At 38.0% G+C, this 1,153,433-nt stretch overlaps 42 protein-coding genes, 2 long non-coding RNA genes and 1 other non-coding gene across 51 annotated transcripts; 27 read left to right on the top strand and 18 right to left on the bottom strand.

Annotated features, from left to right (window-relative positions):
• Positions 1–14,214: 14,214 nt before the first annotated feature.
• LOC134654259 (uncharacterized) lies at positions 14,215–15,922 on the bottom strand. Its single transcript, XM_063509726.1, has 2 exons — positions 15,358–15,922; positions 14,215–14,717 (listed from the first exon to the last, which is right to left on the bottom strand). Exons 1-2 carry the CDS (start codon positions 15,739–15,741, stop codon positions 14,268–14,270), a joined length of 834 nt encoding a protein of 277 aa, XP_063365796.1. The 5' UTR covers positions 15,742–15,922; the 3' UTR covers positions 14,215–14,267.
• Positions 15,923–63,696: 47,774 nt separating this feature from the next.
• Positions 63,697–66,212, top strand: LOC134654256 (protein charybde-like). Its single transcript, XM_063509723.1, has 3 exons — positions 63,697–64,037; positions 64,280–64,625; positions 64,882–66,212. Exons 1-3 carry the CDS (start codon positions 63,983–63,985, stop codon positions 64,964–64,966), a joined length of 486 nt encoding a protein of 161 aa, XP_063365793.1. The 5' UTR covers positions 63,697–63,982; the 3' UTR covers positions 64,967–66,212.
• A 75,782-nt stretch (positions 66,213–141,994) lies between these two features.
• LOC134654265 (uncharacterized) lies at positions 141,995–304,017 on the top strand. The gene is made up of 3 exons (XR_010097319.1): positions 141,995–142,263; positions 166,763–167,043; positions 303,626–304,017. It is a non-coding gene; the product is annotated as an uncharacterized LOC134654265 (long non-coding RNA).
• On the top strand, positions 177,141–177,220 carry Trnaa-agc (transfer RNA alanine (anticodon AGC)). The gene has a single exon. It is a non-coding gene; the product is annotated as a tRNA-Ala (tRNA).
• LOC134653863 (uncharacterized) lies at positions 253,009–254,482 on the top strand. Its single transcript, XM_063509227.1, has 2 exons — positions 253,009–253,584; positions 254,220–254,482. Exons 1-2 carry the CDS (start codon positions 253,023–253,025, stop codon positions 254,243–254,245), a joined length of 588 nt encoding a protein of 195 aa, XP_063365297.1. The 5' UTR covers positions 253,009–253,022; the 3' UTR covers positions 254,246–254,482.
• Positions 304,018–385,698: 81,681 nt separating the features above from the next.
• Positions 385,699–387,454, top strand: LOC134653862 (glucose dehydrogenase [FAD, quinone]-like). The gene is made up of 2 exons (XM_063509226.1): positions 385,699–385,855; positions 386,091–387,454. Exons 1-2 carry the CDS (start codon positions 385,699–385,701, stop codon positions 387,452–387,454), a joined length of 1,521 nt encoding a protein of 506 aa, XP_063365296.1.
• Positions 387,455–392,205: 4,751 nt separating this feature from the next.
• On the bottom strand, positions 392,206–399,072 carry LOC134654385 (uncharacterized protein C2orf81 homolog). The gene is made up of 8 exons (XM_063509851.1): positions 398,921–399,072; positions 397,525–397,689; positions 396,407–396,640; positions 395,713–395,782; positions 394,393–394,479; positions 393,719–393,870; positions 392,964–393,056; positions 392,206–392,304 (listed from the first exon to the last, which is right to left on the bottom strand). The coding sequence occupies exons 1-8, from the start codon at positions 399,049–399,051 to the stop codon at positions 392,232–392,234; spliced, it is 1,005 nt and encodes a 334-aa protein (XP_063365921.1). The 5' UTR covers positions 399,052–399,072; the 3' UTR covers positions 392,206–392,231.
• A 405-nt stretch (positions 399,073–399,477) lies between these two features.
• Positions 399,478–403,453, top strand: LOC134653861 (uncharacterized). The gene is made up of 4 exons (XM_063509225.1): positions 399,478–399,721; positions 399,963–400,583; positions 402,226–402,369; positions 403,293–403,453. Exons 1-4 carry the CDS (start codon positions 399,688–399,690, stop codon positions 403,451–403,453), a joined length of 960 nt encoding a protein of 319 aa, XP_063365295.1. The 5' UTR covers positions 399,478–399,687.
• Positions 403,454–407,506: 4,053 nt separating this feature from the next.
• Positions 407,507–409,099, bottom strand: LOC134654262 (nucleoside diphosphate kinase 6-like). The gene is made up of 3 exons (XM_063509728.1): positions 408,764–409,099; positions 408,256–408,416; positions 407,507–407,652 (listed from the first exon to the last, which is right to left on the bottom strand). The coding sequence occupies exons 1-3, from the start codon at positions 408,970–408,972 to the stop codon at positions 407,507–407,509; spliced, it is 516 nt and encodes a 171-aa protein (XP_063365798.1). The 5' UTR covers positions 408,973–409,099.
• A 116-nt stretch (positions 409,100–409,215) lies between these two features.
• LOC134654384 (U5 small nuclear ribonucleoprotein 40 kDa protein) lies at positions 409,216–415,415 on the top strand. Its single transcript, XM_063509850.1, has 6 exons — positions 409,216–409,410; positions 409,746–409,872; positions 410,297–410,500; positions 410,936–411,178; positions 412,450–412,628; positions 415,236–415,415. The coding sequence occupies exons 1-6, from the start codon at positions 409,297–409,299 to the stop codon at positions 415,413–415,415; spliced, it is 1,047 nt and encodes a 348-aa protein (XP_063365920.1). The 5' UTR covers positions 409,216–409,296.
• A 1,947-nt stretch (positions 415,416–417,362) lies between these two features.
• Positions 417,363–436,266, bottom strand: LOC134654383 (nucleoporin NUP42-like). Its single transcript, XM_063509848.1, has 4 exons — positions 436,254–436,266; positions 419,007–419,127; positions 418,622–418,860; positions 417,363–418,172 (listed from the first exon to the last, which is right to left on the bottom strand). The coding sequence occupies exons 2-4, from the start codon at positions 419,098–419,100 to the stop codon at positions 417,363–417,365; spliced, it is 1,143 nt and encodes a 380-aa protein (XP_063365918.1). The 5' UTR covers positions 419,101–419,127; positions 436,254–436,266.
• On the top strand, positions 420,742–427,413 carry LOC134653860 (stimulator of interferon genes protein-like). Its single transcript, XM_063509224.1, has 9 exons — positions 420,742–420,916; positions 421,898–421,948; positions 422,701–422,936; positions 423,049–423,143; positions 423,841–424,006; positions 424,759–424,827; positions 425,193–425,298; positions 426,270–426,383; positions 427,304–427,413. Exons 1-9 carry the CDS (start codon positions 420,853–420,855, stop codon positions 427,387–427,389), a joined length of 987 nt encoding a protein of 328 aa, XP_063365294.1. The 5' UTR covers positions 420,742–420,852; the 3' UTR covers positions 427,390–427,413.
• Positions 429,394–437,104, top strand: LOC134654382 (uncharacterized). The gene is made up of 3 exons (XM_063509847.1): positions 429,394–429,657; positions 430,458–435,162; positions 436,072–437,104. The coding sequence occupies exons 1-3, from the start codon at positions 429,453–429,455 to the stop codon at positions 437,102–437,104; spliced, it is 5,943 nt and encodes a 1,980-aa protein (XP_063365917.1). The 5' UTR covers positions 429,394–429,452.
• An 11,811-nt stretch (positions 437,105–448,915) lies between these two features.
• LOC134654254 (serine protease 1-like) lies at positions 448,916–452,657 on the top strand. Its single transcript, XM_063509721.1, has 5 exons — positions 448,916–449,109; positions 450,683–450,950; positions 451,535–451,627; positions 452,130–452,308; positions 452,515–452,657. The coding sequence occupies exons 1-5, from the start codon at positions 449,047–449,049 to the stop codon at positions 452,617–452,619; spliced, it is 708 nt and encodes a 235-aa protein (XP_063365791.1). The 5' UTR covers positions 448,916–449,046; the 3' UTR covers positions 452,620–452,657.
• Positions 452,658–454,234: 1,577 nt separating this feature from the next.
• LOC134654381 (brachyurin-like) lies at positions 454,235–456,527 on the top strand. Its single transcript, XM_063509846.1, has 5 exons — positions 454,235–454,472; positions 454,920–455,187; positions 455,482–455,571; positions 455,733–455,917; positions 456,384–456,527. The coding sequence occupies exons 1-5, from the start codon at positions 454,272–454,274 to the stop codon at positions 456,486–456,488; spliced, it is 849 nt and encodes a 282-aa protein (XP_063365916.1). The 5' UTR covers positions 454,235–454,271; the 3' UTR covers positions 456,489–456,527.
• Positions 456,528–457,833: 1,306 nt separating this feature from the next.
• Positions 457,834–463,375, bottom strand: LOC134654255 (brachyurin-like). The gene is made up of 5 exons (XM_063509722.1): positions 463,141–463,375; positions 461,538–461,805; positions 461,091–461,180; positions 458,848–459,032; positions 457,834–457,938 (listed from the first exon to the last, which is right to left on the bottom strand). Exons 1-5 carry the CDS (start codon positions 463,345–463,347, stop codon positions 457,834–457,836), a joined length of 855 nt encoding a protein of 284 aa, XP_063365792.1. The 5' UTR covers positions 463,348–463,375.
• A 2,292-nt stretch (positions 463,376–465,667) lies between these two features.
• LOC134654251 (brachyurin-like) lies at positions 465,668–468,576 on the bottom strand. The gene is made up of 5 exons (XM_063509718.1): positions 468,349–468,576; positions 467,345–467,612; positions 466,543–466,632; positions 466,084–466,274; positions 465,668–465,778 (listed from the first exon to the last, which is right to left on the bottom strand). Exons 1-5 carry the CDS (start codon positions 468,556–468,558, stop codon positions 465,674–465,676), a joined length of 864 nt encoding a protein of 287 aa, XP_063365788.1. The 5' UTR covers positions 468,559–468,576; the 3' UTR covers positions 465,668–465,673.
• Positions 468,577–477,514: 8,938 nt separating this feature from the next.
• On the top strand, positions 477,515–481,599 carry LOC134654253 (trypsin alpha-3-like). The gene is made up of 5 exons (XM_063509720.1): positions 477,515–477,733; positions 478,327–478,594; positions 478,955–479,044; positions 479,274–479,464; positions 481,379–481,599. Exons 1-5 carry the CDS (start codon positions 477,524–477,526, stop codon positions 481,481–481,483), a joined length of 864 nt encoding a protein of 287 aa, XP_063365790.1. The 5' UTR covers positions 477,515–477,523; the 3' UTR covers positions 481,484–481,599.
• Positions 481,600–529,367: 47,768 nt separating this feature from the next.
• On the top strand, positions 529,368–634,287 carry LOC134654258 (ankyrin repeat domain-containing protein 6). Its single transcript, XM_063509725.1, has 5 exons — positions 529,368–529,605; positions 610,119–610,229; positions 630,445–630,546; positions 631,270–631,464; positions 631,654–634,287. The coding sequence occupies exons 2-5, from the start codon at positions 610,134–610,136 to the stop codon at positions 634,246–634,248; spliced, it is 2,988 nt and encodes a 995-aa protein (XP_063365795.1). The 5' UTR covers positions 529,368–529,605; positions 610,119–610,133; the 3' UTR covers positions 634,249–634,287.
• On the bottom strand, positions 542,112–577,669 carry LOC134654380 (uncharacterized). Its single transcript, XM_063509845.1, has 18 exons — positions 577,624–577,669; positions 577,090–577,215; positions 576,711–576,819; positions 570,490–570,650; positions 569,845–569,925; positions 569,564–569,646; positions 569,180–569,320; positions 568,340–568,426; positions 550,894–550,996; positions 549,706–549,814; positions 549,154–549,314; positions 548,379–548,456; positions 547,961–548,043; positions 545,270–545,392; positions 544,019–544,193; positions 543,576–543,698; positions 543,243–543,372; positions 542,112–542,379 (listed from the first exon to the last, which is right to left on the bottom strand). Exons 1-18 carry the CDS (start codon positions 577,667–577,669, stop codon positions 542,112–542,114), a joined length of 2,187 nt encoding a protein of 728 aa, XP_063365915.1.
• Positions 579,012–581,935, top strand: LOC134654250 (uncharacterized). The gene is made up of 2 exons (XM_063509717.1): positions 579,012–580,751; positions 580,831–581,935. The coding sequence occupies exon 1, from the start codon at positions 579,299–579,301 to the stop codon at positions 580,571–580,573; it is 1,275 nt and encodes a 424-aa protein (XP_063365787.1). The 5' UTR covers positions 579,012–579,298; the 3' UTR covers positions 580,574–580,751; positions 580,831–581,935.
• Positions 585,655–590,047, bottom strand: LOC134654379 (uncharacterized). Its single transcript, XM_063509844.1, has 7 exons — positions 589,894–590,047; positions 588,997–589,105; positions 588,576–588,736; positions 588,191–588,268; positions 587,079–587,161; positions 586,396–586,524; positions 585,655–585,846 (listed from the first exon to the last, which is right to left on the bottom strand). Exons 1-7 carry the CDS (start codon positions 590,045–590,047, stop codon positions 585,655–585,657), a joined length of 906 nt encoding a protein of 301 aa, XP_063365914.1.
• A 1,733-nt stretch (positions 634,288–636,020) lies between the features above and the next one.
• Positions 636,021–642,968, bottom strand: LOC134654249 (CDK5RAP1-like protein). The gene is made up of 7 exons (XM_063509716.1): positions 642,339–642,968; positions 641,753–641,903; positions 640,980–641,200; positions 640,005–640,135; positions 639,024–639,180; positions 637,543–637,670; positions 636,021–636,418 (listed from the first exon to the last, which is right to left on the bottom strand). Exons 1-7 carry the CDS (start codon positions 642,871–642,873, stop codon positions 636,026–636,028), a joined length of 1,716 nt encoding a protein of 571 aa, XP_063365786.1. The 5' UTR covers positions 642,874–642,968; the 3' UTR covers positions 636,021–636,025.
• Positions 642,969–643,212: 244 nt separating this feature from the next.
• Positions 643,213–644,569, top strand: LOC134653859 (PEST proteolytic signal-containing nuclear protein-like). Its single transcript, XM_063509223.1, has 4 exons — positions 643,213–643,349; positions 643,452–643,613; positions 643,846–644,122; positions 644,342–644,569. Exons 1-4 carry the CDS (start codon positions 643,322–643,324, stop codon positions 644,508–644,510), a joined length of 636 nt encoding a protein of 211 aa, XP_063365293.1. The 5' UTR covers positions 643,213–643,321; the 3' UTR covers positions 644,511–644,569.
• Positions 644,570–647,486: 2,917 nt separating this feature from the next.
• Positions 647,487–653,451, bottom strand: LOC134654247 (hydroxyacyl-coenzyme A dehydrogenase, mitochondrial-like). The gene is made up of 6 exons (XM_063509715.1): positions 653,183–653,451; positions 652,922–653,038; positions 652,601–652,759; positions 651,392–651,477; positions 649,731–649,945; positions 647,487–647,733 (listed from the first exon to the last, which is right to left on the bottom strand). Exons 1-6 carry the CDS (start codon positions 653,294–653,296, stop codon positions 647,492–647,494), a joined length of 933 nt encoding a protein of 310 aa, XP_063365785.1. The 5' UTR covers positions 653,297–653,451; the 3' UTR covers positions 647,487–647,491.
• A 765-nt stretch (positions 653,452–654,216) lies between these two features.
• On the top strand, positions 654,217–677,009 carry LOC134654378 (inositol polyphosphate multikinase). Its single transcript, XM_063509843.1, has 7 exons — positions 654,217–654,357; positions 670,907–671,107; positions 671,727–671,972; positions 673,317–673,505; positions 674,455–674,647; positions 675,862–675,982; positions 676,650–677,009. The coding sequence occupies exons 2-7, from the start codon at positions 670,918–670,920 to the stop codon at positions 677,007–677,009; spliced, it is 1,299 nt and encodes a 432-aa protein (XP_063365913.1). The 5' UTR covers positions 654,217–654,357; positions 670,907–670,917.
• On the top strand, positions 654,478–663,821 carry LOC134654264 (probable 3-hydroxyacyl-CoA dehydrogenase B0272.3). Its single transcript, XM_063509732.1, has 6 exons — positions 654,478–654,635; positions 654,920–655,090; positions 656,016–656,117; positions 657,577–657,662; positions 659,768–659,982; positions 663,566–663,821. Exons 1-6 carry the CDS (start codon positions 654,525–654,527, stop codon positions 663,799–663,801), a joined length of 921 nt encoding a protein of 306 aa, XP_063365802.1. The 5' UTR covers positions 654,478–654,524; the 3' UTR covers positions 663,802–663,821.
• LOC134654263 (probable 3-hydroxyacyl-CoA dehydrogenase B0272.3) lies at positions 660,211–665,870 on the top strand. 2 transcript variants are annotated; one of them, XM_063509729.1, is made up of 2 exons: positions 660,211–660,339; positions 665,635–665,870. In XM_063509729.1, the coding sequence occupies exons 1-2, from the start codon at positions 660,219–660,221 to the stop codon at positions 665,868–665,870; spliced, it is 357 nt and encodes a 118-aa protein (XP_063365799.1). In that variant the 5' UTR covers positions 660,211–660,218. The 2 variants fall into 2 exon arrangements, with proteins under 2 accessions (XP_063365799.1, XP_063365801.1); XM_063509731.1 differs by lacking the exon at positions 660,211–660,339 and adding an exon at positions 660,732–660,860.
• An 8,098-nt stretch (positions 677,010–685,107) lies between the features above and the next one.
• LOC134654246 (uncharacterized) lies at positions 685,108–709,029 on the bottom strand. Its single transcript, XM_063509714.1, has 10 exons — positions 708,525–709,029; positions 697,449–697,650; positions 695,724–695,860; positions 694,708–694,845; positions 693,597–693,947; positions 692,731–692,946; positions 689,772–690,000; positions 687,625–687,802; positions 686,700–686,831; positions 685,108–685,211 (listed from the first exon to the last, which is right to left on the bottom strand). Exons 1-10 carry the CDS (start codon positions 708,703–708,705, stop codon positions 685,116–685,118), a joined length of 1,860 nt encoding a protein of 619 aa, XP_063365784.1. The 5' UTR covers positions 708,706–709,029; the 3' UTR covers positions 685,108–685,115.
• A 205-nt stretch (positions 709,030–709,234) lies between these two features.
• Positions 709,235–711,634, top strand: LOC134654245 (small ribosomal subunit protein eS26). Its single transcript, XM_063509713.1, has 3 exons — positions 709,235–709,347; positions 709,548–709,725; positions 711,435–711,634. Exons 1-3 carry the CDS (start codon positions 709,345–709,347, stop codon positions 711,599–711,601), a joined length of 348 nt encoding a protein of 115 aa, XP_063365783.1. The 5' UTR covers positions 709,235–709,344; the 3' UTR covers positions 711,602–711,634.
• An 825-nt stretch (positions 711,635–712,459) lies between these two features.
• LOC134653858 (transcription initiation factor TFIID subunit 9) lies at positions 712,460–715,430 on the bottom strand. The gene is made up of 3 exons (XM_063509222.1): positions 714,964–715,430; positions 713,051–713,273; positions 712,460–712,595 (listed from the first exon to the last, which is right to left on the bottom strand). Exons 1-3 carry the CDS (start codon positions 715,329–715,331, stop codon positions 712,467–712,469), a joined length of 720 nt encoding a protein of 239 aa, XP_063365292.1. The 5' UTR covers positions 715,332–715,430; the 3' UTR covers positions 712,460–712,466.
• A 1,177-nt stretch (positions 715,431–716,607) lies between these two features.
• Positions 716,608–890,500, bottom strand: LOC134654241 (stress-activated protein kinase JNK). Its single transcript, XM_063509711.1, has 13 exons — positions 890,329–890,500; positions 790,046–790,068; positions 749,353–749,401; positions 737,004–737,117; positions 736,739–736,905; positions 727,530–727,659; positions 724,927–725,124; positions 724,423–724,557; positions 723,715–723,844; positions 723,034–723,191; positions 722,453–722,578; positions 720,976–721,140; positions 716,608–719,114 (listed from the first exon to the last, which is right to left on the bottom strand). The coding sequence occupies exons 5-12, from the start codon at positions 736,891–736,893 to the stop codon at positions 720,976–720,978; spliced, it is 1,197 nt and encodes a 398-aa protein (XP_063365781.1). The 5' UTR covers positions 736,894–736,905; positions 737,004–737,117; positions 749,353–749,401; positions 790,046–790,068; positions 890,329–890,500; the 3' UTR covers positions 716,608–719,114.
• A 1,037-nt stretch (positions 890,501–891,537) lies between these two features.
• Positions 891,538–894,169, top strand: LOC134654183 (RNA-binding protein lark). 3 transcript variants are annotated; one of them, XM_063509630.1, is made up of 5 exons: positions 891,538–891,713; positions 891,829–892,502; positions 892,755–892,963; positions 893,204–893,245; positions 893,911–894,169. In XM_063509630.1, exons 2-5 carry the CDS (start codon positions 891,837–891,839, stop codon positions 893,957–893,959), a joined length of 966 nt encoding a protein of 321 aa, XP_063365700.1. In that variant the 5' UTR covers positions 891,538–891,713; positions 891,829–891,836; the 3' UTR covers positions 893,960–894,169. The 3 variants fall into 3 exon arrangements, with proteins under 3 accessions (XP_063365700.1, XP_063365699.1, XP_063365702.1); XM_063509629.1 differs by having other exon boundaries at positions 891,539–891,713; positions 892,755–893,023; XM_063509632.1 differs by having other exon boundaries at positions 891,540–891,713; positions 892,755–892,960.
• Positions 894,170–898,645: 4,476 nt separating this feature from the next.
• LOC134654194 (bone morphogenetic protein receptor type-1B) lies at positions 898,646–1,016,691 on the bottom strand. Of its 2 annotated transcripts, none has more exons than XM_063509651.1 (3): positions 1,016,558–1,016,691; positions 900,941–901,128; positions 898,646–899,937 (listed from the first exon to the last, which is right to left on the bottom strand). In XM_063509651.1, the coding sequence occupies exons 1-3, from the start codon at positions 1,016,559–1,016,561 to the stop codon at positions 898,678–898,680; spliced, it is 1,452 nt and encodes a 483-aa protein (XP_063365721.1). In that variant the 5' UTR covers positions 1,016,562–1,016,691; the 3' UTR covers positions 898,646–898,677. The 2 variants fall into 2 exon arrangements, with proteins under 2 accessions (XP_063365721.1, XP_063365720.1); XM_063509650.1 differs by lacking the exon at positions 1,016,558–1,016,691 and adding an exon at positions 905,999–906,312.
• A 349-nt stretch (positions 1,016,692–1,017,040) lies between these two features.
• On the top strand, positions 1,017,041–1,019,530 carry LOC134654224 (large ribosomal subunit protein eL34-like). Its single transcript, XM_063509694.1, has 3 exons — positions 1,017,041–1,017,122; positions 1,017,258–1,017,329; positions 1,019,207–1,019,530. Exons 2-3 carry the CDS (start codon positions 1,017,265–1,017,267, stop codon positions 1,019,499–1,019,501), a joined length of 360 nt encoding a protein of 119 aa, XP_063365764.1. The 5' UTR covers positions 1,017,041–1,017,122; positions 1,017,258–1,017,264; the 3' UTR covers positions 1,019,502–1,019,530.
• A 579-nt stretch (positions 1,019,531–1,020,109) lies between these two features.
• LOC134654182 (serine/threonine-protein kinase RIO3) lies at positions 1,020,110–1,022,387 on the top strand. Its single transcript, XM_063509628.1, has 2 exons — positions 1,020,110–1,021,591; positions 1,021,915–1,022,387. Exons 1-2 carry the CDS (start codon positions 1,020,251–1,020,253, stop codon positions 1,022,347–1,022,349), a joined length of 1,776 nt encoding a protein of 591 aa, XP_063365698.1. The 5' UTR covers positions 1,020,110–1,020,250; the 3' UTR covers positions 1,022,350–1,022,387.
• Positions 1,022,388–1,028,283: 5,896 nt separating this feature from the next.
• LOC134653857 (40-kDa huntingtin-associated protein) lies at positions 1,028,284–1,031,549 on the bottom strand. The gene is made up of 6 exons (XM_063509220.1): positions 1,031,417–1,031,549; positions 1,031,095–1,031,344; positions 1,030,501–1,030,714; positions 1,030,331–1,030,409; positions 1,029,122–1,029,234; positions 1,028,284–1,028,507 (listed from the first exon to the last, which is right to left on the bottom strand). The coding sequence occupies exons 1-6, from the start codon at positions 1,031,479–1,031,481 to the stop codon at positions 1,028,344–1,028,346; spliced, it is 885 nt and encodes a 294-aa protein (XP_063365290.1). The 5' UTR covers positions 1,031,482–1,031,549; the 3' UTR covers positions 1,028,284–1,028,343.
• Positions 1,031,550–1,031,732: 183 nt separating this feature from the next.
• On the top strand, positions 1,031,733–1,065,201 carry LOC134654377 (general vesicular transport factor p115). Its single transcript, XM_063509840.1, has 11 exons — positions 1,031,733–1,031,948; positions 1,049,807–1,049,941; positions 1,050,362–1,051,308; positions 1,052,637–1,052,767; positions 1,053,842–1,054,032; positions 1,054,867–1,055,011; positions 1,055,568–1,055,816; positions 1,059,764–1,059,942; positions 1,063,166–1,063,314; positions 1,064,356–1,064,464; positions 1,065,118–1,065,201. The coding sequence occupies exons 1-11, from the start codon at positions 1,031,871–1,031,873 to the stop codon at positions 1,065,199–1,065,201; spliced, it is 2,397 nt and encodes a 798-aa protein (XP_063365910.1). The 5' UTR covers positions 1,031,733–1,031,870.
• LOC134654288 (uncharacterized) lies at positions 1,034,468–1,038,369 on the bottom strand. Its single transcript, XM_063509755.1, has 2 exons — positions 1,038,189–1,038,369; positions 1,034,468–1,035,153 (listed from the first exon to the last, which is right to left on the bottom strand). The coding sequence occupies exons 1-2, from the start codon at positions 1,038,367–1,038,369 to the stop codon at positions 1,034,468–1,034,470; spliced, it is 867 nt and encodes a 288-aa protein (XP_063365825.1).
• Positions 1,065,202–1,069,706: 4,505 nt separating the features above from the next.
• LOC134654218 (vesicle transport through interaction with t-SNAREs homolog 1A) lies at positions 1,069,707–1,075,221 on the bottom strand. Its single transcript, XM_063509686.1, has 5 exons — positions 1,075,030–1,075,221; positions 1,074,880–1,074,938; positions 1,073,949–1,074,066; positions 1,071,236–1,071,438; positions 1,069,707–1,069,856 (listed from the first exon to the last, which is right to left on the bottom strand). Exons 1-5 carry the CDS (start codon positions 1,075,121–1,075,123, stop codon positions 1,069,707–1,069,709), a joined length of 624 nt encoding a protein of 207 aa, XP_063365756.1. The 5' UTR covers positions 1,075,124–1,075,221.
• Positions 1,075,222–1,076,103: 882 nt separating this feature from the next.
• On the top strand, positions 1,076,104–1,079,953 carry LOC134654181 (tyrosine-protein phosphatase non-receptor type 13-like). The gene is made up of 2 exons (XM_063509627.1): positions 1,076,104–1,076,294; positions 1,076,677–1,079,953. The coding sequence occupies exon 2, from the start codon at positions 1,076,679–1,076,681 to the stop codon at positions 1,079,853–1,079,855; it is 3,177 nt and encodes a 1,058-aa protein (XP_063365697.1). The 5' UTR covers positions 1,076,104–1,076,294; positions 1,076,677–1,076,678; the 3' UTR covers positions 1,079,856–1,079,953.
• Positions 1,079,954–1,081,777: 1,824 nt separating this feature from the next.
• Positions 1,081,778–1,083,900, bottom strand: LOC134654179 (heat shock protein 60A-like). The gene has a single exon (XM_063509626.1). It carries the CDS (start codon positions 1,083,756–1,083,758, stop codon positions 1,082,040–1,082,042), a length of 1,719 nt encoding a protein of 572 aa, XP_063365696.1. The 5' UTR covers positions 1,083,759–1,083,900; the 3' UTR covers positions 1,081,778–1,082,039.
• A 201-nt stretch (positions 1,083,901–1,084,101) lies between these two features.
• On the top strand, positions 1,084,102–1,092,703 carry LOC134654178 (uncharacterized). The gene is made up of 6 exons (XM_063509625.1): positions 1,084,102–1,084,282; positions 1,084,659–1,084,823; positions 1,085,902–1,086,045; positions 1,089,506–1,089,695; positions 1,090,747–1,090,917; positions 1,092,271–1,092,703. The coding sequence occupies exons 1-6, from the start codon at positions 1,084,272–1,084,274 to the stop codon at positions 1,092,637–1,092,639; spliced, it is 1,050 nt and encodes a 349-aa protein (XP_063365695.1). The 5' UTR covers positions 1,084,102–1,084,271; the 3' UTR covers positions 1,092,640–1,092,703.
• Positions 1,092,704–1,103,742: 11,039 nt separating this feature from the next.
• Positions 1,103,743–1,105,370, top strand: LOC134654177 (uncharacterized). Its single transcript, XR_010097314.1, has 3 exons — positions 1,103,743–1,104,768; positions 1,104,933–1,105,079; positions 1,105,191–1,105,370. It is a non-coding gene; the product is annotated as an uncharacterized LOC134654177 (long non-coding RNA).
• A 2,979-nt stretch (positions 1,105,371–1,108,349) lies between these two features.
• LOC134654184 (histone acetyltransferase KAT6A-like) lies at positions 1,108,350–1,152,572 on the top strand. 3 transcript variants are annotated; one of them, XM_063509634.1, is made up of 11 exons: positions 1,108,350–1,109,536; positions 1,113,552–1,113,710; positions 1,127,274–1,127,449; positions 1,129,051–1,129,952; positions 1,134,817–1,135,012; positions 1,143,928–1,144,325; positions 1,144,605–1,148,598; positions 1,148,730–1,148,860; positions 1,149,530–1,149,684; positions 1,150,376–1,150,484; positions 1,152,266–1,152,572. In XM_063509634.1, the coding sequence occupies exons 1-11, from the start codon at positions 1,108,991–1,108,993 to the stop codon at positions 1,152,547–1,152,549; spliced, it is 7,050 nt and encodes a 2,349-aa protein (XP_063365704.1). In that variant the 5' UTR covers positions 1,108,350–1,108,990; the 3' UTR covers positions 1,152,550–1,152,572. The 3 variants fall into 3 exon arrangements, with proteins under 3 accessions (XP_063365704.1, XP_063365703.1, XP_063365705.1); XM_063509633.1 differs by having other exon boundaries at positions 1,149,524–1,149,684; XM_063509635.1 differs by having other exon boundaries at positions 1,108,353–1,109,536; positions 1,129,051–1,129,127; positions 1,149,524–1,149,684.
• Positions 1,152,573–1,153,433: the final 861 nt, after the last annotated feature.

Genomic DNA, 1,153,433 nt, shown 5'->3' with positions numbered 1-1,153,433 from the left:
AAATAAAATAAATAAAATAAATAAAATAAATAAAATAAATAAAATAAATAAAATAAATAAAATAAATAAAATAAATAAAATAAATAAAATAAATAAAATAAATAAAATAAATAAAATAAATAAAATAAATAAAATAAATAAAATAAATAAAATAAATAAAATAAATAAAATAAACAAAATAAATAAAATAAATAAAATAAATAAAATAAATAAAATAAACAAAATAAATAAAATAAACAAAATAAATAAAATAAACAAAATAAACAAAACAAAGAAAATAAATAAAACAAATAAAATAAATAAAACAAATAAAATAAATAAAATAAATAAAATAAATAAAATAAATAAAATAAATAAAATAAATAAAATAAATAAAATAAATAAAATAAATAAAATAAATAAAATAAATAAAATAAATAAAATAAATAAAATAAATAAAATAAATAAAATAAATAAAATAAATAAAATAAATAAAATAAATAAAATAAATAAAATAAATAAAATAAATAAAATAAATAAAATAAATAAAATAAATAAAATAAATAAAATAAATAAAATAAATAAAATAAATAAAATAAATAAAATAAATAAAATAAATAAAATAAATAAAATAAATAAAATAAATAAAATAAATAAAATAAATAAAATAAATAAAATAAATAAAATAAATAAAATAAATAAAATAAATAAAATAAATAAAATAAATAAAATAAATAAAATAAATAAAATATATAAAATAAATAAAATATATAAAAAAAAATCAAAATAAATTATAAAAATAAAATTAACAAAATTAATAACAAATAAAATAAATGAAATAAGTAAAATAAACAAAATAAAAAAATAGACAAAATAAGTAAAATAAACAAAAGCTTTAAAATAAGCAAAATTAAAAAAAAAATACAAAAATAACAAAATAAACTATTAGTTCTATTAATAAATTAACTTTTTCTTTTAGTAGGTATTTGACTGACGGCACATCACTAAATACGAATGTAGCAAACCAATAAGCAACCGATAATAAAGGTTACCATAACTGAATAAAAACCGGTTAAAAACCCCTAACAAAAACCCTAACGCGATGGGGTTTTGAGATTAACTCGGTTAAAGGTTAAGGTTACCGTTTCAATAAGCTTACCGTTACAATCAGGTAACAGTATGATAGGGTTACCGAATGATACGGTAACCGAATTGATTGGGTTACCGAATGGATAGGATTAAGCGTAAAGAGGGGTTTTCCGGTCCTTGGTCTGGTATCAAGAGCTCTTCATTCTGAGTGGAATAAATATGAAATAAAAACTTGTCCCGTACAAAACTGTACCTATGTAATTTTCCGTTGATTTTGGAAAATATCACAACAATAACAAAATAATTAAGTCAGAGGAAGATTTTTACAATATAGTTATGATGAAATTGCGTTTATATGTAGGTATTTTATAGAACATGAAAATCTCTTTTATGTATCTATCAAATTTATAGAAACCTGATGAAAAATAATTCGACAGCAAAATATATGAAACTCGGCCCTTTAAGTATTTTTCATTAGACCAGTTCTTTATCAGTTTTTTTTTGTAACTAGGAAAATATTTCCACCTGCACAAAGGAAACCGGAAAGTTTCAGTTCTCCGGAAGCATTGAATAACACCATTGTTCATGTCATTAAGTTAGTCATGTGTCATTATATTTCCCTGTATCGTAGGTGATAAGGAAAATCTGACGGTGCCATTGCATCATTGTTTACATGACCTGACCTGAGGTGATCCGGAGATAGCGCAAAACTATAGGGAAAGTCATCACGTAGGTAGGACATAGGTGATTAGACAAGAAACATCATATTATTCATCTAAATTCTTCTTACTTTCTATTTATTTATCTTACAGTACATCTGACCGTCTAGCAATAGAATGAGTTCTCCTCCCTTCGGCCGTGTTTTAAAATTCGCCACTCGTTGCGAATTTTCTATTTTTCGCACTGGTATCGTAAATAACTATTATGATATAGGAAGTTATGATAAGTTTTTGAGTCACAATTGAAAATCTTTTACTTACCGAAGCAAAGGTATTTAGTCGAAAACATTCCTGATGTCCTATGGTTTAAAAGTAAAAGTGTAAAATGTTTCATTTCATCCACAACTTACACACATACATACGGTATATACTGAAAGAACTGGCACATTAAATACTTGTATGTTTTGAAATTAACTGCAACATGAGAGTAATGGGTGTTTGACCTCAGTGACCTCAGTCTGAGTTGATGAAGATAGCTGGGTTGAAAGTGCAACTGCAGCACGTTTTTTGTTAGATAAATTAGCTTGTCTTTAAAAATATCAAGGCCAAAAGTAAGAAATACTATTGCTAATAAAAAAAAATGTTGTACGAAAGAAGACCGATGTACTTATCTGTTAATACTTAAATAAGATCTCACAAAAATCATTCCAGAAATAAAATATATGATCAAAGCTATCTAAAAAAAGTTACAAAAAATGTAGATAGGCCTATTTTATCTTGTTATGATACCTTAACTACGTGTGATAGTGAAACTGTGTAAGCACAGTAAAATTGTAAACACATTAAGTACCTATCAATCAGTCATTTTATCAAAGATGACGGTTCTGAAGATTTGTTTTCCAAGCAAACAATAGGGTTGTTTAGTTTATTGGCAGTAAAAATATCATACATTGCTAGGATTAGACAAAATTAGTGGTCAATTATGTTTTGTTTTACTTGACTCTCTTTTGCTTCAGTAAAAAGTTGCTTCCAATTTGATAAAAACATAAAACTTTGCCATAAAGATCATAAAACTACATTGTCTCTCTAAGCAACAGTATCTACCTGTGATTTTCCCTACCTAAGTAGTCATTTCAGTTACCTTGACGAGTCTTGTTTAGCTAAATACCTACTCCTTTGTGCAGTAACAATAGGTCTCGGATCGCGCAGGCCAGGCAGACTTGGTGTCGCCTGCTATATATAGCCCTTGCGTAAGCGTTCATATATTATACACGATATCACACCTTACAATCCCGAACGAAGTAAGTAGCTACACCATCCATTAAATTTTCTACTTTAAGACTTGTATATTGAGTCTTTTGCCGGCGCAGTGTTGAGCTGCGAAGTTCTTTTGTTTTTGCACAGTGACATTTACAAACAGCAACAACATACATTTACAGCTTACATCGTCTTTATTAGCTTAGATGTATGATCAATATTGGTTTGTATCAGCTGTATGTGGAGTATCGTATGCGATTCGCGAGTGTTTCAGAAGCTCACGCGTCGAGTTTTAGTTATCAGGTTGATATCTGACTGCTTCTGGCATGAGATCTCTGTGTTTATGCCAAATTTCTTTCGGTCTTCAGATCTTGGAATTATATCGTGTTTGATGACCTTAGGTCAGTACGTCGTAAAAACAAAATTAATATGTACCATCAATATTTAACACAATTTTAGAATCGTTAAAGTCTATTTTTTTTATTCCGTAGACTAAAATGACATTTCATAGTATGAACATCGTGTGTCATTTCATACTATGAAATGTCATTTTAGTCTACCGAATAAAAAAATAGACTTTAACTTAATCTATTTTTTATTAACACCGTTCAAGTAAAACCTGTTTACAACAAGCTAATCTGAAAAACTAAGAAGACCTACCTATATGTGTCTCTGGTCACGTAATTCATGAATCGTCAACAACTCAACATGTTTACTATAAATTCACTTCACCTTCAAAAAGTCTTGATAAAGGGGCATAAACATGTTTATACCAATTCTAAGCAAATAATTTATAATAATGGCCATGATATCAGAATCAGACATTAACGTGGTGAGTCTGATGCAATAAATTTCTTGTTTTCGTGGCTGCATTAATTGTTGTTTCTAAAGTATTTTTAAACAAATCCAATTACTACATTACATTTATCAAACTGCCACTTTAAATGTATCGTTTCCATTATTTAAGTACTTACCGTCATTTAATATTACCTCTTCATTTTGTCTCAGGATAGTCGGAGAATTGAGAAAACTATATCTTATTCTGCAAATGCACGAATGAAATTCGTTCCATTATCACGAATCATACCTCCCTGGCCAATTGGGGAAAACTGGCCAAGAGCATCATTTGGGACCCCTCAGGTGGCTGACGTAGCAAGTTTTGCAGTAAATGTGAGGCCATTTTCTGCAGACATGCCAACGCCAAGTTGGATTAACACTACTGAGATATGTATGGTTGTGAATAGAAAGAAAATATAATACGGACGCTTTCAATGAAACTTAAAAATATAACATATTATTTTTGAGAGAGTGAGAGTTTTAGGAGCTTGAGAAAAAGATTTCTTTTATAAAAGGAATAAATCACTTAAGAGGTTAACATAAAATAAAATATGTATGACGTGGATAGAAAGAAAATATTAAAAAATAAGTTTTCAATGGAACGAACACTAGTAAAGATTAAATAATAAATATGTCATAAATGTGTATCATAAGTGTTTTTAAGATTTCAGAGTTTTAGGTGCCTAGGGAAATTACTTATTTTAGGTATTCAAGAAATAAATCGGTGAACAGGTAAAATCCGTCCACTGACTCAATCGACCTTACCTTAGTAATCCGCTAATATATCACAAAAGATATGTAGTTTATTGAAAATATTCCTACCGTTATCATCAGGAAACACTGTTTTCCATACCTACGTGCATGACACATTAAAACCTAACATTGTTTACTGGCTTCGACCTTGATTCTTATTTTTCACATTATGACATTTGGCGGAACGACCAAAATCACTTTATCTCTCTTTGCCATTGTTCTCTATAATTGAAAAGGTCTAAATATTCTGGGCACGATAATCATATTATGCGATAATAGATATGGCTGGAGAAGTATGAAAACAACATTTTCCGTTCGTTAGATTTTGCATTAAGTATTTTGCGAATTAGCGATAATGAACATACCTAGTGTATTGTTTTTGCAGTTTTTCTTCCTGTTTAAACTTTATCTACAAATATTTGCAACTCGCATAAATTATCATAAATTAAATACCACTTTTCCGCTTTTCTTTTTTACCCTTTAAAGGTTTTTGCTTTTGTTATTTTAATGTCATGCTAACTTTATATTTTAATTACTACAAATATGTATTTCGACTGTTTACGTTTGAAATTGTCAGTTATTTTACATACATATTTACATTTAAATCCTCATTCTATTCATACCTATTAATTATCAACAATACCAAACCCAGCATTCAAATGAGCCACGTTTGTTAGCAATATTTCTATCAACTCCTTTACCAGATAACAAATGACCAAGTTATGCTAATCGCCAACCCATTTGCGGATGATGTCACGACACGAACACACAATAATATAATATATAATGTTCTATTTACTTGAATTAGTAGACAAAAGCCTATTAACATAACAGGCTGTGATAGATAAGGCAGTTTGCGGTTTGACTAATAAACCTAGATTTGTGGAGTTGTCAAGAACCACAGAGTTAATTTAAATTCTCTTTGGGATTTTACTAAGATGAAAAGAGGTTTTTCCTAAATTGTCTTCTTAATGTTAACAAATTAGACGTAGGTAATTATAGGAAAAGGCTCTAATTTCCAAAATATATCAGTAGAATTTGAACTTTCTGACAAATAGAAATGTCATTTGTTTAAATCACAAATTTTAGAGGATGGATCCTTTTTGCTAAACTACTTACGTCTAATTTTACAAAGCTTTACGCTTTGGGGTAGATCATTATGTTTTATTTGTCTGTATTATTAAAATAGAGCTAAAACTATTACTGAGCATTAGCATGGTAAAGTTGACAAATTAAATTTATAACTTATATAAAAATAACAGAAACCAATTTTAAAACCTTTCAAAGAAGCTCTTACTTCACATTTCAACTAAAATCCGCACTCACTAAAAACTCATCCAAAAAACCTGGCATTGAAAAAAGGTCAACAAAACCACAATCAACGCCACCAAGCCAAAATAAACTCTATATTAACCCCATAAGATCGTTACCGTAGATATATGAAACGTGGTTCTGATTTACTAAAGAGTTTGCGTGTCAGGACCTTTGTCAGAAATTTCTTTATGACTCTATCAGGGCATTATGAATTTTAAAGCATTCCATTTGGGTTGAAATTTGGCCGAAGTGACCACACTTCGGCCAAACCACCAGCCTACGTGCAGAGAAACATGCAATCGTGGATGTATTATTATCAGGATATTTTAAGAGATGACGCTTCGCGAAAGTTCTTTGTGTTATCTCGTATCCTTGTATTGTATTGCACAGTTCGTTTGTGCTTAAGCTATTTATTGCCGTCTTTACTGTCTTGGGAAGCTGATTATTGTAGATGGAGATATAGGCAGGACAATGGGAAGTGGCGCCATGGTTATTTGATATTTGTTAAAGTTGTCTTTAGCCAATTAATCTTCACTTTAAACATCACTTTTGTGCAATTAATTGTAAGTAAGTAGTCAAATACATTGCTGTAAAAGAAACATCAAAACTTCTAGAAAAGTTAAGACCAGATTTCTAGCTATGTATTCCTTTGTTTGTCTGGGAATCTTTGAATACATAATTAAGAAAAAAAAATAACAAGAATAAGGCTCATAAGGTAATAACATAAAACTCAAATATGGTAAAGATGTTGATAGAGATCATCTTTCTTTTATTATCTCTCGTTTATTAAGCACATGTGTTTTCTGTAAAAGAAATGAGGCAATATACTGATAACGTTGAAGTAATTAGTGAACTCATTAGGAGAAATGCCACGCGTAGATAAGAAATTGTACAAAACGTGGCTATTAAAGTTTTAGGTCAAAGTAGAGAAACATATACAAATATTTAGTTATGATTGTTAAATATTGATGTGATAAACTTAATTTTGTATGTAGACACGTAAGTGAAACCTGTAAAGTACCTACCTATATAATTTAAAAGTAGAAGAAGTTGTTTTCCTTTAAAAAAATTGGCTACTTTACTAAATCTCAATTCTTGTTTAAGCTTCTCTTGTTTTCTTTTTCAATGAAACCTTTAATACTGATGAAAACGTTGTTATAACTTTTTCGAAATATATTGGTTTGAACTTTTGATTTGATCACACAAAACTGATAGAAAAAAACCGCAACTGTTGTAAATAAAAACGGCAAATATTGTCGTTACTCCACTTGTAAACTAACTCATAATAACTCCGAAGGCAAAACCTATCTAAACAAATCAATACGCATAGCCATTACCTAATAACGCATATACCTAACAGGATTCCTATCGCATTACAAGCCGAACTACTAGCTCACCCGTATAACTTCGCTTTGTATCCACACATATTTGTTAGCCTCAAGGTCATATTTACTCTGGTCAGCTTAAACACTCGCCTCGCAACAGCTCGGGAATAGTCAGCCTGCATCACGCCACTCGGTCCTTCACCTCATCTGTCCTGCTCGCCCACACTATAATGAATACAGTTCCTTCTCACTCATCAGCCGAGGCAAGCGGCACGTAGGCAGATTTTGGCTCGGGCTTTGTCTAAAGTTTTTTGTAAGTTACAGGGGAGGATAAAAAATAGTGGGCACAAAAGATGATTTTATACGTTGATTGGGAGAGTACAGAATGTTTTTACGGTCAGGGTTCAATTTGTTTGAATAGTCAACGTGCAAAAAATGCCATGTCAATGAGCTTTAAGTAACTGAAGAACTGTGTAGATTTTATTAAACAACGAAAATATTACAGGGCGATTTGGAAGTGACTATTTAAGAGCCCATCAACGTGCACACTAGCGCCTGTGCTAAATAATCGTGAATTTGAAATTTAACGAAAGATATTTATAAAAGGGGGCCGCTATCTACTGTATCTTGTATTAAAGTACCTTTTGAATACATCAAACTAGTTTCTATGTTGCTGGATTCATCAATATATGCGTCCAAAGTTAAAACGACCGTTTTTGTTTTGGGTTCATAGATTGACGAATCCAGCAACATAGAAACTATATAGTTTGATTTATTCAAAAGGTACTTTAATCCAAGATACGCGCGCTAGTGTGCACATTGATGGACTCTTAAGAGATGAAGTTTCCTATCTTTGAGGTTTTGTAAAAACATAATATAGAATAACATAATCGCTCCTAAATTTTAATTTTCTCCGTTTTGGGGAATTAAATACAAGATTTAATTTATTAAACACTGTAATTTATGCGAAAGGTTTGTAAAACTTTAAACTATCGAATCGCTCCTAAATTATCATTTTCTCCGGCCATTTGGGAATATAATATTAAGATGTATTTTATCTTAGTAAACACTATATTTTATTCGAAAACTACATAAAATAACATCTTATAGTTCAATGAATAAAAATTATAACATCAAGTAAATTTACCTTACTTAATCAACCTCGATTGCCGAAGGCACATTTAATCGGCCACGCTAGAACTGATAACATTTAAGGGCAGAAAGTACACGAAGACAATGCAATCTTAAAAGCTTGTTATCTCGGGTCGGTGAACTGATAAGAGTGCATCCCTTGAGGTACACCCACTATTATGATAATATATGTACCTTTTGATAATTATGTTTTCCAATTTCAATATACATAGGTATTTAAAATAAGTTCAAAGTTCAAAATATACTTTATTCATGTAGGCCTAGCAACAAGCACTTATGAAATTATTATTAACCTTAAACTTAATTCATTAATTATATTAATGGCCACTACATAGTTATTGGCCTTTCCATAGTAAGGCAGAAAGAAACAAGCCATTTTAAGTCTTATTGTTAAGAGTGGCCAATTACTATGTAGTGGCTAGTGGCCAATGATTAAAGCAGTCAATCCATTCACGTTAAGAACAGGTATGTGCGTTCATTTTGTATTGGAAATGGGATGAATTGCACTGAAATTTTTAAGGCATATTACATATACAAACCTTATATTCTACGGATTATGTATTTACAAAAGGTAAAAGAGTCATGCTTGTAGAATGCAATTGGCTTATTTTCCATCATAATTTAGACTTGTTAGAAACAAAATTAGAAGGAAGCGTACAACTTCTGTCACCATTCCTATCCCTTACATCCATAATATCCTAAACCCTACAAAGGCCTTTGACTCATCAAGCATTTCAGAATTATCGCAACTCTAGACAAACAACTTTGCTCCAATTCCGCAGTTCTATTCCTGAAGCTTACTAAATACTTATCTTAAACTGACCAGTATAAAATTGAACCCAGATAGCTTTAACTTTGCGTAGATATCGTTCTTTTTACACTGGGTGACTCAAGGGTCAGTACTTGGTAAATGAGAGGAACAATTTTGTTCGCTGGTGTACGTGATCTGGCGCTCGAAGGCGATAACAAAAAGACCATTTCCTGGCTTTTCTAATAGGTGCTTAGCTTAACCTAACGATTATTTAAGCTAGTTAAGTTAGGCTTAACGCAGATTTATTCAGCTATAGGATTAAGTTGGGGTTTCGGTTTTAAAGCAGTGTATTGGAATTAAGACTACGTGTTCGTTCCATTTAATTACATTATTTCGCATTATACGTCTTAGTAGTTAATTAAAATAAGATTCTGTGGCTTTTGATGACTGATGCAATCATTTCATGAATAACCACAGAACGGTTTTAGTTTGCCTCTGAAATCTCGTAACTACCTACCCTTTATGTTGGTAACTATACTACTTTTTATTTAGCCTTGGAAAGGACACGCGCACACGCTTGATTTTTGGTGAAACGGACCCAAGCGGTGCAGTTTTAGCAAACTTTTACTAAAATTTTAAACTAACAATTTAACCACGACAATAATTTCAACAAACTCTGTGATTCGAACCTACGTAAGTACATCATTCAACACTGCAGGTTAACGTCTATATTTATCATGGCACTCGCCCAGAAGTCATTCTCCTCAACCATTTCTTTAAAACCAGCATTAATGTGGTCTACATATTCATAAACTTATTACAGATCTACAGTTTCATTTAAACTGGTTAATAAGACGTTGTTAGAGATGTACCTATTGAGCACAGCTCATGACCTAAGCTAACACAAATAACACTTGAAACGTGCTAATTTGTTATCCGACGTCTTCACTCATTAATTATTACTATGAATGAGAACGTGTATCTGGACATGTTTGTAAAATAGGCAGTTTTTCAACGTCGTGATCGTGACCATGGAAAAATATTTTAGTCGGTGAGGCGGATGGTCGGGATTATCACTGACCACCGCAAAATAAATCGAGTTGTTTAACACGGACCTTGAAATTATTTTTTTCAGAATGCTAGGAGTGTGATAAATTGATAATGTATAAATGTCTGATTCTTTGGCATGGCCTACAATAGCGATCTAAAATATATCTAATGTGGTATTAATACTTGTGCTTACGTCTCAGTACTATCAGTTGTAGGGGTGACATAAGTAATATGGTATAACATAAGTTGCTTGCATATTAGCCTTACGGCAATCGGGTTTTTATTTTTTTGATACGTTTTTTTTGCTTATGCTATACGAATTAATGTACCAAAATTTTTTTAAGGTTTTGTCGGCTATCAGTCTATATATTAATGATTGTCAAACTACATTTATCGCAAACTGTAGGTACTTGTACTTACCTGTACTTGCAGTAGTAAATGTACAATACAATACCAATCCTCTTTATTGCACAACCTCAGAATAGTGGAAACACAAATAATACATGAAGACAGAGGTTGCAACAGGCGCAAGGGCAGGTCTACAGTTAATTGGTAAAAAAAATTGTGGCTTAGGTAGGTAGGTAACACGACGATGAGTAAAGTTGCCATATATCTAGAGAATATATACGGGTGCTTCCTGTAACAGGAGCAATAAATTAAACTGTAGGCTGTACTCCTCAAACTGACCAACATTGGTTCAGCAACGTTTGAAAATAACTCATGTTTTGATTTTTATTGCACTTAAAAGTTTATTCTAAGACGCAATGTATTGCAAATTTTGATATTTATTTTGTATGAAAAAGAGGAAGTCTAAAGGATTCATAATTTTTAAAAATTGCTGAACAAATGTTGGTCAGTTTGAGGAGTACAGCCTTTAGTTTAATTTATTGCTCCTGTTACAGGAAGCAACCTGTATACTGTGAGCTGTAGACCTCGTGAAAGGTTCACCAATTAGTAAGTTTTTCAAACAACCGTACCTATAGACGAAAAATCTATAAAATTGACACAAATTTACACAACGATCGTTTAAAACGAAAGCGACCTATTTATATAGGAGAATAGCCGAACTTAAAAGCTTAAACAACAACAACACTTCGTTTCGATCGATCAACTCAACTCCATTTGTTAAGTTATTTTATTAAATACATATATCGGTACCTGTAGCCCATAGGTAGGTACCTCCTAACAGAGAGAGACAAAGAATCGACGCACTCGAAATGGGTGTTGGAGACGAACGCAGCGAGTATCTTGGACACAACACCGTACAAACGTCTCCATACCTGAAGAACTCAAGGTGAAAGAGAGGCTCTCAGCTACGGTCCGGACGCGTATCCTCAGATTCGGACACGTGACGCGACGTGGAGAACCGGCCATGGAGAGACTTGTTCAGGGACGGGTCAATGGCTGTTGGTCAAGACGTTCTCCAATGCGTTGGACGGATCAGTTAAAACCCCTTACCAATACCCACTTAACACATGTGCCAGAGAAGCATCTGCCAGGGAAAACTGGCGTCACATGTGCCAGAGAAGCATCTGCCTGGGAGAACAGGCGTAGAATCTTTCGTCGTTCAACGTGACCATGACTGCTCTGCCAAGAGTAAGAAGAATCTACTAACAGTAGTAGCAAAAACCCCAGATAGATAGATAGATAGATAGATAATTTCTTTATTCATACCCACAACATACACGGCATTGAAAAAGTACAGGATAAGAACATGCAAAAAAACTTAATTACTAAAAACTATTAACTATTACATTAGAAAATTATGAAGCCATGTGTCGTGGCACAGAAAAGGCGCTGGCTCAGCATTGTGATGCGGCAAGCCACATCGCTGGTATTCTGCCAGTACCTTACATACAAATATGCAACGCTTATTTTAAAATCCCCGTTCGCTCTTGACCGCTTTGGCCGCCAGTCTTCAGCGGTTTTTGTTTGCCACTTAATTTGAATACATCAGTTCATTAAAAGATGCAAATTTCTGTTTTGACAGCCGTGTTAATATTCATGCGCCTGCTCGACCTCGTTGCGAGTAGGTAACAAACAGCGTTCTAGCTACTTACAGTAGGTACCTACAATGTTAACTTGCAATTCCTATAACTTATTACAAAGATAAAAGGTTCATCAATGGTCAGTAAAAAGTATCGCTGGCAACACTAAGTTTGTTGCTGCAATTTAATTTTCCATTCAAACCTTGACTCCTCATTTAATTTTGAATTCTTCAATTTTGAATTTATCCAGAAATAATTGGTATCCAGATTTTGTATTTACCCTACATATTGTTCCAGTGGTTTTAACGCCCAATGTGACTGATAATGATAATTTTATTGATCAGACTAAATCGACTACCTAGTAGGCTCAAAGGGCGTAAGGGACAAAATGGCGAAAATTAATTATGAACGCAGTTACACTTCATAACTCATTTTCGCCATTTTGTCCCTTTCGCCCTTTGAGCCTACGGTAATCGAAATGCGTTCCTTTATCGTCACTCATTTTATCAAGGAAATTGACAGTGACATTTTATTGTTACATAAAAGCTATATTTCGAGACTTTAACATATTTTCTTACTTTTCCGTGTAAAATTTAACTTGGAATTTCACATGTCTTATGTGTCTTGTCATACATATTTAACATTGAATAGGGTCACGGTCGAAACCTGTGGATTTTCGAAACAAGACATTTTTCAGCAAAACAACAACAAAGCAACTAGCAAATTCCACACGCCATATTTCCTATATATCTTTATTTTGACGGTTTTGACAGAGGCCGTGGTTTATTTTTAAATATGCTGTTTGACAGATTTCTCAAGCCTTTCAATACATATGAAAAAGGTACGTAAACATTTTCAGCAGACTAACATCATACAATAGTGACAAATTTATGATCTGGCAAATAATAAGATATCTGATATTAATATCAAGTTAAAATACTTACAAGAAACAATGTAATTAAGTAAGTAGGATGTACTAAATACGTAAAACGAGTAGGTAATAATAGGTACCTACAGCTTGGTTGGTATTGCTTGTTAACTTATATTATATCTTGTATTCACTCTCTGTAAAGTCATAGAGAAAAAATACATAGAGTGCTCACTCCATACATCAGTTTTAGTACCAAAAAGACTATTAGCATCTAGCATCGAGTAGCGGAACTATCAGTACTGCTACTTGAAAATAGATGTAGCAGTACTGATAGTTCCGCTACTCGATGCTAGATGTAGACACTGAAATTAATAGTCTGAACTGATGTATGGAGTGAGCACTCTTGTCTTACTATATTTCTCTATGGTAAAGTGGAAAAATAACGTACGTACGCTATGCAAAAAACATCTTACAAACACACCAAACAACATAATATCTTCGTAACTAGATTGAATATCAAAAGTTGTTAACGTCAACTGGTTCATTGCATGAAAGAACCGACTTTCATATGAAAACCCAGTCGCTTACGTCGTTCAGTCCAAATAATGGTCGACGCTGAGACGAAAGAGTTATGTGTTCATTTCGGCCGCACTTCGAACGTAATGTTATTATTTTGTTGTACTGTAATTTTAAATTGTTGTGGTCGTTTGGTCGCATTTAAAATAATAAAAAACGTAGGTATAGTCTGTCAAGCTGGATATGTCAGTAGCAATGTAAACCAAACTAAAGTTTGGTATCTCTAGGAAACGAACAAAAAGCAGCAATGTACATTGTAAGTACATCGAACAACGATGAAATGTAAATAAAACAGTTCCACAGAACAGATTGACAGTGACACGGTCAATTCAAAGTATTCAAACGTAGTGTTGCTAACCCGCGATATTTCGTCGCCTTTTGCTACTGACAAGATTTGCTTGACAAAGTATAGGTACTTAGACATTATTTGATTTATTTGAGAAAGAATAAGTTCTAGAATTCTAAACTTTTCTATCTTTTGTGATTACCACTAAAGTTACTATTAAACACATTACTCTCCTTTCCGTCGCGCAGTCAGAAAAATACTTTATGGGCAAGCATGGTCTTTTTAACTAAATCACACATGCAAATTAAAACAACAAGGTTCAATCAACATATTTTTATTGGAATGCAATTACAAAAGAATGATAAGAATATAAACTAAATCTAAATATCAGATTGACTCACAGAACCGTCTCCTGACCCAGACCCGGACACTATCAGACTTATCACTTGTGGCTGTAGGAACATCGCCTTTTCCTTCGGCATACTTCTTAGCAAAGACGCTATATACTTCCCAAAAGAATCATAATAATCTTCCTTTCTTTCGTTAGTGAGCGCTTGGACTTTCGCTTCCAAGTCTTGAACAGTCTTAGCAAGGTCCCTCTGGACAAAAGACTGTGATACATCTCTCATTCTAGACGAAGATGAAGAATATCTCAAAGCGCGTCGTTTCATTGGTGGTTCATCCTCAGAATGGATGCTGTCATCTACATCTAGTTCCACGATGGGGAATGAGTTCACGCTATCGTCTTTTATGCAGTAATCTTCGCTGTTTTGATTTGAGTCGCTGTCGGCTCCCGCTTCGCTCTTCGCTTGCTCATTCTCAGATACGTGCTAGAAAGAGACAAAAATAAAGCATTATAGTTTTTAGCTTGAATATTTTATCGTGGACATCCGCGGCCACACGGCACGTTTTACCGTCACGTGACAAATATAATAAAAAAAACAAAAGGAGAGGGAAACAAGACCTAGGTGTGTGAAATTGTATGCAGACGTTTTTGAATCCCGTGGACAGTAACCGAATATCGTGGATTTCAATGTTCACGGTAATTTAAAAACGACTGTAATATACAATATCCTGCTGTAAGACGTGATGGTACAAGTGTCGTGCCTTAACTTTATTAGATGCCAAAGAAATATGAAACTTATAAACAGTCGTTAGATTTCATATTTCAGTAAATTGCACTCGGCACCCGGTTGGATCCTCGCGATATCGGCCGTCATCGGTTCCGTTCGGCTACTGTCGTCGGCTCCATTTAAGTAGTTTTACGCGCTGGCCACGAAATTGCGCGACTGGCTTCGGCTAAGGCGACAAGCATCGGTTGGAGCGAGACACAGCGATCGGACTTTTCGTTTCCACCTAAGGTTGTCGCCTTAGCCGAAGCCAGACGCTTTTGTGGCCAGCGCGTTACGTGGTTTTATAAAGTGGTCTTATACCTAATCTAAAACGTCTATGGATTTAAAGGTTACTTACCAACGAAGAGTACGACTGGCCTCTCGCTGGCTGAAGATGAGGCCGCAGAAACGAGTCCATCTTCGAAAACCAGAACACCTTCGGCCTGTACTGCTCGTCCTCACTCAAGCCCATGCTGATACTCGACGCTATCTTCTTCAGCTCCTGGCAATACGAGTTCCTCAAATTCTTAAACTTGATCACAACATGGCGGGCTTCAAAGTATTTAATATCCAGTTTCCGAGCGATTCTCTCAGTCGCTTTCTGTCTCTTCTCTCTGCTTTTGTACTCTGGAATGTGTGTGTTCCAGAGACACTGTTCTTGCTCGTAAAGCTCTATGAGTTGTAGAGTTTTTTCATCGCTAATGCGGAGGATGGAGTTTTGCGTTTGCGTGAATTCCGACATGGCGGCGATACGTCCGTGCGCGAGCGTGGCCACGGCTGACTGCCGGCGTAGCGACGCGACGCTCCCTGCGTGCGCGCACGCCACGCCCTTTTTTCCGCCATCTTTGATGCAATTCACGCGCAGTTTTTGCACGTTGTTATTCTACGCTTTGGTTACTCGATACGGAGGCAAATTCGAACGCACATTTCGATATCTAAATTATGTTATATATTTATAGGTATTTATATCATTCACGCGTTGTTTCACTCGTATTTATTCGTACATTTATTGGCGTGAGTGAGACGCACAAGAGAATGATACTTAGATATCAAAATGTACATTCGAATTGGCTTCATTCACAGCAAAAACAACGTGACTGCTTATCACGTTGTTTTTAAATAATTAAATCATTATTTAGTTCACATGGCGTTCATAAATTGAATTATACTCTTAAATTACATGTGACCAGAGCACTTATCTATTAATGTGCTATTTTATGCTAGGCGTGTCAAATCAAATAATTAAATAGGTAATTAATATCATTGTTTATACGTAGGTTTTTATAGAAGTAGGTTATACCTATTAAATAAGTAGGTACCTACTTATACGTGACCATACAATGATTTCTTGTCCTTCCAAAGTACCTAACTTCAAAGTACGCGTTCTACATTAAAACAAAGACAAGATAGTTACCTACCTAGTTTATAAAATTACCTACCTACTCGAAAATAACTTACGTATGTAAATCAATGTCAAAACATGAAAGGTAAAAAAAAAAATTCGCGATAGACCCGCTAAAAGTACCTATGGTATTGCATGGTATTTAATAAGTGTATAGGTAGGTATACATATTATAAACAAAATTTTAGAGACATTGTATTTGCTGTGTTTCCATTTCAGCATGGTAGTTTTTTGTAATAGGCCCCGTAGGCATCATTTTTTTGCAAATAATTCGCAAAGAAAAAGGCACGTAATATTTTATGGTAAGTAAACCCTCTATTTTTATTACAGTTATTAAATATGTATACTGTACTTAACTTTTATACAATAAAAATGTTTCAGTTTTGATTCTGAATGGAATAATAAATTATATTTATTATATGGATCTGTGACTCTGTGTTAGGTTTCTTTCGGTAAGCTCTGTCTATTTATCAAAAGTTTGAGTGGACCACTGGACCACTACGTACAAGCCACAGATCATAAATAATACTGTACAAGCCAAAAAATACTGTAAATAATATGTTCATAAGGAAACTTGGTAAATATTTTTATAACTAGCTGAGGTACCCGGCTTCGCTCAGAGAGTTGACATGTGATTGTGATTGTGTGGTAGTTGTAAAAAAATCAAATGGCCCCCATATTCCAGCATATTCCACAACATTCGAGAGTGTTCTGGAATATTCCATAATGATCTGGGATGTTCTCGAACATTCGACAACATATTCTGGATTCTAGGCTATATCCGAATATTCGACAACATTCTAGAATATTCTGGGTCGTTCTCGAACATTCTAACCTCATGACGGATCTTGCTCAATATACCCGTACCAATGGTAGCTCCGCTCCGACCCTACAAAAAAAGGCTTCGAATGGTTCAGAATATTCCAGAACATTCGAAAGTGTTCTGGAATGTTCCACAATGATAGCTATCCTAGATCATTCTCAAACATTTGAAAACATTCCAGAATGTTCTGAAATGCTGTGGAATGCTCTCGAATCCTCCCGAATGTTCTGGACTGTTCTAGAAATGTCTAGCCTCCGAGACCCGAGACACCACACCAGGTACACATTTTTGTAGGTATATATTTCACGATCTATTCTGAACTTTCGTCTATTAAGTTAAGGTTCAATATTCAATAACAATACGACAGCTTCTGGGTCTGGGTCTGGGCGAAACTTTCAGCCCTTATATCTTCAAAAGCACACGCTTCAGGTAAAAACGGGAAACTTCTTCATGGACGGGAGGTAGAGGGCTACCGCACCATATAACTTCCTTGATCGTATCGGGGCTCATTTCTGAGTTTTAGCGGCACGCACATTGTACACTTCCTTTTATTATATATATTGATTATTAACAAGTAGGTACGTACCTACAGAACTATCCCATAATTGTTATATGTAGTCACAGGCTCATAGGAACTATGTTGATTGATATAGATGTAATTATGGTTGTTTTTTGCCTACATATTTAATTTAATAATAAAAACAAATATGAATAAGATCCACACATGCCAAACATACACCCCTCTGCACGCGGGTTTTTCCCTGGTGTAGGACACAAGGGTCCCAACAATAGTACTTCAACAATGCATTCATTCGTCAGTATTTTACTTTGAACTCTATGTCTATGTAATAAGGGTGTTGTTATGGTTATTTAATAAACTAGAATTAACCCAGCTTGTAGTAATTATTGGTTTGCAGCAATGCTCTGTTGGGTAGGTATATTATGAAATTTGTAATACCTCTATACATGTGACTAGTGAAAAAACCAGACAACATTAAAAAAAATTACTGCAGATTACATTGTTGCCCGCTGCATAGCTGCAGAGAATGTCAAGATCATTGTTGAAGTTGAATAGCTTAGGTACATTAACTGCAGTAAACCTGTGCTGCAACGCTGCTGCAATTGAAATTATACCTTAAGCTAAAGGTATGAAAATGGGGTTGATAGCTTTAACGATACGCGGGTGTAAAGCAGTAAATCTTTACTTATGTAAGTATGTAGCAGTATAATTGTATTTAATTTAACCCTTTCTTATAACCGGACTTCCTGTCACCACAGAGTATCAAATCAATAACCCCTGAGTAACTGTGTTAAGTCAATATTCCTTCACCAATTATTATAATAAGTAATTACAGTACTTTCCGGAACCTGCAGTTTCATAACAGTCAAATCTCTACTTTAACTCCTTATATTTAAAGTCCATTCTCATTTAATTACCGAATGCAGCTACTGTTTCGATAATTCATTAGAATTTAGAATCTTATCGTACAGGAATAAGGTTTAAAATCGTATGTAAAAGTTTTCGTACACAAGTAATTATAGCGAGCCCCCTAACCAACACGGTGCCGAAAGAAGAGTAATGTGTTAATTCTTCTTATTTGTTCTGACAATTGTAATGTGTGTATTTCCATTTATCACAAGACTCCTGAACGAACGGCGTGAAAAAATATTGGTTAAGTGCGTTTTGATATTTTACTGAGGATTCTGATTAAACATAAATATTAAGAAACTATATAGAAGAAACTATAACAACGTGATCTTCGAAAACTGCACTTAAATTGGTTCATGAAGGTATTTATATATTACCTATACTAGCGATCCGCCCCGGCTTCGCACGGGTTAACAATTTGTACATCATAGTTCCGCTATCTATTAGAAAAAACCGCATCAAAATCCGTTGCGTAGTTTTAAAGATCTAAGCATACCTACATAGGGACAGACAGACAGCGGGAAGTGACTTTGTTTTATACTATGTAGAGTACATGTACTTTTATTTGCGTCAGAGGTTAGAATACAAATATATACTGAGTTGTATTTTTTCTATCATATTTTATTTCTTTTGTAGTAAGTAAGGTAACAGCAGGGTGTCATCTATTGTACATTAGCATGTCGAGCACTATGTAGTACGTTTACCTTACTAAGTTGTTAACATTCGAATACTAAGTAGGTTTTTTTTAAAGTGTACAGTCGAGTTCACAAACATCTTTACTAGTCAACGCTCCAAAAATATTAGTACACGCATATCTAAAAAACTGTAAATATATTTTTGGAACGTTGGCTTGTAAGTAAACATGTTTGTGAACTCGGCGGTACTGCTACTGAAGGTACTGTCAGGAAGAAAAGCTTAAGGACCCCTAAAATGTCGAACACTTGTTTTTCAGGCAGAAAACGCCAACACAAATAGGCAAATGTTTTGTAACGTCACACAGGGTAAACAAAAAACATGTTACAGTTGACGTGGATAAGTGAATATCCCATAATATACAGGGTAGCCCATTTAGATCGGTCAGTATGGGAAAGTCTGAAACTATAAGACATGAAGATCTGTTCTTAGGAACCATGTCATCGATTTTAATAACAAGAAAAACTGCATTCATACATTTAAATAAAAACTTATTTTTTTGGGAAAAGTTTATAGGTACAGTCAGCAGCAATAGTTGCTAAGCGAGCGAGGTGTTCAAAAAAATTGTGACCGTCACCTCGCCCGCGTAACAACTTCTGTTGCTGACTGTAGGTAGGTACTAGACTTAATAAACTGAGGTCATATCGAAGCCAATCATCGCTTAGTCAACGAATCCAAGAACCGGACTAAGTTTTCTATGTACCGGTTATCGGCTGAGTATCTATGCTGTTTTCCTGATTATTGACTTACATTGTCAAAGATAAGATAGCTTTAATGGTGATTGAAAGAAGGTATATGTAAAATGGTCAGATAAACGGATGGACAGACATGCAGACATATAAAGATACAAGGGTTTCGTTTTTGGAACTTAAAATATCCTGTATCAATTCGACATTTCAAAACAATAAAATTAAATGTTTTATTGCAGGTAGTATTATAAGATTTTTCTACTCCAGCACTTAAATGTGTCAATTAAATGACTGACAGTGATATCTAAAGCAATGTCATTTGAATGATTTGTCTATAGGCTCATAAGATGACTGCTAGCAGTCATCTTATGAGTATAATACAACTGCTTTATTTTTTTTAAAGATACAAGTTCCGATCATCTTGATTGAAAGAGGTATGTTTTCATTTACAATAATAACTCTTTTTTTTTTTAATAATAACTCAATTTTTTTTAAATAATAACTCTTTTTTTTTAATAATAAGTCTTTTTTTTTGCTGCAGCTGTCATAGAAAAAGTAATGTATGCAACAGCTCATAATTGGTTCTTAAAATTCTCGGGTCTTTTTTTACAAAACTCGACTACGTCTCGTTTTGTAACTTCGACCCTTGAATTTTAAGAACCCTTATTATATCACTGTTGCATAAACTACTATTATAAGCGTCGTATGTTTTTCGTACGTTTTTTTTTGTACGTTTTTCAACAGAAGGTATTTTTTAAGATATATAATTTGTAGGTTACTTTGTCATGGTACCAACTTTGAGCCACGTTACATGTAGTAAACCTGGTACATATACAATTTATACATGTAAATTTACCTATCTGATCTACATCAAAATATGTTTTCTCTTAATATTCACACTGTCCTTGCCAACTGTCGACCTACTTACAAAGCCAGACATAATTCACTTTCGTATGACAAGTAATATAAGCCGATATATCATTTCTGCACCCTTCTTTAATACGGGCACAGGTGTTTCGGATCTAAAATAAGAAAACGTACAAGTTGCCAAAATGACGTGATTTAGTATAGAATTATTGGCGCTTAAGACCTATCGATTTGATAGTGGAGTTATTGTTTCACGTCAGCCATTTTGTGACGTCATCACAGTTTTATGCCGGAGGATTTATTAGGCAGGGTGTGTGATAGGTAAAAATTGGTAGTGTGCGTATAATGTGCGTTTTTTAAATGCAGGTATTATACCGAAATGGTGGAATTTACATATGTACTTATATACTTACATTCAATTACGAAACTACGATTTATGAACAATAATGTAAAATTAGAATAAAATAAAATAAATAGTAATTTATATTTTATTACTAAGTGTAAGTATTTTATTTTTAAGTACTTAAAACTGCAAATATGGTGGAAGTGGTGGGATACAAGTATCTTTAATTTATGTAAATAAAATAATAAATAAAAATTTCGACTTAGTTACTATAAATTATCAAACCATTTGTGGTGTAGGGTTGTTCTAAAAAAATTCAATTGTGCACAGATATAAATAGTGCCTATCCATTAGTATTTTGAGCTAGGTAATTTCTAATTGCAAAGACCTGAAACTTGTAGGTTTTTTAAAGCTGACCCCTGAAGGAACATACGAGTCCAGAGTAGGTATAAAAAACTAAGTGCTCATAATAGTTATAAAACCTTGTATGGCGAATGGTGACAAAAGAGTCACCTTATTCTAATTAGTCATTGAATCGATCGAGGTCACGCGGCTTTAAACAATACGTTTGATCATCGGTTAAATCTATTATTATTATAAATTACTACCTAGCTTGTTTAGTTAACAGTCACACGAAGCCGCCATGCATACAATTGTAGGTACTTAATTATTACGCTCTCATTTTAAAACGACATACATATTGAAATGACATGAAACTTGGCATGATAACATTCAAGTAAGTCTATTACTAGCATTCGTTGCTACATATCGTAATATCTTACACCTTTAAACTACCAATTCTTGTATATATGTAGGTATGTAACTACATAGTTACATACCTATATATATTTGTATAATATACATAGTAGTAGTATACATATATATATTTGTATATTTCGGGGATCTCGGAAACAGCCCTTTTGGAGCGACAAATCGATCTAGCTTAGGTCTTCTCTCTGGGAAAACGTGCATTTTTGAGTTTTTATATGTTTTCCGAGCAAAGCTCGCTCTACCATACCTATATTGTACTACTACTATATATTGTATACTTCATAAATGTATCTACAGGTAGCTCTAGCGAGTAATATACAGGAAACTATTAGTAACCAATAAGCAATCAGAGATACAGCGGCGTTACGCAGCAAATTGCTAGGAAAAGAGTAAATATAATATGTGATCGTTTCCTGCATCGAACCACGGACCGTGCACTCGGCGGGCGAATTGCGAAAGTGATATGATTGGTACTTTTCTGAAATTGCTACTGTTGGTATTCGAAGACTCCATTATTACCTATTATTATACTTTGCGAATTATTTTTTTACTGGCGACCCGCCCCGGCTTCGCACGGTTAAAAAATTATATATAAACCTTCCTCTTGAATCACCTTATCTACCTATTTAAGAAAACCGCATCAAAATGCGTTGCGTAGTATTAAAGATTTAAGCATACTCATAGGGACAGACAGACAGCGGGAAGCGACTTTGTTTTATACTATGTAGTGATTGAACCCGGAAGCTTGAAAAAGCGAAAATGAAACAAACACCCTATCTGTAGTCCAAACGGTCTCGGGTTGAAGAAAACGACTTTGATAATAGGTACCTACTTAACGAGGCTACATGACTAATTTTCATTTATGGTATCAATCGATCGGGTTTGTTTTTAGGATCAAATGTCTATATGGGACCCATTGCATTAAAGCAACACAAAAGTCAGAAATTGTAGCCAAAGGCCGACAGTCGCACTTCACTCGCGAAACGCCCTATACAAAACGAGAAGGGAACGTGACGTCAAGGTCTCTGGGAGCCCATCTTGTAGTATGGACAAAACAAGAAAATTGCGTTTTTGTCGGTGAAATATTGCGTTTATGTATATAGTTGCTATAAGTAGGTACAATATTTTTTTGGGTGAAATTTAAGGAATCGAATGGTACCCTTACTTTTATCGTTTTTGGAAGTTAAAAAAAACTTAAATTTTGAAACTTTCAAGTCCTGTATTTTTTGTAATTTTTCAATATTTTATTTTAATATCCACATTATTCTGATAAATTGCTCATTTGCTATCTATTTTAATAGATTTTGTTATAAAATTCAACATGTGTCATCATCCCTATTAAAAGTATTGAAGGCACTCTCGCACAAAGAAGTAGGTAAGTACGAAAATGTTATATAGGTTATCTAAATGAGAAGAGTATTTAGGTACCTTACTGCCGTATTCGAACTTCAAGATATTCACAAGAAACGACACGTACTAGATCCATTCTAGATATGTTATAGTTTAGATTTCAACTAGTTCTCTTTTGCAGCGCAATTCGGGCAACCAATGTCACTTTTACGTTAGATAGAGTTAGATATCTATCAATGAGTTTTTCGGAACTTATGTACGAAATATCATTTGATATTTACCAGTCGCTTTTCGGTGAAGGAAAACATCGTGAGGAAACCGGACTAATCCCAATACGGGCCTAGTTTACCCTTTGGGTTGGAAGGTCAGATGGCAGTCGCTTTCGTAAAAACTAGAGTCCACGCCAATTACTGGGATTAGTTGCCAAGCGGACCCCAGGCTCCCATGAGCCGTGGCCAAAATGCCGGGACAACGCGAGGAAGAAGAAGAGAGTTAGATATCTATTAGATGTGAATTGGATCTCTAAGTCATATCTTGTGGAAATCGTTCAAGAGTATCTCCAGAATCGCGCAAATGTCAAACCTCTGTAATCCGTCATCGGCTGGTTTTTCCCGTTCGGATTATTGAGGTCCTACTGTATTACAAGAACAAACGCTTCAATGTGGTATCTGTGAGTCTGTATGTTTCCATAAGGTATGTACCTACCTTCATCGGATCACATGATGTTAACATAATCTCTCCATTCAGAGTAAACGTTCATTTATTTAATTATTATCTACCATTAGTTTAATTCCATAAGATAATTAATATCGCACTTAATGGTAGAAAATTGCATCAGCCGTTGCTGCAGAAACACAACGAAAACAAAAGGTCGTAAGTCACTATGAAACATAAAGGAAAATATGCCTTTTTTAATATTTTATTTGTAATAAGTATACGTGACTCTAGACTCATAGGCGTCTATTAAAAAATAATCGCGTCTGTGCTTGACTGTGCTACAGCCAAAGACATGTTTACACTTTTGCACCTTACTCCTTTGTAATAAGGCGAAAAATGTAAACATATCTTTGACGTCGACTGGTGCTACTGGCTTCTTGGGTAGCATTTATTCTGACTAATTGAGATAAGGATCGAGTGTTTATTTAGAGTACATACCTACTTGTTTAAAGACTTTATTCGATTTTTTTTTACCGTACTTACCTAGTATGTCTAAATCAGAGATATTTTGAGTATGTAGGTACAGTCACCTGCAATAATGTGTTACTCTTCGAAGGCCGCAAAAATATGTGGCTCTGAATAAGATCGTGTCAGATATTTTTGCGGCCTTCCTTGTGTCTGGTATTATCTGCAGGTGCAGACTTTACTTATTTTTAAAGAACACCAAATTTTTTACACTAACAGTATTATATGTAAATAAATAAATTAACAGGTAAATGTACATTAATAAAGAAATAACCAAACTTAACTAAATAAAACTAAAAACTAGCATCAACAATGCAACTTTAGCATCCTTAATGTGCCCGAAATTGATACCCACCAAACTTGACCACATAGCAAAACTTTAATTTTTACAAATTTTGGAGGGATAGGTACCTTAGTAAAAAAAAAATCGCTCTCCTTCCTAAATCAATCTGTGAGCCAAAAAGAACTACTGTGCAAAAGGAAAATCCATCATCATCATTTGCCGTACTGTACTGTATTTCTTGTTTTTTTTTTTAAATTAAGTAGTCAAGTCTTACTCTGACTACTCCTTCTACGACATGAATGATGACTCAAAGTTCAAACTATACCGGTGACTAGTCACAGCCGTTGCAAACTTGTCTTAGAATAGTTAAAGCACTATGACGTAGCCCTTTCTGTAATCATCACATAACTATTATAAGCTTTATTACGTTGGAATAAGGTCCAATAATCAATGAAGTTGCTATCCCAACAGCCGGAGACTTGTCTGGTCTTGTCTAACTTGTCTTCTCTCGTACTTGCAATAATACGTATTCTTTGTTAAATTCCCTCTGATGAAGAGTTTATTGTCGTTGGACCAAGTTGACTAAGTTCGTATGTCTAGAGGAGGATAGTTTTTTTGTGGCAAAAAAGTAAGTCAAAAAGACTTTGTAGATGAATTCCATAAAAGTTAAGGAATGTGGCCGAAATGTGACATGGATTACTTAAAAACAACAAATTGCTTCATATTCTAAGTATGTATTTGTTATTTATTGATTTATAACTGTAACATGTAACACCTCTGGAGTTGCAGGCGTCCATAGGCTACGGTGACTTCTTACCATCAGGCGGCCCGTATGCTTGTATGCCACCGATGTGGTGTAAAAAAAAACTGCCTCCAACCCCTGCTAAGCCCCCCTTCCCCCAACTATCTCCGTGTCAAATTTCATCCGATTCCTTTTGCTTTTATGTATTATGTACCTACTTGTTTTTGTGTGATGGAGTTAGGGTTGCCAGATCGAAAGGCGCTAATATCGGGAAAAAATATCAATTTGTCGGGATTTTGGGCCTTAAGTCGGGAAAATGAACCATTCAAATTAAATTAATTGTATTAAAAACAACGATATTTTACATTATTGGCACTACGTCAGCTGCTCTGCCCAATCTCGCCACGCGCGCCCCGCGCGCGCGCTGACGGGATCGACGCGGGTCGCTGGTTTGCTCGACGACAGTTCAGAACTTGATATTATTGTTTTATAACGTGATGCTGTTTTTCGGGACAATTTTCACTTTGTCGGGAATCGGGAACACATGCAAAAAATCGGGAGAATCCCGCTGAATCCCGACCATCTGGCAACCCTAGATGGAGTGAAAAACATCCGACAGTCCAAACATTCACAATCATTTCATAATAATAGGGTCAGCTTGTAAAAACGTCAAGATATTGCGTTGTTTTAATATTTAAACTAAATTTAATTCAGTATTTGTTTCCTTAAAGCCTAGGGTTATCACTTAACTGTAATACGCACGAGTATTGCATCAGTCTATGATAGTATAGGTAGACCAAGACAAGTGTGTGTTACATCAGCCATCGATTAATCTAGTAAATACGACGTTTTGGACTAATGGTAGTATTCATTAAAGTAAATGTGGTCTGAACGTGTTTAAGGGGTTAATGGAAACACACATTTATTTAAATCACATGGTAACAGCAGAAGTAATAAGTCATTTCAGGTTATCACCAGGCCACTACGTTGGTAACTTGGTACCTAGTACCTACTGGCTTTGGGATCTATGCGTAGACCTCGCGAGTTTGTCTATCGCGTTTCTCCCTATCTGTCGTTAACTTGTGCCATAGAGAAGGACAAACGACGATCATCATTGGATTAACTTAGTAGACGTTTATGAATAACGCCGTAAATAAGTCATTCTGAAAAAGGCAAAAAAATTAATCAACGATAAATCGCCAAATTGCTCAAAAACTTTCACTAGAGTCGGTTGAGAAATGCGATTTGTAGAAAACAGTCGGATAGACGGTTTACGAAATAATTTTGCCCAAGAGCTGAAACGGAGACTCATACCTAAATACAATGATGGAACATACAATACATTGGCTTGCGGTCACATTAGCGTTTTTAATGTTCCCATAAGTATGTACTATAATAGTATACGTGGTCACTCCCGAAAATCAGCTCCAAAGTACATTTTCTTATGATAACATCATCTCATCTCAGCGACCGGTCTGGTCTAGTGGGTAGTGACACTAGTGACCCTGCCTATGAAGCCCCGGGTTCGAATCCCGGTAAGCGCATAATATTTATTCCTATAATATTTAATTATTATTTGTAACAAATACCTAATTGGTTTACAAAAGCTGTCTCCAAATCAGTTATTAGCTTTTGCACTTAGTTTTCTATGCATACGCTATACCTTAAAGAGTTTTTTAAAGAATCATAAATACCATAATTACCTATTCTAGACAGATGGTGCAAAACATGGACCTATAATATTACGGACAGAATTTCGCTTACAACACAACTGTGATTCCAATATCCACCAGTTTCATAGTATTTACGCGTGACACACACACATTGACAGCCCACATCCACCAGTTTGCCGTCAGACGAATCGAAACGTCATTGAAGTAAACATGTCGAAGAAAAATATAAAATATGCCGGCATGCGTAGTTAAATCCTGCTAGAATTGTACCGATCGAAAGAAAAAAAGTCACGGAATAACTTTTCATACTTAAGTTTATGAATTAGTACGTAAAATCACGATAATTTGTTGTTTATAAATTATCAAACTGCAAAACAGGAGTGTGACCAGTAACATGAATAGTGTAATTTCCCGAAAGTAGGGTAATTGATACCCTTCTTATTAAATCATTATGTATTAAGAGATCATTTAGGTAAATGGTTAAATTATTGATTGTGCATTTCAAACTAGGTCGGTATGGTAATTTCCCGATACTAAGGAGATTTAGACGCTTACATGCATGTTTGATAGTTAACGTTTGTTTGTTATGTATTATATTTTTTTTTTGTTGAAAACCAGATATGTTTCAAGTTAAATGTATAAATTAAAAAAACATGACGAACTGATTTCATTACGATGCTAAGTATCATTAGGTATTGAAAATAATGTTTGCACAAAGTAATTGTGCAATATTGCGAATTTCAAGACCTATCAGATACGTACACACCTTTTTTATTGTCTAACGTAAAACTGTCCCAATTTTTTTATTCGAAAACAAGGACGATATTAAAAATAATTGTTTCACCATTAGGGGAGAATTTGTGTTACATGGTAACACTCGTCTACACGCACACATTCAAACCGTCCGCCATTGCAGTGTCACAGTTTGTCTTAGGTGACAGTCCGTCCGTAATATTCTAGGTCCATGGTGCAAAATCCATGTCACCATAATTATGACGTGTCCACCACTTACGCCATAGGTGCTCTATCACACACGTAGCGAAGTGACGTTGGTGATAAGATAGGACACGGAACTTGTCAGGATAGGCACGTCTGGGGTCTGGGTGAGCCTTTGTTCTGACCTGTGCTGTGTAACAGATGGACATGTTGCATAAGGTCGTTCTATATACATACATACATCACTGGCTCAGTGACCCAAAAAAGATATTGGCCCCTGACACAAGACAGCGCCACTTTGCCCTATCCTGCGCCACTTCACGCCAGTTGGGTGGGTATTCCGAGGGCGGACAGGTCTTTTTGGGCTTCGTCACTCCAGCGGTACCTGGGACGGCCAGATGGACGTTTTCCGCCCGGGTGTCCCACATACGCTCTTCTCACAGCACGATCCTCCCCCATCCTCTCCAGGTGACCGACCCAGCGGAGTCGTGTGGCTTTGATCTCGCCAATTATATTGGGCATCGCAACCAGCTCCTCTAGCTCCCTATTCTTCCTTCGCCTCCAAGTTCCATCCTCATCTCTGATAAGCCCCAGAATCCTCGCCAGATTTTCCTATCCGCCACTAGGTAAGAGCTTAGCTACTCTCTTCTTTCTGAGTCAGCGTCCAAGCTTCACACCCATACATCAAAATTGGTCCGGTCGTTCTAAGATAGGATAAAAAAGGTACCCTTAGTCAAGGAATTCCATTTTTGTGCCAACTGTCTTCTTCAACCTAGCGTTAACCCGGCCTCACGCCAGGGTCCGCTTTCGTACTTAATTTTCGGCATCCTTATGTGTGAGCAGTGTGAGTTTGTTCTCTTCCATGTCCGTTATCACGACGTCCAGCCAGCGCTTCTTAGGACTACCGCGGCCGCGTGATCTAGGGCCTTGGACAGTGAGGTTGAGGCATCTATTTCCGACGTAGTCTACCGGTCTGCGGCTTATATGGTCATACCATCGGAGGCGACGTTCCAACTGTGATGAAATGAAATGAAATGAAAAAATGAAAATGAAAATGAAAATTATTTATTTCCTTATTAAGCATCTACAAATTGCCATCAGTGGTTGGGACTTCCTTTTAGGTGAGTGAACCTGTATCAGGGTGCCCCGCTCCTCCATAACTAAACAGTCTTATTATTGATGTAAGTAATGTAATAATACATACCTATATGGAAGCCAAAGATCTAGAGTCTATTTTCCGACCGAAGTTTCAGTTTTGGTTTCGTCATGTTTCGACATAAAAATCATCATTCGGTCAAAGGTTCAGCCGAAAAACTATATTTTTGGTACTGTCCGGCCGAATCTCGGTTCGTTTTTGGCAAAAAGTTCAGTTTCGGCTGGACAAGAGAAAAAAAAGTGGTTTTATAGCCTAGAGGCGATTTCTTCAAACAAGGCCTCATCCTCAATTGATGTCAAATCGGGATAACATAAGTTGCGATTGAAAAAAACAATGAAAAACGTTTTACCTACCTATTTATACTTAGCTAAACTGGTCTGAATTTATGTAACCTACGAGTAGGTATATTATTATTTATGTAACCTGTATATTTCGTCAAAGACAAAACTGTATAATTTATTATTATAAGATGACCTACATATAATTAGGTATATTGCGTCTTTATGAAACTTCATGAAAACAACACGCATTTAACAAACCTGGTCTTTGTACTCAACATAAAAATAACTTATAAGTAAGTACCTAACTAATATTAAATTTGTCATTAACTTATCACTTATTACCTCATATAAGAGCAAACACACATTAATTTAGCGGTCTTATCTAACCAGAAGTCTCCACGCGGTTCTTATCGATGGACAAACAAACCTGTTCATTCATTACATACATACATACATATAAATCACGCCTATTTCCCGGAGGGGTAGGCAGAGACCACGGATTTCCACTTGATACGATCCTGACATACCTCTTTCGCTTCCGTTACTTTCATAACATTTCTCATACACGCTCGCCGGTTTAGTGTCATTAGTTCATTACAACTAAAATAAACGAAAAACAAAAGACGAACAGAGAGAGTTCTAGAACTGTAGATAGGTAGTTCTAGAACAGCACGTGGTGCGAGCGACGGTTTTGAGCACGTCCAGCGGGCTCAGCACGGTTCCATTTTTATCCACTATCACTAAGCCCGTCACTTTCGCACTTACAAACTTGTTAGAACGTGACAGGCATGGTGATAAATGATAAAACTGCGACCGTGCTACTAGGGCAGCGCTGAAGCTGACGCACACCGTTCGTTGCCAAGCGGATCGCCCGTTATCCGTAACCTATGAGTAATCATTGTGTAATCGAGAGAAAAAAATAACGGTTTTCTATAGTAACTTATGTAAAAACTAGTAAAAGATCAACTGGCTTGCAGTTATGTACCTACACTTTAAAACAATATTTTCAAGGCGAAGGTTTGATAAACGCATGTACCTAAATTAGTAAATCTGACCCGCTTAAAAACACTTGCTAAGATCTTTAAAACTACGCAACGGATTTTGATGCGGTTTGTTTTTAATAGATAGAGTGATTCAAGAAGAAGGTTTATGTATAATTTTATAACCCGTGCGAAGCCGAGACGAGAGTAAATTATAAACTGAAATAGATAATTATCATACACTAAAGATAAATTCCCAGCTCGGCCACCGGTGCACTTGGTCACTTTTTCTTTAGTGTATAATATCTATTTCAGTTTATAACTTAAAGAACAGTCAAAGTTAATGTTTGCGACTCCTATCTGTCCATGGCAACACTGAAAATGACCGCGTGTTGAAATGGCGGTCAAAAAGATCATGTGACAATTTGACAAATGACTGTGAAATTGATCCATTTGTACAGTACTTACCTACGTAAGTACTTAGAGGGTTTAGGAGTTGAAGTCGTATTAAAAAAATCGTGTTTTGAATAGAACAGGGCGGACTTCTTAATAATGGTAGCTATTTTAAATTGATGAGTCCATCTATATCTATACATACCTACGTGGATATGTAATCAATAATATTTGTAACCCGCCATATCTACTTTATCGTGAAGAGATATGTCTCGTTGGTCTAGTAATCTAGTTAATATAAATAAATATTCCAGTTAGACTGTTAGGTAGGTACTTACTAATTATGTTATCATAATATTATTTTCATTTTCTGTATTGTTTATGCAACATTGCACTAATTTATAAACCAAATCAGTATGGATATGATGGTCGTTCTTGTCTACATGACAGCGTGATAAAACGGTGTCCGTCACTTTCTGTCCCGCGGTGTTAAAAATTCGGCAAAAAATTTGACGGTAAAATAAGGGTACACCAAGTTTCACAGTATACGAGGGGTGTTCAAAATATTCTCGGTATGAGAATGAAAACAAACAAGTACGAAAAGTTTGATATTTTTATTTTTCAATATACTCCCCCCCTATGTTCATACACTTAAAAGATCGATCAATTATTTTTTTTAATCCCTCGTAAAAATATTTTTTATCTTTCGTGTAAAAATGCTCCTCCACTGCCGCCTTCAATGCTTCATCGTCAGAAAATTTATTTCCACGCAGATCCTTTTTAAGATTGGGGAGCAAAAAGAAGTCGCTGAGGGCTAAGTCCGGACTATACGGTGGGTGAGTAACAGTTTTAAACCCACATTCAACAATAGCTGCCTTGGCAATATGAGCAGTATGGACGGGGGCGTTGTCATGCAGAAGCAGAATACCTTTGGTTAACTTTCCTCGCCTCTTTTCTTTAATTACATCCTTTAATTGACGTAGAATGTTAGCGTAGTACTGTCCTGTGATATTTACACCTTTTTCTTTATAATCGATTAGTAATTAATACTCTATACCTTAGTAATACTCCTTCACAAAAAAAGCGCTGGTGGCCTAGCGGTAACAGCGTGCGACTTGCAATCCGGAGGTCGCAGGTTCGAACCCTGGCTCGTACCAATGAGTTTTTCGGAACTTATGTACGAAATATCATTTGATATTTACCAGTCGCTTTTCGGTGAAGGAAAACATCGTGAGGAAACCGGACTAATCCCAATGCGGGCCTAGTTTACCCTCTTGGTTGGAAGGTCAGATGGCAGTCGCTTTCGTAAAAACTAGTGCCCACGCCAATTACTGGGATTAGTTGCCAAGCGGACCCCAGGCTCCCATGAGCCGTGGCAAAATGCCGGGACAACGCGAGGAAGATGATGAAGTAATACTCCTTCACAATCCCAAAATATCGTGGCCATGACCTTTCCAGCTGAAGGGATGACCTTGAACTTCTTGGGATGAGCTGAACCCTTAATGTGCCACTGCATGGACTCTTGTTTACTCTCTGGGTCATAATGATGAACCCAGGTTTCATCTCCAGTAACTATTCTTTGCAGCACCTCATCAGGATTTTCACCGCACAGGTCAATAAAATCGGAACAACAAGCTACACGCATGTCTTTTTGAAGCCGAGTCAGCATTCGCGGAACCCATCTTGCACTTACTTTTGACATATTAAGATGGTCATGTATAATATCATGTACGGTACCAATAGAGAGATTGGTTACTTGTGCTATAAATTTTACCTTCACTCGACCATCTTCCAATATAAGTTTTTCCACTTTATCAATATTTTCTTGTGAAGTAGCTACTACAGGCCGGCCAGGTCTAGGGTCATCTTCAATACTCTCCCTTCCGCGTTTAAACTCGCTTGACCACTTTTGAATGATAGATAAAGAAGGAGCAGACTCACGGTAAACACAATCCATTTCCTCTTTTATGGTTTTTTGATTTTTACCCTGTTTTGTCAAGAATTTTATCACGCATCGATGTTCTAATTTAGTTAACATTGTCAATTCGCACATGATGTTCATGTTTGTTCAGCAATTGCAGAAAAACAAAAGACCATCTCGGTTCGAATTATACTTTTTTTTAATGTCAATGAATAAACCTTAGCGGCCAGTAACGAAAGAAATTTTAGAAGAGGTCGTAAGATATCAATACCGAGAATATTTTGAACGCCCCTCGTACCTTGACCATTATTGTTTCCATCATTATTAACTTCACACTAAAATAACCACTTTTTCTTAGTCATACTTATGACATTCATTTCAGTTAAATAACCACGTGTTCCACCCCGTTATCACCGTCATGAGGTGACCGATAAGACATGTCGCAACTAGTCGTACCGTGTATCGCGGCCCTGACGTAGACGTGTCTGTTGAACTGTTGCTACGCGAACTGACGGAAGGAATGGTGACGAAATTCGATCGATTTGTACTCTAGAAACAAATGGGAAAATGAAAGTTGTTAAAAATATTAATGAACCGGTACATGGCATCATCGATACCATATTGTGATAAGGAAATATTTTTTTATGTAAAAAAAATGTATGTAGGTTAACTTATGTGGTTAGTCGTCCAAATGAGCTTGCCCATCCCTATATTTTACTCGGAATTTAACCTCTATAGGACTATACCTAGGTACCAAATTTCGTCTAAATCCGTTCAGCTGTTTAAGCGTGAAGACTCAAAAGAAAGACAGACAATTATAATAAAAACTATTAGCTTCTATCCGCGACTTTGTCTGCGTAGAAGGATGATTTTCTTAATATAACAACTTTCCTTTTTTATTACCCGGAATCCAAAATATCTTCATTATCTAAGGATCTTCGGTTTAAGCATATATAGGTAACAGATAGGCAAACCGACAAATAGTAAAGCAGACAGACAGACTTACTTTTAAGTATAATATTAGTAGGGATATAAAACACGTGGTGGCGTAGTTCTGTTCTGACGTAATAAATTATTTACTTATTCAATAACCCTGACGTAGCGACATCTGTCACTAACCGTTATTATGACATTTAGATCGAAAACAATTAATGACGACGCCGTTCACTTTACTTACACAACGCAACACGTGGTAACAACACATTTATTTTCAACAATTTGTGAATATTTAAAACATTTATCTTGAAGTGTTTTTAAAAATATTTAAATTTAGTATAAACTTTGACATTTTGTAAAAAGTAGCTGAGGGCATATACATGCTTAAATAAAAATCGATAGGTAAATATTCATATTCCGTGTCTCAGAAAGGTAATTAAAAATCATAATAATTGTGGCTTATAAGACAATATTATACTTCTCAGATCGGTTTGGACGTGATTCTTATAAAGACATGTGTGTTGCCATGCGCTCTGCTGTCACATTCACAATGCGAACAATAGGGATGTTGACATGAATCGCGAATATATAACATGTTATGTTTTTACCATAGCAGGGAATATTAGAACGCGGAAAATCATATTTTGCAAGTGTAAATATGCGTAATAAATTAATTAAAAATAATCAAAAGTATTTAAAATAATGCCCAGTATCACGTGACTGCAAACGCCAATCGGAGCGCGTGACGTAATCACAGTGGAACAGTGGAATCGCCAAAGACAAGTTATAAAACCTGCCTAAGTGTCTACAGATTATCGTACCGAAACGCGATCTTGGGGCGGTGCGGCGCACGAATCGATAGTGTGTAAGGTGGTGCGTTAAGGACGCAGCTATAAGTTAGAGCGAGAAAGAAGGTCGCTGTCCCATGCGGTAGTGTGTTAACGCTTTAAAAAAAAATTGTCAGTTGCCATATAAAGAATTTAAAAAAATGACTGACAGCAGTTTGTTTAAAACGCCGTTACGTCATCAAGGTCACGTGACAGTTTGGAGCGTTTAGGCGCGAAATTTAAACACGAAACTTATTATACATGTTTTTTTATTCAAAATTAATGAATATATTTTTTTAATATTTTTTTCTGTAATTATTACGTGTCTATCTACAAAATGAAACCAGTTCCAAAAAATTGTCAACATCCCTATTGGTGACGAAACGCAAATTAATCCATTATTGTCACATCGGCAATGAATATATTAATTCATTGTTATCTTCGGCACCGACGACGTCCCAAAACAAGGACAATCCGAAGTAGGAAGTGTATTTATTTAGATACGAAAAATAATACAAAAAATTCAGAAGCATAATTTTTTTACTTAAGATATTACGAAACTTCTAATAATTTTAAGTAAAAAATGAGATACGATACGTAGAATATGAAAACTTCTGCATCACCTATAAATAGCCAAATCTGCAAAAATATGCTGTCTCTTTAAATTTTGGGACCTAACTCTGAGGACTTCGTTAATAATAATATTAAACTTTACCAAATTGAGGCATAAATAATTGAATATTGATGACGCTAATGTATTTTAAAATAATCATTGTTCTAGGGCCACACACCAAGCAATCCGAATCGAGAATGTTTTTGTATCGAGAAATGACAGCTCCTGTTTCCTCTTACCTACAACAAAATATGTACCCTATTAGGAATATTAATTTATGCCTTTTCTAGTTACCAAAAACTAACTAAACAAAGAGAAAACTTTCCCATGCCCCAAAAAGGCAAGCGTAACCCTCAACTGGAATGAGCATACTGATATAATACCTAATAATGTAACGTGACGCTGTATTATGAAATTGTGAGCTATCGATTTGGACGGATGTAGGTACATAAGTACTAAGTAGGTAGGTATCGGGTTGTGGAATGGAGGTGAGTAATAACATCCGAGAAATTTAATGAATTTCTTACCTATCGTGGAAAATGTGTAGTGTTATCAGTTATCACTGAAGCACAGACTATTTAGGGCTCTCTGATACCTACTGAACAGACCTACCTAATTATCATTATTACCTCGATTATGAATTACGAAACAAATTTTACTCTCTTGTCTGACTAGCCTCTATTTTTCAATAAACTGGATTAAAACGTAGTCAAAATTAATTGTGTATAGTTAGTCCATCTGTCCTTAGTAACCCCACTTGACGGTATCTAATTAATTTTAAATTAACCTTTTATCTTTTATAAACTAAAAAAAAAGCAATAAAAACACCCTAAAATTCATACTCAAACCCCTATTCGTTTATTCGCCAACTGACCTATCATCGCTGCCTAGCAACACACGCAAAAAAACCTAATCCGTCCCTTTCACTCAGCCAAAGTTAGAAAAGACCAGCAGTATGACGGAATCATTAGTCATTGCGAGTAACGGTAGACAGGCAGACAGGCAAAAAGTTCTAGATCGATAGACAAGTTAATTTCGGTTGTGAAGGTTACAGGTGCGGAAAAAGTAAATTGCAGTCTAGGTTTTAGGATAACTAGCTAGAATACGGTAGTAAATGAATTCTTTATATTAAAACTATAAAACTAGCTTCTGCATGCGATGCGATGATGATGACTGATAAATAGTATCAAAATTATCCCATGTCCTTCCTCGATCCATAATCTATCTTCATACCAAATTTCACGAAAAACAGAGGTAGGTAACAGACATAGAGAGTTATTGCTTTTGCCCGCGACTTCGTCTGCGTGGAATTAGTCATTTGAGTAGCTTACATTTTATCCAATCTTCTTAATCCCCCTTTTCATCCCCTTAAACCATGATTTTTGGGGTAAAAACTACCTGTCCTTACCAGGGACTCTCTCTATACCAAAAACTAAATCGGTAACAGACAGACAGACAGACACACCTTCGCATTTATAAGTAAAAATCAAACTTTTATTCAGCAAATAGGTAGGCCACAGGGGCACTTTTACATGTAAAATTTTTACAAGCATTAAAACTAACCAAAAAACAATTAAAAATATATGAAATCAATGAAATATTAAGTATGGATACATATTAGAAACAGTCGAAACATATTCGGAAACAGTCTCATATTACCGCGAGTTGTAAGTAATAATAATAAAGTAGCGATGAGTGATTCAGTAATTTCGCCATGTTATCACATAGCAACAGCGAAGTGAGTCAAATACAATGAAATGACAGTCAGCGCGGCGCGCGCGCATGACGCGGCACGACGAGTTGCGTGTGGGGGTGATCCATATTTAATTGACGTAATGGTTGTTACTATTGTGCCATTTTTAGGTTGGTTGCTAAGCGGTAATGTCTATGTGGTATGACAAAATAGAAAGTAGAAGTTTCAAAAATGATTTTTTGTATTATAACTTCATTCATACTTACTTGAACTTGTCTTACAGTTTTGACCAATTTGAACAAATAGAGATATAATTTGGACAGGGCGGACAAGTTTTATTACTTAATACGCACTCAATTAAGACTAGATTTAAACTTTAATTTAAACTTTCACGATTTTTATACATATTTTTATATTGTAAAACGGGACTTAATCGCGTATTTAAGTTTTAAGATTTACCTCCGACGTTTCGAGTACAGCGTTGTCCCCGTGGTCTCGGAGAATTCTCGGGTGAGACCATGGGTTAAAAGTACAAAAAAAATAATTAAACGACACATAACTTCATAAGACTTACGGCGCGATTCGGGAAATTATTTAGAGATTCACTAGATATGAAATAGTACCTAAAGACATGTGACGTTCCACTGCAAAAGGTACCATTGCCCCGGCTGAATATTGGAGCGGCGTTAATAATAGCGTAAGCGCCAGCCGCCATTAGGTACCTTTTGCCGTGGAACGTCACATATCTTTACTATTTCATATCTAGTAAATCTCTAATTCATGTCCCGAATCGCGCCGTTATATAAAAAACTTTTCCTTCACCGAGGTTCAATACCTATTTGTCAGTTCCTAACTGTAAGAATATAAGTAAAATTTTACGTAATATAATCGACTTAAGTAGTAAGAGGTGAGCATTAGTCATGGCCTCCGATAGGCTTTATTTAATCAAAAGAGGAAGTAGGTACTATTTATATATATACCTAACGTGTTTGATTATAATTGTACAAGTAGGTTTCCACGATTGCGGTCAAATATAACAATGTTGTGTTATGTTCATGTATTTCCTTATTTTTCAGCTGATTAATTAGGTCAATCGGTTAGCGGCAATATAATGAAGTATTTACCTATATATAAATTACATTAATTACATAATAAACAACAACAACAACAACAACAACTATCGGAAATATATCCTGAAACTATCGGAAATATATCCTGAAGGACGGTACGGTCGACATTTGTCGGGCATGCCGCCGTCCCGGAGAGTCACTCAGGCATATCATTTCCGGTTGTTCTCATCTTGCTAACGGCGAGTACTTGCACGGACATAATCTCGTAGCCAGGATTATTCACCAGCAGCTTGCTCTTCTATACGGCCTTGTGGACCGCGAAGTACCGTACTACAAGTATTCACCTGAGCAAGTTCTCGAGAATGGTCGTGCCACGCTCTATTGGGATCGATCTATCATCACTGACAGGACTATTGTAGCCAATAAGCCTGACATTGTGATAATAGATCGATCGCAGCGCCGGGCCGTGCTCGTTGACATCACCATCCCCCATGATGAGAATCTCGTGAAAGCCGAGAAGGACAAGTCTAGTAAGTACCTAGACTTGGCTCACGAGATAACCGCCATGTGGGATGTTGATTCGACGATCATTGTCCCGATAGTTGTTTCAGCGAACGGTCTAATAGCGAAGAGTCTCGACCAACATCTTGAGAGACTCTCGCTAGGTGGTTGGATCAAGGGTCAGATGCAGAAGGCGGTGATCTTGGACACGGCGCGGATAGTCCGCCGGTTCCTCTCTCTGCAGCCCTGACCACCGGCAGCTTGGGCCTTGCCCCGCTGCTGGCGGCACCCTAGGTTAGGTTTTTTATAATGTGTTTATATGTATTTTTTATTGTTTTGTAAGTGTTTTTATATTTTACTTTTATATTCATATTATAAATCACCTAGCCTAGAGAGTTCAAGTAAATAAAGAGAACATAATACCTACTCTTTTTAGGGTTCCGTACCCAAAGGGTAAAAACGGGACCCTATTACTACTATAATTCCGCTGTCCGTCTGTCTGTCACCAGGCTGTATCTCATCAACCGTGATAGCAGCAGTTGAAATTTTCACAGATGATGTATTTCTGTTGCCGCTATAACAACAAATACTAAAAACAAAATAAGATAAATATTTAAGTGGGGCTCCCATACAAAAAACGTGATATATTGCCGTTCTTTGCGTAATGGTTACGGAACCGAATCGTGCGCGAATCAGACTCGCACTTGGCCGGTTTTTAGTTTTACATCTCAATAAAACTATCTAAATATCTAGAAACTTGTGGGGAACACTGATTTAAACTTTCACGATTTTTACACATTATTAAATTGTAAGTACAACGAATTGTATTTGTACAATTGTAAACTTGTAGGGTTAGAATTCGAACCAAGAAAACACCTTCGATTTAAGCATGAAGTTCACTCGGCAACTGTACCCCTAGTGTAAATTTCATTCGATAGCGTGACGTGACGTACGCGTTTGCTTAAAAAGTGTATTTTGTATGGGATTTCGAGTTTCCACAACGTCCCGCTTGGCGCGCTGTTCACAATCCCATATAGTCATCCAGCAAACGCACGTCAAGCACGAATGAAATTTACACTAGAAGTTCCATTTAATTTATATCAAAAACAGCACTTTTCCCAAAGTGGGAATTTTACAGGGTTTAAAACTGTGACCTCCGGATTGATAGTAAGACTTACCGTTAGGCTACCAAGTAGGTATACCAACCTATACCTACCAACGCTGTTCTCTACCCCTCGGCTACTAATACTTGTAAATGTTAAACAAATTATCTCAAAAGCTGCGTTGTGTTGTGAGTATTGTTACTAACAAATAACAAAATTAACAAAGGCTTATTAACTTGACCGCTGAAGTTTCGCTGAAAGCGATTAATTGTTCCGCGACTAAATACCTTTTTGTAGCCAAGTTATTATTGAGCAGTAAAGTTTGAGAACAACCGGAAGCGAGTAGTGTAAGTGACAGTGTTGTATAATACTGGCTAATCAATATTTTGAATTTATACTTCTTCTACACATTATGTATTCCATTGATGTATGTTGTCACTTCAATAAACAAAGTCAACAAACAACATTCGTTATCAGCACGAATTTATATTTTAAATAGATTTACACGTTTAAAACTGCGTATTCTAGCATTAAAAGTGAATCGGCAAGTTTTTACAATATGTATGTTTGTACAATATGTGTGTATATATTTTGTGAAAATCCGTGAAGATTTAACAGTTCACAAATTTTCCAATATTTTCTGTTTTGACATAATCATGTCAAATAATACTCTTAGTGCAATAAAACCACTTACAAATAGAGAGGGATATTCATCATGGAAGTTTAAAATCCGTATGTACCTCATACATGAAGATTTATGGGAGACCGTCATCGGATACCCTGAAGGTAATCATATCTCAGCCGAGAAGAAGTTGCGTAACGATCAAAAGGCGTTATCAAAAATATGTCTCACTGTAGATGGTATGGCTATTACCCATGTAAGGTCATGTAAGACAGCTAAAGAAGCTTGGGATGCCCTGGCGTCCGCTTACGAGGACAAAGGCTTAGGGCGGCGTATAAGCCTCGAACGGAAGCTGTACAGGTACTGCCTTGATGATTTTGACTCTAATATAGAGACTTACATAAATGCTGTCATATCAACTGTGCAAGATTTAGCCGATATAGGCAAAACTATGGAAGATGCTTCAATAGCTGCAATTCTTCTCGGAGGCTTAAGTTCTCAATATGCACCTTTAGTAATGGCTTTAGAAAACTCGAATATAGACATTACTGTAGACCTTATTAAGACGAAATTATTGAATGAACTGAATAAGCCAGCCTTAGATAACCCTAGTACTGCTCTTCGAACCCGAATGAACCCGATCAAGCCTCAATCGAAACAAAAGAAGCCGATAGTCTGTTATGATTGTATGGAGCCAGGACATAAGCGGCCAGATTGTCCACATAAGAAGGATAAGAAGAGAAAACCCGTTAATCATAAGAATTCTCTATGTGCGCTGAATGTTAATGACGGCTTTCAAGATGATAAATTCTTTATTGACTCTGGTGCTTCGGCGCATATGTCGTCAAGAGTAGATTGGATGGAAAACATAAGAGGTTCTTCAACTGGGACCGTGACTATTGCAAATGGTGAAGTATTACCCAGCAAAGGCGTCGGAGATATTTCTATTACCAGTTGCGGTCACAATACTGATATAAAGAAGATTACGGATGTAGTTCACGTACCGAACTTGAAGTCTAATCTTATTTCAGTCAAGAAGGCGGTTGATAAAGGCTTTAGCGTAGTTTTTGATAAAACTGGTTGTAACTTTTATGATTCTGATGCTTTTTCCTGTAAAGGTGATGTAATTTTACATGGTTCTGATTGTGGTGGACTGTATTCATTAGACTGTACAGTCAACCCACCTCGTCAATTATCCGCATTTGAGACACACTCCGATGTTTCTAGCTTTAAGCTTTGGCATAGACGTTTAGGTCACCTGTGCCGCATTGGAATGGATCAGCTAAAAAAGGGAAACGCAGTAGGCGTCGACTACACAGCGGTAGACAAGGAACCATGCATCTCCTGCATTGAAGGTAAGCAAAGTCGAAAACCCTTTATAAGGGTTTCACACAAAAAGTCAACCTCAGTTTTGGAACTTATTCATTCAGATGTCTGTGGTCCCCTGCCTGAAACTTCATTTCGAGGCAATAAATATATTTTATTTTTTATAGACGATTTTACTCGTATGACTTTTGTGTTCTTTATTTCTTCAAAAGCTGAAGTAAAGAATAAGTTTCGTATTTTTCAGTTATCTGTGGAGCGGGAAACTGGAGCCAAAATCAAGACACTGAAGAGTGACAATGGAAAAGAATATGTTAATGGTGAATTCTCGAACTATTTAGAAAGTCAAGGAATTCAACACCAAACTACAGTTCCATATAGCCCGCAGCAAAACTCGATTGCAGAGAGAACGAACCGTTCTATTGTAGAGAAAGCCAGATCAATACTTTCTGAAAGTTTTCTTTCTAACGCCTATTGGCAAGATGCTGTAGAGATGGCGGTGTATCTCAAAAATAGATCACCCCATCGTGCTCTCGAAGGCAAGACGGCGTACGAGAAGTGGTATGGTAAGATACCAAATTTGTCTCATCTACGTGTTTTTGGATGTAGAGCTTTTATTCAGGTCCCCGAGTGCCATCGGAAGAAATTGGACATGAAAGCGTCTGAACACATTTTCGTCGGATATTCAGAAGATCCACGAAGCTATTATTTCAGGGACGTGAGATATCCCAGAAAAATTGTGAAAAGCAGAGACGTCACTTTCTTTGAAAATCATTTTCGCGATTTAAAAGGTAATAAGTCTGGTGTTGATTTAAATGAACCATCACCTATACCTCTTCTCCTAAGTTCAGATGTGAACTCGTCAAATAGTTCAAATGAACCTACACCTCAGGTAAGTAATGTCACCGATGAAGAACATAATCATCAAGATATTGTACGTGTATCAGAAAATATTGAATCTGACTCTGAAATTGCAGAACCGTGGTACAACGCTACTAATGAAGTTGAACAAATTGAAAATGATTCTGCACATTCATCAGAAGATGAAGAGTATGATACTGAAGCTGCGGAACCAAGGTATAATTTGAGGCCCAGAAACGCTAAACCTGCTGCCAATTGTGTATGCATGCAGTCTTCATCCCTTAATACGATGAATGAACCTACAAGCTATTCGCAGGCTATGAATGCAGAAGATAGTGATATGTGGTATCGAGCTATGCAAGATGAATACCAATCACTCCTTGAGAAAGAAACGTGGGTTCTCGTTAACAGACCAGATAAAAAGGTCATACCTTGCAAATGGGTCTATAAGCTGAAGAAAAATGCACATGGTGACGTAATTAAATATAAAGCAAGGCTTGTAGCCAAAGGCTTTAATCAAACTTATGGTGTTGATTATTCTGAAACTTTCTCTCCAGTCGTTCGTAATTCTTCACTGCGCATGCTTTTCGCGTTGGCTGCTGAAAAAGGTATGAAGATGCATCATTTAGATGTGGATACGGCATTTTTAAACGGAGATTTGGAGGAAGAGGTGTATATGAGTCAGCCAGAGGGATTTGCTACACCTGGACAAGAAGGTAAAGTATGCCTACTTAAGCGTTCGCTTTATGGCCTCAAACAAGCACCGAGGGCATGGTTTAAAAAATTAACCGAAATTTTAAATCGTTTAGGTTTTAAACAAACTCCTTCGGAAGCATGCGTTTACACTAAGAAGGTTGCTACCGAGTCTATAATACTCGCCTTCCATGTCGATGACATTGTCATATTCTATAGAGAAAATAAAACGTTAGACAACGTCATAACTGACTTAAAGAATTATTTTAGCTTAAAAGTGCTAGGCCCGTTAAGCTATTATTTAGGTTTGAATATTAGTAGCAAACCTAATGAGATTAAATTATCTCAAGAAACTTACATTAAGGATTTACTGCGAAAGTTTAATATGTCGGATTGCAAGTCTGTACCTACGCCATTAGAAGCAAAAAAGTTGTTGCCGTGTGAAGATGGTAATGTAAACAATTCGTCGTTATATCCATATCAGCAATTAATTGGGTCACTGATGTTTTTGGCTGTAAATACGAGACCAGATATCGCTTATGCGACATCGTATTTAAGTCAATTTAACACTAAATATGACAAAAGTCATTGGATTGCCGCAAAGCGACTGTTGCAGTATTTAAAAGGCACTATCGATTTGGGCATTATTTACAGAAAAGGCGGTGGATGTCTACACGGTTATGCTGATGCAGATTGGGCCAATTGTCCTGTAGATCGTCGTTCCTACACAGGATTTTTCTTCACCATGGCCGGTGGCGCTATTTCTTGGGAGAGTAAGAAGCAGTCCACCATAGCCCTTTCATCAAGTGAAGCGGAATTTATGAGCTTGTCGAGTGCGGCGAAGGATGCTGTGTTTCTGAGGCGGTTGATGTTTGGACTTACTGGTAAGTTGACTACTATACCAATTTATAATGATTCACAGTCTGCGCAAAAACTGGCACTGAATCCAGTTCACCATAACAGAACCAAGCACATAGATACAAGATTTTATTTCATACGTGATTTATTAAATGACAATATTGTTAATGTCATTTACACTCCTACTTTGGAGATGTGGGCTGATGTGCTAACTAAGCCGTTAGCTCGTACAAAGCATCAGAATTGTGTGAAAGGTATAGGTTTATGTTTATAATCATAATTTTGATTACGGGGGAGTATGTTGTATAATACTGGCTAATCAATATTTTGAATTTATACTTCTTCTACACATTATGTATTCCATTGATGTATGTTGTCACTTCAATAAACAAAGTCAACAAACAACAGACAGGTTTGAAGCTTTCTTGTTTTGATGAAATAACATGGAACAGGTACTTAATAGTAGATACTATTAGGTACCTACTATATACCTATCTCTAAAAATATTCCTGAAGATCTTGGGGCTATAAAATCACTAAATGAAGTCATAATCAAGTAGTACCGTTCCGCGTGTAGACTTGTAGAGTAAGATTAGACTATGACTGTCATTTCTAGCTGTTGTGTCAGAAAGGTACTTTAATGTGAATTGCCATGGATCCCACTATCCCACACAGTCATTTTATTTTTATTTTCATTGTGTTTTCCCTGCTTGCCCTGAAAACCAGCGCCATGACTAAGGGCCCGATTCGGATTTTGTAATAGACATCTATAAGATATCTTTTAGACATCACCAAGAGACGATATCGATATGTTTAAGATCTAACCTGTCAAATTTGACATTTGCGCGATTCTGGAGATACTCTTGAACGATTTCCACAAGATATGGCTTAGAGATCCAATTCACATCTACTAGATATCTAATTCTATCTAACGTAAAAGTGACATTGGTTACCCGAATGGCGCTGCAAAAGAGAACTAGTTGAAATCTAAACTATAACTTATCATCATCTTCCTCGCGTTGTCCCGGTATTTTGCCACGGCTCATGGGAGCCTGGGGTCCGCTTGGCAACTAATCCCAGTAATTGGCGTGGGCACTAGTTTTACGAAAGCGACTGCCATCTGACCTTCCAACCCAGAGGGTAAACTAGGCCCGTATTGGGATTAGTCCGGTTTCCTCACGATGTTTTCCTTCACCGAAAAGCGACTGGTAAATATCAAATGATATTTCGTACATAAGTTCCGAAAAACTCATTGGTACGAGCCGGGGTTCGAACCCGCGACCTCCGGATTGCAAGTCGCACGCTCTTACCGCTAGGCCACCAGCGCTTCAATCTAAACTATAACTTATAGAATACGAATAGATCTAGTACGTGTCGTCTCTTGTGAATATCTTGTAGTTCGAATACGGCAGTAAGTGTCTTAGACATCAGCATATGCTGAGTGGCATCCATTTTGGTGTTATAATATATTAGAATAAGATGTATTATAGGTTAAGTTTTATGTTTTACACCAAAGTTTTTCTATTCTATCCTATTCTATTTTATTCTAAAACAAACATGATTGACTGATGACGAATCATTCATAAAGATTCATTTAAGCTTTTGACAGAATTTCACACAGGTCGACCTAGTCCCACAGTCCACCAACCAAGACCAAGACCAAGTCCTGTGCAGTGGATTCTAGATGACGATATATATAATATATCGTTATATACCCATAATTATTATTTTGAAGTTTCATGGCGCTTTGGATCTGTCTGTAAGGTCATGTAAACATGTTCAAATAAAATAAAATAAATACTTATATAAAAAACATCCATACCCAGGAATAAATATTATTATAATAAATTACCTTACAAGGATTCGAACCTAGGACCGCCTGGGATCGCTTCAACTCATATTTTGTGACCTGCGTGTGCGTAGGCGTTTATTTGCCAGTATTATTAGATCTACTCCGTTACCCACATATGTACAAAGCTTTATTCACACAATCTCCTATCTCGCTCCACGTCACAAACAAAAACCAACCCTAACCCCCTTACATAAAGTTGATATTTCAGTGTAATTCAGAGATGATTGAGATTACTCTGTTCGGGAAAAGTGTGGGAAAATTTTTCGGGAAACGATACAAATATAATCTAATTTGAACCTTAAGTCGAATACTTAAAGTACTTACTGACTTGTATAATGTAGCTGGTGATTGTTTGAGCATAACCTAAGTTGGTTAAGTCGGTTAAATGGGCGTTAATAAAACGTAATGTTTCGGTTTGTATTAATTTTGGACTTTGGGAACTTAATTTAATGAGTTTATTCATTTGAATGTACGTATGTATTATTTACGGTATAATTTAGTTTAAAGGAAAGCAGTCTATTGATATAATAAATTTAAAAGTGGAAAAATTATTGACTTGGGTTAGGATTGAACTCACGGCCTCTGGATTGATACTCCAGCGCTCTGCCATCTGAGCCACCAAGACCTCATCCATAACCAGCGAACCTTTCTACCATATAGGTCACGGGGACCCAAGCGACATCTGATATTAAATTTAGTCTAAGCTTAATTTAATAGCATCTTTCGCAGACGTTTGTGCTAGTTACAAATTAAAGATTGATATAATGTTGTAGTAAATCCTTAAATAGTACCTACTTGTGAGTTTCTAAGTAGGTACCTTACTTCAGGTTACTTTTTCTAGTAAGATTAGGTATGTAGGTAAGTACCTACTTTTTTTTTGACGACCGGTCTGGCCTAGTGGGTAGTGACCCTGCCTGTGAAGCCGCGGTCCTGGGTTCGAATCCCTGTAAGGGCATTAATTTGTGTGATGAGCACAGATATTTGTTCCTGTGTATTTAAGTATTTGTATATTATATATATATATATCGTTGTCTGAGTACCCACAACACAGGCCTTTTTGAGCTTACCGTGGGACTTGTCAATTTGTGTAAAAATGTCCATTCATATTTATTTTTATTTATTTATTATTTATTTTTAAACCGTAATGACACAAGCCATGCAAGTGTAACCGCACAAGTACCAAACCTAACATCCTTAATTTTCACTCATACAAATTAATTTGTTTTTTGATGTACCTGTACCGCCAGTACAAAGTGGCGGTGGTATCCAAAAGGTTCCCAAAATCGACTTAAGCCGGCAATCGAACTCGGTAGCGGTACCCATTGCTCATCTACTAATCCTAGCGTGGATAATCGAAATTATATAATGCAACCCAATTTAAACTTAATAGATAAGGGAATAACGTTTAAAATGTAGGGGAAACTGGGGAGGGTTGATCACCCCTTTTGTTTTTAGCATACATTTTCTTAACTATTTGTAGTATTGAAAAACTTTATAGACCATACGACTCAGAATTTATCTTTTCATTAATAGTTTGAATTAGAACAGATTTGTGCAATAAATTAGATCATTATTTAATGAAAACCCATACTGTTGACTTTTACCATGTGTCCCCTATGTAAGGGAGACTTGTTTACCCCTGGTCGGGAGCCTTGATCCTAGGGGGATCAAGTGACCCTGGTTCTTGGTACACATGGTAAACATATTTTTACCATGTCTCCCCATACCAGATTCTCATTGATTATTATTGATCTTATTGATTATAACTCGGATCGCTATTAGCAATGCATCTATAATTTGTAAAATACACAGCAAACATATATATATTGCATCTTCCATGCTTTGAAGTTGTATTTCCGGTAATCAGATGTCTAAGCCGAAGGGATCAAGTCTTCCAGATTTGGGAACACTTGGTAAAAAGATTTTAAGTGGCAATGTCATATTTAGAGGGTAGTATCTACATTAATTTATTCACTTTATCTACAGAAAATTAATATATGAAGATATCAAACACATATTAATTCATAATCTTATACTTTTAAAAAACAATGTAATCGTATTATCCATAAAACAACATAAAATAGGGAATCAATTTTTGTACAAAAAAAAAAACAAAAATCTAAGTTATTAACATAAAATTTCTTGTAACAAGCTAATTTTTTTAAAGTTCTTATGAAGGTATTTTTAGCGTCAGATACCTACAGCAATTTTAATTTTTTTACCCATCACTGGTCGTTATTATTTACTATAATAAATAAGTTTATAAATTTACTGCTCACGTTTCGAGGACGGTGTTTGAGCTGCATAATCCTAAAATCCTTTCTATGGACCGTCGGTTATATAGTACATAAGGTCGGAAAGCCATTGAAATAGCATTTCATCCATAAAAACAAATATCGTCGGTTGAAAACCAAATATCGTTATAAGTGTTTTTTGTCGACCGAGTAACATCCCCTGTGTGTAAAACGTTTAACTTGATAAAAAAGACCAAGTACGGGTAGTTCGTAAAATGTTGATGTCAACTTTAGTCAGTCTTTTCAAAGGCCACGGGGATAATTCCGTTTTTGAAGTCGGTTGTATAATTAAAAACTGAATTATTCGCCATTAAATTCCGTTATAATAAACAATAATGAGTCAAAAACCTTGAAAGTTTAAATCAGTGTTTCTCTGGTCGTACTTTCGCGGCATGATTTACTAAAGAAAAGAAAATATTTATGATAGCTCTATGAATCATTTTGTAAGTAAATTTATTACAATGTATACTTGATCGCTTTGGGGGTGACATGATCCCGGAATCATATCTCCCCTGAAGAAAAAGACAATGTCTCCCCATACATAGTAAGATTATAAAACGTGCCGTACTCGAAACATGTGTTCGCGTATATCAATGTAATCCAAGTTAATCATCACTTCAATAAACAACAAATAAAATAAGCACACTCACTAACATCATTTCCATCTCATATTATAAAATAAATCCAGTTAAAGCTTACCGAAACTGTAATATAGTACGCAGAAAATCTTTCACCGTCCGCCATTTTTGAACCACTGACTTTTCCGATACAGTGCCATGACAGAACGTGAAGTTAGGAACGAATGAATGAGTGTTACCAGCGCAAAAAATTGTATCTCGTTTGGTTTGATTAAAAATGAAGTTTACCAAGTGTCCCCTAGGGATCGACCCTCCCCACCCTTATTGATGGTGATGGACGATGGTACAAGGTTATTAGTTAACAGTATCGGTGGGAGCCAGAGAGGAAAGCCGATTCATTATTTTAATTTTTTTGCTGGACTATTAGAAGCTATTATAGAACTAGAAAATAGATTAGATTATTCCATGTACTAAAATCGGAACTAAAATTACATTTTGAAACCAGTTTTCATGGGTTCCAGAAAAATGACAGAAACTAAAGTTATTAGCGTAACGTAAAAATTCAACAAAAAATATTTATTGTCCGCAACAAATCTTCTATAGCATTAAATATATAGTACCATAATAGCTTTTTGCATATCTATTACAGTGCAGCACTTTAAAGATTCTTTTGTATGATCCTAGAAGCGTTCTAAGAACTAAACTATAGAACTTAAATGCTCTTTAATTTTATAGAACCTTTATAGTACAAGCAGTCACAATGGTTACCATTATAGGCCTACTATATCACTGTTTTGTGATAAAATGCCTAAGTTATAGAACCTTTTGTTACTTGGGTACCTACACCGTCAAATAAGTAAAGAAGATTCATTTTAATCAAATCTTGGCTTGTAATCAACTTTCATTTATTTATTTTAAAATTTTAACGAAGCAATTAGGCCCATAGTACCTACCTATACAAATATTGTATAAACTAACATAACATATTACTACATATACATTTCATAAACTTAAATGATAATAAAAAACCTTATTTGATTCTTCTTTTCTTACATTCGCTAATAATACTAAATAGGTACCTACTCTAAATAGTCTGTCCTCCCTCAACAATCGATCGAATCAAAATCGCTTCGAACAATAACTGTCAGCTGTCCACCCCTACTGACTGACCTTGAACCCTCATACCTAAACGCAACCTTAAACTTTAGTCTACAAAGTTCAATTTCAATTGAACCAATTCACAAAACTATTAACTAAATAATGGCAGTTGTAAAAACGACTTTAAGTATTAAGGTTAAGGTTGATTTTTGGTTGGAGGGTGTCAGTTAGCAACAGAGGGTGATATATTCAAGCTATTATTTTGTACAGTGGATATCAGAAAGGTTAAGTTGTAATAATAGCTGTTAAAAATGAACACGGTTTGCTGACGGAATGGGTTTCAAGTGTTTTTATAGTGTAAGTAAAAACAATGCGACAATGTTTTCTGTTGTTAAATACATTTTTAAAGAACATAAAAACTACTTAAATGTTCACCTCTCATTATTAAAAATAAAAGGTCTTTCTAAATTAGGTACAGTACATTTAAGGCATAATCAACAGAATTAGTGAACGTCATGCTCAAATACCGTGTGCCTAAACTACATAAGTACTCGTACATTAACAGGTTTTTGTTTTATTCTGTTTTGAAGTAAGTAAATACGTTAGTATCTTTGATCGTTTGATTTGATTTTTGAAGTGAAAACTTCTTTAGCGGCTAAAAGCGGGGAAAAAATAATAAACTCGAGTCTCGAGACCGCGTAAGGCGATCACGTGACCGTAAGGTTTAGATGGCCACTCATTTAGATGGCATTTAAATCAATAAAGAAAAACTCAATGGCATAATTCAATAAAGCTACATCTTGATGAAATAGCAAATAAAAGTGAACTCTAGTACTGGTGAATAAAACTCAAAATATCATGACCAAATATATTTAGATGCGAGGTCTGCAAGGTAACTTTACAATTTCTATTCGAATTTTAAACAATTAACGCTACAAATTTGAATTTCGAATTTTAAACAAGCTCACTGACCAGCAATTTCGGAACTAAAGTTTTTCAATAGAAAGGAGGGCGGGTCAATATACATAGTGCTGCAGACATTTTGGACTAGTCATTGAGTTTTCACTTCTGTCGGCATTCCCGGAGTGCAATCCGTTGTTTTTTTTTATATCGTATTAGTTCAATTTGAACTATCCTTCCTAACAAAAAATCCTATTAAAAACTTACATATTTTTAATAATAACTGCCCAAAAACAGAAAATCCAGCTGAAGGGTGTCGGGGGTGACAGATGCGTTTTTATTTTTATGCCACGTCGTGATTGGCCGAGGCGGCGTGACGTGCGGTGACGGTGACAGTTATGGCCGTCAAAATGTATGGCTCGAGGGGAGAGTATGGTAATGGTAGAACAAAGCTGTTTGTTGGTATGAGAGCGTTGCACAACTTTACTTACAGAATTTTAGAACACGTTCAGCGAAAACACTTTATTTTAACGATTTTTAAAGGATCTAGTAGGTGTTACCTGAGTTTTAATAACAACTCGACTTAAAATACGTGAGTGACCCAATTTTAATATATTTAATATTATGTTGCCTGAGTTTTTCTTCTTTTTATGAAAATGTTTTGCCTTAGAAGTACAAAATTCAAATAATATATATTCACACCTAAACAAAAATATATGAGCGAATTTTGGACTAGTTGGGTGGATTTACCGTCTAAATTTGATTATGTATAACGAATTTCAAAGGACCCAGTACTTTATTGCGCTAAAGAGGGTTTTTTTATAGGTACCTATCGAGTATGATAAAATTATTTTAAAGAATACTTACTTATGCCAATAGTTAATGATTTTCGTTAGGTAAGATTTTCTAAAAATTGTATTCAGGTGATAAGAAATTACTTGCCTGGTATACTTACTTAATAGGTGTCTGGCTGTTTTTTATACTTAAGTCCCTAATTATTATGGTATACCTATGTACTTACATACTTAAGAATACAATGAGTGTTATGTCATCAAGATATTATGTAGGTATTTTCGGTGGAAGTTTGCATGGTAATGTACATCATATATTTTTTTAATTTTATCATTCTCTTATTTTAGAAGTTACAGGGGGGGACACATTTTACCAATTAGGAAGTGTCTCTCGCGCAAACTATTCAGTTTAGAAAAAAATGATATTAGAAACCTCAACATCATTTTTGAAGACCTATCCATACGTATGGGTATGATGAAAAAAAAATTTTTTGAGTTTCATTTCTAAGTATGGGGAACCCCCAAAATTTATGTTTTTTTTTTCTATTTTTGTGTGAAAATCTTAATGCGGTTCACAGAATACATCTACTTACCAAGTTTCAACAGTACCTATAGCTCTTATAGTTTCGGAAAAGAGTGGCTGTGACATACGGACGGACAGACAGACATACATGACGAATCCATAAGGGTTCCGTTTTTTGCCATTTGGCTACGGAACCCTAAAAAGAAGCTGATTTGACTAGCAGGAAAGTAGCCAACTAGACGAACAAAGGACATGCGATGCAACTCCATTAATGATATGAAATTAATTTTATTTGATTTATGCCGTATCATCAACTGTAATACATAATCAGCAATTTCTGTTCAGGAAATGACTTGTGAGTCATAAGTAAAACCTTCGGCACCCGCATAAAGATATATGCAACTACACAAAAACTATGTTCAAAATGGCCTCAACAAAGTATGTTGTTTGTACCTAATCAGTTTAATACTATTGCTGTTTGATAAATGCTGATACTGTATTAAATTCGGTGAGTCACCCAGTACGGATATGATGGTCGTTCTTGTCTACGTGACAGCGTGATAAAACAGTGTCCGTCACTTTCAATCTCGCGGTGTTAATAAGTGACAGTTATTTTATCACATGGATAAAGCCATCCATAACACGCCTGCAGGTATATGTACGTATTATATTTGACTAGGATTCGTTACCTACTGAAGGTCCCATTTCCATCTCCAGCACTTTGTTGGTTAGAAGTCCTCAACTGTGCGTTCCTTCACACTGCTCCTCTTAAGAAAGTCCAAAGTGGAGTCCAACTCGTCCCGCCTCCAACTTAGGTTTTCCTCTCCCAAAATAAACCACCAATATTTTCGTCCTAAACTATACATCTAGCGTGTACCTACGGAACCACCTTACCTTTAACCCAGCCCGTCCCAAAACGTTACCACGGAACCCTGTAACCCCCATCGACCGGCCTATAATGGCCTCTTTTGACACATAAATCATAACAATGGCCCCAAATGCCCGTAATCCTGTATATAATGTAATTATTGTGAAAGCGAAGGTAACTTATGAGCCAGAAACTGAATAATGTGGGGGTGAAATTAATTTTGGGATTAGTGCGGTGTGACATGAACATTGAATTTGGTCAGTATTTTAGTTGAAATTCATCGTCTTCCAGTTTGTACCGTCTTGACATATTAATACTCTCAAGGGGAATGAAAACGGTGAGGTCTCCATAAAAGTTGCGCCTAGATGGTCTTAGCAGAAGTTGCTAAGCGGGCGAGGTGTTCAAAATTAGCTTGACACGCTCTTATTCTCTTAACAATAAATAAAGTCGCGTTAAGATAATTTTGAACATCTGGCCCGCTTAGCAACTTCTGCTGACTGAACATCGAGACCTAGTTTCTCCGAGACATATCGCCTAGACAAATCTTAAGTAAGTAGGTACCTATATCTACCATAGGTACTTAATGTAAATCTGAAAATTTTGCAGAATTGGGTGTTTAATACAAAACATCTGTCTTTATTTTTTCTAAAACAAAACTTGCTATATTTCTAGTTACATTAGGAAATAGGTACTAATTGATTTTGACAGAGATCAAAAGTTACATGAGCATAAATATCTTAGTATGAATGTTTCAAATTATGAATGTGAATCAGAAAAATATTTATTTTTGTGCTTCGGTACGACTCACAACTCACAAGTCTCACAACTTATTACCTGAGACCCAGAAGCATTATTTTTGTTTTTGAATTTGGAACCCTTAGTTACTCAATTAAAGTTCAAAATATTGTTTAGAATATGTACAAAAATTTGTACGCAGGGTCTTAGGAGGATTGACATAAGATGATTTCATTGTAATTGAGACGTAATTGAAGTTTAACCGCTAATAAACAACAAGATCGGGCCATGTTTGTGGTTTTAATACATTCGTGATCGACTAAGTATACCCACCATTCAAACTACGAGTTTTTAGGGTTCCGTACCCAAAGGGTAAAAACGGGACCCTATTACTAAGACTCCGCTGTCCGTCCGTCCGTCTGTCACCAGGCTGTATTTCACGAACCGTGATAGCTAGACAGTTGAAATTTTCACAGATGATGTATTCTGTTGCCGCTATAACAACAAATACTAAAAACAGAATAAAATAAAGATTTAAGTGGGGCTCCCATACAACAAACGTGATTTTTGACCGAAGTTAAGCAACGTCGGGCGGGGTCAGTAAGTACTTGGATGGGTGACCGTTTTTTTGTTTGTTTTTTTTTCTTGTTTTGCTCTATTTTTTGTTGATGGTGCGGAACCCTCCGTGCGCGAGTCCGACTCGCACTTGGCCGGTTTTTATTGTAAACTACGAGTTTGGTGAGGTGTACAATAAAGAGGTATTGTATTGTATTCAATCTTAAGGTACATTTGTTTTTTTTAATACCACATCGGTGGCAAACAAGCATACGGGCCGCCTGATGGTAAGCAGTCACCGTAGCCTATGGACGCCTGCAACTCCAGAGGTGTTACATGCGCGTTGCCGACCTTATATTGGTTATTATATTGCTACCAAAAACGTACTATAAAATTGTCGTTAAGGCTGAAAATAAAGATCCACATGCATGTTGACACATTCTATAAATGCTGTAACGGCTAAACTGCGTCTTTTTATCCCTAGTTTAATCTTTTTGAGAAAAAATCGGAAAACGCAACAAAATTATTAAAAAGCTAGAAAATATTATAGTGTGGTGAAGAAAGTGTTATTTATTGGATTGTTTTTGTATGTATATGTGTAGTTTTCTAAGGCGTTCTAGCATAAAAACACCACTTTCCGTGTTCCGCGGCACGAAACCCTTCTCCCTTACCCACTATCCTTATCTCGCCCATAGATAGCAATTAACTCGCTCCACGATTACGAAAAATGTGTTAATGGACCTGCAGATACAGATACTATCTATGGTAAAGACGAGCAAATAATAAAAACTGTATATATATCAGTGCGGTCTCTTGACGTGGCCATATTTTCTTCACTAGCTCAGACTGCGCGAACGTTGCCGCTTTGTCGCCAAAATCAAAAGTTATGTACATTATTATATACGAAAACGGGACTTAAATGCGTATAATTAAGTTTTAAAATTGCCTCCGACGTTTTGAGGCCAACACTGTCCCTGTGGCCGTGGTCTTGATGTATTTCGTTAATCCCGTTTTAGTCCAGTTTTCGTGAATCGTTAGTTTAAATTAAATAAAATGAAATAGATACGTTAAATATAATTTACGGAGATTTTTTTGCATGTATTTAAGTTAGTTGGAAAGTTCGTATTGAAATAAGAGCCTTTATTTCCGGAACTAAATAATAATTATTTTTCAATTGAATGCGATACTTAAGGCATACATAGCCTCAACTGCCGAACACTAGTTGTTTTGAAGGGTAATGGGTAAAAAAATTGTTAGTACTACCTACTCATTATTCGTAGACCTGAAATGAGAGTTTTTTTGACAGAAACAATGATGTAGCGACTTAGTTCAGAGATTAAACATTCTTTATTTTCCTTTGTCTCTGATGTACACGGAAGCCAGATTAGAATACTCGAATACATTCGGTGGTTTCATTTGCATGGTAATGTAGAACAGTAGTGTACAAATGTGTATATAATGCTGTTTTCAACTACTTTTATGACGTTTTTCTACTATCAGACCGTAGCCGTTCTCTGGAAAACAATTTATAGACAGCAGTAAACGCTGGAATCGTTGTATCACCACCGTGACGTATGCGTTTGCGTTAACTGCCCGATTCGAAGTAAGATACGTCAATTAATCGATCTAGAAACGGATGCAATCTCTTAGACAGGTCTCCACGGAAGACCAGCGTCAAGATACCGAAAGGTAACTTGACACCAAGCTGAGGGGAGACCTTCTCAGTGACGTTTAGGCTTTGTGTATGTAATAAAAGTGTAATAATAGATTAGACAAGTAATATTGTAAGCATCCTGAATAAATTTATTTACAGTACATATAGGGCTACTTTTCCGCACTAGTGCGTAAAATAGCACTTTTCGTGCGTATGTCGAAACTTTAAAGTGCCATATGTACTGTAAAACGTTGTTCGATACACGTGCGAATAGATAATTCGCAACTCGTGTCGATTTAAAACACTTCCTTCGGTCGTGTTTTAATTTATCGCCACTCATTTCGAATTTCCTCTTTTACGCACTTGTATCGAAAATAACTATTTCTTTCTTTCTTTCTTTCTATATGGATTAAATGTGTCAGTGTCTAATTGACGTTTATGTTTAAAGTAACGAAAGAAATTGACGTAAGTATAGGTACTATAGGTGTATCTTAAACTTTGAATCGGACCGTAAGTCTAATTTTGTATAGGTTTTTGAGTATCCAAATTATTTACGTGTATCTTAGGGTTTCCTTTCGTTTTCTGTAAATAATTGTCATCTTGGCTAGGCTTCCAGGGATTCAAGGTCAACATGTTACAACCTGATTTTATACGTGACACGCAAAGAGTGGACTAACTTGAATGGTCGATTTGCTGCATCTATCCATACAATATGACCGGCTCTTTATAAAGAAATCTTCAATAAGAGACTTGTGAAGTGAGATTATATAACCGGTTCTGAACAAAACTAGTAACCCCGAGAGGCATCATTCTTTAAAGTTACAGAACTTACTTATACTTATAAATCTATAGTACCTACCACGATTACATCAAAATACAATAAAATGAATGTACACATGGCATGTTTTAGGTATATTTTTTACGGAGGAAGTAGGTACTCACAATAGCTATTTTTAGCAGCTTAGTTCAGTTAAACTCATAAATAATGCGGCATAGAACCTTAGGTGGAATTATTTACCTACAATACCTATTTTTTAGCAGCGTAGTTCAGTTATATTGTTAAACAGTGCAGTACTTACTTTGGCCCACACTCATACTTACTTTGGCCCACACTCTAATACTTACTTTGGCCCACACTCTGATATTTTCCAAGCTTCATTTCACTCCTTTCCATCTTATTGTCTTATGTGTGTTTATTGTTTATGTGCTTTTTTGTTTTAAATGTTTATATGTGACATGTTTAATTCAGAAGTATTCATCAGCCATCGTCAGACTTCTGAATAAAAAGGTCAATAAAAGTACTACTTTTAATAGCTGGGCCACTTGCACAAATCACTAACCCGAGGTTAACCGATTAAACCTGGAGTTACCATGGTTACCAGTAAAATTGGACACTGGGTTAACGGCTTAACTGGTTAACCCCGGGTTAATGGGATGGTGCAAGTAGCACTTAATTGCTTTAAAAGCAAAAATTTTCTTCTGCTTTGTTACGCTTTAAGCGCTTCCCACACCTTACTTAACTCAACATCCTAAATCGTAAAAGTGTAACCGGATTTCGCAAGAGTCCAATTTAGTTAGTGAACTAACTAGGAACATTTTATTTACAATTCTAATTAGGATACCATTTATAAAACTGTAATAAGCAAGGTGTGTGAAGCGTTTAAGTTAACTAAGCTTCTTCTATTCCATATCTAATAGAATGAGTACAGACAGAGATAGCTAGCTAATCATATTAATCATACGGAACCAACTGAATACACACATTCATAGAACAAGACTTACTAAGAGTAGGGGCTCGATTCGGATTTTAAACTAGATATCTATTAGACATCACCAAGATATGTCAGTGTCAAAAGTGACGTTTTTGTTTGAAGAAACGTTACTTTCGACACTTGTTTGACACTGACATATCTTGGTGACAATGTCTAATAGATATATAATATTTGACGTATCTTAAAGTTCGAATATGGCTGTAGGTATAGGTATACTCGACAATACTCGTGTATTCAAATAGGTCAGCAGATTAACAGCTGTCATTACGAGCCAGGTCTCAAGTGGCCACAATATATCGACTTATCTAAACGACTACATTATCGCCGCCGATAGGTTGGCAGACATTCGAATTCGATAAGTAATAGTCTCGTGATAACCCAATATGACCAAGGTCTCTAATTTAGGCAGAAATTAAAACACAATTTGCTTTTATGGTTTTATTTTTAAATTTGGAACATTCAAGTATTCAAGTATTCAAGTATTCAAGTCGTTTATTTGCTTTCATGTTGTACATAACATCTTATGAAATAAAAGTTTCAAACATGAGCCCCGTAAGGGCATGGCAATTCTTATAAGTAACTTAAGCTAACTTAAACTAATGTGTTTTTTTTTACACTAGGTAACAACTGTAACACGCTTATTAGATATTGTACAAAAAATATAATTATGACATTTTATAGTTGGTCGTTTAAAAATTCATTCACAGAATAATAGGTTTTCGTTATAAGCATTTGTTTTAGTTTATTTGCAAAAACACATACATTATTAACGACGATTAAGTTGAAAGAGAAAGATTGCTGAAATAAAATATACCTAAGTTACACAATACACACAAAGATGATTACCTGTACTTATTTGTAAGGCACAATTTTTATAGTTAATGAAATATGATAACGTACTTATTACAAAAAAATACATTTTGAAAAATATTCATACCACATAATGTTAACAATGATAATAAACTTAAAGAAAAATACGATAACATCAAAACAATAGCAGACACGTGTGGCACTGACTAAGAAACTCGACACAAACAAAGCTAATTTAAAATTGCTAATAAGTGGTTGCCTAAACTTGGCACAACGTTAACACGAGCATTGAATACTGATTATAGCCAACATTTGCCATGGAAATGAGCAACCCAGCCGAATACAAATGACTACTACACTAAGCTGTAAACTCAACGTGATATTTGAATAGGTGGTTAAGGAGATCCAATGTTGCTGGATCGAGCTCTTGAATAAATATTAGCCTTCATAACAGAATGAGGCAATCTAGGTGATGTTTAATGCAGTGAATACATTAAGGTCTAAAATAGTTGTTTAAGCTGTTTATACGATGAATAGTGTTAATAACAGCTTTCTTTTCTTAGTGAACAGGCTATGCCTAGTGTAGGGGTAGAATCAATGTAACACTGTTATTATTCTATTTCTGAAATACATAAACATGTTGTATTTGCAACTAGCACCAGTATCAAATATGATAACACATAATTAAGCTAATACAGCAATTCCTTAGTGCACTACATGATGTTTTTATGTGGTAAATTTATATTCCTTAACAAAACTAAAAGGAGCGGTCCTAAAAAGGAACATTATCTCAAAATAATTCTTGAAGACATTCAAGACGAATATACCAAGAATAAAGGGCTACTTAAAGGTAACTTGGTTGTGAAACCTGCCCGGACCGGTCGGGACAGGCCCATACGGGACGTCAAACGTCCCATCTCGTGTGTGGGTCCACAAAAGGATGCTACCTGCTCAAAACTATTGTCAAGAACTTTATTGCAGGTTTTACTATAACCAACGGCCTTCCCAAATCACGCGACCCATAATAGTGACGTGACGTGACGTATTATAATGGAGGATTATAAACGGTGATTTTGATTTTAAATAATAGTTTAATGCTTGAGAACATGGGAATTAGAAAAAAAAAATCCTTAGGCGATGTGAAAGTTAACGAACTTACAGTTTTTAACTGTTTACCTCACGATACTATACAAGTTTGCAGATTATATCGAGTTTAATCATACGCTTGTCGCTCGTTATACTCCTGACAATGGATATTTGCTTTATTATATCATAAAGAAAACACTGCCGGCGTTTCTTGATATCATAATAGCGTCATATTAATAAACTCGTTTCAGACAACGCTATCTACTGAGCGATCAAGTTTACTTAAACGATTATTTGATTTACATTTATATTCGGATACCTACGATGATTCAAATTTATTTTGAGCGATGTAAATTGCAAATGAGTTGAACAAGTAAACACATTTATATACAAAGTCCAAAACAATGGCAGGGAGTTGTCAAAAACCTTTGGCCCACTTGTTTAATTTCGCTGATGTCGATGCCGGAAATTAAAAGCGATTGGATACAATGTTGTAGGCATATATTTTTATTGAAAAGCTAAAATCCGTGCCTTTAATCTAACCTTTAGCATGTTGCGAATTTAAAAGCAGATACCTACCAGTCTGTCCGTACCTACTGTAAAAATAATGTGTTAAAAAAAAATTGTAGTAAATTATGTAAACAAAATTTTCGTTTTAGAATCATCTAAAATGAGTATATGTACTTATGCAAAATTGAAAACAACTATTTCGACAGAACAGACTGAGTAAGTAGATAAGTTTTACAGATTTTCGTTTTAATACCAAAACTTACAAAATTATAAACTTGCTACTTACTTTTTTATGAATATATCTATGACTTCTAAAGAGTATATCAGTTCTAAAGATAGTATCCAATTCACAATTTCCTAAATTATCTTTGTTCTGCAACTGATCACCTTTTAACGACTCGCATAGGTATAATTTACTTACGTTAAAGCAAAGACAGGACGCGAGTTAGCGTGGATAATTGTAATTAAAGAGCAAACAATAACTCATTGTCTGGATGTCATATTGTTAAACAATCGCCGTTTGCTAATATCCGACCATTCTCAGACTTGGCAGTAATGGGACAGTTCTAGGCAGTTAGGAAACATAAAAGGTATAGGTATAATGTGTTTGAAACGGCAAAGACAAAGACGTATAAAATGAAAGTTAAATTAGACAAAGGAAAGCTGATGAAAAGAAATAACGTAATGTTGTTTTTCGACTATGTTACCTTAATAAACGTTTTCTCTTAGACTTACCTTTATTATATAGATTTGAAAGGTATCTATCTATCTATGATAAGATTAACACTATAACTCTACTTGTATAAAAAGTATTAAAGTTATATTCTATTCTATTCTACTTTTTTTGTCATTTTCTATGAAACGTCACAAACTGACTTAATTTTTTTGGATGTTAGACAAAGGAATTTCATTCCAAAGTTAGTCAAATATAAATCACCCTTTTCTGTAGCCGCCCCAATATGCCATCAAACCTTTAAAACATTTTTTTAAGTAAGTTACAATACCGTTTTCAGAATTAATTCAATTTCTTTGAACAAAACCCAGCTTGATCGCATGATTATAACTTTACTCGGGTTATATACCTATTACCCTATTAGAAACTTAAATGTTCTGAGTCACGTACCTCGTAACCCGATTACGTGCTTCTTACATCTGAATCTGCTATTTTGGGAACTGTTTAGTTTCGTTTGGTATATCGGGTCTTATCGCTACGGCTGTTAACTGCTTAGATAAAGCGATTCGGTGTGGGTTTCGACATTTGGTCGATGTTTTTGAAAAGAAAACTGTTGGAGTTACCACGATTTTGCCGAAATTTTCTGATTTCGAAGTCATATAGGTTAGGTTAAGTTTTATGTTTTACACCAAATAAAGTATTTCTATTCTATTATAATACATACAACAATACATATTAAACTGAAAAGTGATGTATACTCCCAAAAAATAGATTAAGAATATATTCTTAATCTATATTTTGGGAGTAGGTATTCATCACTTTACTTTACATCACTTTAATACATATTAAACTGAAAAGTGATGAATACTCCCAAAATATAGATTAAGAATATATTCTTAATCTATATTTTGGGAGTATTCATCACTTTTCAGTTTAATATGTATTCTTTTTGAAAAGAACCTCTAAATTACTAAAATTTACACGATTTTGAAGTAATATTTGACTAATACATAGTTACCTACCTATGAATTTCACCTTCGAAGATATTGAGTTTTACTTAATTTTTAATGTTATCTACTTTTATCATGTCAGATTCAGATTGTCTATTATCCAAATCTAGATATGACAAAGCTTATTATTTCATTACTAAAACGTCGGTCCTATCAGTTTCAGGTGTTTATAAATTTTGTATTTTTACCGAAAGAAATGTTTTCATAGCAATAATAAAATAATTTGTTACTTCTTACACAAAAATTGGGAATTGCGAACTATGTGTTACACCGTCTAAAAGGTCGGTTTGTAACAGCCTAACACCAAAATCGGTTTCAGGATATTGACCAAAATTTCTTTCTTTATTCATAAGTTCAGTTTTTTTTTAATTATTAAAAAAAAAAATACACTTTTACGATCAACAAATAATGATTTCGATAAACAAAAAGTCACTCAATACTCAGTCTCAATACCTACGGCGCATTGAATCGACTGATGTTTTTTCCATCGCTATTGTGAGCGTGAGTCATGAAGGCCAACTCGCCGGCCGGCGCGGCCTAGCAACCGTTTTTACCTTTTCTTTTTTACACACCGTTTTTATTGCTTATGAGTTTTTGCGCTAGATTACACACTGATTGTTTTGAGCTTCGTTATAAGATGCTGATTTTTCAAATTGACGCAAAAAGTTTAGTTAAATATTAATCGAGTTAATATTGTACAAAGTTTTTGTCACATTTAAAATCTACTAATTATCTCAATTCAGTACTTCTGCTTCTTAAGCACATAGCTTATTCTGATGACTTCATAAACTTAAAATTCTAAACTTTCGGTCAAATGTAAAAGATGTTTTGGGTAAGATTTAAATTTCAAATACAATACATTATTCAGTGGAGTTGGAAGGACCAAGAAATTGTTCGAACTTTCGCGATCTGATGCAACCGCCGATAGCGTTACAACTTGTTCAATTTCCGTTTCGGCTTTTTTACTACATTTTTGGAGTCACAAAGTTAGCATGAAAGTAATTTTGTAAGTTAAATTGATTTTGGAAGTTGGTGATTTGGAAACTTGATTGTAACAAATTTTGGTTAGTTCTTTGTTATTATGTAGGTACTTTAATTTAAAACACTTTTGTGACTGGCACGGCAGTTTTGTGACTTCACAAAAAATTCCTTTTTACTATCAGATTTACTTACAGTTTTGATGAGTTCCTTAATGAGTTGATACATATTATTGTCACTTTTATACCGTTATAATATATCGATTATCGGGTATTTTTACCAAGGTAGGTACTTCATTTCGAAATGCATTTTTCAACGGCATATTTACAAATTACTTTAAAATGTACATGCCTACATACAGTTTACACACTATTTTACATTTATACACAGTTTTAATTATTTTAACCAATTTATACAATTCGAACTTATAAGTCACATTAGTTCCATAATTAATCTTATCATTACCACCTTAATTAGATACTTATTACATACAGTACTTATATGCTAAATACATAGTTACAAAACCGGCAGAGAACGAAAAGCACTGAAATCTCTTTATCAGATACCTTATCTATGTTTATTGAGGACATCGGTCCACGAGCCAGCCACGCCGACTCGTCTGATATATACTATAATCCTACCTGATACCGGTTGAAAAACAAAATTACAAGCGACATGAAATCGGTTCTGTGAACAAAGAACTTTCGAGAAACTTACAAACTAAAAGTCCAGTAACGTACTTATAACTACACTTTTGTAACGATAGTCTTATTTTTAACACTTTGGAGGGATATAAACGGTTATATCCTTCAGATTAGGTAAAATGGGATGCGTATACCGGCGTATGTAGGACAAAGAAGCCGGCCGGCGCGCAGCGTGCCGAGACAACCGGCGCGGCCGGCGGGCGGCGCACACTGGCGCGCGGGGCCCCCGCGGCCGCCCGCGCCTCGCCTCCCGCACCCCCGGCCGCGGCTCTCTATATAACCGCGCGCTCCGCGATATTTCGTCAGTCCGTCAGACAGAGCGACAGGGTCGGGTGGGTCGAAAAGTGAGCCGCGGGCGAGTGACGAAGCCCAGTGGTTACGAGATCAGATCTGATGCAGTGTTAGCCTTGGACGTTTCCATTTCCCATCGATCTCTCACGATACACTAGTCGGTCGGTTGAGTGCGCATTCGCAGTACAAAAGAGACTTGTGATATTTTTCTAGTATATAAGTTCCGGGACGGAACGCTTTAATTTTTCGTATTAAAAAGTGTACAATATAAGTAAAAATTTGGAAAACATGGAGATATTGCCGGTCACGAATCAGTTTAGCGGAGTGTTCAACAGTGAAAAAGGTGAGGATGCTTGACTTTCTATTTGCCGCAACCGGCTTTCTAGCTCAGCTGTTGCCAAGCGGCGCGCGCAGCTCGCCGATCAGCTGACGTGACAGTCGCGCTGCGCTTACCACACTGCGCAACTTGTATAACTTTAACATCAACTTTCAAATAAAAATAAAAAACTTCTTTACATAATTTTCAACTTAGTAACATTTTTGTTTATAAGCATTAGTTCTAAAGTTCCTTCTCTATTGTTATAGCTTGGAATGGGCCGACATGGCGGGACGCGCCGATGCCGGTACCGACGGAGGCGGCGCTGGCTCAGAGGCTTGAGCGCGAGCTTCGAGCGGCCAAGGGAGCCAGCGAACTCGCCGCCGCCGAGGTGCTGGTCCCCGCCGAACTTTTGGCGAGGGCGGCGCGGCAGTTACTAGCCTTAGCCGAAGGCGAACCTTGCGGGTCCCGAGGTGCGGCGGTCATCGTGGACGTAGCCGGCAGAAGGCTGGCGGCGTTCAAGATCGACCCCAACATGCTGACCACGCACGAAATACATCTGCATCTGGAACATGATGCGACGAACTGGACTAGCCTGTTGCCGCAATTTTTAAAGTAAGTTTCTTATCATAAACTTTTACTCTGAGTTATCAAAGTTTTCTAACTTTTCAATAGTCTAATTTTATAGTTTAATTTAGTTAGAGTTCTTTGTACAGCATAATCTTGTCTTGAATACGTCGTAGTCTATAAAATTTCCTTTTTTTTGAGTTTTAAAAAGTTTTAATCCAATTTAGTTTCCTACTATTTAATAGTGAATGTGAAAGTATAAATTAATTAATGTGATATTAACAGATGTTTTCTATTGTTACAGAAATTTAACGCGAGGCGGCACCATTATAATCAGCCCCCAGTTCACGATAGAAAAACAAAAGCTCTTCCGAAGCGAAGCGGAGTGAACCCGCGATGCGAGTCGACTGACTGCCCTCCTCGATCTACGTATCGTTATTTTAACAAATATCAATATTATTATATGTATATTAATTATTATATATTTTTAATAAGAGAAAAAAAAAGCACAGCGTGATATGTAATGTATAGTTGTAGTGTAAGCGAACGGGTAGGCGCAGAGTTGTAAAGAGTTTGTTACGTCCTCCTGAATTCAGTAACTGAATCCAGGAAGGTGTAGAAAGCTCTTAAGGCGCGGCGGGGCGAGCGAGCGGCGCGGCCGGCCGGCGCGCCGGTCGGCGTGAGCCGCTCGCCCGCGTCGGCGCGCCCGTCCCACCGCTGCCGCCGCCCGTATCTCCGTGTGTAGACGCCAGGCGCGGCGCGCGCCCGATCTCAGCCTGCCGCGCGTGTGATACAGAATGCCCTGAACGATTTAGTCTTAGGTATTATTTTTTGTTTCGAGTTCGATTCTATTCTGAAGTTGTAGGATTCGTGTATCGTATTTATTAGAGGCGATCTCCGAGGAGGTCAGATATGTGTACGTTTTTCGTAATGGTACTAGTTCGTACATTTGTTTGTGATACTACTTTTGTAATGTATAAAATTTAAAGAGAAAAAGATACTATTATGAATGAGAGCACGCATGCAGATAATAATGTTAGAGGTGTATTATAGTGCCGAGAGTGAACGGAGGCAATGAGAGAGCCAGCGGGAGGCGGCGTGCGCGCGATGGTCCATCTTATCCCGCCATGTGGGGCAAAATGGAGCCAGCGCGCGGGCCGCTGCCCCGCTAATATATTGCAAAGATCTCACGTTATATTATAGTTATTATTAAAAGTATTAAGTTATTTAAGTTAATATAAAAGATTGTAATTTTTTGTAAGTTTGTTTTGTACCGCCGAGCACGCTCTGGTGGTTTGACAAAAGGCAGACGATGCATTTTCTTCATCCAGTGTAATTACTACATATAATGTAAATCAATAGCCTAACCGTTTTAAAAGGAAATCTAAATGTTTGTAGGGTCCAGTGTTAACGCACAATACTTATCATAGAAATAGAATCACTTTCAACAATAAAACATTTTTAATGCTACAAAAACATTTTACTTCTAAACTTGAAATGTCGACATATACAAAACTAACAATAATAATAAATGTATCAATTGTTTATAATTGATATTTATTTGATAGACCGTAAAAGAAAATGTAGAAATTATTGAAAAGAAAATACATAGTTTCAATAATGGAAAAAAAACAATGGTTTCAATGATCCTTTCCCAATCTTAAGCCACACCTTCGAAAAAAGGCCTAGCTTTTCTATAAACCTTATTAGAATGCTATAGATAGGTATATCGAGGAGTGACTGGTCAAACCCGATAACTCGAGCAAAAGGGTTTTTGAAATTAGAACTATATGTGACATACGTGGAGTTTTTATTTGAATGAAAAAATATCTCTGGTTTGACCGCTCAGCCCTCAATATTATATTTCTAAGCGTCGAAAACAATCAGTCCATGACGACGAAAACAATGACATCACCGCATCAGCAAACAGCTTGAAAAACAAAAGCGGAGCGAAAAGAAAAAAATACTAAACTGGCCGCCATTTTCCACATTAGCATATCGAATAGGCCCGAGTAAGATTTCGTGACCAGTTGAGACCGGTTCGAACTAGATGGGCGCTAGAACCGGTTCGGCTGCAACCCCATCTAGTAGAAACATACAAACAAAGCCATTAAATATACTAGTTTCGGCCGTTTCTACGTTTATCTCGATTCCACGATGGATACCAGATGCGTTTGAATCGCCTTTTAGAATATACTAGGTACATCGCTAAGTCTATTTAGGTCTAACAAACATTGAACAACTCTCAACTTTATTTCAAAGATATAAAACACATTTTGCGTACGCCTTGTGATTTATAACATACTGACTTGCCAATATGGTTCGTAACTATATGTAGAAGAAACATAGGTTCTTATCGTGGTCTAAATCAACATTACAGCCTATTAAATGAGTATAAGTATAAACTTGTGACTTAGCGACTGACGTTTAATAAAACGCATACCTATTAGATATCGTAACAGAGAACAAACATATAATAAGACTGAAAAAAAAAAATATATATTAAAATGGTGTCCAATTTAGGTATTTATAACAAGATATAACCTACACGTTGTAAGATTGAAGTTATAACTACATATTTACTATATCTGTCTGACGGCACTTTGCATTTTAAACTGTTATCTATATAAATAACAGTTTAAAATGCAATAATATAGTTTAGGTATATACCTAAACTCAGGATAAATAAAACAGTTAACAAGTTGAAATTGAAATTTAATTTAAAGCAATTAAAACTCGAGGTTGTAGAGATACCCTATTCTAGGCGCGTATATTTGGCAAGCTATAAAAACAAGATGGTTGCCATTTTGACCAAAACGCCGTAAGCGTTCCGAGTTTGGGCCAAAGTTACGCCGTTTTAAAACCCAACTCGATCGTATAAACATTATTTAACCGTTTTTAAAACTGGGACACGAGTGTTTGAAACGCAAACATATGCTGAACCGGTGAGGGAATTCACTGGGCATGTTTAATTTAAATTTGTAATATTTGGAATTGATGAAAGGCTTCTGAAAGCAGATGTGGTAACCGGGCTATGTTAAAAAGTAGATTTTTCATAGGAATCTTTAACGCAGCGCTTTTTATCTAAAGTAGGTATCATTGGATCGAGCACTTGTAGGTAGGTTCTATATAAACAAAGTTATTTGTATAAAAACTTTTTTCTTCAGATACTGTTAAGTAATTTCATTTTTGAATATGTGAGAGATAAGAGCGGAAATGATATTTCATTCTAATAAAAAGTTACAGCACCCAACGGCCTCATTAAATAGAATGACTGGTTATGAAACCGAGTTAGTTTACCATAATTATTATCTAAAGGGCGAACCCTTTCGCTATAATTATACATTGTTATACTCATTACTTATTCCATAATGCGGGTTACTTTGACCAGCTCAAACTATCGAGGGTATAACTTTGACCCGTATCAAAACTATGCGTTTTCATTGTTTATTCACATTGGGCTACAGAAAAGCGTCTTGATATATTGTAGTTGGGAGATAATCAGTTTGATCTGGTCTCTTTGAGGTGCCCTTGATAGTGAGGTAGGTACGTTTGAAATGTAACCTATTGCTTAACTATTTAATAAGAAGATTGGTTTTTAAGGGGCCCACAGATTACCACAGTTCGCCGGACGATATTGTTCGGAGCTGTCAAATTTTGCTTTTAACTGACAGGCCAATATCGTCCGGCGGACTGGTAATAGTGATAATCAGTGGGCCCCTTTACAGTTCCCGGGTTCGAATCCCGATAATGCATGGCATTTCTTTTTGTATTCTTCACTAATACCTAAAGTATTTGTTTTTGAGTTATGGAGATTATCTATGTACTTATTACATTTACGTTAATGTGTAGGTATATTGTGTATCTTACAGTTAATATTTACCTCGCGCTGTTGTGGAAAAAAAGTGGCGTTTCACTTGGTGGCAAAGTTTGTTTAACTTTTGTGCCATGAAACCCTGGCAACGCTCGAAACTCCACTTTGCGAACCACTGGCTATGCCCGTGGAGTTTTTTAGGGTTCAGTACCCAAAGGGGATAAACGGGACCCTATTACAAAGACTCCACTATCCGTCGGTCTGTCACCAGGCCGTATCTCATGAACCGTGAATACCGTTATAGCTTAGTTAGATAGTTGAAATATGTCACAGATGATGTAAGCAATTCTGTTGCCGATATAACAACAAATACTAAGAACAGAATAAAATAAATATTTAACTGGGGTCCCATACAACAAACGTGATTTTTTTGCCGTTTTTGGCGTAATGGTACGGAACCCTTCGTACGCGAGTCCAACTCTGGCGCCTGGCCGGTTTTTAGGGTTCCGTAGCCAAATGGCAAAAAACGGAACCCTTATGGATTCGTCATGTCTGTCTGTCTGTCTGTCCGTCTGTCCGTCTGTCTGTCCGTCCGTATGTCACAGCCACTTTTTTCCGAAACTATAAGAACTATACTGTTGAAACTTGGTAAGTAGATGTATTCTGTGAACCGCATTAAGATTCTCATACAAAAATAGAAAAAAAAACAATAAATTTTGGGGGTACCCCATACTTACAACTGAAACTCAAAAAAATTTTTTTCATCAAACCCTTACGTGTGGGATATCTATGGATAGGTCTTCAAAAATGATATTGAGGTTTCTAATATCATTTTTTTCTAAACTGAATAGATTGCGCGAGAGAGCCTTCCAAAGTGGTAAAATGTGTGTCCCCCCCCCCTGTAACTTCTAAAATAAGAGAATGGTAAAACTAAAAAAAATACCTATATGATGTACATTACCATGCAAACTTCCACCATAAATTGGTTTGAACGAAATCTAGTAAGTAGTTTTTTTTTAATACGTCAAAATCCCCTAAATACGGAACCCTTCATGGGCGAGTCCGACTCGCACTTGGCCGCTTTTATTTAAAGTCTTTCGCTCGCTCCGCTGTCAACATTAGTTCGAAAAATTAAACAACTTTGCCCCCTTGTAAAAGATGTAACTATTGTTTTTATTGGAATATCTTGTCCACTAATCAAAGTGAAATATGTCTTGACGTAAGTAAACATCCTCTTTACATAACACTGATAATAAGTGCATATATGCGAAACTAACACCTAACATTAAAGTCATGCAAAGTAAACAGTTTAAACAGTAAACACCCTCTGACTCATCTCGGTTAGCAACAGTTTATCGAGTTGTTTTGCAATGATTTTTATGTGAACGATCGGACGGGATTGAAAAAGAAACTGGAAATATACTGAACTGGTTTAAATTCAGATTGCAATATTAGCAACCACATATCCTGGTCAGTTATAAAAAGTATTGAAGTCATCAGGGGGTCATCAATATCAGGCATTCAGGACATTACGTGTCTTTTTATTGAAAACACTTTTGAAAAATATATACGATTATTTACATTCTTTTGCTCTCTTAGGTAATAGTTATACTGATTTTAAAACAGCGTTTTTCGGGTAAAGGACACGTCTCTAGATCGCTTATCTTCTTTCTAATGTTAAAAAAACGAACCCTAGCCGATTATCGAATAGACGATTATTGTCGATTTGGCCAACTCCAGGCGGTTAAATTGCTTTTAATTAAGTCATAAATAGAAATTTAAATTCATAAATTAAGGACGTTTCATCAAATATAATTATATTTTAGGATAAATATAGGTAGTTTATAATTCAAACAGGTTTTAAACAGGTTTGCGATTATAAAAGTCAAGATAAAATTTTGTAAGTTTAGATGCGGCTCTTAAAATTTACATTTACCTACTTAATAGGCTACCAAAAGAACCATAATAAATACTGCTACATCAAAAGGTTATAAATTCAAGGTTTAGAAAGGAAACATAAGTCGTTTTAAAATTATAGTAATAAGCCGTGACTAAACCATTGTTTTTCGGCCTTCTCCGCGGTTTGATGCTTCTTTTATTTATATTTTAGATTGAGCAGTATAAACAAGTTATCTACTTATAATATTAGTAGCAGTAGTAGTAGTAAACTCATAAGATACAAAAAGGCATTAAAAATACACAAAATTAGTAAGAAGTACAAAGGCGAACGTATCCCTTTGAGGGATCTCTTCCAGTTAACCTTTAAGTAGATGAGAGGAGAGAGTGAAAAGAGGGTGACAAATGTAGCAAAATGTACAACAGGGTACCAGAAAGATAAAGGATATAAATCCATACAAACTTTAGGTATAGGATAAACATACATATACACAAAAAGGAATGGGGAAAATAGGTACCTACACTAAAAATTGGAAATAAGTAGAAATATATAAAGTATAATATATAATATATAAAGTATAGTAGATATACAATAGAAATATAGGAAAATTAATCAGTCAGATAACTATAGCTTCTTTGACCTTTCTGTAATATTGTGTGCGTACCTATTTTTCCGTAGGTAGTTATAAATAAATATTTGAGGACCATCCCAAACGAGGCAAGGCTCTTTCTTACTATGGGTATGTATACATACTTATATAGATCAATACGAGTAGATTCTTAGATACATAAGTATTTCACATTCAAGGTAATCAGCTAAAAGTCAATCCCACCAGCCAGCATGAGGAAATATTTCACAATTTTCATCAATCAAATTACTTTGCCACTCTAGTGAATTGAATGCCACTTTCGCAGCGGGTTTTGAAGCATATAATATTTAAGGCGGTGTGGTGAATATTATTTTTATAATACAGTTACCTAAGTTAAATTTTATTTCGAAATGTGATTTTCTTTCAACATTTCTACGGTCTAACACAAAACGGTAGGTATGACGTAGTTACACAGAGTTTATAAAAATAGGGCCACATTTTTCTTTTCGTGCAAGAGAATCGGTTCAACTATGAGAATAATTGTTATTGGTACCAATAAACGATATATCCGTCGGAGATAGGCCTAGAAAGTTATTGCTGGTCGCTAGTAGCCATAAAACTACAGTTAACCTACTGCATGATAGCGTTGCCAAATTGTAAATATATTTACTACGCAAACTATATGCCAAAAAATATTTCTAAGATATTTTTCTTACTGGGTAGGATATATATAATATTTAATTATATATTTAGCACAATTATTTTCATTTCATTCGTCAATATTTTTTAGAAAAGTATTCAGACCAAAAAATTTAATCTTCAAAGGAATATTGGTTAAGTAGGTATTCATAGTCCGTATTCGCGAATCTAATTTTCGTGGAATTATCTTTTGATGTTTGATAACTTAGGAGTTTATTTTGTACAAAAAACACTACGTAAAAAATTGGATTATCTATAATAATTTTAGAAAAGAGTTTTCTACTAATCATGATCAATAGATGGGATCTTAATGAATTAATTTGATCAGGTTTTGGATTCTGTCTTGTGAACGTATATTTATTGTCATTTATTTAAACTTAACCGTACTACTTTAAGTGAAAAAATAAATTAGAAAATATAAAATGACAGCAAATATATAAAACATCGTTACCGAGCCACATCGATGCATACATCGGATAGAAAACAGCCGCCGGTAAATTTTCAATTTGCTGTGAGGACGATACGAAGGAAATGAGCCAAGTGCGGTACTAGGAGAACTCGAAACGAACTCACTTGATCGAGTGACAAAAGTGAGTAAAAAATTAGTCAGGTTACCTGTGCTGTCGAAAAGTTACCAAAATTGCGAAATTTACACTTGGAAACATTGCTGAAATTTCTTGTATGGGAATATTGGAAATCGAAATTTTCTATTTCAAAAATTGAAAGTTTCCTTTGTTTCCCGTGAAATTTTCGAACTTTTTGAAAACTTTTCCGTAACTAAGTCCCGATCCCAATACATTTTTTCCGTTTGGCGTTTGTCGATGTACCTAATATTGCTTTGTCATCTTGGCTCACACTGAAACTATTGACAACTAGTGAGACAGTTGTAATATAACAAAGTGAGTATGAAGCAAATAGTCTTTTGTTTAATAATAATAATGCTAAACATAGCAAATTAAATGAGAGTTCAAACTTCTGTTGCGTCATTTAGGAAAAACTAACAATTCAAAATGATTTAATTTACAAAAATATATTCATTTGAACATTTTGAACACACCTACTCAATTGCCAAGCAAACCATAATTTCCTTATTCACTATTCTTTTATTTCGACCGACAGATAAGTACCTAATTTACAAATATATTTAATATCCATGATTTAAATTACAATTAAGTATGCTTAAAATCCTAAAAATTACATTTTACAAGACTGTAAGTAAAAATAAATTGGGATAAGAGACACATTCTGAATTACATTACACCGTTACAAATACATGTAACAAAATAATGTATAAGTATTGTGAAATGCTGTCCGCTATCAAAATACGAATATATCAATTTAATTCTTTCGCCGTAAAAAACTAACATAACACACATTTCCGTCTTCGAACAATAGACATCATCTACGTTCTGCTCCACGTATCCCAAATTGATAATAGTAAAAAACTGTAGCGGTCAAAAGTCTTCCATCTCTGTCATAGCATTAAGTTTAAGTAAAGGGTAAAAGAGACGGTGATTATTCGAATGTTCTTATAATATGAGATAATGAATAACGAGGGGCAAAAGGCATAGATCAATCAAAAGATTACCGACACAGATGGATCGATTGATCTTTGCCATAAGCCTTTAGGTTTTTGGCTTTCTATTGAAATTTAGTTTACTTCACTAATGACGTCACAAGTGTGGTGAATAAGACAATCAGGTGGATAGTGATGGGACAGTTGTTAGGTGTATACCTCAATTGAATTCGTATCTCAATTTTATTTGAATTGTAATCGGCAAAAGATTCTTGTATTGCTTGTTGTCAGTTACATTATAAAGACTAAGACTATAATTGAAGGAAGAATGGAAAAAAGAGAGGCAGAGGCCGAGACGTACGTTTTTGGACCAAGCTAAAGAGAAAATCAGTGTAGTAACCTATCAGGAGCTCAAAATAGTGGCAGAAAGAAGAACGGAATGGCGATTACTCCACCGACAAGAGCCAGGCCCTTAAAATTGTGATGATGATGTTGTCAGTTAAAATGATGTTGATAACCGATTGCAAACGTAAGACAACCTATCCCTTGAAAAAAAAAACATCGTAAAGAAACCTGCATAATCCTGTAAAGAAATTCAAAGGTGTATGTAAATTCGCATTGAGCCAGGGCTTGTGGACCTTTGGCGGCGGATCCCCCATGGGAACTTCAAGCACGAATCCTAGCTGAAGTATATCGATTCAAAACCCAACGGATGACGGATGGCCAAGTCCCTTGTTGGCAGGGGTTGGAGCGAGTACGTGCCCTGGCACGGGAGGACATGCTTCTCCAATGGGACGAAGACCTAGGGGCATCGCCTTACGGCCGGGCAACAACAGAAGCCATTCGTCCCCACTTGGACCGTTGGGTAAAGCGGCGACACGGGGCTCTTACCTTCAGGTTAGTGCAGGTCCTCTCTGGCCATGAGTGCTTCGGAGCGTATCTGCACCGGATTGGACGAGAGGAGTCTCCAGCGTGTTACGAGTGCGGCGCACAAGTAGATTCAGTGCGCCACACGCTTGAAGAATGCCCCGCCTGGGAACTCAGCCGAGCCGTATTACGCCAAGATGTGGGAGCCGACCTCTCGCTGCCAAGCGTTGTATGGGCGATGCTTGACAGCGAGAGGAGCTGGAGAGCTGTGGCCTCTTTCTGCGAAGATATAATTTCGCAGAAGGAGGCTTCGGAACGAGAGCGAGAAAACGATCCGGAAGCGCACCCGCTCCGTCGACGTAGGCCAGGAGGTCGCCACAGACGTTATGCGCATTTGCTACCTCCGCCCTAGTAGACCCTTGTGGGGATTGGGGAATCACCCGCTATGGTAGTACCATTGAACGGGGGGCACTAAATTACTTAGTTAATGCCCCATAGAGCCTGCAGCCCGGTTGCGGGCTGCCCGCTGGAGCGTCGCAGTTGAATGCATACCGTGATCCTGCGTCGCTCCGTTATAGGCGGAGGTGGCACTCGTTGGGTTTTTAGACGGTAGTAGGTCCTCGCCCTTTAGTCCGTCATACCCGTCTTGCTCCCCTCGAGACAGGATGCGTAAAAGCATTTTCCCAACGCAAAAAAAAAGGGTGTGTGGACCTACAGCCCAGAGCTCTCATGAGATTGGCCTACGCCCAGCATTGGGATGTAGGTAAATAAAATGTATGAATTATGATTAATATTTATTTATATCTTTACATGATTTGTAAAATAACTGCAAATGATAAAGAATGAAGCTAAGTATCCAGATATTCATTCCTAATAATTTGTTGGAATAATGCTGAATTCGAACGGTACCTTAACCTCAGTTTTATGGCGGCCGTTTCATTATATTTGAGGTGACGCTCAGATGAGGGCATAAGGGCATCTCTAACTCGGTCATGACACGACAGTTTTTGAGACAAGACGTCTGAATCAAAATCATTCATCATACAATCATACAGATATGTTCTTGATCAAGATAGTTGTGTGTTTGATTGTTTTAACAACGAAAACAATCATAACATACATATGCCCTCTAGGGAAGGTGTAATTAAAAAATACTAATTAAAATGTATGTGGTACTGGTTACTATACAATAGTTAATTGTTTTTAATGTATCAACAAACTATTTTATTAAGTTCAACAAGTATCTAACATATTGGTTGCGTTACTCATATCATTATTAAAAATATTGCACAAAAAGAAAACAGTAGGTACTTATACAAATGGCGCACTTAATGTCAAATAGCATTCTCTGCCAGTCAACCAAAAGACCACATAAAAAGCACAAATGTTACAAGGAGAAAAATACGTACCTAGGAATTGCTATCAAATTATTTAGGTAGATGTTTCATATGTTAAGTTTTTTGTAGGTAGGTGTAGGTATATTATAAATTAGATACCTATTACGTAACAAGTTGCCTACTTAGTTAAGTATACTATTTTCTAACGTCCCACGGTCCTAAAACTCGTACAAATTACTTCCAACAAAATTTAAATTATTATGAAATGGAACAGAGTTGCCTTTATTTATTTCGTTCGATTTTAAAATGAAAGAAATTCAATTCTACTTCTATTGAAAAATAATCTTTTTCTAATTATCATTATTCTCAAATGAAACTTACATTACGTAACAAAAGAACAGTGGTAACGCACCCACCGGGATGTTACAACGCTCACAAAATGAGATTTCGGTTGGAGCTAATTTAGTAAAGTATGTTTTACTTCACATTCACACTGCTATAGAAATGACTGCAATATCGATATTGAAGCCGATCAGCTATTGCTATAGACAATTATGTTCAATCTGGCTTGTATAGGTATACTGTTTGTTTTGACTATAAAGCCCTTGCTACACGGTCGCCGACAAGCCCCTCAGACCGCGTGGCCTTGGTCTGGACGGACCGTGTAGACAGTTGTTTCCAACAAAATTTGACCAAAACTGACCAAGGTCAGACCAAGGACAGACGGTTAGAAGGCTTGTCGGCGACCGTGTAGCAAGGGCTTTATTTTATGATTTATATGTTGCTAACTTTAAGCTAATATCAAATTTATCTTTTAGTTGTTATGACTAAAGACAGATACTTTCTTTTACGTTGCTCCATACTTTTTCATTCTCAGTCAAATTTATTAGATTTTCAAACAGGTATTTTTACGGATAGGCATCAGTGTAATTAACCGTACGAAATAATGACATTGAATTGAATAGGTACATGAAGCTAAACGTTATTAAAGTAACAAACACATTACAATTATAAGATAACTAGAAATAAAATCAATAAGAAACACAAACTACCTATAAACTTACCTACCTATAAACCAATTATAAAAAGAACACCCCATCCAACAAATCTGTCTGCGGCATGGATATTTGAACGTTATTAAGTAGATGCATCGAATTTTAAATGTGACCTAAAACCTACTTTGGTACTATGCCCCAGGGGCCCTCTTTAGATATAGATTTTTAGTTTTCCTTTTTTAAGTAGTAGTTTTAGTTTTGTAGGTAGTTTTAATTTTATTTAGGTTACTTTATGTTGTTTATATTTCTTGAAATAAATATATTATACTATGTTCGTTCGTATTAAAATACTTATTTAAAACCTACTAGGTAACTATATTTTTTATGATTTATTAAAACTAGGGACAAACTGAGTCCACAGCCCACGCAAGGCAACGTATGCCATCATGCATTATGAAATCTGCACCCTGAAATTTGTATGCTTAGAAACACACTTGTCATGCGTTGCGTTTGACAAGTATGTACTTATATATGTACCTTTAATCTCCGAAATAATAGCGATACATCGCGTACAAGATGGTATAACATAATCTTTATTTTCTTGTTACTGTTTAAAAAAAAGGAATTTTAATGTTTCATTAGGATTCGAAGATTTTGAATGAAATGTTTTTAATTTGTGTCTAATGTAATGAGAAATTCATAAAATGTTGGTATACTTACCGTACTTTTTATTTGTTTGGCAAAAAAAACTTCGAACAACAAAATATGACATAACTTCATCATTAACTATGACAAGGTTACGAAAAAAGCCAAAATATGTTGGAACACCATATCAGTACAAGGAAAGGCACTCAATACTGTTACTGCCTGATAAGGTTATCTTGCCTGGCAACCGTTTGTCAAGGTAATTCTAAATATAAGCTACATATTTCCAAACTGTATTTATCATGGTATCGATCGACGGTAAAATTAGAATCATGAATTATTTCTTTACCTAGGAGGTACATTGTAAAATTTTGTCGGCCTTCTAGCCTAGTCGGTAGTGGCCCTGCCTACGAAGCGTGAGGTCTCGGGTTGAAATCCTGGCAAGGGCATTTATTGGTGTGTTCATCACAAATATTTGTTCCGGAGTTGTGGATGTTTTCTATGTATTTAAGTACTTATCTATATAAGTACATTATGTATTATAGGTACCTACCTACCTACCTATAGGTATATACCTACTTATATATCGTCGTTTTTAGTACCCACAACAGAAGCCTTATTGAGCTTACTATGGGGCTTGTTTAAGTGTATTAATATTTTAAAATTCGTATAAGGTGCATATTCTCGAAAGCGAGATAGTTTTGAAAATGGCAAATATCTATAAAACCAGAAGCAATTCATATAACTTAGAATACTCTGCATACAAATAATTTTAGACTAAAAGTCGATACTTATTTTAATCCCACACGGAGGTCAACTAAAACTTCTTTGTTACCATGCAAGCTTGCCCAATTTCGATACCCGTGGCGCCATCTCTCGCCGGGCGGCGAAACTGATTTCGTTTCTAGGCGGTCGCTGGGTGCCTAGGTGCTATTGATTCGCGCAGTATTGATTTAGGGAGGCTATTTTTAGCACTGGAGATAGCTGGTGACAGTTCATAGGGACTTCATAATGAGATGAAGTTGTTTTTATTCATGGACTGGCGTTGTATTTTTAAAAGAAATCTTATTCTATTTTTGCTGCTAATAAATTCAGTCGAATATAGTATAAAAGTAATAAGATTTCAGATATTGAAGATAAAATTAAAGACTTATTTCGTGTAGGTACAATTTTATTGATACCTACCGCCAAGTAGCAAAGATAAGCCTTACAGTCAGCAGCAGAAATTGCAAAGCGGGCGAGGTGTTCAAAATGATCTTGACACCTGAACAAACTTTATTAATAGAGTACCTATTATTACTAAAGTTTGTTTGTCACAGATGCTACAGCTAAACTTCCATTTTTGATCGACACTGGATCAGATTTGTGTGTTTTTCCAGTGAGTTTTTTGCGTGGACAAAAACGTTAACTTACTTATTAAAGTATTATTATATAATAAAATATTTTAGATGAACAAAAACATCCAGACAAGCCTTCATGTGTACCAACTTCCTGAAAGTAAATTCAAGGGTATGATGGATAACATTAGTCAGCTATTTTAAGCTGTACCTAATCACTAATAATAATATTTGGTTTAAACGAACGCTCAAAAACAAATCCCTTTTTGTTTAAAAATCGATGATAAATTGTTACCCGTACCCAATGTAACCCGAAATTACGTTAGGTACCTACTTACCTAGGCATGTACCTGTATGTTATCTAGGTACCATGGTAAACCAATAGGTTTATTGCCTAAGGCAGCCTAATCCTGGGCCTCTAAGGTTAAATTAACACATAACCTAATATTTGCTAAGTTTTAAGCCCTTGGCATTACCTAAAGAGTATTATTTTTCAGACAGGACGTTTGTTCAATTTCTACTCGCACTTTTTACCTATTAGAGTTTACTGACGAATACTAGTGACATAGATTACATACTAATATTTCAAAAGGTCGTTTCAAATGACAGCGAAATTTTGATTGTATAAATATAAATGATGGGAGAGGTTTCTTGTCACTAAGCGTTATCTAACTCTTAAAAGGTTAATAGGTTTTCTCGTTTTCTATAATTAATGTTTCATTCAATTCAGGTTAATTGGTTCTTTTCTTTTTAGATTATTTTATAGTGCACTAGCGACCCGCCCGGCATCGCACGGGTTAACAAATTATAAATAAACCTTCCTCTTGAATCACTCTATCTATTGAAAAAAAAACCGCAACAAAATCCGTTGCGTACCTAGTTTTAAAGATCTTACATAGGGACAGACAGCGGCAAGTCTTTGCAGCGACTTTGTTTTATATACTATGTAGTGATTTATTAAGTTTCGCCTGTTTTGAAAGTCTTTGCGCGTGTTATCAGTGTTGATAAGGGCTTAGTGATAACAGCGATAATTCGGTGCTCGCCTCGGATTATGGCCTAGGTTTGTTCAAAATATGTATGTCGAAATGCTTATACTTATGGGTTAGTTTACACATTTAATTATTTGAAGGCTAACGTAACTGAACTAATGAGAACATGCTATAGAACTCAATCCTCTGATAAATTATAAGTACACTTGAGAACGATTTTCTGACTAGGAACGAATTAAATACATATGTCGTTCAAATTAGCATTACTTACTACTTAACTTACTTATTACTAAGGTATAAATAAACACTCCTAAAGGTATATATATCTAAGTAAGTACTATCTAATACCTCATTTGAGGTACTATAGAAACTGCATGTTAGCCGAAGTTAAAGAAAAACAGACCTGCAAACAGACGTTTAAGCTTAAAGATAATTAGAGTAGAGATGCCCCGAATAGTGGTTTTGGCCGAATACCGAATATCGAATATTCGGCCCCTCTCTCGGCCGAAAACCGAATATTCGGCGACCGAATATTCGGCATGACATATTGTGAACATTTTGAGTCACAATTATTATGAAAACTGATCGCTAACAAAGCTCAACGTTAGATGACGTTAGCTAAGATATATTTTTGTTGAACAGCATTAATGAATAGAGTCAAACAAAACAGACTCATGATAAAAATAAAATGTTTTTTAATCAACAAATTCTCATAAAAGGGTCTTCGTATTTAACAACTTTCCAAGAACACATTCTAAATATACCTACAAAGTTTTTGGTTATTTTTATTGTGCATTTTTAGGGTTCCGTAGCCAAATGGCAAAAAACGGAACCCTTATAGATTCGTCATGTCTGTCTGTCTGTCTGTCCGTCTGTCCGTCTGTCCGTCTGTCTGTCCGTCCGTATGTCACAGCCACTTTTCTCCGAAACTATAAGAACTATACTGTTGAAACTTGGTAAGTAGATGTATTCTGTGAACCGCATTAAGATTTTCACACAAAAATAGAAAAAAAACAATAAGTTTTTGGGGTTCCCCATACTTCGAACTGAAACTCAAAATTTTTTTTTTCATCAAACCCATACGTGTGGGGTATCTATGGATAGGTCTTCAAAAATGATATTGAGGTTTCTAATATCATTTTTTTCTAAACTGAATAGTTTGCGCGAGAGACACTTCCAAAGTGGTAAAATGTGTGTCCCCCCCCCTGTAACTTCTAAAATAAGAGAATGATAAAACTAAAAAAAATATATGATGTACATTACCATGTAAACTTCCACCGAAAATTGGTTTGAACGAGATCTAGTAAGTAGTTTTTTTTTATACGTCATAAATCGCCTAAATACGGAACCCTTCATGGGCGAGTCCGACTCGCACTTGGCCGCTTTTTCTTTTTAAGTAGGTGCAACAGATATTCGGCCGAATACTAGGCAACATTCGGCCGAATACAGAATATTCGGCAAAGTGGCCGAATAGGCCGAATACCGAATAGTTGCCGAATATTCGTGGCATCTCTAAATTAGAGTGCAAAAGGGAGTCATCACGTAAATGAACATTTCATGAGTGATGCCTGAGGCAGACTACAAATTAAAAAACCTCGCCACTTTTGAGCTTCATATCATCATCTTCCTTGTGCATATGCCTAAGAATTGGTATATGCACTAGTTTTTACGAAAGCGACTGCCATCTGACCTTTCAACCCAGAGGGTCTAGGTCTTATTGGGATTAGTCCGATTTCCTCAAGATGTTTTCCTTCACCGAAAAGCGACTGGTAAATAAATGTGCACATAAGTTCCGAAAAACGCATTGGTACGAGTCGGGGTTTGAACCCGCGACCTCCGGATTTAAAGTCGCACGCTTTTACCACTAAGCCACCAGCGCCTAAGTAAGCTTTTGAGCTTAGTAGAGACCGGAAAATAACTGTTAAGCAAATTCTGGGCTTTAAACGATGAAAACTAGATAATCGCTAATAAAAAAGAAAAATACTACAACTAAAGTCTTTAAGATAACAAAAAGTTACTAATTTTCCCCATTATTCAAAGCGTCCGTGACAAAACAACATTAGAATCGATCGATTGCATTAACGCGCTAATGACTGGCCCTAATGACTGGCTAATGAGGTACGATTAGCGATTGCCACGTGTGCTCACGTGACTCTAAAGGGTTCATAATTGATAGTCTAAGCGCCACTTGCACCATCCCACCAACCCCGGGTTAACCGGTTAAACCGTTGACCCAGTGTGAAATTATACTGGTAACCATGGTAGGTACCTCCAGATTTAACCGGTTAACCCCGGGTTAGTGAATGGTGCAAGTGGCGTTAAGATTGCCTCCTTGTGTGAGTTCTACCGCTTGTATCCGCTACCCATATCTGAACAAGCACTCTAACGCCTTGACAATAGAGGCGTGTTCAAATATTTGTGAGGACCTTGGCCGCTCCGATATCTCTGATGGCGACTGTACAAATGGGCTGTGCTCTGAAAATTTGTTTGACATGATACCAACGGCCGCTTTCTATCACGGCACCGCTCGCCATCGGCAGGGTGTTCATCCTAAAGAAATAAACCTGTCACGGACTGTGCGGTTTAAGAGAAATTTCCACCCGCGGGAGCTCCGGCTGCGGAATAAGCTCCCATGCCAAGGTTTTCTCAAGGGTATGAACTTCATACTTTAAGAACTCTTGAAATAAGGATAGGTTTTTAAGGGTCGGCAGTAATAGAGCCGCCACACACTAGCGTCTTTTGAGCGTCGGCGTCTATTCAGCGCTATGGAAAATAGGCGTCGCTGCGCAGTTGCGTTAACGCTGCGTCGAGCGGCTGCCATGGAGTTGACTGGACGCCGACGCTCGGGAGACGCTAGTTGGGGTGGCCAGGCGTGTCTCACTCCGCGATTTCGTCGCTTTGCTACAGGTAGCTAAAAGTACATCCGTTTGGCCCCAATTTTGGGGAAAGCCATAAGCCGCGCGTGGCGCTGTCGCCACCTAGCGGCCATATATGTGCTGATCGTAACAGACGCGTTTTGTTAGAGAGTGAGTCTTCTGTACTTAGTACTATTATTTATTCTGTGGGGTGTTAACCCTCCAGAGGTGTTAAGGCATACAAATACAGGGCTCCATAGGCTACGGTGTGGTTCGTCCTTAATTTTGATTCCAAGCAGGGTTTTTAGCAATTATTTACAGTGTTTGTTACCCACATAATATGTATTAGCAACCTTAATGCAAATACATATATCTAAGTATGAGAACAACAACAAAATGCCTATCCGACATATCTGGAGTCTAAAAACAAAATGGCTGAAGTCACTCGAGTGACCTGTGAATATACGAGTATTTCTGGATGCATTATTACTTGTTTACTGCATTCTGTGACGTCATTAGGTGCAACTTGATACCGGTAATGATATCAGTATCTAAGTAGACCTAGGTTCAAACCGGATTAAACAGGGTGTGGTGTTTATTATCAAACAGAGACGTATGATAAGTATCTAATGATAAAAAATAAAGATTTGACCCCATGTACTTATATGTTATGTATTTTTAACGAAAATATGTATAATTATGTAGTTTCGGCGAAATCAAGTCGGACTCGACCACCGAGGGTTCCGTACGTTTTATGTATCACGGTTCATGAGATAAAGCTTGGTGACAGACAGACGGAGGAGTCTTAGTAACATAGTCCCGTTTTTACCCTTTGGGTACGGAACCCTAAAAAACAATGTTGCTGTCCAGTTTTTGGGCATTTGCGGCTGCAATTATGTCGACAGCAATGTCGCGCCATACTTAATACTGCAGCTGTACTACTGGGGTAGACTGTAGGTAAGTACCTTTATACCTACGTTCTCACCGCTTCTTAATATATTTTTTTCTCAACTTCAATAAAGTTGCGCCTCATCCGGATTGAACCAGCATGTCGCCCGCTTTTTACTCATCAGCGGAACCCGCATAGCACATCCTAAACACATAAACCTGCGTACGGGCCCATAAAATTAAGTGCACAATGACGTTCTACTATATATGTCTATAACTCATCCATATACGAACTTGGATCGTATAGTTTTAAGAATAAGGTGCAAAGTCAAAAGACATCTGCGTTTTCGAGGATGGGTTTATTCATAGCTGAACCATTAACGATTTAGATTTTATAACGATAAGAATAAAGTGCATAGTTGTGTGATTTGTGTTTTCTGAATGGTTTTATTGTAGTTTGGATTGGACCCAATGACCGTATCAGTCAGGTGATAAATTTGTGTGTAGCCTAATTGTTAAATGATTCGATTGTTCTAAGTCAAATGTATTGCTACAGAAAACCTCAATAAAAGTGCGAAAAGTAGGAAATTTGTATTACTTTTTCGTACGTGTATTGTACAACGTTTTACAGTATAAATGGCCCTTTCAATTTTCCACATACGTAGAAAAACACAGTAAATTAGAACCATATATGTACTGTAAAGGTAATTTTATAGATATTTTTTTTATTTATTTTTTTTTTAGTGAAATAGAGATAAAGTCTTTATTGTATTATACAAAAGGTTAATGGTATATAAAAAATCATACAAAAATAACTTAAATAAATCTAAATATTAAAATATTTTAATCAAAAAGACCTCCGCGAGTTGTACCGGGTGCAAAGGTGCCCATGACACTTGCCGCGTTGCCACGTTGGATAGCGATGGCCAGCCTTTGCACCAGGTACGAACCCGCGCGAGCATCAGAGGTCCTCTCCCTAATTCTACGTCCCACCTCCCTTATAAAAGTTATGGCGTCAGACCCCCAACACCCCGTTACCTCGAAGGCGAGTGGTACAAAATAATAATTCGCCTCAAGGTCGGAATATTTTATCCTCTTTCTTAACGCTGCCAGCTTTGCCGCAGCGCCTGCTGTCTGCACCGTCCGGTTAAGGTGTGAGGCGGCGAAAGTGCTGACGCACGTCGCGTCCCACAGTAGGCACTTTCCCTTCTGCCACGGCACCAAAGTTAAGCCGTCCGGCCGTTTGCCATCGGTGCGACAGAGGCCAGGTGGTTCCAGAACGCACGGTATATTCGCGGATATAAGGGCCCTCCGGACGATGTCGTTAAGCGCGTGGTGTCTGGGAAATCTCCCTGAACAGCGACAGCAGCTCAAAGCGTGATGGCCATTAGCTTCCACCGTGGCGCCGCAGATGCATTGGTGAGGTATACAAACATCGCAGCCCAGGCGGAGAGCTACAGCCACACGCATTGTCAAGGAGTGTTCCCAGATGAGGGGAAGGCAATGCCTGTAACCACGCTCCCGCTTCTACCTTTGACACCGACCGGAGTCTTGCCAAATCCACACCCGTAGCAGCACTCAAGAGACGGGCAAGTGTGTTTCTGGCTCCCGTGTCATCCCAGGCTCTCTGCACTTGCGGAGCCTCAGGCACAGTCGCAGTTGGGTAACGAACTGACCATATTGCCAGCGCATCGCTAACAAAGGGAATTGTAGCCCTGTCTCCATGGGAATGTAACATTTTAGAGACAAGGTCAACGACCCCATGCGCTGACGCTAGGAAGGCTGGCAGGCCTACGTCCCCCGCGCGCCGTAATCCCAGGCCACCATGACGTACAGGCAGAGAAGCTTGGGTCCACTGGTCATCAGAAAGGGACACATTTAAAATGGTTTCTGTTGTATCCTTTAAGGTGTCGTCAAAAGAAGACACCTCATCAGGACACAACCACGTCGGGGTGGTTCTTAAAAGGTACGTTATTTTTGGAACCGCAAAACACATTCTAAGCAGAACAAGGGCGACGTGGGTACCTATATTATTGAGGCGCTCTCGGGCGCGCAGAAGGAGCCGTCTCCTGGTCTCTATTGCATCCGGGATGGCGTCTGGGAATATTGGACAGCCCAGAAGGTAAAACGTGGTACGTGAAAGTTCTTTGAGACCAGGAAGCAGAGTCTGAAAAGAATACAAGGAAGAAGAAGAAGTTGGGCTGCAGCAGAAAAATTCACATTTTGTCGCGTTCACCTCCAGACCCATTTCCTTAAGACGGGGAAGAAGAAAATCCAAGTCTTGCTTTACGGTATCAGGTCTCCCTCCCAAGGTCCCGTCGTCCAAATACCATGTGTTAAGAGGTGATTTTAAAAGCGGTATTATTTTATGTATGGCGAGGCTGAAGGTGAGCGGTCCGAGTGGATCTCCCTGTTGCGCACCCACCTGGGAAAGGATCAAAGAGTCGTTGTAGAATAGGTTAGACGGGGAATGATAAACTTGGTACAGAAAAGGATATAGAGACGGTGAAAGTTGTTCTATTTCGCTCTATTTTTTTTATTAAATTTGACATTTGCTGCAGTAATGAGGCTGTAATTAGTCTGAATCCGTACGGTACCTTAAGAATCATCCAGCACTTAAGTTGCTTAGCATATATTTGCATCAGATAGCCATAGAAAACTCAGGCAAAGGGGCCCACTGATACCAGCCCGCCGGACGATATACATACGCCTGTCAGTTAAACGCAAAAGTTGACAGCTCCGAACCACTGACAGGCTGATATCGTCCGGTGAACTCATAATCAGTGGGCCCCTTAAGGGAAGATGCAAAAGGCCTAATGGCCTGTAACTGCTCGGATCACTAGTTCCAACTAGATTGTTAACAGTACCAGTTCCCTAATAGGCAACTAAATACTGACATAAAATAAACGACTGGCAGTCTTATTATATCTACTTATATTGATTGTTTAGACTGTTTCCATTGGCGAGACGAGTTGTAGACGCATCTATTTCAGCTGTCAAGTCGTTTTTTTTTTAATTTACACAGTTTGGGGTTGGCGACGGTCACTCCATCAAAATCATCCTATGACTTTGGTGCATGCCTTGCGTTAATCGCTGTGAAAAAAATCTGCTGTTATAGTAAACGAATCTCATTCACCGAAATGTATGAGACGGCAGATTTTTTTTTTCGCGATTAAGGGGTTGGCTCCATAGTAAAAGTTGTTCAGTATGACCTACATATTAATTCACCCCTCAGAGTTTGACACAAACAATATAATATTTAAAACTTTCGCGTTTTGAACACATTTATAGACGGGTCTATCGAGAAATTTATTTTATTACCTTTACCGACGTTTCGACACAGGTTTCACTGGTCGTGGCTGCTAACTGATGTCCCAGCAAAATGTCAAAACATCCGTCTATAAATGCGAGTTAATATGACACAAACAAAACACTAAAAACACATTATGGCTGCGATGAGTTACGCCACACCGCAGTGTCAGTAAGTGTTTTATTATTTGTAAATATAGGTAGAGTTACAGCGTTGCACAGCTTATAATATGCAGTGCAATGCTGGCGTAGTCTGAATTCGAACGATCCCTTAGACCTTAGGGCTAATTGCCTAGAATCTAGAATCTAATTAGAAAAGCAATCGGACGCGTGGTAACTGTGGTCGCTCTTACGATGGACAATTAGCTCATTGAATTGGAAACCTAAACTGGACTAAACCGCATTGGCCTTCGGTACTAGGTACAGTCGGGCCACACACGAACAGAACAGAACAGAATCAATTTAATACGTTTTAAAGCACCATTCGGATTTATGTAACATTATCATTAGTGCTGCGTGCTGCAAAAACTGATTGCTGATCATGTGTGTAGTCCTGTAATTAATGAAATAATTTTAAATGTAAAATCAAAGTTAGCTTTTAAGTACTTACATTTGTTTTAAGAATGTACTTACAAAAAAAATATCACTGATGTTATCTAGGTATATTAAACAAATAAAATTGATATTGAATTATTGACGGCATTGCTTCCGCAACTCTCAAAAAACCGGGAAAGCTACATTGATTTTGACATATGCGGCAGTACTGCAGTCGGCAGTAATATCACTCCGCAATTCAGCAGTAATACTGTTGGGTCATTCTCTGGGAATATGTGTGCGTGGTAATTAGATCAGCGGTCTAGTCTGAAACATACACATTTTGAAGGGAATTGTAAAATGCATAATCATATTTATGACATCGACTGTATAGTTGGTGGTGTCCTGTCCGACCGCAGATCCGGTGCACAAATAGCACTTGGCAGGTGCGCCCGCGCATCCATGCGTTAGCTGCGAGGGCAGTAAGGCAATGATAAACACACTCTTTATCAAATATACTACTTGTGTTTAAAATGTTGCTCCTGTATTAGCGAGGGCGAGACACACGATAACTAAATAATATGATTTACGTTTTATTAGTACGTTTGAATTGGCCTGCAAGTGCAGAGAACGAGATCATAGTTTTACTGTTTCTACACCCACTGTGGAACAACAGTGTTAACTACCATTTTATGTGTGAAATACGTTTTTGGGGAACCTAATAATTAGAATAATTTTACTATTAACCGCTTATCTGATGTTAAAACAAAGCTATGCATAATGCAGGTGAGAACAATATAACACATTTATAAAAACGTCGTAAAACATGATAATTCCTAAAAACTTACAACATTTCAACCGTTACGCCGTACTTTGTGGTGTAGTTAACTTAGTATCAAAAAAGCATAAGTGCCGCGTATATACTATGAATTAATGTCATATAGTTTGGAGGTTTTTTTAGTATAATTATACCATATTCGTAGGGGGGGTTAGCAGCTGCGGTGGGGATCAGCTGTTCCATTGAAGGTATTAATAATGGGGGTTTTAAGTTTATGTCCTTCGAAAGAAGGTCACTTTGCGTCAAATGGTTGTTATTAAAACCGGCCATATGACAAGGCTTAATAAAGGGTTCTGTGCTTTCGTTTAACCAACAAAAACGTACGTTGGTACCGTAAACCACCTAAATATTTTATGACGATAGTTTGAGGTCCGGGGAAGGAGATATATATGATAGTTTGTATCAATCATCATATCATATTTATAAAGCTTACATTATTATACTTATACCACACAAGACTACATGAATAATAAAACAACGTGGGATTAATTGTGATTCGAAATGATTAATTATTTATTAGGTATATTTGATTAATGATGAGGAAATGGATATTCCACTTCTCTTGTTGTTTTTTTCGACATTTAGATTTTATTCTAGAAACATTCTAGACTAGTATTTTTCATGTTGCGAACTCATGCGAAGGCAATAATTTCGTACCTCGTCCAATATTAATAATCCAATATTTTTTTCCATAAATTATTATGGAATAATATTAACATCAATAAATTGCTCTGATAATTCGCTTAAGATAATATACTAAATGTAATAACTAGTTACTATTCATAAGTGCTTGTTGCTAGGCCTACATGAATAAAGTATATTTTGAGCTAGTAATTTTTTACATATTTCCATACACATTACATTCACAACTTATTATAACACCAGAAGGTCAGCGAAGCTTGAAGTTTAATTAACGCACAAAAATATTTTTAACGGCTCAAACATAATTAAAACATTATAACAAATTTATGATTACGTGTATGTAAAATAAGTTTTACACGTGCCACGATACTTAACAAACTGGACTGTAGCCTTCACACTTGAGTACGGACTGGCCTCTGTTTACCCACTGTACTGTTTATTGGACAAAAGCTTTACATAAGATGCCCCACGTGTACTGTACAGAGTACACCTGGTGTAGTACACAGACTGGGGAACAGTAGTCGCACATTATTACAGTCAGATATTACTCTGTTAAATACGAAGTCTTGGAGAGATCCCGGCATTTTGGCCATGAATGGCGACGATCCATTGCGATCTTGTAATCTAAACTAAATACGTAAAATAATGGAAGGTCAATGCGGTCTTGGGTGTTTTCTGTGTATTTGTACGTATTATAATATATCGTTGTCCGAGTACCTACAACACAAGCCTTCTTGAGCTCACTGCGGGACTTATTCAATCTGTGTAAGAGTGTCCTATAAGTAATATTGATTTATTTATTTATTTATAATACGGGTAAATGTAGCTGGCTTTTACATTGGGGCCTCTTTACCTATTTCTTAGCTGGTAGTGTTTGTTGTACTTAAAATCATACTTATTTCGTAAATAGTTATTAGATTTTCAAAAAATACGTTTCTAATTTCGCACGTTAGTGGGATGGTGCAAGTGGCGCTAAGTTTATTAAACTTTTAACTTCTTGCCTCACTGTCCTACCCGTAATACTAACCTGTCTTGTGTGCAATAAAGTGTTTACATATACATACATACATAGGTACATACATCAACGTAATGCTTTTAAAACAAAATAAATGCAACCAATTTTCTAATAAAGAATAACCAATTTTCCTTCACTATTGTTTTTTTTTGTATGGTTGGTCTTATGAAGATAAGATTCTTACTGATTCTCACCTGAGCGCTGCGCCCGCGCCGCGAACCGTGTCAAGGCTGCCCGTACATGAACCCGCGATTCTTATTTACTCTATTCGTAGCAAACATATTTAATTTTATACCTGCTCTGAACAGAACTCTGAGGGAGCAACGTGTGATTGGTTAACGTTTTGTTTTGAACTGCGGAACGTTTGAAGATGAAAATGGACATATGGGGTGTTATCCATGAAACGGAACCTTATTGTCGATGGCGCTTACGCCGCACAGCGTCGCGCGGCATTGTATTTATATCGCAGCATCATTAACGATGCTATTATTAAATGGCGTAAGCGCCATCGACAATAAGGTATCCTTTTCATAGATAACGTCACATATATTATAATTGTCTAGGTAAATATGATTAGCAGGCCAATTAGAACGTACAGTCAGCACTGCATAGCACCGAACAGTAGGTACAGTCAAAGAATTCAATTTCCGACCCATTTCATACCTTCAAGTACCTTCAAGTACATATAAAAAATAAAAACATTGCTATGCTATACCATCCGTTATCACCATCACATGACGTAAACCTAAGTTATTTCTAGCCTAGGAACTAAATAAACACTGTTCATTGTATGATGACAAAGCCAGTCTACGCATGCGCGGGTGAAGAGTTATCCGCTGAAAGCATCAACTGCGACCTGCCACCGTAACCACAGATATAGAATCACGTTTGTTTGTTTATAAATTGAAGTGTGCAAAAAAGAAACCAACACGTATAGAAAAATAAATTGTATAGCAACGACATACATAAACGCAATATTTCACTGTCAAGTTATAAATTTTAAAGTTTTCAATATATACTTCAAGATGGCGTCGTGATAGTGATCGTGACGGTACGATCACGTAGCGTTTAGTAAGGGGCCTTTTGTGTATAGTGTATGATTGTCAGACTTTGACTGTCGTTTCTGCATTACAATATTCCCCAATTATATGAACGTGGCTGACACCAGTGTATTTTTACAATCTTCGAATCAGGATTTACCAGTCTTAGGGTAAATTTTTCAACTAGCTATACTTAAATGTATAGTAAAAATATAATATCTAAAGTTAACCCTCTGTTTTTACTTACCCCACTTGAAGGTCACTTTAATGCAATTTTGATTCCATATCTCAAAACAAACTGGATCATCTGATACCATTAAAATACTTGTCACACTCTCCGAGTGATTTTTCGAATTTATTTTGCTCATAGTTGCCAATTACCACTGAATTAGCAGCAAAACATGCAACAATATTAATGCAAGCAACGCAGTTATTACTTCTAATAAGTAATGCATCAGTTAATCTCATAATTAGCAGTGCAATTATATGTAATCGCAACAGGAAACCTTAGTAGGTATATAACGGATATATAAAGGGTTCAGTGTGTTATCGAAATTGCACTGAACCGTACTTTGACTTTAATTAAGGAAAAAATACATACTTCTAGAACAGGTTTCTTTCATTATCAATATGTTTTATGTTAGAAGAATTGAAATTAATTATTTTTCTGTCTACCTGAGCTAAAATTATAATAACTTAAATGCGAACCAACGTCATAAACTACAAACTATCAACATAAAAAAAATCAAAATAAAAACCATGAAATAAGATTTTTGTCGAAACACTTTATCAAAAATGTTTTCAATTAAATTAGTGAGGTTTATTTTAAGATCTCATACTGACAAAATCATCATTTTAGTTTTTTTTTTGCAACTATTATTAGACGGATTTGTCACCTTCCATTCCAATTTAAGAATCCCGCATATGCGAAGATCACTAGTCTACTTTTTGTTAAAACTAATAAATATCAAGATTCGTCGCATTTTCTAAATTTTTCCACAATACATAACAGCCTGTTGTACATCGTCCACTAGTCAAACAGATGTGACATTTGACAGTTGTGTCTATTTACGACAATTTTGTTTCACCAAGCAGAAAACAGTAAGCGACATTCGAAAACTCATTCAATTGTTTATCTAATTCTCACGCAATAAGGTCTAAATTTAAACTGGTTTTCTAATATATTTTACGATTGTAATTCCTGGGGCAGATTCGGAGTTTCCTCTTGGCACTGGTCGCTGTTGGTCTCGTAGTTCTAATGACACCATTACACAGAAAAACAAGTCTTCCTTGCATTTAAAACATGAAAAAATATTGAAGTATCGTGTTTGAGAAAATAAGACAGAAAAACATGTTTTCTTTAAGGATATCTCATCGGCGTCCTTAGCGTTTGCGTCGAATACCACGCGGAGTGGTGACGGAATCACGCAGAACTCCATGATGAGGTATCTGTTTCCATAAGAACAAGGAGCCCAATTATTCTAACACTTGTACAATGGGGTAGGTATAAAAAATATAAATAATGCATTTCAGGTACGTAAAACGGGATCTTTCATTTGATGTCACAACATAATTTGCAATTCTTTTCTAATTTATTTATGCAATGTCGGGTTACCGACTTACATAAAGATTCACCTACGGAGCAAATAAAAGTACGTCGCGGTAGTTCTGTCCTGAACTTACATGTGTCCATAGGCTACGGTAACCACTTACTGACGTGGCAAACCACACGTCCTACCCGGAACCTCACATCGTCGTAACTTACGTTGTTTTTTTCTTGTCAGACCAATGACCTTTCTAAAACATGTGTTCTGGCGCACGCACGGACTAGAAATAGCCGGTACTGTCCGACGCAGAAAACTACGATTTTTATACGGTGTTGGAAAACAAACGTACAGCCCGCCTACATTTCTCCTTTCTAAAACATGTGTTCTTTCTGGCGCACGCACTGACTAGAAATAGAACGGTACAGTCCGACGCAGAAAGCGAGATTTTTTATTCATTGGTGGTAAACAAGCGTTTAGAAATAGTTCTGGACACTTGAAGTGAAATATTTCTCCTTTTTTAAAACGGCTTACAAAAAGAACGAAAATGATTGCACTTTGCTGCTAAGCTCTAATCGCCGTCTATAGCTCAAACACATTTGGCTCACCAGGCCGCGTAGCCAACGTGCCAATCGCTTACGGTCCCTAGCGATCGAAACGCATCTGTCACTGTCGCACTAATATGGAAGAGTGATAGAGAGACACAAAGCGATTCGATGGCGAAGCGATAGCGATCGTCACCTTGGCGAGGCCGCCAGATCAGCTTGATGTAAAGAAATTGAAATTTCAGGTTCATCAGACATTGCGACCTGAAAATCCTATATTCTAAATATTACTTAAACTAACATATACCTAAGTAGTATACTTTTTGTTAAAGCTTATAAAAGTGCATTAATAGATTTAATACCTTTCTGACTGTACCGCCGAAAGCGCACGGCAAAACAAATAATTTAGCCGCACATAATTCGTTGCGATCATTTAATTTAAACCAGATTTCCCGAATACGAGAACTTTCTAACAATTTTGTACATTATGTACTTCAGATTCTTCAGAATCTGTCTAACCACGTGGAAAACATAACTCTTCTTTAGTTTAGGTTAGGGTATATTTAATATATGTAATAGGTTATTTTATAACGTGACTAATAATAGTAATAATCAGCGATGTATATTTATAAAATAAATCCTTATGGTATGCTTATTTTGTTGGAAGATTTTCCTAAATCACCCTCGGATACCATGATTAGATTTTGAATTGAGAACAACCAATTTAGGGTATGTTGATACCCATGCATCTCAGGGTTTATACATAAAATATGATCTTGACAACTTCTACTCACTGTCTTGAATATAAACTTTACCAGTTTTTGAGTTTTAGAACCTACTCGTATTTCAAGTATGTGTATTTAAGTCAAATATGAAACAGCATATACTCGTATACATACCACACAATAATATTGGAACTAAAGCTTGACCAGTAATATAATGATTACTGTCAAGAGGGCGCTGTTATTCTCATGTATAAGGTGACAGTTCCGTATAGTATGAAAATAATAGTTCCAGTGAAATTCCGCAACATGGCGCGTGATCATATATTATTGGCCAGGCTTTATAAAACGTCGAACCTAGAACGTACTCGTAAGTACCTAATACTTAAAACATAACATGTTGCACAATAAAACTGTTCGTCCATTGATGAACGCGTTACATAATATTATAACAACAAAACTATGTACACAACAGTTTTCAAAGCCCTTTTTTAATATTCTCGCGCTAATTTCGCGAGCTAATTTCTTCAATGAGCCCTGGTCTAGACCAGACCGACCTTTAAATCCAAATCAGTCTAGCTGCCTTCGAGAAATCAAGGAGGTTTGACCGAAATATGTCAAGTTCCGGCGATTCCGCGGCCGCCAGTCGCGCAATGTTGTGGCTGGGGGCCGATATTTGAATTTAGACCACTCCATTTCGTGTATTTCGTTAATTAATATCTCCACTACTAGGCATTTAAATTCTACTAATAGAATTGAAATCAAGTGGTCAATACCAATAGATTCCAAATTTCGATCGCTCGTATTTCAAAAATTAGCATTTCGCCGTTTTCCACCGGTTTTCGAGTGACGAAATCGAGCGATCGAAATTCAAAAATCGGCCCCCTGAGCCGTGACACTGCGGGATGCGGGATTGCCGGAACTTAATGCATCGCAGATCGCAGCTTTAATGTGTTTTGACGTTTGTAGTTTAAAGATGTGTTTTTTTTACAAAATATAAGTACCTACGCTAGTTTTAAGGTAGGTTCTTTTTAAAGCTGCCTTTGGGCTACTAAGTGTCTGAAATACATAAAAGAACTATTTGAAAGAAAGAAAATACATTATAAAACGCTACAATATAGTACATAAAAAAGAAAGGGATGCAAGAAAAAAAATTGGACGCTCAAATAGGAGGCATTTCATTCATTTCCAGTCGGAGAAAAAAATTACAAAGAACAAATAATTCCTTTATCTTGCTGACGCCGAGTTTTTTAAACATTCTACGTCGGAACTATGACACGTTGTGCCCATAACGCCGGCACGTAAAACATAACATGTCCGAACACGAGTTGCGCAACAAGTAAGGCTGTTCGTCCATAATATTGATAGCGTTAATATATAAGATATTTAAGATGCAAATTTACTTTATTATGTGAGAACGCATTCCTATAATATATATATCTTATATATAGTAGATCCAAATTCCAAACCAAACGGACGACCGGGGTCATATCTCTATTTCTCTTACCCTACCTTCGACCACGCGAGCGTGAATGAGAAGTTTTACGACCTTGGTCGTCCGTTTGGTTTGGGTCTACTAATAGTGAATGCAACCTAATATGCGGTCTCTATCGCACCTCGTTGTCTCGCTCGTTGTTCGCGCTAGACAGAATAATGGCCGACTGGATGTAAAAAGTAAATTAAATAGTAAAGTGCTTGTTAATTAATCGGAGTATCTTTTATCAAATATCACAGCCTAGCAACAAGCACTTATGAATAGTTAAAACAAATAGGTATTGGTACCTATATCATCATACGCTAATTTATGCAGCAATTTATTGAAGTTTTGGTGTTCCGGACATTTGGGAGGCTTTTGATTTTGACACTTTAATGAAATGTAAGGGATACACCGAGCGGATGTTGCCCTTGCCCGAGTCATTTAACACGAACTTTTTGGCGTCTCTTTTGAAATTCGTACCATCGAGGTTTTACTGTGTTGTTATATGAGATGTCACAAGGGTCAAAACTTTTTTTTAAATGAGTTATGCGATTTCCCGTGAACATCTTAAAATAAACGAACTTTAAATTAAACCCCAATTTTCGATCTTTATCCTTATCGGCATGTCAAAACCTACTTCTTTGTATTTTGAAAGTTATAAAAATGTTACGTTTTAAAGCAAAAGATACCACATTTTCGGTTAACATAAGGACGAAATATACCTACGTAACACCTGTCAGAGCATCCTTATAGCTAGCGACAATGTGGTACCGTTTGGCCGACACAGCACATCGTTAACTATATTAATGTCAACAGAAAATATGCCGTTTCTTTTTTGATCCACGCGGCGGTGGATGCGGGCCTTAGTCGGAAGGCTTCTATTTGCCGGCTACACTCATGACTACGGGCAGATAAAGCCGCGGGCTGGGGTGTTGTGGGTACGGATCCGGAAGGGACTTTCCGTTTGATTTTGGAAACTCGGTTACTGTGTGTGGGTGTATTCCATGTGTATTCTAAAATTAGGATGAAGTTATTGACCAAAGCGTTGGCGAAGACCTCCGTTTCAGCTTGGGCTAAAATGCTTTCGTATGTCCGGATGTTCTCCTCTACAGAGCCCGTACCATGAGTCATTGACAGTGTCAAAAGTGACATAAACGCTGTCGAGAACGTAATATACTTTCTATACATCTCGCTTGCCCTAATATGCGAGTACGAGCGAGATGCATAGAATGTAAATTACGTTCTCGATGGCGTTTATGTCAGTTTCAAACTGGTGGTAGTGGTACAGGGTACAGGTCGCAATTCTCAACCGATTCTCGTGAAATTTTGTGAGCACGTTCGATAATTTTATTCGATTCAGTTTTTGGATTATTTTCAAAATGGAACCATGGGGGTTCGAGTTTCAGGGTACTGCATGTACATCGTGATGGGTTGTAGATTAAATACGAAATAAAATAGTAAAATGGGTCATCGTCAATGTAAATAGGCACTCTTATTACTTGAAATTGGAGACATAAGAGTCTTATGAACTAGCCGCCAATAAACCGCTCTCATACAATCGAAATAATGTTCTTCGCTCTCATTTTACTACACGCTGAAATGACATGAAACATGGCATGGTAGAGGTTTTTTGCGTCAAATATTTGCTTATTTTTTTTGTATAAGCTAATACAATGACATATTATTGCATAATTTATTATGTGTCAGGTAAGCGCCAGTAATTTGGACCATTTTTCGAAGTTAAAATTGTATTGATTCATCTTCATCTATGTATACGGGGTGTTTCCTGTAACAGGAGTAATAAATTAAACTGTACTCCTCAAACTGACCAACATTTGTTCAGCAACTTTTGAAAATAACTCGCGTTTTGAATTTTATTACACTTTAAAGTTTATTCTAAGACGCAATGTATTGCAAATTTTGTTATGTTTAAAGCGTGACAAGCAACGTCAAACACACTGATGTCAGCGTACATTGAAGGCAATATTTATTTTGTATGAAAAAGGGGAAGTCTAAAGGATTCATAATTTTTAAAAGTTGCTAAACAAATGGTCAGTTTGAGGAGTACAGCCTTTAGTTTAAAGTATTGCTCCTGTTACAGGAAGCACCCTGTATATAATTATTTCATCGCTGACATTTAGAAATGAATAATAAGTAATTAGTTACAGGATAAAAATAAACCTATTCATGGCTACCCTACTATGTCTTGTCTGTAAGTTCGTCTGTTACTTTCTAGCGACCGTTTAGTCACATTATAATGAGCTTTTATTGTCGTCGACAAACATTACTCTTTATGTAACTGTCGCGTAATGGTTATTCTCGGATTAGGGCCATTAACATGTCGTTTTGTAAAGGGAGACAGCTGTAATCTTTAAACCGCTTTTGTCTTATCAGATAATAAGAAAATATTGTTATATGCTTATTATATTATGCGTTTTTTTTATGACATTATTTAAACTCGATTGTACAAAAAAAGGAAACTTCTATATCAGTCAGGTTTATAGCCAAACAGAGAGTTATCGAAAATAATTGTTGGATGGATGTAAGTACAACAAGCAGCTGCAAAAGTCGATATCCACATTATAAGATAAGATAAGATAATATTTATTCTTTTAAAACTTGTGGGTCGTTCTCTCATTTCGAGCAAATCGGAGATGTTTGTAAATTTTCTTTTAAATGGTAAATTTTTGGGTTTTTATGCATTCATTTATTGACACTTTTATGCTAATGCTAATTTGATTGACACAATGGTAGGTAATTATCCAATTTATGCTTAAATACTAGTACATTCATAGATTCAACAAAGTAAAGGTCATGTTTAGAACTTTAATACCGGACAAATGTGTAGGTATTTTCTGTCGCTAATGGAGATTTGATAACAATACCTAAACTAAGTAAACATTTTACTTGCATCTTAGATATGCAATGAATGAATTCTAATGGACTTCGTACTGGGCTATGGAATATAAAACCGGACGCCTGCCTAATAAAATGGTATACAATTTTATTTCCAGCAGACGGTGCCACCAAGCTGGGCATCCACAAAAATCGACATCTAGGATGGCTAAAGGGCTACACCGGTGTGCGGGCTGAGGGTAGAGAGGTGTCACTGGCGTTAACGTTTCCACATCTACCCTCGAGAATACAGCTCTCGCGACTCCACTACGTTATAAGCGAGCCAGAGGCAGAGAATCCTGTCCCACCCACCCACCTTTCGGGGGGACAGAACTTCCAAGGAGTAATCGGATACGTGGGGTTACCACTCGGACCACTCCCGATGAGCTCGCCAAAAGCTGATGCTCTGCGTTGACTTCATCATCAGTATTAAGAGGGTCTGGCCCTCTGTCGTTGCATTTTCCATTCCAGCCTATTCTGGGCTTTCGTTTTTACTTATTGGTACGTGTGGCTACAGCGCCATTCTTTTATACGTCTCATGTATGATATTCTGGATCTTTCTCTCTTTTTCTCAATTCCAGTGCCGCAGTTTTATCAGTGCACTGGTAAAACCAGCGGGCGATGGGATCGTCACATCCTACGCCAAAGAAATCAAATGAAATGAAACATCAAGCCCACAGAAAAAACTAGAACAAGTGCCTTTAAATTAAAAGAAATTAACAAAAGCGTTACACATACCGTTTGTAAACCTCATTAGTCATAAATCCACAAGAGGGCCGACCTTCACAACACCTGCTCCAGAAACAGGGTTTGAACCCGCGGACGGGCATTGTATGCTAACCACTGAGTCATCGGTGCCGTTGGTCTACGGTGCTGACTGAAGTATTGGTGTTCAGCATAAATTACGTGAGTAACAGTCACATGAAACTAGCCGCCGCCATACAATGGATTATCTCATTTAAAAACGAAATGCAGAAATAGTACATGAAAGAAGTACATGCACATTTACGTAACATATATCTATGTCTTGAGTTTGTGTTGCTAGAAATTGTAATATATAAGTAAAGAAATTTGTGCAACAAGAAATTTTAAATAAAAAACTTTTACACTATCTTATTTGAGAAAAAGGAAGACAGTATAGCTGTAGCAATCGTGGTGCGTCGCTACTTACTGAGTGAAATACAAAAATTTTCACCATACCAAACTGTAAAATATTAACGTTACAAATAAAAAAAATAAAATGAACGCCATTGCCATTAAGCATTTATCCTTCAAAATCATCACTTAAAAGTAAATTCCGCCAGCCATCACAAGAAAACAACTTTTAACTTGCATTAAAATTACTCTGGCACTCTTATTTTATTTATTTGTGACAGTATCAACAGCAATACAAAAAGTACATGATATAAGCACAATAAACAGAAACCAAAGCCAATAACAGATGTCTACAAAAATACAGCTCACATGCAATATCTAAGTGGAAACAACTACATAAAAATCTTTAAGAAAAAAGAAGGGAGGAAAAAATACATTTTATACAAAGTAGATATGGGCTTACGTAACGTGTGTGTGGGTTTACTTTGCGTGCACGTGTTTGATGATATATGCAACTTTCTCATCGCTAATTGAAGAACAAAGAAAGCGCTACGAGTTGGTGTGATGAAAACAATATTGGTTGGGGATAATACTGTACAATACACAAACGATGGAGATTGAAATAACAAAACCGGACCACCACCCACAAGGTGGGCCTTGTTGAGGTCCCTTAGTTTGTTAGTTTTATAACAGGACCTTGTTGAAGTTCAACGAGCTATGGAAAGGGCTACGTTCGGAGTCTCTCTGGGGGATCGTATTCGTAATGAAGTCATCCGTCAGAGAACTAAAGTCGTCGACATAGCCCACCGGATTAGCAAGCAGAAGTGGCAGTGGGCCGGTCATATTAGCCGTAGAACCGATAACCGTTGGGGTAGACGAGTTCTCGAGTGGAGACCGCGTATCGGCAAACGTAGCGTAGGACGCCCTCAAACTAGATGCAGCGACGACCTTTGCAAGGCGGCAAGAGCTGGATCAGAGTTGCCGCAAATCGTACTCAATGGCGTGCAATGACCTATGTCCAGCAGTGGACGACAGTAGGCTGATGATGATGATGACCTTGTTGAAAACGTGCCCTATTACTATAAGTAACCTTCAGACTTCAGTTGCAGACACAAGCCGGAATTCTTTGTATAAATCGAAACAATGAAATGATTCAGGAGGAACAATTTGCAAATTGCGATATTGTCATCCATATTGATCCAGTTGGCAATCACATGAGTCGCACGCGCAAATTTTGAAATTAAAACAGGCTTATGTGCCTCCATTTTGAAATGTGTGTACAAGCATTTCTTATTGAAGTGTTTTAAATTTATAGGTGAAATAAGCTTATGTCATATGAGTTTTCTTTAAAAATGTGGTCTTTTAGAAATTTAACTTTTGTCTATGAGTAATGTCTAGTTGTTTAAGGTCGTCTTTATTTACTTACTTGTATAAATACATATTTGTAAAGTAAACAACAGATTCCGCGAAGTCGTTAATTTATTACGCAGAAATGAAAATAGTTATCATCATCATCTTCCTACCTAGTTCCGGCATTTCGCTATTCAAGTTTAGGCTCGGCAACCTAATCCCAAGAATTGGTACAAAAGCTCTTCATTTCACGAAAGGGACTGCCACCTGACCTTGCGGGAAGTTTCCAAAAAGTAAGAAATGCTCTTGGAAATTTCAGTAAAATTTCATAGGAAAGGAAACAAAGGAAACTTTGATTTTGGAAATAGAAAATATAGTTTTATTTTTGTTGGAAATTGAGCAATTCCGAAGGCATATCAGTACTACCAGCCCAGAGGAATAGGACCTTCTCATGATATGTTCATTCACCGTGTTATCTTTTGCTGCAGAGATAACTGACCCCCCGCTTCTTCTACCTATATCTGTTCACGGGAGGGTGAACTATCTCTGTAGCATCTAGGCCGGTAAGTTTCTACATTATATTAAATATGGCTGCCTATTTCCAGTTTTACCCACAAAATACCATTGCAAAAGTGTATCGACAAATGGCAGACTACATATAACCACGGTATTCGGAAAACAAGATCCGTTCTAGACTAGAGAACGATATGATATGCACTAGATACGTTCGTCAGGTGACAAGCAAAACTCACTAATTACCACCACAAGTTCATAGCCATAGCGAACCATATTAGTACTAAAAGAAGGTTGATTTTTGGTTATTTTTTTTTTGTAATTAGTGATTTTGCTTGTCACCTGACGGGTTGTAGTTTAGATTTCAAGTAGTTCTCTTTTACAGCTCAATTCGGGCAACAAATGCCACTTTTACGTTAAAATATCGTAATAATATCTCGTGGAAGTCGTTCAAGAGTATCTCCAGAATAGCACAAATGTCAAATTTGACAGGCAAGATCTTAAACATATCGTTGTCGTATCTTGGTGATATCTAATAGACATCTAATAGATGTCTAGTTCAAAATCCGAATCGGGCCCTAAGTAACTACATCGATAATGTAACCTATTAACGAGTATTGTTTAAACCGGTTCTATCGGGTCGACACAGGTGTATCGGCTACGTGTAACCAGAGACATGGTGAAAATAAAGACTGTCTTCAAACTGGTGTTGAAGTTTGAAGTTCAGCATCACATGCGATCTTTTTCGGCGCAACATTTTCATCTTCACCAAGATGGTTGGCAGCCCTCAACTGTCCTACCTCCGCTTGACTCCTTGGAATTGTTCAGATATAATAAGAAAATTAGGTTTTAACGTCCTCATTTTATGATTCCCACCAAAATAACCCATAACATACTTTTATAACTAACACGGGACTTAATCGCGTAAAATGTACGTTTGTTTAAGTCCCGTGTTAGTTAGGTATAAAAGTACGAGTGAACATCGTCTTATTTTAAATCAATATAGGTATTATAACGCATATAACTTAATTAAGTTAACTCATAGGTATTAATAAAAGTTTTTGACATTTGTAAAACTAATAAGTTGCTGTTTATGCAACATAAGTATAGTTTGTAGCTTTCTAATAGCTAAGAAGGCTAAGCTAAGCTTTCTAATAGAGCCCGATGGCTAATCCTATTGTCTATTGTTAAGTAAAACTGCAACGTGCTACTTACCTGCAAAAAAGGGTCTTAATTATTCTATTTGGCACCTGAGCGCGGGCTAGTCCAACGCTCAAAAAAACAGTGTAGGTGCGCTCTCCGATAACGCGCCTTTGTTACGCATCTCGATGACACATTTTAGACTGGTTCTGTAGCGTTCGATTCGCCACAGTTGAACGGACCACACACATCCTAACAAAATATTTATCCATTAGTTCATTTTGAATCTTATTGCAGTTTCCATAGGAGTTGTAATTCAATTACCTGGGTAAAGTTAGGAACGAACGATTTTTTTATGCAGGTGGTTGTGGCACGTGGCACGAGCGGTTTTACTTAACAATAGACAATAGGATTAGCCGTCGGGCTCTATTAGAAAGCTACAAACTATACCTAGAGTTAGATCAACAAAAGTCTGCAAAGATTTTAATAGCACACGCAATGCAAGTGTTATTTTAATCGCACCTTCTATGAATAAATAACACTTGCACTGCGTATGCTAACAAAATCGTTGCAGACTTTTCTTGGTCTAACTATATACCTATATAACTTATATGTTGTTGATGATGATGAACTTTTATGTATCTACAGTTCGCCTTTAAAACTATCTTCACAGTCTAATTGTTCTACACACACATACATTATTTTTTGTTAATTCATTTAAAAAATGTACTCTGTACGAGTAGTCTGATCCGCTATTTTTGATGCCGACTGTATTTATAGTTGTCAACATGACAAAGTGACAATTATAGTAGTGTAACTTTCATTCTATAGCTTGACGTGACGTACGCGTTTGCGTTAAGTGTCATTTTGTATGGGAGTTCGAGTTTCAAAAACGTCTCGCTTGGCGCGCTGTTCAAAATCCCATAAAAAAATTGACATAACGCAACCGTGAACGCACGTCACGCTATCGAATGACACTAGGGGTTCTGAGCCCGTACCATGAGTCACTGACAGTGTCAAAACTGACATATACGCTATCGAGAACGTAATTTACTTTCTATACATCTCGTTTCACTAATATGCGAGTACGAGCGAGATGCATAGAAAGTAAATTATGTTCTCGACGGCGTTTATGTCAGTGCCAAACTGATGGTAGCCGTACTGTTTAATCATTGCTAAAAAGCGACAACTGTCAATGGCAATGACAGTACCTATCTCGTTTTATTATTTCGAGTTAAATAATGTCTCTTACAACCAACACATGGTTGCATACCTAATACTCAAAACTGACCTTAAACGTGCGGAAGTCCAAAACCGCGCTAAAACAATCATCGGAGACAAACAGTTGATAACACAGGCGAGCAATGGCCTCCATTCTGCATTTATTTTATCAGCACAATGTTATTTGGATAAATTAACTACCCAACTCCATATTAACTTATGTACCATTAAAACGCCCGAGTTAAATAACACCTTAATGCTTGGTATTAGAGTATTCATTTCTTCGCGCGCTCCAAAACTTCAACGATTTGCGAAAACGATGATAATAAAGTAGGTTGCTCGAACCAGATTTAACTGGTTTGTTAAAGGACTTATTACGTATGGATTTTATGATGTTATCGTTATCGGTTTTGGGGTTGAGAAAGCTAAGGTTACTGGATCGAGGAAGTGGTATTTAATGATTATTAAAATATATGAATGCTATTGCTATTAAGTCAAGCATACATTTTCAAACACAATAATAACTGGCTTTCAAAGCAAGATGTATTAGTTAAAATTATCTGAGATGATTGTTTCGGTTCAAGCCCTAATGGCTCCTCTACACGATGGGCCAGCGCCGGCCACTCCAAGGGACGCAGCCATGCGGTAGAATGAGATAGCAATATCACTTGCTCCCTCTAACGCATAAATGCGTCTCTTGGAGTGGCCGGCGCTGGCCCATCGTGTAGAGGAGCCATAATCCGTTAAACTAATATTAAAATGGTTATTGCTATTTGACAACCTTACGAGTAAGTATGTGTAGGTACCATGAGTTGACATTTTGACGTTTACGCAGTGGGTAGGGTAAGTAAACTTCAAATGTCAACTCATGGTAACCGTACTTAACTAGTATCCCGTATCTGTAATTAACACTGTCATTACAATTGAAGGAAATAGGGCTGTTGTTACCATGCCCGCTATCACACTACGAATTATTTTGTTATTCAAGAAAACTTAATTACATGAGATTATATAATGGGTAATAATATAAATACAACGTAAGGCAAAGGTGTTAAATTGAACTATGACTTTATTTTATTTTTAAGAGCCATACGAAACCGCCGCCGAAAAACTCACATACAATAGTTTTACATACAAAATTCCTAGTCGCTCTTTTTTGTGTAACAATTTTTAGCAATGAATTAGTAGCAGACCAGACATAGATATATTACGTAAAAATTCATTTCAAATTTCATGTATCTTCACATTGTATAACCACATTTTAGTAACAATTTCAACTACCATTACCACCATTTCAAATAGACTAAACAATACCGACCTATTTAATTTATTTACGATTTCATGGCTCAGTTCTACACAAAGGCGAAAATTTAAATTAAATTTACATTTTCATGGTTTATAAAATTGAAGCTGTTTGCGGTTGCTTTGGTTAACCATATTTAAATTAAGTTTTTACATAGGGTAAAGGCACCAGTAGTCAGCCTTATAACGACTTTTTTAAGTTTGAACGTTCGGCATTTCTACAGGATTAGTCGGATACTTAAACAAATGACATGGTTAGATCAATTGTTTATCATAGTTTTAAAACAAAATATTTAAAAAAATAACAATCCTCTTTATAATATCTCTAATTAAGTTTAAACAAAAAGTGGCACTTTTCTCCAGTAGTCAGCCTCCAAAATCCAGTAAGCAGCCTCTGTGTACCCAGTACTCAGCCTATATAAACTATTCATAATAATTAGATCAAAATCACTAATATTTATATCAAAATCAACGATATTATAATATTTATTTTTTCTTTATAATTTATGTTATCGTTATTGTAGTTAGTTGTTGTTTTTAATTTTAGTTTATAATTTTTTGCTTAGATCAAAATCAACGATGTTATACAAATATCTATTTTTTATTACTATTTTAGTTATTGTAGTTAGTTGTAGTTTTTAATTTTACTTTATTTTTTTTTGCATATACATATGTATTACTTACCTACTTGTTTACTTATTTAATGAAAATAAATCTTATAGGTACATACAATTCTTATGAAACGAAATTTGTTGGCCATAGGTACTTAATTAACTAACACTATTCTTGCAAACTAAGAATCGCAATATTTATTTTCTAATAATTAATCCGTCAAATATTAATGAGGTAAATCAGGTAATATATAATTATGTTCCTAGTAGGTATTCGGTAAAAAATAATTAATCGAGTCTATGCAGATCTAATTATCATTAATAAACAAAGTCATATACCGACCAGGAAAAAGCAAAATGATAGTTATGTATAGTTAACGTCAAAAATATATATACACTTTTGAACCTTATTTCAATGAGATAGGCTTTAAAAATGTGGACGGCGACGTACCAAGCAAGGTCAATGGCTGAGTACTGGATCCGCGAATCCCAGTGCTCAGCCGCATTAAAACGTTATTTCAAATGCGGCTGACTACTGGGTTTTACTTTAAATTGACTAGGGCATGCCTAATTAAATTTGAAAATGTAAATTTAACGGTCCTAACGGTCGCATTGGCTCGAAAATAATAAAATAAACGAATAACCCAAAGGTCAGCCGTGGGGGGCTGGGCACTGGATTCCTTGGAAAAAAGTGTTATCCAGTGGCCAGCCCCCTCAATTTATAAGTGAAATATTGATATTTTCATTCAAATATAATGCAATTTAATAGATAAATTAATAAATAAACCAATCATTAACAAAAACAATAACTTTTAACATTAAAACATAGTTTTTCTTGCCTGTTAAGAGAACACCACGTGCAGTAAAAAATATGGCGGACATGACACTATTGCACTCGTCGACAAACAGCACCTGTATGAACGAGTATATTTCTTCCCCCCGTTCCCTCACCGCACCTGTCGTGTGACGTATTAACCAATAAGGAATCAAAGCTCCTATTTGAGTACTCGCGATTTGTTTAAACGAATATACCAGATATTTATGACCAATAAACGGCTCAAAAGGCTGACCACTGGTACCTGGCTGGCCACTGGTGCCGTTACCCTATATAATAGGCTACATGACTATTAATTTTCATTTATGATATCAATCGATCGGGTTTGTTTTTAGGACCAAATGTCTATATGGGACCCGTTGCATTAAAGCAACACAAAAGTCAAAATTATTCGCTATGTGCACGACTGGTGCTGCCCTCATTTTGTCGGACTTTCTACGTTAAATCTTATGGAGTAAAATTAGTTCAAGCGGCTGCCGCTAGTACTAATGTCGGACATTCCATAAGATTACCTGTGTTTGTGACGATCAGCGCCACTTCCCCCTCCACCGACTTCGCACCTTGCCAAATTGTCAAAGTCCGACAGTCGTACTTCAGTCGCGAAACGCACCCAACAAAACGATAAGTGACCGTGACGTCACAGTCACTGAGAGTCCATCTTGTAGTATGGACAAAACAAGAAAATTGCGTTTTTGTCGGTGAAATATTACGTTTTTGTAGGGTAGATATAGTTGCCATACAATATTTTTAAGGATAAAATGTAAGGAATTGAATGGTACCATTACGAGTACTTTTATCGTTTTTGGAAGTTAAATAAAAACCCATATTTTGAAACTTTCAGGTCCTGTATTTTTGTAACATTTCCATATATTATTTTAATATCCACATTATTGTGACAAATTGCTCATTTCTATTTTACTAGATTTTGTTATAAAATTCAACATGTGTCATCATCCCTATTATATACTTAGGTAGGTAGTGGTCAACAGAGGACTTAAAGTATAATCTTAACCACAAAATCCTGAAACATTCAAGTATTTATCTTTGAAAGCGAAACCACAATGCTTATTGCGATTTAATATTCATCAAACATTAAACATCAACATTTATTCAGCAAATAGGCCACAAGGGCACTTTTACACGTCAACATGGAATTTACATAGAAGCAAAAGAAAACACATCAACAATTATAAAATACATCCAAGGCACAAATATCAAGTCATACTAAAGTTAACATAGACAGGTATAAAGTCTCTAAAAAAAACTATAATAATAGTATGTATAAAAAAAACACAAAGATACAAAAACTATAATCTAAAATTATTTAGAGGTGTAAATGTCTCTAAGTGTCATAATTAAAAGATTACAATTAATATATAATTAATCAAATTGTCCTTAGAGATTTATAGGGAAAATATTAAATTAATGGAACGGTCCAGGAATGTTTCTGTACCATTTCCTACCTTGTCACAGTGACAATTAATATGAGATCGATAGCGGCTTTCATATCATGATATATCACTGTGAAATGAAACGGAAATCAAATTCGTTGATATTATTTATTATTTGTAAGATGCTTTTAGTGTATTTGAGCTTCTCCGAGAACAGAAATATAATAATTATTAATTATAAATATTATTGTACTAATATATCAGCATAACGTGCTATAAAACTATAAAAAACATATTTTAATTTAAAACAAGCCGATAATTTAAACGCTCGATACACAGAACTGTTTGCCCAATTGCGTTCTTTTTGTGAATGAAAATTCAAAATGGCTGTATAGGACCCGTATCCATTAAGAAAACGACGAACGTCTAACACATTTTTTTATACAATTTTAGACTCTCATCGACTGCGTTAAGGTTGAAATTTGTTTGTAGATGACTATGTAATGTCGGTGAAATTGTTTTTAAACCATTAATTAAAAAACGCACTTGGACTAACATTAGTTTTACGCAAGGTTCGTGGTAATGTCTAAAATATTATTTGTGTTATTTTAGAACATTTCGCAGTGGTTACAAACGAATTTATGTCTAAAATATATTTTTAACATTACATGCTGTAGTTATTAACGACTTTTAAATTTTAAGAGGATTCTCCATTCGATTGTATTTTTTTAAATGCTTGTTACGCAGATAGCGCCATCACGGGCGGGTACGGCGGTGCCTTAGCCAAAATGGCAATCGTTTGCAGAAAACGAAACGAAGCGCTTTTCTCTCTATCACTCTTCCATATTACTCATATTAGTGCGATAGAGACAGATCGAAGAAGAATAATAACTATTGTTTTCGTTTTTTAGGGTTCCGTACCCAAAGGGTAAAAACGGGACCCTATTACTAAGACTTCGCTGTCCGTCCGTCCGTCTGTCGCCAGGCTGTATCTCACGAACCGTGATAGCTAGACAGTTGAAATTTTCACAGATGATGTATTTCTGTTGCCGCTATAACAACAAATACTAAAAACAGATTAAAATAAAGATTTAAGTGGGGCTCCCATACAGCAAACGTGATTTTTGACCGAAGTTAAGCAACGTCGGGCGGGGTTAGTACTTGGATGGGTGACCGTTTTTTTGCTTGTTTTTTTTTGTTGATGGTGAGGAACCCTCCGTGCGCGAGTCCGACTCGCACTTGGCCGGTTTTTTTATTGAACACTGTGTTGACTCAGCACGGACTAACACACACACATACATACAGAGATATTGACACAGTCGGCAATGTCGGCATGTCTTTAATCAATTCCATTGATAAGTAGGTACTTACTCATACTATATTTTTTTTAATATAGGTAGCAAAGGAACTGATGAATCACTTGATGGTAAACACTTACCGTAGCGCATGGACAATGGACACTCGTGACCGTGACACCAAAGGGGTTTCAAGTGCGTGTCGGGCCTTTAAGATGGAAGTACGCTTTACTATCTTGAAAAACACTTTAGTAAAAATGTATCACATTAACGTGTATTAAGCATAGGTAAGTCCCATCCCATCCCATCCCATCCATCAGTCCCATCAAAAACATTACATGTAAAAAGGTGCAAGTCTCGCAAAGCTTTTACTACAAAAAAGTTTAGAGATGTAATGTGAAACCAAGTCGGTTATTTTAATCAGTGTCAGGGGGTGTTAAAACCGTATCAATAAGATATCTTTAATTTGTAATACGTATAATGACTTGGCCATCGCACGGCTGCATAATAACAAAAGGATCATCGTCATCTATTTAAAATAATTCTAATTAAACATAACGCTAGCGCTAATTACAGTTTGAGCAATTACACATATTTACGAGTACGGTACGAGTAAAGCATTATGTGCGATTGCCAAGTCATTATATGTATTACAAATTAAAAATATCTTATTGATACGGTTTTAACACCCCCTGGCACTGATTAAAATAACCGACTTGGTTTCACATTACATCTCTAAACTTTTTTGTAGTAAAAGCGTTCGGCGATTCCGTGGGAATCTGCCGGATCCTACACACATATGATGCAGCAAAAAACGGTTCATACAAAAACGTCACTTTTGACACTGACATATCTAATCCATATCGTATCTAGACGTAATATTTGACGTATCTTAAAGTTCGAATCGGGCTGTGTGTCGCCAAAATGATATATATAATATGATATGATTTAATGCAGGCAGGTACTTTGTTTTTCTTATCTAATAAATGATCACGCAACATAATAACGATAACATAATATAATATAAAACAACCCGCTTCAGGTGTCCTCATATTAAGGCATATTATGGACATCTGAATAAATTGCTGATTCATGCCGCTTTCACACTTTTGCTATTTTCTGACTCATGCTGGATATACCTACACCGGCTACACCTGTTTGGAAAAAACTTTCACACTTACAGTTACCTATTTCAATGAGTTTCTCGAAACTATGCGAAATACCATTTAATAATCATCCATTTACATATTTTGTTTAAAGGAAAAATGTCGCAATGAAATCTCATTTTCATTCGCTAATTCTTTGTTCTACATAGTGAGAAACCAATTTTTTATAGGTATTAAGTTGTTAGAGACTACTTTTGAAATTTGGTATTATTTGGTCAATCTTGTTCTCACGTCTCAGTAGCTAGCAATGTACCTAAGCTCGAATATTGCATGTACGTTCTTGAACCGTCGAAATGGGACGTTAAAATGTTTTTCAAACGTCCTTTTGGTCATCAACTTTGTAACAACTGTCTAAATAAATTTCATTGTTTGAGGTGTATAAATACATCTTGTTTACAAACGTTTTGCATTTTACATTTATAAAGTTATTTTTGATGCAATTAAAATGAGATTTACCTATTGTAAAAATACGTTGTGATATAAAACTTTGATTTTGACAATATTAACAAATGGGTATTAAAATTTATAACATCCAAGTAGGTAAGTTGCACCAAACCACTTTTCAAATAAGTATTAATGTCCAAATACTCCGTTAATATTTTTCTAGGTACTTACGTATAAAAAAAAATCCATTCATTCATCCCGGTTTTGAGCTATATCTGGCCAGTCGCTCAAAAAGGAGTCCAAGTTATCCCGCCATCGCCGACGAGGTCCGCCGGACCCCGGTTTGACTCGTGGGGCATCCACTCCGTGGTTATCTTGGCCCACAAGTTTCGGCATGCGGCAGACATGACCAGCCCAGTCCCACTTTAACTTTGCCGCTTTTCGAGCTACATCTTTTGAGTTTTTGAGCGCAGCGTAGTCCCTTAGTTCCCTCGGACTAGTTAGTAGGGATGCGATCCCTTAGTTTCACACCTAATATGCTGCGCTCCATAGCTCTCTGGCAAACCCCGAGTTTCGACTTCTGAGCTTTCTTCGACTATAATCCTTTTCACATAGCTTGAGTTCTGTGACAGATGTCGTCTCCATACATTTTATAACCTTAAAACGAAAAATTGTATTGAGTTGACAGCTGTCACAGAACTCAAGCTATTTGAAAAGGATTATACGTATAAAGTTTTGGGATTTCTCTATGGGATAGTAGCTGACGATAGAAACGGTAATCTCTCTCTGTCACTCTTCCATATGAGTACGACAGAGAGACATAAGAAGCGTTCGCTACGGCGCAAAGGATTGACATCTTAGATTTTTGGTTGAACATTTTATTTCTGGTAACTCGTGATGATCATGACCCCCGCGATACAGGCCATGCCTAGTGCGGGGTTCAATGTAACCTTCCTGCTAAACTTCAATTATGAATAAAAATATTGTTATTGTTATTGTTAACATCATAATGGCGAAATCAACTGGAAAATATATTTTAGTTTTTTGTTCATTTATGATATTTGAAGTGTAATATTGATAGATAATTATCAACCAGTACAATAGGATTTATAATTACTTACATAATAGATATTTAGCTAATCAATATAACAGTATACATAGTTGCATTATTATTTATTGTTTTCCTCGTCCTTTGTCAATCCTACAACACATACCTATCTATATGTAATTAGGTACATTGACTTACTAATGTCTATATGTATTATTTACTCCACACTATCAATGTACTCGTATATATAACTTATTTACCAATCAGTTGTTTGTGTGTGTTATGATAAAGAAGTCGACAACCTGTCATCTGTTATTAGATGGGGGCGATTCGAAATTCAAAAATCGGATCTTTATTCGATTTTGATTTGACACTATTCTGATGGAAGCTACTGCGATATTCCTACTTTTCGCACTTGTATCGTATAATAATAATAAATACTTATTCGTATGTTTTATTAATATAGCACCCACAAACATGATACATGTATAAGTAGGTAAATAAAAACACTTTTGCTGCAAATAAATAGCGATTATGGATAAACTTTTTGGATGAAAATTTTCGCATGTAGAATGTAGGTAAACATATTTACATTAAGGTTACATGTACATATATTGAGGGATGTATAATCGTTTCTTGAAGTACCTACAGTAAATTCAAATATAGGTACCAAAGTATTTATGTATATAGGTAGTATAGGTACCTAATAGGTACTGTAAGGAGTAGCAAACATCTACTCATTACGGAAATATATTTTTAGTAAGGTAGGTAAGTATAAAAAACCTTCAATATATTTTTTTGATAAATTATTTGTATCTTTATGTATTTAAATATTATGTGTTCTGTGTAATCCATTTTGAAACTACAACGAGTAGGTATTATGAATATATCGAACGATATTAATACACACTCAGCAAACCATTTACTCCACTGCATACAAAACAACAATAATTGCAACAAATATTACTAATCGTGCGAAAACATGCATTTACCATGTCAATCTAAAATCTACCATAATTCAATGCATTAAAATCCAAATTCATTTGTATTAGCTAAACCTGATTGTAGACTTACAAGCTGAAAAGTACTTTAAACTTATAGCAATAAGGTAGGAATTGCAGTGAGTGACAGAATGCAAGTGCATCCTTGTGGTAGGTCAGTGACCGCGATATCTATGTGTGCAATCGCAATGATCGTGCGTGAAATGAAAATCATGATACCTTCTGGCCCTGCAGCATAGTTGCATTTTTATCGCCTGTCACTATGCCTGTCACTTTCACACTTACATACTTGTTAGAACGTGACAGGCATGGTGACAGGCGATAAAAATGCGACCGTGCTACCGCCACTGGTTTAGAATGTTGCGACATTAGGCTTAATTAGATAAACATGAATTGAATATGACGAGTGAAAATTAGTTCAGTCAAGAAATATAATTTCTATGCCTTTAATTTAATTTAATTTATTTTTTGTGCTTTCTGTTTCTTTTTTTAGCGGACTAGCGGATTAACTATCGGTCCGATTCGAACAATGCTTATACGAAGTTACAGCGGTACGATACCGATCTGTCAGTGTCAAAAGTGACGGTTTTTGATTGAATAAATGTCACTTTTGACACTGACATCTAATCCATATCGTATCTACACTTAATATTTGACGTATCTTAAAGTTCGAATCGGGCCGTTTAGTTATAACCGTGTTTCGACCCACTTAAACTATGTAGTTTCAACTTATCTACTTATTCCTTAATGTTTTATGTAGATTAAGAGTGCGTAATTTTGTACATAAGGTACACATACAAACGTACCTACGTTAAAATAATTAAATTATATGTAAATACAGATAAAATTCCAGACTCGGAACAAACATTTGTCCTTATCAAGTCGCGCAAATCGTTCAAATATTTATTCTACTAAATACTACAATTACCTACTACTTGTACTTGTGTTCTGGGGCCCTAACTAAACAATTGTTTATTATTTATTTATTTATCGTATAGCATTAGAGTATTATAGTTACTGGATTTAAATTAAACATTAATCTAGAGCACCGAACACCAAATCGGGAGTCATGGAAATCAAGGGGAGAGGCCTGTGCCCAGCAGTGGGACACTCATATAGGCTAATAAAAAGTAATAATAAAAAATCTAGAGATTGAGGTTTGCACTCTTCAGATACTAGATTAATCGTTTATTGAAAACGCCAATCAAAACGAATGTATGGAAATGATGACGTGACTTTTTGTAGAGAGGTATGGGCACTGTGAATATCATTTCATTTTGTGTGGTAGGGCACAGTACAGCGGATATCATTCCAGAGCCCGTACCATGAGTCACTGACAGTGTCAAAACTGTCTGAGTGTACGAGCGAGATGCATAGAAAGTAAATAACGTTCTCGATGGCGTTTATGTCAGCGCCAAACTGGTGGTAGCCACACAGATCTAGAGCAGAGCCCAACTGGAGAAGTACCAAAAAAAAACCGTAGCCAAATAACACTAGACCCTACCCATAGCACAGAATAAGTAATAGTATTATCATACGGAACGGACACGCACCGCCCCGCCCCGACTCGGATTACCTCGCCCCGCGACTGGCCGCGACATGAATGTGTGCGTAAGTCGCTCTACTGAGAGCGTGCCAAAAGTCCGTCAGATACACAATGACGCGTGTACAGACGTGCCGCGCACACATATAAACGCAAATCATTTTTGATATATGGCGTGTCCGCCCTGTGCGCATAGTGTTGTGTTCCTGCCGGTGAGTAAGGTTGCCAGAGCTGAATGAGGGTGCGGAGTGTTAGGGTCGGCAACGCGCATGTAAAACCTCTGGAATTGCAGGCGTCCATAGGCTACGGTGAATGCTTACCATCTTGATTGTCACCTACGTAGTATAAAAAAATCTCGATAACCAGGATCTCTAGGACTCTGTCACTGTTTGTGTAATAACGACTTTTCATGAAACATGAAACCCTTATAGGTTTATGTATGACGTGCTACAAAAAATCTACCAATAGATATGTTACTTACCGTGATAACCCGTTTTTAGGGTTCCGTACCCAAAGGGTAAAAACGGGACCCTATTACTAAGACTCCGCTGTCCGTCCGTCCGTCTGTCACCAGGCTGTATCTCACGAACCGTGATAGCTAGACAGTTGAAATTTTCACAGATGATGTATTTCTGTTGCCGCTATAACAAAAAATACTAAAAACAGAATAAAATAAAGATTTAAGTGGGGCTCCCATACAACAAACGTGATTTTTGACCGAAGTTAAGCAACGTCGGGCGTGGTCAGTACTTGGATGGGTGACCGTTTTTTTGCTTGTTTTGCTCTATTTTTTGTTGATGGTGCGGAACCCTCCGTGCGCGAGTCCGACTCGCACTTGGCCGGTTTTTAGTGAAAACGCGTTTTCCCATGTTAAAGCTATAGACATAGACTTTTCCGAAACGACTTGGTAAAAACTAGTTTTAACTGGGATTAGTTTTAGATTGCTTTTTACGGTGTCATATATAGTATTGTGCCCACAATTCGACATTGCTATTTATATTAATAACACACAACTCAATCGATCGTGTCATAATGATCATTTCGCTTAGTTACGAGTATTTTATGAATGTTGAATACAGCATTCATACATTTTACGCATGATTAAGTCTGAAAGTGAATGTATAATGTACCTACCTACATTAGTCATCATTTTGGTCATAACAAGAACTGGTATGAACGGCAACTTAAATAAAGAATTTAAGATTGTGGATATAAACTCAATTCTTAAACAAATAGAAGATTTCTGATTTGACTGATGACTGGGAGAAAATGCCTTAAGGCATTGGGTCCGCCATTTGTACTTGTGTTTTCGCGTGGTTGTGGTGAAAAATGACTCGGTCTCGTAGCAGTTTGTTTAACCCTTGCGCCTTAAAAACCCTTGCAACTTGCCCTTGCCCTTGGTAGAGTCTGGTGAGACTACTAGAGTAGCAATTAATTTAAGCTTAATATCTAACCCTTTCTCAACATACATTAATAAATTTCATTTTCATTTCATTTCAACGCTTAAAATTCCATTCGAACGCTCGCTTGATTTTTAATTTTGAATTTTAACACGAATGGTTAAAATTAACGCATAGGATGGTTAAAATACATCAAATCATGTAAAAAAAAAATCAGGATGTCAATTTCGAGAGAAGAAAATTGGAACTACGTTTGGTTTATAGTTCGGGGATACAAGTATCCTATCATATTTTCCAAGGCAGAAAGTATCTACATAGTAAGCTATATCATCCAAATCTCTTCAGCCATCTTGAAGAAACACGTATCTAAATATACAAACTATGATAGTTTATAATATACCTAAGCGAGGCCTATGCTCAGCAGTGGGCGATAAAAGGCTGATAATAGAATGATGATGAGTACCTAGGTATACATTAAGGATTAGTTCCTATACTGCCGTATTCGAACTTCAAGATATACTACTTAGATCCATTCTAGATACGTTATAGTTTAGATTTCAACCAGTTCTCTTTTGCAGCGCAATTCGGGCAACCAATATCACTTTTACGATAGATCGTGTTAGATATCTATTAGATGTGAATTAGATCTCTAAGTAATATCTTGTGGAAATCGTTCAAGAGTATATCCAGAATCGCGGAAATGTCAAATTTGACAGGTTAGATCTTAAACATATCGTTATCGTATCTTGGCGATGTCTAAAAGATATCTAATCTATCTATCTATCTATATAGCCTTTTATTCCGATCCTTGGGTACAACAGTTATTAAGTCGATTTTATTATTTTTACTACAATATGTCCCGCAGTTCGGTGTGCCTCTTGGCATAGGCCTCCTCCAACCTTCTCCACTGTACTCTGTCCTCTGCAACTCTGGACCAGTAAGGCCCCAGGGTTAAGCGGATTTCATCTACCCATCTTGTTTTTGGATGTTTTTGTTTTCTACTTCCGTCTCTTGGGTGCCATAGGGTGACTTGTTTGCTCCATTTATTTAATTTGCATCTCAGCATGTGTCCTGTCCACCCCCACTTTAGATGGTCTATCCGACTTAATATGTCCATAACCTTGGTTTTTCTTCTTATCGCCGAGTTTGAGATTTTGTCCTTAAGCTTAATTCCTAGGATACTTCTCTCCATTGCCCTTTGACATTTTGCCAATTTTTCTCTATCCTTGATAGTAAGTGACCATGTCTCACATCCGTAAGTTATACATGGTAGAATACAAGTGTTGAAAGTCTTTCTCTTAATGTGCATACTGATATCTGTGTTTTTCATTATTTCTTTTAAAGACCAGTACGTTTTCCATCCACAAGCTATTCTTTTGTTGACTTCCTTGGCCATTGAGTCGTTAGGGGAGATAATTTGTCCCAGGTAGACATATTCGCTCACATATTCATAGGTGTTTCCATTTGCTTCTATGTTTATCTCTTTGGTATTGGTCATCAGTTTTGTTTTGCTTGCATTCATTTCTAGCCCTACTCTACTGCTGATAACTGCTAGCGTCTCCATCATGTATTTTAGTTTAATTGGGCATTCTTCTAAAAGGATTATGTCGTCCGCGAATCTTAAGTGATTAAGACTGTTTCCGTTGATCTTGAGGCCATAAGCTTCCCAGTCCAGTTGTCTGAAGATATGTTCCAGTACGGCATTGAACAATTTAGGCGATAATGGGTCGCCTTGTCTGACTTCTCGGTTTATTGGAAAAGGGGCTCCTTTCGATTCGAGTTTTATTCGGCTTTTGCTCTTTTTGTAAATGTTTTTGATTAGTTCAATGTACGTGCTGTGCACTCCTTGTTCGCTTAGACTGTGCCATATGTAATCGTGATTCAGGCTATCAAATGCTTTGGAGTAATCAATGAAAGCAATGTATAGGGGCTTCTGATATTCATTGTATTTTTCCATTACTTGTTTGATTGTGTGGATGTGATCAATGGTGCTGAAGTTCTTCCTGAATCCTGCCTGCTCTAGTGGCTGATTTTCGTCCAATGTTTGTGTGATTCTTTCTAGGATTATTTTTGCAAAGACCTTGTAGACGTTTGATATAAGGCTTATTGGTCTGTAATTTCCAATATCGTCCTTGTTTCCTTTTTTATGGAGAAGAATTATGTACGAGTCCCCCCACTGATCTGGAACTATGCCCGAGGTTAGAATGCTGTTAAAAAAATCAGTTAGGATTGGGCATACTTCCTCTAACGTGCCCCTCATCATCTCATTGTATATATTGTCTGGTCCGGGCGCTTTATCCAGTTTTTGAGACATGATGGCTTTCTCCACTTCTCGTTTAAGTATTGGTGGTATTTCTTCAAGGCTGTCGGGTGATATTTGATAGGCACCTTTGTTTAGGTTCTCATCTTTGTTGGAGTAAAGGGCTCTGTAGTACTCCGTAGCAAGCTTCTGGATATCCGTTCGTTTTGTCACTTGTTTTGATCTGCTGTTTTTGTCTTTTATTAGTCCCGGGATCCATTCCATGCCCTGTTCCTTAAGTTCTTTAAAAGCTTTCTTGGCTCCACCCGTTCTTTGAATTGTATCTTCTAATTTTTTCAGTCTTTGAGTTTTTCTATCTTTCCTTATGCTTTCTTTTATTTGTTTGCTTATGCTTGATATTATCTTTCGATTGTCCTTACTGTTCACTTTGTCTGCTATTAGTACCTTTCTTTTCTCTAGAAGTTCTATTGTCTTTTCGCAAAATTTTGTGTTTCTAACTGTATTCGCTTTCTTCATAGATGATGATGAAAGGGTTTTTTCTATGTATCTGTATTTTTCTACTATGCTTGTATCAGAGTTTATTGCTTCTTGCAGTTTCTTGATATGGGATGGGTCAATCCTGTTATCGCAAAGCTCTGTTGTTTTTAATGAGTTTTTAATGCTGTTTCTTGAATGTTTTACCGGATGTGATTTTAAGTAGCAGCGCACCATTCGATGGTCTGTATTAAAGTTTAAGTTCTGTATCACGTGTGTATCATCGAAGGATTTTGGCTTGTTGGTTATTATGAAGTCAATTTCGTTTTTGTGATTCCCATCTGGTGACAGCCAAGTCCATTTGGTGTTTGGTTTTTTTCTGAACATTGAATTGAGGAGTACTAGGTTATTTTGCAATAAGAAGTCTATAAGTTTTTGTCCATTGTTGCTTCTCTCTCCATGGCCGTACTTCCCCATTACTAATTCTTCACCAGCTTCTCTGGTGCCCACCTGGGCGTTGAAGTCACCCATCAATATGAGGTGGTTGTTTTGGTATTTCTTTACAATTTCCGATAGATTGATGTAGAAATTCTCAATGTCCTGTTTAGACGCTGCCTCTGTGGGTGAATAAACTTGTACAATTGACCATGGCTTCTTGTAATTGGGGAAACAAATGTTAAGTATTGCGAGTCTGTCAGAGATTCCTATCAGCTCCTGTATGTAGTTTTTTAATGTTTTTTTGATAAGAAAGCCCACTCCTCTTTGTCCTGCCGTTTCCCCTTTTTGGTACAGTATATAGTCATTAATCTCTACTATTTTCTCCCCCAGTCTCCTCATTTCGCTTATGCCAAGTATATCAAGGTTTATGTTTTCAAGCGCGTTTTGTAGTTCGATCAGGCTTTCTTGCTGTCTTAATGTTCTAGTATTCAGTGTTGCAATTTTGACGGATTCGCTTTTTTTAGTTTCTTTTGTTGGAGGGTATTGGTCTAGTACTCCCGCGGTGACCGGCCGTGTTGGGAGACAATTATGTTGTGTTGGTCTTGTTTGGTTTTCATTTTGGTGGTTTTGTTCTTGTTTGTTTGCTGTTGTTTCTATTTTGCTGTTTTGCTTCCGGGTTCTGTTATTCTGTAATTGCTATTGTTTGCTCGAAGATGATAAGGAATTTGATCTTGAACGGTTCATAATGGCGAAAGCATTTGTTTTATTTATTTTTGCGGGGGCTAACTGCTTTGCCTCTTCGTTCTGCTTGTTGGTATTATCCAGTGTTGGTGATTTTGTTGGAGATCGTTTCCTTTTCTCGTTGGTTTTGTCTTGATTTGTTTTTTCTTTTATTATGAGTTTGTCGTATCTGATCATAGCAATATTGCCCTTTTTGATTTCTTCTTGTCTTTTAATGTTCAGCTCTTTTCTTATTTGAATGACATCCTTGGGGTAGTCCTCGGAGACGTAGGTGTTTGCTGGTAGCTTCTTGCTATTCTTTAGTACTTGCAATCTTCTCCATGCTAGGGTCAGTTTAACTAGTATGGGTCTGTGTTTCTTGTCCTTCTTTATACCTAGTCGGCGAACTTCACTTATTTCCCACTTATCAAAGCTTTCGCTTTCTCCATCTTTTACTACGTTGTTTAGGGTTTTCTGAACCAGTTCTAGTAATTCGGTGTCATTTCGCTCTGATTCTTCCACACCATGAAGTATTAGATTGTTTTATCTTACTTCTCTTTCTAAGTTATGTACTTTGTTTTTGAGCACTGTTACATCATTTTTCAGTTTTGAGTTCTCTTCCATTAGTGGGGCTAATTTTTCTTCTATGGTGGTTGACATGCTTGCGTTGAAGCTTTCTTTTAACGAGTTAGTATGTTTTTCAAAGTCTTTTCTTATTATATCCATGTTTTCTTCCATTTTCTTCATTAGTGATTCGAGTTTCGTTTCTAATGGCATGATGTTCTGATTTACTACTAAATTGGTAGAAAAAAATATTCTGGTATCACCGATTTGAGGTTGGTATCACTTTTTTTGGGGTAATTCAGTTTATTTTGCTGGCAACACTATATTAGCCGTCAGCTGTCACTGTCACTAAACGGATGTAACTTCAGTGCGTCTATGTTAGGTTATACTGTATAGTTATTGTTATATATGGTTCCCGATTAGCTTCTTGGCACTATTTTCCTTTAAAATGCACTGTTTTACGCGGATTTTTAGTGAATCACAGACTTTAGGCTTTGGGCTAGATGTATTTAGAGGTTTTGCACTGCGACTCTTGTTTTTACACTGGTTTTTTATCGAAAGTCTTCTGACGACACTTAGAACGGTTCTTATTTGACAGATGCCAGACCGGAAGTCTAAAAGATATCTAATAGATGTCTATTACAAAATCCGAATCGGGCCGATAGTCTCAGTCTGAAAAAATACCTAATATTTCATTAACTAAGTGTACCGTACCTACTGAAATTTGATCCAATGTCAATAACCCATTTAAAGTAGGCTAAATCAACATCATACCCTCTTTGAATACGTTCTGCTTACTCAGTACATAATATACCTACCTTATTATATAACATACGAATATTTATTAATGAGAATTACATAATATTAGCGTCATCAGCTATATTTAACGTAGAATTATACCATTGACCGTTCTTTATTTCCTTGTCAAAAGATATTTACATCAATTATGAATTTTCTTGTCACAATGCCTTTTTTACAAGCATTTATTTAGTTTCACCTGTCACTTTGCCTGTCTGTCGATCTGTAATCAAATCTTGCAAGTTAAATTTGATCCACTTCCCGGTTTCCGATTGAGCTGAAATTTTGCATACACATGTAAGTCGGGTGACAATGCAATATTATGGCACCATCGAGCTGATCTGATGATGGAGACAGAGGTGGCCATATGAACTCTGTGATGAAACAACGCAACCTAATTGTGTTAGGGGTTTTTAGAATTGTCTCGATGAGTATTAGTTGTCTGTCGTAAAAGTACAGTCAGCGATAAAAGCATGTACCAAAAATGATTTTTTTGCAAAAAACTTATAAAAGTAGGTAACTAGTAGTTGTTACATAATCGTTTTGTTTTTCCTTAATTTTATTTATACTTACTAATGTTAAATGCAGTCACATTGACTGTTTTGCTGTTTATAATTCGACAAAGTAAGAAAGTCCTATGTTACTTGTGGTATATCAAATTATATGTCTTTTATAATATAAGGCCGTATTTAACCTTTTGGCCGCCGGACCTAGTCCGCAAAGACGCTCACTCACACGCCAGAGCAAATTTTAAGTAAACAACTAATAAAAAGTTTAGGGATTGCAAAAAGTGATATCGATATTTACAATTTATGGTAAATATCTTCTCAATTTGGCTTTGTTCTTATCCAACTTTAATTTATTTCGAAAATGCCAAAAATTAACATATTTTTTACACACGATAATGTTAAAAATAAAGGTCTTTATCATTAAAAACAACCACTAAACAATATCGATTCAGGACGTAATATCACCGCACTAGGCTGTACAAGAAGTCGTTTATACAAGACAACGGCGCGCATGGACTGTCCGCAGTGCAGACCGACAAGGATTGTTTCCGCGCGGATTAAGTAATAATAGTCTCTAGGTCAACGGCGTAAGCGCTTGTCGGTACGTAAACTTTATAAGCGTAACGTTAGAGCCGCGCATCGTGTGTCGATAATATAAATGTAAGTACCGGAACTGCATTGGGGAAAATTGCACGTGGGTTAATTAAATTGTCAATGAGTGAAGAACAATAATATTGGAAAAGGATGGAGATCGGAAATGTTCGGGAATGCATGTTTCACATTCGACATGTTTCTTAGATGAGCTTCTCAGTTCCCGTATTACATCCTCCCTACCATGACAATTTTTCGTCAATTTCAAATATATAACATTCTCATAGTTGGGCGACACTGACTATATAGTCCTAGCGTCCGCCTGTACCATTCTTGTGCGAAGCGGTCACTGCATGGTATCACTCCCCACTACACTATCTTAAAATGAATCTTTTGTTCTGCAAATAAACCACAAGGACAGATTTACTTGTCTGACTCTACTATCAACAGCTGAAGAAGCTCCCTGAACTTCAGCTATAGTTAATGCCTGTCTCTCTCGTCTCCTTTTACGTATTCTAGTTACTAGTTACCACCAATTGGCATTTAACAAGTGTTCAAATGCTTAAATAAAACCAGATTTGCGATTTGATATTTATTTTGAATATTCTCATATCGAGTTAACATTCCCATCCCTAGCTGTCTTGTATACAAGACAACGGCGACGAGGAACAAGAAAAACGTTGAAATCTGGAGCAATTTTTTTGAGAGCCTTATTATAAAAGAATGGATTTCTATAGCTGCAATAAATGCAATTTTTTTTTAAACAAGGACCTAAAACATTAACATGAGTGTAAAAAAAATTATAATTGATATTTTTTCCACATTTACCGAGCGGTTGAATTTTTGTCTTGTATACAAGACAGCGGCGCCAGTGTATCGTTCTATCGTTGTCTTGTATACATGCCAACGGCGGTCAAAGGGTTAATTTATGTTTTACGACCATTTTATGACCACTCTGGCACTTCAATAAAGAATGAAATTAATGTGAACATTGCGTGATGTTTTATTTGACGTTATATATTGTGTTCGAGAAATATTTAACAGGCATAGGCCCAAGTTGTGAAGAAACTGTAGGTACAGTCGCCATCAGATATATCGGAGCGGCCAAGGTGTTCACAATATATGAACACGCACTCTAACGCCTTGACAATAGAGACGTGTTCAGATATTTGTGAGCGCCTTGACCGCTCCGATATAGCTGATGGCGACTGTAACCCTAGTGTACATTTCATTCGATAGCGCATGACGCTCGCGTTTGCGAGTGTCATTTTGTATAAGATTTTGAGTTTCCAAAACGTCCCGCTTGGCGCGCTGTGCTGTGCAAAACCCCATAGGTACAAAAATAGAGAACGCGTAGGCGAACGCCAATAATGTAATTATATTGGACGATCCCAATGACGTCAGATTCATGTTAGATCAGTATCACATTATATTGTTGGAATTGGCCTCTGTTCGACAAAATCGTGTTCAAAAGTATGTTACACGTCACACTTCTAGTAGTTTATGTGACTGCTACATAATGAGGCATTAAAAAAATACGAGTGTGCGTTTAAGAAACGAACGAAGTGAGTTTCTTAATAGGATCACACGAGTGTTTTAATGCCTAATTATGGACAGTACACATACACTACTATATCTACACACATTTTATAAACTTTTTATGATATATTCACTAACCTCAAATTGGTTGTAATAATGCTGGTCATTTCCTACGGTTTCTGAACGCATTATAAGCACTAATGATATGTGCGTAGATAAAATTATTTTATTTATTCTCTTCTTGTAAAGCTATTAGAGAATTGTGGATACTTTTCACGCGTAGTTTTATCTGTACTGATGCTGACTGTACTTAGTATACATTATACAGTTACACCAGGCGTGTCTCACTCCGCGATTTCGTCGCTTTGCTACAGGTAGCTAAAAGTACATCCGTTCGGCCCCAATTTTGGGGAAAGCCATAAGCCGCGCGTGGCGCTGTCGCCACCTAGCGGCCATATCTGTGCTGATCGTAACAGACGCGTTTTGTTAGAGAGTGAGTCTTCTGTACTTAGTACTATTATTTATTCTGTGGTTACACCGACATAAACATGTATGTATGTACCCCAACCATGTTTTACCAACATCAGCAAACACAACATCTTAATTAGATTTAGTTTACATAACACACCGTAATTTAACACAACTATACCCCTCCCGCTCTAACACATGCGTGAAGCGAGAAGGAAAACAAGATGGCGGACTTATCATAATATTTAGATTAGTTGGAGTAAATTGCGTGCATTGTTGTAATCTAATAAGAATTGAGTATTTCATTAAGTGGTTCATTTAGGTGTTATTGGGGTAACATTATCGGGATAAGTTTATAATTGGAAATTAAACCGTAGTCAGGAAGAGTACCTATACTAATCAAAATGAGTATAGTGATATCACTACATAGTATAAAACTAAGTCGCTTCCCGCTGTCTGTCCATGTGTATATGCTTAGATCTTTAAAACTACGCAACGGATTTTGATGCGGTTTTTTTTAACAGATAGAGTGATTCAAGAGGAAGGTTTATGTATAATTTGTTAACCCGTGCAAAGCCGGGCGGGTCGCTAGAGTGTATTATATTCGAATGTAATTTTTTTCTTATAGGTGAGATTTGTGTTGCTACGGTATAGCATTTCATAAAAATATCGGTTTTAGTCTAAGTAAAAAGCACTAATTTGTAAAAATTAAATTTACGCAACGGCTATGTATAACTATAATTAATTTCCTTTATTTATTTTTCGTCTTACGTACGTTAGGTTCTTTTTAATATGAATAAAGTAAAATATAAAAACACTTACAAAACAATAAAAAATACGCATAAACACATTATAAAAATCCTAACCTAGGGTGCCGCCAGCAGCGGGGCAGGGCCCAAGTTACCGGTGGTCAGGGCCGCAGAGAGAGGAACCGGCGGACTATCCGCGCCGTGTCCAAGATCACCGCCTTCTGCATCTAACCCTTGATCCAACCACCTAGCGAGAGTCTCTCAAGATGTTGGTCGAGACTCTTCGCTATTAGACCGGTCGCTGAATTATCAAGTAAAATGGCTGCGACATACCTACGTACAGACCGACTGACGGACGGACAGACGGATATGATGATAAATTGATAATCTAACAATTCCGTTATTGCCGTGTTGGCTACAAAACCCTCAAAGCTCAGAAAAAATACATCAAAATATTGCGAAACATGTAATAAAGCACATGTCAAAAATGATACATCGGTAGCAATATCGCGCCATATTTTGCGCGTGCCGAATATACTCGTAGGTCAAGGTGCCGATTACTGGCACTGTGAACTTCCTCTTTTTGGTCGAGGATTAAAATTCAAAAAGGTCTACTCTGGTCAACCAGTATTACCGAACTTTACGTTTAAAACGATTTCCCGCCTATTACCCTAAAATGGGTTGAGTAGGGTGGGTTATTCCCACTAGTTACCACCAAGTTGTTACCAGTGGTAACTACTGGGAATTTTTTTCCCACCTTTTACCACTTTTAACTACTGGGAAAAATTATTCCCAGTAGTTACCACTAAACCGAGTTGGTGGTAACTACTGGGAATTTTTATTCCCAGTAGTTACCACGAAAATGTTGTTAGAGTTAAATACTAATAAAAACAGCATAAATAGTATATAGTATAAATATAGAGTGATTTTGAATTACCTAATAAAATCACTTGAAAAATAATCTAAATGGATTATTAAATTTATCCTTACATATATTATAGTTTTTGTACTCATACCGGTTAAACTGTTTCAATATGTTTGGTCACTCTTAAGGCAGTTTACTAAAACACTAATCGACTTATAACTATTTATTAAATCACTCTATATTATATACTATACGATTTATGCTGTTTTGTTAGTATTTAACTCTTAACAAAATTTTGGTGGTAACTACTGGGAATAAAAAATCCCAGTAGTTACCACTAAACCGAGTTGGTGGTAACTACTGGGAATATTTTTTCCCAGTAGTTACCAGTGGTAAAAGGTGGGAAAAAAATTCCCAGTAGTTACCACTGGTAACAACTTGGTGGTAACTAGTGGAAATAACCCAGTAGGGTCAAAACCGAAATTCAAACCTCGATAACATTTTTGGAATTGAATGGTGTATATAATAAGTGTTCCGGACGTTTGTATTTTAGTTTTTATTTTATTTTGGGTAGTTCCATTTCATAACTTTGACGATAAAGAGGAAAACCCACCTCACCCCGTAGTGCCTCGTATTTGGGGTGAGAGTGGTTTTGATCCAAAGGTGATTTTGGAAGATTGTTGGATCGATTTTTTTTTATTATGCGTATTACTATAGCTCCATTTTAAATTGGAATACATTATTTTTGTAGCAGTAGTCTTATAATCCCTTCTCACCCCCCTCTCAAACCTTCTCTCCCCATTCATAACCCACCTCTCCCCGCGAAATCTACTCACCCCGTTTTACGGTACGCAATTTTATTAGGCGTTAATGTCGGCTGTATCTGTCAATTTCCTTGTTAAAATTAGTGATGTTCGTCACCTCATTACTGGCGCTGTTGTAACGTTCAATCTGTCCCTAACTTTATTAATGGAATTGTCAATGACAGCAGTAATGCCGCCACAGTAACCCGAATGTCACATTAAGGGTAACATTCCATTTCTGACCGCAGCTGCACTACTGGTACTGAACGCGTCGCTGTTACTGTCAATTTCGATAGTAAAATTTACAGTAGTGCAGCTGCGGTTGGAAATGGACTGTCACTTTAAGGGTAACATTCCATTTCTGATCGCAGCTGCACTACTGGTACTGAACGCGTCCCTGTTACTACTGTCAATTTCCATAGTAAAATGAACAGTAGTGCAGCTGCGGTTGGAAATCTTCAGATGTCAACTGCAGTTGCATTACTGTTGCGGCGTCGTTGTTGCCGCCTCAGATCTGTCAATTTCCTAAATAAAATGAGTGGCGTTCGCCGTCACATTACTGCTGATGACGTTCATTCCGTCACTCTTTTTATCAAGAAAATTTACAGACACAGCGGCGACGACGATGCAACAGTAGTGCAGCATGTTACTTATGAAATTGCGTATTTATTAATGCAAGTTAAAATACTTTTTGGCTTAAAAGAGTTTTCCTTGCAAGTGTGCATGATGTGATGACAAGCATTGTGCAAAACGGATGACATGTAAATCGTAAGCTCAAGTAGGTATATTATCTGTCACCGGAAAATTGTAAACACTCGTCATATTATAATCTCGCTAGTTACATTATAAACTGACGGTAGGGAGATTATAATCTAACCTAACCTAACTTACGTTAGATTATAAACTAACGGGTTCACAATCTTACGGTGTCATATCCTCCATCGGTAGAGACAGGTAATTCATGTAATATAAATCAATAAACTAATTATGTTTGGTATTTCAGCTACGAAATGTCTGTTATTTGACTGATCTACTACTTAAAACTATCGCCATAGCTCGGTATGCAATAACAACTCCTCTGCTAAGTAAGAATAATGAGATAATAAACTTTAACGGGGTTACAGTAATCAGAAATTTCTGAATTAAATAAATTGTTTTCGGGCGGGAGATATTTCAAGTAAGCTTGTTAATTATGTAGGTATTAAGTACCTATCTACCTACTTTAACGGAAACCTACCTACCTTTTTATTTAAGCCCGTGACTTCCGCGTAGAAGTCATTAAAAACTTAAATTTGGAAATTTAATCTTCATTTCAATATCCTTTTTTATTAGATTTGCGAAGTCCTGGTAGGCTTCCGTAGCTCAATTGGTTAAGAGCGACACACGGATTGTGGAGGATGCGGGCACAGTATACTAAGAACAGTAGTGAATCTAAGGCCGCTCGGCAAGTTATTTACCTACTCTTGCGTTGGCGCTTAGGGTTGTCACTTTTATTTTTAGTTAAATAGGTATTATTTTCGTATTATGAGTAGCACTAGGTTTCTATTTATATAATATAATGAAATGTTCTATCAATTCATAAATGAGGTATAAATTAAGGCCGGTAAGAGCAAGTAAATGCGAGCGTACTCGAATGCGCGCGATCACAGTCGCGGTACGGCCCACACTGCCGCCACCGTATTCCCCCGTATATTATGCGAATGTGTGCGTGGCAGCGCGTGCGTACACGGCGCCCGGCGCGCACGCACACATTCAAGTCGGCAGCGGCACATTTATAAGAAGATTCACTACTGTTCTTGTACTGTGAATACTGTGATGCGGGTTCAAGTCCTGCCGGAAGCGTAACTTTTTCCATTTTTTCCTTTAATATAAAATCCTTTTTTAGTTGAGGTCTGCAACATTTTAAAAATAAGACCTACTTAAAGTTTCGTGTTTCATATTTCCGCAGCTGCATTACTGTTGTATCGTTGTTGTTGTTGCCACTGTATCTGTCAATTTGCTTGATAAAATGAGTGATGTCTGTGTCTCACGAAAGTTTTGTTAGTAAAATGTTTTGCACCCAAATAACAACATAGTTTAAAAAGTCAAATTATTCCAAACGTTCGTCGCTTTTTTTTAAATAGGTTTAAAACTTGGATAAGCCTTTAGCATCGAATGTAAATACTAAATTTAACGGAGTAGGTACCTAGGTAACGTAACCCAGTTGAATCAATCCGGCATTTGGCAAAGGGCGCGCTGAACTTTGCGAACAACTCCGTAAATCAGAGTTTCCACTACATTTGTTGCGGCTCGGGCCTAGCTCGGTGCGGTGATACCGATTGGTGGGATTGTAAATTTAATTTTAGCAAAATTTCCAGGATTTATTAAGAAGTTTTGACTTTAAAGTTAGCAGTCTTCAACCTAGAGCTCGCGCAGACGACGTCCACCTAGGGAATGCTCCCGGTCATAGACTAGGAATCCTCTAGACTGAGCATAGTAACGCTACCCCCTCTGCCACTTATACGGTAGTTTTACTCCATCTTCGAGTCAATCCCGTGCCGTGATTGGTCCGTGTCTTTGAACGGACTAATCACGGCGCGGGATTCGCTCACCTCGTCCCCCCGCACCCCTGTATTTTTAGCAGCATCGGTTTCATGAAATAATTGCTCTAAACTCAGTCTAGAGGATTCCTAGTCTATGCTCCCGGTACTGAGTTTGTATGGCGACAACCGAGAAGTCTGTGTTCCGGTAATGTATTTGTATAGAAAACCAGTACCGGGAGCACTCCCTACGTCCACCACATCCGCCCATCGATACCTAGATCGACCGGCCGGGCGGCGTGCGTTTGAGGGACAACCGACAGTCCCTCAAACGCTCTTTTCACCCGCTCCATCCACTCAAGATGGCTGAGCCACCGTAGCCTTTGTGGCGAGTAGTCGAGTTGGAGGGCAGGACACACTTTGGATCGCTGCGCCGGGGTACCTATGTGAAAGTCGGCAGAGAGACACTGCAACTGCATTACTATTTTGGCGTCATTGTTGCCGCTCTATCTGTCTATTTCCGTAATAAAATGAGTGACATTCACCGCCGCATTACTGCCACGATTATGACTCTCATGCTGTCACTTATTTTAAAGGAAATTGACAGATACAGCAGCGAAAATTAACAACACTGCAGTTGACATCCATTGTTGTGTTGTTCTAACCCATTTTTTCGAAATACAATAATACTCGTAACTTTTCTACTTCGTCAGCGTGAAATAATATTTTCTATTGGCTAAATTACAGTTTCCTTACTTAACATTAGTCATCAAGTTGAGCCACTAAACCAGGGGTCACCAATTAGTATTTTCAGGGGTCCGGTTCTTAAAATAAAATGACCATCGTTTCTCCTTGAGTTTATTAAATAAGCAACAAAATAAAATAGGGCGGCGCGGCGGTCCGGATGCGGACGGCAGTTCGCCATTTGGTGACCCCTGCGCTAAACTATCAATAGGTACTAACAGATGTCTGAGTTGCGGAGTTTCCAAAAAGTTCCCGGAAATGAAAGTTCCAGTATGGAAATGGAAACTTTCGAACCCTTTACAAAAATATGAGAAGTTTCCGAAATATTTCCATGTGGAAATTTCGCAGTTTTGGAAACATTGCATTTGGCATATTCGAAAACCCGCACCGTCCGTGACGGAACGAGCCCTAGTAAATGTAGCAGCGTCGGAAGCGATGATATATCGCTCACTTTAAATGTTAAGTGGAGGCGCGGCTTAATGTCGGGGACGATCGGTGTACACAGCTATAGGTCTTGAAGTTTAAGGTACCATTCGGATTCAGACTACATCGTCATTAGGTACTGCTGTAGTATTGCTGACGACATCACTGCCGACTGCACAGACGTCAAATTTAGTATAATTTGTTCGATAAAATTACCTTTTTCACGTTTGCGGCAGCAATGCAGCCGGCAGTAATGTCGCGCTGCATACTGGAGCAGTAATGTTGGTACAGTCTGAATACGAACAGTAACTTAAAAGGTGCGAGTGAGACGAATGATGAAGGCTCTTTTTTCATAGTACAGAAAAAAAATGCATAGGTAGTGCATTGATTATGTATTTAATAATATGTCGTTGTCTGAGTAGTTGGGTACCCAAAATACAAACCTTCTTGGGCTTACTGTAAGGCTTAGGGCCGGTACAGACAGACGGACTGCAACCCGACTGCAACTTGTATGGGAACTGCACGCTGACGTTGCAGTTGGCGTGCAGTCGGCGCGTAGTTCCCAATTCCCATACAAATTGCAGTCAGCTTCCAGTCCGTCTGTTTCGGCCGTTAATCAATTTGTGTAACCTAGGATGTCTTATAATATTTCGTTCATATTTATAATGAGTAAACTAACAATAGTTATCTAGTTACTAATGAAATGTTGTTCTTAGTCATTACCCAAACATAATCACAATTAATTATAATTACTAAATTACGCATGCAAATTTCCATACAAACTTCAGCCCAAAGCACCCATAGGGTACATGTACCGCCATTTGCCGTCCGCATAGTTCGCTAATCGGCGAACTTACCCTGCTCCTTATTAGTTTAGTTTGGGTTATTATCTGATCAAATTGATAAGTCCCGTCCCTTTGTGAGGCCGTCTTGAAGGGATGATTCTGGGTGGATGATTTTGATGGTATTTGCTTTGTAATACCTACTTATAGGGGAGAATTGGTATTAGGTTCAGTTATCTTATCATGCCAACGAATGGTCACAAATATCTCTAGAGATTTGAAGAGAGGTCTATCCTCAGCAGTGGGAGATAAAGGGTTGTTATGATGATGATGATGTTTGCTAAAACTGCTGAGAAGTCTCAATCGTTGCAGTATTAGGTAATAAAATAACCTACATGTATTACGTATTGAGGTATTTAAGAATGTAGGTATATATTTAAGCTACTTCCTAAAGTGCTCCTTACGTTTTCCTACCTAAAGATCGTATCATAACATTCATAACGACAACAAATCAAATCTACTACTTATATACAGGATGGCTAAAAATAACTGCATTCCCGTTGCCAGGGAGGTTTTGGGACTTACTGAATTACTGAGTAACTTTTACTATGGGACTAACCCCGAAAACGCGAAAAAATTTTTGGCTGTTTCATACATTTTGGCTCGTCCATTTTCTACGGGAGGGTAAATTTGTTTTTCGCGACTTCGGGGTTGGTCCCATAGTAAAAGTTGTTCAGTATAATCCCAAAACCTCCCTGGCAACGGGAATGCAGTTATTTTTTAGCCACCGTGTATAATATGAAAGTAAAAAATCTTAAATAAAGATTTTAAACTTAGAATTTACCTCCAGAATAAGGAGAATAATTATTTATAACCGGGAGCAATGTTCTAGAAGTGTGGATAATATACATTGTCATAAGTGTATTAATATTAACCACATAACTCACATAAGTCTGCGACATATGGTTGGTTTATTTACAGTTTTATTTGAACAAGTGACTCACACACTTGTCATTAACAATAGTGTGGATGCAAATAACATTCTTTAAACTGTTTATTCAATAAGCTGAACTTATGTGTTTAGTATTAACTGAAAAAATTGTTTTTTCATATAAAATATACGTACCCCAATATACCTTATAATGTTAAATGAATTATATTTTTATTATTCTCACTTGATGGTCTCATCGGAAGACTAGCGCTTGAAGCCACCAGCAACATGCTGAGATGAGGCCATTTCGTGGCACTTTAATCTTATTTTGTGTTTCCTTTTATATTATGTATTGTCTCGTTTGCTTGTGCTTAGGAATAAATTATATTCTAGACTTACCTATATAGACCGGGATATGAACCGTGATTACCTTTAGTATTGTCCCTATCCCGGTCTATATAAGTATGTCACTATAAATCAGGGTTCAAACTTTATCCAGCACAAAATTAAAGACGGTCGAAAATGGCCTGAATCGCTTCGAGAAAAGGATGTTTGTTTAGCTCGACTTGGCGGGGGCACTGCCGTGGCTCCAAATGATATTGTATTGTCTGCTTGTGTGTCTGTATTTTTTTAATTATTCCCATTTCTGCCTTTGTCTTTTCTATTAGGTATGCCCCTTATATGTACCTAACTTAACCATAACAATAGCTCCTTATAACAATTGTTTACCTATTCATTACTAACCGGTAAAACTAATTAATGAACTTGCACGGCTTCCGCCACAATTAGGTCAACGATAACAACAACAAATATAACAGCCGTAAGAGCCATTTGAAGACTCACTCGAATGTCTACCGTATACTTGCGTGATAAAGTCTAAATTTGAACCGGTTTTCCGATGGCTGTTTCGACTGTGGTGCGAATATGTGATATATGCTTTATTGAGATCGGATTTCGTTGTAGCAGATAATTTGGGTGATAGAAAAAACTATTGTGCGAGTTCTACGCCTTGAGGGTTCCGTACCATCATACATGTTTTCCAATAATTTAATTTTTTTCCTTAAGTCCCACTCACACGTCACCTGTTTTTATTAGTTATTGTCATGCAGTAAGTATATTTCACTTTATTAGAATACTGAAATTGGCATTAGTACAAAAAAAAACAATACCTAAAAACGTTTTTTGCATAAAATGACATAATATGGAACTTGCTAACTAATATGTATTCAAAAGTCACTAGTAAATTAATATTTTTTGACAGTTTCAAGATGGCAGTTTGTTTACATAGTTAGCAAGTTCCATCAGAATGACACTTTAGACGCGTTTGCGTTAAGTGTCATTTTGTATGGAATTTTGAGTTTCCAAAACGTCCCGCTTGGCGTGCTGTTCAAAATCCTATACAAAAATATACATAAACATAACGCACGCGCATCACGCATTCGAATGAAATTTACACTAGGGGTTCTGGTACGGAACCCTAAAATCCTTGTCCTGGAAATAGCTTCGACATGTGTGTGTGCTCATTAACGGTGTCTGTGTGTCACACTTAATGGTAATTAGTACTTATGTTGGAATAAAAGATAAAACAAAACATATAAATAATTAGGTTATACGGAAATAGAAACCATAATAATAAATAATAAATAAATATTATAGGACATTTTTACACAAATTGACTAAGCCCCACGGTAAGCTCAAGAAGGCTTGTGTTGTGGGTACTCAGACAACGATAGATATAATATACAAATACTTAAATACATAGAAAACAACCATGACTCAGGAACAAATATCTGTGCTCATCACACAAATAAATGCCCTTACTGGGATTCGAACCCAGGACCGCGGCTTCACAGGCAGGGTCGCTACCCGCTAGGCCAGACCGGTCGTCGAAATTGTCGTAAACCATTGTCGTAAATAGACCATTTTATTTAAAGTTGTAGGGACATTTTTTATTTTTACATAATTTCCTTGCCATAATGTTTGAAAAAACTATCCGACAATACTACTTTTAAAAAAAAATTGCCTCTTTCATACATTTTGGCTGGTCAGATCTTGATGTTTTCTGTGGGAGAGCCAAATTTTTCTCATGATTTCGGGGTTGGTCCCATACCTAAGTTAAAGTTGCTCAGTGTGACCTATATATGCACATCGAAGAATATTTCCGGAAGTAAAAAAACATCCTGTACACATATAGTATGCGGCTGCGAAAACGCTTCATTAATGCGATGTCTATTAATTCTCCCAAGAGTTTTTACTAATCTTCTAAAGGGAGTCAATGGGGTTCCATCTTGTTTCTAACAAAAAATCTATTTTAATAATGTCCCGGCCATGCGACGGCGACACATTTCATCAAAACTCAGACAATGGACTTATCTTATATCTTCTAGACAATGCGGCCATATTGTTTGAATCATAGATCGTTGCTCACTAGATAAAGCATAGACGAAAGGGTCGCTCAAATACACTTCTCCATACAAACGTAGTCCCCGTTTTCCTCTGGATTTTAACTTTATAGAAAATATTTTTTTCACAATTTGATGCAACTGTAGATACTGCTCATGCCGTAATAATGGCGTCATATACACATATCTAGCAAAAGGCTGAGACCGGCACCCATTGTCTATACTAGGTACAAAATCACCTGATATTTGTAGTTCAGTGTTAGATTTTTTTTGTGTAATTTTTTGTGTGCAATTTTTTTTAGTTGTGGCAATAAAACTCTATTTTATTTTTATTTTTTATTCTTAATAGATCATCTATGGGATAAGAGTCAGAAGTACGAGACGACGTATCAAAGCGTTTGAATGCGAAGACGGAGCAGGAATCTTGTACTGAAAATTATACTGATGATCCCTAAAGATACATAGTAGTGTGTCAAAGTACTGTCTCATTTCAAACATAGACAAAGAGACATACTATCTTTGTCTTACACTAGTACTAGCACCCAAAAGGAAAGGATGAGTATAGTTTATAGGGTTCCGTACCCAAGGTAAAAACGGGACCCTATTACTAAGACTCCGCTGTCCGTCCGTCCGTCTGTCACCAGGCTGTATCTCACGAATCACGAACCGTGATAGCTAGACAGTTGAAATTTTCACAGATGATGTATTTCTGTTGCCGCTATAACAACAAATACTAAAAACAGAATAAAATAAAGATTTAAGTGGGGCTCCCATACAACAATAGTTATTTGTACAACAAGAGATCAAAGTTTGATATTTCTTCGAGTGCTTATTTTGAGTCCCGTGCAAGCGAAAGATTCTATAATAGATTCACGAGCGTAGCGAGTGAATCTAATTTAGAATCTTGAGCGTAGTAAGGGACTCAAAAGCGCACGAGATGTAAATAACTTTGATCTCGTGTAGTACACACCTCAGCAGTGAGAACATATTAGAGAACCCGAAAAATGTATTCCTTCTTCATCACTTACCTCTATTCACTCATGTTTTTTTAAGATATACCAACAATTAAATTTTCACCTCAGCAGCTCGAACAAGGGTACTTTGCTACTTAAAAACAGTTAGCAAAATCGCATTTTGCTCATTTTGTCTCACTCAGTGAGCAAAATGCGATTTTGCTCACTGTTTTTAAGTAGCAAAGTACCCTTGTTCGAGCTGCTGAGGTGAAAACGTGATTTTTGACCGAAGTTAAGCAACGTCGTGCGGGGTCAGTACTTGGATGGGTGACCGTTTTTTTGCTTGTTTTTTTTTTTGCTTGTTTTGCTCTATTTTTTGTTGATGGTGCGGAACCCTCCGTGCGCGAGTCCGACTCGCACTTGGCCGGTTTTTTTTGTTTCTATTTACTGACAAATTGGTTTGACCAACTATATCTGTGGATATATAACTTTTTTTATACTGTATCTTACTGTCTCCTACATAATTGTTTACTTCGAAATAAATTATTCATATAGGTATCTATGGGATGTAAATCTGTGGTTTTCCTCCTCGGGACTTCAAAGTCTTAAGTCGCAGAATTAATCCACTAGATTGCTTTCTTTTCCTTCGGCCATCTTGATTTTGACCTCTCATTGTTTGTTCACCTCTGAAGAACGACTGTTATATTTAAATTAATATGTATAGAGTCTCGTCCAAATGGAATTAATTGTTTAGGATAACTGTTAGAATCACATTGATAATTTATAAACGAATATACATTAGGTTAAGACTATTTAAAAACAGTACCCTAGTGTAAATTTCATTTGACAGCGTGACGTACGTGTTTGCGTAAAGTCTCATTTTGTATGGGTTTTGTTTGAGTTTCCAAAACGTCCCGCTTGGCGCGCTGGTTAAAATCCCATACAAAATGAGACTAAACGCGTACGTTACGTCACGCTATCGACCGGCTACCATCGATTGTATGGCGGCGGCAAGGTTCGTATGACTCTTAAGTGCTCCCTAAAATAATTTACCAGGATACCTACATTCAATATTCCTACCAATTAAGCAAATACAAATTGAATTCTCAAGTACAAGGTCAGCACTGAAACGCTGAATTAAGGTATCGTTCGAATGTAGACTACGCCAGCATTACTGCAGCCGTATTGTAGCGCGACATTACTGCAATATTATTGGCCCGATATATAACAGCTGTACGTAATACAACATTTTTGTAGTTATTGTGTTTTTTTTTTCTTTTTACTTTCTTTGTCTTGTAAATGTTTTTGTTAATTTGGTTGTTAATCTTATTACCTGTCGTGATTGTTTCACCGGATGGTCTCATCGGAAGATCAGCGCTGGAAGTCGCCAGCAACATGCTGAGGTGAGACCATTTCGTGACACTTTCTCCATTTATGTTTTTTTTTGTTTTGTGTAATCTTCTATTTTATGTGTATGCTTACGAATACATTATTTCTATTCCATTAAATACTGTCGCAGACGTCTGAAGAAATTTAACGTTTCCTCCAGTACTTAATGCTGCTGATAGCAGCAGTATTGTGTAAAAATCGATGTTGCTGCCCGGTTTTTTGACATTTGCAGCAGCAATGGAGTCGGCAGTAATGTCGCGCTGAAATATTGCAGCTGCAATCAAGTGCCGGTGTCGTCTGAATCCGAACGGTACCTTTACGAGTAGGTACCTACATCCAAGTCTGGTAGTGAGATAAATTGATTCCTGGCTTTAATTTACTTCAAGGACTTATTTCCCTGAGTGCTGCCGAAAGGCTCTCTAATCTGCCGTTTTCGGAGCTTGCTGGATATCGGCGGCCATAGAAATACGGATAAAATTATGATTTTTCTAAAAGTAAAATAAAAATACATTTTAAATTTTATAAGAACTTATGCCTATAGATGCATATCAAATGACTTGAAAAAGATAGGTTTAATACATTATTGAATATCTTTGACTGAATAATCCAATGAAAATTTACTTAAATGTTGAATTTTGTAGTAATATTGACAAATGAAAATAAATAAATAAGATAAAAAGCGTTTTCCAAGAAAATCGCTGCAAAGTAGGTACCTACTGCAAGTAGACACGGTTATGCGTACATAGTGTTTGTACAACTGTTTGTTGTGTTTGTGTTTGTTTGTGTTGTGTTTGTAGTGTTTGTCAAGAACTGATTAAGGATAAATTAAAAAATTAAGACACCTAAGGCCTAAGGTTTCCCTGGATGTTTGTTTATTTTTTATTTATGCAATAACGTAGGTTCGACTTTCTAAGGAGAAAAAGCATACAGTTATTTATAAACATAAATTACTGTTAATTACATACATATTTATTATTTATTCACTACTATTGGTCATTCACACGTCATTTAATTTGATTGCAATGAGATTTAAATAATATATAAATATGTTTTTTATTATATTATAACAGTGCACATACGCTATAAAAACCATAACATAATTCAATTTCTTGGCAAATATCTCATTCTACTTTCTAAATACCTATATTACGAGCATGCAATACATAAGTAAGAAATATTTTAACAACCATGCTTCGGTGACTGTAGAATACATTAACAGAAGAATTATTGCAAATTATATTTTTTATTTGAACTACTAACCGTGTCATAGATAGATATTAAGTTCACACCTCTCTTATGGATAAAAAAGCCAAATTTTATATACTTATGTAATTAACTTACTTGTGTAATTAACTTAATACTTAAAATATAATAACTAAATAACTATAATATTGTTCACAGGTATGATACTTTAGTTTTAAATATGTGTACCTATACTATAAGTACCCGTAGAACCCAAGAACGAAACTAGGCGGCCTAGTCAAGGTGACGATCGCTTGCGCTTCGCTATCGAATCGCTTTGTGTCTCTCTATCACTCTTCCGTATTAGTGTGACAGAGTGACAAGCGATCGTCACCTTGGCTGGGCCGCCAGGCCTATTATTGAATAGGTACTCCTGACAGAGAAATTGACAGAAGTAGAGGCGACATCAACGTCACAACAGTAATGCAGCTGCGGTTGACATCCGAATGTCACCTCTTACCTTACAGCTGTTGGTAGACGCGACAGGGTGAATTTTTCATTATTTATAAAATTAGACCGGGATACGTGGAAAGGGAGAAGGGAGGCCTTTGCCCAGCAATGGGACACTCTAGGCTCATATAAATAAACAAGCAACAACGGTTGCACTCCGGGAGTGCCGATAGAAGTGAAAACTCACCTCACTATGTTACCGACGCCCGGTAACACGATACATACGTTTAGCGGAGGTATTCTATTTATTTATTATATATTATTATCATTCTCAAATAAGATCACACTTTTTCATTGACATGTTTATTTACATACTGCCATGACAACGTCAAATTATTTGAACATCGGTAAAGAGTCTTGAAAAGGAGTCCGCAACATAAATATTAACTCACATTTATAGACGGGTCTAACGCGAAATTTATTCAATTACCTTTATATACCGACGTTTCGACACAGGTTTCACTGGTCATGGTCGCGGCCAACTGATGTCCCAGCAAAATGTCAAAACAGAGATTTGTGAAACTACCCGACGAAAAGTGTATGAAAAAGTTTGGGGTAGACATCACATTTTTCAAACCACCCACTACACATAATGAAACCTGTGTCGAAACGTCGGTATATAAAGGTAATTGAATAAATTTCGCGTTAGACCCGTCTATAAATGTGAGTTAATATGTGTTCAAAACGCGAAGGTTTTAAATATTATATCGCAACATAAATGTCAAATAACATTGAGTTTTTCTTTAATGATTTAAATGGCATTTAAATTATGAGTGGCCAGGTGGCCCGTAAGGTTACGGGGCTTACGGTCACGTGATCGTCTTACGCCCCTTACGGTCACGTGATCGCCTTACGCTATCTCGAGTTTATCATTTTTTCCCCACCTGAAAAAGTGCCCAGCGCCGCTAAAGAAGTTTTCACTTCAAAAATATAAATAAATAAACATAAAAATATAATTATGAAGACGTTTGTATGAGGAAGCGGGCTTGAGTACACCTTGTTAATTTATACGCAGCGTCGGTGGGTTAGCTCTAAATTGTAATTTGCCCAAAGTACCGGGTTCCGAGATGCCAGATAATGTGCCAACGCGAGCCAAAGGGAAGGAATTCGTTTAAGGATGCTTTGTTCTGTTAAATAATTGTCCTGGTATTGACCCAGCAGTCCCTAAAGGTGACATTCGGATGTCATCTGCTGCTGCATTACTGTTGCGACATTACTAATTGTATCGTTAAATGGGGTGAGTAGGGACAAAACTGACATTCAAACCTCGATAACATTTTATTTTTACATATGCAAACTGAAAGTGTATATAATAAGTGTTCCTAACGTTTGTATTTTAGTTTTTATTTTATTTTGGGTAGTTCCATTTCATAACTTTGACGATAATCAGGAGATCCCACCTCACCCCGTAGTCCCTCGTAATTGGGATGAGATGGGATTTCATACAAAGGTAATTTTGGAAGATTGTTGGATCGATTTTTTTTTATTATGAGTATTACTATAGCTTCATTTTAAATTGGAATACATTATTTTGTAGCAGTAGCCTTAAAATTCCATCTCACCCCCTTTTCATTCATAACCCAGCTCTCCCCACGAACCCTACTCACCCCATTTTACGGTAATTTGCTTAAAGTGTCGAATTCTGATAATGTGCAACTTTGAATATTACCCAATACCTACAGAAGTTTTCGCTATTGAAAAAAGTTTGCTTCGTTTCGCGGTTTCGGCATTTTAAGTATAAAGTCACTACGCAGTGTATGGCTGGTAATTAAAATCTCACCCGGTATATGTCGAACCCCTTACAAAATATGATGTTGTCAAGTTACAGTTGAGAATTTTATTTAGCCAATCAAAACTTTTAGTGAGCAATCACAACTTTATTTTTGTAGCGGAAAATTGTGTAACGGATAATATTCAAGAAGAGATAACTCTATTTGGGACAAGACTAACTTCGTCATTCTCCATTCTATTCGTTTTTCCATTTTTTAAAGTCAATTGTCAAAAAAAAAATCGTCTATATAGGTATATATTCCATCACTGCCTCCCACCGATGATGTACCTACTCGTGCACACGGGGCGTCGCCATTTTGAGATTATTCGGTGGCCTGACTCAGCGCCCGGGGCGGTAAATTTGATCAAATGACATGTCTACACGGATTTAAGAGGAATAGAAGGGATTCGTTTAATAAGACTGAGAACTATGAACCTCACTTTAAATAAACTCATCCCCAAAATATTAACAAATCACTCGTCAAATAAAATCCTATACCTAAATGAAGGACAAAATATGTATAGTTTTGATCACTGATCACTGATCAGTGTATGCTGTATTGTATTTTCTAGTGGTAAGCGTTTTTGTTTTTTTGAAGTTGAACACAATTAAACAACAATATCTGGGTGACCGAGCTTCGCTCGGAAAACATAAAAAACTCGAAAATGCGCGTTTTCCCAGAGATAAGACCTAGCTAGATCGATTTTTCGCCCCCAAAAATCCCCATATAGCAAATTTCATCGAAATTGTTAGAGCCGTTTCCGAGATCCCCGAAATATATATAGAATATCTGGGTGACCGAGCTTCGCTCGGAAAACATAAAAAACTCGAAAATGCGCGTTTTCCCAGAGATAAGACCTAGCTAGATCGATTTTTCGCCCCCAAAAACCCCTATATAGCAAATTTCATCGAAATCGTTAGAGCCGTTTCCGAGATCCCATATATATATATATATATATGTATAAATAAACAAGAATCGCTCGTTTAAAGGTATTAGATAGATAGATTAATAATGACTATTACTGCCGCAAAATTGATGTTTCCCGGATTTTATACAGTGTGTTGTCTGAATCCTAGCCGTACCTTTACGTTTAAAGATGACACGAGCAAAACCAGACGTCCAAAAAAGAGAGAATTTATAATACCTACCTACAGAGTCTGTTCGGAAAGAGTAGAACCGTGGAATGTATTGGGCCCGATACATTCCACGACTCTTCTCTTTCCGTATAGACTCTACTAACAATTTTTTAAGAGCCTTCCGCAAATTCTGACGTCGATGTACATAACCAGGTTTGCAGGTGGCTGTTGACGCGGCGGTTTGGCGGCCATCTTTATCCCCCAGGAATTGTATTTCCCTTTCCGGTTTGTTACAATTCTGTTTTTATTGACAGGTGCTTTATTGCATTGTGATTTTATTACAATAAAATCTATGGAATCGTGAAGAAAATGTGAAAATAAAATCTGTATTGTGAATACCTTGAGGTGTTTTTATTTATATTTTTCTGTTTATCGACTCTCTGTAGAGTCGGAGATGAATATTTACAGCTTAATTGTAACGATTTTTTTTTGTTATAAGTGTGTCAATAGGGTTTGAATGGTTTGATTATTATTTAAGGTACCGTTTGGATTAAACCGGTATTATTTCTTCTGTAATGTAGCGCGACATGACTGCATTGCACCAGAAAATGTCAAAATTACATTTTAGTAAAGTCTCGCTGCAATACTGCTGCAACAGTGCTGAATCACTGCAGAACACTTTGCGGCAGCAATGCAGTCAGCAGTAGTGCCGTGCCGCAATCGATTCTAATTTCTCGCCTAAAACTTACCCCAGACAAGAACCCCGTACCGCGTAAACGATGCTGCAGAGGGTAATACGACGCCGGTGGAAAAGCTGAATGGGAACACAATTGACCCAAATTCCGGAACAAAGGCCGTTGTTACTCGCTTCCCATTTACTTTCTTTGTTTATTAAGATTAAGCACTTGGTTAATTTAAAGGTAAAACAAAGTATCGATACAGTATAGGCACCTTAGGGTGAAAAGCGATATATTTTTGTTATTATTTTATGAAAATATTTTGATTTGTGCTTCAAGTAGAAAACAAAAAAAAGCGGCCAAGTGCGAGTCGGACTCGCCCATGAAGGGTTCCGTATTTAGGCGATTTATGACGTATAAAAAAAAACTACTTACTAGATCTCGTTCAAACCAATTTTCGGTGGAAGTTTACATGGTAATGTACATCATATATTTTTTTTAGTTTTATCATTCTCTTATTTTAGAAGTTACAGGGGGGGGGACACACATTTTACCACTTTGGAAGTGTCTCTCGCGCAAACTATTCAGTTTAGAAAAAAATGATATTAGAAACCTCAATATCATTTTTGAAGACCTATCCATAGATACCCCACACGTATGGGTTTGATGAAAAAAAATTTTTTGAGTTTCAGTTCGAAGTATGGGGAACCCCAAAAATTTATTGTTTTTTTTCTATTTTTGTGTGAAAATCTTAATGCGGTTCACAGAATACATCTACTTACCAAGTTTCAACAGTATAGTTCTTATAGTTTCGGAGAAAAGTGGCTGTGACATACGGACGGACAGACAGACGGACAGACGGACAGACAGACAGACAGACAGACATGACGAATCTATAAGGGTTCCGTTTTTTGCCATTTGGCTACGGAACCCTAAAAAACGGCCAAATGCGAGTCGGACACGCCCATGAAGGGTTCCGTATTTAGGGGATTTATGACGTATTAAAAAAAACTACTGGATCTCGTTTAAACCAATTTTCGGTGGAAGTTTGCATGGTAATGTACATCATATATTTTTATTAGTTTTATCATTCTCTTATTTTAGAAGTTACAGGGGGGGGGGGACACATTTTACCAATTTGGAAGTGTCTCTCGCGCAAACTATTCATTTTAGAAAAAAATGATATTAGAAACCTCAATATCATTTTTGAAGACCTATCCATAGATACCCCACACGTATAGGTTTGATGAAAAAAAAATTTTGAGTTTCAGTTCTAAGTATAGGGAACCCCAAAAATTTATGGGTTTCATTCATTCAATTCAAATTTTTTGAATTTCAGTTACATCTACTTACCAAGTTTCAACAGTATAGTTCTTATAATTTCGGAAAAACGTGGATGTGACATACGGACGGACAGACACAGACATGACGAATCCATAAGGGTTCCGTTTTTTGCCATTTGGCTACGGAACTCTAAAAAGTGACCAAGTCCTTCAGTGCCCAGGGCTGGGATCAAACCTGCGTCCTCTTGCTTATGGCGCCCTTTGGCCAACTCTAAATACAGTGGTCTGAGTACTGGACGCCTCGGTCATTTATTTTATTTTCGTGTGCCAAATAATTAAAAAAATATTGCAAAGTTCCCATGAAATGTTTTCGGTATTTTTTCTACACGTTTATTGCCAATCCATCTTATTTAAGTACAGTTAGTTTCGATTTCTGTGACACTTAAACTGCAAATGAGTGACGTAAATATTAAATGAAACAGTCGTCAACAGTTAAGAAAATTTTAGTAATTCCTTATGTGAACGGGAACTTTCTAAATGGAAACTTTCATGAGAATTTTCTCATGACTTTCCAGAATTTTTGGAAATTTTGAGAATAGTTATTTTGCAACTTGCACCTTGCTTTTATATTTTCAGTTTATGTTATGATCTATTGTTGCTGTTAGAACCTAGAATATGCATTAAGGACGACTCACGCCAGACCGGGCCGGGGCCGGGCCGGGGTAAGCCCTTCGGCGCTTCGTTTTCTATGGAAAGCACCACGTGATCACCGATCAGCGGTCATTTAAAATGGCACGTCGAACGCCTCAGCCCGGGCCCGGCCCGGTCTAGCGTGAGTCATCTTTAAAGTGAAGTTCTTACCACATATTGTCCCTAACCGCATCGTTTTTCCGATACACACGGTAACCGACTGCGGTTACCTACATTTGTGACGTTATCTATGAAAAGGGACCTTATCGTCGATGGCGGTTACGCCATTATTAACGATGTCCCGATATAAATGCAATGCCTCGCGATGCTGTGCGGCGTAAGCGCCATCGACAATAAGGTCCCTTTTCATGGATAATGCCCCATTTTATTACCGATGTTTGCGAAACTATGATACCGCCCAAACGGATCTATACTATGTTGTAACTATAATTATGTTGCAAATTGCGGATTCGATTTAAAAGGAATACCTGCGTTGGGAAAGTATCGGTTATATCGTAACTATCAATCATATAGGATAGGAGCAGCATTCAAAGTTTAGAAAATAGATCTATCAAGTAAGTATTTTGTGCGATTTGATAATATTTACTTAGGTAATATGCAGCTGGCTCGCAAAACATAATAAAAATGAGACAGACTACATAAAGTTATACCAAGATAAGTCTGCAACAATTTTGATAGATACCTACGCCATTCTCATCAAAGCACTTTGTTAAAATTAGTTTTGACGTGAAAATCCCACTTAAAACTATAGTTTTCATTTTCACGGACGAATAATCGCCAAAACTAATTAAAAAAAAATACCCTATAAACATAACAAGCGCACGTGCATAAGAACCGTGCAGATAGGTATTTTAGCTATATAGTGAACCTATTAGCCCCACACACAGACAAGACATCCTCCTAGACTGAGCATAGTAACGCTACCCCCTCTGCCACTTATACGGTAGTTTTACTCCATCTTCGAGTGAATCCCGTGCCGTGATTGGTCCGTGTCTTTGAATGGACCAATCACGGTAGGGATTCACTCACCTCGTCCCCCCGCACCCTCGTATTTTTGGCAGCATCGGTTTCATGAAATAATTGCTCTAAACTTCGTCTAGAGGATTCCTAGTCTATGGCCCCACATGCCCCACGGCTTATTCAATTGCCCCGGTAACAAGGTTCGACACCCGGCAAACTAAATCCCGTCACGGCGTATTGGACCTGACGGAATCTGGTTACGGTCGTAGCCAAATGGCGAGGTCGGGCCAGACCGATTTGTGAATTACGAAAGGGGTTGTCAACTGCCAATGATTTTCAAATTGACGTTAGGTAGAGCTTAAGGGGACGGTATATGACGTTTTCGATTTAGACCTCACTTTGTGCAATCAATTTGTTCAATGAATGATTAATAACTGCATTAAATTATACGTAAATCTGTTCATGAAGAAGCCGTGTACCGGCTCTTCACGCCATATTTTTTTTTATTTCCTGTAATTCTCTACAAATCGACACTAAAAGTGTCCAAAAATCAAAATATGGAGTTCCGTTTGAGCAAGACGCATTACAGTTTTGTCTTTGACAGTAATTGAGTTGTTGTGGGATTTTGAAGGCTAGATAACTAAACTACCAGATTATTATCTACTTATATTTTTACTCACAAATACAACACAGAAATTCAATCCCAAATGTAAACTTTCGTATAATTTCCATACATTTACGACATCACTCAAAACTCTTCTTCGAGTCAGATGGCCGTTGGCCTTGCATTGAAGCAGACGTGTACGTCGTCATAGCTCGTTTTTGACATTAATAAAGACATTTCATCATATACGCATACGAAAATGTATACCAGTAGATAAATTGTATTTCATAAAATAGGGTAAATAAATATAATCACGTCGAGCTCCAGTCAAATTTTAAATGTGAGTTGTTGTTATTTACGGGTCGTAACGGTCGAAAACAGCAGTAAATTATCCAAAAACAATACGATTACAATCGAATTTAAGTAACTTGTTCCTTCAAAACCCGCTTAAAATGAAAAAAGTTTAAAGACTCGTTTTACTGATTGGGATTGATTTTCATTATGCTGGTATCAATTTTGCGTCATTATAAAAATGTATATGACTTCTGTACGTCAATGACTTTTGATGTCAATTAATTGTAATCTTGTATTTATGTTAGAGAATATTATATGTTCATTTAAATATTACTCATCTATTAATACGAAGCGTAATTCGTTTAATACCTAAAGACTTGCAGTACTTTGTTGACGTTCGTTCCGTCTATGTATGCGATTACGTAACGTGCTGTTCTGATAATCTTCAAGAATCAAGATAATTAATAACGGCAAGACCAGCATTTAGTACCAGCGAGTTTTGCGGATTTGGAGACCGAGATGAAGCTTACAGGCCAATATCGCTGCGGCCTGGCCTGCTTATTGTTATGTGTATAAATCGAATGTTATATTAATTTACTATAAAAAACAATGTTTTATTTCAATGACATTCTGTGCGTAGAGGTATGTATGTTTCGGTGATTATAAGAATTATGTCCACACAATAATCGTGCAAAGCAGAGACTGCATTATTTCTTTACGGTATAAGCGGTAAGGAAAAACTCATTGGTATCCTGGCTCGTACCAATGAGTTTTTCGGAACTTATGTACGAAATATCATTTGATATTTACCACTAGCTTTTCGGTGAAGGAGGAAACATCGTGAGGAAACCTGCATACTCGTAGTGCATACATTTGCGAAGAAATTCAAAGCTGTGTGTGAAGTCCCCAATCCGCATTGGGCTAGCGTTGAGATTATTGTCTATACAGGGTGGTCCAAACCGTGACGTCCAAAAATCGTGGGCTATCATAATGTACCCCATATGTATGTTAGCCGATTTTTCGTACTTTTCAAGTTATGATTTTTTAAGCTTTTAACTTTTCCTATGTAGGTAATATTCTCCGACCGTCCTTAGTCTGGGACCGGTCTGAAAACCAGCGCCGGGCACCTAGGCCCGGCACACGCTGAGACTGGAACCCTTTGCCTAATACAAAGATCTTCTCACTTTTGTTTTATTTTATTATGTAAGTAATTCTAACCCTATTTTATGTTCATGTATGTGGCAATAAACAATTCTTATTCTTATTCTATTCTTATTCTTATTCCTATGAAATTCCGGGGTTCCCATACAGAGTGGCTGAAAAATAACTGCATTCCGTTGCCACGGAGGTGTTGGGATTATACTGAGCAACTTTTATTATGGGACCAACCCCGAAATCGCGAAAAAAAAATTGGCTTTTTATACATTTTGGCTAGTCCATTTTCTATGGAAGGGTAATTTTTTTTCGCGATTTCGGGGTTGGCCCCATTGTAAAAGTTGCTCAGTATAATCCCAAAACCTCCCTGGCAACGGAAATGCAGTTATTTTTTAGCCACTCTGTATGGGAACCCCGGAATTTCATATGAAAAGTTAAAAGTAAAAAAAAATCATAACTCGATAACTACGAAAAATCGGCTAACATACATGGGGTATATTCTGATAGCCCACGACGTGAGGAATCTAAAAAAAAATTTTTGGACGTCAAGGTTTGGACCACCCTGTATATAGGCTGAATTATTATTATTATTTATAGGCGGTACGGTACCGTTATTATTTATCAATACCGCTTCGTTTTGAAGGTACTATACCTGTTGAAATATAAAGTACGGTACCGGTATAAAATTGCAGCAGGTACAACAATGTTTTATAGGTGTACAGTCAGCTGCAGAGAAAAGGTACCACCCCTGCATACAATCTTCTATGCAGGGGTGACCTGCAGCTGACTGTACCTAAACCATCACTGACCGAGCGTAGGCGAAGGTCTCCGTTTCAGCTTGGGCAAAAATACTTTCGTTTGTTCGAATGTTCTCCTTTGCATATCACATTTCTCAAATATCTCGAGAAAATTTGTAAGCAGGTTCGGTAGTTGGATATAATTACTCGGTTTCTTTTTTTTATAAGTTCTAATAAGCAGAGATTGTCATAAAGGACTTAAGCGACAGTAGGGTCTGTGGTACTTAAGACCATTGTGATTATTCGTAGTGTCCGACCGAAGATTCGGTTTCGGTTTCGGTTTCGGCCAGTTTCGGCCATAAAATCATGTTTCGGCCGTAGTTTCGGTTTCGGCCAAAAAACGGCCGAATCTTTCGGCCTGGCCGAAACATACGAAATAGTACTTCGTATTATGAAACTAAACTATGTGACAAAGACCAAAAGTTGGGGGGCAAGTAGGACAACAATATTTATATATACAGAAATTTGTGTTTCGGTCGGACACTAATTATTAGGTACTTACTGATTACGCTGCGCCGCGTGGAACGTGAGGTGCGTTGGGGTAAGTACATACAAATCATTCAAGAAAAAAATCCCTTTTAAGATCACTCGTGTGTCTACCCCTAATAGACTAATTCAATTGAAATTTGGTACACATTTTTCACATATGACAAAGAGTCGGTGATCCAAAGATGGACTAGTAACGTAAATAAATAAACTTTTAACTTTGCGGCCATTTTTTTGTATCGTGTGATATATCAGATATTAAATTGTAAGATATTTACTAATAATAAGCATTGGTCACGTAAATTATTTTTAGTCTTTTTTTGCAAGTATGAATGATATAGAACATTATTTCAATTATTTTTAAAATTAAGCCTATCCAAAGGCGACTTGGAAGATGTGTCATGGGGATCTATATTCGTTGGGTGAAAAACAAGTTTTTTTGTCTAATTATCGTTTAAAACACAATCGATCGGCAATAACGCGGGCACATAAAACAAAAAACTTCTTTTTTCACTCATAAAACTCCTTAAACCTAATAAGAGCTAAACAAAAACAAGTGCGAGTCGGACTCGCATTCTAAGGGTTCCGTATATTAAGTCCGTCTCACGCTTGACTGCACATTTCTTATAGATTTTCCTGACATATATAGGTAAAGAACTACTTTGTGTATTTTTTTCAAAATTTTAGATCCAGTTGTTTCGGAGAAAGTGGGCGGAGAATGATCATTTTTTGCCTATTTTCATGAATAACTGCTGAACTATTAATCCTAAAATTATAAAAAAAAAATATCTTTGAGATTCTTACAATGAGCTTTTATTTGATATGTAACACTATATAGTTTAAAAAACATATTTTTTAATTTTTTCATTTACCCCCCCCCCCCCCCCCAAAATGGCTATCGTATTTCAAATTCTCTAAAATACATTTTATTTACGTTACACGTCCATCTTTGGGTCACATTTACATTTGTGTGCCAAATTTACATATGTGTGCCAAATTTCAACTGAATTGGTCCAGTAGTTTCGGAGAAAATAGACTGTGACAGACGGACGGACAGACAGACAGACGCACGAAGAATTATATGTATATGCACTTATCCCAACGCACCTCTCGTTCTACGCTGCGCGGGGTTCATTGCCGCTCCTACCGCCGTAAGTGTAAGTACAACTACATCATCAAGGCTACGATCGAAGATAATCAGTTCAGCACTGAAATAATAGCGGTGGAATGCCAGTATAATATTTAATTATTTATTTTAATTTTATAAATTTAATAGCAAAATAAATAGCGAATATACGATACTCGTACAAGTAAATCTGTAAAGATCTTAGGGGTACATCAGCCGACATATATTATTAAATTTTATTTTGTCGGCCTTAATTAAATTTCCACCCTGCCGAAACTTTATTTATTTAAATTTTTAATTGAATTGATTTTTCGCCTTATGAATAACCGTATAGAGTAGTAAATAACATTTTACATCTGACTTAATGACATCTGGGTTTATTCGGTTTAACTTTACAAAACGCGTATCTCGACAAAGCCATAATATGCAGAAAATAGTTAACAATCAAATGAATTAAATTAGAATTTAAATACGTCACGTGTGACATGAACAGACAAGGAGAGCAAGATTTAATGTATTGTTTCTCTTTCTTCTTTCAATGGAACGTTTTTAGAGTTTCTGTTCCTCAAAAGAGGTCAGTGGTTAACACTAAACTCAAAACGCTATCTTAAAAAAACTTGATGGGTCAATGACCTGTCCCAGTAAAGTGAGGTAGTGTGCGTGAAGTGCGCTTGTGTGTGAAATGGGGTAAATTGACAGAATCTGAAAATTTACCCACCTCTACCGTCACCTTAACAAGATTCTATATATGTTTGCTTTGGCGCTGAGAATAATATGCGTACGTCATGTACCTATGTATAGTCAAATAAAATGTCCATACGTACTAGTCATATATCAACGACAAAATCGCGGGCTAGCAACACTACGTTTGAATTGTTCGAAAATCGCGTGTCTTATCTGTGGAACTTTTTTGTTTACATTTCATCGTTGTTCTATGTAAGTACATTGCTGCCTTTTGTTTGTTTCCCAGGGATACCATACTTTATAGTTTGCTTTCCATTGCTACTGACATATCCGGCTTGACAGACATACATGTTTACATCGGCGACATTCGATGACTTTCAGCGTCTGTTGTCAAACAGTCTCCAAGTATAATCTTGTTAGTACAGTCACCTGCAATTATATGTTACACAACGAAGGCCGCAAAAATATCTGACACGATCTTATTTGTAGAGCCTAAGAGCGCTTCACATATTTTTGCGGCCTTCGAAGAGTAACTTACTATAAAGTTCGAATCCACGAGCGTACAGTCACCAGCCACCATATGTTACACAACAAAGGCCGCAAAAATATCTGACACGATCTTATTTGTAGTGCAATAAGAGCACGTCACATATTTATGCGGCGTATTTTGTGTAACATATTTAGGGTTCCCGGAAAAATTCCCGTTTTTTATGTTTTATTCGGAAAAAACAATGTCACTTAGTTTATATAATTTTCCGAAAAAAAAACAAAAAAAACGGAAATAAGCGAAGCGATATATTTAATCCATAGAGGTAACTACACCTGCTTAGTCGTCTGTTTTGTGAAAATGTCTATTGACTTTGACGCTGTCGTTATAGTTTAAAAAAGTTTCGTTTCTTTCCCAATAAAACTGAAAAATACGGAAAAAAACGAACATTTCAAAACGTTCTGAATAAAACGATTTTTTCGAGAATTTTCAACCCTACACATATTATTGCTGGTGACTGTACCAGCACTTCGACATGCTTTTTGAAATAGGCTGACAAACAGTAATAACCTAGTGGTCCACCCGCAAAACGCAAACACAAAGTCCCTGACTCATAGCTTACGAAGCCACGCAAAACGCCAACAAAACATTACTGGCCTAGGCCAGAAAGGTTCATCGTCATAACAATCTCGTGCAGACATAATGCTTTTTCGTAACGAAGGTTGAGCACGCTTGAAATTATAACAGAAAGCTTATTAAGGTGCATTGGGGTTATTTAGGGACATATTTTTTGGGTAAGTGGAGTGTAAATATCTTGTTGATGATAAGTGCCACCCTACACTATTAGCGTCTCCCGAGCGTCGGCGTCTAGTCAAATCTATGGCTGCTGCTCGACGCAACGTTGGCGCAACTGCGCAGCCATTTTCCATAGCGCTGACTAGACGCCGACGCTCAAAAGACGCTAGTGTAGGGTGGCCCTAAAACTTGAAAATGAAATGAAATATTTTTATTAGGTTCGAGGTCGAAGTGCTGTGTTTAGGCCACAGAATAGTTTTCAATTTTTGTAGCTTATAATTTAATCCGCCAAACCATAAATGTTTGAAGGTCGTATCGGTCCGGAAACTTTTATGTAAAAAAATACAATTTTTAAATGGATTAAGTATTTTTAAATTCACCCCAACGCACCTCAAACGCGGAAGTAGCCCAAAAATAATTACACAGAGGCTTCGCGTGATTCCCGAACGTTACAGAATGCATTGGCGGACAAACAAACTATACACCAACTTAAAAAACAAACGGCCAAAAACGGAACTAAAATATTCCAAACTTTTCTTCAGATACGCTTAGACAGTGGCGCCAAATGGGGGAAAGGGGAAAGTTGGTTGTAATTTCCGGTAGAGATGGAGTTTTTTTAATTTATTAAAATAGTCTAGGGACGTGTAGTTTCACTAAGGTTAGTTAAAGTTAGTTGGTATATTACTATAAGATGGTAACGTGTACTTTTGACTTCGTTTTACCTCGGGCATTTTCTTTTTATCTTTTATACTTATTGTATTTTGTATTATAAACGTATGTAATGGGTCTATTGCCTGTATAAAGAAACATTCATTCATTCATTTGTTTTCGTATTTCCGGATGTTCTCCTCTACAGTACGGCTACCATCAGTTTGTCACTGACATAAACACCGTCGAGAATGTAATTTACTTTCTATGCTTACATCTCGCTCGTACTCGCATATTAGTGCAAACGAGATGTATAGAAAGTAAATTACGTTCTCGATAGCGTAAATGTCAGTGACTCATGGTACGGGCTCAGGTCCGCAATCCTTAACCGATTCTCGTGAAATGTTGTGACCAGAGTCTATAATTAAATAGTTTTTTTTGTCGATCCAGTTTTTGGAACATAAATGACTTAGGTACTTATTAGCCAATGGCGTCTATGGCACTTAAGACCATTGTGAGTTCACTGTGATATATAAAATTACGTTTTCTAAGCTTACACGAGGTACCTATACTTACAGCTCACAGAGCCACTATAGTTAGTTTACAAGCTAGTATATATGTAGTTAATTAGTTACCTACCTACGCAGGCAAGGCGCTATTATGCTCGTGTTTCAAGTACAGTGAATGGATTGATTTGTCACAGTGACAATGAAACACTTTGACTGTGACTTTTTTACAAATAATGTATCATATATCGCCATCATAAAAAACCCAATAAAAATAATAGAAAATACACAGAACATATTAAAGAGGTTAGAACGGCTATCGCGCGCAGTTAGTATCGGAACCGGTGTCGCCGCTCGTTCCTCTCCACATTTCCACATTTCTCGCGCAACGGTAGTAAAAACTTGTGTGCCTGGTGAATGGATACGCCTCCTTTAGACAGATTTGATGTCTGGCTTCTTAATCTGAACGTTATTGTGGCGCAAAAGGCATGTATACGTTTTTCGGTCAGCGCGGGCGAGTACTAGCATGCGAGCGTTTGCTCATAACCGGCGGCGACACGTACCCTGCTCGCATCGCCATTCTTCTTATTCTGTGAGAAAATATCACATCCATCTACAAATATCCCAAATTTGTCTTCCTACTTACAACCCCCTAACCCCTAATCCCGCAAAACAGGAATGACAAAAGAAAATACATTAAACCTTTTCCTTAGTCGTCCTCGCACGTTATCTGAAAAACAATACCTAAGTACACGACCCTTGGCATTACCGTAAATCTTTCCTGTCAAATGATTGTCACATTCGCCCCGGTATGCGAGATCACGCTCACTCAATAGCTCACGCATAGCATCAAATCAACATGCTCTCGTACTTATTTGTAAAGGTACTTATCTAATGTAACTGAGGCTCTTCCCGCGAAGGATATGTAGGCCAAATCAAACTTATATTTGACATTAAAATTATATCGTACTGACGTTATTTTATTCTCATTCGCCCGTGTTTGCATGCAAGACTGCAGCATATAGTCAATTAAATTACAAAAAAAAATTAAAATAAATATAAAATGTGAAATTGAAATAATTAAAAATCTACAAAAAAAGTCATCATAAAGTGTCCGAATAATCGTTACCTACTGGATGAAATGAATCTTGTATCACATGTATGAGAGATCTTTTAACGAATTTTACCTACATATAAATTTTAGCCTTTTGGTCGCTAAAAACGTCAACTGACTCACGCGGCATTTCGATCAGAGTCCGTACCATGAGTCACTGACAGTGTCAAAACTGACATATACGCTATCGAGAACGTAATTTACTTTCTATACAGCTCGCTCGCACTAATATGCGAGTACGAGCGAGATGTATAGAATAGTTATTTGTACAACAAGAGATCAAAGTTTGATATTTCTTCGAGTGCTTGTTTTGAGTCCCGTGCAAGCGAAAGATTCTATAGTAGATGTAGTAAGGGAGTAGAGTAGAGCGTAGTAAGGGACTCAAAAGCGCACGAGATGTAAAAATAACTTTGATCTCGTGTAGTTCACAAAACTTTTCACCTCCGCAGTGAAAACATATTAGACAACCTGAAAAATGTAATCCTGCTTCATCACTTACCTATTCACTCATGTTTTCTTAAGATATACTAACAATTAGGTTTAATTACCGCAATCAAACTCAGCAACAAAACTTAATAAAGTTCAGTAAAATTGGTAATAACATATGGAAACAACGACCATCAATTGATTGACACTTCAATGACTTCAATCGACAACTTTTTTTGTAAAAAAAAAACATTGTAAGATACGGTCCGAATTGCGGATACTTAAACTTTGTAAACTATAGTAGAGATTCTTAAAAGTATAATTATTTATTTTACGTGACATTCTGTGTATTTTTTGAGTTCATTATTTTAATCGTACAAGAAATTACGTAAAATATATACGTTTTTATCAGTTTTTAACAAATCTTAAACTTTATTTTCATTAATTAATTATTAAGAATTCATACTCGTACGTGTTTTGGAACGATGCGTTCAGACGTTTTTCGGGGGTCTATTATAAACCGTTAATATACCGTTGAATGTCGTTTGAACTTTTTTTGTCTGTTTCTTTTTGCTAACGACGTGAAAGGGACATCAGAGACAGAGAGAGAGGGTGAGAGGGGATAGAATCCAAGTATTTCGAACTTGTATTAGACCCCGCCTGTTAAAATGACATTTGAATATTAAGGTCACTTGCAGTGAGCAAAATGCGATTTTGCTCACTGTTTTTAAGTAGCAAAGTACCCTTGTTCGAGCTGCTGAGGTGAAAAGTAAATTACGTTCTCGATGGCGTTTATGTCAGTGCCAAACTGATGGTAGCCGTACAGGTGTACGATGACGCGCCGCACGTTCAAAGCTTTAAAGGGCTAGTACTTCATAATAATATAGTCCTTTTAGGCCTAATGTGAAATCTACTGTTGGACGTCTATGTCCACAATAAAGGACGCAATTAGCTAAAAGCCTTTTTTGTGACATATGTTTTATTGATGGAGAGGAAAATAGGAAACATGCGAGATTGCGGTCGCTGTTATTGGTGTGACGGATTTATTCTGAGACAGAGATCATTGTGTACGAGTTAGGTTCTGAAATAAGATTATACACAAATGGTGGTGGTTTCGGGTAATTCCGACCACTCCAAAACATTGGCTAATTCCGAAAATGACCTATAATTCCATCACTTTAGAGTCCATCTGTGGACTTATCAGAATTAGCCGAATACACCATACGTATTATTTTTGCTTTGTAAATTCCAAATTTATATTTTATTTTATTTAAACTTGGGAAACAAACGGGCAAAATAGTACAACAAGATAATTAATTTAGACAATACATAGCTAAAACAGTTTCCACTTATAACTAATAACATTTATGTTTGCTCAGAAAGGACTTGGGTGAATCAACTTTTTCTTGTCACTCGTTGCCATGGTTACGTTCTCCTGGGTCACTCTTTAAAACCTGATTTTTAGGCATTTAAATTCACCAAACTCGCTTTTTTGTGATACTTATACACCCTTTCCATTGAAGCTCGTCTTCCAAGCGTGTCAGAAGAAGGTGGTGTACAATTTCTTCTAACAAACTATACTACTATTGTCTCTTGGCTGACCGGACAGAATAACAACAAAAAATAGTTGATCCACCCACTTAACTTTTAGGTTACTACAACGCATATTATTTTTAAACTAATGCATTACATATTATATTATGTACATAACAGAAACAGAGTATATCCTAAAAAAATAAAATTTTAAAACTTTAAAATATAAGCTTTGTATTCAACCAATTAATCTAAAATTTTGACCTAACTTATAACAATTTATTAAGAAATATGAAATTCATGTCAATAATTAATCAGATTAAAAATTAAACTTAAAAATTTATTGTGCATATTATATTAGGACGATTTCAGTAAGATTTGTACTGTAATATGTAGTACCCTTAAAATTAAACCATTTTCTCCCATTCCATATTTTCCAAGCGGTGGGACACCAATCGCATTACGCCATAAATTGATTTATCAGTCAGGCATATTAAATAAACGCCGATAATCGAAAATTATTCACTTTCGGGTTTTCCCCCGAGAATGCTATGGGGTAAAATAACATTACAATTTATTTGAAAATTTAAGTGAAAATTAGAATGTTTGTTGCGGAATTTAATTTGAAATCTAATGGGGTTTTATGGGTGAACAGATATATACTAGGTACTTCATAGTACATTAAGTACCCTTAAATTATTGTCTTCAGAAAACCTTTTTGATCGACTTTCCAATTTTTTCATTCGTTTAATTTCATTGCTTTCTGATTGAACTGAAAATCTGGTTTAGTTTCTAATTAAATTGAAAACTTACAATAAATAAATACATATTATATTTATTTATTTCAATTTTATTGTGGAAGATACAGGAAAGTAAAATTGGCGAACTTATAGAAGATGTTCTCTTCTGCTAGCCAACTATGGGCTGAACATTTTGAGCATTTTCTTAAAATTTCATCTATTTACCAGAACAATGTGAGGGTGTTATTTCAAACGTCAAAGAAATTTGATATTAATGATGACAGTGCCACACGTTGTCTGACTGTATGAATTTGTAATTTTGTGCAAGAATACAGTAAACAATTGACTGTAGCAATAAAATGCTGGCATCTAAATCCAAACAGTACCTACCTTCAAGGTTGTTATATAATTAAGGTTATGCATTATCCTCTTAATTTGTCCTGAAGTGTAGTGGCATTCCAGGGAACGACGCAATTCCGCTGTTTACACCTGGGAGCCTCAGTTTAACTGTCCTGACTGATTCTACCACGCGATGACAATAGTATTTGACCTATTTATAACCGATTAAAAAAAAAGGATCTTAAGTCATCGATAATTTATAAACATCTTTGATTCTGATCACTATCAATTTGAAATGTTGGCCAACTGTTCAGAACGCATCCTAATACGTGACGTCACGGCCGATTGCGTCCGAAATTCGAAAAGCGGCACGATCGGATGCGTATATAACGTCCGCCGCCAGCAGCCAACGGCAATCTTCCAAAATACATTGAATGACAAACTCTAGTTGTACTGTATTAATTTAAATTTGAAAAAAAATGTTGTACACAAGTTTAAATAACAAGTCTTCATTGAAGATCCACTTAGGCATCCCTGCACTAGCTAGAAAGGGGCCTAGGCCTCAACACAACCATCTTAAAAACACGTTTAATAAGCGTTTAAGACGAACAACAACGAAAAATAAGTGATTCAACACAAAAAAAACATGTCTACAAAATTTCACAATAATGTGATTTGTGACAAGTTAACTGGTGTTGCCACGTTTTTTCATCTTTAGTTCCGTTTTATTTCAAATTCAAATTCAAAATTATTCATGTGGTTTACACACATAGATAAACAATAAACATACAAGAATTACACATAGGTAAACACAAAATACACACATTGAAAAGAACACATATAATTTAATTTCTAGAATATCTTGTAGCTTCTCTTTTACGCTCACCAGAGATTGGTGGCTTTCATAATTTATATTTTAATTTAACTGACATTTTTTTGGACCATTATGAAGTCTAAATAAATTTTAATACAATTTTAATATTAGGTAGGATTGTTTACTTGTTCGTCACAATAGCAATACCCTGTATGTTTGCCGGCCCCTCATAATTTGTATATTAAATTACTCTCGTCCCAACGGAGGCTTAAACTAAATTAATGTGTACGAACAATACACTGAAATATTTACAGCAGTTTCGTTTCATTAAAGTTATTTACTGTTCACATAGTTATGCTTATTACATTTGAAACTTAGATTTATTTGGGTGTGAAGTTGAACTAAAGTGCTTTTAACCTCAGCGACCTCTGTTTTAATCCAAATTGACCTCAATTTCTACTGAAACTTAATTTATAATTTTGATTTTGAAAAAGGCGCCCAATAAGTTCTTTCTGGTACGTAGAGTTTTTCCGAGGGTCTATATAGTATGGGGTTCTTCAAAAAATAAGTGTACAGGTTTTTAAAAGGTCGGCGGTGGTATAAAAAAAGTATTGTTTTTACCCAGTTCATTTACAACAAAAACATCTGACACACGCCATTATACAGTTTTCCGATAACGCGGAACGCAAGAAATTTCAATTTGCGTTTGACAGACACTATACTTTCGCCATCCATCCCATGACAAGGGGGTAAAAAGGGGGTAAAAGGGGAGCGGGGAGTGTGAAGAGACAGAACAAAGAATTTTGTGGAAGTATTCGACATTATTGTCGAAATTGTTTACAATTCAGTAGGTATATCTTTATATTTGCTGTCGTTTTGCTGGTAATGGAACGGTAGCAGAATGAAGGGAAGGTAGGAATGTAGGAAAGATAGCATTGATTATTGCTTCCATTGACATGTCTACTAAATGATATTTACGTGACAAGGTATTTTTAGTCAATAGATCTCAGTGGTGGCGCATATACCTAGGTACTTATAGCAAAATATATGTTAACAATCCGGGAAATAGGCGTGATTATATGTATGTATGTTATAATATAAATAAAGGAAATTTTCAGAAAAAAAAAAAAAACAAAAATAAATACTAAATAGTCACACCTGGCGGTCTAGCATATGTTACGATCTTGCGCGCGAGTCCATACTTGAAGTCGCGCTAGATGTATGATGTCGCGCGCGAGAACGCAACTCATGCTAGCAGATTTGAACGAAGAATCGAGTTAATTTTGTACCATAGTTGGGCTTTTGAACTGTTGTTGATTTTACTGTCCCTAAATAAGCTGGTTAATTCCCAAAGGCTACATTCTGACGTCACGAATGAGAGTGAAGATTGATTGTGAGGCGCATTAGTCTGCGGGCTGTATTCCCGACCATTCTCTTATTGGGATCATGTGGGACCAGTCAATATCACTCAATGTCGCACGTAGGGTTGTCACACGAGCAAAATATTTGCCATCTGTATTTTATAGGTAACATATTTGTAATCGTAACTCGCTTGTACCAAGCAATATATATTTTTGTGCTTTTAGATTTAAATCGGAATAAAATAAAAGATAAACTTGCATTTTATTTAGGTACTTCTATCTTAAACATTAAACTTAAACGGGTATCTTCAATTTCTTTGTCTACCTCGATCATTTTTATAAACAAATTTCGGGTAGTTCAGTATTGTTTTATTTATATCTACGTTGGCATTTGCTGGGACGTCAGTCTTTACGTGACCACAGCTGGTGTAACTCAGCTGAAACGTCGGAATTTAAGGTAAAAACAATGAAACTATATCGCGGTAGACCCGTTTTTGTAATTAAATATGTTCTATCTTAGGAATTGTTTGGTATGCATACTTATTAGACCACAGTTTGACTGTTGATACTTGTAGTGGTCTTCCTAATAGCCTTCAAGAAACCCGATGTTGCCAGGCTGAATAGTGGTTCCGTTACCCCCACTATTAACCCCTTGAATTACCCTCTTTTCTCTCACACTTCTTAGCGTAACAAGAATCAGAACTCAAACTGCGGTCTAATATTCCATACGACACAGTTCTACAGATCTTAATAAGTATATCAAAGGAAACAACGAGGAAACGCACCAATTCAATTAATAATATGTTGCGAAGTGACAACCCTAGCAAATATTTGCGTACAATCCATCACTCGGCTCCAATATCGCTCGCACCGCACGTAATGCAGTGACTGAGTAATGCAGCGGTGACAGCCCTAGGGGAATCTACGAGTATGTGCGTAATTGAGAGCATCGACGCCATGTTTTTTATGGTAAGGGTTCATCCACATATTACGTCACAGCAACAGGGGGAGGGGGTGCCAAGTGTGACAGGTTGTATTAAAGACCTATACTATCTCATTAATATGACAAGAAGGGAGAGAAGGGGAGGGGGGGTTGACCTGTTCCCTATTTCTGGACAGTTTGCTCTTCGGGCATCTGAATCAACCTAATGAACCTATCCCACCTTTCTATTGCTTTAATGTGTCTACCGTCAAAATATTACTTAAACCATAGAGAAATACAGTAAGACAAGAGTGCAGTGAGCACCATACATCAGTTTTGGTACCAAAAAGACTATTATTTTCAGTGTCGATATCTAGCATCGAGTAGTGGAATTATCAGTACTGCTACTTGACAATAGATGTAGCACCGACCGGAAAGTCTTATGCTCAACAACATATGGGATATATGTAGTTGGTGGTCCTGAACTGTGCGTTTCTCCAGAAACTTCCTGCACAGCTAAACTGTGGAATGAACTGTTGCCTGCGGTATTTCCGGACCGAAACGACCTTCAAACCCTCATAGCGACTCATCTTAAAGGTCGGCAACGCACTAACAACCTCTGGACTGGGTGTCCATGGGCGACAGTAATCAATCGTTTTGGCTTCACTAAACGACTTTTGCGAAAACTAATGTCTACGCCAATTCTTGGGATTAGTTGCCAAGCGGACCCCAGGCTCCCATGAGCCGTGGCTATATGCCGGGACAACGCGAAGATGATGATGAAACGACTTCGCTTTTCTCGCCTATTTATATCACACCCATCCAACTATCTATTTCCCGGCCTTTGTTCACTATAACAACCACTAACCAAACCAGTAATTAAAAATTCCATACACAACGCCTCTGCGCCGTAAAGTAGGTAGTTTAATAAATAATGGTCCCGTTCCTGGCCTAAGACAATGGAGGCCGTAAATCTAAGCTTTGTGCCGAACAAAGCCGATGCTTTCCGCATTCACTTTAGTTCGTTTATTATTTATCTGTTTGGCGTATTCAGGGTATATAAAATATGATACCAATATGATCTAACTATGATAATAATTATAGCAACACAATCGCATAACATGTCAATTATCCTCGTATACAGTCGTATTCTGATTTCAATAACAGGTTATGCATTAGATCTGGATTAGTTATGAATATGATCTGTCAGCGTCAAAAGTGACTATAAATTGTAAATACAGATGTCAATCACAATGACGTTTCTAGTTGAAGAAATGTCACATTAGACACTCCGAGAAGACATCCCGTGTAACTTTTTAACTTCAAAAGAATAGTTGATTTATTTCTGCGTGTGTGACCCAATTAGGGTCACCGAGACAACAGTTGGTAAGCTAGAAACAGAGTTGAATAAATAACGATAATTGGTCGTCGGGTGATGAAAGCTAGCGCGACGTTGCATCACTGTGTGGTAATCGGGTAATTGCTGGTAATTGTGGATCAAGGGAGAAAAAGCGTTCACTTAATTACTTACTAGAGTTACTAGGGAACACATTGAATACTTTATCGAGGAAATTGGCTGTGACATTATGGTAGAAACCTAAACGCTGCAACAGCAACGTTTTTGCAGTTGCTATTCGAATGTTACCTTAAGTAACAACGTTGCATATAGCTTATAATAATATTATAAATACGAAAGTATCTCTGCCTGTCTGTATGTCTGTTACCTTAAACCACTCATAAACCTCCTGAACCGATTTAGAAAATTGATACGGAGATAGTTTGAAGTCCGGGAAAGGACACATACGAGGGGATGCTGAAATATTCGCGGCCTAAGCTAGAAAAAAAAGAAAGAAAAAAAAACTATTCTACTTTTTTCCCCGCCTCTTTAGAGTTAAAATATTGCCGCCATTACTAACGATTAATTAACGATTAATAATTAACATTTACTTTAATACTCTCTTTCATTTATTTTCTAAGGCCGCGAACTTTTCAGTTGCCCCTGGTATTATTATTTTTTGACAATCATCATCATCTCCACACTGACGAAGTCGAGGTCAGAAGGTAGTGTAGCCGTATATTGTAATGTACGTATGTTGAATATAATACATAGAAAAGGCACCTTCTCAACCCTTAATAAAACAGTTTGGTATTCACCACGCATTCCAAAGCTTTTGTCCACGCCTCACCCGAGACTACGATACCTACGGTATGACTGTGCACATAGTAAAACGAGTAGTATTTCTTGATTGAACGTTGAACATTGTGAATGATATTATTGAACCGGTGAGCTCCATCTTAGGCTCTGTCTTCACTTTCAATCAGGTGTGACTAGAGCTAATCGCCGATCAGTTTATTATACAACAAAAAAAGATGTTCGTATGCGGTATCAAGTCAATCAAAAAAATTACACTAAGTTCAACAACAACTCTGCGGGTTAAAATTAAGGATACGGACTAAAACAACGAATGGCTTTTCGTTTCAAAAGTTTGCTGTCCCCTGTACTAGGCTTAAACTTGTACACACCTATGAATTTCCGCTCAAATGTACTTACCTGTAGGTATAGGTTTTCTTTTGATGTTTTCTTTCACCCAAAAGCAATTCTTAAGGTATTTTGTACAAAGGAAGTGACCAAGGCCTCCAGTGCCCAGGTCGGGAATCGAACCAGCGACCTCTGCATTCGCGGAGATGCCTAAACCGCTCTGTCACCCGGGTCACAGCGACATGGGTCGAATTTTCCCAAGTAGTATTTCATATTTATTTATTTAAAACTTTTATCGCACAAATAGAAGTAAAAAGTACAAAAGGAGGACGTAATGCTTTAAGGCATTCTTTACTAGTCAACCTATTCGATATGAAATTCAGCTTTTTCGAATGCTAGGAGTAATAATAATGTTTGTGAGTCATGCTACTTATTTCCTTAAAACTATGCGGTATATTTTTAGGCCAACGTATCTCCGTCGTGATGTTATGTCACATGTCCCTTCCGTTTCATTTGGCGTCATTTTTGTCCCTCGCATATCGCGTACGTGACGTACTTACACTTGACATAGCTATTCACTAAACATTCTCTCAAACCCTTGATAAAAACCAAAGACTTTTCTTTTTTTATGATACAGGAGGCAAGCGAGCAGACTAATCACCTCATGGTAAGCAATCACCGTCGTCCATGGACACCTGCAACACCAGAGGGGTTGCAGATAGGTTGCCGCCCTTTAAGATGGGAATAGTTACGCCCTTTTCCTGAAGGATTAAGGATGACTCGCTCTAGAGTTAGACCGGGCCAGGCCCAGGCCGGAGCTTCCGACACGCCATTTTCTATGACGGCTAATCGGTGATCACGTGGTGCTATCCATAGAAAACGAAGCGCCGGAAGCTCCGGCCCGGCCCCGGTCTAGTCTAGCGTGACTCATTCTTTAAAGGTCCTAATGGCCCGGAAATACCGCAAGCACAGTAGAATGGCGATGCGAGCAGGGTACGTGTCGCCGCGGGGTTTTGAGCAAACGCTCGCATGCTACTCGCCCGCGCTGACCGAAAATGAAGAAACATGCCTTTTTGCGCCACAATAACGTTCAGATTAAGAAGCCAGACTTCAAATCTGTTTAAAGGAGGCGTATCCATTCACCACGCACACAAGGCGCTAGCTAGTTTTTACTACCGTTACGCGAGTGTTAGTAAATGTGGAGAGGAACGAGCGGCGACACCGGTTCCGATACTAACTGTGCGCGATAGCCATTCTAACCTCTTTAATATGTTCTGTGAGTTTTACTATTTAGCTTACACGGATTAGGTTTTAGTACACGCTGTGCGAGGCAGGAAGTTTCTAGAGAAACGCTCAGTTGAGGACTTCCAATCATCTGTAGAAATACGTAATAGAGAAAGGGCAATAGAGAGTACTCTCTTCAGGCGGGTGTGCCGGGGGACCGAGAGGTAGGCAGAAGAGCCCGTACCATGAGTCTACGCTATCGATAACGTAATTTACTTTCTATACATCTCGCTCGCACTAATATGCGAGTACGAGCTAGATGCATAGAAAGTAAATTAGGTACGTTCTCGATGGCGTTTATATCAGTGCCAAACTGGTGGTAGCCACACAGGAGTATATAATAGTAAGTGACATTTGGAACTCCGTAAGCGCGATGTAGGTTTCTACCAAATTGCCTTTTAGCGTCCTAACGCCATCTGTTAGAAGATATCTGGTGAAGATGAAAATATATGAAAATTCTATACTGGTTTAAATTCAACGCAGTTTTTGTGAATTCTAGCAAAAGGGGGTTATTATGATTGCGCATGCTTTGCAGTTTTTTAGACGAATGGGGAACGCGGAGAATGCGAGTGTTATGAAGAATGACGGCGATGGGGTACGTACGTGATATTATTATTTGTTGTAACACTCCGGGGTGATGGATGTGACAAACTGCCTTTATTTCAGAAAAAGAGAGTTTAAGGGGATTTTTTGCTGTGTTTTTGTGTGTTTTTCGTCGGAAAAGATTTCTTACCGAAGATACTTTGCATTACTGCTGCAATGTTGCAGCGCGACATTACTGCCGACTGCATTACTACCGCAAATATTACAATAGGGTGTTTGACTACTAGTCAAATCAGTTTCTTTTTTCGATCTGTCTAAACTATTTTGCTAGTATGCAATTTATATGAAACACTAGCATGTGACGTCTCAATTAAATTAAGTACCTTATCTTTATATGTAGTTTTATACCAGTTTTAAAATAGAAATTGTGTCTAAAAATAACTGCTGCCGACTTTTCTCTATTAATCTTCTGGTGCTTTATTTCATGCATAGTGTAAAATAGTTTATTTTAAATACAGTCGAATATAATTATTGATGTTGATGCCCGGATTTTTGACATCCGCGGCAGCATTACTGCCGCAGCATTACGGCGTAACATTAATATGATTGAGAAATCTAGTAATGTAAGTTTAACGTGCAAATAAGGATATAATTAATGTTTCTGTAAGTAATAAAGTAATTTAATTTAAAATGTTATTTATAAACAACCGACCCTTATTGGTTAATCAATTAAATACACCCAACGAGTTCCGGAAGTGAAAAGTGAAATAGGACCCTTAATTAATCTTAATCTTAATTACGAAGTTATTGAACTTTCCAACTTAATTAAGATCTTGGTGGGCTCTTTAATAAATGTGCCAAAAATATGACAACCTAATTGTTTTTTGTTCCGGTTAAAATTATAAGATAAGAGAAAATAAAAAAACCGGACAAGTGTGAGTCGGACTCGCGCACCGAGGGTTCCGTACAAATGTAACTTTTTCCAATTTTGTCCTATACTTGTATTAAGTAGTATAAGATGACATTACTTACCAAATTTCGCAAATTGTGGGCATTTTTATCTGTCACTCTATTGGAATAAAAGAGAAAGATCCCCGCAACTTGCGATTTTTTTTCGCGGTGATTCCTCAGGATTGCAAATACTTTTGGAGCGTTGTTTTAGCTGTTACTATTAATACTGTACTACGTACGTACAGCAAGGCCATTTTTAGGGTTCCGTAGCCAAATGGCAAAAAACGGAACCCTTATAGATTCGTCATGTCTGTCTGTCTGTCCGTCTGTCTGTCCGTCCGTATGTCACAGCCACTTTTCTCCGAAACTATAAGAACTATACTGTTGAAACTTGGTAAGTAGATGTATTCTGTGAACCGCATTAAGATTTTCACACAAAAATAGAAAAAAAAACAATAAATTTTTGGGGTTCCCCATACTTCGAACTGAAACTCAAAATTTTTTTTTTCATCAAACCCATACGTGTGGGGTATCTATGGATAGGTCTTCAAAAATGATATTGAGGTTTCTAATATCATTTTTTTCTAAACTGAATAGTTTGCGAGAGAGACACTTCCAAAGTGGTAAAATGTGTGTCCCCCCCCCTGTAACTTCTAAAATAAGAGAATGATAAAACTAAAAAAAATATATGATGTACATTACCATGTAAACTTCCACCGAAAATTGGTTTGAACGAGATCTAGCAAGTAGTTTTTTTTTAATACGTCATAAATCGCCTAAATACGGAACCCTTCATGGGCGAGTCCGACTCGCACTTGGCCGCTTTTTTAAGTATACAGTCGCCATCAGAAACATCGGAGCGGCCAAGGTGCTCACTCAATATCTAAACACGCCTCTATTTCAAGGCGTTAGAATGCGAGTTCAGATATTCCCGACCACACCGGCCGCTCCGATATATCTGACGACTGTACGTATAGCATATGTTATGTTAAACTAGTTACGCACAGCCACACAGGTTTCGCGGTGCGTGGACACCTTATCGGGACTCGCGTACATTTATTGCGAGATAGCCATCGGGAAAGTTGGACGCGTTTCCATTGCCGGTAGTAACTGTTACTGTTAACCCACAGAGTTGAATGATATATGTATTGTTTTAAATTGTTTTATTTTACGTTAATTGTAGAATATTATTTTAATGAATTGTAATTCAATTGAAATTTACCTAATTATAAGTATGAATTAGCCTTTTAACATACTTATTAATAAAGGAATATGATAGGATAGGATCGCTTTGACAACATTTTCAGAATCAAGTATTTCAAGTATTTTATTTGTGATAAACTTAAAACTAAAATTACATACAAGAGTATAACTAAAAACTACAAATATTCAAAATACGAGTATACGAGTTCGCGCACCGTCTAACTAAGCCCTAACACACCGATTGTCTTGTGTTACGCACATCAACATGTCTTTAACCCTATAATTAAAAAGGTTAACTGGTAGAGAATGCCCAGTATAGATAGTCCTTTTGTAACTGTATACTTTTTGGTAGAGTTAGACTCTATACAATAGGACATTTTAGTCCTTAAATATGACCTTAAATATACACTGTTAAATTATCACGGGTTCCTTATACGCGTATGAGCCTTATACCTTCATCATCATATATTTAAGAGTAAGACTCTTGTCGGTGGAGCAATTTCCATGTTTGGCGGTCTTTGACAGCCTGATACGACAAGACGTTAAGTTTTTCCTTTATTTGATTCATGTACGCCCTCTTTGGTCTTCCTTTCTTCCTCTTCGCTTCAACTTTCCCTTCTATGATGTTTTTGGTAAATTCGTTCCCATCTTCACCATACCTTATATAAGTAAAAAGACTTTTTTTTTCTCTAGCCTATTTTGGTGTCCCACTGCTGGGCAAAGGCCTCCCCTCGTTTTCTCCACTCGACCCTGTTCCGTGGGTCCCACTCAGTAACCATTTTGGCCCACCTTTCTGGGTGCATGCAGCAGACATGTCCAGCCCAGTCCCACTTAAGCTTAGCGGTCTTGACGCCTACATCTACAACTCTAGTTGTAAAGTAAAATCCCTACATTTAGGTACATTTACATTTTACACAGCCGTGAGCCGGATGACAGTGGACCCGCGCACACTAGGAGATACAGTCGGCCGCGCCCGTCCCTTTGTCCGCAGCAACTGGGACGGGAAATTCAATTTATCCCTGATAATACTTTCACAAATTAACTCGCATCATAAATATCTGATCAAGGGCTATAATGAGGTGTTGATTTACATATTAAGTGTTTTTTCCGGTAAATTTATTCGTGATTTTGGACAGTACAAAACAAGTGTACGGTCTGTTGGTGGACGGATGCTTCGTAAAGGTATCGTTCGGATTCAGACACCAGCATTACTGTCAACTTTATTGTTGCCGGAAATATCAAAAATTCGGGCAGTAAAATCGATTATGACATTTCTGGCAGTAATGCGGTGGCTGCGGTGGGCAGTAATGTCGCAATGCAATATTGCTGCAGTCGACTGCATTACCACAGGAAATTTCAAAATATCAATTTTTAGAAAACTGTATATAAAATTTGACGTACCTATCCTGCCGTAATGTTCCCCCCTCAATACTGCTGCAGTCGACTGCGTTACTTCCGCAAGTGTTAAAAAGCGGCCAAGTGCGAGTTGGACTCGCCCATGAAGGGTTCCGTATTTAGGGGATTTATGACGTATTAAAAAAACTACTTACTAGATCTCGTTCAAACCAATTTTCGGTGGAAGTTTGCATGGTAATGTACATCATATATTTTTTTTAGTTTTATCATTCTCTTATTTTCGAAGTTACAGGGGGGAGGGACACATTTTACCACTTTGGAAGTGTCTCTCGCGCAAACTATTCAGTTTAGAAAAAAATGATATTAGAAACCTCAATATCATTTTTGAAGACCTATCCATAGATACCCCACACATATGGGTTTGATGAAAAAATTTTTTTTTAGTTTAAGCTCTAAATATGGGGAACCCCCAAAATTTATTGTTTTTTTTTTTCTATTTTTGTGTGAAAATCTTAATGCGGTTCACAGAAAACATCTACTTACCAAGTTTCAACAGTATAGTTCTTATAGTTTTGGAAAAAAGTGGCTGTGACATACGGACGGACAGTCAGACGGACAGACAGACAGGCGTTCCGGAAGGGTTCCGTTTTTTGCCATTTGGCTACGGAACCCTAAAAAACGATGTTGCTGCCAGAATTTTGACATTTGCGGTAGCATGAAGTCGGCAGTAATGTGCAATACTGCAGCAGTAATGTAGCAATTAACTTAACTTGTCAGTGTATAAAATTAAAAACTTAGTCGATTTTAAATACCTAATCTATTTCTCGTAAACGTATCGATTTAAAACCTTGCAATGAGATAAATAATGATCAGTCATCATTGATGACAATACAATCTTTGGAATTACATACAATATTCGAGTTGCTACTAATTCTAGATACACAATAAATTATTAGGATGCGTGAAAGTATCATAAGAACACCATAACACGACCCCTTGTGCTGTCCCGAAAGTCCAAAAGCCATTAAAACATTGTACCATCGCGTGCTGTCCGTGTGTATGTCAGCCTTTACGGGTTATTGACGGCTTTTCATATTTATGGGATGTAATAAAATTTATATTTATGACGGCAAGCTTGTGGCTTTGAAAGGTTACATTCGGAAAGTTAAGGCAGTATATGTCACGCTGCAATACTGTTGCAGTAATGCTGGTGTGGTCTAAATCGGAAGGGTACCTTTAGTGTTGCAATCAAAAAGGTGACAAATGGATCCAGATTGGAACTGAAACATGGATGATGTACTAAAAAGTGATGTTCGGATCTTAACTGCAGCTGCGATATTACTGCGGCAGCGGTATTCTGGTTTTTCGTTGAAGTTTTATTGTCCGAATTTCACTTGCCAACCAACTTTTTGCAAATTGTCATTATGTTAACGTTTTACTTGGTAGAATTACATATTATCAAGCAGATTCTGCTACCTAAAACGAAGCTTTAAAAAAAGTGTAGGTATTACCGTAAAACGGGGTGAGTAGGTTTCACGGGGAGAGGTGGGTTATGAATGGGGACAGAAGGTTTGAGAGGGGGGTGAGAAGGGATTTTAAGGCTACTGCTACAAAAATAATGTATTCCAATTTAAAATGGAGCTATAGTAATACGCATAATAAAAAAAAATCGATCCAACAATCTTCCAAAATCACCTTTGTATGAAAACCCCTCTCACCCCAAATACGAGGCACTACGGGGTGAGGTGGGTTTTCCTCTTTATCGTCAAAGTTATAAAATGGAACTACCCAAAATAAAATAAAAACTAAAATACAAACGTCCGGAACACTTAATATTAATATATACACCATTCAGTTTTCATATGTAAAAATAAAATGTTATCGAGGTTTGAATTTCAGTTTTGGCCCTACTCACCCAATTTTACGGTATTAAGTTGTTGTCATGTCAAAGAGACTACATGTTGTTCAAACATGCAGTTTGCTAACTGTTAGGTTGAGACATCATACGAATAATTGTGTTGCGTTGCCACTTGATCATTCGGCAAAATGAAATTACGCGAAAAAATTGTTGCGAAAATGACTTTCGGCATTATTCGGTAATGATTTAGAGAAATTCTACTGACAGTTATTCTACCTTATACTGGATATCATTGCACTGTAAAAAAACCTATTAATCCTGTTAATCTAAATAATTACATAAACAAACCATGCCGCTAATGATGTTTAAAAAAAATTGTTTTGTTTAGCTAAGTTGCCTGCAATCAAACAAACAGGCAAACAATGCCGATCGTTAACACAATTGCAGGCAAATGAGTTTTTTGCTGCTGCGAGGTTTAAACTATTATAGGTAATTACACTTATTAGAATAAATGGAATGAGGCAATGTTGTTGTTAAGTGGAAATGAGTGAAGAGTGAGTCTGCAGTGTCTGAGAGTTTTTTTTATATATAAGAATAGATTTAAATCCCTCCTCCAATTTGGAGGGATTTAAGTAAATGTTCTTGAGCAGTGGTGCGCCCAGGGTTAGAGCCGGTGTAGCTTTATTTGACGTTCATAAGCGCATTGTATATCTAGGTACCTACTTGGAAAAGAAACTTAAAAAAAAGCTTTACACAATTTAGAATGCATTGAATTGCCACTAACTTTCGCTTGACGTCAACGAAGGTTCATTCTACATAACCCTTAACTAGTTTACGAATTATTGCCTGAAATCTAGGATGTTATGGCCCGTGGTCCAGTAGCAAGATCTAAAATTCGAATCTTTATGTAATATAGCAATCCCTGTAGCAATATCTAAACTTAATTTTTTCATACATTCATGTCCACGCCACATCAATCTCTTCCAACGTCTGGGTAGCAACACGACTTGTATGCAACAATGCAATGCTTCAACACTCGCATGTCGGGGCGTAGTTAACTGCATCCGGGCTGCGCGAGTGCATGAGCGGAGCGAGGGCGGAGGCGGGAGCGATAAGTGACAACAAGGCTTGGCTTTTTAGAACGCTGTTTACTCAGGACCTGGGCGTTGTATGTGCAATTGTTGTTATGTTTTATCAATTTAACCTTTATTGCACCATACAAAAAAGTACAAATGGCGGACTTAATGCCATAAGGCGCTCTCTACCAGTCAGTCCAGTTTTTTATGATAGAATAGTGTTTTATTCGTAAACACGCAGACAATAATTACATAAAAAGAACATAGTGAAAATAAAGTAACATACATATGTACATAAAACACATACCTACAAATACACTAACAGAAAAAAATACACAATTTAATTATCAGTAAAATAATATAAAAACACGAAAAATTGAATTAGTTGCAGAACGCTGTGTGGATAAAAAACAAATGGTTCCGACTCAGCCAGGTTCACTTTTTCGAGGAAAGCATTGATATTCTGCCGGAACCCAGTATTGTCTTTATTGAATTTTAAACGTACCTATAACAAATGGTAATGTTTTTATATACCCATTTCATGTTAACTACAGTTCTTTGCAGTATTTAAGTAAGTAAGTAATCATTTATTGTCAGATTGTATCATATCAGTTTACAGAAGTTAGTACTTATTTATTAGTGACAGATTGATTTCTACATGCAATTTGATCCGCTGCCGCTCATGACTCGTTCCTGCAAGTAATTTATTAACTGTTTACGTGAACTTACTTAACCCGCCACTGCTTTGGCTCGATGAACGGCGAACGCCTACAATACGACGTACACGGGTTATTTACTGCGTTTGTGGGTCAGTTTAGCAAATCGCCCTCAATTGACGAATTTAGATAACTGGCTGTTGATATTTTTAACCTACTGTATGTAGTTTATACTGATAGCTATTTAGACTTCAGAGTAATCTGACAACAGTTTGTTTTTCATTCAAAGTTACCTACTGAATCTAAATAAAAAAAAAAACTAATTTCATTACCGCCGACAGCTTTGCTGCCTCAAATGTGAAAAAATATCGGTGTTGTATCCCGAAATTTTGTGACATTTGCGGCAGTAATGCAGGCGGCAGTACCTTCATAATCGCGACAGTAATGCATCGGCAAACCTCACACATTTTAGCAAGCAAATTGACAGATCAGAAAGCAAATTGGCAAATTGAGAGATGACGACGCAACAGCAATGCAGCTGCAGTTGACATCTATTCTGAATAGTTAGACTAGTTAGAGGCACCGGATAGCGCTAATTTTACGATATTTTCCGCCTTACTTCTTTTCTGCAATTAAAGCCTACATCATCACGCGCCATATTGCGGAATTTCATTGGAACTAAATTTTTCATACTAAACTATCTATTGACAATGATCTTGTATTTCTCGTCGGGCTTTAATAACTTTAGATATGTTCCACCATGTTAAAACATAATGAATAATCTACCCACTCGAGCGTTTAATCGCGGTCTACCTATAGGTACAGTCACCAGCAATAATATGTTACTCTTTGAAGGCCGCAAAAATATGTGGCACGCTCTTATGGCTCTACAAATAAGATCGTGTCAGATATTATTGAGGCCTTCGTTGTGTAACATATTATTGCAGATGACTGTACCAATATTTGCTTAGCCAATTACTAGGATTAGCATAAAACAACGCAATCAAACTGGAAATATCCTTCCAAATACACTTTATATTGTAATTTTAGCTAGGCTTCGTTGGGGAGATATTACTGATGTTAAATTTATTACCTGTTTGTTTGTTTCTAAATGTACATAGTAACTAATAAGTAATTGTATTTTATGTGACTGCTACATAATGAAACGAGCTGAAAGAGAGTTTCATAATAACATTTCACGAGTGTGTAGTGTTAGTCATTCATATGTCCCGTTTTTCGAAGTCAAAAATGTATTGAGAACTTTGTCTAAATTTATTCCGTCGCTGTATTACACCATAAAAGCTGTTTTATGATTATTGCCTTTTTTTATTCCTACTTTATTTCTTTTAAGAAATAGCTATTTACATTATGTTAGCAACGTTTAAAAGAACGTATTGGCAAATTATGGCCGCAGGCAAAACTGAATGCGAAAGCTAGTTCTGTTTATAACACACTAAATTTATGACTCCAGTAAATTGAAATTAATAGTCCCACTTTAATAACCTTTAAGCTTAACAATCACAGCCAAGCTAAAATCGCTTATTTAAAATCCAACCGAAACTTATAATGTATGGATTTGATTACGTCACTTTTCGTCGCATAATTTTAAAAAACCTCTATAATAGATTGGAATACAAATAATTTCAGTTGGCTGGGCCCCATGTAGAAGAAAACAGCGGGACATAAAGTGTCATTTTATGGAACTTGCTAACTATGTAAACAAACCACCATATTATAGAAATCGTCTCTGAATGTCAATTCACGAGGGACTTTTGTTTAGGTACATAGTTAGCAAGTTCCATAGCATGACACTTTACGAAAGCACGTTTGCCCAGGCTGAAACGGAGACCTTCGCTCAGTCGACTATTGGATTCGTGTTTGTCAAAACCGTCATCTTGGCAACAAGTTGCAGTGAAGGTTTATTCTACAAGTATAACTAAGCATTAATTAACGCTGGGAATCAATTGACTGTTCAAACAATAGTTACATAGCAAGAACAGAATGCGTACAACGCGTGCGAGAAAGTCTAGGCTTCACTTGGGCGAAAAGGACTTATTTTCCATTGAAGATGTATAAAAATGCGATGTTCTGTGGTAGACAGGTAAGTCGTCTACCGGAGTTCTGTGTAAATACATAACTGTATGTTATAAAAAGGCATGTTGCAAATACTTCTTATAGGTACTTTCCTTTGTGGCTTGTCAAAAATGTGCTAATTAAATAGTGAACTTGATTTTAGAATTGCATGACGACAGATACCTTATTAAATTATACAACGGGACTTAAGAGGCCTTATTCCTTAGAGCGTTCACCGATTTCACGAAATAACACTCGATAGATGGCGTTGGCGCTCGGTACGCGAGCGCCGGCAAAGTTAAGCGCGTTTCAACGCAGGCGAGAATAATATTGATACTTTTCAATTTAATTGCAAAGTAACATTATTTTTAGCGTTATATTGGCACTCTTTATTTTATTTTATAAGCATGGTAGTAGTCAATAGAGTGTATGTGTTGGGATAATATATAACCAGAGGCGAGTAAATAATAACAATATTTACCTCTGGCATGGAATTATTGTGACAATCACTCTTCTTATGAATAAGGTGTATTCGGGTATTTCCGAATGAACAAATAGTGGCGGATAATTCCGAAAGCTGACTCTTACTACAACGGAATATGAGTGATTTTACAATGATTTTCGGAATTACCCGAATAAACCTTACTACTAATATTCGTCATTGTAGTAGTGTTGTATTTTCAAACTTCTTTAGCGGCGCTGTGCACTTTTTGAGGTGGGGAAAAAATGTTAAACTCGCGACAGATCACGTGACCGTAAGACGGACACGTGACCTGATCAAAAAACTGTTACAATGTTATTGAGTTTTTCTTTATTGATTTAAATGCCATCTAGTGAGTTTCCCTCTAACCGGTATTAATATAACTCGAGTACCAACAGTGATGTGCTTAGGGGTTTCAAGTAATGCGACGAAATAACGCTAGATGGCATTAACATCAATTATACATAGTGCTGCAGACATTTTGCACTAGTCATTGAGTTTTCACTTCTGCCGGCACTCCCGGAGTGCAACCCGTTGTTTTTTTTTTACAAACCATGACAAACCATGAGTTTTGTTTACATTTTTGCTGCCCACAAATTGTCGTCTTTTTGTACTATTTCTGTTTTTAGGGGAAAGTCGGGGCCCGTCCATACTGCAAATAAACATGTTTCTTTATTTGTGATATGCAACTGGCCCTATCTGTTAAAACCAGTCATTGTTTTTATTTAAAACCATGATACCGTTGACTACATTCCACATTTTTTTTTGTTTGATGGCCTCGTCGGGGTCAATACCGAAATCCGATTATTTATATTATGCCATCTTCGCTCCACTCCATTAAGATACCCTGGACAGAGGGCCTACCGCGAACCACGTTCGACGTGTTACCTCCCTGTCACACTTACGTACGAATTTACAAGTGCGACAGAGAGGCAACACGTCGAACGTGGTTCGCGGTAGGCGCTCAGGCCTATGGAACTCTCCGCGCGAGCACGGATTTATACCTACGAATCTCTTCCCGTTCACGGTAGAAAATCAAGCTAGTTGGTCGCCGGCGCTCGAATATGCCAAAATGTATGCGAAATAAATGTCTTCTTCACGAACAAATAACACATGTTGTAGTGTGGAATTGTGGATGGATGCAGAAACAAAAAAAAACTAATAAAAAAATCCGTGTTTGCTCTACCGATTAATAGGAAAAGTAACTATTAGACGTTCTCAATATAAGTACTTATACCAATTTTTTTTACGATAGTCGCAAGCTACGTAGTACGCCGTTTTATAAACCGCGTAGTGTTTACGCGGTTTATAAAACGGCGTAAACACTACGGTTACTGTAGGGAGATATGACCTTTCAAATATTTCGCAGTCACTCATCATAATAAATAATAAAATAAGGAAAAACCCTAACTTAAGACAAAAGATAAATAAAGAGAATAATAAAATAAATTTATAAGTAATTAATAATGATAAAAGGAATATTATAATTATTAATTACTTATTGCAACTTATCTTGCTCATAGTTATTTTACAATTAATAAAACTTATATTTGTACCTTAGGTAAGTAGGTAGGTATCTTTCATACAATCTATAGTTTAGGTAAGTAGGTAGGTACTTATTTGTAAAATAATTTCTAAGCGTCGGCAACCCTAGCTTTGTGCCGGTGCGCGCGGTGCGGGGAGCGGTGCGTTGAAGGTCATTCCATTGTATTTTTGTGTAGGTATTAAAACGGTAGGCATTTGAGTTTTCTTTGAGAGATAAGTATCTGTTCGTAAGAACTATAATATAGCCCTGTGCCCTGGACCTCATCTAGATCGATGGTACTCGTCAGGGCAAAGCTATTGAGCCCAAACACGATATAGTTATGATGAGTAGATAAGGAGTTCTGGTGACCAACTCCTGACTCCATTATGAGAACCTGGACCTCATCTAGATAGATGGTGCTCGTCAAGGCAAATCGAATGCGCCCAAACACGATGGAGTTATGATAAGTAGATTAGGAGTTCTGGTGACCAACTCCTGACTCCATCATGAGACCCTGGACCTCATCTAGATAGATGGTGCTCGTCAGGACAAATCTAATAATCCTAAATACGATGGAGTTATGATGAGTAGATTAGGAGTTCTGGTGACCGACTCCTGACTCCATCATGAGACCCTGGACCTCCTCAAGATATATAGTGCTCGTCAGGGCAAATCTAATGAGCCCAAACACGATGGAGTGATAATATGTAGATTAGGAGTTCTGGTGACCAACTCCTGACTCCATCATGAGAACCTGGACCTCATCTAGAACGAAGGTGCTCGTCGAGGCAAATCTATTGAGCCCAAACACGATGGAGTTATGATGAGTAGATTAGGAGTTCGGTGACCAACTCCTGACTCCATCATGAGAACCTGGACATTATCCAGGTCGTCCGGGTATAATAATAATGCAAAACCTAACCAGTATTCAAGTAACACTGAAAACCTATCACCTAGCGAGAGTCTGTTGTTGAAATTAAATATGGTGTAAAAAATGTACTTATTTGTATCAAGATTTTCTAGTCGCTGTATACAGCACTTCTCGGAACTCTCTGGCTGTTTACGAACGCACCATAGTCACCGAACGCCTGACGATCGAGCACAGGTCCGTCCCCTAAGCCGCCTCGGCGGAGAATGAGCGCGCGGCGTCGGTGCAGCGTGATTTATACGTGTTTTAAAATAATATAAATTTACGGCAAGGTAGGTCCTATAGTTATGATTATTTTTTTATGGGTTAACGTATAGTTATAGTTTGCTATAATATTATTTTTAGGGCAAAATAATAGTACAATTTGCGATAAAAAAATATAATGTAACCCTGTTTTCACCCAAAAAATGAAGAAAGTTCGGAAGGTTAAATATCCATTTTTTTTAATGAATCTTTGATTTTCAATAGTCTTAGCCGCTCGTAAAAGATATGGTGAATTGAATTGTAATCATTTCTGTATCAAATGATTCTTGTTTACTGCAAAATTGAGAACCGAAACGACAGTTCTCACTGCAAATTTTGAAAAAGCCTCCCAAGAAAACTCATTTATTTTAGGTTTAAAAAGAGAAAATGTCAACTTGAACGGTCTTACTTGCTAGTTTAAGAAATGATTATTTAAGTACGTTATCAGTTTTTGAATGAATACTAATAGTTACGTCGTAATTTGAATGAAAAAGGTAACAGATTGCAAAAAACGCTCGCTTGTAGGACTAAGGACTCTTAATCGCGTATCTACCATACAGACAGATACCTTGCCACAGAAATGTTAACTGTATAAAACTATAGTGCAATATATAAACGCTAGCTAGTATTCGCTTTCTGTATAGCATATAGCATCTCTTTATCAGAAGAAACTGATAGCCAAAACTTTTAACTACTTACACACTTAGGTCATAAAGACACATTATAAGTGCAAGTAACGGACGTCAAAATGATACAAATATAGCTTCTTAATAAACAAAATTCGACATGAATAACAAACGTCAACCAACCACGCCACTATCGTCTATTCTAGGACGTTATGTCGTATTACATAATTTTAGAATCTATTGTTGCACTCGTGTACGTATGTTAGTATGTACGTACGTATGTTTTGGCCTCTGAACTTTTAGAATTTGGCATGGAGTTGAGTCGAAGTGCATCTCTTCGGACGTAATGATTGACTTAAATCCAATCTTAAAAATACTTTGTAATCATAATTAAAAATGTACCTACCTACGAATTGTTGTGTTCATGTTGTTAAGAACTTAAGACGAAGCGGTAATCTATCTTCGCCACCCGTCACCAATCTTGCCTTGTCTTATTCTAAATCCTAAGTTTTGAATACGAAGTCCCATGATACAATGTAAAGTAAAAATCATGAAAATCATGATTTAATCTAATCTAATACCTTTAAACGAGCAATTCTTGTCCATTTATCTATGTATTTATATATATATTTCGAGGATCTCGGAAACGGCTCTAACGATTTCGATGAAGTTTGGTAAATGGGGGTTTTCGGGGGCGAAGCGGGGGCGTCGGGGGGGGGGGGTAGCTAGGTCTTATCTCTGGGAACGCTAATTTTTGATATTTTATATGTTTTCCGAGCGAAGCTCGGTCTCCCAAATATTGCTAGTTAATACGAAGTTATTTACTGAAGGCGATTTCATCGACAAAGCAGCGATTACTTTTAGTTTCAGCAATTGAAAACAAATGGGTTTTTTCCTACGATTGAAAATCAAAGAATAATACGCCCGTGGACGGAATAGGCCCTGATATATGACGGAATTAGCCACATTGACCTTATGTATTTTTAAATTAATTTTGTATTAAGCAGAAACGTCTGCGAACGATGCTATCCCTAGGGCTCATATATGGTGGAAATATTCGCTGAATTGGGTACGGTCTTGGTAGCTCAGAAGTCAGATGGCAGAGCACTGTACTAGCGATCCAGTGGTCGTGGGTTCAAGTCCCACCCAAGACAGTGAATTTTTCCACTTTTAATTTATTTCGGATCTTATGTATTTTTGCCAATCCAATATTTGTCAATGAACTGCTACATTAATACAGTTTGCTGTTCACCTAACATAAAACCAAATAAAACCTAATTTATTCGTCGGGTATTTAAGCCACAATATTCAATAGTGCATGTGTATGATATGCATGCAACTGCGAACCGGCCCATACTGGATACGGCTGGGATTGTGCAAATTACATGCACATATTTTATTCGGCGTAAGCGTTAACAGTCACGTATGCCTTTGATTTATTTCCGAATGATTATAGACTTTATTGTAACGAGATAGAGTGTATATATAGACAGGTTATAAAGCTGATATTAGTATGCCGTGTTTACTGTTTGAATCATTAGATTGGCTTTGATGAACCGCACCTATGCTTAGCATGTTTGTTAATGAAAGGAAATTTGTATAGGAAATGTGTTTTTTTCTATTTAAGTACTTACTGAACAAATTTTTTCTGCATATGTATACCTACTTAAAAATGTTAATATGTATAATAATTTTAAATTAAAACGTTGGCTAACACAATATTCATAAACGATGTATTATTTTTTTACGTTTATATCAAGAGTCATGAAAAAATCACAATTAATCTAAGAAATTATATTTGCAAGAGCAGGTTCCAATCCAAGCAAAACCTTATTGAGTGGGCTCGGCTCGATAGAAAAAAAAATATTTAAGTTGTACTTACTTACATTGTTACCAATAATTTTTTACACAAACCCGTCAAATTGAAAAAAAAAACAGAATGGAATATGTATGAATACTTAGTACCTTTACTTTCTTCAAATAAAAATACAATGATTAATACAAATAGCTTATTTACCAACCTAGAATATTAAAGCAAGTGAGATGATGACCACAGAAATAGATCATGGCGTGACATTAGGTACTAATAGAAGAGACTAGTGAATATTCTAGACCGACAACCTTCTCAACACCGCGTTCCTCGCGTGCTGTTATTACAGTTTTTCATTTTATCTTTATACGTCTAATATTTGTCACCAAGTAGGTACTTATTATGACTTCTAACCTTAAAATCCGATTTTAATCCCGGCCGCTGTCATAACCCCAAAGGTCCAATTAAAGAATAGTTATAAAATGATGTGTAGGTAGACATATTGTTATTACATGGCACCATATAGTTTTAAGATTTTTGAACCTTTATGAAAGGCTCAAAATTCTTAATTTATGCTTTAAATCTAGTTTTGTAAATATACTTAGGGTCAGTTAAGTCCAGTCGTTAGTTTGATACGTATTAAAATTATAAATAGTAGTAAGATGGCAATTTTCATACGCAAAAAACTAAAATCTAAAAATAATATTTAATGTCATCTACAACATTTCTCGTGGCGTGGTATGGGATATGGCAGTCTTTTATTTACTAGTCTTTGGCAATACGTAAGTTCTTTATTATTAAATTGTATTACACCGTGACATTCCCAATACTTACGTATGTGTTTTATTATTGACGATCTATTCCTATTTATATTTACTAGCGACGAATGTTGGTGGCATGTGGACACGACGAGTTATCACGCCAAGGAATCTTGTCTATGGGTGGCTAATTATATTTAATAATAAATAAAGTATCGGGGACAGTATGATATAGGTCGATCTAGTCCGAAATTTCTTGGTTTTTGTAAGTAGGTACAGTCAGCAGCAGAAGTTGCTAAGCGGGCGAGTTGTTCAAAATGATCTTGACGCGACTTTATTGTCAAGAGAATAAGAGCGTTCAAAGTTCAAAGTGTTTTTATTTTTGAGTAGGTAGGTATACGTCAAACTGATTATAGTGGCGGTAAATAAATATTTGTAGACAGACAGACAGAGGAGTCTTAGTAATAGGGTCCCGATTTTACCTTTTGGGTACGGAACCCTAAAAACTACGGTCTACTAATATTATACATATACTCAGTCCTCAAACCTCTTTATCAGTAGAAAAAGGCGCGAAATTCGAAATGTCTATGGGAGAAATTCGTGCCTTCATCTTTTAAACTTACCGCCCTTTTCCACTGACGGAAATGGCTTGTCAAACAACGCAGAGAGCATTAATATCACAGAAATGATTTTTTGATTCATTTAAATGCCTTAATCGATCCAGCAGTTTGAATTGAAGTATCATCTCTTTTCCAAAATGATGAAAGCCATTTTTGGCATTAAATTGTTTAGGTAAGTATAATCTTATGATTAGCGTACGGGCCTATAATTTTTTTAAACTAATAGTTATTTTCCAGCACCACATCTCCAAAACATGTATAGTCGGCTGTGTGCCCATAGAACTGACCTACAAAACATTCTAATCCCAATTTTTCCACACTCCAATAATACCTACCAAAACAACATAATCCATCTAATTAAACACTAAATTATTGGCCTGTTTTTATAATATTTTGACTCGGTAGAACATGTGTCGTCCTGTTTGTTTGACTGCACTTGTCAAGGTAAAATACACCTTAGATCATTGTGTTTAGAACTTTAGAATGTATTACATTTTGGTATGTTTACATTGACGCAATGTGGTGGGCAGGGAGCCAATTAGAAGGGATAGTAAATTATTATGAGTAGGTATGGTTTATTAATTTACTATGCTAGGTCTTTGATGGTACGGGAGTTCACGAAAGGAACCGATTACTTAGGGCGTCTGCTAGCTGGCGTGGATGCACGGAGCAGGCGCAGGCCTGCGCCAACTATTTATTGTGATATTTCATAAGATTACGAGAATAAATTATAATTATTTAGTGTGAGTTAGGTTAAAATAATGGTATTCAGTAGGTAGTGATTAAAAATATGATCTGTGTATACCCGAATATTTGTTAATTAATCTGTCGGTCGTCGCGAAAATGACCCTTCTCTCCTACCCGCAGATTGTAATGATAAAAGAGTATAAATATAATGTACCATGGGGTGGAAGATTCATTCTCGCTCGGCGCTGGAACGAGCAACACTAAATTTAGCACGAAGGTTACTGCTTGTGAACTTAAGATTGTTTAAGAGTGTACGTAGAAGTAACTAGTCGGAGTAAATTAAAAGTAAATGATTGTACCAAGGACTTTGATTTATTACAAGTCAGACGTGGTGGTCAACGGCGCCCATAAAAGGACTAGAACGTGTGAGTACCTAGTATACATATACATGTTTTATATACTCGGACGTTGTGGTAGTAAGTTTTAAGTTGTAATAATGCTTATAATCTTAAAGCCTGATTGAGAATATGTAGATACGCGATCATGGTTAAGTTGAAGTAACAAATGCAGACGTGTTACGTAATTTATAAATCTGCTACTAATCAAAATCGATACAGGCATTGAGCGAGTTGAAAACCTTATTTTTTTTACAAGAGTCATGTTATTTTTAGGCCGTGGTTACAAGTTGTCTTAGAATTTGAATACTTACGATTAGGCTGTACAGTGTAGTAGTATGTTTTTAAGTATAAACGTGCTCGGTTGTTATGCAGATTTAGTTAAAATACGTATTGTCGTTAAATTAAGTGTTTACGTGTATTAGAAGGTCATCTGCTTCCAGAAATATATACAGCCTTTGATTTGTAAATCAATGTATTTTGCTTTTCCAATTAATTAAACGTATATTATTTTAACAAAGAACCAGCCGTTACACCTCGATCATCTTGCATGTCCAGAATACCCGCCTGTTATATTTTTTTATTCAAAATAATTCCTTACCCACATTTCATTTGTGTTTTTTTAAACATTGCTAGTGTTGCTAACACGTGTACCTACATCCTATACTTGAGTTTCGAATACTGAACTTAATCTATTACATAGTATGAGCTAAATGATCTAATAGTAAAGTCATGATTAGTTCCCGAAATGAATAAAAGGACTCTATTAACCTGTCAGCTCCCAAGGGCTTAATCACACGTTGTCATTAGTATGTATGAGTGGCATGTAGGTGGTTGGATAGCAACAATTAAAATTTAAAATTTCAATGTTGAATTGGCTGTTACGTATGTGCACCATGTAGGTGATGTACTTAACCAGATCTAATGTCTAGTTACCTATGTATGTAGGTGGGTAATAATGAATTTAGTCACCATGTAGGTGGTGTACTATAACCAGATCTAATGTCTAGTTACCTATGTATGTAGGTGGGTAATAGTGAAGTTAGTCACCATGTAGGTGGTGTACTATAACCAGATCCAATGTCTAGTTACCTATGTATGTAGGTGGGTAATAGTGAAGTTAGTCACCATGTAGGTGGTGTACTATAACCAGATCTAATGTCTAGTTACCTATGTATGTAGGTGGGTAATAGTGAAGTTATTAGTCACCATGTAGGTGGTGTACTATAACCAGATCTAACGTCTAGTTCCCTATGTATGTAGGTGGGTAATAGTGAAGTTAGTCACCATGTAGGTGGTGTACTTAACCAAATCTAATGGCCAGTTATCCATGTGCTGCTTATGAGTGCGGACATGTAGGTGTGCTGCTTATGAGTGCGGACATGTAGGTGTGCTGCTTATGAGTGCGGACATGTAGGTGTGCTGCTTATGAGTGCGGACATGTAGGTGTGCTGCTTATGAGTGCGGACATGTAGGTGTGCTGCAGAGTTGAATTAAAGATTTTAAAGTTTAAAGAGTTCAGTTAAAGATTTTAAAGTTTAAAGAGTTGAGTTAAAGATTTTAAAGTTTAAAGAGTTGAGTTAAAGATTTTAAAGTTTACAGAGTTGAGTTAAAGATTTTAAAGTTTAAAGAGTTCAGTTAAAGATTTTAAAGTTTAAAGAGTTCAGTTAATGATTTTAAAGTTTACAGAGTTGAGTTAAAGATTTTAAAGTTTAAAGAGTTGAGTTAAAGATTTAAAGTTTAAAGAGTTGAGTTTAAAGATTAGTTTAATGATTTTAAAGTGTTGAGTTTAAAGATTAGTTTAATGATTTTAAAGTATTGAGTTTAAAGATTAGTTTAATGGTTTTAAAGAGTTTTGAGTTTAAAGATTTGAGTTTAATGATTTTAAAGTTTAGTTTAATTTAATGATTTTAAAGTTTAAAGAGTTTTGAGTTGAGTTTAAAGGTTTTAAAGTTTAAAGAGTTTTGAGTTGAGTTTAAAGGTTTTAAAGTTTAAAGAGTTTTGAGTTGAGTTTAAAGGTTGAGTTTTGAATTGAGTTTAAAGGTTTTAAAGTTTAAAGAGTTTTGAGTTGAGTTTAAAGGTTTTAAAGAGTGCGGCCATGTAGTGTGCTGCCAGAAAGTCTACAGCCATGTAGATGTGCTGTTATGAATGCAGATATGCAGGTATGCTGCCAGAGTCCATAGATCTGAGTAGTCTGATAGATCTGAGTAGTCGGAGTAGTCCGAGTAGTCTAATGAGTCTGTTCAATGAGTCTTAACGAGTCTGTTCAATGAGTCTAACGAGTCTGATCAATGAGTCTAACGAGTCTGTTCAATGAGTCTAACGAGTCTGTTCAATGAGTCTAACGAGTCTGTTCAATGAGTCTAACGAGTCTGTTCAATGAGTCTAACGAGTCTGTTCAATGAGTCTAACGAGTCTGTTCAATGAGTCTAACGAGTCTGTTCAATGAGTCTAACGAGTCTGTTCAATGAGTCTAACGAGTCTGTTCAATGAGTCTAACGAGTCTGTTCAATGAGTCTAACGAGTCTGTTCAATGAGTCTAACGAGTCTGTTCAATGAGTCTAACGAGTCTGTTCAATGAGTCTAACGAGTCTGTTCAATGAGTCTAACGAGTCTGTTCAATGAGTCTAACGAGTCTGTTCAATGAGTCTAACGAGTCTGTTCAATGAGTCTAACGAGTCTGTTCAATGAGTCTAACGAGTCTAACGAGTCTGTTCAATGAGTCTAATGAGTCTGTTCAATGAGTCTAACGAGTCTAACGAGTCTGTTCAATGAGTCTAACGAGTCTGTCCAATGAGTCTAACGAGTCTGTCCAATGAGTCTAACGAGTCTGTCCAATGAGTCTAACGAGTCTGTCCAATGAGTCTAACGAGTCTGTCCAATGAGACTAACGAGTCTGGTCAATGAGTCTGTTCAATGAGTTTAAAGAGTTTAATAAAGAGAGTTTGGACAGTTTAGAGAGTTCGTAGAATTTAAACAGGAAAAAGCATGCTGTGTAGGGTGAAAATAAATTTTAACAAACAATCATACAGCGCACTGAAATTTAATTACAGGAAAAAATGAGGTCAGCGACGGTGGACAGATGACGTGGTACACTGCGACAGCCGAGCGTGAGGTGCCTGAAGACAGATGTCGTCACAACAGCGGGCGCAGACGACGGTGGCCTCTCTCAGATGACCCGTACGAAGGACCGCGGGAGTCAAGGCGACGGTCAAGAGGGATCTTACGAGTGGAAGTTGTCATCAAGTTTGTAGCCTAGTATTGTAATCGTACACCCATTGCAACTGTTAATTACAAGCCTGATTAAGTTGTTAATGTAATTACGTATTAGCTTCCCCAAAAAAGATTATATTCATAAAGTACATGTATTTCGTGAACCTTTACATGCTTTTTAGTATAAATGCTAATGAGGTTTACAATGAAGAGTATTAGTATTCTATAAACTGACTACAACTAAAATAAATAGGACTGTAAAGGCATTTAGGCAACACGGCCGAGTGTGATATTATTGTTGATCGTGCACCGGAGGTAGCACGCAGTCGGATGGCCGAGTGTGATATTTCATAAGATTACGAGAATAAATTATAATTATTTAGTGTGAGTTAGGTTAAAATAATGGTATTCAGTAGGTAGTGATTAAAAATATGATCTGTGTATACCCGAATATTTGTTAATTAATCTGTCGGTCGTCGCGAAAATGACCCTTCTCTCCTACCCGCAGATTGTAATGATAAAAGAGTATAAATATAATGTACCATGGGGTGGAAGATTCATTCTCGCTCGGCGCTGGAACGAGCAACACTAAATTTAGCACGAAGGTTACTGCTTGTGAACTTAAGATTGTTTAAGAGTGTACGTAGAAGTAACTAGTCGGAGTAAATTAAAAGTAAATGATTGTACCAAGGACTTTGATTTATTACAAGTCAGACGTGGTGGTCAACGGCGCCCATAAAAGGACTAGAACGTGTGAGTACCTAGTATACATATACATGTTTTATATACTCGGACGTTGTGGTAGTAAGTTTTAAGTTGTAATAATGCTTATAATCTTAAAGCCTGATTGAGAATATGTAGATACGGACTTTGATTTATTACATTATTATATTTATTTATTTTCTCTTAGCCTATTTGTGTGTCCCACTGCTGGGCAAAGGCCTCTCCCCTGGTTCTCCATTACTCCCGATTCAGCGCTTCTTCCGGCCAGTTGTTAAGGAAGGCGTCAAAGTCGTCCCACTATCTCTACCTGGGCCTGCCTCGTCCACGCTTCTTCGTCGGCATCCACTTGGTGGCTATGTTATGATTATATTGATTATGGTAAAGTTCTTGGGATGTCAGAACTACTAATTGATAATAAAAGATAACATGGTGTCTTTAAAGGCAAAATCCAGTACCGTCGGATTTTGGTAAATATCCCAAATACTGAATAAGAATGTATTAACGACTTGATCGTAGAAGCGTGCGTTTCGTCAACTCTGGCGCTGCGCCAGCGCACGCGCGGAGTCTATTCGTGGACACGAACACGCCCGAAGATGGGCGGAGATTGACGAGCGGTTAATGTAAAGGTTATTATGAGATTTATGGCATTAAAAGGGATATGAGAGAAAAAAATTGGAGAATGATTTGATGATCAAAAGAATATAAGCACAGTATCGAGAAGGCTTAAATAAATAACAGGGGTACTAGCTCTAGCTACACGACAAAGGGATGGATGGATGGATAAACAGCTACATATTTAGGAGAAAACGTTACAATACATTTATAAAATGGCCTAATTAAGTATGATGTAAATATAAATTTTCTTACATTTTACAAAGAAATAAAAACAGTTTCTATTTAAATAAAGAAAATTCTAACACGTGTGTAAATTTTCTGGGGATAATTTAGCAAAATCAATTTTTAGGTGGCCAAATGTTTGTTTTCTGGTTTTCACTAAAATTCAAAAATGTATGTAGTCTCAAAATTATAAATATTACTTATATCACTGGCACTGGTCAGCAGTTGCATAATTTGCACTCTGTTCTTGTTTCCTTGTTTATCATTATCAACAATTGCATCAGCATGATCTAATGCATCCACACGCCATAAAACTATGACGTTCATCACCATGCCGACTATTTCTAGCTTTGGCGCGAAGTGCCGGTTACGAGTACCTATTCAAATGTTTTATTCATTTTATGGATTAACTCAAACTTTTTGCATAGAACTGTTATCTTCCCTCTAAAAGACCAAATTACAGGCCTGCAACCAGATCGGGGAATCAATTTATCAAAAAAAAGCAGGCTCACCCAAACAAAATTTATAAAAACGCTGTAAAGGAAGATAAAAGACTTGAAAACACAGTGGCAGAAATGGTTTGAAGCCTTGAGGCCAATAACTTTATAATTTCAGGTGAAAATCCTCCCCTGGTGATCAATTTGGCGGCCAGTTTTATATAACACAGGTTATTTTAGGCTAACTCCAAATGATTAATTTTAGATTTTATCAAATCGGATCAAAAACCGATCCGCGTAACAAAACCGCGTAGTTTCGATATCCACATGCACTATACCAATTAGAAATAACAATCACCACGTGTGCCTCGTGGCAACGCTTGGCAGCTCCGTTGCCACGTTTCTGTTATAAACAATCAGCAACAAACTTCGACTATTGGTATACTCTATGTCCTTGTAATAAGGTGGGAGATAGTTTATTAATAGTTTCAACCATTTTACGCAATTGGGACATGCGTTAGTCGTGTCAAGCATGGTGGAGAAGGGTGATTCCCTTGATCCAGTGCCAAGTGACGCTTGATTAACTACGGAAACAAGTCGGACTCGCGCACGGAGGGTTCCGCACCATAAACAAAAAATAGAGCAAAACAAGCAAAAATCCAAGTACTGACCCCGCCCGACGTTGCTTAACTTCGGTCAAAAATCACGTTTGTTGTATGGGAGCCCCACTTAAATCTTTATTTTATTCTGTTTTTAGTATTTGTTGTTATAGCGGCAACAGAAATACATCATCTGTGAAAATTTCAACTGTCTAGCTATCACGGTTCGTGAGATACAGCCTGGTGACAGACGGACGGACGGACGGACGGACAGCGGAGTCTTAGTAATAGGGTCCCGTTTTTACCCTTTGGGTACGAAACCCTAAAAACTAAGTTGGAAACCGGTGTGGTTACCAGGAGGAAGCACTTTTAGAACAGGACTCACTTCACACTCCACATTAAGAACTGAAGTAATTGAATGACTATTTAGACGACAACGGTTTTATTCACTTGAATTTTTAGTCGCTATTGGTGACATGTTTCGGTCCCCGCACAGCCGAGCCGCAGCCGCCGCGAGCACTAGAGCCTGAAGAAGGGGGTCTTTCCTAAACAGTTTAAAATATATCACACGAAAGTTTTATCCCGATAATTGAATGACATTTTCTTTAGAAGTATTTTTACAGACAAATATGCCCGATGCTGCATCCTGCAAAGAGTGACACTGAGGGCTCATATTAGTCCCTTTTCCAAGCGTTGGTTGCCATTTCTCCTAAAAGGGCGTTATGAATGGCGGCTGAAACGTCGCCGGGTAATTTATTCAGAATTCGGAGCGATTTTTTGCCGCGCGGCCGAGTGGAACTCGCGATAGCGTTTTAGAAGAAAAGGGATAGTTTAAGTACAGTCGAGGATATAAGAGCAAATGATTTTAAACTAGAATTTTAATAAAGGTTACTTTAAGCGATGCAGCAAGAAACGGGCGGTGTCACCGTTGTCGCGCTGACTTGCTGTCGCGATTGGAACGTTCAAAACCGTCACTCAATTTATCAATAAAATTTACAGTATTATCGCTCAGCCACACTGCTTGCCTGCGCAAGTGCGCAGCAATGCTTTCACAGCCTTAATAACCTTAATAATGATTAAAGTTTTGGTTAATGCTTGAATTATCCACATATCTCTCAAAATTTTAACTAAGTACTTAATAACTGCCTATGTAATACATATGTTATGTATTCTGTGTTCTCAATGCTGCCATTAAATAAATAAATACTGTCAGAAAATCGCTACTGTTTGAAAGTTTTTACGATTGAAATTCCGAAATCTCTAATCCGAAATCAAGCATTATATTATGAGTTTGTCCATTTACTAAAATTCACCTTTATCATGAGAGTTTCCCTAATTTTCCACACTTTCCCCCCTGCCTGTACCCAAGTAGCCATCCCTGCACAAAGGGTGGACCCTTTCTATCGCTCGTAAAATCTGCATGCCACCGCACCGAAGAATGTCCTGAATTCCTTATCCGTTCTCCCATCTTTCAACAAGGGATTATCAACCTTGACGTTCAACAATTAAGGTAGCATTTGAAAAGGCTTTTTGAGGGTCATCTTTCAGTAATTTTATTGAGGGAATGACAACTTTAAAAGTAAAGATATAAGGTGGGTTATGCAGTGGCGTTGTCACTGTTCTATTTTGGGGTACAATGATGAGAAATATGAAAGGTTTCTATAAAAATCGGATAGTATTGTTAGTATGTTCATTGAGTCGAAGGTTTACTATATTATGTAAATATTCGAAGGTACTGAGGTAAAAATCATATAAAACTCCAGCTAACTACAAAACTGAGTATGGCACAAAAGAGATATCAGTATGCTGTATGCTGAATTTAATGTTCACTCACTCCTTTTAAAACAGTCGTTTTCTAGTTACTCCTCAAACTATTCAAACATTTCAGTAATAATCTCTCAGAACATCTACAGTCAACAAAATACCCTTGCTCACAATGTCGTTTGCTTTCTATAGGTCCCTTACATAACACTGTAGATATGTTTATTTCAAGTACTGTAGGGTGTTTTAATTACTTTCTGAGTCGGGTGGCGTAGCGTCGTTACAACTAGGACTAGGGTGTCAGAACGACTTCCTGAAGGGTGTCACAGGGTACACTACTAGGCCCGGTAAAGTTCCTACTGAGGGGTGGCACAAGGTACTGTATTAGCCTGTTAGGACCGGTGAAGTTGCTCCTGAGGGGTGGCGCAGGGTACACTGATAGGGCCAGTAAAGTTGCTCGCTAATAACTCGCCGTTGGCTTTACGAGCAGACTTGACTCGTAAAACTTGATGTTCGACAGATTATTAAAGCAAGCCAGTGGTTCCATGATGAAAGTGTTGTCCATTCAGTTGAATAAAAATCGAATTTTGGAGCAAGCGTGCATAGTATAATATAATTAATATATATGTACTGGGCATGTTCGCATCAAAATTCCTAAAACTAAATATATATAAAAGTCGCAATCATTAGGTAGGTATACTACATGTTGATGTCTTTTGCTTATATACTACTGGCCAACATATTTATTACATTAGGTAATTAACAGTTTTAATAATATACTTACATCTAAACCTTAACTTGTGCGCTTATTTGCCAGCATTATCTCCTCTCAAAGTAAGACCACTGTTCCCCTCGACAGCTCCTGGCTACATTTTAAACATTATTGGCAGTTTAGATTAGGCGAACTAATTATTGTCCACGTAATAACGCCAAGCTCGGTGTTAACGAGTATTTCAAGAAGATAAAAATATAAAACCTCTAACATTAACACAGTTTATGGCGAGAAGAGTGTCTACTTAAACTTATCAGCTACAATGTTAACTGACACAGACCTTATTCCAAGGACTTAAGGTTCATAAAAGATCAGTTAATGAGTTACTACACTTACTACTACTTGTAGAACAGTCTTAAGCAAAATAGTCGTAACTCAGTATGATAAAGTTAAAAGATATAACTGTATGGCCTCTAAATGTTAGAGTTGAGTTTATAGGAGTTAATGGATATTTTATTAAGTCTTAAATCATTGTAAATGTTATGTTCTGATATTTAAGTTATTGTTTTTTTAGAAGTACTCTGATATATCAAGAAGTTTATAACGCTTTCAACTAATAATATACTAGTATACTCGATAAAAGAATGACCTTACCAAGGATATTGAATATTTCTTACATTATCTTAAATCTCCCTCTTAAAGCTCACTATTTAACATAATCTCTTTCAAAACTTTAATAATCTACGTTCAGGACTACGGCGAAAGTTTAATTTAAAGCCTTAGACATTCTAAAAGTATATTTTCATAAACTTAGTCCTGATATTGCCTCGATATTAATACAGAGTAAAATTGGAAACGTAATCAAAGTCTACCATTTAAAAGTTAAGTCTCAGTATTTAAGTCAAAAAACACACATGTTGTCGATAGGTTACTCTTTTAAGGCTATTTAAATAAGTTACGACTACATACTGCCGTATCCGAACTTCAAGATATTCACAAGAGACAACACGTACTAGATCCATTCTAGATACGTTATAGTTTAGATTTCAACTAGTTCTCTTTCGCAGCTCAATTCGGGCAACCAATGTCACTTTGGGCCCGATTCGGATTTTGAAATAGACATCTGCTAGATATCTTTTAGGCATCGCCAAGATACGATAACGATATGTTTAAGATCTATCCTGTCAAATTTGACATTTCCGCGATTCTGGAGATACTCTTGAACGATTTCCACAATATATGACCTAGAGATCCAATTCACATCTAATAGATATCTAACTCTGTCTAACGTAAAAGTGACATTGGTTGCCCGAATTGCGCTGCAAAAGAGAACTAGTTGAAATCTAAACTATAACGTACCTATCTAGAATGGATCTAGTACGTGTCGTCTCTTGTGAAAATCTTGAAGTTCGAATACGGCAGTTTTACGTTAGATAGAGTTAGATATCTATTAGATGTGAATTGGATCTCTAAGTCATATCTTGTGGAAATCGTTCAAGAGTATCTCCAGAATCGCGGAAATGTCAAATTTGACAGGTTAGATCCTAAAAATATCATTATCGTATCTTGGTGATGTCTAAAAGATATCTTATAGATATCTATTTCAAAATCCGAATCGGGCCCATCGGTAATGTTGTTTTACAGTACAATATGGTGCTACTTTCCCGCACTAGTAAGATAATATAGCACATTACGTAACTATTTCAAAATTATAAATGAATGAAATGAAATTAAAGGGCCATAGGTACTGTAAAACGTTGTACGATACATACGATACGTTGTAGGTAGCTAGGGCAAATAGGTAATTCGCACTAGTATCGTAATATACTAAATGTCGAATTGTGAACGTCAAGTTACAAATATGTAGTTACAATTGAACGAAAAGGGACCTTTTAAATTTTTACACCGTACAGTCAAGCTATTAATCGTTACCAATGTATAGGTACTAATTTCTCTACAAAACGCCTTATTTTAATTTCTCGTGAGGTTAAATACATATTCTAATTTAGCCGGAGCCCAACTAGTGAGGGAATCATAATAAAAGGGCGCTGTAAGTTTTATTACCTAACTTTGGATTAATCGAGAGAGTTATAGCCGAAGTTTTGATTGAAACTGGATTTACTTAAAACCTGCGTAATTAAGGTTCTGTATTGGTTAAAGTTTTGGAAATTTATAATGAATATATTCATTTAGTCGATGGAGGTTACTGTAATTTGGCATATTTGTTAGATAGAGTGTTTTATCCAGATGATTATGTAGTCAACGAAACTCTGGAATTTTGTTGTTAGGAACGTTTTAACTAAAGCTAGTGCCATCAGACCTTTCAACCCAAAGGGAAATGCAGGCCTTGTTGGTTTTATATGGTCCGGTTTCCTCACAATGTTTTTCTTGAAAACAATTGGTAAATATCAAATGATTTATCGTAGACGTTAGGGTTGGAAAGAGGTAGGAAGGAAATGAAAGTTGGAAAGAGGTAGGAAGGAAATGAAAGTTTAATTTAGAAAAGTTAATTAATATTAGGTATTTAGAATTACAATAAGTTAGCTAGGGCCGTGAGTCCTTATAACTGAGCCGGCAAGAATGAAATAATGAAACAAGTCTTTAAGCGGAACAGCGTAATGTAAACTGCATGTAGTTTTGTATACAGATAAGCCAAAACGTTTAATTATCAAGTTAAGTAAAATTATAAAAAGTTCTGCATACAGAAATCCGAATGTCACCTTGCCTGACCATGCTTTACGCATACCACCCGGCGCGGGGACTGGCCGGGTTGGTTATGTGGGACTCCCTGTTGTGGGCTAATGAGACCCCAGGTTTACCCACTAAAACCCCTCTGTTGCCGCCTCGCTGCTATACGGCGAGGTCCCTGGAACGCCGAAGTACTCTCCCGCAACCTCGCCAGCGGCCGTCCGGACTTGGACCCGACTCTTGGAGAAACCTTAATCCTGACCTACCCCAAGCTAAAGTCACATGGGCCACTTAAACAACATTGTTACAATCATATATAGTAAAAGGCGGTATCGTAATTTAGCGGTCTTCACATCACTACAATAACCTCTGCGACAGCACTATGACGTCTGTCATCTAGAAGATCGGTTTTTGCGCGTGATCGGCGTCGCGTATTACCTAAGTCCCTAACTCTCATATATTGTGATTCTCTAATAAATATTGTTATAAATGGTGCTCTGGTGTTTTTACCCTTACAGCTTCAGAAGTGCGATAGTGGATTCCCGCCTACTACGATATAATTTGTCGAAATTGACATTACGAAATTTACCGCGCGTAGTCCTTCCTTGTTTCATTGTTCTAATCGTTAATCTGATTGTAATGAGTAAATGCACCAACACCACTCATCAGTTAGGGACTTAAATATACAAAGTCCAAGATTGGTGTCAAAATCATACCTACAAGAATAGCCTACAAAACTAACCTGTGCCGGCTATTGGCTGGCGTATCGTACCTTTGCCGTGTGTTTTGTGTGTTTTGTGTTTGATTTCAGATACCTATTTCAGTTTATGTACATCAATGATCATGACTGTCAAAAATAAAACATATTGACAGTGTAATAAAGCTGCTGGCATGTATGTATTACAATATTCACAGCAGAAGATCACAAGACATAAGCTGACAGATACCATTAGGTACAATTGAATTTTGATATTGGTATGAATGAAATAAATCCTTGGGATTATAGAGTAACTCAGGTAAAAGTTAACTCAGGTAAGAAGTCTGTCGATCCAACACCTAACAGTGCTCCGGGGCCATAGTGGTAAATATTCACTGCCTCACTTATATGTTGTGTTATTTTTGTAATCTATGTGCTTTCAGATACATAACATAATGTGATTAAGTATGTCTACATGACATATTAACAAAATGCTATGATCATTTTCTAAAGTTTGTGTCGTGGTGAAATTTACATTCAAGTAAAAAGCATACAAAACAAGTTTGGTAATGTAAACTTAGCCTTGATTGATACTATATGTATGTTGGTATTATGCTTTCATGATTAACAATGAGTGCTATTTAATACTTTATCCTTTCAGTCAAATTAAAATAGATTACAAGTTTTCAAAAACACTGGAATATTGGTTACAACAACAATAAGGAGAAATTACTTGTTGTTTCATATGTGTGTGTGTATGATATTACACATGCTTATTGCAACTGACATAATGCTTTGTTGGTGTGTTTTTGGTTTGTGTAATTTCCAGATATTTGACAGCAATGATTCTTGAATTGAACGACCATACCGTCATTGAAGACACTAGAGTGGCTATCGGGTCAGGCCTCTGTAATGAACCCGGATGGACATGGCTAATATTTCAAAATTAGTTGGTTATGGATGCCAGGTATAATATGTCCTAGTGTTCAACTAATTCATTATATGGAGAAAATATGTTGATAAGTGACTAATCTCCGATGTCATGGAAAATGAGGTATTTATTTAGAAATAAAATGTTTGTTCATGTTGTACATGTATACTAACGGTCAGTACGTGTTACATTGACTGTGTGTGGTTAGTAAAATGCGCTTTGTGAATAAGCGAAAGGTGACATTTATTTCAAGCTGGTTAGTAGTGTCTGCGACAAATGTAGTCACTCCATGTATCCGGAGCCTCCTCGGACTGAATATTTTAAAAGACAGTTCATTTCACATATAACCTCCTGCATCTTTGCAATTAACATTAAGCTGCAGACATACTGATAAACAAGGCAGTAAATCATTTGAGATGTTGAGAAAATTTCTGTCTGTACATATTATTGATTGGTTCTATGTATGAAAAATCTTATGAATGTTTATACAAATTAATTGCATACAGCTTATAGTATGTTGTGGTTGTTGTTTTGTTCATTGGGATGTTGGTTAAAGTTTGCATTGCAAATATTTTTCACAAAATGTCATGTTATAAAATGAACCAAAGACATATATTTAAACAGACTTACCAAACTAATGAAAGTTTTATTGGCATGACATTGTCAAGTGTTTGAGTTATTGACAATGATAATCATTTGTGTTCTAACAGTATGTTTCAGATGCATTTCATTATAACAAAACTTTACTGATGAAGTTTGATGAATTTCCAAGGTTAAAATCTTGTCAAAGAGATGGACATATTGAACAAGATATTTACTGAGCTGAGTATGACACTGGTAAAGCAGGTTGTTGCTAATGGTAAGCGAGGTAAATACTTTCAGGAGTCAATATGGATATTGACGGTCTACATGATACATGTCTTTTACATACAAGTGCGACTGGACTCTAAACGTTCCAGTCCGATAAGTGAATATTAAACGAAGGTAAATAGCTTGGTTAAAGCTTTCCAAATAACTATTTTAACCCATTCACTGCTAATGAACATTGACCGAAGAATATCGTGTCATGAGCTACTGTTTGAAGTTATTGACGGTTTTCGTCTGAACTTGTAGTGTGTTATGGTACCGTTTGCATTAATAAACAGTACACTTTTATTACTTCTGGGTTTCATAAATCAGAAGTTATAAATAATAATATGTTTCACAAATTTTGTGGGTTCACTAAGTATGTATTTCATTGTTTTGAAAAATGCATAAATTGTGGTTTATTATGTTATGAACTCATTTATCTTACAATGTGTGCTTGCATGGCATTTAACAAAATTATTTAGTTTTGTGCAGGTATAAGTTAACCTGGATGATGATGTGTTGAGTTATCTACACATAAAATGCACATGCACAGCTGGAGAAAATCAACCATGTGTGTCTTGGAATTGGAAGCTTTATGGTTTAAGCATATGTGCCATGATTTGACTGATTGGTCATTATCAATATACACTTCATGATGGTTGAAAAATACAATTTGTGAAACCTCGATAAGGCGAACCTGGGTAAGAGAGGAACCTCGATAACATGAACTTCTGTTCAGGCTCTACTGTAGTTCAATGTTGGTATAGTAAGAGTGTTGCCTTTATTTAGGGGCACGGAAGAGGCAAGCCAAGTTGCACATGATCATTTACAATTGGTTGCATAGTAGCAACTGCTTATTATTTTATATTTCCCATGTTAAGGGCAAATGCTGTTATTTCAGGTACCGTTTTCAGATTAAGAACTGACTACGAGTATATTCTCAGATTAGGAACTGAGATATAATTTTATGAGACACTCGGATTGAGAACTGAGTGATTATTTTATTTATATTACTTACTCTCGAGTTTGGAATCGAGTTGTGATTTTGTTTTATCCCAGATTTAGAACTGGGTTACTGTTGTCATACTTATGCGTTTTGTTAACAGGTTTGCCGACTAAAATAAACACATTGTGCTTGATTAATTTTATTAGACACTCGGATTGAGAACTGAGTGATTATTTTATTTATATTACTTACTCTCGAGTTTGGAATCGAGTTGTGATTTTGTTTTATCCCAGATTTAGAACTGGGTTACTGTTGTCATACTTATGTGTTTTGTTAACGGGTTTGCCGACTAAAATAAACACATTGTGCTTGATTAATTTTATTAGACACTCGGATTGAGAACTGAGTGATTATTTTATTTATATTACTTACTCTCTTCAATGTCTGCTATAGAGCTTTAATTATTATGTGCTCTTTAAGAAGGGCTGTTACTTTAGTCTTGGCAAGGGATGCTATCCTTAATAGGCTACTTCCTGGCGCCGGTAATCGCAACAGAGGCTTTAAGAAGCGGACCATTGCATGTGATATAAGACTATCCTTCAGAGGATGGTTGTTACAGGTATTTGCAGTGTAGGCCTTAAGAGGCGGACCATTGCATGTGATATAGACTATCCTTGGGAGGATGGTTGTTACTGGTATTTGCAGTGTAGGCTTTAAGAGGCGGACCATTGCATGTGATATAAGACTATCCTTAAGAGGATGGTTGTTTACTGGTATTTGCAGTGTAGGCTTTAAGAGGCGGACCATTGCATTCCTTAAGAGGATGGTTGTTTACTGGTATTTGCAGTGTAGGCTTTAAGAGGCGGACCATTGCATGTCATATAAGACTATCTTTAAGAGGATGGTTGTTACTGGTATTTGCTGCAATGCAGGCCTTAAAAGGCGGACCGTTGCATGTGAGCTTAGATTATCCTTAATAGGCTAATTTTGTTACTGGTATATCTGCAGTGCAGGCCTTAAACGGCGGACCATTGCATGTGATATAAGACTATCCTTAAGAGGATGGTTGTTACTGGTATTTGCTGCAATGCAGGCCTTAAAAGGCGGACCGTTGCATGTGAGCTTAGATTATCCTTAATAGGCTAATTTTGTTACTGGTATATCTGCAGTGCAGGCCTTAAGAGGCGGACCATTGCATGTGATACAAGACTATCTTTAACAGGCTAGTTTGTTCCTGGTATCTGCAGTGCAGGCTTTAAGAGGCGGACCATTGCATGTGATATGATATTATCCTTAAGAGGAACATTATTTCTACTACCGATAAATGTTTTATCTATATCGTATCGTACTATTTGTTGTTGACCTTGAGAGGTTGGCTTGAGACCTTGTTTACAAAAGGATATTTTAATGACCTTAAGACTGATGATCTCAAGGTTACCTTGAAAGGGTTGCTTGCACTTATACCTTCTAGGGATCGCTGGCGAAGTACCGGATCCAGTAGAGTTGGAGGGAGTGCCTGTTCAAAATACCCAGTTGGAGCGAGTGCGTGCACCGGGCTCCGTGACAACCTTATCGTGAAGGGCTGACTTCTACGGTCGTTGCGCCTACAAGGGCAGTGGTGTCCTAGCCTAGGCAGCTCCGCACATGCATGAGACGTGTCCCATGTTAGCCTCTCACGAGTTGTACGCATTTTTGTGCGTGCATGCGAGGGAGTCTTACATCCTACAACGGAGAAGCCAATTGTGAGTTTGTTCCAAGTCTTTGCTTTTAAAACGACACAAATAGTCATTGTTACGTTAAGCGGTCAGTATGAACGCACCGCTCAATGGAAGGTTTGGGTTAGCTGCATGGGTATACATGCTAGAAATTTATCAAAATCTAATAAATCCTTCAAAGTTATATGACGTTATTCACAAGAAAATAATTTATGTTAGATGGTGTTACAAAAAAAGGGGGTGGTTTATCTACCTGCCGCTAGATGTCACGCTCATCGCAATATTTTATTATTTTGCATAATTAATTAATTGGTATTTATATCCTCTTGGTGTCATATGCACGTGAATTAAGCCTTTTGTGTATTTCAAGCAAGTGCTGAGCAGACTTGCATATCCTAACACCTCTCATACCACGGATTATTTGGTACCTAGCCTGGTCATGCTTTCTTACATTTGGTTCAGTCGGCTTAAGCCCTTACTCCAATTCGACTGAAATAGAACTAAATATCTTGGTGTAAGTTGACAATAACGAAATAGACCGTTTCAACGGAACTCGAGTCGAATTACTCAAAAGGACCAAGGCTTGTATATCGGCTGAGCGTAAAAGGTGCTTGTTCAATTCGCAGAATATTGAACTGGTGGAGGCTACATCCACCTGGTGAAGACCCAGCTTGCTGCGACTGCGTTGGCTGTGGCAGACTTCAGTGGCTGCACTGATGACAGTGACCTGCGGGGCGCTGGTCGGGTCAGGCGATGGCCGAGCTAAAAGGCGGTATCGTAATTTAGCGGTCTTCACATCACTACAATAACCTCTGCGACAGCACTATGACGTCTGTCATCTAGAAGATCGGTTTTTGCGCGTGCACGGCGTCGCGTATTACCTAAGTCCCTAACTCTCATATATTGTGATTCTCTAATAAATATTGTTATAAATGGTGCTCTGGTGTTTTTACCCTTACAATAGTGAACAGCAATGTGCGGCTAACAATAATTATTATTTGCAGCTATTTACTGGAATTACTTCAAAACAATGTAGTTTTGTTGTGGTAAGAATAGATAATTTACTTTGTTATCGGCCTTCGTAATAGATACAAAGCGTTTACTGAAAAAGTATGCTTGTTAGCCATTCTGACTGGAAATAATTAGACTACCTCTTAATAATGACAAAATTTTGTCACAAACTGTGACCCATTAGAACATAAAAGTTATGCTTTGAACAATTTTAAATACACGCAGAACTAAAATTTTAGGTAACATAAAAGAAATTTTGCAAAGTTGATATTGCTAAGTAAATTACAACTGATGCTAAACAATTACACATTCTTCGTCATATATGGCTTAAAAAAATAAGTACATTTAGTACCGTTGTCAAGGAGGTTTCAGGATTATATTGAACAACTTTTACTGTGGGACCAACCCTGAAATCGCGTTTACCCTCCCATAGAAAATGAACAGCCAAAATATATGAAAAGGCCAAATTTTTTTCGCGATTTCGGGACTGGTCCCATAGTAAAAGTTGCTCAATATAATCCCAAAACCTCCCTGGCAACGGGAATGTAGTTATTTTTTAGCCACCCATATAAAGAACATTCTCGAATACTTTTCAAAGTAAAATTCCGTGCTCGATAACAGTTTCAAATAACATTACGTATTTAATTTCACACTTAGTCACGATTAATGTTCAATTCAAGCGATTTCTTCATATATGTAAAGATATATAAAGGTGGTTTTCCTGCGATTCTAACCTTAGGTATAAACCTGACCGGCCTCAATGTCGCACACAGTAAGCTTGTAAACAATTTTATTCTTACTTTACGACCATTTACCGCGCTAGGACAGAAAGTCGTATGTTACTTTCGATTTACTTACATGTTGTCTCAGAAGTTGCATGGTGATTTTCTAGTAGAGGATAGCTGACTTTTAGGACTTCATCATCGTCATCATCATACAAACCGAAAGACGTCGACTGCTCCCAGGGATTTCCACAAGGACCGGTATTGTCTTTGGGACTTAGTTTAAAGTATGTCTTAGGGGGGGATTTTTAGAAAAAACTATACCATTTACTTTTTTCCGAAAAACTAACAACTCTTGGGTTATTTCGACTCAGAATCACGAGAACTATTGATGAAAGCAAAAAAAAAGTGTCCCCAGTTTTCTTATAAAAAATTCTAGTGTCCGTTTTGTGAATGTCTATACAAAATATTGGAAAAAGTGGAACAAAAATTTTTTTTACACTTTTTCCTTTTTTAATCGATAGTTCGTGTGATTATGGGTAGATGACTAGATGTAACCCAAACTTGATGGTTTTTGAAAAAAAATCAACGGTACACTTTTTTCTAAAAATGCTTCCAATGTAGTTTTAGTTATACTAATTAACAAAACAACTTTAATATAACTTTCTTGCAGTCGTAGTTATACATAATCTTACTGACCGCCTGAATTGTTGGTCAAACGGTGGATGTGTCCTTTCGTTGATGTGAGGGATATTTTTTATGACTGTTGCTAGGTTGGATCACCTTGAAGCTAATATTGCCGTGCAGTCACGTTGCGTAGTCACTTATCAAATACGATTAGCGTGGCGACTATTTCAATACCTACAATCTACAATACTTTTGCTCCTAATTTGTGAATCATGAAAAAATCTAAGAAAAAACTACGAGTCATTGACTTTCTGTGGCCTAATTTTGATGTTATTATAATTTAAAAATATGACAAATATTCTATTGATCTGTCAATGTCAAAAGTGATATTTTTTCAACCAAAACGCCACTTTTGAAACTGACAGATTAGTATCACATTGGATACAGATCTAATAACTAAAACTCGAATTGGCCTGTAAAGTATCTGTCACAGTTCACAATGTAAATGTTCTACATATGGACAGGGACTTATATATTATTTTTAGTGGCTAGTGTGCGTACCCAAAGGTATCACACTACATGTATTCATTTCATGGCTGGCTATAATTTGTTTGTCTTCACTCTTCCCCATATCATAATACATTAGAACATAACTTGACCGAATCATACTTACTTAACTATCAATAACATAAATAATAAACCACAGAGTAAGATAACTATGGTATTACAGAGGAAATAACATGATAAATGTAAACTGCTAGATTGTGTCCAATTAATATAAAGCATTATTTGTTTGAAAACAACGTATAATTAATATATTATAAATAGAGACATTATTTGTATATGTTTTGCATGATAGTTTATAAGTTTTGTACATATTTTGCATACCATTTATGGTTAAACATGAAACGCTACCACCTATCGCATGAACACCGATGTACCTGGTAATGTTTGTCGCAAATAAAAAAATCTTATTCTTATTCTTCTTATTCTTACGAGTATGCTTTGTACGCGTTTGATAAAAATGTTTAACAAAGAACTTTTTGAAAATTATATTCGTGCTATGTGTAGGTATTTATAGGATTGTTTACCGTGCCTTAAAATTGTTTTACGTCCTTATTTTCATTTAGCAGCCTGTATAGTACTGAAGAACGTTTTGTGTGGTTTTGTGTGTTGGTGATGGGAAATGATAATTAACGTTTATTTATAAAATAATTTAACTGGTACTACTGATAGCTCTCTGAGCCGTATCTTCCGTATATACCTCGTCGTCTTCTTACGTAAATGCCTTTAAACATACCTATAGGTATTCTTTTATGACCTTCGAACTCATTTTAACGTCATTCACCTTACTTTTAATTTCACACGTGTTCGACATTAAGCCAAAATCTCCCAACCTACTTTGAGTCAGCGAATCCGCCATATTAGCAAGATTGCAGTTGCCATGTGTGCCGAACGGGCGACGACGCACGTGTGCTACAACGTGACCTTATGTAAAAAGTAACTGGCCATTATGCACACCCTTAAGATAAGGGGACATAAAAAAGCCATTATTTGTAGTAACTAGGGGAAAAACAATTGGGTTTTTCTTATTTTTTTAGAAAATCGTCTATATCATACCCTTTACGTACGGAATTTCGGAGAAACAGATTCTCAATTCGTAGGGATCTTCTTGGGGTAGGTAGCGTTAGCGGCCTAGTGGTAAGAGCGTGCGACTTGCAATCCGGAGGTCGCGGGTTCAAACCCCGGCTCGTACCAATGAGCTTTTCTAAACTTATGTACGAAATATCATTTGATATTTACCAGACGCTTTTCGGTGAAGGAAAACATCGTGAGGAAACCGGACTAATCCCAATAAGGCCTAGTTTTCCCTGGGTTGGAAGGTCAGATGGCAGTCGCTTTCGTAAAAACTAAGTGGCCAATTCCTGGGATTACTCGTAGTTGCCAAGCGGACCCCAGGCTCCCATGAGCCGTGGCAAAATGCCGGGACAACGCGAGGAAGATGATGATGTAGGTTCCTAGATTCATCGAAGATTTCTTCTGATTCCTTCTTCGAAAGGGTACTTCACAGATGGTCCTGGGATGAGGGGATCCTGCAGAAATTAAGGGATGGGAGGGAGGGATGATTGTGGTCAGACCTTGAAAGATTTGCAACTCTAAGCAAAAAATTAGATTGTATTTTACTTCATCCTACTAACTCCATCTAGTTTCGTAATACGCGTTACAACATTTCATTTAAAATATTTAACCAGGATATTTTTTAGAGTCGGACTAATCCAATTCTGCATGGAATTTGCAATTCTGGCAATACTTGCAATGTAATAATTAATGTGAAATTACTATGAAAATATGGCTTCCGTAATGACACTCTTTTACTTTGTTCTAGTGGTTCTATTTGTCGGTGCAAAAATTAGACGGACTCTACAAAGTTGCAGTTTATTTTTAGGGTTCCGTTCCTCAAAAGGAAAAAACTAAACCCTTATAGGATCACTCGTGCGTCTGTCTGTCTGTTTGTCCCCCACCCTCTTTATATCCGAAACTATTGGGTCTAAAATTTTGAAAAAAATAGGCTATAACCGCCTAGCCAATGTTTGGGATCTAATTTTGCAATAAATTGTGTACTTATCTGAAAGATTATTTTTCATATTAACTTTACTATTTTGAGTACTTCCGATCTAATTTACCGATAATCTTCGCTCTCTCGTCAAGATTACTACCGCTATAATCATAATCATAATTCGTTACATTCAGTTCACTATTTCGCTCACTGATGCATTGCGTAAGCACTTTCATCAACCAAAGGAAACCCATATCTAATCTTAACATTAATAGTTTCCCTCGCCATAAATAAGTATAAATTTAACTCGACCGCATAAGGACGCGTAAAACTTGAAAGAAATCCAAACTCTTACGAAAAGCATTTCTATGGCTTAGAAAACCTAGTCTCGTCTTACAAGGGACATCCGCCATTTAAAATATAACTTTTTACATCCACATACTGCTAAGCAACCTAGAAAATATATGCAATTCTCTGAACTTTTACTAAAACCCTTTACAAGTACAGCATCAAACACTAACCTATCCATTGCTGCTTTTGAAACACGCTTCAACAAAGCAAATCGATCAAAGCGCGCAATGGAACTTAAACCTCTTTTAAATTAGTTAGCGTCAAATAGAACGCTAGTCCAATAGTAAAGGTAGATGTAGTAGATCTCTCTGCCTTCACTTCGGTTGCTAGGCGAGGCTTGTCTATGTGTGTGTGAGTGCAGTAACCTGGGTTAGGGTTGGCGAAACTTGCGACATCGTGACGATGGACAAGTGTTTACGATGGCTGCTGTTGAGTTTCGCAAAATGTTTACTATTTGGCCTTTTGTACGTCCAAGTACAATTGGGTGCAGTCGAACCACACTTACCATAACTTTTTAACTTAGTTTATATATAACTCCCTCCTTCTTCTTCGTCTACGTGGGGTAATCATGATAATTATTGATAAAAACATTATTTGTCTTTCCTCAAACTTTCTCCATGCCAAATTTCATTTAAATCGGTTCAGCGGTTTAAGCGTCAAGAGAACAGACAGAGTTAGGTACTTACATTAGCATTTATTACCTCTATATTAGTAAGGATATAACTGTCAGCGAGATACTATACCGGGTGAGGCCTGTAATACGAGCAAAAAATTAAACTGTAGGCTGTACTCCTCATACTGACCAAAATTTGTTCAGCGACTTTAAAATGTAAGCAGTTCAAACAGCACTACATAATTGGTGAAATGAATTAGCCATGTCTTTTTTGGAGTTTAATCTCAAATAAATGTTTCTCGAATCTTAACAGTAAGGCATAACTAATAAATAATCCAACCAAAACCAAAAATATGAAGTTTAAACCTTGTTCCATTGTAATAAGACAAAAATATATACCTACTTATCTTGTACGTATGTTCAATTTAAGCCATACAGTTATTTCAACGATTCGATTTAATTCGATCTGCTCCCAAGACCCTCAAATGGTAGATCATTAACCAAATAGATTGCTTAACCGTAGCACTTAAAAATTTAAAACAATCCTTGCCAGTTCATTCACTTCTAATGATGAATTAACCCATTAGTTGTTTGCGTAACCTGCCGGCACAATCGCCGGCGAATCAAGGGCTAAAAATCATCATCCTATCTTTCAAACCATCACTCTCAAAACTAAAACCTAGCTAGCTAATCTTACAGTTTAATTTACTGACACATGGAATGAAAGATGCGAGGTTGCCATAAACACAACGAAATCTTTATACGTGGCCCATGATAATAGCTACCAGATTTCGACAACATTATTGCACAACCCTATTCCTTTGCGGCACTCACACAACTATGAATGCATTCGATTACTAGCTGCAACCAACTTATCTTTGCGCTTCGCTATTTGAATACCGAGCTAATTTAAGCTTTATGTGTACGTAGAACCGATTCGAGGTTATATAGTGAGTGTAAATTTAATTTGGTGGAAACAAAAGTGTTATCGTTCGGTTGTGTGAGTCGAAGTCGACGACCCGCTGAGGTGAACCTACCCCAATATGAAAAATATAGGTATTCTGAGTTAGCTGTAGTTTTAGACTATTTTTGTACGACCTAGAATCTGTTGTGCAATAGTTCCAACGGTTACTGAAGTCGTTTTAATGGTTTTATTGTCTAAATTAACTGAAGGTCTGATTTGAAACAGTAATTAAGAAGAAACAACGTGAATTTTTACACATACTTAAATTGTTCAATATATATAAGATAAGTTATGTCATCTTTGGTATATAGTTGTTAGTACTGACCATAGCAAATGTAGAGACTATCTATTTTAAGATATACTAGAGGCCATTTCTCATTTTACCTGAAATTTTGGACTACATCTCAATAGCCTAATTAGGGACTTCACAGTTACAAACAGCAACACTCTTAACTGTCCATCGGTGGACCTTACGCCTTTTGTAATGAGGTATACGAACTGTCAGTTAATATCGGAGCGGCTAAGGTGCTCACAAATATCTGAGCACGCTATTGTCAAGGTTTTAGAGTTCTTGTTCAGATATTGTGAACACCTTGGCTGCTCTGATATATTTGATGGCGACTGTACACACTTTTGATTTTCTTCACAGATATAAATATGCATATATTGCTGATTTACTAAGGATGTTTTCCTTCTCCAAAAAACAGCTGATACCTAACTCTGCATTGCTTTACAATAACAAAGTATGGCTAATCAATATTTTTTTATAAATAAATAGAATGACACATCCAAACTTACGGCTCCTCTACACGATGGGCCAGCGCCGGCCACTCCAAGGGACGCATGCGTTAGAGGGAGCAAGTGATATTGCTATCTCATTCTACCGCATGGCTGCGTCCCTTGGAGTGGCCGGCGTTGGCCCATCGTGTAGAGGAGCCATTAGACAGGCTCGATTAGTGTGTCAATGAACACCAAAAAGTTTGCAATAAAATTTGGCAAATCATAAAATGTCCATTTTGTATAGGTATGTACCTATGCATATTTTTAGGGTTCCGTACCTCAAAAGGAAAAAACGGAACCCCAATAGGATCACTCGTGTGTCTGTCTGTCCGTCCGGCTGTCACAGCCTATTTTCTCCGAAACTGTTGGTCCAGCCAACTAAGTTGAAATTTGGCACACATATGTAAGTTTGTGACCCAAACATGGACGTGTAACGTAAACAAATTAATTTTAAATATGGAGGCCATTTTTGGGGGGTAAATGAGAAAATTAAAAAATAAAGTTTTTCAAACTATATCGTGTTATATATCAAATGAAAGAGCTTGTTATAAGAATCTTAAATATATATTTTTTATAATTCTAGGATAAACAGTTTAGCAGTTCATGAAAATAGGCAAAAAATGACCATCCCCCCCCCCCCCCCCTTATCTCCGAAACTACTGGGTCTAAAATTTTGAAAAAAATACACAAAATAGTTGTTTACCTATAGATGATAGGAAAACCTGTTAGAAATGTGCAGTCAAGCGTGAGTCGGACTTAATGTACGGAACCCTTGGAACGCGAGTCCGACTCGCACTTGGCCGGTTTTTAACGCATGAAATCTCTATCATACCACTTATTTTGCTGAACACGAATTTTATTTAAATCCGCTAAAATCACTTCTGTTGCCAACTCAAGTCACGTGTGTACTTCCACCATTATTTCTGCATTAGTTGCATAAAGTCTGTATTACACGTACATAAAACTCTTACTACACACGTTTTAAGGTTCAAAATGCCTTGGATTGGGTGTAAATGGACGTGGTTGAGGGAACAATTAGGGAACATTGCAATGATCATCATCATTTGCGGATCTGTTTCAAGTCGTTACGATTTAACTTTCTACGTTTATGGTAATGAGTGACGTTTATGGAAATCTTTTGTTTTTCCCATAATGTGCAGTGTGGTAACTGCTATTTTATACCTAGCACCAAATATGGCATATGGCATGGTTCGAAAGTTAGAGAGGGGGACCAATTTTTTTTTCTTTCGGAGTGATAATTTCCGAATATATTCACTTTATTAAAAAAAAATTTTGAAGACGTATCTAAAGATACCCCACACTGTTTAAACGAAAAAAAATAACATCCCTAATTTACGTGTAGGGGAGGTACCTATACCTACCCTAAAAAAAATTCATTTTCTTTTATTGTACGACTTTGTCGAATTTATTGATTTATATCCATCATTCCACATTGCAGCTTTCTAGGACTAAGGATCACGGAGCAAAGCCTCGGACAGACATACAGACGGACAAACGGAAATGGCGAAACTATAATGGTTCCTAGTTGACTACGGAACCCTAAAAAAGGCAACAAAGTAAATAAATATAATTTAATTAATATTTTAGAATGTTAATTCAATTTATTTTTATTTATTTAGGTTCTTCGTTAACTTTACTTATTACTTGTTATTATCAGAGAGAGGGATTGACAGGTTCGGTACCTCAAAGGGAAAAAACGGAACCCTTATAGGATCACGTCTCTTTGTCTGTCTGTTCCGACCACCCCCCTTTATCTCCGAAACTACTGGGTCTAAAACTTTGAAAAAAATACACAAAATAGTTCATTACCTATACATAGATGACAGGAAAAGCTATTAGAAATGTGCAGTCAAGCGTGAGTCGGACTTAATCTACGTAACCCTTGGAACGGAACGCGAGTCCGACTCGCACTCGCCCGGTATTTTTACTTTTATTCCCAATTTTTTTTGACTAATGTGGGTGCTAATTGAGCCAATGGGACTGTAATAATTAGGATCTAAGAACCAAGTGTTCCAGTCACGTGATGATATTTATGTACATATGTATGCAGAAATCACACACGTGAACGCAATTGATGACTTACGATTATTTAATGTTAATTTATGCTTATTGTTAACACGTGAAGCAACTAGAATTGATTTCTATACGTCGTTATCGATTTAATGAAAAATGTAGTCATCAGAAATTAAAAAGGGTAAAAAATATTTCAGGGTATCGCTATAGGCATAATATATAGATATTATGGCACAATTTTACACAGATCGACCTAAGTATGTATAATATAATTATCATATCATACCGTCCTGGCAAATCTCACCTATATTGAAACAATTCCTCCAGCGGATCTCCTAATAGGTAATTTCTAATTCAGAATGCAATCTTGCAGAATCCCCGAGAATAGCTCCATTCCTCCTTGAGTTAATAATATATTTGACTTGTTGGGCCTTCTTTTTGACTGGTGGCTATACCGTTTGGCATTAAATCCGCCATATGTACACTTCCTTTGTGCAATATAGTATAAATAAATAAAAAACAATTAGTCTGTGTGTGTAGGTACCACTGAAGAGACGAAGTACAGAAAGATCTTAGCGAACTCGGCGCCGTCGACTGGACAGAAACGGCTTTGGACAGGACATGGCGGTGTTTGGTGTCGGAGGCCAAGATCCACTTCGGGGCGTTGCGCCACAGCAGTAAGTAAGTCTGTGGAAGTTTTCTAATTCCGATCGCATAATAACCGATAATGTGCCGTTTTCCGGCTAGACGCGTTTATCATTGTTACCGAAAGTCCCAAACTCGGCAACAAAGTGATTATGTTCGTTTGGCGATAGGTACATATGTAAATCGCCGCAGGCGAAACCTGTCGCTAAGGCTAGCCGCACCCAGTACATTCGTTAACGAATGTGCTGGAGTAAGAAAAGCTTTGGCAGAACTTGTAAATTTATCATATTATGAACAAAACTTCGAGAAAATAGCTTACTCCCATTTTTTAAGGCCGGTGTTTAATACAAAACATATAGAGTGTAAACTTAGCTTAAGTATTTTTATTATACAGCAACACATTTGTAGTTGCCTTAATAATTTACATGGCAACTCTCTTCGTTCTCGATCCGAACTAACCAGCACGTCCCGCGATCACTATGTAATTTTATTTAATTCAAAACTTCAATAAAAGTTAATTAAAACATAAAGGGGCATTTTGTATTCTCCAGCCGGCATTCACAATTCCATGTTGTTGGTGCCGATGTTGTAGGTGCCATGGTGCTTATGTTTGCTTTCTCTTTTACTCCAATGATGGCGTAATTAGATTGACAGAGAAAAATGTCCACAATTTGCGAACTTCGATTTTCGCGGTTATAGCCGGTGGTTCCGAGCTAGCGAGAAAGTCTCTGTAAAATAAATAACACTTTCGTTCTCGCCAGTACAAGTACAGTCGATATTAGAAAGCTGGCGCCAGCGCCGGCGCCTGTTCTTTAATTATACCAATCTGCTGTACCTTCGTACCACTGTGTTACGTCAATGTTGTGCCTACATATCGCTTGTGCTCACTAACGAAAGGTATTGTTTGTTTGAACACATAATATATGATAATATATGTACTCGTAATTTATTGCAGAAAAGTCATAAGGCAAGAACTCTCGTATTTTTATACGTACGTCGCTCAGACACAGTCAGAAAGGAAGAGTTTAATAACGTAATTATAACCTCTAACCGCCCAGAGACCCACAAAAAGGTTTCCTGTTCCATTCTAATTTGAACTTTGTGTTGACAAAATAAAATTTCATTTTGCTTGGCAAGGTTTGACGTATGGGCGGCTAAAGGATAACAATCTGCTGTACAGTCGCTATAACATATATTGGAGCGGCCAAGGTGCTCACAAATATTTGAGCACACCTCTATTGTCAAGGCGCTAGAGTGCGTGTTCAAATATTTTTAAGCAAATATCTGATTGTGACTGTACCTTCGGTCCCACCATGTTACGTAGGTATTGTAGGTAGATAAATAAATAATATAAATAAATATCAGGGGACATCTTACACAGATCAACCTAGCCCCAAACTAAGCAAAGCTTGTACTATGGGTGCTAGGCGACGATATACATACTTATATAGATAAATACATACTTATATACATAGAAAACATCCATGACTCCGGAACAAATATTAGTGTTCATCACACAAATAAATGCCCTTACCGGGATTCGAACCCAGGACCATCGGCTTAGCAGGCAGGGTCACTACCCACTAGGCCAGACCGGTCGTCAATATATTGTTTGTACAGCTCACTAACGAAATGACCTGTATTTCTTGTGATAATGATGCAGAGAGTCAACAATTCAACTGGCACACTGGCAGCTCAACATTTGGCCTCGCATCGAAGTATGCCGCGACGTTCAGGACGTTCCGGCCCTATGCAGAGCTCGGCCTCCGGCCTCCCTTTTTGAAAGATTTGACTATTGGTTATTGACCTGGTCTTTGGCCTGTACAAAAGAGATTTCACGTCGCGATGCATTGCGGCTGCGTCCCTGATACAGCCTATCCGCGTTTTACTGCGAATGTACCTACCTACTTACCTGTCGGTGGAATATAAAAGTAGATTAATTTCACACCATTTTGGGCTTTTACTAAAATAAATATCGAAAACCCGATTCTTCCTGGACATCTTTTTTTAATGGTAGGATGGAGAGTGCTGTCGATTCTGAGTAGAATGAACCCAAGAACGTCCAGATTTGAAAGAATCGCGTTTTCGATATTTATTTTAGAAAAAGCCCTTCTGCCTTTTTAGAGAGCACGCAAGTCAAAAAGAAAGAGTAAGCCAAAATCCTCCGGCTTATTGTTATTGTTGTGTTATGGGCCTTTTTGAGTGGCACGTCGACCAGCAGGCCGTAAGTTCATTATATACTCGTCAGCTCCGGCTGGCCTAGTAAATATGTCCGACGCGCTGCTACTGCCATATTTTACCTTTTTTTGAAGTGAAAACTTCGTTAGCGGCGCTGTGCAGTTTTTGTGATGGGGAAAAAATGTTAAACTAGCGACAGGTAAGATTCGTAAGACGTAAGACGGACACGTGACCTCATCGAAAGACTGTTACAATGTCATTTAGTTTTTCTTTATTGATTTAAATGCCATCTAGTGAGTTTCCCTCTAACTGGTACTAATATAACTCGAGTACTAACAGTGATGTGCTTAGGGGTTTCAAGTAATGCGACGAAATAACGCTAGATGGCGTTAACCTCAATTATACAGAGTGCTGCAGACATTTTGCACTAGTCATTGAGTTTTCACTTCTGCCGGCACTCCCGGAGTGCAACCCGTCGTTTTTTTACTAGCCTACTTTGGTGTCCCATTGCTGGGGAAAGGCCTCCGCTCGTTTTCTCCACTCGACCCTTTCAGCAGCAGTTTCCCACCACTTGGGGTAACCATGTTTACCTACAAAAAAAAACAATTTTTCTTTTCTGTGTCATTATTAGGTACCTACTTTATTGAATCACTGCTCTATCCCATAACCATATTTCACACACATCATAATCATAATCATAAATCATTTATTCGTAAAACATAGGTAGGTACAATATTTAGGTTTTAGAAAATAAAAATGTTGTGGAACACTAGGTATGTCATTAATCTAACCTACTTACAAATAAGATAGTTCTCAGCCACATGCGACCAACATGTTTAAACAACAGCCCTTGTTCAGCAACATCTAAAAATAGAATTGACCTCAAGAGCAATTATCCACTTTAAGTCGTTTGTAATAGAAGTTAATTTAGGTTACCAGCTTGCGAATGTAATACGTGACCAGAACAGAAAGTATGAGTTCTATATGGAGCTTGACGTTTTGCGTTTTTTGAAGTGATCTGTATGTAAAGTGAAAACAATGCAAAGTTACCGTTTTGATTCAGACTATACCCGCATTATTGGTGCTGACAGTATTGCTGCCGTAAATGTCATTCTGGGCAACTACTGTCCAAAACTTACTTCTAAATCTGTCTTTGCCTGAGAATCCTGAGATACACTTGTAAGTTTTACGTACGTAAGTATATAGGGACAAAGCTATTTGTTAGAATGAGATACACTTCCTACTTACAAGTGTATTTGGGCCTTAGGTGTAGGTACCTACCTATAGGTTATCAAAGTAAGAAGTTCTTTGTAAGAATATTTTGATAAGTGGAAGAAAAACTCAAACTAAATCGAAAGGAACATCATTCTTAGGTGTCGATAGGACTCGATACCTTCATTATGTATTGAATCTTTGGACCATATAGTTACCCTATTGGACCATCGTTGGGAGGTTTTATCGTAGGTGATTAAAAAAAAGTTTATTGTTCAATTTAATAGCTCTGAAGTACAGCTTGGCAAAAAAGGGTACTTAGAAATTAAAAAGTGGCAACATGGAGTGTCGTCCCTTTCAAACCAATTTATATAAGAAAACGGGACGACACTTCAGTGTTGTCACTTTTTAATTTCTACTCTTTTTTGCCAAGCTGTACAAATACACGTTTAGCTCTCATTCAAAACAGCATAATAATATGGACAATACCAACAATAAGATAGAAAGTTCCATTATTAAAGGTTCCTCTACAATTACACAACATATATAAAGGTCGCATAAGGGATCTCTACCATCGTAAATACGACGGACGTTTCTTAACCTTATTTCAAAGACAATAAGGTTGAAAATCGGTTAAATGCCGCTGTACAATAACTTGATATCTTGACTCGACAGCGATGTATTGTAGGTACAATCAATACTGTTAAAAAATAGACATGCATGGTTTTTGAAGTGAAAACTTCTTTAGCGGCGCGGCGCTGTGCACTTTTTGTGATGGGGAAAAAATGTTAAACTCGCGAGAGCGTAAGACGTAAGACGCTTCGTAAGACGGACACGTGACCTGATCGAAAAACTGTTACAATGTCATTGAGTTTTTACTTCTGCCGGCACTCCCGGAGTGCAACCCATTGTTTTTTTTGATATAGGAGGCAAAAGAGCAGACTAATCAGTTGGTAAGCAGTTACCGTCGCCCATGGACACCCGCAACACTAGAGGGGTTGTAAGTGCGTTGCCGGCATTTAATGTGGGGGTACGCTCTTTTATTTTTTGGGAGATCAACCGATTGTACTTCCTGTGAGATTCAAAAGTTTCTAATAAAATGGATACCTATTGTAACCACGAAATTTCCTAATTGCGAGAATAATGGCGGCGCGTAAGTAAAAACGCATCATACAAAAAGCGCGCGGCATGGTCATACACATCCAAAATGTATAGAAAGAATCATGAAAAATGAGGTTCTCGTGATTTACCCCGTAAAATAATACTTTTTCTACTGTACAATCTAAATAATTAAACAAAATTAGGTAATTCTACATTTTGTACATTTTATTTGTATTATGTACGTGCTATAAAGTTTATATAAATAAATAATTCTCTCAGAAGATACAAGGATGAACCAAATAAAAAACTCGTTGGTGTCACTTGTTCTATCTTTTAGTTTCGTCCTTTTGACCGCGGCGATACGCGATTGGTCAACTCAGTTCACTAATGTGTTTCATAATGGAGTCATTATAGTTAAGCCGGGAGCTCATTGTGTAAAGCATGCTATTATAATTTAAGTTACGAAGTCTTAATTCAACCATTAAATTTGACGAGTAGAAAATAGTAGATTGTTAAGGGATGAAAGGTACTCATTTCTGCCGAGTTAGTTTATAATCCGAGGCTGAAATGGCGCCTCGGGCGGGGTCAGTACTTGGATGGGTGACCGTTTTTTTGGTTGTTTTGCTCTATTTTTTGTTAATGGTGCGGAACCCTCCGTGCGCGAGTCCGACTCACACTTGTTTTATTTAAAAAACATGACGGGTACCTACTTTCAATTAACAATTTAGGTAAAAGTATCGTTATTTATGGAACGGGGAGTTAAAAATCTGAATGGAAATCGTTTAACAAACCTTATCTTAAAAATGAAAAAAAAAAGTACTTGGAAAGTTAAACGCTCTAGTGCAGAAACGTATAATTTTTTGCATACCTTTTAGAACAACAATGACCCTCTTTCAGAGCATGAGAAATGAAATCACTTTTTGTACATATAGCCCATTGATCTTATGAATTGTCAGTTAAAAGCGTGGATGGTACACGCAAGATTTATTCAGAAGCAACAATGTATTCAGTTTATATTAATTTACAATATCTTAAAAGTCCAAAGTCATTTCATTTTATATCTTATTCCAGGGCAGTTAAGTATAAAATTGTATGTATTTGATGGGTGATTAAGGGTTTTGCTTTTTAGGCGTGCGTAATGCCACTGTAGGGAGGGAATCAATTTAATGTTAAAATGTTAATTGAATATGCAATAAGCAATAACCTTAAATAACGGCCTAACAAGGATGCCTTGAGGCAATGTTTTATCAAAATATATTTAATCGAAACACAAGTACTTACCTATAAATAATATTATTTATTGCACAACAGCAGCAAACAAACAATACGAACAAGACCCATCTTAAGCGTACAAATTAAATTCAGATAATAGGCGGCCTTGTCAGTAAAGAGCGATTTCTTCCAGACAACCTTCGGATAGTGGAGACTTTGTTGGGATTTCTTGGACCCTCCAGTTCAGGATGGTCACGAACGTCACTCTTTTTTTTGTTGGTAGGTATGTAAATATCTAAATAGAGTCACTCGCCGCCGCTCTCGCAATCTAGGAGCCTTTTGTACCTAATGATTTTCGCTTGTTCGAGATTCAATATTTTTTGTAATAATAATTGATAATACATAGTTAAAATTGGAATGTTCTTTTAAACACATCATGACACAATTACATGTAAATTTCATATTTTAAATTTTTACATATTTAGTACTATTTCTATTTACATATAAATCTACCTAAAGTACAATGATTTATATTTATTTAATTCTCTCTTGTTGTTTAAAATTATTAACCTCAAACTACAATTAATATAAAGTATGATTTTCATGTTAATCGTAAATGTAACAGGCTATCAACCTAACCTCATATAATCGTGCGCAAGCGCAAGCGATCAGCGCTCGGTCATCGACCCGCCCTAGATTCGGCCCGCGCAGATAAGTGGGTATAGCCGTGAAACGTTTTATTCGAGGGCCGTATAGGTGTTGTACCTTCAACCTAACGTAATTTCTTAGCCAAACAAGGTTTTAAAAAAATCGTAACTCCCCCTAACTAGGTCTAACAGTCCCTTGATGCTGTAAATAAAAAACTTCTAAGTTAGCATAAAAAAAGATTAACTGCAGCCGTTTATGCCGCAAGAAACGTAAATTTCGACACTCTCAAGGGGAATCAAAACTGACATTTAGACCTCGATAACATTTTATTTTTACATATGCAAACTGAATGGTGTATATAATAAGTGTTTCGGACGTTTGTGTTTTAGTTTTTATTTTATTTTGGGTAGTTCCATTTCATAACTTTGAAGATAAACAGGAAATCCCAGCTCACCCCGTAGTCCCTCGTAATTGGGGTGAGATGGAATTTTATACAAAGGTGATTTTGGAAGATTGTTGGATCGATTTTTTTCTATTATGAGTATTACTATAGCTCCATTTTAAATTGGAATATATTATTTTTGTAGCAGTAGCCTTAAAATCCCATCTCACCCCCCTTTCATCCCTTCTCTCCCCATTCATAACCCAACTCTCCCCGCGAAGCATACTCACCCCATTTTACAGTACTTCATGATGACCTACAACTATGACATTTGGCAAGTAATATCATAGTACACTAAGCCTGCGGAATTTTTTTATACTAAACTGTCACCCTACATGAGAATAATAGCGCCCTCTTGACAATGATCACATATTACTGGCCAGACTTTACAAGTATACATATCTGAAAACCATAAATAAGTAAAATATATTTAAAAAATAAGTTAAATTTGTACGGAACCCTCGGTGGGCGACTCCGACTTGCACTTGTCCGATTTTTTTCGTTTTCGTTTGGCGTGTGTCGAATACTGTCGATATATGATTGTCATCTTGGCTAGACCCGTGTTATTTGTCACAGAGCAAGAATTGTATTCTAAAAGAATTTGCTAACCTGTCCTGACAGTTAACATAACATAAATGTCTTATTTTCACATAATTGCCGTTTCTCGCATCTGGAGCATAAATCTCTCGTGACAGAATCTGTCCTCAACAGCTCGCTAATTATATCCCAAACGAGAGATACTCGGTTCAAAGGGCTCCGCCATCTTGGCTTTACTATTGTAAACGGTAAACTTTGCGTGTTTTATGGTGTTTAAACATACATGTTTGTTTTCAATATTGCAAACCCAACTGAAACTAGCAATATAATTAGGTATCACTTAACTAAGTGACTTAGATGTGGTAGAATGATTATTTATTTCAGTTACTTATAGCTATATATATAGGTAGGGCAAACCTTAGCTTATCGGTGATACTTGGTAATTCGGTGATAAGCCGTTATAATCTTACACAGTTTTCACCATGAGGAAATGCGAGCTATAAAATCGTTGGCAGCTGTCAGTTTACATGCTTGCAATCGGGTTGGCAGCGATTTAATTGCTTACATTTCAGTTCAGCATTGTAAGCTCAGCGTAAGATAACAACGCATTAAAAATACCAAAAGTATCACCGATAAGCCAAGGTTTGCCCTACCTAGTTAGGGTTCCGTAGCCAAATGGCAAAAAACGGAACCCTTATAGATTCGTCATGTCTGTCTGTCTGTCTGTCTGTCTGTCCGTCTGTCCGTCTGTCCGTCTGTCCGTCTGTCTGTCCGTCCGTATGTCACAGCCACTTTTCTCCGAAACTATAAGAACTATACTGTTGAAACTTGGTAAGTAGATGTATTCTGTGAACCGCATTAAGATTTTCACACAAAAATAGAAAAAAAACAATAAATTTTTGGGGTTCCCCATACTTCGAACTGAAACTCAAAAATTTTTTTTTCATCAAACCCATACGTGTGGGGTATCTATGGATAGGTCTTCAAAAATGATATTGAGGTTTCTAATATCATTTTTTTCTAAACTGAATAGTTTGCGCGAGAGACACTTCCAAAGTGGTAAAATGTGTGTCCCCCCCCCCCCCCCCCGTAACTTCTAAAATAAGAGAATGATAAAACTAAAAAAAATATATGATGTACATTACCATGTAAACTTCCACCGAAAATTGGTTTGAACGAGATATAGTAAGTAGTTTTTTTTTTATACGTCATAAATCGCCTAAATACGGAACCCTTCATGGGCGAGTCCGACTCGCACTTGGCCGCTTTTTAGGGTTCCGTAGCCAAATGGCAAAAAACGGAACCCTTATAGATTCGTCATGTCTGTCTGTCTGTCTGTCCGTCTGTCCGTCTGTCCGTCTGTCCGTCTGTCTGTCCGTCCGTATGTCACAGCCACTTTTCTCCGAAACTATAAGAACTATACTGTTGAAACTTGGTAAGTAGATGTATTCTGTGAACCGCATTAAGATTTTCACACAAAAATAGAAAAAAAACAATAAATTTTTGGGGTTCCCCATACTTCGAACTGAAACTCAAAAATTTTTTTTTCATCAAACCCATACGTGTGGGGGATTCTATGGATAGGTCTTCAAAAATGATATTGAGGTTTCTAATATCATTTTTTTCTAAACTGAATAGTTTGCGCGAGAGACACTTCCAAAGTGGTAAAATGTGTGTCCCCCCCCCCCCCCCGTAACTTCTAAAATAAGAGAATGATAAAACTAAAAAAAATATATGATGTACATTACCATGTAAACTTCCACCGAAAATTGGTTTGAACGAGATATAGTAAGTAGTTTTTTTTATACGTCATAAATCGCCTAAATACGGAACCCTTCATGGGCGAGTCCGACTCGCACTTGGCCGCTTTTTTTTGGTTTGGGACATGCATGTTTGCCTGTCGAATGGTCTTATAAACTATAAATGGTTTATAAACTTTCGAAACCTAAGATTTTTATCAAGCAATCTTTCAACCTCTACCTCTTTCAAATATCCAAGTTTGCCCTGTAAAGGCATGTAAGTAAGGCACACTTAGACATTGAATGTATTTTTTTTTTAATCTGGACCATTAAAGGGTTTTAAGGATGACTTACGTTAGACCGGGCCGTCTCCGGGCCGGAGCTTTCGGCGCTTACTTTTCTATGACAGATGACAGGTGATCACGAAAACGAAGCTCCGGCCCGGACACGGCCCGGTCTAACGTAAGTTATCCTTTAGGCGGTACCAGTTACGTTTTCATAATAATGATTCATTGTCCTTAATCACTCATTGTATTCATTACCTATCTAAAATAATAGTTTTTCAACCCTAGTTTCATCTCATCTTGTACAGTCACCTGCAATAATATGTTACTCTTCGAAGGCCGCAAAAATATGTGACACGCTCTTATGGATCTACGAATAGGTTCGTGTCAGATATTTTTGCGGCCTTCGTTTTGGAACATATTATTGCAGGTGACTGTACCTAACTTGACTTGTACGTGGTCATTGACTTTAAATATGACCAGCAATTTCAAAGACCAAATGTATTTTTATCACCCGGTCATCTAAGGTCGCGCGCCCTGTGGTGCAGCACTCCTCGGATACAGAAAGGCTTAAGTAACCGCTTTGCTTACTTAACCCTTCACAATATAGGTAAGTATGTACCTTGATACCTCACAGGTCATCTGAACTAAGTATAATATATAATATCAAGCACTATATAAGACAATTCGCGGTCGCGTAGGACAACAGGTAAGTACCCCCTAAGATGGGAGTATTTAGTCATAGTCATATAGTCATTTATTCATAGAACAATATACATTGCGTTTGAATTTAACATTATTATCACAATTACAATTTCATAAATAAGAACTAAAAATTAAGTAGGTAGGTACGCTCTTTTCCTGAATGTTTGAAATATCGCGGGCGACAGTTAATTTCAGAGTGTAGCTGAAAATGTAACTTTCTGGAGAAACGCACAGTTGAGGACTGCCAGCCATGTATAATGCAACTCAGTGGTGACGTCAAAATGAGGTAAAATAAACATCAATAGGAATATTACAATTATTACGCGAAACTCTGCGTAGGGAGCGCCACTAACACAATCCATCACAATTTGGGGGTCTACCGCAAACGAGAGAGTCGAAATTTTGTTATCTAACCTCTCTATCACTCTTGCATATTCGAGCGATAAAGAGGCAGCTAGCCGAGGTTCAATTTTCGCGTATCCCGGTAGGCCCTTTGTAAACAAACCGCCTTGATGTAAAACTTGTCAAAAAACAGTTTGAGCCACAGTATGTATAAGCATAGAGAAAAAAATACATAGATTGCTCACTCCATACATCAGTTTTAGTACCAAAAAGACTTAGCATCTAGCATCGAGTAGCGGAACTATCAGTACTGCTACATCTATTGTCAAGTAGCAGTACTGATAGTTCCGCTACTCGATGCTAGATGTAGACACTGAAATTAATAGTCTTAACTGATGTATGGAGTGAGCACTCTTATCTTACTATATTTCTCTATGGTATAAGTTACTGTTATGGCTTACAATGGGTGCTAGTGCTGCACTCGCGTTCAAATCGGTCCCCAGCTTTTAAAGTTATAAGACTTATAAGAAAGTACCTCATGAACGTGAACCATAATTACAACTATTGTCTTTTCATCACAATCTGCACAGTCATCACTGATGATTGCGCTCCATATACGTCCTGAACTCAAACACATCCCATTATACACTTTATCACATTATTATAAAGTCGAAAATTGTATAAATAAATGTCTGGACCTCGAAAGCTCAGCCTTTAAAGGACAAATGACAGGAAAGTAACTCTGTCCGTATAAAAGTCGTAACCGCCATCCGAAAACTCATTAAATTTTCGACCATATTCACACGCAATAAGGTCCAAATTCAAACTGCTTTTTTAATGGCTGTTACGATAAAAAATTGTAAGGTTGAGTTGTTGACAGGTTACATTGTAATGACAGGGTATTAAGAGGTAAAAAGTTGAGATGGCTTTAAATTGTAGAGCATGGTTTAAGTGTAATAATGAACCTTCGTTTTTTTTTTTCGATGAAACGGAGACGGTATATGAGTTTAGGGTGAGAGACTGTCTGTAAACATACATACATATATAGTTGTATACATACATTCATTATTTACATTTAAATACGTACTTTGAATCAAAATAACCATACCGTTGTAAAATGACAAAACTATTTTTAAACCTCATTTGGGGCACATACCGTTCGAGATTCTAAAAATAGCATTTAAACTGTTTCAAGAGTTTCAACTCAAAATGAACTCAAACCGGTTTCCGAAATGACAGTTGTCACTTTCGAGTGCTAAAAGTAGTTGCGGTGGCGTGACCGGAGACAATATTGGGGTAAATTACGAGTGACTGTCAAAATGTCAGCTGTCATTATCTTCTCACTGCGTTTTATTGGGCACTCGCTTTGGGACGGGAGTTGGCGGTGAAAAATATACGTTATGTTTGAAAACATGACAATTTCACGATTTTTACACATTACGAGTATTATTTATGAAATCGGGACTTAATCGCATATAATTTAGAGGCGAGGGACGACATTATCATAAAATATGTATAAAAAAACATATAGGATTAGGTGCATATTTAGCGCATTAGAAATAATAAATATCAGGTGTGATAGGAAATGATTTTATAGGTACATGTCGCAAAAGTCAAAATATCGGGCGGCGACATTGATTTAATTCCAAATCTAGGTAGCCGACTAGAATTTTGACATTTGCGGCAATAATGCAGTCTACAGCAATGTCGCACCCCGACACCGCAGCAGTAATACAGCTGCAGTTGACATCCGAACGACACTTTAAGGGTTCCTTGCAAATAGGGATTGCAATCCAGACTGGTTTTGAATCCGGCCGGATTACCGGATCCACCGGACCGGATTGCAATCCCTACTTGCAAATATTGATGAATTATTTCGTCAGCCACCTCCCGCGCTTTAGCAGCACGGAAGCCCCACTTTATAATAACTCTTATCTTTATATTTATCTGATCTTTCCAAATCGGTGCCGATTATAATCGCATTTTAAAGGTTTTGGGGAACGATGACAATGATATTGTTGAGAAAGTCAAGAAGAAAACTCTTTCAGGGTTTCGTACCAGAAAGGTACAAAAGGAACCCTTATGGTGCGACTCTTTCCCTCTCGTCCGTCTGACCGTCCGTCTGTCACATTGCTAAATATCTCGAAAACTACTGAAGCTATCGATTTGAAATTTGGAATAGTTATGAACAAAGCTAACCGAAACACATTGGAAGTGTATTTTTTTTATTAAATTTTTATTAATTATGGAAAATGCCCAATATAAAGAGGGGGCAAAATTTCAAAGTCTTATTTTACTTAGCGCACATGTACATAAAAGTAGAGGTAGGTACCGTTCAGGTTCAGAGTACACCAGCGGGCGCAGCATGGTTCCATTTTTATCGACTGTCACTATGCCCGTCACTTTTGCACTTACATACTTGTTGGAACGTGACAAGCACGGTGACAGATGATAAAAAGGCGACCATCTTACCCTTGCTGAAGTATTATTGCCGACTTCATTCCCGCCGCCAATGTCAAAAATCCGGACATCACGATTTGATCTGCTTGAATAATTTAATCACTTTTTCATGTCATGATTGAGACTAAAATCATAAGATGTAATCAAATCGAATTCAATCTGATTGGTAAGCTTATGATTGAACTTGTAAACAAGTTGATATGATTAAGAATAAATAGGTAACGTTTCTCTAATCTCCACATAATATTCATAAAACTGTATAAGTTTTCATTATCTATCTATCTAATACCTACGAGCAATTCTTGTTTATTTATATATTTATTTATATATATATTTCGCGGATCTCGGAAACGGCTCTAACGATTTCGATGGAATTTGCTATATGGGGGTTTTCGGGGGCGAAAAATCGATTTAGCTAGGTCTTATCTCTGGGAAAACGCGCATTTTCGAGTTTTTATATGTTTTCCGAGCGAAGCTCCGTCACCCAGATATTTTAATTAATATGTTTTCCCTTTATTACAATTCCACAGTCAAAATGAAAGATTCAGTCAATCAATTAGTAGCTAATTTAGCTTTGTAGCGGTGGCGCGTTTATTATGAATAACGCCATATGTTTCTATAGCTGAATCAACTTAACTTCTATTTGTTATCCAGGTGATCTCATTTAAAGCACTTTACACATACATACTTAGAACTTGGACATAACAACTTCAACTGTTTACAAAGGCCCCTCATTACGCGCACAAGGGCCCAAAGTAAAGATAAAGTAAAGGCTTCATTATAATTCAAACATCAACATGTATCATTAAGCACGGGCACAAAGTGGAGAGCCTTTATAATTTCCAGTAGTCCGCTAAAGGGCGTTAAAGGGCGCTCGTCACACCGATATGAATATTTTGTTTTATGATGAAGATTGCCGTCTACCATGGACACCCAGAGGATGCAAGTTCGTTGCCGGCCTTTGACGTGTACGCTATTTTCTTGAAATTTTAAAGGTTTTACTCCCTTCTTGTTCTACTGAGTTTTTTGTTGCAATTGCGTTGCTTTTTTAAGCCTTTATGAATAAGGCTTCGTAATTTTTACACATGATTATTTAGTTCCATTTAAGTAAATAACATTGTAACTTTTTTTCTGCACTGCTTCTAGAAAAAAGGTACTCCAAATTCAATTAAATTTCTCGTTTGACCCGTCTATAAATGTGAGTTAATAAGGTACTCCAAGTCACAAAATGTAGAATTTATTTATTCACGGTGATATTAGAACGTGTAAAAAGCGAGCGTGTAAGAGACGCTGGGTTTAGGACGACGAAAATGATCATTTTCATTCAGTTTTGAAAGTCAACTTCCCATTCTATGTCCCGATATCCCTTGGGTTGCCACACGTCACGATATCCCCTGATATTTTTGTCAGGATTTTGGGTTGGGGAAATATGCAATCGACTTCTAAGTGGACGAATTTGCGGACAAAGCTAGAGTTAGACCATAAAAACGACGAAACTGCAGAGATTTTGATAGCTAGTTATTTATACGTCATAATTTCATAGAAGTTTGACGTTTAAAATACCACTTACACTGCGTATACGAGTAGTAGCTAAGCAATACACCAAAAATGCACGTAACGGTGTGACACAAGCGTTTCATAAAGCCCCTTATTATATATTCTATTTGCGACGCAGTCGTCCAGTTTTATATGAATGCCGGGACGATATTAATTAACTTGGGCATTTTACTTTCTAATACCTTTTTCGGATGCACGACTTCATTAAGTATTTTATGCATTAAGTGTAACAGATTTATTGCTGCCATTGTGATGTAAGATTAGAAATATGGAAATGAGAGGAATTATTAAATAACGGAGTCTGTTAAGTAAATTCTTGTTCCGTCGTCATTAAGAATATTGTAAGAGTGAAGTCTGTTCTAAAATATCAGAATTTCAGAGTAACGCGAATTTAGATGCCGATGTCGCCATATATGTAGGTAATCGAAGAAAGCCTCGAAAGCCATATTCGAACTTTAAGATACGTCAAATAATAGATATGGAAAGATATGGACCGGATATGTCAGTGTCAAACAAGTGTGAAAAGTGACGTTTTTGTTTGAAGAAACGTCACTTTCATTTGAAAACGACATAGCGTTCTGAAATAACATGCATGAACATTCAAATAAATGGTACTAGTCTTCGTTGCTGTAAATTGTAATTCTATACAAAGTAATTAGATTGGAGTTTTACAGTTCTACATATAAAACTTCTACTTCTGATAGATACTAATTTCTGATATTTTTGAGCAGAACCTCTACATTCGAACGAATCCTCTAAGCACGAATCTCATGGGATACGCCAAACATTGCATAAGTTGTAACAGGTTCATGTTTAGGCTAAAACTATTGTACGATTATTTTTATAAAAAAAAAAATATTTGGGTTTAAAAGGTATGAACTGGGACCTAACCTAACTGAAAAGCATCAAAACTCGAACATTAAATGAGTTTAGTTTTCATTTAACAATCTTACAAAACAGCCTATAACATTTCTGGTAACCACGTAGGTATAACAGTCGGCCAAAAATATGGTCTACCACCCTACTTGAGGTTGAGGTTCGTTTGAACGTCACATGAGACAACAAGGTCGATTTAATATTATGTTAGTGACAATTGTCAACCTTAGCGATCGTTAGATCTCGCAGAAACTTTTGTCAAAACTGGTAGACCACTTTCTTGGCCCACTGTACTAAATTGACAGGTTATTTTCGAAGCTACACGAAAAACAAATAAGTACATAACATCCCGTTACTCAGTCGGTTACTTTTAATTTCAATCAACACTCCACATCCATTTAAACCATACACTCACACATTAACGACTCCAAAACAAGTCAATTATGTGCAATCAATCCAGGGCTCCAGGCAGAAAATAGCGTACAGCTGTTACACTTACAACTAAATCACACGATTTTAAACCATATGTGTAAGATATAAAGTTTATGTTAACCGCAATATGAGAGCGGGACAACATAAATGAGACTGTATTGGAATGGTAGAACGATCGTCTTTTGTTTGCTGTGTGGTAACCTAGTCAGTGATTTCAATCGAATTGTCACTTTAAATCAAAGCGTTGAAGGTGTATTTTAGTTTGATGAACTGTGATAGTTGATCTAATAGATGACTAGATTGGTTTTGGACTTTATTAGTACTGTATAAGGTTGATTTTTAGATGTGAAAAGACTACGTACAGTTGCTAAGGGCTATGGAGGTCAGGTGTGACGGCCGATCATTGCCGTTCTATTTCAAAAAGGCGTATAACTCAACAACCTCGCTTTGCACTTACGACTTTTTTGTATAACAGTGGCAAGTTCTTTGTATGCTTGTATATTTAGACGTGGGCGCATGTTCGAAGGTAAGGGCCTGTCAAAAAAATAAGGAAGATGATAGAATCGTGATCGCCGCACCCAAATTTCCGCGATGTTTCGATGTTAACACGCTTTTCTTTGGGAATTGGGATGGGTTTGATAAAAACCCTAATTAGGGTTCCGTACCCAAAGGGTAAAAACGGGACCCTATTACTAAGACTCCGCTGTCCGTCCGTCCGTCCGTCCGTCGGTCCGACCGTCCGTCCGTCCGTCCGTCCGTCCATCTGACGAACCGTGATAGCTAGACAGTTGAAATTTTCACAGATGATGTATTTCTGTTGCCGCTATAACAACAAATACTAAAAACGGAATAAAATAAAGATTTAAGTGGGGCTCCCATACAACAAACGTGATTTTTGACTGAAGTTAAGCAACGTCGGGCGGGGTCAGTACTTGGATGGGTGACCGTTTTTTTGCTTGTTTTGCTCTATTTTTTGTTGATGGTGCGGAACCCTCCGTGTGCGAGTCCGACTCGCACTTGGCCGGTTTTTTTTTTATTGTTCACTAGACACTTGAACTGTTGTAGGCTACTTGGATTACGATATCAGCCTGTCAGTTAAACGTAAAAGGTGACAGTTCCGAACAACTAACAGGCTGATAGAGTCCGTGCGGAAAGAGAAGAGTCGTGAAATGTATGGGATCCAATACATTCTACGACTCTTCTCTTTCCGCACAGACTATCGGAGAACTGGTAATCTGTGGGCCCCTTTAAGAACTTAATAGTTTTGCTTGATATAATATATATCAGCCAAAGAAGTGTTACGTTTTTGTTATCAAAACGAAGTTATTCAGATATTATTTGAACTTATGATCTCATTTAAAACGACATTCTGAAATATTATGTTTGGTAGGTACCTATTAGTTTACGTTACTAATTTTTTTTATACATAAGTAGGTACTTACAAAGAAAATAGATTACCTAAGTAGAAGTTTTGCATGTAAAATTTATATTCGCTCTAATTTAATCAGTAATCAGTAATCACTGTGTTTATTGATTCTACATAATTATCTAGACGACCATAGGTTGATAAAAAAAGTCTTAGTGGACTTCATTATCGACAAACACAGAATACAGAAGTTTTATCTTGCTTCCTTACTAAAGCCTGTTATCAGTAGGTAGACCACTAATGTACAGCACAATACAGCCCAAAGAATCTGGAAATTCAATGATTCAACGGGCAACCTTCATCGGGCCGCCACAACAGATCACTGTTGGTCGAAGTGGCACTCAAAAAGACCCATAATACAATGATAATAAGGCCTGTATTATAAGATTTATAGCCGGATATAAGTACCCATAAAAACTTAAGTACCAAAGCATAACAAATACTTAATAACTCTTTATTTCTATAATTTCGTAATAATCAGATAAGGGCTCAATAAGAGGTCAAGAGGTATTAACAAAGATGAGGCCAGCACAAACAATGTGCGGACGCTTACGGGCCCTTTGGCCATGCTAAAGGGCCTCTGTTTTGTAACACTTGGCCCAAGTTTGAAGCGTCGAGCGGATGTTCTAGGCCGTTTTTTTATTGCTTTTATTTAAGTTCTTTAGAGCTCCTGATTCTGTAAGAATAACGTAAAGTTTCAGGGATAAATTTACAACTTTAGGCTCTGTACGAGTAGGGCCTTTAAAAGGATTAAATTTCATATTTGGGTCAATCAACTATTTCTTATTGTCCCATCAGCGAGGAGACAATAGTAGCATAGATTGTTAGAAGAACTGCTGTAGATACCATGTTCTACTAATATGCTCAGTAAAGGTCCCGTTATTATGGAAAGGTCTTATAACTACCATAAAATGCAAGATTGGTTCATTTAAATACGAAAACCCGAGAATTTTAAGAGTGACTCAGGAGACCGTAACCATTATAGCAACCTGTGACAAGAAAAAGTCGATTAAGTAACCCATTTTCAAATTCAGATAAAAGGTAAAAACCCACAGCGACGGCCATAGGAAACGCTGCAAAGTGTTCACAAGACAGGTTAGAGGTAAGTAATACATATTAACATTATTTGAAGCAAAATCTTATAACTCAAACCACCTCCTAAGATTGTAATGATTAGAGGTCTTGTTACTCTTGTTCACTATGGTCGTCACGATGCAAGTAGGTACGAATAAATAGTGTAGACGGTAGTAACTCGAGTATTTTGAGTCTACATTTGAAGAACTCGCCTCGTTTCTATGAGACTCAGCGCCAAAAAACTTTCGAGTCTTTTCAGTCCCAGTCTAGTCTTTTATTGAGTATTTTTTAGAGATGCCACGAATATTCGGCAACTATTCGGTATTCGGGCTATTCGGCCTCTTTTCCGAATATTCGGTATTCGGCCGAATGTTGCCTACTATTCGGCTGAATACCGAATATCTGTTGCACCTACCTAAAAAGAAGAATTACACAATAAAAATAACCAAGAACTAATAGGTTACATTTAATATTTAAAATGTATTCTTGGAAAGTTGTTAAATACGAAGACCTTTTTTTGAGCATTAGCTGATTACAAAATATTTTATTTTATCATGGGTGGGTTTGATTTGATTGACTCTAACAATATTCATTAATTCTGTTCAACAAAAAATAGGTATATCTTAGCATTTGTTGCCGAACAGTTTTCATAATATGTAATTGTGACTCAAAATGTTCGCATGTCATGCCGAATATTCGGTCGCCGAATATTCGGTATTCGGCCAAAACCACTATTCGGGGCATCTCTAGTATTTTTAAGCGCAACTCAAAAGGACTTGACACTCGAGCCTCTGAAAAAGACTCCATCAATTGTTTTGTAGGTTTTATGAATATATCTACTAGTGGCAATTCGATAAAAAGCGTTATTGAATGGCGTACCTAACCCATCAATTTTACATGATGACGATACCTTTCCATTATGGTGTTTGTAAAAAATTTGCCTTTTCCGAAAAGGAAACTCTTTATAGAAGAGTTGCCAAGTTTTCAAGTTGAAAAGATCTCTAGTTTCAACTTAATCAAGATTCTAAACACTAAGTCGAATCTTAAAGCAGAGAATTCAAAGGACTCGAGTCTTAATTTAACCAACACTACGAATAAACTACCAATCCAAGAAACCCTATCATATTGATATAAGTAAGTATATGAATACTTACTTATATTCCTACTTCAAATTACTACCATTATCCGACTAACATTTATTCCACGCAAATTAGAACTGTATTGTTTAAACTAGAAGGTTCAAGTTCTAATAAAGGTTTTTAGTAACCAATATATTAATTATTTTACTATGTTACATAAGCCCTTTTCACAAAGGGCTAACATTTCCGGAACATGTAGTTTTTTCCTTCGATTCGTAAATTATTAATGGTAAAAACGTTTTGTTATTAAAATTCAGCTTTTTATCACGTTAACAAAGAATCAAGTTTAAATGGTATGGTAATGAGAAAAAAATGTTGTATCTACTTGTTGTTACTTCAGAAAATAGGTTGTTTTGGTGATTATTCATGTTCGATTTTTTTATTCATAAAAACGTAATTATAAAGGTTTGAGACATCAACAACAATGTCTGAAATGGTGATGAGTTTAGATATTACTTCTTTCAAGTACTTTTATGTTATGAAAGTTAAGGAAACGAAAGAGGCATGTCAAGATCGTGGCAAGTGGAAAACCGTGGTCTCTGCCTACCCCTCCGGGAAATCTTCTTCTTCAGTCGGTCCCTCAATACTGAGGATCGTGACATCATGTCCTTCTGTTGAAGACCAGGTTCCTCCGGGTTCTGTTCCCCGCCAAGCGCATGGCCTCGTGCAGTTTTAATTGCATAGGTGCCGTAATTTGCATGAGAACACCATCTAGTAGGGGGAGGGGCCTGAGGTCTCAAGCCTTCAACTTTGCCCGTCATTATTACTCTTTCCAGGCTATCAGGAGAGCGACGTGAGAGGTGTCCGAAGTATGCAAGCATTTGGTCCTGGCATATCGTTGACAACCGGCGTTTTATGCGTAGTTCCTCCAGTATGGAGTGATTGGTACGCATTGCGTACCAATCCGGGAAATAGGCGTGATTATATGTATGTAGGTATGTTAAATAATTTCTTGCTGAAATTCATTAGCAACATTTCACTAAAGCCACTAAGGAATTAAACTATTTTATTAAATATTATTTTATTTTATTATTAGTTACCACATGGTGTATTTTACTTTAGTATTGACATCTATTTCAGTATATAATTTGACTAATGGCTAAAGATTTTCGTAATGTTATCCAGATATTGTGTCTTTAAATTAAACACAAGCAAAATCAAGTAAATATACAAATTTCTGGTTAACATTACCATCATTTTGTAAATCGGTTATAAATCGCCCGATCATACAATTACTAAGTAAACGATTACCTCTTGACAGGATGTTTTGAAACGTTTCCTGCACTGCCCATTCTTGGTAGCTTAAATAATATTTTATTCAAAAATAGACTTTAATATCAAGGCAATAACGTAATCACTAGCATATGATATGATCACTGATATCCCTGACAATGTACCTACATTGTCAGGGATATCAGTAACATAAATAAATTAGAAACTAGACATCCTAGGATGTTCCGAGATATAAGTATGTACATTAAAGATAACTTACGCTAGATCGGTCTGGTCCGGACCGCAGCTTCCGACACTTCGCTTTCTATAACGGGTGAAAATTGACGTGTAGGACGCCTCGGCCCAGATCCGGACCGTTCTAGCTTCAGTCATCCTTTATAAAACCAGACAGGTATTCTTTCTAATTTCAAGAAATCTTGGAATATATTTAAATGTCTTTTCAGAGAAAATATTCATGGTTCAAAAAATAAATCCGCTGAAGCGTCTGCCGTCTGATAAAGATGTCTATTTATTTAGAAATTTATCTGATTGTATTGCCTTTAAATGTTTTATTTATATTTAAGGAACAAGATCAAGATCCCTTTGCCCGCTCTTCCGTAAACATAAATTAAGAAACACCCTTTCATTTGCCTTCACTCACAGATTCCAAATAACCCCGTCTCATTACCATCACCATTTTGAAAAACAACAAAGGGAATACTTCCCGGTATCCGGCGAAGGAACGAGTGTTGTTTACAGGGTGGATTTTTAAATGGGTCAGAAAAATTATTATATAGTGTGTGAAAAGACTGTCTCATTTCAAACATAGACAGTGAGAATCATACATCTTTGTCTTACACTAGTATCAGCACACAAAAGAAAAGGATGAGTACTTATAGTTTTTTTTTGTTCCTATTTACTGACAAATGGTTTGACCAACTATATTAAGAAAATAGAGCGAGTAGAAGTTTTGTTTGTAAGTATTACTTACTCTAATTTATTTGTACTGTAATTTCTTCAATAGAAACTAGTAACAGACAAAGATATACATAATTATGTTACTTGAACGCTCATGTCAAAATTCATGTTAAAATCTCGTTTTAAAATGAGAGCGTAACTTCGCACGCGTGACTCTAAAAGTATTCGTCGATACTAACTTTTGATTTAAATTTATTTTTTTAAATGCTAATTGAAGTAACTACAAAATAGTATAAAGATAGGCAAGTTATCTCATAATCTACACGTGAAAGCAATAAATCCACCTGCCTGCCCCATTTAAAAATCCACGCCATCCTCAATATGGGTAGAATTAGTAGCTCGCTCGTGCTGCGATACGCCCCTCGGCATTAAAACGTCAACACTTGGGCATGCTATCGAATAAGGCCAATTTACCAGTGGGAGGCACGCTATAATTCTTTCACAGACCCAAAATTGAGACAATTTATTATTGAATTCAACGGGATAACAAATTAGGTAAGTCTTGTAAGTAATTGTCATACGTGAAAATGACTTTACAAAACAAGTCGACACTTTATTTTTTTTGCATCTCGCATGCTGTAAACATTGTTTTTCACCACACCAGCTCGGAAAGGCTTACTTTGCACTTCAAAAACTGATAGCTAAGTTGCATTTTATTCACATGTGAGGCAAAGTAATCAAATGCAAATTTTGAGTAGTTTTCCTATGTTTGCTGGTAGAATTTACTTTTAAATGATGATTTTGGATGATAAATATTTAATAACATTCATTTGGATTTGATTTTGTTTGATACCTATTTTATGGCAACAACAACATAATGTAAAATTATTTTAACAATTTTACATTATTGTTGTTGTTGCCATTTACAAACCAATAGATCTCTATTTTAATAGATCTTAATAGATTTAATAGATCTCGGTATATAATAGAATAGATATAATTTATTCGTAAGTACAAACAAACAAGACAATACATAATATAAAAGAAAACACAAAATAAGATTAAAGTGCCACTAAATGGTCTCATCTCAGCATGTTTCTGGTGGCGTCCAGCGCTGGTCTTCCGATGTATCTACTTTCATTGGATATAGAGTAAAGCTTCGTATCTACCTAACTATTGAATTGAGTTTTCTTAAAAATAACAGATTTTTCTCTTTTTTGAAGTCCTTTGAAACAGCAAATATCTTATCCTGGTCCACAGCCCGTTACAAGGGCGGCCTAGCGAACCGTTTCCGTATCTTTAATTACTTAAATATGCTAAGCAGCTTCGCTTTCTCCGGCTACACTGCTTACATTATCACTGACAATTTGTCACCCTTATTGCTAAGGACTTAAGGCACAGGTAAGGTGAGTAAAGAGCGTTGCTTTTGGTACACTGCTTTACACTTTCGTTGCGCAAATCCCTTCGTGTTTTATCGTAAGGATAACGGAATATTGAGAGACTTTGAAAAGGCACTTGGGCACGTATTTTGATGGTTTTGTAAGTGACAAATTTTGTGTTGTTATTTTTGTTTGTATATATGTACTATATTATTGTGAATATATCTAGCAAAGAACAGGAAACAAAAATAGACTTCTTAGAATAGAAAATCTAGCACGCTCTAAGTTAACGTAAAAAAAAGATACGCCCGTTTATGCCGCAAAAAACGTATATTTTGACACTCTCAAGGGAATCAAAATTCATAGGGTACTTCCCGTTGACCTAGATTACTTAGAACTATGAAATTTGGCAAGTAATATCTTCTAACACTACATACAGGGAAAAAATCTCAAAATAATAAATATGTGAAATAAAAATTAAATTTGAGTCTGACTCGCACTTTTTTCATAATGGAACCAGCCAGACCAGCTCATGATTTGATTTTCCTTATACAATTATGGACCAAAAAAATTGGGACGTTAGTGGTTTTGTAGGTCTTGTAACGAAGTAGGGTCAGGCGTATACCCCAGTAAAATATGTCTTATTTTTACCCTTGTCATAATATTTACCCCACCCCCACATTCTATGCAATAGCTAAGTGTTCCCTAATAAATGTAGACGTCTACCTAGACACTTTTTAAATTAGATATATGTTAAAGATCGTAACATTTATACAAACAGATACCTACACCGTTTATAACCATCATAAGACAACTCCTTGATTAACAAGGTTCACGAATTACTTGTATTCAATTATAGTAAACTTAACGACCCAAACCATCTTGACAAAAAACAAAAAACGAAAAAATATTTACGTTCACGCTCCATCAGTCGCAGTGTACATTCAGTCTGATTTAATCGCCTTTGACATGAGCAAAATAAAAACAAAGCCCTCGAGATCAAAAAAGTTGCGTCACGGGAGGGTGTTTTTTGTTGAAAATTTTTGTTTTTATTGTTTTTAGACGTTGAAATTTGCGTAACCTTGCGTAATATATATCGTTTGTGTGTTTAGGGGTAGCTTTAGGCAGTTTGACGGAGTGAGTAAAATGGTATTTCCAGTTGAACTTAAAGGTGAGTTATGTATCTTTAAAGATTCATTTCCAGGTTGAGGTTCCAGGATATTCACCGTCTTAATAAGAAATTAAAACGATTTTATGACAAATTACGATGATTTATTAAGAGTATTTTACTATTTTTTTATTCAAGTGCCACAGATATTACAGATAAGGCTACAGCAACAAAATAGACCTCGCAATCTGGTTTATCATCCTATTCTGCAGCTTCAGGCCTTACACTAGTCCCTGCTACTAGTACTGCCGTTGCTAGCCCCCCGCCCCTTCCCCCCTACCTATGGGGCAATGCGCTACCTTAAAATCCCATTGCCCTATCTTAAATGCAACTCTGGCTGCAGGCCTTGCCTGCTACTTGTTTTCTTAATTTTTTTCATGGTTTATTTTTAGGTTTCCCGCTTATGACGTGGCCTTTCAGAATCTTCTTAAGCGGGCTTAGACTGTACCTACCAAGATTAACCGAGATTGATCTCCCCCTGTTTTTGTCTTGTCGGTTTACGTTTCTGTCAATCCGTACAAATGCGATTAGTTCCGCCATCTCCGCGCTGATTAATTCCCCACCTTGTGTCTTTTTCTCAAAGTCTGTACGGTACCTATTTCATTACATTATAGGGTATTTGACTACTAGTCAAATCAGTTTCTTTTTTCGAACTGTCAAAACGATTATGCTACTATGGAATTTATATGAAACACTAGCATGTGACGTCACAATGAAATTACCTACTCTTTATAGTTTTATACGGGTTTTAAAATAGAAATTGTGTCTAAAAATCCGTCCACGAGCGTATATATTTTTTTGCTGTTCAATCGTAGGGAAAAGTCATCTGCATTTGATTGCTTGAACTAAAAGCAATCACCAACTTTGTGGATGAAATTATCATTTTTGTTGTTCGAGAATAACGCTAGTAAACGGAATAGCCTCTATGACGGAATTAGCCACATTGACCTTAATTGTATCAGATCAAATAAAAAAATCAAAACATTTATAATATTGTCTAGCAATAAGCGCCCTTAGCACAGATCATATAATACTAGTCCCATATGGTCCAAGAGCTGGTAGACATTTTTAGGGTAGGTTTTTGAACATGTGACATTTTTTCAACCAAAACGTCACTTTTGACACTGAGAGATCGGTATCGTATCGCTGCCATCTTTTAAAAATTGTTCGAATTGGGCCAAAAGTCATCTCCAAATTACCAGTTGCTTTGTTCTAAATTTGAACGAGATAAAGTGGTTTAGGCGGAGTAGGTCAGTTTCGTCGCCGTTGGCTCAAAACTCAGTCCCGTCCTATTTCAGCCTGGCAACGTATTTCTACCACTCTATAAAACCCAGTTAAATTATCTAAAGGATGGCTCACTTTAGACCGGGCCATGTCCGGGCCGGAGCTTCCAGGGCTTCGTTTTCTATGGTAAGCATCACATGATCACCTGTCATTGTCATATAATAGTAACCGCCGGAAGCTCCGGCCCAGACACGGCCCGGTCTAACGTGAGTCATCCTTAACTCGATTAACGGTCAAGCTAATTTTAAAAAGAGGCCAATGTTTATTGATAAACTAAATTTTAGCGATCTGCCAAGTTATTGTATCGTAAATAAATGAGAATATTAAAATTCTGGGCCAAGTATTCCGGGATTAGTTCCTACATTTCGTGTGTTATTTTATTTGAAAGGGTACTAGAGATTGTATTGTTTAACCACAGATTATAAGAAGAACAGAACAACGCGAACAAAGGTGCAGAAACTCTGTTTAAGTTGGATTCAGACAGTCGGCTGTAATGTCGCGCTGCAATACTGCTGCCGGCTGGTACTTTCGAAAACTCATTGGGTTATGAACCGTAATATTCCGCGATTCCAAGTTCTAATTTACCAATGTCACATACCTTTCGTATGGTACAGTGAACCCTCTATAAGTATGTCTTTTAGTTTGGCGTTTGGGGTGGAAACCCTGGGGCCGTGGGGACCTAGCGCGCGTAGCCTCTATGAAGAGCTGTCAAAGCGCCCTATAGATGCTTCTGGCGACCAGAGGGCTGGCCAATATTTTGCCCAGCGGATCAGCATTCCCATCCAGCGGGGCAATGCGGCCAGCCTTCTAGGTCACCCTACTGAGCGACTACAACTTAGGCCAAATTTTTAATTTGTAAGTTTTTAATAAGGTGTTATTTTTTATAAATTAGATTCCTAAGTTGCTTACTTCATACATGAGTCAGTCAGAGTCATGCTACGGTCTTAAAATTAACTCATTCAGAAAAAAGAATTACCTAACTTACCTAATTTTTATGCATACGACCACCTAACAGATTAAAGTGATATAAATATAGGTAGCAAATAAATAAAGAAGAAAAAGTCTCATCTGAACAATTCATTAGTCTTTGCCGTGAGTTAGTCCAGAGCCGAATGTAGGTCGATAGGACGCCCACGCGATTATACATAGGTATATAGTGTAATGTGCTACAGTGGTTTCAATTCATTGGCTAAGTTGTATTTCGTCAGGTGACAAGCAAAAGTCACTAAGTACCTCCACAAGTTCATAGCCATAGTGAACCATATTAGTACGAAAAGAAGGTTGATTATTGTTTAAATATTGTATAGTAATTAGTGACTTTTGCTTGTCACCTGACGATTTATTAATTAGCTCTTAATTCGAAAAAACCTTCTTGACACTCTTAGAAGACTAATGTCTTAAATTCTTAATGATTCGGTTTAGAAAAAAATGCAAAAAAGAGTCAATGTGTATATTAATTGCCAGGTAAGAGAAAAGAGTACCTAGTAGGTATAGGTAACTCCAAATATTAGGTATAATGTTCAATCCTGTGATATAGGGACATTGGTTTATCTTAAGGAATTAGGAATAACGTGGCAGTTTGGTAATTAATCACTTTTTTTTAAGTATTCAATCGTGTTTTCTTTAGGGATTGCTCCCGGTACTGAGTTTGTCTAGTTTTCTTAGATTAATTTGCGAAAATCGTGAAGTTTTAACTACAATCTTCCTCATTCCTATTTAAAACTACTAAACTGAATCACTGTCTATATAATACGCTGTGGGCAATCGTAAAATCCACGCGATCCATTTTATAAATTATCACTCAAAATAAATGGTGCTCCACTTGGCTAGGCAGCGAGGAAGTGAACCATGAGGTTAATTGATGGTTATGTAACACGCTGTATATGGATCAACATTAAAAATATTTTACTCAAGTAGACTTACTTCGATTCGTTTTATTATTATGACAGAAGCGCCTGGCGTCCGTTGGCTCGTTGGGTGGACGACATCCGGAAGATTGCGGTTCGCTTCTGGATGAGATTAGCTCAGGACCGGGACAAGTGGCGTACTAGAAGAGAGGCTTATGCTCAGCAGTGGGCGATAAAGTGCTGATATGATAATGATGATTATTATTATGAGCCCATATTGTCCCACTGTTGGGCAAAGGCCTCCCTCCTATTCTTCCACGTATCTTTGGAAGTCTCCCACCAGTCTCATTCAAAGGCGTCAAGCTTCAAGCTCGTCCCACCGTCCGACGAGGTCTACCGTGACGCCTTACAATTTGTGGGACCCAAAGGGTAGCTTCTTTGGGGCACAGGTCATCCGGCATACGGCAGACGTGCTCTGCCACTCTGCCCAATCCTATTTGAGCTTGGCGGCAGTCTTAGCTACGACAGTTATTCGAGTTTTGAATCGTTGATCACCTGTAAAGCTTCCGGATAGTTGCAGCTTAAAAACACCCACGTGACCTTTCAGTTACATTATAAAAAACAGGGGTATTTGCCATATAAAGTCAGCTTTAGTAGCGGATGAAACAACGCGCTAAAAATATCTGCCTATCTGCCACTCTGGAATACGTTCCCAAATAGAGATATAACTCTACAGTTTGTGTTTAAAAGTATCTTTCACAGTTTAATTGTTCGAGGATGAGGTCGTCTTATAGAGGATGACTTTTGATAGTTTGATCCATTAATTTTGATGCTGGCTCTACACTTGAAGATTATGTGACGTAATAATAACTGAGCATAGATATACGTGCCATTGTTAGGCACAGGCCTTCTCTCATGCGCGAGAGGGGAGGCAGGATTGAGGGGAGGGAGATGGTAGCATGCCGTACAATCCAGGATTTTGGAGGTGGGAGGATTTAATCACTTCAAGACATAATTTTCCCTCGTTGGCATTGCTTCTGATTCGAGAAGCAAATTAAACAAAATGTCAGCGTATGCGGACCATCCTGCGATTTAAGTTAATTAAGAGTCATCTTAAGGTTGATTGTCTTTGTTTTTATATAAAATTAATGTTTAATCACTGCGTAATTGCATTTATTGCTGTGAGAAAAGTTTTTTTTTATTTTATAAATGCTTTAAAATGATTACCTGAGACCAGTTTAAAAATATACAACTGTATAATAAAATCTTACATACTAAATGAAATGTAGAACCCTCTATTTCTGTGATTATTTTATCACATGACGGGTTCCAACTTATATCTTTAGGCTCTGGAATAGATTATGGACGTCGCGACTATATTTTTTGTGTAATTCAATCAATACTTCTGAGACATGCTTACTTCCTTTATCAAGTCCTATTTCCGAGCAGACACTAGACATTGAGTCACAGCTTAGTCTAGACATCTAAAATACGTGTAACGTTATATATTGTACTATTTACTACAGCCATTGTTTTAATCCCACATACGCAGTATTTTGCAGCAATTTCAAAATTTCTTTGCCATTTGACTACTCCTAACCCGGAACTAAAACGTTCTAAATTTATCACCAGATTGTAAACAAAGTTCAACCTTCTTGTTTTATTCTTTACGTTGAATCTCGTTTGATTTGTTAACTAATTTAATGCTCTTTCTGTATTAGCAAGTGACATTTGGCTTCAATAATTCAGTGAAGTGATAGAAAGTTCGTTGACATTTAGTTCCCGATTCTGAGAATTAATAGAAATTAGTGGGTTTCGACTTTACTGTTGACTAGTTTATATCCTCTTCTAATTTTAATGTGTAAAAGTGTGATTTTCTTGAAATTATTCTAAAATAGTACCTATCACATGTTCGGGATAATAGATTACATTGTAATACCACAGGTAAATTTAGACACAATCAATTTGTTTCCACTTTACCAAATTGACGTTGATTTTTTAGGGTTCCGTAGCCAAATGGCAAAAAACTGAACACTTATGGATTCGTCATGTCTGTCTGTCTGTCTGTCCGTCTGTCCGTCCGTATGTCACAGCCACTTTTTTCCGAAACTATAAGAACTATACTGTTAAAACTTGGTATTCTGTGAACCGCATTAAGATTTTCACACAAAAATAGAAAAAAAAAAAACAATAAATTTTGGGGGTTCCCCATACTTAGAACTGAAACTCAAAAAAATTTTTTTTTCATCAAAATACGTGTGGGATATCTATGGATAGGTCTTCAAAAATGTTATTGAGGTTTCTAATATCATTTTTTTCTAAACTGAATAGTTTGCGCGAGAGACACTTCCAAAGTGGTAAAATGTGTCCCCCCCCCCCCTGTAACTTCTAAAATAAGAGAATAATAAACTAAAAAATATATATGATGTACATTAACCATGCAGACTTCCACCAAAAATTGGTTTGAACGAGATCTAGTAAGTAGTTTTTTTAATACGTCATAAATCCCCTAAATACGGAAACCTTCATGGGCGAGTCTGACTCGCACTTGGCCGCTTTTTTACCTTGTAACGTAGGTATCTTCGATTTCGATTAAACACTGATGAAATAAATGTGTTTTGGTGAAATAGGTGTCATATATGAGAGAAAAAGTGACCAAAGCTACCCAACACTTAAAATAACACAAATCAAAATATTTTAAATATTATTTGATTTGTGCCCCACTACTATAGTGTCCATAATTTATGTTCCCCAAAAACATCACTTTGACTATTTTTCAGGACATTTACAACATATCTAAACTATCTGGGCGTGTTTGGTTTGGGCGATCACTTGGTTATTTATCGCGGCATTTAACGTTATTTACGGGGTCATCGGACTGAAATGGGGGGGGGGGGGGGGTTATGGGAAGGGTGATGAAACCTGTGGTGCTGATAAAAATAGGAAAACCACCTACGGCGCGATTCGGAAAATGAATAAGAGATTCACTAGATATGAAATAGTAAAGATATGTGACGTTCCACGACAAAAGGTACCATTACCTCGGCTGAATATTGGATCGGCGTTAATAATAGCGTAAGCCCCAGACGCCATAAGGTACCTTTTGCCGTGGAACGTCGCATATCTTTACTATTTCATATCTAGTGAATCATTAATTCATTTCCCGAACCGTGCCGCTACAGTCGTCCTGTCGGGGACTGGACTACAATGATGGAAGTAGATACAAATTTTATTAGATACTATGTATTTTTAATGTCGCCGTTTCAGAGGGGCTGCCGTGAAAACCGAATTTCGCAAATTGCGGGGATCTTTCTCTTTTACTCCAATGAAGGCGTAATTAGAGTGACAGAGCAAAATGCCCGCAATTTGCGAATTTCGGTTTTCGCGGAAGCCCCTCAGCTTAGACGAAAATTCATTCGAACTTATGTCCGGATATTCTCTTCTACAGGTCTCATTTCTCGACCGATTCTCGTGAAATTTGGTGAGCAGGTTCGATAATTATATTAAAGATTCATTTTGTTGATTCGGCTACTACCCAAGGTTACAATCGCTATCGCTTCGACAACGAAACGCTTTGTGTGTCTCTATCACTCTTTAATATTATTATTAGTGCGACAGTGAAAGTTGCGTTTCGATCGCTACGAAGCGCAAGCGACTGATATCTTGGCTACGCGGCCAGTTTTTGGATTTTTTTCAATATGATGTAGCCATGGCGGTTGGCGAGGTGTCACAGAGCTGTAAATTGCTTCTTAGTCAAAACATGACGCAGTCATTGACCTCAACTGACACACCACATTCGTCGTGACGCGACATTCTATCGTTTCTGGCAACCGCAAGCTTGACAGGGAAGTGGGTGACGCGCGACATTTTATCACGCTGGTAGCATGCTTGGGTATTAATATATTCATTGAAGTAATGGACAAATTTAGATTTTTATTGTAAGAAATTATAGGAATGTACATACTTTGATAGGTGGGCATTTTCACTATAGGTACTTTAATATTTTAATTTTTATCGATAGGTAACATGTTTCTGATTATTTCTACTCAGAAATCCTCGTATTTCTGAGTAGAAATAATCAATTGTTTTTATTTTAAGGAAAATATTGTCCATAAATTTTTGTATGAACCGTCAAATAACATACTCATAATTGTATGGAAAACTGTTTTTCTTTTTAAATGAGAAAGCTATAGAGCTTACATATATTTAAGTAGCTAGCTACAAGTAGACGAAATAAACATCGATAGGTATGTAATTTCGCATTATTCGATTCGATGTCTTTAAAAATTACTTTGGGATTCTTAAATAAGTGTTTTTAAAGGTGAATATTTTAGACATAGTCGCTCCGTAAGTCCAATAAATGTGTCTCAACTAAGTTTTGGACCATCAAATCGATTACCGTCAAATAAATTAAAGAAGAAATTAAAGTCAAGGGTATATTGGTACCGTGTATACCAAGTCTGCATATAACTCCAAAACGTGTAATAAATCGATTAAACCTTATAAGTGTGAGTAAGACGGAAGTAAAGTTTATTTTTACCCTAATCGCCAATTTCCGAAAGCTTTGTACGCGTTTGTTTGAAAACAAAACACGTAAACTGCTCCGTGTCACGATGGAGTGACGTCCGCCGTATTGCGAGGCTATTCTCATCGCGCAGGCGTGGACGAGGCGATTATTTTGAGAAAAACCTTTAAAAAACGGACTTTAAAAAGGGTATAATAAAATTTCTCCCTCTCCTCCCTTTATATTTATTTATTTATTTATTTAGAAGTTTAATTCAGGCAACAAGGCCCATATTACAAATACCTTACAGACTAACATACATATGTATTTTATAAACTTAAAACTAAACACTAGTTATTTAGTCGACAAAACGGCGTGGCTCCGTTGCATCGGCTGCTCCGGTGTCGGATTCGGCAGTTTGCCCCGGAACCTCCGAAACACGACACCCTATGTAGGTATATGTGCGAGTAACTGATATGCTTGTAAGTAGGTGATAAAAATCTTTGTTAAACCCTTATTTGCTTAATAAGCTAATTATGCTTGATTTGTTGATGAATATATAAAAATCTCTACATAATCTAAGGCTCTGATCAGATCGGGGAAATCCTGAAGAAAGGCCAGGTCAAGAGCACCCTTAGGGTGAAATCACATCTGTCAGCATCGAGCCGCATTTTATATATGAGAAATCGCTCGTTAGTATGAAGATGCGTACGCATCGGAAAGCTGAAAGCATGCGTACGCATCTTCATACTAACGAGCAATTTCTCATATATAAAATGCGGCTCGATGCTGACAGATGTGATTCCACCCTTAACCGGCGAGCGTGTATGAGGAATGTTATGAAAGTAACGGAAGCGAAAGAGATATGTCAGGATCGGAGTAAATGGAAATCCGTGGTCTCTGCCTACTCCTCCAGGAAATAGGCGTGATTATATGTATGTATGTATGTATGTATGTAGGTATACGTGTCCCTCGACTCTCATGGGTGATCCATCATCAAGAGATTTGAACCAACATTCGCGGCTAACGTCATAACCTCTATGTGGCTAACTTTCTATGCATCTCGCTCGTACTCGCATATTAGTGCGAGTGAGGTGTATAGAAAGTCAATTACGTAGACGTTAGGTGTATATGTCAGTTTTGGCACTGTTAGTGACATAGCATAGTACGGGTATAGGGGTTTTAACACATGTAGCGTGAGTGATACAAGATACGTGAGTTAAACCATACAATTAACTTAATGGTAGTATTATCTAATGTAATCTATCTAATACCTTTAAACGAGCAATTCTTGTATATTTATTTATTTATTTATACCTATGTACTATATATATTTCGGTGATCACGCGAACAGCTCTAACGTTTTAGATTTGAAATTTGCTGTATGGGGGTTTTCGGGGACAAAAATCAATCTAGCTAAATTTTATCTTCGGAAAACGCGCAATTTTGAGTGTTTATATGTTTTCCGAGCAAAACTCGGTCTCCCAGATATTTTGGTTTTAGACGAAATCAACTCGTCCATGCTTCAAGCGTTTGAAATAAGACTCTTAACATGCTGATTGTAACAGGGAAGTGAACTGACGTCTTACACGCACGCTACCTTATCCAAATCCACCTAGTGTATGTTTTAACTCATTCTATACTTTGGTGTCAAGCGTTAAAGTTCACTTTTGAACTATTTACCAAAGCCGCTTATGGTGGATTTGGTAATTTGAATAGGGAAGTGACGTGTTTAATATATTTAAACTGCTGAGAGATGATAATAGTCAGTTTTAATAGAGCAACTATTATATGAGGATTATATTTAGAAACTAGGAAACGAAATTTCTTAAACCCTGTTTTATTCACATATTCTGCCCGTCACATCATCTACGTGGGAGGTTGATCATTGATAAAATCTATCCTACATATAAGTATATGTCCTTCCTCAGGCCTCAAACAATCTTCATGGAAAATGCCATATTATAAATCGGTTTTAAGCCAAAAGAGGCAACATACAGAGTTATTTTCTCATCTATAATATTTTTTATAGTAGATATACCTACTGTACTAAAATGACGGTTCGATTGGCTAATTTACTATTTATATAGCGAACTTGGTGGTGACCCACTATGTAGATTACAATCTCGGAATTTAATTGTTGACCCATTTATACAGTGTGTAAGTCAAATACGGGCAATAAATTAAACCAGATATAGAATTTACCCGTCTTATCATTAATTAAGATGTTTTTTTAAGTTACACTTAATTATGACCCCGTGATTAATTTTTTCCACATGTACCGAGCAGCAATGTACTGTAAACATTAAGAAACAAGATGATAATGACATTACGAGATACGAGCTTTTCATAGTAACTGCCAACAAGCGATGACAGTTACTTTAAAAAGCTCGTATCCCGTAACGTGTGTAGTGTATTACATTGCGGGCCGAATTATTTTGTGTGGAGGAAGTGATCACAATATTAACTCCGTAAATAAAGTTGTCAGAATCCTGGAAGAGACGGTTAATGTTGCCAGTCACACCAATGTAATGATTTGTGACATACCTTATAGTATTAATAAGTACGCTGACAATTATAATAGTTATATAGGTAAAATTAATTTTGCTCTGCATAAGAAATTTGCTAATGCCGACTCTAATGTTTGGCTTCAACCAAACAGTTATTTATCTAGGAACTACTGACTATAAATTAAATGGTAATGAACTTAATTTTAGAGGCAAATATAAACTAGCACAATGTATAAATAACGTGTTAAAGAGCGTAAACGAAGCATTTTATAATAAGGGTTCTTTTTTATAGATAATGTCACTAGCTGCAGAGCTAGACAACCCAAGCTTGGTAAAACTACAAGTGAAGACCTTGTAACTTATAAACATATACATGTGTTACATCAGAATATAAATGGCATAATTAATAAAGCTGACGCATTAAGCGTCCATTTAGAGAATTTACTCGAATCCGGTAAGCCAATAGACGTCCTTTGTATTACAGAACATAACATGAAATTAGACGATGACATTCATTTGGCGATAGCGAATTACAATCTAGCCGCTCACTTTTCAAGGAATAATAGAAATGGCGGGTATGGCATATTAGTCAAGAACATTCATAAATATAATATTTTACCAGAAATCGCTGGCTTATCCATTCCTAATATAATTGAATGCTGCGCTGTTGAGCTGACGGATCACAAAATCATTATTGTTACTATCTATAGAGTACCTAAGAATGATAGCAATTGTGTAAGAATATTTTTTGATAAACTGTATGACATTTTAAATAACATATGTAGTAGAAGTAAGCAAGTAATAATATGTGGTGACTTTAATATTGACATGCTTAAAAGAACCTCGACATCAGTAGAATTTAATAATATATTATATAGTTATAATTTAAGACTTGCTATTCGGGAGCCAACTAGATTATGTAGCAATACAACTTCCGATTTACTACCCCGTATATTATGAATTACATTATCTATGCAAATAGATAATATAATTCATAATATACGGGGTAGTAAATCGGAAGTTGTTGAATTAGCACTTTCTGATCATACAGCTCAAATTATAAAATGTCCAGTGAAGAGAACAAATCTGTTGACCCACTGGTACATTAAAAGGAGAGACTTAAGTCAGGATAACATTGATAAGTTTACTGAATGCTTGCAAAATCTAAACTTCCATGAAGTATATTCGTCCGTTGATCCTAATACAGCATTCGACGCTTTTTCGGACTTATTCGGCCTATTTTATAATCTGTGTTTCCCTTTTCAAAAAATAAAAATATCATCCACAAAGAAACCTACATGGATCTCAAAGGGTATAAAAAAATGCTGCAAACGAAAGAGACTGCTGCTTTGGAAATGTCGATTCTCTTGTGAAAAGGGTGACAAAGAGTATTTTAAAAACTATTCTAAACGACTTAAAAAATTATACATTTGACCCAAAAGTCGCAAAATAATAATTTCATTAATATTGCTCAAAACAAATCCAAAGCTACCTGGAAAATAATAAATAACTCAAAACTAAATCAACCGAGACAATATATTTCACAAATAGTTTCGAATGACAATCCGAAACATATCGCGCAGGAATTTAACAATCATTTTATCGACCAAATTCAACCAAGTAATGACGTTAACATTAATAAATCTAATAATAATTTGACATTCAATTCACTTAATTCTCTATTTATGAAACCGAACATTCCCGATGACATTCAAAAAATAATAAGCTCTCTAAAAAATACCAACAGTACTGGCTATGACGGCGTTAGTACTATTATAATAAAGAAAGTTTCTGATATAATTTCACCCATCCTCAGTCATATTATTAACTTATGCATTATATGTGGTCAATTTCCGGACAAATTAAAAATAACCATCGTAAAACCTCTATATAAAAAAGAAAGCAAAGAAAATATTAACAATTATAGACCAATAGCGCTTATTCCTATATTCTCAAAAATTATAGAAAAATGGATTTATAGCAGTATATCACACTACTTTGAAAGAAATAATCTATTTGCTAATGAACAAAAAGGTTTCCGCAAAAGTATGTCGATTAATATGGCTATCTACGACTTAATTCAAACAGTCCTAAAGAATTTGGATAAAAAGCGTCCAGTCTCTGCATTATACATGGATATGTCGAAAGCGTTCGATTATGTTGACCATAAAATACTTTTGGACAAACTTTTTAGCTACGGAATACGTGGCAATGTCCACTCTTTAATAAAATCTTATTTAAGCGGTAGGACACAAATTACTCAAATTAATAAACTGTGTCCTAAGTCGAAAATGGAACTAACATATTCATCGGACGTAAAGGAGGTTCGTTATGGCGTGCCACAGGGGAGCGTTTTAGGTCCCCTATTGTTTCTCATTTACATCAACGATATGCCAAATGCTATTGATCATCCAATGGTTATTTTTGCTGACGACAGCACCATTATATTTTCTGGGGATATTTTGAATGGTTATGAGGCTGACATAAATAAATCATTAAGTAAAATTATAGATTGGTTAAGGAATAATAACTGGAAAATTAATTTGGACAAAACGAAACTTATGACATTTAAACAAAGGACTAATTATACACCTAATCTTAATGTTACTTATAAGGGACAAAGAATTGATGAGACTGATATGACCAAATTTCTAGGATTGAATGTAGACGATAAGCTGACATGGAAATATCAAATTGACTCTATATGTAAGAAATTAAGCCAATATTCATATGCATTGTATAATTTAAGGAAAAGGGTTAACCCATCTGCAGTGCTTACCGCTTACCATGCCTTTGTAACATCATCTCTAAGATAGGGCATAATATTTTGGGGCAACTCTACAGACCGAGAAATGGCATTTCTAGCTCAAAAAAAGTGTGTAAGATCTTTGTGTGGTATTCGCTTTGAGGAATCTTGTAAGCCTTATTTTCAAAATCTTAAGATTCTAACTCTTCCTAGCCTATATATTTTTGAAATGTGTGTTTTTGTGAAATGTAACTCCCATCTATTCTTAAAGTTTAAAAGCTCACGATTACGGGGTAAAATATTACACTCTATCGTACCGAAAACGATGCTATTCCAAAAAAATGTGGTCGGAATGGCCCCAAGAATATTTAATAAAATACCACAAGACATACAATTACTAGAGCTCAATCAGTTTAAAAAAGCCTTGAAACTGCTACTGATTCGAAAGAGTTACTACTCAATAAAAGATTTTTTAGATGATAAGGACTTGTAAATAATTTATGTAAATACCCATTATATTTTGACATGCATGCTCTCAAAATTTGTATGCCGTAAGGCGCCACATAGTGAAACTGACTGAACTGTAACACCCTATTACCTACGTTGGACAAATAAATAATTTTGTATTTTTGTATTTGTATTTTGTATTTTGTATGGTTATAATTTTCAATGCATTTCTAAGTAAAATCTATCTCAATATACTTTTTAGGTCCTATGCTAACCACCGTTTAAATATTCGCCCGTATTGGATTTACACACTGTATAGTAATATGACCCATATGAAGGGCCCAAATGAAATGAACTGTATGTATTCGCCTGAATATTAAATTATTAGGTTTTATTCATATGAATTTATAAAATATATACTAACTTATTTAAATAAACTAAAACTACAAATAAATTAATATTAATATTAAAATAAAAGTAAACTTACCTATAAAATAAAATGAAAAACTAATCACAAAACGAATACCCCATCCAGCAGGTCCATCAATTATTAGGTGCGTAAATATATAATACTATATAAATCGATACCTGTAAAAAAATTTTAGGTAAGTTGAAATTGTAATATATACTTACCAATATGTATATTCGTCTATTTAACTGATATTTCTAGATTATATTAGATCCCAAATAACTTTTACGTTCAATAAAGTTTTCTAACATACCAATTAACAATTCATTAAAAAATAAATAAAATGTATTTTCATTATAAAATTATCAACAACAAAGTACCTAAATGCCAAAACTAAATAAGTCCTTGACACATTTTATCAGAAAATAAAAACAAAATTAAAATGCGTAGTGTGTGTCCAATTGTTTTTAACATTCTCTTTATGTTAAAATATGTACAAACATATAGCATGCTATTACTATGTAAATTATACTATCTGATTAGAATTCAAAATATAGGACTTCTTGGTCACTTAACTGACTTCCATATAAGAAGCAGGTTTATTAATTAATTTGATTATATCTTTTAGTGTTTTACACAATAGTAAACCAAACGTAAAGTAAGTAACTTTGGGAACAAATCAAATTATTTTGTTAAATATTTTGATTTTAATTTTTTAAGTAGTCACACTAATATACATATATAAATTATAAACTGAAATAAATGTCATATATTAAAGAAAAAGTAACGATCTATTTCCGTTTGTAAGGTAAGTACTTACAGTGATAAGAATTGAATCATAACATATATAATGACAACTTTATAAACAGGAGGCAATCGAGACTCAATCAGTATATTATTACAATGTACACATTACCAGGTCATATCTGTAAATACACACTTTAAATAACGAACGAAACGCCACTTGAGTGCCTAATGCAATTGGCCTTGTGATGTTCCTAACGCTTCGCGAGCAGGCTGCTCAAATAAACTATACATACATACATTAATCACGCCTATTTCCCGGAAGGGTAGGCAGAGACCACGGATTTCCATTTGCTGGACCCTGACATACCTTTTTCGCGTCCGTTACTATATATGCTATAAATTTAAATAAGGTCAACCGAGGTAAATGCGTCTCTTGTGATAAATGCGTCATTTGAAGACATCTTCGAAACGCAACATATTATAACTATTATAGCCGTCTTAAAAGTTCAGTGACCACACTTCAAACAGAGAGGGTTGCAATATAGTTATAAAATGTTCCGTTTAGAAATCTTTAAAAGACGCATTTACCTCGGTTGACCTTACATGTAATTATTATTGCGTGCCTATTGTGTCCCACTGCTGGGCAAAGGCCTCCCTCTCTTCTTACACTCCTTCGTGTTTTGAGCTACATCTGGCCAGTCTCTCAAAAAGGAGTCCAAGTTATCCCGCCGGGTCGGTTTGACTCACGGGGCACCCGGCCCTTCCGTGGTATCTTGGCCCACAAGTTATTCGGCATGCGGCAATGGTACTAGTCAGCAGTGTCACTTACGAATTCGAGCCAATCGTGTAGTCTAACACAACTTAGTTGCGACCAATCGCGCGCGTGATGCGAACTCATCAACGAATCGCGTTGTAACGGTGTCACACCGCTGTACTGGCCCCATTCATGCCAATTACACGTCAATGGAAAAAAGTCTAATATATTCAAATCTCAACTCAAAGTCATCCATTGATTTGACTACTAGCTCGGTAAGCGTTTGAAACAACTCTGTATGATGGCAGCCTCAGGGTCGCGACCCTGGGCCTTAATGCGACGAAATAAGATCTATTATTGGACGAATTTACGATTGTTTATATGAAAAACACTGCAATAAATCCTTTAATTAATAACTCTTTTAGAGGTATGTGATGCTTTTATGTACGGGAATAAATTTTAATTTTATTTCTGTTACACATGGCATGCGATAAACAGCACGAAAATGACGTAAGGGTTAGTTTCATTCATCAAAAAATAGTAACTCTCCGTACCGTACAATAAGTTACTATTTTTGGTTGTTTTTGACATTTTGCATGCTTTTATTTAACTTGCAATGTATGTATGTACTTAATTACTTATGTATGTTCGGGTCAAATCTTGCAAGCTAAATAAGACCCACCACTTCCCACACAGTTTTGTAAAAAAAACTTTTTTATATGCTTAAAGAATGGCGTAGTAATAGTACAGAGTAATAGTATAAGTATAGAGCACACAGCTTAGCCTAGGTAATACACTTAGCGTTTACCCGGGTTTAATCGGTTAAACATAGAGTTACCATGGTTACCAGTACCATTTGACACTGGATTAACGGTTTAGCGGGTTAACCCCAGGTTAGTGGGATGGAGCAAGGGCGCTTAGCAACTCAAATATAACTCGGCTCAAATAATATGGATTCAAAATGATATATTATTCAAAATATGTACGAGAATAATCTTTCCCGCCAACAATTTATAGAATTTCCCTTTTTCCTAGTCACGGAAATAGTGGTCCACACCATATTTATTACTTTTAAGACGTAAAGTGTATATATCTATGACCGAATGTTAGCATTATGGTTTATTTCGTAATACGGCAGAGTTTTCTTGTATAAAATAACCATTTTTTATTTTTATGACGTTTCGTGGCATTAACTATGTTTTTGTAATTAACATTTATTTCATTGAAAAATACAGTAAAAAGACAAATAAATAACTTATGAACTAAATACAACTATGAATAATACTAAATTAAAACTAACAATCCTAAATATATCTAAAATAAAACAAGGAATATAAAAACTACTGAAAGAGGCCTCCCCGCGCTACCCCCGGTGCAAAAGTGCCCATCACACTCGCTGCGTTACCGCGTTGAATTGTTGTTTTTGTTGATTCTTGAAGATGTTGCGTTAGATATATGGATTATGGGATTATGGTTTTGAGGAAACGGTTATTTTTGTTCAAAGTCAAAGGAATATCAAAAGAACATCATTAATATAAACAGAGTTTAAAAAAAAATATTTTGAAGATTTTGTTTTATTTAACTTTGCATTATTGTTTAAAAATGACGAAGTTGCGTTGTGGATATTTTTATTAAAGAATTTGAGTACCTAGTTATTTAATTAAAATAAATGAGGAAACAAATATATCACATTTGTTTTGGGCGTAAGTACTTTACCTTTACGCTCAAGGGCAATCAAAAAGACCCGGCGTTGCGTTCGCCATTATAATTACTATCATATCGAACAAAGTGACATTGTAAGTGACGCCTTCATAAATTATGACTAAGTTCAAAATTGCGAGTGGAATTTTCGACGTACGAGTGTGGTGGTTAAAATGTTAATGTAATGTAATTTAGAGATTTAGACGTTTTCTACTGATGAGGCATTTAAGAGGGAATAGCTTTGCGATCCTTAGGTACTTTTTTGATGAACTTTCCATTTCGGGAGAAAACGGTTTCCACTAACTAAATCTTAACAAATCACTTCGATATTGATATCGATCGCTTCAGCATAATATATTCTAGGTTTACTGCAAAAAAATTGAAAAAAGGAAAACACATAAACCTAGTCTTTCATTGTTACAATAACGTACTAGAAATCATGGAGAATAGAAAATATTTAGAAGTGGAAAAACATTTTCTCTTTTTGTATGGACGAGTACCTATGTAGTATTCTTCCCTCTTAAGTAATGGCGCACGTTCATGATTATTACAGTAATAAACTTGAGAGATTATCATTATTCATTAGGTAGGTACGTCTAGGATTTTCGACAACTACTCCGTAACTTCTCGAAGCATTGGTTCTTTAACCAAAGACTCATTGAAAGGGTTTAAATTCATACAAAACATAAAGCCACATATACACGGACAAAGCCATAAAGCCGCGCACACACGGCGCACGTGGCTTCGACCCGATGCTCACGCGCATACACAACGGAGTTTATTTACTTTGGCGAGGTCGACTTGTGTTTGGGGCAAAGATTATTTGTCAGAGATGTCTTAAAGCTTATTGACAGAACAGTATATACAATGTACCTATCTGACAATACAGACAGTAGATATGTTTCGATAAAAATATATCTATAGCCTGCATCTGACACTGCAACCTACAAATGTTACATAATAAAACACATACCCAAAATCAGAGAGAAGAGAAAACCTAACTTAAGTATATTCGGGTAAATCCAACAAGACTGCAATTATCATAAATGTCAACTAAGTGTTTCGTTCTTGGCTAGTATTTCCTAAGTGGTTTTCGGAATCCCATATACAAAAAAATAGCTACCTATGTAACCGAAATAAACGTCATATAAACTACTACTACTATCCATGCCGTAATCGGCAACAGCTACCCTAATTACGAGCGTGAGTTCTGATACGGCTGGCAAAGCCGAACTTACTTTTAAAAACTCTAATATCTAGCCTATAAGAAGTAACAAGGTTAGTTGCGTAGGTAATATGAAGATGCCTGTTCGATTCCTAATATTATGTGACATCTATTTCAGTCTAAAAGTGTGGAGTGTGTGTTCTTAAAAATACACAAGCTTCATTGTAAAATTACTATTAAGAACAAGTGTCAAAATCTCCATTATCATAATCCAAAAATGGTCCCTGTCTGCCTCATTATTCTACATGACCAAGATAATCTGTAAATAAGCTGTTTGCTATAGCTTTGTAAACTGCAAACACTTTCGGCCTTGTGATTATTTGACCTATAATTGGGTGTCGCCATAAAGTATGTGACTTCCTTCTTGAAAGGGCAAAGGTAAGAAATGATACTCGTATTAAACCCGTTTAAGAATATTCTGAAGACCACATCAAAAACGCATAAGCGCAATCGTGTTAGCCGTAAAACAATCATTGTGTTCTTATTACATTTATTACTATAGAGAAGTCATACTAAACAATGAAATTGTCGCAATCACAACCTGTACCACGTGACCAAAACGTCATGCCGTCAAGTGCCGAAAATTTCATGGCGCTTACGCGTTTAGGTCGCGAGTTTCACGCTCCGCTTCTATGGTTTGTTGTCAAAACGACAGCAACTCATGGCGCAAAATACTGGTTCTCTTCTCTGTGCCGGTTCTATACGTTAGTAATAATAGTTCAATGTTATTTACCGTATTTTTCTTCTTTTTTTCGACCCTTTGTTATTTTTGTAAAAAAGAACAATGATTTTTAGTACTGAACTACCTACTGAGTAAGCCAATCGAACTGTTAGGTGTTTTAGTACCTGATATAAACAAAGCTTAAATAAAATTGTAGAATGACTGGTGATTTAGAAATATTAGGAATGAAAACGCGGTTAATCCAATCGAAAAGCTAAAGTATAAAGTATTATTAGGTTCCCAATGGAATTAAAACACTAAATTGCGATATCTGGCACCCGGTCAAAAGTGGACTAGCCTCGTCCCATTTCGAGTAGGGGTGCCGCTAGATTAAATCGAATGGAATAGATGTAGGCAAATCTAACATACGGTCATTGGTCATCTCTCTTTGAAGTACTGGTACTGGGAGTTCTATCTGTTCCGGGTCTTGTATTGTATTGTACGGCGATTTTCTGCACCGTGACGACTGGTGCCTATTTTGCGTGACGAGGATAGGGAGTAGGATAGTCCTGCCAGCCCAACTCTTCAAGGAATCCTATTAAACCTTGATGCTTGATACTCCGGGAGATCTCTCGCGGATTCGAGATGTTTTCACGTTCAGCTGTGCGAGGCTAGAAGGTGTCCGTTTGCTTGCTTTATTTATTAAGCTATGAGGATTTTTTTTAATATAACCCCCAAATATGTGCAATGAAATGTGTCATAGTTTTTAACATCTTCGCCAACGAAGCCGTGGGCGGAGGTTTTTATTCAATACTGAATATCGGTTGATGACAGTCAAGATGGCATCCAACTCATCAATTGTTGCAGATGAGGAAACCGAAAGACCAATTTGGAACTCTAGTTTGTCAAAGGATTGTCTCATTTCAAACATAGACGGAGAGAATCATACGTACTATCTTTATCTTACACTAGTACTAGCACCCAAAAGAAAAGGATGAGTATAGTTTTCCTGGTTCTTACTGACAAATTGGTTTTACCAACAATAAGTATTAAATTTTAACTCGCTCTCACACTTGATTTACAAATGCTGTATTTTTTACTTGTAGCTTGAATGTTCAACGGTATATTTTGCGTGATATTAGGTACCTACCTTTTTTTTTTCTTCCTCGCGTTGTCCCGGCATTTTGCCACGGCTCATGGGAGCCTGGGGTCCGCTTCGCAACTAATCCCAGTAATTGGCGTGGGCACTAGTTTTTACGAAAGCGACTGCCAACTGACCTTCCAACCCAGAGGGTAAACTAGGCCCGTATTGGGATTAGTCCGGTTTCCTCACGATGTTTTCCTTCACCGAAAAGCGACTGGTAAATATCAAATGATATTTCGTACATAAGTTCCGAAAAACTCATTGGTACGAGCCGGGGTTCGAACCCGCGACCTCCGGATTGCAAGTCGCATGCTCTTACCGCTAGGCCACCAGCGCTTTTTATATATTAGGTACCTACCTATTAGTTAAATTTTCATCAAAAATGCATTTGACAAAATCAACAAACTACAATGTTGCAGCATCCCTATCTAGAAGTTTATAAATACACTAACTGTACGCGGAAATCTCATATAAATCCAAACTAGCCTGACCTCCCCTGCCTTTCTAAACCCCTCTGTTTTAGGCCACCCAGGGGCCAAGAGGTGTGATGGCAGAGTTCTAGGTATAGTGGTCTAGGAACTACGGTGGATCGTAAATTGAAGAAAGAGTTCACTATGAATGTGACAAGATGTTTTGTGGTTGTGGGACTTTGGTAAAAACTTTATTAGGTTTTTATTGGTTTGCAGGTTTATTTTTAGTTATAGGTATGTTTGATTGAAGTGATATAAACCTTGTGAAATCAGAAAACACATTAATATACCTAAATAATGTACCTTTTTATATGATCAGGAACCAAACGCTACATAATGATAACTTAAATAAATAATAATATGGGACCATTTTACACAAATCGACCTAGCTCAACTTGTAGGTTTTTTTTTTTTTTTATTATTAAATCTGTTTATTTCAAATAATAATAGAATTACAATTTCTAAAACCTAGTTACAATCTTTAATATTTAAGATTTTATTAACTAGGTAGTGTTAGCAACATTGAAGGATTCTATATTTAAAATCCATGAAAATTATTATTATTCGTTGCCATAGCGGCACTTCATTAATTTTCTTTCCTACGACAATGTAACGTGGTTTCTATATTTTTACATTTTTACACGATATTTTCACCAATTTAAAAATTCAAGATCATGTGAAGGCCAGACCTTTTCATATGGTCCTTCTACGGAAAAAATCAGTGCCGAAGATGGAATCACGCAATAAACTACATTGAAGGTCAGAAATCATTCTTTATCACGCCGACTTATTGAAGTCCTGAGCGGCGCATTATAAATGATAAAGAATGCAATATAATACATTCTTCTCGCCAACGGCGCAATAAAAGAAGAGTGAAATAATTATCGTTTTTTCTTTCGCCGTCTTGCAAAGCCGAGCGGCGCAATACAAAGAAAAACGCAAGATTCATATAATATAAAACGCTATGATGCACCAACAAGCGCTTTCATAAAGCGCGTGCAAGCAACATTAATCGTCTCGTGTATTCAACGTGCTATCTGAACGCATCCCTTCGTGCTCGTGCGGGCGGCAGCATTGCGCAATCCTCGAGTTCCTCGACCAATCGCAGCGCCGTACGTGAACGCCGAGAACGCAACAGCCCAATAGCCCAACACTGCGATTCAACACAGCGATAACGCGACGACGCCATTACCCGTTTCGTGTTTGAACAATTTAATTTCTTTACTGAATTCAGTAGATCACTTGTGAGTTGTGACTTCGTGCATTAGTGTATTCTAATAGTGTACAATTGAAATATTTAAGTGTAGTGATTGTTTAAAGCATTTTATACACCATTGTAACTAAAAATGTCAGACACCGAACAGAAAAAGGCAATAGCAGCGCGAGGTCGCGCCAAAGGGTCGATCACACGTTTGAAAAACAGCTTTGACCGAGAAGCGCTCATAAATTCGCCGATAGAGTTAGTGCTAGCAAAGAAAACTAGGCTTCTAGAGGCCTTTCGTGAGTATGAGCGCCTCACTAGCAAGGTTGCCTCGCTTCTTTCCTCCCCACCAGTTACTCTCGCCACCGATGACGAGGAGGTTGAAGACAATTACATTTTATTGGTAGCTCAGTTAGATAGCATCATAAATGTTATCCGCCAAAGGGACAATCCTCAAGTGGCTGCTCAATCCACTACCAGCAGCGCAAATGGCGTAAGTGTCAAGTCTGACAACCTCAAACTGCCTCGGGTCGTGATAAAAACATTCACAGGTAAATACACTGAATATTACGAATTTATAAACATGTTCACAGCCATGATCGATAAGTGTACTTCTTTTTCAGCCGTGCAGAAGCTGTATTATCTTAAAGGTTTTTTAAGTGATGAACCGCTCGATTTAATAAAAAATCTGCCATTAGAAGACAACAGCTATCCAGAAGCACTGCGCTTACTGAAAGAACGATACGATAATAAAGTTCGAATTACGCAAGAACATGTTAATGCACTGCTAGATATGCCTACAATCACGCGATCTAACGTCACTAATTTACGAAATTTTATTTCAGTTGTCAAACAGCATCTTGCTGCTCTGCAAAACCTGGGTGAGCCTGTAGATAAGTGGGATGCCATAATTATTTGCATCCTATCTAAGAAGATCGACCTGCCTACCTACAGAGCATTTCAACTGGAGCGAAATAACAATGTGTCGCCCACGGTAAAGGAATTCCTAGGTTACGTGGAAAAACGTGCCCTAGCATTTGAAAACACTGACGTGCAAAAGGGGCCTTCGCAGAGCTTTGTCAGCCATCCTGTAGCTGCACCAGCAAAGCCGTCAGCGCATAAGCCTCAGCTGCAATGTTTATACTGTAAGTCTGCACACAGATTATATAATTGCCCGAATTTTAATTTAGCTTCCATTCATAAACGCATGGAGTTCGCTTCAACAAACAACTTGTGTAAGATTTGTTTGTCGCAACACAAGCGCAAATGCAAATTTCATTTTCGGTGTAAGGTGTGCAAGCTACAGCACAATAGCTTATTGCATCAAGACAAGTCTCCCACTCCTGTAACCTTGTCTGCAACAAGGAATAGAGCCCATAATATAGTCTTGCCGTCTGCTCGTGTCAAGCTGATTACTAAGTCAGGGGTAGCAATATATTGCAAGGCATTGTTAGATGGTTGCTCACAGGCATCGTTCATTACACAGAAGATTGTCGATTTATTGGGGTTACCGATGCAAAATACTAGTTCTAATATAACTGGTATCAAGAATGCCAAGCATAAGATTGACAAATGTATAAACCTTGATGTGCATTCTGCTGTTTATCCATTCAAAATAAATGTCAATTGCAAGGTTGTTGATAAAATAACAACAAAGTTGCCACAGATTCCTATTAACAAGTCGCACATTACATTGCCTACTAACTGCAAGTTAGCCGATGAGAATTTTAATAAGCGTGGTGATGTGGATTTGCTGCTAGATGCTGGTGTCTTCTTTCAGATTCTTCTGACGCAGACGAAGAATAATGGAGACCAAGCTACCAAACAGCCTTTTGTGACTGCGGGCAGTGCAGGTACTTCGGCACCGAGCTTTACAACCTCGAGTGCTGCAGCTTCGAGTACTTCAATAGCATGCGCCGCTACACCACAAGGCCCTACACTAGTGCAGACATCATTTGGCGTGATCATCGGTGGTCGAATGCAGCTACCTGCAAGAAAAAAGTCTAAACAGGTAATATCTTTGCTGTGTAGGGAAGGCAATGAATATTCAAGCGATCTGTCAAGTGAATTTGGGGAAACAAAAAAGGTGCCTGGAATTTTCCTAGATAATTTACCAGAGCAAGACTATTGTGATAACCTTTTTAGGGAATCTACGAAGCTAGTAGATAATACATATGAGGTCTCACTGCCCACTAAGGTCCCTTTAGAGAAAGTCAACTCTGAGTTAGGAAAATCTTGTCACTTGGCACCTAAACTAGAAAAGAGGTTACATGAAAAGAATGAAACTCTTTTCACAAATAGTCATGAGGGGCATGGGCAATTAACCCTGCGTAATGAAAATTGTATCCTTTCAGAATATTCACCTGTGCCCACCAAGTTGCCTGAACTGAAAGCCGATCATACCAGTGCTCTGTGCCTTACAACCACAGCGCACAACCCTGATCTCTTTGAAATAATAAAAAAGTTTTCTACTATAGCAAAAATGACCCATGTTCTTGCACATATTCTTAGGTTTTGCAATAATGTCAAACTGACATCCCAGAATCTTAAGGGTTTCTTAACTATAGTCGAACTCAACAAGGCCCTCATGTTAATATTCAAACATGGGCAAGCTCAATTATTTTCAGATGACTTAAAGATGCTGCAATCTCACAAGCAAGTTAAAGGTAACTTAAAACTGCTGATTCCCTTCCTTGATACCGAAGGAGGCATTATACGAGCTGGTGGTCGACTGCAAAACGCGTCGCTTCCTTATACTGCACAGCATCATGCTATTAAAAACTTGATTATAAGAAATGAGCAAATATGTTCACTAGATACGGGACAAAATTTAATCTTATGCTATTCATGACAAAGGTTCTGTATAATAGATAGTTTAACCACTGTAAAAAAGATAATACATAAATGTGTAATGTGTTTCAGACTGAACGCGGCTGCAATACTTAGCTGATGGGTTTTATGCCAGCCCCACGCTTCACAGCTTCGTGCGAGTTCGGTATTCCTAGTTTAGTCATACTGCGTAGTTACAATTCACCTCCTCTCGAGTGGCCCATGGCGAGGGTAACTAACTTATTCCCGGGGAAGGCCGGTACAGTACACGCAGTATGTGCGGTCATACTCACAATGGGCCCATTACAAAAATATGTGTACTGCCTATAGATAGGAACTTAGCCTTATCTTTGGTTATAAGTGTCTCAAGTGCCTATTATAAAGGCATACATTTATGTATTTATTTTAGTGTAAACAAAGAGCTTTTGTTTACATCTGCTAAGATTTGTTTTGAATTTATATGCGCTCGGTCTTAGTGCTATTAATTTTATTTTATTGAACGTTAACAATTAAAAGATAATAATTGTATCACTGTTATACTTAAACATGTTTCTTTAAAAGTAAGTAATATATAATTTAATTGTAATGACTCGATGTTAAATGTTGTTCATGTTAACATACGCATTTAAATGAATTTAATTTAATTCCATTCTCGTGGCGCAATAATGTTAGCAACATTGAAGGATTCTATATTTAAAATCCATGAAAATTATTATTATTCGTTGCCATAGCGGCACTTCATTAATTTTCTTTCCTACAAAGATGTATGTTTTGTGATTTCCTAAATAAAACTCAATTTTTCCTATTGAAGATATTTAATTTAAAATCTACAGTCCACAACAACTCTCCACCTATGAAAGCCATGACCTTTTCAGGTAGAGCGGGGACTTATTCCCTAGTCTTAAGTTCTAATAATATTTATTATAATTATGTATTTATATATGTTTATGTGTATATGTATTATATCTATGTGCTTACTTATTTATTAATTATTCTTGTACTATGGAATTCAGTTCTTTTTTTATTATATATTTAATCTTATTAGGTTTATTACTTATATCTAGTAATACTCTATTAGGAAAGTTGTTTAGAATAGTAGGTAAGTATGCATTCCAGACTCTATTGCCATATTCATTATTTGTTTTAGGGACTTTAAACTGAGGTTCATTGGGTAATCGCCGGAGGTTGGCCGGTCTATTGTATCTATCCAGCTTTCCTAATAAGTCTTTGTATTCAAGAATCATAGCCAGTTTTACTTTATTAAATATGCTAAGTACTCTACAATATTGAAATAGTTTATCATAGTTATTCTTATATTTTTGCTTTATTTTTAATGGAACTATGGTTTTTAGTATTCTTATTTGTATATTATAAATTCTGTGTAGGTATGTGTTGTATGTTCGTCCGTAGCTAGATATTCCGTAGTTAATTACCGAATCTGCTAGGGCCATATATAGCAAGCGGAGTACTTATTACTTAGTACTTATTAACTCACATTTATAGACGGGTCTAACGCGAAATGTATTCAATTACCTTTATATACCGATATATATACCGATATAGTTAGGATTAGTTGCCAAGCGGACCCCAGGCTCCCATGAGCCGTGGCAAAATGCCGGGACAACGCGAGGAAGATGATATATACCGATATATATATAAAGGTAATTGAATAAATTTCGCGTTAGACCCGTCTATAAATGTGAGTTAATATGTGTTCAAAACGCGAAGGTTTTAAATATTATATTGTAGGTACTTATTTAGTGCTTCTGCAGGGCATTTTCCGCAAATCGACAACCGTTGTGCCTATTTTGCGTAGATACTTAACGACGATAAATAATCCCCAGATAGGTAAATAAATACTTACCTACTTAAATACAAAAAATATCCATAACTCAGGAAAGAAAAATATCTTTGCAACCAGGGACACTACTGACGTACTGACTAGAGACCGTTATATTAAGTTTCAGCGGTCCCATTTTTGGCAACTAATCCCAAGAATTGGCATAGGCACTAGTTTTTATGAAAGCGACTGCCATCTGACCTTTTCACCCAGAGGGTAAACTAGGCCTTATTGGAATTAGTCCAATTCTGTCGCGATGGATATACGATGGATATTGGGAAAGCTGAGAATGCATATTAAAATTAGTGTCCGACCGAAGGTTCGGTTTCGGTTTCGGTTTCGGCCAGTTTCGGCCAAAAAATCATGTTTCGGCCGTAGTTTCGGTTTCGGCCAAAAAACGGCCGAACCTTTCGGCCGGGCCGAAACATACGCAATGGTACTTCGTTCTATGAAACTAAACTATGTGACAAAGACCAAAAGTTGTGGAACAAGTAGGACAACAATATTAATACATATACTGATTTATGTACTTATACAGAAATTAATCGGTTTATTATTAAACACAATTCCACTAATGATGGGGCCACTGAACGGTCGACGCAGTCTTAAGGCTGTCAATACCTAAAACGCACACACTGTCTAATTGTATCGTAGTAAATGAGATAGCACTGTCGCATGTTACTGGGCAAGGGAATAATAAGAAAACCATCATCATCATCTTCCTCGCGTTATCCCAGCATTTTGGCCACGGCTCATGGGAGCATGGGGTCCACTTGACAACTAATTCCAAGAATTGGCGTCGGCACTTTACGAAAGCGACTGCCATCAGACTGACCTTCCAATCCAGAGGGTAAACTAGGCTTTATCGGGCTAGTCCGGCTTCCTCAATGGTAAATATCAGCCTTGGCCATCAGCGCTCACCGCTAGGCCACCAGCGCTCAAGGAAATAATAAGAAAGAAAACTATTGAAATAAAAATAAGTGTGGATTAATATTTGTGTAATATTACTCGTTAGGGGTTTAGGTATAAGTAAATTTTTTGACAAATTGATTTTAATTTCAGACACATAAGTCAAGAAATAAAGATATTAGAACCGATTAATGGGGATTTAAGACCAATCTTTGCAATTATTTTCTATCGAGCCGATGTCGTTCAATCATGTATCGAGTGCGGCCATATATTTTTTGCTTTACTAAATCAAATAGTTTTTCTTAAAATTTTTGACAAGTTTTAAATCGTATCTCCTACTTTTGCACTACAGATAGATTTTTATAAGACAAACGGCTATCGGTTCTTCAATCTTAATCTCCATTATTATTGTCTACCGGATTTTGAAAGAAATTGATACTATTTTATTATTTTTTTAAACATTGTCTAAAAGAGCACTTTTTTCGTATCTAGATTGCTGTGAAGGATATTTTATACGAAATCTACATATTTGGGTTCGTCTTTGACGTGTCGTAAAACGTGTCTAGGGTTTTAATTTTACACGAGTTAACACAAAAGTTATGGCCAGAAAACCAGTTTTTTGGCCTTAAATTGTTCAACTTTGATGCCAAATATCGCGAAGACAATGAACTTTGAAGTAAATATGGAATACTATATTGCTTAAAGCCATTGCTGTTAATATGATAAGCTACAAAAAACATAAGAAAACTAAGGGATTCAGATCGAAGGTCATTGGCGTGGCGGAGCGCCTTAAGTAACATCAATTTCAAGGACATTGGGTGTTGACAGCCCCTTAATATGAGTTTAAAAGCGGTTTTATGACATTTTTTCAACGATTTTAACAAGTCTTCAAAAGTTTCGGTTTCGGTTTCGGTTTCGGTTTCGGCCGAAACTAGAGCCAAAGCCGAACATTCGGTTTCGGTTTCGGTTTCGGCAAAAAAACATGTTTCGGTCGGACACTAATTAAAATGTATACCTAACCTTATAAGTTGCCCCTATAACACTAGTGGCTCTGTGAGCTGTAGACCTCGCGAGCAGAGCTTAAAACTGAACAAATGTATGGCAAAAATATTTATTAAAATATAGGTGTAGTACATGTAATATAAACAAAAAATTAAAAACTACATAAAGCTACAAACAAAAATTAAACGAATAGGTACGCTTAACCCGCGCTTGATAAATAAAAAATACGAAAATTTTCATTTCTTCAAAATAAAAAAATAAAATAAAAAACAACTATACGAAATTTAAGTATTAAAAAAAATACAAAAAGTTATGTAGCAGTATATACAATTACTGGGGATTGAACCAGGGACCTCCCGATGCAAACAAAAAAAGCGAACGTTTGCAAAATACACCATTATAGTTCTTACTAAAGCTGACGAAATTTAGCTACTCATTCTCAAGTAAAAATTAAATATCTAAATACCGCCAAAACCAGCGATACAAATTTTCTGAATTTTTGGCCATTTAATCTATAAGCATATCTCAAAAAGAAAAAACTCTTATGATACCGATACGACTATTTGTTTAGGCGGGAGCTATCACGACTCCGCCATTTTGAAAAATTTCCAAAAACCGGATCGACAAAATTTTTTTATTTAGTCATAGAATTCGGTCACAAAAATTCACGAAAATCGGTTAAGAATTGCGACCTGTAGAGGAGAACATCCGGACATACAAAAGCAAAATGCCCGAGTCAAAAGCAAAACGTAGACCTTCGCTACGCTGCGGTCAATAACAGGATTAGAAAAGTTTATAGTGCAAGGAACAGGCGGCCTAGCCAAGGTGACAATCGCTATCGCTTCGCCATCGAATCGTTTTGTGTCTCTCTATTACCTACTCTTCCATATTGAGACAGTGAGACAGTGACAGTTGCGTTTCGTTCGCTACGGAGCATTAGCGATTGGCATGTTGTCTCAGGAATGTTGCGGATGCCGATTTTTTGACATCCGCGGATGCGGATGCGGATTTTTAAAGGCTCACATCCGTGGATGCGGATGCGGATGTCAAGATAGGTACATAAAAAACGTGAAATATTACATTTTAGTAATTTTTATTTCAAAAAACCAGCCAAGTGCGAGTCGGACTCGCGTTCCAAGGGTTCCGTACATTAAGTCGCACTCACGCTTGACTGCTCATTTCTAAAAGGTTTTTTTGGCTAATGACTAAATTACCTAGCAGTCTAGCACCTACGCCGATGCTAAGACGTTCCTGTACCGACCTGTTCCACATCCGCATCCGCATTAAAATCCGCATTGATTTTATGCGGATGCGGATGCAGATGCGGATGTTGAAAATAATGCGGAGGTTCCGCGGTTGCGGATGCGGATATTCGCAACATCCCTGTTGTCTACGGAGGCAGGTACACTCAGCAGTAAAAGGCGTAAAAACTTGTAACATTGTATCCTGGCCTTGTCAAGTGAGGACATACAAGCAAGTCCATATCGTTAATTACTTGAGTAAACTGCTCGCAATTAAGAGTGTTGGTTTTAAGGTGCTAATGAGACGCGAGGGCAACGCTAATGCGTCGACTCCTTTTACGGTGAAATTATTACATTTTCACTTTGGTCGATGTTGTAAGGACCATTTCAATACGAAAGACCCGCGCGAAATCGCCTTTTCATACAAACGTGGTCCTCATTTTTGCTCTCCGGATATTAACATTATTGAAAATATTTTGACACAATTACCTAGTTGTATATCAGCACAGCTATGCCCCTACGTTTGTTTTTATTTTTTCGAATTTTTGATTAGGTTGGGATTATTGATAAACTAGCTGTTGCCCGCGACTTCGTACGCGTGGATTTGTATATTGGTGGTTATATATTCTACATTAGCTTAGAACATTATGCAGCAAGAGATTGCGGTAGGACGGTTAATCATTTCTTAATTATTAATATTATACGACGCATGAGACTTGTCTTTCACAACCTACGAAGTTTCAAGCCCCTAACTGAATAAAATTGTCCTCGATGTAATCCCTCTAAACCCCCTTAGAAGATTTTCATGTCCTCTATTTAATAAAACCTACTACCTAACTACCTATTTACGAAGTTTCAAGTTCCTAGCTTTAAATAAAATTTGCACCCTAAGACGAACTTTCATCCCCTTTTTAACCCCCTTTGGTTGAATTTCCAAAAACGTTGCAATTACTTTTTTTAATCGGCTATTATGCTTTTCTAAGAAGTTTTAAAGCATTTGTAATGGATTCAAACATTCAACCCCTGTTTAACCCTGTTGGGGATGAATTTTACAAAACGCTGAAATTACTTTCCCTGTATTTTAATAATATCCCGAAATACAAAGATTCAAGTCCCGCGTTCGAAAAAATGTTTGATATCCATACAAACTTTCAACCCCTTTTTCACCACTTTAGGGGATGAATATTCAATAACGCTGAAATTAGTTTTCTTGTATTTTAATAACATATATATTTACGAAGTTTCAAGTTCCTAGCTTAAAATAAAATTTGAACTCCATACAAAATTTCAACCCCTTTTTAACCCTGTTAGGGGATTTACAAAACGCTGAAATAACTTTTCCTGTCTTCTAATAATATCCCCAAATACAAAGATTCAAGTCCCGCACTCTCAAAAATATTTGATATCCGTACAAATTTTCAACCCCATGTTTTACCACCTTGGGGGATGAATTTTTAAAAACGCTGAAATTTGTTTTCTTGTATCTTAATTCAATACCTTTTTGCAAAGTTACAAGTTCCTAGCTTAAAATAAAATTTGCACCCTAAGACGAACTTTCATCCCCTTTTTAACCCCCTTAGGGGTTGTATTTCCAAAAACGTTGCAATTATTTTTTTTTTGTAATCGGCTATTATGCCTTTCTAAGAAGTTTCAAAGCATTTGTAATGGATTCAAACTTTCAACCCCTGTTTAACCCTGTTAGGGGATGAATTATACAAAACGCTGAAATTACTTTTCCTGTATTTTAATAATATCCCGAAATACAAAGATTCAAGTCCCGCGTTCGAAAAAATGTTTGATATCCATACAAACTTTCAACCCCTTTTTCACCACTTTAGGGGATGAATATTCAAAAACGCTGAAATTAGTTTTCTTGTATTTTAATTTAATACCTTTTTACGAAGTTTCAAGGTCCTAGCTTAAAATAAAATTTGAACTCCATACAAACTTTCAACCCCTTTTTAACCCTGTTAGGGGATGAATTTTACAAAACGCTGAAATAACTTAACCTGTCTTCTATTAGTATCCCCAAATACAAAGATTCAAGTCCCGCACTCTCAAAAATATTTGATATCCGTACAAATTTTCAACCCCATGTTTTACCACCTTGGGGGATGAATTTTTAAAAACGCTGAAATTTGTTTTCTTGTATCTTAATTCAATACCTTTTTGCAAAGTTTCAAGTTCCTAGCTTAAAATAAAATTTGCACCCTAAGACGAACTTTAATCCCCTTTTTAACCCCCTTAGGGGTTGAATTTCCAAAAACGTTGCAATTACTTTTTTTTTGTTATCGGCTATTATGCCTTTCTAAGAAGTTTCAAAGCATTTGTAATGGATTCAAACTTTCAACCCCTGTTTAACCCTGTTAGGGGATGAATTTTACAAAACGCTGAAATTACTTTTCCTGTATTTTAATAATATCCCCAAATACAAAGATTCAAGTCCCGCGTTCGAAAAAATGTTTGATATCCATACAAACTTTCAACCCCTTTTTCACCACTTTAGGGGATGAATATTCAAAAACACTGAAATTAGTTTTCTTGTATTTTAATAACATATATTTTTACGACGTTTCAAGTTCCTAGCTTAAAATAAAATTTGAACGCCATACAAACTTTCAACCCCTTTTTAACCCTGTTAGGGGATGAATTTTACCAAACGCTGAAATAACTTTTCCTGTCTTCTAATAATATCCCCAAATACAAAGATTCAAGTCCCGCACTCTCAAAAATATTTGATATCCGTACAAATTTTTAACCCCATGTTTTACCACCTTGGGGGATGAATTTTTAAAAACGCTGAAATTTGTTTTCTTGTATCTAAATTTAATACCTATTTGCAAAGTTTCAAGTTCGTAGCTTAAAATAAAATTTGCACCCTAAGACGAACTTTCATCCCCTTTTTAACCCCCTTAGGGGTTGAGTTTCCAAAAACGTTGCAATTACTTTTTTTTGTTATCGGCTATTATGCCTTTCTAAGAAGTTTCAAAGCATTTGTAATGGATTCAAACTTTCAACCCCTGTTTAACCCTGTTAGGGGATGAATTTTACAAAACGCTGAAATTACTTTTCCTGTATTTTAATAATATCCCCAAATACAAAGATTCAAGTCCCGCACTCACAAAAATATTTGATCTCCATACAAACTTTCAACCCCTTTTTCACCACCTTGGGGGATGAATTTTCGAAAACGCAGAAATTAATTTTCTTGTTTTTTAATTTAATACCTTTTTACGAAGTTTCAAGGTCCTAGCTAAAAAGAAAATTTGCACCCCAGGACAAAGTTTCATCCCCTTTTTTACCCCCTTAGAGGTTGAATTACCTAAAACGTCGCAATTACTTTTTTTTGTCATCGGCTATTATGCCTTTCTAAGAAGTTTCGAAGCATTTGTAATGGATTCAATCTTTCAACCCCTGTTTAACCCTGTTAGGGGATGAATTTTACAAAACGCTGAAATTGCTTTTCCTGTATTTTAATAATATCCCCAAATACAAAGATTCAAGTCCCGCACTCTCAAAAATATTTGATCTCCGTACAAATTTTCAACCCCTTTTTTACCACCTTGGGGGATGAATTTTTAAAAATGCTGAAATTAGTTTTCTTGTTTTTTAATTTAATACCTTTTTACGAAGTTTCAAGGTCCTAGCTTAAAATAAAATTTGCACCCCAGGACAAAGTTTCATCCCCTTTTTTACCCCCTTAGAGGTTGAATTACCTAAAACGTCGCAATTTTTTTTGTCATCGGCTATTATGCCTTTCTAAGAAGTTTCAAAGCATTTGTAATGGATTCAAACTTTCAACCCCTTTTTAACCCTGTTAGGGGATGAATTTTCAAAAACGCTGAAATTACTTTTCCCGTCTTATAATAATATCCCCATATACAAAGTTTCAAGTCCAACACTCACAAAAATATTTGATCTCCATATAAACTTTCAACCCCTTTTTCACCACCTTGGGGGATGAATTTTCGAAAACGCAGAAATTAATTTTCTTGTTTTTTAATATAGTACATTTTTACAAAATTTCAATTTCCTAGCTCAAAATAAAACTTGAACCCCATACAAACTTTCATCCCCTTTTTAACCCCCTTAGGGGTTGAATTTCTCAAAATCGCTCCTTAGCTCTTATACATTTTATAAATGCAACCTAGTGTCCAAATTTCAACTTTCTAGCATTTGTAGTTTCGGCTCTGCGTTGATGAGTCAGTCAGTCAGTCAGTCAGTCAGTCAATCAGTCAGGACACGTGCATTTATATATATAGATTTGGAAGCATTTAAAAATTTCTATGAAATGTGTTTTACAGTACATATGGGGCTGGTTTTCCGCACTAGTACGTAAAATAGCACTTTTCGTGCGTATGTCGAAACTTTAAAGTGACATATGTACTGTAAAACGTTTTTCGATACACGTGCGAATAGGTAATTGCAAAGCTCCATAGCTTAATATACATCAAATTATGCCACAAGATTTTATTTATTTTAATATACTTATCTACATTTGTTACGAGTCAAGCGAACCTAGCCACCAAGGTATATAAGCTCTCATTTTAAAACGACATTCTGAAATAACATGAAATTTAAGATGAACATGGAAGTGACATAAATATCTGAACACTCACTCTAACGCCCTGACAATACAGGCGAGTCCAGATATTTGTGAGCGCCATAGCCGCTCTGATATATCTGATGGCGACCGTACCTACCCTAAATAAATACAAGCATAGAGAAAAAAATACATAGAGTGCTCACTCCATACATCAGTTTTAGTACCAAAAAGACTATTAGCATCTAGCATCGAGTAACGAAACTATCAGCATCGAGTAGCGGACCTATCAGTACTGCTACTTGACAATAGATGTAGCACCGACCGGAAAGTCTTATGCTGTTGAGATAAGATTTTCCGGTCGGTGCTACATATATTGTCAAGCAGCAGTAGGTACTGATAGTTCCGCTACTCGATGCTAGATGTAGACACTAAAATTAATAGTCTGAACTGATGTATGGAGTGAGCACTCTTGTCTTACTATATTTCTCTATGATACAAGTAAAAAAATTCTTGCATGACACGTTCGTTCTACTATATACCAAGCCATAAAAAAGCTTAAAAATAAAAACATACTAAAACGGCTTATTACGCTCGCGTGCGACAGCCGCGATATTTTTAAATGACAATTATCATTTTATAACTCGCCAAGTCACTATAAGTCTCGTCGTAAAGGGAAATCCTTTACGATGTAACTGATTTAAGGTAAAAACTTCTGTAATATTGGTTTTTAAGGTTTGTTTTGGCAAAGCAAAGCTGGAAAGGTAGTGTACTTACTAGACTACTATCCTGGATGCTATAGATTAAAACAGAGTAGTACAATAACATATTTCTTAAATTAAATAAACATGTACAGTCACGCAACGCATCAAAATATCTAATACCATAGTTACTCTAATAGTTTAGATAACAAGAGGAAACATCGGATGTACTTATATAGATCAATATTAGAATTTAGCAAATACTTATGAATGCAAAATGTAGAAAATTTATGTACTATCTCTATTTGTAAAAGTATTAGGGGTTGGCAAATACTTTTGTCCCGAAATTACTTTACTGTGATCCGAACCCGGGAACGTAAAGCCTCAAAGCTAGATGCACATTAGATAATTAATCTTACCAACCTGTTATATTAAAACTGACGTTTGTTTGGAACGACGTTCCATCGTGAAAATCCCTTCAATATGCGAATACTGCTGCTGTAGTTATTCTAGAAACAAGCCAAAAATTGCAGCCTTATTATTATAAGTGGCCAATTACTAAGTAGTGCCCAATAACTATATAGCAGTCACCCTAGATACGGACAGAATAACGTAGGAGGAGGTCACGAAAAAGATCTAAGAGTTTTTCAGTTGAAATAACGACAAATGATAAATGCACTCCCAGAGGGCCTACCGCGAACCACGTTCGACGTGTTGCCTCTCTGTCGCACTTCTGAATTCGTACGTAAGTGTGACAGGGAGGCAACACGTCGAACGTGGTTCGCGGTAGACCCTCTGTTTTCGTAGTCTACCCTTCCGTGCCGCCCGAAGCTCGGAACTGGAAAATAAAAACGTTACGAGATCTCGCGATAAGGTGTCGCGTGCGACAAATGAGAAGTTTAGTCGCTCGTCAATTTGTCTATCGGTGGGTTTTTTTTATTCCTTTTCCAAATCCAGAAAAGGTTTACTTTTTTACGTTTTCATCAAAAAGAGATCTTAAGTCTCTTAAGTATTAAGTTTTCAAGAAGAGGTCTTAAGTCTCAGAAAAAGTCGTACGCCCAAGTTTGATACTCAGAATAAGTTGACGCATTTCTTAGAAACAAAGATTTTAAAGATTTGTTTCTAAGAAATACCAGATAGTTAATGAATACCAACTCCAATAACATACTTAGTTAATAAGTAAAAGGGCCTATTTTAGATTTAAGCTAGTTTTTAAATTAATTTAGTATAATTAGTACCACTGTATACCGGGTATACCTGTAACCCGAGCAAATAATTAAACCATATACTATATTGTATTCCTCAAACGATACAACTTTTGACTAAAAACTTTGAAAAATTATGAAATCTTTAAATTTTCTCTTTTTCATACAAATTAAATAATATTTTAATGTACGCTGTAATCAGTATCTTTGACGTTACCTGTCACGTTTTAAACATAAGAAATTTGCAAGACATTGCGTCTTGGAATAAACTTTAAAGTGTAGGTACTAAAAATCAAAACACTATACTAAAAGTCGCTGAACAAATGTTGGTCAGTTTGAGGAGTACAGCCTACAGTTTAATTTATTGCTCCTGTTATAGGTTATAGGCAACACCCTGTATAATATGTTTTATGTAAATAAATTGTTTACATACGTAAATAAGCAAAAAAGCTGCCTAATATATATGTTATGTAGGTATATAATCCTAATAAGTACCTTACTTTAAAAAGTCTAAACTAAAGGATAATAATGATTACAAAAAGTATTTTTAAATACGTCTTTTCGGCTTAAAACGCCAACCCTTTCTTCACATTCGGAAAGCACCCTTTCCCAAAGCACTCTGTATAAACTCCGTACAGTCCGCAAAACAAAAACACGAGCATATTCCCGAGCCCATAAATAAACTTCAAAGCGCTCATTTATTTTCGAGCCGACTGTATCAACTTCTTACGTTTACTGACTTTCCTTTCAAGGATAAGACACCTAAAAATACCTTCAATTCCCAAGCGGAAAGCAACTTTACCCTGTAGTGTTTAGAGTTCAAATTTGGGTGTGTAAGGTAATGATAACTTTTCTTCGCGATTTTTTATCGTCCGCCTAGGGAAATGTGGTTATACTGATAAAATGAATAAAGAGATAAAGCCTGGGAACGGGTGGATTGCCCAAAGCACCCCAGGCCCAAAGGTTACCTTCAATCTTGGGAAGCATTTTTTATTTAGGTTGCCACTGTTTTTGCACTTAAGATCAAAGGGCTTTATAATACAAGGCATATGTTCGCAAATTACTTATAATTTAAATACAATAGTAGTTTATGCAACAGTGATATAATAAGGGTTCTTAAAATTCAAGGGTCGAAGTTACAAAACGAGACGTAGTCGAGTTTTGTAAAAAAAGACCCGAGAATTTTAAGAACCAATTATGAGCTGTTGCATACATTACTTTTTCTATGACAGCTGCAGCAAAAAAAAAAAAAAAAAAAAATGTTATTATTAAAAAAAAGAGATTATTAAAAAAGGAGAGTTATTATTTAAAAAAAATTGAGTTATTATTTAAAAAAAAAAAGAGTTATTATTGTAAATGAAAACATACCTCTTTCAATCAAGATGATCGGAACTTGTATCTTTAAAAAAAATAAAGCAGTTGTATTATACTCATAAGATGACTGCTAGCAGTCATCTTATGAGCCTATAGACAAATCATTCAAATGACATTGCTTTAGATATCACTGTCAGTCATTTAATTGACACATTTAAGTGCTGGAGTAGAAAAATAGTTTTTTAAGCTTTTTCTGGCGTACGTTCTAACCTTGTTCTAACGTTTGCTTTTGTTTTATTTTATGTATCAGATTATTTGCACAAAATATTGCATTTTGCCACGGCTCATGGGAGCCTGGGGTCCGCAACTAATCCCGAGAATTAGCGTAGGCACTTTTTACGAAAGCGACTGCCATCTGACCTTCCAACCCAGAGTGTAAACTAGACCTTATTAGGATTACAGTGATTTAAACTTTCACGATTTTTACACATTATTAAATGATGTCAACTTAAGCCAGTCTTCTCCGAGACCACGGGGACAACGCCGTCCTCGAAACGTCGGAGGTAAATCTTAAAAACTTAGATACGCGATTAAGTCCCGTTGTACAACTTATTAGGATTAGTCCGGTTTCCTCGAGATATTTTCCTTCACCGAAAAGCGACTGGTCAATATTTAATGATATTTCGTACATAAGTTCCGAAAAACTCATTGAACTCATTGAATCATTTGAACCCGCGACCTCCGGATTGAAAGTCGCACGCTCTTACCGCTAAGCCACCAGCGCTTTTCTTTTGCAAGTCTATGTAATAATAAACTCCGGGAACCGATCACTGTAACTGTACATTATGTAATAAGAAAGTTCAATATCATCTTGCCACATCGTTATATGTTATCTAGATCGTTTCCAAGATACAGCGGACCCTACACCGGCCGAGAACGGTATATCTGTGCAGGCTTCATACATCCAAACTGCCTTTCAATCCAAGATGGCGGCTAAGAAACTACGGTTAATTGTGTATCCTGTAATTACTGTTATCTAGTTTCCTGTAGCTTGGACGATTTGAACGAGAAATAGTAGTGTTATATAATCAATTAGAAGTTTAATATCGCTTTTATTATATTTCTGTGATATTTACTGTCGTATTTTAAAGGTATTACATTAAAACCAAAGCGAAGATTGAGAGTTATGTTATTAATGTTATTCTTGTTTTTTAATACAACGCGAAAGATAAAGAACATATTATTTGTGACAATAACGGACATGTGCAGACATAAACTATTTATTCATTGAATGGTCACAAAATTTCACGTTGAGAATTGCGACCTATAGAGGAGAATATTTCGACATAACGAAAGAATTTTTGCCCAACCTGAAACGAAGACCTTTACTAACGCTCGATCAAAAATTTTAAGTTACATTCTAACAATCAAAAGCTAGGTAATACATAATTAATAAGCTTATTAATTCTCACTAATCGGCCATGTCACGCCTTCTCATTAAAACTAGTGATGTACCGACTATTGATTTGGCCGACTAGCCGACTAATCGGCGCTCGGATGGCCGATTAGTCGGCCGAGTAGTCGGCTAGTCGGCCAGATTATTAGTTTGGTCTAAGTGCGGTTCAAATGCACTAAAAAACAAATAAAAAAATCCTAACGTTATATTTCATACGGCGACCGCACAATCTGACATAAAAAAGCGACCACAAGGTCAATAATTTCGAACAAAAGTTTTCGTAAGCACCCTAAATAAAAATTTGGGTAAAATAGGTAAAAAGCTTATGAAAATATGTGCCGTTTATTTCTTTTTGCCCTATTTTTCTGTCACTTATAAAGTGCCGACTAATAGGCCATTTTTGCCGACTAGTCGCCGACTACAAATGAGGCCGAATAGTCGGCTTTCCCGACTAGTTGGCGGCTAGTCGGTACATCCCTAATTAAAACCGCTCGAATAGGGCAACAGATTTTTAGTAAACAAACCTAAGCCAACGTACGCCTACACTATAATAACGAAACTATTTTAAATAAAACCTTTTTTTATACCTTCCTCCATCGTATTAAAGTTCAATATCGTTTGACGAATGCATTCTTTTAAGTCAACGACCTTATGTGCAAAAAGGTTTGAACTGTTTTTTTGGTCCACTTAATATCAACTCTTTTATAAGTGTTATAGGACTCAAATTACAATGAATGGGTAACGTTAGTTAAGATTTGTAATTTCTTTAGGTTCTTCAATTTAACTGCAAGAAAACAATCCCATTAAATAAATCCATCACGGCTAAATTATTGTGCATAGATGAATAATAATTGTCTTATTTATTCTAGAAAATGTTTAACGTGTATAGACAACTTTGAAATTGACTTTTGACATTGCAAAATCAGTTTTATTAGATGGAATAAAGGTTTATATTTGAGGAAACCGGATAACTTGTACGACATTGCGATAGATACTTATGTTTAAAAGTTTTTAATGGAAAAACTCAATTAATTCGGTTATTTTGTAAAAGTAAGTAAAGGTGATGTTCGGTTGTTGACTGCAGCTGCATTACTGTTGCGTCGTCGTCGTTATCGCTGGAAATGATAAAATGAGTTAGTAGGAAAAATGGAATCTGGAGAGTTGCGAGGGTTTCAAGGCACGAGACTCAAAATGTTACAAACTATTTGGTTTCCAAATGAGAAGCTATTAAATATTTTATTTATAATTCAAAATAGTCGTTTAAAAATCATCGCGCTCTTATACTCTTAACAAGATCAAGACCATTCGCGTCAAGATCATTTTGAACACCAGTCCCGCTTGCAACTATTACTGCTGACTGTATGTACAAACGTAACTACATAATCTGTCGATTTGTATGCCGAGCATATCCACCAATGTTTGACAGGAGCCAATGTAGTGAGATTGAGTGCCGCTATACATTTTAACGTAGACAGTAAACAGTGCGTGCATATACATTACAACTTGGTTCATACGGGATTACTTAACGTATAATGTATATATATATATATATATATATATACAAGACTGCTGCCCTAGCGCTGGTGGCCTAGCGGTAAGAGCATGCGACTTGCAATCCGGAGGTCGCAGGTTCAAACCCCGGCTCGTACCAATGAGTTTTTCGGAACTTATGTACGAAATATCAATTGATATTTACCAGTCGCTTTTCGGTGAAGGAAAACATCGTGAGGAAACCGGACTAATCCCAATAAGGGCCTAGTTTACCCTCTGGGTTGGAAGGTCAGATGGCAGTCGCTTTCGTAAAAACTAGTGGCTACGTCAATTCTTGGGATTAGTTGTCAAGCGGACCCCAGGCTCCCATAAGCCGTGGCAAAATGCCGGGATAACGCGAGGAAGATGAAGATGATGTATAAATACAAGACTGGCCCCTGCCCTACGCATGACACCAGTCACAGCCACACCAGTCACAGCCAGTCACGACTCACGACCACGAACGTAGCCACCCTTAATAATACAAGTTATGCTCTTATTTTAAAACATTTTGAAGTAACGTGAAATTAAACAGAAAAAAAAATTACATGAACATTCAACACATACAATAACGTAAATATAGTGTAACATACAAAATACAATACATATCTCTATAATATTTTTTACAACGAAAACTATTAGTACTAGTGTGATAAATTGCTATTGACAGTGTCTGATTAATATATCTTCATACATATCATAAACTCTCTCATAAACAACTTTTTTGAGAGGTAAAATCTTAAGTTTAATATATACAAATATAACAGCTCGGAAAACACAGTCGATAGACTGAATTAACAATTGAATCCAGCTATAATAGTTCACCTCACTACCTTTAAGTGGTAGGCACCCAGTTATTATATCACTTAGACACAATTTATTACAGTGCTTTAACAAATAAGCTTTCAACCCTTTGAATGCGTACCGCAAAACTGCGAATATAATCAACACGACTATAGTCCACAAGTTCAACAATAATACCAATCTTACGCTCAAGCCTGGTTACGCTATGGCATTATCAATGGGGCCATAGCACAGATACAAAACAATTAACTAAGGACTTAGTTTTAGTATTTTCGAATGTTTTCCGCTATTTATGAAACTATGTTACTTACGTCAGAACTAAGTAGTTCAGAAAATACACGTAAAACTTAAATTTTATTTTATTTATTTAAGTTGGTTATCATTATTTCAAATCGATATTATATAATATGAACGTGTGTGTCTGTGTCGTCCTGAAATGTATTGTACGCCTGAAAATGTAGAGGATGTTGAGACTACATACAGTACATACCTACTAAAGTAGCAACATTAATTACCTACATTAATACATTAATTCATTTTATTACATTTCAAAACCATTCGAAAAAGTTTTGAACCGAAGTTGGGAGCTTTTGGACTTGTTGGGTAGTTTTACTGTATGTAGTTCTATATAAACGCTTTTCTTATACGAGTATATCGTGGGCTGGGGTGTCAAACCCGATAAATCAAAAAAAAAATATTCAAATAAGAATTCTACGCATGTCACATATACGGTCTTGTTCTAATTTCAAAAACCCTTTTACTAGACTTATTTTGACCACCCACTCGATATATAAAACACTAAACCTGGTTTAAATATTTCGTAGTCTAAAAGGCTATGGAGGCTGTGACTGCGCCGTTAAAGGGTTCCGTAGAAGCTCGGAACCTGTCCTAGATCTAGGTTAGTGCACCTGTAAGGCGCTGAGCTGACCGGTTTATGGCCTGTGGAAAAAGGCCTATCTCTTATCTGATATACAGGGTACGAAACATAACTTACAATTTCCAAGTCAGGTACTTTTACGTTGTAATCATTGTACCCACCAGTTTAATTATTAAGTTGTTTTCTGTAACAAAATAAATTGATTTTTATAGTAGTGTCCTAGTGGATTTGTTTTATTAAAGTACTAGCGACCCGCCCCGGCTTCGCACGGGTTAAAAATTATACATAAACGTTCTTCTTGAATCACTTTATCTATTTAAAGAAACCGCGTCAAAATCCGTTGCGTTGTTATAAAGATCTTAAGCATATTACATACAGACAGACAGACAGCGGAAAGCGACTTTGTTTTATACTACGTAGTGATAACTCCGTTTAATCATCGAAATCGATCACCAAAATCTTTCAGGTGGATACCTTAATATTTAGCGTTGTATTCCACCCTGTATACCTACACCGTTAAGACCCACCGTGTATCATTTTAATTCTTGTTCAAAATGACACATTTTATTGGGATTAGCTTACGACATACGTCGTTTAGTACAAAAGGGCTGGATAAGTTGTTTTGCTCATAACTAATAGGCAAACTTGACAACATTATAATACGAAATAATTGTATTCAGTGTTTTTGATTTAGTATCTACTAACTGCAACCTTTAGATGTGTTGTTTGATTTTGAGTTCTATTATGTTTAGCTTAAAAGTTAGTTTTGAATGCTCATTTCAAAGATAAGCTTCTTGTTTTGATAACTTTAGCCAAATAATGTTTCTTAACAATATGGTTTTGTTAGTTAGGTATACGCTGGTATAATATCATTAATATCCCAAACTTTAAAATCACTGTATAAATTTTCAGCAACGAAAACAGCATTTTGTTTTAATATGAGAGCGTATGATTACTATTAATACTTACTTAGATTGTATGGTAGCGGCTATTTGAGAACGGGTTCGCGTGACTCTTATTATTTATAGAGAGTAGGTATCTACGAAGAGTAGGTACAAAGGATACCTTTTTTTTAGGTTATTGAGAAACAAACAGTCATTCATTCAAATTAAACAATAGATTGAGCAGCAGTAAATAGACCTATAGTTTCCTTAGTTTAAGTGATTAACATCTAAAAAGAAAAGTAAATTACAAAATTTAACAGGCAAAGATATATTATCTATATACCTTAATTATTAGAAAAACATGCTTAGGTATTACGTATTATTTATGCACCTATATCATGTTAATTCTTTCTTGATTTGTAGAAAAAAAAAGTTACAGTAGAAAAATATGTCAATGCTCAAACTTAACATCACGTTCTTCCTTATCGTAAAGTAAATGCCATTTCGCCATCAAAATCGTCATACTTATTTAGTATAATAATTCCAAATCCCCACGGAAATCGGAGCCATAACCGATACCGTTATATCTGAAAATGGCGATAACGACCCCTTTTACTAAACAATATGGTGGAATTACAGCCTTTTTACTGCTTTACAAACTTATCTGTAACTGTAACCGTGGCGCTAGTATCGAAAAAAGAAGATATTTTTATAACAAAAGCGTTAAAAATTAACATTCGAATTTCAACCTTAATAAAACGCAGTTTGAGTCCAAAGTACAAGTAGTTACTATCCTATTGTGATATTCTTTTGTTTTAGTTAAAAAAAAAGCGTGAAAACCTTAGTTCCATTTTTCGCCGTCAACGATTTTTTTATAACCTATAAAAGTGTTTATAAGTTTAATGTCGTGTTCGTGTATAGTTTCGAGGTTTTAGGGGGTTGAAACGTGTGATGTCGTGCCAGGGTTGTGTGGAATGGTTATTTATTGAGTTTTAGTTGTGTTAAAGTTCTGAGTTGTTTATTTACCTTATTTTGTTAGTTTTTATGGGTCCACATATTTTTACACTTGACTGTCTACTTTCGGATACTCGGTTAGTTTCAAAACGTCGTTAAACAATTTCTTCACTCGGTAAATTCGTAATCTTTATGGGTAGCAGATTATTGCGCTTATTAAAGATAAAGCGCGGGATGTCGCAAAGTATCAAGAAACATGTTGTGAAACAAAGTAAAGAAAGCGTTTCATCTCTTCCGGTGGCTTATTCGCGTAAACGCTTGTGTCAAGTGCAAAAATATGGGTGCACACGTCATACTCAAAAATATGTCCCATAGCTCTTATGTCAGCGAATTAAGAACTATGGGACATATTTTTGAGTGAGTCCCACAGTTATTAATTCGAGCGAGATACTTATTGGTCGGAATTGAATTTGAACTCACAACCTCTGAGTTACCAGCATACCAGCACTTTAATACAAATAATTGAACTCAAAACATTGCATTATTTAAATTAAACGGGAACTAATTTCATATTACATTTAATTAATTATCATTCAACATTTTCGTGCGTGACTTCACGCCCGTGGCCTCAGAATTGACTCTAATTGAGATTATTTGATTGATTGATCATATTTAATATGTAAATATAAAAGTTCACGTATAATGTAACATTAGCAATAAGGTTTTCTCAAAAAATTATTCTTATTCTTATTCTTATTCTTATATTTTTTGATAAAGTACCTACCCGTTACCCATACTTGAGGTTTCAGTACGTACCCTATAGTACCTATTATTTATAAACTTTTCTAACTAGAGTTATAATTACTTATATGTTTGCGATATAATCCAATTATGAAATACACGACATAAATCTAACTATCGCAGTAACCGAAGGCAATCCCTACTAATATAATGTGAAAGTAACTCTTCTATCTGACTGTCTGTCTGTCTGTGACCACTTCACAAAATTTCAAAATTTGGTATGCAGATTAGTTTGAGGCCCGGGGCCTCATCATCTAGTCTTCAATATTTAAGATTGTCGGAATCGTTACGTAACGGTGTCGTGTCGCCACCGGACCGGGGTCGTGTCGGGCCCCACAATGCCACTGCAACTGCGTTACGCTGTTGCTACGCTGGTGATTAGGCAGACAGACGGGACAGTCGTTTGTGCCTACGAGATCAGAGGATCTGAGAGGCTGTGGTATAGTTGACGGAATCGTTACGTAACGGTGTCGTGTCGCCACCGGACCGGGGTCGTGTCGGGCCCCACAATGCCACTGCAACTGCGTTACGCTGTTGCTACGCCGGTGATTAGGCAGACAGATGGGACAGCCGTTTGTGCCTACGAGATCAGAGGATCTGAGAGGCTGTGGTATAGTTGACGGAATCGTTACGTAACGGTGTCGTGTCGCCACCGGACCGGGGTCGTGTCGGGCCTCACAATGCCACTGCAACTGCGTTACGCTGTTGCTACGCCGGTGATTAGGCAGACAGATGGGACAGCAGTTTTTGCCTAAGAGATGAAAGGGTTTGAGAGGCACTGTTGTAATTTTATGAAAGACTTGGAAGGGATAGTGCTTTCCTCTACAACTATTTAAATAAGTGATAACTATAACTGGTCAACCAAATCTTGTCAGTAAAAAAAGGCGCGAAATTCAAATTTTCTATGGGACGATATCCCTTCGCGCTTACATTTTTCAAATTTGCCGCCTTTTTCTACTGACAAGATCTGCTTGACCATCTATAAATCTTATTTTTACCGAGGCTTGCTACAAAAACGTCCGAGCTGTTATGTAAATCAAAGTAAGACTATTGAGTAAATCTAATTGGGGCCCGTTTCTCAAAAGCTTGTAACTTGTAACACAAGTGGAAGTCCCTTTCTAACAACAGCTGTCAAAAAGTGACATCCGCTTGTATTACAAGTTACAAGCTTTTGAGAAACGGGCCCCATATATAGTGTTTTTATTTTTTATTAACATAACTCTTGCGTGCACTTCAAATCCTGTATCAGATATTATCTGAGCAACTGCTCAATGTCCAAAACCAGATTATTAGAGATGATGAGTAGTTGAGAATTGTAGTCCTACAAAAGCACATCATTTTTTATTCGCTATAAGTTGCTTATAAAACATCTGGCCTTCGACACACTTCATAGAAAAAAATGCCCTCTCTACCTCATCGTTACTCTATGGCAAGTTCATCGACCTCCCGAGGCCCCTCGCTGCCGATGGTAACAAATAACAGCTGAGCCACTCACACACACACAACTAGGTTTAATAACAGCTGACTGGCTATTGATAGTCCTTATATCTTCGTATTAAGGTTTAAGTTGCGTTGGCGATGGTAGTGTAACAATAACACAGGGTCTACCGCGAACACCGAAGTTCGCAAATTGCGCGCATCTTTCTCTGTCACTCTAATTACGCCTTAATTGGAGTAAAAGAGAAAAATGCCCGCAAGTTCGGTGCTTGCGGTAGGCCCTCAGAGGTGATTGACTGTAGGTAGGCTTTATTCCTTTGTCATAAGGTCGAGGAATGGTTACCTAGTCAATGTTAAATACATGTGTGCGTTCCTAGAGAAAAATGTTCGTGTACACAATTTGTTGGCTGTACAACTATGTCGTTGTAAGTCAATTAGATAGAGGTAACATGGGTTTGATGGTGGGTTATTGCGACAAGGTTGTATGTTAACGGGTTTAATGAAAGGTTTCAGGTGGCGATAGGTTTTGATGTAAGTACGTAAGGTTCAAATTGTAGCTGTGATGGAAAAGGTGATGCTTAATGTTTTAGAATTTTAGAACACCCAGAGTTGAAATGTGTTAAGTTTTGCTTATGTGCTAAGTGTGACAGTACGTAGGTAACGTAGGTATTAAATACCTATACCTATCTCTTTCCTATGAAAAAGTGTGACAAGAGGGGAAGCAGGGGAGAGCTAGAAAATCGAAATTTTGTGTGATATATTAATGGATGACCCCTTTGGTGTAATGGATTAGATCTGTTGGTGTCAAAAGTGACACTACTTCAACCAGAAAAGTCACACTGACAAATCATATCAACAAATCCAGATCTAAGTAATTCATAACCTGTAATTACAATCAGAATACGCCTTTAGTTACCTCGGTCTATTTAGAGCTTAGACTGAACTGAAATCATTTCTCCATCATGATTATTATCTTCTTAGATAGGTATAGTTCTTACTAGAGATACCCCGAATAGTGGTTTTGGCCGAATACCGAATACCGAATATTCGGCCCCTCTCCCGACCGAATACCGAATATTCGGCGACCGAATATTCGGCATGACATATGCGAACATTTTGACTCACAATTATTATGAAAACTGATCGCTAACAAAGCTCAACGACTTAGATGACGTTAGCTAAGATATATTTTTGTTGAACAGCATTAATGAGTAGAGTCGAACAAAACAGACTTATGATAAAAACTAGCTGTTGCCCGCGACTTCGTACGCGTGGATTTGTATATTCATATTCATAATCATATTCATATTCATATTTTATTGATAACGTTAATTACATGTTAGGAGTAAGTACTTAAAATAAAATTACCGTTCACTAAATGTAAACATACTTAACAACAAATAAAAGCAGAACAGAAATACATATGTCGTGTCGATCATAATTATAAACTTAAAACTAAAATAAATCCATGTTTCGTTAAATAATTTTAAATAGTTACATTAAGGCTTTCTAATAATCCATATTAAAATATCTAAATTAAAAATAACATTTTACAGTGAAAGTAATGTCCCATCAAGGTCCCATCGAAACAGTGATTTAGACTTTCACATTGTGTGTATGGATCAATGACACCCTGTCGAAGAATTCGTCGATCGTGTAGCAGGCCATCTCCAATAACATTTTTTTAATCTTTCTAGTAAATGTGACATCACTAAGGACATCTCTGATTTCAGCAGGTAACGTGTTGAACAGTCTGACGCCTAAAACACCAAGGGATTTCTTAGCTTTAGCGGTAGTATGGCCCGGTACCAGAATGAGACTTCCACCGCGCGTGCTTCTACCCGACTGCTGCTCACGGGTTTTATAAGAGCTTAGATTGCTTCTTACGTACTTACACGTACTTATTGTTACGTACTTATTGGTGGTTATAAATTCTACATTAGCTTAGAACATTATGCAGCAAAAGATAGCAGTAGGGACGGTTAATCATTTGTTGATTATTATACAACGCATGAGATTTGTCTTTCACAACCTACGAAGTTTCAAGCCCCTAACTGAATAAAATTGTTCTCGATATAATCTTTCTCTCAACCCCCAGAAGATTTTCAAATCCACTATTTAATAAAACCTACTACCTACGAGGGGCGTTCAAAATATTCTCGGTATTGATATCTTACGACCTCTTCTAAAATTTCTTTCGTTACTGGCCGCTAAGGTTTATTCATTGACATTAAAAAAAAGTATAATTCGAACCGAGATAGTCTTTTGTTTTTCTGCAATTGCTGAACAAACATGAACATCCTGTGCGAATTGACAATGTTAACTAAATTAGAACATCGATGCGTGATAAAATTCTTGACAAAACAGGGTAAAAATCAAAAAACCATAAAAGAGGAAATGGATTGTGTTTACCGTGAGTCTGCTCCTTCTTTATCTACCATTCAAAAGTGGTCAAGCGAGTTTAAACGCGGAAGGGAGAGTATTGAAGATGACCCTAGACCTGGCCGGCCTGTAGTAGCTACTTCACAAGAAAATATTGATAAAGTGGAAAAACTTATATTGGAAGATGGTCGAGTGAAGGTAAAATCTATAGCACAAGTAACCAATCTCTCTATTGGTACCGTACATGATATTATACATGACCATCTTAATATGTCAAAAGTAAGTGCAAGATGGGTTCCGCGAATGCTGACTCGGCTTCAAAAAGACATGCGTGTAGCTTGTTGTTCCGATTTTATTGACCTGTGCGGTGAAAATCCTGATGAGGTGCTGCAAAGAATAGTTACTGGAGATGAAACCTGGGTTCATCATTATGACCCAGAGAGTAAACAAGAGTCCATGCAGTGGCACATTAAGGGTTCAGCTCATCCCAAGAAGTTGAAGGTCATCCCTTCAGCTGGCAAGGTCATGGCCACGATATTTTGGGATTGTGAAGGAGTATTACTAATCGATTATAAAGAAAAAGGTGTAAATATCACAGGACAGTACTACGCTAACATTCTACGTCAATTAAAGGATGTAATTAAAGAAAAGAGGCGAGGAAAGTTAACCAAAGGTATTCTGCTTCTGCATGACAACGCCCCCGTCCATACTGCTCATATTGCCAAGGCAGCTATTGTTGAACGTGGGTTTAAAACTGTTACTCACCCACCGTATAGTCCGGACTTAGCCCCCAGCGACTTCTTTTTGCTCCCCAATCTTAAAAAGGATCTGCGTGGAAATAAATTTTCTGACGATGAAGCATTGAAGGCGGCAGTGGAGGAGCATTTTTACACGAAAGATAAAAAATATTTTTACGAGGGATTAAAAAAAATAATTGATCGATCTTTTAAGTGTATGAACATAGGGGGGGAGTATATTGAAAAATAAAAATATCAAACTTTTCGTACTTGTTTGTTTTCATTCTCATACCGAGAATATTTTGAATACCCCTCGTAACTACCTATTTACGAAGTTTGAAGTTCCTAGCTTTAAATAAAATTTGAACCCGCTACCAACTCTCAACCCCTGTTTAAACTTTTAGGGGATGAATTTTTAAAAAATCTGAAATTACTTTTCTTGTATTGTAATAATATGCCTTTATACAACGATTCAAGTCCCGCACTCAAGTAAATATTTGGGTTCCATACAAATTTTCGACCCCCTTCACCACCTTGGGGGATGAATTATCAAAGACTCTGAAATTAGTTTTCTTTTCTCTTAATAAAATATTTTTTTACGAAACTTCAAGTTCCTAGCTTTAAATAAAATTATAACCTATACAATCTTTCAACCCCTTTTTAACCCTGTTATGGGATGAATTTTTAAAAACGCTGAAATTAGTTTTCTTGTGTTCTAATAATATGTCATTATACAAAGATTCAAGTCCCGTACTTAGAAAAAATGTTGACCTCCATACAAATTTTCAACCCCTTTTTCACCACCTTAAATGTTGAATTTTGAAAAACGCTGACAATAGTTTTCTTCTCTTTTAATGAAATAACTTTTTACGAAGTTACAAATTCGTAGCTTAAAATAAATTTTAAACCCTATACAATCTTTTAACCCCTTTTTAACCATTTTAAGGGATGAATCTTTGAAAACGCTGAAATTACTTTTCTTGAGTTCTAATAATATGGCTTTATACAAAGACTCAAGTCCCGCACTCTCAATAATATTTGATCTCCGTACAAACTTTCAACCCCTTTTTCACCACCTCGGGGGATGAATTTTTAAAAACGCTGAAATTAGTTTTCTTGTTTTTTAATTTAATACCTTTTTGCAAAGTTTCAAGGTCCTAGCTTAAAATAAAATTTGCACCCCAAGACAAAGTTTCATCCCCTTTTTTACCCCCTTAGGGGTTGAATTTCCTAAAACGTCGCAATTACTTTATTTTGTAATCGGCTATTATGCCTTTCTAAGAAGTTTCAAAGCATTTGTAATGGATTCAAACTTTCAACCCCTTTTTAACCCTGTTAGGGGATGAAGTTTCAAAAACGCTGAAATTACTTTTCCTGTCTTATGATAATATACCCATATGCAAAGTTTCAAGTCCCACACTCACAAAAATATTTGATCTCCATACAAACATTCAACCCCTTTTTCACCACCTTGGGGGATGAATTTTTGAAAACGCTGAAATTAGTTTTCTTATTTTTTTATATAATTTATTTTCACAAAGTTTCAAATTCCTAGCTTAAAATAAATCTTGAACCCCATACAACCTTTCATCCCCTTTTTAACCCTTTTAAGGGATGAATTCTTAAAAACGCTGAAATTACTTTTCTTCAGTTCTAATAATATGGCTTTATACAAAGACTCAAGTCCCGCACCCTCAATAATATTTGATCTCCGTACAAACTTTCAACCCCTTTTTCACCACCTCGGGGGATGAATTTTTAAAAACGCTGAAATTAGTTTTCTTGTTTTTTAATTTAATACCTTTTTGCAAAGTTTCAAGGTCCTAGCTTAAAATAAAATTTGCACCCCAAGACAAAGTTTCATCCCCTTTTTTACCCCCTTAGGGGTTGAATTTCCTAAAACGTCGCAATTAATTTGTTTCGTAATCGATTATTATGCCTTTCTAAGAAGTTTCAACGCATTTGTAATGGATTCAAACTTTCAACCCCTTTTTAACCCTGTTAGGGGATGAATTTTCAAAAACGCTGAAATTACTTTTCCTGTCTTATAATAATATATCCATATACAAAGTTTCAAGTCCCACACTCACAAAAATATTTGATCTCCATACAAACTTTCAACCCCTTTTTCACCACCTTGGGGGATGAATTTTCGAAAAGGCTGAAATTAGTTTTCTTGTTTTTTAATATAATACATTTTCACAAAGTTTCAAATTCCTAGCTTAAACTAAAACTTGAACCCCATACAACCTTTCATCCCCTTTTTAACCCCCTTAGGGGTTGAATTTTTCAAAATCGCTTCTTATCTCTTGTACACTTTACAAATGCAACCTCGTGTCCAAATTTCAACTTTCTAGCTTTTGTAGTTTCGGCTCTGCGTTGATGAATCAGTCAGTCAGTCAGTCAGTCAGGACACTTGCATTTATATATATAGATAAAATGTTTTTTAATCAATAAATGGTCAAAAAAGGGTCTTGGTATTTAACAACTTTCCAAGAACACATTCTAAATATACCTACATAGTTTTTGGTTATTTTTATGATGCAATTTTTCTTTTTAAGTAGGTGCAACAGATATTCGGTATTCGGCCGAATAGTAGGCAACATTCGGCCGAATACCGAATATTCGGTGAAGTGGCCGAATAGGCCGAATACCGAATATTCGGCAAAGTGGCCGAATAGGCCGAATACCGAATAGTTGCCGAATATTTGTGGCATCTCTAGTTCTTACTAAATTGTGACTTGTGAGAAGTTTCCGATTCCTTTTCAATTGGAAACATTCGATTTTTTTTAACTTTCCATCGGCACATTAGTAATTTAGACTTTTATCAATCTAAAACTATTATATAGTAACATTTTAGTAACATTACAGTTGTATAAGTAATACTATGATCAGGATAAGCAGTTGAGAAACTTTACTCTAATATCGCACGAAAAACAAAACGTGATTATATCAACAGAACAGTCATGTTTCGGCCTTTCGAAACTTATTTCAAAAACCTCTTATCACCCCTCACTACACCATTCAAACCACAACTATATTACCAAGCCGTTAAAGTTGAAATTTAAATGTGATTGGCGAGAGAAGTAGTCGGTCTGGAAAGTGGCTCGACCTGCCCTCGACATTTGAGAAAGGGCACGCCTAATTGCCTAGAACTACAAATGTAAGCGAGTAACTAGACAGACTGCCGTATTCGAACTTCAAGATATTCACAAGAGACGACACGTACTAGATCCATTCTAGATACGTTATAGTTTAGATTTCAACTAGTTCTCTTTTGCAGCGCAATTCGGCCAACCAATGTCACTTTTACGATAGATCGTGTTAGATATCTATTAGATGTGAATTAGATCTCTAAGTAATATCTTGTGGAAGTCGTTCAAGATTATCTTCAGAATCGCGGAAATGTCAAATTTGCGAGGTTAGATCTTAAACATATCGTTATCGTATCTTGGCGATGTCTAATAGATGTCTATTACAAAATCCGAATCGGGCCCAGAGACGATATTAGGTGGCGTGGCACTAAAATGGCGTTACACAGTATGGAGAATAGGTATGGTAAAATTTAATGTCGCTTATTTCCTATCGTTTTTTGCAAAGAACAACATGTTTGTGGATTCAGATAACATATCTACCTAATACATGTAGCAAGATCATTTCAATAATATACCTAAAGGTTCTCAGGTAACTAGTTTCTCTTTGAACCTACATATGTATTAATTTATTATAATTTTATACACGTTCAGAAACAATAAAAATAGTCACAACGCAAACGCGAAAGCTCGTCACGATATCGAATTAAATTTACACTAGGGGTTCTGTGCCCAGTCACAGAATAAATAATAGTACCTACTAAGTACAGAAGACGCACTCTCTAACAAAACGCGTCTCTTACGATCAGCACAGATATGGCCGCTAGGTGGTGACAGCGCCACGCGCGGCTTATGGCTTTCCCCAAAATTGGGGCCGATGTACTTTTAGCTACCTGTAGCAAAGTGACGAAATCGCGGAGTGAGACACGCCTGGCCCAGCGTCAGTTCTGTGTTAATCGATTATCGAGAAACAATGACAGATGTGACGTGATTGTCAAATTGTCATGATTTAAGTTTCAATCGGCGTTTCTACAAACGTTTGTTACTTGGCTGATAAGCATGCTATATGCTATATGCGCGCTCGCGCTCAAACAGTCGTCAAAACAAAACATTATAAATCCTTTCCCAATCGACTCGTGCGCAGAATGGCGATGGTGCATATGCTTACCGTGCGTTGAATATTGAGGCAGGTAGGCGTGTTATACCTAGGTATAGTCTAAGAGCTGTATCTTACAAAGACACATCTGTTTATTATAAATGTCAAATGAACTTTAACACATTCAGTGCCGAAAACCCGACTATCGGATATGTTATGATTTCGTCCCCAGGCCGGACGGACGGTATAGCATTAAGTATATGACGAAATTTTTGTGGCCTGGCGCGGATGTCTTGTTTGGCTGGGTGGCAATGAATGTGTTAATGTTAACTATGGAAGTATTCATTCTACGACGATAAAGTCACGGGTAGAAGCGTGTCGTTGTCGTGTTTCTGGCCACTCTGTCACGCTTGTATTTTCGTCTGCTATCAAATAAATAAAAAAGTCGAGTGCTATCGCAAGTCTTTCTAGCTGTAGATTTACATGAGAAAAATAAAAACTAAATTGCATCTCATACAAAAAGCTACACTCTGTCATATTTTTTAGGGTCGAAAAAGAAGACAACGAAAATAATTTTGACCCAGATAGTTAGCCGGCCTGGCCTTCTTTCTCGTATGTTGAATCTTTTGATAGTTATGGTACCGATGTGAACTCCAAGTAAAAACGATTCTGTTTACACCCTGTATAGTAAGTATATACATGCTCAGTAGCCAGTACATAATCAGTCGCCGAGGCCGAAACCGGCCTGGACAGGATGATGATGATGAGTGTATATTATATAGGTATATGGTGAATTCTTTTTTTGCTTCGCGGGTTAGCAGCCAAGTATAACTAAACAGGGTAATGAAATATAGCACGACTGTGAAGTTGATGCTTTTATTGTACAGTCAAGTGTGAAAATATGGGTGCATACAACTTACTAAAAATATATCCCATAGTTCTTAAATCGTTGACATATGCGCTATGGGACATATTTTTGAGTGTGACGAGTGCACCCATATTTTTACACTTGACCAACGTTATTGAATAAAATTTTTAGGCACTCTCTTAGTCTATCTAGTGCCTATGCGTATTGATTACCAATGGGAGTTACAATTGATATATTCAAGTCAGGCTTAAGGCCGCTGCAGCCCGCTTGTCTGTTTGTTGCTAACAGCTGAGCGGGAATAACAAACATAGAAACATACATACATTACCTACAGTTTACTACCGCACCAGGGCGATAATTAGCACATTACGTAACTATTTCAAACAATTAAATTGCCATATGTACTGTAAAACGTTTTACGATACATGTGTTTCCTATTTTTCGCACTTGTATTTACAAAGCATGATGCAAGGAAATTGATATGGAAGTTACTTTTAACATAATCATAGGCAGTATAGAATCATCACTGACAAAAAAAACAGTAAAAACTTTTGTATAGAACATGATTAACAGTCCGCAGCAGCAGTTGTTCGGAACTGTCAACTTTTTGTTCTAACTGACAGGCCGATACCGTCCGGCGGACTGTTAATCAGTTGGTCCCTTAAGGCATCTCCCCAAAAGTGTAATGTTCAACCGTTTGTATATGAATACTAAGGAGTATAAAACGGCACGTAGCAACAATAAGCAACTGTTGTATAATAAAATAACAGCGGATTGAACCTCTAACCCGTGTGGCAACAATGATAGTGACGTCACGGCTTTCACCGAACCCGTGACCTTTCCGTACACAGCTGGTGTCCATTCGCAGACCCGCCACGTCAGAAGTCGGGCTGACCATTGGCGTCACTGACTCTTAACTAGTTTTTTTTTATTTGATAAAGATAAGCATTTGATGGGGTCTAGGATAGAGCATGCTTACTTTAAATATGTCTATTCACTCTCGATTTGAAAAGATTTGCTGGTAGTGATCCACTTCCGAAGCCGTTCGCATAAAAAAACTATTAGAAGCAAATTGATAATGACTTCGCCCGTTTACCACAGCTGCAGTCACCATACTCGCAATCGGAATATAAACGGCCTACCGCGAAAATAGAAATTCGATTTTTTCATCTGCCTCTTTAACTCAAAGAGGCAGATAACGTTTTACGATTTATCGGTATTGGCGGTAAGCCCTCTGAACTCGATACGGTACATGCCGAAGTGCAGATTCTCATTCAGCAGATTTCCCTGGAAGGCCGAAATAGTTACCACTTTACCACATTCCAGTACCTACGCGCTCACTTCACTTTTACATGAGCCCACATAACCTTTCAGCCGCCGCCATACAATCGATTTTATTGCACACACATATACAATTATGTACAAATAACAGACTTAATGCCAAAAGGCATTCTCTACCGGTCAGACACGAGACCACGAGATGATGAGTCAGTCAGTCAGTTAATTACGCTCTCAATTTAAAACAGCTTCCTGAATTGACATGAAATTTTGCATGGGCATTCAAGTAATATACCTATGTTACTTGAATGTCCGATTGTCCGTGTGTACTAAGTACCTAGTTGGTAGGAATTGTAAAGAAAATAGAGCAAGTAAATGTTTTACATAATGGGCTCCCAAATAAGTATGTAGATTGTGTAGAAGTTTTATATGTAAAACGTTACTACTTTAAGCAATAAAAACAAATACATACCTACTTACTAGACATAGATCCTATATATGTATTATTAAATTGTACACCGGGACTTAATCGCGTATAGTATGGCTCTTCTCAGGTGAACTTTTCGCTTGGAACCTTAATCTTTTAAACAAAGGCCATTGTCTCTATTATCGCAAAGCCGCTAGCTTGAGCGTTATTACGTGCCAGTACAACATTCATATTGAAAAACAACCGGTATCGTCATAGTATTAAGGTTCAAATTTAATGTCACTGATATTCTAGATAGTGTAGGACGTAGGACGTAGGATAGCGTAGGACGTTTTGGTAGTGTAGGACGATAGACCGCCCCGAAGCGATATGGCACTCATATTATTTTGATAGTTAGTGTGGTGTTAAAAATGAAACACGGTTATTTATGATAAAGCGTTGTATATTTGTTATATAACAAAATCTAAGGTAACAATTTAAATTTAAGATTAATAAGTTTAACATAGGTATAATCAACATTTTTCCGACCGAATCGACCGCGGTGTTGCGAACTGCATTACAGCCATAATTGTGTGTTTTTAGTCTTAAGATATATTTTATAATAATATGTATGCTAGATTTAAGGTATTTATCTATGACACTGATTTAAACTTTCACGATTTTTACACATTATTAAATTATACAACGGGACTTAATCGCGTATCTAAGTTTTAAGATTTACCCCCGACGTTTCGAGGACGGCGTTGTCCCCGTGGTCTCGGAGAAGACTGGCTTAAGTTGACATCAGCATCTTCTAACCGCGCGAGTTTTTCGAACTACCCGCACTTGGTCTTGTTTATCAGCTTGAACGTTTTGCGCACTAGGGATGTCACTCTGTCGACACACAACACTAACGATATTCGATTTATCAACTGTCGATATTCGTTTACGCCTACATTTACTAATGACTGGGCCCGGACCCTTTAGAGTCAAACCAAAGAAAGTCTGCAGCGCAATAATTTGACATCGAATTAAAAAACTACATATGGCAATGTTTTTTAGCAGTCAGTAAACGTCTTGCACTATGGTATGTGCTTGTCAAAATCGTTTAAATATTCGTTGTGTTTTGTGATGAACGGAATAAACATGGTGAAACCTTACAAAACCGGCGTGCGGGAGTTACTTTGCCGCATGACGAATAATTTTACACTTGTAAAAAGTCAGCACGAGGCGATTCAAGCTGAAAAACGACAATGTTTACAAAATTTGGAGTTGATGACGGGTAAGTGGAATGAAACATCTTAATACTTCACCATATGTACCTATGTACTTAGATAATATAATATTGGTTTAGACTAAGGTTTCACAGCAAATTGAACACACCTAATAGGTATAGGCATACTTATGAACTTCCTCTAACATTTCGAGAAACTCGTTGGTACTAGCCGGGTTTTGAGCTCGAACCCACAACCTCCATGCTTATGCTCACGGCATGGGTACCTACTAGTTAAAGCTAAAATTTATTTTTAATATATGTTTAGGTATTGTTTTAATGGTTTATTTCGTTTTTCCGAAAACTTTATTTCGCAAATTGCGGGCAATCTCTCTGTCAATCTAATTACGCCTTAATGGGAGTAAAAGAGAAAGATGCTCGCATATTGAGAACTTCGGTGTTCGCGGTAGGCCCTCTGTACCTATTTACCGCCGTCGCGGATATTACAAAAGCTTATTAATTTTGATGAAGCCAAATGTCACATTCTCCCAATATTATTTATCAATATTAGTATATGTCTACATATTAATAGTTACATCTAAAGTGTCATTCTATAGAACTTGCTAACTATGTAAACAAACCGCCATACTAAAATTGTCAGTGAATGTCAATTTACTAGTAACTTTTGTTTACATAGCAAGTTCTATTGAATGACACTTTATTGTTGGAATGAATATTATTTTACCATAAAAATTAAGCTGTGCATACAGCTAAATTTTTTCATAGACGGTAAATATGGTAGAAATTTCACAAGTATCAAGACTATTTAATCCATTTTCTGTGGTGTTGTCGTATACTGATTTTTAAAAACCACTTTTAATCTAGCGCTGCAGACATTCTTTGGTCTTACTCTAAGTCCCGGTGTACAATTTAATAATGTGTAAAAATCGTGAAAGTTTAAATCAGTGATAGATCCTGTATGTTAAGTATATAAATGTTCGTGCAATGGTCCATGTTGTTTCAGCATTATCGTTTTAAAATGAGAACGTATCTTCGATTCTATTAGACCGGCTTTTTGGCGGCGGTTTCGTAAGACTCAAGAACCGTACCACAAACGTGACACAATGGACACGCGCCCCAACAGGTTATGGTAATGCCCCCGCTAATTGAGCAGACTGACAAACAAACACGTAACTCGTATTTAGCTTTGTTTGTCGATACTTTATGGCTGTTATTAAGTTTTCAAATTAAAATATCAAATATCTGGGAGAACAGTTTGCTCGGAAAACATAATAAAAACTCAAAAATGCTCGTTTTCCCAGAGTTAATCCCTAGATAGATCTATTTTTCACCCCCGAAAACCCCCATATAGAAAATTTCATCGAAATCGTTAGAACCGTTCCCGAGATTGCCGAAATATAATATATACAAATAAATAAAATTTTATTAAATATACCTACAAGAATTGCTCGTCTAAAGTTATAAGATAATATAAGATAAGATAAATGGAAATATACCTGTGTTTGATTCGATTAAGTTTGCAGTATCAATCAATCAATCTTTGGGTAATATGGCTCCATCGATACTGTCGATGATTTTGCAGTATCAAAAGGGGCGTTTTTGTTTGAAGAAACGTCACTTTTGACACTGACATATCCGATCCATGTCGTATCTTTAGCAAATTTTTAAATGTATCTTAAAGTTATATTATGGAACTACAATGCCATAATGAATAAATTTGTTTATCTTCTACGACAGTGCTTACCTAATTGAGTGTATGTCATGATTAGATGTATGTCATGTCGACAAGGTTCTATAGTGGCCTTAGGAATCAAATTAGTTGATTGCACGTAAGTATATAAAATAGGCTAGGTTCAGCTAATATTACATATTTTTAGCAATAAGTACTTAACTATTTTATGCGTAGATGAAACGCTATCTTCTGTCTGTCTACATGTTTTTGAGGCCAAACGTGACACTACTAACGCTTATATTGAACACAACAATGTGATGTAACACATGTAGGCATGTACCATCTCATTCGTTTTAAGAACAACAGCGACTTCAAACGGGCGTTTTTGTATTTATTTTTAACCCGCACGGAAAAAACAAGGCAGTTATCATAATGTTATAAGCACGTTTCTTTATTTTTAGCGTCCGCTCCGAGATTTCTGTTCGTTTTAATGTCATGCGTTGAAGTTGACGGCCGTTTTTGGGAAAGATTTGAACGGACGAAACGGTCAAATATATGTGAACAGGGTTTGACGAAAGTCAAGCGGGAAAAAGCACTGTGTTTTTTTTTTTGTTGTCATTTTGTGTAAGTATTTCTGTATAATCTAGTGCTTACCTTACCTACACCTTTTTAGGACAAGTTGTCCATCGTCTTAATGCCTTTATTGAACTCTAAATGGAGAACGGGTTATTATGAGTTACAAATCAAACCGGTTTTTGTTATATTTACCAAATGTGTTTTGGCTTTACTCCCTGTTATTGGCCGCACAGTAATTGGCCACTCCTAACAAATCAGAAAGAAACAAGCCAATTGAAGCCTTGTTGTTAAGAGTGGCCAATTACTATGTAGTGGCCACAATAACTATAGCAGTCACCCTACATGATTGCTTCTTGCTAATAATGTATTATTAATTTGATTGATATTCTCTACCACTAACTACTAAAATCTCTCAAATGCCCTAGAGGTTGCCATTTCTATAATACAATAATTATAGGTTTGTCGTGGATATTCAAAACCTTAACATTATTTTTAGCCGTTGGAAGATTATCAACTCATTTCATCAAGGGAGTGTTATACTCATAATTTACTGCTATTATCCCTGTTATCAACTTGTCTGCATAAATTTCACGTTAACTGCGACAAATTAAAAATGCCAAAAAATAATGGCGCCAAGAGAGTTGTTTGTGAAAAAACGGCTTACTACAAAAGCACGTTTGTGTCGTTTTTTGGCAATGGTTTTCTTTTTATGATTATTTTCGGATTTTATATGCGACATTTTTTACCTGTGATATTTGTTTTGTGATTTATTTATGTTGAGGTAGGTACTTAATATCTGCATAAAAAAAAGGGAAGCTCGAAACATATTTTATAAAGGATGCCGCTTCGTGAACGTAAATGTTCACACTTGTCAGACCAAGCTGACTCTGCCTGGAATTTGTAATGACAAAGTGTGGTCGTGTCATCATTCATGTCAAATTTCCATGAATTATTGACACTCCCTTTTTAGGGTTCCGTATCTCAAAAGGAAAAAGCGGAACCCTTATGGTACCACTCGTGTGTCTGCCTGTCTGTCCCCTTTTATCCCCGAAACTACTGGGTCTAAAATTTTGAAAATAATACACAAAATAGTTCTTTACCTATAAATGATAGGAAAACCTATTAGAAATGTACAGTCAAGCGTGAGAAGAAGTAAATTCAGAACTTAAATATTTGGCGTAATTATTTTAGAAATCATAAAATGTATTAAATATCAGAAATACAAAAAAATAAATAAGAAAAAATCAAATTCAGAGGTCACGCGCTCAGAATACTGAATATTCAAGTTACGTCACTTCACACAGGACCTAAGTCAACTTAAGCACAAGTGATAATTGTAAGTCTACTTAGTAGGTAGCTTAATTAAGTTCAAATTTCTAGCCCTAAAGCTTTCACGTCACTTGTTTGGACGACTTTCCAAAAGCGAAGAACTCCTGTTATGTTTATTTTAGTGTTACAAATTAAAGATTGGTATTACACCGTGTTGTAATGGATGTTGCTGAATAGGTTTTATATATCAACATTAATTTATTTAGTTGTCACTATAGCAACTGTCATCGTTCTTCTCTACACAATACATTAAGTACTCGCTAACTATGTACCATTGAATTTTACATACATAGATATAATCACGCCTATATCCCGAAGGGGTAGGAGTAGGCAGAGTCTACGGATTTCCACTCGCTACGATCCTTGAATACGAATAGGTATTGAATTTTATTTCATTAAAATTACATGCTCGCACCCCAGAGCCTCAGTTCAGATCTTAACATGGTCCTTATAGCCGGATAGGAACCAGGGACCTAAATGGACCCTGAACAAGCAAATTTATACAAAAAGAATTAGTACGCAGTGAACGAATTATGTACCTATTTTCTAAAGAAGAACGTTGTCAGTTGCTATAGATAATAGCAATAAAATAACTAAATAAATATTTATAGGTATTGGTATTATAAGTACGAGTAGATAACTACCAATGGCTGCCATGTGTTCTGCCAGACATTCTCTTACTTATACATATGGATACTCTTCCTTCAAAACACGAAAGATCCAAGTTTTTCAAATGTCAAAGAACTGGTTATGTGCTAAGTCTGTGATTAGGGCAGGAATACCGGAATCCCGATATCCCGAAATACCGGAATATCGTACCAATTTTTCACGATATCATACCATATTTTGGCACACAACGTTTACCAGGAGATGCCGCGGCATGCGGTAAATTAAAAAAAAACGTTTATCATCAGGCAACAAATAGATTATATTAAAAAATATTAAAACTAAAAGCTATTTTGGCGACAAAACGGCGTGGCGCCATTGAATCGTCAGGTCTTGTGTCCCTTCGGCCTTCGGCCAGAAGTCGGCAACTCGGCACTCGGCGGTCCCCGTCCGTTCACATCGGTGTAAAAGCGGCCACCTTAACGACTGCCCGTATTTTTGGGTCTCGTGGACGTTAATTACATGATTTATTTATATTTATGTTTCCTCAAGCCGCCTTTGAAATAGACGCTGATCAAATTAGGCCTCGATACACCGCTGTACGTCTATAATAGGCGGTAATACGGTCGCTTGCATTACATGTCATTATCTTTAAGGATGTCGACTCAAGGTAATGTCGCGCTGTGTTTGTTATTATGTAAGTACGTGAGTTTTTTTAATGGGATTATCAAATTGATGATCAAATATGTGCCTGTAAAAAAACACATGATGATGATCGTTCCGACCGATTTCAGCCATAGCGACCACTTCGACTCCTAGTTTGCTCGGCGCTCGTGCGCCCGAAGATGGCTGACGTAGCCGATCTTCGAGGTGAACTCGGGCACATTGCATGGCAGCACGTGAGGACACCAGCCACGTAGTGGTAGTGAATGGGAGCAGGCTGGCGCGTTTTCAGCTCGTCGCGCTTAGCGTCGAGGTTAACTTTACAAAACACATATTGAAGATTTAAAAAAATGGTGTACCGTAAAATGGGGTGAGTAGGGTCAAAACTGAAATTCAAACCTCGATAACATTTTATTTTTACATATGACGGTGTATATAATAAGTGTTCCGGACGTTTGTATTTTAGTTTTTATTTTATTTTGGGTAGTTCCATTTCATAACTTTGACGATAAAGAGGAAAACCCACCTCACCCCGTAGTGCCTCGTATTTGGGGTGAGAGGGGTTTTCATACAAAGGTGATTTTGGAAGATTGTTGAATCGATTTTTTTTATTATGCGTATTACTATAGCACTCGAGCCTGAGGATGGACCCCCGAAGGGCCCGAAACATGTCGCCAATAGCGACTAAAAATTCAAGTGAGTAAAACCGTTGTTGTATAAACAGTTTAAAATATGTCTCACGAAAGTTTAATATCGATACTATAGCTCCATTTTAAATTGGAATACATTATTTTTGTAGCAGTAGCCTTAAAATCGCTTCTCACCCCCCTCTCAAACCTTCTCTCCCCATTCATAACCCACCTCTCCCCGCGAAACCTACTCACCCCGTTTTACGGTACCTATACGTTTATTACTTGCACTGGCCCGGAAGCGTTGTTAGGTTAGCGGTGAGGACGTGCAACTATCGATCCGGGGGTCTCGGGTTTAGACCTCGGCTCGTACCAATGAGTTTATCGAAACGTATGTATGTACGTATGTTCGGTGACTTTTGTACATAAAAACTACTGCCTACGCCAATTCTTGAGATTAATATAGTTGCCATAGCGTACCCCAGGCTCCCATGAGCCGTGGCAAACAGCTGATGGGATTATGCTAGGAAGACGATGATACAATAAATACTAAAGTACCTATAACTAAGACAAATCTTTTACATTAGGACACCAAACACATCCGAACGCGAAAGTAAATTGCGTTTTTATATTTATTTATAGGTATATTAAGCCTTTAATGAGCCTCAAAACATGGCCATTTAAAGAATAAACACAAAATTTTACGATCAAAGACATTCACTTTTATGTCTCTCTGTCGACAAACTCTTTCGTAAATGGAAAATAAATAATGAGGCCATTTCGAACGTACACTGATGTCTGACATCTAACTGATGTCATTCAGTTATCGTGCATTTCGCTCGTACTTGTCCGTACATATACTAGCGCGGGCGAGACGTACGATAACTTAAGAACATCATTCTGGCCCCTATTTCACCTCGGTGACAGGTGCGGCAATTAAAAAACATCACTGTTGCTGACGTCACAGGCTATGACAATTGTCACAAGATTTAGGACCAGTTGCACCAACCACATTTGACAGACTGATCAACGTCAACAGTAGGAATCGGTAGGTTGTACCTACATGTTAAGTTACCACACCTGTACAAGTGTACGCCCACGGTGTTATTCTGACGATAATGCGGTAACTGTGGCAATAATAAATACTTCTTGTATAAGTATATAATTAGTATGTAAATGTGCAAAATAAACATATCTTAGCTGGTTGTCAAACAATATAAGAAACAACTCGTACTAACCGGACAAGACAAAAGTTTTTGGTCTCTGACTACAAAAAGTAGGAACGTTTTTCGGGATCCAGCTTACACTGTTTCATTTTATTTTAAACACTCGCTTGCTACAAAACATGGTACCTATACGTGGATGGTACAAAAGCAAGGCAATATTTAAACAGAACTGCTTATAGAAGAACAGCATAAGTCTAAAGGATTTCTACATTGAATAAGTATTTTCTTGGCTAGTAGAAAGACGTCTTCCACCCACGTCGTTAGAAACGAGACACCATTTAAGGCAAGTTACACAATACATGTTTATGGAAACTGGTGAAGATGTCATTGATATGACAGAGAGATCAAAAAGATCGTATTTTATGACATGAAACAGCCATAATTAGGTAGCTCCGAAATTGCATGGAGATATTATGAATGAATTCATTGATAAAGTTGCCATGCACTTTTGCGGCTGATGGTACATGTGTAAAATGTAGAGACTGCTCGGAAAGAGAAGAGACGTGGAATGTATTGGGCTCCATACATTCCACGACTCTTCTCTTTCCGCACAGACTCTAAAATGGGGATACAGTAGACTATGCCGCCGATAGTGAAATGAACTAGAACTCCTTTTAAGAAAAGGCTTAAAGCCTGGAAATTAGAAAGAAAACAAAAGATATGGCGCGCCGCGCGAAACTTGCGACGGAAGATATAGCCATCGCGTAGGTTTTTAGGGTTCCGTACCCAAAGAGTAAAAAACGGGACCCTATTACTAAGACTTCGCTGTCCGTCCGTCCGTCCGTCCGTCCGTCCGTCTGTCACCAGGCTGTATCTCATGAACCGCGATAGCTAGACAGTTGAAATTTTCACAAATGATGTATCTCTGTTGCCGATATTTAAAAATAAAATAAAATAAATATTTAAGGGGGGCTCCCATACAACAAACACGATTTTTTTGCTCTATTTTTTGTTGATGGTGCGGAACCCTCCGTGTGCGAGTCCGACTCGCACTTGGCCGGTTTTTTACTTTTATCTAAATTACTCTGAAAATATACTTCTATTTAAAATTTTGATTGTCAAATCCCTCGGCTATGTCAGCCTATTTTAATACTAAACTAAAAATATACTGACCGGTATTAACCTACCTAATCAAAGCTGCGGGTAGATATATTTATGGAGAAGGGATAATATCTGTCAGACAAGTGTCCGTTATATCATATAGGCCGTTTTTAAGTCAAAAATGTACCGAAAATTTCGTCTATATAAACCTACATACTTAATTATAAAATCATCATCACTGAACAAACCGTTCCCAGATATATTTTGCATTTAAAATAATTTCCGATGCCGACCGACGTTTCACGTACCTACCATAAACTATATAAACCATAAACCCCTGGTTTATCTATGGCCATAGACATCCGTGAGCCGCTTCCGCCATACCCGGCGACACATAAACACCATAACGCAGCATCCGATCCGGAATCGTCCGAAACCCGCAGATATATACATAGAAATAGATCTCTTTTGTATGGAATCCTAGCGTGAATGGAGTTGGCCGGTCGAAGTATTTTATAGATGGCGCCAGCATAACTTGCCCTGTCAATCCCTAGAATTACTTATGTCAAATTTTTATTTTCTTTTTTTTTATGGCCTAGATCAAAAAACTCATAGAAAAAAACTAGATAACCCTTTCTGAAAGCTATGATGGCGCCATCTATGCAAACCTTTGACAGTCGCCAAGCCCATTGGCGATTTTTGGCCTGCAATTGAGTGCGCGACGTTGCTTTCGACTGCATTACTGTCGCAAATGTCAAAAATCCGGATGGCAACATCTTTTTTGACATTTTTGGCAGAAATGTAGTCGGCAGTAATAGGGCACTGCAAAACTGCGACAGTTAACGCTGCCGACTGCATTTACAGTTGAAAAGCGACTCGTACATTTGAAAGTGCATATAGAGAATCTACTAAAAATCCGTCTACGATCACACCCAATCTACTATTTACGACAATAATGTGGTCAAAAGGCATAATATGTTATCCGATTAACATAAATAATAGCTGCGGTTTGGAGATAAAAAATAATTTGGGGCTGAGACGGCGCCAAGGCAGCATTTACATACAAACGACTAAATCCGGGGGCTAGGCGTGAAAGTTATATGCGAATGAGTTCCGTAGTATATTATATTTAATGTATATAACCGTTCGTTATCCGAGGCACTTGCATCTTATGATGTATCGCTGCACTTAAGTTGCAGAGAAACATCATAAGATGCAGGAGGGCCGATTACGCTGGTATGGCCATGTAATGCGCAGAGACGAACACCACATTATGACGAGACGAAGTTATGAATATAGACGAGGGAAAGAGAGGCAGTGGTCGCCCGCCAACCAACTGGACTGGAACCATCTCCAAGGACATGACGGAGCTAGGCCTAACGCCAGCAGTGACTAAAGATCGCAACAAGTGGCGATCAAGAGGGCCGACCCCAAATAGGGAATGCGCCAGGAGAAAGAAGAAGTATATAACCGTTATAAAATCCGGAATGGAGTTTCCGTAAGGCGCGAGTAGAGTCCACCCTGAAATAAGCGGCAGATTCCTGCAGCCGATCTGCCTCCACACGTATTGGCTCGCCTTTCCTGTGAGATAAGACAGTGAAGCCGAGAGGGTAATGCAGGTGCTGGGCATCCCTGCGTTTCCTTAATTCCGTCCCAGGCGGTGTAATGTCTTACACCATAATCCGTCTACAATAGACGCTAAGGCCAATGATAACTGTTATAGTTATACAGAAAAACGATCAGACTACCAGACAAGTCAGGTGGAAACGGTCACCGTCACCAATGGACATACATAAGCAAACATTAAAGGAGCCACTTATGCGTCGCGGACCCTTAAGAACCCTAAACACCCGCTTCTTGAAGAACCCCATATCGTAGCGCAAAGGAACTTCTGGAGGTAACTTATCCCACATTTATGTACGTTTTGAAAGAAACCAGAGATGCCTGCATATCACTACATAGTATAAAACAAAGTCGCTTCCCGGCTGTCTGTCTGTCCCTATGTATGCTTAGATCTTGAAAACTATGCGGTTTTGATGCGGTTTTTTTTATAGATAGAGTGATTCAAGAGGAACGGTTATGTTACGGGGCGGGGCGGGTCGCTAGTTATATAATAATTTGACTGATTGTGAGTTTTTGTTTCTAAAATGACTGAATTACTGCTACATTAGGTAATATTAGCGTAGTCTGAACCCGAACGGTACCCTAAGTGTGCAAGTCTCATGCCTTGCCGCTAGGTCACCAATGCTTATTCAATACCTAACAAATAGCTAACAACAATGAAGCAAACTAAAACCAAACTTTACACATCGAGCAGACCCCCAAACCCGTGGGCTAGTCTGCGCGTATTTATGGTCACACGACCAGTTTAGGAAGGAGTCGCTGCCTCAAATTATTGCCATGGTAATGTGACAGCTCTATGTTGTGCAGTATGGTCTCATTGGTGCGACTGGCTCACGTAGTGCTACTCCGAACATGCTAACGTTGCACTGACTTGGCGATGACAACATTGGGTAGGAAATTAAATATTTGAAGTTAAAATGAATAGCAAAGTAAAACTTCGCCAATTTTGAAATTGGGCACTAACTTTTCTTTAGTTTGCAATCTGTGTATGAAACGACGTCAATTGTTTTCATTTTCGTTATATTCCGGTAAGTAGGTATTTGGTCGATCGGTTGAATTCATTGTACTTTGTCTCAAACAAACGTTCAAATTATTAATATGAAAATATTGTATAGTGGGCCTAACGAGGTTCCATAATTATGTAAGTAGTAGTAAATCACTTTATTGTACAAAAATAGGTTCACATGAAATTTACATAAATATAGGTACAAAGGCGTACTTATCCTTATAAGGGATCTCTTCCAGCTAACCTTAGAGTATATATACGAGTGGAAAATTCCAATTAGATAGACAAACTTACAGCACGTACAATAGAATTTGAAAAAGAACAATGAGGTTATAAATTGACGTGCTTTGATTCAGTTGCCCCATGAATCTAGTATTAAACTGGATTGGGCATGAGTGGTGGGGATATCTGACAGAAGGGGATAGTCTTATGTATCTTTCAGTAGCGCTTTGTCCTTGTCACAGTCTCACATTTTGTTTATTCCCCACCGTAAATTTGTATGGATTATGGTGGGCAACAAATAAATTCGACCAATCATAGCGTCGCATTGCGTATATGTTTTGTCCCTCACGGAGGCACGCGTAGACCACTTCTATAGGATGCTACCTTCTATGAGTTGCCCCAATGAAACCGGCGCCTAAAACCAGTACAATTGACACGCATCGACACGACACCGTTACCTACGTTGATGTCTGTTTAGCTTTCGGCTGCATTCGACATGCACGAGACATACTCGTATGACTACGATACTCATTTCGACAAAGTGGACGACCGCCCCGAACCCGCCTTTTCATATAAACGTAGTCCCCATTTTCCTCTCTGGATATTAAAATTATAGAAAATATTTTTTCGAAATTCGATATAGGTTTGTTTAATTGTTTTCTAATTTTAATCATTATAATATGTATTTAATTAGGATTGCTTTTTTTTCTTACTCTAGCAATATGGATACCAAATGAAAGCTAGTGAAAAGACCATTTCAAAAATATATGTAAACTGTCGGAGTTTTTGTTTGTTTGTTGTTAATGTTATATATTTGTGATCTACTTACAAAGCCCTTTCATTTGGTACCCCATATGGTATATGTTTAGACGAAAATAAAAAAAAAGTTTGTACTGTCGACTTTATGACGTCACAGCAACTACCCCCACCACGTTCGCGCTTGTCATCTCATATATTTGGGTTCAGGGCATTACACTGAATGCATCGATACCATATGCACCCATATCCGAGACGACATGAGCGAAAATCGATTTCTAGAAGACTTTTCTTTCGCTGGCCGGGCCACTAAATGTTCTATGAAAACTGAAAAAAAAAATACTTTTCAGATTTTTAAAAATATCACTTGATGTGATTTACAACTCTTCTTTACTTTATACTTATGTTTACATTGGTTACCTTTACCCTATACCGAGGTTACCGAAAAACACAACGTAGGTATATACATATATTTTTTTACCTATTTTATTGTTTCCACCATAAATATATTTCATACATTTAATAAGTTGACTCATGTTTTATCCAGCAACCGCCTTCTTCATAACCTCAAAACAACGGCACAATTAAGACATATTTACGACTTTAATATCCAAAGTTGGCACATCCACATTATAATAAAGCCATCTAAAGCCATCGGACCCAATCCTGGATTTCCCTTACGAGACTCTAAGGACCTCGTAAAATTCTATGCAGTAATTTGTATAATTTCGTTCCGCCATTTTGAATAGACGGAGGCGCAGTAGAGGATACATTTTTCAGAAATTGTAAATTCTTTGAAAGGTTGACGTTTTCTGCGAATGATGAAAAGCTTTTGAAAATTATGCAAATACAGACGTTAATGATTTTGTAAATTGAAGCAAATTAGATGTTGGAAAATTGTTCAAAGAAAAGCGAAGAGATGAAAATTCGGACAAACATTTTAATCACGGATTAGTCCACGTTTTCACGCTTTTAATCTTATCTCAAAATTGTAAATTTGGATAATTTAGCAGCAATTTGTTTTATTAATTGCTCATTTTACAGAGTTTTTGCACATAGTATTACTAAGAAATTCTTCCTTAATAAGCTAGGACGCCTGGCCAATCTATCACGGTTCATGAGTTACAACCTGGTGACAGACAGACGGGCAGACGGACGGGCAGACGGACAGACAGACAGCGGGGTCTTAGTAATAGGGTTTTTACCCTTTGGGTACGGAACCCTAAAAACCTTCTCAACTAAGTACTCAAACAAAACAAAATACCCACAGATATAGGAAGTATTTATGATATGCTCTGAGAAAATACCACTACTGTGCCTTCTTTGCCTGCGTGTGGCACTGAATACGAGATCTCTCAGCTGCATTAAGATACCTATTAAGGATAGTGCTCGAATTCGGTGGATTAACTTCGGAGATAATTGGGAAATCGGGAATCTGTGCGTTAGTGGGGCCACAAATTACTTTCCTCCGATAATGTAATGGGTTTGTTTTCAAAGTTAACTTTTTTCATCTTATTTCTTCCTCAAAGGTGGAAACATAAATAAGTAAGTAAGTAAATACTTACACTTTATTGCACCACAAAGAAAAATACAATAACAGATTTACAGTGTAAATAAAGGTAGCAACAGGCGGTCTTATCGCTGTAAGCGATCTCTTCCAGACAACCTTGGGGTAGCAGGATATAAAGAATAGAATCATATTACGACTTGAGTATTTTATATAGACACTTACTTTTGCCCGCGACTTCGTCTGCGTGGAATTAGTAATTTAGGTACCAAGCTATTATTTTATGCAGTCTGCGTTTTGTTGATTCCCCATACAAACTTCGACCCCCCTATTCACCCCCTCAAAGGGAAAAAAGGGATTTCTTGAATGAAAACTACCCTTTGTCCTTCCCCGGGACTCAAACTATCTAATACCAAATTTCAACTAAATCGCGCACCAGCGCCGGTGCCACACACACGACACGATTTTACGAGTTTGTGGAGAGCCATAAGAGCGTGTCACATATTTTTGCAGCTTTCGAAGAGTAACATATTATTGCAGGTGACTGTAGAAGCTTCGCTTAGTTTGAGGCTATGTCGATCTGTGTTAGAAATTGTTCCCCAAATATATTCCTGTTTTTGAAAATGTCTATTGTTATTTTATTATAGACATTTTGACACTTCTAAACAATACCTACGCGTTTTCTTTGTTCATTTCACACTAAAAAAATATTATAAATGCTTCTATGTAAACTAGAACACATGCCAAGTAACACGCGGATATATTTCTAAATCAAACGTAAAAGATAATATTACATATTATTTCAATTCGCAAGTGTCCCTTTCTAAAGCAAGGGATTCTTTAAATATCCGTCTGTATGACCCTTTATTAAGTCCCTTTGTAATAAAATAATGTCCGGTATCCGTCCTAAATACTTAAGTACCTATCATAAATCATACAAAACCTTTCCGGGATTCTCCATAGCAACTGCATGTTATGGGGATCATGTTATTATAATCACACTGGGCACTGGCGAACTTAGGGCTCATGGGACCTACTCTTATGTGCGAAGAGACCCTTCTATCATGAAAACCCTTTTCTAAAAAAATCATACTTGAATAAATGATTTTTTACTTTTTTTCTTATTCATTAGTTGATTTTCTTGATGTGTAGACATCGTCATTAGCCCAATTATTATATATCAAAAGTTGGCTAGATGACTATTTTTGACTTAATTTTGAAATAGCTATGGGTTAAAAATCTGTCGAGGTCACATTAAATTGGTTTGCCAAGCTCGTACTGAAAAATTCAGGTCGAAATGACAACAACCGAGAACCTTTTGCTAATGGGTCTAAGCGTAATCTCAGAAACGGGACTTCAAGCGTCTTTACAGAGATAATGTTTGTTTGACCGTTGTCCGGAAGGTTGCCCGGAAACGGACTTATAGGGGTGGGACATGTCCAGGAATGTTTAAAAACAAAAGTAGTTGTTTTTATTCATAAACAGGAGTCGAAGCATCTTATACGGAGCAATAAGGACAGCCCTCTTTGAATATTTTTGTGTTGAAGTTGAGAAAATAGAAGAGGAAATCATGCAAACTACGAAATCCTGTCAGCAATCCTACTCGTAAGTAAGTACGTAGTTTAGTAAGAATGCAATAGTTTTTACGATCCGATGTCAACCATGACAACCATGCACTGTTTTAAGCAAGTTTGGCTTTCAGATTTTCTCATTTTCTTCGCCTGCACTAATTTTTCAAATACCTAACTAAGTAGAATTATATTAATAAGAAAACGAACTTTTTTTTTCTATGTATACAACAGTAAGTGTAGAGCTTCGTCTTAATAATATATCCCTACGTATGTCTAATCACTGATCAGTGCGCACGAATTTAAATCCATTGTTGAATACAATAGGTTTAAATTCGTTCGCACTGATCAGTGCTTGTACATACGAAGGGATATGCGATCATTCAACTATCTCTGTCGATACCTATCAAGGGAAGGAAGAAGGCACATCTCTAGCCCGGATTCCCCAAAACCAAAAAGGCGCATCCCCATACAATTCTCATTCTAATACAGCTTTTTCGAAGATGGTGAAACGACTTATGAAGGCCCTTTGTTCTGCGGATATAAGATTTGTAAGAACCTACTTCAGTTTGCTTTAGTCAGCACAGAGTAGGTACATGAATAAAATATTATATCTTGGACAATTTTACATATAGATTAGACCATCGACCTAGTTCTACAGTAAGCTCTGTGTATAAAGTTAAATCGGGCAATTATTTGCAATAAAAACTGTACTTGTTTCCATACTTTTATGTGAAACTTTATCATAAGTACAGTCGACGTCAAAGATATGATTACATTTTACAAGCTTTTATTTACTTTCACCTGACCGTTGTCTGTTTGTCGGTCTGTAATCAAATCTTGCAAGTTAAATTTGATCCACTTCCCGGTTTCCGATTGAGCTGAAAATTTGCATGCATGTATAAATCGGATGACAATGCAATATTATGGTACCATCGAGCTGATCTGATGATGGAGACAGGAGGTGGCCATAGGAACTCTGTGATGAAACAACGCAACCTAATTGTTTTAGGGGTTTTTAGAATTGTCTCGATGAGTAATAGTTGTCTGTCGTAAGAAAAGTACAGTCAGCGATAAAAGCTTGTACCAAACTTTTTCGCCTTATTACAAAGAAGTCAAGTGCAAAAGTGTAAACATATATTTGACGTCGACTGTACATAAACTAAAACCCCACAATATCGCAACCTAGTAAAGTCAACAAAGAATAAATAACTCTTTCATCCAGTAAAGTTGGACGCCATTTTTCAGAAACTTTTAATGAGCTCGCGGTCCCTGTGGTCGGAATGATAAAAAAAGCGGCCAAGTGCGAGTCGGACTCGCCCATGAAGGGTTCCGTATTTAGGGGATTTATGACGTATTAAAAAAACTACTTACTAGGTCTCGTTCAAACCAATTTTTGGTGGAAATTTGCATGGTAATGTACAGCATATATTTTTTTTAGTTTTATCATTCTCTTATTTTAGAAGTTACAGGGGGGGGGGGACACACATTTTACTACTTTGGAAGTGTCTCTCGCGCAAACTATTCAGTTTAGAAATAAATGATATTAGAAACCTCAATATTATTTTTGAAGACCTATCCATAGATACCCCACACGTATGGGTTTGATGAAAAAAAAAATTTTGAGTTTCAGTTCTAAGTATGGGGAACCCCCAAAATTTATTGTTTTTTTCTGTTTGTGTGAAAATCTTAATGCGGTTCACAGAATACATTTACTTACCAAGTTTCAACAGTGTAGTTCTTATAGTTTTGGAAAAAAGTGGCTGTGACATACGGACGGACGGACAGACGGACAGACAGACAGACAGACATGACGAATCCATAAGGGTTCCGTGTTTTGCCATTTGGCTACGGAACCCTAAAAATTAAGCCCTGATCAACTTCACAGGGCCGATTCAAACTCGCAAACTAATGACTTTTGATCTCATTTTGTCATCACTTGCTGGCGCATCTGTTTTGTACATATACAGGGATAACTGAAAAAACTTTAACCATGCAACTTTAACCCCCCGCGCGGGTTAAAACACTCGGTTTAAAATTTTGCTTATCAAATCCCTCGGCTATATCACTATTAGTAGTAATACTTAGTTGTATAGTAGTAAACTCTTTATTGTACAAAAAGACATATGAAAACGGAACCCTTATAGGATCACTCGTGCGTCTGTCTGTCTGTCCGACCATTCCCCCCCCCCCTTTATCTCCGAAACTACTAGGTCTAAAATTTTGAAAAAAATACACTAATTAGTTCTTTACCTATAGATGACAGGAAAACCTATTAGAAATATGCAGTCAAGCGTGAGTCGGACTTAATGTACGGGGCCCTTGGAACGCGAGTCCGACTCGCACTTAGCCGGTTTTTTTTGCTAGCCCCTTCTTAAATCTTATGTTAATGTTGGTACTAGGGTTGCCAACCGTACTATATTATATAGTATTGTACTATATTTTGGCTCTCTGTACTATATACTTTTGGAAAAATATATAGTACCTACGCTAAAATACTATATATTTCCAATTAAACGTATATTACACTTATGTTTAACGTATATTACACTTATGTTTAGTATTTACTATATTTTTGATGCCTTATTCTGGAAAATACTATATTCCACCAAAAAATAGTTGGCAACCCTAGACTTGGTACCGCCTATTGCCACTCGGGCATCAAAGGTGTATTCTCTAATTTCGGTCAGGGCTGCTCAGTTGGAGGTCTTGGACCGCCCAGTCCGTGACGACCGCGATAAACTATCAGATAATTACTTATATAACGCTACATAACAAGGATGTTTATGTTATATGTGTAACAAGAATGGGCACTTTACACAGACAGGAAAGTAAATTAAATATATTTAATCTTAACCCGGAAATTAGGATTACTTACTAGATTTTAATCTTATACCTAACTAATAGCTACCTTAGGCATCTGGGGCCCATTTTCTCGAACGATATTAGTCTACTAATACTAATAGTGTGTCGTCATGGAAAGTTGGAAACCCATAAGATTTGACAGTTCGTGGACTACTTAATAATATTAGTCTAATACCGTTCGAGAAATGGGCCCCTGGTCATATTAAGTTTATAAGAGTAATATTTTATTAGTACGGCAGGAAACATAAAGTAGTGATCGTAACCCGATATGTCATAAGGGCTGTACCTGTAAGTACATACACCATACGTATCCTTTATGTGTGAAAGCCGCCACGTGTGATGGTGGCGATAAATTTTACGATTGGCAGATGTAAGGAATGACAAGATTTTCGTAACATGAATATAATTAAGTATCGTACAGTAAGATGAAGCCACGCATACAATGACACACCATGTAGACATAAAAACAGAAATCGGAGCTCTATAGATCTAGCATTTTTTGCGATATAGTTAGGTTTGGTTAGGCGAATCGCCTAGCGGGGTACGGGCATGTGATGCGGAGGGATGAAAGTCATGTGACGCGAAAGATAATACGAATGAATGTGGAGGGAGGTAAGAGGAAAGGAAAACCGAGGAAAAGGTGGACGGACTTCCTGAGAGATGATATGAAACGAACGCAAGTGAACGATGATATGACGGGCGACAGAGAGGTATGGAAGAAAAAGACATGCTGCGCCGACCCCAAGTGAATGGGATAAGGGCTAGCGAATGATATATGTACCTACCTACTTATTGTTCCAAAATCTAGAATAACTTGTTTTCAAGCAATCTAGATACTTAGGTACTTACCTAAGAACGCTGCAGCATAAGTGACACAGTTCTGCTCCGATCATCCGATGACAGTTTTTTTTACAAGAAATATGTACTAAATGTAAATTAATACAAAAATATAAATTGTGAGTAAGTATTTATTTTTCAACCTAAATATGTAGATATGTTACTATATGAACAATCAAAACCGCCAAAAAAGAACAGTTAAAAATCAGGTCCCAGGCTGCAACCCAGTAAAACTTTACGACGACGCGCATCGAATACGCAACGACGACGTGTCGCAGTAAAACTACCCGCAGTTTTGTCATTACGAGTTTATGAGTTTTACGACGCTCGCCACTTGCGGAGTACCATTTCACGTTTGACGGACGGATGGCCATTAAATTATTACGATTAAGTCGTCTTAATCGTAATAACAGGAGCTGAGATTTAAATATTTTAGGTAAATATACCCATCTCGCTAACGGAAGCGCTTCTAAAACTAGTGCGATAAGGACAAGGCGAAAAAAATCCTGCGTAAAAATCTCAAAAATCGAGGTTTCGTACTCGACTGTTTCCTCGTCCAAAACTTAACCAATCGTAACCAAATTTGGAAATATAAATGGTTATGAAATTATCTGTGTCGGACCGTTTTGCTTTTTTGGCTAATTGATATCAGTTTTGAGTACCACGCCTCTCATTGCGGCATAGTCAATTAGGCCATTTTTGAAGGGCTCTAGCGCCTTAAAAAACAAAAGTATCAAAAAAAACAAAACGGTCCGACACAGATATTGACAATATTAATCTGTGTTGAAAAAATCATTGCTCTAGCTTCAAAATCCACGGAGGAAACAGTCGAGTTCGTTTGTATGGAGAAATGACCACTCCTGTTGGCTCTTAAGCTACGTTTAAATATGTAGATAAATCGATTCCAATTAATTACCGTAGATACGAATATACGTTTATTTCCGCGTAATACGCGCCTTTTATTTATTACACTGGTCCCTGGTGGAATCTTCTCACTATATTTTAGTTAATTTACTCGAAATTGTCTTGAATCGGGTAGAAGGCCTTTGAAGACAGCATTACTTTTTTTTTTAATGTTTTGGTCCGACACGAACGAATCGGCGAATTAGATAAAGTTATATTTTTTACGGAGGATAATTATGTTACCAAAGTTTTATTTAAATACTTACGTGCTTTTCACCGGTGTTTATTAAATAGTCTACTAGAGTCTGTTTAGAAAGAGAAGAGTCATGGAATGTATTGGGCCCCATAAATTCCACGACTCTTCTCTTTCCGCACAGACTCTAGAACTTTGAAAGATTGCTGAAGCTGAAATGATAATCTTAATTATTTATTCCTTCTTTACAATTATAATACCTAGTTTGCAACTGTCCTGTAAAAACTAACAAAATAAAATAAAATAAAACTGAATTTCGGGCCCCAATAACAAACATAATATTATCTACTCCGATAACGCCTTCCTTGTTACCCATACGGTACATTTGTATACCACTTATGCAACATATAAATAGGTTACTCTACACCAACGACATCTGTTCCATACGACTGATAACTACCGGCCTTGATCGTTCATCCTGTCTCTAACAATATCCGTATGCAGTTCACAATAAGGACTAATATGGAGTTCGGGAGCTGCACAAAAAAGTTGGTTAATAATACACGTGCTGGCAGTTTAGTACAAGGGATCGACGAATATAAAAGCGAAAAATCAACTTTGATTACTTGTGTTAAAGTTCATTTTCCTTTGACATAAATATAGGTTCTTTATTCTGGAGTATTTGCAACTATAAAACAACAGTTTTAGGTTGTTTTTCGGTTGTAGTTTTGTTGTAAACAAGTTTTAGTGGAGGTCGCTTCCGTGTACGAATAGCAAAAATAAGCTTACAAATTGTTAATTTAATCACAATTGCCATATGACCTAATTACGATTCGTTTAAAACACAATTGGGTGATAAGAGACAATTGTTTGAGGACGCTTGGCAATGTGTCAGTTTAATTAGACGATTAGAATCTCATTTATAATAGGTGGCAATTTGGCAAATAAGCGTACGGCTAGCTTAATGGTAAAATGGACACTGTGACTGGATTTGAAGTATACCTTTCACATAATGACCCAAACAATTTCCATTGTCCATATTATATTAAATCTTGGAAACTATAAGATTTTTTTAATGAAATTTGGAACGTGGGTGTATTTTGTTACTTAGTTTAGATTCAAATACCTACATGTATATTCCAAATCGATTTTGACATTTGTGGCAGTAATGAAATCGGCAGTAATGTCGCGCTGCAGTACTGCAGCAGTAATGCTGGTGTATTCTGAATTTGAATTGCATCTTAAAATTCGCACGCTTCTAGACCAACAAGTCTAGGCTCGGTCATGACACTCATGACATTGAGCGACAACCATAGGCTGGAGCGAGACACAGCGATGGGACCTTTCGTTCCCGCCTCTAGTTGTCGCTGCCGCCGTCGCAAGTCGCTCAATGTCGTGGCCGAGGCGTCCCAACGCTTAGAGTCCGTGCGGAAAGAGAAGAGTCGTGGAATGTATGGGGCCCAATACATTCCACGACTCTTCTCTTTCCGCACAGAGGGCCTACCGCGAACCACGTTCGACGTGTTGCCTCTCTGTCGCACTTGTAAATTCGTACATAAGTGTGACAGGGAGGCAACACGTCGAACGTGGTTCGCGGTAGGCCCTCAGACTCTAGCTATCTTAACAAACAAGTGAAAATTAAATCTTCCCCTTCCCACCGCTGGGAACAAACTTCCCACTCAGGTATCCTCTGAATAATTAAAAGCAAAATTTCATCTCCCTCCGGAACTTCGCCACTTTCGCGTTGTTTTTGTTGAAATACTTCGTTAATTTATACGGACGTAGTGGACGACTTGGGAAACTGTGGAATGGGAGGAATTAGCTTTGAGTTTTTGGGGGTGTTTTTTTAACCCTTTACCACCATAGGAAGAGTCTGAATCTATTGATGTATAAAAAGGGTGAAGGGGGGGAGCGTGTCAAGTTTCGGCAAGCAACGCGCGTTAAAAAAGAGCTTCAATCTGCCCGCACGCTAAATTCCATTTAAAGACCAAGGCTTAAAGATGAAGATCCAACAAATCTTGATAAAAAGCGCTACCGCCATCGTGTGAATAAATACACATGTTTCCATTTGTGTCATTCAAACGCTTTTTTAACGCGCGTAACTTCGATTGTACTTACGACAGCGGCTAGGTTCGCGTGACTCATAAACAGCAAAAAAAAAGAAAAAAGTTCACAACAAAAAGACATTTTTTTGTTGCCTGTGATGCCATCTATTGGAAAACGCTAAACCTAAGTCAATGTTTACATTCCTTGGTCTAAGTATCCGCTAACGAGACTCGTGCTAAACAAAGTGCAACAAACAAACACATAAATCTTGTCTGTTGCACTTGCTTGAATAACATTATTGACTAACAGCTGACCACGGAAAATGGTCAACTATTTCAACAGCTTAGAAATAAAGGCGCCATTTTTTATTTTGTTGTTTTTAATTTTTCTCCGATTTTGATACAACTGTCAAAGGTTTGCATAGATGGCGCCATCATAGCTTGCCCCTTTTTCTATGAGATTTTTCTTAAAGGGCTGGCATCCAGGGCATTAAAAATACAAAAAATTTACACAATTCTAGGGATTGATAGGGCAAGCAACGATGGCGCCATCTGCTAAATACTTCGACCGGCCAACCCCATTGTTCCTGAGTTATGGATGTTTTCAATGTCTTAAGTACTTATGTAATAAGTTAAGTATTGAAATGAAATGAAATGAAATAGTTTATTTCAGGCAACTAGTGGCCCATACATAAATACCTTAAAACTAGCATACATATTATAAAAATATAACTAAACACTAAAAAACACATTATGATTGCGATGCATTACGCAACCCCGCAGTGTCAGGGAACCGGCCGCGGAACCGCCGAAACTTGACACCCTTCGGCCAAAACTCCTCCTTGGTGAAGGTCGCTAGATGTTCAGTCGGAACGATCACCACAAACGAATTAAAATTCGCATTGTGTCGAGATTCCAACTTCGCGACCCTCAGGATGAATCCGGTTTTTACTTTCACATACTTTACGATATCATCGACCTTCGTAAGGTAGTGTAGACGGGACACATACAGCAGCGTCGACGGTGTTGCAGGACGCAGCAAATGATTGGGTCCGGTCGGTGCGGTACCGCACTGGTTCTGACGAGCTGGTTTCCTTCTCTTCTCCACCTTTTTAAAACCATCTTCGTCGCATCGCGACTCCCTTAGAGCCGGCTGTTGGTCCTTGTGAACATGTTCACGAAGGCTCTGCACCCCTTTCTTCGGCCGCTGCTTAGGCTTGGACACAGCAGGCGGCTTAGCGGCAGTATCAGCGTAAGAACGTTCCGGGGTTAACGTACTCTCGCGTGACGTGCGCGTCTCCGGTGACGTAGACGGGCGGGCGGCGGGGCGCGGGTTGGCGGTCGCCTTGTCAGCAATCGCCGACGCATCCAAATTCGCGGGTTTTAAACCGCCGATGGACACATTCCGCGCCACGTGACACACGGCTATGTTAGAGGTATCTGACCTACATTCCGAACTTGCGCTACGTAATAATGCCAATTCGGAACGTAGCTCACTGATGGTATTATTAGATACCTCTAACTTAGCCTGCACTTCTGCCAGACTCGTCTTCAGGAATGTAATGTCCTTCAGCAGCCTGGTGACGTCGACGTGATCGAAGGTAACCGGTGGTAACCGGTCTAGCTGCTTCGCAACGAAGGCAGGCACGTCGTCTGGATCGGTCTCCTTGAACAGTTTGATTATGTCCTGGAGACTCTTCACACCCCCATCCCTCCGACGGGATGGCATCTGGTCAGTTTTGCCGAGCGTCTGGAAGAGCAGCGCCTTGCCACTGCAAATGTCGTCTTCATTGAAACTCGATTTGCAGATCTGCCTGATGCTGACTTCGTCCATGGTGTCTATGGCATTCTGTACAAACGCCAGTAACTCATTCGCTATGAGTTGTTGTGAACCCATCGCGAAAAAATACGGGGCAGCGACCTAAGTCACGCCGATCGCGAATAAATATATTATTCGATATCCTCCTGAGTCCCAGACACAAATCAATTGAAATCGAAATTTCAACCTTATTGCGTCCGAGTTTTATTTTTTTTCTCTCGGGAGGTTACGATGCCCTCTCCGGAAGACATCGTGGCCTACAGATGGTAGACCGAATATGGTTGATCAGTATGTTTTTTGCGGCATTTTCATCCCGATCAAACTCGCTGTGACACGTCGGACAAACTCCCCAGCGCAGTCGGTGATTCATGCCAATTTTCTGAAACGCTCCCGTTCTCTGGTTGCACGCCGAACACGCCTGTGACGTGTACGACTCATCCACGATTTCGACACGGATGTTGGATTTACTCCGCAATCTCTTTAGCAACGAGTCGTGTCGAAACTTGCGCCCCGAGAACGACGCCGTGTTCATAAACTTGCTCCCGGCGCCGTACAGCACCAGCACGTCGCTCACCCCTCCTCCGTCAAACACTTCCCTCACGATTCGTTCCTCGCACTTGGCGATGCGAATGTACTTGTCCAATCCGAGTCGCGTCAGTTTGGAGTGCGTCTCGTACGGTACTTGCATAGCTTCGAACCACTTCATGCGAAAGACGGTGTATTCGACCACGTGATCCGTATTTTTGGAAGAGACCGGAAAATTAAGTGATTCTCTATCCTTTTGCATCTCAGCCAGTATCGGAGCGATGAGTTTGTTGCGTACGCGATCTCTCTTCCATTCGAGCGTGTGAGAACGTACATATTTTCGCGTCACCCGTTTGAAGGAGTACCGCTTGGATTCGACGGTGGCCAGGGGCACGCGCGAGCCGGGGTCCACCGCTATAACTCTGTCGTACTCGACGCACCGCTTCTTCTTTTTCTCCGTCATCTGTGGCTTGGCGCACCGATTCATCGAGAGACTCACGCTCACGCCGTCCGTCTGAAGACAACAGCCGAATTTAGCGGCCGGCACGTCCAACCACGGTGTCCATAGTTGACTAAGATGATCGGTAATTTTGTTCCACGTGCCGGGGACGGTATCGGGAGCGACTCGACGCAGTAGCTCGAACCATCCTGTCGATGTATACATCACGTGCTTGAGTCCGTGCGACGGCTGTGGAAATAGACGGAAACTGCGCGTCTCCATTCCCTGCTGTATGCGCATCCATTCGGGTATGGTTTTCCACCACCGCGAACCCTCCACGGTGTCCTTGTTGATGACGGTACACACGCGAGCAATCTCCCGGCTCGTATTGTCGTCGCCGTCGGGCAAAATCCTGTTATAGTAGGCTCGAAAGAGACGTTCGTCGTTGCGCTTCACTTTGAAGTAGCGAGCAAGTCTCGAATACGCGTGCATAGTTATGTTGGTGCGCAGTGTGGTCTCATACCGCTTGGCCAGTTCTTGCACGATAAACGAGCGCAGCTTACCATCGTAACGACGGTGATCGCCAAAGTACCTAGTGTATGATTCGGCGTACGGTCCTTTGCCCTTCATCGCGTAAACGAAATTCAACACATCCGGTACATCAGGTAGAACGGGGGCAGTCTTCATGTAGAGATTGTAAAATATGCCCAGTTGGACGTAGACGCGCGACAGGTCACGCACGTCCCGTCTGATCTCTTCGAGCAGTCTGGATCGGCGTTGAGGCGAGAGAAGAGGACACAACGCGGAGCACAGACCGCGTTTGACGACGTAGATATCCAGGGTTTGCGCTGCGCCATCACTCAATTTACGTTTTCGAATCGGAGGCAGGTAGTTGGTACACTTCGCAGAGCTTCTGCGATGGTGGTCTGTACCACCGCACGACTTGCACTGTTTCTCCATTACTGACGAGCCAGAGTCGTCCGTCATGCTTATATAGGTGTACGTACGGACTGGGCCCGGCATGTATACGAAAAAACGCCAATAAGGTTCATAATTGTTTGTTTTATATGTCCTTTGAAAAGGACAACAGGACTCAGGAGGATATTATGCAGTGAAGCGCGTCCGATTCCAAGCGCGCATCGCACTGCACTCTTCTTCAGTATTGATCTACTAGTACATATTATAGTGTATATTATATGCATTCGCACACACAACACAAGCCATATTGTGCTTACAGTGGGACCAGGTTGATTTGTGTAAAATTGTCCCATAATATTGATTTATTAAATTGTCTAGTTTCGTTGCTTTTGAAATCCTTGACCGTTTTCCGTGGCCAGCTCTCCGTGTATTAGCGAGGCGAGGTAAACAATTGACTCACTGCCTGTTATGCTCCGCTAATTATATAACCAGTACTTTTATGATTAGCCCACTTTAATATGTATACTTATAGGTATGTATAGCAACGACGATACGGTTAACTGACCATTTGTAAACTGTATTAATAATATTAAAAAAAATAAAATTATAAAAGTATCGTATATAAAATATTTTGAGTAATTTTGTGCTGGAGGCACATTCGTACTAAAGAGAATTGATGGTAATAGAGAGGTAAAGTCTATGAAAAATACGTGTCCCTTAGTTTGACATCCAAAACAGACAGCGCTGTAATGCGCCATATGTTTTGCAATCCCTGAATTGTCAAACGTCATCTTCTGACAATCAGAGTTTCTGAATAGAATCAGGCGTTACTTTGCGTAAAACCATATTAATTAAAACCAAAATATTACTTTGCTAATCGCAAGTAATTACATATAACGGGTTAGCACTGATTGACTAGCACGTTATCTTTTCGCGGATTAGCAAAGTAATATTTTGGTTTTAATTAATCAGAGTTAACGCAAAATGTATGGAGCTGTACAGCGCCATCTCGTTTACAAACCTGTCAAATTTGAAGCACTAAATTGTCTTGGATTTTACGCATCTTAATCAATGTATCTTTGGTCGTGCCTATATCAGCAAAGACCAAACGAAAAAAAAACGTTAATAATATGTATCGGGATGACAGATTCTACGAAAAGCTGTTGCTATTATTTATGTTACGATTGCTCTTCAATAGTAAATGATACTTTATATTAAAATGCAAATAAATACTAGGATGAACAAAAACAAGCGCCATATTGTTTAAAAATATAAATAAGATTTTATGAAATCGCTTAAATTCTATCATTAAATGAGTTAAATCTAGAATTTAATATCCTTTACAATCTAAAAATATAAATAAAATATTTTGAACCGAATTGATAACCTTGCTATTTTAATTTTGAACACAATTATCGCGATCAGTAAATATTCTACGAAAAAAATAATAAATGCGTAGTAAAATCCGTTAAAAATAACTTGATATCTGTTATCAACGCGAAAACATGAGATAACTTCGACCTCCTAATAGATCCTAGAGCTAGACGGTATTATAATGATAACATTGATAAGTCTTATTTATTATGGTGACCACACCGGATATAAGACGACGTAAACAACAGTAGGTATACCTACCAGCACCTATAGCATCAGATGTAGCTATTGTTCCATATTACATATGTACGTGCATATAATCACGCCTATTTCCCGGAGGGGTAGGCAGAGACCACGGATTTTCACTTACTTTCCTCTTTCACTTCCGTTACTTTCATAATATTCCTCATACATGCTCGCCGGTTTAGGGTGCTCTTGACATGGCCTTTCTTCAGGATTTTCACCGATCTGATCAGAGAAAGTCCGCCGAGGTCTGCCCCTTCCAACTCCTTCTACTTCTCCCTCTTCTTCTATATTAACTTAGTTGTTGTTGAAAAGTATCACGCTTGTAAGTTTGCATAAAGATAAGAACGTAAAAATGAAAATCTTGATTTTGTTAACATTCGAACACCTTAAACTCTGCAACATCACCAGCTATGTTTCCAACGTATTGAATAGGTAGTGTGTAACCTCAGATCGTGATAACCCGCCAGTCATGCATGACCACCCGCGCAGGCTTTATATATCTTTTAATAACTCTTCAGTAACATTATCGTAAGAACTCTGCAGTAACATTCGGACACGTTAAACTATATCTGCAACATCACCAGTCATATTTCCAACGCGTTAAATATTGTGTAACCTCTCAGATCGTGATAAACCGCGTCGGTCATGCATGACCGCTCGCGAACTCGATGTAAACATAGCCCTTGATCTTTTGATAGTTAGCGAGTGGGAAGTAATGTTCATTTGTTTTGGTTCATTTGTTCATAAAACGACCCAATTTAAAATTTACTTAATCAGGTAAAATATTTGTAAGAATGGCAGAAAAAACTCAGACACAACCAAAAACAAAATTGCCACATTCTAGAATGTCCTACTTTATTACCAAAATATTTAATAATGAAAAAACATGTATAATGCTGTACGAATTACTAAAGTAGGTAGCAACTCACTGCAAAATTTACTAAGCAATAGGAAATTACAATTTAGGAAATTTAACGATACATACTTAACCTTTTTGCGTACAAACATTTTTAGAAATGCTTAGGTAAGCTGACAGTAATTTGGAGAAATATTTTCTAAAGCAACTTTCTAAATTTTCTCGGCAAAAGCTAAATACGTATGTTAAGATTTACAGTTAAAGCTAATTTTATAATTTTTAGCTACCTCTGCTGCTCATTTTTACAGACAGTGCGAGTATTTAGAACACGTAAATAATATTAGCATTACATTACTCATACACGTTCAACAATTTATGTTGGTCTAATAACAATTAAAGGCATTAATCATCCGGAAGGTCAAATCAAAATCACAACAAAAACTTAACCAATACCGCTCTATAATTTCATCATCTCAATTACAAACGTATATACCATTATAATATCTACAATGAACATTATTTATATGTTAAAGACGCCTCGATGACTACTTCCCACTATCCACAATCTCAGAATGAAGAACACTTTAAACACTTTACTTTAATTCTGCAGAAGCATTAGAGAGCAGTAAAAGCAAAAAGGGGTACAACTGTTCTAAATGCCATACGTCAGGCCGAGTTCACAATCATCTTCACAAGCCAACGTTCCATAAATATATTCACATGCCTCTACTCTGTCAGTAAGGTCGTGTACACATATTTCTGGAACGTTGGCTTGTAAAGATGTTTGTGAACTCGACTTACATACGTCGTTTTGTGTTCGTAGTTGTTGTGGCGTGTGCGCATTATGTAACCCACGCGCGGCCTTGTGTGTTATCGAGCGGTGCAGCGCATTATTTACTCTATTTACACGTGTCTCGTTGAGATGACAAGCCGTGACATTTTACTAACTGTTATACAGATACTTATTTGTAAAAATAAATTTGTTTTGACATGTTGTAAGAGCTTTTCGCTTTCGATTCGTTTGGTTCGGTCTAATTTATTGTGGTTAGTAATTTATTAATCTGTTAGTTTTATTCAAACACACATAGAAAAAGTATTTATGGGTCAATTAATAACTTGCATTTGTTTGCTCTTTCTATATTATGTTCTTAAATTATATTTTTTCTACTCCCGTACTTTTATTTGTCATTTAAAGGGTCGTGCACACATCTTTAAAACCCTACGTTATAGTTGTCAAGACAAAGTCTTTAGTCTATTCCCCAAAAAAGCATTTGTGAATACACGCAGTATCTTTTTGACACTTTTATCGATACTGCGTGTAATGACCACTTAAAAAATATTGTATGAAATACATTGTTGCCAACCTTATTTTAAATGTCATCTCTGACAAATAAGTAAACCATAGACATGTTGTTTTTTCTCCGTACCCTTCATTCTTTGCTACTTCTTGAATGAAAAGTATTTGTTAAATTTACAATTTTATTTCAAAGTAAGTGCTTGGTCGTAGAAAAAGTATTGTATGCAACGTTGTTTAACTGAGTCAAAAAATACTCGTGGCGTCTTTATTAACAATTTTCGGCTTCGCCTCAAATTGTTACTCACGCCACTCGCCTTTTATGACCTCTCTTAAACAACGGTTGCATAAAATACTATTAATTGGTTTTAATATTAGATATTTTAAATTATTATAATTTAACTAATACCTATACTCGCAACTCGAACATCTGTAGGTACCTATGAATATAATATCGCTAACACAACGCCATACTGTCTCGTTCTGTACCGTCTGGGTGATAAGACTGATAAGTTGATAACAGTCTGATGGCTACACGTGCCACTTATCTCATATCAGTCAGACATTGTTATCTGTCAGACCGTCTGGAGTGCTGAGGTCTTCGAGACATTGATAAAACGACATGTATTGATGATAGGTAAGTTACTTGCGTAATTTCAATAAGTCTTATTACCTCATTGTAAAATGTTTAGTGTAGGTACATACCGCAAGGTACCATTTTACGCCCGATATTATTTCTGTTTGATATATTCAATAATTGCCTACTAAGACTAGTAGTACAGTCAGTATCACAAGGCGCCCAAAGTATCTGCCACCCAGAAATTATTTTCCAAATAGAGATTAACTCTACGTAAAGTTCATGCATTCGCGTCGTTCGTTATCTATCATAGTCTATTTTTTCTACATATCGTCGGTGCGAATAAAAAAATCGCCATGTATTTTTTAGCTACTTTACAGGAGACAAAAAAAACTGTTTATTTTCCTCTTTGTAATATATTTGTTGCACCTGTATTTTTTTTCTGGTAGATCAATGGTTTTTACATGATACTTATGCAGAAAATAAACAGTTTTTTTCGTAAATTTTTACAATATAAATTATTTTAACCAGAATTTTGCTACATAGCGACTTCAATTTGGTTCACTTAAAATCGTCATGTGTAAAGTTTACACATAGCGATTTGTTGCCAAAGTAACGTAGCACGAGAAATGATACATAGCTGATTGAACGAGCGAGCGAAGCGAAGCGAAGCGAAGCGAAGCGAAGCGAAGTTCTTACATTCGACTTGGGACACGCGGCTGGCTAGGGGCACGTCCCGGCATTTCGATGTTTTTAAGCTGAACTATCACAGGATAGTTTGATACACAATAACTTAAGTAAATTTGTTCTAATTTAAATGAAATTGGGTAAACGTGTAGTTGTGGGCATTATATTTTAGTCATTAAATTATGAGCAGGCTCGATCACGGGGTTATTGAGCTAGAAGAGCTTAGAAGGCTAAAAAGCAATTTGAGAGGGGTCTTGCTATTCTGGTCAATTTTTTTACAAGAAAGTATGGTCGAGTTTGTTATTTATCAAATGAAAGTGCCCGGCTTACACATTTATATATATATATATATATATATTTTTTTAATTTACCATTTTTAAAATACAGTTCTATACGAAACGCGAGTTCTCAGTTCGGGGCGAACTACTAGTTTTAGGGTCAATAAATCGCCATGTGCAACATTATCGCCATCACCCTCGACGGAAAATTTCGTTATGAGCAAAATAAATCATATAGCTATTTTTTTGTACAAATTTTGTTAGTTATTTTCAAAACTAATATAGATATACAAAAAATATTGATATAGGTCGACGAGAAATTGAAAAAGGAATTAGAATATGCCAAAATCAAAAAATCGTAAAAAAACACAGCGATTTTTTTATTCGCACCGACAATATAGAGACACATCTCTCTTTGTTAGACTATTATTACTGCTTGGTAGATAGTAACTATAGGTACCTTTGATGCTGACTATTGCCGAAAAATCGTTTTAGGGAGCACAAAGCGCTTTGTGAATTGGCTACATCAGTAATCGAAGACTATTAAATTAGTTATGTAATATCAATTTCCATTTAATGTCTTATTTATAGGTGAACCAGGATCTATTGAGGGTGCGCCATGTTGCGGAATTTCACTGGAACTAATTTTTTCATACTACACTGAATTGTCACCCTATACATGAGAATAACAGCGCCCTCTTGACAATTATCATATATTACTGGTCAGGCTATACAAAAACGTTTAAAATACCTCAAGGTAATGTTTTAGGTCCGCTACTATTTATAATTTACTTACTATTTTATCAGCAAGTAGCTACATAAAGCGATAACAAGTATTTACACATTGAACAAACTGTTATAAATAGCTTCACTGTGTTAGATGTTACATTAAACAATGAAAACTAACACGTAACGTGTAAGAAGCTTTTAGGATTCCGGAGTTCGTTTGACTCACGCTCAATGGGTTCCGTACAAATTTTCATGTAAATACAAAAAATGTTTGACCAGAAGTATAAAAAGTGATATTTCTTCAATCAGAAAAGTAATTTTTGACACTAACATATAAATTCCATATCAAATCCAGATCAAATTCATCGGGTTATTATAATCGGAACAGTACTCCTCCTATTAAGGGGCACCCAATACCCAATCTGATCCAATCCGAGTAGCATGTGTTATTAACGCTGCGTCTTACGTAAGCGACCAACTCACGAACGCGAAGTGACGCGGCGCGGCGCGGCGGGCTCACGGCGTTCGCGTTCGTAACGAGATCGCCCACATAGGACACTTCTATAGGGCATTCAAAGGATTGATTCACCCCGCGCCGCATCGCTTCGCTTCGCGTTCGCGTGTTGTTCGCCTACGTAGTTTACGGGCAGTTGAGATCTGATTCACGCTCGAAGGCCACACGTGGCGGTTTGTTTAGCTCGTTATCAAGCCACCTGTCTTAATCAGAATAGGTACATGTTGTTTACAATCCAGTTCAAGATTTATTTCTAGGGAAATATCTAAAGACAGCAGAGATATGTAGGTAGGTATAAGATTAGTTGTGGTAAGATAAACATTGCAAACAATATGCCGAAATCGAGGAGTTTGGTGGCCGGACCCAATATCATCGGCGAAACGAAATCCCACAGACTTCGCTGGTTCGGTCACCTATTAAGAATGGGAGAGGATCGGGCTTCCAAGAGGGCGTACCTGGGAAGACCGCGCGACTGGTGGCCGCCCGGTAGGTCGGCCCAGATACCGCTGGGGAGACAGTATGGAAGCGGATCTGCGTCAGCTTCAAGCCGATAATTGGCAGGAAATGGTGCAGGATCGGGAAAAGTGGTGTGCTCTCGTTTCGGAGGCCAAGATCCTCTTTGGGTCGCTGAGCCGTTAGTTAATAGTTAGTTAGTTAAGATAAACAGTAAAAATGTTTAAGAGGTTGCAAATCATAGTAACTTGATTGGCGCTATAAGTTTTTATTAGAAGTGTTTCCAAATAAATAAAATAAGTTCTTGAGTTCTGAGCTGATTCTGAAGCTGCTCTTGTTAGAAGGCAAATATTTCACTGAACAAATGCAAAGTATCCAATCATTATTTTTATTCATTATAGATTCATTCTTGTACTCAACAACAGAAGTTCAAATTATTGCTCACACCTCTATTGATAAGGTGGTGTTCGAGCCTATACAGGTATTTTTGACCACCTTGGCCAGTCCGATATAATCTAAAAGCCACTAAACTCGAAAAACTCAGCAAAAATACTGGTCAAATTCCAATTCAAATATGTGTGTATATTTTTAAACATCCCTTAAAGTCATCGTTTCGTTCACCTCGGCAGTAAAGAAGATTTAATGCCCCACAAGTGCTATAAGCGTTGTAAACAAGCGGTGCGTGGGCGCAGCCGTGCTTACGCGCAAAAACAAATGAGATAGAGAAACGGCTGAATAAACAGCGCCATCTCTATTGTTATGTTAGAACTTCTAAGTGTTTCTCATAGCAGTTTGCAAGGCCTAATATTTAGCGCCCTAGGCCTTTAAAGGTCCTCAAGGGGCCCACTGATTAACAGTCCGCCGGACGGTATCGGCCTGTCAGTTAGTACAAAAACGTGACAGTTCCGAACAACTGACAGGCCGATACTGTCCGGCGGACTGTTAATCAGTGGGCCCCTTCACACCGAAATCTAACCGCGAAGTTCACGTTTGTGCCGGCCTTGGCAGCCCGACAGCGATTTTCTTTCTTTCTAATGTTTGGTTTACATTTACAGGTCAAAAATGCTCCCAATGTAATTCTGGACTGTATCAAAAGTGTGGGATGCTTCTTAATTGTCAACTTTCGGGAACAGAAATTACAGCCTACTTAATTACAAGAGTATAATCCATTTGGTTGTGTAAGTTGTGTTTTTAAGATTTTACTGAGTTTTTAAATCGTTTTAAATCAGTGGTTCCTAACCTGGGGGTAATTACCCCCGTGGGGGTAAAACTGGTATTTTACGGGGGTAATAAGCTAACCTAATTTAACAATACAACGTTTTATTTTTTATTACCATTGGGAGCAGGGATAAAATCAGGTTCCCTAGTTAGTCATAGGGGTGACCGGACTGAAAAGGTTAGGAACCACTGTTTTAAATCGAATTTATTCATTCATTGACCAGTATTTTCGACCTACCTATTAAGTAAAATGTTTAACCCTCGAACAAATAATTATCAAACTTTGGATGGATATTGGAAAGCCGGCGTTGACTCACACAAAGCTTTTTAGCTTTTTCGAGCAACGAAAGCTCCCGTATCGTATTAAAATTAATGGGTGACGTTTATTGGTTTTATTTTGGAAATGATAAAAATAAAGTTTAGTTATGATGGTTCCGAGTAGTGCCGGGCGCAGACGTTAAAAGACGGTTTTACAAGCTTTTATTTAACTAGTAATGTTTTTGTTTTAATGTATCGTTCGAATCAAATCTTGCAAATTAAATAAGTCCAACTTGACCCTATCCTAAGTAGGTCACTAATGGAGCGTCGCTGATATAAGTAATACCTAAGTTATAAAATACCTGAAGAAAAATATTTTTGTTTTATACATATACGGGGCACAACTTTGCATTATTGTTAAACAGATCTTACGTTTCCTTCCTAAAACAATAAAAACAGACGAAGATAAAACAATGTACCTTACTAACTTCAGCCCTCCCCTGTTTACCTGTATGAATATTATTTATTAGTTGTTTTGCCGAAACTTATACCTTCCCCATTAGGATAGTTAGGGGAAAAACAGCACAAAGTTACTTTCACCGGGCGAATAACAGCACTAATAACCATTACTATAAAAATCTACCTTAATCCCTTTCATTAGACAAAGAAATCTCGACCTTAAACTTGCAGTGAAAAGGTAATTTATCCCTTGAAAATTGAAAGCGGTTTCGCCTTTTTTCCGCAGATTGTAATGTAGAAAGTTCGCAACTAGGTTGTGATGCGTAAGGTACAAAAAGGTTAGTGCGGGATAAGCTCTTTTGTTATAGTTCTGTATCTTTAACATTAAACGGCAAATCGCTGTTGGATTCGAGTATGAAATACTTGATATGATACTTGTTATTTACACTTTTTATTGTAAGTAGGTACATAAGGCGGTATTTGCTGACGCGTAGCAGCAATCGAAAGATACACACTAAGGGCCCCTTGCACCAACCCACTAACCCGGGGTTAACCTGTTAAACCGTTAACCCAGTGTCAAATTGTACTGGTAACCATGATAACCCCAGGTTTAAGTTAGCCCCGTTAGTTAGTGGGATCGTGCAAGCTGTGCAAGCGGCGCAAAGAGTATTATCACAATATAGTCCGTTCCGATATCGGATAACGCCGTTCCGATATCGGGTAATGCATGACCTTGGGAATAGCTGCTAGAAAATGCCCTGTATGTATCGGGATGACAGATGCTATGAAAATTCACGTGACTATTTCCATACATATTTAAGTTTAGCGATTAGCGTTTTCTATTAGGTAAATCAAACGGAACACTTTTTATGAGATTTTTGAAAACTAAGAATGGTTTTTAGGTAATTTGGGTGCGTAGATTACGAAAAAATATGTATAAATTTTTGTGGGGGTAAAGGGTTTTGCGGTGGGAAATAATTTCCCGTTATCCGTTATGGAAGTTATCCGTTATGGAATAGCAAAATATTGAATGAAGTGGGAAATAGTTTCCCATTGTCCGATACGGTTACGAACTTTTTACTAGTTAGTAGCTCCCCGCGGCTTTGCTTGGAATTCAAGTATGATTTTTAGTACCTAACAGTAAAAAAAATTAACATGCAGGCCTAAAATTAAAGATTGTTATTATCTATTTATTATCTTATTACAAGAAGTTGGGAATACAAATGAAAGATTATTATTAAATTTTTCTTTACTAGAAATAAATAAAAATAAAATAAATGAAACAAATAAAAAGAAAATCTAAGAAATAAATAGAAAGAAATTCAAAGAAATAAATAAAAGAAAAAAGAAAACAAAAAAAAGCACAGATTTTTTTGTGTAACAGACAAACGGGCACATATTTTTATATATGGAAACAAATTAAAATTTAGATGGAGAACAAACACTGGGAAATAATTTCCCACTTGATAAAACCTACCATTTTTTTGTAAATCGGAACAAACAATGGGAAATAATTTCCCACTTACTAAAACCTTAAAATCTTGGCTAAATCATATCGTTATCACAATTCAAACAAAACACAGGGAAAATAAGTCTAGTTTATGATAGTATTCAGTATATGCACTTACCATTTTTTTTTTCCGCACTTAACCTCAAAACACTAAAAAAACTGTTGATATTGCAAAAAAAATCACGACAACTGACATTGACTTTGACGTATGGTCACAAATGGCGGCCAGTAGAAAAGAGTTGCCATTTTTCAAATTCAAAATGTTACTAAGATTTTAAATCTGTATTGCTGGTATCGCTGAGTGCTGCCATTAAAACGATAAAAAATATTTCGTAAATTAGAATGAAGTGGGAAATAATTTCCCGGTATTTGATTAAGGGTTAACGTCATCTTAAAATTAAAATAAAATTTAAATCTTGGCTAGGCCTAACCGACCCTAATGGCCAATTCAAACATACACTGAAACCAGAATCATGTTATTTAGTTATCGTGAGTTTCGCTATATTATAGTAGTACTACTTGTCCATGCATGTATTGGCACGGGCGAGCCGCATGATTCAAATACCATTCTGACGTCAGTGTACGACGAATTTGCCTGTAATTCAAATTCAAAGAATTTTTTAAGCCTATAAAAGTCGAGTTATGCCATGGTAACATATGATGGCTGACGGATTTTTTAAGTAGTTTTAATTTAATGTTAGTTCAGTTTTAATTCCATCTGCAATTACATTTAAAATAAAATAACTAAAATAAAATTAAAATTAAATATGTTATAGTATGATAGGTATTTCGTGTGTGTAATAGTATGATACCTTCTGATTAAAAAAACACTTTTACTAGAACACATAACTTCGTCCTTCACTGGCCGTAAACATCTCTTTGCACAAACAGCCGTAATTCGAGATCAAAGGGGGGCTTAAGGCCCGCGGCGACGGCCCGCACGCACCTGCCTCGGCGAAAACTGGAAAACAACGGTTCAGCTATTTAATAGGAAATGCGGAAATACGAAACCTTATTCAGAAATGAACATTTTTTTAATGTTCATTTTCATATCTCGTCGTCAGCTACGCGCAGCGTAGAATGGGTTGTTTTTTTTGAAGTGAAAGCTTCTTTAGCGGCGCTGTGCACTTTTTGAGGAAATAGTTATTTGTACAACAAGTGATCACAGTTTGATATTTCTTCGAGTGCTTATTTTGAGACCCGTGCAAGCGAAAGATTCTATAATAGATTCACGAGCGTAGCGAGTGAATCTAATTTAGAATCTTGAGCGTAGTAAGGGACTCAAAAGCGCACGAGATGTAAATAACTTTGATCTCGTGTAGTACACAACATTTTTCACCTCAGCGCAGTGAGAACATACCTATTAGACAACTTGAAAAATATAATCCTTCTTCATCACTTAATACCTGCACTCATGTTTTCTTAAGATATACAAACAATTAAGTTTAATTACCGCAATGGCACACAAAAACAAAACGTAATAATGAATTCCATTAAAATAATATAGAAATAACAAACATCAACTGACACTTCAACCGACAACTTTTTTTTGTAAAAAAAAATCTTTGTAAGATATGGTCCGAATTGCGGATACGTACTATTTGTCAACTATGGTAGAAATTCTTAAAAGTAAAATAATTAATTTTGCGTGATGATCTGTGTATTTTTTGAGTTCGTTATTTTAATTGTACAATAAAATACCTAAAATATAGTATTTTATCAGTTTTTATCAAATCTTAAACATTATTTTTATTTATTAATTATTAAGAATTCATACTCGTACGTGGTTTGGAACGATGCGGTCTGAAGTTTTTCGGGGGTCTATTATAAACCGTGAATATACTGTTGAATGTCGTTTTAACTTTTTTTTGTCTGTTTCTTTTTGCTAACAGTGTGAAAGGGACAGAGAGAATAGAACCCAAGTATTTCGAACTTTTATTAGACCCCGCATGTTGAAATGACATTTGACTATAAAGGTCACTTGAATGTCATTTTGTCTCACTGTTTTTAAGAATCAAAGTACCCTTGTTCGAGCTGCTGAGGTGAAAAAATATTAAACTCGAGACAGCTTAAGACGATCACGTGACCGTAAGACGATGATCGAAAAACTGTTACATGTAATGTCATTGAGTTTTTCTTCATTGATTTAAATGCCATCTAGTGAGTTTCGCTCTAACTAGTATTAATGTAACTCGAGTACTAACAGTGATGTGCTTAGGGGTTTCAAGTAATTAACGCTAACGCTAGATGGCGTTAACCTCAATAATACATAGTGCATTTTGCACTAGTCTTGAGTCTTGAGTGAGTGATCTTGATTCAGTTTTCACTTCTGCCGCCACTCCCTGAGTGCAACCCGTTATTTTTTTATTACAGAGTTGGTAAACGTGCGGACGAATCCCCTAATGGTAAACAACTACCATCGCCCATGTGAGCTGCAACACCCGAAGCGTTGCCGGCCTTTAAGATTGTGCTTTTTTCATTAAGGTTTTAAGGTCGTATCGGCCCGGAAATACCGCAGGCAACAGTTCGTTCCACAGTTTTAGCTATGCGAAAAAAACTGTCTATGGTCTTTCTTCTTTACCACAGAAATTCGTAATTAAGAATGGCGCTGACTTCGTCAGCTATCGTCAGCGTTTTTGGTATCATTTTCCCACTTCAAAAGCATATTTCAGAACGGGCTCCCAGGCAAACAACAATTAAAATATGCACGGGGCGTTTTGCTGACGGGTGATTGTTTACGTACGTGCGAATTCCGCCTTTTCCGGGATAAGGGACTGTGAATGTAGAATTAAGAGGGTTAATTGTGAATCTGATGGGGACGACGGTTGGACTTTTGATGTAGGGCTACTATAGTTATTGTTCTATACTAATTGGCCACTCCATAGTAAGGCAGAAAGTAACAAGGCAAGGAAATACTTAAGTTGTTTTTATTATTTGTATTTGGATGATTATAAAATTGTTAAATCAAGGGCATCAAGGCTTGTTGAATTGAATTGGAATTGAAATGGACAATATCATTTTTAACTGACTTCGGTATCAGAAGCCTAAATATGTACTTTTTGCTAGCATATATCTTACTGAATGAATAGATGTGCTTATTGATATTAGCGATTTTAAATATTACCCCGCTTCCGAAGATACCTCAATGCACATACGAATACATTACATATCGAATGAACTTGAATATTGCTCCATCTTTTATTCGATTATTCGAAACATGAAGATACTAGCTCCTAATTAAAATCGAAAATCTATTAACTCTGTGGCGGTAAATATTAATGAGTAACTTAAGCATGGGTGGTCTTTAATCAGATATGGGAACACATTCCAATTTATTTTCTTTTTATGGATGGTAATATAAATTAATTGTCAAATAGGTAATTTAAAATTGGTATGTACTTAATTAAACACTTCATGTTATTAAATTTAATTATTATGTTTAATTAAAGTAGTAAGTAATAGGTTTATTTGTAAAACCCAAAATAGCCCAATATTTTCAATTACATATTTTATGCTCTTTACGTAGGACTGAATCATGTATTTAGGTAATAACTTCGTATTATTAGATTGTCCCATTTAAAATTAATAATAAACCAAAGAACGAAAAAGAACGTACTAATACCGGTATTTTTTGTATGAAGAAAAAACAGGTTCCGAGCCTTGGACAGGACTTCTTTAAAAGGATACCTAGTGGACAGAGATGCGATTTATTTGAAATACTTCTATTTAAAATGCAAATACAAAATGCAAAATACCTATTTTGTATTTTGCATTTAAATGCCTTTTAGTAAAAAACATTTTGTATTTTATTTGAAATACTTTTCGAGATGTATTTTGCATTTTTAATATTCATTTCAAAATGCAAAATACTTTGTGATTAAGTTTAGCCAACATTACCAGTCAAACAAAATGAAATGAACGAATGACGCTTGCATTGCCGAATTTGACCGATAGAGGCGTCTGCTAGCCATGCGCGCCCTTTTTTTTTCTTTGGTCAGAGTGCGCGCCTTATAGCCGTTTAGACTCGCGGCTCGGCTCGCGGCGCGTCTCGTGGCTCGCCTCGACACACTCGCATTCGGCTTGTCATTCGGTTATAAACCTTATGCCGTGCCGTTAGTGTTTAAATTATATTAGCTCGACGAGCTTGCGAGCCACGTGAGTCTAAACCGACTATTATGTCTGACTAGTGTCAATGTGAAACGAAAATGACAAACATTATCTATTCTATGGCTATTCTCATGATAAATACCTAAAATAAACAAAAATATCTGAGATTTGGTCAAAACTTCAAAAGGTATTTTATTTTGAAAAAGCATTTTGAAAATACCTATTTTGCATTTAGCATTTGAAATACAAAACGCAAAACTATTTGGTATTTTGCATTTGAAATAGTAAATCTGAAAAGTATTTTGCATTTTGTATTTAAATGCTTTTTTAAAACCATTTTGTACATCTCTGCTAGTGGACGACCGCTTATCCATACCAAAGTAGTCCCAATTTTCCTCCCTGTATATTAGGTTTAAAGACTCGCTGTCTACACTTAACACTTTGAACGACTCAGATAAAAAAAACTGCAATAAAAGCGTTACAACTATTTCATATTCCTAAAAACTACATTATTAGAGATATCACAAAGTGGTCATTTTTGGCTTACAATAATAATTGAGCCCTACAAAAGGTTAAAACATGTCTATAAATAAAGCCCAACTACTGAAGTATTTCCTTGGTCCAACGCCAAACAAAATAGTTTCACCCGACCCTATTTTTCCATGCCTACTTTAGGTTACATAACAGCCCTTTAAGCGTCTTATAAGACTTCTTGGCTTAGTAACATCCATTAGCCAGACTTATCTGCACTCTTAACGGACAATAGGACGGTTCCCGCAGAAAACACTTATCTTTATGGGTATAAGAAAGCGAGATATACATTAAGATTCGCGGTGAAACAAAAAAGTAATTTCAGATGGAAAACAATTTGTAAATTGCGTCGAGGAAATGTTATCTGTGATGTGTTACTGCTTTCTTTTGACATAGACAATGGTTAGTACTAAGTGCCTTAAAGCAATTCTTGAATTATTGTTTTTTTGGATGTCGGAAACGGCTCTAACGATTTTGATGAAATTTGCTACGAGGGGCGTTCAAAATATTCTCGGTATTGATATCTTACAACCTCTTCTAAAATTTCTTTCGTTACTGGCCGCTAAGGTTTATTCATTGACATTAAAAAAAAGTATAATTCGAACCGAGATGTTCTTTTGTTTTTCTGCAATTGCTGAACAAACATGAACATCATGTGGGAATTGACAATGTTAACTAAATTAGAACATCGATGCGTGATAAAATTCTTGACAAAACAGGGTAAAAATCAAAAAACCATAAAAGAGGAAATGGATTGTGTTTACCGTGAGTCTGCTCCTTCTTTATCTACCATTCAAAAGTGGTCAAGCGAGTTTAAACGTGGAAGGGAGAGTGTTGAAGACGACCCTAGACCTGGCCGGCCTGTAGTAGCTACTTCACAAGAAAATATTGATAAAGTGGAAAAACTTATATTGGAAGATGGTCGAGTGAAGGTAAAATCTATAGCACAAGTAACCAATCTCTCTATTGGTACCGTACATGATATTATCCATGACCATCTTAATATGTCAAAAGTAAGTGCAAGATGGGTTCCGCGAATGCTGACTCGGCTTCAAAAAGACATGCGTGTAGCTTGTTGTTCCGATTTTATTGACCTGTGCGGTGAAAATCCTGATGAGGTGCTGCAAAGAATAGTTACTGGAGATGAAACCTGGGTTCATCATTATGACCCAGAGAGTAAACAAGAGTCCATGCAGTGGCACATTAAGGGTTCAGCTCATCCCAAGAAGTTCAAGGTCATCCCTTCAGCTGGCAAGGTCATGGCCACGATATTTTGGGATTGTGAAGGAGTATTACTGATCGATTATAAAGAAAAAGGTGTAAATATCACAGGACAGTACTACGCTAACATTCTACGTCAATTAAAGGATGCAATCAAAGAAAAGAGGCGAGGAAAGTTAACCAAAGGTGTTATGCTTCTGCATGACAACGCCCCCGTCCATACTGCTCATATTGCCAAGGCAGCTATTGTTGAATGTGGGTTTGAAACTGTTACTCACCCACCGTATAGTCCGGACTTAGCCCCCAGCGACTTCTTTTTGTTCCCCAATCTTAAAAAGGATCTGGGTGGAAATAAATTTTCCGATGATGAAGCATTGAAGGCGGCAGTGGAGGAGCATTTTTACACCAAAGATAAAAAATATTTTTATGCAGGATTAAAAAAAATAATTGATCGATCTTTTAAGTGTATGAACATAGGGGGGGAGTATATTGAAAAATAAAAATATCAAACTTTTCGTACTTGTTTGTTTTCATTCTCATACCGAGAATATTTTGAACACCCCTCGTATATGGGGGTTTTCGGGGGCGAAAAATAGATCTAGCTTGGTCTTATCTCTGGGAAAACGCGCATCGTTGAGTTTTTTGTATATTTTCCAAGCTTTGCTCGGTCTCCCAGACATTTAAGTTTAAAAGCTGTTTTAAAACTTGAACGCTAAAATAAAGACAGGTATAATATAATATATATTATGTACATATGTGTGAAATTCTTTACGTTCTTTTATTTGTCGTCCCCAAAAAATACGACCGAGTGGAGCTTTTTGTGCGAGAAAAAAATAAGTGAAAAAAAACTCATGTTAAATATAATCTGTAGCTAAAAGATATATATTAGGTACATATACAATAGTACCCAGGAACTAATTTTTTTCACTTATATGATAGAAGACACAAAAAAACGCGACAGAGTGGTCAGAAACAAGACAATTCAAAGAATTATGACACAGACACCGTGGCATAAGGCGGGAGAGGTGTTCAAAACGTTATAAGCAAGCACAACTTTATTGTACAGCTAATAATATCGCACAGTTGAGGACTGCCAACGCCAACCATCTAAGTGGTAAAGACATGTCCAGCAGTGAACTTACGGCATACATATGTGATGATAATAATTATCTTTCTAATGAAATACCTTTTATTTCACATATCCATCAATGTCCATGCCTAATTGTGTCTGTAAGAGATATATTATATTGTCTACAGGGTTACAGACCATTTAATTATCTCGTATTATCAATTGACAGGAAAAGTTGTTTTTAATCACCGTTCAAAATTCGATCTTACCTTTGCTAACAAGTAACAATTCATCTGTCATGTCATAAGCCAGCCCTTTGGCCAGATCAGCAATAAATTAAATGGGCATCATTGAACATCGAGCACTTTCTGTAGACGCCGCATTAAAAAGTGTTAGGCGCACATTCAACTTGAAAAATACAATAGGGCCTCGCTAATCCGGACGCGCAAAAAAGCAGCTGGCGGATTACAGAGATTTATCAGGTTTATCTTATGCAAACATTTTATGTTATGAAAATCACTTAATTAGCAATTAAATAAAACATTGTATGTTTTAATTAACATGTTATTTTGATAAAAATAAGGAAATAAATAACTACATAATAGTCTATCAATGATAAAGTGTGGAAGTAATAGTGTGACTACAAACGTCAAATAAGTATATACATTTTATTCGTAATTTCGTATTTTCTCTATCCTTGTCGTTGGCGAAATCATCGGTTATACCTATTGATAAAGCCATATCACACAAAAACTTATTGATTGGCTTTTTGATGAGTTTAGAACATAGGTTCCCAAACTTTTTTGGGCCACCGCCCACTTAGGTATCAAAAAAAAATTCAGAACCCACCATCACGGAATAAAAGCGGAATTAACGTATTTTTAATTCACGGAATAACCATGAATGTCTACCGATACCGATACTTATTACGGTTTGATGTCAGAGGGGCGGCAAGTTCGAATTGGCCTGAAAGACTTACAACGAAGTCCTAATTTATTAACTTTTGCCAATTAAATTCGAATTTTAGATAATACGAATATATGTATTCCTAAGCATACGGTTTATTTGTGTTTCCTACCAAAAAAGCATTTAGAGGAATTAATCCCAGTAAGCTGGAACCCATTTTAAAATCTTCATTTGGTCCTAAATGCGTGTAATCCATATATGTTTGTTCAATCCCAGGAGGTGTGCATACAATTCTAGCTCATTTTCAGTTTTTTGTTTGTAGCTCGAAAACGGTACATCTGACGGAAAATTTCGTCTAAACATGATAAAAATTGATATCTGAGGATCCGAAAAGTATGTACCTTAAATATGAATTCGTAGTCAATGTTTGTAATATAGGCTACCACTTTGTTTTTTGTTTTTTTGGTATAATTATGTTAAAATCTGAAATTCTTTTTCGCCAGTTTCCACAAAATCTTGCTGGTAGTGACATTGTAATTGATGATTTCTTCTACATCGAGTGGTATGGAAATCCAAGGAAAAATTTAACTTCAAATGCTCACAAAATTCACAAAATGTATGCACACCTCCTGGAGTTGAGCAAACTTTGATTACACGCATTTATTTTAGGACCAAACGAAGGTAAGTATACTTAGGTATAAATCTATTCGTGTTACGCTACGTCTTACGTAGGCGAACAACGCGCGAACGCGGCGCGCCGCGCCGCGCCGCTTCGCGTCTAAATCGCTCACGTACGAGTAAGACATACCTATACGTATCAACGGTTTGTTTCATCCTCGCCGCGGCCGCGCCGCGCCGCGCCGCGTTCGCGCGTTGTTCGCCTACGTAAGCCGTAGAGTTATTTAATATTTTAGTTTTTTTTTTTCACTTGCGGGAGCGCCCCCCTGGGCAGCATGAACGCCCCCCAATCGCTTCCGCGGCCGGCACCGCCCCCCTGAAACTCTTCAGCGCCCACTGGGGAGCGGTATTGACCACTTTGGGAAACTATGGTTTAGAAGGATACTAGCGGGCTAGACTATAGTGTGGCCGAGGCGACTTGTACAATCTAATAAGTAAATTGTCTCTGTGACTGACAAAGCGGTTAAAGTTGCGCCGCCATGTTGGTTTCCGAACAATCGCACCAATCAGGAGCGAGCAAAGGGCACGCCGGAGGCTTCTAGGTTGATCTATTGCTTGTTAGGGCGACGGCACACGGAACAACTGGGTATGTTAGACTCATCACCATCATCAACAAGCGCACCAATCAGGAGCGAGCAAAGGGCACGGCGGAGGCTACTCGTTGATCTATTGCTTGTAAGGGCGACGGCACACGGAACAACTGGGTAGGTTAGATTAGTAACGAGTAGGAGAAACCAAAGCGCACTAGGGTTTTTTGGAGGCAAACGAATAGATAAATCACCTGATGGTAAGCAATTACCATTTCCCATGGACACTTGCACATTCGTTGCAAATGCAATCATAGCGTTTAAGATGGGAGTACGCTCTCTTCTTGAAGGTTTGAATTGTACCGGTCCGGAAATACCTGAAAAGAAGTACCCCTTGTTTTATTAAGGTTTTTTCATACCACGTCACACCAAGGATACACAGTATTGGCTATGTGGAACTTGTATTTGTCCCTTAACCTGTCAACACAGTGAATCCTATTATTGAATATTTTTACACGTGTATAAAGGTACCTTTCGGATTCAGGCTACACACCCACTGCGGCAGTATTGCAACGTGGCATTATTACTGCCGCGAATGCCAAAGACTGGCAGCAGTGGCACAGAATAAATAATAGTACTAGGTACAGAAGATTCATTGTCTAACAAAACGCGTCTATTACGACAGACGACAGATGTGACCTGTAGGTGGCGCAAGCGCGGGCAAGCTTCCGTTCCGTAGCGGTGCGCGGCAACTACTACTAGACACCAAAATTGGTGTGGGCCGCATGTGTACTTGTAGTGATGCGACGAAATCGCGGAGTGAGCTACGCACTGGCAGGCAGCAGCATGGATCGCGTGCAGACGCCCTTACCAAGCCGGTTTCTGCCATGGCGCCAGAGAAAGGTCGCAGGTAAATATCACCACAACTTATTCGTAATCGATATATTGCGAAATCACTGATATTGCTTTTATTTCAGGTCAAAGCACTCTGAGTGGTAATACTCGAAAAAGATCATACACAGATTTAAAAATAAAAGTTGTCACGAATATAATACTTAAGTACCTAATAAATATAACTTTGGTTAATCGACAAAGTTCACTTTAACATACGGTCTATGGGGAGAAACGGGCATATAGTTTTTTTTTTGTTGGCTAGACCGTCATAGGGCAAGAACTAACTAAATACGAGTTAGGTATTTGATTTGAATACATACTTCGTTCAGAACCCCTAGTGTAAATGTCATTAGATAGCGTGACAAGGCCTGACAAGCGTTCGCGTTTGCGTTAAATCTTTTTTGGACTCCATTCGCCATTCGCGTAGAATTCGTGAACCAATAACATGTAGTCATATCATAATTCATAAAAGAGAACATTAGGTATTTAGGGACTGTGCATTAGGCACTCCCTAGTTAGAAGCTCCCGATATTGGTCGGAAATTGAATGTCGGGGAGACATCCGCCTCCCATCAGACACATTGTGCTTCCGAGCATATTATTATATTAGTTTACCTTCACTTTGTTTACCTGTAACTATGCTTTTATAAACTGAAACAGATGTCATATACTAAAGAAAAAGTGACCATGCCGGATACGAACCGGCGCCTTTAGCTGTCGCGGGCACAGAATAAATAATAGTAGTAGGTACAGAAGATTCACTCTCTAACAAAACGCGTCTATTACGACTGATATGACAAGCGCGAGCAGGCGTCCCCGTTCTGTAGCGGTGCGCGGCAACTACTATGGCTAGACACCAAAATTGGTGTGGGCCGCATGTACTTGTAGCGACGCGAAGAAATCGCGGAGTGAGCCACGCCCGACGCGGGTAACGCACGGGACCTCAAGGAAACCCGGCCACGGCAGTACCTACCCGTCCCAATTTCTCGAGTATATGCAATATCTGAAAGACTAGGCCTCTTTGACCAACTCTAAGGGCGAGCTTATAAGTCTTATACGATCGACTCGTTTCCATTGCTCTTGGGTGTATTCGACGCCCGCCAATAGATTAGCATACACCATACATGGTAGTACCGCTTTCGGCACCTGTTAGTATAACTTACGATAACGTTGTTTTAGCGTCGGGGTGGAATGGTAACTGTGGCCATGTCATGAATAATATGCTTCGTAAAGTTTGTCTGTGCGCCGGCTGCTGATACACCGAATCGTAATATTCGTAATGCGCCTTTTACATATATTGTGACGATCGAAACTCAAAAATACGGTATATAAAGTAATTCGCCAGTAACTGGCCACCGGCCAATAACTGGCCACCCTAAACTAAAAATGAATATATTCAACTATAAACAGAATTCATTATAGTTGAAGGGTGGCCAGTTATTAAAACCTTACGACTATACTGGTGGGCAGTTACTGGCGTATTAACCTACTACAAATAAAATATGCATGAACGTTGGAACTACCTACGAGATTTTTTTCAATCAAATCTAACTTTCTATACAGACAAAGACTCGGGCAGAAGCCAGTCTATTAGCAGTCGGTCAGACCAAGCTAGCTCGCAACTCTCGCAAGGCAATTCTGCATGGCATTTTCAGTAACAAAATGTGACATTGTCACCATTATAGTCAAATTTCTATGAAAATATGACGTTTATAATGACACTCCCTCACCTAGATCTCTTCAAATTAGTGCAAATTTAGCTTAGGACTCTAAGATTATTAAATTTTGAGGCGTCAGTGTAAGGCGCGCCCGCGTACAAACACCGGGTGAACTCCTGCACCGGCAGTACCGACACGTGAATATTTTAATTATATTGTGTTAGGCTTGCGCGAGCCGTGTTTGTTTTTTGTTTCCTTTCCGTATTCCACTCCCCAACGAGGCGAACCAGTTACATGTTACATGGACCTCGCGTTTACAGTTTAAAATACTTTCTAGCGGTGACAGCATGGTTCCATTTTTATCGCCTGTCACTATGCAATGCATGGCATGGTGATAAAAATGTGACCGTGCTACCGCCGCAGGGCATTAAACAAATAGGGAGCAGGACATCGAGTAAAGGCATGTCATCGTTACTAAGTGTCTTCTACGCGACAAAATTTCCATCTTCTTCAAATGGTTGGTAGTCCTCAACTTCTCCAGGAACTTCCTGCCTTTTTTATAGAGGGTAAATGCATTACGCATCCCACCCGGGCGCGGGGACGGGCCTGGGATGGTTATGTGGGACTCCCATAATGGGACCCATGGTTTACCTACTAAAACCCCTCTGTTGCCGCCTCACTGCTATACGTCCAAGGAACGCCGAAGTACTCTTCCCCGACCTCGCCAGCGGCCGTCCGGACTCTCTCCTGCCTGATGGCACAACTAAACTGTAGAATGAACTGTCGCTTGTGGTATTTCCGGACCAATAAACCTTCAAGAAAACGCGACACATCTGCAACACACTTACAACCGCTCTGGTGTTGAATGAATACCCCATGGGCGACGGTAATCGCTTACCATCAGACAGATCGACTTCGTTTGCCTCCCCTATCTTAGAAATTGACCAGCCAGTCAAAATCACTATTGGAGAGCATAGTTTGGTGGTTCTATACGGTTCGCTTCACTTTATATTGTATATTATTTAAATTAATATTACCGATATCATACCCGCAGGCTCGGATAAACCAAACATAGCCGAAACGAGATACGATGATGGTTTGTTTTGGATACGAGTATGTAGCCCTCTGCCTTTTTGCATAAATTCATAATTTGAAACCATTTCCGGGACAATTTGGGTCAAAAGGTCAGGTGGGGCAAAAGCTCCCGCGGGGCCTTTATTCTGAAAAAACACAGATTGCAGGAATGAGTTACTTTTCCTTGTGGTATACTTTTCCTGGTACACGGGATAAAGTTGTCAAAAACATTGAGATGTAAACAGTTTATTTCGGGATAAATTTTAATAGTACCAAGGAATAGAGCGTTTCCTAAAAAAATAGATTATTTTCTAACGACAATATAGGTACGGAAGTGCACAAATAGAACATGATTGAACATGTTTTCATGCTATCAATTATTTTACAATCAACAAATTCATGAAAATAAAGTGGATTACTAAGAAAAAATTGTAACCTACAAAATATGCCCAATTACAAAAAGTAATACTCCGTCCAGCAAATCGGCCTGCGGCATGGACCCCATGGCATGACACTAGTGGCGTTACCTCTCTGTATTGTTATTTTAGGTAAGTACCTATAAGACTTCATTTTCAAATTAATTCTCACATTGACATAGACATCTAGGGACTGGCTTTACGGGCAAAAAGCGGCCAAGTGCGAGTCGGACTCGCCCATGAAGGGTTCCGTATTTAGGCGATTTATGACGTATTAAAAAAAAACTACTTACTAGATCTCGTTCAAACCAATTTTTGGTGGAAGTTTACATGGTAATGTACATCATATATTTTTTTTAGTTTTATCATTCATAGTTTCGGAGAAAAGTGACTGTGACATACGGCGGACAGACGGACAGACAGACAGACAGACAGACAGACAGACAGACATGACGAATCTATAAGGGTTCCGTTTTTTGACATTTGGCTACGGAACCCTAATAAAAATGAGGCATGAGAGGGGCAAGTACAGCGGTGTGAAATCGCTACAACGCGATTGGTTGATGTGAGTTCGCATCACGCGCACGATTGGTTGACGAGTTCGCATTACGCGCGCTATTGGTCGCAACTAGTCGCGACTGCACGATTGGCTGGAATTCGTGGGTAACACCGCTGAACTAGTACGATTTCTAGTGCCCCATTAGCCCGTCCTTAGATATTATACGTCAATGATTCCTCATAATTCCGGTTAGGTGAAGTAAAAACTAACAAAAATGACACAGACAATTTACGTGCCATGCCATAAATAGGTACAGAAAAAGTAAATGAAATTGCTACCATGGTCCAATTTTTAATACATATCTAACAAATACATATTATATAAGCGTGTTTAAATAATAGAACCAAGCACAGTTCAAATAAAGCGTCAGCTACTTTATCAAGTTCATTTAGGGTTCGGACACCAATACGAGTAAACACAGTGTGCAAACACAGGTGCCGGTGGCAGCGCTTTTTGCCCCGCGTACCCTGTTTACCCGGGCTTACCCCAGTTGATTATGGTGGGCCTTTTAGTGTTAAGTGTCCTTTTGTGGGTTGTCTGTTGCAAGCTTGTGTAAAGAGGCTACGTTGTTTGGTACGTTGGTACTCACTTAGCTGTTTTATCTTTTATTTTAACAAAAGCAAACTTATCGTATAAAAAAATAAACCGGCCAAGTGCGAGTCGGACTCGCGTTTCAAGGGGAGCCCATCACATCATGCATCACAGAATTTTTAACAATGTTTTTTGACGTGAATCATCTTTAAAAACTAGGTACAATTTGAAATTAATAATGAATTTATTACCATACGTTGTCATCACTACACTTCGCGTTCCCGATAAACTCAAAAACTACTGAACGGATTTTCATGCGGTTTTCACCTATCAATACAGTGATTCTTGGGGAAGGTTTAAGTATATCACTTGTTAAGGTTTTTTGTAAGTAACCCGTGTGAAGCGAAGAAAATATTACACAGAGTTAGCTTAGTCTGTCTCTAGGTAGAACATAAATTATAATGATATATGTAAGTAACACCATAGAGAAATATAGTAAGACAAGAGTGCTCACTCCATACATCAGTTAGACTATTAATTTCAATGTCAACATCTAGCATCGAGTAGCGGAACTATCAGTACTGCTACATCTATTGTCAAGTAGCAGTACTGATAGTTCCGCTACTCGATGCTAGATGCTAATAGTCTTTTTGGTACTAAAACTGATTTATGGAGTGAGCAATCTATGTATTTTTTTCTCTATGGTAACACCTCGGAACCCGGGACCTCTTGCACTGCGTTTTCATTGATACTTTGACTTCATCTGATCAAGCATAAATCCAAAAAGACTTATTATAATACACATTTAGCTGAAGTTGCAGCATTGTCGATGGAATACAGACAGAAGGACGTATCATCATAGGAAAAATACGGTGGTTATGTCCTTTTATTGTAGAAAGGTCCGTAAATCCATGCCTTTCTAATGATCGGATGGCGCCGGCGCCTGAGAAAGTTAAGATAGACCTGTTATTGACAGCCAACCACATAGCCCTCGCTATAATGGTGTTTAACAAGCATACGTCACGTCTAAGATATTCTATATAGTATATGGTATTCTTTAACAACCCAGTTAAGTAAGTATTAAGATTAGAGTTAACAAGAAATTGTAACAATCCCTACTAATCTCTACTATAAAGCGTGTTGCCTGTCACACGAGAAAATAATTAAAGATATTATTATACTCCTCAAACTATAAAACTTTTGTTAAACAACTTTTAAAAATTATGAATCCTTTAGACTTCCTCATTTTCATACAAAATAAATATTGTCTTCAATGTACGCTGACATCAGTGTACCTATTTGACGTTGCCTGTCACGCTTTAAACATAACAATAGATACATTGATGCAATAGATGCAATAGTAGAATAAACTTTAATTTAAAGTGTAATAAAAATCAAAACGTAACTTATTTTTAAAAGTCGCTGAACAAATGTTGGTCAGTATGAGGAGTATAGACTACAGTTTAATTTATTGCTCCTGTTACAAGAAACAGCCGGTATAATATGTGATTTTCCATCAGAGAAGGGTCCTTATGCTTCATGTGCATGTTGTGGACATGTACCCTTTTCTGCGGAAAGTCACATGAAAGTTACTATGTCTGTTTATCGTTTATCTGTTGCCTCTTCACGCTTATACAGTTGTGGATTTCTAGATGAAATTAGGTAGGTTATGGAGATAATTTGAGGCTCGACGAAGCTAGCTTAGCTCAGGAATGCTTATCGCACACAGGCGAAGTCGCGGCAGAAGCTAGTTATATAAAAATATCCTTATAATTTAATACATTAATTTCCACAATCCTTTGAATTATTTTCGATACGCCTGTTGAAAGTGAATGAGCAAACCACTTCAAAGCATGATTTAACAAATGCACGAGGAGGATTAAACTCAATTATAATTATTTATTGAATATCTTCTAAACAATACCGATATGACAAAAGGAGTCAAGGAAATCGTGTTTTAAGGGAAGATTTTGCAAATTGTTCAATTTACTTAACAATTAAGGGTTTCACCTTGAAATGAGAGATAATAAGATGGAAACTCGTACAGATGTAGTGCATAGTTGTTTAACATCGTATTTTCGCGAAAACGTTAGTTTTGTCAACTTGTCATTATGCTACTTCAGTAAACGTCACTACTTTTTGTACCGAGACTAACTGAAATAGCAACAGGTTCTTACGTTTCCGTGAAAATACGATGGAAAATAATTCTTCACTACATCTGTATACGAGTACCTACACCCTACACCTTCATTATGTCATTCTAAAGGCTCTCTTAAAAGTCACAGAAAATCTTGTATGCGTGTTGAAAGTCAGAAAAATCGGTTTTCCGCGGTTGTCAATATTCAATATATTTTCATGCTTGACGATCCTTTTGTAACACACATATAGCCTTTATTGACTTGGAAAAGGCCTCTGATAGGGTCAATTGGAAGAGCATGATGGGAATTTTAAGAGAGGCAGGCTTAGACTTCAGAGACCGAAGAATATTTTTTAATTTATATAAGGAACAGGAGACAATCATCAGTGTGGGAGAGGAAAGCTGCAGAGCATCGATAAAGCAAGGAGTGCGGCAGGGTTGCCCACTCTCACCCCTTATCTTTAATATATTTATAGAGTGTGCTATAAGAAAATGTTTAGAAGAAACTGAAGGAGGGGTCAAATTTAATGGGGAAAGAATAGTATTTATTAGATTTGCGGACGACATAGCAGCACTGGCCCCAAGTTCAGCTGAATTAAAAAGAGTAATAGAACAGATGGACCTAATCTTTACACAATTTGGACTCAAAATTAACACTAATAAAACTAAAACACTTGTTGCTTCAAAATTTCACACGGTTAAGGAACAAATTGACATCAGAGGGACACATATAGAACAAGTAAACAAATTTAGATATTTAGGCAGCTTAATTACACAAGACTCCAGATGTACCGACGAAATAGTAGATAGCTATGGCGAAAACAGCTTTCAACGCCAAAAGACATTTGCTTAAGGCTAGGATTTCTAAGAGTACAAAAAAGCGCCTAATTAAGATATACATCTGGAGCATCGCTTTATATGGGTGTGAGACGTGGACTATGAGGCAGAAAGATAGGAAACGATTAGAGGCTTTTGAGAGAATAAGTTGGACGGAGAAAAAAACGAACGAGGAAGTGCTGCGAATTGTTGGAGAGAAGAGAAACCTACTGAGGACCATAGAGAATAGACGAGGCAGAATGATAGGTCACTTGATAAGACACGACACTTTCTTTAAAACTATATTAGAAGGCAAGATCGAAGCTAGAAGAAGAAGAGGAAGACCATGAGCAAGCTATACACAACAACTAAAAACAAAGGCAAATGTCGTGTCTTACAGGGACCTGAAGAACCTAGCCGAGGACCGCGAAAACTGGCGCATACTCCACCGACAAGAGCCACGCTCTTAAATTATGATGATGATCCTTTTGTGAAATTCTTAGTGTTAAATTTGATTTGTATAAAGTAACTATTAATAATCCAATATTATTATGGAATAATAAAGTCAATAAATTGCTGTGATAATTAGCTTAAAATAATATATATGTAATAACTAGTTACGAATGTTACGATTCATAAGTGCTTGTTGCTAGGCCTACATGAATAAAGTATATTTTATTTTAAGAATTGATCAGCCTGTTTCAAGAAACTAATAAGATAGTTTATATTTCATGCATTTAGGTAGGTAAGTATTAAGTATTACGAACAATATAAATGTGGCTTGTAGTACTGAAGCTATTAAATATAATTAAGGTTAGGCCGGAAACGAGAGCGGTTCTTAGGCGTTTGATGTGTGGCTATAAAGGTTGTTGCACATTAGCAGCCATATTCGAACTTTAAGATACCTCAAATACTAGAGATTGAAACGATTGGATATGTCAGTGTCAAACAAGTGTCAAAAGTGACGCGTTTGTTTGAAGAGACGCCACTTTTGACACTTGTTTGACACTGACATGTCCATTCTAGGTATATCGTTTCAATCTCTAGTATTTGACGTATCTTAAAGTTCGAATATGGCCGTAGTATTTATTAGTCGTTTGATATGACTTTCTGACTACGGGCGTCCTACACATACTTAGTACAGTCACCTGCAATAATATGTTACACAACGAAGGCCGCAAAAAAACTGACACGATACACTATATTAATTGTAAATACTGACTATAAGTTAAAATACATAGGTACGCATTTTATTGCGGAAATGGGCGTAATGTTAGGTGTACCTAAATGAAACGGGAATTAGAAAAACATAATACATAATATTAAGACATTTCATTATTATTTTCCATAATTCAACATATTTTATTAAATAAAAATAAATAATATAAATTACTAATGTAGTAAATTAATAATAAAACAACAATTAAGGAATGCATGTAGGCATCAGTTTTTTTAGCGCAGTGTCTCACAAAGCGAGTCGGGTTGTTCATATTTAGACTCAAAAGACTCAATTTCCTATTTAGTAAATAGGAACTGAGTTGAGTGGGTAAATACTATTTACCCACACTAAAACACTCAAATTGGTGGATCGTGTACGGAACACCACGCTACGCTCCAAGACCCAAATCGTCGATGTAGCTCGGAAGGCGGGCAAGCTAAAATGGGACTGGGCTGGTCACGTTTGCCGAATGCCGAGTGAGTTGTGGGGCAAAATCACGTCAGAGTGGGAGCCCGAAAACTCAAACCGGGGCTCTGGCAGACCCTGCCGGCGATGGCGGGATGAACTGGACTCCTTTTTAAAGGAGTGGCCAGACATAGCACTGGACAGAGATTTGTGGAGAAATTGGGGGGAGGCCTTTGCCCAGCAGTGGGACACGACAGGCTCCAAATAATAATAATAAAACACTCGTAGAAAACCTTTGGTTATTTAGCCGATAAAAGAAAATGATTAGGTATATTTATAATTATGTATTATAAATTATCGCAACCATATTATCGCCAACCGCTTAGCAGTGTAACACAAGCATTAAACGAGTATCGCCAGAGGTATAATTTTCCAATTTTCCTTTACTACACTACCGCCACTAGTTTTAAACCAGTCCTGCTACTCGCCGCTAACAACTGCGATTAACTATCATAGTAATCAACTTATTATGAAAATTGTAATTACGATTAAACGGTACAATATTACGAAATAAAGTGCAGTTTTATTAAGGGGCCCACTGATTAACAGTCCGCCGGACGATATCGGCCTGTCAGTTAGAACAAAAAGTTGACAGTTCCGAACAACTGACAGGCCGATATCGTCCGGCGGACTGGTAATCAGTGGGCCCCCTTTAGGCAACTGGGACTCCAAATTCTAAAAAATATTCTGCATATAAGGTAAACGTACTAGTGCTCGATATGCTAATGGCCAATAGATGACACCCAGCTGTCACCTCTATTGACAATGACTTAAGTTTCAAGATGACAATGTACTGGTACCGCGTCGAGCACCAGTACGTTTACCTTATAGACTTGAAGGGGTTTTCCCAAGTCACTAAAAAAGTAACATCATATTTTTTTAATGATATATGAGGCACATGAGCAGAGAGACATCGCCTGATGATAAGCAATAACCGTCACCCATGGAGACATGTAATACCAGGGTGCAAGTGTGTTGCCGGCCCTTAAGATGGGAGTGCGCTCTTTTCTTGAAGATTTTAACGTGTTGATCCAAGTTTTCGGCACAAATTTTGACAGTAGACAACACGTAGAAGATTTTCTTTTAGTTAAAACATTTCCAGTTCAATAATTTAATGTTTAATTGAACCTTAGACCTAACCTTTCCTGGGTATGTGTAGTTGTGTACACAATACTACACAATACAAGTACTGGTCACCTTTATTGATAGTTATGACTAGGCATCGGAGTTTTTGTCGCATGGTAAGACTAATAGCAAGCTATGGAGTCGACATTTGCCATAAATGTAAACTCTTATTCATACTCATACTCATTTATTTAATTTATCTTAAAATGCCTTTAGAGCGGTCAGTTGTGTATATTATCTTAGTCAAATTATATAAAAAAAAATATTTTTTTATTACATTATGAATTCATAACTTCAACTATTTTAACATACAACTATACAAACTACATCGCTGCGAAAGACCTAATGTTATGTAGGTACTGACCGCTGATAAAATTGATTCGACCAAATCGCACATCTGATTAATCTTTCCAATTTCTCGTTTAAATAAGTATGAAAGTATAGACGGACACATGTTGAAACGTAAAATATCTTTCAAGTAAACAACCAATCAATGACAGTAGTGATAGAATTAATTCATAACTTTTTTAATTGCGGAAGGTTATTTTCTTAGGTGACAGTTCCATTCACTTTCGGCTCTATTGCAACAAATGAGGTTTAATAAATTAAACTCATATACGTAGTAACTATTTAGTAACCTAATCTGTTCTCATATTAAATAAAATTAATCATGAGTATGAGTATGAATAAGAGTTTACATTTATGGCAAATGTCGACTCCATAGCTTGCTATTAGTCTTACCATGCGACAAAAACTCCGATGCCTGGTTATGACGAATACAATTACCAATTTTCATTGAAAGGTAAAAGAAACCATACACGTGCGAAAGCTGTTATAGGTACCGAAATTGTCCCAAATTATAAACATTTACTGAGCATAATATAGTTGTGTATAACACAAGTACCGGTCACCTTCATTTCATTGATAGCTACAAATAGAAATACCAATTGAAAGGTATGTAAAAGAAACCTTACAGCTGCGAAAGTTGTTATACCGAGGTCCCATCTGTACGACAATTAGTTGAGACCTCTCAACTACCGGATCGCATAGTATTGTGCTGGAAATAGCCCATTGTCCAACCAATACCTATATTTGGGCCATTCAGTTACGTAACGGTCAGAGCCGGTTTCTTAGAATAGTTAACGGTTAGTTAAAGTTGGATTCGGAATCTGATTCAGATTTAGCAACTTATTATGGTTTTGATACGATCTTCATGATCTTCTTAGTGATTGGCATGCATCTCAATTCTCAAGCACGACTTTCACTTCATTTCCCATGCACCAATCAGCGTGAGCGATATTCAAGGGATCAAAACCAGGTGAAAACAAAAACAAATTTTGAAATCTCACTCGGGCTCTATAATGCTTAACTTTGAATTAATGGTAAGTTAAAATTCCATGCTTTTATCCGACACCCCCATAGTAAATCACATCTCCAAAATCCCGTATAAAAAACTCATTAAAACAACTCAGTAAACGTGTCCTAAATATTCCAGTAAAACAATCTCGAAGACACGCCATTAATTAGTTTTAAAACCTGTTCTCTTCCCAAATCCCTTTCAAACTTTAAAAGATAATAAATAAATTAAATTTCTAACAATACAGGTTAATGATGCGCCGTCAAGATGTATCGTTCATCGTTCCCAGTCATTTATTATACAGCGTAAGTAGTCACTCTTCGAAGGCCGCAAAAATATGTAACACGCTCTTATGGCTCTACGAATAAGATCGTATCAGATATTTTGCGGCCTTCGTTGTGTAACATATCATTGCAAGTGACTGTACCTATATTTTTAATATAACCGCAAATCGCCGCGAGGCTTTGAAACGATTTTTTCTTTCATAATTTAGTTTTAACTTACAGAATCCAATACATTTTTTTTTTCGTGTGGCAATGTTTGCGTACATTACGTACGTACTCGTAGTCATCACTTGTAACAGTTGTAGCGTCGTGTCAGCAAATGCGATGTTTTGAATAAAGCATAATAAATACATTGCGTGCTAAATTATTTTATAAGGAAACATGAAAGTCATATTTTTTGTAAAATATATGAAAGTTATTTCGTTTGGACCTATACTAACTAACTTTATAATATGTATACACACAGTATTTGGTCACTTTAGCCGTCACTAAATATTTGATGTTAATTGTACAATATGTTGGACAGATGGTTTAATAAAAATATATAGGTATATAGCACATTCTTACACATGCAGACTGAAGTCCCACAGTAAGCTCAATAAGGCTTAATAAAATTCTTAACTTTTAAGTAAGCTCAAAAAAAGCAAAGTGCGGTTAGGTAAAGAACATTCCCGAAGCGGTAATATTCCCAATTAAATTCTTGCGAAGGGCACATCACTAGTCAAAGTCAAGTTACCGCCGCGCCACCGGCCCGAGGAAACCTGCCAAACTTGGCCGATGAATTAAAACTAGAGCCCGTTTCACCCCATTTATTTATAAACGGCCAACTTCGCTTAAATACACTGGAGGCCGATTCCGAGTTAACAACTTGTTGCGGTTTTGATCTTCTTCTTTTTTTCTTTGTTTCTGTTTTTTTAAGTGAAAACTTCTTTAGCGGCGCTGTGCACTTTTTGTGATGGGGAGAAAATGATAAACTCGCGAGAGGTAAGATTCGTAAGACGTAAGACGGACACGTGACCTGATCGAAAAACTGTTACAGTGTCATTGAGTTTTTCTTTATTGATTTAAATGCCATCTAGTGAGTTTTCCTCTAACTCGTACTAATATAACTCTATTACTAACAGTGATGTGCTTAGGGTTTCAAGTAATGCGACGAAATAACGCTAGATGGCGTTAACCTCAATTATACATAGTGCTGCAGAGCCTTGCACTTTTTGCACTAGTCATTGAGTTTTCACTTCTGCCGGCACTCCCGGAGTGCAACCCGTTGTTTTTAGGGTTCCGTAGCCAAATGGCAAAAAACGGAACCCTTATAGATTCGTCATGTCTGTCTGTCTGTCTGTCTGTCCGTCTGTCCGCCGTATGTCACAGTCACTTTTCTCCGAAACTATAAGAACTATACTGTTGAAACTTGGTAAGTAGATGTATTCTGTGAACCGCATTAAGATTTTCACACAAAAATAGAAAAAAAAACAATAAATTTTTGGGGTTCCCTATACTTAGAACTGAAACTCAAAAAATTTTTTTTCATCAGACCCATACGTGTGGGGTATCTATGGATAGGTCTTTAAAAATGATATTGAGGTTTCTAATATCATTTTTTTCTAAACTGAATAGTTTGCGCGAGAGACACTTCCAAAGTGGTAAAATGTGTGTCCCCCCCCCCCTGTAACTTCTAAAATAACAGAATGATAAAACTAAAAAAAATATATGATGTACATTACCATGTAAACTTCCACCAAAAATTGGTTTGAACGAGATCTAGTAAGTAGTTTTTTTTAATACGTCATAAATCGCCTAAATACGGAACCCTTCATGGGCGAGTCCGACTCGCACTTGGCCGCTTTTTTTAAATAATGTTTTGCTCCTGGAAACGCGGCGCTATCGGTATACGCGTTGTTTCCGGGCGTGTAATTGTTCTAGTCGGGATGTGGTGTTTTGATTTTTGCCACTAAGAGCCCGTTATCGATTTTAGAGCCAAAATGTAAAATTGATAGATTTAGTCGTTGAAATTGTACTCCTTTTGTTACGTAATATCTAAATAACAAGTATTGGTTTCTATTAGCACGTCTTCTCATCTTGCCTTTTAATAATGAGGTCCCGAGCGTGCGTCACCGGCAATATATGACGAGAAGAGGCAGTTTTTAAAAATTCATGAAAAAATTATAGTGGTAAATTATAAAAAAGTATGTATAAGAACAGTTTCAGGAAATGTTGTAGATTGTTTAAGTATCAAAATTACGTTGAAATTAAGTCGATTTTCATGAAAAATGTTCACTTGTTTTGAAGTAATTTCTGGTGAAAATTGATTTCGTCCAACTTTCATTTACTCTTGTTCAATATCATAATTATAACAAAAATGTAGTCTATGAAAGTTGCAGTACAGGATATGTGTAATATAAAATTACCATTTTTAGCAGTCCGAACTTTACGAAATTTACAAATAAGATCGACTTAATCAGTGCTTTACGCGCGTTTACTTAAACGTCCCTCAGAAAATAAACATTACTAATTTAGTGAGTCAGTTTTCAAAAATACTAATGCAAGATAAGAAGACGTGCTAATAGATAAGTTTCTATTAGGTAACAAAAGGTGGACAATTTCATCGACTAAATCTATCAATTTTTGCGACTAAAATCGATACCGGCCTCTTAGCTCTTATTGACTTATTGTTTTCGATTTTCGTCAGATTTTAATAAAATTCGGTAACTTAGAATTGCCCCTCAATCATCATCTTCCTCGCGTTGTCCCGGCATTTTGCCACTGTTACGCGGCTCATGGCAGCCTGGGGTCCGCTTGGCAAGTAATCCCAGGAATTGGCGTGGGCACTACTTTTTACGAAAGCGACTGCCATCTGACCTTCCAACCCAGAGGATAAACTAGGCCCTTATTACTACCTACGTTTCCTCACGATGTTTTCCTTCACCGAAACGCGACTGGTAAAAATCAAATGATATTTCGTACCTACATAAGTTCCGAAAAACTCATTGGTACGAGCCGAGGTTTGAAACCGCGACCTTCGGATTGCAAGTCACACGCTCTTATCAGGTCCTCAATTTTAGCGGAATAAATAAGAAATTCCAATTTAGGACAAACAATCCGTAGAGTTACAAAAAGTCCATACGTTTTCGTAGATAGGGGAATATACGGTGAAATTGCACTTAAGTATATATTGTTCAGAAAAAGAGACAACAAAATAAAAATCAGCCCTTATAGGGACTTAGATCTATTTAATAATATATCATTTAATAAAAGCCAAGTTCTAGCCTACGCTGTAAATCGACTGTCACGTTGTCAGAAAACAAATGCTTTACATAAGACGTAACACGAAAGCTTACTCTTCCGTCTCAAACTTACCCTCCCTTATTTTAAACCTTACACTCTTATAAATAGGGTTCCAATTACTTCTAAATGTATCTACATATTTTCCCTTACCTATTATAGCCTTTATGCGATTGTAATACAGCTGAAAATGAATTAAAATACGGTTAATACATGGTTAATCCCTCACAGCGGCTCTGATACCCATTAAGGTGCGATTCATAATTCATGGGGGATTAGATGCGGGTACATTACGATGTTCAGTGCTTATACCTGTGTTCTAGACGCTCTTTAGTGAATGACAACATAATATATCTACACACACTAACGAATGGATCTTTATTCACAACTAATCCCTATTAATAATGCCTAATTAGTAACTCTGTCTTAAGTGTTGCCTCTCGGTCTCTATTGTTTCCCATAAAGTTTTAAGCCATTATGTATTGTTGGTCCGCATTTTCATTAGTCATAATTTGGTTTTTCTCAGAAACGCGTAACTTTTCAGGATTGCCATAAAACAAACCTAACCTAACCTATTTGTAGGACAACCTTACGTAAATCCTGAAAAGTTAACGGTTTCAGAATTAAGACTAATGATAACCTGACAATCATTACATTATGACTTTCAATAATTATGTCAAACCATAGAGAAAAAAATACATAGATTGCTCACTCCATGCATCAGTTTTAGTACCAAAAAGACTATTAGCATCTAGCATCGAGTAGCGGAACTATCAGTACTGCTACATCTATTGTCAGTAGCAGTACTGATAGTTCCGCTACTCGATGCTATTAGATGTAGACACTGAAATTAATAGTCTAACTGATGTATGGAGTGAGCACTCTTGTCTTACTATATTTCTCTATGGTCAAACAAAGATCCGGTTGCCTCTTCACGCTTAAATATAACGAATTGGAAATAATTTATGAATAATGAACCGATTTTGATGTATTTTTGTATGGTAGTATGTACGATAGTTTGACTCCCGAAGAAGGACAAAGGATAGTTTTTATAATTCCTAACCATGGTTCCTAAAACAAGCTAATTTTGCATGGTGTTTTTTTTTACGGAAATTACTAAATTATTCGTCTTGCTGCGACATGGGAGCCCATCGTTTTCCGAAAACAAAATAAAATTATTTTTGATTATATAATATACTAGCGACCTGCCCCGTCTTCGCACGATTAACAAATTATACACAAACCTTCCTCTAGAATTGACTTCCACTCATTGATATGTGAAAACCGCATAAAAATCCTTTCAGTACTTTTTGATTTTATCGCGAACACAAACACACAAACAGACAGGCGTGGCGGGGGACTTTGTTCTATAAGATGTAGTTGATTATTTCCTATCATTTTTTCTCTATTACTCGACTTGGCGGGGGCACTGGCATGTCCCCAAATCGCATTGACAGACAAGTGAATAGCTGCTGAATTACACGTTCTAAACTAAAAGCATCAACACATCCGATCTTCAATTTTCAACTCTATCACAACAGGAGAGAGTTGAATTAGGAATATATTTGTTGTCACTGACTATGGCAGTTGGAAAGAAGTTGAGACGCATCAGTGAGTTGTCACGTTTTGTATTGGTTCCGTGTCTCTACGTGATAACATATTGGGTTCGATACCTGAGGGAAACTCGCTAAAATTGGCCATATTTCAAAATATAACGCGCCCGAATCCTTGAGTGCCTATTTTTTTTTAAACCATGTCGGTGGCAAACAAGAATACGGCCTGCCTGATGGTAAGCTGATGGTGATAATCAATAAAATCAATCCAAATCTTAATTTTATACTTTTTAACGCGACGCAAAAATAGGGGTGGTATTATGTTTGACGCCAATGTCTGTCTGTGTGTCTGTCTGTGGTATCGTAGCTCTCAAACGGATGGACCGATTTTGATGCGTTTTTTACGTGAAAGAGAGTTTTCTTTGCGGTGGTCCTTAGCTATCTCTCTTCTTCCTCGCGCGTTATCCGTCAATTTGCCACGGCTCATGCCCTGGGGTCCGCTTGACAACTATGTACTTAATCCTAAGAATTGACGTACCCAGGCTCTAGTGGTGGTAGGGTTGCCAGATCGAAAGGCGCTATTATCGGGAAAAAATATACAAATTTCGGGATTTTGGGACTTAAGTCGGGAATAAAAAAACATTCAAATTAAAGTAATTGTATTAAAAACAACGATATTTTACATTATTGGCATTGGCACTACGTCAGCTGCTCTGCCCAATCTCAGCACGCGCGCCCCGCTGACGGGCTCGACGCGGGTCGCTTGCTCGCTCGACGACAGTTCGGAACTTGAAATTTTTGTTTTATAACGTAAAGCTGTTTTCCGGGACAATTTTCACTTTGTCGGGAATCGGGAACACATGCTAAAAATCAGGAGAATCCCGCTAAATCCCGACCATCTGGCAACCCTAAGTGGTGGTGGTGGTCCTTAGCTATGTTCAATAACAATCAGTCCAGCATTTTGCAGATTATGAACTGGCTCTTTTCCAAGATGATATAAAGCATTTTTGGCATAAAATGTTTTTTTTTTTGGCATAATGCGTATAGGGAGTTTCCATTTTGTAAATTTTATACTTAGTAAGTATACATATTATACATTTTACTAATAAACCTACATGGTAGGAAAACATATTATTATGGTTATTATACCCATCAGCGTCGCTCATTAATGTCTCATTAATATTGAACCAAGTATCTGCAGCCGATGTTCTTAAGTTTCTGAGATACTTTACTGTTCGTACTCGCAAAGTTAATTTCCTCGATGTAAGGCACCGACTCTTACCATATCTTGTTGTCACAGTGAACAGTGTAAAAATAGTATGATAATATCAGCGACAGAATATAGACAACACTTATTATATTTTTACACTGACTTCGAAAAACGATCCATATGATACCTATGGCAGGAATTGGTGTATTTGGACCAAAAAATATTTAAAAGTTTAAAAGGGTAAAATTAATTTCCTGCGAAACAAACGATTTTCGACCAGAAGTATACCAAGTAGGTATTTATTTATTTATTTACTTACTTAACTTTACAATTGTTATTAACAGCTAACGCCACAGCGGCACAAGTTGGAAGACAGTAATAATACTTATTACTGTCTCCCAACTTGTGCCGCTCCTAGGGTACAAAAGTATTTACATACCTAACAACATTATATAATACTACTTACAGGCATCTCTCTCTATCACTCTCTTACACTCAGTCATCAGTCGTCAAATTGCACTAACAAACAAATCACACTCCGGGTGTGCCTCGAGTCTCGAGCACGGTATACTTGTGTATAGCGCCATCTCTCGGAAAATCGGCTCACTAATTTGCGCAACCTAATAATGTATGTTGGTTTTTCATGGTTGGTCAAAAAGCAAGTGTGTAGAACAATAAAAACACCTAAAGTCTATTTTTTTATTCGGTAGACTAAAATGACATTTCATAATATGAACATAAAATGTCATTTCATACTAGACTTTAAATTAAAATAGACTTTAAATTAAAAACTTATAAATTAAAAATTGCCCTAAGTCACTCGCTCCTTCTAGGTCAGCCTTCTGGGTGCCCAGAATACTGACAGACAGACAACCAGTCCAGACTGACCACATAAACTAGCAAGGAAGTACCGCATTGTCCCGCTCGATAGCTATGCTGATCCGCTGATAAGTATTGATAGAAGGTGCCAGCACGATGGGGCCCGGCATGATGTATGAGTGTATAAGTGTCGCATACTGTGTAAGAGTGTTCCACTGCGGTTAAGTTGCAGTCATTAGCTCGGCGCGGTTGGCAACATCGTAAAGTTTTACGAGTCTCGACGTTATGGCCACACCACGTGGCGAAACGGAACTTATTCGGTGATTCGGCTGAAACATGACGAAGTTATGAAAGAGACGAACTTAACATCCAGGCAAATTTGAACAAATCATACTTAAACGCTATTGAGAACATAACTTATTTTCTATCTCGCTCGTACTAGCATGTTAGTGCGAGCGAGGTGTATAGAAAGTAAATTAAGTAGACGTTAGCTAGCGTATATATATGTCCGTTTTGACACTGTCAGTGACTCATGGTATGGGTACAGAAATCAGAAATATTTATAGTGACGTAAGTAACGATCACTGAGAAGCCATCTTGAAAAATACAAAGAATTTAACATTCTGTCCGTTTATGTATAATTGTATATGTTGCCGTAAAAATCAGTTTTTAGTGAAAACGACTTTTCCCTAGTTAAAACTAGTTTTCCGATAATATATGCTTTATGACAAATGTATACCTATTACTCGATCACGTCACGGCCTGTCACACCGACCAGTGAAATAAATCCCTCAGATATATTTGATGGAGGGAGGCCTGACAATACCTCATCCGAAGCAGCGGTGCGAGTGAAAGAAAATGGCGACGTGATATTGGCAGTCAGTCTCATATCTGACGAATGTGGCGATGCTGTATAGTTTAGATACGTCTGTAGGTACAGTAATATAATACCTCATTCGGAGCATCGGTGCGAGTGAAAGAAAATGGCGAAGTGATATTGGCAATCATCAGACTTATATCTGACGAATGTGGCGATGCTGTATAGTTTAGGTATGTCTGTAGGTATAGTAATATAATACCTCATTCGGAGCATCGGTGCGAGTGAAAGAAAATGGCGAAGTGATATTGGCAATCATCAGACTTATATCTGACGAATGTGGCGATGCTGTATAGTTTAGATATGTCTGTAGGTATAGTAATATAATACCTCATTTGGAGCATCGGTGCGAGTGAAAGAAAATGGCGAAGTGATATTGGCAACCATCAGACTTATATCTGACGAATGTGGCGATGCTGTATAATTTAGATACGTCAGTAGGTACAGTAATATAATACCTCATTTGGAGCATCGGTGCGAGTGAATGAAAATGGCGACGTGATATTGGCAGTCAGTCTCATATCTGACGAATGTGGCGATGTTGTACAGTTTAGATACGTCAGTAGGTACAGTAGTGTGCTATATAATAACAATTAATTTATACTAGAATAAAATGAGTAAATAATTTCTAGAAACATGCAGGTTTGTCATGGACGGTACTACAAATCAATCAAGTAGTTGGTCAAATCATTTTATTAAATACTATTATTATATTACGTATTAGTATTATTACTTAAAAACACAAACCAAAGGTAAATAATAAAGTCTATGTAAATAATAAACTGAAATTGTATATCACCGGTCATCGGTGACCGGGTGGCCTAGAGGTCAGAGCCTTAGCCGAATATGCTGAAAACGCCGGTTCGAATCTGGCCTCTCGACCACTTTTTTTAGTAGGTATGTGTCATTTTATATTTTAAATGACTCTTACAGATTTTCAATTGTTTTACTTGTCCCGTATCCATCATCTACGCCATCTACAGGAATGCGTACAAAAATATTGCTAGGTTTACGACAAGGCTTCTCTTGGCGTGACCGGAATTACCGAAACGGGAACTAAACACGCGATAATGTGAATCTTATTCCTTTGACGTAGAGGATATTATTGCTTGGCTTAGTGGGAACAATATGCGAACACCGATGTTCGCATATTGCGGGCATCTTTCTCTTTCACTTTAATTACGCCTTAATTGGAGTAAAAGAGAAAGATGCCTGCAATTTGGGAACGTCGGTAAACCCTCAGGGTAAATGATTAAGGTAATTTAGTTCTTATTCGGTTGAAATTGTGTTTTGGTCATGGGTAGTTGAATATTATGCTTTTCATACGGTAAGCCTGAGACGATTATTTAGTTAGTTAGACAGCCTCCTAGCCTAGTCGGTAGTGACCCTGCTACGAAACAGGAGGTCCGGGTTCTAATCCTGGATTTATTTGTGCTAAAATCTGTGAACTATGGTTTAAAAAAAAAACAAATAAAACAAAAAAAACATTGCTTTTCACACTTTTGGCCCCATTTGAGTCAAGCGATCCAACCAACTCTTATGCAATATATGCATACGAAAATTTCAAAAGCGAGCAGAAATAACACATAATTTCACAGTAGGTATAATTATGCAGAACAAACACTTCAGTATGCTATCAAAAAAGAAGACAACAATGGGAAATGTTACAAAACATACACATTATTTAAATTTTCGCATAATCTTGTGTAATTAGGACGAGATGTTAAAACATTTAAGGGTCCTTATGTAAAACTCAATTAAAACTCTCATAACATGAAATTTCCGGGTTAAAAACAAACAAAATTAAGCCAAGCGTGAAATGGAGCAAATTAATTTTTACACAACTTTACAAAACCCATATAAATCTCTAATATTTCATTGAATTTTAAACTTTGCACGCTCTGCACACGGTCTATTTTAATTTATCAAAATAATAAAAATACGAGCATGCTACAATTATTTTCAGTAATATGTGTGTCAAGGACTGCCAACTTATGCTTTACATATCAACCTGAAATGAACTTAAACTCATTGTAATAAGGTAACATATCGAGCCACCCAAGTTGTGCGGTACATGACACATGAAGTACACGAAGTGCAATTTAGCGGGCAACTATTTTCAAAATGGCGGACTCGTAGCACAGCGTTTCAGTTGGCTGCGTAGCGCCTACGGCGCAGCGGTTCGTAATATATTTTAATTTATGCTACAGTTAACTCTATGCTAAAAAGTCGGTGCTTCCTTATTTAACCAACAAAATTTTAGCCGATTTTTGTTTTAAGGAAAATTAAGTATTCCTGGAATAAACGAAGCCTATTGATGAAGATTATTGTTACAAATTGTTTCTTCGAATATTCCATGAATATTCATGAAGCTTATGAAAATAAATGAAGATCAGAATGTTTGCATTGATTTTAAATAGATTTTTTAAATTAAATAGAAGGCTGATGGTAGAATTATTATTCATACATATTATTATTTGTACGACACTACAGTTCACAGAATATTTTATATAATATGTCTTTTTTAGGGTTCCGTAGTTTTCATAATCATTTCTTTATTTCTAACTTTATTTTGACATATTTTAATTTTACTAAATTATAATCAATACTACACTATCTAAACTACTACTACTATTTTACTAAATTAAAATTATTATTTTTATGTTAATTTTACTAAATCATCTTTATCTATCCATTTCAATAAAAGACACGTCAACAAAAAATAATCATTTCTTGTAACACTGCTTACTCGTGCATGTGACCTAAATATTAACTTCCACAAGAAAATATGTCCGTAGTTGGGCAGTAAGTTACAAATTACAACTAACCCACAACACGAGACCCAGAGGCCCTCATATTTCTATTTATGAATGGGACACTTAATGACGCAGTAATTATATATCTCATATCCTTTTCATTACGAAACGACGTAACCTACATAAACGTTACGCTATAAAAAGGAACCTTATGCTAGCTCGCACTTACGCCATTCTGAACCATACTGTCGGACAATGCGAGACGCTTTGTGGCATAAGCGCCACTTTCACTGAGGTCCCTTTTCATGAGGAATGACACAACGTAATATTTATTTGACGTTTTGCTACAGAAAAGGTTTTCTACGTGCGTGATATGCCAACGTTATAATTTGACGAAATAAAACTTTTTATATACGGTCACATTCCTTCCTACATTAGGTATGGTATTAGGAACTAGTGGCAACACTAAGAAATCGGCTTACTACCCTTATATTATTATTTTCTTGTATAATAATTGAAGTGTCGGATTACTGGTTCCCTGTCGGTTACTGCATGGTACCACTACAATACAAATGTAGGTACCTATATAGTTTTCAGATATTCCCTTATACTTGTAGTTTCTGTTTGTAGAGAATGCCTTAAGGCCATTTGTACAATTTTATGTCATGCAATAAAGTTTAAATAAATAAATCAATAGGTAAAGGACGGATGCATTTTTGCATGTCGTTCACCGACTGAATATATACTTTATTAGCACCTACTACCTTAACATCCTGTACTACATGTTGTTTTCAAGTATTCTGGCAAATAAAATAATTCTGATTCTGACGTTATTAGGTACTTTCATAGTTCTAGGTCTGCAAAAGGCAGGAGTGTCGAAACATAAGTTTTTTGCGGCATAAACGGCCGTATATATTTTTTACGTTAACTTAGAAGTATGGTTTTTTCACAGCTTCAATCAAGGGACTGTAAACCTGTCTGAGATAAAGGGTCTTGACAGACAGGCGGACAGACAGACGGACAACAACGTGATCTTATAAGTGTTCAGTTTTTCCTTTTGAGGTATGAAACCTTAAAAATTTTCTATTACTAAAATTATTCAGGTTCATTTCTGTTTTTGTTTCTATATTGATATTATACCACCCTGATTCAGAGGTAGCTTATGCTGTAAACTACATGTTATCACGCATGTCGAAACAAAGGGTGCGGAATCGAAATGATTTGCTGGCGTAGTATTGGGCCCTTTCATATTCCCCTGTATGATCTGACGAGGGAGAATGGTGTTCTGACAGAATCGTAACTACGGTACCCTACACTGTGCATGGCCCGACATGCTCTTGGCCGATGCTTATATTTATATTTATATTTATTTATATTTATTGTGAAAACCAACAGCGATACAGAGTTTTTTATTTCCTTATGCTAATTTATACAATAGTATGGCCAATTACAGGTTTTCCTGTGTAACTTGAAATTGTATACAGAACATCGAACGGACTTATATCTAGTTAGTAATATAAGTTATTCAAGGAAGTTATTTATTAGGTAATTTAGTATTATAAAATTTATAAATTAGGATTCGAACTCAGAGGGTCTACCGCAAACCATGTCCGTGTTTCCTCTCTTTCGCCCCAGTCAATTCATACGTAAGTGTGACAGGTAGGCAACAAGTCGAACGTGGTTCATTAGTCAGACTCAGAAATGTCAGAATCACCGCAGACTAAGCTAAGTAAAGTTGTAGCCAAAATAACAAGTTTATTTTTCGTTGTTTATCCATCTTCATTAAATTCAAGTTAAAATTAGATATCCCGTCGGAAATAAGTGTAGGAAGGTGCGTAGGTAGGAAAGTACAGAATTGTATAAGAATAAGAAACCATTTATTGCCACACACAAAACAGATAGGTTAATTACAAAATATAATAAAATCAAAAAATTGTCATGTGCGGCAAAAGGAACGGGCTCTGCCCTAGTAGCACGGTAGCATTTTTATCGTTTATCACAATACCTGTCACGTTCTAACAAGTATGTAAGTGCGAAAGTGACGGGCATATTGATAGTCGATAAAAATGGAACCGTGCTGAGCCCGCAGCATACGCTGCGTCAGCCATTTCATCACAAATTGCCTGCGCAGCGCTGATTTTCAGTCCTTCCCCTTCACTAAACCACATTGTAAAAACAAAATTAAATGGAGGTTTATTTATTGGGTGGTTTGAGTATGGATCTAGTATATTTTCTATAGATGTGCTATGCGTGTGCGCCTGTGATGGACAGACCATACGCAATGCGACAAAATTAAAGGCACGTTTGAACGTTGCTGACAACATACCAAAAACATCCAACGTAATTTGGGCGGGTTATTTGTTGCCCACCATAAACCATACTAAAGCGGTGGAGAATAAAAAAATGTGGGACTGCGACGGACAAACAATAATAACGCAGAAAATGGACAATTTCCTTTCCCATGAAGGAAAACCTGACGGTACCGATTTAAACTGTCAACTGAATATCAATTTAATCTCATTTTGACACTACTTATATTTAGACTGGGAGCTCTAATGAGTGTGGCGGGCTGTTACGTGCATGTTAGCCATTTTATTTTGAGGACGAAGTCGCGGTCAAACACTAATTTATTTATTTAAACTTTATTGCCCAACCAGTCAACCATAGGGCCAAACAGAGATACTTAATGCTTGTTGCTAGGCCTACATGAATAAAGTATAAGCGATTCGATGGCGAAGCGATAGCGATTGTCACCTTGGCTAGGCCGCCTGACCATTAGTTTGTCGATAGCGTACAATCAATTCACGACCCCACCTTTCGTCGAAGCCATTGCCTTCAATGAGTTTCAGTTTTACATCACCCGCCTTGCCCCATTCCCAATGCAGTAGTCAAACGAACGAGACGAACCCGAACCTTGTGCCTGATTCAGATGTAACAATTTGTGATGTACCGTAAAATGGGGTGAGAAGGATTCGCGGGGAGAGTTGGGTTAATTATGAATGGGGAGAGGAGGGCTGAAAGGGGAGTGAGATGGGTTTTTAAGGCTACTGCTACAAAAACAATGTATTCCAATTTAAAATGGAGCTACAGTAATACTCATAATAAAAAAAAATCGCTCCAACAATCTTCCAAAATCACCTTTGTATGAAATCCCAACTCACCCCAAATACGAGGGACTACGGGGTGAGGTGGGTTTTCCTGTTTATCGTCAAAGTTATGGAATTGAACTACCCAAAATAAAATAAAAACTAAAATACAAACGTTCGGAACACTTATTATACATATAAACCATTCAGTTTGCATATGTAAAAATAAAATATTATCGAGGTTTAAATGTCAGTTTTATGCCTACTCACCCCATTTTACGGTAACAATGTGTGTCTTGATTTGCCGCTTACCGCGCCAATTATTAAAATTATCGTCAAGGGGCCTATTGCATAACATTTTACAACTCATAATACAAGCGGAAGTCTCTTTCTAATAAAAGGGAATGAAAAGAGGCGTCCGCTTGTATTATGAATTGTAAAATGTTATGCAATAGGCCCAAGGTCGTATCAAAATGAGTTCAAATCCATAATAAATCCACCTCCAGTCCTTAATATGTATTAGAAGAGTCTAATGACCCTATCTGTCGCTATGCCATAGAGAGGGACAAACGACGATCATCAGCTGATTAACTTAGCAGACGTTTATGAATAACGCCATAAGTCTTTACCAATATTTATACCATTTTATTCTAGGGGCCCACTGATTACCAGTCCGCCGGACGGTATCGGCCTGTCAGTTGTTCGGAACTGTCAACTTTTTGTTCTAACTGACAGGCCGATATCGTCCGGCGGACTGGTAATCAGTGGGCTCCTATAGAGTAAATCTTACTTATTTCTGGTTTACTTGACAGTTTGACTCGTTCAGTGACAATATAACAACACCCCTTGGCTTCATAACAAATGGCGCCCTTTGTGTTTCTAACCCGTGAGCCCTTCATACAAATTATTAGGGCACAATGGGGAAAAAATTGAATTGGGCCCAAGTCCAGCAATCACTTTGATGGGAAATCCCTTTTAAATAAAAGGACCAATTTTTATTCATCGCGTTTGTACGGGGAAAATATGAAATGAGTATTTCTCGGACTTTGATCTTGCTTTGAGTTTTGGTATTGAAATACGTAGGGATTGCTATAAGGCTTTACGGATATAGGGCGATTCGTTGTTTTTATACAATACTACCCCCCCCCCCCCCCCCGCCCCGGCTTCGCACGGGTTCACAAATCAATAAGTACATATATAAAACAAAGTCCCCTGCCGCGTCTGTCTGTCTGTATGTTCGCGATAAACTCTAAAAGTACCTACTGTACGGAGTTTCATGTGGTTATCACCTATTATTAATAGAGTGATTCTTGAGGAAGGTTTTGGTGTATAATTTGTAAAGGTTTTATGTAAATTCGTTGAACTACCCGTGCAAATCCGGGGCGGCTTGCTAGTTATACATAAACCTTCCTCTTGAATCACTCTATCTATTAAAAAAAACCGCATCAAACTCCGTTGCGTAGTCTTAAAGATCTAAGCATACATAGGGATAGACACAGAACGGGAAGCGACTTTGTTTTATACTACGTAGTGATCAATGGCAAACATATATGCTACATTAGTAAATTAAGCATTGGGTTTAACCCTTAAATGCATAGTGTTGCCAAATGTCTACAAAGCATTAGACAGCTCACAGATTAATGGTTAAACAAATTCTATTTGTTCCTGTATATTATTTCAATAGTAAAACTAATAAACTTTCCGAATTATTACATACATTTACGCATTATTTTAATTTATAAAAATTACATTTGTTTATAGACGAAATGTCGGAAAACTTAGAAAAACCTGGAAGTTGATGATTTTTAGTATGTGATTTTGGGCAGATTTTTCGGGGTTTGTAATTATTTTATATTTACAAACTTTATCATAGGTATATCACAAATAGTGTACCTTTCTAATGGTAGTAAAAAAATTCATATATCTATTACTGAAAATTACATATTTACATAAATATGATTCAGCCAATTTAACTTCTAACACTGATTTCGCAGTGAAAATCAAAGTTATATTTTTTTTTACTATTTTTTCTAGAATCGGCAAACAATTATGTGATACATATTAATTTCGGGCAAAAAGAAAAAGTCATGCATTTAAGGGTTAAAACTATCTATAAACTAAACAAATTATAACTAAACTAACATTAAAATAAAACTACTTAAAAATTAAACAACAATAGAAAAAATACCCACTTATGAAAGGTCCCCGAAGTCTGTGCCCTGCGGAAGGGTGCCCATGACGCTGGCTACATTACCCTGCTGGATGGCTATGCCTATTCGTTGACCAGCCCCAGGGTCACCCGAGGTCTCAAGTAGTTTTTTTATTTCCTGGAAAAGGATATGAGCGTCGCTGCTACATTTAATCAAAGAGAATATAAGCACTACGTTTTACATTTAATAATAAACAAAATATTACTTCACAAGATACGAGTACAATACTTGAAGATACCGAAGCGAACGCATTGTTAATGCTACAATCATTAGACAGAAAAGTCCCCTCGGGGAGTGGCACTGGCAGGAACAATAAAGTTCTAATTATGCGAGTTTCCAAGTAATTTCAACGTTTATTGAGCGACCCATGCCGAAATTTCATCAACGGAAAGCGGCGGTCATTAATTTCATTAATTTACTTAAATAATTGACAGTATTAAGTCGTTAATTTAGTCCACAGACATACAATTCCCGCTCGCGCTTGACAGACAGCTTAAGTGTGCGAAAGGGAAGCCATCACGTATATGAACATCCCATGAGTGCGAAAAAGTCAGACTACCAATGAGAAAACGTAACCACTTTTGACTTTGACGACGGCCGCGGACGGCCAAGAGCGTATCACGGTAATTTTCAAATTGAAAAATATACACGGATTAGGACGAAAAGTATTAAATAAAGTAATTCAGTGAAGATGGTGTCTTGTAGTGTGCCGGATTTCAGTGTTACAGTGCCAAATAATCCAAGCAAATACTCATTTCAGAGGATTTATGATATTCCGAGCGAAATTTTCATAACGATATTTTGTCAAATTAACAGCGTAAAAAGTGTAAGAAGCCGGTTTATAAAGTTCATTATAAGTTTTTCTTCCTTTGTGTGCTAATATTTTATCATATTAGTCTATAATTTAAAATATTTTGTGTAAAAACATAACCTGTTACTTTACGCTAGGGCTTGACAAAATGTTCATATGACAGTATCGATAACTTGTCGGTACTTCACAAGACATCATTATGATATTAGCTTTTATAACCGACTTCAAATAATAACGATTTTTATACCTTTTTGAAGGTGCTCACATGTTTAGCGGTAAATTTAAACTTCACTTTCCAACACGGTAAGAGTTACATTAAGATAAGTCTGCAACGATTTTGATAGCACACGCAGTGCAAGTGTTATTTATACGTCATAATGTCGTAGAATTTTAACGTTTAAAATAACACATTTGAAAAAGTAGTTGATAAAGCAATCAAACATCGACAGATTATTAATATGTTGTAACATGACATCACTATTTTTGATCTCACATAGACAATTTACGCACACACTTGCATTTCATTTTTGGTCGCACTTTTGAAGATTGACAGTTGTTCTAGTCATATTAATTCTATGATTTAGTCGTAAAACTGACAATATGGGCTACCGTTTTTGTGCTCACCAGTTGGCGCCACTATAGATGTAGGTCCAGAAAAACACATCTCAAAATTTTTCGATGCTTCACTATCACTACATACTATAAAACAAAGTATAGCTTCCCGCTGTCTGTCCCTATTATGTATGCTTAGATCTTTAAAACTACGCAACGGATTTTGATGCGGTTTTTTTAATAGATAGAGCGATTCAAGAGGAAGGTTTATGTATAATTTGTTCGTGCAAAGCTGGGGCGGAACGCTATATTTTTATAAAATCAATACGTTCTAATATACACAAAGGTAGTTTAACATCTAAATTTGCCGTTTTTTTTTCGATGTTTAATTTTGCATATATTTTAGTTGGCACTTTAAACTTATTTGTTTGAAGAAACGTCACTTTTGACACTTGTTTGACACTGACATATCCGATCCATATCGTTTCTATATCTAATATTTGACTTGACGTAACTTAAATTTCGAATAAGACTGCTTCTTTTTCTAGTGCTTCAAAGCGACTCAATGGGTGTTCGTTTCATATTTTTCTCGCACTGTATTAAAAAGTAAAATACGGATAACATTATTACTCGACGTCCCAGCGCCTGTATTCGACATTGTGTCAACTCACCTCCGTTTCAATCTCCCCAGACCTCGCCGAAAGAGCAGTCTATTTCCTGCCCGTAGCAACACAATACATACCTTTATACATTCCCAACATTATAATAAACATCCTTCCTACAAATGGAATTTATATAAAACGTACATTTCTTCTACCTTTCCCAACCTCGTATCTTATAAAACATTCACAGCCAAAAATCAACCTTAACTAAATTTACTGAAGGTTCTGAATCGCTTGGGGGTGAATGCTAGGAACGATTTTTAAGTGATTAGTGTTTTGGGACCGAAAATACATTTTTATCCTCGGAAATTGTGCGTATCCGTCAAGGCCCTTTTCGGGCCTTTTATCAATAGCAACTTTCCTCTAAAGACGCGCACTTGACGATTCCCAGAGATAGAACTTATATTTCTTATCATTATTCGTTATTTTCGTACAGTATTCTGATGGAATCTGGATTTGAGTCTTATCTTCAAAGGTTTGGGTTTTGAGCCAAAAATACTTTTACCTTTTAAAGGAAATCTAAAATATAGCCTCAGCCAATGATTTATAACTCAAGATAGGTTATAGGCGTTCCAAAATTGAGGCGCTTACCTTGTGACAAATTGGACAAGTTGCCTTTAGACGTGGCTGGACAAGCGAGACATGTGCACGTGCTAACGTGCTTCCGCACACCGAAAGAGAAAGAGACGACCTTATGTTTAATAACGAGTGTGACAAAGATGGATGGAATGAGAAAATTAATCAGAAATAACAGATTTCTTCGTAGGCACAGAAATAAATATGGAAGTATTTTTTGTGCTGCTCAAGTATGAGTATAACCTATCTATGGTTATATAATATCATTGGCCTCAGCGTGAATTCCTTTGTTCTTTAAAATTGCGGAGAAAATTTATTTACTTATTCAAATATGATAAAAGCAATTTTGAAAGTTAGACTGCTTGATAAGTTATGTTATCTCCCCTTGATAACTATGTAGACTGAGAAAATATGTGACATTATCTATGAAAAGGGACCTTATTGTCGATGGCGCTTACGCCTTTGTTAATGCTCCGATATAAATACAATGCCGCGCGACGCTGAGCGGCGTAAGCGCCACCGACAATAAGGTCCCTTTTCATAGATAATGCCCCATATTAACAATTTAACGAGGGTTGTCTTTGAGGTTCAAATTGGCCGTTCCCTTACGTAACTCTGTTAAACATTTTAAAGAATAAGTTACATAGAAATAATTTCTAAGAATGAATTCCGAGGATACTGGAAATTTTACTTCACTGACTATCAGGAGGCCTAGTCAAGATGACAATAGTTGATAGAAAACTCCAATCTAAACTGATGTATGGAAAAAGTCATGTGAATTTTCGTACCATCTGTACCCTTAGTGTAAATTTCATTCGATAGCGTGACGTGACGTACGTTTGCGTTAAGTGTCATTTTGTATGGGATTTTCAGTTTCCAAAACGTCCCGCTTGGCGCGCTATTCAAAATCCCATACATAAATAGACATAAAGCAAACGAGAACGCTCAACATGCTATCGAATGAAATGTACACTAAGGGGTTCTGTTATCGCGATACATGTTTTTGTTTGGCGTTTGTACGATGTACGATTGACTTTTCTAGGCCCCCAGAGCCCGTACCATGACCCAACTAGCAAAAAGCGCTCTAACAACAGTCTCTAGACTACAATTTTTCGCTCTTATATTGATTTTATATCATCGTCTAAGCCCGGATTTGGGCACAACTTATAAGAGTATTTATTTTAATATCGTTCTAATATCAGTCTAATTGAATGCTGTTTGCACTCACAGTAATCTTTTTCAAAACTAAATTAAGCTGCCTTAGGCTAATATCGCTTTTACGTAAGTATCTTGTAAGCCTACAACTATATAGGCTTATATTGGTCGAACGTAAGTATCTTGTAAGCCTACATATGTAGGCTTATATTGGTCGAACGTAAGTATCTTGTAAGTCTACATAGGCTTATATTGATTTGTTTGTAAGGTTACACAGTCTCACACAGAGATTTGAAACATTCTATTTGTGATGTATAAAATATACGGGTGAAATTAACTGCAACGTGACAAAAATATATTAGTGTAAGTGTTTATGAATTATGTTAACTATAATAACGTGCTGTTTATCATCGTGTGTTTATGTTATGGTAAGTATTCACATGGGAAAATATTATTTACTGTAAAGTAGACCCTGTTTTACACTTCAAACTTCATGCGCCTAATCAAATATGGTATTTGAATATTTTTATAATTATTTTATTTCTTTATTTTGTATTGATAGTCAGCCATTGCTGTAGCTGTATTTTTCAAGCGCACTATTAGAGTCTTATAAGCATTCTGAATACAAATGATATGGCCATGTTGAATAAATTAGGGTTCCTTGCTTTACTTATACTTACAATAGTGTTCCCAAAAACGATTTAAGATCAAACCATCTTATATTGATCTTCACTTTTGTGATATAAGTGTCTTGATCCTATATCACTCCAATATCTTACTAAAGTGCTGCTGTTGATCTTATTATAGCTTTGAATAAGATCAGAAAAGTACGTACTTATAGTGTTCTTATGCTATGCCGATATTAGTCTTACATTCTTACAATAGCATTTAGAAATCTAATATAAAATTAAATGAACTTAGAAAATGGGGATATAAGACCAGGAACTCTCAAGTTCAATGAGACTTCGTAAATGGTGTTGTAAGAGCAAGATGCTTAAAATAGTATTATGCCATGTTGATATTAGTGTTACATTCTTACAATAGCATTTAGAAAGTCTAATATAAGATCAAATGAACTTAGAGAATGGGGATATAAGACCAGGTACTCTCAAGTTCAATGAGACTTCGTAAATGTTATTATAAGAGCAAGAGGCTCATAATAATATTATGTCATGCTGATATTAGTCTTACATTCTTATAATATCATTTAGAAAGTCTAATATAAGATCAAATGAACTTAGAGAATGTGGATATAAGACCAGGTACTCTCAAGTTCAATGAGACTTAGTAAATGTTATTGTAAGAGCGAGGGGCTCATAATAGTATTATGCCATGTTGATATTAGTCTTACATTCTTAGAATAGCATTTAGAAAGTCTAATATAAGATCATATGAACTTAGAGAATGTGGATATAAGACCAGGTATTCTCAAGTTCACTGAGACTTAGTAAATGTTATTGTAAGAGCGAGAGGCTCATAATAGTATTATGCCATGTTGATATTAGTCTTACATTCTTATAACAGCATTTAGAAAGTCTAATATAAGATCAAATGAACTTAGAGAATGTGGATATAAAACCAGGTACTCTCAAGTTCAATGAGACTTAGTAAATGTTATTGTAAGAGCGACAGGCTTATAATGGTATTATAAAATGCTCTTATATACATATATAAGACTAGGTAATAAGACTAAACTTACTAAAGTGCGTATTAGCTTGTCTAAGACTAATATAAGAGCGATGATATGTTCAAAACAAAAATAAGAGCGCTATATGCTCACTACTCTTATAAAGTGCGCAATCTGAGACTTTATTGCTAGTTGGGGAGTCACTGACAGTGTCAAAACTGACATTTACGCTATCGAGAACGTAATTTACTTTCTATACAGCTCGTTTGCACTAATATGCGAGTACGAGCGAGATGTATAGAAATAAGTAAATTACGTTCTCGACGGCGTTTATGTCAGTGCCAAACTAATAGTAGCCGTACAGTAGACCTAATGGCTTCGCAATAAGGATAAGTGTGGACGGTATTTGACCTAACACCACTAACCCTCTCAGATAAGTAGACAAAGACATTAAGATATCGAACAAGACGGATGATGTTTGCCGCCGTGATGGATGGCGATGGAGACACCTCGTGTTGACAGGGTTTAGTGTAATACATGTCGGTAACCTTTGGATAAAGTCGGGATAAACTTAGCGTGAGTTATGGGCCAATTTCCATTTAGTTGACATTTTTTTGAAGTGAAAACTTCTTCAGCGGCGCTGTGCACTTTTTGAGGTGGGGAAAAAATGTTTAACTCGCGACAGATCACGTGACGATCGAAAAACTGTTACATGTAATGTCATTGAGTTTTTCTTTATTAATTTAAATGCCATCTAGTGAGTTTCCCTCTAACTGGTATTAATATAACTCGAGTACTAACAGTGATGTGCTTAGGGGTTTCAAGTAATGCGACGAAATAACGCTAGATGGTGTTAACCTCAATTATACAGACATTTTGCAATAGTGATTGAGTTTTAACTTCTGCCGGCACTCCCTGAGTGCAACCCGTTGTTTTTTTTTTTGTTACTTGGATAAGGCTGCTTGTTGGAGCTGGTGAAGCTCAGCCTGGGTGAAACAAGTGCGATATTTCAATTTGGGACAAAGAAATAATATGTTACTTTCCATTAAGTTACGAAAATAGAATTAGACCAAGCTAAGTTGGCAGCGATTTACGTACGTATGAAGTATAAATAACACTGCGTGTGCTATTAAAATAGTGGCAGACTTGTCTTGGTCTATGTGTGGCCTGAGTGGACGCTCGAAGCGGAGCGTTCAGCGGCGCGTGCAGCAAATAATTTGAGCAGCGTGCACTAAGGCCGCTCCTATACGCTTGCATTTGTTAACATGCACGCCGCACGCCCCGCCCCGCTGCACGCCCAACTCGAGCGTCCACTCAGGCCTTACACTCTCTACGTACATCAAGCGTTTTAGTTTAGAACCTATAAAAAAACCGGCCAAGTGCGAGTCGGACTCGCGCACGGAGGGTTCCGCACCATCAACAAAAAATAGAGCAAAACAAGCAAAAAAACGGTCACCCATCCAAGTACTGACCCCGCCCGACGTTGCTTAACTTCGGTCAAAAATCACGTTTGTTGTATGGGAGCCCCACTTAAATCTTTATTGTATTCTGTTTTTAGTATTTGTTGTTATAGCGGCAACAGAAATACATCATCTGTGAAAATTTCAACTGTCTAGCTATGACGGTTCGTGAGATGCAGCCTGGTGACAGACGGACGGACGGACGGACGGACAGCGGAGTCTTAGTAATAATTTAACCGTTTTGGCAAGAACCCTTGTAAACCAGTACTTTGGAGAATTATATCAGTTGACTAAGAATTGAAGCCTTTTATTTGAGTCGTCGAGCTCCTGACCTGCACGGCGGCTACAGTCCCGTTTTTACCCTTTGGGTACGGAACCCTAAAAAGGATTTTAGAATTTCAATTTTTATGGGGTAAACATGGGGTTAACGACATTTACGCGGCCAAAGTCCATTATCAATTTTCTAATTCGTAAACATCAATAACACAAGTCCAACCTACGTACTTTCATAAGTTTCATAACAAGCTACTTATACTTACTTAACGAGAATTTACCGAAACTTCCCACTGAAGAAAATGTTCAAGGAAGATAATAAACTACGTTTTAAGACAAAAGGGCTTAACTACATATAAGCTAAAGGTGATATAAGTCTTTATTAAATTTTGTAACCAAAACTTTATAGGAAAAATCAAGTTAGCCGTGAGAGAAGGTATTTGTTGGGTTATTTATTATTTCTTGGCGCAGGAAAAACATTTATTGATCAAAATTCACTATTTAAGTGCAAACTTTTTTATTCGGCTTGGTAAATTAATTATTATTCTATACTTATTCTCTTTCAATAATACCTTTAAACGAGCAATTCTTGTATATTTATTTATTTATATACATATATTTTGAGGATCTCGGAAACGGCTCTAACGATTTCGATGAAATTTGCTATTTGGGGGTTTTCGGGGGTGAAAAATCGATCTAGCTATAGGTCTTACTTATCTCTGGGAAAACGCGCATTTTTGAGTTTTAATATGTTTAATATGTCGCCCAGATATTTCTCTTTTATACCTGCTAGCTGCTAGTGTACCTAAATATGGATTTTTTTAAAGAAAGAACCCGACACCTAGCCTTGGGATGTTATCAAAAAAGAAAAAAATAGCGTATGACAGGCTATCACATCAAAATCATCGAGGGATATGACTATTTGGATTGACATTATACCTCGTTATTAGGGTTCCGTAGCCAAATGGCAAAAAACGGAACCCTTATAGATTCGTCATGTCTGTCTGTCTGTCCGTCTGTCCGTCTGTCTGTCCGTCCGTATGTCACAGCCACTTTTCTCCGAAACTATAAGAACTATACTGTTGAAACTTGGTAAGTAGATGTATTCTGTGAACCGCATTAAGATTTTCACACAAAAATAGAAAAGAAACAATAAATTTTTGGGGTTCCCCATACTTCGAACTGAAACTCAAAAAATTTTTTTTCATCAAACCTATACGTGTGGGGTATCTATGGATAGGTCTTCAAAAATGATATTGAGGTTTCTAATATCATTTTTTTCTAAACTGAATAGTTTGCGCGAGAGACACTTCCAAAGTGGTAAAATGTGTGTCCCCCCCCCCCCCCCCCTGTAACTTCTAAAATAAGAGAATGATAAAACTAAAAAAAAAAAAATATGATGTACATTACCATGTAAACTTCCACCGAAAATTGGTTTGAACGAGATCTAGTAAGTAGTTTTTTTTATACGTCTTAAATCGCCTAAATACGGAACCCTTCATGGGCGAGTCCGACTCGCACTTGGCCGCTTTTTTAGCATTAGAAAAAGACTACACACGATTTTGACGTGTATCTTTATTGAAAAACACTTTTGAACCATAATTCACAGCAAAAATGTAACAATTATATAAAATATTTAAGTAATGTTCATTTACGTTATTTTGGTTTCATAAATAATAGTTTTTTTAAGCGGTTTTCAATAAATAGACACGTATCATATAGTATTTTGTAAGAAAACGAGGTATAGAGGACATAATATAGCTGTGTAGGTAGGGTACATTAGGTTAGTGTCGTTTTGGTCCTAATTTTTTTTCAGCTTACGGCAGCCTGAAAAATTTAAGAATACAATATTTAAAACTTTCGCGGTTTGAACACATTTTAACTCACATTTATAGACGGGTGGTGGGTGGTTTGAAAATGTGATGTGATGCACTTTTGTGACGAAATCTCTGTTTTGTCCAAAGTGTCCAGGTCCAGTGAAACCTGTGTCGAAACGTCGGTAAATATAGGTAATAAAATAAATTACGCGATAGACCCGTCTATAAATGTGACTTAATAAATCTAAGAATTTCAAAAAATAAGAAGATTCAACATGAATCTTTAATATAATAGTCAAACGATGTAAATGTTGTACAGTAACACCGTAAACAAACTATCGGAATACATTTAAATTTTCCGTATCGTTTAGCCGGTGCTTGACTTGTGACTTCGGTATCCTTGGGCCCTCTTTAACTCACAGATTTGCTTAGAAACTCTGTCAACAACATTAAATGTGCTGCTATTGAAATTTCACCTTTAGATCTGTGTAATAAAGGAGGAAATGTATTGTTTCAAAGTAAATATCTTCAGGGTTCTTGTTGCGACTGTTTTAAGGGGGGGCTGGCGCAAAATTTTAGTTTTTATATTTAATTTTTACACGTTTTAACCAAGGGCTATTAAAAAATAACATGGAAACACTGACAATCCAACCTCTAGACTGAGCTTAGGCCAATTCTTTCATGAAACCGATGCTGCCAAAAATACGGGGGTGCGGGGGGACGAGGTGAGCGAATCCCGTGCCGTGATTGGTCCGTTCAAAGACACGGACCAATCACGGCACGGGATTGACTCGAAGATGGAGTAAAACTACCGTATGTGTGGCAGAGGGGGTAGCACGACTATACTATGTCTAGAGGTTGGATTGTCTGTGCATGGAAATTAGACTTCATTTGCAAGGGTAGACTCCAGCCAGATTCTTAATACATTAAAATTGGCTGTCAAAAATTACCTAAGATTTTCTTCTTTATTTTCAGTTGTATATCGTCACCCTGCATCCCATAGCAATATAATTTTAGTATAAAATAGCTAGTGATATATCCAACGGAAATGACGAAAATTTTAGACAGAATCGAGTATTTTCTGAGTAAATTGGGTAAAACGTTAAAAACCGCATGTATTATTTTCCGTCGCAAATTTCGCGCACACCATGTCTTAAGTTTTCTTCTAATTTCCTGCCTTTACGCCCTCTCTTAAATTTAACATGTAATTTGTGTTAAAATGTATAAGGAAAATTGTCGTACACACAAACTCTTAACTGCCCATAGATGGACCTTATGTCACGGAAATAAGGTATATAACTGACAGACTGTATGAACACAGACTGTGACAGTTGTATTTCTGGATTTTCTCCCTGGAAAACTCGGATTCGGGGAAACTCCTACGCAAATGTGATTGTACCTATATTTAAAGTCTACACTTAATTTCATTTCATAATTATCAGATAAGTAGTATTAAGTAGGAACAACATTGTTCCTAGGAACTCGAAAACATGTTTATATTAATTAGAATTAAGACCAAGAAAATTCTGCAACGATTTTGATAGCACACGCAGTGCAAGTGTTATTTATACGTCATAATTCCATAGAAGTTTGACGTTTACACTTTCACTGCGTGTGCTATCAAAATCGTTGCAGACTTTTCTTGGTGAAACTCTAACTTGTTGCCAAGTTTCATATAAATTATAGTACGTCGTTTTAAAATGAGAGTGTTACTTTGATTGTATAGCGGCGCTAGTGACTTATCGTACAGTCAGCAGCAGAAGTTGCTAAGCGGGCGAGGTGTTAAAAATGATCTTAACGCGACTTTATTGTTAAGGGAAAAAGAGCGTGACAAGGTAATTATGAACACCTCGCCCGCTTGGCAACTTCTGCTGCTGACTGTACAGAACCCAGTTTAGTAACATCTAGGAATAAACGTGTTAAAAAAACCGCCATCAGGTTCCAGGGTCTTGCATAATCAGGGTGCTGACCCGCTGAAGGTGACTCTACAATAAGATTATTTGCCTTGCTATGCCAAGCAATAGTACCTAAGATATTTTTGACGTGAGACAATAACACGTGCAAAAAATGTCTTTGCAAGCCGTAGATGGTCGATTGCAAAAACCAGATGTCACGAAAAGTGATATGGCCCAATCGCTTATATCTACTAAAGTATCATTCTATGGAAATTGCTAACTATGTAAACAACGCCATATTAAAATTGTCTCTAAACGTCAATTTACTATTAGTGACTTTTGTTTACATAGTTAGCAAGTTCCATACAATGACACTTTATAATTAATACCCGCCTATATGCATCACTACACCTAGTATAGTGCACCTTATAAAACACCCACCGCGTCTGTCTGTTTATGTGTCAACTTCAACTTCAACTTCAACATTTATTCAGCAAATAGGCCACAAGGGCACTTTTACACGTCAACATTGAATTTACATACAAGCAAAATAATAATAATAATACATCAACAATTATTAAATACAACTACAACTACCAAATCAAACTAACGTAATACAATTACTTAGAGATGTATAAGGTCTCTTAATGTCGAATTACATAAAAAAAGGGTCATTCTCTCATTTCGTGCAAATCGGTGAGATTCTCTCGATTTGTAATTTTTCTTTTAAATGGTAAACTTTTGGGTTTCGTCAATTTGTGGATTCATTTATTAACATTTTTCTGCTAAAGGCACCTTTGTAACCTTATTACTTTTCATTTATTAAGGCTACTGGTAATGAACTACGCGCTGGTAATGAAATCGGCCGAGATGGTAATTTTATCTGTGGACGGTAATGAAACAAACTTATGAAATCGAACATAAAAAAAGTGTATTTCAAGAAAATTAACACCAATTAAAATCGACAATATTAAAAACATGTGTCTTAAGCACTGTGGAGATGATCAAACCGACTTAACATACACTTGGGGTTGACAATCTCAACTTATAATGTTCAAGCTAGATGGTACATTTACCATTTACTTATCATCATTATAAGTCGAGATTGTCAACCCCAAGTGTTTGTTAAGTCGGTTTGAACATCTGCGCACCATATCACATAAAACGTAGTTTTCAAATTTTCAAAAATTAGCATAGACAAAATATATTTAAATCATTCGCGTTTTGTACCTATGTAATTTATTTTTATCGTTTTAACCCTATAGTGTGGGGTGTCGTTGGATAGGTCTTTAAAAATAAATAGGAGTTTGCAAACAACATTTTTTGATAAAGTGAATCATTTCGGAAATAATAATTTAGAAAGAACAAAAAACGGTTATTCCTTCTAACTTTTGAAAAATCGATCCAAAAATATGAAAAAAAAAATCATAAAAATAGTGCTTAATAAACTCATTCAAACAAAATTAAAGCAAACTTGATAAGTTAAGCCGTTTATGAGTTATCGCTAAAAGTCTTCCCTTCTTATTTTATTTAAAAGCCTGGCAACCCTTATTTGTGATCGGATTTTCGCAAGCAACCCTATAACCACATAATAGTGACCGGGAAAAGATAGGCAACCTAGTTGATTTATATTGTACAAGTTGTATACTTTCCATTGGAACTTATTTTGTTTGTCAGACAGATCGGTGAAATTTGAAAAAAAAATTTTTTTTCAAAAAATAATTAAAAATAGTCTTGACCATATTTCTTTAAGCAACCCTATTTATTTATGTTCAGGAACATATTTTCTTTCATAATATGTAAGTTTCATCCGTCAGACATATCGGTGAAGGTCGACCATCTTAGACTACAAAGGCTCCCCTATTATCATATACAGTTTTAAATGTTTATAACAGCGTAGTATTTATAATTACTAAGCCTCTTTTCATTAAATGCACTGCCTCGAATATATTATCATTACCTTCTTAAGTCATTCATTACCTTCCCCAGTAAAATTGGAAGGAAAAGAAGTGAATGAAACCGATATGAATGAAGTTTTGGAAGTTTTTGTCGCCTACATCAGTTGGCATCAGACCTTAATTTTGCAGAATAAACCATCTGAAAGGCGACACTAAAACACTTCATTACGTATAATTATAATAATGTACACTTGCTACTTACTGTATAAATCACGCGATGGCGATGAAGACTATCGAGAACCACACTCCTTCCCGACCCGAGAGATCGTATATATTTTCGCTAACAGTGGCACACGGGCATCCGCTACGAGATCATGCGGCCAACTGACTGACGAACAATGTGTTGCATCGGCGGTAGGCGCTATATACCCTCGCTATGTAGCAAAATATAGCTAATCTATTTCTCGCGTCGGTAATGAAGAAATTACTTGAACCATACACTTATAAGGCTGTATAGTTTTTATTATTTATTTCTAGCTTCTAATATTATACGATTTAAAACATAACTAAATAAGTCATTTATTGCACAAACAACGAATTTTCTATTTGTAGTATCTTAAGGTTAAAATGTAGGTCAAAGTTATATCTTCACGCGTTACATATAGAGATGAATGAAAAAATTGGGTGTTAATTGTACATATAAAGAAAATACTAACTTTTTTAGAATTGTTCATTGGAGATACATATACTTTAGGCCCTATGTTACATACTTGCATTAACAGATATTCGAAAACGCCACCACATTTTTGGTAAATTTCCGAAAACCCCGATTTGCACGAAATGCGAGAACGACCCAAAACTATAATAATAATTTTAAAATAAAAACAAAACAGATACATGGAAAAAAAAATTTAAACTTATTTAGAGGTGTAAATGTCTCTAAGTGTCAGAACTAAAAAATAACATAGTTTATCATATTATCCTTAGAGATGTATAGGGTCTCCAAGATTCAGAATCCTGTATGATTAACACATTACGAGAAAAGAAAAAAAAAACATACGAGAACCGAATGAGGCGTCTCACTGCAATTAAATTAAAAAATAAAGTTACTAAATATATTCGTGTTAGCTTAAACAGACCCGTCTCCACAAACAGCACCCGTTCACGAGTACGACGCGTATCTCAGCCATCGCCTCCCTCAACCTTCATTCGGGAAAGTGGCGACCCGATCAACGACGCCACCGTAAGCAAAGACTTTTAAGCGAGCATGACATGTTCAAGCTACCGGCCTATATTGATATTAAAATAGTGATAACACTTAGCTGTGAGACACAGCATTTTGTGCTCGTATGTTACATAAAAGACGGTATAGCTTCACATAATTACTAGCCTAAATTTACTTAGAGATGTAAAGGTCTCTAAGTGTCCGAATCATTAAAAATATAAGTATGTACAATAAAATAAAAATAATATGTATGTATGTTCGCGATAAACTTCAAAACTGCTGAACGGATTTTCATGCGGTTTTCACCAATCAATAGAGTGATTCATGAGGAAGGTTTAATTGTGTAATTTGTTAACGTTTTCTTTACCTAACCCGTGCGGAGCCGGGGCGGGTCGCTAGTAATTTTTATATTACTATCTAAAAAGAAAGAAGTCATTACTTGGAACTGAATGATGCTGACATAAATGGTGCCGTTTTGCGCACGGAACGACACAATCGGAGCAAAACATTTCGGGAAACTACCCGTGGGGAAAACAAATGACACATACAGCAGTTAACGCGGGCGGAGCCGCAGGCAGCTATAGTAGATAGTTCAGCAACATGTCTATCAACAATAAATATAAAAAAACCTCCACAGACTTCAGGGCCTTGCATAATGGGGATACTAACCTCCGGAAGGTGACTCTACATGAGACCATTTGCCTAGTTATGCCAAACGTTTCCTAATAAGATTCGAGCTGTTAATAATTATACATTTATTTTATATACCAGCGGGCTCACGGTTCCATTTTTATCGACTATCACTATGACCGTCACTTTCGCACTTACATACTTGTTAGAACGTGACAGGCATGGTGATAAACGATAAAAATGCGACCGTGCTACTAGGGCAGGTCGGTGATAAACAAGTATAAAGCTATATCATGTGGTAATTGGGTCTGCAGGTGTACAACCTCTCTCACCTATTCAATTTTGCTCTCTTTTCTTTGTTTTTAAAATGTTGACATTACTAATTATTCAATTTCTTTACGCTAACACATGCTCATAAAAGTGCCCCCTTTGTGAGTCAACTTAGACTGTGTTTGCTGATCCCTGGTCAACTAACTACCTACATACTACCTAAATAGGAAAAGAACCCACCCTTTGGGGAAAAAAAGGGAAGATTGCAATGATGCATTTAATGTGGATAGAGCCACAGGCTGTGCCAGTGATACCTACAGACAGAACCCAGTTTGGCAAGATATCAATAAATGTGGACAAAAAGTCCAGGGTCTTGCATAATGGGGCTGGTGACCTGCTAACGGGTCTACAAAAAGATGATTTGTACACTTTTTGACTTGGACACTTTTTGACTGTGCAAAGTTTAAATAAATAAATGTATGAGTCACCTTCGGCGGGTCAGAGCCCCCATTATGCGAGACCCTGGAACCTGATGGTTTTTGTACATATTTATTGCTAGCGAATAGTTGCTAAGTTGGGTTCTGTAACTATAAATGTATGTGTTAGACCAGGGACAATTAAAAAGATACACTCATCCGAAAAAGGTACTTTTGGGGCCCGATTCTGATTAGACATCACGAAGATACTACAACGATATATGTTTAAGATCTTGCCTGTCAAATTTGACATTTGTGCGATTCTGGAGATACTCTTGAACGATTTCCACAAGATATTATTACGATATTTTAACGTAATAAAAATTTGTCGTTTTATGCCTTTCTGGGAGTAGCATTCATAATCATAATCATAATCATTTATTTGCACATAAAAAGGGTTTTACATACAGTTGGTATAAAGTTACATTTTCGGAGCATTGCAATGAATGTAAAGGAACTTGAAGAAATGACTGATGTAAAAACTTTTTAAAATAAACTTGAAAAGGTAACGAAGGAAAGGTGACCATTGTGCCGTGTGCTTGTTTGCCACCGGCGTGGCAAGGTTTTTTTAACAAACTCATATTTATTCGATATAAATCGTATTATTTAAGTAGTAGTTTGGCATAGTTAGGCAAATCATCTTATTGTGGAGTCGCCTTCAGCGGGTCAGCAACCCTCATTATGCAGTGAGGTACCTAATAGATTCCACGATCTACTACCTATCATTATTTTTTGCGATGGTAACAAAAGACCAAATCATATCATAAATAATGAAACAACAACGTGAATAACTTTAAATGAAAAAACTTCAACCCGCCGACTGACTGCCCTTTATTTTTTGTTACAGTTGAATTGTTAAAGTTATAGTAAAGAAGAATATTCTGAGATACGTTTTGTCGTAGTTAAATGATTGTAGCTTTAATTTTTTATTACATTTTGTAAAAGATGTGTACACTTACCTATCTAAAGTGTCATTCTATAGAACTTGCTAACTATGTAAACAAACCGCCATATTGAAACTGTCAAAAATATGAATTTACTAGTGATTTTTGTTTACATAGTTAGCAAGTTCCAAAAGAATGACACTTAAAAACCTGTGTCTACTGCTACCCTCACCAATCGTTGACGCATTTCGACAGACGGAAAACCAGGCTAATGGCTTGTTAATCTAATAACACGGCGCGCCTATTCCGGATGTTCAACGATACGTGGAAAGATAGTAAAACTGTATCGCTTCTTTAGCTGGCATAAAATCTTGAAAGATAAAAAAAGCTTGAAACACATTAGATGTTCACTGAATGGGTCTACAGATGTGCGGTAAGTTTCCAAAAAATTGGAAAAGTTCACGGAAATTTCATATAAGTATATGAATATAAAACCCAAGCTACCTCTAAATAGCATTTGCATTGTCAGAAAGTGGCGATGCCTTCATTAATTTCAAATTTGTATGAAAATATGACGTTTATAATGATAATGACACTCCCACACTTTATTCTGTCCAGGTCGGTGCAAAGTTTATTTCTTAATTTACTTATTTATCTATGTTTATACGGACTCTGTCTAATTTCTTCACCCAATCTGGATATTCACATTAATAGAAAAAAGATTTTAGAAACGTAAAGAAATATTTATGAGGCATCTTATAAATTCAGTGAATCTTCTTTCATCCCCCGGCATAAATTTTATAACTCAACATATCAAAACAAATAATCCAATAATCCGAATTATCCAGAATAAGGCTCAGACACTCCCTTCGTAAAAAACACTTGCCATTTATCTTAATTCCGTGTTCCAAGCCATAACAGCACTCTATACACCTGTATATTGTATATACACCGTGTAACTGGTCATCAGGCGGAATGTTCCCTTTAATGTCCCTGTAAGTCGTAAATTCGGTTAGAAACAGCTTTTGTGGATTAGATGGTGATTAAAAGTGGTTTTGGTATGTTATTTTTGTGATTTATAGTAGAGCGCGTGTAGGGAATATTGAACACGGAGTACCTACTCTCTTTAGTATGAATTTTTCAGGTTGGTATTTGGACTGACCAATAAAACCTATGGGCTATTTTCCCTCTAGGTTGGAAGGTCAGATGGCAGTCGCTTACGTAAAACCTAGTGAACCTACACTGTCTACGCCAATTATTGGGATTAGTTGCCAAGCGGACGCCAGGCTCCCATGAGCCGTGGCAAAACAAAGTCCCCCGCCGCCTCTGTCTGTTTGTATGTATGTTTGTTGGTGATAAACTACTGAAGGTGCGGTTTTTACCTATCAATAGAATGATTATTGAGGAAGGTTTAGGTGTAATATTTTAAACTTTCGCGTTTTGAACACATATTAAGTCACATTTATAGAAGGGGGTAGTCGGGGTCAGTTGCACAAATCTCTGTTTAGACATTTTGCTGGGACATAAGTTAGCCGCGACCACGACCAGTGAAACCTGTGTCAAAATGTCGGTCAATAAAGGTAAGTAATAAAAAAAAATTAAGATTTAGGTGTATAATTTATAATTTGTTAATGTTCTACCCGTGCCAAGCCGGGGCGGGTCGCTATAGTAATTTAATAAGCCATACTTCTCAGAGCTAGCCGTTGACTATTGTCCACCTTAAATTATTCCCTGCGCCTGTTTAACAGTATCCTGACTTACTCATTCATGTATGCATATTAAACCTGAATGTGAGGAATCTGGTATTAATGCTATAGATACGTTATCGTCGTCTCGGCATAATCGAGGGATATTATACGGGTCACGGGTTCGAATCTGGAGTGAGTGACCTGTGACTTGGGGCGACACTTCTTGAAGTTAACAACTGCGGTAGCAGCATGGTTGCATTTTTATCCTGTCACTATGTCTGTCACTTTCGCACTTACATAATTGTTAGAACGTGACAGGCACGATGACAAGCGATTAAAATGCGACCGAGCTACCGCCGCCGAGTTCTGCTTTTTGATTTAGGAAAAAGCGACGAATTAGTGCAATTAAAAAACAAAGATATATTGTTTTTTTAGCTATTCCACATAGTGTTAGTTTTATAGGAACTAGAGTTTTTTGAGCCCAAATTTGAAGAACTCGACTCTTTTACGAGACTCTGCACTAAAATAACTTCAGAGCACGGAGTCTAGAGTCATTTATTGTGTATTTTAAGCGTAATTCAGAATGACTCTGCTACTACCTACAATTTGTTTGAGTTCCTACCAACATTGCATAGGTATAAGAGATTTTTAAGGGTTAACTGGAAGAGATCCCTGAAAGGGATAAGATCGCCTTTGTCCTAATGATGTGTGTTCTTTCATGTTTTATGTTTCTTTTTGTACAATAAAGTATTTTACTACTACTACTACTACTACTTTTACAATAACTCAATGCCATGGTGGTAAAATTGTGGCAAAAGGGAAATTTAATGCAATTCTTAAAGATGCGAAGACTAATAATTATATAACGAACGAACCGAACCTCTGGGATTTAACTTTTCTGTACGTATGTACACACGAGTATTCGTGTTCGTTTGTCTGTCATTTTCATTTGTCTACTCTCAATTGCTCAAAGGTTGACTGGAAGAGATCCATTATAGGGATAAGTTCGCCTTTGTACATTGTATCCGATCAAAAACATTACATGTAAAAAGGTGCAAGTCTCGCAACGCTTTTACTACAAAAAAGTTTTGAGATGTAATGTGAAACCAAGTCGGTTATTTTAATCAGTGCCAGGGGGTGTTAAAACCGTATCAATAAGATATCTTTAATTTGTAATATGTATAATGACTTGGCCATCGCACGGCTGCATAATGTCAAAAGGATCATCGTCACCTATTAAAAATAATTCTAATTGAACATAACACTAGCGCTAATTGCAGTTTGAGCATTACACATATTTACGAGTACGGTACGAGTAAAGCATTATGTGCGATTGCCAAGTCATTATATGTATTACAAATTAAAGATATCTTATTGATACGGTTTTAACACCCCCTGGCACTGATTAAAATAACCGACTTGGTTTCACATTACATCTCAAAACTTTTTTGTAGTAAAAGCGTTGCGAGACTTGCACTTTTTTACATGTAATGTTTTTGATCGGATCTCATCTCTTTTTGTAGGCAGTCTTTCTTTTCGGGTACTCATACCCATACTATGTATACACATATCATAACTAAACATATCTTCATTCATACTCACATCGTACATCGTAGTGTACCTTTACTTTACCTACTATTTGTAGGAACTGCAACAGTAACTTTGTAATATCATATATTTATACGGGATTACAAACTTACTTATGCAGTTCTTAGATCTTTAAAACGTGACTGATATTGCAATATTTTTAGGTTTTCCCTTTATGTGGCCATTGAACCCTAACTCTGTACCAAATTTCAGCTCTCTGAGTTTATGGGAAGTACTAGTTCTATTCTGATGATCATGAGTGAGTGAGTGAGTGTCATAAATGCGAAACTTTGCTTTCGCTTAACTTCGGAACTAAATGACCTACAGACTTGAAATTTTGGATTTTAAGTATGTGATTATAGCTTACTGGATGACGAAAATTTCTGCGTTCTGGTCTTAAGCAGAGGTTCTCAAATAGGGGCCTGAAAATGCGGCGAAATGGTTCCAGTAAAGGATGGTACGGCAGTGTTTGCTTCGCGCTCGACTTGGCGGGGGCACTGCCGTGCCCCCAGATATACTTTCTTTTAATTGTATCTTAACCTGTCTTATGTTCAATAAAGTGTTAAACATACATACATTTAACTGAAAGTTAAACGAAAAACTCCCCTTCAGTTTTTTTTTATTATTATTTCACATTCTGCGCAACCCCTCTATTATATAGGTAATTGAATAATAAGATTATGCCCCGCGAGTCAGTTGGTGTGAAAATTCCATTTTTATCGTACAGATTTCCATTTATCACCCTCAATCAACTGAAATAAGGGGTGATTCCTGATTATCCATCGATTCCTTTAATAAGTGCTATAAATTATCGGTTTCGAAGAAATTTAGGCTTCCATGGAACGGACACATTTACCTACACATCCACAAGGACATAATTAGAAATATTACCTACATAGTTTACCTATGGAAAATAAGAATCCCATCAAAAACATTACAGAACCAACATATTTTATTGAACAATATTGATTAAATACATTACAGAAAATAAGAAAAGTTATCCAAACTATTCGAATGGTTTGAAAACGTATCAGGAAAATAAGCTATTGAAATATACAATAATTATAATATTAGGAAAATAGGTATGCGAATTGGTCAAAAATGCTTCCGGAAAAGGAAGGTAGTGAGAAAGAAAGAAAATGGTAAATTTTGCGAATGGAAATATTGCTTCCAGTAAAATTCGATTTTCGGGAAATAATCGCTACTATCATATGTATTTACATCTTCATACTCACATCGTACTTCACAGACCTTTACTTTACCTACTATTTGTAGCAACTGCAACAGTAACTTTGTAATAGCATATATTTATATGGGACTAGAAACTTACTTATGCAGTTCTGAAATCTTTAAAACGTGACTGGTATTTCAATATTGTTAAGTTTTCTATGGATTGATAAGTTAAAAACTATAGGTACTTATGTTTAAAATTTGAAGCTTGTGGGTATGCTAGAACTACCTTAGAATTATGATGATCGTAGGTGAGTGAGTGAGTGTGTCAGTGTCGAAACAAGGAACTTTGACGTACATTCGTTCTTAACCTACAAGTTCAAGTTTAATGTTTTTGAGAATATATCTAAAGCATGTTAAGCCCTATATGTCACAGAAAATTTAGGGTTCTAGCTTTAACCAGCAAAAAATTACAGGACGTCGAAAATGGCCTGAATCGCTTCGAGAAAAGGATGGTTACGGCCGTGCCTCTTTGTTTTACTCGCCTTGGCGGGGGCACTGCCGTGCCGCCGTGCCCCCAGATAACAGAATATTCTGTAAGGACTACAATTAAATATACACTAATAGGTATTTACTATCCCTAATTTATCAATCACCTTCCTCGCGTTATCCCGGCATTTTGCCACGGCTCATGAGAGTGAGAGCCTGGGGTCCGCTTGACAACTAATCCCAATAATTGACGTAGGCACTAGTTTTTACGAAAGCGACTGTCATCTGACCTTCCAACCCACAGTGGAAACTTGGCCTTATTAGGATTAGTCCGGTTTCCTCACGATGTTTTCCTGCACCGAAAAGTGACTGGTAAATATCAAATGATATTTCGTACATTTTCGAAAAACTCATTGGTATTGGTACGAGCCGGGGTTTGAAGTTGAACCGGTGACCTCCGGATTGATAGTCGCCCGCTCTTACCAGCGCTCGTTATCCCTAATCTATTATCTAGAAGATATTCATCGAAGCACAATTCCTCCCCAAGTATAATTGGCTGGGGCTGGGGGGGGGGGGGGGGGAAGAGCCAGGAAATTGGAACGCCATTCAATTGACGGGGGGTCTGTACTCTATGACGAGGATAAACGTAGATATTACCTCAATTACTGGGGTTTTCAACGACTTGAGACTGGGAGCCAACCCAAGATGACAATCGCCAATTTGTTTTTGAGCGTTTTCCAAAAAAAAATTCCATTTCATTCATGTCTTCAAAATATTAACTTCTTGGGCTCATTTTACTCAGAATCATTTGTACAAAGAGAAAGACACTCACAGAAAATGTGTCCCAGAATTTCGTATGAAAAATATTTTTCCAGTGCGTCACGTTCATATAAATAAAAAAATGATTCATACAAAAATGTCACGATCAGCCAGCCTATTATGGATATCTTTATCCACGTGATAAAATAACTGTCACTGTTTAACACCGTGGGAAAGAAAGTGACGGACACCGTTTTATCACGCTGTCACGTAGACAAGAACGACCATCATATCCGTACTGGAAAGGAAATCTTGGGACACATTTTTTCATGTATGAAGCGTGAATGTACAAATGATTCTGAGTAAAATGAGCCCAAGAAGTCAATATTTTGAAGACATGAATGAAATGTACCTAATTTTTTTTTGGAAAACACTCTTTTAGTATTTGTTGTTATAGCGGCAACAGAAATACATCATCTGTGAAAATTTCAACTGTCTAGCTATCACGGTTCATGAGCTACAGACTGGTGACAGACAGACGGATAGCGGAGTCTTAGCTTAGTAATAGGGTCAAGTTTTTACCCTTTGGGTACGGAACCATAAAAAGTATCCGTGTACGCTCTTTTCTTGTATGGGTGCGAAAAACTAAAAAGAAAGTTATAAGCTACCAATTTGACTAATCATCCTAATTTTGTTTGGATTCCCCAAAATGTTCGCTACCGAATAAAGTTAACCTCAAATTAATTACGTCCATCATATCTTTGTGAACCAATTTGCCGCACTAATTACTCTGGCGGATTTTCCTACGTAATCAAGTATCTAATGAGGTGGTGTCTGACGTCACTATGACTTTGCAGTATGAGTAGAAAATGCCGTGATGTCTTGTGTCGTTCGTAATTCGCGATGCGGATACATATGTACTACAAAAAGTCACGTGATTTCCATACATTATTTAAGTTTTGATTGGCGTTTCCTATCAACGATTGTCAACTTGATACTTATCTAACGATCATTTACTCTATAATATCTGGGAGACAAAAACAAAAACATATAAAAACACAAAAATGCGCGTTTCCCCAGAGATACTTAAGACATAGCTAGATCGTTTTTCCGCCCCCGAAAACCCCCAAAGCAAACCGAAATCGCTAGAGCCGTTTCCGAGATCCCCGAAGTAATACCTACATGAATTGCTCGTTTAAACTGTTTAAAGGTATTAGATTGCATTACACGTTTTGATTAATGACGATTTGAGAGTTTGGTAGGTATTAGCTAGGTATACAAAGCAGGGATGTTGCGAACATCCGCATCCGCATCCGCAACCGCGGAACTTCCGCATTATTTTCAACATCCGCATCCGCATCCGCATCCGCATGAAATCGATGCGGAGCTTATGCGGATGCGGATGTCGAACAAGTCGGCCCAGGAACGTTTTAGCGGCGGCGTAAGTGCTAGGTAATTTCGTCATTACCTATAACGAAATCGTCTAGATCCAGAAAAGTCGGCCAAGTTACTGTTTATTAAATATGACGCACCTATATTCTTGCTCAAATACTAAACGTTACGTTTTTTTTAATAAAAAAAATACTAAAAAAGTACCTAATCTTGACATCCGCATCCGCATCCGCATCCGCGGATGTGAGCCTTTAAATATCCGCATCCGCATCCGCATCCGCGGATGTCAAAAAATCTGCATCCGCAACATCCCTGATACAAAGATAAATGAAATACGTCAGTAAAGTCTGAAATTTTACGTTAGTAATAGGTATAATCCCATTTAATGACATATCGCGTCATGGACAAGACCTTCTAGTTTAAGTTATAACACACACAAAATGCCAACAGTCAAATCTTCGCTTTGAGCGGAACAGGCAGGTGTATGAAGACAATGAATAATTTGTGGATTATCATACTAAGGTACAGTCAACATCAGTCACTGTTCATAGAGCTACCTATATCCTCCCCACTCACAGTTCACTTATATTGTACAAATTATATACATATATGTATAAAAACTCGCGTTATATAGCACAAACCGTTTATTTTTAAATCAACCCCTTTACGAGGGTAAAAATGGGATTGAAAGTTTTTGACTTCGACACAGACGAAGCCGCGGGCATGATTTAGAATTCTATAAAGGTCTCTTTGGTCTCGTTTATTACGAAATATCACTCAGTTATTGCTAAATACTTACAAATTGCGAAAAGGAACCGTAACTAGAGAAAATGTGCAAGCACATCGAAATGGGATACTTATTATATTTAGTCTCTCGATACGCTAAAATTCTAATCTACATACAATCACTCGCTAAGGATTCAAAAGTTTCGTTATTATTAGCACTCGCACCAAAAACCAACTTTGTTCTCTGCACAAACAGCTATTTTGGCAATTTCTATCTTGTATATTTCAGTGTATCATGTCTCCACATTCAAGTCTTCTCCCAATCACTCTTCAACGCAGCCTCTGGCCTGCTCCGAGACGCCAACAAATTGTACTACGGGGAGCCAGCTGGTGCCGAGGTTCTGTTCTCCGAGTATGACTTCGTGATCGTCGGGGCTGGGACGGCAGGATGTCTTCTGAGTAACCGGCTTACGGAGGTCGGACACTTCAAGGTAGGCATTATGAGACATAGCCACACACCACACTGCAGGCTATCATGCACTGGGCCCAGGACAGAGGCTTGGAGAGCACTGGTGAAGAGTGCCCACAATCGTCACGTCCCTCAGCCATAGGACGACAAGGAAAATTATGAAATAAACACCTATTTTTAAAATTATCCGGAGCCATATGAAAAACTGAAAAAGCCTTTGAATGAAATGATAATAACCGATTGCTTGATAATGTCTGAACAGGTGCTACTGATTGAAGCAGGCGACAGCGAACAGCTCTACATGGACATCCCCGTGATGGCCACCATGCTACAGTTCACCGATGCCAATTGGAACTACCGGCCCCAACCACAGGTAAGGATTTCAATCTCTCATCTTTGCTCGTATCGATTGCATCCCTACCTAATTATTTCCTTTTCTTCTATCGCTTTCGAAAAAACACAGAGATAGCTTTTCAACTTATCCTCCTCCATTGCGTACGATCAGCAATAAAATATCAGCATTCTCTTTTCTGAGACATGATGTCATCAAAAGGTCATTATATGCTGTTACAGAAATCCGGTTGCTTGGGCATGCGCGAAGGTCGCTGCTCGTGGCCGCGAGGGCGCGTGGTCGGCGGTTCATCCGTGCTGCACTCCATGATGCATACCAGAGGCAACCGACAAGATTACGACCGCTGGGCAGCTTTAGGAAACCCAGGTAACCTTTCCACTGAGATGAGGATGAGCGGAGATGAGAGGAGACGTGCGGAAATCAACTATTGGTTGGAATCCAGTGTTGGGCAATTGATGATTGAAATAATATTATAAACTGTTTTCGTCGAAAGCTGTTTTCGTAAAAATAGTAAAGTGTGTTAGTCTGACCCCTACCTTCCAAACCTAAATGCCTACCTAAACTACTTAAAAGAAACCGAACTTTTTTACTATATTTACAGGATGGGACTACACATCGGTGTTGAAATATTTCAAGCGATACGAAAACATCCAAGTGCCAGAATTGAGGAAAGACACAGTTTACCATTCTACCAGAGGAGAGATGCATCTTCAACACCCTAACTGGAGAACACCACTCTCTGATGCGTTTCTCCAAGCAGGAGTTGAAACTGGGGGGAAGATTGTAGATTACAATGGTGAGAAGCAAATAGGGTATTCCATCATACAGTTTACAATGCAAAATGGAACACGAATGAGTGCAAGTCGGGCTTTTCTCCACCCCATAAAACGTAGATCCAATTTCCACATCGTTAAGAACGCAATGGTGACGCGTGTCCTCATAGATCCTCAAACTGGAAGAGCGTATGGTGTCAAATACCATAAAGGTGGACAACGGTATGCAGTCACGGCAACTCGAGAGGTAATCCTGTCCGCTGGTGCCATCAATACTCCTCAACTATTAATGCTAAGCGGAATTGGACCGAAAGAACATTTGACTGTAATGAACATTAATACATTCGTCGATTTACCCGTCGGCTACAACCTCCAAGACCATTGGGCTTTAGGAGGCTTGACTTTTCTAATCAACACAACAGCCTCAATAAGATTCGAAAGGGTAGTTAGTATCAACAATATTCTAGACTATTTCACGGATCATAACGGGCCTTTATCAGCGCCAAGTGGTACTGAAGCACTAGCTTTCATAGACACTAAAAACCCTGACGATACTAACGGATATCCTGACTTGGAATTGCTTTTCGTAGCAGGATCTTTAGTCAGTCAACCGACATATAAATCTGCCTTTAAAATTGATGACCACATATACGACACAGTCTACGGACCAATAAAAGATCGTGATACCTGGATGGTGTTTCCAATGATTCTCCTCCCCGAATCGAAAGGACGTATAAAGTTAAAAAACAAAAACCCTTACACAAAACCTTTAATCTACGCAAACTACTTCACAGACGACGGTCACGATGAAAAGATCATTCTACATGGTATAAGAAAAGTCATAGAACTATCACAAACTCGCGCGTTCCAAAGATATGGCAGCAAACTTCACGATATACCACTACCAAATTGCGCGCATCACAGATTCAACTCCGATGATTATTGGTTCTGCACTATGAAAACTATAACAAACACTATTTACCATCACTGTGGAACAGCTAAGATGGGACCTAGAAATGACCCTGAAGCTGTAGTAGATCCAAGATTAAGGGTATATGGTATAAAAGGACTGAGGGTAGTAGATGCTAGTATCATGCCATTTGTACCGGCAGCGCATACTAATGCACCTACTATGATGATCGCTGAAAAGGCCGCTGATATGATTAAGGAAGACTGGGGGATTCGGGTTTAATAGTACAGTCAGCAGCAATAGTTGCTAAGCGGGCGAGGTGTTCAAAATGATCTTGACGCGACTTTATTTTTAAGAGAATAAGAGCGCGTCAAGGTAATTTTGAACACTTCGCCCGCTTAGCAACTTCTGCTGCTGACTGTATAAGTAAGTTCCTTTCTTATGGCTAGAAGCACTTACTCATGTACGCTTAAATCGTAATTAGTGTACTTTGTGGTGGATAACCAAAATATTGTAAATGTGGTCTTTATGATCGTGATCATTCGTTAATGTAATTTAAGTTGTTGATGTAAATAATAAACAGTTTTTTAATTGCCCGTTTTACTGGCAAACTGTAGGTAACTAATTTCACAAAAGTTGACAAAAACTAAACTAGTTTTGAATACGAGATTACCGACATGACTGGACAATATGTCAACGTGACAATCAGTCAATACATGGTAATTTGGTAAGCGAGACACATTTCTTGAGTTTGATGCTCTTTCGGACCGGGAAAGAGGTCTAGTCTCATATGATCATCCACCTATATTGCTCGGTGATACGATTCAATTTTGACTGGCAAAATAATAAATGTACATTCACTTTCGTGACCCGACAATCCAGCTGGCCTGTTTGACGTAGGTACATTTGAATGCACCTTTAAAATGTCCACTTGAAAACCAGATGAAGTTCATCGGTCGGTTGTGAACTCGTTTAGCATAAAGCTCGACAGATGGCGTTGGGCACGGTCAGGTCAGCGCGACGATGAGGACAGCGACCCGCGCCTTTACCCTAAAGTGATAGGGACGAAATTGAGAGGAAAGAGTTACTAATTGGTTTTTGTTTTTACAAGGGGACAATAACTCTCGTGCCTTGAGACCCTCGCAACGTTCAAGATTTCACTTTTCGCACCACTCGCTACTCTCGTGGTTCAGTTTTGCTATCTTTCGCATGCTCGAGTATCAATATTAGTACTATACCCCTCTCACGTCGAATGATAATCCCTATGCTATGAGTGCTATGACAGTTCCTTCAAGTCTGTTTTGGTTGTGCATAATGGAAGAAATGTTTTACCGTATTTTTATTAATTGTATGATACGTTTCTAAATAAATTAATTTGCTTAACTTCAAAAAAAATCTTCAAATTTTACGTGACAGCTGCTCCATATAAAAATGATTTGTCATAGGGACCATCATTCGACGCGACCGAGTGAAACACAAAATTTTAGCTAGGAAAATACTAGTATGTAAAACAGATTCTTAGCGGCAATAGGAGAGAGACAGACAGTTCAATGATTAAATCTTTTACAAGAATCAAGGGAAAAAACACAGATTTCTTCTATAAAATAGTACCAAGGTGTTTAGAATAGAGTAAAGACAATGGACATCCGTCTATATTCCATCACACTGCCGTCCTATTCCATAGAACGGGAAGTGTAGGTTCTATGAATAAGAGAGCACATTCTATAGCTCCCATGTCGACCCCATGGATTTAATGTTCTCACGTTCATTGTTCAATCACAGACCATTATGTGAAACTAGACTAAGCTCTTCTTAATGCGATTATAGGCGCCACGCACCGCTCAGGTGTTTGTTGCTACAAGCAAATTCAAAACAGGTTTTAAAAAAGAATAGAAAGTATGAAAAATAAATATGCTTGTTGTTGGAACGAGCTCGGCTAGCTGACTGTTCTGGGTGCGTAGATACCAATCGAACGAAACGCAACTGTCACTGTCACACCAATACGGAAGGGTGATATTTAAAGAGGAAATTTATTATCTGGAGGGCCACCGTAAAGTGCTCTACATGGTATATTATTGGCACTGACTGATGGCTTTACATTTATTTTTATTTATTTATTTTTGATTTTTTTATTTAAGTACATTTACTTTACATTGGCTTAGAGAAATGGTTTCGGTAGCTCGCTACCTTTCGTGGTGTTTCTAGTCTTATCTATGGTCTGTCGGCAACCCTAAATGCAGTGACCACGTGCATAAAACATGGCGCACGGCTGATTTCGACTCATGCATAAAACACGATTTTATTCATAACGCCGTTGTATATTTAATACCTTTGGATCTACACGTGCGTCAACCCTGACCGGGTAATGGCCGTACACATTTAAAACTTAAAACGGAGAGAAATGAGATGCTTTAATTTAATAGATTTTTAATGTTTTAGTTTGCATTGCATTGAGGCACGTATTGCTTGCCCTCTAGGTTGTATTTCCACCAGAGATCTTCGAGGTTGCGCAGCGAGGGACATGTTTGTTAGGAACCAATAGAATCACTTCAATTACTTCTCCTCGCTCAGCGCAGTTCTATTTAACAATATTATATCGGTTTTTAACTAACACATCCCTCGCTACGCATCTTCGCACATTTCTTGTGGAAACGCACCCTTAGGGCTCATTTAGACGGTGCGAGAACTCGCATGCGAGTTTCATTACATTGCGTTATTTGATCGGTCGGCTGAATTGTTGTAACCTCAATAGTCCGCAATGTAACTAAAATCGTATACGAGTTCGCGCGCCGTCTAATTGAGCCCTTAGAGTTGGTCAAAGGCACCTTTCAAAGATACTTACTAGATTAGATACATACTAGATAGATACTTAATAAAATAATGGCATGGGTACCGCCGTGGCAAAGTGGCCTGAAAGATCATGCTCATGGCTTTAGCCGCGTAAGCTAAAGCCGGAGTTCGTGTCAGGCCTTGGCTTCAGTTTTTAATCTTGTATATTTACGAACACAACTCAACGAGGATCACAGATATCCAAGTAAACTTCAGCATCCACCCCCTTTTTTTTAAACATCTTTCCCGCGAAAACTCAAGTGGCCTTTAATATTTAATCGCATTGCATAATACAGCGAAAAGATTCCGGGGTCCGGGTTATCGGACCGTTCGATTCCGGACATCGCTCAAAACAGTCCCTAATGGCCGACCCCTGTCAGTAACGCTGTATCTAGAGCAGGGGGTAGTGATGGAAAAGACTGACAACCTCCGTACAACTTCGAATTCCCCGCGTGCCTCATCATTCTCATAATATAGATATGTTAGGTACCTATGGGTAAATGTTAGAAGGTATTAGAAGGAAGATAAACAACATTAATCTGTATTCAGGATTTACCCGTACCCAACACTGGCTGGGTAATGGTGTAAAATTGGATTTACCCAAAGGCTTGGGTAATACTAGATATACCCAGGTAAACTTAAGTTTACTTCAATAAGTATACACATGTTACGGGTAATGCTAATATATTAAGTAAACTTAGGTTTACCCGGGGTTACTTAGTATTACCCAAGCTTTTTGGGTACCTAAAGTATGAAATTAAAAATAATATGTGTTCAGCGTTTACCCGTACACACCTAGGTCTGAAAATATGACGCTTACTATGTGCCTATAGTTAGTCGCTCAAACCTAAAATTGGATTTGCTTATCTGCCACATTTATTATGCATAAAACATTTTAGGTCATGTTATCTACATGAAAGTTAAATATAGGTACCGCCCTAAGAACATAATAAAATTGTTTTTATTCTATGGGCACATCATTGCCTTTATTAGGACAGGGGTCAAAAGACCAATTTTATAAGTTTCAAAGTTAATACCTTTAGCAGTAAAGAACCATTTTTCCCCGCAAAAAAAACTTAGATGATAAAACACCATTGAGCGCCATTTACTACAACTCTGTCCGAAGGTTGCCGGTCTGTTTTATTCACTAGCCTCTGATCCAGAGGTTGTCGGATGGACGTTAAAAAATGAATGCGCGTAAATAAAGTATCAGTAGTAATGTTTTATTTTGGTCCCCGGGCCCCTGAGGTTGACTGAAATACACTGTTTTTTCCTTGGTATAATATATAAAACTTGAGATTTTCAGCTTAAAACAAAGGTAGTATGTTACATTATAGACCGATTTTTGTGTAAAAAAAAAACACTTCCAATAACAAAAGGTCTCAAACTTCATGGATTCATCCGTTTTAAGTAGTACATAAATACAAGGATGATTTTTAATACCCGGCAATATTTTCGAGACCATCTGCCGTATTCGAACTTCAAGATATTCACAAGAGACGACACGTACTAGATCCATTCTAGATACGTTATAGTTTAGATTTCAACTAGTTCTCTTTTGCAGCGCAATTCGGGCAACCAATGTCACTTTTACGATAGATCGTGTTAGATATCTATTAGATGTGAATTAGATCTCTAAGTAATATCTTCTGGAAATCGTTCAAGAGTATCTCCATAAACGCGGAAATGTCAAATTTAACAGGTTAGATCTTAAACATATCGTTATCGTATCTTGGCGATGTCTAAAAGATATCTAATAGATGTTTATTACAAAATCCGAATCGGGCCCGATATATTAGTACAATATATACCTAGGTCATACTGAGCAACTTCTACTATGGAACTAACCCCGAAATTGGGAAATAAATTGTCTGTTTCATACATTTTGGCTGGTCTAAGTCTGATGTTGATGTTTTCTATGGGAGAGCAAATTTATTTTCGCGATTTTGGAGTTGGCCCCATAGTAAAAATTACTTAGTATAACTTATTTATTAAATTCACATCGTGAAATATTTCCGCGTAATTAAAAAAACACCTTGTTGATTTTTATACACATTTGTAGATAATGTGCTGTGAACGACACACCAGAAAAACAAAATTAAAAAAAAATATATATTAAAATAATTATAAAGATTCTGATTTAATTCAATTTAATGAATTAATTTATTCGGATTCAGGTAAGTTATCACAGCTAGTATAGTATAATAAGGTATGCACCATACCCAACTGGTCACTTTCTTTTGATATTAACTTTCGGCACCGAAGCTATCTTCTCTGAAGTAATCTCGTATTGAGTGTCCAATCTACAACAAATCATGATATACATTAACATTTCAACCTACAGGCTGGCAAACAGGCTAAAATACTGATTGATATCGTTCTGATGAATGGCAATCTAACTGATGTTATTGTACGTTCGAATTCGAATTGGCCTGACTGAATGACATAAGAATGATATTTGGATCGTATTCAAAGCGAACTGCAAGACATTTCAATGACATCAGTTTGAAGCCAATCTGATATCTGTGTACGTTCGAATTAATCTGTAAATCGTACATTTCGCTCCTACTTATCCGTACATGTATTGGCGCTGAAGAGACGCACAATAACTAAATTACATGGTTCAGGTGTCATTCTGGGGTCTCTATTATTTCCCAAAAAGTTTTATGTCTTCGCATTTTCGTTAGTCATAATTTATTTGGTTCAGAAACGCGTCACTTTTCAGGATTGCCATAAAACAAACCTAACCTAACCTATCTATAGGATAACCTTACGAAAATCCTGAAAAGTTAACGGTTTCAGTTTTAGGACGAATAATAATATGACAAACAATACATTTATGACTTAAAACTTTATGGGAAGCAACCCCATCATTCTGCTGTCAGTGCACCAGATTACAATCCATAAAGTTTTGAAATGAGACACTTCACTATGGAAGCGGCTGAATGATGGCTATAGGTACCTGAGGTTTCGCAACCGACAGTCTGAGATGACAGATACTCTTGACCGCGAGTCCGTGTGGAGAGGAGGCAGGCTGATTTTGGACCTTTGCATGCTGAAACAGCAACAGATCAGTACATTATGACATAAGGGCGGTAAACAAGAATATTACGAACGAAGCCAAAGGCGAGGGCTTTATTAACACGAGTTCTTATTCCTGTATCGCCCGGGCGCACCCGTGGCACACGAAATGTTTTTCATCACACTTGTGAGTATAAAAGGGATTTAAATAAACAAATCTTCTGTGTAATTCCATATGTAAATTACTGAACTTTATAGGTCGAAATTTAGTAATACGGACAGTATCGCTCAGCAAGTGTGATGAATAAATACATTAAGTACAGCCCTGGGGTGAAATTTAGCCCTATTAGGTACCTTTTACGAGTAAGTTTAATGAAAACATTTATACGCAGTACGCACTAAGGCCTCATTCGCGCGAGCGCTTTTCCAACGCGCGTTAAAAAAGCGTTTTAATGACACAAATGGATACATGTGTATCTATTCACACGATGGCGTTGGCGCATTTTACCAAGCGGTGTTGGATTTTCGAATTTAAGCCTTGGTCGTTAAATGGAATTTAGCGTGCACACAGATTTAAACGCTTTTTTAAAGTTGAAAAAGCGCTCGTGTGATGGGGCACTAATAAATTAATAAAGTATGGACACATTTTTTTTAAATACTTATACAACCAAGGTTTGTGGCCATTTTGTAGCGTACCTGGATCGGTTGAAGATCTTACTCTTGGTTGATTGGGAGCGCATTTTGGAGGGACGTGTGGCCGAGTCCCCCCCTCCGTGGAGAGGGCTCGATACCTCTGTAGTTTCCGTGGTTGTACCCTTTTGGGAGCCGAATGTCGTCGTGGTCATTGACTACAAACAAAGTTCATGATTATATCATGGATGCCATTAGCAAAGCTACATAGATTGAGTAAGATCGAAGACGTGCAATCGTGCTTCGAATTTGCAAGGTAAACGAGATGGCGCTGTACCGCTCCATACATTTTGCGGTAACTCTTATTGTCCAAAGTTGACGTTTGACAATTCAGTGACCACAAAACATATGGCGCAGTACAGCGCCATCTGTTTTGCATGTCAAAATAAGGGACACGTTTTTTTCTTAGTCTTAACCTCTTTATTACATACAATCAATTCTCTTTGCCATTACTGCCATTAGGTATAATCGCCATACGGTAAACTGTGAGTGGCTAAGGTGCTCAAAATTATCTGAACATCTGCCGCTTCGATATATCTGATGGCGACTTGGCCCACGCAGTGCATGGAGTGCAGCCGTCGTGAGCACTCAAGCTTGAGGAAGGTCCCCCGATGGGTTCGAAACATGTCGTCGTCGTTTAATTTTGAATTTCCTTGGAGCAGACAAAATTTATGGGTTACCTTGATGGAAGTCTCTGCTGGGGTGTAGTTAGTGACCTTTTGCAGAAGCTCACTCTCGGTGGCCATATCCGAAGAAACGCTCTCGTCCTGTTTGGAAACTTAGGTCGTAGTTGTTGACAACCAAAACTCATTGATTGACTCATTATTAAATTGTACAACGGGACTTAATCGCGTATCTTAGTTTTAAGATTTACCTCCGACGTTTCGAGGACGGCGTTGTCCCCGTGGTCTCGGAGAAAACTGGCTAAAGTTGACATCAGCATCCTCTAACCGCGCGACTTTCGAACTACCCGCACTTGTCTTGTTTATCAGCTTGAACGTTTTGCGCACTAGGACAACGCCGTCCTCGAAACGTCGGAGGTAAATCTTAAAACTTAGATACGCGATTAAGTCTCATTAATTGCTTAGAAATAATGATACAAAAATCGACGACGATACACGAAGATTGGCTACTGCAATCACAATTGAGGGGCACACGACACGAGCGGGCTGACCATCAGCATACTTCCCGCACCTAAGCGCCACTTGCACCATCCCACTTACCCGGGGTTAACCGGTTAAACCGTTAACCCAGTGTCAAATTGTACTGGTAACCATGGTAACTCCAGGTTTAACCGGTTATCCCCGGGTTATTGAATGGTGAATGTGGCCATAAAGGAATGTAATAATGCACTCGCTGAGGTCTAAACCGGCTAGGAGAGAGACGATTCACTATGGCTATAGTTTATGGTAGTAATGGTAATATAGCTGCTGGTCAACCAGATCTTGTCAGTAGAAAAAGGCGGCAAATTTGAAAAATGTAGGCGCGAAGGGTTATCGTCCCATAGAAAATTTGAATTTCGCGCCTTTTTCTACTGACAAGATTTGCTTGGCCATCTAAGATGTAATTATTTTTGAAAAGATGTGTCCCGCCGAGTTTGTTGCCGGTCCCATAATGGGATACCCTCCTCCAATTGAGGGGGGATTTAAATCTTCTCGGGGCAGAGGTGTAGGGTTGGAGCCGGTCTACCTAGCTTTATTTGACGTTCTTAAGCGCATTGTAATTATGCCTACTTGAATAAACTATCTTTTATCTTATCTTATCTTATCTTTATAGCTGAGTTTTAGGTTTTAGCTGACGATATATTATATCAATTTTAACCTTTTGAACAAGAAACCTTAAGGACGTCGCAAGTTGTCGTGCACATAGCAACAAAAACGCTCAAAAATCTTATGGCATAATTATGCTAAGAACTCTTCATAGTACGCATAGCTTATATTATGAGCTGATGACATTTTTGGATATGAGAAAATGACTTATAAAGTTTTAGTATTACTCACAAACGTAATGGTGTCATAATCGGAACTTTCATCGTAAATGTATCCTGGCAGCAACACCTTGCCCGGAAACCTGGTGAAACATGTAAATATTCAATTAAAACAAAAATCTAATCTTGTTCTTATTTTCGTCAGATTTAATAGTCACTTTTAATCAATCATCTTTTCTTGAAGCCCTTACTGTGAAGGGTCATTCTTCAAAAATCTCATTCCCCTGGTCATACGTATTCACAAATTCCCAGGAGATTCCGCTTTATTAGCATCAAATTTTTGGTGACTGTCTAACCCGTGCCAAGGCCCATCGACAACCAAAACTGTTTAGGGGAATATCCTGAGAATTTACGAATGGATACCTAACTAAAGCCAGCGGAATGAGATTGCTGAGGAATGGCCCTGAACTGATCGTTCGTAAACCTAATTGCAAAAACATAGCAAAACGTTACAACTAACAACAACTTGACTAACAAAACATAGCAACATGAGTAAGTACAGTGAGCTGCAACATTGCATGGAAAACTTATTAATGAATTCATTGATAAATTCCCCATGCACTTTTACGGCTGATGGTACCTTGACTCTTTTAGGTGCGTAGAATAAAGTTGTTTATCTTATGAGGAGGCGAATCGCAGACGAATCGCCTGATGGTAAGCGATTACCGTAACTAAGTACCTAAAGGGACTATAAGAATGAACCATACCGGCACTCTGGCGGAATTTCGTCCACCACGGGCAGGTCTACGGACTGGGAGCTAGGCCACCTCCTCAGCGTCTCTTCGACGACCTCCTCCACCACGTTCAGGTTCATCCGGCCCCAGGCGTCCTTGGGGGAGGGTAGGGGCATCTCGTCCGGGGTCCAGGATTCCACGCGCTTCGGGATGAAGCAGGGAGGGTAGGCGGAAGGATCTTCGCCCGGGTCGTGCTTGTAGAAGTGCCTAGGGGATGTGTGTAAGGACTTTTAATGTCCTAAAGCAGCATACACTTAAACTTACTCGCAAAATACTACGATGCATTATGTTTGTAGACAGTTGTATCTTATGTGTAAATACTACCTATAGATAATTAAAATTAACCGTACCATAAAACTATGGTTAACATTAACTATACTTGCCACTATACCAACTGGCGACTGAGGTCGTAATGCTCTCTTACCCTTGTTATCTTGTTAAGAGTTAAGACCAACCAAGTGTGAAAGAGATGGCATTATGACTTGACTCGCCACTAAGTTTAGTTTTGTGGCAAGAGCCATTTCATAAAAGCTTGTAAGTATTGAGTGATTGAGTGATATCACAGTGAAGTGAGTGTATTGAGTGATATCACTAATTTCAGAAAAATCACAGCTATTGTAAAATGTACGCGATCAATCGTCGAGTCCTTCAAATCTTTTATACAAGGTTGATTGACATTTTGTGTAAACAGCAATTGGTACTCGCCAAGTCGCCATAAAATAAATTGATTTGTCAGGTATTCGATCGCACGATCTATTGAATAGGCACGACCTCTCGACAGAATCACTTTAGGCGACCATTCAAATGTAAAGCAGCCTTGGCCCGTTTTATAAAACGACTGAAATTTGTAATTTAATAGGATTTTGTTACAAACATATTCATTAGAAAATAAATGTTAAGCTTTTAGAATAGGTAACTCTACATTTAAAATTTATGTGATTTGTGGTTACGATTGTTATGAAGCTTTTAAGTTTTAGATAGGTATATATATATAGGCAGTCACTCCTAGTAGTAGGTAGTAATCCTCCGCCATTGGAGAGCTTTGTAAATTTTTCATTCGTATATGACATATATTTCAGTTTATTAATTACCAGTCTATGAGTTTAAGCCAGGCTAGAGCGGCGCAGTGGCTGGTGAAAGGCGCTGTTTGGCGCTCCATGTACCTCCCGTAGCCTATATTTAGGGCTTCTTCGACGATATCCTCCCGGATCTCGAGCACCATCAGCTCTGTGTCCTCTTTTTGGAGGACCTCGGCCCTGGACAGTGTTTATGGTTAACAATATTGTCCATAGTAAAATATCCCTCTAATGCCCAAGGTCCTACCTATAGTACCTATTCAGTTCGATGTAATTTAAACCATGTTTAATTGGAACAGAGTCGCTTTTGCTTTGTTTCGTTCAATTTTCAAATAACGCAAAATCAACTCTATTTCCTAATTTTAGGTTCAAATTTAAGTGGCAAATTTTGGATGTTTCGTTTGCATGGCCTTAGGAGGATATAATAAGTTTTTCTGAGTAGTTGCCATATGAGTTTGGTAGGGCAAAGGTCTCAAAAAATACCACTCTATAACATCATATTTTTGTATTTTTTTCTTGTAGGTATACAGAATTTTTAGGACTAGATATAGATTTGCGATGAGGCTTGAGTTGAGGATTTTTTCAGTCTTTCCCGTTTAAGGGATAAAAGAGGTCCTAAAATTAAAGCTCAATTTTTTTTTTGGTGGCCATAAAGAAAATAATACTTACCCGTATTCGCATAGCACATTTTTTTTAAGTACTTGCACGCCTGACAAGAAAATGGATGTAAATTAGGAATGAGAAACTGCAACATTGCTCAGTCAGTTTTATCAGGCGCTACGCGAAAACAACGATATGGGAGCTTTCATATGATTATATTATATTTCATATTTTTATTTTTATTAATTATTACATATACCTAAATGATTTTTTTAATAATTATAAACTTATACATAAATTGAACTAATTTATTTTATTGTGGACGTTAAATTTAACCTATTACATTGTAAACTAGTTAAAATGAAAAATATTTTTATTAATTGTTAAATTTTTAATTATTTTCCACTAATTTACTTTAGTATTAAGTTTTAGTTAAGTACATTGCTATGTACCCTAACGGGGTTCACGTGAACGCTAGCTGTAAAATGCCCTTTGTAAGACCTTATGTAACACATGATTATAAATGCAATAAATGAATTATGAATTATGAATTAAAGTGTCATTGAATTGAACTTGCTAACTATGTAAACAAAAGTTACTAGTAAATTGACATTCAGTGTCAATTTTCGTATGGCGATTTGTTTACATAGTTAGCAAGTTCTATTGAATGACACTTTATATGTAAATAGTTTCTGATTTTACAAATTAACCAGGAAAGCCCTTTTAAAATCAGAACTGTGTGCCTATATAAGCCAAAAGTTCTTTGTCATTATAGAAACATAATTAATCAAGTTAAAGGGCCAATACTTACCAAGTTCGTTCAGGGATAATATCTCTCGGCAGTGCAACGAGCACTTTCTGGTCATCCACATACAACTTCCGACCAAGACGAGACACGGTGTAGTTATTCAGCATAAGAGGCATGGATCTGCTGAGTGGCATCACGACAAAGCAAACAATTGCCTAGTATATTCGAAATATTACGGTAATGAAGTATGAAATTGAATAAATTTTAAATTTAAAGCCAACTTGAAGCTTGACATTGACAAATAAATAAAAACTTTCTTTAGGAAAAGTTCCTTCAAAGTTTAGTTATAATACTTGGTTACTTATTTTCCTTTAAATATTTTGTACATGGGTACCTATTTAAAGTTCAAGGTAAACTAGACATGATAACTTTATTTAGGCAGGATTATTCACCTAGGCGATAAATAATCTCAATAACCAAGCACTTCAACTGTGATAATAATTCTAATCCATGAATATTCGTAATTCGTAATGCACATCGTGTGAAACACCTTAAAACCATAAACCAGAAGTAAAATTTAAAAACTCAAAAACGACGCAGGTGGCCAGACACTTGAAGTCATAAACAAACGGCTGACAGCTGTTTGAATAAGTTTGAAGGTGACAAAAACCAAGCGTAAATTTTTCACAAAACCCATTGTATATTCATAAAATAATATCTGAAAGTGTAGAATATGGACGTTTACAATCATTAGAAAGTGTACTGAGTACAGTGTACGTTAAATAATGAGTGTGTATTTTGTTTCTGAGCATTTGTTGTAATTGTTCAAAATGTATACTCTCAAGGGTATATTTCCAGAACCAAGTGAGTATAATTTATTTTAGATGCTTTATTTAATTTTCATCTTTTTTTATTAGAAAGTACTAAGATAAAGATATATCGTATTTGGCATCTTAAATATTCGTAACACGTACTCGATTTGCTGTCACTAACATTGACATCGGTCAATCGCAATTAAACCATAATTAAACATTTTACAAGTCGTGTAGTGTGTCGTTTCAATTGTATCGTTACTCTTTCACTGAGCAGAACTACAATTTTTCAGAAAAGGAGCAGAAAAAAAACTTCATAAGGGAAAACATGAAACAGCTTAAATATATTCAGGGCAAGTCGCCCAAAGGGTCACAACAAGGTCTGACGAGCGTCCCTCCGCGGCTCTCCAGGCAGCCAGCCGTAGCCCTCAGTAAAGTCAAGTCCTCGCCCTCCAGCAAGAGCGGCAAAGCTACCCTCTCACTTGGGAAAACCATAGTCAACTCTCGGAAGAAATTCACCGATGTCCGAATAAAGAAAGGTGATATGGCCGAGTTCTTAGAGAGAAAAGAGAGACGTGCCAAGCAAGTAAAAGAAGAAGAGACAGAGGAAGAGGATGTCAAATCATCAGCTTCATCTGGATACCTCAAAGATATAGGTTGTCAGACTATCGAGTCGGCTTTAGCCCAGCAACTAAACGAATGCACTAAACTTACTATGATATACCCTAAGAAAGACGATGAGGAAGCTAAGTTGAAAGCGAGCGGGGACTCTGGCCACCATAATCAAGTGACAACGCCTAAGGGACGTAAGGGTAGTGATGAGACGAATATTGATTTGGAGCGGAATCGCAGTAGGCTAAATGCAATATTGGAAAGGAAGGACAAAGACAACAAAGATCCTTATCTGCCATCAGGTAACTTAATTTGTGCAATCTGTTAGTTTAGTAAGATTTTTCATGGTGTTATTATCATACTGTATGATTCATCTCAAATTGAATTCTTAGTTTTGGCATAAAATTTTATGCCTGCCTAGTGACCTTGCTACTACTACTTATTAGTTTTAAGTATATGGCAACTGTATATTGGTGTAAGTCAGATTGGTACTTAGGTTATAATAAGTGGGTTGTAGAATAAGCCAAGCTCACCACCACTACCATCACCATTAAAAAGCTACCAGCAGGTCATATTCTTGACTAATGACAAATTGTTGAATGAGACGAGATTCCTGTATATGTTATCTGTAAATATCTTATTTTAATTTATATTAATGAAAAGTCAAGTATAAAAATATGGATGCACTCTTCTTACTCAAAAATATATATGTGCCACAGCTCTTATGTCTGCAAATTAAGAACTATGGGACATATTTTTGAGTAAGTTGTATGCACCCATATTTTTATACCTGACTGTACATGGGTAACAAAAACAAGTTAAAATCAAAACTAAACTTATCTTAACATACAGGGCCTAAATTATATTTATAAATATCATGCCGCTGCCACATGACAAATTTGTATCACTACGAGTTCATCTTATATTATATAGATTTTTGTGAGGATATAACCAAAAGGAGAGGCCTCGTCTGTAATTTTCTATAAAAACAGTCTGCCGATTTTTGCGGGGGAGGGGCACGTCAAATGTACCTATACAAAAATAGCCACGTCAGATAAACTTCAGGCCATACATTGTATATGACCATTGGCCGCCTAATTTCGACAGAGGGGAACGCCTGTTAATGGCTACTCCTTTGGTTATATCCTCTAAGTTCCACCTATAGTTCGTTTTTTTAGCATCAGAAAGAACTTGAAAGAAGGTAAGCGATCTTGACATGTCTTTTAATTGAGAAACGCTTTTTAAAAATCAGTAACTATTACATATGAAAGCGGAAGAATATAAATGATCGTATTAGATTCATAATTGTTACATATTTGCCGTAACTTATTTTTAAAATGTGTTTTTCAATTAAAAGACACATCAAGATTGTTTACATTATTTCTAATGCTAAATAAAACCGGCCAAGTGCGAGTCGGACTCGCGCACGGAGGGTTCCGCACCATCAACAAAAAATAGAGCAAAACAAGCAAAAAAACGGTCACCCATCCAAGTACTGACCCCGCCCGACGTTGCTTAACTTCGGTCAAAAATCACGTTTGTTGTATGGGAGCCCCACTTAAATTTTTATTTTATTCTGTTTTTAGTATTTGTTGTTATAGCGGCAACAGAAATACATCATCTGTGAAAATTTCAACTGTCTAGCTATCACGGTTCGTGAGATACAGCCTGGTGACCGACGGACGGACGGCGGAGTCTTAGTAATAGGGTCCCGTTTTTACCCTTTGGGTACGGAACCCTAAAAATCAGAACTATTACTTATGAAAGCGGAAGAATATAAATGATCGTATTAGATTCATAATTGTTACATATTTGCCGTAACTTATTTTTAAAATGTGTTTCTCAATTAAAAGACACATCAAGATTGTTTACCTTATTTCTAATGCTAAAAAAACGAACTATAGTAGTTATAATGTGTGGGTGGTGACTCGGTCGTGTGCCTAGGCTATCAGCGCGGCGTGGTGCCGGCGTACCTGCGCGCGCGCGGGGGGGCGGGGGGGGGCGCCGAGCCGGGCGAGGAGTGCCCGCCCGGGCACGTGGCGCTCCCCGACCAGGAGCGCCGGGAGACGCTGCGCATGCTCAGGAATAGTGAGTATTGCCGGCTAAACCATGGCTCCGAACTATGACCCGTACCTAATACCTACGTAATAATAATACCTACCTAATACGCCGTCGGAAAATCTTCAAAATTTTACATGTCACAAGTCACAACTCATAATTTTGGATGGGAAATTTCTAGTTCAAAAATTTCCATCATATGAACTTTTGTCAAATTTTAGTAAAAATATTCAGAGAGCTTTTCCAACGTTTCGGAAACTTTCCGCAACTTTCACATCCCGTGGGCGTAATCCGGCTCGCGTAGAGAAGGGTTATTCCCACTAGTTACCACCAAGTTGTTACCAGTGGTAACTACTGGGAACCAAACTGAGTTGGTGGTGACTATACTGGGAATTATTTTTCCCAGTAGTTACCAGTGGTAAAAGGTGGAAAAAAAATCCCAGTAGTTACCACTGGTAAGAACTTGGTGGTAATTAGTGGGAATAACCCATAGAGAAAGTGAAACTAGACTCTATTTAAAAACTTGGAGACAGCTGAGCCAAACTATAGATTACAAACTAGAGACCCATCTCTTAAACTCAAGCGCACCTTCATAAGTAGGTATTTTATTTTTATAATTTGTTCAGTAATTGAAGAAAACCAATTAAGTTCAGCAAATCTTTTTGTATTTTGTCGATTGGCATTCGTTTGACGACTGGTCTGGCAATGGCCTTGCCTGTGACGCCGCGGTCCTAGATTCGAATCCCGGTAAGGGCATTTATTTGTGTGATGAGCACAAACAGATATTTGTTCCTGACTTCCTGAGTCTTAGGTGTTTTCTATGTATTTGTATAATAATATATATCGTTGTCTGAGTACCCACAACATAAGCCTTCTTAAGCTTACTGTGGGACTTAGTTAATCTGTGTGAGAATGTCCTATAATATTTATTTAATCACATTTTTTTTTTTCAGGTTTTGCAGAGTTAGTAAGCGAACTAAACAAGATGCCCGTCAAAACCGACACCCTCCGCATGCGGAACCGCAAGATGGAGCTCGAGAAACAGCTCGCCAAGCTCGAGGAAGGCATCAAGGTCTTCTCGAGGCCCAAGGTCTTCGTTAAAATCGGGGAATAGTAACAGGGGCGCTACCGCGAAAACCGAAATTGGCAAATTGCGGGGATCTTTCTCTTTTACCACAAAACAGATACAGTACAGAAGTCAATCACATGTATGTACTTCACTTTTCATACCTACGCTCGGCGGTCGCTCTAGGGTTGTCAACTATGACTTATGCACAAAAAAAGTATCGTGGTAGTGGCACTCGTATCTAGTAGTGGCCGGGCTGTTTAACGTTAAAACGAACCATCGAAATACAAGCAGATACCGACTTACCTCTCGTAAACCACTGGTAGCTTAAAAAACGACAATTCACCGTTTAATGTTGAATTTGAACAACCGTCCACTGAACAGTTGTAATAACTTTATTTTTGTTTCTCCATTATTGCACAAAAAAGTTCACAGGCGCGTGTCTCAAGCGGATGGCACTCGCGCTCGCACTGGTCCCAACCGGTCCGAGATATCGTGTCCGTGAGCAGTGTCTATGTGTGCGTTGCTCGAGCGCACTTTGTATGTAGATTGATTTCTGTACTGTATCTGTTTTGTGCTTTTACTGTGACAGAGAAAAATGCCCGCAATTTGCGAACTTCGATCTTCGCGGTTATAGACGTGCTGCGTAGGATTCCGTGGCAAAAGGGCCATTTCATTTAAAGTTGTCCCCTACAGTTTTTATTCAAAATTTGAATTTTTTATGTTATTCCTACTCAGAATCACGAGCTCTTTTGATCTTGATAGGAGAAAAAAAGTGTCCCAAAATTTCCATACATTTTTCGATCTTTCCATTCCGTGACCGCCATACAAAGTCTATGAAAAATGGTAACGGGATGGAAATAAAAACCTCGGGACACTTTTTTCTCCTATTAGGATAGAAAGAGCTCGTGATTCTGAGTAGAAATGGCATAGAAATTCACAAATTTAAAAAAAGTGTAAGGGACAACTTTAAATAAAATGGTACCCTACTGTCTTCACATTGGTTGCGAATTCGCACGTCGCCCCGGTATGCGAGCGGAACATCGCTAGAGTAGGACCAAGGTAACTCTGCATGACAATGTGTGGCAATGTCATCATTAATGTCTAATTTCTATGAAAGTATGACGTTTATAATGAAACTCACTTGGTTCTGTTCAAATTGATGCAGAGTTAGCTTAGACGGCCTCTATATACGCATGTAACGGTTCGTACAAACAGCGAGTCTTAATTGTCCATCGGTGGACCTTATTACAATAGGCATAAGGTCCACTGATGGACAGTTGAGTGTGGGCGATGGTAGGTACAACGGAGCGACGTGCGAATTCGAATCAGTATGACAACTGCCTTATCTAAGTGCAACCAGAATTTATCAGAAATTAGCCTGAATCTCTATGGTTACGGAGTACATTCAGATATTCCCTGTCACTTGTCTTTTTGTATGGAAAATCACTATGGTAATGATGATATGGTAACGGTCTGCGGCGATTTTTTTATTTGGTTGTCAATTTTTACGAATTTACGGAAGACTTTTAGACATACGGTGAATTTGCGCTTAAATTGTACAGAACAGGGAACAAAATTTTATCTTTGTATGATGAAAAAATAAACGACAATTAAAATAAAAGCTCCGTGATTCAATTCTTTGAATTGGTGATAAATTCAGCACTTGCGTGGTTTTGTCACTGTCTGTCTGTCCGTCCAACTTAGTACAGTCGAGTATAAAAATATACTTAGGTACGCAAAAATATGTCCCATAGTTCTTAATTCGCTGACATAAGCTATGGGACATATTTTTGAGTATGATGTGTGCGTGTTTTTGAGTATGATATTTTTACACTTGACTGTACATATATATTTCTTGTATACCTATGATGCTGAGTATAGGATTCCGAAATAGAACTAAGTACAAGCGAAGCGAGGCTGACGAGAATCCTCAGTGTCAGACAAATAACTTTAGCCAAGCTAAACATACTTTTTGCTGCAGGTTTTTGTGACCCCAGAAGAAAGTATTTGATTTTTATATTTGTAAATTATGTAGGTACATTTTTAAATTGTACAAAGCACGTTTTAATGCTGCACCAACTAGCGATAACTTGTAATGTAACCAAAGTAAACATATTTTACCTATTTTTATTTATTTTTATTTTTAAAGTAATTAAGTTGTCATTATGAGTAAACCAGCTGGGACGGTAAAAGATAAAAATAAAGATAAATATCCACTAACTCCAGGCTATAAATTCTAAATATTAAAAAAATCAAAGGGTGAAATATTGAGGCCTAATCTCGTGCTTATAATTTTTTTAGTAAGTAAGTTAAAACTCATTACGAATATTAAAATTTTAAGAATGTTTGAAATCTTAAAAATCTGCAGTAAAAAGTAGAACGACCCACTAATAACAATAGTACATGTGAAATATTGACATAACAATGAACTCTGAAAAATTTATTAACATAGGAAAAAACAGCAACTCAAATCGAGTAAAAATTTTATACCATCAGAGCTCCATGGCCTTAAATAGGGTCCTAAGTTTTGTTATAAGTTACCTTGATTCGAATTAAGCCAAGGAACCCTTTTTTTTAGCTACACCACTGAACACCTTCATTCTAAAATTAATTTAAAACGATCTATAAATTTAAAAGAATCAGTCTTAGTTTCTGTTTTAAATTCTCGTAACTAAATTACTTGATGTATGTATGCTTGTATTTACTAATTGTTACGTTATTTTCTTTCTTGTAATAAATATAAATGAGCATTGTTTCTATGTTTTACAGTGTTTCTATAACAGTTTTGGTTCAAATACATTATACATACCTACTTTATATTGTGTTTCTATGCATATTCCACTTGCTTAACATCTAAAATTCTCTATACCAGATGTGCCATTTTATTTAAAGTTGTCCCCTACACTTTTTTTGTCAAAATTGGGATTTTTTATGTTATTTCTACTCAGAATCATGAGCTCTTTTGATCGTAATAGGAGAAAAAGTGACCCAACATTTCCATACATTTTTCGATCTTTCCATTCCGTGACCGCCATACAAAGTCTATGAAAAATGGTAACGGAATGGAAAAGAAACCTTGGGACACTTTTTTTTCTCCTATTAGGATAGAAAGAGCTCGTGATTCTGAGTAGAAATAACATAGAAATTCACAAATTTAAATAAAAAAGTGTAGGGGACAACTTTAAATAAAATGGCCCTGCAGATTCCTCCCATTTGGGCTGATATGCCCAAGGAAGGAATGTTTGAAGATTAGATATTGGATTAACTGATGAATTAGACATTGACGAATCAAATATTTAGACGGCATTGACGAATAAACGAAAATGGCTAATTAGGGAAAATGACCAGTAGTGCACTCTTTTTGAGAATACCTAATATTTATTTAAGCTAAAAAATATGTACTTGCGAAAAAAATCGTGTCCTAGAACAGAAAGTGCCATTTTGATCCCTCCTAGCAGGGAAGAAGAAGCCCTTTTTCGATTGGGTGATGTGAAATAAATGTTAAAATATGAACAGCTTTACTTTTTGCAACGAAAATTTATTGAATCTGTTGACTAGCTTACTGATAAATTATATCATTTATATTTATGAATACCTACCTACTAAACAGGTACTTTGGTAGTCCAGCTGATTATGAAAAAATAAAATACATATTTATTTGTAAGTACTTTGGGATTTGGGATCCTTCCCCATAAAATTATCTACCTAGTGAGAAAATGAAGTGAATGAAATTTATGACTTATTTACCTTATAGAGTATTGTCTATAGTAAGACGCGTAAAATAGCACAATATTGTAACCGCAGTCAGCGATGTAGATGGGGCTATATTACGCCTCTATAAATCTATATTAGTACTAAAGTGTCATTCTATGGAACTTGCTAACTATGTAAACAAACCGCCATATTCAGATTGTTTCTAAATAATGAATTTACTAGTGACTTTTGTTTACATAGTTAGCAAGTTCCATAGAATGACACTTTACTTGCGCCACTGTGGGAGTACAAATGACTCTATACATATTCGCTATTTACGAGTAATCTATACGACTCTCTACCAGGTAATCTATTCGTATGTCACGACTGCTCTCTACCAAACAGTTACAGTTTCCTGACATGTTCAAACAGATGATCGTTGAAGATGATGGGTCCTTTCCTGTACAACACCTCGTGTCCGTTGTGCCATTGGTAGAAGGAGAACTCGGGGAAGAAGAACTTGATCTCTCGCTCTGCTGACGGTGGGGAATCTGAAAATTGATATTTTACAATTAGAAAGGAAAAATATTAAATTATGAAAATTATGAGAAGAAATATTAAATTATATTCACAATGGAAATAGTGTAACATGAGGAAACCGAATAATTTTAACAGCGTATTCCTGAGGTCGTAAGAAGCAGAAAATGTTATATGAATCCAGGTCGAAATATGATTCTTTTTTTTTTTATGTTTTCATACATAATAAATAAATTATTATTCCTTCACCAGTAAAATAACACCTTAGGATAAGCTGGCAACGTTTCTTATTGTTAGCTCTTTCCATTGAAAGAGGCAAGTCGATGTCATAGAGAAATTTCCTTAACAGACAAATTGTATTTGGCATAGAAATTTGCAACAATAACTGCATACATCACACAGTTTAAATACATATACTGAAAAATAAACAAAGACAATAAATTTTTGATAAGGTGAAAACAGGCATTTTTATTGCTAAAAAGCAATCTCTTTGGGTAGCGCTATATATGCTGACAGGGAACATGTTGTGCTGCAGGGACTGTAGCCTAAGAGGCCAATCCTACAAAAATACCTGACACTGACATGATAGATTAAAATATGAGACAGTAATATCTTACCCGAGCCATGAGCAACGTTCCTGGTGTCGGAGATGCCGAACATGCCCCGGAGACAGTAGGGCTCCTGGAACTGCCCCTTGTACACGCTGGTAGGGCCCAGCATGCGGCGCCACAGCTCTATGGCGTTACAGTGGCCCATTATGTGCAGATCCACACTACCACTGGAATAGTCGGATGGATTTTAAAGTATTTGTTTAAGTTTACAGGTTAGCTGGCAGACATACCTTAAATGATGGAGGTAGTTCATTTTGAAATCATAGGTGTACAGGAATATGAATAAAGAAAAAAGGAAGAAAAAGTCCAGGTGAAATTAATTTTGGCAGACAGCAGCAGGTCGAAAGATGATTATTCCATCAACTCTAAACATCGTTTTACTGGCGCTTACTCAAGCCCAAGCCCACGCCAAGCTCTAGCTCAAGGCTGAGTTACTAAAGATCTAATAGGACTAGTCCAGAGGTCATACGAGTGTTAAGGTTACATTAGATTTTCCATTATTTTAGATTCCTACCTCGTCATGAACGTCACCAGCCGATTATAGAAGAACTTGCCAACATGTTCGCTGTAGAATTTACCAGCTGCTTCCTTATCCAAGGAGACCCGTTTAGTTTTTATGACTATAAACTTATTTTTTATTACGTTCCTAATGAAAGAAAGAGCCACGGGATTTTTTACAGCGTGTGGCTTGATTATGGCCAGGGTTAGTTGTAGTTTCTGCATGGTGGAATGTTATCTGGGTTTGATTTTCTTCATTTTATTCTCTATTTTGAAAATAAAGAAATTTGAAAACTTGATATAGATTGGCAAAAGTCAAAATCTGTTACGTCAAAATTCAGGGGTTGCAGCATGAAAAAAATAAGCGATGGAATCGATTGTAATGCTATTCGATTATTTTGAAACGATTACGCGTTTGTAACAATGACTGAAATAGCTTGAGCTTTGACATGAATGTCAACTGTCAAATCACTACACAAAAACGACGCGTACTAGGTTAGGTTTTGCGTTGACGAAACTATTTTAACTTAGACGGCATAGTTTATAAAAATGCCTGAATTAGAGAAGCGGAAAGCGGATGACTTTTCAGTCGTCCCAGCTAAAAAGACCCGACATGAAATAACAGTGGTCGGAACAAGAGAAAAAGCTGTGGTTACTTCATCGGTATGCTTCACTGAAATGTATTAAGCTAGAGTTGTTTACATTCATGTTTTACCTTACATCTAAGCATCCGAATAGCCGAGTCCACACAGCAGTGCGAGCATACGCGCGAGGCAATTTCCTCGCACACAAAATTGTAGATCCGCCTCGGCTGAGGCGGCGCGCAACTTGCATGTCTACACTGGCCGTTTTGTGTCCGAGGAAATTGCCTCGCGCGTATGCTCGCTCTGTGTGGATCGGCTAATGACGAAAAGAATTTACTTAACTCATCATCAACCAGTCTGAGCTTATTTTGAGTATTTGGACTGTGTTTACCAATTTTGTTTTTCTTACACTAGGTACCACGTACATCGAATCTCTATGCACCTATTATGTTGCTGGAGGGTCACCAGGGAGAGATATTTACCGCCAGATTCCACCCTGAAGGCAAACACTTAGCGTCCGCTGGATTTGATAGACAAATCTGTAAGTAAACTGTTCTTACTATCCATTATCCGGTTATGGTTAATTTACCATATGATATGTTGTTCATCGTCATCTATAACATCATCATTATTATCATTAACTGTTTGTTACAACAGGTTTAATACCAGAATAATATTTCAAATCATCTGTCTCCTCATCTAAATATCTCTTTTATCTGAATTAGATAAGTTTTAATTTAATTTTTAGTACCAGTAGTCTACTTAAGACATTAAAAGAGCTTAAATAATCATTTACTTCTGATGACTGTATCTATTTAGCAAAAAACTAAAAAAAAATTAAACTCTTTTAAAAACAAACTCGATGAACACTTTCGTAGACTACAAAACACAAGTGGACATTGATGTGCACGTATCAGCTTTAAGCTGCCTGTGCAGTCATAATAATAATAAAATTACTCTTTCAGTTGTATGGAATGTCTACGGACAATGCGAGAACATAATGGTGATGAAAGGCCATACGGGCGCCATCATGGAGGTCAACTTCTCTCCGGACGGCTCACACTTATACTCCTGTGCTACGGACAACACGGTGGCCGTGTGGGACGTCCCGACCGGCACTAGGATTAAGAAGCTGAAGGGGCATGCTAACTTTGTTAACTCTGTGTCAGGTTAGTGCTGGAAAAATTAAAGTATCACTTGTATTTAAAACACTAAAGGAAAGAAAAATTTGACAAATTACAACTTATCCTTATTGTTCTGTCGAAGTAACTGCACCATATTTTCTTAAAATATATGCATTCTCTTAGATTTCTTAAGAGTCACACATACTAACTGCAATTGTATTGTGGACGCTCGGTTTGTGAGACTAAACCTTTTCGACGTGTCAAAACTGAAATTGAACTTTATGCATGTGTACGTAGGTCTATGTTGCTATGTGACTGATTAATCCGTCTTTGACGTTGGACCTGCGGTGCTGATATATCCGTCATCGGCGTCCAAAAGGTTAAAACGTAGTTTAGCACATTCAGGAATGCCAAGATTGACCTTTCTGAATCTTATATTTTTACATACAATTTATTTCATATTTTCCTTTGAAATTACAGGAGCCCGACGCGGTCCCGAGCTCATAGTCTCCGCCTCAGATGACAACACCATCAAACTGTGGGACGCCAGAAAAAGGAACCCCGTCGCCTCCTTCGACAGCGAGTACCCGGTCACAGCGGTCCTTTTCAACGACACAGCCGAGAAAGTCATATCGGGTGGCGTTGATAATGTGGTCAAAGTGTGGGATATTAGAACTAACAAGATTTCGTATAAGATTAAAGGACATACTGATACTATTACAGGTATGATCATCGAAGTGATAAAATAACATTATAATAATTTTAAGCGACATTAATTTAATCTGCACAACATGTTTTGGAAAACTTAAAGCTCTACTTTCAAACATTGCGTTCATTGTTCATTATCAGTGTCCACTTTAATCATTTAAATATTGTACGCTATGACAAGGCGATGAATGGTATAAAAAACCGGCCAAGTGCGAGTCGGACTCGCGCACGGAGGGTTCCGAACCATCAACAAAAAATAGAGCAAAACGAGCAAAACGAGCAAAAAAACGGTCACCCATCCAACAACTGACCCCGCCCGACGTTGCTTAACTTTGGTCAAAAATCACGTTTGTTGTATGGGAGCCCCACTTAAATCTTTATTTTATTATATTTTTAGTATTTGTTGTTATAGCGGCAACAGAAATACATCATTTGTGAACATTTCAACTGTCTAGCTACCACGGTTCGTGAGATACAGCCTGGTGACAGACGGACGGACGGACGGACGGACGGACGGACAGCGGAGTCTTAGTAATAGGGTCCCGTTTTTACCCTTTGGCTACGGAACCCTAAAAAAGTAAAGAACAAATTAAAGTATTTATAGAGATTGATTTGTTTCATTGTTAGAGTCTGTTCGGAAAGAGAAGAGTCGTGGAATGTATTGGGCCCCATACATTCCACGACTATTTTCTTTCCGCACAGACTAGTGGCCCGTTTATCAAAAGCTTGTAACTTGTAATACAAGTGGAAATCCCTTTCTAACAAAAGCTGTCAAAAAGTGACATCCGCTTGTATTACAAGTTAATAGAAGCTTTTGATAAACGCGCCCTAGGTATACATGTTCACTGTAATTTTATCCAAGATGCAAAGTTTTTTTTTACAATTTTTAGGGTTCCGTACCCAAAGGGTAAAAACGGGACCCTATTACTAAGACTCCGCTGTCCGTCCGTCTGTCACCAGGCTGTATCTAACGAACCGTGATAGCTAGACAGTTGAAATTTTCACAGATGTATTTCTGTTGCCGCTATAACAACAAATACTAAAAACAGAATAAAATAAAGATTTAAGTGGGGCTCCCATACAACAAACGTGATTTTTGACCGAAGTTAAGCAACGTCGGGCGGGGTCAGTACTTGGATGGGTGACCGTTTTTTTGCTTGTTTTGCTCTATTTTTTGTTGATGGTGCGGGACCCTCCGTGCGCGAGTCCGACTCGCACTTGGCCGGTTTTTTCAAGATGCAAAGTTACTGTTTATTTTTAATTTTTTTTTTTAAATAATAATTGAGGTCTGGCCCTCTCGTACGACGGTTCGTACCTGCTGTCGAACGCCATGGACAGCACGCTGCGCATCTGGGACGTGCGCGCGTTCGCGCCCAGCGAGCGCTGCGTCAAGCTGCTGGCCGGACACCACCACAACTTCGAGCGGAACCTGCTGCGCTGCGCCTGGTCCCCGGACGGCTCCAAGGTACGATACCAGGGGGGCGTCACTCCGCAGTATAGGTACATTTGGCCAGCGCGCCCAGCGGACAGGCGTATGGCAGTGGGCTGCCGCTCGGCGCGCGCGATAGTCGTGTCACGTGGCGCTCGCGCAAAATTGAAAATACACAATGGCTTCGAAACTTACTTCCGTGAGAATCAGGCATACTATCTCCGGATAAAAAATGTATGTTTACATAATCAACGTTTGTAATTCCTACATATTTATCTTAAAAATAATAATTCAGTGGGTATAGGTATAAAAACTTGTCAAGCGATAACCCCGTGCCGACACTCACAGCTCGGTCATAAAACTGCGGCGCGCAAAGGAGATTCACGGTTCAAGCGCGGTTATAAGTTTCAATTTTGCTTGCAGGCGGCGATATAGGTGTAATTTTATACCTAAATCTGACTTTTGTGAAGGAGTGAATTTTCTGTACGGTAGTACTATTAGTTATTCTGTGACGATACTACATTCCAGATAACATTAGACATGTTTGATTAGAATCAGCATTTTTAGGGTTCCGTACCTCAAAAGAAAAAAACGGAACCCTAAGGATAGGATCACTCGTGCGACTGTCTGTCTGTCTGGGGGGGGGGCTTTATCTTAGAAACTGCTGGGTCTAAAACTTTGAAAAACATTCACAAAATAATTCTTGACCTATAGATGACAGAAAAACCTATTAGAAATGTGTAGTCAAGCGTGAATCGGACTTAATTACTTAGTTTTTGATCCGGCCCCTACGGGTTTTTTAAAGATAAACACTAAAATTGGGTAATGTACGGAACCATTGGAACTCAAGTCCGACTCGCACTTGACCGGTTTTTGAAGTGAAAACTTCTTTAGCGGCGCTGGGCACTTTTTGTGGTGGGGAAAAAATCATAAACTCGAGAGCGTAAGGACCAATCAATGAGATAATTCAATAAAGCTACATCTTGATGAAATCGCTAATAAAAGTGAACTCTAGTACTGGTGAATAAAACTCAAAATACCATTACCAAATATATTTAGATGCGAGGTCTGCAAGGTAACTTTACAATTTCTCTAATTTTAAACAAATAAAACTACATCTTGATGAAAATCGCTAATAAAAGTGAACTCTAGTACATGGTGAATAAAACTCAAAATACCATGACCAAATATATTTAGATGCGAGGTCTGCAAGGTAACTTTACAATTTCTCTAATTTTAAACAAATAAAACTACATCTTGATGAAAATCGCTAATAAAAGTGAACTCTAGTACATGGTGAATAAAACTCAAAATACCATGACCAAATATATTTAGATGCGAGGTCTGCAAGGTAACTTTACAATTTCTGCGACCTGCGACCCGGCCCCCGCGCCCCGCGCCCCCGGCCGGTTGGTCAACGACACCTTCTCGTAACTCATGAGGCCCTGGTACTTGCTCCGCGCTTTCGATTGGTCAATTTCATTATAGTTCACTAAACTGTATCGAAATGAATATTATAGTTGATAGATAGTATTCACACGACTGCGACTGTGACTGATGATGCCTTGACCGTCTGTGTAAAATAGCGAAAGAAAATGAGTGAGTACTTTATAAATATACTAGATGAAAACCCGGCTTCGCTTGGGTGAAATGTAGATATTTTTGTAGTTATCGGTTACAATGTCATTGAGTTTTCACTTCTGCCGGCACTCCCGGAGTGCAACCCGTTGTTTGTTTTTTTTTGAAGTTGTACTACTGTACATCAAACAACTTAAATTCGATACTTACAACGTGAAAGAATATTTAAGCAAATAGACTCTGACAGTCATGACACCTGGCCCCTATTTCACCACGGTGACAGGTGCGACAATTGTCGACATCACTGTTACTGACGTCACAGGCCTCCATAGACTACGGTAACCGCTTACCATCGGACGGGCGGTGTGCTTGTTTGCCACCAACATATTAATTAAAAAAAAACTCCATTGTATCGCCAATAAATAAGCACTTATTTTGCGAAGCTAATGACAATTGTCACAAGAAACACGACAATTGTCACGAAATTCCGACACAACTCATTTCCTGTCAAGAATTACCGAAAGTTCTATTAAATCGTGTGACAATTGTCATCATCATAATCATAAACTTCGAAAGAGAAATACCTGTTTTTTGCCGATATAATAAAGGTTTTTAAATAATACAATGATGGTGGCAAACAGGAATACGGCCCGCCCGATGGAAAGCGGTAACCGTAGCCCATGGATGCCTGTGACGTCAGCAACAGTGACATTTGTCGAATTGTCGCACCGGTCGCCATGGTGAAATAGGGGCTGACATCAAGCGTTTAGGCCTGTGCACACCGGCTTGCGTGTGCGTGATGTGCACGTGCGCGTGCGCTAAATTGTTGGAGCCGCACACGCACACGTCACGCAAGCGGTGTGTCGTCTCCCATAAGGATCTGTATACTACAACGCTGCACGCGCACGTGCACGTCACGCACACGCAGCCGGTGTGCACAGGCCTTTCACCATGCGGCAGCGCGCTCTGACAAGGGGTTGCACAAGTCACGAGGTGTTCTCAGCTACTTTTGACCCTTTTTGACCCCTTGGTGAGGTTTTTGGATTAAAAATGGGGTAACTCCAGGTGACGGCGGGTTCCTCGGACCGCTTCGTGCACGTGTGGGACACGACGTCGCGGCGCGTGCTGTACAAGCTGCCGGGGCACCGCGGCGCCGTCGCCGACGCCCGCTTCCACCCCCGCGAGCCCGTCCTGCTGTCCGCCAGCAGCGACAAGCTGCTCTACCTCGGAGAGATCGAACCATAGTGCATAGATTATTTTCAACTGTATCTGTATACAGGGTGGATTTTCTTTTTGGGTCAGTGAGGGCAGCTACCAGATCCCGTGCGGCTACGAGAAAACGGTCTTAGAAGACCTTCCCTCAATTTCAAATTAATGAAGATTACAGATTTTGGAAAAAACATACAGGGAACGAGAAAAAAGGTCATTTTTGACAAACTTTTTTTTTTTATGCCAATCGGTCCCATTCCTATTGAGGATCAAAAGCTTGTATGGAAGCAAAAAAAAATTCTGGCTAGAAAAGCCACAAATCGAGGAAAACTATTCCCATATATAATTTGTATGAAAATGAAAACTTTTATTTTTCACATGCTATTTTTGTATGCCAATCGATTCCATTGCTATCCAGTATCAATAGTTTCTTTGGGGTAATGTACTAAAAACCCACAAATTAATAAAAACTTTCTCCATACATTTATTATGGAGAAAATGTGAAATTTTATTCACATTTTCTTCACTGTATGTTTTTTCCAAAATCTGTAAAAGCCAATCTTCATTAATTTGAAATTGAGGGAAGGTCTTCTAACACCGTTTTCTCGTAGCTGTACGGAATCTGATAGCTACCCTCACTGACCCAAAAAGAAAATCCACCCTGTATACCAGGTGTGGCCTGTAATGGGAGCAAAAAATTAAACTGTAGGCTGTACTCCTCAGCCTGACCAACATTTGTTCAATAACTTTTAAAAATAATGAAGTCTTAAGACTTACTGTTTTTCATACAAATTAAATGTTACCTTCAATGTACGCCATTACCATCGTGATTGATGTTGATTGTCACGCCTTACACATAAAAAAATTCGCAATGGCGTCTTAGAATAAACTTTAAAGTGTACTAAAAATCAAAACACAAGTAATTTTTTTAAAGTCGCTGAACAAATGTTGGTCAGTATGAGGAGTACAGCCTACAGTTTAATTTTTTGCTCCTATTAGAGGCCACACCCGGTATATGTTTTGTACCATCTGCAAATTAAAAAATAAAATTAGAGTCGGGCTAAGTTAAATCTGCACCGTGTTTGACAGCACAGTGTGGAAGTGTTATCATGAACGTCAAATTTCTATGAAATTGTGACGGTTAAAATAACACTTGCACACTCTGTTCTATCAAATACGGTGTAGAGTTAGCTTAGCCTGACTCTGTGTTTTTAATTCAAAGACAAAATTTAGATAATAAATATTTAAGGAAATAAAATAGGTGATTTAAGATATGTTTTGTTTTATTACAAGAAAGTGCGAATGGCGCTTCAATACCGAGCGTCTTTATATTAAGGCTGCCTGTCTACTGCGCCAGAGCGGAGCTATCTAGTTAAAATTGTCCTATAATATTAATTTTATTTGGTTATAAAAAATCAAGAGTCGAATATAAGTTAAATTTATTCATTATTACTTACTGTTAAAGTTATTGGTTTAAGTTTTAGATAGAGAAATAAAATGACAAGTTACTTAAATACAAACAGATTTATCACAAAACAAAAGCTAACAAAAGTCTATCACAGTACATTTTTACTTACATTTATATTCTTAAACTTAACTCAAACCACAGAATAAGTAAAAGTACTACCGTAGAAAAAAAACTTCCTATAAAACGATTCAGGGACGAATCATGCTGTCCCTTGAGTATGGTCCTACCCCTTTCGGCTAAATAGCGAAAATAGGTTGTCAAAATTCAAGTAATTATTTTATCTGTTCGTACACGCAAAGGGACGTCGAGTTGAGTCAACCCTAATACTTGCTCGGAGCAATGCTGAGCCGAGAATGCCGGAAAGGGTCAGGGCTATAACAGCGAAAATCGAAGTTCGCAAATTGCGGGCATTTTTCTCTGTCACTCTAATTACGCCTTCATTGGAGTAAAAGAGAAAGATCCCCTGCAATTTGCGAAAAACGTTTTTCGCGGTAGCCCCTCAGTTTCGCCCCTGCTCAAACACATAAAGCATGCGGTGGAGCCATTTCCGGTATGAAGCCTAATTTAAAACTATCCGCCTTAAACATTTCCAGGTCCTCAGGAGACACGTCATTTATGTTACTATACACTGCTGGATCGTTTCCGGGCGTCTGTTGAAATACATTCGCTTGCCCAAATATGTTTGAAGGAGCATTACTAGCATTCGTTTGGAAAGCTGAACTTTGAGCGAAAGGAGATGGTTGTTCAAATGGGCTTTTGAATGCTGAGGCAGGGGCAGTGCCAAATTGACTTTGAGCAGTGGCTTGAGCGAAGAGAGACTTAGGGTCTGATGGACTGTTAGCTTGTGCGAATAAAGATTTTGCCGGGTCTACGGAACTGTTAGCCTGTGCAAAGATGGACTGTGGTGTTGGACTACCAAAGACATTCTGTGCACCAAAAGTACTTTGACTCTGAGGTTGTGCACTAAACGGACTTTGATTTTGTGTTTGTGCTCCGAATGGACTTTGATTTTGCGTTTGTGCACCAAATTGACTTTGATTCTGTGGTTGCACCCCAAATATACTTTGGTTTTGAGCTGGCGGCGATCCAAAAACATTCTGCGTCGCTTGAGAAAATATTGATTTTGCTGTATCTTGTACAGCACTGCGAAACACTGATGACGCGTTGTTAGCTTGCCCGAAGACGTTTTGAGGTGTTTGGCCACTAGTGAATGGTGATGACACAGGTTCACCGTTGTAGAGGCTCCGTAATAGGTGCGGTGAGGTGGTGAGTAGTTGTTCATACTTGCTCCTTGTTTCTTTCGTTAAGTTGTTCATGAACGCCACCTGTATATAAATTGAAATGTTTGATATAATTGGGCCGGTACAGAAAACTTCTTGGTTCTTTTACTTTTGTGTATGGAAATCATTAATTTTATTTTAACAATTTTAAACTTCTACCATAGTGATTTAATTCTCTTTGGTTCTACCAATAACCTCTAGCCGGCTCATGAATCAAAACATGCTAAGAAAAATGTAATTTGACAGAATACAGATTAATGGCGTTATTCATAAATGGCTGCTAACTTAATCAGTTGATGATCATTGTTTTTCCCTATCTGTCATTATGCCATAGACAGGGACAAATGATGACCATCAGCAGATTAACTTAGCAGACGTTTATGAATAACGCTGTTAAACTTCAGTGTAATGGAAGAAGACATAGTCCCTGTGCGGGTAGACTATGAAACAAATAAATATTAAAAAGTAACAAAACAGTTACACGAAATACTCACAGCCTGTTCAACAGTATTATTAGCTTTAGCTTCGTAAATAAACAACCTAGCTTCCTCGGCTGACAAGTCAGTGAGACCAGGGAAGTTGGGCTTCTTGAACGGGGCATAGCAAGAGAGCAGCCACTGTCCGCCTTTTAATGCTGATTGGACGTCGGTCTGGACTTGTTGGACTAGCTGCTCGTCCGTTACCCCGCCCGGTGCTTGCTTCGGAGGTTGGCTCTGGTTGGTTGGTGCATTTGCTGGGGGTAAAGAATAGTATTCTTAAAATGGTAAATCTTTACTTTATGGACCGGTTTTTGGGGTGATGGGGTGATAATGATGTTAGGACTATTCAACGAATTATAAAATTAATGAATAGTTTTACGGGAGAAAAGGATACTTATACCATGGTAGCTGTATTTTGAGCCATACACATGCTCAAAACGGCAGTTTTGCCCGTAGCGGCAATATCCTTCTTGAAAGTATTTGCACACCACCATTGTATAAAATTTAACAGAAGTATAAGCCTCTAAAACTTTGGTTTAACTCTTAGCAACAAGTTTAGTAAAACCTCTTCACTCGCAATCAAAACTCAAATGTCAACGTCAACGATTAATACTAGAAATTGTTTTGAGTGAAGAAGCTGATGTTTTTCACTATGTCTTGAATAACAATTGTTTTAATTTTATTAATCGATTTACTGAGTCGATTCAACATTTTGCTGCAAGATTATGGCAGCACTGTCATTGTCATCACAGGGTCTACTACGAACACCGAAGTTCGCTAATTGAATTGTAGGCAGGCATCTTTCTCTGTCATTACATACGTTTTAATTGGAGTAAAAGATATAGCCAGTTTAAACTCTCGTGCGAGCCACGAGACGAGCCGCGAGCCGCGCCACGAGACGAGAGTGTAAAGCTTTGGATTCCTCCGAAAACGGTGCCGTCATAAGACGGCCGTCATATAGCGGCAGCAAAAGACGGCCGTCTTTACGGTGGCGACATGTGGAAAGTACCACGGCGTCATAACACACCGTCATCCACCAAGGTCAAAGCAGCAAATTTGAAAAATGTAGGCGCGATGGGATAACGTCCCATAGAAAATTTGAATTTCGCGCCTTTTCCTATTGACAAGATTTGCTTGATCATCTATAATTTACTTGGAGGATGAAATATCATCAGAAGAGGAAAATAATCGTAGTACGCAGGGATCGGAACCGGTTTTTTGCAAAAACCTAGAAATAACCATATTTTTTGAATTATTTTATACTCGAAATGTAGGACTCAGTTGTGTTTTTAGGTTACGACTTCGTATTATTAGATTGCCCAATTGGAAATGAAGTAATTAGCAAAGAACGAAAAAATACCGTTTCCGTTCCCATACAAAAAATACCGGTATCCGATCCCTGGTAGTACGGAATCATTTATTCAAATCTCGTGTCATTTATTCAAAATGGCGTCACCGCTATCTAATAAAACGTTCACGAAACTATCGACAAGGTCATGACGGCCGTCATCTTACGTTACGTTGACAATCAACGTAACGTAACGTCGTCTAGGAAACCGCGCCATCTTGTTTACATAGACAACGTTCTAGTGACGTCAGTCAACGCTATATAGCGGCCGTAATATGACGGCACCGTTTTCGGAGGAATCCAAAGCTTAAGCGGTGGGCTCGCGGCTCGTCTCGTGGCTCGCAAGCTCGTCGAGCTAATATAATTTAAACACTAACGGCACGGCATAAGGTTTATAACCGAATGACAAGCCGAGCGCGAGTGTAAACGGTGGACTCGCGTCTCGTGGCGCGGCTCGCGGCTCGTCTCGTGGCTCGCGCGAGAGTTTAATAGTCGATTTAGACTCTCGCGCGAGCCACGAGACGAGCCACGAGACGAGCCACGAGACGAGAGTGTAAGCGGTGGGCTCGCGGCTCGTCTCGTGGCTCGCAAGCTCGTCGAGCTAATATAATTTAAACACTAACGGCACGGCATAAGGTTTATAACCGAATGACAAGCCGAACGCGAGTGTAACCGGTGGACTCGCGTCTCGTGGCGCGGCTCGTCTCGTGGCTCGCGCGAGAGTCTAAACCGAGTGTAAAACGGCTATATAAAAAAAAAAACAAAATCAAATTTTGCAAAGGATGTAGCGCGGTGCGCGTGTTGTTTACTTTTATTTACTTGAATTTCTGTTTTTATTAGAAGACTAGAAGTTCTTATATTAAAATAGATTGTATTTCAATGAAAAACCCGTCACAAGATGGAATTAGAACATGTCCTAGGCATCCAGGTTTTATTTCTAGGCGGCATTACTGTCGGATATCGTAAGTTTTGCACAACATAGTAATCTATTATCTAAAGTACTTTGTCATTTTCTACAGACACAATACAGAACTTTAATATCGTACACATTGATATAGTATAAAGAAAGTTTCTTTTATATTAGGTCAGTGATCGTACATTTAAAAAGTATATTATTAATTGACCGTAATAATATTAAAAACCGTTTAAAATTTAGGTTACAGTGAAGAAAGTTACACCATAAAATAGTTTTTTTTATTTGTATGATATCACCTAGATTCTAGTCACATCTTGTGTGTGTGTGTGTGTATGAATTACTAGAACTTAGAAATATAATATCTTGTGTACAGTTTCTTCACATTATTCACTCAGAGCGTGCTCAGAGCTATCTTGTACAGTCAGCAGCAGAAATTGGTAAGGGGCGAGGCAGGGATCCGATACGGGTATTTTTTCGTTCCTTGCTAATTATTTCATTTCTAATTGGGCAATCTAATAATACGAAGTCATTACCTAAACACATAAGCATAACTGAGTCCTACATTTCGAGTACAGAATAATTAGAAAAATATGGTTATTTCGAAGTTTTTGCAAAAAACCGGTTCCGATCCCTGGGGCGCGGTGTTCAAACTTCAAAATTACCTTGACACACTCTTATTCTCTTAACAATAAAGTTGCGTCAAGATCATTTTGGAAATCTGGCCCGCTTAGCAACATCTGCTGCTGACTGTAACTTATTGCTGGCAAAGAGCCCATTATTTTAGTAGGCAACCATACATAGATTTTTAAAGTTTGAACTCTGTTTTGAATGCAACAAGGTCCATTGTTTAAAAATCAAAACTAAGCTGTTTTTTAAACAAGGAATGCACTGTTTAGATTTTTAAACAAGGACTCCATTGTTTAGGTTTTAGTGGGCCTCAGTACTCTCAGTAGTTTGTGGGAAGCTTGAAGCTATAGACAAAAGTATTTGTTTTTTGTTTTAAATTAACAAGTTTCTTTTGTTACAGATTCTTTAAACATGGACTTCCCAACAATTCAGAAATATGTGATATTATTAGGTGAGTATTATTTGACTTGATGCTAGTTTACAGGTTTTTTTAATAACTTTAACACATTTAGGGCCACTTGTACCAATCACTAACCCGGGGCTAACCGGTTAAACCTGGAGTTACCTTGGTAACCAGTACCATTTGACACTGGGTTAGCGGTTTTACCGGTTAATAATGGGTTAGTGGGATGGTGCAACTGGCGTTTAATGTATAGAATAATGCCTTTGTCAGCATAGTCACCATTAGGCGGGTCCACACTGAACGAGTCGCCTCACGAGGAAATAGCTGCACGAAGGAAGCACCTCGGTTGGTGGAGATGTGCCTTGGGCGTTCTGTGTGGCCTATTGGAAAAATATAGATAAGACAGTAGATAAACATTAATTTGACTAGTGATTAGTGTGAGTGTGAGTTCATAATTAGTTACACTGGCATAGTAGCAAATATATGAACTCGCACTTAACAATAATCAATGTGTTCAGGCGCCGAGGCCCTTAAGGCCTGTCTCCATATTGCGCGGCAAACTATCGAACATTGGCTCGCTAGGCAGCCGCGCGCAATGGATACCGGGTTGGCTCGCGAGCCAACTCGATCAGATCGCGTTGGCTCGCGAGCCAATGTTCGATAGTTTGCCGCGCAATATGGAGACGGGCCTTTAGATAATTAGGGGTGAGGACAGTATATTAACCAGGGCTCCCCATACTATGACCTGCAATATGGCCGACAAAGTTTATAGACCTCTGATACAAACAATATTTTTGCAGCCCGCTTCACCGCCTGCCTACTATCCAGTCAATTCCTGGAGCTTGCTATTCAGACGATCTACACTGCCTTCCAAACCAGGCGCCTCCCCGAGCTCCGCTTCAGAGACAAGTACAGGAACACTGTCTATGCCTTCGGGGTTTCTACGGCGGTGCTAGCGGTGAATCGTCAGTTGGTTCTAGACTTGGATGTGGTTTTGATGCTAATAGGTTGCTCGGTTGCAAGATATATTGAAGCGGTAAGTTTTTTTGTAATTGTGTTCATAAGCCCTTTTGCGCATGAGATAGTTTGGGGCTAGGACGGTTAGATTTATCCCAAAATATGTTCTATTAACAAAAAAAAAATTTCAGAAACGTCGTTCAGCAACGATAACTTACGGAGAAGGGATGGCGTGCAGTTTCTCAGAGGGCTACCTGTACCAAGTGATCCCCAGCGATGGAGCCAGGTTGGTACCATCGCTCACTGTTAACTGACAGTAAACCTTATTACAAAAGGCATAAGGTCCACCGGTGGACAGTTAAGAGTGTTGCTGTTCCTAGTCTTTTCAATGCTACCCCGTAACTGGACCAACGAAAGCTAGAATGGATTTTATATAATTGTGACAGTTCAGTACTTAAGTACTAACAAAATTCGCGTTAGTTTTTTTATAATCAAGCTTCGGACTCTTGTTAACCTTTTACTTAATTTTATAATATTTAAATCATGTTTTGCCTGGGCTACGCGCATGTGACTCCGAGTTGCTGTGCAGGTGTCCATAGGCTATGGTAACCTCTAACCATCGGTTCAAACACTTGTCAAACTATTTGTTTTTATGACGTGTTAACATGGGCTACATTTTTGGAAAGACCAACATGTCAGCAATAAAGATATTCTAAAGGGGATTTTTTTTTTAAACATACATGTTAAAGATTTTTTTCTTATACCATGTCAGTAGCAAATAAGCATAAGGTACCGTCCGCCTGATAGTAAGCAGTTATTGTAACCTATGGACAGTCTACAACTCCAGAGGGCCTACCGCGAACAACGGAAGTTCGTAAATGGCGGGCATCTTTCTCTGTCACTAACTACTTGGAGTAAAAGAGAAATATGCCCACAATGCGCTTTGCCGACCTCTAAACTTGAAAATTTGACTCTTATTCTAGATTCTACGGTCTAGAAGAACAAATCCGCGAAGCCGAAGCCGACCACGGAGTCTTCTTCCCAGTCCGGAGACTCTTCATAGTGGTGACCAGGTCTCTCTTCTGTCCGCCCAACCTGGAGCATTTTAACAAGCGGGACCCGTTGCAGCCCAGCTTAGAAGCCTGCAGGGTCAGTGACGTTGAGGTCAATAGTGATTATCAGGAAAAAAAAAACAACTAATAACCAGGTCAATAGACCATAAAGCGAAAATTCCTCGCGAGGCAATTTCAAGGTGTAGTCTCGCCTCGCCCTCGGGAGGACTCTTTATAGTGGTGACCAAGTCTCTCTTCTGTCCGCCCAACCTGGAGCATTTTAACAAGCGGGACCCGTTGCAGCCCAGCTTAGAAGCTTGCAGGGTCAGTGACGTTAAGGTCAATAGTGATTATCAGGAAAAAAAAACAACTAATAACTTGGTCAATAGACCATACAGCGGAATTGCCTAGCGAGGCAGTTACCTCGCGAGGCAATTTCAAGGTGTAGACTTGCCTCGCCCTCATGAGGATTCTTCATAGTGGTGACACTTGGTCACTCTCTTCATCGATAAGCAGGACCCTTTGCAGCCGAGCGTAGGAGTCTGCAGGGTCAGTGACGTTGAGGTCAATAAAAAAAATACACATACATATGAAAAACTATCACGATGTTTTCCTTCACCGAAAAGGGATTCGTAAATGTCAAAATGATTCATTAGTGAAGCATAAATTATCAAATAACATCAAATTTTATCATCCTAATCTGATGTTACTAACAAATAATTTATGCTTTATGCAGATTTTTCAGATCTAAAAAGTGGCAATGAGAATTGCATTATTTTTTAAACGTCGTAAAAGTGTGGTTCTTAGGTGTGTTAAAGTTTCTTAATTGACAACTTATTATGTTCGCAGAGTCTGTCTGACGTGCAAAAAGATGTTGCCGGAGTGCGGGACCGCATATACAGAAATACTACATACAAGGTAGTTATTTATTATGAATAGTATCCGGCCGAAGTTTCGATTTCAGTATAATAATCATTTATCGGCCGAAGGTTCGGTTTCGGCCGAAACTAGAGCAAAACCGAACCTAACCTAGTCAGTAGGGTGTTTGACTGAAGATGTGATGTTTTCACGTCCTAATTATTTACGTACCTACTATTTGCAGTGTAAAGAAATTGTGTCAATAAATGACTACCTATTACTTATGTTCCATGTTTTATTGTATTTATTTAAACTGTAACCACCACCTTTATTATCGCGCGAAGCGCGTTGCGTCCTTGCGCAGCAAATTGTTTACTTTTTTAAAAATTTCACTATAACTATAGGTAGTTATAATATATTTATAGATTCGCCGCCACCCCGACGACCCTAGGCCCGTGCACGTGGTAGCAGAATGCGCTACACCTCTCCACACGCTTTGGAAGGTACTTCAACGGCGCCTCGTCTACCAACGTAAGTACTTAATAGGTCAGATGCGGTCATTAGGCGGGTCTTTACAGAACGAGACGCCTCGTGAGGAAATTGCCGCGTGCTTATGCCTCGCCTAGGCAAATGCACGCGCGGTCTGTCTCGGACGAGGCCTAACAAACTTCAGACTCTACCGTGACCAAACGAATTAGGCTGTATAACTCAGGAGGTCATCCGTTTAAAATTACCGCCTGCTACCTACATCACTACATAGTAAGTCGCTTCCCGCTGTCTGTCCCTATGTATGCTTAGATCTTTAAAACTACGCAACGGATTTTGATGCGGTTTTTTTTTAACACATTCACTGCCAGACAAAAAACGGCGCACTACCCCAGAAACCGGTCGTCTATAGCTGCGTATTAAACAACCCGCCCAGCGGGTTGTCCGGCATCTGAGCAAAGTTTACGAGCACCCACCAGGTGGGTTCCTGGTAGTGAATGTGTTAATAGATATAATAAGTCAAGAGGAAGGTTTATATATAATTTGTTAACCCGTGCGAAGCCGGGGCGGGTCGCTAGTAGCAAATAGAATAGAAATCATTTATTCAGACAACATCAATACAAATTCAAAGCAAAGTCAGTCATTAAAATAAAACAGTCGAAAGAGAGGTGTGGAGCCGTTATGGTCTCAGCAATGCAGCTGGCACGACTACCGTGTTCAACGGCGCTGGTTTTCTGTGGAGGCAACGGGGTGTGCGGTACAGCATACCTACTGTGCGACTCGTTGCAAATGCCTCCGGTGGGTGGTAGCAAATGCCTCCGGTGGGTGGTAGCAAATGCCTCCGGTGGGTGGTAGCAAATGCCTCCGGTGGGTGGATAGGTTGCAAATGCCTGCGCCCGGTTGCCAATGGACCGGAATGGTCCCGTCTCGACCATAAAGTACTCTCTATAGGACACATGCGCACTTATTGGCAATTTGTATCGTATGTCGGTTTAACAACACTTGTAATATTGCAGGTCTAGCGGCAGCGGACGGGGATGAGATAACGGCGGAGTTCTGCGCCACACTACCGGCCATCGTTGCCAACAGCCCCGAGCTACGCGGCAAGGTCGACCTCGTCTACTATGACGGTCAGTTCATACTAACTCTTTATTAGCATGTCTCACCCATGGCAGATTTATTAGATTATCTAGTAATTTAAATTGTATTTTTCTTATTTACTCGTAATGCATGTTAATTCTAAGATGTAATAATTGAAAAGATGTGTCCCGCCGAGTTTGTTGCCGGTCCCATATTGGGATACCCTCCTCCGATTGAGGGGGGATTTAAATCTTCTCGAGGCAGAGGTGTAGGGTTGGAGCCGGTGTAGCTTTATTTGACGTTCATAAGCGCATTGTAATATGCCTACTTGAATAAACTATCTTTTATCTTATCTATCAGACAACTTCGCACGGGTGGTAAAGCTGGATTTTTTCCGACATCATATTTCAACCAGGGCCCTGTTTATCAAAAGCTTGTAACTTGTAATACAAGTGGAAGTCCCTTTTTGTCAGCTTTTGTTAAAAAGGGACTTCCACTTGTATTACAAGTTACAAGCTTTTGATAAACAGGGCACAGTTTACACAAAACCTTAACAAATTATCTTGTCGCGTGCGGCGCGTCATCGTGAATCTTATCGGAATGCTCACGGAATGGAATGTTGATATAGGGTATTTGACTGTCTGTTTTTACACCATGCATGAAATAAAGCACCAGAAAATTAATAGAGAAACGTAGACAGTAGTTATTTTTAGACACAATTTCTATTTTAAAACCCGTGTAAAACTATGAAGAGTAGGTAATTTGATTGTGACGTCACATGCTAGTGTTTCAGATAAATTTCATAGTAGCAAAATCGTTTTGACAGTACGAAAAAAGAAACTATTTTGACTAATAGTCAAATACCCTATTGTGCTGTATCCGCGAGCGTTAGTGACGTCTTTGGCGGGTTAATGTATTTCACTACAATATGTTTTTTGTATGTTATAAGCATTTTATTTTCTAATTTCAGACCCAGAGGAAAATTTGGCTGAAGTTCTGCTGGCGAAGATTCGAGAAATTGAACCGGAATACGAAAATATTAACAGGAACAAATAGCAACTCTGCGTTTAAGAGTAAAAGGGGACGACCGCTTCGCCATACAAACGTAGACCTCATTTTCCTCCCTGGACATTATGTAATTAATAATTATGTTATTTTTACACAATTTGTTGTTTATTAACAAACAAAAAATTGTGTAAAAATATTTTCCCAAATGTAACATCCGGAGAGGAAAATGGGGACTACATTTGTATGGAGAAGCGGTCGCCCACTATCCTCTTTAGGCGACCATTTGTGAAACTAGTTTTGGTAGAGAATCGTACTGAAACATTCCGTGCCAATAATATTTATAGGTACAGTCGCCATCATATATATCGGAGCAGCCGAGGTGCTCACAAATATCTGAACACGCCTCTATTGTCAAGGCGTTAAAGTCGTGTTCAGATATTTTTGAGCACCTCGGCCGCTCCGATATATCTGATTGCGACTGTAGGTACATGTACCTATAGTTGCACCGTTATATGTTAATTTATAAAAAATATTACTCGATAATGATATGACAAATGATTAGTGTTTAATTATAAGTGTGTATGTTAATTTTTTGTACTGTAGATGGGTATTTTAATCCGATCTCAGGTTTGGTACAATATAAGTACTATAATACTATATTTTTGGAGTAATTTATCGTTGATACGTTTTTATGAGAATTTTAGCTTTAGCTTAGTTGGCCTTTATAGCCGTAACGCCCGTAACACACTACCGCACCGCGACCTTGGTGCGGTGATGTGATACAGCTTTTAGGAGTGATTTAGCATGAACAAACAACATCAATAGGTTTAAGGCCTATGCACATTAGGCGCGTCCTCGCAAAACGAGTTGCCTCGCGAGGAAATTGCCGCGCGAGGCATCTCGGTCGGGGGAGACGTGCCTCGCCCGAGGCAATGCGGCCGACAAAATGACAGACGGTGAAAAGGCGCCAATATTCAAAAGCTCTAGGGCGCAATTTTACTGGGTTTATTTTTAGCGCAAGGCTTTTAGCACACGTAGTCGACTCAAATGTGGCAGTGTAAACACGCCCTTAGAGTATGATTGTTTTATATGTAAGTTTTTTTCAAAGAATTTATTAAGATTAAAAGTAGTTTTGCTAATTCCGGATCAAATTCGGCTAGTTAAGATTTAATTGGATTCGATTTGAAAGTTAAATTTTGTGTTTATTATAAGGGTGCTAAATTATTTCAATAATTATTATGGCAGTTGAATTTTAATGATGTTACTTGGAAATTAACAGTTATTTTATGTTTGTATGGCGTGTACTCAAAAGAGTACAAAAGCATTTATATTGATTAAATTTGATACATACTTAATTCGTTTCATTTTTAGTGTTTACCCTATCAAAATGACGTTCTCAATCAGAAGGTACCACTTTGTCGCTTACCATAAGGACGCTCTGATTGGTTATTCGTATAAAGATACAAGCAAATTTCGTCTTTGTGGTAAGCGACAAAGTGGTACCTTTTGATTGAGAACTTCACATAATAGTCGTTAGGTACCTACAATAAAATTATAAAACAGTAAGGACTATCTCCGGACAAAAGTAAATTCGCCAGTTCAAATACGAGTTAGTCAAATTCAAACTTTTCCTGTGACCAGAAGCCCTGGTACCGCGAAAAACAAAAATCGAAATGTACCTATCCTTTGCCTATAGTCTGGCAGGCCGTTTACGTCAGTAGAAATAAGCGGCAAATTTAACAAATGTAACCCGAAGGTTATCTTCCCATCAAAAATTTGCATTTCGCGCCTTTTTTTACTGACAAAGTTGTTTGACAGACTATAACAATTATGTGCAACAGCGATAGAGAAGCGGATAACAAAACATTGATTTGCGTTTTTCGCGGTTCTTTTTTTGGCTACATTTACCTAGTCCAGCTACATGCAACGTATCGATTATTTTGAATCGATTGCAACTGAGTCTATTTATCAGCGCTATTAAAAGTATCTCAAATGATACCACAGGCGGGCTGTCACCTGCCATTGCCAAACTGTCACAAACAAACGTCAAAACAACATCGATCTCACGTGTCTTCGTAAAAAAACATGTTAATTAAAATTAATAACTGAAAATGGGTAAACGTAAATATAATACCGAAAGTGAAGAGGCGCCTAAGAAAATTAAGACTTCCGAAGACGTTCCGGAAGCAAAAAATGAAAAAGAAACCGAGGAACAACCTCAAAAGGTTCCCGAACACAAAAAAGCTGGTAAACAGCATGGTTTTGATGTGAAGCACTTCAGAAGAGAACTAGCTTCGAAAACCGGACAAACTATGGGTGAGTATTGGTAATTTCATAGTAACAAAGCACATAGCTTCAAGATACAACACGATTCTGAGTATGATGCATAGGTTAGGGGAGGGGTTATGTTATTTTAACTAAATGATTCATAAATGCGACACGGGGTGGAATTATTGAGTATGTCCTTTGGTACAAGGTTTGCACCAGAGAGCTCCGGAATACTCCGGATTGTAACTTTCATGATGCCGTAACTTTTAAATTTAAATTATTTTGGGACGGAGTTAAATTGAACTGAGATACTTTGTGGGAACTTTAAATAATAACTATTAAGATTATTGAAGGAAAAGTTCTTAAACTCTTATTTTTCCTTAGACATTTCATATATGTATTTTTCAATTTTTTCATGAAGGAACTCATGGGGTGCATTTGTTAATCTGTGGGAGAATCTGTGTTACCGATTTAAATTACCTTTTGTGGCTAAACTAATAAACCAATTTTGATGAAAAATGTCTTCAGAAAGTTTAGGCCCAAGAAGATACATTTAGGGGTCCTGTATTTTTTTATTTGTTACATTTTAAAATAAAATGATTCAAGTCTACCACCCGGGTAAGTCTCCTCGGCCCCTATACTTTATATTTAAAAATGCAGTCTAAGAAGGATGGGGAAACAACACAGAATTCCATGTAGGCATAACAGCGAGCACAGATAAAGCAGAGTGACTAAAACGTATTGTCTGTTAGCTCCTCAAACATGCTCTGCCTCAAATAAATTTTCGCTTTCCTATGTTGTAAGCCATGGTTCTCTCCTAGTAACCAATAAAACAATTTTTTTTCCAGCACTAACCCAGTTCCTCCAAGTATGCCTGAACCCCGACAGTGAAGTGGACTACATGGCCGAATACCTAAACGCCGGCGGCAACTCCCACGAAATCCTCCGTCAGATCAACCAGGATAGCAAGATGAACCTCACCCTCGCCACCCCTGCCTTCCATCTCTTCCACCTCATCATCATGAAAGTACAATCCTCACAACCTCAAATGTTCGCAATAACTGAGGAAGCCAGTAGATATTTCTTAAACACATTCATGCCAACCATTGAAATCATGATCAGCGAAAATTCCGGACCACGTCACAGGAAAATCGTCCTTAAACTCCTGACTTCAATAGTCACTTTAAATCCAGATTTGGGTGTCGAAGTTATCAACCAAGCACCATTAACACCAAAACATTTGCAGTATATTCTTGAAAAGCCGAATTATAAAGAGAAGGATAATGTTAGGACGTCATTTGTGCATTTTATGACTTCTTTTCTTGTTGATGGACATCTGCCTTTGATTAAAGCTTTATTAGAAAAGCAAGGATTATTAGCTCTCGTAATTCCAGGGTTGATTCATGATGAGCCTGATGCAGTATTGATGTTCTTAGATATTCTGAAAAAGAACGTAATTGAGAACAGTTTCATTTCAAAGAGTTTGAAACTGAAGACATTCAGTCACCAAGTGCTGTTTAATATCTTTAAACTGTATTCTTGGAAGGGACCGCCGGAATTAAGTCAGGAAGCGAAAAATAAGTTACGTCCGGACATAATGGCACTTTTATCAGAAATTGTACTGACGCTTTTTACCTCTCATAAGCTTGGGTTATATTTCACTGATAATACTTTAGGTATGGTGGACGCTAATAAAAATCAGAACCTGTATAAGGCTCTGCTGACGCTAAAAAGGCCTTGGGAGGCAGAAGAGTCGTGTGAAGTTATACTGAAAATAGTTCACAAATGTCCTGACTTACACAGAGCTATAATAAATGTTGTGGAGCAGAGTTTCGAACCTCAGCACTCGCCTATTTGGGACAAAACTTTGCAGTTTGCTATTAAATTGCTGGATGTTCTGAAACCAGAGGACATGGTCCCTAGAATGGGTAATCTATCATCAATTCAAATTGTTAATTTTGCGAGATACGTAACTTTGCCCATTCCTCTGCTAAAATTCATGCAGACACATTTGGGTAAAGACCAAACTATATCTTTATACTGTGTAAAGCTTTTAGTAAAAATGCTGGAAAGTTTAAGAAAGTACATAAGGATTTTAGAGATGGAAGACAGTCATGTAGATATTTCTGATTTGAGGAGCAAAATGGAGTATTTCTTCCCAAAACACATGCCCGTGCCTACGATTATCGCGACATTGATACAAGATGTTATAAGTGGCAAAGAGGTTACAAAGCCTACTCAAGACTACAGGCTACCGAAAATATCTGAAACAGACAGCCTGATTTATCTAATGGACCTGTTATTGCTGTATAACGATATCCACCCCACATTCTTTGAAATGCTAGAAGGAAGCTTAGACATGAGAAAGATTCTAGACTACTCCATGACACTGACTGCTGGGAGAGTTTCACTATTGAAATTCAAAGTTGTGTCTTTGTGGTTGACTTTAGACAGCTCAGCAATTTCACTCAGCAATCCGATGTTCAAAGATCTCTTCAACATTATGCTGGAAGTTTATACAAACACTGATGATAATACTTGGATTGAGGCCAAGGATACGATTTGCAAGTTTTTCAAAAACACAGGAATTTTTGAGGGGGATGAAGACGAAATACACCTTATGCTTTACACTTTGCGGAACTCTATTGCGACTCCTACTGTCTTGATCGGAGATTTGGTGCAATACGTGCTGGAAAACAGCAAAGATCTTACTGAAAATATCAGAAATCAAATTGTCAACTTTGAAATTTCTGATCAAACCAGTGAAGCGAATTTAGACAAACTATTTAACGATCTTATGAAGAATAAAAACACTGAAAACACATCGTTTTTAGAGAATAAAGTGCCATCTCCTTTTATCGTAGGCTGCATGCAATATATACAAGGGAATAAAGAAGCAAGAAAATCTTTGAAGCCATTTTTATCAATGTACGTAGCAAATTTACTGCACGCGAACTATTCTCCAGAATTGACAGAGATAGTGATTGGAGACTCCAAGGTAGATGCAAGGAGTTATGTTGCCAGTTGGACTTCGGAACCTGAAGCTCTCTCGGATACTTTATCAGGCCGAGATGATACCATCAAAAATATATCAGCATCTATCATTGGCAACAGTGAAATTCTCCTAAAGGACATCTTCCAATGTCTTGAAGAAGTTTCTTCAGAAGAATGCGACATTATCATAGAAGATGTTCCTTATAAAGTTAACACAGCACAGATTGTGGATGGCTCTGAGCTTCTGATTTGGGCGAAATATCTAATATTCTGTACAGTCAGACTAACAAACATGAACTCCTTGACGGAAGATCAGCAAAAGAAGATTAACCTATACTTTGATTGCTTAATATTTATTGGGAAGAAATGTCACATGAGAGATGTTTGTCGTACGATTGTATTGGCCGTTTTCAAAAACCCGCACTACCTTAATATCTACACGCCTTTGGATCTAAACAAGAATCCATGCAATACCTTGGCGACTAAATTTCTTTTAGAAGTGATGACTCGACACGCAGATATTATGACATCTTTAAACAAGACACAAAAGGTCCTCAAGCCTTATCAACAGAAAAACCGTAGTGAAATCGTGAAGGCGTTTATTAGAATATATAAAAGGAAGAATGTCAACAGCGATCACACGATAAGAGTTCTCGAAATAATTGGCCTTTCGGAAGCAGATGACGTCATAGTGCTACAACACATTTTTACTGCAGATCCCAGTGCTTGCGTTAAAGATGACAAAGAACCAAGTCTAATGCTAGAGGTACTTCGAGTACTTGTCTTGAAGTACTCGAAAACTGTAACCATCGAATTACCAAAAGAAGTGTTCAAGGGCATTGTAAAGGTGTACACAAACTTGCTGACTAACAAAGAAGTGATTCCCAACTTGACAAATATTGAGAACTCTTTGACAGAACATTTTGAAAACAAGCCTCACCAAGTGAAACATGTTAGTGAGGAACAATTCAAGAATTTCTTTCAAGCCAACTCCATTCGTAAAACAACGTCCCTCCTCGCGGCCACTTTACTCAAACTCAGTCAGAAGTTCTGCAAAATATTTAAAGACGAAATTGACAAACCTGACATATTAAGCCAGAGGGAGCTCACCTTACCACTCGGTAACGCTATTATCCATCACGAGACTTTCCTAGTCGCGAATAAAGATTTCCTGCCTAAAGTCTACGAGGAATACAAATCTAATATTTTAAAAGTATTAGAAAAACCGCATAAAGCTGGACAAGTATATATCTCCTCTTGGAAATTCATAAGAAAACTGATTCTGGAGTGCATGTCTCAAAAGGAGTGTGAAAAGCTATTTAACAAGATTCATAAGTTTGAAACCGCTGAAATAAGCCACATACATCTATTCCAGGCGTGCTTCTTAAAAATGAGTCTCTCTGAAAAAGGGCACAAGAAAGACTACCTTATAAACTACTTGTCATCGTCTCTGAATTTGATAACAATTGCGTTACAAGGAACGAATGCTGAAGTTTTGAAAGATCTCGCACAAAATATCCACGATGTTATTCGACTTGCTGGATCTTTCAAAGGTTTTGACATTGATAACAAGGAATCTCTCGTAAAAATGACTGAAAGTTCCAGTTGGCAGAACTTCTGCAAGGCTGTTTTGAAAAACTGCTTGAAAGTGAGATCAGGTGACCAGGAGAATGCCTCAGGTCCGCTATTGCTTGAGACATTAACAAATCTAGTAAAACTCTTCTATCCTAACGACCACTCTGATTTAGAAACTCTTTTCGACATGGTAACCTCACATTCTGAATTCCTAAACGTGATGCTGAGCTACCACAGTTTAGAAATAAAATCGAGATTGCTAGAGCTTCTATACGTCTTGCTTTCTCGCAAACAATCAGTGATGACAACGCAACAAATACCAGTGTTCTTAAGTGCTTACCATGCAACAAGAAGTCCGTGCGATCGCTTGATACTAAAGATCCTAAACTTTTACGAGACTCACGGACTTCCAGTCAACGAATACAAGCCTTATTTGTGGGGAGATTCCGCAGCTAACTTCTACGCTGTCCGCAAGAACAGATCAGCGTCTCTTTGGAGTCATCCCACTCCAAACCAAGTCATGAACCTTCTAGACAAGGAAATTGTCGATAGAACCGTACGGAACTTTCCTGTGACTGAAAAATTAAGCTACGATTATGAGCTACCTTCATCTAACTCGTGCAAGGGTATTAAAGAAGCTGTACGCTTTATGTCTGAAGAGTTCAGAACTTTAAAAGATTACGAAGGTGATGTAACTCGGATGATATTAAAGCAAAGATACGATGCCATAATATCGGAATTAAAGGACGTAGACATAGTGAATGCTTCACACGTCGATCCAGATGAGGGTATCTACGACCCAGCATTCATATTTCCCTTGTTAAGTCACCTGTTGACTCCCGGGTCCATGGCGTCGTGTTTCAAGATGTTGCGAAGCGGGTTGCTGTCTCTGCCTGTAGTTGCGTTGAGCTCGCATTGTCCTGATATGCGTGCGGCCGCGTACCACGTGCTGCATCGGTTCCATATGCTTCTGGAGACCGAAACGTAAGTAAATTTTTATTTGAACTCTTTACTTCCACTAGTAAAATAGTAAAAAAGTGGCCAAGTGCGAGTCGGACTCGCCCATGAAGGGTTCCGTATTTAGGCGATTTATGACGTATTAAAAAAAAACTACTTGCTAGATCTCGTTCAAACCAATTTTCGGTGGAAGTTTACATGGTAATGTACATCATATATTTTTTTTAGTTTTATCATTCTCTTATTTTAGAAGTTAGGGGGGGGGGGACACACATTTTACCACTTTGGAAGTCTCTCTCGCGCAAACTGTTCAGTTTAGAAAAAAATGATATTAGAAACCTCAATATCATTTTTGAAGACCTATCCATAGATACCCCACACGTATGGGTTTGATGAAAAAAAAATTTTGAGTTTCAGTTCGAAGTATGGGGAACCCCAAAAATTTATTGTTTTTTTTCTATTTTTGTGTGAAAATCTTAATGCGGTTCACAGAATACATCTACTTACCAAGTTTCAACAGTATAGTTCTTATAGTTTCGGAGAAAAGTGGCTGTGACATGTGGACGGACAGACAGACGGACAGACAGACAGACATGACGAATCTATAAGGGTTCCGTTTTTTGCCATTTGGCTACGGAACCCTAAAAAAGAGCAGGAACTTATTAAATGCAGAATACTGCTTTGTCACATAAAAAGTTAATTAATCTTTTCCGTAGTGTATGTTTTCCCAGTTACATCCTAGGTAGCCTAAAGGTGCACGAGGCCCGCTTTTTTGGTAACCTAATCCGAAGAATCTCCACCACTTCCACCAGCTTCTTGGAACTTATTTAGGCCTCCCTTTTCCGCAGTAGTATTCCTTTAAAATTACTGTGTTAAAAACTCTTTATATGTCTGTGAACGTCATTTATCTATAATTTAGGTATAATTTTATTTCAGGAGACACAAGAACGACAAGCTCCTCCTCACAGACTTCATCGAGACCCTCCGCCACAGCTTGTCAACCGCCATCAACAGCCAACCTGGTGGTCTCAAAAACCCCCGTCTCCCCTCTCTCGACGCTATATATCTCGCCAAATCCCTCATGGTCTGCACCGCCCCCTTCGACCCTCTTTACAAACCCGTCAACAACTTCCTAATTGCCAAACAATTTGTAGATTTAACTGTTGTTCCTGATTTTCTGAGCCTCTTTCATGACAGTGACGTTGAATCATCCGACAGAAGACTATGGATTTTAGATATAATTAAGCATGGAACTAAGACTATGACAGATATAAGTGTAATCTTTAAGACTATGTGCTTGAAAATGATAATGGATTTCTACTCTTCTGTTTTGAGTGACCGGAAAACTAAAGAAAAGATTCTAGGAGCGATGGGAGCTGTTGTAGCTATACCTAGAGCGTTGCAAATTTTGGTGGAAGGATATGGTCTTGTGTCGTGGCTGCATTTCGTCGTAAGACAATTGAGAAAAGAGGACAAAACACTAATAAAAGGAGTGCTGAATATCATAAAGAATATTCTCCATAGCATGTACATAAACTCCTTGTCGCGTCATATTTCTGCACCTAAATTAGACGCCGAAGGCAGGCCGTTAGATAAAGTTATTGAAATAAGAGTGAATAGGGAGATAGAGGGAGAAATACTTGTACTTTTGTATGACATGCTATATAATACTGCAGATTTAGAAACTGAGGATTTGATTTCATATGTTAAAACTTACAGTTTGCTATCGAAGAATTCCATCAAACTGCTGACTAAAGAGAAAGTTCTAGGTTTAGTGGAGCAATGCTCTAGCTCTATTAAAGATAGTGAAAAAGTTATATTGTTAAGAAAATCGGCGATTAGAAATAATACTGATATGTTGAAGAGCAAAAATCTAAATGTTGCCAGTGTAGGATATAATGCAGAAAGCAACGAACTACTACTAAAAGAGTTAACGTCACTGTTGCAAAATTTCATAAGTGTTGCTTAAACATATATTATTGTAAAATGTTCTTTTTACATAATTACAGATATAGTATTAATAATGTTATTGACTTTCATTTTATCTACCTGTAAGTACGAAGTAGGTACAGTTTCGGTTTTAATGTAGGTATGGAGTTACGAGTATATCTCTGATGTCAAATGTGCATTCACAATACTAAATAGGTACAATATATTCCTTTGCGTAATCGTACCTTGTGATTCCTTCACTTAACCTTTTGGACGCCAATGACCGATATATCCGCACCGTAGGTTCAAAGCCGATTAATCGGTCACATATCACAGAGCAACATAGACCTACGTGCATATGCATAAAGTTCAATTTCAGTTTTGACACTTCGGTGACGTGGCGTCAGCGTGACAGCTTTTGCGTTTGACACGGCGTCGAAAAGGTTAAATAATTTACTGAGATATTAATATCTAATTAACTACCTACCTATTATATCTGCTGTTATCAAGTTAAGGCAACTTATCGAGAGCGCGGACATAACTTGAATATCAACTGTGCAAGTTTATTAGCACTTCGTAGCAGATTATCAGTAGATCAATTAACGAGGTACTGGTTGCAGACAAACGTACACACAGTACAAAAAGAAAACCATCAGAAGCAATATGTACAGAGGCTGAAAAAGTGCATGACCAGTTTATGAATGGCATGGCGGCCATGCCCTTTTGCACATGGGAAAATGGGAGTCAACTTTAATATTAGAACATTCGCATTCAGACTATTGACTTTGCTGCTGTTGCAAATGTCAGACCGAATGTTGATGCCCGGAGTTTTGACATTTGAAGCAGCAATGTCGTAAAGTCCAGAAGAATGTCCTAAGAGAACTGCCCCTATAGTTTTTTGTTCTTTTGCCCATTTAGCACACTTACTGGCCCAACATACCTAAGACTAAACTGTTCATAAATGGAAAGGCGCCGACAAAAGGTTAATTTACCCTACCATAAAATATAAAGTACTTAACTTTAAACATATTAGCATTTTTGTAAAACCACCCTTAATTGAAGCAATGAAAGTCCAAATTCCACCAACGGTCTTGTAAGGGTATGTCAAGTATGGTGTCACTTACGGCTATCACCGTGAATTGACACATGTAAATGCCGCAGACTAGCAAATTGGACTAGACATTCCAACTACCCTCTCACAGTCTAATCTAAACTTTAAAACACCGACACAAAGCTCAAAATCGTTAAAAAAAAGTTTTGAAATGTGTTTTAGGAGTTTTAGGGAATCAGTTTTTAAGTTAATTGGAATAGAGTTGATTTTTGTATGTTTTGAAGTTGCAATGCTTTTATGGATCGTGAATGCTGAAAAGACAAATAGAGCAGTGCATTTAGGTGATAAGATCGGCTTGTAAGGACATTGCGACTTAAGATAGGTCCTTCGTTGTCGTTTTGCAATGCAGACATACCCGTGACATGTACAGAAAATGTGAGATGTTAGATTGTTAAAGTCCAACCGAGCAAAACACAAGTGTCTTCTACAGGCCTTGCAATATGGCATACGATTTTAGATAATTGCTGGCAGTAGGAGCAACGAATTGAATATATCAAATGCCGCAACTTGTTCAATATGTTGTATTGTATTGTTGATAGAATTGTAATACAAACTGCCCATCGGTGGACCTTATTATAAAACGCGTAAGGTCCACTGATGGACAGTAAGAATGTGGGCGATTGTACAAAGAAATTAGAGCGAGTTATATACAAGAGACGACATCTCGAACAAAATGTTTCCGCACCTCAGAGAAGTGCATGCATGCATGCGAAGCCGAAAATTGTTAATAAAGACGCCACGAGTATTTTTTGACTCAGTTAAACAACGTTGCATACAATACTTTTTCTACGACCAAACATTTACTTTGAAAACTAAATAATAGTAAATCAACAGTTATTTCATTGCTTACCGGTGAAATGTTATTCCATCCCTTTTATTATATTTTCTTGTGCTATTGTTGCAACTTTTTAACACGCACGAAGGCATTTTTAATTTTTTTTTTAATTTTCTGTACATGTATGTGTGGCATCTCGTCAGTGGTCGGTGACGTACTAAAAGCAAAGAAGTGCATGCACTTCTCTGAGGTGCGGAAACATTTTGTTCGAGATGTCGTCTCTTGTATATACCTTAATGGATATATATGTTACTTCATGTCAACCGGTCTGGCCTAGTGGGTACTGTGGGTAGTGATAGTGACACTGCCTGTGAAGCCGATGGTTTTGGGTTCGAATCCTGGTAAGCCTCAGTAAAGGCATTTGTGTGATAATGAACACAGCTATTTGTTCCTGAGTTATGTTCGTTCTCTATGTGTATAAGTATGTATTTATCTATGGAAGTACAAGCTTTGCTTAGTTTGGGCACAGAAAAAGTAATATAGGTACGAGTATTTATAGTACTACGTGAGTACTACCGTACAGAAAGCACTTCCTACAAAACCGAAGTTACACAGCGATACAGGGTCGAATCATTACCCCACCTTATCAGACGGTTACCGTTATGGTAGGGGTTTTTATAACCACTTCTAAAATAACCCTATGAAAAACCCCGGTTAAGGTAACCGGTTCCGGTCCCTGATCATGATTTGATATCACTTTCTAACTTATGGCATTATCCCTTTCGGCTATTTAGGGTTGTCAAAATTCAAGTCATTATCTTATCTCTGGTCGTGCACGCAAAGGGATGTCAATTTGTGTCAACCCTAATAATTGCTCGGAGCAATGCTGAGCCGAGTTTGCCCGAAGTCAGGAGTGTCTCCCCAATGGTTTGGGGCTAGATTGATCTGTGTAAGATGTCCCCTAATATTTATTTATTTTATTCATGTCAAATTTCATGTTATTTCAGAATGTCGTTTTGAAATGAGAGTTATATATATATAACTTAGATTGTATGGCGGCGGCTAGGTTATGACACTTATGACTCTTAATTAAAATTCTCAAAGCCGGTTTAGGGTGTTTAGAAAAATGCGGGCAAGAGTACAAACCTGCAGTGTGAGTTATGGCTCGTAAAAACAAAATGGCAAATAAAAAACAAGCTTTTTGTTAGGGTTCCGTACTCGTAGCTCCGTAGCTTGTATTAGTACCTAATAAAGTTCCATTCAATCTACAATTTACTACCGTTGTCCGTCTGTCTGTCACGGACTGGATCTCACGGAGCGTAAGATAAATTTTTAAATGAAAGGAAAAATGTACACCTCCTGCAGGACTCGAACCTGCGACCATTGTGTGTGTAGTAGCTCACATTTAATTAATACAACAAGTCGGGCGTGAGTCCGGTGAGTCGTGCTTCAGAGTAGTGTACATTACGATACAGCTAGGTGCGAAAAATAGGAAATTCGCAACGAGTGGCCACGACCGTATGGAGTGTTTTAAATCGACACGAGTTGCGAATTATCTATACGCACATATATCGTAGTAGTTAGTATATGGCAATTAAAATTTCCGAAATATAGTTACTTAAGGGCCTACTGCAGCCGCGTCTGGCGCTTCGTAAACCACGCCCTAGAGTTCTTCCCTCCCCGCTAACACGCACACATGGAAACGCTTCGCGCCGCACGTGAAGTTTGTGTGACCTTTTAGCACCATCTAACGTTACAGAAGTTAACTACCATTATACGCGGTCGCTGCGGTCGGCCAGAAACTTAAATTCGGAAAAAATTGAAACAGATGGCGTTGTTACTTGTTCATAATAGCAAACAATAAAATAATTAATTAATAAACCTGAATATTTATTGTTGTTTTGGAAGATGTTAACAGCATAGAAGCAGCAGCGTATATAGCATATAAGTTAAGAGTATTGATAATAAGAAAATAGCACAAGAACAGAAAAGAGATTATTTTTGATAAAATATGATGAAAACAGATTTACCTACTTGATTACGCTCACCTGACTTTGCGGTCACTAATTGCAAATTTCAACCTTATTGTTATGGGGTTACAATACCCCTGGGGTTGCAGGCGTCCATAGTCGTTATTATTATAAATGCTTTGGTTGAAATGCTTTTTAACCCTCGAATTTTTCATAGGTATAGTCACCTGCAATAATATGTTACTCTTCGACGGCCGCAAAAATATGTATGTGACACGCTCTTATGGCTCTACAAATAAGATCTAACATGATCTACCGCAAAACGGCCTTCGGTGTGTAACATATTATTGCAGCTGACTGTACTCGTATTCATTGTTGTATAGGTAGGTATTAATATCTTTTATCCGATCGATTTGCATTTATTTGAAATAAATCACAGTGTTTAGTAATTATATGTTTTATTGAATAAGAGATTATTTAGGTATGTAATGAATACAGGGTGCCTTTTTGAAACACTCATTTTTAGGGTTCCGTAGCCAAATGGCAAAAAACGGAACCCTTATAGATTCGTCATGTCTGTCTGTCTGTCTGTCCGTCTGTCCGTCCGTATGTCACAGCCACTTTTTTCCGAAACTATAAGAACTATACTGTTGAAACTTGGTAAGTAGATGTATTCTGTGAACCGCATTAAGATTTTCACACAAAAATAGAAAAAAAAATTTTTTTGGGGGTTCCCCATACTTAGAACTGAAACTCAAAAAAATGTTTTTCATCAAACCCATACGTGTGGGGTATCTATGGATAGGTCTTCAAAAATGATATTCCAAAGTGGTAAAATGTGCCCCCCCCCCCTGTAACTTCTAAAATAAGAGAATGATAAAACTAAAAAAAAATATATGATGTACATTACCATGCAAACTTCCACCGAAAATTGGTTTGAACAAGATCTAGTAAGTAGTTTTTTTTAATACGTCATAAATCCCCTAAATACGGAACCCTTCATGGGCGAGTCCGACACGCACTTGGCCGCTTTTTCTGGATAATTTTGAATTTCAATTGTCAGGGGTGCCTACATTATTTTTTAATACATTTTACAACGACAACAAACAAAAGTTCAAATTCGCCCTATTTTTATTACCCGGGTCGATCGCAACAAAATAGAAAATCATGTTTTTCAAATCTAAGCGTTATTGTAATTTATCTCAAATAACCAAAAAGTCAATCTGACTAGAACTTAAAAACGAACTGAATTATTTTAATATGTCGATTTTTCTTGGTGACCCAGGAGAATTTTTTTTTGTATCCCATACAAAAAGAGCGTATCCCAATCGCGTATCGGTTTTGGTTTTTACTTATAAGTGTGAAAAATATATTCTACCATATACGAAGGATGTGTGTTTTTTCATGTTTTATGTGTCTTTTTGTACAATAAAGTGTTTTACTGCTACTAATATATCATATTAACGATTAACTAAAAAGGTATTTACATCTAATTTAACTGGTAAATTATTAAAGTCCGCTAAAATTAATATATACCTATTCAAAAAAATATTTGTTAATATGTCCCAAAATCATGGCTCATTTTTTAAGTCTCCTGACTTACCAAACATATCGCAACGAAGGCAAGGGTACAACGCGGCATCGTGAACCTAATAACGTAACGTTTCAGTTACTTTTTTAGTCGCCGACCATTTTATCCGGGGTACGAAAAGAGGTATTAGATCTATCCTGGGTCTAATATGCTATAAAAACATAGTTTTTTGAAAAATGTTCGTAGGTAGTACACAAAATTTACATTTTCTTTTAAATGTGATTTGGGTCATCGTTCTACCTGGTGACTTTTCTGGTGACCCAAGAGACATCAATTTTATTACGACTCAGGAGACTTTTTTTCTATGCACTTTGATTTTTTTGATGCGCTAATTTTGTAATCTAAAATAACTTTAAACTGCTGATATACTTATATCACTTTGCTGATGAGTGGAAGTGGAATTGAAACTTAATTTATTGTTCTCTCCCTTGACATTTTGGCATACATTTGACATGCTGCAGTGCACTCCTAACGTTAATAAAGACATAATTTTTAGAAAAAGCTTTAGGAAAACTCACTCTTGAGCTTAAAACGATTAAGTCCTTATCATATTATGTTAGATTTTTAGTACAGACCCCAAATCAGTAAAAATGTCTCTTAGCCAACTAAATTTGTCTCTGGAAAAAGTACGATATCCCTAAAAATTGTACGTACATTTCGCATTTTTCTGAAGGAACGGAATTCATAAATTGGGTTATTATTATTTTTTCAGATTATTTGATTGCATTGACATATCACCAAGATAGATAGAACATTTAAGTTACCAGAAGAAAAGCATTTGTGTTCTTTTATACAGTGTGGAAAAAGTAGGTTCGATTCCCGGGCGCGACTAAGCGAATTTAAAAAAAAACAACGTGTTGCATTCCGGGAGTGCCGACAGAAGTGAAAACTCAATGACTAGTCCAAAATGTCTGCAGCACTATGTATAATTGACCCATCCTCCTTTCTATTGAAAACTTTTGGTTCCGATATTGCTGGTCAGTGAGCTTGTTTAAAATTCTAAATTCAAATTTATAGCGTTAATTGTTTAAAATTCGAATAGAAATTGTAAAGTTACCTTGCAGACCTCGCATCTAAATATATTTGGTCATGATATTTTGAGTTTTATTCACCAGTACTAGAGTTCACTTTTATTAGCGATTTCATCAAGATGTAGCTTTATTTAATTATATTTGAGTGATATAAAGTTATAATACTGTGAGATCCTCGTACTTCAGCCCGTACAAGATTATAACCTTTTTCATGTAATGTCATTGAGTTTTTCTTTATTGATTTAAATGCCATCTAAATGATTGGCCATCTAAACCTTACGGTCACATGATCGCCTTACGCTGTCTCGAGTTTATCATTTTTTCCCCACCTCAAAAAGTGCCTAGCGCCGCTAAAGAAGTTTTTACTTCAAAAATCTTTGAATGCAGTTGTTTCTGTAAAAAACAATAATGTTTCATTTAAGTAAAATGAGCAAACTTAAGGTTTTAAGGCACTTTCCCTCCAGGGCCCATAATTTTTTTCCACCCGGTAGTAGACAACTATTTTTTTCGACTAAATGAAGTTTTATTAGATAAATCGTTGATCACATGGCTCGTTTCACACATCACATCAAATCGTTTGTCATCACAATCAAAATTTGTCAAAAGTAATGAAATTTATGCCAAAAAAACATAAATAAAACATATAAATTCAACACCATTTTTTTAATAAAAATCTTTCTCGATGATATAAAAAAGAACATCGACAAATTATGTTCAAAGAATTAATATCAAAACAGATGTCATAATTAGGATTGGCTACTTTAAGAAAGGGACAGAGAGATTTAATCCTCTCGCTCTGCACGTTTTTCTCATTCCTCCTTGTCAAGCCAAAATAAACTATAAAATGATAGTAACACAGTACATTGTAATATTCACTTTTTCCACGGTATCATGTCATTGTAAATTACTTATGTGAAATTGTAGTGGCGTGCGACTTTCAAACCGGAGGTCACGGGTTCGAACCCCGGCCCGTGCAAGTGAGTTTTTGTAAGTAGGGACCTTTTTTAGTGGTACTTAAATATAATAACTTTTCGTATTATTGAAATAAAATATTTTATTCAAACAAACTTAATAATATAATAATTAAAACGAATAATATCAATTAGTTTTTAATATTTATTCAATTATTTTAAATTATTTGAGCATGAAACATACTAGATTTATTTTTATCATTACAATAGAAAAAAAGCAAAAAATATATTCTTATAGATATTTTATTTTCAAACAAAAATAAAGCAAAAAGTTACGGTTAGATTCTGATGGCTAAATACCAAACAGCTACCGATACATTTCAATATCTGTCGAAATTTCCTAACCCGTTGTAACTGACAAAGAGTATAGATTTCGACGTAGCATGACGTAGCCTAGCAAACACGCACACATGCGTAACGTATAGGCCTGTAAGAAGGCACCATCATAGGCTTACCTCCGATTCCGTTACTACTCAATGGAGTTACGACTCAACGTTTATTGGATATTAAAATTTTACGTAATTCGGAGCGCTGCGCGAAGTGACATAGGTCTTACCTCTTTGAGGCACGACGGCCATCTAACATTACTGGCATAAAGGATGCATTTATGACTTTGACGCATGACAGAAAGAGAAACCATGGAGAAACCGAACTGCGTAAAATGGGCGTTTGCTGTTGAATTCATAAAATCAAAAATCGATAATAAATCCATCGGTAAAGGATAATAAGTTAATATTTAGTTCTTTCAAAGTTAAGACGAGATGAAAACCTTTGCTGTAAGGTGGGTTGTGCTGGATATGGATGTGTTTTCTAGTTGCACGAAGCTAAAACCGAAAAATGAACACGTAAGTTTGGATTTATTTTCTATCGAGAAAATTTTAAGCATTCGTGTTTCGACTACTACGAAATCTCTTATCATATAGTCAAGAAACATATATCCGAAAATCACTACTGTTTGTTTCCGGGGCTAGCCACTGCCACCTTTCTAAGATCCTGTTATTTTTCGATGCACGGCCTTAATGTGCTAATTATCGCACTAGTGCGGTAAGATTAGTACCATATGTATTAAAAAAAACTAATTGTATCGGAACCGGCAGGGCGCGTGTCCGCTTCGCACTTGACCGATTTTATAGCCTCAGGCTGAATAAAGACATAAATTACCGATGTCATTCGCGGGGCAAATATTCCTACGGAATTCCGTTGTTAAAGTTATTTAAAAGAATGGCTTTACGCGGTTATCACACTGTGGGTGTGGGCGAGACAGCGATATACACGTATATAGCGATGTCCCGCTCGCACCCCGGAGCAAACAATGTGAAGACCGCCTTAGACTGGTTCTAGACGTTGGAAAATTCCGATTAAATTGTATAACTTTGTAGGTTTAAGGCTGAATTATGATGGGCTTGTTATGGTTATTAAAAATACTCGTATGTTTTAATTAAGTAAAATATTCTGGCGAGCAAATAAACTATAAATAAATTGTAGGGTCACACGAAGTACGTACGAACCTATAGCCGCAGCCATACAATCGAAGATATATGCTCTCATTTTAAAACCACATTCTGAAATACTAACATGAAACTCGATTTAGTATGGGATTTTGAGTTTCCAAAACGCGCGGCGCGCCGCGCTGTTCAAAATCCCATACAAAAATAAACATCTTAACGCAAACGCAAACTCGTCACGCTAAATTAATACTAACTAACTAAAATAAAACAAGGGGTTCTGTTATTATTAGTTTTCGTTGCTAGAATTAAATTGTAATGATTGTTACCTACAAAAAATCGAGGCCGAATTCATGCCAACGAGCGAGATTGCTTTAGTTAAAGTCTCTAGGTAAAATCTACCAACTAATTTGTAGAAAATAAATGAATTGTGAGCAAACAATTAATTTATTAATTATTTTAGTTACATTCGCGTACCCCATCCAACATAATTGATTATAACCGATTCAGCGAAGTATAATATGAATAAATAACTCATGTATATTATATTTTAGCGGTGATTTGCATGGGAGATTATAGAGGACGACGGAGTGATTTAAGACCCGAGTATTGTTGGATAAATAATCTTACTTTTAAGATGAAAGAAACTACCATCAGTGCCATTAAGATTAAGATATAACACTCTTACCTTACGGTAGATATCGCTATACGGCACCAGGCGTAAAAATAAACGAAAGTACTTATCTAATGAAATAAATATTGCATTTTTATTTTGAAAACCTCGGTAAACATTTTGATTTAGGTACCTACACATCAAATGTTTCCAGGCGCGGCTCACTCCGCGATTTATCCGCGTCGCTACAAGTAGGTACCTAGCTACAAGTACATGCGGCCGACACCAATTTTGGTGTCTAGCCATAGTAGTTGCCACTTGCCGCGCACCGCTACGGAACGGGGACGCCTGCTCGCGCTTGTCATATTTGTCGTAACAGACTTTGGTAACAGACGCGTTTTCTTAGACAATAAATACCTAATTTCTATTCCTTTTAGAGAGTGAATCTACTGTACCCACTAGTACTATTATTTTTTTATGTGACTTTACTGAGAAAAGTGGACTAAATGTCTTAAAAAAACAAGCAACAGTGCCATTGGTTTTCGTCCAACAAGATACTTGCAAAATTGCTTGCAAATTAAAGAGCATGTTCCTGTCTGGCGGCGTGTGTTAGGTCCCGGTCCCGGACAGTTGCATCCGCCTTTTGACTTTATAAGTAGTACCCCTCTCTTGATAGGGATCGTCAGTTTGACATGCGTTGCGCTTTGCGCCGTGAAAGCTTTAATTTCGCTTCGTTAATGTCTTACAGGCCAATTCTAAATTCTATATACAGGGTGCTTCCTGTAACAGGAGCAATAAATTAAACCAAAGGCTGTACTCCTCAAACTGACCAACATTTGTTCAGCAACTTTTAAAAATTATGAATCCTTTAGACTTCCTCTTTTTCATACAAAATAAATATTGCCTTCAATGTACGCTGACATCAGTGTGTTTGACGTTGCTTGTCACGCTTTAAACATAACAAAATTTGCAGTACATTGCGTCTTAGAATAAACTTTAAAGTGTAATAAAAATCAAAACATGAGTTATTTTCGAAAGTTGCTGAACAAATGTTGGTCAGTTTGAGGAGTACAGCCTACAGTTTAATTTATTGCTCCTGTTACAGGAAGCACCCTGTATAGAGTCTGTTCGGAAAGAGAAGAGTCATGAAATGTATTGGGTTCCATACATTCCACGACTCTTCTCTTTCCGCACAGACTCTAACGTACACTGACATCAATATGATATTTGAATCATGTTAGAATGAATAGTATACTTATATAAAGGATGGCTCACGCTAGACCGGGCCGGGGCCTGAGGGCTTACCGCTAACCACGTTCGACGTGTTGCCTCCCTATCACACTTACGTACGAATTTACAAGTGCGACAGGGAGGCAACACGTCGAACGTGGTTCGCGGTAGGCCCTCTGGCCGGAGCTTCCGGCGCTTCGTTTTCTATGGAAAGCACCACGTAAGCACACGATAAGCCGTCATAGAAAATGACGTGTCAGATGCCTCGGCCCGGGCTCGGCGCGGTCAAGCGTGGGTCATCCTTAATGGATTGGATACATTTCTTATAATTAATCCCAATCCATTGATGAAATTAGTATAATTTTTATTAATTCTAATAAAAATGAAATAAAACGCACCTTAAACAGTAAAATCAAACCGTTCTAGATAATGATATGGTTTATGTCAGTTTATACTATGATAAAACATTGCTGCTATAGTCAATTATAAACTTTAAATAATCAGACGAAGGTTTATAATTTGTTACTTTCTTAAATTTTTCTAGATACGAGTGTTATATGTCTAAAGTAGTTAAAGGCTCGTAAAAACTACGCATAAATTTCTTTTAGGTGTTTTATAGCTGATTTATTATTAATTATCTAATATTTGGGGGGTCTAAGTACCTAATAAGTAGGTACACTACTTAGGTACCTGTACTACTATCATAGTAAAAAAAATTTGCTTATATTTTCTTTCCTAACTATATATACCTACCTAAGCTTATACCTTAAGCAGACTGTTAGAGTACCTAGGCAGGCGATGCTTCAGAGCCTATTAAGGTATACGTGCCAGTGCTTGACATAGGAACTATTGCCCAATAGACGACACCCTTACACATCTAAGTTTTATTTGACACGTGGGACAGCGAATTTCGTCATTCACCCGCGGGTAAAACAAAATACACCATTATCACGGTTTATTTTTACCATACTTAAATGCCATCTTTAATAGCTATTGTACTAAACAAATAACCGTATCAGTTATCAGAAATAACTATTAATAAAGTGTTTCATTGGCAAGATATGCGATTAAATTGGCTTTCTTCAGAACGTGTAAGGCAATAGTATTTTGAAGATGGAGCTTGTCGTGGTGTGTGCTCTGGTTGCACTGGTGTGTGGAAAACAAGTAGGATCTAATGTAGATTTGGACTATCATAACCATGTGGGTATTCCTACTGCGAAGCGGATTAAGGCGCTTGAGTTGGAAATGCACAAAAGTATCAGGATCACAGGGGGAGCGCCGGCTAGGATAGGACAATATCCGTTCTTTGTAAGTAAGAGCCTATTTTTATAAGCAATGTCATGGGCGTACCTAGCATTTTTTAAGGGGTGGGGCAGACGTAGGGGAGACTGGGTACGTTGTAACAGAGTACGGTTGAAACGGCTCTAACGATTTCGATGAAATTTGCTACATGGAGGTTTTCCGGAGTGAAAAATCCATCTAGATCTTGTCTCTGGGAAAACGTGCATTTTTGAGTTTTTAAATATGTTTTCCGCGGTCTCCCAGATATTTACAAATGTGCCTAATAATTGTCAGCTTCTGGTCAGAAAACCAGGGTGGAGCAACACTTGCCACCTTGCCCCACCGTGCGTACGCCTATGAGCAATGTGCCAATGACATTTTGTTTAAATTGTAAAGTTCTCGTGAAGTGTTCTCGGTATTTTTTTCTGTGCTGTATCTATTGCCAAACCTTCTTACAGCTCGTTTCGACTTCATTGACACTTGAAAATAAATACAGCTACTTTTACTATGGAACCAACCCCGAAATCGCGAAAAAAAATTTACCCTTCCATAGAAAATAGACCAGCCAAAATGTATGACAGAAAACTTGGAGGATACAACTAAACGGAGTAGCCATTAACAGGCTTTCCCCTCTGTCGAAAATAGGCGGCCAACGGTCATACACAATGTATGGACTGACGTTTATCTGACATGGCTATTTTTACGTTACGCATACATTTGACGTTCCCCTCCCCCGCAAAAATCGGCAGACTGTTTTGTACAGAAAATTACAGACATGGCGTCTCCGTTTGATTATATCCTCCAAGACAGAAAATGTATGAATTGGTCCTATAAAAGTTGCTCAGTATAATCCCAACATCTCCCTGGCCACGGGAATGCAGTTTTTTTTGCCACTCTGCATGGGAACCCCGGAATTTCATAACAAAAGTTTAAAGTTTAAAAAATCATACCTCGAAAATTACGAAAAATCGGCTAACATACATGATAGCCCACGACGTGAGGAATCTAAAAAAAATTTTGGAAGTCAAGGTTTGGACCACCCTGTATACGAGTTAAGTACCTATATACCTATCGTACGTACCTACTACGTAAAAGAAACAGTCTTCGGAAGATAAATACATTGACTAATTCTAAACTTGCAATGTGGAAACTTGCATGAAAATGTTCATGCATATAAATAATTGAATGAGTTTCCCAATATTTAACACACACACACATGTGTATACAACAAACAAGTGTACCCTACAAGCGGGGCTTACCGGGCACCTTTGTGCATGCGTATTTCTTAGTTATTATAAATAAAATTTATTCTTATTTCCTATTTCTATTGTACTTTGGAAGTGTCAAAAGTCGCATTGTTAAATCTTAGTGTAAGTTTGTATAGTACAAGTCTGTTTATTTAGTTCCGATCACAATGCAATCCTAAAACTATTGTCACACCTCCTAGTGGGAATTGTCTTAGGATGTAGGCTATATCTACCATTTTGTAATTCTACCTGTAAATATTATTGGCCTGTATCTGTTTTTTTCCCCAATAAAGAAAATAAAATAAAATAAAAAATACTTGTTGGGATTGACAGAATGTTCCCCTCTTTTCCAGGGTGGTATCCTAATCACAATGATCGACGACTCCCAATCCGTCTGCGGGTCCACATTACTCAGCAACACCCGAGCCGTCACCGCCGCCCACTGCTGGCGGACCGACTTCTCCCAAGCCAAGCTCTTCACCGTCATCTATGACTCCATCTTTTTGTTCTCTGGGGGTACTAGGGTCTCCACCAGCGACGTGGAGTTGCATGAGGACTATAATGCGACCACGATTTATAATGATATTGCTATCATTAAGCATGCCTGGGTAGATTTCAACAGTAAGTAAAGTCATATTTACCAGTACCTTAGCACCACCAGCAGCATGTAATATCATTCTGATAATTTTATTTACTAACCGCTTCTCGGTGATGGAAAACATCGTGAGGAAACCGGACTAGTCCCAATAACGTCAAATTGCTCAAGAGTTAACTGGAAGAGATCCCTGAAAGGGATAAGTTCGCCTTTGTACTAATGATGTGTGTTCTTTCATGTTTTGTTTCTTTTTGTACAATAAAGTATTTTACTACTACTACTAACGTCTACTTTCCTGTCCGAGCTGGAAGGTCGGATTACATTCGCTTTATTACCACTAGTACTCGTAATCCGTATTTTAGGAATGTGGTCGCCGAGCAGATTTTAGGTTCCCCAAGTGAGCTGTGGCAAAAATGCCGAGATAATTGTAAGAGGATGACAAAGTTCCATCAGAGGCCAAATTCATGATAGCAGTCGATTATTTGCGTTGAATATTAGCTTATTAGTGACTGTCTTAGGTATTACTGTAGAGATAGATTATGAAATGAATAGGCAAGTGATCCTCCCTTCCCAGGTTTTTGTTCTAACATGAGGATTACATGTGTTCCAGGTGCCATACATTCCATTCCCATCGCCATTGGTGAAGACTCATATGTCGGCCAGTGGGTTCAGGCAATAGGCTTCGGCAGAACCAGTGATAGCCGTAAGTAAAGACTTACGATTTTTATCTTCATTCCTAATTGTGACCAAGTCTTGTATACCCATGAGGAATGAAGATGGGTCAATTTATAAAGATATTTTCGTACAAAAGTCATAAAGTAGACGCACAAGCTGTACTCCTAAAGGATGACTCACGCTAGACCGGGCCGGAACTTCCGGCGCTTCGTTTTCTTGGAAAGCACCACGTGATCAGCGATCAACCGTCATAGAAAATGACATGTCGGACGTCTCGGCCCGGGCCCGGCCTGATATAGCGTGAGTCATCCTTAATTCGGGACATCATCATGAAATGCAAATCCCTGAATTGCACGATCAAACTGATAAAAGCGAAAAATTTCTTCCTGAGTGAGTTTTCTCTAAGTAGGTAATAAATAAGGATATCATATGGATTCCAGAATTTCCAGACAACACACAGTTGCTCAGGCGCCTATATAGTCAAGCCTTGAATTTCCATTTGATCTTCAATTAGCTTGTTACGATTACAGCTATCATACCGCACGACCGCTTCCTCTCGCACGTGTTCGTGCAAGTGATCACGAATGAAGAGTGCGAGACGACCTACGGTCCCGCCGTCACAAACTCGACCCTCTGCGTGGCGACGACTGGGGGCAGAAGTACTTGCAATGGGGACTCAGGAGGGCCGCTTGTGCTGGATAACAAGCTGGTATGTATTGTGTGAGACAGCTATATAGCTGTTCCACTCACACATCGCAACAAGGCTCGCCCGGACCTACGGTCCCGCCGTCGTGATGGCGTGCTATCAATACTCCTAGAACAAATAAAATTATGCCGAATGCAGAGCACACTGGTTCGATTCCAGTTCTGGGCACTTTTTCCTTCGTATGTGACAATATAGTGTTTCCTTTGCAGATCGGTGTGACCTCCTTCGGTCATGCGGGCGACTGCACGCGCAGCAACCCGACCGGCTTCACGCGAGTCACCTGTTATGCTGCCTGGATCAATGACCGTCTCTAACTATCGCCACTATGTTGCGGACTCACAAAACTACTAGGAATCTCTAAAATCCGCAAATATTGTTTTAAGTGATCTAAGAACTCATAAGTGTTATTTTTGTGTCTTAAATAAGATGTAAATTGCGTGATGTGCTGTCGGAAAATTTCATATTTTTGTATGGGAATCTAAAATTTCCATATGTAAAATGAAGGTTTTCAAGATTTTTTTAAAACCCTCCGCAATTATTTAGATGCAATTGTACCTCCAAAGAGCAGCTTGCGAGCCACGGTTTCCCCTGCTCTATCTCATTCTCAATCCTGTTTGAAAATTTTGGCCCTGCATTTAAAACAAGCGTGATTTTCAGTAAAGTAAGTAATATCACCAACGCTCAGTGATGGAGAATCACCGGTCAAGCACCCAAACTTGTCCCAAACAGAAGGAGATCCAGACGCGAGAATGGCATTGGATTGGGCATATCCTCAGGAAACCGGACAACCACCTGGAACCGCTGACCTGGAAGATGTTCGGCAAACGGAAACCACGGTCGCCCTAAATTTACTTGGCGACACTGCATAAAGCAAGAGTTGGGTGTATTGGGGATGGGGCGGAAAAGGTTATCCAAGCTGCCCAGAACCGAAGTCTGTAGAATACGACTCGAGCCCTACACCCCAACAGAGGATAACAGCATGAAAAAAGAGAAGAAAGAAAGAAGACACCCCTCGTTCAGGCTGTGAACCGCGTGCGTACCGTAGGTATGTAAATAAAATTTTCAGTCCATTTATTTTCGATCAACTACCTACAGACAAGGTGCATGACCATTCATCTATTATAGTAATCTTATAACAGCGGACTTAATACAAAGCGAGGCCAGAACTCTAATGTACCTACAAAGAAAATTGTATTGTATACAAAAATTTTGCATTTTAAAGTATAAACTGGAAAACTTAAAAATATTGTGTAATTTATTGTCTTACCTATTTTGTGTAGGGGTCTATCTTTTTGTGTTAAATAGGTATCAAACCACCACTATTTCCTAACAAAGAATATACATACATACCTATACATAAGTATATAACTCTTCCTTGGTTCGTATCGTAATGACAGTGGAATAAATAAACAAAAAGCTATTACTACCCGGGAGGAATACAGGCCACACTTTCTCCCTGAGTCCTGAGAGTCTAGCTGATGATACCTACGCCTGCGCATTAAAATACTGTAACAAACTAATGACCAACAATAATTTAAACAATAGGAGCAGTCGACTGGAACTTTCCAAAAAAAATCCGGGAACTTTTCCTTCAAACCCGCAAGAAAAGAGCGTAATACTCTTATCTTGAAGGCCGGTGACGCACTTACACCCCCTGGTGTTGCGGGTGTCCATGTGCAACGGTGATTGCGTACCTACCATCAGGCGATTCGGCTACTCGTATCATTAAAAAAAAGTTTCTGGTAACTTTCCACAAATTGTACCTACATATCTGCATACGTGACTCTTCTGCATAAAATACTATTACTTATTATTCTGTGACACAGATTAGCCTCTAATCTCCATTAATTATCAAGACGTCATAATTAATTACAAAAATCTTTAAGACAATCTTTTTAATCCAATTGATAAAAAATCGTCTATAAAAACAACCTCCTAGATTTACTAGTTTAATCGAGTCCAAAACATGAAGATCCTAGTTGCATTCGCATTGATAAGTTTGGTGGCCGGGAAGGCAGTCATAGACTCCCCTGTGGAGCTCGACTACCATGGAAAGATCGGCATTCCTTTCGCGGCTCGCCTCAAGGCTGCTGAAGAGGCGCTGGACTTCGATGGATCCAGGATCGTTGGAGGAGTTCCCGTCGCTGTGGGACATTATCCGTTCATCGTAAGTACTGTTAAAATTTTTGCGTTCAAGAATAACTAGCTTTTGAATAACTTATAGAAAACTGCAACAGGGTTACCTACCTATCTCAACTTCGAAAACTTTAATTCCGATTAACCTCGAAATGTTGATCCGACCTAACGCGTTTGTCCAGAACACAGTTAAATTTTTAAAAGGATTACCAATCTAACCTAACCTAATGGCTTCTACATGATGCCTTTCTCTAAAAGTTTGAAAAAAAAAACGGTTTCTGAACAAAACGCATTCAGGCAAACCCCCATACAATACAAAGGCCAACAATTTTTCGCGAATCCAACTGTTTTTGTTACAACTTGTATAAAATATATCTCGGGGTAGGCAGTATCGTATGATCTATTGTATGGTATAGGTTTATGTTTGTGTTGCTAACGATTCTGTGTCTTGTCCTATATACCTATTAATGTATTTCAGGGCGGCCTATTGATCACCCTGACCACCGGCCAGACCTCCGTCTGCGGTTCCTCTCTTATCTCCAACACCCGCTCCGTCACCGCCGCCCATTGCTGGAGCACCCTGGCCTTCCAAGCAGCTTCCTTCACGGTGGTGCTCGGCTCAAACCTTCTCTTCTCTGGAGGCACCAGGGTCACCACTAGTGATGTGGAGTCGCATAGCAGCTGGAATGGTCTCCTGCCCGTTAATGATATTGCGATCATTAGATTCCCTCCTATTGCTTTCAGTAGTAAGTGACAATTTAACAACAATATCAGCTGTAATTATCTTCCTGGCGTTTTGTCCCTGGTTTAGTTCCTGTCGATAATCAATCGACAAGTAACCATGTAAAAATGTTACAACCAATCGGTTGATTATCGCACATTTTCTATCTTCACCACAGCGGCAAAGTAGTTTACTTATATACTTCACGTAGAACCTAGCGGGCGAATTAGGATGGAACTGGAACTTGATTAATTGTATACTCAAGTCAAAGAAAAAAAACACAAATAAAATATTTTCATAGCTAATTGAATGTTTTCAGACACGATCCAGCCCATTGCGTTCGCCACTGGCAGCGACAGCTTCGTTGGCAGCACCGCCTATGCTGCTGGGTTTGGTCTCACCAGTGATGGTAAGTTGACGTTTTTTTTTTTGACACAGCAGGCAAACGAACAGATGCTGCGATCGCCCTAAATCGAAAACTAAACAACATATTAAACAGGGTGCGTCTGTGCTCCTACTGTTCGTTCACACCCCCTTCTTGTTTAATCTTTAAAAAACTGTTTCTTGAAGGTGGCGCGATCACAACAAACCAGTTCCTCTCGCACGTGGCCGTCACAGTGGTGGACAACTCCGTCTGCACGGCAGTTTACACCATCCTGAACGTGCGCACATCCACCCTCTGCACTTCTACCACCGGTGGCCGAGGGACTTGCGGTGGCGACTCCGGCGGTCCTCTAGTTGTTAACAACCAGCTGGTCAGTATACTGTATCCATCACTAATGGCTCTGTGAGCTATAAATCTCGTCAATCCTGATGACTTCGGCCGTTTTATCTAAAAATTAAAAAAAAATCTAAATATGTATTTAAAAAAAACCATTATACCTACTTAAAAATCGAAAATTTTACGAGAATCGGTTGGGAAATGCGACCTGTAAAGGAGAACACAGCGGACAGGTATGGTAGCATTTTTGTTCAAACTGACATGGAGTCACTTCGGACTTACCTACTCGTTCAATCCTAATCAAGGCTCTAAAAATCAATCCCTGCGTAATGTTCTGCGTTGACCGAATCCACCATCGCCCAGCGACCCTTATGATGCCTAAAGCCCCGTCTCCATATCGCGCGGCAAGCTATCGAACATTGGCTCGCGCAGCAGCTCGATGGTTTGCCGCGCGATATGGAGACAGGGCTTCACAAGCAGTTTAATTTTATTTTTCCCAGGTCGGTATCACATCCTTCGGGCACCGCGACGGCTGCGAAGTCGGATACCCCGCGGGCTTCACGCGCGTCACCTCGTTCGCTGACTGGATCCTGGCTCGATTGTAATCATAAATGGCGTAATATTCATAATATAGACATTAATACAATAAACACTTTGTTTTTGTTAACTCCGTTAATTTTAAAGGTCAACTACGCACCCACGCGACCATTAGAAATAAATTAAATTACTTTTAGGGTTCCGTACCTCAAAAGAAAAAGTTAAGAAAATAGGTAAAAAGTAATTTAATAATATTAATTAATAATAATTTTAGACCCAGTAGTTTCGGAGATGGGGAGGGGGGCCCCCATCTCCGAAACTACTGGGTCTAAAATTATGAAAAAATACACATAATAAAAATAGGCAAAAAATTACCATTCCCTCCCCCCCCTATCTCCGAAACTACTGGGTCTAAAATTATGAAAAAATACACATAATAGCTCTTTACCTATAGATCACAGGGAAACCTATTAGAAATGTGCAGTCAAGCGTGAGTCGGACTTAATGTACGGAACCCTTTGAACGCGAGTCCGACTCGCACTTGGCCGGTTTTTTTCAAAATAATAATGGCGCCTTCATCGCAGTCCTCGCACAACATAATTATTAGTATTGCGATGCAACGAGGAAATGCCGCCAGCATCCTTGGTACAATGCTTCAAGGGCCTATTTTAGATTTAAGCTTGTTAATAATTTAGTTTATTAAAAGTAAGTGCCAATCCTTGCGCCACATGCACCCCTGCCTTGAATCTTCTCAATGATAATATACTTACTGGACACTTGGACAGCGACAGACAGCAAACTGGATATGATTCACTGCACTGAATCTCAATTTCTTTCCATTAGCAGCCAATACTTGTAGTCTATCACGATTTCAAGTTCCATACATTCCTGACACAGTGTTACCATTACCACTGCTCTAGATCAAATATATAGTAAATGTTTATACCGTCCTGTACAAATTATTCGTATAGCTGATCGCTAAAATCAGTCAGATTATTGAAATTGACTCTTTTTAACAAGTAGTAATCAATTCAATGGTACCTTAATCTGACGCGTTCGAGTATTTCTGACGATCAATTTTTGTTTATTCTCTGACGAGAACTCAGAATACATGGTGCAGAGTACTCAAAAGGATGCAAGGTATCCCCGTATCTTCTGCTGCGCTCGAGTAGGTACCTAACTCCCTAAATCCCCTCTTAGGCTCCCCTAATATAGGTAACTAAGTGGTGATGCTGTGATGAGATCGTGTAGAGCGACGATATTTATAATTACAAGGTAAGAAGAAAACATGTGTTAGATATTTACAAAAACTGTATTCGTAAATCCACCTGGAACTACAGCTGTCATGGATTTTTATATCACTGATGGACGTAATTACGTCGTCTGGTCGTAAGCGGTGTTGTAGCTTATGGTTTATAGATGAGACTGGATCCAGGGGGCGAAGACGGTGACGCGGGCGAAGCCAGCGGGGAAGCCGCGCTGGCAACCGTCGCGATGACCGAAGGAGGTGATACCGATCTGGCAAAAACAAAAACTGCTTGTTAGTCATCATAAGGGTCGCTGGGCGACGGTGGATGCGGTCAACGCAAAACATTACGCAGGGATTGATTTTGAGCCTTGATTATGATTGAACGAGTAAGCGCGAAGCGACTTTGTTTCAGCTTGAACAAAAATGCTACCACCTGGACAACGTCCCGGCCCGGCCCGGTCTAACGTGAGTCATCCTTTAAATTTATGGAGGAGTATGATCTCGAGGGTTAAGAATGTCAGAATAGGCAAAAAAAGATACTAGGAAGCATGACATATCCGAGTATAAGCCAACTTGTTATGATTTGAATCCGTGGTCGTTGCATCTTTGTGGCTCCCTTCAGAGCTGTTATTTTCCTGTTGAGAACGCTGTTGGTGCTAACGTGCATGTGCCCAAAAACCATAAGGATCTTCTCCCAACAGTAGAAAAGGTTTTGATGATCTGTTAACGTACGTATATATCATCATCATCATCATCATCATATCAGCCCTTTATCGCCCACTGCTGAGCATAGGCCTCTCTTCTAGTACGCCACTTGTCCCGGTCCTGAGCTAATCTCATCCAGAAGTGACCCGCAATCTTCCGGATGTCGTCCACCCAACGAGCCAACGGACGCCAGGCGCTTCTGTCATCCGAAAACGGCCACCATTCTGTTAATGTTTTAGTCCACCGGCCATTACTCTGCCTAGCAACATGTCCTGCCCAACTCATTTTAGTTTGCTAATGACGCAATATATACATATTAATAACGGTATATATACATATTATTAAGTAAAGGCAGTCGCCAGAGTCTCCACTACAGGGGCTTGTGCCGTCGGTACACACAGAGGGTTGTGGCAAAGTCAGTTGCACTGCCATAGGTGTTCGACATAAAGAAAAACGTTGAGAAAGATACTGACCAGCTGGTTGTTGGCGACCAGAGGACCACCGGAGTCACCGCCGCAGGTACCGCGGCCGCCGGTGGTGGCCACACAGATGGTGGAGGCCTGGACAGTAGCGGCGCCGTAGGTAGACTGGCACACGGCGTTGGTGATGACCTGCACCTGCACGTGGGACAGGAACTGGTTGTTGCCGATGTTGGCGTCTGGAAGAATTGAAGGGGTTTGTTTGGGTTTGTTGGGGGATGATTTTCTTTTTAAAATATACATATTTATTGTTAGTATGTTAGTCTGTAAGGTATATTAGAGTCTGTTCGGAAAGAGAAGAGTCGTGGAATGTATTCGGCCCCATACATTCCACGACTCTTCTCGTTCCGCACAGCCTCTATCTTGCTGCCTTTGTTGACTGAAAATAAATCATTTTTGATTTTGACATAAGCTTGTGTTGTTGGCACTCACAGACTTGTCATTTTCGCGCTCGCGCTTGACAGACAGCTGAAGTGTGCGAAAGGGAAGCCATCACGTATATGAACATACCATGAGTGTGAAAGAGTCAGACTACCAATGAGAAAACGTGACCACTTTTGACTTTGACAACGGCCGCGGACGGCCAAGAGCGTATCACAGTAATTTTCAAATTGAAAAATATACACGGATTAGGACGAAAAGTATTAAATAAAGTAATTCAGTGAAGATTGCGTCTTGTAGTGTGCCGGATTTCAGTGTTACAGTGCCAAATAATCCAAGCAAACACAAATTTCAGAGGATTTATGATATTCCTAGCGAAATTTTCATAACGATATTTTGTCAAAATAACAGCGTAAAAAGTGTAAGAAGCCGGTTTATAAAGTTTATTATAAGTTTTTCTTCCTTTGTGTGCTAATATTTTATCATATTAGTCTATAATTTAAAATATTTTGTGTAAAAACATAACCTGTTACTTTACGCTAGGGCTTGACAAAATGTTCATATGACAGTATCGATAACTTGTCGGTATATTAATAGCTATGTAATTATTTCTTCACAAGACATCATTAAGATATTAGCTTTTTTCTACTCCAGCACTTAAATGTGTCAATTAAATGACTGACAGTGATATCTAAAGCAATGTCATTTGAATGCTTTGTCTATAGGCTCATAAGATGACTGCTAGCAGTCATCTTATGAGTATAATACAACTGCTTTATTTTTTTTAAAGATACAAGTTCCGATCATCTTGATTGAAAGAGGTATGTTTTCATTTACAATAATAAGTCTTTTTTTTTTTAAATAATAACTCTTTTTTTTTATTTAATAACTCAATTTTTTTTAAATAATAAGTCTTTTTTTTTAATAATAACTCTTTTTTTTAATAATAACTTTTTTTTTTTTTTTTTTGCTGCAGCTGTCATAGAAAAAGTAATGTATGCAACAGCTCATAATTGGTTCTTAAAATTCTCGGGTCTTTTTTTACAAAACTCGACTACGTCTCGTTTTGTAACTTCGACCCTTGAATTTTAAGAACCCTTATTATATCACTGTTGCATAAACTACTATTATAACCGACTTCAAATAATAACGATTGTTATACCTTTTTGAAGGTGCTCATGTTTAGCGGTAAATTTAAACTTCACTTTCCAACACAGTAAGAGTTACATTAAGATAAGTCTGCAACGATTTTGATAGTACACGCAGTGCAAGTGTTATTTATACGTCATAATGTCGTAGAATTTTAACGTTTAAAATAACACATTTGAAAAAGTAGTCGATAAAGCAATCAAACATCGACAGATTATTAATATGTTGTAACATGACATCAATATTTTCGATCTCACATAGACAATTTACGCACACACTTGCATTTCATTTTTAGTCGCACTTTTGAAGATTGACAGTTGTTCTAGTCATATTAATTCTATGTTGGCACTAGACTACGATAGGTACATAATACATAGATAGCAATACATACTCAAATACATAGAAAAAATCCATAACTTAGGAACAAATATGTGTGATAAGCACCTAAATAAATTGCCAGAATTGTGAGTGTATAAGAAAGAAAGGGGAAGAGATATATCTTCGAAAACATAAATTTTCACTAAACATCAAATAACACTGATTTAAACATCAAATAGCTCTTGATTTAGAGATCGTCTGTTATTGAGTATCGTTTGATCTGTAGTGTAATATTATTATCATTTGGGGTTGGGACTCAAACAGTCACAAAACTTCATAAAAAGAAGCTGATATGATTTTTTGATCCGGAAGGAACCTTAAATACTTACTGTCGCTGGTCCTGCCGAAGCCAGCAGCCCAGGCCCAGGTGCCGACGAACTGGTTAGTTCCGGTCGCGAGACCAATGTTGCGGATGTTGTCTGCAAGAAACATGAATCGTGAGCTTTAGTGTTCTAAAAGTCTTATTTATTACCTAGGTGGAAACAATCTCAAGGGGGAAATAATAATTTCAAGCCTAAAAGCCATAATTTGTTAACTTTGCGAATATTCCGCGTTGATGATTGGTATTAGTTAGTACCATAAAACTAACAATCAACGCAGATTTTATGGAGATTGGGGATTTAAAACATAACGACACAAATGCTTAGAAAAATGCGTAGGTATAGAATATTTAGTTCCGGGTAAGGATATGATAATATGATATGATGATTTTCACATGGAAATCATCATTCTACGCAAACGAAATCGCAGATAAAAGTCCACAATAAAATACTCACTATTGTAGTTAACCCAGCCCAAACGGATGATGGCAACATCGTTAACGAGGGTCCACATATTATAGCTGCCGTGCACGGTGACATCGCTGGTGGTGACTCTGGTGCCGCCGTAGAAGAGGGTGGTGGAGCCGAGGACCACGGTGAAGGAGCGGGCCGAGCCACCGGTGGACTGCCAGCAGTGGGCGGCGGTGACGGCGCGGGTATTGGAGAGGAGAGAGGACCCGCAGACGGAGGTAGCGCCGGTAGTCAGGGTGATGACTAGACCGCCCTGAGAAAGTTTTAGAGATAAGTTGTTAATGTGTATGACAAATATAGATAGAGCCTCAGAAGCAGAGAGCATTCTTGAACTCAAGCCACACCCCCAGAGGGCCTAGATTCCCTATCTATCCACAAAACCCCAAACGATCAATCGTACATCCACAAAACCCTAAACGAAAAGAAAAAATGTGGCGGGATGACAGATGTGACACGAAAAATCACTTGACTAGTTATATCAACTACCTAGCTCACATAAACATTAAGGAGCCTCATCTGCCAACAAACCAGTCTGTGGTTTGGCAGAAGAATCATCATCTTCTTTGCGTTGTCCCGGCATTTTTGCATGGCTCATGGGAGCCTGGGGTCCGCTTGGCAATTAATCCCAGTAATTGGCGTGGGCACTAGTTTTTACGAAAGCGACTGCCATCTGACCTTCCAACCCAGAGGGTAAACTAGGCCTTGTTGGGATTAGTCCGGTTTCCTCACGATGTTTTCCTTCACCGAAAAGCGACTGGTAAATATCAAATGATATTTCGTACACAAGTTCCGAAAAACTCATTGGTACGAGCCGGGGTTCGAAGCTGCGACCTCCGGATTGCAAGTCTACTCTTACCGCTAGGCCACCTGCGCGTTTGGCAGAAGAATATATTATATTAAGTAATTAGTTGTAAGCAAGTTTTTTTTTAAATATCCATACATTATTTAAGTTTCCATTGGCGTTTTCTATCAACGATTGTCGTCAAAGAGTAGTATAATACTCTGGCAGACTCGCGCCATCCCTAAAGGGGCCCACTGATTAACAGTCCGCCGGACGGTATCGGCCTGTCAGTTGTTCGGAATTGTCAAATTTTTGTTCTAACTGACAGGCCGATACCGTCTGGCGGACTGATAATCAGTGGGCCCCTTTACGCCTCATACCTTCTCAACAAAATGCCGCCATCTGAGACAAAATAAGCGGTATCAAATACATAACTCTTTTACAGTACATATAGTGCTACTTTCCCGCACTAGTGCGTAAATAATCACTTTTCGTTGCTATGTCAAATATTTAAAGGGGCATATGTACTGTAAAACGTTGTACGATACGCGTGCCCTCCTTCGGTCGTGTTTTAATTTATCGCCACTCGTTTCGAATTTCTTCTTTTCCGCACTTGTATCGTAAATAACTATTTCGTAGAATTTTTAATTAAGCGGTATCAAATAACTCTTTTGCGTAGAATTATTAATGTTCTTGTCATTACGACCAAGAGTTTTCTTCTTTTTTGAATTCTAAGTTATAAAATGTAGAAGTAGAGGTAATATAATGGCTAATGACGATCTATAGATATTATAAACTTGTGCTCACCATGTAAGGGTACGCTCCAAGCCAGGCAGCAGCGCCTCCCACGATCCTGCCGCCATCGAAGTCCAGGGCCTCTTCAGCAGCCTTGATGCGGGCAGCCTCGGGGATACCGATCTTGTTGTGGTAGTCCAGCTCGATGGGAGCCACGAACTCCTCGGCCAGCGCCGACCCCGCCAGACCCACCAAAGCCAAAGCAACCAGCAGTTTCATGATGACCAAATATTCGTCTTCCACAAAAATATCCAGCTATTTATACTTTGTATTATCTTTTAAGATAATGCAAGTGTGCAGCCTAATCATGTTTTTGTAGTTCATTACGATTAATTTTAATTATAAGCCTTGATAATTAATCTGGGGATTAATCAAGTCAGAGTGAAGATAGTATCGTGGTTCCATAATATTGGTTTTTGGGACAAATACTTTAGGTAGGTACATGTTATTACTAACCGCCAATAGAAAATTGTAAGTAGGTACAATAAAGAAAACAAGATACCATTATAACTAAAACCATAATTGAACTGAATGATTTTACAGTAACTAGAAAAGTAAATGCTAAAAAGCAAGGTAAGCAGTTGAGAAAACCAGCTAGCTAGCCCACAAAAATGTCAAGAATTTGTTGCTGCCAGCATATTTCAGATTGGCTTGATTCCATGGCGCTGCGTTGAGATTTGAGGTGTAGCCTCGCTTTGCAACGTACCTAAGTTGTATGAATAACGGATACGGGGAGTGCTCCGAGGTTTTTCGGGTAAATTCTTGCCGCTTCTTTCCGTCATCGCTCTGCGCCAGTGCCGGATTAACCAATAAGCAAAACAAGCACGTGCTTAGGGCACCACGTCTAGGGGGGGGCACCAAAAACGTAGGCAAAAAAACGCACAGGCTGCATTAGCATTGCAGTCTTAGTGGAGTATGTACCTACAATATGAAACTTTTTGTACGTGTAGAAGTACCCATCTAATAACGAAGGGTCGTAGGAGTAAGAGAGTGAGAGCACGTAAGAACGTCTTCATCGTAGGCATTTGATTTGACCATACACTCGGAGGCCCTCAAGCTCATGGCCAAAAAATCTTGCCGTCGGGCTTGCGGCCGGCCGATTTTTTCGACATAGCCAGGCCAAGTTGCTGCATAGCCGCGATCCTACGACCTAATTGTCAAAAGTGTTATAAGAGGCCCAGCCGAAGCCGAAAACTATCCTATCAAGTCGCGCTTTCGAGTGATGCCAAAGAGCGAGCACTAGGAGAGTCGTGATTACATAGATTATAGATTTCAAGCCACTCTTTTGCAGTTCGGCGTTATGTGTTATGCGAGGCCTTCCACCTTACGCCAAAGTCGATTTTCTGCCTCAATTACACTTGGGCTTGATTCAACCAATTTACCAAGAATATTCTAATGTAATCTTGATGACCCTAGGTAGAGGGGGCACCATGGTCTAAAAATGCTTAGGGCACCAAAATACCTTAATCCGGCACTGCTCTGCGCGACACTTCCATTTTCACCACATATTTAGATGGTTAGCAGTTCTCAACTGTGTGTTTCTCCTGAATCTACTTGCCTTGCATATCTAAACTGTGGAATGAAGTGGCATCCGGTATTTCCTTCAGATCTTAAAGAAAAGAGTGTGCTCATCTTACAGGCGACGATCGTGTTAAGTATCCGAGTTTGCGCAATCCCAGGAGGTGTGCACTGAACATATCTTTTGGGAGATAGATTTTTGCTCTTTTTCAGTTTTTTACCTGTAGCTCGAAAACGGTACGACCGGCAGAAATTGGCATTCCTTTCAAATTTCAATATTATAGAGGGTTAACATTCTGCGTTGTCGTTTAAAGCTGAATTTTAAGATGCTCATTCATTGCAGAATTTAACCCTTTTTAATACTCGTACACAGACCTTTTCCGTCGGGCGTATGGTATTCGAGATACAATAAACAAAAAAACTGAATAAAGAGCTAAAGTTTGTGCACACCACCCTTTTTTTTCGTTCGCAAACGTTCGGTCAATAAATGGAACTTGCAGGAGAACCTTTTGACCGAGTGAAACGAAGAGTCTCCGTTTCAGCTTGGGTAAAAATTAGTGATGTACCGACTATTGATTTGGCCGACTAGCTGAATAAAAATGAGGCCGGATAGTCGGCTTTCCCGACTAGTCGGTACATCGCTAGTAAAAATGCTTTCCTATTTAAGTACCCAAGCCTCCCGACTGCCCATTGGTCCCCTAGTACCTCCGCTATTATATGTAACCACAGAACGGGCGTCTTCTGTATTACATTTTCCAAGCACTTAAATGCTGACAAAGTAGCAGACGAAAGCTAATGGTTGATTTTGGAAAAAAGTGCCATAAATTTCGAGCTAAATTTACGTGTTTTGTTTCAAGGATAATTTATAATTACAAAAGGTACAAGAAGAAAACATGTGTTAGCTATTTGCAAAAAATGTATTCGCACATCCACCTGCAACTACAGTTGACATGAACTTTTTATATCACTGATGGACGTACGTCGTCTGATCGTAAATGGTGACGTAGCTTATAGACAATTAGAGAGTTTATAGACGAGCCTGGATCCAGGAGGCGAATTCGGTGACGCGGGCGAAACCGGCGGGGTGGCCGAGCTGGCAACCGTCGCGGTGGCCGAAGGAGGTCACACCGATCTGGAGGATAAATAAATAATGAGTAAATAAAGAAATACAGACAAAAAGCTTCGTGGAGCTTAAATGTATGATCTCTAGGATTAAGAACTTATTTTTGTTTTAATCCGTGGTCGAACCCATTAAAAGTCGGACGCTGTCAAACTGTTGCATCTTTGGGTCGATTTTTATTTTGTTGTCAAATTCGAATGTCGAATCGAAGGGTTCCGTAATCCGTAGTGGTGACGACACTAAGAGTGGAAGCTATGACGGTCGCACTGGTTGGACATGACGGAACTACACTAGGCGTTGGACATGAAGATACTGACCAGCTGGTTGTTGGCGGCGTTAGCCAGAGGGCCGCCGGAGTCTCCGCTGCAGGTGCCGCGGCCGCCCGTGGTGGCGATGCAGATGGTGGTGGCCTGCACGGTGCTGGTTCCGTACGTAGCCGCGCATACGGAGTTGGCGATCACCTGCACGCTCACGTGCGACAGGAACTGGCCGGTGGTGATGGAGCTTACTTCAAACGCAAAAAAAACACAAATATTAGATATTAAAAAAATAGAATAAGATGTTTGTGTATGTTGGTTTAGACCAACAGTCACGAAAGATTTAAGTATGTGAAAGATGTAGGCCTACAAAAATAAATATCTGGTCACGCTTCTGGATTTCCAGAAATGTCAGAAGAAATAAGGATTCAGTAAAGTCCCGTTTAGATGAATTAATGTGCGAACATCGTGAAACTTGTAGTCATAAATAATTAAAAAATAAAAGGTTATAAATCTTACCATCGCTAGTCCGACCCCAACCGGAAGCCCAGGCCCAGGTGCCGGCGAAGTCGGAGGTGCCGGTGGCAAGAGCAATGGGCTGGATGACGTCTGTAACACAATGTCAAATGTAAGATACAGATTATAATATACACTCGTATCCACAGGGCCAGATTTTCACCTAGATCCACAAGGCACGGGGCTAGGGGCCCTGGCAACCTATAAATATTAATAGCAATGGTTTTGGGTGGAGAAGGGGCCCCCCTAAATTTTAAGTGCCATACCAAGTGCCTAGGGGCCTCAGGTCTTTAAATCCAGGCCTGCGTATCCAGCAGGCGTCCAGCCATAATGGATGGCCTTATTTATTTTTGGTTGCTAAATTAGTGTCACTTTTTAATACCATGCAATTGAAAGAGACAGAGACTGTAGACAAAATAAATTAGACCGTCATATCCGCAATAATAGAGTAAACTGACGCTTACGAACGGGTATTTCATAATATTTCCACAGAGCAGATAATACTATGCGCAAAACTCTCTAAGTTACTGAGACATCGACATACGAATCGTGTTGTTGATCCCTATTCCCTAATACTTCACATGACATGACATATTCTATTGTTCTCTTTCATCGATCGCCACACGTCCCAGGCCCGCATCCACCAGCTCTCGGCAACTCTTAATAGTTCTGATTACGAGATCTGAGATCTGAACCATAAATAATGCTTCCATACCCTCCACTCCTACTCTACCTAGAAATTTGTTGACAGTTGAAATAGGTAAAATCACAATAAACCCCGGGAACAAGTTAAAAATTTACTTACTGGTGAAGGTGACCCATGGGAACCTGATAATAGCGATATCATTAACAAGCGTGAGCATGTTGTAGTTGGCGTGCAGCTCAACATCGGTGGTGGTGACCCTGGTGCCGCCGGAAAAGAGCAGGGTGGAGCCGTAGATGACGGTGAAGGAGCGCGCCTGGGCAGAGGCAGTGCTCCAGCAGTGGGCGGCGGTAATGCCGCGGGTGTTGGAGAGGAGGGAGGAACCGCAGACGGAGGTGCCGCCGGTGGTGAGCTCGATCAGCAGACCGCCCTGAAACGTTTTAATTGTCAGTTTTAAGCGTTTTTGAGAAACTAAGAGTGGTCTGGGGGTATATATATCTACAATCGTTTATAGAAAAGCCAATGGAAAATGTTGTTTGGAAAATATGACGTGACTTTTCGTCGCATTTGTGACCCCGATACATTTTTATTGTTCCATTGGTGTTTATCGATAATTAAAACCACGGCCCCTGCCAAAAATAAGAGGCCTTTGCCCCTGCAAGAATAACTGAGGAGTGTATTTTCAAAAGGGCTTATTTTTTATGGTGTTCATAGATAAATAACCTCTTTTGAAAAGATTCTCTCCTCAACTGTAATTAAAAGTAGACAGTCCCTTTATCGTTGCACTAGTTTACCTAACTTAATGTTAGGTTATGTTAATTAAGCGAACGTAAAGTTAAGTGTTAATCATGAAATTCAATAAAATTACATTTTGAAAATAGGATGTGAAAGCACTTTTACATAGGTTCCAGCGCGGGAACGCTGCCTGCGTATTGGGCACCCTCCCGAGGGCACCAAATTTTGATAGGTATTTTTAATTTTTAGTTTTAGTTATTTTAATTGTAGTTAGTTTTAGTTTTATATTCCCGTCTTTTAGTAATTTATATTAATAAATCTTTCTATGGAATTTACATAGGTAGGTATCTTTAACTACTTTAACCGGCGCTTTCCAAGAAAAGAGCACTTGCTGGATATGATAAAAGATTGAAGTATATAGGGGTACTTACGATGTAGGGGTACTGTCCAAGTGAGGCAGCGCCTCCACCCACAATCCTGGCGCCATCGAAGTCCAAAGCCTCTTCGGCCGCCTTCAAGCGCGCCGCCAGCGGAATTCCGATCTTGTTATGGTAGTCAAGCTCCACCACCGAGTCGGCGGGGGCATTTATGACACCACCAGCAACAAGTCCCACAAGGGCGAACGCAATAAGGAGCTTCATATTGAGGCTAGAACTCGATTATACACAATCATTCATTCCATGTCCTTTTATACCATTTTACCATCGATTTTCTTCTTATCTGGAGTTATTGTCTATTAATTACTGATATGTATAAATTAGACCGCTAGGGCCATCTATAATCGTTAAAATTTAAGCCAAAAGGGACTTTAAGCGCAATCGATTAATGAATTTCTGTAAATCAGTGCCCTTTGTGATAACGTCGTATTTGCTCTAGTTAAAAATATTGATAATAGTATTAATAGGATAAGGAAATCTTGGGCAAGCCCCAAATAACATTCTGACGGAAATCCCAAGCAGTAGGTTTACTAGGTATAAGTACTGACCGAATTACAGCATAATTTCTGTATCGTTTTCTCATTTTAAGTTAATTCTATAGTAGCATTATAAAAGTTTATACAGTACCATTACAGTAACTAATGGTTAATTGGGCACAATTTTTAGGGCTTTATTATCCTTTATAGAATAGTTGTATAAATGCTTTACAGACGCATTATACTAGCATGATAATATTGATAATGGTCAATGAAGTAGCTACTCGCATTAGAGAAACATTAAGAGGAAAGGAGACGAAGTCTCGTGGCCGCTTCTCTATACAAATGTAGTCCCCATTTTCCTCTCTGGATATGAACATATTAGAAACTACTTTTACGCAATTTGATTTATGTATTAACCACAGTCATACCCCTTTATTTGACTTTTCTAGACTTTTTAATGATAATAAGAGCTGTATGAAATTAATTTCTCGCTCCTAATTCTTATAATAATGCGAAATTGGTGCCCATGCATAGACTTCAGAAGGCAGGGAAGTGCCTAAAGGTTAAAAGTAGTAGGTATGAACCGTGATTACCTTTTGTATTGTTTTCGAGCTCCCGATATTTCGACGTAGTTACATGCATCTTAATTGTAACTGCGTCGAAATATTGGGAGCTCGAAAACAATACAAAAGGTAATCACGGTTCATGTTCATATCCCATATAAGTCTATTGAAACTAACCGTGGGTCATTCAAAACTGTTACATATAATAAAGTAATAAACTTGTGGCTTTGTAAGTTGTATTTTATAAGTATAAAGAAAAACAAGACGAGCAGGAAGTGATTTTCGATACGGGAACAATGACGTGTGTAATGTGTACAATCACATATTATCTGATTTCATAGATTATACGCTGTAGTAAATTTGATAGGTACCTATATGTATATCTAATCTGATATAAGCAACATATTATCAACATGTACTGAAATACGACTAATTTTGTTGTTTGTAGCTACCAAAATACATTTATTTGGGCACCATTTTTCAATCTCTACCTACTAACATTAGAGATCAACTCTAGCGGTGGAGATGGGGGGTTCCTCAAGGATCTAATTTAAGTCCATTTCTATTCCTAAAGTGGTGTCAAATAGACGAGCCAAAGGATGTAAATGTCGGCGGCCGATCGTAAGATCACGCATATCGTGAAATTCCTAGGCATATCGTGAAACGTGAAAATCTTTGACCCGTTCCCTGAGTCGACGGAGCCCCGCTACGCGGGGCTCCTATTTCTGGGCAGTTTGCCCTTCGGGCATCTAAAGCAACCTAACGAATCTATCCTACCTATATATGGTCGTTTCTCAAAAAGTTGGCACCGCCACCTGTCAATAGGTTTATGTTAGAACTTTTTTTTCATTATGTATAATTTTTATATATAAAATTTTAACACATATTTAGAGAGACTTTTTACACAAAGGCCTAATACTTTGAAAAAGATTGAATAAATATTGATTACAAAAAAAAATATTGTAACTACGTTTATCCGCTAACCTGTCGTGTCCCAACGCGAGGTACTGATGTTCCGAGCTATGAAAACCACACAAATTATTGACTTAATTTAACGTCATTGCCGTATTTTATTAACATATATCCTTAACTTTTAAAGTATTACTATCGCATAACAATATTATGCTTATATTTTAAGTTATTGGGCTTCAAAGTTTGTCCAAGGCAATTCTTGACATTCACCTGTCGCGTCACGTTCACGACGATTGTATAACCCCCACCGCACCTTACCCGTCTCACTCCGCACGAGCCGAAGCCGTCAGTCATCAGCTATCACCTGGTAGGACGAAGACGTGGTTATTGTGCTCCGCAAATAAAACACAAACGACAAAGTATCGGAAATTGGAGTTTGTAATGGGTAAGTACTCTTTATCCTGGCGTGGATATCTTGCTACTTGGGTAACCTATCGCATTACTATTAAGATATGTAACGTAATCAATAGTTTAGTTTTATATGCCTAAGTATGGAGTTCATCAAGCTAATTCATTTTGTGTATTCGCGATATAACTGCCATTTTCCCCATCACCTGCATATCGTCCACCTGGCTAAAACTGCCAGGTGGATGAGATTTTGCGGCAGGTTAATGTCACTGATACCACAACTAATACTCGTAACTATATAATTGTATAGCGGTTATATCGCTTTTGTGTTAATTTAGGAATAAAAACTATCCTGTCTGTTAAAGCTACATATTATTCAAATTTCTGTACTTTTGTCTTACGTCTCGTTAACCTGTCCAAATAAGTCAGGTGAATGATGCAATAGCAGGTGAATGAAGCGTCATTCACTTGCCATATGACAGGTGAACGATAACTATTTAAAATCCACGTTACATATACTCAAACAGTGATTAAGTAGATTTGTGACGTCCGATGGGAAAAGGTACCTTATGAGGGTTTTTAGTTTTAGACATATTAAAATATTTTGTAAAAAGGTGAAAACATGCTCAATTTTTTTATTGTGTGATGATATGACGGGCGAGAGAGAGGTCAGTTCTGATAATGGGATCCATGAAGAATCGAGGGAACTCCTCAAATCTTAAAGGCATACATAGTGATTTTTGTGTTTTTATTTACAAATCAAGCATATACATTCAAAAAAGTGACATTTGATGAAGTGGAACTGCTGATGAAGATCAGAATGGAACTCTTCAACGACGCATAGTTCACGTTTGGCGATTTGTCCTCTTAATTATGTTTGTTAAACAAGTTAAGTTTGTAAGCCACATTTTTGTCAAGCTCGAGTTCTGATGATGGGATCCATGAGGAATCGAGGGAACTCCTCAAATCTTAAAGGCATGCGTATAGAGACTTCTGGATTTTCATCAGAAAATCAAGCATTTTCATTAAAAACTGTCGCATTTGATGAAGTGGAACTGCTGATGATGATCAGAACAGAACTCTTCAACGACGCATAGTACATGTTTGGCGATTTTGATTTCGACTTGGACTGGGACTGGGGCTGGGACCCGGACCCAGACTTGGGCCCGGACCCGGACCCGGACTTGGACTATGACCCGGACCTACTGCTCTCCCAGGACGTGTTGGATGACCAAAACAGCGTATGCCTATGATGCACCAAGTTTATTCCACTTGTACTACGACGGTTCAGCATCAGCTCTATCTTGGGTTCTGCTCTCCCAAGTGCTCATCAAGACGTATCGGATGACCAAAACAGCGTGTGCCTATGTTGCAGCAAACCTGAGTTCCACTAGGTACTGTGAGGGTTCAGCATCAGCTCTATCTTGGGTACTGCTCTCCCAAGTGCTCATCAAGACGTGTCGAATGACCAAAACAGCGTGTGTCTATGTTGCATCAAATCTGAGTTACACTAGGTACTGCGAGGGTTCAGCATCAGCTCTATGTTGGGTACTGCCCTCCCAAGTCCTCATCAAGACGTGTCGAATGACCAAAACAGCGTGTGTCTATGTTGCATCAAACCTAAGTTCCAGTAGGTACTGTGAGGGTTCAGCATCAGCTCTATCTTGGGTACTGCTCTCCCAAGTGCTCATCAAGACGTGTCGAATGACCAAAACAGCGTGTGTCTATGTTGCACCAAACCTGAGTTCCACTAGGTACTGCGAGGGTTCATCATCAGCTCTATCTTGGGTACTGCTCTTCCAAGTGCTCATTAAGACGTGTTGGATGACCAAAACAGCGTGTGTCTATGTTGCACCAAACCTGAGTTCTACTAGGTACGGCGAGGGTTCAGCATCAGCTCTATCTTGGGTACTGCCCTCCCAAGTCCTGCCATCCAAAATTTTAACCTACTATTGTAATCATCGTAGTGGACAATAAGGTCCCTTTTTATTGAAAATGACACATTTTTCGATTATTTTTAGAAGGCATTAAAAATTATGTGATGGACAGGTGAATGACACTCATTTCAGGTGAATGATGACAAGAAACCAGGTTAACGTCAACGGACACAGGTTAATGGAGCCTCTCGATAACCTGTCAATATTTTCAGTGGAATTTGTACTTATTTCTCGATAACCTGCTTCTACTATCGATAACCTGGGGACAAAATATCTTTCACCTGTCCTTGATGTCATTCACCTGAATTTTCAAACGCCTATATCTTCTAAACTAATTGAAGGAATTGCTTCCCTTCCACATTTTCTAATAGTTTAAGTTGCCTTTTAACGATCTCAATAAAAAAAAATGCGAAAATGCATAATTTTTGAAAAACATAAATTTTAACCTGGCGGTGCCAACTTTTTGAGAAACGACCATATTGGTTTAATGTCACTATCGTCAAAACATTACACAGGAACATTACGATCTGCCTGATCTTACAATCGGCCGCCGACATAAATAAATCGACAATTTCTGAGTTACTTGCGATAGCAGGCGATAATAATAATTATACTTATTTGTTTTTGCGTGTTTCGTGGAACTAGGAAGCTGTTGGTGCAGATGATTGACATCATTAGACTTTGGACATTAGACACAGATTTAAACTTTTTACACATTATTAAATTGTAGAACGGGGCTTAATCGCGTATTTAAGTTTTGAAAATAAAAATAAATAAAGTTTTATTTCAGGCAACACGTACAGTTGTACACGCATATCAAAATAAAATTTTACAATTTTTAAGATTTACCTCCGACGTTTCGAGGACAGCGTTGTCTAAAATGTTTAGCCAGTCTTCTCCGAGACCACGGATATTTATTAGACATTAGGTTTACCCGTAAACAAGATATTTCGACGCAGTTACATAACTGCGTCGAAATATCGGAAGCTCGAAAACAATACAAAAGGTAGAGTTTGTTCGGAAGGAGAAGAGTCGTGGATTGTATTGGGCCCCGTACATTCCACGAGTCTTCTCTTTCCGCACAGACTCTTACCACGGTCCATACTTCCATAGGGTCATTCTACAAAAATCTCATTCCCTTGGCATCTCATTTTTAGTGACCCGTGTCAAGTCTCATCGTCAATCAAATCTGCTTAGCGTCTTTGTTCTGGGAATTTGCGAATACGTAATTGCCAGGGGAATGAGATTGCGGTAGCCTTTACCCACTATTTTTGAAGAATAAAGAGAACCTTTCCGAAATGGTGTGGCGAGAATATTTTTCTTCAACTAGGCTCGCGCGCTGGGCATAGACCAAGTCTATCAGTGGGACATTATAGGCTCTTAATAAATAATAATAATGCTCCGAAGTAGAGAGGAAGAACATTCCCTTCCTATATCTCACGAGAAGAGTCAAATTAAGAGGCCTCGGCATGCCTTGTCTCACTTGCGATTTTCTCATTGGCCTTATTTTTCCTATTTTTACAATTAGTCATAAAAATCTATTAGAAATCTACTACCTGATTAAAAATGGTATGATTGTTTAGCTAATTCCTATTTATCGCGGATTATATTTAAAAGTCATTGTTATTGTGAAAAAGTCCAAGAAAGTGAAAGGAATTACTAAAATACGTACGTACGTAGTAGATATATAAAAAATAGGTACATTTTTATCTACGGATTATGAATGACGCTATTCAAACAGGGAAAACCAATGAACTTAGTTATATACTATCGAGCCGCGATCATAATAGGATTTAGCAAATATTTGGTATTTCAATAAAATCTAAAATCAAAAGCATTTATTTTGTTAAATAGTATACAACATAACACATTCATGGTTGGGACTTCCTAGTAAGTATGTATAATATCTGTGACAGGAAGCCCCGCTCTTCTACATTTGTCTAGTACATTTGTACACAGTTAACGACAATAAAGTCTAACATTGTGCAAACGAAACAAAATAATAACTTACATAATATTACTTATTTATTTATTTATTTAAACTTTATTGCACAATACACAAAAATAATGTACAAATGGCGGACTTAATGCCTAATGGCATTCTCTACCAGTCAACCATCGGGCCAAACAAAGACATGTAAAATTGGTGCAAGGAGAAAAAGGAATTTACTTATTAGAAGTTAGTAAACAACTAAACAATTAATAATTCTGATAAACTACATGTAGAATACACAAATAAAAACACTAAAATATAGGTATATAATTAATATACTACCCTAAAATGGCGAGAGAAGGCTTGAGAGGGGGGTGAGAAGGGATTTTAATGCTACTGCTACAAAAATAGTGTAATCCAATTTAAAATGGAGCTATAGTAATACGCATAATAAAAAAATCGATCTAACAATCTTCCAAAATCACCTTTGTATGAAAACCCCTCTCACCCCAAATACGAGGCACTACGGGGTGAGGTGGGTTTTCCTTATTATCGTCAAAGTTATGAAATGGAACTACACAAAATAAAATAAAAACTAAAATACAAACGTCCGGAACACTTATTATATACCTACACCATTCAGTTTTCATATGTAAAAATGAAATGTTATCGAGGTTTGAATTTCAGTTTTGACCCTACTCACCCCATTTTACGGTATTACATATTTCATACATACTCATAATATATAATATAATGATAAACGCTACTCGAACTTTTGTTTCAGCAGATACTTATGTAGCAACCGCTTGAAAGCTAACTTGCTCGGGGTTATTATTATTACTATTTCAATATTTGTATAATTATTAACATTTTAAATTCTGCATTATATTCAAAAAGAAAGAAAGAAGTGATTAGCTTACAATTCGTGTGTGTGTGCGTGTGTGAGTGTGTTTGTGTATGTGTGTGTGTGTGAGTGTGTGTGTATGTTTCAGTTACTATTGTACTCATCATCCTAATAGGGTTTCTGTTTCGTCGTATTATACATTCATGCCAAGGTAAACAGTAGATATTATTTTTTTCGTTTATCATATTATAATAGTATTTTATACAATCGTGATATAATGGAGAGCTTTTCAGTCGAGTACCGTGTTTAGGCAACGAAGCTTGCTGAATTAAGGTACGAAGGTACTTTACAGTTTTATGTACTCGTAGTACCGCCGCTGTAATATATAATTTTTGTCATAGTAAGCTGTTCACTAATTTTATAAAGTTCTTGTGTTGGATAGGGATATGGTTTTTGGTGCACAACTTTTAGCAGACATCTTTGACTTCGTTCTACTTCTAAAAATGTACTCTTACTTGCACCACCCCATATAGTAATACAGTAATTCATGACTGACTGTGCTAGAGCTACGTAGATTTGTGACAGTTTTTTTTATATTTTTTTTTTTATAATTAGTAATATACCTAAGTTTTTTTGAAAATCCACACCAGTTTTATAATTTGGATAAATAAATAAAATTACAGTCAAAATTATGAAAATTACTTGACCGTACTGTACCCGTCAGGCTATAAGACGGAGAGCTAGTACTTGAAAATGGTACAAGATTCTTTATCAAGCAATCTAATACCTTTAAACGAACAATTCTTGTTTATTTAGGTATATATATATTTATTTATTAATTTATACACCGTGTTATTTTTGTTTTCCGTTAATTTTAAGGGAAGATTCTTCAGGTTAAATATAGTTAATTTCTCTAAGAAACTAGTGTTTTACTCTTACGGTTTTTGAAATATTCAATAAATAAATTTAATTGCTGATCCAGTGTAAAAGGTTCGGGACCTCACACTCAATAAGCAAACCATCAACTACTAAGCTGTGTTTTGGCATGTGCTGTCATGAATAAATTGTAAGCTTTGTCATACTTGACACTAACTTTTGCGTAACTCTAAAGGACCTTTTACAATTTAATATTCATTTACTTTGTATGAAAAAATAAATAAATAAGAAGCGATCTACTATGTAGCTTCTATTCATGTACTTAGCAACATGTCTAATTTAACGGAAAACAAAAAAAAAACACGGTGTATAATAATATATATTTCGGGGATCTCGGAAACGGCTCTAACGATTTCGATGAAATTTGCTATACGGGGGTTTTCGGGGGCGAAAAATCGATCTAGCTAGGTCTTATCTCTGGGAAAACGCGCATTTTCGTGTTTTTATATGTTTTCCGAGCGAAGCTCGGTCACCCAGATATTATTGATTATGAGAGCAACGAACGCAGACAGTTTGTTTACTTGGTACCAGTACCAGGTCCGGTGGCCTAAAGATGACAAGCGTACATTGACAAACTCCAAACGAAAAGAAAAAATACTTATATCGGGATGACAAATCTTGTGACTATTATTTATGTTTGGTAAGGGAGTCTGCTAGCTGGCGCGGGTGCACGGACCACCAGTTTGCGCCGCCCCTAACCCCTAATGCTCATCTCATACTATTTTTCGTTAACCCTCCCACCCGCTCCGTGCAATCGCCTCAGCTAGCGGACGCCCTGAATCGTCCATTAATACTGCTTCAGTAAATTCGGTTGTAGGATTAGGATTTTCCAACTCACAAATAACTTTGAAAATCCTAATCCTATTATCAGTATTTTTAGCCACAGCAAATACGACGTTATTATAACCAGCGATCGTTTACAACAAGATACTTAATTAATTGCGCTTAAAGTCCGTTTTGACACAAATGTATACAATTACAGAACACTTTATGCGATGACACTAGCCGTCCGATTTAAAAACATATCAGTAATTAATTAGAATTAATCCCAGATAAGAAGAAAATCAATTACTCAGCTGACATCAGAATCTTTTGGTGAAATGGTATAAAAGGACATGGAATGGAATGATAGTGTATAATCAAGTTGCAGTCTCAATATGAAGCTCCTTATTGCGTTCGCCCTTGTGGGGCTTGTTGCTGGTGGTGTCATAGATGCTCCCGCCGACTCGGTGGTGGAGCTTGACTACCACAACAAGATCGGAATCCCACTTGCGGCACGCTTGAAGGCGGCCGAAGAGGCCTTGGACTTCGATGGTGCCAGGATTGTAGGTGGAAACCCTGCTGCTCTTGGACAGTACCCTTACATCGTAAGTACTCCATACTTTAAGCTTTTATCGAATGCAGGTAGTGTCTTTTCTTGGCAAGCGCTGGTTAAACTGTATAGACGCTCAGATCCTACTTTCAAAATATAATTTGCCTACTTGAAATTTGTTTTTAACGCAATGTTGACTAATTATAGAGATTAGGTACCTAACTCCAACTCCAAAGAAGTAACAGAACCTAACATTAATTTGGGCTGTATCCTTTCGCATAAATACAAGTTTATTTTAACGGACACAAGTTTATTTTACTTAAGTTACCTACCTAAGAAGTATCAGGATTAGCAACGTGCCAAAGAGAATTTACAAAAACCGCAAAGTTCCCATGAAATGCTCTCGGTATTTTTTACTGAATGACGTAAATGTTAAATAAAACAGTCGTTATCCCTAATCTGAACGAGGACTTTCTAAGTGGAAACTTACTAAACAGAATTTTGTCATAAAAGATTTCAGAAATTTTAAGATTGTTCTACTTGCACATTGCTAATCAGGATATCAATACCTCCTTTTGAACCTACTACAACTGTAAACATGTGTATCATATCTCCTTTAAAATCACTGTTACTTAAAACTGTTTCCAGGGTGGCCTAGTCATCGCCATGTCCACCGGCGGCACCTCCGTCTGCGGCTCGTCCCTCCTCTCCAACACCCGCGGCATCACCGCCGCCCACTGCTGGCGCACTCTCTTCTCCCAAGCCACCTCCTTCACCGTCGTCTACGGCACCACCCTGCTCTTCTCAGGCGGCACCAGGGTCACCACCACCGATGTTGAGCTGCACGCCAACTACAACATGCTCACGCTTGTTAATGATATCGCTATTATCAGGCTTCCGTGGGTCACCTACACCAGTAAGTATTATCCTTATAAGTTGGGGTTTATTTTATGTTTACTTATTTCAACTGTCAACAAAATTCGCAGTTATGTAGGTATTTGCAACATATTTATGGTCCAGATCTCGTACAAATCTCAGTAAGAGTAGCTGACAGCCGATGGATGCGGGTTGCGCAGCTAATACCTACATGATGTCATAGTGAGAGTTTTGCACCGAGCTTCATTTCGATTACCTAATAAAGTCATCATCATCATCATATATTTAAGCGTTAGACTTTTGTCGGTGGAGCGATTTCCATGCATGTCGGTCATCTGCCTTCTCCTTGACAGCCTGATACGACACAAATATGTTATAATCACTTAATATTGTGTTACAGACGTCATCCAGCCCATCCCTATCGCCACCGGCAACTCCGACTTCGCCGGCACCTTGGCCTGGGCTTCCGGCTGGGGCCTGACTAGCGATGGTGAGATTTATAATGTTTATCCCTCTTATAAAATTTTACAAACCTCAATCAGTAACTTTTTATGATTGCTTCAAAATATTTTTAGCATAACCTTTTGACCAAAGACGTCAATTGACGTGCGAGTCTGCAAACTAATATGAAACTTCGTGCATTCACCGCCAACGATAGGTGTGGTGTTCAAAGGGTAGAGCCGTGGTTTTTTTTTAATTTAACATTATTATCGTCCCAGGTGGCTCTCTCACCACCGCCCAGTTCCTGTCGCACGCGCAAGTGCAGGTGATCGCTAACTCCGTGTGCGCGGCCACGTACGGCACCGGCACCGTGCAGGCCACCACCATCTGCATCGCCACCACCGAAGGCCGCGGCACCTGCAGCGGAGACTCCGGCGGCCCCCTGGCTAACGCCGCCAACAACCTGCTGGTGAGTACCTCCAATATCTTCATGTCCATACATTAGTTCCTTTATGCCAACCAGTGCGACCGTCATAACCTCCACTCTCTGTATCGCCACCATCAGACTCCAGCGCGGCGGCTAACGTCGCGTCGCTGACACCCAGCTTGTAAATAACTGAAGTTGTTTCCACTTCTATTTTGACTTCTATGCCAATTTTTATGTTCTCCTCCGGTCGGGACTTTACCTTGGGCGTAGAAGCCGGACTAATGGATGACATGGGTGTTCTGATCAATCAAAATAGATGAAATTGAAGAAAATTCCTCCTTGACAGGGGCGACTAGCGTAGTGGTACCTAAGTGGAATTTTAAAGTTATTCGTGGTTAAATTATTGAAGAGGAATTTTAGAATTCCTCGTTTTATAATGATCGAACTAAGTGGATTATGTGGGCAACAAATAAATTCGACCATTCATAGTGTCGCATTGCGTATGTTTTGTCCCTCACGGCCGCACGCGTACGTCTATTAGGATCCTACCATCTATGCCCTCATCCAATGTGTCGGGCAAGGTTATCGGTTGTCGACAAGATTTCGTATTACTCAACGCCCTAAAAACTCAAAACTCGGGGATAGTTTTTGATTTCAATTTTAATTGTGATAAACTGATAAAATTAGGTAGATTTAATTTAATTAAGTATACGATTAGCTTCATCAATCAAAGTAGTATTATTTATCAAAGTAAGATTTTTTTTTATCATGGATTATTGTAAAAGAGATAACGAAATGACGTTTAAGTACGCATTACATATATCTCATGGTCATTAATAAAACTAATTATATAGGCACTTCATTCTTTTTATTATCAGTCACATAAATTATAATACTATTTAAATTATGCTACACAAAAAATAATTAGTAAGCAGACATCGAATGTGTTTTCTTATATTCTGAACCGTGCTAAAGTGACTGAGCATGAGGATCCAACTTTTTGGTTGGTACCAAGTTTAGCAATTAACGATTTTGACATTTTCGTATTTTGAAACTTCTTAAATCTTAGGAGACATTATTAAATTGTACATCGGGACTTAATCATCGCGTATTTAAGTTTTAATATTTATGGTCTCGGAAACCATTTCGGAAAGGTCTCTTTATTCTTCAAAAATAGTGGGTAAAGGCTACCGCAACCTCATTCCCTTGGCTATACATATTCGCAAATTCCCAGGACATTCCGCTAAGCAGCTTTGGTTGCCGATGAGACTTGGCACGGGTTACACAGTCACTAAAAATGAGATGCCAGGGGAATGAAATTTTTGTAGAATGACCTATAGACCGGGATTACCTTTTGTATTTTATTCGAGCGTCCGATATGATATGATACGATCGACGTAGTTACATGCATCTTGTTCACGGGTAAATCTAATGTTTAGCCAGTCTTCTCCGAGACCACGTGGACGACGCCGTTCTCGAAACGTCGGAGGTAAATCTTAAAACATAGATTCGCGATTAAGTCCCGTTGTACAATTTAATAATTTGTAAAAATAGTGAAAGTTAAAATCAGTGATCTATGGAGACTTTAGACATAACATTTAAAACGACCGGACTTAAAATGCAAAAGTTTAAAACGGCGTCTGACTTGACACGGATAAAAAATGTAACAAGTCTCCTCATACTCGGATATATTTCATAGTATTTTTGTCTATCATCGTGCCGCCCACCATAAAAAAATATAGCCAAGGAAGTTTGAATCTTGTTGTGTTTTCAATTGAGTTGAATTTCATTTGTTCGAAAATTCTAAAGACAAATGAAATTCTACCTACTTCGTTTTTAATTAAGGTTGACATTCCATCGAAGCTGAGTGTATATCCTAATGTACATTGGGCAGTACGAGGCTATTTAAGTTCCATAAAGCTTCTCTGTATTACCCATTATATATTTATCCTCCAGATCGGTGTGACTTCCTTCGGCCACCGCGACGGTTGCCAGCGCGGCCACCCCGCCGGCTTCGCTCGCGTCACCGAATTCGCCGCCTGGATCCAGGCTCGTATGTAAACTGTCCATAGGCTACGACACCGCTTACCACCAGGCGAAGTACATCCACCAGTGATATTAAAAGTTCATGTCAACTGTAATTGCGGGTGGATTTGTGAATATATTTTTTGTAAATAGCTACAAATGTTTTCTTGTTAACTGTTGCAATTATATTATTACATCTCTTTTGAAATAAAACACGTAACTATTTCGAAATGTATGGCTCTTTTCCTTCCAATATTAACCATTATCTTCGTTTGCGACTTGCCTTGTTTCACGATATGCCTAGGGATTTCATGATCTGCCTGATTTTACGATCGGCCGCTGCCATGTTAACCGCGTAAAGTTTGAATGCAGCTGCGTATATCTGCGCGCATCTCATCTGCATCGGCCTCGTTAATGCCATTGTGCGCCTGCGCCGTTTCTCAAAATGGCCGCTTTTACTTCCCGCCATCTTGCCACGGAGTAGGTTTGAGGGTGGAGAAGAAAAATGGCTGCGTTCTGATAAACATTTTAAAATCATGATATTCCATTCCGATATGTCTCCATTCCATAAATACCTTAATAGGGATGATGACACATGTTGAATTTTATAACAAAATCTAGTAAAATAGATAGCAAACGAGCAATTTATCACAATAATGTGGATATTAAAATAAAATATTGAAAAATTACAAAAATACAGGACCTGAAAGTTTCAAAATTTAAGTTTTTTGTAACTTCCAAAAACGATAAAAGTAAGGGTACCATTCGATTCCTTACATTTCATCCAAAAAAAATATGGTATAGCAACTATATACATAAACGCAATATTTCACAGACAAAAACGCAATTTTCTTGTTTTGCCCATACTACAAGATGGGCTCCCAGAGACCTTGACGTCACGTCCCTTGTCATTTTGTTTAGGGCGTTTCGCGAGTGAAGTGCGACTGTCGGCCTTTGACTACAATTTATGACTTTTGTGTTACTTTAATGCAATGGGTCCCATATAGACATTTGATCCTAAAAACAAACCCGATCGATTGATACCATAAATGAAAATTAGTCATGTAGCCTATTGTATTTGTAGTTAATTGAAAGTACCCTCAAAAATACTATTGAAGTTTATATCTACTTACTCATGTTTATTTTTAATTCACGTGTATTTTAGTTGCCTCGTATCTATTCGAAATGAAAAGTACAGTGTTTAACTTTGGTGAAAGGCACCGTTTCAGACTTATAAATCATAAATCATTTATTTGACTCGAACTATTGGCGCTCCTACTGGATTCGAGCGCTAAACTAGGTACCTCGACAGAAATGGGTTGCTTTCATCCCTTGGTTAACAATCTACTAATTTCTCCACCGCGTCTGTGCTCCTTGGCACTGCCACGTTAACATCGTCGCTTGCACTATCGTGTACATCTCTTGCAAAAAAACAGGTCCTTTGGCGGTATGCGGCGCAACATCGAATTGGAGTGTTTCATGTCTTAAGTCTTAAAACAAGTCGTACAGCACAAGTTACGACTCAGGTAAATTAACTTTACTTGTAATGAAGATGTAATATAATGAAAGTTAGCCACTGTTACAGTAAATAATGACAACGGCTTTTATTAATGTGTAGATTTCTGTATCGTATATGATCTTCATTTTATTTTATTCAGATATTTACTCGATTACTTTGCCACACATGTGGATAAAATGGAACTTTCTCATCAGTTTTTGAACAATCAAGAGAGCCTTTACTAGCTGGTGGGGTGAAAATAAAATTCCTTAACATGAGAAACCTACATAAGCGGGTTGCAAAACCTATAACCTATAAACTGTAATCGCACTAACCAAGCAATATCACATAGGTACAATAATAAAATGTCATTCGCTTCAAAAGTTTTTTGCCACCCATCCTTTTCTACCCCATAAATCAATGGGTACGCAAGCGAGACAAACAACCACCGGTTTAGATAGCTCGGCAGTCGCCGGCAACGCACGAGCGACCACGAACGGCTCCAAATTCTGGTTCGATTTTCAAAAATACGGAACGTGACGGTTGGTGTCTTGCGTGACCATTGTTTGAGCAGTGTTTTTGCGAGTGTTTCTTGAGGATTGTGAACTGCGGAGAAACTTTCTTGGTAAGTAGGTATTTAACCAATAATAACTTTCATGTTGTTTTCTATTTGTTTTTGTGTAGGTAGCTTTTTCAGTGCTTCCTGAAATATTTTCATGCAACATCATAAGACTTGTTGGGCTTTTAACTTAGTTTAGTAAATTTGTATATTCAAAATTGTAATTGTATATTGAAAAAGGCGCGAATTTCAAATTTTCTATGGCATATTAACCATTCGCGTCTACATTTTTTAAATTTGCCGCCTTTTTTTACTGACAAAGTGGCTCTGATACCATCAGTGCAGTCGTTTCCGAACGCGATATTTTATATTTTTCAGGGAAATGATACGAATGCTAATTTTAATTTAGCACTGTTATTATTTTAAGCCATTAAATCGCGGTAGGAATATCATAAGGCGAAAATCGTCTTTATAAACTCATCTGACCACGCTAACTTATTTGCATAAACAAACATTGCAGTAAGATATATGGAGGTAGGTACATGTCCCAATAAGTTCCATACATGACGTAGCACTTGGCATAAAAACTTGCCCGACTCTTTGAAATCTTAGCATCTTTGGCATTATTAAAAATTACGCTTGTCAAACTAAAATTTGGATCTAGCATTCTTCACAAAATCAAAAGAGAAGCAGTAAGCATGACGTAAACATATTCTCAATTATAAGGAAATTGCGGTAATTTTATAAAACTTTGCCATGACATTCAGACTACAAAACAACAACTTTTGCACCTGCCGCGGGCGTTACGCAAGCTGCAAAGTGAGGTTATGTATTTACCGGCAAAATTATTACTGGCCTGTTGCAAAAAAGCGATATTGTTAGATACTATATAATTTTATTGACCAAGTATTTTTTATAGCAATTTGCTAATAATCATCCTGACATTAAAACAGAAATTTAAGTTATTGATGCAAACTTATGCGGTGGCGAACATCACTAATTTTATCAAGGAAATTGACAGATACAGGGGCGACATCAACGTTGCCGCAGCAATGTCGCATCGCAACAGTAGTGCAGCTGCAATAGTTATATTAATATAGTTTATAATTTGTATGCTTCAATGAAAAATCTGTGATATTGAAGAGGGTCTGTAATTGTTTCCCAAAAAGTTTTAAGTTATGACTTAAAACTTTAGTTATTATGATGTAAACAACCCGCATTTTCGTGAGTCATAATTCATTTGGTTCAGAAACGCGTCACTTTTCAGGATTGCCATAAAACAAACCTAACCTAAACTAACCTAACATCTATAGGATAACCTTACGAAAATCCTGAAAAGTTAACGGTTTCAGTTTTATGACTAATGATAATATGACAAACAATACATTATGACTTAAAACTTTATGGGAAACAAAGGGACCCCTATTGACGATTATGGAAACAGAATTAGAGTTAGATCAAGACAAGTGTTATATTAAACTTTTATGGAATTATGACGTTTATATAGTATAGTATAGTATAGTATCGTTTATTGCAAACCATGGTACAAACACTTGCACTGCGTATGCTATCAAAATAGTTAACTTGTCTTGGTGTAACTCTACAAACAAAATCGGCCGGGGTCACTGCAAGTATCGAATTATGTACACAATTTATGTGAGAATATAGTGTTGAAGCGTGTCATATGAAGTCGTGAATTCTGTACACAAACGGGTAAAGTATATATTTGTGGGCAAGCGCAGTGGGGTAGCGCACGATTCGCGGTCACGATCATTGTCTATGGCTTTATTTGACAACGGCTGAAATATACCAACTTTTAGTTAGATTCTGGAGAACGTTTTGTTAAGTAGTTTGTTTTTAATTATGTAGGTTTTAGTGAAGTTAGCTAAGTGGAAAATTCTGGAAAATTGTATATTAAATCGCCTTTCTTTCATTATCAGGCATTATGTATATATAGAGAGCTGTTCAGCGGAGAAGCATTGGTTTTTAATCGCAGTCAAAGTTGCGTATGGCAGGTAATGCTGAGTTTACCGACAAAGATAAACTGCGTATGAGTTAAACTTTGTTGAATAATAGTGTGCCTATACATCTGTGGTGTATGTGTAGCTATGTATATCAATCATGTAATCGAGTTAGTCTGTAAGTTGTGTTTGACCAATAAACACATGTAATTAATATTCTATTTTATTTATAAAACATCCATTCGTACACATCGATAGATAGACGATAAGGAACACATAGTTAGGTATTAGAATTATATTCTTACAAAAAATCTTTATAAACACGGTCATTTATTTTCTATTTTTTTACTGATTTTGGTGCCAATGCCAACTGGTAAAGCAGTGGCGTCCAAAATGTCCATAGGTATACTTAATATATTCGATTCGATTCCCGATTGCTAATTTTTCAGACAGTTGAGCACTTTTCCTACACATCATTATTTTTGAAAACAAAAGGGAAATTAGCTCCGGCTTGCCTATTAATATTTTGACGCATCGCCACTGATGGTATATTTTACTCTTTGGTAGTGAGTAAAGTAAGTATAATAGGATAGGTCGGTAGTGTCACCTTTAGCCCATTCGTTTATCATTCGAGTCGTGAACGCATCTCATACATCCTGGAATATCTGTATTACCATAATGCTGGCTTTACATATTTTCTATTTTTTTACTAATTTTGGTGCCAATGCCAACTGGTAAAGCAGTGGCGTCCAAAATGTCCATAGGTATACTTAATATATTCGATTCGATTCCCGATTGCTAATTTTTCAGACAGTTGAGCACTTTTCCTACACATCATTATTTTTGAAAACAAAAGGGAAATTAGCTCCGGCTTGCCTATTAATATTTTGACGCATCGCCACTGATGGTACATTTTACTCTTTGGTAGTGAGTAAAGTAAGTATAATAGGATAGGTCGGTAGTGTCACCTTTAGCCCATTCGTTTATCATTCGAGTCGTGAACGCATCTCATACATCCTGGAATATCTGTATTACCATAATGCTGGCTTTACATACACTTGAGCCGTTTTATTTTAAGTCTTATTTAGGATCGTGATCGAATGTTCGAGAACTTTTCCTACAGAAATTTGACAACTTCTCCTTAGTGGGTAGTCATCAAGGTAAAAAATTATATCGACCAGAAAAAGTACCAAAAATTGTAATATATACACATATACTTTGTAATGTATACATATTTTTGGGACGTTGTCCGTGTTGATATTTAATACTTTGACTGTACAGTCGCCATCAGATACTCGTATATCCGAGCGGGCAAGGTGCTCAAACATAAAGGCGTGTTTTGTGAGCACCTTGGCCGCTCCGACATATCTTATGGCGAGTGGCGACTGTATACTGCTAATTTGCACTTTTCTACGACTTTCGGCCCTTACCATCATCACCTTAAGCCATTATCATTCTAGTCGTGAACGCATCTCATACATCCCGGAATCACGGCATGGTCGGTATTACCATAATGCTGGGTCCACACCGCCCGCGGCCACGGGCAGAGTGCAATTGGGCTTTTGAATTATGCAGCAACAATAGCAGGCTGGCGTGATAAAGAAATAAGTAAATAATAGGATCTTTAGGTTTATCTGGTGTTGGTAAGGGTACAGATACGTGTACGCTAGGAGTTATATTTCCTTTTTAGGATTTGAAACAATTGGCGAAAGAAAGGGGAGGCCTTTGCCCAGCAGTGGGACACAATATAGGCTATTATATAAAAGTATTTAAAAAAGATAACGTTAGGATTTAGACTACATCAGCATTAGGTACTGCTACAATATTGCGGCTCGACAAGGACAAAGCTCGAAATTCTTCAACTTCAACTTCAACTTCAACATTTATTCAGCAAATAGGCCACAAGGGCACTTTTACACGTCAACATTGAATTTACATAAAAGCAAAATAATAATAATTATACATCAACAATTATTAAATACAACTACAACTACCAAATCAAACTAACGTAATACAATTACTTAGAGATGTATAAGGTCTCTTAATGTCGAATTACATAAAAAAACTATAATAATAATATTAAAATAAAAACAAAACAGATACATGGAAAAAAAATCTAAACTTATTTAGAGGTGTAAATATCTCTAAGTGTCAGAACTAAAAAATAACATAGTTTATCAAATTATCCTTAGAGATGTATAGGGTCTCCAAGAGTCTCTAGAACAGTCCTGATTAAATATAGTATCACTACACCTTATAAAACACAGACCCCCGCCGCCTCTGTCTGTATGTTCGTGATAAACTCAAAACTACTGAATAGAATTTCATACGGTTTTCACTTCTTTAGGAAGGTTTAGGTGAATAATTTGTTAAGGTTTTGTGTAAGCCGTGCGAAGCCGGGGCGGATCGCTAGTAGGTCTCATATAAGAATTAAGAAGTTATATTATATAAGGGACTATATTCAACGCTCCAAGTTTAAAAGATAAAGTTACAACTTTACTGTCATTTTGTTCGCGTAGGTGTCATTTTATAGTTCTCCAACCATTAAACTTGACATCTAAAGCATGCAATACGAGTATGTTTTACTCTTTTGTACCTTATTGCTTTGTAATAAGGCGATTTATGTTTACATATATTTGATTATAATGACGTGCATGGACGTCAAAAGATAAGATAAATGTGAATTTATTTTGTCTGCGACTATCTTTAATCTTCTGATAAAAGTTTTGAATGCGAAGGGTCGAAGTGATTGAGCGGTCGATTATATCGGTAACACTGAATGTAAAAAGGAAGATATCGAAAATATTACAATAATAATGAGGATGAGTTTTTTAGCTGGTTGGAAAAAATATCAAAATATAAAAGGCAGTCGTGCTGACCCGTCAAATTATCGGCCCATCGCGATCACCTCCATACTCTGCAAGATTATGGAGCGTGTATTGAACACCAAGCTCCTGGCATACCTCGAAGGTAACGATCTCCTCAGTGATCGGCAATATGGATTTCGCCGAAACCGGTCTACTGGGGACCTTCTGATTTATGCCACTCACCTTTGGGGCGAGGCCATCGAGAGACATGGTGAGGCTATCGCCGTGTCCCTCGACATTTCCAAGGCATTTGACAGAGTCTGGCACGACAGCCTAATAAGCAAGCTATCCGCGTATGGGATCTCCACTGGCCTGCGCTTCTGGATCACTGACTTCCTGAGAGGCCGATCTATTCGAGTTGTCCTTGATGGATGCTCGTCTGATCTTCTGGCTATTAACGCCGGGGTGCCTCAAGGCTCAGTCCTCTCTGCAACCCTCTTTCTGCTGCACATCAACGATCTGCTCAAGCCCGGTATCTTTGGGTATGCGGATGACAGCACGGTTACAGAGAGATACTTTTCTAACGCCAGAGCCAGTGTAGGTGACACCGAAACCCTTAGAGAGACCATGGTGGAACGATTGAATTTGTCCTTGGATACCGTGTCCGAATGGGGCGCGGCCAACTTGGTTAGATTCAACGCCACAAAAACACAGGCGTGCCTATTCACCGCAAAACGGAGCCTGTTCACCTTGGCTCCCACTTTCCAGAATGTGTCCCTTCCCGTGACCAACCATCTTGAGCTTCTTGGTCTAAGTCTAAAACCCAACCTAAACTTCGGGTCGACTATTGAGTCCAGGGCTAAAACTGCTGCCAAGAAACTTGGTGTCCTATTTAAGGTGAGGCGGTACTTCACGCCGAATCAGCTTCTCTCCCTACCAAGCACAGGTCCGCTCGTGCATGGAATACTGCTGCCACCTTTGGGACGGTTCCGCCAAGTATCAGCTGGCGGCCCTGGACTCAATAGAGCGCCGGGCTCATAGACTTTTAGGCGATGACCCAGCTGTCAAATCAAAGTTACAGAGCCTCGATCATCGCCGACGAGTCGCATGTCTATCGGTGTTCTATCGGATACATTCTGGAGAATGCGCACAAGAGCTGCATGACCTGATTCCACCTTCCCCTTTTCATCATCGGACGTCCAGGCGCGGGGAGCGAATGCACCCGTTCGTGGTTAACATCCCATTTGTCCGCACAAAACGATTTGCCTCGTCTTTTTTGGTAAGGACGGCTAAGGAATGGAATGCGCTCCCGTCATCCGTATTCCCTGAGAAATATGACCTCGGTCTCTTTAAAGCTAGAGTGAATAGGCTATTACTGAACCGGTGAGCTCCATCTTAGGCTCTGTCTTCACTTTCCATCAGGTGTGTCTAGAGCCAATCGCCGATCAGTTTAACATAAAAAAAAAAATATATATAATATACTTATATAAATAAACATAATATGTACCACGTAACTGGGTGACCGAAGAGCTGGCGGCTACCTCGCACAACGTATCAGCATTGCGATACAGCGAGGAAATGTCGCCAGCATCCTTGGTACAATGCCTCAAGGGCCTATTTTAGATTTAAGCTAGTTTTTATTAATTTCTTTTAGTAATACACTGTATATATCTTGTTTGTAAATAAATGATTAAAAAAAAATGTATCACTAAAGTCTATTTTTTTATTCGGTAGACTAAAATGACATTTCATAGTATGAACATCATGTTAATTGTGTCATTTCATACTATGAAATGTCATTTTAGTCTACCGAATAAAAAAATGGACTTTAGACTTATATCGACCGGGATATGAACCGTGATTACCTTTTGTAGTCGAGTAGGTACAGATGTCAAATTTAAATCATATTTATGACTTTTTGTATTACGTTAGTGATTTACTTTATTGAGCCTAATGTTTGGGAAAAATAATAAGCTCCCGATGAAATACTATTGTTTGGGTCTTATTTTAAATGTCTGGCTTTGCCGCATTACCTACAATTAAGATGCCCGTTCGGTACTCTCGCACGAATTATAAGACGCAAATGCAAGAATTATAGAAATAATGATGTGGATGATTGCAACAACACTATTATACACCGGTAAACGTAAATACAAAATGGTGCAGCGACCGCATTCAAGCCCTCTGTAAATAACGAAACCGCAACACGATCGATTGGGTTCAAGAGACGCTTGCAGGCGCCGTATTCTTTTGATATTGATTTGACAATATTATATTCACAGTACATTTCGCCACCGTAGGTACTCGATACTTTAAGGTGGCGTTCGGATGTAAACTGCAGTTACATTACTTACTTATTGACTTTATTAGAGCCACCCCACTCTCAGCGTCTCCCGAACGTTGGCGTTTGCATGGTAGCTCGACGCAACATTGGCGCAACTGCGCAGTGCGCAGCGACGCGACGGCACCTTTCATACCGCTGACTAGACGCCGACGTTCAAAAGACGCTAGTGTCGGGTGGCCCGATGGGCGGCTAGGTACTTTCATTAATTAGTTTAATTACTGTTGCCGTATCGTTGTTGCTGCCGCTGTATCTCTTAATTTCTTTGATAAAATGAGTGACAAAACGAACGTCATAATCGCGGTAGTAATGCGCCGGTGACCGTCACCCATTTTATCAAGGAAATTGACAGATACAGCGGCGAAAACAACGACGCCGCAACAGTAATACCGGTTTGCAATCCGGATCCGAAATGTATGAAATTATCTGGATCTAGATCCGCGGATCTTCGTAAACATTTCAGATCCGTCGTGCAAACGCTAGCTGCAGTTGACACCCGAACGACGAACGTAACCATAGTCGTGTCTCACTCCGCGATTTCGTCGCTTTGCTACAGGTAGCTAAAAGTACATCCGTTCCGGCCCCAATTTTGGGGAAAGCCATAAGCCGCGCGTGGCGCTGTCGCTACCAAGCGGCCCTATCTGTGCTGATCGTAACAGACGCGTTTTGTTAGAGAGTGAGTCTTCTGTACATAGTAGGTACTATTATTTATAGTGTAAAAAATGTTTTACAATCTTACATAGTTTTATCGCTACAAATGACATGGCAAATCTCAATACATGACCGTAGTCGTTAAACCATGTTGGATCTCGAGAGGAAAAGCGTGACGCGTCGACACAAATTCGACAATTGCTCAAAATTGCCGAAGATTGTAATAACTGTGTAATTGTATAACTATAAGAGCCCGACGAATCTGGTAATAGACGGCTTTAGATAGCGGAAACCTTCATTTGGCGATTACGAGTGTTTCTCACTATTGATAGAGATGCAAGTCATTACGTTATAGACGTTATAGTACTTATTACAACGGGTTTTACGAGGAAAGTGAACGACCGGTTCTCCGTACAAACGGAATACCTAGCCATTTTCCTTTCTGGATATTGTCATTGTCAGCGGACACAAAATTGTGAGCAATTATTTGCTGTGTGTTGTATCAAGTAAAAAATTCTGCAATCGATGCTAGCTTAGAAACGAATTAAAAGTGGAAAAATTCATTGTCTTGGGTGGGACTTGAAACTTGGACCCACAACCACCGGATCGTTAGCGGGACTTTTAATTTGTGAACACATATTTGGAGACTACTAAGTACTAACTCTTAAAATAATAATTTAAAAAAGAAGAAGACAAGAGAAGTTAACAATCTTAATCTTAGCAAGCATCGGGAAGTTTTGGGCCAGGCTTGGTGCATGGTGGGCATTCGTTTCTCAATGTTTTTGACGAAACTTGTTGCAGAAATTATGTAAAATAAGGCCATGAAGATGCTTACTGTGCGGATTACCGTAAAATGGGGTGAGTAGGGTCAAAAATGAAATTCAAACCTCGATAACATTTTATTTTTACATATGAAAACTGAATGGTGTATATAATAACTGTTCCGGACGTTTGTATTTTAGTTTTTATTTTATTTTGGGTAGTTCCATTTCATAACTTTGACAATAAAGAGGAAAACCCCTCTCACCCCGTAGTGCCTCGTATTTGGGGTGAGAGGGGTTTTCATACAAAGGTGATTTTGGAAGTTTGTTGGATCGATTTTTTTTTATTATGCGTATTACTATAGCTCCATTTTAAATTGGAATACATTATTTTTGTAGCAGTAGCCTTAAAATCCCTTCTCACCCCCCTCTCAAACCTTCTCTCCCCATTCATAACCCACCTCTCCCCGCGAAACCTACTCACCCCGTTTTACGGTACCTTTGTGTTTGGTTGTAAACATTATAAATAAAATATTATAATATTTGAAACCAGGAACTAAGACATCTTTTTTATTGAGGAGGTAATATCTTATCATTACAATAACGTATCGACACAAACATAAATCAACTATTTTACGGTCCCTTTGTTATTGAGCCATAACTCGTAAAACGATCATTAAGGTCCACCAAGACCTATTTCCACTTTGACTAACTTGTCTCTTAAGCTTTTACTAAGTTTATTTCCATATAAAATCGACAGTTTTAGGCGTAACTGACATTACTAGTAAGTTCAATTTCGCGTAAATTATTTAAAAACCGTAAATATTCCTTGATTAGTAAGCAGAAAGCCGTTAAAATATTACGAACTGCTCATGTCTGATTCCACCATTTTGTAGAAAATAGTAGTATGAGTCTATAAATTCGTAGATAGTTAGTACCTTCTTGCTGGGAAATAAAACGGAGCCTTAGGCGATTGAAGTCTTCTGCAAGGTGATTTGTATGTGCAAGTAATGACAACCACTCCCCACTGGCAAATATATTGTGTGAAATAGGCATAATATATGTGGATACTGCTGTGAAAACATCGTTATTGGTCACGGCCTACAATCAGCAAACAATAAAAAATAAGTTATAATAAAAACAATTTGATTTTTGAAGTGAAAACTTCTTTAGCGGCGCTGTGCACTTTTTGTGATGGGGAAAAAATGTTTAACTCGTAACAGGTGTCACGTGACCGTAAGACGTAAGACGGACACGTGACCTGATCGAAAAACTGTTACTTCAATGTCATTGAGTTTTTCTTTATTGATTTAAACCATCTAGTGACTTTCGCTCTAACTGGTATTAATATAACTCGAGTGCTAACAGTGATGTGCTTAAGAGTTTCAAGTAATGCGACGAAATAACGCTAGATGGCGTTAACCTCATAGTGCTGCAGACATTTTGCAATAGTGATTGAGTTTTTTACTTCTGCCGGCACTCCCTGAGTGCAACCCGTTGTTTTTTTTTAATCAAGCCGCATTTGAGGCATGCAACTATGTACATAGTACCACGTAGTACATATTTTGATCATAGTGGATCCCAGAGTCGCACCCAGTTCCTCTTTTACATATTTCTTATTATTTTAATAGTTTCGATGAAAATGACAAATATGAAAGGCAAATTATAAGAGTAGGTATACCTATTTTAAATAAGTATTCTAACTCACTTTGGTTATAGAGATTAATAAGATTGTTGATCATACATTTTGATTGCAGTTTCAAAATCACGAAGGCGCTATAATTTAGCTAAAAATGATGTCATTTGTCATTATTCAAAACAATGGAACCATTCACCAAATAACAGTAGACAGAGATGAGTTGCTTTATATGGCTTTCCATAGAAAGTGGACCGTCTTTAATTATTTATTGCCCTTGAGTGTAGCGAATAAAACTGCAATCAACGACAATATTTAGGCCGAATATAGTTCTAACAGTAACTAAAAGCCTTTATTAATTCCCAGACCAACGGTAAGGCTCCGTAATGTTCCGAAGCTCCATTAGGCGAGATGGGCTCAGCTAAGATGGGTTTTAGCCGCGTTTTACCGGTATCGATTGTAGGATAGACGATCGGAGACTAATCTGCGTGAAATTGAGGAGTTATTGACATGGTTTTACCTACTACATACAAAAACTTTGATAATATAGCTAAATAAATACCTACAGGCGAATACAACTATCGCGCTTGTCGACTTTTCTTCGTCGTACGATATTAACTTACAAAATATTTCATATTTTTTGGTGTTTTGTAATATACCAACGAAGTAATTCTGCTACCTAAAAAGTAGCATTTAAAAAGTAAATTTTAGTGGTTAGTTGTAAAATCGTACGAATTATTATGTAAGTTGCCACGTGGTCACTTGGCAAAAAAAACCTATGTGAAAAATTTGTTGTAATGTGTCATTCGGCCAAATAATTATCCGACGAGAACACGATAGTTTAGTTTAGTCCGACCCGACTATAGGCAAAACGAAGTCTTCAAAAATCATCCTAACTGTATGGAAACCTCGGTCATTGCCTGTGTTAACGACAGCAGCAAAATAATTTGCTCACCATCAGCCCTGTCTGTCCGCAATGTACATTCAGTGGGGCGTCCAGTCAGATTCAGATTTATAGGAAGCACCAAGCTTTATTGCAGTTTCACATTGGTATCGGTGTCGGTTAAGAAATTTATGATGGATGCTGAAGAAAATAAATAGGTACCTAAAGTGTTGGGACAATTTTACACAAATATGATAAACCAACCTAAAACTAAGAAGTCAAAGTCAAGTCAGTCAAAGTCTATTAGATAAGCCCGTCTGCAAGTTCTTTTTTCGCTTCTAACTCTTGTGTTTCCTACCTACATAGCTTGCCCCTTTTTCTATGAGATTTGGCTTAAAGAGTTGGCATCCAGGGCATCACAATTTTTTTGACACAATTCTAGGGATTGGCAGGGCAAGCTAAATACTTCGACCGGCCAAATCGCTTTAACTCCCCGCGCATTCGCTCGCGATTCAATTCGTGTCCTCCGAGTTAGAACTATCGTACACTACAGCGTGCTTTTTTATGATAGGAAGCAAACGAGCAGACAAATCGCCTGATGATAAGCAATTACCGTCACCCATTGACACATACGCCAAAGAGGTTGCATTTTGTCGGCTTGTGAAATGGGAGTACGCTCTATGCTTCTGAGTTCTGATATACTAGACTATATAGCCATTCGCTCGCGTTTTATTTAGAGTCATCGCACCATATTCCTGACGCGTTACCGGTGAAATAATTTGCTCAACACCAGCCTGTCAGCAATATGTTCCCAGTGGGGGTCTAACCGACTGTGATACATGGATTGCCTTTCACCAAAGGATTAAAGTACTTATTTATTACACTGGCTCAGTGATCAGGATGAAATCTTACACTGATTTTTATATTTCGGGGTATTTTCCTAATAATTTTCGTGATTTTTTTGTAGATTTTTCGATGCATTTTTCTTTTACTTATTGTTAGTAAAAGTAAACGAACCTAACTTCAACCAATTAATTAAAAGTTCTTCTAAAATTTAAAAGTTCTTATCCACTTAAAAAAAAATACTTAAGACTTTCTGTACATAAGCTGCGTTCGCACTTATCATTTTCCAAATACGCTTTCTATTCTTAGTTGTTAGTTTATTTTAAATATTTTATCTTGTTTAGTTTTAGATCTAGTTTAATTAGTTTTGTTTAGTTTTTAGACCTAGTTTAATTAGTAGATAACTCTTAAATCTTATAATTATTGTTGACATCTCATCCCTCTAGCGTTATATTTTAACTGTATGTTCCTATCCTTCTGTGCACACATGTTTGGAGTTATAGTCCAGATCTAAACTGTAAGCTTATTAATGTAATTCCTGTAATTGTCTGTAACTTGTTTTGTGAGCCAAAGAAAAATAAAAAAATGGGGTATTTGTTTATTCCTATAGCAATTTTATCGTATAAACAATTTCGATAATCTAAAGATTGTAACAGAAACAGCGTTGCCAGTTGAATTTGACCCGTCGGACTATTTCAACAAGTTCCGAATTGCGATGAAAGATCTAAAGTCAGATCGTTTTAGCAGATAATTTACGTTTATGTAATGTTTAAAAAGCGTCCAATTTTATCCAAACCCAGCTACAATTACGACAAAGGCTGTGCCGTGTAAGGGGGCTCCTTTAATGGTCAAGCACGATCGGCTAGGATTACAGGTCCCGTTAGACGGATTGCAATCTGAACTTAATAAATTAGTTAGTTTTTGAAGCTTAGAACATAAATCGGTGGGAAATGTCGATGGTACATGGTACCTAGGTTGTGAGAGAAATATTCTTGTAATACCTAATCAATGGTTTTCCTACCGGGTCAAAAACTGCAAAACACCTACATGTTGGCAAACCGCTAGAATACCTACTTGAAGTCTAAATATTTGCTTTTAACGCGTACTTTTATAAGGAGGCCAAATTCTAACTTATCACTGCACCTTATTAAACAAAGTCTCCCGCCGTGTCTATATGTTTGTGTGTATGTATGTTCGCAAAAAAACTCAAAAACTATGTACCTACTGAACGTCATGCGATTTTCATCTATCAATTTTAGAGTGATTCTTAAGGACGGTTTAGGTGTAGGTATAATTTGTTACTGTTTTGTAACCCGTGCGAAGCCGGGGCGAGTCACTAGTGGTCATTAAAATGTTTTTGTAAATGATATCAGTCGCAGACATTACGAGTATTTAGATATCATTTTGGTGTCACAATGCAAGTCTGAATTGGCCTCAAGCACATACCTCTTTAGCCTGTAAACTATTTTTTACCCCACCATTGTCCTGACAGTCTAAAGAGCGAGTGAAAATAAGAGTGAGCGCAGACGCGCGTAATTGGCCTAATCGCCGTAAGTTGTGCGTGCGCGCCGGGGCTAAACGCAAATTTGCCGTCTTCTTTATGGTGACAGATTAAAAGGACATTAGGCTTGTGAATTCTTCATTTAAATGAGCTGTTTAAACTCAGGCTGTCACTATTAAGTTTCTATTTATGGATGTACGATTGATGGAAATTGTTTAGTACATTCAGCATTGAAGTCGCATCACACCATGCGTCAAAACTCGGATCCCTTTTGTTTCACATAATGATTGGAGTCATAATATAATGATTGTCGGATTATCATTAGTCATAATTCGGAAACCGCTAAATTATCAGGATTTTCGTAAAGTTATCCTATAGAGAGGTTAGGTTTGTTTTATGGCAATCCTGAAAAATTACGCGTTTCTGAGAAAAACCAAATTATGACTAACGAAAATGCGGTCAAACAATATGTACATTATGAGTTAAAACATTATGGGAAAACTATTTAATAGCTTAAAACAAATATGTGCCTTATTGTGGAACAATTAGACTGTGACAGATAGAACGCTGTGGAACTAAACCATAAGAATTACTTCGAAGTAATCAATTGAAAAACTAAACTAACTACTACAACCTGCTAGAAACCCTACTCTCGAAGCCAGATGCGTGTACGCATTCCGCCTATTATGAACCCTATTTGCTTAAAAATAAGTTTCAAAATAAATTAGACCGATATAACAGAGGGCCTACAGCGAACACCCGAAGTTCGTAAATTGCGAGGATCTTTCTCTATTACTCCAATTAAGGCGTAATTGGAGTGACAGAGACAGATGCCCGCATTTTGCGAACTTCGGTGTTCGCGGTAGACCTCAGGAATCCTGGTCGGTTAAATTTGGGCCATATGTCTTTGTGTTAAGACTGAAAATAGATGGATTGTAGGTTCACGAGTGGACTACTAGACAGACAGAAACCCGATCGGATGAAATTACCTATTAAGGTGGTGGGTTTCAAGTATTGATCGTATGCCCATTTGTCATGGTGTTGTGTTTGTACACTTTTAATGTACTTACTGCTAATATATAGAATACCTTTTCGTTTTTACCAGTGTCCAGTTTCCTAAGGAGGAATTTTTGCGATTTTTAAGGAATTATTAGCTCAATTTATTAGTGTTTGCACCAATGTATAAGTACGGGCGAGATGTACACATTTTAATGACATATTAAGATAGGTTATTATAAGTTATTCAAAGTAGCAGATCTGTTGCGCAGTCCAAAAGATGTCATTCCGTACCAAAATCCGGGCGTTTACAAAATAGACTGTAGCTGCGGAAGTGTGTACATTGGACAAACTAAACGTAGCGTGCAAGAGAGGGTGAAAGAGCACATAGCGGCAGTTAAAAATCGCCAAGTACACAAATCAGCAATCGCCGAACATCTTCTTACATCTGGCACAAATCACTGGATTGAGTTGCATAGACCAAAAGTTGTCTCCACTGAACACCATTATTATCCTCGAGTTGTGCGAGAAGCAATTGAAATCAAGAAACACCCCAGGAATTTTAATAGGGAGGATGGATTCAACTTATCGCCAACTTGGGAACCAGTGATACAGAAGTTAAAGCCAAAGGATCTATCTTCGGACGTGTGCGTGGATATTGTGAGTGTTGCGTGTCGGACTATTGACAATAATTAACATTATGTGTAGTGGGTGGTTTGAAAATGTGATGTCTACCCCAAACTTTTTCATACACTTTTCGTCGGGTAGTTGCACAAATCTCTGTTTTGACATTTTGCTGAGACTTTAGTTGGCCGCGACCATGACCAGTGAAACCTGTGTCGAAACGTCGGTATATAAAGGTAATTGAATAAATTTCGCGTTAGACCCGTCTATAAATGTGAGTTAATATGTGTTCAAAACGCGAAGGTTTTAAATATTATATATTAAGATAGGGTTTTTAAGGTTCAAATTGGCCACAAGTTATTTAAAAAAGTAATTGAATGTTGGATAAGTCATCTGGAGCTGATAAGAGGAAATATGTACCTACCTATAGTTTGTCAAAAAACGCTTGAATATAAGGGGATGAATAAAGTTTTTCCATTCTACTGTTAAGTTGGTTAATAAAATTGGTTCGCCAGACTATGAATAACAAAAACTTCGATTGACTTTAACCGAAGCCAACCTTGAAAATTCCTAATAGTACACCAAATAACTGGTTGAAGTGGTCCCAGACCGGCCACATTAGGAGATGGCGTGATAAGAGCGTGGGCGGCGATTAATAAGCTATACTACTAAACTATTACGAGTAGAGGTTGGCCGGGGGCCTAGACAACTGACAATCGTTTGTATTTAAGACTAACGAAATTTAAACAATGTATAAGTAAATAAGTATATATATGCTATGGGAATGAACGGTAGAGTTCTAAAGCCTGACGAGGAATATATGATCACGCGCCATGCGGAATTTCACTTAAACTATTTTTTTTCATACTATACTGAACTGTCACCCTATACCTACATGAGAATAACAGCGTCCTCTTGACAATGATCATATATTACTGGTCAGGCTTTACCTATCATCGTATTTCGTTTATTTACTTGGCTTGCATTAAACTGTTTATACGACAACGGTTTCACTCACTTGAATAAACGTTTTCACTCACTTGAACCGTTGTCGTATAAACAGTTTAAAATATGTCTCACGAAAGTTTAATATCGATGGTTGGCTTGCATTTTTTGCACGGCCGGCGTTGCCACGTTGACGAATTGCACGAGTTCATTGAACCGGCGTACGCGTCGATCGAATTCGCTAGCCTCGGCCGAGACAAACAAAAGCCTATCGCGACAGGCACGGCAAGCTTGCCCCGCCACCACCAAACATATTCCACAATTACAAAAAAAATAAAACCGACTCCAAAAAGGATGAAATAAAATATAGTATATTATTTTATTTCATCCTTTTTGAAGTCGGTTTTATTTTTTTTGTAAAAAGTTTTTATTTTTCCATTTTTAGTTTCAATCGGTGAGTGAAAAATCAATCATCCCCTATTTTCCTACCCTTAAGGTTGGATTTTTTTTCCAAATTTATATGGGACTAACTTCGGGGTATACCCTTTCCAATAAAAAAATAATTATCAAAATCGAACTACTCTGTAAAAAGTTATGCGTGGTCATATATATAAAATATATATATATATATATATATATATATATATATATATATATACGCGTCGACTTGAGAACCTCCTCCGTTTTTTTCGTCGGTTAATGAGAACCTCCTCCGTTTTTTCCGTCGGTAAAAAAAAATACGCGTCGACTTGAGAACCTCCTCCGTTTTTTTCGTCGGTTAATGAGAACCTCCTCCGTTTTTTTCGTCGGTTAAAAAGGTTTACTTTGTTAGGGATGTGACGCGTAGGTATGCCAGCTACCTTAATAACATGCAGACCCTGTATTATAAAAACCGTTAAATTTAAAACTAGGAAGCTGTTATTAAACGTTATCATGATGACAAATATAAGCATGCTGCCCATATATATAACAACATTTGTCTACAAATAGTGTGAAAAACATCAAAATCAGCATCTATCAAAAGTGTCTGCCACTGCCACCCTCAATTTTTCAAACTTTTCCAATTAGAGATAATTATATAACACTTTAAACTCTCGCGTTTTGTACACATATTTAATTACACAAACGGGTCTACCGCGATATAATTTCATTGTTTTTAACTTTTTACCTTTAATTCGTCCGGACGGAACGAACGTCCGTTCCGTTGACATTTGTTGGGACGTCAGTCTTTCCGTGACCACAGCTGGTGCAACTCAGCTGAAACGTCGGAATTAAAGGTAAAAACAATGAAATTATATCGCGGTAGACCCGTTTGTGTAATTAAATAGAGATAATTATGTTCGACCGATTTTGTTCAATGGTAAAACGTTTAATATTTCTGTGTACATAACTATAGACATATTTCTTTTTGTTGGTTAAGCTATGAGGTAATGTCTGATACCCGTATTAAAAATCATGCGAAATACCAGTTCTATAATCAACAAACCATATTTTCCATTTTAAGAACACTATACTTTTATGCTTGCATCTCAATTATTGACCAGTAAAAAGGCCGTAACTCGATGCTCCTAAACCTGAGTGGTTTACCTTACTTAAGACATTAAATGCGTTTTACACTTTACAACCGGTCGATTATCGAAACGAATGTGATTTTTATAACCAAAGCTGGAGACATATTTAAACTTTTCAAATCTCACTTGGTTTGATATTGATTAGACTAGTGGCCCTGTGAGCCGTAGACTGCGTGAGAATAACTTATAAACTCCGCCATTTTGAAAAAAACAAACCCAAAACCAAATCGACAAAAATACCTAAGGTATATTTAATCGAGTTGCTGCTACTTAACTAGCATCGACAGCACAGACTAATGCAAGAGTTATCCATGAAATTATGACTTTTAAAATAACACTTGGAGAGTATGTGCTATAAAAATCGCTGCGGAGTTAGCTTGGTCTGACTCTGACAAATTTCCACGAAAATCGGTTGACAAAATGCGACCTGTAGAGGAGAAAATCTGGACATACCAAAGCATTTTTGCCGAAGCTGAAACAGAGACCTTCCCTAATGCTCAGTCAATTAGACTCCTCGTAGAATACTCGTGCATCTCACACCTCGCAAGCACAAATAAGGCGGTCTTCACATTGGATGCGGATCCGCACTCCGCTCCCGTGTGCTCACAGACCGGAGCGGTGTGTGCGGTTTTGCATCAGCATGATAAACTCGTAAGCACGAGGTGCGCTGCGGGTAAAATTAATATTAAATCAATTTGAGATTTACAATGTTCGAATAGGTTTACTCTTATGGTATAAACTGCAAAGACGTTTTCAGAAACTTGAAATATGATACTGTTCTGATATCAATATATCAGTGATTCTCGTTTGCATTTTATAACAGTTACATGTGCGGCATGTGTGCGGTACAATGCAATTATACTCGTATTTAATTGATATTGAATTTATAATTCGATTTTGAATATGGTCTTGTATGGACATATTTTCACAATTTATATCGCTTATATCTGTAGTTAACGCTTTCAAATATGTTATTATGGTGGTGTAGGTGCAGTTTACAAAAACGCACTTAATATGTTATTTGACATTAACAACTACGAATGCTATCTTATCATAACAATTAATCAGTTAAATAAGTCTACTTTTAATCCGATTTATTAAATTTAATTATATACATTAACTGAAACAAGATAAAAACACACATTACAATCTAATTATCAATGTTATCCAGGTATGTTCGTCAAAGGTACCAACATTGTAACATTTGTAACATTAGATACCCCATCAAAATGTTTGACTGTTATGCCGGCCGATTTATTGCCCCTATTTGTAAGTTAATCACGTTAATTAGTAATCCAACATGTACATATAAATCGAGTGCATTAACCGGCATTTAATTAAGTAATAATATGTTTACAATTTCTGTTTGGCCGCGACGCGTTCAGAACCAGTTTCTCTGTCCATTGTTTCGAGTCTTCCTTGAAATCCCCTTTACCACGAAATACTAAACTGCTTTTATCTCCGATCGTAATCCATTGCGTGCATACTAGAGCTATAGAGTTTTGGAAGAAGTTGATAAGGTGCAGTGGATAAGGTGTGGAGTGATGGGTTATCTTGGTAGAGGGACGGTCGGTAGTAGCCTGAGGGTGCGTTAGCTGGTTGGGTCTGAGACCTGTATGAGTGTGGTTTAAGTTAGAAACGAGGGAGTTTATTCGTGTATAGGGAATGCAAATCGGTTATTTTTGTATGGAAATAATCGGTTATTAACCGAAACCGCGGTTATTTCCATACAAAAAATAACCGATTTGCATTCCCTATTCGTGTAGCTATTAATCAGAGAGTTTATATATTTATAGCCTTATTTATAAACGAACATAATCTAGAGCGCCTTATGGTCACCGGGAAAGTCGAAGAAAAATTTAAAGCTGGTTTTAGTGTGACGCGGACCGTCCGTGCGGATCGCTCCGCACCGTCAAATTATATGAGAAAGCTGTCCGCGCGGACCACTCTAAAACGCTCCCTGAACTTAATAACTCGTATTGGTCCGGTGCGGAGCGATCCGCACGGACGGTCCGCGTGACACTAAAACCAGCCTAAGGGCCTCGTCGTAGCCGGAGCCCTAACCGTTGGATAGACCAGGGGGCATCAAGCCTGGAGATGTCGCTCAGCTCGGCTCTCCACGAGGCAGGACTATAACCGCGAAGATCGATTTTCGCTAATTACGGGCATCTTTCTCTGTCACTCTAATTATGCCTTCACTGGATTAAAAGAGAAAGGATCCCACAATTTGCGAATTTCGGTTTTCGCGGCCTACCGCGCTCATGAATCACGAATCTGTGACGGATTGTCACTTGGCCATCAATCTAGGAAACGACAGCATTTGTCTGGTCGGTGTGATCGATTGTTAAAGGGCAATTAAATAAACATTGCGAGTACTCACATCGTATATTGTCCTTATTCACATAGTGAAATAAAATAGGAAAATAAAATGTCACATCATGTTATAGGTTAGGTATGCGTGCTCGGCTAGGTCGGAGCAAAACATAGAAGGTAGCATCCTATAGAAGTGGTCTACGCGTGCCTCCGTGAGGGACAAAACATATAAATTCGACCAATCATAGCGTCGCATTGAGACGCTATGATTGGTCGAATTTATTTGTTATGGTGGGCAACAAATGAATTCGACCAATCACGGTGGTCAATTTACGGTGGGGAATAAAACAAGATGTGAGACTGTGACAAGGACAAACAATAATAGCGCTTTCGCTGCTACTCCTACTGAAAGATACATAAGACTATCCCGTTCTGTCAGTTATCCCCACCACTCATGCCCAATCCAGTTATATTAGATTAATGGAGCAAAAAGAGAAGGAATCATAGATAATGCATATCTACTTATATCATTTGTCATAGACTAATACTTAAGGGTTATACTGTATACAGACATTCTAACAGAATCTGTCACAATTGAATGATCAAGATCAGAGGGTAGGCCCTCTGAGGACCGAAGCCGATGGACAAAAGCCATTTTGAAACTTCGTCGAAGGATTCATGATCCTCAGTAAGGAGCGGGAGGAGGAGTATGTTTTATCGCAACAACGCGTAACTTGCGCCTACGCAGCCCTATTACGGGCGTTCCAGGGATATTTCCGATGGCCGCTGACCGGCCCTGGAATGTATTAATTTTGCGGCAAAAATAGCCCACAGCCCTTTACAATTTACATAATAACTCAAGAGACAAGGCGAGGGAAGCAAATAAAATATCGGTTTGGTTTAGTTTTCTGTACTGGATCTCGAAGAAGCTTGAGTTCACACATTCCATAAGCATAAATTGTTTATGCAGAGCTTATAATATGTCTTACATTATGTATGAATTAACATACACGTGTGTAGGTAGGTATTATATCACATTTCTCTTAATCATTATATACTTATCGTGAACAAGAAATTGCAAAGAAATTCAGACAATAAATTTTAGATATCTATGCAATATTTTATCATCAATTGTCCTCTTGGCTAGGCCCCCAGGCCTCGTAGACAACATGCCAATCGCTAAGGCTCCGTAGCGAACGAAAACGCAACTGTCACTGTCACACTAATATGGAAGAGGGATAGAGAGAGACAAAGCGATTCGATGGCGAAGCGATAGCGATTGTCACCTTGGCTAGGCCGCCGGTTCGCTGATTGTAGTGCAATCCACTTTTATTAGCAGGTTAAATTCCAGAGGTTCCATAAAATCTCTCCAAGTAATTTAACTTAGAGAGATTTTATGGAACCTCTGGAACATTCTCCACATTCTTTCAACAGCAGAAAACGTTTTGTCACGTATTTCATTAATTAGAATCGATATTCATTGTTCTTGTTTATAATTACTGTTTCGATTTCGCAATATCACTTACTAAAATCTGGTAAGTATTAGTAGTTTATGTGACTGCTACATAATGAGAGGCATTAAAATACGAGTGTGGATTTAAGAAACGAACGTTAATGAGTTTCTTAATAGGATCACACGATCACAGGATCATACTAAATTAAACTACTAATATTTACAGTAATTCTAGATTACCTAATATTCGATACATGCAAATGAGTTTAGCAGGATGCTTAACGCTCGATACCTTTCACTATAATTATATGCTCATGTGGAAAAACGCCACTTGACGTAAGTTAACATGTTCCATATGCAATTTTAATTATTTCCTTATTAAAGTTACACTTTCGCGTCGGTTTGCAATCATATGACACGCACACGGGAAAACTGTCGCAACGTTATGATAGGTTACGTCCTGTCTGGCTGTCTGTCTGTCATATACGCTAGAACGATCCGGGCCCGAGCCGAGACGTCTGACAATTCGTTTTGTATAGCAATCACGTGATCGCCGATCACGCGTCATAGATAACGAAGTGTGGGACACCTCGGCTTAGACCCGGACCATGCCTCGTCAGGCACCAAAGGCCCACACATACCTTACAGACTAGCATACATAGCTAGAAAGAACTCCTCAGTTCATAACGGGTCTTCTTACGAATGTATTTCACCACATTCGTGTGCCGTGGCGGAAACATGCAAACGCGCGTGCTTTAAATTAAACACCTTATTTGGGTAGATAGACCATGGCGTTGGAGACCCATGTTTCCCTACTAGAGTCTGTGGGGAAAGAGAAGAGTCGTGAAATGTATGGGATCCAATACATTTTACGACTCTTCTCTTTCCGCACATACTCTAAGTTATTAGAGTCTCTAACTCATTTGAAATAGCGAGGCTACTGGCCGGTAACCCAAAAAAGATCTAGAAAAACAATAACTGATATTTTCAGTGTCACACGAATCGCGAAGGAAGGAATATCCTAATTTACAATAAAAAAAAATAGTAAAAAACTTATTTGAAGTGTGTGTAGAAACCAGGAAGCAGCCATCTACAGCTGAAGCCTCTGCCAGCAGCAGCAGACCAAAACCACGGGTAAGCCAAGTTACTATCATTTGGGTTAGTATAGCACACCAAAAATACAGTCCACTGGCTTTACGCCACACCCTATACGCTAGAATTAGGGCTCATTTAGACGATGCGAGAACTCGCATGCGAGTTTCATTATATTCCGTGGTTTGATCGGTCGGCTGAATTGACGTAGGTAACCTCAATGGTCCGCAATGTAACTAAAATCGTATACGAGTGCGTGCGCGCAAACTCGTATGCGATTTTAGTTATATTGCGGACTGTTGGTTACGTCCAATTCAACCGACCAATCAAAACCCGCAATGTAATGAAACTCGCATGCGAGTTCTCGCATCGTCTAAATGAGTCCTAATTATCACTCATATTTACTACCTACTAGCCTAGTATTAAGAGTTACTGTGGGAGTCAGCAGGGGCCTATTTCTCGAACGGTATAAGACTAATATTATTAGTCCATGAACTGTCAAAGTCAAATCGTATGGGTTACTATGGCAACACACTAATAATATTAGACTAATACCGTTTGAGAAATAGGCCCCAGCTCTCCGAACGAACGTTATGTGCTAATAATATTAAAGAAAAAACTTAATAACTGGACGATAAAACTCAAGTGCACTTTGCTTGGTTAAATTTACGAGTTGGGAGTACCTTTAAACTTAATGTAGTAATAAAGTTATTATTTATGAGACCTGCAATGAAACCTAACTTGTTTGCGGACTGTATCGGGTTTATCCTGATTACGTATTTTATGAGGGCATAGATATTTTTAAGGTGTGATAAGCCCAGGGCGATTTGATATAAATAATTATGATTGGATATCCTATAATAAAAAAATATAATTACTAAGGTTAGGTGAAGTCATAGGTACATTAACATTAACACTACTTGTAACGTTGCCCGGTTTGAATTGAATTTATTTATCTAATTAATAAAAAAACAGGTTTTTGGTAGAGAATTTGCGCTGTGTGTGATGTCAAAATTAGATACAACTCACATTAATAACTAAAGTTCGAATGACACTACAGGTGATAAAATTGAATAAGATATTTAATACATTGAAGAATGTCCTTCGTTGCACCTCGATTAGTGGCGATAAAAATTTAAATTATCCGGTTTTTATCATTATCAATGCAGTATTTGTAGTATCTTGAAGATATATCTTATTTTGATAAAAGCGCTTACAATTTAATTATGTAACTGCATATTCAGTTCCTATATGAATCATATATAATTATATACCTAGAATGAAATAAAAAGACTGCCGTAGAAAAATGAAATCAAAATTCAAAATGACTAGAGAGGTACAAATATTTCACTATTTGATCCGAGAGGTAGAACTGTAACTATATACTTTTAAGTTATTTCGTTTTTACTATACTGTGACGTGGTGGGTAAAGTTATGTTGAAAGGCAAAGTTTTTTTACTTTTACGCGGTACACCTAGTAGGTATAGGTTTTTAGGGTTCCGTAGCCAAATGGCAAAAAACGGAACCCTTATAGATTCGTCATGTCTGTCTGTCTGTCTGTCTGTCTGTCTGTCCGTCTGTCCGTCTGTCTGTCCGTCCGTATGTCACAGCCACTTTTCTCCGAAACTATAAGAACTATACTGTTGAAACTTGGTAAGTAGATGTATTCTGTGAACCGCATTAAGATTTTCACACAAAAATAGAAAAAAAAACAATAAATTTTTGGGGTTCCCCATACTTCGAACTGAAACTCAAAATTTTTTTTTTCATCAAACCCATACGTGTGTGGTATCTATGGATAGGTCTTCAAAAATGATATTGAGGTTTCTAATATCATTTTTTTCTAAACTGAATAGTTTGCGCGAGAGACACTTCCAAAGTGGTAAAATGTGTGTCCCCCCCTGTAACATCTAAAATAAGAGAATGATAAAACTAAAAAAAATATATGATGTACATTACCATGTAAACTTCCACCAAAAATTGGTTTGAACGAGATCTAGTAGGTAGTTTTTTTTATACGTCATAAATCGCCTAAATACGGAACCCTTCATGGGCGAGTCCGACTCGCACTTGGCCGCTTTTTTTATAACTTGATAGTTATTTGCCATCGTAATTATCCACCCGGCTATGAGTTGCAAATATGGGGTTGTGTTTGCTCGATATGTTTCGCTCCATTACGAGAAGCTTCAACAGGAGCAGGCATTAGCAGTGACCCGTTCTAATATATTTCATACTTGTCTTTTCATAGGAACGGATTATGTTTTCTGTAAAATACAAAATGGATGCCATAAAATCAACTATTACCTAATATAATTTATTAAGTATATTAATAATAATAAGCATTAATTTGTACATTTTAATTAATATTATTAATTTACTTAAATCATAATTATGATTACATATTCTTTAATGTCATAAAGGAGATTATACGCCAGAAGATAATTTAATAGGTATTCAGATATTTATACACAGTAAATAAGAGTACCCACTAACTGAAATAATCGCAAAACGATAAATATGATATCAATCAAAACGAGCGAAATGATATGTCTTAATTCTCATTGATACGACTATCAATGATAATTAAGACAAGGGTTCTCAATCTTTTATTTTAATGTGTCTTTACTTCGGATAGGAGGTACGTACGAGTACATAGTTACTGCTCGACCCAGGGCTCAGGGATTTTGTCTTTACACACTTTACAAAATTGCATGTACCTGCTCGAAAAATTCAACAAGACTACCGTGATCCGGGTGGCCTCGTAGTTATGGCATCTACAGCCAAAGCAGAAAAGTAATTGGCTATAAGGCCGTTATTCTGCATTTCAATCACAGATAAGATTAAGAATAATTGGGTTTCGTGTATGGGACCCCTAATTCTATCCACAATTACATAATAACCAGCTCGATAATAGTATACTATTACGCTATTATTGGCTTTAGACAGTCATGTCGGATAATTTGGGAATGGACACCGGAATTAACAATAATTGTTTTATTAGTTAGGTATTTTTTTGATAGTGTACTACAATTTGTACCTATTAATAGAGAACCCAATAAGTTACAGGGAAAGCCGTTTACCTTAATTATCAAACGAACTAGAATACCTAACCAGGCGTGTCTCACTCCGCGATTTCGTCGCTTTGCTACAGGTAGCTAATAGTACATCCGTTCGGCCCCAATTTTTGGGAAAGCCATAAGCCGCGCGTGGCGCTGTCGCCACCTAGCGGCCATATCTGTGATGATCGTGACAGACGCGTTTTGTTAGAGAGTGAGTCTTATGTCACGGAATAAATAATAGTACACAGAATAAATAATAGTACTAAGACTATTATTTATTCTGTGACCTAACTATAGAAATTTGACTAGGGCTCAAAAATTACTCCACGGAAATTAACAGGCACTTTCTTTCCTAACTGAAAAAGTTTCCGAAATCTGGGGGCACGGTAGTGCCCCCGCCAAGACGAGCAAAGCGAAGCGCAAGGGCACTACCTACCTTTTCTTGAAGCGCTTCGTCGTTTTTTTGAACCCTCTTAACTTGGGTTTGGATTATACCAGATAAACAAAACTTTCGGGATATGATGTCAATAGTGGACTTATTAAGCATAAAAATTTTCAATTGCATAGCGCTTATACTTTAGATTTTATTAATGTCTAAAAAACCCCGATTTCGTCACTGACTCACTCACTCACTGTTGATCATCAAAACCTCTAGGGTACTTCCTGAAGTCCTAGGAAGCTGAAATTTGGTATGTGAGATAGTATTAGTCCACAAACAACAAAATAATTCAAAAACTTGAAATTATTAGCCCCTAAGGGGGTGAAAAGGGGGGTGGAATTTTGTATGGGAAATCAATAACCGCGGAACCGATTTAGTTGAAATTTGGTATGTAGATAGTTATTGTTATGGGGAAGGATATAAAATAGTTTCAACCCCAAAATCACCCCGTAAGGATGAAAAGGGGTGGAAAAAGGTGTTAGGGGAAAAGGGAGTTGAAGTTTGTATGGGGAATCAGTAAAAAGCAGATTGTATATAAAAAATACGTATTTCAGGATTTTTAATAGTAAATCACCCGCAACCTTTTAAATCAGAAAATTGTCATAAGCAACTTACAAAAAGATGTGAAATCCCACCAAAAACATTTTCATGTAAAATGTTGCCAAGACGAAACCATAAGGCTCGCACTGACAAAAAGTTATCAGATCTCTTGTAGAGCCAAGCTTCTAACTCTACAGGCCCTACCTTCACAGACTCTACACCTTAGTCAAAATATGTGGCTTGGCCGTTTCGTCACATGGGCCTAAGGTGAAAAATGTATTCACTATTCATTATTTTTTATTATAAAATTGTTCTTGTAATAATGAAACGGCCAAGCCACATATTTTGACTAAGGTGTAGAGTCTGTGAAGGTAGGGCCTGTAGAGTTAGAAGCTTGGCTCTACAAGAGATCTGATAACTTTTTGTCAGTGCGAGCCTTATGGTTTCGTCTTGGCAACATTTTACATGAAAATGTTTTTGGTGGGATATCATATTCAAGATATAGGTTACTTGAATGGTCATGTTAAATTGCATGCTTTGCATGGCATTTCAGAATATCGTTTTAAAATTTTTAAACAACCATACAACTATAGTTGTTAGAAATCCAGGCTAACATCGAAATTGTTACGTGTAGCTTTATAAATTACCGAGCATTTATAAAAGTATTTTTTATTTTTATTTAACGGTCACGGCCACTCCGTTGAAAAGCCTATCAGGTGTGATTATGTGATAACATCGCGATTAAACTTTGAGAGAAAGCTCCCGGGCCATCGTCGTGCTTTGTTTCGACTTTCACTTCTGTAAACACTTGCCTGTGTATTTTAACTCAATTGCATTTTGTTTCATGCAACTTAGTGATGAAGTTCCTAAAATCCTTTAATATGTAGTAAATTTGCGGTTTAGAAGACAGTTGGATGAAAACTGCCAGTACCGATGTACCAATCCATCAATCAGTTTGTTGTTTCCGAAATTGCGAAATTTCCTATAAGTGAGAAAAAAGACGATATTTTTGTACGTGGAACTTTTTTTCACAAATAGGTACCTTTCTAAAAAACATACATCTGTAAACACTTTGTTATACACGCTCTATGTACAAAATATCCAAAGCGGGCAAACAATTGGGCAGTTGGAGCTGCTTAATAGTTATTTTCGATACAAGTGCGAAAAAGAGGAAATTCGAAACGAGTGGCAATAAATTAAAACACGACCGAAGGGAGTGTTTTAAATCGACACGAGTTGCGAATTACCTATTTGCACGTGTATCGAACAACGTTTTACAGTACATATGGCACTTTAAAGTTTCGACATACGCACGAAATGTGCTATTTTACGCACTAGTGCGGAAAAGTAGCCCATATGTACTGTAAATCAAGTTTTGCCATACCTACAACTTTAGTCACATAAACGCCAGAGGGGCTACCGCTAAAACCGAATTTCGCAAATTACGGGGATATTTCTCTTTTACTCCAATGAAGGCGTAATTAGAGTGACAGAGAAAAATGCCCGCAATTTGCGAAATTCGGTTTTCGCGGTAGCCCATCAGTTGAAGGTGGTAGCCAAGCAAAACTACGACCGCAAAACCCGCTCTGACGCTAAACTATGGCGATGCGCATTCACGATGACTTTATAATGCGTATTCAGCGAGCGAGTAAGGCAATATAGTTTTGTATACAACTGTCTAGGAAATAAGATTATCTGAAAGTAGTGACGTTAAAAATAACCGACACAGATTGCTAGCTGTTTCAACAACTGAGGCAAATGACCTTTTGAAATTAAATTAAATGAAAAACTTTGTTTTCAGGCAACTATTGGCCCATAGATAAATACCTTACATACATATTATTATAAAATATATCTTAAGAGTAAAAACACACAATTATGACTGCAATGCAGTTCGCAACCCCGGAGTGTCAGGGAGCCGGCCGCGGAACCGCCGGAACTTGACACTCTTCGGCCAAAACTCCTTGGTTTTGAAATAGCAATACATCAGACCCCATTAGAGGAACTCACATTTACATTACAGAAGCTATAAATAAATAAATAAAATAAAATTTGTTTATTTCAGACTTTTACATCCATAGTGTTAGTCTACTTACATCGAAACTTAGAAACTAGATGTTAGTATATAAATACATAATTAAAAAACAAAAACAGAATTAAAAACAAAAACAAAAAGAGGAGTCACCCAATATACATTTTATGCCCTTCCCGTCACAATACTGACCAAATATTTTAACATTGGACAGTCAAGGCGTCCAGCTACCATCCTCAGGGCTATATATGTAATACATACACAGTACACATTATGATACCAAAGCACATACATCGAAGTACGAAGCGACTTCAAATATTATAGCTTCAATGGTACATTTTTTTGTAATTTTAACATCGTTTTCCATGGATTCCAATGACTTCCAATACGATTTGAAAAGGTAATCCTTCCTCAATTTTAAACCTTCTATCCCTCTTTTAGAGTTCAAATCGGCTTAATGTTGTCACTTGTTCTTAATTTAGGGCAAGCCTTAAGGCTATATAAATTAGAGTTATCTCGGAATGAAGACATAAAGCGAGACATAAATAAGGATCGGCTGCGCCCGCGACTGTAATCCTTATGCCAGGAATTCACTACGTAGTTCGTTATCTTGTATGGCTGGGTCATACACACACAGATTTATTCTTTTATTTACAAAACTCTTTCTAACAAAAGGCAAAATGACGATGAATAACGCCACTAATATGTAATCACATTTGTACATTAGGTTAGGATAGAATATAAATATTTTTATTCGTAAAGGGGCCCATTGATTAACAGTCCGCCGGACGGTATCGGCCTGTCAGTTGTTCGGAACTGTCAAAATTTTGGTCTAACTGACAGGCCGATTCCGTCCGGCGGACTGTTAATCAGTGGGCCCCTTAAATACAAACGAGACAATTTAAAATACGGTCATTTGTGTCGCTGGCATTACATTCCTGGCCGTAACCGAACACAATGGTATTTTTATAACTAACACGGGACTTAATCGCGTAAAACTTACGTTTATTGATGGCCTGACGTTTCGAACGTGACGTTACGTTCGTGGTCACAGGCAGCCTTTGACATTCTCCATCGCACACTGGACTGTAGGTACTCATTCATTTTTTTAAACAGGACCACCATGAAAACATCCTAAACAGCAATTAACCATAAATAATGTCCCTCCATTACACCATCGATTAGCTGGCGTTAAATGCCGCTAGAATATTAATTAGTCGCTGTTAGTTATTCAATAACTATGGAAATTTGAGAGAAAGTGATACATGAGGTTTGTATGGGGTAAGCTTTCCAGTAAGGTCTGAGGTGAGACCACAACACGTAGGTGGTTATCATGGCATGCACGATTTCTGAGCATTGACTTATAATATTACTTTGTAAAGACGGGCCTGCCTGCTCCCATTCACTACCACTACGTGGCTGGTGCCCTCACGTGCTCTCAATGTGCGCGGGGGTTCACCTCGAAGATCGGCTTCGTCAGCCATCTTGAGCTAACTAGGAGTCGAAGTGGTCGCCATGGCAAATCTGCCGGAAGGATCATTATTATCAAAGACAGGCCTTACGGGTACTAAGAATGGTGCTAATTCAGCGGTGTCACTCACGAATTCCAGCCATTCTTACTGCCCGTAAGGACAGATCTTTAGATACCTATATGTCAATGTTTCTTAGCGGATGCTGTCATTTTATACATTAGTAGGACTAAGGAAACTCTGCACACACAAACATTGCACAAGTGCGACCAAAATCGGAATCATGTCAAGTATCCTCGAATTGAGGGGGGACTTAAATCTTCTCGGGGCAGAGGTGTAGGGTTGCATGGAGCCGGTCTACCTAGCTTTATTTGACGTTTATAAGCGCATTGTAATTATGCCTACTTGAATAAACTATCTTTTATCTTATCTTATCTTTATCGATGGAAGTAAATAGGTAATTCTAGATAAATCTCAGGTACTTATATTGTCTGTCTGTCACAATTTAGATGAAACTTGGCACGGAGGTAGTTTGAGTCCCATGACTCCCATGTCGAGTACAAAGTACCTATAGTTTTTATCCCGGAATTCATCGCTTAAGGGTTAAAAAGGGGGGTGGAAGGGGGGATGGAAGTGGTATTTGGAAATAATTCTATTAGGCAGACGAAGTTGCGGGCAGAAACTAGTCTAAACATAATGTTAATAACAACCTGATTGTGATTACATCACTTCTTTCAAACACAAAACCAAATGATTTATCAAATTCAGCTCCGAACATCCTCAGTAGCCATTCGACCTTATCAAATTTAATGAAATCACATAACTGTACGATGTATTAGTCAATACGATGCAACGTTTACGCTACATATAATTGACACTCGATCCATCACAGCACTTTAAATATATCTCAACTATTAGTTCCACATTAACGAGATATCCACTCGTACGCATGTACGTTTTAATTTTACGCATTTATCTTAAGAACCATCAAATTCCAATTAAAAATCGACCTTACCATCTTATACACAGAGTTGATTATCCCTCTTACGAGCAGGGATAAGGCATCTGTCACCCATGTAACGTCGATAAGTTAACACCCAGTATCCATCATGTAAAAATCAATCCTATATAATTGCTTTTAAGGTGCATTTTTTATTGTTGGGCAAGCAGTGCAGTAACTTTCGAATTTCGAATGATAACGGTGGACGCGTGCTTCGAGCTGCTTTTGAGGTTAGTTTTCTTTTTTCTTGGCTTTAAGCTTTTTCGCACGTCGGGTGTGAAAAGTGGCCAGTTGTTTAAATTGAAATTTGCGTCCGGTTAACGACAATCTGTAATTACAATTTTGATCTTGTGGTTTAATGTAGTAAAGTTGCATTTTGAACTTACTAACTCAATTGCAAATACATACATACATACATACTTTGACCAATTGTTTTGTTGTTGAGACACGACTTATATATTTATTATACGTCACATTTTTATATTATACGTGATTTTTAAGTAATTTTTCACCTCAGCAGCTCGAACAAGGGTACTTTGCTAATTAAAAACAGTGAGCAAAATCGCATTTTGCTCACTGTAGTATAGAATCTTTCGCTTGCACGGGACTCAAAATAAGCACTCGAAGAAATATCAAACTTTGATCTCTTGTTGTACAAATAACTATTTTTTCAACACCTGGCTCGCATATGCAGTTTGACTGCTGACTGTATCTAGACTGTATCTATTATTAAAAGTACCAAACACGTTTCAATTAATTAGTTAGCAAATAAACAAAAGTTAATACATAAAATATAATAAGTATAACGTCAAAATTAATAATATTCATAAAAGTAGATTGAGTCATTATTTTATTTTAGGGTAGATGGAAATGGAAGATGAATATGTAAATATTATGTAAGTGTGACATTAACTCAAACAAATCGGTGTCATATCTCCACACATCGTACATACATAATAATATGTACATAACATCTTGACTTTCCACTTTCAATAAATAACCTTTAAGATTTGCGGTATTCGACTATAATTTATAAACCAGTGTCGACGTGAGCTGTATGTAGTTGTAGACCACGCAATAAGCTTAAAAAATGTAAAAATAAAATATACTACAACGAATCATTATCACAGCAAACTCGCAATAGACATTAGGCATAAACCCTGCTGGCACTTAAGTCCTTTAGACAAATTTCCGTGCTTTTGAAAATTTTCTAAAACTAAATGATAGGTAAAATATATCTAACTACCCAACCTGCTCACAAAATTTCAAGAGCATCAGCTAAAACTTAGGCGATCCGGTCATACGAAAGCATTTTTGCCCGAGCTCAAACTGAGACCTTTGCTAACGCTCGTTACATTGCAATGCGTAGACCTAGTACAGACCAGAATGGGTCTTAACCGTGTACATTTACATTATTAATTTGAACTCCTATGGAATTTCCCACGGCGTGATTCGAAATTTAATATACGTCAAAAATTTGCTAAAGATACGATATGGATCGGATATGTCAGTGTCAAAAGTGACGTTTTTGTTTGAAGAAACCTAACTTTTGACACTGACATAATTAACCGATCCATGTCGTAACTTTAGCAAATTTTTGACGTACATCTTAAAGTTCGAATCAGGCCGCCATGCAAAGTATTCATTGGGCACTCTTGCTGGATGGTCATTTGCACTACTTTAAATATAGTTGTAAAACGCATCTTTCATTCCGCTCTAAAACCAAATTGACTGAAAATTATTATTATATTCACGTTACAGTAGTTATAACAACAACTTTATGTCTACATTAAAATGAGATTTAATTCAATTTTACTCCACTACGATACCATGAGAATCAAACTTGCATTTACTTAATAAGAGACAAAATATTGTAAAGACTGGTGATCTCCATACAAAGATGCAAAAGGCATTTCACGAGAATGTCGCTTACATACCGCCATTTTTCTAATACTTCTGAAAATGCTGAGAAAGCGGTATTGGATCATGTAATATTTAAACCTTGGGTAACAAAGTAGCAGTATGTTGGTTAAAGTCGCGGGAAACCGTTGGTTGAGGGCGCGTGGAGATCCTTAGGGGAGGCCTTTGTCCAGCAGTTGACGTCTTTCGGCTGAAATGATGATGAGTATGTTCTTGAGCTATACGGATTTGATCAAGGTATATATATACAAGACAAAATGACATTCTCGTGGAATGCCTCAAAATAACCCGTGTAGGCGTGTAGATGATGATGACTTGACATTAGCACGGTTTTAGTTCCATATTTTACCATAAGAAAATAATAAACTTTATTAAATTATTTATTTATTTCATTAAGTCGTTTCATAAACTATTTTTTGATTTAGGTTTTTTTACACAAAAATATTTCTGAAAAGACGTAGATATGTAAAAAACAGTAACTGAAACTCATAGTAAGAATTGCCTGTTTTTATTTTTAACTTATCTTCGCTTTATATTGGATTCAATTAAGTACATCGTATATCACAGTATCAAATAAAAACTTTTAATAATCACTAAGTATCTCCCCGGCAGCAATTTCGCTTTTTAATCCAGAATCCCTATTATTATCCCTTTTATTACGCCATCATCAAGGCAATAGCGACTCATCATGTGAAACGTCAAGCTTGACATGTGGACGCCGACGATAATTAGTACTCCTTTACTGAAAAAGAGAGATATAATATAACGACTATACAAAAAATTAGTGATGTACAGTGGCCATCAGATATATCGGAACGGCCAAGGCGCTCACAAATGTATGAACACGCCTGTATGGGCGTTAAGAATTACCGAGTTGCGAATTACCTGTTCGTACGTGAAACGTTTTACAGTAGGTACATATTTTGGCCCTTTAAATTTAATGTGCTTGCACATGGTGTCGTAATGTAGCACAAGCACCAGATATACTGTAAAAACATTTATACTTAGTTCTAAAGACCCATCGCTGAACTGCACAACCCTATTCAAGGCAGTGGACTTGCGTAGCAATTAGAGGTGATGTACCTAATGAGCAACCATCTTGCTAAGATGCCTCGATTAGTTACTTTAACGAATTATAGGTAAAAAAGTACAGCTCGTCTTTTATATTCTATATCTAAAGTTTGTAATAAATAATATTATAACGTAAAGTGCCTTAGAATTGAAGCACAGAAACAGGCACCGTGAGCGCGTTGGTGTCGTTCGATTGAAATAATTATGTACCTAGAGACAAACCAAAGAAAGTCTGCAGCGCAATAATTTGACATCGAATTAAAAAACTACATATGGCAATGTTTTTTAAGCAGTCAGTAAACGTCATGCACTATGGTATGCGTTTGTCAAAATCGTTTAAATATTCATTGTGTTTTGTGATGAACGGAATAAACATGGTGAAACCTTACAAAACCGGCGTGCGGGAGTTACTTTTCCGCATGACGAATAATTTTACACTTGTAAAAAGTCAGCACGAGGCGATTCAAGCTGAAAAACGACAATGTTTACAAAATTTGGAGTTGATGACGGGTAAGTGGAATGAAACATCTTAATACTTCACCATATGTACCTACTTAGATAATATTGGTTTAGACAAAGGTTTCACAGCAAATTGAACACACCTAATAGGTATAGGCATACTTATGAACTTCCTCTAACATTTCGAGAAACTCATTGGTACTAGCCGGGTTTTGAGCTCGAACCCACAACCTCCATGCTTATGCTCACGGCATGGGTACCTACTAGTTAAAGCTAAAATTAATTTTTAATATATGTTTATTGTTTTAATGGTTTATTTCGTTTTTCCGAAAACTTTAGTTCGCAAATTGCGGGCAATTTCTCTGTCAATCTAATTACGCCTTAATGGGAGTAAAAGAGAAAGATGCTCGCATATTGAGAACTTCGGTGTTCGTGGTAGACCCTCTGTACCTATTTACCGCCGTCGCGGATATTACAAAAGCTTATTAATTTTGATGAAGCCAAATGTTACATTCTCCCAATATTATTTATCATTATTAGTATATGTCTACATATTAATAGTGACATCTATTGTTGGAATGAAATTTATTTTACCATAAAAATTAAGCTGTGCATACAGCTTAATTTTTTCATAGACGGTAAATATGGTAGAAATTTCACAAGTATCAAGACTATTTAATCCATTTTCTGTGGTGTTGTCGCATACTGATTTTTAAAAACTACTTTTAATCTAGCGCTGCAGACTTTCTTTGGTTTGTCTCTATATAGTTTTGATTTACTGACTTATAAAGTAAATCATCAGAAAAACATATTTTACAATAGTAACAATTAAAGGCGGCAACATTAAAAATGATAATTAATTTGCGACGATAACCAGAGACGCGGATAGAGCCGTTGCCCCCGCTGCGCCTTAATTACTTTAGTATAATCAGACACTCGCTGCACGCGGATACGAAGTGTGTTCTCTGTCACACCTACCCGCTGTAGGTAAGTGTGACAGAGAGAACATTAGGTATTCGCGTGCAGTGATTAATTTTACTATAATTGCCAGACAAATATAAACCAAAAACATAAAATCATACATGCTATTGTCACCTTTACTGTACTGGAATAAGATCATAATTGCGAGAAAAGTTTGGCAATCATGAAATATAATGTTCTGATTTGTATACTTTATTAATGAGATGTCGATTTATTACCGCCCGTGGTTTCGTTTTATTGCTTTAGTTTTGTTATTTATTTGTGTTATGAGATCGCCCGCGACTTCATCTGCGTAAAGCTTGTTAAATCACAAAATATATATTATAATATAAATTCAATGTTGACGTGTAAAAGTGCCCTTGTGGCCTATTTGCTGAATAAATGTTGAAGTTTGAAGTTTGACAGATATACACAAAAGTGGCCAAAAAGGTCACAAAATATAAAAATGCCAAAATATAAAAGAAACGGTAGGGCAGACCTCACAGAAACCAAACCAATCAGAAACCTGACAAGTTTACAAAAATATAAACTTCTCACACCAGTGGCTGATCTTGAAACTGGATACAAATAGTCATACAGCCATATTCGAACTTTAAGATATGTCAACTATTCCATATCTAAACGATATGGATCGGACATGTCAGTGTCAAACAAGTGTCAAAAGTGAAGTTTCTTCACTTCACTTCACTTTTGACACTTGTTTAACACTGACATATCGGATCCATATCAAATCAAAATATTAGATAGATATCTAATATTTGACGTATTTTAAAGTTCTAATATTGCTGATAGTCCTTGTGGTTTTGTCTTGTGAATGTTATACTTCAACAAGGAGCTTTTTTCTTACAATATAAGGTTAGGGGTGGCCTTCAGTAAGAAGTGCATATACTTGGGAAAATTCGACCAATGCCGCTGTGGCCCGGTGGCCGATTGGCAGAGGCACCTGCCGCGATAGCAGAGGACGCTGGTTCGATTCCAGCCTGGGGCACTGGAGGCTTTGGTCACTTTTCTTAGTATATGACATTTATTTCAGTTTTTTCAGGTAATAATATAAGGTTTTTACCTAAGTACTACGTTTAAATAGATTAAAAATTGCACGTTTAACCACTACCAAATCAGTGCTAGTGAAACCTAAGATGCCGATCTCAGAAAATAGCAATCGTTAAACTCAATGAAGCAATCACATAGTTAACTCACTTCCTCTGCCGTCCTTGTCAAACTTGCCGCCAAGGACAGGGACAGGGATATTCACCGGGTGGTCTGCGGTAATCTATAATCACCTGCCAAACTTTACTGCTTATTGCACTTGCTCATATTTGAGCCAGAACGCTTATGGGTGACGTCATATCGTGGGATTCGACAGGTTAATGGTTGATCTACATTCACGTTCAGAGATTGTGAAATTGAAACGAAAGATTTTAAACTCAAGGATGGAAAAAGGCTTTTCAAAAAAAAAATAAACATTAAATCAAAATAACGAAAGCATCGAGTCACATTATATAAATAAAACCAAGAGAAAATTCGCCAGAGAAAACAAAAGACGAACGGAAAAGCCTTCGTTTCCGGGAATTCCCGGTTCTCGCCATACAAACTCAGTAAGTACTGGGAGGGTATGTGTGATGATAGCATTCCACAATTTTAAAACGTCAATGTTTACCCAACATAACCTCATAAACCATGCCTCATTACTTCACTGCCGGCTTTGCCGCTTAAAAATATCATATCCCATCAAATTAAAATGGCCGACAATCCCGCTCAGTATCAGATTTCATACGATAACTGCCCGGTGGGCCGCTGCGTCAAGAGATTAGCTCAGATTACGCTTTCATCCTTTTCCGACGTATCAGAAAAGACAGGGAGGACAGGTGCCGTGGTTGATTTTGTCCGCTTCGCGGGCCACTGTGCGGTGAGTTACTTCTGACAGAGGGTGTTAGTTTCATTTACCGAGTACAGGTGAATAGAAAAGTCACGAGAACCAGTATTAAACATCTTCTTAGATTATTATTAGGCTAAGTACTAAAATATATTATTCTGTTCTTACGGTTCTGGCTCTTGAATAAAGGCATAGAGTTATATTAAATCAACGGTCCTTTATCAATATTCCATAATTTTCTTAATATTTTTATGAAAAAGTATTAGGCCATATAACAAATAACTGTCAGGTGACAAAATTACGCCAGCAAGCTAAAACTGCTGACAACACATACATAAGTTTCCATAACAGTTCCAAAATAAGGAATTAAGATCAGAATCGGGTTCCTAGAGACCGAACTTGAAAAAATAAAATAAAAATAAATATCATGGGACATCATGGGACATCTTGCACAGATCAAAATGATCTAATTTCTTTATAACAAGTCCGTCCTTCGCAGTCGTTTAAATTCGTATTTATATCGCGAGCAAGATGCGCAACAGATTTTTAAAGTTCGAACGAGTTCTGTACAAAATTACGGTACCTATTTCATTTTCGCTCGTCTAAAATTAAATTAAATCAATCGGTGTCCAAGTAACCGCCAATTCGGCTCCTATCCTCGCTCTCAAGGTCTCATTACACTTGCCTCCGCAACAAGACTCGCCGCTCTCAAGCACCGAAACAGAATACATGGCAGAAGCTTAGCCTGTCAACTCGATGCGTTATGGGACTTATGGGCGCGCAGCCAACCGATGAATTTGTTTTGTTATGTGTAGACAGGTTTCCGTTAAGAGTTTTTTTAATCTGATCTCGGGATGTTTTTTTGGTCTAAAACTGACAGGTTATTTAAGCCTGTTAAGCACTGACACAAAATGGAAGCGATCTAATGGTTTCATTTATTTGAAGTTAGATTATACTTTAAAATAATGAGTTTAATGAAGCACCCCAAGTGCTATCTAGAAATCTCTCTCTCTCCTCAGCATTATTATTCCCATCTGATTGTGGGGTCTGCTTTTCTGGTCTTTTCTCTCCACTTCGCGCGATCGGACGTGTCGTCTACTGAAACGTCGCTGGCCCTCATGTCTTTTGCTATCTAGAAATACAGAAATTTATTGAAATAACTGAAAAGAAAATAGAAAATAATTAAAAGCAGCATTACCTACATACAAGATTAATACCTACTTTTAGAAACTAAAGTAGCTTTATAGATTAATAAAATTATATTTATGAATGTAGCTAATACCAGGACAGCCCTAAATATTTTATGCCCCTTTAACCCAAAACACATTGCTTTTTCGGAGGAAATAAAATAATGAAAGGGTTAATACATTTCATCTGTTCCTATTAATCTCATTTAAGGCATACAAGACATTTGTATCAAAGCTAATTTAAACTATAAGACCAAGGAATAAAGTTCTGTTTACTGTGACAGAATACGACGAGTTTGCTAAAGTAATTCATCGATGTACTTACTGAAATAAAGCGTAACAAAGTTACTAATGCAGCTAGCTGTGAACCTGTTTACCCTTATGTCACACATCTAGTGTGTGACACAACTTGTTTTCATTTTGATCAACCGCATATTTAATTTAGTCAATAGACGGTTAGCCGGTGGTCTCAAAGTAATGGCTACCGATTCCTCACATTAACACTTCCATTGTTTCTGATAAAAGGGCGTAAGTGATGTGTATTTCCTTTAAACATAAGCCCCTTTGTTACGACACGATCGAATCGCTTTCAAATTCCATTAGATTTATTTAATTAAAATTGATTTTGTCTGTATAACGATTAGATTCGAACCACAGTGCGCATTAAAAGGTTTGAAATAGGTAATTCGGTTTACTCTTTTATCTTTATTTTGTTTGCCTTTGTGGGGTTGTCGAAACATTTAATTTTGATTTAATGGGGTACTTTTATAGTTACAGATATGTTTAATGTTTATGCATGGTTGAATTACTTAAATATTTAGAAGAAAATCTTGTTCTAGCGATAAAATGTATAGGTGCGTAAATTAAATATACGTAATATTACATGTTGCCGCCATGACAGATGAGGCGTGGTCAGTAATTTACCATTCTTTGTTGCACTAATTACAATCATAATGGCCGGACCGAAACTGATTAGGTTTTTAAAATCTGGCAGCCGACGAAAGGGAGTGTCGAGTAAATGGGACTTGTGATTGGGTTAACAGTCAAATTTGAATTCCATGCAGTTTTTTTGACCTTTTTGTGTTTGTGTTTTTACTATATACCCGTGGGCATACGGGTCACGGGGAATCCTAAAAAAAATTAACTAGTATTTCTGAGGAATTAACTCTGAATCTAGACGAATTCCAGAAAAGATTATAGGACATTTTTAACCGACGAAAAAAACGGAGGAAGTTCTCAAGTCGACGCGTATATTTTTTTTTATGTATGTACACGCCTTCGATCAACACGGAAGGGATGCGGCATTCGCACTATTTCCCCTCTGCCTAGGTACAAGATCAACTGATCTAGCGCGGGTAATAAAACTAGTTGCGCTCGGATTTTTAACTAGACCGAGTCCAGACGCGCGAGTGAACACAGCAGCAGAAAAAATGCCTAATTGCTCGGTTTTTTGTTGTAAAAAGAGGTCGGGGACATCAAATTTACAAAAAGAAGGTATTAAACATTTCACATGTAATATTTTTTTTACATGTCATAGGTTTAATTACATTTAAACGCAATTATTATATTTTAGTCTCATGTAATTGCTGGATTTATCGATTTTGCTCGCCCAGTACATTGCGGATCGGTCGAGCGGCAAATCCGACTTCTCATCTCTCAGAAAACAATAAAATTCTTTGACGAAAATGTGTTAGTGTGCGTGTTGTGACACTCCTGATTCGTCCGTACACAAAAACAGATCGAGGTGTGCAAGATTTGTCTGTGTAGGGTGTCATTTTCTATGTATTTGTGTCGTCATTACAGATTGGATTTTGTATGTAAGTGTGTGAGAAGTGCGACCGTGTGCACGTTCCCCCCCCGCGAAAAATGGCAGAATTATTTGAATGTCAAGATATCGCTTGGGGATATCCCTTCCGACGTGTCGGAAGCCCGTGTTGATCGAAGGATCACGCGTAACTTTTTACAGAGTAGTTCGATTTTGATAATTATTTTTTTATTGGAAAGGGTATACCCCGAAGTTGGTCCCATATAAATTTGGAAAAAAAATCCAACCTTAAGGGTAGGAAAATAGGCGATGATTGATTTTTCACTCACCGATTGTAACGTATGACCACGCATAACTTTTTACAGAGTAGTCCGATTTTTTTTTTCATTCATGTGTCGCGCTCTTAACAATGCGTTAAAACTAAAAATGGAAAAATAAAAACTTAATAAAAAAACGACTTCAAAAAGGATGAAATAAACTATTATCCTTTTTGAAGTCTATGCGTTACCAACTGATATGTTTGAAGTCGGTGCCAAGCCAAGTAGTAACAATACCAGTCAAAAAGAATCAGCTTTATGGCTATAAATCCCATTTTTGACTGGTATTGTTACTACTTGGCTTGGCACCGACTTCAAATATATCAGTTGATAACGCATATACTTCAAAAAGGATCATATTTTATATCATCCTTTTTGAAGTCGGTTTTTTTTTTGTAAAAAGTATTAGTCTTTAAATATGACCAGGAATACACTGTCAAAATGTTTCGGGTTCCTCGTGAGCACGTTGTTTTGCGTTACTATCCTTTTCCAGGCAGAGTCTGCCACCAACTTGTCCGCGTAGATATCTGATAAAAACTTTTTATTAAAAAGTGATTATTGCATGTTAGACACTAAGTACTATAATGACAATTAAGTAATTGTCAACATAAATCTAACATAAATACTTAATTTGGGTAATAAACTACAAGAACTCTGTTAAAACTCAATTTACTTATAGACCTACTCTTTAGAGAAACTCAATCTTAAACAAACGTTTTTGTTATCTTTTCGTTATTCACACGGGGTTTAGAATTATTGTTATGGCTGCTAATAATAGCTTGACGACGAAACGCACTCATCAAATGCCTATAATGTCTTTATCAGATGATTCAAGACATACGTAAAAGAAATTGTATTTATTCTCATTGAACAATATTAGCGCCACAGTAAAAATGACTTTGACAGCGTACGCCGTAACATTTTGCGTTTTCGACGCCAAACCCGCACGGGTACCTAAACTCAGGATGTCAGGATGCCTTTAAAGTCCTTGGTTCTTACCAGGGATGTTGCGAATATCCGCATCCGCATCCGCGGAACTTCCGCATTATTTTCAACATCCGCATCTGTATCCGCATCCGCATAAAATCGATGCGGAGTTTAATGCGGATGCGGATGTGGAACAGGTCGGTACATGAACATCTTAGCATCGGCGTAAGTGCTAGACTGCTAGGTAATCATAAGCCAATAAAACCTATTAGAAATGAGCAGTCAAGCGTGAGTGAGACTTAATGTACGGAACCCTTGGAACGCGAGTCGGACTCGCACTTGACCGGTTTTTTGAAATAAAACTTACTTAAATGTAATATTTGACATTTTTTATGTATCTATCTTGACATCCGCATCCGCGGATGTGAGCCTTTCAAAATCCGCTTCCGCATCCGCATCCACGGATGTCACAAAATCGGCATCCGCAACATCCCTGGCCTTACCTCCACGTTGTCTTGTTCCTCCATGTGGAAATAGGCACAGACATAAAAAATATTAATTGATAGTTATAATAAAGTCTTACAACAACGTGACTTTAGCGAACGACAAAACCTGTCCAAGACCAAAGCGATCGTTTAGCGGTAACTTCAAACAATTAATTGGCACGCAACGTTACCAATGTGAAGAGACAGGTTTTATACAATCTAACATTCGCACTATTCACAAACTTGCTAATAACACTTTAATTCACCGCAAAAAGTGAATAAAGCAATAACATAATAACCGCAAGAACAATTAATATGTTCAACATTCAAACGTATGCAGAAAACATAAAGTTTAAAATATAAATTATTGTAAACCAACCGGTATACTACATTGTTGTCAACTTCGATATATGTAGGTATATACTAGCCTGAGCTTGCGGTTTCGCCCGCATAAGGTTACAATATGAAGAAAAAAAAACCTGACAAACGTTGGACATCAGCCTGAACATTATTTCTTTAACCCCCTAAGGGTCTCCCCTCCCACATTTATCGACGCAGAATAGGCACAAACTAAATTGTTGCCATGTTTAAGCATCTTACGTCAAAAATGTGACAGTTACGTATGAAGTGGCGCCCTCATTTAGTTTCTACAATTTCTTGTCGGACTATAAATTACATGGAACTTCGTAATCCAAATTCAAAAACCAAACAATTGTTTCTGGGTCTCTGGAGGCTATAGGGAACCATTTTTCCTTCTGTCTATCCTACATGGAATGGAGCACTTATAGCTCTTCTAGACATCAAACATTGCTCGTATTCATGCCACATCTTAATAGCTGTCATAGCTTCTTTTTGGCCGTCTGCTTAATTGATACGCCCAACAAAGACATCATACGTGACGGACCGCGATCGTGACGGATTTCGGCGTCGTGATATGTCATAACTCGTGTTGAATATTGAAACGATGATGACGAATTGGGGGTATTTGTAATTCTATTAGTGTGCAGAGTTGTTTATAGAAGTCTTTCTACCTTGGCAACCTTGCGTGAATTACCTTGTTATAAAATTATTAAGTACTTACCTATTTAAGTGAAAAGGCATTATTACAATGGAATTGTGGCTTATTGGTGTTGTATTGGTTCATGAGCTCTTTGGATCGTGTAGTGAATGTTAGTTGAAATTACCTACATGTTTAATCGTAGACCGTTATTTTATTTCTAACACACGTTTCTTGTTCTACTCGTTTCTGGATAATCAACGATCCTGATAAGACACAGATTGCAAATGAAGTAGCATTGCCGCTGAAGCATTGCTGGTACAACCTTGCAACACTGGGAAATGGGTGATTTCACTGTTTATCGGTAAAACAAATGAATGACGGATTGAGCATTCTAATAATATACCGGGGCTACAATAACGCATAATGTCATAGGAATGAAGGGAAATTCATTTCTAAAGGCTAAAAGCTCGGGCTAAAAGCCAACAATTTAATCATTAAAAGCAAGCTTCTTTATCAGCCGCCGCATACACTTAAGCAAACAATCCTTACATCAGCCATTACTAGAACTAAGTTATACAAACACTACTGTATGTATGCTTAGTTTACGCCGGTGAGCTTTGAAAGTGCATTCGTGTTCCCTTACTGAACATAGAGAGTCGAACGCTCAAGGAAACTGAAAACACGATTCGGATTTAACAATTTGTGTAGGTTTTGAAATGGTTTTGATACAACCTTCAATAAAACGGGTTGATGGCGTATGTAAAATTATCTCAGACGCTTTAAAAATGATATTTTTAACCTACTTCCAAGTCTCAAAAGGAGGAGGTTATCAATTTGGTTGATTTTTTTTTAAATGTTTCTTACTCGATATCTTCGTCATTACTGGACCGATTTTGAAAACTCGTTTTTGTTTGTATGTATATGCATACAGATTGGTCCCGTTTTTTTCAAAACCCAGTTCTGGTGAGGGAACTCCTCAAATATTGTGATTTTTGTGTTTTTATCAACAAATCAATCATATAATTAAAAAAGTGACATTTGAGGAAGTGGAACCGCTGATGATGATCAGAACGGAACTCTTCAACGACGCATAGTTCACGTTTGGCGATTTGTTCCTCTTCGTTATGTTTGTTAAGTTTTTAAGCCACATTTTTGTCAAGCTTGAGTTCTGATAATAGTAGTTAGATAAGTCGGTTTTTTTTCTTTTAATGATTATTATCTGTATATATTCGTTCGACGTGTTGCCTCCCTGTCACACTTACGTACGAATTTACAAGTGCGACAGAGAGGTAACACGTCAGACGTGGTTCGCGGTATGCCTTCTGAGTTCTGGTTGATTTGATTGTTCGCTTCTCTCACGTTCGGTGAACAACACGCACGCCTAACATGCGCAGGCGGCATTTTTATTGTTTTTGGAGGAAACGCTTTGTTTCACCCCACAATGGCGCGATAACGCACGACTTCCGGTTAATTTGGGGGAATTTTGACGTGGCTTACTGAGTATAAGTCGAATTTGCATTTAAAAATGAGTATTATTTTTAAATTGTGTGGGAAACTGGGGAACCTATTTTTAATTTAGTCTAGACGATAAACTTCATAAAAAATCTGTTGAGTAATGAGTGATTTTACTTATTTCTGTATGCATACACATGGAATAAAATGACTAAGACCTGGGGCCCGTTTCTCAAAAGTTTGTAACTTGTAATACAAGTAGAAGTCCCTTTCTAACAAAAGCTGTCAAACGGTGACATGCGCTTGTATTACAAGTTACAAGCTTTTGAGAAACAGGCCCCTGATTCATTATAATTATGTATGGATTTCATAATTTTGTTTCTTCCCTAGTTGTTCAGAACATATCTGTCAATTCAACATCAATAATACGCGCTGGCATCCTTAACATCTCATCATACACCAACAGAATCCTTCACGTAAAACCACTTGATCTTGTCCGAACATTTTATTGTGCAGTTAATGTATGGAAGAATGGAGAAAAGACATTGCCATCGTTACATTGTCGTCCCTCATAACTGATGAATCTTAAACCTTAATACACAGACATAAGGTACATCAATGATCAGTTAGATGTTAGTACGTGCCGCCCTTATGTGGAGGTATGATTAATTTTAAAGCTTATTTATTTATGACTGTATAGGTTACGTTCGGATGTCAACTGCAGCTCCATTACTGTTGCGGCGTTGTTGCTGTGTCTGTCTGTGCCGACGCTGTATCTGTCAATTTCCTTGATAAAATAAGTGATGCAAGAAACGTCATAATTGCGGCAGTAATGCCGCGGCGAACGTCACTCATCTTATCAAGGAAATTGACAGATACAGTGGCGGCGTTGAATCTGTATCATGTTTCTGACTCGTACTTAGCGCCACTTGCACCATAACCCGGGGTTAACCGGTTAAACCGTTAACGCAGTGTCAAATTGTACTGGCAACCATGGTAACTCCAGTTTTAACCGTTTAACCCCGGGTTCGTAAATGGTGCAAGTGGCCCTAGCTTAGAAAGGTAAACCCAGGCTATATCATACATAATATTTCTGCGTGAACTGGGTATAACCGTTATTAAGGCCTCGTATGACCAGTCCCATGCGAACATTGCACAATAAACACAATGTAGGATAGTCCGGCAAACAAACGAGACACTTGACGACTTAAATACCAATCCTTATACAATTACATTGCCTTATTTACAAAAGGACGTAACTACAGTATAAATCCTATTAAAAATACGACCTTTCAAGTACACCCATACACCGCAAAAGTACAAAGTTAACAACGCACTTGTATAAAACGCAGCAACGCACGGTTGCATGTAAAAGTAAGGGAGTTCCACTATAATAATGCCTCTATCGACCGCAAATGTAACTTTGCCAGTTCGTTCAGTTTTTATCGAAAGCTTTCGCCATCAGACATTAATCATATTTCGTCTCTTTCAGACCTGGAACGAGTGTGAGCGTGCGAAGGAGAAAGGCGATGCGTACGCGCTCCAAGCCGCGTATAGCGTCAGTTGTTCTCAAACTGCGCGTCCGGTGACCCGTGTGTGTTTTCTGTGAATTTTCGTGTTTTTTTTTGGAAAAATGTAGTGGAGAATTGTTGTGTTTTTTGTGAGTGCACTGTTATAGTGAATAGTGTAGTTTTTTGTGATTTTCTTGGCAATTGGATGCCGTTCTCATTGGATGTTCTTATTGGAGGTGAGTTGAGCTTTTTTTGTCATATTGAGTGTGAAAATTAGAGTTGTCTAACTAAAAAAAGTTCTGTAGGTAGGCGCTTTTTTGGTCTAACTAAAATTATGTTAAAAAAACTTTTTGTGTGAATGTTTTGGATTGATATGTACACCTGCAAAGAGCTTTAATAAAAACGTATTTTTCTGTAAAAACGCGTAGATTTAATTTAAGTTTTTTGTAGTTACATAAGAATGGTGTTTAAGTTCTCTGATTTGGAATAAAATGCTATCGATAATTCGATACCGAGGCAATCGAAGTGGCCGTAGGGTAAAGACCTCGGTTCCCGCCGCTACGCTTCCTACATACAAATTAGGACTTCAAGCTTGAGTTGTTTGTTTACAAAAATGTATGATTAATAACAATAACCACAACACCTATTAATTGACAGCGAAAATTAAATTAAGATATACCCATAAATAGAGAGATAATACCAAGGCATTTCTTGCAAAAGAATATGTCCTATATCTATGTCAATCTCTTGTTAAGAGTCACACGAACGTTAAATTACATCTTGGCATGAACATTTATCTACATACTGTAACATACATATGTATATCTAGGTCTTGTACTAGTTTTCGTTGCTAAAAATGGTTATATAAAGAAAATAAAGTGAGTATAAATTTTGTATTGTATGTAAATAAATAAATAAATATTATAGGACATTATTACACAAATTGACTAAGCCCCACGGTAAGCTCAAGAAAGCTTGTGTTGTGGGTACTCAGGCAACGATATATATAATATACAAATACTTAAATACATATAAAACAACCATGACTCAGGAACAAACATCTGTGCACATCACACAAATAAATGCCCTTACTGGGATTCGAACCCAGGACCGCGGCTTCACAGGTAGGGTCACTACCCACTAAGCCAGACCGGTCGTCACTTTTGCGGCATGCCATTAAAATTATATTGCATTAGTACTTACATAGTGCTTAACTTTTATGACCGTGGCCAACTGGTCACGGTGGTTGCCCTTTGAGTACAGACAGATGTTACAAGGACCGCCTAAGGGCTCAGTTAGACGGTGCCAGAACTGCCAGAACTCGCATGCGCGAGTTTCATACATTGCGTCATTTGATCGGTCGGCTGAATTGATGTAACCTCACTGGTCCGCAATGTAACTAAAATCGTATACTATACAGTTCGCGCACCGTCTAAATGAGCCCTAAGGCAGATGCTTGAGTTTTGTGTTGTAGGTAACAGTAGGTACGTAGCTACACTTATGAGCAATTTAAAAGGAGTCAATTAAAGAAAGCCTCATACAAAGTGATCCATTTTTATTGCTGATAAATGTACATATTACGCTTTGAAAACTATCCTCAAGGTTACATATATCAAAAGTCAAAACTTCGCCTTTGTATGAGTTAGGCAAGTCTTTTTAGATGGAAAAAATATTACACATTAAATTACATAATTTATACACGATGGCCCAAAAATACATTTGTCAATGATCCAACCTTTATACATTAGCGCCGCCAGAAGAATCTACGATGCGGCGCGCATTCTAATTTTGAAATACTTGAAATATATCAAGGACAAGAAAAAACAATTTACTTAATGTCAACATCTTAATGTAAAAACTACAACAAATATTGCTAATTTATCATCAATTTATCATTTCAATAATTCTACAACAAAGACAAGAATATAGTTAACGCCAGTATCGCGTTAACATTTGGTGACCCTCTACGTTCTTTGAACAACAATCTTCTTCGAAGTACAAGCGGCGCATGGATCCTTGGAAACAAGCGGAATCCCAGAGTCCAGTCTACAACAGCATCAACCACGAGCACAGAGATTACAAAGGAACCCTTGCGTGAAGTGTTTGAGTACCTAACGTAAATTACGAATTTCATGGTTGCCTTAAATCCTGCTCTGCATCAGGTTGTATTCTTCTATTATTATGTTAAAAGCAAAAATATTGCATTAATTCACTAGTTACATTCAATTTTATTCAGATTTACAACAATTTTCGTTAAAATACAAATAGTCCAGTCGCTTTAGACAGATAGTCCAGTAAATTATTTAAAATATTGAAAATTTTCTTCAAAGTTCTAAGACTTAATAAACATCAAAGCATACGTAAGAAAGCAGATTTGTGCATAATTTGCAGCATATTAGCATGCTCTGATATTAGCGTAATTAAAATTTCAGGGAATAAGCTATATGTTGCCTTCAAGATTCTGCCGGAGGTACGGGTGTAAGCTGTCATTTTCCGTGGATCTTCCGCTTAATCGCGAGGATGACATCACTGCACGTGGACAGCTATCCTATTTGCCACCTGTTTAATACGGTGGCCTGCACGGTTTGAAACTTAATTTATACTTAGTACAGTCTGTTCAATTTATTTATGCCTGTTTCTTAGTATACTTATGTATGTGCGTTTAATTGATTCTACAAAATGTCTGAAGAACTATTAAAGCCTTTAGTTCGCAAGCGCGGCACTATCAAGGCAAAGGTTACTTTATTTGAGAAATATATTGACACAATAAAAGCGATTTCGACGGAGAACTTCACTAAGGCTTTATTCGGTGAACTCCAGTTGAAACTAGGTCGATTTCAAGAATTATTATCTCAATTTGATGAAGTACAGTCAGAAATTGAAAATTTAGATGACATCAACTTAGCCGAACAGCTTTTAGAACGTGAGCAAGTTGAGGATTCTATCATAAAGTTGATTTCATTGTCACAATTGATACTTGAGTCGAACCAACCAGTGACTACTAAATATGCTACCGCTGTTTCTCGAGCCGAAGGTTCAATTCATTCAAATGACAGTTCTCAGACGTCTGTCAACCATCACATTCGGCTTCCTTCTATAAAATTACCTTCCTTTGACGGCAGTTATGCAAAATGGATGGAGTTTCGCGATACCTTTGATTCATTAATAAATGAAAACGAGTCCATCCCTACAATAAGCAAATTTCACTATTTGCGCGCATCTTTGGAAGGTGGAGCAGCTATAGTCATAAAATCTATTGAGTTTACAAGTACTAATTACAAAATCGCATGGGATTTACTGTGCGAGCGATACAACAACGAGAGAATTTTGATCAATAACCATATTAGGTCATTGTTCAACTTTGAACCAATTACTAGGGAATCTCATAAAGCTATAAGGTACATGATTGATTTTTATACCAAAAACCTGCGTGCTTTACACACACTCAAAGAGCCCACAGACAGTTGGGACACATTAGTTATATATATGATGGTGTCGAAACTAGATGGCGCCACTAGTAGGAAGTGGGAAGAACACAAAAACACACTCAAAGTTACTCCTAAGCTCGATGATTTCTTAGTGTTCCTTCGTAATCGAGCGGATGTCTTGGAAACAATACAGTGCGGTGCTTCTACACAAAAACATGATAAACCTACTAATCAAATAAAAGAAAACAAACGTGTTGCAACAATGCTAGGTACAAGTGACACAGCTAGTGCTAATAACTTAGATGCAAAAACAGAAATAACTTGTGCGTTTTGCAAACAAAATCACTTCAATCATAAGTGTGACAAGTTTAAGGAAATGTCAGTGGATTGCAGGCAAAATGAAGTTTCTAAATACAAATTATGTAAAAATTGTCTGCGCCCTGGTCATCACCACTCTCGTTGCCGGTTAGGCCCATGTACAATATGTCATAAAAAACACAACACACTATTACACATTGAAATAAATGACAGCAATAGTACAAATTTGCCTGAAAACACAAATACAACTACTGCAATGACTTCATTCACTCCGACTAAGAAGGGTTATGTGCTTTTGTGTACTGCTCAAGTGAAATTAGTTAATCCTGTAACAAAGGAATCTCACACTACGAAAGCTCTATTAGACATAGGGAGTCAATCTTCTTATATATCTACAACAATGCAAAGAAGGTTGAACCTTACCTACGATGAAAGCGAGCCCACTACTATAACAGGCTTAAACGATTGCTTGATTGGCATTGCTTCAAAACAGTGTGGTGTTCTCGTGCAATCCAGAACCGGTCAATATGAAATAGATGTTTCTTGTCTGCTCATGGACCAAGTAACACAAACTACGCCGAGTTTGGAAATTGACACATCACGCTTCGATATTCCTGAATCGATTGAGTTAGCGGACCCCAGTTTTTATCATCCATCTACAATTCATTTATTGCTGGGGGGCGATGTGTTTTGGGATATTGTAGGGTGTAAAAAAATTAAATTAGGTAAAAACAAACCAACGCTTAAAGAATCAAAACTAGGTTGGCTTGTTTCTGGTCCGACAGGTCAGGGTTCAAGCTCTTCCACTAGGTGCAACTTTATTCAAGAGATCAGGGATAGTATTGCTAGGTTTTGGGAGCTTGAAGATATCCCCAACTCTCCTCCTGAATCAAAGCTGTCAAAGGAGGAAGAGTACTGCGAGACTCATTTTGAGGAAAATACCGTGCGACTTGATGATGGTCGTTTCTGTGTCAAGCTACCACTCCGTGAGGCCCCGGAGGACGCCTTAGGAGACTCTTATTACATTGCTAGAAGGCGGTTCTTCAACCTAGAAAATAAATTAAAGAAATCTAATATGAAAACTGATTATGCTGCTTTTCTTAAAGAGTACGAGAGCTTAGGACACCTGACCGAAACGGAGCGTCCTGTCTTTGGGTATTTTATCCCACATCATTGCGTTATTCGCGAAAATAGTGAGACGACGCGCTTAAGAGTCGTTTTTGACGCGTCGTGCAAAACGTCAACCAATAAGTCATTTAATGACATTCAGATGGTAGGACCTGTAGTTCAAGACGATTTACTGTCCATATTACTACGATTTAGACAAAATACTTATGTTGTAACGGGAGATATAGAAAAAATGTATCGTCAAATAATGGTGGACGAGTCTCAACGTCATCTTCAATTGATTTTATGGAGGGACGAGGAGAGTCAGCCACTCAAAATACTTAAATTAAATACCGTGACTTACGGCACTTCGTCTGCTCCCTACCTAAGTACAAGATGCTTGGTGCAAGTTGCTAATAAGTGTACGGACGATATAGTAGCTAATACAATAAAACACGATTTCTATGTTGATGACTTGAATACTGGGTCTGATTCAAAAACTGATTTAGCTCAAACTGTTAAGGGTGTTATTGACGAATTGTCTTGTGCGGGATTTCCATTGAGGAAGTTTAGGACAAACGCCATTGACATTTTTGACAATATCGATAGCGTACGAAATAATCCTCAAGACTTTTGCAAGCAGTCAACAGTGCTAGGGTTGAAATGGTCACCTACAAATGACACACTACAGTTTTCTTCAGAATTTGAAGACATTGAAAAGGTGACAAAACGCAATATCCTGTCTAGCTCATGTAAAATATTTGACCCGCTCGGTCTTCTGTCTGCTTGCACTATATTTCATAAAATACTGCTTCAACGGTTGTGGTTAAACAAATTGGATTGGGATGATTCAGTACCCAAGGAGCTTGAGATTTCATGGCGTGAATTCGTAAATGAATCGCGTCATTTTGCGGATCTAAACGTACCACGCCACGCTCTTTGTCACGCACCTGTCACGATTGAGATTCATACATTTAGTGATGCTTCAAAGGATGCTTACGGAGCATGCCTGTATATGAAATCCATTGACAGTCAAGGCAACATATGTGTCCGCCTAATGTGCGCTAAGGCAAGAGTGGCACCACTCAAACCTGAGATGACAATTCCTCGTTTAGAATTACTAGGAGCATTATTAGGTGCTCGTTTACATGCCAAGGTTACGCAAGCTCTACGTGTGACGATTACTAAATCTATATTTTGGTCTGACAGCACAATTGTCTTGGGCTGGCTTCAGACGCAACCGAAAACATTGAAAACCTTCGTATGTAATCGAATAGACCAAATTCGCGAACTATCAGATCCAAATGCCTGGCGTCACGTGCCAACAAATTTGAACCCAGCAGATCTGGCTTCAAGGGGGGTCAAACCTCAACAATTACTCACCAGTGTTTTGTGGTGGGAAGGACCCTGCTTCCTTAAAAACCCAGAGTCTGAATGGCCGGCAGCTAAACACGTTGATACATTATTACCAGAGATTAAATCGTTTATGACTGTACAATGTGAATCTAATGTTATTCCATTTAACAAATATTCAAAACTACAAACCTTGCAAAGAATATTCGCATTTGTGCTACGTTTTCTTAACAACTGTAACAAAAATAAAGCCAAATTATCCGGAAACTTAAATGTTACTGAATTACAATCGAGCATGACAGTATTAGCGACTGCATCGCAAAGGGAATCCTTTGCTACAGATATTCATTCTCTCAAAACGACAAAGAATCTTAACCGCAAATCAAGACTATTAGGATTAAATCCATTCCTTGATGAAAATGATATCTTACGTGTTGGTGGTCGCATTGTTAATGCTTCTCACTGTCCATATGAACAGCGACACCCAATTCTCATTGATAGCAAGCATTTATTCACGAGACTTTTATTCGAAAGGGAACATATCAGGTTGTTGCAAGGAGGAGCTCAATTATTGTTAAGTTCTGTGCGAGAGCGATTCTGGCCAATCGGTGGTCGGATTTTGGCAGTTAAGGTTGTAAATAGATGTATGAAATGTCAAAGATTTAAGGTAAACCCTATGCAACCAATTATGGGAAACTTACCCGCTCCACGTGTTACTCCTGCTCCACCCTTCACAAACTGTGGGACCGATTTTGCAGGCCCATTTCTGATTTTAAATAAGAAGGGTCGTGGGGCCAAGACTTCCAAATGTTACCTTTGTGTATTCGTTTGCTTTTCGACAAAGGCTGTTCACCTTGAGGTCGTTAGTGACCTAAGCGCAAATGCCTTTATCATGTGTTTACGTAGATTTATCGCTAGACGTGGTAAGCCAGAAAATATCTATTGTGACAATGGAAAAAACTTTGTAGGGGCTAAGAATGAATTGAACAGAATGCTACAAACGTGTAAACGGCAAATCGGAGAATTCGCCTGCGGTGAGGAACTTCTCTTTCACTTCTCTCCGGTTTACGCTCCTAACTTTGGTGGAGTCTGGGAGGCAGCAGTAAAATCTGCAAAATATCATTTGAAACGTATTGCTGCTAATACCAGTTTGACTTTCGAGGAATTAGCTACTCTGTTTACACAAATTGAGGCTATTATGAATTCACGTCCTCTGACACCTTTGTCTGAGGATCCATCTGAACTAGCTCCACTCACGCCTGGGCACTTCCTTGTCGGGCGACCATTGATGTCCTTGCCATCGCCTGAAGTGAAGACGATGACGGTCAATAGATACCAGCTCGTACAGCGACTTCGGGAACATTTCTGGACGAGATGGACTAAAGATTATCTCGCTACTCTCCAGCAACGTATCAAGTGGAAAACCAGTAAGGGATCCATCAAGATCGACGACCTAGTCCTTGTCATGGACGATCAGCTGCCACCAATGAAATGGCTACTAGGGCGCATCGTGAAACTGTATACTGGAAATGATGGAGTCTGCAGAGTAGTCGACCTAAAAACGAAGAACGGCATTATCAAGCGAGCCGTATCAAGGCTATCAGCCTTAGAAGGATTAGGCTCCCATGAGCCTCTTGAAAGCTAGGCTTTCAAGGCGGGCAGAATGTCAATGATCCAACCTTTATACATTAGCGCCGCCAGAAGAATCTACGATGCGGCGCGCATTCTAATTTTGAAATACTTGAAATATATCAAGGACAAGAAAAAACAATTTACTTAATGTCAACATCTTAATGTAAAAACTACAACAAATATTGCTAATTTATCATCAATTTATCATTTCAATAATTCTACAACAAAGACAAGAATATAGTTAACGCCAGTATCGCGTTAACACATTATACACCTATTTTATTTAAAACAGTCATTTATTTATCTAAAGCAAAATGACTATCTTCCAAATATAGCTTTGATACACAAACGCAAACGTTTGTTAAAATTACCAACAATATGCCGCTGTCGCAGTAATAAATACATTTAATACTTATTACGTTTCAAGCTAGGAATATTTTTTGTGGATTGCCACAATATCACAAAACTGAATGTTTCCCAACAATGCTGTTATTTATTCAATTGGTACCTGATTACCTAACAAATTCATTCAATGCTCGCGCTGTCACGTTTTTGCTCAAATATTACATCACGTCACGCCTTTTATTCATTGCAAGGTGATTTTATTATGTACAATTCATACAAATGTTGTTGTGCGCAAATCACGGTCTAATTTTATAATGTAGTGGCAAATTATGAACACAAGTAAGTACATAAATATTTTATGCTTCGATTATAGGTACTTCTTTTTGTGGATCAACATAGACATATAAAATACCTACCACTTTTTTGCACGAGTGCAGAATAGTTTTTTATGCCAAATAAAAAACTTTTCTGCACTTTTTTTCTCTTTTTTTGCTGATGTTTTTTCTATTCTTTTATTCTTAATTTTTTGTATAATATTTTCGAGTCGTAGATGCATCCAATGCTTAGAGTAAAATAGGATCCCAGTTTTATGTATTTAAGATGAAGGGGGTCGACCGCATCTCTATAAAACATAGTCCCCGTTTTCCTCTCTGGGTATTACCATTATTGAATCGTCGGAATCTGAATCATGCTACATAGTACATACGCGCCTTGTCTGTATTGACAGTTGTATGATTCCAATTATTTTTACACAAATTGACTAAGCCCCACGGAAAGCCCCTCAAGAAAGCTTGTGTTGTGGGTATTCAGACAACGATATATATAATATACAAATACTTAAATACGTATAAAACAACCATGACTCAGGAACAAATATCTGTGCACATCACACAAATAAATGCCCTTACTGGGATTCGAACCCAGGACCGCGGCTTCACAGGCAGGGTCACTACCCACTAGGCCAGACCGGTCGTCAAATATGATTCATTTATCGGTTTGATTTGAGGTTTACGTTCAGATTGGCCTGTAAGTTATTAAATGCACAAAAAATACGCTAAATATTGCAAAAACTACGAGTGAATACGTATGAAGCCATAATTTCACATAACCAAAATGGAATGAAAGGCATCGTTGCAATTCATCGCCATTACCATTCCCATCGAAATGATTAATGATAAGTGGCTTTAATGGTTATCGAATATAAACAGTTTGCTTTTTGCGATTTAACGAACCTGGCTCTTTAAACGTCAGTGGCTATCTAAATTCCATTATTTTTGGAAATTACAAAATGAAAATTGGTTTCAAACGGAATAGCAAATCAAATATACTAAAGTGAAAAGAGAGAATTTTTATTTCTCCATGGAACTTTCGCTCTTTTTTTTTGTATCTACGTGCGTGATAGGTGGTAACTGCTAATTAAAATTATAAAAGTTATAAAAGCCAAGTTATAAAATTATAAAAAATATATATTTTAGATTCTCACAATAAACTCTTTCGTTTTATATAAGTAGTTAACACAATATAGTTTGAAAAACTTTTTTTTTCTCATTTACCCCCCAAAAGTGGCCTCCATGTTTAAAATTCATTTGTTTACGTTATATGTCCGTGTTTGCGTCACAAATTTACATAAGTGTACCAAATTTCAACTTAATTGGTCCAGTAGTTTCGGAGAAAATAGGCTTTGACAGACGGACAGACAGACGCACGAGTGATCCTATAAGGGTTCCGTATTTTTCTTTTGAGGTACAAAACCCTAAAAATTGATATAAAAATGTTTTTTTTTGTCAGTAGCCCAATGGAAAATTCACGTGTTTTTATTTCAGGATTCTTACAGTTTTTACCCTGTTTCACACAGTTAGCAGCAATTTGGTAAACCGGCGAGGTGTTCAAAATTACTTTACCTCTTATTCTTTTAACAATAAAGTCGCGTCAAGATCGTTTTGAACACCTCGCCCGCTTAGCAACTATTGCTGCTGACTCTTTGCGAACTTAAGACATCAACGCGCTCATAGGAAGTCTGGGCTACTAAACGCAAAAATCGAAGTTCGCAAATTGCGAGCATCTTTCTCTGTCACTCTAATTACGCCTTCATTGGAGTAAAAGAGAAAGATCCCCGCATTTTACGAACTTCGGTTTTCGCGGTAGGCCCTCTGATGACAAAATGCGGCATTCGATGCCTGCGTCTCACCTATACATATGTACGAACAAACGTAACAACGCACTTACAACCCCTCTGGTGTTGCGGGTGTCCGTGGGCGACGGTAATCGCTTACCATCAGGTGATTCCTCTGCTCATTTCCCTCCTATATCACAAAGAAAAACTATGACGAGCGAAATGTACGCGCGAATAATAAAATTATATCCTTCCTATATCATAAAGTACACTTCAATTGGTCCCGTAGGCGAAATTATCCCTCCGTGGGATTCCTTCCTGTCAACCTTTGAGCATTTGATAGTCTGTGCGGAAAGAGAAGAGTCGTGGAATGTAAGGGAACCCATACATTCTACGATTTTCTTTCCGCACAGACGCATCAAAATCCGTTGCGTAGTTTTAAAGATCTAAGCATACAGACAGACAGACAGGGAAGCGACTTTGTTTTATACTATGTAGTGACTAATTTGAAAAATACTTATACATATTTTACTGGACTTGAATTTGGACCATAGTTGTAAGTTGTGGACTAATGTTACCTGGTTTTACGGTATTCAGTAAATGCTGACGTGCATGGGCTAATCGTCCCTTTTGGGTTTTATTTTAATGAAATGTGGATGTCGTAGTCAGATTGTATAATCCGCCGTATTACATTACGGCTAGCCGTTTTACAAAACAGGGGCGTTTTGAAATGCGGCGGTTCGACGATTAGCCGGATTGTCATTACGATACGTTCTTCAATAAGGCGGCCTACGTTTAGCCGCATCGTATCTACTATTTAAATTGTAGAGTGACCATTCTTTCGGTCGCCTACGTAACCGGAGTTTGACAATGTTTGCAATTTAATTTATTTTTACCATGGTCCCACCGCACTTCATGTGTTTCTTTTCCAAAACATTTCCTTCACAACTTAAATTCGCGGGGCTCCTATTTCTGGGCGGTTTGCCCTTCGGGCATCTGAAGCTACCTAACGAACCTAACCTACTTACCTACCTACGCTTTTTTCCCCAAAGTGTAATGTTTTCACGGACGTCTCACTAAATCAATAGCTAGGTAGGTTAGGTTCGTTAGGTAGCTTCAGATGCCCGAAGGGCAAACCGCTCAGAAATAGGAGCCCCGCTCGTCTAGTTAAGTTGCAAAGGAAATGTTTTTTGAAAAGAAACAGTCCGACGAACTCCAGATTTGATGGACACCCCAGCGTTTTTCATAGTTTGTTGTTGTTATGTCAGGCAGCGCCACGAGTGTTAAAAATGGGCACTAAAAACTGTCAAAGCGGCGGCTAATGACTCGCTGTATTACATTACGGCTAGCCGTCTTGAAGAACGTATGGCGCCGAATACATTCCGGCGGATTTTCATTCAGCCGCATTCAATCCGGCTAATCGTCGAACCGCCGCAATTCAAAACGCCCCTGTTTTGTAAAACGGCTAGCCGTAATGTAATACGGCGGATTATACAATCCGACTGCGACATGGATACTATAAAATATTTTCAGGACAATAAAAGCCTTATTTGTCACGTCTCTCGCGATTTCTGTGAAGACTGCGTAGGAAGGTTATAAAACTTATAAAATAACATTCGGCCATAGAATGTGAAACTCGATTGTTATCTGAACCCGCGAAATTCCTCTTTTATTACGTGTGTTATATTTGAATATTAATTTCATTTTATTAGCGTTTTAGGCAGGTCCATCGGCGTGTGGTCTGTGTGGGCGTTAAATTGTAGGTTTTTAATTTTATTGGTCTTTTACATTGATTTCAACTTAGCTTACACATAATTTTGCTAAACGGGTCGTATTTGTGAAATATATAAATAATTAAAATGATTATTAGTATGAAAATGTACAGTTAATAGAAAAAAAATACAATATAATTATAATTATTTATTATTAAATTGTACAACGGGACTTAATCGCGTATTTAATAATGTGTAAAAATCGTGAAAGTTTAAATCAGTGTTATAATTATTTATTTGCAAGAATATGTAGGTATGTGCAAAGATGTATTTGTAAATAGCGAGTGGTTCAAAAAGTGGATTTAAAGCCTTGCGAATTGCGATGGTTCTACTACATATCGTATCGTTCTCTTCTCTAGAACCTATCTTGTTTTCCGAATACCGCGGAGTGTCATTAATAAGTAACAAGACAAACCAGATCTAGAGCAGAGCCCAACTGGGGAAGTACCTACAGAAAACCGCAGCCAAATAACACTAGACCCTACTCTTGTGTTGTGTTCCTGCCGGTGAGTAAGGTTGCCAGAGCTCAACGAGGGTGGGTGAGGGTAAAAAGGTCGGCAACGCGCATGTAACACCTCTGGAGTTGCAGGCGTCCATAGGCTACGGTGACTGCTTGCAATCAGGCGGCCCGTATGCTTGTTTGCCACCAATGTGGTATAAAAAAAATAAAAAAATTACATTTTGAACCACCAAGCGTCGACGGGCACAAACAACCCCCACCGCATGCCATGCCTCTCCCCGTCCGTGGGCCACCACGTAAGGGTGGTCATCTCGCCCGCCCAAGGGTCCAAGGGTGGTGAGGGCTCCTCGACCCGGCTGCCGTAGACCTTGATCTCGATCTTGGCGAGGTAGGAGAACGTGAAGCGGAACTCGATGAATGCTGTGCTCTTGAAGTATTTGTAGCATTGGAGGCTGCAATTAAAGAAATGGGGTGTTTGACTACTAGTCAAGTAGTCAAATCAGTTTGTTTTTTCGATAGGTCAAAACGATTTTGCTACCATGGAATTATATGAAACACTAGTATGTGACGTCACAATCAAATTACCTACTCTTTATAGTTTTATACGGGTTTTAAAATAGAAATTGTGTCTAAAAATAACTGCAGTCCACGTTTCCCTATTAAACTTCTGGTGCTTTATTTGATGCATGGTGTAAAAAAAAATTATTAATTACAAATACCCTATTGTAAAGGCTTGGGAGGAAAACGATAACGGTAAAGAGTTTTTAGAAAATAGGAATAGAAAATATTTATTTGGCGTAAATACATACATTAGGTACAACAGGATATTAAATATAGAAACGTACACCAAATAGGATACCACTCAGCATAAGCAGTGTCTGCGCTGGTTTTCGGGGCACCCCAAAAAATATTAAAAACTAAAACTTAAAACTAACACAGAACGGAAACGGACAGGACGAACGGAACAGGACAGATTAGACATAACACGTGTAAGAGAGAGAGAGTCCACAAATATTTTATCTTCTTCTTATATATAGTTTAAGTTAATTCAGGTCCGTTGCAACAAAAATATTAACTATAATCTATAACGTTTTCGGCACTGTATTGTCAATATTATATGTAATATTTTCCAATGCATCTTTTTTGTAATAAGATAAGATAAGATAAAAGATAGTTTATTCAAGTAGACATATAGCCTGACCAGTAATATATGATAATTGTCAAGAGGGCGCTGTTATTCTCATGTATAGGGTGACAATTCATGAATTCAGTGTAGTATGGACACCACCAAACAGGAGAAGTCCGCTTGATCCGCTAATGACACCTGACGGGTTCACAGACATACCGTCTTTTGTCCTGCCCTCTGTGCGTCCCGGAGACGTCGCGGTAGCAGTTGTGCTCCACCCACATGGCGGCGTTAGACCGCTGGTTGCAGTGCAGCGACACCACCAAACAGGAGAAGTCCGCTTGATCCGCTAATGACACCTGACGGAGAAAACTTTAAATTAAAACATGTATTTGGCATGGCCAACTATTAGCAATAAATACTGGTAAGCTGGTTTTGTACCTATAAAATAGGTATCGTCGCCTAGTACAATCTTTAGTTACTTTAATTTTCTATTTTGTGTTTGTGCTCACGAATAAATTATTTCTATTTCTATAAAAATGTTGGAAAGACTCACAAAGAAGTAGCCGCGGCCGTAGTTGTTGGTGAGGAAAACTTCGGACATGTCCCTGTATATAACGCCTGTAGTTTTCGACGACTTGCACTGCCCTTCGCTCGTCTTTGCGTGCTCGCCCGCTGTCCACGAACAAATACAGTGTGTAAATATACAATAAGCTTTATTGAGGTGAGAAATTCAATCGCAAATAAATCTCAAACGCATATGTCAAACCTTCAAACGAGCAATTATTGTATATTTATATATATCATTATATTTCGAGGATCTCGGAAACGGCTCTAATGATTTCGATGAAATTTGGTGTATGGGTGTTTTCGGGGGCGCAAAATCGATCTAGCTAGGTCTTATCTCTGGGAAAACGCGCATTTTTGAGTTTTTGTATGTATTCCGAGCAAAGCTCGGTCTCCCAGATATTATATACTAATTCAGGACAACTCACGTGCATACATAATGGTTTCAACGGGAGACACAGATCGCAGTATGTAGCCAGTGTCCTCCCCCGCTCGTTCGGCGGGTATGGCGGTTATTTGGATGTCGATCCACTCGATGTGGCTGAAGACGCTGACAAAGCGTGCTGGCGCACCACAGCCCGGCCCGCGAATGCCGAAACCGAGCTACAAATAAATTAATTTTTGAGAAGAGAACTGCGATATATCGTTTATACTTGGTCAACCAAATCTTGACAGTAGAAAAAGGCGGCAAATTTGAAAAATGTAGGCGCGAAGGGATATCGTCCCATAGAAAATTAGAATATCGCGCCTTTTTTTACTGACAAGATTTGGTTGACCAGCTATAATTAACTTTTAGAGCTAATAAAAATGCAAATTACCTACAGTAGCTTAATACAATATACAAAATAAATAAGGCTTAATAGAGACCGAAGGCGAAGCATGTTTCGCCGCATCCTGGCTTGAAAAACAGAGAACCTATAAAGCTTTACGTATGTAGAATGTAGTTGTAGATATTCGCAAGTTCTATAGAATGACGTTATCAATAAGACAGACGCTGAATAGGTTGCCAAAGAATCCAAAGATTCGGTTGCAACTGGGAAAAAGAAGGAAGGAAAAAGGAGATTGTCTAAAATGAGGATCTGACCAGTATCGGTCCACCCGGACCAGTGCGGTCCTTCTGGACATCGGCACGGCGCCGCTGTCCCACATGCAGGCGGGCTGAGCCGTGCAGCAGATTGACCCTGGGGACCATCAGCTGGTAGTTCAGCTATCTTGGAATATGGCTAAGGTGAAGAACACACCAGTATCCAGCTGTCGGCCCTCCTGGACACCATCACGGTGCCGCTGTCCCACACGCAGGCGGGCTGAGCCGTGCAGCAGATTGACCCTGGGCACCATCAGCTGGTAGTTCAGCTATCTTGGAATATGGCTAAGGTGAAGAACACACCAGAATCCAGCTGTCAGCCCTCCTGGACACCAGCACGGCGCCGCCGTCCCACACGCAGGCGGGCTGAGCCGTGCAGCAGATTGACCCTGGGGACCATCAGCTGGTAGTTCAGCTATCCTGGAATATGGCTACAGTAAAGAACACACCAGTATCCAGCTGTCGGCCCTCCTGGACACCATCACGGTGCCGTTGTCTCACACGCAGGCGGGCTGACCCGTGCAGCAGATTGACCCTGGGCACCATCAGCTGGTAGTTCAGCTATCTTAGAATATGGCTAAGGTGAAGAACACACCAGAATCCAGCTGTCAGCCCTCCTGGACACCAGCACGGCGCCGCCGTCCCACACGCAGGCGGGCTGCTGGGCCTGAGCCGTGGCGCAGATTGACTCGGATGGCATCATCAGCTCGTAGTTTAGCTGCCAACGAAAGAACAGGAACAATATTAAAGCTTCTGACTGACAGATTAACACAGCCGACTCAAACCAGAAAGGCCTGTGCACACCGGCTGCGTGTGCGTGACGTGCACGTACGCGTGCAGCGTTGTACAGATCCTTATGAGAGACGGCACACCGCCACAGAATAACTAATAGTACTACCGTACAGAAAATTCACTCCATCACAAAAGTCAGATTTAGGTATAAAATTACACCTATATCGCCGCCTGCAAGCAAAATTGAAACTTATAACCGCGCACGAACCGTGAATCTCCTTTGCGCGCCGCAGTTTTATGACCGAGCTGTGAGTGTCGGCACGGGGTTATCACTTGACAAGTTTTTATACCTAAAGTCTATTTTTTTATTCGGTAGACTAAAATGACATTTCGTAGTATGAACATCATGTGTCATTTCATACTATGAAATGTCATTATAGTCTACCGAATAAAAAAATAGACTTTATACCCACTGATTTATTATTTTTAAGATAAATATGTAGGAATTACAAACGTTAATTATGTAAACATACATTTTTTATCCGGAGATAGTATGTGGAGATAGTGTGTGTATGTCTAATTCTCACGGAAGTAAGTTCCGAAGCCATTGTGTATTTTCAATTTTGCGCGAGCGCCACGTGTCACGACTATCGTGCACGCCAGGGGGGGGGACACTAGGAATGTAGTTAACGTCAGTAAAGATGCAGGCGATTTCTATATTTTGCTCCCGACAACATACTATTGCGTAAAGTTGACTTCCGATTACACAAACTACGTCACCAGATGTCACTATAAAATTCATATAATTTTGGTGGCATTCATATTAAAATTAAAATAAGTACGAATTAATATTTTTAATTATTATAATTTTCAATTAATTTTGCGAAAAAATAAGAGTTTTGTTAAAATGTGATTTAATTATGCTGTTTGTTTATGCTGGAAACATTGCATAACCGCCAAGACCATAGAGGTACAATATACAATCATAATTATATAGATGAAATGGGCGAGGAGCCAGTTGACCGAACGAGATGCACTTATAGAACTTTTAGTATGGAGTAGCAGAGAAAGCGCTTTTGAAATAACCCGACCAAATTACGTAGGTTATGTTTGGTAGGTTGTCAGGAACGTCAAAAAGTGTTTTTAATTTGGTCGCATCACGTATGTTCTGTCCCTCACGGGCGCACGCGTATAGCTCATCTAAGTATATAATACTAGGTATATGGCCAAGACATGAAATTTTTTAGCTGTCACTGGAAGAGCGTAAATTAAAAATATTTTAGTGATGGCTGAGCCATTTTCTTCGTTATGGTTTGGTTATGGTGCTGGAGGAAATTAGATTATAGCCCGAATGAAAACACATGCCTGCCCTGCCCTGCCATGCCCTGTTGTGAAAACCTCCAGAAAGTGCGTTGAGTTCTGTGTTATTTTGTGCAATATGGACGCTATTTTAGAGTAAATTTATTTCGTGGTAGGTATCTAATAAGTACCTACTTTTGATAAGGCACGCCACTATCGATAAATCTGCTACAATGCCTAGACTATGTGCTTGTATTGTGCGTAGTAAATTAATCATATTTTCTTAATCATGTATTTTCTTGTGTGTGAATGCTTTTTCACCACACTCGCTTTCTTTTCTATTGTTTACCTAAAATTGTACTTTCCTAGCGATAATGTGATGTAAAACATGTATGCAATAAACATATTGAATTTAATATTCTGTTTTTTTCTTTATTCCATTATTGATAACATTAACCTTTTCCACATAATGTTAGGTCTACTTGGGCGGTTTACAAGTAAATAATTAAAGGTTTTTGTTACAAGAAACCAAACAAAAAATGGACTTGTAAACCGCCCGAGTAGACCTAATATTATGTGGAACGAAAGTACACGTATGGATGCATATGTAGTTGTGCACGCACACAAACATACTTAGTATCGGCGGAGAATCAGAGATGGCTCTTTCAAATGAGTTTCCATAAAATGCTTCAAGAGGGCTCTCTTTACCTATATACTTACTTTACTCTTTGGTGCACGCCGAGCGGCAGCCCACTGCCATACGCCTGTCCGATGGGCGCGCCGGCCAAATGTACCTAAACTGTGGAGTGACACCCCCCTGACACCGCTTGCATGACGTGTGCGTGTGCGGCTCCAACATTTTAGCGCACGCGCACGTGCACGTCACACACACGCAAGCCGGTGTGAACAGGCCTGTACGGCTACCAGTTTGTCACTGACATAAACGCCGTCGAGAACGTAATTTACTTTCTATACATCTCGCTCGTACTCGCATATTAGTGCAAACGATCTGTATAGAAAGTAAATTACGTTCTCGATAGCGTAAATGTCAGTTTTGACACTGTCAGTGACTCATGGTACGGGCTCTGAAGGTGAAGCACCGGAAGGTAAATTGTACGCATATGCATATGTAAACGTATACCTATGTATAATTTTAGAAAAACTATTACAATACTTATCATTTCTTATAGCATTCACATATATTATTATGTTTAAAGTATGGAGATAGGTATTATAGAAGGTGAGGAAACTTTACCTCAGCCTTTTCGTAAAACCTGTCACAATCCTCCTTCTCAACGTAATCCACTTTGGTGACCTCTTTCATCAGCTCACCCGTCGCTGGCAAAAAAATAATTGCTTTAGGTTTATTGGTAAATAAATAATTACTGGCGAAATTTATAGACTACACAATTTTTAAGTGAAAAAAAAACTTGTAAATCTAGGTCATACTTTGATTCAAGTCCTAATTATTGTGTCTGTTCGTAAGAATTTCTTTCTTAAACAAACGTCGACGACTTTGGTGTCGAGGTCCGGTTAATTTTAATAACAAACCTTTGACATATCGAGCATATTTAGACCCGTTTTAATATGCATATTTAGTAAGTCCGATTAAGTCTTCATTTTACGTAACTTTTGGTAACAGAAGTGACAAGATTGACACAATCATAACTTACCATCTGTCATTCTCACAACGTACAGTTTGTCGAAGGTGCCACTGCCTTTGTAGGGGAGGCAAATCGGGTAAATGACAGCTGTAACAACAATATTTTTATAGTTTGTTTTGTTAGAAACAGCCTAGATTTTTCCGTCAGTATTACACAATAAAATTGTAATGGCATCCGCTAGCTGGCGCGAGTGCACGGAGCGGGCATACGCACGCGGGTGCCATTGTATGTAAAATCCGTAGCACGCGTCCCGTGTCCGTGCCAGTTAGCGTTGCCATACCAATAATCTTCGTTAACTCGCTCACCCGCTCCGTGCAACCGCGCCAGCTAGCGGACGCCCTAACGGCCTGGTCACGACATTGCGCGACCGGCTTCGGCTAAGGCGACAACCATAGGTTGGAGCGAGACACAGCGATCGGACCTATCGTTCCCACCTATGCATGTCGCCTTAGTCTAAGCCAGTCGCGCAATGTCGTGGCCAGCCGTAATGATTAACTGGCCCTGCAGCAATAGGCTGATAATAAGTACCTACATGATTGGGAAGTGACTTTTATGCTATAGGAATGGAAAGTGACAACAGGCCCAAAAATTCTGGTTTAAACAGCCTTATTTTTAGATCCCGGTTACTAAGAGACGGCCTTCTTCTTTCATACTTAGGTACAAGATACACTTATAAGTTTTATCTACGTAAGTAGAGACAAAGCTATTTGTTAGAATGAGATAACGATCTCTCATCCTGTAGTATAGCTATGTCCCTACTTACGTAAGAAACTTGGAAACTTACATGGGTGTCCTCTGGTGGTGGCACCATGCGGAATGATCTCCACTAAAGCGATGCTGGCGTAAGTCTTTTCGAGCTCATACTCGTGGTGCATAACGTAGTCTTCGACCCCCATGGTATGTCTGACCGTGTCGCTGAACCATACTATGAAACGCGTTGTGTTCCTGTCAAAACAATGGCTACATTAGCCATAAATATGTATGGGAAATAAAAATTTATTCTTGCGAAAAATCCCTGGGAAAACGCGCATTTTTGAGTTTTTATATGTTTTCCGAGCAAAGCTCGGTCTCCCATATATTAAATTTGTATGTACGTGACACGCGCTACAGAAAACATATATTTCAGTGCCAAGTATAGTAGATACAGTGTTAAAGTCCATGATCAACACAATCTGTAGTTTTTCATAACTTTCCGAACCTAAGCAGGAGCAGCAACGAATTACTTATGATCGAAATTGCGAATACCTACCTAAATTTAAATCAACATCAGATTTTAAAAGTTCGAAAGCCGTTCCAGGATAATGCTGTCCCAGTATCCCATGGACATTGAACTTACGTGATGGTCTGCCGGTTAATTTTGGCCATGTCCTCTGCTGGTGCAAGAGCATACGCTGGGTGTATGAGAACGCCAGTTGTGATCGCATACCGCATCGTCTCGGCTATGTCTAGAATTTATAATTGCACGTTAGATTTAAGGACCGGTCTGGTCTACTTGGTAGTGACCCTGCCTATAAAGCCGATGGTCCTGGGTTCATCGGATCCCTAAATATTCGTACTAACCATCCACACCGCAGTATTTTTTGGAGTAACACTGTGCAACATGATAACATTAGGTAACTTACCTAGTTACTAATTACCGTTGCTCCACAAAAGTTAACTGCAGTTTAGATACGCCTTAAGGGCTGATTTAGACGGTGCGAGAACTCGCATGCGAGTTTCATTACATTGCGTCATTTGACCGGTCGGCTGAATTGTAACCTCAATGGTCCGCAATGTAACTAAAATCGTATAAGAGTTCGCGCGCCGTCTAAATGAGCCCTAAGGGCCACCCCATACTAGCGTCTTTTGAGCGAAAGCGTCTTTATGGAAAATGGCGATAGCGTCGCCGCGCAGTAGCGTCGAGCAGCAACCATAGAGTTGACTAGACGCCAACGCTCGGGAGACGCTAGTGTGGGGTGCCTCTAAAAAGGCCGTGGCCTATCTATTAATCTTATGAGAGCCAAAAGTGCCGTGCGTTCGTTAAAGACACAAAGACACTTCAACACGTGCCCTCTTCAACTGATTGGTTACTTAACTGAGGGCACTTCTTATCTTCCTGTTCTTTCAAACAGTCAATCTTGCACGTGCCAGTAACATACCTTATACGTCTACACTTTTTTTTTTCGTTATATTTTATATGCGGAAGAAAGAGAGGGTCTTGAATGTAAAAGTGTCAGGATATAAACAAACGGAGTAGCCATTAACAGGCGTTCCCCTCTGTCGAAAATAGGCGGCCAATGGTCATACACAATATGGACTGGCGTTTATCTGATTATCCACAATATGGATAGCCACGTTACGTATACCTTTGACATGCCCTTCCCCCGCAAAAATCGGCAGACTGTTTTGTACAGAAAATAATAGACAAGGTTTGGTTATATCCTCTAAACATGAAATGGCAGAGTTAACAGACAGTGTAACACATTTTTACTTAATTGAACAATTTGGACATTTTGGACAATTTGAAAGAAATCATGCCACATACAGAAATCATGCTGAATGATGCCAATCCAGGGGAACCGGCCCATCTGATCCTTGGGCACTACACCTTCCGGCACGGTCTCCTCCAGGTCCAGCTGGCAATATATCTGGTCCCAGTGGATTCCGTGGCAGGCTACAAACAAATATAAATATACCTCGACTCTGTCTAATATCAGCTATATGGGAAGTGTCGGGTCCTGTCTGTTCAAGAAAAGTTTAGGTATCTTATGGCCGTGGACCAATATGGGTGCAACGACCATAAAATATCCTAAACGGCTAAACGATAGGTCATTAAGAGCTGACAGGCGTGCACAATATCTCGAACCACAAAGTTGTCATTATTATGGGGAAAGAACACTACACTATATAACTCCTCGGATTTATAATAACATAAGATTTCTGTCTGTAAATGAAAATATTACAAAAGCAACGTTTAAGAGAAAGTAAAACTAGAAATGTTGGAAACATACTTACCTAAAAAGTAATAAGCTCAAACAAACATGTACATATTATAAAATCATTGCAATATAAATAAATAAAGAGACACTAACTCTAGTCTGACATGTTGGCTACAGCGTGGTAGATCAAATATAAACGTCATATTTGTATTTGACAACTTACTTTGCACATATATCACTGCTAATATTATTGATAATATCACTGTCTCGTAATGTAGCATGATTGTGTTTATCTTACATTGGTTTTAATACTTTTAAATAACACTAACACGCAAATATTTTAGCTAGGGTTTTGATTCTATTAACATTTAGGAGTCTAAAAGTTGGCCCGAATTGCTGTATAAAATGTATTTTAAATTAATGTTACTTTTATTTTTGTAGGTACTTGTATTTCAATTTTTTACGAAATAATGCTTATGTCAAAAAAATATCGGCCTCAGTTTAGTCTATTCTATAAAGCACTGTAAATCTTCTGACACACTATCACAGACTGAATCAAATTCGTTCATTCAGAATGTGTACAGTTTGTAAAACTACGGAACAAACAGTATATTATTTGAGCCGTGATAATCAAAACCAACGGAATTTCACACGAGAACAATGTTGACTTTCGACTTGCTTCCTGTAGGGTACATCTGGTTTTTGTGATACAGTCAATAAGTGGAGATAGCCTGTAAGGACGTGCTACTTTCGATCTGGAGGTCTCGGGTTCAAACCCCGGCTCGTACCGATGAATTTTTTGGAACTTTTGTACGAAATGCCACATTATTTCCAAACGGTATAAATAATTTTTTCCAAAATATTTTAACGATATATAACGAAATTTATTACCTAATCATTACCTAATAGACCATAAGTCAGTAGGTACTTAACCTAGAACAAGTACGTACCTACTTAAGTAGGTAACCTATAATTTATGTATTGTTGTATTTCTACCATATTTCTGTGACTATCAACCTATATGAAGTCGCGCATGATGTATTATGGAGTCGCGTGGTACTATAATGCTTCGGCAATATATTAGTAATTGGAAGTTTGCCACGTTATTCTATAACACTCTATACAACTTGTACTCTGCCAAAGCTCAGAGCACTAACACATACAGCCTTGTTCACTTTTTATCACAATGACCCAGCATGGGATTGTAAAGGGAGGTTTCATATGCATATTAATAAAAACAAGAGCACTCCGAAGCATTGTCGTAATTAATCGTACGATCAGCGCCACAGGCGGCCATTTTGTTCCTCAGGCCGCTGGGAACTCACTAATTCATTATACTCACTAATTTTAAATAGCCCTTTTGTTTTTTGTTTTGATTTACACCAATGAATGATGGATATCATAAAATTCATATTTCTTGTATATGTAAAGTGCTACGAGGAATTGTTCGGAAAAATCGTCATCATCGTTTGTTGTGGAATGTTTATTAACCCTTCGTATGTACAAGCACTGATCAGTGCGAACGAATTTAAACCTATTGAATTCAACAATGGATTTAAATTCGTGCGCACTGACAGTGCTTAGACATACGAAGGGTTAAGAACATTTTCGCTCTTATTGCACATTTTACTATTAAATAAATTATCAAAATGATTGTAGTTACTTCAGATTGTAGTTAGTCAGCTTAAGTTAGACAGTTTTCTAAATTTAATTGGAAATTTGTAAGTAAGAGGGGCTACCGCGAAAACCGAAAATCGCAAATTTCGGGGATCTTTCTCTTTTACTCCAATGAAGGCGTAATTAGAGCGACAGAGAAAGATGTCCGCAATTTGCGAACTTTTCGCGGTTATAGCTATTTAAATTAACGTCCACATTTACGCCTTTATGTAGAGACCATTTGTATCAAATACCCGCCAGCCTATTATGGATAGCTTTATCCATCTTTATCCACGTGATAAAATAACTGTCACTGTTTAACACCGTGGGAAAGAAAGTGACGGACACCGTTTTATCACGCTGTCACGTAGACAAGAACGACCATCATATCCGTCACGGGCGTAGCCAGGGGGAGGGTTTTGGGGGTTCAAAGCCCCCCCCCCGAAAACTTCAGAATATTAACATTCATAGAATTAAAATAAGAACAGGGGGCCGATTTTTGAATTTCGACCACTCGATTTCGTGTATTTCATTAATAATATCTCCACTACTAGGCATTTAAATTCTACTATTAGAATTGAAATCGAGTGGTCAATACCACTAGATTCCAAATTTCTATCGCTCGTATTTCAAAAATCAGCATTTCGGCGTTTTCCTCCGATTTTCGAGTGACGAAATCGAGCGATAGAAATTCAAAAATCGGTCCCCAGGCGTGCGGCATATTTCATTGATTACTCACCATTACCTAGTATACGGTGGTTTGGATTTTGGATTTCTCCGCCATCGTCGATTATCGGATCGAAATTGATGCGAATGAAGTAGTGGATATATTTAAAAAGAAAAACAGAAGATTAATTTTGTAATATTCTGTGTTTCTGCGATATATAACAGAACGTTATTTTTAGTGTACCTACCGCACAAACTTTGTTCGCGGTACACTTATGGGATCACATCGGTCTTGCAAATCAGTTAAATGTGTTTTTTATTTAGCTTATAGTTTATACTGTCCCACTACTCGAAAACGGGCTCCCCCAATTCCTTCAAGGATTTTTTTTCTGTATGTATTTTTCACATCTCTAATATTTTTCTTGTATAAGGGTTATTTTATGTACTTTTAAGCGTTTTTAGGGTTCCGTAGCCAAATGACAATAAACGGAACCCTTATGGATTCGTCATGTCTGTCTGTCTGTCCGTCTGTCCGTCCGTATGTCACAGCCACTTTTTTCCGAAACTATAAGAACTATACTGTTGAAACTTGGTAAGTAGATGTATTCTGTGAACCGCATTAAGATTTTCACACAAAAATAGAAAAAAAGCGGCCAAGTGCGAGTCGGACTCGCCCATAAAGGGTTCCGTATTTAGGGGATTTATGACGTATTAAAAAAACCTACTTACTAGATCTCGTTCAAACCAATTTTCGGTGGAAGTTTGCATGGTAATGTACATCATATATTTTTTTAGTTTTATCATTCTCTTATTTTAGAAGTTACAGGGGGGGGGACACATTTTACCACTTTGGAAGTGTCTCTCGCGCAAACTATTCAGTTTAGAAAAAAAAAATATTAGAAACCTCAATATCATTTTTGAAGACCTAGCCATAGATATCCCACACGTATGGGTTTGATGAAAACATTTTTTTTGAGTTTCAGTTGTATGGGGAACCCCCAAAATGTATTGTTTTTTTTTTCTATTTTTGTGTGAAAATCTTAATGCGGTTCACAGAATACATCTACTTACCAAGTTTCAACAGTATAGATAGTTCTTATAGTTTCGGAAAAAAGTGGCTGTGACATACGGACGGACAGACGGACAGACAGACAGACATGACGAATCCATAAGGGTTCCGTTTTGTGCCATTTGGCTACGGAACCCTAAAAACAATAAATTTTGGGGGTTCCCCATACTTAGAACTGAAACTCAAATTTTTTTTTTCATCAAACCCATACGTGTGGGGTATCTATGGATAGGTCTTCAAAATGATATTGAGGTTTCTAATATCATTTTTTTCTAAACTGAATAGTTTGCGCGAGAGACACTTCCAAAGTGGTAAAATGTGTCCCCCCCCCCCTGTAACTTCTAAAATAAAAGAATGATAAAACTCAAAAAAATATATGATGTACATTACCATGCAAACTTCCACCGAAAATTGGTTTGAACGAGATCTAGTAAGTAGTTTTTTTTAATACGTCATAAATCCCCTAAATACGGAACCCTTCATGGGCGAGTCCGACTCGCACTTGGCCGCTTTTATTTTCTTGAACCCCCCCCGATACTAAAACCTGGCTACGCCCGTGATATCCGTACAGGGCGGCATTTAGAAAATGGAATATGTGATATATTATTGTCTTTAAATATCACAAGTATCACAATAAAGGCTAAACTTATATTATGGCAAGTAAGAGGGCGTGGAGTTGATCACGCGTAGATATCTGCCTGTGTAAAACATGGCCCCATCGGGTGCGAACCGACCGTATAGACGAGTTTTCATGTTCAATATTTGCGTACCAATGAGTTTAGCGGAACTTATGTATTATTGTTTTTGTACGTGTTTTTGTATTTTATTTTTATATCCATATTATTAAATAACCTACCTTAAGTTTGAAGAGAAATAAAGGAAATAACATATGTTGTCTTGTGTAATATGAATAATTTTATATGAATTGATAATTGTTTTATTCCGCTTTATTTACCTGACATTGATGTCAGCGTCAAATTTGTACATAAAAATACAAATTTTTGTAGTCTTTTTTTCTTGAGTACCTATGTTTCTTAACGCTAGCTATTTCCAGTAGCAATTTAAAATTTCAATAGAGCAAGTTTCAGTTAAAATTGTACAGTAGCTTTGATAAATGATTACAGAACAATATATACAAAATTTCCTCTCTCCAAATTGCGACATCTGTATTTACAAAACCTAGATAAAATCGCGTTTTGTTGCTACACGGTCGGTGCAGACCCGAAGTAATACCTATGGAGTCTGAGGGACGCAATTAACCCCCAACCTCGGCCTGTGATCCCCACAGCACACTACAGCTCGGTCATTTTAAAATGGGAAACTGCTAATAATTCTGTAACAAATAATTTGAGACCTAACTTTAAATGTATTAGGTACTACTGAAACGTTTGGAGGGGAGAAAGTGGGTGCAAGGCTGGGTCTGTTTGGGGACAACAGTATTTTTTTAACTTACCCCCCACTTTATAGTCAGTATGCAATCGTCTAAGTAGTATAAGTATATGTAGATTAAACTTTTTTATGTTTAAAATAAATGTTAAAGAGCTTATTCGACCACACGGTCGCCGGACACTTGCGAATTGCGAACGGGACCCGATGTCGGGCCCGATGACTCTTGTAATATCAGAATGTCGTTAACAATAGGTACCTATTTAAAATGTAAAAGTTCATTTCAGTGTAATAATATCAAACATTGAATATTTTTAGCAATTCGAGACCAATTTTTTTTGCATTTCAAATATTGCTAACGATGTTCTGATATTTCGTGCGTGAAACAGAAAACTACCATTGCAAGAGTCATCGAGCCCGACATCGAGTCCGACATCGGGCCTCGTTCACAAATGTGGATCTAATCAAAGTGCTGTCACTGTTTTAAGCTGTACCTCGTTGTTTCCATGGCTGTATACTACAAACAGACATCGGTCTCGGTTACTGAACTGCAACACAAAACGCGTTAGTTGCCCGTTGTGGGAATTATCGGACAATATCGGACTCGTGGCTTTTTTATACCGAGTGCATTTTGGAAGATTATCTGTGGAAAATTTTGTAATATCTAAGTACCTAACGGTGCTTTTGTTTTGGATGTGCTATACAATGTTTTCATTAGAATATCTATACGGTGAGATTAGTTGTATACAAACATACTCGCATATAGAACTATTTACATACCTATTACATTTATTTTACTTAGAACGCTCATGGTAAGCAAGCCTGTTTATTCTTTCAATTACTAGCAAATTCTCTAAAATATGCCCCATCGTACAGAAATCTCGTGTGGGTGTTTGTGACGTTTTCAGATAAAAGGTAGCAATCACTCTCTGTCCATAGGGTCACTTTTAATTGCACTATTACCTACGGCAGAACCGCCTTAAGTATTGTCAATCAGTTACATACTTTAATTTAAAAATGGAACATTCAACCTTCCAAACCTAAAGTTTTTCTTATAACCCATATACCAAAAAAACTATTCAAATTAAAATCGATGTATATAAAGAACTTGAACAAATTGAATATGCATAAAAAGTATTAAAAATAATAAAGATTTTAATGATCATTAGACAATCGGCATACGCGTGTAATGGAACGGCATTTGTTCCGCCATCTTTGTTGCGGCACAGCACAGATTAGATACGCACGTAACGAACTGTGACTGAATGTGCCTTCGGGAATAATTACTTGGTACTTTGTATTTGTTTATGGTAGTGTTGGTAGGAACTCGAGTCTTTTGTGTCTAGTCATAGGAACTCGAGTTGTTTTTGCGCGGCCATTACGAGGTTCAGCACTTAAAAAAAACTTTTATAGCTGGTCAACCAAATCTTGTCAGTAAAAAAAGGCGCGAAATTCAAATTTTCTATGGGACGATATCCCTTCGCGCCTACATTTTTCAAATTTGCCGCCTTTTTCTACTGTCAAGATTTGGTTGACCAAGTATAAGTCCCGAATCAAGTCTGTTGAGTCTTTTATAAGCGCGACTCAAAAAGTTGTAATCTCAAACTGTTTATAAAGGAAATAAATGTTATTGTATTATTTTACACATCAATTTCAATTTTGATTTTTGACGTGATAACGTCTTATAAATCGATGAACACCGGTAGCATGCACGAAAAAGTGTTACGTTGTGGACGGATCTCCATGGTAACGTTGTGGACAGATCTCCATGGTAACGTTTAAAAGTAGATACCTATGCAATTTTTCATCAGTGTTTTCTTATGACGTTATCACGCAAAATCATCGTCCGTAAACCGACTTTACAGACAACCATATTTTTTTGTAAATAAATTGAATGTTGTCTGCACTTGTCTGAAAAGGACTCAAGTCTTTACAAATATTCGGGGTCTCTGACAAGTTAAAAGGACTCTAGCTTCGACTTAATTATGAGAGTAAAGAACTGAGCCGAGTCTTAAAGCAGAGGACTCGAGTCTTAAGTGTCTTAACCAACACTACTTATGGTCACGTTGTTTCACGGCTAGGTACTCTGTCTGTTGTACACGGGTAGATATAGTTTTATAGTTATACAACGTGTGTTTATAGTTTTATAGCGACGCACTTAAACCTATTTTCATCGTTTTTATTACACTCTTGGACGACGGGATAATAGCTGTATATTTTATCAACTATGTACATGTTTTTTTTTACCTGCAAAAAATGTATTGCCGTTTCTTGCGAAAACATGGGTAGAATCGTGGAAAAAGAATTTTATGATACATACAACAGATAGAGTCTGTCTAATCTAACTCTGCACTGCATAGGGTACGGAACGCCACCACAAACGCCTAATGCCTATAAAAATTACAGTGCCTACACTTTTGAAGTTGCCAAGTTGGTGCAAGCTTAAGCTGCATCCACACCGCAGTGGAGCAACGTTAACCAACAACGTACGAACGTGTCTCGCTATTTCAGTCAGTCTCGGTACAAAAGTACTAAGGTTGACTAAAGTAGCATGACAAATACGAATGTTTCCGAGAAAATACGATGGAAAACAATTATGCACTACATCTGTAACTGTAATGCATCTAGTTACAGTTGACATCCAAACGTTACATTTAAGCAGAGGGTAACTTCAGTGTTGGCCGAAACGTTAATGCAATTGACCATTTTTGCCCATTATTAACCATTACAAATTGAACTGTAAACTGTAACCGTCCGTTACGATTTACGGTTCAATTTGCACTGGTTAATGGACAATTGCAATTAACGTTTGGCCAACACTGGGTAACTTATTGTCTATGGATAATAAAGATGTGCTGTACTGTACCTAATTAAGAAACCACCGTTTTCGAAATCTGAAAATGTAGCACTTTATGCCTTAAAACGTCACATTTGCTATGCTGCATGCTGATCAACTTGAATACCTAAGTTTATAACTACGACCTTCAATATTAAAATAAGAAATACATGTATTTGTGTCAACTATTCATAGATAAATATTTCTATTTTTACCGAGCCCCAGTGGCCCGGCTCCCGTGCACCGCTAACCGCCTCTAAACCGCAGTTTAACCGCCGTTTAGCGGTGCGTTAATGGTACTAATTTCCCAAGCAACAATGGGCTTCAGTCTTGTGGTGTTCAAGTGTTTTGGAGCGGAAAGATTGCCAGTTGCAATGCAACTAAACTTGGGTAACGTTAGAAATATTTACTGTAACATGGATTTATAAAGTCTCCATCAAGGTTACTCTTATCAAGGTTAGTTGATTAACAAAGGCAAGACCCATTCTTTCCTGATTTAAATATTTTAAGGCACTCTCACACCTGTAGGTATGTATGCTTTGAATTAAATATTTTTACAAACACAGTAGCACAGTACTCTAAATAGGGACGATCTAACAGGGAGGATGTGGTAGAAGATTAAACACGCTTATGATGAACTACTGGATATTATTTTCATATATTTTAACTATGTTACAATAATAATATTCATCTAGACTCGATGTCTGCGTCTTTGGGAATGCCCTGATGCACACATCTGACATCTGACAGCGAGATCGATTGTAAATTTATAAGTGGCTTAAAAGCTGCCAGCTACTGACCAAAAAGCGAACCTTTGCCTTTGCCTTTGGTTTGCAACCTTTACAGTACACACCAAATCGGCAAATACCATAAATTGTAGATAAAATGTAAGTATAACCCTGGCCGCCTTTAAGTAAACCTTACTTTTTATCGTAGTTAATGAGTTAGATCGTGAGAAGGCGATTGTACACCTTGGCCGCAGGAATTCAAACGCCCCTTATTTTGAGACTACATACCGTAATAGGGTTGTCACTACATATTAAACTATATAAATAACAAACATCATATACGTAAATCTTACAGTCTAAATCAAAACTATTACATGCGATATTCAATATGTACCTAATTATTAATTATTTGGATTTTATACTTATAGTCCGTCAACCAAATCTTGTCAGTAGCAATGTAAAGCAAACTAAAGTAGGGCAACACTCAAAGAGCAGTATTGCGCTAAGAAAAGCAGCAATGTACATCGAACCAAAAGATTTTTTTTTCCGCTGAGCGCGCCCTGCGTACGTCAATTCAAATTGTCACTCGCGGTTTATTGAAAAAAATTGAAACATGGACGGACAATTTAAAAGCAATGTTAAAACAATGTTAATCAAAATGATGAACAAATTTGAAGATATCAAAAACAACTCCCTATCGTAGTGCTTATATTCTCTTTGTTCCCTATCTATGTCTTCTAAGTTTACTAAAATAAAATCATATTAAAATGCAGATAATTAGATAGTACATATATTTGTTATTTACAATATAATATGCCACTTGTTAATGTAAATTAGTGTACTGTTCTGGATGAATATGACATACCTGTGTAATTTTTTTGATTGGTATATATTGTACAATATACATATTAAAAATAAAACAACTGATATTTGGGTGTTTATTTAATTTAAAGGTAAATAAGATAAGAGTCACTTTAGCTTACACTATAATTCAGGTCATTAATTGAAAAAATATAATGAAGTTACCAATGTTACCGGGTCACTTCAACCAAGCATAATACTCTGTAGTAATCTATTGCATCTTAAGCATAAAACAGATTTGTTTCAAAATGTGTAATTTAAGTTTTCAAACATATGGAATTACTCTAAGTCTTCTCTATGAAATATATAACTTAAATTAACTTACAAGAATGATTTCTGAGGTATTAACTGTTTTTAGTTTACCTAAAGTAAGTAAAGTAATTTGTCTAATTTAATTTAAGTACCTTGGTACCTATTTTATTTCATGACGCTAAGAAAAATATATAATTGATAATTTTAGGGTTCTCATGCGACCCGCGGGCCGCTTGTTGCCGACCGCTGATTTAAATAATTTAACAAACAGGTATATACAGCGACTTAAAACTTCTTTTAAATAGATACATCCCTACTTCAGCAAGTATAAAGTAGGATTTCCCATAGACAGTCCCATAGGTACATATGTGCAGTAACTGAGTGCATGAATCAAATCAGCCTACATAATCTATTTTCTTGATGATTAACATAATGACAATTTTTACAAGAATAATCTGTTCCATTGCTCTCAATATTTTTGTTACATTTTTAAATCATAACTTTATTTTTCAACTTGGTTGCGTTACTTGCGTTGTACACGTACATAAACCGCCATAGGTAAGTATTGTCTGAAGAGATACTACCTACTACGAACGCCTTATATTGGGCAAGATTTAATCCTGCAACAAACATGTATGGATTAGGTAGATATTGCGAAAGAACGGCGATATAATCAAGGCTCTTAATACTGTTTAAAAGTTTACCTTTGTAAATAGTCACAACTGATTGCTGAAAATATTAGACATGTGGGCCTATGGACGGTTTCCAGGACACAATTTATGGTCTTGTTGGATAGATTTAGGCATACGTTTTAATTTTATTTATGTCTTTTAACCCTAAAACAATCATAATCTTAAAAGTTCGAAAGAGTTCTTCCAGTACTTGTCATAACCTCAATTTTTAGTAATGTTTACCATCAACGAGCATGATTGTACATTGTAGGCCCCTTAGCTTTGCTTATTCTTATTTAATGTATTGGTATTTAATGGTGACAGCAGAAATATCTCTTGAAACAGAAACGATTCAGAATGAAAACCAAATGAAAACAAATAAGGTGACGGCTGTCATTCACGATCCACATTCCACAGATAAAACACAGATGACACGCGTTTTGGAATTATTTGAACACAGTGTTGCTAACCCGCGATTTTTCAAATTTGCCGCCTTTTACTACTGACAAGATTTGGTTGACGGACTTTATACAATAATTATATTTTATACAATACTCAATAAAAACATATTATTTTTCAAACCAAATCATAATTCTTAACGATCACGATTTGAAGTAGAATTGTATCAAATATGCATCAGATTTGAAAAATATAATAGCACCAGTTTAGGTCGTATTTAATGTTACACATAGGTATATCGATTTTTTCATGTATTATCTTCTGAAACCTATATTTTTTCGTACAGTCAAGTGTAAATATATGGGTGCACAAAATAAATCATCTCAAAAATATGTCCCATAAATAGCTCTTATGTCAGCGAACTATATGACATATATTTGAGTATGTTGTACGCACCCGTATTTTTACACTTGACTGTACAATAAAGTGTGTTTGTTACAAATTTAAATAATTTCTCACATCTGATATTAAAACACAGCATAAAAACGTAGAGTCAACCCTATATGTAGAACAGGTAGGGCCAGGTAATCGTGGCTCGTGACTCTGTCGTATTGTTTCATTATCCTTAATGAGTTAGCCATCAAAAAGCGATTAACTATCTACTTCTAAACATAAAACATATATAAAATACTCGTGTTTTTATTCATTTTGAGCCCTTAATCGATTTAACCTTAAAATCCTTCTAGCAGAATATACAAAATCGTGTAGAAAAACTAGAAAACCATCATTTTATGGTCAGCAGTTTCATAGCACGTTAACAAAAAAACAAAAAAAATACAAACGGTCGGGCATACCTATGAACAGGGCTTGGAACCGGTTTTTTTGTAAAACCCAAAATAGCCCAAAATTTTTAATTATTTTATGCTCTTTACGTAGGACTAAATCATGTATTCAGGTACAACTTCGTATTATTAGATTGTACCATTAAAATGAAATAATAAGCCAAAGAACGTAATAATACCGGTATTTTTTTATGATGAAAAACCGGTTCCGAGCCTTGCCTATGAATAAAATGCATAATATTCTGTAAAAATATTTTCCATAATGTCAATATCCAGGGAGGAAAATGAGGACTACGTTTGTACGGAGAATATATCGTCCCCTTTCCTCTTAAGTTAAAACTGTTTGCATTTAAAGATACACTGCCAAGATTAGGGTTAAAACACTTACATATATCAACTTCATCTCTTATCTCTTTGGAGACACTTGTTTTATTTACAGCAATAAAAGTCAACAAAGTTGTACGAGAAAAATTATTCACTATTATGAATCTTATTTCCAAGACATAAGACCAAATACTATAAACTTGTTTCACTAATTTCTTAATTCAAATCCTTGCTAAAATAAAAAGGTCGTAACTCTAAAGAAATCTAGAAATTCCAAAGCCATTTTACCTTCTCGTAGAAGATTATCCTAATAACAAATTAGATACGCGCATTAAACTACAGTTAACTTCTTGTTAACTCGTTATGCAGATAATTTGCTGGTCAAAGATCAAATCGTTAGGAACTTAACTGTATTTGAACCTTAAAACCAAGGAATAAAGTACATAATCGTATACATATTTATGTTACTTACGGTTGCAACGGTGAAATTAAGTAATAAAGAACCCTATCACCAATCGGTAAAGTACAAAATCGTATTAATTGTAGAGCTTACGGTCGCAAAGGTGAAATTAAGTCATAAACGTTATACTTTATGAACTGGCTCATAAAAGTGCCATAACTTTAGGAATCTGCTAATTTAATGAAGGCATTTATGACACACAAACATAAACAAGTGCGATGCTGTAGTAGTCGTCAGATAAAAGTGGCAATTTTGCGCATAAATATCTGAACATGGACACTAAAGCCTAAGACCTCCACGCAGTAGCCAGTTGCATGTCATTTACTAAGATTGCTGTAAAATAATAGTAGTTTATGTGACTTCTACATAATGAAAAGCATTAAGATACCAGTGTGGGTTTATAAAACGAGCTGAAAGCGAGTTTCATAAAAACATCGTACGAGTAGGTAATGATTTATTTTGTAATTTGCTTTACTACAAATGGAAACAGAGAGAGGCATATTCTGATTTTAACCATTTGTTACAGTTTTGATCTTGTTTTATTACGACGTCAAAGATTGCTCACGCTGATTGGTGCATGACTGTGAAATACAACGAAAGTCGTGCGAGAGATGCACCAATCACCGCGACGATCGTCTAGGTCGTATCAAAACCATAACAAATTGATAGACCGAAGGGCTAAGATGGCCGGCACTTTATCATTTGTCACCATGCCTGTCACGTTCTAACAAATATGTAAGTGCGAAAGTGACGCATAGCATGACAGGTGATAAGAATGCGACCATGATAGCTGATCAGAATCGATCTCAGCCGGTGCAAGCTAAAAACCTTTTAAAACCTTTTAGACCTGTTTGGGTTCACGTATTTGCATCGACAATAAATAATCTGGCAATAAAAAGTAACAACTTCGATTAGGTTATAAAAACAGTGATCGTAAATTTATATTAAATAGATTCAAATGAAAAACGTTATTTTGTATATCGAATTATGCATTGGGATCTGACTTAACATAACCGTACGTATAATAAATATTGAAGACTTCATCGAGTGACCAACATTTACATACATACTTTCAAATATCAAATAAGCATAACATGGCTTGGCATAATGTTCTCCATACTGTATGTATAGATGGTCAAGCAAATCTTGTCAGTAGAAAAAGGCGCGAAATTCAATTTTTCTATGGGACATTATCCCTTCGCGCCTACATTTTTCATATTTGCCGCCTTTTTCTACTGACAAGATTTGGTTGACCCAGTATAGTAATATGTATTAGTTTATCTTTTGTAAATTAAATAAGTATATAGTGTTCAATCATAATTTTGTAGGTTATTTTATTATGTTATATATAATATTTGACTTTTCGGTTCCATTTCTAGTTATACAATTTCATGAATCTCTCCTGCACCAACATTTATGTCTCTGCTTGACCCAATGGTTGACTGGAAGAGATTGCCTTTTGGCATTAAGTCCGCCATTTGTACATTTTTCTTTATTTGTGCAAAAAGTTTAAATAAAAAAAAACCTGCGTTGTATGGGAGCAGTTTCGTACGACTCTTAAAGCAGGTGCAATCGTTTCTGCAATAGTGGTAGTCATAGTCACAGTCATTTGGCGCCATTTCTTATAATCAACTTATACTTACTTACATTAATTAATCTGCAGTCCAGACTTAACACAGCCTTAATTGAGCTATGTTGCACGCCGTTATTCAATTTGCATTCGCCGCGAACGGCTAAATTGATTATGAATATTAATATTACAGATTATAGGGTATTTGCTAGTGTATTAATTCTAAACAGACATGATAAAGGAGAAATATGGGTAACTACACCAAGGAGTGCTTCCTGTTTTGATTGATTTTTTCATATGTTATAGTTATACATATATCAAGGTGTTTTGCATTTATGTACTTTTAAAGCTAGAAATAATTAATTTTATGTAAAGTGATGCCTTAATATGGCATTCACTCTGCCTTTTTTATGGTTTGTTTTTAAAGATAAGTAAATAAATAAGAACCTATATACATAATTAATGTAAGTAAAGAAATCTTTTAGAAATCTCGTATGTTTTTTTTATTTAAAAGTAGAAACTTATTTTCAACAAGAGAGTTATGGTTACGCTTTTACACTAAACGTATACACTTGAGAACTCATCCAACAATCTTTAAAAAAATATATTCTCGAATAGATATAATAAAACCAGGCAAACTAAACTAGGTGATATAAATAAATCACAGTAAACATGACATTCTATATTTGCATAGTAGACACATAACATGAAATAAGATTGATATCAACGTCCCAATATAAATTACGACTCGAAATTAATTCAAGTTTTTGCCGGTTGTAGATCGATTCCAAGAGCGCCGCCATCTTGGAAGTTAACGACGATTTGTGCGCAAACGCAGTGCGCTGGTGTTATTTACTTACGTAATGTTTGATGTTGCATCAGGAAATCATAACTGTCAGACCGTAGAGCTTTGACCAAATAAATAAATGTTATGGGACAACTATCGTAGGATATTTTAGTCCCGCGGTAACTTAATAAGGCTTGTGTTGTGACTTGTGGGTAGGTACTAGACGCCGATATACGTAATCGCATATTAGATATATGTATGTGTTATAAATACCTATGTAAAAACATAGAGAATTTGAAACTCTACTCTACCCGACCCTATCTGGGCTTTTTCTAAAATAAATATCGAAAACCCGATTCTTTCAAATTTGGACGTTCTGGGGCTCATTCTACTCAGAATCGACAGCCCTCTCCATCCTACCATTAAAAAAAGATGTCCCAAAATGTCCATTCCATTACGTCACGTTTTTAGTATGAGAAAAATTTTCACTTGTATGTAACGTGACGTAGTGGAATGTACAATTTTCATACAAAATTTTGGGACATCTTTTTTTAATGGTAGAATGGAGAGTGCTGTCGATTCTGAGTAGAATGAGCCCAAGAACGTCCAGATTTGAAAGAATCGGGTTTTCGATATTTATTTTAGAAAACGCCCATCTACGTATTACAATTCGATTGATTCGAACTGTCTGACCAATTTGACATTGTAATCGGTAGAAAATAGATACAAAAGCGGTATGATTGCCTTTACTTGCAATCTTGACTGGGCAATCAAATCAAACTACATATTTTAGTATCGGGGACGTAAAATAGACATGTATAAAGTAAAAAAACAATACCTACGTTGCTTTTTTGGGCAGTCGTGTAATAAGGATACTATACGAGTACATTTTAAAAATGTTTCATAATAAGATGTATTGGGTTAACTTCGAAAGTGAGATGCATGATATTGAAAATAGCTATAACCAGAAACACTTAATTCTTCTCAATAATTCAATACACAAGGCTCCAGCATTGCATTGGTGTGTGTGCATTGAACTTTAGCAACACTTACGTTACTGAAACGCTTTTATGATGGCATCTTGCTTACGGTAGAATGTGCTTCAAGTTTCTTATAAGCAATTTTCAATATTACCTCGCATTCTATGTTACCCCAATGCACCTTAGTTATTAGAAATAGGGTTCCCTGTATAAACCAGATTATAAACATAACTGCAATGCCATTGACCTGTGTTATTTTATTACATAAACCCACATCTAATACCGACAAAGCTCCATTGAATCTAACATCCATATTTAGACGTCCGACAGCACATAAATTGTCATGAACTTGGTTAAAACTGCGTGGGTCTTTACGGCTATCATAAAGGGTACGTTGGAATAGTGTGCCCGGCCAAGTCTGAAGAGAAAGCGGAGCGAAGCAACGCTGCAATTTGTAAACATCTTTTAAAGTCCGCTTGGCAAATAATCCCAAGGATTGGCGTAATTTTGATAAATTGACAGTCACTCTTACAATATTAAATATTTGAACTAACGGACTTAACTCGTTCGTTATAATAAAATTTATTATTTAATGTTTGAATGACTAGTTACCTTAGGTACATATTTGTATTTAAAGGACTGCAAGTTTTGGACGTAATGCATAATGTATCTAAACTCACGGTCTGAAAAAAAAATCTGCTCCTACTGATTTTAAAAGCACATTATAACTTGGCCTATTTTTCACGTTAATGTAGGTAACTGAATTGTCTCTTACCCGGTGAAGTAGAAAGCATTGTTCGGTGAGATCACAGCGCTGTCTCGCTCAAACATACATTTAGACAATTTGACGGTGTGTTAAATCTATGCAGGTACTTCCCCACCCCACCCCGGCCAGTAAAGATTTCAGTGCACTTGCTTTGTGAAAATGCACTAATATTATTATATATAAAGTGATATTGAACGCAATAAAGCAATGCAAATAAAGTTATGAATGTAATTTGTGTTTCAATTTCGAGTTTCGACCTAACTTCAACGAAATTAAAGGTTACATAAATTTGGATGGTGACTGCTCGGTCCTCCATACAAACGTAAGTAGTTACCTACGCTCTCATATTATTATCGCTCGCTCGCGTATTACAGCGACATCCTGCTCGCACATCGGAGCGACGTGCGAATCGCATTCAGTGTGACAACCGCCAGACTTTGTTGTATCAAAGTCGGTGAACAGACTGCAGAGATAGGTTGGATGGACTCTAAAGAAAGTGCCTTCATTTGGCTTAACTTTTAAGTCATATTCATATTCTATTTGAGTACTTTAGTGAATAGTTTCACTCTATTTGTTGTAGGTATAGTTAAAAAAACGGATTCCGCATCGCGATACAATCCATGTATTTGAATTCCGGGTAAACCGGATTGCAATTAGGGAATGTAAACCGGTTTTTTATGATATTTCGGTTAACAACCTGTTACTAACCGGTTTTTTGCAACTAAAAACCGGTTTACATTTCGTAATTGCAATCTGTCAGCTAAAGTCCTTACTCCTCAGTTTACGTAGTGGCGCTGACCTGGGGGTCGATCCACAGCAGCTGGCTTTGTACGTCGACGAAGCGCGCAGGGGCCCCGCAGCCGGGCCCGCGCACGCCGAAACCTAACTATAACATACGATAAATAAACTTTAATTCAGCCAATTTAGATACAAAACATAGGGAATGTTTTTTTTTACCTACGCAATTACCAAAATGTATTTTTAGCACAAAAGGTAAATTCCACAGATTATTCTGATAAAAACGTTGCCAACCGTCAGGCAGACCCGTTCCCGAGTTTTGACAGTTCCTAAGAATTTAATATCAGGTAGAAGTTCCTTTCAGCATGGGCATTCTGATTTCACATTTCATATATTATGGTTTACATCTTATTCTTATACTACCTTAAAAGAATGACTCACGTTAGACCGGACCGTGTCCGGGCCGGAGCTTCCGGAGCTTCTCTTTCTGTGGAAAGCATCACGTGATCTGTCATCTGTCATAGTAAAGTAAGCTCCGGAAGCTCCGGCCCGGTCACGGCCCGGTCTAACGTGAGTCAGTTAGGGGCGTGGCACTGCGTCCGATTCGCACGTCGCAGTGTGCCATGCCCCTTATATCCTCGATGGTTAAAGAAATAAAGATGGCTGCCACGATGTCCAAATGAGTTAAGTGTAAAGCGTTGACACATTAGCCGTTTTAGTTCAGTACTTCATAACGCATACTGCGCCAACTCCGTACTACACAGTCAAGGATCGAGACGTTTAGTCTTTACCAGTGTCCAATAGCTATCCGGCTCTCTAGTGACCAGTACAGCGCCGCCGTCCCATATGCAGGCCGGTTGTTGCTCGAGGGTAGCCGCGCAAATCGGCTGAGACAACATCATGTTGAAGTTCTTACCAGTGTCCAATAGCTATCCGGCTCTCTTGTGACCAATACAGCGCCGCCGTCCCATATGCAGGCCGGTTGTTGCTCGAGGGTAGCCGCGCAAATCGGCTGAGAGGGCAACATCATCTTGAAATCCAGCTGTAGCAAACCAATTAGGTTAAAGAAGTGCTGTTTTTACCCAGATTGTTAATCAGTATTGCTGAATCCTCTGGTTAACTTTTCCACTCAAGAATCTATTATCTACTCCAGCAGCCTTCGGTTACACTTACAATGTGCCCAGTGCTGGGGCCCCTGCAACTTAAGATTGACAACTCTCAACTCCAATCGATTTGGATTTCAAGCAAAATTATATACTTAGTTAAGAAAAGAACCTAAGCTTACCTCAGCCTTTTCATAGAACATGTCGCAGTCTTTGTTGTCAATGGCTATCATTGAGAATATCTCCTTCAGAATCTGGCCATCATCTGTCACAAAAAATATCCTTTAACTATAAAATAGCCAACAAAACCTTAACATAATTGAGGCAGTTGGCAACATTCATTCGTATGCACAAACTTAAATTGAATGATCCACAAAATCATTTCTTAAACCTGCTTTTTTCTGCCTAAATCACATAACATTTGGAAATCGTAAATTTTTCAGTTCGTCCAATCTAAACTCACCTCCGGTAGTCATTTTCACGACGTAGATCTTATCAAAGGAAGGGTGGTTTTTGGCGGGCAAGCAGATTGGCAGAACAGGGGCTGGAATAATGGCACACGTGGCATCAGGTCATATGTTGGCGGATCCTCAAGCTATTTTTTTTAAATGAAGTTTAAGCTCGAGTTTTGCTACATTAGGTTAGGGCAAGTTAACGACTACAATCGCACACACTTTCAAGTAAATGTAGCTTGCTTCGATCACAATCTAAAATTATTATTTTTATTCTGATAGTAACACCTGGGAGATCCGAAAGAATGGCGTGATTGAGGAGTTGGTCAAAGCCAATAATTCATTGACAAAAACTGTCGCCAGTTCATTCACATTTTGATACCTAATGGATAAAGATTGGGCTATCAGAAGAACGGATTTTGGGCCGGAACCGGAACCGGCTGTACGCCACTCGATGGGTCAGCCCGTGTCACGGGGAGACAATAATGTTGAGGTGGATCTGCGTCAGTTGCGAATGTTTCCACAGGACATTTTTTGGATCGCTGATTCACAATAGTCAGTTAGTTAGTAGAGACCGCGAAAACTCACTTAGAAACCGAAGAACATCACGAAAACACCAAACGGGACAGAGAACTTGTGGCTTCACCATTACTCACCTGGGTGCCCAACTTGATTGGATTCCACAATCATGAGCTCAACCAGCGCGGTGGTGGCGTAGGTCCTCCGGTCTTCGTACTCGGGATGCATGATATAGTCTTCTACTCCGATGGAATACCTCAGGTCGGCGCTGTGCCATACTATAAAATGTGTGGTGTTGCTGCCGGAATAAAACAGAAAATAAGTGATACTGATAAAAGTAGAGGTAGGTACGGTATTCGATCTATCAACTCTACTTGGACGCGCGCTAGCCAAGACTTGCTTTGCAACACTCATAATAAGTGAACGAAGTAAATAATGCTCAATACGGCGGCGGCGGCTGGCATTTCATAGATTGAGAACTGTCAAAGTCTTGTTGCCGGTCCCATATTGGGATACCCCTCCTGCAATTGAGGGGGGATTTAAATCTTCTCGAGGCAGAGGTGTAGGGTTGGAGACGGTGCAGCTTTATTTGACGTTCATAAGCGCATTGTAATATACCTACTTGAATAAACTACCTTTATCTTCATTATTAAATTGTACACCGGGACTTAATCGCGTATCTAAGTTTTAAGGGAGTCAGGACCAAACCACTGGATTGAGCTGCATAACCCAAAAATCCTGTCAACGGATAGTCATTTCTACAGCAGGAAAGTACGGGAAGCCATTGAAATCAAAAAACATAGTAATTTTAATCGGGACGAGGGTTTCAAGATGTCATCCACATGGAATCCAGTCATTAGTAAATGTAAATGTAAACGAATATCGACAGTCGATAAATCGAATATCGTTAGTGTTGTGTGTCGACAGAGTGACATCCCTAGTGCGCAAAACGTTCAAGCTGATAAACAAGACCAAGTGCGGGTAGTTCGAAAAACTCGCGCGGTTAGAAGATGCTGATGTCAACTTAAGCCAGTCTTCTCCGAAACCACGGGGACAACGCCGTCCTCGAAACGTCGGAGGTAAATCTTAAAACTTAGATAGGTAGGTAGGGCTTAAGTCCCGGTGTACAATTTAATAATGTGTAAAAATCGTGAAAGTTTAAATCAGTGTTATCTTTATCTTCGTCTGAGCAAATGGTACATAATAAACAACGATGACGTTGACAAGAGACGTTGGCGATTGGGTGCAGCACATCTTAACCCTTAAATACATGATTTTTTCGTTTTGCCCGAAATTAATATATATATCACATAATTGTTTGCCGTTTCTAGGAAAAATAGTAAAAAAAAATATATCATCGATTTTCACTGGGAAATCAGTGTTAAAAGTTGCATAGTCTAAATCATATTTTTGGAAATATATAGCTATTAGTAAGGGGTATAGGAAAAATCTTAACTGCCAACAGAAAGGTACACTATTTGTGATGTTCCTATGATAAAATTTGTAAATATAAAATAATTCCAAACCCCGAAAAATCTGCCCAAAATCACATACTAAAAATCATCAACTTCCAGGTTTTTCCAAGTTTTCCGACATTTCGTCTATAAACAAATGTAACTTTTATAAATTAAAATACTGCGTAAATTTATGTAATAATTCGGAAAATTTATTAGTTTTACTATTGAAATAATATACAAGAACAAATAGAATTTGTTTAATAATGCATAACATTTGATGTTTATGTTGTGTGTATAAATGCATCACTATGCATTTAAGGGTTAAAACTTACGCGATCGTTTTCCGGTTGATCATGGCCATGTCCTCGGCAGGTGCAAGCGCATAGGATGCATGGATCCGCACCGCACCCGTCACGCTGAACGACCGCTTTTTACCGTATAAGTCTGTAATTAAAACCTGATTGAAGCATTAACAGAAGTGCCACTTAGCCTGGCCACACACACACGGAATTTTCCGTACGGAATGACATGTGCAAGCGAGACAGCGCTATGCGTTTGTAGAGCGACATCCCGTTCCCACCTGTCATTCCGGTCGGAAATCTAATTAAAATTACGTGCGTGTGCGGCCATGCTTAAGACCGCTTATCTATAGACTCCTTCTACTATTGGGGCACGGTCTACTGAGCACGGTACTTGGTCCCATTTGACAATAATAACTGCCAATCTGACGTGTACCTACAGAAGTCATGCTGTATAACTCCAAGCCAGGGAAACCGTCCCATCTGGTCTGGGGACAACACTCCTTCTACTATCGGGGCACGGTCTACTGAGCACGGTACTGGGTCCCATTTCACGGCATTGGAGGCTGGAACAGACAAAAATTGTTTTTTTAAACCTTGCACTGATTTTGATCTCTAGTAAGTATATATGCCTAGTAGGTATATGTCTAGTAAGTAGTGAGTAGTAGTAGTAGTAGTAGTAAACTCTTTATTGTACAAAAAGACATATTAAAAATAACATACAATTAGTAAGAAGTACAAAGGCGAACTTATCCCTTACTAACCTTACTGAGTATACTTATGTATAAAGCTATATACAAACTACGGCGATAGAAGTCAGAAACAAACTTAACTTTATTTCTTTTAGGAACAGAAGATACATTGTTAAAAAACCATCTGCGTTTTGTTGCTACACTCTTTTTTTTGGCAGTCGTGTAAAAATAAAACAACTATGAAACTTACCGTGAATATATATGATGGTTATGTAATATAGTATAATCGTATCCGTTATATTAATATTCCTTTGCATTATTAATATTATGTTTCACAGAATTACATTGAATTATTTCATATTAAGCATTTAAAACTCCTTTTAACACTTCGCATGAACGTGAAATCTCCTTCCTCACTGGCGGGCTCAAATGGAAATGTTTGACGAAAGTTTATAAAACATGGCCACTGTTTAATCTTTATTTCTTCAAATATACATGGGATTTCCTTTCAATGTGTTATTGGTAATTTTCAATATAATTGGTGTGAATTGTTAATATTAAGTACGCAACGTACAGTCAGCAACAAAAGTGGAAGATGAAACCACGCGCCAAAAGTAGGTACCTATCTGCCACCCTCGAATACTTTTCCACGTAGTGATACTCATATGCTTATATCTTTCTTTACCTATATAGTTTACTTTCAAATCATTTGCCATAATCTGTGTTTTACATATAGAGACATAGACATATCTATTTTTGTCCAGCTATTACAACTTTCTTCCTTTATATTTTTTTTGGACGCTTAGTACGGCAAGTTTAGGCTTTGCGCCATTCGAATTTAATAGCGTTGGCTACTGTCAAAGGCTTGCATAGATGGCGCCAGCATAGATTTTACCAGTCACAAGTTTTGTTCTATCAGATTTGGCTTAAGCATCTAGGCCTTAAAATTAAAGAAAAAAAACATGAATTTTCATGAATCCATCCGTAGAATACTTTGACCGGCCAATCCCATTGTGTGATATTTTGTAAATATGATTCATCGTAAAATAAAACAAGTCAATTGTGAACAGTCACACATTTATTTAACAAAAACTCAATCGTATACACAAAACTGCCTACACACAAAATTTTTTTTCAAACATCTCACGCAGGTATTTGTGACTCGATCCACTCCATCTGGCTCATGAGGTAGATAAAACGCGCAGGCGCCGCGCAGTTGGGTCCACGTACACCGAAACCTAACTATATAACAATAATTTACTATTAAACTACATAACTATAAACATACACATTAATTAATGGTGCAATCTTACACAAATCGATTTAGTCTCACAGTGAGCTCAATGAGGCATATGTTGTGGGTACTAGACGATGATATACATGTTGTAACAATAATAGTGGGAATCGTATCGTCTTCTTATAGGGGATAATTAGAGGAAATAATTTTTGGACACTAAAACATTATTTTTTTTCTATGGGGTGGGTCGTCCTAGTCGGCCCTCCATACAAAGTCCAAAAAAATTTCGAGTCAAAGCCATTTTTCTTCTACTTTTTCCTAATCGGAACACGATACGGATTCGATTTCTATTTTATCGGTATATCTGCATAAAAATCGTGGTCACGGCACCACAGTCACTATCTAACTATCAACCATTGGCGTTCTATACGTTTTTTGTATTATTGTATAGTCTTTTCGCTAAACAAATCTTTTTTTTACTAGATCGCAGACGCATTTGGTATTTTTTTTATTTTTAACAGACTTGTTTTGGCTTGTTTCTTTCTGATTTGTTAGGAAATGCCTGTTACTCTGTAGTGGCTAATAACTATAGCAGTCATATATATGGGTTATACTTCATCATCATTAACTTAAGAGTTATTCTCTTGTCGGTGGAGTATCTTCCAGCATTCCCTATCTTGCGCCAGCTCTTTGACTTTCTGATACGACACGACCCCCACTTTTTCTTTCACTTGGTCTAGAAAGCTGCGTCTGGGTTTTCCTTTACTATACTTACCAACGTCCAATATTGGTTGGAGTCTCTAGAGACGAGCACGGCGCCCGAGTCCATGAAGCAAGTGAAGTGCACGCCCTGCGCCGACGCACAGATCGGGTACATCGGCGCCAGCATCTTTAACTCCGGCTGAAAGATAACTTTGGTCGATGGTGTTACGCCATCTACTGTTTTTACTACTCCCATGAATTAAAATGAAAATAATGTCTTGATTAAATTTTTTTTTTTTTTTTTTTTTTTTTTTTTTAATAAAATAGTTTTTCTGTTGGGATATTTACAAATTTTGATAGGTACTTGAAGATTAATTTTCTGCAAGTATAAAATTTAATGTAGCATAAAGTTTTTCAATTAGTTTTAATTTGTACAGATTCTAATTTATACGCAGCTTTTTTGTGTTAACTCAATGTGATTGCCTCAAAACTCAATTACAAATTAGCTCTATAGCATGTACCTAACTTATAATATGTTAATTTTATCTTCTGTTGGTAATCCTTATAATCAAACAAACAAAAGTTAGGTGCAGAAAATTGTATCAAGAATTTACAACTAATGTAGATTTCGCTATCGGGTCAGGTAGGGTAAATATAAGATTTAAGTTTTTAACACTCAAAAATGTTTGAGTTAAAAACTCATTATTTTCTGTGCGTGAAATCGGAGTTAGAGTCACCTGACCTATGTAAACCTGAAATGTATTATACCTCGGCTTTTTCATCATATAAGTCGCAATTCTTGACGTCGACGACATCCATTGTGATTACTTCTTTCTGGAAGTCTCCATACTCTGTCCATACAAAAAAACAACACCATACAGGTAATTTAATTAGGTCGGCAATTATACCGAACACAATATTATACATACACAAATACACTTTCTTTAGAAACAATCCTCATGTCAATACTTAATTAAAACAGAATTTGTCAATATTGTGAATTATGCTTACCATCTGTTATTTTAATGGCGTAAATATTTCCAAAAGCACTGCTTCCCTTAATAGGCATGCATATTTGCATGATCGGACCTGAAATACAAATTCATGCAAACACAAAAATACTCTTACGGCATAGCTAAGAAATGGTACCTGTTTGCCCTACCGCCAATTTTTTTTACAATGTGTCCAAGTAAATTTTTACTCTCATTAAAATTTCAGTTAAAATATGAGGTATAAACGGCCGTATATTTTCATTACCCTACCTTGACTTATCTGGGGGCACGGCCGTGCCCCCGCTAAGAGAAAAGGCAGGGCAAAAGGCAGTGCATATCTTTTCTCGGCACGGTTCGTCGTATTTTCGAACCTCCGTAGTTTCGGCTTAGATAATGCTAGAGAGCTGAAATTTTTTGTATATATTTTTTACATCTCCAAGAGATTGCAAACGTGAGTTATTTAGCATTGAGAAAAAAGATGACGAACTAATAGACGCCATTTTGCCTTTAAGGAGCCAAATATGAGCGCCAAGAACACAAGAACTTGCCTGGCTCTCCCAGCTCGATGGTCCTATCTCTGACAATTTTCACAAGAGCAGTGGTAGCATACGTCAAGGTCTCGTACTCTTGGTTAAGCTTGTAATCCTCCACTCCCATGGTGTATTTCACCGCCGAACTGTACCACACTATGAAGTATGTGCTGTTCCTGAGGAAAAAGTAAAATAAGCATTTTATCTCAAAAACAAATGCCTTTGAAAATATAATTGCAGGTGACTGTACCCGGTGGCTGTCAGAAATATCTGTCGCGTGTAAAACATACTTTTACTTTTTTTATGCAGCAATAGTGACGAGAACATTGTACACCCAGCTGCAAAAGTGCATACCCACTTGATGTACCTACCTACAGCTACGTCCTCGTTGCATATTATAGTGGTAGCCCGTAAATCTGCTGCTATTACATTAAAAATTAATATCTTACCTAAGGATGTCTTTGTCTATTTTAGCCATGTCCTCGGCTGGCGCAAGCGCAAATTCGGGATGTATGAGCACAGCCCCAGTGATGCTGTAACGCATCGTATCTGCTGAGTCTGCGATGGGAAAGATGGTCGGATATTCTTATCAGGGAAGAACTTCTATGAAGACGAGTAACGATCAGTTGTATACGTTAATAACTGTGATAAGTTGATAACCTCAACATCCTTGATTATTGAACTTAAGGATAAAGAAGTCGAAATTTTAAGACCAAACGACTTCGGGCCAAAAAAAATGTATATAATTTTTTTATGAATTTCTTGTATGTCTCAATGTTTTCCTTTGTTAAAAGTTAATATGTAGGTACAAAACATGGAAATACATACAGAAGTCGTGTTGTATGACCCCCAGCCAGGGGAACCGTCCTATCTGATCAGGGGGCAGAAGCCCTGGCTGCACGGGCGCCCAGTCCTTTGAGCACCGGATCTTATCCCAATCATAACCACAGCATACTGAAAAAATATAAAGTCAAGTGGGGCAGGCGTGGCTCACTCCGCGATTTCGTCGCGTCGCTACAAGTACATGCACATCAATTTTGGTGTCTATAGCCAATATAGCCACAGCAGTTGCCGCGGACTGCTACGGAACGGACGTCTGCTCGCGCTTACGCCATCTAGCGGGCATATCTGTCGTCGTAATAGACGCGTTTTGTTAGAGAGTAAATCTTCTGTACCTATTTAGTACTAATATTTATACTGTGGTGGGGGTAAAAGTAAGGGTTTATTTTGCTCGAGGCAATGATGCCCTACAAGTGTTACCCTCGCACCGGTGTTTCTCTAATCCTCTTCTAACCTTACATGTTTAATTGTAACTTATTTTTTTTTATTTTTTTTTATAACAATAGAGAATTAAGAAGTTACCTATGAATCCCTCCTGACTCAGCGTATCCGCACCAATTAAAGACATACTATATGTGTAGGTACTAGAATCAAACCGTCACATGAACCTTTTATCATTATGAGAGGCACCAGACAATAAGAGAAAATTGGAAAGTAAAAACATTCTGTTATAAGACCGTACCAATAATTTTAAGCATAATTACATCTCATATTTTTATCGTCACTGAAACACAATTATATATCATAAATGAACCAAATTAACTTACGTTGTATGGATACCACAATTAAAAACACTTTAATGTCAAACAATTTCATATTGAACACCTATTCTTTATTGTTATTGTTTTACAGATTGAAGTTGAATGAATACCGGTTTATTACCATCATAAAATATATCGTTAAATATAGGAAACAGGAGTCAAGTTTCACAAACTCTCCTCATATTACCGCAAAATATGACACTGACACCACAACAGCAGTATCTTAAACACTGACTGCAATAGTGTATCGTTGGTGGGTTACAAACCTAAATTTATGCGGAAACTAAACTGTTTACTGTTTTCTTATTCTTTCGAATGATTTCCCTCATAACATCCTATATAGTCATTGATTAATAGTTTCCTAAGACAACTCACATTGTTAAGTCAAGTTACTATATCCTCTAGCCACCCAAAAAACAAAACATGCCAAATGCAACTCTGATTTGTCAAAAAAATACCGAGGAATCATAGAAGGTAGCATCCTATAGAAGTGGTATACGCGTGCCTCCGTGAGGGACAAAACATACGCAATGCGACAATATTAAAAATACGTTTTAACATTCCTGACAATATACCAAAAACAATCTACGTAATTCGGTCGGGTTATTTGTTGCCCACCATAAACCATACTAAATTTATGGTAGGGAACAAACAAAAAGTGATACTGTGACAAGGACAAGCAATAATACCGCTTTCTCTGCTACTCCTACTGAAAGTTCTATAAGTGTATCTCGTCTAGGGCTTCCAATACCGGGATCCCGGTATTTCGGGATCCCGGGATCCCGTCTTTTTTAAACGAATTTTTCAATACCGGTATTTTTAAAGGCAATACCGGGATCCCGGTATTTTAAAAAATGAGGGAAATGCGCAGTATAAACCCTTTAAATCCATTATATTCGGCTGTATGAGAAAGCTTACTAGACGTCAGACGCATCTAGAGTTAGACCAAGAAAAGTCCGCAACGATTTTGATAGCACGCGCATGGGGGCCCCGCCTGGCGTGGGCCACGCCAAGTGATGTGGCACCCCCACCCGCCAGGTGTTCCTTTCCTTACCCTAGAATCCCATCTTTAATCCCATGATCCAAGTCACTTCCTGTCTTTATTCCCGTCTCAATCTTCCTTCTCCTGGGGTTTGCAGTCCGGAGCCTGAATGTGTGGAATAACTTTTCCGCACATTTAGGACCCGGAATGCAAACCCCAGATCCTCCTTTCCCACCACCACTCCTACTCCATTCCAAGAGGAGACAACCTCTATTAAAAAACCCCAATCTAAGGTGGACCAATCGTGCCGAGAGATGCGTGGCTGAGGGGGAGCTCAGTCGCTAACGATGACCCTCGATACCGGGCGACCTCGAGGTGTATTTAGCCTTGTTCCGGCAAGCGGGGCTCTGCTGGAAACTGACCACATTTTTCCCTAGCTTCTCGTGGGATTTGTATGGAGAACGCTAAAGAACAAAAAACTGAAGGTACCCTGGAAGACCTATGCCAGGAACTAATGCCCCTGATGGTAGGTGCGGAAGACTCTGCCCAAACATCGGAGCAAGCCATGGAGGGAGTGGAGAGCGCCGACACGGTTGAAAGGAGCGATACTTATTGCCCAAACAACCCAACGGAGGCTCCCAACCCTGAAACACGTAAGTCCGTCAAGAAATTGGCGGGCTCTGCGAAGGGCCGCTACAAAGCTCTTAGAGGACTGGGAATTGCGCATGAGGAGGCGCTACAACTGTCCGCAAAGAGCTTCGCGGAGCTTAAAAAGATGGGGCACAAGTTCGGGTCCACACACTCCAGACCTGAACCAAAATCGACCAAACGGCCGCGTTCGGAGGAGAAGTCACCGCAGGGTAACAGCTGCAAGAACCCAAGGGTGACTGTGACCCCCCCAACCCAACCCCAACCGCCACAACCCTACAACGAGGTCCTCAGCCAAGTCCGAGTCGGAATCAAGGACTCCAAGCCGATGAGTGTCGCGCAATTGGAGACCCTCTGCAACACCATCTTGCAAAAGATTGTGACTCTGGAGATGGACGAGGGACCAAAGTTCAAGGGTTACGCATACAAGCCAGGCTGGTTACTCATCACCTGTAGTGACCAAAGATCAAAAGCCTGGCTTGAACAAATAACACCTTCCCTAAAACCGTGGCCGGAAGCCAACCTCGGGGTCATCCCTGAAAATGAGCTTCCCAAGCCTAATATAGGGATGGTGTTTATCCCAGAGATAGACGACTCCAAGGTAAGACAGTCGCTATCTCTACTCTATGCACAGAACCAGGGGCTGTACACAGAGTATTGGAAGATTCTCCACACCAAAGTCGAGAAGAGTGGGGTTATGGTAACCCTATCTCTAGACGACATGTCGGTGAAGAGTCTACAAAAAAAGGGCCTAAAGGCAAACTTAGGTTTCCGGGAGGTCCAGTTTCGGCTAAAGGGCCAACCAAAGACCCAACAGCCAGAAACTCAACCGTCCCAAGACCCACCACCGCAGGATGCAAACCCTACTGTACCCACCACCCTATCCCAAAAGCCTGCCCGAAAGGTGCCTTCAGGTCCAAAACGGGCGGCTTCCTCAACATCCAATCCCAAACCAGGACCATCGGGCTTGCAGCGGTTTCTCGCCAACCGGGGAGGATCCAGGGGCAACAACCGCCCAAGGGGTAAAGGGGACAGAGGGGGCCACCAAGGGCGCACCAGTGCCCACCGCGGTGGCAAATAAAAACGACGCAATCGGGGGTAGGGGGGTGATGTTCCTCCAGGCCAATCTCCACCACGCCATAGCGGCCACAGCGGTCATTGAAAAACTTTTTGGCGAAAATGGCCTGGACATCGCCCTCATACAAGAACCATGGATCAACACCAAGTCCATGGCATCAGGACTGAACAGAGCAGGAAAGGTACTAATCTACGAAAAAGGAACCAAACCGAGAGCCTGCATCGTATTTAACAAAAATATTAACTTCTTGCCTGTTACAGAACTATGCAGTGAAGATCAAGTAGCTGCCTACGTCGATCTCAAAGGGAGAGGAGCACTCAAGGTAATAGTCTGCTCCGCCTACCTGCCCGGAGAGAAGCAAGACCCCACAGAAGAACTGACTAAAGTGCTAGAGTACGCTCAGGCACAAAAGGCGGAACTTATTGTGGGATGTGACGCCAACGCCCACCACACCATCTGGGGGAGCACTGGAATCAACAAAAGGGGTGAGTTACTATCCCAATTCATCTTTACCAATTGTCTGCACTTGTTGAATAAGGGCAACACGCCCACCTTCGTAACTAGAGCTAGGCAAGAAGTATTAGATATAACCTTCGCTACTGAAAAGGCGGCAAACTGCCTAGCCGACTGGCGGGTCAGTAGCGAAAACTCAATGTCGGACCACAGACATATTTTGTTCAGTGTTAAAGGCTCTCTAGGTAGGGAACCACTCACACGCAGGAATCCAAAAGAAACGTCATGGGAAGCCTATAAGGCAGACCTCGAAAACCGTCTAAAGGATGTCCCAAAATATGTAAAAACACAAGACTCTCTCAACATGGCAGTTAACTTATTATCTGAAGGCATACGTAGGGCCTACGAACAAGCCTGCCCGCTGAAAGAGGCAAAAACTACTAACACAACGACGTGGTGGAACAAAAAGTTAGAAAACCTTCGCAGGTCCACACGTCGCATATTCAATCACTCGACCACGCCGAATGGGTGGGAAAGGTATGGTAAAGCGTTGACTGAATATAATAAACAAATCAGGAAAGCAAAAAGAAGGTCATGGAGAAGGTTCTGTGAAGAGATTGCCCAAACTCATAAAGGTGCGAGAATTCACAAAATACTCTCCAAGACACCAACCAACTATCTTGGTTTCCTCAAAAGGCCAGATGGCACATTTACGAACACAGAAGAGGAAACTCTGGACTTGCTCAGAGGCACCCACTTCCCCGGTTCGTACTCAACCAGTAATACACAACTTTGCGCCCAAAGGAACCCTCGAATCCACAGGGTACGCAATATCGACTGGAATTTGGCAACTAACATCTTTAGACCAAACAAAATTAAATGGGCATTGGGAAAATTTAAACCATTTAAATCAGCGGGAGAAGATGGAGTGTTTCCGGCGCTTTTACAGCAGGGACAAGACCTCCTCCTCCCACATCTGGCCAGAATATTCCGAGCAAGCTTCTCGTGGGGTATTATACCAGATAAATGGACTCGGGTCAAGGTACGCTTTATACCAAAGGCAGGGAAAAAGGACTACTCACAGCCTAAATCCTTCAGACCGATTAGTCTAACATCGTTCCTACTCAAAACGATGGAAAGAATCATTGATCAGCACATTAGAGCCAAATACCTTGTGGAAAGACCACTAAGCGTAAATCAACATGCTTACCAAAAGGGAAAATCTACGGAGACTGCCCTACTTGACCTGGTTGACAAGGTGCAGAAAACCCTAGAGGACAAGCAAACCGCTCTATGTGCGTTCCTTGATGTCGAGGGTGCTTTCGACAATACGCCCACAGAGACCATACTTAATGGTATGAAATCAAAGGGAGTAGACGAAACCACCACCAGATGGGTACATAGCATGCTCTCCAATAGAGTAGCCACTCTAACCCTCAATACTATAGAGCATGAATTTTATACCACAAAAGGGTGCCCACAAGGAGGCGTTCTATCCCCACTCTTATGGACCCTAGCAGTGGACCAACTTCTTGCAATCATGTCAGGCCAAGACTATGACACACAAGGATATGCCGACGACCTTGTAGTCATCGTCAAAGGCCCTTGCCTCCACACGATATCGAACATAATGCAGGGAGCTCTAAACACCATATTCAAATGGTGTCGAGAAAATGACTTGTCCATTAATCCGAGCAAGACCGTGATAGTACCATTCACAAGAAAACGGAAGCTCGAAAAGCTCACAGAACCAAGACTTAATGGACAAATAATATCATTCTCAGACGAGGTCAAGTACCTAGGGGTCACTTTCGACCAAAAGTTAACTTGGAACCCTCACCTGAGAAACATCATACAAAAAGCGAAAATGGCCATGTGGTCATGCTGTCGCATGGCAGGAGCAAGATGGGGCATAAGACCCAAAATTGCTATGTGGTTATACACAGCTGTAGTGAGGCCAATTATCACCTACGCTTCCGCAGTCTGGTGTAACAAAACCAGCCAAAAGACAGCAATAGACACATTAAACAGCCTGCAACGCACGGCTTGTTTAACAGCAACAGGCGCCTTCTCCTCGACGCCGGGGGCGGCCCTAGATGCACTGCTGGACATTATACCACTCCACTTGCAGGTGCAAAAGGAGGCCAAGCAGTGCATCTACAGAGTCTGCACGCTAAACAGGCCAAAATGGCGCTCTCAAGCATTAACCAAACTAAAGGCCTGGGTTTTTGCAAATAGAACCCTTAGCATGCCCACAGATGACACGCACACTCAATGTCACTTCACTAAACTGTACACAGTAGAAATACCTCCTAGAGACAAATGGTCTAACGACCAAATGTTCGTCGAAGAGGGAAGCCTCAATTGGTATACGGATGGTTCCAAGAAAGGCAATGATGTAGGATGTGGGATCTATGGTGAGAGACCTAAGCTCAGAGCTAGCGTCAGCATGGGCACACAGGCCTCAATCTTCCAGGCAGAAGTCTTCGCCATCAACAAATGTGCGGAGATCAACCTGGATAGAAACCTGAGACACCAGCATATCTACATCAACTCAGACAGCCAGGCTGCTCTGCTGGCACTAGAATCTCTTGAGTCAAACTCAAAACTAGTCCAGAACTGTAAATCAAACCTAAATGCACTGGCTAACTCCAACAAAGTCATACTTAGATGGGTACCAGGGCACTCCGACATTAACGGAAACGAAGAAGCGGATGAACTTGCTAGGAAGGGCGCAGACACACCCCTGGTCGGCCCAGAACCGTTTTGTGGAATCACAAAACGGGACGCATATTCTCTGCTCAACAACATGGAAAAAGCGAGAGCAATCGATTGGTGGAAGTTCGTCAGAGGACAAGAACACTCGAAAGCTCTAATCAAAGGGTTCAACAGCAAAACTGCTAAGGAGCTTTTAGGGCTCAAAAGACACAAAACTTGCGCGGTGACTAGAATTTTGACTGGACACTGCAAGTTGAACAAACACATGTTCCGAATAGGGAAAAAACAAGATGCGACATGCAGGTTCTGTCAGGAGTCAGAGGAGACTGCTATGCACATTCTCTGTTCCTGCGGACCACTAATGTCCAAAAGAAGTACCTACCTAGGGCGACACATACTGGAACCCTATGAGGTACAGAGCATTACGGCCCAAAGAATCTGGAGCTTCCTGGATTCAACGGGCATCAGTAGTGAACTTTAAAGGGCTGTCACAATAGATCATAGCTTGGTCGAAGCGACACTCAAAGGCCCACAAAACCCCAATAATAATAAATAATAATAGACCAAGAAAAGTCCGCAACGATTTTGATAGCACGCGCAGTGCAAGTGTTATATTAAACGTCAAACTTCTATGAAATTATGACGTACAAATAACACTTGCACTGCGTACTGCGTATGCAATCAAAATCGTTGCAGACTTTACTTGGTCTAACTCTAACTGGTCTCTAGCCCGCATTTTTTATTGAAACAAGATCGTTGTCTAATGCGTCAGATAAATATTTGGTGGTTGGTGGTGGATGAATCCTGAAGTTATGTGAGTGATGAATATGATGATAGTGACATTAACATTAACATAATTATTTCTTATAATTTTATCAAAAAATAAAACGAAAGAGCAAGGATAACTGTAATAATGACAAAGCAATTTTGACGGAAATTTGAAAAAATGTTGTCTGGTTGGTTAAGTTGGACTACAAATGTGACTGGTGAGGTGAAGTCAACAAATTGGATAAAATTATTGCCAAACTGGAGTGTGAAATAAAATTATTGCAGATGGCGGCATTGATTGTTTATTGTTGTAATAGCTTTTAGGATATATCTGGTATTCCAGTGAGCCTTTCTAATTCCCCTTTTTAATAAAACTATATATTTTTAAGCGATTCATATCCAATACCGGGATCCCGGGATCCCGGTATTGATGAAGACAGTTTCGGTATTAATACCGGGATCCCGGGATCCCGGTATTGATGAAGACAGTTTCGGTATTAATACCGGTATTGTGAGAAGTCCGGTATTTGGAAGCCCTAATCTCGTTCGATCATTTGGCCCCTCCCCCGTTTCTTCTCTATATTATTGTACCTCTATGAGTGGAATACAAGACCTTATATCTTAGGCATCTGGGCTGCTAGGGGATATGGGCCTGTTGTTAACTGACATGCAGTTCGTAAACCTTATTACCAGAGGCATAAGGTCCACCAATGGACAGTTAAATAAGGGTGTTGCTGTTTATACAATGTATACGCTAGTTTCCTGTCTGGACTTTATAATCCAGTACCACATTTTTATTGATGTTAATAGTTCCCTGCAAATTCCTCGGAGCGACGATAAATAAATGTTATAGATACTTAGATCAACACGTGCAGTTTCACACTAAGTATTTATATGTATGGCTTGGTTACATGTCAATGGATACAAAACTTATACTAACAAATTAAAATTAAAATTTCGCCCTATATACTCAGGTACAGCCGCTTCTCCAGCCAGGATGTTGAAGTCATTAATATCCTGGCTGAAGAATGCTACTCTGTGAGGGGACATTCCACCACTTTGTATTCGATGGTCTCACACTTTTAGACGGTTTGATTTATGTAAATAAAAACACACTGAGCATCAATCTTCGTGTTAAGTAGTGTTTATATAAAAGGTAGCGTTTTATTCGCTGTTGCTGAAGGAGCGTAAACAGCGTTGCAGCACTGGTACAGACAGTCTTCGCACTGGTAATAAGACGCGGCTGCAATCTGAGCGTCGATCCATTCCATGTAGCTGTTGACGTCGACGAAGCGCGCCGGCGCACCGCAGCCGGGACCGCGGGAGCTGAAACCTAACTGCAACCAAGTAAACGGCTGCTAACTTAATCAGTTGATGATCGTCGTTTGTCCCTATCTGTCGTTATGTCATAGAAGAGAGGGAGAAATGATGATCATCAGCTGATTAACTTAGCAGCAAGTTGTGCCACAAGGGAGCAAAATGAAATATTTAGAGAGAGGGCGTAAATTCAATCCTGAACGAAGCGAAAAGGATTCAATAATAGAATCACAAGCGTAGAGAAGGATTCCAAAATAGAATATCAAGCTAAAGAAATAATTTTACTACCATAATTATGAATGTGACACGCACGTACTGCTTTTTACATCACCTATAAGGAAATTAGCCCCCTTTATTTATTCCCTCCTAGCAGGGAAAAAAGCCCAAGCATCAAATGAATAGCTCGTGTCATTCACAATGACGCGCGAATTTGTCAACGGTTTTTACCAGCGATGCATGCATCACATTTATCTTTGCTTTTGGTGGTTTCTAGAGTATCTACAATAGCAGGTTTATTAGATACATTTCAATTTCAAAAACAACTAGAAAAAAACTAATTATTTACTTACCAGTGTCCAATACAGTTCAGACTCTCGAGAGACTAACAAGGCGCCGCCATCCCAAACGCAGGGCTGCGCGTCCTGCGCGTGCGCCACTGCGCAGAGCATGTGCGTTGGCGCCATCATTTTGTAGTCCAACTAGAGAAAGAGACTTTAATTGACCGAGCGCTAGCGAAGGTCTCCGTTACAGCTTGGACAAAAGTGCAGCATAGGTTAGCGGAGATTTTAGAAACAGAACCTGGATTAAATATTCAAATATAACACAATTTCCGGGGTCCCTTTGTTTCCCATAAAGTTTTAAGTCATAATGCATTGCTTGTCATAATATTATCATTAGTCATAAAACTGAAACCGTTATTTTTTCAGGATTTTCGTAAGGTTATCCTATCCTAAATTATACGATGAAAATCAGAAATCAAGTTTGGAAGGTTACAAATTTTCATTTTTATAATGGTCGTAGTATAGTTTAATGGTGAATATTAATGATGATGTCTATGACTGATTTTTAAAGAAGTTCAATTCAATATTCAGATACAAAATTGTGACGTTTTTAATTAAAAGGTTCCACATTGTCGGTTGTTGATAAGGTTGATTTCAAATTGAAGTTCTATGGAAATAGCGCCTTGTTGACAACCGACAATACGTACCCTTTTGGGTGAGAATGGCACAATTATCGATGTAAGAACACTTACCTCGGCTTTTTTATAAAATGTTTTACAAATATCCTTATGAACGGGATCCATTTTAGTCACTTCTTTCCTCAACGCACCTGTAACTGAAATGTTAGACCAAAAATGTATGCGTGTATGATAAAAAAACCGGCCAAGTGCGAGTCGGACTCGCGCACGACGGATTCCGTAACCATTGCGCAAAAAAAACACGTTTGTTGTATGGGAGCCCCACTTCAATATTTATGTTATTCTGTTTTTAGGGTTCCGTAGCCAAATGGCAAAAACGGAACCCTTATAGATTCGTCATGTCTGTCTGTCTGTCTGTCCGTCTGTCTGTCCGTCCGTATGCCACAGCCACTTTTCTCCGAAACTATAAGAACTATACTGTTGAAACTTGGTAAGTAGATGTATTCTGTGAACCGCATTAAGATTTTCACACAAAAATAGAAAAAAAACAATAAATTTTTGGGGTTCCCCATACTTCGAACTGAAACTCAAAATTTTTTTTTTCATCAGTCCCATACGTGTGGGGTATCTATGGATAGGTCTTCAAAAATGATATTGAGGTTTCTAATATCATTTTTTTCTAAACTGAATAGTTTGCGCGAGAGACACTTCCAAAGTGGTAAAATGTGTCCCCCCCCCCCCTGTAACTTCTAAAATAAGAGAATGATAAAACTAAAAAAAATATATGATGTACATTACCATGTAAACTTCCACCGAAAATTGGTTTGAACGAGATCTAGAAAGTAGTTTTTTTTTATACGTCATAAATCGCTTAAATACGGAACCCTTCATGGGCGAGTCCGACTCGCACTTGGCCGCTTTTAGTATTTCATGTTGTTATAGCGGCTATTTCTGTTGCCATCATATATGAAAATTTCAATTGTCTAGCTATCACGGTTAACGAGATACAGCCTGGTGATAGACAGACGGACAGACAGACAGACAGACAAACAGACAGACGGACAGACAGACAGACAGACAAACAGACAGACGGACAGATAGACAGACAGACAGACGGACAGTGAAGTCTTAGTAATAGGGTCCCGTTTTTATCATTTGGGTACGGAACCCTAAAAACCTAATGAATTAATACCGATTTCATACAAGTGAATGTATACCATCATTACCATCTGACATTCTGACAACGTAGAAGTTTCTAAATGCGCCGGTTCCTCTGGCGGGCAGGCAGATGGGCAAAGCGGGTCCTAGAAATAAATAAGTTTTTGTCACAAATCATTTTTGATTGAAGTTTTTATCGCTGACTATACTTTTCTTTCAACAGGTAACGAGTACCTACAAGTAGTAGTACTTTGATTAATTGACTAATCACTACTTCAAATGCCTCGACCACGATAAAACGCTCCTAGCAGATTCGTTTGACGCTGCTGTAGCCTTACCACGAGTTTGTCACTGACATATTCGCTATCGGCCTATGACCGCACAAAATGGAGACAAATCACAATATGTGATCGCGATCCTCAGCACTGAGGGAACGAGAAAGAAGATACCTACCAGCATGTCCCAGTTTGCTGTATTTATCCGGAACCAGTACCATCATGGCTAAAGACGCAAATGTCATGTTGGTACTAAACTCGTGGTGAAGTATGTAGTCTAGTACTCCCATATAGTACTTCACCTCGGCGCTGTGCCATACTATGAAGTGTGTGCTGTTCCTGTTAAAACATTTTTAACCGTTTGAAATTGCCCAATTGCGTGTCGGACCACGCATAATGGAGGGCCTTCATACTATACAAATACCCATACAAGTAAAAAGGCGTAATTTCACGGCACTTAAATTGAAAATAAAAACTCATTAATGGCAATGGCATTCCTGGAACGTATTTATTACATAAATTGAATTTCTATAAATTAATTTAATTTGTCTCTAATTATACTTGAAATAAATGTAAGCAGACAAGCTGGTGGTACTAACGATATGGTATCGCGGTCAATTTTAAAGACATCTTCAGCTGGTGCAAGCGCGTACCACGGGTGGATACGCACGGCGCCGGTGAGCGCGTAACGCATCCTTCCTGCGTAGACTGCAATCAAAACAAATACCTTATTTTACATCATAGGTACTTTAATAGACTCTGTGCGGAAAGAGAAAAGTCGTGGAATGTATTGGGCCCCATACATTCCACGACTCTTCTCTTTCCGCACAGACTCTACGTGTTAAGGTTACCTAATACTTCCGGATGGTGAACCATTAGATAAAATGATACTAGTGTCATCTACTGGATTAAAATCTATTTAATAATCTTTGCAGGTATAGGTGAACCAGGATCTATTGAGGGTGCGCCATGTTGCGGAATTTCACTGGAACTATTTTTTTCATACTACACTGAACTGTCACCCTATACATGAGAATAACAGCGCCCTCTTGACAATTATCATATATTACTGGTCAGGCTATACTTATATCACAAATCGTTTAGCGAATTGAGGAGTTTTGGAATGGAGGCCTATATTTGTGTTTCATGCAGAATTAAGCCCTTTTCTAAGACACTCCGCAATTGGTTTAAATTAAATATTTCTACAGAGAAATATATTTCTGCCTCGGGGTTAATAATCCCCCTTATTTGCGTTAAATTGGAAAAGAACCAACTAGCATTAACTCGAGATTACTTACTTAGGGTCGGTTGCACCAAACCGTCTGTCACCGTTAAAGCGTTCGCTAAATTTTATTGCATGGGAAGTTTCATGGATCTCTGCTGGTGCTGCGTGACGTTGATCAGTCTGTTAACTGTGGTTGGCGCAACTGGCCCTTAATTGCTTATCGCAACTTCAAGTAGGTAACTTGTCATGTCAAGGAAAAATAGATACATACAAAAGTCATACTGGATAACGCCTAGCCAGGGGAATCGTCCAAACTGTTCTTCGGGCAGCAAACCTTCGTGGACGGGCTGCCGGTCGAACGAGCATCTGATCTTGTCCCATTTGATCCCGATGCAAACTGCAAACCGGCAATATTTGGTGGACATTGGTTGAATATGTTTAATTTTTTACTGGCAATAGGGAATATTACACGAAACTCTGCGTAGGGAGCGCCTCTCCCACAATCAGCCACAATCTAAGGGTCTACCGCAAACGAGAGAGTCGAAATTTTGTTATCTAACCTCTCTATCACTCTTGCATATTCGAGCGATAAATAGGCAGATAGCTGAGTTTAGATTTCGCGTTTCCCTGTAGGCCCTTTGTAAACAAACCGCCTTGATGTGTCAATATCATAATTTATTGTCTGTGAAAACTTGTCAAAAAACAGTTTAAGGCGCAGGATGTTTAAGTGACTCTAAGGTTTACGAAAGGCGCTAGTGCTGCACTCTGGCGGCAAAACATTGCAGTAATACTTCCCATTAATGACTTATTATATGTATATGCCCTGTACGCGTGTACTGTACCAACAAGTTCGTCATTATCACCATCACCATCATCATTTTAGCCTCCTGTCGCACAATGCTGAACATAGGCATTTCTGCGTGTACGCCACTTATCCCACTCCTTACCAACAATAAAGTTAGGTTTTACTTACTAAAATCATTTTAATTTTGCTGCAACACCTATTTGTATGTTCACTAGTTAATCTAGTTAATATAACACTTTACCTAGCCTGTCTAACTCTTATCAACTTAGGTACCAATGCATACAACTTACTTTGAAAACTCAGTATTGTTAATAATTTCAATCTTGTCCAGTCCATGTCCATAGTTCATCGCTGTTGCTGCGTTGCGCTGTTTATTATTCTAATTTACCTACCTATATTAAAATATTCTCCAAAAACTTAGGTTGGAGTGCAAACATGTTTACTTTGAAAAGAAATATCGTATATAACAATAATTTTAGTAATATACAATATATTTTAACACAGCACTGAAAACGACTACTGCACATGACCGACTTTATTATGAATAACAACTTCGTAAATATCCGATGCTAAATGAATGTTTACAAAATAACTTTAGTTCAATCAGATCCAATACGACTGTATTATGTATAAGTATTTTGAGTTTTATTTATTTGATTGCCTACTGGTTAGGGATATAAGATTATTACATCAATTACATAAACTGTGTACTTTTGAAGCCATACGTGAAGTACATATTTGCAAAAAGTATTATGCATTAAGTTTTATATAGTATCTCTCATACAAACAAATTTTTTTAGTTAGTAGATGTTAATATAGTTACTAATTTTTAAAATTGTCTATTCCAGGTAAATACACCGAGCTGACCGAGCGAATAGTGCCATTTCCGAATTAATACAAGGAGAGGTGGTGGTGGTAAGATAGATTGTTAATTATGTAATGTTTTGAAAGAGACTTTATCTTTTTATCTTAGAGATCAAGTTAAGCCATGCGAGTACGCTCTCTCCAAAACAAATAGAAGCTATGAAGCTTAGCGGACTGAGCGGACACGAGTCAGTCTTATCATTGTGAATTGAACTCTATGCTTACGATATTAATAATTCATTGGTCGTGGCAAATATGTACGTTTACTTAATCGGCCATAACCTTAAGTAAACTAAGCTTATTACGCAGTACATGATGTCTTTTGAATGAAAAGTAGATTGTCTAAGATTTCGTAATAGGTGAATAAATATATATGGCGCTAATTTACCGCCCTAGTGCAGTAACTAGCACTATACGTGCGTATGTTGAAAATGTAAAGGGCTCTATGTATTGTAAAACGTTGTACAATACATTTGTAATTCGCAACTCGTGTCGATTTAAAACAATCCCTTCGGACTCATTACGAATTTCCTAATTTTCGCATTTTTAATCGTAGAGGTTGCGGGCGCAAAAAGACCGGTCGGGCGGCCAATGCTGCGCTTTAAAGATTGCGCGAAACGTGACATGGTTGCTTTTAACATCTCATGCAACCAATGGCAGAAACTGGCCGAAGACCGACCCATGTGGCGTCGTGCTATTCATGATGGTCAATCCAAGCACGACGATGCCTGGTTTTCCTCATTAAAAGAAAAACGCATGAGGCGCCACGAGCAGGCCTCCAACCCCCGCCCACCTGGGGGAGCATACACCTGCTGCGTGTGTGGCCGAGGGATCCTCTCTCGTATAGGGCTTTACAGCCACGAACACAAGTGTCGTAACCGGGATGCTGCTTAAACATCTGACACAGATGGAAAAGGCCTATTATTATTATTACTAATAATTCCTAATAGGTTAAGCCTTCATTTACTAGTAACATACAGGGATATTGCGCGTAATGGTTGATTACAATACAAGTACATAACGAATCCATAGTTAGGTACTCGTAGTAAATAAAAAAACAAGCAACAACGGTTCCACTCCGGGAGTGCCGATAGAAGTGAAAACTCACCTCAGCGCCGCTAAAGAAGTTTTCACTTCAAAAAAAACATAAGTAGGTATACGTACAACAGCACCTGTGTTGACCATTGCCATAAGTACTTTCCATTTCACTGAGTCAATGATCGTTTAAACATTACATAACTCTAAATAGGTATATTAAATTTATGCTAGACTCTTCCGTATTATGTGGTGCGATGCAGCAAAAACCAGCGCTTGCGCACGCATAGGTACCTAAAGCGGCATTCAGAATTTGAATATAGACTGTTGATTTGATATTGACATGATGTTACTCTCTATTCTTTGCTTTTACCAATAAGATGCGTTTTCACAAATCGTTATAAGTTAATGTTTTTAACATTCTGAAATAATTCGTTTTTTCCTACTCGTATCTCGAGTATTATTGAAACTAGTAAGTAAGTGACATCAATGCGGCTGCAACGACAGAGGGCCAGGCCCTCTTAATATTGATGATGAGGAAATATATCTGCTTTTCCTGGCTAAAACTAAAAGAAATCACTGCTTGGTCGATGCAGTTAACAATCGTGTACTATTGTTTGAAAAAAAACGCTCGTAGGCGGATTTGGCCGCATACCCGTGTATTTTTTTTAATCCATTAAGCCCTAAATAAGCGCGAGCGAGATGCACTGAGAGCAATATCGTATTAACATCAAATTAGTAACAGATTTTAAATCTGAATACGCCTAGACATTGTCGTCCCTCATTGCGGTTTGCATATGGTGGTTATAACGGTACGTAGCAACGTTACAATACTTATTATTATAGTGACATAAGCATTCATATTGCTATTATGGGGGATATTCATCATCATATCATCTGCTCAACAGTCGGTTCTACGAGCAATGTTCCCCATTACTTAGGCTCACGGCACTGACTTGGCTAAATAAATGAACTTCTCAGTGGTTAATAGAGTGTATTACCTATACTACAGCAACTAGCCATAGTGCAGTAAAAATATACTGTTACAAAAGGCCAGTCAACCGACGTTTTCTTTCTTCGTATTTCATCCATGAGGATATGAAACTGTCTTAACAACAACGGCCCTACTGTTATCCATATAACCCCTCTCCATGTAATATTTTTTTTGTTGAAATTTGAACTTTAATAGCTGTCAATAGAGTTCAATAATATTGACTTCGTATTATGCGGTAAAGAGTTAAGACCAATGTGCGGCGTACATCATACACTTATGTCCGCTCTTAAATATACTTATTTACATACCACCTACACTTTTGTCACTATTCTAAAGCCGGCCACCACACGGCATAACCCTCACATGGGATAAGGGTGTCGTACGAGGCGACTAAGTCCACGAACGAAGCAAAAAGCTGTTTCGTCACAGGGGAGATGGACCTCTTAGCATTGGCTTGCAATCCATCTAGGAGAAGGATACTCCAAAATTAAATCCTGGTATGGAGTTGCCGTAAGGCGCGAGTAGGGACCAACCTGAAATAAGCGGCAGATTCCTGCAGCCGACCTGCCTCCACACGTATTGGCTCGCCTTTCCTGTGGGTTAAGACAGTGAAGCCGAGAGGGTAATGCAGGTGCTGGGCATCCCTGCGTTTCCTTAATTCCGTCCCAGGCGGTGTTAATTCTGGAGAGGTCATTGTCTCTCCGATTTGCACCATAAATCGTCTGCAATAGACGCAAAGGCCAATGGACACTTTTGTAATTTAATTAACAAGTGCGGAAAAGAAGAAATTCGAAACGATGGGCGATAAATTAAGACACGACCGAAGGGAGTGTTTTAAATCGACTCGAGTTGCAGATTACGAGTTGCACGTGTATCGTACAACGTTTTACAGTACATATGGCACTTTAAACTTTCGACATACGCACGGAAAGTGCTATTTCCCGCACTAGTTCGGGAAAGTAGCACCATATATGTACTGTAAACAAAATTTACTCACGTATACATCAATCAGAAATTAAATAAGAACATCTGTTCTTTTGCTTACGATACGGCAGAGGTCAAATTTTAAGCAAGCAGAAGCAAAGTACTAACTCAGTAGGTGCCTTTGGTTAAGAATCTTACTCATACTCACTCTCATATATTTTATTGCATTTCATGTGTACAGAGGATCTTAGGGCTAAGTACAGTTTCAACATGAACCCTCCAAGGGTATAGCAACATAACAGACTAACTTAAACTAAACATCTAGATCTCACTTAAAAATTCTTGGATACAATAATATGCTTTGCTAATTAGATACCTATCGCTCTAATTGCACTTTAAATCTACCTATTTATGTTTGTTTCCACCTGTATTGACTTTGGAATTTTATTATAAATATTGACTGACATGGCAAATGGACCAGAGATTTTCAAGACATGTTACCTTCGTCCATAACAAGTAATACGCGTAACTTAGCTATTCAATGACGTATGTGTTTACAATTTCCATAGACATACAGCGTTTTTCATTTGAGCTAAGTACACTACTTAAGCTAAAGTTGCCAAGGCTTAGCTAAAACTAACATTTGTACATAGTTGACTGACCAATCGTAACTCTTATTGCAATGGTATAAGATCTACTAAAAGTCAATTTAATGTGTCGTTGTTAGTATGAAGGTTTGTTTATGTAACGGCTGTCTGGAGGTTACAAAAGCCTCTGAAGTGACCATCGCACTTGTGCGCGAAGCGAGGGGCCTACGATTTAATGAAGTGATTTAGTATTTAGATTTTATGATTAAGCTTTTATTATGTGCAAAGCAAAGTGTAGACGTTTAGATAGCTATAGATAATATCTATCTAGTACAGAAAAATTCAACACGCAGACGCTGAACCCCATCTAAGCGCATCCAATGCATCTCGCATTGAACAGCGAGACGAATGCCTGCGCGCGCGGCGCCGCCGGCCCGCTGTGACCGCCGGCATTGGCCATTTCGGATCAGCTACTATAGAACTTGAAACTACCGTGTCATTACAACAGTTGCCTACAGGTGCACCTTTTACTAGAAAAGGATTCGAACCCTACATGTGCGGACAAAAGTACAAGTGAAATGCATTCGCGATTAATAACCAAATGTCATTTAGTAGACCAATATTCAAACTTATATTTTGACATCAAAATGATATCAGAGACTTAAAACTAACATTGTACACTGTAACAACACTGAAAAAGGTGAACACTCAGCATAGGTACTTAATGCCAGTTAAATTTAAACATCAGTTTAAATAAGCGTCTCGATGTCAGAATGGAAGTCTGAATTGCCCTCCTTGCCACTACCGACTAAGCTAGTAGTAGGTCGTTCACTATTATCAGAGATTTGGAAACATAAAATGAAGTAAATTGCTTCGTGAGAATAGATATCATAAGTTTTCATAACATAAGGCTGATCCGCGAATTTTGTTTTATTACAATGCTTGACGACATTATTTGAAAGTCTAAAGTTTCCCAGAAGGCTTAACGATGGCACCATGACCATAATGTGGACCCCAGCTGCGTTCGGATTTGTTCCCAACGCTAACCTGCTACTCACTTCTAATATACAGTCCAAGCATCCAGGGCTATAACCGCGAAAATCGAAGTTGGCAAATTGCGGGCATCTTTCTCTGTCACTCTAATTACGCCTTCATTGGAGTAAAATAGAAAGATCCCCGCAATTTGCGAATTTTGGTTTTCGCGGTAGCCCCTCAGTTCTCTAACTTTTTTGGTGACGGAACCCTTTTGAAAAGCGAAATATTTGACGGAGCCCCAAATTAAAAAACACCGTTTTTCACCATGGACCAGTACGGATATGATGGTCGTTCTTGTCTACGTGACAGCGTGATAAAACGGTGTCCGTCACTTTCTTTCCCACGGTGTTAAACAGTGACAGTTATTTTATCACGTGGATAAAGATGGATAAAGCTATCCATAATAGGCTGGCTGATATACCTATAGAAGAAGTGGCTTTTTTTCTTATTATTACCTACAAATGTATTCTCGCGGAGCCCCAACAGAGGCTTTGCGGAGCCCTAGGGGTCCGCGGAACATACTTCGAGAATGGCTGCCGGGCATAGCCATAGCGATTAGCCAATCATTTTCTTCCTCTAGCTCTTCTGTCATTTTTTTTTTTCTTTATAAGTACTTATATACCTATCGAAGTTACATTTATAATGGTATGTTGAGGCGATTGCCAGCTTAGCTATGAAATAAAAGCCCAGCGGGAGCCATTGTATACCGACAGCCGGAAACATAACATAAACCAGCGCTAATCTCATGCGTTACGCAATATTGTTTTAAATTTAAATGACAAGTCGAATGGGGTCATTGGATTGTGACCTATGGGTGGTAGGCGTTACGGAGTAAATACTTATCAAGAGTAATCACTACATGGTATAAAACAAAGTCGCTCACCGCTGTCTGTCTGTCCCTATGTATGTTTAGATCTTTAATACTACGCAACGGATTTTGATGCGGTTTATAGATAGTGATTCAAGAGGAAGGTTTACCTGCGTATCATTTGCTAACCCGTGCGAAGCCGGGGCGGGTTGATAGTAATTATTAAACAAATAAAGTACATATACATTTTTTTGCAAATTAAATATGTACATTGAGGTATTCATAACTACATAGTAGGTAACTAAACCCCGTTATCATTATTAATGTCGCAGTTCATTGAAAACCAGGATTGGCAAAAATCTGTAACTATGTAAAATCTTATACCTTTAAACGAGCAATTCTTGTATATACCTATATACGTATATTTCGGGGATCTCGGAAACGGCTCCTACGATTTCGATGTTTCCTATATGGGGGTTTTCGGCGGCGAAAAATCAATCTAGCTAAGGCTAAGTCTCATCTCTGTGAAAACGCGTATTTTTGAGTTTTTATGCTTTCCGAGCAAAGCTCGGTCTCCTTTTAAATAACATCGCTTATAAAAATCAGTCTCAGTAACTACCGTAATCCTAAAAATACCGCTGTCGCTGCATCCAACGTTCAAGTTAGCGGATTATCAATTTATTCCAAATCACCTTTTAAATATCACCGTACAAAAACTGTCACGGGCAATCTCCATTTTGTTTTTGCCGCCATTCGAGATACTTTATACGAGCAGAGTCTTCCGCGTGCCGGTTTAATGATGTTTTTTATCGTTCACACATTGTCCGATGTATTGGTTGCCGATTATCGGTTGACGTTGACATTTTATAGCTTGACTATGGAATTTGTCGTCGTTGTAACAGGAAAAGCGCTCTTTTATTTGGTTTTGATATATTATGGTTGCTTTGGAGTTGTATCCTTGAGTTTTAAAAGGCATCTTTCTCTGTCAAGGCAAACGAAGAGAAGAGTATATAATATGTCCGTTTCTTTTATACGTTTGACATAATAATTAGTTGTATTTAGAATAAAATTAACGTTTTGGTTACAATTCCCGCACAATACGAATTATAGAAACAAATATCTACTAGTCATAATCATAATATAATTTTTTAAACATTTTATACGTTTACAATTTTTTTTACATCAATGTCAAAGTTTCCGCAAAACAGTTCTTAGGTTGTTACTTGTTACCAGTTAAATTAATTACAATTTAAAATTAAATATATTAAAAACGGGTCACTCACGTATTTTAAGTCGAAAACGCTCGACATGTTTCACTTCGTACCGAGGAGTTCATCAGGAGCTTGCGTTAACGGTGACGCACCGGCGCAGACTGCGGGCCGCAGCCCTCCCGCCCGATGACTCGGATGATTTATTTGTTTTATGCTCAGTGAAGCAATCAAGCCATTTCAAATAGACCCACATTCCTATCCACTCGCAATCAGCAGTCCAGGACATCCTGGAACGGGTACAAATACCCGTATAGGAGCGAGTACAAATACTCGGTATCGTTCAATTAGCTAGATGCGTTGATAAGGTGCTAGTCAGTTGATAAGGGGTAAAAACTGACTTAGGTACACCGTAAAAGGTGATAGGAGTTGATGCATTCCAAAGGTACACGTGTGAGAATGTTGATTAAATGTTTTGTATAAGTATATAGAAATACTTGACACTATGTTTTGCTCTGGTTTTAGCTCACGGCGTGTGTGAAGTAAAAAAACGGTTGTGCGGGCTGAGAATAAATAAGGGGACCACTAGTTCGATTTTATTTATCAATTATTATAATCAAATCAAATGAATCTCTAACAAAATTCTTCTACCCTACCATGGCCTAGTTTTATTTAATCTTTTAATTTTTTTTTACGGTGTACGTATAAACGCTGCAAAGTTTTGAAGATGTTACTTGAAAAACAAAATATTTTGGTATCGTCTTGGGTCGTCCCATTCGTTTTTCGTCAAGTTCTTAAATTAGTCCTATTCGGCTTTCGTCACCCATTCTACATTCGTCACAATCGTCGGTGGCTTTCAATGTAGAATGCGTGACGAAAGCAGAATAGGTCTAATTTAAGAACTTGACGAAAAACGAATGGGACGACCCAAGACGATACCAATATTTTTACAATAGGTATTGTTACGGTACGACACGTCTCACCCACCTGGAGGCTTGGTCTTTTCCATTTCCAAGCCAGGACATATTTTTCAATAAATAAAAAATAGCTTTGTTTAAAATATAATACCATGAGAACCATATGCAATAATATACATATCCTTTCAAGCAGGTAGGTACCTAATGACAATCTTGTAAAATAGGTATTATTAATTAGTAAACTTGACCTATTCTACATTTATACTTCTTTTTTGTGCCTTATTTTTTTATTAAATGTCTTAGTGTCTTATGCGGTTCGCACACCGCCATCCTATTTAATTCTACCTCAATACGGGACCGGTTAGGCAACCAGTAAATCCTTGTACAGTCGGCCACAAAAGTAGTGTATCAGACTATGCGAGATATGAGTATGCGTCAAAAGTATCTAATAAAATCTATTTTTTAATAAAAAAAGATGTATTTAATAGCTTAACAAAAAGAGATATCTCTCAATATGTAGAATAATTACTAGACTTTTATAAACCGGGCCAAACAAGAAAGAAGGCCTAGTTTCCCGTTTTGGGTTTGAAGGTCAGAAGTCGTTTTCGTAAACACTAGTACCTACACGAATTTTGAGATTAGTTGCCAAGCGGACCCCAGGCTCCCATAAACCGTGGAAAAAAGCCGGAACAACGTGAGGAAGATGATGATGTACATACATTTGAATGCGAACTGTAAAGATATATCTGAAATATTAAAATGAAAATTAAATGATATCTAGAGATAAAAAGCTTTCAAAGGTGTCAACAAAAAAAACGTGACCGATATTGTAGCGGCCTTCGGTGTATAACATATTATTGTAGGTGACTGTACAAACCTATAAATATGGCCGTATGATAGAATCTTTATACAACTGTCGTCTAGTTATCTTTGGATAAAGTCGCCGACATGTCGGTCAAAATGGAGACTTGTTGAATTACTGGGTCGCTTGATAGGGTTCAGTCGTTTGCTTTCGCAAAAGGAAAACTTAATTAGTATCTCTTAATTTTTTTTTTTTTTTTTTTTTTTTCAAATTCAAATCTCTTAATGGAACTTAGGTTTTTTGATGTAGGCAGCAATACATCTGCATACCTACAGTGGGCCACGCCAAAAATACCTTGTCAAAAAAAAGTTTTTCACAAATAATCATTAAAATTAAAACTATTTCTTGTTGTTATTCTGTCCGGTCAGCCAAGAGACAATAGTAGCATAGTTTGTTAGAAGACATTGTCCACCACCTTCTTCTGACACGCTTGGTAGACGACCCTCTATGGAAAGGGTTTATAAGTTTCACAAAAAAGCGTGTTTGGAGAATTTAAATGCCTAAAAATAAAACCATGGCAACGAGTGACAAGAAAAAGTTGATAATACGAGTAATAACATACATTTGCGTTTGTGTATCAAAGCTAAAGTACAAGAATATTTTTAAGATAATACGTTTTGTTTAAGTTAAATTATTATAGCTATATATATTTAATGTGCTGTTTTGTAAAAAACGTTTAACTAAGAAAAATATTCAACGTGTTCTTGGGCCACCCTATAATGTAGGACTAGGTCCTACCCTAAGGTCTAGGTACTAACCTAGAAATATGAAATGTAGAACGTTATTTTGATTTCATGACTGGTGATATGATGAAAAATTTTAACTGTAACAATTAATTATCTATTCGTACGTACGTACGTATCATGTCATTGATGTTTCAAACAATAGGCACATCATCTATTGTAGTATTAGGAAAGGAAGCCACTTCCTGAGGTCGTAACAGTCAATTACTTAACAAGACGAGACGTAAGTTTATCGGAGCGCGAACACTTGCGAAATATGTACATCAGCCACTGAACGTAGTAACTGGTACAGTCAACAATAATGACATCAATAAATTGCTTTAGATTAAAATTATATTTAAGCTTCGAAATAAATTAAAAGTGGAAAAATTCACTGTCTTGGGTGGGACTCGCAGACGTTTCCGCTTAATACAAAATTAAAATTATATTTGTACGGCTATTTGAAAAAGCTCGTGGCTAGGACTACTTGAATAAAGAATGATTTGAATTTGAATATATGTGACGTTATCTATGAAATGGGACCTTATTGTCGATGGTGCTAACGCCATTATAAAAGATGCTCCGATATAAATATAATGCCGCGCGACTTTGTGCAGCGCAAGCGCCATCGACAATAAGGTCCCTTTTCATAGATAATGCCCCATATGTTCTTCGATATTATACGCCTTTCTTGTCACTCGTCGTTGACATATTTCTGGGAACTTAAAGTATGTATTAAAATTACACACTCATATATTGCATTTACCATTTACCTAGCGTTTTTGACCATCTACAAAGTTTACATATTATCTTTGTATAATGTGCATGTAACAACATTTGGCCCGATTCGAACTTTAAGATACATGAAATATTACGTATAGATACGATATGGATTAGATATGTCAGTGTCAAAAATGACGATTCTAAATGAGGATCGGGCCGATTGTTTCTGACAAAAGTCATTAGGTACGTGAATTAACCTATACATACGTAGGTCTAATTCACATCTAACACAACACATAAGTGAAGTGCTAAGAAATTAATGATATCAGCCTAATTCTGTACACGTGAGCAACTGACATTTACGTGACATTCACGTTCTACTATACTTGGCTTATCTAAGAATAGATTCTTAATATCAATGTATGCAAATGATGTTGACTTGTTGACTGTACAGACGGGATACGAATGTAAATCGGTTGTATCGGAAGGGCAGGGCGTGTGCATTGGACCGAAATAATTCCTTATTGTTAAGAATTATTGCTGTGAGTTCAACTCGTGTTGATAAGCGGAGCGGAGAGCGGTAGAGGTACTATAAGAAGGCTTAAAACTTGAGTTGACTTCTTGATTTTAACCACGGGGCGACCATACCAACCAAAAACGTGACGTCGGAAAATTTTCGGATACTTACTTTTGTTATTTTTGCATGGGTAACCATGTAAGTATATTTTCCTGAAATTTCCGAGAAGTTTTTACCTTTCGGATACCTGCCGCAACTTGCATATTTGTAGGAAGACCTAAATCAATGACGTATTTTTAGCACATTAGGCCAAAGTTAAATCCTTAGTTACATTATACTGCAGTGTAAGCATTACATTGTAATTTACAATCTATGTAACATATTCAGATTTATTTATTACAGTTTTGATCTTATTTTGATATTTGATACGAACCTGAGTATTGCTCACGCGAAATGAAGTGAAAGTCGTGCGTGATAATTATGCCCGTCAATCACCAAGACATCGTCAAGGTGGTATCAAAACCAGTTACCAAACCAAATTGTTAAATTAGGATCTACCTTATACGACTACATGCCTCCGACAGATTTCTTAACCTTTTGGACGCCAATGACCGATATATCCGCACCGTAGGTTCAACGCCAAAGACCGATTAATCGGTCACAGACCATAGAGCAACATCGACCTACGTATATATAAAGTTCAACTTCAGTTTTGACACTTCAATGATGTGGCGTCTGAGTGACAGCTTTTGTGTTTGACACGGCGTGGAAAAGGTTAAGAGTAAAAGACATAAACGCGCCCACTAGCCGCGCAATCGCTACCGCTTATCCTTGAGAAATCGCTATCGCTTATCCACTAAGCACTCCATGATTGACATACGTAAAGCCAACCAAGATCAGATTCGGTTCATTCGCCACTACAATAGGATCAGTATAGTCAGGTCAGCCGAGTAAACCACAATGGTGTAAGGTGATGTGAATTTGGATTTCATTGTGTTCGTGGGAACGGATAAGGTAAACTACTGGGTGGTCAGGGAATTCATAATAGTCGAATGGTCGTAATGTACTAGGCTGGTAATTGTGCGTCACATTGGTACCTACCGAGTGTGTTGGCTAAAGTGATATAGTTCTTGCTTACTACTGTACTGTAGCGTGTATTTTATAACTTACCTATATTGTGTGTGTGTTACTAGTATGCAATATGACTTAAATATTGCATACTAGGTAGTTAACATGTATATTTTCAACACACCAACTGGTAAAGGCTCTCTTGATTGTTCAAAAACCGATAGCAAGTTGCGTTTTATTCACATGTGAGGCAAAGTAATCAAATGCAAATTTTGAGTTGTATTCTTATGTTTGCTGGTCGAATTGACTTTTAAATGATGATTTTGAATGATAAATATTTAATAATCTTTTATAAGGAATCTTTCGCTTGCTCGGGTATCAATAATAGCACGAGCGGTTAAACAACAACTTTGCCCCCTTGTGAAACAAATAACTATTTATAACTTGCATGGAATTTACGCTTTTTGCTTGCTTACAATAACGGTACAGCTGTCATAATAGTTAAATCACGAGTAAAATAGTTGCACAAAATTCGATAGTGTAGTAATTTTGACCAGAAGTGAAAACAGTAATATATATGTTTCAAATATATTATTTAAGCACTTCAATCTTATTGTCCATAAAGAGACTAAGTATTAAGTATCATTAAAAAATCGTTGAAGAAAATCAATAGTCCGCTAAGTATTATTTAATTGTAATTAATTATAGGTAATTTAAACTGGAATACGAAAAAAGAAATGATAGGAATAAAATAAAACAATATGAAAATTGAATGGACAGAAAGAATGATATTAATAATATCATATATTATGTCTTGTCCGCATACAGATAAAACGTTTATTCGTCGGGAGCTTTTTCTAGCTAATTTAAATATCTTGCGTACAAATGATGCTATTTAAAAATTTAAATGCGATCCCGATCGACGATCGATGTTGTACGCATATTTTGCCATTCATTCAGCTTCCAATGTTAGGAGTATCAGGTTTCCGTTGTAATATTTTGATAGTTATTTTTAAGGCACATGTAAAAATGTGTTTTTATTATTATCTTCCCTAGAAAACTAGGTAAAACAATCCCCCATAATTCCTGATCATATCCCGAACTACTCTATAGAGTCCATATGTATACTAAGGGTCTCTATTGTTTCCCAAATAGTTTTAAGTCATAATGTATTATTTTCCCGCATTTTCGTTAGTCATAATTTATTTGGTTCAGAAACGCGTCACTTTTCAGGATTGCCATAAAACAAACCTTTTTTAAGGTTCCGTAGCCAAATGGCAAAAAACGGAACCCTTATCGATTCGTCATGTCTGTCTGTCTGTCTGTCTGTCTGTCCATCTGTCTGTCCGTCCGTATGTCACAGCCACTTTTCTCCGAAACTATAAGAACTATACTGTTGAAACTTGGTAAGTAGATGTATTCTGTGAACCGCATTAAGATTTTCACACAAAAATATAAAAAAAAACAATAATTTTTTGGGGTTCCCCATACTTCGAACTGAAACTCAAAAAATTTTTTTTCATCAAACCAATACGTGTGGGGTATCTATGGATAGGTCTTCAAAAATGATATTGAGGTTTCTAATATCATTTTTTTCTAAACTGAATAGTTTGCGCGAGAGACACTTCCAAAGTGGTAAAATGTGTGTCCCCCCCCCCTGTAACTTCTAAAATAAGAGAATGATAAAACTATACAAAATATACGATGTACATTACCATGTAAACTTCCACCGAAAATTGGTTTGAACGAGATCTAGTAAGTAGTTTTTTTTTAATACGTCATAAATCGCCTAAATACGGAACCCTTCATGGGCGAGTCCGACTCGCACTTGGCCGCTTTTTTTATTTTTTATTGGGGGGAAAATGCATTCCGCATACCACACGGGTGCGAGGGGTGACCCGAGTGGTTATGTCGGACTCCCGTCTAGGCTAATGAGGCCCACGGTATACCCACTAAAAACCCCCCATATGCCGCCTCGCCGTCCTATTGGTGGGGTTACGGGAACGCTTGCGTACTAATCCGCGACCCCACCGGCGACAGCCGCCTACGAGCGGCTCCTTCGCGAATGCCCGAAGACCCTTCACATTAGGCGCGCCAGATGGTTCGACGCGCCTTCCTCCTCGGCCTCCGTTCTGCACTGTAGCGGACCCCCCCGAGCCCGCCACAAGGAAGCCACGGACGCCAGAAAATTCCCCGGCGCCCGGCGACAGATCAGGTCTATGGTTCTGCCGCAAGACCACAACTCGGCTGCAGAGGATAGGGAGAACGGCACTTCGTAAGACCGACACTCCTCTTCCTCTGTAGCCCCACCAACGCCGCTACAGCGGAACGGCCCCGCCAAGTTCGCAGGGGATAGGGAGAGTGGCGTATCGTAATACCATCACGCCTCTTCCCCTGCGATCCCACCTCGGCCGCCGAAGATAGGGAGAACGGCTTACCGCAATACCGACACTCCTCTTCCTCGACGGTCCACCTCCAACGCGTCACAAGCGGGCTTAACAAGACCACTTGGAGCGTCCTCCTCGGGCCAACCCGCACCTCAAACAGGCCGGCCCTGGTTGCCTCTTCGCTTCACCGTGAACGGTTACTAAGCCCCTTCACCACTACAAGGTGAGCAACCTGCGGGGGGCCATAAAACAAACCTTACCTAGCCCATATATAGGATAACCTGAAGAAAATCCTGAAAAGTTTTAAGTTTTATGACTAATGATAATAAGACAAACAATACATTATGACTTAAAACTTTATGGGAAACAAAGGGACTCCGTAGACTAACCCTCAGTGTGGGAACATGCTTGACTTTTAGCTTAGCTTTCACTCTTTATCATTAAAGTATTAGTCGCGTGACACTCAGACATTACAAAATAAATATGTTTATTTTTAACGGATCATTGACATAATTTTGGTCAAACTTCGCTTAACATTTTTAAATTAGCACACAAATTATCGGTTTTAATCTCCCATAAATAAAATAGATTAGATTACCAGATATTCTTTCTATTAAGAGGAAAGGGGACAACCGCTTTTCCATACAAACGTAGTCCCCATTTTCCCCTCTGGTTATTGACATTATAGAACATATTTTTCAAAAATTTGATATTTATTGAGTGCCCCTTCGTTTGATTAATGGATTTTTTTATTGTTGTAAGAGTTAGGAGCCAAAAAAAAATTAATACAAATATTTAAAGTTTTTTTACACATTTTATAATTATCAATCGATACATCGCCGCCGTTTTCATTTCCCATAAATAACACCGATTACATTAATTACCAGATATTCCAACTATTAACCCACTACTATTTATTGGTTCTAGAACCGATAATTACATACTGAGCATATTAACAAAATATTTATGGTAAAAACTGCATTAGCATACGCCAAGTTAGGAATAAAATAAGATTAATTTATGTTGGTTCCATTTTGGGAGGTGGACTTTCGAAGCACGAGCGTGGACGAGTTTTTTTATCACATTTTAATGTTAACATTATAATTTGAGCGTTTTCTTAATTTAGGATTAGTATAAAACGGGTCTGATTAATAATCTATACTAATAAATAGGACACAATTTTTTATTTGATGATTTAGTAATAGATTTAGTAATTCATAAAAATATGATTAAATTTCAAGTTAAGTTCCTTTTAAGTAAAACTGTCAATAATATATATAAATCTTCCCAAAAACAAAATTCGTCGAATAAGATTTACAAAAAAAAATAACAAAAAATAGTGATATTTTTATTAATTGTAATAAAATTTATTCTTATTCTAGTTAAAAAAAATTGTAGTGCGGTAGGGTTATTTTTAGAAATCTAGTCCAACAAAGCTTTAATTTTCAAGCCAGTAACCAGAAAATTATGCAACTGGTCGGCGTGCGTAATAAGAAGTGTGCGCCTAGGAGCCAATCGTGCGTTTCTCATTACTTTCAATTATCCACAGACCATAAACACTCATAAAAACGTGAGTTTGCACACTACATTAATTATTAATTTCTGTACTTTTTAAGTAGGTACATCGGTTCACACCTTTTTTGGTTTGTATGTGAGGCTTTGATGAGCTTTTGTTTCATGTTTCCTTTTTTATATCATATGATTGAGTTGTAGTTATTTTACGGGTATTATTTACATAAATACGATAGCGTGTTACGTATCTATAATTTTCCATAATGTAAATAACAACTGGGAACTTATTATGTTGTACATATTAATCAACTACACTAGAGGTAAAAAAATTACACTACGTGGCACAAACAATACGTGCATTCAGTTGTAAATATGTACATAATAATATGACTTCTGAAGCTAATTTGTTTATTCTAAAACAGCGTCAGGAAGCTAAGCAGTAGGTACAATAAAAACATCAACAGTTACTTTGAAAATACAGGCTTCAGTTACTTTGAAAATACAGGCTTCAATTTCCATAACTACACAATATTACATTATGGCACTAATTCACATAACCTCCCCTATTACCCACGAGTATTCGCACGTCATAGCCTATAATTTAAAAGTCATAACATGTACCAAAACGTACCGGCATCTTGACAGATCTACAAAGAAATCTTGAACAAGCAAAAATCGATTTTAAGGCTTTAATGTTTAGATTCAAAATGAAACTGTCACTGTAGTTTCAGTTGATTCTTTTTGCAACAAAATGGCGACTAGTGTTCAAGATCAAAGTGCAGTAACTTTCCGATAAATGCATTCTAGAATGAACTTTAATTTGATGCGATAGGGTTTATAGTTGATTGGTCTTGATGATGGTATTTTGTTTTATTTTTTAATGATGATGAGGTATTGATGGTAAGTTAGAGACGTGAGAGCACTGTGTTTGAACTTTGCGGTTTGTGGACGTAGAGGAATGCAGTTGGATATTGAATATCACTTGTGTAAGTTGTGTATTAACGAATTGACGTATTACTTAGCCATGATTTAATATTTACGTGATTTATTACGTGATAACGTCTTATAAATCGATAAACACCGGTAGCATGCACGAAAAAGACTCACGTTGTGGACAGATCTCCATGGTAGGTAACGTTGTAGACAGATCTCCATGGTAAAGTTACGCCCCCGATAATAATTGAATAATAATTCAATTCAATTCATAAATAAAAGTATGCAATTTTTCATCAATGTTTTCTTATGACGTTATCACGCAAAATTATCCTCCGTAAACCGACTTTACCAACCATATTTTTTTTACGGAAGTTATAACTTGACTTTTAATAAGTGCAGTTTATTAAGTAGTTTAATACTCTAAAAAACTTTTTTATACTACGTCGGTGGCAAACAAGCATTCGGCATGCCTGATGGTAAGCAGTCTCCTGCTTTGCCTTGCCTTGTGATCAAATTTTAAATACAATATGTATATATGCCCCTTCCCCCGCTCCGCCGCTTATCGGCTCCCCTTCGGTAATATGAACCTGATAAACTCAACTGGCCGCGTAGCCAAGACGCCAATCGCTTACGCTTCGTAGCGATCGAAACGCAACTGTCACTGTCGCACTAATATGGAAGAGTGATAGAGAGACACAAAGCGTTTCGTTGTCGAAGCGATAGCGATTGTAACCTTGGCTAGGCCGGCTGTTTCCATAAATTCTTAATAGTATGTAGAAAAGAATTATTAGACTCGCATTTTTAGTAGATTGACAAGTAAATCTAATCGGAATTCTAACGATCCCGTTCAAGCATACCTTCTAGTCAAGCCCATACGTTACGTTTTTTTCTGCTAAAACACGTTTTATGAAAGCGGGGCATAATATATCTACTCTCGAGATTTAGAAGTGCACGAGTCGTATTCTGATTCTTATAACGGGTTATGAAACTTATGAGTTTGTTATGGATATGATCGTGTCAAAAGAAGTGTTTCTCGTTGAAAAAATTTCACTTTTGACACCGCTGGTGTCAATTTTCTTGATAAAATGAGTGACATTCGCCGCCGCATTGCCGCCGAAATTATTAAATTCATTCCGTCAATCATTTTATCAAGGATATTGACAGATAAAGCGGCGACAACAACGACGCCGCAACAGTATTGCAGTTGCAGTTGACCTCCGAACATCACCTTTCTTTTGTTTTACTTACTTTCTGTAAAAAGTGCGCATTCACCTGTCAATATAAAACGCCCTGTTATTATTGTGCCTGGGTATTGCTCTACAAAGTGGTTTTATACTTTGTTTTGTGTTGTACACTCAAGAGCAATGAAAACAGGTCACGTTATAGAGATTTCCATACAAGCTGACTCGTTTAATTGGTTTTGAGTGTAGAAAAGCACCTTTCCACGCTCCAAAACACGCAAGTTATCTGTTCTTTAAGTTCCTTTATATTACTAAGACTTTAGATTGAAATAGATTTTATAAATGTAGGTACATTTATTTATTTAATCTTTATTGCACACAAGAAAAACTAATCGTACAAAAGGTGGCCTAAATGCCAATAACATTCTCTACTAGTCAACCTTAGGGCAAAGCAGAGTTGCGCTCCAAAAAGTGAAGCGTAAGCGCTTTTCTCCAAGGTAAGCCTTGTGACAAATTGTACAAGTTGCCTTTAATCGCACCTGGCGGTCTAGCATAAGTTGCGTTCTTGCGCGCGAGTCCATACTTGAAGTCGAGCTTGATGTAGGAGTCGCGCGCGAGAACGCAACTCATGCTAGACCGTCTGTTATGAACAACTCTCGAGTACCATTCGGATTCCTTAAAAAAAACTCCTACCTGTTTCCACGTCATGATTAAAAAATACCGCTGCTAACTAGATGTCAGTCTTTAAAAATCTAAAACACTTAAGTTATTGAGAAATAACGTATGTATAGCACGCGCCTCTTAAAGGTACATAATTGCTTTTACGAAGAAAAACTAACGCCATTTTTACGATACCTTACATTTCCCTCTATAGACTTAGAAGGGAAAAGGCGTAACTGCCTACGACTTTTATAACAAATATAGTTGTTAAGTATTTAAGCAGATCAACATTCCAAAGTTATATAAGTTGTAGGTACATGGACTCTTGTACGGTAGCTACATAACTTATGTTCACGTTATGTTTAAAGTACCTAGCAACTGCTAACTACTTCGTGATTGGAAAACGAATGAAAATTGTTTACGTTAAGTACGTGAGTGATTTAGTTGAGTTGTGAATTAAATAAAACATGTCACTTAATTTCATTATATTTGAAGCGACTTTTCCATCGACCACACTAGCCCGAGTATGCTCAGAATCAGTGTTACCATGTTGGTATTTATCATATAGTCTGTCAAACAACTTTGTCAGTAGAAAAAGGCGCGAAATTCAAATTTTCTATGGGACGATATCCCTTCGCGCCTGCAATTCATTCATTCTGTTTTCATTTGCCGCTTTCTTCTACTGACGGAAATTGCTTGACAGAGTATAATTAATGTGAACCATAAACTACATTGTCATTTTTTTTTTCAGTGATGGTGTGAGCGCATGTCGGCGGTGCTCGAGGCAGCGACGCGCGGCGACGCGGCGCGGCTCGCGAGCCTCCTGCGCGCGCAGCCCGCGCATTGCGATGTCGTCGACGAGGTGAGTTCATTGTGCGATAGATGGTGCTGTAACGGTTGTGGCGATTCCTACATCGCGCTAACGAAATGTCGACGTAAAATCCTTAAATAACTCGAGTAATTATTTGAACTTGAGACTTGAGATGATTCAGTAATGTAACAGTGTAAAAGCACGACCGCGCAGTTTCATGCGCTCGCAGTTCGCGCATCGTGATCTGAGTCGTCCGATAGATGGCGCTGTACCGTTAATGGCAATTCCTACATCGTGGTAGCTAAAGAAATGTCGACGTAGGATACGTTATAGGAGTACGTTAGTAGGTACTTGTGCAATTATTTCATCGACTTGAAATGTACCCATTTTAAATTAAATCCAAACATCGATCCTATGAGTTTTAACCACAATTGCACTGACAGCTTCTGAATTAAAGTCATAACATTAACAACATTTCAGCTTTACCTATTAACAACTTTAACACCCTCTTAAAATGCAATATTCCCGCGTATTTCACTCCATACAGCTGCAACATTACTTCAGTAGCCATCCAATATGGAATTGGCACCCTGTAGCGAACAAATTGATGGTTTGCGAAATTGATTCTCACCGCCCAAGCCAATCTGACCTTTATAGCTTTGAGTTAAGGTGCAACAGATCTATAATTTATGTGCGACCATTCTCTGTAACATGGATTACTTACCACAAGATCCCGTATTCGTCTTTTTCTTAGTACTTACTGCCTCTGCTCACTTTTTACATTATTTTGAGTCTTTGATTACGTCCACGACCGTTCAGTCCACACATGCGTTAAAATAAAACTGGTAGTCTCCGTACAAAGCCTTTCTCATAATTGTTGTAGATAGTGTTGTATTGTTGAGGATCTTTCATATTTTGTATTAATATTACACTTTGACTATTGACAACCTATATTTCATATAATAATTTGTAAGGACTCTATAGCGAATTTCGCAATTTCTGTTCAAAACGCTAAAGTTTAATGTTAACTTAAATGTACGGTTTAATTCGCTATTTAAGGAGCACAAATGGCACAAATGCACCGATGAGCGGCGAGCTCTATCTTGCGGAGGGAGTCTATGGATTGTACTTTCGATAAATAAAATGTAATTAATGCATCGATATTTCATGTTTTGTCGTTGAATTCGATTTCTTCGCGTGTATTATATTACGTACATAATGTGACCATTATACTTAGCCTATTCGCTATTTTATTGTTTATAACGATTACATTATTAAATTGTACAACGGGACTTAATCGCGTATCCAAGTTCTCCGAGACTACGGGGACAACGCCGTCCTCGAAACGTCGGAGGTAAATCTTAAAACTTAGATACGCGATTAAGTCCCGTTGTACAATTTAATAATGAGTAAAAATTGTGAAAGTTTAAAAAACAATAAAAATGTCACTTTTGACACAGACAGATCAGATCCATATCTAATCCAGATCTAATTCATATCCTGTTAAGTATTAAAATTAGAATATGCCTGTTAAAATTAGAATAGGCTGGCTTAGTTTTTCGTGATACTGTCCCACGTTATGCATTATCAATCATGGCTGAACGTCGTCGGCTTTTACGCTCTCCATGCAACAGCAACACTTGACTATTAGTAGATTTTATATCCTTGAAATAAGGTTTAGAAGGCTTCATATTATTTCTATTGCGCTTGATTTACTTACACAGATTACACAGTGTTCAAAAAAGTAACGCATTTTTTTACTGAGCGTCTACTGAGATAGTATGTATTCAAGGATCACATATAAATTAGATCCATATCAGGCTAATAGAACTCGTTTCATCTGCCAAACTTTTAAATTAAATAGTTTCACTATTCCGACAAAATATTTCGTAAACTTTATGGTATCATTATATTTTTCTTAGAACCCCAAAATTGCAGATTAACGCAATCGACCTCGTAACTTGATCGTTAACTTTACTTAAACCGAATCCCAGAATCACCTCATCGATCAAGATCTTAAAGATAAGAAGATTAGTACAACTAACTAAACCTCCTATCTTAATTCCTTATAAACTTTGAATATCAACTTTATTGAAATTCTAATAAGGTAGCTTTTTAAACAGCCAGTTTGGGTAAAATACAAGTTAGATCGACTGAATGGTCGAGTCCAAAACATAAAAAGACGATAAATACAACTTACAAAACCTCCTATGTAAATTCTTTATTAACTTCAAATTAAAACTTTATAATGTTTTAAATAAGGTATATTCTTAACCAGCAATTTTGAGTAAAATACAAGTTAGATTAAAAGAACGGTGATAAAATCCAGTAGCCGTTACGACGCCATTTTAATTTGTTGTCCACAAAATGGCGGATGCTAATGATTGATGTGTTTACAGTCATCATTGTCATCAATCCGAGCAAATTAATACTGATTGATTTAAATGCGTCGTTTTGATGGGTGTGAAACCAAATGGCGGATAAAATAGCGGATATATTTTGTTAAACTACCTATTACTTATTTTGCAAATGTTAATTGGCATACTTACAGCATTATAGCAAAAATCTTAAACCTCTTCATACGGTCATTAAGGTAACCGGAAATGATTTAAATTTCTGCAAAATACTTTCTGTCATTTAAAGAGATTTAGGCACCTAACTCACAACTTCCTTCTGTTTAAATGCTTTTTAAAATCCCGTTTTCCATTTGAGCCAAAAACGCCAATTGTAATTTATGTTATTGTGTAGTAACATTTAACATACCTATATATGTATTGTTCTTTAATAAAACAATGTCTGAGATCTTCAATGGTAGTTTATTTTAAAATTATATCACCTTTATAATTATTTAACATTTTTAGATACGGAGATAGATCCTATTCGTGTAGCTGTCAATAGTAGCAGAAGGCGGGGCTAGATGTCATAGCTGTCAGTCTAGTCTTATTAAGGCAGCGTTACACATATCAATGTTAAGGTTCCTTTACACACTACTACAATATGTACCTAATTAGCGATACAGGCAAGAGGTAGCGGGACAGTCTCAACAAGAGTAACTAATTGGAAATTCCACGTAAGGGTACTTATCTATCGTAGGCCTTCTGTTTGACAGCCTCATACGACAAATTTGCGGTTTTTTGCTTCGTCATTGCAAATTCTTAGTTCCCATCTGCTCTTAACCTCCTCTTCTTCCATTTTCCCTTATTATATTGGTCTCTTTGTCATTGTCATGACCTGAAAGTTGTCCTAACATCATATTTATTCCTATTCTATTAGCTATAGATTTCAAAAAGCAGCCTAGCGATTAGAGCGTGCGACTTGCAATCCGGAGGTCGCGGGTTCAAACCCCGGCTCGTACCAATGAGTTTTTCGGAACTTATGTACGAAATATAATTTGATATTTACCAGTCGCTTTTCGGTGAAGGAAAACATCGTGAGGAAACCGGACTATTCCCAATACGGGCCTAGTTTACCCTCTGGGTTGAAAGGTCAGATGGCAGTCGCTTTCGTAAAAACTAGTGCCCACGCCAATTACTGGGATTAGTTGCCAAGCGGACCCCAGGCTCCCATGAGCCGTGGCAAAATGCCGGGACAACGCGAGGAAGAAAAAAAAAAGATTTCAAAAAGCACCTCTTCTCTTTTACCCCCTTAAAGGACCTATTTAGTGGATTTTTTGGTCAATCAAGCTTTAATTTATTACCTACGCATATACATCTTTTATTTGACTAGATCCACTTCTGTCGTAAATAATAATTTATTTAAAGCGTCTCATTCACCAGCTCGATATAAGCTCTCGATTAATTATTCCGTATCGTTATCGACCGTCATCTAGGCGCATAGATGCCATTTGCATCGCTCCAACGTTAACGAGTTGATCACTCGTACAAACCAGAGGATCGACCACGAAAACCTAAATCTGAAATTTTCTTTATCTGCCTCTCTATCTCTCTTGCATGTTTGAGCGATAGAGATTAGATTTTCGGTTTTCGCGAGAGGGCCTCAGCCAGCCTAGCCAAGCTGACAATCGCTATCGCTTCGATAACGAAACGCTTTGTGTATCTCTATCACTCTTCCGTATTAGTGCGACAGTGGCAGATGCGTTTCGATCGCGACGGAGCGTTAGACAGGCCCCGTAGACAGCGTGCCAATCGCCGCCAGGGCTTCCAACTTCTATTCGTTGACATAATCGCCGCCGAATAGGTTAGAACAGTAAGCAGACAGATTAGAGATGGCTTAGTACAACTACTCCTATATTAGACTCCACAATAGCGTCTCCCGAGCGTCGGCGTTTAGTCAACTCCTTGGCTGCTGCTTGACGCAACTTTGGTGCAACCGCGCAGCAACACTAATTTCCGTAGCGTTGACTAGACACTGACGCTCAAAAGACGCTAGTGTGGAGGGTCTCCAACTTTTGATTCCACTGGATTTTCTTCTGAAAAGTTTCCCTACTTTGCTATTTACGCGCTACTGACATCATTTTGATATCACAATGTAAGTTTGAATTGACCTCCATAATTTGTTCAGAACATGACATATGTCCTCAGTTTTCCACTGGTTCCCTAAGAACTGCACTCGCCCGTGCTCGCAACACCAAGAGGAACAACTAGTCGTTAACGTACTACAAAATAACTGGTTCAGAGAACTTCAGAGTCTTCAGACCGGTTCTGTCGGCCATTGTGGTGTCTGTTCATATTTTAATGAATACTGTTTCCATCATATTTTATATTGACTTTCATTGAGAACTTGATTTTGCTGTAGTGCATAGTGGTAGTATTTAGAGCACATATCCGATTTATATTTACAGTTTTTATAAAAACTTAAGTTTTTTTATGCAAGTCGGTGGCATACAAGCATACAGCTTGACTGATAGCAAGCAGTTACTCTAGCCTATTGACGCCTGAAACTCCAGTACGGCTAATACCTCGACTTTGACACTGAAATATGCGCGTAACTTTCTATACATCTCGCTCTCATTAATATGCCAGTACCAGCGAGATGCATAGACAGTAAGTTACGCACACGCTAGGGAATTATGTCAGTGTCGAGTTAGTTGTCAAACTCGTGGTAAGGCTACAGGGGTGTCACAATAATTGGCACATGCACTTTACCGACTCGTTAGAACCTCTATAGTCCTTTTATGATATATGTACCAAAATAAGAAAAATACGTTGGTAGGTCTTATTGTGTAAGACACGATAAGGCAGAAATAAGAATGTAATATCAGAATTTATGTAAACATGAATAAGTAAATGACATTATTTGTTCCTACTATGAGTAGGTACATCTAGGTAGACTATAATGATTAACATCAGAGTTACGACAAAATACAGGTGTTAAATATTAAAATCCGTTTATAAGTACTCGATATCTTAAAAATTACTTATTAATCGAACTACGTATACTTGACTTATTCACACTATAAATATAAATATTTATCCCACTCCAATAGATGTTCAAGCTTCTAAAATTAAAAATGATAGTCGACCAACATGTCAAATTCATAATATCATAATCCATCGATCAATCTCACACACCTGCTACAGAAATTGCTTGAATATATTATAGTTATAGAATAGTTCTTTTACATTACGAGGTTTGATATGCGTCGGATCATAGCGGGCCTGTCAATCTTGTGTGATTAGACTAAGAAGTTATTGGTATGTGTTTTATATCTACAAGAATTAAGTGGTACGGTGCGGATACAATACAGTAAGTACCCAGTACTGAAATAATGTAGAGATACAAGAACCTGAAGGGTCCACGGAAAGAACATGTCTATTTTATTTTTCGCCTTAGCCTTTTTCTACTGTCAAGATCTGGTTGACCAAGTATAGTTTCCATAAATTCAATAAAATATAGGTAGGTAATTTTATTTTTTTGACTATGCATGTATATTTCTTGTAGTTTAGTGACAATGCACGTTTCTTTCGTGTTCAGTAGGCTTCAGTATACGTACTCTTATTCATCTTTTTGCCGACTTTCATGGCTGCATTTCCATACGAACACAAGGAATATGCATAGCGTGGCGATTTGCCATTAACATACAATGTAACACGGCATATTGTATGACACAATGCACGCGGCAATATTTCAGCGCAATGTTAGCTATAATTAATTTCGTATCGAGAATTCCTTATTTAATTTAACTGAATACAGTTGCCACATTTTAAATGATAATTATTTATTTATAATTTTCACGATTTCACGAGAATTGGTTGAAAAATGCGACCTATAGACAAGAACATCCGGTCACACGAAATAATTTTTGCCCAAGCTGAAACGGAACCCTTCGCTTTTGCTCGGCCAAAAATTTTACCACCACAACATTGATTTGATCTCTCAAACATTTATAAAAGATATTATACGTAAGTTATACTGGACTTGTTGAAGGTCATTTTATAAGTTAAAGTTATTTTGTACCTGTGGCAAAACCTGATCGCAAATATCTTTATTTTTTGTTGCATTTCTGCTTTCTTTCGCGTATATTTCGACACTTTAAGACGAATTATATTACGCTTGCTTGCTCACAATTAGGCTCAGTATTGTCGAAGTGTTTTTAACCCGTTACATCTATCTTGTTAAAACAAGTGACGTGAGACAAACTACTTACTTTCACGACGCTAAATAATAAAAAACATAAAACAATTACTCCACTTTCAAAGTTAACGACAGAAAAACGACCATAGACAATTTAAAATGATGGATCGTGTCCACAGATTATAAGTATTATAACGTCTACAGATACTGGCCACTAAATCATTGGGATAATCTTAAAAAAAAAGTTGTCTGTCAATTTGCGATGTGAATTAATTTTTATAATCTTGATGCGGTACCCTGATAAGTCGAGCGGGTTTTGCGAAGGTTTTGCGAGACGTTTAATAGGTTTTTTTATTTAGAGATCCCGTAGTTTGGGTAGTTTTTTACTTACTACTTCCTATTTATATTGCCGGCTATATCTGAATATATTTTTCTTATACTAATTTTAACTCACTTATTTTTAGTCACTCGCGCAACATGTTTCAGATAGCCTTTAATATAGGTCTCTATTTTCAACCAATTAGGTTAGATTAGGTTTAAAAAAGGAAGACATCATCCTTAAAGATTTTGTTTACTTTTTTTATTTAAAAGTTTGGATGAAATTCGTTTTATTTTTAAACCCATATACTTATCCCAAAATACTTACCATCCATCCAAGCATAATAGAGAGATATTGTAAGTTATTTAAACGAGCAACTCGAGCAAGATAACTTGCCGGTTCTCATTTCACATAAATATAAAGTAGCAAACTTATTTGAATCGTTCAGATACAAGCAGATAAGGGAAGCCATCGTATTATTAACACCTACTTTACTTGTCTGGTGACATTTTTTAATGTCTATAAAAACATATTTTTTATCTTTCGAAGCAATTATTTCCGAAAATATTTACTTTATCATAAAATGGTTGTTTGAAACCCAGTGTAATGTAAGGCCTGAGTGGACGCTCAAGTTGGGCGTGCAGCGGGGCGGGGCGTGCGGCGTGCATGTTAAACAAATGCAAACGTATAGGAGCGGCCTTAGTGCACGCTGCTCAAATCACTTGTGAGCTCGACGCCACGCTGCACGCCCCGCCGAACGCTCCGCTTCGAGCGTCCACTCAGGCCTTACACTTACACTTATTCGTTTTGTAAGGCCTTATCCAACGATACCCGAGATTCGAGAACGATAGGTATCATTGAGTTAAAGCGAAAAAAAACATTCAAAATAGGTAACTATTACACAAGGAAGTATGTATTCAAATAAATACAAGTATACGCGTTTCCTTATGTGTGATAGCGAACATGGCGATAGGCTGATAGGAGTATTCTTTAAATTGGTCTCCTGTTACACTTCATTTAATTAGTATATCGAACGAATCTCAATAAAAAATGTAGCTCTACCTACTCCATATCCATTTTAGATGAAGTGGATAACGTTCGCACACACCTGATATAACTTTCAATTAACAATCAACTTTACAGTTAAAGTTTTATAGTTCATTTTTGTACGGAGGGACTAAAGTCGCTCGAACACAGGGGTCGCATTCGAAATTTATAAATCTTAATCTCATTTGAAATGAGTAATATCAAATAATGTAATGAATGTTCGAATGCGGCCTTAGACATGGGACGTGTGAGTTTTTCTATCGTAGTAACTCGCTTGGATTATTTATGATTATAGCGCATATGTTACTTAGAATTAGCACCTTATTTCAAAGTAGTTAGAATTTAAAATCGGTTACTAGCCTTTAATAACCATGTGAACTAAATCGGATCGGTCGATAACATTCCGTTGATGGCTTATTTTTTTAATGTTTGCCTTGTTGATTGCCAGTGCGCTTTAATGTTTTTTTTTCTCGTTTAGTATCGGTTTTTACGGTATATTTGTATTAAGGAAACGGTTGATTTTTAACGATCTCTTTGATCAATCATCTTAATAACTACAACTACGCTTGTTTAAAGTCCGTCAACCAAATCTTGTCAGTAGTAAAAGGCGGCAAATTTGAAAAATCGCGGGTTAGCAACACTTTGTTCAAATAATTCCAAAACGCGTGTCATCTGTGTTTTATCTGTGGAATGTGGACCGTGAATGACAGCCGTCACCTTATTTGTTTTCATTTGGTTTTCATTCTGAATCGTTTCTGTTTCAAGAGATATTTCTGCTGTCACCACAGACTTGTCATTTTCGCGCTCGCGCTGTCACCATTAAATACCAATACATTCAATAAGAATAAGCAAAGCTAAGGGGCCTACAATGTACAATCATGCTCGTTGATGGTAAACATTACTAAAAATTGAGGTTATGACAAGTATTGGAAGAACTCTTTCGAACTTTTAAGATTGTGTTCAGTTTTTTTGTTTTAGGGTTAAAAGGCATAAATAAAATTAAAACGTATGCCTAAATCTATCCAACAAGACCATAAATTGTGTCCTGGAAACCGTCCATAGGCCCACATGTCTAATATTTTCAGCAATCAGTTGTGACTATTTACAAAGGTAAACCTTTTAAACAGTATTAAGAGCCTTGATTATATCGCCGTTCTTTCGCAATATCTACCTAATCCATACATGTTTGTTGCAGGATTAAATCTTGCCCAATATAAGGCGTTCGTAGTAGGTAGTATCTTTTCAGACAATACTTACCTATGGCGGTTTATGTACGTGTACAACGCAACCAAGTCGAAAAGTGACCCTTATCTTATTTACCTTTAAATTAAATAAACACCCAAATATCAGTTGTTTTATTTTTAATATGTATATTGTACAATATATACCAATCAAAAAAATTACACAGGTATGTCATATTCATCCAGAACAGTACACTAATTTACATTAACAAGTAGCATATTATATTGTAAATAACAAATATATGCACTATCTAATTATCTGCATTTTGATATGATTTTATTTTAGTAAACTTAGAAGACATAGATAGGGAACAAAGAGAATATAAGCACTACGATAAGGAGTTGTTTTTGATATCTTCAAATTTGTTCATCATTTTGATTAACATTGTTTTAACATCGCTTTTAAATTGTCCGTCCATGTTTCAATTTTTTTCAATAAACCGCGAGTGACAATTTGAATTGACGTACGCAGGGCGCGCTCAGCGGAAAAAAAAACTGTTGGTTCGATGTACATTGCTGCTTTTCTTAGCGCAATACTGCTCTTTGAGTGTTGCCCTACTTTAGTTTGCTTTACATTGCTACTGACAAGATTTGGTTGACGGACTATATGTATGTTATTAAAAAAGTATATGGTCACAGGAGAGACGTGGGCCTGATTCCAGTGTATATTAAGTATATGACTTTACTTTATATGACCCAAATTTGTCGTATTCTAAAAATTACAATGAAACGGTGCGTTTTTTAGCACCAAAAACTACTTTTTACTTTCTAATCAAGACCTCAGTGACCTCACTCGTGTCTTGATAATTATAATTAAGCACATCTTTAATTTGTCTATTAGGTACTCAACTTTGTGTTTGCCGGAAAATAAAAATCAAGCGGTTTTCAGCATTATTGCGAAGGTAATAAGAAATCTTGTAGTTGATATAAAATGTCATCAGTAAATTGGTACCAAATTTTTTATGGTTTATTTTGACACTTTTAATTGGCGTTCTATGCTTTTATGGAGTTTTCTATCGGGCAGTAATTTGTTAAAATCGTACCTAAGTGTTTTTTAACGCTATACGGTGTTTGGCGTTTATGTCGAGATAAACTTTAATTTACTTACAAACTTGAAGATCTGATTAAATTAATGTTTGGTATTGTGGAGAAAGTTTATTCGTGTAGGATCATGATTCGATCATTAACAAATATGCTGTATTTTATAAGTTTGAAAGTTAAGTCTGTATAGACTAAAAAAATATAAATAATAATAAATCACAACCCTAGGTAGAGTTCCTACTTAGCAGCATACTATATACTAGTATATACTAGTATATACTTTTGGATAATAATTTGGATTTAATATTAGGCGGTGCCATGTACCATGCAGCAAGATGGATCTATTTATTTATTTTTTTGTATTATCTAAATACGACTCTCGTAGTCACGTCAAAATCAAAACGCATTGTACCTTCATTTCCCGTGTCCATAGTGATGTGGAAACATCGATAAAGTATCGATTTATTGCTATTGCGCGTAGTGTCCATATTTCAGCGCTCGATATCGGCCATTATGGCCGTGGCTATTCTGTTTTATACGAAAACGATTTGAATAACTCAAACAATAGAGTGGATATTGGTGCTATATTAAACCGGTACCTACCGTGAAATATACGTTTATTTCAAACCTGCATAGGAATAGATAGCTACACACTGCATAGGAATAGATAGTTACACACCACATAGGAATAGATAGTTACACACTGCATAGGAATAGATTTGTTACAGGGGAATGGGATAAAGGGGCGTAATAAACTTGGTTATAGTAATTTAAAAATGCCTTCATAGAACAGTTGCCCTTTCACCAAATTCAACGGACGGATCGAAGACCTCACGAATCTCAGTGAAAGGGCCATCGAGTATCTGAAGAGTGCAAACATCAATCTCTAGGATAATATTTAAATTAAATCCAGTTACTTTAATGCCATACGATAAATAAATAAATAAATAGAAATAGAACAGTTCCACTTGCCATAAAACTCTTAAATTCAGAACCTCCTTCCTTTTTCTAGTCGCTTAAAACCTAGAACTTTTCCGGTCAGTTCAGTGGGTATTACCTCAGTTTAATTTGAAATCTTTCTTCGTAACATGCACCTAGGTTTATAAAATTAAATATTCATCATCGTAATAGGTACCTAGGCATAATAAGGGCACCAATAATGACCACTCCTGTTGGCTCTTAATGATGACATTGATGACATAACCATACTTAGCTTGGTGCAACAGGGTCTAACCCTAACAAACTACGCAATGAGTGGTCGTCTTCAAGATATTCAAGATGGCTCCGTTTTCGCGCCATTTTTTCCGAGTGTCGCCTCGCGTCTTGCATTGGTGTTAATTAAATATGGCGGCAAAAACTCGAAATGACTCAAATGTCACCCTTTAACGATGCCGCGCTTGGCATAGTTTGTATATAAATAAAACTGCTACTCACTGTCTGTTGAGGGCAATGACTTTAACATTACATATTTCTGATAGAGATCTGGATTAATTTATATTGATTCCACTAACTAAAAAAACTATCCCAATTCACATTGGGAGTAGGTAGTTTTGAGAGTGGGTTAATATCAAAAATAGCAAATTAATACCAACTAATGAAACTAATTAAAAAACACTACTAGGCACTAGGCGCGCTACACTACAATTTGTTAATCCCTTGCAGTGCTTCGAATTTTACTTTAGAGCTTTTATAGAATTCTTCGCGTCACTCTGATTTTAATATAGGTACCTACCTACCGTCTATGCTTTAATTTAAAAAAATTAACACATAGCTAGAGTCCGTCTACGCTAACTTTGCACCGATTTGAATAAAATAAAGTGGGAAAGTGTGAGTGTCATTATAAATGTCATATATTCATTATAATTTGACATTCATTTATTTATTTGAAATTTAAATCAAGCAACAAGGCCCAAATTACAAATACCATACACATGCATTTTATAAACTTAAAACTAAACACTAGTTATTTAGTCGACAAAACGATTAATGATGAATTGATGACACATTGCCACACCTTGTCATTACAAATATCTTGCAGAGTTATCTTTGCCGACTCTATACATGCTCGATAACGCATAACAACGTCCCTGTAGACTGATCAAGTTTAAATACAACATGTAGAGCAAGCTACAGAACATGCATTAGTTGCATTTTATGCACTCCACCTTCCAATCTCCATACAATTTAAGCAACCTGTAATTTAACATGACGGACTGATCCGTTGACATTTTTACAGCCCATTTTATGACATTTTCAATTAAAAAGTAGTCCAGTGGCCAGTCAACGTAAATTGTTACTGGGGAATAAAAGTTATTAAAATTTAATAACCGTTGCGTCGGTGATGGAAGACCGAAGCCGTCTTATAAATATGTAAGACAAAAATGTCGTTACTTAAATAAAATAGCGGGACAAAATATACAAACAAAAAGTAAGTACAGACACTTTATTTTTTTGTTAATATTAAAGAAAATAGAGGGAACTCAGGGAGCTTCGGTAGCCGTTTTAGAAGTGTAACGCTCTTACGGTAGAAGTCGCTAGGATCCCCTAAAACCTATATGGTGGAAAGATTTGCTGGCTATGGATGAGGTCTCAGTGGCTCAGATGGCAGAGCGCTGGAGTATCGATCCAGAGGCCGTGAGGTCAAGTCTCAATCAAGACAGTAATTTATCCACTTTTAATTTATTCTAAGCAAAATAGAGAGAACTTTTGTAGACGTATGTGTGTAACTTCTACTCTCTACATTTCAATAGTCAATAGTCAATAGTCAAAATATACTTTATTCATGTAGGCCTAGCAACAAGCACTTATGAATCGTAACATACTTATAAATTATCTTAAGCTAATTATCAGAGCAATTTATTGATGTTATTAAATTTTCTTTGTGTAACAATTTCTAACAACTAAAGTCAAAGTCAAAGTCAAAAATATCTTTATTCATGTAGGCCTAGCAACAAGCACTTATGAATCGTAACATACTTATAAATTATCTTAAGCTAATTATCAGAGCAATTTATTGATGTTATATATTATTCCATAATAATATTGGATTATTATACAAATCAAATTTAACACAAATTTAAGAATTTCACAAAAGGATCGTCAAACATGAAAAAAAAATGTATAAAAAATACTAGTCTAGAATGTTTCTAGAATAAAATCTAAATGTCAAATAAATAAATAAAAAACACAAAAGAAGTACAAACATCGGAATATTCGGAATATCAATTTCCTCATCATTAATCAAATATACCTAATATATAAATAATCATTTCGAATAACAATTAATCCCACGTTGTTTTATCATTCATGTAGTCTTGTGTGGTATAATACGCTTTAGATATAAGTTTACGCTTTACATAATTCTTAAATTTATTAATAGATAATTCAGTAATATGGTTAAAACAAATACCGGACATAAATACAGGGAACACCCAAATATTCCGAAATATGTTTTTCCGACTTTCATAACCTCGATTATCATAATCGCGATTTTTTATATGTCCGAAATATCGAAATTACGACTTTGAAAACGACGAAAGAAGAAAATCACGACTGTGTTATTTCCGAATACTTAAAATCCGATTTTCATATGGACGAAAGCTTAAAGTTCCGATTTAGAAAAAATCCGAAAATATTTTTTCCGAATTTGTCTATTCCGAAAAATCATTGACCGATCGGAAATAAAGTAATTCGGTATTCAGAAATTCGATCTTTTGTAAACTCGGAATAATGAAATTCGTGATTTTCAAAATAAGACTTAAACACACTTTTTTAAGTCTAACTAACCATAATCCGAATCGGAGCACCCCACTATCCACGTGGTCTTGTCTGTCCTACCCCTAGAGTGTATGTAAAAAGCTGGAGGAGCGGAGGGGCCAGCCCTCGCCCGCCGTAGCAAAGCCCGGCGAAGAGGCTGCTAATGCCCGTAGCGCCGGAGCAGATGCTACGTAGATGCCCGTAGCGTCCAACAAAAAAACTGTTGCCTAGGTTAGGTTAGAACTGCAACCCCACGAAAACAAACTGTTGCCAGAAAAGTGGGTTAGGTTAGGTTAGAACTGCGACCTCACGAAAACAAACTGTTGCCAGAAAAGTGGGTTAGGTTAGGTTAAAACTGCGTCCCCCAAGAAAACGAACTGTTGTCTGAAAAGTGGGTTAGGTTAGGTTAGAACTGCAACCCCCAAGAAAACGAACTGTTGCCAGAAAAGTGGGTTAGGTCAGGTTAGAACTGCGACCCCACGAAAACAAACTGTTGTCTTAAAGGTGGGGTAGGTTAAGTTAGAACTGCGACCCCCAAGAAAACGAACCTGTTGCCAGAAAAGTGGGTTAGGTTAGGTTAGAACTGCGACCCCACGTATACAAACTGTTGCCAGAAAAGTGGGTTAGGTTAGGTTAGAACTGCGACCTCACGAAAACAAACTGTTGCCAGAAAAGTGGGTTAGGTTAGGTTAGAACTGCGACCCCACGTATACAAACTGTTGCCAGAAAAGTGGGTTAGGTTAGGTTAGAACTGCGACCTCACGAAAACAAACTGTTGCCAGAAAAGTGGGTTAGGTTAGGTTAAAACTGCGTCCCCCAAGAAAACGAACTGTTGTCTGAAAAGTGTGTTAGGTTAGGTTAGAACTGCAACCCCCAAGAAAACGAACTGTTGCCAGAAAAGTGGGTTAGGTTAGGTTAGAACTGCGACCCCACGAAAACAAACTGTTGCCTTAAAGGTGGGTTAGGTTAGGTTAGAACTGCGACCCCCAAGAAAACGAACTGTTGCCAGAAAAGTGGGTTAGGTTAGGTTAGAACTGCGACCCCACGAAAACAAACTGTTGGTCGCCGAAGGCGACCAGCAAGCCGAAGCTGCGTAGGCGAGCATTTATTGTGCCTGCGCTTTGATACGCAAGGGCGAAGGGGCTGCTTTGCCCGTAGCGCCGGAGCAGATGCGGAGCACGAATCGATAAATTCGGAATTAAAAAAATAGGGATATTTAAAATAGGAGTCACGTGGAATCGGAATTAAAATTTTCGGAATAATGGCATTTCGGAATTCGTGATTTAAAAATCGTAAATGTTAAATTCGGTGTTTATCACTATCGGGATTTTTATATTCGGAATTATATGGTTCTGAATTTTAAAAAATCGTCTTTTTTGCTATTCGGAAATATACACTTTCGTGATTTTCATCGTTCGTAATTACGACAGTCGGAATTTTGATGGGTCGAGCATTTAAAAAACGGAATAATAAAATTCGATATTCTAAAATTCGGCATAAAATATTTCGGAATTATGTAGTGTACCCATAAATACATGTTACTTGAATGTTCATGCCAAGTTTTACGAGTATGTTAATTCAGCATGTCGTTGAGTTGTTGTTGAAAATGTGAGCGTAAATTATTGTATGGCGGAGGCTTTTCATAGTCGTCATTATTAGTGACAACCAAGATTCACTCAAAACTACAAGATATATGATCTAAAGTGTAATGACAGAAACAAAAGTTACTAGTAAATTGACATTCAGTGTCAATTTTAGTATGGCGGTTTGTTTACATAGTTAGCAAGTTCTATTGAATGACACTTTAGAGCCATACTAATAACAAAAAAGCGGCCAAGTGCGAGTCGGACTCGCCCATGAAGGGTTCCGTATTTAGGCGATTTATGACGTATAAAAAAAAACTACTTACTAGATCTCGTTCAAACCAATTTTCGGTGGAAGTTTACATGGTAATGTACATCATATATTTTTTTTAGTTTTATCATTCTCTTATTTTAGAAGTTACAGGGGGGGGGACACACATTTTACCACTTTGGAAGTGTCTCTCGCGCAAACTATTCAATTTAGAAAAAAATGATATTAGAAACCTCAATATCATTTTTGAAGACCTATCCATAGATACCCCACACGTATGGGTTTGATGAAAAAAAAATTTTTGAGTTTCAGTTCGAAGTATGGGGAACCCCAAAAATTTATTGTTTTTTTTTCTATTTTTGTGTGAAAATCTTAATGCGGTTCACAGAATACATCTACTTACCAAGTTTCAACAGTATAGTTCTTATAGTTTCGGAGAAAAGTGGCTGTGACATACGGACGGACAGACGGACAGACGGACAGACAGACAGACATGACGAATCTATAAGGGTTCCGTTTTTTGCCATTTGGCTACGGAACCCTAAAAAGGATTGATTTTTGTTTTTTTTTTATGTTAGGTACTAAATATTAACACTAATTTTAAGTTTAGTAATAATGATACTAACCCCGATGGACTTACGTCTGAAATACATAAATGATTCTTATTTATAAATTAGTTACTGTCGTAGTTTTAAATAGTTTTAATGTAAGACCTTGTTAAGTTAAAATAGTGTCAATCGTCTAAAATTAAACCCGTTTCTATTAGCCCTTTGCAATTATAAATTTAAAAAGTATACCCATAAACGGAATCTTGTTTGAAATGGCTCGTAACCACTTTCCCTATTAGAGCTGCGTATAAATATTAATTCCAATGGCTTCCGGACAACGCATTTTTTACTCATAAGAATCATAAAATGTCTCCGGCATTTCAGCTTATTTAACGCGTCGAGTTACAAATTGTGGACACTGGTGGTCATAAATATGTAACTCTGCCCTTATGACTTTGAAACGTATGAAGAAGGTAGGTACATGAAAGTTTAACGGACATATAATTTAATAATATAAGGCTTTCTTACATATCTTCACTACATAGTATATAACAAAGTCGCTCAACAGATTTTGATGCGGTTTTTTAAATAGATAGAGTGATTCAAGAGGAAGGTTTATGTATAATTTGTTAACCCGTGCGAAGCCGGGGCGGGTCGCTAGTTATATATAATACAGACATAGACAGCGAAACGAGACCATAGATAAGAACTTTATTTATCTTGCCATTACTCTGAATATACCATCTTAATCCTGCCTTATAGGACATGACATGCGCTTGATATTAAATTATACTAGAAAACGTAGCGTACTTTACCGCGACGAAAAATACTAACGTATTCTAAACCTTATCAGGATGGTTTAAGATTCAAGTTCAATGTGAATTTGTTTATTTCAAATGAAGTCATTGATGTATTTGGTAAATGCAAGTTGGACGTATTTACCGATTTAATAGCCAATTATGGCGAATACAAATCTTTTAAATGGCAGTCGTTATAATGTGAAGATGGTATTTTACTAGTAGATGCAGGATGTCTATTTTAAATGTTTATAATCTAATAGAATGCTAAATAAATTCACAGTAGAGCGCTTATTAAAGATGTAAAATGAAAAATAAAAACCGGCCAAGTAGTGCGAATTCATCAACCAATTCCCGTTGTGGCGTTAAACTGCACGATTGGCTCGAATTCGTGTGCGTGACACCACTGTAGTAGTACTGGCCCATTCTTATTGTCCGTAAGGCCCGTACTTAGATATTTATGTCACATCACCTGTCAACATTCAATCTAAAGTACCAGTAGCATAGAAGGTAGCATCCTATAGAAGTGGTCTACGCGTGCCTCCGTGAGGGACAAAACATACGCAATGCGACGCTATGATTGGTCGAATTTATTTGTTATGGTGGGCAACAAATAAATTTGACCAATCATCCATACTAATTTTATTTATGGTGTGGAATAAAAAAAAAGTGAGACTGTGACAAGGACAAACAATAATAGCGCTTTCGCTGCTACTCCTACTGAAAGATACATAAGACTATCCCGTTCTGTCAGTTATCCCCACCACTCATGCCCAATCCAGTTTGATACTAGAGTTTATCAATTATAAAAAAAGAATATCGTCATCTACTTATTGCATATAAAATACTCATAGGTACGTTAGCTTTTTAATCTAGTTTGTCAGCCATGTTCACATTACTATTACCCGCGTTTATTAAGTATTTTATACAAGAACGTAGACCATAATAACTACAATTTACTGCCTATTTATAGTGCTTAATACATTTACTTAAGGTGTACAATGGGTCAGTCATTACTATGCCGTTAAGTTTTTACTGACTCGATTACGTTTTAATGGGAATGAGCATGGAATAACTAGTTTTCTAGTCCATCGCCTCTTGTATGAGAATGAGAAGTTCTCAGAGTAATTATCTTATAAATAGCTGTTAGTTAGCAAAGACAAGTAAAGAATACAGACGGGCGAGGGCCCCACTTCGCCCACGCCTAGCTACGCCACTGACGCTATCGATTTGAAATTTGGAACAATTATAATTGTAAACAAAACTAACCCAGACGCATTGAAAGTTAATTTGCAATAAGTTACCTATGTGTAATTCACATAAAATCTCCTGTAGACACAAATAACCATGTTGTTACAACAATCTTTTTATTGACGTTTCCAACCTCTATTATTTAGGTACGTATCTCTGGACGCAGTTATAAACTTTAAAAGTTTAAAGGACTACCTAGGGAGTAGGTACCACTAAACTTTATTCCATCTAATTTGAACTTTATAGCCGTAAGAACTATATGTAATTTTAAATGAAGCCGATCTAATCTAAACAGAAGTCAGACTTGTTTAAATGTTGTAGCAAGGCATATGCATACTGGTGTCACGAGTCCAATTTAAATATATGAATTATAATAATTGAAAGAGATGTCAATTTATCTAGAAGTATTGTGAAGTATTGTGACATTGTGACTACTTAAATAAATAATTCAATACATATTATGGGACAATCTTAGTCTTAGATACTCATATCGCCCCACATAAAGCTCAATAACGGCCCAATTCGAACAATGCTTCTAGGAAGTCACAGCGATACGATATCGATCTGACACTGACAGATAGGTATCGTATCGCTGTGACTATAAGCATTGTTCGAATCGTGCCGTAAAGGCCTGTGTTGTGGGTGCTAGAAGAACGATGTATAAAATATATTATACATAGATATAAATAAATATTTAAATACATACAAAACATCCATAACTCGACAGGTATACGTGATAAACACATGAATAGAGGGGTACCAAGAACTTAGAACTTGAATCCTCCTGCTTTGTAGGTCACTACCGAACTGCCGATCGAATTATAACTAGTGGCTCTGTGAGCTGTAGACCTCGCGAGCAGAGCTTAAAACTGAATAAATGTATGGCAAAAATATTTATTAAAATACAGGGTGTAATCTAAAACGTGATACAAGATAATCAAACCTGAATCTTTTCATGATTTTGAACATAATCAAACCTGAATCTTTTCATGATTTTGAACAACTTTTACTATGGGGTCAACTTTGTAAATTAACAATAAAAAAAATATTTGCCATACATTTTTGTCTACCTCTCCTTGACCATTTCTATGGAACAGCTCAATTTTTTTTTAATATTACAAAATTGACCCCATAGTAAAAGTTGTTCAAAATCATGAAAAGATTCAGGTTTGATTATCTTGTATCACGTTTTAGATTACACCCTGTATAGGTATAGTACATGTAATATAAACAAAAAATTAAAAACTACATAAAGCTACAAACAAAAATTAAACGAATACGCTTAACCCGCGCTTGATAAATAAAAAATACGAAATTTTTCATTTTTTCAAAATAAAAAATAAAATAAAAAACAACTATACGAAATTTAAGTATAAAAAAAATACAAAAAGTTATGTAGCAGTATACAATTACTGGGGATGGAACCAGGGACCTCCCGATGCAAACAAAAAAAGCGAACGTTTGCAAAATACGCCATTATAGTTCTTACTAAAGCTGACGAAATTTAGCTATACTCATTCTCAAGTACAAACTAAATATCTAAATACCGCCAAAACCAGCGATACAAATTTTCTGAATTTTTGGCCATTTAATCTATAAACATATCTCAAAAACAAAAAACTCTTATGATACCGATACGACTATTTGTTTAGGCGGGAGCTATCACGACTCCGCCATTTTGAAAAAAATCCAAAAACCGGATCGACAAAAAACAATTATTTAGGACTCATAGAATTCGGTCACAAAATTTCACGAAAATCGTTTAAGAATTGCGACCTGTAGAGGAGAACATCCGGACATACAAAAGCGAAATGCCCGAGTCAAAACGTAGACCTTCGCTACGCTTCGGTCAATAACAATAATGGTTTTTTTTTTCAGAATGGGTGTAGCGCGTTGCAACGCGCAGCGGCGGACGGGCATGTCGAGGTGGTGCAACTGTTACTGCAACATGGCGCCGACCCTAACAAACAAGACCTCGTGGTAAGTCATCTGAGTCATCTCCATCATCATTTCAGCCTCCAGTTGCTCACTGCTGAGCACATTTCTTCGTGTAACGCCACTTAGGTAATGATATGTATAGTTGATAAAAAAAAACCGTTCTTGGGCTAGTCTCATCCAGAATTGCCCCGCAATTTTTCGAATGTCGTCTAACGAGCCAACGGACACCAGGCGCTCCTTACATCCGGATGTGGCCGCAGATCCATCAACATTTTAGCCCACCCGCCATATTCCGACCAATTCAATTTATAAAAGCTTAGTAAGGTAAAATGATGTCACCTACTAATCGCACCTTAATTCGGGGTCGTATCGTATCTTACCTCGTGGTAATCTTGTATCCTTTTATTCTCAAAATTTAACTTTTTGGACCTTCAAATTTGAATTTTCTGAATGCTGCAGCCATCGAGCAAGCAGACAAGCGGGAGACAAGCATACATTAATTACTTTTTAATTATAACTGCCTTAAATTTGATACAGGCTATATCAGTTGCTTACCTGCTTATCACTGCATAGTATAAAACAAAGTCGCTTCCCGCTGTCTGTTCCTATGTATGCTTACATCTTTAAAATTACGCAACGGATTTTGATGCGGTTTTTTTAATTAAATAGAGTGATTCAAGAGGAAGGTTTACGTATAATTTGTTAACCCTTGCGAAGCCGGGGCGTGTCGCTAGTTAAATAATAATATAATAACTATTTTTACAGCACGGCAACACCGCGGTGCACGAAGCGGCCTGGAAGGGCTACTCGCGCTGCGTCGCGCTCCTCGCCGCGCGCTGCGAGCTGCGCGCGCGCAACGCGGGCGGCTTCGCGCCGCTACACCTCGCCTGTCAGAACGGACACAATCAATCTACTAGAGAACTGTTATTGGCTGGGGCACCACCGGATCTGCAGAACAATGTAAGTATATTCCCTCCTCTTTCAACCATAAACACAGCCAATAGACAAGAGTTCGCGCTGCATGTATGCAGTTAGCTTTGCCACTCCCTCTTTTCGCTAACTAGGAAGTCCTAGAAAAGAGCATTCATTAAAAGATTGACGATTGTTTTTCGTTTTCCACAAGCTAACAGCGTGTTCTTTGTTTTCCAGTACGGTGACACGGCCCTCCACACGGCGGCGCGCTACGGGCACGCGGGCGCCACCCGCATCCTCATCTCCGCGGCGTGCCAGGTCGCCGCCCAGAACAAGAACGGCGACACCGCGCTCCACATAGCCGCCGCCATGGCGCGCCGCAAACTCACGCGCATCCTCCTCGAAGCCGGCTGCGACAAGACACTCAAGAACCACCAGGGGGAAACCGCTAGGGATATAGCCACAAGAAAAGGGTTAGACGAGATCATCGCCATCTTGAACACCCCTGTCGCGAAACAAAAGAAAAAACGGGACAAAAGCAAGGAGAGAACTATAGACGAACCTGACGCTCCAAAGAAAAAAGATGGAAAGAAAAAGAAGAATGTCCACTTTGAAACACCAGCACCTGTCCAGTGGTCCCCATACGGATGCCATTACTATCCAGACCCGAAATACTTCCCGAAGCCCAAGTTAAAGTCGCTGCCCCCAGAACCACTTAGAAAAGGCGAACAGTACTTCTTAGATTTAGCGGGGAATATCAAAAAAGGTCCAATTGGAGCTGGATACACGTGCTACTGCGCACCGTTCTTTAAACATATGGAAGAGAAAATGAGTGAGGATAAGAAGGATTTGAAACGGCACATAGACAGGGCTCATGAGAGACTCGATCAGAAGGTAACTGATTTGGAGATGAAGACGCAGGGACAGATATCGGAGTTGACAAGGTTTGTGGCCGCAGAGAGAGCGTTGTGCAAAGAGCGCCATCAGCACTTAGAACACTGGCTGACGAGAGGCGTGATGTTCAGAGCTTCGGAAAGAGTCAGAAAATTAGACTACAGCCCCAAAGGCTCCTTAGACATACCTCCCATGAAAAGGACAAGGAGTCTAGAAATCTTGGATCATTCTGAAGAGTGGAATAAAGTCAACAAACTGATAAAGAGCTTCAACCAAACCGCAGAGCATTACGAAAGCCATCCCAAGGAGCGACCTGATAAACAGACGTCGAAAAGCACAGAAGTGCTGGATACCAGATCACCGCCAACTCCTAGAAGAAAGTATATTCTTAAGAACTCTATGAGCAGTGATCAATTAGATGCTGGTCCAAGTCGTATGTCGAGATCCCCTCATACTACTGCTTCAGGCCCCAGTCCAGATCAGAGCCGCTTACATAATGTCACAGCTGAAATACACGTAAAGGCGAATAAAATATCTGTATCGCAATCACCAGTCTCCATGGAGGTACAAGGGTATAATGAGAGATTTGCCTCCCCTAGTCGACAATCGAATACTAAGTCACCCAGCAGCAGCAGAGACTTTAAAGTCAGCGATTCTGAAGAAAGAAAAAGGGATCAGTCTCCAGGCGTTCCAGCTTGGAAGAGTCAAGTCTTACAAAGAACGGCAGACGATATTAGAAAGAGAGTCATGCTCGAAAAGGAGATGTCACAAGTTGTCATGAGAAACAATGCGAAATCTCTAGACATATCGCAAGACGGATATGTTAAGCTACATAAACAACCAAGCAACTACCAAGTTCGAGAAGAGAACAGTGTCGAAAGAGAACCAAGAAAGTCAGTTCAGGAGTTAGTAGCGCAAGTAGAACAGCAAAGATGTCAGTCTCCGGAGAGAAAGCCCACCGAAGAACCTCTACCCTCAGTCTCTCCAAACCCTGGCATACTCAAAATGCCTCAACAACCACAAAGACCAGCGCCTGTGTTAAAAGAAAAACCGCCTAAATCAAAACGCTTCAGCTTGCATAACCTCATCCCGTTCCCGACTAGAAAGACCTTCCAAACCCCACCAAAAGACAATGGAAACAATTCAGAAAGCAGCGACGAAGAGGACAATCCAATTAGAACCACCAACACACCCGGGCCCATGAAGAGCACCAACCTCCTCCAAACCCTTCCTCTACCTAACTACGAAACTATGTCCACCAAATCCCAATCCCCCGCCCCGCAAACACAAAAACCTTACCCACCAGACTTAAGACCCATGATCCCTAAAGACGCCTACTTCCACGAGATACCAAACCGTCAAAACCACCAAATGCCCTACAGAGAAATGATCGAAAACGGCTTACCTACTCCACAATACTACGACTACAACCAGACAGGTCTACCTCAAACGCAAGTCCAACCTAGAAACCGGAACCCATTATACCACCACCAAACTGGCGTTTTCGACGCAATGATGCAAGATCATATTATAAGGGAAATGGATAGAATACCCCACTGCTACAGTGAGCATTTGGACCAGAATACAGAAGTTGAAATCGCAAATCAGAACGAATTTGGTTACTACGACAACCGACCGCCTTATTACAATCCAAAACCAGTTCCCGATCATAATTTACTCCACAGCCGTCTTCAATCTCTAGCTATCAACACGCATTTGACAGAAACGCAATCTCAAACAGACAGGGAATCACATAACGACTCGGGTTACAGTACTAAGGTGTACGGGAGCTCGCAGGGACCGTCACCAAGTTTGTCTGGACACGTCGACGGTTCGGACAATCTATCTGGACAGCGGATCAATATTGTGCCGAACGGGAAGCCGGTTATGCCGATTGGAAAGCCTGTTATTCCGATTGGGGCTTCTAGTTTGGTTTAACTCTTCTCTTGTCAACTTTATAAAATACACTTTTTTGGTATTTTTTCCGTTTTGCGTCTTTATCTAAAAGCCCAGTTGGTTTAATTTGTCAAGAAAAGATTAATGGTTTGTTATTTGACATATTTAGTTTGGCATCGCCGTGACTAGAGCAAGGGAGTTTCTATTTTTAAAAGCTTAAACTACCAAGAGTGACCCCTTAGGTATCTATTCTTTGTGCATGCATTTATCGTCTTAATTACTAGAAGTACACATACTAAAACAGTGTACACTTTTACAGTTGGATTGCTTTGGTTTTGAGCTACCTACGCAAGACACCTTTCAAATTATCACGATTGACTAATAAAATTTGGTATTATATTGACATGTTTAATACGATTACTTACAGACAGGTAAAATAACCTGTCAAAAAGAAATAAAGAGGGATCTAAGTCATAAGATTACTTTGCCTCTAATAAAATACTCATTACGAGTATTTTGTACAATTAAAATACTTTTTTAAGTAAATTGCCTGTAGAATAATCGAGTACAAATACTTTAATGCCACGTAGATTTAGATATTACGAGTAGGTATATATGTACCTAGATTAAGCACGCAAAATAATAAATATAACTTTGTATGTATGAATCACAAGCACCCCTATTTTTGTAACAGAAAATATAAAAAATTAAAAAATACCAACAAAAATAATAGATTAAAGATTATTGAGTTTAAAAACCCTTTAGGTATCCACTGACGTAGGTATATTTTCATAAAAGTTTGAAGTCCGTGTCATAATTATATTGATAATCAAAATGGTTATACTGTGTTTGTAATTTGTATTATAAGATCGGTAAAGTCTCGACTTGGACAGCTGAAGAAGATGGCGTTACACGCCAAAAATTGTCAAACGTCAACTTTTTGACAACACGCCATTTATATTAGCTGTCAAATTCAAAGCACGAAGTCTAACTTATACTTACACGAAGTTAAACTTATACAAACAATGAACTCAAATCTTTGGTTAGAATTAGAACTAAGTACAAATATAATTATAGATTTTGATGCCATGTGTGACAGATTGTATACTGTGTTTTTGAAAATGGTTTGTAAATAGCCTATTTCTAAATAAATACGTAACATAGGTTAAACCCAGTTTGTTTTCATGTAAATTGACATATTTATTTTGTAATTTTGTACTGATTGATTCTAATAAAATGCACTTCTGAAGTGTCACAACTAATATTTTATTTTTATTTTTCCATATAACTGAAACGTGTTTTCGTTATGTCTACATTCGTACATAAGGGCTACTGTAGACATATTTAAATTCAGATTTTCAATGTGAATGTGATGTACTGATGTATATGTGTGTGTGATGTGATGTGATATGTGTGTGTGTGTGTGTGTGTGTGATGTGATGTGTGTAAGATTCCCAATACAGATGTGAAGATATAGGTACGTGAAAAAAATACAATAATTAAGTTAGAATTGACAGTTTCCCTTATCCAACCAAAGACATATAATTTGAATTAATTTGAGGTCTGAATTCACGTATAACCATAGATATTCAGTTTGATTTTTTTTCTGGAACATTTGTACTCTGGCACTACCAATTTGTCAGTAGAAAAACGCGGCAATTTTAAAAAATGCAGGCGCGAAGAGTTGACTTCCCATAGATGAATTTGGTGCCTTTTTCTTCTGACATAATAGGTGTGTCTGAGCATAGTTATGGGTGGAAACCCATTGATAAAATAAATATCACTTTTTAAACAATATTTATTTAAACTTTTACACTACTTACACTCTAAGCACATGTCTCTCTCCCCAACTAACATCTCTATAAAACTCCCTAACACTACTATGATACATCGGTACCCCAGTCAACACGGACGATTTCGCCCCCGTTATCCTTACCGCCACAAAATCCCCCGGCTTCATACTAACATTCCCACCATCTTGACTCTCAATCTCACTTTGATCGAAAACAACTTTCATGTAGAACTCATTTCTTCCCAACAACTGTCCCGTTTTAGGTGCAGTCCCCTCGATTAGGACGAGATGTGTGTTCCCGATCTCTGATTGGTTGAGAGCTTGGCTCTTGGCTCGGTACAGTTGTATCATTCGGTTGTGGCGGAGTTTTTTGACGGAGTCGGGGACATCGTCTCTGTAGCGGCGGTGGGCGGCGGTTTTCTGAAACAACGATTAGGTAAGCATGGTTAACCTTTTGGACGCCAATGACCGATATATACGCACCGCAGGTCCAACGCCAAAGACGTATTAATCGGTCATAGACCACAGAGCAACATAGACCTAGGTGCATATGCATAAAGTTCAATTTCAGTTTTGACACTTCGGTGACGTGGCGTCTGAGAGACAGCTTTTGTGTTTGACACGGCGTCGAAAAGGTTAATGGATAAGTATGAATAAAGTGCTGTAATAATAATTAGGTATTGATGCCATACCATTGGCGCTCTGGAAGAAATAAAATTGAATACCTTACCTACTAAGCGTAGCGTGGGATCTAAGGTAAAATATTGAGCTTAATACAGGATTTTGAGCGTCATGAGAAATTCTAAAATAGAACCTTGAGTATGGCAACTGTCCGTAAATTAGATTTGTCACAACTGTATTCTAAAAAGCACTTAGAATACAATTGTGACAAAAATCTAAAAATAATGAGTCGCCATGGTGTAAGGAAACGAAAAAACAATATTGGAGAAAATAGAAGCGGAAACGAGCAAGGTTTTTTTATGATATAGGAGGCAAACGAGCAGACGGATCACCTGATGGTAAGCGATTGCCGCCGCCCATGGACACCCGCTACACCAGAGGGTACTAAGTGCGTTGCCGGCCTATCGTATCGGTCGTGCGTATCGGTCCGGAAATACCGAAGGCGACAGTTCATTCCACAGTTTAGCTGTGCGAGGCAGTATATAGCTGAGTACTCAACGAAACGTGGAATCAATTTTTTAACAACCAGATACGTCTGCGAGCGATATTCCAAATTCTATTGCGATTCTAGATTCTAGATTTTTATTGCGATGTCCTGGTAGGCTTCCGTAGCTCAATTGGTTAAGAGCAACGCACGGATTGCGGAGGATGCGGGTTCAAGTCCTGCCGGAAGCGTAACTTTTTCCATTTTTTCCTTTAATATAAAATAATTTGCGTATCTTACTATTCTAACAAAAACCGATGTGTAGACGAAACCCAGGTGGATGAGCTTTCTGTAATATGAATGTGACGTAGCCTGCGACGTGGATCTGATGGTATACTTTTTTTTGTTTAATAAAGTTTCTTATAAAATGAATGTTAACCTCTCTCATGCTGTACGGGAAGAGGAAGGCGATGTTATAGTCGACCTGCTGCATCAGCGTCATGGTGGCTTCGAACTCCGCGTCCGTCTCGCCGCAGAACCCGCAGATCATGTCGGTTGACAGACCCACTGGAATATTACACAAATATATAAACAATATGAACTACATGTAAATAAATCAAAATAATCTCAACTCGATTTTCCCCTTTTTTAGTAAATATTAGAGATGCACCGGATATCCGGTTACTATCCGGTATCCGGCCTATCCGGCCGTTATTTTAGTATCCGGCCGGATACTGAATAGTGACCTACTATCCGGCCGGATACCGGATAGTAAAATTAACACATTTTGGGGTAAAAATGGAATCTAAAAAACAGTCACGGTCATAATGCTAACGACACAGTAGATAGAAATGAATACGTAACCAATGTCACACAATACACTTATTTGTTTACACAAAAATACGCGCGCGCACTTGTAACTATAAACGAACTTACTACGTATTTACGTAATGACATGATAAAACTCGTTACGATCCTAGAAATGTGTCCGCGCGAACGTTCACTACGAAACAGGTCGAAACCTGCACGACGCGCACCTGCAAAACTCAAAATATAGGTATAGTTCCGCCGGCCGAATATCTGGCGCCCGGATACCGGATATTCGGCCAGGGTCCAGGCCGGATATCCGGTATCCGGTATCCGGCCAAACAACTATCCGTTGCATCTCTAGTAAATATAAATAATAGCTGAAATAAGTAAAGAAAAGTGGAAAATCGCGTAAAATTAAGTTATAAACCGACGTTTCGAGGGCGGCGTTGTCCTTGTCCCCGCGGTCTCGGAGAAGACATCAACATCTTCTAGCCGCGCAAGATTTAAAACTAAATTTTTTCGCGATTAAGTTGTTATAATAATGACAAGTCAAAAAAAAAAAAAAAAAAAACTTAAACAACAAAACAAATTCACTTGTACCAGAATTGCTGTATTTACAATAAATTAATTCCGAAGTCCCGTTACAGTAAATAATAATGAGTAAAAATAGTGAAAGTTTAAATCGGTGTTAAGATTTCAGCTATTTCAAGAAAATGTGAAAACAATTTTAAATTGTTTCAATTATTAGTCAATATTCAATGATTGATTAATTGATATTAGCCAACGGAACCACGGTTTATTAATTCATTTTTTTTTATTCAATTCAATTTTTAATTTTTTTTTTTTTTATTCAAGCAAAATGCAATTTTACAGGACTAGCCTAAGTCATTACATTTCTTATACCTAAGTTCAATTATAAGTAAAACTAATAACAATAAAATAAATCAATAATTTCATAAGGAGTAGGTCACAAAAATACGTCTTTAAACATTTAAATCATTAGGTTAGCAACTCGCATATTTTCATACAATCTTTCTCAATAACCGTCCAGCCGTCCGCAAACAAAGTACTATTAAATCTTAAAAACGAAGTACTCAAAGGCAAAGTTACCTCCTGGTATGGTATTTTTGACGTGGTCAACCAGTTGCAAGTAGGCCTCCCTGGTGTACCCGCGCCTCATCCTGTCGAGGACGGTACTGGAGCCCGACTGGGCGGGTAAATGGAGCAGCTTGCAGATATTCGGCCGCTCGTTTATTACTTGCAATACCTGGAAATAAGAACGCCGATTAAATATGCCAATAAAGGAAATTATTGCGATTTTTTAACGTTTTCAACGTTGACACCATAATATTAAATCTTATTTATTAAATACTAGCGACCAGGGATGTTGCGGATGCCGATTTTTTGACATCCGCGGATGCGGATGCGGATTTTTTTAGACTCACATCCGCGGATACGGATGTGGATGCGGATGTCAAGATAGGTACATAAAAAACGTCAAATATTACATTTTAGTAACTTTTTTTTTTCAAAAAACCGGCCAAGTGCGAGTCGGACTCGCGTTCCAAGGGTTCCGTACATTAAATCCCACTCACGCTTGACTGCTCATTTCTAATAGGTTTTTTGGTTAATGACTGAATTACCTAGCAGTCTAGCACTTACGCCGATGCTAAGACGTTCCTGTACCGACCTGTTACACATCCGCATCCGCATTAAATCCGCATCGATTTTATGCGGATGCGGATGCCGATGCGGATGTTGAAAATAATGCGGAAGTTCCGCGATTGCGGATGCGGATGCGGATATTCGCAACATCCCTGCTAGCGGCCCGCCCCGGCTTCGCACGGGTTAACAAATTATACATAAACCTTCCTCTTGAATCACTCTATCTATTTAAAAAAACGCATCAAAATCCGTTGCTTAGTTTTAAAGATACATAGGGACAGACAGACAGCGGGAAGCGACTTTAGTTTTATACTATGTAGTGATTATGACTGAAAATGGAAAACTGACTCTGATATTTCACTTACATCACTGAGAGTTCCTTAGAAATATTAAATGACAGTAAGTAGCTTTTGAAATCAGCCTCACCTCATCGGGAAAGTCTTTGGGGTGCGCGGCGGTGAATCTAACACGCATGTCCGGGACGGCGGCTGACACCTGATCCAAAAGGTCCGCGAAACGAAGCCCGCCTTTCTTTGGCTTGTAAACAGTTTTGAAGCCTGCAAGTGAATTTGACAATAATTTAACTTGGCTAACAGACGGCTCCGCTTCGTACCATCGTCAACACTACTAACTGACAATTAAAAAGATAGATAAGGTAAAAGTTTCTTTATCGTTAGAAAAAGAAAAGTTACACAGAGATTAATAGAAGGTATTAATAGTAATTCGAATAGCAGTGCGTATAGAGAAATTGCAGAGGTCCCGGCACTAGGCCAAGCCTCGCGGGAAGCCAGTTTACCATATTGTGCCATGTCTTAGAAGCTACATAATATATAAAAAGAAAAAAAAATACAAAATGATTTGGGTATTAGTGCCAAGGCTCGGAACCGGTTTTTTCTTCATACAAAAAATACCGGTATTATTTCGTTCTTTTTCGTTCTTTGGTTTATTATTTCATTTTTAATGGGACAATCTAATAATACGAAGGTGTTACCTAAATACATGATTCATGCCTACGTAAAGAGCATACAATAATTAAAAATACTGGGCTATTTTGGGTTTTACAAAAAAACCGGTTCCGAGCCCTGATTAGTGCAAGTTTCGAAAAGCAACTAAAATACTTTTAAAACTAATTTGTAAACGAAAGGCATAAGTCACATTACAATGAAAGTAGAAAGAAACATTACAATGTAAAGCAATCATCCCATAAATTTAAAACTGTTTTCGCGGTAGACCCTCATTGTCTAAATCTAGCTTATATCCGCCCAGACATCAAAACTTGCCAAGACAAATGCATTTTCGATTTGTCAAAATACAAATTCGAAATAGAATGGAGAGGAAAACCTTTTTATTGACGTCTGGGCGGCTAAAGGAAAGACCGTCTTACCCCCTAAAATACCTCACCTTTCGCTAACTGTGTATCTAGCCTCTCGTCCTCCGGATTTCCTCTCGGATCTCTATAACTGTTCACATTCTGTCCAAGTAACGTGATCTCCTTAACACCTCGATCTGCGAGTAACCGCGCCTCGTCCACTATGGAACGCAGCGGTCGAGAACGCTCGCGGCCGCGCGTGAACGGCACTATGCAGTATGTGCACATGTTATCGCACCCACGCATTATAGAGCTGTAGAAATAAACAAGTACACAATTTAAGTTTAAATTAGAATAAACAAAAGATAAACAACTAACACCATTTGGTAAATCAAGAACTATTGGCAGGCGAAACTTATATGTGTAGGAAACAAATCGGTCAATTCGTTTTGTAGATAATTTGGACCCTTAGTTTGTATGCACCAACCCATTCTGCCATGGGAAATTATTTCAAAGCAACAATAAATATACAGTAAGCTTGAAATTTGAAAGAATTTTCTTCTTTACTTTTTCAATTACGCAAAAGATAATTGCGTAGGTATGTATGTATCTAAATGAAAAAGGTGTCACTATAAGTGTAACTATGTGTGTACTAAGAATCATCACTTTCAGTAGATTGTAACTTTTAGTATAATTTTGTTAACTTTTTTGGAGAAATTTAAATGTACTACTTTTCCTCTTTTTAACACCACTTTTTGAATTTGGAAACCACTAAAAGAAAAGCAATGTAGAATGGTGGCATACACAAATTGCTCAGGTTTTCCACTATGTCAGAGATATTGCCTAAATAATAATATACACGTACATGAAAGCAGAGACACTATCCTGGTTAAGTCTCACTGGCATCACATCAGCATAAGTCTCGTCCAAGGACAGCAACACATTGACAGCAGTTTGTCCACTTTCTGTTAAAGCTAGGAGCCGCGGCAAGTCCCGGTAGCTGTCTGGCCCAGCCACTGGAAAATTCGATTAGTATTGAGCATGTTAAACCTTTTGGACGCCAATGACCGATATATCCGCACCGTAGGTTCAATGCCAAAGACCGATTAATCGGTCACAGACCAGAGAGCAACATAGACCTACGTGCATATGCATAAAGTCAATTTCAGTTTTGACACTTCGGTGACGTGGCGTCAGTGTGACAGCTTTTGTGTTTGACACGGCGTCAAAAAGGTTAAATCTATTAAAGTCACTCTGCAATAACTTAGCACCACAACTCTTAGAGTTGCATTTGTGGTAACAGTTTTTTTTTACTGCTGTTAAATAAGATATATCTCAATTGCTAGCAACTCTAGGGATTTCAACTACACGTTACTTAATCCTAGACAATTTTTTTATAAAATTAAGATCAATTTTTCACTACAATTGACAAAACACAAAATGTTTTTTACCAACATCAACAGCTTTTTCTTTTTCAATAAGCTTGGTCTTCAGCCGCTCTGCCATACAGCCCAGCAAACCAATTTTAACCGGCTTCTCCTTGTTTTTCTGCGCCCGACGTCTTTTAAACCCTCTCAAGTGGTCCAAACGGTGCCATATCTTACTCTCAGCCCCTTCCCTGATCGCACACGTCATTACCAAGAATATATCCGCTTCATCCTCAATTTCCGTCTTCTCGAAACCCTCTTTCTTCAAAATAGACCACACAATCTCCGTGTCATTCAAGTTCATTTGACATCCGTACACATCGAAATATACTTTGCGATTTGAAGCAAATGTTACGTTTTCTGGTAAATATGGAATATGAGGCCTATCTAGAAGAACGGGCTCAGAGTCTCCAATTATAAATTCCTTAAGGCCAGGCCCCTGTTTTATTTTATCACGTCTTGAAGTTAGTTGAGTGCCATCTGATAAACATCGACCATTTCTGGATATATATTTATTGGATAAATTCAGCAAGCGCTGAGTACGATGCAATAAAGACATTTTTGGGGTATTTTTATTGTTTTTACATACTAGTTTTTCTTAAATCTATAAAATAACAGAATTTCTATCACGTAACCCTAAAATTTTGCTGCTGATTTGTTGACACATTGATGTGTCAAAATGACTTAATTGAGTCGTATTTTTCTGACGGCATGGTCATGAATGGTTGGAATCCAAAAAGTTTTCTACACACGATGCGTCACACGTCATTATCGAGGTGTTGGCTAACTTGATTTTATCCTGTTTTGATCGTCTGATGGTCTGTTAACCTCTATGGTCTGGTCTGTCTAGAGTCTAGCTAGTGTCTATGAAATTGTAAATACAAAATGGCTGAATTGACCGAGCTGTCAAAAGCAGGGCTTAAATTTTAATATTTTTGATTGATTACAAGAAGAAAAAAGGAAACCAAAGGAATTGTATCTGCAAGAGTACCTAGGTGAAATCAGCAATGAGCGGTCGTTACGACTACAGCAAAGGTATTCGAATGATATAGCGTTATGAGAAATTAGCGACTCAATAAGTTAGACGTAGGCTCGTTTAAGTATTTTTATTTATCGTGGCCAGTGTTGCATTGGCAGGGTCGTCTCGATCCGCGCGTGATGATTCTAGGCTGGAGAGGCGGCGGGAGCGCGACAGGTCGCGGTCGCCGCGCTCGAGGTCTCCTAGGCGCCGTTCTCCTGAAGTCAGTCGCAATCGCTACCCTAAGGAACGATCGAGGGAACCAGATACTAGTCGTGATAGTGAGTAATGAATACATTTACGTTTACCTTATTTTACAGCCCCGTATTCCAATTTAAAATTACACATAGAACATTTTGATTAATCTCTGATATTTGTACCTCTATGGCCTAAACCTTTAGTTACCACCTACGTATATCAAGTAATAAATGTACACCAGAGTCAGAAGCCAGTAAAGTATAAAATTTCCATTATCAATAACTTTTCATAATAACTTTACTTTAATATTTCTAGGAGACACAGTTACAAAGCCCTTCAAAATCCCAAAACACACAGAATGGGATGAATCCAGCGACGAAGAGGTCCCTACCCCCCCTCCCCCTCCTAGAATCAGCAAGATCAGCATTGGCTTTGCAAAGCCGGCTCCGCCCATCAAGATGAACCTCGGTGCCAAGCCTAGTGTGCACGCTCAAAAGCCAACTATAGCATCTGTGTTCAATGCTGATGATGATGATGATGAGCCTGAGGAGATGCCTGCTGAAGCCAGGATGAGGATGAGAAATATTGGAAGGTGAGTTCTTAACTTTTTAAGGTGAGTTCTTAACTTTTTGCTAGATTCTAACTAAGATCTAAGAAGAATGTATTTTGTTGGCTCTGAAACATGTTGAGAACAATAGACTTTTTTAATAGAACTTTGTTTGATTTTATAAAATAAGAAAAAGCTAAAAAAGGTTCAGTTTTTATACACCTAAAATCAGGAATAAACTTAAAATATCCATTTCCATTACAGAGAAACGCCAACATCAGCCGGCCCAAACTCCTTTGGCAAAACCAAGCAGGGCTTCTGCGACGCCAAGAAGCTGTTTGAGAAGAACCTGAAGCAACAACTGGATGAAACAAATGACAAACCAATTTTACCCAAATTCCCACAGACCATCTACAAGATAAAACCTACATGAGGAGTGCTGTCTGTTCAATGACTGGTTTTTGTGAATTATAATGATGTTTTTTGTCGAAATGTGTGAGTCACTGAACACTTAAAATGTATTGAGCTGAAATTAAAAAATGTTGGTACCTGAATTGCAAATCTGTTATACTACTGGCTCTGTGAGCTATAGATCATCCACGGCTCTGCCATTTTGTGAAAATTCGCGAATAAAAAATTTTGTACAATTAAAACCTGCTCACAAAAATTTCACGAGATCGGATGAGAAATGAGAGTTGTAGATAATCGCCAGGCAGACATGAAAGCATATTTGCCCAAACTGACACATTCATGTTTTATTGTGGCAATATTTGATGCTAATAAAATCATTATAATTCACAAAGACATGCTGTTATTCATTAATATGCTTAAAAACTGCTAGTTAAGTGATGACCATTTTATTAACTTAACTGTCATCAGGGCATGTTAAAATTTATAATAAGACTTAGTTTTTAGCTTGTGTAATGTTACGATGTTTGAATTGACAATGAATTATATTTCATGTTACTATGATGGTGCAAGTAGTTTAAATGAAATAAGAGTAGATGTTGAGTGCTCCCTTCTTACTCTGGTCTTGTAATTAAAACCTTACAGCTACGTAATAAGATACAAAGTTGTGTTTTTATTTGATTACCTGCAGAGTTGGACCACGGTTTTAGAGTGTGTGTGAGAGTTGGCCCACAGTTTCAGAATGTATCTAAGGTGATTGTACGTAATTTTACGTGTCAAAAGTATGGAGTGCCATAATGTTCATAGAAATTTGACGTTTAGTGACATTTCCACACTTTGTCAAAGTATACAGAGTTAGATATATCTAGTTCCGACTCTACGACTTAATACAGAAATACGTACATACCTACATAGTCACATTTATTGCAACACATTCAAGCTCTTTCAACTTTTCTAGTCCTATACTAGGCCGTTATAAAGAGTGTTCATGTCTTGTCAGTTTTATTAAATAATACATACTTAGTAGTGCTGAAAACATCGTGCCTTGAAAATCAATTTGGGTCATTGTTATAAGTATTGATCGACATATTCTAGAAAGTCAGTATACCTATTCGGCGCGTTCAATATGGGATAACTGCTATTAGGGGGCATTTACATCGAGTCGTTTACGTTTTGTAGTCGCCGAATCAAAGTGGATTCCTAGCTAAAGTGTCATTCAATAGAACTTGCTAACTATGTAAACAAAAGTTACTAGTAATTTGACATTCAGTGTCAATTTTAGTATGGCGGTTTGTTTACATAGTTAGCAAGTTCTATTGAATGACACTTTAGTAACAGACATTGTTTTCATGCGGCGAAGAGGCGGCGAACGACCCAGTGTGATTACACCCATACAGTTCTACTCTGAAATATTTACAAAATTGTGATGTATTGTTATATGTTACAAATGTATTCAACACTCGGCTGGCGCTAGCTTCTTCACAAGAGTTGAACGTGTATCTTTTATGGACTTGAATATAATTTTATTGCTCATCGTGTTGTTTTTTTGTCGTTGAATGACGCTCACGCGTCGATTGATGATCCCTATGACAGTACCAGGAACTTGTCTTAACCCCTTGGCTGCCGTGACCATACCGGTGGGATCACGTAACGTAATCTGTGGCCATGAGCTTCACCGGTGGGATCAAAAGCTCACTTAAATTTGTAGAACAATACTGTAGATAGGTGTATGGTGGGCAGCCAACGTGTTAAATTGTTTTATTTTATGGAAAGTACTATGGGTTGATGACTTGTCAATTCTGACCTATACATTGTAGTCGCCATCAGATATATCTGCTAAGGCGCTCACAATATCTGAACACGCACTCTAACGCCGTGACAATAGAGGCGTGTTCAGATATTTGTGAGCGCCTTAGCCGCTCCGATATATCTGATGGCGATGGTAGATATTACAAAAGAAATTAAGCACATCTTTAATAAAAAACAATATTTTATTGATCTCATAAACTCTCTTACAATCTATTCACAATACTCAACATGATTACATTATTTGTTACTTATGTTTATGTCACCGTAAAATTGTAGGTAAAAACTCGTCAGTTTATAATCTCGCTAGTTAAATTATAAACTGACGGTAGGGAGATTATAAACTAACCTAACCTACGTTAGATTGTAAGCTAATCTAAAGCCTCGTCTCCATATCGCGATATGAAGACGGGGCTTTACGGTGTCATTTAATATAGTGCGTCAAGCAAATCTTGCCAGTAGCAATGTACTGCAAATGAAAGTAGGGTAACACCATGTAACACTCAAAGAGCAGAATTGCGCTAAGAAAAGCAGCAATGTACATCGAACCAAAACGTGTTTATTTCCGCCCTTCATACGTCAATTCGAGTGAATTATCATAACCTCAAATTTTAGTAATATTTACCGTCAACGAGCATGATTGTACATTGTAGGCACCTTATAGCTTTGCTTGAGGTCATGCATAATCTTGGTATTTAATGGTGACAGCAGAAATTTCTCTTGAAATAGAAACGATTCAGAATGTAAACAATAAGATGACGGCTGTCATTCACGATCCACATTCCACAGATAACACACAGATGACACGCGATTTTGGAATTATTCGAACACAGTGTTGCTAACCCGCGATTTTTCAAATTTGCCGCCTTTTACTACTGACAAGATTTGGTTGATTCAGTCATAGAGAAAAAAATACATAGAGTGCTCACTCCATACATCAGTTTTAGTACTAAAAAGACTATTAGCATCTAGCATCGAGTAGCGGAACTATCAGTACTGCTACTTGACAATAGATGTCGCCACCGACCGGAAAGTCTTATGCTGTTGAGATAAGACTTTCCGGTCGGTGCTACATCTATTGTCAAGTAGCAGTACTGATAGTTCCGCTACTCGACGCTAGATGTAGACACTGAAATTAATAGTCTGAACTGATGTATGGAGCACTCTATGTATTTTTTTCTCTATGATTCAGTATAAGTCTTATTTCTTGTCGTACTTATAGAAGCCCTCGCCAGTCTTGACGCCCAGCCGGCCCTTGGCCACCATCTTGTCGAGCGCCGGTATAGGGTTGAACAACGTCTCGTTGGGGTACTTCTTGTGCCAGCCGTCTAGGATGAACTTGTTGGTGTCGAGGCCCACGTAGTCGGCCAGCTCGAGCGGGCCCATGGGGTAGCCCGCGCCGAGCTTCATGGCGATATCGATGTCTTTGGCTGAAGCGTCACCTGAGAAAATAACGTTTTGGTAAGCTTTTTTTTTTTTTTTTTTTTTTTTTCTCCTGGCTTACTCCCTGCAATTTTGCCCAGGGTGAATTTGCCAATGTCGGTGTTGACTTTCACACGTGAGGAGCAGAGATGTTGCGGATGCGGATTTTTTGACATCCGCGGAAGCGGATGCGGATGCGGATTTTTAAAGGCTCACATCCGCGGATGCGGATGTCAAGATTAGGTACTTAGAAAACGTCAAATATTAAATTTTTAGTATTTTTTATTAAAAAAAAACGAAACGTTTAGTATTTGAGCAAGAATATAGGTGCGTTATATTTAATAAACAGTAACTTCGCCGACTTTTCTGGATCTAGACGATATCGTTATAGGTAATGACGAAATTACCTAGCACTTACGCCGCCGCTAAGACGTTACTGTACCGACTTGTTCGACATCCGCATCCGCATAAGCTCCGCATCGATTTTATGCGGATGCGGATGTTGAAAATAATGCGGATGTTCCGCGGTTGCGGATGCGGATGCGGATGTTCGCAACATCCCTGGTGAGGAGAATGTTCGGTATAATTTATTAAGCTTTTGTTTAATTTTCAACTGAAATAAATGTCATAATATATATGTGTGTACTAAGAAAAAGTGACCAAAGCCTCCAGTGCCCCAGACTGGAATCGAACCAGCGTCCTCTGCTATCGCGGCAGGTGCCTGAGCCCAGGGCTCGGAACCGGTTTTTTGTAAAATCCAAAATAGCCCAATATTTTTAATTTTTTTAACACGCTTTTATTAGGTCGACCTGTATAACTATGTAATGGAAGTTAAATTTGATCCACTTCCACATGTAAGTCGGGTGACAATGCAATGTTATGGTACCATCGAGCTGATCTGATGATGGAAACAGGAGGTGGCCATAGGAACTCTGTGATGAAACAACGCAACCTAATTGTGTTAGGGGTTTTTAGAATTGTCTCGATGAGTATTAGTTGTCTGTCGTAAGAAAAGTACAGTCAGCGATAAAAGCTTGTACCAAAAATGAAAGTTTTGCCAAAAACTTATTTATGCTCTTTAGTAGGACTGAATCATGTATTTAGGTAACAACTTCGTATTATTAGATGGTCCCACTAATAATGAAATAATAAGCAAAAGAACGTAATAATACCGGAATTTTTTGTATGAAGAAAAAACCTGTTCCGAAGGTCGAATTTTTCCAAGTATATGTTTATTGAAGGCTTACAGCGCCCCCTAGCCATCCCTAAGGTAGAACAGTATGGTTCGACCTTCTAACTGAATCAATTTAGGTGATTCCGAGCTAGCGAGAGACGCTGCCAATCAATACTATTGGAAGTATTTTCAGAGAATATTTTTTATCCGAGCGCCTGGCAGTTGTTCATCGGTGGAGCTACTTAACTTACAGATGTAGTCAAAATCACTCTCTTTAAGGCTTACTGTACATCATTGTATACGTCAAATCTGTGGGTTAGATATACTCAGCGAGCTTACAATGCCCTGCGCATTCAATACAATAATGCTTTTAGGATGCTGTTGAGACTGCCGCGTTTCTGCAGCGCATCGTCCATGTTTTGATGCCGTGTGGCGCAAGAAAACGGCCTCACTACTTGACAGAGTACGCGGGAGTACCTACCAACAGCATTCTAAACATGATAGCTAAGCTAGATTGTCCTCTGTTGTGGGCAATGGGTCAGCGGACAAAGTCACTTTTTGTTATAAATTATTAAATATTTTATTAGGTCACCCATTGTTACTAACATACTTAAATCATAAGCTATATATATACTTGGTCAACCAGATCTTGACAGTAGAAAAAGGCGGCAAATTTGAAAAATGTAGGCGCGAAGGGATATCGACCCATAGAAAATTTGAATTTCGCGCCTTTTTTTACTGACAAGATTTGGTTGACCAGCTATAACTAACAAATGTAAACTATATGGACCATTGTTGTCTTAAATAAAGAAAATTTAATTAAATTTTTAATTTAACACCAACCTCTCTGGTAAAGCCTAATCGCCTCAGCGATATACGGCACGAGCAGCCTGTTGACCACGAAGCCGGGCGTGTCCTTGCAGGTGATGCAGGTCTTGCCGACGGACTTGCCCCACTCCATCATGGTCTGGTAGGTCTCCTCCGAGATGTGGTCTCCCTTGATGACCTCGAGCAGTCGCATGACGGGGACGGGGTTGAAGAAGTGGAGACCGCCGAATCTGGAAGGTTGGTAGATGGTATTAAGTTCTCTTCCTTGTCGTAACCCACAGACAAGACATCCTCTAGACTGAGCATAGTAACGCTACCCCCTCTGCCACTCATACGGTAGTTTTACTCCATCTTCGAGTCAATCACGGCACGGGATTCGCTCACCTCGTCCCCCCGCACCCCCGTATTTTTGGCAGCATAGGTTTCATGAAATAATTGCTCTAAACTCATTCTAGAGGATTCCTAGTCTATGTCGTAACCTCATGGCTGCATGATTATAAAAGTGTATAAATCAATAATTAGTAAAATTTAAAATAATTCATGCAGTAATAATTTAAAATCGATTATAAATAAGTTAATTCGTTAAAATTATATTAGTTTAAGGTGTAAAAATAAAATAATTAAAGCTTATAATTATAACATGTAAGTACGTGCAACGTTACAAGGGACGCGTGACGATTGTGAGCACTCTTCACCAGTGCTCTCCAGGCCGGTCTGTCCTGGGCCCAGAGGGGCTACCGCGAACCACGTACGACGTGTTGCATCTCTGTCGCACTTGTAATTTCGTATGTAAGTGTGACAGGGAGGCAACACGTCGAACGTGGTTCGCGGTAGGCCTTCAGTGCATGCTAGCCTGCAGTGTGGCGTTTGTCACTGACGTTAATCTGTCTGCTCAACGTGTGGCCATACGTCCATTCCATCCCTACGCTTCTGTGGGACTCCTATTTAAGATTAAATAAATAATTAATCTCAATATAGCTAAAACGTATTAATATTTATTGTGACATTACAAGAATATCTTATATTAGACAATTAAATTGACACCTAGGTATATCATTGACTTAGCGGGGTAAGCCAACCGAAAAAGGTTCGCTACACTTCCTTGCCATGCGGCCAGTCATAATGAGCTTTTCCAAGCTATCTGGCCCTGTCGTGTCTGCAGTGTCTGTCTGTCTGGTTACTGGTATTAGGTTGTGGGGCATAAAAGCCAACCCCCTTATATTTGTATAATACCTAATTACTTAGCGACTTCTGTTAAATTTTGTCTCTTTCTAACAAAGGCAAATATCAAAATGATTGACAGAGACACAACTACCAACGGCATTTTTTAACAAACGTGGTTGATGCGACAATAAAGTTAAAATTACTGAATATCATTCTTAACTATACTTGGTCAACCAAATCTTGTCAGTAAAAAAAGGCGCGAAATTCAAATTTTCTATGGGACGATATCCCTTCGCGCCTACAATTTTCAAATTTGCCACCTTTTTCTACTGACAAGATCTGGTTCACCAGCTATATTTAATGAGACTATAATATTAAGGAAAGACTACACCATTTATCAGCGTTAATTCTCGCACTTGCTAGTTGTTCATTAAATATTTAAATTTTTTTAAAGCATTTCTTTGAAATCAAATGTAATTTAGATGAGACTTTAATTCATAACCCATATTTACTTCTCTTTCCTCTTGACGGCAGCGGCGATCTCGTTGATCGAGAGAGACGATGTGTTGGACGCCAAAATGGTGTGCGCGGGCGCTGCCTGCAATATTTTATAGCAATGTTACCGAGTGAGCGCTGGTGGCCTAGCGGTAAGAGCGTACGACTTGCAATCCGGAGGTCGCGGGTTCGAACCCCGGCTCGTACCAATGAGTTTTTCGGAACTTATGTACGAAATATCATTTGATATTTAACAGTCGCTTTTCGGTGAAGGAAAACATCGTGAGGAAACCGGACTAATCCTAATACGGGCCTAGTTTACCCTCTGGGTTGGAAGGTCAGATGGCAGTCGCTTTCGTAAAACTAGTGCCCACGCCAATTACTGGGATTAGTTGCCAAGCGGACCCCAGGCTCCGATGAGCCGTGGCAAAATGCCGGGACAACGCGAGGAAGATGATGACCGAGTGAGACCCACGGAACACCATCGACGGTGCAGGCTGGGGTTTGAGTGGAGGAAAGGAGCGTAGGCCTTTGCTCAGCAGTGGGACACTAAACCAGGCTAACAAAAAAAATGTTATATTCTGCAATATCATTTTGATATGGTTCTAATAATAAGATATAAATAAGAAATTTTAGTTCCTATATTGCAGAAATTGCGTTATCAAAGCCCTATTTTTACTAAATTAATACAATAAACTTTTTTCATTTTCATAAATTTTCAACCCTCGCAAAAATAGCAAACCTCGCATTTAAGTGTCAATGTAAAATTCTCTGCTCTATGTAGGGCATACCATACAAACAGTAGAACAAATAAATTGAAGAAATGGGACAGCCAATCTATTTTGCTGAGTTTTGGATTAATAGTCCCATAGTAATATAAGTTGTCTATTATATCATTATTACCCGCGCAGATGGCTAAAGGTTGATAAAACAATGTATTTTAGATATTGTTTTCATCATTAAAGAAAAGTCAAAGTACACATATAGGTATATGCTATCTTGAGTATTTATTTATTTATTCCATCGCAATCCAATGCAGCAATGCAGCGAGCGTGATCGGCACCTTTGCGTCGGGGGCAACCCTGGACGGGTTTTAGTAGGTAGTTATTTATTATATGTTTACTTTGTACTTATATTTAAGTTACTACAATTTTTATTTTTTCAAATCTTTAATAGGTATAATGCAATGAAAAACATGAAACGTATGTCAGATAATAATGAATTACCTGGTCCAATTGTTTAAACAGCTTATGTTTCACCTCCATGTTTTCCACAATGGCCTCCACAACTAGGTCTGCAGTCTTCGCACCCTCCACCGGGTCGGTGGCTGTCTTGATCCGGCCCAGGGCCTCCTTGACAAACTTCTCACCGCCGGCCGGGTCATCCTTATAATATAAGAAATAGGGTTTGTTTTTTATGGAACACCACTAATTGGTCAGACTGTACGAAAGGGGGGGGGGGGGGGGGGGTTTCTGGGACTTAGAATTTAATAATTTGTACTGTAATGCTGTTAATAAAAATTTTAAAGGTAGTTTTAAATTATTTACCTTGAATGTCTTTTTGGCAACACGGCCAAGGTTACCACCAATGGACTTCTGAGCCTTCGCGAGGACATCGGAACTGACATCTACAAGAGTCACGTTCTGGCCGGCTTGGGCAGCAACCTTATAAGATAATTAAAAATATGAATATACTGGCTGAAAAGAATGCAACAGGTGTTTGTGAGTTGTGATATACATCATTGATGTTTTAACTGCTTACCGTGACTAAACTGCACGAAGTACTGACAATATTTAACCAGCCATTACCTGAGCGATGCCAGAGCCCATCAAACCGCCTCCAATGACGGTCACATTCTTAACTGCGCTTTGCACAGCCGACGAACTTGAGAAGTTCCTTGCAATTATGCCGAACTGAATCATCTTGGCCGACGATAATTTAACTTTTTACTAAAGAAACCTTACAAGAGTTTTGTGATCTACTAGCCGCACCTATAAACCAAATGACGATAAATTAATAAAGAAAAGTTGGTTCCAAAGTTCAAGATCGGTTGATTGACTCTCGTCCCAAGACTCCCAAGTCGGGGAGAAGTTCGTTCATGCTTCGTTCCGTTCGGCACCGGCTGACAAGTGACAGGTTGGCAACGGGTTCAAAATCATCCAATGATCATAATTATTTTTATGTTACCCCACAACGAAGACAAATAAATATTGTCTCCTAATATATTGTAACATACAAATTATCATAATAAATTTAGAAATAAAATTTTAAATTGATATCTGGTAATTTTTATTACTAACGAAAATAAAATATAGCGTGTCAAAGGTCTGTTTGATTTCAAACATAGACAGAGAGAATCATACTATCTTTGTCTTACACTAGTACTAGCACCCAAAAGAAAAGGATGAGCATAGTTTTTTTTGTTCCTATTTTATTTACTGACAAGATTTGGTTGACCCAGTATATTGAATAATATCCGTGATAAAATCAACAACCAAATGGTCGTAAAATGTAAAATTCCGAACGTTGCCCTCAAACATGGTCAAAACGGTTGTCATTGTGACAGAAGCGATTCATTATACTCATGTAATGTTTCATGCTTATATAAGCTAGGCTAAAAAATTAAATGTTTAAGGAACATAATTTTCAGAATTCATGGCGTTAGATTAGTTTAATAATACTTTAATTAAAGTTTATTTTATTGTGTATGTATTAACATTCAAGTTTATAAACATTTACCAGTGATTTTATTTATCAGATGCTTACAACTTTACATAGATCGGAACGTAAATAAATATTTTATACTGTTCTAATCAAATACTAATTTTATTATAATATACGACCTAGGATAACAAAACAAAACAAATAAAATAGAAACCTGATTTTATCGCATAATAATTTATTTTAATTACTACAAGTTTTTATAGTGCTTTAAAATGTGTTCCTTAATCCATATGTCGGTGCAGAGCTGCTTTTACGACAGGTATGTGGCTGTTATCTATAAATTGTATTCACGTTCGCAAACATTTTTGTTATCGTGAGTGAACTTCAGACTGTTGGATTTATATTTATGACAATCTCTCCGCCCCCCCGTTGTAACTAGCGGCGCGTCGTCAGTTTTACCGGCTTTCTCCCACAGTTGTCATCAAGATGAACAAATTATCTGTTCTTACGAGAGCCTTTTCGAGCTCATCCTCTTTAAATGCGGTGAAAACGGTCACCGTTGTCGGCGGAGGGTTGATGGGGTCGGGCATTGCTCAGGTAAGTCGTTTGCTTTTTATATTATGCTAATTGAATTTGACTTTGAATAACATTGTCTGGGTGATTGGAAAACAGGTTTAAAGTGACTTGCTACATTTTAAAATATGACGTGATAAGATTACCTATTAATACTATACTTATGTGTACCAGAATTTCTAGACCCACAATGCATCAAATATATTTCTTACCAGAGTGCTTTAAACCAGCTTTAGTAACTATTAGAAATAAGAGCTAACTTAAGACGAGTTTTGCACTTATTAAAAAAAAAAGTATGATCTATAAAGGTAGCAGCTCAAGCAGGGCAGAATGTCACCATCGTGGACCTAAAGCCGGAGCTGCTGGAGAAGGCTCAGAAGTCCATCCAGCAGAACCTGACCCGAGTCGCCAAGAAAGTCCACAAGGATGATGCGGCTAAGGTGGAGGCATTCGTCCAGGATGCTGCCAGTAGGATTAAGGTTAGTTATTGAAATAACTACAGTATGAAATATCTAGGTAGGTAATAATAGTTTGGATGAATGATCAAATTTCTCTAGTAAAGACATAATTTAAAAAGTTGGAAATTGATTTAAAAATATTGGAAATACAAACTTATTATTACTTTTTAAAACTAGTGATACATATGTGTAACTATGTCTAACTAAGTCAGTGGTGGGCAAACTTTCTTCATAGGGGGCCAGAAAGTTTAGGAAATTTAAGTGGAGGGCCAAAATTGTAGCCAAAATGTATTTTGATTTGCGATTTATTTTTGAATCGTGGGCCAATGCCATATATCAATTATTTTATAGGACCGACGGCGGGCCGGATAAATCCATTCGCAGGCCGGAGCTGGCCTGCGGGCCATACTTTGCCCACCACTGAACTAAGTAGTAAGCTTTGTTGATAAGATATAACATCACATCAGACAAATATTCAAATAAAGACTGATAATTTATCTGTTTTGCTTAAATATTACCTCAACAGTACAAATATATATTATATATAGATGTTGCTACTCATATTGTTAACTCTCTCTCATTGTCAAAAGTTGTCAAATCAATTGCAACAAAACATAGTTCCATATAGCTAGGGCTATCATCCCTCCGGTTTCCCTGGATTTGTCCTAGTTTGGAGGCCGTCCGGGGAGGTACCCGAAAACTTTTTAGAATGAAAAAAAAAAGCGATTGTTTTTTATATTATCTTCGGACACGTTGGGGAAAAAATGTGACTTACGCCAAATGTCCGGGTTTTTTTTTAAGTCTATGTCCGTGTTCGGCGAATTTAGAGATGGCAGCCCTACATATAGCACCTAGTTAGCACTAGTTTGGCTCTCAAACTTTCTGGACACTTTTTTTTTCAATGACCACAACTTATCTACAATCAAAAACTTTGGTTATGCTCCAGGTGTCTACGAAGGTCGAGGATGGTGTGAACGCTGACCTGATTATCGAGGCCATTGTGGAAAAGCTGGGCGTGAAGCAGGAGCTGTTCAATAAGCTGGACTCGGTGAGATATTCATAATTTCATACTCTTCTCCCTTTTTCCTCCTTTCTGGAATCATCCTCTTAATTTTAGTATGGCGGTTTGTTTACATAGTACATAGTTTTTTTTTTTTTTTTTTCCGATGTGGCGCGCGCACAGTTCTTGTGAGCAAGGACCCCGCTAAGGATACGGGCGAGCCTTGCTCATATGCATATCTGTCGCCAGTTTTCCCTTAGTCGCCTTATACGACACCCACGGGATGAGATGGAGTTAGTACATAGTTAGCAAGTTCTAATGAATGACACTTTATATATAAATGTAGAAACCATAGTAATTAATACATGTTTAGGTACCAAAATGTTGGTTTAACTTAAAAAACACGGATTTTATGTTTTTATAATGCAGTTTGATTAGATATGTCCTTAGATACTGCTGAAGGATATCTGTTTTGATATCCTGCGGTCATGGATTAACTTTATTTCAAATATATTTTCCGTTATCGTTTATCTCTGTTGATATTAAGTATATAAGAGTAAAGGAATATTTGCTAAAGAAATATCAAAGGTCAGTGAATCAGCTATTTCTTACTGTCGTCGTGTCCCGTCAGCCAGGCGACAATCAGTGCCGGCCCGAGTCCGAGATCAGGGCGAAATGGGGTTTTGGCGCCCTTCATTGAAGTTTTCAAGCGTATTTTCCAACCCCCCCCCCCTCACCTCTCGCCACACTCGCGTCTTTTAAAACCCCCCCCTTGCCATCCGGCGCCTAGAGCGGCCGCTCCACTCGCTCTACCCTAGATCCGGCCCAGGCGACAATGTTAAAGCTTATCTCTCTATGCTCATGACACGAGCGACTTTTGCCTCACTTTGAATATTTTTCACCACACCAGCACGTAAAGCTTCTCTTGATTGTTCAAAAACGAATGAGAAAGTTGCATTTTATCCACAAGTGGCAAAGTAATTTGATGCCAATTTTGAGTTGTTTCCGTTATCGTTCATTTGACTTTGATTCGTCATTTGGTTTGATTTCGTTTGAAGTTTTTAGGGTTCCGTACCTAAAGGGTAAAAAACGGGACCCTATTACTAAGACTTCGCTGTCCGTCCGTCCGTCCGTCCGTCCGTCACCAGGCTGTATCTCATGAACTGCGGTAGCTAGATAGTTGAAATTTTCACAAGTGATGTATCGCGGTTGCCGCTATAACAACAAATACTAAAATAAAATAAAATCCATATTTAAGGGGGGCTCCCATACAACAAACACGATTTTTTTGCTCTATTTTTTGTTGATGTTGCAGAACCCTCCGTGCGCGAGTCCGACTCGCACTTGGCCGGTTTTTTTTTAAATACTAACTGATTTCCCTTGCGTTAATGTGATGAATAATTTTGAGTTTCACTCGGTCACTCTGTGGCAAAGTTTGTTTAACCCTCGTGCCTTGAAACCCTCGCAACGCTCAAGACTGCAAATAACTATAATTGTACTATTACAGTTGGCGCCCGAACACACAATCCTGGCCAGTAACACCTCCTCGATATCCATCAATGCTATCGGAGCTGGTATTAAGAGGAAAGACAGGTATAGTATAATTTAAAGATCGTACGATCTATTATTAAATCATCATCCTTTTAACGTCGTTTAGACTTTTGCCACTTAGGTAGGTACAGTCGCCATCAAATATATCGGAGCGGCCAAGGTGATCACAATATTTGAACACGCACTCTAACGCCCTGACAATAGAGGTGTGTTCAGATATTTGTAAGCGCCTTGGCCGTTCCGATTTATCTCATGACGACTGTACAAAGGGAGCATAGGAGCAGCTTGGCAACCTAAAATCTGACTGCCATCTTACCTTGTAACCCAGAGAGAATAAAGGAAACTATATAGGTACCTTAACATATCAAATTGAAATAAGATTTCTTTTTGGGGCCCTGCCGAGTATCACATATAAAGCCATGGCTTCGCACAGGTAGTGACACAAAACCTTAACAAATTACACACCTAAACCTTCCTCAAGAATCATTCTATTGATAAGTGAAAACCGTATGAAAATCCGGTTAGTCGTTTTTGAGTTTATCGCAAACATACAGACCTACAGACGCACCAGGGGACTTTGTTTTATAAGGTGTAAAGTGTCATTCTATTGAACTTGCTAACTATGTAAAAAAAAGTCACTAGTAAACTGACATTCAGAGATAATTTTAATATGGCGGTTTGTTTACATAATTAGCAAGTTCCTTAGTCATTTAGTCATTTAGTCATTTATTCAATATTGCATTGTCATGTACATAATAAGGTGTTACAATTTAAGAGGTCAGTTCATGACACCCTGTAAGGGCACACAATAGTAGGTACTTATATTTACAGTTATATAGGACTTTATACGATTCTATCAGGTTATATAACATAATCATTTAAAGTTACCAATTATTTAATAAAATAGCATCTACATAGTCACATAAATTAATTCAGGATTACAATGTCAATAAATAAATTGGAATATTAAATAGTTAATGGAATTATTTTGTCAAAATATAGTATAGTTTATTTTCCGGACGTCTTTTCTAATCGTATAGTTAATAGTAGATTTATTGTTGGTACTAGTAGGTCAAGCTATAATTTAAAAAAAATAATAATTAAATCCTAAATTAATTCAATGTCATACTTATTATCTAGCGTATTATCTTCGAGAAACGATTTGACTGTGTAATAACAATTTTCTATTAACAGGGTTTTTAGTCTAGTGTTAAACATTTTGTCATCTGGTTCGGCTTTGATAGCATTAGGGATATTATTAAAAATTTGTATACATTTGTACTGCGGTCCTTTTTTATACATAGCTAAGGTAGATCTTGGCACTAACAGCTTATTTCTATATTGGCTTCTAGTTTTATACGTATCGATTTTCGGTGGGAATAGTTCTGTATGTTGTCTGACAAAAAGTGCAGCCTCCATTATGTATATTGAGGGTAGTGTCAACAGCTTATATTTGATAAAAAGAGGCCGGCAGCTGTTAGGAATGTGTACATTCGCTAAGATTCGTATACACTTTTTCTGTAAAATGAATATTTCTTTGGCGTCTGTGCTATCACCCCAGAGAAGTACGCCATATCGGAGGCCAGAGTAAATATATGCAAAATATACCGATAAAGCCGACTCAAAATCCGTGTTTGCTTTTAATATGCCAAGAGCGTAAATAAATCTGACTATTTTTGTTTTAAGGCCTTGGACGTGCGCTTTCCAGTTTAGCCCTGAATCTATAGTTATACCCAATAGTTTGAAATCATTAACCTCTTCTATTGTATTGTTATTTATTTGTAGTTCTAGTTCTAATGGTCTTTTCTGTGTCGGTTTAAATTGAATGATTTTTGTTTTCTGTAGGTTTATGTCTAAATTATGCTCGGCAAGCCATTTTTTGACAGTGTGTAAGAGGGTCGAAAGTTTTAGGTTGGCTTCGGTACTGTCCGTAGCGTTAAATAGCAAAGAGACGTCGTCTGCAAACATGACACATTTTGTACTTTTATCTAAAACTTTAGGCAGATCGTTGATGTACGCTAAGAATAGGGTGCAGGCTAAAATACTGCCTTGAGGGAGGGAGCAAGTGGTCTGACGTAGTTGAGAGTTTGCGCTCGTAATCTCACGGCTCAGAATGACACTTTAGTGGTATATGTTCCCATTTTCAGATTCGGCGGCCTCCACTTCTTCAACCCTGTCCCCATCATGCGTCTGCTCGAGGTCATCAAGGGAGACCACATCTCGGAGGAGACCTACCAGACCATGATGGAGTGGGGCAAGTCCGTCGGCAAGACCTGCATCACCTGCAAGGACACGCCTGGCTTCGTGGTCAATAGGCTACTGGGACCTTACAGCGCTGAGGCGCTCAGGATGTATGAGAGAGGTTAGTTTGGTCCAATCCAGAGGTCATAATGAGAACAGTACTTCCTACCAAACCTACCAGACCAGGATGGAGTGGGGCAAGTCCGTCGGCAAGACCTGCATCACCTGCAAAGACACGCCTGGCTTCGTGGTCAATAGGCTACTGGGACCTTACAGCGCTGAGGCGCTCAGGATGTATGAGAGAGGTTAGTTTGGTACAATCATTATAGTAGAGGTTATAATGAGACCTACCAGACCATGATGGAGTGGGGCAAGTCCGTCGGCAAGACCTGCATCACCTGGAAGGACACGCCTGGCTTCGTGGTCAACAGGCTGCTGGGACCTTATAGTGCTGAGGCGCTCAGGATGTATGAAAGAGGTTAGTTTGGTACAATCATTCTATTAGAGATTATATATTGAGACCTACCAGACCATGATGGAGTGGGGCAAGGCCGTCGGCAAGACCTGCATCACCTGCAAGGACACGCCTGGCTTCGTGGTCAATAGGCTACTGGGACCTTACAGCGCTGAGGCGCTCAGGATGTATGAGAGAGGTTAGTTTGGTACAATCATTATAGTAGAGGTTATAATGAGACCTACCAGACCATAATGGAGTGGGGCAAGTCCGTCGGCAAGACCTGCATCACCTGCAAGGACACGCCTGGCTTCGTGGTCAATAGGCTACTGGGACCTTACAGCGCTGAGGCGCTCAGGATGTATGAGAGAGGTTAGATTGGTACAATGATTATATTAGAGGTTATAATGAGACCTACCAGACCATGATGGAGTGGGGCATGTCCGTCGGCAAGACCTGCATCACCTGCAAGGACACACCTGGCTTCGTGGTCAATAGGCTACTGGGACCTTACAGCGCTGAGGCGCTCAGGATGTATGAGAGAGGTTAGTTTGGTACAATGATTATATTAGAGGTTATAATGAGACCTACCAGACCATGATGGAGTGGGACAAGACCGGCATCACCTGCAAGGACACGCCTGGCTTCGTGGTCAATAGGCTACTGGGACCTTACAGTGCTGAGGCGCTCAGGATGTATGAGAGAGGTTAGTTTGGTACAATCATTATATTAGAGGTTATAATGAGACCTACCAGACCATGATGGAGTGGGGCAAGGCCGTCGGCAAGACCTGCATCACCTGCAAGGACACGCCTGGCTTCGTGGTTAATAGGCTACTGGCAATGTTGGCAAAAAATCAATTCGAATTGACGATTGAGGATTGACCGATCAGTTCGAATTGACGATTGACGAAACTAATTCTAAATCTACTGATTGAAGATTGACGATTACTAATCGTTAATTCGAATTGATCGGTCAATCCTCAATCATCAATTCGGATTGACGATTACTTTGTATGTACCCAAGGACCGGAAAACCCCTCTTTACGCTTAATCCTATCAATTCGGTAACAATTGTTTATTTTATTTATATTTTGTTGATTTTATTGACTTTATTTATTTAATTTATTTAATTGATTTTATTTACTTTATTAACATTATTTATTTATTTTGTTTTATTTATTTATATTATTTATATATTTTATTTGTTTTATTTATATAATTTATTTTATTTATTAATTTATTTAGTATAATTATTTATTTTATTTACTTTATTTTATTTATTTTATTTTTTATTTTATTTATTTCATTTATGTTATTAGTTTAATTTATTTAATTTATTTATTTCATTTACTTTATATACTTTATTTACCTTTGGAAATCTCAGATATCGTTTTAAAGTGCCAACGATCAATGGTCAATCTAGATTGAGAATTGATTTAATCCGAATTGAGGATTGATGCGTTAATTCCAATTGATTCAATCGGATTGACGCGTCAATCAGAATTGAATCAATTCAAATTGATTAATTCGGATTGACGCGTCAATTCGATTGAACAATCCGGATTGATTTAGTTCAGATTGATGCCAACACTGGCTACTGGGACCTTACAGCGCTGAGGCGCTCAGGATGTATGAGAGAGGTTAGTTTAGTCCAATCATTCTATTAGAGGTTATAAATTATAATGAGACCTACCAGACCATGACAGAGTGGGGCAAAGCCGTCGGCAAGACCTGCGTCACCTGCAAGGACACGCTTGGATTCGTGGTCAATAAATTAGCTTGAATCACAATTTAAAAAATGGATTGCTGGCAAAAAAATTATAGACTCTAGGGCTATGAAAGATATAATTTACTTTAAGTTAGTTTTAAGGAAAATGGATGCATGCATATTTTTTATTAATTCAGCAAAAAGCCCACTTGACTGAGGCACTGCTTTAGAGATCAAACTTTGATTAGCAAGAAAAAAAAAGTAAGTGGTCTTCGTGTATTTTGATTGAAAAACACTTTTGAAAAATAAGTTGCAGCTAATATGTAACAATTATTATACCATATAATATGATAAATGACCTTTTTTCACGATTAATAGTTGCTATTTTATTTATACTGTTATTTCAATAAAAAGACACATCAAGATTGCTACCCTTTTTCTAATGCTAAAAAAACCAAGTATAGATGGCGCTAGCAAATGTTTTATATAGTATCCGCGCATTTGGGCGCTAAACTCACAATGAAACGTCGATCTCTTGAACGCGTTCAAAGACTTATTTTACGAAGTGCAGCATGTTTTTGTAGTGTGTTTTGGTGTTGGGTTTTGCATGTTGCATGTAAGTATTTTCTGCGTATTACTGTGCTTTAAGTTTAAACAGTAATGGTGACCAATTCGATCTCTTTTGCAATTGGATTGGAATATTAGTTCTTTAGGATATCTTTCTGCGCACCCGCCACGCTACTGGCGTCACGTAAATTCATGTCACACATACTTCATAAAAATAATTAATCGAGTTAGCTGTTCTTCATGAATGCCAGAATAAATTGTACCTAACACAATTAATCCTCCTTTTATTGAGGGAGATTCGAAAATACATTACGCGCAAAACATGTTTTATCTAGTTTCTTCTGTATTTTCGTAGATTTGATTTAATTACCGCAATAAAAAAAATTAAAGATGAAATTTAAACCATTTTAAAATGGAACAGTTTCCTTTTTTATTTAAGTAAGTAGTAAAACTTTCATACATAGAAAAATCAACTCTATTTCCTACGCTATAGGTTCTAATTACACTGGAATGTTTTTTTTTTCTTGGTCTTAGGCGGTTAAGTATCTTTTTAGGGTTCCGTACCCAAAGGGTAAAAACGGGACCCTATTACTAAGACTCCGCTGTCCGTCCGTCCGTCCGTCTGTCCGTCCGTCCGTCCGTCCGTCCGTCCGTCCGTCCGTCCGTCCGTCCGTCCGTCCGTCTGTCACCAGGCTGTATCTCACGAACCGTGATAGCTAAACGGTTGAAATTTTCACAGATGATGTGTTTCTGTTGCCGCTATAACAACAAATACTAATAAAAACAGAATAAAATAAAGATTTAGGGGCTCCCATACAACAAACGTGATTTTTGACCGAAGTTAAGCAACGTCGGGCGGGGTCAGTACTTGGATGGGTGACCGTTTTTTTGCTTGTTTTGCTCTATTTTTTGTTGATGGTGCGGAACCCTCCGTGCGCGAGTCCGACTCACACTTGGCCGGTTTTTTTTTCAGGTGACGCAACGAAAGAGGACATCGATATTGGCATGAAGTTAGGCGCAGGTTACCCCATGGGTCCCTTCGAGCTGGCGGACTACACGGGCCTGGACACGAACAAGTTCGCGCTCGCCATCTTGTACGAGCAGACCGGAGATCCGGTGTTCCGTCCCATACCCATCCTGGACAAGATGGTGGCCGAGGGCAAGCTCGGCATCAAGAGCGGCGAGGGGTTCTACAAGTATAAGAAATAGGGTGCTGTTGACGAAGTATGGGATGGTTCTTAAAATATCGCCCAAAAATTGTTTTTAAAGCCAGAATATTGTATTAAAGTTTAATTTTTTGGTAGTTAATATATCGAATATAAATCTTCAATAAACAATAATTAGATAAGCACTAAGTGCCTTAATCTTTAAGACTGTAATAGACATTTATTTTTGATATGACATTTTTTAAATAATAAATAAAGTTTTGTTTTCAGTACTTATGTTTTTTATCAATAATTGTTTTACAATTTAGGAACCTTTTTTATGGGCCCCTTCGAGCTTGCCATTCTCCGTCGCACGCGTACGCGTCAGATAGCAACGCTCAGGGCCTGGCCACGACATTGCGCGTCTGGCTAATGCGACAACCATAGGTGGGAACGAGAGGTCCGATCGCTGCGTCTCGCTCCAACCTATGGTTGTCGCCTTAGCCGAAGTCAGTCGCCCAATGTCGTGGCCAGGCCGTCATACTATTTTTCGTTAAACCGCTCCGTGCAACCCAATGATATTATATAACCATAGATAGGTTATACTCATACTTGAGGAGCACAAAAAATACTTCCATATTTATATCTGTGCCTACGAAAAAATGCGTTATTTTGGATTCATTTTCTCATTCCATCCATCTTTGTCACACTCGTTGTTAAACATAAGGTCGTCTCTTTCTCTTTCGGTGTGCGGGAGCTCGTTAGCACGTGCACATTTCTCGCTTGTCCAACCGCGACTAAAGGCAACTTGTCCAATTTGTCACAAGGTAAGCGCTTCAATTTTGGAACGCCTATAACCTATCTTGAGTTATAAATCATTGGTGCAACCTCGCTAGCCAGCGGACGCTCAGAGGTAATTCCCTTGTGACAATAATTTTCAATGTTAATGGCGATGACATAAATGTCTGAACTGATAGCGATAAGATTTACGGTAGGTAATAAGATGGCGCTTTGAAAGGTGCGATAACGATAAATGAGTAATTACTTACATGACGTAGATATAACAATATAAATTTAGTAGGTATAGATGGTCAAGCAAATCTTGTCAGTAGAAAAAGGCGCGAAATTCAATTTTTTTATGGGACAATATCCCTTCGCGCCTACATTTTTCAAATTTGCCGCCTTTTCTACTGACAAGGTCTGCTTGACCAACTTTATATACTTTTTTACTGGGCCTTTTACTTTTTTTAAGGGCCAACCTATCACAAGTTCCTGTCAGCTTAAAAAAAAATGATATGTGCAACACTAATGCTAACACTTTGTAAATAATTTGTTCCGCATGTATGACTAGCTTATAAATATTTTTTCTACTCCAGCACTTAAATGTGTCAATTAAATGACTGACAGTGATATCTAAAGCAATGTCATTTGAATGATTTGTCTATAGGCTCATAAGATGACTTCTAGCAGTCATCTTATGAGTATAATACAACTGCTTTATTTTTTTTAAAGATACAAGTTCCGATCATCTTGATTGAAAGAGGTATGTTTTCATTTACAATAATAACGCTTTTTTTTTTTAAATAATAACTCAATTTTTTTTAAATAATAACTTTTTTTTTAATAATAACTCTTTTTTATTAATAATCTCTTTTTTTTTAATAATAATTTTTTTTTTGCTGCAGCTGTCATAGAAAAAGTAATGTATGCAACAGCTCATAATTGGTTCTTAAAATTCTCGGGTCTTTTTTTACAAAACTCGACTACGTCTCGTTTTGTAACTTCGACCCTTGAATTTTAAGAACCCTTATTATATCACTGTTGCATAAACTACTATTACCTAACTGTATGACGAAAGAATTTTAGTTTTTTTTTATAATTATAAATATATTCCTAGGTGACGCGACAGCTGAAGACATAGACTTGGGCATGAAGCTAGGCTGCGGGTACCCGATGGGCCCTCTCGAGCTGTCTGATTATACCGGCCTCGACACCAAGAAGGCCATACTAGCGGTCATGTTGGAGGCGACCGCTGACCCCATATTTAGGCCCATACCAGTGTTGGACCGTCTGGTGGACGAGGGGAAGTTTGGGCGGAAAAGTGGGGAGGGGATATATAAATATGAGAAGTAGTTTATTTGGGTGAATCAACTTTTTCTTGTCACTCGTTGCCATGGTTACGTTCTCCTGGGTCACTCTTTAAAACCTGATTTTTAGGCATTTATTTACCAACCCTTTCTGTTGAAGGTCGTCTACCAAGCGTGTCAGAAGAAAGTGGTGTACAATGTCTTCTAACAAACTATGCTACTATTGTCTCTTGGCTCACCGGACAGAATAACAACGAGAAATAGTTGATCAACCCTATAATTCTGTGCTGCTTAAAATTGTTATGTTATCGTTATTTACGATACAAGTGCGAACGCGATTCGCACGTGTATCGTACAACGTTTTGCAGTACATATACGGCCCTTTCAATTTTCGATGTAGTTGCGTAATGTGGTTATTATAGCACAGGGTGTCGTAATGGAGCACCAGATGTACTGTTTTTTTTGTTTTGTAATTAAGAAAGCTATAATTTTCGTAACATGTTATATTCATTTCTAGTCCTGTTTTGGACAAGTTGGTGAACGGAAGTTGGGAAGGTATTTATAAGTTATGTCCAAAAGGCAATGTCATAACATAATATAAGTTAATACTAATTCAGTTCTGTTTGTATTATTTTGGATTAGTTGGTAAGTAGAATGCATTTAAATTTATTGTAAAATAATATTATCGCCCAATAATTTGTTTTGCAGTTGTAATTTGTTCTCGATAAATAAAATATTGATTGTATTCCTAAAAATCCTAAATAATGTTTATATTATATGAATTATATCTAAGTTGTTATAAGTTGCAAATCACAATAATCTCGAATTGTTATTTTAGTATTTTTCCCACAGTTACTGTTATTTGTTGCCAATAAATACTTAAAAATGTTAAACGAGTTTCTTATCATTAACCTAATTGATTCAATAATTGGTACATTTCCTACGTGAAAATTACTGGAGCTGGCATATTTTTAGCAAAATAATCTGTTGAAATTACAATCTTATTCTCTTAGTTACAAATATACAAATTTCATTAACAACTGCATTAAAGTCTAGTGCCTACAGTGTTGGCCGAACGTTAATTGCAATTGACCATTAACCAGTACAAATTGAACCGTAAACCGTAACGGACGGTTACAGTTTATGGTTCAATTTGTAATGGTTAAAAATAGTCAATGCCAACACTGAGCGCCTAGTCATTTCAACAATTAGTACAATCTATACTACAATAAATCTACAAATTTGTTACTAGTTAGTTACACACACGTGATCACGTAAATGATCTAAATATTGTATTGTATTATTCACATTTACTACATTTACTCCCGGCGGGGACAAATATTCCCATCTGTTCCAGCATTTTTCTCAGGCAGGAATATACCTAAAATAGGTACATTAACACATTCATTGCTACCCAGCACCCGTTCGCGCCAGGCCACAAAAATTTCGTCACGTAAAGCTGTAAAAGATCCCGACTCGTTAGTCGGGATCTTCTTATCCGGCCTGGGAACGAAATCATAAAATACCCGATAGTCGGGTTTTCGGCACTGAATGTGTTAAGTATGGCCTTATTATGAAGTATTGGTTTTACCCATTTATCACCTGAATATAATACGTATTACCCGTAGCATCGTTCACAATTAAATTACCTACATTTATTAAACCTTATTACATACATAAAAGGTCCATTAATGGTCAGTCAATATTACTGTTAGTACTAGTACCTAAACCAAACCGCAGACTTCACAAACATAACATTCTTTAAATATGCGTCTTGTTATTCGCAAATCCTATCCAAACCTAAAATACCCAACGTATGACTTCAACCATTTAAATATGCACCTTAATAATCACACATAAAGTTCAATTTCGCAAATAATGAATTTGCGATCTCGATATTTTTTACGACTGCGCTATTTAAACCCGAATTTAAAAACCGAACGTCATATCTAAAGATAAATCCAATCGCGATTCATAACGATTAGATATAATATTGATACTTGCAAACTCGCATATCATGATATCTTCAAATACCAACCTTGTTCATATGATATAAGGTTGATTTTACGTTGTAAAGTTGATTGAACGAATGCAAACGATCGATATTTCTTCCTTTATTACATTTGTGTCTTAGTTTTACTCTTGACTGAGAGGCTGAAGTATTGATCATCTGAATTACATGTATGAGTATTACTCATGTATGAGTTTTCCTTATGGTCTGAGTTTTGTAGCATTATAGCTAATTACATTTAAATGTGTTGGTTGTGTAGAGTGAGATTTCAATTAGTGAATTAAAAACATCCCAGTGTCAGTGAAAAAAGTATTTAGTAACGCTACTAAATTATATATGAAGTATTGTTTTTAATAAAGTTTAAAAAAAGTAGGTATTGCAATTGCATAATTCCTTTGATTTCAATACATAGTTGACGGATATATAGGTACCTTTTTAATTTCAGAAAGACTACCTATGAGTAAATATTATGAGGTAGTTTTTGGTATCAACATTTTTCACATGATATTATAGTAATTGTATTTTTATTAAAGGCTTATTACACCGGGTCTAAATATTTGAAATATAAGATCAAATAATATATTCCTACTATATAAAAACAATCATGTCAGCATCATATCCGATGACCTTCCTAATGACCAAAAATCGAGGAACTAGAGTCCAAAAATAGTTTAATGTAATTATTTAGGTACGATGTTAAAATTTGAATAGGTACTACAGTCGCCATCAGATATATCGGAGCGGCTAAGGCGCTCACAAATACCTGAACACACCTCTATTGTCATGGCGTTAGAGTGCGGTGTTCAGATATTGTGAACACCTTGGCCGCTCCGATATATCTGATGGCGACAGTACCTTACCTATCACTAGTGGCTGTGAGAGATGTAGACATACCTCGCTGTAACTTATTCTTAAACTGAACAAATACATCCGTCATTTAAAAAAAAAAAAAAAACAAAAACGGAAAACGACAAAAATCTGCTCACAAAAATTCACGAGAATCGGTTGAGAAACTTGAGAATTGCGATCTGTACCTACCTAGAAGAGAACATCCGGACTTACGAAAGCATTTTTGCCCACAAGCTGAAGCGGAGACCTTCGCTAACGGTCGGTCAATAAATAGGTTGCCAATTCACTACGGAGGCAAACAAGTGTACGGTGGGCAAAGCTAACACCGTAGCTACATGTACGCCGTGGATCTGAAATTATTAATCAAAGTATCAATCTTAAATCTAGACTAAATAAGATATCAATGATACGAAGATTGTATCTAGTAATTCTAAGCCAATCGCCTCGGATTCAATTCCTGCGAGGGACATTTTTCCATATAGAAGGAAGTTTTATTTGACCGAGCGTTAGCGAAGGTTTCCGTTTCAGGCGGCCTAGCCAAGGTGACAATCGCTATCGCTTCGCCATCGAGTCCCTTTGTGTCTCTCTATCACTCTTCCATATTAGTGTGACAGTATAGTTTGTAGCTTTCTAATAGACCCCGAAGGCTAATCCTATTGTCTATTGTTAAGAAAAACCGCTCGTGCCACGTGCCACAACCACCTGCATAAAAAATCGGTACTTCGGTTACTGAGTGCCGGCGAGTCGAACGCTACAGAACCAGTCTAAAATGTGTCATCGAGATGCGTAACAAAGGCGCGTTATCGGAGAGCGCACCTACACTGGTTTTTTGAGCGTTGGACTAGCCCGCGCTCAGGTGCCAAATAGAATAATTAGGACCCTTTTTTGCAGGTAAGTAGCACGTGCGGTTTTACTGAACAATAGACAATAGGATTAGCCTTCGGGGTCTATTAGAAAGCTACAAACTATAACAGTTGCGTTTCGTTTGCTACGGAGCGTTAGCGATGTCTATTACGGGGCCTGCTTGGGCAAAAATGCTTTCGTATGTCCGAAGTCCGAATATCTGGACTGGACATTCTTCAAATGCAGGTCGCAATTCTCAACTGATTCTTGTGAAATTTTATAAGTACAGGTTTGATGATTTAAAGTTTTTTTTGTGAATTCAGCTAGTTTTTGGAAATTTATCAATATGCTATCCCGAATTTATCAATCAATCAATCAATCAAAAAACCTTAGGTGCATTATTATTATGTGATTTTTATTTGTCATTCATATATTCATTTATAGGATTTTCATTCATACGAAAGTGATGATACTGTACAATGTAATAAATAGTGAATATGTTGCTATCATCACACGTACTTGTATCATTGTAAACACTAGGGGATTAACCAGAGCAACGATTGATTTCATTTTTAGGGTTCCGTAGCCAAATGGCAAAAAACGGAACCCTGATAGATTCGTCATGTCTGTCTGTCTGTCTGTCTGTCCGTCTGTCAGTCTGTCCGTCTGTCCGTCCGTATGTCACAGCCACTTTTCTCCGAAACTATAAGAACTATACTGTTGAAACTTGGTAAGTAGATGTATTCTGTAAACCGCATTAAGATTTTCACACAAAAATAGAAAAAAAAACAATAAATTTTTGGGGTTCCCCATACTTCGAACTGAAACTCAAAAATTTTTTTTTCATCAAACCCATACGTGTGGGGTATCTATGGATAGGTCTTCAAAAATGATATTGAGGTTTCTAATATCATTTTTTTCTAAACTGAATAGTTTGCGCGAGAGACACTTCCAAAGCGGTAAAATGTGTGTCCCCCCCCCCCCCCCCTGTAACTTCTAAAATAAGAGAATGATAAAACTAAAAAAAATATATGATGTACATTACCATGTAAACTTTCACCGAAAATTGGTTTGAACGAGATCTAGTAAGTAGTTTTTTTTTAATACGTCATAAATCGCCTAAATACGGAACCCTTCATGGGCGAGTCCGACTCGCACTTGGCAGCTTTTTTAAAGTCTTAAATCTTAATTATTTGTGGGTGTCATTTTATTACGTATTGTTTACTCTTTTATATGGCTGTTTGATTTACAGTTTAATAGGTACCTACATATACGTACATATACATACGTAGCGTAAATTGCATATAAAACTTAATTAAAAATAAATACCTACCTTTTAGCCTACCTATCTATTATTCCTTTATTATTATGGTCCGCAGAGTCGAGATAAATGAGTGATGCCACGACCAAGCCTCGAACGCTGCGGCGCGTCCGATCCATATACCAAGTCCATTACGGGCTACCCAAGATCGAACGAGAAACGGCTAGGCCGCTAGTCATGCCGTTCGACTCCGTAAAGATACAGGCCTATGAGAAACAAGTCGCCGGACATAGAGAGAGTTCAGATACAAGGTTCCTAGGTACGTACTGTACACGTTGGTAATGCTAATGTACGTAGCAAGTCCACTGTGGACTACCCAAGATCGAGCGAGAAACGGCCAGGCCTTTAGTCATGACGTTCGATTGCGTACACCCCTATGCGTTACAGGCCTATGACAAACAAGTCTCCGGGCATATTAGGGAGAGCTCAGACACTAGGTTTCTAGGTACGTATCATCGCCAGCGCCACGACCAAGTCCACTATGGACTACCGAAGATCGAACGAGAAACATCCAGTTCTCCTTTAGTCATGCCGTTCGACTCCGTGGAGATACAGGCATATGAGAAACAAGCCGCTGGGCATAGAGAGAGCTCAGATACTAGGTTTCTAGGTAGGTAGGTATCATCGCCCACACTACCAAGTATCATCTACCAAGTCCACTATGGGGACTACCGAAAATCGAACGAGAAACGGCCAGGCCTTTAGTCATACCTTTGTGAACTCTGTACAGGCCTATGAGAAACACAGGGCTCTGACACGAGGTTCTTAAAGTTAAGCGGGACCGAGTTACGAAAAATATAATACATTCTAAGATTTAAAGTCTAGCTTCTGCCCCCGATTTGTTAAATACATCGTTGAATCAACCCTTTCTCTTCCAGGCCTCCTCCAATGCAACAACGGCACCATCCTCAAGCCCATCATCAAGGAATGCCAACGGCGAGAGATAGACTTCTACCAGCGACTGTCCATCACGAAAGACCCGGATCTAATGGAGCTGGGTACTCTAGTACCCAAGTACTATGGGTGCCGGCGGTTCACGTACAACACTCATGAACAGGAGTATATTATATTGGAAGATGTGGTGCAGAGGATGCTTGAACCTTGTATTATGGATGTCAAAATTGGTAAGGGGGCTATTTTATATTTTTTGTCAGGTTTTGATAAAAATTGGTAGGTTTAAAAAGCCCCTTATTCTGGTTGGAATAAACACGAAATCCAAATTTGGGACAAAAAAATGTATGAAAATTCCCATTGAGTTACGGAAAATTCCATACGTTTTCCGTAACTCAGTGGAAGCTTATGTAGGACATACCTACAGTGAAATTAAGCTTATGTTGTACAGAATAAGGAACTCTATCTATTCACCAAATGTTATCAAAATCTGAGAAAAACGAAAAAACGACAACAAAATAATAAATGACCCAAGTACAGGCGTGTCTCACTCCGCGATTTCGTCGCTTTGCTACAGGTAAGTCGTTAAAAGTACATCCGTTCGGCCCCAATTTTGGGGAAAGCCATAAGCCGCGCGTGGCGCTGTCGCCACCTAGCGGCCATATCTGTGCTGATCGTAACAGACGCGTTTTGTTAAAGAGTGAGTCTTCTGTACTTCGTACTATTATTTATTCTGTGCCAAGTAGCTTAAAATAGTCTGTTTAAGCATGAAGAAGTAACAGACAGAGAGTTAAGTACTTTCCCATTTATAATATTAGTAAGGATTTATGTTTCATATTTGTTACAATTTTTTATGAAATAACACGTATTTAAAACACGTTACACATACTAATACTATTCACTATACTAATAAATGTTACAGGGGGCCTATATCCTAGCGTCTCGCCATCGCTCTTCTACATTAGTACGATAGAGCCAGATAACGTTTCGTTTCTCTGCTAAAGACATTATGCGAGTGAATATTTTGTTTGTAGTGTAGGTATTTTAGTAAATTATTATTAATTGTGACGTATTACATAATATCTTATCTTCATTGTGTGATAGTCTGATAATATGAATGCATGCTTCAAAAAATAATTTTATCACGACTCCGCCATTACGAGTAGGGTGACTGCTATTAATTATTGGCCACTCCATACAAGGCAGAAAGAAACAAGGCAATAGAAGTCTAATTGTTAAGACTTAAGAGTGGTTAATAATAATAGGGTATTTGACTACTAGTCAAATCAGTTTCTTTTTTCGAACTGTCAAAACGATTTTGATACTACGGAATTTATATGAAAGCCTAGCATGTGACCTCACAATCAAAATTATCTACTCTTTATAGTTTTATACGGAGTTTCAAAATAGAAATTGTGTCCAAAAATAACTAATAATCTTTTGGCGCTTTATTTCATGCATGGTGTAATATAATTTATTTAAAATACAGTCAAATACCCTATGGAGGGGCTAATAACTATAGCAGTCAACCTAAGTCATATATGCATTTAATCTTAAAATATTTTGCTATCCCTTAGGCAGAAGAACCTGGGACCAACTGGCCACAGAAGAGAAAATCCAGAAGGAACAAAGCAAATACAAGCTGTGCAAAGAAGAATACGGGTTCTGCATACCAGGGTTCCAGGTGTACCGACTGTCTACTGGGAAACTGCTGAAATACAACAAGGACTATGGGAAAAGGTTACACGGACAAGCAGTTAAAGATGGTAGGTTTTTGAAAGGGCAAAAACTGTTTTTTTTTGGTACAGAAAAAATCGTCACAGCCAAAACAGCTTATGGTCTTACCTTTACCTATAGTACCTATATATTGTTTTCAATGAAATTTAAATCATGTTCAATTGGAACAGAGTTGCATTTGATTTTTTTTTTCTTTCTATTTTAAAACAAAACAAAATCAACTATATTTCCTACATTATAGATTACTTATATAGCGACCCGCCCCGGCTTCGCTCGGGCTACACAAAATCGAGAATCACTCTACGAGTATTCAACTCTAGAACGAGCGACAGAACGGGGTTTCCAAAAGTTCGCTCGAGGCGATTTTTAGGGTTCCGTAGCCAAATGGCAAAAAACGGAACCCTTATGGTTTCGTCATGTCTGTCTGTCTGTCTGTCCGTCTGTCTGTCCGTCCGTATGTCACAGCCACTTTATTCCGAAACTATAAGAACTATACTGTTGAAACTTGGTAAGTAGATGTATTATGTGAACCGCATTAAGATTTTTACACAAAAATAAAAATAAAACAACAAATTTTTGGGGTTCCCCATACTTAGAACTGAAACTCAAAAAATTTTTTTTCATCAAACCCATACGTGTGGCGTATCTATGGATAGGTCTTCAAAAATGATATTGAGGTTTCTAATATCATTTTTTTCTAAACTAAATAGTTTGCGCGAGAGACACTTCCAAAGTGGTAAAATGTGTGCCCCCCCCCCCTGTAACTTCTAAAATAAGAGAATGATAAAACTAAAAAAAATATATGATGTACATTACCATGCAAACTTCCACCGAAAATTGGTTTGAACGAGATCTAGTAAGTAGTTTTTTTTTAATACGTCATAAATCCCCTAAATACGGAACCCTTCATGGGCGAGTCCGACTCGCACTTGGCCGCTTTTTTATATTTTTTCCTGATTTATATTATTATTTTTTCAGCCATCCGTAACTTTTTAAACGGCGTCGGCGCCAACCTCTGCCGCGCGCTGATCCTGCAGTTCCTAACAACATTATGGAAGATACAGAAATGGGCGTCGAGACAGACTTCAGTCAAGATATACTCGTGTTCGCTGCTGCTCGCGTATGATGCCACCAAGCTGAGGGACTGCTGCGGGGAGGGGGATGTCCTCTCGTGAGTCCTATTGCCGTTTTAGTAGTTATCTTTCGCTTAACCCTTTTCCAGGCATAGTATGATTTATCGACCACATTCACACCACTAAAATGTCAACTTTAGCATTCCGATTTTAGGTTCAAATTAGATTGGACTTTCGGGAAATGTGACTTGTCTTAAAACGAATCATCAACGCTGGATTAATGGGGTTGGCAACTGTCAAAGGTTTGCATAGATGGCGCCATCATAGTTTGCCCCTTTTTCTATGAGATTTCACGTAAAGGGCTCTAAAAATTTTTTTTTGACACAATTCTAGGGATTGACAGGGCAAGCTATGATGGCGCCATCTGCTAAATACTTCGACCGGCCAACCCCATTGGAATATATTTGGATTTTTTTGGAAAACCTTGTAGATTGGTGCAGCCTGGATAAGGATTATTATGTACACCAAGACGCAAAGTTGCAATGTGTAATTTTGCAGCACGTTGTGTGAAATATAACTACCAGTGTAGGAGCACCATTATGTTCTGTGGGACTACCGCGAATGAAGAATTATTAACCTTTTGGATGCCAATGACGGATATATCAGCACCGCAGGTCCAAACGCCAAAGACGGATTAATCGGTCACATACCACAGAGCAACATAGACCTACGTGCACATGCATAAAGTCCAATTTCAGTTTTGATACTTCGGTGACTTGGCGTCCGAGTGACAGCTTTTGTGTTTGACACGGCGCCGAAAAGGTTATATAGTCCGTAGATTGAAAGCTGGCCCCGAACGGCTAATCCTTTGTCTATTGTGTTAAGTAAAACCGCACGTGCCGCTGCCTGCGAAAAAAAGGGTAAGCCGGCACTCAGTACTTGGGTGGTCCCTGCTACACAAGAAATGGCAAATTATTGTTCATTTTGAATCTTATTGCAATATCCATAGGAGTTATTTTTCAATAACCAGTTAAAGTGATTGAACCATTTTTTATGCAGGGAGTGGCACGTGCCGATTTACTTAACAATAGACAAAGGGTAAAGCCATTCGGGGCCAGCTTGAAATCGACGTACTATAAATATGACATTTCCTAACACTGATTTAAACTTTCACGATTTTTACACATCTTTCACACGTCTTCTCCGAGACCACGGGGACAACGCCGTCCTCGAAACGTCGGAGGTAAATCTTAAAACTTAGATACGCGATTAAGTCCCGTTGTATAATTTAATAATGACATTTCCTGTCCAGGGCCCGACCGAAATGCCGCTCCGAGCCCGTGGGGCGCCGCAAGTCCATACACTCCATGCATAGCGACTCTGGTTCCAACTTCAGCGGGCAGATCTCTTCCAAGGGACCTGTCTATACAAAGGTACGTACACTACGTACAGAAATTATCGGGGGACCTTATGTTTTTGCGATAGGTTTTGTGAATCGTCACTTAATGCCCGCTGTACACACTCGTCGAGAGACCCCGTGGCATTTTTTGTAACTTTAGGGTGCACAATAATAAGAATGTTTATTATTAAGTAATATGTATAACTCCCAGAAATTAACAATAATGGTAACGTTAATATAGGAATTATATGATGATATTGATAACACTCCCTGAAATACCTGCCTGTGAAGCCGATGGTCCTGGGTTCAAATCTCGGTAAGGACATTTATTTGTGTGACGAGCACAGATATTTGTTCCTGAGCCATGGATGTTTTCTATGTATTTATGTATTTGTAAATTATATATATATCGTTCTCTGAGTACCTACCCACATCACAAGCCTTCTTGAGCTTATCGTGGGACTTAGTCAATTTGTGTAATATTTATTATATCGATTTTTTTTTCTACTATATTATCTTCAATTTTAATTTTTAACAAGCAGAAACGTCTGCGTACGATGCTATTAAAAGCTTGGAATAAATTTAAGAATGGAAAAATTACTGTCTTCTGTGATCCAGGCCGTGAGTTGAAGTATCACCCCCCAAGACAGTAATTTTTCCACTTTTAAATTTACATTATCTTCAAATTTTTATATTCCCAGGTAAACTCCGTACCCCTAACCTCAATGCAACTAGCGCAGCGAAGCTTCTCCCCCCCTCCCGCTGTCACTTCCCCCTGGAGCGAAGCGCTCGAAAAGATCAACCACATTCACTCCTTCGACCACAACTATGAGGACAAACTGTCAAAGATCAGGATGAACTACAGAGCCATCTTGGACCAACTGTCCGGGGATTCCCCAAACCCCGCCCAATGGGGGACAGTCAAGATAATAGATTTCGCGCATGCGTTCTTCAATGAAGAAGATGAAATGGCGGTGGATGAGAATTTTAGGGACGGAATAGACGGTTTTGTGGAGATTTTTGAGGCGTTTTTGAAGGAGACTGATGATCAAGTGTTTTAAATTTAGTGACAAGACTTCTTAATCCTTTGACCACAATGAGGTTGGCTGGAAGTATTTAGCAGATGACGCCAGCATAGTTTGCCCTGTCAATCCCTAGAACTATAATTTTTTGTTTTTTTAATGGAATTTTATGCCGTCGCATAGAAAAAGGGGCAAGCTATGATGGCGCCATCTATGCAAACCTTTGACAGTTGCCAACCCCATTGCGGAAAAGATCTAATAAAAGTTCAGAATGAACTATAGATAGAGCCATCTTACTTCAAGTGTCCAGTGATTCCCCAAACCCTACTTAACACATTCTCTGGCAAGAACACGTATGTGTGTTCATTTTGTATTGGAAATGGGGCGCATGGCACTGAAAGTGTTAATGGAGGAAGGTCAAAGTGGAGACTATCCTAAAGGATTTTCAGCATAATATTTTAACCTCTTCGACGCCCTGTCCAACACAAAAGCGGACCGAAGTGTCAAAACTGAAATTGAACTTTATGCATATGCACGTAGGTCTATGATGCTCTGGTGTGTGTGACTGATTAATCCGTCTTTGGCGTTGGACCTACGGTGTGGATATATGTGTCATTGGCGTCGAAAAGGTTCATGTCAAATAGTCATGACTACTTGATATCACAATATTCGAAAACCGTGATGAATTATAGAGTTGTTACTGTTACCCCTGTGACTGTAATTTGATGTGATATTACGGAACTGTCATATATGGAACTTGCTAACTATGTAAACAAAGGTCACTAGTAAGTTCATCATTCAGAGACAATTTCAACATGGCGGATTATTTACATAGTCACAGAATAAGTAATAGTATTATCATACAGAACGGCCACGCACCGCCCCGCCCCGACTCGCATTACCTCGCCCCGCGACTGCAATCTGACGGACTTCTGGCGTCCTCTCAGTAAAGCGACTTACCCACACATACACAATGACGCGTGTACAGACGTGCCGTGCACACATATAAACGCAAATGATTTTTGATGTATGGCGTATCCGCCCTGTGACATAGTTAGCAAGTTCCATAATATGACACTTTATAGTTTTAAGTTAAACATTGTTAGTTGTAGTTTGTTGTGTTTCATGAAATACAGTACTTAAGTGTTAATAAGTATTATAAGTGTTTAATTGTAAGGTTGTAAAAAATAACAAATGTTTCGCTTTCGCATTATAAATATTTATTTTCGAAATCAGCCAAAATTATTTACCCAAATAAAAATTATCTATAAACTTAATAATAATCTAGAAAAAAAATCAAATTATCTGGCACACCCAACCGGGTCCTATAAAGTTCACATTCAATTATCCAATATTATTGACAACAACAATATCGATATGCACCTATTCCCGCTCATTCCAATCCTGGCACCAAACCTGACTATTATTATAGTAATAAAAGGCCATTAAATAAAGTATTAATATTATTATTACAAAAAATATATTCCTATTCTTTTGGTTCAACGTCAGAATTGGGATGAACGCATTGGACTCTAAACTCGAGTCTTAAGTATACCAAAATGAGCCGTATATGTTAAATGATACGGTTGATTTTATACAAACCACGTGAATAGCATTACATTTGACAAATTAACATGTATAAGCATAATAGTCTAGTGTTACACAACATATGTTACATGAATTACAGAAACCGAGAGATCTAGCACTAAATATAGTACCGTTAAGGGGCCCACAGATTATAGTGTAAATCTTTTCAACTGAGCTAGTTCACTTAAAGAGTCTTAAGAATACAATACCATTGAGTGGTAAACCACAAATTAGGATAACTATTACCTCGTAGTAAAAGCAGATTATAACCGCCTTGAAATGTTAGTATAGATTAACGACTCTATTTCTTTACACAATAGACTACAAAATACACTAACTAAATAATTGCTAACATAGCTTTTTTTGCATTTTGCACCAGACTACTTCCCTGTCGTGGCTAAGGTGGATATGACTTTACAAAATATTGAATATGATAGTATCTTTTTAGACCATTTTAACCCCATTCAACAAGGAATAAGGTTAAAAATTCAATATACATGCAATGTACTTGTAACTTATTTTGTAAGTAAACCTATTGGCGCTTACGAGAACAAAAGCAGATAATAGCATTGTAATAATACAATGCCATTGTTTAACAGGTAAGTGAACAAGTTCAGTTCTAAAAATTTGTACTACTTTACCAGTTCGTCAGACGATATCAGCCTAGCTGTCAGTTGTGCGTTTAACCATAGAGAAATATAGTAAGACAAGAGTGCTCACTCCATACATCAGTTAGACTATTAATTTCAGTGTCTACATCTAGCATCGAGTAGCGGAACTATCAGTACTGCTATTTGACAATAGATGTAGCACCGACCAGTAAGTCTTATCTCAACAACATAAGACTTTCCGGTCGGTGCTACATCTATTGTCAAGTAGCAGTACTGATAGTTCCGCTACTCGATGCTAGATGCTAATAGTCTTTTTGGTACTAAAACTGATGTATGGAGTGAGCAATCTATGTATTTTTTTCTCTATGGTTTAACTGACAAGCTGATATCGTCCGGCGAACTGGTGTTCTGTGGACCCTTTAGTATTTTGACCGTCACAGGCGTATAGTCGTCGCGTCGGTTCGGAACTGGCCCCGAACGGCTTATCCTGTCTATTGTTAAGTGATACCGCACGTACATACCTGCGAAAAAAGGGTAAGCCGGCACTCAGGCTCAGTAACCGTAGTTCTTGGGTGGTCCTTGCTACACAAGAAATGGCAAATTATTTTTCCACTTGTTCATTTTGAACCTTATTGCAATCTCCATGAGAGTGGTAATTCAATAACCGGTAAAAACGGCCCAACTATTTTTTTAGGCAGGTAGAAGCACGTGCGGTTTCACTTAACAATAGATAAAGGATAAGCCGCTCGGGGCCAGTTTCGAATCGACAGACTATACCTAACCGCTCGTGCTAATATTGATACCCGAGCAAGCGAAAGATTCCAAAATTGAGTCCAAAGTCGAAAAGTGGTATCTTCAGCGTTGCGGGGGTTTCAAGGCACGAGGGTTAAACAAATTTTGCCTCCGAGTGAAAGGCGAAAATTTTCACCACACCAACGTAAGGAAAACGCCAACTACAAAACATAGAACAAAATCAAATCCAAATGAACGTTATTAAATATGTATCATTCAAAATTAAGTAATTAATTAATTAAATTAATTAATTACTTCATGTGATGTTGAATAAAACTTTTCTATGTCTATGTCTAATTATTTAAAAGTCAATTCCATCAGCCAAGGAGCGCAAAAAACTCAAAATTTGCATGAGATTACTTTGCCTCACATGTGGATAAAATGCAACTTTGTTATCAGTTTTTGAAGTACAAAGAGTGCCTTTCCTAGCTGGTGTGGTGAAAATTCTCTTTTTTAATATCTGGCTTTTTAGTGTTGGATTAAGTCTTTTCGCACTTAGCAAAGTACATTTTTTTTTAATTCTAGTAGACTAACAGAAAGTACCCTAAGTTACCCATATCATTTATAACCTTTAATAAGTAAAAATATGAAAAAAAAACTGACTTAAACATCATTCTATACCAGAAAACAAAGGAAAAGATAACTGGGTATGCCAGCACCTAACTTAGCACAGGAACAAATGTCATTTACATCCACAACTTTTAATATCATTCTGGCACAAACATTTAATAATTATTCATTTTCTATTTCATATAAATTCCGTGACGGTCAAAACGCAAAAGGTAAATTTTTAGAGTAACATTTTTTTGCACATTTTTTCTCAATTATTTAATTAAAAAAACAAACACACACGTGGCAGAAGTTTCAACATTTTCTTCTTAATTTAGGTCAGCATATATCACATATCGTTTGACTCCATTAGTAGAAGCACGTACGACTAAAGCTGCGTCCCCACCTGACGTCCCGTTCAAATGGGCACACAGTGTAACAATAACCCTAAGACAAGAACATTTAATATAGCTGGTCGTTCCCCGCCCGAGAAATAACATGTTAGTAATAATAATAGTAAACGTGGCGGTGTTACGCGTATTTATGATTACATATTGACATTATGGATCACAAAATTGTCAATAGATCACGAAGTATTTTAACACATTCAGTGCCGAAAACCCGACTATCGGGTGTTTTATGATTTCGGTCCCAGGCCGGACGACCCGATAGTCGGGATCGTGGTACTACAGCTTTATATGACGAAATTTTTGTGGCCTGGCGCGGATGTCTTGTTTGGCTGGGTGGCAATAAATGTGTTAAGACAGTATTGTTCTGTTATGAAATTAGTTCAGTAAAGGAGCTACAGATTTAGTGCATAACTATTTTCCATCGTATTTTCAAGGAAACGTACTAACGTTTCTTCTATTTCAGTCAGTCTCGGTACAAAAAGTACTAAGGTTGACTGAAGTAGCATGACACTACGACCGTTTCCGAGAAAATACGATGGAAAACAATTATGCACTACATCTGTAACGAATTACAGTCACAATAAAACGATATATTTTGTACATTACTGTATAAAATATACCTACTTTTATTGCTGTAAAGTGTACTGGTCAGTAAAATTAAACATCCGTCAATTATAAGGGGTTTCCATATTAGTCATATTACTAACGGACCTCAATAACCTAGGCTAAATTAAAAGAATCATTGATTGTATAAGATTTTTCGTCCAAGACAAATTCGTGCCTCAAATTTGACAGCTGACGCAGATGGCGCTGTAACCGGAAATTATACGGCGCAGTACAGCGCCATCTATTCAGCCGTCAAACTAGGGGCCACGTTTTTCTCTTACACTTTTTTCTTTTACTATCAATAATTCTTTGACTATCGATCATTGGCCGACCGCGACCCAGATTAGTGTAGAGAAGAGGTTAGTCAAGACAGCTATGTACATTCAATATCTATAGTTACATCTGGATCGCTGTCAGGTTACGATCGATTTATTTTTAAAGCCCCCTCCACACACGTGCGCGAAGCCACGAACGCGAGTGTGGAGTCGATTTTCAGACAGCGAAATCGCACAATCTGAAGGGGTCTTAACCTTTTGAACGCCATGAACACCTAAAGGGTCCGTAACACGTGTCCATGTCCATACAACTATAAGAGTTATGGCGTACGCTGTCAAAGTAACCTTCACACATTCAAGTAAGGTTTAGATTAGCTCGCCCGCGACCGTGATCTTGGCGTGTGAGTGACGTTTTTGTTTATAACGTAAAGCGTTCAAAAGGTTAATCCGTATTTCTTATCTGTGGAAAATTGACGTTACCGTGATATACAAAAAATAGAAGTCGTTTTATATGGTTGTTCATGCGTAAGTTATTCACGCATTACAGTTAACGTGAATTTGCCTCAACTAATAAGAAATACAATAGGAGAGTCTATTTCCTAATAACGCAACGCAATTAAATATAGGAACGGATATAGATAGGGCTTATTTACACGACAAAGACAAAATAGGTAAAATTTTCTTTATATTTTGTCTACATCACAATTGATTATTAATTTTGTCATCTTGCCAAATCAATAAATGAAAACATGTATATTTTTATAATAATGTGTTTAATTGCGTAGCGTAGTAAAGGAAATAGTCTTAGGCACCTAACCTATTGACACCAATCGGCCATTTTTGATTCGGCACGTTGATAGTTAGTGTCAACCATAGAGAAAAAAATACATAGAGTGCTCACTCCATACATCAGTTTTAGTACCAAAAAGACTATTAGCATCTAGCATCGAGTAGCGGAACTATCAGTACTGCTACTTGACAATAGATGTAGCACCGACCGGAAAGTCTTATGCTGTTGAAATAAGACTTTCCGGTCGGTGCTACATCTATTGTCAAGTAGCAGTACTGATAGTTCCGCTACTCGATGCTAGATGTAGCGATGCTGAAATTAATAGTCTGAACTGATGTATGGAGTGAGCACTCTTGTCTTACTATATTTCTCTATGGTGTCAACCACTGTACAGTCCGTTGTAAAGAATGCTATTCCATCTGTCCAATTTCTTTGTACAATGTGCATTGCGTCTCACTCTCTCATTAAGCAAAATGTGAGACGCAAATACACATTGGACAAAAGAAACAGGTGGAATACCAACCAAAGATAGCAAACTTGTTTATGTATATACAGGTCGAAGTCTCTCTCAAAGCAAAGGAATTTCAACCTCATAGTGGTTACATTTTATATTTGTGGCATTTTCAACCAAAAGGGTACTTATTGTCGGTTGTCAATAAAGCGCTATTTCCATATAGCTTCAATTTGAAATGAACGTTATAGACAACCGACAATGCGGAACCATTTGGTTGAAAGTTGAAACCGTCACATTAGAGCAGCCAGCTGCGACTGCTTGCGATTTACAGTGTTGAAAGTTAAAATTAATTTGACACTAGTAAGGATGGTATTCCATCTGTCCAATGTGCATTGTGTCTCACTCTCTAATTAAGCAAAATGTGAGACGCAAATACACATTGGACCAGGATATTGGACAGATGAAATAACATCCTAAGGCCCACCATTTCACTAAGCGGTTAAACCGTTAACTGAGTGTCAAATTGTACTGGTTACCATGGTAAGTCCCAGGTTTAACCGGTTAACCCTGGGTTAGTGGGATGGTGCAAGTGGGCCTAAGAAGCGTTTAACTCCAGTCGTTTGCTTTAATAGACTATTCCACCAGAATTTCAAGATGTTGTTAATACAAAAGCTTCGAGACACAGTTGTTTTATGGAATTATTGGTCAAAAACCAAGCGCCAGGTTGGTATTCCACCTGTCCAATTTCTTTGTCCGATGTGTATTTGCCTCTCACATTTTGGTTAATGAGAGAATGAGACGCAATGCACATTGGACCAAGAACTTGGACAGGTGGAATACCAACTGTATTTATGCGTCTTTCGTTTAATTTTGGACGTTTTTAATTTTCTTTTTGGACACTTATAGGCATGTTCATATCATACCTTCTATGTACGATCAAGAAAATTCATTTCAGTACCATTTCGTACATTGTCACAGTGACAGTATAAGGCATTTAGACACTTTCATATTGAATAATTTTACGGTTTAGACTCACTTGTTTTAAGTTACTCGCGCGACATGTTTCGGAGAGCCTAGGTCTCCTTTCTTAAGCACTGACAGTGCGAGCAGCGTTCACGGCGGCCGTATATCGCGTACTCAGTCTAAACAAACTATGTAACCTCAGGGATTGCACTCAAATGGAAGCGATAAAACTACTTTTCATACTGCTGCACTCACAAAATTATGCCGAGACAGAAGCCATATTTGACAGGATCTAGTTTCAATATTGTGTCTAGGGTTAGCTTTAGTTTGTAGTTAAGATTACTAGTCGTAAGTAGTTTCTTACTAAATGTTAGACTAAATGTAACAGCTCCGATATTTAATTGTAATTTGGTTCCCCGCGATACAGGCATTGCCTAGTGCGGAGACCCCTGGTATATCTGTAACTTATTGCTGAAATAAATGATCTTTATTCTTTTTTATTCTTTAAAGGAGACCTAGGCTCTCCGAAACATGTCGCGCGAGTGACTTAAAACAAGTGAGTCTAAACCGTAAAATTATTCAATGTTAGTATGTCTCACAACAGTTTAAATTCGACTTTCATATTGGTTGTCACTGCGAAATGGTACGGAAATCAAGACTGTACTTCTGAAATGTGGTTGCAAGTTTTTATATTTTTTTAAAGATTTAAGATCCAAATGGAATAGACTACAGAACCGGAAGTTGATCGGCAGCGGAGTGTAATGGGGTCAATCAACTATTTCTTGTTGTTATTCTGTTACATCAGCGAGACAATAGTAGCATAGATTGTTAGAAGAACTGCTGTACCATGTTCTACTAACACGCTCAGTAGATGTCCCATTATGGAAAGGTCTTACTACCATAAAATGCAAGTTTGGTTCATTTAAATACGAAAAACCTAGAATTTTAAGTGAGACAGGGGACCGTAACCCTATGGTTCGGACAATCGGGTTCGGGGTATGGTTTGGTTGGTTGCTATCAACGTGTGACAAGAAAAAGTTGATTAACCCACTTGTGCACTGTAGTCTCGTGTAGGCGTGTGTGTGTGTGTGTGCGTGTAGTGGAGACGCTATATCTTGGGCAGCTTGGGCGCGGAGACGAGCGGGTTAGCGCGCTGCAAGTACTGGTGTGCGTTGGCCTTATAGTCATACAAGCACCCGTGCACCTGACATAAACAAAACAGGTACAGTGTACGAATATAACTGTAGGTATATTAACTTGATACCGTATACATAAGTGTAACGTATAGTTTGTAGCTTTCTAATAGACCCCGAAGGCTAATCCTATTGTCTATTGTTAAGAAAAACCGCTCGTGCCACGTGCCACAACCACCTGCATAAAAAATCGGTACTTCGGTTACTGAGTGCCGGCGAGTCGGACGCTACAGAACCAGTCTAAAATGTGTCATCGAGATGCGTAACAAAGGCGCGTTATCGGAGAGCGCACCTATACTGGTTTTTTGAGCGTTGGACTAGCCCGCGCTCAGGTGCCAAATAGAATAATTAGGACCCTTTTTTGCAGGTAAGTAGCACGTGCAGTTTTACTGAACAATAGACAATAGGATAAGCCTTCGGGGTCTACTAGAAAGCTACAAACTATAATAGCCGGTTTAGACTCGCGGCGCGTCTCGTGGCTCGCCTCGACACACTCGCGTTCGGCTTGTCATTCGGTTATAAACCTTATGCCGTGCCGTTAGTGTTTAAATTATATTAGCTCGACGAGCCGCGAGCCCACCGCTTACACTCGCGTCTCGTGGCGCGGCTCGTCTCGTGGCTCGCGCGGGAGTCTAAACCGGCTATAACAGTTTATTACATTGCCTACCACGTCATAAATTCGCTAGCTATATTTTCCTTTCCACAGACAACTAAAGTGTCATTCACTAACTATGAAACAAACTGTCATACTGAAATTGTCTCTGAATGTCAATTTGCTAGTGACTTTTGTTTACATAGTTAGTTCCATAGAATGAATGGTCTTCGAGTCAATTCTAACAAATCCAAACACAATAAAGGTTGCGTTATTTCATCACGTTCCTATAGCCACCTCTTGTGTCCATCCCATCATCAGATCAGCTCGATGGTACCATAAGATTGCATTGTCACTTGCCACAAATCCCAGGAGTCTAAGTTACAAGTTAAATATAAGCTTGAATAGTTCGTTTTTTCAGCATTAGAAAGAAGGGAAGCGATCTAGACATGTCATTTTATTAAAAATAACCATTGAAAATTTAATAAAAAGGCACGTTAAGATTGTTTTCCTTCTTTCTAATTGTAAAAAAAAACCGGCCAAGTGCGAGTCGGACCCGCGCACGGAGGGTTCCGCACCATCAACAAAAAACAGAGCAAAACAAGCAAAAAAACGGTCACCCATCCAAGTACTGACCCCGCCCGACGTTGCTTAACTTCGGTCAAAAATCACGTTTGTTGTATGGGAGCCCCACTTAAATCTTTATTTTATTCTGTTTTTAGTATTTGTTGTTATAGCGGCAACAGAAATACATCATCTGTGAAAATTTCAACTGTCTAGCTATCACGGTTCGTGAGATACAGCCTGGTGACAGACGGACGGACAGCGGAGTCTTATTAATAGGGTCCCGTTTTTTTACCCTTTGGGTACGGAACCCTAAAAACGAACTTTAATATATATTGCTTACCTCGGCATACCGGTGCGGGGCGCAGAACTCGGCGCCGCACCGGCACTTGTGCACGGTGGCGATGCTGAGCCTCTTCTTGCAGAACCCGCATCGTATCCTGGCTATCTTCTTAATTTCCTTCTTTTCTGGCTCCTGCAAATATACATGTGTAAATTACAAATAGGAAACAAATCAAATTATTTTGATTCGTGCTTTATAGCAGTCACAGTAGTCACACTATAAATTATAAACAGAAATGCTGAGTGGCCTCGGTAAGGCACATACAACTAAAATAATACTTTTTAGGGTTCCGTACCCAAAGGGTAAAAACGGGACCCTATAACTAAGACTCCGCTGTCCGTCCGTCTGTCACCAGGCTGTATCTCACGAACCGTGATAGCTAGACAGTTGAAATTTTCACAGATGATGTATTTCTGTTGCCGCTATAACAACAAATACTAAAAACAGAATAAAATAAAGATTTAAGTGGGGCTCCCATACAACAAACGTGATTTTTGACCGAAGTTAAGCAACGTCGGGCGGGGTCAGCACTTGGACGGGTGACCGTTTTTTTGCTTGTTTTGCTCTATTTTTTGTTAATAGTGCGGAACCCTTCGTGCGCGAGTCCGACTCGCACTTGGCCGGTTTTTCTACTATACAACCTAAATAAATAAACAAAACTAGCTAAGTATCTCGGTAGATAAATGGATAGAACAAAAGACAGCAACGGGCTTTCATTTCATTAAAAAGCAGTTCGTTGATGTCTTATCCTTTGGTTTGGTCTTTGTCTTTGACCACGGCGAGACGTGATTGGTCAAATACATTATAGTTCTCTAAAGCGTTTCTTAATGAAGTCATTATAGTTGAGCCCATTTCGAATAGTACAAAATCTTAATTTAACCATGAAAGTCGACGAGTAGAAAAGTATAATATTTAAGGTAGGTACCTTTTCTACTTCCTGTACGACATCTTCAAAGGAGTCCCCAAACCGGAACAGCCTGGAGTTCTCCAGTTCCGCGATCTTCTTGATCCTTCTCTGGCGCCGCTCGCTGCCCACCTCGAGGTTGCGCGGCCGGTGCGACACGTCGAGGCCCTCGTCGCTCAGGTGCAGGTGCTCGCGGTTTCTGCGCGGAAAAGGGAATGTTTAGAGACAGGTGTATGGATGATATGGTGATGTGCTTGAGTATTTTAAATTTGGGCATTAGGTTTATTTACGGTTCTTTACATTGAAAATTATCAGAATAGTTTTTAGGGGTCTCTGTTGTTTCCTAAAAAGTTTTAAGTCATAATGTATTGTTTGCCCCCGTTTTCATAGTCATAATTTATTTTGTTCACAATTTAAACGCGTCAATTTTCAGGATTGTCATAAAACAAACCTAATCTACTCTATCCATAGGATAACGTTACGAAAATTCTGAAAGTTAACGGTTTTAGTTTTAGGACTAATGATAATATGAGAAATATTATTTTATTGTATAAAAAAAAATATGACAAACAATACATTATGACTTAAAATTTTATGGGAAACAAAGGGACCCCAAGTTTTTAGTCATAATTTGTTTGGGAGCAGATTCTAGTTTCCGAGGGCGATTCGAATTTTATAATATGTTTCTGAAATTGATATGGATATAATCTGTCAGCTGCGGGGATATCGTACTTGGCCGCGTAGCCAACATGCCAATCGCTCACGCTCCGTGGGGATCGAAACATAATCGTTATTGTCACACTAATATGGAAGAGTGACAAAGCGATCGATGGCGAAGCGATAGCGATTGTCACCTCGGCTAGGCCGGGTGGAGCGGGACAAGGTCTGTTTAAGCTAACACGAATATATTTAGTAACTTTATTTTTTAATTTAATTGCAGTGAGACGCCTTATTCGGTTCTCGTATGTTTTTTTTTTCTCGTAATGTGTTAATCATACAGGATTCTGACTCTTGGAGACCCTAATACATCTCTAAGGATAATTTGATAAACTATGTTATTTTTTAGTTCTGACACTTAGAGACATTTACACCTCTAAATAAGTTTAATTTTTTTTCCATGTATCTGTTTTGTTTTTATTTTAATATTATTATTATAGTTTTTTTATGTCATTCGACATTAAGAGACCTTATACATCTCTAAGTAATTGTATTACGTTAGTTTGATTTGGTAGTTGTAGTTGTATTTAATAATTGTTGATGTATTATTATTATTATTTTGCTTGTATGTAAATTCAATGTTGACGTGTAAAAGTGCCCTTGTGGCCTATGAAATGAAATGAAAATGAAAATGAAAAATGAAAAATTATTTATTTAGGTAAATGTTTCGTTTTAACAATACAGTTAATGGAGTCTCCTAGTAAGTAAAATATACCTGTGACAGGAGACCCCGCTCTTCCCAGCCAACATTTTCGTTCTAACAATTCGATATATATTTGAATTTAATTTAGTTTAGTATAGTCTAATCTAAAAACGACCTTACACTAACATAAGCTAAAATATACATTATTATTATTATTAAGTGTGTGTGTGTGTGTGTGTGTGTGTGTGTGTGTGTGTGTGTGCGTGTGTGTGGGTGTGAGTGGGTGTGCGTGTGTGATTCTACGATCCTGATTACGTATAATACACTATACTGCAAAAGAAATGAGGGATTCTATTTCTTCATAGGTTAAGGATTTCAGTTTTTCTGTAACTGTAATTTTGCATTTATGTGATGTCAGGTTATAGATAGATACATCATTATTTATAGCGTTGTAAAGTCTGGCAGATTGTGATTCATATTGCCTTTTTGCGAATGCAGACTTACATAATGGTACTGGGATTACTCTTACTGTCCTTCTTCGGGAATTTACGCTCCGATTTTATTCAGTGGTAGGGTGAATTTTTAATATCGTTCTTAAAATATATAGCTTTCTCATAGAGAGTAAATTCGTGTTCCCATATAACTCTTTAGTAGAAAAGCGTTGCGGTTTAGAGAGCATAACTTTAATTAGGCATCTTTGTCCTCTTTCAACCTCGATAAATTTGCTTTTATTGCCACTATTTGCCTATTTGCTGAATAAATGTTGAAGTTGAAGTTGAAGTCAAGGGACGGTAGTCACTCGACTCACCGGTGCCTGCTGAGCGGCAGCATCCTGTTCCTCGTGAGGGTCTCCAGGTCGCTGGTGGAGGAGCTGAACAGCGCGTCCTCGAGCGGCGGGTGCGGCTGCAGCTGCAGCGAGGAGGCCGAGTGCGCGGCGGCGCCGAGCGGCGCCAGCGGCGGCAGCGCGAGGGGCGGCGGCGCCAGCGCGCCGTGCGACCCGAACGGCCGCGCGCGCCAGCCGCCGCCCACCAGCGGACCTGCGCCAACCAGCACCGTGAGTGTAAGGCTTAGCACGCACTGCGGTTTTTAAAAAACCGGCCAAGTGCGAGTCGGACTCGCGCACGGAGGGTTCCGCACCATCAACAAGCAAAAAAACGGTCACCCATCCAAGTACTGACCCCGCCCGACGTTGCTTAACTTCGGTCAAAAATCACGTTTGTTGTATGGGAGCCCCACTTAAATCTTTATTTTATTCCGTTTTTAGTATTTGTTGTTATAGCGGCAACAGAAATACATCATCTGTGAAAATTTCAACTGTCTAGCTAACACGGTTCGTGAGATACAGCCTGGTGACAGACGGACGGACGGACAGCGGAGTCTTAGTAATAGGGTCCCGTTTTTACCCTTTGGGTACGGAACCCTAAAAAGCGGTTCCGCTACCGCAAAAAATGTAACGTACGGCATTCTTAAATCGCAAGTGCGTGCGCTTATACAGAATGCCGTACGTTACATTTTTTGCGGTAGCGGAACCGCTTTTTAAAAACCGCAGTGCGTGCTAAGCCTAAGGCCCGAGTGGACGCTCGAGTTGGGCGTGTAGCGGGGCGGGGCGTGCGGCGTGCATGTTAAACAAATGCAAGCGTATACTCATACTCATTTATTTGTAAAGTCATTTTACACGGAGGAAGAAAATTATAATAGCGACATTAAGAATACTTAGTACACAATTAATACGGTTAAAGGTCAACATTACAGTGGGTAGTAATAATGAATACTCATAATTTATTCAATAAGAATTCCTCGTGATTGCAGAACGGGCGCTCAGCTAGCCAGTTTTTTAGGCGGTATTTAAAGCTGGACAAACTAGGCGCTTCTATATTTTGGGGTAATTTATTATAGATTGTGGGGCCCATCACGTGAGTGGAGTAGGAGCGGCTTTAGTGCACGCTGCTCAAATTACTTGTGAGCCTGACGCCCCGCAGCACGCCCCGCCGAACGCTCCGCTCCGAGCGTCCACTCAGGCCTTACACTAGGATATGAGAATTTTGAACAGCGGGCCCTGAGACCACTCGCTTACTATTGCATCTATTTAACGATAATCGTTGCGCGCCCCGGAAACTTCGTTAGACGTACCCGCAGGCAAGCACGCGTTTCGTGGCCGAAACATAAAAATAAACACTTCTGAAAATTCGCTGCGAGCTAAACTATTTTATACACAAAATACTATGGGGTAAAAATTAATCACTTCTTATTTTTGTATCGGTAAAAAGATACTCCTCGAGAAAGAGAGCTCCTTAAACCCTTACCCCCCTTGAAACACCGCTGAGATCGCTAGCTCTCACAAATATAAAACTTACCATAACGAAATCCATGAAACTCTCGACACCCTCAAAACTCCTCAAAAATGTCTTCCTCTCCGAATCCCTTCTCTTAACTAGTATAAGTAACTTACCATATTCAACCGCAGATATAACCGCAAAATCCCCAGCAGCTAGCTACGGAGAGTCCCTCAAACTCTCGACGCCCTCTAAACACTCCTCCAGTATAGCCTGTTCCTCTCTGTCCCTCCTCTTCACAAGTATCTTACCATATTCAGCCGCAGGTATCGGCGCCAGGTCCCCGGCGGCCAGCTGCGGAGAGTCCCTCAAACTCTCGACGCCCTCGAGACACTCCTCCAGTATAGCCTCTTCCTCTCTGTCCCACCTCTTCACAAGTATCTTACCATATTCAGCCGCAGGTATCGGCGCCAGGTCCCCGGCGGCCAGCTGCGGAGAGTCCCTCAAACTCTCGACGCCCTCGAGACACTCCTCCAGTATAGCCTCTTCCTCTCCTCTTCACAAGTATCTTACCATATTCAGCCGCAGGTATCGGCGCCAGGTCCCCGGCGGCCAGCTGCGGAGAGTCCCTCAAACTCTCGACGCCCTCGAGACACTCCTCCAGTATAGCCTCTTCCTCTCCTCTTCACAAGTATCTTACCATATTCAGCCGCAGGTATCGGCGCCAGGTCCCCGGCGGCCAGTTGCGGAGAGTCCCTCAAACTCTCGACGCCCTCGAGACACTCCTCCAGTATAGCCTCTTCCTCTCCTCTTCACAAGTATCTTACCATATTCAGCCGCAGGTATCGGCGCCAGGTCCCCGGCAGCCAGCTGCGGAGAGTCCCTCAAACTCTCGACGCCCTCGAGACACTCCTCCAGTATAGCCTCTTCCTCTCTGTCCCTCCTCTTCACAAGTATCTTACCATATTCAGCCGCAGGTATCGGCGCCAGGTCCCCGGCGGCCAGCTGCGGAGAGTCCCTCAAACTCTCGACGCCCTCGAGACACTCCTCCAGTATAGCCTCTTCCTCTCCTCTTCACAAGTATCTTACCATATTCAGCCGCAGGTATCGGCGCCAGGTCCCCGGCGGCCAGTTGCGGAGAGTCCCTCAAACTCTCGACGCCCTCGAGACACTCCTCCAGTATAGCCTCTTCCTCTCTGTCCCACCTCTTCACAAGTATCTTACCATATTCAGCCGCAGGTATCGGCGCCAGGTCCCCGGCGGCCAGCTGCGGAGAGTCCCTCAAACTCTCGACGCCCTCGAGACACTCCTCCAGTATAGCCTCTTCCTCTCTGTCCCACCTCTTCACAAGTATCTTACCATATTCAGCCGCAGGTATCGGCGCCAGGTCCCCGGCGGCCAGTTGCGGAGAGTCCCTCAAACTCTCGACGCCCTCGAGACACTCCTCCAGTATAGCCTCTTCCTCTCTGTCCCACCTCTTCACAAGTATCTTACCATATTCAGCCGCAGGTATCGGCGCCAGGTCCCCGGCGGCCAGCTGCGGAGAGTCCCTCAAACTCTCGACGCCCTCGAGACACTCCTCCAGTATAGCCTCTTCCTCTCGGTCCCTCCTCTTCACAAGTATGGAGCCGGCGAGAGCGTCGGACATGAGACGCTCGCTGTCGACCTCTTGGATCCTATCGACGGATTGGTCGGAGTCTGTTCTGCTGCCTGTGGGTTTGAATTAATAAATTTAGGCGTGTGAAATAAGACTTGATAATCTTAGTGTGTGGGTAACAATGTCGCAACTTCAAAATATGTTTGCCCTATATTTGTCTCTTGACACAAGTATCTCGATACTTAAAAAGAGACACCAACTAGAACACTGTAAAACTGTTTGGTTTACTGAATAAAATATATTTTATTTTTTATTTATTTTATTTTATTTATATTTAATTTTCCTGAACGCGTTTTTTTTTTCAAAAACCTTTAAATTTTCCAAACTTTTGAAAAAGGTATTGTAAAAGCCGGGTTAGGTTATGTTGGTAACAGCGGTTTTTAGAAAAAAAAAAACGTTCAATTAAACGAAAATTTCGGGGTGTTAACACTTTTAACAATCGGCTTTAAAGTTTTCGGAGATGGTAACCTACTATTGTTTTATAACAGTTATAACAAGAAATTACTTGTTACACATTATTTGTTTTAGTGGCCTATAAACTGAACCTTTCTCCGAAGTAAAAATCGCGATATTATGGATTCAGATACAGGGAAAAAAATTCACGAGTTCAAGTTTACAAGACTTTCCTTATCGAAATTTCTTACAGAACAACTCCTGACAATTTCCTAATAACTTTCCGCACCACATTGTGGTCTCGACTTACCAATAGGCGGTAGCAGCGTATAACGATCAAAGGCACAGTCAAGATCCAGCCTCGTGTACCGGCCGTCCCGCGGACACTCTTCATACAACCGCCCCTCTCTCGGACAATCTTCGTACAGTCTCACATCCCTCGAACAGTCGTCGAACAGTCGTCCGTCGCGACAGTCGTCGAACAGGCGTCCGTCGCGACAGTCGTCGAACAGGCGTCCGTCGCGACAGTCGTCGAACAGGCGTCCGTCGCGGAAGTCGTCGTAGAGGGCGGGCGTGCAGGCGCGGTACGCGCCGTCGTCGAGGAGAGAGGGGACGGATAGGGTTTCCTCGGAGCGGGTCTTTTGGATTTCCGCCTTGGTGTCTGAAAAAAAAAACAGTCGGCTTTCAGCCCACGAACCAGGAACAAATTGCCATGACCAGTAGCATCCTGGGCGATAAATCGTAAATTTTAACTTCAGCTATGCCCACTCGTTAGATTTTTTTTTTTCGATTTTTATTTAAGAGTTAGCTTTTAAACATTTCTGTGGAATTAGTTTTTTGCTCGTAACTCTTATAAAAATCTAATAAAAGTCAAACGAATGGCATAGGCTATACAATAAAAATATTTTCCATAATGAGAAAATTGGAGACTAGCAGTCGTCCACACGTACACTATAGGGTCTAGTTTCCGTCCCATGCAGGGATGTTGCGGATGCCGATTTTTTGACATCCGCGGACGCGGATGCGGATGCGGATTTTTCGAGGCTCACATCCGCGGATGCGGATGCGGATGTCAAGATAGGTACATAAAAAACGTCAAATATTACATTTTAGTAATTTTTATTTCAAAAAACCGGCCAAGTGCGAGTCGGACTCGCGTTCCAAGGGTTCCGTACAATAAGTCCCACTCACGCTTGACTGCTAATTTCTAATAGGTTTTTTTGGCTAATTACTAAATTACCTAGCAGTCTAGCACTTCCGCCGATGCTAAGACGTTCCTGTACCGAACTGTTCCACATCCGCATCCGCATTAAATCCGCATCGATTTTTTGCGGATGCGGATGCGGATGTTGAAAATAATGCGGAAGTTCCGCGGTTGCGGATGCGGATGTTCGCAACACCCCTGGTCCCATGTGTCATACCTGCCCGTCGCCGCACGGAGAGGGTCTCCATGCGTCTCCGGAGCTCCATCATCTTGTTCATGGTGACCGCGTTGTCGCGCGCGCCGCCCGTCGCGGTGTCTCGGGGGGCAGGCTCTGCGGCGTGCGGAAGGGCATCTGGTGACAATAGTACTAGTATGTTATAAATTAAGTATTGGCATAGAGAAATATAGTAAGACAAGAGTGCTCACTCCATACATCAGTTCAGACTATTAATATCAGTGTCCACATCTATTAGTACTGCTACTTGACAATAGATGTAGCACCGACCGGAAAGTCTTATCTCGACAGCATAAGACTTTCCGGTCGGTGCTACATCTATTGTGAAGTAGCAGTATTGATAGTTCCGCTACTCGATGCTAGATGCTAATAGTCTTTTTGGTACTAAAACTGATGTATGGAGTGAGCACTCTATGTATTTTTTTCTCTATGGTATTGGTAAGTTGTTAGTTTTTCTATATAGATGTACGAAGGGTTAGCCGCCTGCTTATTGCACTGCTGAAACTGTGACTGTGCTAAATTATCCTACAGACTGATTCGAGATAATTACAATATAGTAGTATGTAGTATATAACATAGTAGTGCACCTTGGAATGGGGTTATTTTGATAAAATTGGTTTTTAACTTAAATAACATTATAAACGCACGTAGCGAGTAGCGGGCGTCAAGTATAGGTATACTGAGTGTAGGTACACTCATTGATAAATTTAGAGGAACGCAAAAATAAAGTTTAACTACTAATTTTGAAATGACTTTAGGTGCTGTAATCCAGTAATTAAAACTTTCTTTGCCTTCCTCTAAATTTGTCCATCAGTATAGTACAGATATCAGACTTTGACTCTCATTGGTTTAAAGCAACTGGGGCCTTACCATGATGTCCTTATTGCATTTCTGTTTAGACGGAGCTATATAAGTCGCATAACTCCGTCCCTTAGCAGTTCAGTTTAGGTCCTAAACAGAGTCGCAATAAGGACATCATGGTAAGGCCTCAGGTCTATACGTACAGTCGTGGTCCCGGGACTGTATAGAGCCGTCCCTGTTCTCTCGCACGCGGAGCATGTTCACGCGCTCGCCATCTCTAAACACCAGTACAGTGACCTTGCAGCCTGCGCCGCTGTGGGACCACGCCTCATCTCTGAAAGGAGTATAACATTTGGTTTATTTCGGGCAACTGCTAAAATCATATAATAAAACTTCTGTCGGGCAGTATGGGCTCCAAGAAACGATGTATGGCTTTCGTGGCCAAAGGATTTAAACAAAAAGTTCTCGAATAAAGACCACGTATTGACAAGCGTAGGACAGTCACGGCAAGGTCGGACCGGACTATTGGACGACGAGGGTGGCAAGGACTCGTTGAATGCGGGTGGCCTCTATTCGGCCTATTGAGGACTATGTCCAGCAATGGTCTTGTGACTGAAACGATAATAATGGTATACCTGTTCGAGTCTAACAATCGCTTGATTCCTCCAAGGCTCAGTAGGGGGTGGGGTTAGACGGCGCGTGGATATGGGGCCGCCTCGCATGCCTAATACGAGTCTAGTAGTTGAGTCTGTGGTCTGTGGTTAAAGTAGACTGTACCTGTTCGAGTCTAACAGCCGCTCGATATCCCTCCACGGCTCGGTGGGGGGTGGGGGTAGACGGCGCGGGAATATGGGGCCGCCTCGCATGCCTAATACGAGTCTAGTAGTTGAGTCTATAGTTAGGGTAGACTGTACCTGTTCGAGTCTAACAGCCGCTCGATATCCCTCCACGGCTCGGTGGGGGGGTGGGGGTAGACGGCGCGGGGATATGGGGCCGCCTCGCATGCCTAATATGAGTCTAGTAGTTGAGTCTGTGGTCTGTGGTTAGGGTAGACTGTACCTGTTTGAGTCTAACAGCCGCTCGATATCCCTCCACGGCTCGGTGGGGGGTGGGGGTAGACGGCGCGGGAATATGGGGCCGCCTCGCATGCCTAATACGAGTCTAGTAGTTGAGTCTATAGTTAGGGTAGACTGTACCTGTTCGAGTCTAACAGCCGCTCGATATCCCTCCACGGCTCGGTGGGGGGGGGTGGGGGTAGACGGCGCGGGGATATGGGGCCGCCTCGCATGCCTAATACGAGTCTAGTAGTTGAGTCTGTGGTCTGTGGTTAGGGTAGACTGTACCTGTTCGAGTCTAACAGCCGCTCGATATCCCTCCACGGCTCGGTGGGGGGGGGTGGGGGTAGACGGCGCGGGGATATGGGGCCGCCTCGCATGCCTAATACGAGTCTAGTAGTTGAGTCTGTGGTCTGTGGTTAGGGTAGACTGTACCTGTTTGAGTCTAACAGCCGCTCGATATCCCTCCGCGGCTCGGTGGGGGGTGGGGGTAGACGGCGGGTAGATATGGGGCCGCCTCGCATGCCTAATACGAGTCTAGTAGTTGAGTCTGTGGTATGTGGTTAGGGTAGACTGTACCTGTTCGAGTCTAACAGCCGCTCGATATCCCTCCACGGCTCGGTGGGGGGTGGGGGAAGACGGCGGGTAGATATGGGGCCGCCTCGCATGCCTAATACGAGTCTAGTAGTTGAGTCTGTGGTATGTGGTTAGGGTAGACTGTACCTGTTCGAGTCTAACAGCCGCTCGATATCCCTCCACGGCTCGGTGGGGGGTGGGAGAAGACGGCGGGTAGATATGGGGCCGCCTCGCATGCCTAATACGAGTCTAGTAGTTGAGTCTGTGGTCTGTGGTTAGAGTAGACTGTACCTGTTCGAGTCTAACAGCCGCTCGATATCCCTCCACGGCTCGGTGGGGGGTGGGGGTAGACGGCGGGTAGATATGGGGCCGCCTCGCATGCCTAATACGAGCCGCAAGCGAGCACCATCTGATATGCCTAGTGCGCGGAGCGAGGCCGCGTCTTCTAGCTCTTTCAGGTTGTAGACTAGGTGCTGTTGGGAGACTGGGATGCCTGGAATAGAGAATAATGATGTATTTAGCTGAAGAAAACCAAAAACAAAAGTAGTTAGATCAGCCGTTACGCAGCAAGTACAGTCGACATCAAAGATTCGTTTACATTTTTCGCCTTATTACAAAGGCGTAAGGTGTCAAAGTGTAAACATACCTTTATGTCGACTGTACAGTTTTAATTCGACTTTATACTAAAACTAGTTTTATAAGTAAAAGTGACTTGACGCCCACATGAAACGGCCAATAAGCATTGCATTTCCTATCTATCATATTTGGCATTGCGTGGGCGCTAAAGAACGACATTTATAGACAAGTTTTTATGGGGAATTTGCAATACAAAAAAAAACTTAAGGTTCCGTTACACAGGCGTGTTTTACGGGCGGGGCGTGAGCGGGGCGCGCCGCTTTTACATATAAAACGCTCACGCCCCGCCCGGAAAACGCGCCTGTGTGACGGAACCTTTAGTAGATTAGACAAGTAATTTATTATCTTTATGTCGTTGACAGATATAGGGCGTGTTGCACCACACTACGCACAATCGGAGAACTAATGAAGGTTAAATATGGCGTCCACAGCTGTCATCCCATAGAGAACTGTCAAACCTTTCATACAGACCATTACAGACAAATTTTAACAAACTATGAATACTTTGACAGACTGTTTGGAACCGGCTTTTTATATATAGTATTTTATAGTAAGTATATATTTTTGATACGAGCTCCTGCCTGCTTCCTCATACCGAGGAACGAAAACTATCTCTATACTAAATCTCACCTAAATAGATTCAGGGGTTTAGTGCAGGTAACAGATAGACAACATCTAAAAATGTATGGAACTGAGACTTCATGTGCTGCCATCTATACAACAATGACGATTGCCAGTCTTAAGTATCTTGTTCTCTCGTCTCTAAGTCACGTAATATACTCGTAAATGGTTGCTAAAAATACCGAATCAAGTTCCAGCGTTGCATAAGCAGAGCTAGTGCTTCTAATCGGATCGCATTAATGAGGCTGCGGTTAGTCGGTACGTGTGATGAAAAACAGGGGCGTATCTACCCTAGGGCCAACGGGGCCATGGCCCGGGGCGGCAGGCTGTGAGGGGCGGAGAAGCAGGTTTTTTTCTGAACTGAAATACTTTATCGACACTTAATGGGGGCGCAAAGCGAACTGGCCCGGGGCGCCAAATTTATATCTAAATACGCCATTGATGAAAAATTGTGTTTATCTTTAATAATGATTTATTCTGGGCGTTTAGAATACTTCAGATTCAGATCATCAGATAATTCCGAAAATGGACTCTTATGTGATGGAGTTATGTTACATACATCGATGGAACTAACAATTCAGTCATGTGTTGCTATCATCAAGAAAGATGATGATTGTCAGTCTATATTACTTTCTCGTCACTGCCGCCAATACGTAATGTAAATGATTGCTTAAAATGCCGATTCAAATTACACTTATAAGTGTACTAAGTCTATATACTAGCTTTATAAATATCTCATCTACGTTTACAACTAGCTAAGTCGTATAATCTACTATAGGTAGTACTGTACCTAGTAATTATTTAAATACATACGATAAGTACATAAAAGGAAGGCAATGTGCATGCATTTGCAGCATTTTGCACATCAACGTAATAAATATGTTGTAGTTAATGTACTTAGTACTCGTACATTAGGTATCTTAAAAGGTACAAGCCTTCAATAAATTCTCTTTGATAATATCATACACAACGCAGCGCAACAAAGTATGAAAACGTATTTATCTAGTTTATTTTTACATTCCTTTAAGGTCCGAGCGGTATAGATAGACTATAGGTATTCAATTCATATTATCTTATCGTATATACCTGTGACAGCTGTTACTCTAGTACAGACCAGCTATCATGGTCGCATTTTTATCACCTGTCATGCCATGCGTCACTTTCGCACTTACATATTTGTTAGAACGTGACAGCCATGGTGACAAATGATAAAGAGCCGGCCATCTTAGCCCTACGGGCTTACAGGCGGCTCTTTGGAGGTGCATTTGCGGCTCTTCAAGCCACTCAAAAAATTAACACTTGGAGTTGCCTGATCAAACAAAACACCGTTTGCGGCTCTTTGAGGTTCCTAAATCTGTAGTTATTTTTTAATTCATTCAAGCGGAAGAAATCGAGGGTGGAGACTAGTTCTCATTTCACCAATTTTGCGCAGTAATTTAGCCTCGCTTTGTTGTGCAAAAGATATAAACTAAGGGTTTTATCTATCACGTGTTAACCACCGTGTTAACTGGGCCGATTTTACTTTTATTTTTTCGTATAAATTTGGTGGATATTATAGACTTCCCTATTCTGTACAATATAAGCGAAATTTTAAACAAAGAGCTCTTCAAAGTTACCAAATTTTATCAAAATCTGACCTACAACCTACAATAAAAATCGGCACATCTGATAATTCGTGAACCTTATTGCAAAGACATAAGATCCATCAATGGACAGTTATTATGAGTGTTTTGTATCAATAAATCGGTCGATACAGCCTAGACACGTGTCTCAAGTCCCTGAACATACATGTTTTAGTTCTAATAATAACTACAAAGCACATTGCATAATGTTATGAGTTATTACGATTATATGTTACGTTACGAGTACACCGGCAATTTATTTCGATCTATTTACCTACCCAAATATTAGTGTTGAATTTTTATCTCAGTATTGAGATGCAAGGGCGTATAATATAAGGATAAATAAATTGCAATGGCGGGGCAATAGAATGCAATTTCCACTGGCTTGCCTAATTTGAGTTAGTTGAGCAGTTGAGCACCTTATTCTATAGCTATAGAATAAATGGCGAGCCAAATTAGCTATAGCTTTCCTACCATTTATGTTTGACGCGCCGTTTCTGATCAATTGCCAACATACTTACCGTATGGCGCCCGCGTTATCATGTTGAAGATTAATGGAATAAACTTACATTATGTTAAACTCGTCCTGATCTTGCGCCACTAACGCAATAATAAAAAATCAATAATTTATGACCACTATAGTCAGTCAGCGTTCAGAGTATTCAGAGTGAAATCACACCGGCTTTATATAATGCGGTCGCCGAAATAAAGTCTACCACGAATATCTAAAATCCAAATTTCATTAACAGTATTTCTATCGTTCTTACATATTCGAGCGATAGAGAAAGGAACTGACGAAATGGTTCGTGCTAGGGGCTTCGTCACAGCAGGCGCGTTTTCCGGCCGGGGCGTGAGCGGTGCGCGCCGCTTTTACATATAAAACGCTCACGCCCCGCCCGGAAATCGCGCCTGTGTGACGAAGCCTTAAGCTGCTGACACTTGTAATGAGCAATTGAGCATTGTCGCATAAAGAAGAACGTACATACTAGCGTTCGTCAAACAAGTGGCCGAATCTGCTTAAACTGCGAACGCTCGAGTGAATGTCAAGTCTATCAGCAGATCAGCACCCCTGGGTCCTCCGATAACCAATAACCATCAGTTGTTTTCATGCTACAGACAACCCAGTGTGATTCACCGTGGATTCGCCACTAGGAACTTTAATAAATGTCGATCATTTTTCCTGATTAGCAGCTCGAATGAAAATAAAACTATATATTATAGCAGTTGTCACAGGAGTGAGTCATGAGCGGGCTATGCGCCAAGAAAGAAGTTCGTTCAGTTTTGTTTTGGGCAAACCACAATATTTATGTTTAGATGCCCCGATGACTTTGTCATCTTAGCCTTGTTGGCTTTGACGATACTATAATAGTAGTCAAACTATTAAGTCAAATTCATTATGATGTTTACAACCATTTCTGAGTCGTGTCAAAATTTATAAAATTACTTAATTTTATTATTGTTTTCACATAGGTATATAAATACAATGTTCGTATTTTTTGATTGATGATACAAATGTACCTACCGAAGCATTAGGTAATATACTTAAAGATATGAGGAGTGTCTTTTCAAAACTGCTTATTTCTCTTTGAAAACCATATAAAAAAATGAGCTCTTTTGACACATCTCAACATATAACACACTATAAACTAGAAGACCTAGGTTATCCACCTATCTATCATCATCTATGAGATTATCATATAAAGATAGCTAAAAATATATATAGGTAGAGGGAGAGGGCTAAAAAATCAGCCCTTAACGATCATTCTTCGAATAACATTCAATAGTTTAATTTAACAACGTTGTTCAATTTATCCTTAAGTATCGTAAGGTTAAATGTGTGATATCTTTACAATTGTACCTATCGATAATTTTCCTATACATCTTTTCCGCCTCGACGAGGTCACCTTTAGTTGTACCTAAGCGTCTAGCTAATCCATAAACAGTATAAAAACTATTAGCATACATACATTACTGAACGATGTAGTTAAAGGCAAAGAGCACACCTAGTTATTAGGGCGATATACAAACAACGAACTAGTGTCCGACCGAAGATTCGGTTTCGGTTTCGGCCTAAAAACGGCCAAACCTTTCGGCCAGACCGAAACTCACGAAATGGTGCTTTGTACTATGAAACTAAACTATGCCACAAAGATCAAACCATGTTATTGAGGCCGCTGCCATTATAGCGACAGACACCATCGGTCCTATGGCATCAGCGGACATCTCTCTCCAGTGGAAACCGTTTCTCGGCTATAGAAACCGTTTCTATAGAGAGAGTATAGATGTCTGATCTGATGTCCTTCTTTAGCATGAAATGTGCTATTAAAGACATAATATATGAGCGATAATATCACGAGGAAAATCGGCCCAAATATCACCCGATAAAACCGGGAAGTAACATTTAACCTAGTCTATTCCAGCCACGTTTGAAGGCAAGTGACATAAATACGATACGCGTACCATCATCGTAAGCCTTATTGCCTACACATAAGGTCTCTTTTGGTAATTGAATTGTTGATTATAGTATACACGTGTGTCGAAGGCCGTAAAACCTTTTGCACAATTCCTATCAAATCGGTTTACCGCGTAGTCAAGCGCGTCACAAGTAACCGCAGCAATGCATGATTTATATAACTTAATGCCGCCTTACATTGTATCGTATATAATAAATATTGTGTAATAAAGTAAACCTTATTGTAACAACGTAAGGTTCAACTATGGTCAGTTTCAGTTATGTTGCTATCTATAAAATCTATAATCATCGAACCTGCTCAAAAAATTTCACGATCGGTTGAGAATTGCGACCTGTAGAGAACATCCGGACATAAGACAGCAGTTTTGTCCAAGCTGAAACGTAGACCTTCGCTAACGGTCGGTCAATCAGGTAATAAACCTGATAACAGTGATAACACAGCAGTTCGGGCATCTTTACCAGGACCTTGGTGCCATGCAGTTTTATAAACATTTGCCACTTGTAGTATTAATTTTATTAGTAAATGATTTCCTCCTAATAATATTATACTAAAAAAAAGTCTTCCGCTTATATCACAAGGCCCCACGATACGTAAACCGTTGAAAAGGCGAATGACCTTTACACGCAAACACTAAAATACCAGTCATATGGTAGGTACACTGGAATAGCTGTTATAAATAGGGAGGAGCTAATTTTTTCCCGGTCAGGTCATCGAGATTTACAACTACTTTGAAGTTTTGCCAACTAGCGACTAGGTATTGTCCAAGATTTATCGTTATGCGTTTTCTTCGTTATGGCTTTACGAAATTGGATTCATAAATATACATATACAGGCAAAGTTAACCGTAATCTGGAAGTTACCCCTTCAACTGGTGCATATGTTTTTATGACAGTGCAATTAAAAATGTGTGTACGGTCATCAACCAATTTGATTCCTAGGCCACTAATTATATGAAAAAAGGAACCTCGACATAAAAGAAGACAGACGAATAAACCACAGAGCTTCCTATACTCTATCTATTCTTTCTGACAGGTAGCAATTAATCTTTTGTCATTCAGTTGCACTATAAATCCCAGGTTACATTAAAAAAGAATTTGACGAACCGTTAACACCGGAACACATCACTGCCAAAAAAGTAAAGATTACCGATCAAAACGGCCCTGAACTCAAACTAAAAGTAGATTTGGTCCGCGATCTAAATAACGAGAGTTTCTAGATATTAACGGAATGAGAGCGATCGATATATTCGATGTAACGACCATGTTTGTTATGTATAAACAAATGTGGTAGGACTAATATTTTTGAAGCGTTAAGTTCTAAAATATCTTCAGCTTCAAAAATATTAGTCCTCAGCAGTAGAAGTACTTAAATGCGTGAATAAATGTTTTGACCGTCAAAGACGTCAACTGACGCGCGCGGCGACAGCCCAATATCAACTTTCATGCTTTCCAATAAGGTTCACGATAAATAGGGTTATTTACAATACCTTTCCACAAGTGCTCCGTGAAAGTTCTGTACGGAGCAAAAATACGAAATAGGTATCCTAGTAAATAACAACATATAGAGCGATTCTATTTTAAAAATGTAATATGGTTTTTACATTTTATTTCATTTTGATACGACCTGAATCGTGTCATCAGGCATCTCACTCGGACCAATAAGCGCGCCAAACGGCTCCGCCACTACATTGCGCGACTTGCGACAGCGCGACTGCGGCTTTGGAGCGAGACACAGCGATCGGACCTTTCGTTACCTATGGTTGTCGTTGCCGCCGTCGCCAGTCGCGTAATGTCGTGGCCGAGCCGAAACAGCATGATCCGCTGACGCTGATTGGTGCGCACGGTCAAGTTCATATCAAAACAAGTTAAAAAGTAATATCAAATTATTAAAACCGAATTGGCCTCATAGTTACTACACGGCCGGATGTGTATTTTATATGTAGTAGGTATACCGTCTACAATGTCAAATTAATTATGTTACATCTAGATCTAGAGTCAGTCTGGGCAAATAGGTGACGAAGTTCGATTTGGATTCAAATTAGTTGTTGACACGAACATGTCTAGACTAGACTGCGCCACGATCAGGTTAAATGATGCTAACATCATGTGTATTTAAATACACACACATTACTAGATAAACAGACCTACCTACCTGTGTAGTTTGTACGCCTTAACAAACATAAATAAGTTATTTACTAATAGTCTAAAGTCTATAAAACAACATAACCTCATTGTGTTCGGGCATAGAGAAAAAAATACATAGAGTGCTCACTCCATACATCAGTTTTAGTACCAAAAAGACCATTAGCATTGACAATAGATGTAGCAGTTCCGCTACTCGATGCTAGATGTAGACACTGAAATTAATAGTCTGAACTGATGTATGGAGTGAGCACTCTTGTCTTACTATATTTCTCTATGGTTCGGGTTTATTAGAATTGTGTCGATGAGTATTAAGGCTTCGTCACACAGGCGCGTTTTCCGGGCGAGGCGTGAGCGGGGCACGCCGCTTTTAATTTAGCGCGCGCCTGTATTCATCGAGTTCGACACAATTCTAACAAACCCGAACACAATGGGGTTGTGTTGTTTTATGAGAGTTCCTATGACCAGATCATCAGATCAGCTTGATGGTATTGTAACATTGTATCACCCAACTTGCATACGTTTAACACATTCATTTGCCACCCAGCCAAACAAGACATCCGCGCCAAGCCACATAAATTTCTTCATATAAAGGTGTAGTACCACGAACCCGACTATCGGGTCGTCCGGCCTGGTAACGAAATCATAAAATACCCGATAGTCGGGTTTTCGGCACTGAATGTGTTAAGTACTTAAGAAAAAAACTCATTTATTGCACAATAAGTGTTATAAAATGAATATAAAACTAGAATTAAGTACAACTAATACTAAAGCTAAAAAATTAAAAATACCTATCAAAATTTTGCGCCTTTGGTAAGGTGCCCATCACGCAGGCAGCGTTCCCGCGCTGGATTGCTATAGCCAATCTTTGCGCGAGAAAGCTGCCTGCGCGAGGGTCACCTGTGGCCTGCCTTAGGCGTTTGCTGAGCGCCTTGTGGAGCCCCCGAGCCCCCCTTCCCCACGGACCTAGTGTCTCGACGCCAAAGGCTACAAATTCGTAGTGTGCGCCGAGACAACTATATTTATTCGCCTTGAAGCGTTCTCGGGCGTCAGCCGCCGCCCCGGCCTGTTTGCTGGTGGCTGAAATGTAGGACGCCGCCAGCGTATCTGCGCAGGTGGCGTCCCACACCAGCGCGCGGCCCAGTACTTAAGTATGTGATGCTTCAGCTCAATCTAATAATGCAACTTTGGGAACACATCAAATTATGATACCATAATTTGCCCTATGCAAAGCTTGGCTTGTGGCCTTTGCATTTAGTTTTAGAAACTTATACTTTTGTTCTGTATTTGAGCACTATCGTCCCGGCTGCTTCGGGCCTACACGAACCACAGTCCACACCACCTTACACGTAAACTATTGCAGCTGTGTCCCCGATACAGCCTACCCCCATTTCTGTAACGGTACCTGATACAAAATGCAGCACTATTATTCAAAAGCTGTCTGCTGGGATGAAAATCTGCCTTTGAGCTCATAAACCATTACTATACATTGAAATACCATCCAGTATTCAATTAAATTAACTAAATAACGAATAGAGCTATTAATGAATGATGTCGCGTAATATTTAACGAATGGGGTAATTTACAATTGTTACTAATGAGTAATAAAACCCATTAATCAATTAGTCATATAACTGTCATATAATAAAATGTAAATTTTATGAATTGGAATAAGAAATGTCATGTGCTTTGTGCTAATATTATAAGGAGGGGTTTTTACATTGGAAAGAAAAATAAATCCATTAAAAAAAAGGCTGAACGTTTGATCCAGCTAGACCTCGCCAAATCTCTCAAATATCAGAACATAGAAGGTATACAAAGGTTTTAATAATGAAAATTTTATTTACGGTTGTTTAGATAATGTACAACATTTAATAATGATAGTGGAGCTGAGCATTTTTGAGTTGTGTTGACAAAAAACCAGATATCTTCAAAGTACATACAGATAGTTCATAATTATTTTCCTTAGTATTTTTACGGAAACGTACGAACATGTCTTGCTATTTCAGGCGGTCTCGGTACAAAAAGATTCTGAGAAAATAAAAAGGAAAACAATTAAGGACTACATCTGTCTGTAGTATAATAGGTATACAACAGTAAAATTCTACAAATTTGGTCTCAAGATTTGAAGATGAGATGGCAACCCAAATATGGTACAAGCTTATGCAGGGTCAATCTCATGAACATTCCCAAATATAGTAATGCATTGTCAGCATAACCATCTCGAAAGAAATATAAGTTAGATAAAAATAGACACATTGTAACTATCTAAGCATAAGTTCCAAAGATGACAATTCCGTTTTTGGTGACCTGGAAACTTTCTTTCATTTCCAGCCTTATGGAATTTGAGATAAGTAATAAGCCTCAGAATTTCCATAGTTATATGTTTCATCAAAGTCATAAGATGGAACTCTCAGCTAAATTTAGTGTAACTAATTATTATTACACTTATTTTTAGCCCAAGATTTGGCAAACTGTGATAAAGATAAGCTTATGCCCAATCAGAACAACGTCACCACTTTGAATTGAAAATAGCAATTATCTTTATCTACTGGCAAAAAAACTGTAAAAACCATAGAGGATTTTACTTTATTATTATTAAGGTGTATTCAGGTAATTTCGGAAATCGGGTAATTCCAAATAACAGCCTCTGCTAAAATTGGAAGATGTTTGCTAGGTTTCTTGTACAACTTCTAAGCAAAAATTTCATCAAAACTTGATAAATCCTCTAAAGACTATATTTATTTCAACCCAATATTTGCCCAGGTTGCAATTCAAAAAATCACTAAAATAACACTCTTATACCATTGTAATAAGAGTTCTTTCTCAGAAGTCCACCACTTTCTTGGTGTTTTTTCGTTTTAGAATTAACCTTAAGCAACCTTAAAAGATTCAAGGTTTTTTCAAAGTAATGACAACAGGTAAAAATATAAATTAGCAATGTGTGATATGCTCTGCGGAGCACTTAAATAGAAGACCTTGAATAGTACATCCACATTTCAACTCAAGGTCAATATGATTGTGGGTTTACTGCTAAAAAATTGCATGTTTTCCTGTTATCAATCTCACAACAATACTTATTTATAGAACATTTCAAATCAATGTTCAGAAAAAATGACATTGAGTTTAAATTTATTGCCATTTGCTAAGGCCATAAAATATTGAACATTTATTTTAAGATTTTATTAAATACTAGCGACCCGCCCCGGCTTCGCACGGGTTAACAAATTATACATAAACCTTCCTCTTGAATCACTCTAACTATTAAAAAAACCGCATCAAAATCCGTTGGTAGTTTTAAAGATCTAAGCATACAGACAGACAGACAGTGGGAAGCGACTTTGTTTTATACTATGTAGTGATTGCATTACTTCTTTTTCTGCCGCATACATATCTTAGCAATAAAATGTACAGTAGAAATGTTTGCTCAAAACATAAACAATTCTCGTACAATAGTTATAAAACTTATAAATAGAAGAAACCAGTTGTGTAAAACATTTTTCTTTGCAACTATTTGCTTTGGTTTTATTGCATTGTTCACTTGTTTAGTGGGAGCATTTAAACTGAGTTAGTATGTCAATTATCCACTAAATAAACTGGTGCTACAATGTGTCAGGACACACTAAGATAACCAGTTAATTGTATGAATGTTTGTGTTGCTACTAGTTATGCTTTTGTTTTGTTTCTCTCAGCCACTTGACTGTTCTTTATCACTGAGATTTACGTATTCAGGGCATAGTCCAGTTAGTTCTCTAGCAATATTTGATCAAGTGGCAAGGAATTAGTTGAATAACTGCGCAAAAACTCGGCTCCTTTGTTGATGAATGACGCATAACCAAACACGAAATATGTAACGATAGTTGTGTAACTTACCCTCCACCCTGAAGATCTTCGACTTGATCGCGAAGATAGTGTCGGAGGGCGACACCGTCATCTCGAACGCGGTGCCCGTCAGGGTCTCCACCAGCACTTCCATCGTGGCCTGCCCAGCGCTCTCATCCGGGAAACCCTTCGATCTATTCGACAGTCTCTCTGGGCATCCATGTTGGGACATTTCACACGCGTACCACTTTATTATTCACTATCTAAACCACATCGCGGGACACGGAACACCGTGAAAAATACCACGAATGGCCAGTATGGGACAATCGTGCTGCGACGAAGTAAACTATGTGGCCGATTACAAACACACATCGAACATGTTTATCGTTATTATATAACCAGCACAGTTAATAAACGCTAAACAATTGAAATTTAATTATAAATCTACTATTATAAAGCAACAAAAATAATGTAACACATTGGCTAAAATTAAATAAATACAATTTCGTGACAGAACAGAACTAGATTTTTTTTTCAATGATGGTGAATGAAATGATTGAAATGAAATTGAATGATTCATGAACAACGGATGTGGTGACTTTATGAAAAATAAACAAAGAAAAGAATGCAGTTCTCGAAGCATTTTATTTGTTTTATTAGTAAAAAAGATTTTACGAAATGATTTAAATCACCAATTTAATCGATTTATTTAAATAATTTTATATTATACATGCACGGCAGTGAAAATTCAAGCAAATAATATAATTAACATGGCAACATTTTGAATGGTTGTCAATGGTCGGAAGTGGTTCTTGTCTATAACCTCTTTCTTTTTCGTCGTTCTTCGTTTACCGAAACAGAGGTTATAATCATGGTGCGTAAAAATTTATTGCAAAAATTAGTTTTCTATAAGTGCAATTTACTTAATTATATCTAAAACTTAAAGAGAGTGATCGATAAACACGGTTTACAAGTTATCTCAAGGATTTGAGTGAGAAATGTCATGCACGCGTCACCTATCGCATCGATGGAACATGTGGCTTCAACTTGGTATTTCTTGTTCAATTTTTACAGACGCGCAAACGCCGTAATGGAGGACGAGCCAAGCACGGCCGCGGCCACGTGAAGGCTGTGCGATGCACCAACTGCGCGCGCTGTGTGCCTAAGGATAAGGCTATCAAAAAGTTCGTGATCAGGAATATCGTGGAAGCGGCTGCCGTCAGAGATATTAACGAAGCCTCAGTATACAACTGTAAGTTGAGCTCATTTCACTACTATTTTGCATCATCTAACGGCCCTTACACTAATTGGAGTGATGTTAAAAGGCCGGTATATTATTGTACGAGGCGATGTAACAATCCACAGAACATTGCACGGCAAGGGTTGTTATTTGCCATGTTTTAAATTAAATCTGGACTTCTGAGGCGTTTTCAGTCACACGATGTTTTAATTTATAAACGGAACACGCCTGGCTGTGTGCTGCTGATAAATAATAAAAGTAGTAGTAGTAGTAAAACACTTTATTGTACAAAAAGAAACAAAAAACACATTATTTTGTACAAAGGCGAACTTATCCCTTTCAGGGATCTCTTCCAGTTAACCTTTGAGCAATTGAGGGAGAATTAAAGAACGGTAGACTTAAAAATTCCTCTTTTAAGACTAGGTAACCGGGTGTCTCCGAGACCCATGACATTTTATATTACTATTTAATTGGGCTCTACAATGATGACCTCCTATCTAAGCCTGGCCAACCTAAAATCTTGACCAACATTCTATTTGTGTAGAAGCCTGTCGTTGGAATTTAATGTGTTATAGATTTGTAATAATGTTAATATCTTTCCTTAAAAACATATGCTGCTGCTAATATATCATTAACACATTCAGTGCCAGCGACTCGCTAGGGGAGTTCACTGTTCGTAGTCGCTTTTTGCTACATACCGTTTTTCCCGTGTTATCGGCTACGCTCGTTAGCTCGCGCTGGCAATGAATGTGTTAAAGCTGACATTATATTAAAAAAAAATTTGTAGCATTTGACCCTATATATAAAGTCTTATCTCAAAATTGCGTAAAAAAAAACAATTATATCATTGATCAGATATGTAACTCTGTGCAGTCACAGAACTCTGTGCGCACAGAGTCAGTACTCTGTGCGCTGTACACAATGAAAATCCTTAAGCTCAGCTCCAAAACTTAGTTTAAAAAAAGGATTTTGAATAATTATTGAACATTCTTTCAAAATGCTATTGCTAGAGAACAGCCGAACATAGATTTACAATTTTTTTTTTTTCAACATTGTGAGTCTTTGAAAATTTAGTTAATATTGATTGTTTTTAATTTTGGGGAAATAACAAATTGAGTGGATAAAACCAGCTATCAACTTTGTTTGGATGAAAAAGAATGCTCTTCTCTGCAGTTCTTTTATTCCATACTTAACCAATTTTGATATGCTTCGACTGGCGTCACAATGTTTTACAAAGCCTAGCAAGACTGAAATCATGTTGATTTTTACTACTAGAGTTAGACCAAGAAAAGTCTGCAACGATTTTGATATCACACGCAGTGCAAGTGTTATTTTAAACGTCACATTTCTATGACATTTATGACGTAGTAATAACACTTCATCAAAATCATTGCATACTTTTCTCCTTCGAGGATACAACTAAACGGAGTAGCCATTGACAGGCTTTCCCCTCTGTCGAAAATAGGCGGCCAACGGTCATACACAATGTATGGACTGACGTTTATCTGACATGGCTATTTTTACGTTACGCATACATTTGACGTTCCCCTCCCCCGCAAAAATCGGCAGACTGTTTTGTACAGAAAATTACAGACATGGCGTCTCCGTTTGATTATATCCTCCAAGCTTTTCTCGGTCCAACTCTAAGTACTCAGCAGGAGGTAACAGGATGGATAGAAGAAGAACTCATCAAGTACTCATGAAACATTTTCCTTTTCCAGCATTCCAGCTGCCCAAGCTGTACGCCAAGCTCCACTACTGCGTGTCGTGCGCGATCCACAGCAAGGTGGTACGCAACAGGTCCAAGAAGGACCGTCGCATCCGCACGCCTCCTAAGAGCAACTTCCCGCGCGACATGTCCCGCCCGCAGAACGCGCAGCGGAAGTAGGAAGTTTACTTTTAATTAAAAAAATGTAAAAATGTGTGGTATTTTTTTTATCCTAGTTGTGGCACAGTATAATAAGGAGTACTAGCATACAGTATGGACGCTCCCTGCCTCCCGTTAAAAGTGCCGCCCACGCGCTCTTGGTTACCTCCCGGCGTCAATCCATGGATACGATAGAGAACTCTCTAAACTCCTACAAATACACCAAAAAAAAATCACAGTTACCCTACAATGTCTTATCTCACTCACACAAGCATGATACGCGTTCACCTACACGAGCTTAGGCTGTGTGCGTAGGAACGCGTTTGTTTCATACGTTTGATTGCCGAGGTGTGGTTGTGGGCAAATTTGTTGTGCAATACCCTACCTATTTAGAGTCGGACCTACCTGTATACATGGCAAAGTCAGCATTCATGGTCCATGTCAAATTTCTAGTAAAACAACGTTGTTCCCATGTTGTTCCGTTCACTTTGTTGTGCAAAGTTAGATTAGACATTGGACTGAACGGACTATTCCAATAGAGAATATTACGCGATGCTGCGTAGGAGGCTCCACTTTCACAATCTAAGGGTCTACCGCAAACAATAGTCAAAAATTTTTGTTATCTAACTTATCACTCGTCATATTCGAGCGAAAAAGAGGCAGATATCTGAGTTTCGATTTTCGCCATGAATTTAGTATAACTGGATCAGTCATGAGGGGTGGGGTTCAGGTATTGAGAGATTAAAATGTCAAACAACACATATTTAATAAAATTAGATGTTTAATACAGTAGAAAAAACTAAATTCTTAATCAACGAAATATTAATACTTATTTCCTACTTAGCAAAAGAGTTACCACAAATACACATCATCAGAGTTGAGAGATCTACAAGTCGTAATCGCCATCGTCGCGTTTCCTCTTCATGGGCCCGGAGTCCATGGGGTCGAGCTCCATCTTGACGGGGCCCTGCGTGGACGGGCCCGCGGTCACGCGCACGGCCGGCTTGGCGACCACCTGGAGAACATCGAAATCAGAAACAATGCTGTCTACTTACTCTAAATTTTCAGTTCAGATAATCGAGGTTCTACTGTTACGTGGAACATGGGTAAAACGTCAACTTAAATGGCGTTTTAGACAATGGTAGTCTTTGGATGGAAACACAAATCCATAAACCAAATTTAAAAAGGCTTCCCGATGTTTCACAAACGAGCCTGAGGAAGGGCCCGAAACATGTCACCAGTAGCGACTAAAAATTCAAGTGAGTGAAACCATTATTATTATTATATTGTTTAATACACTAGCAGCTGAAAGCTGATGCGTGTATATCACTGCACTTGTTTTCTTTAACAAACACAACAAACATTGTCATCTAAAGAGTTTAAAATATGTCTCACGAAAGTTTAATCTGGATTTGGCTTCACCATTATAATCAAACAGATGTAGCTGAAGCATTTTTTTTTTATTCTTACCTTACTGCCTGAAGTAAACTTGAGCACAGGCTTAGGCACAACATTGGGCTTGGCCGATGACACATTGACTATAGCCCCGCTCGGCCGCTTCACCACCACATTCTGGTTCGCGCTCTTGGAAGAGGTGACAGTCTTGACGGTGGGAGTGGGGACAACGGCCGGCTTTGAGGCCACTTTTTTGAATGCTGGCCGGAGACGGTAGTTGCAGGCGGATAGGCAGTAACTGGAAACATTTAACTATAGTTTTATTGAAATGCATTTACTAATGATTATTTGAATGATTTAACACAAGAGCCTTATTTAGTAGGTCACATTAAATTGGTGTAAGCAACAGGAATTGGCGTATTCAATCATGATATTGGTAAATCACTGCTTATATTTGCATGACCAACATCAGTTGTTGACTGTTCTATTTTTTGTTTCATTATCATTCATAAATTAAATGTCTACTCTTTATTTATTTGCAAAAGTCTGTAAATACTGCATACACGCTTTTTTGCATGTATTACTTAACAGTGTTAAGTTAATATGTGGACAACTCATTCCTTGTTTTTAAATATTAATATCAGAGCACTGACTTAATATAAAAGAAATAGACACACAAAGCAGAACAAAAACGTCAAGAAATGTGGATCCCAATGACGTTTCGCACCATTTGCATTGATGATAAAAACGCTTACGTAAATTTTGAGTCAAGATAAATGTTTCGTACAGAAAAGAGCTTAATGTCGTAAGCATTAAGTGTCAAATTTGCAAACATAAGTACCAACACTGTTAAAAAATTTAGTCCGATGGCACTAAACGTAACGTATTTACGTCAAACAACGTCAAACGAGAATAATGAACGAATGGAGTCACTTTGGTACACTTTAATATGTATTACTGTACAGGAAAACCAATTGAAGTAATAAATAAAACAAATTTAATTTAATCGGGAGCTCAAATAAAATTAATTCGTGGTTCAAATTCAAACAAATTAAATTTTTAATTCGTAAGTATACGTCTTTAAATACTAATTTCCTTGAAATAAATTCTACTTATTAAATAACTGTGTATTTAAGATCTACATTTACTCATAGCGCGGGTGCACGGGGACATTTAGATACTGATTGGATTTTTTTTATAAAGTCTACCTATACTTTATAAAAAAAATCCTGTGGTTGTCACTGTGTTCCGACAGGTTTAGCATTTACAGTTAGTCGATATAAGCCCTTATTGGTGGTGTATATGTCGGAAACAGGGAAATGGGCCGAACACACAAGTGCCGTTTTGCCTTGTTTAAAACTGCATCACCCCTATCTCTTGCTATAATTAAATAGCAGTCCACTTTGCACGTCGCATAGGTTTTCTTGGAAATCTTGAATTTAAACATAATATTATTTCTTATGAATTCCATATAAAAATATAAAAAAATATTGACCTCACATCGACTCATTAGATTTTTGTTCCTTAACATCCCTTCTTTGGTACTAACAAATTAATTTATTCAAAACCATAAAATTACCACCAGATTACATAAATTATGTAATGCTATCCAAAGAACTAACCGAAAGAAATACATTCCATCCTTTTTCCTTGTTTTATCATTGTTATTTTTACATATTTTAACGGCACATTTCGTAATTGTTGACAACTTCACATTTGAGCGTTTCAAACAAGACTAAACGAAAAAGTAATGCATGATCTGTTTTGACATCACTTTTGTGGGGCCATTTTTGGCGGCTGATTGGGTATCCAGTTATTTATACTATATCAATGTATCAGAGGCATGACTCCATAAAAGTTTACAACAAAATTTGGCTTTAAATACATTGCATTGCATTGCAGAATTATTACTAACTACATTGCAGGTTTAGTGCATTATAAGTTGATATTCTTATGTTGTGATTTTACTTTCATCATAAACAACTCACCGATCAGGAGGCAAGCGCAGCCCACAATGCGGCTTTATCAAAGGCAGAGGATTAACGTTCTTCACTCTCGCGATCTCCAGCAACACCTCCCGCGGCGGCGGACTCGTGAACGACTTGTCCAACTGTAGCTGCACAGCCAACCGCACATCTTCTATATCTATCGACTTCTTCTTCGCGTGGTTCGCGAAAACGCGCGCGTCGTCCAGTATCGAGGTCACGTATCGATACGTGAACTCTAGAAGCTGGTTCACGACTCTGGGCTCGTAGTCCGTGACGCCGACTTCTTTCATGATCGACATGATCACTTGAGCGTCTTTTGGTATGTGTTTGGTTTGGTTGCTGGATTTCGATTTGTCTTTTTCCGACATTCTGCTGGTTCTTAATTATTACTTTAATTAGTATAGAAACTATTGAATAATAATCGGTTCTGTAATTGGACCGAAATTTAATGAATATGGTTGAATGAATATCAAAATCTAGGAAATTATAATTTTGCTACAATCTGCATTCTGCACAAGCACCAGCCACCAAGCAAACATAATCTGTTTTGACACATGTCAATGTCACTTTCTAGAGCAGGATCGTTCAAGTCTGTGGTAAAATCGCCTTTTTAGTAATCTCAATCTATACGTATCAACGTATTAATACTGATCTAAAATAGGTTACAATGTTATGATGAAAGTGTTGCCTACTTTCAAATTTCTACTATTTTAGTAGTTAAACTGTGACTACTAAAAATCAAAAAAAATCTCGACTGCGTAAAAACCGTCAAGAAAATTGCCCCTCAATGGTGTTTCGATACCTACTCAATTAATATTGAAATTTCAAATTCAAAACAGGTAAGAAATGCATATAACTATTACCAAAATAGTATAAAAAAGCAAATAACTATTACCAAAAACTATTCTTCTATTCATAGAAGAGTACTTGTGATTTGATCTCAACCTATCTAAAGTCTATTTTTTTATTCGGTTGACTAAAATGACATTTCATAGTATGAAATGACACATGATATTCATTTATGAAATGTCATTTCAGTCTTCCGAATAAAAAAATAGACTACCTAAATTGTCTCGAATCCCCCCTGCTTTAAAATTTTTAATAAATTTCAAAATCAGACATACTTTATGTTTCATTCTCTTCTTCTTTCCCCTAGACCGGTAGTCCCATATTTACTTGGGGTCGGCCCTCCTCGTCCGCATCCTCCACTGAGCACGATTCCGTGCGGCGTTGGTGTCGATTTGAGCTTCTTTGAGGTCTCTCTCGACCGTCGTCAGCCAAGTGGAGGGTGGTCTTCCACTGCCGCGTGACTGGGTTACAGGCAGGTAACCCAGTCACGCGGCCAGGCCAAGGTTCAAGGCCAGCTTTACCGGGTGGTCTTCTTCGCGTCTTTGGACGTGGCCGTACCATCTAAGGCGTTTTTCTTTGGCTTTATCGATTATTGGTGCGACTCCGAAACTTCCCCTAATGTACTCATTCCGGATCTTATCTAAGAGTGTGACACCAGCTGATACTTTATGTTTCATTCAATTTCTCAAACTGCTATTACCTATTTTACTAAAATAGGCATATATAATATACTTTATAAAATACGTACGTAATAAATGTGGCCTGGAATATATGACAAAAATCAAACACATAATGTATAATAACCATTTTGATTTTATTCAGTTAAAATATGAAATAACTTACGTGTACAGTAAAAATAAGTTGTTTTAGATAGTCATCGAAGTGTTAACTCAAGTATGTATACCGCTACAAGCCACACGCGGCTCGCGTCTCAACATGCGACTACCTTAAACCTTGTTTACCAAGTGTACTAAAATACATTCTAAATGATTACATTATTGTAATTTGTATTAGGTACATTTTAACATATAAATGGACAATTTGGACGTACAGTTGTGAACTTTATAACTATAATAGTGACAAACGTAATGTCCTTTAAATAGATGTTCTTCACTTTCGTTCCATTTAGACTATAGATTTATTTATTTATTTACAGGTTTACTCTTAATATTAAATACTTTTTGTAATTGTATACTTTCACATAGTTTCAATATTTTTCGCTTTACGATAATCGTGAATTGGTAACCTGCATTACATATTGTCAATACATATTATTTACGTACCTCGTCATCTTATCTACGATACTCAGTGTTTCTTATACTTGCAACGCTAAAAACCTACCCAACTATAATTATTACAATTATATTATAAACTTTCCCGCGAAATCTTGTTAAATAGGTTTTTCGTGTTGAAAGTATAAGAGTTAAGCCAGGAGGGTTGAAGGTATTGACAATATCTTAGCCCTATTTGTTCTATTATAGGTAACACAATTGACCTTATTTAACACTTTAATTACATGTTCCTGCCCCACGCGCGTTAATTTACAGTCTTGTAGTTTTGTGTAACCTATAATTCCATGGAACCAAAGTAAAGTAACATTGAACGAAGCCGGAGCAATCACTACGTCGTCATTAGTCGTCAACAATCTATTGTGTCGCTCGTGATATGTTTTAATTGCCGAAATTAATTAATGTAACTGACTTACGACCGCTCGAAGATTACGAAAGTAATTAGAATGTATTATTGCTTTTGTATCATTAATGGTTATACAAACTGACGTTACGTCTCGACTCTGTTCCGCCCAGCTTTATTCTATAGCTAATAAATTGTGCTATTCGCTGAAACCACCCGATAAGACTATCGTCATTCTTTATTATCCTTAAATTATATTATATCACCTAGTGAGGTTTCAAACAATACCCTACGACGCCCTCACACGTTAAGCCACACTGAATTAAAAAAAAAAACATGTTTGACTATGGTAACGCTTGATACATACAGCTGGCATATTTTAAAACGCTCGCTTGATTATTTACGTATTTGTTTCAGTCCTCGGCCGCAACGTGTGAGGTGACCTATAAAATACTACTTAGGTAGAAATGTACTTATTGAACTACTTTCAATATTCAATACAGTCAATACAATATTATCAACAACTTAACTAGGGACTAATTACGAAAAACTATGAACATCACAAAATCCCAAGTAACCATCTGACGCTGTTTATGGCTAAGAACAAATCATACACGTTCGAAATCACATATATATGTCTACATTCACTATTGCAAATTATTAGAAAAATTCCGCTGGCGAAGTATAGTCAGGGATAGCGCGGAATTACAAAAAACTTGTTATACGAAGTGGTTGAAATATTATATTTTGAAAATAGAGAAATTCATTTGCAATAGTGATGACTTGATGAGTTTGCGTAAGCAACATGAAAATATTTAAAACGTGTAAAATCATACAAAACAAACACGACAACACAGATCAAGCTCAACTTTCAGATTAAATTGTTATTTATATTCCATTATCAATATTATCATAGTCCAATATGTTAAGTATATTAAAAATAAAATATAAAATGAAAATTCATAGACAAAAATATTGCATGATTTTATATTATTAGAAAATCACATCTGTCGTCAATTATTTTATGTATTCCCATACAAAAATATCCAACATATCAAAGTCAGTCCACAAGCTGTAAATCACCAACTTTCATTTAGCATTCCGCAAAAGGCACTCCTTGATGCAAATTAACGCTCAATTTCGAATCAGGGTCGGGCGGGTAGGAAGGAACCAATGTAAAATTGTTGAGCTTAACATTAAAAAGCATTTACAATGTCTGTAAATTAAAATACTTACCTACGCTAGTATTATCATAAGATTATTACAGGAAGAAACTACAAGGAATAGCAAGATGACAACCGGTTCAAAACAAACAAACGGGTAGGTACTTAATAGGTTACAAACTTACTCAACTAATCTACAGATTATTATTTGTTACGCTGCCTTAATCTTTGATGACGTCTCTGATACATTCATGCTCTGTACACAGGAGCATGAACGAGTCAAATCGATTTAATTACTTTGCACTTATTTCATTCCGTCGAGTATTGCACGTGTAACATTCCCACAATAAATATATACATGTACGCAGTTAGTTATTGTATGTAACAGGTTATATTCGATCACATGACTTTCCCGCCGGGGCGACAATCGTTCAAGGTCGCGTCGCCTGTAGAAAATTGTCCTTGCACTATACTCGTGGATGCATCGGCGGTCAATTAGGTTGAAACCTGTAGAATAATAATAACATGTATAAGAACGTTCATTTTGGCGTCTTATTACAGTACCTGGCGGCTAATTACATTTTATATAAAAGAAAATAATTTTAGATGTAACGAAAACTATAGCCTGACCAGTAATATATGATAATTGTCAAGAGGGCGCTGTTATTCTCATGTATAGGGTGACAATTCAGTGTAGTATGAAAAAATTAGTTCCAGTGAAATTCCGCAACATGGCGCACCCTCAATAGATCCTGGTTCACCTATACTGAAATAGTAGTTTTTATTTTCAAGCGCTGACAACCTTTACGCATAACTGTCATTACTGTAACTGCCAGTTACGAAGTTTTTAATTTTACGACGTCGTGCGCGGGAAATTGTAAAAACAATACACTCTTTTTGTTTGGGCAGTCGTGTAATAAAATTGCAAACTGTACATATTTGATACCAGTTTTCAGGTTTTGTTAGTTTGTGATTCTTTGTAGGTCGGTCGGATATTCTATTGAAAATCGTATAAAGTCGAACTTCAAAATAATACACTGGCCGTGTATTATTTAACTTTGGCATCAATTGGCAGAATCATCAAGGTTAGTACGATATCCAATGATATAACTTATAACTCCAGATAGATTATATGCAGTAGATACTAGTTATAGGCGTTCCAAAATTTAGAATATGTGCACGTGTTAACGGTGTTAAGAGAAACAGACAATAAGCTTATGTTCAACAACGAGTTCAAAACAGATTCATTCGTAGGTAGTGAAATAAACATGGAAGTGTTTTTTGTGCTCCTTATAAATAAATAAATAAATATTATAGGACATTCTTACACAGACTGACTAAGTCCCACAGTAAGGTCATGAAGGCTTGTGTTGTGGGTACTCAGACAACGATATATATAATATACAAATACATAAATACATAGAAAACACCCAAGACTCAGGAACAAATATCTGTGTTAATCACACAAATATATGCCCTTACCAGGATTCGAACCCAGGACCGCGGCTTAACAGGCAGCGTCACTACCCACTAGGCCAGACCAGTCGTCAAATCAGTTCGGTTGTATGTATGAATAGGTGTAACTGTAGAATAGTTAGGTACCTGTGGTGCGCGTGTGTAGGGTGTAGGAGGGTGGGGTGGGTACCTATGTGGTGAGAACATGTGTAGGGTGTAGGAGGGTGGCTACCTATGTGGTGAGAGCATGTGTAGGGTGTAGGAGGGTGGGTACCTATGTGGTGAGAGCGTGTGTAGGGTGTAGGAGGGTGGATACCTATGTGGTGAGAGCGTGTGTAGGGTGTAGGAGGGTGGGTACCTATGTGGTGAGAGCATGTGTAGGGTGTAGGAGGGTGGGTACCTATGTGGTGAGAGCGTGTGTAGGGTGTAGGAGGGTGGATACCTATGTGGTGAGAGCGTGTGTAGGGTGTAGGAGGGTGGGTACCTATGTGGTGAGAGCGTGTGTAGGGTGTAGGAGGGTGGTTACCTATGTGGTGAGAGCGTGTGTAGGGTGTAGGAGGTTGGGCACCTATGTGGTGAGAGCGTGTGTAGGGTGTAGGAGGGTGGGCACCTATGTGGTGAGAGCGTGTGTAGGGTGTAGGAGGGTGGATACCTGTGGTGAGAGCAAGTGTAGGGTGTAGGAGGGTGGGTACTGTGGTGGGAGCATGTGTAGGAGGGTGGGTACCTATGTAGTGAGAGCACGTGTAGGGTGTAGGAGGGTGGGTACCTATGTGGTGAGAGCATGTGTAGGGTGTTGGAGGGTGGCTATGGATACCTATGTGGTGAGAGCATGTGTAGGGTGTAGGAGGGTGGGTATGGGTACCTATGTGGTGAGAGCACGTGTAGGGTGCACTGCAGTAGTGAGTGTAGTCACCTATGTGGTGAGCGCGGGCTGCGCGTGGTCGGGCGGCGGGTGCCCGGGCGGCGGCGGCGGCGGCGGCGCGGCGTACTCCACCACCTCCTGGTAGATGAGCTGCTTCCACTGCTCCACCGTGTGCTCGCGCTCGTCCACCGAGTGGTCGTACGACGCCGGGGCCGGCTGCACACACCGACATTTACTTAAGAGCCCATCAACGTGCACACTAGCGCCACTGCTAAATAATCGTGATTATTTAAATTTAACGTAATATATTTAAAACAGGCCAAGTGCGAGTCGGACTCGCGCACGGAGGGTTCCGCGCCATCAACAAAAAACAAGCAAAAAAACGGTCACCCATCCAAGTACTGACCCCGCCCGACGTTGCTTAACTCGGTCAAAAATCACGTTTGTTGTATGGGAGCCCCACTTAAATCTTTATTTTATTCTGTTTTTAGTATTTGTTGTTATAGCGGCAACAGAAATACATCATCTGTGAAAATTTCAGCTGTCTAGCTATCACGGTTCGTGAGATACAGCCTGGTGACAGACGGACTGACGGACAGACGGACGGACGGACGGACGGACGGACGGACGGACGGACGGACGGACAGCGGAGTCTTAGTAATAGGGTCCCGTTTTTACCCTTTGGGTACGGAACCCTAAAAAAGGGGGCCGCTACGGACTGTATCTTGTATTAAAGTACCTTTTGAATACATCAAACTAGTTTCCAAGTTGCTGGATTCGACAATCTATAAACTCAAAACAAAAACGGCCGTTTTAGCTTTGGACGCATGGATTGACGAATCCAGCAACATGGAAACTAGTTTGATGTATTCAAAAGGCACTTTATTTACTTTAATAAAATATACAGTCCGTAGCGGCCCCTTTTTTTAAATATATTTCGTTAAATTTAAATAATCACGATTATTTAGCAGTGGCGCTAGTGTGCACGTTGATGGACTCTTAACGACTACTTTTTCACAAGATAAAATCGATATAATGAAATATACTTTAATTTCATGTTGGTTTAACATTAACACGTTCACCGTCCCGTGCCCCACATATGGGTCACCGCAAGCTTCTATTAAAAGGCCGTAATGTTGACATTTAACAGTTTGGACATTGAACGTGTTGAATTGAATGTCACCTCAGCCACCGGAAGCCTCGTTAACGCCCCGTTGTCAGTACAAAGTGAACAGACATACGTGTTCTTGGCAATGAATGTATTAATAATGTAACTTATGCAACTTACCGCGTTCACCTCTCCCTCGTCGTACCACACGTTGATGTAGGGATGCAGGAGCGCCTCGTCGACGGAGATGCGTCGCTCCGGATCGATCACTAACATGCGCGAGCGAGACAGACTACTCACCGCGTTCACCTCTCCCTCGTCGTACCACACGTTGATGTAGGGATGCAGGAGCGCCTCGTCGACGGAGATGCGTCGCTCCGGATCGATCACTAACATGCGCGAGCGAGACAGACTACTCACCGCGTTCACCTCTCCCTCGTCGTACCACACGTTGATGTAGGGATGCAGGAGTGCCTCGTCGACGGAGATGCGTCGCTCCGGATCGATCACTAACATGCGCGAGAGCAGATCGCGCGCTTGCGACGCCTAGAACAACAATAAAGTCTGAAAGACTACACTTGAATCTGTCAAATAGGTTGACAATATCCTATGCTACGAGCTATTAGTCGAAGTTATACCAGCAAGCAATTTTTGGTGTTTTTATCGTTTATTTGGTGTACCTAATGCTCGTTTTGTACTCTTATACATCTAAACTAGAGTTTGTTAGATCGAAATTTTCGCTCTTGCAAATTCAAGCGATAGAGAAGCAGATAACGAAACTTCGATTTTCGTTTTTCGGGGTAGGGTCTCTGTTTATATTTTACCTGCCAGCATTCATGTAAGTTGAGTGTCTGTTTGATACCTTGACCTTTTGTCAGGGTTTATTAAAGTATTAGTGGAAATTGTGTATAGCTGTCTCAATTCAAAGGCCTATAGTTGTGCTGGGGTATCGCGGACGGTTTTCGACGTGGTTCACTGTGTCCAAGTGGTTCACTGTATACCTTGAGCCGATTGTGCTCGTTGCTGTCGGACGGGAACAGTATGTCAGGGAAGAGCCTCTCGAACGAGTAGCCGGCGTAGCGCGGACGGTTCTCCACGTAGTTCCGCACTGTTGGCTGCAGGCGCGCCATGAACGCCGCTGAGGGCGTGCCCAGTTGCTCTAAAAGAAAAGAATTGCACATTTTACAAATAAAATCACGTATAAACAACTACCATGTGTTTTTCCACAGCGATAAATACGACGAACTTCTGGCGCGAACTGTAGCTAACCGATATCCGTTAATGTTTATGTCCAGAAGTTGCAAGTTCATCCCAAGGGGTTAAGAGAATTTAAATTATTAAGATTACAATGAAATTTTGGAACATTGAGGCATGTGCCAATGTGCTTCCAACATATATTCCAAAAGGAAATCTAGTGAAAAATTAGAGATGCGTGACAAAGCGACCTATTTAACAAACAAAAGACATAATTTGGCTTCGGATTCCAGGGTCTGCTTTCTTACCTTTTCTTCCCCATTTCGCACTCTCATCGGCATCCTGTTTTATGCAACCATCCTCATGCTATTTAATAGAATGATGAAGGCCGTACAACGTTGAGGAAGAAAAATTGTAGAACCATGACTTTGCAACAGAATCTAAGGACACAAAGATAAAGAGTGAAATGCAAATATGAAGGGACATACCGATGATCTTGTTCCACTGGTCGATATGGTCTGTCCCCGGGAAGAGGACACCGCCACGGATCATCTCGCCCATGATGCAGCCCACAGACCAGATGTCCACGTTCTCTGTGTAGCCCATGCCTAAAATCACCTGGAAACACAGAATACTCGTGAAACATATTTAAACGCAATTGGTCTTAAGATGAAACATAGATACTTTCTTTAATACTTTCCCCCAAACCAAGAAAACAAACTAAAATAGTTTGTGCAGTGTAAACTAGCATCGAAAATGAAGATGATAAAGTGTCAGTCGTAAGTAAATCAAAAGATTAACGATTATCATCTTGGCTACGGCCCCAAGAACTACAAAACACAAACTCGTAAATTACAGTTTCAAGTCGGGGTCGCGTTTCAGAGTCACGTTTCTCACCGCACATGGAATTTGCAACGTAGTGGGATTTACACTCCACTTGTGTCACAAGACCAAGGTCTAAGACAGGGGTCGGCAAACTTTGATATGAAGAGCGAACCGTAGTAGAAATCATCCCTCCTTGAAATCTCAAAGACCCGCAAATGTTGTAGAACTGTAAGTGCTAACATTTTTGGATGGCATTTTTGGAAAAGAGCCACAATCGTAACTCCAAAGAGCCGCAGCGAGCCACGTTTTGCCCTCTGTGTTTGCGGTTGATCAAGCCCGGGGATCAAGGGCTGAGAGAATGGTTTCCTCACCTCTGGCGCGCGGTAGTAGCGCGTGACGACATACGGCGTCATCATAAACGTGGTGCCGGCGGTGCGCGCCAGCCCGAAGTCCAAGATTTTAAGAGTGCAGTCGCTCTTTACCACGATGTTCGAGGGCTTCAGATCCTGGAACAAAACAATAAGTTTCCTTAATGTTTCCTTTGATCAGTAGATGCCATGCATTAATCGGGTGCGATACTCACTCTTCTTTCTGATAAGACCGAGTGACCGAGCTAATCACAACTGCTGCGAGACATTTTAGCTCGCAGCAGTTGAGATTAGCTTCTCGAATAAATCGAATAATGCTTATCGTCCTGTATCGTTATAAGACGTACGTACCTAGTACCTACCTACTACGGCTGTCCTGTGACTATTCACTGCTGAAAATGATGACCTCTATTGAAAATTGAAAGATAAGCATCTGGTAGAGCAGGTAGCTTATTGGTCCAGGTTGATTTGGTTGACCTGGATAGGTTGGCTTCACCTGGAACTTACCCTGTGAATGATCCCGGCAAGATGCAAGTGCTTGATGCCGCATAGCATCTGGTAGAGCAGATAGCTCATGCGCTCGTGGTCCAGGTCCATCTGGATGACCTGGCAGAGGTTGGCGTCCATCAGCTCCATCACCAGGTACACGTCCTGGAACTCCTCCAGGCTCTTCTGGGGGGTAAAGGCGTTTAGGAGGCCGATTATCTGGGAAGATAAAATATGAGTTATTATTGTCAATGTCTATAATGTACCTACCTAAGTTTTTACTATCAGACACGTATGTACTAGTGACGGAACAAAATCGGATTTTTTGCCAAAACCTAAACCGAAGCTTCGGTTTTGTTCTAGTTGCAGCCGAAACCGAACCATCGGCCGAATCATGATGCCGAGACCTGCCGAAACTGAAACTTCAGTCAGACTACCGAAAATTCAGTTTCGGCGCGGCCGAAAGGTTCGGTAATTTTTTGGCCAAAACTGAAACTTCGGCCGAAACACGATTTTTATGAAACCTGCCGAAATCGAAACGAAAATTCGAATAAGAGGTGGATCTCGGTCAAGTCGGTGCGAAGTTAGGTTAGAGTGCTTAGATGCACTCAAGCAACATTGGCACGCCTCAAATTACCTATGTTTTATCAACAACCCAATGTCACTGTCTCTATCTTCAGTTAATTGGTACAAAACAAACATGTAAATATTAGAAAGGTCAATATTTCAGTTCATCAACAAACAGTACTATTACTGGCACTTTTGTATATTTAGGACTCGTATTCCATCTCGAATCCCGCTTCAAAACTTTTCATATAAAACGGTATTTTGTTCGCAAGTCTCTCTCGACACAGTTTAATATTTATTTTCAGAAGTGCCTTTGTGAAGGAGATATGAAAGGGTATTACGTATCAAGTTACGTGCAATTGTGTCGCACGTGGAACGAGAACAAAGCGCTATTGATATCTCGGTTAAAATAGGACCATTGAAATTGTTTTACTTAACAAATAGGATAACAACTGGTGTTGCGTAGGGTAAAGTATAAAGAAAGTTGATGAATATATTGAAAATAGAGAAAAAAAGGATAAGTATATGATATGATACGACACAAAAAAAAGAACAAGTGGCATTTATATCCAGTCTAGTGACAAACACAGGATATTTTATCTTTTCAAATTGAGCTTACGAGTATTCTGTCATCACTCGCACCAATGATAAGTATGATACGAGTGAGATGCAGTTGGAGTGATATCAAAATTATATGGATTGGTACGCCTGTAGGTGTCATTTCGTATCAAAAAACCAAAGAACTAGGTCACGACAAAAGTGTACCAAACTGTTAAATTAATAAGAGGACGGAAGAAGTAGGTATTTAAATTCATTACAAAATTAACAAGGTCTTCATTGTACCCTCTTGAGTAGCAGCGGTTAGTTTCATGCTTCTTATTTCATAGAACTCGTATTTACATTGACTTGACATTTGGCATTTTGGTATTTCCTCAAAGAAATAGAGTAGCGTTTCGTTTTGTGTCGTTAAATCAACTCAACTTGAAGTTGTTCCGAGAATACTCTCTGTAGGTATTTAATTTAATTTCCACTGTCAACGTGCAACGGTTGTTTCGTAGGTCTTCAGTCTCCTGAGAGTAATGTTGGTAAAGAATCTGTGTTGACTATATGTGTTGAAATGAAATAAATTGCCTTCCGCGTGAAATTCTTACTGCAAAAAGTGCGTCAATGTTCAAAACCGAACTTAAACACTGGCTCCTCGAGCAGACGTTCTATGACCACAAAGAGTTATTTATAAGTAAACCTATGTCATAGAATAAGAATAATATTATGTAATACCTTCCTACATATTGTAGTACCTATTTGACATGTAATTTTATATTATTAATAAGGAATGATTATGATTATGATTACCTTTCTACACCCATTGCGCCCTAAAATACGAAAACCCTCGTAATACTAGACAACAGACTCCTGATTAATCCTTTAAATTTAAGTTCCATGAATACTTCAACCAACCCTTAATAGGCTAGATTCTAGCCGCTAGAAGTTCAATAGACAATATTAAAATTCCATTTCAACTCGTCAAGGTTAAGGCGCTTGCTGCAAACTTCAAGTTGTGAGTGGTCGCCACTCTGTAAATTTTCTCCGTAAGACGATTTAGGGCGTCTGCGAGAAGTTGCCTCGCCGAAATTATTAAGCCAGTTTTTTTAATACTTTTACGCTCCTTAGGTAGCAAAGTTTGTCTTTGACAATTTGAACAAGAAATAGTTTTGCATAGTTGAAACGTTTTGAAACTTAGTTATCTTTACAGTCTGTTGGGCATAATTTTTGCCTTTTTAGGGTTTTTACTTTAATATAAAAATAATAGAGCGCTTTGCTGCAGTCATGGCGTACTTAATGTCATCGCTAAAGAACAACGGGGGGTTGGATGAAGACGAGGTCCAGGATAAAGGGAATATAGGAAGCAGAAAAGCGGACCCAGTCACAGTAGGAACAAACGTTGCGGGTGATGGTGTCCATATTCGTTAGAGTGTTTCCGATACTAAATGAGATATCGATCTCTCCATGTAGAAACTCTCCACGGGAATTTCAGTGGTCTAGTCTAATTTACTCACGTTTTTATGGTTAACCAGTTTCATGAGCTTGAACTCCCGGTAGGCGCGCTTGGCGTGCGTGACGTTCTGGAAGGGGCGCGACAGTTTCTTGATCGCCACATTCTGTTGCGTCACCGTGTCGTATGCGGCGCTGGAAAATAATAAATCGGAATTAGAATGATGACTTGATGACACCTAGACTGAACACTAAAGAGGCCTAGGGGAATTGTCAAAAAGTAGCCGACTGCCGAAAACACCTCGCGTGATTTGTGCATAACCCCTTTAAGATAGGGATCTAATTTTCGTCTTAAGGGGCCCACTGCTTAACAGACAGGCCGATCCCGTCCGGAGGACTGTTAATCAGTGGACCCCTTAATTTTCAAATTGGCAAGATCTAGGGGTTGTCGCCATTTATATGAATCACAATGGATACTTGCAGTAGTTGCAGTTTATATGTAAGTGGTCAGTCAAAAGCTAAACCTAAAAATGATCTAGCAAAACCACACTCCATTTACAAATTTCTGTGTAACATACTTAAATGAAAAGAAGAAAAACCCACCGGGTTTTAGAAGAAATAATAAATATTAGCTTTTAATCTTATGCCTTGAACATAAGTACCAAAATGCGTTTATTTTAAATTATGTACCTACACATGTGCCTGCACTGCGCCTCCTAGTTATAGTTTAGTTTTAAGAAACATTTGCTGTGCCCTAACAGGGTTCATGTGTGAACTTACCCTGATGTAATATCTGTCCTGTACTCGTACCACATGATTATTATGCAATAAATTATGAATTATGAATTATGAAGCCCTCAGACAACACATTATAATGGGAAATGATTTGTGACAAAATGAAATTGTACGGCATGTACATTAGATTGACGTTAATCAAATGAAAAAATATTATTCTAAAATAAAATTTAATTTCCTTCACGAAAACAAGACGTCACATTGGTAAACAAGAGGATACACGTACAAAAGACTAGACGTTATTAGTCTAAAAGTAAAGCAGCCATATATATTGCATTAGTAGGTAATTAATACTTATACATACCTATTAATATGTACCTACTTAATAATTATACGTACAACCTATTCTATACACTTATAGGTAAGTACGATGATAGTATTGATGGTTGCATTAACGTCAGCATTTATATACCGACAAATAGAGTAGCGATAACTTTAACCACAGTAATAAATGTCATTTGGTGACCAGCAAAACGTTATTCAAACCCACTGAAATAGCTATTTAGAGTCAAAATAAACAATAAGAGAGACGACTGGTCTGGCCTAGTGGGTAGTGACCCTGCCTGTGAAGCCGCGGTCCTGGGTTCGAATCCCAGTAAGGGCATTTATTTGTGTGATGAGCACAGATATTTGTTCCTGAGTCTTGATTGTTTTCTATGTATTTATGTATTTGTATATTATATATATCGTTTTCTGAGTACCTACAACACAAGCCTCCTTGAGCTTACTGTGGGACTTAGTCAATCTGTGTATAATAATGTCCTATAATATTTATTAATAAAAAAAAAATTTGAAACTGAACTCACAAAGCCTACATACCCTTCCAGGGTACTCTAGGCGGTAATGTAGCAGACTGTACGCCTATGTTAACAAATTTCTTATCTCAGCCACACAATCGCAACATCAACACTCTTAACTGAGCGTGGGTGGACCTTATCCATTTGCAATAAGGTTTAAAAACTGTCGATTAACTGTATAAACGATGGAAGAACATCGTTTACAGTTTGCAGCGTCACGTGTGTCGGGAAATTACATTTCGTAACCACAGCCAGTTTAATATTGTACAGCTTCGGCCGTTTCAGCCTAAATTCGGCACGTTTTAACTGGCTCCGAATGTAGTTCTGAATTATGCAGTTCTCCGCTATTCAGAAACGAAAATTAATGTATTTCATACCAATTTATTTTAAATATCAGCGCGTCCTGCTTGCTCTTATGTGGTTTCGCTTTAAAGCGGACGGATAAGCAGTTCACTTCGATTCTATTTCATTTTGATACATCAAATGCGTGTTCGAGAATATAGCCTAGCATCCGACTCCAAAAGTGATTTACAAATTACGTCATATAGTTTCATACTATCGTTGAAATTTAAACTGTAACTCAATGCAGTCGGACTGAAATTATAAAGGCACAGTTGGTGGTAATACGAGTTTCCAAAAGTTGTATTAGTGTCGCATCTCGTTAACATTTCAGTTGGCAAACGGCGGCGTGAGATTTTTTATTAAAGTTAATGGAATTGGTAAATATTTGAGGATTCATTGGCGGAATGAAAGTTCAGCAGTAATAAATATTGACATCCAGCGTTACAATGCTACACCAGTAGGTATTTAAAAAAATATATCGAGAACCATTGGAGTAGATAAACAGGCAATATTTATTCCACACGAATTCTACGTAACGCTCTAGCGAAGCAGAATGATAGACAATTTTGAGACACTTTTATGACACTATTGAGGCAACTTTCATTGATTTAGTATCGTGTCACAGAGAGAATGCTTCAGTATATCAGTGTAGTGAAACTAAAAAAAAACTGGTAACGTGTCTTTATTCGAACTGCTAGATAAGAGCCCGTACCATGAGTCACTGACAATGTCAAAACTGACACACTTATACGCTATCGAGAACGTAATTTACTTTCTATACATCTCGTTTGCACTTGTATGCAATTACGAGCGAGATGTATAGAAAGTAAATTACGTTCTCGATGGCGTATATGTCAGTGCCAAACTGATGGTAGCCGTACAGTCTTATCTACGAATATAACCGTTTTCTATTAGGCTCAGGGTGTTACTGGACACTTCTTTAATACTTGTTTCCGATTATATTGACGAATCCATACCTAATTGTAAGAACGATGATCTATCTTGGAAAAACTCAAGTTTGAGGCGAAACTCCAAGTGACAATAAAACTGAGTCTTAAAAAATCTGAGCAAAGAACGATGACGACGACACTTGCGGAAGAGTCAATGACATTACGATTAGGTATTTCCATTGCTTCTCCCTCAGCCACGTCGTCGCTCAAGTTTTGGAAACATAAATGCTCAATCCAGTCTAAACGACAAACGTTTTCGAAGCCTCTAAAACTTCAATTCTGGAGAAACCTTGAACTTTGAAACTAGCAATATTTCAAGGATGTTCCCAACGATCGACTAGAAATAAAGCGAGCGTCAAAACTCACAAATTAATATTTTCCAAGTTGCTTCAGCACTCATCCAAGAATTAAATAACTTATTAACTTCTGTTCCTGAATATATAGTAGTACTTCTAAAGTTACATATTCTAAAATGTTTAATCAAGTCTAAGTGACAAATGTTTCCTCGAGGAACGACTAAACTTCTGAATTATTTCTAGGGAAAACTTTATATTTTGGGCTTGGGTGTTCCCAACTGACGACAAGAAACAGCGCGCGTTAAAACTTTCAATTTAATGTCTCCCTCGTCTCTTGAGTACTCATCCAGGATTTTTACATATACCAAAATTTGGCATGTATTTAAGTCTTTGGGCCCTATTCGGATTTTGAACTAGATATCTATTAGACATCACCAAGATATGTATGTGTCAAACAAGTGTCAAAAGTGACGTTTTTGTTTGAAGAAACGTAACTTTTGACACTTGTTTGACATCGACATATCCAATCCATACCGTTTCAATATCTAGTATTTGACGTATCGTAAAGTTCGAATATGGCTGTTTATCTTTTATGCGAAAAATGTTTTCAAGTACCCAAGATCGAAACTTCGAACGGTTTCTGGGGAAAACTTTAGGGTCGGCAACACGAATGTAACACCCGTGTGGAGTTGCAGGCGTCCATAGGCTACGGTGACCACTTACCATCAGGCGTATGCCTCCGACATGATATAAAACATCTTTGAGGCTGGGGTGATCCCAAGTGACGACAAGATACAAAGCGCGCGTCTAAATTTCAAATTTAACGTTTTCCTCGTCTCTTGAGCGCTCATCCAAGATTTTTACGAACGCTAATGCAGTGCGTAAATATTTAACGGCCTGCTCATGTTTACGGGCGCCTCAATTTACGAGGACAGTAAAACACTTATTGTTATTCCGAGGCTGTCCTCGCTTTAGGTTATTGGTATTGAAATCCGGGGCTCGGGGTAAGGTCACTATGGAATATGGATTGTGGAGAACTGTTGCTATGGCAAGATGACCCTGATCCCTGCCCCTGAGCCCTGGTATCCATTGATTAAATATTAATAATTTCCCAAGACTAAATACTCCAGAATGATATTTTTTAAGTGGGACAGTAGGTATGGAGAAATCCGAAACGATTCACATGTATGCAGGGCAGGTATACTCACGAATCTTATCTTCGGCAAAACAAACTACTTAGTAAATATCAAATGATATTCGCACAGAAGTCTCTTTAAATATAAAATTATTTTAAATAAACATGACAGTCCATTCAATAACCATAACATGAAAACATTGACCCAACACAAAGTCCAAGTGCAAAGGAAAATTGTAGTTCAATTGTATTCTCGAGTTCAACATCCACCCCCAATAGTTAATTAAAAAGCATTGATTAGTTAGAGAAGAAAAGCAGGCTATTAATGGACTATTCAGTGGAATTCAGTGGAAAACCTATTCAATATGAACCTATGATAATGACCGTAGTTCACAATGGTCAGAATACAGAATGCCATGACAATAGCCCTTAAGATCCTCTTAAACAAGCAATTAGATTAGGTTGTTGAATAAATAAGAAGCAACAACTATGAAGCATTAGCGTAGTAAAGCGCAATATTGTAGTACCACGTTTATTTTGCTAAAATAAGTAAAGCTATATATTCAAAGTTGCTGATAAAGCATTATTTAGTATGTTTATAGTGGAAAGTGCGTGTCCATTGTGTCGCTTGGTCAGAAATCTCGGCACTAGATTGAAGATGAAGATTAGAAGCCAAGCATACGCTGACTATAAACCCATGTGATCTATGACAGCCTATCATAGTACAATAGTATTCTTTTAAATTTATTATTTGCAGCTGTTAGAGGCTACTTGGACTAACGGTTAAACGATCGCTGCAAGGTCGATCCGTAGGTATATACACGTATATGGTGATATCGATGTAGATGTTATCTTTATAAATTATTATATTATAGAGCTCTTGAATTCTTTTTCACCAAAGACAAGACATAATCATGAACTACAGCAATAGGAAATCATCCACAACAGTCATATTTCAAATGCCTGGAACCAAAATTATCTCTCACAGTACAACTATAAAGTAATTTCCTCTCGCGAACTTCCTCGCGAGATTTGGACAGGTTTTTAAATGGTCGGCAATCATAGCCGAACGCTTCACAAAACAAACGTGGTAATACAACATCCCCCGCCCGTATGAATAATCTTACCAAACTATCCCCTGCGCGCCAGCGCCGTGCCGCACTAGCTCCGTGTAACGCGTGGGTATCTTGAACACAACGTCGCTGAGCGACACCGCGTAAAACTGAACCATGGCTATAACTATTTGTTATACTCGAGCACGATCAACTATAAAGAAAAAGGGTATGGTCAATGTGGAGATGACAGGCATATAACATTTTTGGTTGGGAAGAGCGTTATTGGACAAGAACTCTCGTATTATATAGGTACGTGCATTGCTCAGTCACAGTCAGAAAGGAACAGCTTCGCTCCTTCTGCTCTACCTGCCTTCTAAAAGTCGAGTATGTGTACAAACTTAAGAGTAAGCGACGAAAGAGCAGGTAATCTGTCTTACCTGATAGACCTCCACATTGACTTTATATTAAGCTCTTTACCGGTAGATTTACCCATCACCCTCACCACTCTCAACATCCTTATATAAGTCCCACTGCTGGGCAAAGATTTTTCATTTTACAAGAAGGGTTCGGTTTATAGGCCCCACGACAGTCCGATGTGATTTGAGAAAACCACACGCCTTAAAAATCATTTGGCAGGATTACTTACGATCTTTTGTTTTAGCAGAAAAACACAAATCATGTTTCGTATTAGGTCCACTAACACCCATTATGCTGACCGAACAGATACAGATCTCATGTGTGAGTAAATCATAAATGGTCTTGCTAGTACACAGTGCCTATTGTCAGTGTCCTAGTTTTTTTTTTATTTTTAATGATTATTGATTGAAAACCCTAATAGTTGTTGTAGTTTGTTGGACTTTGTAAATTTAAGTGCTGGACTTTATTTAACGTAGTGGACATAGTAACGCCCATAGTATTTTCCCCGCAGTATTGTGTTGATGCCCATTGGCTCATTTAAGTCTCCTGGTCTTTTAACTACAAAACGTAGGTACGTATCACGTTTCACGTGTTATTAGAGCGGATCACAAAACGATTGAACGATTGTTTATTTATTGGAAACCTGGTCCCTGGTGGGTGTTGGCTGTGAGAATGTCAAACAAACTTTATCTATTTTTGGCAACGCCTAAAGGTCATATGCAAATGTATACAAATAGTTGATTTTAGCTCTGTCTATTTAAATGGAGTATTCAATTTAAGTTAGAATTGCAGAACATGTATGCGAGAATTGTAGACAAATAATCAGAACTCCAGAATCCTAGTAAGTAGGTATGTATATCTAATGTTCACGCCGCCAAACCCAAGATTCCACGGTCGGGTTAATATTTTACAAGTATTATGGATATTATGATTGGAGTTGGAGTAAGGCTTGTCTGGGTGGCATATTATATAGATTTAGGCTAGGCGCTGTTTGTTTAATACATACTAGCAACTAGCAAGATAGATATTTATTGCGCCGTAAAGTATCGTATCGTCAGCATTTAAAATTCGGGTTTATATTGTAAATACATTGATTGATTGGTCCAGGACCTGCATATTTAAATATTCATCAATTATGGTTGTCATATACATACAATAATACGAATCGTCGTTAAAATCAAAAGTCAAAAAAAAGGCGGCCGTTAAAATTAAAAGTCAATTCATCTAGATAAGTGCTTGTACAAAGCAGTGCAGTGTGTGCAAATATTGCGTGCGAGTGCAAAGCACAATCCAGTTACTAGACAAAATGCAATTTACAGTGGAGGCACGAAACCTATTCTTTCCAAAGCTATTTCGCAATTTTTGTGAGTGTGTCGTACTACTTGTACTTCAATTTCATTATTTGGTCTGTTACAACCACTATTATAGGTGCATGCTTTCAATGTAAAAATTAAGTTTAAATGTAGTGTTCTAATAAAATGTCATAAACATTTAAACGTGAATCTAAATGAGTGTTAGTATTTACGGGGTTTGGTTGGTGTAAGTAAATGACAACAAAAATGTGTAAAATTAATATTTACAATAATTACAACATCAATCAGTACGTCATGAGAAGGGCTATTTCTTGAGTGCCTATATTTACGAAAAATATATTTCTGATATTATCTGAATAGTCTCGCCACGCATAAGTAGAGTTATGTAACCGAGCAACTAATACAAACAAAATAAAGAAATGTCATTAATGTATAAAAGAGAGGGTGACCCCGACTGCCGCTATGATGTGGTCACTGGTGAGAGCGGTTAGTGCGGCGGGATTCCACATGTCTGCCGCCACAAAATTAGGGGCTTATTTCAACTCTGTTAATAATGGCAAAATGGGTGAATTTATTCCTATATACTATGGATTCATTAGCCAATATTCTTATCCGTATGGCATTAACAACGAGGCGACATATATCTAATATCCTCCAAAGTCATGTGTACAAGATTTCTGCAAGCTGCATAAGTAAAAGTGGAATAGCATTTCGCTCTTCAGCTTATTTGTTCGTTTTACATTGAATATGTGGCTCCCCAAGGTAATCTAATTTCGTATGAAGGTATTCTTAAACTTCATTACTTGAACTGTGATCCCCCTGGGTACTATAAGTACTATAATTGAACTTTAATCTGTGTCTGGTCTCAACTGTCTCGTCGAAACTTGCCAGACGCCGTCGCGACAGTTCTACTAACATTGGCATCTTCAAAACAAAGCCAGATGAGTTAGGTTTAAAGATGCTTTAGAAACTTAGCTAAGTTAGGCATCTAAGCTTAGATACCTACCTGAGTCATACACATTTGATTTGATGCTTAACTCGTTAGTCTTTCCTGTAGATATCCCGAAGTTATGAGACTCAAAAGCTAATTTTTACGCTGCGCCCTTACAAGCGGGATTACTATCTTTCAGAACTTGGGACTCAAATAAGAAAAGCGTGATATATACCTTCTCAGGTGGTCAACTTTGATTTTATAGTTCACTGAAGAGATATTTGTCTGAAATGCGTTTGACCCACCTATGTGAATAAGTTGCCCTTATCTCTTTGGATAATTCTTAAAATATCGAAGCAATAATGCGCAAGAAACTGCCAATTACATATTAATATTGTAATTTTGATTTGAGATGCTCATTTATTCGCCCCAACAAAGGTGAAGTATCTCTTCAAAGAAGAAGTTACAATATATAAGTAGGTTGTAGGCGTATGAGGAATGTGAGCCAATCAATTAATTGGCAATATTGGAAGTGGTTTTTTGTCTTGACTTTATCTTTATATGGCATGATTGAGAGAGAAATAATGTGATTTACGAAGGTTGGCGCGAATGAAGATTATATTGAAGTTGTCAGTTTTTCTAGACCCCTGTAACCCCGATTTTCGATTTTCCGAAGTAATATTAATTTCAGGATTATGTTGGGTCTTGTAATAGCATAGTACATTTGTTACAGGAAAAAGACATATTCTTACGAATACGGATAACAACTTAATGCATCTACCACAGACGATGAATGTTAATGAATGATTATTCCTTCTATGTAACATTTTTTGAGTAATTGAAGTTAGTAAATAGCGTAACTTAAACGAACGCCAGAATCACAGGCAAATAATATGAGAGATAACGCGATGTCCTGAGCCGATAGGTTTGAGGTTTCGGTAGCGCTTGAGGATGGTGAAATTGGTGAACCTCGTGTCGCCGATCTCTACAGTGTTGTAGTTAGGGAGTCCCACAAGGCACAACTTTAGTTCCGTGACTTTAAACTAGAATACTTACTAAACAATGCCCTGCGCTCCTGAGCTGATAGGTTTGAGGTTCTGGTAGTGTTTGACGAGTGTGCGCCTCCTGTCGCCTACCTCGAAGTTAGGCAGTCCCTCAAGGTACAACTCTAGGTCCAAGAATATGTAGAGTCCTACAGGGAACTACTCTAGGTCCATGACTGTTTAAACTCTAAACTACTTACCAGACAATGCCTTGCGCTCCTGAGCCGATAGGTTTAAGGTTCTGGTAGCGCTTGAGGATGGTGAACCTCGTGTCGCCGACCTCGACGGTATAGAAGTGGGGGTGTCGCGCCGGGGCCGACATGACGGTTGGCCCGTTCGCCGTCCTACCGGGCATCGACCACCGAGACTGCAACAGATTGAAAACGTGTTGTAGTTCATATAAATATTGAACGTAATATTTAACAGGTCAATATATGGGCTGTGCCAAGTAGTTGGCATACTTACTTTACAGAAGTGTAGTTATACAACGTGTGTCCATATACTGGCAACTATTATTGTCGGTCGGCGGCTATCACAGGCTCAGTCTTGGGCGAGGGAAGACTTCAGAGATGATTACGTCTGTGGACAAATAACAGATACATTTAATTAAGTTTAAAAAAAAAACAACGGGTTGCACTCAGGGAGTGCCGGCAGAAGTGAAAACCCAATGACTAGTGCAAAATGCACTATGTATAATTAAGGTTAACGCCATCTAGCGTTAGCGTTAATTACTTGAAACCCCTAAGCACATCACTGTTAGTAATACCAGTTCGAGCGAAACTCACTAGATGGCATTTAAATCAATAAAGAAAAACTCAATGACATGTAAGTTTTTCATGTATGTAATGTCATTGAGTTTTTCTTTATTGATTTAAATGCCATCTAAATCTTACAGTCACGTGATCGTCTTACGCTGTCTCGAGTTTAACATTTTTTCCCCACCTCAAAAAGTGCACAGCGCCGCTAAAGAAGTTTTCACTTCGAAAATGGATTTAAATTTAGCGTGGACTGAAACTAATGAACCTAAAATCACAACTTGATTGATCGTTTATTTTTGCATTTGGTTTGTGGTACGCATCGTAAAAACTGGTAGAGACGTGCGGCGTTCATGACGGAGGTCATGAGTTTGAACTCTGACCGTAACAATGAGATTGTTAAAACTTATGTATGCTTACCAATTACCACTGGCAATTATTTCTGATTAATAGTAATGAAAATTAAATTATAAATACAAGAGGAGGTTTCGCTTTTATTTGATCTATCTATATCTCATTAAACATTGCCCCTTTCATTTTCTGCAGTATTAAGGTGCCAATTGCGGAAATCCGCCCGGTGATTTTAAAGCAGTAGCGAACAAGCCGCCCTAACACATTTTAATAATTAAGTTTTACTAGCGCGGCGGAATAACTAGAAAATCCACCTTAGCAGCTGAGATTTCCACTTAAAAATGGAAATAAGTTACGAGTTTACAAATTTACATCGGAACTGGAACGTCGTAAGTTACTGTGACAGTCGTATAGAGATGACATTTTATTTTTAATGAGATTATACTGGGTTATGGGAGGATTGACGAGTGCGGGAGACGATAAGCGCGAAGCGAGCTATAATCTATACATTTAAAAGAGTTTTGAGCTATAAAGTTACGCGATTTTTGTATTATCCTATGCAAATTGGTCGTTGGTTATGGACTTATGGATTTCAGGGTCCCTCGTCAGAGAAGGTAAATTTTATAAAGAGTACCTAGTTATTCTTCATACTAAGGAACATGCGCAGGCGAGCATAAAAGCAGGTGACGATATAGGTACTGTAGAGGAGTACCGCTAGCCTAGGGTTCCCATTATTATTATTATTAGGAGCCTGTAATGTCCCACTGCTGGGCAAAGGCCTCCCCCCACTTTTTCCAGTCTTCCCGATCCTGTACAGTCTCAGGGTTCCCATAAGTCAGGATTTTCCCTGACACGTCAGGATTTTGGGTTCTTTGTTAGAAACTCAGGATTACGAGGGGACTTGGCGAGTGTCAGGGTTTTTGACTCAACAATTCACTAGAAGGTAGCTAAATTTGGAGTTACGTAGATGAAAAGGAAGATGCTCTAGCCGCAGCAATATGAGGAACTAGAGACTAGAGGCCAAATCGATGTTGATGCCCGGATTTTTGACGTTTGCGTCAGATTGCTGTCAGTCGGCAGTAATGTTGCGCTGCAGTACTGCAGCAGTAACGCTGATCCGAACGGTACCTTACGTTACGGTAGCTGCAATGTACACGTATTCTAAGCTCTGTTTATATTCGAACACAGTATGTTAATTTATACGAAGCCGGTATAAGCCGAGACGTGCCGTCGGCGCGCCGCGCGACATTATGCGATATACTTTAAACCTGCGGCGCAGGGTTTACAACATTACTAGTATATTTGTTCAGTTAAAATATAATTATATGCTTTTTTAATTTAATGTTATGCAAAGCATTCTCCAGTATAAATAACTTTAAATAAACCGATGCAAAGATACAGGATTATGAAGTTTATAGTGGCAATTCCACGTAACTCGTAATTGCATTTCAGCTAAATTGTAGAATGAACTGTAATTACTGTAAACTCGATGTGTTTGTGTTTTTCCATTGAGGAGTTCCATTGGCTACCTTCCGACTGCATCTGCTCCATATTATTGTATTGTCATCGAAATTAAGGTAGTACTCAAAATTTCAAACTGACTCAGATACCAGGAACTGGTTTATATTTCAGTTACAACATTTGAAAATTTGAAGCAATATACGCAGTGAGGCTAAATAAAAAAGTAATAAAATCGATAGGTAGGTTTGTTTAATATTCAAAAGTCCCGCGGCTACAGTATATCAAATAAAGCTTGAAAGTTAGCTTCACAAATAGCGTAAGTTTCCATTTGAAATTTCTGTGGGTATAAACCAGTTGAAACCAGATTTGCTAACGTTTGCCAGCCAATGCAAATAGTCGCGGTTTGGGCTAGTACTATTAGGTATTTATTCTGTGGTTTGGGACAGGTCGTTATTCCGTAACAGACAGCCATATTCGAACTTTAAGATACGTAAAATATTAGATATCGAAACGATATGGATTGGTCGAATTTAAACTGTTGTGAGACATGCTGCATGTGTGTTGTGCGCATGTCGCGCGAGTGACTTAAAAACAAGTGAGTCTAAACCGTAAAATTATTCAATGATATGGATTGGATATGTGAGTGTCAAACAAGTGTCAAAAGTGACGTTTCTTCAAACAGAGACGTCACTTTTGACACTTGTTTGACACTGATATATCTTGGTGATGTCTAATAGATATCTAATAGGTATATCTAGTTCAAAATCCGAATCAGGCCCAGAGTTGTGCTCGTTTAGCTTGACTTAGCTATCGCGTGCAGTATTTATTCCCAAGCATATTGCGGTCACCTGAAAGTGCACTCAATAAATGTAAAGTATGATAAATTGTGTATGTTAATATTAGTGTGACACGCTCACTTACGCTCCCACAAATAATCCTGCCGGCCTAGCCAAGCTGCCAATCGCTATCGCTTCGATAACGAAACGCTTTGTGCCTCTCTATCACTCATCCATATTAGTGCGACAGTGACAGTTGCGTTTCGATCGCTACGGAGCGTTAGCGTTTGACACGTTGGCTACGCGGCTTACACCCTCACCACAAGTCACTTGCGATGAAACCAGAATATATTAACAACAGTCAGCCATCTTGGTAGGGTCGAGATGTAGTGGAATAACAATAAAAAATTTAATACAGGATGGCCAAAAAGTAGTTTCCGTGAAAACGTGTAAAAATTCAATACAGAAACTAACATTTTGCGTTAACTCATAAGGAATTTTCCGTATTTTAAAAACCGTATTTGCGCCTTCTTGCCTCTTAAGTGCTTTTTTCTCAAAAGGCAAAGGTCTCGCCTCTTGGCCGGCACTCGGCCGCAACGGGGCGAAATTAGCCGCGTCCCACATTCCACTCTTGAACCTTTGACGACACTTTTACACATATTTTTAGGCCTTGACGACGTCAATGTTTTATACAAACATCGGCGGCTTGTGGCATTTAGGTAGCACTAGTGATGAGACACGTTTTTCAAGTGCCTTTTCAGATAAGATAATAAGACTGCATCCAAAAAGTAAACAGGGTAAACAGGTTTATCAAACGCTTAAAATTGTATTATTAAAAAATCCAGGATATCTAACGATAAAAAAATAATAATAACTTATTACAAAATAAGTTTTTGGCAAAAATTTAATTTTTGGTACAAGCTTTTATCGCTGACTGTACTTTTCTTACGACAGACAACTAATACTCATCGAGACAATTCTAAAAACCCCTAACACAATTAGGTTGCGTTGTTTCATCACAGAGTTCCTATGGCCACCTCCTGTCTCCATCATCAGATCAGTTCGACAGTACCATATTATTGTATTGTCATCAGTACTACATACAGCTGCCAATTTTCATGACGCTACGATCCTTGGAAGATGGTTAAATTAGTTACCTTAGATTCCATTACATGTTAGTTACATACAGGTCGAGAGTTCCTATGGCCACCTCCTGTCTCCATCATCAGATCAGTTCGACAGTATCATATTATTGTATTGTCATCAGAACTACATACAGCTGCCAATTTTCATGACGCTACGATCCTTGGAAGATGGTTAAGAGCCAACAGGAGTGGTCATTTCTCCATACAAACGTACTCGACTGTTTCCTCCGTGGGTTTTGAAGCTAGAGCAATGATTTTTTCAACACAGATTAATATTGTCAATATCTGTGTCGGCGCTGGTGGCCTAGCGGTAAGAGCGTGCGACTTGCAATCCGGAGGTCGCGGGTTCGAACCCCGGCTCGTACCAATGAGTTTTTCGGAACTTATGTACGAAATATCATTTGATATTTACCAGTCGCTTTTCGGTGAAGGAAAACATCGTGAGGAAACCGGACTAATCCCTAAACGGGCCTAGTTTACCCTCTGGGTTGGAAGGTCAGATGGCAGTCGCTTTCGTAAAAACTAGTGCCCACGCCAATTACTGGGATTAGTTGCCAAGCGGACCCCAGGCTCCCATGAGCCGTGGCAAAATGCCGGGACAACGCGAGGAAGATGATGATGATCTGTGTCGGACCGTTTTGCTTTTTTTGATATTTTCCCTTCAAAAATGGCCAAAATGGCCTAATTGACTATGCCGCAATGAGAGGCGTGGTATTCAAAACTGATATCAATTAGCCAAAAAGTCAAAACGGTTCGACACAGATAATTTCATAATCATTTAGATTTCAAAATTTAGTTACAATTGGTTAAGTTTTGGAGGAGGAAACAGTCGAGTACGAAACCTCGATTTTTGAGATTTTTATGCAGGATTTTTCGCCTCGTCCTTATCGCACTAGTTTTAGGAGTCGCTTCCGTTAGCGAGACGGGTATATTCATCTAAAATATTTATATCGCAGCTCCTGTTTCGTCTTAAATTAGTTACCTTAGATTCCATTACATAGTTAGTTACATATTACAGGTCGACCTAATAAAAGCTTGTTAACAAAAAAAGTTGAAGTCATACAGAACACCAACAAATATACGCTGCAACATTACAGAAGAATGCCTTTTTTACCCATCACGTCAGTCGAAGTTGAAAGATCATTTTTATACACCAAGTGGATTTTCACAGATAGAAGACGTAGAATAACTTCTAACAATTTAGAACAAATATTAAGTGTATATCACGAATGTCATATATTAAATCATTGAAAATATTTTTTCTAAGTCAGCAGCAATGGTTGCTAAGAGAGCGAGGTGTTCAAAATGATCTTGACGCGACTTTATTATGAGAATAAGAGCGCGTCAAGGTAATTTTGAACACCTCGCCCGCTTAGCAACTTCTGCTACTGACTGTACTCATGAGTCTCATGACCACGGTAAAGAAGGTTCAAATTAATCTGACTCCAGCATAAGACGCCTAGACTAAACCATCTGATAAGAATCGTAATAAATGAGGAGTCCATTAAAGGTACTCTATAACAGGGCCAGAGGCTTGACCTTGCCAGGAGGAATTCTATTAAACGAACGACCTCATCGGAAAGTGACAATTTGAAATATTTGCCAATTTTGTTAACTTGGAAATTGGCGTTGTTTTGGACGGAGAATGAATTATTTTACGTAAAATCGAATAGAGTCCCAGAGGCTGGGAATTTATGAACTTGTTTAGAACACTTATCTGAGGGCACAAACGCTAGCGTGCACTGAAAATGGTTCACTTTAGTGTAAAATATCTGCTATGAGCTCGCGTAGCACGTAGCAAGTGCCTACGCTGTAGTAGCACTCGCAAGTCGCAGCGTCGATAATCAGAATTCATGAGGCGTAGGTATATACAGCCATATTCGAACTTTAAAATACGTCAAATATTAGATATCTATTAGACGTCAAAAGTGACGTTTCTTCAAACAAAAACGTTAATTTTGACACTGACATATCTTGATGATGTCTAATAGATATCTAATATATATCTAGTTCAAAATCCGAAGACGGCCCATACTGATTGCAATAACAGGAGGCCTAATCTAATTTTAGAAATAAATTGTATTCATTAATTAAACCAAAACTAATAATTATAGCCATTCACTCTCCCATAACTTTCCTTCCTCCAGCCACCAAGGAGCATTTAATTAGACAAACGGCTCGCCGCAAGAACGCGAATGGAAGAACGAATGGAACGAATGAGCGGAACGGGCGCGTTTACTTTGATTCGTTCGGTCCCGCGGGCGCGTTTCGCTCATCGGCGGTAATGGGGAGAGTGATGCAATCTTAGGGTTGCTAGTTTATTTTTCTAGTTCTTATTCTTGCGTAATTTGGTTTGATTTTTGTAGAAAAAATGTGATTGTTATCTATATGAAGAAAATAGACATTAACACGAGTAGATATTTCACAATAGTTACTGATACAGGTCTGTAAATTGTCTATGAGATGTTTCGCAACTTATTCATTTCATTATTCCTTCTTTTACTTTAGGGACAAGTATAAATTAATAACGTTAGTGAAAATAGACCCGGGGCCCGTTTCTCAAAAGCTTGTAACTTGTAATAGAAGTGGAAGTCCCCTTCTAGCAAAAGCTGTCAAAAAGTGACATCCGCTTGTATTACAAGTTACAAGCTTTTGAGAAAAGGGCCCCAGAACTCATTTATTATAGCTTGTAACTAAAAATCGGCGGAAATCTTAAACCATTTTATTAGAAATTCACCTTTATTTATTTTGGGCCCCAGTTCTACAGTGGAAAATATATAGGTATAATAGTGCATTTTTGGCATATCATGATATCACATTATGCACGGAGCATTAACGTAGAAATGAGTGCTTATTCATATTAGTTAGAAAAATTAATTTGTGTTGACCCTACGCAATTGCGGCCTCTTCGTTAGCGATGGTCCACAGAGACGTTCCATTGATTGCCACTCCTGAATGAATGGGAGCAAATCCGACGACGCGCCGAATGAAAACGCAACGTGAAACCGTGCAAATACGATCGAGGAACTACAGTGGCAACACTGGCAACGGTACTAGGATATACGAGGTAAATGCTTCGTTTTGTTGGGCTTGTGAGACACACTTGTTTACGCTACAAAAATAGAATATATCCCTGAAAGTTCAGGACATGGAACAAAAACTTTGGCCAAATTTTACCTAGAAATAACTCTCAATGTAAATTTAGCCTTTTTGAAAACGTGGAAGCGTCAAGTACGGCAAATTAAACGCCGTGGTGACACGATTAAAAAATACAAGTAAAAACACATTTTACATCAGACAACACGCCTGGCACAACACACATTACACATGGTCCTATTAGTCGCGCTCTTTCCAAGTTTTCCAACGCTGCATCAGCGCGATGTAAAAGTGTGTATCGCCTGTACTACTTATACTCGCAAAACAGCAGTAACAATACATTGGAAAACACATTCATTTGTTTTCCGTTTTCCCGCGCAATTTATTCTAAATTCAAACTGGAATTCCAATGGCTATTATTTGTCGTGAAGCAGCATGGAATCGCATGCATTTCATGTGTCAGATTGAGTACCTAACCAGATATGCATTTCAAATCTAGCACGGACGTGGCGCGCAGTCGAGTCGCGTTTTCCATATAGGTAGATTGCAGTTCAAAGTCCACCTGTGAACTTATATTGATTCGATGTAAAATGCTTTTGTACGTGTAGGAAGATCGAGACGCGCGCTCACGGACGAAGCCAAGGGCCCGTACAGACAGACTGCAACCCGACTGCAACTTGTGTGGGAACTGCACGCCGACTGCAATATATGACAGGATCTTATTTGTAGAGCCATAAGAGCGTGTCACATATTTTGCGGACTTCGAAGAGTAACATCATATTATTGCAGGTGACTGAACAAGGGTGACATGGGGACTATAACCCTATTAATTTATGGACTTGAAAGCTAGTAGGTACATAAAAGGAGGGCTGATAAATACAGAATGAAATGACGACCGGTCTGGCCTGGTGGGTAGTGAGGTAGTGACCCCGCCTGTGAAGCAGATGGTCCTGGATTCGAATCCCGGCATTTATTTGTGTGTTGAGCACAGATATTTGTTCCTGAGTCATGGGTGTTTTCTATGTATATGAGTATGTATTTATCTATATAAGTATGTATATCGTCGCCTAGCACCCATAGTACAAGCTTTGCTTAGTTTGGGGTAGGTTAATCTGTGTAAGATGTCCCCTAATATGTATTTATTTATCTAGGCAAAACATTCGATATTTATCCAATTTCACAGCGAGTGTCAAACAAAACACGCCGAACATTCTCTGGGAACCTATAAATCGACATTTATTTACTGTCCTCGTACATTTTGCATTCATTTCCCGGGAGCCACTGCAGAACAGAAAGTTGGTACGAGTTGGACGACGGGCGAGCAGGGTGACTTACAACTTGGGTTACTTAAAATGTTTAGCCTCGAGTGATGCGCTGAAGTAAAGACACGTTTGATCTTGTTTTCTTGGAAATGGTGGTTTCAAAATGTCTGTTGTTGTCCAACTGGTATGAGCGAAGTTTTGTCAAAGAGTTAGATGTTCGGAATAGGACCATGCATGATGCAATAATCGACGGGCATGAGTTTTTTGCTCTAGTCTTCTCGGCTAGGCTAGGCTGGTTCTCCACTCACACTGCTAGTGATTTAACTGATGTCACTGAAGCGAGCGAAAACTTAGTAGTCTGATCCCTTTGTTTGACATAATTATTGAAAGTCATAATGTAATGATTGTCAGATTATTAGTCATAATTCTGAAACCGTTAACTTTTCAGGATTTTTGTAAGGTTATCCAATAGATAGGTTAGGTTTGTTTTGTTTTATGACAATCCTGAAAAGTTATGCGTTTCTAAGAAAAATTATGTTATGACTAACAAAAATGCGGACAACCATCAATATATTAGTACTTAAAACTTTATGGCGAACAATAGAGACCTATTAGTAGTATCCTAGTCATTCGATTTTATATTGCAACTGGTTCAAAATGCATGCACCAAGAAAAATGAATATTCGCAAACTCGCATCCCGCCTGTCAGCTAAACAAAATGGCGTTTACCAGCGGTGCGGATCGCGTCCGCGTTGCATTCAGCATTCATTTCCCTGGCGAGGGCCTGGCGGCTCCCTTGGCCGTACATTATATATGTTTTTTTTTGATCATATTTTGTTTGGAAAGTTTGAATTTAATTTTACGATCTGTAAGATGTTGTGTCATAGCCTATTGGCACTAAGCGTGAATTACTTTTCAACACAGAGTTTTTAATCAAGTTTCTAAGGACGCAATTTTTGAAGTGAAAACTTCTTTAGCGGCGTTGGGCACTTTTTGAGGTGGGAAAAAATGATAAACTCGAGACAGCGTAAGGCGATCACGTGACCGTAAGGTTTAGATGGCCAATCATTTAGATGGCGTTTAAATCAATAAAGAAAATCTCAATGACATTACATGAAAAAGGTTCTAATCTTGTACGGGCTAAAATACGAGGATCTCACAGTTACGTTCTAACTTTATATCACTCAAAATATAATTCAATAAAGCTACATCTTGATGAAATCGCTAATAAAAGTGAACTCTAGTACTGGTGAATAAAACTCAAAATATCATGACTAAAATATATTTAGATGCGAGGTCTGCAAGGTAACTTTACAATTTCTATTAGAATTTTAAACAATTAACGCTACAAATTTAAGCTCACTGGCCAACAATTTCGGAACTAAAGTTTTTCAATAGAAAGGAGGATGGATCAATTATACATAGTGCTGCAGACATTTTGGACTAGTCATTGAGTTTTCACTTCTGTCGGCACTCCCGGAGTGCAACCCGTTGTTTTTTTTTATTAAATTATACATAGGAGCCTATTCGAACTTCACTAAAATAATATTATTCCAATGTCAATTTGACTTGACACATTTTTAGGGTTCCGTACCCAAAGGGTAAAAAACGGGACCCTATTACTAAGACTTCGCTGTCCGTCCGTCCGTCCGTCCGTCCGTCACCAGGCTGTATCTCACGAACCGTGATAGCTAGACAGTTGAAATTTTCACAGATGATGTATTTCTGTTGCCGCTATAACAACAAATACTAAAAACAGAATAAAATAAAGATTTAAGTGGGGCTCCCATACAACAAACGTGATTTTTGACCGAAGTTAAGCAACGTCGGGCGGGGTCAGTACTTGGATGGGTGACCGTTTTTTGCTTGTTTTGCTCTATTTTTTGTTGATGGTGCGGAACCCTCCGTGCGCGAGTCCGACTCGCACGCGGCCGGTTTTTATTTACTATTTCTTAAAGGGTTACTACGTCTATCCTGACACCTAACACTTTCCGCTGAGAGAGACAGAAAAAGGAATAATGCCACTTCCCTGTCGCTCTTAACAGCAAGACAGCAGAAAGTGTCCAGCGAAATGACGGATCTAATAATCCCTTTGAATATATTTTTTAAATGATTCGATTTACAAGCCTAGGTACCTTAACGTGGTAACTCTATTGAAACGTCAGTTTCCTCTATCTGAATACTACTGTAACCACATAGTATACGTCGATCAGTGAATAAAACATCGCAGAGCACTTGACACGGTTGGGGCCACCCGGCCCGTAATCTAATTAAATTCCTACTTCAATACAGCCTGCAGATGTAGGCGTAAATATATGCTTCCCTAGTATTTAGTAGCTACATTTACATTTGTAACACATTTAGGTAGTAACAAACTAGGTCCTAGCCTGTGACTCGGGAGTCAGTGATTCCTTCTCTCCTAGGTGTAAGCTCTCAATGCGGTATAACAATAGTATCATCAATGAATAATGGTACAAGTGTGCTACGTTGGTCATTTCACTCGAGGCTATATTGTGCGCCCGGGCTGAAAACGAGAGTGCAATAAGATAGCCGATGTGTGTAATGACCAATGCACACGTGTTTCATAAGATTTTCATCACACTAGCGAGGAAAAAAAACATAACATATATTAATCAAATTTTAATTGTTAAAATGTAATACAGTTAGTAAACGTAACATACAATTACCGCACAAATTTCATAATTATAATGTTAAAAAGCAAGGAAGCAAGCAAACGCAGGTATTATGAGTCTAAAAGCGGTTCAATAAAGTTCCACGTTACGAGCAAGTGTGTTGAAAAAAAAGTATCATTCGGATTATCACACACTTTATACATTATTGCACAAGTTCGATAATTATATTAATTAAAATGAAAAAAGCTCGCAGGTTTAATATCTAGATTTATGATTCTGAAAGTGGTTGAATAATTTCCACGATTCAAGCGAGTTGAACAATATAACCTCTGCAACATTATATTCCAAGCATTCCCAATTCGTGATTTACAACACGGAAACGCCATCTTGTGGAAACGGAATCAATATATTTTACTGCTACCGAGACGCCATTAAAGCACCATTATACTTATAGAAAAAGTTACTAGTTTTGGCACGTGCATCCCTCTATTTATGCAACTTTAAACTGTAACCTTAAAGAGACAAGGTTGCTTTTTCTCTGGTAACACTGAAATGCTGACCGCTCAATTCCTTTTAATTTATGACTGGCAATCTATAAAAACGGCTCAACATCGCATTTGAATTCTGTTCCAAATTTAAATTTCGAAAAACATTAATCTTAAAGGCATTTTTCGAGAAACAATTGCCAAACAGCATTTTTGAGGCGCGGAAAAACGGGGAGATTATTTATAAAGGCAATCGTAAGCTCTAAGAAATAATAGAGTATTTTCGAGATATTTTATAGGGGAATAAGCCTGGGGATATCGAAAACGGTTGGCAATGTGGTCGGAGCATATTCCATTACCCAAATTGGGTATCTATCAGATACTCGCGACTAAAGTTCAGATAGATAACAGCTTTTGCAAAGTGTTATTAAAAGTTCTAACATCACATTTCAGCGTGCGGTTGTTTTATGCCATAAACGCGGCGTTGAATGTAGAAAAAAAATTATTCCCATTAACACAAAAAAAAGATAAGATAAGGTATTTATTATTAAGGTGTTTTTTTAAGGTAAAATTTTTTTCATTGCAAAAAAAAAAACAAGGAGGTTGATTCTAATTTAAGTGAACTGGTTATGATAAGACCAGACGAAGGGTACGTCCGTATCGAAATATTATGACGGACTTGGATATTATATCAAGATGCTTAATTCTCTATGAAAACCATACAAAAATAAGCCCCTTTGAAAAGACACTCCTCATATTATTTACCTACGGGCTGTGCTCGATGGTTACGTACGCTCGCGTACAGGTTCTTGTAACTTTATTTAAATTGAAAGATCTACTTTTTACTCACCATAAGTTACACGTTGTCATTTTGTTAATTTACTTTCTGTACACACAACCTGAAACAATAATAAATATCGTTCGTTAAAAACATTACAAACGTTCTATAAAAATATAAGTATAGCTAACAACTTTGTCAGTAGAAAAAGGCGCGAAATTAAAATTTTCTATGGGACGATTAACCATCTCGCCCACATTTTTTGAATTTGCTGCTATTTCCTACTGACGGAAATGGCTTGACAGACTTAAGTATAATAACTTCAGTGCAGCCAACACATCTAATATACAGGAAGATGGTGTTCTTTTTATAAAATATTATCCTTCTAGAATGCATCCAAAAGGTACACAACAACTTACGCTTTAACTTTTACCTACCTATAGGGAAACAAGATTTCACAACGAAAAATATTAAAAACTTATAATTATTACTAGTGACCCGCCCCGGCTTCGCACGGGTTAACAAACTATAAATCCTTCCTCTTGAATCACTCTATCTATTATAGGTGAACCAGGATCTATTGAGGGTGCGCCATGTTGCGGAATTTCACTGGAACTAATTTTTTCATACTACACTGAATTGTCACCCTATACATGAGAATAACAGCGCCCTCTTGACAATTATCATATATTACTGGTCAGGCTATAAAAAAAAACCAATACCATCAATTCGTTTCGTTGCGTAGTTTTAAAGATCTAAGCATATAGATGGACAGACAGGCAGCGGGAAGCGACTTTGTTTTATACTATGTAGTGATATACTTATTTTTAAAAAAACCTTTATGGCCTTCACACATAGGCTTCATTATATCCTAAACATTTATGAGCCCAATGCATTCAGATCATAAATTCGAATATGTGCTCCTTAAGGCAGTTGATTGATTTCAATCCCGCTGCAAGTAATCTACGGCTGCACTTTGCAGGTATATCCTGTGCCAATACGCAGGGCTGTACACTTTGTTTAGCCCGTGCCTACCTGTCAGTAGCACGTATTTCAATACCTGCCGGCAGGGCCGGATTAACCCTAAGGCAGAGTAGGCAACTGCCTATGGGCCCCGCCTCGGATAGGGGGCCCCGGCGGCCCCGCGCGCGCCAAAAAAAATTGTGTTTCATATGGCCAAAATTCATAAAAAAAAATTATGGTACCTACTTATACCTAATGTCCAATATCAGTTTCTCAGACACACAATCATCAAATGATTATGTAAATTATGTTATTTTATAGCTTTTAAAGTCTGTAAATCGAGCTCGAATTTCAGGCTCCCGAGGTTTAGGCCCTCATTAATGAAACTTCGGCCCTCCAAGTAACTCTTGTGTGACACATATATTATTGTTAAGTAACATTTGATGATTGGTTCGTATCAGAGCGCTGCTTTCTTACAGTTCGACCTTCGGCGTCGCTTTTTAACAAATATAAACATTGATTTCAGAAGCTTAGCCTTTTGCCTCGCATGAAAGCTCACCTCGCTGGTTATAAGTACGCTTCGGGCTTGTTAAGTATGTGGAGATTGCTGAGCTCGACCTTCAGCCTCACTTTTTACCTCAATTTTTGGTTCGTCTACCAAATCTCTTCTTCAGCTTAGCCTTTGGCCTCGCTGCTCGGCCTGCGGTCTCGCTTTTTAATACAATGGACATTGGTTGGCGTCTGTGATCTAGCTGAGCTTATCCTGAAGCACGGCTTTGACCTCGCATGAAAGCTCGCCTTACTGGGTAACTTCGGATTTTTAGGCTTTTTTAACACGCTTTCACAATGTTTTCACAAAAAAATTCGATCTCGCTGCGCTCGCGATTTTTATTGCTTTTCCGATTCACCCAGTACTTACCTACATGCTACTTTGACTGGTTAATGAATAATCATTTAAACACATGTAAAATATTTATTATTAGGTTAATTTTAATCATGTGGCTCGTATGGTCGAACAATCGCTGTTCAGCCTCGCAAAATATTTAACTACTTATTGAGAAAAAAAGAGCTCTCCCCACACTGGACGCAAGGAGGAATCGGCAAAAACTAATATAAAAAACCTTTATGTCCACGTAAGAGCGAAAAAGACATCGTTCGGCTTGTTCGGATCGGCTCAACCGACACCTGAAGGTTGAAATTAAAACCGCAAACTTACTTCCCTGTACTGAACAACTGAATTTATGTATGCAGAATTAACTGTAAGGGGGCCCCGAGTATTGCACTGCCTAGGGGCCCCGACATGCTTAATCCGGCCCTGCCTGCCGGTGCAGGCAGCCAATCACTGCACTGCAGATATATTTTTTTTTACTTTGTTTTAGCCGTGTAAGTGTAAGGTCGTAACCAAACCCGGCTGTCAATATTGCAGTTCATTTAAAACGCCAACATACCAACATTCCCAACCTTTACCAAAAATACGTACCCTGAATTCGCCTGTAGTGCATAACTTCGCCTTATCTAGCGTTAAATAAATCATAGTTCCACGGTAATGGCGAGATTCAACATATAGGATTTGGAATAAGTTTAAGTAATTACTTATTGTAATATTTTAGTTGGGGGAAGTTGTGCACCAACGGGGAAGTTAGGATTTCTTGCGGTAGATAGTTTTGGCAACATTAATAACCGGGTCTGTCGATATATTTAAGTACCTATAAAAGTAAAAAAAAAAACGAAAATAATATATCTTCGTCACGCGTCCCCAATTTCGCCTTACATTTTTTGAGCTGTTTTAACTCCTGATTTTTAATTTCGAATAAGCCCCTCGGTCATATGAAAGGTTACGTGAAATATTTTGACCAATTTGAACAATATAAGGGGAAGGTCAATCGAGCTTTTGCGGTTGTCTATTCAAGATATTCAATGAAAACAGTTTTCTGTTTTGTTTTTGAACACATGAATGCTACCCACGTTGCCAGACACAGGTCAAATGAAAGGTAATAAAGGTGCTCGTGTAGTTTGTATTTTGAACAATGTAAAGGTTAATAAAGACTTTGCGGGGGTTTATACTTTATATTAGAGATGGGCCGAATATGGACTTTGACGAATACGAATATTCGGCCGAACATTCGGTTCAGCTCAGCTCGAACCGAATATTCGGTTGGGCTAAAACTGCCTAAAACACTGAACACAAGTTCATTCAGGTCCGCGGTCTGCACTTATAACGTGTTTTTGGGCCCGATTCAGACTTTGAAATAGATATCTAAAAGATATCTTTTAGACATCACCAAGATACGATAACGATATTTTTAGGATCTAACCTGTCAAATTTGACATTTCCGCGATTCTGGAGATACTCTTGAACGATTTCAACAAGATATGACTTAGAGATCCAGTTCACATCTAATAGATATCTAACTCTATCTAACGTAAAAGTGACACTGGTTGCCCGAATAGAGCTGCAAAAGAGAACTAGTTGAAATCTAAACTATAACGTATCTAGAATGGATCTAGTACGTGTCGTTTCTTGTGAATATCTTGAAGTTCGAATACGGCAGTTTGACCCTTCTTCTCCCGATCGACCGGGAATGTTTATGAAAAGACACGGAAACGTCTCATACCTGTACGGTTACCATCAGTTTGTCACTGACATAAACGCCGTCGAGAACGTAATTTACTTTCTATACATCCCGTTTGCACTAATATGCGAGTGCGAGCGAGATGTATAGAAAGTAAATTACGTTCTCGACGGCGTTTATGTCAGTGACAAACTGATGGTAACCGTACTGATCGCGACGTGCATCCGCGCTACCTAGCGAACGCCCATAAAAATTTTTGTTTATTCGTTAAATATTCGGCAGTTCGAATCGAACATTGAAAAATATGCCGAATACCCATCTCTACTTATTTATTTATTTATTATTATTGGGGTGGTATCGGGCCTTTGAGTGTCACGTCGACCAAGTATTGATCTATTGTGACGGCCCTTTAAAGTTCATTACTAATGCCCGTTGCATCCAGAAAATTACAGATGTTTTGGGCCGTAACGTTCTGTACCTCATAGGGTTGCAATACATGCCGCCCTAAGTAGGTACTTCTTTTTGACATTAGTGATCCACAGGAACAGAGAATGTGCATTGCAGTCTCCTCTGACTCCTGGCAGAACCTGCATGTCGCATCTCTACTTAACATGTAGGTACTCTGAACGAGCAGGTTTTTCTTGTATTCGGAATGGGTTCGCTGTTATTGAATTATTAGGGTAACATTTATTTATATTACTTATTAGTTTGTTTAGAACGAATTTATGCCACCAACGTGAAGTGTCAGATGAAAGATTAGTAAATTGTAGTTTCTCTCGAGTGAAAGTAAAAAAATCAGGTTTCGAATCGATGAAGTTACTAGACAAAGGCCTCAATATTGCTAATTAAATTTTTGGCAGCTCCAATTTTTCAATTCAAAAAGTTTGTACATTTTGTAGATAGCGGTAACAAAAAAATTATATAAAAAAATTCATGATTTTTTTATTACATATTATTAAAAGGTTTCTTATAATTCAGGATATATAAATTATTTCGGGATTTGAAGTGTAAGCGAAATTTTTGTTCCGGGAGCTCGGCGTCAGTGAGAACTGGCGAGAACTGCGCAGAGGGGCTACCGCGATAACCGAATTTCGCAAATTGCGGGCATTTTCCTCTGTTACTCTAATTACGCCTTCAATGGAGTAAAAGAGAAAGATCCCCGCAATATGCGAGATTCGGTTTTCGAGGCAGCCCCTCAGGACCGGGTAAAATGGCGTGCTCTTGTATTGGACTCCGACTTGATTGGCCCGACTCGTTTTCGGTCATCGCGCCAAACTAGTAAATAAGTAAGTAAATATTTGGCAACCGTATTGTGAACTAAATAAAAAAGAGCTAAAATTTTTCAAAAACTCTGCTGGCTGAACCTACTGCACCTTAATAATATAAAGCGGCCCATATCTAGTTTCTCTCCGTATTGTGGATTTTCTTTTTTCATAACGTACTTTCATACATTTCCTGGATGTAAATGTTCCATAAATTGTTTATGGTAGCTTTATTCTTTTACCACGATATTCAGCAGGAAACTTTCCCGTAGAAAAATAAAGTTAGGAGGAAATTGTTTGAAGCGGCAATATTTTTCTCTATGTAAGTTGTTTGAGGAAATGCTACAGAATTATGTCTTTGGTCTTTTTATGACAATATAAAAAGAAAAATAATTCTTACCTTTATGCCATATACACAAGCGAGAAAAAATGTTTATTTAACACATTCATCGCTGAGCTACGGTCGTATCGCTACGTCGTAGCCGATAACATGGGTTTCCCGGTATTGACATGGTTAGATCAATTGTTTAACATAGTTTTAAAACAAAATATTAAAAAAAATTACAATCCTCTTTATAATATCTCTAATTAAGTTTAAACAAAAAGTGGCACTTTTCTCCAGTAGTCAGCCTCCAAAATCCAGTAAGCAGCCTCTGTGTACCCAGTACTCGGCCTAATACAGTTTATATAAACTATTCATAATAATTAGATCCAAATCACTAATATTTATATCAAAATCAACGATATTATAATATTTATTTTTTCTTTATAATTTTTGTTATCGTTATTGTAGTTAGTTGTAGTTTTTAATTTTAGTTTATATTTTTTTTTTGCATATATCAAAATCAACGATGTTATAATATCTATTTTTTATTTATGATTTTAGTTACCTATTGTTATTGTAGTTTTTAGTTGTAGTTTTTAATTTTAGTTTATAATGTTTTTGCATATATGTATTACTTACCTACTTGTTTACTCATTTAATAAAAAAAATCTTATAGGTACATACGATGCTTATGACACGAAATTTGTTGGCCATAGGTACTTAATTAACTAACACTATTCTTGCAAACTAAGAATCGCAATATTTATTTTCTAATAATTAATCCGTCAAAAATTAATGAGGTAAATCAGGTAAGAAAGGTATATATACCGGAAATGTTTCGTAGAGGCAAAACGCCAACGTGTCGTGATTAGCGCTGAATGGGTTAAATTGTAATTTTGTTAAAGATTTTGAAAGCGCGACACTGTTTACCTCAATAGGCAGAATAATTATTATAATTAAGGAAGAGGAATCAACCATGAATTTAATTTAAAAAAATACGAATAAGAGTTTATAACCTATAAATAGATAGCCCTATTTCGCAATGGCCAGGAATTACATTTTGATACTCTTAATGCATTTTTCAACTCAGGATGATTACAATATTTTATTTAGACTTAATTGCTAAAAATACAAAAGACATCACTCTCAATGCCTGATGGCATTCTCTAGCACTAGCAGTCAACCTTAGGGCTAGACAAAGACGTAACATGCTTACAAAATGGTGTCACCGATCCGATGTAGGTTACGTTCGTGAATGATGGCGTCATGTCACGCGACGCAGGCGCAGCGTCGCGAATAAAAACTTCAACTAACCTGATTTAGGGGCCGATTCGACGCAATCTCTATACCATCGGGGCGGTTCGGATTTCCGGAAGTATTACTTACGAGCGCGGTTTCAAGGTTAGTAGGTAAATACTGGTAAGCTTTTAATAGCTGGAAATGGTAAAAATAGAAGTAAGTATTTTATTACGGAAAGTACTTAATAAACCTAGGTTAAATCCGACGATGACGATGGCTCGGCATGACAGCTAACTGATATGATTAGAATATCATTCAAATATCAGTTTGATGTCAGGTGCACGATCGAATTGGCCTGATGTGTAAGGCCTGAGTGGCCGCTCGAAGAGGAGCGTTTGGCGGGGCGTGCAGCGTGGCGTCGTGGTCACGAGTGATTTGAGCGGCGTGCACTAAGGCCGCTCCTATACGTTTGCATTTGTTTAACATGCACGCCGCACGCCCCGCCCCGCTACACGCCCAACTCGAGCGTCCACTCAGGCCTTACACTTATAGTTTATACTCATCTGCGTGCTACGACGTAGCTATCTACATCGTAGCATAGCACTTCTGTGTATTTAACCTGTCGTTTTCAGCAGTTTTCGAGAATTTGTAAGTTTCTGTTTGGCCCAATGGTTGACTATGACAATGGTAGAGAATGCCTTATGGCATTAAATTTGAAGTTAACCCTTAGAGTTAATAAATATGTGTATAGTGTTCCATAGATAATATAAATGATGTTATTTAATTTTTAAGTAATTGCTACGGTTTGACGTCATAAGGCGATTGTAAAATACTATTATGAAAATAAATGATATGATATGATATATGTTTAGGGTAATTTGCGTTTAGGGCATTTTACGTTTAGGGCAATTTTCGTTTAGGTCTTTTTACGTTTGAGACATTTTGCATTCGTAATATAGGTCATTATGCGTCTAATACATATGAGTCCGCAATTTGTACTTTCTTGTATTGTGCAATAAAGGTTAAATAAATAAATAATAATTTGCTTACTACTTACTAAATAAATTAATCTATATTGCACAATAGACAATAGTCCAGTCAACCTGCGCCTATAACCGTAATTTATTCAGCAAACCGAAAGTTTGTGATACAGTTGACAATTTCACAAACAACGCAACGTGTAGGGGAGACCGCATTAATAAAATAACAATTACAACCCCCAGGCCACATCAATTCGTACAGTCAACATCAAAAGTAACGTATGCGACAAAAGTATTAACAATTCTCGAATAGCTTAACGAAAATAAATATGTCGCTATATATTGTACACAAAACAATTAGACTGTCAGGCCAATCTGAACGTACATTAACATCAGAATGATATCTGAATGATGTCGTTTAGATATTGTACGTCTTGCTCGCGCCTATAACATGTATGGACACGTACGAGCGAAATGCACGATAACTGACTTATAACTTATAACATTTAGGTCTCATTCTGATAGTCTCATCTATCAGTGTATGTTCGAATTGGCCTGTGTGGCAGATACTTTTGAACGCTAACTGTAGAGATACTCCACTATTTGGTAAAGATTTTTGCCGTGTTGTTTCATCAGCTACTTTTGATACTGACTGTACCATCTTTGGCACAGTGAACTGAACAAATGTGAACCTTATCGCAAAGAAGTAAGGTCGATGGTCTATCAAGAGAGTTGCTGTTAATACGCGCATATTTTATACGGGACTAGGAACAAGGGTAGTAAGTGTGTCATTTGAAATCCGCCCTTTCGGTGATACGATTAATTTGTTCATCAATTATTCATGTTTGCCGAATACCAATCATAAATAGAGGAAAGCAGTTTGCTTTTCTGCATATCAGAGCTTTACTTAGTGCATTACACTCTCTCTTTTCTTGAAAGATACTGAAATAGTTTCTGTGCATAATATTTTTTTAAAGTTATTGCTTTAAATGATGTTTAAAACAATTACACTTCGAAAATGGAATTAAGTGAACAATAATCTTATTGAAGTCGAAGAAACTAGACAAAGTTATTACTTCTTTGGCTTTGTAAAGTCTATGCCAGTTTATAAAGATAACAAAAGTTATTCAAAGTCAAATTAAACATGTTTTTTTTATTGTTATGACTGTGTGCAAAGATTATTTTTATTGTTATGACTGTGTGCAAAGATTTTTTTTTTATTTTCGATATAAGATGATATCCAAATTAAAACAAATCGTATTTTATTAGACCTAAACAAACACTCTTCAAACATTATTCTGCGAGTAGGTCTCAAGGGCTCATTCATATGTCAATAAAACACTAACAGTGACATCATTGATTGATATGAAAATATATAATGAAAATGAAATGAAAAATATTTATTTCGAGCAACTATCATACAGATTTGTTAGTAGACTTACGTTCCTAATGTTAGTACCTAATTAACTATTACAATACATATTTACAATATATATACACTACTGGAAACATGCATTTCGCAGCAACATTTACAAATCCAGCAAATACCTGGGGAAACATATATTACATTAATTTACTAGTAAGCTTAAAAATTAAGTAGACTATTAAGAATTGAATATTAAAGTGATCTAAAGTTAATTGTTTTTTTACTAACGAGTAGGCACCATCGCCCACACTGTTAACTCTACATCGGTGGTCCTTATGTTTGTAGGTAATGTAGGTACCTACATGTGTGACGCACTCAACTGAACGTGTCCAAACGCTATTCATGAACGAAATACTCGTTACCACCGCGCAGCTAAGTACGTCATTACACTGTCTACTCGAAGGGGCGTGAACCATAATTGCGAGGGTGATGCCTCTCCAAAAATAACGTGCACTTACCTACGAGACGCCACGCACGATAGAAAGACTAGTAACCACGTTACCTCGAAGTGTGTTTTTTGCGACCCCGAACTCTTCATTCTACTTAGTGGAATGTTTAGGTTCGCAAAATATGTATTGACATTGACAGCATAAGCAGCGCGGCGTTGTATTTATATCGGATCATCATTAATAATGGCGTAACCGCCACCCTTTTTCATAGATAACGTCACATATATGTCGTCCACTTTAAGGAAGAAACAAGTAGCAATGAGCGAGTGTTTCCACTTAGGAAAGCTCACTAGCATTAGTGCCATTTATGACTAGATAACTTATTTTCCTACTTATATTACATGAATTATTATTTACTTATCAAACTCTGTGTTTAACACGAAAATATACTTAAACTACGTAAGTAAATAACAATCTTAAAGCACAAATAACAATCTTAAGTAACTTTCGTAACTTTACAATCAAAACGCTTCTAATTACCGATCGCTCCTCAGTTCATCAACGCAACTTCTAAAATATCAGGCGTATTAAATTGTAATATAAATTCGATCCATATCAAATCCAGATCGAATACATATCCTATAATTAAAATACGCCTGTATACTTCTTAATTATTTATTTTCAGCAATAAGGTTATTTAAACTCAATAAAAGCTTGGTGAAAAATCGAGCGACCACGAACCGCCATTACTGCTCCATTTTACGAAATCTCCGCGAAACTTTTTTAAACGTCGAATTTAAACATCGCATGCTGCGTGGAAAGGAATTTTAAAGTGCGGAAGTGAGCAAACTGTTCTGGTTTGAAAAAAATAATACAGCTATATTTTTTTATATGATATAAGCTTGAGCGTTCGAGAAGTGGAGCTGCAAAAAAAGTATGCCTCGGGCAATACTCAAATTATATGCTTCGAATAGGATTTAATGTTCACATTGCGTGATGTTTAAGAATCACCTACCAACTGCTACGGACTAGCTGTTTCGTATGGATTTTTTAAGACAGTTTACCGCTAGAATTTCGGAAACGGCAAGATAATTATCGTTAAGGTGCAGTAGGTTCTGCCAGTAGTTTTTGAAAAATCGTAGCGCTTTTTTAGATTATAAATGAGTATGAGACATATTTTTGTAATATGTTTGCCACAAAATACTTATGAATAGCAATCTTGAGGCCTTTTTATAGTAAGTAACTTCATAGCTTCATTGATTCGAAAACTGATTTCTAGACTTTCGCTTCGGTCTAAAACTCACTTTAATAATTTGTAATTTTTTTTACACAAACGCTAAAAATATGTAAATTGCTTCTAAAATGCGCAATTTTATTTTTAATCGCACTCGTCGAATACTTTTTTTGTTAAAACTTATCCCATCAAAAACATTACATGTAAAAAGGTGCAAGTCTCGCAACGCTTTTACTACAAAAAAGTTTTGAGATGTAATGTGAAACCAAGTCGGTTATTTTAATCAGTGCCAGGGGGTGTTAAAACCGTATCAATAAGATATCTTTAATTTGTAATACGTATAATGACTTGGCCATCGCACGGCTGCATAATGACAAAAGGATCATCGTCACCTATTAAAAATAATTCTATTTGTACATAACGCTAGCGCTAATTGCAGTTTGAGCATTACACATATTTACGAGTACGGTACGAGTAAAGCATTATGTGCGATTGCCAAGTCATTATATGTATTACAAATTAAAGATATCTTATTGATACGGTTTTAACACCCCCTGGCACTGATTAAAATAACCGACTTGGTTGCACATTACATCTCAAAACTTTTTTGTAGTAAAAGCGTTGCGAGACTTGCACCTTTTTACATGTAATGTTTTTGATGGGATCTCATCTCTTTTTGTAGGCAGTCCTTCTTTTCGGGTACTCATACCCATACTATGTATACACATATCATAACTAAACATATCTTCATTCATACTCACATCGTACATCGTAGTGTACCTCTACTTTACCTACAATTTGTAGGAACTGCAACAGTAACTTTGTAATATCATATATTTATATGGGATTACAAACTTACTTATGCAGTTCTTAGATCTTTAAAACGTGACTGATATTGCAATATTTTTAGGTTTTCCCTTTATGTGGCCATTAAACCCTAACTCTGTACCAAATTTCAGCTCTCTGAGTTTATGGGAAGTACTAATTCTATTCTGATGATCATGAGCGAATGAATGAGTGTCATAAATGCGAAACTTTGCTTTCGCTTAACTTCGGAACTAAATGACCTACAGACTTGAAATTTTGGATTTTAAGTATGTGATTATAGTTTACTGGATGACGAAAATTTCTGCGATCTGGTCTTATCCAGAGATTCTCAAATAGGGGCCTGAAAATGCGGCGAAATGGTTCCAGTAAAGGATGGTACGGCAGTGTTTGCTTCGCGCTCGACTTGGCGGGGGCACTGCCGTGCCCCCAGATTAAAAATAACAATTCAAAAAAATTTATATCCACGATCCCGGGCACGCACAACCGTCTCGCTCACACTTACGCCCAGTGAGAGTGAGAGAAGGACCTGAACCCACGGGACGAAATCTGCCACCAAGGTTGGAACTACGAGTACGAAGACCTTTCCAAAGCAATATTTAATCATTCAACAAACAGTAACGCTATATTAGTCCTGCCAAGCCAACGTTTCCGTAGAATCCCCCGTACTTAGAATCAAACCAACTTTTTGTATCGGGAAACGGCAAAACGTTTACATTCAAGAAACAAGAAAAAAAATCAATTTTGTTTCCGCACATTGCTGGCACACATAACAGAAAAGCCTCAAGAATTACGCAACAAAAAACCAAACGAAACAAGGAAATAGATTCCCGACCCAGTGATGCAAAAACACCCGCATTTTCACGTAAACAAATTCCTTTTCAAAGAGATTAAGGCTCAAAGAAAAACTTAGGTCTATTCCGTATCGTACCAATTACGAATTCCGCCCGCAGCGCTCACGGAACGCGTTATCAGATCGATATAAAATGGCTTAAACGTCTTAAAGCATCCTGAGACTTAAGCCTTTTTAAGTCGTTGTCGAGGATCAATGTGGAGTCACGGGTCGCAAACGGAACGCATTGTAAATTTAAACCGGTTCTTAATTTGAAAATGGAAATTCAGAATGGGTTAATTTTAGAAACCTCGCAACGTTTGTGTCATTAGAATATGGACTTTATAAGTTTGGAGGAAGGTTTTAAGCATACGAATAAAACTATTGCCTACTTCTTCGTCCTGCCTGCGTGTGTGGGTTTTTATAAATGTGTAAAAACTGCTTCTGGGTTATTTTCTGCATTTCTTTAGTAGTCTGATAGTAGTTTATGCAACAGTGATATAATAAGGGTTCTTAAAATTCAAGGGTCGAAGTTACAAAACGAGACGTAGTCGAGTTTTGTAAAAAAAGACCCGAGAATTTTAAGAACCAATTATGAGCTGTTGCATACATTACTTTTTCTATGACAGCTGCAGCAAAAAAAAAGAGTTATTATTAAAAAAAAAGAGTTATTATTTAAAAAAAATTGAGTTATTATTTAAAAAAAAAAAGAGTTATTATTGTAAATGAAAACATACCTCTTTCAATCAAGATGATCGGAACTTGTATCTTTAAAAAAATAAAGCAGTTGTATTATACTCATAAGATGACTGCTAGCAGTCATCTTATGAGCCTATAGACAAATCATTCAAATGACATTGCTTTAGATATCACTGTCAGTCATTTAATTGACACATTTAAGTGCTGGAGTAGAAAAATTAAATTATGATAGCGTCATTGTAGTAAAATAATGTACAGTCAAGTGTAAAAATATGGGTGCATACAACTTAGTCAAAAATATGTCCCATAGTTCTTAATTCGCTGACATAAGAGTTATGAGACATGTTTTCGAGTATGATGAGTGCACCCATATTTTTACACTTGACTGTACAAGACATTTCTATTATAGTAATGCGTATAATCGATCTTAACATACATCGACAATTTGAATCCCTGCGTTTCATTTGCACATACAGCATTCGACAAAACAAGTACAATCAGTAGCAATAGTTGCTAAGCGGGCGAGTGGTTCAAAATGATCTTGACGCGTCTTTATTGTTAAGACAATAAGATCGCGTCAAGGTAATTTTGAACACCTCGCCCGCTTAGCAACTTCTGCTGCTGACTGTACGCATGAACTAATAAAACAATCACGTTATAAGCGCGTCTGCAATTCCTATTTATTTAAGCAAGTTTTGAATTAAATTCGTGTACATCTACTAAACCAAGTTGGAATCCGCACCAACTTATAATTGAATTACCCTCGAAGCTCTTCAAGTCTCGCATCCCGGAATTTCTAGATAAATACTATAAATAGTCGCGACACTTCAACCCCATCTGTCAAAACTTTAACTGTCACGGCCGTCGCCTGTCGAATTACTAAATGTACCTAAACGTCAAAGTTGATAATTTTCATCAATTATGGGTATTCATAAAGTTTTTCTTAATGGAATAAGTAATAAGATATAGCCGCATGTTATGCCATTGGTTGTTTTTATAATTAGAATTTGTTCGTTTTTCGTGCATTATATTGAACACCGTGTCTTGTCAAGCAAAAATTAATTAACCTCAACTAGCACGAATATTACTCGATTGTATTTTATTTACATCAAAGTTTATCTCATAGAGTGCCTTCAGTTCCTAACTTAAAATCATGCTTACTTCTGTCAAGTAATTTGACTGTTAAAATATTTACTTGCGTGAAATTTTCGCATCTATTATCATTTTTGAGTACAAAGTCAGATAGCTGTCCTAACAAATACAAAGTTTCCAAACCGTAACAGCCGGTGACCACGTGACGCATTCCAAATTCAAATATCCAACGACCGAGAGAACGAATCGATAACCCAACTTTCTTTAGACCAGAGCCCGCCGGCATTCAGCCGCGGCGAAAGTTTTGTTTAAAATTCACCGAGGGAAATATACTGCAAGAAACTAGTTGCCAATAAATGTAACATGAATAGGGGGCAAATGGCAATGATGCGCATCCACCGGGCCCTATCTACAACTATCTATATCTACAAATCGAGAACCGTAAAGCAAAGTGCGAAGGCTTAGAATTGCTTGAAGAATTTTCTGCCGGAGGCCATTTTTCATATCCTGATTTCGTTCAGAAATATATCGTTATTGTGCGTCGCCTGGAACTTATTACCTCTCCCGGTAACTGGAGTCTGTTACCAAACAAAAATAACCTTTATTATTTGGTGCTAGGGTCTATCAATTATAAAAGTAAACTTGGCAGGCTTCTTGACGGTCTGAAAGTTGCGTGACTTATGGCCCGAAATGAACAGAAGAAAACCAAAGTATAAAAGTTTCGAAAGACTTATAGAGGACTATAAATATTTCAATATGGACTTATTTTTAGGCAACTGAGAATTGCGAACAAGTTTAGTTCAAGGCACTTAAATTAAGAAACCGTAAGTATGTATACCTATGTTGACTTTTTATTTTAGGAAAGAAAGGCCGAGTGAGCCGTAGGTCAGTAAGCTATGTTTTTCCTGCTTTAGAATTGTTCATCGGGAGAAAACACAACTTCTCGTACGTATTACACAAATGAGCAGACGAATCGCCTGATGGTAAGCAATTGCCGTCGCCCAATGGACACCTGCAATTTCAGAGGAATTGCAAGTGCGTTGCCGACCTTTAAGATGGGAGTACGCTCTTTTCTTGAATTATTGAAGATCGTATGGGCCGGGAAATACCGCGGGCGACAGTTAATTTCACAGCTTAGCCGTGCGAGGTTCAAGTTTCTGGAGAAACGCACAGTTGGACTGCCAGCCATCTAAGTGTGTAATTGTGTCTACGTACTACGTATAGTATATATAATTCATTCCTCCACAAAGCGTATCCCTGCTGGCTGTACTATTGTTAGTATTTGTCCGAATATGAACTCAATCTCTAATGGATGTTACAGTACAGTAGCATGGAACAGATGGAAAGTATCCACCCGGCCGGAGTGCACTTGTCATTGTCCACAAAGGCGCAGCTGCAGTTAGAACTTAACGCGGCGCCATTACACTGCCAACAGTACAGCACGCTCAGAATGAAAATTCACCGTAGTACATGTACCTAGCTGGTCCAACGCGTGGGTAAGGGGGTGTCCATTGACGTGAGGTGTTTTTCAAGATTTTTGGACTCCTCCCTTCTCCTGGTGAGATGTCGTGACACAACAGATATGTACGTCATACGGTCATACACACACAACAACACACATCATCCGTACAATAGGCTACATGACTAATTTTCATTTATCGAATGGTACCCTTACTTTTATCGTTTTTGGAAGTTAAAAAATAACTTAAATTTTGAAACTTTCAGGACCTGTATTTTTGTAACATTTCCGTATTTTATTTTAATATCCACATTATTGTGATAAATTGCTCATTTGCTATCTATTTTACTAGATTTTGTTATAAAATTCAACTTGTGTCATCATCCCTATACCGTACCGTATGGGATGCTAATATAACTTTTTTTTTGTTTTTCCAGCAGTAGAAATATGTTACAGTCATAGTCAACCTTTTTTCTTTACAGCAAGAACAAGGGGCAAAGTTCAAAGTAACAAGGCATAAGCAGTTATATGGGGCAAGTGAGAAACTACCGCATCGAACTTCCGCTCGGTTCCGACTCGGCCTTTGTTTGATTGTGCCACTTTTGCGTCGATTTGCAATGCGATGAAAGCTGTTATATTCTATTAGGAATTTATTTTCAGGTTGAAACGGTTTTCAATTTGTGAGTTCTTTAAAAAAACGTTTTAATAGTTACATAACCATTTACATGTAGTAAACTTTAAACATGTTTTAATCGAAAACGTTTTGGTAATGATAAGAAATAGATACCTCGCTAGATAAAACTAGCGCGCTAGGAAAAACTTTTTCTTTCGTAAATATAGGTACCAAAGAAACTTCACCTCATCAGCTTCTTGAGCTCATTGTCACGCTCACACCGGTACTGTGAAGTTGTGGTAAAACAATTTAGGAAAGTGGCTTTTACAATTATTAGTAGGTAACATGGTTTATTAAAGCAAATTATGACGAACATTCGAATTATAAATAAAACCTTGGTCTGCTAAAGCACAACTAAAAATACTCTTTTAAAAACCTATTCAAGTTCAACTAAAAACGCTCACAGCTCTCGACGCGCATTGACGTAGAAAATGAGCCTCTCCGCTTACATACAAACGTCGTATCTTCATACAACCTCCACGGTACTTACGTCCTTTCAACGAAATCAGCAGGCAAGTGCCGGTAGTTGAACTGCGAAAGATCGTATTCCATTACGCGTTTTTAAAGACATGCGACCTTTTTGGATTGGGTTTAATGCGGCAGCAAGCGCAGTTTTCCCATTGCTTTGATTTAGGGCGACCAGTATCGTAAGATCTCCGATTACATGTAGCTGTAACTGGTGTCGGGGTCATATTTTATACTGGTTAGGTGTGTGTGTTCGGAATAGTACAGGCCTGTGAAAGGCGTCGGGACAAAGGCCTGCCAGCATGACGCAGCGCGAGATGGAAAACGGCCCTTCAACTGAGATATGCGTTTGATAGACGTCGGAAATACGGTTGTTATCTGTGCGCTAGCTATTTTAGGAAGTTACGTGGATGTTCTGTGGATTGTTTTTGCAAAATCGTAACTATAACATGTTAGTAAGTGCGTCCGTTCCGTGCCAAATTTTGAGTTACCTAAGCAAACCAATAGACAGACAGACTAGAATGATAATATAATGGCATATTGAAATGAAATGTCTAAATGATTTGGACTATTAAAGTCACAGGCAACAAAAAAGTCGATGAGAACCTAAAACGTATATCATTAGCCTAAGGCTTATAAAACTATAACGATGAACAAAATAATTCTTCCGTTTTTACTAGACTTTACTAAAGTAACAACAATCACGTTTGAGAGAAAAGAGGAATGACACATTTGTCACATCTCATTAGATAAAGGGAAAGAAAACAGACATACCACCAAACTGGGGCCCATAAATATTTCCCCAAACAAAATTTAAAATTGCATTAAACTCAACCAAACGATTTAAACTTTTAATCGCAAAAGTCGCGAAACTCAAGACTGCGAGACATTAAAAACTTTAAACCGTAACGTAACGTTCCGTGCGTCAAAGTTACGCAGTAGCATACGGAGACCGCAAATTTTGAACTTGGCCAGAACTACGTGGCGTAAGCGACATGACTTTTCAAATAAAATAAGCCTATTTGTATAATTACCAAGTTGAGTTACTCGATAGAAAAAGGCAGTATGTGAGTGAGGTGCTTGTAAAAATAAGCCTGTCTTACTGGGTTTTTGTGAAACTAATTAAGTAAATGAAGCAGATTAGTAAGACGAATTTTGTGCGCAACTTTTGGTCGGATTGAGATCCCCAGTTGGGGAATAAAGGTGCTAGTCTAATTGTGAACAATTGTAGAGGAAGAAAGTTGGTATAAAACAGAACCTTGCAAGATACCGAATGATAAAAAAAAAACGATAATCGACCAAATTTGAACTTAAAAAATCTGGACATGATTTGATATTCATTTGATATTACTCGCTGTGTTTGATGCATGCAAAGACTGCAAATAATAAGATTTTATTTACAATTGATTTTCTGGGCATTTACTGAAATACCTTTGGTCGTTTACTGATCGTCGCAAAACTGAATGTCAAATGCCATGCAGTTTGTCCTAAAACGAAGATATACCTGTAACATTGCATTACATAAGTACCTAAAGGTGGGATTTAAACCACAAATTAAAATAAAACTATATTAGTAAGTAAATAGTATTTAACAGACAACAAACAGTTTTGGTTAACCTAAATGGAACGAGTCGACCTCTGTAAAACAGTTATGATGTGAATAAAAACCACAAACATTAATGTCGTTGCGTATAGAGTCAACTCGGCTAAATGAATTTTCACTTTAAATTATATTCATTCAGTTTTTAATGGAGAAGCGCCAGGTTTTAATATTTTTACTGGAGAATTTAAAGTAAGCTTAATACAATTTCATACAGACGGACTAAGCTAACTTCGCACAGATTTTTGCTATCATAAAGTGTGGAAGTGTCACCATAAACGTCACAGATTCATATGAAAATATGACGGCTATTTTGACACTCCAAGCTTAGTCAAAGTCAAAGTCGGTGCAGAGTGAAGACTTTTATGAGACTTTTGAATTTTAGATATATTGTTAAAGTAAACATCATGTTTATGCATTATTATTATTGTACTTTACAATTTAATATGTATACCTATTTACAATTAATAACAGTGAATTTAGTCTACCATAAACTTGTTTAAACAAAGTTTGAAGTTAATTCGGGCTAATAAGTTATTATTGCTATTCAAATTTGCGTCTAGACTTTGTTTACGTTATAAATTAAAAGAAATAAAGAAGAAAGTGAAATAATTTATTCCATTAAGTACAACTAACTACGTTTTAAAGAGAGAAAAAAGGGGAGAATTATGCGAGAACTCATAACGATGCAGTGTGTGAATAAATTAGATTAGAATATGAGGATAAGATTAGGTTATAACACGGAAAAATCGCATGGCATATATTTCTAACGTTATGAAATGTAATTATTAACTACGACGGAACGGAGACGTAAATAAAAGCGGGAGCCACTGTGCGGCTCCCGGCTCAAGCATATTCAGTACGAAAATGCTTGTGCTTCACAGTGCCGCACACTGGTGGAACCCTGCCTTTACAGTAAATGCTTATGCTTAACGTAATATTATTTGATTTTTCAACGGTTGAATGAGCAAACGTATAATGTTTTGGTAAAACCGCTACTTCGCCGATTGAACGGTATCTTACAATTTTAACTAGATCGTCGGTCCATCGTGCTAAAGGTTTTTAATACATAATATAGTTAAAAAAAAAACACATATAAACAGTGCTGCTACATCGTCAGTTATAAAGTTGCCTCCACACCGCCGCTAAAACGCTCCGCCGCGCGCGATATCGCATCGGCCGTAACTCAGTTTACACGGGCGAGTGTATGATTGGGTTACCTTCAGCGAAATCGTATGGCACGTGTAAATATATGGAGTTATCGACTCTCATGTTGCTAAAAATATAAGAAGTATTGTTCAGACGGCAACGGTTTCATTCACTTGAATTTTTAGTCGCTATTGGCGACATGTTTCAAGTGAGTGAAACCGTTGCCGTCTAAACAGTTTAAAATATGTCTCACGAAAGTTTAATATCGATAAGAAGTATTCACATAACTAGGGAAATTGTCACTTCTATATCCATTAATCAATCAGTAAACGAAAAAATGCAGCCCAGTTTCTAGTGAAAATCATATTTAACGAGAGAAATTTGTCCAAAATAATGTTCAACGTTGAGTCATGTCTCAAAGGCTTCGAGAGAATTCCAAGACACGCTCGAGGACCGCTAATGGGAATTTTAATTCCTGCTCTTATTACCTCGCTATTTGGTATTTCATTAATGGAATGAGGTCGATACGGGCGACTTTTCAATATCGGTAGACTTATCCAAGCTTAAATAATAATTGAAACACCGGCAAGCGCTATACTTAAACCGGTATCCAGGCTTAACAATTTATTAGAATACGACCATGAAGTGCGAGTGAGATGCCTTGTGATATAACTCGCTGTAACATAGCACCAATATGCGTGTGCGATAGTATCATATCCATATGGACAATAAGAAAGCCACAATAGGTTTTATAGTACCACTCTAGCCTACTGATAACCCGCGTCCTTCACATAGCACCTTCTCCCCAATCATGTATTGACTCTTTGTCAGTTTTACAAAGTTGAAATTAAGCTGGCAAATTTTGAAACCCAGTCGTCAGGATGCTAGACCGGTTCCTATAAGTTAAATAAAAATTGCAGACCGGGCAAGCGGTACTTGGACTACGATTTTGTACTTTTTACTCAATTAGGACAAAGCTAAAAGAAGAGTAATGATATCAGAAAAGTGCACTGTTTGAAGTGGTAAATTTTTATTAACTCCGTGAAAGTCGAGTTTGCAATTCTATCTCCATTTTTTTTCTTTGTTCCTTTTTTCACTAGATCTTTTTCAGTAGAAATGAGAATACACTTCAGGCTAAATTCGTTCAGGAACTGACTGGTGTTTTATTACTTCCTCTTGTTTTTCTCTCGTTCCTACGACATCAAAATGACTGACTCATTCTTTAACTATATAAGATCTAATTTACAAGTCTATTGTCTAGCTAGACCCTCAAGGCAGCTTAGAATATAGAGACTTGAAAATAACTAAAGGACAAATACTTTAATGTACATTTCTTTCCATAAATTCCGACGGGGGAAAAATTATAATTTAGAAAACTACGGGTCTCTGTTTTGGCAAATACCTAATTCAATAGTCGAGAACGCCATTGAAGCGACGAAGAAATTTAAAAAATAAATAAAGCTTTAAATATATGAGACCACTGAACGATACATGTTTACATTTAGTATTAAACCTTTGTACGCTTGGTATTCCTAAAGTACAACAATGTGAAAGCTTAGGTACGTATTAAATTAATACCACCTGCAAAATGTATCTTGGAACAGTCCCAGGTTGCGATATCTCACGCTGAATACACACTTACATAATCCGAGAACATAAAACAATTTATCTACAAAGGTTTTGGGAATGTCAACTTTATAAATACTAACAGAAGACTTCGTTTTGGCTCTGCTGGATGTTACATAAAGGTGTTTAGTTTCTGAGTATGGGCCCGATTCGGATTTTGTAATAGACATCTAATAGATATCTTTTAGACATCGCCAAGATACGCTAACGATATGTTTAAGATCTAACCTGTCAAATTTGACATTTCCGCGATTCTGGAGATACTCTTGAACGATTTCCACAAGATATTACTTAGAGATCTAATTCACATCTAATAGATATCTAACATGATCTATCGTAAAAGTGACATTGGTTGCCCGAATTGCGTTGCAAAAGAGAACTAGTTGAAATCTAAACTATAACGTATCTAGAATGGATCTAGTACGTGTCGTCTCTTGTAAATATCTTGAAGTTCGAATACGGCAGTATATCTTATGCCTACGTCTCTGCGACCCGGGGTACGTATGACGTCATAATTTCCGAATTCCAGATATAAAGGGCGCCGGCTTATCGCGACACATGACTAAAATTAGTCGTATAAAACATTTGGCGGATGACTTTCGCCTGTACCTACTATGTTAGTATGAGAGCAGATGTTATATAAACTTCATAAATTAATATATTTATTTCAAGAAATATAAACAACATAAAGTAACCTAAATAAAATTAAAACTACCTACAAAACTAAAACTACTACTTAAAAAAGGAAAACTAAAAATCTATATCTAAAGAGGGCCCCTGGGGCATAGTACCAAAGATACTGGCAGCATTTCCTCGCTGAATTGCAACGCTTATTCGTTGAGCGAGGAAGCTGCCAGCTCTTTTGTCCCCAGTGACCTCAACCAGCCGTTTGGCCAAATATGTAAATAGATTTTGAGCTCCCGGACCCCACGGACCGAGGGTCTCAACACCGAAAGGAATAAAGTTGTAATTGGCGTCGAGACCCCCGTATTTCCGCCTCTTGAGGGTCTCGGCAGCTTCGGCAGCAGCACCCGCTTTCTTGGTAGTACCGTGAAGGTGAGACGGTGCCAGTGTGTCCACGCAGGTCGCGTCCCACACCAACACTCGTCACATCCTCCACGGAATCAGCGACATACCATCAGGTCTCTTGCCATCGTCCCGAGCTATACCGGCCGGCTCGAGTATCGCAGGCACGTTGACGGTGACAAGAGACCGGCGGATAATGTCATTGAGCGCGGCGTGACGAGACAATCGCCCCGCGCTTCGCTGGCAAGACAGACCATGACGCCCCATCTGATCCACATCACTCCCACAGTGGCATATATGCGGCGCACAGATTGGAACCCCCAGGCGTAGACCAACTGCCACACGGAGGGTGTTTCCGTCTAGATGAGTGCCAGTATTGGGTGAGGGATATGCGTTGAGCCAGTGGCCAGCGTCCCTACAACCAACTGCGATCAAACGAGCGCGTTCAGCTCCTTCGCTGTTATCTAAACATGTGGTATACGTTAATTTCGATAAAGCATCATCCCAGCTCCTCTGTGATTTTAGATTATATGGAGGGTCAATTCCCGGGCATGCAGACAGCCAGGCATTTCTAGCATAAATATTTGCGAATAGTATGTACCGTCTGTCATCCCATGTATTTGCATTCACAGTGGAGAGATATTTATGCCAGATGAGAATAATCACATAATTTTGATTTTTATGAGTCGTCAAATATTTTTAAGCCACCCGATCCGATATTTATGCGGATACAGACTATCGATGTTTTTGCCGGCTACAAAGCATCACATATTTTTACCGAGGTAGTGTCGTCATATACTTATGCCTCCAATGGAGCATCGGATATTTTTTCACGGCTGCCCACAGTCATATATTTTTGCTGGTGACTGTACAAGTATCTATTACATATTTGTAGCATAAACGAGGTTTTTTTGGAAGTTTGTTTATAAATATTTTAACAAATATCTGCATTACATGTTAAATCGTTAATGCAGAGTAACGCTTGTCTAAATATAGATGAAAAAAGTATCGAAATAGGTTATAATAATAAGTTACTAATATTATGGAAACTATTTTCTGAAATAAATAATTATTTTATTTAATTTAATGAGGTCAAAAACCTTAACAAAACTCATGTTATTTGAAAATATATGCCAGTAATTTGTCTATACTTATCTAAAAGCAGCATAATCTAGCTAAGTAGCTAAGGTCTCAAGAAAGAATCTTAAGAAAACACCCATTTTACGCTACTACCAAGCTACGTAAGTACTCAAATTAACATAAAATAACACTTTACCGCCTTCACTCCACTATTACTGTGCTTTTATGACCCTATATTTGAGAAAATATTTTCTCTAATTAAGCGTTGAAATTGTAAAAAAATATCGAATAATTCTGTAGAAATTCTTGTTGGTTGGTTCATCTGATATTTTTTCAGGCAGGTGATTTAATTTCATGTCTCTAAGGATTAACTTAAAAATACGAGGGGCGTTCAAAATATTCTCGGTATTGATATCTTACGACCTCTTCTAAAATTTCTTTCGTTACTGGCCGCTAAGGTTTATTCATTGACATTAAAAAAAAGTATAATTCGAACCGAGATAGTCTTTTGTTTTTCTGCAATTGCTGAACAAACATGAACATCATGTGCGAATTGACAATGTTAACTAAATTAGAACATCGATGCGTGATAAAATTCTTGACAAAACAGGGTAAAAATCAAAAAGCCATAAAAGAGGAAATGGATTGTGTTTACCGTGAGTCTGCTCCTTCTTTATCTACCATTCAAAAGTGGTCAAGCGAGTTTAAACGCGGAAGGGAGAGTATTGAAGATGACCCTAGACCTGGCCGGCCTGTAGTAGCTACTTCACAAGAAAATATTGATAAAGTGGAAAAACTTATATTGGAAGATGGTCGAGTGAAGGTAAAATCTATAGCACAAGTAACCAATCTCTCTATTGGTACCGTACATGATATTATACATGACCATCTTAATATGTCAAAAGTAAGTGCAAGATGGGTTCCGCGAATGCTGACTCGGCTTCAAAAAGACATGCGTGTAGCTTGTTGTTCCGATTTTATTGACCTGTGCGGTGAAAATCCTGATGAGGTGCTGCAAAGAATAGTTACTGGAGATGAAACCTGGGTTCATCATTATGACCCAGAGAGTAAACAAGAGTCCATGCAGTGGCACATTAAGGGTTCAGCTCATCCCAAGAAGTTCAAGGTCATCCCTTCAGCTGGCAAGGTCATGGCCACGATATTTTGGGATTGTGAAGGAGTATTACTAATCGATTATAAAGAAAAAGGTGTAAATATCACAGGACAGTACTACGCTAACATTCTACGTCAATTAAAGGATGTAATTAAAGAAAAGAGGCGAGGAAAGTTAACCAAAGGTATTCTGCTTCTGCATGACAACGCCCCCGTCCATACTGCTCATATTGCCAAGGCAGCTATTGTTGAATGTGGGTTTAAAACTGTTACTCACCCACCGTATAGTCCGGACTTAGCCCCCAGCGACTTCTTTTTGCTCCCCAATCTTAAAAAGGATCTGCGTGGAAATAAATTTTCTGACGATGAAGCATTGAAGGCGGCAGTGGAGGAGCATTTTTACACGAAAGATAAAAAATATTTTTACGAGGGATTAAAAAAAATAATTGATCGATCTTTTAAGTGTATGAACATAGGGGGGGAGTGTATTGAAAAATAAAAATATCAAACTTTTCGTACTTGTTTGTTTTCATTCTCATACCGAGAATATTTTGAACACCCCTCGTATATCTCTATACTTTTTCGTTTCGCAGCAACGATAATGTATGTATGTATGTCACTTTATTGCACATAAACAGGTTTCCATAAAAAGGACAAAAAAAATGTTATGTTCAAATGTATGTTATGTATAATACCAGCGACCCGCCCCGGCTTCGCACGGGTTAACAAATTATACATAAACCTTCCTCTTCCTCTTGAATCACTCTATCTATTAAAAAAAACCTTCTTCTTCTTCTTCTTGTTAGGGGCTATATAAGGCTCCAAAGCCTATGTATCACTGCGACCATCGCTGATCTATTGTGATCGCCACCTACTACAACTCTCGATCCAAACCTGCAACTTCAAACAGCTGCAGGATCTTTTTGAACTCGAGAGACTTTACCTCCTCCGGGCGCAATATGTGCCCGCCCAGGATTAAGTCACGAGTACGCATTAGGCAAGGGCACTCTGTGAGGATGTGCAAGGGCGTCTCCTCTGCCTCCATACAGAGTCTGCACCGCCCCATGTCACGTTTCCCCATGGTGTGCATGTGCTTATTTAGCCAACAGTGCCCAGTAAGCACCCTTACCAAGTTGCGCAGTTGGTTCCTAGACAGCGCTAAGGCGTTCGAGGACGCCTTTTTGCTGAAGGCCTTGATAAGCGCTTTGGAATGGTTCAAACCTGTTGTTTCCCTCCAGAGTTGAATTGTTGTGTATTGACAGTAGGTCTTTAGGGTGAGCCGCGTTAGGCTTTTGGGGATACCACAAAACGGCTCAGGACTGTAGTTTATCCCTTTAGCCCCTGCTCGCGCGAGCTCGTCGGCCTTTTCATTTCCTACGATACCCGCATGCCCTGGGACCCAACGTAGAACAACTTTGTTCCTGGCTCCAAGGTTGTTCAATAGTTGCCTGCAGTTCTCAACCAGCCTCGATGTGGTGACATCAGAGGTTAGGGCTAAGAGTGCCGCCTGGCTATCCGAATGGATATAGATTGTGTGATTACCGTAGTTGCTTTGCAGATTGATTGACGCACATTCTAGGATGGCGTATACCTCCGCCTGGAATATAGAGCAAAAACGTCCTAGGTTTAAGCTGATGCTTTTCCTAGGCGCTTCACCGTATACTCCGCAGCCTACTTCAGATCCGGATTTGGAGCCATCAGTGTACCACCTTAGGCTTCCTTCTTTCCACTTAATTTGACTGTTTGACCAGTCTTCCCTTTTGGGGAGTTCCACTGAGTAATGTTTGAGTGGACAAAATTTGGGTGCCATAGTGTCGGATGGCATCCCAAGAACAGGGATATCATACACTGATTCCTTAAACAGTCTCAGAGTTTTCGATAACCAATTACCTCTCCTCGCGCCCGCTATTCTAAGCATACTAGATTTCGCCTCCAACTCCAGATGCAGGTGAAGGGGCGGTAGATTTAGTATGGCCTCTAGGGCTGCCGTCGGGGAGGATGACATGGCTCCAGTGACGATGACACAGGCAGTTCTTTGCAGGCTGCCAAGCTTCGTCACTGTTACCTTCTGCGTCGTTTTCCTGTACCATGCTACAGAGGCGTAAGACACTATCGGCCTCACTATAGATGTGTACAGTCACCAGCAAAAATATATGACTGTGGGCAGCCGTGCAAAAATATCTGATGCTCCATTGGAGGCATAAGTATATGACGACACTACCTCGGCAAAAATATGTGATGCTTTGTGGCCGGCAAAAACATCTTTAGTCTGTATCCGCATAAATATCGGATCGGGTAGCTTAAAAATATTTGACGACTCATAAAAATAAAAATTATGTGATTACTCTCATTTGGCATAAATATCTCTCCACTGTGAATGCAAATACATGGGATGGCAGACGGACCGCCTATATATCTGACACGAAATTATGAAATATGTATGTCATCAATCGGCAAAAACGAACCATACCTGGATAGCATAGAGCCTTAAATTGTCTGAAGTGATTTGACAATTCACGAAAAGAGTGCAGACTTGTCATTGCATATGTCTGTCTCACGTATTTCATTTGCAATTTTAAATTGTGACATAATTCAGGTAGACTTTTAATAGAAGATGTGTAATAAAACTAATAAACCTCCTTCTTACATGTTCTTACATAAAAAAGGATGATAAAGAAGTCAACTTGTGGACTGTGACCAGGACAAACAATAATAGCGCTTTCGCTGCTACTCCTACTGAATGATACATAAGACTATCCCGTTCGGTCATTTCCCCCATCCCTCATGCTAGATCCAGTAATATACTAGATTCATGATATGATTGCAATACGTTCAAATTTACAAAAAAATTATATCCATTTTATTCCGTCAAATCGATGATAGAATATAATGTAAGACAGACATATACAATGACAAGTCTGCACTCTTTTCGTGAATTGTCAAATCACTTCATACAATTTACGGCTCTATACCAAACATGTATGGTTCGTTTTTGAAGGTCGATAACATATTTGTGATTTTCCAACGTGTCAGATATTATAATAGGTGGTCCGTCGTCCACCCGATGTATTTGCTTTCACAGTGGAGAGATATTTATGCCAGATGAGAGTAATCAGATAATTTTGATTTTTATGAGTAATCAAATATTTTTAAGCGACTCGATTCGATATTTATGCGGATACAGATTAACGATATTTTTGCCGGCCACAGAGCATCACATATTTTTACCGAGGTAGTGTCGTCATATACTTATGCCTCCAATGGAGCATCAGATATTTTTGCACGGCTGCCCACAGTCATATATTTATGCTGGTGACTGTACAGCCATAAGGCAATTTTGGGTTTTAGACCCCATCGGTTGCCTGCTAAACGACAGCATATTGCCAAGGCTGATCTTCAGTTCGCTTGCGCAACAGGACGCGGTAGGTCGTGCGCATTCTGCCTTGCACCTGGCCGCGAAACCGGTTAATTGCTAGTAGTGATAACAATTAAAAATAAGCGTAAACAGTGTATTTTTCGTAATGGCGAAGTGTTTCGAATGCGGAAAAATAGTGTCCAAGAAGGATTCTGGATTACAGTGTAGTACGTGCAATAAATGGTGGCACGGTAGATGTGTATCTATAACTAATGAGCAACTGGCTGCGCTAGTATCAACTGACGCAGCATGGAAATGCCGGAAATGCACGGGGACTAGCAAAAACAAACGAATCTCAATAATACTACCAGACCCAGCTGAGGACGACAACACCAGCGACGTCACGACACCAGTACCGGAGCGTCACAATAAAGACCAGCTCGTCAAAGAAATACGTCAACAAATTAAGGAAATTTGGAAAGACGAATTAACCCGTCAACTAGGACTGGTGCTCGAGCAAGAACTAAAGAGTCAGCTACAGTTCTACTCTGATAAGATAGATGACTATCAAGAATCCCTAGATTCATTTAAGGAAAAAACAAAGAGGGTAGAAAACGAAAACATAGACCTGAAAAACAAACTCACTAACATGAAAAACAAAGTGGAACTACTAGAGCAAAAGGTCCACACTATGGAACAAAACCAAATGGGAAATCACCTGGAAATATGCGGCATACAAAAAACGGAAGGTGAAAACCTGAAGGAGATCGTGAAAAAAGTCGCTGAAAAAATAAACCAGGACCCCGACGACATCATACAAACATACAGAAAAGTCAATAAGGCACCAGAGGGACAAAAAAGGAATTTAGACACAGTAGTGGTCACACTTCGCGAAGGACGGCGGGATAAATGGCTGGACGAATCCAAAACCACCACCCTCACAGGGCGCGACCTCGGGAGACCGGAAGATTACAGGATCTTTATGCGTGAGGCCTTATCACCCACGACCGCCTATCTACTCTGGAAAGCCAAGTCGGAGCTAAAGGAAACCAATATGTATAAGTTTGTATGGTGTAAAAAAGGATGCATACTTATCAAGAAGGACGAGCAAGGTAAAACACATCCTATAAGATCGGTGAGTGATATTGAATATTGGGCTTCCAAAACGGATTGACTCTTACACACCTATAAAGACATCTAAATGCCTACCTAAAGATAAATAGTTAAATGTGTAGCTCACTCAACATCAACGAAGGTACTTTCAGCAGTTGGAACGATTATATAAGTGCTATTCCAACAGGATGTCGATATCTTATTACACTGCATGTAAACATAAGATCGATCTTGTTAAACTTCTCGCATTTAGAATACATAGTTACACATAGTAATCGCACAATAGACTTAATTGTACTCACGGAAGTTAACATACCCGATTCATGTAAATCATTATTTAATTTACCGGATTATAACATGCATACTAATCTTAGAAAAAACCGGAAAGGCGGTGGAGTTATGTTATACGTACGCAAAACCATCCCATTTACCCTGATCCCCCATGCGTCCTTACACTTTGAATCGCTAAGCGGGCGCATAGACATAAATAACAAAGAAAAAATCAGTATCTGTGCGGTGTACCGACCGCCCGATAAATGCAAATCGCACTTTGTAAACGAGTTATGTTCAACTATAAAACACATCTCCGACAAAAACAAAGTGATTATTATTGGTGATATGAATATTGACTTGAAAAAACAAAATAATATTAACACTACGTATTTAAATAGGCTTTCTGAATTAGGACTAGAGAGTGGCATAAGTCAATTCACCCGAGAGGAAAGTAAAGGAAACATTATATCGAGATCCTGTATAGATCATATTTTTTTGAGGCCGATCAATTGCCACTCAGTACATACCGGGGTCATTAACATATCTATTGCAGATCATTACATAACTGGCTGTGCGCTAGCGATAGCCGGCGCAAGCGCCCGTGCGCCCGCGGCGCGATTAGTCACCGTGTTAGATAACGATAAGGTCGATATTGCGCTGCAGCAGGTTGAATGGGATGAAGCACTTGCCTACAATTGCCCGAATAGAATATTTAACTTCGTTAAGGAAAAAATACAAACTGCATACGATGAATGTAAAAAGACTATAAGGTGTAAAAATATAAAAACAAAATGTAAATGGGTAAATAAAAAAATGTTAATAATGTGTAAACAAAGAGATAAAATGTACAAAATTTGGAAAAAATCGCCGGAAAACATTGAAAACAGAATTTTATATAATAAGTATCGTAACAAAACAAATAAATACATTAACTTTATTAAAAATAGGTACATTAAACAAGAAATTACTAAAAATTTCAAAAACTCAAGAAAAATATGGCGCATAATTAATGAACTGTGCGGAAAAATAAATTGTTCTATTGATGATGTAATTATGAACCATTTTAAAATGAATGAAAGAGAGATTTCTAGTAATTTTGCCCGAGAATTTCATAATAATGTAAATAAAATATCAGTTCAATGTAAATCACAAATTCTCGACCATACTGGGTTTGCCGGGGCCGCAGAGGTGGCAATGAGGATTAAAAAAGCGACATGTGCCAATATTTCGAAAATAATCAAAGCCCTAAATGATAGAAAAAGCCCGGGGTATGATCAAATTCGAGTCATAGACATTAAAAAAAATTGTATTAACATTACACCAGTTCTTACTCACTTAATTAACACCTGCCTTGCGACATCTGTATACCCCGACGAACTCAAAACGGGTATAATACGCCCTATTTACAAAAAAGGAGTGCATAAAGACTATAACAACTATAGACCAATAACTATATTGTCGTGTATCGATAAGATAGTTGAGAGATACCTCGGTAACGAAATCAGTAACTTTTTGACTGAAAACAATATAATAAACAGTAAACAATACGGTTTCCAAAAAAACCGAAGTACCTCTCAGCTACTTTGTGACTTTAACAATGAAATCAACGAGCACATGCATGAAAAAAGGCATGTGCTCGTTGTTTTCATTGATTTCAGCAAAGCTTTTGAAATGTTAGATTATCAAACGTTGTATTACAAACTAGAGCAGAGCGGTATACAGGGCCCTTTAGTTAACTTGCTGAAAAACTATCACACAAATAGACATACACGCGTAAAGATAAACAACACATACAGTGACGAAATAAAAACCGAAAAAGGCACAGCGCAGGGATCCATAATCGGCCCAACTGAGTACTTGCTGTATGTTAATGATATGTGCAACATAATAACCGAGGGCTCGGTCTATCAGTTCGCGGACGACACATGCATTATCACAGCCGACCGTGACATAGTGGCCGCCGAGCGTACAATGCAATCTAACTTCAACACCCTTTGCAAATGGGCGCATGACGTCGGTTTAGTAATTAACGCGCAAAAGACGAAAATAATGCATATTCGTTCGGCTCAGAATAAAACTACTCATGACATTACTGTGGTTGCACACCAACATAGCTGCCTGCACCAACCTAATATCACAACGTGTAACTGTGATAAAATCGAAGTAGTCACAGAACACATGTATCTTGGGCTCATAATCGACCACAGATTCAACTGGGGGCCTCATATTAATTATGTGTGCGATAAATTAAGAGCAATTCTAAGTAAAATGTCAACACTAAGGTACAAATTACCGTACAAAACCTTACGTATGTTGTATTTAGCCCTCGCTGACTCTGTGATCGGTTACGCTCTGAGCACATATGGTAGAACCTTTAAAACATATATAGAAAAAATATATAACTTACAGATAAGACTATTAAAGACACTTGTACCTAAGCATATAAAAAAGAAGCACGAAACAGACTACGCACAACTTTTCAAATACTGTAATGTACTCCCAGTTCAAAATAAATGTAAACTAGCCATACTAACTGAAGAATATCACCATGTCACTAAACTAAAAGAATATAAAAGATGTACAAAACTAAGAAGCCTACAGAACCAAAACAAATATTGTTTACCCAAATATAATAACATATATGGCACTAGGCTGTATACATATATATTGCCTAAAATATTAAATGATTTACCAGAAGATGCTAGAGCACAATATGTAAACGGGAAAAATATAAAAAAAGTTATTAAAATGCACTTGTTGCAATCTAACGACCTTAGTTACATATAATAATAATTTTAGTTATTATAAGATAGATATGTATCATGATTTCTTTTTCTTGAACTCCCCATCGGCACACAAACCTCCTCAAGGTTTTGCCCACGATGGGTCCTGTAATATTAACATGCATGTAACTTGTATTATTCAATAAATAAAAAAAAAAAAAAAAAAAAAAAATCTAGCCTTTTGTATAGTTCCGTCCACATGCTTGTTCCAGGTCAGTTTCTGGTCCAGTGTTACCCCCAGATATTTGACCTCTGTTGAGAACGGAATACTTTTACCATTCATGACAAGCGGTTTGAGTTTGTCTATTTTCCGCTAGTTCGTGAATGGAACTATAATTGTCTTATCTGCGTTGATAGACAATTCATTCTCTCCACACCATGTACAGTGCCAACCACTTAAATAGCCTCACCTATATATTGTGAGTATTATAATTATACGTGATTATTTTTATCAATATATCTTAAATTTGAATTGTACGCCCTGACGTTTATCGAACGACACATTAACAAGTCCGAATTTGACTGCGCGCGAAACGTTGTGGACGCAAGAGCTAATACGGGCCGTCCACATGAATAGCCTCAGTGTAACATAATCGTCCAAACCGTGCATTTAAGTTTCGCTTTCAAATTTATTTTATTATGATTAGATAATACAGATGGCATTCTATTAAGTACCTGCAGTAACGCGATAAACACAGTGTTTTTGTGACTATGGGACGTGGAAAAAACTTACAAGTTTAGAAATTGAAAAGGTTAATTTTTATTTAACTCTAAAATTATCCCATCGTGAGATAGCTCAAAAAATAGGTCGCAGCCCTAAAGTTATTAATAATTATGTTAAAAATAAGGAAAATTACGGCCACCAGTATAAAGGACGCACAAAATTTGCCACTACGGATCGTGAACGTCGACTTATTTTACGCACTGCTTCAAATTCCACCAAGACCGCCAGGCAAATAGCTAGTGAAATAAATACTAGAGCACCTCTCTCTACAGTTCGACGGATTATTAGAACATCATCCCACCTCAAACGAAAAAAAATCATGAGTAAACCTCCTTTGCGCGAACAACATGTGGCGGGTCGACTGTCTTTGGCTAAAAAGTACATGTGCTGGAAAACCGAGTGGCGAAATGTGATTTTTAGTGATGAGAAAAAGTTTAATCTAGATGGTCCAGATGGATTTAAATATTATTTTCATGACCTAAGGAAAGAACCGAAAGTACTATCACGTCATCATTCAACTCTCGGATCGGTGATGGTTTGGGGAGCAATTTCTTACTATGGTACTGTTGATTTAATTGTGGTAGACGGAAGACTAAATTCTGAAAAGTATTTAAATTTATTAAAAGAAACAAAAAGTAAGATCAGAAAAGTAATAGGTAGAAAAAAAGTGTTTTTTTAGCATGATAATGCTCCCATACACAAGTCAGCTATAGTTACAAAGTGGTTTGAAGAAAACCAGATTGAAGTTCTAGATTGGCCATCCTTGTCCCCTGATCTGAACATCATGGAAAATGCCTGGGGTTGGCTTTCTCGGCAAGTATATTACAACGGAAGACAGTTTAGTAATAAAGAAGAACTCATTCAAGCTATTTACACTGTTTGGGATTCTGTGGACGTTAATTACATACATTCTTTATATGAATCACTACCTAAACGTATTTTCGAATTAATAAGGTCTAATGGAAGGTATACGAAATATTAAACGAGAGTTTTAATAACTAAACAGTATCTTTTAGCATGTGAGGCTATTCAAGTGGAAGGGTCAATTTATTTGTTTGACGTTATTTCTTAAAACTTTGATTAGATAACAATAAATATTGTATTTACTATTACAAGGCTTCTTGTTTTATTTCATATTTAATGTTTAATATATATCTCCTTTTTATATTACTATGAGAAATATTATTTTTGTTGAGTGAGGCTATTCAAGTGGCTGGCACTGTATTTATGGTGTTGAGAGCCCTCTGCATAAGGTCTGATAAAGTACTTTGGCAGTTGCCCCTCACCGTCACAACAAGGTCGTCAGCGTACCCCTGTGTGTCGATTCGGAAGTCCGCCATCTTGTGCAGAAGTCCATCCACCGCAAGAGTCCAGAGCAGGGGAGATAAGACACCCCCCTGCGGGCAGCCTCTCACAGTGGCCACTTCGAGTGTGGTGTTAAGCAAGTCCAGCCTAACCATTCTGCTTGAGAGCATGCTTTGCACCCAGCGGATAGTGGTGGAGTCCACCTCTTTGGCCCTAAGCCCTTCCACCAGTGTCCGAATGGGTGTATTATCAAAAGCGCCCTCAATATCTAAGAAGGCCGATAGGGCTATTTCCTTGTCTTCCAAAGCCCTTTCCACTCTGTCAACCAGCTCCAGCAAGGCAGTCTCTGTAGATCTGCCCCTACGGTAAGCATGTTGGCTGTCGTGTATGGGTTTACTCAGAAGACAGCTCTCCCTGATGTACCTATCAATTACCTTTTCCAAGGTCTTAAGGAGGAACGAGGAGAGGCTGATGGGTCTGAAGGACTTGGCTAACGCGTAATCCTTCCTCCCAGCCTTCGGTATAAATAATACCTTGACCTTGTTCCACTGTTCTGGTCTCGGAGTAATAATCCAATATGGAGTGGTGACACGCACTAATTTCTATGTGAAAAATTCTGCCGTTTTCGGCGCGGGGGGCGAGGAACGCACACAAATAATGTAAACACTAATGCGTTTTTTGCATGCGTCGCTACACACGCACACGACAAAATTATCAAACACTAGCATAAACTATATTCACACAAATACAAGAACAAACACAGACAACCCTGTCCGTGAACGAGATGATGTCAGTTCTAAGTAAACGTAGAAGTGCGAGGGACTTGTCGATAATATTGTCGATATTTTATTGACTGAATTATAACTGTCTGCTTTAGTCAATTATAACCATCAAAAACATTACATGTAAAAAGGTGCAAGTCTCGCAACGCTTCTACTACAAAAAAGTTTTGAGATGTAATGCTAATGTGAAACCAAGTCGGTTATTTTAATCAGTGCCAGGGGGTGTTAAAACCGTATTAATAAGAAATCTTTAATTTATAATACGTATAATGACTTGGCCATCGCACGGCTGCATAATGACATAAGGATCATCGTCACCTATTAAAAATACATAATTCTAATTGAACATAACGCTAGCGCTAATTGCAGTTTGAGCATTACACATATTTACGAGTACGGTACGAGTAAAGCATTATGTGCGATTGCCAAGTCATTATATGTATTACAAATTAAATATATCTTATTGATACGGTTTTAACACCCCCTGGCACTGATTAAAATAACCGACTTGGTTTCACATTAGCATTACATGTCAAAACTTTTTTGTAGTAGAAGCGTTGCGAGACTTGCACCTTTTTTACATGTAATGTTTTTGATGGGATCTCATCTCTTTTTGTAGACAGTCCTTCTTTTCGGGTACTCATACCCATACTATGTATACACATATCATAACTAAACACATCTTTATTCGTACTCACATCGTACATACATCGTAGTGTACCTTTACTTTACCTACTATTTTTAGGAACTGCAACAGTAACGTTGTAATAGCATATATTTATATGGAATTACAAACTTATTTATGCAGTTCTTAGATCTTTAAAACGTGACTGATATTGCAATATTTTTAGGTTTTCGATGGCTTGATAAGCTGAAAACTACTTATTTTTAAAATTTATTGCATCTTTTGGAAATCTAAAAAAATGAATCAAAATAACAATATATTTATAATGTTCATATAAATTTTATCGATATTGGTTTTTATGGTGTCCCATCGCTAACTATGGTAGAGTGATACCAGAGTAATAAATTAAAAGTGCCTATTTATGGAAAATGACGGCAGTAAATACCTTAAAATAAATAAAACACAATACAAATATTGGACATGTCAAATAAAAAATATACGATAGAAACTAAGAGAAAAATTAATTTTCAAACAGTAGTAGGGTAGGTGCGTTAGTTTTCGTCGAGCTCTAGTTTTCGTCCACTTGACGAAATTGAATATAAATCTACATTGCTGCACAAATTTGGACTTAATACAATCCTTAATGTCGAGACAATATATCTATCTACATAAAAAATGTATTTGGCAAGTAGCAAATTGAATATCAAATAATATTTAATATGTTATTTGCTTATCTGTCATGTGGACAAAAACTAGAGCATGGACGGAAACTAGCACAATGACCCTATATCGGTAATATCACGTTATTTATGATTTATACTATTTATTTGGTTGAATGGATTATGTTGATATAAAAATAAGGTGTTATAGAAAAATAATGTGTAATATAAATTATATAAATAAGCAACGCAAATTAGAAGTTAGGTATACTTAATGAATATTTAGAAAGTCTTCTTTAAATATTACCCTAAATTAGATCTAGTACCATGAAGTGGTATCACTTTCAGATTGACAATGTTTTTTAGTTTTTTGCTAAATTAGTGCACTATTTGATAATATTTACATGTAATAGTACTTACATATGAAAAGAAACGTGTCCTTTAAGTACGCTAGATGTTTCCGATCCGTTTTTACAGGAGAAAACGCTACAATTCGGCATTTTCTGCTCCTAACATTCCGCTTATACTGACGTTTGCTGAATGGCGTATGACGTATGGCAACTAGTTTTATATAACCTCCTTGACCGGCGGCCGCCGACTTTTGGCAGAGGGGAACGCCTGTTAATGGCGGTTCCTGTTGGTTTATTATTCCGAGGTTCTGGTAGATGTCCCCAGGCATAGCTAGCTCTGAAGATTCTAACCAAATGCGGGATTAGGACTTCAGCTCCTCGCTGCATTAGCACAGGGCTTACTCCGTCCAGGCCGCACGTCTTGTAGGGTTTAAACGAGCTTATGGCCCACCTCACTATCCCGGGTCTTATGACGAGGGCAGCCTGCCTCCAGTCCTCCGGGCAGGGCCTATGCAGGCCTCTGACCACCTGGGGCTCGTGTGACTGTCCTGCCCCTGGAAAGTGAGTTTCAGCTAAGAGCTCCAGAGTCTCCGTCTCACTAGCAGTGAAGGAGCCATCATGCCTCCTGAGAAGGCCCACTTGATTACTTCTAGCTTTGGAGAGTATCCTGTGAAGTCTCGCTCCTTGAGGCGTATTTTCAATGTCCTCGCAGAACCTCCTCCATGACGCTCTCTTAGCTTTCCTAATCTCTTTACTGTATTCATTTAGGGCTTTCCGATAGACCTCCCACTCATCTGTCCTCTTAGCCCTATTGAATAACTTGCGTGCTTTGGCCCTGAGCCTCCTGAGGTTGGAGTTCCACCATGGGACCACACGTTTAGTCGATTTGACCTTGGGAGCACAGTTTTCTTCAAAGGCACTTACAATGCCATTTGAGACCACCTCTACCGCAAGTTCTAAACTCTCCCTCGTTTTTATCACCTTCGCTGCGGATTCCAGATTACGTTCTAGGCTGCTCCTGTAGCCCTCCCAGTCCGTCCTCCGGGGATCCCTGAAGGTGACCGTTTGAACACTGAGAGAAAAACATATATTAAAACAGATGTGCTTATGATCTGACAGCGATTCCACATCACTTACCCTCCAGTTCTGAATATGCCTGGCTAGATTTGAAGATGCAAAAGTCAAGTCTAAAACCTCCTTCCTAACCCTAGTGACAAAGGTGGGTGTACATTCTATGTTTAGAATTTGGAAGTTATTGAATAGAAGAAAGTCATGTAGTAACTCACCCCTATCATTGATGTCAGTGCTTCCCCAGTTGGTGTGGTGGGCGTTAGCGTCGCATCCCACCAGAATTTCTGCGTTGTGTCTGCGGGCATAGTCGGCCACGGCTGTGAGTTCCGCAGAGGGGTCATTCCTGTCTCCAGGGAGGTATGCCGAGCAAAGTATAATCCTCTGCCCGCTCCATCCCTTGAGATTTACATACGCTGCTACCAGGTCGTCTGTGCATAACTCTGGAACAGGTAGAAAGTCAATGTTCTTGCCAAAAGCAATGCAAGCCCTAGGCTTAATTCCGTTAGTATTGTATAAAACTTTACCAACCGAGTTCAGTCCTAGTATGGTTGAGTTTCGCACCCAAGGTTCTTGAAGTAATGCGAGGTCGACGTGTCCTGCAAGCCGGCTTTCAACAATGGCCGTGGCAGCTGCCGCATGATGGATGTTCGCTTGCAGGACCCTCGCGGGTGCCATAGGGCCAACGCCTTTTATTTGGCCCTTTTGGTGACCCGTTGTGGCCCTCCCCTGCCTCTCGCACTAGGAGTCCCTGGAGGTCCTCCTGTTGCTGAGGTTGTGGGTCTGGCCCGTCCGGGTACCATGCCCCTCGTCGCGCCCCTTGTGCCTCTGGCTGCCGGTTGCCCGCCCCCACGGCCACGGGAGCCCTGGGGTATAGGGTTTCGGCTGTCAGGTACCATGGTACTTGGCCCAGGAGTAGGTTCAGCGAGGGGCTGAGGTTGCTGCTTCGTCTGCTGTGCTGGGGGAGCATTTGGCCCCCCTTTTAGCCGGAACAGCACCTTCTTAAAGCCAATGGCTACTTCTCCACCATTGGCCTTAAGGGTCTCGGCAGAAGGCTCATCCAGAGCGAAAAAAAACCTACATCTAAATCCGTTGCGAAGTTTTAAAGATCTAAGCATACATAGGGACAGACAGACAGCGTCTTTGTATTATACTATTTAGTGATGTGATTTTTCCAGTGTAGCTAATACAATGAAGTGTGTGGAAGCTGCATATGAATCGCATCAAAACTGCTACATCTTTTTAGAAATGTTTAGCCATTTGTGCCGATTTTTTTCTACACAAAAATAGATACAAACAGAATGATGCACTGTAAATTGAATGCATCCTACGATTGGTAAACCAGGAACCAATATTGACAGAATGCAGTTATTTGTGCAGTTAAATATTACACGTTTGTCAGTCGTGTTCAAACAGGAGTTCAATTAACTCCTGCCGCGGGCAGTGCGTGCATCTGACACATTGACATCATGTGCAAACGATTTTCCTAGTTTGTAAAAACCGGCTAAGTGCGAGTCGGACTCGCGCACGGAGGGTTCCGCACCATCAACAAAAAATAGAGTAAAACAAGGAAAAAAACGGTCACCCATCCAAGTACTGACCTCGCCCGACGTTGCTTAACTTCGGTCAAAAATCACGTTTGTTGTATGGGAGGAGCCCCACTTAAATCTTTATTTTATTCTGTTTTGAGTATTTGTTGTTATAGTGGCAACAGAAATACATGATCTGTGAAAATTTCAACTGTCTAGCTATCACGGTTCGTGACTTTCGTGAGATACAGCCTGGTGACAGACGGACGGACGGACGGACGGACAGCGGAGTCTTAGTAATAGGGTCCCGTTTTTACCCTTTGGGTACGGAACCCTAAAAAGCTGTAGTGTACGAAATACGACTCTAATACAAGCTGTATTTCCAACCATTAGCCATATTTTGAACATATAGGGCATACTGAGCAATTTTTGCTACGAAACTGCAAAAGCTTCATAAATTTATTTCGCGATTTCGAGGCTGGTTGCTATAATAGTATATAAAAGTTGCTCAGTGTGACTACATATCCACTTCACAAAATTTTGAAAAAACATCCTCTATACCTGTGACACCAATCGTAAAAGTGTAACAAGCTCAAATTTAACATGTTTTACGTTTGTAACATTACATTCCAAAGTGTAATACATGTACTTAAGCCTGATAATGACAATGACTAAGTACAGTAGAGAATGTGAATTAGCTCTTCAATAAAGATTAAATTATTTTAGATAATGGCTGCATATTTCAGAGACAAAAATCCAAATATTTTAGCGAAATAAAGCAGCAAAGTAACAAAATAACGTCTATTCCCTTGGGGCAAACAATTTATCTTTAATTCCACGAAATAAAAAATAACTACCTACTATAAAAAATAAAATATGCAAGACTATACCGGACAAGTTTCATAAAAATATTTTAACAGCAATTTAAATTTCGCTGAAAAAACATTGTGAAGCCATTAAACACTAAATTAAACAAAGGAGCATCAAAAATGTACCTACTTTATTAATATTTTTGTACATTTGAAATGTTTATAAGCTATAATAGAGCTTCTAAAAGCCAATAAATTTGTTTTTATCCATCATAAAATGTTTACTGAGTTCAAAACTTGGAAGGAAGAATTATTTGAATAATTTAGCGCTCAATATTAACCGCAAGGCGCTGGACAAAAGATAAAGTCAAAACTTTAAAGTGGATTCAAACCACCTTGGTATTTATTTTCCACCCAAACTTAAACCGTAGACCAGTACTCTGTCCATATTCTCCACAATAGCTTCTAAAGCCTGCTGAAACCGGTTCACGGGTATCTATTGATGTACCCGTGAATGGGTTCCAGCAGGCGTTCTACATGACATCAAATCTCTCCAAATCTTCCTAGCGAAAAGCGCATACGAATAGAGAACCCGCCTAGCGGGTCGCTGGCAGTGAATGTGTTAATTATAATATTATGATTATAGTTTATTGCTGCATTCAATTTTTTTTACATTACACTTAAATTATCACTCAGGCGGCCATTCTGTGTGTCGCATACAGTCGGCGGTATGTGTGTTCGTGTGTGCGTGTCTGTACTGTCTGTGAAACAGTCAATTACAGCTGCAGCGCCTGCAGCCTTTGCTGTAATTGTTTCAGCCGTCACAATAATTCGCATCCTAAAAATAACTTTGCAGTAATATGTTACCCGTAAATTCGCGTGTTACTGTGTAGTAAATTTACGTTTATATTCAGCTACGTATTTACGGCTTACTTTAGTCTTATTAAGATATCAAAAACTGGAGCCCGATACATATAATAATCTTATTTTGAAGGTCGCTCACGCTGATTGGTGCATGCGAAATAGAATAGAAGTCGTGCGTAAAATGCACACATCGTCAAGTTCGTATCAAAACCATAATAAATTGCTAAATTATTATCGAGCTCCTGTTAAAAAAAGTTCAAATGAAGAAACATAACTAAACTTATGCTACGCTACGGTGTACGGGCTACGGGCCGTAGCAGGTTTCTCCGCTTCGTAGCAGAAAACGATGTTTCGTTTCGCTATCGTTGCTACGAGTGTCGACAATCGACGGCATGGCAGCGAAGAAATGGCATCTTTGTTAAAGTTAAGTTAACCAATCCAAATATGGCACGTGTTAACAAAGTCAATATTTAAAATGATTCGTTTTAATACTTACCACTTTTGATCAACTTGATTTTTCTGAAACAATAAATAAATTTCATATTAGTTAGACACCACAACAGGCAACTATTGTTTATGTCGGTTCGTTAAAGAGTAAACATTTAGAAAAGGGGAAAAAGCCAGTCTACAATGTATGGAATAAATCTTTATTCAGCATAATCTTAATCCAAATCACAGCTCCAAAGATTTATCACCCACGGAATGCAGTAACCGTGAGGCGTATTCTAATTGTAATAACTACAACATCACGTATGTATCTGACCATCATTGGACCTTATGCCTGTGCAATAAGGTAAACGAATTGTCTGTTGACAGTTGTGGACGCTTTCCCGAAGACTTCCGTTCCATGTTGGGCTAAAAATACCGCCGCACCGTCTAGACTCTAGACGGATTCTAATTGTAATTTATGATCGGCGCACCGCCGCATGACTGCGAATGTTGCAGCATAAATAGGTTTATCATATTTATATACACAAAACTAGTGCCGCTAATCTCCCAGGAAATTTGAATTTTACGGGATATGTGAGTAATGTAATAAAGATTGATTTCTAATAGTTGTCCGATGTAAAAATAAGTTGGGTTCTTTTTTATTTTATAAATATTGCGATGAGTATATATTTTGATCGAGAGTTTTTATTGGTTGATGAACACATTTAAATTATGGGCACGTATCATCAAACATGTATCCCTTAAGCCTTTCTCACATAAGGTGACCTAAAAATTACTAAATGTCAACGACCTAACGCGTTAGAGCGCCGGTCGCAGTTGACAAATAGGCATTATCGGGTTGCCATATGTGAGAAAGGCCTTACCATGATATAAATTTCCCTCAAAATACTAGCTTTCCATAAAACCCGTGAGAAAAAGCGTACAAAAATAAGCATATATCGCAGTCATCGTTAATCCCGCGCGCTGGGAAATATTTCATTGTTGGCCGGGAGCTTTCGCGTGTACGCTGTTATTTATTGTACCGAGGACTCGGGCATTCCTGTCCACGGCACTTTTCACGTCTCATTCATGCCTGACATAATTATTTACACGTAAATCCTTTTAGAATTAGATCGTCTGTTACACGCTCTTGTCGTGTCTTACTTAAATAAATAAATAAATCGTGGGTCTCGCTCGCGCTAATACATGTACGAAATGCACGATAACGGAATGGAATCTTTTAATCATCGAACTATATACTCGTAGGTATAGTTTGTAGCTTTCTAGTAGACCCCGAAGGGTTATCCTATTGTATATTGTTCAGTAAAACCGCACGTGCTACTTACCTGCAAAAAAGGGTCCTAATTATTCTATTTGGCACCTGAGCGCGGGCTAGTCCAACGCTCAAAAAACCAGTGTAGGTGCGCTCTCCGATAACGCGCCTTTACGCATCTCGATGACACATTTTAGACTGGTTCTGTAGCGTTCGACTCGCCGGCACTCAGTAACCGAAGTACCGATTTTTTATGCAGGTGGTTGTGGCACGTGGCACGAGCGGTTTTTCTTAACAATAGACAATAGGATTAGCCTTCGGGGTCTATTAGAAAGCTACAAACCATACTTACATATTAGAAACTTGACAAATATAATTTATCAGTTGAAAATTTTCACTGACTACTCACAACTTTTTTTGAATAGCGGGAAGTTGTGTATTGAAAAAATATGTTTCGGAAATTCAGTGTTTTAAGTAATAAAGCTTAAAAATAACAGAACAATGGAAGCCTGTAAAACAAAGTGTGGTAACTGGTAACAAAACTCGTCGATTTCCAGTTCTAAGAAACTTTTATAACGGGTAATTTACGAAAGGTCTTTAAGTGTGTGCCACACAGTGGAGTATTAGCAGCGATATGGAACATAACAGATCTAATGGATTCAATTATGGCACGTATTTAACCGGTCAACTAATTAATCGATTTTGGGTAGTTTAAAAAAATAGAAATGGCTACTAAAATTAATAGTTTGGCAACAAAAACGGAGCCTTAAAATATATCAATATGAGCTGTATTTTAATGCCGTTACAGTGTTTGAATATTTTTAGGCAGGTACCAAGTATTTATGTGGCAACTGAATAATTATATTGGAGACCATTTATGAAGCACATTTTAAAAAGAAAAAGCCGATCTATTTATTCAAAAATGAAGTTCTTTTAAAATATTTTGTTTGGTCATTACACGGTCAACCTAACACGCTCCTCCTCGCTTCGCTCCTCGTCGTCGCACCTATCTGTTGACTCTAGCAGTACACAGTGGTAACTATTGAAATTAGTAATTAAAAATTTAAAGATCTAGTGGTATAATGACCATTAGGCGTTTCATGATTAGAATTTTCGATTATAAGTATACTGACCATTGCGTATTACGTAATTTGAGGTATTTTGTGTAAAAAGTGTCCAATATTAATTAAATTTAAATGCTTTCGTGTTATTAAAATACTACCTAGCTGAAACGATATGCTCAGTTATGATTAGTTGATTACTTAGGTGTGAACAACTAGATGAAAACTAAATTTTATGATCGCTTTGCAATATTAGTTGCCAATTTATTATTTTAGACGCCAACCTATCACTTTAAGTTCCCTATACATTTTTTGGGTGGCTCGATTTTGCTGCCAGTTTTTTTAATAATATGATGCTTATATTTGAGGCTAATATATGTTTTTTGGCGCCAAAATATTAATGCACAGCCAAATTATATTATTATATGCCCAATGAAAGTTCCTGTTTAATATTTTAGTTACCCGGTTAATAATAAGCCTTCAATTATTTAGCTACAAATATCTAGTCAGATCTCTATTGAACGCTCTGATCTCTACATGGATATTTTAAGGCATTCGGGGTTTTCAAGAACCTTAAAAATCTAAACGAAAAACATATATACTCAAAAACATTAATAATAGTAAAATCTCTCTTTATACTGTAGCAAACCCACTTTTTCGATAGAAAAAGGCGTGAAATTAAAATTTTCTACGAAAGGACAACCCTTCGCGCCTACATTTTTTAAATTTGCCTCCTTTTTCTACTGACAGAAATGGCTTGCCAAGCTATATTCGTTTTAATAGCTCATAAGTGTGAATGTATTATTTATCCTTGTTAAAACTTCTACTCTACTCATTTTTCGACTGACAGCCATATTCGAACTTTAAGATACGTCAAATATAAGATATTGAAACGATATGGATTGGATATAAAGTGACGTAGTTCTTTGAAGAAACGTCACATTTGACACTTGTCGCTCAACTTTGACTACGAACACAACATTGATCACAAATCGGTTGAAATGGTAGATGTTAGTTCGCTTCCGCTCGCCGCCGGTGTAACAACTCCCTTACCTCCCCTACCCTACCTTAAATTAAAGGGGCAAAGCCATTTCCATTACGTTTTCGAAACGCTTCGTCCACTTATCTGGGAGATAACTCTTTGAATCCCGACAGCCGTAATGCGTCCGATTAAGGTTCAGATTGGCGTGGAAATAGGTTGAGTCGGACAAGTGAAGGAACGTTGAACTTTCGTATAGGGCAGACTAAAGGATTCAGCTGTTTATGGAAACAAAGGGAATAGGAAATGCAAGTTGTATGAAACATTTTATGGATAATGGTTTCGGCAGTTGCAAAGCATAATTTGCAAAGATAGGTATATTAATAGGTTAACAAATACAGGAATAGGCAATGGCCTCAGATTTTAATAACCTGTTTACTTATTTCATGTTAAGGGTGCCATTCCATTTCTGACCGCAGCTGCACTACTAGAATGAATGCGTCGCTGTTACTGTTAATTTCCATAGTAAAATGAACAGTAGTGCAGCTGCGGTTGGAAATGGACTGTCACCTTAATATAAATATGCTTGCGGTTAGCGTTATACGCTAGCGCTCGCAGTGATATCAAATCACTATGCACTTAACTTATCGGGTCATTCGGACTTCACAGATCTGATCATAGTTTTATATTCATTTGACATACTTACTTGTACACTTTTAGAGCATCTTTTAGATTTGAATCGACGAAATCGGAATTGTTATTGTCAGTGTTGTGTCCTAGCGCAGTTAAAATAGACACAACACATTAACACATTCACTGCCGAACACACTAGGTAGGTGTGTTCTTTTTGTATATATTAGAAATGGGGCGCTCGGCACTGAAAGCGTAAAAGTTTCTATTTCACACAGATTTAATATATCATTAAAATACCGCTATTCCCCAGTACTGTGAAGATGTATCTCACCGCAGGGACCCATAAACCTTCCGGTTATTCGCACCATCGCACCGAACCCTAATGTTTTCATTTGCATTTAGATAAATTACACTGTCCGTTTAGCGCTGGTGGCCTAGCGGTAAGAGCGTGCGACTTGCAATCCGGAGGTCGCGGGTTCGAACCCCGGCTCGTACCAATGAGTTTTTCGGAACTTATGTACGAAATATCATTTGATATTTACCAGTCGCTTTTCGGTGAAGGAAAACATCGTGAGGAAACCGGACTAATCCCAATACGGGCCTAGTTTACCCTCTGGGTTGGAAGGTCAGATGGCAGTCGCTTTCGTAAAAACTAGTGCCCACGCCAATTACTGGGATTAGTTGCCAAGCGGACCCCAGGCTCCTATGAGCCGTGGCAAAATGCCGGGACAACGCGAGGAAGATGATGACACTGTCCGTTTACATACATACTGAGACTTTAACTTAAAAAATCTTTAGGTAACACAGGTTGTTTGGGGATGCAGAGTTCCTCTAGGATGTATTTAGTTGTTCTCCTGGGGCCCGTTTCTCAAAAGTTTGTAACTTGTAAACGGAAGTCCCTTTCTCACAAAAGCTGTCAAAAAGTGACATCCGCTTGTATAACAAGTTACTAGCTTTTGAGAAACTTGCCCCTGGCCGTTCATGGTAACTTTAGGCTTAAAGTTAATTAATCGAATATATTTTAACAACGAGGGTACAGTCAGCAGCAATAGTTGCTAAGCGGACGAGGTGTTCAAAATGACCTGGACGCGACTTTATTGTTAAGAGAATAAGAGCGCGGCAAGGTAATGTTGAACACCTCGCTCGCTTAGTAATTTCTGCTGCTGACTCTACTATTTCAACAGTGCGCACAAGATGCATTGCGACTAATGTCAATTTTTTTTTAAAATAAGAGATTCCTAAAGATCGGGTAGATAGACTATGTAAATAGTAAATATATATACGATACTTAATACCTATACGCCCTAGCCCTTTCTGCAGATCGTTGTACAAGCCACAAAGCCCCAATCTCCATAACCACTGGCATCGCCCTTGCGAATATTCATTATCATCCGTCATTACCATGCCATCAATCATTCGTGTTTGCTGATTTGTCATTCTCTTTGGCGGGAGTGATTGGATTCGCGCGGTTGAGATCGTGCGAGGGAGTAAAATCGTAATGGGGGTGACGTGGGACACTATTTCGATATGCGCTACCTGACACTTTTCGATTGATATCGTTTTTGTATATCGGTTAAATGTTTGGTGTGAGTATAGACAATAGCAGAAGTAGTTAAGTGGGTGAGGTTCGCAAAATGATATGCACACGCTTACTGTACTCGCTTAATAACAAAATTCTGCTCAGACCATTTTGAACACTTGGCGCGCTTAGCAACTTATACTGCTGACTCCGGTCCTCGTGTCTGTCGCATTCACAATAAAGCGAAATTAACTCGATTATTCATTTTCAAGAAACCAAGCATGTAGAAAATTTTGAAAATAGACATATGCTACTTTATTATTGTAAATTTCGGGAGAGGAAGGGAAATAATGGCTCCTCTACACGATGGGCCAGCGCCGGCCACTCCAAGGGACGCAGCCATGCGGTAGAATGAGATAGCAATATCACTTGCTCCCTCTAACGAGTCTAACGCATAAATGCGTCCCTTGGAGCGGCCGGCGCTGGCCCATCGTGTAGAGGAGCCATAACAGGCCGAATCCAACACGGCCCGAGCCACTGGCTAAGCTAGTTACTGAATAACTGCTGCAAGCTTCGCAGCTGACAGTTACCGACGAGATCCTAAAACGACCAGCTACTTTCTAGGCTAGCCATTCAACGGCGAAAAAACCTTACGGCCTAAGCAACAAGGTCCAAAATGGCTATATACCGATACCGTTAGCAAATAACTTTGCACTGCGCGGATGGTACGGTGTCGTTTCGGAGATAACAACATGAATATTCAAGGGAACACGTGATAGCTTCATCTAGACACGCGGTAGCGTGTCCAGCCAAGTTCAAAGAATATATATATCGCCATTTGCGCGGTAGACCGTTAAATAACAGATGTGATATTGCAAATTTTCAACGAAACTAACATAATCCACCAATTGCCAAAAGAAATTGCGACGCGTCAAAAATAGACGTACCTTGGCTTTTAGCCTTGGCTTCAAGATTTGTAGGAAAAGTGCTCGACTGTCTGTAAATTAGAAAGCATGTGAGAACCGAGATTAATTGATGTCGCGCCACTGACACTTTAAAATCTATCTATTAGTTTTCAGGTTTTAAGGCTTATAAGTTTTTAAGCTTTGCAGTGCAAAGTGTGAAACCTAATCGATTAGAACGTTGGTAAACAAAGGCTATAAAGGCGATGGCGTGGTTGACCGTGCAGCGGCGCAGATAGGGGCATGAATATTCAAATATGTGATATAGGTATTTTAACCTTAGTTTATGATTTACAGATGTTTTATACTAGTTTTTAGTTAGCAGCTACCTACTTCATTGAATGTTTTACTAGCTACTTCCCGCGAATTTGTCAGCGTTCAATGACGATTTCCGTCATGAAACAACACTATGACACTCCTGGTTGTCAAACTATCTCCATACCAAATTTCATTGATATCAGTTCAACGGTCCAACTGGTCTAAGTGTGAAGAGGCAACAGACAGATAGATAAACACAGTTACTTTCGCATTTATAATATTATAGTATTAAGGAAGTTTGGATACAATGACTCTCAACTGGATTGTTTCGCTCCGCTGAATTCTGCTCGAGCCAGTTAATTTAGAAACGAAAAACATAAAATTTTACATAACTGTCTCTGAATTACTAACTTTATTGTATAAGTTAACGACACCAAATAAGCGGAACACCGCAGTTTGATAAAACAAAGCCGTCTAAAAAAGTCCTAAGTCGAGTTTAAATTTAAAACGTCAAAGAATGAGTTCCGCTCGACGGGGCAGAAGGGCCCTGGGGCGGCGGTGAAATTGCTCAGCCCACCGATTAGGGCAAGGACATGACGACACGGGGATGACGGGACGGTAATGATGTTTTAGAAGATCAGATGTTAGATAGCGCGAAATAGTAAATATAAAGTGGTTTATAAAAAACTGACTGCGGACACCGAACTTTGACACCCACCCGCTATCTTCAGTTACCCGTAAACAAGATGCATGTAACTGCGGCGAAATATCGGGAGCTCGAAAACAATACAAAAGGTAATCACGGTTCATATCCCGGTCGATATTAGTAAGTATAGTAAAACAAAGCCTTCTAAAAGCCTTGAGGCGGCGGAAAAATTGCTCAAGGCGACACGGGAATGACGGGACGGTAATGAAGTTTTAGGCCATTAGTCCTTAAAGTTTCGGAAATTAGGATCCACACGACTTTTTTGCCTCATGAAAACGACCAAAAAGACCAGTTTGGTGTCCGAACTATGACAAATAAAGGTTGAAGGTTTCCTTGGTTAACAACTATTTACTAAGAACATTTTTACAAATATCGTCTCAATAATTTATTGAGCTCAGTTTACTTTAAATCTACGCAATTTGTGTAAAATTGTGGCCCTCTTTTTTACATGGTAAACTAATAACATTGGAATGCATAAGTGACAGGAAAGCGGCATTGATTCTAAATGATTATCCCTAATTTCCTATTAACATAACTACAGCAAGTTCTAAAAATTCAACATCCTAATTATACTACCAGAACGCGCGACACCCTCGTATCCTCATGAATTTTTTATATCACGAAATCTCATAATTACCTGCTATTTTATTAAAATCAAAATTATTCCGACGAAAGCGCCCCATTCATAAAAGAAAGAGACAACCTTATACAGTCCGATAGTTGTTAGGTCGAGATGGAGAATCATCTTTTATTAACGTTCTTAAAATAGATGAAAGCCGAGATTCAGAGGTGTACATTACATTTGGGAATTATTCATTACGCAACACAAGTGGGACGAATGCCGAAACCGAGTACTTACATAGTTATGTAACAAAACAGTTCGTAATTGTATGCAAACTTTACCAACTCAGGGCCCAATTCGGATTTTGAATTAGACATCACCAAGATACGACAACGATATTTTTAAGATCTAGCCTGTCAAATTTGACATTTCCGCGATTCTGGAGATACTCTTGAACGATTTCCACAAGATATTATTACGATATTTTAACGTAATAGTGACATTTGTTGCCCGAATTGAGCTGCAAAAGAGAACTAGTTGAAATCTAAACTACAAACTGCCGTATTCGAACTTCAAGATATTCACAAGAGACGACACGTACTAGATCCATTCTAGATACATTATAGTCTAGATTTCAACTAGTTCTCTTTTGCAGCGCAATTCGGGCAACCAATGTCACTTTTACGATAGATCGTGTTAGATATCTATTAGATGTGAATTAGATCTCTAAGTAATATCTTGTGGAAATCGTTCAAGAGTATCTCCAGAATCGCGGAAATGTCAAATTTAACAGGTTAGATCTTAAACATATCGTTATCGTATCTTGGCGATGTCTAAAAGATATCTAATAGATGTCTATTACAAAATTCGAATCGGGCCCAAAGTATCTAGTACATATCGTATCGTTCTCTAGTCTAGAACAGATCTTGTTTTCCGAATACCGCGGTCTATCTCTTTTCATTGGTAGGTATTCCAGTAAATTACATAATATATTTACAGTGTAGCATTTAAGCTGGTATTTGTAGAGCCATAAGAGCGTATTACATATTTTTGCGGCCTTCGTTGTGTGGCGTATAATTGCAGGTGACTATACAGTCAAAGAATTTAATTTCCGACCCATTTCGTACATTGTCAATTGTGCCAGTGTCAAAAGAGATGTTTCTTTAAACAAAAACGTCACTTTTGACACTGAGTGTCACTGACACATATCGTATCTAGACGCAATATTCGACCGATTTGACGTATCTAAAAGTTCGAATCGGGCCGTGAGATACCTTATTTCCAGAAGACAGGATAAAATGTTGATGTATTCGTATTATTCAACTAACCAAATCAGTAACTGGTTTGGTTCAGGGATGTTGCGAACATCCGCATCCGCATCCGCAACCGCGGAACATCCGCATCCGCATCCGCATAAAATCGATGCGGAGGTTATGCGGATGCGGATGTTGAACAAGTCGGTACAGGAACGTCTTAGCGGCGGCGTAAGTGCTAGGTAATTTCGTCATTACCTATAACGAAATCGTCTAGATCCAGAAAAGTCGGCGAAGTTACTGTTTATTAAATATAACGCACCTATATTCTTGCTCAAATACTAAACGTTTGGTTTTTATAATAAAAAAAATCTAAAAATGTAATATTTGACGCTTTCTAAGTACCTAATTTTGACATCCGCATCCGCATCCGCGGATGTGAGCCTTTAAAAATCCGCATCCGCGGATGTCAAAAAATCTGCATCCGCAACATCCTTGGTTTGGTTCAGGATTCTGAATCAAAACAAAACGTTTATATTTTTCCTATTCTAGTTTTTAAAACACTGGTTTTGAAATACGAGATTTCACTTGTAGTTCGTCGTTTCTTTACAATTAATGAACATGATTTTTTTTAACAATACATTTTAATAACCACGATACAACTCATACAACCGAGTTAACGATGTCACAACTTTATTAAACAAAAAATTGTTTCTGTAAAATCTTACTATTTAGGACAACCTGTACATAAACCGCAGTAAATGGCAGTGAGGGCAACAACCGTTCCAACATTTTAATAATACACTTAGGCCGATTCTGATTTGACAATTTGGTATTATTTTTGATATTGTCTTCATACGACTGACGATCGTCTTGATGATTGGAGCACATCTCACGCACCACTTTTATTGCATTTTTTCAAGGTCATATTAATACCAGATCAAAACCGTAACAAATCGATTAATAAAAATCGGCCTCATGTAGTGTGCATGCAATCTGCTACTCGTAGTAGTTCGTAGCACCTGTCGTAGCGCGTCGTAGATGTCTACGGGCTACGAGCACGTTTAGCGGTCTACAATGTAGACTCTACATTCGGGGGTGTACGATACAGTATGTATAAATATTGTAGGTATGTGAGAATTATTTGCTAGTTAGAACAAAAGATAAAGTAGATAATAATCGTAAATTATTGGGCCCCATAGGAGTCTGTGTGCTCGGCATCTTGCCAAAATTTCTGGCGGTATAAAGCGGTGGAGAAAGCAAATTCCAACTTTAAACATACGATATAAGTATAAATGCATATCTCTCGTATTAATCTATTAATGTATTGATGATATAATAGCTGTACGGTCACAGACTTTAATTTTTGATCCATTTAGGGTTCAAGCTAGTTTGGTTGTCCATATCCGTATAGAATCTTAAAATAATTTGACCAAATGCCACCGCCATTAGTTAGTAAGTACGATAATGTAATGCAGGCAATGGGAATTACTGGACGTACTTCGTGAAACAAAAATAATATTGCACAGCTGTTAACCAAAGTTACACTCATAAAATGCCATTGTCCCAGACGAAATTGGAATAATTTAACACAACGTATGTTTAACAAACGAATAAGTGTAATTTGCAGCAACTCCTAACTCACTCCCACCGCCATTGGCAACCCGCAGCCCAAATGAATTCGAATAAATTTCATTTCATTTCGATACAAAGGTAAAAGTAACTTCGGGGTCGAAAGGGGTTTTTATTGGCTTCGATGCGCTTGAATTTTTTTTTTGTCAAAAAAAGGGTGTCCTTCGTAAACACTACTGTATTAAACAAGGAGGCGAATTCTGATTATAATAACAGGTTATGAATTTGATCTGGATTTTTTATAGATATAAACTGTCAGTTTCAAAAGTGACGTTTCTGGCTCAAAAATATGTTTTTAACTAGTCTAAGCCCGTTTCTACACTTGTAAGTTTTACTTACGTAAGTAGGGACAAAGCTATTTGTTAGAATGAGATAACGATATTCATCTCTCATTCTCTAGTATAGCTGTGTCCCTACTTACGTAAGTAAAACTTACAAGTGTAGAAACGGGCTAACTACTATATATTAATTGTAAACTGAAATAGATGACATATACGGCCTTATTCGAACTTTAAGATACGTCAAACGATATGGATCGGATATGTCAGTGTCAAAAGTGCCGTTTCTTCAAACAAAAACGTTTAAACAGCAACACTCTTAACTGTAGATCGGTGGACATGATTACAAAAGGCATAAGGTCCACCGATGTATAGTTAACAGTGTGGGCGATGGTACATACGAAAGACCCATTTAGTATACGACATCATTCGATAATTTATAGCACCTCACTTATCCACTGCTGCTGACAGTACCTACACCACAGCCGAAAGTCGAATAAAAGGTAAAAATAAGTTCGGGGTCGAAAGGGGTTTCTGATTGCCTTCGTTTGCCGCGGTGTTTCTATTTTCGCACGGACAAAGAGTTTGGTAAAGTGTTGTTAACCTTCTACATTTTACCACTATGTTTTCGTGTATGAAATACTGTATTTTCGGGTAAATCTCGTATTATGTTTCTTGTTATATGATATAAATGCCTCAAGAGAATATTCTTTTGTAAATAAAGGATACTTTCCTAATTTAGAAGTACCTATTATTTTTGTTGCGAGACAAATGTATATGTATTTGAATTGAAATGTCTCGATATGATTATTATTTATTGTTGGATAGACAAGCGTTATGTGGAGCGTTATGTGGGGGCGTTATGTTTCTATAAATACACACTACGTAGTTGGTTTGTCTTTTGTCTATGGACTTATAATTTTAGCAGGGTAGGTGTTGTGTCTTTAAGTAACGTAATTCCACTACACTTAAGAGTGGGCGAGACGTAAATTACTCTGATTCAAATAATAATAGAAATTTTCTACTCGTCGACTGCAATGCTTGAATTAAGACTTCGTATACCAAAGTGAAATCGCATACTTGTTTCACTATGGGACCCCAACTCAACTATAATATTTATTTCGATACAGTTTAGTCAACTGTAATATTCATTTCGATACCGTTTAGTCAACTATAATATTCATTTCGATACAGTTTAGTCAACTATAATGAAATTGACCAATCGAAAGCGCGGAGCAAGTACCAGGGCCTCATGAGTTACGAGAAGGTGTCGTTGACCAACCGGCCGGGGGCGCGGGGCGCGGGGGCCGGGTCGCGTACGAGTATGAAGGTATCGCGGCTGCTCGCGCATCTTAGCTGTATACTTTTGGTTTTTTTACCTACATACAGGGTGCTTCCTGTAACAGGAGCAATAAATTAAACTGTAGGCAGCTGTACTCCTCAAACTGACCAACATTTGTTCAGCAACTTTTAAAAATTATGAATCCTTTAGACTTCCTCTTTTTCATACAAAATAAATATTGCCTTCAATGTACGCTGACATCAGTGTGTTTGACGTTGCTTGTCACGCTTTAAACATAACAATGTTTGTAATACATTGCGTCTTAGAATAAACTTTAAAGTGTAATAAAAATCAAAACCTGAGTTATTTTCAAAAGTTGCTGAACAAATGTTGGTCAGTTTGAGGAGTACAGCCTACAGTTTGATTTATTGCTCCTATTACAGGAAGCACTCTGTATATGATTCTTCTACTAGTTTTAAGTATTTTTTTTGTTGACTCGTAGAAAAAGTATTGTATACAATACTGATATAATCAAGCTTTTCAATCTCGTACCTTTACTTAGGCAACTCAGCAAGCTTCGTTGCCTAACTCGACTGAAAAGGATTGTATAAAATACTATTCAGTGGATTAAATATGAAGCCCACGTTGATTATGATGGATCATAACTATTCGAATAATCAGTTTGAGTGAGATTGGCATATTGTCAGATTGCGACCACCAATTATCAGGCTAATAACGCTCACAGGTAAGCGGTGTATGGACTTGACGTCTGTCAATATTGGCTTAGGTTTAATTGAATAGACGCGTGTCGTCCATGCTGTTAACTGACAATTCGTAAACCCTGTTGCAAAGACATAAGGTCTATTGATGGTCAGTTAAGTGTTGTTGTTAATAAGATAAACTTAGTGGCTCTGTGAGCTGCGCCTGCAGACGTCGCGAACCTGCATGGCTTCGAATTCTGAAATATTTCCAAAAACTGAAACGACAAAAAAAGTCCATATACTTATTAAACCTGCTCACCGTATTTCACGAGAATTACTTCATAGACTGACTAGATTGACTTATGATATGATCATAATCATTAAATATAAGTACTATTATGTTAACGGTACTTTCGAATCGTATTCTGGTTGCGGTCTAATAATATAATACATACATCTATTTCAGTTTATATAGCTGTCTATGACTTGTTGTCACAGCATCGATGCCGTGTGTAATCAAATAGTTGTTGCTGTCAGTCGCAGAGACCGCGCGATACGCAGCTCTAACTAATCGATGGAAAAAGAAACGAGACAGTTTCACCGATACCAGACGATATTGACAGGAACACATTATTCACATTAGACGCCTGAGATGGTTAACAACGTCGCTCAATTCACCGGGGCTTTTATAAATGCGCCGTGATTTCTCAAAACTGTTTTAGATCGTTTTTTTCTTTGTATAAGCCTTCAAATACTATACAACGACGACTACTACTACAACTAATTTAAGCAAACGAATTAACTTATTAACTGTTGGTAATGTATTTATTTCTAGATCTCTTTTGTGTTTTAATTATTGACTTTGTGGAATGATTAGGTATTTAATCTGATATTTTATTTATTATTGTATTTGCATGGCTTTTGTCTATATTAGCAAATAAAGAACTACTGAATACTGATGGCACGCCTTAAGCGGTTTTTTTTTGTTTGCACACCATTTACTTGCATTTACCAAGGACTTGAACTTCAACATCTTTCAGTTTGGAAGCCTACGCGCTCAGCTGCCAGCCCCCACAAAAAACCCACATTTCGATTATCCGTCTAGTCTAGCTCTCATTTAGATAGGATAATCGAAGGTCTACTTTAAAAGGCTATCCAGTCATAACTTTGTCCCATCCAGACTTACTGTGTCCAACAACGCTTCGGGACACACTGCCGACATGTATTTTTTTGCAAACGCAACTTCAACCCCTCACAATACTATACATTATTCTTCAATTGGGTAAAATCACTGACCATCCAGCCTCTAGACATAGCATAGTCGCGCTACCCCCTCTGCCACACATACGGTAGCGTTACTCCATCTTCGAGTCACGCCTACACCGCTTACTTCAGTCGGCGGACCGGGCTCGGTCTAGAAACTTCGGTAGCTCGAAGAAGTTTTTGCTATCAAAAATGCATTATTGTTGTGTCAAATTGTGTGGCAAGAACACTAAAAACTCTGGTGTACAAAAAAATGGCATTTCATTTCACAGGTAAGCCGATTTTTTAGAGATTTGGATAAAAAAATATTTTAATTTAAGCGTCTCATCAAATTTGACAGCGCTTGAAACTCGATGACGTCTTTTAAGAAAGTCTCTTTCTATCGCGCTGCATCCGTATACATCCTTTCTTGTCTTTTATTACGTGACATTCCTAAGCCCAAACTAGTGATGTCCATATCCATAGAATGTGATTGTTTACTATTGATAAGGTAATTCAATTCAAATCGCATAGGTATTTGCGAAAAATTCACTATAAAACAAATAAATAATATGAGAATTACACTTACGGTCAGGCGGGTCAGGTACCAATTTTCCCTTGAACATAACCGATATTGTCAATTCAGCACTACATAGGTACTCGTATTACTTTTAGCGATTATAAAAACATTGCAAAAATTAATCACAAGACCAATTTTATACAAAAACACACGGTTGCAATTTAAAATGCATTATTTTGATTCCATTTTTGTTGAGAATAGTGGGCGCCGGTTTAACTTTTTAATTTTTGCTTTTTTTCTGTGTACGACTGCCAACATGGCAATGATACTTGAACATTCGGCCAAATAATTTAAACCTCATTTAGTTAGATTGTGTTAAATAACATTTCATTTACATAATAACAAATCAATATTTGATTTAAACCATGTAATAACTCTTAATAGAATTATACAGGCTGTTTTTAATGGGTGGGTATAGTAGGATACCGCGAATACAGGGTGGATTTTCTTTTTGGCTCAGTGAGGGCAGCTACCAGATCCCGTACTGCTACGAGAAAACGGTCTTAAGAGACCTTCCCTCGATTTTAAATTAATGAAGATTGGCATTTACAGATTTTGGAAAAAACATACAGGATACGAGAAAAAGGTCATTTTTGACAAACTTTTTTTTATGCCAATCGATCCCATTCCTATTGAGGATCAAAAGCTTGTATGGGAGCAAAAAAAAATTCATGCTAGAAAAGCCACAAATCGAGGAAAACTTTTCCCATAATATTTGAATGCTTTTCCCATAATTTTGTGAATAAAATTTCACATTTTCTCCATAGTAAATGTATGGAAAAAGTTTTTATTAATTTGTGGCTTTTTAGTACATTGCCGTAAGTCGACCCCTAGGAAACTATTGATACTGGATAGGAATGGAATCGATTGGCATACAAAAGTAGCATGTGAAAAATAAAAGTTTTCATTTTCATTCAAATATTATGGGAAAAGTTTTCCTCGATTTGTGGCTTTTCTAGCCGGAATTTTTTTTTGCTTCCATACAAGCTTTTGATCCTCAATAGGAATGGGATCTAATTTGAAATCGAGGGAAGGTCTCCTAAGACCGTTTTCTCGTAGCAGTACGGGATCGGGTAGCTGCCCTCACTGAGCCAGAAAGAAAATCCACCCTGTATATAAAGCCGCAACCCGACTGATTAATTGACATAATTGCTCTCCCAGAAGGGGGTTCCTGGGGTATTTGACTTTGATACGGTCGTATAGAGGGGGTGGTTTGGTGACTTCCAGAAAAATCCGACTTTTGGTCTACCGGATTATCCGACTTTTGGTCACTAAACGGTGACAGATACGTGGGAGATACTCGACCAAATGTCATAGAGGGACGCTGACAGTTTCTGAAGCCGCCATTATTTTTTCAAAATGGCGGATTCAAAATGGCGATCATTTTTCAAAATGCTCCCAGCGCGCTAAAATTTTGGTCACGAAAACTCGGGGTCACCTAGCTGTATTCCTATGGATTTTTTTTTAATAAAACCAATATGGCGGTAAAAATGGCCACTTATTTTTTATGAAAAGCTTCAAAGGTGAGAGATAGGTGGGGGGTGCTCGACCAAATGCCATAGGCCCGAGACAACACAAATTGCATTTAAAAAGTTTCAAAATGTACTAACTAACATAAAAACACCTTGTAATACCATGGTTGCAATAAAGAATTATGATTATGATTATGAAAATGGCCGTCTTTTTTTTTCAAGTTGGTCTGAGCGCGTTGAGATTTGGCATGCGGCGAGCTTGGGGGCCCAAGATTAGTATGTGAATTATTTTTTGAAAACACTCAAAATGGCGGCGGACACGGGCAAAGGAAAACTTCCAAGTAGGTTAAGCGAACCCGAAGGGCGAATATCAGGCTGGGAGGCCGAAGGCTGACCCGCCGAAGGCCCGAAGCCTTCACCCCGACTCCCAAGCGTGCAACCCTCAGTAATTTAAAGCGAGGCCGAAGGGCGAGCTGCGTGAAGAAGTGCTTCCAAGCAGGGATGTTGCGAATATCCGCATCCGCATCTCGTCTCGTCTCGCGCTTCTCTAAATCCCATAAGACGCCTTTTTACCAATAGTTTATTTTTAAATTAATTATATAAAGCAGATACACCTGCTAACGAAACCACAACGTTATGGGTTAATGTTTTCGAACGAACGAATCAACATAGCATTCAAAACATGCTTGCATATTATTACGGTTATTACATTATTGACCGTGATTGACAATGTTATTATTCAATGTGTCACATCACTAGCGCCCGGCAGATATTACTGTCTGACGCCCACGTGTGTTTGAACGGACCAATCACGGCACGGGACTCGCTCACCTCGTCCCCCGCACCCCTGTATTTTTGGCAGCATCGGTTTCATGAAAGAATTGGCCTAAGTTGAGTCTAGAGGCTGGATGGTCAGTGGGTAAAATAAATGCCTATGCTCTGGAACCCCAGCCTATCGACGCCGTCAACGACTTTATCCCGAAGTCACTGCATCCCAAAACAAATGACTCACGACACATTGTTGAAAGGTAATTCTTTGCGATCGCCATTTTTAACCCTCCCCTCACCCCTCCGATGGGAACAGTAGTGTTGTAGCACAAATAATCTGATCGAGGAATTGTTATTTACTCACTGACGAAAAGAAGCTGGAAGCGCTGGTGGCCTAGCGGTAAGAGCGTGCGACTTGCAATCCGGAGGTCACGGGTTCGAACCCCGGCTCGTACCAATGAGTTTTTCGGAACTTATGTACGAAATATCATTTGATATTTACCAGTCGCTTTTCGGTGAAGGAAAACATCGTGAGGAAACCGGACTAATCCCAATACGGGCCTAGTTTACCCTCTGGGTTGGAAGGTCAGATGGCAGTCGCTTTCGTAAAAACTAGTGCCCACGCCAATTACTGGGATTAGTTGCCAAGCGGACCCCAGGCTCCTATGAGCCGTGGCAAAATGCCGGGACAACGCGAGGAAGATGATGATGATTAGCGTTTGTCGACAAACGATTGTAAGGCGGACCCCGGGTCCTCGCGCCTCGCGCGGGGGCACAGCTGGGATTGACGCCAGGATGATGATGATGATGATGAAAAGAAACAAAATTGTCTCGTCTTCATTCCATTTTGACTTGAATTGATTGAGAATTTTTATTAATTGTAGTACATATAATTAATTTTGATAAGACTGACGCAGAATGTTTCCCAAGAGAACATTTAGTATTTTTTTCGGTAATTTCAAATTTCTTGTATTACGCGTATTGTAGTTGTTTTCAGGACGTAATAAAGGTAAATAATCGGTTTCTCTTTGTCTTAGAGATGTCCAGAACGTATTCGTAATTATTCAACATAGGCCAGACATATTTGAATATTTATTTTTCCTATATGTAAATTACAGGTTACAGGAAAATTATATATTTCCCTGGGCTACATTTTCGATAATGGAACATCAGTACAGGCACAGCTCCATCCCTAAAACAACATCAGTCCCTTGGGAACCATATCAAATGTCTATCATGATTCGTGAGTATCGCGAGATTCGCGAGCTGTAATCAATATGGATGCAGCTATATATCGAACTATATTATAATATTTTATTTTATTTTTAATAAATTATAAATCTTCGTTAACACATTTTCACTTATAGAACTAAAGAATTTATATCTATTAGGGTTATATTTTTTTAAATGATACATCACTATGAGAACAGTTCGACCGCACCCCCTAAAACAACAACTGTCCCTTGGGAACCATATCAAATGCCTATCGCGAGCGCTGATCGATATAAATGCAACGTTATATCGAACTAGAAATAATATTATTTTAGAAATATTGCAAAGATTCTCTTTATTATGTCTAACATGTTATTATAAGGGGCCGGCGTAGTAAAATTTTTGTCGTACGGGGGTTCCAATGGTCCAATTCTAGGCTCAGGGGGAGGGTCATGAATGTCATGACCTCATGACCCCCATGATTCGCCTATCGACCAGGCATGATTAGTTCAATTTCTTAAGCAGATGACAACATTTTTGAAGATGGTATTAATGATTTCTTTCAAGGATTTTGTGATTTATATATTATCACGTACAAACTGAACAGAACCCGATGGTTAACCTTAATAACCCTCACCCGATCCAAGCCCAGTATTAACAAATCGGCTGTCATTAACAAGCGACCCTGGTGGTGACTGATGTGTTGGCAGCAGTCGTGCCCTTGGCCTCGGTGTGCTGTCTTCTGGGGTAAGATCGCAAAATGTATACGAGGAACTGTTAAATAAGGTATAAGCTATAAATTATAGGTCAACTACTACATTTTATTCTTGGTTGTGAGATATTCGCTCTCGAACGATACTGAATATGAATTAAGTTACGAGCGTGACTTTATACTAGATATTGGGTCCAATAAAATTAGTGAAATGTAAATTTGTAAAATGTATATGGGATGAGAATATATTTAACGATAAAGTAGCGTTTTTCATTCAGCTGGAAACAATGTCTTAATTTATTAGTACTGAATGGTTAATTTAATTGAAATATTATACGTTTTTTTTTTAGGATTGTGTTTAATTTGTAATATTATTTGAACATTAAAACCAGTTAGGTACGTATTTAGGTAAGTTTTACATGTACTACTGGTAGTATTCTATTTATAATCATTTTTAACTATCATTCTCTTTATTTATTTGAACTCTTAGGCTAGGTTATTTTATAATATGGATATAAAAATAAAATACAAAAACACTTACAAAAACAATACAAAATACGTATAAACATATTATAAAAAACCTAACCTAGGGTGCCGCCAGCAGCGGGGCAAGGCCCAAGCTGCCGGTGGTCAGGGCTGCAGAGAGAGGAACCGGCGGACTATCCGCGCCGTGTCCAAGATAACTATCATTATTATTACTGATTGTGGCAGACCGCAAATGAATTCATATGCCATCTAGACACCCTCAGCATATTCAAGTTCCTTTGACAACATTTCAACTTCCTCTTTCATAATATTAACCCAACACACAGCTAACATTCATAATATTAAATAAATATTCCTATTTCCTTACTTCCATCTGCCTTTCTTACACAGAAATTACCCTTTCCGTCCAAAAACGTCCTAAAGTCCCAAATTTCCCTACTAAACCTAAGCCCTTTCGTATACAGGGTGGCATAACACATGTCCGGGAAATTAATTCCCGCTGTAATGTGACGGGAGACGAGAGGTTTCGGGAAATGGCGGAGATGACGTCACATGTCGTGTTCTTATGAATAGTTGAGTGGGGTGGTTAATCAGTGACATGGCTGTGAGAGATGCCAGAGACGGACTGTTGTGGCATCTTTGTCATACGGCTAAAGTACTCTAAAGAAACTTGGTAGGTATTAACAGCAACACTCATGGCCATATTTGGACCTTGTGTGTTTGTGATAAGGTTTACGAATTGAGAGTTACTGTAGATAGATATGTACTAAGTTACTAACAGCAAAATTATTTTACTTATTAGTTTCTACGACTACCATCTGACCTTCCACTTCAACCCAGAGGCGAAATAAGGCCTGCTAAGGATTAGTCCACTTCTCTCACAATGTTTTCCTTCTTCAAATAATGGCTGGTAAATATCAATACATAATATTCCGATAAACTCAGTGATACAGTCACCTTTAATAATATGTTACTCTTCGAAGACCGCTAAATTATGTGACACGCTCTTATGGCTCTATGAATAAGATCATGATCATGTCAGATATTTTTGCGTCCTTCGTTTCGTAACATATTATTGCAGGTGTGTGTACGAGCCTGTATGGCTAAAAGTTAAAAAAAGAACACTCTTCATTAAAACATGGCGGATATCCCTTGCTGTCAGCCAACAAGCCGTGTTCGCAAAGGGATGTAATGCGGTTAGTATTTGATGACGTCAGAGTATCGAGCGGCGCGACAGCTGCTGTAGGTCATTGACAACAATTACTAAACGAAAGGGATATATCCTATACAGGAGGCCGATTTGAGTCGTCGAAAAATTAAAAATAACTTGGATCTTGGATTTATGTTATATATACGAAGAGCGGCCAAAACTTCCTGTGTCCGAAGCTGGATTTATCCATAAACCTATAAAACACCGTGAATACCTTTATTCTTACCTTTAAGGTCAGCGACGCGCTTGTGACACCTCCGGAGGCGACCCGTTAAGAGCCCAGCGGAACTAAGAATTAGTGGATCTAGCTTCACTGTTTCACGGTTCGCACTTACCTGTAACAAAAAGAAAGACAATAAGTTTCCATTACAAATATCTTATACGAGTATGTATTACTTACCGGCTTTGTTTATCCGTTTTATCGAAACATAAGGATAAGGTTTGCAAATTTGTAAACCGACAACGACTAGATGACCATGTGTGTAAATCGCTGTTATACAATACAAATCTCTTTATTGCACAACCTCAGAATAAATGTACCTACATGTTATCCGAATGTGTGTTGTGTGTTGTGTATGTGTTATCCGACTGATTTATGTTTCCTGATACACCGGTTAATCGGCAATGCTCATTTTATTGCCTTTCTCCCTGCCGTCAGTTTAGATTTGAAGAAAAATAATATTTTACGTTTTTTTTAAAGACCCATATAAAATAAATATTACTCGGCAAACACGTATCGCTTGTATGTCACCACCATATATAACCTTTGTTTCTGGAACTGTCTATTCAATGACATTAAATACCTTTTATGTGCCCGTGTTTCTAAGAGTTAGGCATTCTATGCCCGGGCCGTATCGATTGCCGCTACGTAGGTATGCCAAGCACGCGTGACGTCACTACGCACGCCTTTCTTATGCCTATAACGAACGGCTGAAAAAGGCACGTGATTATCTGGGAGCTCTGGGGACCTACCGCAAACATCGAAGTCTCGTTATCGCTTCTCTATCACTCCTGCATATTCGAGCGATAGAGACAAATAAACGAACCGAGTGTCGCGTTAGGCTTCAGACTTCAGAGTAGCCGTCGTTAAGAAAAGATACACTATGTACTAATGAACTTATTTATGTATAAGGCACTAAGCTCACCCAAATTATTATTATTATCGATAGCAAGACTCGCTTCGAATACAAATCTGCCTAAGATAAATAAACTACATATGTCGAAAAATACCAGGACGACATGAGATGAAAGCCAATTACATAATAGTTGTTTCCTTTCTTCTTGTTGATAGATGGATTTGGCTTTTGTGATTGGAGCTGTAAATGATAATTCGTACATCGATTCTGAGAAAATCATTAGTAGGTACAGGATTTAGTAACTAGTCACAAGCCTGCGGCTTTCTGCTGTACTTATTGAAAGAATGTATTTTCCTATCTGAGTTCACTTTGAAATGTATCGCGTGGCGTGAGCGCAATGCGCACAGCCTTCAACTTGGTTTGGCCTTCAAGCAGTCGTTCGAAGACTTATTTATTACTATAATAGAGTTAGCGAACGTTTCTTCATTTATCATCTAGTTAGCGGTCACTGTTCAGTCAAGGGTGAAGAGTACAGGTGATGATTTATTGTAGGTAACTTTTATAAATGAAACTTTGTCCACGATGAACAAATTTAGGGGTTAGTGTCACAGAATACGGACAATTTGGAATGATGAAGATAACTTAAATTAGTGAGTACCTAGTTAGTTCAATATTCAAATATTGTTTTATTGTTGTTAACCTTGGGCTTAAATGCTTGCATTTAGAGCACTTAAATTCAGAAAATCTTAAGTTTCGTTCTTTACTACCAGAAATGCAATGCATACAGCAGAAATGTTTCAAATTCAAATGTAAAGGCGGGATTCCACGGGTGTGCGGCATTGTGCGGCACAAGCATATTCAGTACAAAAATTGCGTAATAATTATACACAGCGTAATAATTAGTCACATGTTTTAATTTATGACCCATTTTCGTACCTTGTCACAGTGATAATCAATATGAAAGTCGCTAGAGACCTCATGCTATTGTCACTGTGACAAGGTACAAAAATGGGTTATAAATTAAAACATGTGACGTACCATTTGGGCATTCCGGTTTTACTTGCAATGCAATTCAGTACTTATTATATTGGTTCGAGATTCGCTGCAAATAAAAATGACACCGAATATAAATCAAGTTGATTACAACTTACTTATTACCATCAATCAGTTCGAGCATTGCTCCCGAACTCTTTAATTATTTACTCTCCAACGTAATTGAGCTTAATATACCGACCCGTTTAACGGCATGGAATAATTAATGAACGTACAATTGCCTGTCGTTACATTTATCGCAATATTATGCTATAGAGTTTCAATTCGCGTAATGACGACGAATTCGTATTAATTAAAACTTTGGGTGAAACTTGAACTCACGGCCTCTGGATAAAGTTCAAGTCTCACCCAAGACATTAATTTGTCCACTTTTAAATTTATTCTAAGCTTAAAATGTAAATAATTAAAATGAGAGAGAGAAGCTAACACAATTTAAATCCCAGCAAAGGCTTATCAAGTTAACCTTTTTGAACCACCAATACAAGCTTAACCGTTTACTTGCGAGCGTGCAGGTGCCAAGTGCCACAACCACAATAGGCACTTTGCGTCCCTGAATTACTTAGTGCCCTAGCGCGCCTAGCCGGCCTAAAGTTACACAATCGATTAGTCTGTAATGGATTGCTTAGTTTGCTTTTGTATATTTTTCTTATGATAGTACACCTAAAATATAAACAATTCTTGTGTGACATGTAACTACTGAGTACTGACGTAGTATTTATTTGCAGTTTCAATTCGTAGTCATATGTACTTTAACTGCTTTTAGTAGTCACTACCATAGAGAAATATGACAAGAGTGCTCACTCCATAGATCGGTTTTGGTACCAAAAAGAATATTAATTTCAGTGTCTACATCTAGCATCGAGTAGCGGAACTATCAGTACTGCTTACTGGTTTTCCGGTCGGTGCTACATCTATTGTCAAGTAGCAGTACTGATAGTTCCGCTACTCGATGCTAGATGTAGATACTGAAATTAATCTTTTTGGTGCCAAAACTGATGTATGGAGTGAGCAATCTATGTATTTTTTTTCTGTGTCACTACTTTGTTACCAATTTTCTGTTTATAGGTACCTATAAACAGAAAATTGTAAAATAAAGACTGCAAATACGCAAGCTTAAGCTTATTCTTTCATTTCATTTGTTTCATATTGGGTTCGAGCTACCAGCAGTAGAGAATTCATTACAGCTTCATTTTTTCTCTATGTGATTGTTCCCTTAAAGCAACAACAAAGTAATTTAACAGTTCGCCGCCGTCTGATCGCACCGATACCGCATAAATAATTCATTGCGAACGCATCCTAGACTATAAAGCTGTGTGCACACGGATATAATGTGCTGGCCAGACTACCTCCTACAGATACATGAGCGACGACGCATGTACGAAGACTCGCGCTCACCACACACAGTAGACCGCATCTCACGTGTCCGACATTAAATAGCTTTCATATGTAGAACCCATTTAAATTTCGGGTTTAAGGATAAAGGTACCTTAGCAGGCTGATCAACGTCACTCGGAAGTGAAACTTACCGTACCATAATATTGCGCAATTTAACGGTGACAAACGGTTTGATGCTATCGACCCTCAAAGCTTAATATCGCTTGTGAGTTTATCTTTAGAAATTAATTTTCTAGCTCACAGGTATATACATACATGTGCCCAACTAAAATAAGCCATCTATGAGCTTAATCTAAGCATGGTGAGCACGAGTCGTTTTAAGGTGCAAGCAAGTTGTGGATGTACTGTGCAGCAACTAAGTTACCTAGCAATGTGGATGCACCTTTACACGCTCTATCTAGTTTAAGCGATCTATGCGACAGATACAATGTGCAAAGTAATTTGTATGCAGTGAGGGCACGCTCTAGGTCTAGGTGTCTAGACTACCCCAGTTAACAACACTTTAGACCCTATACGATCCAATTTATAGCTGATTGAATATCCGTTTGTTCAGTGAAAAGGATTCTATAGAAAAAACATGGTACGGTAAAAATATATCGTCTGTCTACACTTCTAAACAGATTGACTGTCAATGTATAATTATATAACTATTTTGTGTATTTTTCTCAAAATTTTAGACCCAGTAGTTTAGGAGATAAAGAGGGGGGGGGGGGGCAATGGTCGGACAGACAGACGCACGAGTGATATAAGGGTTCCCTTTTTTCCTTTTGAGGTACGGAACCCTAAAAATTGTTGGCAGTTAGTTTTTTTGCTCCTATTTTAATAATTAAAAAGAAAGGCCCACGAAACAGTTTAGCTATGGTTAATACATCATACATCAACTTGTGTAAAAATATGTTTTTCCAGAGAGGAAAATGGGAACTACGTTAATATTAGAAGCGGTCACGTGACGTCGTCCCCTTACCTCTAAAGTCTATTTTTTTATTCGGTAGACTAAAATGACGTTTCATAGTACGGACATCATGTGTCATTTCATACTATGAAATGTCATTTTAGTCTACCGAATAAAAAAATAGACTTTATACAACAAATTGTACTCTATAATACAATATCCAATATCCATCAATATGCATTCGTAAACTAAATGGCAATATTAAAGTGAATAAAAATTCCGTTTATGTACGAGCTGTAAATGTGATTGAGTTTTTAATGGAAAAGTCGATTTCAATTTCAATTTCTTTATTCATAACGTAAGTTACATGTCAATTTTATTATACATATTTACATCCTAATTTTATATTAACAATAATAAGTATCTCATTTCAATAATCACATATAACATTGTTTGGATTCATAAATTCATCGAATGAGTAGAACGCCTTATCCATTCCATTCCACAAATAGAAAGCTATATTTACATTTGTATTAGCAGTTTCGAATCATGTAAAAACAGTCATCCATCAACTAGTCGCTACACGAAATATTGTTCAGTAATATCAATTTTGATACACTAACTTTTTTCCGTTTTTCTACTCGGAACCCATAGTGTAAATTTTATTCGATAGCGTGACGGACGGACATTTTACGTTAAGTATCATTTTGTATGGGATTTGAAACAGCGCGCCAAGCGGGACCTTTTGGAAACTTAAGATTCCATACAAAATGAGACTTAACACAAACGCGTACGTCACGTCACTCTATCGAATGAAATACTAGGGGTAGGTAGGTACAGAGGCGTTAGCACATACGATAGAAGAAAATATCTCGTAAGGATATTTCCGGATCGTAAAGTTTTAGCATGGACTATTTTTTCTCTTTTTGTAAAACACAATGTTCCTTACAAAAAAAAACCCTCCTTTTAAGGTACTGTCACAGAATATATAATAGTACCAGCACCCCTAGCACATGATTGGCACGACAGTATCTCGCGGCGAGATAGACTACTCGTCTTTTTCTGTGTTAATAAAAGAGGTATGCCAATCATGTGCTAGCCCGGTAGGTACAGAAGATTCACTATCTCTACGACAGATATGACAAGCGCGAGCAGGCGTCCCCGTTCCGTAGCGGTGCGCGGCAACTACTATGGCTAGACACCAAAATTGGTGTGGACCGCATGTACTTGTAGCGACGCGACGAAATCGCGGAGTGAGCCACGCCTGGTACTGTAGTCAAAACTAGAAACCCTTAGAGTTACGTTATCAGTGATTATTAGTACCCAGGTACCCACATAGTGTACTACACAGCTTTAATTTGAGGAGTACTCGTAGGAAATCCTGTGAGTTTCTGGAGAAACACACATAGGTACTTACTAATTAAAGTGAAATTTCGAAGCCTGTTTCAAACTTTCACCAGTGACGCAAGTCCCGAGGACTCCCAATTAGGCTGCAGCAAACTTGCTTTCCAGTCTGACAAGGAGCTTTTACCGAACCTAGCGCGACTATCACCGTATAGAACTTTCGTGCAGAGTGAAGCGTAAGTCGTAACATCTTGTTAATGGAGCCTGTTACGTTTTATTTATACGTGATATATTCTTATAAAAACTGGGGATATTGGGGTCAAAAATCTCAATGTGTTTGTCTAAAGGCTTGTAAAGATTGTACAAGAGGTTGCGTTAGGTCTAAGGCTGCGTTTCCACATTTCCAGAGATGTGCATCAGAGGATGCGTAGCGAGGGATGTTTGTTAAGAACCACGCTGAGCGAGGTAAACAAATAAGTGATTCTATTGGTTCTTAACAAACACATCCCTCGCTACGCGTCATCCTCGCACATCTCTGGTGGAAACGCAGCCTAAACTGAAATCCGAAGCCGAAAAAGCTTGTAACTCACTGGAACTGTGAATAAGGTCGATTTCCAAGAAAGAATCCAATTCTTGCCCTTTTTCAGCTTCACAGGGCCTCGCCCTGATAAATAAGGAAAACTATTTTCACAAACGAAAATATATCACCATTTTTATCTGCATCTATTTAAAAGCCTTAAGGCTCCGGGCTGTTTGTAGAGCCCTTACAAACGGCTCCTAAGGGCGCTAAGGGTCCGCCCTCTAATTGGAAAAGTAAATAAACGGGTTTTTTGCCAATCATTTTGGGGCCAAGTTGCTTTATTAAACTTTTTAGGTCTGCCCTGTGGATTTTATGGGCATTCCTCTTAAAAGAGATAAGCAGGCACTTAATTAAAAGCCGTATTAGTGAATTTATAGATACATACACTAGCTTCTGCCCATAGTATCATAAATTCCTTGACTAAAAAAAGGTTTCTATGTCCTTCCTTGGGACTCAAGTCATTTCCTACCATCATCTAAATCGGTTCAGCGGTTTAAGGCGCGAACAGGTTACAGACAAACATAGTTATTATTGAAGCTTTCATAATCATAACACATATTCAACATGCAAAATGCCTTTTAGCATTTAGTTCGCCATTTGTATATTTTCTTCATTAAAATGTGTGTAAAAAAATAAATAAAATAAATAAAATAAATTGATTTTATTTCAGGCAAGCACCCATATAAAAACACACAAAGCGAAATACAACAATACAAAAATTACCTGTAAAAAGACAAAAAATGTAAAAAGTAAAAAGTAAAATTACAATTTAGAATAGAACTTAAAACTACTTCCGGTTCGCATCTTGGTGCAGAGACAGCCAAAACCTACAAATTGGATTGTGCAAATCCTCACTAATCATGGCAAGGATACAGTTCTCAGAGCTGCGCAGCCTACTCCAAAAGGACGCCACTCTAGACCGAATTACGGCAAAGAAATCGGGGACACGAGCCTCCGCAAACATACTCGATGCACTACACCACCTTGGCAACTTCATCAGGATTCTGAAGGCATCGTTATATTGAACCCTTAGGGTGTTAATTGCTTTCCTGGTGAAGTTGGTCCAAAGTTGCCCTGTGTAGAAGCTTTGACAGTATGCTCTAAAAAGCGTCACTTTGACCTCGTCGGAGCATCTGCCAAACTTGCGCGCGAGCATGTTGCACCTCACTGATAGGGCTCTTCTTTCACGCTCGATGTCTTTGTCGTCCTTCAGGTTTTCGGTTAGTATATGTCCGAGGTATTTAAACTGCTGCACCCTTCGAACAGGTAACCCGTTTAAAAATACATCAAGTATCCTCTCCGGACCCTTTCCTGCCCTAAATATAAGGTATTCAGTTTTATCGCAATTATACTTCATTCCGTGAGAAATCGCATATTTCTCACAGAACTGAAGCAACCTCCTGAGGCCCTCAGCCGAGGGGCTGAGGAGCACCATGTCATCCGCATAGCTCAAACTATTAACGCAGATGCCACCTACGTGACATCCGACTCTGGTGCTCCTCAACCCCACAATCAGGTCATTCACGTAGAGGTTGAAAAGGTCCGGAGAGGTTATTCCCCCCTGGCGAACACCGCATTCTAACCTATACTCGTTAGAAGTCGTTTCGCCCCATTTTACGTAGTTCGTTTGGTTTTCGTACCAGTATCTCAACAGATTGGTGACCTCTGTAGGAACTGTAGTGTTCCTTAGTTTACTCCACAGTAAATCATAATTTACCAAGTCGAAAGCCTTACTAAGGTCGAGAAAACATGCATATACTGATGTTTCTCTTGTAGTGTAGTAGTTGACCGTGTGCTTTAGGCTCATTATGGCTGAATCCGTTGAGAGACCAGGACGAAAACCAAACTGAGCGTCATCTATAATACACCCCTCCTGAATCAAAGGTTGCAGCAGCCGCTCAAACACTTTACCGACCACTGTACCTAGCGATATTGGACGATAATTGCTGGCAGATCCCAGATTCCCGGTTTTGTTCTTAACAATAGGCACTACAACCGTCTTCATAAGTGCATCCGGTATAAAATTATACCGAATACACATATTAAACAGGTTGCATAGCCTAGTAGCAATCCACGGTCCTGCATGGAGAATGTGCTCAATACTTAGACCGTCGTATCCTGGTGACTTGCCTTTGGTCATCGTTTTTAAGACGCGAATAATATCATTAGTATTGAATTGCATAACATCAGTCCTTTTAAATGTATTATCTTTAATACTAAGTTTGGGCACATTCTCCACTGTCAAGGGACTAAAAGTTTAAAGTAAAAGTAAGTAAGTAAAGTAAGTAAAAAGTAAGTAAAAGTAAAAAGGTAAAAAAGTTTTAATATAATATACGTCGTTTAATTATTTAAATAACTATGTACTCGTAGAATTTCATTTGCAAAATAATACTTTCGACGTTTACAAAAATTAATATGCGCACAAAAATATGCAGTTTATTGAATCTCTGAAATACCCATTTTCCGGCATCAGTCAGTACGTATTATCAGTACTTCAGGTATTTCGGTTATGTGAAATGTGAACACAAATAGAATTCCAACGAAATGCAATAAAGCCAAAAGCAATATACATCAATTCAGATAATTGGTAAATCCAGGACTCCTAACTGATTGATATGGGTTCAAATGAATATCGTCCTACTAGCTTTTGCCCGCGACTTCGTCTGCGTGGAGTTAGTAATTTGGGTAGCTTATTCTTATCCAATCTGCTTTTTAACGATTTCCCATAAAAACTTCCACCCTCCTTTTCACCCCCTTTAAAGGCCATTACTGGGATTAAAAACTACCCTATGTCCTTCCCCGGGACTCAAACTATCTCCATACCAAATTTCAACTAAATCGGTTTAGCGGTTTAAGCGTGAAGAGGTAACAGACAGACAGACAGATGCACTTTCGCGTTTATAATATTAGTATAGATTTTTTTTCAGTAGTAAATGAAAAAAAATATACAATAGTAAGTTTAGGCTGCGTTTCCACCAGAGATGTGCGAGAATGCGTAGCTAAGGATGTGTTTGTTAAGAACCAATAGAATCACTTCATTTGTTTTCCTCGCTCAGCGTCTAGTTATTCTATTGGCTCTTAACAAACAAATCCCTCGCTACGCATCCTCGCACACCTCTGGAGGAAACGCAGCCTTACAATGTTGGCTCTAGTTCCAATCTAAAAGCTTCAATGCGTACATATCACTTACGTCAACTGTCATATCCCAATAATAGCCACACAATAGCTAGGCGGTCAAAGCAAACCATCAGATTACCCACAAATCCCACAATATGTCTCATGCAGCGACCGCTGGTGGACATGAATTAATCTACCTCGTTATTGACAATAGTTTCATGTCCAGTTTTAGGATACATCTCTTCGATTTCGATTATGAGATTATCATTATTCACCGTAAATAGCCATACATTAGTTAGCAAATGCAAACCAGATTATATTACGCAATAACCAATAACACACGTCAAATGCAGCCTAATTGGCCTCTTGGCTCCTGGCGGATTAATGTGGACGTTGTCTAGTTCATATATTCATTCTTTATTCTTTATTCTTTCATAATTGCATACATGTAGTGTACATAAGATATTAAATATTATATTTCGTTCTTATACATGCTACCCGATTCGGGTGTTGCAATATCTACACTAATTAGGTACTTATTCTAACATTATATACATACAATTTACATATTTACAAATCAAACTAAATTTAACTTCAACTGTCCGCTACAAATTCATCGACAGAATAAAAACATTTTCCCACCAGGTAGGTACTTTTTAAGTTTCTTAATAAATATTATTATATTTTCCTCCGACTTTATATGGGCAGGGATTCTATTATATAAAGTAGCCGCAGCATAGTTTGGGCTGCTTCGGAATAATTGGGTACTTGATGCCTGTATTACTGTTAAGTTCTCTTCGGCGACTTTGAATTCGCCTGAATATGTGTGAATTTTTGCGCACGAAAGTTGCCAGTTCTAGAATGTAGATGCTAGATAATGTTAAAACTTCATATTCTTTGAAATACGGTCTACAGCTGGCTGTGAACCTAATCTTAGCCAGTATACGGATGCATTTTTTTTGCATAAGAAACAGTTCATTTGCATCAGTGCTGTTTCCCCACATTATGATTCCGTAGCGCAAACAAGAATGCGCGTAGGCGTAGTAGGCTGACATAGCTGTCTTTAAACTTGTTGTTTTCCGTAAAGTATTTAATACAAAAAGAAATTTTGCCATTTTAGTTTTAATTATTGCAATGTGATCTTTCCAGTTAAGACAAGTGTCTAAATTTAATCCTAATAATGTACATTTAACCACTTCTTCTATTTTCTCATTATACATGGCTAACTCTATATTTAAAGGCGTTCTCTGACGAGGGTGAAATTGAATCAATTTGGTTTTGCCAGTGTTTATTATGAGGTTATGATCCAACATCTAATTGACAGTTTGTAAACTCTATTGCAAAGACATAAGGTTAGGGATTGCTTGGATATTCATAGTTGCATGTCCAATTTTAGGATAAATCTCTTTGGTTTCAAATGTCCATTGACAGTAAGTAGTATTAGCTATGCAACGAATGGCCAAAGACCCAAAGCCTATCAGATTATTGACTAATACGCATGTCAAACACAGCTTAATATTATATTGAACGCTGGCTCGCACTTCTATCCGGTTGTTCATTAGAACGTATTTTGGGAACAAACCCCAACAAATTTCGTCAAAATGACTACCACTGTCTTCACATTTTTGTCACATTTCGTCAACCAGGCGGTCTAGAATGAGTTGCGTTCTCGCGCGCGACTCCATACATATTGCACGACTTCAAGTATGGAGTCACGCCAGAAACGTCACTTTTTTCACGGACAGATCATATCCATATCAAATCCAGATCAAATTCATAACTCGTTATTACAATCAGAACACGCATCAAGTACTCCTACCCAAAGTTAACCAAGCAACAACAAGGACTAGCGCTCGTGAGCAAACCTACTATATTCCATTATATACACATGAAGTACTTGCAAGTGCATGCTCGCAGTGATTATGAAGTGTGTTATGCGCGAGGGCGCATGATTGGCGCAATATGGCGTCGAAAGCACTCCACTGCTTGCATTCACGACATGCGAGCGCATTCCTGCCAGATAATCAGCGGCTTTTATTTCCACACACACCAATCATGCAATAACAGTATTACGTAACCAGAAAGTAGAGAATCATATGTATATTCCCAAAATCACTACCGTATTTTCGCCAAACACGTTATGAGGGCTTAGCACTCGCTCGGATCCCAGCTCGTTTTTACCAATATCAGCGAAAAGGACTGACATTTCGATAGTGGTGTATATCGACCAGAAACTAGAGAACCAAACGTCTATTTCCCAAAATCACTACCGTAATTTCGGCAAGCACGTTGAGAGGGCTTAGCACTCGCTCGGATCCCGGCTCGTTTTTACCATTATCAGCGAAAAGGACTGAAATTTCGATAGTGGTGTATATCGACCAGAAACTAGAGAACCAAACGTCTATTTCCCAAAATCACTACCGTAATTTCGGCAAGCACGTTGAGAGGACTTAGCACTCGCTCGGATCCCGGCTCGTTTTTACCAATATCAGCGAAAAGGACTGACATTTCGATAGTGGTGTATATCGACCAGAAACTAGAGAACCAAACGTCTATTTCCCAAAATCACTACCGTAATTTCGGCAAGCACGTTGAGAGGGCTTAGCACTCGCTCGGATGCCGGCTCGTTTTTGCCAATATCAGTGAAAGGGGTTGGAATTCCGCTAGTGGTGTAAACAACGAGGGTCCCAGGTAGCGAGGGGCGGTAATCGAGTTGAGAAACCGGCGGTATTCAGGTCTCACAGTTTGTTAAGGTAATATTCGCGATCATTATTATCCGCGGATCGTGAGAGAGGCGATTGAAATTAAAAAAACACCCTAAAAATTTCAATAGAGAGGACGGGTACAAATTATCGTCTACTTGGGGACCACTGATTCAAATGTTGAAACCAGCGGATATCTTCGGACTAGTGTACGGATACTGTGAGTGTTGCGTGTCGTGCCGTTGTCTACCCCGAACATTTTTAAAAACTAATTTCGGGTAGTTTAGTGGTGTTTTATTAATATCTCCGTTGACATTTGCTGGGTTGTCAGTCTTTCCGTGACCACAGCTGGTGCAACTCAGCTGAAACGTCGGAATTTAAGGTAAAAACAATGAAAATATATCGCGTTAGACCCGTTTGTGAAATTAAATATGTGTACAAAATGCGACAGTTTAAAGTGTTATAACGACCATCATATCCGTGCAGAACACACTTTGCAGTGACAGTGTGGAAGTGCTAGCATAAACTTCAAATTCTTATGAAAATATGACGTTTGTACAGACTGCAACACTACTAACTCATCGGTGGACCTTATTACAAAAGGCATAGGGGCCACCGATGTACAGTTAACTGTGTGGGCGATGGTACGGTGGTTTCACTACACATGATGCGGAATCGGTCCGCATAAAATATGACATCACTCCACGCTTTGACACTTCAAAGTCTTCAAAGACTTTGGGTCGACTTGCAGTGCTTTTCGTGCGCACCAATAAGCGCGAGCGATCGTGTAATATCAATATCAAAACCATAACGTGTTTTACAATCTGAATACAGCTTTGAGTTAGTCTGAGTGCGTTACGGAAACTGGTTATTATAACAATTTACCGGTTAATTTATAGTAACATAATTTCCGGGTTTTGTTTTGTTTCTGCTTAAAAGCCTTTTGTAATTAAGTATCTAAGCATGGGAGGAAGTTGAAATTATATGTTATCACTAGACTTATATCGACCGGGATTCGAACCGTGATTACCTTTTGTATTAATTCTAGTGAAACTAACCATAAATCATTCAAAACCGTTATTATATATTATGTTTTACTCTACTTACTCCCTAAATTGACTTAAATTTTACATAGAACTCGCATTAGTTCATCTACACTCGCCTCTACAGACACGATACTTATATTTGCAAATGCGATACCTACACAAATAATTCGCCTACTAAATTGAATTTAAAAACCAAGCCAAACGAAATTTGTGGGACACCTGCTGACGTCCCCAATGTCTATAGACGTTTTTAGTCATATATATTATAAAGAGAAAAAAGGCTTAAGTAACTATTTAATTCACTGCTAAGCTAGCTACGCTTGTAGCTCTACGTTGCTACGTCGTAGCTTGTACAAGATTTCCTTGATGCGAAAATGCTTCATAGAGGCGTAACGACAGCGTGTGTGTGTTGCGCTGAACGGGTTAAACAATAACTAATTTAAAGTTCAGTACCAACCCTAACTGAGAATGGCCGTACCCGTACAGGCGTGCATGCTGCCCCTTAAGGGCCGTTGCACTTCGCCCCACTTTACCCATTACTAACACAACGTCATATCGCTCTTACACACTATTCAGAATTGTACCTTATTGCAAATAAGAAAAGGTTCGTTATAGAATATATAACTTACGAGGTAAGAGGATTTAAAGTGATAAGTGTACACAATTAGAGCTGCCGACGTGTTTTGGTTACGGATGCTTCACTTAGACAGAGTTCTATGCGAACGCGGACTGATACAAGATGGAACTTTATTGAAGTAATGCCAGTAATTGGTACCTAGTTAGTTCTCTTTGAAGCTTAAAATTTTGAAGAACACTCTTGTATTATATATAAGCTGTGGAAAACTAACGCAATATTCAACGCATTTATGTTGTATATCATATCTCAAAATGTTCATAAGCTTCTTACAAATAATTATGGTATTTGGCATTTTCAATGAAATCGTCTTTGCCGCCATTGAGGCGTTAAACCTCGAGAGTGGTTCGAGTTCTAGTTAAGCCTCGAAATGAGCGTTATTCACAACACTAGTACCAACGGCATCTTGCCAACATACCCCATAACAATACACCTTATGCGACGGGTGTTTAATTATTCAGCTAAAAGTCAAATTATAAACTCCCAAGTGTTGATATATTTCAGTCATTACAATTTAGCCTGTTAAACTATATACCGTGTTACGACAGCACACACAAACCATTATGGTCTTTTTTTGTAGTCGGCAAACAAGCCCGTCGGTGCGAGCCTGGAACGCCGCCAATATGGCCGTTCAGTAAATCCTACAAGCTTCTAAACCTTGTCTACATGTACGGGTGATTCGCTAATTAAAGTCTAAAGAACTATTTATTCGCTTGGTCTCACTTAATTGGTATTTTCAGGAAAAAGCACACCATTAACTTTTTTTCGAATAGCATTTAGGCTATTTCTAATCGATTTAAAAAGGGAAAAAAGTGCACGAAAAAATTGTCAGTTTTGTGACACATTTTCACATACATTTTAGACCGTCTCAAAACTGGCATCACCATCCTCACATGATCCTGATTAGAAATAACCCAAAAATGAAAGTTTTTTTGGAAACTCAACGGTAGGGTACACTTTTTTTGAAAACGTTCACGTTACGTTACGTTTTTCACAAGCAATTTTCTACTATTTACCGATATGATAATTTATAATATATATTTTTATTTCTCTTTAGTTTATTATACATATAAAATTGGCTTTGCTAAATGCTTGTTTTCGAAGCCTTTTACCGCGATCACAGACGTGGGATGAAATATGAACGCATTCGTGTCTACCCATCACTCATCCTCCCACTATTTATTACAATTAATTTGGGATTACGGTCATCCGTCACGAAACAGAGACGAGACAATACATATATAGTTTACGACGACCCTATCAAATCAACAAAAAGCGGCCAAGTGCGAGTCGGACTCGCCCATGAAGGGTTCCGTATTTAGGCGATTTATGACGTATAAAAAAAAAACTACTTACTAGATCTCGTTCAAACCAATTTTCGGTGGAAGTTTACATGGTAATCATCATATATTTTTTTTAGTTTTATCTTTCTCTTATTTTAGAAGTTACAGGGGGGGGGGACACACATTTTACCACTTTGGAAGTGTCTCTCGCGCAAACTATTCAGTTTAGAAAAAAATGATATTAGAAACCTCAATATCATTTTTGAAGACCTATCCATAGATACCCCACACGTATGGGTTTGATGAAAAAAAATTTTTTGAGTTTCAGTTCGAAGTATGGGGAACCCCAAAAATTTATTGTTTTTTTTCTATTTTTGTGTGAAAATCTTAATGCGGTTCACAGAATACATCTACTTACCAAGTTTCAACAGTATAGTTCTTATAGTTTCGGAGAAAAGTGGCTGTGACATACGGACGGACAGACGGACAGACGGACAGACGGACAGACAGACAGACATGACGAATCTATAAGGGTTCCGTTTTTTGCCATTTGGCTACGGAACCCTAAAAATCAAATTGAATTCGAAAAATGTCGCAGAATGCAAGTGACGGAAAATACGAAAAGCTGCATTTAGGAGATACCACGGATCTAGGAAAAGCAAAATATTTACGCAATCATCATCAACATCATCTCAGCCGAAACAACATTCATCATTTACGCAATCACATATTATTCCGATTTTGGTAGCTTTTTATTTTTAACAGGCATAAAAAGAAAAGTCATACCACATTTTCGGCCTAGGCCGGTAATGTTGCATGGCATCTAACGCAATGTAACAACGTCACCGTCAACAAGTATTCTTAGCTGTCCAAGTCAGGACTCGAGCAGGTAGTTACGACAAGTCGTAAAGCTCGAGGGGAACACCCTCCAACACAATACGACATTAATAAAGTACAATTCGTTATTTTAGGACCGTTTAATGTTCATCCCGCCCTTTCCTATTAAGGACACTGCGTTAAGGAGTGCTGGCTGTAGTTACTAATGTAATAAGTTTTTTTGGGAATATGAACTTTTATGGTTACTTTTGATGTCATTAATATTGCCTCTTGACGTAAGTAGACCCATAAGTTTTCTGAAATATAACTTTTTTACGGTCCATTTTGAAGGAAAAAGGCATTGTCAAAAATTGTCTCACAGCGAAATTTTATGTTATATATTAAACTTTCATTACACATTTGCTGACTATATATTAAATGACCCTCATTACAGTATTATAAGTAACAGTAACATAAGATTTATTTTGTTAAAATATACATTGGCAATTTCATCAATTTGGCATCTAAATGTAAGTTATTACTAACCTACTTATGAAGTCAATTTTATGCCGTATAAATAATCTCAATTACTCCATGCGCTTAAATTTGTAGCGTTAATTGTTTAAAATTCGAATAGAAATTGTAAAGTTACCTTGCAGACCTCGCATCTAAATATTCACCAGTACTAGAGTTCACTTTTATTAGCGATTTCATCAAGATGTAGCTTTATTGAATTATATTTGAGTTATATAAAGTTAGAATGTAACTGTGAGATCCTCGTATTTCAGCCCGTACAAGATTAGAACAGTTAGAACCTTAAAGTTTTTCTTTATTGATTTAAATGCCATCTAAATGAGTGGCCATCTAAATCTTACGGTCACGTGATCGCCTTACGGTCACGTGATCGCCTTACGCTGTCTCGAGTTTATCATTTTTTCCCCACCTCAAAAAGTGCCCAGCGCCGCTAAAGAAGTTTTCACTTCAAAAAAACTTTGTCAACATTTTATAGGTTTTATCAAAAAAATACGAGTAACAGTAAAAAAATTAGCGCTATAATACTTACCTAAAAGAATTTTACATGATAGCATTACATTTTTTTTGTAAAAATATTGAGAGTTCTCAGAAAAGGAGTCAAGTCTCTACATCTTAATGGCGACTGCACATTAGTACACTTGTAAGATTGCAACACATTACCTTTATTAGTTCCACTTTCAATCCATTACTCAACACATAAGATCAACGGCAACGCATCAAACTTTCTATACACCATCAATCTTGAAGGGTTCGGCGTTTTCGCGCGGGCGGAACCACTAATGCGTTTTAAAACGACTCGTAAACGGGTATCGCCTAACGTAAACGTTTTACGTTAACGTCTTCGCGTTATCCTTAAATGCGCACCCTAGTGTTACTTTCTAATGTGCTTTTATTAAGTACTAGTGACCCGCCCCGGCTTCCTCTTGAATCACTCTATCTATTAAAAAAAAAACCGCATCAAAGATCTAAGCATACAGACAGACAGACAGGGAAGCGACTTTGTTTTATACAATGTAGTGATACAACACAAAGACACAAATATGGCACAGAATAGGCAGTAAAAAGGCCACTGGAGGCCAATTTAAGCTTACTTTGTGACATGACATCAAAATTATATCTAAAGTGTACGAACACGTACGAGCGAAATTCATTTTCGAATGATAACTAAAGAGCATCATTTAGATATTACTTTGATGTCAAAATGTACGTTCGAATTGGCCTCTGGTGTCGTACGCTCAAAAACACGAATCAAAAACAGGTTTCATTTAAAGGACCCGGCCGCGTAGCCAACGTGCCAATCGCTCGCGCTCCGTAGCGATCGAAACGCAACTGTCACTGTCGCACAAATATGGAAGAGCGATAGATAGATAGATAGATTTATTTATTTCATAATACAGATTACATTATAAATTGCAGGCATGTGAATCTACAAGAATTCATATTATGATCGTCAAAACAAGGATGTCACCAGAATATAATCAATAAAATATTAAATTAAAAATAAAATAATTACAGAATGATAAGATTTTAAAATAATGTCAAGATAGTATCTCCTGTGGCGGATCGACAAAATCTATACATCATTCATAAATTCGCTAACAGAGTACAACGGTTTATCCAACAAAAAATCTCTTAATCGGCGTTTAAATGCTTGATCACACAGTTCACTTCTTATAACGGCCGGAAGTCGTTCATAATAGGTAGGTCCCACAGAACAAGTTAGAATGGCGATGCGAGCAGGGTACGTGTCGCCGCCGGTTTTGAGCAAACGCTCGCATGCTACTCGCCCGCGCTGACCGAAAACGAAGTAAACGTGCCTTTTTGCGCCACAATAACCTTCAGATTAAGAAGCCAGACATCAAATCTGTCTAAAGGAGGCGTATCCATTCACCACGCACACAAGGCGCTAGTTAGTTTTTACTACCGTTGCGCGAGTGTTAGTAAATGTGGAGAGGAACGAGCGGCGACACCGGTTCCGATACTAACTGCGCGCGATAGCCATTCTAACCTCTTTAATATGTTCTGTGGTAGGTCCTATGACACGTGGGTTTTTCTGAGCCAGGGCCATACGGCGAGGAACCGTTCTTAGCCGTCCCGTGGAACGGACGTTTATACCCTCAACATGAACTCGTTTGAATTCGGATATATTATTTCTTACGTACATTATGATTTCAAAAAGATATAAGGAAAAGTGCGTCATAATGCGATATTATTATAGAGAGCCACAAAGCGTCTCGTTGTCGAAGCAATAGCGATTGTCAGCTTGGCAAGGCCGGCTGGCCAGAACATACACCCACAAAAACCAGTTAGTGTTACAATAATTTGAAACTGTTTTTAAAATCTCGTTACATTGCCAAGCCGTTGAGTTAAATGCGTTCTGGTTAAGTGTTCATACTTTTGGTGTATTTTCCCAAGCCTCGGCTACACTCAGACCAACACTTTAAGAATTTTAAGACGTTCTTGAGACGCACTCGTCTTACCGTAGTTTTTAATAGTGTTACTTTTTTAAAGACTTTATCCTTAGGTTATCCTTTATTTCATTAGGTTTTTTTACTTTAGAATTTTTAATGCTTTGTGAGGTCAGCACTTTCTTGTTTAAAGATTATTTATATGTCGGCGACGGATGGTCCCGATGGCGGTGGGCGCGTGGGGGTAGTACCTAGATGTATTACTTCACAGCCAAAATAGTAGGTATGCTACCAACGCATGAAATAAACATTCGGACTCATTAACCATACTAGTGCCTACTATTATTTCAGTACTAAATCATCAAAATAACAACGATCTTACGATGGAATCGGATTCGATAAAAATAAAAAGATCACATGAAATCGTTCAAATCTTTATTTAAGTCAAACTACACCGGCTCCAACCCTACACCTCTGACCCGAGAAGATTTAACCCGGCAACAAACTCGGCGGGACACATCTTTTCAAAACAACACATAGTTTCTTTATTTTACAAAAGTAAGCTTCTAATGGCACATAAGAAATCAAAATAACACTTGGAATAAAACACTTAGCTAAACGGTTAAACAACGTGAGAATCTATAAGCTTTCAGAATAATTCTTCAGGTGTAAGCCTTCAGGAACGTAGCGAATTAGGCACGAGCTTGGCTAACGTCCGATCTCTAGCGCGGTCCGATCAAGAAGCAGGAAGCCAGTTTCAGCGGCGGAGCCAACCGCTCCCGCCTCCAATTCAAGTTGGTAAACCTGCCTGACCAGTCTACCAACATAACGACAAAAATGCCTGCTCGTGCCTACGTTCACTCAAGATACTCCTCTTGACGTTCCAAAGCCTTCTACCTGTCATTTTAGTTTATCAATACGCCAATAGATGGCGTTATACTCTCTGCGCAACGTTATTATTTAGTTAGAAGCAAGTATTACGTAGCCAAACATTGCTAATCGATTTTATACAGGCGTCTAACTATGAACTGTAATGCTGCAATACGTCTTTCTGGTGTCTCGCTCCGACATATATATTACACATACAGCTTTAAACTGCGTGTATAATCAGATGCAGAGAAGTTCAATCAGATCAGGTTCAAACTAACCAAAAATATGAAAACAAACGCAAATTAAAAAAGTTCATGCTAAACATTTCAAGTTGGTAAAAAATGTTAAACTCTGCGACATTACGTCGCCCGTTGAGCCTCAACAAAAACAAAGTTGGCAACAGTTTTCCCCGTCGGCTACGCTACTGCTTCTGCTACGATGTGCTACAGCTACAGCGTAGCGTTTTGCGCTACGAATCGTAGTATAGGGACGTATTTAGGAATGTGAAAACATGATTCAAGTTATCAGATTTCAAAAATACATCTAGAGGTTCATTCTAGCAGTAGTTGAATTTGTCAGTGTCAAAAATTACATTTATTTATTTTTAAAAGTTCAAATAGACTTACCTGGCAAATTTGTTACTTCAATGACGTTTCTTTCTTTAAAAGCACTTCTAATAATGTCACCTTTACAAAACAACGATTGTTGAAGAAGCTAAAAGCCGTCTGTTAAAAAGATTACGAGAAACAACACTTCCCGCCGGCTGTCACTGCACACGGAGACACTTCCAAAGTTTATTTTTACGGCTCACGGGCGTCAATAAAACAATTTCACTCCACCTCCGGTTTGTTTTACGGACTGCCGCCAAATTCGACTTTAACGTATTGGCGGGTGGAATGAGTTGGGAAAATAGAAGTGCCACCGGTTTTACCGAATTGTTTTTAGGATTTACGGTTGAACTTCAAAATAGCGAAGTCATCTCGAGTTTCATTTTTTGTTTTTGCTCACTTATGTTGTTTAGAGTGTAACATTGATAGGTTATTTAACTTGAATGTGCAGCTAATAAAGAATTAATCTTGAAACGCGTTAAACCCTTATTTAGTCAACACTCGGCAACCCATCGTGGTTATTTGTAAAGTCCAGATATATACTTCCACATGCTCTACGAAGTCTACGAGGACACTTCTGATTTTGGCGAAATCATCATTAATTTGATGGAAACCATTTTTTTTTTACTGAATTGAACTGTAATTAGTTTAGTAAAATAGCCATTGGAGAACTTGATGAAAGTGGACAGTGTTTGTTATATTTTTGTTTAGGTATGTCACTGTTAATATAGGTACTTAGAAGTCTTACAATTCTTGTAGACGTAGGTATGCGTTAGTGAGATCCATCAGCTCCGTCAAGTGTAAATTAAATACATCACTTACCTGTAACAGAAACAAAATCATAATAAGTTACCATTAAACACAGATAATATATTATAAATAACATTACGAGTATATTACATTTTTTTACTTTTCTCCAATTGTACTCATCAAGATATGTACGATGTTATTATTCGTTTTACAAATGGGCCGATATTCCTAGCTAATATTTATTTGTAACACAATATATAAAGATTATACAATTAGATTGTACTAAAGATAATAATAATACATTGATAAATTGCTCATGGGTTATCAAAATGTAAAGTAAAAATATTTTTGCCTTCAGAAAAGTTAATTCTTTACCATGGCATTTCAACATAATTATGTCCTACACCATAAATCGTCTGCAATAGACGCTAAGGCCAATGATGATAATATAATAGACCAAGAGCCCTGAGTCAAAACATAGATGGCTAAAACCGGATCTTACTCTACCCGTCCATTATTAACGACAATGCGCCAACTTCGCGACGTTGATTAATAATCCTCGCCAACTTCATTACGGACTTGCAGGTTTGTCCGGCCAACTTGTACGGATTATAGGAAAGTTTTGAATTAAATAAAAACTGGACCGCCTGTAGTCAGCGATAGAATAGTTATTTACTATAAGTACAAGTGCGGAAAGTTGGTAACTCTGTTGCACAATGACAGGAGTTGGGATTGACCTTTCTGCAATACCTACAACTTTTAAAATTAATGCAAGAATATAGAACTTATTTTAATATCCGGTGCAATTAAGATAGAAATAGAACATTCTTAGATGTTGCTAATAGCAACTTGCTATGCGCCTCCCTAAGGCGTTTAAACAAAAAGGAAGGAAAGGAAAGATTCGTAATGCTTGTGGTAAGCTACGGTAGCTTAGTTGCCTTAGAGCAATCGGATCGGTATTCCGCAAGGTCGCAAGTTCGAGTCTTGCCCGAAGTGGTAAATATAACTTTATAAATAAAACAACCAAGATAACGAACATATTTTTACCTACGACTAAGTATTCTCCGTTTTACAAAAATTGCATAGTTCAAAATAAGATTTTTAAAGTCCTCTGATTTTTTAACTTTAACGTTTCTGAAATGACAATAGTGTATTCAACTATTCACTTGTCAACAAACTTGATGGGGCTTCCTGTAGTCCAACAGTACAATAGTAACCTACTAACCTACAAACGTTTTGAACACGTTGTGTGCAATAGTGCCCTGTCATAATGATAAACAACGTTGATTATCGCGGATACACCAGACTTTGTAACATTCGCATGTGAAATGTGAAAATTCATAAAGCCGTATCCAGACGAGCTGGGCAAATCGACCGATTTGATTAGGAAAATAATTGGCGTCAATCTCATCTAGCGTCCACACGTACACAATTTAATCACCAATTTGCATTCCATAGATACTAACTTCGAAAATTGGCATTTTTGTGTCCGCACCTGCTTATTTGATCGGGGAATCAAATTGGCGTTTGCGTCCGCACGGCCTGATTCGATCGGACAATTTCATCAGATTGGCGAAAAATTGTCTCGTCTGGACTCCACTTAAGTGACTAAGCAAGCAAGGAGCTTACATATTTAATGTGCTTATGAACGTCAAATAAAGCTACGGGCAACTAATACTCATCGAGATAATTCTAACAAACCCAAACACAACAGGGTAGCGTAATTTTATCAAAGTTCCTATGGTCTCCTGTGTATAATATTGCATTGTTACCCAACAAACCTATGTGATGTTTCAGGTTAATCGAACAATGGAGCTCTAAAGCTTGCAAGATTTGACCCGAACAAACACATCATAAAAGCCAGTAAAAGTCATGAAAGTTTAAATCAGTAGGCTTGTTTTTACCATGGCTAATTGCATTTTTGCCTGTAATCTGTCCATAGGTTTTTGTTTTCCGCCCCAGTGGGGCCCGTGTTTGACGCCCAAACTGTGCCATTAACCTCGTTTGTCACCCTCCGAGTGGATGCAATCGGGGTGCTTTTGTTTACTGGGCTAGCCCATCGCATGACAGACACCGATAAGTTAAATTTTTAGAAACAGTCAGTGTAGTTGGTGTAGAAAAAAATGTTTCTATAGGTATATACAAACAGCAACACTCCTAACTGTACATCGATGGACCTTATTACAAAATGCATACGGTCTGCCGATGTACAGTTAACAGTGTGGGTGATGGAACGGCCGCTAAGCAATCAAGATAGTTCCTCTCAGCATAAAAATATCATTGAAGAATTGGTACAGATAATGTTTTTTACACGAAATCGATTGCCTAATAAATTATGATCATCCAAAAAGAGAAAACCGTGTTTTACATTCACAGAAAAGAGACTTGTAAAAAAGTAGTCAAAGATCTCTTGGCAACTATTGAAGATGCAACATAAAACAGAATAATGTCACGTGTAACTGGATTTTTTATATCGATATTAATATGTGGAATCTTCGAATCAGGTCCAAGCGGACGTAGACCCCCTGAGCGAGCCTTAGCAAAAAGCCGGAACAAACGCTAGAAAAATGACGATACGAAGAAGTTCAAAAATGGTTACGCTTTTAGATTTGTTGCCTTCTCCTTCTCACTCACGAAATTGTTGTATGAGTAATGGTATCTCTTTTGCTCGCTTCCAATCTCTAAGCATCGGGCGGGTCGGTGTCACACGTGGACCATGTCGCAAACAGATCAATGCAAACGTGTCATACCTCCACATATACCTAGTAGTGTAACGAGAGGCGTAAACGGCCGGTAATTAACCTCCGTTAACAGACGTCCGTCACGCCTCACGCCCACTACCCCCTACTACTTATGTCACGTTACGAGATAACTAACTCGCCCTTTTAGATTACGTCACGTTCTTAGCTCAAACTCAGAGTAAATTTAAATTAAAACGGAAATTTCACCGCGTCCAGTAAGATTTGGACTTTAGTGTGTCCCACTGCTTGGCAAAGGCCTCGCCTCTTTCCCGCCACTTGGCTCTGTCCAATGCCACAATAGATAAATAAAATATGTATTAACTGGAACGTCCGTGTTGTAACATACAGTTCCTTATGAGAGACGGCACACCGCTTGCGTGACGTGTGCGTGCACGGCTCCAACATTTTAGCGCACACGTACGTGCACTTTTACGCACTTCCCTTTGGTGTGCTCTGGCCTTAAATTATAAATACTTCGCAAAAATTTAAAAAATCAAGGATTTAAATACTTACTCGTGCCAACAAATCTCATTAATAATAACAAGAAAAGATAAATTACAATTCTCTTCTCGACCTAGGCCAGATGTCTTGAAACCTAAAACCTATTTAAAGTTCACCTGTTCGAAAGCGCGTGGTAGGCGCTCCGGTGAGACTGAGACGCCATTATCCTGTTATACATAGATGCCACGTGGCGTGTTTATAGCGCCCGACACGTTCATTTACAAATTCCTTTTAACAAGAAAATATAAATTATAATTCTCTTCTCGACGTAGACCAGATCTTTAGACTTCTCGAACATAAACCCTATTTAAAGGTCACGTGTTCGAGAGCGCGTGGTAGGCGCTCCGGTGAGACGCCATTATCCTGTTATACATAGATGCCACGTGGCTGAGTTTATAGCGCCCGACACGTTCATTTACTAATTACTTTTAAAAATACAGCTAATTAGCAATTTTGTGTCGTGGAGGTTGCCTGCGAATGGAAAATGAGAGTGCTTGAGATAAGTACTTTGGTATAATGTGAAAATATGACTACAGCTTTCATGTGTCGACATATGCGACAATATTTTTGTAATAGGTAAATGTCGCAGGCATTTTGTAAGAATCCGCCGTTTACAAACGGCGTTGTCATTTTACAAACGATTCGCCTGCAATTTGCCTTTTTAAATAAAAATAACGCAAACCCCAACGCGAAAATCAATGTTTCCCAAATTACATAGGTTAGTGTAGTGATGCCACGGCTGCCGCGAGCAGAAAATTAAACATGAATTGTTAATTCACTTGCATTTGCAATGACTTAACGGGGTTAATCGCTGTTTGGGCATCGGTGCCGGCATGTAGGGTGCCCCGCCCGGGCAAGGACTAAAACAAAAACTGACTCCCGAATTACGGGTGGTATTCAGAAAGGGTTATTTTAGTTAAGGACTACTGCGTCTCAGTCTGTCTCTCCGTGCAACTCCAATTTCCATCAATTTGCACGTTTCTAAACTAAATAATGTATTTAGTACTAGGGCTCATTTCAATGTTAAATTCAAGTCAAGCAAAGTAATACTACTTGGAACGGCCAAGGTGCTCAAATATATCTGAACACGCACTCTAACGCGTTAACAATAGAGACGTGTACAGATATTTGTGAGCGCCCTGGCTCCGATATATCTGATGGCGACTGTACTAGTCAAAATAGACTGTGTCGAACAGTTCAAAAACTCGTACATTAAAGTTATTGGACATTTTGTCAAAACAAGACATTTACATTGTCTCTTAGTTTGATACATAGCATGCCGCATCAATCAATATTAAGTAAATAATTAGGCAAGGAAACTATTTATTATCAACAACTGCCTGCCACCATTCCGCCGACATCACGCTATCATATCGGCCGTCAAACTTTGCTAATAAGCCGACTCCTGTCTGTCCGTCCATCTGACTTCTGGAAGCTAATGCTTACTTAACAATTTGTTATGGTTTCGATCTTGTTTTAATACGAACTTGAATATCTTCTTTGTGATTGGTGCGCGTCTCACGCACAACTTTCACATCATTTCGCATGCACCTTCAAGCGATCTTCGAAGTATCAAAACGAGATTAAAACCGTAACAAGGTGATAAATCAGAATCTACCTCCTGGCCGAGTTAGCTAGTTTATATACTTAGGAGATTAGCTGGCATGTGAGTTCACTGGGGATTATTGATATAAGATATTAGTAGTGGAACTGGTGGATATGTACGCAAACTAATCGCTTTTCTATTTTATTATTTACATACCTACAATCAAGAGGCTGACTTACAACGAGAAAACACGTCGCAGGTTTATCTATGCCAATCTATATTTATTGAAAAACTTATAGCCAACAACTGTTAGCACATACTCAATACTTTATCTAGTGGACACAATTTGTAAAAGTTCCCGAGAAACGCGGGAACGAGGAAGTTCGCAATGAGTCGTTATCCTCTTTCAGTTATCAAGTTGCAATAAAAATGACGGAACTACATAAAGACCCGTATCTGCTGAACGTGTATAGTGCGAAATGCTTGTATTTATATTGTCTACCGCGCGAATTACAAAAAAAAAAACGATTTGTAAGACCGGAGTGATCCCATAAGTGTTCCGTAAACAGTTATGTACGGATCACTAAAATAACTCAGCAATCCCACCCCTGTCAACAAACCCTGGAATCGTATCCAATTTCTTAAATTCATTACACTTTAAATTTTTAATACAAAATGGCGCTTTTTGCTGACTAACCGGACGTTTTATTTGAAAGAGAGAGAGAAAGGGTGGGTTCATGGATGTTCGTATTTTGGTCATCGGTTTTAGTTGCCCCCACGCAATTCACACATCACGCATTACACATTGTATATAATACCTTGCAACTAAACCCTTAAGGCTTCGTCACACAGGCGCGTTTACCGGGCGCGGCGTGAGCGGGGCGCGCCGCTTTTACATATAAAACGCTCACGCCCCGCCCGGAAAACGCGCCTGTGTGCCGAAGCCTTTAGTACAGTCACGCTCCGTGATTGTTGTTACGCCATTTAGGGTAAATTTCTAGCTAAATTGGACATTCCATAGCGTAAGTATAAAACACCCAATTTATCTAGGACCCTAAAATAGCGTAACAATCCTGTGTGGTGACTGTACAAACAGCTAGCCAGAACTATATTTATTTATTTATTATTTATTTATTTAAACTTTATTGCACAAAAGAAAACTTATCGTACAAAAGGCGGACTTAATGCCAAAAGCATTCTCTACCAGTCAACCTTAAGGCAAAGCAGAGAGATTGTGGGCGGTGCAACTGCTACTACTACTAACAAAATTTAATATAAACCGCAAAGCTAATTTAAAAAATTTTACACACATAATATACACGATACATATAATATAAATACATATACCTAACAATTTAAATATATACAATAAAATATATAAATTATATAACTAAAACTAGGAATCCTTCATTCTAGCAGCAAAGAAAGCACGTACCGATTTCTTAAAAGCGAACTTGTTTGGGGCATTTTTAATACTAAGGGGGAGTCGGTTCCAAAGGCGCGCTACCTGCACGCAGAACGAATCTGACATGAAGCCAGTACGATGTGGAGGGATGGATAAAGACATATTGCCAGAAGAGCGAAGCTGACGGTCGCGAGAAACGCCGTAGTATTGAAAGAGGGACTTGAGGTATACAGGAGAGAGTGGATCGTTTAGGACAGAGTATAGAGAGCAAAGCATGCGAACACTGCGTCGTTGACGGATGGGAAGCCAGCCAAGCTGGGAGCGGTACGCAGAGACATGATCGTACTTACGCAGGCAAAAAATGAAACCAACATACTTGGAGAAGTCAGTTGCCAAGCGGTAATAGTTTCGTATGAACATTTATGGCCGCAGTACCGGCGCGCCATCTAGCGAGGACGCCGCCAGTTCAAGGTGCAATGTCAGCGCCATTCATTCATACTTTATGGGGGAAGTTTTAAAGATGTTTATTGCTTGGATTGGTGGAAGGGACTTATTTAAGTGGTATAATAGAATGGTGACATATTAGCAATTTCTTCAGACTTCAATCGTTACATGTTAGATTTGTTTTGCCTTAATCTATTAAATTATTGATCTAAGTCTCAAAAATGGTCACCGCGATTACCGTAGGTAATTACAAATTGATTCCGGTATGAAGAATGTAAAACTAAGTAGAGAGATCATAGACACATATGTAATAATTGATTTCTTATTTATTCCACCCAGAATGAGAAGCTCTTCAAACCAGGCAAATGCTATGCAACGTATTCTGAATGTAACTAACAACTATGGATTTATATCCGAAATTAAATGATTTTTTTTAAGAAAAAAAAAATCGACAACAAAATTTAAATTATAAACTTTAAATAAATGTCATATACTAAGAAAAAGTGACCAAGGCCTCCAGTGCCCCAGGCTGGAATCGAACCAGCGTCCTCTGCTATCGCGGCAGGTGAAAATGAAAATTGAAATGCGGCAGGTGAGGTGAAAATTTAAATTGGCCATTTGCGACCTTCGTTTTTTAACAAAACCCAAATCTACTAATGACCTAACGGACGTGATTTACGAAGCTATCGGCCGTATAACAACAGCTTCGTTCGAATGGATTTAGGTGAAGGTTTTCACACTGTTCGGTGTCAAATATTTTCCACCAGCTACCAAGGAGTCTTACTTCGTCAATTTTAGCCGTAAACAGGAAACCCGCGTACAAATGCGCGACCTACCAATATTGCTTTCAGTGCCTCCTGATCTCCCTTTTCAATATATTGATACCCCTGATTATTATTTGTCTGGTGTTGATAGGAAATCTAAATCTAAATCTTTTGAGTCTAAATTTGAAGAAAATGATTCGTTTTTACCTAAAACCACTATTTGGCCTCCGACTAGAGACTCTGTCAACAATTTTGCAGCTTTTATCTAATTACGTAGCAGTAAAGAAATAGTTATTTGTACAACAAGAGATCAAAGTTTGATATTTCTTCGAGTGCTTATTTTGAGTCCCGTGCAAGCGAAAGATCCTATACTAGATTCACGAGCGTAGCGAGTGAATCTAATTTAGAATCTTGAGCGTAGTAAGGGACTCAAAAGCGCACGAGATGTAAATAACTTTGATCTCGTGTAGTTCACAAAACTTTTCACCTCAGCAGTGAGAACATATTAGAGAACCCGAAAAATGTATTCCTTCTTCATCACTTACCTCTATTCACTCATGTTTTCTTAAGATATATCAACGATTAAGTTTTCACCTCAGCAGCTCGAACAAGGGTACTTTGCTAATTAAAAACAGTGAGCAAAATCGAATTTTGCTCACTGAGTGAGCAAAATCGCATTATGCTCATTTTGTCTCACTCAGTGAGCAAAAATCGATTTTGCTCACTGTTTTTAAGTAGCAAAGTACCCTTGTTCGAGCTGCTGAGGTGAAAATAAGCTTTATTGTGTGGCGTAAACCCATGAATTTTACATGAAGACAATGCATTTGATTTTATTTGTAAAAAAAAATGATAATTCTCTGAAAAAGACTCGTCTCTCTAACAAATCGCAAAGAACTCGAGTTTCGACTCACTCACGACTTATTTATACGAGTCTCAAAAACACAATCGAGTCTTAAAGGATCCAATATAAACCACAATTAATACTCGTATTGGGGGACCTCATACGCCCTCCATATTTTTTTTTACAAATTTATGCAAGTTTCCTCACGAGGTTTTAGTTCAACCAAAGCACAGGGTAAATTTCGAATGATTTTCCAGCCATAAGTTCATAGAAACAAAATTTCATTCAATCCATGATACGACAGGTTTTGACCCCCGATTTAGTTAGAACACCTTACTGCTCGACTACCATCGTTTCTCTATACGTACATTTGCAGGTTAACAAAACGTTTTCGTCAATATCTTAAAAAGCACACAACAAATACGTTCACAGCGTAGCTTCAAACTCCCACCATCCAATTGCCTGCAATCCTTAGCTGTCAATGAAAACGCCGGGTAACCTCACCTTTTCCACTGCACTGTATTTGCAACCAAGTGTATCACTAGCACTATAGTACAATGAAGTAGGTATTAGTACACTGTGTGGCAATGTAAACGTGCGCTCGTGCCGGCGACGCGGGTGGACTGCGGGCGCCCCCCGCGACTGCGCACACCCTTCCGAGCAAAGGGAAGTTCAGAGGGGACTCTTAATAGAAGATAAAAACGCCTTATACAAATCTAGGGCTGATCTCTATTGGAAAAATATCCTTTGAAATCCCAAAACACAGCAAGAAATACACTGTCTTTCACTGGTGTGTTTTTTTTGTTTACCGTAAAACCTGCGCCCAACAGTTTAAACTGGCACAAAATATCTCCGGTCAGGTGTGACCCTTATCTGAATCTAAGACAAAATATGTTTAAAATGGAAGTAAAAACAGACAAAACCAAAAAGAACTGGTATTGTTATAGGTACGTGAGGAACATGTGGACCATAGTTGTATTACCTGACTATAGTTGGGTGCTTTTTATACCACGTCGGTGGCAAACAAGGAATGACCCGCCTGATGGTAAGCGGTCACCATAGCCTATGGACGCCCGAGACTACAGGGGTGTTACATGCGCGCTGCCGACTCATTAAAAACTCTTACGATTACGAATTACGAAACCAACTTCACGAGATATGATTTCGACTATTTAGAGCCTCCAAGAAGCATTACAACGCTAGGCATAATGCTCATCTATACGGCGACCACGTTTTCGCAATCTTTTTATGAGACAAGGGGAAGCTTGTTTGAGTATTTGCCGCCGATTTTATCGCGATAATACGCGTCTGGCCCCAGCCGTGTATTCTCATCGATTCTTACTACCAGTGTAGTGTGGACTTGAGATCCATACTAATATTATACATACGAAAGTAACTCTGCCTGTCTGTTACCTCTACGCGTAAAACGCGCCGCTGAACCGATTCACCTGAAATGGTGGTTGAGTCACAGGATGGGGGAATTTTTATCAAGAGGATAATTTTACGCAAGCGAAATCCCGGACAGAGACTAGTTCTTAATAACTATACTAGAACGAGACTCTTCAGGTGGGACATCCACCAGTGTGCGGCACTGCGCATATGCTTGTGCCACACAGATATCCCCCACGCTTGAGAAACGATTGGAATTACAATTCTGCCTTTTCGGGTCGAGTAAAATAGGTACGTTATTAAATATAGGTTGTGGATCTAGAGAAATCCCTTCCTAGGGCGGGAAATGCTAATGTCCATTATCAGCTTGCGGATTGGGCGTATTTGCCTTGGCATAAATCTAGTTTACGATTCATGTGGAGTGATAAAAAACAGCCAAATCGTACCACGCCAATTTTACCACCATTTCGCGACTTATGCGGCAGACAAGCAAAAATACTATTTAACAGATATAAGGAATAAGTAATCAGTAAGCATTGGATTTTCTAGCGGGTTTATGCAGGGTTTGCCTTGATGTTTTCGATTGTGTAGTAATTTTTTTTATTTTACTACTGACATAAATAATTTACCAGACTATAGTCTTTATTTTATCTAATTCGGTAAGTATACCTATTGTATAGTAATGGTACCTAATGAGCAGGCATCGGAGTTTTTATCGCATGGTAAGACTAATAGCAAGCTATGGAGTCGACATTTGCCATAAATGTAAACTCTTATTCATACTCATACTCATTTACATATTTCATTTATCTTAAAATGCCTTTAGAGCGGTCGGTCGTGTATATTATCTTAGTCGAATTATATATAAAAATATTTTTCTATTACATTATGAATTCATAACTTCAATTATTTTAACATACAACTACTTATACAAACTACATCGCTGCGAAAGACCTAATGTCATGTAGGTACTGACCGCTAATAAAATTGATTAGTATTTGTCATGTGTCAATCACTGGTGATTGCAAACGTAGTAGTTATTTATATCTGTAAGTGGTAAATACGTTGTGGAATATTCCATAATTAATTATTATGCCTAACCCAGAAATAGCTGCAATTTTGGCATGGATAGAGCCATACAACGATTTACAATATGACTATGAAAAATCTGCTATAGTGTGCTTGAGTTGTGAAGTACAACTCACCCAATTAAAACATACATTTATTTTAAAACATATCTGTGTCATATCATCATTAAACTCATATACGTAGTAACTATTTAGTAATCGAGAACAGATTACTAAATAGTTACTACATATTAAATAAAATTAATCATGAGTATGAGTATGAATAAGAGTTTACATTTATAGCAAATGTCGACTCCATAGCTTGCTATTAGTCTTACCATGCGATAAAAACTCCGATGCCTGCTAATGAGACAAAGACGACCTTTTTGACCGATTTAGAATTTTGAAAGTTACCTTCAAATGATTATTTGCACAACTTTTCAGAAACTACGTTAATATTGAAGATAAAAAATATTCTTTATTCAAGGAGGCGTAGCAACAATCACTTTTGAAGTCATAAGACAAATATATCAATTTAAGCTAGTAAAAATAAATAATCTGAAGTTAATATGTAGTATAAATCCAGCGAATATATATATCGTCCTAACTACCGCAAGAGATAACCCTAGACAGCACGAGTCTCGACACTTGGCAGATTAACTTAACTTACTAACACCAACATTTCTAACTGACCATCGGTGAACCTTATGCCTTTGCTATAGGGGTTATACGTTGTCGGTTTGTAGAGTGGACGATGGATGCAAGTGTCTTAATTGCACTAACGAGAATTAGTTATTTCCGTACAGCTAACTTTATACTCTACAACTATGAATAAATACGTACGTTCTCGTCTAGAACTTGCACGTTCAGGTCAAGAACTTAAGTAGTTATAATTGATTAATTGTGCAGGCAATAAGATATGAAATTTTGTGTTGTTATGACATTACATTAGCTAGGGTTGGTAAGTAGCTCGTGCATTTAAGACAATTGTTTTGAGTAATAGTATAGTATATCATAACATAAAGATTTTTGAAGTGAAAACTTCTTTAGCGGCGCTGGGCACTTTTTGAGGTGGGGAAAAATGATAAACTCGAGACAGCGTAAGGCGATCACGTGACCGTAAGGTTTAGATGGCCACTCAGTTAGATGGCATTTAAATCAATAAATAAAAACTCAATGACATAATTCAATAAAGCTACATCTTGATGAAATCGCTAATAAAAGTGAACTCTAGTACTGGTGAATAAAACTCAAAATATCATGACCAAATATATTTAGATGCGAGGTCTGCAAGGTAGGCCGGATTTACACTTGTAAGTTTTACTTACGTAAGTAGGGACAAAAAAAATCACGTTTGTTGTATGTGAACACCACTTAAATATTTATTATATTCTGTTTTTAGTATTTGTTGTTATAGCGGCAACAGAAATATATCATCTGTGAAAATTTCAACTGCCTAGCTATCACGGTTCATGAGATAAAGCCTGGTGACAGACAGATGGACGGACGGACAGCGGAGTCTTAGTAATAGGGTCCCGTTTTTACCCTTTGGGTACGGAACCCTTAAAATAAGAGCTACTAACAGTCTTACTAGCTTACCAACAAAAATCCGTGATGGTTTCACATCCTTGTCAAGTCGGTTAATAATGACGTAACGTACGTAATTAAGTATGTAATTAACCACGGCAAATATACGAAAACTGATTGATTTTACTTTACCACTTGTTTGAGTTAACTGCAATTCCGATGTTCACCGGCCCTTTTCAATCACTTTTTTTTGCTAAAAGAAAGCTTTGAGTATGCATAATTTTTAATAGTCGGTACACACACACACACACACACCTGACACACCGTACAACGTTCACAATTTAAAATATCCATATTTTCACTAATCACAATTATTCTAATTGCCGGTAACTGTTATCGTTATCTCACCAAAACAAAATAAAAAAAAATGTAAATAAATAAGTAAACTAAACGAATAAAAAAGTAGTCTCGTCTTTATACTAAGTTACCATAACAAATGCTACTTTTTAAAATAGTCACGTAATCATGCATCGCATCGGAACTAGGGTTTGAGATCCGGATATCCGGATATCCGAAATATCCGGATATCCGTCAAATGCAAGATCCGGATCCAACGTCTCATAGGATCCGGATATTTCGGATCTCACGGATCCGTTAAATATTGCATTGGTCGCGTTATTGGTACGCGATAACGTCATAAAATAAATACAAATATTGCTTCAACTAAACAGTAGTAACAGTAACAGTCTTAAAACGAGCTACCTGCATGCCTCCTGACTGGAATAAGGGTAAATATTTGTATGTTTTAAAGTAATTGTTATCAGGTTTTCGCTCAGTCGCCTTTGGGTCGTCTACCTGGAACATCATTAGTGCTTGTGCGTGTTGTTATCAGTGACTTTTTTGTGTTATCGTGTTTGTTCCCAGTCTTCTGTTAACATAAATAACATGTGCTTGATGTGCTGCTAACTGAGTAACTAATATTGATATTTTTTTCTCGTTATTAAGAAGCTGTAGCCCAAATTTCTTAATTTCCCGAAACTTTTGTAGTAATTTCACATTATTTTGCAGTAATTAACTGGATTTATATATACCTATAATGGAAGATTGTTGTAATGGGGACTGAATAAATGAGTTAGATACTTTTTCTAAGCCATTTTTCTCAATCTAACGACTGAAGGTATAGCTATTTTACCAAGGTAAAGGAATTACGTTTTTTAATAGTATAAATTATATCACACCACACCGGTATAAAATAATAAAAGTACATAAATGTAACTTTTTCTCCATTTTCTATTTTGTGAGCTTATAATGGCAAATTTAAGAAAAAACGCCGAAATTAAAGCGGTGTTTTTAGGCACCTTTAGAATTAATTCTTCTGAGCAGATATATAGAAATAAATTTGCTTTAATTACTTCATTTTTGGCGTTTTCGGTTACAAATCGACTACGGCCTCCTAAAAAAAATGCATACTATTATTAATAGGAATACCTAATTAAGACTACACAGAATATCTTATTATACTTATTTATATCGTTTTGAGATAATAATAATTATTATTAATAGTTGTAATTAACTAAAATATGAACATTTTACATTTTACTAGCTGTTCGTTGTATGTAAGTTGTAAATTTCGTCACCTTTCTTGATACAGATCCGTATTATCCGAATTATCCGGATATCCGGATCCGTCAAATTTTAATATCCGAAATATCCGGATCCGAAAATTTTACGGATCTTGCAAACCCTAATCGGAACTATTCGGAAACCTTCGGCCTTCATCGTTAAGGATTCGAACGATAGGCGCTGCCTATCATCGTCTAAATGTGTGCATTACTTGTATCATTGTGTGCTCGTATTTATAGGAAGGCCCACTACACTGTTACCGCGTAACTACGACTCACGGACATGCACACATAGAAAGGTTTAGGCCGAAATTCTGTCTTTGCCGTGCAAGGCGGCAGGCGCGCAGCGGCGCTAGTGCCGCGTGGCCCGCGTGGTGTAAACTTCGTTACGTAGAATTATAGATGACGACAACGGACACCGGTAGATGGAGCGCTTATTAATTTTTTAGAATGTTTTATACATTACAGATACGATCAAGTATAAATTAAAGTAGTTTAAAAGGATAGATATCGGAATTATAGTAGGGTAGGCAGTGCCTTTTTGCCTTTATGAAGTGCACGCCACTGACACAGCTATACCACAGAATGAGAGATGAATATCGTTATCTCATTCTAACAAACAGCTTTGTCCCTACTTACGTAAGTAAAACTTACAGGTGTAAAGGCGGCCGTAACTTACAATTTCTATTCGAATTTTAAACAATTAATGCTACAAATTTTAATTTCGAATTTTAAACAAGTCACTGGCCAGCAATTTCGGAACTAAAGTTTTTCAATAGAAAGGAGGATGGGTCAGTTATACATAGTGCAGCAGACATTTTGGACTAGTCATTGATTTTTCACTTCTGTCGGCACTCACGGAGTGCAACCCGTTGTTTTTTTTAAATACGCGCTACTAGTTATAGAAGTTTGACCGCATGTAAAGTAAATCCAAAGACTCAATGCATACAACAATGAAAAAATAACTGATTTTTGTCGTATTCCAGATCCAGAGCATGAAGCTGATGAGCTATAAGATTATATATGTCTATTAGATGTGAGTATAGGTACACATTTAATAAAAGGTCTACCTATAAATACAGATATTCTTGGAAGTACACCTATTACCTGTTCCACCTCAGGCCAAATATAAACTCTCTCAAGAAACAGCGACGTGGAGGAATATCAATGAATAGGTGATAAGCCGGGATCTGAAGCAGCTGTAAGACCAATCAATCACGCCGCCCACGCTAAAGAAACAAACATATAAGCCCACTTAGGATTACTTCTCTTCCTTAAGAGCCTATGGGCCCGATTCGGATTTTGAACTAGATATCTATTAGACATCACCTAGATACGACAACGATAGGTTTAACCTGTCGAATCCCACGATATGACGTCACCATAAGCGTTCTGGCTCATATATGAGCCGTGGGAGCTGACAGATTAAAAAATATTTTAGTAATTGTTTTCAGAAAAAATATATATTCTAGAAAAAGATATACAGCCATATTCGAACTTTAAGATAAGTCAAATATAAGACGATTTCTTCAAAGAAATACATCACTTTTGACACTTGTTTGACACAGGGCCCGATTCGGATTTTGAACTAGATATCTATTAGATATTTATTAGACATCAACAAGATACGACAACGACATTTTTAAGATCTAGCCTGTAAAATTTGACATTTCCGCGATTCTGAGATACTCTTGAACGATTTCTACAATGTCTAAAACGTCTCGTTATGTATTTTTAGATCTCAAAACGATTTTGAAACGATCTTAAAACGATAATTTAACGTAAAAGTGACATTATTGGGCCGTATTCAGATTTTTAACTAGATATCTATTAGACATCAAGATATGTCAGTGTCAAAATTGACGTTTTTGTTCGAAGAAACGTCACTTTTGACACTTATTTGACGTATCTTAAAGTTCGAATATGGCTGTTCGGTTGCCCGAATTGAGCTGCAAAAGATTTCTAGTTAAAATCTAAACTAGTTGGTATCTAGTACCTATCGTCTCGTTCTCTTCTCTAGAACGGATCTTGTTTTCCGAATACCGCGGTATGTTTGCTGGAAATGTTTCTTATTATATTTCATCTTAATTAATGCATGTTCATAATTTCATATTCAGTGCTACGGCGTAGCAGCTACGCCGTAGCACTACGAGCCAAAGGCAAACGGCCGTATTTGAACCATGCTTCTAAGAAGTGTCGTTTTCTGGTTGAAGAAATGTCACTTTTGACAGTGACAGATCGGTATCGTATCGCTGAGACTTCTTATAAGTTTGGTTCGAATCGGGCCGTCAGTCGCATAAATATCGCTCTATACTGTAGGACCATCGCATGTTACAATAATCATTGCTCGTCCATTCGAATTTGTTCGATTGCTGAATGTTTCTGCCCTTTCCTTGAGTTGAGTGAGCCACTGTTCCCGCCTTGACCCTACTCCTAATAAGCAGTCGAGTTAGACACCGCGGCTTCATCTAAAAATCCCTAGAGATTCACGAAAGTAAAACCTGGGCCCATAAATTCAATGTATTAAATAAACGTTGCCACAACAAAAACGACTTAAGTATATAAGTACTTCATATGCATTTAAGGCCCTTTTACTTTGAACATGAGAACGGTCCGGGTCCGATGTATCATGTAGGTATCTGAGATATTTTTTAGGCTCCCGAGAATGCCTTTATACTTAGAAATGGGATAGGATCGTGTTTTCTTTCTTGAGTTTGGGTTTAGTTTTTGTAATGGAATAGGGTTCATATTTTAAATTTAAGCCCTTAATGTTCAGACAGTTCAACAGTTTTTTATTAATTTTGGGACTGGGCTGGTCATGTCTACCGCATGCCGAATGACTTGTGGGCCAAGATAACCACAGAGTGGGTGCCCCACGAGTCAAACCGGGGTTCCGGCAGACCTCGTCGGCGATGGCGGGATAGCTTATAGCTTGGACTCCTTTTTAGGGTTCCGTAGCCAAATGGCAAAAAACGGAACCCTTGTAGATTCGTCATGTCTGTCTGTCTGTCCGTCCGTATGTCACAGCCACTTTTCTCCGAAACTATAAGAACTATACTGTTGAAACTTGGTAAGTAGATGTATTCTGTGAACCGCATTAAAATTTTCACACAAAAATAGAAAAAAAAAAACAATAAATTTTTGGGGTTCCCCATACTTCGAACTGAAACTCAAAAATTTTTTTTTCATCAAACCCATACGTGTGGGGTATCTATGGATAGGTCTTCAAAAATGATATTGAGGTTTCTAATATCATTTTTTTCTAAACTGAATAGTTTGCGCGAGAGACACTTCCAAAGTGGTAAAATGTGTGTGTCCCGTAACTTCTAAAATAAGAGAATGATAAAACTAAAAAAAATATATGATGTACATTACCATGTAAACTTCCACCGAAAATTGGTTTGAACGAGATCTAGTAAGTAGTTTTTTTTATACGTCATAAATCGCCTAAATACGGAACCCTTCATGGGCGAGTCCGACTCGCACTTGGCCGCTTTTTTGAGAGACTGGTCAGATGCATCTCAAAAACGGGATGAATGGAAGAAGAGGGGGAAGCCCTTTGCCCAACAGTGGGACATAATAGGCTCTCAATAAAGCCCTTGCTACACGGTCGCCGACAAGCCTTCTAACCGTCTGTCCTTGGTCTGACCTTGGTCAGTTTTGGTCAAATTTTGTTGGAAACAACTGTCTACACGGTCCGTCCAGACCAAGGCCACGCGGTCTGAGGGGCTTGTCGGCGACCGTGTAGCAAGGGCTTAATAATAGGTAATAAACAATAATTTTGGGAGTATAAAAACACAAGTTTGGATATATTACGTAATACCAATAAGTGCTAGAGAATCTAGAGATGACTTATGTTACGTAGTAGTGTATTTCGCTAGCACCAATCATCACGAGGAATCCTATCATATTAATATCAAAACCTTGCAATTTTTTAAAATTAGAATACCGCTTATTAGTTAGCAATCATTTTTACGCTAGTAAGGCCCACTTGCACCATCCCACTACCCCAGGGTTAAGCGGTTAAACCGTTATCCGAGTGTCAAATTGTACTGGTAACCATGGTAACTCCAGGTTTAACCGGTTAACCCGGGGTTAGTGGAATGGTGCAAGTGGGCCTAACAAAATGTAACCTCATTAAAACAAAATTATACTTAAAAGTATAGGTATACTTTACTTATTCTAAATACTTTTTTTTTACAAACTATGAACTAATAAAAGAAACGTTTCTTAGAAAATAACGGAAGCTAAACGAAAGTAAAACGATAAATTTAAATGTGTTGTTTCAAGATAGCTTAAATCAATCTTATTTCCCGAGTTTAGATCCCGAGCAGTGAGAGCAAGCAGAGGCGGAATAAGAATAATTAACTACTTCCAACTTCACCAGTCCTAGAGGCCGACGCTCCACACAATTGAACTAAACTACAGATTGTTCTTAGACAGAAAGATTAAAAACTGTCAAAACTGACAAACTCATCATGAAATAATCAAGATGACCTACGATTAACCTCATATGATGAACTACGTGTCCATCAATATATCGATGTCGCATATCGTTATTCTGCCACAAAGAAAAAGAAAATAAGTTAATGATTATACAGTTCCTATAAGGATACAATTATATCGAAATAGTAGTGAATTACATGACGAGTGTCTTTTCAAAAGGGCTTATTTATCTATGAAAACTATACAAAAATAAGCGCTTTGAAAATACATTCCTCACGTTTTTCTTTAATGAATCAATTCAGCAAAAGAGATTATATCTTTTTCTAGAGTATATAATTTCTTTCTATACCTATATATTTACGTTCTTGCTGTAAAATCTATTTTTTTTTCTAGTAGCAAAATACTAAAATAATGTTTTAAACCTGTGCCTAAACAATGGTATTGTACTGTATGAGTTTAAAACTTGAAATAAACAATATTATTATTATATTACTAGCTGTTTCCCGCGACTTCGTACGCGTGGATTTGTATATTGGTGGTTATATATTCTACATTAGCTTAGAACATTATGCAGCAAGAGATTGCGGTAGGACGGTTAATCATTTCTTAATTATTAATATTATACAATGCATGAGACTTGTCTTTCACAACCTACTAAGTTTCAAGCCCCTAACTGAATAAAATTGTCCTCGATATAATCCCTCTAAACCCCCTTAGAAGATTTTCATGTCCTCTATTTAATAAAACCTACTACCTAACTACCTATTTACGAAGTTTCAAGTTCCTAGCTTTAAATACAATTTTCACCCTAAGACGAACTTTCATCCCCTTTTTAACCCCCTTAGGGGTTGAATTTCCAAAAACGTTGCAATTACTTTTTTTGTAATCGGCTATAATTATGCCTTTCTAAGAAGTTTCAAAGCATTTGTAATGGATTCAAACATTCAACCCCTGTTTAACCCTGTTAGGGGATGAATTATACAAAACGCTGAAATTACTTTTCCTGTATTTTAATAATATCCCGAAATACAAAGATTCAAGTCCCGCGTTCGAAAAAATGTTTGATATCCATACAAACTTTCAACCCCTTTTTCACCACTTTAGGGGATGAATATTCAATAACGCTGAAATTAGTTTTCTTGTATTTTAATAACATATATATTTACGAAGTTTCAAGTTCCTAGCTTAAAATAAAATTTGAACTCCATACAAAATTTCAACCCCTTTTTAACCCTGTTAGGGGATTTACAAAACGCTGAAATAACTTTTCCTGTCTTCTAATAATATCCCCAAATACAAAGATTCAAGTCCCGCACTCTCAAAAATATTTGATATCCGTACAAATTTTCAACCCCATGTTTTACCACCTTGGGGGATGAATTTTTAAAAACGCTGAAATTTGTTTTCTTGTATCTTAATTCAATACCTTTTTGCAAAGTTTCAAGTTCCGAACTTAAAATAAAATGTGTACCTTAAAACGAACTTTCATCGCCTTTTTAACCCCCTTAGGGGTTGAATTTCCAAAAGCGTTGCAATTACTTTTTTTTTGTAATCGGCTATTATGCCTTTCTAAGAAGTTTCAAAGGATTTCTAATGGATTCAAACTTTCAACCCCTGTTTAACCCTGTTAGGGGATGAATTATACAAAACGCTGAAATTACTTTTCCTGTATTTTAATAATATCCCGAAATACAAAGATTCAAGTCCCGCGTTCGAAAAATGTTTGATATCCATACAAACTTTCAACCCCTTTTTCACCACTTTAGGGGATGAATATTCAAAAACGCTGAAATTACTTTTCTTGTATTTTAATAACATATATTTTTACGAAGTTTCAAGTTCCTAGCTTAAAATAAAATTTGAACTCCATACAAACTTTCAACCCCTTTTTATCCCTGTTAGGGGATGAATTTTACAAAACGCTGAAATAACTTTCCCTGTCTTCTAATAATATCCCAAAATACAAAGATTCAAGTCCCACACTCTCAAAAATATTTGATATCCGTACAAATTTTCAACCCCATGTTTTACCACCTTGGGGGATGAATTTTTAAAAACGCTGAAATTTGTTTTCTTGTATCTTAATTCAATACCTTTTTGCAAAGTTTCAAGTTCCTAGCTTAAAATAAAATTTGCACCCTAAGACGAACTTTCATCCCCTTTTTAACCCCCTTAGGGGTTGAATTTCCAAACACGTTGCAATTACTTTTTTTTGTAATCGGCTATTATGCCTTTCTAAGAAGTTTCAAAGCATTTGTAATGGATTCAAACTTTCAACCCCTGTTTAACCCTGTTAGGGGATGAATTTTACAAATATTTTTACGAAGTTTCAAGTTCTTAGCTTAAAATAAAATTTGAACTCCATACAAACTTTCAACCCCTTTTTACCCTGTTAGGGGATGAATTTTACAAAACGCTGAAATAACTTTCCCTGTCTTCTAATAATATCCCCAAATACAAAGATTCAAGTCCCGCACTCTCAAAAATATTTGATATCCGTACAAATTTTCAACCCCATGTTTTACCACCTTGGGGAATGAATTTTTAAAAACGCTGAAATTTGTTTTCTTGTATCTTAATTCAATACCTTTTTGCAAAGTTTCAAGTTCCTAGCTTAAAATAAAATTTGCACCCTAAGACGAACTTTCAACCCCTTTTTAACCCCCTTAGGGGTTGAATTTCCAAAAACGTTGCAATTACTTTTTTTTTGTAATCGGCTATTATGCCTTTCTAAGAAGTTTCAAAGCATTTGTAATGGATTCAAACTTTCAACCCCTGTTTAACCCTGTTAGGGGATGAATTTTACCAAGCGCTGAAATAACTTTTCCTGTCTTCTAATAATATCCCGAAATACAAAGAGTCAAGTCCCGCACTCTCAAAAATATTTGATATCCGTACAAATTTTTAACCTCATGTTTTACCACCTTGGGGGATGAATTTTTAAAAACGCTGAAATTTGTTTTCTTGCATCTTAATTTAATACCTATTTGCAAAGTTTCAAGTTCCTAGCTTAAAATAAAATTTGCACCCTAAGACGAACTTTCATCCTCTTTTTAACCCCCTTAGGGGTTGAATTTCCAAAAACGTTGCAATTACTTTTTTTTGTTATCGGCTATTGTGCCTTTCTAAGAAGTTTCAAAGCATTTGTAATGGATTCAAACTTTCAACCCCTGTTTAACCCTGTTAGGGGATGAATTTTACAAAACGCTGAAATTACTTTTCCTGTATTTTAATAATATCCCCAAATACAAAGATTCAAGTCCCGTACTCTCAAAAATCTCCGTACAAATTTTCAACCCCTTTTTTACCACCTTTGGGGATGAATTTTTAAAAACGCTGAAATTAGTTTTCTTGTTTTTTAATTTAATACCTTTTTACGAAGTTTCAAGGTCCTAGCTTCAAATAAAATTTGCACCCCAGGACAAAGTTTCATCCCCTTTTTTACCCCCTTAGAGGTTGAATTACCTAAAACGTCGCAATTACTTTTTTTTGTCATCGGCTATTATGCCTTTCTAAGAAGTTTCAAAGCATTTGTAATGGATTCAAACTTTCAACCCCTTTTTAACCCTGTTAGGGGATGAATTTTCAAAAACGCTGAAATTACTTTTCCCGTCTTATAATAATATCCCCATATACAAAGTTTCAAGTCCAACACTCACAAAAATATTTGATTTCCATACAAACTTTCAACCCCTTTTTCACCACCTTGGGGGATGAATTTACGAAAACGCAGGAATTAATTTTCTTGTTTTTTAATATAGTACATTTTTACGAAGTTTCAAGGTCCTAGCTTAAAATAAAATTTGCACCCCAGGACAAAGTTTCATCCCCTCTTTTACCCCCTTAGAGGTTGAATTACCTAAAACGTCGCAATAATTTTTTTTTGTCATCGGCTATTATGCCTTTCTAAGAAGTCTCAAAGCATTGGTAATGGATTCAAACTTTCAACCCCTTTTTAACCCTGTTAGGGGATGAATTTTCAAAAACGCTGAAATTACTTTTCCCGTCTTATAATAATATCCCCATATACAAAGTTTCAAGTCCAACACTCACAAAAATATTTGATTTCCATACAAACTTTCAACCCCTTTTTCACCACCTTGGGGGATGAATTTTCGAAAACGCAGAAATTAATTTTCTTGTTTTTTAATATAGTACATTTTTACGAAGTTTCAAGGTCCTAGCTTAAAATAAAATTTGCACCCCAGGACAAAGTTTCATCCCCTCTTTTACCCCCTTAGAGGTTGAATTACCTAAAACGTCGCAATTACTTTTTTTTGTCATCGGCTATTATGCCTTTCTAAGAAGTTTCAAAGCATTTGTAATGGATTCAAACTTTCAACCCCTTTTTAACCCTGTTAGGGGATGAATTTTCAAAAACGCTGAAATTACTTTTCCCGTCTTATAATAATATCCCCATATACAAAGTTTCAAGTCCAACACTCACAAAAATATTTGATCTCCATACAAACTTTCAACCCCTTTTTCACCACCTTGGGGGATGAATTTTCGAAAACGCAGAAATTAATTTTCTTGTTTTTTAATATAGTACATTTTTACAAAGTTTCAAATTCCTCGCTTGAAATAAAACTTGCACCCCATACAACCTTTCATCCCCTTTTTAACCCCCTTAGGGGTTGAATTTTTCAAAATCGCTTCTTATCTCTTGTACACTTTATAAATTCGACCTAGTGTGCAAATTTCAACTTTCTAGCTTTTGTAGTTTCGGCTCTGTGTTGATGAATCAGTCAGTCAGTCAGTCAGTCAGTCAGTCAGGACACTTGCATTTATATATATAGATTATAATGGATCTAACATGTAACTTTGCTTTACCAGAAAAAGACTTTGCTTGCTTTTCTACCGTCAGCTTCTCAGCTTCTGAACATCCGTTTCAGACAGGTGCCTTTTCTTGTTCATAACAAAAGTCTACAAAGCTTGCTACGGAATGAACTATTTCAACGAAAGAACGAATGAAAGTTCTGTATTTATAAATAAGTCAAGTAAAATATTCCCAATTTTTAAGTAACCTCTCCGATTTTGTGTGGGAATCCTACAGCGGATAGAAACAGTTGAATGTAAATGAGTCGTTCGTTATTTCGTCGTTAACAGCGCTGGCTGTCTCCTACTCGCTGCTCAGGGTTGGCAGTCGTCCCAAAACCAGAATTTTTGAAGTGAAAACTTCTTTAGCGGCGCTGGGCACTTTTTGAGGTGGGGAAAAAATGATAAACTCGAGACAGCGTAAGGCGATCACGTGGCCGTAAGATTTAGATGGCCACTCATTTAGATGGAAATTAAATCAATAAAAAAAAACTCAATGACATTACATTAAAAAGGTTCTAATCTTGTACGGGCTGAAATACGAGGATCTCACAGTTACATTCTAACTTTATATCACTCAAATATAATTTAATAAAGCTACATCTTGATGAAATCGCTAATAAAAGTGAACTCTAGTACTGGTGAATAAAACTCAAAATATCATGACCAAATATATTTAGTTACGAGGTCTGCAAGGTAACTTTACAATTTCTATTCAAATTTCAAACAATTAACGCTACAAATTTGAATTTCGAATTTTAAACAAGCTCACTGACCAGCAATTTCGGAACTAAAGTTTTTCAATAGAAAGGAGGATTGGTCAATTATACATAGTGCTGCAGACATATTGGACTAGTCATTGAGTTTTCACTTCTGTCGGCACTGCCGGAGTGCAACCCGTCGTTTTTAGGGTTCCGTAGCCAAATGGCAAAAAACGGAACCCTTATAGATTCGTCATGTCTGTCTGTCTGTCCGTCTGTCCGTCTGTCCGTCTGTCTGTCCGTCCGTATGTCACAGCCACTTTTCTCCGAAACTATAAGAACTATACTGTTGAAACTTGGTAAGTAGATGTATTCTGTGAACCGCATTAAGATTTTCACACAAAAATAGAAAATAAACAATAAATTTTTGGGGTTCCCCATACTTCGAACTGAAACACAAAAATTTTTTTTTCATCAAACCCATACGTGTGGGGTATCTATGGATAGGTCTTTAAAAATGATATTGAGGTTTCTAATATCATTTTTTTCTAAACTGAATAGTTTGCGCGAGAGACACTTCCAAAGTGGTAAAATGTGTGTCCCCCCCCCCTGTAACTTCTAAAATAAGAGAATGATAAAACTAAAAAAAATATATGATGTACATTACCATGTAAACTTCCACCGAAAATTGGTTTGAACGAGATCTAGTAAGTAGTTTTTATTTTATACGTCTTAAATCGCCTAAATACGGAACCCTTCATGGGCGAGTCCGACTCGCACTTGGCCGCTTTTTTTTAGTTATTCGATGCATTTAGTCGGTTATCAGAACGTGGTAGCGGCGCCAGTGAGAAAGTCACTTCAGTCTTTCGTTTGCAAAACTTTACCCAAGTATAATGACAGTGATTTTGTTTTTTTATATTACAAACTAACAAGCGATAGAACGTACAACTAGTTCAGTAATTGGAGTGTATAAAATATTCAAAAACAAGGCTTAGCATTTCTTATAAATCAAAATGACCTCAGTGTTAACCAGGGAGCGTACCGTGAGGGCACATTTGAAACATTTGTGCAAAAAAGTAGGTAATTTTTGGGTCTACTTTGAGTACTTTTACAGAGACAACCCTACTTGAAGACGCATTGCGTTCTATAATCCGTCCAGCTGTATTTTACTGCGTACAAAACCAGCCTACTCCAAACTTCCATCGAGTCGAAACATCCATCCCTCTCACACCCTCGAATACTAATACTGAAACGAAGACGACGAAACGATCGTATTTTCGAATTACAGAATACCCTCGCGAACCTTCATCAAATGTAAAGTAAATTACGCCCCTGTGGACCGTCCCGAGTTTTTTAATTACCCTGGCATAAAAATACGACTAGCATACAGGTTTTTATGAGGGTATTCAACTTTTTTAAGATTTGAAATAAAAGACGGACAGCAATTTCGCGTGCTACAAAATATTACGTTAGATAAAACCACAATCCATTTTTATTATTTAAGTAGGTACTTAGACTTGCACACAAAAAGCATCTGAGCGTAAAAGCACATTAAAATTTACATCAAACTTTAAAACCACTGTGGTTTAGTGAATGCAGTGAACTTTAGAAACAGGATGAAATTGCTAATTCACTAAAAGTAGGTGAGAGAGCTGGTTACCGTGTTATGTCTGTGATAAACCGACTTTTTCGAACCTTACCTTGCCTATAAAAAGTCTCACATTCCACTCTAATTCCAATCTATATTTTGAGAAATGAAAATTGCATTTGTCTTAGAAAGTTTTGACGTCTGGACGGCTAATAGAGTCTGAGAGCCATTCGTCTGCTTTTGTGTGTGAACTTATGTATAAATGAATTTATACACTTATCGTCCCCTACCTGCTACACGGCCACACTCAATCTTAATTAAAAATAATAAAGTTAAGTTTCCAATAATAATAAATTTTGAGATGTGGCCGTATAGCAGGCAGGGGGCGTTATACTTACAAGTATTTATAGCGCTTCCCAATTCAGTTAGTGTGTCTAAATAGCGTGGGAATTCAGCGAAAACTGGAGTCAGAACTTACCTGTAACAAAAAGAAAAATATTTTTATTTTTATAGTTTATGCTTTTAGAAGTATAGCCATAGCGATAACAGATAAAAGGAAAACTTATACAGAGTCAAAACACGCCCACTTGAAAACAAAGAAAACCAGTCACTCTGTATAAAAAATCTATAAAATAAATCCCATCCGCATTCTCAGTACTCCAAAGGCGTAAGCTTCTAAAGCTTGAGAGGCCATTATTGTCCAAATTACGGGGCTCAGAAGTGGGATGCGAGTGCGAGTCACATAGTATTTATGATCGGACCATCCCTTAGCCGTTTATTCCTGTACGTAACGAATGGTATTCACAAAAACTTCCACCAGACTTAGATAAATAAAGCGTATTTCAACTTAACCTTTAGATTTGTAACAAATAAATGAAATTATATTTAGTCTGATGTGCCGACGGAAATTTGGCACACGGTTTTTTTAAACCACATTTTTTTGCGAGGAACGAATTTTTTAATTCCCGAAATGAAAAATTCCTTTGTCTTTAGTGAAATTTTCAATAATTGCCGAAAACTTTTCTAACTTAGGTATTGAAAATAGTTGAACTGTAACCCGACTGCTGATTTATATTCATGTGCAGCTGTCGCCATTTTGGAACTCGGTCCAAATGTAGTAGCACGTGACGTGACTTGAGGTCTAAAGACGAATCGATTGACACCTCATTCATCATAATCGGCTAAGTAATTCCAACGCTACTATGAAACACGAAATAAGGAAACAAACACAAAAACTACCGATCCTACCGTTAGTTCTAAAGGTCTCCTCTGCTGGTCTTTCAACAGTAAGGTGATCGGTGGGCTTTTTACACAGCTGCTCAGTAAGGCCATCTTGTTAAAAAGATGTAACCGACATGGTTTCTTTTTAGACATAAAGCGTTTTGTAAACAACCAGTATTAAATGACGGGGATTTCCTCGTGAACGATTTATCGTGTGAAATAAGAATTCGGGTGTGAGAAGCGTGCGTGTATAAATTATTGTAATAAAAGTAAATGGTGAACCGAGAAATTTCTGAAGAATCGACAATGTTATGAATGCTATGCAAATAAGATAGATGTAGGGTGGAAAAACCCTGAACCGAGTCCCGAACCGACCACGGAATACTATAACCTCATTAACTATATGTAGTTCTGTGGGACCGACTATACTAGCAAAATAACAAAAAATAGTTACAATATTCTGTCAAAGAAATTAACTAATCATAAAAATCCCATATACCAGTGGCGGCGCGTCAAACATATCCATAGGAAAGCCGGGGCTAATTTGGCTTACATATTTCCTTTACAAATCTGCACAAACGTCCAAAAACAGGCAAGCCGGTGGGAATCGGCTTTTATGGACGCGCCTCCACTGCCATATACGGTGGCATATTTTAATAGTCCTAATTATGTAGGTACTGTTCTATCTCTTCCTGTCGCATAAAATACTATTTTGCGATTTCATGGTTGGTTCTCTTTAATTCCCCAGTAAAGGTGTTCAGTATAACTTACATATCTCGCAGTTAGCTTAACGTTGAAAGAACCCACCGAATATCTACACGGGTTGAGACGAAAGCTCGTGAGTGATGGTAAAACATCCCCGGGTTTAGCGGTAATCTCCGAAATTTGGGCGGCATTAACCCGGTCGCCCTCCGTACCTGCGTCTTTATTGTTTGTGCCCACTGAACTTTGTGTAATGCGTGCGTTTTGCACAAGCCACTACGTGTTCATGTGGGGTTCAATTACTGAATTTGTGTAGTGGAAGAAACTCTTTGACATTGGTATTCTTGCTATACTGGTGATGTAAGAGTAAGATTATGGCATAAAAATATTTCAAATAAATACACTTTTTTGCATTTAGGTGGATTTTATTAATGCGGCAATATTTAAGGGCAGCTACCAGATCCTAAAAGGATTTTTAGAGACCTTAGTTTTTCTTTACACAATCTTACAGCAACATAAATAAGTATTTTCTCATATTGCCCATCACTTTATACATATATCTTCATTCGTAGGATTCAGCAATTTCATAAGCGGACTAAAACCTAAATCTAGTACGTTCTCCGAACTTCGGAGTCCGAAGTTTATATAATATTACCTATTAAGGTCTGTCTACGTTTCTTCATTTCTTTTATCGCGACCGTGCCGACAAGAATGCTTGTACAAATAATATACAGAACTTTCATGTACCTACAATATTCACACGGGACAAAACCTACAACAATATCATCAAGAATTTATATTAAAAAAAATACATACAATAGATGATAATTTGAAATAGTAACGCGTGTATTCTTTCTGCCGGCATTCAGCCTTTTAAGCATAAGGCATTTCATTTCTCATTCTCCTTCAAATCGCAAACTAAAAATCAGCAACATGACAAAGACTTTATCTATCACCATTCCATAAAAACCCCAGTCGAATACGCCCTTAATCAAAGATAACCACTACAACCTTTTCTAAACCCAAAAACACTGGGAACACTAAAAATATCTCAAAACTACTGTCTGTGGTCGTCTGGGCGCAGATAACTAACATAGTAGGTTCTTTATAGTGTCGATGCTCGGCACCGAAATACGCCCCAAGAGAAATTCTATGTGCGCCTGATAAAATACCCAACATGGGGCTGCAGCGATCTTGTTGTCCATCACTTCCCTAAGGCATAGCCGCCGACAAACCAAAGACCTCTAATTTTCCAACGTATGTTTTTTTGAGAAAATTGTCTTGTTGTTTGGAGCGACGTGTTCACCTCAAGGTGGAAATCTCTTAAAAAATATTTTTCTTTTTTTTATGCATATCAAATTTTGGGTCCACTCCCCGCGAAGTTTACGGGAGGCTGGATCCGTAAGATCTGTGGGGTTTTTATAATTTTCATGAATTATGTGACACTGGGATACAGTATTACGATGGATGATGGTGAATGTAAAAATGTGAAGATGTTTTGGAGGATGGATGGAATAGATGACATGTATCTATGTGTCTTTGAACTTTTTAGACTGATGGTGCTGGATAGTTTGCAAAACGAGGTCAAAGTACTTTCTCTGTTAATGAGATCTTTGAGACTGTAAAGTTGAATTTGGAGACTGGCAGAAGATTTCATTCTTCCAACAACTATGCTGGTTCTGAGAACATTATACTGGTTCACAGAAGATGCGTAATAGGCGACGTGAAGAATTTGGATGCTATGGCAGATGATCTTTCAACAGTTGCGGGTTCTGTTTTTTGAAAAGCTTAACTGGTTCATAAGGGATGGAGTAGGCGATGAGAATGACAGTCTAACAGCGCGGCAAAGTGCCTCTGTTGCGGGGTTCGTTTCAATTATTTCAACCCTCGTGCGGAAAATGTGTTTGCCTTATGATTGTTATGTTAATGATAAGGCTGTGTGTTGCTATGTGGGATTAGTCAGTGCACAGGTATTATAATCTGAGATGAATACCGGTTGTCAATAACATTGATATGATGGGACATGGAAGGGTTATCGTGTTTTGCATAACTGTAGAAAGACAGAATTTAATTAAATAAGGAAGACGGTTCCCAGTTACGGCTTTGTTTCGTAGGTTCAGAATTAAGTTTTAACTATGTATGTAGATGGAAGGCTGAGTGGTCAACCCGACCGGCCGAGGTAAATGGGTTTTGGAGTTAGAATTAGAACGAATGGGTAGTGTAGGTATGTGGAGTTGTTAATTTAACTAGCTAGACATAGGGTTGTCATATGAAAATTAAAAAATATCGTGATTACACCCTAAAAATCCATACATTTACTCGATGGTAATTTCTTTAAAAAATCCGTAGCCGATAACGTGTGAAATCCCGTATGTAACGAAATGCGACTACAAATAGGATTAACCCACCTGGCGGGTCGCTGGCAGTGAATGCGTTAAATTCCTTATTCTAAAACCTTTCATGGGTCACAAGCTCACAAGCTCCTTTAGCGCGTAGTGGTTAGTAGAAGTTTCTAAATGTAAAAAACCCTGACACTCTAAGTTCCCGCCCACAATCCTGACAAAGAAACTAAAATCCTGAAATGTCAGGGGAAATCATGACGTATGGCAACCCTACACAAACGAGTATAAATGTCGTAGTCAGATTGTATAATCCGCCGTATTACATTACGGCTAGCCGTTTTACAAATGGTATAAATAAATTAAATTGCAAACATTGTCAAACTCCGGTTACGTAGACGACCGAAAGAACTGGTCACTCTACAATCTAAATAGTAGATAAGATGCGGTTAAACGTAGGCCGCCTTATTGAAGAACGTATCGCAATGACAATCCGGGTAATCGTCGAACCGCCGCATTTCAAAACGCCCCTGTTTTGTAAAACGGCTAGCCGTAATGTAATACGGCGGATTATACGATCCGACTGCGACATAAATACAAGCGAAATGCACAGGTGAGAAATATCAAAATGAGAACAAATTGACTTCCAATTGTAGCTCCGTTTCGGTCTCCTTTTGTCCAAATAATACCATTCATGTACACATACAGAAAATTTGTACTAGGCAATAATAATTTGGCTAAAATAAGTACTTAAATAAATAGTGTTTAAAATAAAATCTCTTTTTTTCGAGCTACTAATGCCAACTATAGCAACGTTATAAGAAAACTCGTACCTAACGCAAAATTTCAGTAGCGTGTTATATAAAGACATCCTTATAAAACGCGTTGAAAAATCAATGTCAACCAAGCCCGCCTCAAAAGGAGATTACCATCACCTTTCTTTTAACATTTTCGCACAAAATGAAACGCGAATAACCTCAAAATGTTTAGCTTTTAATCAAGGCCTTGCGTGGGCGATGAGAAACGTTTTCCGAAGGCAAATGACAAGGATTAACTTGATTTATGTTAAAGTCTTTCTTGGAATAATCTATGAAGAAATGTGGAATGATTACGTTTTAATGTCGTATTTTTCACATTTTTTTTTTTAATTTTTTCGTTTATCGATTCTCATTTAAAACACGCCAATTTGACATATAAATACGTGTGGTGCAAAGGCTATCGAACGTGGTAATGCCGCAAACGTTATAGGCACTTTTGCACCGGAAGCAGGGAGGAGCGGTTATGACATGATGACTAATTAATAATTTTTAATTAAATAAGAAAAAGTTGGAAAATCCCAGCAATCTCATAGATACAAAACATTTCGAAATAAAAGCTCTAACCTTTGTTTTAAATTTTAAAAAATGGCGAGTGAGTGAATACAAGCATTCGCAGAAAAAATATAAGAGTTTGGTAGTCATCTGGTGGAACATTCCAAATGTGGCGTTAACGATTATTCCACGATAATGGACCACTAAGGGCGTACATTTCGATTATAAAGGAACATTAGAGGATTGTCCCCTATCTAGTCCCGTCTAAATCATCTGATGGCTCCCAAATTAACTACGAGCGGGTTGGCAATGTTCTGCTCAATGGCTGAATTAAGACCGCTTCCGTGTTTGTCTTTGGATCTTAATACTGTGGAGGTCAGTCGGTAATGGAAATCATTACGATATTAAAAGGGTTTTTCAGAGAAACTAGATTTACTAATGATCATTCAATTTTCTTTTCCATCACTTGAAGTCGGCGTCCTCTGTACTTCGTCATACACCTGCTTTTTTTTACACCATTTCCCACCTTTTTAGGTAGGTTTTCCTTTCCTCTTAAATCCCTTCACATTCAGTCGACAGTTATTCGTCTTGAACACAGTATTAAAAAAACATTTACTCATACCCTATAACCCCCAGATTTTATCTGACAAGCGACGTGCTGACATCGTTTGCACCAAAGATTCATTCCGCTCCGCAAACACACGTAAGTTTTTCTGTTTCCTCGGCTCTTTCCTTTACAATAAATTCAATCTGCTATTGAATATTTACCCAATGCCCAGTAAAGTCTGCATAAAAGCGGTACAAACGTTACTCACTGGCAAGTCGTACGAGGACACAGAAAGGCTACTAGAAATAGTTACTTAGAAGTTAAGAAAAATAGGAAAGATTTATATGTACAAAAAAAAAATTGTTAAGTACCTATGCCACCACTTAGTGTTCTAAAGAGTAGAAGATAGTCATAGTATATTAGTTATTGTTATTATTATGTAAATAATCTTTTTGTTGGTAAGCACTTCCCCACTTACACATTGACCTACAAAAAGTGCATACCTAAGACACAAGTAAATGTTTACTTAGTTTAGGTATTGTTATCAAATTTCCATTAGCGACAGAAAATACACATTTGTCCGGTATTTATAGTTCTTAACATGACCTTTACTTATTTTAAGTTGAATCTATGAATGTACTAGTATTTAAGCATAAATTGGATAATTACCATTGTATCAATCAAATTAGCATAAGTTTTAAATGAATAAATATTATCTTATCTTATCTTATCTTATCTTATTCATGATATCCTTCGCGTCACATGACTTTCATCCCTCCGCATCACGTGCCCTTACTTGGAGAACTTAATTCTTAACTCAGCAACTAAGATCCCACGCGCGTACATGTGAAATATGTGAATGTTGCGTTCAAATGCTTTGGTGTGCCGCAAAAGTACACCAATGATGATAGAGTAATATATACGATGAGTCGACCCCGTGGAAGGTTCTGGCGAGGAACTTCAATACTTAGGGCAGTTCAGCGCGAGTCATCAGCAAAATTCTAGTTTTTATCCGCTATGAATATACAATACTGACCTCTATTAACCTCCAAACCAAAGGCACAAAGCTTATTTTAGAACCTTTTTATTTATACCTTTCCCCTTTTCGTGAGTTAACCTTTAGAAAAAAAAATGTATTTTGAGATCTGAAACTTAAATTAGACTAGTTGTCATGCCCTTTTCAGATTACGCGGTTGTTATTTCACTTGGCATAAAGCGGCTAACGAGAAGTCAAACCATTTTGACTTATAACGTCGATATCGATTGAATAATGACATTAAAATATCGAACATCTCTGAAAAACAAAGGAATTTGATTAATATATATTTAGTATCAGTCAAGATGACGTTTTATTGAATGGGTGATAAAATGCCGCAATGGCGGTCGTAACATGCGGTTCCTGAACACATCATAGCGCGTACATAATTACGATTCGCTAAGCTATCACATGAAAAGCCTCACAAAGCTAAAATTATAATGGCGGCGGTCTGGTCCGCAACAAGTACCTAATCAAAAGAGTGCACTATCCATTAGGCGATACCGGTAGCCGGAGATCTAATTAAGAGTACATAATATTCCTTCCTACCAGGCGTCATAGTCTTAATATCAGCAAACCAGTGTATCGATCCTGTCCAGCGATTAAATATATAGAGACGAAGCTCTCAATACATTTTTAACTTGAAGAAACGGTCTATAATTACTGACACTTATCTGACACTGAAAGTTAATCCCTTCTCCATAAACTATATTTCGCCATCAGCTTTGAATATTACCCAGTGCAGCAGATCCCGCGCGTTATGAAATAAAAGTTGTGGCTAGTCGGAATTGTACTGGTTCCACTGATCGATCGACTACCTTCGGTCTGGAACAACCTCTAAGGACTCAAAGGCGACCTAATAGCCATTAGGGCTTTCTTTAAAGAGCTGGCTAGCGCATCCCGTCTGCCGACGATATAGGGCAAACTAAACCTTATTAGCGGACACTAAGGAGGCTGCAACGGCAGCAATGCTGGAGATTGGCAATTAAGCAAATTGAGATCAGGCGGAGAGCGGCTGTTGGATATCCAGCGCTTTTTAATCCATTTTGTATAGTGTAGGTTAAGTATAACTGCGGTGGATCCTGCATATTATTAGACTCCGACCATGCCATATTTGCACTAACTTGACAGTGAAAATGAATACATACCTATCTCATAGAGCGCCATACCTGACGTAGAATTTGGCATGAAATCTTACGGTGGCCAAATCATTTTTTTTGTCGAGATTTTGATAAATAACTATTGAAAATTCACCAATCCGAAGCCGACGGACTAAATATGTTTCTCGAAGACGACAACCAGGCGGCTAAAACTGGGTCGAATATATAAATCACAAAACATTTGCCATTTCAGTTACTCAAAAATGAGATTTCTGCCCAAGGATGTTTATTGTTTACTCTAATCAAAAGCAATTCCGAACTAGTTTTATAAAAGTGCAAGTTCAAAAGCTATTAGCTCCCAGGATTGTAGTGCAATAGGGCTGAAAGGAATTAATCCTCCGGCCGGAGCGCAGAGCTAAACAATTAACTTTGAGATTATCTTGTTACTTTGTCGACTATTCCATTTCAGACCTACATAAGTACATATATTGTCAGTGTCTTTAGTATTTATTCGAACACGACATATTATTATAAAATTTATTCGACGCTGTACGTTTCTGAACACGATTCGTAAAAGTCACTAAAACTTAAACCTATTTATTGGAAAAGCGATAAGTACCCACTACAATCCAAGCACCCCATAACTACTGTTGTGGTGGTCACCAAGTCACTATCCTCATGTCTTTAGACTTTTTGCAGAAAAAAGAATACGATATTTTTTTACTCATACGAGTCGAATTTTTTGTTTATGACTCGAATACAACCCACATTAGAAAAAGCCGCAGAAAAACCCGAAGGACGTCTTCTGTCCTATTATATTTTCTGTGTATCAACCTAACGGGTAGATACTTTTTGCGGGAGAAACTGGGCCAATTTATTACAAGTTTTTACGCCAGTCCACCGGGCCGCTCTAAGTTTCTATTTGTTTGCTTTCTGCTCCGTAAGAACAGTTTATTTTTAAACTTTTAGTGTCACGGTCGGATAAACCGGCGAAGCGAGGAGTTATTCAATTTACTTAAGTTTCTTGTGCGACACCGACACCTGAATATCTCAAAGTCAAGTGAAAACATCTGAAAACACAAGGTGCTCTTAAGATTTCAATACGGCCCTAAGGTCAAGTAAATAAAAATATCGAAATAATGTGTAAGAAAAAGTAAATGAACTATATTCTAGTGTTATTGCCTATGAGACGAGAGTGCCAACGAAAATCGCAGAACAACATAGTTTTTTCCTGACTTTCTTGTACTGCCAGAAACTAATCTTACAATACAATTATATTAGTTTAGCTTTCATTAGTTCCAGGTTAGCCATTAGTAAATTAGTTTCAAAACCGTGCGGACGGGTCGTATTTCAACGTCGTTTTTGTTTAATCTTACCGGTAATTTATGCTCCTAGATAGCAAGAATTTCTTGAGCTACGCATCTTGTATTGATTTAATTAGTACAAACTGTATATTTTTAAAACTGACCTACACTGTAAACCTAAGGGCCACCCCACATCTAGCGTCTTTCGAGCGTCGGCGTGTACAACTATATGGCCGCTGCTCGACGCAACGTTGACGCAACTGCGCAGCGACGTCATTTTCCATAGCGCTGACCAGACGCCGACGCTCGAAAGACGGATGTGGGGTGGAGGTGGAGGGTGGAGAACATTATGGAGGCATTCCTCAAGATATCCGTTTGAACAGATAACATTTATCCACAGATAGATATTATCCAGATTCGAAGAATCTGCGGGCGTCATTATATTGCCGTACCGCCGTACCAATAAAATCGAATTTATATTATAATGTTACAACGCTCCTGCTCCCATTCACACGAAACGAAACCCAATGTATAAAGCAAGAGGCTCTTCTAAAATAGATCTATGAATAGAATTGGAGTTGGCAGAATGTAGGTTCCGATATATGGAGGATCTGTGCGCTTCAAGACCCCGATGTTGCGAGGGCTTTTGAGATGTCCAACTAAATCGACTATTCAATATCGGAAAACACGGAAGAATTTACTTTCGTATTCATATCAATGGTCTATACGATTATTTATCCATCAGGCGCAATGTTGTTAAAGCTGAGTAAAAGTAAAAAGAAAAGTATTAATAATTGAACGATAATTTATACTTAACTAAGTATAAAGCTAAAATGAAAAATGTGTAAAGGGCCGCGAGGAATGCTTTGTTTTACGGAGATTGTTCGTCTTGAATATTTACTAGTCTCTGATAATATGTATCTTCTACCTAACCTTTTTGTATGCACAGTCTGCCTTTAAATGCATTTTTAAACCAATTATAAAATAAGTCAATATGATATAATTACTTATGTACTAACCTTAGTAATAAATAATGTAATTTAGTTTAAGGTACTAACGTTTAAAATGAGTGCATCAATTCGCCGTTAAACGTAAGTTTGGCGAACCTAATATAAGTGTTAAATGTACCATACTTTTTGAAAAAAAAAATGTTAAAGGAAGCGGAGTAACGATATTACAAACAGAAAATAAAGAGTTCTGATACAATCACATCGAACAGCTAAATATATAAGTACAAATTGTATATTTCCACATGATAGATAACCTATAACTCAATCCCAGGAATCCTAGGCGACCTAAAAGCCCGCCATCACAAACATCAAAGCTGCTAAACTCGATTTTGCACCTTTCGCACGTATCGGCAGGCTATGACAATATTTACCTTTCGACTTGACTATATCAATCCTTATTTGAGAGTAAGTCAGCAGTATTCGAGGAAATGGACGTAATAATGATTTAGGACGAATCTCTTTAGGAGAATTATTATGAGAAATATACGTATAGATAAAATATATAGATTTGCCAGATATATAGATTTAATATATTAATCGATTGGTGTCCGCTTTCGCGCCTGGCCTTCGATAACTCGTCGAATGGACGACATTCGGAAGATCGAGGGCCACTTCTGGAAGAGACTAGCCCAGGACTGGGATAACTAGCTTAAAGGAAGAGATGGTAGGATCAGTGAGCGACAGAAGTGAACAAGCGACATCCAGCCATCACACCCTTATGGTCATCTACCCCGGACTTACCTACCCTAATCGCGTTTTTCTTACCAAAATTTTCTTCAACACCCCTAATTCACCAAAACCTTTTAAATAACACATGGCATTGTCATAGGATATCCGCAGTAGGGCACAAAGGGCCCCGAGCCCGAGGCACCGGGACCCATATATCTATATCGATCGGGAACTGTGTTTAATAGACAGGATTTGCTATCCCCATCGCTTCAACGAAAAAGGTAGAAGCTTCTGGAAAGCTTCGAGAGACTTACCACGTTTTTCATCTGAAGGGTTTAGCGGCCGGTGGATTAGGTATTGTAAAGGCCTGGGCTTTATCGATGGTATTGGACATCCGGGTTTTGAAAAGACCATTAGGCTCCGGATAGGGATTGGATAAAGCCAATTTTAAACTTCAAGTTCAGTAGTTTTAAATATATTAGGAACAATGGCGGATAGTCGAATAGAATTTATAATTTTCCGAAATGTGTGGGTGATATACATAGGTGCCTATTATATTAATGTATTACAATATTAATTGGAAGTGTATAAAGGTAATCCCACTAGAGCTTCAGGTTCAGACATATTGTTAGATCTATTTTACAGGCGAAAATTAATTTTATATTCTGCGAACCTATAGTAACGCTGTTCCTCGAAAATATCATTTAAAGCCCTAAATTTAATAGACCACGGCTACGAATTCATAGGAGTATTACATTAAATGAAGCAAAATCAAGTACTATTACATTGATATATGAGTATTTCAATACCTGAGGGTTCTATAGCATTACATATATAAGTCTTGCAAGGCAGAAACCATTTAATCTAGAGAAAAGTGTAAAACAATTAGGTTATCACGTGCAAGACTGGCGCAAATAGGTATTTTCTATCGGCATAATTCATTCATTCAACGCTTGTCAAGTCAAATAAGGCCTTGATAAGCATTTGATTTATCTGTCATTTTGACATTTGTGTTTATTAGAAAATGACAACATTTTACAAAGGTTTGCTAAGTTTAAAAAAGGGGGTTAGCCCAAAGAGTAATAAGGGTTAGGCCCTTAAGACCAAAAAAATATATAAAGAAAGAAAACCAACGATTCCGTTCCGTCGTTTGACCAATGATATAATAAATCATAGATACAAAAAAATCTACCAGCTACTGGCTGAATGGCCGAGTATAGCCTGACCAGTAATATATGATAATTGTCAAGAGGGCGCTGTTATTCTCATGTATAGGGTGACAATTCAGTGTAGTATGAAAAAATTAGTTCCAGTGAAATTCCGCAACATGGCGCACCCTCAATAGATCCTGGTTCACCTATACATATTTAAATAAGGCCCTGGAATGGACTGTCAATTACCGTCACATATTTTACAAACTTTTATTTTATTGACAATGTTTGTTGGTTTATTTGGTCAAACTTTTAAGCATAGTCTTTAAGAGTAACGAACAGTTTTATATACCTATTAGCGGACCATTTTACCTTTCCCAAAATGGCTTCTATCTACCTATCATATTAGTTCTGGCTAACATTAATTAAATAGCAGTCAGCTTGCAAACGGATTCCAATATCACTAGGCCCTAAATCTAACTGGGCTCATGAATTATAGAGGTGCCGTTAATCATTCATTTTATATAACACTAGGTACTAATTAACTCTTCCCGAGGTGTTGGCGCTCCATTCTGTGTACTCAGTGGAGAAAACCCTATTAACAATGACTTTATACATTTGGTTTGAGTGAAGTTAATCCCGAAAGCAACGAAGGTTAAGTTTATGTTATGATAGTCAATACGAGGGGCGGCTGAAAAGTTCGCGGCCTTAGAAAAAAAATGAAAGAGAGTATTAAAATAAATGTTTTTATTTTTCAATATAGTCCCCATGGAGTGATAAGCACTTTTCGCTTCGAGCAAACAATGCTTTAACCGCCGAAAAAATAATCTTTTTCCTTCGCTTCAAAATGGCTCTCTACCGTAGCCTTTATCTGATTGTCATCGGCAAACCGGCGACCACGTAAGTCTTTTTTCAAATTTGAAAAAAGGAAATAGTCGCTCGGAGCCAGGTCTGGACTGTAGGGTGGATGATTGATTTCTCCAAAACCAGTGTCTTTTAGTGCCTGCCTAGCAACACGGGAAGTGTGAACTGGTGCGTTGTCCTGTAAAAACAACACTCCATGGCTAAGTTTCCCACGTCGCTTCTGGACGACTGCGTCACGTGCTTGAATCAATAAATTTGCATAATAATGACCGTTCATTGTGGTCCCTTTTGGCAAATAATCAACTAATAAAACTCCTTCACTGTCCCAAAACACGGTCGCCATAAGCTTCGAAGCTGACTTTTCCACTTTAAATTTCTTTGGTGCCCTCTCGCCCTTTTTTAACCATTGCATAGACTCTTGTTTTGATTCTGGATCGTATTGGCGAACCCACGTTTCATCTACGGTTACGATTCGGTTGCAAATTTCGTCCAGATTCCCTTCAGCTAGATCCAAAAATTCTTTGCAACTTTTACGTCGCCGTTCTTTGTCAAGCGGTGTCAGTATTTTTGGTACCCAGCGCGCAGTTATTTTTTTCATGTGTAAACGTTCATGTAAAATGTGTCCTACCCTTTCTTTACTAATTTGTAGTTCCTCCGCTATCTGCCAGATTTTAATTCTTCTGTCAGCCAGAACACATTTCTCCACTTTTTCAACATTTTCGTCAGTGACCACCGTGACAGGCCGCCAATGGCGGGGGTCATCTTCACAGCTCTCTCGTCCTTGTTGAAATAAACGAGCCCATTTTTTTATCATAGTGTACGAAGGGCTTAAATGATGGAGAGTATCCGTCATATCATCAAAAATCTCTTTAGGCGATTTTCCTTTTTTTACAAGATACTTAATAACCGCGCGGTGTTCAAATTTGTCAAAATTTCCGCATTCGACAGACATTGTTAAGTATATCCGCGCACAGAACGAAAAACGAATATTTTTTTTTTAAATGGCGGCAATATTTAAACTGCCAAAGAGGCGGGGGAAAAAGTAGCATAGTTTTTTTTTTAATTTTTCTTTTTTTTCCTAGCTTAGGCCGCGAATATTTCAGCCGCCCCTCGTAACATCTCTGACCCAAGTTCGATTGTGAAGACGATGAAAATAAAAAGTCACTTGTTAGTATAAGGCACCGAAGTCTGATTGAACTAGGTAATAAATAAATCTAAAAACCCTAATAAACTACCTTTTTTTCGTCTTTTTCAGTCTGATGACTAAAACGCTGAGTTTACAATAAGTGCTGCAAAATCCTATCATTTTGACTATTCAAACACTGCAAAAAATGGGTAGTAATCAATCCAGTTTTTTTTGTCAGGTCTTGTAAATTTGTCCTGTAAAATAAAGTAAACTCAAGTCACCGACCTATTGACTTCTACTGATTACAATGTCAGACGCATTCAAATATTTGATGACCACAAACACGCAAAGTACAATGTTTACGTAAAATTCCCACAAAGCACATGTAGGCCCACGCCCACGTGAGCAAACTTTCTGTTTGCTCAACGAAACTAATGAATACTTAAAGTAACGCGGGAATCGATCCCGCGTCCGTGATGTCGGTGAAGGGTGGTCAGAGACTCCTTCTCGTCACTTACAAAGCTTATTTCGATTTTCAGAGAACCAACAATTAGTGACAATCACAAAACATGTACGAATATGTAGTTTTAAATTTGTCACGAATAAAATACTTGATTCTGCACTTTTAGGTCTAGTAAAAGTTTCGTAGTTTTCGAGATAATCGAACTTTTCTGTCTTTTTGAATAGCTAGTACCATACTTCAAATTTAGAAAAGTGCGATTATCTCAAAAACCACGAAACTTTTACTAGACCTATAAGTGCATTTTCTGGACCAGCCTAAGGTGCCCTGTCGGTGGTTAGAAGGTTATCCATTAATTACTGGGCACCCTGTATACAGGGTGGATTTTCTTTTTGGGTCAGTGAGGGCAGCTACCAGATCCCGTGCTGCTACGAGAAAACGGTCTTAGAAGACCTTCCCTCGATTTCAAATTAATGAAGATTGGCTTTTACAGATTTTGAAAAAAACATACAGGGTGCGAGAAAAAGGTCATTTTTGACAAACTTTTTATGCCAATCAATCCCATTCCTATTGAGGATCGAAAGCTTCTATGGAACCAAAAAAAATGTCTGGCTAGAAAAGCCACAAATCGAGGAAAACTTTTCCCATACAATTTGTATGAAAATGAAAACTTTTATTTTTCACATGCTATTTTTGTATGCCAATCGATTCCATTCCTATCCAGTATCAATAGTTTCCTTGGGGTCAACTTTCGATAATGTACTAAAAAGCCACAAATTAAAAAAAAACTTTTTCCATACATTTACTATGGAGCAAAAGTGAAATTTAATTCACATTTTTCTATCTGCCCAATCAGTCCTGTTACATTTAAGGATCATAATACTGTATGAAGACATTGCTGTAAGACTGACGGGCGAGATAGAAAATCGTGAATAAAGTTTCACGTTTTCTCCATAGTAAATGTATGGAAAAAGTTTTTATTAATTTGTGGCTTTTTAATACATTATCGAATGTTGACCCCTAGGAAACTATTGATACTGGATAGGAATGGAATCGATTGGCATGCAAAAATAGCATGTGAAAATTAAAAGTTTTCATTTTCATACAAATTGTATGGGAAAAGTTTTCCTCGATTTGTGGCTTTTCTAGCCGGAAATTTTTTTTTGGTTCCATACAAGCTTTTGATCCTCAATAGGAATGGGATCGATTGGCATCAAAAAAAAGTTTGTCAAAAATGACCTTTTTCTCGCATCCTGTATGTTTTTTTCAAAATCTATAAAAGCCAATCTTCGTTAATTTGAAATCGAGGGAAGGTCTTCTAAGACCGTTTTCTCGTAGCAGCACGGGATCTGGTAGCTGCCCTCACTGACCCAAAAAGAAAATCCACCCTGTATATGTAATATAACTTACATAACGTTTAGTTTAGTGAATTGGTCTGAGCATTTGGCGAAGTTTCGGCTTAATCAATGTATCCAATTTTGGAGAGTGACTGGCTTCGACTTTGAAATATAACGCGGTATCTGTGCAAACTCTTTCGCCAGTTCGTTTTGCTTCCCTTTTGAGTGCTACAGTCGATTTATCCGTATTCGTGGTTTTACCAAGCATACAGATAGTCTTAGGTATATATAATATAAGCATTTCTTGACATTTCATAAGTATGATGTATAATAGGGAAACCTAGTAAATTTTTAAAGTACCAAAAACTGTAATGAAGTCTTTTTAGAGTTTTGCTTGACCAAATAGTACACCCACCATATCTACCTATACATAATAATCTGTTGCAGAGCCATTAAATGAAAGTTCTTGATTTGCAGGCACATTGTAATAAAGGCACATATTAAGGTACAAAATTTGTCGCTTAAATAAGGCCCGGGCAACCTTTACCGATTTTATTATTCAAGAATACCATAATGAATGTCCTGGAATTTTCAAAGCCCAATTTTATTTGACCTCCGGGCCTTATTTGCCACCCGGTTATGTATTACGCATTGTGTTTGTACATCCGGTGAAGTGGAGTTATAAATATGTTTTTAATTTTTATGCGTGTTATTTATATCAATAAACATTTTCAATATTCGAAAAATTATGTTATCAACATGGTTGCCAGCAAGGCGTCCAATCCGAATTATCGTATTGTGTGTATGTACGACGCAATGATCATTATCGTAAGCAAAAATACGATAATTTCAGGGGTCAGACAATGTCCACCAAAAAGTAAAATATTTGTATTTTTTTATAGGAAATAATTAAAAGTATTTAGATTAGGCTCCATGGAAATTGTACAATCGCGTCGAAAAGGCCATAATTTCCTATAAACCTTTCGGAGCCAGACCGCAAAATGGAACACTGCCTATACAAACTGTAAGTCATATTGATTAGTTGTACATATGTACAAAGGTGCGAGCCTTATTGATTTCTTCCGTGGCCCATATATTGGCCATGCATAACAGAACGTTACCTATGTAACTTCCACAGCTACAACACGTTAAAATTGTTAGTCTATCAAACCGTTTGAGCTGTAAGTAGGCAGACATACAACACAACATACGAGTAGGAAATTACAAATATTAGCATGCCTAGTACATTCTGCAGCAGAAGTAGTCAAAAAGATCTACACACGCTTATACTCCCTTAACAACTCACCCAATTAGCGACTGTGACGTCTGTAATACTCTGTAACACTAAACATAACTTAAACTTTATTCTCTTGTAGACATTTTGCTATGCCTGTACAAGTGTAGACAGATTTAAATCAAAACGAGAGACTAAAATAAGCATTTATACTTACAACGAGAAAAGAACCAAATCGCCGTCCTTAACATAACGTCCGAGTAGGGTAAAAGTGTGGATTTTATCAAATACCTCACCCGCCTAATCTGTAATCAACATCAGGGCCTTCCGAATAACGCCGACCTTTCGCGCACCTGTTCAACGTTATTGCCAAAGCTTACAAAGCGAACCCATGTAAATTTGATCTGTAGATCTAGGACAAATACGTTATCTTCCCTTCTTACGTCCAGTTGTACCCTAAATTGACAGAGGCGTATTTACCCTAGGGCCAAGGGGGCCATGGCCCGGGGCGGCAGGCTGCAAGGGCGGCAAAACGGTATTTTTTTCTTATCATCACTTAATGGGGTGGCAAATCTAACTGGCAAGGGGCACCAAATCTTTAAAATACGCCTCTGATGGTCTTTGGTAGGAATGGCTAAACTAAAGGTATGTCGAACTGCTTCATTCACTGCCAGCACGAAATACGAGCTACGAGCGTAGCAGATACGACGTTATTTTCCGTTTGTAGCGAAAAGCGCCTACGAAGAGAGAATCCGCACTCCGCAGCAGGTAGCTGGCAGTGAATGTGTTAAAGGAATTTTATCCTTCGACCTAGGTTCTAAACCATATTTGTGCCGCCGGAAGTGAATGCCAAGATAAAGCCGCACCTCTCCCCTCTTCAGCTCTGTCTGTCATCTCTTCACGCTTAAACAGCTCAACCAATTCAGATCAAATTTGGTATGGTATATGGAGATAGTTTTATAATTCTGTTTGTTAGAAAAACACAATTTTTAACAGAGGTTTGTAAGAAGTTGCTAAGTTTTTTGAAGAAGAGGGCTATACTGGTTCCCCGAATCACGTTGCTCGGTACGAAATTAGAATGTCGGGGAGGAAAATATCAGTCCCGCGTTGGCAAAGTTACGTTTTTTGTAGCAGCTTGTCGTGTAATTTTAATTAAGCTCGGGACGAAGATGGAATTATGTGGGAGCTAGACGTGGCCACGATGACATTAAGTCGAGACGAGATTGCGAAGTGTTAAATTTGGTTTTAACATGGCTTTAAGCTAAGAACATTTAAGTTGTGCAGTCTTACTGTCACTTGCTTACATATTCGTTTAATATGTGAGATCCACCAAGCAATAAACTTTGAAAAAATGTGTCAAAGTCTAGTTAGCGGCGTCCGTAAATGCATATTTACGACTCCGTGTAAATCCATTACGTATACCTAATATGAAACGAAACATACGGAGTAACGTACGAAGTAACGTAAAACGGAATTGCCTCCAGTTAAAAAGGAAATGGAAATGCATTTTGCACTTGATAAATGCATCCATTGAGAAATATTGAAAACGTAAATATTATGGACCACATAGCCGATATTCGTTTCGAAGTTTTGCGAATTCTGCATCTTGGTTGAGTTTTCAAATTGTATTCCATTTCAGATGTCGATAATGCAAAATAAATCAACTATTATTAAAACGAAAAACTTTCAAAACGAAGGCCGTGGGTTGAATTGAAACTCTGACACGTGCGAAGAGTTTATTCAAATGAATTGCAAAATATTATTTGATAATTAGCTCTTGTCGGACCGGACCTTGGGAAGCACAAGCCGCAACACCATATCGCGCGCGACACAGATTATCCGTCGTTTTCTAATTAATACAATTAAAAAATACGGATATGGTTTTATTGTTGTAAATGTTAGATATAATTAGAGTAGAGGCTCTAAAGAGGTTGGTTCGCATTGTCAACTCGACATTTCTAAAAATGATTTAAAAAGACTTTACCTTAACAAGAACATGTCTTCACATATCACATTAAAAAAGCGGCCAAGTGCGAGTCGGACTCGCCCATGAAGGGTTCCGTATTTAGGCGATTTATGACGTATTAAAAAAAACTACTTGCTAGATCTCGTTCAAACCAATTTTCGGTGGAAGTTTACATGGTAATGTACATCATATATTTTTTTTAGTTTTATCATTCTCTTATTTTAGAAGTTAGGGGGGGGGGGGGGGGGGACACATTTTACCACTTTGGAAGTGTCTCTCGCGCAAACTATTCAGTTTAGAAAAAAATGATATTAGAAACCTCAATATCATTTTTGAAGACCTATCCATAGATACCCCACACGTATGGGTTTGATGAAAAAAAAATTTTTGAGTTTCAGTTCGAAGTATGGGGAACCCCAAAAATTTATTGTTTTTTTTCTATTTTTGTGTGAAAATCTTAATGCGGTTCACAGAATACATCTACTTACCAAGTTTCAACAGTATAGTTCTTATAGTTTCGGAGAAAAGTGGCTGTGACATACGGACGGACAGACAGACGGACAGACAGACATGACGAATCTATAAGGGTTCCGTTTTTTGCCATTTGGCTACGGAACCCTAAAAAGGAAGTTTGCTTCAAATATCTTACCCGTATTCAAAGCAATCCGAATTCGATGGCACGTAGGATCTCTCAGAATAAATCATATTATTACGATTTGAGGAAATAGGCTTGACGTAAACATCTCGTAGGCAAATTATCGTGCACGAGTAGGTACCAATTATATATATTCCTGTTTCACAAAACATTGAAGGATGTTTCAAGAATGTTGTGTAATAAACATGAAGTAAAATTCCTTCAAATTGATACTGGCACGGGCTATTTATATCAGTAATATAAAGTAATAAAATGATATTGAGGGCGATTTAAACTTTGATGTTATGAAATGGTTATGGATATGGGCTGTCAGCGACAATGACATTTCTGGTTGAAACTATCATTCTGGAAACGGAAAACTCCAATTCTTATACAAAAAAACCTAACGGGTAAATCCACGGTGACTCACGTTACTTTGTAGTCACTATTCCTAACAATCTTGTCGTATATTTGAGATCAAGAGCTTTCTACGTCGAAAACTTGATAATAATATCACAGAGTACATTACTGCGAATCATTTATCGAAGTACTTTTTCTCCATCAAATTATAAAAATTGGAGAAAAGTGGAAAATAACTCCATGACTCACGTTACAAGAAATGGACACGGAGTTTTACGCCTTTTGTGTTTATTGATTTCCCTTTGATTATTGAATGAATTAGTTTTAACAAAATAACAAAACAATGACATAAATATGCAAGCTTCTTTAATAGTTAACCAAATAAAATCAAAGATACACCCTTATTTAAATAAAATATAAAACCTTACGAACTCACGTTACAGCGATTTCGTGAATCACGTTACTTGCGACTACCTAGAATATTTTGATATTTTTTATCATTTCTAGCAAACAAATAGCATATTTATTACTTATTATTATTAGAATTAGAACTTTTCTGATACGTTATTTAGCTCTACCCAAAGCTTGGCGATTAATTAACATCGAAGATGAGGATGCAATTGAACTATCTAAGGCTCTTGCTTATTCAGCTTTTTTCTTTGATCTATATGTTTTTCAACTCTTTTTCTGGTTTTTTCTCTTTCATCCTTTATAAATTGGTTTTTCTTTTTTTGAGTCATGTTATCTAGCAACTTCTTCTTTTGCCTGATTTTTTGGCGGCAAGCCTATGTTTTTTCTTATACTCTTCGTACTTTCCGTCGTCTTTCAGCTTCTGTCTTCTTCTTTTTGCCCTTTCTGCCGCTGATAGAGGCATTGTAGCTACAAAATACATTCAAATATTTAGTTACTCGCTTTACAGTTGCAACAACGCGATTCACTGTGACTCACGTTACAAGTATCTCAAGTCATGTATTTCTATAAAATAACACTTATGCGGAGAAATAAACCGCGAGAATGACACCATCTAAGCCCAATCATACACATAGTTCAATATAAGTTCGTTTGTCCAAAACTTCAGTACAGTAAATGAAAAATATTGTTTTTTACGTTACTCACGTTACTCAACGACATGCAATTTTCATTCACCTCTTACATATTTTTCTTTCAACTTATGATAATTGTAATCAAAGTAACGCGTGAATAATTTAATAGACAACAGATAAATAAAGGTTACTTACCTCTTCTTTGCGTAAAAATCAATTAAAGTCGTAATATTTATAATCACTTATTTTACGTTCGTAGTTGATTCCGCAAGCAGCACTTACAATGTCGGAAATTATGACAACCGTTGACTTATTATTGACTTAAGGTTATAAAATTTGTTCTGCTACCCTCATTTGATTATTCTACATTCAAACACATTCTAAATTCAATAGTTTATTTTTTCGTTGTCATGTCCGAGTTACGCGGAAAGACCCTAACGATATTTCTATTTCTATTTTTCTATTTCTAAAATATAACAAGTTTTCTAAGTGGAAATTTCACAATTTTGGAAGGTTTCCGACGGCACATCAGAAGGGAATTACGGAATAATTCGAGTTTTATTGTCAGATCGTCTCGTAAAGCACTCATGAACGTTAACGCCGTCGTTAACGTTATGGACGTTATAGCTTCTAATTTGTCAATTGAATGCAAGCCAAAAATATCTACAGACTAATCTCAATTCACAAGTAGTCTAAAATTGCGAATACTTCCTATACTGTGGTACAAGGAACGTAAATAAATATAACACCATTATCGTTAAATAAAAATGGTGTTATAATGTAATGGGAGTAATAAATCATTAAGCCATTACGCTTCAATCCGCCATTTCGAGTTCGAACATAAGCATAACACATTCATAAGTCGACGCGTGGCAAATGCACCAAATCTCAAACTGAAGCATTAAAACACCCTCAATCAGTACTATTCCCTAAGCTAAGCTTTTGCTTTTGACTTTTGTCAAAACCAATACAATTGTAATCTCCAATTTCCTAAGTATACCATCTTAAACAGGCCCATTAAGACGATGTAAAGGGGATGGGAATACATTTCCATGCCCCGGGCAAAGGCGCGAAGCTCCGTTCAACCACGAGACCGCTCTGCAGTGGCTACGCGTGACGTCAGTAGCGATCAATGGATCTGACGTCGACCAATCCCCGCACCCCCTCGCTATTTATTCTCATTGCCTACCTAATCAAACCTACAGATCACCAGTTTAAGCGCGACCTAAAGATTAGTTCAAAATATTCGTAATCGTAGAGCGTACTTATACTGGTAATCATGACCGTTCGATTCGCTTGCGCATAGTTAGGTTTTAAAATACCTATCACAGCTACAATGGCGCCCGGTTTGGATGTGACACGACCGGAATTGTTTCTTTCCAGCTATGATAAATCTAGGCGATAAACGTGAAACGTTTTATTACCGGCGATTTGGGAAATGAAGATGTACGGTGCGGTTTGGAGGAATCTTCATAAACAAGCTTTGTGCGTGCGTGTTTTTTATTTAGAGAAGATTTATTGACACTATTGGCAGGTTAACTTTGTCGAAGCTACACTACCACTGACACTACCAGCCAAAAATATATTTATCACCTTCAGGTTTTAAAATATGAAACTAGACTGTAAATCGTCCTTTCTTATATGTTCATAGATTTTTATGGAGTGCCGTAAGCTGTTTACCCAGAAACCCGGCAAAACTAATAGGTTTATGGGTTTTATTGAATCTTTTCACAATACAACGCAAAAAGGTTCGCAAAAATCACAAGGACAAGTTTTGATTTTTTATTCATTCAATCAAATTTCATCTAAATATACCAAAATCAGCCCATCTACGACAATGTAGTATCAATCAGTAGGTACTTGACGTTGTTTTCCAAATTCAAAACAGATCTCATCTCTCAATGTATCGGTACCAGAGCCCCCGTCAATTACGCAAATTAATGCACAAATGAGTAATTCCGGTATCAATACGGAGCGACAATCCGGATATAATCCTGAATTACTATATCAGGGAATCTGGGAACACGGCCGATCAATCTCGATCAAATTAACGATGGGCTAAGAATTGAACAGACGAAAATACGCACTAAATATGACACTATAGATAATGACATACTTATATTTCAAGGAGAGACATTCACATTGTGTCAATTTGACAAGCAGGTGTTTTAGGTACAGTTTTATTGTGCCGTTTACATTTTAACATAAACCATTCGCAGCCGTGGACAATATATAGTTTTATGGCGCGATAAAGCATCACCGCGGCATTCGGAAAACAAGATCCGTTCTAGACTAGAGAACGATACGATATGTACTACGTAGATACGTTGTAGTTTAGATTTCAACTAGTTCTCTTTTGCAGCTCAATTCGGGCAACAAATGTCACTTTTACGTTAAAATATGGTAATAATATCTTGTGGAAATCGTTCAAGAATATCTCCAGAATCGCGGAAATGTCAAATTTGACAGACTAGATCTTATAAAGATATCGTTGTCGTATCTTGGTGATGTCTAATAGATATCTAGTTCCAAATCCGAATCGGGCCCTTAGTGTCTTGTCTTCCAGCACTATTTGAGAGAAATAAACAGACGGTTTATCTTCATTTTATCACCTAACAAACGCAACTGCACGTTTTCTTGTAAGGGGCCCACTGATTAACAGTCCGCCGGACGATATCTGCCTGTCAGTGGAAGGTCACAGTTCCGAACCAGGGATGTTGCGAACATCCGCATCCGCATCCGCAACCGCGGAACTTCCGCATTATTTTCAACATCCGCATCTGCATCCGCATCCGCACAAAATCGATGCGGAGCTTATGCGGATGCGGATGTCAAGCAAGTCGGTACAGGAACGTCTTAGCGGCGGCGTAAGTGCTAGGTAATTTCGTCATTATCTATAACGAAATCGTCTAAGATCCAGAAAAGTCGGCCAAGTTACTGTTTATTAAAATATAACGCACAGGTGGTCTATATTCTTGCTCAAATGCTAAACGTTTCGTTTTTTTTTATTATGATACTAAAAATTTAATGTTTGAAGTTTTCTAAGTACCTAATCTTGACATCCGCATCCGCATCCGCATCCGCGGATGTGAGCCTTTAAATATCCGCATCCGCATCCGCATCCGCGGATGTCAAAAAATCTGCATCCGCAACATCCCTGTTCCGAACAACTGACAGGCCGAATTATGGGAATTAAGTCTCTACGTTTTGGAACTTCACTCTTCTTATTAGATTTTTTAAAACCAAAAAAGCCTTGGTTACTCTTAGTAATATACCAACCATTTATAAAGTCCGTCACTAGACACATAACTGTTATTTTAACAGGAACAAACATGTCATCAACAGTTGCATTTCCATGTGACCCAGTACATCCAGGACAACCATGAACCCCCCTAGTCTAAGCGTGCCTCCACCCCTCCCCCCTTCCCCCTGGGGGCCATGCTCATTATGGAAAACCGAATTAGACGATATTTTCATTTCCAAAGTAATGGCTTGTAAATTATATTCGTCTCCATTTCATCTTTGTTGGTAATTATAATTATTGTTCTCGTGTTGACTTTAAGCTCGGTTTGTTGTCAAATTAAGAATAATGGCGTTTCAGCTTTCATAGAGCGCGAAGTCGTTCGCTAATTTGGAATAGGGCGAGTGGGGACGGCTGTGGAAGTTTTTAAGAGTTTGATAAAGAAGTTGTACTTGAAGTCTCTAGGGAGACGGACGTCACGAGAAAACTTCCATAAATTCTCAGGAAAGTTTTAAAGGTGGGTTTATCTACATAATATGCCTTAACAATGCAAAAACATGCCAGCTGATAAGAGTTAGGAAGAAAACAAATTATTCATTAATCATTAGGTATGTGTAAAATAATTAACCCCTCGTATGCTTAGACACGGATCCGTGCGTGGGAATTTTAATCTATTGTTGTAAATGTCAAGGTCACTTTTTCAATGATCAAATTTGACAGGCCGCATACGATGGCTTAAAAACTGGTTAAACACTGGTATTTTGTATTATTGTACTTTTAGGCCAATTCGGGTTTTAGTTACCTATTCGATATGACACTGATCTGTCAGTGTCAAAATCGACATTTTTGGTTGAAGAAATGTCACTTTTGGCACTGACACATCATTATTGTATCGGAATCAGATCGCACAACTAAAGCTCGAATTAGATATCTGTTTGATAACTTGATAACGTCGAATGATTCAGGTGAGAAATGCGTTAGCCATTTCCGGAACATATACTCGTACTTACTTCAACAATCGCTGCACATGAACACACGTTTATAAAATTGAATGATGTTGTAACGTAAGTGTTATTACGTGGTGGAAAATTGTTATTCATATGTAACTACTGTTTAAATTATACAATCAAGACCTCTTATTAGCATATGAGTTTTTAAAGAATTGAATAGTTAAAAAGGGACTACTACTACTAGCAGTACCTAGCAGAAGTGTTTCCAAAGTATGAAATGCTTCTAGTATAGCGGTTATTAGTGATTTAAAAAAATTACCCCGTTGGCAAAGTTACCCCAACGCACTTTATTAGTAAAATATTATTAACAAAACGTGATGGAAGCAACCAGTACCTAAAACAGAACTATAACACTAGTTCAGGACACTCGTACTTTTCTCGGGGCAGAGGTGTAGGGTTGGAGCCGGTCTACCTAGCTTTATTTGACGTTCATAAGCGCATTGTATTAATTATGCCTACTTAATAAACTTTTTATCTTATCTCGCGATCGCGGTCGGTAACGCCCGATGAGCGATTGAAATTAGTTACCCAGTACGCCACTTAGCGGTTACACTTCAGCGACCAACATTCACAGAATTCAGACCACCACCCACCTGCTCTCAACAATCTCGAAAAGGTCAAACGTGACTGACGGGAAATAGTTATCTATTATAGCTTTATAGCTTAAAGGTTAAATATTAAATGATAAGAAGACGTTATGAAAGGAGTGGAAACTAATGCTAAAATAATATTTCCTAAAAGCAATACCAATATTTAGCGGAATAGCCGAGAAATGTTTTCCAACTAACCTTTGACCTTTATTTTTAGGGTTTCGTAATAGTCCTCCACGTGGATAAGGAGGTTTAACCAAAATAGTTGTAGTACTGTTATAGAGGTTAACACCTTAACCTTTTGTTATATTTTAAGCCATTGAAAACGATTTGCGAAATTGAACGACTGACCCCAGCTAGGAAGCTTGTAGACTATAAGAAACACATCTAGAGGACAAATTTTAAGTTACATTTCAATGTCAAAATGATGTCAATTTGTTACTATTCGCCTATGCGTCTCGCTCGCGCACTCGTTCGCTCATGAATATAGCCATGGTAGGAGCAAAAACTACGCGCGAATGATTACAAAATGACATTAAAATGTAAGTTGAAATTAGCGTCTGTCGGTGTCTCTATTTTTGTATTGATGTAGAATACAAAAAAAATCAAGAGAATAATTTCCCGTTCAACTCAAACATTTCTAAAACAAAACGCAGGCTACTGTCGAAAATAAATGGTTTCAGCTTACCCGCTCTTATTCAGCCTCCACAGATAACTATTCTAATTAAGCGGAAGAAAAAAAGAAACGGAGTTTCTAATTCTAGAACACCTTAAGTTCAAAACAAAGCCATTCAACTTTGAATCTTAACACAAGTCAATTAGGTTAGATACGAGAGTTGCTAACGCTGATCGCTTTTTTAAGGGGGATGTTTGAAGCTTGGCCGCTGGAGTCGGCCGCCCACATGCATCGAGCATAGAAAAAATAATTTTCCCGGTCATAAAGTAGCTGAGCAATATCGAGGATTGAAGGCAGACTTTACGAGGGTTTCGATTAGGAAGAACATTAAAAAGAGCACTTACTTTTTAGCCACTTGGGTCAGTCTTAATGTTTGAGAGAGGAAGCCTGTATTAGCTAAGGAATTATAGCAATGGAATGTATATTTTATTTTCGTTTAAACTTTAAACCATTTGAATAACTTATTAGAAATTAAAATTAGGCTTATAAGTTAGGGTTGCAATTTGCATTAATTAGTCCCTAGTTGCAATTAAGTTAATCCTAGAAATAAATAAGTTAGTAGGTAATGACTAATGACTGGACACTCCTGGTAGAAAAGTTTGGGTTCATGTTGTTTGTAGGTCTTTCTTTCTTTTATATCTTTAAACCTCGACGAAGCGATCAATAATTTGCAATAAACAGAATATAGATGTTTAGTTTAGGTTTATTTTTTATTCATCTCAACAAATATATTACAAATAAATCTAATTACCTACATCTCCAATGGCGTTATAGATAAATTATGGCGTTGCGAAAGCAAAGAAACCTAACCTAAGAGTATACTTAGTTCACATTGGGACACCAAATCAGATCAGTAAAAGTGAAAAAAAAATAAGAGAAAAGAAAGAAGTTCCGCCATAGATTATTTCACTGAGTAAAATGTTAATTTCGCTAGCCCTTATTCGGTCACAAGTAGGTTATTATAAACACTACTCAAAATGTCTTTCTGATCATCAACTGCCAGATCTTCACTTACACAGTTGAATACCTTATTAAAGTTCCTTATAAATATTGGAGTAATTTTATCTACTGAGCAAGGTTCCCCAGTTTCTTCAGTCAAGGAAGTCACTCCTTTGTCCTTGATACCGCAAGGGTCGATATGTTTGAACCAGGACAAGTCATTGTCGCAGTTGACAGAGGTGCCGTGATAAGTGATATACCGGGTAGCATGCACGCCTATCGCGGCTACCTTATTGTCGCCGATCCACACGCCGGTGTGCGGCGATCTTTCGCTCTTCAGTCCTAATTCCGAGCACATGTTTATGACAGTCTCTTCCAAACTGTTTACATAACACTTGACATTAAGCTTGAAGCGTTTTAAGTTGATGATCGGGTATGCCACTAACTGGCCTGGTCCATGGAAAGTGATCAGTCCACCTCTATTAGTTTTTCTAAACGCCGCTCCTAAGGCATTCAGTCTCTGCACCTCTTCTTTGGGCGTGGCATCTCTGATTCCGACAGTGTAAACGGGTCTGTGTTCTAGCAGGAGCAGAGTGTCCCAGGTTCCTTGTCCGGTCGTGAGACAGTAGAGTTGTTTACGTACGACTGCTCTCTGAATCTTCAGGGCTGTGTCGTAGCTCATGAGACCCAGCTGCCAGACTTTCAGCATTCTGCTGTAAAGAACAAAAATAAAACTCCTAATCGATACTTGGCAGCGAACACTTGTTTTGGGGCTTCTGTTAAATTTTATTGAGCATGTTTATTTGTTACTTCATTGATCACTTTAGATCAATGAAAAAATAAGTTAAAGCAATACAATGCCTTTCCATCAAATAAGTAAGTTTAATATAGTGACATTAGAATTTTCACACAAATGTGAACTGATCAGAGGACCACCCGGGAAAAGCTAATTTAAGGTAAATTTTTTGAAGGATCATCCTTAGGACGGCCTCCGTAGCCTAGTCGGTAGTGACCCTGCCTACGAAGCTGGAGGTCCCGGGTTCGAATCCCGGTAAGGGCATTTATTTGTGTGTTCATCACAAATATTTGTTCCTTAGTTATGGATGTTTTCTATGTATTTAAGTACTTATATGTATCTATATTATTATATATATCGTCGTCTAGTACCCACAACACAAGCCTTATGAGCTTACCGTGGGACTAGGTCGATTTGTGTAAGATTGTCCCATAATATTTATTTATTATTTATTTATTTATTTATCAGAAAAAAAATATGAGTTGAATCCTGATGTTCATAACTCCAATTAAAATCTCTTGGTCTGCTTTATTTATTGGAAATTCTCTAGAAAATCTAATTCTAGGAGATTTTGCATTGCATCAGTCTAGGAAAACTGAGGCTCAAATTATTTGCTGTTATTTTAATATGGACCTTGTGGAGTTTGCACAAGACGCACATTACAGCTGCCCGCAATCACTGAACAATGTTGTCTCTAAAGTTTCGTCGCCAGAATTAATATGTAACTGGCGTAGCTCCGCGTATGAACGCATCTGGTATCCTATCATCAATTGTTCGAGCCCAGTGGCTTCCAAACACACGGTCGATGCTTGGCAGTGGCGCTAGAATTCGAAACAATTCTGTCTGTTGCAGTGTATGTTTTCGTGCAGTCGACGTTCGGCGTATTGTAATTGGCATAGATAGATATACGTTTTTACGAAAACTAATACCTAAAGCTGAATAGCCGCTTTAAGTTTTAAAATCAAGTTCCAGGAAGGTTTCTTGACTTAACGCCCCGACTTCGAAAACTTAGCGTCACTCTCGAAGTGGCTATGTCAATCTCGTTTGAAGATGTAAACGCTACACAAAGGTAAGTCACATTACCGCGTTCCAAAACGGGCGTAGGGCAATAACATCTAAAACTGAAGTGAGATTGCCGATCACTCAAATAAGAAAAGGTTAATACTTAGTGCCAATTGATTCTTAAATGATAGTTGCTTAGGTAGCTAACCAGTGAGCGCTATTATACGTAAAAAAGGTAAGTAAATGTATGACTCATCCGGACCACTTAAATATAATAGTCATGAAGATTAAGCAAAAGTAGTTTTCAATGTCAAGTATTTATTATTTCCGTTTTTGTTAACTGTACAAACCACATGCAAAAGGCTTAACGCATTCACTGCCAACGTTTTCGTAGCGCTACGCTCGTACCCCAGCGTTCCCAGTGACCCCAGCGTGCAGCGTTTTCCCGCTTTGTAGAAGAAAGCGACTACGAAGTCTACGATCAGAGAACCCGACCAGTTCCCGGCACTCAATGTGTTAAATGCCTTTTTTACTAAATATACTACATATATGTACAGCGTGGAATATTACATATAATATTCCACGCTGTACATATCACAATCGAGTTAGTTAGGGTCATGTCTCCACTCGAGCCGGTGCGGGTCGATAGTTGGCAGCCCTAGGCACATGCTAAAGAGGCCGACAAATTGAGGCCATTCATTCCGACGGACCTCGCGAATATTTCAGCACTAAGGGTGTTTTTATTTACGTGGGACATAAAACGAAAGTGAAGATACAAGGGCATGCCGCAGACCTACCTACTTTATATTCATATTCTAATTTATAATTTTAATTTGTTTCATCTCCTTAATTATAAACAGTACTTCTAAACGCTTCATACTGTACCCAGCTTTGTTTTCCCCTATGATTTATTGGCAGAGAATGCCTTGAAAAATAACAATCAGGGTCTAGTTTTCCTTTCACAAAATCCTTTCAAGGTAATAATTATTTTGATATTTCAAAACACTATTTCAGAACACTCCTATGTCTATAATATTGAGTGAAATCGTCGCCGAAGATATGTGAACAGTTTTGCACCTTAACCCATTGAAATAAGACAAAAATGTGTATATATTTTTGAAGCCAAGCTTGAAAATATCGACATAGAAACGCTCTTAAACGCTACACATGTTCCATAAAACAATTCTCAGGTCGAATACTGACGAATAATATTTGAGGCAATTACTGGCGATACATTCCGTCTATTCCCCACAAAGGACTGAATTACATAAGCCTCTTCTACCCCCTTCTCCCTACGCGTATCGAGCGGCAGCTGTCTCTGTCTGACAGTAACCTCTCGCTCCCACTGACGCACCGCCGACAAGCCATACCTACGCTTACCAAACCTTCGCCTCGAGCTACCAGTATAAGCGAAAATTACTGGCACGTAACGACTGCGTACAGAAGGCCACGTTTATATTGGTACTATAGCGAATGCTCGGTAAGTGGTGTGGATAGTTAGTGACGTCCCAAACAAGACGCATTCATCGCTGGGTTTAAATAGCGTCATTGTAACACCGCCGCAGGGTTACCAGCGATGTACCGCACTTTAGACGTGGCATTGATTGTGCCGCCATCTATGGTGTAACTATTTAAGTACCGTAAACTGGGGTTACTTTGAATCGCGGAGAAACATTGATCATTGATTTGAGAAATAGGGAGTTGATTTTTGAATGAAAGCGATCTAAAACCAATTCCTTATAGTTTAAATATTGATGATCAATGTTTACTAGTGATTTAAAGTGACCCCAGTTTACAGGTAGTAACATTTCTCTGTTTTGCCTTAAGGTTGACTGGTAGTTCAGTCATCCTTTTGTATATTAAGATTTTCTAAAAAGTTACATTAGTATACAAATTAATATTTAATGGAACATAGAAAATTGCCGTAAAAGGTCCTCACTCAGCTTAATGTAATGAGCCCTAGGACACACTAATGTCACTAATTGATTAGGATTGTAAATAATCCCATCTTTAGAATGACAGAACATATCAAATTTCATCCTTTTTGGCTGCGTAAACCATTTGGAAAAACATGACAAAGAAAATTAAAATATATTTTGTTTATTTATTCTATGGCGAGTTTGTTTAAGGTGTTCTAACAAATCTTATAAGAATATCAAGTGAGGGGTTTTTCAGTTTCATAAATTTTCAGACTAGTTACAGTTACCCGATAAGTTAAAAGCTTATATGGTTATAAATTTAAATTCTGTATTATATGTATTAGGTACCTTTATAATAAAATACCAATGAGTATAAAAAACGCTTGCACCAACTTGGGATTTATATTAAAACCAAAGTCGTTTCTAATCCAAAAGGCCTATAAGTCCGTAGCTGAATTTTTGGATGAATAGCTCAATGATTAAATTTTATCTTAATTTTTTTATGACATTCTTAGAATTTTACGGTTGTATTTTTCTTTGTATTTATGTTTGAGATCCATCTTGCATACCTATGTACCTAATTATAACGTACGTAAGGTATGATTAATACAAATAAAATGAATATGAATATGAATACCTGTCATTTCATTTTATAATCAATAACTTGTAGTGGGAGATTATTAATCAATTCATTGAGTTATAAATAGATATACAGAATCTTATACTTCTTGCTTATGAGGAGGTTAGTATTAATGGTAGGATGGAGATAATAAATTAGGTACCTAATATATCTGTACGCACTAACATGACCATGAAATCTTTATGGTGTTTTATCAGACTATTATATTATCCAGAGGAGGTTACAAAATAGTCTATACAAAATCCATAAACACTACCACTTCCGTAACAATACCTGAACCTGTTATAATTAATTATAGAAAATATTTTTGCTACAAAATTATAATTTTGACTGTCAGGAAAATTCTTATTAGAATCAAATTAACATATTTTAGCAAATCATTTGATGGTAAAGATTAATAGCATGACTGCGAAATATGATTGAGTGTGTCGAGTATAATTAAAGATACAAGGGTTTAGTTACCTACATTACACAAATCAACGTGACATTAAGATCATATAACACCGACCACCTAATATAGTTTCAGCTTAGTAAACAAAACACGAAGTAACAATAGAGCGTCGAATATACTGTGGAGAGGCGAGCCGCGTCGCCGGCCGCGATCAGATGTTCCACCACACGACCATTTCCACAGCCGCGCTAGCAAATTACGCGTAAATACCGCGCATAATGCGCAAAACAACACGATACCCTCACACTAGCCTGACAATTAAACCATAAAACACGTTCGCAAACCACAGTGGACACTATTGACAATAATCCGATCGTACCAAAAGCCATTTCGTCTATTTTGGCACTCCACATACACAACCTTAGAAATTAAAGCTAGACTTACCCACTGTTTCCTGGGAAACTGTCTCGGCACGAATAGTCTGGATAACCACTGAAACAACGTTCTCAGGACGTATAATGAAATAAAACTTCGATTATTCAATATTTTTAAAGAACTAAATTACAGCCAACCAAATGACGGCTTTTGACACTTGTACACAATTGTTGCCATATTTTACTTTAGTAATGCATTATATTAGGAGGGCAACATCATGAAGAAACCATGACATATATAGTTGGTCAAATTAATATGTCAGTAAATAAGACCAAAAAAACTATACTCATCTTTTTCTTTTATGTGCTAGTACTAGTGTAAGACAAAGCTAGTATGATTCTTCTATTTCTGTATTGACTGTCGAGCCACGAGGCGAGAGTATAATCATTAGCTTGACGGGCTTACGCGTTCGAGGCGAGCCACGAAACGCGCCTTCGCCGGCAGATCGCCGGCCAGTCCAAGGGACGCAGCCATGCGGTAGAATGAGATAGCAATATCACTTGCTCCCTCTAACGCATAAATGCGTCCCCCAGAAAGGCCCACGCTGGCCCATTGTGTACTGGGGCCTTTACACGCAACATCCTGAAAAAAAAGCCAAGCTATAGCTGGTCAACCAAATCTTGTCAGTAAAAAAAGGCGCAAAATTCAAATTTTCTATAGGACGATATCCCTTCGCGCCTACATTTTTCCAATTTGCCGCCTTTTTCTACTAACAAGATTTGGTTGACCATCTATAATTACATTATTAATCAAATTTCGTGTTAGAACGGGTTTTTTTTAATACTGGGTCAACCAAATCTTGTCAGTAAATAGGAACAAAAAAAATTATACTCATCCTTTTCTTTTGGGTGCTAGTACTAGTGTAAGACAAAGATAGTATGATTCTCTCTGCCTGTTTGAAATCAAACAGACCTTTGACACACTATACATCCATGGAACTACAAACCGGATGCACACTATGGTTAGAAGGTTAGAACTAAAAAATATTTTCATTTACTTCCGTTTCCGTGTAAGAGATGTTTTTTAAAATTTGATAGCGCAAGCATGATGCTTGCATCATGGCGTTTTATGCAGTCAATTACTTGTAATTGACTGCATAAAACGCCTAGGCATCGTCTTGCCATTGGAGGATAAATACAATTCAAGCTGTCATATACGCCATCATTGCCATACATTTGCCATTGCTTTCCATTCCATTCCATTCATTCATTTCACCGAGATTAGATTTCACACCGTCATTGCATTGTTCTATGTTCTATATACGCATCGGACGCCATTTTGATTAGACTTCGGCTTGGCGGTGTGTGCACCTCAGCGGAGGAATTTTACAGTGAAAATACGTGTTATTTTAGTCATATAGTTTCTAATTGTGTGCTTTTCTAAGTGTTAAACAGGTAAGTCGTAAAATTGATTGTTTTTTCGCCGTATTAAACTCTCGTCGCGGTACTGCGAACTATCTTTGCAATAGACGCCACTGACTCATTTCGTCAAATTATGTATGCGTTTCAGAACCTAAAATGCCGGGCGCCGGTACTTTCAAAATCTTCGTCGGGAATCTATCCGATAAAACCACGGACGCCGATCTCAGGCCGCTGTTCGAAAAGTTCGGTACGGTCGTAGAATGCGATATCGTCAGAAATTACGGTTTCGTGCATATGGAAAACGAGCAAACCGGGCGCGAAGCCATTCAGAACCTTAACGGCGAGCTAGTTCACGGACAGGCAATCAAAATAGAGGCGGCCAAGAGCCGCAAGGCCCCGACGACGCCGACCACTAAAATATTCGTTGGTAACTTGACGGACAAGACGCGCGCGCCCGAAGTTCGCGAGCTGTTTCAGAAGTACGGCGCGGTGGTGGAATGCGATATTGTGCGTAACTACGGGTTCGTGCACCTGGACGCGACGGGCGACGTGAATGAGGCTATCAAAGAGCTGAACGGCATGATGGTGGACGGGCAGCCGATGAAGGTGCAAATGTCGACATCGCGCGTACGCCAGCGGCCCGGCATGGGCGACCCCGAGCAGTGCTACCGCTGCGGCCGCGGCGGCCACTGGTCCAAGGAGTGCCCCAAGGCGATGGGGCCGGACCGCAACGGTTTCCGCGACCGCGCCTTCGGCCGCGACCCCTACCCGCCCCCGCCGCCACCGCCGTTCCTCCGCGATCGCATGATGGGAGGATTTGGGGTAACGCGCTCTCCTTCTCTTTGCCTTTCGAAACCGCCGGTAGCATTCGCCGCTCCGATGCATCACGTAGGCCGAGCGTGGACGTTCTTTCCGCACGCGGTACCTAATAGTCCGGGCTGACTACCTTTTCGGGCTCAGTGATGCTATAATCTTTTATCCGAACATTACTAGGCCTCCAAATCTAAAATTCTTAAATGCTTTATATTTTCCTCAACTGCACCCACATATTCTAACTCACACTTGTTCTCGCAGGATCCCTATGATGGCTACTACGACCGCTCTCGCTTTGACTCACCGCGAGACCTGTTTGAGCGTCGCTACCCCGTGGGGGGGTCCCGTGACCTAGGGCTGGGCGCGTCCCGCGCGCGTGGTGACTTCGCGTCGCCGCCGCTGCGCCGCGAGCCGATGCCGCCGATGCCGAGCCTCCCGCCGATGCGCTCCAGCATGGGATCTATGAGGTCGTCGTATGATGATATGTTCAGCCGAAGGAGCCCCCCGCGAGGACCACAAATGTCCCGCGGGTGAGAATATAGTATCGCTTTTCATTTTAAATTGAAGTTGTAGATATACTTATTTTAAATAGAGATAATCATGTAATATTTATATCGGAAATAGTGTTTTGCTCTTCTCCAGAGTTGTCAGAGTGGCAGTCCTAGTTTCAGGTCATTGTGTGTTAACAATTGTATTTTTTTATGTTACAGGATGTACGAGGACTTTAGCCGTGACACATTTGATGACAGAAGGTAAGAGTAATGATAGTTCCCTTTTTAACACTTGACAGTCACTTGTCTCTGCATCATTCACATCCTTAAATATTTATAGAAAACAAACAAAGAGATTCAAAGATGAATGAATTTGTTTTTACACACATACTTGTATTCCACTTTATCTGAGTCTGAATAGACATCAAGACAGTCCTGTAGCTGCTAGCTAGTAAAACGGGTCTCTGTTGTTTCCCAAATAATTTTAAGCCATAATCTATTCTTTGCCCGAATTTTCGTTAGTCATAATTAATTTGGTTCAGAAACTCGTCAATTTTCAGGATTGACATAAAACAAACCTAACCTATAGCACAGAATAAATAATAGTACTAGGTACAGAAGACTCACTCTCTAACAAAACGCGTCTGTTACGATCAGCACAGATATGGCCGCTAGGTGGCGACATCGCCACGCGCGGCTTATGGCTTTCCCCAAAATTGGGGCCGAACGGATATACTTTTAGCTACCTGTAGCAAAGCGACGAAATCGCGGAGTGAGCCACGCCTGCCTATAGGATAACCTAACGAAAATCCTGAAATGCTAACAGTTTTATGACTAATGATAATATGACAAACAATTCATTATGACTTAAAACTTTATGGGAAACAACGGGACGCCATATTGTAATGATATCTTTATTTTTTCAGGCCTGGAATGCGTGGACCATCTCCATCTAGAAGATACGCGCCCTACTAAGAACACCCCATAAATTAGGACGAGACCAGTCTGTCCACTCCGTCGTAAAGGAATTTGACTGTCCAGCAGAAGGATTTTTATAGACTAAAATTATGGTTAAGTTAGAGTGAATGACAAAGCTATTTGTATAGCTGTGACTGAACGAATGTGTTAATGCTAGGAATTGTGACGGTATGTACATAAAGCAGAATAAATATAAATTTAAGTACATTCCCGAGTTTTCATTTTACTTTATAAAATATAGGTAGGTATAATAAAAGATATCTAAAATACAAGTTTCATTTATAGTAATAAATAATACAAGGTTAGTAATATACCTGTGTTATTTTGCCATTTAGCAATTTGCCATTTCTTGTTTGATTCGCGAATTAAGTTTTAATATGATTATTATTTAACTCTCCGTTAATAACTGCGCAAGAAGGCATTTAAGCTGTCGCCACATTAGTGTGCAATCACAGAATAAATAATAGTACTAAGTACAGAAGACTCACTCTCTAACAAAACGCGTCTGTTACGATCAGCACAGATATGGCCGATAGGTGGCGACAGCGCCACGCGCGGCTTATGGCTTTCCCCAAAATTGGGGCCGTACGGATGTACTTTTAGCTACCTGTATCAAACCGACGAAATCGCGGAGTGAGACACGCCTGGTGCAATGTAATTAGTGATACTGATACATATTGGTTCATGGCATAGAATTGGGACCTTTTCCTCATAAATTGGGATCTGTCTGGGCCATTAACAGCCGTAAGTGAAACACAAACAGTAGATAAATCACCCAAAAAGTTGGCACAGCACATCGATGTTCTGAAAAATGTTTCCTGCAGCTGTTGGCATCGCGTCGCCGGGCGACAGATGCGCCATCTAGCTAACGGAATGAATAAATACAACTTACATTACCTCGTCCAGATGGCACTAGTAGTAACAAAAGTAGCATGTTCCAATGGAAAATGCTTCATTCATTGTGGCACAGAATAAAATAATAGTACTAAGTACAGAAGACTCTCTCTACAAAACGCGTCTGTTACGATCAGCACAGATATGGCCGCTAGGTAGCGACAGCGCCACGCGCGGCTTATGGCTTTCCCCAAAATTGGGGCCGAACGGATGTACTTTTAGCTACCTGTAGCAAAGCGACGAAATCGCGGAGTGAGACTGATTGTGGTAAGTTTTTCCGAAACAAATTATTCATATTCGTTACAAACCTTAATCGCAGACTAAAATAATATTGTTATCACGAATAAATGTCTTATTTTGACTGTATATACCTAGTTAGCTAGCTACCCGTCTAACACCCCAATCTCGAGTAGGTTGCAGTATTTTATGCACACAGGGCTATTTATAACCACGAAGTTCGCAAATTGCGGGCATTTTTCTATGTCACGCCTTCATTGGAGTAAAAGAGAAAGATTCCCGCAATTTGCGAAATTTGGTTTTCGCGGTAGCCCCTCCGGTTCTATTCTTACCCGTACCACTTTTTCATTTCAATATTGTGTTGTGTAGTTGCAATTCAATATGTGCGAAAGTTCATGATGGAAATACAGGTGACACACGCCTTTTTACTGAAAAATATGTGATAAGTATTTTATGGGAAGCCGTCTTAGCACGGATCTACATACCTATATGTAACCCGGATAGTACTATTACTATTTTACTAATCAATGACGGGCGTGTCTCACTCAGCGATTTCGTCGCTTTGCTACAGGTAGCTAAAAGTACATCCGTTCGGCCCCAATTTTGGGGAAAGCCATAAGCCGCGCGTGGCGCTGTCGCCACCTAGCGGCCATATCTGTGCTGATCGTAAGTATCGTAACAGACGCGTTTTGTTAGAGAGTGAGCCTTCTGTACTTAGTACTATTATTTATTCTGTGTCAATGATTAGCAATCAAAATCATAGTTGACTCGTTATTAGGTACCAATTAAGACAGTTATCACAAGGCACTAGACTCTAGAGAAAACTATCCGAAAGAGAGCATCAAAGGGCATACCACGAAAATCGAAATTGGCCTCTATCGCTCGAATATGCAAGAGTGATAGAGAGGCAGATAGGTAGTTAGGCCCTCTGAGGACTGTGACCACTTAGGTACCATATTAACATGTTACTGTGGCAACTATACCCAGTAGGACTCAACTCTAGCCTTTCTGTAGCCTATTAGGTCATCACAAAAAAAAACAAGTAGAATACGTCCATTAATATTTTATTCGTAACTTAACTATTTAACCGCTATATTTACAACAATGTACACGCGCATATGCGCCAGTAAATGCTACGCTAGCGCTTGGCTTCACAAAATACTTTCGTAATTTTTTATTATCATTTTAAATTATATTTTTATAATTGTTTTTTCAGGCACTTCGGGACCAAGAGTGTATTAAGTTTTGTTTTATAACAATTTAACGACCAAAATTCAAGAATTTTGACATAATAGGTCTTTTTATACGTGAGCACAAAACATTTAGTGCAAACATAAGGCATACCTCGCTTTCTAGAAAACAAGAAGGACCTGAAGTAGATTAGGATACTATTGTAACTGGTTGACACATATTTCATTGCGTAGATTCTACGCCGTAAAATAAGCATTTGCAATTAAGAACCCTTGAGACTTATAGCCCTTAAGTTCAGCTTATTGACACTCTTGGTATCGTAACATAATCAAATGCAACTGTCTGTCTGTTTATCACAGCTTATCTTCAACGGTTAAAGTTTTTTAACCAAGCGCTTCGCGACGGACTATAATATTGTTAATACTACACATGGCGAAGGCATCTCTTAAGACACTGCACATTATCAAGTCTTTAATACTTCACTAATATTAGTCTTTTTCATCAGTTTGTTCATTTTAAGTACAATTCATTAGTCTGAAGGATCCCTCTCGGTTATTTCATTATATTTTAGTTATCACATGATTTGTCTGCATAATACATTGGATCCCTTAAATTTATTAGGTATACTTATTACAAATAAACCAATAAAATTAGATTTTTCAAAGAATCAATTTCCAGCAAGCTGGAAATAGTTTTGATGCCTTCATTTGGTTCTAAATGCATGTAATCGAGTGGTTTGGCAATCCAAAGAAACGAAATGTACCTCGCAAGACTCCAAAAATGTATACACACCTGGGATTGCGCAAAATCGAAACATTTAGGACGTAATTAAGGTATTAAAACGATTTCCAGATTGCTGGAAATTAAATTCATGAAAACTCTTTTTATGGATCTAATTTGATTGGCCTAAAAGTAAACGATTTATTATGCAAACAAAACATGTGCGATCGCTTCAGTTTGTATTTGAAAAATGATGAGTTGACCTACTTGCCTAATAGCTGATCTAAAGCAATACAGTAATATAGTCCCTGAGGATGACATAAGTATACTCTGGCACACCCAGTTTGTCATAAGAAAAAGGCGGCAAGTTTAAAAAATATAGGAGCGAAGGTCTGTCCTCTCAGAAGCTTAGCAAGTTTATCATATTTATCTTTGCATTCCACTTACAGAAGATATTGCATTGACTGGAGTGTTTACAGCTTTCTGGCAGTCAAATCGGAACTTTTTCATATGTACATTTTCAAGCAAATCTGTATATTGGTTTTCATATTGATCTAAAAAGCTTTCCAATTCATGGAAGTAATTGTAGTTGGTTTGAGAATAAAACATTGGTTGTGATTTTTTGGGTTGCTCTGTTAAACTTCTCTCAATTTGAGCAACCTATTCTACCTGTTAATTGAAAATAAAAAAACAGCAAAGTAGGACAATATCTGACTAAATCTTCATCCAAAGTTACGACCAAACTCGAGAGGAATCCTTAAAATAAAACGTTGCTAAGGCATTTTCAAAAAGTAATGAGGTACTGTACAAAACAATTCGTATTGGAGACATAGTTATTGTCAAGCATATCACAATTTCATTACGTCCCGTCTCACAAACATATTACGAATAGAAACTTAAACGTGAGTATTGCTGAGCTGCCGACACTATACAGACACTATTCAGAAACGAACATTTAATGTTAATATCATACCACTTAAAGTGTTAGGTATGATACTCATACATCAATTATACGTTTCAGAATGTGGTCGATAGACGTTTATACGACCAATGGATTGACCGATTGATAGTGGTCAAGATGAGATCAGGGGTTCACCTGATTCAGTCTTCAACTATCGCTATTTTGATCGTATAGCACGCCAATATAACCACAGAATAAATTATACAATATACTATTTACAATGTCTGCAACGGGTCCAGCTAATTTCATATTGAAATAAGTGACCGGTATTATAGAGTGGACGTTTTGTATAATTTGTTCCGGGGCATCGCTTACAATAACGGAAGACAACGAATTCGCATCATTTTTCCATCGCGGATAACTAGGACGCATTACATTATCGTCGATACCATAAAATATTTTATACATTTGGATAAGAAACACGCCGTCTCTTTCAGTTTTCTGTAGCGTAAAAGAGACGGTACCGGCGAGAACGCGACACGCAATAAAACGAAACTAAATACGCAACTACATATAGTCGTATGTACAGAGATTCCGGCTCGACGCCCCGGGCACTGGTATAAGGGCCGCTTCAAACTTAACAATACTGAGATTAAAGACGGTGGTCAGTTCGGCGACGCGAATTAAAAATAAATAGAACCGAGGAACTCGACACGTAACGCGGCACAGTCGGCCGACCGGTCGGGGTCTCTCGTGTAGCCCGCGGACACAATCACACGAGTTTGACGTCACAGTCCGTGTGGAATTTGGCGAGGGTTTTCTTGACGCGCAGCGCGGTGAGCCGCACGGGCGGGTTGTGGTGCCAGCACTCCGCCATGAGCGCCGCCAGCGCGCCCAGCGCCGGCGCGCGCGCCCAGCGCGAGGGCACGGGCGGCCGCATGCGCCGCGCCACCACCACCGCGTGCATGTCGTCGAAGCTGGGGTCCGGCGGCACCGCGTCGTGGTAGGGCAGCGCGTACGGCTCCACCTGCTGCGCCCGCTCGCCCGCCGCACACCGCCGGCACATCTCCCACAGGACCAGCCCGAGCGAGTACATGTCGGCCATCTTGAACGCCTCGAAGTCCGTCACCTGCAGCGTCTCGGCGAGCACCTCCGGCGCCATGTACCGCCTGGTGCCGACGCGGGTGTTGGGCGCGATGTCGACCTCGTCGCGCTCGGCGACGAAGCGGACCGCGAGGCCGAAGTCCGCGATGGCGCACTGGCCGTTGCGCTTGACGAGGATGTTCTTGGACTTGATGTCGCGGTGCGCGATCGCCGGCTTGCCCTTGGTGCCGAAGATGTCCATGTGGAGGTGCGCCAGGCCGGAGACGACGCTGTAGGCCATCGCGAGCAGCGCCGGCGGGTCGAGCACCGCCGCCTGGAGGTAGTCGTGCAGCGAGCCGCGCTCGTGGTAGTCCGTTATGAGCAGCATCTGAGTCCAGGAGCCGGTCCCCTTGATGTCGGCGGCGATGAAGCCGAGGACGTTCTCGTGGCGCATCAGCACGGTCTGATATATTTCGGTCTCCCGGAACCAGGAGGCCTCCTCGGTGGTGAAGAAGACTTTGACGGCGACGCGCTCGCCGCGCCAGCGCGCGAGCCACACCTCGCCGTAGCGGCCCTTGCCGATGGACTCGACCATCTGGATCTGCTTGGCGACGGTGCGCTGCACGAGCAGCGGCAGGCCGGAGCCGGAGCCGGAGCTGGCCTCGGCGGCGGAGCGCGGCGCGGCGGGCGGCGAGGGCGGGCGCTTGCCGGCGCGGCGGCGGCGGCGGCACAGCAGCAGCGCGGCCGCCAGGAAGGCCACGAGCGCGACGCACAGCGCGGCCGCCACCAGCAGCGAGGGCTGCGGCCCGCGCGCCGGCTCCGGCCCGGCCGGCTCCGCGTCCGACAGGTAGGTGGGCAGCCGCGGCTGCAGCCGCCGGTTGCACAGGTCGCTCTCGTTGCAGCACTCGATCACCTTCGGGTGTCTGTGCGGCACCTGGGAGCTCTTACACTGGAAGTAAAAAAGACATCGATTAGAATCCTCTCGTGCGACGCGGTTAGTACCTCATCTCTATAAGCATAGGTTATATATAAATCTATACAAAACGACGTAACGTAGGTTTTTTTTTGTGAAGCCCGGAAATTCTCCTCCGGATGGATATTGTATTTTTTGATAAAAATTACGGACTAATAAAACCTTATTAAGACTCAGTGTGTACACGCGTAATATATATCTTCGGGCGTGTTACACAACCTTATCGTTATCGGCGTAGCTAGGTTGTTTGTGATTAAAGTGTGTACACAGTTTTATACATCAGCCATGTAAACGTCAGTCTGGCTATGTCCTAGTTACGTCTTGCAATATCAACAAATGTAGGTAGGTATGTAATTTTCGATGAGAAGACTAATATTTATGCAGGTTACAAAAGTACTTAGTCAGGAATATCGTGAACGCAACACTTATCTTCATGTCATTTAAAATAGGTACAACAGGTATTTTAAAGGCAAATTATTCCTACAAGTTTTTTCGTGTTGCTGTAACTGTTGTCACTAAACTTTACTCTCTCTGAAACACGGCACGTTTTGTGATCAATTTCATTCTGCTAGATGCGATAAAAAAGGGTAAAATTTAATGCGTGGGAGATGGGTTTCAATTCGATCCGGCTTGGACCCTGCAGTTTGGTGGCAGTTGTACTTAATGCATAAATTCTCGACAAACTCAACATAAGAACGAGGCTCCCCACTGTTTGCACCCAACTCAACGCGTACTTAGTTTCTTCGTCCATCTGAGCATAACAGGACCAGATACCTAGACTGGCCGCATGGCAAGGAAGCATAGGGATGGACGTATGGCCACGCGTTGGGCGGACAGAATAACGTCAGAATCTAAAGCCACATTACAGGCATATACTGGGCCAAGGATACAGCAGCTTGGATAGCACTGCTGTAGTGTCCACAGTCGCCACGTCCCTCAGTCATGAGACACATGAGGATACGATGACGATGGTACTCACTTGCATGAACCCCGACTCGTCGGGCGGCAGGCAGCCGGCGGTGCGCTCGAGCTCGACCAGCCCCGCCTCCGTCTCCACCTCCTCGACGGTGGCGAAGCAGTAGCCGTTGACCTGGGTGGTGCACGTGCCGTTGTTGGAGCCGTCCGGGCACGCGCTCGCGCCCGAGCACTCGCACACTATGCCCCGGCCTGGAAAAACAAAAGCAGAACGTGAGCAACACAGGTCGAACGAAATGCATTGGTTATATTCTTGTTCTGGAATATCAAATAGTATATATCAATCAATAGTATGTATCAAGTAGTATGCAGGCGTGATATTGAAAGTCGTAAATTACTAAAGCGTGGTTAAAACACCGCATATATACTAAGTGATGGCCATAGTTACCGTCACAGATAAGCTTGAATCTATGAAAAACAACTAAAATTAAGTAAATTTCTTGTAATATTGTATACTTAAGATACCATGATTTTCATTTTAGTTATTATATTTTTCTCATCCTCTTTCCCTATAATATATTATAAAATAAAATTCAACAGAAATATGTCAACATCCTTATTTATTATCTCATACGACGCAATATAAAGGTTATCTGTAATTTGGCAACCGGACGTGTCTTGGGGATAACCCAGAAACTGGCACAACTATCCACATAATCGATTTCCATTTCGATACCCAGTAGTTTAACAGCGGAAACATTAGATTTCCACAACAGTTACGGCCTGGCCACGACATTGCGCGACTGACTTCGGCTAAGGCGACAACCATAGGTGGGAACGAAAGGTCCGATCGCCGTGTCTCGCTCCAACCTATGGTTGTCGCCTTAGCCGAAGCCAGTCGCGCAATGTCGTGGCCAGGCCGTTACCGCCACTGTAAAGGGGCCCACTGATGATTACCAGTCCGCCGGACGATATCGGCCTGTCAGTTGTTCGGAACTGTCAACTTTTTGTTCTAACTGACAGGCCGATATCGTTCGGCGGACTGTTAATCAGTGGGCCCCTTTAGGCTAGGAAGAATTCTTCCTAGGCCTAACTAATACATGTACCTACCTACTGCGCCTACAACTTTATTTAAAAGGCGTTATACTGCATGTACATACCGACATTTTAAAAACTATATATTGTAGGTGTCTACTCGTACAAACACTGTAACGATAAAATATACGGACGTTATATCAACTATTTTGCTAATCGAAATTTGTTTACCTGCGATGTGCTCGACTTTAGAATACGGTTTGCAGACAGACCGCATCAAGTTACTTGTTTACGCGGATGAAATCAGAACCAGTCGTTTGCACCTGCAATTAATTCAGCATGACATTCACGCTCTCACGTCACATCCGCGAGCGCATCCAATGTAATCGTAATCACAGAGGACTTTATAAAGCGACGAGATTATCGCAGACTACCTTGATACGACGATTATTTCTTAATCACACATCTAGAACCTACTACGAAAGCATGTTTTCTCAGGTGATTACTTGATTAATGATTACCATCCATACCTAAATTACGTAATTATTCCTTAAACAAAAATTAAAACACCTGCGATGTAAAATTACCATCATTACGTTTTCTTAAAGACTAATGTAATAAGTAGTACCTTTTGCACATAATAATATAAGTACATAATCACATATGCTTTACGCCCATCATTAATAAATTGAAGAGGACAGTACTGATTTCTTTATATGGCCACAGACGGATTGCTTTTTGCTGTAGACTTGCCCTAAATATACAACTGGCCCATAGAGAAATCCTTAAACTGCCGTTGACCCAAAAGCACATGATTAGGTACAGTCACCAGCATAAATAAATGACTATGGGCAGCCGTGCAAAAATATCTGATGCTCCATTGGAGGCATAAGTATATGACGACACTACCTCGGTAAAAATATGTGATCCTTTGTGACCAGCAAAAATATCGTTAGTCCGTATCCGCATAAATATCGGATCGGGTCGCTTAAAAATATTTGATTACTCATAAAATTCAAAATTATGTGATTACTCTCATCTGGAATAAATATCTCTCCACTGTAAAAGCAAATACATCGGATGGACGACAGACCGCCTATTTATCTGACACGTTGGAAAATCACAAATATGTTATCGACCTTTAAAAACGAACCATACATGTTTGGTATAGAGCCGTAAATTGTATAAAGTGATTTGACAATTCACGAAAAGAGTGCCGACTTGTCATTGTATATGTCTGTCTCACATTATATTCTGTCATCGATTTGACGGAATAAACTGGATATAATTTTGAATTGTAACGTATTGCAATCTTGAATCTAGTATATAACTGGATCTGGCATGAGGGGTGGGGGAAATGACAAAACGGGATAGTCTTATGTATCTTTCAGTAGGAGTGGCAGCGAAAGCGCTATTATTGTTTGTCCTTGTCAGTCTCACAGATTGACCTCTTCATCATTCTTTTTTATGTAAGAAGGAGGTTTATTACACATTGTCTATTAAAAGTCTACCTGAATTATGTCACAATTTAAAATTGCAAATGAAATATGTGAGACAGACATATGCAATGACAAGTCTGCACTCTTTTCGTGAATTATCAAATCACTTCAAACAATGTAAGGCTCTACGCTATCCAGCGGTCTCAGCATGGTTCCATTTTTATCGACTATCACTATGCCCGTCACTTTCGCACTTACATACTTGTTAGAACGTGACAGGCATGGTGACAAATGATAAAAATGCGACCGTGCTACTAGGGCAGGTATGGTTCGTTTTTGCCGATTGATGACATATTTCATAATTTCGTGTCAGATATATAGGCGGTCCGTCTGCCATCCGATGTATTTGCATTCACATTGGAGAGATATTTATGCCAGATGAGAGTAATCACATAATTTTGATTTTTATGAGTAATCAAATATTTTTAAGCGATCCGATCCGATATTTATGCGGATACAGAGTAACGATGTTTTTGCCGGCCACAAAACATCACATATTTTTACCGAGGTAGTGTCGTCATATACTTATGCCTCCAATGGAGCATCAGATATTTTTGCACAGCTGCCCAGTCATATATTTTTGCTGGTGACTGTACTGCTCTGGCGCCCGCTCCGAATTAACATCAAGGCAATAGTAAATCATGTCAAATTAAATTTTAATACAAACTGCAAACAAGCTTCAGCCACTGTCAACGTGGAAGACTGGTAATTAACTCTTTCTGAACTATGAGTTACTCGTATATAGCATTACAACACTGTCAGCGTGCCAAGTGTGCTTGAGGAAAACCAGCCATTCATACTCGATAAAAACTAATCAAGAGATATAAGAAGAAATTGAAGAAACAAAAAAAATAGGAGGCTACTATAGCTTACTCCTACGTCTGTTCATAATTATTTGTAAGACAGATTTGAGATTACTGTACTCGTATACACAGAAATATAATGTAGGTAACTTTCATGTTACAATTTTATTTGTTTACGAAAATATGAAGATTTTTCTCTTACGGAGACCAGGAAACTATCGATGGTGAGTGAATGAAAAATCAATTAGCGGAGCTGCAATTAAGATCGGTTACTGGCGCGACAGGTCGTGGCGATCACAGCAATTACAACAAGCGATATTATGCAAATAAACAAGGGCCGATTAGCGCGCCCTGCCAATCTCGATCCAGACATCGGGCAATTATGCTATCATAGTGATTTCCTAATCAGCTGGAATGGACTTCATTAAGAGTTATGGCGTATGAACGTGGCTTTGAGGGCGATATGTTAGTGCGCAAAAGTTGGTGAACTATAGTTTGCACAGATCTCTCGAACAACTTGTATGGCAAATTGAAGCAAATTACATTTTGTCAATTATATTTTTGATTGATGCTACGTATCTTCCTCTCCTTAAGATTTAAACTTGATATCTAAACTAGTCTGACACATGGCAGAAAAGAAGGAGGGCAAATAGGGTTTGCACGACGGATCCGAAATGTATGGGAATATCCGCGGATCCGGATCATTTCATACATTTCGGCCCGGATTGCAAACCCTAAGGGCAAATACTTTTATTTTACAAAGTCTCTTTAGTGTGGCATATTCAGATCTGTTTAAAGATCCATTCCAATCTCAATCTCAACTTGGTTACCAAAGGTTAGAGACATCTGGACAGATTGATGTTGACTGATTTAGTCACTCTCAAGGTAGGAACTAAATTTTCTGACAAATTTCTGTTGGATAGACGTGCAGGTTAAGCATCATCAGGTAAAAATTTGTTCCTTTCAAATTGATGCAACAAAAATCTCAATGTATTAACATTGAGAAACATCCAGATTAATCATCATAAACGTCTAACATAAGTAATAGAACGCCATTAAAATGGAATACGTATAAAAGCGAGTAGGGATGGCGACGGAGCCCATCTGCCGAGGGCCCGTGTAAGGATGGTTGTTTTTTGGCGCGGGCAACAGGTAGGCCCGGCCACCTCGAGATTCGACCGATACAGTGCCGTAAAAACAACAATAGGAATATTTCTATAGCGTTCGGTGAAATTTAAATTGAATATATTGGCCATTATAATTGGAATGTGGACAGTTTAATGCACTTATGATATTGGTTTAAAAGATATCTTGACAAGTGTTATTTAGTTTATGTAAACACGGATGTAGTGAGCATGACAGAAAAGAAGTACTAATTGCTAAGAAGGATCTCATGTGTTGCAGCATACCACTAGATCAGTGAACAGGATGTAACTGTCCATAAGACGATGATAATTATGAAAATAACTAGCAAGGTATGGATGACACATAACCTGGAGTAATGAGTGTTATTTGCGGAATGAATTAAAGTTCGTCTTTACAGAAATGGAAAAAACGAACGAGGAAATGACAAGTCGTCCAACATTGTAGTTGAAGCAAAACACATGAAACAAACACAACACTGATTGTGGCGATGCAGTAACGTATAACAACAGGTCGCATTATAAGTAGGTACATGGGAAGTTAATCCGATTGGAGCGTTGCACAGGATCCCTCGCGGTCGTGACTCGAGCAGGGCTAGATTCATGATCTAGTCTAGGTGTCGGACGAAGGCGTCGCACTTACTTAGCCTCATGTCGTCGACGAGTGGAGGCGAGCCCGGCCCCGAGTCCGCGCTATCATTTAAATATAACCCGGGACGCCGCCGTCTGTCGCCGGCTTTATTTTTACACCACCAAGTTTATAGTCAGTCACAACACACGCCGTCTCTCGGGAGTGGCGAACTTCGCGACACAATCTAACGAAACGCGCGTCTCGCTCGTTCGGCGGGCGCGGCACGAATGACGGGAGGCCGGTCCGCGCGGCCGGAGCGCCCCGCGTCCCGCGCGTGCACTATGCACCCCTGCACAGCACAGCCTCTACGCTACGTCTCCACCCACGGCATGAGTACGGAGACTACGGAGATAAAGCGACCCAGTCGCCCGGCCACAATCCATGTCAGGCATCACTGATCCGCGCGAGTGCATGCGATTCATTGACGCCGTCGAGCGAGATAACGCATTCTGTTAAGATCACTTAAGATACCGCGATAGATGAGCGTCGAGCTTGTTTAAATGCGACCGTTCTACGCGATCCCGTCGCGACGCCGAATTTTATCAGCCCACTGAATTTGAAACGGGTTATCGAGCAACACAATTAACTCTTTGTCGAGACAAAGAGAAGATTATACTGGTAGCAGGAAAAGTACTCATAATTCATTTATAATTGGGCAAAACAAGTCAACTTTTAGATAAGACAATTAGAAGAGTAAATGGTTCGAGTAATTTAATATAATGAGCTATTTTACAAACGACACTTTATTCGGCAGGCTGTTAAAAGAGTGAAATAAACTCAATTAAAATTCTGACGGAAGACATAAAGTTAGTAACGTTTTCAGTTTATAAACATATGTCCGAACTTGTCATTCTTTACGAGCGACGATGCGTTTTGAAGTCGCATCCCACGTGTTATCATGTAAACTTTGTCGATAAAACCTTACGGTTCTTGGTTAATCACGATCCATGAGGTTATTAATCGCAACAGCGATAGCCGTTCGACAAGTTGTTATAAATGTTATAATGACTTATTTGAGCTTGTTCATTTCCGTCGAAGCTGAAGAGAGTTTGACTAGTCACAAAGCCAACAACCTCTGCATAGGCCAGCCAGTTGAGATATGACTATGGATTATGAATAGATATTACGTATCGTCGGGTCATGCTATACCTATACCTAATAGAGCTCAGCCATATCACACAGCCGAGTACAAATACAAAATGCTTCGTCAATAGACTTGCTTTTGCGTGGGGAACTGGTTGCCCTGTAAGGCGTTGGTTGACGCAGATATGGTTCGATCATGTCTCGAAAATGCATGACTTGCATGGCTTCTTCGAAAGAAAAACGTCCACAAACTTAAAACCTGAAAGTCTATTAAGACATTGTTCTCTCGAAGGTGTTCACGAGTTACAAAAGCGCACTCACGACCATATGTTGCACGTGGGACGTCTTGGCCCGATCCTCGACCAATTGCTGCAATGAAGGCCGGCAGGTCGTGTATTCCCAAGCACTTACCGAGTGTATGCGAGTCAAACGTTCACCAATATTCACATTTGCAAAATGTTCCTTTTTTTAACTCTTCTTAGAGATATTTCGATAACTAGAGGTTTTCTGCAGGGAATTAAAGCAAAATCTAGGAACGTCTAGTGACATCGTTTTGCATCGGTTATGCAAGATCGCTCAGAGAACTCCAGCCACTCACAAGCCCACAACTCCAAGATATTGTCCCGCACTAACTAGGCCTCCAGTCTGGTGACTGTTACTGGGCACTGCCCAGAGAGCTGCTAAATAACAGCACAGACCTGAGTCTGTGCACAGGGCTGACCCTAGCCCCAGAAGAGAGGAGCACTCTGCAAGGACCACCCGACCAAAAGGAAGGGTGTTAAAGAACGTAGGTACGAGGGTTTTGCCAAACACACATTTGGCGAGTAGGCCTTAAGCGGTAGCTCCCTAAGCGATTGAACATGCGTTCGCTTGAGCTCTGAAAGCGAATGGGATAGAATGCCAGATATTGCATTAATGCATCCCAAGGCCCAATTCGCGTCGAGTACCGACTGGATCGGAGATTCTAGTGTCGATTGCCAAACCGAATGCAAATAGTCGTTAAAAATTCCAATTACACGCTCAATACGGTGCTATTGTTCTCGGGGCATTGATTTGCAAATAATAGGGTTTATTAGCTCAATATGGTTCACGATCGAATAGTTTAAGGATGTCCGAGTTACTGAGGTGACGTTGACTAATACACCTGACCCGGGCCTATTTCTTAACCGGTATTTTAAGCGACACAATTAGGCACTTATGTGAAGCGCTGGTGGCCTAGCGGTAAGAGCGTGCGACTTGCAATCCGGAGGTCGCGGGTTCGAACCCCGGCTCGTACCAATGAGTTTTTCGGAACTTATGTACGAAATATCATTTGATATTTACCAGTCGCTTTTCGGTGAAGGAAAACATCGTGAGGAAACCGGACTAATCCCAATACGGGCCTAGTTTACCCTCTGGGTTGGAAGGTCAGATGGCAGTCGCTTTCGTAAAACTAGTGCCCACGTCAATTACTGGGATTAGTTGCCAAGCGGACCCCAGGCTCCCATGAGCCGTGGCAAAATGCCGGGACAACGCGAGGAAGATGATGAATTAGGCACTCATGTATTTAATAACATTCTGGAAACTTTCAGTGAGTATGCTGCTCCCTGTAAGAGCTGGAATACTCTCAGGATACTATTGTCAAGAAGATCCACGAATAGACTTCAGTTGTAGAGATAAAGATCTACCACGCAACTGCTTTTTATCCTACGGTGCCTGCGATCTTGGCCAGATCATCAGTCCACTTTGATTACAAAGGCCTGATATTTTCTCGTGGGAAGTGCGATGACATTTGCGCCGATCAAAAGCTCGTCAGAGCATGCCGATTAAATCTATAAATCACATCGGGCGTACAAATCGTCCGAAGCTTGGCAGGTACAACTTTCACACAATGTTCGCCGCGAGTGGGTTGCGTGTCGATACTATACGATAGCGACACGAGTTAGCTCGCCACTGCGTCGATTTATACACGATGTATCCGATTCGATGTTTCGGAGTAACTATAAAGGGCCCATTTATCAAGATCTAACAGACATCAAACATTATTGCTCGCTATTGATATGGTTCTGTGATATTCTACATGCATCATGCTTGTATGGAAACGACGCAATTGAGTTATAAACTAGGGCGCAATTCAACATAAATTTTCGAAACCTCATGGCATCGCAAATCTTGTATCACAACAAGTTTGTCACGACTTTCGAAGCGTAACACCACACCAGTAGCGTTCGTTTCGCAGCAATAGCATTACTTTTCACGAAAATACGACGAATATCCATGTCATGGGGCATCATTAATAGCAGTTCAATTGCTGCGTTCTGCGTTCATGTAAAGTTTACATTGTAAACACTACTATACAACAATGTTACAATTCTGTTCGACTACAAATTGTCGTGACCGTGCAAATGGCATTCCGTTCGGATCATGTAAGGTCCAGGGGTCACGCCCATGCGACCTCTGGATAATCCTACACGATCGATAAGGGTCCCGGGCGGGGAGAGCGGGGCGATAGGGAGTAATTTATTCGGCGGCAGCGTGGCGCGCCTCGGAGGTGCCACGCGTCCCGCGCCTCCCTGCGCCCGCGCCGATCTTATTCCTATGACATCCCAACCGCATCCGAACATTCTTGTTAGATAAACCAGCATAGATCACAAACATCATCTTCCATTTTGTGAGACTGATAGGCTAAAGTTATACTGGTTTTCTCGAGTCGAATGTCCATTTGCGCGAGAATGTGTTCGGGGCAGGGTCCATTTTTTGTGCCCCTAAGGATTAAGGAGTATCAGGTTAAACGCAGGTTACGTAATAGTTTTTACACACCCTTAATCTCGAGTGGTAGTATTTTGTTTCTGCCGTAAGGTGTTTCGGTTCATATTATAAAATAATGACATAGGTGGATCTATTATATTTTTGAATAACCAACAAACGTTTTTATTGATTTATACCTTAGGATTTAATAGTCACTGTTGTAGGTTGTAGCGTTTACAATGCCTTCCGAATATATGTATTTTTTTATATTTTCTTCTAAACGAGGCATTCAAGTTTGATCGCCACAATAACCTTCGATTTCAATAGGCCATAAAGACGTTTTCTTTTAGTTCTACATTACTAAAATTTACAGAAACATGAAGGTTTATAAGTAAGTTTATAGCTATCCGCAAGTTTTATGACGTCTGTCTAAGGTTTATGTTATTGACATTTATTGCTGACTGGCTTTATCGGAAAGTCTAGTGCCATCGAGACATTGGCAATTCGAAAACCTTATTGTAAAGACATAAGGTCTATCAATGGTTAGTTAATAGCCGTTAGCACTGGTACGCGAGATTGTGGTCGTAATATTTGCTGCACAATTTGCGTAGCACTCGTGCTGGTCTAATATTGGCACGAAGGCGTCCGATAGCAGTCCGTCACCCCGGCTGTGTTTTCTTGCACCTGTTGACATTGCTGTTATCTTAGGTTTATTTTCTGGAGTTTGTTTTTGTCAGATACGTGATTGTAGTGTAACTAGTGTGAGGATAGTATGTCAGACGAATGTTTGTATGGGTGGTTTATAAGATATTGTGTATACAGTTGCTATTTTCTAATAATTAGGTATTCTTTAGATATAGTAATAATTAGGTAGTCTTTAGTAGGTAATAGGTATAGTTTATCATGATCTACCGATGATGCGTGTGCGTGAGCGTACCGTCAAATGGTGCGTCTTGCTATTCTGCAGCAATGACCACTAGGCTCACTAGAGCATTGTGCAAGAAGCTGTGTAAGACATTATCATAGGTAGGCTCTACCAGGCTATCGTAGGATTCATAGGCCTTCTCGGTAGAGAATTGAACATAAGTAACGTCTTGTTCCATATTCCATACAAATAAATCCAAACAAAGACATATAGGTAGGTATCTATATCTGAGCTCCTTGAAGTCCTTGATGCTATCACCTACTCTCAGTAATTGCCGTATTAAGTTCATTGATAACATAACATGTGTCGGCGATTACAGTGATCGTAGATAGATTATAAATTACAACTAATTACAATACAACCGCCCGTGGCAGGAGTCACGTACGACGCTCGTGATGCTCGGACTTGCCAAATATACCTTATCAAGATAACGATGTGCAAAGGCTAATAATACGAATGTGTGCTAGCTTTACCAGCTTTTGAAACCATCTAGCACCCAAATATGCTAACTGGATTTTTTTTCATGGAACAAAATTACAAATCAGCTCCCAATAAACCTGATCTCTTCTAAAATACCGAGTGTGCAACACTGGTATTCTGTCGAGTGTCGAGCGTGTCGATAGTGTCAAGCGATTACGATTAGGGCCTTTACATGCAATGAGAATCAAAGCGTGATCTTTGCGGTATTAGCTGTTATTGGAAATCATTATTTGGAGCAACCCTAATAATTCCAACAACTTCAACTTGAAGTATTTCAGGCCATCTTTAACTCGTGTCATGGTAATCCTAATCGTATTAATCCGTGTGTTATTTGGAAGACAGTCATAAATTGCGTCTAACAATAATATTGTTTTTCAATAGATAACTTAAGAGATAACGTTTCAGAAAGATAAGTAAAACGGAAAAATACATTAAACAACTACGAACTTAAATTAAATAACTAGAATTCGTTCCCACATTTTTGATTTAGATGCACTTTTGGGCTAATAGTCCAGATCAGTGCAATCTGAACAATGCCTCGGAGAAAATATATATACCTACCTACAGTGAAAGGGACCAACTGAATGACAAGATGGTTAAAACGTTAGGTGTTGCTGGCCTGTCAAGATTCTAGAGCAATTTTGAGGCATCCTCACACATAGTGGTCAGGTCAAAAGCAATTTCATGCAGATTTAAAATGTTTTAATGCTTGGAGATTTAAACTTTCTGCTGGGTTGATGAACTGCATTATCGTATTGATAAATGATAAGTATTTCTCACGTCAGGTAAACGATAAAAGTTCACACCGGCGGATCGTGTCAATATTGACATGTTGCTATCGGGATCGGGACATTCGTTGAACCCAACTTGGTAGCGGTTGTTGATATTGTTTTAACAAATATGTATGTATACATGCATAATGATTAGTAAATTATTAGAACAATAAAATTACTGCTAGGATAAATTATCTTTATGACAATTATACAACTTGTTTATTAGTATGCTTTTTATTGTCTCATTGAATCTGCTGAACTAGTTTTTGCATTTAACCATTGTTTCCTTTGCTTATACATTACGTTTCGTAATAATACCTAATTTACTGCGAAAAATTAACGGTCTTACAACAAAATCAACTAGTTTTTAATTAATCCAATTAATTATAAACTTAGGTAGATTATTTTGGTCAGATACAATACAACTGCAGGTGATTGATTACAAATAGGGGAAGTCCGGGTAAAGCAAACACCCCAGGCAAAGCGATTTCGCGCTCCCAATCCTAAACTATTCGACTTTGTCGCACCACGCTATGATGTTCAGGATCCTTCGCTCTATGAGCGGCAAGCGTCACAGGGAGCGGTCGCTGTGAGCGTCGTCGGTGACGAGTCATAATGTGTTTTTAGTGCAAAATATTCGATTTTGAAAGGTAAGTACATTGTATGTTATTTTGTCACAGTAATTATCTCGAATTTTAATTCAAGATGCTTGTATTGCTTATTAAAGTATCTTCCTTTTACAACGCATTTCTTGTAAAACAATACAACGGTAATTTTTTTTTTAATTCTTAATTTCTTTAACTGACTGAACGGGCAAAGTGGATCGGGCAAAGCGGATAGTGTGTTCACTTTGAATTTATTAGGTAATTTTTTTTATGATAATATTTTATTACAGATGGTATATAAATATCAAAAAAATCTATAAAGGCTCATGGCTAACAGACGTCATGGAAATGGCTATCAGAACGTGGATTCGCTGTGTTAAAATGTCTTCAGAAATGCCGTGAAGACTTATGCTTATGAAATCAGTGAAAATATATCAAAAGTTACTTGTGACAGCTTTTTCTAATTAATATTATTGAAATGATCTTATGTTGATTAATTTTCACTTAGTTATTAAGTTCACTAAGATTTTATGAGTAATATTTGCTTTGCCCAGGGGGCTGTTTCACTTTGCCCGGCACCCTGGGCAAAGCGAATAAAATATATTTTTTTACGTTTTGTTCAAAATTGCAGCAACTATTAAACATTAGAGGCTAGTGTTGTTTTAAATTAAAAGATTATTAAATAAAGACTTATTATTGATACTTTTTTCATTTCTTCCTCGTTAAATTTTTCTGTTATGTCAAGTCAAAGGTAAAGGTGTTCACTATGCCCGGACTTCCCCTACATATGTATATAGGTGGTGCTGATGAAGGCTTTTTGGTTTACAAAAGCAATTTTAACAATAATGTCATTATTAAATGTCAAGTGTTAGTTCTCAACTCAAACGAGGAAACACAATACATATCATTAGTAGATCTTATTCCGCGTCAATAATAAAATATCACATCGATCGACTGCCAAAAATAAACCAACTTTCCATCAAATGACTTCCAAAACCAATGGAAATTTCATGCCAAATTAGATCAATTATTTATTTCCACCAATGAGTTGTACAAATACGCTGATTCATGCTTATTGAAAATATTATCCTTATTTTGTATTTCAGGCCATTCATTGGTAATTCTGTGAATTTCATGCATATTTAATGAAACATTAACTGAGCCAGCATTTGCAATGTCATTATGTCATTACCTACTCATTCATGAGTTGTTATTGTTAATGTCTGCTTTTGTTTTACCGCTTTCACACAAACAATCTAAAATTAAATATTACCAATTTGTGACCTCGAAAACAATGAATGTTTTTTTCCTCGTGTTAGCAAGATTACATGAATGACGCCGTAAATAGCGTATCTATTGTATTGTACTTGAAGTTATTGATAATTATATTTGCTGAGTGCAATTGGACAAACACTTGGAGATTAGCACTTCGACGCACAAAAACAAACACAAAGCAATCATAATAATAACCGCTAACACTTGTTGAAGAAAGGTTAAGGATGGAAACAATAATTTGAAACCTAATTGTAATTGACACAAATTTGAAACAAAGGCGAAACGGTAACTATAAGAATTTAGTTTATAGTGGTTATTTTAATTAAGAATATCCTGTGATAAAATATTAACAGCTGTTGCAGATTTAAGGCCTATGCAACATGCATAGCAATAGCACCCATGCCACCTATTGATTGACCGGGGCACACAACAGCAAACTGGTTGACTTACAGAGCTAAAAGCAATAGGTAACATTACCTAGTTGGTTACTAAGTTCCGTTACCAGAGTTTTCACGGAATAAAAGGAAATAGGTAGCGATTTTTAATTATTCGTGTATACAATTGTAAAGCTTATTTATTAATGATAAGCTTACAATACAGCCTAATAAACATATTTGTTCTGGTTTTGCAGAATTCCTTATACAACTCGGAAAAATGGCATAAAAAAAACCGTCAAAAGTACGCTCCCTGTTCGTGTCGTTTTTACATGTTATTTATTTCTAATCATATTAAGAATGTATCAGCTTTGCACAATTCGATAGCTTGATTATTCATCTTTAATTTAACATATAGTTTACGTGGGTTTCTTCGATTAAACACATAGTCTACAGAGTTTTCCAAGCCTGCCTCCTGCAAAATTGTCTAAATCTATACGTTTTCGTGCTAAACTGAAAAATATACAATGTTTGGAGGGGAATATCTTAGGGTATAAACTAGTAAAAAAATAAACGGTCATCACAAACTTTACGGTAACTTAGAGGTCTCATTAAAATAAGCAATTGAATCTTCTGGCAAACTTGCAAGATTGCATTAGACACACTTCTGTAAAGTATAATTTTCATAAATTGACCGCGTGTTTACGCCTTCACGTAATCTGGAGCTTTCCAAGGATTCCCATGAATTCTCCAACTGAATTTTATATTATTTCATGTTTAATCGTTACAAAATAAGCTATCAAACTGTGCCTAATTTTTTTTTATTTTAAGCTTTATTTTATATTTAATGAGTTGGAAATCTTGTAACAGAACTTAGTAACCGACTAGGTATATGAACGAAATTAAATTACTAATACCCTAATGTCCTCGAGATTCGGTAGCATCGATTCATAAAAGAATCGTGCTCGATAAACGTTTTTGGCTTTAAGTGCCATCGCCATCTTTGACACGGTAATTTCACCATTTGCAAACCTTATTAGTTATTGCAACGAGGTAAGGACTAAGGACGGTAATGTCCACCAATCGTCATTTAATAAATGTTGTTATTAGTCGTTTAGTGTATGGACACAATCGTTTGCACGCTTTACATCCCGTTATTGCTACACTCGAGCAATTACACTTGTACGTTTGCAATTAGTGTCACTTTATTAGTGTTTCCCATCGGGGAATAATCGGTCTTTCAATTAGAGGTTCATTTGCAGTGGCCGTGTGAGGAATGCCACATAGCCTGTTCACTGCAAAATGGATCGTTAGGGCCACTCCACATTTGGCGTCTTTCGGGCGTCGGCGTCTGGTCAACGCTATGGAAAATGACGTCGCTGCGCAGTTGCGTCCAGGGATCGGATACCGGTATTTTTTGTATGGGAACGGAAACGGTATTTTTTCGTTCTTTGCTAATTACTTCATTTCTAATTGGGCAATCTAATAATACGAAGTCATAACCTAAAAACACAACTGAGTCCTACATTTCGAGTATAAAATAATTCGAAAAATATGGTTATTTCTAAGTTTTTGCAAAAAACCGGTTCCGATCCCTGGTTGCGTCGACGTTGCGTCGAGCAGCGGCCATACATAGCGCTGACCAGACGCCGACGCCCGAAAGACGCCAAATGTGGGGTGGCCCTTAGAGTTACAGTTGACAAAACCCTGGGATTACTTTTAAATCGGTAGCTTGGATTATTTAGCGCGGCATAAACAGAGCTCAGTATTGCATGCAACATCAATTGAATTTGTTAACCGATACCTTCCATAAACATAATTACACGCATCAATATTAATATAATCGATGATGAGAAAGAACTTCCCTCAAGGCGTACCCAAGACATAATAATGGCAACACTGATCGACAAGGTACCGCAGTTGGGTAAGCAGAGGGCACAAGTTCAAGCCGTTCGAATATTAAAGCGTTCGATAACGTTCCCCGTTCTATTTCAAACTCGTGTCAAAACAACAACAAAACCCGTTGCATTATCTGTGAATGAGTCGTGCGTGCGCCCGCGCCGCCGCGCCGGAACGCCGCCGATTACGCTAATTGTCAATGCACTTCGATAACGTAATGTTACAACAAATTAACATCGGCCCTTTGATTTGCAAAATTCCGATCAATTTACAACTTTGTTATGGATGTTAGAAATAGATGTTGTACTGGATTTGATAGCGAAAATATTCCACTATGGCTCAGCTATTGCAATAAATGAGGACGTGTAATCTTTTAATCGTGGTCGATAATCTTAATTGTAGGGGCGCGGTCGCTATCGCTGGCTATCAGGCCCCTATTTCACCAAGCTGACAGGTAGGACAATTGTCAAAAAAATGACAGACCTTTGTTTCACCACGCCGACATTTGTCAGTGACATATGTCGAGTGACAATTGTCAAGTGACAGGTGACAGATGACAATTTCGTAAATTGTTTTGTATAGAACTTCATATAAACATGACAGGTAGTTTGGTACAATTGTCCATCTTAAATTTAATGACAATTATTTTGTGAAACAAGGGTAATGTTTACTAGTCGACATATTTGTCAATTCTTCACAAGAGATCGTTAATTGCTTTCGATGTGCCGTGTTGTCATCACTAACATGATATTGATTGAGATCCCATCTGTGTCCCGACCCCATTTAATGCAGCCTATATCTACATTATTTGTTGACAAGACGTCAAAGCATTATTTTTTTGTTTGTTTTAATAAATTTTTTCTGCATATGCAAAGTCAGTGACGTCAAAGTAGGAATCTATTCGTACTTTATATATTCCCTTGTATAAGAATATCACCCACTATTGCTTTCGCGGAGATTCATTTTCTAACTAACCAAAACCCTAACTTAACTGTTAGTGCCTAACTTCGCCCAAGTAAATTATTAAAAAAACAATACCTACCTAAACATAGCTAATTTCGCTACCGGTCCCCACTTCGCATTATAATTTTTTTAAATTATGAAAACTATACTGAGACTTATTCCAAATCCTAAATGTTGAATTACTAAACGCCTTCATAGGCAACAATTACAATTTATAATGGAATTATGATTTAATGCTAGTTAAGAAGAATTTAAAAGCGATTTAAAGCGATTTTTATTTGTACCCTAAAGGCGAATTTAGGGTACACAGTTTTGCCAACGTTTATTTTCAATGAACTGCAACAATGATAACGGGGTTTGCTAACAACGAAAACACTACAATTGTCACCCAAGCCTGACACAGCTCCGATCTCATGTCAAGAATTACCGACAAATTGACAAATATGTCGACTTATAAAAACTACTCTTGTTTCACCAAATCATTGTCATTAAATGAAAGATGGACAATTGTAACTAAATGCCTGTCATGTTTATAAGCACTTCTATACAAAAACAGTTTATGAAGTTGTCACTTGTCACCTGTCACTTGACAATTGTCACTCGACATATGTCACTGACAAATGTCGGCGTGGTGAAATAGGGGCCAGGTGGCCGCATATCTTGTCGAGATAACGCTTTTCTTGTGATGAAGTTATTTTGGTCAAGTGTGTCACGCGCCCAGACGGTGCCTGTTGCAAGTGGCCATCAAAGCAAGACCTGTTACTATTACAGAGTTTCCTCGTATTTCCTTACGGTGTAGAAGAACAGGGATTTCTAGTTACACTGGAAAACAGTTACTACGCATTTGAAACACAATACCGCAACGTTTGTATACCTGTTAGTGATTGTTTGTCGATACACTGACAGACTCATAGCTGTATGATATGACTATGCGAGAGATTACTCTGAGTACACAACAATTTCAATGCGTCAATGTATGTAAGTAATTAATGATCTGTCAATGAATGTAAAGATTATGAGATAAAGATACGTCAGTGGGCGATGATGCCGTGAAAGATACAAATATCTCTGTATGCCAGTCATTTTGATGTCGAAGTTTGATTGACACCGGACAATCGAGGTATAATGGCGATACAAAAAGCATCGTAGGCGAGTTGACGAGTGTAGGAAAAGATTTCAAAACAAACTTTACACCTACCTACTCAGACACAGGGTTACATGATTTCAAGATATGTACAAACCAGACATTTTGATTAAGGAACGGGACAGATAATATATGTACATATAATTATGTTTTAAGGGGACGGTATATGACGTTTTCGATTTAGACCTCACTTTGTGCAATCAATTTGTTCAATGAATGATTAATAACTGCATTAAATTATACGCAAATCTGTTCACGAAGAAGCCGTGTACCGGCTCTTCACGCCATATTTTTTTTTATTTCCTGTAATTCTCTACAAATCGACACTAAAAGTGTCCAAAAATCAAAATATGGAGTTCCGTTTGAGCAAGACGCATTACAGTTTTGTCTTTGACAGTAATTGAGTTGTTGTGGGATTTTGAAGGCTAGATAACTAAACTACCAGATTATTATCTACTTATATTTTTACTCACAAATACAACACAGAAATTCAATCCCAAATGTAAACTTTCGTATAATTTCCATACATTGACGACATCACTCAAAACTCTTCTTCGAGTCAGATGGCCGTTGGCCTTGCATCGAAGCAGACGTGTACATCGTCATAGCTCGTTTTTGACATTAATAAAGACATTTCATCATATACGCATACGAAAATGTATACCAGTAGATAAATTGTATTTCATAAAATAGGGTAAATAAATATAATCACGTCGAGCTCCAGTCAAATTTTAAATGTGAGTTGTTGTTATTTACGGGTCGTAACGGTCGAAAACAGCAGTAAATTATCCTAAAACAATACGATTACAATCGAATTTAAGTAACTTGTTCCTTCAAAACCCGCTTAAAATGAAAAAAGTTTAAAGACTCGTTTTACTGATTGGGATTGATTTTCATTATGCTGGTATCAATTTTGCGTCATTATAAAAATGTATATGACTTCTGTACGTCAATGACTTTTGATGTCAATTAATTGTAATCTTGTATTTATGTTAGAGAATATTATATGTTCATTTAAATATTACTCATCTATTAATACGAAGCGTAATTCGTTTAATACCTAAAGACTTGCAGTGTCTACACCTACTTTGTTGACGTTCGTTCCGTCTATGTATGCGATTACGTAACGTGCTGTTCTGATAATCTTCAAGAATCAAGATAATTAATAACGGCAAGACCAGCATTTAGTACCAGCGAGTTTTGCGGATTTGGAGACCGAGATGAAGCTTACAGGCCAATATCGCTGCGGCCTGGCCTGCTTATTGTTATGTGTATAAATCGAATGTTATATTAATTTACTATAAAAAACAATGTTTTATTTCAATGACATTCTGTGCGTAGAGGTATGTATGTTTCGGTGATTATAAGAATTATGTCCACACAATAATCGTGCAAAGCAGAGACTGCATTATTTCTTTACGGTATAAGCGGTAAGGAAAAACTCATTGGTATCCTGGCTCGTACCAATGAGTTTTTCGGAACTTATGTACGAAATATCATTTGATATTTACCACTAGCTTTTCGGTGAAGGAGGAAACATCGTGAGGAAACCTGCATACTCGTAGTGCATACATTTGCGAAGAAATTCAAAGCTGTGTGTGAAGTCCCCAATCCGCATTGGGCTAGCGTTGAGATTATTGTCTATACAGGGTGGTCCAAACCGTGACGTCCAAAAATCGTGGGCTATCATAATGTACCCCATATGTATGTTAGCCGATTTTTCGTAGTTTTCAAGTTATGATTTTTTAAGCTTTTAACTTTTCCTATGTAGGTAATATTCTCCGACCGTCCTTAGTCTGGGACCGGTCTGAAAACCAGCGCCGGGCACCTAGGCCCGGCACACGCTGAGACTGGAACCCTGTGCCTAATACAAAGATCTTCTCACTTTTGTTTTGTATATGATAACAACTGTTTTATTTTATTATGTAAGTAATTCTAACTCTATTTTATGTTCATGTATGTGGCAATAAACAATTCTTATTCTTATTCTATTCTTATTCTTATTCCTATGAAATTCCGGGGTTCCCATACAGAGTGGCTGAAAAATAACTGCATTCCGTTGCCAGGGAGGTGTTGGGATTATACTGAGCAACTTTTATTATGGGACCAACCCCGAAATCGCGAAAAAAAAATTGGCTTTTTATACATTTTGGCTAGTCCATTTTCTATGGAAGGGTAATTTTTTTTCGCGGTTTCGGGGTTGGCCCCATTGTAAAAGTTGCTCAGTATAATCCCAAAACCTCCCTGGCAACGGAAATGCAGTTATTTTTTAGCCACTCTGTATGGGAACCCCGGAATTTCATATGAAAAGTTAAAAGTAAAAAAAAATCATAACTCGATAACTACGAAAAATCGGCTAACATACATGGGGTATATTCTGATAGCCCACGACGTGAGGAATCTAAAAAAAAATTTTTGGACGTCAAGGTTTGGACCACCCTGTATATAGGCTGAATTATTATTATTATTTATAGGCGGTACGGTACCGTTATTATTTATCAATACCGCTTCGTTTTGAAGGTACTATACCTGTTGAAATATAAAGTACGGTACCGGTATAAAATTGCAGCAGGTACAACAATTTTTTATAGGTGTACAGTCAGCTGCAGAGAAAAGGTACCACCCCTGCATACAATCTTCTATGCAGGGGTGACCTGCAGCTGACTGCACCTAAACCATCACTGACCGAGCGTAGGCGAAGGTCTCCGTTTCAGCTTGGGCAAAAATACTTTCGTTTGTTCGAATGTTCTCCTTTGCATATCACATTTCTCAAATATCTCGAGAAAATTTGTAAGCAGGTTCGGTAGTTGGATATAATTACTCGGTTTCTTTTTTTTTTATAAGTTCTAATAGGCAGAGATTGGCATAAAGGACTTAAGCGACAGTAGGGTCTGTGGTACTTAAGACCATTGTGATTATTCGTAGTGTCCGACCGAAGATTCGGTTTCGGTTTCGGTTTCGGCCATAAAATCATGTTTCGGCCGTAGTTTCGGTTTCGGCCAAAAAACGGCCGAATCTTTCGGCCTGGCCGAAACATACGAAATAGTACTTCGTATTATGAAACTAAACTATGTGACAAAGACCAAAAGTTGGCGAGCAAGTAGGACAACAATATTTATATATACAGAAATTTGTGTTTCGGTCGGACACTAATTATTAGGTACTTACTGATTACGCTGCGCCGCGTGGAACGTGAGGTGCGTTGGGGTAAGTACATACAAATCATTCAAGAAAAAAATCCCTTTTAAGATCACTCGTGTGTCTGCCCCTAATAGACTAATTCAATTGAAATTTGGTACACATTTTTCACATATGACAAAGAGTCGGTGATCCAAAGATGGACTAGTAACGTAAATAAATAAACTTTTAACTTTGCGGCCATTTTTTTGTATCGTGTGATATATCAGATATTAAATTGTAAGATATTTACTAATAATAAGCATTGGTCACGTAAATTATTTTTAGTCTTTTTTTGCAAGTATGAATGATATAGAACATTATTTCAATTATTTTTAAAATTAAGCCTATCCAAAGGCGACTTGGAAGATGTGTCATGGGGATCTATATTCGTTGGGTGAAAAACAAGTTTTTTGTCTAATTATCGTTTAAAACACAATCGATCGGCAATAACGCGGGCACATAAAACAAAAAACTTCTTTTTTCACTCATAAAACTCCTTAAACCTAATAAGAGCTAAACAAAAACAAGTGCGAGTCGGACTCGCATTCTAAGGGTTCCGTATATTAAGTCCGTCTCACGCTTGACTGCACATTTCTTATAGATTTTCCTGACATATATAGGTAAAGAACTACTTTGTGTATTTTTTTCAAAATTTTAGATCCAGTTGTTTCGGAGAAAGTGGGCGGAGAATGATCATTTTTTGCCTATTTTCATGAATAACTGCTGAACTATTAATCCTAAAATTATAAAAAAAGTTATGTTTGAGATTCTTACAATGAGCTCTTTTATTTGATATGTAACACTATATAGTTTAAAAAACATATTTTTTAATTTTTTCATTTACCCCCCCCCCAAAAATGGCTACCGTATTTCAAATTCTCTAAAATACATTTTATTTACGTTACACGTCCATCTTTGGGTCACAAATTTACATTTGTGTGCCAAATTTACATATGTGTGCCAAATTTCAACTGAATTGGTCCAGTAGTTTCGGAGAAAATAGACTGTGACAGACGGACGGACAGACAGACAGACGCACGAAGAATTATATGTATATGCACTTATCCCAACGCACCTCTCGTTCTACGCTGCGCGGGGTTCATTGCCGCTCCTACCGCCGTAAGTGTAAGTACAACTACATCATCAAGGCTACGATCGAAGATAATCAGTTCAGCACTGAAATAATAGCGGTGGAATGCCAGTATAATATTTAATTATTTATTTTAATTTTATAAATTTAATAGCAAAATAAATAGCGAATATAGGATACTCGTACAAGTAAATCTGTAAAGATCTTAGGGGTACATCAGCCGACATATATTATTAAATTTTATTTTGTCGGCCTTAATTAAATTTCCACCCTGCCGAAACTTTATTTATTTAAATTTTTAATTGAATTGATTTTTCGCCTTATGAATAACCGTATAGAGTAGTAAATAACATTTTACATCTGACTTAATGACATCTGGGTTTATTCGGTTTAACTTTACAAAACGCGTATCTCGACAAAGCCATAATATGCAGAAAATAGTTAACAATCAAATGAATTAAATTAGAATTTAAATACGTCACGTGTGACATGAACAGACAAGGAGAGCAAGATTTAATGTATTGTTTCTCTTTCTTCTTTCAATGGAACGTTTTTACAGTTTCTGTTCCTCAAAAGAGGTCAGTGGTTAACACTAAACTCAAAACGCAATCTTAAAAAAACTTGATGGGTCAATGACCTGTCCCAGTAAAGTGAGGTAGTGTGCGTGAAGTGCGCTTGTGTGTGAAATGGGGTAAATTGACAGAATCTGAAAATGTACCCACCTCTACCGTCACCTTAATATAATTTTTTACTAGTTTTTATTTTAACTAGCCTATGTCAGCGTCCCGTGCTTACTGTTTTTTTTTCTGGCATTTTTTTAGGATTTACAAATCAAAGTGTTTTTAATATTAAAGTAACCGAAGTGACACTTAAATAATATAGTTGACGTAAGATTATCTACAAACGCCTAGCCTAATTTGTCTATTTACGATTAGATTCAAATAATATATTATGTTGTGACAACATTTATTTCTGTGGGGCCGACCGACGAAAATCTTTACCACAACACTTTGTTATCGTAGACTTCAAGTAAGACATTCGAATAGCGTGTACCCAGATTAAATCATCACATTAAAAAAGAATTAAAAAATTAAAAATAAGCAAAAATAAAACCAAAATAACATAACTTAATATAATATCTTTTAAAAAAAAAGGGAACCGCCTTCAAAATACCAACCCACTGAAAAGTACAAAATAATTTTTATATGGCACTCCTTTACGTGTCCAGTCCCTATCCCGTCGTAAAGCAAATTTTTGCCAAAAAGTAATTAATACCTAATAATAAGAAAATTAACAATCATCCGGGTAATTACTTAGATTTTGAAGTCGGTGCCAAACCAAAATTTTTGAGAACCGATATTTTTGACAACGAAGAACGCTGCACTTACTTGCATTATAAAGACATACTTAGTTTAATTTAGTTCTTTTTGTTGATTGGTAATTGGTAGTAAAGAATGTTTTTGTTGGTTTGGCACCGCCTTCAAAAACTAAGTAATTACCCGGATGATTATTAATTTTCTTATTATTAGGTATTAATTACTTTTTGGCAAAAATTTGCTTTACGACGGGATAGGGAATGGACACGTAAAGGGGTGCCATATAAAAATTATTTTGTACTTTTCAGTAGGTTGGTATTTTGAAGGCGGTTCCCTTTTTTTTAAAAAGATATTATATTAAGTTATGTTATTTTGGTTTTATTTTTGCTTATTTTTAATTTTTTAATTCTTTTTTAATTATTTTATTTTATTTTTTACTTTTTAGTGATAGGTAGGTACTTCATTTATTTTAGGTTTTGGGCTAAAATACTAGTGTGTTAGGCTCTCCGTTTAATATTGGGCTAGTAACTACCTACTAATGTTGGTGATGGCCTAACTCGACGATAATCGCGACACAACATAATATGACGTTTTGGTGCTAAACGATTTGTATGTATATTTCTCCCACTCCCACTCCCATTCCCAGTCCCAGTCCGAGTCCACCTCCCACTCCCACTCCCACTATTTTTATCTAAATCGGTTTCAGCAACTTAAATTTGTTGGTAGGTATACGGATAGCATGGCCACCTACGGGGTCCAATTGGTTTTTCAAAACATCATGTACTGTACACTAAAACCTTCTGCAGAATGTAACACTTTTCTGAAAACCGCATCAAAATCGGTTCAGCCAAACGCAAGATAATCACGAACAAACATACATACACACATACATACATACATACGGGTCAAACTGAGAACGTCCTTTTTTTAAAGGCAGAAAAAAGTTAATCGACCCACCTAGTGGAACTCTGCAACATAGGCACACGACGACAAGTCGGTTAACCAAAACAAAGTGTACCTATGATGCACCAAACCTGAGTTCCACTAGGTACAGCAAGGGTTCCGCGTCAGCTTTATCTTAGGTACTGCTCTCCCAAGTGCTCATCAAGATGTGACGGATGACCAAAATAGCGTGGGCCTATGTTGCACCAAACCTGAGTTCCACTAGGTACAGCAAGGGTTTAGCATCAGCTCTATCTTGGATACGGCTCTCCCAAGTGCTCATCAAGATGTGACGGATGACCAAAATAGCGTGGGCCTATGTTGCATCAACCCTGAGTTCCATTAGGTACAGCCAGGGTTCAGCATCAGCTCTATCTTGGGTACTGCTCTCCCAAGTGCTCATCAAGATGTAACGGAGGACCAAAATAACGTGGGCCTATGTCGCATCAAACCTGAGTTCCACTAGGTACAGCCAGGGTTCAGCATCAGCTCTATTTCGTGTACTGCTCTCCCAAGTGCTCATGAAGATGTGACGGATGGTCAAAATAGCGTGGGCCTATGTTGAACCAAACCTGAGTTCCACTGGGTACAGCCAGGGTTCAGCATCAGCTCTATTTTGGGTACTGCTCTCCCAAGTGCTCATCAAGATGTGACGGATGACCAAAATCGCGTGGGCCTATGTTGCACCAAATCTGAGTTCCACTAGGTACAGCCAGGGTTCAGCATCAGCTCTATCTTGGGTACTGCTCTCCCAAGTGCTCATCAAGATGTGACGGATGACCAAAATCGCGTGGGCCTATGTTCCACCAAACCTGAGTTCCACTAGGTACAGCCAGGGTTCAGCATCAACTCAGATCTATGTATACTAAAACCTTCTCCAGAATGTAAGAAACACTTTTCTGAAAACCGCATCAAAATCGGTTCAGCCAAACGCGAGATAATCGCGAACAAATATACATACATACATACATACATACATACATACATACATACATACATACATACATACATACATACATACATACATACGGGTCAAACTGAGAACCTCCTTTTTTTTGAAGGCGGTTAAAAAGACAGGATTCTAAATATGTTCTACATTATTGTGTATGTATGTGGGACGTAAAGTATTGTATTGACGCGATATCGTTAACATTAACGTACGGCTACGTGGTGACAATGCGATCTGAATTCACATACCTAAATAATGAACAAGACTTGTATAAAACATGTTGGAGTGGGTGCTGGTGCCGACTTGGCCGGATAAAGAATTAGAGAGGTTCTTTACGTGTGAGCTAGGTCAATTTGATAAAAAAGTATAATTACAAGAATTAAATTACATAATACCCACCCGCGCACATCGCACAAGCAAAAAATATCGTTCCTAAAGTACCTATAATAAGTAAAGTATGAGTTACATTGAAATACGTGGTACCTATTTAATGTGTCAAAGTTACGCATTTAAAGCATGAAAAAATACAGTAATTAAAGTTGATTATTGATAACACAATTTATAAAATAATACTTAATGTCTTTACTTGTGTGAAATCGGTGTAATGTAACGTAAATTGGTTTATACTTGTTCAAATTTCTATTGAATCATGGTCCATGGAATGCATGACTTGACGAGAAATAAAAATGCACCGCCATGCTGGCAATAAATCTAAACCTACGCCAAAAAATCTAAACGTCATATTTAAGTGCACTTAGAGAATAGCAAAAGTTCAAGTTAAATCTGCTCTCGGTACCCAAAAGGCGTAACTAACGTAAGTTTTGTACTGGGAAGTAACATTTTACAAAATCGATGTATATTCTGAAGGTGTCGTAGGCGTGGATCATGCGTGCTGTAACTGCGCCCACGCATCGACTCTTGACCGCACGCGCCGCCCAAGCGAAAAACTGCTGTCAACGTACGAAAACCGTACACACTTAATGCGTTATTCCTTTATCAAACTATCCTGCACGTTCTAACGAAATACATAATTGTAAATGCCAATAAATCTAGATTATTACACATTTATTTAAAGCGATTTGGATTTACCCAACCGAAATCGTCTTAGATTAAGTTAAGTTGATTTTTAAGCGGCCTTAAACAATGGTTTTAGAAAACTGGGCTCAACATAAGCGTAGGTTATGTTATGAGACATTAAGGGACCACCTGGGGCGAGGTAAGAGTCTCAACTTACACTGCTAGAGTTACAAAACTAATAAGATCATAAGTGAATGAGCAGAGCGCTCATATGGCTTGAAAATTTAGTAAAAAATAAATAAAAATACCGTTCTGGTTTACTAAAAAGTCGGAACAAAAAAAAAGATTTATTTTTGAAACTAAAATTGTCAATTTGTCGTCTAAATTTAATGTTTTTAATATTTATGATGATATGATACATAAGAACCTCAACGAAGCCCAAATCAACCAAGAGACGACCCAGCATCGAGCTGCCTGGAGACGCATGATACGGAGGGCCGACCCCAAATAAAATGGGAAAGGGCCAGGCGGAGAAGAAGATGATACAAAACTTTTAGAGTGGCCTCGAAAGCTATATAAAACCGCTATAAAGCTATAGAAATATGGCTAGTTAAAACCGCTGAAATAAAGTTAAGTAAAGCGAAACGTCACTTGGGTTTGATCACCACAATGTTTGAATCAAACTGACAATTCTGATTCTACTCGTAATCTGTGAAAGCGCACATCCAATCAAAACCCTATTGGACCGGCCCCAGCGCCATCAACTCCATTTGCATTTTAATAACTCCGTTTAACGAAATGAGTTCACTTCCATAAACAACTCGCGTTAGGAATCCACTAAAACGATAATAAAGTGAAACGTGGTATAAACAAAACAATAGCAGGGGCCGCTCGGGTCCCCGAGTCTCGTATAGCTTGAACTTTTAATCGTTGGCGTAGGCGACTTCCGCACCATCTCGCTAGCACATTAATATCAACCTACGACACCCATTACTATTATAATTTGATGAAAACATTGAAAACTAAAGAAATTTTGAGAAATTTGAAACAGTTAAATGGGTTTGGTAAGATCCGAATACAAATGACTAAGATAACGAGATGGAGAGCGCAAAGTAAAATAAGAATTGACCGACGTTAAGAGGCCGGTATCGATTTTAGGCGCAAAAATGTAAAATTGATAGATTTAGTCGATGAAATTGTACACCTTCTGTTACGTAATAGAAATAACAAATACTGGTATCTATTAGCACGTCTTCTTATCTTGCATTTGTACAGATCATTTTTTTGAAAACTGACTCACTAAATTAGTAATGATTTTTTTTCTGATGGACGTTTAGATAAACGCGCGTAAAGCACTGATTTAGTCGATCTTATTTGTAAATTCCGTAAAGTTTGGACTGCTAAAAATGGTAATTATGTATTACACATATCCTATACTCCAACTTGCATAGACTACATTTTTGTTATATGATATTGAACAAGAGTAAATGAAAGTTAGACGAAATCAATTTTCACCAGAAATTACTTCATAACACGTGAACATTTTTCGTGAAAATCGACTTAATTTCAACGTAATTTTGATACTTAAACAATCTACAACATTTCCTGAAACTGTTCTTATGCATCATTTTCTATAATTTACCACTATAATTTTTTGATGAATTTTAAAAAACTGCCCCTGCTCGTCATATATTGCCGGTGACGCACGCTCAGGACCTTATTATTAAAAGGCAAGATGAGAAGACGTGTCAATAGAAACCAATACTTGTTATTTAGATATTAAGTAACAAAAGGAGTACAATTTCAACGACTAAATCTATCAATTTTACATTTTGGCTCTAAAATCGTTAACGGAGCCTTAATACTATGCAAATTGATGAATTACTTAACACTTATGGAATATTAGTAATATGATTATTATAATAAACAAATTTTCAAGGGAACCTAAATATGATGCGGCAAAGTGATAAAAAAATATGATATATGGTAATGCACGCTTGATTACTTCACCGTGCAATGGTAGGTAATCGGATATGGTCAGAAAAAACATTTAATCTGGTTCAAAGGACCAAATACACGACCTTTTTTGTCGACGCTTTGTGAAATATAATACGATTAATCTGGCAATGTCACAGATACTTTTAACCAACCCTGCTTGCAGTTATGATCACAAGGATGATCATATAATGCAGTAGAGCCCGAGGCTCTATGTAGAAAATTATAGTGGGACCTGTCATGAAATATGTTACGTAAAACGACCATTAATACTCTATAAAAGCTTCTTGTAAAACGCAGGCTATAAATCTCCAACTCACGACATAAAAGGAGCAGACTATATAAGTTATAGCAGCCAAAGCTAGCATCAAACCGTGGGGAGCTATCGGTATCTCGAGAACGTATCATAAAGTTGCCATCATAACTCTAAGCCATCCAATTGACTCTCTAATACATATCCAATGTAAACAAACCATACTTAACGCTTCATTCCGTATTCATTTGGTGGCCATATAGCGCACTGAACACGCTATCCATTGGATCTGTCGTTCGATACTGGCCGATTGCGGTAGAAAGTCCGCCCACTCTCGGTGAGAGGTCAAAGTCGCCCACGCCCGAGATTAGACTATTGAGAAAGAGGATTTAAGGTGGCCGAGGAGCAATTACTGGTGTAATTGATGATTATTGCAGAATAATGCGGAGGAGGCTTGATACGGTTGATGGATGCACCTGAGGGCGGGAGGGAATGACAGCCCTGCTCAAGTTGACTCGACGTTAAGTTATGGCCGCCATTATAGATGAGTTTTCATGCGTTATGGACGATTAATAAAGAGTGCATGTTTTATGTATGAGACATAAAAGGAATTGCACGTTTAAAAATGACAACGATGTAGGTTATTCTGAAGAATAAAGATTTTATCATTTTATCAACCTTTAAAACGCACCTCTTTACGTCCTACTCAATTTTCTAAAGACTCTAATAGAGCTGAGCTAATGAAGATAAAGCGACGAAACCGTTTACCATTAACAAACAAAAGCCAGTCAGGCAGTTGAAAAATGATTAGAAGAATCACTAATCCGCAGCAAAACCAATAATTCACTGAGGGACGTGTCTCGTTTGCATGTAAAGGGGATATTTCGACGCACGTCTGATTACGGGTCCGTCGCGTGCCGGCACTCTACGGGTGGGCGCACTATCGGACTAGGCGCCAGAAACTAACAAATGTATGATATTAATATTTTGGTGACACGCGCTTGGTGATCACAATGGGATGTAAATCAGGCAGTTATACTAATTTATACGGTACAGGCTCGTCTAGCGCATGTTGTGACCCCTGCCGTTATTTTTTGTCATTTGCAAACCATTATCGTTTTGCTTTTTAGCAGACACATATATTAACAATTTATATAAAACATAACCTCCCGGTTTATGAGTCAGTGATAACGTTGATCTTTTATTTCTATTTCTAGTGTTCGTAGGTTTATGATGTTAGGAGAACTAAGCTAGCTATATTTCTTCGATAAGGGGTTAACAACGCCGTTAACCCGAAGGTGGACGGCGTGAGAAACAATTAAACCGTTGTTGCGGCAAAAGGCAAAGTCCAAGGGATTAACGTTGCACAGGGAAATATAACGTGTTTCATTTGACAGAAGTGGGTGAGACGGTTTAAAATACGCTAAGCACTTTAAAATAACTGAGGACCAAGGACGGCTCCTTCATCGACGTTTGCAATTCTGTAGCAGCGATACAAGTGTCTATATTTAAAAATATACTTTAGGCTGTTTGTTGGAAATCGTTCAAAGTAAAAAAAAACAACCAAGCTTTTTATTTACCTCACTAACTAATGAACATTATCAATATTTTTATAATAGAAGACCCAGACGAAAGACATAATCATAAATCTGAAAGAAATTACGGTGAAAGTTCAACTGCTATTTTCCGCTCCAATTAGTCCAATAACTATTGAACAATTAAGAATAATGCACTGCAGTATCATCATAAAGTCAATTAATTAAGAGAATAAATCTGTTGACCAAGATAAACATTTAATATGTTTATGCGAAAATTTAAAAATGATGTAGTCATTCCATTTACACGACGATCGTCCCGAGTAATTATTATAATTAGATGTCAATATAATGAATGACTGTGTTTGGCAGGCACCTGCTTTGATTGCGACACGCCTGAGTCGCCTGATTTAACCACTTTTATAGCGCAATTATTTGATAACACAATTCAAACTTATAGACAAATTCTAAACATTAATGTAAAAAACCGGCCAAGTGCGAGTCGGACTCGCGCATGGAGGGTTCCGCACCGTCAACAAATACAAGCAAAAAAACGGTCACCCATCCAAGTACTGACCCCGCTCGACGTTACTTAACTTCGGTCAAAAATCACGTTTGTTGTATGGGAGCCCCACTTAAATCTTTATTTTATTCTGTTTTTAGTATTTGTTGTTATAGCGGCAACAGAAATACATCATCTGTGAAAATTTCAACTGTCTAGCTATCACGGTTCGTGAGTTACAGCCTGGTGACAGACGGACGGACGGACAGCGGAGTCTTAGTAATAGGGTCCCGTTTTTACCCTTTGGGTACGGAACCCTAAAAAGCGCTTTACTATTTAGGCAAAATATTGTTATGATTCCAGATTGTTTCTCTGCATATCTTTACGAGCGGTTTGGTCTTTAAGGCATGTGTTTTTTGTCTAAATCATCCCTACTAAAAATATTATAAATTTGAAAGAAAGTTTGTCTGTCTCTACCTCCTCACGCTTAAACCGCCGAGATCGCTGAACCGAATAAAGTACGCGAAGTTTGACATGGAGATAGTTTGAGGCCCGAGGAAGGATATAGGATAGTTCTTATGTCAGTTAGTTCTCATCATCATCATTCCATGTAGACAAAGTTGCGGGCATAAGCTAGTATTCTATAACGTCCAGTACCATGTCAACAGGTCTGCCTATCAAGTGTAATATAACCGGTATCATTTCCAAACTAGATTTACAATCAGTCAAATGCCTTTTAATGTTTCCGGTATTACATTTCCATGAAATTTTCTAATAAGTACTAAATACATTTTCTATCATCAATCATAACTGGCTGCAAATTACTTGCTACGCCATTAGAATTTATAATGTTATTTAATTAATAAAAGCAATAGACTTTTGGATGTTGGAGTATCAAATTACGAAACCTACATATGTTTTCGGTCTGAGCATATCGAGACAAGACACCTGGATGGCGACTTGTGTCATTGGGATTTCCGATGCCAGATTTAGAACGAAATTGTAGTTGCAAAGCAGGTCTTTTGACGAAATGACGCAACAAATAATCCATTTAAATCAGAAAACTTGGACTAGGTACTGAATTGAGCGAAATTAGATCCAGTAGTATTCTTATATTAAAGGCAAAGTCAATGTTCTTCATAAATGTTTAACTAACTTTAACTCTTAAAACCGCCTCTGCACAAGGCAAATTCTAACACACGCAAAAGGTTTCGTCGACTTATGATGAAATTGTTTTCAAAATAGCCTAAAGTTTGTCTTCTGTGTAAACTAAAGTGGGCCTACTTGGTCGCAGTTATCAGTGTAAGAACATTTTTTTTCTTCAAACGCGATAAGTAGTAAAAGTTTTGGTCCTCAATCTGTGGAACCCCTCACGAATCTACGTTCTCTAGTAGATAATGATTAAAGTAATGAATGGAGTGGACACGCAGCTTATGCAAATCCGCGCCCATTGAGCCGCACCATTGATGCTGCAAACTGGTCGGGGCTCCTAGACGGCCGGTTAATGGGGCCCCAATCACCGCTTTCGGATATATATGTGCGTCTGCACAACATAAAATATAAGTGGTCTTATAGACTTCATTAGAAGCATGTTATGTTGTCAGTAAACGATGCCACAAGAAGGCGTTGTCTGAATGTCTGATTAGTTATACAATTACTATTTACAATTATGATAGTACCAGTCATCTCGTTGAATGCATTGGGAATTGTAAACTGGTTTCAGCGCTTACCTGTAACAGAAAGAACACAATGATAAAACAAGTCTGTAAAAAAAGTCAAAGTTAGTAATTTCCACTAAGCATTTAAAACCGACTACGTCAAGTCCTAGCCTCGTAAGTCCCCGTGTACTTGTACAAGTACAAATTAAATTAGAGTTTTGAACTCATATAGAAATAAAAGAAAGTTCCAAATTCAAAAGCGCCAAAATTGCCCTGGGTCTTACGAGGCTAGAATTAAGTAGCCGAGAGGAACTCTGGACTTGTTGATGATGCAACTGGACTAGGAGAGTTAGTTGCATAACCACAATCTACGGAATGATCAACGTCACTTAGCTGTGAGCTTCCCATACAATTTAAAGAACATTTTAACTGTGCAATATGGTTTGGTGCAATCGACCCTAAGGCGGCAATGAAGCAATATTTTAATCCAAAAATTACGTACATAATAAAAAATTATAATCCCGAATAGCTCATTTACGGTTTTTCAACTGTCATCTGGAGCGTAATTTAAAAGTTTTCATCAAATAGAAAGCTTGATTAATCCGAAGAGCAAACAAACAGCATAGGAAACCAACCAGACACGACCACGACATAACTCATTTCCGAGGAGATTAAATTCAAACCGATCAAAACGTTCGCTGTTTAGATTCAATGATTTAAAAGCGTGGGACGCCAAATATCGGATCGATTAATTAGCTCAGAATCATTTTAAAATTCACACGGAAATCGACAGGCCGTAAGAGAGTAAAGAGCGGTCGGGTGACAGTTAGCGCATCCGGTCATTAAGGTGGCTCCAACTTTCTTGTCCCCGGAGAGTACTGTTTCGAGGCCAGGGACATTAAAAGAAAAACAGACAGGTAAGTTGAAGGGGTTAATGACAATCCTTTCGGTAGGTAGTGTTTCCATTTTAATTTTAAGTATTATTGGATTCTGCATAAGTAAATGTGTCAAAGAGTCTTTCATAGTATGTACATTATTCTGCTCGATATGCACGGGTGATTAGGTATTAACACTGAGTTAAAGCTATGGCATTATGCCATTGGCATGGTATTTGTTGGCAAATTGCTTGATCGCTTTGAGGTGATTGCTTCCTAGTTAAGTATCTGATCAGCTCCCAGCGTCCACTATCCCAAACGAGTTTAAGTATCCGATTAGATCGTGACTTCGTGACCTCTTACTCGACGACAAGTTTCGACAAGATTTTTTTTACAGCTTCTAGTGCCGAAATATAAGATTTGGAGATGGCCTCTATCGATATTTAATCGACAGTTTACAATCATCATAAATTAAACGGGTGATTGCTTTATCGATAATATAGATTAATCGCTCTGATGAGACGCAGTTAATTATTGATAAAATTACAGTTAATTAATATAGTTGGAACACTTGGAAACTGATGCGATGGATAACGTCAATCATATATTATAGCAAAAACGAATTCAGTTGCATCATGGATCCAAGATTAGTTTATTAAATTTCAAGTAATAGTAGTAATTATCCTGATTTAATAAAACTCGTACGCAATTAAAAGTAAAAACACAAGTGTAAAGGAGATAGTGACCGGATGGTTTTCTATTATGTAAAACATCTTCTTAGCATATAAAGAAATACAATAGGATAGACTAAACACCGAAGAGTTACAAAACCATTGAAACATCGAGTATTGGCACCGGGTATTTAGTATAGAAATGACTTCATCATTTCACCCCACACACGTGTAGCCGTGTAAAGAGTTACCCACACAAACGCAGTTTCCGGCCACAACTGTGAATGGCGCACAGCCACAGCATGTATTCGTACACCGGTTTGTTTGTACTAATCTAACCTGAAGACAAATATTTCTAGACCCGAAGGTCCATAACAACTATGTTAAACCTGCGACCAGAGCTATACTGGTCGTTTTACATCGCAACTGCGTAAGGTAAGATTATGAATGGCACAAAACGCACACGCATGTTTACTACTGGCTTGGCTGTCGATCATTTCGGTGCGCTCTTACGTCATGTACCATCAAAGATATAGAGATAATTGATACATTCTAAACCTTATTGTAAAAGTAATAAGATCTTAATGTATTGTGTTAGTATCCGATGAACGTATATGTCATTGATAAAACCAGCTCGCACTCATTCGATTGGTGCAGCGGCAGCCACACGTGTTCAATATCAAAACATTACCCTCGAAATCGCATTCCAAATATCGATAGTTTAGTGTTACATACATGTTTGTTCGGTGATTTACCTTATCTGCTCAATTGTTCTAGTTTATTTAAAAACGTAGGTACTTATTGCCCTCTGTAATCACGATGGCATTAGGTTAAACCAGCATACGTGTTGCTTTGTCTAACCTAACCTGCAAAACGTGGTCGATACGTCGCAAGAGTCGTCTAAATATTTGCGGCAGTTAGATAGCTCTATCTCTATAGTCTATCTAAATGGCTGACCATGCAATGACCGTCATTCGGGCTTTGCCTGCCGCCCAAAGAAATATAAAAATGGGTACTACGAAGCGGCAGTTGTCTAAGTTTTTTTTCGTGCTTTATTTTGTTTAGAAACATTTTGTGTAAAACCGACCACACCGGAACTTGACGCAACATATACGCAGTGACGTATCTTGTGCGTTGCGTTTTTGGCATTCATTTTCCAGCGTACGTCTTTTGAGCAGCGGTGTGGCCGATCTTTTTTACGCACTGGATTGTATGGTTCGTCTCGCTTTCGGTCTATAAGCGAATGTAATGACACCCGCTGTTATCTCCGCCGATGTCCGGCGATCCCGTTCGTTGTCGATTCGAGAGCGGATGATGTCATGTAGATTGAATAAACGGAATGACTTCCGACGTTTCGACGAACCGCGAGTAGAATTTGAACTCTATGTACCTAGTTCGGGTGCTGTTTTAAACGTTTTATACGTATATAAGCTAGTGACATGACGTCGATGAGGCTAGCTCCTATTTCAAAAAGCTATTTTACAAAACGCTTGAACGAATTACCTCAGTCTGGCGCTGGTAGCATCGGCACCTGCCAGCGTCAAGCGTATTTAATCAAAGAATTCAAAACTACAAATTGGCGATGTCGCAAGCCATAAATAAAACAAGAGGAGTTCAGCAGAGACCCAGGATGGAGTTACTTACAGCCATCCTGCTCTAGATTTTACGTTCATCCGTTGAGTTTCTGCCGATTACCAGTTGCTGTTTCACATCCTGATTTATTGTTTTATTTTTAATATGTTATTGTTTTTGTCACCAGCGCCAAACAAATTTCTTACAATGAAGCATACTTAGAACTATCTAAACAAGCCTATTTTGACATTGAGAGCAAAGCCGTGTGCAGATCTGCATATCAATTTAATCGCGTCTTTCGCACAGATGCTTTAGCAGCTAGCTATATATAATACAGAGGAAGTGCGTGTAACATAAATAAATCCTATTTTAAAGCCTGTTTCTGCGATGACTTATTTATACTCCATAGAACTTTATGCAAAAGCAATTGTGAGGTCGAGCGGAAAGCGTACGGCTTTCGCTTTTCATGGGGGCATTATCAGTGTAACAAGTGCTATTCGTGCCCTGAGTAATGCACTAAATAACTTTCACACTGTAGGCAGCTTTAGATTTAGCGGTGAGACACGGCGGGGCAGACAAGCCAGAGTAAAATGAGTCATACTTCACTACTTTAGCGCAATGTCATATTTTTCATATTTATAAAATGAGTGATTTATCTACATGAAAGCATAAGCAATATAAGCATATATCTGCTCACTACGAGCTAACATTAAAGCTAATCGTCTCGTTGCTATACACTACCAGTAAAACAATTATGTTCACTGTTCACTCTATGATCTCGGTACAAATGAAAACTTACTTATGTGCGATAGTTTTTTGCAGTGCTGACGTCGAATTGTTCTCAATTGATCTGTTAGTGTAAGGCCTGAGTGGACGCTCGAGTTCGGCGTGCAGCGGGGCGGGGCATGTGGCGTGCATGTTAAACAAATGCAAGCGTATAGGAGCGGCCTTAGTGCACGCTGCTCAAATTACTTGTGAGCCCGACGCCACGCTGCACGTCCTGCCGAACGCTCCGCTTCGAGCGTCCACTCAGGCCTTACACTTACTGTTATCAGAGATGTTTTTGATTATTCAGCCGCAGTGTCAGAACAGTTAGCTACAGCTTATTCCGAAATGTCTTATAGTCATGACGGGTTGGAATCACATAAGGGCGAACGGCGTCTGTGTGGAGACCTTGATGTGCGTATCACACCATACGAGTATTAACTGCCTAAATCTATGTTTCAACTTCTGTTCTAATCAGTATTTGGAAGCCTTCGTAGTTACATTACTCCTCTAGACTTCACTATGGGAGAGTTCACCGTTGGCATTACGAGACATAGATTTGGCGATTAGCGTCGCGGTGCGGTGCCAACGGTGAGTGCGTCGTGTATTTCTGCGCGCGCGCCGAGCCGTCTGAGACAGACTAGATTGCTACATTATTTACTAGGCTACAACTTAATTCTGTTTCATACTTGTTTACACGTATTAGACATGGGAGGAGATTTAGTTACAATCTTGTTACTCGAACGTGGGATCATGTAGTTTCGCACATTGGTAACAAATATTGACAGTGTAAGATATCTACGCGAATATGTAGAATTTATTTCAGAATACGTAGAAAGGAAAATTCATCAAAGTTCTTAATTAACAGAAAGTTAATGATAATAATGCTACTTAAAGTTAATGTTACTGTTATAAACGAAATATCCATACAAAAAAGGAAATAAACATGCATATAGTATTAATTAACATAATCCAATTATGTAGCCTTGATTACTTATTGTTAGATAGCGTCACAGGTCTTGAAGTATACAAGACGAAAACTATAGTGTAAAAACTATACAATACGAATCATACGGATGACAGTCGCTGTAAAACGAAGAATGTCATAAATTGTTGCCATTTACAGGCAACGAGCTTCCTGTCCTTTCCGATCGGAAACGACAAACACTATTCACACAATAAAAGTTGATAATTACCAGTCGTAAAAGACATCCTACACGACATTGAAGCCCGGCATTTAAACGCAACGGTCTTACGAAACTTTAACCAAATGTACTTTACGCTTCATAGATTTCAACAAAGAAATCATCTTTTTCGATTCCGAACAGGTAGAAATCCTGACTCGAATTCGGGTGCATCGAATCGGGGAATTTATCAGAACCTGTGAGTTTTTCTCGACGCACAAAATGCTACAAAACACAAAAGAACGTCGCAGCATCTGGCAGACATAGTGTCGTCTGGTAGAATTGGACAATAGGTAGGGTAAAGGATATTATTGGTTTACTACAATAGAATATGTTCAGAACTACCTGTGGGCAGCGTACCTGCTCGAAAGTAAAAAAAAAAAGCTCATACTTGATGACCCTTTTATAGCAGATATATGTAAACGGGCATATGCTAGAAAAACTGGATGTATTAAGTTTTATGTGCACATAAGAGTAACGGAAAGATACAGCGGTGTTAGGTTCATCTGTGGCGTTACCTAAGTCATAACGTCTTAGTAATTAAAGCCGGGGTGTGTGAGGCATTGACCTGAGTTTCTCGGTAGATCGCGCACGGATTGCGCGAAGGAGACCCGATACGCCAGAGTGTACAATAGTTCATTCAGGTGTCATTAGTGCAAGACAAGACATTAATACACACCTTGTGTTGTCTGTCAGAATCCTCGTAAAGTTTCTGATTTAATGCCTCGTGACATCAGAATCCTTGAAGATAAATAAGAATGTAAACACGCACATGTACCACAGGTGCAAATTAGCCTCGATTATATTTTGAGACTGATATTTTCGACCATTAAAGTCTACGACGATATTACAAATTCATTGGCACAGTAAATACGAATATCCTCAAGGCGATTCTGTCGACTAATGAGTTACTAAAGCAAATTGGGACGCAGACATGTAAAGATGGAATTAGAATCGGGTTTCCATGCCAAGATTTACGATTCCCCTAATTAAACATTGGATCGTAACCGTATCTTGATTGATGTAGCAGCGAAAATAATCTTTAAAATGAGTGATGAATTCTGGCCGATAAAAATACGAGAGATCAAATCAAAAGTTTAAATGAGCCCATGTTTGAATCAGTTGCAGTAGGCGGGTCCTTTGATGGATCATTAATTATATTCACACCTCTGCGACCGCAGCGAGCATCGGGTAAACTGTGGACGTTTTTTGAATAGTTCTCGGAAAATGGCGGCGGCGACTGGAGACAAAAAGTAGAAGCACGAGCTGCTTTATGAGCTCTACGGATTTAGAGGTCGCTTGACCGTTGAGGGTTGAAAAGAGACCAAATATGAGTTATTGAGATAACTTGATACTGCTTTAGGAAATTATAATGACTATGAGTCACCACCTAGTCAGTATCAATGCCTAATGAATGAATAATTAAGCTTGAATATCTCTTAGTCGCGCGTAGGCATGTACTAGTTTTCTTTAGATAATATCGCTTCCGCTCTAGATTTAAATGGTAACAAGTATTGAAATGGAAGTAGTGACGGATGTGCCTTCATTTCAAGTGAGTCCGTCCCTATAATATAGAAATCATGGTTCAGTTTAACACTTACTTAACCATGACCTTATTGTGTCTTTTAAATAATAGGTACATATTTACAAATGGTCACCATAGCCGGTCTAGTCGATTTTTTGTAACATTAATAAGAACAACACACACATTTCAACACCTCAGGTTTTCAAGAACCCGTCCAAAAGGCAACAAAGGCATGATTCCCTGAACCCGTGCCACAAAAGCTTTAATACCGACCTGTCAAGTGAGTTTCGTAGTTTTGTTGTGGACGCGGATTTATTTCACACCGAGCGCTTTGTAGTCATGTTAACTTGGACGACTGGGGCTGTAAACCGTCCCGATTATAATTTAGAGGCGGTTGATTTGAATGTCTGATTAAGCTAAGCTTGGTTGCGTTGTAGTTCTAGGTATCTGATACTTCTGATAATAGGTCAGTAGGAGGAATCGTAATTCGTATGGTACAGTCAAGTGTAAAAATATGGACGCATACCACTTACACAAAAATATGTCCCGTAGGTCTTAATTCGCTGACATAAGAGCTATGGGACATATTTTTGAGTAAGATGAGTGCACCCATGATTTTACACTTGACTGTTCAGTAGAAAATATGTACCTATACACGACATTAAGATAGAGTGTACCTATTTATATTTCTATTTTGATTAATTGAACTAGCTGCAATTTAGATCGATAGAGAAGAGATAGATAGAGAAATAGCAGTGGCTACAAACTTTAGAGGCCAGAATAAAAACCGAAAGATACACTGGTATTCAAATAATCACATATATATCAACCGTAATATGAATATAAGTTCGTGTGGTCCATTCGGAAAAGCATTACAACAAGTAAAGTATACAACTGCAAGTAGTAGTAGTAGTGCAAGTATTACAACTTAATTTTCGAAATAGAAATTCTTAATAGCCACAAGTCTCTGCCGATAGCCTCATATTGACACTCCAAATGTCCAAACATGAAAATAGCTATTGGTCATTAGAAACCAACAGCTATAAACGCGTATCCTGTCACCAGAATCAGTCAGAATATACAATTAAAGTGTCCAAACCAATTAACTAACACCTAGCCGCACCAAAATCCGATGCAAATGGCGTCAACCTTTTACCCGCTGTACGGACATAAATAATGTATTATTTCCTTGCGTATAAAGGCCTCATTAATCCATTCCGGTCACCTCGTTCCGGATCCGGCGGCCGGCCCGGCAGCAGGCAGGTTCAATGGACGGGGAGCTTAGCGTGCGAGGGCAGAGCCTGTTAGAGCTGGCTGGTTTATGTAGACAGCACTTAAGCCTACAGGTACATTACATAAATCTTCGGCAAAATCCTAATCTCGTGAGTTATGAGTTTATGGCTCTTGATTATAATAAAACCACGTCACGTCATATTTCCGTATTTACTTATACAGACTTGGTATTGGTACTGAAAACTGCGCTGTTTGTCCTTTGAGTTTGGAACTAAAGAATGACCAAAAATAAGTTATCGGGATGTTCCGATGAGATAGCTAGTGCTTCATAGCTTTTAAAAGCAGATTCTACCCGGCTATCGACCTGTATGTCTCGTATTAGCTATACATAATTCAAGGTAACCCTTTTTGCTGGGGAACAATGCGATTCAACGTGTTACATTAAAGAGAGCATGTTGACTCTCTAGCAAGAACTGGTTGGCGCAACATTGTTGATCACAATATTTTACCACGAACTACACAAAGGCAGGCGAAACTGTAGGCACTGTCAGTCTGTCACACTTGGCATGACCCCCGCCTCCCCCTGTTGCTGTGACGTAATATGTGGACGAACCCTCTCTGTTGCTCGAATATGCAAGAATGATAGAGGCAGGTAACAATTTTCGATTATTCGATTTTGGCGGTAGGCCCGCTCGAATGCTCCTTAGACGAAGATCATCATCAGTCATTAAGTTATTATGGACCGCAAGACATGTGTGTTTATGACAAAAGTCTCAAGGGAAGTATCTACGTCCGTTGACTCGAGCCTGCCGTAACGCTTGAGTACAGCCGTGTGCAAGCCCCTCAGTTGTGTCCAAGTGAATGTCCTAGACTCAACGGGTCCATGACACGGTCTGTCGCGCGCCAGAGCGGGGGACCTAGCCAAGATGTCAATCGTTTTCGCAACGTATTATCACTCTTACGTATTACTGCGATAGAGAGACAGATAGGGTTTCGTTATCGTAGTGCAAACGATTGGCATCTTCGCTAGGCGCTCAGCATGCCGCGCCTGCCGTTCGTGATAACTGATACTTTGTCAAAAGCAATCCGCGCGTATCCTGTTCGCTTGTTATTTGCAAATCAAAGTGTGAATATGCTAATTAAAGTTTAAGACAAACTGCATCTAGGCAGTCAGTGGAATAAGTATGAGTGTTTACTGTGCAGGTCCTATTCGGTCAAACTAAAGCAAGTTCTGAATCTGAGATTAAATGTCACAAATGTGAACTTAAAATGTATTCCTAGGACAATAAGTTATTTTTTTTTGTAATGTAAGTTATGCGAGAACCCGCAAAGAAACAGGTTAGGCAGGATACTGGATCGCTGGGAGTACGCTACGTGCAGAACTTTGGACGGTCGTGCCGTATGGGTGCAGCGAGCGAGGGGAGAAAAACAATGGCCAGACAATCGAGACACTAGTAATCTTCTGTGCCTACAAGCTGACCTAATAATGCTGATCCTTTTTGTATATGTGGCTTTCCAGCCGAGAAGGGTCCTGAATGTCCTGCTTATGCAACAAAGACATTTATATCACAATTTTTGATGGAAAGGTCCTTACTGCACATGAGGCAGTAGTGGCGTTTATCGCAAGGTAAAACCAAAAGGTAATATCTGCCTATTTCTACAAAGTGTTGTTTTTATAGAGGGAAATGATATCTTGTCTTTGTCACGCGATGAATACGATTAACGCGTTACCTACTTTCTTTTATAAGAAATATATACAAAGGAATTGGTTCCAACTCAAATGTGTATTAATTTTAGATAGTCAAACATACGAAATTAGATTTAGCCTTTAGAGAATTCCTAATCACCCAGATTAGGATGTTTGTTGATTCGACAAACTAAACCGCTTGGCTCATACATAGACATTCACGTATGTTCCGCAACTTTTGGCGTTATGACTAGTGAACAAGATTTAAATTTGTGTGACTGTGCCTAGATTGAGAAATAACTGACTTTAGAACATTTATTACCAAGCACTGGAACGTCCTAGTAACTTTGAAGGCTCATTTCTCATTCAGGGACGTGGGAGGAGGAACGACGTGGCTCTTGCACGAAAGAATGTCGAAGGAACAAAAGACATCTCGCAAACTGTGACGAAATTCCAGGGATCGACTCGATCCTCAAAATGTTAATTTCGTTTACAATCTAAAACCCTTTATTACGCAAAATATGTCACGAACAACATAAATTAACCTTGTACTATATAATAATTCAATTCAATATATTTATTTCAGACTGCATAGGTCCATAAAATTGTTATTACTTTCGGGTTTCGTTCTCGATATTAGCATATATTACACATGTAGTTTCACAATAGACTCGCCATTTCGCACTGAATTTTGGAGAAATAAAACACAAATTAAAAATTAGGGTAGAAGAATATATCGCCTCGATATTCCACCCGCACCAACCAGGCGCCATCATTCACGATTTAGTGCTTCGCTGTTTCGCACGTTGCTTTTAGTTTTAAAATTAAATTAGTGTTTCTTTTGTGTGTTAAAAGTACAATAGGTATATCATCGGTTTTAAACCATGCCGAAACGTAAAAGTGATGAAGATGATTACGATTATCTTGAAAAACAGTTACGAAAATTAAAACGTAGGATTAATAGTCGGCGTAACCGCCGTCGCGATAATTCTTTGTCTTCGTGTGGTGATGGTGATTCGCTTCATAACCCGCAGGGTGAGTAGTTACCTATATAGATTACGTAAATCGTTTATTTTTCGACGTTATGAATGATAATTAGTTTCAAAAGTGTAATGTCGGTTGATTAAAACGCTGGATATTCGGGCTGTCCACATGGGGCTTTCCAAATCCATGTTATATATTTCTTTTTTAACATTATTTATTGCAAGTAAATAAATATTAATATAATCAAGGAGTGTAATAAATGTATTAAACCACTGGATAATCGGACTGTCCATATGGGGCTTTCCAAATCCAAACTGAAAATATGTACACAATCGGGTTCTCCTTCTTGGGGTGTTCCCACCGTGACATACTGTAAAACTGATAAAATGTAAAAAACCGGCCATTTTAGTGGGTTTGCGTGTTTCTCATATTCAAGGAGTCTCACTACCCCTTAAAATATATTCTTTTATATTTCTACATAGAATGCGAATCAATCGCCAACGTTGACAATGACGTCATCGAACCCGAGCCTGGGTGTTCCTATTGGAACGATTACTGGCCGGTACCGGACCCGAGCGACGACGTCGATGATTGCGCCTCCGCGGCCGCCGCGCCCGAGCCGCTGCCTGCCGCCGCTACCGCGCCTTCACTGCAGCCGGCACAAGCACCAATAAATATACCAAATGAGATTCTTGACCCGGATTTGTTAGCAATACTAGGCGAAGACCCAACTGTCATAAAAGAATACGGTGACGACATACAAAGTGACCTGGCAATCAGATTAAATCACTTAGCCACTTCAGGTCTTACTAAAGAGAGCCGCGCAGAGATTAAAGATAAATATCTGATCCCTGGTAATTGTTCACGTGCGTTGAACATACGACTACATCAGCAGCAGAGCAAATTGGGACAACAAAACCGCCGACTACGGAAACGCACACGAACGTAACTTTTAATTGTATAGAATCACTCATATGCAGAATGTTTGTATAAATAGAATAATCATTGTAAATAAACTCTCTTTTCTCATTTGGACTCCGTGTTTACTTCATCAACCAGGTTACTCTCCGTCACTGTGGCATAAGACACCTTCACGCCTTAATTAGTTGCATGAGTCTGTGTAACTAGCAGTGACTATCCAAAACCCGTTTACCCATATCCTTCCAACATTCCGTCTGTACCCGTAGGTCGCAAAGGTGCAGACATCCCTGTTTATTATATTTATTTATATGTAAACTGAATCTATGGTAGGGCTAGGGAATTAGGGTTGTTTAGGGTTGACTAGGGCAGTAGGAGTTAGGCATAATAGGTTTACAGCTCTCCCATAGATAAAGTTGGTTGAATCCCTTCCGGATTTAACATTTGGTCCTTCGAACCGGAACCACCACCACCATCAACCACCAGACCACCACACACCACCAGACCACCACCACCACGACCACCAACCACCACCACCAGACCAGACCAGAAACGAGCCATCCACACACTTATACCATTACCAGTTAATGAAAACTTAGAGACAGCAACGAGTAAAACGCCTGCCAAAAACACAACCGCAAACAAATATACGACAAATCACTATACAACGAAAAAAGGAGCCTTTTATTACTGGATGACAATGTGTTTGACCGTGTTGTCATTGTGTAGTCTCACAGGAGCGAACTACACAACCAAGAACCTTAGCCCAGGACTCTATATTGAGCAAATGGGAAATGCGACTCTAGATAGAGGAACATTTAGAATCGAATTACATTACGAAAGACGCATGCTAGAAGAAAATCTAAACAAGACGAAAGACGTGTCAAACCAATTTCAGGCGCTATGTAATTACGCGACGTCAATTGAAAGTAAAACTTACTGTACACAGTATTATCACCACTTGCAAGAAGAAGTTTATAAACTTGAAAAAGTTCACGAATACTTAACCGAAATTAATCACACTCGGAAAAAAAGAGGATTACTGGGCCAGTTTATGACGTCAGTTTTCGGGGTCAATGACGAAGTGTACAAAAATATGGACACTTTGCAAAAAAACCAGCAAAAGCTAATAGATGCTGCTAATCATCAAACAAAATTTATGATCTCGACAATCTCAACCGTTAACGATACAGAAGAAAGGATTAGAAATAAATTAGAACGATTTCAGACGAAGCTTAACCTAGCAATGACCTACATTAATGAAAACAGCAAATGGTACAAGTCAATAAACAGTAATACTATTCAAATACAAGTACTTCAATCTTACCAATTGGCACACAACTACATTGAGGAAATAATTGACTATTATTCGGGGATCGTGCAGATATACATTTCAAAAGCAACAATATACAGTGTATTGAACCCTAAAAATGTCGCAAACATTATCACCAAAGCGAACAGCAAGTTACCTTCAAATTTAAATATCATTCAGACTCAGTTGATTCGTACGCGATTGTCAGAAAACGAAACTCACATTCAAGTATTAGCCTATTATCCCATAGCAGAAAAGGCAAAATACATGTTAGTACACATTACTCCGATTCCTAAGAAAAATAGTAACGGAACATTTGAGAGCATGGACATTCCACAGACATTTATGGGAATAGACTATAACAATGAACGATATTTTCAACTTACTCACGATGAATTTAAGAACTGTTTGCATAGACTAACTAATTATATTTGTTTTCCTCTGGCGGTGAAGAACATGCAATTACACCAAAATTGCATTGTTAAACTGATAACCAAAAACGACAACACTACCGACTGTCCTATTCGCAGTTATAACATACCTAGCGATATCATTTGGAAACAACTTCAGATGACAAACACTTGGCTATATTTGACTAGATACCCAGAGACTGTGTCCATTGTGTGTGACGGTCAGAGGCAAGAAATTATGATTCATGACGTAGGAATAATACGAATTTCAGAAAACTGTATTATAAAAACAATTACGACTACGTTAGCTGCCAAGAGATTAGCTCTAACAAACGTGTTAGAGTCATTTAGTAAAGTAGCTAAATTTAAGTTAATTAATCAAACGTTAATTCATAGTCATAGAGATATTTCTAGAGAACAAGTATTAGACAATTCATTAGATATTTTTACTAAGTTAAAGAATAAAGAAACTGCCCTACAAACAACCCTAGACAATACTGTTTGGAGTAGCATAACTACCCAAACCTACGTAGCTAGCTTTTCGACTATTTTAGGATGCATAATTATAACGATACTAATATATTGTTTTGGTCCAAAGGTGATACGGGAACTACGAGCAACGGCAGCCAGACGATCATGGTCACCGGCGAGCGACGACAATCCTGAGCCACCTCAACCCAGTGGTGGCAGCGACCAACCTCAACCCAGTGGCGGCAGCGTCCAGCCAGCAACCCGGCGCCCCACCACACCACACATCTACGCTCTTCCAAAGAGACGACAGAACGAGCCCGCACTAGAACTATACGAGCTGGAAACACACTGATCCTGCTCCGGAGACGCGCCAGAATGTTCACGTGCGTTGAACATACGACTACATCAGCAGCAGAGCAAATTGGGACAACAAAACCGCCGACTACGGAAACGCACACGAACGTAACTTTTAATTGTATAGAATCACTCATATGCAGAATGTTTGTATAAATAGAATAATCATTGTAAATAAACTCTCTTTTCTCATTTGGACTCCGTGTTTACTTCATCAACCAGGTTACTCTCCGTCACTGTGGCATAAGACACCTTCACGCCTTAATTAGTTGCATGAGTCTGTGTAACTAGCAGTGACTATCCAAAACCCGTTTACCCATATCCTTCCAACCTTCCGTCTGTACCCGTAGGTCGCAAAGGTGCAGACATCCCTGTTTATTATATTTATTTATATGTAAACTGAATCTATGGTAGGGCTAGGGAATTAGGGTTGTTTAGGGTTGACTAGGGCAGTAGGAGTTAGGCATAATAGGTTTACAGCTCTCCCATAGATAAAGTTGGTTGAATCCCTTCCGGATTTAACAGTAATTGTAAAATGATTAAGGCTCCAACGCTCAATCCAGAGATACGAGCATCCTTGATTGAAAGCCAGGCCAAACGTGACAAAGGGATAGAAAATAAGCAGATTTTAAACCTGCGCTTTGTCATCTCTCAGTAAGGCTATCACACTTCTTATGGTATCTGACAGAAAAAATCAGGAGGTCCTTAGATTATTAATGGATGCAGCGCGAATTTTAAGTGACATTCAACATAGTGATTCGATGTTACGCAGATTTTTTATTCTGTCAACGGTGAAAAAAGAGCTGAAAGATCAACTAGAGACGACCAAGATCGAAGATCTACTTTTCGGCAGCAATTTGGTGGAAACTTTGAAGTCAGCAAAGACTATAAGTAAAACCGGGGCAGATATAAGGTCTACTAAGGCTGACGCGCCTAATCCGACAAACAAGTACGAGCACGAAAATGCACGAGGCTCTCCTGCAAATCGCAGACCGCAGATCGCAGAATCGGGGACTCGGAACTGGCGGTCGACGAATCCAGCTCCGACTTCGAGGCAGACGACGACGAGGCACCGCAGCAACTCGAGGACTTCGCCGCGTCATCAATATTCACGTCATAGACGTTAGACCACGTCGAGTGGACTATAGTATACGATACGTATACGATCAACAACCCAGTTATACTCACTTTGATAAATATAATTTTGGGTCATGAAATATCTTTCACGTCACTATTTATAATCAACAGAGAAAAGAGTATTTTAATTCCTTAACACTCTTGATGATAAATATCATAATTAATTAGGTATATATAATTAGGTATTCCTTGGTGATTTACACAGATGTCTCAACAGTGGGGTGGGGAGCAAATTGTGGCGACGATACGAGTACTGCTAGTGGCTTATGGGATAAACATGAGAGCTCCTTATATACCTAGAAATTACTTCCAGATCCTAGCAGCTTTCTAGGGCTTAAAGTTTTTGCTAATATCGCTGAAAAAAAAAAAAAAAAAAAAACTGCATATCAGTATTGTCTTTGTTGTTTAATCAATGTAACTAGAAATTATTTAATCAAGCGATACCTTAAAGGTGTATTTTGTTTACGGACGGCGTTACCCAAATGTAATTTGACTTGGAACGTTGATAAATTGTTAAATAATTTAGCTGATTGGTGACAAAAAAAAAAAAAAAAAAAAAAACAATAATAATAATAATGACCGGTGGTATAGTGCGACGCATGAGATGGACTCAACAAATGAACGAGAACGTCATGCGCGCCTATTATGGGGCTACAGAGAGGGGAACACAACTATCCGCATATCGTTCAAGAATACTGCCTCTGTTTCAGGCTCTTGAACCCACCATCACCGTGTCGGAGCAGCGATTATCGGATCAGGTGCGCGTCATTCAGCGGCTAAAGCGGTTGGATGACTCGACACTTGATCGGCTTCGCCTGGAGGCTCTCTCTGCTTGCGCGGCCTCCACCTCGGCGCGGGACCCGCCCGCGACGTCGCCGGATCCGGTGCCGACACCCGACCAGGCACCGGGGGCACCGCGGGTGGATCTCAACGCCGACGAGGAGGAGATCGCGCAGTGTGTGAGTAGTACAGCCAATGAGCAATTGAGGAGGACTCTGGATGAGGCGATTACGCAGTATCGCTCCACTCCCAACACTAGGCCACGATTACCACGTTTGCCTATGAATAGACGCAATCTAGCGCTAATGGGAGCCCTAAACGCTTTACTAGAGCCATATCTACGGACTAGTAAAGATTTAGATGATACGCACGCGATCATGTATTGCGGAGCCATCGCGGCGTGCCGTGTTGCACGAGTCAAGCTTCCGGACTCTGAACGTGCACCTAGGACCGACGGAGGTGCCCCCGCATGGCAAATACGGATCGAGCGACGTATCAGCTCTTTTAGGACTCTTATTGCAAAGCTGATCTGCTTTAGGGGGGGCAATAACCGCCCCCGAGTAATGCGCTTTGTAAACCAGGCGTTCGCGGGGACGGATATCAGGCCCCGCGACTACATGGCCAACGTTACGGAGCGCATTGACTTTCTAAAGCAGAAAGTCTATGCATGGGCAAACCGTATTCGCCGCTACAGAGAGCGTGTGGATCGATTCCAGCAGAATCGTCTTTTCCAGAGTGACCAAAGGAAGGTGTACCGAAAGTGGGAGGAAACCAACCTTCGTGAGTCCGACACGCAGCCGCCGGATCCTACTGTCATGACTGACTTCTGGCGTAGCATCTGGTCGGTGCCTGTCGGACACACCGAGGGGAGTTGGATGAATGTTGTCGAGCGTGAGTGCGAGTCCATCGAACCTATGGGGGTAGTCACTATCACCCCCGATGACGTAAGTTGTGCCATCCGCACGACCCAGAACTGGAAAAGTCCTGGGCCGGATGGATTGCACAACTTCTGGCTAAAATGGTTCCGATGCTCGCACTCCTGCTTAGCAGCACAATTTCAACAAGCCCTCGAGCTTGGTTCTCTCCCACCTTCCTTAACAACTGGTGTCACCTTCCTGCTCTTCAAGTCCGGTAGTACCACGGAAGCAAAAAACTACAGACCCATCACATGCTTGCCTACACTCTACAAGCTCCTTACATCCATTTTGAGAGCAAAAATCAACGCGCACATTGTCGCAAATAATATTTTGGCTTCCGCTCAAAATGGATGTAGGGTTGGGTCCCGTGGTACTAAAGAGCTCCTCCTCATAGACATGACCATATGCCAACAAATCCGGCGGAACAAGGGGGCCCTCTCAGCCGCTTGGATTGACTACAAGAAGGCCTATGATTCGGTGCCTCATTCATGGCTGGGGAGGGTTTTAGAGCTGTATAAAGTTGATGCAACTTTGAGAGCCTTCCTAAGCGCGTGTATGGGGCGGTGGACCACCGTCCTTCGTCAACCAGGAGGCGGGAATGACCGCTCTGGTCCGCAGGATTTTATAAGGATTGAGCGAGGAATCTTTCAGGGTGACAGTCTGAGTCCCCTGTGGTTCTGCCTAGCTCTGAATCCCCTCAGCACCCTGCTGAAAGATTTGGGACTAGGTTGCCGGCTTCGGAGAGAGGGTGAAGTCATTTCTCACCTTCTGTACATGGATGACCTCAAATTATTTGCACCAAATAACCAAGACTTGTTGGACCTACTGAAAACTACCGAAGTCTTCAGTAGTGCCATCAACATGGAGTTTGGTGTCGATAAATGTGCGGTTATACATGTAGAGCGGGGGAGGGTTGTAAATTCAACAAATTTACAACTCTCTGAGACAATGGCTTTCAGATCTATCTCTGAATCAGAAACCTATAAATACCTTGGTATGTCACAGTCGTTGGGTATTGAGGACGAAGGTATTAGACGGTCGGTGAAGGAGCGCTTTTTCAGTCGGCTCACAAAAGTCCTTAACAGTCTTTTGTCAGGAGGCAACAAAGTGCGCGCCTTCAACGCCTGGGTAATGCCCCTACTCACATACTCCTTTGGCATACTAAGGTGGACTCAGACCGAGCTGGACGCCCTGGATCGGAGGGTCCGATCACTGCTTACCGCACATCGCATGCTACACCCACGCTCGTCAGTTATGAGATTGTACATCCCACGGAAATGTGGAGGCCGAGGCTTCCTAAACGCCAAGGATCTCCACAACCGCGAGGTGTACAATCTCAGGAATTATTTCCTTAACAACGAGTGTGGGATGCATCGTGATGTGGTGGCAGTAGACAGGAACCTCACGCCGCTCTCCTTGGCAAACGAGAACTGGCGCAAACCTGTGGTACTAAGTACTGCGGATCGCAAGGCGGCATGGGAGAGTAAGGTGCTACACGGGCGGTTCTACAAGGCCCTCACGGGACCCGATGTGGACCTGCTCGCGTCGGTGAACTGGCTACGATTCGGGGACCTCTTCGGAGAAACCGAGGGTTTTGCCTGTGCAATTGCGGACGAAGTAATGATGACGAACAACTATCGGAAATATATCCTGAAGGACGGTACGGTCGACATTTGTCGGGCATGCCGCCGTCCCGGAGAGTCACTCAGGCATATCATTTCCGGTTGTTCTCATCTTGCTAACGGCGAGTACTTGCACAGACATAATCTCGTAGCCAGGATTATTCACCAACAGCTTGCTCTTCTATACGGTCTTGTGGACCGCGAAGTACCGTACTACAAGTATTCACCTGTGCCAGTTCTTGAGAATGGTCGTGCCACGCTCTATTGGGATCGATCTATTATCACTGACAGGACTATTGTAGCCAATAAGCCTGATATTGTGATAATAGATCGAGCGCAACGCCGGGCCGTGCTCGTTGACATCACCATCCCCCATGATGAGAATCTCGTGAAAGCCGAGAAGGACAAGTCCAGTAAGTACCTAGACTTGGCTCACGAGATAACCGCCATGTGGGATGTTGATTCGACGATCATTGTCCCGATAGTTGTTTCAGCGAACGGTCTAATAGCGAAGAGTCTCGACCAACATCTTGAGAGACTCTCGCTAGGTGGTTGGATCAAGGGCCAGATGCAGAAGGCGGTGATCTTGGACACGGCGCGGATAGTCCGCCGGTTCCTCTCTCTGCGGCCCTGACCACCGGTAGCTTGGGCCCTGCCCCGCTGCCGGCGGCATTCTAGGTTAGGTTTTTTATAATGTGTTTATATGTATTTTTTATTGTTTTGTAAGTGTTTTTATATTTTACTTTTATATTCATATTATAAATAACCTAACGTAAGAGGAAAGATAAATAAATGAATAATAATGATAATAGAGTCCGATCACTGCTCACCGCACATCGCATGCTACACCCACGCTCGTCAGTTATGAGATTGTACATTCCACGGAAATGTGGAGGCCGAGGCTTCCTAAACGCCAAGGATCTCCACAACCGCGAGGTGTACAATCTCAGGAATTATTTCCTTAACAACGAGTGTGGGATGCATCGTGATGTGGTGGCAGTAGACAGGAACCTCACGCCGCTCTCCTTGGCAAACGAGAACTGGCGCAAACCTGTGGTACTAAGTACTGCGGATCGCAAGGCGGCATGGGAGAGTAAGGTGCTACACGGACGGTTCTACAAGGCCCTCACGGGACCCGATGTGGACCTGCTCGCGTCGGTGAACTGGTTACGATTCGGGGACCTCTTCGGAGAAACCGAGGGTTTTGCCTGTGCAATTGCGGACGAAGTAATGATGACGAACAACTATCGGAAATATATCCTGAAGGACGGTACGGTCGACATTTGTCGGGCATGCCGCCGTCCCGGAGAGTCACTCAGGCATATCATTTCCGGTTGTTCTCATCTTGCTAACGGCGAGTACTTGCACAGACATAATCTCGTAGCCAGGATTATTCACCAGCAGCTTGCTCTCCTATACGGCCTTGTGGACCGCGAAGTACCGTACTACAAGTATTCACCTGCGCCAGTTCTCGAGAATGGTCGTGCCACGCTCTATTGGGATCGATCTATCATCACTGACAGGACTATTGTAGCCAATAAGCCTGACATTGTGATAATAGATCGAGCGCAATGCCGGGCCGTGCTCGTTGACATCACCATCCCCCATGATGAGAATCTCGTGAAAGCCGAGAAGGACAAGTCCAGTAAGTACCTAGACTTGGCTCACGAGATAACCGCCATGTGGGATGTTGATTCGACGATCATTGTTCCGATAGTTGTTTCAGCGAACGGTCTAATAGCGAAGAGTCTCGACCAACATCTTGAGAGACTCTCGCTAGGTGGTTGGATCAAGGGCCAGATGCAGAAGGCGGTGATCTTGGACACGGCGCGGATAGTCCGCCGGTTCCTGTCTCTGCAGCCCTGACCACCGGTAGCTTGGGCCTTGCCCCGCTGCTGGCGGCACCCTAGGTTAGGTTTTTTATAATGTGTTTATATGTATTTTGTATTGTTTTTGTAAGTGTTTTTGTATTTTATTTTTATATCCATATTATAAAATAACCTAACCTAAGATCAGAAATAAATAAAGTGAATATATCATGCCATTAGTACCTACCCTACGAACACATTTGGACAAAACTAATAATATTTGAAGTTATATTGATTCTTTATTTATTTAATTTAGATAACCTCATAATATGGTTACATGTTACATCACAAACTTTAAGTAGTAATAAAATAATATCTGAGCAGTCTAGTAACATTGATTTATATACTTGTAATAGTATACTTCATAATTAAGGTTATGTTAAAATAAATATTGTTATTATAATTAATTTTCATATGTGTAATTAATTTTCATGTGTGTAAGAAATATACATTGCATTCAGAGTTTAATTATGAGTTATATTTAAGATATTTCACGACCTACACTTTCTCTAAACATCTACATGTGTAATATATGCTAATATCGAGAACGAAACCCGAAAGTAATTAATGATTAAACGAACTTACCTGTACGTGAAGTTCAATCATAATTACTCGAAGGGTTTCGTTCGAAGATATTAGCAACCCTCCCTTCCCTAGGACTAGCCTAACCCCAGGTCGTGAAATACCTAAATGTTGGAAACAGCTCAGCATCTCTCCAAACAGAATGATGGCGCCTGGTTGGTGCGGGTGGAATATCGAGGCGATATATTCTTCTACCCTAATTTTTAATTTGTGTTTTATTTCTCCAAAATTCAGTGCGAAATGGCGAGTCTATTGTGAAACTACATGTGTAATATATGCTAATATCTTCGAACGAAACCCTTCGAGTAATTATGATTGAACTTCACGTACAGGTAAGTTCGTTTAATCATTAAGTATTACAAGTACTTACATTTAGGAGTTAGTGCCTACATGCTAAACATACATTAAAATAACTAATAAATGTATAATGAGATGGACTACATAATTATTGTACCTTAGTATAGGTAAGTATTAAGGCCGTGCATCGAAAAATAACAGGATCTTAGAAAGGTGGCAGTGGCTAGCCCCGGAAACAAACAGTAGTGATTTTCGGATATATGTTTCTTGACTATATGATAAGACATTTCGTAGTAGTCGAAACACGAATGCTTAAAATTTTCTCGATAGAAAATAAATCCAAACTTACGTGTTCATTTTTCGGTTTTAGCTTCGTGCAACTAGAAAACACATCCATATCCAGCACAATCCACCTTACAGCAAAGGTTTTCATCTCGTCTTAACTTTCAAAGAACTAAATATTAACTTATTATCCTTTACCGATGGATTTATTATCGATTTTTGATTTTATGAATTCAACAGCAAACGCCCATTTTACGCAGTTCGGTTTCTCTTTCTGTCATGCGTCAAAGTCATAAATGCATTCTTTATGCCAGTAATGTTAGATGGCCGTCGTGCCTCAAAGAGGTAAGACCTATGTCACTTCGCGCAGCGCTCCGAATTACGTAAAATTTTAATATCCAATAAACGTTGAGTCGTAACTCCATTGAGTAGTAACGGAATCGGAGGTAAACCTATGATGGTGCCTTCTTACAGGCCTATACGTTACGCATGTGTGCGTGTTTGCTTAGCTACGTCATGCTACGTCGAAATCTATATTCTTTGTCAGTTACAACGGGTTAGGAAATTTCGACAGATATTGAAATGTATCGGTAGCTGTTTGGTATTTAGCCATCAGAATCTAACCGTAACTTTTTGCTTTATTTTTGTTTGAAAATAAAATATCTATAAGAATATATTTTTTGCTTTTTTTCTATTGTAATGATAAAAATAAATCTAGTATGTTTCATGCTCAAATAATTTAAAATAATTGAATAAATATTAAAAACTAATTGATATTATTCGTTTTAATTATTATATTATTAAGTTTGTTTGAATAAAATATTTTATTTCAATAATACGAAAAGTTATTATATTTAAGTACCACTAAAAAAGGTCTCTACTTACAAAAACTCACTTGCACGGGCCAGGGTTCGAACCCGTGACCTCCGGTTTGAAAGTCGCACGCCACTACAATTTCACATAAGTAATTAACAATGACATGATACCGTGGAAAAAGTGAATATTACAATGTACTGTGTTACTATCATTTTATAGTTTATTTTGGCTTGACAAGGAGGAATGAGAAAAACGTGCAAAGCGAGAGGATTAAATCTCTCTGTCCCTTTCTTAAAGTAGCCAATCCTAATTATGACATCTGTTTTGATATTAATTCTTTGAACATAATTTGTCGATGTTCTTTTTTATATCATCGAGAAAGATTTTTATTAAAAAAATGTGTTGAATTTATATGTTTTATTTATGTTTTTTTGGCATAAATTTCATTACTTTTGACAAATTTTGATTGTGATGCTGATGACAAACGATTTGATGTGATGTGTGAAACGAACCATGTGATCAACGATTTATCTAATAAAACTTCATTTAGTCGAAAAAAATAGTTGTCTACTACCGGGTGGAAAAAAATTATGGGCCCTGGAGGGAAAGTGCCTTAAAACCTTACGTTTGCTCATTTTACTTAAATGAAACATTATTGTTTTTTAAAGAAACAACTGCATTCAAAGATTTTTGAAGTGAAAACTTCTTTAGCGGCGCTAGGCACTTTTTGAGGTGGGGAAAAAATGATAAACTCGAGACAGCGTAAGGCGATCATGTGACCGTAAGGTTTAGATGGCCAATCATTTAGATGGCATTTAAATCAATAAAGAAAAACTCAATGACATTACATGAAAAAGGTTATAATCTTGTACGGGCTGAAATACGAGGATCTCACAGTATTATAACTTTATATCACTCAAATATAATTCAATAAAGCTACATCTTGATGAAATCGCTAATAAAAGTGAACTCTAGTACTGGTGAATAAAACTCAAAATATCATGACCAAATATATTTAGACGCGAGGTCTGCAAGGTAACTTTACAATTTCTATTCGAATTTTAAACAATTAACGCTATAAATTTGAATTTCGAATTTTAAACAAGCTCACTGACCAGCAATTTCGGAACCAAAAGTTTTCAATAGAAAGGAGGATGGGTCAATTATACATAGTGCTGCAGACATTTTGGACTAGTCATTGAGTTTTCACTTCTGTCGGCACTCCCGGAATGCAACACGTTGTTTTTTTTTAAATTCGCTTAGTCGCGCCCGGGAATCGAACCTACCTTTTCCACACTGTATAAAAGAACACAAATGCTTTTCTTCTGGTAACTTAAATGTTCTATCTATCTTGGTGATATGTCAATGCAATCAAATAATCTGAAAAAATAATAATAACCCAATTTATGAATTCCGTTCCTTCAGAAAAATGCGAAATGTACGTACAATTTTTAGGGATATCGTACTTTTCCCAGAGACAAATTTAGTTGGCTAAGACACATTTTCACTGATTTGGGGTCTGTACTAAAAATATAACATAATATGATAAGGACTTAATCGTTTAAGGCTCAAGAGTGAGTTTTCCAAAAGCTTTTTCTAAAAATTATGTCTTTATTAACGTTAGGAGTGCACTGCAGCATGTCAAATGTATGCCAAAATGTCAAGGGAGAGAACAATAAATTAAGTTTAAATTCCACTTCCACTCATCAGCAAAGTGATATAAGTATATCAGCAGTTTAAAGTTATTTTAGATTACAAAATTAGCGCATCAAAAAAATCAAAGTGCATAGAAAAAAAGTCTCCTGAGTCATAATAAAATTGATGTCTCTTGGGTCACTAGAAAAGTCACCAGGGAGAACGATGACCCAAATCACATTTAAAAGAAAATGTAAATTTTGTGTACTACCTACGAACATTTTTCAAAAAACTATGTTTTTATAACATATTAGACCCAGGATAGATCTAATACCTCTTTTCGTACCCCGGATAAAATGGTCGGCGACTAAAAAAGTAACTGAAACGTTACGTTATTAGGTTCACGATGCCGCGTTGTACCCTTGCCTTCGTTGCGATATGTTTGGTAAGTCAGGAGACTTAAAAATGATTATGGGACATATTAACAAATATTTTTTTGAATATATATTAGTTTTAGCGGACTTTAATAATTTACCAGTTAAATTAGATGTAAATACCTTTTTAGTTAATCGTTAATATGATATATTAGTAGCAGTAAAACACTTTATTGTACAAAAAGACACATAAAACATGAAAAAACACACATCCTTCGTATATGGTAGAATATATTTTTCACACTTATAAGTAAAAACCAAAACCGATACGCGATTGGGATACGCTCTTTTTGTATGGGATAAAAAAAAAATCTCCTGGGTCACCAAGAAAAATCGACATATTAAAATAATTCAGTTCGTTTTTAAGTTCTAGTCAGATTGACTTTTTGGTTATTTGAGATAAATTACAATAACGCTTAGATTTGAAAAACATGATTTTCTATTTTGTTGCGATCGACCCGGGTAATAAAAATACGGCGAATTTGAACTTTTGTTTGTTGTCGTTGTAAAATGTATTAAAAAATAATGTAGGCACCCCTGACAATTGAAATTCAAAATTATCCAGAAAAAGCGGCCAAGTGCGAGTCGGACTCGCCCATGAAGGGTTCGGTATTTAGGGGATTTATGACGTATTAAAAAAAAACTACTTACTTACTAGATCTTGTTCAAACCAATTTTCGGTGGAAGTTTGCATGGTAATGTACATCATATATTTTTTTTAGTTTTATCATTCTCTTATTTTAGAAGTTACAGGGGGGGGACACACACATTTTACCACTTTGGAAGTGTCTCTTGAGTTTCAGTTGTTCTAAGTATGGGAAACCCCCAAAAAAAATTTTTTTTTTTCTATTTTTGTGTGAAAATATAATGCGGTTCACAGAATACATCTACTTACCAAGTTTCAACAGTATAGTTCTTATAGTTTCGGAAAAAAGTGACTGTGACATACGGACGGACAGACGGACAGACAGACAGACAGACATGACGAATCTATAAGGGTTCCGTTTTTTGCCATTTGGCTACGGAACCCTAAAAATGAGTGTTTCAAAAAGGCACCCTGTATTCCTTACATACCTAAATAATCTCTTATTCAATAAAACATATAATTACTAAACACTGTGATTTATTTCAAATAAATGCAAATCGATCGGATAAAAGATATTAATACCTACCTATACAACAAGGAATACGAGTACAGTCAGCTGCAATAATATGTTACACACCGAAGGCCGTTTTGCGGTATATGTTAGATCTTATTTGTAGAGCCATAAGAGCGTGTCACATATTTTTGCGGCCGTCGAAGAGTAACATATTATTGCAGGTGACTGTACCTATGAAAAATTCGAGGGTTAAAAAGCATTTCAACCAAAGCATTTATAATAATAACGACCATGGACGCCTGCAACCCCAGGGTTATTGTAACCCCATAACAATAAGGTTGAAATTTGCATTTAGTGACCGCAAAGTCAGGTGAGCGTAATCAAGTAAATCTGTTTTCATCATATTTTATCAAAAATAATCTCTTTTCTGTTCTTGTGCTATTTTCTTGTTATCAATACTCTTAACTTATATGCTATATACGCTGCTGCTTCTATGATGTTAACATCTTCCAAAACAACAATAAATATGCAGGTTTATGATAGAGCTGGGTCGTTTCGAGTTTTCCGTGAAACGAAACGTAACCGTTTCTTTAAATCACGTAACTGTTTTCAAAAACAGTTTCTAAAATAACTGGATTCCCAGTGTGTGTCGAACGAAACGAAACGAAATCGCATTGAATTTAGAAACCAGAAACCAAAACTAAAACGATCTGCAATTCACATTTCAAAAAAACCTAATTTGCATCGTCTCACAAATGTCTAATATAACTTGACCCCTAACTTCAGTACTTTATAAAGATAAATCGATAGGTCACACATAAAATGGCCCCTAAATTCGTGATGCTAGCGAGTGTTTGTTAAGCGTCGTGAATTATTTTTAAAGTAGTCCAACTGGCGCCAATTTCGCTACTTGCTTAAATTTTACGCATTAAAAGATTCCTTAATTTAAACCCTAATGCTTAGAAAATAGAGCACTTATTTATCTAACGAACATTGAAGTTTTTGAATATAATGCCTGCTAAAAAGCGCGATTAGCGTCTACCTGACAAAGCTCAATACGTTTCGTTTCGTTTTTATCTCTATCTCGCTCTTTCGTTAGCCGATAACCTATAACTGTCCCTGCTCATCGGAAAACGAATAAAACAGTTTTAGAGCTGCATTTTGCTTTGCGATAGTTGCGTCCGTTATGCGTGGTTATGAGCGACTATGTTATCGTATGCCGCCGCCTCTTTGTCATCGTTTTTATAAAAACAGTTTGTCGTTCCTACCACAAACTGTTATTTCGTTACAGCACAAGAAAGTGTTTTTAAAAACACTTACGGAAAAAAACGCTCAGCTCTAGTTTATGATTTAATTATTTTATTGTTTGCTATTATGAACAAGTAACAACGCCATCTGTTTCAATTTTTTCCGAATTTAAGTTTCTGGCCGACCGCAGCGACCACGTATAATGGTAGTTAACTTCTGTAACGTTAGATGGTGCTAAAAGGTCACACAAACTTCACGTGCGGCGCGAAGCGTTTCCATGTGTGCGTGTTAGCGGGGAGGGAAGAACTAGCGGGCGTGGTTTACGAAGCGCCAGACGCGGCTGCAGTAGGCCCTTAAGTATCGATCTATATAGACGATGGTACAAATTGGTACATTTCCTGTTAAAAGTTCAGTAAGCTTTTAGTTTAGGCTAATTGGCTTAACAGGCAAGGTAGGTAGGTAAGAAGGTAGCGCCGTGTACAAACGACGACATCGTACATTCGTATTCGTAATCGTAATCCGAATTGCAACGAGATAAGAAACACTTGCGCCGCTGGTACAGTCAACACGGCTTATGTTTCGCCGTATCACGTGACAGTAAAGATCGTCGCGAACTGTACAAATCCCTCGCAGTACCGCCAGCCGGTCTGCTGTGCAACTAATGAGAGTAAAGCGAGGGCGACATGCTACTAATAATCGCGTCAATTAACGCATCGGCCGCGCATTCCGCGGTGCGCGGGAAAAAACGCAACGCGACTCTTAACAAGCTTCCAGTACGGATATGATGGTCGTTCTTGTCTACGTGACAGCGTGATAAAACGGTGTCCGTCACTTTCTTTCCCACGGTGTTAAACAGTGACAGTTATTTTATCACGTGGATAAAGATGGATAAAGCTATCCATAATAGGCTGGCTGCTTTTTGCCGGATTAGCTTTACACAGGAAACGAGCGGTGTGAAACGTATTTAGTTTGTTTAGCTAGCATGTACTGAAGAAACTAATTGTAACCCTTCCAACGGTCTATCTATACAAAGGACGCGCCCCTAAGGCACAATAAAAAAACAGAACTGCTATAATTGATAACAAATTAAGTCTGCATGAAGGTAAATTGGAGAAGTAGATTTATTCTGGAGGGTAATTATATGAATCGCCAAAAAGAGAGATCGTGATGTCACTTTAATTTTAATTCATGAGAAAAGCGAACATATGCTAGCCACGCCTTTCCCTTCGGCTCTTGAATAACAATTGTTGTATTGTAGTGATACCTGTTTTGACATCTTTCTTTAAAAATACTATATAAGTATACATATACATATTAAGCAAACAATTAGAAATAAAATATAACTACATTAACAATATTGTACCATATCTACTACGTGTGGTATTAAAGCGAAGCAAGTAAATGTAAAACTAGACAAATAAAAAAGTTGTATGGCGAGTACGCTCAGAATCCAACTACGAACAAAGCCATGTAATTAATAAAAAGCGGCCAAGTGCGAGTCGGACTCGCCCATGAAGGGTTCCGTATTTAGGCGATTTATGACGTATAAAAAAAAACTACTTACTAGATCTCGTTCAAACCAATTTTCGGTGGAAGTTTACATGGTAATGGACATCATATATTTTTTTTTAGTTTTATCATTCTCTTATTTTAGAAGTTACAGGGGGGGGGACACACATTTTACCACTTTGGAAGTGTCTCTCGCGCAAACTATTCAGTTTAGAAAAAAATGATATTAGAAACCTCAATATCATTTTTGAAGACCTATCCATAGATACCCCACACGTATGGGTTTGATGAAAAAAAATTTGAGTTTCAGTTCGAAGTATGGGGAACCCCAAAAATTTATTGTTTTTTTTTCTATTTTTGTGTGAAAATATTAATGCGGTTCACAGAATACATCTACTTACCAAGTTTCAACAGTATAGTTCTTATAGTTTCGGAGAAAAGTGGCTGTGACATACGGACGGACAGACAGACGGACAGACGGACAGACGGACAGACAGACAGACAGACAGACATGACGAATCTATAAGGGTTCCGTTTTTGCCATTTGGCTACGGAACCCTAAAAATGTAAATATTCACGAGCTAAACAAAGCGTTGATTGTATAAATTATTAGTAACTTACGCAATTTCCTCGTAGAAACCTTTGTAGGGTAAACTATAGGAAGGTAGGTAATGTAGGTATTATTTATGTATTAACACTAGCCCCCTGTAATAATGATTGATTTTTTCAACCTTATAAAGCAGCACTTGTGATTTTCGCACAAATATAGGCGACTGTACATATCACTATATATCGCTTAAAATATACATACATCAGACAAATAGATTAATAGACAATCAGGAAATAGCCCTAGGAAGATTTATTTGATTTTCATTTTCACTTAATACAGTAGAACTTAGACTATTATACAGAGGTTATTTTAGTCAAAAAAAACCGGCCAAGTGCGAGTCGGACTCGCGCACGGAGGGTTCCGTACCATCAACAAAAAATAGAGCAAAACAAGCAAAAACAACAAGCAAAAAAACGGTCACCCATCCAAGGACTGACCCCGCCCGACGTTGCTTAACTTCGGTCAAAAATCACGTTTGTTGTATGGGAGCCCCACTTAAATCTTTATTTTATTCTGTTTTTGGTATTTGTTGTTATAGCGGCAACAGAAATACATCATCTGTGAAAATTTCAACTGTCTAGCTATCAAGGTTCGTGAGATACAGCCTGGTGACAGACGGACGGACGGACAGCGGAGTCTTAGTAATAGGGTCCCGTTTTTACCCTTTGGGTACGGAACCCTAAAAACGGTTTCCCTGGATAATTCTATTAAGTATATGAGGATAATTTAAAACGTATGATCCTTTACATATCACGTAAAGCCTAAAGTCCCATATAAAGGCAATCGGCATACTGTCGCCAATACGCAACGCTAACTCAGTTGCTAAAACTAATGAATAGTAATGTCGGTTTAAAAAGCGCTAATTGTATAAATTAATTGATCCTCATAAACGGAGCCGGTCCAGTGCATTCGTTAATGTACAGTCGACTGTAAAAATTACTGCGAAAAAAAAGCAACTTGTGTGAATGACTCGTGGCCATTTTCTTTTGACTGTACCTTCGGCATAACAAGTACAACTGAGCATTTGAGCAATAACAATAAAATTAAAAGTTTATGGCTATAAGCTACTTTGATATTACCCGATCAGATTATCCGATGCTAATATGAGACGCATGATACGATTAAAAAATAATTCAACCAAGCGGTGTGTGGCTTGAAAACTGATGATTACGGACTCGATCATCAGGGCGTGGCGTGAATATCGAAGCACAATCGAATCGAATGCGGTAATTTTTCTCTGTAACTCTAATTACGCCTTCATTGGAGTAAAAGAGAAAGATCGCGTTTTCACTGTAGCCCCACTGGTTTTTAAAACTGGCCTACGAACGAAACATCATTTGATATTTAAATATAAAATTGAAGTTCTTTTGTGAATAAAAACATCGTGAGTCCTTACAATACACCTGCTTGAACAAATACAAATGCCTACGAGTGTGTCTAACATATTCCGGGCAAATGCTGATGGTATGAGGACTACTCAAACACTTTTGTGTGGCCAGCAATGGGTATTGTATTGTCGTACGGTCGCTGGTGGTCACTGTGATGAGTCTGATGACTATTGTTTCACCAAATATTAACATTGTTGCGAACTCTTAATAGAGTTTGGTTAGATATTCTAGATTCCAATTATGTCCGTTCTATAAAGGAATGGGGACATTCCATAAGTTTCAACTTTGACATAAAAATAGGATTCTAAATATAAATTTATATTAATAACCTAACATCGATCTCCACACCGAAAGACGCTACCATAAACAGCAAATCAGTTTTTTGTTAAAATCGTCTAATGCTTGGTAGACTGAATTAGATGATCATATTATAATTGAATCCTTAATTTAACTTGAATGCTAAACTTGTAAAGCTCAACATCTTATATCTAGTCTAGTATCTATGACGTTATATTTAGAACCATCTTACCTCCGCTACATAAAGTTCATATAAAAGTTTAACATTTTATGATCTGCCATCAGATAGAACATTACAAAGTGATAAAAGGGGACATGGCAATAAAAAGTAGTATGAAATCGCTCGAAGATAGACCATAAATGTGTACTACGATGATACTGTTTGCGGATACGACTTCTAAATGCTGTTTTATTGCGAAACACCGTATTGTATACCTACTTCTCATATTCTGTAGGGAGCAGGTAAATGGTTGCCGAAGCATTTTTATGTTGCGGTAGTAAAGCCGATGCCGGATTAAGTGCGCGATACATACCTGAAATCAAAGTAAATCACATTAAAGTTGCGGCGCTGCCATACAAATAAGCTGAAGTAAATCGAAAGCTATTAAAAATGTTAATTATAAGGTATAGAACCATTGAAAGAATAGTACACATGAATAAGGTAAAAATGCCTACGCCAGATTCGATCAACAAATACAACTTCAGTACTTAACAATACGCTTACTAATCCCTAAATAAAATATTTCGTGACAGAAACCTGAGCACGTTTTATGATAAAATGCTCTTAAATAATCCCTTACAGCTTTGAGGACTAACATTCAACCATCACAATACCCGTTAAAATGTCTCAAGACAAAGTAATATTTGCAAAACGTGACCGTGAGGTAAATTTCAACCTCTTGTGACATATTTTAATAGAGGAAACGTGTCGACCAAGAACTGCTCTGGAGAGTATAGAGACAGAGCAAACTGGCCATAGATAAGAGTCGTTAGTCCCGTTGCTTAACGAGGTACGTCTAAAAGAATATAAGAGTGGCATCGTGACCCATTATAATATAACTATGGAAACGTGAGCTTGAGCTTTGTGGGTACATGGTTTTGTAAGTTGAAAAGAGGCAAGGTAGAGAAACTTGCTCGCCGAGTCATTACCATCTGTACCTCGAAAAAAATAATGACATCTTCGTCGGAGATGAATGAGTTTGATAACTTTTATGTAACTTGAGAATTTTCAACTAAACTCACGCTACATTAAAATATGAAGAATATGGGATTTTTGTTGCAAAGACAGTCGCCATCATATTGATCTGAATACTGACTGTAACACCCTACCTATCCATTAATCAAAATTATGAAATTTTAGATATTTAGGTAACATAAAAAAAAACTCTATTAGACCTCTTGAAAGCCTCTCTAGTGGTACTTTTACGGCGATGTTTTAAATGGCGTTGCGCATTCATCTTGTGTCTAATAAGCATGCTTCTCGTAAATATGTACATGGTTATCTATGTAAGGAGACAGTAGGCCTACTCTAAACTGGTATAGTGTTATTTTAAAGGCATGTTCGTCTCAAAAGTACGGGCCCATATAAAAATGGGCCGTGTGCTGAGCGTGTAATTTAATTGATTACGCGAATGCGAGCGAGTAGATCCTAGGAACACCGCCGGTGTAATTTGAGCTGGAAATGAAACGACTATTAGTAGAGTAATAGAAGTAGGGTTTGCACGGGTTTAATTCTGTATGGCACGGGTATCTCATTGGCATGATTCGGCTCCACGATGAAAAATAAGGAACATACATAATATCTGGACCGCAAGAGTCTACCCGAGAGGAGGGTAGACGTGGGTTATACCTCTCCTGTTGTTTTTATTTTTTCTGCAGCCACTACCTACATGTGTAATAGGATAATGGATGGAAAAATAATAGGATAACGAGAGGGTTTAACGTAAAAATCGAAATTTCGTTATCTGCTTCTCTATCACTATCGTATATTCGAGCGATATAGTTCAGAGTGAGCCCTCAACTCGTTCGTGGTCGGTGAGCGATAGGAACGAGATCAGTGATCAAACAAAAGCGGTGTTTGTTCGCTCGTGGCCCGGGCTAATATTTGTACTGTGATTTGTACAATTTGAAGGTACGACTGCCCCGCTCAATTAGCCGAGACAGCTTGGATTTACTTTACAGGTAACATAGGATTTATATAAGTATTTCCTGTTCAAAGACATCTTTCTTCTTTAATTTAGTCGACACACATATAAATTTAAAAACCTAAGTTACATATTTACTTGTACCATCAGCCGCAAAATTGCATGGTGACTTTACATCGCAGCTTATTATACAATTGTACATGGACCCTTATCGATACTGAATGGCGAGACATCAAGGACATGTAGTTTGAAGAAAAAAGGTTGTATTTTCAACTTATGTTACCACAACCACCACAATTTTGAATTGAAGCGGAAAATTCGTTTGCATTCATTTTTGGGCAACCCTTTTTGTAACTCAGCCGCAGTGTCAACAAACACATTAAAACAGTAGGCTCTCACGTTACCCCGAGATTTACGCAGTCGCCATTACAAATGTATGGCGGACAAAAATATGAATGCGAAAAGGACCGCGTGCACAATGCATTCGAATGTATTAAGGCCGGGCACTATGTTAATGCGGCCAATCACGCGCATCTCGGCGCACGCGCACCCCGTCTACGGCAGGGTTGACATCTCTTACATATTTCCTTGCTTGGGTGGTAGTTGTGAACTCCCAAACTGTTATCGGGGCCGGTCTTTTACCAACAAGGATAGTCATCTCCCACTAAAACTCTGTGATAGTCTCAGATATGAACGAACAACTAGGGTATATTTGTAATAGGATTGACATAACTTTATTAGCAACCTACCCAAAACAAACAAGGGATCTATCCGATCTATATATGTAATATACGTAAGTCCAAGAGCTGTCTATAGCATAAATAGTAGCCCAGCATTGGGAGAGTCTGGGTATCTCTCACGTGTAAAAAGAGTATCCAAACAAGTTGTAGGTCAAATAGCCTAATCCATACCAGATGCAGGTGACGGTAACCCTACACGATCGAGATAAGAACCGCACACCGAGACGCATTCGCTATGCCGCCGCCACCGCGGCCGCGCGCTGGCGCCGCCGCCCCTGTTAATCCACTGTCCATCACAATGGCAAAAACAACCAACATACAAAAACAATCGACCAACATATGAAATATGGTCAACGAAGTTCTTTTGTTCGTCCGTCTATAAAGATTGAGTTATTTACAGTCATAGACATGACGGGCATGAGTACATAATCAGTCTATTCCAGACTCAAGTACGATCTACGATCTATCTCTGTCATCTTAAAATGATCTAAATAAAAAGTAATAGCAAAAAGGGGAACGCATAATGTGACCGGCGACGTTGTTTACAATGTCGTTTCGTTTTTCTTAGGAAATACCACATAAACTACGGGAGCGGCGGCGGCGAGTGAAATTATCAAGATCGCAGCAGGACGAATATTTGAATTTTTTAAACGCCTACAATTTCTCGCGCGATATTCGAACGACACGTAGGTCGCGATCGGAATCGTTGAGCTCGTTTAAATTCCCGGCGACAAGCCGAGGCGGGAAATGGTGGAGAAAAACGAAGAGTGCGCGAGCTGAGCACACAAAAATGTTGAGGCCGAGAGCAAACCCGTGTAGGAATGTTAGTGACCACACCGACGAGATGGGACACGGCCTTATTAAGAGCTCGCGTTTGACTGCGCCGCGCCGCATTTCCATATAAAACAAATTAAGGTACTTTAATTTACTACTAGACATTACTGGCAGCACCGCCAACGATTTGTTTTCATGTCGACCGTCTTTGGCGAACTGACCTGCTCAATAACGCTACGACTGCCATAACTTATCTAAATTTAGCCAAAACATTGCAGTTGGATACTAAATCGGTCAAGATTTCGAAACTCCAGTAGTTTGTTACTTCCCACTGAAAGTACGGAGAAACGTGGCTTTGTTACGGACACAAAGCAGAAACAGCCAGTGTTACAAAATCTGTTGTTGTACTTGCAATAAACCAAACCTAAAAGGAGTTGTCCAGAAATGGAATCAAAGACAGCAAGCATTTCCGCACACATGTTGGCCAGTTCTTAGTAGGCTTATAATTTAGATACCTTCCATGAAAACGGTACGCACTAACAATACTAAGCACCGGTTAACCTCTCCTACGCTTTCGTTTTCCACATAACCAAATATTAGTTAAACTCAACGATGTTAAACAGAATGTGAGAACGAGGTTATCTCTATTTGAGTTAGAAATTTTACCAATACTTTTGAGAACTTAAAAAAGCGGTAGAGTTACAACAAGAGCAAAAGTTCACAAGACTCGTTAAAATGAATTTGAACTTTTTATACTATTGGTGAAACGAAAATAAAATGGTAGGATAAAACCGAACCGGTTTTTTCAATAGCAAGCACTTTGAAAAGCGTCGATCGCACCAAGCAGGGTGTTTTAATAAGCGCCATTCAGCTCGAGATGATTTATGTCCGTATGAGGTCTGGGTGTGATATATAGCACCTCCGTATGGTCCTAGCATCATTTAAAGTTATCGAGATTTATAGAGGATCAATAAAAATATTGAGAAAGCTGTAATAAAACGTCTAGAGCAGCCAGCTACAGCGTGGATAATGCTTATGGTATTTTTTCTACTCCAGCACTTAAATGTGTCAATTAAATGACTGACAGTGATATCTAAAGCAATGTCATTTGAATGCTTTGTCTATAGGCTCATAAGATGACTGCTAGCAGTCATCTTATGAGTATAATACAACTGCTTTATTTTTTTTAAAGATACAAGTTCCGATCATCTTGATTGAAAGAGGTATGTTTTCATTTACAATAATAACTCTTTTTTTTTTAAATAATAACTCAATTTTTTTTAAATAATAACTCTTTTTTTTTAATAATAACTCTTTTTTTTTTAATATTAACTCTTTTTTTTTTTTTTTGCTGCAGCTGTCATAGAAAAAGTAATGTATGCAACAGCTCATAATTGGTTCTTAAAATTCTCGGGTCTTTTTTTACAAAACTCGACTACGTCTCGTTTTGTAACTTCGACCCTTGAATTTTAAGAACCCTTATTATATCACTGTTGCATAAACTACTATTATAGGCAAGAATGCCATTTAATACAGGATTATGAGAGGCTGGATGTAGTTTATAGTGGTAGAGTTATTGGAGTTCGTCGGGGAATTGTATTTGGTCCGTAATTTGATTTCCAGTTGGTGTTAAGTCGGTGTTATTATTGGATTGGTCGCTTCGAATTCACACTTCCCGTGGCGAGGAGCGACCGGCGGCGGGAAACTGCCGAGAAGCCATTAATTCAAGAAGCTTTCAGAGAACACGAAACTGAGGAGTGCACAACACTACAACTTTTTGAGTGCAAATTCAAACCCAAAGTCTCACATCTACATAAGCTAAATCAATGTCAAGTTGAATTTAAACATAATTGCACGAAGGACCTAAATGTTTTGTCGGTTTGCAAGCTCTATCTGAAAAATCCGTCGTTGGTATCGAATAATGTAGATATTCTTGTCTTTGATAATGTGGGTTAAAGATATGGTTAAAAGACCTGTAACATTATAACTAGGTATCATACATCGTACACTCATCATACACTCTCTGATAAGAACAGACCTAATATTTTTATATTATTGTAGAGTTAATAGGTAATATCATGAGAAAATATTCTATCCGCATGAATAATACAATCACCGTGCTGCAATTTGTTCTCAGAATCAATAAGATACCTACAGGCAATGAACGTAAAAAAAGCAGTGAATTCCACAATAAGTTATTAAAGTTATATCAGTAATAATATGATATGCAGTAACTCGATTAACCGAGTGATTAGTTGGCTATCGGAAACGTAGCCATTAGCAGTAATTACACTCCTTACGCCTGTAAGTGACTTTTATTAGGATTTGTTTATTGCCGTAGATTATTTATTGCGACGACTCTACAGGCGTTGGTCGCCGAATGTCGAACAAAAGTGCACTTTTGTGCGTTCCACGACAGGACAATGGGAGGAATTGGATTTATACGCATCCCACCGCGCCACTGCCTTGCTTGTTGGAAGCGTATATCAACTGGGAACATAGTAAGATTCCAGTAAAAATCCTTTTAAGTATTGATTTTGTTTCAATGGGATAGGACTCTTTTTGGAATGGCATTATTGAATGAGATAAGAGTTTTTGAAGATGACGATTGGTTGTTCTTTATACGGCGAGAATTTTGTTATTCGCCGCCGCGGGAATGGTTCAGACGAAACGTGTGAAGGCATCTACCATTCGCATGTTTTTTATTTGGCAGAAAACATGTGTCGAAACGCGCTTTACGATAAACTTCGCCACGGTTGGCATGGCGCGAATTTTATGTTCGTCTTCACAGTTCTAAAAATAACATCCTATACCTATACTAAAGACCGGGATGCACTGAATAAATAATGGATTTTTTCAAGATGATCTTGATAGTTATTTTCGGTGAGTAAACGTAGAGGAATTTAGGAACCAAGAGAAGAAAGTTAAAATTTAAAGTATTAGTATTTTTATCAGTAATTCGGTCAGAAAAAAATATCTTAACTCAATTTTAGTCATTTTTCTCTCATGAACATAATTTTTCTTTCGTGTGTCGTAACGTACAACCCCAGTAGGCCTAAAATGTGAAAGATTTTCCGTCACCGTTTGGAAGGTTACAAATTTACATTCTATACAGATATAGCTGTTAGCATATGGTTAGGTGACAACCAAAACTTACTAATAAGAAAAAAACCGGCCAAGTGCGAGTCGGACTCGCGCACGGAGGGTTCCGCACCATCAACAAAAAATAGAGCAAAACAAGCAAAAAACGGTCACCCATCCAAGTACTGACCCCGCCCGACGTTGCTTAACTTCGGTCAAAAATCACGTTTGTTGTATGGGAGCCCCACTTAAATCTTTATTTTATTTTGTTTTTAGTATTTGTTGTTATAGCGGCAACAGAAATACATCATCTGTGAAAATTTCAACTGTCTAGCTATCACGGTTCGTGAGATACAGCCTGGTGACAGACGGACGGACGGACGGACGGACGGACGGACGGACGGACGGACGGACGGACGGACAGCGGAGTCTTAGTAATAGGGTCCCGTTTTTACCCTTTGGGTACGGAACCCTAAAAATATTAAACAAAAAATCAACTTAATAGTGAGATTTGGTTGTCCCCTGACGACATGTGAGTAAGGATGGTGTAATTACAATTACATACCTTCGCATGGTTGCATGGTTACGTGAAAAAGGCAAAGGAAAATCTATACAATCACTCCAAAACACACCTACAAATAGTGAATAGGCACAATTAGCACAAGCTGCACCTAATTGTGGACAAGTTGGTCGTAGTTGGCAACATGCAGTCGAGCTAAACGACAGAACCGGCTGATTGCGGGCTAATGACAAGCCTCGGGCCAACTCTGCACCTGATTTAAACCGGGGGTACACTTGCAAATGGCTGCACATACAAGGTGATTCAGATAAATTGGTTTTTGTACCGATAGGTTACTTAGGTTTTCTTAGTTGGTTTTATTTAGGGTAAAGAACTGTTACTTAGGTTTTCTTAGTTGGTTTTATTTAGGGTAAAGAACTATACACGCCAAGGGTCAAATCGAAGTCTTCGACGTCTTGTTGAAGAATGGTTGGTTGGAAGGTTGGCAAGTTTAGTACAAAGGATGCAAAAATAAACTATAGTTACTTTAAGGTAAGGGAATTCACAAGTTACCTATAGGTACAGTCGCCATCAGATATATCGGAGCGGCCGAGGTGCTCACAACTATCTGAACAGGCCTCTATTTTTAAGGCGTTAGAGTGCGTGTTCAGATATATTTGACCACTTCGTCCGCTCCGATATATCTGATGGCGACTGTACGCTTTCTACTGAAAAGCATAGTATGAAGATTCAACATTTAGAAACTTGAGTAAAACAAATCTTCAGCAACATCCAATAAACATTTTTATTATTTTGAGTAACTTACGGGAAAGTGTGTTCTAGGCATTATGCTAGACCCCGTGAGGCGGAAGGTATAGTCCAGACTAGTCATTTGCCGATTGATATTCATTTAGAGTAATGTTGAGCTGTGTCAAATTACAGTTATTATGGTATTTCGGAATGGCTGTTTAGGCTTGGTACATTTATTTCAACGTTTACCTAAATTGCCGCTGGCCAACTCTGTTAAGATTTAAACTACTACGGTATTTTATAAGTCAATTCAATTCGGAAATCATATTTCTAGCTCATTTATACGAAATATGGTGGTATGTTACCTCAAATGTGAGAACTATGTGTAATAACTAATAATGTGTGTAAACAAATCATATAAGTACTTTACTCGATTACTTGTGTTGTTATACATGAATTAATGATGTTTACAAAAAGTTTACACACTGTGGTGTGTCATCACATTTTTGAAATATTATTTAACATCTTTTCATGTAGTATTTTTAAGATTTCGTGCGATGCAGTTTTAAAAATATGAGACTAGGCGAGTCTAGAATGCGGTGGTAGTTAATGACTAATGGGCGGACGACGGATGCAATATACGTCAAAATCATGTTGTCTTATTTAAACCAATTCTAATTACGTATATCGTTTGACATGATTTTGACGTAATATTGCATCCGTCGTCCGCCCATTATTAATGACAGTATAATAGTATTTTATTAGTCACACATTCACATTGCAGTAAGTACTAATCCAACGACAAGGTTCTCGCACGTTGTCAACGCAATGACGGCGACATTAGCTCACGAGCACAGCACGGAACGATACCTGACACTAAAGGTCGCGCTTTCACGACCATTAGGAGACCGACTTTTAAACGATTAACATACATCATTACTGAGATATAACGCGGATAAAGCAACTCCTTATCTAATGAAAATATAGCTAATTAAAATTAAGGATACTCATTCCAACGCGGGACACAAATTTGAGGTATCCCCTGTATCTACAAATACAATAAATGTGTATGACCATTGTCAATTGTCATATAAAAAATAGTGCGTTCGTCGGTTTCTGGGGAAACGCACAGGTGAGGACTGTCCAATCTGTCCATTTAAGTGGTGAAGATGGAAATGTAATAATAATTAATAATATGTACATGTACCTACAGTCAGCAGCAATAGTTGCTAAGCGGGCGAGGTGTTCAAAATGATCTTGACGCGACTTTATTGTTAAGAGAATAAGAGCGCGTCAATGTAATTTTGAACACCTCGCCCGCTTAGCAACTTCTGCTGCTGACTGTACAAGCAATCACTGTCAATTGAATCCCACATTAGTGTAAGTGTATATTTTATTGGATGATTGCCGGAAAGTAGGAATAGGGTGCCAGGACTAATTCAATTGATGGAGAGTAACCACGATTGACCAGGGCCGGAGACTGATTTGTTTATAATGGCAACTGGTTATATTCCCCTTACATCGGTTTTGCTACTCAGTACCTATGCATACCAAGCAAGGGTGTCGCCAAGGGAGAAAACGAAGATAGATAATGAAATTTGTAACTAAATGTATGCCCCTCCCCTTGGCCATCGGCCATATAAAGTGTAGACTATTCAATTAATCTGGAACTATCTCTTCTGACTATATGGTACTTACATTAATTTGTACGGTACGTAATGTACAACACATACCGTAGTATAGTTATGCAATTAATCACATGTCCATTACTTTCTGATGGACATGCGTACAAATGTCTGTAAATAATTATAATTAAAACACCGTATCATAAAATAAACATTCGTTAAATTCAATCATTGTAGCAAAATCATTTTCGTTAAACGTAGAACTTTATTACAATGGAGCAAGACTCATTATTAAATCCAATAAATAAAGATACATGTTTCAGAAACAGCCGTCACAACACAACGAATATACGAATTGAGAGATTTCAAGGGCCAACAAAAACCGGTAAAAGGATCGCTTGAGCTTTTATATTCTGATAATTAGTTAGTAATTCCATATTAAGAGTCGCAAAAAACTTGGGAACAGATGTCACAGACGGCAATACGAATTACCATAACGTGAAATAGTACTTACATAGCTCTATTGAATATTAATCTACAATAGCTCTTAACACCTCGACTTAAAGCTCTAAGCGTTTGTCCATATTTTATGGAGTAACAGAATACGATGAGTATAATATATAGCCATGGCGCCTTTTTGTGAAACTTCATCCGATTAATATTCTTCTGTACAGATTACCAGCCCAAGTAACCAACTATAATATTAGGCTATATACGGCTAGAGCAGTGGTTCCTAACCTTTTCAGTCCGGTCACCCCTATGACTATCTAGGGAACCTGATTTTACCCCTCCTCCCAATGGTAATTAAAAAATATAACGTGTACGTTTGTTGTATTGTTATACATATATTAGGTTAGCTTATTACCCCCGTAAAATACCAGTTTTACCCCACGGGGGTAATTACCCTCAGGTTAGGAACCACTGGGCTAGAGTATTTAGGTACTCCTTTAAGAGCCTACTTATTACCTATGTACTTATAACAAATGAACATCCAGTTATATTTGAAAAACATATGCTAAATTAATAATTTTACCAAATATGTAATTGTCGTAATCGATCGAGTCGCTTGCAATTCTTGCAAATCATATTATCAGTGTTCACCAAAGTTTCAAGTTTTTCCTAGAAAATCATTAGTCCTTCATTTTCCTAGAAATAATTACCTACCTCAGTAACTTCATTACAAACTTGCTCGCTAATGAAATGTACCATAAGTATAGTTCTTTTAGGCGGCAATAGTCTAGGTATTAGAAGTCGCAAGGCTTAGCTTCTCTGCCTGTTTGGCTCTGACGCCTCAGGCAAATAAGAAGCTGCGTCTTCAAAAAACCCTTTTTTTTTAACACACAAACTGAATGAGCAAGATCTAAAAGAAACAACTGTCTGCGTGCATGCATACGCGATTCCGTGTTAAGCAGCTATTGCGACACCAGATTAAACGCAGGCCGTGTATTCTCTATATTCTCTTTGATTACGCGAATTAAAGCAAGTAGTTTTTTTGGTGAAACAGCGAAACAAGACCTCGAGATCGGTACAAACTAGGGCTGATTGAAAAATACTTATACTGGTTTGAAGAGAGGTTTGGAATGACATTCCAGACACCCACTTGTTGCCAATTATCATGTCCTTTACCTGAAACTGCCGGTCGTTTATGGATTTGCCGGCTGATAACTTTCACGGGTCGAGGACTTAGTAGCCAGAGAACAAGCTTCCTGTAGATAACTTTTTTGCAGTATTCTTAAATTAATAGTAATCAGGATGTTGAAAAAGCACGGATGTGCATTGAAATTAACTATGTATTCTTTAACCGTTCAGAAGTCACAAAGAACAAAACTTTGCCTCAAGAATCAAAAGCCGAGAAATGGTTCAATGGCCAATAATTTTGAAAATGGGGGAATTCCTTTGGGCAACATATCTAGTCAACAATTTGGGTACAGTTACTGAGGCTGTATTTGCTAAGAAATGAGTAATAACTGACTTTATCTCACACTAATAACAGTTTTAACCCTTTAATTCGTAATTGTAGGTATGAATCTATCAAATCTATGAACTACTTAAGAGTTGGCCACCTCAAGCCGATGATTCAAGCTATCCCATTACAGTTGTTTACTGTCGCCAGGTCCAAGGTACCACGGTCGTCGGATTACTAAAGGCCGACCGCACGATTATCCACATGTCACTGTCGAGACAGCTCCGATTGACACTCGTCTGATTTTACTGCGATGTTTTTCAGTTGACACTTGATATTACATACTGTTAATTATTTTTACTAGTAGATTCATTGCTTCATAAGGCGGCGGTCTTGAGGATAATTACTTATCTGAAAAGGTTGTACAAACCTATATTCCCTTTACTCTGACATGACAAAAAAAGTAGATTGCGCTAAATTGTTTTGAACTACAAAGTATCACAACAAATAACAACGTTTTTTTCGCAAATATCCAAACATTTTCAGACACCTGTTTCCATTTTGCGTTCACCATTTGACCTAAGAAATGCCAGTAGAATCGGGTTCTTTTAAACCCATTACTATTTAAGCAAATGACATATTTACTGGGGTTACAATCTTACAATGTTAGGCGCATTGCTCAGTTCATGGAACCTCGAGACTCGAGACTATGTGTAGGTACAATCCCTTTGAACTGCCGACGGGCCGATTCGTCTTTCTACGTATGCCGTGTTATTGTTTGGCTCTAAACATACTTAAAGTCGTAAGATCTGACAGATCGCAGCCTAAGTATGGGTATTGCATGTCTGGCTGTTTATTGCAAGCTTTATTTGTCACCCGCGCAATACGTAGTTTCTGGAAGCGTATGAGAAATGTGCTACTTTACTAATACAATATTTAGAAAACGCAATATTTCCTAGTATTAATTTTTGAAACGATTTTAACATGAACACTCTTGGAAATGTTTCCTTCTTAGGATAATTTGTATCAAAGATCGGTTTTGGCGAATTGATAATTATAAAGTCCGTCAACCAAATCTTGTCAGTAGTAAAAGGCGGCAAATTTGAAAAATCGCGGGTTAGCAACACTGTGTTCAAATAATTCCAAAACGCGTGTCATCTGTGTTTTATCTGTGGAATGTGGATCGTGAATGACAGCCGTCACCTTATTTGTTTTCATTTGGTTTTCATTTTGAATCGTTTCTGTTTCAAGAGATATTTCTGCTGTCACCATTAAATACCAATACATTAAATAAGAATAAGCAAAGCTAAGGGGCCTACAATGTACAATCATGCTCGTTGATGGTAAACATTACTAAAAATTGTACTGTAATAAGTACTGGAAGAACTCTTTCGAACTTTTAAGATTATGTTTGTTTTAGGGTTAAAAGGCATAAATAAAATTAAAACGTATGCCTAAATCTATCCAATAAGATCATAAATTGTGTACTGGAAACCGTCCATAGGCCCACATGTCTAATATTTTCAGCAATCAGTTGTGACTATTTACAAAGGTAAACCTTTTAAACAGTATTAAGAGCCTTGATTATATCGCCGTTCTTTCGCAATATCTACCTAATCCATACATGTTTGTTGCAGGATTAAATCTTGCCCAATATAAGGCGTTCGTAGTAGGTAGTATCTTTTCAGACAATACTTACCTATGGCGGTTTATGTACGTGTAAACGGGATCCGGTCACCTACGGCCACTTCCCTAAACGTCCACCTTCCAAATTCCTTTATGGTCCATTTCCTAGTTCGTCCGTTTCCTTATCCGGCCATTTCCCCGATTGACCACTGTTGGAATTCCTTCTATGTCCAGTTCCCCGAACGGCCGCTGTAAAAATTATTTGTTTATCCGATTCCCTGAACGGCCATTGTTAAAATAACTAGTTTGTCCAATTCCCCGAACGGCCACTACAAAATTTACTAGTTTGTCCAATTCCCCGATTGGCCACTACTACTACACTACTAAATCCTAGTACTTTCGATATCAGTTTAAAGTTTTCTGATATCTGTTATATTTACAGTGTGATCGCGCCTGGGCTACAATTAACGATTACTTACACCCTGAATTACTTCTTTTCGCTTATATTATAAAAAAGGTACCTAAAAAAAAACCAAAAGGTTACCTTTAGTTGAACCAGGGCTGACTAAAATTCCCAGGAATCATACATCTGAAGTGAATAGGTTACCGGTCTTACCCCGTGAACGTCCGATCTTCTCCCGCGAAATAACGACTAAATTCGAAATTTGAACACTTGTACCTAATGCAAAAATGGATTATTGCTGGACGTTTTAAAAAATATGCGTAGAAACTAAATTTCATATTTACTTGTTTAATATAATCATTAACATTTTAAGAAAACCTTACTAGATACAAGCAAAAAAATAAACCGTGAATGCTTCCCAATCACAATCAGGGATGTTGCGAATATCCGCATCCGCAACCGCGGAACTTCCGCATTATTTTCAACATCTGCATCTGTAACCGCATCCGCATAAAATCGATGCGGAGTTTAATGCGGATGCGGATGTGAAACAGGTCGGTACAGGAACGTCTTAGCATCGGCGTACCTAAGTGCTAAACTGCTAGGTAATTTAGTAATTAGCCAAAAAAACCTATTAGAAATGAGCAGTCAAGCGTGAGTGGGACTTAATGTACGGAACCCTTGGAACGCGAGTCCGACTCGCACATGGCCGGTTTTTTGAAATAAAAATTACTAAAATATAATATTTGACGTATTTTTATGTATCTATATCTATCTTGACATCCGCATCCGCGGATTCCTGATCCGCGTCCGCGGATGTCAAAAAATCGGCATCCGCAACATCCCTGTTCCCAAACAATAGAAAAATAGTCTGATCTTCGCCCACTGCACCTTAATGTTGAAATTGTAAAGGTAACCATTGGATCCTTAAGGAAGATGAGCCTAGCTCCAATATTTTCAATAAAGCCTATTTTACCCTCTCGGTTGGAAGTTCCGATGTTAGTTGCTTTCTTAAGCTCTAGTGCACACGCCAATTATTGTGATAAGGTTGCCAAGCGGACTCGAGGGTTAAAATGGTGCAGTAGCAATAAGCCGGGACAATCTCTAGAAGAATGTGAATGACCATCATCATTGATATTGTGCTCATTCAAAACGATGCCTTTACGAGGAAAGTTGTCATATAGAGAAGTTCCCGTTTGAGGATGTGGCTATAAGAGGAAAAGGCCGTTTGAGGAAGTGGCCATAGAGAAAAGGCCGTTTGAGGAAGTGGCCCTAAGGGGAAGAGGCCGTTAGAGGATTGTGGCCTTTCGGGGAATGTTGTTTGTAAGTGGCCCTTAAAGGAAATAGCCCATCAGGGAAGTGGCCGTTCATAATACTTGGCCTTAGAATGAATGTGGCCGTAAGTGACCGGATCCGTACAACGCAACCAAGTCGAAAAGTGACCCTTATCTTATTTACCTTTAAATTAAATAAACACCCAAATATCAGTTGTTTTATTTTTAATATGTATATTGTACAATATATACCAATCAAAAAAATTACACAGGTATGTCATATTCATCCAGAACAGTACACTAATTTACATTAACAAGTGGCATATTATATTGTAAATAACAAATATATGCACTATCTAATTATCTGCATTTTGATATGATTTTATTTTAGTAAACTTAGAAGACATAGATAGGGAACAAAGAGAATATAAGCAGTTGTTTTTGATATCTTCAGATTTGTTCATCATTTTGATTAACATTGTTTTAACATCGCTTTTAAATTGTCCGTCCATGTTTAAATTTTTTTCAATAAACCGCGAGTGATAATTTGAATTGACGTACGCAGGGTGCGCTCAGCGGAAAAAAAAATCTGTTGGTTCGATGTACATTTCTGCTTTTCTTAGCGCAATACTGCTCTTTGAGTGTTGCCCAACTTTAGTTTGCTTTACATTGCTACTGACAAGATTTGGTTGACGGACAATATGAAGATGGCGCCGAACTTTTTTGACTAATATTTTTGATAAATTAGTTTCTTGATTAATTGATTATTAAATTATTATGGCATTAGATAGCTCCCGTCAAATTGCCAAGTACATAGGTTACTTAAAACGGACTAATCAATCTTCTAGGAAACGATTAACCTCAGCATGACACTGATGATCAATATTCGCGAATCAATACCGGGCCGAACCACTTAATCAAGATTCAAGCCGCTCCTCCCATCTATCACCGACATCGGCCATCGTAATCATCGGCATATTACTTGTAAATAAGGACACGCATACAAACGGGCAAAAAGTACCGTTTCGCATCAGCAGGCAAGCAGTTTACTTGGTGTCGGAGTTCATTATGGCGTTTAATAATGGTAATTAAACTTAAACTAGCATTTTTATACGGGGCGATATGCAACTCTTTCTTGGAGTGTTTATAAGGATTTGATAGGGCACTTTTAAACGCATGTTTCCTTAATTTGCATGATTAATATTAGCAACAAATAAGTCACAAATGTTTGCTTAGAATACAGAAAGAATACATGAGGGGACGGACATGGCTATTAGTGATAATACCTATATAATGGATGTATTTCGGTCTTGAGTCAGATGTTGAGATTATCAGAAACTTTCAGTGTGCAATACAGCGTATTTGCGGTCCAAAATGCAGCAAAATGATACATAAATGCAGCTCATTTTGCAAATGGCGGTCTTAATCCCACGTCTCGCCCGTGCCCAATCGCTAATCACGCTTGTGCGGTGTCCAGTGCAAAAGTATATTATAATCGGAATAAAATGACCGATGTTAAGTTGTTAAAGCTCGTTGAAATCGTTAGCATTACCTTATTTTAAGTGATGGTGATTTTGTCGGGTATATACCCGACACACACATATGGGTGCGTCCATGTACGCCCCTTAATTAAAGTGGCTTGTCGCTCGAGGTGTCGCAAAAATTTATCTTAATTGTGAAAATATCACATAATACACAAACGTCGCAAACAAAACCAAGGTCTACCAATGGACAGTTAAGAGTGTTGCCGTTTGTACCACAATAAATTCCTATGACAATATGACATTTAAACTGCTTCTACTCTCTAGTATTAATAAGCGTTCATATCTCTATATGATATAACCGCCGCTAAGTACTTTAGTTTTAAAACTGCGACTCGCGAGGAACGTAATAGATGGGTCAAGATTCCCTCGCTCGCTAAATCGCGCGACATACCCAGTTTATCATAAGCCGCCATTCGTAGGGCATTGACAGCTTTACTGCGGACCAACGACAGACTGATAGCGGCGGAATGTGTTTAAATTAGAAGGTGGTCACGACCGGGAATTAGCTACGGCGTGGACACTTGCGGAGTCTACGTCATTTCGAAGGGCTGGGCCGCCACAGGGTGTGCTATCAATACTGGTTTCCTATAAAAAGTCAGTACAGGAACCAGAGGCACTAACGCCAACATCGAAAATCGTTATCTGTCTCTCTATCGCTCTAGCATATTCGAGCGACAGAGAGGCAGATCTCGATTTTCGATGTTGGTCCTCAGGAATTCCTGGTTCTCATAACAAAAGTTGCTCACAGTAAGGAGTACAGCCGCGTATGTATATCTTTATATCACCTAAAACATTACACCCCGTATTACACTCCTGCATTAAGCAAAATGAATGCTAATTAAAGTTTCGAATCTTATATGGACTTATGGAGAAGTTTTTACCTACCAGTTTAGGTCCGAAGCAAGTCTCAGACTTGCTAATGAGGTCCACTGTCGTAAGCATTAAGCAATTAATCAAAAGCCTATTTACCTGTAACGCAAACGCATTGAACATAGCAAATGTCCAATGCAAAAGGTATCCTACCCTATTCCCAACGCTTTCAATTGTTCAGTTTATTACAACTGGATCCTTAGATTCGAAAGAATTATTCTTATTGGCAGAGTGATATACTGGTTTACTCACAGCACAGCACAGCTAGCTGGATAGTTTTCTGAGAAGCCCATAGCGGAAATTCCGGCAATTCGCAAAGGAGATACTCTACAGATGGACCAGTATCAATCTAACCTCCAAATACGCAATGTTTGTTTGTATCTCATTTTCATCGTTCAAATCTGAGGACCGCGAACATGTTAAATCGAAATTTCGTTATCTGCCTTCTAAAGTTCTTGCATATTCGAGCGACACCGAGGCAGATAACGTAATTTCGATGTTCGGGGCAAGTCCGAAGACTACAACAGGCGCCTCTCTAAGAAACGACTACGAAACGTTTCACAAACAGATGTATTGTGGCTACGTTTATAGCGATTATCTCATGTGGCGCCAAACGTACGTGTTCACGGAGCGTTGCCGAATTAGGTATTCCACGGAGCCGCCTGTAGCGGGCCATTCATGAGCTTGTGGCGCACATTATAATTAATTAAAGCCGGTACGACGCGTCCTGATTTCGAGGCTAATTACTCCTTGTTGGCTAGATTGGTATCAGTTTCAGCGTGGGTGGCGTGATAGTTGATAGCGCGCGCAATCGAGGGATCTGTTTTGTCTTCCTGAGATAGAATTTCTGGTCGCTAGGATGTTCCTGGTTAAATCTAGGAAATTTAGGAGCTTAAATTCCTTTATCATACTCATATGTTATTTCTACTTCATATAATAATAATAATAGTCCATTGTAGCCAATAAGCCTGACATTGTGATAATAGATCGATCGCAACGCCGGGCCGTGCTCGTTGACATCACCATCCCCCATGATGAGAATCTCGTGAAAGCCGAGAAGGACAAGTCCAGTAAGTACCTAGACTTGGCTCACGAGATAACCGCCATGTGGGATGTTGCTTCGACGATCATTGTCCCGATAGTTGTTTCAGCGAACGGTCTAATAGCGAAGAGTCTCGACCAACATCTTGAGACTCTCGCTAGGTGGTTGGATCAAGGGCCAGATGCAGAAGGCGGTGACCTTGGACACGGCGCGGATAGTCCTCCGGTTCCTCTCTCTACGGCCCTGACCACCGGCAGCTTGAGCCCTGCCCCGCTGCTGGCGGCACCCTAGGTTAGGTTTTTTATAATGTGTTTATATGTATTTTTTATTGTTTTGTAAGTGTTTTTATATTTTACTTTTATATATATTCATATTATAAATAACCTAACTTAAGACCAAAAATAAATAAAGAGAATAACAGTCCCAATGCCTGCTGCGACCGGTTCATGGGTGTCTATTGTTACGCCTGTGAACGGGTTCCAGCAGGCGTTCTACATGACATAAAAGCTCTCCAAGGGGCCTCTACGTGTTGGATCTATATCTCCACGCAAGCCTCAAAGCCCTCAAACTATACTTTATTCATGTAGGCCTAGCAACAAGCACTTATGAATCGTAACATATATATTATCTTAAGCTAATTATCAGAGCAATTTATTGATGTTATTATTCCATAATAATATTGGATTATTATACAAATCAAATTTAACAAAAATTTAAGAATTTCACAAAAGGAATAATTTCAAAAAAATTGTATAAAAAATACTAGTTTAGAATGTTACTAGAATAAAATCTAAAAACATTCTAGACTAGTCTTTTTTATACAATTTTTTTTTTCATGTTTGACGATCCTTTTGTGAAATTCTTAAATTTGTGTTAAATTTGCAAAAGCCTATCAAAAGACCGGGATTATAGGCCCGTGAAATCTAAGGAGATACAAATAATAACAGAAATTTCACACATAAATTACGTTTTTCTACTCCAGCACTTAAATGTGTCAATTAAATGACTGACAGTGATATCTAAAGCAATGTCATTTGAATGCTTTGTCTATAGGCTCATAAGATGACTGCTAGCAGTCATCTTATGAGTATAATACAACTGCTTTATTTTTTTTAAAGATACAAGTTCCGATCATCTTGATTGAAAGAGGTATGTTTTCATTTACAATAATAACTCTTTTTTTTTTTAAATAATAACTCTTTTTTTTTTTAATAATAACTAAATTTTTTTTAAATAATAACTCTTTTTTTTTAATAATAACTCTTTTTTTTAATAATAACTCTTTTTTTTTAATAATAACTATTTTTTTTAATAATATTTTTTTTTTTTTTTTTTTTTTTTTTTTTTTTTTTTTTTTTTTTTGCTGCAGCTGTCATAGAAAAAGTAATGTATGCAACAGCTCATAATTGGTTCTTAAAATTCTCGGGTCTTTTTTTACAAAACTCGACTACGTCTCGTTTTGTAACTTCGACCCTTGAATTTTAAGAACCCTTATTATATCACTGTTGCATAAACTACTATTTAGTTAGGAACCTAAATCATATCGGAAGTACCCATACACAGACACACAGGTATTATAAATCAGAAACTCCTCCACTCCTTTTATGGATTTTAGAAACAACGTTTCATTCAAGTTCTATTACGCAAAAGCTGCGCTGCATTAGAAGATTGATGCTACATAACTAGCTGTAAAATTGGATAGTTTTCAAAACTAGTTTTTTAATACATTTATGGTAGGGCCTTCTCGATGAAGATATTCAATATAGAGTGATTCTAAAAAACCGCCGCCACTAAAATTTCAATTAGCGAGGCAATTTAAATGATTGCGAAGAATTAAACATAAAATACGTATTCATATCACACGTACATTAATCAGTGTCGGAGGCGCTCCTTATTCCATACGTTAACACCTGCAAGAGTGGACCCATAAAATAAATTAATTAGAGATCATCTCCAATAAAATATAACAACTTTTACATGCAAATCATCCGGCCTTCCGGCGTTTATAAAAAGTTTTATCTCCTCTCTTCAATCAAGAACTAGAAACGGTCTAAGAATAAAAGACGTCTAAAAGTTTTATGGCTGTTGAACCGGTTTCATAAATTTGAGCCTACTTTTTGTTTTAAATGCCGTCTCCATTAATACTACAGATACTGTTGTTTTTGATGATGCAAATCCAGAACGTAATTCACTGTAAAATTTTACAACACGCAAAATATTGAACAGTGCATCCACCAAAAGACGCACATCACATAATGCACAAAATTATGTATGTTTAAGTGAATAAAAAAGGTTATTTCGTGAAATGTTAAAGTTACTGAGTGTTATTTTCGTTATTATTGTTATTTAAATGAAATAACCTGTGTAATTTTTTTATAAAGTACAAAATGCTTGAATATTAAACGTCACGTAAATTTCGACGTGTACGTAGAGTTAGTACGTTTATGTAGATGTAGAGAGAGGCCAAACATTGTATGTTTTGCACACAATCAATCAATGATTCATCGGGCACTTGTACATTTGAGGGATCACAATCGTCCGATATCTGCCGGTTCACTGCCGTATCGGGGTCACGACATGGAACATGTCATTAAACGGAGCGTTTGTCTGACGATAGATGACGTATTTCCGGATGCCGATTACAAACCGTTAACTTAATGTTGATCGGTGATCAAAACAGGTCATTATTATTAATGTAACTCATAAATATGTGCTCTATCCTCATAACGCTTTTGAAACTAGAAGACTAACGACCTTTTAGTGCCGGCTGCGTACACATTATTAAAAATATGAGCGAAACTAACGTCCCTAATAATATTTATTGCGTAAACAAAGTTGTGTGTTGCCATCAGGAAAATAAACAGACGTTTGTAGGCAACATCGCGGCGTGGGGCTGCGGCGAGGCGAGGACTCCATGTTTATTATTTCAACGAGACGCTCCGCGAGTCGTAAAAATAGTTTTATTGTTAATATAAATAGTAAATCTCATTTTCTGGCTAATAAATTAGATGTATGCGTCCGGAATGAATAAATTAACGATTTAAATTAAACAGCAAAATCAATATCAATAATCTCTAATATTACAGTGTGGGTCTGCTTTGGCATCATATTACTCGTATTCGCAAATGAACGAAGTAATTAAAATAGGTATGAATGCTGTCACACTAACAAAACATAGAGCACATGTCACCAACTCGCGAATCACGAATAGCAGATGTATAATGATTACATGGAAGTATTGGAAGTACTGTCATCAGATCATACTAATCTATGAAGTTTGCCAAATGTTATGTAAATATGTAATTTAATGTAAATAGGCTTTCATTTAATTTCATTGTTATTAAACATTTTAAGCCCTTTAACATTAGAATGTTTTTGCGAGTTTTCCATTAGCGTTGCAAACATCAAAGGCATTCTCATTAATAGACAAACCCTTCTCTTCTTAACGTCTTGTTTGCTAGAAGGGCTGCCATATTTGAGGGTTAAATTTTCTGGACAACAATTCAGCATGTCGGGAATGTTGACTTTATGTCAGGAGAAATAAAATTTGAATGTACTATTTCATTCCTAGTTTCCCTTTTTCAAAGATGCAGGATGCGGTTACGTCAGTAAAATTTACATTTTCAAAAAGGTAACAGATATAAAATGTTAGGAGTAATGATTGTAACGAATCCGGAAAATCTGAAAAGGCTAGCGCTAGCGGTGAAGTGTCCCGACTCACGGTATATACTTTTATTGCCGCAATAACGTCTCCTATCAGGCTCCCACTCTAATGAAATGGAAATAAAATAAGTAGCCAACGATTAGCAAGCATTACAATAAAATTTAATAGCTTACAAGTACAAACTCCATGATATGACCTTACAAGGAAACCTGATTGAATTTTATGACAGCTTCAATGAGGACAGAGACCGATCAACACGTAAGTGTTTTTTGCATTACCTTCAATATATTTACAATCAATCTAATGTAAAAACACGACTGAGAAAACTGAGAAGAAACCAATTAAGTATACAAGGAAACAAAACATGTAAACTCGCTCATTTAAAAAGGAGAGTTACGTATTTAAATGGTAATTATTACGTAAGCATTTGTACGGGCATTAAGCGTACTTTTACCTTAAACGCCTTTAATTGATACAAGGCACGCGGGGAGAATCCGGAGCGCGCGGCGGTTGCTCAAGCTAGTCCATATTTGTTGCAAGTTTATGATTTACACGTCGAGAGGAAGCATGCAGTACAGTAAACGTATTCGTTTATTATCTCGCGCAGTGTTTACTGGTGTTCTCTAATTGTTGGTAGATTCCGGCGCCGCCGCGACGCCGTCCGTTTGGATAATTCATAAGGGCGCGAGTCGCGCTACATTCGCGAGCTTCCGGGTTGCCTTATGGGACCTCATTGCGACCTAAAATGGTCGCTAATATGTTCAATAAATCGCGCGTTGCTTCACATGGTTGCAGCTTTTATAGATATGGTCAGAGTCCGTCTGGGGCGAATGCCCGCTATTTCAAACCTTGTTAAGCGAGAAGATTTCTTCAGGTCGTAATTGTGGCGGAGTTAACAATGAACGCCTGATTTTATGGTGTCGTCAGGACGAAGCGGGAATGCTATACTCTCGGTGATGTTAAGTTAAAATTCTGCTCATTGCATTGGTCCATATTGGAATGGAATAAAAACCTGGGTCGTTTTAAAATTGACGATGCGCAGGACCGCTGGCGCCGGCCGAGGATTATATTATTTTGTTTTGTTCGGCGCACAAGTGATGGGGAAAAATTATCATATTTCACTGTAACACTCGTAGCTGACTTTTATGTGATTAGGCTCGTTTACGGCTGATGAGATTTGTAAGTTTCCCGAGCCTGAAGCAGTTTAATTATACTACTGTTGCCTTGAGATAAGATAGTAAGGTGGATGCTATATCAGAAATCCGTTTAATCGGGCTAACGAGCCAGACAGCAATGAAATGGATATTAAGGCACAATAATGGTCGTTAATAAAAATCATATTACGTTCTTCGTTCGAAGGTTTGTATTGTATTGACTTCATATGACTGGACGTTACTTACATTTTAGTTTACAGTGAGTTAAAGAAAGGAGTGAGTGCTGAGGCGACAAAAGATAGAGGAGAATGGAAGCGAAAAACATGTTGTGCCGATCCCACATAACGCAGGATGAAGAAAAGGGTCGAGAAAACTGAGTGAGAAATTTAGAACAGTACTTCAAGAGTGAACTAGACTAGCCAATACTCAGAACACCATAACGATAACATAAATCCTGCGTGGTTCCTTGTAGCAGCGGTCGGCATCATGCATGCACGCGCCAGCGCGGAAAAAATCTCGTCAGCCTAATAAGGAGGCGGTACGTGCTCGGACACTACCGTTCGCGATTATCTCACGGCCCCAGAACGGGGTCATGTGGGAACCGAATTAAACGAGAAGTTTTATAGAACCACGGATCCTAGATGGCGACGATAAAGATACAGTTAGCGGAGTTAGAAGATGTCTTATGTGTGATCGGCAATGTAAGGAGCCATGGCAGTCGCTTACACAAAAATACTAAAGCAAAATTATTTCTAAGGCTCCAGCGGACACCAGGCTCAAGTTTCAACCCGAGCCACCAATCCATCATCATCATCATCATCATCATCATCATCATCATCATCATCATCATCATCATCATCATCATCATCATCATCAAGGGAGGTTACTAAACAAACTTAACTTTCTACAGTTGTCTAAGGAAGGATACAATACAATTAACCGAGAAAGGTATTTCATATTTTCGTAAAATTAGTAATTTTCAGAAATTGCATAGATAGACAACCAAACTGTAAAACAAGTTATGTTGCTAGAAGAACATAGGCGATGAAACCCTTTTAACCCGTTTCCCTTGATACCCCGTTATGCCACCAACGTTAGAAATACACCTAACTACACATATTGCGGGATTGCCCGATGATTCCAAATTAATTAAACAAAGTATAGCGTCAAACTAGTAATCGTAGGTTACCACCATAATGACAGGGCCTTGACTAACGAAGGTAATTGAAGATACTAAGTTCGTAATTATAACAGAAGCATTTCCGCGGGGAATTTATATTGCTCCCAAGAGTAGCGGCAATTTGCGCATAGCTCCTGCATTGCCCTCGAGCGATTCCAATTACCAGGTTTAATTAAAATAGACAACAAAGTGCCATGTAAAATGCATTGAATATCGTGCAACTATTAAAGTTTTATCTTAACGTACGGTAAGCAACAAATGTTATCACGGTGCTCATATTACATCAAACATCCATCAGAGATACTTTAAGGATGGCTGTACATGTACAGTCTGAAGGCATTAAAAGCTAGAATAAATAGACCTAACGATAAGCTAATAAGGTTCACATTATATGTACATATTTGTTAGGTGTATTTACCTACTGGTGTCAGTTACTAACTCACAATAGCAGAGATTAAACACGTCTGACTAACTCTAAGTTGTATTGCCATATCTGGAAATCCCTTGTTGAATGAAAATAATGAATAAGTCATTACTAGAAGCGGACGCAAGTATTTCAAAACACAAGGCGCCGTAACAATATGAATTTAATAAATAATAACCTGGAAAATCTCAGCTTACTAACAAGCTCAGCACTATGTTTCTGTGAAGTTCAAAAGCAAGACACGCGCAGACATGCTCACTTATTAAAAGACTTTAAAGTCAGTCTTTTAATAAGTGAGCACTGCTGTCCATTTCTGACGACGTGGTTAACCACGTCGTCAGAAATGGACAGCAGTTTAACCAAATTAACCCTCTTCGAGATTTCAGGGATACCTGCATTTGTTACGAGTTTCTCTTGCAAGTTAAATAAAAATTTGGTCGATTCCAAGCGAAACATTACTCACAATAATTGTTACTTTCCCCCATTATGAGAAGAAATAAGTATTTGGCAAAAATTTCATTTTTGGTACAAGCTACTACATAACTAGAACTACATACAGCTGCCAATTTTCATGACACTACGATCCTTGGAAGATGGTTAAATTACCTTAGATTCCATTACATGTTAGTTACATACAGGTCGAGAGTTCCTATGGCCACCTCCTGTCTCCATCATCAGATCAGTTCGACAGTACCATATTATTGTGTAACGGTTTGCTATAAAACCTCGTTTGCGCTAAGCGTTTTGTGCTGGCGGATTGTAAAAATTTAGAAAACATTTTCAAATAGTTTTCAGAAGTCTGTCACTTGAAGAAAATTAATGACATCGTCGACAATTTTATGCAAAGAAGATACTAAAAATCTCTAAAATAATGTAATTTATCTAACTTGATATTATTTTAGATCATGCCCTATTAGTATTATGCTGTGTACATTTCCCCGGATCGGGTAAGTGTTGCGAATATTTAATTTAAGTTTCTAATGGGAATAATTTTACGTTGTATTCTTTTATACTGTTAACTAATCTGTTCTTTTCTGACTGCTTCATCCGTGAACACTAAAGAAATGCTAAAAGGTTAACTTTCCTGATATTTCATTCCTTGCGGCCCGGATGACGCAGTCACCGTTGTGTGCATATTCTAATAAGACCTATATTGCTAGGGATCAAGTCTGGGGTTGACTCTGAAAACCCACTAGCCCGCACTACCCCGGGTTGCGCTATGCGCATGCCCCACAATCTGGAAGGTCTCCATTCCGAGCTGAGGATCCTGGACCACAGTGCGGAGCCTTCTTAGAATACTCTGGACCTGCGACTGCGATGCCTGCTTTGTTCAGCGGAGCCATCTACAACTGCCCGCCTGCGAAGTAGAGTCCCAGGAAAGTGCTTCCTATTAAAGACTTGTTTCATTATTTCATTCTTGCCAGCTCAGTTATAAGGACTCACGGCCCTAGCTAACTTATTGTAATTTTAAATACCTAATATTAATTAATTAACTTTTCTAAATTAAACTTTCATTTCCTTCCTACCTCTTTCCAACTTTCATTTCCTTCCTACCTCTTTCCAACTTTCATTTCCTTCCTACCTGTTTCCAACCCTAACTGCGACGCTAAACGTCACAATTGTATTGTCATCAGAACTACATACAGCTGCCAATTTTCATGACGATACGATCCTTGGAAGATGGTTAAATTAGTTACCTTAGATTCCATTACATAGTTACATACAGGTCGACCGACCTAATAAAAAGCTTGTTAAAAAGCAATAAACTAGCCGCATGATCGAAGTATCTAAGCCTATGTATCCGATATTCGACACAGTGCGTCGTCCAGTTTTGTGTCAGGCTCAGATTTTAATACTTTTTGTAATGAAAAGTTGAATAATGCAGTGGCGTGGCCGTTCGCCGCGGGTATCTAGATGGTACGACCCATAAACGAAAAGGAACCGGTTCGTATCGATGGTGAGCGCGATACGCGGCGCCGACCACCGCCGGCAGAGTAATTGGGCTCTGCAGGACTTCACACCATCCCCACAACACCAACTAGATCACCATTTTGTATTTGTACCGGACGAACATTCCGAGCCGTTTATCAGTAATCTTACTGGCTCGAAAACGAATTTAAGCACTAGTTATAAGTGATCGTTGGGCATTCGACCGTAGTTTAATCTTAATCGAATGTTTTCATCGACTCTTTATCGAATAAAAATGCAGTAACCTCGAGTAATTGATGAGATTTGCGTTGACAAAGACCTTTTTATTAAGCGGTCGTTGACTGTCGAGACGCCGCTAACGTCGTCCCATAATTTAGCAATCGAGAACACATTTTCCCTTTTAAAGAGCTAAAATAACTCTTCGTTGCTCTGGAAACTTACTCGAATACATGTGTTTGATAGTATAATATAGTAAACGTTATCATTGCGCTGAGCATATAATTAAGAGTTCGTTAACCCGTCGAGACGTCGCGGAATCTAGCGACGTGTATTTCGGTCCGGACGGATGCCCGTAGGCTTCCTCGGCAGTAAATCCACAAACATATAAATAACCAAGCGTTTTCATACGGCGAACGGCATAAAGTTTATGCGGACTTTTATGAGTGGAGCAGCCGATAAGAGCGCCCTTTACGAGTGTACCGATTACGTTCATTCAACGAACAGAGGCACAAGCCAGTTCAGCTTGATCCCTAACATGCGCTTAGATAAGGTCTTAGATATAGAGAATTAGAAATGCGGGAGAGATTGCGGGGTCTAGCTCGGCTGGTGGAGACGTCGGGGTGTGTTCCGGAACAGTTACTACACTGTTACAAGTAAATGAATTTTAACATCTCTACTCGGTATACTCAGTATTAGACACTGCAGTCGTAACTACCTAACTAAAACAGGTCCAACAATGTCTCTGATTTATGGATGTATAAATCATGTCATAAGCGCCTCTAAATCCGTTTTATGGCACGCGTCAGTGACAATGAAAACGACATAAAACATGACATGATCAAGATGTATCGGAAAACATGAGTGTTAAAGAGATACGTACGAAGACAGTACAATGCATAAAAGGCGAAGGCAATTTCCAATCTGACAAAGACAACATAATCAATTAAGGCATCGAAACAAGTGCGCAAAAAGGTTTTAATCAGATATTGAGGAGTTAATAAAAAAGTGTGGCCTCATCGTGGGAGTGACGGGACACCGGGCTAATTAAAAGGATTTTGTTAGCTGTCACCGGAAGATAAAAGGCCACTTTGATGCAGCCGCTTTACTTTTTACTAACGTTTATCCGACTTTAATCGGTAACTATTTATAGGCGACACTGAGAGGAATGATGATGACCAAGTTGAATTCCAACTTTTCTTTAGACGAGCTTTTAATTTCAAACATTCCCCTTAGAAGTAGATTTTACTGGTTTTTAGGGTTCCGTACCCAAAGGGTAAAAAACGGGACCCTATTACTAAGACTTCGCTGTCCGTCCGTCCGTCTGTCACCAGTTGAAATTTTTACAAATGATGGATCTCTGTTGCCGCTATAACAAATACTAAAAATAAAATAAATATTTAAGGGGGCTCCCATACAACAAACACGATTTTTTTGCTCTATTTTTTGTTGATGGTGCGGAACCCTCCGTGCGCGAGTCCGACTCGCACTTGGCCGGTTTTTTTACTCTTATTCCAACTAATTCCAATGTACCTAATTGCTCTTGCGCGTCTACTTCAGTACTATGCGATTACCTAAGAATCTACTTGAATTTGTACAGCTAGGACTTTTTAACATGGGACATTTTTTAGAGAAGGTGATGAGTCTATCTATTATATTTATCATAAGTTTTGTAACGGCCTTAAACTTCCCCACGCGTAGGGTTTGCACGACGGATCCGAAATGTATGGGAAGATCCGCGGATAATTTCATACATTCCGGATCCGGACCCACACGGTATCATAAGAGTATCAGTTTGCGCCGATTTGGCAGTGACAATGACAATGTATGTGCTGAGGGGATCTCCTTGACAGTAGATAGCCTCTAATAAAATCCTTAATCACATATGTGAAATTGGATCTTAAATACACTAAATATTTACAACGGCGACATTCTAATCACTCTCCGCCCTCTACAAACCAAACCAAGCGGAGAAGCGAGTTTCTAGTAGGTACTGAGAAATCACAATGCATAGATCAGCAATCACCATAATTGAGAATTGATTGTTTATAAATTGAATGAGCACATGAATGATATGTATATCATCTGCAACAATGTGGCCGTTTAGGCGCATGAGATCATCGAAACAACGCGGGCGGGGTAACAATTGGACAATATTTGGCGGCGTTGTGTCATCTGATTAGAACTAGCCATCTGTTTCAATAATATTAGACGATTTATCCTTTTGTTTTCTAAGAACGGGCTGTTACTGGTATACAAACATTGAGGATTTATAGGCTAAAACAAAAAAAAAATTGTCAATACGTACGGGTAAGTGTGGCCGGCCTTCACATTGGGCCTGCTTAAACATTGATTAGTGTTTGTTGCAAGTTCATACATTTGCCACTAAACGCAAATAGCAAGTAATAGTTTCATCTTTGTTTTATGCTCCTATAAGCACAGAATAAATAATAGTACTAGGTACAGAAGATTCACTCTCTAACAAAACGCGTTTCGTAGCGGTCCGCGGCAACTACTATGGCTAGACACCAACATTGGTGTGGGCCGCATGTAGCGACGCGACGAAATCGCGGAGTGAGCCACGCCTGCTATAAGAACCTACTATCGTGGGAACCAATTTCTTAATTCATATACGATGACGATGAGGGTCTTTGCAATCTGTGATATCTGCCGCCTGGTAAAATTTCATGACTTCTAAAATAAAATTATACAGAATGCATTAGGTATATGTAGTACAGTAGATACTTAATCTATGTATGTAGGTTTGGCAAGATCAGCGATACCTGTAACCTAGAAACATTTCAACATCGGCATTTCTATTAGCCGTTAATCTGAACTAATTTGCGATTGTTCGGCAAATACTGAGTCGTGCCGCATTCAGATCGGATCTAGTTTATAGCACGAGCCACTTGTACCCACGATTTACAAATAAATCGCATATAATTTGAATAAACAGCCCGTATTTACTGAAATAACTTGTAAATTGAACGAGATCTAAGACTCTTAGATAAGGGAGAGATCGAGTACGTGGAAAACATTTTAATGACAAGTTTGTTGAAATATTATTATATTCTGTTAGAATGGAATTTATACAAATTTGCAGCGGTGTGAAAATACCAGTTTCCCAGTTATACTTAGTAGTCTTAGTAGTATGTTATAGGTATTTTTAATTTGTTCAAGGGAACTATTTAGTTCTAACCGCTTGCCGAACATACCCACATGCAATTGCAGTTGTACCTATAGTCTGTCTTTGCCATCATTAACTTACATGTAACGAGACAAAATTAACGTTATTACACAAAAATACTATCCAATTTAGTGCTCAAGTGAATAAATTGCGGCAAAAAACACCTTCAAGTCCGTGTCAGGATTAAGTGGTTTCTCTGGTTTTCTTTGGCTTAATGACGTATTATTTAAGTACTACACGGAGCGGGTCTGGGCTCCGGAGGACCGGGTCACAATAGAGGTCTAACTAAAGGATTAGATCCGGCGCGGGTTCTTAATGAGAACCTTTGTGCTCTCGCGTGACTGCAAGATGACAGGAAATCGTTTATTTAACCGTAACGAAACTAAATTTACATTTTTTTTTTGTTGTGTAGGTTTTGGGGATTTCGAAATGGAGAGTGAGATCCTATGATAAAAGTTTTATGTTGCGCATTAAATGTTATGGCGCCGTTCTCGCCCACTCGGGTGGATTTTAGGGGACAGTCTACACCATTAAACATAGTATTATAAAACAATTGGACTGTAATGTACCTAACATGTAATGTTGAGTTCGTGTTCGTACATCCGTTTTTCAACTGTCATACCCCGAGCCAGCCATATTTTTATCCAGCCGAGCGTTAAGTTTAGCTGATAGGGTGATAGGACACTCTTGTCATAAAAACCTATTGCTGACGTAAATCACGTTGCGTGACGTGTAGGTAAATCTTGATGTAACACAAAAATTGTAAGTGAATTTTTTTACCCCGACAATAGGCTACATGACAAATTTTCATTTATGGTATCAATCAATCAGGTTTGTTGTTAGGATCAAATGTCTCTATGAGACCCATTGCATTAAAGCAGCGGTCGGCAACCTTTTAGCAGCCAAGGGCCACATAGTAGTTAACAAAGTAGACGCGGACCGCACTTTGTTAATATTTATGATTTTATGTCGTTTGTCAATATTACATACAAAATAGCCAGGGGGGCCGCGAGTGACAGGTTCACGGGCCGCAGGTTGCCGACCGCTGCATTAAAGCAATACAAAAGTCAGAAATGATAGTCAAAGTCCGACAGTCTTACTTCACTCGCGAAACGCCCTCAACAAATTGATAAGTGAACGTGACTTCAAGGTCACTGAAAGCGCATCTTGAACTATGAACAAAATAAGAAAATTGCGTTTTTGTCGGTGAAACATTGCGTTTATGTATATAGTTGCTATACAATCTTTTTTTGGGTAAAATATGACATGAGGAATCGAATGGTATAGTTTTTGGAAGTTTAAAAAAAACTTAAATTTTGAAACGTTCACGTTGTATTTTTGTATTAATTTCATATATTTTTTTAATTTCCACAATATAGTGATAAATTGCTCATTTGCTATCTATTTTACTAGATTTTGTTATAAAATTCAACATGTGTCATCCATCATCCCTATTGCGAAAAAAATATTGCTTATTAAGACTAAGTAATCTTGGAAATACTTCTGTTCCTGTTCCTGCGGAGCTGATCAATAATACGTACCTGAAACAACCAAAAAGCATATTAAATATTAAGCCCACATATACCTACTTGTAAAAACATTTTATAATACAAACACTCACTACATTTAAAGAAATAATAACATATAAAAAATATAATGTATGTCCGTCTGCATGATCAAAACATAAAGGCTACCTGTGAGTCTTGTGATGATGTCTGTTTTAAAATACCTTTGAATTTCCTCAGTTGGCAAGGATGTATATCTAACTTTATGCTGGAGCCAGTAAGTAAAACGAACATGAAAGCAGCAATAAAGTAAATATTTCAGGCAGTAAACCCGGTTCGTTTAATCTGACCGTTCCTGTAACCGGCACGTCAATCCCGCTGACATTGTGCGGCCCGACGCGTGTACTGGGCTTATTTAAACAGTCACTGCCTAGTCCGAAGGGAATCCTTTGAGAATCGTGAAGACCCTCGAATCAGAAGGTGTGTTAACAGCTAAATAAGACACTGCCGGTGATAATGAGAAGGCCGAGTAACTAAGTAGGTTCTGAGGTGACTCGTAACACTTTAAGGTGATGATATAGACTTCAGCATTCACTTGTAATGGGCATTCTTGCGAACAAAAGAATGCACTAGCGTTCGTCGAAAGATACGCCGAATCTGCTGAACTGCGAATGCTCGGTGTTCTGCTGAAAATCTTTAAATATCAAACCTTTCGAGTTATCATAAGTATAAAATATGTGCAATAGCGAGAATACCATTGCTGTTTTTTTTGTTTTTTAAGCAATAAGTGTAAAGTAATACCTACCTATAAATAAAGATAAAAGTAAGATGAAAGGAATAACCCATTTATAGTATTCCAATAGCCACAGAAACCGCAACATCGAATAAGAGATAACAATAAGACCATCACCACAACCGAACAATACAGGAAAACAGAATCTCAGGACGACCACAAAAATCGTTTTAGACCCACATGAAATATCACACATCGTAAAAGGCTGTATTATTAGGGAGATGGTACGGCCAGGTGAAGAGGCTTAACGAAGCAAAGCGGGCTGTCAATCACGACAATGGCGGCTGATGCTGAGATATGACGCGCGTTATAACGAACCATTTCAGGAGTATCGTGACTCGGAGGATCGGATAGGCGCGTCCCAACATGTCTTTCCAAAATGGTCGTGTACTGTGTGACTTGGATATATTTAATAAATTGATTTCAATTCAATGAATGGACAAGACTTGTGCAAGAAACAAAATAACGTTATTTTTAAAACAAATAATTCTACTTTGACGACATTCAATTCTGAAGCCTAAAAGATAACCTTAATTCGTAATCGTATCTTCATTAATAAGTACATATAATCTTAACAGCTACCTAACGTTCCATGATACTTTATGAGTCTCGTCAAGTAGATACATAAATAAGATTAGTAAGCGTATTATCTTCTTGTGTTCAGTTCTTTCATATGGAAATTATAGTAGACAATCAAAGTCCGATTAAATTTATCTTAAATTAATTAAATGACTACTAGATACATTCAAACTGACGTACCTCCCATGTTTGGCTTCCTGCCGATGAAGAAAAAGCGAGTCTTAAAACGCCATTAACCAAATTAATGTCTAAACTATTCAGAATAACGTTACTTGACTTGACTAACTTAAAGTTTTACATTACATATATTGTAGGCATTTCCGTTCCGTAGCGCCATAAGTCCCTTATTTAATTATAGTTTTTGTACATTTAGCATAATTGATAGCTTTGCACAAAAAGCTATAAATCTAATAGACAGAAAAAAGACTTTTGATATCGCCGGCATACTCGATTGTGGAATTAAATGTCCAGATTTGTGGGAACATTAATTAAAATTAAAAAGCGGATATTCGACATGAATGTCTGAGATCTTATAAAATTGTCTCGACAAAATAAATCGCCTTGAAATACGACGGTTCGATCCTAATTAGCACATCGGTGAAGTCGATTAATTTTATGATATGTTGATATCATAACATAACAACTTATTTTTAAATAATTCATGAACATTACCGAAAATGCCTTTTAGAGCAACCATATACATAAAGTACCTACCTACATACAGGAAGTCACCTTCGATGTAAAACATTCTCTTTCCTTGGAAGAAACTCATTACTAGCGGTATGACTTTACCTTATAAATATTCTTTAAGATTTCAGACAATCCCAGTTTTTGAGGTAAGAGGCATAGGTATTTGGGATTATTAGAGTGCAATATTCAAAAGCATAATCCAGTTTTGGGACTGATGGATTGATCATTATCATCATGCATACAAATACCCTGGCATTTGGGAAACTAATGTATTTCTTTAAACTAATTTGTCAGACTGCAAATACAATCTCCTCACGCCCCACGATAATTACGAAGATTTCATTCGAACTGTCAGCCGTTTTTCATAAAAACGTTATTTTTATTCGTTTTTCTTGATGAGATAGATTCGTGTAAAAACACGCGTTCTGAGGGCACGAGAAGGCGAATATGATTTATAATCAAACAAACTCACAAATGTAGTTGTGCAAGCTAAAACAACCTTTATTATTGAAAGGATATTAGGTCATGGCGTATGTACGTGGAGCAGATTAGTTGGAAGGTCGGCGCAGGCGCCACGGGGCCGTGTTTCTCAAAACTTTGTTTTTATTTTATAATGCGGGTCCGGTCGGAATACCGATCTGGCTTATGAATACTGTATAGTATTGTTTTTAATAACAGATAAATACGTAAATATTGGAGCCATTTTCTGCCCTGTTAAACGTTTTTTTTACAATTTGATTAACATCCTATCCTAAACTCTTTTAAACCAGAGACATAAAGACAAATTGGATTATTAAAGAAATATCAATCATTACTAAAACAAAACACAAACATTGGCTGAAAGAAGATGTATCCTTAAACATAAACATTAATACCATGCTAATAGTAAGGTCAGATGGCAGTCGCTTTCATAAAAACTAGTGCCCACGCCAATTACTGGGATTAGTCGCCAAGCGGACCCCAGGCTCCCATGAGGCGTGGCAAATTGCCGGGACAACGCGAGGAAGATGAAGAGTAAGTTCATAAAAATGCCATGCTAATAGTAAGTTCTCATACATTTATTATGAAGAAAAAGAGCAAAGTAATCAAAGTATAGATCAAAGATAAAACATACTTTCTTATTAATACTAATACCTACTTATTCCAACAAGCCGAATGCATCTTTAATAATCACATCAAGTTACGACGTTTATATTCTAACAACAACAAATTAATAATCTGTGGGTTTGCGTATACTGCGTGTATTTTTTTTTGTTCGCAAGCGCAGGTAAACTCGTGCCTTCGGGCCTTTAGTGCAATTTCGCAATTTAACAGTAGCCCGCCTTATCTAAACTGGACACCACAACATTTAATTGGATGTCCTTTATAAGGATATTACGACTCCATAACTGATAAACTTATTAGCTTGATTTATGATTCAAGTTGGTACCGAATTCTATGCAGAACGTATTTTAGTCCGAATACTCCGAATCAAAGAATAATTAATTGTACATTTTCTTACCAATCTTACCATATGCGTAAACACAGAAATTAAAATTTAAAAATTTGTTGTACTAATACGGTTATGGATCTCCTGTAGGAATTGAAAAGCTGACAACGCTACATTCGCTACCATTAGGTATCACAACAAGTACAGTTTTTTTTTTAGCTCTTCCTTGTTTTTGCTCATTAATTACGTTTTGATGGTACGTATCCCTATGTATTTATTAATACGAAAGTATGTGTCTGTTGCAATTTCATGCTTCGTCCGCAGAACCGATTTGGATGAAATTTTGTATGGAGATAGTTTTGAGTTCCGAGAAAGGACATAGGAAATCATCATTCTACGCAGGCCAAATCGCGGGCATAAGCTAATACTTATATGAATATAACGCCTAGCCCCGCTCAGAGGCCTATAAAAAGCTCCTATTCCATTCTTATTTCAATTTTGACAATCTTACTTTCAAAATAGCATTTGCCTTGGCAATTTTTGCTGTCTGGGCAACTATAGGATAAGATCATAAGGATCATTAGAACTAGAACATAAGTTGCTAATAATTCTGAGAAACACGGAAACCCAAAATATTAAGATTAGCGCCCACAGCCCACATGATAATCATGCCCAAGTTAACACGTTCATTAATATAATTAAAACCGTCTGATAGCCAATAAGGTCACCTCCGATATTAGACTAAGAACTCAATATTCTAATTGAAATTTGGCCGATAACACATTATTATGTTCTTAGCAGAGTGATAATTAAATTTAAACAATCTGGAGGTAATAATTTAGGTAATTCACAACGAATACGTTCTTAAATATTCGTTCGCGAAAAAGCGCTACGACAACAAACATGTCAGAATTGAATAAAACCGGCCAAGTGCGAGTCGGACTCGCGCACGGAGGGTTCCGCACCATCAATAAAAAATAGAGCAAAACAAGCAAACTTCGGTCAAAAATCACGTTTGTTGTATGGGAGCCCCACTTAAATCTTTATTTTATTCTGTTTTTAGTATTTGTTGTTATAGCGGCAACAGAAATACATCGTCTGTGAAAATTTCAGCCTGGTGACAGACGGACGGACGGACGGACAGCGGAGTCTTAGTAATAGGGTCCCGTTTTTACCCTTTGGGTACGGAACCCTAAAAACCAAAAATTCTCATGAATCCTGTACATACACGATTTTTTTTATGTATACTCGGCAACCCTACTCTCGATCTCGAACAACGTGATTGTAATTTTCCTGTGCGCCGGCGCCGCGTATTTAAATATCCGATCGCAGGTCTTGCGTAACGTCTGCTGCTCGACCAGTGATCACAATAGTGTTGATATACATTGCAGAATCTATATTTCAAAGTCAGATCCTTTCAGTTACCAGACAAGGTATGTATATGCACCTTTTTTTTTCTTCGCAGATGCTTGCTCTGTTGACGTTTACGATACTGTCAGGTATGTAGGTACGACTAATGATTTAGTGAGAGGTATCTACAGAGTGGTCAAATTAGAAGTACACACTTTTTAAATGTTACTTTACGAAATATGAACAATATTACGTAAGTATTTTCTTAAAAGTAAAATGATATAGCATTTAGGGTTGGCAATTACTAATGGAAAATAATGTCTGCCAAATGGTCACCTCTAGCTGCATGGCAGATGTGAACTCTTTTCATCGCGTTTTTCATCACATTTTCGCACATTTCCGGCTAATAATAATAACTAATAACATAACCTTATACCTACCAATATCACGTGAGAACAATTTGTACAAAGTCGTGATAAAGGTGTGTGTTTCAATTCCCGATGAGTCAGCGAAAGTATGAATGCTGCGCGTTAGAGATAACTTAATAATAGGGTCGGCGCCGGCGCAGCCCGCGGTAGCGGCAATTAAGGCTCTTCACAAATAACGGGACAATAGATCATTAACTAATACTGCTTGGGCCTTACAAGGTCGAAGAATTTCAGAGTTAATAGATTTTCAGGTGATAAGGGCAGACTGGTTTTGGGGATCGGTAATTTCATGGTTCGGTTAGAGAAAGGAAAAACTCTTCAGATTTGTAAACAAAAAATACCGATCGAAAAGAACAATGAATATTGATGGTGACAAACGCAGCGAAGCGGATAATATTGAGAAATCACACATTTTACGATTAGGTATTAGAAAATTCCGAATAAGTCATGGTATAATAATATACTCCGCCTGGTACTCTATTCCGAGATTCGCGAATGACCTAACTGGCACTTGCCTACGTCATCATGCTGTTTACAGGTTCTCAAACTTTAAAATGTGGGAGAATTTTAACCAACAGTGAAAATTATTTTAACGGCATTAATTTTAAGTTATTCATGTAGAAACATAGTAAAATAAAACAAATCTATACTGCACTTTTCACTCCTACTCTTACAGTTCCGAATAGAGCAGCCAACCATTTTCGTAACAAAACATTAATTACGAAGCTTACGACGTGAAAAGTTTGGAAAACACTGCGACTGCTGACACTGAGCGAGAAGGGAATAACAATTAACACGCGTTCGACAAGGACGGTCGGTCAGGGACAAAATGGCGGATTGTCAAATGTGAAAGCGCTATCCTGTGTTGCCAGTAGTGTAAACAGAATTACCCGAACGTCTGAAATTTCTTTCGTGAATCGGAAGATATTGCTAATGAATAATTAAAAATGACGTGTTATTGTAAAATTTAAGATAAAATACATATAAATGAAAATTATTAAATTATAAAGAAATAAATTAACTTATTAACCATAGATATAATGTACCCATGTAACATGTTATGTTGAAATAAAGTGGCAATGTTATTGTGACGTAGGCAAGTGACACTCTGGGAAGAGAAGACCATGTTTTATTAGACCATGGAATAAGTATTGAATAAAAGACAAGCAAACAAATTAGAATTAATATTTCTGCGTCTCGGCTTAAGTTAAGCTCACGATTTATTTAAATAATCCGGCGATTCTGGCAAGAGGTCAACCCACAAAAGAATTCTTAATCAAGGGCGAGCATAATCGATTGTCACCGCGACGGGCGGGGAAATTAAACGACACCTAACGCTCGACAAAACTCCGACGCTATAAATCGGACGAGACCAATAAGAAAAAGAGTTAAGCGTTCGGGAGATCGTCGAACACAGATTACCGGGCGCAGGTGTTAAATAAAAATAATAAAGTAGAAGGACGAGGCAAAAAGAGGAGCGGAGGCGGCCGCTTGGCGCCGAATCGGGCGTAATTTCGTTTGCAAGGAACTTCCCACAAAAAACGATGCCGGGCGTGTTAACCGCAGTACCGCGGGTCGCGGCGACCATTTAATGCCCATATATGCGCGCCGCACCACCGCTCTGCCCTAATAGGAACACAGATTGCCAACGTTCAATAAGATACGTGGAGCCGCGTACGTGTCCATGCCGACTTTAAGTGGCATTCTGTTGCAAGCCAACCATTATATGAACACGCCAGCATTTAAGCAGCATATGTAATGTCGTATGTACTCCGTGCCAACTGAAGAGAAAATTCTAAACACATAAAGAAAATTACAGCTCTCGTATGCAGTCATGCAAAAATAAGCAATTACTTGACAGGTCTCAATATTAACTAAGAAAATGAGTGGTAATGTCGTGGCATTAGCTCCGCGGGACTGTCAAATAATTGGTCATTTCCGACGTAGAAATTCGAAGCTAAGAACCGCAATTAGGGAAGGACCATTCGCACGTACGTATAAATTGCGGGTGGTTGCGCAGCCGAGCGCGGACACAGCTACACCACGCACTGCCATCAATCGCGCGGGGCATTAATAATAACACATCGGAGAATATCAATTGGAGGAATTACAGGTCGATTGCTCGTGTCGGAAAACGCATTTCAGTACATTCGCGTCTGTGATCAAAGGTATGGGTGCTAATCATCAATGGCGTTTGGCGTGGCCACTTCAAGGTCTTATCTATGCGATGCTCTCTAGCACTGAGCGATAATAATTCGAAATTACTAGTGGCTTTGCGAGCTGTGGCTAGCGAACATAACTTAAAACTGTATAAATGTATGGCCAGGCATTTTGAAAAATTTCCAAAAACTAAATCGACGAAAAAAATAAATTAAGAATCGAACCTGCTCACAAAATTTCAAGAGAATCGGTTGAGAATTGCGACCTGTAGAGGAGAGCATCCGGACATTCGAAAGCATTTTTGCCCAACCTGAAACGGAGACCTTCGCTAACGCTCGGTCAGTTTATAGAATAGTCTTGTTAGATTAGTTAGTTAAATCTAATAAGTATACTCTAGCCCTAACGCACCCGTATCTAACACACATTAGCACAAAACGTTTAAAGTTTAAACTTATAGCAACCTTTTTTATTTAAATTTTATTTTAGCGAAGAAATAGTTTCAACATGAGCAATGGTAAAGACTAAAGATTCATGTTGAACTTGTAGCAAACATTATGATTCAAGATTTTCCGATATCGGTGCATAACCACTATCCTATGGATGCAACACTATCACGTCTGCCCCATTACCGACAGAATTACTCCTTGCTCGCCACAACAGCACAACCGCATCCCGTTACACCATTAGACATTTACGTGTTTCATGCTCAATGCAAGTCTGTTTCGATGAAGGTATAATTTAATTAGCAGAGGTGGGTTGAAGTTACAGCAAGTGTCTACTTGGTACAAACAGCAACACTCCTAACTGTACATCGCTGGACCTTATTACAAGAGGCATAAGGTAAATGGACAGTTAACAGTGTGGGCGATGGTACAGGTATAGAATACAACTTGATATTTTTATTTCTCTACGTTTATTTTTCTAGAACTGTGACTACTATACTAACGAATTGGCTCAATTCGCAATGTTTGACTGAGAAGAGAGATCAACTTTGCTAAATATTAATAGGTATATTACACCGTGTGTATTAAAAAAGCAAACAGTCATATATCCGAAAAATAAACGTTTACTTTGCATGATCTGGACCTCTTTGTAGCACATTCTAGAAACTTTTAATGCGACCTATGTATATGTATGTTTGTACTACTCTCATTACTAAAATAAAATACGAGTCCTTCCAACCCAAACACAAACCTCATTTAGAGCTCGGAACCCAAAAATCCAACATGTTTTTCAAATTAAAAGTGTGAATCCTTTAAATACGTCGTAAAGACGGAAAGAGGCCATTAAGCAGGCTTAACGTCCCGGGCAGCGGACTTCCAAAATAAATAACTAATATGATGGTATTAGGAGGACTGAGGGCTGGTTTACAGGAAGAATAAATAACAGGATTATTGGAGGATCAGTGTCGATGTAAGAAGTATCGTTCGAAATTACTAGGTTATATTTGCAACTGAAATCCGACGGAACTCGACAATATCCTTGAATAGGATTTATTTTTTTATTTATAATATTTCGTTAAAGGTAGTCAGCAGTACGATAATTTGATTTATAAATCCTGTACAAATTAACCTTGTCTTGTCTGTGTTCATACACAGAACAGTATAAGTAGTAGTATGGAACAGTATAAATCGCTCTCGGAAAAAAATGCAAAATTATGACTAAAAATTCGATCTGTATCCTTATCAATCTTAATGCATTTTTTTCCGAGAGCGATTTATACTGTTCCATAGTCTATACCACAGAACATATTAAAGAGGTTAGAACGGCTATCGCGCGCAGTTAGTATCGGAACCGGTGTCGCCGCTCGTTCCTCTCCACATTTCCACATTTCTCGCGCAACGGTAGTAAAAACTTGTGTGCCTGGTGAATGGATACGCCTCCTTTAGACAGATTTGATGTCTGGCTTCTTAATCTGTACGGATATGATGGTCGTTCTTGTCTACGTGACAGCGTGATAAAACGGTGTCCGTCACTTTCTTTCCCACGGTGTTAAACAGTGACAGTTATTTTATCACGTGGATAAAGATGGATAAAGCTATCCATAATAGGCTGGCAGCCAGCCTGAACGTTATTGTGGCGCAAAAGGCATGTTTACGTTTTTCGGTCAGCGCGGGCGAGTACTAGCATGCGAGCGTTTGCTCATAACCGGCGGCGACACGTACCCTGCTTGCATCGCCATTCTACTTGTTCTGTGGTCTATACAGCACACCCGAGATTTGAACCCACGATTTTTGACCACCGAACATATTAAATGTTAATAGACACTATATCTAAATACATGATGATGATATACCTTTAGTGTATACGTGTGGTTGTTTTAAAAGAAACACATAAAACCAAATGTAATTCTAAACGCTATTACATAAAAATAACGAGAAACAAAACCAAAACAAACGCGTCTAGCTGTCTCCATAACAATTCGTTACACCCATATCGGATGTTCAAATCGCAATGCTTACATTACTGAAACCCACGTGTTTGAATCGATGCTCATTCGATTCAGTGTAAAATTGCTTTAATATCGAGCTTACATCCATGCCCAGTGCCCACACCCAAGACAGCTATCTGGAGATCTCGCTTCGAACGTTAGCGGGTATTTTATCTGCCCCTACGACCCCACTCAGCTATTCATATGGTCTTGAGATACATAAAGATCTTGAATTCATTATGTTGATAGCGCGAATTAATTTTCTATTATCGAAAATCGATAGAGATTAAGGCAAGCAAGTTTGTTGAATGTATATGTAAAATTAATATTGAGTAAATCGAAAATGCTTAGGTTTAAATTAATAATGTATCGAATAAGAATGTTTAAGTAGACTGTTTTGAATATCTACCTACATAAGATTATAGATTTTGTAATTGGATATACATAATGTAACAAAGCCGCTGACGTGATCGTTACAGATAGACCATAAGATTAAGAGTATTAAGACCAAATATCATACATTATAGTCATTATCTCATTATCAATAATATTTCAGATATCTGCCAGTGGTTTACCCAACGCTTAAGCGCAATTAAAAATAAATTACAATCTTCATTAGAAATAGGTACATTGCTGGACATACGAATAAACTACATTGAAGACGTCTAGCTCTATCCTTATCCAGAGCATTCCCACGACAATCACTCGACTGGAAAAACGGTCAATAAATGAACCACAGTCAAACAAACAACTGTAAACGGACTCAGATCTAAATCAGGTCGCGCAGTCTGAACACATAATATTGTATGGCTATCCATACATTGTTTAAACCTAAACAAAGGCTTGTTGTAGAACAAATACCTCATTTTAGAGAGGTAAACGGCCCGATGTGTAAACTTTGTTCGTATTTCCTTTCGGTCGTCGGCTGGTAAACAAAACGGCGCGTGCGCGTGGATTTGTACGTAGACGCAACGAAAGAATCGTGACGTCAGACGATGCGAATAAATGTGGACGTGATCCATATTATTGAGAACGGAATTTGACGGTTTGCGAATGCCGGACGTTATTACACGACTAGCAAAAACATTTAAGCACAAAGCTCCTAGAGGCAATTAACACGACTAAGGTCAAAGGTCTGCTACAGAAATATTCATACGGCTTGAAATTGCATGAGTACTTAATAGGTACTTAGTTGTCGTGTAGCCAATTACCTACTTTAGTAAAATAATGAACGAATGACTATTTCATATCCCCTTTTATGGCATGACAAGTCGACGTCGTCACATATCCAACATCTACAACGAATAGCAATTATAAATCGAATGAAATAATAACACCCATCATCATCATCATCATAACTTAAGAGCTTTGCTCTTGTCGGTGGAGTAATCGCCAATCATTCCTTTCTTGTGCCAGTCTTTTAATTTCCTCATACGATGTATCATTTTTTATTTGGCTAAGATAAGTTATTCTAGGTTTCCCTTCTTCTCTTGTCTTTTCAATCCTGCCTTCCAACCCCCGAATAACACCCGGCAGACGAAATTAAACCTTTTTCCCTGAGGTTTTGACATTTCTTACTTTATCTGTAGATATGAAAGCATACGAAAAGCTTAAAAGCAGATAATCTAAATATCGCAGCTTACACATATATCGTCAAGATAAAAATCATTACCATGATCACATTCCTTACCAAGATCTTCAAGCTTATCGTTTTCATTAATCCAACGGCCAAAGCTAAACGATCGGTGGCAGGTTCAATTCAATGTATGTATCGCTCAATCTAGCTGGCTTTAGATATTTTGTAAATGATGTTTTTTGGTTCGACAACAACAATACACGTGTTTTTGAGAATTATCAGATCGGAGCTACGGATCGATTGATTGTTAATGGTGATTCGAAATGGACAATACGTTCGTCCATTAGGATCATTGCTCGTCTGATGGGTTTAAGTTTGGTGAGCTTTGTCAGAGGCATGCTACGTCATTCCACTCTTCTTTAGTGATAGTATCGTAAGGGAGACAAAATTCAAAAAGGGTCTATTTCACATAGCAGTCAGTTTAGTAAATAACTAGCGTATACGCGGCATAAGCCAATTACTAAGGAATAGGAGCACAGTCTGCTCCTAGATCGGCAGACAAAACATTGAATTGAATATTTATCTTAACAGTATTCCTCAGGCAAACTTTAGGCTTAGGAAAACTCAGAATATTACTTGTAGGTATGTAAGTAGAAGGTACCATCACACTCCGCGATTGTTGCGTCATTTAGGCTCCTAGCTAAATTGATTGTACAATAAATAAATAAATATTATAAGACATTCTTACACAGATTAACTAAGTCCCACAGTAAGCTCAAGAAGGCTTGTGTACAATACTAACGCTAAAGAATTTCCAAATTAGCAAGAACCCTAAATGGCATAACAATCCCGTGTGGTGACTGTTCATTACTAAATACCTATATTATAGTATAGCACCAAATGAACCAATCGCTATGCGTTTCTTGCAAACAAATTCCATTGCATAAATGTAGGTATATCTTGTTAAGGTTAAACCTAATTTGGTTTTACGTGAATTTGGCTTATTTCCATAAGAAAGACCCACTTCCTTGCAGCTTGCAGCGACCAGAATTAGATCACTCCTTTTGGAGTATATTTAATGAGTTAAACACCAAAATATTCAGCTTGCATACTTAAAGGTCAGAACGAAATAAGCAGACTAAAAGTTCGGAATTTTAACTTGTTTCTTTGATATGTTACTGCTCGAGAAACAGATACCTATCTATAAATGTGAGATACCTATCGGCCAATAAGCGAAATCAAGATTTTTCTGGATTTGGTTGGATTCTTTTTTTCGTGATCCTGAGAGCATAACTACATACAAAACTGCGTCAGAAGCACAGTTAGGTGTATCTACTTCAAAGACAAAAAACGTAAATGCCTAGAATTCTCGATAAAAGAAGGAGAGATCAGAACTTTTTCAGTCTGAGTAGTTATGACCCTAATACATAAAAATACATGGCTGGTTCATGAGAAAACTTCAAGTCCATATAACCTCAGACCACACATCACAAACAAATGCTACTCAAAATGTAAATTATAGAAATAATTCCAGAAAGTCATCACAATATTGATGTTTCCATTACGAGTTAAAGCAATGCAGGGGGCTGGACGCATTGTACATTGTCATTGGGACGAGAGTTGACGCCTCTCGAGCATAGCTTCGGAATACAATGGTACGGAGTGGGCGAGACGGCCTTTGATCAGGTTTGGGGGATTAATGGGGGCAGGTTTGTAAACGTTTATAGTTGTACAGTCAAGGACATAAATATGGGTACAGTTGACTGTAGTATCTGTTAGAGCAAGATTGCAGCACTTCTAGCACGGCATGTCGTGTTTGGCGCGAACACATATCAAATCGTGCTTGATGTATGAAAGCTGCGTGAGCATTCAAGTTGTGCAGACTTGAGACTGTAAACGAATTTGCTTGGTTAAATACAAACGTAATAATTGACGAATATAACTGTAAGTAAAGTATATAGATTTGTAATTTCGCACGCCATGTACAAGCAGTTTCGACCTGTGGAAACTTGTAATTGGCTCATTGTTTCTATTATAACGAAAAAAAATTTGTCTTTCATACATTTTGGCTGTGGTCCATTTTCTATGGAACGGTAAATTTTTTTTTCGCGATTTCGGGTTTGGTCCCATAGTAAAAGGACCCCGCAGCAAACATAGGGAAAAAGTGGTTTCAGTTAAATCTTACGAAATTTTAGTATGATGTTAATTTGGCTCTCCTGATTATTTTTTTGTATGGGCACAACTTCCTCAGAACTCTCAGAAGTATACTTTCAGAAATAATTAATGTAATTGTTTTATACAAAATATGTGTTTGTTAACCATTTTTACGTAATTCCTCCTCTTTGTCCTATTTTGCATGTCGTTCATAACATAGATAACTGATAACATGCGATGACAATGTGACAGAAATATTATAAAGATCATATTTTATCTTTAATAATTACGTTATTAGGTATAAGCACATGACTTAAAATAAGCAAAATACTTATAGCAGATGATGGCAGCAAGAAGTCCTTGCTTTGTCTGCAATAATCTTATCGCTCCTCGAGGTTTGAGACGTATTCCCAATCGACAACCTACATAAAATAGATGTAGCAATCCGATATAGGGAAACTGTTAATAATATTCCTTCTTCTTCCTCGCGTTGTCCCGGCATTTTGCCACCGCACATGGGAGCCTGGGGTCCGCTTGGCAACTAATCCCAGTAATTGGCGTGGGCACTAGTTTAAATAAATTACAGTCATGCCTTGAAGTTCCTCTGTTAGGAACGCATTGAGACGTGTTACCGAAAAGATGATGTTTTTGTTAAAATACGCTCCCAGACGATTTTTTAAGAGTAAAATTCAAATATAGTAGTAGACAATACGTATCCCATGACATACGAGTACGTTTAGTAAGAAAATATAACATTTCGTGACGACGATGCGTTCACCAAATGCGTTAACCAAATCTACCATGACTGACTGTTATAATTCATCCGGTAGTCTCACCATCGGGAAGAATCAAAAATACACGGGCTTAAACAAGCGTACATGACTAACAGTTGGTGGCTGCACCTTATAACGTCAGTAACTGTCAGTTCGTGTCATAACAATATGTATATCGATTTTAGAGAACATGTCGCGTAAATAGAGAATCATATACTTGATTATTTCTGAAAGTATACTTCTGAGAGAGTTGTGCCCATACAAAAAAATTATCAGGAGAGCCAAATTAACATCATACTAAAATTTCGTGAGATTTAACTGAAACCACTTTTTCCCTATGTTTGCTGCGGGGTCCTTTGCTCAGTATATTCCCAAAACCTCCCATGGCAACGGAAATGCAGTTATTTTTTAGTCACCCTGTATGGGAACCCCGGAATTTCATAACAAAAGTTAAAAGTTTAAAAAATAATAACTCGAAAACTACGAAAAATCGGCTAACATACATGGGGTATATTCTGATAGCCCACGACGTGAGGAATCTAAAAAAAATTTTTGGACGTCAAGGTTTGGACCACCCTGTACTGTATATGTTATTAACTTACTCTAGCTGTAAGTTTTCCTAACAAATAAAACAAAATAAACTAAAATAAATTAAAAAATATTTTTGTCAGGCAAGTTCAAAGTCTTCGAGTCTTCGAATATATTATCACCGTAACGTAAGTACATTGAATTGCCGCTTAGTATGTACTCTCTTAAATAAATCTCTTCAGCTATAACAATTTGTAAGCAAATTTTCGTCATAATTCATGAATCAAGTCGAGTCAAATCAAGAAGCTGGAGCAAATGAAGAAATCTAAAACTTCGACACTGTATAAAAATTAAAAATATATATCTACACTAACTACGTCGACGTCGCGTTTAATAAATTCTTGTACCTCTTAGGCCGGATTTACACTTGTAAGTTTTACTTACGTAAGTAGGGACACAACTATACCACAGAATGAGAGATGAATATCGTTATCTCATTCTAACAAATAGCTTTGTCCCTACTTACGTAAGTAAAACTTACAGGTGTAAAGGCGGCCTTATAATTATTTTACAAGTACTAGCGAGCTTCGCACGGGTTACACAAAACCTTACCAAATTATACACCTAAACCTTCCTCAAGGATCACTCTACGAGGGGCGTTCAATAAAAAGTGAGAATGAGTATGTTATATACAACTTTTATTAACTGTTATTTTATTTTTCGACATAGTCACCTTTTAGCATAATACACTTAGTATATCTTTTTTCTAAACTTAATATTCCATTTCTAAAAAAGGTTTTATCTTGAGTACTTAAAAAATCTTGTACTGCAGCGACTACCGCGTCGTCGTCTTCAAATTTCTTGCCTCTTAGGTATTTCTTCAATCTCGGAAATAGGTAGAAATCACTAGGGGCGAGGTCTGGTGAATACGGAGGATGCTTAAGGATATCGAACCCAGCATCACGTATTGCAGCCATTGCAACGGCGGACTTGTGTGCCGGTGCATTGTCCTGATGGAACAACACAATTTTCGAGAGTTTACCTCGCTGTTTTTCACGGATCTCATTGCGCAATGTTGCTATTTGTTTGGCATATAAAGAGCCGGTAATAGTGGCTCCATGCTCGAGATACTCAATCACTACGACCCCTTTACCATCCCAAAAAACAGAGCCCATGACCTTATCGGCAGATGGGCCCACCTTGAATTTCTTCAGAGTTGGAGATGATGGCCTTTTCCATGTCATAGACTGCAGTTTCGTTTCAGGGTCGTAATGATGGAGCCATGTTTCGTCCATTGTTATAAATCGCGCCAAAAAAAGTTCCCGGTCCTGCTGTATCAGGTCCAAAGCTTCTTGACAAATCTCGACTCTAGTTTGTTTTTGCGTGTCAGTAAGCATTCTGGGTACCCAACGCGCTGATACCTTTTTCATACCCAAGCGTTCATGTAAAATATTATGCACGCTCCCCGTTGAAATCTTTACATTTTCAGCAATAAAACGAACCGTGACACGACGATCCGCCAAAACTAAGTTTTCGACTTTTTTCACAATTTCTTCAGTTACTGCTGTAGTAGGGCGTCCGGAGCGGGGGTCATCCATGGTCGATGTTCTTCCACGTCTAAATTCGGCGCACCAACGTGTAACTGTCGAATACGGAGGAGCATTAGACCTTAAAGTGTCCCGTAAATCTAAATTGACTTGCTCCGTAGAAAAATTTTTCAAACACAAGTATTTAATAACGGCGCGCAGTTCAATTTTCTCCATTTTCGCTAACGTACTCAACAGCATCGCAAAGAAATCGCCGTATTTTTTTTTAAAACAAAAAACAGTTAGTTTTTTTTTTCATGGCAATCAGCTAGGTAGATTAGCTTTACCGGCCAGTATTTACTTTCCTAATATTTAAAGAGTTTGCATCTCATTCTCATTATATATTGAACGCCCCTCGTATTCATAGGTGAACCGCATGAAAATCCATTAGGTAGTTTTTGAGTTTATCGCGAACATACATACACACAAACAGACAGACGCGGCGGGGGACTTTGTTTTATAAGGTGTAGTGATCATTATTTCATTTGCCTCAGGTATATAACAGGGCAAATAACAATAAAGCAACAGCTCACTATATGTAAATGATTCACTATGAAATCCACAACTATAGTAGGTACCCACCACGGCCTAGAGCAGTACTTCATACGCGTTATGGCTCCTCTACACGATGGGCCAGCGCCGGCCACTCCAAGGGACGCATTTATGCGTTAGAGGGAGCAAGTGATATTGCTATCTCATTCTACCGCATGGCTGCGTCCCTTGGAGTGGCCGGCGCTGGCCCATCGTGTAGAGGAGCCCTTAGCAGCATTGATATAGTATAAAGAACTGGATACCCAATCAGCCGCCAAAAATGGCCCCACAAAAGTGATGTCAAAACAGATCATGCATTACTTTTTCGTTTAGTCTTGTTTGAAACGCTCAAATGTGAAGTTGTCAACAATTACGAAATGTGCCGTTAAAATATGTAAAAATAACAATGATAAAACAAGGAAAAAGGATGGAATGTATTTCTTTCGGTTAGTTCTTTGGATAGCATTACATAATTTACGTAATCTGGTGGTAATTTTATGGTTTTGAATAAATTAATTTGTTAGTACCAAAGAAGGGATGTTAAGGAACAAAAATCTAATGAGTCGATGTGAGGTCAATATTTTTTTATATTTTTATATGGAATTCATAAGAAATAATATTATGTTTAAATTCAAGATTTCCAAGAAAACCTATGCGACGTGCAAAGTGGACTGCTATTTAATTATAGCAAGAGATAGGGGTGATGCAGTTTTAAACAAGGCAAAACGGCACTTGTGTGTTCGGCCCATTTCCCTGTTTCCGACATATACACCACCAATAAGGGCTTATATCGACTAACTGTAAATGCTAAACCTGTCGGAACACAGTGACAACCACAGGATTTTTTTTATAAAGTATAGGTAGACTTTATAAAAAAAATCCAATCAGTATCTAAATGTCCCCGTGCACCCGCGCTATGAGTAAATGTAGATCTTAAATACACCGTTATTTAATAAGTAGAATTTATTTCAAGGAAATTAGTATTTAAAGACGTATACTTACGAATTAAAAATTTGATTTGTTTGAATTTGAACCACGAATTAATTTTATTTGAGCTCCCGATTAAATTAAATTTGTTTTATTTATTACTTCAATTGGTTTTCCTGTACAGTAATACATATTAAAGTGTACCAAAGTGACTCCATTCGTTCATTATTCTCGTTTGACGTTGTTTGACGTAAATACGTTACGTTTAGTGCCATCGGACTAAATTTTTTAACAGTGTTGGTACTTATGTTTGCAAATTTGACACTTAATGCTTACGACATTAAGCTCTTTTCTGTACGAAACATTTATCTTGACTCAAAATTTACGTAAGCGTTTTTATCATCAATGCAAATGGTGCGAAACGTCATTGGGATCCACATTTCTTGACGTTTTTGTTCTGCTTTGTGTGTCTATTTCTTTTATATTAAGTCAGTGCTTAGCAGTAAACAACTTACATCTGAGATCACGGGGAAACCCGCAGTTACTTCAGAGAAAATAGCGGGAAATGATCCACTTTTCAGTTTATTTATATTCATGACCCAAGTTCTTTTTTCTCAGTACAAACTTACAACGACAGAAATATCTACTCTGATAGAGCTTTACACAGTGAAGCAGAAGAAATTCACTGAGTGAACTGAACAACCTGTTCTTATAAATCGGTATGTTAAATTCTATATACAATATTAGGACAAAATGGGAGGTTTCTTTATTACCTGCACAGAAATTAATAAATTACATTTAAATGTCACAGGATACAATTTTTTTTCGTGGCGTCAGTCTTAATTGTCTCTAAATCTAAACGTACTCTACTCACCAAACGCCATACATGATTCATGATCTTATATGGCTGCGAGGTGCGAGCTCAGCTCTAACGAATCTCCATATCTATGGTAGTATCCGTTTATCGTTATTATTATTAAAGGCGACCCATCTCAATGTCGGACGATTCGGAGAAGAGTCTTTGTACGCTGCACTTATTCTGACATTTCTGACACCTACGGCGCAATCAAAATATAAACAGTACATTAAGAGCACAAAGGTGGTATGTAGAATTATGTAAAGTTCTGTTTGCGGGAGTGTGAATTTAAATGACCTTTATTTTTGTGGTTGTCCCCTATCCACAGATTATCCTAAGCCCTCTTACGCATACACATATAATGACCAAGGGCAGCTTTATTGTGCACAGTGCGATCGGATATTTAAAACGAAGTTCGGTTTTGCGAGCCATATACGTGCTCATCAGAGAAAAGTGTAAGGGTCGCCGTTGTCGGATACGACATGGAGGACTATACATATAACAGTTTTACTTACCTTACATTTTGCATGGTTGCATTATGCATTACCTAGCTAGGAAAGTCTATAATATATAACCGTTAAATTTAACACAAGGTATGAATAAAGTAGACGCCAAAGTATTTATGCACGGTGATAGGTTTCGGCAGTCGGCTTCTTATTCTTATGATGACAGAGACAACATAATAAAACATTATAAATAGTATAAATACTATCATATTGTCCCTGTCACACGATGTTGTACAATATTTTATAACAGCCAATGGGAAACATTAGTAAAGAATCTGCGGGAACGCCAATACTATGTAAAAATACTGGTTGAAATTGAAATGTTTACTGTGTATCTGATCCGATACCATTCACTAGTTTATTCATAATAATGACAATTCATATTTAACCTATATACGAATACATAAATTACCTAAATTTTTGGCAACTTACGTACAAGGTACAAGCGTGGGGTCAAGTCTCAAACTTAACCACTCTGGACTTTTTATATACCTACATATACAAGTGGCTTGGGACAGAAAGTCTTGAGCGGATTTAGAGGAGGCATATTCCAGAAACGGACAAACTAAATGCTGATATAGATAGATAGACTATAGAGAGATATAGAGAAGTGGTTATAACCCTCCCACCAGTTCTCACATTCGTTACTCCCGGCAGCCCTGGGAACGACGTACATAAGCCCCCATATTACCGTAAATGGGTAACCACAAAAATGGATTCGACACGGGCCCGATTTATATGGGAGAATTAATCATGATGCCTTTTTTAGGTGAGAATATCGCGTAAGAATGTGGCAGGAAATGTGCTTTATTTTTATTACTATAGGAGCATCTTTTGGTGTTCATTTCGTCTTTTTATCTTATAAAAGAAACTTTCGTAATTACGTAGTACCTAAATCAAATTTTCTCCGCCCGTACTTAATTTTACGCTTACATACAATCCAAAAAAAATTAATTCAAGTTTAATACAAAAATGTACCTATGGTAAATTTTATTAATTGACTTACAAAACGAACTAGGTATTTAAAGATACATAATATCTGCTTTTATAAAAAAAAAATGTATGTGCATGTGTACTTCCTAAAATAGTGAAAAAATATAACAGAAATATTATCTTTCTTTACTTTTATTAATCCCAATTCCTAAACCTAAAAAATAAAAACTATACTTGGTCAACCAGATCTTGACAGTAGAAAAAGGCGGCAAATTTGGAAAATGTAGGCGCGAAGGGATATCGTCGTCGTCGTAAAGTTTGAATTTTGCGCCTTTTTTTACTGACAAGATTTGGTTGACCAGCTATACTATAGGAATGCCATAAGAAAACATGAAATTAAAAAAAAACTTGATATTTGGTCAATCTGTGTTATCTGTGTCATCTATAATCATTTATTTTCCATTATCCTTAGCATCCTTTCATTCATACCCCTATGGTTTTATGAGAGTAGGTACTTATTTTACATGTTAAATTGACAAAGACTTATTGTCATGACATCAGGACCATTTAACTCAATTGAAGTAACAATTCGTATGATTTGAATACTACCCAGTCAAACCCGTGATTCAAATTTCAATTATGGTTTATCGAGAGAACAGGCGCCAGATGGATACAATTCAGGATGGACCACTTAACCTGTAGGTCTAGTATTAGAAATGTATTGTGTATTATAATTACTTGCTGCTCACTACACAGTTTGGTTCACAGTTCACCTTGCATTAGTTGCAATGCAATACAAATGTATCTCCAAAAGCTTAAGCTACGGGCAGCAGTGAAAAAACTATAAGACCTAAATATAGCCTCTCCTTATTTTCCTTGACCGTAACAAACAAATGATAAATCTTACAAGGTTGGTATCAGAGTAATCCCTTCAAAAACGGTTTCCATGCTAGCAATATTTTTGTTTACTATCTCCGCGCGCACCCCTCCTAGATAATGGAAACTGTACTGTAGTGACATCTACTGACAAATATGCTAACAGATTTGTAGGATAACAAACACACTTCTTGTCTGGTTACTATAATTATAATTATGCAGCTTGAAACAAATTTTTAGCTAGAATAGATAGAGTTATAGATATCAACATATAAGAAATAAATTAAGGGAAATTAAAAACATAAACACGTCTATAGGACTAATTTCTTCAGTCATGAACAAGTAGGATATTTCAGTGAATTCATTGCATCAATTAATTTAAATACTCAAGTTACTTAATTAATTTACTAATAATATTATTCATAGAAAATGAAGTTTGTTGTTAAGAAAACAAATAGTTAACCAAAACTAGACCAATACAGGATCAGTTTTTTTTTTGTTTAACTGTGATACAAGAATAACTTCTAATTTTCAATAGCGGGTCAAATTTTTAACTGGGCTTATTGGTATTGATAACAGATTAATTTGAAGATGTTATACATTCATTCACGTGCAAGTAAACTCTCTCAAAAGCTAGTAAGTCGGACAAACTAAAAGGATTCTGGTTTTTATACGTATATTTAATTACATTGCTGTTCGGTGTAATTAAACTGGAATAACTTGTATTTTATATACTATGGCAGTAGAAAATTATAAAACTCACCCATTATCAGCCAAATTTCACTTTAAAAACACGGTTGAGCGATACAAAACACAAATAACATCACCACAATCATCACACAGCGGCCATTTTACAATTTATGGGTTGCAAGATTTAAAAACATACTTTTGCTTTTTTTAAAGATTGTTCTCGTTGGAGCCAAACCGGTTTTGTAGTAAATAAAATTTATTTCTACATTTTTAATTTGTAACCAAAATATTCTTATAGAAAAGCTGGAAACCAGTTACTGTCCAATAAATTAACTAATCAATTTCTTTACAAACAAGATATATAACCCATTTTTATATTTAAAATCATTATTGTAAGCGACTAGGTATATACATTTTTAAGACACTATATAAACCTTTTACATTTATTTTGTAACACGCATTATTTTTCCTTATTTCCTATTCTCTTATATTATTTTGATGTAAAATTCATTTAGAATGTTTTCATGTAATACATGTTTTATGGTGTTTTAGAGCTTCTAAGCAAAGAGAACCAACCAACCAATGGTATTGCCAACGTAAATTCTATTTTTCTTTTCTTGTCAAGAGCTGTCAAAAAGGTTGGACATTTGTGTGTTTTTAAAAGATTTCTTAAAATCTATATTAATCCGGCGATAATTACTATAAAATTGATGCAGTAAATAGTGCATTACAGTGCCGTGTATGTGTAATTTATAATTTCTTTAATATTTCAGCTTCAAGATGGTGCAGCGGCTAACGTTCAGACGACGTCTGTCGTACAATACCAAATCAAACCAGAGGAGGATGTGAGTTTTTCTACTTGTTTTATTACAGAAATACCCTAACAGACAGTCACAGGTAACGTAATTACATGATAATTTACAAATACCTGTCTTACAAATATATAGTTTACCTTTGACATAACCTCTTAAGTCGGTAACTGGAATTGGTCCTAAGACTCCTAAGAGGCAGATATTTCAAAGACGCTTAACATGTGTCCTAGTACTGTTTAACTTCTGTTTATAAACCTTTTAAATAAAAGACTTAACATTATGTTTAGATTACAGCTAATCTCTAGCAAAATATTCTGAAATCTACACTTCACACAATGTTTTTCTCATGTTTATCAATCATTTAGGTTAGGTACTGCATTTAGTACTTTCTAATATGAATGGAAACATATTCGTTTAATGTGAGTTGTCTGCTTTGGGCATTAATTTGTAAATAAGATACTTTGTAAATAGAAGTCAATTTCAAACATATTATTCTTAGTATTTTATTATAAACTTATATATCTTGTGTATTCTCTTGGTCAGACTTCCAAATTTTACATTTTGTATACCAAAGCCACTGAAGTATCACCTACACAGACAGTAGTTACTAAGTGATGTTTGTGTCGGTAGAATATTTGCAAGTTATCCTCCAGGAACAGAAAGTTGAATTCTAACACAGCTATAAAATATATTAATATATAAAATATATATTATAGCAAGTCATCTTATGATATATTTTACATACTAGTTGACCGAGTCCACGCACACAGTTATAACATACATTTTGGTATATTTCCTTCCTTTTCTGAAGTGACTTTGTATCCAATATACTTATCTCTAGTAAAGAAACGAGTTTTATAATGGCAAAAGGCAAAAATATATATTTTAGTCTCTTTGTAGTGTGTGGTTCTGGTTGGTGCTTAGCTATAATAGTCGTAAGTAGTAGTAGTAGTAAACTCCTCTTTTGTACAAGACATATTAAAAATAACAAAAAAATAGTAAGAAGTACAAAGGTGAACTTATCCCTTTGAGGGATCTCTTCCAGTTAACCTTTGAGTAGATATCTTAGAGTATATTAATAAATATTATAGCTACATCTGTGATAGGCTTAAATCATCTGAACAGCTACAATGTGATCTGATTATTAGAGACAAGATATTTTTCTCCATATACTCTACAAAATATGGCTCAATACTCAATACTCAATATTTTATTGCAATTTCACAAAGTAATTGTACAGGTGGTAAACTTATAAGCTAGGCCTTTGTGAACCCTGAAAACGTAATGGGACACAGGAATATTTTTTGTTACTTTTGATTAAGTTCTGGGGTCTGTTTCACCATGCTGCCAATTGACATCTGACAGTGACATTTTCATGTTCAGCTTATATCCCATCCATATTGGTCAAGACGAATGACTTGTAAAGCCCGACCAGAAATATATGATCATTGTCAAGAGGGTGCTGTTATTCCCTTGTATGTGGTGACAGTTCAGTTTCTATGAAAAATTTAGTTTCATTGAAATTCCGCAATAGGTCGCGTGATCATATATTACTGGTTAGGCTTTAATCAAACTCAACAGTTTACTAGTAGATCTTACCAATGTTAGAATAGAATAGGATTCTTTATTGCGAATGGTACATATCATATAGTTGTTACAGTAAAAGGTTGTGAGAACACATGGCACCCTGTTAAGGCATATCTTACATCTAGGTACGAGTAGTCAATGAACATTAGAACTACCTATTCCTAATTTTAAATTTAATTCAAACATTACTGACCTTTCTCTGATCAGCTATTCTGAAGTCCATGAATTTCCGACATGATCATTTTCCGATACCACTATTCCTCTCTTTCCGATGCAAAAGCTATTGATGACTTGATACTTTATACCACACTCGTAAATTCCAGAGTGCGCACCCCCGGCGGCCGCCTAGTCTACCAATACGTCAAGAAGCCCAAGAAGATCCCGAGATGTGGCAACTGCAAGAGCAAGCTCCGAGGCATCCAGCCGGCGCGTCCCGCTGAGCGCTCTCGCCTCTGCTACCGCAAGAAGACCGTCAAGCGCGCGTACGGTGGTGTCCTATGCCACAAGTGCGTCAAGCAGCGCATCGTCCGCGCCTTCCTCATTGAAGAGCAGAAGCTGGTGAAGGTGTACAAAGCGCAACAGGCCAACCCCAGGATCAGCAAGAAGGCCGCGAAATGAGCTTAGGGTATAAATAAAAGTTAAAAATCTGATGCGAGTTTTATTGAACAATCATAATCCTTCCTTTAAGCTAGTCCAGGAAAAAGGAATACAATTGTGAGATCATTATGACCGCCTTATAGTTTGCTATGCCTTGGATGGTGCTAGACTATCCTTATTCCTTAGTAACATATTACTAGATATGGCGTCTGGCAGCTTTCATCAGTGTGGTGAGGGGGCCTGTCTCGAAAGTTCCATGTTTGCGGGAGAGAGCAGCAGATTACGAATGTTCGAGGTTTCACTCTGGGCATATTTTTACACCAATGAACATTTGCCAGACTACCGGAGTATTATAATGTTATCCACGATACTACTACTCGTTCTACTTGCACAACTATCCTATCCTGGCTCTTCACATCCCCAACGTGCGCAATAACCCTTCCGTTCCGGCTCCCGGCTAAAATGCCGTGCTGGTAAAAGAAGTACACATTTAGAGCCATAACAGACTACCGTGCCGCACCCATAAGTGAAAGCGAGAAAGAAATTTCTGTTTCTCGCTCTCACTTATGGGTCGCGGTGCGGTAGTCTGTTACGGAATTTGACGTTATGCTGTCTACATTGTCTGTGATTTACATTTTATAATCTGTGGTTCACTAAATTTATCGTACATCGTGTAGATAATTATTGTGAAATTATTTATTTTTATCCTAAATCTTTATTAAATTCCTATAGAAACATCTGTGATATTGTTAATAAATAAGTTAAACAAAATGTCGAATCCCTGGAAAAAAGTTTCAGCGCCCGTGGCGGCAGAAAACTTATCGGACATAATGTCTGAACAATATGCAAAAGGACTGCAGGTCCAAGAAGAAATAAAGTTCGCGGAGTTGATATCTGATCAGCAAGTGTGTCCATCGTCATCCGATGACATTCCTCCGGAGATTCTGCAGCAGTTACAGGAAGCAAACTTAACAGAATACTGCGATTCGGATGCTATTATTGCAAAAGTGTTGCAATGTCAGTTCGACAAAGAATACGATGACGAAATCAAGAGAGTCGAGAAGAAGCGCAACGGAGATGCCAAAGTTTCCGTGTCATATGATAACTACCGCAATGTACCCGAAAATCTCGTGTACGACACAGATTCGGAAGATGAAGATGTGGAAGTCGCAGCCAAGAAAGATTGGGATCGGTTCGAGACGAACGAGAAGGAATACGCGAGTCTGCCAAAGAGGGGGTATATTATCAAGGATGGAGAGATGGTGACCAAGCACGACAGCGTTATCAACGGACGTAGGAACGCGTGCCGCATCATGGCGTTCCCACCCGAGGTGTGCACGGGCGACGGCGCTGGGTTCGACATGAAACTGCCAAACTCTGTGTTCAACCATTTGAAGGAACAAACTAGACACCACCAGTCACGTAGACATAAGATGTTGGACAGAAAAGAGAGCCAAGCTACTGCTGAAATGGGTCTTGATGAAGCTACTCGCCTGATTCTCTTCAAGCTCATCAACAACGGAATGTTGGAGGATATTAATGGTATAATCTCAACCGGGAAGGAATCGGTAGTACTCCACGCTAACAGCGATCCTTCATTCCCAGACATGATCCTGCCTAAAGAATGTGCCATCAAAGTGTTCAAAACTACTTTGAATGAGTTCAAAACTCGCGATAAATATATTAAAGCCGATTATCGCTTCAAAGACCGCTTTTCTAAGCAAAACCCAAGGAAAATCGTTCATATGTGGGCCGAGAAAGAGATGCATAATATGATGAGGATGCAGAAGATCGGATTGAACTGCCCTGACATGATTTGTCTGAAGAAACATATCCTAGTTATGTCCTTCATTGGCAGGGATAATAAGCCTGCACCGAAGCTGCGGGACGCAATCTTAAGCCCTGAGAAATGGGAGAGTGTGTACAAGGAGGTTGTGGAAGGTGTTCACAAACTGTACAAGGAGGGACACATGATCCACGCGGACCTGTCGGAGTACAACATCCTGTGGTGGGAGAACAAGTGCTGGTTCATTGACGTGTCGCAGTCCGTGCAGCCGGACCATCCTAATGGACTTGAGTTCTTGCTCAGGGATTGCCGTAACATCAGCAATGTAAGAAAACATTTTACATACTCATTGTACTTTTACACAAAAATTCCATAATTCTTACATCTCACACCCAAAAGTTATTTTGGCTTATTGCACAACATGACTTTATAAAGTCTTATCTACATTCAAAACAAACGTTCTTATCTATTAACTAAAGATTATCTTATGGACCCAATTTGTGCAAAACGGTCTCATTACACATTTACTTACACACATTGATTAATGACACTGATATCATTCTGTATAAATTATCCTTTGGAGTCTTTTTTATTGAAATATTATCATGCTTTTTTGCTTTGTTTTCATAAAAGCTTGTTAAATTTCAGTTCTTCGAGAAAAAGGGGGTGCCAGACGTAAAGACAGCTGAAGAACTCTTCAAGTCCATCACAGGTTTTGAAGAAGTGGATGTCAACCTGCTGGAAGGAGTCCACACCACTTACAACTCACTCTCATCCCGCTTTGAAATAGCTCCAGACGACAACAGGAATGTGAGCTATCCGTTTGAGTACTGCTGGAATAAGAGCAGCGAAGCAAAACAAAAGAGTGACTCGGACATTGATTCTGATGATGATGAGTTTGAGGAAATGTGGACACAGTCGCAGAAGGTGAAGGCTGTTGATACCGCTTCCAACTTTGGTAATACGGTAAACCTGTCTGAACCAACTACATCTATAGTTGATAAAGAAACCAACTTTGGTAATGTCATTGATGTATCATCAGTCGGGGATATAGGTAGTACCGAGAAGGAGAAAAAGTCTTAAAAAATTTTGTGTAGAATCCATGGTATACTGAATTTATAGAGTTAGGGCACAGTATAATAAAGAGTACTTAGGGTGCAGTTGCTTATTGAAAGCATAGCTACCTGTGGGTTACTTGGTGTTTGTATGAGATACTCTTTGTATGTTACACAATAAAACTGCCACCTTGTATTGCTGACTTTGACTATTACTGTTTAATTTTCGACACCTATTCCTCAGTTATAAAAAAGCTTCTCAGAGTTTAGAGGTCACCTGATGGGGGATGTAAAACAATAAGTCATAGTTTATTTCTTTGGATGCATTTCCAGGTTGTTTATTTTTAGTGAAGATATCGAAGCTTCAATTAATCGCTATTCCGTTCCGCTGTGTAGAGAGTATCGATAAACATGATTTACAGTACATATGGGGCTACTTTTCCGCACTAGTGCGTAAAATAGCACTTTTCGTGCGTATGTCGAAACTTTAAAGTGCCATATGTACTGTAAAACGTTGTTCGATACACGTGCGAATAGGTAATTCGCAACTCGTGTCGATTTAAAACACTCCCTTCGGTCGTGTTTTAATTTATCGCCACTCGTTTCGAATTTCCTCTTTTTCGCACTTGTATCGAAAATAACTATTACATGATACAAAACGAAAAGTCCACATCCCTAAAAACGTGCAATAAACTCACACATTTTAACGCACACATACACAGCTTGCCCACCACCAAAATGGCTACGTTTTGAGTATAAAATTTTGTTATGAGAACCACAGAACAAGTAGAATGGCGATGCGAGCAGATGCTAGTACTCGCCCGCGCTGACCGAAAAACGTAAACATGCCTTGCGCCACAATAACGTTCAGATTAAGAAGCCAGACATCAAATCTGTCTAAAGGAGGCGTATCCATTCACCAGGCACACAAGTTTTTACACCCGTTGCGCGAGAAATGTGGAGAGGAACGAGCGGCGACACCGGTTCCGATACTAACTGCGCGCGATAGCCGTTCTAACCTCTTTAATATGTTCTGTGATGAGAACCGACAACGTTGGGGCCTTGGAAAATAGGTACCGCAATGTAGAGTTCAATGACGTCAGTGGTCATGGGGCAAAGGGCTCTACAGACGTACAGCGAGGCGAAGGCGACCAGTAAGCCGAAGTTGCGGAGCCGAGTGTAGTGAGCGGGCGAGGAGCCGAGGACTGCCCTCCCTCCGCACCTCCGTTTTTGGAATTGCTCCCTAGGGGTAGGACAGACAAGATCACGTGGAGAGTGGGTGCTCTGATTCGGTTTTAAGTGTCCATGACATTTTGGGTACCTTGAGATTCTGGTGATCAAATATTTTGGTGACCATAAGATTTCATGAGTTTGAGATTTTGGTGACCTTGAGGATGGTGGTGTGGTATAAAAGGTAATATAAATTAACACAAAACGGCACCTTTCGACATCTGCTATGACATTACTGATTACTCCTTTGTTTCATAGTAATTTCATACAAACTTTAACCATGGATATCTACATAACTATGGGTACTGCACCCTCTACTCCCCCCTACCCAACACCCCCTCCAATTCAAATCGACGGTCCATAAAGTAAAGATATATATATATATATATATATATAGAAATACTACCATCTATGATATATATGTTATTATACTCTTTGGTTATGACAGTGATGTGATTTGATGTGAAGTCTATAATGACGTTGACGGTTAATACCGTAATGTTGGCAACAATGACATCAGTAGTGAAGAAGGACTCTACAGACGTATAGATGGTTGCGATTTATGAACACGAACAAAACAAACTAGACAAAAACCTTGCAGTGCCTTGCAACATATAATATCGCATGCAATTTTTGCATTACCAACTAAAGTGTGTCAAAGAACTGTCTCATTTCAAACATAGACAGAGATAATCATACTATCTTTGTCTTACACTAGTACTAGCACCCAAAAGAAAAGGATGAGTATAGTTTCGTTTGTTGCTATTTACTGACAAATTGGTTTGACCAACTATAAGACATATACAAGTTCGTCAACTGATTAATAATTAAAATAAAAAGTTTCACATCTGTAGAGCCTTTAAAAGGAAGTGACAGATATGCAGGTTTGCCACCTACTTAATAATTAAAAGGAAAAAGTTGTGTAAACAAGTAAATCATTGAGAAATACCATAACATCAAAATAAACCTTTAGACCACCCGCAGAAGTTTAGTGCAACATGACGTAACTTTGCTTAGGTTTCATAAATTGATACTGTGAGCATTTCTGTACGGTAGTACTATTACTTATTCTGTGCTGTGAGTGCTAGTGCTAGGTGTATTACTAACTCGTCAAAGGTTTTAATTAATTTAATTCGATATTCGCATTAAGCGCTTGATACACCTTACAGTTGGATCCTGACGTTGCAGTGGAGTTGTAACATTAGAAGATATAGGTATATTATAGAAGAGATATTACTTGTCACAAAGGGTTCAGGAAAATTAACATACGGCTGCACCAGCTCACAAGTAATACTTGGTCACACCTAATATTGAAGTGGATCAAAACAAAAATAACATGCAAAATAGTTCAAACAAAGCATACTTGGTAGAACAGAAATACTTAGATGAATTTGAACCGGTTTCTAATGTAAACAATTCCAGAAAACAAGGCACTCGAGGAATGAAGATTAAAGAGTATAAAATTATTGAGAAGGCAAAAGGTATTGCAAGACCACCTTCGCAGTACAAATTTGATAGAGCAACAACACAAATTTTAGAAATGCTTATTACCCAACAGCTTTCAGGGGGATTTCATAATATTGTTGGTAAAGGAATAAGCTCTGTAGTGATACATGCGCACTGTCATGGGAATTATCACGCATACTTCCCAGACGGAAATGCTGTTAAGGTATACAAATTGAGTAATTATGTAGAAAAAAATGTTGTATATAAGCATGTGCAAAGAGAATATAAGCATTTGGAGATTTTACGGTGTCAGCATTTTTCTAACAACACTCCACATCCGGTTTATAAGAATAAAAATGTTATTATTATGAGTTTCATTGGATCAAATCAGGAAACTGCGCCATCTATATCAACACTCCCGTCTGAAAAGTTAAATGATACTTACAGCGAAATTGTGAAAGAGATGGACACATGGTACAACAAATTGGATTTAGTACATGGGAGTCTCTCAGCGAGTAGAATTGTTTGGTTGGATAATTTATATTTTATAGGATGGTCACATTCTGTGAAGACTGTCAGTTTGTTTCAATGGTAAGTTATAACGTACATTCACCACACGGGATTGTTACGCGATTTAGGGTCCTAGCTAAATTGGTTGTTCCAACGCGGTTTTTTGTATTATAATTGTGTTGTTATAGCTTTTTCACAAATTCAATTTTTGTTTCAGTTCTTCAAAAGCAGAGGAGTCTCAGTGAAGAGTGCTGAAGAATTGTTCAAGGCCATCACAGGGCTTGAGAAGATTAGCAGGAAAGTTCTAGAAGTAGTACAGAACGATTTATGGAAGGATCAGCGGGTGTCCAACCCCAACAGGAAAACTGCTCAAGATTCTAAAACCACTCAGAATCGTTTTAAATGTTAACGAAATAAAACAATTGGATAATTTGTAACATAATATTCAATGTGCTCAGATTTGAACAGTATATTTCCTGATCACATTTAAGACTAAAATGTCCTAGCGTAAAGTCGTATCTCGAATACCAGCAATATTTAAATTAGTGATCTTTAGTTATTAATTGTATTGTGATATGCCTATTCGCTAGGTGCACGACTGGTGCTGCCCTCATTTTGGCGGACTTTCTACGTTAAATCTTATGGAGTAAAATTAGTTCAAGTGGCTGCCGCTAGTACTAATGGCGGACATTCCATAAGATTACCTGTGTTTGTGACGATCAGCGCCACTTCCCCCTCCACCGACTTCGCACCTTGCCAATTATGTAATTTTTTTTTCAATTATTTTAATTTGACATTTTATATTTATTTAAACTTATGATTATAATGATGAATTTTCACGCTTGCATGCAAGCTACGAGGGGTATTCAAAATATTCTCGGTATGAGAATGAAAACAAACAAGTACGAAAAGTTTGATATTTTTATTTTTCAATATACTCCCCCCCTATGTTCATACACTTAAAAGATCGATCAATTATTTTTTTAATCCCTCGTAAAAATATTTTTTATCTTTCGTGTAAAAATGCTCCTCCACTGCCGCCTTCAATGCTTCATCGTCAGAAAATTTATTTCCACGCAGATCCTTTTTAAGATTGGGGAGCAAAAAGAAGTCGCTGGGGGCTAAGTCCGGACTATACGGTGGGTGAGTAACAGTTTTAAACCCACATTCAACAATAGCTGCCTTGGCAATATGAGCAGTATGGACGGGGGCGTTGTCATGCAGAAGCAGAATACCTTTGGTTAACTTTCCTCGCCTCTTTTCTTTAATTACATCCTTTAATTGACGTAGAATGTTAGCGTAGTACTGTCCTGTGATATTTACACCTTTTTCTTTATAATCGATTAGTAATACTCCTTCACAATCCCAAAATATCGTGGCCATGACCTTGCCAGCTGAAGGGATGACCTTGAACTTCTTGGGATGAGCTGAACCCTTAATGTGCCACTGCATGGACTCTTGTTTACTCTCTGGGTCATAATGATGAACCCAGGTTTCATCTCCAGTAACTATTCTTTGCAGCACCTCATCAGGATTTTCACCGCACAGGTCAATAAAATCGGAACAACAAGCTACACGCATGTCTTTTTGAAGCCGAGTCAGCATTCGCGGAACCCATCTTGCACTTACTTTTGACATATTAAGATGGTCATGTATAATATCATGTACGGTACCAATAGAGAGATTGGTTACTTGTGCTATAGATTTTACCTTCACTCGACCATCTTCCAATATAAGTTTTTCCACTTTATCAATATTTTCTTGTGAAGTAGCTACTACAGGCCGGCCAGGTCTAGGGTCATCTTCAATACTCTCCCTTCCGCGTTTAAACTCGCTTGACCACTTTTGAATGGTAGATAAAGAAGGAGCAGACTCACGGTAAACACAATCCATTTCCTCTTTTATGGTTTTTTGATTTTTACCCTGTTTTATCAAGAATTTTATCACGCATCGATGTTCTAATTTAGTTAACATTGTCAATTCGCACAGGATGTTCATGTTTGTTCAGCAATTGCAGAAAAACAAAAGACTATCTCGGTTCGAATTATACTTTTTTTTAATGTCAATGAATAAACCTTAGCGGCCAGTAACGAAAGAAATTTTAGAAGAGGTCGTAAGATATCAATACCGAGAATATTTTGAACGCCCCTCGTAGGTACATGATACACTATATATTGTAACATCCCCATACTGTATAAATACAAATAAATGATTTCTGATTTCTATAAACTTTTTGGAATTTTCGTAGTTTCAGAGTTCGTAAAACCAGTTAAAAAAGCAACCTTTTTATTGTTACTTAGTGTAAAACGCCTTTTTGATGCCACTGTGGGATACACTGGGTAAATACGATGATAAAGCTTTACCAAATCAAGCCTTATATTATACAACATATAGTTCATTTTTCAACATGTATATCATTCTGGAAACGTCATATACACTTCCCTTGAACTAATTTGATTATAGTCCTGCGACTGATACAACATGTAGTTCGGTTCACTTCATGCGCCATGAGCATTGTTATCGACAAGCGTGAGCACTGAGTAACTCGGAGCCGATTTCTGCTGTATATGTGATAATGAAGTTCATGAAGTACCAAAAACAGCCTTATTAGGTATGGAACAGAGTTTATTTTTTGTTCACTTCACTACCCGCTTCCGCGCGGCATGGGCAACAAGCGTTTACAGGTACTGCACGGGCGTGACACATAAGTCTTGTGAAGACTAAGGAAAACTCCGTACGCAGCTTGGAGGCAATTGCTGCCAAGCTGCCATAAATGCGATAAAGCTTAACCAAAAACAGCTTTATATCTTAACACATAGAGTTTATTTTGTTTTGTTCACTTCATGGTCGTAGCGACAAGGGTGAGCAGGTCGTTCTGCGCAGGCGTGAGCGCGGGCCGCAGCTCGCAGGCGGCGCGCGCGAGCGCTTGCGCGTCGCGGGTCACGTGGGACAAGATGGCCGACTGGAGTTTAAGCCGTAGGTCCACGTTGAATGGTATTGCTGCGGAAAAGTAAGTAAATATCCTTATCCTGACATAAAGTATAAAAAATATCAGATCTTTGGGTTAGACGAAATTTAGTTACCCTATGCAGAAATCGGTTTTAAGTCAATGATTTATAACTCAAGATAGGTTATAGTCGTTCCAAAATTGAAGCGCTTACCTTGTGACAAATTGGACAAGTTGCCTTTAGTCGCGGCTGAACAAGCGAGAAATGTGCACGTGCTAACGAGCTCCCACACACCGAAAGAGAAAGAGACGACCTTATGTTTAACAACGAGTGTGACAAAGATGGATGGAATGAGAAAATTAATCAAAAATAACAGATTTCCTCGTAGGCACAGAAATAAATATGGAAGTATTTTTTGTGCTCCTCAAGTATGAGTATAACCTATCTATGGTTATATAATATCATTGTTTTAAATGAAGTTAAATCTTCACTTATAGAAGGATTAGAAGGGCTTTTAACTGTAAAATTTTCATGTTTATCGAAAAAGGATATAAAACATAAAATCCCCTCCACACTTATAAAAGTTATAAAATGTCTGCAAAAACTGTGATCTGCATGAGGATATTAAAGTAAAGTATAAAAGATATAATAATAGTTTATTCTTACCATCACTGTCAGCATCCTTAAGTATATCAGTGAATAGTTGTTTCAGGGATTCCACCTTTGCATTACCTTTTGGGTCCATATAAAGGGAAAGTAGAATTCTGCTTAGTTGGATTCTGTAAACATTTAAAAACACTTTAAACAAAACAAAAAAATACATAACCTGCTCCATATATACATAATTTACTCCATATCTTATCTTGGTAATAATGGTAATTATTAAAATTTATTTATTTAAACTTTATTTCCCAAAACACAAAAGAATGTACAAATACAAATTGCGGACTTAATGCCCAATGGCCAAAGTGCTCTTTGGGCCAAACAGACACATGTAAAACATTGAAAAAACTGATGCGTTTCGTTCGTTCCGTTCAGTGACTACACCAGCCAGCAGTTCTGCTGCAAGGACGCAGAAGCGTTGGTCACACAAGAGAGGGAGGGACGGAGAGGCTCATCGAGCTTGCTCAAACTTACGCGCTGGGACGATACAGGCCGTCGGTCAGAGGCGTAGGCTACGGGACGCTAACGACCTCCGGCCAGACAAACCTGTTCCGAGCCAGGACGTGTATTCGGGCCTACTAGTGTACTCCTTCCATCATCTGCCGCCCCGGCATGCTCAACAGACCCTCCTGCTCGAGACACCGGTGAGCCAATAATACAGGTGGGGAGTGTGGGGCGTGTGCAGTCAGGAGGATCGGGATTGACGGGAGTGGTAGAACCAGACCGAATACTAGCATCGTGCCCAGTGTACATGGAAGATAAGTTAAAATACTAGTGTAAATATATACGAAGGGATTGTGACTGCCATTAAGTTGTATTCCGAATTTTTTTTTTTTTTTTTTGTCTGCGGCAAGACTATCTCCAGTATATAATAGGGTTTATCATGCAGGTAGTGCTCTCACTGGTCTGTCGCTCTCGTCAGGTTCGGACTCTGTGTCTGTCTCTGGTTGGTTGTAAATCTCAGATACTTTTTTCTTGATTAAGTCTCTATTCTGAGCTATGGATTCCCAATAGGATTGACTTGATTGATTGTAAAACATTGAAAAAACTGATGTATTTTTTCCCCACCTTCTCATCATCTTTTACCAATGGTAAATATTGAAGAAAATAATTCCTAGTTGTTACCAGTATCAGTTATCAATAACAAATTGGTAATTGAAACAAACTATCAATTTTACAGCTAAACATTAAAAAAAACTACTAGCTACTTACTCTGCAAGAACATCTTCTGGTAGATTCCCATTGGAGTCTACCAATCCATTTGCTTTTTCTAAAGCTATATCATATTTTCCTGAAAAAAAAAAATATTATCGTAATTTGTGGCGAAGCTATTTTATGTTATTTAAATAAACTACTGAATTAAATGATGCTAAGTAATTTACCACAGTCAATAAGCAGATTAATATAATTCTTCACAAACATGATCCTCATGGTTGGGTCTTGTACTAAAGCCAGTGCTTGTTCATAGTAGGACACCGCTTCACACTTAAGGTTCAAAGTCACAAGGTCAGCAGCCAGCTCACTCAGTAGGGACAGGCGGATGGAGGACCTATCTGGATACTTGGTCAGGGCTTGGGTGAAACATCCAATGGCTGCCTGGAAACAGGAATGAGGGATGTCTATGAATGGATCTTTTAATAGTCTTGCACTGATGGTGGTGCCCAAAGATTTGGTTATTTAGAAAACTACTTTCACTTGTTATTGAAAAAATTGTACATTTTGATATTTTTTAATTTATGAGAAAACAGTAACAGTTTTCTTTGTGTATACAGTATTATTGAAATAAAAAATATACTTAAGCTTAACTAAATTCTCCTCGAAATTAAATCTTTTCTGCACCAACTTATATACCTCTGGTTGACTAGTAGAGAATATATTTTGGCATTAAGTACGCCATTTTTACATTTTTCTTTGACTGTGTAATATAATTAAAATGGATAAAATAAATATTGTTTAATGTTTATCTCAAATCTCACCTCTAGATTTTCCCTATCAGGACTACAAAACTTTAACGAACGTAGTTTTTTCTCCGCCTTCATAAACTGTCTAGCTGCAGTCACTAGGTACTCCGCTTCGCCCAAAAAATTGCCAACAGACGCTTCGCACTTGGCTGCACCTATATAGCAATGCCCAGCAAATGTAGGTTGCTCGGAGTACTCGCATTGTATAGCTAGAGCTATGAACTCGTTGGTGGCTTCAGAAATGTTCGGCTTCCTTAGGAATCGCCTGTAAAAAAACCCTTTGTATTAACGAAACTGTAACGAGTTTAATACAGTACGTAGACTCGGTGCTACTTACTTTTTCAATTTAGTGTTTATGTTCATGAACTGCTCATTGAAGCTCGCATTTAAATCAGTAGACATTATGGATAAAATAAGGCGAGAAGTTTTGTAAGAAACAGACGAATTTCCGCTAGATAATGAAATTAATTACGAATTTACGAATCAAAACAGCTTATGAGCTTAGCTGTCACGGCCGTTTTGACATTTCATAATTTTTTTATTTCCTTGAACCTGAGAACGAACGCATCCATAATTGCGTTTAGTTAGTGCAAAATATTGTTCCGTTCATGGGAAAGTTTCTTATCACTTGTGTACCTGCATTGTACTGTACTTGTCAAAAGTTGTGACAACTCCCTTGACGTGTCGAATATTTGGGTTAACACGATTACATATTTCACTATTTTATGCCCTGATTTACTGTGTATTTTAAGAGTGGTGTATGGTGTCAGAAGGCAAATAGAAGAACTACGATGGATTTCTTGAAGAGCGGCTTAAAAACCGTTCTGGGGGCGCCGGAGCCCGGTCAAACTCCGTCGGGTGCAGAAACGGTACGATGTTGGATTTGTATCAAAAATGTTTCTAATGTTATATATAGTCCCGGGACCTTCATATCATAAGGCATGCAAGGCAATTCTGCCCCGACTGTGACAATCATTGTACATAAAATATTGCGTTTTAGTGAAATAATAATGTCAATATTTATTTAATTTTTTCTACTTTTTATTTATTTAATAAATTGATTTGTTTCTGTACTTTTAAACTTTAAACATGGTAGTTAAAGTACCTCAAAATAACTGTATAAATTCAGCAAATTCTGTTCATTCACATAAGATATAATCTTAATTACAAACCAGACAAAATCAAAATTAATAAGGCTCTCAATTTGAACACCTGCATATGCAGAAAAGTTTTATTAAAACTTAAAATGATATAAATAAGTAATAGAAAACTAATGTGTTGTGTGAAGTTAGGGCCCGGCCACATGTGCGCGTTGCGGCGCCGCCGCCGCCGCGCGGCGCGGCACCGCAGAAATCTGCGGCGCCGCAAACCGCTCTGCGGCGACGCCCGCCGCAACGCAAAATTTTGCGGTGCCGCGCCGCGGCGCCGCAAAGCGGTGCGCGACGCCGCGCGCGGTGCCGCGCGCGGTGCCGCAGAGCGGTGCGCGGCGCCGCGCGCGGTGCCGCAAAGCGGTGCGCGTCGCCGCGCGCGGTGCCGCCGAGCGGCGTGCGATGCCGCACTGCATAGTAAAGAATAAAATTCGACTACCAGTGTTTGATCAGACATGGATCCCTTCACACATGTTCTGCTCTTGCTGTTGTTAAGAAGGCGCAGAAATAGAAAACAATCGAAAAGAAAATTTTGGGTGAACCCATATCTTCGTATAATGAATGAAGATGGAAATCATTTCAAAAGAAAATACGAGGCGTTGAAGATGACTGAAAATAAATTTATTAACTATTTTCGAATGTCTGTGCCGTGTTTTGAAGAACTTTTATGCAAAATATCACCTCGAATAAAGAAGAAACACATATTTAGAAGACCCGTTGGGCCTCTGGAGATGTTGGGATTAACAATAAGGTAAGAAATGATAACTATTTTTGTATATAAATTATTTTAATTCTTTAGACCATAATTATTAGGAAATTTTCAATAGGTAAATAAAAAAAAACATGTAGGTATATAACTATATAAGTCTTTTACAAAATCAACATTATATATACTACTACTATGGTTAACATTGATGTTAATAACTTATATTATACCTTATTATAAGATTGCCGTTATTAGGAGGTACCTATATAAAATATGTTTATAATTGTGGCTAACTAAATCAAAAATCAACAACTTTTATTTTTAAATCGTCATTTTTTATATACTAACATGACTATAATTTCTTATTCAAAATACTATTTTTTACATAAATGTTTTATGAAAATCAAAAACTTCCATGAAAATACAGTGGAACCTCGATAAGGCGAATTCCTCGTTAACGCGAAATAAAATGCCATTCCCTTCCCTTCATAGTCCTAAAACTCCATAACTCGAAATATTTAACCTCACCAGACGAAGTAAAACGACGAACGACGATTCCCTTCACGACTATAACTCGAAAAAGATAATAAAACTGTACTTTCTCAGTTTCTACAATTACCTCTCTCTAACACTAATATTTCGTGCGTGTTTTATTACCTCTGTAACTCGAAACCTCTTTAAGACGAATAAAACCCCACAAGAACTTTCCTAAGTCGGTGCCCTCTATAAGACAAATCCTCCTCGTTAACACGAATTTTTTGGCATTTCCCATGAGATTCGTGCTCTGGAGGTTCCACTACATACATAACTGTAATCGTTACTGAAAATCACCACTTATAATTCTAAAATTAATGCCACCACCATTTTACAAAATGATAAAGTTTTCTTAGCGCGTAAGTAGCGCTATATTTTAATAATTTTACAAATGTGTAATCACAATTTCAACAATCGCTTATATAAATATAGCTATACTGATTTCTTGCTAATTCACCAACTTTCATATATGCTTAATAGGTATATAATCTCAAAAAAAAACAAGTTTTCATATCGGTACAGTCGAGTTCACAAACATCTTTACAAGTCAACATTCCAAAAATAATAATATATATAGGGATATATCTACAAAAATCAACAATCGCTTATATAAATATGGCTATAATGATTAGGTACTTGCTAAATCACCGACTTTCATACAGGCTTAATATATCTTAGAAAAATCAACAGTTTCCATATAGTTACAGTCGAGCTCAAAAACATATTTACAAATCAACATTCCATAAATAATTTACACACCTCTAATGGCTCTAATACAATGACAATCAGGTCACGTTGATTTGTAAAGCTGTTTGTGAACGCAACTGTACATACGAGTACATATAAATAAAAGTCTCAATAAAAATAATATACCTAATCTATGTATTATACTACAGAAAATTACCTTTTTTGTATAAACAACAAAGTCTTAATAAAATCAAATTTTAGTAAAAGTACGTACTTACTCTAATTTACCTATATGTGCTTCCTATTTTTTTTTTTAAGAAAAATCAAATTCATATTCATTGTTTGATTGACTGTCGCTTTCGTTGGAGACTGGTTCTACAGGTGTTTGTAAATAATTAGGACCTGATGAAGGGACTGTTGGTGGATGATTATTAAATGTTTGTTGGGGTCTTTGGTAACCGGATTCGTATGCTGACGAGTTGGGTCTTGGGTTACCATCTTGGTAAGATGAGCGGACTTGGTAAGACCTTTGGTAACTATTTTGAAATGAGCTATGGTAACTATTTGGTGACGGTTGGTGGAGATCAGTGAGTACTTGTAAGACGCGACTTTGAAATATTAAAGTTTGATGATCGTCTAATTTGTTTAGCGACGGTAAAATAGCTTTGAAAAACGACAGATGTCTATTTTCTGCCTCTTTTAAGGCCTGAAGTATGTCTGACTCAAATTGGTCGGTTGCTTTTCTTTTCCGAGAACAAGGCTGGTACCGAGATCTTGCAGTTTCATCTTTCTGGCCATCTTCGTCACTTTCTTGGTCCTCAACTATGCTCGAGTCCGTTACGTTTGCAGCATTTTTTTTTAAAAACATGAGTTGCTTGTAGAAATGGTACTCTTTGACTTTTGTTGCACCAGCGCCCGATTTATTTAAACTTTCAAGCCTTTTTGCGTATTTTGTGAAATTGTCTTTCATATTCTTCCATTTTTTTAACACCTCGTTTCCTGAAAAATAAAAACCATTTAAAACATTTTAAATTGTCAATAAACAAAACATCTCTAATTCAGATTATTAGTGACTGTTTGCAAATTTTCGACCTTTGCATTAAATTACACATGTACTATAATAATAGGAAACTTTATTAGTAAATATCACAGTCTAACTGGAAATTGTTGCATACGATATTCATTATCTTAGTTTCTTTTTACATATTTATTTATTTATTTGTTTCCTAGTTATGACATTTAAACTTTTTTTACACATTAGGTATGTAATAAAACATAATCAATAACAAATTTACAACAAAATGTATATAATTTGTACTGGACGGTTGTTGTCACTTTGTATGGCTGCGTAACTATATTGGGTCAACCAAATCTTGTCAGTAGAAAAAGGCGAAAATGTAGGTGCGAAGGGATATCGTCCCATAGAAATTTTTAATTTCGCGCCTTTTTTTACTGACAAGATTTGGTTGACCATCTATATTAACTTGCATATACGAGCCCCGGTGCATATGTTTTCGTCTAGTCAGACCATTTTTTGAGGTTCTCGCGTTTGTACAAAAATAATGTTTTAGTTTCAAAATCACTAATATTTAATTATTATACCAATGTAGTTTAATTTTATATGGTAATATTCTACAATAAATAAATCCAAATACAAGAAATACCGTTTCTACTCTAATGAAAAAAATAACGATTTTTATTTATTTGACGGGTACCTAGTAATATAACAGATGTGATAAGGGCTATTACTAGGGAAAGCAACACGGCTCTGCCAATGTACTGACAATTTTGTTTCGAGCCCATGCATGCAGCAGTGCTGTAGGAGAGGACAATATGATTTGGACAACGTTTTTGAAAATTAAATTTTTTCAGCAATAAAAGTCTCCTGCAATTTTATTATACGATCAAAATAAACTAGATTAAACATTACTATTATGGTTCCCATTGCTGGGTCATTTTATTTTCATGTGTAAAATGTATTAGAATAAACCAAATTGTTGTGTGGAACTAGACGAACTAATTTGCATCGGGGGTCGTATAACTACATAATACAATATATAACTAATACAACACATAAGCGCTGGTGGCCTAGCGGTAAGAGCGTGCGACTTGCAATCCGGAGGTCGCGGGTTCGAACCCCGGCTCGTACCAATGAGTTTTTCGGAACTTATGTACGAAATATCATTTGATATTTACCAGTCGCTTTTCGGTGAAGGAAAACATCGTGAGGAAACCGGACTAATGCCAATACGGGCCTAGTTTATCCTCTGGGTTGGAAGGTCAGATGGCAGTAGCTTTCGTAAAAACTAGTGCCCACGTCAATTACTGGAATTAGTTGCAAAGCGGACCTCAGGCTCCCATGAGCCGTGGCAAAATGCCGGGACAACGCGAGGAAGATGATGACAACATATAACTAATACATGCATATATGTAACCTATGAAACATTTATTTTCAGGTTTTTGGCGACTGGGAGCACATTCAGAGATATGGAATTTACAGATTATCGTGGAAGAAGTACAATCGGAAAAATAGTTAGAGAAGTCTGTCAAGCTATATGGGAAACCCTTCTAGGTGAAAGTATACCTAGAATAACAAAGAATCTACTAGAACAAATCGCGGATGAGTTTTTTAAAAATACTAACTTCCCCAATTGCATTGGGGCCCTGGATGGTAAACACATTCGAATTTGTAGTCCCGATCACAGTGGCTCTCTTTTTTTCAACTATAAAGGTTACAACTCTATAGTGTTGCTGGCACTTGTTGATTCCAATTATAGATTTGTATATGTGGACATAGGAGCTTACGGCAAGGAATGTGATTCCACAGTTTTTCACAATACGAAACTGAATGAATTATTACAACAAGGCCAGCTTCCCGTACCAGCAGCAAAGCCGTTACCCGGTTCTCAGACGTCAATTCCCCATGTATTTGTAGCAGACGAAGGCTTACCTTTAACGAATAACATAATGCGTCCATATCCAGGAAAACACTTGACTATACAACAAAGAGTTTTTAATTATCGCTTGAGTCGCGCAAGAAGATACGTTGAATGTACTTTCGGTATTCTAGCAAATAAGTGGCGCATTTTTCATCGACCACTGAATGTCCAATATAACTTTGCAACAGATATTATAAAGGCATGTTGTGTTATTCACAATTTTGTTATTAGTAGAGATGGAATTAAACAACCTGAAGAACTACTGATTGACGACGGTTTTTCAGATTTACATCATTCAACAAATTATATGTCCTCGACAAACCCAGTTAACATAAGAAATGAATTCTGTAAATACTTTTCTAGTGATGTGGGAGCCCTTAGTTGGCAATTAAGTAAAATATAATTTAATATTAGTATATTTAGGTTTTATTTCCATTCGCCTGTACAAAACTATGTATTAGCTTAGTATACTTGTATTGTATTATCCACTTAACACTTAAACATATTTGGAAGATGAGTTTCCATGCTACATATATGACTAATATGACAACAACTATATAAGAAACAGGTAGTAATAATGTTTTAAATAGTTTATTAATATTTCTTATCCATATGCCTATAAATAAATGAGATGAAAAGATTCAGGCAAAAAATGCCACGTTGTACCACTGTCAGTTTTCAAAGACTATTTCACATTACATCTTGATGGCAGGGCTATAACTGCGAACATTGAAGTTCGTAAATTTCAAATACCTATCTCATCTCTGTCACTCTAATAACGCCTCAATTGGCGTAAAAAATAAAGATTCCCTAAATTAGCGAACTTCGGTGTTTGCGGTAGGCCCTCTGTAGTATTAACAACCGGCAATAAGTTATTTTTTGCTTGAAAACGGGACATTGGTAAATTAATTAGGTAAGTAGGTATAATATTAATCAGTAACAAACTTCTCACATTTTACTAATTTTATGTATCTATAGGTAAAAACAAGACAATCGATGTAGGTAATCTATGTAGTTAGTTGGCTAACTCTGGAACGCGCAAGTGGCCCTTAACGAAATGAATAAATAGTATGCGAAATAAATTAACATGCTTACCGATTTTTGTTTTTTCTTTATTAGTTTGCTCGTCAAACGTCGGAAAAATGCTTCGGCAGACCTCCTTCCATGCACTATTTTTCTTATCTTTGTCTTTATACTCTTCTATGGTTTTATCCCAGAGAACTGGACGTTCCTCTACGAGAGATATCAACAAATCATTATCAATATTATCAGCCATCTTCCCCAAAAGCAGCGTAGGCACTGACAAAAAAACATCGCATTGGCAACCGGTGTTAGCAAAAGTTTGCGCGACGTTGCCTGCCAGTGCATTCACGGGACGCGGCACCGTACCGTGCGTCGGCCGCCCGGCACAACGCCGTGTTCCTGCACGACGTGGCAACCAGCATCTCCACGGCGCACATGGGACATAACATAAGATCTAATGGGAGTAGATTTGCTGTATTTATTTACGCCTTATAGGTAGGTACTATTTTTAGAGTTTCGTAGCCATAGTGGCAAACACGACACCCTTTTAGTTTCGTTAGGTACCTACGTCCGCCCGTCTGTCCTTATGTCACATCCATTTTACTCGGAAATAATAAGATATATTTTAACAAAATGTGTGCCATGTTATGGTGACCGATGAATTAACAAGCAAATCAAACACTGTACTTAAATTAGAACTGAACGTACATACTTAGTTAAAACGCATAGTTTTTGTCAATATTTACTTAATCTTACTACTACTACACTTAAAACCGAACTTCACGGTTCACGGATATTGCTTGGTTTTTCTAAAATTAGTGGTCAGGGCTGCAGAGAGAGGAACCGGCGGCCTATTCGCGCCGTGTCCAAGATCACCGCCTTCTGCATTTGACCCTTGATCCAACCACCTAGCGAGAGTATCTTAAGATGTTGGTCGAGACTCTTGAGCCAAGTCTAGGTACTTACTGCACTTGTAATTCTCGGCCTTCACGAGATTCTCATCATGGGGGATGGTGATGTCAACGAGCACGGCCCGACGTTGCGATCGATCTATTATCACAATCAGGCTTATTGGCTACAATATATTGATCATGGTATAATAATATACTCCGCCTGGTACTCTATTCCGAGATTCGCGAATGACCTAACTGGCACTTGCCTACGTCATCATGCTGTTTACAGGTTCTCAAACTTTAAAATGTGGGAGAATTTTAACCAACAGTGAAAATTATTTTAACGGCATTAATTTTAAGTTATTCATGTAGAAACATAGTAAAATAAAACAAATCTATACTGCACTTTTCACTCCTACTCTTACAGTTCCGAATAGAGCAGCCAACCATTTTCGTAACAAAACATTAATTACGAAGCTTACGACGTGAAAAGTTTGGAAAACACTGCGACTGCTGACACTGAGCGAGAAGGGAATAACAATTAACACGCGTTCGACAAGGACGGTCGGTCAGGGACAAAATGGCGGATTGTCAAATGTGAAAGCGCTATCCTGTGTTGCCAGTAGTGTAAACAGAATTACCCGAACGTCTGAAATTTCTTTCGTGAATCGGAAGATATTGCTAATGAATAATTAAAAATGACATGTTATTGTAAAATTTAAGATAAAATACATATAAATGAAAATTATTACATTATAAAGAAATAAATTAACTTATTAACCATAGATATAATGTACCCATGTAACATGTTATGTTGAAATAAAGTGGCAATGTTATTGTGACGTAGGCAAGTGACACTCTGGGAAGAGAAGACCATGTTTTATTAGACCATGATATTGATAATAGGGATGATGACACATGTTGAATTTTATAACAAAATCTAGTAAAATATATAGCAAACGAGCAATTTATCACAATAATGTGGATATTAAAATAAAATATTGAAAAATTACAAAAATACAGGACCTGAAAGTTTCAAATTTTAAGTTTTTTTTTAGTTCCAAAAACGATAAAAGTAAGGGTACCATTCGATTCCTTACATTTCATCCAAAAAAATATTGTATAGCAACTACATATATACATAAACGCAATATTTCACCGACAAAAACGAAATTTTCTTGTTTTGTCCATACTACAAGATGGGCGATGACGTCACGGCCCTTGGCCGTTTTGTATAGGGCGTTACGCGAGTGAAATGCTTGGAGGATACAACTAAACGGAGTAGCCATTAACAGGCTTTCCCCTCTGTCGAAAATAGGCGGCCAACGGTCATACACAATGTATGGACTGACGTTTATCTGACATGGCTATTTTTACGTTACGCATACATTTGACGTTCCCCTCCCCCGCAAAAATCGGCAGACTGTTTTGTACAGAAAATTACAGACATGGCGTCTCCGTTTGATTATATCCTCCAAGGTGAAATGCGGCCTTTGACTTTGGGACCCATTTCATTAAAGTAACACAAAAGTCAGAAATTATTTCTGACTTTTGTGTTACTTTAATGAAATGGGTCCCATATAGACATTTGATCCTAAAAACAAACCCGATCGATTGATACCATAAAAAAATTAGTCATCTAGCCTATTATTAGATTAATTAAGACTTATAGACCAAAAACCTAACCCACTTCTAGATCACTTAGAAACTTGATATTTGGCATCAAGGTAGACTATTAGGTGTATATAAAGATTATGATTGAAAAATATCAAGAGAGAAGGAGAGCTCTATATGTCGCATACATAGACTATAAAAAAGCCTTCGATTCCGTATCACATGCAAGTATCTGGACTACGCTAAAAGAACAGGGAGTGGAAGATGGGTATATGTATGTACAAAAAAAAAATCTGGAAACTGAAACTTTTGATAATTGACCGCGCATTAGCCGGGGTCTCCTTTTCAGCTTAGGCAAACTGGTTTCATGGTGAATATTATAGTAATTTCTGAACAAGAAGTAATGATATCCCAACAATAATATAAAAATGAAATAACAGCCAAGTTCAATATTAAAATAAATGTGTCGTTGTTGACTCGCCGACAAAAGAATTGAGATCTAGATAGGTGCCAAGTTCTGTGCTGTGTAGAATATCCTGAAATTATAAAGGATTTGTCTTGGCTAGATTTTACGTATAGGCTATTATATTTATCTATGTTACTTTTCTAAAATTTGGTTTGTTGGTAAAAACTAGCCAAGTCAAATCCGTTATAATTTCAGGATTTTCTACACAGCACAGTTCTTGGCATTCTATCTAGATCAATAACAACGACACATATTCTTAATATTGAACTTAACTCTCATTTCACATTTATGTTTTCGTTGGGATATGGACCTACAGTAGTAATCAAATGGTTAATAGTCACTTATTAACTTACTTGATCAACGCTACTACAGCACTACTACAGCGCTTTTCTAAGATCTCTTTCTAAGGTCACCAGACTGTGGAGGCCAATGTGTGAGCGGCACGACCTCCCACATTTTTGGCAGAGAAAGCTCATACACCTGAGGTTCCAGTCCCCGTTTGCTTTCTGCTTTCTTTTCTTACTCTTTTATATATAGCTATCTCTTTCTAGGCCAGGCTAGAACGTAGTAACGTTCTAGCTAACTTCGTTCCTCCTAACGGTGTGCGTAAGTAATTCGTTGTTCCCGCTAATTTTGTTTATTATACTACCTGCTTATCCTTTAACTCTTAACAATATTTAACGTGTCAGAAAAAATACACAGTAAATACAAGTCATATTAAACATAAACATTAGTTTTGTTATTAGCATAGAATAAGCCAAACAACTTAAATGTATTTCGTTGATTTATTCAAATGAAATAACGAATAAATCATTAATAATTTGAGAAGCGCTCTAATGATTTATACGCGGATAAATTATTCGCGAATAAATCGTGAATTATTATTTATTTGAATAATGCTCATCTGTGATTTGAGAAAATGGTTCTTATGCTTGATCACAAAAGAAGAACGGCGGTCCTTACTATGGATTCCGAGTTGTGGTAAGCACATGTCTCTGATAAAGTCAATATAGGTTTATGGCACATTCTTCTCCTTCAAAGCTCACCAGATTACCTGGCGCGGTACGCAGTCGAAAGCCTTCTGCAGATCCAGAAAAGCCATATGCAAGGTCTTTTTCTTTTCTCTGTAGGCCTCGACTAGCATTCTTAGGGCAAAGATGGGATCTATATAGTACCACATCCAGGACGAAACCCTTACTGACATTCCGAGACCGTGCACTCTTGCCGGAGCCTTGAGTCGAACACGTGCTCGAAGAGTTTCATGGTGTGGCACAGGTATAAAATTAAATATCGGGTTCAAATAAATCTTGGATTTATTTAAGTTAATCTTAAAATAATATTTTATTACTTGCATAGTTTGATCATATAAAAACATCAGATTAGGCAAAACTGCAAAACACACATTTGTAAATTTAGGTTCGTATGAAGTATGAAGTTCAAAATTTCAAGGCCGTTGAGCAAGCTAAAAGTGGCATATAAAGTATATACTTAATCTAAAAATAGTACCTACCTATAAGGCGTAAATAAATACAGCAAATCTACTCCCATTAGATCTTATGTTATGTCCCATGTGCGCCGTGGAGATGCTGGTTGCCACGTCGTGCAGGAACACGGCGTTGTGCCGGGCGGCCGACGCACGGTACGGTGCCGCGTCCCGTGAATGCACTGGCAGGCAACGTCGCGCAAACTTTTGCTAACACCGGTTGCCAATGCGATGTTTTTTTGTCAGTGCCTACGCTGCTTTTGGGGAAGATGGCTGATAATATTGATAATGATTTGTTGATATCTCTCGTAGAGGAACGTCCAGTTCTCTGGGATAAAACCATAGAAGAGTATAAAGACAAAGATAAGAAAAATAGTGCATGGAAGGAGGTCTGCCGAAGCATTTTTCCGACGTTTGACGAGCAAACTAATAAAGAAAAAACAAAAATCGGTAAGCATGTTAATTTATTTCGCATACTATTTATTCATTTCGTTAAGGGCCACTTGCGCGTTCCAGAGTTAGCCAACTAACTACATAGATTACCTACATCGATTGTCTTGTTTTTACCTATAGATACATAAAATTAGTAAAATGTGAGAAGTTTGTTACTGATTAATATTATACCTACTTACCTAATTAATTTACCAATGTCCCGTTTTCAAGCAAAAAATAACTTATTGCCGGTTGTTAATACTACAGAGGGCCTACCGCAAACACCGAAGTTCGCTAATTTAGGGAATCTTTATTTTTTACGCCAATTGAGGCGTTATTAGAGTGACAGAGATGAGATAGGTATTTGAAATTTACGAACTTCAATGTTCGCGGTTATAGCCCTGCCATCAAGATGTAATGTGAAATAGTCTTTGAAAACTGACAGTGGTACAACGTGGCATTTTTTGCCTGAATCTTTTCATCTCATTTATTTATAGGCATATGGATAAGAAATATTAATAAACTATTTAAAACATTATTACTACCTGTTTCTTATATAGTTGTTGTCATATTAGTCATATATGTAGCATGGAAACTCATCTTCCAAATATGTTTAAGTGTTAAGTGGATAATACAATACAAGTATACTAAGCTAATACATAGTTTTGTACAGGCGAATGGAAATAAAACCTAAATATACTAATATTAAATTATATTTTACTTAATTGCCAACTAAGGGCTCCCACATCACTAGAAAAGTATTTACAGAATTCATTTCTTATGTTAACTGGGTTTGTCGAGGACATATAATTTGTTGAATGATGTAAATCTGAAAAACCGTCGTCAATCAGTAGTTCTTCAGGTTGTTTAATTCCATCTCTACTAATAACAAAATTGTGAATAACACAACATGCCTTTATAATATCTGTTGCAAAGTTATATTGGACATTCAGTGGTCGATGAAAAATGCGCCACTTATTTGCTAGAATACCGAAAGTACATTCAACGTATCTTCTTGCGCGACTCAAGCGATAATTAAAAACTCTTTGTTGTATAGTCAAGTGTTTTCCTGGATATGGACGCATTATGTTATTCGTTAAAGGTAAGCCTTCGTCTGCTACAAATACATGGGGAATTGACGTCTGAGAACCGGGTAACGGCTTTGCTGCTGGTACGGGAAGCTGGCCTTGTTGTAATAATTCATTCAGTTTCGTATTGTGAAAAACTGTGGAATCACATTCCTTGCCGTAAGCTCCTATGTCCACATATACAAATCTATAATTGGAATCAACAAGTGCCAGCAACACTATAGAGTTGTAACCTTTATAGTTGAAAAAAAGAGAGCCACTGTGATCGGGACTACAAATTCGAATGTGTTTACCATCCAGGGCCCCAATGCAATTGGGGAAGTTAGTATTTTTAAAAAACTCATCCGCGATTTGTTCTAGTAGATTCTTTGTTATTCTAGGTATACTTTCACCTAGAAGGGTTTCCCATATAGCTTGACAGACTTCTCTAACTATTTTTCCGATTGTACTTCTTCCACGATAATCTGTAAATTCCATATCTCTGAATGTGCTCCCAGTCGCCAAAAACCTGAAAATAAATGTTTCATAGGTTACATATATGCATGTATTAGTTATATGTTGTCATCATCTTCCTCGCGTTGTCCCGGCATTTTGCCACGGCTCATGGGAGCCTGAGGTCCGCTTTGCAACTAATTCCAGTAATTGACGTGGGCACTAGTTTTTACGAAAGCTACTGCCATCTGACCTTCCAACCCAGAGGATAAACTAGGCCCGTATTGGGATTAGTCCGGTTTCCTCACGATGTTTTCCTTCACCGAAAAGCGACTGGTAAATATCAAATGATATTTCGTACATAAGTTCCGAAAAACTCATTGGTACGAGCCGGGGTTCGAACCCGCGACCTCCGGATTGCAAGTCGCACGCTCTTACCGCTAGGCCACCAGCGCTTATGTGTTGTATTAGTTATATATTGTATTATGTAGTTATACGACCCCCGATGCAAATTAGTTCGTCTAGTTCCACACAACAATTTGGTTTATTCTAATACATTTTACACATGAAAATAAAATGACCCAGCAATGGGAACCATAATAGTAATGTTTAATCTAGTTTATTTTGATCGTATAATAAAATTGCAGGAGACTTTTATTGCTGAAAAAATTTAATTTTCAAAAACGTTGTCCAAATCATATTGTCCTCTCCTACAGCACTGCTGCATGCATGGGCTCGAAACAAAATTGTCAGTACATTGGCAGAGCCGTGTTGCTTTCCCTAGTAATAGCCCTTATCACATCTGTTATATTACTAGGTACCCGTCAAATAAATAAAAATCGTTATTTTTTTCATTAGAGTAGAAACGGTATTTCTTGTATTTGGATTTATTTATTGTAGAATATTACCATATAAAATTAAACTACATTGGTATAATAATTAAATATTAGTGATTTTGAAACTAAAACATTATTTTTGTACAAACGCGAGAACCTCAAAAAATGGTCTGACTAGACGAAAACATATGCACCGGGGCTCGTATATGCAAGTTAATATAGATGGTCAACCAAATCTTGTCAGTAAAAAAAGGCGCGAAATTAAAAATTTCTATGGGACGATATCCCTTCGCACCTACATTTTCGCCTTTTTCTACTGACAAGATTTGGTTGACCCAATATAGTTACGCAGCCATACAAAGTGACAACAACCGTCCAGTACAAATTATATACATTTTGTTGTAAATTTGTTATTGATTATGTTTTATTACATACCTAATGTGTAAAAAAAGTTTAAATGTCATAACTAGGAAACAAATAAATAAATAAATATGTAAAAAGAAACTAAGATAATGAATATCGTATGCAACAATTTCCAGTTAGACTGTGATATTTACTAATAAAGTTTCCTATTATTATAGTACATGTGTAATTTAATGCAAAGGTCGAAAATTTGCAAACAGTCACTAATAATCTGAATTAGAGATGTTTTGTTTATTGACAATTTAAAATGTTTTAAATGGTTTTTATTTTTCAGGAAACGAGGTGTTAAAAAAATGGAAGAATATGAAAGACAATTTCACAAAATACGCAAAAAGGCTTGAAAGTTTAAATAAATCGGGCGCTGGTGCAACAAAAGTCAAAGAGTACCATTTCTACAAGCATCTCATGTTTTTAAAAAAAAATGCTGCAAACGTAACGGACTCGAGCATAGTTGAGGACCAAGAAAGTGACGAAGATGGCCAGAAAGATGAAACTGCAAGATCTCGGTACCAGCCTTGTTCTCGGAAAAGAAAAGCAACCGACCAATTTGAGTCAGACATACTTCAGGCCTTAAAAGAGGCAGAAAATAGACATCTGTCGTTTTTCAAAGCTATTTTACCGTCGCTAAACAAATTAGACGATCATCAAACTTTAATATTTCAAAGTCGCGTCTTACAAGTACTCACTGATCTCCACCAACCGTCACCAAATAGTTACCATAGCTCATTTCAAAATAGTTACCAAAGGTCTTACCAAGTCCGCTCATCTTACCAAGATGGTAACCCAAGACCCAACTCGTCAGCATACGAATCCGGTTACCAAAGACCCCAACAAACATTTAATAATCATCCACCAACAGTCCCTTCATCAGGTCCTAATTATTTACAAACACCTGTAGAACCAGTCTCCAACGAAAGCGACAGTCAATCAAACAATGAATATGAATTTGATTTTTCTTAAAAAAAAAAATAGGAAGCACATATAGGTAAATTAGAGTAAGTACGTACTTTTACTAAAATTTGATTTTATTAAGACTTTGTTGTTTATACAAAAAAGGTAATTTTCTGTAGTATAATACATAGATTAGGTATATTATTTTTATTGAGACTTTTATTTATATGTACTCGTATGTACAGTTGCGTTCACAAACAGCTTTACAAATCAACGTGACCTGATTGTCATTGTATTAGAGCCATTAGAGGTGTGTAAATTATTTATGGAATGTTGATTTGTAAATATGTTTTTGAGCTCGACTGTAACTATATGGAAACTGTTGATTTTTCTAAGATATATTAAGCCTGTATGAAAGTCGGTGATTTAGCAAGTACCTAATCATTATAGCCATATTTATATAAGCGATTGTTGATTTTTGTAGATATATCCCTATATATATTATTATTTTTGGAATGTTGACTTGTAAAGATGTTTGTGAACTCGACTGTACCGATATGAAAACTTGTTTTTTTTTGAGATTATATACCTATTAAGCATATATGAAAGTTGGTGAATTAGCAAGAAATCAGTATAGCTATATTTATATAAGCGATTGTTGAAATTGTGATTACACATTTGTAAAATTATTAAAATATAGCGCTACTTACGCGCTAAGAAAACTTTATCATTTTGTAAAATGGTGGTGGCATTAATTTTAGAATTATAAGTGGTGATTTTCAGTAACGATTACAGTTATGTATGTAGTGGAACCTCCAGAGCACGAATCTCATGGGAAATGCCAAAAAATTCGTGTTAACGAGGAGGATTTGTCTTATAGAGGGCACCGACTTAGGAAAGTTCTTGTGGGGTTTTATTCGTCTTAAAGAGGTTTCGAGTTACAGAGGTAATAAAACACGCACGAAATATTAGTGTTAGAGAGAGGTAATTGTAGAAACTGAGAAAGTACAGTTTTATTATCTTTTTCGAGTTATAGTCGTGAAGGGAATCGTCGTTCGTCGTTTTACTTCGTCTGGTGAGGTTAAATATTTCGAGTTATGGAGTTTTAGGACTATGAAGGGAAGGGAATGGCATTTTATTTCGCGTTAACGAGGAATTCGCCTTATCGAGGTTCCACTGTATTTTCATGGAAGTTTTTGATTTTCATAAAACATTTATGTAAAAAATAGTATTTTGAATAAGAAATTATAGTCATGTTAGTATATAAAAAATGACGATTTAAAAATAAAAGTTGTTGATTTTTGATTTAGTTAGCCACAATTATAAACATATTTTATATAGGTACCTCCTAATAACGGCAATCTTATAATAAGGTATAATATAAGTTATTAACATCAATGTTAACCATAGTAGTAGTATATATAATGTTGATTTTGTAAAAGACTTATATAGTTATATACCTACATGTTTTTTTTTATTTACCTATTGAAAATTTCCTAATAATTATGGTCTAAAGAATTAAAATAATTTATATACAAAAATAGTTATCATTTCTTACCTTATTGTTAATCCCAACATCTCCAGAGGCCCAACGGGTCTTCTAAATATGTGTTTCTTCTTTATTCGAGGTGATATTTTGCATAAAAGTTCTTCAAAACACGGCACAGACATTCGAAAATAGTTAATAAATTTATTTTCAGTCATCTTCAACGCCTCGTATTTTCTTTTGAAATGATTTCCATCTTCATTCATTATACGAAGATATGGGTTCACCCAAAATTTTCTTTTCGATTGTTTTCTATTTCTGCGCCTTCTTAACAACAGCAAGAGCAGAACATGTGTGAAGGGATCCATGTCTGATCAAACACTGGTAGTCGAATTTTATTCTTTACTATGCAGTGCGGCATCGCACGCCGCTCGGCGGCACCGCGCGCGGCGACGCGCACCGCTTTGCGGCACCGCGCGCGGCGCCGCGCACCGCTCTGCGGCACCGCGCGCGGCACCGCGCGCGGCGACGCGCACCGCTTTGCGGCGCCGCGGCGCGGCACCGCAAAATTTTGCGTTGCGGCGGGCGTCGCCGCAGAGCGGTTTGCGGCGCCGCAGATTTCTGCGGTGCCGCGCCGCGCGGCGGCGGCGGCGCCGCAACGCGCACATGTGGCCGGGCCCTTATTTGTGATTAGTGGAACCAGCGGACTGTGAAATAGAAAAAGTGTTTTAATTATCAAACATGATAATAGTATGATCAGCTTAGCAAACATATTCAACACTTTTCGAATGGTGGGAATGAAACTATTGCAAACAAATGTAAGATACTTAGTAATTTAAGTCAATATGTTTCAAGCAGATGGTTGATTTTGGAGATGAATTTAGGGCTTCTGACTTTGGAAGATGTGTGAAATTTAGGGAGTGCTCCCAGTTCTGGTTTTCTGTTCAAAATCAAGGGATTTCCCGGTGCTTGCCGTACAGGTCCCGGGATTCCCTAGTCAAAATTAATAGAATATTTAAATTGGTTAGTCAAATGATGGACATAGCTTTGTAAAGAGGAACACTACATCTACAATCCACATAAGCCTAAACAATTAAGTTGTTTGTTTGTAATTTATTTGATGTTTAATGTCAATAAATATATGTTGCCAAATGGCACTAAAGCTATAGTATATTGGCATAAACAATAAATTAATTTTAGTATGTTAAATGTAGTAAAATTATGTGCCATTAAGAACTGTAAAAGTTAATAGACCAAATAGAGTACTGTGGTCATTGAAGTCTTTGTGTCAAACGGTTCACTAGTGTATTAGCTGTTAAAGACACAACATACTACCCATAATATAAAACCCTTCAGGCTACAGTGAAACCTGATTAATACAAACACATTAAAAATATTATTTTATGTGTCATTTTCCCTTTCAATTGTTTTCATACAGTCTTTCATTTCACTCTTATTACTCTTAATTACTTCCCCCCAAAAACGCGGTTTCTCGTGGTCGCTTCAGTCTTCTTATAGAGGCTTTTACTTTAACTGATTTCACGGAGCAAGCAGGTACTTATTTTTCTGCCCCATTGATGGTCCTGCAAGCGAAATTAAACCTTACTTTAACATCACAAAGCTCATATTGTAATGTTTAATTACAGGTGGAGCGTCTAGTGGACCGCGTGAACAACTCCACTTTGCTGGAAGACCGGCGGGATGCGTGCCGCGCGCTGAAGGCCATGTCGCGCAAGTACCGCGTCGACGTGGGCGCGCATGGCATGGACACACTTAAACAGGTACCGAAACTGGTTATTTTTCGAAAAAGTTAGTTATATGCGTACAACTTTCCAACTTTTCTTTGTTGTTACATGCATATTAATTATGTGTTGAGTGTGTGGCGGGCGGGGGATAACAACACGTGTAACCCATAGCCGATGTCGGCGTTACAGTGATGTACAGTCAGCAGCAATAGTTGCTAAGCGGGCGAGGTGTTCAAAAGTTCAGAATAATCCTGACGCGTGACTTTATTGTTAAGAGAATAAGAGCTCGTCAAGGTAATTATGAACACCTCGCCCGCTTAGCAACTTCTGTTGCTGACTGTACAGGAGTGTACAAAGCGAATATCACTACTGACTATTGCTTGATTGAGTTACAAATATGAATATGACAAATGATGATACTAAAAAAATGTTAACAAGTTTCTTTAAATATTCCAGGTTTTAGAGCTAGACCGAGCAGACAACGAGACCATAAACTACGCCCTAGACACCCTCAACAACGTGATGTACCCCACACAGTTCGAGGAGGAGGAAGACAACCCTCACGTGCCCATGAACATCGGGGAACAGTTCACCGAAATGTTCATCAAGGACCACCACAACATACAACTAGTTCTAGACTTGCTAGACGAGTTCGACTTCAGAGTTAGACTATCCGCTGTACAGCTGCTGACTTCGCTACTAACTAATAGACCGAAGGATATACAGGAGATCATTCTAGTGAAACCGATGGGGGTATCCAAAATGATGGATCTACTAGGAGACCCACGGGAAGTGATCAGAAATGAGACGCTGCTACTACTTATTAAGCTTACTAGAGGAAATGCTAATATACAGAAGATAGTCGCGTTTGAAAATGCATTCGACAGACTGTTTGATATTGTGTCGACGGAAGGTTTCTCCGACGGAGGGATTATTGTAGAAGACTGTTTGTTATTAATGTTGAATCTTTTAAAAAATAACAGCAGCAACATTAACTTCTTTAAAGAAGGCAGCTATATTCAGAAGATGTTACCAATGTTTAACACTCCGGATGAATCGGAGGACTACGGCTGGTCCCCGCAGAAGGTTTCAAACGTCCACTGCATGCTACAAATAGTTAGGACTTTAGTGTCACCGAGCAATGCGATTCAGATTATATCAAATTGTCAAAAGATTATGAAAAACGTTGGGTTGTTAGATGCTTTATGCAATATTCTGATGGCGAGTGGTGTGCCAGCGGATATACTGACAGAAACTATAAATACAGTGGGGGAAGTGATAAGGGGGGATGTGGTGAATCAGGAGTTCGTGGGAAACGTGATGGCGCCGTCGAATCCGCCGCGGCCCGCCATCGTGGTGCTGCTCATGTCTATGGTCAATGAGAAACAGCCGTTTTCTTTAAGGTGAGCGTTTTGTGATATTCGTGTCTCTGATACAGATGTAGTGCGTAATTGTTGTCTTTCGTATTTTCTCGGAAACGTTATATGTCATGCTCCTTCAGTAAACCTCAGTACTTTTTGTATCGGATTGACTGAAATAGCGAGACACGTTCGTCCCCCATAGGCCTTTGCGTCTATTGCAGACGATTTATGGTGCAAATCGGAGAGACAATGACCTCTCCAGACTTAACACCGCCTGGGACGGAATTAAGGAAACGCAGGGATGCCCAGCACCTGCATTACCCTCTCGGCTTCACTGTCTTAACCCACAGGAAAGGCGAGCCAATACGTGTGGAGGCAGGTCGGCTGCAGGAATCTGCCGCTTATTTCAGGTTGGACCCTACTCGCGCCTTACGGTAACTCCATTCCGGGATTTAATTTTGGAGTATCCTTCTCCTAGATGGATTGCAAGCCAATGCTAAGAGGTCCATCTCCCCTGTGACGAAACAGCTTTTTGCTTCGTTTGTGGACTTAGTCGCCTCGTACGACACCCTTATCCCATGTGAGGGTTGGCGTTATTCTAAAGCCGGCCACCACACGTTCATACGTTTCCGTAAATATACGAAGGAAATTAATTATGCACTACATCCTTACTTTTAATTAGATATTAGTTCATAAAACGCTCTAATCAAGTTTCAGGCTTTTTAGTTTTTATTTTCTTAACTTTTGTTAAGAAAATAAAAGACTTTATTTTTCACAGTAAATTGTAAAGTCTACTAAATTATAAACTAAGTTTGTTTTAGTGTCGTTGAATCGATAAAACAAATTTAGATAAGGGCTATAACGGCGAAAATCGAATTTCGCAAATTGCGGGCATCTGTCTCTGTCTCTCTAATTACGCCATCATTGGAGAAAAAGAGAAAGATCCCCGCAATTTCCGAATTTCGGTTTTCGCGGTAGCCCCTCTGATAATTTGTGTAGCTCATATTCAAACGAATAACATTGATCGCAACATATACCTTGTTTATAGCCAACAATATTTTTACAATATGGCAACACCATCATAACTTATTTTTTTAGGAAGTTTTGAACATTAGATTACCCCACCGAAGATATTTCAATCTATACTTGGTCAACCAGATCTTGACAGTAGAAAAAGGCGGCAAATTTGAAAAATGTAGGCGCGAAGGGATATCGTCCCATAGAAAATTTGAATTTCGCGCCTTTTTTTACTGACAAGATTAGGTTGACCAGCTATATCTCTTCGCTCTCTTTCTGTCTAGTTGTTTTTGTGCATACATTTTTGTTTTTATTTATTTACGTTTTGTTAATGTTAATAATATTTATTCCAGATGTGCCGTGCTATACTGTTTCCAATGCTACCTATACCACAATGAGATGTCCCAAGCAAGTTTAGTGCAAACGTTACTGCCTTCCTCCTCCGACGTATCAAGTCTCACCAGTGGTCATCTGTTATGTGGGGGTAAGTGTTTAACACATTTAGTGCCGAAAACCCGACTATCGGGTATTTTATGATTTCGTTCCCAGGCCGGACGACCCGATAGTCGGGATCGTGGTACTACAGCTTTAAATGACGAAATTTTTGTGGCCTGGCGCGGATGTCTTGTTTGGCTGGGTAGCAATGAATGTGTTAAAAGAGATTTTCATCAACAATTATTTAAACCGTTTCTCGAAAGGCCAGCTATCGCTTTACAAGAGCTACAATTGTAGTCGTATTACCTTGCTCCTAATACCTTGATACTGGTGAAATAGTCCCACTGGACTGAAGCCATAATTTTAAAAGAATGAATGTATTTTCCAGGTCTTTTTTCTTCTGATGTGCTCTCAAACTGGTTCGAAGCCATAATTTTAAAAGAATGAATGTATTTTCCAGGTCTTTTTTCTTCTGATGTGCTCTCAAACTGGTTCGAAGCCATAACTTTAAAAGAATGAATGTATTTTCCAGGTCTTTATTTCTCCTCTGATGTGCTTTCTAACTGGTTCGAAGCCATAATTTTAAAAGAATGAATGTATTTTCCAGGTCTTTTTTCTTCTGATGTGCTCTCAAACTGGTTCGAAGCCATAATTTTAAAAGAATGAATGTATTTTACAGGTCTTTTCGCCTCAGATGTGCTCTCAAACTGGTTCGAAGCCATAATTTTAAAACAATGAATGTATTTTCCAGGTCTTTATTTCTCCTCTGATGTGCTTTCTAACTGGTTCGAAGCCATAATTTTAAAACAATGAATGTATTTTCCAGGTCTTTTCTCCTCTGATGTGCTCTCAAACTGGTTCGAAGCCATAATTTTAAAACAATGAATGTATTTTCCATGTCTTTATTTCTCCTCTGATGTGCTTTCTAACTGGTTCGAAGCCATAATTTTAAAAGAATGAATGTATTTTCCAGGTCTTTATTTCTCCTCTGATGTGCTTTCTAACTGGTTCGAAGCCATAACTTTAAAAGAATGAATGTATTTTCCAGGTCTTTATTTCTCCTCTGATGTGCTTTCTAACTGGTTCGAAGCCATAATTTTAAAAGAATGAATGTATTTTCCAGGTCTTTTCTCTTCCGATGTGCTCTCAAACTGGTTCGCGGCCGTGGCGCTCACGCACGCGCTCATCGAGAACCCGGGCCAGAAGGAGCAACTCCTGCGAGTGTTGTTGGCGACCAACATCGGGAGTGCACCGGTGTCCTTGTTGCATCAGTGCACGCTCACCTTGCAGCAGACTACTAAACTGCAGCCCAAGGTAAGGCTTTTAAAGTTAGAGTAATGAGACACACCAAAAATCTTCTTTTCTCCGTTAAAAATGTCCCTTTTAAAAAACTTCCCATAAAAAAATTTGTGTCCCTTTTTCGAAATGTCACTTTGACTCTCTTGCAAATCGTCCCATCCAAAAGAACTTTGGAGTTCGCTTATAGCAACGTAATCTCAAAAAAATGGCGCGGGCATTTTTACGTTCTGTGGTAATAGGCAGAATAGGCTACATGACTAATTTTTTTTATGGTATCAATCGATCGGGTTTGTTTTTAGGATCAAATGTCTATATGGGACCCATTGCATTAAAGTAACACAAAAGTCAGAAATTGTAGTCAAAGGCCGACAGTCGCACTTCACTCGCGAAACGCCCTATACAAAACGGCCAGAGGCCGTGACGTCATCGCCCACGTTGTAGTATGGACAAAACAAGAAAATTGCGTTTTTGTCGGTGAAATATTGCGTTTATGTATATAGTTGCTATACAATATTTTTTTTGGTGAAATGTAAGGAATCGAATGGTACCCTTACTTTTATCGTTTTTGGAAGTTAAAAAAAAACTTAAATTTTGAAACTTTCAGGTCCTGTATTTTTGTAATTTTTCAATATTTTATTTTAATATCCACATTATTGTGATAAATTGCTCGTTTGCTATCTATTTTACTAGATTTTGTTACAAAATTCAACATGTGTCAACATCCCTATTACACGCGGGGGACAAAAAATTCAAAATTCGAATCTAACTGTAAAACTTCAAGGTCGATTTTTGGCTGGCACTTTTCAAAGCCTAAAGAGTTAGGTGGCTAATCTATGGATATATTACCAGGTTGCCCTTCTAATGTTGGTCTCGCAATGGACGGCGCATTGTCCGGCCGCGGTGAGCGCTTTCCTTAAAGTGCCCGGCGGAGTGGGATACCTAGTCAACCAAACCTGCTCCAATGAACATGACGAAAATGAATACTTACTACAAGGTATGTAATAAGTTATGGAGCTTTATTTCCGATGGTAATCCAATTTTCTTGAAACATTTCCGAAACTTTCTGGGCATTGTGGCAAAGCGAGCAATACACGTGCGGATAGGTAATGGGACTAATGCGGTTGGCCGGTCGAAGTATTTAGCAGATGGCGCCATCATTAGCTTGTCCTGTCAATCCCTAGAATTGTGTTAAATTTTTATTTTTTTAATGTCCTGGATGCCAGTATTTTAAGCCAAATCTCATAGAAAAAGGGGCAAGCTATGATGCCATCTATGCAAACTTTTGACAGTTGCCAACCCCATTCGTAATTCGTGTCGATATAAAACACTCTCTACGGTCGTGTTTTAAAATCCGCCACTATTTTTCGCACTTGTATCGTAAATAACTATTCCGGGGCCAGTTCTCCGTATAAGTTATCAGTTGATATTAAAACACCTAGTATTCATTCAAAATCAAGTATTGTCATGGGTCTAAAATCTGCTTATTTATAGGGTACCTGCCTTTTCATTCGTCTTTGGTTCTGAAATAACTGTTCCCATTAAATTTCCAGGTCTCTCAGCATTCCTCCTAGCCATTTGCATACACTTCAACGACGATTCCGTAGAAAACTACTCCAAAGACTCACTGAAACAGCTCCTATTAAAGCGGATAGGCATCGAAACCTTCACGGCGAAACTGAGCGAAGTGACGAAACACGAGCTTTATAATAAGGCGGCGAAACACCCGCAGTTGAGGGTGAAAATGGCCTCGGAGATACTTATCGATTATGAGTTCTGTAGGCTGTTTAAGGTGCTGGAAAGTGAGTATTGAATTTTGTGAATTATAACCAGTGAACGCATATAAACCATGGAAGTATTCTGTCCGCTCAATTATGACCCAACGTAAAGTATTCGATTGTAGGCGGTGCTTACAGAGTGTTCGATTGGCAACTTCAGTGCGGCCGAGATGACAGTCAGTGACGGATGGCTAAATTGGTTTATAAAAACTACGTTTTTTTGTAATTAAAAATGTCTTCATGTGTCGTGAAGTGGTGCAGATGTTGTTTTAGTTCATATCAAGGACAGTGGAATCACTTTTCACTTGTAGTAAACAGATAACTTCAGTAAAATTTGGAATAAACATGACGACATTTTTTCAATACTACCGTGCTAAGCTAAAACGTAACAACTGCATACGACTTTCATAACAACATACGACTTTTTAAATTGCGAGGATAATAGGGATGGTTTTATGCCAAATGAAGTAGACTATTTTATTAACTTATGATTGGTTTAGGTATTTTCTATATACAGTAGAATCCGCTTATAATGACATTGAAGGGAAGTAACAAACATGTCATACTAAGCGGATGTCATATAAAGCATAGTTGATAAACTTTTTATTTTATTTTTTCCAAATTAATCTCAAACAATTTTGTGAGAGATGAGTTTTATTAACCTTATACCAATTATCAACTTTCACCGAGAGTAAAAACTAAAACAATTTAAACGCCACAGACGTCCTCGCAGGGAAAGATGTGGGGCCGGCCACGAAAACCAGCGAATTTGTCAGTATAACCGGACATAATTCCATAAAAATAGTATTTATAGGTCGAAGTTATCTTATCCGACTTTGTCACAAAGAATTTCATATGAAAACCAAACTTCGCACAGTAATTGCGTCATAGTAAGCGGTTGGTCAGTATAAGCGGAGTCATAATAAACGGATTCCACTGTAATTATAAATGTAGTAATAAATTCCTTCTTACAGATTTGTATTTTCCTTTTTTATTTCATGAGATGGAACTATAAAAAACTACCTAGTTATTTCAAATTAATAATCAAATTTGGTATTGTCATTTTACATTACTTTCCATTCAAATTCCCACAATATGCTATTCGCTATGGAAAAAAGCTGTCCAATTAGAGAGACATGAAATTGAGTGGATGCCTGGCAAGATATATAATGTTCTATTCATGAGATAACCCGTGAGATAATCATATCCGGTCTCCTATATGTAGATACATTTTTTTCTATCACGCTTTCACTGAATTTATTTAACAAATACACACATTATCTCAAAATGTTGATCATTTTAATCCACCCTCTACTGTCACATATATGTAGGTTCTCTCTCAAGTCATTTCCGTCAGTAGAAAAGAGCGGCGAATTTAGAAAATGTAAGCGCGCGAACGGTTATGGTCCCATACAAAATTGTAATTATGCGCCTTTTTCTACTGACAAACTTGCTTGACCGGCTATATACATATAAAATATTTCCATTGGAACTGAAAGTGGGGATTTATTGTGACTCCGCCTGTTCAAATGTTTTTGACCCGATTCGTGTACCTACCCATGTAAATTTTGCAGGCTGTATAGCCTGTCCGATTTCTAAGATCAAGTTCGCCATACATTTACTATGGCGTACTTGATCTTAGAAAAACGGACAGACTATACCAGTACGGCTACCATCAGTTTGGCACTGACAAACGCCGTCGAGAACGTAATTTACTTTCTATACATCTCGCTCGTACTCGCATATTAGTGCAAACGAGATGTATAGAAAGTAAATTACGTTCTCGATAGCGTAAATGTCAGTTTTGACACTGTCAGTGACTCATGGTACGGGCTCTGAACGTGACTTCGTACTGCCATACAGATTGATAATAAAATATACAAAATACTTATTATAGCGGAATACATTTATACAACAATGAATATTTAATTATGTTGAGTTAGTCTGTCATTTAATTTCATATCAACATTTTAACTAAGTAGTTATCTTTTAATCTGCATTAAATTATTATACGTGAATTATTTGATTGGTTCTTCAATGTATGGCATAAACCTATCCCTGTCCAAGTCATATTCTAATCAAATATGAACCGCGAATTCTCAGCGGCCAGTACGTACAGCAAGAAGGTTATTAGCGGATTAATGTCGCTGATTGGTAGTTATTGACATTATATGCATTTCATCTACACTTAGCTGTTTACGTTAGTGTAATAGAGACAGGCTCTGTAAACGTATCGTCTTATTTAAATGTAGGCGTAATTGTGTATGTGTGCTAATTTGGCCCGAGAATTTGAACGGTAATGTTCCCAAAGGCGGTTTCCAGTTATATGCTTTCACTGATTATAACATTTTGCAGTTATGGCGTATAATGATAATGACATGACCAGTGATCGTTAATTTTCCAGCAATTTTGGTGCAGCACAGTAAAAATAAAGGATTTTCTTAATAATAAATTCATTTATTTCAGGACCATCAGGGATCATCATTTTTGTTAGTACTTACGACTATGCCTTATAAAATATTGTTAGTATTATGCTCTATAAACTATACCATGTCATTTTGCTAACAATATAAATAAATTAAATTAATTGTAATTAAAAAGAAATTAAATTAAATCAAAATATAATAGATAATAACGGCTTGTATTAAATGAAAATAAATATTCGAGCGTTAAATTACAAATTAGTTAATAATGTTAATTAATACAAAAAAAATCAAAATATTGATATAATGTCACTTCGATTAATTTCAATTTCTGCGCTATCTTAGGTAGTTCGCCTCACAAGTTCTCAGGTATCAGTGTACGTATCTGACATTTTGGTTTAGGTGTATAGCACAGCCGTGGTTGAGATAAATACAGTCTACACGCTCCGAGATCATGCACCATTCATGCTGCACCAAAATTGCTGGAGAATTAACAATCACTGGACATGACACTTTTGTCAAATGCCCCTTTTGCAAAACGCGATGTTTTGTTAATGAAAATTTAATGTGATAATTTTGTAAAGCGGCATTTTGCGAGTGTGTCATGCGCGACATAAAATAGTAGAAATTAAATTAAATGGAATTAAAAAAATTCCATACTAAATTGTTGCCACGTCAAAAATGTGACATTTACGGAGGAAGTGGCGCCCTCAATTAATCTTCTACAATTTCTTGTCGGACTATATGTATACGCTCTAAAAATATATGTAATATGTATAATATTACTTGTCAATATAGCGAAATATTTTTAAGTTATAAATGTTTCAGCAAATAACCTTACGCCTAATAACGCCTTGACAGTTACAGAATTATTTTTGTGGGAGTGTGTGTCTGTTTTGTATTTACACATTTGTGTGTGCGTGGCATGCGTAAGTTTTATGTTTCATGTGTGATGTGTTTTTTATGTGGCCTGTGAGTAGGTGTGTATTTGTGTACCCTGCATTTGTATATGGTTGTTTCTATGTACCTACTTGAATGTATTTTTATGTGAGTGTCCACGTGAGTGTATGTACAGTCGTGAATGTCGTAAAATAGCAATCTATTATTGGAAGGTTTTTCAACTTTTTGTCATGCTCGGCGAAGGAAATATATTGGCGTCACAAAGAACGGCATTATTGGAGGTTTTCTAAACAGTGAAAAAAAGAAATCTAATCAGCTAAAAAGTATGAAGTAAAGTATGATTATATTTTACTTAATATGACTAAAGGCAAAACACCTAATACATACCCTATTTGCTTTGCTTTCAATATACAATAATCAAATCTTAAGTATTACCTTATTTTTTCGAACACACCCTAATCCGCATCCAAAGACGCCTATCAAACGTTATAAAACTAACTTAATAATTTACAACCATTTATAATGTAGAAGTGTAAGGTAAACGTGCCTTTAATATACTTCTTACAGCTGAATTTACAAAATTTGTTAGTAATAAAATACAAATTCATCACCACAATAACACTGAGTTCATGAACTTAACAATTCCAGGTGTAGTGACCCAGAGTCTAACAGTGAAACAAGAGAACGGCACCGCTGAACCAGAGCGCTCATCCCCCGATGACGCTACCTTAGAACAGTACAAGAACCTGATCCGGCAGCAAGATGCGAGACTACAGCAGCTGATGCAGCAAGTCGAGGGGCTCATACAGCATAATAACCAGCTACAGGTACATTTCAACTGTTATCTTATACCAAAGTCTATAGAACTCTCACACTGAGCACTCAAAGTCTAACAGTGAAATAAGAGAACGGCACCGCTGAACCAGAGCGAACCTTAGAACAGTACAAGAACCTGATCCGGCAGCAAGATGCGAGACTGCAGCAGCTGATGCAGCAAGTCGAGGGGCTCATACAGCATAATAACCAGCTGCAGGTATATTTCAACTGTTATCTTATACCAAAGTCTATAGAACTCTCTCACTGAGCACTCAAAGTCTAACAGTGGAACAAGAGAACGGCACCGCTAAACCAGAGCGAACCTTAGAACAGTACAAGAACCTCATCCGGCAGCAAGATGCGAGACTACAGCAGCTGATGCAGCAAGTCGAGGGGCTCATACAGCATAATAACCAGCTACAGGTACATTTCAACTGTTATCTTATACCAAAGTCTATAGAACTCTCACACTGAGCACTCAAAGTCTAACAGTGGAACAAGAGAACGGCACCGCTGAACCAGAGCGAACCTTAGAACAGTACAAGAACCTCATCCGGCATCCTCATACAGCATAATAACCAGCTACAGGTATATTCAACTGTTATCTTATACCAAGCCTATTGAACTCTCGCACTAAGCCAAAATGTGAGACGCAAATACACATTGGACAAAGAAATTGGACAGGCGGAATACCACCGCCAATTTTAACTTTATTTCCCTAAATTGCACGACGGATAAAGGCATTAACGACACACACACACACACACACACACACACACACACACACACACACACACACACACACACACTAGTGTCCACATTACACAGTGCTACAGTGTTAGTATAAGTACATCACTGAAACTGAGTTTTGCCGAAACCGAAGATTCGGTTTTGCTCCAGTTTCAGCCGAAACCGAACCTTCGGACGAAACATGATTTTGACACTGAAAACTTATACACTCTCTTTGTTAGGCTTCTTAATTTCACTCATTATTTCCACATGTCCAAACCATCTCAACATAATTAATTTATTTCGAAGCTTAATAGCATCGTTCGCAGACGTTTCTGCTTAATACAAAATTAATTTAGTATGGGATAGCGCATAATTACTGGTGAATTTCCAATATGATTTGGAACTGTGGTAGCCGTTTAAGAAGTGTAGTACTCTTACGGTAGATGTCGCTATGAGCCTCCCTAGGGCTCAAATATAGTGGAAATATTCATTGAATTGGGTACGGTCTTGGTAGCTCAGATGGAAGAGCACTGTACTAGTGATCCAGTGATCGTGGGTTCAAGTCCCACCCAAGACAGTGAATTTTTCCACTTTTAATTTATTTCGAAGCTTAATAGCATCGTTCGCAGACGTTTCTGCTTAATACAAAATTAATTCATCTCAACATACCTTTCTCAATTTTTGTGACTACACACTTTTCCTAGCTATTATTCACAGAACACCGCCTATAGAAACCTAATATTGGCCATTTTGTTCCCGACGCAAATCACCAAACTGTGAGGTGCGGGAGGGGTGCTCACGGCGTTGCGATTGGTCGTCCCAAACATGGCGCGCTAACACGTGTACGCATAGGGATGGGACATGTTCATTACAGGTAGTGGGTACTGCTACCAGTGATACCGAAATTTATTGTGGTAAAATTGTTACCAATTTAATTCCAATTTAGTATACTTAGAGTAAACTTACTTAATAATTATATTGATTAATTTAATATTTCATTAAGTAATTTAACAATGTACCTGAAATTTTTACTTAACATATTAGGGCATTTCTGTTTAAAGTACTCAGAACTTGAATTTTAAAGTTTAGAATTTTTATATTATTTCCAGTCAGAATCGCAATCTCTTTCGATACGAGAAAAAAAGTGTCGCCAAAATCTCATAGGAACAATTATTTTCTTTTGTCCGTTTTATTAAGGTCATAGAAGGTTGTATTGAAAACATATTCAAATGGACCAATAACATATGCCTATTACAAATGAACGAGTTCTCTCGCACTTCTTTGAAGTTCATCATCAGGTCCATCTCGTGACATGAGACCTAACTGCTCACCTAGAGAGTTCTAAAAAACCCATACAACATATGTCTATCACAAACCAACACCGAGTTCCCTCGCACTTCTTGAAGTTCATCATCAGGTCCGTCTCGTGACATGAGACCCTAACTGCTCACCTAGAGGGTTCTAAAAAACTCATACAACATATGTCTATCACAAACCAACACCGAGTTCCCTCGCGCTTCTTTGAAGTTCATCATCAGGTCCATCTCGTGACATGAGACCTAACTGCTCACCTAGAGGGTTCTAAAAAACCCATACAACATATGTCTATCACAAACCAACACCGAGTTCCCTCGCACTTCTTGAAGTTCATCATCAGGTCCGTCTCGTGACATGAGACCCTAACTGCTCACCTAGAGGATTCTAAAAAACCCATACAACATATGTCTATCACAAACCAACACCGAGTTCCCTCGCACTTCTTGAAGTTCATCATCAGGTCCGTCTCGTGACATGAGACCCTAACTGCTCACCTAGAGGATTCTAAAAAACCCATACAACATATGTCTATCACAAACCAACACCGCGTTCCCTCGCACTTCTTTGAAGTTCATCATCAGGTCCATCTCGTGACATGCGGCCTAACTGCTCCGCTGGCCTAGAGGATTCTAAAAAACTTACACAACATATTACCTATATATTATGTCTAAAATGGTACAATACGGTATGACGAAGCACGAAGTTTCCGCAACTGACGAAACCATCATCGTCACATCACTAGTCGAAAGGGAAAGGGATAGCGCATTGCATTTTCAAGTTGACGAAAAGGGACGGACATACTTCGCCTCTGCTTACTGACCAGTATAAAATGAACCCCGCGGACAAGTAAACATTATTCAATGAAATAATGAATTTGACTTTCCTGTGGGATGTTATTCCATCTGTTTCGTAAGTAGAAGTCTTAGATGACTTGCCACACCATTTTACGCTGCAATATCCCATGATTTCCCAATGAATTCAATAGTTTACGATTTATTTTCTTAGACTCGTGCATACTGCTAACAGGTCGTAACCTTGGGCGCAACTGATCGGAGCGGTGCGCCAACAATCTTATATTTGACCTATACACCATACGGGCGGTGACCGCGAGTCGTCCTATAAGGTCGGTCTATAGGGGTTGGTCTGTGCTATTATTATATTTTAATAACAATAATTTATTTCCAGAGCGCCCTCAACGACTCAATAGCCTCAAACTCTCACCTCAAAGACGAGAACACCCTTCTAAAAGCGCAAGTATCCGCCCACCCAGTGCGAGGCACGTCGGACTTGGAGTACGAAGCCAGGCTCAACCAGCTAACGTTAGAGGTGACCAGGTTTGTAGCAATTATAACACTTTATTGTGGGAACACAGCGCAAGATACACTGTAACAGTCTAGCAACCCAATGTTAAATTTTTAACGAGCAGAAACGTCTGCGACCGATGCTATTAAGCTTAGAATAAATTTAAAAGTGGAAAAATTACTGCCTTGGGTGATCCAGAGGCCGTGAGTTCAAGTCTCACCCAAGACAGTAATTTTTCCACTTTTAAATTTATTATAAACCAATGTTTGTCAGTAACAATATACTTAGCACAAAAGAAATAGTATACTCATTCCTCTTTTTGGGGTAAATACCAGAACAAGGAAAAGCATCTGCCAATGCTCCATTGACAAGTGACTCTTGCCAAACTATAATTAATAAAACAAGTTTTCCTGACACCGTTCCTAAGCGACTCAATAGGAACGGTGCGCGTTGGAGGGTCTGCCATCTTGTGGCCTGAATTGGAAACACACATACTACGCCTCGCGCTAAAAATCTGACGGCTCATGTGCTGCCCCCTACAGTTCAGGGATGTTGCGAACATCCGCATCCGTATCCGCAACCGCGGAACTTCCGCATTATTTTCAACATCCGCATCTGCATCCGCATCCGCATAAAATCGATGCGGAGCTTATGCGGATGCGGATGTCGAACAAGTCGGTACAGGAACGTCTTAGCGGCGTCGTAAGTGCTAGGTAATTTCGTCATTACCTATAACGAAATAGTCTAGATCCAGAAAAGTCAGCCAAGTTACTGTTTATTAAATATAACGCACCTATATTCTTGCTCAAATACTAAACGTTTCGTTTTTTTTTAATTAAAAAATACTAAAAATGTAATATTTGACGTTTTCTAAGTACCTAATCTTGACATCCGCATCCGCGGATGTGAGCCTTTAAATATCCGCATCCGCGGATGTCAAAAAATCTGCATCCGCAACATCCCTGCTACAGTTCATGCACGCTCCCTATAGCTTCAAATTATTCAAAGATTTTCGTCTGGTTTGAAGTTATCTAGTTTCTGATTTATGAATGAATAAATGGTTGTACATCCAGGTTAAACGGGGAGCTGGGGAAGGCGCGGGAGGCGGAGGCGATGGCAGTTCAGGAGTTCGAGAAGACGAAGAAGGATCAGGATGACTTGCTCGAGTTGTTGGCGGACCAGGTATAGTCTGTCGAGCAGGATATGTCAGTAGCAATGTAAAGCAAACTAAAGTATGGTATCCCTAGGAAACTAACCGAAAGCAGCACATGTACATCGATGAAATGTAAACAAAACCTAAATGACACACGATTTTCGAACAATTTAAACGTACTGTGGCCATAGAGAAAAAAATACATAGATTGCTCACCCCATACATCAGTTTTAGTACCAAAAAGACTATTAGCATCTAGCATCGAGTAGCGGAACTATCATAGTACTGCTACTTAACAATAGATGTAGCAGTACTGATAGTTCCGCTACTCGATGCTAGATATAGACACTGAAATTAATAGTCTAACTGATGTATCGAGTGAGCACTCTTGTCTTACTATATTTCTCTATGCTGTGGCTAACCCGCGATTCTTCAAATTTGCCACCTTTTTCTACTGACAAGATTTGCTTGACCTAGTATAGTTTACTATCATGATTTTTTATGCAATTTAACTATGTCTCTGTATATTTGTGGCTTTCCATTACAGAAGGGTCGATATGACTCAAGTGCAATAAGGACGTTTTTATCTGAAATTCCGATAGAACGGTCCTTTTAATCAGAAAGCCACATTTAATCAGATGTTTCCCACAGTGTCCCATTTAAAAATCATGACTTGTTTCAGGACGCGAAGCTGAATGAATACAAAGCGAAGTTAGCGGCTCTAGGGCACCGCGTCGACGCCGAGCCCGCCCACAGCCGAGCGTAGTGTTGCCAACGTACGTCACGTAACTATACTCTAGGGCACCCCGTCGACGCCGAGCCCGCCCACAGCCGAGCGTAGTGTTGCCAACGTACGTCACGTAACTATACTCTAGGGCACCCCGTCGACGCCGAGCCCGCCCACAGCCGAGCGTAGTGTTGCCAACGTACGTCACGTAACTATACTCTAGGGCACCCCGTCGACGCCGAGCCCGCCCACAGCCGAGCGTAGTGTTGCCAACGTACGTCACGTAACTATACTCTGGCGTAGCCACTTTGTCAGTAAACAAGTAACCGTCAAAAATATTTTTTGATACACACTTTTATTGCCGACTGTACTTTGCATGTATATAAAGTACGTCTCGAGACCTTTCAAATGAACCTAAACTCAATGTGTTTATGTTATCCCATCGAAGAGTTCCGTTTGCTACCTTCCGACTGCATCATCAGATCAGCTCCATGTTAGCATATTGTTGCATTGTCATCGCAAATACGGAAGTATGCGAAATTTCAGTTTAATAAGACACCTGGAAGTGGTTCAAATTTAAGTTACAAGATTTGAAGCTCCATATATATATATATACAAAGAATGTATATTCGCTAGGTGCACGACTGGTGCTGCCCTCATTTTGGCAGACTTTCTACGTTAAAGCTTATGGAGTAAAATTAGTTCAAGCGGCTGCCGCTAGTACTAATGGCGGACATTCCATAAGATTCCTGTGTTTGTGACGATCAGCGCCACTTCCCCCTCCACCGACTGCGCACCTTGCCAATACGGAGTCAAGCTAAATAAAAGTGTGTAAAAAAGGAGGCAAATTTAATTGGGTGCGAAGGATCTCGCATAGAAAATTTGAATTTCGCGCCTTTCTACTGACAAATGGGTGTGTTTTAGTATAGAATAACGGCGTTATTCATAAACTAAGTTAATCAGCTGATGATCATCGTTTGTCCCTCTCTATGGCATAACGACAGATATGGATAAACGACGATCATCAACTGATTAAGTTAGCAGCCGTTTATAATTAACGCCGTTAGTGCTTAGGGAGCGTAGGGACCCACTCGCAAAATTCATTTTACAAAGTAAACCGGTACGGCTTTTTGCAAAAGGTGCCTTCTTTAAGTCTTTCAAATGTTCAGTCTGCCAAATAACTAGTACGTAAACGTTGGAATATACTAACACACAAAATGACCAATAACCATATAATAAAATCAAGTTATAATAAAAAAAATATGAAGAATTATGATATTTTAAAGAATTCGTAATCTATGTATTTGAAAAGGAAATGAAATTTTGTAACAAAATTATTATTTGCATGGCCAAAATGTGTATAAAACACATTCTTGTAATTAAAGCTCTTTTCTGTAAAGCTACTTGTGACAATTCTGAAGTTTTCATATAATATACCGATAGTACTGTTTTTAGAATCGACCTTGTATGTATAAACTTTAGGTTGAGTTTAGAAGTAAAAATCGTTGAGATAAAGTTACAAATTATTGATTTTTTGTAAGTAATAAATAAAACTAATGCATCATTATGTGTTGAAATGCACGCTATTATTTAATGAATTTTACTTGTTAGCTTACTCTATGTTATATTTATTCTATACATTAGATTACGTTTTTATTCGATAGAACCTCAATTTTTCTTTAACCTTTTGGATGCCAATGACCGATATATATGCACCGCAGGTCCAGCGCCAAAGACGTATTATCGGTCATAGACCACAGAGCAACATAGACCATATGCATAAAGTTCAATTTCAGTTTTGACACTTCGGTGACCTGGCGTCTGAGTGACAGCTTTTGTGTTTGACACGGCGTCGAAAAGGTTAACTCAATATAGATTATTCCATTTTGTGGTTTAAGTGCAATATCATTCCGCTTTATTTGCCATTCATCTATAATTTAGAAAACATTCTAAAGTATTCTAAACAGATAGTAAGCTAGTTGATAAATGGATCCCCAAAAGTTTTTCAACATATTGATTAGAATGATTAATTTGTCATTTTGTTGCTATAGTTACGACGACAGTTATTAAAAAGTTCAGAGACTTATTTCCTGGGGCCCATTTCTCGAATGATATTAGTCTAATATTATTAGTGTGTTGTCATGACAACCTATACGATTTGACAGTTCGTGGACTAATAATATTAGTCTAATATCGTTCGTGAAATAGGCCCCTGATCTTGTTAATATTATTATTAGTTAAGAACTGCTAGTGTGACTTTATTTTTTTAATTTGTCCGTATTATTTATTATATAGTGTGAAATAGTTTATTTATATATAGATTACATTATAATAATTAAATATTGTACATATTATAATTCATGTGTTTTATTTCTATTATCATAAGTTCAAGGGATAAATTAGGTTTACTCCGTTTACTACGATTAAAACACTGATTGGTTTAAAAGCTTTAACTGTATTTCACATGATAGGTAATAATTACTTACAATAACATAACTAACGTACTTGTATATAAATATCAAGACCTATCTACATTCATTTATCTATGACAGTCTTACGACTCGAGTTAACTCAAAAAAACAAAATGCATACTCCTTTTTTTGTTGATCTGGACAAAATGCATAGCAATGGCATGTCGTTTATGAACCCTTTTGACGCCAAGTAAAATGGACGTAGATATCTTTACAACTTTACATTTTTGGTCTTACTACAAGGTATAAACATATCATCCTAAGAAGTCAAGGTGATTTTTTTCTCTAAGTTAGATCAAAGTTATTTTTCATTCCATGACGGTAAGCGGACACCGCAGTTAATGAACGCTTGCAATTTCATCACTAGCATCCCTCAATTCCCTCATATCTAGACTATTATATTAATTTTCGATTATGGCATTTATGGCTAACAAATTATACATAAACCTTCCTCTTCTATCTCACAAACAATCACTCTATCTATTACAAAAACGGCATCAAAATCCGTTGCGTAGTTTTAAAGATCTAAGCATACATAGGGACAGACAGACAGCGGGAAGCGACTTTGTTTTATACTTTGTAGTGAAGCTACAATTTTTCAAATCTAAAGGGACAATACTGGTCAAAAATTCCGAAATTGTTGGTCAAGCGCGTATCAAATCTGTGTTACCGTTTTTCAGTTGAACTAGCTTTGTAAAATGGGTTCATGAAAATATTTATACCAGAACTTATTGTAAGGAAGGCAGAGGACTTTTTACAAATATACCTTGCGTTTAATTACTTGCATTAAAATTTCTTTCTAAATACATTTTTTTAAGGATTTTATTTCAATATGTTATAGTTAAACGTGCCAAAAATAATGATATTAGCATAGATAGTATTTATATAAGGAGTGCAAGTTATTAAAACAAGTATTTTTAAACAAATTCCTTTACTATATACAACGCCTTAACGGCTCAAATAAATAAAAGCTAACATAGTTCCATGATTTATATACAAATTTACGTTATTTACATATATTCCCAAAAACCATGAATAAATAAAGCTATGAGACGGGCAGAATTGTTTGAAACAAACTAAATAAATATCACTAACATAAAACAAAAAAAAATATTTGGCGAAGTCCGAGTATGTGTAATGCATATTCAAGTTTTATAAGCATATTCAGAACTAAATGCTTGTGCCGCATACTGGTAGAGTCTCGCCTTTAGAAATAGCAAACAATGTGAACAAACTTAGTTATAGTTGGTCAAACCAATTTGTCAGTCAGTAAGAACCAGGAAAACTACCCATCCTTTTCTTTTGGGTGTTAGTACTAGTGTAAGACAAAGATAGTATGATTCTTTCTATGTTTGAAATGAGACAGTCCTTTGACAAACTATATAACCCATTTTTAACTCTATGAACGAGTGTGCGGCGCGCCATCGTGCACCTTATCGGAATGCACGAAGGTTGATATTGGGCTGTAGCGCGCGGCAGTTGACGTCTGGCGATCAGAGGGTAAAGGGTGGATCAACTTTTTCTTGTCACTCGTTGCCATGGTTACGTTCTCCTGGGTCACTCCTTAAAACCTGATTTATAGGCATTTAAATTCACCGTACACGCTTTTTGTGATACTTATAAACCCTTTCCAATGAGGGTCGTCTACCAAGCGTGTCAGAAGGAATGCTATTATTGTCTCTTGGCTGACCGGGCAGAATAACAAAAAGAAATAGTTGATCCACCCTAAAACCATAGAGAAATAAGTAAGACAAGAGTGCTCACTCCGTACATTAGTTCAGACTATTAATTTCAGTGTCTACATCTAGCATCGAGTAGCGGAACTATCAGTACTGCTACTTGACAATAGATGTAGCACCGACCGGAAAGTCTTATCTCAACAGCATAAGATTTTCCGGTCGGTGCTACATCTATTGTCAAGTAGCAGTACTGATAGTTCCGCTACTCGATGCTAGATGCTAATAGTCTTTTTGGTACTAAAACTGATGTATGGAGTGAGCACTCTATGTATTTTTTTTTTCTCTATGCTAAAACATAAAGATAGTTAAATCACTAGTAAAACAGAGGGCGTTGCTACGTGACGTAGAAGTAAAGGCTGATACACATCAACACACCAAGTACGAGGAAGACCATGACCAGCACGAAGCGGTCTTGCAGCGCCCGCATGATCATGGAGTTCATCAGGCGCGAGGAGCGGTTTAGCTGCTCGTCAGTATCACGGAGCTGGAAAGAAAAGTAGTAGTAAACACTTTATTGCACAAAACAAGTACATAACACAGAGATAATCCAGTAAATGTGTACAAAGGCGAACTTATCCCGTTAAGGGATCTCTTCCAGCCAACCTTTAAGTAACTGAGAGATACATTATGAAATGGTAGTCAAACTAAGATAAATTGTACATGACGGCGAGACTTAAAAGAAAAAGTTTCTATTAAATTGAACTTAATCTGGTTTTAAATTTTAGGCCCAGTTTTGGAAGTAAGGGAGAAACACACAGACAGATACACGAGTGGCCCGAATTTTTCTTTCAATTTATGAGATATATCGAATGAACTTAAACTCAATCTGTTTGTGTTTTTCAGGCAAGGAGTTCCATTGGCTAACTTCAAAGTTACATTGTCATTGGAATTACAGATCGTACACGGTGCTAGTACTAGTCGTTTACACGGTGCCTTTTCAGTACCAGCATAGAGAAAAAAATACATAGAGTGCTCACTCCATACATCAGTTTTAGTACCAAAAAGACTATTAGCATCTAGCATCGAGTAGCGGAACTATCAGTACTGCTACTTGACAATAGATGTAGCACCGACCGGAAAGTCTTATGCTGTTGAGATAAGACTTTCCGGTCGGTGCTACATCTATTGTCAAGTAGCAGTACTGATAGTTCCGCTACTCGATGCTAGATGTAGACACTGAAATTAATAGTCTGAACTGATGTATGGAGTGAGCATTCTTGTCTTATTATATTTCTCTATGGTACCAGTCATTAGCAAAAAAAAATAGGCGTCCGAAAAATAGAGGCCGGGGCAGCAAGAGACGCCAAAAAATAGGCGCGTGTTGTATTCCGTGCCAGCGCTGGCATGCCGCGAAAAAATGGCACCTAAAGTGTTTATACGGTGCCTTTTTTAGGCGGCTGAAAATAGTCTTCGTCTAAACCTACCTTAACATTTGCCAATACATTTTAAATATCGTGTTGTGGGTACCTACACGATCATCAAAATTGTGTACCCACACACCACACCATACCATAGTTCAGATAATCTGTTTTTAATTTTTTATTTTTTTTATTTTGTTTTTATTTTTCATTGTTTTTTTTTTTTTTTTTTTCTGTTCTTGTATTCTCGTAAGTTCTGACATTGTAAATTTATATTTTGGATTTGTAAGTGATTACCTACTTACTCTTATTCTAATTGTGTTGACAATCCTTATTGGAGCTATAATTTTATTTCATTAGTATTGTTATTATTTTATTTTTTATTTTTATTTTGACGATCATGATAGAAATTCTTATATTTTTGACATCAATGCAAACTTATTATGTAATTGTCTTTCATGAAATAAATCATCTATCTAATAGTAGTTACATGGTGTAATCGTACCCTTCCTCTAGACCGCTCAATAGTCTCCCTTTGCAGACTCAAGTCTTGGAGCACAGCGGCTCCAATCTGCTCTGTCTCTAAGACAACCCTGTAGCCCTCGGTGAGGGTCTTCCCTGTCCGTTCTAGCCGCTCTGTGTTGTCCAGGAGTTTCTGTTGCTGGTCGTTTGACGACCAGTCGTCGAAGTTTTCCTCGGCGTCGGTGTCTGAAAAATAAATTAAATCAATTAAATAAATAAATAAATATCTGGGAGACCGAACTTTGCTCGGAAAACATATAAAAACTCAAAAATGCGCGTTTTCCCAGAGATAAAACCTAGCTAGATCGATTTTTCGCCCCCGAAAACCACCATATAGCAAATTTCATCGAAATCGTTAGAGCCGATTACGAGATCCCCGAAATATATAAATAAATATACAAGATTTGCTCGTTTAAAGGTATAAATATCTGGGTGACCGAGCTTTGCTCGGAAAACATATAAAAACTCGAAAATGCGCGTTTTCCCAGAGATAAGACCTAGCTAGATCGTTTTTTCGCCCCCGAAAACCCCCGTATAGCAAATTTCATCGAAATCGTTAGAGCCGTTTCCGAGATCCCCGAAATATATATATATAAATAAATAAATAAACAAGAATTGCTCGTTTAAAGGTATAAGATATAAGATAATAAGATAGTGTGGATGACGGTATAACACTGATTTAAACTTTCACGATTTTTACACATTATTAAATTGTACAACGGGACTTAATCGCATACCTATCTAAGTTTTAAGATTTACCTCTGACGACCACGGGGACAACGCCGTCCTCGAAACGTCGGAGGTAAATCTTAAAACTTAGATACGCGATTGAGTCCTGTTGTACAATTTAATAATGGATGACGGTATGTTTTTTTTTCCTCGCGTTATCCGGGAATTTTGCCACGGCTCATGGGAGCCTAGGTTATAACTAGGGCTCCTGATATCCGTGATACACGCCGATCCGTAGCTACGGGTTCTTAAGCCCGGCGGTACTAAGATCACGAATTTCACGAACACGGCAAGGTACGTACCTCGTACCTGCGTTCGCGTCCGGATTCACGTGACACGCCGTGACACGCCATGATACGTAGCACGTACCTGCGTTCGTGTGCGGAGCTTCGGGCTCGGTTCCATTGGATACTTATCGCACGTCTAGTAGGTTTGACACTCCCGGGAGAAAAATAAATAAGGATTAAGTATTATTAAAGATAAAAGATAAAGATAAAAGATAAAAATAACTTTATTCAAGTAGGATCCATTGGATCGCTTTTGCATCGTCAATGTCTAAATAAGAATTAATACATTACAATTTGGAAAATTAATACATTACTACTTAATACTGAACTAAAAAAAAAAAAAAGATAATAATAATAAAATAAAATAAAAAGTGCGATTACCTAATGGTAGTTATGTCATTGTATATTTACAATAATTTTTAATTTCATGCATCATCAAAATATATACAAATTATAAATTATACCTACCTAGTTAATGGCTGAATCAGCATTTTGCATCGTCATATCAGCATATTGAATTGAGTTACCACTTAGTATATTGAATACGGGACGTTCGTCGGACAAACATTTACGTGTGAATTAAACTTAAATTGTATTTTTTGCATCGATTTGAATATAATGGTTATATCTAAAGAATTTATGGGGTTATTCTGTTTTCTGTATAATCAGCTATTGATTTTAGTCAAAACTAGCGACCTGCCCGTTGCATTGCACTAATATAAATATAAGGTGTAAAACTCCCTAGTAAGTATCATTATAATTATGAACTTAAGCAACGCTATGCTACTGGTTGTTATTATTAAATCAAGAGAAGACATTTTTTCTGTTAAGTATTAATTAAATGAATGAAGCATACTTGTAAAAGCTTGCTACTATCAAAGAATATAACGTAGCCTAAATATAAACAAGGCAATCCTAATTCAAAGAAACAAAAGGGTACATTTCTGCAAATCTTCGGTAGGTATCATAAAGGTAATACAGGTAAACAAATTCAACAAAAACACATGTACGGGGCCACGGAAAAAAAAGTACGCAGCTGCAGTTCTTATCAGTTTCGAACTTTCGGCACATTAAAGAGCATTGTTTATTTCTAGATTGAAGGTAATAATGACATATTATTGTTAGTGTTGTTTTATTGTATGACTAACAAGCTAAGCCAACCTACCGGGTTTTTTAATTTTAGTTAATTTATTACTGATTAATATTTAAAAGGCCATACTATTGGAAATAAATTTTAATTCAAAAGTAATGAAACGGAATTAGAGCTATGAATAAAAAACTCACGATACATTTTTATTCGTAGCTCTTAGAGACCGCATCGTATCTTCACTCAACGTCGCGGGCGGACCGAACCGGCGTGTTCTTAAGATACGTGAAGCCGTGATCACGCCTACACGGATCTACACGGATTCACGTACCCTAATTTCACGTAACCGAATGTCACGTGCGGAACGGACCAGAAAACCGTTGCCGTGATTCACGAAACCGGGCGCACGGCTACGGGTTCACGAATCACGGACACGACCGCGAGCCCTAGTTATAACCGCGAAAATCGAAGATACAAATAGCGGGCATCATTCTCTGTAATTCTAATTACGCCTTCATGTGATTTTAAGCAGCCTACATGCGGCCTAAAGACGAATTCTACGAGTACGACAAGTGAAAACGTAATATACTTACACCCTCCAGCATTGTTGGTGACGGAGCGGTACTCATCGCGCACTCGCTGTAGCTCTGCCCGATACGCGGCGACACGCGAACCGGCGCTGCCGCGAGACTCTAGCTCCAGCTGCTCAAGCTATAACCACAAAATATGTGGGTAAATTAACTAGCAGACACTCGCCTCCGAATAGCCTCCGAAGCAATAGTGGTGGATGCAAATGGGATAAACACTAAGATAAGAGACGAGAGTAAATGGTTATAATTATCCACCTGGGTTACTCTTAAAATTCTGGTTTTATGGTACCAATTTAAAGTAGGTTCATGGGTGTCTATTGTTGCACCTGTGAACGGGTCCCAGCAGGCGTTCCACATGACATTAAAGCTCTCCAAAGGGCTTCTACGTGTTGGATCTATATCCCCACGCCAGCCTATCAAAAGACTGGGATTTATATGGCCCATGAAACCCAAAATGGTGTTACAAATAATAATATTCAGTCAGAAGGTCTACCGCGAGCTCCAAAGTTCACAAATTGCGGGCAGCTTTCTGTGTCTTAATTGAAGTAAAAGAGAAAGATGGATAAATTCACATGTTTTTGAGCAAGTAAAACATATTTAATAGTGGTACCAAGAAAAGGTTTATAAAGGTGATGTTATTTTTCGATTTCCAAAGTTATCTTTCCAGGAACTCAATAATGAAGTATGTCCTCTGAAGGGTCAACTTCTTACATTATTTTCAGCTAAAAATAGTATAAACATTAGATTTCGTAAAAAGTTTCAAATTCATTACATTTAGCTCAAGCTAATTTCTGGTATAATGCAAGGACATTTGTGCAATGACTATAAACCTGTTTATTTATAACCTGAAGTGGGTTATCGCCCGCAAATCATGAGGCTGCGTGAAAGTAAAATGCGCACAGAGATAAAAACATGCAATTCTATTTATACTCACAAGATCATTAGCTTCCTCGAAATTAGCTTGAATTTCCCGTGTCAGCTGATCGCGATTATCTGAAACACAATCAATATAATCAATGTCTAGAAAATATAAACATTTATACATAATTACAATGCAGTTTCACATGATATTTTCAAAACATACCTTCGTGGCCTAACTTCAGTCGTCCGATTTTAGATGTTATGTCCGCAGTAAGCACTGAATACTGTTGCTCGTAAGATTGAATTAACGTAGCCATATTTATCAAAGCTTTTTTTTTCAAAATTAGGACCCTTATTTATATATTTAGATTAATTTTCAGGGAATGCAGTAATACAAATACACCATCGTCGAACACATCATATCATGACAGCTGAATAGTAAAGTTGCTACACCGAACTTTAAAAAAACCGTATAATACTGTGAATAATGGGCGTTTTTTTTTTGTTTTTTTCAAATTTGGGTTTTTTTATGTTATTTCTACTCAGAATCACGAGCTCTTTCTATCCTAATAGGAGAAAAAAAAGTGTCCCAAAATTTGCATACATTTTTCGATCTTTCCATTACGCGACCACCATACAAAGTCTATGAAAAATGGTGACGGAATGGAAATAAAAACCCTTTTTGGAAAAAAAAGGACACTTTTTTTCTCCTATTAGGATAGAAAGAGCTCGTGATTCTGAGTAGAAATAACATAAAAAAACCCAAATTTGAAAAAAAAGTGTTTGGGACAACAAAAAAAAACGCCCTAATAGCCGACACCAATAAATTATAAACTAAACATTTTACTTCGAGACTAAACTGGTCGTATTTTTTATCGTGATATGAAAACCAATGTCACGATGTTTAAAGTCAATAGTTTAATAATAAAAAAGTTTATATATTAGATTTATCACTAAACGTTAGAAAAACCTAAAGCTGGTAACACTGTTTGAAATCGCGTTTAGATACTGCATCATAATAATTATTGTCACTTTTTTAGATTATATAAACTGAAAAGTATGAATTTTGTATCAGAAAAATGCTTTCAATAATTATTATGCATCAAAAAAGCACTAATTTGTCTGTTTTTAAGGCTCAAATTTATATTCCTTTCATATAGGTTCGAAACATGTTGAAAAATCAACAGTTACCCTGTCTCGTTCTTTCCCACGGCTCTATTGAATGCCATTTCATTTCGCACTCAACCAAAGCAAAAGCAGAAAAGCACCTAGCGAGTCGGGCTCGGGCAAGGCAAGTGCACGCGACAAGTGTTGAACGCTTTGTAATTTGCTTTATCAACAAAATCAAACTAAACCGACTTTTCGATGTTTACGTGAAATGGCTAATTTTAATGATAATGGAAGTGAAAGGAAACAACTGCCGTAAAGAACAGGTGAAGTTTTAGTGTAACAATGAATCATCGGCGTTAGAAATATTTAAAAAATCAGGTAAGGTATTGTTGCTGATGTATGTTTTGAAATATCTGTTATTCATGTATTGTTCCCATTTTTAGCTTATTAGTCATTATAATTGGGTTATTTTATTAAAGGCACATTCATTACGATTTTCTCACGTACTTTCCCTACTTACCAGAAGTTATGTGACTTGAAGAACTTGAATATTTATTAGACGTCTATGTGATAATGACCATTTATGGAAATCTCTCATCCATTATGTTTAGGTGGGGGCAGTAATGATCGGCAAGGTCTATTTAACATGTGTTTACGTTATTCGACTGTTTTTGTAGATCGTTAATGATCATATTTTCAAATATTGTTTGACTTGAAGGAATATTTTCTACATTAAAATACGTTTTTATTTAAATTTCAGCCATGCTTCGAAGCTGCGACGAAGACTCAGGCCGTAGCTCCTGTTCAGCCGCTTCCATAGGACTAAGCCCAATTATAGACAGCCGAGAAAAAGCACATTCCATAGATACTAAGTCTACATATTCTAAAACCCATGAAGCAAGTACAAATACTGATTTAAAAGTTAGTATCCGTCCACGTAGCTATGTTGATCTCATCAAATCCCCCGATGAAAGGGAACCCTTTCCAAGCTGCAGAGTATCCAAGCACAACAGAAATTCAATCTTCCAATTATTTGACAATGCTAGAATGGGTGGTCTGTCTAATGCTCATTCCACTTTAGAAATAGGAAAAAGCCCATTAGTACAACCAAACATCTCTAGTAATGCAGTATCTTTATCTTCTATCGCTGCGGACAAAGGTATCAGAAAGCAGCCAACAAATTTTAGGAGAGGAAAACCCGTTCAGAGAGCTGCTTCAAGATTATACAAAGCAGAAGGAGTCAGTAAAGGCAAAGATGGATGTGTGGGCCCGGAGTTCATTGTTCGGGCCTCTCAGCCTGCCAAGCATATGGATTTGACTGTGTCAGCAATCTCGGAGAAGCGGGTCATAACTGTAGTTCTCCTTAACGGGCAAAAGGTGGAGATTCTTTGTGATCCTAATGTGGTAACAGCTGGGCAACTTTTTGAAGCACTAGTTCACAGCGAGAAGTATGAGCACAATTTCATGCTGGGCATTGCCATCCTGATTGGTGGCGACTTTGTCTTCCTACCAGATGATTATAAAATAAAGAAAATTGCCCCTGAAGCCTGGCATAAGACTGGTAACAAGAAGAAGTTTGTTGAAGAAGAAATAGCTATAACAGTGTTCTTGAGGATAAAGTTCTTCTTACCCACAAATATAGCAAGGAACATCCAAGGCGGGGAATGGAGGCACAGAGTATATTTACAACTGAGAAGAGCAACTGTGGAGGGGCAATTGACGTCTGTGACGCAGAATCTCATATTATTAGCAGGGTATGCTTTACACATAGAGTTTGGAGAGTTCTCATATAGAGAACATGGCTCGGCTGATTACTTTTTACTTGAACATTATCTGCCAGAAACTGCCATTACTGATGATATGGCAGATGTTAAGTTGAAGATGAAAAGGGCACATGAATCTAGAAGAGGATTGGACAGGAATAAAGCGGTAATAAACTTCATTACACTAGCACAGACATTTAGGGACTATGGAGCGCATTTTTACTCAGCTGTATGGGCAACTAGAGATGGATTCTGTCGCGACGTGTGGCTCTCTATTGGACCAAGAGGTGTGACGCTTTACTCCAGAAGCAACCACATTTCTGATGAACCAGGAACAACCAACCGCATAGTCCTACAAAGCCTGCCGTGGCATCATATACACACATTCTATTACAACAAAAAGAGTCTATACATAATGCCTAACTCACACTCAGGCCTATCCAAAATCGGCGTTAAATACAAGTTAAAAATGACCGACAATAAAAGTTACTTCACATTCTGGCTAGCATCATTGCATCACAGATTATATTTAAAGTTGTATGCAAAAGAGGACTTCATTAATTATTTATCGGACGAACTGAGCTGCCCTTTGAATAAGGATGGCACGCCCAAGAAAGCCGAATGTAGCAATTACGAAGACAGTTATAACTTGGCTGTAAGAAACCAATTGAGAACTAGGAGACCCGTTAAAAGGAGGTTTAGAGTAGATATTTTTGGAGAAAAGAAGTCTCAGGATAAGGAAAACGCGAAACCTAACACAGAAGAATTGTTAAGAAGGATACTCTCTCCGCAACCTAGTGAAGAAAATTTGACGAATTGCTCCAACCAGGGAAACACGTCCAATGACGGCTTCTCCTCATCCGAAAGCTGCAGCTTGCCACGAAGAAGAGGCGTCAAAATGGGCACGCGAGTATTCAATGGAATGAAATCCGTTGTAGACAAACCAAATCGCAGACCTGAAAGTTGCGTTAAAGCAGATTGCGATTTCACGACGACACAGAGTGACTCAGATGACTTAGAACTGAGGCAACATTGCAATGTGAATAGTATGAAGCTGTTGCCAGAACGACAATATCACCAAGAACTGACGCATACTGCAACAGCTTACGTACTTGAATCCCCTAAGGTCTATCCCGATGCATTCAACTACAATGCAATAATGCAATGCAGTAATGATTCTTGCATGAACACTTCTCTATTCGAAAAGTTAGATAATATGGAATGTGTTCAAGGAGAAAGAATTTTTGTAACAGCTTCTTTAGAAAGGGATCAAATGAACGCCTTGGGATTGCAAGTGGCTGAGGGCTCTGATGGAAATGTTTACATTAAATCTATCACAACCGGTGGCCCAGCTGATTTATGTAGGAAACTTTTACCAGGGGACCAAATTATATCAGTTAACGGACAAACTTTACTCAACGTAAAGTACGATAAAGCATTAGCAATGCTACAATCGGCACCAAAAGTCGTAGAACTAATTGTTCTACAAAACTTGAAGAATTCCACAATGGAGTCAAAGTTTGAATTTACGGGTATGTCAGAAAAACCGAGAGTAGGTAAAGAAATTGCAAATAACACAGTTGCTCTGGATGGAGACATAACAGACGACGAATTACTCAACGAAGAAGCTTTAAAGACGATTTACGCTTTAATAAAACTAACGAAAGATAAAGTAATAAGTCGAATGCAGGACAAGGCTAGCCGGCAAAACACTCCCATAAAAAGTAACTTGCAAAAATGTTTCTCGGAGATAAAAGTGTACGAAGAATCTGACATAGGAAATTACTCTTCCCAAGAAAGTACTCCCCAGAAAAAAGGCACGAAGTTTAACACCTGGAGAGGTCAAATACCTAATGGAAGACCAAAACGAAGACCGCTAAGCATGAGTATACCCGCTGATGTCAATTTAGACTTAGATAACCATATGAAAACCTCATTACAATCCATCCAGTCATCTGTTGACAGTTTAGATAAGTCTGTGAAAAGTTCTTCCTCGAAAAACGTAGCGCTACCAAGAAACTATGGCCTTGGGAGGAGATGGCTGGGCCCTGTCCGGTACCCAGTGACCCCTTGCAAGACCAATCCCACCGAGAGTGCAATAGCGGACGATAATGTTGTTAGAAGACATTTTATATACGGTGCTGGAGATTCCGATGAGGATCAGATATTTTTATAAACTTTTACCTTTTTAGGACAATGTAAGATACAAGTATTTAATATGTATTATTGAATGTTATCAATAGCTTTAAGGAGACAAATTAATAAATGCCATTTAAGTATTTTTATGATGCCTATATTTTCTTTTTACTATACCAACCTGAACAAAAAACTCTCAGGAAACTTAATTAATATTGTAAAGTTCATAGCAACATTTAAACTATTGTTATCACTGCTATCGTACTCTAGTAGACTAGTTGATAAAGCATCTAAAAATATAAACTCAAAACGAACGCTTCTTACTTACTTAAACTCATGCAAAACGAGTCTGCTCCGGCTTACGTTAAATTTTGAGAGCACGCATTATTACTAACTTCACGAAGATGCTAATTCAGTGCAACAGTAGTGCGTGCTGATGGCCCATCGCAATTGTTTGAAACTTGAAACCACCTAATGAAAACAATACCTACTTATTCATGTCGTATGCGAACTCTCTCTACGCAAAAAGTTTAAAATCCAAGTACATCGAATGGTTGCACCAGTCGATAATTAAGTAGGTACCTAACTTTAACAATGTGACAGACTAACCAAGGCAGTTTTACGTATAAATATCGTTAAATAACAATAAAAATTTGAATAAATTATGTAACAGTTATTCCTCCTTCCCACGCTGCCGGTATGACATCGCCACACAATGTAGGTAGGTAGGTAAAATTTAAGAATCTGATTTGGTTTCAATGCAGATGCAATGTAGAAACATTTTAGGAAAGGAAACCGTTATTAAAACCTTTATGTAGGTTCTCCCAAGAATTAACATGTACCTACCTATCTTCGAAGCAGCAAAGTTCGTTTGTCTTGTCCGTTGAGATCCTCGCAACGCTAAAGATTCTACTTTTTCGGCTACGACCTTAGTAAAATTTTGGAGTCTTTCGCTTGCACGAGGGTTAAAAAACTTTCCTCGTTTTACCGATCTTCGGCCAGGCAAAGTGACACCTAGACTCTCTATAATACCTGAGATGCTATTTCTAACACGGTCGCTTTTTATGACTTCGTGATACTATTATGTCGGTAGGCAGAGTAACTTATCGTAAATTAAATACTATGTACATGTCGCACAAATTATCTCAGTAAAGTTAAAAGTGAACGATGAACGGTGATAAGAGTACTAAATGTTATGCAACACGAGTTCGGTCTTTATAATAGCCTCCATCCCATCACCCGTAACTTCGTGCGTGGTAATGGTTAGAAACTTTCAAGCCATTATAAAGAACTAGGGAGCTCGAATTTGGAGCTTAAGATTTTATCACTAGCACTACCTTATAAAACAAAGTCCCCCGCCGTGTGTATGGTCGCGAATAACTAGAAAACTGCTGAACGGATTTTCATGCGGTTTTTACTAGAGTGATTATTGAGGAAGACTTAATAAGGTGTATAATTTGTTAAGGTTCTATCCGTGCGAATTACATTTTACGATAAGATAATATTGAGTGGAATAACTGGATATCTCTGCAAGTCACAAAGTTCACTTTCACTCTCTGCTTGAAGAGAGTAAAGATCAATTGGAAACTGTAGTAACAGGTTATGGTACTAACAACAAGCTGGCCAGTGGGTGTTGTTGCATTGACGTAAGGTTCAAAACTTAAATTGCCTTTATTTTAATCAAAGGTCCAAAATGGGTTCAGAATTAGCTGAACTGATAACGCGTCATTTTTTTTTTGGGATTTCACGTTTTTAGGATTCCGTAGTCAACTAGGAACCCTTAGTTTCGCCATGTCCGCCTGTCTGTCCGAGGCTTTGCTCCGTGATCGTTAGTGCTAGAAAGCGGAAATTTGCATGGATATAATAAACCAATATGGAAGCCATGGAAAATCTAGAAAAAAAATCTAAGAAGCCAGGGAATTTATTTTTATTGTGACTTATAAGGAATAAAACAAATTAATGTAACATTTTTCATAACATTGTTTTTTATTAAAAATAACGCCCGCTCAAGTTCTCAAGCTAAAATTAAAACTAAATAAATCTAAAGACAGAAAATTGTCTTTCTACACTTGTAACACAATCAGACTTTCAATAAAAAAAAATATTCATTCATTTCACATTTGTATAACATTCAGACTACGATATTTCAATACCTTAACAAGGGGTGATGTACTATAAGTCCGTTTTTACACCATAAATGCATTGGTTAAATTGTAAAGGCGGATTACATCATGCCGCCCATACCTCCCATGCCACCCATGCCTCCCATGCCAGCCATGGGGTTAGGATCCTTCTCAGAAGGCATGTCGCAGATGACTGCCTCAGCTGTGGTCAATAGGGATGCCACTCCGCTGGCATCAGTAAGGGCTGTTCTTACAACCTTGGTGGGATCAATAATTCCCTTTTCAATCATGTTAACATATTCATTGTTGAGGGCGTCATATCCGAACTCGGGTCCCAAGTCCTCAACTTTGGCAACAACAACGGAACCATCAATGCCAGCGTTGCGGGCGATGGTCATGCATGGCATTCTTAGGGCCTTCTTAATGATTTCTACTCCTGTGGACTGGTCACTGTTAGCAGTTTTGAGGGACTCAAGGGTGGGGATGCATCTGAGGAGTGCTGAGCCACCTCCGGGGACAATACCCTCCTCAACAGCGGCACGTGTGGCGTTCAGGGCGTCAGTGACGCGGTCCTTCTTCTCATTGACCTCAACCTCGCTGGAGCCTCCAACGTGGAGAACAGCGACGCCAGAGGCGAGGCGTGCCAAGCGCTCTTGCAGCTTCTCCTTCTCATACTCTGAAGTCGTCTCGGCAATCTGGTCACGAATCTGCTCAGCCCTCCTGTCAATGTCAGATTTCTTGCCCTTTCCTTTCAGAAGAAGGGTGTCATCCTTAGTAATAGTGACTTCACCAACCTGTCCAAGGTCTGAAAGCTGCACATCTTCAAGCTTGATGAGATTGGCATCATCTCCGAACACAACACCACCAGCGGCAATAGCCATGTCACTGAGGGTAGCCTTACGGTTGTCTCCGAAACCGGGAGCCTTGACAGCCGCTACCTGCAGGCCAATCTTCAGTCTGTTCACGACCAAGGTTGAAAGCGCCTCACCATCGACATCTTCGGCAATAATAACCAGAGGTTTCCTCTGCTGGTTAGCCAGCTCCAGGGCAGGAATGATGGTCTGCACATTGCTGATCTTCTTCTCAGAGAACAGGACTAGAGCATCCTGGAACTCGACTTTAGCACCCTTGGAGGAGTTGATGAAATATGGTGAAATGTATCCTCTGTCGAATTTCATACCTTCAATGACTTCGAGTTCGTCGGTGAGGGTCTTGCCGTCCTTTACGGTGATGACTCCATCCTTGCCGACGCGTTTCATGGCGTCGGAGATGAGTTGGCCGATTGCGGTGTCGCCGTTGGCGGAGATGGTCGCGACCTGCGCGATCTCCTCGGGAGTGGTCACCGGCTTCGACATCGACTTCAGCTTGTCCTTCACCGCGTCCACCGCCAACATCACGCCACGCCTGATCTCAATAGGATTCGCACCCTTTGAGATTTTCTCGAAGCCCTCCTTCGCGATCGCGCGCGCAAGCACTGTGGCGGTCGTGGTACCATCGCCGGCCTCCTCGTTGGTGTTATTGGCCACGTTCTGCACCAGTTTTGCGCCGATGTTCTGGAATTTGTCTTTCAGTTCTACTCCCTTAGCAACTGTCACGCCGTCTTTGGTTATTTTCGGAGAGCCCCACGATTGTTCCAAAATGACGTTTCGGCCTTTCGGGCCCATTGTGACTGCTACCGCGTCGGCTAGGACATCCACACCTTGCAGCATGAGGGCTCTTACATCAGCACCGAATCTCACATCTTTGGCATAAAATCTGGCGTTTTGGTGACATTTGTTCAAAGAAATGGAATGGCGAACAACTCGAGGTAATCGCAACATTTTGAAGTGATATAAATGCGAATATAACGTTTAAATAAAGGGTTCAAACCTTTACTTCTCGAAGTTTCTCACTGGGATCGCAAAACGTGATGGACCGCCGGTTCTAGGTTACCTCTGCGAATGAATGAAATAATTAACAAAATGCTGTGATGTAATGAGTGAATGAACTGAAGATCAAAGACAAAAGAGGTACGAGTGAATGACTTTTGATCCAGAAGTTGGTAGCATTGTGAATTATAAAGCTATGCGACATGGGCATGGCCAGGAAACTGAATCGGTAATTCGGTTTATGCGCATCACTAGCCATGTAGCTGTCACTTTGACGTCTAAGTTTTTTGACATATCTCTCTTGCGTTCGGGGGGAGAGCGACCACGTTTTAAATTTTTTATTATCAACAAAAACATGCGGTGATTTCATTCTCAGATTACGCAGATAACTCGAGTGTATCAGTCGCGTTTCGCTATCGGCTAAGTTTAGTTAATTTAACGCCGGTAAAATACAAATATTACATAATGAATACAAGGTGAGCTATTTTAACAACTTCCTTCCATGGTGATTGTCTTAATTTGAATTAATTGGCGACAATATGTTCCTTTTCGCATAACTATTATTATGCAGTACTGTCTGAGAGACTGTTGTTCAATATTAGACATAATTGGCTTGGCTACGTTCAACATTACATTCATATCAGAGGCGCAAAAAATTCCGTTATAAACCCGTGTTAATTCTAATAATTTACATCGTCTATGGGTTATTTTAAGCGTAATCTAATCACATAAACTTGGTCTTACCTTATTATAGATCATATATAATAGATGAACAAAGTAACTTCATTACAATTAATTAAAAAAATGTAATGTCGACTTACACTGTAGACTAAGCATTTTTTTCCATTTCAGCGCATGCAACTGTGATGAGGGTCTGCTGGTGGGTATCGGGAACCCTTTGCTGGATATTTCAGCTTCAGTGGATGATGCCCTGCTCGCCAAGTATGACATGAAGCCAGACGATGCCATCATGGCGGAGGAAAAACACATGCCACTGTACAAGGAGCTTATGGAAAAGTAAGTTTTATTATTCTTCGCCATCCTAAAACTCTTACACATGTAGTGTATAAATTATTTACCATTGTGTTTTGATGGAATCATACGAACATATCTTGCTATTTCAGTCAGTCTCGGTACAAAAAATACTGAGGTTGACTGAAGTAGCATGACAAATACGAATGTTTCCGAGAAAATACGATGGAAAACAATTATGCACTACATCTGTACAAACTTTTTCTTTATCTTACCACTTTTTATAAAGTTAAATCAAATGTTTAAAGAATGTAGTACACTTTCAATTTTCTTTTAGTTCTCAAGAACCAAGTGGGAAAACGTGAGTCTTTTGTCTGTCTGCTACTATAAATTGTTTATTAACAAACCATTGAGTGTGTTTTTCCCCGAAGCCTAACTTTGTGTGATGCGGTTGAGAACTTGTGTTGCTATTTAAAAACACATCAAATTTGCAGCAAGTGTGAAATGTGTTAAAACCTTCTAAGCATGGTATTGAATTTAGAAAACTGGCTGTAATATGTTCATACCAGTTTTCTAAATAACTTTATTCCCAGAGCTAATTTAGCTATAGGAGATATTAACATGGATTTTTTTTTAGTAACATTGGTACTCTTACATCCAGTAACTTATCACTACATAGTATAAAACAAAGTCGCTGCCCGCTGTCTGTCTGTCTGTATGTATGCTTAGATCTTTAAAACTACGCAACGGATTTTGCGCCGGTTTTTTTAAATAGATAGAGTGATTCAAGAGGAAGGTTTATGTACAATTAGTTAACCCGTGCTAAGCCAGGGTGGGTCGCTAGTTACAGTAATAAATTTAGAATTTTCTCTGTAGCCTAGTCAGCAATGATTCTGCCTATAACACTCGGGTACTTGGTTTAAAATCCCATCAATCACAATTAATGTTTGTGTGAGTTATGGATGTTTTCTATTTGTTTCAGTATTTATCTATCCATTATATGTATAATATATTGTTGTCTATTACCCACAACACCAAGCTCATTGAACTGTGGGTCTAATTGTGTAAGAATTTTCCATTTAATCTGTTTTCAAGTGTTTAATCTAAATCTGTTCTATTACAGATACAAAGCGGAGTTCATAGCAGGCGGCAGTGTACAGAATACCCTCCGTGTGGCACAGTGGATCCTCAAGAAGCCCGGTGTTTGCACGTACTTCGGCTGCGTCGGGAATGACGAGTATGCTAAGATACTCGAGACGAGAGCTGTGTATGTACCTTTCACGTTTTATTATTAATTCGGAGATAAACGGGGGGGGGGGATGGTCGGACAGACAGATGTACGAGTGATCCTATAAAGGTTCCGTTTTTTCCTTAAAAAGGAACCCTAAAAAGGAGATATTTATTACATAAAAACACGTATTTGAGATATACACGCCGATGGGTCCTGTCCTAGGATTTCTTGTATTATACAACCCAGAAGCAACCCATATTAAACTAAAATAACACAGAAAATAGTATCCAAATTATCTTACTTCTTACTTATCTAAGTACCTGCATAATAGGCAATAGAGTCATTACAATCAATTCAGAGCAATCGCGTAACAAACGTTTTTTTAAAGTCATTAATAGGAACTCAACTCTTCTATGAGTGGTGCAACTAATGGTGGCGATGGCGGCGAAAACTTACGTTGCCCTTAACCTTACCAATTTGTTTTCCAACTGCATTTAACAATAATTAATTTAATAAAATAATTTAAGGATCTAGTAGGCGTTCTCCAAAGGGCATCTACGTGTTGGATCTATATCCCCGCGCAAGCCTATCAAATGACCGGGAGTTATAGGCCCGTGAATTCCAAAAAATAATTTAAAATTCATAATTGCACTTGCAATCAATACCACTAATACTAACTTATCTATTTGAACAAAAGGTGGAAGTAATAAAGTAAACATTGCTAAGCTTAATTAATTTATCAACAAAGATTAAAACGATTCACTAATCCATTTCAAATCACATTAAATTTTGGCCGATAAATTTGATCCTCTAAGCCAGTGGTTCCTAACCTTTTCAGCCCGGTCACCCCTATGACTAACTAGGGAACCTGATTTACCCCTCCTCCCAATGGTAATAAAAAATAAAACGTGTACGTTTGTTGTATTGTTATATTAGGTTAGCTAATTACCCCGTAAAATACCAGTTTTACCCCCACGGGGGTAATTACCCCCAGGTTAGGAACCACTGCTCTAAGCCCTAGCCTAACACGTTATCGTATTTTAGACATTGCGCCTTTATCTTTACTTATTGATTTTTCTATGATAAGCTTAACATGTGTACTCTATCTATAATGTCAATCAATATGGTGATAAAGATGAGTTGTAGATTATAGATCTCTAAGATGTCTGTGTCACGAGGAGTTCCAATTGTATTGTTTTCCTTATATTTAACACGTACGGTTTTTCCCATTAGCTTTAGACACAAAAAATAACAACGTGATGTAATAGGTATAATTAAGCGTCTTCGTAAATTCCTTGCTCTTAGCCTTAGCATTGGGCAAGGTGATTCTAATTAGGTACGTCATACTGAACAACTTTACTAAGGAGCAACCCCGAAATAGCGTAATATTTTATATTTTAGCTATATATTTTTTGTTATATCATTAGGCTAATACTTCTGATCAGAGGGCCTGAGGGCCTACCGCGAACCACGTTCGAAGTGTTGCCTCCCTGTCACACTTACGTAGGAATTTACAAGTGCGACAGAGAGGCAATACGTGGTTCGCGGTTGGCCCTCAGATTTCGATGTTTTCTGTGGGACATCCAACATTATTTTCGCGATTTGGGGTCCCAAAATGAAAATGGTTGACTATGGTCTAACACATTCACCTCTCAGTGGGGTTGAAAAAAAAACGCTCTATCTATGTATAGGCATGGCATGGAGTTTTAAAGGTGAAAAGGTCAAGTAAACGAAATGAGGTGTTAGATATCCTAAAGCGGCAAGTAGACGACACTAAAGGCTTTCGTCACACAGGCGCGTTTTCCGGGCGCGGCGTGAGCATTTTATATGTAAAAGCGGCGCGCCCCGCTCACGCCGCGCCCGGAAAACGCACCTGTGTGACGAAGCCTTAAGTGTTTTTTAACTATATGAAGTAACGGCATATCATCCTAAAGAACTCCGATTCCAGCTAAAAAGGAAACATAAAAATAACTCAGCACCGAGTAAATTGCCTCTCAAACAATGAATACGAGAATTTGTCCTAACTGGAGCGGCAAGGAGATAAGATATATACTTAAGATGTGTGGCCTCCGATAACATTTTGCTCTCGCTATCGATATTTGTTTAACTTATGCAGGGTTCTTTATACGTGTCAGAATGACGAAATTATTAGAAGACGCTGCACGTAGAATGAAGGCATACGGAAATGCATTAAATCAACCAGATAGAATATTTTACGTCTTTCGGTTTAAGTACAATCAGCAGCAGAAGTTGCTAAGCGGTTGTTCAAAATGATCTTGACGCGACTTTATTGTTAAGGGAATAAGAGCGTGTCAAGGTAATTTTGAACATCTCGCCCGCTTAGCAACTTCTGCTGCAAATAGTTCGAAACCGAAGTGGTAAAAACATGTTTTAACGAGATGGGGGAAGGGAATCGATGTGGAGATAGCTACTTAAGAAAGGCCTGTGTCCAGAACTGGATGTCTTTTGGCTTTAGGTAAACTCAAATGTGTAATACTAATAATTGTTAATGTTTCTATATCAGCATCCAATAACTTATTGGTTCAATAGCTTCAGAGTTTATCGCGCAGCGGGTGGTACCTAACTACCTACTTTATTTTATAGACAGGGAGTATTTAAACAGAAACATTACAAATGCAATAATTATTGCAATGTAAATACAAAACATTACAATGCAAGCATCCTACACTGATTATATGAATAATTTATATCAGATCCTAGTACCTACTCAAGGGAATTATTCATCATACCCGTTAGGTATCTAATTACGATTAAGTGAGCGTTTATTGAAATGACATACAATTGGCAGAGGGTAAATCAATCTATATCAGTACATACTCGTACTATTTACGTATCCATATTATGCAGTTATTATAGGTATGGTCAGGCGTGGCTCACTCCGCGATTTCGTCGCTTTGCTACAGGTAGCTAAAAGTACATCCGTTCCACATAAATTTTGGGGAAAGCCAAAAGCCGCGCGTGGCGCTGTCGCCACCTAGCGGCCATATCTGTGCTGATCGTAACAGACGCGTTTTGTTAGAGAGTGAGTCTTCTGTACCTAGTACTATTATTTATTCTGTGGTATGGTACGAGTATTTCATCATGTAGGTAACGCAAAATGGATATGTCATCGATACTTTATTTGCCCAAATATTGATAAAACGTTTGTAGGACCCAGGACCCTGAAATTTGGAACATGTTCTTAAAAATGGTGTAGAGCTTAAAAAATATTATATTAAAAAAAAAATCCTTATGACCCGCACGAACTTGTAATACAAAGAAACACACATTAGTCCGAGCGAGATGTATAGTTTTGACTCTGTCAGTGACTCATGGTACGGGTAATACTAGTCGTTTTAAAATGAAAGCGTAACTTCGCTTTTTGGCGGCGGGTTCATGACAATCGTGACTCTAAAAGAAGTAACAATGACGTTGAGAATCTTACAATTTTGTATGACAAAGCCAATACTAAATGTGTCATTTTTACACTCCACAGCGCAGATGGCGTGATCGTAAAGTACCAAGTGACCGACGAAGCACCCACAGGCACGTGCGCAGTGCTCGTCACGGGCACGCATCGCTCGCTCTGCGCGAACTTGGCCGCGGCGCAGAAGTTCACTCCCGTGCACCTCGCTAAGGAGGAGTGTCAGGCGGTGATTAAGAAGGCGAAGTACTTTTATACATCAGTGAGTAGTATATGTTACTTTCTTACTCTGTCAGATAGCTGCCACTTGCTTTTGTAGGACTGCAAGCTGAACTAATTAGTGCTCATTATTATTTACAAAACAGTAGTATTCCTTGAGTAGGTATTCCTATTTCCAGTCAGCAAGCTCCGAAATAAATTCAGAAAAACCAGATACTATAGACAAAAAATCCTCCCCTCTGAATTTATTCAATAACCAGAGAGATTTCGGTTCTTAATTTCAGAACGTGTAGGACGCGCCTAAAGCAAAACTTGTAAAAAAAACCTTTATAGATTGTCAAAGGACTGTCTCATTTCAAACATAGAGAGAATCATACTATAGCTGGTCAAGCAGATCTTGTCAGTAGAAAAAGGCGGCAAATTTTAAATATGTAGATGCGAAAGGATATCGTCCCATACAAAATTTGAATTTCGCGCCTTTTTTTACTGACAAGATTTGCTTGACCAGCTATATCTTTGTCTTACACCAGTACTAGCACCCAAAAGAAAAGGATGAGTATAGTTTTATTTTGTTCTTGGTTTTAAAATTTGGTTTTATTTTATTTTATTTATAAGGCACACTTTACAGACGACATTCAATACATGAATACAATAAAAGTGGTAGGCTTTGTATAGAAATGCCACCCAAAATAAGTGAGCACAGCAAGAACAATAAATAATAACGAGCAAAAACTATCCTGTTATTCTTTTTGAGAAATACAAATATCTTTAAACCGACTTAATTATTAAATTACATAAATGATCTTAACATGTTAAATTGCTTACTATTGTTGTTGTGTAGTATGGTGGCCAAGAACCTCAACGACTTGCCTCTTGAAAACCGCTAGCCGTGAGTTGAAAATGTCGATGTCTCTATGTTGTGATGCTAAATCATTGTACTGACGACACATTCTAACAATTGGGTTATAAAAAGAAGTATTATTTTTGTAGACTTGAAGGGCGAAAGTCTTAGGAGCACGGGATCTGAATCGAGGGGTATTGAAAGTAACCAGGGATAGTAAGCAGGTTTGACAAACTATATTTTGTTTTTCTAGGGATTCTTTGTAGCAGTATCACCCGAGTCTATCCTTCAACTAGCCGAGCGCGCGCACTCGCGCGGGCACTCGTTCATTATGAACGTCAGCGCGCCGTTCGTTTCGCAGTTCTATAAGGAGCCGCTAGAGAAGATCCTGCCTTATGTTGACGTGCTCTTCGGCAACGAGAGTGTAAGTTTTAACCCTTAAATACATGATTTTTTCGTTTTGCCCGAAATTAATATATATATCACATAATTGTTTGCCGTTTCTAGGAAAAATAGTAAAAAAAAATATATCATCGATTTTCACTGGGAAATCAGTGTTAAAAGTTGCATAGTCTAAATCATATTTTTGGAAATATATAGCTATTAGTAAGGGGTATAGGAAAAATCTTAACTGCCAACAGAAAGGTACACTATTTGTGATGTTCCTATGATAAAATTTGTAAATATAAAATAATTACAAACCCCGAGAAATCTGCCCAAAATCACATACTAAAAATCATCAACTTCCAGGTTTTTCCAAGTTTTCCGACATTTCGTCTATAAACAAATGTAACTTTTATAAATTAAAATACTGCGTAAATTTATGTAATAATTCGGAAAATTTATTAGTTTTACTATTGAAATAATATACAAGAACAAATAGAATTTGTTTAATAATGCATAACATTTGATGTTTATGTTGTGTGTATAAATGCATCACTATGCATTTAAGGGTTAAACATACAGGTTGTTTGGTACATCGTTTGCCAATTTAAAGCGGCAGATAGGTTTAGTCATTTGCTATCTTAAAAAAAAAATACGCACGGTTTTTCTCACTACTGCGCACGTAACAATTTGAAGTTTACGAAAAACTGGCGTAGAGCTGAAAAAAAGAACGCGCGATTTTTTTTTCTCGGCATGAGAAGATAGCGAATTATTCAACCTCTCTGCCATATTAATTTCGCAAACGATTTATTTCTTCAAACTTGGCTGGACGCACTACCGTGTTTCTAGATGCCTACTTATTTATTAAAAGGGTGTCCTTGGATACCGTATGTTCTCAACTCACAGGATCATGAATATGCCAAGAGACGACATTGGAAGTTTTAAAGTTACGCGCAGTTACCGATGCGAATTCGCACGTCGCTCCGGTCACAGAATAAATAATAGTACTAAGTACAGAAGACTCACTCTCTAACAAAACGCGTCTGTTACGATCAGCACAGATATGGCCGCTAGGTGGCGACAGCGCCACGCGCGGCTTATGGCTTTCCCCAAAATTGGGGCCGAACGGATGTACTTTTAGCTACCTGTAGCAAAGCGACGAAATCGCGGAGTGAAAGACGCCTGCTCCGGTGTAGGAGCGTGACAGCGCTATGTATATAGCGAGGACCCACTCGCACACCGAAGCGGCCGCATCCATTGTTTTTTTTTTTTAATTTCGATGTTCTTTGTTGATTTTTATTATTTTTAACGTACCGGGGTGAATAATAACAAAGCCTGCTGCCATCCCTATTCAGTATTCACCCCGGTTGATGTTATAATTAACACATTACAGGAGGCCGAAGCCTTCGCGACAGCCTTCGGCATCGACGAAAAAGATCTCCAAGCGATCGCCCTCAAAATATCCACCATGCCTAAACTCAACCCCTCCCGGCCTCGTGTGGTTGTCATCACACAGGGCTGCGATCCCGTCATACTCGTCGAGAACGGTAAAGTAACCTTAGTACCTGTCAACAAGCTGTCAAGAGAACAAATCATAGACACGAACGGTGCCGGCGATGCTTTTGCGGGCGGGTTTTTAAGCCAAATGGTCATAGACAAGGATTACACGACCTGTGTTAAGTGTGGTGTGTACGCGGCTACGCATGTGATACAGCAGTCCGGGTGCACGTTAAATGGCGTAAGCGACTTTAAATCTAGCTAAGAGTTTTTTTGTGATTTTATGTAAGGAAAGGTAGATGGTTTATAAATGCAACGAGATACACAAATAGTTTGGGTAACCACTGAAACAGCTGTGATAGATGCTTTTGCCTCCCATGTGGTCCGAAATTTGGAATCGGAATTTCTATGATCAAGGAATAAATTTAGAATAGAGCCTGTTGGTTTTTGGTATAGAAAAACTTGGGCCATAGACAATATTTTAAATTTATTCCGTGATCATAGAGATGCGATTCAGACCGTGTGGAATGCTCGTTGTATGAAAAAAAACAAAAACAACCATAATGTAAGAGTGTACATAAAGACCATTTACTTTTCTAATTTCTTTTTTTTTCATTTCCTGATTTCTATGTAAATAATTAAATGCAAATGGGCAACGCAATACAGAACCACTTAGTGCTATTAACCTGTTTGTAGATATCACATAAATAATTAGCACTTATCAGCCTTCTAGATGATAATTATTAACAATACAACTGCAATAGAACTTTAATCCTTAGAACAACAACAACTCTGCTAAAACTTGTTGAAATAAGTTTGTCTGCCTCAATTTGTTGAGTTATTGCCAACTGTTACCACAAAGTATTTACTGGTGGTAACATTTTTTTTTTCTAGCAGCCTAACTGAAAATAAGTCGCAGTGGTGACCACCATCTTTGGTGGTTACTACCGTTTTTTTTCTCAACTGTTACCACAGGCAAAAACTTGGTGGTAACATCTGGGAATAACCCAATTTGTCTCACCGTTCTGTCGTGTTAGTACACCAACAGGATAATGGGGTTGGTTGATCGAAGTATTTTACAGATGGCGCGAGCATAGGTTTTACCTGTCAATCCTATGAATAGTGTCAGTCTTGTTTATTGTGGGATTGTATGGCCGTTGTAAGACAAATTTAAAAACTACTGACAGGTAAAACCTATGCTAGCGCTATCTATAAAAACCTTTGACAGTTGCCACCCCATTGGGTGGTAGTACTTGGCATGGTGACACCCCAAATTGGCGACACTTCAGAATCTTTAGATGTAGTTGACATTCAAAGGGTTTTATTTTGCATAACAAATTCCAGTTATAGCATTCTAGAACTAAAAAACAATCTCAACAGAAATAAAGTGAGCATTGTGAAATTAAAATACCTTGGTTGTTGTAACTGTTATATTGTATGAATCGTACAGCTGTGTAATAAAACCAAACTAAGTACTTAGTTACGACTTGTTATAACAAACTTTAGAAACAGATTTATCGAATATAATGTAGATCTGATGTCAATTACATGTATTAAATGAGTGATATTATGTTTTGTTTAAACTTAAGTGCATTGTTACAAAGAGCAATATAATATTAGTGTAACACGAAAGTTGGATTTATTTAAGAAACAATGAAATGTTATAAGTTCTCTTAAACCTAAGTAATAAAAGTCAAAACTAGTAATAAAATCTAGCATCTGAGCAATACTTATATTTACGATAAAATTTGTCTTAAATCTATAATTGTATGGCACGTAAACTAACCTAAAGATACACTACGCTGCGGGCTCAGCACGGTTCCATTTTTATCAACTATCACTATGCCCGTCACTTTCGCACTTACATACTTGTTAGAACGTGACAGTCATGGTGATAAACGATAAAAATGCGACCGTGCTACTAGGGCTGGACACATTATATCTAAAGGCTTTTATTATAGTGTACATATTGTTAGATAAAATCTTCCTTTTTATGGAAAATGACCAAATTATCCAGAACTGTAAAACCTAGTATTTTTCCGATAAATATTTTTCACTGTTCTGGGATGGATCTTGTATAGGAAAACAGAGGGGCCTATCGCGAATAACGAAACTCGAAATTTTGGTATCTGCCTCTCTATCGCACGAATATGGAAGAGAGAGGCAGACAACGAAATTTCGATTGTTTTTCCATCTCCATCAGTACTAAGAGCTCAACCTAATCAGGAGCTAGCTATGTGCCACAATGAGATGGTATATTTCTTTCTCTTTTTGGCTGATAGCTGCCTCCCGCTCTTTAGGACTGCTAGCACTGACAGTATCCATTTAAAAATGATTCTTATGTTATTATCTCTAAATTAAACACGAATAGGAACTTACAACTTTTAGAATTGTATAAAGGAACAGAAAAAGATGTATTCAGAAACTTTTGCTGGTAGATTGTTTAAAATAGCAATATTTGACAACTCAAGATAATTTGCGAAGTAGACAACAGTATAAAAAGACATGTTAAAAAGTTAACATTAATATTTTCAAGTCAACATATGCATATAGTTCTATAGCGTTGATGCATGGGCCAGCCAAGATATAAAGAATTATGCTGCTTTAAGTCTATACTATAGTATATTTATGTAAAGCATAAATTTAATGTTAACAACTATTAATACTTAAAACCAATTTCAGACTTAGTTTTACATCAGTCTGTGTAAGATTTACACCAATTTTATAGTTGAAATTATTTAACCTGACTGTTTAGAACTCATAGTTCTAAACGGTCAGCTTAAAAAAATCAACTTTACCTAAGAAATTACAATTATTAACAGTTTCCCTACAGTTATTTAATGAAAGAACCCAAATGTTAAACACATGAAAGACAAAGTTAACAAGTCACTATCAAAACATTTTGGCAAGTAATAGTTTTACTATCTTCAGTACCTAACAAAACAGTCTTGTTAATTAAAATTTTGAGATAAAACACTAACAATACTACCAGATATAGCTCCATACAAAAATTTGTTAATAGACACATTCTTATGAAAAACTAATATCAGGATTTTAATGTTTTATATGGAACTGAAATTATTTTGCATTGATTGAGCCTCCATTGACGCAGAATCATTGTTTATCAATAAAAACTATATCATAGCGGACAATATGCACCGTCCAATCTGGGGCATTCTTCTCTTCATCCCCTAACAAAGGCATACACCTATAAACTTCCACTATAATAAAGTCTTTTATATGGTTCAGCATCTTTGTAATCCCCCGTGTCACACGGCCAGAGTATAAATCAGGATTTATCCTAAAAATAACCTTCGGAACATCATTCATGTTGAAATCATAATTTTTGTCTTTGATTTTTATACTGTTTAATTTTGACTCTTTCCTCTTCTTGTTTCTTCTAGACCTGTAAATACAGTGGTTTTACATTTGTTGATGAAATACCATGTTATGATTGTACTTATGTTTGTATTTGTTGTAGAATAAAGGATTTTTCTAATGTATTTTTGTTTTATCTTTGTACCAACCTTCATTGGTTTATCCCCTCAAAATCCAGGGGTCAAAATTTGCCAGAAATTAAATTACTTTAAGTTATAAATTGAGATTCTCCTGGGTGATCCAATGTCAATCACATTGGATCACCAAGTGGGAAGGGGTCAATAAATAATAGAACTGGTCTGTAATAAATAAAAACAACAACAAACTTCTTGTGTGGAGGTAGGTAGAAGTAAAACAGATTACAAACAAAGCATGGCTAACCTTACTAGGTTGCCATCTGAACCCGCGAGAGTATATTATACTTAGGACGAAAATAAAAATAACTTAGTTTAAATACCATAGGCAAATACATAAAAATGACAAACACATTGATTTAAGGAACGGAACGGATTTATGCTACTTTCAGTCATATGCTTTATATAATACAAGATGAAAATGTAACTATTTTACTGACCAAAATAATAATTTGTTCACATCAGATTAAATTTCGATACTTACGGCATTTTCACGCGGAATTTTAAGATAGCACGGTTAGGTATTGTATTACAGTCTCACAACTTTTCTTAATAATATATTGTGAGCGGTTGATACTATTTACTACTTTTCTTTAAAAGTTGATATATATCTGGTCCATATGTATTTTCTACTCTCACTGATTCTTCGGTCGCAATCACAAGTTTCTTTAAAAATATTGTTTTGGTTTTCGTAAAAACTCGCTGACCGCGCGATCCTTTGAAGCGTTTTTCAAATGATTAAGTTCAAACATGTTCCATGCTTAAGCCCTTGCTACACGGTCGCCGACAAGCCCCTCAGACCGCGTGGCCTTGGTCTGGACGGACCGTGTAGACAGTTTTTTTTTTTTTTTTTTTTTTTTAATGGACTTGAGGGCGGTGTTGCCCGTAGCCAACGTCAAGTAAATTAAAGGGAAGGAAATTAAACGCGGAACAAGGATTAAAGGTAATTCGGAATTTGGAAAGTGTAGTGGTCAGGACAGGTAGGTATATAGATGAAATACAAAATGATAAATATACTTAGTTTTATAAAATATTATACTTTTATATCATTGTAAACGATGAATGAAGTTAGGATGTTATAAAAGTCTGGATTGATGAGCAAGGAAGGGATGTCTATTGGAAATGGAACATTTTTGGATAGTAAAGAATCCATCAAAGCAGTACGATCATAAAAAGGACATGAAAAGAATATATGATTAATATCCGCCTCCTCGGCACCACAGTCACAATTGGGATCGTTAATAAATTTAAATCGAGCAAGGTCAGAAGGAGCAGATGTATGGCCCAATCTCATGCGTGTTAAACATGATATTTCACGTCTTTTAAAGTTTTTATTGTAAAACCACGGCTTTACAGGGATGTCACTTTGAATCTTAAGGTAATAACTTCCAGATTCCAGGCTGCTCCAAAACCAAAAGAACTCCCAGGCTAACCTGAGATATCTTTTGGGGAGCAACAGAAGGTCATGACAATAGTTTTTATATGGAAATATATCACCAGAAGCAACAGCATCTACCGCCAGACGATCAGCCTTCTCATTTCCGGGAATTCCACAATGACTTGGCACCCATACAAAGTTTACAGTAAGCCCTTTCTTTTCGCATTTTAACAAGACGTCTCGGATATCATATAACAAAGGGTAACTGTTAGTCATTTTGAAAGGAGATTTTAATAGAATTTGAAGGCAACTTTTAGAATCGGAAAAAATTACACATTTATAATTCATAATTCATAATTCATTTATTGCGTTTATAATCATGTGTTACATAAGGTCTTACAAAGGGCATTTTACAGCTAGCGTTCACATGAACCCCGTTAGGGTACATAACAATGTACTTAACTAAAACTTAATACTAAAGTAAATTAGTGAAAAATAATTAAAAATTTAACAATTAATAAAAATATTTTTCATTTTAACTAGTTTACAAAGTAATAGGTTAAATTTAACGTCGACAATAAAATAAATTAGTTCAATTTATGTATAAGTATATAATTATTAAAAAATTCATTTAGGTATATGTAATAATTAATAAAAATAAAAATAAAAATAAAAATAAAAATAAAAATAAATTAATTCATTGTTTAGGATTCAATTGAGTGTATAAGAAAATATGATATACATTTTATTAACATTTATATTTACAAATACCTATATTTTTTAATTCGATAAGGTTGTATCATTTAAAAATTCATTAACAGAGTAATAGCATCTTTTAATTAACAGATCTTTAAGTTTTCGTTTGAACAATTCATCTTTGGTTTCATTTTTTATTTCTTCTGGTATTTTATTCGCTATTAGTATACATCGGTAATACGGACCATTTCTGAACATTGCTAATTTTGAAGCTGGTAATTCTAGCTGGTTTAATTGATTTCGTCTCTGTGATTTTGTTACTTTTTGTTTAAATAAATTCATGTTCTTCCTAACAAATAGAGCTGCTTCCAGAATATAAACAGAGGGTAACGTAAGGATTTCAAGTTTAATGAAATGTGAACGACAGCTATCTGGTACCCGGGTATTTGATAGAATGCGGATGCATTTCTTTTGTAATATTAGTAACTGATGTACATCAGTGCTGGCTCCCCATAATATTACACCGTATTGGAGCCATGCATGGGCGAAGGCAAAATAGGCTGATAACGCGGTTTTCTGATTTGTATTGGCCTTGAGCACACTTAATGCATATATAAAGCTACTTAATTTACTTTTTATGGATTGAATATGATATTTCCAATTTATACTTGAATCAATTGTTATTCCTAATAATTTAAATTCAGTTACTTCTTCAATAATTGTGTTATTTATCTGTAATGTCATTTCTAATGCGGCTTTCTGTGTGGGTTTAAATTGTATTATTTTAGTTTTGCTTAGATTTATCTCTAAATTATGGTTTACTAGCCATTCGCAAACTGTTTTTGATACTTCTGACAAGCGCTCGTTACATTCTGTGCTACTATCACTACTTATGAGTATGGAGACGTCGTCAGCAAACATCACGCATTTAGTGTTTATGTTTAGTATTTTCGGCAAGTCATTTATATAAGCAAGGAATAGAAGACAACCGGTTACACTTCCCTGGGGGATTGAACATGTTATATGTCGCATTTTTGAGGTTACGGTTTTTGTCTCTCCCGAGTTTTTATAGTACCAGTTGATTTGTACACACTGCTGCCGGTTTTGTAGATATGTTTGAAACCATCTATGTGCGTTACCTCTGATCCCCATGCCATATAATTTTCGCAGCAGAATATCATGTGATACGCGGTCATAGGCTTTTGACATATCCAGAAGTAATCCAATAGCGTGGTTTTTGTTATTTATGTGAATAAGAATTTCTTGAATATAGTGATAAACGGCTAATACGGTGGAGTGTTTTTTTCTGAAACCAAACTGATTTTTATCTAATATCCCATATTTTTCAAAGAAATTATACACGCGGTTTACCATAGCTTTTTCAAATAACTTTGAAATGGTGGGCAGAAGTGCAATTGGGCGGTATTGGCTTGGCTCAGTGTCCAGACCTCGTGGTTTTAGTACGGGTTTAATTATTGCACATTTTAACAAGTCAGGGAAAACGCCATCGGTTAAAGACTGGTTTATTAGGAGGCGTAAAGACAGTACTAATTCATTTGAGCATAATTTAATTAAAATCGCAGGAATTTCATCCGTACCAAAACTCATTTTATTTTTCATTTGGCGGATAAGTGTATTAATTTCAAGCTCAGTGACTTCACTTATCATTATAGAGTTAATACTGGGGGTAATCACTGACTGGCCGGTCGCTTGCGTATAAGTACAAGCGCGCGCGCTGCAGCCGTCCGTCGCCGTCGTATGCGATGGTTGCAGTGATGACTCACCCACTGACGCAAAGTGCTCATTTAGAGTATCGACTATTGTGTTGGGCGTTTCTAAAACAGTATCTCGAGTTTTCAAACACATATTCTTAAGTTTTGATTTTCTTTGCCGATTAGTGGTAGTTTTAATTATATTCCACATTGTTTTAATTTTGTTTTTAGATGATTGCATCTGTTTTATATAATTAAGTCTTTTAGATAAGGTTACGCATTTTTTCAATATTTTGGTATATTTTGAGTAGTACGCTATAAAACTCTTGTTTTTTGTATGGTTTCTAACAATTTTGAGGAATCTTTTGTTTTTACATGACGTTTTGAGTCCCGGTGTTAACCATTGCTTATTATTGATTTTATTTTTAATCTGTATACGTTTAATTGGAATATTTCTTGTAAGTAGGTCTTGTAGTTTATTATGGAAATTTGTATAATTTGTATTTACATCATCTCCTGGTGTTATTATATTTAACCAGGATATAGTTTTGAGTTCTTCTCTAAATTTTTCCATGTTTTCTTTGTTATAAATTCTTTTATAAATAAACTGTTTCTTTTTTTCTATTTGTTGTTCATTTGTTGGCTGTTTGAAGCTGTATGTTACGCTTTTGTGGTCAGAAATGCCGTAGTCCCTGATACATACCGAATAGTCAATTTTGTTTGTGAATACTAGATCTATACATGTCGATGATATGTTATTTTCCCTTGTCGGCTCGTTAGCTGTTAGTCTAAAATTTTGGGTCAACATTTCTGTGAGAAGTGTTTGGGAATGTAGTGAATTCTGCATAACATTAATATTAAAATCTCCTCCAATTATTATATGCATTTTTTGTTGCTTAAATTTAATTTTACATAGGATTTTACTAAGTGTTTCGAAAAAGGTATTTATATCTCTGTCTGGTCTATATATATTAATAACAAAAAGATTAAGCTCGGGTATTTCAACCCCACAACATTCCACGATAGATTCAGTAGATAATTCTGCAATATCTTTGCGCTCGATATATTCTAGGTCTTCTTGTATCAGAATCGCCACACCCCCTCCAGGTCGCTCGCAACGATGATATGACGCTGCAAACTCGTAGCCGCTGATGTTTATGAGATTCTTTTGCGCTTCCGATATCCATGTTTCTGTTAAGCATAGGACTTTATAGTCGCGGTTTGATAAAAATGATTCTAGTAAGTATGTTTTGTTTTTGAGGCTTTGCATGTTTTGGAAAAATATATTAATTTCTAAAGTAGTTTGTTCGGTTATTGGCGAATTATTCACGAAAGGAATCTCGTTGTGATATTGATGTGTCTATTTGTTTACTGTTGCCTTGTTCGGCTTGTTTTGGTGTGGTGCAGCTTTCGTTGACATTAGTAGCAGAAAGGTCTATTTGCGGTTCTTTGTCGTCGGCTGGAGTATACTCTTCGCCATTTATAAACAGTCGGTTGTTTCTAATTATCGCAAATTTCCCATTTCGACGTGCATCCATTTGATATTTTTTAAGTAGTTTCCTATGTTGAAGTGCCTCTCTTGATAAGTATTCCGATACAGCATAACGACTATTTTGGAAGTTCATGCGCCGCTCTGTTACGTACCTTGCCATTCGTTTATTTATGAGTTCAACTACAAGCGGGCGCTGGTAGCCAAATTTTCCAATCCTCCTAACCGATTCGATATATCCATTTATGTCAATCATGAGAATATCAGCAAACATATTAGTTATTCTATAGCATAGATCATCTTGTGTTTCTCCGCGGTGCTCATCTAATCCAAAAAGGACAAATTTTCTTTGGTCTTCGTTCCGGTTTGGGTTCATATTATCAATATAGTTTTGTAGTTCTCGTAAGTTCGATGCCAATTTTTTATTTTCTAATTCTAATATTTTTATTTGGTCGTTATTTATAACAGGGGGTGCAATGTCATGGGTAATTTTCGTTAGGTCTTCGCTCTTCAGTAAACAGTATTTTGCTTCTAGGGATTGTATTTGTAAACTTAGAGATTCTATTTTTGCATTCGATTTGCTTTGGTCTGTAGCTAGGTTTGACATGCTTAGGTTTATCTCTACCTTGAAGTTATGTAAGGCATTTTGAATTTCATGTTGTATAAGATTTTTTATTTCTAATTTTAATTGTGCATTTAACTCGCCTATGATTGACTGTTTTTGTGTTTCTAATTTTTTGTCTAGCAGTTCACTTATTTGCTGAAGTGTGACGTTTGGGTAGAGTAGTGGCTCCCGTTCTAGATGGTGGTGTGACTGTGGACTTTTTAATATATTGGGGGAAGTTTGCGTATCCCCGCGAATATTGCTAATGTCTAGTTCATCACAGGACATATTTGTTGCGTGAGTTGTGTCCATTATATGATTCATCTTGCTCATACCTGCCGGTGTCGCTGGTGTGTCATCGTTCCGGCGCCGCCGTGTTATGTTTTCGCACGACGGACAAGTCCAGTATTTTTTTAAGTTTTCTTGGTTTTCTCTAAATTGTGCGGATGTTAAGCATAAACATCTAAAATGGTATCTTCCTGTGCAATACGTACAAGTAAGCAATTCATCTCGCTCTATTTTTCCGTCACATGCCAGGCAATTCATTCTTTTATACGTGCGGTCAGTTACAATAATCTAAATCTCTTATCTAGTTTTAAGTTAAGCGAGTGCGCTTCGCAAATACGACTCTACTTAGCAATAAATAAAGCTTAGAAGCGTCTGTAGGCGTCGTCCGTGTGACTGTGTGACTGTGTGCGTGCTGGCGTGTATGCGCACGCTGTCCTGCCAGTATCCCGCGCTTGCAGATCTAGTTTGGTGGCCGCATGTGCGTGTGGGCTGTGCGTGTGTGCGTAGATGCGAGAGTCGCGCGGGTTGTCGAAGGTCAGGGATAAGACGGTTAACGATTATTTTTGAAACTATTATGCTTCTAGTTCATGTATTTATCGTCCGAATTCAAAATTTTTTTTCACTATCACAGAGCACTGAGTAACCACTACATAACAGTATATAGAACACATTTAAAAGCTTAAAAAATGTTTGTTTTCCGATTTAAATTCGCGGAGAGCTCCGACACAGTGTCTTTACTCAATGGCGCGCGCGCGCATTATTTAAATTGAACATGCAAACATATTCAACAGCTTTATAAATACCAAATAGTTCTCCGGTAAATACCGAAGATTCTGGAGGGAGTTTAATTTTTTGTACAACATTATACTGGTGATGAAATACACCAACCCCAACACAACTATTTGTAGCAAGTTTTGATGCATCTGTGTATATGTAATGCCAACCAGACCAATATTCGCCCACTAAGTTGTTAAATACAGGTTGAGCAGTTATTATATCCTTAGAAATATTGGAGTCTAGAAAAACTTGTGGAGAAATAATCAAAGAGTCAAAGTCTTTCTCGTATATAGGAAGGTTAATATGTCTGACAGTAGGAGAAGATAGAGCCAAAAATTTAAGGTAACTATTAATTATACAAGGAGGAGTTCTATTACGCCAATATGGAGATGACTGCATATGATCATAAAGAGTCGATAATTTTGTGATAAGAGGATGAACCGAAAATTGCATAGTCCTAAAAATGAATCTGTCGGATAAAAATTGACGTCTCAAATGCGCAGGTGGGTCAACACACTCCACTTGCATGGCATTAGCCGGACTGGTTCGCATAGCACCAAGGATTGTCCTTAGTGACTTATTCTGTATGACATTGAATACTTTAATGGCATCTTCTGTACCCGGAGTTAAAAGAAAAGAACCGTAATCAACAACGCTTCTTATTACTGCATTATAAATAAGCTTCAAATAGAAAGGATGGCTGCCCCACCATACACCAGCCAAGCATCTCAATATGTTTAATGAGCGTTCACATCTACCTTTAACATAATTACAATGACCCTTGGCTGACAAATTGTAGTCCAAAACCATTCCTAAATACTTGACTTCTTGACGAAAGGAGATTGTAGTTCCACCATAGGATAAACTTTCATTAACAGTTTTTTTCCTGGGAGAAAATATAATTGCTGAGGTTTTCGGGACTGAAAGGTCTAACCCATTATTATTTAAATATACATTTAGTTCATTCAAACTAGCATTTATGAGTTCACAGGCCTTTTGTACGGATTTATTTCTTGAGTAGAGCACTATGTCATCGGCATATTGTAAAATTGATATATAATCTGGCAAATTGGAACTAAGGTCGTATGTATATACATTAAAAAGTAAAGGGCTAAGAACAGAACCCTGTGGTAGTCCTTTCCAAACTGTCCTGTGAAATACTTTATCATCTAAATCTAACCTAATCGTCCGTTCATAAAACATAGCAGCAATAATATTACACAAGCGTTCAGGAACTCCCAAGAGGAACAACTTATTTACAAGAATTGATATATTTACATTATCATAGGCCGAATTGATGTCTATAAAACAAGCTACGACATATTCCCGTTTCGAGAAGGCTAAAAGGATATCAGAAACTAACAAACCCACACAGTCTAAAGTGCTTCTGCTTTTGCGAAAACCATATTGAATATCGGGTAATAATTTTTTACTCTCAATAAACCACTCTAACCTATTTTTAACTAAATGTTCTAAAATCTTAATTAAAACAGAAGATAACGCAATTGGACGATAAGAATTTGGATCATTACGGGGTTTATTCGGTTTGAGAAAGGGTAACACCAACTGTATTTTCCAATTTGGTGGAATGTCACCTGTCATAAAAATCCCGTTGATAATATTAAGAAAGTAACCTATAACGTTGTCACTAGAATGTTTCAAAAATGAATATGGAATACCGTCGCATCCTGGTGCAGAATCAATAACATATGATAAGACATTCTTTAGCTCTAAAAACGAAAATGGACTGTTAAAAGGCTGCACGTTATCATTATCAATATTGGGCGAGGAAGCCAGTTCAGGACACACAGGGAATGGGACAAATGAAGGAGCTAATTTATCTAAAAATTTCTCGGCTACTGGAGGATCAAGATTGATGGCGTTATTTTCTACAAAAGCTCCTCTAAACATTCTAACCTTCCTCCAAACTTCTGACGGGTGAGTGCTAGGACTTAAAGATGCACAAAAGGATCTCCAACTGTCAACTTTCTTTTTCTTCAAAAACTGTTTTGTTTCTTTTAAAGTAACTAATAAGGAATTAAAGTTCTCTTCGCTCATATTATTATTATACATTAACTCACACTGTTTTCTCTTTTTAACAGCTTCTGAACATTCAGAATCCCACCATGGAGGGCTGGGAATATTGAATTTAGAGGACTTCTTACGAGGAAATACTTCATCAGCTATATTAATTATAAACTTAGCAAAAGCATCAGAAGTTTTAAACAAATTTTCACGAGATACATCGGGTAATTCTCCCAACCTCTCATCCATATGTTTGCGAAACTTATCCCAATCTGCATTTTGAAGTTTATATCCTAAAAGTGGAGATCTTTTATGTAATATTCTGTTTTTAATAGGAAAAGAAATGAGAATTGGAAAATGATCACTGCCATAGGAAAGTGGAAGTACCTCCCACAGTAAGGAGTGTGATATGGAAGAGCTACAAATTGATAAATCTAATGCACTAGGATTCTCATTGGGAGCAGACCGACGCGTAGGAACACCAGAATTCAATATACATAAATTATAATAATCAACTATGTCTATTATTTCATCGCCTAAAGTACTTGAATTGAAACACCCCCAAGCTGGGTGATGGCAATTAAAATCTCCTAATATTAAACATGGAGTAGGAAGAGATGATATAATGTTTCTTACTTCACTAAGTATGGTAAGCGAGGGATGAGGTATGTACACTGAAACTATACAAATGTTATCTACAAGAGCTGAAATTATGGAAAATTCATTATTATGAGGTGCTAATGGAACATGAGAGAAATGATATGATTTTTTAACCAGGATGGCTACACCACCATGCCCATCCGACCTGTCTTCGCGGAGGCATGCATAGCCAGGAATTTTGAAACATGACTCAGACCTGAGCCATGTTTCAGATAGGGTAATAACAAAAGGGTCATACTTCTTAATTAAATGGATTAAATCGCTTTTTTTATTGTTAATGCTGCGACAATTCCATTGAAGAATTTTGGAATTGTTGGCCATTATTGGAGGAAACATGAGGACTAGTAATATGTGCAGCGTTGGACGGTTCTGAATGGTTTTTGTGTAAATTAATACTTAACAGTTGAATAAGTTCTAATATGAGGTCATTGGTAGTTTTATTGTTAAATTGTTGCACAATGGCACAACCATTCCCAGAGGGGGATGGCATGTTATAGTCTTTAGATAAATTGTAATGTGAGGCAGTGTCAAAACCTTTCTGGGATTTTGGCAAGCTGCGAGGTTTCAGAAAGACTGTTTTTTTATATGAGTGAGTAGTTGTACCTAAGTTATTATTATTTCTATTATGCTGAGACGGGAGAGATGTTGGAGTGGACATGACCACATCTGCATATGGTTTTGTTACAGGAGGGTGCAGTTTAGAGGCCTCTGTATAAGATATAGCACTTTGTGCCATAGATAGCTTAATATTTTTCTGGCGCTCATACTCTGGACAGCGAGACTTATTAGTGGCAAAATGAACACCGGAACATAAGCAACAAGATGCACAATCTTCTTCAATAGTGCATGTGGAGCCAGTATGACCCTCTCCACACTTGTAACACCTCGGTTTAGATCTACATTGTCCCTGCGTGTGACCAAAGCGAGAACAAGAGTAACATTGGATCGTTGGATAGATGTATAAGTCTACTGGTAGAGCGTTATAAAACATAAATATGCGTTTTGGAAGAACTTGGCCATCAAACGTTATAACAACTGTTTGTGATGGCTTCCAGACCGGAGAACCATCCACAATCACTTTATAATTAATTCTCCTTACTTTTAAAACTTCACCACAACCTACTGGGACACTGATGTTTTCTTTGACCTCCTCTAAAGACATTTCAGTTGGTATGCCTTTAACAACACCCATTCTGATAACGTTAAAACTTGGAATAAACGCCTTATATTTGTTGTCAGTCAGTCGAGTGTCTTTTAGAAAATGGTTGGCATCCTCATACTTTGAGAATGATAGAGCGACTCTATTGCGGCCTATACGTTTGACACTACCATTAACAATGTTCCTAAAATTGTGCCGTTTCAAAAAGTTGCCAAAAGCAATTGAATGAATAGAAGTGCCATCATTGGGAGATTCTTGTTGTTTCTGGACATGTACTACATACGGCGAAGAATCAGTTTGTATATATTGCTTCCTGGACATGTCTGTGAGCTGAGAGGTGGTATTCACTGAGCCAGCTGGGGCTGCAGCTGGGGCCGCAGCTGGGGCTGCAGCTGGGGCCGCAGCTGGGGCCGCAGCTGGAGCCGGAGCAGGAGCTAGAGCCGGAGTAAAAGCTGAGGCTGAGAGTGGTGCTTGAAATTGTGACTTTGTATCGGAGTTGTTTGAGCAAGTTTGACAATTGCAATCATCTGTAATGGATTCTTTATCCCTATTTTTGTCCTTGTTATGTCGCTTTTTTTTATTACAGTGACGACATATCCTCCTGGATGCGGTCTTTCGTTTTCTCACCTCAGAAGATACAGAACTATCTGTATCCACGCTGTGATACTCTTTCATATCAATTTCATTATCAGAATTTTCATTATTATCGATTGTAACAGTGTGGGAAACCGGAGGACCACCTCCTGGGTCGTGAGGCTCGTCGTCATCACCGCCCATGGCGGTGAAAAATGTATTAAACACTTACCTAGATAATGAATAAATATATACAAAATATAATAAACTAACTACCAATGATATTTACAAACTATTTACACTGCGGTGACCACTATTACTACTAAAAATATTTAAAATTGTATAAAGGAGAAAAAAATACGCGCGCACAGGTCGAAGTTTCCCGCCCTTTTTTCGTGTAGACAGTTGTTTCCAACAAAATTTGACCAAAACTGACCAAGGTCAGACCAAGGACAGACGGTTAGAAGGCTGGTCGGCGACCGTGTAGCAAGGGCTTTAGATCTTGTTTGTCAAGCACAAGGGTAAATAAGGTAAATTATTAAGGGTAAATATGTAGGTTTAATATTAATTAGACCTAAATTTTAATTTATTGAAATTACTAGGGTCATCATACAAATTTCTATTTATTGGTTTAATTTAACGCTATTTTCAATTTTCTAATTAAAATTATAGTTTCTCAAACTAAATTGTCAGTAAATAAGAACAAAAAAAAAAACTATATTCATCCTTTTCTTTTGCGTGCTAGTACTAGTGTAAGACAAAGACAGTATGATTCTCTCTGTCTATGTTTGAAATGAGACATAAAGCTGGTCAACCAAATCTTGTCAGTAAATAGGAACCAAAAAAACTATACTCATCCTTTTCTTTTGGGTGCTAGTACTAGTGTAAGACAAAGATAGTATGAATCTCTCTGCTATGTTTGAAATGGAACAGTCCTTTGACACACTATATTATATCTATGAATGAGACATGAGACAGTCCTTTGACAAAATGTTGACAAACTATATAAACGAGTGTGACCATAGACAATAATCGTGTGAAAACATATTTTTTGGTAAATTAATTGTAATTAAAATGGCAATACATTTTGCGGCGACAAGCAGGATATCAAAAATATTTTTTCATATAGCAACTGATTGATAGCCATTTTGAAGAGCCTTTTGTTGGTGTTTTGTGAATGTTTTCAAGTAAATTTTGTAATAAACCATTGATATAAAAGTAAATTGGCTATTGGAAAATCATTGCGGGCTACAAACACCAAATCATTACATGTCATCACTTTGTGTTGTTTGTTTGTGAAGTCGCATTGTGAAAAAAAAAAGAACCGGAAAGGACTCCGCTGTATTAGGTTTTATTTTACATTTAGTGAGGGGTAAATAAGGAACAATAAATCAATCAACTCTTTTGTTGAAGTTATTTAGTGAAGTGTAATTGAATCAAAGCATTTACGTCGCGTGTATTCCTTCGACGTAAATTTGGATTGTCACAAGATGGCCGCCATCGGATGCTCGCTCCGCCGAAACCCGCTCTCAAAGCGCGATGTGTCACCCACGGGCGCCCGTTTGGCCGCCAACATGCTGTGAGCCGGCGTCGGGCGGCGCGCTGCGCTCTCCGGCCCCTACCGGCGAGGTTCCATTTCGTAAAATGGAATTTCGCTCGAGGCGCCAAAATACGATGGGTGTTGACAGCGCTCCAGTACCGTACCGTTACTCCGACGGCCGATCAAAATAATCGTAGACAAAGATGAGCGAGCCGGAAGACGTCGGAAAGGATGTGTGGAAGCGATGGATACTCGAGGCGATTCGGAAAATACGTTCACAAAAACAGCGGCCGAGCGTGGAGCGCATCTGTCACGCGATCAGGCAGCACCACAACTATCATGAGGACGTGGTCTCCGAGCGCCTAGAGCGGGCCGTGCGCGAGGGCGCCGTGCTGAAAGTGTACAACAAGGGGCAGAGCTCGTACAAGGACCCAGGGGGGTTGCAAAGCAGGACTCTTAGGATAGCACCGGACATTGATGTGTCGCGGGCAGTGGCTAAAGCAGTGCGTGAGTTAGGTGAACGGGACGGTAGTGACTTAAAGACTATAGAGAAACACCTGCAGCAGGCATACCAAGTGACTGTGGACCCTGAAGTGGATGTGCGTACAGTGTTGAAGGCCGCAGCGAAGCGGGCCGTTACTAGGGGGTTGATAACCCACCATCAGGGATTTTATAAGGCTACGGAGAGACCAAGGGCTGGGTCACATGAGCGAACTCCGAAGCAGAAGAAGAATCAGGAACCAGAAAAGGTAAGAATACTATCTTTCTCTGTTTACTAATATGGTTACTGATTAAATAATAAGTTTTGATACTACTTCTGGTTGGACAGTTCTGTTTTATCTTTGTTTACATGCCAATATCTGGGAAAACGTAAAAACGCGCGTTTTCCCAGAGATAAGACCTAGCTAGATCGATTTCTCGGCCCCGAAAACCCCCATGTAGTAAATTTCATCGAAATTGTTAGAGCCGTTTCCGAGATCCCCGAAATATATATATATACATATATATATACATATATATATATATATATATATATATATATATATATATATATATATATATATATATATATATATATATATATACATATATATATACATATATATATATATATAAATAAATAAATATATAAATAAACAAGAATTGCTCGTTTAAAGGTATTAGATAGATAGATATGCTCTTACATATTTTATTTTGTTTTTGGTATTAAAGTACATATTGGAGTATTTATATTTGCTTGTTAATGTGAAATCTATTCTGGTATATTTTCTTATTAGGAAACCTTTATGACTTATTGCAACCCCACAATTAGGTCTTAACAAATATTAATATTTATCCTCCATCTAATTGATAAGAAGCAAGGCAAGAGTGTAATTATTATTGATATTATGTTTTTGTTTCAATTCCTTTATTGATATTCTGAAAGATGACATTAATGAGTTTGTTATATATATAATAAATTAACCTAGAACTTATCCTGGTCTAAAATCCATTCACTGATAAAATATGACATACTTTTGACCTCTATGTGTCCCACAATCCTACAATACAATTGAAAATTTAATCACTATTATATAGATCAGAGTTGCATTGCATTATTAAACGTAACATATTCAATTCTATTTTCTAATACCATTGGTTAAAATTGGACTGCTATATTTCCTTGCATCATGGGTGTCTTGGGGATAGTAATGTTAGTATTTTTCTATGAGGTACTCATTGACAGCAGATATGTTGATAAACTTATAAAAACTAAGTAATAACAATAGATAGTTTTGTTATGAGAGACAAATTATGAATAAACATAACCTATAACTGATAACAGTTGCATATTTGTTTGTAAACAAACTTATCTGTGGCTTTCACATTTACAAATCTACTATAATACTACAAATCATTAAAGATAAAGTAATTCTCACTTCTCATGCTTGTAGTTTATTTTTATGGTTCCGTACACAATAAGGGGTCACATCACGATTTTGGATGTTCTTCCCTAGTAAGGGGTTTCTTTTTCAAGTTTCAGCCATATTTCGCGAGGTGAGTGATTGCATCACATTGAGTAACTTTTACTATGGGACCAACCCGCAAAAAAATCTTTGGCTCTCTCATAGAAAGCATTGACCAGCCAAAATGTACAAAATAGCCAATTTATTTCATGATTTCGGGGTTTGTCCCATCACCTTAGAAAATATGCCGAAAAATTGAAAATAACACCAGGCATAAAATAATTTTTTTATGCCATTGCATTGCCAAATGTTGTTTATTGGGATATGCCCCAGCAATGGTTCTACACACCCAGAGTGCGAGTTAAGTCCTGAAGATTGTAAAATTAATTTAATAAAGACTGCTGATTGTTTATTTTATAACTGTCGGCGGCCGATCGTAAGATCAGGCATATCGTGAAATTCTTAGGCATATCGTGAAACATGAAAATCTTTGACCCATTCCCTGAGTCAACAGAGCCCCGTAGCGGGGCTCCTATTTCTGGGCAGTTTGCCCTTCGCATATCTAAAGCAACCTAACAAACCTATCCTACCTATACATATATTGGTTTAATGTCACTATTGTCAAAACATAACACAGGAACATTACGATCTGCCTGATCTTACGATCGGCCGCTGACATAACCAAGTTCCAGACAATGTCCTATGTATATATGAGATTTAATATCAAATGATGTTATTTAAGTATTGTGTTAATTGATGTAAAATATAAAAATTGAGATTATGAGATTTCACATTTTATCTTAAATTGAGTTATTTACAAATGTCATCCATAATACACAATACATATGATACCACAATCACCATCTTTTGCTTGCTGAAAGGCTCATTTAAAGTTTAAATAATTGAACTTTATTATTTATTGCAATTTAACTTCTTAAATTATCCACTAAAATTTCATGAATACATGCAAAAATTGTATACATATTTATGAACATTGTCGCAGGTCATACATTAAGAATTACATGTCTTTACCAGATCCTTAAATTAGTAGCAACCAATTGGGTTTTCGCTTGTTCTCACTGTAGCCAAGATTCAATGGCGGGGTCAACGGTCTCAAGTTGATCAAGGTTATCTTGCATAATGTTCAAATTAGCTACGGACAATCAATCTTATACAAGCAGGCTGCACTTGTGGACTTCAACTGCTAAAAAGTTTGATGAATTTTATGATGTTGCATTTTAGTGACGTCATTTTTAAAAAAAGTATTAGTTTTTAGTTTGTTTTGATTTTGTTAGTTTGGGGTCATTCCGGCAAAAAAGTATATGATACATTAGTATTTTATGATAAAACAAACAAGATATAGTACCTAGATCAGTGGTGGGCAAACTTTTTTCATGGGGGGCCAGAAAGCTTGAGAAATTTCGGAGGGCCAAATTTGCAGCAAAACTGCAAATTTTAAAATTTTACGGTTTTATATAAAAGCAATTATGCTGCAATTCCGGCCTTCTTCTTGAAACTTCTCAAGCTTTTTTTTTACAGCAAAAAAAAAACTAAAATATATATAAGTATACATTTATTTCAAAATAATTATTCATCTATCTATTTATCTATATGTATTCAAATATTTTACTTCATAATGGGTGAATCCTCAAAATATAATCATCGCGGGCTAAAATGGTTTCGCGGGCCGGAGTTGGCCCGCGGGCCGTACTTTGCCCACCACTGACCTAGATGTTTGTTATCATGAAAAATTGAATGTGCAACATTTCAAAAAGACAATGATGACTCACAGCCAAAAAATAGAAGGTGACAGTGAATCAGTTAATAGTTATTTGGGGAATTGATATTCAACAACATTCATTTAAAAACAAATAGACCAGCAAAGTTCCTAGTTCTGTTTTTTTTTGCAAGCTGTTTAGTTTAAGAACAGGACCAACAGGAGGGACTTATTATGATGAAATTTCATTTCGTGGTGGAGGTTCGCGCCGCGACAGAGAAGCGACCGAGACAGAAGACCGCGACCAGAGACAGGAGGCAGAGCGTTTCTGTCTCCTGTCTCTGTCTCGCTCGCCAACTGTCGCTTATATGTTGCCTACCGTCAAGTGATGGTCGCGATCTCCGGTCGCGGTCTTCTGTCTCAGTCGCTTGTCTCTGTCGCGGCGCGAACCTCCACCCTTCTGGTGTTGCTGGTGTTAATGGGTGATGGTAATTGCTTACCATCAAGGGATTTGGTTGCTTGTTTGCCTCTCTATATAAAAAAAAACTACTCTTCACTATTCTCTAAGAATGACAGTATTTGCTGACTGACCCCAACAGTAAAAATAATTGCATCATTTAATTACTGTTAATTGGTCCTGTAAAAAAAACGGTTGTAAACCTTTTATACAACGAATACTGGGCTTTTTCATTTTTTTTTATAATTGGTCCTGATGGTCCACTCCTGATGATGTGATGATAATATTTAGGAAAGAAAATTGGGTCTGTTGTAGATGAATTCTAAAAATCTGATATCAAAATATCACTTCAGTTAAGACTTCATAAATAGATTGTCACAACCAGTTGACCAATGTAGCTTAGCTAAAAAGATTTTCTAAAAGAAAATATATCTAGTATCAGTTAAAAAATGGGTCCCTTATAGGTATGAGACATAGTCCCTTTTTGTTGTAGACATATGGGATATGTGGAGGAAGATACGGCATTATACCGTGTTTTTGGTTAGAATGGTAGGAACACTGAGATGTGATTATCTAAGCAACTGCCTTGCTTATTGGTTAATCCAGCCCTGAGCCTTGTATCTCATCCTCGTCTTTACTTCCAGAGCCCCGAAGGTCTGCCCATCTGCGCCGAGTGCCTGGGCACGGAGACGCGCAATAGCAGCGGCGAGCCCGAGCCGCTCATCAGCTGCCAGCAGTGCAAGTCGTACGCGCACCCCACGTGCCTCAACCTTCTGGACCACACCACACAGACTACTTTAAAGGTGAGTTTTATAGGACATTTGGATCCTTCTACAGTCCTTAAACGTGGGGATCTCCATACTAAGGGCTCATTTAGACGGCGCGCGAACTCGTATACGATTTTAGTTACATTGCGGACCATTGAGGTTACATCAGTTCACCCGACCGATCAAATGACGAAATGTAATGAAACTCGCATGCGAGTTCTCGCACCGTCTAAATAAGCCCTAAGGGTCTTACTGCGACGGACAAAGGTTCATCAGCTGCCAGCAGTGCAAGTCTTACGCGCACCCCACGTGCCTCAACCTTCTCGACCACACCACACAGAGTACTTTAAAGGTGAGTTTTATAGGACATTTGGATATGGCGAGACTGGGAGCCTTCCACATCAGGGGTTTTTAAACGGGTTCTCCATACTTTTTGACCCGGAGGCCGAAATAATTTTTTTAACAGTGTCAATTTAAACTCTGTCCAGCGCGCTGCGCGGCGACCGACAGTAAAGGCTTCGTCACACAGGCGCGTTTTCCGGGCGCGGCGTTAGCGGGGCGCGCCGCTTTTACATATAAAACGCCTTAAGTGGCGCGCTGTTATTGTGTCGGCTGCTCATGCACTGTTAGTGGTTGAAAATGGAGACCTCGGCTCTCCGAAACATGCGCGAGAGACTAAAATACCTGCGTCAAACCGTAAGGTTTGCTTCATGTTAATATGACTCATGACAGTTTAATTCGGAAACTCTGTCTCTTCCTCAACATTTTCAAGAAAACAAGCGTAGCGTTCTTAATCGACATTCCGCTTAAAAGCTCCCTTGAAAAGATTTTTTACAATTGTTATAGTGTTGGCGCCATATTTAATTGGCTGAATAGCCCCATAAATCGTACCATAATTGTATTGGTCATTATTACACACGCTTTTGGTTCATAGCAATACAATCGCATGTAAAACAAACAAGACTTGTCGTTCGACTCTCAGAGTTTAACTTCCGTACCTCGTCACAGTGACAATCAATATGAAAGTCGCTAGGGGCATACTATTATCATTGTGACAAGATACGAAATAGTACTGAAATTAAATTCCTTGACCATACATTCATGAATAGCGAGTAAGGGTGTTTTGGCGTTCTCGATGAGTCACTTTAGCTAGAAGTTATATTTTTAGGTATTTTTTCCATAGTAAGAAGATGATATTGACAATGAGTGAGAAGCCTATTGGTATTGCATAATGTTTTGAAATTATATGTTTCTCTGAACTCTGAAGTCCATGCCATTATGTGATTTTTGTGCAATTAACGTTTAGTCTGTGTCTGTGTATGATAAGATTGATAAGGATCTTGTCCGAATTTTTAGTCATCATTGTAGATTTTGTTCGAAAACTATTTCTTGTGCTCTACAGCACAACCGAACCGAGGTTTGAATTTGAACCCAACATTTTTGACAGCCACACCACATGAAAGATTAAGGAACTTATTTAATAAAATCCGAACAAACTTTATTTGTACACAAGAGTGTTATATCGCGTAGAGGGCAACATTTTTGCAGGTTAAGGGCTTATTTAGACGGTGCGAGAACTCGCATGCGAGTTTCATTACATTGCGTCAATTGATTGGTCGGCTGAATTGATGTAACCTCAATGGTCCGCAATGTAACTAAAATCGTATACGAGTTCGCGCGCCGTCAAATCAGCCCTAAATGATGTCCAAAGAGTCCAGTCTACAACGTTTTTCCTTAACCCTCCGTTTCCAGCACAATGGCGTCCTAAAATTTGCGGTATGTTTGTTTACAATCTAATAGCTTGCCGCTGGTTGGTTCGCGTGGGATAACTTTTTCGACGCTCCCACGGGAACAAACGGGATAAAAACTGACGCCCTCCTTCCTTCTACTGCTTAAAATAGTCTAAATAAATATGTAAATGTAATGCATCTTTCTCACTGTATTGATGAGAAAGAGATGAGTAACTAATGTCGCATCGCATCCGTGATAGATCAGATGGAATGAAATCAGATTTCAGACATCTGTTGACCTGTGCACCTGTTGTTTTTTAGGTTAAACGTATCCGTTTAATATAAGAGTTAATTTATTACAATCGGTTTACTTTTTCTTTGAAACTTGTGGGATATCCTCATTGTTTCCTAAATTGGAAATCTACGCAGGTTCGGTAGTTAGATCGGGTAGGGAGTTTATAAAGTACTTACATCCGTAAACATGTAAACCACAGTCAATTTAGACTTGTAAAGGACCCTAATGGCGTACTTGCACAGATTAAATAATTTAAATATATATTTTGGTTACTCATGAAGCCCAAGGCGCTCACAAATATCTGTCAAGGCTTTAGAGTGCGTGATCAGATATTTTTGAACACATCGTCCCTTCTATTCTATATTTGACGGCGACTGTACAGTAGTCTACTTGACTTGTTGCTGATCATTTTTAATTACTGTTTTATTAGGGTTCCGTAGCCAAATGGCAAAAAACGGAACCCTTATAGATTCGTCATGTCTGTCTGTCTGTCTGTCTGTCCGTCCGTATGTCACAGCCACTTTTCTCTGAAACTATAAGAACTATACTGTTGAAACTTGGTAAGTAGATGTGTTCTGTGAACCGCATTAAGATTTTCACACAAAAATTGAAAAAAAATACAATACATTTTGGGGGTTCCCCATACTTAGAACTGAAACTCAAAATTTTTTTTCATCAAACCCATACGCATACCCTGAATAGTTTGCGCGAGAGACACTTCCAAAGTGGTAAAATGTGTCCCCCCCCCCTGTAACTTCTAAAATAAGAGAATGATAAAACTTAAAAAAATATATGATGTACATTACCATGTAAACTTCCACCGAAAATTGGTTTGAACGAGATCTAGTAAGTAGTTTTTTTTTAAATACGTCATAAATCGCCTAAATACTCGGAGTAATAATCCAATATGGAGTGGTGACACGCACTAATTTCTATGTGAAAAATTCTGCCGTTTTCGGCGCGGGGGGCGAGGAACGCACACAAATAATGTAAACACTAATGCATTTTTTGCATGCGTCGCTACACACGCACACGACAAAATTAACAAACACTAGCATAAACTATATTCACACAAATACAAGAACAAACACAGACAACCCTGTCCGTGAACGAGATGATGTCAGTTCTAAGTAAACGTAGAAGTGCGAGGGACTTGTCGATAATATTGTCGATATTTTATTGACTGAATTTTAACTGTCTGCTTTAGTCAATTATAACCATCAAAAACATGACATGTAAAAAGATGCAAGTCTCGCAACGCTTCTACTACAAAAAAGTTTTGAGATGTAATGCTAATTTGAAACCAAGTCGGTTATTTTAATCAGTGCCAGGGGTTGTTAAAACCGTATCAATAAGATATCTTTAATTTGTAATACGTATAATGACTGCATTGCTGCACAAATTTGGACTTAATGCAATCCTTAATGTCGAGACAATAAATCTATCTACATAAAAAATGTATTTGGCAAGTAGCAAATTAAATATCAAATATGTTATTTGCTAATCTGTCATGTCGACGAAAACTAGAGACTAGAGCATGGACGGAAACTAGCACAATGACCCTATATCGGTAATATCACGTTATTTATGATTTATACTACTTATTTCATTGAATGGATTATGTTGATATAAAAATAAGGTGTTATATAAATTAAATTATACAACAATAACCAACGCAAATTAGAAGTTAGGTATACCTAATGAATATTTAGAAAGTCTTCTTTAAATTTTACCCTAAATTAGATCTAGTACCATGAAGTGGTATCACTTTCAGATTGACAATGTTTTTTAGTTTTTTGCTAAATTAGTGCACTATTTCATAATATTTAGATGTAATAGTACTTACATATGAAAAGAAACGTGTTTTTTAAGTACGCTAGATGTTTCCGATCGGTTTTTACAGGAGAAAACGCTACAATTCGGCATTTTCTGCTCCTAATATTCCGCTTAGACTGACGTTTGCTGAATGGCGTATGACGTATGGCAACTAGTTTTATATAACCTCCTTGACCGGCGGCCGCCGACTATTGGCAGAGGGGAACGCCTGTTAATGGCGGTTCCTGTTGGTTTATTATTCCGAGCCTAAATACGGAACCCTTCATGGGCGAGTCCGACTCGCACTTGGCCGCTTTTTTTTTATTAGACCCGCCATACCTTTTCCGTTGCCCCAACCCAAACCAAAGTAAATTTGGGTACGAATGGTTTTAAATGTTGAACTTATCCACTCAAGTTTACATGGTCGATAAATTCTGGCGCGAATTAAATTTCCATCGCGTGTTATAATGTCAGAATGCATTAAATTATGGCATTGCGGTCATGCGGTGCATCGCAAGGTCAAGCTTGGGGCGTTAGAGGCAGGTGGATCGATCGATAGATGTATAATAAATATATTGTAACAATGTGCTACAGTGCTTGCTCCCTATAGTCCCTATAGATGAAATTAGATTGTTCTGTGTTCACTTATTTAATATTTAATTATAGAAACGGGTGTACCGCGATATAATTTCATTGTTTTTACCTTTAATTCCGACGTTTCAGCTGAGTTGCACCAGCTGTGGTCACGGAAAAACTGACTGATTGACTGATCACTTATTTAATGTTTTGAATCTTATTACAAAATCCGTGCATTCGTGGTACATTCCTTTAAAATGTAGGTATCATTTAAATTATTAGGTACCGGCAATACCATATTATGTTATACAATTATTTTGAATTTGTTACAAGTGGACGAATCAACTATTTCTTGTTATTCTATCCCGTCAGCGAGGTGACAAAAGTAGCCATTTGTTAAAATAACTTATTTAAATAACTATCACAAATATGCATGATTGGTTTAATGTCATAAAACCAGGATTCAAAAGTGGTGTTGAAGAACTTAAAAAACTGAAAAATACTACAGGTCGGTCTAAATACCTATTATTTATTAGAAGAGGACCATGTGAGCTGACCCTTGAATAGACAATAAACTGTATAACTAGTGGGCCGATTATATATTAATTGAACTAATTCGTATGGAGATCCCAAAGGTACGTTACGGTTACGGCCAAACTTTAACGTTATTATCATATAAATGGATTTGGGAAGGCCGTAACCGTTACGTTACCTTTGAAGGAGTTAATAAGTATGCAACGATATTTTCCGGTCCCTGAAGTCGCACATTGTTTTTGTCAGTGTAGCTGATACCTTCGTAAGAGATAGGTACAGTCAGCAAGCTAATGGTTGTCTGGAAGAGATCGCTCTTTAGCCCGCCTGTTAAACAACACACACCCTTTGCTGTCTTCATGTATTATTTGTGTTTCCATGTACATTTATTTTGAGGTTGTGCAGTAAAGAGGATTTGTATTGTATTGTATTGTTGTATTGTATAAGCCCTTAACACTGACGTCGATTTACAATACAGAGATTATAAGTTTATTCTCAGTAACTGATATTGATATGACTGCAGTCTTAGGGTTCCAAAAGAGCAGGTGTCATACGATCGTCCGATGCGCCGGGACATTCAATTAGAAATTATTGCCGAGGGTACGACGGCATTTATGTGTGCACGCACACGCACGGTGCAGACTGCAGAGTGCAGACAAAACGGACCGTTTGCCGATGAATGGATCGGATAATTTGTGACCTGTTAAACTTAAACCGGTTATGGTTATGATATGACTATTAAAAACGGGGTATTGCTCCGTGAAGATGGCATTTGTAGTAAGGTCACTGTAGGGAAGACCGTTTACAAGCTCTGTCGTCGCTTCTTATATAATATAAGTACTCCACTTACATAAGGTGTAAGCTAAGGTTAAGGAAGGTCATCTTTATTCTGACTACGATTCATAGAACTTTCAATTTTATCCCTGCTTTTTAAAAGATTCAGTATTTTAGCAAAAAAGAGCCCCTTTCGCATTCAGAGTCGTAATTGACATATCTACGACACGGGCGACACGGCTGCCAACGCTCACAGCTTACAAATAATTATCGATCGCCCTAAGACAAATTATTATGACATAGGTGCATCCCAAAGTCAGTTATAGGGCGCTCGGCTCGGCAGGTGCGCGATCGTTAAAGATGGACATTTACGATAGCAAATTAAGACTCAAACGAACAATGAATTTTAAAATGAGAGCGTCACTTAGATTGTATTGCGTCGGCTAGGTTCCTGTGAGTCCTGTGACTCTTAAATAGGTTTACATTTAATAAACCTTATTGCCAAGACATAAGGTCCATCAATATAAGTATTTCTGTTGGTACGATGTCATATTCATGAGTTCCACTTCCACCGGATATGGAATGCAACTGTGCGTGCAGTCAGCGACTAAAGTGTTAAAAGCAGATTCTATTAACTTCGTTTGCGTAATTTATTCTACTACTGATTATAGTATTACTGACTGCAGGTAGAAGTTGTGTGGTATTGAAATGTTTTTGGCTATATCTATGTCAAATTGTAAACAAGTACATATACAAATTATTAATTACTAGCGACCCGCCCCGGCTGCGCACGGGTTAACAAATTATACATAAACCTTACTCTTGAATCACTCTATCTATTAAAAAAACCGCATCTAAATCCGCTGCGTAGTTTTAAAGATCTAAGCATACATACATACAGACAGACAGACAGACAGGGAAGCGACTTTGTTTTATACTATGTAGTGATAGTGATAAATAAAGTATAGCAAGAGGCAGTGAAATCGTGACATATTTGAATAATTTTTGTCGTTAGGACGGAAGTCATCAAAACATATTGTGATTATTATCATTTGATTAGATCTACTTTGAAAACAGGATATACACTAATTTTGACTTTTTTCTGTGTAAATGTAAAAAAACGGTATCTTTTGTGCAATAAAAATTTATTAAAAAAAAATAAGAGGCCTGCAAATAAATTCCAGGTTGGCGGTAGGCCATATATATGCCGATTTACATATACATATGTAGTAAAAGTTACAACACGCGTCAGGAATCAGCCGAACCATTTCCTTGTTTCGACCGAGTGATTCATACGAATCGCGCATTCGAACAACATTGCGATGAGATGATTATATCGATAACTTCGCGAAACGAGGCTACAATAACACTACAAACTACTTTCATTTTACCGATTGCGATTATAATATGAATCGAATAAGTCGTAACAGTAATAGGCACAAAAACGCGTTATGGCGCTTTGACAATAAAGTGTGGTAAAGTTGTGTTTAGATCTTTTTAATACAGTTGCTCAAAAAGTGCTACTTTACGTAGCTGTTTAGCGTGCGGAAAGTTGGTTATCTCGAACTAGTGCTTTTTACTTTTCCAATTTTTTTAAATTTATACTTGTTCCAATTCACGACTACTTATTGATGAGTGTTAATATTAGTTTCCTTTAAACGTCGTAATCAGCATAAAAACCTACCGTTAATGTAAGAATACGAAAAATATTACATATTTCATATTTAATTACTTACCTCTTCATCAATATAACACGTTTATTTTTTAATATTCAATATTGAAAATTCCGTTCTTAATAAGTTGACTGAATGGAACGGAATAGCTGCCAAACGCCCATAGATATAATATACTTAAAGACGACGTCTAACCGAGCTGTCACTGTTACCACTTTTGTTTAGTGTACGATTAACAATGTTTTTCTTATTTTTTCGCAACTGTATTAAAAAACGTCGTTCGATACACGTGCGGAAATGTCATTCTTCACTCGTCCCGAGTCTTGCCACTCGCCTGCGGCTCGTGGCAAGATATCTCGGTACTCGTGAAGTAATGACATACCTTCCGCACTAGCATCGAAATGTACTATTGTGATCGAATTACAGTATGTAAAGCCATACTACTAGTTTGATCATATTTTTAATGATAACTGTATCTAAATCCAGTTAGGCTTTAGTCAAGAGGCATCCATAGAACTCGACATTTACCGGCTTTAAGATAATTCAGTATCGTATACTCAGTGTCTCAAAGAAAAGCTAAATTCGCTCAGGCTTGCCTATCGGGTATATTTGACACATTAAAATGGATTGTACAATAAAACAATGCATACAACCACTGACTTAATATAAAAGAAATAGACACACAAAGCAGAACAAAAACGTCAAGAAATGTGGATCCCAATGACGTTTCGCACCATTTGCATTGATGATAAAAACGCTTACGTAAATTTTGAGTCAAGATAAATGTTTCGTACAGAAAAGAGCTTAATGTCGTAAGCATTAAGTGTCAAATTTGCAAACATAAGTACCAACACTGTTAAAAAATTTAGTCCGATGGCACTAAACGTAACGTATTTACGTCAAACAACGTCAAACGAGAATAATGAACGAATGGAGTCACTTTGGTACACTTTAATATGTATTACTGTACAGGAAAACCAATTGAAGTAATAAATAAAACAAATTTAATTTAATCGGGAGCTCAAATAAAATTAATTCGTGGTTCAAATTCAAACAAATTAAATTTTTAATTCGTAAGTATACGTCTTTAAATACTAATTTCCTTGAAATAAATTCTACTTATTAAATAACTGTGTATTTAAGATCTACATTTACTCATAGCACGGGTGCACGGGGAAATTTAGATACTGATTGGATTTTTTTTTATAAAGTCTACCTATACTTTATAAAAAAAATCCTGTGGTTGTCACTGTATTCCGACAGGTTTAGCATTTACAGTTAGTCGATATAAGCCCTTATTGGTGGTGTATATGTCGGAAACAGGGAAATGGGCCGAACACACAAGTGCCGTTTTGCCTTGTTTAAAACTGCATCACCCCTATCTCTTGCTATAATTAAATAGCGGTCCACTTTGCACGTCGCATAGGTTTTCTTGGAAATCTTCAATTTAAACATAATATTATTTCTTATGAATTCCATATAAAAATAAAAAAAAATATTGACCTCACATCGACTCATTAGAATTTTGTTCCTTGACATCCCTTCTTTGGTACTAACAAATTAATTTATTCAAAACCATAAAATTACCACCAGATTACATAAATTATGTAATGCTATCCAAAGAACTAACCGAAAGAAATACATTCCATCCTTTTTCCTTGCTTTATCATTGTTATGTATACATATTTTAACGGCACATTTCGTAATTGTTGACAACTTCACATTTGAGCGTTTCAAACAAGACTAAACGAAAAAGTAATGCATGATCTGTTTTGACATCACTTTTGTGGGGCCATTTTTGGCGGCTGATTGGGTATCCAGTTCTTTATACTATATCAATGCATACAACCACTGACTTAATATAAAAGAAATAGACACACAAAGCAGAACAAAAACGTCAAGAAATGTGGATCCCAATGACGTTTCGCACCATTTGCATTGATGATAAAAACGCTTACGTAAATTTTGAGTCAAGATAAATGTTTCGTACAGAAAAGAGCTTAATGTCGTAAGCATTAAGTGTCAAATTTGCAAACATAAGTACCAACACTGTTAAAAAATTTAGTCCGATGGCACTAAACGTAACGTATTTACGTCAAACAACGTCAAACGAGAATAATGAACGAATGGAGTCACTTTGGTACACTTTAATATGTATTACTGTACAGGAAAACCAATTGAAGTAATAAATAAAACAAATTTAATTTAATCGGGAGCTCAAATAAAATTAATTCGTGGTTCAAATTCAAACAAATTAAATTTTTAATTCGTAAGTATACGTCTTTAAATACTAATTTCCTTGAAATAAATTCTACTTATTAAATAACTGTGTATTTAAGATCTACATTTACTCATAGCACGGGTGCACGGGGAAATTTAGATACTGATTGGATTTTTTTTTATAAAGTCTACCTATACTTTATAAAAAAAATCCTGTGGTTGTCACTGTATTCCGACAGGTTTAGCATTTACAGTTAGTCGATATAAGCCCTTATTGGTGGTGTATATGTCGGAAACAGGGAAATGGGCCGAACACACAAGTGCCGTTTTGCCTTGTTTAAAACTGCATCACCCCTATCTCTTGCTATAATTAAATAGCGGTCCACTTTGCACGTCGCATAGGTTTTCTTGGAAATCTTCAATTTAAACATAATATTATTTCTTATGAATTCCATATAAAAATAAAAAAAAATATTGACCTCACATCGACTCATTAGAATTTTGTTCCTTGACATCCCTTCTTTGGTACTAACAAATTAATTTATTCAAAACCATAAAATTACCACCAGATTACATAAATTATGTAATGCTATCCAAAGAACTAACCGAAAGAAATACATTCCATCCTTTTTCCTTGCTTTATCATTGTTATGTATACATATTTTAACGGCACATTTCGTAATTGTTGACAACTTCACATTTGAGCGTTTCAAACAAGACTAAACGAAAAAGTAATGCATGATCTGTTTTGACATCACTTTTGTGGGGCCATTTTTGGCGGCTGATTGGGTATCCAGTTCTTTATACTATATCAATGCATACAACAAAATATTCATCAAATAAAAATTACACATACCGAGAAACTTTGTATCAAAAATGAAACTATCAAATGATGTCGATTTTACTTTTTGGAATCCAAACCCAATTCACGTGACGACATAATAATAAGAATGAAATGGCCTATTCATAATTCTAACGAGTAACGACTAAAACTTACAACCGGTTAGACAAAACGTGATTTGCAAATTTGATTTCGTTTCGCTTCATTCACGAAACGTCTCATTTTGCAAATAAATTAATCGATAATTTATTCCAACGATAGCTGTGTCTAATTTTGTGGATCGGGCGGTGTTTAATTGACTGAAATAGCCAGATTGCCTGGTTATAAATTAGTTCTAGCTTATGACCGATCAATAGCGTTAGTTAGTCCATGGCGTTAGTAAAGAGCAGAAACAGTAGATTTCTTATTATAAATAATCATTGTTCGTTTTGAATCTACCAAAATGTTGGAACTACAACTGCATTTGATCGTTTTAGTTTTCTACTTCTCTATTTTTGAACTTATTGATGTTTTGGTCGAGTCTTATGACACCGTTGACACTCGTTTGTCTACTATTTGGTTGACTACTACAAAAGTCAGACTACATCTAACAAAGAAAAAAAAACTAACTTTCTGTCAAACGTATAAAAGTTGCATAGTACGAGGGGTGTTCAAAATATTCTCGGTATGAGAATGAAAACAAACAAGTACGAAAAGTTTGATATTTTTATTTTTCAATATACTCCCCCCCTATGTTCATACACTTAAAAGATCGATCAATTATTTTTTTTAATCCTGCATAAAAATATTTTTTATCTTTGGTGTAAAAATGCTCCTCCACTGCCGCCTTCAATGCTTCATGATCGGAAAATTTATTTCCACGCAGATCCTTTTTAAGATTGGGGAACAAAAAGAAGTCGCTGGGGGCTAAGTCCGGACTATACGGTGGGTGAGTAACAGTTTCAAACCCACATTCAACAATAGCTGCCTTGGCAATATGAGCAGTATGGACGGGGGCGTTGTCATGCAGAAGCATAACATCTTTGGTTAACTTTCCTCGCCTCTTTTCTTTGATTGCATCCTTTAATTGACGTAGAATGTTAGCGTAGTACTGTCCTGTGATATTTACACCTTTTTCTTTATAATCGATCAGTAATACTCCTTCACAATCCCAAAATATCGTGGCCATGACCTTGCCAGCTGAAGGGATGACCTTGAACTTCTTGGGATGAGCTGAACCCTTAATGTGCCACTGCATGGACTCTTGTTTACTCTCTGGGTCATAATGATGAACCCAGGTTTCATCTCCAGTAACTATTCTTTGCAGCACCTCATCAGGATTTTCACCGCACAGGTCAATAAAATCGGAACAACAAGCTACACGCATGTCTTTTTGAAGCCGAGTCAGCATTCGCGGAACCCATCTTGCACTTACTTTTGACATATTAAGATGGTCATGGATAATATCATGTACGGTACCAATAGAGAGATTGGTTACTTGTGCTATAGATTTTACCTTCACTCGACCATCTTCCAATATAAGTTTTTCCACTTTATCAATATTTTCTTGTGAAGTAGCTACTACAGGCCGGCCAGGTCTAGGGTCGTCTTCAACACTCTCCCTTCCACGTTTAAACTCGCTTGACCACTTTTGAATGGTAGATAAAGAAGGAGCAGACTCACGGTAAACACAATCCATTTCCTCTTTTATGGTTTTTTGATTTTTACCCTGTTTTGTCAAGAATTTTATCACGCATCGATGTTCTAATTTAGTTAACATTGTCAATTCCCACATGATGTTCATGTTTGTTCAGCAATTGCAGAAAAACAAAAGAACATCTCGGTTCGAATTATACTTTTTTTTAATGTCAATGAATAAACCTTAGCGGCCAGTAACGAAAGAAATTTTAGAAGAGGTTGTAAGATATCAATACCGAGAATATTTTGAACGCCCCTCGTACGCCCAGAAGGGCGACTAAAAAGTCCGGGCTTGGTTTTGGTGGTTTTAGATCGGTTTGCTTACGACAATTATTATGTTTATATTTAGCCTAAGACCTTTATCATATTATGCTAGGTACACAATATACTTCGTATCATAGTTTCCTGATGACCGGCGTCTTACACATAGTACAGGCCACAATTAAGCTTTGACTTGTCCATTTCACAGAGTAAATTAAAAACTGGCAATTTTTGATACAATGTCGTCATGAGGATCTTTGGATTTTTATTAGAGATGCCACGAATATTCGGCAACTATTCGGTATTCGGCCTATTCGGTCACTTTGTCGAATATTCGGTATTCGGTCACTTTGCCGAATATTCGGTATTCGGCCGAATGATGCCTACTATTCGGCCGAATACCGAATATCTGTTGCACTTATCTAAAAAGAAAAATTGCATAATAAAAATAACCAATAACTATTTATATTAATATTTAGAATGTGTTCTTGGAAAGTTGTTACATACGAAATACGAAGACCCTTTTTGAGCATTTGTGGATTAATAAACATTTTATTTTTATCATGGGTCTGATTTGTTTGACTCTAACGACATTCATTAACAACAAAAAATATATCTTAGATAACGTTGTGCTTTGTTGGCGATCAGTTTTCATAATAATTGTGACTCAAAATGTTCGCATGCCATGCCGAATATTCGGCGCTTCGGCCGAGAGAGGAGCCGAATATTCGGTATTCGGCCAAAACCACTATTCGGGGCATCTCTAATTTTTATGACACCATATTTTGTTTGAACACCATACCCTGTCCTATACAGTGTGTAAGTCAAATACGGGCAATAAATTAAACCAGATATAGAATTTACCCGTCTTATCATTAATTAAGATGTTTTTTTTAAGTTACACTTAATTATGACCCCGTGATTAATTTTTTCCACATGTACCGAGCAGCAATGTACTGTAAACATTAAGAAACAAGATGATAATGACATTACGAGGTACGAGCTTTTCATGTTACTTTAAAAAGCTCGTATCCCGTAACGTGTGTGGTGTATTACATTGCGGGCCGAATTATTTTGTATGGTTATAATTTTCAATGCATTTCTAAGTAAAATCTATCTCAATATACTTTTTAGGTCCTATGCTAACCACCGTTTAAATATTCGCCCGTATTGGATTTACACACTGTATATCTGTTTGGTTGGCAGGCGCTGCGCTGGTCGTGCGGCGAGTGCGCGTGGTGCTCGGTGTGCGGCAGCGCGGGCGGCTGGGCGGCGCGCTGCGCGTGCTGCTCGGGCGCCGCGCCCCGCTACGCGCACGCGCACTGCGCGCCGCCGCCCTGGCGCTGCGCCGTCTGCAAGGACATGCCCGCTACTCCGAAGCGGTGAGTTACTTCAATCATTTAAGCCCTTGCTACACGGTCGCCGACAAGCCTTCTAACCGTCTGACCTTGGTCAGTTTTGGTCAAATTTTGTTGGAAACAACTGTCTACACGGTCCGGGACGGACCAAGGCCACGCGGTCTGAAGGCTTGTCGGCGACCGTGTAGCAAGGGCTTTAGGTGGAATCTTCTAATTATCAGATCTGTATCCTACTCAACTTATATGCTAAATCTTATGCTTAATGCCCCACAGTCCTCACGACACAGGCTCGACCTAGTGCATAGAGAAAAATACATAGATTGCTCACTCCATACATCAGTTCCATAGTTCATAGTCTTTGGTATCAAAACTGATGTAGGAAGTGAGCACTCTTGTCTTACTATATTTCTCTATGACCTAGTGTGAGGCTATTCTTTGTTCTAAGAAACTGTTGTACATATTCTGTAGTTAATTTTAATTTAATTACTAAGGTCTCATGTCATGTCAAATTGGAAAATAAATATTTACAGTACATATGGGGCTACTTTTCCGCACTAGTGCGTAAAATAGCACTTTTCGTGCGTATGTCGAAACTTTAAAGTGCCATATGTACTGTAAAACGTTGTGCGATACACGTGCGAATAGGTAATTCGCAACTCGTATCGATTTAAAACACTCCCTTCGGTCGTGTTTTAATTTATCGCCACTCGTTCCGAATTTCCTCTTTTTCGAACTTGTATCGAAAATAACTATTGTATTTGTAATCACTTTACGTTGCCTTTACCCTGTGGTCACTGCTACAAAATTATCCTTTTGCATGAAATGCGTTCGCTGTGAATACGTAACTTCGAACGCAATAATGAAAATAATATATCCAGTATCACTTCAGGAAGCATGTGTGTCATCTTTTTTAGGGATCAGGAAAAAACAACCCCTGTACAGTTGTCACGTCGTTTTTTGTCCGTTCGCTTCTCTTTTTATACTTGTCATCGTATTACAGCTTCCTGTAAAATATGTCTTATTCGATAGTACTAACCCATAGACTAGGAATCCTCTAGATTGAGCATAGTAACGCTACCCCCTCTGCCACTTATACGGTAGTTTTACTCCATCTTCGAGTCAATCCCGTGCCGTGATTGGTCCGTGTCTTTGAACGGACCAATCACGACACGGGATTCGCTTACCTCGTCCCCCCGCACCCCCGTATTTTTGGCAGCATCGGTTTCATGAAATAATTGCTCTAAACTCAGTCTAGAGGATTCCTAGTCTATGTACTAACCATAATTATCAATGTTACCTAATAATATAGTTTGACAGTTAGCATGATAAACCCGATGTCGATTGGGTCACATAAAAAAAAAAAAAAATTAAAATTTAAACTGTTTATTTCAGTAAAAAGACATTGTATTATTTACTAAACTTAACTACTAATCTTAACTTAAAAAGATTTTTGAGTTAAGGAGTCTTAAATTATTTACAAATTCATTTTTAATGGTTAGGTACATAATAGACAAGGCCGTAATTAAGTGATTTCGGTGCACTGCCCTCTCATTTTAATTTTATTTTTTTTTATTTTTTATTTTTTTTACATGTGAACGTAAGTTAAATGACAATGTTGTGTGCAGGTCGGGTGGTGCGCCGACGCCGCGGACGAAGAAGGCGCGCACGCGCCGCGCGGCCTCGGACTCCGAGCCATCCGACGGTAATGACCCCGCGCCGCTCGACCAGATAATGTCCAAGGAGAAACAAAAGTTTTTCAGATTCAGCGCCTTCAACCTCGTCAAGCGGCGGCGCGACTCCAGCGACTGGGAGGGCTGGGACCGGGCGAGGTTCAACGGGGTCCGGGTCACGAGGGTCCAGAGGCTGGAACTGCGCTTAGAGCGCCGGAGGCGACAGCCCTCGACCGACTCGGATTCCTCCCCCCCGTCCCCCCCTCGGGAACACTTCTCCCCACCCTTAAGGTCTCCCGTCCACACGCCGACCATCTTCGAGCGACTCGCCAGCGACCCCTGCAAAGGCGCCTGGGGTTTCGCCGCCGAAGCGCAGAAGCAGCGGCAAATCGAGGAACCCGTAATAAAGCGACGCTCGGAGTCCCCTAGAAAACAGAAATTAGAGCCGAGAAGGATAGCGCGCCGACGCAGCAGATGCGGCGAACGGTTACTGACTACCTTATTCGACGGCCTCTCGGAGTTTTACTCGGTACGAACGGAATCTAGATCCCAATCGAGGCATCGCGGCCGGCCTCGAAGAGAAAAATCCGTCCGACGCGAATCGCTAACGGAGTCCAGAGAAACCGAGCGGCAGGTCTTAAAAGAGACCCGCAGTACGTTCCGCAAGCACTTAGAGACGTTAAAGCGCGAGCGCAGCCCGAGCGCGCCCCCAGATTACATGAAAGAGGAGTGCAACAGTATACTGTCGGCTTCGTCGCTAGTGCGCCTGGCGGCGGCGAAGCGGCACGCGCGCGACGACAGCGAGAAGCTGTACCGCGCGCTCGCGGAGGACCGAGCCCCGGCCAGCAATCAGACGGGTAAGGCGCCCGCCGGGCCCGCGTCGACGCCCGCCAGCGCGTCTGCCACGCCCTACTTCCCGGGAATTTTCTAAAACATGTGTACCGTTTACTTTTAAACTATCAACTTTTGACTTAATTCTACTCGGAATCACGAGGGCTATCGGATAAAAAAAAATATGATACAGTAAAACCCACTTAATACGATCACGTTTAATACGATTTCCCGCATAATACGCCATTTTACGCCGAGCCCTGCAACTTTAGGCCTGTTTTCATACATTTTTTCACGGTTAATACGACTCGCGTCCCGTTTAATACGCCATCTAAAATTATATTATTATCCGTCCCGTTATGCACCATCTGCACGTTTGTGTTTTTGACATAACCGTCGTATTGTTATGCAATACGCCGTTAGCCAACATTTTTTACGTGTTTAATAACCTACGGTTTTTTGTTTTGTCTAATATCTTTTGTCGGGTCCTTATCGGCGCAAGAATGCGATGCCATCTGCTTGACCGTTATGGACCACGGAGTGCAAGCTATCGCTCCCAGATTTATTTGCAAGCAGTTATTAGTTACTCCACGACTTTCTACTTGAGCCTAATATCGTTAGTGTTTGTAGATTATTTAACCGCGTGTAAACTTATACCTGCCTACACTTAAATTTCATTCGCTCATTATCACCGTTATTATAGTTTTTTGTTCACGTTTAATACGATTTCTCGTTTAAGACGCTCTTTTTGCTAGGTCCCCTCAGAATCGTCTTAAGCGGGTTCTACTGTATTGTTTTCTCAAAACCTGTAAAACGATATCCAAGACGACTTTTATGACATGGTGCCTATATCTTGGATTCCAAAATGGTCAGCATTTTTACATAAGTACATTTTGTTTCGACACAAAACTGACACCTAGAAACTACCTAAAAACTAATATAATCTGACAATTCTTATTCATCAATCAGTACTTGTGATTCCGAATCGAAACCATCCAAAAGTTTTTCGAAGAAAAGTAAACGGGACACTTATTTCGGAAAACCCCCTTATACGTTACTGCACTCATTTACGTGTCGAGCCTGAAATCACTCAAAGTACCGCTGTCTTCAAACAAAGGCTTATATACAGATACATCCACCGGATGATAATTGTACCAATTTGTCTTATGAAATCTTATAAGACAACTTTGTTTCACACCATGGACAAATTTATATTGAGCGGCATCCATATATTTCTTATGGGATCTCATAAGACAATTCCACCACTTCATCACGGATTGATATGTAAATGACTGGCTGTTTCGTATACCCGAAGAGCTTGGCGCTATTGAACTAAGCTGTATATCGACATGAGCGTCAAAATCGACACCGCACAAGAATTTGGACTTCACCAGAAAGATTTCTTCCACCTGATGAATTTTGGATACAACAACCTACTTGCCCGCGCAGACAGATCGGTCTGGAGCTCCGAGTTCCGCGTTCAGAGTACTGCGCTCTTTCGAAAGTACGTGTCTACGATAACCAGTGATCGGGGATTTCTATGCCACACCGCGGGATATCAAGTCGAAATGGTAATATGGATACGCCACTTGGCCCGCGATAGGAACAAAACTGTTCGAAAAGTAAACGCTATTTCGGTGTTGATAATTCGTTTATAAAATAAAGGACTGTAAAAAAACAGTGTTGGTTATGATTTAAAGAAAAAATATTATTCAAAAAATTATTAAGAGCTTAGTGGTTTTGATCTGTAATCAAATTTTCAATTATTAATATTAATAATATATGCAATGCATGATTAATTGATTAACAGTAACATGCCAAAACACTCTCCTATATCGCACACGAATCCCGGAATCCCGCGGCATATCCATACTAGCATAATGATTGAGGTCATTCACCCCAAGTGGCATAGAAATCCCCGATCACTGACGATAACGCACACAGCAGGCGGTCAGAACGCCAAAGCGGAGTTCTGACTGAGCAGAGCTCTGAACGCGGAACTGGGAAGTCCAGACCGCTCTCAGCGCGGGCTCTTAAGGCTTTGTTAACGATTTTAGAGCCAAAATGTAAAATTGATAGATTTAGTCGTTGAAATTGTACTCCTTTTGTTACGTAATATCTAAATAACAAGTATTGGTTTCTATTAACACGTCTTCTCATCTTGCCTTTTAATAATAAGGTCCCGAGCGTGCGTCACCGGCAATACGTGACGAGAAGGGGCAGTTTTTAAAAATTCATCATAAAATTATAGTTATAAATTATAAAAAATGATGTATAAGAACAGTTTCAGGAAATGTTGTAGATTGTTTAAGTATCAATATTACGTTGAAATTAAGTAGATTTTCATGAAAATGTTCACTTGTTTTGAAGTAATTTCTGGTGAAAATTGATTTCGTATAACTTTCATTTACTCTCGTTCAGTATCATATAACAAAAATGTAGTCTATGCAAGTTGGAGTATAGGATATGTGTAATACAAAATTACCATTTTTAGCAGTCCAAACTTTACGAAATTTACAAATAAGATCGACTAAATCAGTGCTTTACGCGCGTTTACCTAAACGTCCATCAGAAAAAAAATCATTACTAATTTAGTGAGTCAGTTTTCAAAAAAATGATCTGTACAAATGCAAGATAAAAAGATGTGCTAACAGATACCAGTACTTGTTATTTCTATTACGTAACAAAAGGTGTACAATTTCATCGACTAAATCTATCAATTTTACATTTTTGCGACTAAAATCGATACCGGCCTCTTAAAGCTGATTTGTCGATTTGGACGGCCAACGGATATACTGCTTAAGTTCCCCAGCGTCGGCCGGCACGGCACGGCACGGCGGCATACGGCGGGCGTCATCTCGGGCCGGCTCCGTGCTGCGGGTGAAAGTGTCTCGTGGTGGATCGTCCTCTGATTGGTGGCCGTGGTGCTCGTGTTCTCTCATTGGCTCATTCTCTGCTCGAAGCGACGGTGGCGCCGGTGACTTGTCGGGTTTAGGCGACCACACATGCACTTTCGCTCGCGTACATGCGTGAATGTACGGCTTTACGTGTTACGGTTATGTTTGACGCTAGATACAAGTGGTGCGAGTCATGTGGTGTCCGTTTTTATTGTGTTTGCGACGCAGATGATAGTTCCCATAGCTTTTGTCTCGCGTCAACTTTATTTTTATTTTTATCATTTCACATGTACTAATCATTTTACAGTGGTGATTGAGTTCCTTTTGATTTCCTATTAATTCTGATTAATCTTTTAATTTACAGTTTCTTTTTATTTCTTTTGTAATTTACTTAGTGCAATTTGGATTTCTCCTTTTATTTCATGTCTTGTTCTTTACTGATCAGATCCATCATGATTACTGTGTTAGGCTGCGTTTCCACTGATGCGGAGATGAGATAAGACGTGCGGGAATCAACCAATAGCATTGGTTGTAATCTAGCGGAGCGGAGAAGAGATGTGAAGAATGCTATTGATTGATTCCCGTATGTCTCGTCTAATCTCCGCCTCAGTGGAAATACAGTTTTAACCATATTTTTGGGTTAAAATACGTAAGGTACTGTGATGGCTCTGTTCACATATGCACAATGTACTTTGTATGGGTTGTACATAGTGTTTGGTAATGTTTGATTCGTAGTAGGCAACCTTGTAAGATCTAAGGAATATAATGGGTCACTAACTGCACAATTTAACGATGTTTCGCTCTTGATTCATTCTGTAACGTAGTGGAAAAGGTCCCACTAATGTAATATATTAAACAGAGGTTACTTGTAAGCATGTCCCCATATTGATCATATTATATCCCTATTCAGTTCTAGTAAGAAAACGAGATGTCATACATCATTAGGCACATGTGTAAAAATACAATTTTATATCAATAATCAAATTCTATTTTAGTACAATTGACGTCAAAGATATGTTTACATTTTTCGCTACAAAGGAATAAGGTGTAAAACTGTATACATATTTTTGACGTCGACTTGATGCAATTTTAAATAGTCGGGGACAAGTTTCGTTTTCTAACTAGGTATGTTTATCGTTAGTTCACTGAACTTAGTACAGAAATCATATCATGATTTTAAAATGCTGAGGTTAGTAAAAGTTTTACACGTTCACATAGTGTAATTGTCATTTCAAACGAAGTTACTCAGTATCAAAAAGCTCTAACTTTCACTCGTTCCTTATTCCAAATCTTTAGGAAACTTTCGTTCATTCGTTCTAACGTTTGTTTATCAAGAACCATGTTCAGTAAACTAGCTTACATGAATAACCAAAACACGCGGATCTAGTCGCTCCTGAGATTTAATTGGCACACCATGCCACAATCGTTACCTCTCAAGAACATACAATGACCACAAAATAGATACAGTACAGAAGTCAATCACATGTATGTACTTCACTTTTCATACCTACGCTCGGCGGTCGCTCTAGGGTTGTCAACTATGATTTATGCACAAAAAACTATCGTGGTAGTGGCACTCGTATCTAGTAGTAGCCGGGGCGGGGTGCTTACCTACCTACCTAACTGTTCTGTTTAACGTTAAAACGAACCATCGAAATACATGCAGATACCTACTTACCTCTCTGAAACCACTGGTATAGCTTAAAAAACGACAATTCACCGTTTAATGTTGAATTTAAACAACCGTCCACTGAACAGTTATAATAACTTTTTTTTGTTTCTCCATTATTGCACAAAAAAGTTCACAGACGCGTGTCTCAAGCGGTTGACACTCGCGCTCGCACTGGTCCCAACCGGTCCGAGATATCGTGTCTGTGAGCAGTGTCTATGTGTGCGTTGCTCGAGCGCACTTTGTATGTAGATTGATTTCTGTACTGTATCTATTTTGTGCAATGACACAATGAGTATATACCAACCTCCCGCCTCCCCACAGAGAGCAAGAAGCTCCCCCCGGGCGTGACGGCTGGCGACGCGTCGCTGTTCACGGCGGCGCTCGCGGCCGTGGCGGCGCCCGAGCCCGCGCCGCAGCCCGCGCCCGCCGCGCCGCCGCGCTGCCCCTCCGCCATCGAGTTCGGCCAATGGGAGATCGACACGTGGTACTCCAGCCCCTTCCCGCAGGAGTATGCCAGGTCAGCTAGATTTCATATGGGTTATTCCCACTAGTTACCACCAAGTTGTTACCAGTGGTAACTACTGGGAATTTTTTTTCCCACCTTTTACCACTGGTAACTCGGTTTAGTGGTAACTACTGGGAATTTTTATTCCCAGTAGTTACCACCAAAATTATGTTATAGTTAAATACTAATAAAAACAGTATAAATAGTAGTCTGAATTACCAAATAAAATGACTTGAAAAATAATCTAAACGGATTATTAAATTTATTCTTACATATATCATAGTTTTTTAGGGTTCCGTAGCCAAATGGCAAAAAACGGAACCCTTATAGATTCGTCATGTCTGTCTGTCTGTCTGTCTGTCCGTCTGTCTGTCCGTCCGTATGTCACAGCCACTTTTCTCCGAAACTATAAGAACTATACTGTTGAAACTTGATAAGTAGATGTATTCTGTGAACCGCATTAAGATTTTCACACAAAAATAGAAAAAAAAAACAATAAATTTTTGGGGTTCCCCATACTTCGAACTGAAACTCAAAAAATTTTTTTTCATCAAACCCATACGTGTGGGGTATCTATGGATAGGTCTTCAAAAATGATATTGAGGTTTCTAATATCATTTTTTTCTAAACTGAATAGTTTGCGCGAGAGACACTTCCAAAGTGGTAAAATGTGTGTCCCCCCCCCCTGTAACTTCTAAAATAAGAGAATGATAAAACTAAAAAAAATATATGATGTACATTACCATGTAAACTTCCACCGAAAATTGGTTTGAACGAGATCTAGTAAGTAGTTTTTTTTTATACGTCATAAATCGCCTAAATACGGAACCCTTCATGGGCGAGTCCGACTCGCACTTGGCCGCTTTTCCCACTAGTTACCACCAAGTTGTTACCAGTGGTAACTACTGGGATTTTTTTTCCCACCTTTTACCACTGGTAACTCGGTTTAGTGGTAACTACTGGGAATTTTTATTCCCAGTTACCACCAAAATTATGTTATAGTTAAATACTAATAAAAACAGTATAAATGGTAAGAGATTATATACAGAGTGATTCTGAATTACCAAATAAAATGACTTGAAAAATAATCTAAACGGATTATTAAATTTATTCTTACATATATCATAGTTTTTGTACTAGTACCGGTTAAACTGGTTCAATATTTTTGGTCACTTTTAAGGCAGTTTACTAAAACACTAATCGACTAGCAATTATTTAAATCACTCGATATTTATACTGTTTTTATTAGTATTTAACTCTAACAAAGTTTTGGTGGTAATTTGTTTTCCCAGTAGTTACCAGTGGTAAAAGATGGGAAAAAAATTCCCAGTAGTTACCACTGGTAACAACTTGGTGGTAACTAGTGGGAATAACCCTTTCATATCGACCCAATACACAAAGGGGCCGCCCACTGATTAACAGTCCGCCGGACGGTATCGGCCTGTCAGTTGTTCGGAACTGTCAAATTTTTGTTCTAACTGACAGGCCGATACCTTTCGGCGGACTGTTAATCAGTGGGCCTCTTTAACTCATTTGTAATTCAATTCAAATATTCCTTATTCAGGGAGGCCTGTTCTGACTTTTCTGAGTTGGTTTGGAGATGGAAAAGATCAATATTGAATTAGCGATGTACTCTGCTTCTGTGGTCGGCAGCGCCCCCAGACTTTTAGGAGCGTATCGTTAAAAAAAAACTGAAAGTTCTAAGTAGGAACATTAGGAGAAATTTTAAATATTGGCAGAGTACGTTTTAGCGACTATAATGTTATTCCTAAAGCCGTGATGTAAAATCCGTTGGCTGCACCTAAGGACAATACCATAAACGCTCTGCATTGCTGACATCAAAATCTCATTCAAATTTTCCTCAAAATAAACTATTCTGAAACTCATAGGCACAGAACAAGTAGAATGGCGATGCAAGCAGGGTACGTGTCGCCGCCGGTTATGAGCAAACGCTCGCATGCTAGTACTCGCCCGCGCTGACCGAAAAACGTAAACATGCCTTTTGCGCCACAATAACGTTCAGATTAAGAAGCCAGACATAAAATCTGTCTAAAGGAGGCGTATCTATTCACCAGGCACACAAGTTTTTACTACCGTTGCGCGAGAAATGTGGAGAGGAACGAGCGGCGACACCGGTTCCGATACTAACTGCGCGCGATAGCCGTTCTAACCTCTTTAATATGTTCTGTGCTCATAGGTGTTAATTTAAGAATTGCAGGGCCCTTGTTACTGTACTCTAATAGTATTTTATACAATCGTGATATAATGGAGAGCTTTTCAGTCGAGTACCATGTTAATCGTGCTGAGTGGCCTTAAGAGCGCTCCAACAAGAAAAGTCAAAATAATGCAAAATTGATGATATTCCTCGATGACATTCAGTACTTTAGGGTCATTATTAGAAACAATGAGTACTTGTTACGGTAAAAGCGTCTTCTTATCTTTAGGAATTACTTTTTAAATATTGGAAAAAGGGCTTATTAAATTAGTAATGATTTTTTTTCTGATGGTTGTTTCCGAAAAACCACGTGAAGCACTAAATTGTGAGCTCGTATTTGTAAATGTTGAGAAGTTTACTCTGGTAAAGCTGGCTATTTTGTATTACTAATACCCTGTACATTAGGAATTACTTTTGACATTTTTCCTAAATACCTTTGAGAAAGAGAAAATCGAAGAAAAACAAACTCAATTTTCTCTCCGAAACAAGTGTCAATTCCTACGAAATTCTACTTAATATCGAAGTCATTTTCATACTCAAGCAATCTACAGCGTTTGCTTATACTGATAGTATACATTAGTGTTTATGAAATTCTACTAGAATTTTTTGGCAATTTTTTGAAAACGACTCTAATATTACCGATGACGCGCGGTCGTGAGCTCAGTGCCGCGGCAGAGCTTGTAGAGGTAGGACGTGTGTCGGTCGGCTCCGCACGTTTTCAACGGCGACGACGAGGTTTTTTATCATTGTGTGCGGCAGGCGCCGTGTAAAATGCTATACTGTGTGCGTGACAGTGCTTGTATACGGCGACTGAGAAACTTTGATCCTAGTACTGTGTATTTGGTTTTATAGTATAGTATGTAACTACCGGACAGCATTAAAGATATTTGAAATGATCTGATATTTTATAGGTACTAAATTAAAAAATGGCTGAATACAAATGCTTTTGATGACATGTCAGAATCAGAATATATAGGTCTGATGATGGAGCTGGGAGGTGGTCACCGGTACCAATCAACCATGCAACTAAACCACTTCGTGTTTCGGCTCGTTTGATTCGTCTCAACAAGATCTTTGACACAAGATAGGACTCAGGGTCTGATGATGGAGCTGGAAGGCGGTCACCGGTACCAGTCAACCACGCAACTAAACCACTTCGTGTTTGGGCTCGTTTAATTCCTCTCAACGAGATCTTTGACACAAGATAGAACTCAGGGTCTGATGATGAAGCTGGAAGGTGGTCAACGGTACCAGTCAACCATGCAACTAAACCACTTCGTGTTTCGGCTCGTTTGATTCGTCTCAACAAGATCTTTGACACAAGATATTACTGAGGGTCTGATGATGGAGCTGGAAGGTTGGCACCGGTACCAGTCAACCACGCAACTAAACCACTTCGTGTTTGGGCTCGTTTTATTCCTCTCAACGAGATCTTTGACACAAGATAGAACTCATGGTCTGACGATGAAGCTGGAACGTGGTCAACGGTACCAGTCAACCATGCACCTAAACCACTTCGTGTTTGGGCTCGTTTGATTCGTCTTAACAAGATCTTTGACACAAGATAGTACTGAGGGTCTGATGATGGAGCTGGAAGGTGGTCACCAGTACCAGTCAACCATGCAACTAAACCACTTCGTGTTTGGGCTCGTTTGATTCCTCTCAACGAGATCTTTGACACAAGATAGAACTCAGGGTCTGATGATGAAGCTGGAAGGTGGTCACCAGTACCAGTCAACCATGCAACTAATCCACTTCGTGTTTGGGCTCGTTTGATTCCTCTCAACGAGATCTTTGACACAAGATAGAACTCAGGGTCTGATGATGAAGCTGGAAGGTGGTCAACGGTACCAGTCAACCATGCAACTAATCCACTTCGTGTTTGGGCTCGTTTGATTCCTCTCAACGAGATCTTTGACACAAGATAGAACTCAGGGTCTGATGATGAAGCTGGAAGGTGGTCAACGGTACCAGTCAACCATGCCACTAAACCACTTCGTGTTTCGGCTCGTTTGATTCGTCTCAACAAGATCTTTGACACAAGATAGTACTGAGGGTCTGATGATGGAGCTGGAAGGTTGGCACCGGTACCAGTCAACCACGCAACTAAACCACTTCGTGTTTGGGCTCGTTTGATTCGTCTCAACAAGATCTTTGACACAAGATAGTACTGAGGGTCTGATGATGGAGCTGGAAGGTGGTCACCAGTACCAGTCAACCATGCAACTAAACCACTTCGTGTTTGGGCTCGTTTGATTTGTCTCAACAAGATATTTGACACAAGATAGTACTGAGGGTCTGATGATGGAGCTGGAGGGTGGTCACCGGTACCAGTCAACCACGCAACTAAACCACTTCGTGTTTGGGCTCGTTTGATTCCTCTCAACGAGATCTTTGACACAAGATAGAACTCAGGGTCTGATGGTGGAGCTGGAAGGTGGTCAACGGTACCAGTCAACCATGCAACTAAACCACTTCGTGTTTCGGCTCGTTTGATTCGTCTCAACAAGATCTTTGACACAAGATAGTACTGAGGGTCTGATGATGGAGCTGGAAGGTGGTCACTGGTACCAGTCAATCATGCAACTAAACCACTTCGTGTTTGGGCTCGTTTGATTTGTCTCAACAAGATCTTTGACACAACATAGTACTCACAGGGTCTGATGTGCAGCTGGAAGGTTGTCATCCCAGACACGAAGTGGTTTAGTTGCATGGTTGACTGGTACCGGTGACCACCATTCAGCTCCATCATCAGACCCTGAGTATCACCTAGTGTCCAAGATCTTGTTGAGACGAATCAAACGAGCATAAACACGAAGTGGTTTAGTTGCATGGTTGACTGGTACCGGTGACCACCTTCCAGCTCCATCATCAGACCCTGAGTATCACCTAGTGTCCAAGATCTTGCTGAAACGAATCAAACGAGCTCAAACACGAAGTGGTTTAGTTGCCTGGTTGACTGGTACCGGTGACCACCTTCCAGCTCCATCATCAGACCCTGAGTCATATCTTGTGTCAAAAATCTTGTTGAAATGAATCAAACGAGCCCAAACACGAAGTGGTTTAGTTGCATGGTTGAATGGTACCGGTGACCACCTTCCAGCTCCATCATCAGACCCTGAGTATCACCTAGTGCCAAAGATCTTGTTGAGACGAATCAAACGAGCTCAAACACAAGGTGGTTTAATTGCATAGTTGACTGGTACCAGTGGCCACCTTCCAGCTCCATTATCAGACCCTGAGTGTCACCTAGTGCCAAAGATCTTGTTGAGATGAATCAAACGAGCCTAATCATGTTACTACATGGTTGATTGGTATCCGTGATCACCTTCATCATCATCATCAGGCTTCATCATCAGATGCTTAGTATCAGCTCGTTTCTAAACTTAAGATACAAATTAAAGGTTTTATTATATAGCTAAAATAGTTTCACTATACAACCTATACCATATGCAATGACGAAAAATGAAAATAAGCGAGTACCTAAGTAAGTACGTATAATTTCTTTCTAGTAATAATGACCTACATAAGTATGTATATTTGCACTGGATTTAGTATTTTCGTACCAAATAACATTTTTAGGACTTTGATATTAAAGTACAGTTAGTGTTGTTATGATTTTTGTCTCAAGAGCCGTCAATGAGATCGGACGTGTTTATTAAAATAATTAGTTATTCACGTGCATAATTTCGTGATTGTCTGCATTTACAATCGTGCATTATCTGGGTCATTACTATTAGTCATCTACCCCGACCTACGGCTACAGTATAATGTATAAGTGTAGTAAACAAGTGTAAGCGAAAAATGTCGGAGAATAGTCCATTTAATCGGAGTGGACTAACACGCCGCAGCCCGCCCTCGACGCCCACGCCGCAGCCCGGCCCGCCCGGGCCCACACCAGCAAACATGCCGCAGGAAGAAGAGCCCCCGAAGGTATTTCCCACGAGTGACATCCAGACCTGGCTGAAAAAGATCGAACTGAACCTCCACGACGTATGCTCCACATCTGCAGAAGGTAAACTTAACACTGACCAGAAGATCAGAATTAACAACTTGTGTCGCAACGTGAGCCACTTAGCCTCACAAATGGCTATTGAATACCAATCCCTAAAAAGCCACGCAGTCCAAGCATATCAGTCTCGCCAAGCGCATCAGGAAAAAATGGACCTCGTACAACGCATCCAAGAACTAAAGGAGTCAATTGAGGAATCCAGCCGACAAGTTTCGGAACCTGTATCGTTTGCCGAAGTCCTTAAGAAAAATGGAACGAGGTACGTTCAACCGTCTAACATTAGCTCAGTCGCAATCTATCCGGTTGACAAGTTGAAATCGAGTGAGGAGACAAAATCTCTCGTTCAAAAGATTATCCGGCCCGAAGTAATGAAGCTGCACGTGAGAGGGTTGCGCAAGATCAAAAACGGCGGTGTAGTGATAAGCACTGACTCAAAAGAAGACGTAATAAAACTCAAGCAATCGGCGCAGCTTATGACCTCTGGACTCACCGTTGACGAGCCACAAAAACGCAAGCCCAGAATTGTAGTCATTGGAGTTCCCGCGGACATGCAGGAACCTGAAGTCCTCAAGTGCATATTCCATCAAAACTTAGCCGATAAATTACAAGATTGGTCGCTCGAAAAATTTATGGCTTCCACTAAGCTCAGTCACAAATCCGGAAAAAAGGACGCCGAGACCTGTAATTATATAATTGAAGTTTCTGGAGCGATACGCAAGGCCTTAATTACGAACGACAGAGTTTTTGTGAATTGGTCATCGTGCCCTGTTAGGGATTTCACCTTGGTTACGCGCTGTTTCAAATGTCAGCTTTACAATCATGCAGCGAAGACCTGCAAAATGGAGACTAACATCTGCGGCCACTGCGGAGAAGCGGGTCACTCATTTAAGGAATGCACAAAAAAGGACGAAGCACCAAAATGTGCAACATGCTCGTACTACAAGAAACCATGCAACCACCAAACAGGCGAAGCAGACTGCCCAGCTAGAAAAATGGCCGAAAAAAGGTATTTAAACTCTATAGATTATGAAGGCGCCTAGGAGCGCTAACTTTTCACATACTTTTATAGCACTTCATTCACTTTCATTAGTTTAACTACCTATGAACAATAGCATATTTTCTGACCTAGATAGTTTCTCTGTATCAGAGTCTAAAGCATGCGATGTCGAAACCTGCAAACATCATGTTCGCCGCTGTTTAAATATAAACAAACTTGGAGATGATTTACGCAATATTGACTTTGGCCCCGTTTATAATTCTGCCGATGCAGAAAATAGTATGCTGTACTTGACCAAAAATGTCCAGCAAGCAATTTTACTTAACACAAATAAGACACGTCTTAATAGCAACGCCCTTCAAAAAATGACGTACGATGATACAGAGAACTTACTAATAGTCGTAAAATGATTACCTACTGTACTCTGATATTTAATGGTACTTAAGAATCCACTTTTTGTTTAGGTAATAAGACTTATATTGTGTACCATACCTATAGTTTATAATTAAGTGAATAAGTAATAAATATTTAATATTGTCCTTTGCTGCCTGAAACACAGGGAATCCTAGTTCAGGCATTTGTAAATCACTTGTCTTTATAAATTATTAGTCTTTAAGAGCAACCACTGTACTATACTTTTCTCAATAAATTATTTGTATTTGTATTTGTATTGATTTTAATATGCTTCACGATCGGATCAAGAATGTTTAATCCATCATTGTAGTGCGACCGAGGGAAAATGCGGTGGAAGGGTTCGGCGACCTGAGATCGCGGGGCCTGCCGCAGCGCGTAAAATACCTAAACTCGCTCATCCCCGAAATGTAATAGCACTCTTAATGGGTACGAGATTGAAAAGCTTGATTACATCACTATTGTATACAATAATTTTTCTACGAGTCAACAAAACTATATTGTAACCTTTATGTAACAACATGGAAATGCAAAACACAACCTATCAGCCTATCATGGACTTGTAGTCTCAAGACTCCGATATGGGATTATATTCTGGGGTAACTCAGTCGATAGGGAAAATGTACTTATAGCCCAAAAACGGTGTGTAAGAGCAATGTGCGGGAAAAAACCCGGAGAAAGCAGTGTTCCGTTATTCAAAGTAATGAAAATTTTAACATTTCCGTGTATCTATATCTTAGAAATGGCAGTATTTGTTAAATGCAACTCTAATTTTTTCACTAAAGTCTCAGAGTACCGCAAATATCCAACGCGATCACAATATGACCAAAAGTTGCACAATGAGCCACAGAACACCACATTGATGCGGAAAAGCATTTTTGGAATGGCAACCAGAATATATAATAAAATTCCTGATTGTTTAAAAACATTACCACTATCACAATTTAAAAAACAACTGACTGCACTATTAATCGAAAAATGTTATTATAAAATAAGCGATTATTTGAATGAAAATTAAATGCATGTATAAATTTTATTTCTTAAGTATAATTATATCCTAATTTTTGTCACATGTTCTAATGATTAATATTTAATTTACAAATTGTAAATTTTGAAATAATGCATGGTTTATGTTTATAAGTAGTATAGTATTTGTACGCCACTATTGGCAGAGCATGGTGAGACTACCAAACTATAATGTAAGACCATTCATTGTACCTGTGTTTTCACAAATAAAGAATCTCTCTCTCTCTCTCTCTCACAATAAACAATTTTCAAATTATCTCTTCCAGGCTACCCAAGCTATTCCTGTGCGAGTTCTGCCTTAAATACGCCAAAAGTCGGGCCGTGCTCATGCGGCACCTCGACAAGTGCCTGTGGCGGCACCCGCCCGCCACCGAGATCTACCGCTGCGGCGACATATCCGTCTTCGAAGTCGACGGCAACGCCAACAAGATCTACTGCCAGAACCTCTGCCTACTCGCCAAACTCTTCCTCGACCACAAAACGCTCTACTACGACGTTGAACCGTTCCTATTCTACGTGCTGACGAAAAATGATAATAAAGGATGCCATCTCGTCGGATATTTTTCGAAAGAGAAGCATTGCCAGCAGAAGTACAATGTGTCGTGCATTATGACGATGCCGCAGTACCAGAGGCAGGGCTACGGGCGGTTTCTCATCCATTTTAGTGAGTGGTGGAATCTTTATTACATATTTCTTACTAATATTATTAGGGTACTTTCTTGTAATCAAAATAAATTGTCTTGTATGTAAACGAAAACTGAATGTAATTAAAATTAAACTTTTGAAATTGTGACTCGCAAAAAGGATCTTTAAATTCGTGTCAAGTTAAAAACCTACAACTTCAAATTTTGGTATTTCATCCCGCGTATCGAGTTTAATCTGTTGGGAAGTACCCTATTGTGTTAATTAGAATTAAATTATATAATTGTAATGTTTGTTTCAGGTTATTTATTATCAAAAGAGGAAGGTCAACCCGGAACACCAGAAAAACCTCTATCCGACCTCGGCCGAGTGTCGTACCACGCTTACTGGAAGTCGGTCATACTAGAGTTCCTCCACGACCATAAAGACAAACCGTTCACGCTCGAGGACATCGCGCATACAACGGGCATGCACATGAACGACATCGCCGCCACCTTCCAACTGCTCGGTTTCGTCAGATACCTACCCAACAATGACTCGATGAAACTAGGACTCTGCATAGACTGGAATAAGGTCGATAGTCACGTGAAAAAATTAAGAAGTAGACCGCGGTTGGAAATCGACCCGGAATGTCTTAGGTGGACGCCGCTTCTGGCCCCAACCATCAACCCCTTCAGGTCGCCCGACGAAGGCTCTGCAGACCAGGACACTGAGAACGACGAGGAAATGAAAACTGAGAGCGAAGACACAGCGACAGAACCTGAAACACCAGTCACCAAAGCGGAGACCAAGTTGAAGACCAAAATTGAAAAGGACAAGACCCCTGAACCTGTTGAGGTCACCTCATCCGGACGACGGCGGACGAGACCTCTCAAGTACAGTGAAACTACTTATCAGACCACTCCCACGCTCGCTCAGGAGGGCGGCAGAAAGAGGAAACGGGATGTAAACAGAAAGCTATCCGAATCCAACTTAACTGAGGACGATAAAAAACCAGAGGAGACGACTCCGCGGCAACAAAGAAGTAAAAGTGTTGCGAGGCGGTCATCCAGAGTCGCTCTGAACGAGCTCAACGAAGACTCCAACCCTACTCCGACACCTAGAAGCAGGAGACAGAGTGTTAAAGAAAAAGAGACATACGCCTCAGATAGCCAGGATAGCCAAGAAGACACCCTCGACACTTCAGTCGCAGCGACAGCCAGTGTCAAAGCGAAAGCGAAGCGAAAACATCCCTGGCGCGGTCGCCCTAAGAAGCGACAAAAGGTCACCAAAACTAATAAAGTCAGAACTGATTCCCCTGACGCAAAGAAAGCGAAAATGGACGAGGAAACCAACTGCAAAACTGACGACGACTCCATGGAGGAAGAAAAACCCAAATCGCCTGTTCAAAACCACAATTCCCCTAAGAGTCAAGATGTCGAAAAACCCAAGGAGACAAGCAAGAATTCAGACAGCTCTGAGGACTCTTCTGGGGAGGCTGATGATGAAATGGATGTGGAAGAGGTAGACGATAAAATAAGTGTATCCAGCAAACCCGCCAGTCCTCGGCAAGTAGAAGAGAACAGCACAGATCATCACACAAGTGACATGGAACTTGACAGCATACACATGGATTCACCAAAATCTATAGCTGAGAAAGAACAAGTCATCAAAGAAACCTCCACTGAAGACAGTGAGAAAAATGACAAACCCAGTGAAGACGTAGAATCACCCGCTGTCAACGCTACTGAATCAAAACCGGAGTCGCAGTCGCAAAAAGTAGATGAGCAGGCAGAAGCGAAAAATGGCGAAATCCAGTCGCCATCTAAACCTTCGCTAGACGACAAAGAGACTATAGTCATATCAGAATCAGACGACAATAACAGCCAAAGTTGTCCACTGCCTTCTCCTAAACCCAACAACACGGTGCCGGCGCAAACTAACAATGAAAACAAACCTAAAGAGGTTGAAGAAAACGAAAGCCCTTCTAAGGTTATACCTGTTGTGTCCACGGAGAACGCTCACATAGTGCTAGACCACAAGATTCAGGAGGAAGTGAATCCAAGTAGACCACCACCGGTAGATCTTATTGTCCCTAAAATACATCAGATAGAAACTATAGTAGTTGAAGGAGAGTCTGACAATGGCCCATCGCCCCATGTCAATACGCCACCAAAACTGAATGATAAATCTGTTATCAACGAGTCTCCAAAACTAAAAAGGACCCCAGAAAAAGTAAATTCTGAATGTGAACAGAAAAAGTGTGAAATAAGAAAGGAAACGGTAATACAACATCAGGCTATGGACGAGCTTAAAAGTCCAGAAAAAAAGTCTCCAACTAAACCTGACTCGATCATTCAGAATGTGGACCTTCAAAGAGACATGAGCAATATGAAATTACCCGAAATGCCAAAACTTGATTCCTACACAGATCTACCAGATAGGAATAAATCTCAAAATTGCGTTGTTGGCAAAGAAAGCGAAATCACTTTTAGAAATGACTTGGTTAATCCAAGAAAAGACGAGATGGTCATCACTAGAAATGTCATAGAACCAAATATGATCAACTACCAGAATACAGTGAGCAACTCCATGACGATACAGCAAATTAATACGGCGCAGCACTCCTACCTCAACCATAGAGCCAGCGTCAGCAAGGAGTCTCAATCTGTTCAAACTGACAAAGTGATGAAGACCAGTGAAGCTAACAGAGTTAACAGCATGTCTGACTCGCCTGTGATAAGCAAACCGACCAAACTAGAAGTGCCTCATCCCATTACGTCCCCCGTCATCAACCCAGTGATACCCAAAGTACCCAATGTTACAGATATCAATTTTTTACCTAGATGCCAAAGCGCCAATGCCGCTGTTAACCTGGGCTCTGAAATGGACCCTAATTTTGCGAACAGCAATGCTATCCAGAATTCTCTCGGAGGCTCCATGAGCATCGTCCAATGTAGCTCGCAGGATAAAGACTTAAAACCGAGGGAGAAAAGCAAGCTCAGAGATGTAAGAGTGAATTCAGCTCACAGCAAATTGGAAAAACCGGAAAAGAAAAGCAAGAATGACACTCCTAGAAGCACGCCGGAACCTAAAGTCGTTTTTTTTCCAGAGCAAACCGCTAACGCGCGAAAGCCGGAGACGTCGGTTCCTATAAACGTCATCAACACCAACTCCGGCCCCGTCACAAGCAAGCCAGAGACTAAACCGACCAACGAAGCGCCGAAGAAGCAAGATTTTTTTAAGAAAGAGAAAACTAACACCGCCAAATGTGATTCAAAAAACAACACAGTCAAACATGACAAAACTTGCACTACGCAACTCGCCTTAAAACCGGACCAAAATGATCTAAACAAAATGCTGCCCAAGCTTCGCTATGATAACGATCTTGTTCCAAAAGACTATCCCATGAATCAAATCCCTAACTACCACACATCTCATGCTCAGTACCAGTGGCCGCCTTGGGACCCAGCACGCCTGGCACAAGGCACATGGGACCATAACAGATTTCTCGACATGAAAAACAGCGATAAAAACTACCTGGACAAATTCCAGGGTTTCAACCTACCTCATCTTGAACAGATGCAGAAATCGCCCCAAAAGCTCCATCCGAAATATGATCAGAAAGATTTCCATAACATCGCTTACGGAGCGATTTCATCCGGCATCTACGCCACTACGGGCCTTCCGCATTTTAAAGAAACTAAAGCACCAACTTCAAAAGCCTCGGAATGCTCGCAGAAGAACGATTGTAAACCTTCCAAGCAATCCAAAACGACCACGGCTTGTCAAACGCAGTGCGAGCCGAAAAAATCTCAGGCGCAAAACGAGGCTCAAATGAAACAGATGATGCAACGCCAAGTCAAACAACAGGAAGCCGTCACCAGCTGCGCCGAATACCGACAGCAAAGCCCTCAAATACTAACCTCCCCCGGCTGTAAAACTCCTTTCAACAACGGTCCATGTAGCCAAGAGAAAGAAATAGAAAAGAAGAGTAGACAAAAGAAGGAGGAATCGCCTAAAGACAGTAAGGAGGAAATGTGCGAAGCGGTCAGCCCGGCTTTGCAATCTATGGGAGTTTATACTCCAGACTCGACCAGCAATTCTGTACATTCAGTGCAGTACCCCTCCTGTGAACTCGACGTATCGCAACTAGGCTTAGAATCGCCCTCAAGTATCGGATCGGATCTGGCGTCCCCGTGCTACATGCACGCGACGCCGTCGCCGCAGTACCCGCACTCGGCGATACACATCCCTTCGATCATGACGCAGCCCAACCAGCCGCCGAAACAGCAGAAGATTAACAACAGGAATAGGTGAGTCTTTATCATTTTGCACTCTGAACTTTTTGCATAACACGAACCTCTATTATCTAAAATTAAATGTCAAGCATTATTGTTCGTTGTTCGAGATAGTTTCAGCATCTGAAACTTGTATTTATTAACAGAAACGCCGGCGCGAGTAGCGGAGCGGGCGCGGGCGCAGGCGCGGGCGGCGCCAAGAGCGAGCCCGCCATGCGCGGCGCCGCCACTCCCCCCGCTAGACACCGCACCACTCCCCCAGCTCATCAGCCACACGGTAAATAGCCACTCTGATGTATAGGACTCTGGTGACCGACGACTCTCGTATTCAGAGAGAGTATTTTGAGACTTATACTGCGAAACTGTTATCGTGCTTATGAAGGAAACTGTCTTGCAGGCCCGGCCTCGCCTTAAACGTTGCTATGTTGCTTAGTCTTAGTACTCATGGGACCAGATCTGATACTATTTTGCAGTCTTGACAATTTTTCATCTTAACTTTTATTGCAGTTGCATTAGAAATTAGTCTCGTTGTTGATTTAGAAAATTTTAGACAAACTGACATCATTCTTAACTAGAACGCCACGCCTATAAAAACCGTGCGAAAACTAGATCTGCTGAGAAGCGAAAACAATTCACGCTTCTAAGTAGGTGCTGCCCCTCGTGCCCCTACCCTTCACGCTGGCTTTATTTCGCATAGTAGGGTCTGTCATCTAGTGGCTTAAATCTGGAAAGGAAATTGAGCTTCGCGCACAATCTACAATTTATGTACGTTCGCTATCGTGTGCGGGGCGTGTCATCAGTCATCACTGTCAAATTGAACCTTGTCCGAATGCACGAAGGTTGATATTGGGTTGGAGCCGCTTCCTTCAGTCAAAGGCGCAGCTCTGAAAACCACGAAATCGACTACCATGTAATAACATTGACCGTGGTATTTATTCAGCGGGAGGCGGAGCAGCATCAGGCGGCGCAAGCGCAGGCTACCAGGGCGGGTACCTCTCCTTCCAGCAGCAGCAGCAGTACCACGGAGGGGGGTGGGCGCCTTCCTGCTCGCTCGCCAAGCTGCAGCAGATGGCCGAGGCGCCGCAACACCACCACCAGCAGGTACGCCGCCATACTAGTTGTGTACCAAAGTGGATACTAGGGTTATGGTTAGGGTACAGACCTGGCATAAAAAGTTACATGGGCATTTTCATAGTATTTACGAGTTACGAGTATCACGAGTTTTTTCCATTTTTACTGAGAAAAAAATGTCCCCAATTTTAATGTTTCATTTGTCACTATAACCTTCTATTCTATGTTCGTGTAAAGGCCTGTCTCCATATTGCGCGGCAAACTATCGAACATTGGCTCGCGAGGCAGCCGCGCGCAATGGATACCGGGTTGGCTCGCGAGCCAACTCGATCAGATAGCAATGGCTCGCGAGCCAACCCGGTATCCATTGCGCGCGGCTGCCTCGCGAGCCAATGTTCGATAGTTTGCCGCGCAATATGGAGACGGGCCTTAACAAAACGGACAAACAAAAAAGGTATGAAATTTTGGGAGACATTTTTCTCGGAATAGGATCGAAAGAGCTCGTGATTATGAATGAAAATAATATAACAATTCCGAAATTTGGAAATACAAGTTGGGCTATACTTTTTTACGATAAGATCTCGCATACATCTTAGCGTGTTTCAAATATGACTGATTTGAATATACCCTGCGCTCTCAAATTCGATATAGGCACACAAAAACAGTAAAATAACATTAGCATGTACATATAGTAATCGATTGACATGTTTGTTTGTGCCAGTACGCGCAGCAGGCGGGCGGCGCGCAGCACTACCACAAGTACTACCCGGCGCCCAACCAGCTCGACGCGGCGCGCACCCGCACGCACTCCGCGCCCGCGCCCGCGCCCAGTGAGTTACAATACCAATACTAATATTTATTTTTCTACTCCCGTACTTTTATTTGTCATTTAAAGGGTCGTGCACACACCTTTAAAACCCCACCTTATAGTTGTCAAGACAAGTCTTTAGTCTATTCCCCAAAAAAGAATTTGTGCATACACGCACTATCTTTTTGGTGATTTTACGATACTTCGTGTAACCACTTAAAAAATATTGAATGAAATACAGTGTTGCCAACCTTAATTTAAATGTCATCTCTGACAAATAAGTGAACCATACCATAGACATGTTTTTTTTTTAATTTCATTCATTCATTCACTCTTTTCCCGCCAGTACCCTCCATTTTTGCTACTTCTTGAATTAAAAATATTTGTTAAATTTACAATTATATTTCAAAGTAAGTGCTTGGTCGTAGAAAAAGTATTGTATGCAACGTTGTTTAACTGAGTCAAAAAATACTCGTGGCGTCTTTATTAACAATTTTCGGCTTCGCCTCAAATTGTTACTCACGCCACTCGCCTTTTTTGACCTCTCTTAAACAACGGTTGCATAAAATACTATTTCTACTCCCGTACTTTTATTTGTCATTTAAAGGGTCGTGCACACACCTTTAAAACCCCACCTTATAGTTGTCAAGACAAGTCTTTAGTCTATTCCCCAAAAAAGAATTTGTGCTTACACGAAGTATCTTTTTGGCGATTTTACGATACTTCGTGTAATGACCACTTAAAAAATATTGAATGAAATACAGTGTTGCCAACCTTATTTTTAGTGTCGTCTCTGACAAATAAGTGAACCATAAACATGTTTTTTTTTTTAATTTCATTCATTCTTTTCCCGCCCGTACCCTCCATTTTTGCTATTCCTTGAATTAAAAATATTTGTTAAATTTACAATTTTATTTCAAAGTAAGTGCTTGGTCGCAGAAAAAGTATTGTATGCAACGTTGTTTAACTGAGTCAAAAAATACTCGTGGCGTCTTTATTAACAATTTCCGGCTTCGCCTCAAATTGTTACTCACGCCACTCGCCTTTTTTGACCCCTCTTAAACAACGGTTGCATAAAATACTATTTCCAAATTGACGTGACATGACAGCTTAGTAATTAAATTAAAATTAACTACAGAATATGTACAACAGCTTCTTAGAACAAACGATAGCCCTCACTAGGTCGAGTCTGTGTCGTGAAGACTTTGGGGCATTAAGCATATGATTTACCAAGATTTGATAATTAGAAGCAAATTAACAATAAATTAACATTAATAATACATTTGCTGTCAGTTCCGACTGGCTTCCCTTTGCCCGCGATTTCGCCTGCGTGAGATGATGAGAAAAACTGTCCCATGTCCTCAAACTATCTCCATACCAAATTTCATCGAAATCGGTTTAAGCGTTAAGAGGCAATAGACAGTTACTTCGTATTTATATTATTTTATTAGCTGAACTCGTCTCATTGGAGGAATTTCCATGTATTTGTTTTTTCTCTTTGACTGCAAAATACGACACAATCTTTCCTTTTTTTTTTACCCGATAGACTTATTTTTTATATACTTGACGAAATTAGATATATCAGAGCGGCCGAGGTGCTCAAAAATATATTATCACTAACGCCTTGGCAATAAAGGCGTGTTCAAATATTTGTGAGTCTTGAGCGCTCTGATTTACCTGATGGCGACTGTACAGACTTACAAATTAATGCCAGTTTGGGAAATGTTTCTTTTTATTAACAACGTATTTATTCTTGATGTGAGTACTGATGATTGTTAGTATAATTTGTCGTGTTAGTTCCAGGCAACCTGTCGCCGATGCAGCACATGCAGATGGCGCCTACGTCGCGCATGTCGCCCAACCTCAACTCTCACATCATCTCGCAGTATGGCGTCGGCCTGGCCAACTCGTACCGCATGCCGCCGCAGCAGCAATTCAACAATCTGCAAATGATGAACGTCAACACACCCGTGCAGTACTCCAGCCCGGACCCGAGAGCCCAGCAACCAAATGTGTATGCCTATGGCTATATCAATGCCCCGTCGGCTCTCGGGCTGCAGAGCCTGAACTCGACCATGCGTCGGTAGCCCAAACCTAAGCCGGGTGACCCGAAAGCACTGACAATCCAACCTCTAGACTGAGCTTAGGCCAATTCTTTCATGAAACCGATGCTGCCAAAAATACGGGGGTGCGGGGGGACGAGGTGAGCGAATCCCGTGCCGTGATTGGTCCGTTCAAAGACACGGACCAATCAAGGCACGGGATTGACTCGAAGATGGAGTAACGCTACCGTATGCGTGGCAGAGGGGGTAGCGCGACTATGCTATGTCTAGAGGTTGGATTGTCTGTGCCCGAAAGTGAACGAGTAGCGCTCGAAATACTCACGCGGCATTCCAGTGTTTTTGTGACGGACGTCTGTGACGCGATTTGACCAAAAACCGATCGTATCGTAAGTACAAATAAGTAGGCTAGTGTATATAACGTAGTGTAGGTGCGATTGGTCGATGCGCCGCTTCGGTTGCCTTAAGCTTTGGTTTCCTCCGATAGCGGTGCCGTCATATGGCGGCCGTCTCCATACAAATACTACGACATCCATATTTAGCCGTATTATTTAGTATGGAGACGGCCGCTATATGACGGCACCGCTATCCTAGGAAAACCGATCTTTACCGGTTCCGGTTGTCGGTAGTGGCTTGTTAGTGTAGGAATCTCGCGTATCTTGATGCTGAGCGAAGTACAAAATTGCGGATAAATTGTAATTTAAACCTGTTTATATTTGACCGGCGGGGATGTAGCATAATTATATAGTGCAATAAATCGTATTCGCTGTTGTATGTACCGGTTCGTATCGACCTCGTATTGTGATCGTCCGACGCGTAATAAATCATAATAAATTAATATATTCTCAATTCCCAAAGAAATTAGTTAGGTCTTTGGTTTTGTTGAAAAGTGCAATTGTTTTTCGGATCGC

The sequence above is a fragment of the Cydia amplana genome, chromosome 14 (assembly GCF_948474715.1).
Source record: "Cydia amplana chromosome 14, ilCydAmpl1.1, whole genome shotgun sequence".
NCBI lineage: Eukaryota > Metazoa > Arthropoda > Insecta > Lepidoptera > Tortricidae > Cydia > Cydia amplana.
The sequence above is the reverse complement of the archived record's forward strand: the minus strand, read 5'-3'. Positions and strand labels throughout refer to the sequence as shown.

Bases quoted from the DNA above. Each gene is read 5' to 3' on its own strand.
- LOC134654245 (XM_063509713.1), top strand. The intron at 709,726-711,434 runs GTAAGTTGAGCT...TTCCTTTTCCAG, and splicing joins CGAAGCCTCAGTATACAACT to CATTCCAGCTGCCCAAGCTG.
- LOC134653857 (XM_063509220.1), bottom strand. From the start codon at position 1,031,481: ATGTCTACTGATTTAAATGCGAGCTTCAATGAGCAGTTCATGAACATA. The intron at 1,031,345-1,031,416 runs GTAAGTAGCACC...GTTTTTTTACAG, and splicing joins ATAAACACTAAATTGAAAAA to GCGATTCCTAAGGAAGCCGA. The intron at 1,030,715-1,031,094 runs GTGAGATTTGAG...TCCTGTTTCCAG, and splicing joins CTGATAGGGAAAATCTAGAG to GCAGCCATTGGATGTTTCAC.
- LOC134654182 (XM_063509628.1), top strand. From the start codon at position 1,020,251: ATGTCGAATCCCTGGAAAAAAGTTTCAGCGCCCGTGGCGGCAGAAAAC. The intron at 1,021,592-1,021,914 runs GTAAGAAAACAT...GTTAAATTTCAG, and splicing joins ATTGCCGTAACATCAGCAAT to TTCTTCGAGAAAAAGGGGGT.
- LOC134654246 (XM_063509714.1), bottom strand. From the start codon at position 708,705: ATGTCCCAACATGGATGCCCAGAGAGACTGTCGAATAGATCGAAGGGT. The intron at 686,832-687,624 runs GTACCTACCTTA...GTATATTTGCAG, and splicing joins TCGTACAGGAAGTAGAAAAG to GAGCCAGAAAAGAAGGAAAT. The intron at 685,212-686,699 runs GTAAGCAATATA...TGTTTATGTCAG, and splicing joins CCCCGCACCGGTATGCCGAG to GTGCACGGGTGCTTGTATGA.
- LOC134654377 (XM_063509840.1), top strand. From the start codon at position 1,031,871: ATGGATTTCTTGAAGAGCGGCTTAAAAACCGTTCTGGGGGCGCCGGAG. The intron at 1,051,309-1,052,636 runs GTGAGCGTTTTG...TATTTATTCCAG, and splicing joins AAACAGCCGTTTTCTTTAAG to ATGTGCCGTGCTATACTGTT. The intron at 1,063,315-1,064,355 runs GTTTGTAGCAAT...TTGTACATCCAG, and splicing joins CTAACGTTAGAGGTGACCAG to GTTAAACGGGGAGCTGGGGA.
- LOC134653863 (XM_063509227.1), top strand. From the start codon at position 253,023: ATGTTCACAGCCATGATCGATAAGTGTACTTCTTTTTCAGCCGTGCAG. The intron at 253,585-254,219 runs GTAAGTCTGCAC...GTCTTCTTTCAG, and splicing joins TCAGCTGCAATGTTTATACT to ATTCTTCTGACGCAGACGAA.
- LOC134654256 (XM_063509723.1), top strand. From the start codon at position 63,983: ATGGAGATATTGCCGGTCACGAATCAGTTTAGCGGAGTGTTCAACAGT. The intron at 64,038-64,279 runs GTGAGGATGCTT...CTATTGTTATAG, and splicing joins AGTGTTCAACAGTGAAAAAG to CTTGGAATGGGCCGACATGG. The intron at 64,626-64,881 runs GTAAGTTTCTTA...CTATTGTTACAG, and splicing joins CTGTTGCCGCAATTTTTAAA to AAATTTAACGCGAGGCGGCA.
- LOC134654263 (XM_063509729.1), top strand. From the start codon at position 660,219: ATGATGGAGTGGGGCAAGTCCGTCGGCAAGACCTGCATCACCTGGAAG. The intron at 660,340-665,634 runs GTTAGTTTGGTA...ATATATTCCTAG, and splicing joins GCTCAGGATGTATGAAAGAG to GTGACGCGACAGCTGAAGAC.
- LOC134654181 (XM_063509627.1), top strand. From the start codon at position 1,076,679: ATGCTTCGAAGCTGCGACGAAGACTCAGGCCGTAGCTCCTGTTCAGCC.
- LOC134654262 (XM_063509728.1), bottom strand. From the start codon at position 408,972: ATGCAGAAACTACAACTAACCCTGGCCATAATCAAGCCACACGCTGTA. The intron at 408,417-408,763 runs GTAGGAATCTAA...CGACTATTCCAG, and splicing joins CTGGTGACGTTCATGACGAG to TGGTAGTGTGGATCTGCACA. The intron at 407,653-408,255 runs GTAAGATATTAC...ATCAATTTTCAG, and splicing joins GAACGTTGCTCATGGCTCGG to ATTCCCCACCGTCAGCAGAG.
- LOC134653859 (XM_063509223.1), top strand. From the start codon at position 643,322: ATGAGCGGTCGTTACGACTACAGCAAAG. The intron at 643,350-643,451 runs GTATTCGAATGA...TTGCATTGGCAG, and splicing joins TCGTTACGACTACAGCAAAG to GGTCGTCTCGATCCGCGCGT. The intron at 643,614-643,845 runs GTGAGTAATGAA...TAATATTTCTAG, and splicing joins ACCAGATACTAGTCGTGATA to GAGACACAGTTACAAAGCCC.
- LOC134654381 (XM_063509846.1), top strand. From the start codon at position 454,272: ATGAAGATCCTAGTTGCATTCGCATTGATAAGTTTGGTGGCCGGGAAG. The intron at 455,188-455,481 runs GTAAGTGACAAT...GAATGTTTTCAG, and splicing joins CCCTCCTATTGCTTTCAGTA to ACACGATCCAGCCCATTGCG. The intron at 455,572-455,732 runs GTAAGTTGACGT...TGTTTCTTGAAG, and splicing joins GTTTGGTCTCACCAGTGATG to GTGGCGCGATCACAACAAAC.
- LOC134653861 (XM_063509225.1), top strand. From the start codon at position 399,688: ATGTATACTCTCAAGGGTATATTTCCAGAACCAA. The intron at 399,722-399,962 runs GTGAGTATAATT...ACAATTTTTCAG, and splicing joins GGGTATATTTCCAGAACCAA to AAAAGGAGCAGAAAAAAAAC. The intron at 402,370-403,292 runs GTGAGTATTGCC...TTTTTTTTTCAG, and splicing joins GCTGCGCATGCTCAGGAATA to GTTTTGCAGAGTTAGTAAGC.
- LOC134654253 (XM_063509720.1), top strand. From the start codon at position 477,524: ATGAAGCTCCTTATTGCGTTCGCCCTTGTGGGGCTTGTTGCTGGTGGT. The intron at 477,734-478,326 runs GTAAGTACTCCA...AACTGTTTCCAG, and splicing joins TTGGACAGTACCCTTACATC to GGTGGCCTAGTCATCGCCAT. The intron at 479,465-481,378 runs GTGAGTACCTCC...TTTATCCTCCAG, and splicing joins ACGCCGCCAACAACCTGCTG to ATCGGTGTGACTTCCTTCGG.
- LOC134653858 (XM_063509222.1), bottom strand. From the start codon at position 715,331: ATGTCGGAAAAAGACAAATCGAAATCCAGCAACCAAACCAAACACATA. The intron at 713,274-714,963 runs GTGAGTTGTTTA...AAATGTTTCCAG, and splicing joins CTGCGCTTGCCTCCTGATCG to TTACTGCCTATCCGCCTGCA. The intron at 712,596-713,050 runs GTAAGAATAAAA...GATGTTCTCCAG, and splicing joins AGTTTACTTCAGGCAGTAAG to GTGGTCGCCAAGCCGGCCGT.
- LOC134654258 (XM_063509725.1), top strand. From the start codon at position 610,134: ATGTCGGCGGTGCTCGAGGCAGCGACGCGCGGCGACGCGGCGCGGCTC. The intron at 610,230-630,444 runs GTGAGTTCATTG...TTTTTTTTTCAG, and splicing joins ATTGCGATGTCGTCGACGAG to AATGGGTGTAGCGCGTTGCA. The intron at 630,547-631,269 runs GTAAGTCATCTG...CTATTTTTACAG, and splicing joins CTAACAAACAAGACCTCGTG to CACGGCAACACCGCGGTGCA.
- LOC134653860 (XM_063509224.1), top strand. From the start codon at position 420,853: ATGGAATTAGAACATGTCCTAGGCATCCAGGTTTTATTTCTAGGCGGC. The intron at 421,949-422,700 runs GTGAGTATTATT...ATATTTTTGCAG, and splicing joins GAAATATGTGATATTATTAG to CCCGCTTCACCGCCTGCCTA. The intron at 425,299-426,269 runs GTAAGTACTTAA...GTAATATTGCAG, and splicing joins ACGGCGCCTCGTCTACCAAC to GTCTAGCGGCAGCGGACGGG.
- LOC134654378 (XM_063509843.1), top strand. From the start codon at position 670,918: ATGAGTGATGCCACGACCAAGCCTCGAACGCTGCGGCGCGTCCGATCC. The intron at 673,506-674,454 runs GTAGGTTTTTGA...TTATTTTTTCAG, and splicing joins CGGACAAGCAGTTAAAGATG to CCATCCGTAACTTTTTAAAC. The intron at 675,983-676,649 runs GTACGTACACTA...TTATATTCCCAG, and splicing joins AGGGACCTGTCTATACAAAG to GTAAACTCCGTACCCCTAAC.
- LOC134654251 (XM_063509718.1), bottom strand. From the start codon at position 468,558: ATGAAGCTCCTTATTGCGTTCGCCCTTGTGGGACTTGTTGCTGGTGGT. The intron at 467,613-468,348 runs GTAAGTACCCCT...AAAACGTTTCAG, and splicing joins TTGGACAGTACCCCTACATC to GGCGGTCTGCTGATCGAGCT. The intron at 466,633-467,344 runs GTAAGTAAATTT...ATTGTGTTACAG, and splicing joins CCCATGGGTCACCTTCACCA to ACGTCATCCAGCCCATTGCT.
- LOC134654383 (XM_063509848.1), bottom strand. From the start codon at position 419,100: ATGGTGGTGTGCAAATACTTTCAAGAAGGATATTGCCGCTACGGGCAA. The intron at 418,861-419,006 runs GTATAAGTATCC...CTTTACCCCCAG, and splicing joins CTCAAAATACAGCTACCATG to CAAATGCACCAACCAACCAG. The intron at 418,173-418,621 runs GTGAGTATTTCG...ATTTATATACAG, and splicing joins ATAATACTGTTGAACAGGCT to GTGGCGTTCATGAACAACTT.
- LOC134654288 (XM_063509755.1), bottom strand. From the start codon at position 1,038,369: ATGGCTGATAATATTGATAATGATTTGTTGATATCTCTCGTAGAGGAA. The intron at 1,035,154-1,038,188 runs GTAAGCATGTTA...TTTATTTTTCAG, and splicing joins TAAAGAAAAAACAAAAATCG to GAAACGAGGTGTTAAAAAAA.
- LOC134654382 (XM_063509847.1), top strand. From the start codon at position 429,453: ATGGGTAAACGTAAATATAATACCGAAAGTGAAGAGGCGCCTAAGAAA. The intron at 429,658-430,457 runs GTGAGTATTGGT...TTTTTTTTCCAG, and splicing joins GAAAACCGGACAAACTATGG to CACTAACCCAGTTCCTCCAA. The intron at 435,163-436,071 runs GTAAGTAAATTT...ATTTTATTTCAG, and splicing joins ATGCTTCTGGAGACCGAAAC to GAGACACAAGAACGACAAGC.
- LOC134654384 (XM_063509850.1), top strand. From the start codon at position 409,297: ATGCCTGAATTAGAGAAGCGGAAAGCGGATGACTTTTCAGTCGTCCCA. The intron at 410,501-410,935 runs GTTAGTGCTGGA...TTGAAATTACAG, and splicing joins CTTTGTTAACTCTGTGTCAG to GAGCCCGACGCGGTCCCGAG. The intron at 412,629-415,235 runs GTACGATACCAG...GGGTAACTCCAG, and splicing joins GGTCCCCGGACGGCTCCAAG to GTGACGGCGGGTTCCTCGGA.
- LOC134654178 (XM_063509625.1), top strand. The intron at 1,089,696-1,090,746 runs GTGAGTAGTATA...TTGTTTTTCTAG, and splicing joins CGAAGTACTTTTATACATCA to GGATTCTTTGTAGCAGTATC. The intron at 1,090,918-1,092,270 runs GTAAGTTTTAAC...AACACATTACAG, and splicing joins TGCTCTTCGGCAACGAGAGT to GAGGCCGAAGCCTTCGCGAC.
- LOC134654247 (XM_063509715.1), bottom strand. From the start codon at position 653,296: ATGATTCAGTTCGGCATAATTGCAAGGAACTTCTCAAGTTCGTCGGCT. The intron at 653,039-653,182 runs GTAATGGCTGGT...TTATCTTATAAG, and splicing joins TGGGCTCTGGCATCGCTCAG to GTTGCTGCCCAAGCCGGCCA. The intron at 647,734-649,730 runs GTTGGTGTTAAA...TTATTTTCTCAG, and splicing joins GATTAGGCTTTACCAGAGAG to GTGACGCTTCAGCCAAAGAC.
- LOC134654249 (XM_063509716.1), bottom strand. From the start codon at position 642,873: ATGTCTTTATTGCATCGTACTCAGCGCTTGCTGAATTTATCCAATAAA. The intron at 640,136-640,979 runs GTGAGGTATTTT...ATTCACTTGCAG, and splicing joins AGATACACAGTTAGCGAAAG to GCTTCAAAACTGTTTACAAG. The intron at 637,671-639,023 runs GTAACTTTGCCT...GTAATATTCCAG, and splicing joins CAAAAATACCATACCAGGAG to TGGGTCTGTCAACCGACATG.
- LOC134654179 (XM_063509626.1), bottom strand. From the start codon at position 1,083,758: ATGTTGCGATTACCTCGAGTTGTTCGCCATTCCATTTCTTTGAACAAA.
- LOC134654385 (XM_063509851.1), bottom strand. From the start codon at position 399,051: ATGCCACTCAGCAGATCCATGCCTCTTATGCTGAATAACTACACCGTG. The intron at 396,641-397,524 runs GTAATTAATAAA...CACATCCCCTAG, and splicing joins TGGCTTAAACTCATAGACTG to GCACTTCTACAAGCACGACC. The intron at 393,871-394,392 runs GTAACCCATAAA...CTTTGTTTGTAG, and splicing joins CAGCAGAGACTTCCATCAAG to TCAATGACCACGACGACATT.
- LOC134654379 (XM_063509844.1), bottom strand. From the start codon at position 590,047: ATGTCCACCAAATATTGCCGGTTTGCAGTTTGCATCGGGATCAAATGG. The intron at 589,106-589,893 runs GTATGTATCTAT...TTTTGATTGCAG, and splicing joins CGTTATCCAGTATGACTTTT to TCTACGCAGGAAGGATGCGT. The intron at 587,162-588,190 runs GTAATGATGGTA...CTAACATTTCAG, and splicing joins CGTTGTCAGAATGTCAGATG to TTACAGGTGCGTTGAGGAAA.
- LOC134654255 (XM_063509722.1), bottom strand. From the start codon at position 463,347: ATGAAACTGCTGGTTGCTTTGGCTTTGGTGGGTCTGGCGGGGTCGGCG. The intron at 461,806-463,140 runs GTGAGCACAAGT...AAACTTTCTCAG, and splicing joins TTGGAGCGTACCCTTACATG to GGCGGTCTAGTCATCACCCT. The intron at 457,939-458,847 runs GTCAGTATCTTT...TGTTTTTGCCAG, and splicing joins TGGTCGCCAACAACCAGCTG to ATCGGTATCACCTCCTTCGG.
- LOC134654194 (XM_063509650.1), bottom strand. The intron at 899,938-900,940 runs GTGAGTACCATC...TTTTACTTCCAG, and splicing joins ACGAGTCGGGGTTCATGCAA to TGTAAGAGCTCCCAGGTGCC.
- LOC134654380 (XM_063509845.1), bottom strand. From the start codon at position 577,669: ATGTCTTTAATTGGTGCGGATACGCTGAGTCAGGAGGGATTCATAG. The intron at 569,647-569,844 runs GTGAGTTTAGAT...TTTTTGTGACAG, and splicing joins CGTGAAAATGACTACCGGAG to ATGATGGCCAGATTCTGAAG. The intron at 544,194-545,269 runs GTGTGTTCTTCA...ATTTATTTGTAG, and splicing joins GGGCTGACAGCTGGATTCTG to CTCGGTTTCGGCATTCGCGG.
- LOC134654254 (XM_063509721.1), top strand. From the start codon at position 449,047: ATGCACAAAAGTATCAGGATCACAGGGGGAGCGCCGGCTAGGATAGGA. The intron at 449,110-450,682 runs GTAAGTAAGAGC...CCTCTTTTCCAG, and splicing joins TAGGACAATATCCGTTCTTT to GGTGGTATCCTAATCACAAT. The intron at 451,628-452,129 runs GTAAGTAAAGAC...TTACGATTACAG, and splicing joins CGGCAGAACCAGTGATAGCC to CTATCATACCGCACGACCGC.
- LOC134654224 (XM_063509694.1), top strand. From the start codon at position 1,017,265: ATGGTGCAGCGGCTAACGTTCAGACGACGTCTGTCGTACAATACCAAA. The intron at 1,017,330-1,019,206 runs GTGAGTTTTTCT...CGTAAATTCCAG, and splicing joins AAATCAAACCAGAGGAGGAT to AGTGCGCACCCCCGGCGGCC.
- LOC134654218 (XM_063509686.1), bottom strand. From the start codon at position 1,075,123: ATGGCTACGTTAATTCAATCTTACGAGCAACAGTATTCAGTGCTTACT. The intron at 1,074,939-1,075,029 runs GTATGTTTTGAA...ATTGTGTTTCAG, and splicing joins ACTGAAGTTAGGCCACGAAG to ATAATCGCGATCAGCTGACA. The intron at 1,069,857-1,071,235 runs GTACGATTACAC...TTTTCTTTCCAG, and splicing joins TTGAGCGGTCTAGAGGAAGG to CTCCGTGATACTGACGAGCA.
- LOC134654241 (XM_063509711.1), bottom strand. From the start codon at position 736,893: ATGCCCGGTAGGACGGCGAACGGGCCAACCGTCATGTCGGCCCCGGCG. The intron at 724,558-724,926 runs GTAAGTTCCAGG...GTTTTGTTCCAG, and splicing joins TTGCCGGGATCATTCACAGG to GATCTGAAGCCCTCGAACAT. The intron at 722,579-723,033 runs GTATACAGTGAA...TTGTTGTTCTAG, and splicing joins ACGAGCACAATCGGCTCAAG to GCGTCGCAAGCGCGCGATCT.
- LOC134654250 (XM_063509717.1), top strand. From the start codon at position 579,299: ATGGAGAACGCTAAAGAACAAAAAACTGAAGGTACCCTGGAAGACCTA.
- LOC134653862 (XM_063509226.1), top strand. From the start codon at position 385,699: ATGCTGTTACAGAAATCCGGTTGCTTGGGCATGCGCGAAGGTCGCTGC. The intron at 385,856-386,090 runs GTAACCTTTCCA...CTATATTTACAG, and splicing joins GGCAGCTTTAGGAAACCCAG to GATGGGACTACACATCGGTG.
- LOC134654184 (XM_063509633.1), top strand. From the start codon at position 1,108,991: ATGAGCGAGCCGGAAGACGTCGGAAAGGATGTGTGGAAGCGATGGATA. The intron at 1,144,326-1,144,604 runs GTGAGTGGTGGA...TGTTTGTTTCAG, and splicing joins GCGGTTTCTCATCCATTTTA to GTTATTTATTATCAAAAGAG. The intron at 1,150,485-1,152,265 runs GTGAGTTACAAT...TGTTAGTTCCAG, and splicing joins CGCGCCCGCGCCCGCGCCCA to GCAACCTGTCGCCGATGCAG.
- LOC134654264 (XM_063509732.1), top strand. From the start codon at position 654,525: ATGAACAAATTATCTGTTCTTACGAGAGCCTTTTCGAGCTCATCCTCT. The intron at 654,636-654,919 runs GTAAGTCGTTTG...TGATCTATAAAG, and splicing joins TGGGGTCGGGCATTGCTCAG to GTAGCAGCTCAAGCAGGGCA. The intron at 657,663-659,767 runs GTATAGTATAAT...TCCCATTTTCAG, and splicing joins GGTATTAAGAGGAAAGACAG to ATTCGGCGGCCTCCACTTCT.
- LOC134654183 (XM_063509629.1), top strand. From the start codon at position 891,837: ATGCCGGGCGCCGGTACTTTCAAAATCTTCGTCGGGAATCTATCCGAT. The intron at 892,503-892,754 runs GTAACGCGCTCT...TTGTTCTCGCAG, and splicing joins GCATGATGGGAGGATTTGGG to GATCCCTATGATGGCTACTA. The intron at 893,024-893,203 runs GTGAGAATATAG...TTTATGTTACAG, and splicing joins GGACCACAAATGTCCCGCGG to GATGTACGAGGACTTTAGCC.
- LOC134654259 (XM_063509726.1), bottom strand. From the start codon at position 15,741: ATGTCGGAATTCACGCAAACGCAAAACTCCATCCTCCGCATTAGCGAT. The intron at 14,718-15,357 runs GTAAGTAACCTT...GTCTCTTTCTAG, and splicing joins GCCAGTCGTACTCTTCGTTG to CACGTATCTGAGAATGAGCA.